Raw genomic sequence first — 1,153,433 nt, 5'->3', positions numbered from 1 at the left:
CCTGGGTGGCTCAGTTGGTTAAGCAGCTGCCTTCGGCTCAGGTCATGATCCCAGCGTCCTGGGATCGAGTCCCGCATCAGGCACCTTGCTCAGCGGGGAGCCTGCTTCTCCCTCTGCCTCTGCCTGCCATTCTGTCTGCCTGTGCTCACTCTCCCCCCCCCTCTCTGATAAATAAATAAAATCTTTAAAAATAAATAAAATAAAATAAACCCTACCCCATAAAATCTTTCTGCCTCTAACCCATATCACTTCTTTATAAACTACTTTCTAGTCTTATCTCTCTTGTTTTCAGACATAGCATCTCTCTGAGTCTATCAACTCTAATCTCCATGTTTTGGACTGTATCATTTTGTCCCCTGGGTTATTCATCCCACTACCATAATATTGTAATTCTCCTACTTTTGAAAATAGGCATGTACTTTAACAATCCATTGTAAGAAAAAATTTTAAATATTTCCCCAAAAAACTTCCTTAAACCAACCATATGTATCATTCTATTACTCCATGTCCCAACAATACACACACATGCAATTTACCTTGCATTTATTTATCAGTTCCTTTTAATAGTCCTTTGGTTGTTTAGGATATACTTTATCTCTGAAGTAGACTTTAATTCTCTTGAGGGAAGATCAGAACATCTCTATTTATGTGTCCCTCACAGCACCTACTGCACTGCTCTACAGACATGCTATCAAATAAATTTGTGAAGAATAAATGGTTTCTACATGCCAACAGGGTGTGTGTGTATGTGTGTGTGTGTGTGTGTGTGTGTGTGTGTGTGTGTGTAAACATGAAACAAACTGAATTTGTAAAAAACACAAGATACGAGGCCAGGAAAAAGCAATAAATTATAAATTCGAAAGTCTGAGTACACTTAAAAAATGTCTTATTGGGGAACCTGGGTGGCTCAATGGGTTAAGCCTCTGCCTTGGGTTCAGGTCATGATCTTAGGGTCCTGGGATGGAGCCCCACATCAGGCTCTCTTCTCAGCAGGGATCCTGCTTCCCCCTCTATCTCTGCCTAAATGTGATCTCTCTGTCAAATAAATAAAATCTTAAAAAAATTTAAAAATTTTGAAAAGTCTTATTACAATAAATACAATAAACACTACAATAAAAAACGTACGATGAAAGAGTAACCTAACATAAATGTCAAAAAATAAAATGCTGGAAGAAGAGCTAGGATGATGGAATAGAAGGATCCTAAGTTCTTCTTCTCCCTTGAAAACAACTAGATAACTACCAAATCATCCCGAATACCCAAGAAATCAACCTGAAGACTGACAAAACAAATTCCACAACCAAAGGGATAGAAGAGGCCACATGGAGGAAGGTAGGAAGTACAGGGACATGCTTTGGGGGAGAAACAGATCTCTGATGTTGTGGAGGGGAGGGAGCCCTGGTCTGGGAGAATGATAAGGGAGAGAGAAGCATATAGGGGAACACACAGGGAGAATACTTCTCCAAAGCCACTGGCTGGGAAAACAAGAGGGGGAGATTTTTGTGAGTTTTTACAACCAGCAGGGATTGAAGACTAGAGTTTTAGAAATCCACAGCATGGCTGGGATAGAGTCTGGAAGGCACACTGCACTGCTCCTGGGGAGAAGACATGAAAACAACCTGGGGACAGACAGCCATCTAAAGTAGCCCTGGGACACCCAGGGGAGATAATTCCCTCTTCTCAAAATGAGTTCCTGGGAACAAGCACTGAGATCCCTCTCCAGAGACAGTGGAGCTGCCTGATTTCACTTCCCTCCCCCTCCCCTCAGCATAAAAAAAGAACCAACTGTTATAAACACCAGAGCACCTACAGTGGCTGCCTTACCTGCTTATATCAGGTCCAACACCCCTGCACTCTACCCCCACTGACCTTCTTGGTCAAGTTGGTCCTTGATCCTTGGTCCTTGGCAGGACCCTGCCCCAGAAGACCAGCAGAAACCCCTGCTCAAACAACATCTCCTGATTAGAGAGTTATGCAAAGATTCAGGCCTAGTGGAAGTAGTATTGGGTCTCATTTAACAAACAGACCAGAGTACACCTAGTTAAACTCACCACACTGCCCAAGGATAAAACACTGCCCAATGAAGGCAAGGACAGACTCTGCAGATAACTGGCCTGAAGGACAGAGCACCCAAAACAAGCAGCAGAATGCATGCAGCATGCATCAGAGACACGCCCTGAAGCATCAGGCCCTGGGCGCTATATGACATCTTCTTCATAAAGCCATTACACTCAAAAGCAGGCAACAGAACAAGCTTTTCCAACAAACAAATAAATCAGAAACCTAGGGAAAATGCCAAGATGGAGGAATTCATCCCAAATGAAACAAGATAAGGTCACAACCAGAGATCTAAGTGAAACAGATATAAGTAATATGTCTGAATGGAGAACTGAAAGCAACAATCATAAGGATAATGACTGGGCTTGAGACAAGAGTGGAAGACTTCAGGATGGCCCTTACCACAGAGATAATAGAGTTAAAAAAAAAAAAAAACAGAAGTGTAAACTGCAATAAGCAAGATTTTAAACAGATTGGATACAATGAAACAAGGATAAAAGAAGCAGAGGAACAGGTAAGTGATATAGAAGGTAAAATAATAGACAAATATGAAGCTGAACAAAAGAAAGAAGAATTATGGATCAGGAGAATATATTTAGGGAACTCAGTGACTCCATCAAACAAAGTAACATTCGTACTATACAAGTCTGAGAACAAGAAGAGAGAGAAGAGGGGGGCAGAAAATTTATCTGAGGAAATAACAGCTGAAAGATTCCCTAATCTGGGGAAGGAAAAAGACATCCAAATCCTGAGGCACAGACATCTCCCATCAAAATCCACAAAAGCAGACCAACACCAAGATTAATTATAATTAAATTTGCAAAATATAGCTATAAAGAAAAAAAATCCTAAATGCAGCAAGACAAAAGAAGTCCTGAACTTACAAAGGAAGACCCATAAGACCATCTGCAGATATCTCCACAGAAATTTAGTAAGTAAGAAGACAGTGGCATGATATACTCAAAGTTCTGAATGGGAAAAATCAGCAGCTAAGAATACTCTACCAACCAAGGCTATCATACAGAACAGAAGGAGAGATGAAGAGCTTCCCAGAGAAACAAAAACTAAAGGAGTTTGTGACCACTAAACCAGCCCTGGAAGAAATACTAAAGGGAACTATTTGAGTCGAAAGAAAAGAACAAAAGTGACAAAGAGAAGAAAGGAACAGAGAAAATCTCCGGACACGACAAAACAAGTAATAAAACGGCAATAAACATATAGCTATCAACAGTTCTGAATACAAATGGAATACATGCTCTAATCACAAGACAGAGGACAGCAAAATGTATAACAAAACAAGACCCATTTAAATGCTGCCTACAAGAGACTCATTTTAGACCTAATGACACTTGCACACTGAACATGAGGGGATGGATAAACATTTATCATGCAAATAGACATCAAAATGAAGCCAGAGTAGATTATAATAAGAGATGAAGAAGGGTATTATATCATAATAAAGCAGACTATCCAATAGGGAGATCTAACAATTGTAAATATTTATATCCTCAACATGGGGAGCACCCAAATGTATAAAAGAATTAATTAAAAAACATGAAGAAACTCATTGATAATAAGACAGTAATACTACAGGACTTTAACACCCCAATTACATCAATGGACAGATCATCTAGGCAGAAAATCAACAAGGAAACAATAGTTTTGAATGCAATACTGGACCAAATGGACTTAACAGACATATTCAAAACACTTCATCCTAAAGCAACAGAATATACATTCTTTTCGAGTGCACATGTGACATTCTCAAGAACAGACCACATACTAGGTCACAACTCAGACCTCAACAACCACAAAAATATGTGATCATACCATGCATCTTTTCAGACCACAATGCTATGAAACTTGAAGTCAAAAACAAGAAAAAATTTGGAAAAACCACAAATACATGTAGGTAAAACAACATGCTACTAATAAATGAATGGACCTGGGGTGCCTGGTTTTAGCTAAGATCATGATCTCAGGGTCGTGAGACTGAGCCCCATTTTGGCTCTGTGCTGAGTCTGCTTGAGATTCTCTCTCCATGTCCCTTTTCATTCTCTCCTTCTCTCTCTCTAAAATCAATAAATAATTCTAAAAAAAAAAAGAGGATGAATGGGTCAACCAGGAAATTAAAGAATTAAAAAAAAAAGATGGAAACAAATTAAAATGAAAACATGACAGTCCAAGAAAGAAAAATCTCAAATAAACAACCTACACTTACACCTAAAGGAGCTAGACAAAGAAATACAAATGAAGCCTAAAGCCACCAGAGGAAAGAAAATAATAAAGATCAGAGCAGAAATAAATGATAAAGAAACTAAATAAACAAACAAACAAAAAACAGTAGAACCCATCAATGAAACTAGGAGTTGATTCCTTGAATTGTTAAGTGGTAAACCCCTAGCTGGACTTATTAAAGAGAAAGGAGAAACTGGACCCAAATAAATAAAATCAGAAATGAGAGAGAAGAAATAACAACCAACACCACAGAAATACAATTATCAGATATTATGAAATTATCAGAAAGTATTATGAGAAATTATATGTCAACAAATTGGACAACTTGGAAGCAATGGATAAAGTCCTAGAAACACATAAGCTACCAAAACTGAAGCAGAAAGAAACAGAAACAGATGCAGAAGCACCAAAGAAGCTGAATCAGTAATCAAAAATGTCCTGACAAACAAAAGTCCAGGGCCAGATGGTTTCCCAGGGGGAATTCTACCAAACATTTAAAGAAGAGTTAAGGCTCTCTGCACAGCAGGGAGACTGCTTCCTCCTCTCTCTCTGCCTGCCTCTCCACCTACTTGTGATCTCTATCTGTCAAATAAATAAATAAAATTTAAAAAAAAATAAAAAAAAAGGTGGGGGCACCTGGGTGGCTCAGTGGGTTAAGCCTCTGCCTTCGGCTCAGGTCATGATCTCAGGGTTCTGGGATGGAGCCCTGCATCGGGCTCTCTGCTCAGCAGGGAGCCTGCTTCCTCCTCTCTCTCTGCCTGCCTCTCTACCTACTTGTGATCTCTGTCTGTCAGATAAATAAATAAAATTACAAAAAAAAATTTAAAGAAAATAATTAAAAAATTAAAAAAAAAGAAGAGTTAAAAACTTTTCTTCTGAAAGTATTCTAAAAAAACAGAAGAGGAAGGAAAACTTCCAAATTCATTCTATGAGGCCAGCATTACATTAATTCCAACACCGAACAAAGACTCCATTAAAAAAGGCAACTACAGGGTCACCTGGGTGGCTCAGGGGGTTAAGCCTCTGCCTTCGGCTCAGGTCATGATCTCAGGGTCCTGGGATCGAGCCCCACATCGGGCTCTCTGTTCAGCAGAGAGCATGCTTCTCCCTTTCTTTCTGCCTACTTGTGATCTATCTCTCTGTCAAATAAGTAAATAATAAAATCTTTAAAAAAAAAAAAAGGCAACTACGGGCTGATATCCCTGATGAAGATGGATATAAAAAAATCTCAATAGGATACTAGCAAATTGAATCTGACAGTACATTAAAAGAATCATTCACCATGATCAAGCAGGATTTATTAATGGGCCACAAGAAGTTTCAATATTCGGAAATCAATCAATATGATACACCACAGTAATTTAAAAAAAAAAAAGATAAGAACCATATGATCCTTTGAAAAGATGTAGAGAAAACATCTGACAGACAGAGTACAACATACATTCATTATAAAAAAAAAACAAAAAAACAAAACAAAACAAAAAAACCTTCAGGTCACCTGAGTGGTTCAGTGGGTTAAGCCTCTGCCTTCAGCTCAGGTCATGATCTCAGGGTCCTGGGATCGAGTCCTGCATCGGGCTCTCTGCTCAGCAGGTAGCCTGTTTCCCCCTCTCTCTCTGCCTGCCTCTCTGCCTACTTGTGATCTCCCTCTCTCTGTCAAATTAAAAAAAAAAAAAAACCTTCAACAAAGTAGGGTTAGAGGGAACATACCTCAACATAATAAAGGCCACATATGAAAAATCCACACCTAGTATCATTCTCAGTGGGGAAAAGCAAAGAGTTTTACCTCTATAGTCACAGACAAGATAGGGATTTCTACTCTTATCACAATTATTTCACATAGTACTGGAAGTCCTAGCCACAGGAATCAAATAATACAAAGAAATAAAAGGCATCCAAACTGGCAAGGAAGAAGTTAAACTTTCACTATTTGCAAATAACATGATACTCTATAAAGAAAACCCCAAAGACTGCACCAAAAAGCTGCAAGGACTGATACACAAATTCAGTAAAGTCACAGGATACAAAACCAACATACAGAAATCTGGTGCACATCTATACAACAATAATGAAGTAGCAGAAAGAGAAATCAAGGAATTGATCCCCTCCTACAAATATTCCCAAAATCATAAGATACCTAGGAATAAACCTTTCCAAAGAAGGAAAAGATCTATACTCTGAAAACTAGAACACTTATGAAAGAAATTGAAGATGACACAAAGAAATGAAAAAACATTGCAAGCTCATGGATTGGAAGAACAAATATTGTTAAAATGTCTATACTGCCCAAAGCAATCTACACAGTTCATGAAATCTTTATCAAAGTTATAGCAGCATTTTTCACAGAACTAGAACAAAAAATTCTAAAATTTGTATGGAACCACAAAATACTCCAAATAGCAAAATCCAATCTTCAAAAAGAAAAGCAAAGCTGGAGACATCACAATTCAAGACCTTAAGTTATATCATTACAAAGCTGTACTGATCAAGCATAATATTGGCACAAAACTAGATACACAGATCAACAGAATAGAGAGAAAACCCAGAAATGAACCCACCACTATCTGGTCAATTAATCTTCAGCAAAGGAGGAGAGAATATCCAATGGGGAAAAGACAGTCTCTTCAACAAATGGTGTTGGAAAAACCGGAGAGCAACATGCACAAAATGAAATTGGACCACTTATTTATACTATATACAAAAATAAATTTAAAATGAATGAAATACCTAAAAGTGAGACAGGAAAACAATAAAATCCTAGAGAAGAACACAGGCAGCAACCTCTTTGACATTGGCTGTAGCAACTTCTTACTAGATATGTCTCCTGAGGCAAGGGAAATAACAGCAAAAATAAACTATCAGGACTTCATCAAAATAAAAAAGATTCTGCACAGTGAAGGAAATAACCAAAAAATCTAAAATGGAACCTACAAAATTGGAGAAGACATTCTCAAATGATGTATCTAATGAAGGGTTAGTACCTAAAATTTATAAAGAACTTTTCAAAATCCACACCCAAAAAACAAATAATCCAGTTAAAAAATGGGCAAAAGACATGAACAGACATTTTTTCTAAAAGACACACAGATGGTCACCAGACACATGAAAAGATGATTAACATCACTAATCATCAGGGAACTAAAAATCAAAACTACCTCATGCCTGTCAGAATGGATAAAATTAACAACACAGGAAACAAAAGGTCTTGGCGAGAATGTGGAGAAAGGGGAACCCTGTTACGCTGTTGAAAGGAATACAAACTAGTACAGCCACTCTGGACAACAGTATGGAGGTTCCTCAAAACATTAAAAATAGTACTGTACAACCAAGCAATTGCACCACACGGTATTCACCCAAAGAATACAAGAATATTACCTTAAAGGGATGCATGCACCCTGATGTTTACAGAAGCATTATCAACATAACTAAATTATGGAAAGAGCCCCAATGTCCACTGACTGATAAATTGAAAAAGATTATGTGAGATATACATATAGTATATATATATACACATATATATAAAATCTAGGAATAGTAGTTAGCCATGAAAAAGAATGAAATCTTGCCATTTGCAACAAGATGTGTGGAGCTCATAGGTATTACGCTAAGGGAAATAAGACAGTCAGAGAAAGACAAACACCACATGATTTCACTCATATGTGGAATTTAAGAAACAAAAGACATGAACATAGAGGGGGGAAGAAACAGAAGAAAACCAAGAAACAGACGCTCAACTATAGGTAACAAGCTGACGGTTACCATAGGGGAGGTGTGCGGAGTGGGGGGTGCAAGGGTGGGGGAGAGTTGGGGGGCAGTTAAATAGGTGATGGGGATTAAGGAGAGCCCATGGGATGAGCACCAGGTGTTGTATATAATTGCTGAATTACTGAATTCTACACTTGTAAGTAATGTGTATATTAACTAACTGGAGTTTAAATAAAAACTTGGAAAAAATAAAGAATATTTACAGTTCCACTAAAAAAAAGAAATAAAATGCCAAGATCTTTACCGTTATAATACAATAATTTTAATTAAATATAATAAAATAAAATGCAGTATCATTAATGATCTAATCCTACCTTTTAGATCTAGGAAAGTAAAGTGGGAAAAGTTCTAGATGCATTAATTATTAGGCAAGCCACTTAATCTCTCAGACCCATTTATAAAATGGGAATCAGACCAGCTTCCTAACCTTTCATGAGGCTGTTGTATCATAAATGAGCTAACATATATGCAAAGTATTTTACAAACTCCAAAAGACTAATTAAACATGAGACAGTAATCAAATATAAAATACTGCTAAACTTTGCAAAGGTCAACAGACAACTCAAAATACACATATCCAGGGCTTTTAAAACCTGGGTTTTTGAAACCTCTTTGATCAGATTACGCTATGATACTATTGTCATTAGCAACATTAAAAATGAAGAGCAAGGGACGCCTGGGTGGCTCAGTTGGTTAAGCAGCTGCATTCGGCTCAGGTCATGATCCCAGCGTCCTGGAATCGAGTCCCACATCGGGCTCCTTGCTCGGCGGGGAGCCTGCTTCTCCCTCTGCCTCTGCCTGCCATTCTGTCTGCCTGTGCTTGCTCTCTCCCCCCCCCTCTCTGATAAATAAATAAAAAAAAATGAAGAGCAATAATATGACATGTGATTTGTATATTTTCCACAGCATTATTTACACTCTACATTTTTATTTTAAAAAGCAAATAAACCAAAGTGTGTTCTAAGAGGGATCTAAGGTGACAACTTTGAGTAGAAGTCCCACATCTACAAATTAAACTAAGGGATGACATGATAATCAACTGCATTTTAAAGATAAGACAAAATATGACAATTTCTTCTTATTATAGACCTTGATAATGACAGCATGGAAACTGAACACAGCAACTGATCTAGTTAATGGCTCTCTATTACCTTCTGAGAAAAGGGCCTTTCTACAATGAATGAAATGTATTAATGCTGAATAATCTGGAAAACAGGACAAAATAATTAAAGGTGTAAGTATAAGAAATTTTTTTGTAAACTTGTAAATTTGTCCTACAACTATAAATCAATAAGTCTTACTCTTCTCGATATCATTTTGTGAAATCCCTAGCACTATGGAAAACATATGCAATAAAAACACAAGATTGGGGCGCCTGGGTGGCTCAGTGGGTTAAGCCGCTGCCTTTGGCTCAGGTCATGATCTCAGGGTCCTGGGATCGAGTTATGCATCGGGCTCTCTGCTCAGCAGGGAGCCTGCTTCCTCCTCTCTCTCTGCCTACTTGTGATCTCTCTCTGTCAAATAAATAAATAAAATCTTTAAAAAAAAAAAAAAGATTGTCCTTAGTTTCTGTTAAAAACAATGTTTTTGTACTTCAGCTAAGGTTAAATTTAATACCTAACTAGAATTTACAAGGACACCAGAAAACTCCCAAAACTCCACTTAACGCACTAGTAAACAAAATTCTGTTCATCAAAAGGAACTCGCATTTCCTCAAATTTAAAACTTTATATTGTGATAAAAAAATTCTTAAAATAGATAATTCAACCTTTTGAAGAAAAATTAATAAATTAAGAACTCACATTTATAAATTTTAAAGTGTTTGAAAAATATAAAAACATATTTGCTAGTTGTTAATGAATGTGGTCGGATTCTAAATTCTCAATGGAAACTATGAGTTCAACAATGCTATTGTGATTTTAACATATAAAGGAGAAAAAATCCGCCTCATTAGTTCTTATAAAACTTTTCAGTATGGGGCGCCTGGGTGGCTCAGTGGTTTGGGCTGCTGCCTTTGGCTCGGGTCATGATCTCAGGGTCCTGGGATCGAGCCCCGCATCGGGCTCCCTGCTCCGCAGGAAGCCTGCTTCCCTCTCTCTCTCTCTCTCTGCCTGCCTCTCTGCCTACTTGTGATCTCCGTCTTTCAAATAAATAAATAAAATTAAAAAAAAAAAAAACTTCAGTATCAAAATAGATACCGATGAAATAGATACAAAATAGATACAAATGAAATCTAATGTCACTTTTATTGCCAATTCAAATTTCAAAGGCCATTTACAGTCCAGTATAACAATGCTGAGATAATTTTACCAACCTGTAGCTGATGAATACTACTTTTTCTAATGCTTTTTATACTAACTTCCAAGATATATATATATATAAAATCTTAAAAACCTGGGGGTATAAATTCAGGTATTATCTAGTATTGATTATCAAGAAATTATATTACCAAAGTAATACCTCAAAGTGAATGCATCTGATTTATGCCTTGTATCAGTCACAGTTTGAGATGAGTCAAATAAAAAATTGCCAACCAACCGGTTAATTTATTCAGCACAGGTTTTAACTTTTCATTTTTCAGCCATTTGTGTCTCTTTCACCACAGTATAGGTTGTTGCAAAAATGGTATTCATTTACTTAGTTGTATATGCTTTGTTCTAAGCCAATCATTTCTGATTTGCAGATATATGTTAAATTACACCAGCTGTTTATTCCTACAAATAAATGTTCCATAGTTACCCATCAGAGTTAGAAAAATCAGGCAATCAAAAAGTTATTGCTCCAGAAATGAGCAATATAAAAAAAACACTGTATTTAATTTTTAATTGCTACAATAAAATATATTGGTAAATATTTTTTGCTACTCTAACCAACTTTAAATATTAACATATATTATGGAATATAGCTGAAATACTAACCTGTTACATTTTTCCAGGAACAAAATTTCATAAGATGATATACAGCAAGTACTGCTAGTTGTCTACACAGCAACCATTAGTGTCTTCCTCCCTGGCACAAGAGATGCAATTCTGGAGCTAGGTAAAGGATCATGGCTGATTAAAGCCAACTATAGCAATTCACAACCCTTTGCTGCTGACTGATTTAGGAGTGAGCTGGCTATCCAGTTTTGGCCAGTGAGACAAGGAAGAATGTGCTGAAGGCTCCTGATGAAGACTCTTTAACATAACAGTAATAAAAAAAAAAAAAGAAGGATACATATGGGGCGCCTGGGTCGGGTAAGTGTCTGCCTTCAGCTAAGGTTATAAACTCAGGATCCCAGGATCAAGTCCCACATGGAGCTCACTGCTCAATGGGGAGTTTGCTTCACCCTCTCTCTGTTTTCTCTCTCACATGTACGCTCACACGCTCTCAAGTAAATAAATTAAATACTTTTTTAAAAAAGTGATACATATGTTAGGAAAACTCTCCTCCTTCCTATCATGTTTAGAGGTCTTGCTGCATGAAAATCTGTTCAGATTCTGGAAAACACTTTTTAACTTGAGACAGCAAGCTAAGAGAAGTGCAGAGCAGCCACCCCAAAGCTCTGATGTGATTAAGATGCTCAATTAATGGGAAAAAATACAAAAACAACAACAAAACGAGCAAGAATGGCAGTAAATATGTATCTGTCAATAATTACTTTGGATGTAAATAAACTAAATGTTCCTATCAAGACAGAAGGTGACACAGTAGATAAAAAAAAAAAAGACCTATCTATATGCTACCTACGAAAGACCTGTTTACCTGCACATTAAGAGAGAGGATGGAGAAATGTTTATCATGCAACTGAATGTCAAAAGACAGACAGGAGAGCAGCACTTACATTGGGACAAGACAGAATTTACAACAGACTGTAACAAGAGACAAAGGTTACTATATAATTAAAAAGGAGACAATCTGACAGGAGGATGCAAGAATTTTAAACGTTTATGCACCCAACAAGGGAGCACCCAAACAGATAAAAGAGTTAATAACAAACATAAAGAGGGATGCCTGGGTGGCTCAGTGGGTTAAGCCGCTGCTTTCAGCTCAGGTCATGATCTCAGGGTACTGGGATCGAGTCCCACATCGGGCTCTCTGCTCAGCAGGGAGCCTGCTTCCTCCTCTCTCTCTCTGCCTGCCTCTTTGCCTACTTGTAATCTCTCTCTGTCAAATAAATAAATAAAATCTTCAAAAAAAAATAACAAACATAAAGAAACTAACTGATAATAACACAATAATAGAAGGGGACTTAAAACACCCCACTTACATCAATGGGATTCATCATCTAAACAAATCAACAAGTAAACAACGGTTTTGAATGACATGCTAGACCAGAGGGATTTAACATATATATTCACAATATTTCATTCTAAAACAGAATACACATTCTTTTCCAGCCAACATGGAACATTCTCCATAACAGATTACATATTAGACCATAACACAAGTCTTAAATTCAAAAACACTTTAGTCCTATCATGTACCTTTTCTGATCACAACACAATGAAACTAGAAATTAAGCATAAGAGAAAAATCTGGAAAGACCACAAATACATGGAGGTCAAACAACATGGTCCTAAACAATGAAAGGGTCAACTAGAAAGTCAAAGAAGAAATAAAAAAAATACATGGAAACAAGGGTGCCTAGGTGGCTCAGTCCATTGGGCATCTACCTTTGGCTTGGGTCATGATCCCAGGATCTCGGGATAGATCCCTGTGCCAGGACCCCTGCTCAGCGGGGAGCCTGTTTCTCCCTCTCCCTCTGCCTTTCTACCCATGCTTGGGCTCACTCCCCCATGCTGCCTCTAATAAATAAATAAAATCTTTTAAAAAATACACATGGAAACAAATGAAAATGAAGACAAAATAGTCCAAAATCTTTTGGTTTCAGCAAAAGCAATTCTAAGAGGAAATTATATAGCAATACAGGTCTACCTCAAGAAGCAAGAAAAGTCTCAAATGAACACCCAAGCTTACAACTAAAGGAGCTAGGAAAAAAAAAAAAAAAGAACCACAATGAAACTGAAAGCCAGAATAAGGAAGAAAATAATAAAGATTAGAGCAACAATAAATGATGAGAACTAAAAAAGACAATATAACGGATGAATGAAACCAGAAGGAGGTTCACTGAAAAAAAACTGATACAAATGATAAACTTCTAGCCAAACTTAGAAGAAAAAAGAAAGGACCCAAATAAAAATCATAAATTAGAGATGAGAAATAAAGAACATCACAGAAATACAAACAACTATAAGAGAATATTCTAAAACATTATATATAAACAAATTGAAAAACCTAGAAATGGATAAATTCTCATGAATATAACCTACCAAAACCAAAGCAGGAAGAAATAAAAATTTGACCAGATTACCAGAAATAAAAATCATTTAGTAATCTAAAACACTACCAATATACAAAAGTTTAAGGCCAATATACAAAAGTTTAAGGCCAAGGCTTCACAGGTGAATTCTACTAAACATTTAAAGAAAAGTTAATACCTTTTCTTAGGAAAGTACTCTAAAAAAACAGAAGAGGAAAGAAAACTTCCAAATTCATTCTATGAGAACAGCATCACCCTAACACCAAAACCAGATAAAGATACCAAAAAAAAAGAGAACTTAAGGACAATATCTCTGATGAACACAGACACAAAAATCCTCAATAACATACTAGCAAACCAAACCCAGCAATACATTAAAAAAAAAAACGGGGCGCCTGGGTGGCTCAGTGGGTTAAGCTGCTGCCTTCGGCTCAGGTCATGATCTCAGGGTCCTGGGATCGAGTTCTGCATCAGGCTCTCTTCCTCCTCTCTCTGCCTGCCTCTCTGCCTACTTGTGACCTCTCTCTGTCAAATAAATAAATAAAATCTTTAAAAAAAAATTAAAAATAAATAAAAATTAAAAAAAAATAATAAAAAAGTTCACAATAATCAAGTGGGATTTATTCCTGAGATGTAAGGGTGGTACAATATTCACAAACCAATCAACGTGATACATCATCACATTAATAACAGGAAGAATAAAAAACATATAATCATTTCAAGTGATGATGAAAAAATATTTGACAAACTACAACATCCATTCATGATGAAAACCCTAAACAAACTGGTCCAGAGGGAACATACCTCAACAGAATAAAGGCCTTATTTTTTTAATTTTTTTAAGACTTTTTATTTATTTCACAGAGAGAGAGAGAGATCACAAGTAGGCAGAGAGGCAGGCAGCAAGAAAGGGGTGAGCAGGCTTCCTGCTGAGCAGAGATCGATGTGGGGCTCGATCCCAGGACCCTGGGATCATGACCTGAGCTGAAGGCAGAGGCTTTACCTCACTGAGCTACCCAGGTGCCCCTGGAATAAAGGCCTTATTATGAAAACCCCTCAACTAAGATCATACCCAATGGTAAGAAATTCAGAGGTTTTCCTGTAAGATCCAGAACAAGGATATCCACTCTCACCACTTTTATTCAACATAGTACTGGAAGCCCTAGCCACAGCAGAAAATAAAAAGAAATAAAAGGCACTAAACTTGGTAAGAAAGAAGTGAAACTTTCACCATTTGCAGATGACATAATAGTATACAAATAAAACACTAAAGATTCAACCAAAATACTACTAGAACTGATAAATGAATTGAATAAACTTGCAGGATACAAAATCAATGTTGAGAAGCCTACTGCATTCCTTTACCGTAATAATGAAGCAAAATAATAACAATTATAATAAAACAGCAGAAAGTGAAATTAAGAAAACAATTCCATTTACAACTGTACCAAAAACAATAAAATCTGTAGGAATAAACTTAATAAAGTAAAAGACCTATACTCTGAAAACTATAAAACACTGAGGAGAGGAATTCAATATGACACAAAGAAATGGAGATATTCTATGCTCATGGGATGAAAAAACAAATATTGTTAAAAATTCTGTATTACAAAAAAATTCTGTTATTATCCAAATCAATCTACAGATTTAATGCAATCCCTGTCTAAAGAGCAACAGCATTTTTCAGAGAACTAGAACAAACAATGCTAAAATTTGTATGGAGCCACAAAAAAAAGGCCAAATAGCCAAAGTAATTTTGGAAAAAGAAAAAAGCAGAAGTATCACAATCTCAGACTTCAAGTTATGTTACAATGCTAGAGTATTTAAAAACAGTATGGTACTGGCACAATAATAGATCAAAAGAACAGAATAAAAAGCCCAGAAACAAACCAACAATTACATGACTGATTAATCTTTGACAAAGAAGGAATGAATATCCAATGGTAAAAAGACCATCTCTTCAACAAATGGTGCTGGGAAAACCTGATAGCAACATGCAAAAGAATGAAACTGGACCACTTTTTTCACCATACATGAAAATAAATTCAAAATGTAATAAAGACCTAAATGTGAGTTTTGAAACCATAAAAATCTAGAAGAAAGCACAGAAAGTAATTTCTGATATTGGCCACAGCAATATTTTTCTAGATATGTTTCTTGAGGCATGGGAAACAAAAGCAAAAATAAACTAATGGGACTAGAGCAAAATAAAAAGCTTCTGCACAGTGAAGGAAAGGATCAATGAGACTAAAAGACAACCTGCAGAATGAGAGAAGATATTTGGAAATGACATATCCAATAAACAGTATCCAAAATAAACAAAGAACTTATAAAACTCAACACCCCCCAAAAAAATAATCCAATTAAAAATGGGTAGAAGACATGAAGAGACATTTCTCCAAAGAAGACATACAGATGGCTAACAGACAGAAGAAATGATGCTCATCATCAGTCATCATCAGGGAAATACAAATCAAAACTACGATATACCACTTTACACCTCTGAGAATGTCTAAAATCAAAAACACAAAACACAAGTGTTGGTGAGGATGTGCAGAAAAAGGAACACTCTTGCACTGTTTATGGAAATGCAACTCGTGCAGCCCTTATGGATATCAGTATGGAGACTGCTCAAAACATTAAAAATAGAATTACAAACCAAGAAAGACCCTACTGGGTATTTACCCAAAACTACAAAAACACTAATTCAAACGGACAAATGCACCCCTATGTTTATATGTGCATTATTTGCAATAGCCAAATTATGGAAGTAGCCCAAGTGTCTGTTGGCTGATGAACGGATAAACAAGATGTGGTATAGATATACAATGGAATATTATTTGGCCATAAAAAAGAAAGAAATCTTGCCATTTGCGACAACATGGATGGAAATAGTAAAATGCTAGGCAAAATAAGTCAGTCAGAGAAAGACAAATACCACATGATTTCACTCATATGTGGAATTTAAGAAACAAAATAAATGAGCAAGTGAAAAGAAAAAAGAGAGAGAAAGACAAACCAATGAAGAGAGTCTTAACTACAGAGAAAAAACTGATGGATACCAGTGATCAGACTGTGGATTTGATGGGCACAAGCTAAGAGAGTAGTGTACAAAAACAAGATAATTAGAAATGAGAGACCCTACATGATTGGCCATCATTAGGGTATAATTACAAAGTCATCAGAAAGTGATAACAACTTTCTTTCTGGGGAAAAAAAATGCTCATTAAGTGAGGCTAAAGATAAGGAGAAAACACCATTAACTTGTGGTATGTGGCTACGGACAGAAAACACACGATTCTCAATAGGAAACAGACTCTTAAAAAAGAAAATGAGGAATACATAAAACTGTTCCTCTTTGTTTAAGACATGACTGTCTATGTAAAAATACTAAGGAAATCTATAAAAAAAAATCCCAAGTACTAAAAAGTGAGTTCAGCAAGATGCCACGATACAACTCAATGCATAAAAACCAACTGCCTATCTTGATACCTAAAATGAATATATGAAAGTCAACATTAAAAAGAATGTTACCTATAATTGCCCCAAAGACAAACAACTACTTAGGTATACAATTAACAAAAGATGCACAGGATTGGGATGCTGTAAATCACACAAATCTGTAGAAAGAAATCGAAGTCAATCTACATAAATGGAGAGACATACCCTTGTCAATGAACTGGAAGACTCAAAATAATAAAGGTATCAATTCCCCCCAAGTTGAGTTACAGTATTAATCCAATTTCTATCAAAATTCCAGCAACATTTCTAAACATAGAAAAGCTTATTAAAACATTATATGAAACAGCACAAACTCTAGAAAAGCTAAAACAATCTTGACAAAAAAGAATTAATTCGGAGGAATTATTCTACCTGACTTTAAGTCCTAATATATAGCTTCAGGAATCCAGACAGTGTGGTATTGGTTTGGGAAAGACATACGCATTAATGGAACAGAATATAAAATCCACAAATAGACCCATCCAAGTACAGCCAACTGATTTTTGACAAATATGCAAAATTAATTCAGTGGAGTAAGAACAGCCTTTATAACAAACTGTGCCAAAGCAATAGGATAACCTTAAGTTAAAAAAAATAACACTGACCTAAACCTCACACCATGTACAAAAATTAAAGATCATGGGCTTAAACATAAAACTGTAAATTTTTTTTAAAAAATAAGAGAAAATATTCTGGATCTATACCAAAGAAAAAAGTGTAAAATTTGTACCTCATCAAAATTTAAAACATTTCACCTGCAAAACATTCTGCTTAAAGAGGATGCCAGACAAGCTACATACTTAATGGAAATATTTGCAAACTATTTACCTAACAAAAGACACATATATAAAACATATAAAGAACTCTCAAAAATCCACAGGAAAAAGCCAATCCAATTAAAAAATGAGCAAGATTCTTCTCCTACCCACTTAAGCCCCCATGTTGCATCACCACTTCCTCAATGAAACAAGATGGGATTGGGAGGGAGACAAACCATAAGTGACTCTTAATCCTACAAAACAAACTGAGGGTTGCTGGGGGGAGGAGGGTTGGGAGAAGGGGAGGTGGGGTTATGGACACTGGGGAGGGTATGTGCTTTGGTGAGTGCTGTGAAGTGTGTAAACCTGGCGATTCACAGACCTGTACCCCTGGGGATAAAAATACATGTTTATAAAAAATAATTAATTAATTAATTAATTAATTTTAAAAAAAATAAAAAGATTTAAAAAAATGAGCAAGAGGGGCGCCTGGGTGGCTCAGTTGGTTAAGCAACTGCCTTCAGCTCAGGGCATGATTCTGTAGTCCCGGGATCGAGTCCCACATCGGGCTCCTAGCTCTGCCAAGAGTCTGCTTCTCCCTCTGAACTTCTCCCTCTCATGCCCACTCTCTCTCTTTCTCAAATAAATAAAATCTTTAAAAAAAAAAAATGAGCAAGAGATAGGAACAGATTTTCAACAAACAGGATGTAAGAATGGCAAACACATGAAAAGATGTTCAAAATCAACCATAAGAAAAATGCAAATTAAAACTGCAGTAAGATATCACTACACGTCTATCAGAATGGTGAAGAAAGTAAAAACACCAGATGCTGATAAGTATGTGGGGAAACTGAATTATGAAATTCTGATGGAAATGTAAAATGGTACAGGTCCTCTGAAAAACAGTTATTCAGTTTCTCTCACCACTGTTGTTCAATACAGTACTGGAAATCTCAGCCATAGCAATCAGACAACACAAAGAAATAAAAAGCATCCAAATCAGCAAGGAGGAAGTCACTATTTGCAGATGGCATAGAGAACACACTAAAACTGCACTAAAAAATTGCTAGAAATGATACACAAATTCAGTAAAGTCGCAGGATACAAAATCAATATATAGAAGTCTGTTGCGGGACGCCTGGGTGGCTCAGTTGGTTAAGCAGCTGCCTTCGGCTCAGGTCATGATCCCAGCGTCCTGGGATCGAGTCCCACATCGGGCTCCTTGCTCCATAGGGAGCCTGCTTCTCCCTCTGACTCTGCCTGCCTCTCTGTCTGCCTGTGCTCGCTCTCGCTCGCTGTCTCGCTGTCTCTCTGACAGATGGATAAATAAAATCTTTTTTTAAAAAAAAAAGAAAGGATGAATACCCAACTTTAAAAAAAAAAAAAAGAAGTCTGTTGCATTTCTGTACAACAATGACATGGCAGAAAGAGTTATCAGGAATCAATCCCATTTACAAAAGCACGAAAAAACGATAAAATACCTAGGAATAAACCTAACCAAAGAGGCCAAAGACGCGTACTCTGAAAACTGTAAAACACTGATGAAAGAAATTGAAGATGACACAAAGAAATGAAAAAACATTCCATGTTCATGGACTGGGAGAACAAATATTGTTAAAATGTCTATATTACCTAAAGCAATCTATGCAGTACATGCAATTCTTATCAAAATAACAACAGCATTTTTTCACAGAACTAGAAAAACCAACCCTAAAATTTGCATGTATTCACAAAAGACCCCAAAGAGCAAAAAGCAATCTTGAAAAAGAAAAGCAACACTAGAGGCATCACAATTACAGTCCTCAAGTTATATTATAAAGCTGTAGTGAGCAATATAGTATAATACTGGCACAAAAACAGACACACAGTTTAACAGGACAGAACAGAAAGCCAAGAAATGGACCCACAACTATATGGTGAATTAATCCTCGACAAAGCAGGAAAGAACAGCCAATGGAAAAAAGTCTCTTCAACAAATGGCGCTGGGAAAACTGGACAGCAACATGCAGAAGAATGAAACTGGACCACTTTCTTACACCATACATAAAAAGAAACTCAAAATGGGCTGAAGACCTAAATGTGAAACCTAAACTATAAAAATCCTAGAAGAGACCACAGGCAGTAACTTCTCTGACATCTGCCATAACAACTTTTTTCTAGATAAGTTCTCCGAGCCAAGGCAACAAAAGGAAAAATAAACTATCAGAACTATATCAAAATGAAGTTTCTACACAGTGAAAGAAGCAATCAACAAAACTTAAAAGGCAACTTACAGAACGGGAAAAGATATTTACAAATTATATATATATATATATATATGATAAAGGGTTAGTAATCTAAGTACATAAAGAAATTATAAAACTCAACACCCCCTCAAAAAATAACCCAATTAAAAAATGGGTAGAAGACATGAATAGACATTTTTCCAAAGAATACATCCACATGGCCAAAAGACACATCAGAAGATGGTCATTACCACTTACCATCAAGGAAATGCAAATCAAAACTACAATAAGTTATCACCTCACATTTGTCAGAATGACTAAAATCAACAACACAAGAAACAACAGGTGTTAGTGAAGATATAGAGAAAAAGGAACCCTGTTGCTGTGTTGACAGAATTGCAAACTGGTGCTGCCATGGTGGAAAACAGTATGGCAGTGCCCCTAAAGGTTAAAAACAGAACTACCCTAGGATCCTGCAATCACACTACAGGTTGTTTACCCAAAGAATACAAAAACAATAATTTAAAGGGCCATGTACCCCTATGTTTAGAGCAGCATTATTTACAACAGTTGATATATGGAAGCAGCCCAAGTGGCCATCAACTGATGAATGACTAAAGAAGATGTAATACACACACACACACACACACACACACACACGTGGAATATTATTCAGCTATAAAAAAGAATGAAATCAGGGCGCCTGGGTGGCTCAGTGGGTTAAGCCGCTGCCTTCGGCTCAGGTCATGATCTCGGGGTCCTGGGATCGAGCCCTGCATCGGGCTCTCTGCTCAGCAGGGAGCCTGCTTCCCTTCCTCTCTCTCTGCCTTCCTCTCTGCCTACTTGTGATTTCTGTCTGTCAAATAAATAAATAAGATCTTTAAAAAAGAAAAAAAAAAAAAGAATGAAATCTTGCAATCTACAATAACATGGATGGAGCTAAAGGTTAAAATGCTAACTAAGCAGATTAAGTCAGTGAGAGAAAGACAAATACCATATGATTTCATTCTTATGTGGAATTCAAGAAACAAATGAGCTAAGTGAAAAAATAGAGGCAAGCCAAGAAACAGAATCTTAACTATAAAGAGCAAACTGATTATTACCACAGTACAGGTGGGTGGGGAAATGGGTAAAATAGGTCATAGGGATTAAGGAGTGCGCTTGTGATGAGCACCTACTGAATTATGTAGAGAATTGCTGAATCACTATATGATACCTGAAACTATTTCACTACCTGAAACTAATATAAAAGTGTATGTTAACTGGAAAATAAAAACTTTTTTAAAAAATGAATTTTCTCACTTAGACACACTTAAAATATTACTTCCCAATATTCTCTCCTGATTTTTGAAAATATATCCCCAAAGGTTGTGAGCAATTATTTTTATTTCAAAATTATAATTTTCCATTTTGCTACACTAAATATTATCTAAGAAGAGTTAGAAGAACACTGGAGTAGAATTAAATAATCCTGGGTTTTGATCTTGGGCTCCACTACTATCTAGGCTACATGTGGTCTTGACATTTTTCAAGCCATGTGACTTTCAACAAATTAATCTCTATAATGAAGATTCTATAAAAACTGCAACTAGTACTATCCGCTCTATCCTAGCACAGGATGGTTGTGAAGAATCAAGTCATTAATGTAGCATGTTATTATCACCATTATCATCTAAGCAGAGAAAATCTAAAGTTATATTTTAAAAAAGGCAAACTGTCTTATCAATTGACTTTTGGCAACCAACATCATTTATTGGCTTCTTCTGAACAGATGTGAATAAGAAGGCATTAACTCAGTGTATCCTAAATAAATACTTTTCATACCTGGCGTAACAAAACACTTCCACGTGTTGAATGGTTTTGTCCTTCCTGCTAAGAGCAATGGCTTCTTCATTTTCAAGAATCTGCTCTTGCCATGCTGGGCTTTCGTTCACAATGTCACTGTTTTCCTAAATAAAACACAGATGAGAAATTTTAATTAAATTGCACAATATGAACTTCTACTTTTTTGTGAAAATGTATACCTTTCTCAATTAATGCTTTGCCTTTGATGCCATCAAAATTCTGAAGTGACTCCACCATAGTGTGCCATCTTCAAAGGAAAGAGAAGAAATTTGTGTAAAATCCTACCCTATCAAATGCTTTCTGGTTTACACCTTTCTAGCAGGATATCTAACAGTTTGGTGCAGTCACTGGATGTGCCTATTTTGACATTATTTAAGAACTAGGACAACTAACCCTCTTTCTGCTGAAAATCAAGTGTGTCTGGTATACATATTAATTGTTATTAATAAAGATTTTGCATTTTGTTATCCAAATGCAGGCTCAAAATTACTTCCTTCTACTTTTAGGTCTTTGAAGGTTAGTCACTAGCCATGTCAAATTTTGATTATATGTAAAAGTATATTTGAAGGATTCAGCCCACTATAAGTGAGGACTGTATAATAATCAACCTCTGAATATTCTATTCTCAGAAAGACAATAAAAACAATAATGTATGATAATGTATGTAAACTTATAAGGGTGGAAAGTGGCCCTTCAAATATTTTAACAATTCCAAATTACATTTTATGGAGATAAATTATATATACAGCAGTATTTGAATACAGGGGATTTCTGGAAATGTCAAGATATGCCTTTTCCAAATGTCAAGGATCAATTTTTAATCTGTTTAAAATTTTAAAGTATTCGGTACACATTTCTCAGAGAAAAAATTTTTTGAATATATGTTTTCAAAAAACTAGTAGTGAAACAAAAAAACTAGTAGTGAAACAAAAAGTAGTGAAATATAACTACAATATTGTTTTAAGTAAATTCACTTCAACAAATTTCTAAACTTAAAGATTTCATAAAGCAATAATTATTTTAAAAGGCTTTTTTTCTAGGGTACCTGGGTGGCTTAGTCAGTTAAGCATCTGACTCTTGGTTTTAGCTCAGGTCTTTATCTCAGGGTCCTGGGATGAAGTTCCAGTTAAGGCTCTGTGCTCAGCAGGGAGTCTTCTTCCCCACTCTTTCTCCCTCTGCCCCTCCCCCAGCTAATGCACTCTCTCTCTCTCTTAAATAAATCTTTAAAAAGGGTTTTTTCTCCTGAATTTAACATTTTAAACTGTAGCAAAATAGGGTAGACATCTCTTCTTACTAAGTGTAATTATTAGATTATGTTAAACATACTAACATAGGTAGAAAAGGAGGTGAAATACAGAACTCTGAATGTGTAGACATGGGGTTACCAACCTGAAGAAAAGACTGTGGATCAGCAGACAAAGAGTGAAGGGGAAAGGATATGGTGAAAGAGGATGCTGGAGTAGAAGAACTTAAAAAAATATTTTTCAAAAATATTCAATATTTTTAAATATTTTAATATTAATATTTTTAATAGATCTAATATATTATCAAAATTTATTTTATAAAATTCCCTTTACTCATCAGAAGTTTTCCATTCAGACAACCAAGGTATAACTGTTGTCTTTGTTGTGAGCATCTAGACTAAATTTTCTCATGGAAGTGCTAAATACACGACGATAACCCTTACACATACTTCCTAAGAATAGGTTCAAAATAGGGTTTCTGATGAACACAAATACATGAATATTTAAGGCACATACATAAAATAGTTAAATGTCTACTAGTAACATTTACTTTCTTACAGTTTGTCTTACATGCAGTATTATTTTCCAAATATTGCTTGTTTTTCCATACCCTCACTTCACGCAACAGTTTTATTCAAACTGAATCTTCACTGCATCTTCAACATCAATGTCTTTGTCATGACTAGAAGAGCCTTTTAAGTCACCTTCCATCAATTAATTAGTACAATTACAATGCTTATTGTGGTGCTTGGCACATGGTAAGTGTTTAACAGTCTTAGCTATATTATTTTCAGCTAACCGAATACAATTTTCTAGAATATATCATACTCCTTTCCCAACTGTCTAAACTCTTGAGATACAGAGATTTTTGATTCAATGTATGATGCTCTCAATAGAAGTTCATTTCAATCCACATGTACCATTCACATAAAATGGGGACATTTTTTTTAATCTGTCATAAAAATCAGTAAACTCCACGACATAACCTACTCCCCCTATTACTATGCTGTACAGGTCCTCTAAAAAACTTCCTTACAATGATATCCAATAGTTGTAGTAGGGAGATCCAAAAACTTACCAAATTCATATTAAATTTTTCCTTGCTTTTTGTTTTTACTGATTCTGTCAGGTCACTTCTATAAATACACAAACTACCAATGACTCAGACCATTTCAAAGTAATGTATTTTCCCCTGAATAGTTGGGGTTTTTTCTCAAAATATACTACTGAAAGAGCAATAGTAATATGTGAGATTTTAGAAGGACTGAAATTTTTTTTCTGAAAGGCTATTTTGGAGAAAAAAAATATTGCCTTATATTTGGGAATGTAATGAGAAAATGGTATCAAGTATATATGATGTACTCTTCAGCCAACATATCTAAGTATATTTAAAAAGTAGTATCTATATTTTGAAAGCATTGGAAGAACATTAACTAAAAAGATGACTACATAATTTTTCTTAAATAAATAAATAAATATGAGGCATCAATCCTATATTACAGAAGCTTAGGGGTTTTTTTTGTTTTGTTTTTAATATTTTATTTATTTATTTGAGAGAGAGAGACAGTGAGAGAGAGCATGAGCGAGGAGAAGGTCAGAGGGAGAAGCAGACTCCCCATGGAGCTGGGAGCCTGATGCAGGACTCAATCCCGGGACTCCAGGATCATGACCTGAGCTGAAGGCAGTCGTCCAACCAACTGAGCCACCCAGGCACCCCAGAAGCTTAGGGTTTTATTTAATGTAGGGTTATTATGTGATACCAAATACAACCTAGTAGATTAAAAATCAACTAAAAAGGTTACCTGGTATTCCTTTAGCCAGGACAGTATTCCTGAAAAGCTAAAACTGGCCCAGTTTCCTCCATAGTAGCTTCTTCTGTAACAATAAAAAAATAAGAGTAAAGAAAAGGTATAAAAATTAAGCCACTGATCTCCATCAGCAAACCACCCCGTACCCTTCAAATCATTTCAGTATTGCCACCTCCGAGTTCAAAACATAATTGGGATGCTGGAAATACTAGGCTGAAATAAAAGTTGGCCTCTCCAAACCCAAAGTTAACTTTCCATTGTATAAGGAAAAAAATCTCTTTGGTCTCCTTAGAGGTTTTGCCACTGATCAAATGCCACTGATCATGTGATTGTGAACAGCTTGATATGGGCATTGAGCACAGAATATAAACAAAATTTGACTCCTAGGTTAAAACAAAATGGCTAGGGAGAAAACCCTGGTAGATCTCAAGGAAAGCCAATGGAAAAAACTACTAAGTTTTCTGTAAAAAACTAAATATCCACTGTCCCCACCACCACCAAACCCATAACCCATGCCAACATACACACACACACACGCACACACACACACATACATACATACAAATGGCTACTCTAGAGGTAGTGGCCCTGTGTTATTCTTAGCCTTCAGGGCCAAAAATAAAAGTAGCTTCTGGGACACAGTTATTCACTTTTGTAGTAAGTAAAACAAGAACAATATCCCCGCTAATAACTGGGTGAACTATTATTCTTCATTCTATAATCCTGTGAAGAATATCCTTCGGTTTTAGAGGACCCAGAGGTCTCCTAACTAGGATCAGGTAAACCTTGTAGACATTGGAGTTCTTATTAACTTCCTTAAGTAAGAGACTTGGGGCAACCAGAATTCTCTAATTCAGTACCACATATCTGTACTGGGGCTTCCCAGTTCTTATAAAAGTCTTCACATTTATTCTTTGTATTATGAGCCCCAAAGTACACTCAGTTCTACCTACAACATCTGGTTCTGGGGTAGGAAAGATTCTTGGTTTTGTTTTGTTTTTGTTTTCATTTTGCCTTCTCTGTATTTTTCTCTAATGAAATAAAAATCTATAAAAGCTCTTTTTAAAATGAGATGAAAACTAAAACCTTTAATATCCAAAATCACTCATCCATAGTACTACTGGAGATCCCCTCAATCTTCTGATATATTTCTCCTCAAACAAATGTTGACAGGCCTGCAGAACAGTCAGACTTAAGGTTTAAGTATTTTTACCAATAATCACTGTTATTGCTCTAATAGAGAAAATGGTTAAGCTGAGTATCTGTGAAAATAGGTCTATTAATACAGATTACTGCTTTAGTTATAATTTGACAGTTCTCTTGAAGATAATGCAAATTCATTCACCATTCAAAATCTCTAATGGCTTTAAAATTTAGGTATATTTTCACTTATATTAACAATTCTAGATGGCCATCCTTGCTGACATGTTGGGATCAGGAGACATGGAAGCTCTGATCCCCTGGGTCAGAGAAAGCAGTGGAAGGAGAAGGTGGGCAACAGCTAGTATACAGAAGAGGGAGGAGTGAAGACAGAGGAGTGTTATAACTAGTGGTATTTCCTATAGAAATTTATACCCTCTTCTCCCTTGCCTGAGAATAATATACACTTCTGCCATCCCTTCCCACACTCTAAATATAACACTCAACAAACTAGAAAACATCCAGTGATGTTAAAAAAAATAAAATTACTGTCTTTATATTTTTTGTTAAGATATTTAGATTTCTTTTTTTTTTTAATTTTATTTATTCATTTGACAGAGAGAAATCACAAGTAGATGGAGAGGCAGGCAGAGAGAGAGAGAGAGGGAAGCAGGCTCCCTGCTGAGCAGAGAGCCCGATGCGGGACTCGATCCCAGGACCCTGAGATCATGACCTGAGCCGAAGGCAGCAGCTTAACCCACTGAGCCACCCAGGCGCCCAGATATTTAGATTTCTTTTAAGCCACCTTATAGTCATAAATAAGAAGCTCTGACCGTTGGGTAAAAGTTTTAAGATCGAAGTCAATTTATTGGATACATCAATTTATAAGTAATAAATATACATTAGAAATCTGACACTAGGATAGACAAAGGTTTCTTAGATAACACACAGCAATAAAACTACTAGTAAAGGGGAATTCATGAAAATGAAAAAGTTCTACACTAAATAAATCATAAAAATGAATGGGTTAGCCACAAACTAGAAGAAAATATAAAACATATCTGACAAAAAGAGTGGTATCCAGGATATTTAAAGATCTTTTTCAACTTAATAATATGACAAATATTCAAATTTTAAAATGGGCAAAGGGCTTGAACAGATGTTTCATAAAGGAAGATAGATGTGATTAATGAGCACATTAACAAGGTGCTCAACATCATTAGTCATTAGATAAGTACACATTAGTCTATGGCCATACCACCCTGAACATGCCCAGTCTCTGTGATCTGGGAAGCTAAGCAGGGTTGGGTCAGGTTAGTACTTTGACGGGAGAGAAGTACACATTAAAAAAAAAAAAAAACATTAAAAATGAAAGTAATGAAATACTACTACACATCCACCAGAACAGTTAAAATTAGAAGGCTGACAATACCAGGTGTTGGTGTGGATGGCCAGAATGCTCATACTTTTTGGTGGTGGGAGTATAAAATGGTAAAAATACTTTGGAAAACTGGCAGTTTCAGAAAAAAACTAAACATGTATCTACCCTATGATCCATTCCTAGGTATTTACAAACCAGGAAAGTATATGTTCACAAAATACTTATACAAGCTTTTTCATAGTAGCTTTTTATTTTGTTTTTAAAGATTTTATTTATCTGAGAGACAGAGATCACAAGTAGGCAGAGAGGCAGGCGGGGGGGGGGGGGGGGGCGAAGCAGACTCCCTGCTGAGCAGAGTGTCCGAGGCAGGTCTCCATCCCAGGACCCTGAGATCACAACCTTAGCCAAAGGCAAAGGCTTTAAACCCACTGAGCCACCCAGCCGCCCTAGCTTTTTTAATAGCTCTGAACTGATCAGAATTCAGATATCCATCAATAGGTGAATGGATAAATAAGCTGAGGTATATCTATAAGATTGATACTATTCGCCAACAAAAAATGAATACTGGTAACAACAGAGATGAATCTCACAGCTAAGTGAAAGAAGCTTTTACCCCAAAAGAGTACATTCTGAATGATTCCATCTATATGACATTCTAGAACAAGTTAATTATAATAAAAAATAACTCAAGAATGACTGGGTGTGAGGAAGTGCAGGATTTGACTTGGTTGGATGAGGCATGAGAGAACTTTCTAGAGCAAAGACCATATTATTTTATTTCAATAAGATTCTTAGTTACATAAGTGTATGCATTTCCCAAAACTTACTAAATGGCACACTTAAGATCTGTGTATTTCACTGCATCTAATTTTACCTAAAAGAAAAAGACCCATAAATATTGAACTTAATAATGTCAATGCTGAAGTGTTCCAGACTAAAGTACTATATACAACTTACTTTGAACTATACAAAAGACAGAATAATAAATGGAAAGAAATATGAATACATGGGCAGTGATATATTAAAGCAAATACAGTGAAATGTTAATAGTAGAATCTAGGTAGTCATAAATATTCATAGTATAATTTTTTCAACTTTTCTGTCCAAAAATTATAATAAATTGTCAGGAAAAAAAAGTAACCTGAGTTTTCAAACATGGACCAAGATGTGCCAATTTCCACAGTATTTTCTGTTATTATCAAAAGCCTAAAAATAGTCTAAAAGAAAACCATCTTGCTGTTTCTTTCCATTATTAAATGACCTAAGTTCAGTTCATGGTCAAAATCTTTTTTTCCCCTATATTTGGTCATGTTTTCTGAGAGCTAACTGGTTCTAGTATTTTTCCATGCAGCTCACATTTTCAACTTTTCCTGTTGATATGCTCTTAACCTTAGCAGCTGGTGACCTGATCCAATGTACATAAAAGGTGAAACATGGTTTTCATTACTGTGGTACTTCTGACAAAAGAGGGTAACAAAATTATTAATAAACTCACTATAAAAACAACACAGATTTTTATTAAGGTCATTTTGGTATTTGTAAAGTTCTAAGTATGGTTTGTAATACCCCTTTAAAGAGAAAACAAAAGACTTTAGGTATCAAAATCAATATGGTAAAAAGAAAATGAAAAAAATCAATGTAACATTACAATATGCTCCCTAGGAAAACTATTCCAATGAAATAGTAAAAATTAAAGTTCACCAAATATTTTCTTAAATTTTATCTTTAAAAATACAGCTTCAGAACTATGACAAATTCAAGTTATAAAATATAATTTCTACTCTCTTGAGAAGTGTTTCTGCAGGGAATAACAAAGCTAGGTTATGGTTATTATTTTTAAAAACTCATAGGTACAATTTATTTTAAGGACAAAATGAGAACTTCCTGACATTAAAAAAAAAAAAAAGAAAAAAGGGGAATGGAAGATTTTCTGCCAATTTTGTGTCACAACTGCCTCTGTACATCAAATAAAGGAAAAAAGTAGTTGCTGTTTTTTAAGATTTATTTATTTATTTATTTGACAGAGAGAGAGAGAGAGATCACAAGTAGGCACAGAGGCAGGCAGAGAGAGAGAGGAGGAAGCAGGCTCCCCGCCAAGCAGAGAGCCCAACACAGGACTCGATCCCAGGACCCTGAAATCATGACCAGAGGCGAAGGCAGAGGCCCACCCCACTGAGCCACCCAGGCGCCCAAGGAAAAAGTAGTTTATGATGAAGGATGATGTGTATCTCTAATGCCAGGGAATGCTATTTTATATGGTAAAAAGAGTTCCTTAAAACTAGAGTTTCTTTGTGGAACTAGAAAAAGACTGTTCATTGTATTTAAACAGCAAATATAAAACTAATGTCTAGGGTGGCTAGGTGGCTCAGCCGGTTATGTGGCCAGCTCTTGATTTTGGCTCAGATCATGATCTACTAGGGATCAAGTTCCAAATCTGGCTCTGTGCTTGGTGGGGAAGTATGCTTGTCCCGCCCCTTTTACCCCTCCCCACCATTTATACATGTGTGCTCTCTCACAAATAAATAAATCTTAAAAAAAATGAAACTAATGTATAAAGTCCTCTAAAGTTTCATGACAGTTAAGGTACCCAAAATTTTCAGCTAAAACAGTAAAAATCACAAATGGACATTTTTATTTTCAAAGATAAAAAAAGCCCAATAATCACAACACTGATGTATAGCTGTCCACTGTGTGAAATGTTGACGTTAAAACTGTAGAAAACATGGTTTTAATCTTTCTAAAGTTTTACAAAGCTTACTTACCATACTGCCTAAGTTTTTCCAGATGCAGAAAGGAAATGGTTACACAGTTATCTCTATTAACAGCAACCAATAAAACAGAAAAAGATAGCACTAAAATAATAACAAGAAGATGCGGGGGAGGAGTCAAGATGGCAGAGAAGTAGCAGGCTGAGACTACTTCAGCTAGCCAGAGATCAGCTAGATAACTTATCTAAAGATGGCAAACACGTGAAAATCCATCGGCAGATCGAAGAGAAGACGAACAGCAATTCTGGAAACAGAAACACAACCACTTTCTGAAAGGTAGGACCGGCGGAGAAGTGAATCCAAAGAGACGGGAAGATAGACCCCAGGGGGAGGGGCCGGCTCCCGGCAAGCGGCGGAGCAACCGCACAAAATCAGGACTTTTAAAAGTCTGTTCCGCTGAGGGACATCGCTCCAGAGGCTACCCGGGGCAAAGCCCACATGGGGTCAACGTGGCCTCAGGTCCCGCAGGGTCACAGAAGGATCGGGGGTGTCTGAGTGTTGCAGAGCTTGCGGGTATTGGAACGGGAAAGCCGGCTACAGAGACAGAGCCGACAGTAAGCTCGCAGCTCAGGGTTACCTTGAACCGGTCACAGGCTCGGTGAGCTCGGAGCGCAGCCAGAGGTCAGGCAGACGGGAGTAACTGGGCGCCGTTCTATGAGCACGCACTGAGGAGTGCGGCCCTGGGCTCTCGGCTCCTCCAGGCCGGAGACCAGGAGGCCGCCATTTGTATTCCCATCCTCCGGAACTCTACGAAAAGCGCTCAGGTAACAAAAGCTCCTGAAAGCAAACCCGAGCGGATTACGCACCCCGGCCCTGGGTAAGGGCGGTGTAATTCCACCTGGGGCGGACACTTGAGAATCACTACAACAGGCCCCTCCCCCAGAAGATCAACAAGAAATCCAAGCGAGACCAAGTTCACCTACCAAGGAGTGCGGTTTCAATAACAAGGAGAGCAGCAGAATTCCAGAGGAGGAGAAAGCCAAGCACGGAACTCATGGTTTTTTCCCTGTGATTTTTTTTAGTCTTGCAGTTAATTTAATTTTTTTCTTTTTCAGTTTCTGTTTTTTTTTTCTCGCCTTTGGGTAAAAATTTTTTTTTAAACTGTTACCTTTTTCTTTTTTAACGATTTTTTACTAGTTTATCTAATATATATATTTTTTCTTTTTTATATTTTTCTTAGGTGTTTTCTTTTTTAAAAATTTTTTTTTTCTTTTCTTTTTTCTTTCTTTCTAACTTTTTGAACCTTTTTTTATCCCCTTTATCCCCCCTCACAATTTTGGATCTCTTCTAATTTGGTTAAAGCATATTTTCCTGGGGTTGTTGCCACCCTTTTAGTATTTTACTTGCCCCTTCATATACTCTTATCTGGACAAAATGACAAGACGGAAAAATTCAACACAAAAAAAAGAACAAGAGGCAGTACCGAAGGCTAGGGACCTAATCAATACAGACATTGGTAATATGTCAGATCTAGAGTTCAGAATGACAATTCTCAAGGTTCTAGCCGGGCTCGAAAAAGGCATGGAAGATATGAGAGAAACCCTCTCGAGAGATATAAAAGCACTTTCTGGAGAAATAAAAGAACTAAAATCTAACCAAGTTGAAATCAAAAAAGCTATTAATGAGGTGCAATCAAAAATGGAGGCTCTCACTGCTAGGATAAATGAGGCAGAAGAAAGAATTAGTGATATAGAAGACCAAATGACAGAGAATAAAGAAGCTGAGCAAAAGAGGGACAAACAGCTACTGGACCAAGAGGGGAGAATTCGAGAGATAAGTGACACCATAAGACGAAACAACATTAGAATAATTGGGATTCCAGAAGAAGAAGAAAGAGAGAGGGGAGCAGAAGGTATACTGGAGAGAATTATCGGGGAGAATTTCCCCAATATGGCAAAGGGAACGAACATCAAAATTCAGGAGGTTCAGAGAACGCCCCTCAAAATCAATAAGAATAGGCCCACACTCCGTCACCTAATAGTAAAATTTACAAGTCTCAGTGACAAAGAGAAAATCCTGAAAGCAACCCGGGAAAAGAAGTCTGTAACAAACAATGGTAAAAATATTAGATTGGCAGCTGACTTATCCACAGAGACCTGGCAGGCCAGAAAGAGCTGGCATGATATTTTCAGAGCACTAAACGAGAAAAACATGCAGCCAAGAATACTATATCCAGCTAGGCTATCATTGAAAATAGAAGGAGAGATTAAAAGCTTCCAGGACAAACAACAACTGAAAGAATTTGCAAACACCAAACCAGCTCTACAGGAAATCTTGAAAGGGGTCCTCTAAGCAAAGAGAGAGCCTACAAGTGGTAGATCAGAGAGGAACAGAGACCATATACAGTAACAGTCACCTTACAGGCAATACAATAGCCCTAAATTCATATCTCTCAATAGTTACCCTGAATGTTAATGGGCTATATGCCCCTGTCAAAAGACACAGGCTATCAGAATGGATAAAAAAACAAAACCCATCTATATGTTTCCTGCAAAATATCATTTTAAGCCCGAAGACACCTCCAGATTTAAAGTGAGGGGGTGGAAAAGAATTTACCATGGTAATGGACATCAAAAGAAAGCAGGAGTGGCAATCCTTATATCAGATCAATTAGATTTTAATCCAAAAACTATAATAAGAGATGAGGAAGGACACTATATCATACTCAAAGGGTCTGTCCAACAAGAAGATTTAACAATTTTAAATATCTATGCCCCCAACGTGGGAGCAGCCAACTATACAAACCAATTAAGAACAAAATCAAAGAAACACATCAACAATAATACAATAATAGTAGGGGACTTTAACACTCCCCTCACTGAAATGGACAGATCATCCAAGCAAAAGATCATCAAGGAAATAAAGGCCTTAAACGACACACTGGACCAGATGGACATCACAGATATATTCAGAACATTTCATCCCAAAGCAACAGAATACACATTCTTCTCTAGTGCACATGGAACATTCTCCAGAATAGATCACATCCTCGGTCCTAAATCAGTACTCAACCGGTATCAAAAGATTGGGATCATTCCCTGCATATTTTCAGACCACAATGCTCGAAAGCTAGAACTTAACCACAAAAGGAAGTTTGAAAAGAACACAAATACATGGAGACTAAACAGCATCCTTCTAAAGAATGAATGGGTCAACCAGGAAAGTAAAGAAGAATTGAAAAAAATCATGGAAACAAATGATAATGAAAATACAACGGTTCCAAATCTGTGGGACACAACAAAGGCAGTCCTGAGAGGAAAATATATAGCGGTACAAGCCTTTCTCAAGAAACAAGAAAGGTCTCAGGTACACAACCTAACCCTACACCTAAAGGAGCTGGAGAAAGAACAAGAAAGAAACCCTAAGCCCAGCAGGAGAAGAGAAATCATAAAGATCACAGCAGAAATCAATGAAATAGAAACCAAAAAAACAAAAGAGCAAATCAACGAAAGTAGGAGCTGGTTCTTTGAAAGAATTAATAAAATTGATAAACCCCTGGCCCGACTTATCAAAAAGAAAAGAGAAAGGACCCAAATAAATAAAATCATGAATGAAAGAGGAGAGATCACAACTAACACCAAAGAAATACAAACTATTATAAGAACATACTATGAGCAACTCTACGCCAACAAATTTGACAATCTGGAAGAAATGGATGCATTCCTAGAAACATATAAACTACCACAACTGAACCAGGAAGAAATAGAAAGCCTGAACAGACCCATTACCAGTAAGGAGATTAAAACAGTCATTAAAAATCTCCAAACAAACAAAAGCCCAGGGCCAGACTGCTTGCCGGGGGAATTCTACCAAACATTTAAAGAAGAACTAATTCCTATTCTCCTGAACATGTTCCAAAAAATAGAAATGGAAGGAAAACTTCCAAACTCATTTTATGAGGCCAGCATCACCTTGATCCCAAAACCAGACAAGGATCCCACCAAAAAAGAGAGCTATAGACCGATATCCTTGATGAACACAGATGCGAAAATACTCAACAAAATACTAGCCAATAGGATTCAACAGTACATTAAAAAGATTATTCACCACGACCAAGTGGGATTTATTCCAGGGCTGCAAGGTTGGTTCAACATCCGCAAATCAGTCAATGTGATACAACACATCAATAAGAAAGAACAAGAACCATATGATACTCTCAATAGATGCTGAAAAAGCATTTGACAAAGTACAGCATCCCTTCCTGATCAAAACTCTTCAAAGTGTAGGGATAGAGGGCACATACCTCAATATCATCAAAGCCATCTATGAAAAACCCACCGCAAATATCATTCTCAATGGAGAAAAACTGAAAGCTTTTCCGCTAAGGTCAGGAACACGGCAGGGATGTCCATTATCAACACTGCTATTCAACATAGTACTAGAGGTCCTAGCCTCAGCAATCAGACAACAAAAGGAAATTAAAGGCATCCAAATCGGCAAAGAAGAAGTCAAATTATCACTCTTCGCAGATGATATGATACTATATGTGGAAAACCCAAAAGACTCCACTCCAAAACTGCTAGAACTTATACAGGAATTCAGTAAAGTGTCAGGATATAAAATCAATGCACAGAAATCAGTTGCATTTCTCTACACCAACAGCAAGACAGAAGAAAGAGAAATTAAGGAGTCAATCCCATTTACAATTGCACCCAAAACCATAAGATACCTAGGAATAAACCTAACCAAAGAGACACAGAATCTATACTCAGAAAACTATAAAGTACTCATGAAAGAAATTGAGGAAGACACAAAGAAATGGAAAAATGTTCCATGCTCCTGGATTGGAAGAATAAATATTGTGAAAATGTCTATGCTACCTAAAGCAATCTACACATTTAATGCAATTCCTATCAAAGTACCATCCATCTTTTTCAAAGAAATGGAACAAATAATGCTAAAATTTATATGGAACCAGAGAAGACCTCGAATAGCCAAAGGGATATTGAAAAGGAAAGCCAACGTTGGTGGCATCACAATTCCGGACTTCAAGCTCTATTACAAAGCTGTCATCATCAAGACAGCATGATACTGGCACAAAAACAGACACATAGATCAATGGAACAGAATAGAGAGCCCAGAAACAGACCCTCAACTCTATAGTCAACTAATCTTCGACAAAGCAGGAAAGAATGTCCAATGGAAAAAAGACAGCCTCTTCAATAAATGGTGCTGGGAAAATTGGACAGCCACATGTAGAAAAATGAAATTGGACCATTTCCTTACACCACATACAAAAATAGACTCAAAATGGATCAAGGACCTCAATGTGCAAAAGGAATCCATCAAAATCCTTGAGGAGAACACAGGCAGCAACCTCTTCGACCTCAGCCGCAGCAACATCTTCCTAGGAACAACGCGAAAGGCAAGGGAAGCAAGGGCAAAATGAACTATTGGGATTTCATCAAGATCAAAAGCTTTTGCACAGCAAAGGAAACAGTTAACAAAATCAAAAGACAAGTGACAGAATTGGAGAAGATATTTGCAAACGACATATCAGATAAAGGACTAGTGTCCAGAATTTATAAAGAACTTAGCAAACTCAACACCCAAAGAACAAATAATCCAATCAAGAAATGGGCAGAGGACATGAACAGACATTTCTGCAAAGAAGACATCCAGATGTCAAACAGACACATGAAAAAGTGCTCCATATCACTCGGCATCAGGGAAATACAAATCAAAACCACAATGCGATATCACCTCACACCAGTCAGAATGGCTAAAATTAACAAGTCAGGAAATGACAGATGCTGGCTAGGATGCGGAGAAAGGGGAACCCTCCTACACTGTTGGTGGGAATGCAAGCTGGTGCAGCCACTCTGGAAAACAGCATGGAGGTTCCTCAAAATGTTGAAAATAGAACTGCCCTATGACCCAGCAATTGCACTACTGGGTATTTACCCTAAAGATACAAACGTAGTGATCCAAAGGGGCACCTGCACCCGAATGTTTATAGCAGCAATGTCCACAATAGCCAATCTATGGAAAGAACCTAGATGTCCATCAACAGATGAATGGATCAAGAAGATGTGGTATATATACACAATGGAATACTATGCAGCCATCAAAAGAAATAAAATCTTGCCATTTGCGACAACATGGATGGAACTAGAGCGTATCATGCTTAGCGAAATAAGTCAAGCAGAGAAAGACAACTATCATATGATCTCCCTGATATGAGGAAGTGGTGATGCAACATGGGGGCTTAAGTGGGTACAAGAAGAATCAATGAAACAAGATGGGATTGGGAGGGAGACAAACCATAAGTGACTCTTAATCTCACAAAACAAACTGAGGGTTGCTGGGGGGAGGGGGTTTGGGAGAAGGGGGGTGGGATTATGGACATTGGGGAGGGTATGTGCTTTGGTGAGTGCTGTGAAGTGTGTAAACCTGGTGACTCACAGACCTGTACCCCTGGGGATAAAAATATATGTTTATAAAAAATTAAAAATTAAAAATTAAAAAAAAATAAAATAAAAAGACAGAAAGGAAAAAAAATAATAACAAGAGATTCCTCATCCTTTACATAGTATTTAATATTAAAGCAACATCATTTTGTTTTATGTCTACTAACAAAAAGAAATACATTGTGGGTATACATAAAGAAAGGTGAGCTATATGAGAAGGCTGAGTAGTAAACCTATTAATTAGAGCCTATTTATTAAATCCTAACAATCTTCTTTTCCATTGTGTGTCATAATTACAATTCAGTGTTGAACATTCAGCAACACCCATAGCTACATGATGCTAAACTGCATCCTTACAGGGAAATGGCTTCTGTAAGCAGGGACAAGAAGATTAACAAAAGACAGAGCTACAAATATTGAGGCACACAGATCTAGGAATTGTTTTAATTATTAAAGAACATAGGAGTTAAAAAGGGAAGCACCACAGATCAACCTCTAGGCCTTCCCTATTCTATATTCACTGCTCCTAATCCCATTTCCTTATATAGTAGTAATTCCACCCCTTCCAATGACAGCATTTTTAATTTTTTGTTTTTGAGAACTGTTTTCACAATTATTTTCTCATGGATTTTTCCAGCAATCTTGTAAAGCAGGTATGGCATTATTTTACAGATGAAGACACTGAGACGGTCTATGTAGAAATTAAGTCACTAGTTGAGGGCCACACAACTGCAACTGGTAGAAGCACAGTTAAAACTCAGTTCTGCTAAACCCTAACCCTATTCATTGGAACATAATCCCAAATTCTAAACTGGCTCGGATTATTTAGTCCATAGGATATTATAGTGTACCTGTGGTTCAATGAAGCCAAACACTTCAAATACTTGTGGTAAATATAGCGTAATGTATAAACTTGTCAAAAACCATCAAACCATATACCTGAAACTAATTTAGTGTTTCAACTAGACTCAAATAAAGAAAAAAAAATGGCACCTGGCCCGATTACTAAATTCACCTTTTCCAAAATGTATCCCATTAATAACATGGACTATTAATAGGTGTTCCAAGGGGGGGGGAGGTACAATGACAAAATAAATTTGGAAAATTCTAGGTTTTTAACTTAAACCACCAAAAAAATGGTTTATGACAGAGCTTCTCAGCACCATTATGAGCTGTATGAGAAGACTGAGTATTAAACCTATTAATTAGAGCCTTTTTATTAAATTTTTGGTGTTTATGTCTGTTCTCACCAACAGGAAAAAAAATCAGCCAAGCAATGGACATTTCTTCTAAAAAAAGCATTTGAAGGGAGTTTTCAACAAAACATATTTTGAGAAATGCTACCTTAACACATTAATGACAAGGATAAAAATAGGATAATACATATTATAGTGCTTGCCATTTTCCATTCATTACCACTTAATGTTCACAAGAATCCCAAGAGATTGGTACTAAAAACATACCCATTTTACAATTAGGAAAAAACCAAAAACAAACAAGAAGTTGGGGATCTTGTTTAAGTCACTCAGATAGGAAATGGCCTGGATTTAAGCCCAGGCCATATCAGGCCCCAAAGTCTAAGGTCTTTCCATTATAAAGATGGTCTTTTATAATCTATAATATTATAATATTTAAAATTATAAACATAAGCATATAACAAAAGCCAAAATCTAACATACTATGAATAAAGGCAATGGAATCTGTTTACAGACATTAGACAGAATGAAATCTAATTTTTATTTTGCTTCTCCAATTCATCTGGATAATGAAAATGGGAAAATAATTTCATGACTACATCTACTCTAATCTCAGAGCAGGAGAGACTATTCATTTCCAGGACCTAAAATACAACCAATTTTTTTTTTTGCATTTCTCAACTTTAATGTGTGCAAATACTTTTCTGTATATGATAAAAGTGGGAAAATAACAGTGTGGCATGTCTACTACTATTCACTTGCCAGCTATTAAAGAATACAAATATACCATATGAATTAAGGGAATTATTCTATTTCAATTTGATTGGAATACTATAAAGAATCATTACATGTTTCTACTTTCCTAGTTGACAAATAACTGAACAGACTAGGGAATATATTGGATTTACTCCCCACACAAATTCTCCTTTACTAAACCTCCACATACCTGATACACAAGCCAGCCAAGTTCCTTTCACCATCCACCCATTCCAAGATCAAGGCAGGTGGGCCTCCTTGGTAGAGTATGAAAATGTAATTCTAACATTAGAGAGGATGATCAGGCCCTTATATGGTTTTAAAATCATCCCATGAGGCTACATTAAGTTGCTCCGGCAGTCAGATCAATCTTCCAGAATGAAATACTCCCAGGCTGAGTAATTAGGGCTGGAGAGAGACCTTCCTATGTTGACAGTTATTAGCCACTGACATAAGGCCACCCACTCAAGTACATTTTTACACAACCAAACCAGGTAGATGAGTAAGTATTATACACAGATTGCCCTGAATTCTTGTTTTTCTCTGTGATCTCATCTATCCTTACTGACTCAATTATCGCTTCTCTGCTGATGACTTACAAATTGCTATCTCCAATCTGAGCACTTCTGGTAAGCTCCAGACTCACAGCTATTTTGGGTCCGAAAGTACAAATGAGTTATCAGCTTACTGGACAACTCCATTTTAACCCCAATTAATTTTAATCTCTCCATGATGAAAAGACAAATTTATTACCTTTTACCCACCCCCATGCATCCTACTGGGCTTTTGCAGTAACTCTTCAAGGTAAGTCATATACTAGCCACATTTTAGACTTGAGGAAAACAACTTCAATCACATAACTAATCACTGATAGAGACACAATTTAAATCAGGTCTCTTGGCCATCGAGTCCAGTATTTGTGTCCAATTTGTGTCCAAACAGATAAGCTGTTTTCCAGCCCTACAGTTTATCTCAGAGGAAGGGCACAGGCTTTGCTATCAAAAGGACCTGGGTTTAAATCCTGGTTCTTCCCCTCATAGACATGTGACATTAGAAAAGTTATTTCAATTCTCTTAATTTGTTTCCTCATCTGCAAAAGGGGAAAAATTATATTTCTCCTAGAGAAGTATATTTTAGAGAAATTTTAGAGAAATGTAGTAAAAATTTAAAAACTTAATATTCATAAACTACCTAACACAGTACCCAGCAAATATTCCATAAATGGGAGCTATTATTATTATATCACACCATCTCTAATAGCAAACAACATGTTGAAAGCTAGATTAGGTTAAGCACATTAAAATCACTTTCACTTATAAATTGGTGCCACAGACATCATGGTATCTCTTTATAGTGGGAGAATATGGAAAGGAGGAAACTAGGGCAACACTTAATTCTTTAATATCTGATATACGTTTTTTCTCATCCCCATAGGAGAGCATTGTTTTCTTTCTTTTTTTTTTTAAGATTTTTTATTTATTTCTTTGACAGACAGAGATCACAAGTAGGCAGAGAGGCAGGCAGAAAGAGAGAGAGAGGAGGAAGCAGGCTTCCTGCTGAGCAGAGAGCCCGATGTGGGACTCGATCCCAGGACCCTGAGATCATGACCTGAGCCGAAGGCAGTGGCTTAACCCACTGAGCCACCCAGGCGCCCCTGTTTTCTTTCTTTAGCTAAATAATAGAAGGGAGAGGACTCCTGCAAGATGGTAACAAAGGAGGATCCTCAATTCACCTCTTCCCACAGACACACCAAACCTTCAACTACATATGGATGATTTCCCTCTGAAATATATTTGAAAACAAGATGAACAGAATCCACAACAAAGAATAAAAAAGCCACAACCAGATGGCAGGAATGTCAGAGACACAGTACTGCCACAACCCTACCCTGGTGCTGGGACACACAATAGAAAGGGGTCTCACAAGTCCAGTGCTTCTCAATATGTACATACTAGTAAGCAATAACTACTTACTAATCAATAATTACTTTAAATACAAATGGACTAAATTCTCCTAACAAAAGACAGATGGATGAATGGATAAAAACATAAGACCATCTAGGGGCACCTGGATGGCCCAGACAGTTAAGCATCTGCCTTCAGCTCAAGACCTAAAGGTCCTGGAATTGAACCCTGCATCTGGCTCCTGCTCAGCAGGAAGTCAGCTTCTCCCACTCCCTCTGCCCCCTTCATGCTCTAAGTGTCTCAAATAAATAAGAGTTTTTTTTAAAAAGCAACAAGACAAAACACAAGACCATCTATATGCTGCCTACAAGAAACTCACTTCTTATAAGACAAAGACTGGAAGTAAATTGATGGAAGTATATTCCATGCAAATGGAAACAAAAAGCTGCTATATCTGTACTTCTATCACACAAAATAGACTAAAACAAATAATGTAATAAAAGAAACTATGAAGGTGTCAATCTAGCAAGAAGATAGAACATTTATAATTATATATGCACCCAACAGAGGAGCACCAAAATATATAAAGCAAATATTAGCAGACCTAAAGGAAAAAATGGCAACAATACAATAATAGTGAGGAACTAGCACCCCACATACATCAATGGGTAGATCATCCACACAGAAAATCAATAAGGAAACACTGGCCTTGACTGACACATTAGACTAGGTGGACTTAATTGACATATACAGAACATTCATTCATTCCCAAAGCAGCAGAATACACATTCTTCTCAAGTGCATGTGGAATGTTCCCCAAAACAGATTACATGCTAAGACACAAAACAAGTCTCAATAAATTTAAGAAGACTGAAATTGTATCAAACATCTTTTCCAGCCACAATGTTATGAAACTACAAATCAATTACAAGAAGAAACCTAGAAAAAAGTCACGAATATATGGAGATTAAACAACAATGTAGACAGTAATTTCTTTGACTTCAGTCTTGACAATATGTTTTTTAGATCTGATTCCAAAGGTGATACAGCAGCAAAACCAAATAAACAAATGGATCTACATTAGATGAAAAAGCTTATGCACAGTGAAGTAAATCATCAACAAAATAAAAAGGTAATCTATTGAAAGAGAAGATATTTACAAAAGTATATCCAATAAGAGGGTAATATCCAAAATATCTAAGCAACTCATACAAATCAACACAAAAATAGCAACTTAACTAAAAATGGGCAGAATACCTGAACATTTACCAAAGACATACAGATGGGCAACAGGCACATACAAAAAAGCTTAGTATCACTAACCATTAGGGAAATGCAAACCAAAACCACTATGAGATACTACCTCATGCCCATCATCAAAAATTCAAGAGGAACTTCCTGGGAAAAGCAGCAAAGGAAGAAGATCCTAAGCTCACCTCATTCCACAGATATAACCCATTTATCAGTGTGAATAACCTAGAAAATGACTTAAAGACTGAGTAGAATACTCTTCAGATAAATGCAGAAAAGGGTCCATATTGAAGAGGGTAGGTAGGGCAGAGAAGTGGAACTAAAGGAACTTGGAGGACTGTCCAAAGGAGGAGAGAGGGTGTGGGCACAGAAAGGGGAAAAAAATAGACCCTCACCCCAGGCAAAGGGAACCCCCATGGGGAAAATGATAACCTGAAACACTGAAAAACCAGAGGGACATAATTTTGAAAATTCTTACAGTTAACAGGGTTTCATACCAGGAACTTTAAAAATCAGCAAGCTGGGTTCTGGGAGAGCACTGGGGGCTATAAGAAACTAGATCCCTGCCCTTAAAAAGACCACATAATGAGAAACCATAAGTGACTCTTAATCTCACAAAACAAACTGAGGGTTGCTGGGGGCAGGGGGATTGGGAGAAGGGGGTGGGGTTATGGACATTGGGGAGGGTATGTGGTTTGGTGAGTGCTGTGAAGTGTGTAAACCTGGCGATTCACAGACCTGTACCCCTGGGGATAAAAATACATTATGTTTATAAAAAATTTTAAAAAAAGACCACATAACAAAGAGCCCTCTGTGAAGATATAGTATAGAAGCAGCAGTTTGATAAAGGCCTGGGATATATGAGAATATTTATTTACTAATTTCAGAGCCTGTGCTGGCAGGGCAAGGATCACTAGGAGACTTCCCCAAGAACAAGCTGGAAGGCACCATTTCCCTCCCTTGCCCCCAGCCTGGATATGTGAACAATTGCAGAACAAGCACAGGGCCAACACCTAGTAACTAACAAACAAACAGCAAGCCCTACTCCTGTGTTCTCCTCAGACATACCAGGACCCATCCAAAGCAGTGCCACAAATCTGGCAAGGTGTGAGTAGACCAAACAGGGCCCAGCTCAACTCCAAAGTGACTTCTACCTTGAGCAGAGGGGAAAATAAGCAAACCCAACACTCCAACTACAGCCCCAGCCATGAGCTAGGGGCAAAAAGCTGCTCTTACTGCACAATGCAGTAAGATGCTTAATTTGTAAGATGTCTGATACAATTTCATTCTTCTTAAATTTATTTACTGCAGGCTCCAACCACCAATGAAAGCTTCTCAAGGGACAACACAGGGAAACTACCCAGCAGTTTGGTGCTACTGGATCTTTAGCAAACACATGGCCTCTGACTCAACGCAAGCCCAAAGGGGCCCAAGACTGGCCCAACAACACAGGGACCAAACCCTACCCATAAGAGGCAGAGAGAGCCATTACAAATGGCTAATGTCTTTTCTCAAGGGACATTACACCGCAGAGCACCACAGAAGCTCTTCTAGATAAGGCACTACTTTCAAGAGAAGTAGCTGACTGTCCTAACACACAGAAATAGACACAAAGAATTATGCAAAATGAGGAGACAGAGGACTATGTCCCAAATGGAAGAGGACAAAATCATTGCAAAGAAAGCTAAATGAAACAGATACAAGCAAAATGAATGATAAAGAATTTAACATAATGGTCATTAAGATATGTACCAGACATGAGAAGAGTGGAGGACCTCTGTGAAACCCTTAACAAAGGGATAGAAAATGGGGAGCCTGGGTGGATGTGAGTCGAGCATCTGACACTCGATTTCAGTTCAGATCATGATTGCAGGGTCATGGAATAAAGCCCCTCACCAGGTTCTGTGCTCAGTCAGGTGTCTGCCTGAGATTCTCCCTCTCCCTTTGCTCCTCACCACCATGCTCATGCATGCACCTTCTAAAATAAATAAATAAATCTAAAAAAAAGGGATCAAAGACATAAAAAATAACCAATGAGAAATGAAGAACTCAATAACTGAAAATAAAAATATACTACAGGGAATAAACAAAAGACTACAAAAAACAGAAAAACAACCCCTGAAACAAAAACTACATTATATGTTAATACAGAAAGGAAAAGGAAAAGGAAAGAAGAACAGAGTGATGGAAAGTATTTAAACTAAACATTAGAGAAAAAAATAAAAACTGAAAACACATTTTGGAATTCAGTGACATCATCAAGTGTTAAAAACATTTGTATTATTGGGATCTGAGAAGAGAGAGAAAAGAAAGCAGAAAATTTGAAAAAATAATAGCTGAAAACTTTATGAATCTGGAGACATGGAAATCAAGATGAAGGCATAAAGGGTCTCCCCAAAAAAATCAACAAAAGAGGTCCACACAAAGACATGTAGTAACGAAAATAGCAAAAAGCAGTGGTGATAAAGTCAATTTCAAAAGCAGCAGAAGAAAACACTTCCACATAAGGGAAACTCCATAAGACTATCAGCTAATTTTCTTCAGCAGAAACTTGACAAGCCTTACAAGAGTGGCATGATATATTCAAGGTACTAAAAGGAAAAAACCTGGAGCCAAGAAGACTCTATCCAGCAAGGCTATCATTCAGAACAGAAGAAGAGATAAAGAGTTTCTCAGACAAGCAAAAGTTAAAAGAATTAATGACTGCTAAACCAGCCCTACAAGAAATGTTACCAGGGACTCTGAGTGGAAGAGAAAGACCACAGCAGGAGTAAGAAAAATAGGAAGAACAAAAGCAATAAAACTAAGTATCCGTATAAAAATCAGTCGAGAGAAGCACAAAGTTAAAGGATGTAAAGTATGATACCATATACTTAAAACTTAAGGGGGTAAAGGTGTGAACAATGAATTCAACCTTACAGGATTACCAACTTATAGACTGCTATCTGTATAAGATGATCTATACAAACAGAATGGTAACCACAAATCAAAAACCAGTAATAGATATAAATAAAAATAAAAAGGAATCCAAATACATTACTAAAGAAAGCCAACCAACCATGACAGAAGAGAGCAAAGGAACAGAGAACTACAAAAACAATCATAAAATGAGTAACAAAATGGCAATAAACACATACCTATCAATAATTATGTTGAATGTAAAAGAACTAAGTGCTCCAATAAAAAGTCACAGGGTGATAAAATGAATTAAAAAAAAATCCAAAACCCATCCTTTTGCTCCCTACAAGAAACTCATTTCCTACCCAGTGACACATTCAGACTGAAAGTGAAGGGATGGGAAAGCATTCATCATGCAAATAAATGTGAAATACAGCTGGGCTAGCAGCACTTCTGACAAAACAGGCTTTAAAACAAAGACTAACAAGAGACAAAAAAAAAAAAAAAAAGAAGAACACTACATAATCATAAAGGAAAAAATCCAACAAGAAAATCTAATAATTGTAAGTAAATATTCACGAACCCAACATGGAAGGATCCAAATACATAAAGCAGCTAGTAACAAACATAAAGGAATTAATTAACTAATTAACTACTGGGGGGACTTATCATCCCACTTACAACAATGGGCAGATAATTCAAACAAAATCAAAAGGGAAATAGTGGCTTTGAAGGACACACTGCAGGAGTTGGATTTAACAGATATATTCAGAACAATCCTGAAACACCAGAACGCATTCTTTTCAAGTACATATGGTACATCCTCCAGAACAGATCACATATTAGACCACAAAACAAATCTCAACAAATTGAAAAAAAAAAAATGGAAGTCATACCATGCATCTTTTCTGACCACACTGTGAAACTAGAAACAAGCCACAAGAAAAAATGTGGAAAGAGCACAGATACATGGAGGAGAAACAACATGAAACACAATGAATGGGTTAAATGGGAAATCAAAGAAGAAATAAAAATATAAATGGAAACAAAAGAAAATGAAAACACAACAATATGAACTATAGAAAAAGAATAACAAACAAAACCCCAAACCAAAAGAAGGAAGGAAATAATAAACATTAAAGCAGAAATAAACAAAACAGAAACTAAAAACACAACAGAACATATCAATAAAAGCATGAACTGGTTCTCTGAAAAGATCAACAAAACAGATAAATATTTAGCTATATTCATTAAATAAGAGAGGACCCAAACAAGATCAGAAATGAAAGAACAGAAATAACCAATCCCAGAGAAATACAAAGAATTAAAAGAGAACATTATGAAAAATTATATGCCAACAAACTGGACAACCTAGAAGAAATTAGCAAATATATATAAACATATAATCTCCCAAAATTGAATCAGGAAGAAATAGAAAATTTGAACAGATTACTAACAAAGAAATTGAATAAGAAATCAAATAACTCTTCTAATAAACAGAAGTCCAGGATTACATGGCTTCACAGGTTAATTCTACCAACACTTAAAGATTAATACCTATTCTTCTCAAACTTTTCCAAAAATTTAAAAGGAAGGAAAGCTTCCAAATTCATTCTATAAGGCCAGCATTACCCTGAAGTCAAAACAAGATAAATACACCACAAAAAAGAGTACAGGTTGATAACTCTGATGAGCACAGATAAAAAAATTCTAAAGATAATATTACTAAGCTGAATCCAACAGTACATTATAAAAAACCATTCACCACAATCAAATGGGATTGGTTCCAAGGATTTAATGATAGTTCAATATTTACAAATCAGTCAACATGATATCAACAAGAGTAATAATAAAAACCATATGATCATTACAACAGATGCAGAAAAAGCACTTGACAAAGTACAACTTATATTCACAATGAAAACCCTCAATAAAGTAGGTTTAGTGGGAATACACTTCAACATAATAAAGGCCATATATGAAAAGCCCACAGTTAACATCATCCTAAAGAAACTGAAAGTTTTTCCCCTAAGATCAGGAGCAAGACAAGGATGTCCACTCACACCACATTTATTTAACATAGTACTGAAGTCCTAGCCACAGCAATCCAAAAAGAAATAAAAGAAATAAAATTGGTAAGTAAAACTTTCACTCTTTGCAGATGACATAATACTACATACAGAAAACCCTACAGGCTTCCCCAAAATATTACTAGAAATGATAAATGAATTCAGTTAAGATTATAGGATATAAAATTGATATACAGAAATCCATTGCCTTCTGTACACTAATAATGAAGTAGCAGACAGAGAAATTAAGAAAACAATCCCATCTACACTTTCACCAAAAATTATAAAATACCTAGGAATAGACTTAACTAAGGAGGTGAAAGGCCTGTATTCTAAAAACTATAAAACACTGATGAAAGAAATGGAAGACAATACAAACAAATGGAAAGATATTCCATGTTCATAGAAGAACAAATATCATTAAAATGTTCATACTATCCAAAGGAATCTTCACATTTATTTTTTTTTAAGATTTTATTTATTTATTTGACAGAGAGAAATCACAAGTAGATGGAGAGGCAGGCAGAGAGAGAGAGAGGGAAGCAGGCTCCCTGCCGAGCAGAGAGCCCGATGCGGGCCTTGATCCCAGGACCCTGAGATCATGACCTGAGCCGAAGGCAGCGGCCTAACCCACTGAGCCACCCAGGAGCCCAGGAATCTACACAATTAATGCAATCCCTATCAAAATACCAACAGCACTTTTCACAGAACTACAACAAACAAACCTAAAATTTATATGGAACTACTAGCCAAAGCAATCTTCAAAAAGAACAAAACTGGAGGTATTACAAGGTATTTCAAGATATACCATAAAGCTGTACTAATCAAAATAGTATAGTACTGGCACAATAATAAACACATATATCAATGGAATAGAATATAAAATCCAGAAATAAACTCATGATTATATGATCAAATAATCTTCCACAAAGCAATACTGAATGAATACTGAATGGGGAAAAGCCAATCTTCTTTAACAAATGGTGTCAGAAAAATTGGACAGCTACATGACAAAGAATGACACTGGACCACTTTCTTACAGCAAACACAAAAATAAACTCAAAATGGATTAAAGACATAAATGTGAGACCTGAAACCATAAAAGTCCTAGAAGAGGGCTCAGGCATTAATTTCTCTGATATCAGCTGTAGCAATATCTTTGTAGATAGGTCTCCTCAAGCAAGGGAAACAAAAGCAAAAAAAAAAAAAAAAAAAGAACTATTGGGACTACATAAAACTGAAAAGCTTCTGTGGAGCAAAGGAAACAAAAGCACTAAAAGGCAACCTACAAAATGGGAAAAGATATTTGCAAATGACCTGATAAAGGGTTACTATTCAAAATATATAAAGAATTTATATAATTCAACATTAAAAAAAAATTTTTAAATGGTCAGAAGACATGAACATTTCTCCAAAGAAGAAATCTAAAAGGCCAGCAGATGCATGAAAAGATGCTCATCATCACTCATCATCAGGGAAATGCAAATCAAAACTATGAGATTATCACCTCACACCTGTCAAAATCACTAAAATCAAAAACACAAGAAACGAGTGGTGACAAGGATATGAAGAAAAAGGAACCTTCACGCACTGTTGGTGGGAATACAAACTGGTCAACCCCTATGGAAAACAGCATGAAAGTTCCACAAAAAATTAAAAGAGAATTACTATATAATCTGGGAATTCCACTACTGGATATTTTCCCAAAGGATACAAAAACACTAATCTGAAAAGATACATGCACCCCTATGTTTACTACACCTTTATTTATTTACAATAGCCAAATTATGTAAGCAGCCAAACTGCCTATAGATATAGATATATATAGATCTACTTATCTCCAGTGGAATATTATCCATAAGGAATGAAATCTTGCCATTTGCAACAACATGGATGGATCCAGACAGTATAACACTGTGTGAAATCAGTCAGACAAACACAAATACCATTTATGATTTTACTAATATGGGGAATTTAAGAAACAAAACAAAGTAAAAGAAAGACAAATCAAAAACACAGACTTTTAACTACAGAGAATACACAGATGGCTACCAGAGGGGAGATGATGGAGTGATGGGTGAAATAGGTGAAGGGGGTGAAGAGTACACTTATCTTGATGAGCACTGAGTAATATACAGTATTTCTGAATCACTATATTGTACATCTGAACATAGTAACACTGTTAGCTATACTGGAATTAAAGTAACAGTAAAATTTAAAAAAAATAATCAAGAAATAACAAGTGTTGGTGAGAATAAGTAACAGGGAACCCTCATGCTCTGCTGGTGGGAATGTTAACCAGTGCAGCCTCTATGGGAAACAGTATGGAGTTTCCTCCAAATATTAAAAATAGAACCACCATATGATCTAGCAGCTCCACTTCTCAGTCTTTATCTAAAGAAGACCATAATTCAAAAATTTATGTGTACCCCTAGGTTAACTGCAGCATTCTTTACAAAAGCCAGGATATGGAGAAAACCTAAGTACACACTGATAGATGAATGGATAAATATTTATACACATACACACACCCACACACAAATACTACTCAGCTGTAAAAAGAATGAAATCTTGCCATTTGAGACCACCTGGAATAACTTAAGGGTATTATCCTAAATGAAATAAATCATAGGAAAGGGACGAAAGATGGCAGAAGACTAGGGGACCTCATTTCATCTGGTCCCTTGAATTGAGGTAGGTATCTATCAATCACTCTGAATACCTGTGAATTCAACCAAAGATCTAAAAAAAAAAATTGCTGGAATTCTACAAATAGAAAAGCAACTGCTTTTTCCAAGGTAGGAGATGAGGAGAAGTGAATCTGAGCGTGATATAACAGAAGATAGAAGGCAGGGGGAGGGAGCCTCTGTAAGCCAGCTACCAGAAAGTAATACAGCCCTGAAGCACAAAACTGAACCTTCAGAAGTCTGCTCCAGTGAGAAATGCCCCTGCCTGAAAGGTGCTTAGGTGGCTAAGCAGGGCAGAACCCTAAGTGGAACAGTGTGGATCTCAGGATCCCCAGATCACAGAAATGGGGGTACCTGATCTGGCAGAGTTCCCAAACACTGAAACTGGTTACTGTCAGGGAGCCCAGGATGGGGGCTCTCATCTTAGTTTGTCATAAACCAATAACAGAAGCACACTACTCTCATGCAAGACTCTTCAAAGGGCAGAAATGCAGTGACTCTCTGCCTTCCCCCAGGAGAGGTGGCAGAGGTGCAGGCAACATCAGGGACCACTCTCCAAGCAGGGGTCCTGCCAAGAGCAGAAAAGCAATGACCCTTCACCCTTCCCTGGAGGATCTGTGCCAGCGCCCACCGCAGGAATCTGCAGTTTGGCACACACAAAAGAGAAGACTGCTTATCCCTGAGGGTTTACTGAAGAGAGAGGGCCGTGACCTTTCAGTTCTATGGCTGGATATCAGGACGTGGCCAATTTTTATTTTTATCCTCTAGAAAGGCACAGAAAGCCTTCAGGGAAGAAAACCCACATACAGCAACCCAAAGCCACTTACACTGAGCCCCACCCCTTGGACAAGCTGTGTTGTAACTCCACCCAGGCAAAAACACCTAAAAATCAGGGCAGCAGGACCCTCCCCCGGAAGACTGGCTAGAACAACTGGCAAACACCAAGTTGAAAGAGCCTATAGGACTACAAAACCCAGTACTATGGGAAAAGAGTGTATAGAATTCAAGATTTTTTCTTACGATTTATTCGTTGTTCAGTTTAAAATTTTCCTTGTATTATTTTTTCCTTTTCAATGAGTTTCTTATTTTACCAACTCCTTGTTTTTAAGTCTTTTTTTAACTTTCATTTTCTACATTTATATTTTATAGATATATTATTCATTTTTTACTTCCATTCACTGTATTTGATTTTATTTTTTATTTTTTTTTTAACTTTTTATTTTTTATAAACATATATTTTTATCCCCAGGGGTACAGGTCTGTGAATCACCAGGTTTACACACTTCACAGCACTCATACCCTCCCCAATGTCCATAATCCCACCCCCTTCTCCCAAACCCCCTCCCCCCAGCAACCCTCAGTTTGTTTTGTGAGATTAAGAGTCACTTATGGTTATTTATATATATATATAACTTTTGGGTTCCTTACAACTTTGGGATTTAGTGTCTTCTAATAAGCAGACCAAAATACACCCAGGACCAAGTAGATCACTCTGTTTTGACATAGCTGGGAGGTTACCAACCCTCCTATCAGACAAATTTGCTTGCAAACCAAAGACTGTAGTAAGGGACAAAGGACACTATATATCATACTTAAAAGGTCTACCCAACTAATCTAACATTTACAAATATTTATGCTCCTAACTAGGGAGCAGCCAATTATATCAACCAATTAATGACCACATTAAAGAAACACACTGATAATAATACAATGACAGTAGGGGAATTCCATACCACACTCACACCAGTGGATAGATCATCTAAGTAGAAGATCAACAAGGAAACAAAGGCTCTGAATGACATAGAAGACCAGATGGACTACACAGATATATACAGAGTGTTTCATCCTAAAGCAAGAGAACACACATTCTTCTTGAGTGCACATGGAACATTCTCCAGAACAGATCACATACTGGGTCACAAATCAGGTATCAACAGGTACCAAAAGACTGGGATTATTCCCTGCATATTTTCAGACCACAATGCTTTGAAACTTGAACACAATCACAAGAGGAAATTTGGAAGGAACTCAAACACTTGGAGGTTAAAGAGCATCCTACTAAAAAATGAATGGATCCACCAGGAAATTAACAAAGAATTTTTTAAACACTCATGAAAACTAATGAGAATGAAAACACAACTGTTCAAAACCTTTGGGATACAGCAGAGGCAGTCCTAAGAGGGAAGTACATTTCAATACAAGCTTCTCTCAAAAAATTAGAAAAATCTCAAATACACAAGAAAACCTTATATCTAAAGGAGGTTAAGAAAGAATGCCAAATAAAGCCTAAGCCAAGCAGGAGAAGAGAAATAAAAAGATTAGAGCAGAAATCAATTATATAGAAACCAGAAGAAGAGTAGAACAGATCAACAAAACCAGAAGCTGGTTCTTTGAAAGAATTATTAAGATCAATAAACCCTTAGCCGGGGCGCCTGGGTGGCTCAGTGGGTTAAGCCTCTGCCTTCGGCTCACGTCATGATCTCAGGGTACTGGGATCTCGACTTGCATCAGGCTTTCTGCTCAGCAGGGAGCCTGCCCCCCACCACCTCTCTGCCTACTTGTCATTTCTCTCTCCATCAAATAAATAAATAAAATCGCTAAAAAAAAAAAACTTAGCCAGATTTATCATAAAGAAAAGAGAAAGTACCCAAATTAATGAAATAATGAATGAAAGAGAAGAGATCATGACCAACACCAAAGAAATGCAATTTTAAAAACATACTGTGAGTAACTATATGCCAACAAATTTGGCAATTTAGAAGAAATGGATGTATTCCTGGAAACACAAACTACCAAAACAGAAATAGAAAGAAATGGAAGATCTGAACAGATGCATAACCAGAAAGGAAATTTAAGCAGTAATCACAAACCTCCCAACAAACAAGAATCCAGGGTCAGAAAGCTTCCCAGGGGAATTCTCCCAAACATTTAAAGAAGAAATAATACCTATTCTACTGAAGCTGTTTCAAAAAACAGAAATGGAGGAAAAAATTTCAAACTCTTTCCATGAGGCTAACATTACCTTGGCCCCAAAACTAGACAAAGACCCCATCAAAAGGGAGAATTACAGTCCAATATCCCTGATGAACATGGAAGCCAAAATACTCACCAAGATACTAGCCAATATGACCCAAGAGTACCTTAAAACCTTAAAAGGATTATTCACCACTAACAAGTGGGATTTATTCCTGGGATGCAAGAGTGGTTCAACATTCACAAAATCCATGACGTGATAGAACACATTAATAAAAGACAAGAACCATATGATCCTCTCAACTGATGCAGAAAAAGCCTTTGGCAAAATACATCATCCTTTCTTGATTAAAATTCTCTGCAGTGTAGGGAGAGCCATCTATGAACAGCTCACAATATCTTAAAAGACATCTATGAAAAGTTCATAGCAAATATCATTCTCAACATGGAAGAACTGAGCTTTTCCCCTAAGGTCAGGAACATGACAGAGATGCCTACTCTTACCAATGCTGTTCCATATAGTAACAGATGTCCAAGCCTCAGCAATCAGACAACAAAAAGGGGAAAAAAAAGCATTTATATTGGCAAAGAAGTCATCAAACTTTCATTCTTCACAGATAAAATGATACTTTATGTGGAAAACCCAAAAGACTCCACCCCAAAATTACTAGAACTCATATAGGAATTCAGCAACATGGCAGGGTATAAAATCAATGTGCAGAAATCAGTTGCATTTCTATACACTAACTATGAGATAGAAGAAGGAGAAATTAAGGAATCGATTCCATTTACAATTGCACCAAAAAACATATGATACCTAGAAATTAAAACCTAACCAAAGAGACAAAGGATCTGTATTCGTAAAAACTACAGCAAACTTATGAAAGGAATAGAGGAATACATAAAGAAATGGAAAAACATTCCATGCTCACGGATTAGAAAAATAAATATTGTTAAAATGTCTATGCTACCCAGAACAATCTACATATTCAATGCCATCTCTATCAAAATACCGCTGACACTTTTTCACAGAGCTGAAATAATCCTAAAATTTGTACTGAATCAGAAAAGACCCCGAATAGCCAGAGGAATCGTGAAAAACAAAACCAAAGCTGGTGGCACCATAATGCCAGACTTCAAGCTGTATTACAAAGCTGTAATCATCAAGACAGTATTGTACCAGCACAAAAATGGAAAGGGATGGATCAAAGGAACACAACAAAGAACCCAGAAATGGACCCTCAATTCTATTTTCTAAAAAAGATTTTATTTATTTATTTGAGAAAGAAAATGAGAGAGAGAGAATGGGCAGGTAAGGAGGGACAGAGGGAGAGGAAGAAGCAGGCTCTCTGCTGAGCAGGGAGCCCAATGTGGGCTCAGTCCCAGGATCCCCAAATCATGACCTGAGCCGAATGCAGAGACTTAAGTGACTGAGGCATCCAGGCACCCCTGAACCCTCAATTCTATGGTCAACTAATTTTCAACAAAGCAGAAAAAAGAATATCCAATGGAAAAACGATACTCTCTTCCACAAACGGTCCTGGTAAAATTGGGCCACATGCAGAAGAATAAAACTGGACCATTCTCTTACACCATACACAAGAGAAACTTGAAATGGATGAAACACCTCAATGTGAGACAGGAATCCATCAAAATCCTAGAGAAGAACACAGGCAGCAACCTCTTTAACCTCGCCCGCAATAACTTCTTGCTAGACATGTATCCAAAGGCAAGGGAAACAAAAGCAAAAATGAATTTTTGGGACTTCATCAAGATGAAAACCTTCTGCACAGCAAAGGAAACAGTCAAGAAAACAAAAAGGCAACCCACAGAATGGGAGAAGATATTTGCAAATGACACTGCAGATAAAGGGCTAGTATCCAAGATCTAAGATGAACTTATCGAACTCAGCACCCAAAAAAACACAAATACTCCAGTCAAGAAATGGGCAGAAGACATGAACAGACATTTCTCCAAAAAAGACATAAAAATGGTCAACAGACACATAAAAAAATACTCAACATCGCTTGGCATCAAACAAATACAAATCAAAACCACAATCGGATACCACCTCATACTAGCTAGAAGAGTAAAATTAACAAGACAAGAAACAACAAATGTTGGCAAGGATGCGGAAAAAGGGGAACCCTCTTACCCTGCTAGTGGTAATGCCAGCTTGTGCAGCCACTCTGGAAAAGGGTATGGAGGTTCCTCAACATATTAAAAATAGAGCTACCCTGCAACCCAGCAATTGCACTACCCCAATATATAATTGTAGTGATCCAAAGGGGCACCTGCACCCCAATGTTCAGAGCAGCAATGTTCACAATAGCCAAACTATGGAAAGAGCCCAGGTGTCCATCCACAGATCAATGGATAAAGATGTGGGATATATATATACACACAATGGAATATTACTCAGCCATCAGAAAGGATGGATTTCCGTTGAAAAGGTACAGGATTACCATTTACATTGACATGGATGGAATTGAAGGGTATTATGCTAAGTGAAATAAGTCAAGCAGATAAAGACTATTATCATAAAGTTTCACTCATATGTACAATAGAAGAAACAGCACAGAGGATCATAGGCAAAGGGAGGAAAAAACTGAATGTGAAGTCATCAGAGAGGGAGAAACACTGTAAGAGACTCTTAAAGATAGGAAACAAAGGAAGGTTGCTGGAGGGGAGGTCAGTGGGGAGATGAGATAATTGGATGATGGTCATAAAGGAGGGCATGTGATGTGATGAGCACTGGGTGTTATGTGGAACTGATGAATTAATGAATACTACATCTAAAACTAATGATGTACTATATGTTGGCTAATTGAAATTTTTTATTCTTTTTTTGGCTAGTTGAATTTAAATAAAAATAAGTAAATAAATGAAATAATCAGAGAAAGGCAAAATGCCTTATGAGTTCACTTAAATGCAAAATCTATAAAGAAAAGAAATAGAACCAATCTCATAGATAGAATAGATTATTGTTTGCAAAGGGGTGGCAGTTTGGAGGGTATGTGCAATAAGTTAATGGGTCAAGAGGCTCAAACTTCCAATTATGAAATAAGTCATAGGGATGTAATGTATAGCATGGTGACTATGGTCAGTAATGTTGTATTGCAAATTTGAAAGACTAAGAAAGTAAATCTTAAAGTTCCCATCAAAAGAAAATACAATGTTTTAATTTTGGTGACAGATAGTAACTAGACTTATTGTGGTGATGTTTCCCAATGTATCTAAGTGTCCAATCATTATGTCACACACCTGAAACTAAGAGAATATTGTATGTCAAATATACTTCAATAAGACAGAAAATATGAAGCCCAAAATACAATAGCACACACAGGTTGTATACACCCTCACACTCACAAAAGAAAAAAAGCAAGTGTTAGGTTTCCAAGTTTCTTGCATACTTATCATTTAAAAAACAAAATCACTCATGAGAAAAAATTATGCTATGGTTAATTCTCAAAGAAAACAGATCACTATTTCATAGCAAAGAATTATAAAACTTGTATTTTATATATTTCATATATTTTGGGTGAAAATTAAACAATTCCAATTACGTTTCTAACTTAGTTTATACATGACATATATAGACACATATATACATACAAGTGTATTTGAACTGCAATTCTGCATAGAGACATTTAAGAAGTATTAAATGCTACCACTGATAAACTTACGAATCAACATGCAGAACTCTCTGGCCACTTCTTGAACATGCAGCTGCAATAATGGATTCAGGCAAACCTATAAAAACACACACTTGTATCATTTAGAATGTAGAAAAAAGTATACACACACACACACACACACACACACACACACACACACACACATATATATATAAATACTAATAGTTGAATGCATGTTATCACTACATAAAAAAGTTTAAGAAGAGGGACACCTGGGAGGCTTAGTTGCTAAGCGTCTGCCTTTGGCTCAGGTCAGAATCTCAGAGTCCTGGGATCGAACCCCAAATCAGGCTCCCTGTTCAGTGGGATCCCTGTTTGTGATCTCTCTCTCACTGTCTCTGTCAAATAAACAAGAGAGGCTCATCCCTGTATTCAAACTTCTAACATTTATACTATCATACCATTGGATATTTGTTAAATGTATACTATATATCCTAAAATTTTATTACATGGAGGAGATTTTATTTTTAAATCAAGCAGTTAAATTCTTTTTTATGCAAATTTCCATAAATGAGCAAATGTCAAAATATTATTTATATAGCACTTTGTCATTTACAGCTGTGTTCACACATTAGCTCACCTCATTTTCCAAACTACACTGAGAGTGAAGTGTCATTAGCAAAGAAAAGAAATACTGAGATGCAAATATGTTAACTTGTTGCCCTACAATTTAACATTTTTTCCTACTGTTGAAATTAGAATCTAAATCTAACTCCAAAGCCACACAGTGCCTATGAGGGGAATGGCATACATTTTTCAGTTTAAGCAATAGTTTAGCTAGTTTCAAAAGAGGCCGTTTATTGAGAACTGAAACCATCAAACGCCTAGAAGAGAATACAAGCAGTAATTCAATGGAATATTACACAGCCATAGAAAAGGATGAGATCGAGCACTGGATGTGGTGCAAAAACAATGAATACTGTTACACTGAAAAGAAATTAAAAAAAAAAAAAACTTAAAAAAATAGAAAAAGAAAAGGATGAGATCACACCATTTACAACAACATCAATGAGCCTAGAGGGCATTATGCTAAGTGAAATCACTGAGACAGATAAAGAGAAATACCTGTATGATTTTACTTATATGTAAAATATAAATAACAAAGGAATAAAACAAAAAGCAGAATCAGACCTATAAATACAGAGGAAAAAACTGATGGTTGTCAAAGAGGAAGGGAATGGGGGTATGGGCAAAAAGTGTGAAATGGAATGGGAGATACAGGCTTTCAGTTATGAAATAAGTCATAGAAATAAAAGGTACAGCATAAGGAATATAATCAATGATATTTTAATAGCACTGTATGATGAGAGATGGTAGGTATAGTTGTGAGCATGGCTTAATGTTTAGAAAAGTTAAATCACTATGTTGTACAACTGAAAATCATGTAACTATTGTCTACATGAATGAAGAAGCAAATACTATTTTAAAAAAGAGGCAATTTACAGGTCACATTATTTCATTTTCTGGTTAATACAGCAGTTTGAAAAGAACATTAGTATTTTGGAATTAAATTGACCTACACCATAAAGTTGGTTATCATAAGGAAAATATATATTACAAGTACTAACAAAAAAATCACAAATTACCAAAGAATAGTTTCATAACATAAAAATTTCAGATGTTCACCACAGTTAATGTGGAGGCCGAGAATATCAAGGCCATCCCACCTAAGGTTTATCCTTAGCATAAGTACAGCCATCTTAGCTCCTGCAGCCATCTCAGACCCCTATGCCCAAGGTCTGAACTTTCCCCCACCCTGCGTTAGTTCCAGTAAGCCACACCCTGCTTTGGTCCAAGAATCCCCACCCTGCTTTAGTAACAAGAACCCATAAATACCCCTGCCTTAACTAAGCTCTGGGTCCAAGTCCCAAATCCGCTGTAACGGGTATACTTGGTCCCAAGCTTAAGCTTGTCAAATAAATCCTCATGTGATTGCATCGGTCCTTGGCTCCTTGGTGGTCTCTCGGATGCGAAAACTTGGACCCAGCAGTTAATACACTATATTGTGCACTCAAAACTGTTTCATAACTTTCTATTGCAAAATCTATCAGTTCAGTAAAAACTATTAAGGATCATTTATATCAGTCAGACAAAGAATGTTTTGAAAGTCTAGTGCAATTCTACAGTACTACCACTGACTCACTAAATGAAGCACCCTGATCCTCTTCGATTTTTATGTGGTAGAAAAGAAACAGCACCATTTTTTGTCAGGGGCTTAAAACTAAACACTAGGCATCAAGGATTTCAAGAAAAGGGAACAGTTTATCTTCCTTATGTAAAAAGCAATATGCATATGGAAGCAAGTGACACAATCGAGCTAAAAAACCACATTAAACACAAGCTCCAGCTGCACTCACATAAGAACTAGAGTTTTCCAGTGGTGACTACTGTGGGTGTATAGTGTTTGGCTCAAAAACAAAGTTAAGACTAAATGTACTGAAGACAGCCATTAAATATCAATTACTGGAAATAAGCCATCTTAGCTTTCAAATTTAACTTTGGAAAATAATTCAAACAGAAAATACAGTAAGAATTTGTGGTGTACTCCCAAAAAACAAGAGCCCAGGACCTGATGGATTCCCTGGGGAATTGTACCAAACATTCAAAGAAGAAATAACATCTATTCTCCTGAAGCTGTTTCAAAAAATTGAAGCAGAAGGAAAACTTCCTGACTCTTTCTGTGAAGCCAGCATTACCCTGATCCCCAAACCAGGCAAAGACCCTACCAAAAAGGAGAATTTCAGACCAATATCACTGATGAATATGGATGCTAAGATTCTCAACAAGATCCTAGCCAACAGGATCCAACAGCACATTAAAAAGATTATCCACCATGACCAGGTGGATTTCATCCCTGCTACAAGGATGGTTCAACATTTGCAAATCAATCAATATGATAGAACAAATTAATAAGAGAAACAACCACATGGTCCTCTCAATTGATGCAGAAAAAGCATATGACAAAATCCAGCATCCGTTCCTGATCAAAACGCTTCAAAGTATAGGCATAGAGGGAACATTCCTGAACTTCATCAAATCTATCTATGAAAGACCCACAGCAAATATCATCCTCAATGGGAAAAAGCTTGCAGCTTTCCCATTGAGATCAGGAACACGACAAGAATGCCCACTCTCACCACTCTTGTTCAACATAGTATTGGAAGTCCTAGCAACAGCAATCAGACAACAAAGAAATAAAAGGTATCCAAATTGGCAATGAATAAGTCAAACTCTCTCTCTTCATAGATGATATGATTCTTTATATGGAAAACCCAAAAGACTCCACCCCCAAACTACTAGAACTCATACAGCAATTCAGCAACGTGACAGGGTACAAAGTCAATGTACAGAAATCAGTGGCTTTCTTATACACTAACAATGAAAATACAGAAAGGGAAATGAGAGACTCAATTCCATTTACTATAGCACCAAGAACCATAAGATACCTGGGAATAAACCTAACCAAAGAGGTAAAGGAACTATACTTGAGGAACTACAGAACACTCATGAAAGAAACTGAAGAAGACACAAAAAGATGGAAGACCATTCCATGCTCTTGGATTGGAACAATAAACATTGTTAAAATGTCTATACTGCCTAGAGCAATCTATACTTTTAATGCTATTCTGATCAAAATTCCACCGGTATTCTTCAAAGAGCTGAAGCAAATAATCATAAAATTTGTATGGAATCAGAAGAGACCCAGAATTGCTAAGGAAATGTTGAAAAACAAAAATAAAACTGGGGGCATCACGTTACCTGATTTCAAGCTTTACTACAAAGCTGTGATCGCCAAGACAGCATGGTACTGGCATAAAAACAGACACATAGATCAGTGGAACAGAGTAGAGAGCCCAAATATGGACCCTCAACTCTATGGGCAAATAGTCTTCAACAAAACAGGAAAAAATATACAGTGTAAAAAGGACAGTCTCCTCAATAAATGGTGCTGGGAAAACTGGACAGCTATATGTAGAAGAATGAAACTCGACCATTCTCTTAGACCATACACAAAGATAAACTCAAAATGGATAAAAGACCTCAACGTGAGACAGGAATCCATCAGAATCCTAGAGGAGAACATAGGCAGTAACCTCTTCGATATCAGCCACAGCAACTTCTTTCAAGATATGTCTCCAAAGGAAAAGGAAACAAAAGCGAAAATAAACTTTTGGGACTTCATCAAGATCAAAAGCTTCTGCACAGCAAAGGAAACAGTCAAGAAAACAAAGAGGCAACCCACAGAATGGGAGAAGATATTTGCAAATGACAGTACAGACAAAAGGTTGAGATCAAGGATCTATAAAGAACTCAAACTCAACATGCAAAAAACAGATTATCATATGAAAAAATGGGCAGAAGACATGAACAGACACTTCTCCAATGTTCATCATCACTAGCCATCAGGGAGATTCAAATTAAAACCACATTGAGATACCACCTTACACCAGTTAGAATGGCCAAAATGAGCAAGACAGGAAACAACATGTGTTGCAGAGGATGTGGAGAAAGGGGAACCTCTTACACTGTTGGTGGGAATGTAAGTTGGTGCAGCCACTTTGGAGAACAGTGTGGAGATTTCACAAGAAATTAAAAATAGAGCTTCCCTATGACCCTGCCATTGCACTCCTGGGTATTTATCCCAAAGATACAGATGTCGTGAAAAGAAGGGCCATCTGTACCCCAATGTTTATAGAAGCAATGGCCATGGTCGCCAAACTGTGGAAAGAACCAAGATGCCCTTCAATGGACGAATGGATAAGGAAGATGTGGTCTATATACACTATGGAGTATTATGCCTCCATCAGAAAGGATGAATACCCAACTTTTGTAGCAACATGGACGGGACTGGAAGAGATTATGCTGAGTGAAATAAGTCAAGCAGAGAGAGTCAATTATCATATGGTTTCATTTATTTGTGGAGCATAACACATAACATGGAGGACAAGGGGAGATGGAGAGGAGAAGGGAGTTAAGGGAAATTGGAAGGGGAGGTGAACCATGAAAGACTATGGACTCTGAAAAACCATTTGAGGGTTCTGAGGAGGCGGGGGGGTGGGAGGTTGGGGGAACCAGGTGGTGGGTATTGGAGAGGGCCCAGATTGCATGGAGCACTGGGTGTGGTGCAGAAAGCAATGAATACTTTCTCACTGAAAAGAAATAAAAATTTTTTTAAAAAATAGAATTTTTGGTGTAGAAGGAACTAAAAGAAATAAAGTTTTAAATAGTTAAGGATACTTAATTCTTCAAACAGTTAAAACTGTATTGTTCTAATGTCTTCTATCTTAGGATTATCTGAACTTTTTACACCTAAAGAAATACTGTTTCTTATTAATGGAACACAGTCACAATGGTACTTTAAAAGCTGCCAAACCTCTTAGTTAAAAAGGATAACAAGAAAGAAATATGCAGGAAGTAGAATTAGTATGTTAAAGCATGTAATAATAATAGCATTAATAGTATGCCACCAAACATTAGTATAGGGCTTTATAGTTCACAGTATCTTTTCACATACATTACCTCATTTATTCCTCATCGTAATCTTGGGAGGCAGGCATTATTATCCATGTGAGAAAATGGAATGAGAAGATTAAATAACTTGCCAAAGATGAAGTAATTCAATAATTTGATATCTCGAATTCCAATTACCATGGTAAATTCACTCTCTTCAACTTGGACATGAGTCTGTGAATGAGTATTCAAGGGAAGGCCAGCAGCACAATGAAATGGGCATAGTCTCAATCAGACAGACCTAGTCTTGAATTTTAATTTTGCCACTTAACTAGTTATGTGACCTCACACAAGTCACTTGCCATCTCTGAGCTTTTGTTTCTTCACCTGTCAATGGGAATACCACCATTTACCTCATGGGACCAGTAAGTTATTAGAGGGTACCTGCTCTATAAAAACTACCTACTTTTATTATTGTTCAGTAAGATATTTTAGAAGAATACATTTTCACCTAAATACCACTCCAATCATACATCTACTTTTACTAGATTCCAACTCCAATGGCAAGCAATAACAAAATTACTCCTCCATGTGGTTCTATTAGCTCTTGCTCTGGATAAGCAAATAGGCATGTGGTTGTTTCCATAGCTGCAATCAACAGTCAGAGGTCATGTCTCTGGCTGACAAAGCAAAGCCAAGGGCAGATTTCAAAAATGAACATGGTTTGAGTCCAAATATACAACACCAAAATAACTATCATTTGTGTTTTCCCTTAATACTTCTATCCAGACATTCCCTACTAGTTTGTGAAATTGATAGGCTATTCCCACTTTAAATGGCAAGGGCCTATTATCTTCATGCTTAGAATGATTAAAATAATAAACTAATAATACAGTTAGTAATGTCTCCCCAAGTCTCATATTTCTTCCCACCCATTTAATAAACACTAAGTTAGGTCCTTGAAAAGAGGAAGCATGTGGTAGATTGTCTATACTTATTTGTAAAAGAATAAAAAAGGAAAAAAATGGGGAAAGGTAAGAGAAGGATGAAGCAGACTTTGACAGGTGGTGAGAAAAAAAAAACATAAGATTTAAAACAATTCCTAGCCTATAAGAGCTCAGAGTCTAAAAAATAAGAATTTAAAGGGATTGGGATGCCTGGGTGGTTCAGTCAGTTAAACGTCTGCCTTCAGCTTAGGCCATGATCCTAGGGTCCCTGCTCAGCGGGAAGCCTGCTTCTCCCTATGCCTGCTGCTCCCCCTGCTTGTGCACAGCCTCAAGAGTCCTCTCTCTGACAAATAAATTAAAAAATCTTTTTACAAAGGAATTTAAAAGGATTAAAATAATCATTAAAACTATTAAAGGAGGGGCGCCTGGGTGGCTCAGTGGGTTAAGCCACTGCCTTCGGCTCAGGTCATGATCTCAGGGTCCTGGGATCGAGTCCTGCGTCGGGCTCTCTGCTCAGCGGAGAGCCTGCTTCCCTCTCTCTCTCTCTGCCTGCCTGTCTACTGTGATCTCTTTCTGTCAAATAAAAAAATAAAATCAAAAAGAAAAACTATTAAAGGAACACAATGGAAAGACACATTTCCTCTGTGAAGCAGTCACTGAAAGCTCCAAAGAGCACAGGACACTAGCTGCATCTTTAAAGAACACTTGTTGTGGGGCGCCTGGGTGGCTCAGTTGGTTAGGCAACTGCCTTCAGCTCAGGTCATGATCCTGGAGTCCCGGGATCGAGTCCCACATCGGGCTCCCAGCTCTGCGGAGAGTCTGCTTCTCCCTCTGACCTTCTCACTCTCTCTCAAATAAATAAAATCTTTAAAAAAATAAATAAAGAACACTAGTTGCATCTTTAAAGATCTGTAATAAAGCAATTGAAGAATAGTACAGAAGGAAAAGGTGAAAGAAAAAAGGAAAGTGGAAGGGAGTATTCCTGGCAAAATGTGAAGGAAGAATGAAGGGGTGAAATTCAAAGGAGTTATTTGGAGCCAAACTGTGGAGTCTGAACTTGGAACATGTAAGCAACAAGGCATTTTGAAAGAATTTTAGCCAGAACAGCATGGTGAAATCAGTATTTCAGAAAAAAAGAATTCTGGTAGCAGCATGAAGGATGAACTTGTACAAAATTGGAGCTTTAAGTTTCAGGGTTTTTTTTCTTACTTATTACAAATACAAATGCACAAGGTTTTCAACTACAATATGGGACTAATAATATATCTCACAGGAATGTAGGAAGGAATAGGTACAAAGTCATATAAAACACCTTACACAGTGCCTCCTAGCATGTCACTGACATTCAGTAAATACTGAATACTGGTTCTGTTCCCTTCTCTTCCAACCCCTTCAATAAGATTAGTTATTTGAAAAGAAAAAAAAATCACTTATTTACTATTTACTTATCTTCAAAGATCTAAAAACTTAAGTTTTTGAAAAGAAGTCCATTAGGCTTTCCTATATGTGCATTACAGGCTTCTTCTATATGGTCACTAAAGAAGTTCATCCAACACTAAGTGTCATTTAAACATTCCACACTATTAAATTCATTTGTGAGGCCATATCAAATAGTTGCCAAAAAGACTGTAGGAAAAATACCTAATTCTGATTCAAGACCACTGGCAAGTCATTTTTACCAAACCACACAAGTAAATATTAGCATTTCATAAGTTTGTAATGGGGGAAATTAAGGTTTGTTACTTCATGTCTTTCTTGTTGAGATTCTGTATAAAGTTGACAGCTAGAAAAAATACATTAAAAGCTTATGGAGTCTTATAGGATCATATATACAAACATGTATAGTCCCAGAGTTCTGCAATTTTCCAAAACCTGTATAGATAAGATAGAGATGTTTTATTCTCAAATGAAGGAGCTAGGCTAAAATCAGAAACAAAAAGGTATGAAATTAGTATTTTCAAGAATCTTTTTTTAAAGATTTTATTTATGTATTTGGCAGAGAGAGAGAGCACAAGCAGGGGGAATGGAAGAGGGAGAAGCAGGCTTCCCGCTGAGGAGGGAGCCCAATGCAGGGCTGGATCCCAGGACCCTGGGATTATGACCTGAGCCAAAGGCAGATGCTTACCATTGAGCCACCCAGGATCCCTATTTTCAAGAACCTTTTCTAAAATATTTTATAGGAATGAAACCATTATTCATTCATTTTTCAAAATCCCCCTTTAATCCAAATCCTTAATGTTGAACTCCATCTTTCACAACTATAAAATTAAGCTTAGTTCTGTATGATCTATTCTAAAAACTGTATTAGTATCTAGAATTGATTTTTCCTGATGTTATACTTACATAAGATAAACATAAAATAAAGTACTTACACCACTCCCAGCATATTGAACAATAATAGATTCCCCTGACAGAACTCTGATGACCTGGCAAAGCCCAAGTGCTTTCAGCCCAAATCATATGAAACCATAAATCACTCTTTATTTTACAGAACATTTCAAAATGGATCCCTGCTTTCTACCTTGAAAGTCATGTCATGTGTTATTTATAACCAGTGGAGACCAGAATGGAAAGAAAATTACATAGAACTAGAAAATTTACTGTAACTATTTTTTATAAAGAATAACTTTTTTTTTAGGAAAAAAGTACAGAACTCTTATACTGGCAAGGAAAAAAATTGTGGGCATGACAAGCTTTTAGAGAGCCATAGTCCTTACTACTTAACCCTATGTACAGACGTTCTGCACCATTTTTTAAAAGCACAAACAACATTAGGTACAGAATTGACTAAACTGAGCAAAGAAAAAGTAAAACCACATGCTTAACTCACATAGCAGCCACTCAAATAAATGATATTGCAAATTTAAACAGAAATTGAATTTCAACCCAGGTTCAAGTAGTTTTGATCATTCTTTTAAATTCTAATTAAAAGATTCCTTTATTTACTTTTTACTGGGTACCTGGAAAAGAGAAAAAAGTGCCAGTGAAACAGCCCAAGGAACTAAGTACAGACAAAAATAGTTCTTAAAATGACAATTATTTTAATTCACTATGACTCATACAAAATACTGAACATATTAGTAAGTATACTAATGGTGTATCTATGGATTTCTTCCTTCTGGGAGAAAACAGTTATTCATATTTATATAATTTTTAGAACTTTACAAAAATATATTATCCATTAAATATTAACTTAAAATTTATGTTAACTTTTTAAAATTCAATATAGTATGACCTTTGAGTATTAAATAAATTAAAAAAACGTTGTTTTAACATTCAGGGTACTTGAACTAAGTATCCAGAAAACTGGATTCTTGTTCTCAGATTAACATTAAGTAGTTGGAAAGTCATTTAACCTCTTTGGAATTTGGCTTTCTTATAGATATCCTTAGAGATAAAATGAAGGGCTTGAAATAAGTGACCCATAAAGTCTGTGACCAGTTCTCAAGGGTGAATGTTAAAGGTGATCAACAACTTGGCCTCCCTTCTTGGGCAAATGACTTGAACTTAAAAAATAAAAACAGAACTCTGGGAAAATGATATTAGCAACAAAGTTGTTGACTCTCCCCCAAGATTCCCATAAAGGCTGACAGTGTAACCAAAACACCAAAACTAAACACCTACGGGCAACATCTATAACAACGCTAGGTGACATCTATAACAACGCTAGGTGAAAAAATATGATGAACTCCAAAATACAAGTGGATCATTACAAACCATCAATAGCTGTTAAGAGCCACATGTTACCAGAAAATGCCCATAAGAAAATAAAAGAGAGACAAATTTGTGACAGCCCTGAAAGCCAAAGAAACCCAAAATTGCTATTATGCATTCACTGGAAACTTTGCAGGCCCTTTGAGAACAGTAGCAGCAATTGGAAGGAATTCTGCAGGCTCCAACCTATGGATGAGTGCAAAGAAACCCCTGGGAGTGTTAGAGTGGTGGGGGTAGTGGGGGTGGAGGAGTTGGGACCTATAAATTTAGGTTACCAATGAAGCAAACTCTCCCTACAGATAAATCCCTAAATGAGTAACTTGTGAATCTAATTCAAAGTCAGAAAAACAGGAAAAATAGGGGCAAAGGAAAGAGAAGCTCCATACAAAACTAGAAGAGGGTAACACAGCCAGCAGATCTCAGGCCACATTGTTTTTTACTTTGTGAAAACAAAAGAGATCTAGAACAGTGATGTTATAAAAGCTACCTGACCCACACTCATTAAGAGCATATAGAAAAACTTAACTTAAAAAAGAGCAACACAGGGGGCGCCTGGGTGGCTCAGTGGGTTAAAGCCTCTGCCTTCGGCTCAGGTCATGATCTCAGGGTTCTGGGATCAAGCCCCGCATCGGGCTCTCTGCTCAGCGGGGAGCCTGCTCCCCCCCCCCTCTCTGCCTGCCTCTCTGCCTACCTGTGATCTCTGTCTGTCAAATAAATAAATAAAATCTTTAAAAAAAAAAAAAAGAGCAACACAGGGATGCCTGTGTTGGCTCGGTTGGTTAAGCGACTGCCTTCAGCTCAGGTGGTGATCCCGGAGTCCTGAGACGGAGTACTGCATTGGGCTCCCAGCTCCACGGGGAGTCTGCTTCTCCCTCTGACCTTCTCCTCGCTCATGCTCTCTCTCTCTGTCTTGTTGTTGTTGTTGTTGTTGTTTTAAAGAGCAAGAGCAACACAGAAGGATCTTGGTTGAATCCTATTCAATGTACAGTTTAAAAAAGACACACAATAAGGAATGAAATAATATCTCAAGAGACAATGAAATAAAAACATGACAGAAAAACATGCTCACAAATTGGATAAAAACTATAACCTAACTATGGTGATAGAAACACACACACACACACACACACATATATATATATATATATGTATTTATGAAAATGAGAAAATGATAGAAGCTCTGAAAGAACAACATAAATCAAAATTAGAAAAACTCAGAAGTGTGATTAGAGAATGGTAACATTTGAAAAGAGTGAACTGACTCAAGAGGAAATTAAAGAAAAAGATCATTTCAGAAATAAAAATTAAGCTAGAAAGAGCACTAGAGCAAGGAAACACAATAGAATAATGCCTTAGGAAAAACTCAAGATGCAAACAAGAGCATAAAGTACTGGAGTTATGTTTTAAAAAGAGAAGCCTTATTTTTACATATATCTTGCAATATTTACACATAGAATATGATATCTTGAATTTACTTAGAAATAATTTGGGGCTGGATAGTATAATGAGAAGATGGAGGTATAGAGAACACAAGATGGTCCATAAATTGGTAAGTGTTAAACTGGGAGACTGGTACAAAGGGGTTATTTTAGTCTACTTTTTTATGTTTAAAATTTTCCATAATAAAAATTTTTAAAGTAAAATTTAATACTAAATTTTGGATAGCTAATGAAAGCTGGGGACTTTACCAAATAAATAATCTCTTGGAAAGGAGAGATTCGGTTTTATTTATTTATTTTATTTTATTTTATTTTACCTACATAGAGAAAAATGTATCAACTCGAGTTCTCTTAATGAAAATTTCATTAAGTAATGTAAATATTTGCTGAAGACTTATTCCATGCCAGGAAATGAAATAGGAAGATTCCACTACAATCAAGTTTTACTTACTATTCATTACACTAATATTTCTGTTTTATCTGCTTAAGTGACTAAAATGATCTTTTCACACCAAAGAATATCCCACGTGAGCTCCCTTCAGACATAATAATATTTAAACTTGAGATGAAAAAAGTTTCTCTGTTCAGCACATATTTTATTTCTGTGCCACAGAAGTGAAACTTATTATATTACCTATAAAGCTATGAGACTAAAATAGAGAAAGAGACTGTGTACTCATTCCAAGAATGCTATAATCATGAAATAACCTTCTTCCTTCTTTAAAATCTTATCATTAAATCCACTTTTTTAAAAAGTAGAGAAAACAAGCTATGAGCCTTATAAACTAAATTCGAAAGGGTTTCTGAATCTTCTTTCAAACCATACAACATTCCATAAAGCAAAAACACTTCAGATTAACTTTTAAATGTAGTCTCATTAAGTATTTAAGAGGAAACTGACAACATACTATTTAAGACAATTAACAATTATTTTATCCTGCTTATTAAAAAGCCCCAGTGATTACATTGAGTTTATTAAAACAGCTGAAGGATAATTTTTTATCTAATGAAAATTACGATTTTATTGCATTAAGTATTTCATTAGGGCTGCTCCTGAAGAGAAGGCAGGGCAAAGGGCCTGTGGACAAACAGCGTGGAAAGAGGGATCTGAGAGCACCTGGGGCACAGAGAGTGGGGAGGTTATTTACTCATTTCAAGCCATGTCCTGTAGAGGCAGCGTTCACAGAACGAACCCTCCAGAAACAAAGGGACCTGGCAGATGCCATTTCCCTCTGGCTCAGACAGATGTAACAGATATACCTAGAATATTCCATCCAAAAACAGAATTCACATTCATTTCAAGTGCACATGGAACATTCTCCAAAAAAGATCACACAATTAGCCCATAAAATAAGCCTCAACAAATTCAAGATCAAAGTCATACCAAGCATTTTTCTGATCACACTATGAAACTAAGAGACAACCACTAGAAAAAATCTGGAAAGACCACAAATACATGGATGTTAAACAGCATGCTACTAAACCATGAATGAATCAATCAGAAAATCAAAAAAGAAAAAAAAGTATAGGGAAACAAATGAAAATGAAAATGCAACAGCCCAAAACATTTCAGATGCTGCAAAATTTGTTCTACGAGGAAAGTTTATAGCAATAAAAGCCTACCTCAAAAAGCTAGAAAACTCTCAAATAAACCTAACCTTATACCTAAAAGAGCTAGAAAAAGAACAAACAAAACCTAAAACCAGCAGAAGTAGGGAAATAATAAAGATTAGGGTAGTAATAAGTAACACAGAAATTAAAAAAAAAATAGAACAGATCAAGGAAACCAGGAACTGGTCTTTGAAAGAAAAAATCAATAAAATTGGTAAACCTCTAGCCAGACTTATGAAGAAAAAGAGAAAGGACTCAAAATCACAAATGAGGGGCGCCTGGGTGGCTCAGTGGGTTAAGCCGCTGCCTTCGGCTCGGGTCATGATCTCAGGGTCCTGGGATCGAGTCCCGCATCGGGCTCTCTGCTCACCAGGGAGCCTGCTTCCCTTCCTCTCTCTCTGCCTACCTCTCCGTCTACTTGTGATTTCTCTCTGTCAAATAAATAAATAAAAATCTAAAAAAAAAAAATCACAAATGAGAAAGGAGAAATAACAACCAGCACCACAAAAATACTAACAGTTCTAAGAGTGTATTGTGAAAAACTACATACCAAGAAACATAAACTACCAAAACTAAAACAGGAAAAAACAAAATTTTAACAAATGAATAACCAGCAGAGAAACTGAGGTAATAATAAAAAAAAAAACTAACAAATAAAAGTCTAAGAACAGATGACTTCAAAGGCAAATTCTACTGAACAATTAAAGAAGAGTTAATACCTATTCTTCTTAAACTATTCCAAAAAAACAGTAAATGAAGAAACACTCCCAAATTCATTCTATGAGGCCAACATTACCCTGATACCAAAACCAAATAAAGACAACAACAAAAATACAGACCGATATCTCTGATAAACACAGATGTGAAATCATCAACAAATATTACTAATCTGAATTCAACAATATATTTAAAAAATCATTAATCAAAGATCAAGTGAGACTTATTCCTGGGGTACCAGTGTGGTTCAATATCCACAAATCAATCAACCTGATAGATCACATCAATAAGAGAAAGAATAAAAACCATATGATTATTTCCATAGATGCAGAAAAAGCACTTAACGAAGTACAAAAACCATTCATGATACAAACCCTCAACAAAGTAAGTCTAGAAGCAACATACCTCAAATTAATAAAGATCATATATGAAAAACTCACAGCTAACATCAGCCTTAATGGAGAAAAACTGTGAGCTTTTCCCCTGAGATCAGGAAGAAGATAAGGATGTCTACCCTCATCACTTGAACTGGAAGTCCTTAGCCACAGCACTTGGACAACAAAAAGAAGTAAAACGCATCTAAATGAGTAAGAAAAAAGTAAAACTCTCACCATTTGCAGATGACATGACACTATATATATATATATATATATATATATATATATATATAACCCTAAAGACTCCACCAAAACTCTGCCAGAACTGGTAAACAAATTCAGTAAAGTCACAGGGTATAAAATCTATATACAGAAATCTGCTACATTTCTTAACACCAATACTGAAGAAAGAGAAATTAAGAAAACAATTCCATTTACAACTGCACCGAAATCAAAAAGATCCCTAGAAATAAATTTAACCAAAGAGGTGAAGACCTGTACTCTGAAAACTGTAAGACATTGATGAAAGTAATTCAAGACAACACAAAGAAATGAAAAGACATTCCATGCACCTGGAATGGAAGAACAAATATTGTTAAAATATCTATAGTATCCAACGCAAGCTACGCTTTTAATGCCATCCCTTCAAAATACCAGCAGCATTTTTCAGAGCTAGAACAATCCTGAAACTTGTATGAAAACACAAAAGACCCCAAATAGCCAAGGCAACCTTGGGAAAAAAAAGCAATGCTGGAGGCATCACAATTCTAGACTTAAAGTTCTATTACAAAGCTATGGTAGTCAGACAGTATGGTACTAGAACAAAAACAGACACACAGATCAACGGAAGAGAATAGAGAACCCAGAAATGAACCTTAACTATGTGGTCAACTAATATTTGACAAAGCAGAAAAGAATACCCAATGGGAAAAAGACGGTCTCTTCAACAAACAGTGTTGGTTAACTTGGACAGCAACATTCCAAAGAATGAAACTGGACCATTTTTTTACCACACATACAAGTAAATTCAAAATGGATGAAAGACCTAAATGTGAGCCCTGAAACCATGAAAAGTCTAGAGGAGAACATGGGCAGTAACTTCTTTGATCCAGGCTGTAGCAAGTTTTTTCTAACAGGACTCCTGAGCCAAGGGAAACAAGAGAAAAAATACAATATTAAGAGTACATCAAAATAAAAAGCTTCTGCACAGCAAAGGAAACAATCAACAAAACTAAAAGGCAACCTATGGAATGGGAGAAGATATCTGCAAATGGCATACCCAATAAAGGGTTAGTATGCAAAATATATAAAGAACTTATAAAACTCAACACCTAAAAAAATAATCTAATTAGAAAATGGGCAGAAAACATAAACAGGCATTTCTTCAAAGATATACAGATAACCAACAGACACAGGAAAAGATGCTTAGCATCACTTGTTATCAAGGAAATGCAAATCAAAAGTACAATGGGGTATTACCTCACACGGGTCAGAATGGCTAAAATCAACAAGACAAGAAAGAACAGGTGTTGGTGAAGTCTGGAGAAAGGGGAACCCTCTTGCACCACTGGTAGGAATGCAAACTGGAGCAGTCACTTGGCAAAACAGTATGGAGATTCCTCAGAAAGTTAAAAATACAAATACCCTGTGATCCAGCAATTGCTCTACTGGGTATTTACCAAAAACAAACAAACAAACAAAACAACAACAAAAAAAAAAACCACCAATTCAAAGGGATACATACATGCATCCTTATGTTTACTGCACATTATTTACAAGAGCCAAGTGTCCCTCAACTGATGAATGGATAAAGAGGTCGTATATATACATGTACATGTGTACACACACACACACACACACACATAAATGGAATACTACTCAGCCATAAATAAGAATGAAATATCGCCATTTGCAAAGATGTAGATGAAGCAAGAAAGTATAATACAAGAGAGAAAAGTCAAAGAAAGAAATACCATATGCTTTCACTCATTTGCAGAATTTAAGAAACAAAAGAAATGAGCAAAGAGAAAATAAAAGAGATACAAACCAACAGACAAACTCTCAACTGTATAGAACAAAGAGATGGTTATCAGAGAGGAGATCACACTGTCTTTCCCCCCACCTCCGTTTCCCCTCATGCCCTCACTCTCTCCCTCTTAAATAAATCTAAAAAAATAAAACTTAAAAATGTTTTTAATTGAAAAAATAATAGTAATAAAAATGCCTAAAATGCAGCAAGACAGCTACTTTTCTTTTTCATTTTCTCTTATACAGTAAATATGGTATAATGCTAAAGAAAATATTAGAATCATACATAATCTGGCCCTTAACAATTTTTTTCATTTTTCCCTTACTTTCCAGTCTTTATCCACATATATACAGAAGGCAGAAACTGAAACACAGAGGGGTTAAGTAATTTGTCAAAAGTCATATACCCAGTAAATGGTGACTTAATATTGGAACTTAGCCACTCTGGCTCAAGTCTGTGCTTTTAACTACTATACTCTTTCATAACATCTAAATCTCTTTGTCCATCCCCACCAAGCAACCTAACAATTAATTCCATTTTCTGAATTACTTGATTCTCAGAAACTAGTATTTAACTGGTAGACACCAATAATGCTAGAAAGGTATATTCCTTTTTGTGAATTCAAAAATTGGAATTTAGTGGCAGCTACTAAGTGTGGAAGGAATCAAAGAACTAAGAATCAAAGAAAAAAACATTTTTTGCAAGTCCTAATGAGAATACTTATTTCTACAAGAATTACATACTGATGCCAAAACAATTATGTGAATAGTTGGTATCAAATTGAATACTTGTACAGTGCCAAATTAGCAATACACAGATTATCTTCAATGCACAGGGGAAATATATCCATACAATGGAAGCATCAGATTGTCATCACTCTAATCCAGGGTTAATCTCAGCAATATTCATGGTGGATCAACCAGATATGATGTGTGTTCTGGCATAGTCCAACATAGCACCCAATCACTAAAGACAAATCATAGCCATAAATTTTAACTTTGAATCCATTAAGCCTTTAGATATAATTCTCAGGGGGTGCCTGGGTGGCTCAGTCATTAAGCATCTGCCTTCAGCTCAGGTCATGATTCCAGGGTCCTAGGATCAAACCTCACATAAGGCTCCCTGCTCAGCGGGTAGCCTGCTTCTCCCTCTCCCACTCCCTCTGCTTGTGTTCCCTCTCTCGCTGTGTCTCTGTCAAATAAATATATAAAATCTTTTTAAAAAATAGATATAACTCTCAGTTTATAAAAAAAAAAAGAAAAAACACAAAACATAGACATAGTAGTAAAGTAACTGATACACAGGAAGAAAGCAGTCAAATTCAAAAGGCAGAACATTCTGTAGGATCACTGGCCTAGTCTCAACATTAAAGTCATCATTAAAAACAAACAAACAAACAAACAAAAGGAACTATGCCAGGATAAAACAGACTTACAGGGCATTAAGAACCAGCAGTGCATAATACTGAATTGGACCCAAATTTGCACATTTCAGCTATAAAGAGTATTTTGGGATGGTGTTTATATAAAGTTAAATATGGTCTCTGTACTGGAGATAAAAAATGAACTGGAATGGATAGAAAGGTGACTATTAGTGACTGAAAAAGTTGCAAAATGGTATGTACAAATGACCTTATTTTGTCACGAATGTACTTATGACATTACAAATTTCCCGGGGTAGGAGAGAGGCTTGAAAAGCTGTAAACCAAAGGGCAAACAAATACAATTACCTTGGTAAATAGGCATAACCTACTGAAGCTGAAGATTTGCAAATCTAGTATACAACACAATGACAGCATGTGTGTGTACATGTGAGTGTGTAGGGAACGGGAAATAAATCTGTATGCATCTGTACAGATGAATCTCACAAACATAACACTGGTCAACAAAAGCAAGTTACAGAAAGCATACATACTATAGTACTCCAAAAGTTAGACAACAGCCAAAAACAGGCAAAACAATACATTTTTCAGAGATGCATACACACGTAATAAAGACAACTTTAAAAATACAAGGAACAATACAATTTACCATAATCATTACATCTATGGGAAAGGAACGGAACACAGATGATAGTGACCCACGTAAAGAGCTTCTAAAGTTCCAGTAATGCTTTTTCTTTAACTGGATCATACATACATGTCATTCACTTTATTATTGTTCTCTGTAATAAATATACATGCACACACGTACATATTTCATTTGTACATATGTTATTTTTTTAAGATTTTATTTATTTATTTGACAGAGCGGGAGAGATCACAAGTAGGCAGAGCGGCAGGCAGAGAGAGAAGGAAGCAGGCTCCCTGCTGAGCACAGAGCCCAATGCGGGTTTGATCCCAGGACCCTGAGATCATGTACTGAGCTGAAGGCAGAGGCTTAACCCACTGAGCCACCCAGGTGCTCCGTGCATGTTGTTTTATAATATAAATGAAAGCTGTGGACCAGATCCTGGGCCACACTGTAAGACTGCCTATTCCGCCAGTTAACTGGCCTCCTGTGAGCTTTCAGAGCACTTTTCTATTTACCTTATTTTCAAACTTCACTATGATAAGCAGCTTTAAAATAGATGTCACTCTTACAGCTTCTAACTATACTGAATGATTTTCTCAGATCTGGAGTTACTGAGTCTAAGAATAAACACATTTATAAATCTTAGTACAAACTGTCAAATTACTTTGCTCAAGTGTTATCTCAATTTATAATACTGTCACATTAACTGAAAACAACTTCATCAACAAATTAGTTATTACTCTTTTAATGTTTTTAATTAGGTTATTTTACAATCAACATATTAAGAAAAAATATTTCCCAGCAGCTTGTTGACTATTTCTATCTTCTCTTTACATTCTCTGCCCATTAGTCTAAAGAAATCTTGATATTTTTCACATAAATTGGGAAGTACTCATTTTCTGTAATTAGTCCTGTTATGAGCTGCAAATACTCTCACTGCTATTTTTTTCTTTTGGTTTTCTACTTTTCAGAGTAGATGCTATGATTTTTAATATACTCAAATACTACCTTTTGTTTTTTGAGATTTCAAAGAAGTGATTTCTCTATAGATCAGATGATCCAGTCTATTCTTAATTTGTAGTTCCTACTTTGAAAAAGACTACACTGAAAGAGACACTTATTGTCAAAAAGTCCAAAAAATGATCATATAATAAAAAAAATTAATTTCAACTCAATGAAGAACAGACTATTAGATCAATTGTATTAGAATAACTGGCTGGTGATTTCGATGGAAAAAAAAACCCTCATATGTTATAACAAAGTAAATTTCAAGTGAATTAAAATTTAAATGTAAAAAATAAACTACTAAAAAATAAACTAGGAGTTAGTATTTACTTAATCTTGGACGGGAAATCTATCTATGCTCATCTCCAAAGGCGGTTAACAAAAGTAACACAAGTATATGTAAAACTGGTAAAATCTAAATAAGGTAAATAGGTAAGGTCAATTTCCTGGTTATGTTAGAGTTATCTAAGATGTTACTTGCCAATGGGGAAACTGGGTGAAGTGTATAGAGGACCTTCCCATATTATTTCTTACAACTGCATGTGAGTCTACAATTATCTCCAAATAAAAACTTTTTAAGAATGACACTGGAAAGAATATTTGGTTGACATGGAATGATGTTCATGACATACTGTGAGGTGAAATATAGCAGGTTTAAAAACAGCATCTATGATACATTTTTATAAGCACAGAAAAGTAGACATATCTATACACACAGTGAGAAAACATCTGGAAGTACATACATAAAAGTATTAGTAACACAGCCCTTGGAGGAAAACAATATTACCATATTCATTCCATCAATTCAGATGCATCCATTGTAAGTGCTGACAAATACTGAAAATTGTAAGGACCAAAAGAGTAGTCAACCAAGAAAAGACAAACTTCATAAACAGGACAATGAGTCCAACACTTAATCTTGAAAATTTAATTTGCAAGTGAATAAAACAAAAACAAACAAACAAAAAACCCTAAAATGGTAAACTCCAGCATGCACAAGCAGCCTATATGTTATTTTTTTTTAAGATTTTATTTGTTTATTTGACAGAGATCACAAGTAGACAGAGAGACAGGCAGAGAGAGAAAGAGAGGGAAGTAGGCTCCCTGCTGAGCAGAGAGCCCGATGCGGGACTTGATCCCAGGACTCTGAGATCGTGACCTGAGCTGAAGGCAGCGGCTTAACCCACTGAGCCACCCAGGCGCCCGCCTATATGTTATTTTTAACAATGATTTTATTTCAGTGGGAAGCTATGTACCTTGAATTATCTTGAAATCAATGAATAATTAATTCCTAGGGAAAACAGATTATCTCCTGAAATATTACTGTATTCCCTGACCCCATTTTTTACCATTACTTTAGTGGCTGTGATTTTTATTTTCAGTTTTAAGGAATAAACACAACCATGTCATGCAGTTCACCTTCATCAAAAGGTTTGCAAGCTAACACAGATGTCATGATGTAAATGATGAGTTAAAACTATAAGATTTTGTTGGCATCTGGATTTTAATGTCAACAAAGGTAACTCCAAAAATGAACTGACTGCCAACCACAAAGCTAGGGCACATTAATATAACACTGATAGTATAAGGCATTTTTGACTTGGAAGAATCCCACAACCTCATTCTAGTAACTCAATTTTAGCTAGAACAGCTCTAGTCTTAATAGCTTGATCTAGGTCAAATTTAACTAAGCCTTAGGTTTTATATTTGTAAAATGGAGATAATTATATCTTCCACAGACAGGGTTGTTGAGAGAATCAGATAAGATAATGCATATTAAGAGCTTAGAACAGTACTCATATACAGTAAATATTTCTCAGATATTTGTTTAACAGTGTGTTGTAGGAACTAACCTAATTATCTGTCATCTATTTGGCTTAGATAGCTCATGACAAAGTAACACAGTTCACAGGGAAAAAAGCTGTGATTAGAATTCACAACTCAGTAAGGCATGGGAATGAAAGGCAGAGCATAACAAATACAGTCAATGATCTCATAATAGCAATGTAATGGGACAGATGATAGCTACACTTGTGGTGAACATAATGGATAAACTTGTCAAATCACCAAGTTGTGCATCTGAAACTAATGTAACTGTGTCAACTATATTCAAACAAAATTTATGTGAAAAAGAATTCACAACTCAACATCTTCCTAATATGCCTTCTATCTGTATGTAACACCTATTTCTCTATAGCTTGTATAAATTTTCCATAATAATCATTTAATCTTATATAGAAAAGTAATTTAGTGCTCACTTCAGCAGAAGATATACTAGAAAAGTAATTAATAAATGTAATAAATGTGAAAATCTGGATCACATATATAAGACCAAAACATTTCAAAGCAAAATAAAATGGTTAAAACTCCATTAATTAATAGTCATTACAACTCAATGTGTAATACTAGGCTGGACAAAAAAGATATGTGATATAAACCAAATCAGTCAAGTAACAGGATTTAAACTCCCTGGTCTCTTATTTCCAAACTACTTTTTAAATAGCCTCAGTATGATAACATGATGGCTCTCATAATCGTGCTTTGGAAAATCACTACCTGTGATAAATTACCATTTCTTTTTACAATGCCCTTTAATAAGATTATTAAAAAAGCAAAAATACAATGAATCAATCTTTCTAAGTATCCCTATTTTCTTGGCTACAAATATCCTCAAAATGTTTCCAATCTCTCTAGCATTTTATATACACACAAACACACACACACTCACACAAAACACACTAATACATAATTTTTAATATGTATGTCAACACAAACTTTTGGAGACTTTTAGTCTATTTTACTTTTAAAACCATTCATATACATATCAGGCACAACCTAACATTTCGGTTAAAAGACACTGCATTGAAACTGAATAGCAGGTGATTTAGCATGAGTTACAGGTCAATTATACAGAACTATAATTACTTCTGGGCATTGGGATTTTATGTTAAACATGAGAATGTGATGATGAGCATCCATATTTGATTTTAATTGCTGTAACTTGAGTTATCCAAAACATCATGAGAACACTAGAGAAAATGAGTAAATGACATGAGCCATGGGAGATGAAAATGATGCTGCAGAGGGAACTCTAGTAACAGATGCAGCTCTGAGGAACTGGCTCAAACTTATAAGGGAAGGATAAGCCTCTCCCAACAAGTCTTCTCCAGAATTAGATGACTCCCTTTACTTTCCTAGGTTCTGAGAGCAGAAAAGACATACTTTTCCATCAATAAATGCCTGAAGGCTTGCAAAGCATTTTTTAATGTAAAATCTGTGGGCTTTCTTTAGCTCCTTCAGCATTCTTACACTGACAAAGAAGAGTTTCATACTATGCCCCAAATAAGATAAATCTGTTCAAAACCTTTAGACATAACAAATAATTCAAGGTGATGAACCAAAGAGAAAAAAGAAAAATAGAAAACCTGTAAACCCGCAAGATTAAGAAATCTGTTAGAAATAGTGGTAATAGACACACAAAGGTCTTTACTATCAACCAGCCAATGGGAAGAGGAGGAAAAGGACTCAGACATCTGAATCCTTCTGTTGCTTTCCATGGAAAGCCCTTCCTGGGATGCATTCAAGTAGGAACAGTGATGATAAAAGCACCTGGGAATGGCATCATGGGGCAAAAAAAAAAAAAAATCAATTACATTTTCTGAGCACTTACTAAACATTTTACAGGAAATATTTCATTGAATTCTCAACACAGCTCTCTAAGGTTTATTCTCATGTAGAGATGAAAAATTGCAACTTAGACATTAAGAGACATGTGTAAGGTGGCACAAGAGACACAGATGATTCAAACCCAATCTGTCTCATTTCAGAATCATATTGTCAATCACTACATTATCACTACACTGCTCAAATGAGATACATATGGGTCAAAGTAAATAAAATATATGAATGGAATAGCATTTGTAAAACTAAAGGACTTTTGAAATACTATTTTCATTACTATTCACTGTTATTCAGTTAATATTCTCTAGACTTTAAAGACTTTTTGCCCCAACAATCATCCAAAAATATGTGTATGTATATACATGTATGTATTTTACAGTGATCTGTTATACACAAATAAAATATTTGTTTCATTAAACTACATTAATCCTTACTACATGTAATATATTCTGATATATTCTTCTCTACCTCTTTTTTAAATGCTGGAATTGATTTCATGACCCACATATGGTGACATCTTGCAATTACCACACCAAAATAATCACAACTCAGCTCTGGAGAGATGATAGGTGTATGTATGTTTGGAAACACAGAGGAAGTATGGGCACCCTGTCATGTTAGAAATATATACATGTATCCTGGGAGAAAAGTAAATAAGATATATATGTGGGAAGTCACATATGGGGTATTTGGTAAATGTGTTTTCACAAAACCTCCTGCACCAATACTCCCCCAACATTTAGAGAAGTGATGTTGTATCACCGCCATAAGCATTACAGTCACTGAGTTGCCAGCCAAGGCTGACATTATAATTCTCAGCCAACACCAAAGAATGGAAGCATACTACCTATGTGACCTTCCTGATAAAAGCAGCTTACTGTTTATAAGAAAATTTTTATGACCCATTTTGACACCCACATTTCTAAAGTATACTAAACATTGACCTGACTCCTTAAAAGGACTATACAGAATTTAGCCTTTTCAAAGACCCAGGGTCATACTTAGGTTACACAATGGTAAACTTTAGAACTGGTAAATAGGTCACCTAATTCAAATCTCCCACTTTATAGATGAACAAACTGGCATCCCAAGAGGTGATATAATTTGCCCAAAGTCACCCAGTAGAAAGGTCAAGTGATTCCTATTACACCAGGCTGCCTCATCTACTATCATACTATGTGGAACACATAGTTATTTATCTAGGTAAGTAGTCACAATTTAGGAGCAATAATCTTTGTAATTTCTCCCATGTTTGTTATCTTGGTTATCTCATTCCTTTCCCCATAATCTTTAGGAATAAAACTCTTAAATCAAAAAGGATCTATGTGTTTCTCCTCTGCAGTAAAAATTTTAAGCTAGCCCACTCCACAGTCCATCTTAGGGAAAGAACTCCCAACGTATAATTGTGTGGTATACTTCAGAAAGGAAAGGGATGCAGACTGAATCCCTATGTGTCGTCTTCAGAAAGCAAGAAGGATGCAATGGTAAGTCCTCATTGGCTTAAGAACAGTTCTGAGGCTGTGACTATAGGAATCCCAGTCTCTGAAAACAGGCAAAACTGTAAAGTTCACAAGGCAGGGACTAGATTCTCAGTAAATGTGGGTTGAATACTCTGAAAAATGAGTGTCTGTCATTATACAAACTGGTCCCAGGCCATTTTACTGTTTGACATAGGCTTGCACTTTAGGTGTTTGTCTCTTTCCTTTCCCACTAGGATATGAACTATCATTTATATCTAGTGACATCCCCCAAACACAGCTTTTGCAGAAGTTGAGGATGTTTCTAATATGTTCTGAGCATATGGAATTATTTCTAAAATAAAAATATGCTCTAAGCGAGGGCCTGAATGATTCTACTATGTAAGAAGCATGCCAATATTATCACAGTTCTAACTTCCATCTTGCCTGCTCTTCTGTTGAACTGTTGGCTCTCATGCAGATGCAGATTACACAGATGTCACCTCCAGTGAGGTATTATGTTACTGGGACTATTTTTAACCTGAAACCAATGATACTTCTCTACAGCCCACAAAATTATCATTCCAATGTCTTTTTAAAAGGCAAAATGCCTTGAAAATGACAACCATGTACCCAAACTGAAAGCCACTCTCTAGAGCATCACTTACATTCAGTTTTGTCCTCTCCTTTAAGACTCCAGATGCCCCCCCCTTCCTTATTCCATTTTCTTCTATAATTTTCACAGCTCAAATACTTTATTTTATTCCTCTGCCTTTGGGTGTTTGACACATATTTCCTGTATTTTGTAATCAGAAAGAAATGGACATAACTAAGAAAATACATACAAAACTTTATCTTCTCATAATCTCTTCAAAATATGACCTTAAGAAAAATCTTGTGATATGGAAAGTAAAAGAAAAAAAAACTAATTAATCAAGGACAAAAGGATTTGAATATTATCTACAGATGTTTTTATTTGAAGCCATTGTCTCTTTACACAGCTAAATCTACTAAAAGAAAAATTACATTTCATAGCCTATTTCTTCATGTTTGTGATACACACATGTTTAATTCTGCTTTTGTCAGTAAAACTGAAATGAAGAAATGCTGCTTTTCCTAAAATTTACTCAAGCTAGTACTTAGTAATGCAAACATATAGAGCATGTGGAGCCCAACGTGGGACTTGAACTCAATGACCCTGAGATCAAGAACTGAGCTGAGATCAAGAGTTAGATGCTTAATGGACTGAGCCATCCAGGTGCCCCTAATGCAAACATTTGTAAGGTTACTTCCAGCAAACTATTTCCGAAGAAAAATATTCCAAACACATTAACAATAATTCCAATTAAGTAATGACTGGAATTATTAGAATCATTTGGGAAATGACATTTATCCAATTTCCCCATTTTTAACATACCTAAAAACAAAACTTCATAACAAAGTTCTGCAGCATGCATGATAAACTCAGAGTATGTTCACCATTAAGTGATATAAAAAAACATAACTTACAATTAACTTCAAGTAAGTTCTTCCTATAATTTGAGAAATAATATTACCCTCACTGGAACAGGTCCAAAATTAATCTTTTTCTAAATACACCAGATGCCGCCTAATGTAATTTTCTGTATCACTCACAGCATCTTCCTACCTCTACCATAACAGACTCTAACAAAATGAATATAGTCCATATTATGAACTGAACCAGAAAGCAACTATTTAAGAATTAATGGCACTTAATAATAGGACTTAACACTCTTACCTATTAAAATTTGAATCCAGATAAGAAAAATCTTATAATGGTTCAAAAAAATTTTTAAAACACCCCAAGTTCCTAGGTAACAAAAAAGAAAGGCAATAATATAGAATCCAAGTATGGTATAACAGCTATTCAAAAATGGATGTTGTTCTCGATTTTAGGATAGACTGGAGAGAACAAATGAACAGTCAATTGGCTCCTTCCAGCTCTCATCCAACATCTGTTCACAGCAACCACAGCCAAGTTACCTGCAGCCATGCAGTTTTCATAATGGTAATACACATGTCTTTACTGTCCTCAGACCACTCACCCAGATGCAACTAGAATAAGAGAATTTTTGGTTAGACAATACCTGAAAGAATATCTAGTTTACCCTTTCTGTATTTAAAAACAAGGCGACTGAGGCTCAGAGAGATTAAGTGCCCAAGCAATTCAAACAGCTATTTAAAGGCCAAGCAAAGTCTAGAAATAACTGTTCTCAATTATTTCTATTAACATGGGTTAACTCTGAAGGTCTGAAGCACAGATTCTCCTTCTGAGATGGAATGGGCCTTTGGAAACTTACCAGCTGTGTTATCTTGGGCACATGACAAACTTTCTAAACCCCCTTTTCCTCTTTTGTAAAGTGTAGAGAATGAATACCTACTCTATGAGGTTGTTGTACAAACAGCTTCTAAAGTGCTTAGCACCTCAATTAGAAAATAATAAGCATTCAAAACCAGGTAGCTATTATTTTTACTCCCACCCTAGAAACATGGCTGCCCCTACTGTTTGAGAAGACAACTCTATTCATTAACACAATCGACAGGTTCTTATCCACCAGAGCTTCTACAACCTACCACATTCTGCAAACAGGAGAAAACCCCACTCAACATCCTACTTCATGCCATCTAAAATCCGCCCTTTACACTATTAAGAAAAACAAAATACCAACTGCTGCTAAATATCTTCTGCCACGGGCTGTACGCTGAATTTGCCAACTAGAAATTGCAGGGTTTTTTCTGGCTCCACCCAAAACATGGAGAATGAATGATGGGTAAACGAGGGGAAGATAAGGTCACACACCTGAAGGGAATTTACAGAAGCTTCTTCTCAGCTCATTTACTCGTAAGGAGATAGGTGGGTGATACAGAACAAAACGCTATCTTCCAGCATCATAAAGCAGAAATGGCTACCTCAACAAAATACAATTTCCTAGGCTTGTCAACACAATAGAAAAGAAACCGTGTCCTTATCCTAGTAAATTAATACACGAGCAACAACTGAGCATCTTTCTGGAAAACCCGAGGACCGAGCTGTATTCAAGCTGCACTACACCCTAAGACTACATAAATATATGAAAAATTCCGAAGGACGAGACAACATGATGGGGAATATCACCTTGAAATCAACAAGGAAGGAATCATGTCATACCCAAAACGTCTCTTTGATAAAATCCCGACCCTGCGTTCTCACCACACTACAAACCCACCTCGCTCTAAGGAAATTACAGAATCACCCACAGCAACCAACCTCAGCAATCGGCATCTACCAGATCGACCCCTACTCAAATGGCTCTAAGTACCGGGGGTCCAAGTCCCTCCCTGGAGCTGCAAGTCCCGCGCTGACTCCACACTACCTCACTTCGTTCCCATCCTCCCTCCCATCCTCAATCCCCGGCATTTCTCGCTAAACGTCAACACTGACAGAGAAGGTAGGAACGAGACAGATTTCCTATACTTTGTTCGGGAATTCCCAGAGCCGCACATACCCGTCCCTATCACGATCACATCAAACTCTGAAGGGAGATTGTCCGCCATCTTGAAAGGAAATGTGTCATGTGACTATTGCTTGTGGAAATGAAATCTAGTCAGGCATCGCCCTGGTAGAAGGCGGAAGGAAAAACAGTGTATTCTGGATGTTGTAGTTCTTGGGTGGCCGGTCCAGGTAGGCGGCTACAGCATTTTATTTGAAATATTTACGCAAATGTTAAAAGTTCAGTTTATTTTCCAGCCTAAGTGCAGTAGCGCTTTTAGGCTGAAGGTTTGGGGTAGTAATGAGATAGAAATGTTTGCTTTGCTAGCTAGGATGAATGGGAAAACCTGGGTGCCCCTTGACAGTGATGAAGCAAGAATTGCTGGGATAGATGAAGGAAGGACTGAAATTGAAAAAGGCTTGGTCTGTGAACAAAGGAAATTTTCATTCCAGCCTGGAAACTTGTTTCCCCGTGTGTGTGTGTGTGTGTGTGTGTGTGTGTGTGTGTGTGTGTTTTCGTTTTGCGCCCCCCGCCCCCGGCATATTTTTTCGCACCAATTTTTTCAAACTATATCCCCTATCTTTTTCGTCTCCATGTCTCCCCAACGAAAGCCCACGAAAAACCTCTCGCCTTAGCTTCGCCACAATGAAACCTAAGTTGCATCTGAATTTGTTCTAGTTAGTCCAAGCAGCCACCCTGCAGTATATTTTTACAAAATCAGCTTCGCTTTACGGGAGGGGAAAAAAGATATGAAAGCATAGTAGTTGCTTGATAGGCATGTATTGGTTCTGAAACTGGTTTTTTATACGTGTACAAGGAGTCCATACAAGATTCTTCTGATAACCTGCTGCAGAAATGATCAAAATAAAATGGCCTTATACTGAAGTGATTGTGTTTGAAAATTAATGAGGGGCTTTAGGGCTCATTGTGGTTATTTTAGGTATTTTACAAGAGTTTCAAAATAATTCAAGAGAGAAATAATTTCAAAAGAGAAAGTGCTGGTAGTAGACCTTCCCTTACACCATCTGCCCTCTGAACTGTTTGTGGTTTTCTAGTCACACTGTTTTTCCTTCAGCATGGAATGATATTCCCATTCTCCAGTTAACATATTCTTAATATTCAGCTCAGGTTCTACCACCTCCTTTTATCTCCTCCCTATATCGTATTGAATTTCCCTATGTAGTGTTAACACCCTGTTATAGCCTCCCAAAGTGCAGTAAAATTTTTTGCATTTATGTTGGTTCCTATACAATACACACACCTCCATACATACAAAAGGATACACCCAGATATATAATGCCCTAAATTATAAGTCTCTCTATGACAGGGTCTGGGCCTTACTCATCTTTTTATCCCCTGCATCTAATATGAGCCTGTTCCTTGGTAGGAATGCCAATAAGTGTTTGCTGAACTGAACTTAGTTCTGACTCCGCTTGCACATGGCAAGTACTATGAATACAAGGACTAAGTCTTCATCTTGATATCTGCCCACACTATCATGTGTCTTATATATTGAAGATGCTCAACACATGTTTGTTACTTTGCTAAGGTTCCATGAAAATTCTCTAAGATTGTATTTCACTATGTTGGATTTTGTTTTGTTTTGCTGAGTTTTGCCATAATATTTAGCAATATTTTACATGTTTTCTTAACTTCTTTTATGTACTCTCTGGGTGTATTGAACAATTCTCTTGTGATGGTCCCCTGATGAATATTTTGTGTAAGATACTCCTCTGAGATGTGTAATGTACTATTGTTCAGTAAATCACTCTGCCATTTGCCTTGATACAAAAACAAAGTTTTGAGTACTATCAGAAGTGAAATAGGGCCGCCTGGGTGGCTTAGTGGGTTAAAGCCTCTGTCTTCAGCTCAGGTCATGATCCCAGGGTCCTGGAATTGAGCCCACGGTCCTGGGATCAAACCCCACATCAGGCTCTCAGCTCAGCAGAGAGCCTGCTTCCCCATCTCTCTCTCTCTCTCTCTCTCTGCCTGCCTCTCTGCCTACTTGAGATCTGTCAAATAAACAAATAAAATCTTAGGGGCACCTGGGTGGCTCAGTGGGTTAAGCCTTTGCCTTCAGCTCAGGTCATGATCTCAGGGTCCTGGGATCGAGCCCTGCATCTGGATCTCTGCTCAGCAAGGAACCTGCTTTTCCTATCTCTCTCTCTCTGCCTGCCTCTCTGCTGACTTGTGATCTCTGTGAAATAAATAAATAAAATCTTTAAAAAAAAAAAAAGAAAAAGAAGTGAAATAGATCTATGAGACTCTTAATACTACCAATGGAAATGAAAATTAATAGATTTCCCAGAGTAAACACTGGAAACTTCAGAATCTCTAACAGAGAGAAGCTATGAATGGGTGGTTAAAAACATGATAAATTAAGGTATCTCTATTGATATGTGTATATGTGTGCATATATATATATATATATCTTTTTCAATATGAGTATATCTAACTTTCTATGGACTCATAAATTTTCTAACAAATAAATACAATGTGAAGACACAACTTATTATTTCACTCAATTTTTCTTAAATATTTATTAAATACCTACTATGTGCAAGGCACTGAATTAAATGCTGGAATTATAGCAATGAATAAAACAGACAAAAACCCCTGACTTCATGAAATTTACATCTAGTGGGATATAAAACAAAATAAACAAGTAATATTACTCTGTCGTGCTAATTTTCCAATATGTTTTGCCCCAAATATGAAATCCCTTTCATTCTGAAGCTAGAAAGCAGGACCCTCGGAAAGGTAAAATTGCCAGCCTGTATTGAGCTGTTCAAATGTATTTTTATAGATCATCTACAAACTAAAGATGAATATAGGGGTTGGTAATGTCAGTAAAATAGCATGAAGCAAAGCAGCTTAATTGCTGTATATTCTATTATTCTAAGGATATCTATTTTTGAGAACTGAAATATTTTATTTGGATAAGTCACAGTATGGTGAGATGAGGGATACAAATTGACTTACCTATTAAATCACTGTGATTCTAATTTTGTACTTAATGATTTCCTGAGCTGAAAAACCATGATTCCCTCAACATTTACCTTGTATTCAAAAGCTTACTTAACTGTGGGATCTGATGTGTCATCTTTTTACAAGCCAGTTATTTAATGGTCTCTATCACTGGCTTTCCTTTGAGCTCCAGATCCATATATTCAAGCCCTTACTCAATTTCTCTTCTGAAAATGTCCAGTACCAAACCTCTTCATCCAGTATTCTCTCCCTTAGAAGAGGTACCACCTTCTAATCAGTTACTCAAGTAAAAAACCTTAAGAATCATTCTTGATGTGTCATTCTCTTTCGCTATTAAACCAATTTCATCAGCAATTCTTGCCACATCTATCTCAAAGTTATATTGGAAACATATCCACCTCACAATCTGGACTCCCTGCATACCTCTTGCCTAGACTACTATAGTAGGTCCAGCTGGACCCCTAATTTATGCTTGCTTTTCTTCAGTCCACTGTCTACACTGTAGAAAACTTTTAAAATTTCAAATATAGGGGTGCCTGTCTGGCTCAGTTGATAGGGCATGTGACTCTTGGTCTAAGGGTTGTGAGTTCAAGCCCACATTGAATGTAGAGATTACTTAAAAATAAAATCTTTTTAAAAAATTTCAAATCTAATTTGTCCTCCCCTCCCTAAAACTAGCATGATTTCCCATTTTTCTTTAAAACACACTCCAAAATTTTAGACATGGTCTAAAAGTCCCTGCTGGTTTCTCTCGACTCATCTCATACCTCTCACCCTTTTCTTTCTAAGCTCCAGCCATATTGTCTCTCCATATGTCTGATACCCCATGCTCCTTCCTGCTTCAGGGCCTTCATTCATGTTTTTCCATGTGCTAAGGTGAACTTTTGTCCTCCCTTTCTTCTACTTTAATCCTGCTCATTTTGAAGTTCATTCAAAACATCACTATCTCTAACAAGTCTTCATCTAGGCCTCAATCTGCCTTAAGTCTCCTATCACCCTATATTCCTCCTTTTTTGAACTTTCTTGATTGGAAATATCAAATTACTTGTGCAATTTCTTATTTCATATCTTTTATCCTCCTAGGATGTAAGTTACACAAAAGCAAAGACTGTGCCTATGTTGTTCACCATTATGTTTCCAATACATCATTCATTGCCTAGCACATAATAGGCACTCAAAAATATCTGCTGAAATCCCACTTCTGTGTATATATCCAAAGCGAATAAAATCACTATCTCAAAGAGATATCTGGACTCCCATGTTCATTGCAACATTGTTCACAGTAGTCAAGATATGAAAACAGCTTAAGTGTTCAACAGATGAATGGATCAATCCATCTATCTATGTATCTATCTATCTATCTATAAAGGAATACTAGTCAGCCCTTAAAAAGAAAGAAATTCTGCCACTTGTAATGATATGGATGAAACTAGAGAACATTATGCTAAAGTAAAAATAAGCCAGAGAAAGACAAGTATTGCTTGATTTCATTTATATGTGAAATCTAAAAAATATATATTTTTAAGTCAAACTCATAGTAACAGAGAGTAGAATGGTGGTTACCAGAGAAAGGCTGGGGGTGGAGGAAAGGGTAACATATTGACCAAAGGGTACAAAATTTCTGTTGCAACATGAATAAGTACTGGAGACCTAATGTACAGCATGGTGACTATAGTCGAAAATGTATCCTATACTTGAAATTTACTAAGATTGTAGATCTCAAGTGTTCTTACCACAAAAAAGGTAACTATGGGAGGTGATGTATATATTAATTAATTTGTGCTAATCATTTTACATCATATATATCAAAACATTACATTGTTTACCTTAAAAATATAAAATTTTTATTTGTCAAAAATAAAAAAAATTAAATCTGTTGAATGAATGGGTAAATAATGAGGTACAGGATGTCTTCAGGAAACACCACATAAGTACTATTTTAAATGGGAGTGAAATGAGTTGATTGCCCAGTAAACTTACTTGTTCAACTGGTTTTGTGTTTATAACTGAACAATATACATGTGGTTAATAAACAATCCAGCTAACGCAAAAGGTCAAACAAAGACTATAAGACTAAGAAATCTCCATAGCCTCCTAACCCCACCCCAGGTTGTCCTCCCCAGAGTTAAGCACTATTATCCATTCCTTGTGAATCTTGCTGGAGATAGTGTATGTGTATGCGTGTGTGTGTGTGTGTGTGTGTGTATAAGGGGAGCAGTAATCCCTTTATTTCTTTTTTTTAAGATTTTATTTATTTATTTGACAGAGAGACCACAAGTAGGCAGAGAGGCAGGCAGAGAGAGAGGGAAGCAGGCTCCCCACTGAGCAGAGAGCCCAATGCGGGGCTCGATCCTAGGACGCTGAGACCATAACCCAAGCCGAAGGCAGAGGCTCAACCCACTGAGCCACCCAGGCGCCCCTATTTCTTTTTTGACACAAATGGTAGAGTGCTATAAACATTATACCTCACCTTACACCTGTATTCTTTTACTTGATATGTTTGGGAGATCTTTGTTCTCAGAACGTATGGGGACACCTCATTTTTAATAGTTTCCTATAATTCCATTATATGACTACAATGTGATTTATTTAATATTTCTCTATTGATAGATATTTAGTTCTTTTCTAGTCTTTGGCTACTACACATGGTACTGCAATGAACATCCTTTTCTTAGGCAATATAGGATAATGGTTATGAGTTCATGCTCTTGGCCAGACTACCTAGTCTGCAGTCCTACTTTCATCACTTACCAACTGAACGGTCTCCAATAAGTTCCTTAACCTCTCTGAATCTGTTTCCTCATAGGTAAAGTGACAATAGTATTCCTTACTCTCCATGGTGGTTATGAAGGGTAAATAAAGTATTTAACACTATATTTGACTGGTAGTAAGCACTTGAGTATTAGTAGTAGTAATAGTAGTAGCTGCAGCAGCAGTCATTGTGGGCATATGTGAGATAACAAACTTTCACCCATCAGATTGGCAAAATGAAATTATTTGATAACATATAGTATTGATAAAGTTTGGGGGGAGTAGTCTCGCTTGTACACTGCTAATGGAAGTGGAAATTGATGCAATTTCTTTATGTTTTTTAATGAAAAAAAGACTTTATTCTTAAGTAATCTCTACAGCCAACTCAGGGTTCAAATCTCAACCCCTAAGATCAAGAGCCACATGCTCTACTGACCGAGCCAGCCAGGCGCCCCCTGATATAATTTGTTTGAATGGCAATTTGGCAGTATTTATCAACATTTTATATGCATATATTTCGTTATTTAGGATTTTCTCATTTGAAATATATCCTGCAGACTAGTGAATTTTTTTATTCTTAGTTGAAATGACTGATACCATGTAGATCATTTCAATATTTTTTTCCTGACTTCAGATTTTAAATTTGTGTGACCAAAGAATAACTTTTCCTGTTAATAGTTATTTTGTCATGCAGTACTATGGAATACATATTTTTTACATGAAATATAAATTATCTCCCTCCATAAAAGCTTAGGAATTGAACATACAAACATATTTAAGAAAGGCTTATCTAAATTCAAGGATTGTAAAAGTTAGTGGTATGATGGTAGGGTCTTTGTTTATTGACTCCGAAACATCTAGAAGAATGCCTGTAATTGAGTAAGAGCTTAATAAATATTTCTTGAATGCTAAAGTAGTGGAGATCTATAATAATCCCCTATGAAACCCTTTTCAATTCCATGGTCAGCCTTTTTCCCAAAGTGTGTTCTGGGGAAAAGTAATTCTGTAGGATATTAGTAGGGGTTTCATAATCAAATACAGTTAGAGAGCAATTAAAGTCAAAAGGTTTGTTAACTAGCAGACTCTTTAGATCTTTTATAATAAATATGTGAACTATGACAATTTCATAATAACTTTTTAAAAATGTTTTTTATTTGAGTATATTTGACACAGGAACTTTTTTTAAAGTGTCATAAATTTGTCTATCTGAGAGAGAAAGAGAGAGCACACACATGAGTGGGGAGACGCAGAGGGAGAAAGAATCTGAAACAGACTCTGCACTGAGCAGGGAGCTAGACTCAGGGCGCTATCTCATGACCACGAGATCGTGACCTGAACTGAAAGTAAGGTTTGGTTGCTTAACTGACTGAGCCACCCAGATACCCCAACACAATAACTTTTAGAGTACAGAACATACCTTGGGAAACACTAGCCTAGACTATTGGCCTGACTCAGAATGAAATTTTCTGTGTTTTCATAGATGATGTTTTTGCTCCATCATTAGTACGCAACAAGAAATTTTCTAGGAGTAGTAATAGAGCCAGATGGAGCAGAACTATTACATATTCTTTCCAGATGTCAATTTTACTAGTATAGTTTATGATCCAGCAGCCACATAATTTTATACACATATGCGTACACACATACACACACACACACAAATTGAATTCACTACCATGGAATTTCATTCTTACCATATTGTGAATAGCCAAACTTAGTAGACACTGATCTTCTAGTATAAACTAAAGTAAGAGTGCTAGATAAGCCATCAGTACACTGAGTTCTTTAAGTTTAAAAGAGCTTCTTAGAAAATAGTTATGTCTATATGAATGTATATCTCTTAACACCAGGAAAAACAAGCAGTAACAGTTAAGAAGTAAATTACTAACTCCTTAATACAAGTTCCAGACTTACAAAGGAAAAATTTTTTTTAAATGCAGAACTAATGTTTGAGTTTACTTTGAATAAAAATTTTTCTGTCTCTAAAGCTGTGGTGGTAGTGGTAATAAAAATTCATGAGCAAAGTATTCTGGACAGTAAAACATAGCTGAAGTGGAGAAAATCCAGTCTACTGGAGAAGAACTTGAGCTACCCAAAGTAGCACTTTTGTGAGCATGCATATTCTTTAAGGAGTTTTACAGTATACCCAGTTGAAATCAACTTGGACTTTTCTATTTCAAATACACACAAATATTATTCTATGATACCATTTTCTGTTGTATAAAATTCAGGTTATTTGCATTCATGTTCATTTTTACCTTTAAAATATAATCAATGTCATGACAACAATCATTTCTACTATATTAGAAATATTTTTTAAGTACCAGCTTTAGTAACAAAGTGATATGTATTATTGTGTTTGTCAGCTTAGAAATACAGAAATATTCAGAATACATTTATATTTTTTCATAGTCCTTGAAAAACAAAATGAAAAAACCATAAGTAATTTGGGGGGAATTTCATGAATGTTTATAGATAGACTTGCTATTCTTCTAGCTGTTTAATTGTAATGTCATAATAATAGAAAGCAGCATGCTGAATTTTGCATGGATGGATAAGCACATTCAATAAGGAAGATTAAACAGAGTAAATCAAATACTGGATTAAACACTTTCTGCACAACAGACCACAAAATGTCTGCATAATAGACATTTATCTTACCAATGGCTCCTTAGCATTAGAAGCAAATAGAAGTGCATACCAACATAATTTAACTGAATATTCAATGGCCTGATTGCAAAGTTTCCCTATATTTTATTTTACTAACATCCAGTTAATTAGAATTGTTTAAACATATTCAGGCACACATATTGAAAAGATTAAGCATAAATACTATTCATTTGCATTTCATCATCCAATAAATTAATTCATTTTATTATCCCCAAAGTTTGAACATTGTAAATTTTCTATATGGTCGCACAAAGTAAAAAATTCAGAAAACACATGGAAATCTACTATATGGGATGAATTCACATTTTAATTATATTTTATTTTTCATTTTTTATAAGAAGTTAAAGATATATTTAGGGGTACTTGGGTGGTTCAGTTGGTTAAGTGTCTGACTCCTGTTTTCAGCTCAGGTTGTGATCTCAGGGTTGTGAGTTCAAGCCCCATATTGGGTTCCACAGTGGGTATGGAGCCTACTTAAAAAAGTAAAATAAAATAAAATAAAGATATATTTAACATCAGAGGGTATACTATTCCTCCCAAATTTGCTGAAAAGACCTCACATCAAAAATTTTTGTGAAGATTGTATTTATTGATTTAAGAGAGGCAGAGAGAAAGGCAGAGGCAGAAGGAGAAAAAGGCTCCCCATGGAGCAGGGAGACTGATGCAGGACTCAATCCCAGTATCCTGGGATCATGATCTGAGCTGATGGCAGATGCTTAGTCAATTGAGCCACCAAAGCACCCTCACATCAAGATTTTTAACATTGCTATTCGTAGTAAAATTTTCAAATATTCTATAATTTGTACTTATAGTCTCTTCTATTATTTGTATTTTATCAGTACAGTTCTTACTATAATGCATTCATGTTGTGTTTCAATGTAAAACATTTTCAATTAATTAGTCTTTATCAGGAAATTGTTGCATAATCTTAAGTTCAGAGCTTTTATTTATTCTAATCAACAAAGATAATGCTTTATTAAGTCAATGTATGACTCAAAACATTAGGAATTGAAAGTCATTTCATGTTTGGACTAACTTTGTGACAAGATTGACTATAATAAGATCATTTAAACTAAATTTTTTATTCTATAAAGGTACAAAGTGAAAGTGTGGAGAGGAATGCCTATTAAAAAGCAGGAATTTTCTCCATATTTCTGTAATACTGATATCTACCACTGTCACTGTACCTTCTCATGGATGCTCCCTCTCCTACACACCTGCCAAAAGGCAGCAGCCATGTTATAAATGCCACATGGCTTCAAGCCTCCAGCCATAGTTGATTGGAGGACAAAGAAAAAAGCTGACCCAAGAGAAACCATGGCTTGCAAATATTTATGCCTAAACTGGAGTCCTGTTTTAAAAAAGGTAACCTGAGCCAGTCAGTTTCCCTTTTCAGAATTCTAAATACATGACATAGAAGATGCAGTATAACAAAATCTGAAACAAAATATTGATTTGTCTTGATGTAAAGTGGGTTGAAGCAGCCGTTATGTGAGGCTCCTGTCTTTTGTATGGACATGATTAAGATAAGTACCAGAGGAAGTCAACTGGTAGAGAGAAAGGAAAGTGGAGATCCAGAGAGAAGAGTGCAGGTACCAGGAGAGCAGGAGCAAGTTCCTGCTCTTGTGAGAGAAGAGTTATGGCCTCTGTCCCATAAAGATCAATTTCATTTTGTTTTTTATCCTCTAATTCCTGTGTAACCTTACACTGACACCCCATTTTCTTCAGGTAGCCTGGATTAATATTGAGATCAAAAAGTTTAGATTTTGAATACTTAAAGTTCATGTAGCCAAGAACATATTAGCACACAGGCCCTACAAAATAAGAAGAAATTACAGACAGATTTTTTTGTAAACTATTTCTCTACCTGAAAATTACAGCTTAAAGTGGATTTTATTAGCACTATTCAAATACTAGAAATACTAATTCAAGTCCAAAGAGTGATCAAGAAATCAAAGGATGAAAACAGATTTTGAGAAATGATCTATCTGGGGCGTCTGGGTAGCTCATTGGATTAAAGCCTCTGCCTTCGGCTCAAGTCATGATCTCAGGGTCCTGGGATTGAGCCCTGCATTGGACTCTCTGCTCAACAGGGAGCCTGCTTCCCTCTCTCTCTCTGTCTGCCTCTCTGCCTACTTGTGATCTCTCTCTCTCTCTCTGTCAAATAAATAAATAAATTAAATCTTTAAAAAAACTATCTATCCTTTGCCTTCAGCCCAGTTCACAGCCAAATTGTTCTAGGCAACTGGAAAAAGCTATTCTATTTTGAATACCTCTAAGGAAGCATATTTCAATTCTTTTTTCCCATTTATTCATGGTTAGGAATCTCTGTGGCTGCAATATTGGTTTCTGTATTTTTTAATATTAAATTTAGAGTTCTAAGTGATGTATTAACATATTAATATGACATCATGAAATGATTGAACATAAAACAACTAATGCCAATGCAACCCAGCATTCAAAACCTCCATACAGTGGTCCCAATATAAGCATAGTATCATATGGAGTCTGGGGAAAATTTGTATAACTATCAAAACACATGAAATAAGCTGAATTAATGGTGAAACCTCAATTTCAGTCCCAATTACCCTACAGTAAAATACTAATTACAGTTTTCATCAAGATAGGAAAATCAACACTGTGACAGCCAGCCAGACTACAAAAGGGCATCAGTGGGCATCGTATCCTGGCAATTATGTCCTTGTGCAGTACCTTCCATAAAATCAGCTGACCTGTGTACAAATAGGAGTCATGGAAATGATGGAGTGTGACTTTAGAAGATAGATCATTTAAGACGTTGCAGTTTCCACCTTAATCTATCTAGGATCACTCGCTCTGGGAAAAGCCAGTTGTCAGCTCATGAAGAACTCCAACAACTCTTTGGAGAGGTATATATGGTAATAACTTTCACACATACGCAGCAAGGAACCAGGGCTTCTTGCCAGCAGCTGAATGAGTGATTGGAAGTGGATCTTCCATCTCCAGTTAAGCCTTCAGATGACTACAGCCTCAGCTGCCATCCTGACTAAAACAGAACAAAACAGAACCACTCAGTCAAGCTTCTTTTCATTCCTGACTCTTAGAAACTGTGAGATAATAAAAGGTTTTTTTTTTATGACATGTATTTCTTAGGTGACTTCTTACTCAACAATTGGTAGCTAGTAGAACAATAAAGCACTATAACCACGTGAAGATGGTATTTCCATCATGTTGTTTCATAAAGAGAACTGACACAGCTACAAGCAAAAAGAAAATCTATGCCCCTCTCCATCCCAAATGTTTTAGTCAAATCAAGCCTTAATCTAATCTTCCTAGCATTATATTCCACTACTTCTCTACTACCTATACTATGGTTCAGCAAAACTGGCCAATTCCCTCTTCCCTGAGTATTTTTATATTTCTGTACCTTTCTTAAAATTGTTTCCTCTCACTGAAAAACATTTATCTTTCCTATCTTTGCTGTAAAAACACACATTTCTTTCAGAATCCCTCTAAGCTGCCATCTGCTTCATGCAAAGTTTATGGATCTCTGAAATTGGAAGATATATCTTCTTCGTGTTAAGCCCTATATTACTGGAGACTATTTTAATTTCAAGCAACAGAATCCCAACTCAGACTAGCTTAAGCAAAAAGGGATTTTACCGGAGGGGAAGATAGCAGTGGAATAGGAGGACACTAGGCTCATGTCGTCCCATAAATAAAACTAGACAACTATCAAATCATCTTAAATACCCCAGAAATTGACCTGAAGACTAGCAGAACAAACTCCACAACTAAAGGTAGATAAAGGCCACATCAAAGAAGATAGGAAATGCATAGATGTGGTTTGAGAGAGAAATGGATCATGGGCACTACAGTGGGGAGGGAGCCACAGTTGAGAAGGGCAAGAGAAAGACTAGCACACAGGGGAGTACGTGTGGAAATGAATCCCCATAGCAATATCCTTGGAAAGCAAGAGGGGCTGAATTTTATGAGTTCTCACAACCAGTGATGCTTAAAGCCTGAAGTTCTAAAGGTCAGGCTCAGCTCGGATAGAGCCTGGAGGGCATTGAGCTACTCTTGGAGAGAAGGCAGGGCAAACAGCCCATGGGTGTACAGTATGGAAACAGCAATCAGAAGGGTCCCTGGGTCACACAGTAGGCAGGTTAGTTGCTCATCTCAGATCATGTTCCAGAGACTCAATATTCAACAAAGGAGTTGGCAGATGCCATTTGCTCCCCTGCCTCTTGGTATAAGCACAGAACCACCTTTGAGTACCATCACAGAGCAGACACTCACCACCTAACTTGCTTATACCAAGCCCTACCTCCCACACTCTAGTGGAACTCTCCTTCCCAGTCACAGTTGCCTCAGTCCCAGCATGGCAGGCCTCCTCCCCCAGAAAACAAGCCCAAACACCTGCCCACACCTCATCTCCTGATTCATATTTTTAGGGCCTTGGCTCCAGCAGCAGTGATAACTGGTCTCATCTCGTAAGCAGACCATAGCACACCTAGTTAAAATGCATTATATTCAGTCCAAAGATCCAATACTGCCCACAATAAGCAAATAGAGCCTCTGTAGATGAATAGCCTGAAGGATAAAGCAGCCAGAAGTATACATGCAGCCCACAATGGAAACACTCCTAATGCACCAGGACCTGGGGAAGAGGGGACACTACACAGCAGGGCACTATAGAGCCTCTTCTCCATAAGGCCATTACCTTCAAGAACAGGAAACATAGCTGACTTACCTAACAGAGAGAAGCAGGCACAGGAACTTAGACAAAATGAGAAGACTGAGGAATTTGTCCCAAATGAAAGAACATGACAAGTCTGCAACCAAAGATCTACGTGAAACAAATATAAGTAACATGCCAGAGAGACAATTTAAAATAATGATCATAGATACTTGCTGCACATGAGAAAAAGGTGGAAGACATCAGTGAGACCTTTAACACAGTGATAAGGAATAACATAGCAGAGATAAAGGGCTCAATAAATGAAATAAGAAATATGCTTGATGGAATGAACAGCAGTCTGAAAGATGCAGAGGAACGTATTAATGACCTGGAAGACAGGGTAATGGAAAGTGATCAAGCTGAACAAAAGAGGGAAAAAATAATTATGTAAAATGAGAATAGACTTAAGGAAATGAGTGACTCAATCAAATGTAATAATATTCATATTATAGGAGTCCCAGAAGAAGAAGAGAGAGAAAAGGGGACATTAAATTTATCTGAAGCAATAATAGGTAAAAACTTCCCTAATCTGTTGAATGAAACAGATATTCCAGATCCAGGAGGCACAAATAAGCAGCAACAAATTCAACAAAAGCAGATACACACCAAGACATATGGTAATGAAATTGACAAAATATACTCATAAAGAAAAAAAATAAAGATTTTATTTATTTATTTGAAAGAGAGAGAGAGTGAGCAAGCATGAGCAGGGAGGGGCAGAAGGAGAGGGAGAAGTAGGTCCAGTGCTAAGCAGGAAGCCTGACATGGGGTTCAATCACAGGACCCTGGGATCATAATGTGGCCAATGGCAGATGCTTAACCAACTGAGCCACCCAGGCACACCAAAGAAAAAAATTTAAAAGTAGTACAACAAGGGAAACCTCATAAGGCTATCAGTGGATTTTTCAGCAGAAACTTTCCAAACCAGAAGGGAGTGAAATGATATATTCAAAGTACTAAATGGGAAAAATCTCCATTTCAGAATACTCTATCCTATCCGGCAAGACTATCATTCAGAATAAAATGAAAAATAAAGAGTTTCCCAGACAAACAAAAAAATGGGTTCATGACCAGTAAACTAGTCCTGCAAAAATATTAATGGGGCCATGTTGAATGGAAGGGGAAGACCAAAAGTGATAGTACAAACCACAAAAAGCCATAAAAATGAATATTTCTATAAAAATCAGTCAAGAAACTCACAAAATAAAAAAGGTTGTAAAATATGACACCATATACCTAAAACATGGGGAAGTGAGGAGTAAAGAATGGGTTCAAACTTAAATGACCAGCAAATGAATATAGATGGCTATACACAGAAGATGTCATCTACAAACCTAATGGTCACCACAAATCAAAACTAATAATAAATATGCAAAGGATAAAGAGAAAGAAATCCAAATATGTCACTAAAGAAAATCAGCAAACCATGAAAGAGAGAAAGACAAGAAAGAATCAGAGAAAATCTTCAGAAACACCCAGAAAAGTAGTGATAAAATGGCAATAAATACATATCTACAAAGAGTTACTTTGAATATTAATAGACTGAACACTCAAATTAGAAAAAACAGAGGGTGACAGAATGGATGGAAAAATTAAGGCTATCTATATGCTGCCTACAAAAGACTTATTTTAGACCTAAAGACAGCTGAATTTTGAAATGGAGGAGATAGAAAACCATTTCTCATGCAATGAATGTCAAAAGAAATCCAGAGTGGGAATATTTATATTGGACAAAAATAGACTTCAAAACAAAGACTACAACAAGAGGCAAGGAAGAACATTATATAATAATAATGGAAACAATCCGAGAAGATATAATAATTATATTTATGCACCCAATAGGTAAATAGGTAAGCACTCAAATATATAAAAAGTTAACAACAAATGTATAGGATATAATTGCTAATAATACAGTAATAGTAGGGGATTTCAACACACCACTTACATCAATGGACAAATCACCTAAACAGAAAATCAACAAGAATAAAGGCTTTGAATCACACACTAGACTAGATGGATTTAAAAGATATATTCAGAACCTTCTATCCTAAAGCAGAATATACATTCATTTCAAGTACACACAGAAAATTCTCTACAATAGATGAGATATTAGCCCCAAAACAAGCCTCAACAGAGGTGTCTGGATAGCTCAACTGGTGGAGCATGCAACTCTTCATCTCAGGGTTCTAAGTTCAAGCCTCATATTGGGTGTATGTATTACTTAAAAATAAGATTTGAAAAGCCTCAACAAATTCAAGAAGACCAAAGTCATATCATGTACCTTTTCTGACCATAAATCCTACAAAATTAGAAATCAACTACAGGAAAGAATCTGGAAAGACCACAAATTATACGATAGTTAAATAACACACTACTAAACAATGAATGGATCAATGAGGAAATAAAAGAATAAAAGGAATCCATGGATACAAATGAACACAAAAACACAATGGTCTAAACTCTTTAGAATGCAACAGAAGTGTTCTAAGAGGGATGTTTTTAGTAATATAAACATACCTCAAGAAGAAAGGAAAATTTCAAATAAATAACCCAGCTTTATGTGTAAAGGAGCTAGAAAAAGAACAACAAAACCTAAAACCAGCAGAATAAAGGAAATGATAAAGATTAGGGAAAAATAAATCATATAGATACTAAAATATAAATAGAAATCTATGAAATAGATCAATGGAACCAGAAACTGGTTCTTTGAACAAGGCAATAAAATTGAGAAATATCTAGCCAGAATTATCAAGAAAAAAAAGGAAAGGACTCAAACACATAAAATCACAAATGAGAGAGAAACAAATAACCAAGACCACAGAAATATAATTAGAATATTATGAAGAACCCTCTGCCAACAAGTTGTATAACCTAAAAGACATGAGTGAATTCCTAGAAACATATAAACTACCAAAACTGAAACAGGCAAAAAAAAAATGTGAACAGACCTATAAACAGCAAAGAAATTGAATCAGTACCCAAAAGTTCTCCTAAGAAACAGAAGTCCAGGACCAGATGTCTTCATAGGTGAATTCTACCAGACATTTAAAGAAGAGTTAATACCTATCCCTCTCAAACTATTCCAAAAAATAGAAAAGGAAGGAAAACTACCTACTTCACTCCATGAGGCCAACATTACCCTGATACCAAAACCAGATAAAGATATCACAAATAAAAGAGAACTACAGGCCAGTATCTCTGATAAACATAGATGCAAACATCCTCAACAAAATGCTAGCAAAGCAAATCCAAGAATACATTAAAAATCTTCACTACAATCCAGTGGGATTTACTCCTAGGCTGCAAGGGTGATTCAATATCTGCAAATCAATCAATGTGATACATCATACCAATAAGGGAAAGGATAATACCCTTATGATCCTGTCAATGGATAAAGAAAAAGCTTTTGACAAAGTACAGCATTCATTCATTGTAAAAACCCTCAACAAAGTATGTTTAGAGGAAATATACTTCAGTATAATAAAGGCCATATATGAAAAACCCACAACCCAGAATAATCCTTAATGGAGAAAAACTCACTGAGATCTTCCCTTAAAATCAGAAATGAGACAAGGATGTCCTTTCTTACCACCTTTATTCAACACAGTACTGAAAGTACTAGCCACAGAAATCAGACAACAAAATAAAATGAAAGGCATCCAAATTGGTAAGGAAGAAGTAAAACTTTCTCTATTAGCAGATAACATGATACTAAACATACAAAATCTAAAAGACTCCACCAAAAAAAAAAAAACCTGCTAGAACTGATAAATGAATTCAGTAAGGTTGCCAGATACAAAATCAATGTACAGAAATCTGTTGCATTTCTATTCACCAATAATCGAACAGTGGAAAGAGAAATTAAGAAAATAATCCCAATTACATTTGCACCCCAAATAATAAAATACCTAGGAATAAACCTAACCAAAGAGGTGAAAGACCTGTGCTCTGATATATATAACACTGATGAAAGAACTTGAAGATGACATAAAGAAATGGAAAGACAGACCATGCTCCTGGATTGGAAGAACAAATACTGTTTAAATATCTATATACCCAAAGCAGTCTACACATTTAACACAACCCTATCAAAATCCCAACAGCATTTTTCAGAACTAGAACAAACAATCTGAAAATTTGTATGGAGCCACAAAAAAAAAAAAAAAAAAAAAAAAACAAAAAAAAAACCCTGACTAACCAAAGCAACCTTAGAAAGAAAAGCAAAGCTGGAGGCTTCACAATTCTGGACTTGAAGTTATATTACAAGGCTGTAGTGAACAAGACAGTATGGTACTGGCCCAAAAATAAAGAAAAACCCAGAAATAAACCCATAATTATATGGTTAACTAATTTTTGACAAAGCAGGAAAGAATATCCAATAGGAAAAAGTCTCTTCAGAAAATGGTATTGGGGTGCCTGTGTGGCTCAGTAGGTTAAGTGTACAATTCTGATTTTAACTCAGGTCATGATCTCAGCATTGTAAGGTCAAGCCCTGCATCAGATTCCACACTGGGGACAGAGCCTGGTTAAGATTCTCCCTATCCCTCTCGCTTTGTCCCTCCCCTACCTCTAAAATAAAAGAAAGAAAATGTTGTTGAGAAAACTGGACAGCATCATGCAAAAGAATGAAACTGGAGCAACTTATTACACCATATACAAAAATAAACCCCAAATGAATTGAAGACCTACCTATGAGATCTGAAACCATAAAAATCCTAGAAGAGAACATGGGCAGGAACTTCTCTGACATCAGCTCTGACAACTTTTTTCTAGACATAACAAGTTTGTCTTCTCAATCAAGGGAAACAAAAGCAAAAGCAAACTATCGGAATTGCATGAAAACAAAAAGCTTCACATCAAAGGAGACAACAAATTAAAAGGCAGCCTACAGAATCAGAGAAGACATTAGCAAATGACATATTTGATAAAGGGTTAGTATCAAAAATATATGAAGAACTTATAAAACTCGACACCCCAAAAACAAATAATCAAATTTAAAAATGAGCAGAAGAAATGAACAGATAGTTTTCCAAAGAAATCATCCTATGTCCAACAGACACACAAAAAGATGTTTATCATCACTTACCATCAGGGACATGCAAATGAGAACCACAACGAGATATCACCTCACAACTGACATAACAGCTAAAATCAACAACACAAAGAATAACAGTTGTTGGTGAAAATATGGAGAAAAAAGAATCCTTCTGTACTGTTGGTGGGCCATGCACACTGCTGCAGCCAATGTGGAAAACAGTATGAAGTTTCCTCAAAAAGCTAAAAATGGAACTACCCTATGATCCAGTAATTGCTCTACTGGGTAGTTACCTAAAAATACAGAAACACTAATTTAAAAGGCTACATGTGCTCCAGTGTTTATAGCAGAATTATTATTATTGTTATACTAGCCAAGATATAGAAGCAGCCCAGGTGCCCATCAATTGATGAACAGCTAAAGAAGTTGTGAGATATATATATATATATATACATATATATATGTATATATATATATATGCAATGAAATATTATCCATACATAAAAAGAAAGTGAAATCTTGCCATTGGCTATGTCATGGATGGCTCTAGAGAGTATAATGCTAAGTGAAATAATTCAGGGAAAGAAAAATACCATATGGTTTCACTCATATGTGGAATTAAAGAAATGAAACAATCAAGCAAAGAGAAAATAGAGAAAGAAATAGACCCCTGGGGCACCTGGGTGGCTCAATAGGCTTAAGTGTCTGACTCTTGATTTCAGCTCAGTTCATGATCTCCAGTCCTGAGTTCAAGCCCCATATAATTTCAGTGCTCAGCATGGTGTCTGCTTGGGATTCTCTCCCTCTCCCCCTGTTCATGCGCACTCTGTCTCTCTCAAATAAATAAATAAAATCTTTAAAAAGGAAATAGACTCTTAACTATAGAAAGCAAAGGGATGTTTGCCAGAGGAGAGGAAGTTGGGATATGGTTTAAACAGGTTTTGTGATGAGCACCGGGTTGATGTATGGTAGTGTTGAATTGCTATATTGTAAACATGAAACTAATGTCATATGTTGTTAACTAACTGGAATTAAAATAAAAACTTAAAAGGCATTTCTGACTCACATAACAAGATATGGAGGTGGCTTACCTGTGACTGAATCCTGAGACTCAAATATCATTCTCTCTGTTTCTGTCTCTCCATTGTTTGGTCCTGCTTCCCAGGTTACTTGTGAAGATTACCAAATTCCATAGGCAGTCTCCTTATTGGGGAAATAGCTGTTAGAAAGATACATCTTAAATCCTTATAGTTTGTTACTCAAATGTAGAGAGTCTCTCCATCTCTGCCCAGGTCCATATATAAGAATAGTCCCTGATCCTGTAGAAATCGAGGGCACACTCAACCTAGGTAGTTTGTTGTCAGAGTTTGGGAAACCTACAAAGAATATTGCAGCAGTTACAACAGAGGAGAGCTGTTATCATCTCTAGACCAGAAGAGGTAAGAGGCAGGAGGCATTAGCTGTACTCAGAGTGGGTAGCTATATGGAGAAGGCCACCTGACAAGTATTGTAATTAAGTAGATGATTGCAGCCAATTTGCAATAACTTTGAGAGAAACAGATTAGACCTATGTGATTGGAGTATGGATCATAGGGAATTGTTTAAAAATGAGATTTGCAAAGTAGGCTATGAGATCATGAGGGACTTTGAATGGAAGGCTAACTATGAACTTTATATGTAGATGGAAGCACTGAGCTTTTTCTATAGGGAAAGTCATAATCATATCTTCAGAAGACAATTCTGTTCATGGTATGAAGGCTATAGTAGAAATAACAGGAGGTAGAAAGACCAGTTAGGAGGCTATTGTAATATTTTAGGAAAGGAAAATGAGTGATGAAACTAAAGCAGTGGCAGTGAGAAGGGTGTAAGAATGAATTTGGGAGATTTAACAATAGGAACAAACCAGTTAATATATTGTGGAGTGCATGTGAGGATAAGTTAAGACAAGTCAAATTTAACCCTAGATAAATAGAGAAAGGCAGTGAAAGAAGGTTTTATCAAGTCTACCACATTGCTCAGTTTTAGGAGGCATTATTCACATTGTGATCTATGTAAATGGTATCCTTTGGAGTAGTATTGTGCATAGACTGCAGTCTGCCAGGACATAAACGGGGATCCTGGCTTCTGGCTTCTGTTTCCTTCCCATATTAAGAAAGTACAATTTCGGGGCACCTGGGTGGCTCAGTGGGTTAAGCCATTGCCTTCGGCTCGGGTCATGATCCCAGGGTCCTGGGATCGAGTCCCGCATCAGGCTCTCTGCTCAGTGGGGAGCCTGCTTCCTCCTCTCTCTCTCTGCCTGCCTCTCTGCCTACTTGTGATATCTCTGTCAAATAAATAAATAAATTCTTTAAAAAAAAGAAAAAGTACAATTTCCAGGGGGGAAAAAAAAGAAGGAAAAGAAAAAGAAAAGAAAGTACCATTTCTTATTATTGACCAATGGAATTTTTAATGGCACTGATTTTTGAGATGACATGTAACCTATGTAGTTAAGGAGGAAAATGTGAGAGAATTAAATTTAGGAACAGCAAGTAAACAAGGAAAGTTCAATAAGTGAAGTTGAATCCAGGGAAGTGACTAGGTCTTTGTGTTTCAGTATTATTTATGGGGGCATCTGGGTTCAGTGGGTTAAGCATCTGCCTTTGGCTCAGGTCATGATCCCAGGGTTGTGGGATAGAGTCCCATGTTGGGCTCCTTCCTCAGCAGGGGGCCTGCGTCTCCCTCTGCCTGGCACTCCCCTTGCTTGTGCTCACTCTCTCTCCTTCTCTCCAACAAGTGAAAAAATAAAATCTTTAAAAAATAAAAAACTAAGTATTATTTATGTATTAGTTTACTCTGTTATTTCATTTGCATTGTTACAAGAAGCAGTTGTTTGGGACTAATAGGCTTTCAAACGTGTTTCCAAGTTTTAGCATAAAGAAGAGTTTAACAACATTATTGAGAAATAATTTATATACAATAGAAGTCATCCATTTAAAATGTACAGTTCAGTGGGCTTTTAGCTTATTTACAGAGTTGTACAGCAATCAACGCACCCAATTTCATTGCCTCCAAAAGAAACCACCTACCCTTTAGCTTTACCCCATCATCCTTTTTGGCACCACCCGCAGCCTACTTCCCAGCCTCTATAAACCACTAATTTACTTTAAAAAAAAAAAGATTTTATTTATTTGACAGAGAATGGGGGAATCACAAGTAGGCAGAGCAGCAGGCAGAGGGAGAGGGAGAAGCGGGCTCCCTGCTGAGCACAGAGCCTGATGAAGGGCTCAATCCCAGGACCCTGGGATCATAACCTGAGCCAAAGGCAGACACTTAACCCACTGAGCTACCCAGGTGCCCCACTATTAATCTACTTTATATCTCTATAGAGTTCCCTGTGCTGGGCATTTCATATGAATGGAATCATATTATATGTAATATTTTGTGACTGACTTCTTTCACTTAGTATAGTGTTTTCAAGGTTTACCCATGTCATATCATATATCAGTACTTCATTCCTTTTTGTGGCTGAATAGTATTCCAGTATATGGATATACAACTATTTGTTTATCCACTCATCAATTGATGAATATTTGGATTGTTTCTGTCCATTGGCTATTATGAATAATGTTGCCATAAATAATCATATGCAAGTTTTTGAAAGGACATATATTTTCATTTCTTTTAGGTATATATATAGGAATGGAATTAATGGGTCTTGTGGTAACTCCATGATTAATGGCTTGAGGAGCTGCCAGACTGTTTTTCAAAGTGACTGAAACATTGTACGTCACCACCAGCATTGTGTGGTGGATTCTTATTTCTCCATATCTCTCTAATATTTGTTATTATCTGACTTTTATGCTGGTTGTCCTAGTGGATGTGAAATAGCATCTTGTTATGATTTTTATTTATATTTCTCTAAGTCCTTGGGTCTAATAGTAGAACTTCAAACTAATATCCTCACATTTAACATAAAACAAAGGTTATTTAAAAATCTTGAGATCAGTTTATTTAAGATATGTTTACATCATTTCTCTGAGTATATATATTAAAATGAGTCAAAAATTGTTAGAGTTTAAAGATATATAGAATAGACTTACTAGGTTCAAGAAACTAGCAGGTTATATAAAGAGACACATAAATGATTTATAATACCAGCAATTAGGTGATAAAGGCCATGATAAAGGAATAAACAAAATGGTATGGACATGCAAAGGAAGGAATCTTCCTTCTGGTCAGAGGGCTGATGGAAATATTCAGTGAGATTAAAGCATAAAAGTCAGGATATGGTTGAAGAATAGTTAAGAGGTCTGTGTGGCAAAGGAAACAAAAGCGAAAATAAACTTTTGAGACTTCATCAAAATCAAAATATTCTGCACAGCAAAGGAAACAGTCAAGAAAACAAAGAGGCAACCCACAGAATGGGAGAATATATTTGCAAATGACAGTACAGACAAAAGGTTGAGATCAAAGATCTATAAAGAACTCAAACTCAACATGCAAAAAACAGATTATCATATGAAAAAATGGGCAGAAGACATGAACAGACACTTCTCCAACGAAGACATACAAATGGCTATCAGACACATGAAAAAATGTTCATCATCACTAGCCATCAGGGAGATTCAAATTAAAACCACATTGAGATATCACCTTACACCAGTTAGAATGGTCAAAATTAACAAGACAGGAAACAACACGTGTTGGAGGGGATGTGGAGAAAGGGGAACCCTCTTACACTGTTGGTGGGAATGCAAGTTGGTATAGCCTCTTTGGAGAACAGTGTGGAGATTCCTCAAGAAATTAAAAATAGAACTTCCTTATGACCCTGCAATTGCACTCCTGGGTATTTATCCCAAAGATACAGATGTCGTGAAAAGAAGGGCCATCTGTACTCCAATGTTTATAGCAGCAATGGCCACAGTCGCCAAACTGTGGAAAGAACCAAGATGCCCTCCAATGGACGAATGGATAAGGAAGATGTGGTCCATATACACTATGGAGTATTATGCCTCCAATCAGAAAGGATGAATACCCAACTTTTGTAGCAACATGGATGGGACTGGAAGAGATTATGCTGATTGAAATAAGTCAAGCAGAGGGAGTCAATTATCATATGGTTTCACTTATTTGTGGAGCATAACAAATAGCATGGAGGACATGGGGAGTTAGGAGAAGGGAATTGGGGGAAGTTGGAGGGGAAGGTGAACCATGAGAGACTATGGACTCTAAAAAACAATCTGAGGGGATTGAAGTGGTGGGGGTGGGTGGGAGATGGCGGTACCAGGTGATGGGTATTATAGAGGGCATGGATTGCATGGAGCACTGGGTGTGGTGAAAAAATAATGAATACTGCTGAAAATAAATAAAAAATAAATTAAAAAAAGAAGAGGTCTGTGTGGCTACAGCTCAATAAACCTGTCTATACTTATTTCATCATGTAAAGATTTTTAAAGTAATAAAATATATATTCTTGATATAGGTGATAAAGCCAGTTTTTCCCTTTTCAAAATTGTTTCAATTTTAAAATTTTCTGTGCAATTTAAAAAATTTAAGTTATACTTTAATTGATAAACATGTCAAGTTTATTGCTGCACAGAGTTGAGCTTTCTTTCAGCTTTAGCTGGGGTGGTGAAATGGGGGAGGGGCGTGACATGTGACCCAATTACAAAATGCCTTCCACAGTCATATATTTTTTATTTTTTTACTGAAATATAGTTCATACAATATTATATAAGATGGACAACATAGTGATTCAACATTTATATGCATTATGGAATGATTCCCATGGTAAGTTTAGTTAGCATCTATTACCAAATATAATTACAATATTATTGACTATATAGCCTATGCTGTGTATTACATCCTTGTGATATTTATTTTATAACTGGAAATTTGTACCTTCTAATCCCCTTTACCTGATTTTTCTATCCCCCTCCCTATATCCCCTCAGGTAATGACCAGTCTGTTCTTTGTATTTATAAGTCTGTTTCTGTTGTGTTTTGTTTATTCATTTTGTTTTTTATATTCCACAAATAAGTTAAATCAAACAGTATTTGTCTTTCTCCAACTTATTTCACATAGCATAATACCCTCTGGGTCTATCCATATTGTCAAGGGTTCATTCTTTTTTATGGCTGAGTAACATTCCAGCGTGTGTGTGTGCCTCTTCCCACCCCTCTATATATACAGACATATGTATGGATAAATGTGTATATATACACACCTACATATATATGTGTATATATATAGACATATATATATATTCACTGATAGATGAATGAATTCATCCTTTCATCCATTCATCATTCACAGTGAACAACCTGTGTTCACTGATAGATGAATGAATACTATATATTATCTTATATATATTATTCAATTATATTGAATATATTCAATATATAATATTCAATATACATATTATTCAATATATATTATATATTATTATATATATATATATGATTCATTCATCTATCAGTGAACACAGGTTGTTTCCCTATTTTGTCTACCATACATAATGCTGCAGTGAACATGGGGGTGCTTATTCCTTTTTCAATTAGTGTTTTCATTTTCTTCAGAAATATATCCAGAAGTGGAATTGCTAGATTGTATGCCTTTCTATTTTTAATTTTTTCAGGAATCTTCATACTGTTTTCCATAGTGGCTGCATCAATTTACATTTTACATTGCTGTCAATAATGCATGAGGCTTCTCTTTGTTCCATGTCCTCACCAATGCTTGTTATTTCCTGTATTTTTGATACTAGTCATTCTGAAAGGTGTGAGTTCATGGTTTGTTTTTCCCCTTGATTTCATCAATATATGGATTTTTATGTGATTCATCAAAAATCTCTGCTAATTAAGACATTGACAAAGGTCGGGGCACCTCAGTGGCTCAGTGGGTTAAGCCTCTGCCTTCAGCTCAGGTCATGATCCCAGGGTCCTGGGTTCGAGTCCTGCATTGGGCTTTCTGCTTGGCAGGGAGCCTGCTTCCTCCTCTCTCTCTGCCTACTTGTGATCTCTCTCTGTCAAATAAATAAATAAAATCTTTTAAAAAAAGACATTGACAAAGGTAGATTAAAACAAGTTCTTTTATATCAAATGAGCTAAAACTAAGGTTTTTAAATGGCTGAATAATGTCTAATTTTGAATAATGTGTAATGATTTTAGAAGTTAAGTGCAATGAGGTATAATAATATTGTAATTGCCATTTTTTTGGCTTTCAATATTTTATTTAAATTCTAGTTAGTTAACATAGAGTGTAATATTAGTTTTAGGGGTAGAATGTAGTGATTCATCATTGTCTTCTGATGTCCATTAGCATGGTAAATTGTTTTCCACCCCCTCACTTTAAATCTTCATGTGTCTTTGGGTCTAAAATGAGTTTCTTGTAGGCAGCATATTGATGGGTTTTGTTTTTTAATCCATTCTGATACCCTGTGTCTTTTGATTGGGGCATTTAGCCCATTAACATTCAGGGTAACTATTGAGAGATATGAATTTAGTGCCATTGTATTGCCTGTAAGGTGACTGTTACTGTATATTGTCTTTGTTTCTTTCTGATCTACTACTTTTGGGCTATCTCTTTGCTTAGAGGACCCCTTTCAATATTTCCTGTAGAACTGGTTTGGTGCTTGCAAATTCTTTCCTTTTTGTTTGTCCTGGAAGCTTTTTATCTCTCCTTCTTTTTTCAATGATAGCCTAGCTGGATATAGTATTCTTGGCTGCATGTTTTTCTTATTTAGTGCTCTGAATATATTATGACAGTTCTTTCTGGCCTGCCAGGTCTCCATGGATAAGTCTCCTGACAGTTTAATATTTTTACCATTGAATGTTACAGACTTCTTGTCCCAAGCTGCTTTCAGGATTTTCTTTGTTCCTAAGACTTGTAAAATTTACTATTAGGTGATGGGGTGTGGACCTATTCTTATTGATTTTGAGGGGTGTCCTCTGCACCTCCTGGATTTTGATGCTTGTTCCCTTTGCCATATTAGGGAAATTCTCTACAATAATTCGCTCCAATATGCCTTCTGCTCCTCTCTCTCTTTCTCCTTCTTCTGGAATCCCAATTATTCTAATGTTGTTTCGTCTTATGGTATCACTTATCTCTTGAATTCTCCCCTCATGGTCCAGTATTTGTTTGTCCCTCTTTTGCTCAGCTTCTTTATTCTCTGTCATTTGTACGTCTATATCACTAATTCTTACTTCTGCCTCATTTATCCTAGCAGTAAGAGCCTCCATTTTTATTGCACCTCATTAATATCTTTTTTAATTTGAACTTGGTTAGATTTTAGTTCTTTTCTTCCTCCAGAAAGGGCTTTTATCTCTCAAGAGAGGGTTTCTCTAGTATCTTCCATGCCTTTTTCCGAGCCCAACCAGAACCTTGAGAATCATCATTCTGAACTCCAGATCTGACATATTACCAGTGTCTGTATTGATTAGGTTCCTAGCCTTCAGTACTGCTTCTTGTTCTTTTTTTTGTGGTGAATTTTCCTGCCTTGTCATTTTGTCCAGATAAGAATATATGAAGGAGCAAATAAAATACTAAAAGGGTGGCAAAGACCCCAGGAAAAATGTGCTTTAACCAAATCAGAAGGGACCCCCAAATCGTGGGGCGGGGAGAAAGGGGATAAAAAGAAGTTCAGGAAAAAAAAATTGGAAAAAGAAAACAAATAAAGAAAAAAAAATATATATATATATATTAGACTGGTGACTAGAACAGGGTCACCCCCTTAATTTTGGGAGTATTTTGGTCTCTTAGAAGAGACCTCCCAAAATTTTAAAGAAGTAAAAACATATATAAGGGTAAACACAATGAAGGGATGGAATATGCCTATAAAGATGAAAAAAAATTAATTTCTAAAAAAGGAGTTGATAAAGTAAGTTGGTTGGGAGAATAAAAAATAAGAAAGTGGAGAGAGTTTGCTCGGGCTGGAGACTAGAACAAGCCCAGAGCTAGATTTTGATCTATTAGAAGAAGTTGTACCTCCAAATTTTTTAGAAGAAAAAACCCTATGTGTATACAAAAAATAAAGTTAGTTACAATGAAGGATAAAATATGACTATAATAATGAAGCTTCAAAAAAGATTATTATTATTTTTTATGAAAGGTATTGTTAAGATAAACTAGTTAAAAAACGTTAAAAGAGGAAAGGGTAAAAGTTAAAAAAAACTTAGCAGAAGAAAAAAAATAAAATTAAAAAAAATTAATTAACAGCAAGGCTAAAGAATCATGGGGAGAAAGCCATGAATTCCATGCTTTGCTTTCTCCTCCTCTGGAATTCCGCTGTTCTCCTTGGTAAGTAAACTTGATATTGGCTGGATTTCTTGTTGACCTTCTGGGGGAGGGGCCTGCTGTAGTGATTCTCAAGTGTCTTTGCCCGAGGCAGAATTGCACCGCCCTTACCAGGGGCCAGGCTACATAACCTGCTCAGGTTCGCTTTCCGGAGCTTTTGTTCCCTGAACACTTTCCGTAGCGTTCCAGAGGATGGGAATGAAAATGGCGGCCTCCCCATCTCTGGCCCAGAGGGGCTGAGAGCTCAGGGTCCCACTCCTCAGTGAGCTCTCAGAGAAAAGCGCTCAATCACTCCCGTCTCCCTGGCCTCTGGCCACACTCCAAGCTCACTCAGCCTGTGATCAAGCATGTCTGTCTCTGGCACACAGCTCTACCTGGAGTCTCCGAACCCTGCAGATTCCTGAGCTCCCCCAGGGGGTGTCTACCTGGATCTTGTGGGGACCCCACTCACAGAGCAGTGGCCTGTTCCACAGATTATGTTTCAAGGTAACCCCTAGTCGACAGCTCACTCCTCAACTCTGTCTCTGTAGCTGGCTTCTGCGCTCTAATACCTGCGAGCTCTGCAACACTCAGACACCCCCGATCTTTCTGTGACCCTGCAGGACCTGGGGCCACACTGACCCCACGTGGGCTTCACCCTGGTTTAGCCTCTGGAGCGATGTCCCTCAGTGGAGCAGACTTTTAAAAGTCCTGATTTTGTGCTCCATTATTCTGCCACTTGGCAGGAGCTGGCCCCTTCCCCTGCGGTCTATCTTCCTGTCGCTTTGGATTCACTTCTCCGCCGGTCCTACCTTTCAGAAGGTGGTCGAATTTCTGTTTCTAGAATTGCTGTTCTTCTTCTCTTTGATCTCCTGTTGGACTTGTAGGTGTTCACAATGGTTTGATAAGTTATCAAGCTGATCTCCTGCTACCTGATGTTGTCTCAGCCTGCTACTTCTCTGCCATTTCGACTCCTCCCCCTGTTGGGAGATTTTTGATGACTGATTCCATTTCATAGTTGGTTATGGGTCTATTCAGGTTTTCTGTTTCTTCCTGATTCAATTTTTGTAGCTTGTATGTTTCTAAGAATTTAACTGTTTCTTTCAGATTGCCTAATTTTTCGTATATAATTGCTCATAATATTCTCTTATAATTGTATATCTTTTAGTGTTGGTTGTGATCTCTCCTCTTTCATTCATGGTTTTATGTATTTGGATCCTTTCTCTTTTCTTTTTGATACATCTGGCTAAGGGGTTATCAATTTTGTTTAAAGATCCAGCTCCTAATTTTGTTGATCTGTTCTACTGATTGTTTTGATTCTATATCATTGATTTCTTCTCTAATCTTTATTATTTCCCTTCTCCTGCTCTATAAGGCTTTATTTGCTCTTCTTTTTCCAGCTCCATTAGATGTAAGGTGTCTTTGTATATTTGAGCCTTTTCTTGCTTCTTGAGGAAGTCTTGCATTGCTGTATTCTTCCCTCTTAGGACTGCTTTTGCTGTATCCCAAAGGCTTTGGACTATTGTATTTTCATTTTCATTTACTTTCATGTATCTCTTTTCATCACTTCTTTAACTTCCTGGTTAACCCATTCATTACTTAGTTGGATGTTCTTTAACCTCAATGTATCTGTGGTCTTTCCAAATTTTTTATGTTGTGATTTATTTCAAGTTCAATAGCGCTGTGTTATGAAAATATGCATGGTATGATCTCAATCTTTCTGTAGCAGTTGAGGCCTATTTGTGACCCAGTATGTGATCTATTCTGGAGAATGCGTCATGTGCACTCATAAAGAGTGTGTATTCTGCTCTTTTTTAGAATGAAATACTCCAAATATATCTGTGAAGTCCATCTGGTCCAGTGTGTCACTCAGAGCCCTTGTTTCCTTGTTGATCTTCTAAGCATGCTTCAGTGATTTGTCCATCGCTGGGAGTGGGGTGTTAAACTCCCCTACCTTATTGTATCATTATCAATGAGTTTAAGTTTTTTTTATTAATTGATTTGTCTATTTGGGTACTTCCAACTTAGTGGCATAAACACTTGCAATCATTAGATTTTCTTATTGGATAGACCCCTTTATTACAATATAGTGCCCTTCTCCATCTTATTACAGTCTTTAAAAAATATTACAGTCTTTTGGCTTAAAATTTAGTTTGTCTGATATAAGTATGGCTACTCCAATTTTTTTCAATGTCTAATACCACAATAAATGGTTCTCCACACCCTCACTTTCAATCAGAAGGTGTCTTTGTGTCTAAAATGAGTTTCTTATAAGCAGCGTATTGATGGGTCTTGTTTTCTATACATTCTGATAACCTATGCTTTTTGACTGGAGCATTTAGTACATTTACATTCAAAGTAATAATTGTAGATACAAATTTAGTGCCATTGTGTTACTTGTATAGTCATTCTTCCTGTATATTGTCTCTGTTCCTTTATATTCTATGTTACCTTTCGTCTTCCTTTACCTTTAATGTCTTGCAGAGCTGTTAGAGTGTTCACAAATTCCTTTAGTTTTTGCTTGTCTTGGAAACTTTAGATTTTCTTCTATTTTGAATGAGAGCCTTGCTAGATAAAGTATTCTTGGCTGCATTTTTTCCCATTTAGCACTTCGAATATTTACTGCCATGTCTTCTGGACTGCAAAGATTCAGTGGACAGGTTTGCCTCTAATCTTATGTGTCTACCCTTATAGGTTAAGGACTTTTGTTCCTAGCCACTTTCAAAATTCTCTCTTTATCTTTGTAGTTTGCAAGTTTCCCTAATATATGTCATGGTGTTGAAGTGTTTTTGTTGATTTTGAGAGGAGTTCTCTGTGCCTCTTAGACTTGAATACCAGTTTCCTTCTCCAAATTAGGGAAGTTCTCAGCTATAATTTGTTTAAATAAACCTTCTGCCCCCTTTTCCCACTCTTCCTCTTCTGGGACTTCTATAATACAGATATTATTTCACTTTGTGGATTTTCTGATTTCCCTAAGGCTACTTTTGTGATCTAATAGTTTCCTTTCCCTCTTCTTTTCAGCTTCATTATTCTCTATAATTTTATCTTCTGTCTCATCTGTTATCTCTGATTCATCAATCCTTGTTGTGATTATATCCAGTTATTTTTGCATCTCAGTTATAGTATTTTTTATTAAAGACTTACAAGTTTGTAGGTCTTTTATCTTCACATCAAAGATTTCTCTGGTGTCTTTTTTTTGCAGTTTTTAAAAAATATTTTATTTATTTGAGAGAGAGAAAAGGAGTGAGAGAGAGCATGAGAGGAGGGAGGGACAGAAGGAGAATCAGACTCTCCACTGAGCAGGGAGCCTGATGTGGGGCACTATCCAAGAACCCTGGCATCATAACCTGAGCTAAACACAGACACGTAACCAACTGACCCAGTCATACACCCCATTTGGTGTCTTGTATGCTTTTTTCAAGCCCAGCTAGTAATCTTATGACTGTTGTTCTAAATTCTCTTAAGACATGGATGGGACTGGAGGAGATTATGATGAGTTAAATAAGTCAAGCAGAGAGAGTCATTTATCATATGGTTTCACTTACTTGTGGAGAATAAGGAATAACATGGAGGACATTAGGAGATGGAAAGGAAAAGTGAATTGGGGGAAATCAGAGGGGGAGACAAAGCACAAGAGACTTCAGACCCTGAGAAACAAACTGGGGGGGTTTGAAGGGGAGGGGGTGGAGGGATAGATGAGCCTGGTGGTGGGTATTAAGGAGGGCACATATTGCATAGAGCACTGGGTGTGGTGCATAAACAATGAATCTTGGAACACTGAAAAAATTAAATTAAAAAAGATATATTGCTTATGTCTGTTTATGTTTTGAGCAAGTCACTGGCTGTGATTTCTTCTTGACCTTTCTTTTGGGGAGAATTCCTCTATGTTCTCATTTTGGATAAGTTTCTGTTATTTGCATGCTTTATAATCATGTAATGTTTCCTGCACCCGAGAGTAATGTTATATTTAAAAGGAAGCATACACTGCCAGGGATTGACACTCAAGGAAGTGTTTCCGGTGTATGTATATTGTGTGCAAACTGCTGTTGCTTTTTTGGTGCTTTTTCCCACTGTTCAGTCATCTGCACAGCTCCTCGTCACTTGCAATAGGGAGTGTTTAGAACTTTAACTAGATATGCTTTGGTTTGTTTTGTTAAAATAAGCCTGGAGAAGGGAGGATCAATTTGGTGGAGAAGTAGCAGGCTGAAAGTACTTCAGCTAGCAGGAGATAAGCTAGATAACTTATCTAAAGATTGCAAACACCTACAAATCCAATAGGAGATCGAAGAGAAGAACAGCAATTCTAGAAACAGAAAATCAGCCACTTTCTGAAAGGTAGAACTGGCAGAGAAGTGAATCCAAAGTGATGGGAAGATAGACTGCGGGGGGAGGGGCCAGTTCCCGGCAAACGGCAGAACAACAGAGCACAAAATCAGGACTTTTAAAAGTCTGTTCCACTGAGGGATATCGCTCCAGAGGGTAAACCGGGATGAAGCCCATGCGGGGTCAGTGTGACCACAGGTCCCGCAGGGTCACAGAAGGATCAGGGGTGTCTGAGTGTCGCAGAGCTTGCAGGTATTAGAACAGGCAAGACGGCTATGGAGATAGAGCCATGGAGTGAGCTCTCAGCTCAGGGTTACCTTGAACTGGTTGCAGGCTCAGTGAGCTTGGAATGGAGACGGAGGCCAGGGAGACGGAAGTAATTGGGTGCTGTTCTCTGAGGGCGCACTGAGGAGTGGAGCCCCAGGCTCTCGACTCCTCCAGGCCAGAGACTGTGAGGCTGCCATTTTCATTCCCATCATCCAGAACTTTATGGAAAGCAATCAGGGGACAAAAGCTCCTGAAAGCAAACCTGAGTGGATTACTCAGCCTGGCCCCTGGTAAAGGCGGTGCAATTCCACCTGGGGCAAAGAAACTTGCGAATCACTACAACAGGCCCCTCCCCCAGAAGATCAACAAGAAATCCCTCCAGGACCAAGTTCACCTACCAAGGAGTGCAGTTTCAATATGAAGGAGAGAAGCGGAATTCCAGAGGAGGAGAAAGCAAAGCACGGAACTCATGGCTTTTTCCCCATGATTCTTTAGTCTTGCAGTTAATTTTATTTTTTCTTCTTTTTCAATTTTTTTTCTCTTCTTCTGCTAAATTTTTTTAACTTTTACCCTTTTCTTTTTTAACCTTTTTTAACTAGTTTATCATATATATATATATGATATATATATTTCTTTTTCATATTTTTTCTTTATTAGTTTTCTTTTTTTAATTGTTTCTTTCCTTTTTTACCCCATTTATCCCCCCTCACGATTTGGGATCTCTTCTGATTTGGTTAAAGCATATTTTCCTGGGGTTGTTGCCACACTTTCAGCATTTTATTTGCTCCTTCATATATTCTTCATATATTCAATTTCGGCATTTTATTTGCTCCTTCATATATTCTTATCTGGACAAAATGACAAGGCGGAAAAACTCACCACAAAAAAACAAAACAAAGCAAGAAAGGTCTCAGGTACACAACCTAACACTACACCTAAAGGAGCTGGAGAAAGAACAAGAAAGAAACCCTAAACCTAGCAGGAGAAGAGAAATAATAAAGATCAGAACAGAAATCAATGAAATAGAAACCAAGAAAACAATAGAACAAATCAACAAAACTAGGAGCTGGTTCTTTGAAAGAATTAATAAGATTGACAAACCCCTGGCCAGACTTACCAAAATGAAAAGAGAAAGGACCCAAATAAATAAAATCATGAATGAAAGAGAAGAGATCACAACTAACACCAAAGAAATACACACAATTATAAGAACATTCTACACCAACAAATTTGACAGTCTGGAAGAAATGGATGCATTCCTAGAAACATATAAACTACCACGGCTGAACCAGGAAGAAATAGAAAGCCCGAACAGACCCATAACCATTAAGGAGATTGAAACAGTCATTAAAAATCTCCAAACAAACAAAAGCCCAGAGCCATATGGCTTCCCGGGGGAATTCTACCAAACATTTAAAGAAGAACTAATTCCTATTCTTCTGAAACTGTTCCAAAAAATAGAAATGGAAGGAAAACTTCCAAACTCACTTTATGAGGCCAGCATCACCTTGATCCCAAAACCAGACAAGGATCCCATCAAAAAAGAGAACTACAGACCAATATCCTTGATGAACACATATGTGAAAATCCTCACCAAAATACTACCCAATAGGATTCAACGGTATATTAAAAGGATTATTCACCACAACCAAGTGGAATTTATTCCAGGTCTGCAAGGTTGGTTCAACATTCGCAAATCAATCAGTGTGATACAACACATTAATAAAAGAAAGAACAAGAACCATATGATACTCTCAATAGATGCTGAAAAAGCATTTGACAAAGTACAGCATCCCTTCCTGATCAAAACTCTTCAAAGTGCAGGGATAGAGGGCACATATCTCAATATCATCAAAGTCATCTACGAAAAACCCACTGCAAATATCATTCTCAGTGGAGAAAAACCGAAAGCTTTTCCACTAAGCTCAGGAACATGGCAGGGATGTCCATTATCACCACTGCTATTCAACATAATACTAGAAGTCCTAGCCTCAGCAATCAGACAACAAAAGGAAATTAAAGGCATTCAGATCAGCAAAGAAGAAGTCAAACTGTCATTCTTTGCAGATGATATGGTACTATATGTGGAAAACCCAAAAGATTCCACTCCAAAACTGCTAGAACTTGTATCGTAATTCAGTCGTGTCAGTATATAAAATCAATGCACAGAAATCAGTTACATTTCTATACACCAACAACAAGACAGAAGAGAGAGAAATTAAGGAGTCAATTCCATTTACAATTGCACCCAAACTATAAGACACCTAGGAATAAACCTAATCAAAGAGGCTCAGAATCAATACTCAGAAAACTATAAAGTACTCATGAAAGAAATTAAGGAAGACACAAAGAAATGGAAAAATGTTCCATGCTCCTGGATTGGAAGAATAAATATTGTGAAAATGTCTATGCTACCTAAAGCAATCTACACATTTAATGCAATTCCTATCAAAGTACCATCCATTTTCTTCAAAGAAATGGAACAAATAATCCTAAAATTTATATGGAACCTGAAAAGACCTCGTATAGCCCATGGAATATTGAAAAAGAAAGCCAAAGTTGGTGGCATCACAATTCCGGACTTCAAGTTCTATTACAAAGCTGTCATCATCAAGATAGAATGGTACTGGCACAAAAACAGACACATAGATCAATGGAACAGAATAGAGAGCCCAGAAATAGACCCTCAACTCTATGGTCAACTAATCTTCAACAAAGAAGGGAAGACTGTCCAATGGAAAAAGGACAGCCTCTTCAATAAATGGTGTTGGAGTGTGGAGATTCCTCAAGAAATTAAAAATAGAGCTTCCCTATGAACCTGCAATTGCACTCCTGGGTATTTACCCCAAAGATACAGATGTCGTGAAAAGAAGGGCCATCTGTACCCCAATGTTTATAGCAGCAATGGCCATGGCCACGAACCTATGGAAAGAACCAAGATGCCCTTCAATGGACAAATGGATAAGGAAGATGTGGTCCATATACACTATGGAGTATTATGCCTCCATCAGAAAGGATGAATACCCAACTTTTGTAGCAACATGGACCGGACTGGAAGAGATTATGCTGAGTGAAATAAGTCAAGCAGAGAGAGTCAACTATCATATGGTTTCACTTATTTGTGGAGCATAAAAAATAGCATGGAGGACAAGGGGTGTTAGAGAGGAGAAGGAAGTTGGGGTACATTGGAATGGGAGGTGAATCACGAGAGACTATGGACTCTGAAAAACAATCTGAGGGGTTTGAAGTGGCGGGGGGTGTGGGAGGTTGGGGTACCAGGTGGTGGGTATTATAGAGGGCACAGATCGCATGGAGCACTGGGTGTGGTGAAAAAATAATGAATACTGTTTTTCTAAAAATAAATAAATTGGAAAAATTAAAAAAAAATAAAAATAAATGGTGTTGGGAAAATTGGACAGCCACATGCAGAAAGATGAAATTGGACCATTTCCTTACACCACACACAAAAATAGACTCAAAAGAGATGAAGGACCTCAGTGTGAAAAAGGAATCTATCAGAATCCTTGAGGAGAACACAGGCACCAACCTCTTCGATCTCAGCCGCAGCAACATCTTCCCAGGAACATCGCCAAAGGCAAGGGAAGCAAGGGAAAAAATGAACTATTGGGATTTCATCAAGATTCAAAGGTTTTGTACAGCAAAGAAAACAGTTAACAAAACCAAAAGACAACTGACAGAATGGGAGAAGATATTTGCAAATGACATATCAGATAAAGGGCTAGTGTCCAAAATTTATAAAGAACTTAGCAAACTCAACACCCAAAGAACAAATAATCCAATCAAGAAATGGGCAGAAGACATGAACAGAAATTTCTGCAAAGAAGACATCCATACGGCCACAGACACATGAAAAAGTGCTCCATATCACTCAGCATCAGGGATATACAGATCAAAACCACAATGAGATATCACCTCACACCAGTCAGAATGGCTAAAATAAACACGTCAGGAAATGACAGATGCTGGCGAGGATGTGGAGAAAGGGGAACCCTCCTACACTCTTGGTGGGAATGCAAGCTGGTGCAACCACTGGTGCAGCCACTCTGGAAAACAGCATGGAGTTTCCTCAAAATGTTCAAAATAGAACTACCCTATGACCCAGCAATTGCACTACTAGGTATTTACCCTAAAGATACAAACCTAGTGATCCAAAGGGTCATGTGCACCCGAATGTTTATAGCAGCAATGTCTACAATAGCCAAACTATGGAAAGAACCTAGATGTCCATCAACAGATGAATGGATAAAGAAGAGGTGCTATATATATACAATGGAAAACTATGCAGCAATCAAAAGAAATGAAATCTTGCCATTTGCGACGATGTGGATGGAACTAGAGCATATCATGCTTAGCGAAATAAGTCAAGTGGAGAAAGTCAACTATCATATGATCTCCCTGATATGAGGAACTGGAGATGCAACATGGGGTTTAAGGGGGTAGGAGAAGAATAAATGAAACAAGATGGGATTGGGAGGGAGACAAACCATAAGTGACTCTTAATCTCACAAAACAAACTGAGGGTTGCTGGGAGGGAGGGAGATTAGGAGAAGGTGGATGGGGTTATGGACATTGGGGAGGGTATGTGCTGGGCTGAGTGCTGTGAAGTGTGCAAACCTGGCAATTCACAGACCTGTACCCCTGGGGATAAAAAAATATTATATGTTTATAAAAAATTTTTTAAAAATTAAGAAAAAGCAAAACAAAAAACAAATTAAAAATAAGCCTGGAGAAAAAGAAAAATAAAAATGGAAAGGAAATGGAAAAAACAAACAAACAGACAAATCAAAACCTAAAAGGTTGATTCCAAAGAAGAAGAAAGGACAAAGCAAAAAAAAAAAAAAAAAAAAAAAGAAGGACAAGAAAGAAGCCTGATCCAAAAGACAAAGAGAAAAGGGAATGAAAAATAAAAAAATAGAAATAAAGAAACTAAAAGCCTAAAAGTTGGATTCCAAAGAAAATAAATATATAAAACTAAAACCTGGTCTTATTTCCACCACAGATCTGTCCCAATAAATATGTATTTCCCATGTATGGGGCGGTTGGGGGTGAGGGAGCAGTTTGGTGTAAGTGGCACAAGCCCCAAGTAGGGGCCGCTCTGTTGCTCACTGAATTCCCATCATGTTGCTAGTAAGGGTGAACATGGAGTCACCCCGCTCTTTAATCCCTGGACAGATCCTATACCCTCCTGCCGTTCAGGAAGCCCTCACAGAAAAGTGAGGGATATCAGCACACTTGGCCCCACAGCTCTCTTGTGTTTTATCTTTGGTGTATGGCTGGGGCTCAAAACTCCAAATCTTAAGGGAGGCCAGACAGAGCAGATCTCCTTTCCTACAGAGAAGAGCCTTGCCACATTGTTTTTGGTGTCATTTGTCCCAGAACAATAGCCCCACTCCTGCACAGTGGATGAAATTTATGGTACGGGAGGTGAAAAGCAGCAAACCAGTTATACACCCTCTGCGTGCACTTCTGTCCCCTTCCCATAAAAGATTGTTTGCTGGTACCTGCAGGGTCTTTTGTCCTTGGAGAAGCACTCTACCTTCTTCCAAATGTACTCCAGGAAGGGAAAAGTTCCCAGTGTCAACCAGGAGATCCCTACACCACTTTGTGTGCTCCCTAGCCAGCACCCTACTTCCCCACAGGATCACAGGCAACAGCTCTGGTGAAAGTCTCACACTTCTAAAATCTGAGTTTGAGCTCCACATGCTATTTATTAAAAACCTGCAATGCTCTGTACCCCTTGATCCCCAGTCCATAGTCCAAAGAGAGTTTCATCTTGTGTGAGTGAACCCAGCACTACACTTTCTCAACCCTTCTATCTTTCTCTCCCTTTCCTCTCTCTGTAGAAACAGTTTCCTCCATGGCACCACAATTTTTCTTTACCCAGTTCACTTCTATGCACCTCACACTTGCCAAGCTTTCTCCCTCCAACCATGGAAATCCTTCTCCCAGTCCTCACATCAATCTCCTAGGTGTCCAAGTGATCTGACCTCAATATAGCTGTGTTCAAGGGACAGGAAAGCCCAGAGTCCCCCTACTTCTCTGCCATCTAACTCCTCCCTATAATTGCCATTATTTCTTATAAAGTTGTGCCAGACACTATCTTAGGTACTTTATTATTTTATTTTTGGCATTTAAAATACATTATCTCTAGTCCTTTGAGTAACTTTAAAAGGTAGATATCTTCATCTTCATTCTTCAGAGTAGATAGCTGAGGTTTAGAGAGGTCCGAAGACATTTGAGACATAATACCTATATTGAACACTCTCACAGATAACTTTTTAAATCCCACTCATTGGCTACACACCCCATTTGTATAGTGCGACTGTAATTTGGCTTCCCACAAACCTTGATGGAAAACTTGAGCTTTTCACTGGCATTCACAAGAATTCTAATATTATTGAACATGTTGTTTTTGTTTGCTTTTTTTTGTATTGAGTTTTACTGAATATTTGCAGGAATTCAGAAAGGATCACATATTGCACATTGCATAGAGTTTGTCAGTAGACATATATCTCCTTCCAAGTTTCCTTAATTGTACATCAATATTTGTGCATGTGTGTGTGAGTGTGTGTGTGTGTGTGTGTGTGTGTGTGAGTTGGATGGGGAACAGTGATTCTTCCATCTCCTCCTTCCTTTTCACTTTCAGTCTTTATTATTACTGTCTAGTTTTGCCGACTTGGATGTTCTTTGATCCAAAATCTTTCCCTTTGGGCCTTTATTTCTTGCTCCTTTCTTAAGTAGTACTGTTGTAGTTTGCCTCAGCTCTTCCAAACTCAAGTAGTAAATATAAATTGCCCTATTCCAAAAGTCATATATGAAGTCTCAGGACTTTTATTTTACTATAATTCAAATTAGCTCATGAATCTCATTTTTCACAACTGGTAAGAAAAAACCTAAACCTGCCAACTTAATGTATTTCAGTCACCTAGTTTTAACTTCGGTCAGTGCAGAATTTGAATTTATCATGTCCTGCTTTTTATTGTATGTATATCTACACCTAGTTCTATCAGCACTGTCTTGATCTCTTCTTGTGGGCTCTAGAGCACATAGTTGCTTTCCATGCACCATGTTATATGCATGCTGCCCTGAAGTCTGTCTTCCTGAACATCTCTTACTGCCATTGCTAGTCTGTTGCCAAGGCACATCCCAGTGAGACTTGTACCTCATAGGATACTACATTTTTGGGAAGCTAGGCAATGATCTCTGGTAGTATGGGTTAACCATCCAAAAAGCAAAAGAAAAACAAAAATCTCACTTAGTGGTTGATGACATAAAGTCCTTGTTCCCAGTTTTGGTCCCATAAGTAAATATTATTTTCCAGAAATATTTTTTTTATAATTTTTTATTTTTATAAACATATATTTTTATCCCCAGGGGTACAGGTCTGTGAGTCACCAGGTTTACACACTTCACAGCACTCACCAAAGCACATACCCTCCCCAATGTCCATAATCCCACCCCTTATCCCAAACCCCCTCCCCCCAGTAACCCTCAGTTTGTTTTGTGAGATTAAGAGTCACTTATGGTTTGTCTCCCTCCCAATCCCATCTTGTTTCATTGATTCTTCTCCTACCCACTTAAGCCCACCTGTTGTATCACCACTTCCTCATATCAGGGAGATCATATGATAGTTGACTTTCTCTGCTTGACTTATTTCGCTAAGCATGATATGCTCTAGTTCCATCCATGTTGTCGCAAATGGCAAGATTTCATTTCTTTTGATGGCTGCATAGTATTCCATTGTGTATATATACCACATCATCTTGATCCATTCATCTGTTGATGGACATCTAGGTCCTTTCCATAGTTTGGCTATTGGGGACATTGCTGCTATAAACATTCGGGTGCACGTGCCCCTTTGGATCACTACGTTTGTATCTTTAGGGTAAATACCTAGTAGTGCAATTGCTGGGTCATAGGGCAGTTCTATTTTCAACATTTTGAGGAACCTCCATGCTGTTTTCCAGAGTGGCTGCACCAGCTTGCATTCCCACCAAGAGTGTAGGAGGGTTCCCCATTCTCCACATCCTCGCCAGCATCTGTCATTTCCTGACTTGTTGATTTTAGCCATTCTGACTGGTGTGAGGTGATATCGCATTGTGGTTTTGATTTGTATTTCCCTGATGCTGAGTGATATGGAGCACTTTTTCATGTGTCTGTTGGCCATCTGGATGTCTTCTTTGCAGAAATGTCTGTTCATGTCCTCTGCCCATTTCTTGATTGGATTATTTGTTCTTTGGGTGTTGAGTTTGCTAAGTTCTTTATAGATTCTGGACACTAGTCCTTTATCTGATATGTCGTTTGCAAATATCTTCTCCCATTCTGTCAGTTGTCTTTTGATTTTGTTAACTGTTTCCTTTGCTGTGCAAAAGCTTTTGATCTTGATGAAATCCCAATAGTTCATTTTGCCCTTGCTTCCCTTGCCTTTGGCGTTGTTCCTAGGAAGATGTTGCTGCGGCTGAGGTCGAAGAGGTTGCTGCCTGTGTTCTCCTCAAGGATTTTGATGGATTCCTTTTGCACATTGAGGTCCTTGATCCATTTTGAGTCTATTTTTGTACGTGGTGTAAGGAAATGGTCCAATTGCATTGTTCTGCATGTGGCTGTCCAATTTTCCCAGCACCATTTATTGAAGAGGCTGTCTTTTTTCCATTGGACATTCTTTCCTGCTTTGGCGAAGATTAGTTGACCATAGAGTTGAGGGTCTTTTTCTGGGCTCTCTATTCTGTTCCATTGATCTATGTGTCTGTTTTTGTGCCAGTATCATGCTGTCTTGATGATGACAGCTTTGTAATAGAGCTTGAAGTCTGGAATTGTGATGCCACCAACGTTGGCTTTCTTTTTCAATATCCCTTTGAATATTTGAGGTCTTTTCTGGTTCCATATAAATTTTAGAATTATTTGTTCCATTTCTTTGAAAAAGATGGATGGTACTTTGATAGGAATTGCATTAAATGTGTAGATAGCTTTAGGTAGCATAGACATTTTCACAATATTTATTCTTCCAATCCAGGAGCATGGAACATTTTTCCATTTCTTTGTGTCTTCCTCAATTTCTTTCATGAGTACTTTATAGTTTTCTGAGTATAGATTCTGTACCTATTTGGTTAGGTTTATTCCTAGGTTTGGTTTTGGGTGCAATTGCAAATGGGATAGACTCCTTAATTTCTCTTTCTTCTGTCTTGCTGTTGGTGTAGAGAAATGCAACTGATTTCTGTGCATTGATTTTATATCCTGAAACTTTACTGAATTCCTGTATATGTTCTAGCAGTTTTGGAGTGGAGTCTTTTGGGTTTTCCACATATAGTATCATATCATCTGCGAAGAGTGATAATTTGACTTCTTCTTTGCCGATTTGGATGCCTTTAATTTCCTTTTGTTGTCTGATTGCTGAGGCTAGGACCTCTAGTACTATGTTGAATAGCAGTGGTGATAATGGACATCCCTGCCGTGTTCCTGACCTTAGCGGAAAAGCTTTCAGTTTTTCTCCATTGAGAATGATATTTTCGGTGGGTTTTTCATAGATGGCTTTGATGATATTGAGGTATGTGCCCTCTATTCCTACACTTTGAAGAGTTTTGATCAGGAAGGGATGCTGTACTTTGTCAAATGCCTTTTCAGCATCTATTGAGAGTATCATATGGTTCTTGTTCTTTCTTTTATTGATGTGTTGTATCACATTGACTGATTTGCAGATGTTGAACCAACCTTGCAGCCCTGGAATAAATCCCACTTGGTCGTGGTGAATAATCTTTTTAATGTACTGTTGAATCCTATTGGCTAGTATTTTGGTGAGAATTTTCGCATCTGTGTTCATCAAGGATATTGGTCTATAGCTCTCTTTTTTGATGGGATCCTTGTCTGGTTTTGGGATCAAGGTGATGCTGGCCTCATAAAATGAGTTTGGAAGTTTTCCTTCCATTTCTATTTTTTGGAACAGTTTCAGGAGAACAGGAATTAGTTCTTCTTTAAATGTTTGGTAGAATTCCCCCGGGAAGCCGTCTGGCCCTGGGCTTTTGTTTGTTTGCAGATTTTTAATGACTGTTTCAATCTCCTTACTGGTTATGGGTCTGTTCAGGCTTTCTATTTCTTCCTGGTTCAGTTGTGGTAGTTTATATGTTTCTAGGAATGCATCCATTTCTTCCAGATTGTCAAATTTATTCGCGTAGAGTTGCTCATAGTATGTTCTTATAATAGTTTGTATTTCTTTGGTGTTAGTTGTGATCTCTCCTCTTTCATTCATGATTTTATTTATTTGGGTCCTTTCTCTTTTCTTTTTGATAAATCGGGCCAGGGGTTTATCAATTTTATTAATTCTTTCAAAGAACCAGCTCCTAGTTTCATTGATTTGTTCTATTGTTTTTCTGGTTTCTATTTCATTGATTTCTGCTCTGATCTTTATGATTTCTCTTCTCCTGCTGGGCTTAGGGTTTCTTTCTTGTTCTTTCTCCCGCTCCTTTAGGTGTAGGGTTAGGTTGTGTACCTGAGACCGTTCTTGTTTCTTGAGAAAGGTTTGTACTGCTATATATTTTCGTCTCAGGACTGCCTTTGTTGTGTCCCACAGATTTTGAATCGTTGTATTTTCATTATCATTTGTTTCCATGATTTTTTTCAATTCTTCTTTAATTTCCCAGTTGACCCATTCATTCTTTAGAAGGATGCTGTTTAGTCTCCATGTATTTTGGTTCTTTTCAAACTTCCTTTTGTGGTTGAGTTCTAGCTTTAGAGCATTGTGGTCTGAAAATATGCAGGGAATGATCCCAATCTTTTGATACCGGTTAGTTCTGATTTAGGACCGAGGATGTGATCTATTCTGGAGAATGCTCCATGTGCACTAGAGAAGAATGTGTATTCTGTTGCTTTGGGATGAAATGTTCTGAATATATCTGTGATGTCCATCTGGTCCAGTGTGTTGTTTAAGGCCTTTATTTCCTTGCTGATCTTTTGCTTGGATGATCTGTCCATTTCAGTGAGGGGAGTGTTATAGTCCCCTACTATTATTGTATTATTGTTGATGTGTTTCTTTGATTTTGTTATTAATTGGTTTAGGTGGCTGCTCCCACATTGGGGGCATAGATATTTAAAATTGTTAAATCTTCTTGTTGGACAGACCCTTTGAGTATGATATACTGTCCTTCCTCATCTCTTATTATAGTCTGTGGCTTAAAATCTAATTGATCTGATATAAGGATTGCCACTCCTGCTTTCTTCTGATGTCCATTAGCATGGTAATTTCTTTTCCACCCCCTCACTTTAAATCTGGAGGTGTCTTCGGGCTTAAAATGAGTTTCTTGGAGGCAACATATAGATGGGTTTTGTTTTTTTATCCATTCTGATACCGTGTGTCTTTTGACAGGGGCATTTAGCCCATTAACATTCAGCTTAACTATTGAGAGATATGAATTTAGTGCCATTGTATTGCCTGTAAGGTGACTGTTACTGTATATGGTCTCTGTTCCTTTCTGATCTACCACTTGTAAGCTCTCTCTTTGCTTAGAGGACCTCTTTCAATATTTCCTGTAGAGCTGGTTTGGTGTTTGCAAATTCTTTCAGTTTTTGTTTTTCCCGGGAGCTTTTAATCTCTCCTTCTATTTTCAATGATAGCCTAGCTGGATATAGTATTCTGGGCTGCATGTTTTTCTCGTTTAGTGCTCTGAAAATATCATGCCAGCTCTTTCTAGCCTGCCAGGTCTCTGTGGATAAGTCAGCTGCCAATCTGATATTTTTACCATTGTATGTTACAGACTTCTTTTCCCGGGCTGCTTTCAGGATTTTCTCTTTGTCACTGAGACTTGTAAATTTTACTATTAGGTGACGGGGTGTGGGCCTATTCTTATTTATTTGAGGGTCATTCTCTGAACCTCCTGAATTTTGATGCTCATTCCCTTTGCCATATTGGGTAAATTCTCCCCAATAATTCTCTCCAGTATACCTTCTGCTCCCCTCTTCTTTATTCTTCTTCTGGAATCCCAATTATTCTAATGTCGTTTCATCTTATGGTGTCACTTATCTCTCGAATTTTCCCCTCGTGGTCCAGTAGCTGTTTGTCCCTCTTTTGCTCAGCTTCTTTATTCTCTGTCATTTGGTCTTCTATATCACTAATTCTTTCTTCTGCCTCATTTATCCTAGCAGTGAGAGCCTCCATTTTTGATTGCACCTCATTAATAGCTTTTTTGATTTCAACTTGGTTAGATTTTAGTTCTTTTATTTCTCTAGAAAGGGCTTTTATATCTCTCGAGAGGGTTTCTCTAATATCTTCCATGCCTTTTTCGAGCCCAGCTAGAACCTTGATAATTGTCATTCTGAACTCTAGATCTGACATATTACTAATGTCTGTATTGATTCGGTCCCTAGCCTTCGGTACTGCCTCTTGTTCTTTTTTTTGTGTTGAATTTTTCTGCCTTGTCATTTTGTCCAGATAAGAGTATATGAAGGAGCAAGTAAAATACTAAAAGGGTGGCAACAACCCCAGGAATATATGCTTTAAACAAATTAGAAGAGATCCCAAATCATGTGGGGGGAGAACGGGGATAAAATGATGTTCAAAAAGGAAGAAAGAAAAAAAAAAGAAAAAAGAAAAAAAAAGAATTAAAAAAAATGAAAACACATAAGAATAATATAAAAAAGAAAAAATATATATATTAGATAAACTAGTTAAAAAACGTTAAAAAAGAAAAAGGTAAAAGTTAAAAAAAAAATTTTACCAGAAGGCGAGAAAAAAAAAACAAAAAATGAAAAAGAAAAAAATTAAATTAACTGCAAGACTAAAAAAAATCACAGGGAAAAAGCCATGAGTTCCGTGCTTGGCTTTCTCCTCCTCTGGAATTCTGCTGCTCTCCTTGGTATTGAAATCGCACTCCTTGGTAGGTGAACTTGGTCTCGGCTGGATTTCTTGTTGATCTTCTGGGGGAGGGGCCTGTTATAGTGATTCTCAAGTGTCTTTGCCCCAGGCGGAATTACACCACCCTTACCAGGGGCCGGGGTGAGTAATCCGAATGGGTTCGCTTTCGGGAGCGTTTGTTCCCTGAGCGCTTTCCATAGAGTTCCGGAGGACGGGAATACAAATGGTGGCCTCCTGGTCTCCGGCCCGGAGGAGCCGAGAGCCCAGGGCCCCACTCCTCATTGCACCCTCAGAGAACAGCGCCCAGTTACTCCCGTCTGCCTGACCTCCGGCCGCGCTCCGAACTCACCGAGCCTGCGACCGGTTCAAGGTAACACCAAGCTGTGAGCTCACTGTCGGCTCTGTCTCTGTAGCCGGCTTTCCCGTTCCAATACCCGCAAGCTCTGAGACACTCAGACACCCCCGATCCTTCTGTGACCCTGCGGGACCTGAGGCCACGCTGACCCTGTGTGGGCTTCGCCCCGGGTAGCCTCTGGAGCAATGTCCCTCAGCGGAACAGACTTTTAAAAGTCCTGATTTTGTGCGCGGTTGCTCTGCCGCTTGCCAGAAGCTGGCCCCTCCCCCCGGGGTCTATCTTCCCGTGGCTTTGGATTCACTTCTCCGCCGGTCCTACCTTTCAGATAGTGGTTGTTTTTCTGTTTCCAGAATTGCTGTTCTTCTTCTCTTCGATCTGCCAATGGATTTTCAGGTGTTTGCAATCTTTAGATAAGTTATCTAGCTGATCTCCGGCTAGGTGAAGTAGTCTCAGCCTGCTACTTCTCCACCATATTGACTCCTCCCAGAATTCCAGAAATATTTTTATTTATTAATCATACTTGGCTCTTGTCAATCAAAATGCATTGGCTTTTAAATTACCATGTGTGCTGCAAATTTCAAAATACAATCAGCAGTTTAATTAACATTTATTCTAAGACAGGCTCATCCTTCAAGCAAGTGCAGAACATATAGAAAGCTATCTCTGTTGCCAGATTAGTGGAAAAGAATAATGTATAGAAGAAGTAGAGGCAGTAGAAATGAAACATATCAGAATATTAGCTCATGATTTATACATACACACACGCAGGAGCTCAACAAATAAATGTCCCTGAATTTACCTTTATCTACACTCCCTAGAAAACAGTGGAAAATTAAAAAATAATAATTAATTATATATAACTTAATAATTATTTACCAAAGAAGAGGAAGAAAAAATGACACATGGAAATGCATGTATATTTCCATATGAGTTCCACCGAAACTCTTCTGCTCTTGTCAACTTCTATGAACAAGGAACATGAGATGCATTGTTATAAATTGTGTTGCCCACTCTGCTCTTAGTTTGATAAACTGCATGTGGGAACATATGCTGTCTGTTTCCTTCTGTTTTTGTCCTTGGAGATCAGTATATGTTGATTAATATTAGAACTTCAGTAACTATTTCTTGCATGAATGAATGCTAGAATTTAAATTGATGACTAATAACTTGGATTTTTATTTATTTTGTTTGGCATGCACAGTATTGAAAACAACAACAAAAGAATATTTGCCAATATTTAAAAATATGGAGAAGTTATGTAAAAATATAGGTTTTGAGTCTTTCTTGAAAATGCAGGGGAGGGCGCTTGGGTGGCTCAGTGGGTTGGGCCGCTGCCTTCGGCTCAGGTCATGATCTCAGGGTCCTGGGATCGTGTCCCGCATCGGGCTCTCTGCTCAGCAGGGAGCCTGCTTCCTCCTCTCTGTCTGCCTGCCTCTCTGCCTACTTGTGATCTCTCTCTGTCAAATAAATAAATAAAATATTAATAAAAAAGAAAAAAAGAAAATGCAGGGGATATGGCAGTACTAGATCCATAGTCCCACAGGGAAACTGAACTGCTTTCCAGTTCACCACAGTTCCTACTGATCCTGTCTCAGAAATCTCACTTGATTTATATTACTTGCCTGATTTCCATAGATATGTTTTTAATCCCTTCATAAAGTTATCCATTTCACATACATATATGAGCACACACATACAAGCACAGTAAATAAATTTGTTTTGAGATATCTATCTACAATTTGACGGAATGAAACAACCCATCGGAAATATATATTTTATTCATTTTCCAAGCTATACTTTTTGAAAATTTTAGGAATAAAACTTATTTCAGAAAAGTAAAAGTAAGATTCCCATCTAAGGTTTTAAAAATCCACAAAAATATTATTCATTATTTACTAATAGGGCTTTTTAATCATTTGATTCCTTCCCAAGTGGCTTGGCTGTTTCAAGTCTTCAAGAAGAAAAACAGGATGTCTACTCATTACTCCCAATTATCTGCAGAAGAGTCATTTTTCACCTGTCCCCAGTTTCTTCCAGCTCCTAAAGCCATCAGCTTGTTTTGTTCAGCTAGTCCTGTGGAAGCATCTTACTTTGATCTATATACTTTATTAAATTCTCTTGAAGTCTTCTGGATTCTACCTTCAGAACATTATGGTGGGTATGGTAGTTATAAGCTCACAAAATACTACTCCTCATAGACTTTTTGATAATTCATTTATTCTTTTTTAAATGTTTTATTTAAATTCTAGCTACTTAACATATAGTATAATATTAGTTTCAGGTATAGAGTTTACTAATTCAACACTTACATACAACACCTGGTGCTCTTCATAATAAGTACCCTCCTTAATACCCATCACCTATTTAACCCTTTCTGCCACCCCACCAGCTGCTCCTCTGGTAAACATCAATTTGTCTTTCATAGTTAAGAGTCTGTTTCTTGATTTTCTTCTCTTCCCATCTCCACATGTTCATTTCTTTTTTTTCCCTTAAATTCCACAGATGAGTGAAATAACCTGGCATTTATTTTTCTGTGACTGACATTTCTGTTAGCATAATACTCTAGGGGCATCCACATTGTTGCAAATGGCAAGATTTCATTCTTTTTTTGTGGATGAATAATATTCCACAGTGTATGGGTGTGTCTATGCCACATATTTGTTATCCATTCATCAGTCAATGGACACCTGGGTTCTTTCCATAATCTGGCTATTGTTGATAGTGCTGCTATAAACATCAGGGTGCATGTATCACTTCAAATTAGTAATTTTGTATTCTTCGGGAAAATACCTAGTAGTGCACATGCTGGATTTTAGGGTAATTCTATTTGTAGTTTTTTAGGGAGCTTCTATGCTGTTTTCCATGGTGGCTTCACCAGTTTGCATTCTCATCCACAGTGCAAGAGCATTCCCTTTTCACCACATCTTCATGTCACTTATTTCCTGTGTTATTAATTTTAGCCATCCTGGCCGTTATGAATTGATATCTCATTGTAGTTTTGACATGCAAGTCCCTGATGGTGAGTGATGCTGAAAATTTTTTCTTTTTCTTTTTTTTTTTTTTAAAGATTTTATTTATTTAACAGAGAGATGGAGAGAGAGCATGGATAGGCAGAGTGACGGGCAGGGTGAGAGGGAGAAGCAGACTCTCCACTGAGCAGGATGCTGGATGCGGGACTTGAATCCAGGACCCTAGGATCATGAGCTGAGCTGAAGGCAGCTGCTTAAACTGACTGAGCCACCCAGGCACCCTGCTGAGAAACTTTTCATGTGTTTGTTGGCAATCTGTGTATCTCCTTTGGAAAAATGTCTATTCATTTCTTCTGCCCATTTTTTAACTGGATTCTTTGTTTTTTGGATGTCAAGTTGTATAGGTTCTTCATATATTTTGAATACTAACCCTTTATCAGATATGTCATTTGCAAATATCTTCTCCCTTTTCATAGACTTCTCTTTAGTTTTCCTTAGTGTTTCCTTTGCTGTGCACCACCTTTTTATTTTGATGATGTTACAATATTTTGCTTCTGTTCCACTTGCCTCAGGAGTCATATCTAGTAGGAAGTTGCTATGGCCAATGTTAAAGATGCGTTCTCCTCAAGTATTTTAATAATTTCTTGTCTCACATTAGGTCTTTCTTTTTTTTTAAATTATTTTTATTATGTTCGGTTAGCCAACATATACTATAGCATTAGTTTTTGATGTAGTGTTCCATGATTCATTAGTTGTGTACAACACCCTGTGCTCACTGAATTAATTTTTGTTTATGGTATAAGAAAATGGTCCATATTTTACATGTTACAATCTAGTTTTTCTTTTTTTTTTAAGATATATTTATGTATTTGACAAAGATCACAAGTAGGCAGAGAGGGAGGCAGAGAGAAAGGGGGAAGCAGGCTCCCCGCTGAGCAGAGAGCCTGATGTGGGGCTCGATCCCAAGACTCTGGGAACATGACCTGAGCAGAAGGCAGAGGCTTTAACCCACTGAGCCACCAGGCACCCCCAGTCAAGTTTTTTTTTAACACCATTTGTTGGACACCAACAAATGTTGATTAAACAAATGTTTAACACCATTTTTAACACCATTTGTCTTTTTTCCATTTGACATTCTTTCCCACTTTAGTAACTGATTAACCAACCACATTGTTGTGAGTTCATTTCTGGAGTATCTATTCTGTTCATTGATCTAGGTAACTGTTTTTTGGTGTCAGTACCATAAGGTCTTGATCACTACAGCTTTGTAATATAACTTGAAGTACAGAATTGTGATGCCTCTGGCAAAACCCATCTATATGTTGCCTCCAAGAAACTCATTTTAAGCCCGAAGACACCTCCAGATTTAAAGTGAGGGGGTGGAAAAGAATTTACCATGCTAATGGACATCAGAAGAAAGCAGGAGTGGCAATCCTTATATCAGATCAATTAGATTTTAAGCCAAAGACTATAATAAGAGATGAGGAAGGACACTATATCATACTCAAAGGGTCTGTCCAACAAGAAGATTTAACAATTTTAAATATCTATGCTCCCAACGTGGGAGCAGCCAACTATATAAACCAATTAATAACAAAATCAAAGAAACACATCAACAATAATATAATAATAGTAGGGGACTTTAACACTCCCCTCACTGAAATGGACAGATCATCCAAGCAAAAGATCAGCAAGGAAATAAAGGCCTTAAACAACACACTGGACCAGATGACATCACAGATATATTCAGAATATTTCATCCCAAAGCAACAGAATACACATTCTTCTCTAGTGCACATGGAACATTCTCCAGAATAGATCATATCCTCGGTCCTAAATCAGGACTCAACCGGTATCAAAAGTTTGGGATCATTCCCTGCATATTTTCAGATCACAATGCTCTAAAGCTAGAACTCAATCACAAAAGGAAGTTTGGAAAGAACCCAAATACATGGAGAGTAAACAGCATCCTTCTAAAAAATGAATGGGTCAACCGGGAAATTAAAGAAGAATTGAAAAAAATCATGGAAACAAATGATAATGAAAATACAACGGTTCAAAATCTGTGGGACACAACAAAGGCAGTCCTCTGGCTTTTATTTTTCAAGGTTGCTTTTGTTATTGGTGGTCTTTTAGGTTCCTTACAAATTTTAGGATGGATTGTTCTCGCTATGTGAAAAATTCTGTTGGTATTTTTGATAGGGATTGCATTAAATATGTAGATTGCTGTTGGTATATAGACATTTTAACAATATTTGTTCTTCCAATCCATGAGTATGGAATGTTTTTCCATTTCTTTGTGTCAATTTCTTTTATACTTTTCAGAGTTCAGATTTTTTTTACCTTTTTGATTAGGTTTATCCCTAGATATCTTATTGTTTTTGATGCAATTGTAAATGGAATTGATTCTTTAATTTCTCCTTCTACTGCTTCATTATTGATGTACAGAAATACAAGATTTCTGTACACTGATTTTTTTATCCTGTGACTTTACTGAATTCATGTATCAGTTCTAGCAATTTTGTTGGTAGAGTCATTCAAGTTTTCTAGAGTATCCTGGGATTTGCAGATATTGAAAGTTTGACTTCTTCCTTCTGATTTGGATGCCTTTTGTTTCTTTTTTTTAAGTATGTAATGTTTGTCACCATAGAGTACATCATTAGTTTTTGATGTAGTGTTCCATGATTCATTGTTTGTATATAACACCCAGTGCTCCATGTAATACGTGCCTTCCTTAATACCCATCTCTGACCCACCCTCCTCTCTGAAATCCTCAGTTTGTTTCCTGGAGTCCATAGTCTCTCATGGTTCATCTCCCCCTCTGATTCCTCCCCTTCATTTTTCACTTCATTACTGTCCACCATGCTATTCCTTACATTCCACGTATAAGTGAAACCACATGATAATTGTCTTTCTCTGCTTGACTTATTTCACTTAGCCTAATCCCCTCCAATTCCATCCATGTCAATGCAAATGGTGGGTATTCACCCTTTCTGATGGCTGAATAATATTCTATTGCATATATGAACTACAGCTTTATCAATTCAATCTGTTGGACATCTCAGTTCCTTCCACAGTTTGGCTATTGTGTACATTGCTGCTATAAACATTGGGGTGCATATGACCCTTCTTTTCACTACATCTGTATATTTGGGGTAAAAATCCAGTAGTGCAATTGCTGGGTCATAGGGTAGCTCTGTTTTTAGTCTTTTGAGGAGCCTCTATACTATTTTCCAGAGTTGCTGCACCAGCTAGCATTCCTACTAACAGTGTAAGAGGATTCCCCTTTCTCCACATCCTCTCCAACATTTGTTGTTTCCTGCCTTGTTAATTTCTGTCATTCTAATTGGTGTAAAGTGGTATCTCATTGTGGTTTTGATTTGAAATTCCCTGATGGCTAATGATGTTGAACATTTGTTCATGAGTCTGTTGGTCATTCATATGTCTTCTTTGGAGAAGTACATGTTCATGTCTTCTGCCCATTTTTTGACTGGATTACTTGTTTTTTGGGGTTTTGAGTTTGAGAAGTTACTTAATGTAGTACTGGAAGTGCAAAGAGCAGCAATCAGATAACAAAAAAGAAATAAAAGGCAAAGCTGGGGACATCACATTGCCTGATTTCGAGCTATATTACAAAGCTGTGATCACCAAGACAGCATGGTACTAGCACAAAAACAGACACATAGACCAATGTAACAGAATAAAAAACCCAGAAATGGACCCTCAATTCTATGGCCAACTAATCTTTGACAAAGTAGTAAAGAATATCCAATGGAAAAAAGACAGTCTCTTCAACAAATGATGTTGGGAAAACTGGACTTCCACTTGCAGAAGAAACTGGATCTCTTTCTTACACTATACAAAAAATAAATTCGAAATAGATGAAAGACCTAAGTGGAAGGCAGGAAAACATCAAAATCCTTGAAGAGAACACATATAACAACTTCTTTGACCTCAGCCACAACAACTTCTTTCTAGATACATGTCCAGAAGCAAGGAAAACAAAGGCAAAAATGAACTATTGGGACTTCATCAGGATAAAGAGCTTCTGCATGGCAAAGGAAAAAATGAACAAAACTAAAAGGCAACCAATGGAATGGGAGAAGATATTTGTAAATAACATATTAGAAAAAGGCTATTATCCAAAATCTATAAAGAATGGATCAAATGCAACACCCCCAAAATAAAATAAATCCAGTTAAGAAATAGGCTGAAGATGTTTCTCCAAGAAGACATGCCAATGGCTACCAAACATATGAAAAATATTAAATATCACTTATCATCAGAGAAATGAAAATCAAAACCACAATGAGATACCACCTTATACCAGTCAGGTGTAAAATTAAGTTAAATGGCTAAAATTAAAAATTCAGGAAACAACAGATGTTTATGAGAATGTGGAGAAAGGGAGACTCTCTTACACTGTTGGTGGGAATGCAAACTGGTGCAGCCACTCTGGAACCAGTATGGATGTTCCTCAAAAGGTAAAAAATAGAACTCTCCTATAACCCAGGAATTTCACTACAAGGTACTTATCCAGAGGATGCAAAAATAGTGATTTGAGGGAACACAGGCATCTCAGTATTTGTAGCAACAATGTCCACAATAGCCAAAACATGGAAAGAACCCAGATGTCCATCAACAGATGAATAGATAAAGAACAGGTAGTATGTATGTATAATGTTATATTACTCAGGCATTTAAAAGAATGAAATCTTGCCATTTGCAATGATGTGGATGGAACTAGAGTGTATTATGCTAAGTGAAATGAGTCAGTCAGAGAAAAATAAATGCCAGATGATTTCACTCATATGTGAATTTTAAGAAACAAAACATACAGGTACACAGGGGAAGGGAAGGGAAAAATAAAAGATAAAAATGGAGAGACAGGCAAACTATAAGAGACTCATAAGTATAGGGAACAAACAGGGTTGCTTTAGGGGAGGTAGGTGGGGGTGGTGTAATTGTGTGATGGGCATTAAGAAGGTCACTTAACAAAATGAGCACTGGGTGTTATATGAAACTGATGAATCACTAAATTGTACTCATTAAATTAATACACTGTATGTTAACTACATTGAATTTAAATAAAGAAAACCCTAAAAAATAGAATGAAAATATAAATGTTTTTAGAATTTGCCTTTCAAGCCATCTGGCCCTGGACTTTTGTTTGTTAGGAGATTTTTGATTAGTGATTCTTTTTTTTTTTTTTTGCTGTTTATTAGTCTGTTCACATTTCTATTACTTCCTATTCCAGTTTTGGTAGTTGATATGTTTCTAGGCATTTATCCACTTCTTCCAGGTTGGCCAATTTGTTTGCATAGAATTCTTCATAATATTCTTTTATATTTATTTGTATTTCTGTGGTCTTGTTATTTCTCCTCTCATTTGTGATTTTATTAATTTGGGTCTTTTTCTTTTCCTTTTCATAAGTCTGGCTAGGTGTTTATCAATTATATTAATCTTTTCAAGGAAATATCTCCTGCTTTCATTGATCTGTTCTACTGTTTTTGTTTTGTTTTGTTTTGTTTTGTTTTTTGTTTTCATATCATTTATTTTTGCTCCATTGTTTATTATTTCCCTTCTTCTACTGGCTTTAGGTTTTGCTTGTTATTCTATATCTAGCTTCTTTTGGTGTAAAGTTTTATAGTTTATTTGAGATTTTTCTTGCTTCTTGAGGTAGGCCTGTATTGCTAAATGCTTCCTCTTAGGACTGCTTTTAGTGTGTACCAAAGGTTTTGGGGTATCATGTTTTCATTTTTCAATTCTTCCATGTATTTTTAAATTTCTTTAATTTCCTGGTTGACTTATTCATTCTTTTTTTTAAGATTTTATGTATTTATTTGACAAAGAGAGAGAGCACAAACAGAGGAAATGGCAGGCAGAGGGAGAGAAAGAAGCAGGCTCCCGTTGAGCACAGAGCCCGATGTGGGACTTGATCCCAGGACCGTGGGACCATAACCTGAGCTGAAGGCAGAGACTTAACCCTCTAAGCCACACAGGTGCCCCGACCTATTCATTCTTTAGTAGCATGTTCTTTAACCGCCATGTATTTGTGGTCTTTCCAAATTTTTTGTTATGGTTGGCCTTAAGTTCCTAGTGATGTGGTCAGAAAATATGCATCAGGGTTGCCTGGCTTGCTCAGTCACTTGAACATCTACCTTTGGCTCAGGCCATGATCTTAGGGTCCCATGATTGAGCCCCATATCAGGATCCTCTGCTCCTCTCTATGCTCATACTTTCTCTCTCCCTCTCATTAATAAATCTTAAAAAAAAAAATAAATATGCATCTTGTGGTCTCAATGTTTTTGTACTTACTGAGATTTGATTTGTGACCTAGTATGTGATTTGTTCAATAGAAGTCCTATGTACACTTGAAAAGAATGTGTATACTGCTATTTTAAGATTACGAGTTCCAAATATATGTTAAGTCTGTCTGGTCCAGTGTAATTCAAAGCCATTGTTTCCTTGTTGATTTTCTGCTTAGATGGTTTGTTCACTGATGTAAGTAGGTGTTAAAGTCCCCTACTATTATTATATTATTATCAATGAGTTCCTTTATGTTTGTTTTTAATTGTTTTACGTATTTTTATTCTCTAAATTGGGGGCATTAGTATTTACAATTGTTAGATTGTCTTATTGGATACTCCCCTTTATTATGATATAGTGCCATGCATCTCTTGTTACAGTCTTTGGTTTAAAATCTAGTTTGTCTGATATAAGTATTGCTGTTCTGGCTTTCTTTTGACATTCATTTGCATGATAAATATTTCCATATCACCTCACTTTCCATCTGCAGGTGTCTTTAGGTCTAAAATGAATCTCTTGTAGGCAGCATATAGATAGGTCTTGTTTTCTTTCCCATCCTGACACCCTCTGTCTTTTGATTAGAGTATTTAGTCTGTTTACATTCAAAGCAATTATTGATAGATATGTATTTAGTGCCATTTTATTACTTCTTTTGTAATTGTTTCTGGAGATTTTCTATGTTCCTTTTTAGTCTTTGTTGCTTTTGGTCTTTCTTTCCCATTCAAGGAGTCCCCTTTAATATTTTCTGCGAGACTGGTTTAGTGGTGAAAACCCCCTTAGTTTTCATTTGTCTGAAAAACTCATTATTTCTCCTTCTATCCTGAATGATAGCCTGCTGGATAGAATATTCTTGGCTGCATATTTTTCCTGCTCAGCATGTTGAATATATCATGCCATGTCTTTCTGGCTTGCGATGTTTCTGTAGAAAGATTTGTTGCTAGCCTTATGTGTCTTCCCCTGTAATTTAGGGACTTCTTTTGTCTTGGTGCTTTTAGGAGTTTTCTTTATCACTATAGATTGCAAATTTAACTACAGTATGTCTTGGTTTTTACCTGATTTTGTTGATTTTGAAGGGATTTATCTGTTCCCCCTGGATTTGCAAGTCTGTTTCATTCCCCAGATTAGGGAAATTGTTAGCCATAGTTTCCTCAAATAAACCTTCTTCCTCTTGTCCTGGGACTCCTATGATACAAGTGTTGAATTTGATGGAATCACTGAGTTTCCTAAGTATATCCTCATGATCCAATATTTTCTTTTCTCTTGTTTGTTCAGCTTCATTATTTTCCATAATTGTTTATTGTTTATCACTTATTTGTTCCTCTGCTTCTTCCTTTCTTGTGGTATTTACATCCAGTTGGTTTTGAATCTTAGTTATTGCATGTTTCATATCGGCCTGATTTTTTTTTTTTAGCTCTTTTATATCTGCAGTAAGGGTCTCCCTGATGCCTTCCATGTTTTTCTGAAGTCCACTAATAGCCTTATGATTGTTGCTTTAAGTTCTGGATCAGGCATATTACTAATATCTGTTTTGATTAAATCCCTGGTCATGACCTTTTCTTGTTCTTTCTTTTGGGATGAATTCCTCTACCTTGGCATTTTGTCTAGGTCTCTATCTTTTTTTTGTAAGTTATAAAAGCCTTTTATGTTTCCTGATCCTGAGAATTATGGATTTATTAAAAAGAGATTATATAGTGTCCAACTCTTTAGGGAGTGTCTCTGGTTGGCCCCACGTGCACTCTGCTACTCTATTTTGGCTGCTGAATCCCTCAGGTCAGTTATCTGAAGAGGTTCTTTTTTCCTGCATTGGGGAATTTTTGGACCTTGGCCAGAGTGTGATGATATTTTAAGTGTGTTCTGGTCTTCCCATTAAAAGAGACCTTATGCAATTTCCAGTAGAACTGAAACTTTGTAGAATTCTGTGGTCAGTAGACATGGTACACAGAGGGTTTTTTTTTTCTGGTCTCTGGGGAAAGTGTCCAATGCATGGATTTGTAGTCACATTTGCCCAAGAAAATCAGTATCAGCAGAGCACAGGATAGTGAGACTTGGTGTAAGCAAGTTAGGCAGCAGTGTTTATGGTGTGCTGTTAACTAAGTTGGTTTATGCTGAGGTGTGGGTGAGGGCAATAGTGCCAGCCATCTCCTTTGTTCTCAGGGAGGGGAGTCTGTTTTTAAAGCTCTCAGGGAAGCACTTTCAGAGGAGAAAATAGTTTCCCTTTGTGCATCCCAGGCATTTTTTCAGATCGCTGTTTTTACACTGTCTGTCTCTGGGTTGATTGCCTGCCTAAAGCAGCAGAGTGTACCTTGGGTCATATCTTAGCCACTCATTTTGATTTTTTAAAATTCCAAATGTTGGGGACCTGGTGTGGTGGTGACCTGCACTGGTCCTCTGGGAAAGGGTCTTGCTGCACTGGGACTGATGCAGTTTTGATACAGTCATCCCAGAGCACAGGTGCATGGGATTTGGAACATAACAGGCTAAACAGCCCATGTCCCATTTAGTAGTTTTCAGCAGGTGTCTCTGCACCTATGCCAAGGGGCAGAGGAGGGAAATGATAACCACCTCTTCTTTTGTCCCAGAGAGGCAATGCCACCTCTCACATATGTGCTCCAAAAAGTATGAGCAGTCTCTCCCTGTGTATCTTAGGCAATCTTCAGATTGTATAGTCTGCCTTGTGGTGCTTGCCTGCCTCCTCTCCAGGAGTAGGGCAGTGTACTCTGATCTCTATCCCAGCCAAACCCAGGGGCATCTAAAGCTCTAGTCTTTGTGCTCTGCTGGTGGCAAAAACTCTCAAAAACCAGCACCTCTCATTTTCCCAGACAATAGCATTGAGGAAATGTTTTCCTTGTGTGTATCCTTGTGCACTCCACTCTCACTTTTCTCCATGGCCAGGGTTTCCTCCCCTCCACAACACACACAATCAGTCTTTCCCCCAAACCACATCTCTGCACTCCCTACCTTCCTCAATATGGCCTCTTCTCTTTTTCTAGTTATGCAGTGTTTTCTACCAGTCCTCAGGTTGACTTCTTGGGTATTCAGAATGATTTGATAGGTATCTAGAGTATTCAAAGCACCAGGCAAACCTAGGGTCCTCCTACTGTGCTGCCATCTTAGCTCTTCTCTCCTGTTTTTTTTTTTTTTAAGATTTTATTTATTTATTTGACAGAGAGAAATCACAAGCAGGCAGAGAGGCAGGCAGAGAGAGAGAGAGAGGAGGAAGCAGGCTCCCTGCTGAGCAGAGAGCCCGATGCGGGACTCGATCCCAGGACCCTGAGATCATGACCTGAGCCGAAGGCAGCGGCTTAACCACTGAGCCACCCAGGCGCCCATTCTCTCCTGTTTTTTACTGATTTTCATGGGAGTTCTCTGAGCCTCAGGATCTCGATGCCTGTTTCCTTCCCCAGATTAGGGAAGTTTTCAGCTATTATTACCTCAAATAAAATTTATGTCCCCTTTTCTTTCCTTTCTTCTGGGACTCCTATAATATGAATGTTACTACATTTGATAGGGTCACTGTGTTCTTAAGTCTATTCTTGTGTTCCATACTTCTTTCTCTCTTCTGTGCAGCTTCATTGTTTTTCACTGTTTTGTCATCTATATCACTTACTCATTCCTCTGTGTCTTGCAGGCTTGTGTTCATTGTATCAAGTGTATTTCCAATTTTAGTTATCACAGTTTCATTTCAGATTCATTGTTTTTTAATTCTTTTATCTCTGGGTAAGGGCCTCCTGAAGTCTTCCATTCTTTTCTCAAGCCCAGTCAACATCCTTATGATTGTTGCTTTAAATTTTCCAACAGACGGGGTGCCTGGGTGGCTCAGTGGGTTAAGCTGCTGCCTTCGGCTTGGGTCGTGATCTCAGGGTCCTGGGATCGAGTCCCGCATCAGGCTCTCTGCTCGGCGGGGAGACTGCTTCCCCTGTCTCTCTCTCTCTGCCTGCCTCTCCGTCTACTTGTGATTTCTCTCTGTCAAGTAAATAAATAAAATCTTTAAAAAAAAAGAATTTAGAAAAAAAATTTTCCAACAGACAATATACTTATATCTGTTTCACTTAGATTTCTGGCTGTGGGCTTTTCTTGTTCTTTCATTTGGGATGAATTTCTCCATCTTGGCATTTTGTCTAAGTCTCTGCCTTTTTTTCTCTGTGTTAGAACAGCCTGTTATGTTTTCTGCTCCAGAAAGTAATGGCTTTTTGAAGAAAAGCTCATATAGTGTCCAGAACTTGGTGGTTCTGGGAGTGTCTCTGGTATGTATTGTGTGCACTTGGCTGCTGTGTTTTGGCTGCTCTATCCTTCATACCATTCATCTACAAAGGCTCCTTTTACCTGCAGTGGGCAGTGTTTGGTCCTTTGGCAGAATGTGATGATTCTAGGTGTGCTCTGGTCTGCTTGTTAAATAAAACCTGATAATTGAACTGAAGACCTGTAGAAGTCTCTGGTTAGGAGATGTGATGTCAGCAGGGATTACTGCTGGTCTTCTGGGAAAGGGACCTACCACACTGGATCTGAAGCTAGCTTGACCAAGGACAGTATCACCAGAGTACAGGGTTGTGGGGCTTTATGTAAGCAGGTTAAGCGGCCAACGTTGAAGCTGTGCTGCTTATTCCAGGTGGTTCTGTGTTTATGCTAAGGGGTGAGGGAGATAAATGGTGCCAGAAAGCTCCTTTGTCCCCAGAGAGGCATCTCTGTGCCCATTGCCTTTCAAGGAATCACTCTAAGAAGAGTGAGTAATCTTCTACACTGTGTGTCACAGGCATTTTTCAGATTGCCGTTTCATACTGTCTGCCTCCAGTTGTTTGCCTGCCTTCTCTCCAGGAGCAATATAGTGGCATCCAGGCTTTAACCCAGCCAAGCATGTAGCCGTCTGAAATTCCAGGTTTTAGGGACATGGCATGGGAAGGGACCTGTGCTGGTCTGCCAGGAGAGGGTCCCCCACTATGCTGGGACTGAGACAAGCTTGACCAAAATGGGCTGTCATACCAGAGCACGGTGGCATGGGACTTGGTATGAGCAAGACAGGCAGCCAGTGTTGTACCTGAGCTGATTTCCACAGGCTGATTCTGATTCTGTGTTTATGCCTAGCAGTGGGTGAAGGAAATGGGGCCAGCTGGCTCCTTTGTCCCCACAGCAGTATCTCCCTGAACACTGCCTCTCAGGGATAAGCTCTAAGAAGAGCAAAAAATCGTCCCACTTTGTGCCCCCAAGCATTCTTCAAATTTCTATTCCCAGACCTTCTGCCCTTGGATTGTTTGCCTGCCTTCTCTCCAGGAATAGGACAGCACCTGCAGGGCTCTGTTGGTGCCAATCCCACATTAAATCCTGTTAAACCCCTAGGGCCTGCCTGGGCCTACTTAGCCATAGTGACTCCATGTTGCCTAGGTAGCCATTTTGTTGTTTAATAAATGCCTCAGCAGTTACTGATACCAGTTCTGGGTAACTGTTGCTAAAACACATACCTAAAACAAGGCCATTTTGCTGTTTAATAAACACCTCAGCAGTTACTAGTATCGATTCTGGGTAACCGTTACTAAAACACACAGGTAGGAGACATCCAATCAGCCAAAGCCACATACATAGAGGTCTGCGGTTGTGCCCTGTAAAACTAACCTGTAAGACCAAAGGAGGGTCACTCTCTTTGAAGACAGCCCTGGCTGGTCAGTCTGACTTCTAATGCTTGGCATAGAATAAGGCTTTGCATAACTTTGTCTCAGTCTCATTCCTTTGATAACGGACCCAACAGGCTCTATCTCAGCCAAGCCTGCCAACCTTTAAAACTCCAGGCTTTAAGCCCTGCTGGTTGCAAGAACTCACAAAAATCAGCCCCTTTTGTTTTCCCAGCCTTTGGCTTTGGGGAAATGTTCTCTTTGTGTACTCCTCTATGTGCTCCTGTCTTTCCTGCCCTTCTCTATCACCATGGCCCCTATCCCTCCTCAGCACCTGCAATCTCTATCTCTCCTGAGCCATGTCTCCACACTTCGTGCTTTCTTCTGTGTGTCTTCTTCTCTCCCTTTAGATGTGGAGTTTGTTCTGTCAGTCTTCAGGTTGATTTCTGGAGTATTTACAAGGATTTGATAGTTATCTAGTTGTGTTTGAGGGACACGATGAGCCTAGAGTCCTCCTAATATTCCACCATCTTAGATCCTTTGTTGACATTTTAAACTTACATTAAAATTCAATTTCTATTAATATACTCTTATTTTCTTTCATATTTCAGAACTGAAGGCCTTTACTGATTTATATTATTATTGGTAGTTTCTGGTAGACTTAAAATACATCTTTATCTTATTTTAAATATTTTCTCTTTTTTTAGTGCTTTGTATTTATAAATACTATTAACATATATCCTATACTTCTATAGTAGACCTGGACAGGATAAAGAGGAAGCCCCTGAGAAGTGCCTTTTCTAGGATGGGGTCCCAGGATTTAGTGCTTGAATAGGATGACAACTAATAAAGTCATCATTGGAGACACAGCTTCATTATATTTTAATCTTTCTACAGCTGTTTTAGGGATCCTTCTTAAGTCTACATTTTGTTTTAGAGGTTCTCAAAGATAAAATCATACTTAGATTACCTGTTTAGAGGATTTGTGAGGATTTGTGATCTCTGTCAAATAAATAAATAAAATCTTTAAAAGAAAAAGAATACTAATAACAGGCAACAGAAAAAAAATACTATCATGTTTGTGTAAGTTTTCCAGATGTTTCAACCTAGAGGCAAAATCTGTGGAGTGTAGAAGTTTACTGGAAACGGGATGCCTGGGTGGCTCAGTTGGTTAAGCAGCTGCCTTTGGCTCAAGTCATGATCCCAGCGTCCTGGGATCGAGTCCCACATCGGGCTCCTTGCTCAGCAGGGAGCCTGCTTCTCCCTCTGCCTCTGCCTGCCATTCTGTCTGCCTGTGCTCGCTCTCTCCCCCCCCTCTCTGATAAATAAATAAAATCTTAAAAAAAAAAAAAAGAAGTTTACTGGAAGGCTACAGGAGAAGAAGTTGCAATGGGCTAAGAAGACTAACATTGTTGTCCTTGGTATAGATAACTGTTTCCATCTCTGCTGGCATCTGTACGTAATTCTCAAGTGTTTTATTTGTGGTCTAGGCCAAAACACTAATCCGTTCAGATAAGTGGACTAAAGATCATTGAAAGGAGCAGAAATGAAGTCAAAGTGACTGAAATTACATGTGGGTATAGGTGGGAAAGATTGCACCTGGTTTAAAAAGCAGGTGCGTGAGGAGCTTGTTTCAGCCCTACTGAATATTGGATTAGGGCAGTTGTTCTCAAACTTGAGTATCAGAATCACCTGGAGGGCTTAAAAGATGGATTTCACTAATCCCCAGAGTTTCTAACTGGATATATAGGACTAGGGTGGGGACAAATAATTTTCCTTGGAATTTTGTTGAAAGTTCCCATGTCATGCTGATGCTGCTGGTCTTGGGATTTTACTTTGAAAACTACTGGAACACAGCAAGAATACTAACTACAGGGGTGCCTGCGTGGCTCAGTGGTTTAAGCCTCTGCCTTGGGCTCAGGTCATGATCTCAGAGTCCTGAGAGTGAGCCTGGTATCAGGCTCTCTGCTTAGAAGAGAGCCTGCTTCCCCCTCTCTCTGTGCCTGCTCTCTGCCTACTTGTGATCTCTGTCAAATAAATAAATAAAATCTTTAAAAGAAAAAGAATACTAATAACAGACTCCCATCTTCCAGTGGAAATAGAGCTCCTGGTAAAACACCAGACTTGCTCAGGATTGTTTTGGGAGGGGAGGATATTAAATCTACAATTAGGAGGTTTCAATATTCAAAGCTTGTTAGGACAGAGTAAGTGGGGATTAACATCTCCTGGGCAGTGATATGCTGGAGCCAATACTTATTGGTTCCTGAGAGCAAATAAACACATCTCTTTCCAGCTCCACATTCAGAGATGTCAGGTTGTAGTGTGAAACCAACCTTGGTGGGAGATTTACACCATGCACATTTACCAGCATTCCATTGCCTACAAGTGATAGTGGGTACTGATATGTGCATAAGGTTAAGTACACTAGGGACCCTGAAATCCACACACCCTGCTTTTAAGAAGTTACATTCTAAATACAAACAAATTATAGATATCCCATTAAAAATTGTATGGTATTGGGGCACCTGGGTGGCTCAGAGGGCAGCATCCGGTTTAGCAAGTAGAGACATGCTCTGAGCAGTTGTACAGAATGGAAGATTTTTATAAGAAGGAGGCTGGGCAAAAAGTTATTAGCAAAAGAAAGAATTGTTTCCAGCAAGGTCACCTTCCCTTAGGGGGAAGAGCAGGGGTTTTATCATGCAGATTACCTCATCTTCCTTAGGGAAGGTAGGGGATTGAGAGGGCCCTTGAGGCAGATTAGCTCCTAGGTCCTAACCAGTGATACTGTACTTCTGGGGAAAATTGAAACTGCAGTTTAGGCATTAAGCCCTTGTTTGGTGACTTGGCCTAACATAAGTGACTCCATCTTGGGCCTATGGTTTTCTTTTTAGGAAGGAATATTGTGATTTTGAAAAAATAAATTCTTTATTAACATATAATGTATTATTTGTTTTAGGAGTACAGGTCTATGATTTATCAATCTTACACAATTCACAGCACTCACCATAGCACATACCCTCCCCAATGTCCATAACCCAGCCACACTTACTCTTCCCCCCAACCCCCCAGTAACCCAGTTTGTTTCCTGAGATTATACTTTCAACTTTTGAGGAACTTCCATACTACTTTCCAGAGTGGTTGCACCAGCTTGCATTCCGACCAACAGTGTAGGAGGTTTCCCCTTTCTCTGCATCCTCGCCAACACATGTTGTTTCCTGACTTGTTAATTTTAGCCATTCTGACTGGTGTGAGGTGGTATCTCATTGAGGTTTTGATTTGTATTTCCCTGATGCCGAGTGATATTGAAAACTTTTTCAAATGTCTACTGGCCATTTCTTTGGAGAAATGTCTGTTCATGTCCTCTGCCCATTTCTTGATTGGATTATTTGTTCTTTGAGGGTTGAGTTTCATAAGTTATTTATAGATTTCAGATACTAGTGCTTTATCTGATGTGTCATTTGCAAATATCTTCTCCCATTCTTTGGGTTGTCTTTTGGTTTTCTTGACTGTTTACTTTGCTGTGCAAAAGCCTTTTTTTTTATTATTAAATTAATTTATTTTCAGAAAAACAGTATTCATTATTTTTTCACCACACCCAGTGCTCCATGCAATCCGTGCCCTCTATAATACCCACCACCTGGTACCCCAACCTCCCACCCCCCCTGCCACTTCAAACTCCTCAGATTGTTTTCAGAGTCAATAGTCTCTCATGATTCACCTCCCCTTCCAATTTACCCCAACTCCCTTCTCTTCTCTAACACCCCTTGTCCTTCATGCTATTTGTTATGCTCCACAAATAAGTGAAACCATATGATACTTGACTCTCTCTGCTTGACTTATTTCACTCAGCATAATCTCTTCCAGTCCCGTCCATGTTGCTACAAAACTTGGGTGTTCATCCTTTCTGATGGAGGCATAATACTCCATAGTGTATATGGACCACATCTTCCTTATCCATTCGTCCATTGAAGGACATTTTGATTCTTTCCATAGTTTGGCGACCGTGGCCATTGCTGCTATAAACATTGGGGTACAGATGGCCCTTCTTTTCACAACATCTGTATCGTTGGGGTAAATACCCAGGAGTGCAATTGCAGGGTCATAGGGAAATTCTATTTTTAATTTCTTGCAAAAGCTTTTGATCTTGATAGAATCCCAGTAGTTCATTTTTGCCCTTACTTCCCTTGCCTGTGGCAATGTTTCTAGGAAGAAGTTGCTGGGGCTGAGGTGGAAAAGGTTGCTGCTTGTGTTCTCCTCAAGGATTTTGATGTTTTCCTGTCTCACATTTAGGTCTTTTATCCATATTGAGTCTATTTTTGTGCATGGTGTAAGGAAATGGTCCTCTTTCATTCTTCTGCATGTGGCTGTCCAATTTTCCCAAAAGAATTTGTTGAAGAGACTGTCTTTTTTTCCATTGGACATTCTTTCCTACTTTATCGAAGCTTAGTTGACCATAGAGTTGAGGGTCCATTTCTGGGCTCTCTATTCTGTTCCATTGATCTATGTGATTGTTTTTGTGCCAGTACCATACTTTCTTGGTGGTTACAGCTTTGTAATAGAGCTTGAAGTCTGGAATTGTGATGCCACCAACTTTGGCTTTCTTTTTCAACATTCCTCTAACTATTTGGGGTCTTTTCTGGTTCCCTATAAATTTTAGGATTATTTGTTCCATTTCTTTGAAAAAAGTTGATGGCATTTTGATAGGGATTGAATTGAATGTGTAGATTTCTCTAGGTAGCATGGACATATTCACAATATTTGTTCTTCCAATCCATGAGCATGTAACATTTTTCCATTTCTTTGTGTCTTCCTCAGTTTCTTTCATGAGTACTTGATGGTTTTCTGAGTACAGATTCTTAGCCTCTTTGGTTAGGTTTATCCCTAGGTATCTTATGGTTTTGGGTGTGATTGTAAATGGAATTGACTCCTTAATTTCTCTTTCTTCTGCCTTGCTGTTGGTGTATAGAAATGCAACTGATTTCTGTGCATTGATTTTATATCCTTACACTCTTCTGAATTCCTGTATGAGTTCTAGCAGTTTTGGATGGAGTCTTTGGGGTTTTCCAGATAAGGTATTATATAATCTTCAAAGAATGAGAGTTTGACTTGTCAATTCAGATGCCTTTTATTTCTTTTTGTTGTCTGATTGCTGAGGCTAGGACTTCTAGTACTATGTTGAATAGCAGTATTGATAGTGGACATCCCTGCTGTGTTCCTGACCTTAGGGGAAAATCTTTCAGTTTTTCCCTACTGAGAATGATATTCACTGTGGGTTTTTCATGTATCCTCTATCTATGTTTTTCTATGTATCCTCTATCCCCACACTATGAATAATTTTGATCAAGAAAGGATTCTAGGACACCTGGGTGGCTCAGTCATTAAGCATCTGCCTTCAGCTCAGGTCATGAATCCCAGGGCCCTGGAACTGAGCCCCACATCAGGCTCCCTGCTCCGTGGGAAGCCTGCTGCTGCCTCTCCCACTCCCCCTGCTGGTGTTCCTGCTCTCACTGTCTCTCTCTCTGTCAAATTAAGTAAATAAAGTCTTAAAAAAAGAGAAAGGGTTCTGTACTTTGTCATATGCTTTTTCAAGATTGATTGAGAGTATCATATGGTTGTTGTTCTTTCTTTTCTTGATGTATTGTATCACATTGATTAAACCAAACTTGCAGCCTGGGAATAAACCCCACTTGGTCGTGGTCAATAATCCTTTTAATGTACTGTTGGATCTTATAGACTTGTATTTTGGTGAGAAGTTTTGCATCCATGTTCATCAATGAATTGGCCTGTAATTTTTTTTTAAATGGTCTTTTTCTGGATTTGGAATCAAAGTAATGCTAGCCTCATAGAATGAACTTGAATGTTGTCTTCCATTTCTATTTTTGGAACAGTTTCAGAAGAATAGGTATTAATTCTTCTTTAAATATTTGGTAAAATTCCCCTGGGCAGCCATCTGGCCCTGGGCTTTTGTTTTTGGGGAAATTTTTGAGTACTGATTAATTTTTTTTGCTAGTTACCAGTCTGTTCAAGTTTTCTATTTCTTTCTATTTCAGTTTTGATAGTTTGAGTGTTTCTAGACACTTATGTATTTCTTCCAGATTGCCCAATTTGTTAACACTTATTTTTTTCATAACATTCTTTTATAATTATTTGTATTCCATGGTGTTGTTTATGATCTGTCCTCTCTCATTGGTGATTTTATTTATTTGAGTCCTTTCTCTTTTTTTTCTTAAGTCTGGTTAGAGGTTTATCAATTTTATTAATCTTTTAGAGAACAAGCTCCTGGTTTCATTGATCTGTTCTACTGGGTTCTTTTGTTTGTTTTTTTTTTCTACATCATTTATTTCTGTTCTAATCTTTATTATTTTTCCTCTTATGGCCCTAAGCTTAATTTATTGTTCTTTTTCTAGCTACTTTAGGTGTCAATTTAGGTTGCATATTTGAGTTTTGTGGGGGTTTTTTTGTTTGTTTGTTTTTTGCTTTATGAGGTAGGCCTTTATTGCCATATACTTCCCTCTAATGATGTCTTTTGCTGCATCTCAATAGTTTTGAACTGTCATGTTTCCATAATCAATTGTTTCCATGTATTTTTTGTTTCTTCTTTAGAGTTCTGGTTGGTCCATTCATTCTTTTTTTTTTTTTAAGATTTTATTTATTTATTTGACACAGAGAGATCACAAGTAGGTAGTGAGGCAGGTGGAGAGAAAGGGGGAAGCAGGATCCCTGCTGAGCAGAGCCTGATGTGGCACTCTATCCCAGGAACCTGAGATCATGACCTGAGCTGAAGGCAGAGGCTTAACCCACTGAGCCACTCAGGCACCCCTGGTCCATTCATTCTTTAGTGGGATATTTTTGTTTGTCTGTAAAACCCTTTATCTCTCTTTCTATTCTCATTGAAAGCCTTGCTGGAATAAGCATTCTTGGTTACATTTTTTTTCCTCATTCAGCAAGTTGAATATATCATGTCATTCCCTTCTGCTATCCTTATGTGTCTTCCCTTGTAAATTAGGGACGTCATTTCTTTGTTCCTCTTGGGTGTTTTTTTTTCTATATATTTTGCATATTTAACTATAATATATCTTCACGATGGCTTGCTTTTGTTGATTTTGGTGGGAGTTCTCTCACCCTCCTGGATCTGGATGTCTGTTTTGTTCCCCAGGTTAGAGAAGTTTTCAGCTAAGTTTTCTTCAAATAAACCTGCTCTTTTTACCCTCTCTTCTTCTGGAACTCCTAGGATACAAATGTTACTACACCTGTGGATTTGCTAAGTTCCCTAAGTCTACAGTCATAACCTAATATTTTTCTTTCCTTCTTCTTTTAAGCTTCATTATTTTCCATAATTTTATCTTCTCTGTCACTTATTAATTCCTCTGCTTCTTCTATCCTTCTGCTCATTATATCTAGTCAGTTTTGCATGTCAGTTATAGCATTTTTTAATTTCAGCCTGACTAGTTTTTAGGTCTGTCATCTCTGTGATAAGGGACTCCCTGGTGTCTTCTATGCTTTTCCCAAGTTAATATCCTTATGGTTGTTGTTTTAAATTCTGAATCAGGCACATTATTTAGATCTTTTTCCCTTAGATCCCTGGCTGTGACCTTTTCTTGTTCTTTCTTTTGGAATGAATTACTCCATCTTGTTTCTGTTCTCCATCTAGGTTTCTGTTTTCTTCCATGTTAGGAAAGCCTGTTACGTTTCATGCTTCTGAGAGCAATGGCTTTATGAAGTAGAGGTCATGTACTATCCAGGGCCCAGCTCTTCAGAAAGTGTTTCTGGTGTATGTTGTGTGCATGCTGCCACCGTGTTTTGGCTGCTCTTTCCCTCAGGTCAGTCCTCTGTAGTTTCTCCTAGCCTGAAGTGGATAGTGTTGGGACCTTGGCCAGAGTGTGGTGATTTTTAACTTGGTGTGCTCTAGTCTGCTTGTTTAAAAAGGCCTGATGTTATTTCCATTTGAGCTGAAGCTTTATAGCACTTTATAGTAGATGTGGTGCCTCCACGGTATGGGGTGGTTTGTGTTGGTCTTCTGGGGGAGATGCCTGCTGCTCTTGTTCTCAGAACACTTGTTATAGTAATGCAACTCCTGAAGAGTGCAGGGGGATGGGTCTTAATGTAAATGGTGTAAGCGGCCACTGTTGGTGCTGTGCTGTCTACTGAAGTTAGTAGGTGGGGAGGGGGAGGAAATGGCACTAGCGCTCTCCCTCATCCCTAGAGAGGGGAGTTCATGCCCACTGCTGTCCATGAAGCTTTCAGAAAAGAGTGAACATACCCCCCTTATGTGTCTCAGGTGTCCCTCAGGTCCATGTCTTCACCCTGTCTGTGTCAGAGCCATCTGTCTTCCTGGCAGTGCAGTGAACCTGTCTTTTATCCCAGGCATGCTGGCTGAGTTTTAAAACTCTAAACTTTGGGGATAGCTTGTGCTGGTCCTATAGGGGAGGGTCTTGTTGTGCTGAGGTTTGTGTCCATTTGCCCCAGAAAGGCAGTCATATCAACATGTGGGAGCTTGGAGTTTAGCATAAAGTGCTGCAAAAAGCCTGAATCCAGGTTATCCACCCTCAGCATGTGTCTCTGCCTCTCTGCTTAAGGTGTGGGGGAACACAGTGGGGCCCAGCCTTTTGTCCCCTGAGATGCAAAGCCACCTCTCCCAGATGCATTCTAAGTGGGGGGAATTGTCTCTCTCAGTGTGTGCAGGGGATCTTTACATTGCACCTTCTGTTTCTGTGCCTCTGTCCTCCTTCTCCACCAGAGCTCTGCAGCATTCACATTACTCAACACAAACCATGGTTGGGACTTTTAAAACTTCAGTCTTTCATCTCAGCTGGTTGTAGAAATTCACAATAACCAGCCACTCTCATTTTCCCAGTTAGTGGTTTTTGGGAAGTGTTTTCGTTGTGCTATCCCCTGTGCACTTCTCTCTCTCTCTCTCTCACCTCTCTATAATCAGGGATCCCTCCCTTCCACAGCAACTTTCATCCATTTCTCCCTCATATCATAGCTCTGCACCTCCTACCTTCCACAATGTGTTCTCTTTTCTTCCTCTAGTTGTGCAGTTTGTTTTTTCCATTCTCAGAATGATTTCTTAGGTGTTTAGTATGATTTGGTATTTATGTAGCTGTGTTCAAGGGATGGGGCAAGCCTAGAGCCTTCCTTTTACTCTACCATCTTCCCAACCCTTCTCTGTCAGTATATTCTAAAGCTACTCAAAGTGAGGTCCTTTGATTAGTTCCTGTCCCTGAACCATTACCAGCCTGGGATATGTACAGAAATTGAGAGTAAGTATTTAGAAACTTTTGTAGTAATTTAGCAAAGTAATTTTACATATGATGAATGTAAAAATATATACATGTATATAAATATATGATATATAAATATATATGAGTATATGTAAATATAAAATAAATATATATAAATAGTTTTTTTAAATTACTTAACAGATGGTTTGAAAAACACTAGTCTAAGCAATTTTTAGGTCAATGTACAGTTACTACCTTTAAGGTGCTACTTTGGGAGAGAGACTTCATGTGTGAGCAACTATTTACTCTGCTCTTTCTCTATCCATACTTCTCTTTGGGGCAGTAGTGGGATAGTAGAAGTCTAGAAAAGATGAAGATGGTAATCGACTATGAAAACCTGTCCTTCTCTTGCCATTCATTTCCTGACACATGCATTAATGACCACAGCATACTGAATCCTCACAGCTAGAATGCTCTGGGTTACCTACACAATTTTGCTTTACTGGTTTTATACTTATCGAGAGTCAGTTTATGAAAATTAAGTCAAATACTTCATAAGGACTGAATAAAGTTTAGTTGCTTTAAAAAAAACTTGTTGAATTAGGGGGAAAGTGTCAGAGTGAGAAAAATCATTGTAGTCTGAAGAATTCTACATATAGATTTATTTACACATGTCTTTAGTTTTTTTTAAATTTATTTTAAAGAAACAAACTGAAATAGTAACTGACTGTACAGAACCTCAGTTGGCAGACATATTCTCATAGAAAAAACCTTGGCACTTATGTCAAAAGATTTTCAGGGGAGGTGAATCGTGTGAGACTATTGACTCTGAAAAACAATCTGAGGAGTTTGAAATGGCAGGGGGTTGGGAGGTCGGGGTACCAGGTGGTGGGTATTATAGAGGGCACGGATTGCATGGAGCACTGGGTGTGGTGAAAAAATAATGATACTGTTATGCTGAAAATAAATAAATGAAAAAAAGTACATTTGTATTATTTATGTTTCCAAAAATGTTTAAAATATGTCACATCTTTCACTAATTTTTATTTTTTTTTAAAGATTTTATTTATTTATTTGAAAGACGGAGATCACAAGTAGGCAGAGAGGCAGGCAGAGAGAGAGAGAGAGGGAAGCAGGCTTCCTGCGGAGCAGGGAGCCCGATGCGGGGCTCGATCCCAGGACCCTGAGATCATGACCCGAGCCAAAGGCAGCAGCCCAAACCACTGAGCCACCCAGGTGCCCCTAATTTTTAAATAATAACCTCCAAAACATGGTTCCCAATCACATCATCTAAGAGAACTTTTATGGTATGGACAAAAAGTACAAAAGTATTCAGAAAAGGGAAGGAATATTTTTAAAAATATTTTATTTATTTATTTGACAGAGAAAGAGAGAACACAAGTAGATAGAGTGGCAGGCAGAGGGAAAGAGACAGGGAGAAGCAGGCTCTCCACAGAGCCAAGAGCCTGATGTGGAACTAGATCTCAGGACCCTGAGATCATGACCTGAGCCAAAGGCAGACAGTTAACCAACTGAGCCATCCAGGTGCCCCAAAAGGAGGGATTATTTTATACTGGAATGTCAGATATTATACTACAGATGACTTGCATAGACCTTAAAAGATTGATGTTATTGATAAGTAAATGAATTCAGGAAGAACCATAACAGAATAGACATAAAGAGAGTGAAACAAGAGCATATTTATGAAGGGCATAGTGAAGCCTGGTCAAGCTTGGATGGAAGTTTATACTAGGATCATACACTATTAGATTAGCTAGGATAAAGTCTCTGACCTTAAAGCAGCCATTCTGATTGAGTGCTCTCAGCTGTGCTCTGGGAAAAGTTGCTTTCAAACTTTTTTCTGGCAGCAACCCACAGTGTGTTTCTATTGAAACTACAGTTGTCCATTGAACAACATGGGTTTGAATTGTGCAGGTCCACTTATGTGTCAATTTTTTTACAGTACACTCTAAATATATTTTCTCTTCCTTGTGATTTTTTAAATCATATTTTATTTTCTCTAGCTTATTTTATTGTAAGATACAGTATATAATACATACATAAAATATGTGTTAATCAATAGTTTATATTATCAGCAAGGCTTCTGGTCAATAGCAGGCTATTTGTAGTTAAGTTTTTGAGGAGTCTAAAGCTATTTGCAGATTTTTGACTGCATGGAGGTGGGGACATCAGTGCCTCTCAGCCCCTTGTTGTTCAAGGATTAACTGTATATAGAAAAATTAAGGACAATCATGTAGAATAGAAGGGGTCAACTGGAAAGCAGAAAGAACAGCATAATGATGAGTCCAGAGGAATCCTTTAGTTCTGATATGAATAATGAGAGTCACAGTAAACTGGGTTTTGATGTCTCATCTAATGTCTTAGAATTTCTACAATTCCTTTAGAGTTTTCAAAAAAATACTACTTTTTTCTGAATATTAAAAGAAATGACTCATTCATATCTTGTTACTTAGGCATATAAGCATATTGTTTTTTTTATAGAGAGACATCAAGGTTAAGAAAAGAAATTAGATTTCACATAGCAACACAGTACACATACAATATATACATAAGTACACTCATGTACTACACTCTAAATACTCTGATATTTTCTTCTTTTTCGATATTTTTCTATTCAATTTTATTTTATTAGAACATGCTAGTTGGTACCCACTAAATTGATTTCAGTACCCAGTAAAGGCTGTGCCTCTCAGTTTGAAAAGTACAGTCTAAGGAAGTGGTTCTCAAAGAGAGATTATTTTACTCTCCCGCGAGACATTTGGCAATGTCTGGAAACACTGGAAACACTTTTGCTTCTTATAACTATTGGGTGGGAAGCTATTGAGGCCTATCTAGTGAGTAGAGGCCATGGATTGCTGTTAAATCTACACTGCATAGGACAGTCACTGCCCCACCTCCCTTAGCAAAGAATTATCTGATCCCAATTGTCAATGCTCACAGGTTAAGAAACTCTGGTATAGAAAATCCATTAATGGTAGAGGAGAGTTTACTTCAGAGATTGTATTTTAATTTCTCAAGCAACAGAGACTCAAGTGGTTCTTATACTGCCATCTTGCATCTTCCAATGAGTAGAGCTGGATGAGAATTCACTATCCCCTTTCCTATTGTTAGCTAGACCTAGCTCCCTTCTATAACACAATTATATATACAAAGAAAAGAGTTCAAAGTACCTGGAGCCATTAATTCAAGTGCCACTTCCTTTTTTATTATTATTAGAAGTATATCCTAAGATAGTTAGGTGTCACTATCCAAATTCTAAACTTCATGAATTGACTATAGAATGGTTAGCTGGTTTATAATCTTTTATTTCTCTCTTCTATTTGGTATTTTATTTAGACAGCTTTGGACATGCTAGTGTGCCTTTCCTGAGGTCATGAGCAGCATTAAATACCAAAGAAGGTATTTTTCATCCACTGAAACTCTGAAATAGATGCTTGTTGTTTTAAGCCAATAAATTTTGAGGTAACTTGTCACGCAGCAATAGATAACTACTACAGACTATTAAATTATCCAACTATGATTGTGGAATGATCTATTTTGCCATTTATTTTTGTCACTTATTTCTTCTTGTATTTTGAAGCTGTTCCATGGGGGTACATGGATTTATAATTGTTATATCTCCCTGATGAACTGACATTTCAGCACTATGAAGTGTCTTTCTTTTTCACTTATATTTCATCCTGAAATCTGTTTCATCTGATCAACATGGCCCTTCTGGTCTTCTTTAGCTTACTGTTTGTAAAGTATATCTTTTTACATCTATTTACTTTCAACCTATGTCTTTTTATTGAAATTGTTATCACTTTCAGACAGTGTAGAGTTGGGTATTATTTTCTTTTTATCCACTTTGACAGTTTATAGCTTTTACTTGGAGTGTTTCATTCATTAATTTCTAAAGTAATTATTGGCATGTGTTGGATTTTACCATTGTTTTTTTTTTTAAAGATTTTATTTATTTATTTGACAGAGAGAAATCACAAGTAGATGGAGAGGCAGGCAGAGAGAGAGAGAGAGAGAGAGGGAAGCAGGCTCTCTGCTGAGCAGAGAGCCCGATGCGGAACTCGATCCCAGGACTCTGAGATCATGACCTGAGCCGAAGGCAGCGGCTTAACCCACTGAGCCACCCAGGCGCCCACCATTGTTTTTTGTTTTCAACTTGCTGCCTCTGTTTCTCATTTCTCATTCCCCCTTAGCTTGCCTTTTATTGATTTATGTGAACTTTTTAGTATTACATTATAGATTTCCCCCACTACCCAAAGGTAGAGTATTCCTATGAAACATTTTGTAAGTTGAAATAACATGGAATGAAGAAGCAATTACCATTAATTCATATGGTAATATTTTAAGCATTCCAGATGCCCAGAATAACCTCTTTTTAAAGAAAACATTAGCTTTTCGGACACTTTGGGACACATCATACTAACTGATGTACAAAATAAATCAAGACAAAACTCAGATGCTCATAGACATAGTGCAAAGCTATGATGGCTTGGTGCTGAGAGGTTGAGTGCAGTTCCTCAGGAAAAGAGCTTGGTAGTGCCACTCCCAGTCCTCTGGGCATGTGCTGCTTCTACAACAGCTGACTACAAATGAATACTGAAAAACAATTTTTAGCTGGTTATAATAACCATTCTCAATGAAGTCAGTAAAATATGGTTTCAGTAAGTAAAACTTCCAGCAGAGAAGGAGAAAAAATAGGACATTAGTAAATGGAAATGTTAGAATTGAAAAATACATTTTCAGAAATTAAAATTTCAGAATAGACTTAATAGCTAAATGTAAATGGCAAAGGAATGAGTGGATGTACTTAAAGTTAGATTGATTAAAATGATCTAATGTGAAGTACAGAGAACGAATAATACTGGTATCCCCACTTTTTGAAAGTTCACATTCTAGCACTTTACTCTAAGGGAAGACCTATATTGGTATCTGTTTCCACTAACTGAAAGAAATACAAAGAAGATTTCCATTTTTACCAAAAATTGTTGTATATTAATTCCAACACTGATTCATCTTGGTGTCAGATCTAATTGATTTTTTCTTTTTTGGATGTGTTCTATTTTCTTGGTTCTTTATATGACTCATCATTTTCTACTTTATTCTGGATATTTTGAATGTTAAATTGTGGAGATTTTGGACCCTGTTATTTTTCCCTATTGAATGTTGTTTCCTTTGTTTTAGCAGGTGATTTTTTTGAAGTGAGGCTTGGGATTGAACTTCAAACTTCAAAGTCTGTTCAGATTGGATTTAAATGAGTCTGTATGTAGGGATTACCCGTGAATTGCTAGTTTGCAATCTCTGGTCTAGAATTAGATGGTCTTTTTTTAAATTTATTTTTTATTTATTTTCAGCATGACATTATTCATTATTTTTGCACCACACCCAGTGCTCCATGTAATCCGTGCCCTCTATAATACCCACTACCTGGTACCCCAACCTCCCACCCCCGCCCCTTCAAAACTCTCAGATTGTTTTTCAGTGTCTATAGTCTCTCATGGTTCACCTCCCCTTCCAATTTCCTCCAACTCCCTTCTCCTCTCTATCTCCCCATGTCCTCCATACTATTTGCTATGCTCCACAAATAAATGAAACCATATGATAATTGACTCTCTCTGCTTGACTTATTTCACCCAGCATAATCGCTTCCATAGGGATAGAGGGAACATTCCTGAACTTCATCAAATCTATCTATGAAAGACCCACAGCAAATATCATCCTCAATGGGAAAAAGCTTGCAGCCTTCCCGTTGAGATCAGGAACACGACAAGGATGCCCACTCTCACCACTCTTGTTCAACATAGTATTAGAAGTCCTAGCAACAGCAATCAGACAACAAAGAGAAATAAAAGGTATCCAAATTGGTAATGAAGAAGTCAAACTCTCTCTGTTCGCAGATGATATGATTCTTTATATGGGAAACCTGAAAGACTCCACCCCCAAAGTACTAGAACTCATACAGCAATTCAGCAACATGGCAGGATACAAAGCCAATGTACAGAAATCAGAGAAATCAGTGGCTTTCTTATACACTAACAATAAAAATACAGAAAAGGAAATTAGAGAATCAATTCCATTTACTATAGCAACAAGAACCATAAGATAACCTGGGAATAAACCTAACCAAAGAGGTAAAGGATCTATACTCGAGGAACTACAGAACACTAATGAAAAAAATTGAAGAAGACACAAAAAGATGGGAGACCATTCCATGCTCTTGGATCAGAAGAATAAACATTGTTAAAATGTCTATACTGCCTAGGGCAATCTATACTTTTAATGCCATTCTGATAAAAATTCCACCCATATTCTTCAAAGAGCTGGAGCAAATAATCCAAAAATTTGTGTGGAATCAGAAGAGACCCCAAATCGCTAAGGAAATGTTGAAAAACAAAAATAAAATGGGGGACATCTCGTTAGAATTAGATGGTCTTTAGCTGAGATGCTTTCAGACTGTTCCATACATGCCTAATCCTGAATTCAGTCAGAAATGTAGGTGGGGAGTTTGGGGATCTGCAGTATGGTTCTTTTCCTTGTAGGAGTCTTCCATTCTCTTCAGCACTCAAATTTTCCTGGGTTCAATTTTCATGTTTTATAGGCCAAAGAGAGACTGCTTGTGGTTTTTTGTTTTGTTTTGTTTGGTTTTGGTTTTGGTTTTGGTTTTTTTCCTGCATGAGTCCCAGCCAGTTGCAGTTAGCCTCAGGCTAAAATCCTCAGCAATAGGAATTTACTAGTCACACTCCTCCAAGTGAACTTGTACTGCAAACCCAGCAGACACTTCTGTTCATTCTCTAGTACATTCATGTATCTGTTCTTTGTTGTATACCCAGGTTTTATAATTATTTTATACAGTGGGATGGAGGTGGAGAGTTAGGTGGAGTCTTAATTTATCACACCTGAAAGTGGAACTTTCTGTAGTTTTAAATTTTAAATGTCAAATTTCAATAAAAAAAATAAAAAATAGTACAATGGATCCCCATATGCCCATTACCAGACTCCATTATTATCAAGATTTGCCTCACTGGTTTCATCTACCTCTTTTTTGCTTTTCTCTTTTTTCCTAAATATTTAAAACAAAGCCCAGACATCCCATTATTTTGCCTCTACATTCTTCTGTATACATCTCTAAATATCATGGACACTCTTATATAACCACAATGCCATTATTTTACCTAGAAAATTAAAAATATTTTTTATATTATCTAGCCCATAAATAAATGTCCTGATTGTTTAAAAATGCATGTTTGCACTAGAATAAAAATAAGATCCACAATTACATTGGAATGATAATTGTGTGGTTTCTTTAAATCTAGAGCAGTTATGTTCTCTTCACCTTCGTTTTCCCTGCCATTGACTTGTTGGAATTACCACCTTAGTTATTTGTATGGCATATTCCACATTGTAGATTTATCTTTTTCCTTGAGGTGTCATTTCATTTGTTTGTTCCTCTATGCTTTATATTTCTAAATATGGAAGTTAACTCTAGAGATTCAATTAGGTTCAAGGTCAACTTCTTGGCAAGTGTACTTTGCAGATGGTGCTGTGTGCCTAATATTACAGTGTCTGGATTGCCTGACAATTTTTGTGTTTTACTCTACCAGAAATCACAAACTAGTAATGCATAACCAAATCTTGCACATTAACACATTTGTATCCAACTGTTAGTTGCTATTTCTTGTTTTGTTTGCATTGTTGTTTTTCCTAAAGTAATTCAAAGGAAAACAAACATAAAACCTGTAGTTGTATCTTAATCAAAAGTAGTAAATAGGAAGAACACAATTGCTTTCTGTTTCAATATAATTTGTTCTTATACTAGACATCTCTATTCATTTTTATTACCTGCCAGACCCCTGTAAACACATGAGTTTGTGACTGCTGCTATATTTTTTCTCCAACCCATCACAGCAAGTACACCAAAACTCTGATCACAAGTATTGAATCCACCCTTAGTAATCAACTAACATTTACCCAAACCATATATAATTAGTTTTGTTGTACTGAAAACTCTGTATGACTCATAGCGAATCTCCAATTTGAAGTTTACATTGTCTGCTTTTTAAGAAATGAGAAAATTAGGGAAATTTTAAAAATATCTTTAACCTTCCTCTAATCCTGAAAAACAAAATTATCCAGGACCATAAATGATCTTTGATATCCCTAAAGTTTTGAAACTGGTTAAACTCTTTAAAAATTTTTCCCATGCATTTCATCACAAAATTAAAAGAATTTAAAGTGGTTCATAAAGCTAAATCATTGATGTCTTCCATATGCAATATCTTCACTTGGACTCCTTCAAGGGAAGCCACAAACAAAAGGCCATAAAGACCTCATATGAGGGGCGCCTGGGTGGCTCAGTCGTTAAGCGTCTGCCTTGGGCTCGGGTCATGATCGCAGGGTTCTGGGATCGAGCCCCGCATCAGGCTCCCTGCTGGGCGGGAAGCTTGCTTCTCCCTTTCCCAATCCCTCTGCTTGTGTTCCCTCTCTCGCTGTGTCTATTTCTATCAAATAAATAAATAAAATCTTAAAAAAAAAAACCTCATATGAAACGAGTTCTTACAAACTCACATTTGTTGAAGAAGACAATTATTTTAAACTAACAAGGGATATAAACACATATTAAAACTTTAGAACCCCAGGACATGCAGACCAGAAAGTTAAAAACATAAGTTTCAAGTTGGACATCATGTTTCCAGTTCTTTCAGGAAAAATACATTTATCTAGTATCTAAATTGAGACAAAGAAGTCAGAAAAAGTGGGGAATTACCTAAATAATGTATTATAAGTGGTCTCCTTTAGATTATTTTTGAATGCCTTTAACAACTGGGTGTGTAAGTTAAAAGCTGCTTTTAGCACTTCCTTGACAGCTTACCTTAGATTTTGCTAAACTTGGCAGCATTATAAGGGTCATATTTTCACACAGATGCACTCTTCCTGAACAGAATGTATTTGACTGAACCAAGTTTTTCTTTCATGCCAGGCATTTATGTGTCTGCTTTCCATAACAAACAGTAAGACAAAGCTTATCATTCTGGACTATCTCCCGATATTTCCAATTTAGCTATGAAAACAATATTTTTTATTTTGTGGTTTGGAGGAGAACCTTTTAAAAGTTACCTCTTTATTTTTTAATTTTTTTAAGATTTTACTTATTTATTTGAAAGAGAGAATGAGAGAAAGAGAGAGAGAGAGAGAACACAAGCACTTGAGAGCAGGGAAGGTCAGAGGGAGAAGCAGACTCCCTGCAGAGCAGGAAGCCCAACCTGAGACTATCCTGGAACTCCAGGATCATGACTTGAGCTGAAGGCAGTTGCTTAACCAACTGAGACACCTAGGTGCCCAAAAGTTAATTCTTTAAAAGAATATAACATTGCCCCTCAATAATCATTTTATGTCCTATGCTTTGAATTTTGTTTGCATTTCTTCAGATATCCCCAAATCTATCCTTCTATCACCTGAACTGGAGAAGTTTGAAAGTTATCTTTTTTTTCCTCTCATATAATTTAGAATTTTATTATAGCTCTTATTTGCATTATTTTCTGTTTCATATACTAAGTTTAATCAAATTGAAGCCAGCATTTGTTTTGTTTCTGGGTCTTTGACAGAGTTTTGGAAGAGTCTCAAGCTGCCAGAGTTTTGTCTGAAATAGACTGATTTTCGAGAGTTCAGCTGTTTTCATACTCTATCCTTTCAGAATGAATGGTGTCTCTCCAAATAAAAGGGCAAATTATTATGGTAGGTTAGGAGGTAAAGTAAGGAAAAACATCTTGCAAGGCTATATCGAAAACAAAATTGGAATATACCATAAGCCTAACTTCAGAAGTTCCAAGAATAACTGTGCCAAGCATCATGAGTCTTCCAGAGAAGTCAAAACATCCAATGAAAACTTTGACACTGAAAAAATAACTATTCAGTTTTTCATCCTGAAGCAGTTTATTAGAAGGAGACTGGCAAGACCCATTTTTAAATGGTCACATTTCTATGAGGAAGAGAAAGAAAAATGATTTTTTCTATTTGTAAAATAAACTGAATGAATTAAAATTGATATCTTAGCTAAATATAATTTTGCCATCGTAATCATCATCACTACCTTTATGAGCCTAAATGACTGATTTGGAATAAAATGTTAGCTTATTTTGCATGTCACCTTAATTCCTTTTTTAAAAAGATTTTATTTTTAAGTAATCTTTACAGGCCCCAATGTGGGTCTTGAACTCACAACCCCAACATCAAAAGTCACATGCTGGGGTGCCTAGGCGGCTTATTTGGTTAAGCATCTAATTTCAGTTCAGATTATGGTCTTGGGGTCCTGGGATAAAGCCCTGCGTTAGGCTCCCTGCTCAACAGGAAGTCTGCTTGTCCCTCTTCTTCTGCCCTTTCCCCTGCTCAGACTCTCTCTCTCTCTCAAATAAATAAATAAATAAATAAATAAATAAATAAAATCTTCAATTAAAAAAAGAGTTACATGTTCTTTGACTGAGACAGCAAGGAGCACCTGTCATCTTAATTCTTTACTGTCATGCTTTCCTTTTTAAAATTTGTCTTCTTGGGGTGCCTGGGTGGCTCAGTTGGTTAAAGCCTCTGCTTTCCACTGTCATGATCTCAGGGTCCTGGGATCGAGCCCCGCATCGGGTTCTCTGCCCTGCTTCCTCCTCTCTTTCTCTCTCTCTTTCTACCTGCCTCTCTCCCTACTTGTGATCTATGTCTGTCAAATAAATAAATAAAATATTTTTAAAAAATTGTCTTCTTTAAGACCTAAATGTGAGATGCAAAACCATAAAAATCCTAGAAGAAAGCACACACTGTAATTTCTCTGACATTGGCTGTAGCAACATTTTTCTAGATATGTCTCCTTAGGCTAGAGAAACAAAAGCAAAAGTAAAACATTGGGATTATATCAAAGTAAAAAGCCTCTGGGATGCCTGGGTGGCTCAGTCAGTTTAGTGTCCAACTCTTGATTTAGCTCAGGTCATGATCTCAGGGTGGTGACGCTGAGCCTCACACTGGGCTCCACACTCAGCATGAAGTCTGTTTGTCCTTCTCCCTCTGCTCCTCCCCCTGCTCCCATTCTCTCTCTCTCTGTCTCCCAAATAAATAAATAAATAAATAAAATCTTAAAAATAAAAAGCTTTTGCACAGCAAAGGAAACAATAAAAAAAAACTAAAAGACAACCTATAGAATAGGAGAAGATAGTTGTAAAGGACATATCTAGTAAAGAGTTACTATAGAAAATATATAAAAAAAAGTATACATCTCAACACAAATAAAACCCCAAGTAATCCAATTAAAAAATGGTCAAAGGCATGAACAGACGTTTCTCCAAAGAAGACAGAGATGTCTAACACACAAGAAAAGATGCTCAACATCACTCATCATCAGGGAAATAAAAACCAAAACCACAGTGGTTTCTCACACCTGTTGGAATTGCTAAAATTAACAACACAAGAAACAAGTGTTGGGAAGGATGTGGAGAGAAAGGAACCATCCTATTGTTGGTAGGAATGCAAACTGGTGTAGCCACTGTGGAAAACAATATGGAGGTTCATCAAAACCTTAAAAGTAGAATTACCATATGATCCAGCAATTGCTCTACTGGGTAGTTACCCAAAGAATACAAAAACACTAATTCAAACAGATACATGCACTCCAATGTTTGTAGTAACATTATTTACAATAGCCAAGATATAGAAGTAACCCAAATGCCCATCGATAGATGGATGGATAAAGAAGATGTGACATAGATAGATGATAGATAGGTAGATAGATAGATAAGACAGAATATTACTCCACCATAAAAAGAATGAGATAGTTCCATTTTTGACAATCTGAAGAGCATTATGCTAAGTGAAATCAGTGAGACAGAGAAAGACAAATACATGGGATGCCTGGGTGGCTCAATCAGTTAAGTGTCTGCCTTGGGCTCAGGTCATGATCTCAGGGTCCTGGGATCAAGCCCTACATCAGGCTCTCTGCTCAGCAGAGAATCTACTTCTCCCTCTCTCTCTGACCCTCCTCCCTGCCTGTGATCTCTCTCTGACTAAAAGAAAAAAAGAAAGACAAATACAAAATTATTTCTTAACTGGGATATATGAAACAAAATGAACTAAGGAAAAAAATTTAAAAACCCAGACTCTTAACTATATATAACAAACAGATGGTTATAGGGGTGAGGAGGTGAAATAGGTGTGGGGGATTAAAGACTACATTTATCTTGATGAGCACTGAGTAATGCACAGAATTGTTGAATTATTATATTGTACACCTGAAACTAATATAACACTATATGTTAGCTATAATGGAACTTAAAAAATAAATGAAAGTCGTGTTCTTTCACCTCTGAACTATTCAAAGATGCTGTTATTATTTTCAACTCCTAGGTACACATTATTCATTCTTTAGATATAATATAAAACTAGAACAACTATTTTGTGCTGAAATATATTTTGCCATTTTTGCTTGGAAAAAAATATCAACTTTCTTATAGACAGAAAACTGATATATAGAGATATTAGTTGGTTCTTTAGTACGTAGGAGTGCTACTTGTACACAAAATAAGGTACTAGAAAATGTTGGTGCATGTATTATTCAGTATGACTTCAGATCTCATCACTAAGACTATTTTGAATAGTGACTGAATTAGATACAAATCAGATGCTGAAATCCAGAGGAGGATAAATGAACTCTTACATAGAGATTGGCAAAAGAACCATAAAAAATAATTTTATGTCACTGGAATATTAGTTAAAATTTATTTTTAGTCTCTTTTTCTCAGGGCTCAATATACTAATTATAAAGCAAAGATTACAATTCATGAACTGAGCCTTCTCAGCATACACAAATGTTTGTGGAGCTTTCAATTAATTTGAATAAAAAACTGAACTTTGCTGCACATGTGTAAATTCCCTGAATTTTCTAGGCCATTCCAGCCTGAGGATAAAAGTCATATCATCAGAAGAGCAATAAAACTATTTTTTTCCTGATATTTCCCTTATAACTATTACAGAACCTCCCTATGTAGTTTAAGGAGTTCGAGAAGAATGTTTAGGGGGGGAAGAAAAAAAGATGGCGGAGAAGTAGCAAGCTGAGACTGCTTCAGCTAGCCAGAGATCAGCTAAATAGCTTATCTAAAGATTGCAAACACCTGAAAATCCATCGGCAGATCGAAGAGAAGAAGAACAGCAATTCTGGAAACAGAAAAACAACCACTTTCTGAAAGGTAGGACCGGCGGAGAAGTGAATCCAAAGCCACGGGAAGATAGACCCCGGGGGGAGGGGCCGGCTCCCGGCAAGCAGCGGAGCAACCGCGCACAAAATCAGGACTTTTAAAAGTCTGTTCCGCTGAGGGACATCGCTCTAGAGGCTAAACCGGGGCGAAGCCCACGCGGGGTCAGCGTGGCCTCAGGTCCCGCAGGGTCACAGAAGGATCGGGGGTGTCTGAGTGTCGCAGAGCTTGCGGGTATTGGAACGGGAAAGCCGGCTGCAGAGACAGAGCCGACAGTAAGCTCACAGCTCGGTGTTACCTTGAACCGGTCGCAGGCTCGGTGAGCTCGGAGCGCGGCCGGAGGTCAGGCAGACGGGAGTGACTGGGCGCTGTTCTCTGAGGGCGCACTGAGGAGTGGGGCCCTGGGCTCTCGGCTCCTCCGGGCCGGATACCAGGAGGCCGCCATTTGTATTCCCGTCCTCCGGAACTCTACGGAAAGCGCTCAGGGAACAAAAGCACCTGAAAGCAAACCCGAGGGGATTACTCACCCCAGCCCCGGGTAAGGGCGGTGTAATTCCGCCTGGGGCAAAGACACTTGAGAATCACTACAACAGGCCCCTCCCCCAGAAGATCAACAAGAAATCCAGCCTAGACCAAGTTCACCTACCAAGGAGTGCGGTTTCAATACCAAGGAGAGCAGCAGAATTCCAGAGGAGGAGAAAGCCAAGCACGGAACTCATGGCTTTTTTCCTGTGATTTTTTTAGTCTTGCAGTTAATTTAATTTTTTCTTTTTCATTTTTTTTTTTTCTTCTCGCCTTAGGGTAAATTTTTTTTTTTTAACTGTTACCTTTTTCTTTTTTAACCATTTTTTTTACTAGTTTATCTAATATATATATATATATATTTTTTTTCTTTTTTACATTTTTCTCAGGTGTTTTCTTTTTTAAAAAATTCTTTTCTTTTCTTTTCTTTTTTTTTTTTCTTTTCTTTTTGCTGTTTTTTTTCTTTCTTCCTTTTTGAACCTCTTTTTATCCCCTTTCTCCCCACTCACAATTTTGGATCTCTTCTAATTTGGTTAAAGCATATTTTCCTGGGGTTGTTGCCACCCTTTTAGTATTTTACTTGCCCCTTCATTTACTCTTATCTGGACAAAATGACAAGACGTAAAAATTCAACACAAAAAAAAGAACAAGAGGCAGTACCGAAGGCTAGGGACCTAATCAATACAGACATCGGTAATATGTCAGATCTAGAGTTCAGAATGACAATTCTCAAGGTTCTAGCCGGGCTCGAAAAAGGCATGGAAGATATTAGAGAAACCCTCTCGAGAGATATAAAAGCCTTTTCTGGGGAAATAAAAGAACTAAAATCTAACCAAGTTGAAATCAAAAAAGCTATTAATGAGGTGCAATCAAAAATGGAGGCTCTAACTGCTAGGATAAATGAGGCAGAAGAAAGAATTAGTGATATAGAAGACCAAATGACAGAGAATAAAGAAGCTGAGCAAAAGAGGGACAAACAGCTACTGGACCACGAGGGGAGAATTCGAGAGATAAGTGACACCATAAGACGAAACAACATTAGAATAATTGGGATTCCAAGAGAAAAAGAAAGAGAGAGGGGAGCAGAAGGTATACTGGAGAGAATTATTGGGGAGAATTTCCCCAATATGGCAAAGGGAACGAGCATCAAAATTCAGGAGGTTCAGAGAAGGCCCCTCAAAATCCATAAGAATAGGCCCACACCCCGTCACCTAATAGTAAAATTTACAAGTCTCAGTGACAAAGAGAAAATCCTGAAAGCAGCCCGGGAAAAGAAGTCTATAACATACAATGGTAAAAATATTAGATTGGCAGCTGACTTATCCACAGAGATCTGGCAGGCCAGAAAGAGCTGGCATGATATTTTCAGAGCACTAAACGAGAAAAACATGCAGCCAAGAATACTATATCCAGCTAGGCTATCATTGAAAATAGAAGGAGAGATTAAAAGCTTCCAGGACAAACAACAACTGAAAGAATTTGCAAATACCAAACCAGCTCTACAGGAAATATTGAAAGGGGTCCTCTAAGCAAAGAGAGAGCCTACAAGTGGTAGATCAGAAAGGAACAGAGACCATATACAGTAAAAGTCACCTTACAGGCAATACAATGGCACTAAATTCATAGCTCTCAATAGTTACCCTGAATGTGAATGGGCTAAATGCCCCTGTCAAAAGACACAGGGTATCAGAATGGATAAAAAAACAAAACCCATCTATATGTTGCCTCCAAGAAACACATTTTAAGCCCGAAGACACCTCCAGATTTAAAGTGAGGGGGTGGAAAAGAATTTATCATGCTAATGGACGTCAGAAGAAAGCAGGAATAGCAATCCTTATATCAGATCAATTAGATTTTAAGCCAAAGACTATAATAAGAGACGAGGAAGGACACTATATCATACTCAAAGGGTCTGTCCAACAAGAAGATTTAACAATTTTCAATATCTATGCCCCCAACGTGGGAGCAGCCAACTATATAAACCAATTAATAATAAAATCAAAGAAACACATCAACAATAATACAATAATAGTAGGGGACTTTAACACTCCCCTCACTGAAATGGACAGATCATCCAAGCAAAAGATCAGCAAGGAAATAAAGGCCTTAAACGACACACTGGACCAGATGGACATCACAGATATATTCAGAACATTTCATCCCAAAGCAACAGAATACACATTCTTCTCTAGTGCACATGGGACATTCTCCAGAATAGATCACATCCTCGGTCCTAAATCAGGACTCAACCGGTATCAAAAGATTGGGATCATTCCCTGCATATTTTCAGACCACAATGCTCTAAAGCTAGATCTCAACCACAAAAGGAAGTTTGAAAAGAACCAAAATACATGGAGACTAAACAGCATCCTTGTAAAGAATGAATGGGTCAACCGGGAAATTAAAGAAGAATTGAAAAAAATCATGGAAACAAATGATAATGAAAATACAACAGTTCAAAATCTGTGGGACACAACAAAGGCAGTCCTGAGAGGAAAATATATAGCGGTACAAGCCTTTCTCAAGAAACAAGAAAGGTCTCAGGTACACAATCTAACCCTACACCTAAAGGAGCTGGAAAAAGAACAAGAAAGAAACCCTAAGCCTAGCAGGAGAAGAGAAATCATAAAGATCAGAGCAGAAAAAATGAAATAGAAACCAAAAAAACGATAGAACAAATCAATGAAAGTAGGAGCTGGTTCTTTGAAAGAATTAATAAAATTGATAAACCCCTGGCCCGACTTATCAAAAAGAAAAGAGAAAGGACCCAAATAAATAAAATCATGAATGAAAGAGGAGAGATCACAACTAACACCAAAGAAATACAAACAATTATCAGAACATACTATGAGCAACTCTACGGCAATAAATTTGACAATCTGGAAGAAATGGATGCATTCCTAGAAACATATAAACTACCACAACTGAACCAGGAAGAAATAGAAAGCCTGAACAGACCCATAACCAGTAAGGAGATTGAAACAGTCATTAAAAATCTCCAAACAAACAAAAGCCCAGGGCCAGACGGCTTCCCGGGGGAATTCTACCAAACATTTAAAGAACTAATTCCTATTCTCCTGAAACTGTTCCAAAAAATAGAAATGGAAGGAAAACTTCCAAACTCATTTTATGAGGCCAGCATCACCTTGATCCCAAAACCAGGCAAGGATCCCACCAAAAAAGAGAGCTATAGACCAATATCCTTGATGAACACAGATGCGAAAATACTCACCAAAATACTAGCCAATAGGATTCAACAGTACATTAAAAAGATTATTCACCACGACCAAGTGGGATTTATTCCAGGGCTGCAAGGTTGGTTCAACATCCGCAAATCAGTCAATGTGATACAACACATCAATAAAAGTAAGAACAAGAACCATATGATACTCTCAATAGATGCTGAAAAAGCATTTGACAAAGTACAACATCCCTTCCTGATCAAAACTCTTCAAAGTGTAGGGATAGAGGGCACATACCTCAATATCATCAAAGCCATCTATGAAAAACCCACCGCAAATATCATTCTCAATGGAGAAAAACTGAAAGCTTTTCCGCTAAGGTCAGGAACACGGCAGGGATGTCCATTATCACCACTGCTATTCAACATAGTACTAGAGGTCCTAGCCTCAGCAATCAGACAACAAAAGGAAATTAAAGGCATCCAAATCGGCAAAGAAGAAGTCAAATTATCACGCTTCGCAGATGATATGATACTATATGTGGAAAACCCAAAAGACTCCACTCCAAAACTGCTAGAACTTATACAGGAATTCAGTAAAGTGTCAGGATATAAAATCAATGCACAGAAATCAGTTGCATTTCTCTACACCAACAGCAAGACAGAAGAAAGGGAAATTAAGGAGTCAATCCCATTTACAATTGCACCCAAAACCATAAGATACCTAGGAATAAACCTCACCAAAGAGACACAGAACCTATACTCAGAAAATTATAAAGTACTCATGAAAGAAATTGAGGAAGACACAAAGAAATGGAAAAATGTTCCATGCTCCTGGATTGGAAGAATAAATATTGTGATAATGTCTATGTTACCTAAAGCAATCTACACATTTAATGCAATTCCTATCAAAGTACCATCCATCTTTTTCAAAGAAATGGAACAAATAATTCTAAAATTTATATGGAACCAGAAAAGACCTCGAATAGCTAAAGGGATATTGAAAAAGAAAGCCAACGTTGGTGGCATCACAATCCCGGACTTCAAGCTCTATTACAAAGCTGTCATCATCAAGACAGCATGGTACTGGCACAAAAACAGACCCATAGATCAATGGAACAGAATAGAGAGCCCAGAAATAGACCCTCAAATCTATGGTCAACTAATCTTCGACAAAGCAGGAAAGAATGTCCAATGGAAAAAAGACAGCCTCTTCAATAAATGGTGCTCGGAAAATTGGACAGCCACATGCAGAAAAATGAAATTGGACCATTTCCTTACACCACACACAAAAATAGACTCAAAATGGATGAAGGACCTCAATGTGCGAAAGGAATCCATCAAAATCCTTGAGGAGAACACAGGCAGCAACCTCTTCGACCTCAGCCGCAGCAACATCTTCCTAGGAACAACACAAAAGGCAAGGGAAGCAAGGGAAAAAATGAACTATTGGGATTTCATCAAGATCAAAAGCTTTTGCACAGCAAAGGAAACAGTTAACAAAATCAAAAGACAACTGACAGAATGGGAGAAGATATTTGCAAATGACATATCAGATAAAGGACTAGTGTCCAGAATCTATAAAGAACTTAGCAAACTCAACACCCAAAGAACAAATAATCCAATCAAGAAATGGGCAGAGGACATGAACAGACATTTCTGCAAAGAAGACATCCAGATGGCCAACAGACACATGAAAAAGTGCTCCATATCACTCAGCATCAGGGAAATACAAATCAAAACCACAATGCGGTATCACCTCACACCAGTTAGAATGGCTAAAATCAACAAGTCAGGAAATGACAGATGCTGGCGAGGATGCGGAGAAAGGGGAACCCTCCTACACTGTTGGTGGGAATGCAAGCTGGTGCAACCTCTCTGGAAAACAGCATGGAGGTTCCTCAAAATGTTGAAAATAGAACTGCCCTATGACCCAGCAATTGCACTATTGGGTATTTACCCTAAAGATACAAACGTAGTGATCCAAAGGGGCACGTGTACTCGAATGTTTATAGCAGCAATGTCCACAATAGCCAAACTATGGAAAGAACCTAGATGTCCATCAACAGATGAATGGATCAAGAAGATGTGGTATATATACACAATGGAATACTATGCAGCCATCAAAAGAAATGAAATCTTGCCATTTGCGACAACATGGATGGAACTAGAGCATATCATGCTTAGCGAAATAAGTCAAGCAGAGAAAGACAACTATCATATGATCTCCCTGATATGAGGAAGTGGTGATGCAACATGGAGGCTTAAGTGGGTACGAGAAGAATAAATGAAAGAAGATGGGATTGGGAGGGAGACAAACCATAAGTGACTCTTAATCTCACAAAACAAACTGAGGGTTGCTGGGGGGAGGGGGTTTGGGAGAAGGGGGTGGTATTATGGACATTGGGGAGGGTATGTGTTTCGGTGAGTGCTGTGAAGTGTGTAAACCTGGTGATTTGCAGACCTGTACCCCTGGGGATAAAAATATATGTTTAGAAAAAATAAAAAATTATATTAAAAAAAAATAAAATAAAAGAAAGAACAAGAACCATATGATACTCTCAATAGATGCTGAAAAAGCATTTGACAAAGTACAGCATCCCTTCCTGATCAAAACTCTTCAAAGTGTAGGGATAGAGGGCACATACCTCAATATCATCAAAGCCATCTATGAAAAACCCACCGCAAATATCATTCTCAATGGAGAAAAACTGAAAGCTTTTCCGCTAAGGTCAGGAACACGGCAGGGATGTCCATTATCACCACTGCTATTCAACATAGTACTAGAGGTCCTAGCCTCAGCAATCAGACAACAAAAGGAAATTAAAGGCATCCAAATCGGCAAAGAAGAAGTCAAATTATCACGCTTCGCAGATGATATGATACTATATGTGGAAAACCCAAAAGACTCCACTCCAAAACTGCTAGAACTTATACAGGAATTCAGTAAAGTGTCAGGATATAAAATCAATGCACAGAAATCAGTTGCATTTCTCTACACCAACAGCAAGACAGAAGAAAGGGAAATTAAGGAGTCAATCCCATTTACAATTGCACCCAAAACCATAAGATACCTAGGAATAAACCTCACCAAAGAGACACAGAACCTATACTCAGAAAATTATAAAGTACTCATGAAAGAAATTGAGGAAGACACAAAGAAATGGAAAAATGTTCCATGCTCCTGGATTGGAAGAATAAATATTGTGATAATGTCTATGTTACCTAAAGCAATCTACACATTTAATGCAATTCCTATCAAAGTACCATCCATCTTTTTCAAAGAAATGGAACAAATAATGCTAAAATTTATATGGAACCAGAAAAGACCTCGAATAGCCAAAGGGATATTGAAAAAGAAAGCCAACGTTGGTGGCATCACAATTCCGGACTTCAAGCTCTATTACAAAGCTGTCATCATCAAGACAGCATGGTACTGGCACAAAAACAGACACATAGATCAATGGAACAGAATAGAGAGCCCAGAAATAGACCCTCAAATCTATGGTCAACTAATCTTCGACAAAGCAGGAAAGAATGTCCAATGGAAAAAAGACAGCCTCTTCAATAAATGGTGCTGGGAAAATTGGACAGCCACATGCAGAAAAATGAAATTGGACCATTTCCTTACACCACACACAAAAATAGACTCAAAATGGATGAAGGACCTCAATGTGCGAAAGGAATCCATCAAAATCCTTGAGGAGAACACAGGCAGCAACCTCTTCGACCTCTGCCGCAGCAACATCTTCCTAGGAACAACACAAAAGGCAAGGGAAGCAAGGGAAAAAATGAACTATTGGGATTTCATCAAGATCAAAAGCTTTTGCACAGCAAAGGAAACAGTTAACAAAATCAAAAGACAACTGACAGAATGGGAGAAGATATTTGCAAACGACATATCAGATAAAGGACTAGTGTCCAGAATCTATAAAGAACTTAGCAAACTCAACACCCAAAGAACAAATAATCCAATCAAGAAATGGGCAGAGGACATGAACAGACATTTCTGCAAAGAAGACATCCAGATGGCCAACAGACACATGAAAAAGTGCTCCATATCACTTGGCATCAGGGAAATACAAATCAAAACCCCAATGAGATATCACCTCACACCAGTCAGAATGGCTAAAATAAACAAGTCAGGAAATTACAGATGCTGGCGAGGATGTGGAGAAAGGGGAACCCTCCTACATTGTTGGTGGGAATGCAAGCTGGTGCAACCTCTCTGGAAAACAGCATGGAGGTTCCTCAGAATGTTGAAAATAGAACTGCCCTATGACCCAGCAATTGCACTATTGGGTATTTACCCTAAAGATACAAATGTAGTGATCCAAAGGGGCACATGCACCCGAATGTTTATAGCAGCAATGTCCACAATAGCCAAACTATGGAAAGAACCTAGATGTCCATCAACAGATGAATGGATCACGAAGATGTGGTATATATACACAATGGAATACTATGCAGCCATCAAAAGAAATGAAATCTTGCCATTTGCGACCACATGGATGGAACTAGAGCGAATCATGCTTAGCGAAATAAGTCAAGCAGAGAAAGACAACTATCATATGATCTCCCTGATATGAGGAAGTGGTGATGCAACATGGAGGCTTAAGTGGGTAGGAGAAGAATAAAAGAAACAAGATGGGATTGGGAGGGAGACAAACCATAAGTGACTCTTAATCTCACAAAACAAACTGAGGGTTGCTGGGGGGAGGGGGTTTGGGAGAAGGGGGTGGGATTATGGACATTGGGGAGGGTATGTGCTTTGGTGAGTGCTGTGAAGTGTGTAAACCTGGTGATTCACAGACCTGTACCCCTGGGGATAAAAATATATGTTTATAAAAAATAAAAAATTAAAAAAAAAAAAAGAATGTTTAGGGGTGGTATATCTTAAATAGGAATTCACTTCCTCTCTATTTTTGTCTATCTAACTCCTGTTCACACATTAGTGCCTAATTCAAGAGACATCTTTGGAAAGCATAAAGCTTTTCCTGACCTATCCTGATTGGATGGCCTGCCTCTATACAACCATAAAACCTTATGCCTAACATTGCCCTACTTCCCATAATGCTGATTATGGAATTATAATCATTAATTTGCTTATTAACTGCCCTATGCCCTTTCCATCATCTCATTTCTCTCATTTCATCATCTCCTTCTGCCTTTCCTATTTTCTCACTTCCAAATGACCACGCACACGCAAGACTATTAGTTCCTTGCCAGTAGAGACAATGTTTTGTTGGGCTTTGAATCTCTAGCACTTAGAATAATGTCTGGCATATAGTAATGACCAAACAAAATTTATTGAATGAATATAATATGAGTGAATGAATGCTTAGGAACTGGCCATATCAGCTATCACCATTATCTTCTTTTCCTTTATCTTAGCATGATGTTGCCTTTTTCTGCCAATGTCCAGTGAATTAGTAACATCTATAATAAAATACCACAGACTGGGTGACTTAAACAACAGGAAATTATTTTCTCATAATTCTGGGGACTTCAAAGTCTAAGATCAAAACATCAGTGGGGTTGGTTCCTTCGGAGGGCTATGAAGGAAAAATTTATTCCTGGCTTTTCTCCTTGACTTGTAGGTCTTCTCCATGTGTCTTTACATATCTTCCCTTTCCATATGTTTGTATCCAAATTTCTTCTTCTTATAAGAATAGCAGTCATAGGGGGTGCCTGGGTGGCTCAGAGGGTTAAGCCTCTGCTTTCGGCCCAGGTCATGATCTCAGGGTCCTGGGATCGAGCCCGCATCGGGCTCTCTGCTTGGTGGGAGTCTGCTTCCTCCTCTCTCTCTCTGCCTGCCTCTCTGCCTACTTGTGATCTCTGACTATCAAATAAATAAATAAAATCTTTAAAAAAAAAGAATAGCAGTCATATTGAATTAGGATCTACCCTAATGACCTCATTTTAAGTTAATTACTTCTTTAAAGACTCGATCTCCAAATACAATCACATTCTGATGTGAATTTGGCCCATAACACTCACTGATAGTGCTGTTACTGTATTAAACAACCATTTTCTGAATATGTATTTTGTGTCGGAAACTTCACTAAGTGCTTTATATGCACATTTACAACACATAAGTTTATCCCAATGCCTCCTCAGGCACCCATACCCACTGAAGCCAACCAAAAACACCAATATTTTGTCCATCCTGTGGTTTGGCAGTTAACCCCACTGGAGAAAGTGCCCTCTGCTTTCATTGGTGTGAGATCCTACTAAGTAGGGTAACTATTAAGGTAAGATAGGCAACTCATTTCCATCATATCTCCAGACATGCTTAATATCTAGAAAATACATAGCCTAAATTCTCAATGGAGACCCCAGCTAAATCTCGTTGCAAATTGAGTCTTCACTATGATTTTCTAAAAAAAAAAACTTTAATTATGCAATTGTTTTTCCATTTCAAATACATTGCAAGAGGTGGTGGAATAACTTTCTTAAACCTTTAAGCATTAATTTAGTATAAGGATTAGGGAAGTTTTGGACGTAGTTGAAAATTAAAGGAAGTTGGTTATTTAGGGGGGGAAGACTGTAGTGTAAAAAGAAGTAACCTTGTGAGTGCATGTAATTTACCTTTTTTGATCTAGGATATATAAATGTCTATATTATAGCATTTAGGAGCATAATTAACTCCTATTTATCTTTATCATGGGAAAAAAAAGTTTATACAGTGATAGAAGGAAAAGAAAGGAGTTGATGCATGAATGATAAAAAAAAAAAGTCTATCTTGTGATGTCTTTTAGAGGTGTTGGGAATAGCTACAACATGGCTGCTCCAAGGCTAAGCAAGGCCCTGTAGGTGAATATGTTCTATCTCAGGCTTTCATGGGTTGATGTTATTATCCTGCATTCAGGGCCATGGAAAGGTTGACCTATTCAGTCATTCACCATGTGAGTAGAAGAGAATTGTGCAGAGATTTTATCCATCTACCTAGATCCCTCTTTCTAAAGATGATTTTGGAAATCCAATTACTTTAGAGTTTTAAAGATTTTATTATTATTATTATTATTATTATTATTATTTATTTATTTATTTAAGAGAGAACACAAGCAGGGGAAAGGACAGAGGAAGGGGAAGAGGGAGAAGCAGATTCCCCGCTGAGCAAGGTGCCCAATGTTGGGCTCCATCCCAGGACCTTGGGATCATGACCTGAGCCAAAGGCAGATGCTTAACTGAATGAGCCACCCAGGTGCCCAAAAATTACTCCAGAGTTTAAAAAAATGAGTCCCAAATATACTCAACAAGTTTTATTTTAAAAACGTGAAATAAATAGGGGAAGAAGGGAGTTCAAAGATGTTTCCTATTCTACAAGTGCTCCTCCACAAAATTCAATTATCATCTTTGTATTTATCAGTTTTAAATTTAATTGGCAACATGTTTTATTATGTTTTTAGTATTGTGACAACATTGCACTACATTAAAAGTATCAAAACTTTTCAAGCTAGATTACCAAAATAGTGGTGATTTTTATTGCTGGGATGTGATGGAGAGATTGTTTACTCCAATCTTCAATTCTTTTCCTCTATATTTAGTTTACCAAAGCCTCTTATAATTGCTGTTCTTGTAGTATCAGGAAGAATTTCACATCTCTCTGCAGATTAAACTTATCGAGTAAGTATTTCATATGCTCAACTTATAATATTTTTCCTTATCCTCGGGGAATGCTTATTCACATTAGTAGGAGCTGAGTAAACATATCAAGCAATTACAAGCTCTCCCTTCACTTGAGAACCAGGTAACAAGTGTACAGTTATCAGTGTTCGTAATATTACATCTCCAGTAGAATGTAAAGGATCACTTTTAATTACAGGAAGATAACTAAACTTAATAGGGTAATACATAGCTGAACTATTTATAAAATTACAAATTCCTTCACAAACATTTTTGGAAAATTGACCTTTACTTGATAGTGTTATTATAAAAATGTATTTTTTAAATGTATACAATTAAATTTTGCCAACAATGTTAAAAGCTTGAAGTCACTGTGGAGAACAAAAAGGCCCTTAGTATATATTCCTTATGAGAAGGGAACATAGCACTTTTTCACCTGGAATTTTAATTTGAAGAACCAATATCTCTCTCTAAGCAAATGCAATTTAGTATAGCTTGTACCAGTATGTAACATGCCAGCTAGGTGCTCCAAATAAAACTAAGACTCATCTCAGTGACTCATAAATAAAGCTGAAGGACTGACAGGATTTCTTTACAGCTTTAGGCTTGACACTGTTGACACTTTTCATAGACTGAAAATGTTTTGTTAGGTCTTAAGTTCCTAACAGTATTATATGGTATCTATAGGTAAATCTTCATATTTACCAAGCAAAAAAGAATGAGGAAGGACATTATTAAAGAGAAAGCATCATTAAATTTTCTGTTGTAAATTGATTCCTTTTTTTATATAATATCTATTTCACAGTCTTAATTATTTTTCCTGAACAATAAGCTAGACCAAATAATATAGCAGGTATAAAACATGATTTGGACATTTCACCTGTCAGTGCTTTTTCACACCATTATTGGGAACATCACATTCCTGGTGATAGAACAAATAACTAAAACTCCATAAAGGTTACACTATGAGAGTATACTTAGAGAGTCTGATGGGGGTGGAAATGATGTGTAAAACCATATGTAAATAAAATAATACTCTAATATTCTAATAGATGTTCCTTTGAGACAACTTATGTTTAAAAGCTTTGTATAGAGATAAGTTTTTCCATATTGCCTGCCTGAATTTTTTTTTCAGCATAACAGTATTCATTATTTTTTCACCACACCCAGTGCTCCATGCAATCCGTGCCCTCTATAATACCCACCACCTGGTACCCCAACCTCCCACCCCCCCGCCACTTCAAACCCCTCAGATTGTTTTTCAGAGTCCATAGTCTCTCATGGTTCACCTCCCCTTCTAATTTCCCCCAACTCCCATCTCTTCTCTAACTCCCCATGTACTCCATGCTATTTGTTATGCTCCACAAATAAGTGAAACCATATGATACTTGACTCTCTCTGCTTGACCTATTTCATTCAGCATAATCTCTTCCAGTCCCGTCCATGATGGTTTTTGATGTTCCTACAAAGAAACGTTAGATGGGCCTTTAATAAGCATGCTATACACTTGATTCTGCTGTACTGAGAGTGCACTGAGAAACAGTTACAACTTGTATGAGTTGATGAGTTAAATTTAAAAAGGGCTGCCAACTAGGGAGGTCCTACTTTGACCATGCGATGAGTATACATGAAGCAATTAAAGGAATCATCAATCTTGAAATAAGGATGTTGTGCCTGCTTTCCTTCACCCCAACCTTATTTTTCTTAGGTTGAAAACAGGGGCATTTGTATGACTTTCAGTATACCAAGTGATAGAGCTACAAATCCTTGCTTTTGTCGTGAACTGAATTTCTGCATCATTGTCCTTGACATATTTATTTTTAGTATTTCTTATGTCATTTAATAAGGTAGGATAAATCCATAAAGTAGTCTAAAACATATTTTCATTTATCAACTTTCTGTGATGAAAAGAACTAAAATTTAAAAATCCTGAAATGCTTAAAGGCAAGTATAAAAAATAAACATTAGTAAGCTTTCTTACTAAGGTTTAAAGAAAATTACCAATCCACATTTGACTTGGAATTCAACAAATTCATTCTTAGCAAGTGTAGAGAAAATAGTAATTACTCAATATATCAAAGTTTTGATAGTTCTAGTTTTAAGAGTGCTATCTTTTCCAATAGTGCATTTAATATTTTTTCAAAGTACTTTAACCTGAGCTTATTGAATATTGAATCTATTTTAATGATAAAAATTAACTTTTGTAAAGAAAAATCAATTTATTATAAATTAAATTCACAAAAATTAATTAAGGAGAAATGTTGAAATAGAAATTAGAAGAACCCTGTGATAATCTCAATTGATGGATTAAAGTTAAAATTCTACATCTATTTGTAATAAAGAACTCACAAACTTTTACCAAAACACGAATAGAATAGCACTTCCTTAATCTGATAAATAGTATAAAACCTTACAGCAATGATCATGCTTCGTGGTAAAATATTGAAAGCTTTCCTCCTGAGAGTGGCAATAAGACAAGATTAACTGCTATCACTCTTACATTCAACATTGTACTGATGTCCTAAATCAGTGCAATAAAGCAAGAAAAATAAGTAAAAAGGTAAGAGTCAGAAATGAAAAAATAAGGGCATTGAATTTAATAAGTTCTCTAGATACAAGGTGAATATACAAATCTCATTGTTAAAATATGGGAGAAATTACATCTTTTACAATAGCACTGAATACCTAAGAAATCTAACAAAGGATTGCAAAAATCCTACACAGAAAGCTATAAAATAGTATTGAAAAAAAATTAAGACCAAAATTAATAGTGGGATATGCATGTCCGTGAATTGAAAGACTCAAAATTGTAAAGAAGCCAACTTATTGCAAATTGATATATCTGACTCTCATGAAAAACCCAGTAAGTGTTATGTAGAAACTGACAAATTGAATCTCAAAATTATATTGGAAGTGCAAAAGCCAAACAATAGCCAAGAATAGACAAGAAAAACAACCTCAAAGAGGATTAAGAAAACAAAACTGCCATTTATCAAGACCTACCATTAATATATATTGACTAGTGTAGTATGGCATTGGCACATGTTTAGACAAATAGAGTAAGGAAAGGAATAGAGAATCTAAAGACAGACATGATTTATGACAATGTCGAAGTGCAATGGGTAAAGAATGTTAAATAGGTCATTTTGATAGCCACATGAAAAAGACCCTTATTTCACACCATAAAAAAATCAATTCTCGGGGCACCTGGGTGGCTCAGTGGGTTAAAGCCTCTGCCTTTGGCTCAGGTCGTGATCTCAGGGTCCTGGGATCGAGCCCCGCATCGTGCTCTCTGCTCAGCAGGGAGCCTGCTTCCCTTCCTCTCTCTCTGCCTGCCTCTCTGCCTATTTGTGATCTCTGTCTGTCAAATAAATAAATAAACCTTTAAAAAATCAATTCTCAGAGGACTGAAAATATAAATATGTGTGAAAGGTAGAACAATAAAACTTGTAGAATATAACATGGGAAAATATCTTCATGACCTCTTGGAGTGGGCAGAGATTTCTTAAACAGAACACAAAAGGCACAAACCATGAAGGAAAAGATTAATAAATTAGACCATCAATATTAAGATGTCTATTTTTCAAGATCTCTAAATAGTGACATTTTAGAGATCTGCTTGTCTAACTTCTTAATCAGCTGGCCTTGAGGCTTATGCATCTACAAACTTTACCCATGGATACAAAGAACAGAGAAGAGGTGTTAACAAGCTTTCAGAGGAAGCCGAAATGATTGCTCAGAAATAGTCCAGTGAAAAGTGAGCCTGTGTATGTCATTCTCTGCCATAGGCTAAGTTGTTTACCATACTTCTATCTACTTTACATCTTCCTTTATCTCTCTGAGGATAGTAATTATGATTTTTGTAGTTTTCTTCTGTTCCTAGCCCTGTCTTTATTTTTCTTCTATTTCCCTTCTCTGTTTTTGTCTTTGTCACAATTAAGGCTTAAATTTCTTTTCTCACTGTATTTTAATGGGATTTGGGGAGGGAAGAATGGATAGCCCTCTTTGAGCTTTCCACCATGTTCAACCTACAGTCTCCAGGTAATTTTCAGGTACACTTTGAGAACACTAGGCTATATCCAGTAATGTGATACTAACCAACCAGAGAGGGCTGATCCTCTTTTCGCCATATTTTAAATTTCAGGGATCTAAGTCTTGTGTGCTGAATACTGTTTTTATAGTTATTTTGTTCTTGTTTCATAGCTGCAATGTCTCTCACTTGTCTGAGCATATTACTGATATATTTTAAGTTTTATTTTGTTCCTAGCCTTGGCTCTCATTTTTTTTCTTTCTTTAAGTTTTCACTGTTTATTTTGGCCTCTGTTTTTCTTACAGCAAGGGTATTACTTAAAAAGCTAGTAATACTTGGCTTGCCATTCATGTTAAAAATGAGATGCTGCAAAGCTGATTGTTAGCTATAAGGGTATTTTCAGACATGACAGGACTCAAAAAGTACCTTCTATGTAGCACTCAAAAAGTGACTAGAAGATAGAGCCTACCAAAAAAAAAAAAAGAAGAAGAAGAAGAAGAAGTAAATCAGTAAATGGGAAGATTAAAGGAATAAGGGATCCAACACAGGATAATGGTAAAGGGAATTCCTAGAATGATAGACATGCAACAGTGGAGATAAGATAACCTGAAGCAAAGTGTAAAGGCAAAAGGCTTCAAGAGGGAAGACTTCTGGGAAAATAGGTATTGAGAAATTACCTGATGTATTTGCTTATGTGGAAAACAGTATTGAGACAATTTGGAATATTTGGGTAGAATTAGCAATATTTGCATAAAACCCAAGCATATATGAGACAATTACTAATATTTGTGAAAACAAGAAACTGTTAGAGAAAGGAATGTAATCATAGTATACTAATTGGCTCAACTACAAATAAGATGTATATGATCATGTCAATGTAAACACTGAATATTTTTTTTCCCTAAATTGAGATATAACTACAGAGAGTATGGAGGAGGGGAAGTATATAGGTGGTAGTGTAACAGACCTAAATCTTTATCTACTATCAGAAGAAGTCAAAGGTAATACATAAACGTGATTAATCAAGAAATTGCAATATGGGGATGCCTTGGTGGCTCAGTCATTAAGCGTCTGCCTTCGGTTTTGGTAGTGATCCCGGGGTCCTTGGACCCCGTATGGGGCTCCACATAGGGCTCCCTGCTCAGCAGGAAGCCTGCTTCTCCCTCTCCCACTCCCCCTGCTTATATTCCCTCTCTCACTGTCTCTCTGTCAAATAAATAAATAAAGTCTTTTAAAAAATAAGAAATCCCAATATGGCATATTACTTAGAAATGTGGAGGTAAATGCCTGTAGAGATAACCAAAACATTTGAAAGATACTACCTTTAAGGAGGAATTTTGAAGGTTTTGGGAATGGATTGGCTAAGGTAACTATTATTTGCTGCATGTCTTCTAGCATTACTTGACTTTAAACCAGTATTCACTTTCTGCTTTGAAAAATTTAAACAAATTCACTCGGGAAATTAATTAAAATGTGTCCATTCCTGGACATTTGGGTCCTGGGTCAATTCCTGAAATTTGGAATCTGCATTTTAAATAAACATCCCAACTCTGAGAAACATATTGGTGTAGCCCTTTTTTGTTCTTACTCCAAATAGAACTTTTTAAAAGGCACTTTTGGTAGTTTTAAGTTTTTCTTCTAATTTTGTAGTTCTCATCCCTTCCTTGGCTTCAACCTTCCAGATAGTGTATAGATAGCATATATGTGCCTTCTAAAAATATTTGTCAAGTATATTTTTCCATCTTTTGTGTGCCTCTTTTTATAATTGGAACTCATCTGAAATCTCCCTCTTCGGTCACATCATCTTTATATTCACTCTTCTTTTACATGAGGATTTTTTTTTTTTTTAGTTATATAAAGAAATTTTCATTTTTAAGACTTCCTATCTTCTTTTTTTAAAAAAAAGATTTTATTTACTTATTTGACAGAGAGAAATCACAAGTAGGCAGAGCAGCAGGCAGAGAGAGAGGAGGAAGCAGGCTCCCTGCTGAGCAGAGAGCCGATGGATGCAGGGCTTGATCCCAGGATCCAGAGATCATGACCCTAGCCAAAGGCAGAGACTTAACTCACTGAGCCACCCAGGTGCCCCAAGACTTCTTATCCTCTTAATACGGTTTCTCTATTAGGATCTCAGTTAGTGGGTTCAGAACAACATTTTCTCTGAGCTTAATTGCTTAGACAATCAGAGTTGACTGATTTTAAATTTATTGTCTTTGTCTTAAATTTAAGAATTAACACTCAGTCTAATTCTTGCCTTATGGTGCCATAGGTTACAATAATAAAGTTTTCACTAGTTTTGCAGAACACTAAAACAAAATGTCCTACTCCAGAGTTAACACATGGGAGGTTTCCCTCTGATGTATTACTGTAGGCCCAACCCCTGACCTACATGGCTGATTTTAAATAAGAAATGCTGAGTAGATTCAAAATATGCCTTTTAAATTGAAAGCAAAATGTCTAGCTCAGAAGTGAAGAAACTAACATAAATACTTGGAGAAATGAGCATTTTTCTGTCCTTTAAATTGCTACTATAGCATTCTCAGTGATGATTTTTGGATACCTGAAAAGAAATGATTTGTGTCTATATACCTAAAGCAAAACGTTTCTTCTTATGATTCCTCTTGTTATATTAATATCTTACTTAGGAAATTTCACTTTTCCAAAAAACTAAGATTCTCATAATACAGATGAGGCAATGGTCATTTAAAAAATCAAGCTGAGAAGAGGTGCTTCTGATGTTTGAGGTATCTGTACTTGTTCAATTTAATCATTTTAATGCTCTGTTTATATTCACATTAAACATAACAGATTTGGATTTTCCTAATGTTGAAACCATTACATAATTCCCATCACATTATTTGCATACATTAAAGCAGTGTTATACACTATCCAGGGTATACCACAGATATTCACTATTTTTCAATTTAGATTCCACTTAGGAGACAAAATCACAAATTTGAGAACAGAGAAAAATGACCAGGAACAAAGACCACTTTATATTGCTTTGAATATTTTCTATGGGACAAATAGATTGCCTCTTAAATCTGGGAAATAAAGTTTTATAATTCTCAAATAGCCACATAATTGAATCATATTGTATATATTCAATTTGAAATAATTTAAAATAAAATCTAACCATAGACTAAACACTCTAATCAATTAGTATATGTCTGTTTCTAAGGAAGCAGCTGATTTTACATTCCTAATATTATGACTTAGTAATATTGTGATACTTTCTAAATTCAGTTTTGATATTAAATTATGAACGAGCTAAGCCTCAGAAATCCACTGTTTACTTTTGTTTTCCTTTCTAGCCCAGATGGAGAAACCATTACATTACACACATTTTAATGTGACCTCTGTAACTTTTTATAAGACATAGATTAATGAGACTTGGTTCTAGTGACTGGGAATGAAAAGTGGTTGCTAACCTAGAGACCCAGAACTTACACATTCATATTTAAGGGTTTTCCATACAGGCAGAGACAAAAGAACTGGCCTAAGCATCCCAAGCAGTTCTTCAGTTGGACGAAGTGATTAAATTCCCCTTTGAAGTGATCAGTATCCAAGGTAGATATTTTTATTTTGTTCCTTAGGGAAAAGTGAACTAATCAAAGATATTGTATGTAATTCTTTGTATTTTTAATTGTCAGGACAGATGATTTTTAAATAGGCACTATTTGACACTAAAAACTAGTTCTATATAAAATTTGGAAATTTACATGGAAGATACTATTTGTAGTCAATAGGGCTGCATTTGATTTGTAAAAAGACTGAACAGAAATTCTGCAGTATCTCTGTGTTTCCTAGTTTAAACAAGAGGTCACTTTCCAGATGGAGTTTATTATGCACGTGACTCTTAAAACTGATAGTAGGCACTGTTTAAAAAAAGTTTTGTGACACTTACATAGCTTTTTTTACAGATTTTTTTTACATATTTTTTACAGATATTTTTTAGCATATTTTACAGATTTTTTTTAACAGATATTTTTAGCACAAGTTATTTAATAGCCTATTTCTGAAAGAATTCTAAAGTATTTTACCAAATGTTAACACTCTTTTCCTTCAAGGCAATATTTATGTAGTAATGAATGCAAGGAAATCGTTTGTGACAACATCTCAGGAACCCGCACACACAAACTTCTCAGGATAAGAGCTACAGATGTAAGCACATCCTTTAAAAATAGCAAATCATTATTATTGAAAACAATTAGTCAATAAAAATATTATTTCAGCATAGAATTTCAATAAGCTTAAGATGCAAAGGAATACATAATCTGTATAGTTACATTTTTGTCATAAAGTAAAATGTTAACATGTTAGAAACCTGGAAGGAGTCCAATTTATTTGAAAACAAAAATAATTACCTTAATTTACAGTCAAACAATACTGTGGCAGCTGTATTATAGACTACAGACTTCTTCCAGAGTCTGTATATTCTTTTTCTTGTTTATTTCCACTTTATTTTACTTTTTAAAATTTTGGCAATTTAGTTTTGAAAAATCAAAGGATTAAATACCCCTGCTTGTCACTAGATGGCGGTAACGCCAGGATGGGTTTCTTTCAGTAAGCAGTAAAATGGAAATTTTTGTTTGCTTTCACCAAAGATAAAGATACACAGCAACCCATGATCAAGATTTTAGTGGTAGTGGTAGAATGTGTGTGTATGTGTGTGTGTGTGTGTGACTGTTTTTATTTGTATCGAAGATATAGTCCATGGTTTATAAGAGAATTGAAACTGTTTTAGATCCCTTTTTTTGCATATGTATGGAATTAGAACCAAATAATGAATTAGAAGTATATAAAAATGTCATGTAATAAAACACAGGGCATTTTCATATTCATACATCATCCTTGTATACAGATGTTTAGTATCTGAATTCCAAACAGAATGATTTAAAGTCATTGTTAATGATAGAAGCACATGATTTTTACTTAAGAGGAGGTCACATTTTCCACTTGATGTTTTCTTTCTTTTCAGACATTTTGGGCTCAAAATGCATCCCTCTGTCTCTATATTTTAAGTAGGGAGTTTAGATAAGCTATTTGTAAATGCATGTCTTACTGAGTTTGAAATGAATTTTTGAGACTCCTCATGATGAGTGCTATTAGTTGAAATTTATACTTTGTATGAAGAGTCTTCCCAGGACAATGGAGACAAGTGTGATGTGCAATAATAAAGGCCTCATACTGAGAGATTTTAGTGAGTGGAGGGATGAACAACAGTTCCTGCTCAGAGCAAAACTTTTCAGAAGGCAATATGCAAGCAAGATACAAACATCGGTTTACATTAGAGAACATTTGGTTCTTTCATCAACCATCAGTTATTGGTGAAAATTTTCCTTTTGGAGCACTCAAATTTCCTACTCCAGCCATAAAATTACATTGAGACCTGACATCCTGACAGGTGGAAACAGTTGCATAGAATGTGGAATGTGACATGTTGAAAGAAAAGAGAAGCAATAGGATTCCTTACTGGAGAAAATCAAAGGCTGATTAGCTCCCACAGAGCAAGGTGAAACCTTTTGAAGGTTCTGAAAGAAGAGAAAGAATTCTGGACAAAGAAGAGCTTTGTACTCTTGTAAGCAACTGTTTTTTTGTACAACTGCTGCTGTGGCAGCTATATTATAGACTACACACTTCTTCCAGAGTCTGTATATTCATTTTTGGACTTTTGGACTTCGCTGTGAACTTGGAGAAAAGGGTTGGAGATTCAAATTAAGTAATGTCCCTCTTATTGGTTATCATTGTGGTATTAGAAGTTAATTTTCTTAATAAACTGTGGAGCTCACCTCCACTTTTCATCACTCTCTCACACTCCTATTCTCAGCCATATTTATTATTAATTTTATGTGTCTGATTCAAATTCCTTGCCCATCCTTCACCCACTTTTACCTAGCCAACCTCAAATGATCCTTCATGATGACTCAAGTGTCACCTCACCTGAGAAGCCTTTCCTGATTGACCCTATGTAAGGGTTACTGGATTTAGAAAACAAACACACAGGAAACATAGTTAATTTTGAATTTCAGATCAGCAATGAACAAGGTTTTCCATAAGTATATTCTAAATATTGCAGTGTGTTTTACTTGCCAAATCCAGCAATCCTACCTTAGATAAGAGCTTTTTATTTATATTCACTTGCAAAATGCAGATTTTAATTGACCTTATCCAATAATCCCATACAAGCTTTCCTTTGTCATTGTTTGCTTTGTATACTAACAATATAAATCAGTATAGCTTTTGTGAAAGGACTGATTACAAAATGTTACAAATTGGCTTTCAATATAAAATTCTCCAGTTCTTTTTTGGCTTGATTATACTACACCTATATCTTTACTCTGCAGCTTCTAAGTGTGGCAGAAGAATAGCCAACAATTACTAATCGATAAACTTTCAAATTTATAGGGCAATGTAACAAAAGAATTCCTTAATTTACTTCCACAGAAAGAAAGGGTTTATGCCCGAGTATTGTTACTCATAATTGATAGTGGATTAAAATGTACTTACTGTAAGAAGTATGATTGCCTTTATTAGATCTCCTTGAAGATACTACCAAAAATGCCAGTTACTGAAAATATCTCTAGTAACTCCTTCTTCTACTTAAATGATATTCCATCTTTAAAACATTAAAAACATATGTCACTGCATTACTTCACTGCTGATGTATGTAATAGAAATGACACACTAATTAATTTAATGTTCTATAAGTGTACTGATTATTTATCATAGCTGACAATAAAATTATGGAAACATTCAATTACAATCAGTGGTAATTCATTATTTATTGATTTTACATTATGTACACATAATGCAATGCACTTAATTACACAGAAGATTGGATCATTTTTCTGTTGATATGCAGACATTTGAGTTCATCAGTGTTATTTAAAAACAAAATTAAGTTTGAGTAATAAGAGTTGATCCAGACTGAAATAAGAATGCAATCAGAATATTATTATCAAGCTGATTTTAAGTCTTCTTTAAAAGAATGCATAAGAAATATGAACTTTTGAGCAAGATTGCATTAATTTTAATACACTGCTCAATTATCTATCTCTGAGGCAGCCAATGATTCTTCACTTCCTAGAACTGCACAGCTTTCAGCCCTTAAATACATACTCTGCATAATGCCTAATAGAACACTTTGTGCTTAGTAGGAATAAAACAAGTATTTGCTGTCTAAATGCTGATCTTGAAGAAAATGAGAAAATGTAAAAAAAATTTATGATTAAAATACATTCTATGGGTTTCTGGAGAAGATAGTATCACCTTTCCCTGTGGCAGTCAGGGAAGACTTTAAGACAGATTAATATTTTGAAATGTGTATTTTCATAAGCTGAGAGATAAAATTTTAGGCAGAGAAACAGCATCCATAAAGGATTGGAGGCATGGAAGAGAAATGTGGGCTTAGAGGATATTGACTGTAACAGTTTGACTTGCAGGAGAGTAGTGAGAACAGAATGTAATGGTTCACTGGGGCCAGGCCCAAGGAGCAGGGTGGAGTGAGCAGGGTAACTGGAAGAGGGAAGTTCATAATGGAAACAAGTTCCATTACTTAGGGCTACCCTAGGTAATTATTCCTCCTACTTTCCCATAGGCTCCATGTAGTCCATTGGCTTGGTATCTGGCTCAACCTAGACTTGTATATATAAATGAATTTAAAAAGCAAACCATTGTATTTGATGTAGGTCACTGGAGATGGTAGGGGGCTTATTTTCCTTACAACATAAGACGCTATTTTTTCTACTTTGAAGGTTTCCATTAAATTTAATTTGATTCCAATAATATTAGTAAAACCAAAACCAAAGTGAAACCTGAATTTCACACCATAAGCAATAGTTTTCTTTTTAGTTCGGAGAGGAAATTATTTTCATAATTATTTTTAGAATCAGACAACAGATTGCATTAAGTATAAGCAAACAAGAAATCATCATCACTCAACACTCTAGAGTGGGGGAAATGACAGCCTCATTTTCCTATTTTTTCCCCTTGTTTTTGGAGGTGTAACTTTCACTTAATTGTAAAGGTGTACTGTTTGGGTTTTCATACTTGAATAATCTTCTTTCTGGAGGCCTATTGCCTGTTAGTTTTTCCATATATCTTACAACCTATATAAATTATTGTCTACAAAAACATAGAATATGTATGCATTTAGAGAAAACTCTAATGAAGGCTATAATGTATATACTTCAGGCTCTCCTTGACTTCCAGTCCACTGTCAGTATTCTCAATTCGACTTTAGCACCCGGGCAACTTAAGACATTAAAACAATATTCCCTGTCTACATTTAACTTGGAAATTAACTGAGAATTGCTCCTTAATGGACAAGAGAAAGGTATGGCTTGTTTTTTTCTACCAACAAATTTATCCACTTGATGGAACTGATGGCAATATTGCAACAGAGTTGAGAAGAAGCAGGAGTATAAGCAAAAGGTCTCTGGCAAATATGTCTCCTATCCTTTCCTGTGTTTGGGGAGCTTTGAGATTGGGTTAAGTGTGACTGTGAGAAGAAATGGTGGAGATAGGAACTGATGAAAACTAATGTATGAGTGGACATTCACAGATTAAACTGATCATTCTGTCACAACTATGAAATCAGCATGATTCTGGAATCCAGACAACAAAGAGGAGTACAGCACCAGTTATTTTCATGCATAAGACCCATTAGAACTAAGTAGTTTAAGGATAAATGGACAAGATGAGGTTCAGTCAACAAATAAATGAAGAATATAAGTAGGTTCCCTTTTTCATATAATGTGTTCCTGGAGAATATATTATTTACATTTTTATTATAATTTAAAATCAAGCAGCATGTGTGCTTTATTGTGAATGCATACACAGTGCTACCATCTTCTCTTCTGATATTCCTGGAAATCACAAATAAGGAGTTAAAAGTAGGCAAGAAGTGTAACAGTTAAGTCCTCTCCAACCATGAGAGCAAATTTCCTCAAAAACTCTTTAGTAGAAGTCATGTTTGAGAAACTTACAACTTTAGGCATCCAGATTTAAAAGAACTGACCCCACAAGTGCACCTAAAAGCCTTTGCAAATTAATTTTAAATGTACTAAACTGAGACAATGACTCTGGCACATTAGGAGACAGACTTACAAGGCCTTTTTTTTTGTTTTTTTACATTATAAATGACAAATACCAAGGATTGGACAATCAGCATTCATTTGTCATACTTTGCTCATAAGAAATGGTTCAGGATTTCCTTATTTTCCCCTCCACTCTTGTGGTTTCAAGGAGCAGCTTACCACTTTGTTTCACTTTAATGATAGTTGTATTCACATTAGTAGATGGTAATAGTGCTCCTTTGTGTCTCCTCCCCATTCAAGTGTTCAAGGCCTTTCAGGTGTCCTGACTCCCAGTTGTTTTCCCAAGCTGCAGATACCAGAGAAGTATAGACCCCTGGAAGTTTGAGATGAAAAGAATCTTTATGAGAGTTTTTTTTTTTTAAATGACTTAATTTAGCTGAGTTAGTTATGTTTCAACTGTTCTTCCCACAAAACATGTTGTCAGATCTTGCCTATATCTCAGTTCCCTCCTTCCTCAGATACCTGAATGCAATTCTATGGCTTGGGTTACTTTCCCTCTGCTTCTTGTATCTCTTGCAGCCTGCACTGCAGAATTGTATACTTTGACTTTGCTTTCTGCTCATTTTCCTTTTCTGTTACTACTTGTTGGCCTACCTCTTTCCTGCCTTTACTAATTATTCCAAGTTGAGGGAGTCACAGTTTGTATAAACTGAAACTTTGAAAAAAAAGTTCAAAGATAAGTGATAATAGTTAACAGGAATAATATTTAACTATGTGACAGGCACTATTCTAAGCACTTTACATACATTGTGTACATGAACTCTTGTTATCTCCCAAAACCCTGTGAAGAAGCACAATTATTATTTTTCTGATTTTACAGACCAGGAAACCAAGGTACAACCAGGTCAAATAATTTGTCCCAAATAATTGCAACTTACTTAATTGTGGAGCCCGAGTTTGGACGGAGGGAGTCTGGTTGCAGACTCCACTTTCTTACTCCCCTTCCTAGCCTTCTCACAGTGGAATAACCAAGTTTTGACCTGAAGGGATTTTATAGTTGTGGAGGGATTACTGTACTATGGAGCCCTAATTAGGCAACACTCAGTGAATAAAGCACCGAATTGTAAAGTAACAAGTACAGGTACTCCTGCTACTGCAATGGTATGTCTTGGGTTTATGTTCATTTTCATGAAGTGTTCCTCTTCATTGGCTGAATGTAAGGCAAGTTTTAGACTTACTGAAAGTTTCTCAGTAGTCTGTGTTAGGTCCCTGATCAAAGGAGTGAGACTGATCACAAAGCGAAGGTCAAGCAAAGCTCTTTATTTCGCGCCAAGCATTGAGAATCAAACTGACCCTTCAGGGCCGCATCTTACAGAGAGAGTGATGACCCCCAGCCTCACAGACTAACTTTTATAGAGCAAAGGCCATGTGGTTGAGTCTGGCCACACACAGGTGGCCAATGAGATTGCAACACACAGAGAAAGCTGCACAGTCATGCTAGGTCACACAGGGGTGGCCAATTGAATTACAATTCACCCCATGGTAGCTATTTGAACTAGCCTATCACCTTGGTCAGAATTGGTGCCCAAAAGGCGGGGCCCACACTCCTTGGCAGCTAGGGAGACAGTATGCACGCTCAACTGATTGGATGTCTCCACCTGGCCTGTCTCATCCCTGCATTCGGGCTCTGTTATCTCCACCTGACCTGACCTGCCCTTGTATTTGGGCTCTGTTATCAGGGACTGGTCAACCACATTTTACTGGTTTCCTGGACTTGCTTTTAAGTAAGTTCCCCTGCTGGGCGGCAGGGTCAGTTTAAGTTTTACTGCATAAACAACAAAAGCACTGTTTAACCGAGATGAAATCGCTCTGGCTAAATAGGCCCTTACAGTCTGGAAAGTGTGTATACATTTTTGTGCCATTTTCTATCACCTCAGAACTTAGGGGTTTCAAATGTAAACTTTGAAAGTTGTTCTATTAACGTTTCAAAAAAATAAGCTGAAAGCTGCAATTTATAGTTTATGCCACCATATGGAGAATGGCTTAAACTCCAAGATAAAGGCTTTGTCTAAGATTCAGATAGGTATTTTTTCCAATGCTATAAACCTCCCCCTAATTCTTAAAATCATTTTCTTAGCTTATTTATTAAAGATGCAATTTTATATTTAAAATGTCTTAACTTTAAATTTAGTTTAGAGTAATATTTTTAAAGAAATAGTGCAGTGGTTAAGAATTGGGTTTCTAGAAGCTCAGCCACTTCATATCAGTGTGACCTTGGACAAGTTAGTAATTTAAGACTTGGTTTCCTCATGTGAGAAATGGGGATAATAATAGAATCTGCTTTGTAGAGCGGTCATGAAGATTAAATAAAAAGATGCACAAAAGGTTTTTTAACAAAAAGCTTGCACAAAGAAAACATTCAATAAATGCTAATTATATAAATAGCAATATAGTAACTTTATTATGACTAAATTTTTACACAACTAACCCAACCCTTATCTGGTATGTGTATATATTACTGGGAGTTGATTTTCAACTTTACGCTGGCTTGGTGATGAAGTGCCGGAGCTTCTTAGCTATATGAATTCAGCCAAAAATGGTTCAGTCATATGTCTGGATAGTTCCAGCAAAACACAGGGAAAGCCTTTTTGCTATGTTCTCAATAACAACACTTAAGAGTTCTTGCTTTCTTTACTCATCTTTTCCAGAAGAAAAATAACAACAACAAAAGGCAACAATTGCCTGGTGTTCTGATGCTGCTGGAATTACAAATACTCCCTCATGTTAATATTTTCCCCAGATAAGAGAAAGGTACTGATTTTTCTTCTACTCAAGAGGAGGACTTTTTTTTTCTCAAGTTAGAGCTGGTTATTTTGCATATAGTAGCAAATTTATACATTAGCTCTGGGTTGTTTAGCATCCCCCAGCATTGATTTGAAATAGCTGGGAGATGACATACTTCCTCTATGAATATATACTTAATAAAACAAAACATATAGACTATAAAAAATTAATAAGGCTTCAAACAGAGATTTAAATGTATTTTATTGAAAATTTGTTACATATTCATTACAAATGTATAACATAAACTTTTTAGAGTTCATAGAAACAAACACAACATACAAATTTATCACATTTGAAGCTTTTGTGAGGAAATTACTTTTTAGATAGATAAAAATTGAAATAATTCTTAAGTAATATGAGAAGACAGCCATCACTAAAAGGATCCAGAAACTACTAATAGGCAAAATAATCAGTCTTTTAACAAAAAACACAACTGTTTAATGCACACTAACCTCTTAGACTACTTAAGAATTGGTAATAATAAATATTTTTGTTGCTTAACAGTTTATAAATGAGTATCACACACATACTCTTTTTTTTTAAATTTCTTTTCAACATAACAGAACGCGTTGTTTTTGCACCACACCCAGTGCTCCATGCAATACGTGCCCTCCTTAATACCCACCACCTGGCTTCCCCAACCCGCCTCACTCACATACTCTTTCATTTAATAAACATTTATCTGCACCTCTAATGTGCCAGGCACTGTGGCTGGCACTTGAAATAGCATTTTGGCTAAGATACATATGATTCCTAACTTGACTGAACCTTATTCTGGGAGAGGACCCAAGACTGTAAGATATAAAAAACTGATACAAGGCACATGTCCTAATTGTGTTAAGAAAGACACAATGTGTTAAAAGAGTTCAGAAAAGAGAGAGTCCATTTCTATCTGGGAAAAAGGAATGAGGGAATTCTGGGGGGATGAATTGGAGTAGTCTTAAAGGATGACTCAGTTTTGGATGAATGGAGATGAGAAAGTGTGCAGCAACTTGTGGAAAGAATGACAAACATTAGCACCAAGGTGGGAAGGTATAAGAGGTTCAAGAGTAGAGGAAAGTAATACCCCTTTACCAGTGCAATGCAACATGTCTGAGTATTGGAAGAAAGGATGAAAGGTAAATAAAAAAAAGGAGTTAAACATCACTTTAAAGAGTTTGTAATTTATCTGGTGGCCAGAGGGGTAGTAATGAAGATTTTTAAATTGTAAAGTGAAACTTTAGACAAAATAACCTGGCATGCTAACTAGATCAGAGGAAGAAGGATCTGAAAGTGGAGAGATTAAGAAGTTAACTGTTGTGATGGTACAATCAATGGACAAAATTAAGGTGGCAACACTGCGAATGGAAAGGAATAGAAGAGAGAGCTATTGCTGAGAGGGAATTCACAAAAAAATAGGGACTAATTGGATGGGGACATAATGGATACAGAGAAATCAAAGTTGTCTCCCGAGTTGCTATTTTAGGTGACTAGCAGCATGGAGATAGCATTAAGAAATATTGGAAATGAAAAGCAAAGAAAAGATTTGAAGGAAGTCAGATCATCAGTTTGAGGCATGCTGAGATTGAGGTGACCATGCGACACTCAAATGGAAATGCCCAATTCTCCAGGAGAGTTTTAAGAAAGCTAGAAATAAGATTTGGGGTAATCTGTAAAGCAGTGGTTGTTGCAACTATAGAAAGTTGATGCAATTGCCACAAATAAGAGTATAGACATTAGGAATTTTAAGATTTCAGGGTCAAAAGTGAGGACATGAAAAAGAAAAGGGGTGAAGGAAAGAGAAGAAACAGATTGTTGGAGACTCATGAAAGCCAAGGTATAGGTGTTCAAGAATGATGCCAGTAATGTAAAAAGCTGTAGAATATCAAAGGACGAGGATTCAGAAAAAAAAAAATTTGTATTTGGCATTTAGACCAGTAATTACCTTTGTTTAAATAGTTTCAGCCAAGTGGTGAGCATAAAACAAATTGTAAAAGGTTAAAGAATGAAAGTTTATTGTTAAGGAAGAAGAGAAACAATTTTAGCTTTTCAAAAAGTACTTGAATGTTTGGTAACTCCAGAGCAAGTAGGTCTCAAACTCTTACCACATCAGAATCATGGGGCTTGTTAAAATGCAGATTTTGGGGGCCTCACTTCCTGAGTATCCCATTCTGGAGTTCCTGGGTAGAGTCCAGCAATTTGCATTTCTATCTAGTATTCACTAATGTTGATGCTGGTGGTCCAGAGAACCAGGCAGAGAACCTTAGGTTTGAGGAAAGTTTTTGTCTTAAGTTTCCTAGCCTTGCACATTTTCAATAGTAAATGGGGAAAGAAGAAGTAGAGAGGGAGAGATATTGGAGATGCCAAAGAGAGTGGTAGGGAAAAAACAGCCTGATTCATGACTTGGAGGAGGTAAGAAGGGTCAAGAGCATCAGTGAGGGGAGTAGAGGAGACTTTTTATTTTCTGAAGGATGAAGTAGGAGAATATAAGAGAGAATATGGGGGGAAAAACAACCTCTGTGGGAGGAGAGAAGGGAGGATGAGGCATCTCTCACTGAATACTTTTATGGTAAAATCATAGAGAAGTAGGGGGAGATAGCTGATGAGCAAGGGGGAGGGTGATTTGCAAAGAGTAAGAAAGGGAATTCAACAGGGAGTCCACAAAATGAATAAAAGGATACTAAGTAGCAGTGGGAGTCCAGCTGAAGTTAGAATGGCTTGAATTAGAACAGTTTAAAAGCCCAAGGTTTAAAGGGGAACAATACAGTGAGAGATATAGATGGAATTCAAAGCAGACTCATCTTCTCCCCTAGAGCAGTGCAGTTTGGGGTATGATATCTTAAAAGTTGTCAAGCCCTTATACTTTCTGAGATGCTTTGAGAGTTCCCTTTTTATATTTCAGTTAGTAAATGTCCATTTTTCCTCTAAGCATCTGATTTTTTTTCTAAGCATCTGATTTTACACTGTTATTCCTTGGGTTTTGGCCAGTTTTCTTCTTGCTCCAGAGATCCCCATATTCCATCTTTGCTTCCTTGGAACACATCTTTAATTTAACACTGAATGGAATGAGAAAAAGAATTTATGTTATAGAAGGTCATTTTATAGCCACTTTCCTAAGAGAACATATATTCCATTGAATGGGGCTGTATTTATAGGCGTTAGCCAGTTAAATTCTCAGTTATATGAATGTTTTCATTTCACATTTATTGCCTTGCCGAATCAATTTTTTTAAATTGAAGTATAGTTGACATACAAAGTTATATTAGTTTCAGGTGTACAACATAGTGATTTGACAATTCTAATCCATTTCCTTCTATTTGCCTAAAAATGAACCTCAGAGGGCTCCTAAGAGATTCTGATTAGAGCCCATATCAGAGGCTGTGATGTCAGTTGGCTGGGGGTTTAAAATAATTCTATTTATCACCTTGGGTTTTGCTTGAATGCCCATTCTGAAAACCAGCTCCTTTAAATGGTTCTGGACATTTTGTAATCCTGTGTAAGATTGCCAATATATTTATTTATTTTTAATTAAAATAGCATCTGCATCTCACTGATAATGTCAAAATGGAATATCTGATCTAAAAGTCACAAATGAGCACACTTCCCTCCAAATTGAATATGAACTAATAGCACATGTAAATTGCTAATTAAATCTTGGGAGATTATAACATTTCAGAGTCTGAGAAGCCACATTTAGGCCCCAAATCATTCCAATGGAATAGGAGCATATAGAACTTGTTTTGATGAGATACGATATCTGTACTAATTTTGTTCTTACTTGTTGGGGTGATCTGCTCTTGTCTGGAAATAATTCACACCCCCTTGAGTATTTTCTTAGTTTTGGTGCAGTGCCTCTCTCCATGGAAAGTCATCTCCCAAGGGTACTCTGCTTCCTGCAGCTTTTATGATTTTTTTAAAAGATTTTATTTATTTATTTGACAGAGATCACAAGTAGGCAGAGAGGCAGGCAGAGATGGAGGGAAAAGCATGCTCCCTGCTGAGCATAGAGCCCGATGAGGGGCTCTATCCCAGGACCCTGAGATTATGACCTGAGCTGAATGCAGAGACTTAACCCACGGAGCCACCCAGGTGCCCCAGCTTTTATGATTTTATATTGCTTCATGAAATTCCAACTTCCAGGGTGTTGATGCACAAGGATTCCTCTGGCCTTGTAGAAACCAGCCTTATTTAGAAAAGTGTTAGACCTATGAAAGACATGAAAGTCAGTGATAAAAACAAACTCTCCATGTGGAATTCATCTCAGTCTCAAAGCATAGATAATAAGAGGTAAAGTAGCAGTAACAAAAAGAGAGTAATAAAAATATCAGGAAAACCCAAGGAGACAACATCTGGCTTCTTAGATCTAAATGACTAAATCTTTAAATTACAAGTATCCCTGAAGACAATTACCAAGTTTATTTTCTAGAAGACTGCTAATGGGAAGGTATTTGAATAATGAAGCCAAGGGTCTTTTGTGTATTGACAGACTTCCGAGGGACTTTAACCCTTAAATGATCAATGGCCAATTTTACTTGCTAGTATTTTTACTAGAATTTGAATCTTAATCTCTGGTAATAATTAAAATATTACTACAGGGGTACCTGTACCTCAGTCAGTTAAGAATCTGACTTTTAATTTTGGCTCAGGTGGTGATCTCAGGGTTGTGAGATTGAACCCCACAATGGGCTCCATGCTGGGCATGGAGCCTGCTTAAGATTCTCTCTCTCCCTCTCCATCTGCCCCTCTCCCCACTTGTGCTCTCTTTATCTAAAAAATAAAAGAATATAAAATATTACCACCTATCTGACAGATCACATTAAACATGTAAGACGTATCTAGTTTCAGTCTTTTCTAAAGTTGTCAAAGTGCATGTGTTTTTCAATATTGCAAATAGGGATTGCAGCCCAATGTTTTACCTTTCTTTTTTATATTTCAGCATTTCATAAATTTGAAACATCATAATATATGTATAAATGTCCTATTGCTGAAAACTCCAAATCACTTTGCAAATAAAAAAGATTTGTGAGTGCAGCTGTATACGGGGAGTAGCTTGGCCTTAGGATTTTTAATGCATTTATAGGAATTTCAAAAAAAAGAAAAAATATATGGGAAAACAACTTTCCTGTTAAGTCACACTTATCCAACAATTTCAATTACAAGTTATCAGAGGTAAGTTATATTAACAAACAGCTTAATAGCCATTTCTGTCAAAATGCCTGTTGAACACAGTTTAGGATTTATCTTTTTAAAAATGTAAATAAAAACATTTCTGCCAGTGCTTTTTTATTCTTTTTGAAAACTTGTACTTTTTGTGGAAGATTTTTCTGCCTCTGATATCCCTTTTCAATTGTCCTTTTTTTGCTCCTATTTTCTTCCCACAATAGCAAACTAGCAAAAATGATTTACTCCCTTTTAAAAGTGTTTTGTGGTTGCATGCATTCTATTCTATTATGTTACAGTCACTAATCACTGTATTCTAAAAGCAACTATTACAACTTCTTAACATTTTAACTCCATACAATTAAAGTTATAATGGTAGGGGCACCTGCATGGCACTGTCAGTTAAACATCTGACTCTTTATTTCAACTTAGGTCCTGACCTCAGGGTGATGAGATCTAGCCCGGTCCCACCCTCAGCAGGAAGTCCACTTGAGATTCTTTCTCCCTCTCCCTCTCCCCTCCTGCTGGTGCTCTCTCTCTCCCTCTAAATAAAGCGCTTGTTGTTATATGCAACTAATGACTTGTTGAACACTACATCAAAAACTAATGATGGCTAATTGAACATAATAATTAAAAAAATAATAAAATAAGTCTTTTTAAACATTATAACAGTATGAAGCAATTCAAAGGGTAGTTCTTTACTAGTTGGTGATGAAATGACAAAAGGAGAAAATATGTTGAAGGGAGAGGCAGAAAAATCCAATTTAAGACATTTATGTTTTATTTATTTTTATTTATTATATTATTTTAAATATTTTTATATATGTTATATTATATTATATATTATTTTATTTATTATTATTTGTTATAATAATAAATAGTTATTTATTATTCATGTCTTATTGAGGGGAGGGGGAAGCTCACCCACTCCTATTTCTTGATACTTCTAAGTACAAAGAGATCTAGATAGAATTTAGTAAGGATCTAAAATTATGTACATTTTGGAAAGATATTGGAGAAGTTGCCTTGGTTATATCATTGGTTAAAACCAAGCATGGATTTCACTATCTGATAACAGCCTGTAAAGGAAAGAAACACAGGAAAGGAAATACCTTGATTTCAGAGAATCAAAACCTGGAAAAGGAGTCTTAAAACAATTTTGCTTCAGTGATCTAACTGCCATATGCTTTGTGGGAAAGACCATGCCTTTTCCCTGGAATGTACCTTGCCTAGACATTTTGCTTATCATTAGCTCTAGTAGTGCGTTCAGGGGCACTTGACATGTGGGGGAAGAGGAATCTTGAGCTACAGTGCAGGACGTGGAGCTCTAATTACTGGACAGTCAAAGCCCACAGACAAGGGGGAAAATGCAGTATTAAAGAGCGCAAACCCTTGCTCTTCTCTCATATTCTGTAATGACTGTTTTGAGTCATGTGGGAACTTCTCCTTTCAATTTTAGCCAGGGATGGGGCAGGATCATCTTGAAAGTAAGGAATGGAGACTGAGTTTATCCAGGACAGTGATGGAAGTACTTGTAAAATGAGGCATTCGTCCACCACCCCAAACCGAAGTCCCTCAGCCTGTTTTCCCATGTGATCACAGGTTCACTGCGCCTGCTAATAGTGCGCAGGAGCGGGTTAGCAACCTGCAACTCCGATTTGAGCGCGTTTTTGGATGCTGGTTCCTCTGTGCGCCGGTTTCGGAGAATTCACACTAAGAGCTCTAGATGGCCGGAACTGTTTACTTCTGAACTCACTCGAGTGCTTCTCCTGGAAGCAGGGCGAAGCTATCTCAGCCCCTCAGAGTTTGGGAGCAATGTGCAAAAGGAATTGGAGCGGTCACCACCCTTTCTTGAATTGAACCCAGGTGCAGGGTGGCACCGGGTTGCGAGAGGCACGTACTGGAGTCCCGCTTTTGTGTTTCCACCTCAAAGCCAGTGGAGCATGGAGGGGGAGGGGCTTGTAGCCTCCGCCACTTGGAGAGCTCTGCGTGATAATTGGCGGTTCTCCGGTCTGACGGCTAGGCAAGAAGCCGAGGAACTGTACCGCCCCCTTCTCAGGCTCCATCCTCCCTAACCAGCGAACCCAGAAAGGCCTCAGGTAGTTGGGAGGCCGGCCAGGGAGTCTCCACCTCCTTGAGGGGAGCAGCCATTCGGTGCGCTTGGGAGCTGAAGGGGGCGGGATCCATTGGCTGGGGGATGCTGCCAGTCTCGGAAGGGGGTGTGTTCGGGGTGGGTTCTTGGACAGCCGCGCGTCCCGGCTACTCGCTGTTCCTTGGGTGGTGGGTGACCGTGAGCGTGTGAGACTGGCTCCTGTAGACTTGATAACAGTTTGGAGAGAGCAGAGCGCGCCAGAGAGAGCGCGAGAGAGTGAGGGAGCGAGTGCGAGCCGACCTAGAGGAAACGGGGCGAGAACACAGGGCCCGAAGACCTACGGTTTGAGACTGAATGACCATGGCTGTCTCCGCACCCCCGGTGATCTCTGCAACTTCCAGCGGAGCCAGCATCTCAAGGGGCTTATTTCGGGCAGAAACCTCGTACTCGACTCCTGGAGAGCCTTCTCGTCTCACACATAATATGATCAACAGTTTCATGGCCAATAACCACAGCGGCAGCGCTGGTGTTGGCGGGATCGGTGGAGCCAGCAGAGGCAGCGGCAACACTAACACCAACGAGTGCAGGATGGTCGACATGCACGGTGTTAAGGTGGCTTCATTCCTGATGGACGGTCAGGAACTGATTTGCCTGCCGCAAGTCTTTGATCTCTTCCTGAAGCACCTGGTGGGAGGCTTGCACACGGTATACACCAAGCTGAAAAGACTGGACATATCCCCCGTGGTGTGTACTGTGGAGCAGGTCCGGATCCTCCGCGGTCTGGGGGCCATCCAGCCTGGGGTGAACCGCTGCAAACTCATCACCAGAAAAGACTTTGAAACTTTGTTCACCGATTGCACCAATGCCAGGTGAGATGTTCATTTTTTAGTTTGTTCTCCCCCTCCCCTTTGCCTTCTTTTGCATGTTTCATCACTCTCACCCAACTTTGCAGAGTCTCTTAACTAGCTTGCCTCTACTGTAAGTCGGTGGGGAAAGAGGACTAGAAGAACTAATTACCCATCCCTTCTAGTCCTCGCTCAGTGGCAGGGCTTGGGTCCAAGATAAGCCCCGCACAAACTTCAGTTTGCTCTCCTCTACTGAAGCTTTACAGCTTTTTGCCCATATCTTGCATGGGTCACTGACTGCTTGTGGTTATTTGTTAATTTCTCTACGTGGTTTTCATTCCTCTTTTGTGGCCGTACGGGTCGAATAGGTTTTCTCTTTCTCCTGAACACAGACACCAGGGACTTTCTAGGGGAGAAAGCTGGCAGAGCTGTAAACTGGGCTTCTGAGCTAGCAATCCAGAACACAGCATTTGGGGGATGGATAGGGTCGGAAGTCTAGGATCCATCCCAGAGGGTGATTGGTTCCCCATCATGTGTGTTTGTTGTGAGAGTAGGTGGGGTGTGTGATGGTGGTGGTTGTGGTGGTGTGTGGATAAATGTGCGCGCGCACGCGCGCGCGCGTGTGTTTGTGAGTGAGAGCAGACAGAGACAGAGAGATTGAGAGAGAGCAAGAGAGCGCGTTCAAGAGAGAGCGTGCCTATGAGGACGTGTGCATATGCCCGCTGTGCAAAAGCTCCTCTGTTCACAATACAGTAAAGTCGATGGATCCCATTTTTTAAAAAAGAACGACGACAGATGTCACGCTCCTGGGATCGTCCCGTTTGGGTCATCTGTAGGGGGCAATGTGGGGCATGAAAACCTAGGGCTGGGAACTGGATGAGGGTTGAAGGAGAAGTTGTAGAGGATGCTTCCAGCTCTTCTCCCCAGGCCAGAAGTTGGAAGGAACCTTTTTCCCCAAAGAGAGGATTTCTTAAGTGATGATGATCAGCTTCTGTGGTTGTAAGTGTACCTCCTTCATAGGACAGTAGAATAAATGTCATTGGCATATGTCCATAAGCAAATTGTATTCAATCTTTCTCAGTTTAAAAAAGAAAGTAAAATAAACTATATTCAAGATTATTTGATTTTTTTTAAGGACCTGTGAATTAGTTTTGTACTGTTTATTCCATCTCCAGTGTGGTGACATCTGGTAGGTGTGTACACATTTGGCGTACAAACCAAGAAACAAACCATCATCAGGTTAAAGGGAGCAAAGGGTTTTGTTGTAAAACAGCACGACTTTTGTTCATTTTGTGGAAAACTTCTGCAGAGGTAGACTTTCTCACAGTGCAACTTTAAATCATAGGAACCCCTTTTTACCAACTTAAAGGAACTCTGTTGTCAACATCTGTGGTAAAATTCAAATTACTATGTAGAGTTCAAGTATACTGACACCTTGTAGACAAACTGTTGCTGACTGCTACAATAAGGTAATGCTACAGAACTTACAAGGTAACCTTTTTTCCTCCACAGTGTCCTGTGTTCTGGCAATTAAACAGAAACCTGTTTATATGAGAACTTCTAGGTGATTCATATCTGGGGTTTACAAACCGGTTTATTAGATAAAATTTTCTTAAGGTAGATAGATGGTCTTAAAACAGAAAGGATAACTGCTCCCTTGATAAAATAAACAATTATAAGTTGTAAGAGTAGAACGGAAATCTTATTTTGACCACAAAGCACTTTACAAATACACAAACTCAGAAAGTTACCAGGACCTTCAGATGAGGGCCATCTAATTCATGTGTTGCCAATTCAAAAAGACACAATTTAAACAATTTAAACAATCGCAGAACTGAAATCCTATCTTTCCCCTCTCCTTCTCTTCCTCCTTTCTCTCCTTCTCACTCCCTTCCTGCTTCTCTCTTACAAACACCCACTATTAAGGTGGAACAATTACTACACAAAGGAAATTTGTCCTACTTTAATAATTAATTTACACATTCTTGAGCAAAATCTATGACTTTCATTTTTAAAAATAGATTAGTATTTTAATATGACTTTGATGCTTTCCTCTAAGTAGAAAGTTTTCTTTAATTAATTTTTATTAGAGCTACTTGCTGAAGGGAAAAATGATAAATTACTCTGTATCAAGAGGGAGGTGTTCTTATAGTATTTTTGGACCCTATTGTGTAATATGTTTTTAGGTTATTATTTTAATTCAGTTAAGTTTTATTTACTCCTTATCATAGCATTTACAATGATAACTTTTTTGGAGGGCTTATATTGCTTTTGTGTATATGCATATATAAAGACAATAGGAGAATATTAAAAATATAAGAAGAAATATGTATAAGATATGATGCCAGTGTCTCCTTTTGCATTTATTTCTTTATGGGTATGTTGGTGATTAACATGCATTTTCTATAGGTTTGTTACGAGTGTTACAGTATATGATTGTAAAAATTTATTCTAGAAATATTAGAAATATATTCTATGAATGCAGCCCATGAATGGAGATGAGGAAAACTACCAGAAATACACCTGTATTGCTATTTCTAGATAGGAAAAACAACAACAACAACGAACACTCCACAATATCTGGGGAAAATCTTCTTAATGGTAAAATAACATTACCAAATTTTATCACTGCAAAATGCCCTCATAACCATCTTAAAAACTTCAAAACATGATAATGCTTATAATGGATGCTTTATGACTTTAGGTAACATTATTTATAGAAATGTGTACCTTAAATCATTCTCAACATCTGAATGATTTTATAAAATTGTGAAATTATTATTTAGATCAACATTATTTCTATGACTTTTCTAGTCAGTGAAAAGAAAGGTGAGGAATGTAAATAGGAATGAGACTGAAGAGAGACAAAATAAGTTAGATAAGACATGAAGCCAGTAAGAGAAAAGAGATGTAGGATATTAGCAGAATGATGCTGTGAAAAGAGGTGAAAGATGGATCAGAAGAGCCTGAAGAGATGCTCAAAGGAATGAGCGATGAATCAATGGAGACTTGGCTAAAGAGGATTGTCACTGAGGACTCATGACTTAACTCTTCTGGCTAAAGGGGGATGCAAGGAAAAAGTATATATATGTTCAGTGACTGGAAATTCTCATATCCTATTCTTATTTGAGAAAAGAGATTCATCTTTATCTCCCGATGAATGAATTTCCATAATGTATTGTTCAATGGGAGGCCTATTTGTCATTGGCAATTTTCTTTTCCTACATAATAAGCATTTCTTCCCCTCTCTGTCAGTTAACTAAGGGAGAGTACAAGTCCTGACTTAGGGTATTCTAATTTGGAATGCTTCCTACACTATTCCAGAAGACACAAGATAGACTATTTTCAAATTGGTCATTTTCAAAGACCTTAACATATTGCCACTAAGTGGTATTTGGATTCATTCGACTGGGGACATATTTTTATTAATGTGCATGGAAGAAAGGTGAATGAATAAAATACATTCACAATTGTTTCTTTGAAAGTACTGAGAGTCACAAGAACTCTATCAGTGCTTTATACTGTTTTGTTATTAGCTAATTTTCAAAATATTCAAACTTGTCTTCCTAGAAAAGAAGTTGGAAAATAACCTGCCTTTGCTACTAGAGAATAGTTAAGATGAAAAACTATACATTGTTCTATTAAATAAATCGAACTTTTCATCCCTGCAATTCCAAAGGGCTATGCAATATTTTTTCCTTGATTTTTTTTTTTTTTACTTCAGAAACTAATTGTAGGGAGATTATTCTGAAGATTTTTAAGAAAATGAAAGAAAAGACCAAAACCAAATGAGAAAAGTCTTTTATTTTTCAGCTAAGACACTGTAATTTTTCTTTTTAATGTCTTGTGGAGCAAAACTTGGAATTCTTAACATCAGAGAAGGCAGATTCAGAAAGCAAATGCCTAAAAATATCACTCTCATGCAATGGATTTTTCTCACTAACTTCTTCAAAGTTCAATGCAACAATAAAATATTCAATTAAAAATTGGTATTCAGGGGCGCCTGGGTGGCTCAGTGAGTTAAAGCCTCTGCCTTCGGCTCCGGTCATGATCCCAGGGTCCTGGGATCGAGCCCCACGTCAGGCTCTCTGCCTGGCGGGGAGCCTGCTTCCCTTCCTCTCTCTCTGCCTGCCTCTCTGTCTGCTTGTGATCTCTGTCTGTCAAATGAATAAATAAAATCTTTTAAAAAAATTGGTATTCAGTAATATTCAATTAAAAACTGGTATTCAGTAAATGTGAAAAATCAGCCAGCACATTTTAGTGTTATCTCTTTTTATCTACCTATCTATATAAAAGTAACATTGTTAGATTTCATGATCAGTATTTGAGGATCAACTGATTAAATGTTATCCAGTCATTTATGTGTAAATGAATGCTTAGAGAAACAAGAATGTATGATTAAGAGAACATTTAAATGTATTTGGAGACATGAGTCAACATATATTCAAATGAGTAAAATTCAGTGTTTTTAAATTAAAATTTAAATTATCCAATTGTGATTGTTAGTTTGACCATGTGAACAGAATATAAATGGGCATCATTCATAGAATAACTTTATGTGAACTCTGACTTTAAAATAATTTAGAAATACTTTCAAATACAAGAAATACAGTTTTTGTAAGTCCTCAATGATTTTGGCTTTGTATTGACACTGGATGAATATAGTTCATAATCCACACAGAATAGCAATTTACTTTAAAAATTGATGTTTTCATTCATAGGAAAGTTATACAAAGTCAAATTTTTGAAGAACTTGCAACACTTTCTTGGGCTAATATTTTTATGACAACATTTGCAGAATAAAAAGATTTTAGAAATTAATCTGGGCAGTAAATGGAGACATTTTATTTCATAGGATAATGAGGGGATGATCGGTTTGTCTATTAAAAGCAGTTACTTAGTCATTATTGTTGTCTTTTATTAGAATGATGTAAAGATTATAATTAAAATGGTTTAGTCCTATGCCAGTGCACAGAACTTCCACATGTACATCCACTTCATTTATTTATTTATTTATTTATTTAAAATATTTTATTTATTTATTTGACAGAGATCACAAGTAGGCAGAGAGGCAGAGAGAGAGAGAGAGGAGGGGAAGCAGGCTCCCTGCTGAGCAGAGAGCCCTATGTGGGGCTGGATCCCAGGACCCTGAGATCATGACCTGAGCAGAAGGCAGAGGCTTTAACCCATGGAGCCACCCAGGTGCCCCTGTACATCCGTTTTAAATGCACACTTCTACATAACCAATTTATCTAAATACTTGTATTTATCTAAATACTTGAGTTGGATTTAATATTAGTCCAAGCACTCATTTATTAGGTGATAGATATTACATTAAAGATATGATGCATATTATGATGGAGAATTTCTTGGGATATTTATGTGTACTATTACCCTCAATGTATAGTGTTCCAATAATTAGGAAGTGATGATCTTCAGACATTAATGTTTTATGTGTTTTCACACAAAATCCCCTAATACCTCTCGAAAATATTGTCTGAATTATTTGATGCTTTCTTAAGTAATCTGATTCTGTCTGAATGAAATCCCTATGTGCTTTAAAAGTGCTTCTAGCAGGCAAATATAATTGTGAGAAACCTTAATCACAATATATTATGTTTCATTTGACAATCTAGATCTTCAGGGTCACTTCACGTGGTGCGCTTAGAGATACAAATGATTTAGGTTTATCCACGTTATACATTTCAAATATGTATTGAAACCACCCTAATGGACCAAAACTGAAAATATTGTTTTTGGAGAAAGGACATCAAACCTTTCCCCAAAAGCAAAACAATTAGGTATTAATGATATTATTGTTGCATGTTCAAAAGGTCGTCGGTAGCATTTTTTCCCTCTCCTTTTCTTCCCTTTCACCATCTCAACCTGCAAAACTCTTCACTGTCACTTCAGATCATACAATTCTAAAATGATAAAACAACATTTAAACACATTTGCTTTGGAAGGGAAATTGAGCATTTGCACCCAATAAGCCTGATTGTGGAACTGCATGCAAATTGTGTTTTGATTTATCTCTTTTACACTTTTTTCCATTTGAATTGATCTTGCATTAATTTCACCAAGCGGCTGTGTGAGGCTGCAGATGTTGCCCTGTGTTTAATAAATCAATGAGACAGATCTGAATGAATCACTTCAGATGGATTCTCTGCTCAGTTTGATGTCTAGATGTTATTCTTAGCTTGTTATCATGACAGATGCATTAATGTTCCCATACACTGCCAGCAATGTCAAAGAGATCGAAGCTTTTAAAGTGGCAGCATCCCTTTTTCCATTTTCTGCTAGAACAATTAAATTCATTTTATTTTATGTAGGAATCAGAGAAAAATATAAAATCAATATCATCCCATGAGTTTCTTCATGGGAAAGATTCTTAATTTTCATGCTATATTAGCTATTCCAAAACAGTGGAAATTAATATGTTAAAACCTAAGTATAGTGTAGTTGCTTAAAAGTGCCCCCACATTAATATTTAATCATGGTAGGAAAAATGAGAATAAGTAATATATTATTGGAAATTATGATTAGTGACATTGAAAGTGTCACTATAAATAGAATAATGCTATATCCAAATTGATTACAGAAGGGTGTTATTTTTTTTTAAAGATTTTTATTTATTTATTTGACAGATCACAAGTAGGCAGAGAGGCAGGCAGAGTTGTGGGGAGGGGAAGCAGGCTCTCAGCTGAGCAGGGAGCCCAATGCAGAGCTCAATCCCAAGACCCTGAGATCATGGCCAAAGGCAGAAGCTTCACCCACTAAGCCACCCACGCGCCCATAAATGCTACTTTTTAATTTAATTTCTCGAACTGTAGAAAAGCATAGGCACACAAAAAGAAACTTTATTATAACTCTAGTGAAATTTATTACCTACCTGCATTAAATATCATGGCGACCATAATTTATATCATTTAACCCAAAGCTTCATTACCTTGGTTTTAGGAGACAGTCAATTCTGTTGGTTGTGAAATATTTTGAATTGAATGTTGTAGGTGTTATAACTTTTTAGTTAATCTCTGATATTTGAAAATACAAATTTTTAAAAGGAGATTCAATTTTTCTCTTGTTCAAGTTTCTGAAGAATATATATTAAAATAAGCCAGCTTTTAGAGGTAGTTCCTCTTTGCAGCATTTACAGTATTTTTTCCATCATAATGTTGTCAGTTTTATTAAAATAGGAAAACAGGAAACACTGTTAATTGATACTGTTGAGGTCTCAAATTCTTCAGGAGAAATTTTATCTCCAAAGTTAGGCTACTTTTGGAAGATTAAGATATAGGCTATGATCTATAGTCTAAGTGTAAAAAGAAATTTATAATGAAGTTTAATGAAGTTATGTACAGGAGTGTTTTTTTTTCAAATTTTGCTTGAAACATGGGAATGTGTTCATGATCATTTTAGCCATATCTTTCTTTAGAGCTTAACTTATTTATTAGCATTGATGGAATTATTATATTGAGAATGTGAATATAATATAGGTAAATTGAATATAAGTAAAGAGCAAATGGACATATTTTCACTACCTATAATGATATCTTTAAAAAAGAACTGAATTTATTACATAAAAAAGCTTGAATTTGTAATAATAATTTCTAAGGAGTAAATTTTAACTTTAGTAATATTCATTGCAAAACTTCATTAAGCCCAATATTGTGTATATTTTAGGCACTTAATTCACATTTGTTAAATGAGTGCAATCATGTACACACACACATTTATTCCTCATCAGAACTCTTTGCACAAATTGCCATTCCTTTGAAAAGCTAGGAAATAGTTACATAAGGTATGCAGTTATTAAAGATACTAATCTTGAAATTTTAATTCCATTATAAAACCATTTGTAACCAGGCCATAAACTTTTCACAAGTATACATATAAAGCTATCAAAATCTAAAATATGAAATTAGGATTTTGAACTGAAATATATTTTTAAAGTAAGAGTGACTTCTTGATATTTCCTTTAGTGAAAACCCACAGAATATGCTCTAATATTATGAATAGGCAAGAATTAGTAAGTAAGACAAGCCTACTACCGTAAAATCATTTCCAGCTATATGGATTTATACTATTTGATATCAGTAACACCCCTATTGACAGTTTAGTTTTGATCATTCAAACAGAAAATGCATATTTATCCAATAAGAGTTGCTAAGAAGAGGGTTCTCCTCCCTTACCTATGTATAGCTCAGGAATAGAAAATGCATATTTATCCAATAAGGGTTGGTAAGAAGAGGGTTCTCCTTCCCTGTGTATAGCTCAGGAATAGAAACACAACACAAATACCTAAGTATTATGATGTACCTTTTTCCTGGATAATCTAAAGAGCCATTCAGTGCAACATGAATTTACATGATGTATCTCCCCATCCATTTAAAGGGATAACTTATTACTTTCAGATGTAATTAATTTTGAAGAATGAAATTTCCTTTCATCTAGGATCTCTGAGGTATAAGCTGCTCATATATATGTACTATCTTGACCCATTTAAATTATTTATTTTATTAGAGCAAATCATGGTGAAAACTTTGTAATTATACTACTTTGTAATTGTACTACTGAAGTAATTATGCTACTGAAATTTTATATAGATATATCTATGTATATATTTATAGTGTAGGAAAGTTTAAAAATAATGAAATACAGTATTTTTATTGCTATATAAACATTTTATTCTTAAACAAGTTGACTGCTTAATAGTGTATAATGTAGTGTGTATGTTAAGGTATAAAACATTCAGTTGCCATTGTGGCTAATGATCTTATTAGGTTGCTGGCAACTGTTAACTCGTAGCAGCGTTTAGGTTACATTTAGTGTATCTGCTATTTATGTGATGAGTTAAAAAGGAGAAAAAAGTGATATTGATCTGTCTCTGGATTAAAGTTTGAAAATGGGCAACAGCCTGAACACAAAAGGCTTTTTTTTTTTTAATGATTTCTCAGCTTTCCATTGATCTCCTAGTTTTATTGCATTCATTATTTATTAAAAGAATTTGCAAGCTAAACATAACGTTAAGCTAGTTTGCACACAGGGACCACACTTAGGAAATTGAATGGAAATTGCATTAGAGATGAACATCTGTGCTATTTTTCCACTCATGTGTTTATGGTTTTGTATAAATGGTGTATTGGATTAACAGTTATAACCATTATAGCTTACAGCAATATGTTAGATTCTGAGCTTTTAGTTATTTTGGAAGAAGTCTTGTTTCTTATTTACTTGTCTAAACGAGCATAGTAATAACATCACAAACAATATTGGAATAAATTTATTTTATTATATTTACTGAATGCATTATCTACATTATGTATCAATTGTGAGATACTCTGCTATATTGAAGTAAAAACATTTAGAAACATATGCATAATTATCATTTAATTATACTTTCTCTTACTGGCTTTAGGTAATAGGCTACATAGGTGCAATTTACATATTACTCATTTTAAGAATGTTGAGTTTAGTGTCATATTAAAGCATACCAAATTCACAAAAACTATATAAAAACTTTAATATGACCATCCATAAAATGTTATTTTTTAAAAATTTTATTATTTATGTATGTTAGGCCTTGATCCTTCTGGAAGAATAATAGCCATATAGACACTGAAGGCTTGCCTCATAAAACACTATGAACAAAAGGGTACAATATGATTCCCCTCTTGAATTCAATCCAAGGAAATTTATTTACAGAAACTTCAGTACTTCAACTGAAACAGTTCTCCACAGGACATAGTTAGACCCTCATGAATATCTTTTTTGCAGTGTTGTCTTCAATCTGTAGACATTTGGAAATCTCAGTTTATCAATTTAATTATTGGATTTAAAATAAAATAAAAACCTCTTCACAATCATTTTGATCTTATGATTAGACCTGCCATTACTCTGTGTGTGTGTGTGTGTGTGTGTGTGTGTAGGGTATACTATGTGGTGCCAATGTTTTAGTTGCTGCAAACAGAATGAAGACAACAGTCTCTTCTGTCATGGGGCTTACATTCTAGAATCCTGCTGTTTTTAGCTTAAGGTCCTTAAACCATATATCTGTCCCCTTTATTACATTTGCTAAATTGTGAAATCTTTGTGGTTACAAATTTTTTGCCACATATCCATTTTTGAACACTTCAATTTCCTTTCTTATATCTGCCTTGTGTTGTATCGGTAAATGATAGATTTTTTTTTTTATTTTTTAGAATAATACCAGAAAAATTCAACTAAAAATAGTTACTGAGATATAAAATAAAATATTTTAGTTTTATGAATGTATAGAATTACTCATGTTATAAATACAATACATAGCAAGAGGAGATTGGAATAAAACAGGTATTTCTGCTCAAGAACGGCTATAGTTAATAGACTTTAGTATCTTTTCTCTGACATATTTGCTGAGTCCTTACGATATGAGCCCTTAAAAATTCATTAAATTAGTCATTCCGTGAGACATGTTTTTGTAGTAAAATGTGCAATCATGGATTAAAAAACAAGGTTTTCCCCCATGTTAAAATGCATTCTTTCATTTGTGTTAGAGTTTTAAATAGATCCTCAAGCTTAGAGTTTGCTTTGCTTTGCAAGATTATTTGCAAACATGTGTTAATTAAATGTTTAATATTAACAATAAGCCTGCTGCTTTGAAAATAGCCTATGATCTGCTAAACTTCTAAATTTATTTTGTAAAAGAATTAACGAGTAGCCTCTAGGTTTTTATTTGAGGAAGACAAAAGGGGAATTTTTTCATAGAAAAAAAATTACTGCATAGTTCATTTTATGCATAGTACACAGATTTTATGTCTCATTTTATAAGCCAATTAGAATATTCAGTTTGAATATACACACTATATATGTGTATATATATAAAGTTAACTGATAATAGATTAATTTACATATAATTATGTATTATGTGTTATTATATACATTATATATGCACATACAATGCATTATTATATACACATATATAAGTATTACAAACATTATAAACATACATATAAATGTATAAAATATCTTCCAAGTTATTTCATTTGTCACTTCATTTCAACAAATATTTAGTAAGTACATACTCTTCATCTGTACAAGGCTACTTATCAAAGGGAAAATAGTGATCTTAAGAACTAGACAAATTAAAAAAAAAAAAGAGCTAGACAAATTCTTATTTTTCTTATCTCCAGATTATGTGGGTAGAGTTTTATTGTTACGTGTTTAACTCTCAGCTAACCTACATTAATGCAAGGAACAGCAAATGATGTATGCAATTCAAAATTATGGAAAATTAAAGTAACATTAATTAGACTGAAGTGCATTTTAAAATGTTTATGGCATATTTACCTGTCTAAATATATTTTGCTTATTCTACTATGAAATTGTATTTATGTTTTATAAGTATTCACTGGTGGGGAGATAGCCTCAAAACATGCTAAGGTTGAATTAAATCCGAAATTAAATGCTTCATATAGGAAATATCTAAAGTGAATAAAACACAAGCAGACATAGAACATACATGTTACAGTTAACAGCAGTGTACTGGATCATGTTGGTCATTAACTAAAGCAGTATATTTGGCTTGAATTTATTCTTACGTTATCTGTGGAAAGATCTGTATACTTAATGGATATTAAATATATAGTCATTACAGCTATTAGCAGATCAAAACCTGGAAAACTGCATGGAGCCAATTGTTGATTTTAACATGCTTTCCTATGCTTAGGTCCCCTAAATAACTGTCTTCCATAAGCTAAACCAGCATTTGTTGACAGAGAAAATGGCTTTTGGGTTAAAGCACATTGATGAGTGTAGCCCTAAATCATTTTTGTAAAGTGTTCTATTCTGTGACGAGAACTTTTAATCGATTTTCAACTTACAGTTTTAAGAAATGGAACATCATATTCTTTTTTTTTTAAAGATTTTATTTATTTATTTGACAGAGAGAGATCACAGTAGACAGAGAGGCAGGCAGAGAGAGAGAGAGAGGGAAGCAGGCTCCCTGCTGAGCAGAGAGTCCGATGCGGGACTCGATCCCAGGACCCTGAGATCATGACCTGAGCCGAAGGCAGCGGCTTAACCCACTGAGCCACCCAGGTGCCCCGGAACATCATATTCTTAATGCCGGTCATGTCCTGCAAGAATGGTCACTTTGATGATGGGCACATGATGGGCATATGTTGAACACCTTGACCTCTTCTGAAGAGTGTAGTAACCACTCCAGAGCTTAGTTGATAGAAGTATGTGTGGCATATCTACTTTTTTTTTTTTTTAAGATTTCATTTATTTGTTTGACAGACAGAGATCACAAGTAGGCAGAGAGTCAGGCAGAGAGAGAGAGGAGGAAGCAGGCTCCCCGCTCAGCAGAGAGCCCGATTTGGGACTTGATCCCAGGATCCTGGGATCATGACCTGAGCCGAAGGCAGAGGCTTTAACCCACTGAGCCACCCAGGCACCCTGCATATCTACTTTCTTATGTTTCAGTTGTTTTAGATGTGTCCTTGTCATACCAAAAGACTAACAAGGTTTTGTTATTTTAGGGACATGTTCTTTTTCATAGGTTGTGTGATGTTTCCCTAATCTCCATGCTGCCAGGGTCTAAAGCTTTTCTTAATCTTTATGATTTAGTTCCATTGAATTGAATAATTGCTCTTCTATATGTTGTTTCTTTTTCAAGAGTGCTTTCAGTGTTTAAGTGTACATAAAACTCAAGTAATGCCCCTTTTAGATATTTTTCTTTAATAGTGGTATTTGTCTAATGGATTCATGTTCCATCAAAATAGACACAGTGGAGCTCACACGTGTAATGTTTTCTGTCCGGTAAAGAAGGCTTTTTTTTAAAAAAGATTTTATTTTTTTTTAATTTTTTTTAAATTTTTTATTTTAATTTTTTATTTTTTATAAACATATATTTTTATCCCCAGGGGTACAGGTCTGTGAATCACCAGGTTTACACACTTCACAGCACTCACCAAAGCACATACCCTCCCCAATGTTCATAATCCCACCCCCTTCTCCCAAACCCCCTCCCCCCAGCAACCCTCAGTTTGTTTTGTGAGATTAAGAGTTACTTATGGTTTGTCTCCCTCCCAATCCCATCTTGTTTCATTTATTCTTCTCCTACCCACTTAAGCCCCCATGTTGCATCACCACTTCCTCATATCAGGGAGATCATATGATAGTTGTCTTTCTCTGCTTGACTTATTTCGCTAAGCATGATACGCTCTAGTTAGCAGGCTGAGACTACTTCAGCTAGCTGGAGATAAGCTAGATAGCTTATCTAAAGATTGCAAACACCTGAAAGATTTTATTATTTTTAAGTAATCTCTACACCCAGTATGGGGTACATTAAGATCAAGTTTGAGATCAGGAGTTGCAGGTTCCACTGACTGAGCCAGCTAGGTGCCCTGATTAGGAAGGCTCTTGCTTTAAAGATAGGAGTACTGTAATTTGGGTCACATTAGCATTGATGCAGTTGCATGTGAGCATGGACAAAGGAATGAAGCTAAATAAGGGTGGAGAAAACTTGATGAAAAAATATTTCTCATGGAAATATTGAATGGATCAGGAACTAGCTGACAGATGAGAGGTAGGCAGTATAGTGTGGACTGATGAAGACCTTTCACAAGAGTTTTTAAATGAATTATCCCCTTTAATTGAATTCATATTATTTTAGTGGGTATTTTAAGCAGATTCATGAACAGGCACAGAAAGCATAAAAAATATTAGCTGTAAATACATATGTAAACACTAAAGGCAAATGTGGAAATGTCTTTCTATTTGAGGTAAGCTGGTGGCATTTGAAACCATAGCAAAATATTTGAATACATCTTGTCACTAAAATATTTGTTCACTATGCTAGTAAATGTTAATTTAATTTTTAAAATATTTTATACAGCATCCATTTATATTTCTTCTGTAAGTTCCATTACTGTTACTGGTCTGTTAGCCTGAATTTAGTTTGCCATAGCACATTTTTAAAACACATGTTGGGGAGCATGAGGGACATGCGTGCATATCTATGACCCTGCAATTGCACTCCTGGGTATTTACCCCAAAGATACAGATGTCGTGAAAAGAAGGGCCATCTGTACCCCAATGTTTATAGCAGCAATGGCCACGGTCGCCAAACTATGGAAAGAATCAAGATGTCCTTCAATGGACGGAATGGATAAGGAAGATGTGGTCCATATACACTATGGAGTATTATGCCTCCATCAGAAAGGATGAATACCCAACTTTTGTAGCAACATGGACGGGACTGGAAGAGATTATGCTGAGTGAAATAAGTCAAGCAGAGAGAGTCAACTATCATATGGTTTCACTTATTTGTGGAGCATAACAAATATCATGGAGGAGAAGGGGTCTTAGGAGAAGGGAGTTGGGGTAAATTGGAAGGGGAGGTGAATCATGAGAGACTATGGACTCTGAAAAACTTAACTGAGGGGTTTGAAGTGGCTGGGGGGTGAAAGGTTGGGGTACCAGGTGGTGGGTATTATAGAGGGCACGGATTGCATGGAGCACTGGGTGTGGTAAAAAATAATGAATACTGTTTTTCTGAAAATAAATAAATTAATTTAATTTTTTAAAAAATAAAAGTCCAAAGGGGAAAAAAAAAACAAACACATGTTGACTGAATTTTTTAAAAAGGGTTACATTTTGCCTTTGGGTATGTGTGTGAGGTTTTTATTGTATTCAATAGTAACTAAGTGTGCATTTCAAGAAGTAATTTGAACACTGCATTCAAGATTTATTTAATGAATATTAAAATTTGAATTAAAGAACATCAAAGTGGCATTTTTGTTATTTTTGTATTTAATAAGAACAGTAAAGTTTAAATATTTCCTCCATGCCTTCTGCCTGAAAATATATCTGGAAGTTTAATTACTAGCTAGGTATAATAGTAAAACCTTTACATGTATATACTGGTACATAGTTTATATAGTGCTTTCATATATGTTAGCTTGTTTTATCTGCTCATTAGGATAGCCTGCTTTTACAATTTTGTTTTGAAATTTCTGAATTTTTGTAAACAGATGGCTGATCATTTTACAACATGGTACTTCTGGGGATCACTTAATCTTATTTAGATTTTTTTCACTCCATGCTAAATCAGTATCATCTATTGTTATAATGAAACTTACAATGCTTCTGGGGAATAATAGTACCTCTTGTTTCTGCAGAAACTCACAGGCTTCAGAGCTTGTTCATATACTATCTGCATTTATCCCCACAGCAACTCAATGAGGCAAGTCCCCGATCGTGAATTTAGGTAAGAAAATTGAACTGTAGGCAAATAAAGGGAATTGCTTGAGGCCATATAATCTAGTACAGGCAGGGCCAGTTCCTGATTCTAAGTCATCTGTTGTACCTCTTCTGGTATGCTGTACTTGGTATGCTGTCTCTGAAACGGAAAGTCTTGCTAGATGAATATGAGCAAACAGGTTTACTTAGGTAGTGAATTGTTCCAGTTATTCATAGAATTATGGAAAAACTAGGAGGGGGAATTAGAAATAAGCAAACTACTAGGAGAGACAAGCACTACACAGGAGCTTCCCTAGAATGTCTTTAGGTATTCTGCCATTTAATGATGAAGTTTTCAGAAATGCAGTAACTAGACTCTCTGGGTGGTGACTTAATTTGATATGTATGTACAGGGAGTTTTAGGAACCAATAAAAACTTAGCATTTTTGAATGGAAAAGTGAAAGGAATAATAGCAATTCCAGAAAGTATATAGAGACTGTGGTAGTTCATCAAAGCATAATGTTGAAGGAATTGATGAAATTGGGACCTAGGGGCACCTGGGTGGTATCTGCCTTCAGCTCAGGTTGAGATCCCGGGGGAGGGGGGGGTCCCTGCTCAGCGGGAAGCCTGCTCCTTCCTCTTCCTCAGCCAATCCCCCTGCTTGTGCTCTCTTCTTAAAACAAAACAAAACAAAAACAAAAAACAAACCCAGGAACTAGTTACTAAAAAATATAAATTGTCTCTTGTGTTCAGAATACTGTGCTAGGATCTGTGGTACCTTTTGAGAGCTTTAAATTTTATTGTAGAGCTGGGCATACACACATAAAGATTATGTCATTCATTTATTTATTCATTCATCCATAAAATAGCTATTGCATGTCTATTCTGTGTCAGGCATCTTTTAGGTGCTTGGGATACAACTATTAAAAATAAACAAAGTCGGTGCACCTGGGAGGCTCAGTTGGTTAAGCATCTACCTTGGGCTCAGGTCATGATCTGAGGGTCCTGGGATCCAGCTCCGCATTGGGCTCTCTGCTTAGTGAGGAGCCTGCTTCTTCTCCCTCTCCCTCTGTTTGCCTCTCTCCTACTTGTGCTCTCTGTCTCTCTCTGTGTCAAGTAAATAAATACAATCTTAAAAAAAAAAAAAGTTCCTTGCTCTTAGAAAGGGGGTTATATTCTAGGGTATGGTAATGTGGATGGAGGAAGACAATAAACAATATGCATGATAAAGAAGTCAATTATATTGTATGAAGGTGGTAAGGTGGAAGTGTTATGGAACAAATAGAGCTAGGTGAGGATATAGGGAAAATGGAAGTTGGTTGAAGTTTTAAATAGAAATGAGTTATAGCCCTCTTTGAAAATATGAGCTTTGTTGACAGACTTGAAAGGGAGGGAAGTTAGCTATGCAAAATCTGAGGAAAGAGTGTGCTAGACTGAGGAAACAGTTTGATCAAAAGTCCTAAAGCAGAAGCATACCTAGCACTTTTGAGGAACAGTAAGGAGGCTAGTGAGCTGGAGTGGAATGAGTTGAGGGGATGAAGAGTAGGAATAAGATTATAATGTTAATGGTGGGGGTCATACAGGACTCTTTAAGCCATTTTTAAAAAATTTTGAATGAAATAAGGAGTCACTGCAGAGTTTTGAGCAAGGCTATAACAAGATTTGACTTAGATTTTTAAAGCATCACTCTGGCTGCAGGTTAAGAATAAGCTTAATTAAAGTAGGGCAAGGGTGCAAGCAGTCAGAATGCCTTTGCAATGAACTGGAAGAGAGATGGTGGTGACTTAGACCGTAGTGGTAGAGTAGGGGTAGTTAGAATTAGATTGTGGGTAGGTTTTGAAGGTAAAACCAATAGGATTCCTGATGAATTAGACACTGAGTGTGAGAGAAAGAAAACAGTCATGAATAACTCCAAGATTTTGGTATGAGCAACTGAGAAGATTCAGTTTCCATAATTTCAGGAGGGGAAGGCTATATGTGGAACAGATTGGGGGAGAAAGTTCAATAGTTCAGTTTTATACTTGTTAGCTTTTAGATGATGATGATGATGATGATGATGATGATGATTATATTGCTTTTTCAGCACAGATATAGAGTGGCCATTGGATAAAGAAGTTTGGTATTTGGAAGAGACAGTATAAACTTAGGACAGGAGTGATAGTAAACAGAAGAGAGGCGAGTTTCAAGGACTGAGCCCTGAGTCACATCAACTCAAAGATGATGAAGAAGAGGAAAAATCAGCAAAAGCCTCAGAAAGAAAATCCAGTAGAATGGGAAAACAAAACAAAATAAGAGAAAATGGTGTCCTGAAGCTAAGCAAAGAAAATGTATCAAAAAGGAAGGCTTGATCAACCATATCAAATGCTGTGAATCAGCAAAAAGCCATGAGGACCAAGATTTGACCATTAGATGTGACAATGGAAGTCGCTGGTGATCTTGAGAGCAGTATGGGTGGAAATACATGAATGAAAAGTCGAGTGACATGTGTTTAAGAGAGAATAGAAGGAGAGGAATTGGAGACAGAGTATAGACAACTCTTGCTAGGGATTTGCTGCAAAGATAGCATACAACTCAAGGTGGGAGGGAGTAGCTTGAAAGCAGGGATCAGTGGATCAAGATGGAAGACATAATAGCATTGTGCAGTCAGCAATTTTCCAGTAGAAATTTTAAAAAATTTATGTAGGAAAGAGAGAGGAATATTGCTGAAATGATATTCTTGAGTAAGAGAGAGTGGATAGGCTCCAGTGCACAAGTGAAGTCATTAATTTTAGATAAGAGCAAGGTTAGTGCATCTACAGATGGGAAGCCCGAGTATGTAAATGGAAATTCTGGTTGATCTGGTATTGGGACTCTATGGAAGTCCCTTCTATTAGTCGAGATGACTGGAAAAGCAGTGTTGGAGGTTTGAAGAGAAAAAGAAAGTACAAAATAGCGATCTAGATGAGGAGAACGAACTATTTAAAGAGGTTTGGTGTGATTCCCAGGCAAAATCAAACACCTGATGTATGATCATAAATTCAAAATGGTTGGTGTGGTTGTGTGCTTTAATTCCACTTATACAGAGCTGCATCAGTACTGGTACAAAGTAGGCAAAAATTGGTTTTAATGAGATTTATGATTTTGCTAAGTGGTATGAATATAACAAAACCAGAGGGGGCCAGAGAGTTGAAGGTTTATGCAAAAAGTGATTATAATGGGTGACAATGCTTTTTAAACTGCTAAGGAAAAAAGAGGACATCAAGGATGTGAGAGACAGTGAAAAGATGGTAGTTTCAATGAATTGGAGGTTCCAAGAAAAGGTCAAAGGATTGTTGGAGTAGGAGTACTAGAAGGTGTGAACCGGAGAGATGTAGTGAGTGTCAGAGAGTAGGATGCACAAAATTAAAAAGTATGCAAGTGTTGCAGTTATTGGTAAATTATGAGGTTTAGAGTATGACCATGGGCATGAGTGGCTGAAGTAAAGAGGGCAAGATATTTAGAGGAAAGGAAGTCAAGAAACTGAAAGGCCAGCACGTATTTATACGTGGTACATTGAAATCGCTAAGGATTAAGAGAGGAGTCAATGTATTGCATTTCAAATTTTGTAGTACATATAGTAATGCTATCAGAGTTTACTTTATTAAAAAAACTATTTTAATTTCTCAAATTTTTAAATTAAAGTTATTGGGATTAAGAACTTAGCAAACTCAACCTGATGAAATTTTAAAAAGTGTTCCTCATTGTATTATGAATGTTTGAATATTTACTCTAACAATCCCCATTTTGCCATGAGAATGCTGTACTTTACTTAAACTGTCTTAAGAATATAGTGAAAAATAGGGGTGCCTGGGTGGCTCAGTGGGTTAAGGCCTCTGCCTTCAGCTCAGGTCATGATCTCAGAGTCCTGGGATCAAGCCCTGCATCGGGCTCTCTGCTCAAGCAGGGAGCCTGCTTCCTCCTCTCTCTCTCTGCCTGCCTCCCTGCCTACTTGTGATCTCTGTCTGTCAAATAAATAAATAAAAATCTTAAAAAAAAGAATAAGGTGAAAAATAATGTTCTTTAAATAATTTAAATTGTGTTTGGTTTATTTAATTTTTTTTTTAAGATTTTATTTATTTATTTGACAGAGAGAAATCACAAGTAGATGGAGAGGCAGGCAGAGAGAGAGAGAGGGAAGCAGGCTCCCTGCTGAGCAGAGAGCCCGATGCGGGGCTTGATCCCAGGACTCTGAGATCATGACCTGAGCTGAAGGCAGAGGCTTAACCCACTGAGCCACCCAGGCGCCCCTATTTGATCTTTTTAAACATTTTTTACAATAGATAAGACAATTCATTTTTATTATGAACTAAGTTCCCCCCCCATGTTTTTTTTTTAATTTTTTTTTTTTATCAGAGAGAGGGGGGGGAGAGAGCGAGCACAGGAAGACAGAATGGCAGGCAGAGGCAGAGGGAGAGGGAGAAGCAGGCTCCCCGCTGAGCTAGGAGCCCGATGTGGGACTCGATCCCAGGACGCTGGGATCATGACCTGAGCCAAAGGCAGCTGCTTAACCAACTGAGCCACCCAGGCGTCCCCCCCCCCCCCCAAGTTTTTATTTGAATGCTAACTAGTTAACCTACAGTGCAGTATTAGTTTCTGGTGTAGAATTTAGTGATTCATCACTTATATACAACACCCAGTGCTCATCACAACAAGTGCCCTCCTTAATACCTATCACCTGTTTAACCCATCCTCCCATCTGCCTCCCCTTTGGTAACCATCAGTTTGTTATCTGTAGTTAAGAGTCTGTTTCTTGGTTTGCCTCTTTTTTCCCCCTATGTTCATCTGTTTTGTTTCTTAAATTCCACATATGAGTGAAATCATATGGTATATGTCTTTCTATGACTTATTTCGCTTAGCATAACCCATTCCAGTTCCATCCACCTCATTGCAATGGCAAGATTTCATTCTTTTTGAAGGCTGTACAGTATTCCATGATGTGTGTGTGTGTGTGTGTGTGTGTGCACTTGTGTGTGTCTGTGTGTGTTTGTGTGTATGTGTACACTCTTTAGCCATTTACCAGTTGATAGACATTTGAGCTCTTTCCATAATTTGGCTATTGTTGATAATGCTGCTATAAACATCAGGATGCATGTAACCCCTTTGAATCAGTATTTTTGTATTCTTTGGGCAAGAAATAAAATCTTAAGCAGACTCCATGCAGAGTGTGGAGCCCAGCACGGGGCTCAATCTCACGACCCTGAGGTCATGTCCTGAGCTGAAACCAAGAGTCCGGTGCTGAACCAACTGAGTCATCCAGGTGCCCCCTCGGTTTTTAACTTTTTGAGAAACTTATACTGTTTTCCACAGTGGCTGCACCAGTTTGCATCCCCACCAGCAGTGCAAAGAGGGTTCCCCTTTCTCTGCATCTTTGCCAACACCTGTTGTTTCCTATATTGTTAATTTTAGCAATGAACTGAGTTTTCTATCAGGAACATTATCAGTCCCAGGACATGTGTTTGTTGCTATTATTATGTCATATATTCATGAAGAGTAAATTAACTTCCCACTTTCATTTCAGTACATTTGTATTTTATAACAATCTGCTAGGTACAGCACAGAACTAGCAGTCATGCTTCTTTACCTATAGATGGTTCATAATGCATTCAGAATTGCAGAAGCCCAATCAATATCTATTTTTGACATCTGCTATTCTCTGATTCATGCATTATTTACCTAAGCTACCTAAACAGCTCCTGCAGTAGTTACTACTTCTAGCTATTCTTCTTAGCTATTCTTTGACTACTGGTTGGATTTCTGTGACATCGCAGGTTTAGTGATGAAGAAAGTGTTGAACTTTAAATCAGGTGCTCATGTGAAATAATTGCAGAGTAAAGCTAAGAAGTTGGTGATCTCAATAGCAATTCCTTGCTAATTATCTGGGAAATGAAGTTTCCCTGGTGGAGCTTGTGCCCAACCATTCACTTGGCATCTTAATAAAGTGGTTGGGAAGAAGGGTTTTGTCAGCATTTGCAAACTCCCATTATATTCTGTCACTGATTCTGAGTGAGTTTTAGTTTCCACAGCTGGAGCAAAGCAAGGGAAACCAGATGTAGTAACATCTGCTATGAAGACTCTTATCTGAGAGGGGGGAAAGCGGTTCCATGGTTAAAACTTGATTTTAGCTCTGTTGGGTTGATTTAAAATAGCCTGTTTCGGGGCGCCTGGGTGGCTCAGTGGGTTAAGCCTCTGCCTTCGGCTCAGGTCATGATCTCGGGGTCCTGGGATTGAGCCCTGCATCAGGCTCTCTGCTTGGCAGGGAGCCTGCTTCCCCCTCTCTCTCTGCCTGCCTCTCTGCCTACTTGTGGTCTCTCTGTCAAATAAATAAAATCTTAAAAAAAATAGCCTGTTTCCCTTCTTTATGTAGCACTGTAAAGAAGCATGTATATATACTTGATACTGGATTATCTCCATCAGGATAGGCTGTCCAAGGTGTTGTAGAAAGACCGTTTTAGGCACTATGACCATAGTATCTATTATACAAAAGCAAAGCAGAGAAACAAATGATTACTGATCCTGCCTGACATTTCAAATTGGATGAGATTAATCTTCAGATGACTATTTTATTCAAGTGTGAATTATTGACAGGCTTATTAAAACTGAGTAGAAGTGGGATGTCTGGGTGGCTCAGTTGGTTAGGTGTCTGCCTTTGGCGCAGTTCACGATCCCGGGGCTCTGGGATCGAGTTCCGCATCGGTCTCATTGCTCAGCTGGAAGCCTGCTTCTTCCTCTACCTCAGCCTGACTGTGTTCTCTCTCTCTCTCTCTATCTAATAAATAAATAAATAAATCTTAAAAAAAAACTGAATGGAAGTGCACTGGTGTAATATGAAGTGCCTAAGGAAAATGATAGGAGAAAACATTAAGGTTGAGATTCCAAGAGGAATTGCTTTCCCTCAAGAACTGAAAACCATCTTTTTTTTTTTTTTAAGATTTTATTTATTTATTGACAGAGAGAAATCACAAGTAGATGGAGAGGCAGGCAGAGAGAGAGAGGGAGGAGGAAGCAGGCTCCCCGCTGAGCAGAGAGCCCAATCCCAGGACCCCGAGATCATGACCTGAGCCAAAGGCAGCGGCTTAACCCACTGAGCCACCCAGGCACCCACTGAAAACCATCTTTAAAGATCCAGCTGAAGTCTTACCTCTCCATGAGAACTTCCCTTATCACCTGCAGTGATCTCTTGCTTCTATGAAATTTTATCTTCAAGTAACTTTCCTCCTACTCCTGTTCTTCTTTCTCCAAATTGTTATGTTTTAAGCCGCATATGTTTTCTCTTTCTCCCTACTAGTTTCTAAATTCCTCAAATTCAGGAATAGTCCGATGTGTGTCATTTTATCACTCATAATGCCTGATATAGTACACGGATATAAATTTCAAAATATTTTCAGTTTGTTAGACAGTGTAACTATGATTTATTATAATTTTTTCTTTGGGAAATGTTCATATTTTAAGGAAAGTTATTGTTATACTGAAAGGGTTTATTTTTCTGATTCTGACTGACGCTCCTCTTGAACAACAGAAACCTAGGGAATCCCTATTCTGTCTCAGATACCCCCATCTGTTCTAATTTCAATACTTTCTAAACTTATGACCATTCAAGCCTCAGTTTTTTCTTCTAAAAATGGGGATACTATTAGTTACATCACTCATGGGGTTGTTAAGATTAAATGAGATTATGTTCATAAAATATAAGAGTTCAGTAAATATTAACTTTCATTACTGAATGTGGTATCCCACTAATATGTGTGAACCCACATGTATATGTACCTTCAGAACTTAAGAAAAAGGTCAAACCTCAGAATAAAATGATCCAGTTTTCAGAAATTTTGGCAACCAGTACTAAATTAACTGGTTGACTGTGAGTGACACTGTATGCACTTTATTTTCTAGGAAATTCTTGTATGTTGACTCTCTAGGCTGATACGGCAGCTGGTAGGCCATTTATTACTAGTTCTATTTTGGTGAAAAATTCAGCCTTCTGTGTCATTTAGAGTTTGTGACACATGTACCCTCCCTAGTCTTAATGAGTTGTCTACAGATGGGCTGTTATTTATTATAGTCATGTAGAATGAAATTGATTGTCTTCTAAAATTAATTTTTCATTTGCCTCCAGCCTTCCTTTAATAGAGGACACACAGTTGCCTGTTTGCAGAAATACTGTTTAATCACATTAATATCTCAGCGCCCCAGGCTGAAGAAGATAATTGTACAAACGAACAGCAAAATCTGTATCTTTAACTTCTTTTTATGATTAAATTATGCAAATTACTTATCTCCTGCCCTTCCAAGCACTAATCATCTAATTAGGGATGATGTGTTAAAGGGATGGTTTTAAATCAGGAGAGGGACGAATGCACGAAGCAGAAAATGGGAGCGGACAATGAAACCACTGAAGGTACAGTAATGTGTACTAGATCAATCTTTGTATTTGGTATGGAAAAAGGTGGGAAGTCTCATATATATACTATATATAGACCTGACATGTGCCATCTTTTGACAGGAGATTTAATTCCTTATCTCTGATAACATCTTTTTTGAGATTAACCTCAAATTCTTAGTAAGTCAAGTGTTTCCTTCATTCTTGAACATTTAAGGGACTTAGGGTTTTTATTTTTTTCACCCAGTGAAGGAGTTGGCTTACTCTTTTAATCCAGGGAGGATAATTTGCAGCAAATAAATGGGACTGCACCTTGACTTGGAACATGGATTAGATTTTTTGGACTACTTTAACAGAAGCAGTTCCCTTTTCCATGAAAAATTAAACAAAGTCAAGATATACACAAACCCAGAATGAATATAGTCTTCCAAGTGGGGAATTGAGGTTTAAATTCCAACGTGATCTTTCGATATGTATTTGCAAGATCTGACTGTGGCTCTGTGCTTCTGCTTCCAGACATTGATTGTATATAGTTTTTAGCACAGTAGTTCTATTTAGCTGTGGTCATAGTTATTCTATACAATATAGATATTATCTCTTTTTTGATAACAAATACTTATTGTGTTAACAATAACTATGTTAATAATAAATCATATTATCCATGTTCCTTAGCAACCATGTCAAACATTATACATTGACGTAGTTCTTATAATAATATAAAAACATAATAAATCATGTTGTAGAAATGAAAGAAAATAAGCTTACTGTGTATATTTGTTAACATATAGTTTATTACTAATTTCAGGAGTAGAATTTAGTGATTTATCAGTTGCAATATAACACTCAGTGGTCATTATATCCAGTGCCCATCACCCAATTACTCTATAACCCCACTCACCTCCCCTCCAGCATCCCTCAGTTCATTCCCTACAGCCAAGAGTCTCTTATGGTTTGCCAAGAGAGAATCTAAAGCAGGCCCTATGCTGGGTGTGGAGCTTGATCTGGTGCTGAATCTCACAATTCTTATTGTGACCTGAGCTGAAATCAAGAGTTGGATGCTTAACTGACTGAGCCACCCAGACACCTCTAATATCATTGCTCGTTGACTGTAGGCATCAAAATACAGTTTATTTGCTTTTATTGGGAAAAAATGTTTAAACTCTTTATTTAGGTAATTGAAGCCAATGAGTTTAACTTATCAGATATTCTAAGGTTGTTCCCTCTATCCCTATACTTTGAAGCGTTTTAATCAGGAACGGATGCTGGATTTTGTCAAATGCTTTTTCTGCATCAATTGAAAGGACCATGTGGTTCTTCTCTCTTCTCTTATTAATTTGTTCTATCACATTGATTGATTTTCGAATGTTGAACCATCCTTGTAGCCCAGGGATGAATCCCACCTGGTCATGGTGGATAATCTTTTTAATGTGCTGTTGGATCCTGTTTGCTAGGATCTTGTTGAGAATCTTAGCATCCATATTCATCAGTGATATTGGTCTGAAATTCTCCTTTTTGGTAGGGTCTTTGCCTGGTTTGGGGATCAGGGTAATGCTGGCTTCACAGAAAGAGTCAGGAAGTTTTCCTTCTGCTTCAATTTTTTGAAACAGCTTCAGGAGAATAGATGTTATTTCTTCTTTGAATGTTTGGTACAATTCCCCGGGGAATCCATCAGGTCCTGGGCTCTTTTTTTTTTTTTTTTTTTTTTGGGAGGTTTTTGATCACTGCTTCAATCTCATTACTAGATATTGGTCTATTCAGGTTGTCTATTTCTTCCTGGTTCAATTTTGGGAGTTTATAGTTTTCCAGGAATGCATCCATTTCATCTAGGTTGCTTAGCTTATTGGCATATAACTGTTGGTAATAACTTCTGATGATTGTTTCTACTTCCTTGGTGTTCGTTGTGATCTCTCCCTTTTCATTCATAATTTTATGTATTTGAGTTTTCTCTCATTTCTTTTGGATTAGTGTCGCCAATGGCTTATCGATCTTATTGATGCTAAGGTTGATTTTTTTTGGGACTTTGTTCTGGAGATTTGACATGTATTCCTGTAGAAGACAGGAATATAGATTTATAGATTTCTACAGTGAAGAGACCACTGCCTTAAGGATTGCACCAAATTCAGAAGGGCCAGGTTATCTTGTGGAGATGAAGGGTGAGTCCTTTAGAACTTATTCCATTGCTATCCTATGAAGCATTATCTCTCTTTTTCCTTTGGAAACTAACATGATTATTACATCCCACCCACCCCGAAAAAGTGGTGCAGTGCTATATCATATGATAAAAAACAATTAACTGAATATGTCCCTGTTAATACTTCTATTTTTGAGATTGAGTTAAACCTCAAAGTCATTGCTATGGTTTTCCAAAATGTCAAAATAAATTGAACAGATTTTTTTTTGTTTTGTTTTAAAGGAGACCAAAAAGAATGGTTTAAATATTTGGAAATAGTAGTAATTGATTTTATAATCCCTTACTTCTTAAGTTATCCACAATGTGTCATTTGTATAACAGTGATAGAACATTTGTATTCACACTCATTTTTATTATTTTATCATACTAAAATAAATATCTTTAAGGTTTATCATTTTATCATTTACATTAAAGTTTAACAAGAGATCTCCTTTTATTGTCTCCACATCACTATTAACTCAGTCACATCATTAAGTGCTACCCACACCTCCTGGGTTCTGAGAGCACTTCTACAGAATCCTAAGGTTATGAGAAATAGATTATAAAACATAGTATTGAGCAATTAAGTAATTTTTAAATATTTTCAAGAAAGTTACAGAATAATTTGAATCTAAATTTCCACTATATGTATTTTTTTCATACAAGGACTAGAATAAGGAGGAATAAAATAGGTGATTATTCACCAAATGAGAGATTAAGTACTCTCTATGCAGGAGGCTTATATTCTGTGAGAATTAAAAAAAAACTCAGAGATGTTTATCAACTGTTTTATTATAGTCAGAGTTATAACATCACTTGCTTAAAATTCCAAACTATAAAGCTAAGCTTGTGATATGCCTCAGAAGGACTTACAGGAATAGGAAGTATGAAAAATTAATCTGCTACTGTTTTATTTCTCCTCCTCTTCAATAATTGGGAATGTTGAGTGAAAAACCCAAGATTGCCATACATATATGGCAACTTGGTATATGATCTGGCAATAAAGACTATATGTCTCTGATGAACCCTACCTGTAAGATGCAACCTTCTCAACTTTCTAAGAGTATAGGGAAGTACAATCAATAGCTTTTCTCAATGATTTTCTCCTTTATCTGACTTTTCCTTTTTCTCCAGTCCTTTATTCTGTGTAGAGGTAGGCAATCTTAATGAGATGCAACAGAATCTAACCCCAGCCTGTAATTTCTAGGGAATTAGTTTAAGAGGCTGAGACAAGGAAGAATGTGTCTCTTAGTTTTCTGAAGAACCTGATTCCTTACCTGATACATGCTTAACTTTCTGGCATACTCAGCTCTTTAGAATCTGCTCTTAGTTGATATAAGTTTGGTAGTAGTGATTAATTTCTATCTTTTTTTATGGGGGCTTTTGAGGTTTGCTTGAAGCGTTTTCAGAGTTCTAATAAACTATCCAGCATGACATTTGTTAAATATAGAACATCATATAGCTTTCTTCCATATATATGCTGTATATAGCAGTTACTAAATTAATTTTGAATAACTTTTTAAGTGCCAATAACATTATTTTAAAATCTGATTTAATAAATGGCATCCATTACCGTGTATCTATGCTCAAACATGGACATGGCTGCTATATTATTATTGAATGAAAATGTGTAGATTAAAGTTTCTAGAAAGAAGGAAACCTGCCATCTTTTTATAGGTTTGAAGTTATAATAATAATTTCTATTTATTGTGTGGCATCTGTGGGCCAGACACTGTCCTTGGATCTTTTTGATCATAACCCAATTTAATCCTCATAGCTATCATAGGAGTTTGCTATTGCTAGTCTCTTTTACAATTATGAAAACTGAAGCTAAGGGAAATTAGGTAAAAAGAACTAGTGCGGGGCGCCTGGGTGGCTCAGTGGGTTAAGCCGCTGCCTTCGGCTCAGGTCATGATCTCAGAGTCCTGGGATCGAGTCTCGCATCAGGCTCTCTGCTCAGTAAAGAGCCTGCTTCCCTCTCTCTCTCTCTCTGGCTGCCTCTCCGTCTACTTGTGATTTCTCTCTGTCAAATTAATAAATAAAATCTTAAAAAAAAATTAAAAAAAAAAGAACTAGTGCAGAGCCAGGAATTTACTGACACCGAACCCCGGCTCTTTTGATTACATAATCCTATCCTAACTAAAAAAAATACGTTAATTAAACATCTTTAAATTATGGCATCAACTGGATCAGGCTTGAGGAAAGGATATTTGAGGTAAGGACATAAAATTGAAGTATCTGCTCTTGGTTGCTTAGAATATGGAACACATCTTGATCATTGGTATCTACTTTTACATTTTAAAGGGGTGCTAGTATTGGCAAACACTAGTTTTCTTCAGAAATATTCAAGCTCTGATTACAGATGGGATAGAGACTGTCATCTGGAAGATGAATATCTATTTATTTTGATAGGTCCCTTATTCGTTGGACTTATCAGTGGACATCCCAAATAATGAAGAATATATTTCAGGGGGAAACAGAGTCATTGAGCCTACCACTGTTCTGTTTCTCTTGTCCACTGCCTTTAAATGATAAAATGGTGTTTTTGAAGACAGGTTGTAATAGTTTTCCAAAAAATAATTTAGGCTGTTGAATGTTTAGTAGAATATTTATAGGTAGCTATAAACTGGAAAAAGTCTTATGTCTCCACTGCACAGGATTTTTTAATGCAATTTGCTGTGACTTCAAGGAGAATGAGAGAATTGTTTTGTACAATATTGCAAAGGAAGCACATTGGGGAGAGGAGTAATGAGAATCCATACAAATTGGGGTCTAGACCCCAGGCTGGGGTATAGAATAGGTAAGTCAATTAGCATTTTCTTAATAATAGTGGTGAATCTAAATTGTAGGGCAAATATGAACTCTCTTGCTCACACATATCTTTTTATGATACCTTTGTCAAGTTATTTTATATACCTTTGTCAACTTATTTTGCAAATGGAGGAACCAAATCTTGGAAAGATTAAAATGTTTTATCAAAACCAAACTGGCAGTAGTAGAAAAGAAATGGCAATGTACTGACTTTGAGTCCTCTAATCACTTGGACAATATTTCCTATATAATTTTCATTGCTGTGTAGCTCAATTTACTTAGGGATCTTGGAATAGCTTATTAGCAATAGTTAATAAAGTATCATGGTTATATAGGATAACAATAAAATTTAATGAGAGGTGTTTCATGAGCAGAGTGAGATGTTTGATTGAGTATTGGGAAAACATGGTCAGAGGTGCCAACTATCTTGAGATTATAATTGATGCCATGAGAGGAAAATTTCTCCTAAATTTTTGGCATAGCATAAACCACTATGAGAATGTGTAGAAAAAGGTTTAGATATGGTCTCTACTTCAAATCTTACAATAAAAATAGGAAACTGCAAAGTGTTTTAGTTGATGTATAATCCTATTCAGTAGTAACTAATAAGGTAACTTACTGACTTAGATGGATTTTGGGAACACTTTTCGCAAACTTTTCCAATGTATACTAAGGCTACCAGAATGTATATGAAATTCCACTATGAGGAAGAAGGAAACTCTAGGACATAGAATATCAAAAGGGTAGTAGTAGGGTTAGAGGCAAGATATACCAAAGAGATCAGATAAAATATATAATGAGCTCCCAGGTTTGAATTTTTGTCCCACATTTCTACAAAGGTTTTCAGATAGCTACTAACCTATCTTCCAGCAACTGTTAGTAAGGAAATGGTATGCCAGGAGTAAAAGATCGATAGCCCATTTTTTTTCAAGATTTACTTATTTATTTATGGGGGGGGCACGGAAAGACAGAGGGAAAGGTAGAGGAAGTCTTAAGCAGATTCCATGCTGAGTGTGGATCCCCATGTGGGGCAAGGAACTTGATGCAGGGAGAAGAGCCTGATGCTGGCTTGATCTTACAATCCTGAGATCATGACCTGAGCTGAAACCAGGGTCAGTTACTTAATGGACTGTGCCACCCAAGCACCCGTGGTTAGATAGCCCATTTAACCCCAATGAATAGGGTCTTCTGAAATTTTGTGTGGTCTGACACGTTTTAGGCTTTTTAAAAAATCTGTATGATTGATAAAATGAAAGGGACACTTGGTAGTAAGTTCAGACCAGCCATCTTTTCCTGAGAGTATAACTGGTATGAATTGTTAAGTCCATTCTCTTTTCTCTGGTTCACTGTATAATTGCTGAGAAGATAGTGATTGAAACTCAGGGTGAATCAGTAGGTGGGAAAATTCTGTTGCCCTCTACTCTCAAACTTTGGTCTAATTACAGGTAAGGAACTGTTCTTTGATGGTGCCTATGATAAAGTGTTCTTCTGTGGCTACACCACTGAGTCTCCCAGATAAGGTATTTGGCATCAAATTCTGTTTAATAACTATGTACCCTGTGGTTGGCTGAATAATGGCTTCCCAAAGATGTCCACATTCTAGTCCCTGGAACCTGTATATGTTACCTTACATGACAAAAAGGACCTTGACAATGTGATTAAGGTTCAGGACTTTAAAATTAAAATGAAGAGATTATCCTGAATTATCTGAGGGGACCTGCTATAATCTCAAGGGTCCTTATAAAACTGAGGTTGGAGGTAGGAGATGCAACAATGGAAGCAAGAGCTTGGAGTAATGTGAAGAAAGAGCTGTGTGCCAAGGAATGCTGGTAGCCTCTAGAAACTGGAAAGGGCAAGGAAATGGATTCTCTCCTGAAAGAACCAGGGGAGATACCTTGAGTTTGCCCTCCAGAATGTAAAAGAAGACATTTGTGATCTTTTTATTTCTTTTGTTTTAATTTTTTATTTTTTATAAACATATATTTTTATCCCCAGGGGTACAGGTCTGTGAATCACCAGGTTTACACACTGCACAGGACTCACCAAAGCACATACCCTTCCCAATGTCCATAATCCCACCCCCTTCTCCCAAACCCCCTTCCCCCAGCAACCCTCAGTTTGTTTTGTGAGATTAAGAGTCACTTATGGTTTGTCTCCCTCCCAATTCCATATTGTTTCATTGATTCTTCTTCTATCCACTTAAGCCCCCATGTCGCATCACCACTTCCTCATATCAGGGAGATCATATGATAGTTGTCTTTCTCTGCTTGACTTATTTCACTAAGCATGATATGCTCTAGTTCCATCCATGTTATCGCAAATGGCAAGATTTCATTTCTTTTGATGGCTGCATAGTATTCCATTGTGTATATATACCACCTCTTCTTGATCCATTCATCTGTTGATGGACATCTAGGTTCTTTCCATAGTTTGGCTATTGTGGACATTGCTGCTATAAACATTCGAGTGCACGTGCCCCTTTGGATCACTACGTTTGTATCTTTAGGGTAAATACCCAGTAGTGCAATTGCTGGGTCATAGGGCAGTTCTATTTTCAACATTTTGAGGAACCTCCATGCTGTTTTCCAGAGTGGCTGCACCAGCTTGCATTCCCACCAACAGTGTAGGAGGGTTCCCCTTTCTCCGCATCCTCGCCAGCATCTGTCATTTCCTGACTTGTTGATTTTAGCCATTCTGACTGGTGTGAGGTGATATCTCATTATGGTTTTGATTTGTATTTCCCTGATGCCGAGTGATATGGAGCACTTTTTCATGTGTCTGTTGGCCATCTGGATGTCTTTTTTGCAGAAATGTTTGTTCATGTCCTCTGCCCATTTTTTTTTTAATTTTTTTTAAGATTTTATTTATTTATTTGACAGAGAGAGATCACAAGTAGGCAGAGAGGCGGGCAGAGAGAGAGAGGAGGAAGCAGGCTCCCTGCTGAGCAGAGAGCCTGATGCGGGACTCGATCCCAGGACCCTGAGATCATGACCTGAGCCGAAGGCAGCGGCTTAACCCACTGAGCCACCCAGGCGCCCCTCTGCCCATTTCTTGATTGGAGTATTTGTTCTTTGGGTGTTGAGTTTGCTAAGTTCTTTATAGATTCTGGATACTAGTCCTTTATCTGATATGTCGTTTGCAAATATCTTCTCACATTCTGTCAGTTGTCTTTTGATTTTATTAACTGTTTCCTTTGCTGTGCAAAAGCTTTTGATCTTGATGAAATCCCAATAGTTCATTTTTGCCCTTGCTTCCCTTGCCTTTGGCGTTGTTCCTAGGAAGATGTTGCTGTGGCTGAGGTTGAAGAGGTTGGTGCCTGTGTTCTCCTCAAGGATTTTGATGGATTCCTTTCACACATTGAGGTCCTTCATCCATTTTGAGTCTATTTTCGTGTGTGGTGTAAGGAAATGGTCCAATTTCATTTTTCTGCATGTGGCTGTCCAATTTTCCCAGCACCATTTATTGAAGAGGCTGTCTTTTTTCCATTGGATATTCTTTCCTGCTTTGTCAAAGATGAGTTGACCATAGAGTTGAGGGTCTATTTCTGGGCTCTCTATTCTGTTCCATTGATCTATGAGTCTGTTTTTGTGCCAGTACCATGCTGTCTTGATGATGACAGCTTTGTAATAGAGCTTGAAGTCCGGAATTGTGATGCCACCAACTTTGGCTTTCTTTTTCAATATCCCTTTAGCTATTTGAGGTCTTTTCTGGTTCCATATAAATTTTAGAATTATTTTTTCCATTTCTTTGAAAAAGATGGATGGTACTTTAAAGGAATTGCATTAAATGTGTAGATAGCTTTAGGTAGCATAGACATTTTCACAATATTTATTCTTCCAATCCAGGAGCATGGAAATTTTTCCATTTCTTTGTGTCTTCCTCAATTTCTTTCATGAGTACTTTATAGTTTTCTGAGTATAGATTCTGTGCCTCTTTGGTTAGGTTTATTCCTAGGTATCTTACGGTTTTTTTGGGTGCAATTGTAAATGGTATTGACTCCTTAATTTCTCTTTCTTCTGTCTTGCTGTTGGTGTAGAGAAATGCAACTGATTTCTGTGCATTGATTTTATATCCTGAAACTTTACTGAATTCCTGTACAAGTTCTAGCAGTTTTGGAGTGGAGTCTTTTGGGTTTTCCACATATAGTATCATATCATCTGCGGAGAGTGATAATTTCACTTCTTCTTTGCCGATTTGGATGCCTTTAATTTCCTTTTGTTGTCTGATTGCTGAGGCTAGGACCTCTAGTACTATGTTGAATAGCAGTGGTGATAATGGACATCCCTGCCGTGTTCCTGACCTTAGCGGAAAAGCTTTCAGTTTTTCTCCATTGAGAATGATATTTGCAGTGGGCTTTTCATAGATGGCTTTGATGATATTGAGGTATGTGCCCTCTATCCCTACACTTTGAAGAGTTTTGATCAGGAAGGGATGCTGTACTTTGTCAAATGCTTTTTCAGCATCTATTGAGAGTATCATTTGGTTCTTGGTCTTTCTTTTATTGATGTGTTGTATCACATTGACTGATTTGCAGATGTTGAACCAACCTTGCAGCCCTGGAATAAATCCCACTTGGTCGTGGTGAATAATCATTTTAATGTACTTTTGAATCCTATTGGCTAGTATTTTGGTGAGAATTTTCGCATCTGTGTTCATCAAGGATATTGGTCTATAGCTCTTTTTTGATGGGATCCTTGTCTGGTTTTGGGATCAAGGTGATGCTGGCCCCATAAAATGAGTTTGGAAGTTTACCTTCCATTTCTATTTTTTGGAACAGTTTCAGGAGAATAGGAATTAGTTCTTCTTTAAATGTTTGGTAGAATTCCCCCGGGAAGCCGTCTGGCCGTGGGCTTTTGTTTGTTTGGAGATTTTTAATGACTGTTTCAATCTCCTTACTGGTTATGGGTCTGTTCAGGCTTTCTATTTCTTCCTGGTTCAGTTGTGGTAGTTTATATGTTTCTAGGAATGCATCCATTTCTTCCAGATTGTCAAATTTGTTGGCGTAGAGTTGCTCATAGTATGTTCTTATAATAGTTTGTATTTCTTTTGTGTTAGTTGTGATCTCTCCTCTTTCATTCATGATTTTATTTAATTGGGTCCTTTCTGTTTTCTTTTTGATAAGTCGGGCCAGGGGTTTATCAATTTTATTAATTCTTTCAAAGAACCAGCTCCTAGTTTCGTTGATTTGTTCTATTGTTTTTTTGGTTTCTATTTCATTGATTTCTTCTCAGATCTTTACGATTTCTCTTCTCCTGCTGGGCTTAGGGTTTCTTTCTTGTTCTTTCTCCAGCTCCTTTAGGTGTAGGGTTAGGTTGTGTACCTGAGACCTTTCTTGTTTCTTGAGAAAGGCTTGTACCGCTATATATTTTCCTCTCAGGACTGCCTTTGTTGTGTCCCACAGATTTGGAACTGTTGTATTTTCATTATCATTTGTTTCCATGATTTTTTTCAATTCTTCTTTAATTTCCCGGTTGACCCATTCATTCTTTAGAAGGATGCTGTTTAGTCTCCATGTATTTGGGTTCTTTCCAAACTTCCTTTTGTGGTTGAGTTCTAGCTTTAGAGCATTGTGGTCTAAAAATATGCAGGGAATGATCCCAGTCTTTTGATACCGGTTCAGTCCTGATTTAGGACCGAGGATGTGATCTATTCTGGAGAATGTTCCATGTGCACTAGAGAAGAATGAGTATTCTGTTGCTTTGGGATGAAATGTTCTGAATATATCTGTGATGTACATCTGCTCCAGTGTGTCATTTAAGGCCTTTATTTCCTTGCTGATCTTTTGCTTGGATGATCTGTCCATTTCAGTGAGGGGAGTGTTAAACTCCCCTACTATTATTGTACTATTGTTGATGTGTTTCTTTGATTTTATTATTAATTGGTTTATATAGTTGGCTGCTCCCATGTTAGGGGCATAGATATTTAAAATTGTTAAATCTTCTTGTTGGACAGACCCTTTGAGTATGATATAGTGTCCCTCCTCATCTCTTATTATGGTCTTTGGCTTAAAATCTAATTGATCTGATATAAGGATTGCCACTCCTGCTTTCTTCTGATGTCCATTAGCATGGTAAATTCTTTTCCACCCCCTCACTTTAAATCTGGAGGTGTCTTCAGGCTTAAAATGAGTTTCTTGTAGGCAACATATAGATGAGTTTTGATTTTTTATCCATTCTGATACCCTGTGTCTTTTGATTGGTGCATTTAGCCCATTACCATTCAGGGTAACTATTGAGAGATAGGAATTTAGTGCCATTGTATTGCCTGTAAGGTGACAGTTACTGTATATGGTCTCTTTTCCTTTCTGATCTACCACTTGTAGGCTCTCTCTTTGCTTAGAGGACCCCTTTCAATATTTCCTGTAGAGCTGGTTTGGTGTTTGCAAATTCTTTCAGTTTTGGTTTGTCTTGGAAGCTTTTAATCTCTCCTTCTATTTTTAATGATAGCCTAGCTGGATATAGTATTCTGGGCTGCATGTTTTTCTCGTTTAGTGCTCTGAAAATATCATGCCAGCTCTTTCTGGCCTGCCAGGTCTCTGTGGATAAGTCAGCTGCCAATCTAAGATTTTTAGCATTGTATGTTACAGACTTCTTTTCCCAGGCCGCTTTCAGGATTTTCTCTTTGTCACTGAGTCTTGTAAATTTTACTATTAGGTGACGGGGTGTGGGCCTATTTTTATTGATTTTGAGGGGCGTTCTCTGAACCTCCTGAATTTTGAAGCTCGTTCCCTTTGCCATATTGGGGAAATTCTCCGCAATAATTCTCTCCAGTATACCTTCTGCTCCCCTCTCTCTTTCTTCTTCTTCTGGAATCCCAATTATTCTAATGTTGTTTCATCTTATGTTGTCACTTATCTCACGAATTCTCCCCTTGTGATCCAGTAGCTTTATGTCCCTCTTTTGCTCAGCTTCTATATTCTCTGTCATTTGGTCTTCTATATCACTAATTCTTTCTTCTGCCTCATTTATCCTAGCAGTGAGAGCCTCCATTTTTGATTGCACCTCATTAATAGCTTTTTTGATTTCAACTTGGTTAGATTTTAGTTCTTTTATTTCTCCAGAAAGGGCTTTTATATCTCTCGAGATGGTTTCTCTAATATCTTCCATGCCGTTTTCGAGCCTGGCTAGAACCTTGAGAATTGTCATTCTGAACTCTAGATCTGACATATTACCAATGTCTGTATTGATTAGCTCCCTAGCCTTCGGTACTGCCTCTTGTTCTTTTTTTTGTGGTGAATTTTTCTGCCTTGTCATTTTGTCCAGATAAGAGTATATGAAGGAATAAGTAAAATACTAAAAGGGTGGCTACAACCCCAGGAAAATATGCTTTAACCAAATCAGAAGAGATCCCAAATCGTGAGGGCCGAGAAAGGGGATAAAAACAGGTTCAAAAAGGAAGAAAGAAAAGAAAAAGAAAAAAGAAAAAAAAAGAAAAGAAAAGAATTTAAAAAAAGAAAATGAATAAAGGAAAATATAAAAAAGAAAAAATATATATATTAGATAAACTAATTAAAATACGTTAAAAAAGAAAAGGGTAAAATTAAAAAAAAAATTTTACCAGAGATCTTGAAAAAAAACCAAAAAATGAAAAAGAAAAAAATTAAATTAACTGCAATACTAAAAAAAATCACAGGGAGAAAGCCATGAGTTCCGTGCTTTGCTTTCTTCTCCTCTGGAATTCTGCTGCTCTCCTTGGTATTGAAACCGCACTCCTTGGTAGGTGAACTTGGTCTCGGCTGGATTTCTTGTTGATCTTCTGGGGGAGTGGCCTGTTGTAGTGATTCTCAAGTGTCTTTGCCCCAGGCGGAATTGCACTGCCCTTACCAGGGGCCGGGGTGAGTAATCCGCTAGGGTTTGCTTTCTGGAGCTTTTCTTCCCTGAGCCCTTCCCTTGAGTTCTGGAGGACGGGAATACAAATTGCGGCCTCCTGGTCTCCGGCCCGGAGGAGCCGAGAGCCCAGGGCCCCACTCCTCAGTGCACCCTCAGAGAACAGCGCCTAGTTACTCCCGTCTGCCTGTCCTCCGGCCGTGCTCCGAGCTCACTGAGCCTGTGACCAGTTCAAGGTAAACCCGAGCTGTGATCTTACTGTCGGCTCTGTCTCTGTAGCCAGCTTTCCTGTTCCAATACCCGCAAGCTCTGCAACACTCAGACACCCCCGATCCTTCTGTGACCCTGCGGGACCTGAGGCCACGCTGACCCCGCATGGGCTTCGCCCCGGTTTAGCCTCTGGAGCGATGTCCCTCAGTGGAACAGACTTTTAAAAGTCCTGATTTTGTGCTCCATTGCTCCGCCGCGTGCCGGGAGCTAGCCCCTCCCCCCGGGGTCTATCTTCCCGTCGCTTTGGATTCACGTCTCCGCCAGTCATACCTTTCAGAAAGTGGTTGTTTTTCTGTTTCCAGAATTGCTCTTCTTTTTCTCTTCGATCTGCCAATGGATTTGCAATCTTTAGATAAGCTCTCTAGCTGATCTCCGGCTAGCTGAAGTAGTCTCAGCCTGCTACTTCTCCGCCATCTTGACTCCTCCCCCCACATTTGTGTTCTTTTAAGCCACTGAATGTGTAGTAGTTTATTATAGTCACAATAGGAAATTAATACGTGCCTTAAGCTCTGTTGTCTCTCCCACAGTATATGTCATATGACTGAGTACCTGGTAGACAGTACACATTTTTCGCTTGGCTTTCTTACCGGAAAACCTTGGAAATGATTAACAGAAGTGATTCTGAGACTCTTTGTATGATCAGTAGACAGTTGTTATAACGGACTTTGAAAGTCTTCAACATTTCTGTAAAATGCTGAAATTTGCTCTGAGCAGATTAAGAATTAATGTAGATGAATTCTATGCAAAATACTATGGAGACCTATTCCATATTCATATGCAAATATTTAGAAATTATACGAAGCTACTAGTCAAGACATTTTGATTTTGTTATCTTTTAGCTTGAGCAGAAATGTCTAAGTGCAGTAGGACATCCTCATTGCTATTTTTGTCACTGGAATTAGATTCTAATTAAGTAGGAAGAAAACTTGGAGTGTTAGGGGGCTTTGGTTGCATTCACCTTTAAACCATGTCAGTGAACAAATGTTATATACTTAATTGCTTATTAATACTCTATCATATTGGGGCACCTGGGTGGCTCAGTGTGTTGGGCATCTGACTCTTGGTTTCGGCTAGGGTCATGACCTTGAGGTTGTAAGATCAAGTGCAGCTTCAAGCTCCACTGGGCATGGGGCCTGCTTGAAATTCTCTCTCTCTCTCTCCTTTTGCCCCTCCCCCCACTCATTTGCACTCTCTGTCTCTAAAATAAATAAATAAATCTTCTTAAAATACTGATTGGTTAAAATAATGGACAAGTGCACATTATAGCTAAGCATGTTTAAAATAATAGTAGCCTGCATGGCTGTATAACAGCTTTGGAATGAGTTACATAAAGTACTATGTATGTTAGTTAGTCTGAAGGCCCTTAAATAGCATGCATTATTCATCAAGTAAGAAAATGAAAATAATATAGATAAGAATTTTCTTAGGCTATGGTGCCAGAATTCTCAGTAAAAATATTATATAGCTTATGGTTGTGTTAAGAATATACAAAATATTAAAACATTCATATACTTTCCACATTCATATTTTAATGTCCTTCTGGCATTGAAACATAGTACAAATGAAATTTATCGTTTTCCCTTTACCAGGTGGTCACTCTTTCTACGTTTTCCATCTTAGTAATAGGGTCACCTAACACCCTAGACTTTTGAACTTACAGTAATTTAAAAAAACCCTTCACTTCTTCATCTTTCATATCCAAACTACCCAAACTACCAAATCCTGCTGATTCTTCTCATTATCTCTGAGATAACCCGAGATAACCATCTCTTCTGTGGACTCTTATGTAGATCTCTACCGTTTTGTTCTTTTATGCTCATAACATAAACCCCTTTAAAACTCCTCCTTTTTTCAACTTCTGCATATTTTACCAATGTCATTACTCATTATTCTGCATCATGGAGCCTATTCTGCAGACATTTTAATCTGCTTCAATTTACTTGACTCAAGATGCATTCATTTCTGGAAATTCCTCCCTGTTCCTTTGCACTAAGATGTGTCTGTTACCCTAGAAAAACTACTTCAAAACTTATGTTTTAAATGTCTCTTCACTAGTCTTACTTGACTTTGATTCCTCTTTATTCTTACTGTGGTTTTCAACACTTCCTGACTTCCTGACTTGGGTTTTGTGTGTGAGGCAATGTTGGCCCATACTCACAATGGCACCGTTATTGCTAGGGTCTCATTTTGCCTTGCCTCTGTCAGTATCCAATATGTGTGTAATATCTATTCATTGCACTCTCAGATTTATACATAGGCAAGTTTCATAAAACAATAGTCAAAAGTATTACTCCATATCCTCATTATTATGAGTAGTGTTGACATAAACAATCGTATTTGAAGAAAAATCCCCCAAAAACATAGCCAGAGAAAAGAGCACTTTGTGCATCTGATTGCTGCTTTCTAGGTTATTACCTACTGGAAATCAGTATAAGCCTTGTGCGTTTTTATTTTTTTCCACAAAACAATGCCTTACATATAAGAGGTGCTTAGTAAGTATTAAGTTTGATTGGAACATTATGGTGAATAGTTTATTAAAAATTAGGTGATAAGACTAGCTGCTTTTAGTTTTTACTATTCAATCTGTTTTCAACCAGCTTTAGTTTAACAGTGAGAAATATTTCCCAAATCATGTGATATAGTGAAAAATTCAGTATTTTATATCATGTGTGTGTGTATTGTGTATAGCCTAGCACAAGACCTATACATAGTGGGTGTTCAGTTAATGGTACTTAACAAAAGTAATATTTGAAAAAGACCCAGTCTTCCTTTATGGGACATGGAGTAGAGATTTGGTGGATTGCTGCTATAAATTGTCCTGGTTAACACCACCATGACCTTCTAAAATATATTTACCAATAAGTTTTCACTAATGTAGTTAGTAAATGACCTGCTCCTGTGTCCTACCTTCAAAGAATCCTATTTGGTAAGCAATATGTGCACACAAAGGAAACAAAGGAATAGAATTAGTTGTCTAAACATGTAATACACTCTTTAGATTATATAGACATTTAGAAAAGGAAAGGATGTTTTAAGTTCTTTTCTTTAATTTTTTTTTATTTTATTTTTTTTAAAGATTTTATTTATTTATTTGACAGAGAGAGATCACAAGTAGGCAGAGAGGCAGGCAGAGAGAGAGAGGAGGAAGCAGGCTCCCCGCTGAGCAGAGAGCCTGATGCGGGACTCGATCCCAGGACCCTGAGATCATGACCTGAGCCGAAGGCAGCGGCTTAACCCACTGAGCCACCCAGGCGCCCAGGATGTTTTAAGTTCTTTATGAAGAGTCTGCTTTTCATTTATTTTGGGATAGCATGGATAATCAGTCTCTTTTTTCTTATATGTTTAAACTATACACTGCAAAAATTGACTTATCTTTTTTTTATGCAGTATAGTGCCCTCTGGTGAAATTTAATTTCAGAGTAAGAATTCTATTTCACTGACTTTTTTGTAAAATCAGATATTCCATGAAACATTAGTGGAAAATAAATCCTATTTGCTCATTACTTTCCAGAAAATAATGATCTGTTGAATAAGAGAAAGACAATATTGTGATATATAATTAAACATCTAACATGATTGTAACTTAAGCTCATGTAGATTTTTTTTACTCAGTACACTAAAAATTTGCCTGCCTTCTTTTTTCCATTACCTCCTATGTGAGAAATAAATTAAAATCCATGCATTTATTGATAGTGTTGCCAGTTCCTACTTTTTCATTCCTTAAAGACAAAGATGGTATACTAATATTGATACTTCAATGAAATACAACAAAATAAGTGGTGGTATTAATCTACAAGGGAAAGCATTTAATCTGTAGGCTCAAATATCATAGGTCAAAACGAGGCTGCATTATTTTTTCTCCTTATTTAAACAGTGAATATTCTTAACCCTTTCTTTACAACATTCTTGCCTAGGAGGTAGATACTATTTTTTTCTGGATGTAACGGGAAGCTATCTTATGTTTAATGTGGTTTGTAACAATATAGTTAAGTTAGGGTAGATATCTGTTTTAGACAGCTGTATTTGGAGAATTCTGCTCACTTTATAACCTCAGCTCAATTCTTGACTATTCTTAAGGAGTAAACCAAACTTTGCCAGAAAAAAGAAAGTAAATACACTAAAAGAACAGTAATATCCTTACTAATTATTTTTTCTAGGTACTAAGAACTCCTTTAGACAGTTTATATGCTAAGAGGTATGTGAATCTAGTGACAAGACAACTGCAGATTCCATCTACCATTTGTGAATAACTCTATTGTTTTCTTTATCTTTTTAAAAAAAATTTTAAAAGTTTTTATTTATTTATTTGAGAGAGAGAGAGCCCATGTGCACATGCATGTGCGAGCACAGGGAGAAGGGGCAGCAGGCAGAGGGAGAGGGAGAAGCAGGATCCCTGCTGAGTAAGGAGCCTAATGTGGAACTCAGTCCTAGACTCTGGGATCATGACTTGACTTGAGCAGAAGGCAGCCGCTTAACTGACTGAGCCACCCAGGGGCCCTATTGTTTTCTTTAAAGATTTTATTTATTTATTTGGCAGACAGAGATGACAAGTAGGCAGAGAGGCAGGCAGGTAGAGAGAGAGGTGGAAGCAGGCTCCCTGCTGATCAGAGAGCCTGATGTGGGGGCATGATCCCAGGACCCCAGGATCATGACCTGAGCTGAAGGCAGAGGCTTTAACCCACTGAGCCACCCACGTGGCCCCGACTGTTTTCTTTAAATACTTGTATATGACATTCATATTATAAAGATATTAATTTTGAATTTGTTTTTAAAGTGAATATAGGTCAAAGGGAATAGACTGAATTCTGCCAATTATTCATAACAAACTTTGTTGTTAACATCATTGTGAAGTGATCTTCTTGCCCCATTAGTAATCTCATGTATATCACTCGAAACTGACAAATTGATGGAATTGTTTACAATTCTGTGTGCCATGGAAAGAAACCAGACTGCCCCAATTCAGCAAATTTGACTGAGGGAAACTAATTAGCATTGAGTTGTGTTTTGTAAAAGTATAAAAGCCATGGTTAAAATTGGTTAGAGTGAATACCCATCTTATGATGGGGAATTTAGAACATCTTGGGAAAAACCCTGCATATTCTTCACAAAGAAGTGTATAAACTCACTAAAATATAGTCTCTTTTTAAGATATAACTAAGTAGAAAAATTTGAAAAATACTATTTTATGTACTTATCTTAAGTTATTTATTTCAGTTGGTTCATTCTAAAATACTCTGTTATTGTACTTTCTTAAACTACTCTTTAGGGGAGCAACTATTAAATGTGTAACATGAATAATTTTATAGAATGACAATGAGAAATTATTGACTACTAAATAAGATATATAACTTACTTAGTAGTATTTAGTTTTAATAGATTAAAGTATTTTTTATTTGGGCAGGCTGAGAGTAGTTCTAGCATGATACCTACTAAAATCAGTCCAAATTCACTTGGGCAGGTGAATTTGCTATGATTTTATCTTCTTTAGACTAAATATGTACTTACACTGAGCCAAGTGACTGAGGTTCTAGTTTGTTCCTTTCCCATTTTTTTTCAGTTTTAAGAAGAATAATTGATAAAATTGGGTATATTTGAAGTATACAACATGATGATTTTACATATGCAGAGAGATAAACAAAATTATCTCATAACTGCTTACCTATTGGGACACTCTCCCAATCTGAAGGATGAGTTCTTTGAAGGCAGGGGTCATTTCATATTAAATTTTGAATTCTTATTTCTAGCCACATAACAGATGCTGACTAAATACTTAATAAACGAGCTGAATGTACATTACACAAATAAACGTATTACTTCCACCTTAAAAACATAAAAATTAAAACAATGCTTTCCAAATAGAACTATGAATAACTCTTAATTGCACATTATTTAGGATATCACAATTAATTGAGAAATATCTACATATTGGCTGTCCTTTCCATCTCTTTGTGTATACTAAGGAAATTTGTACATGGTGGGAAAACTGTAAGCATATTTAGTATAATCACATAATTAGATTTGTTTGCTTTATATTTAGTTAAGGATCAATGTAAATTTGATAGGACAAATTAAAAGTGTTTTTAAAAAAAAGACAAATCCCATTTAAACAAACAAGTAGTTATTAAGTTGCTTGAAATCACATTTAAAATGAACAAAATGAAGTAGAGAGAAAATGGGACACATTAGAAGAAAAATTAGGAACAGTATACAATCATAAAACTAAAAGCACATAAGGTTTTCAAGAAGAAAGTCATAGTTACTGAAGGTCCATAAAGGAAAATAAACAATTTAAAAAGATAATGTGTTTTAATAAAGTTGTGGCATGACATTAAATACAGCTTTATGTCATTCTTGGATGGATCAACCATAGAAAAGAAAGGGAGTATTTATGAGTGTGGGAAGAAGGATAAGAACAATCTAATGCATGATATAGCTCAAGTAGGATATTGTCTGACCATTATGATGGCAAACTCTTGAGCAGTATGGACTTCAATGCATATGGGCTTTTAAAGCTTGTTTCATTGTTATAGAAGAATATTAATGAAAGAGAAGATACAGTGTACCTTTTGAAAAATTGTTAATTCCTCACCTATTCTTTTATCATCTTTCTATACCCAATACAGGTGATAAAATTCATAAATAATTTTTCAGCTTTCTATCCTGTGAACAGAAACACTGCATACAACCCACAGTTTTCCTAACTAGACAAATACAAGTGGTCAATTAACTTTTGTCCCTTCCAAAACTCCATACACTGTAGCCTTACTATGACGAAGCTTAATCTTGGGGTACTTTCCATTCCACCATCTTTGATTTCTACTTGCCTTCCAATAACTCCCCAACTCCTTCAGGAGATACTGCAAACAAGTGATTGAGGTTTCAAATTACTAAATTAAAAATAATCAAGCTGTAGGGAATCCACTAACAGATGGATCACTATACTAGAGTACTTTTTAACTGTCTCAAGTTGACAGTCAATTTTTATGGGTAGCAAGAATTTATGTAGTAAATTCTTAGGAGTCCACAAAGGTTGGCAGTGTCTTTACCAAGTAATCAAATTGATAGAGATGCCATCATAGAAGTTCTTGTTATTGCATACATTTGATATGTCAGAGATACCATTTGCTTTATCTTACATACTTGACCCTGCCTTTCTGAAATCAAAAACCCTAAAATGGCATACAATTAGTAACACCAATGAGTCCATGAGTCAAAATGTAAACGGTGCTCAAGAATTATTCATAAAATAATTGTTGGATTTGATACTCAGAGCAAATTGACAGACATATTCACACTATTCAAGTATTTTATTTTTGTTTTAAAGAGAATATAATAATCGTGTATAATCAATGTCCTGCTATACTAATTCAGAAGTTCCCATGTCAATAGAGATTCTGTATTGATAATAAGTTTTCCTCATTTTCATAAGTAGAGTAAACTAGAGAGAAGAGCATACAGAAAATCATGGATGTGTGAAGGAGCATGGGGTATTTGAAGAATAGAGAGAAATTTAATGAGTTGTATGGTACATGGTATTTGAGGAAAGACTTGTGGGAAGTGATGAAAGTTACATTGAAGGAGGACCAGAAACTCCTTACATTTTAAGGAATTTGAACTTTATTTTGCTGTCAGTGAAAAGATATAGAATATTGTCAAGCAAGTAATAATAACAAATCTGTATTTTTGAGGATCAGAACAGTGTTAGAGGAAGACTGGTCTGCTGACTAAAAGCAAGACTAATGTTAAAGTAATGTCCTTTTCAGGGGTGCCTGGGTGGCTCAGTGGTTTAAGCCTCTGCCTTTGACTCAGGTCATGATCTCAGGGTCCTGGGATTGAGCCCCACATCAGGCTCTTTGCTCAACAGGGAGCCTGCTTCTCTCTCTCTCTCTGCCTACCTCTCTGCCTATGTGTGATCTCTGTCTGTCAAATAAATAAATAAATAAAATCTCAAAAAAAAAAATACTGTACTTCCTTCTATAATGCCTGTACCAATTTAAATTTCCAGCAACTATATATAAGAATCTGAATAGGCATTTTTCCAAAGAAGACATACAAATGGCCAACAGTTACATGAAAAGATGTTCAACATCACTAATTATCAGGGAAATGCAAATAAAAATCACAGTGAAATATCACCACATACCTGTTAAAATGGCTATAATCAAAAAGACAAGAAATAACAAATGTTGGTGAGGATGTGGAGAAAAGTAAACTCTTGTCCCTCTCTAATTCACTGTGTAGTGTGGGGCAAGTCACCTATCCTTTGTCAGTCCTCTTTATATGTAATAGAGGGATAACGACCATTTTACTTACTTCTCTGAGTGATTGGGAAAATTGAATTAAAAAATTTGACTGTAGGTTTTCAAAACATCAATATACATTTTTACATTTGTTTTATCCTTCCCTTCACTAAATTATAAGCAACTTGAAGACAGAAACTACATCTTATTTTCTCATCCTAGTTTTCATTTACTAAGTACCAACTGCATGCTCTGTTCTAGCTACTTGGAATAAAAAGGCTAATGAAATATAATCCCTATGCTGAAGGAGCATATACTTTATTTTATGGAGGGAGAGAGGAGGGGATTAGATTAAGTGGGAGCAGTAAACAAGTACTTAACTATGATGCTACAGAGTTATGTGATAGAGGCATAGTAATGATATAGGAAGTGCCATGGCAACGGTGATGGGGAAGTTACTGATCCCAACTTGGGATATTCAGTTTCCCAAAAATGGCTATTCCTAAAGTATGGGTAGGATTTTTTTTCCAGTCAGATTTGGAAAGAGTGGGCATTGCAAGGAGAAAGAAGAAGCCAGAGAAAGTACAGATTTATGGAAGTACCTTATGTGTTCCAGAGAGACTGAGTAATTTGGTGTAGTTGAGGTGTAGAGTAAATGCATGGGGGAACTGCCTACAGATCCTAAAGAAGTTGGAAAAATGTATTCTAAGAAGAAAGATTGGGATGAAGAGGAGACTAGAGGCTGGAAAGGTAAGGAGATTGCCATAGTGCCCTGAGGAAGAGATTTTGAAGACTTGGCAGTGGCAATGAGAATGGAGTAAGGATTTGTTGGACAACCATCCCAGAACTAACATCGACAGGATTTGGTAACTGAATGAAAAACTGGAGAGCATTTTTAGGTAAAGAAAATAAGCCATTTTAGGTCTTATGACTCAGAAGTGTGCACAGTACCTTATACATAGAAGGGCATCATTAAATTGTTGTCTGATGGGATTGATTAAAGCTCCTGACTAGAAGATAATATCATAATAGAGATAGGCTTTATTTTCTTATTTCCATAGCGGCCATTCCAGTAACTTTAAAGAGTTATTAGATTCACTATTAAGTGATTTTTAATGTTTCAAAGGGCAAGAAAACAATTCTGTTTTTCACGTAAAACCATAAAGAATTTATACATTGGCTTCTTGTTACTGAGAACAAGAAATAGGTAGAGATATTCAGAAATTTGCTAATTATTATCAAATGAAAAGAACTGGATTGATGTTTATCTCTTCAATATGCCTGATAAAAGCATTTGCTAGACAGATTTATAGTATTCTTAGTTAAAATATTACATTTGGAAAAGCTTTTAATTACCCTAGGTAGTCCTCAAAAAAGCCCTCTGAAGTTGACAGAAAATATATTATTACACTCAGATTTGTAGCTGAGGACACTGATACTTGAGGAAGAAAAACTTTAACTTCTCTAAGGATGACAGCTAGTTTATTTTAGTGTCAGGAATTCCCTTCATTTCTGATTTCAATTTCTTAGCAAGACCCAGGAATATGTATTTTTATTGAATTCCTTGGGTTATTCTTCAGCAGATAGTATTTAAGAGTCATACATTTGTTTTACTAATCAAACTGGAGTTGTGAAATGAGAATGGACTGGGGAGGGGGATTGTCTAAAAGAGAAGTGGGTGTCTAAGGGGCTATAATGGGATTATGAAGGAGGGTGGTGTAGAGCCCAGGAAAGCTAGGGAAGCAGTCCCATTTCTAAGCCCTTAGTCTAATTGCTGCCTTCAGAAATGAGGAGCAGTGGTTCTTGTGGTGATGGTTGTTGTTGCTGCTCCTTCTGCTAGTATTTAATGTTATTATTAGCAGCTTATTTAAGCCGATGTGGAGCATATTCAAGTTACTTCTTTAAAGTGTCTGCCCTGTCTTGCCGAGACCTAACAGTGAAGATGTGTTCATGGCTCCTTTGGCTGAAAGAATGCATTTCTTGCATTAAAATTTAAGTTCCAGGAAGATAGGACTTTTGTTTGCTTTGTTCATTGTTCTCTCCCCAGAAACTAGAACTGTGTATGCCACAGACTAGATATGCCAAAAACCTTCATTGAATCAATTTTCCTGTGGAAAAACATGTTGTAATTTCAAACCTCTGTTGTTGTTAAGCAATGATGCTCTTTCTGTAATTGAAGTCTCAATAGGTTACAATCTATGACATAAAAGCAATAGTGTTTGGTTGTGTTGCTCTTTATAGGACTGCCCCAAGTACTCCCCAGGACTGGGCCACACAGTGTCTAAAGACCCGATTTCAGTAATAGTTGGGTCTATTAGAAAAAGAACTATTGGGACGCCTGGGTGGCTCAGTTGGTTAAGCAGCTGCCTTTGGCTCATGATCCCAGCGTCCTGGGATCGAGTCCCACATTGGGCTCCTTGCTCAGCAGGGAGCCTGCTTCTCCCTCTGCCTCTGCCTGCCATTCTGTCTGCCTGTGCTCGCTCTCTCCCCCTCTCTCTCTCTGATAAATAAATAAAATCTAAAAAAAAGAAAAAGAAAAAGAACTATTACTTCAGGTACATGATACATTAAATAGGCCTTTGTGTGTTGGCCTAGGGACATTAAATTTTTTGAATGAGTTCAGGAAAACTTAAAATTTAGGAAAGTGGGGGATCAAAGTCCAGGGTATTATTGTGACCTAATCTAAAAAAGTGTTCACACCTTGGCAATGGTTAATTTACACTAAAATTTAAAAGCAACAAAAATCAGTGCAGGAAAATTTTTTAGATTGGATTTAAAGCAATACGTAAGAGTACAGTTAGAGAGAACAATTTGCTGCCTAGCACAAGACCTTATATGATAAATATAGTATATATACATATATATATGTATATATATATATATATATATATATATATATATATATATATGACAATAAAATAAAAGGTAACAAGAATGAGGAATCATTTGTAAATTCCAAGGCAAATTTCACATGCCTTATTTCACTGGATTCTTGAAATCCAGTGCCTATTTTATAAGCAAGAAAACCAAAACTCAACAGAAAATAAGTGACTTATCCAGGGGTCCCTAGCTGGTAAGAGTTGTGTTCCACTTTTATAAAGTATATTTCTATGTCTGTATGCAAAAAATTAGTCTCGGAGGTTTTTTTTTTTTAAGATTTTATTTATTTATTTGAGAGAGAGAGAGAGAGAGAGCCTGTACAAGCAGGAGAGGGAGAGGAAGACTCTCTGCTGAGCAGGGAGCCTATACGGGATTTGATTCCAGGACCCTGGAATCATGACCTGAGGCAAAGGCAGATGCTTAACTGCTTAACTGACTGAGCCACCCAGGTGCCCAGTTTTGAAGGTTTTAAAGAACTGTCTCCTCCCCTACCCTGACCCTGACCCTGCAAATGAGAGGAAGTTTCATTTTGAAATGTCTAGGAAACCTAAATAAGTTTCTGAGTGGTAGTACTTACAATCTTTAGCCTGTAAAATCCTAATTTGTATCATGTTTTTGTATATCTAAGTGGAAAATACAAAAATCAGACTTTTCTAATTTTTTGATTGTAGAATGTTTTTCTTTTCATAGAGCCTTTCTTAAAATTGATGTTTCTCAGAGTTTCCTTTGAAATGCTATTTCAGGGCTTTGCTGTCAGCCATGAAAGTAAAAAAGCATTGTAGCTCAAGGTGTAGCTTCTAGAGTTATTTGACTATTACCATAGGAATCTTGAAGATAGAAGTTTTCAAGGTCCAGAAAAGAGTCCTTAATGCAAAGATTGTTTTTAAATAAGACCAAGAAGCTGTGGGAGGTGTCTGGGGGCAGGAATCATAACCTAAGTGCCCCTCAAATTGTACTATATAAACAACTACTTATTCCATATATTTGAAAGGAAGCCCTATGTAGCTGACCTTGATAAAGAAATGAGGCTTTTGCATGAGGATATGACACATATTACAGCAATTTCCCTCCTTATTAAAAAGGAAAGCAATTCATAAATGATTTATGCTTTTGCTTACAATAAAAGCAGAACTATATAATCTAGCCCTTGGATACTTTAAAACAATCATTTGAAAATGATTTGAAAGGTACCAGAGTGATAGCCTTAGGGGATGGAGAATAAATTTTCTTTCTATATTTTATTTCATTCAATTTAACAATGCAATTCAATAAATAGGTTTGTTGAGTGAATGAAAAATGTATGAATGAATAGATGCCAACTGTGTATAATGTTCCTTCTGAATAAGGAGTTTTGAAATTTTGAAGATAACTAAGATGTGGTTCCTTATCCCTAAAAGTTTGTAATGGAGTTTATCAGCCCTTTATCTGCTGCCTATTCCAAATCAATAGCTTTCATGCTTTACAAAGTGTTTTTACATCTGTTCTCTCACTGAATCTTCATAAAACTGTTATGTAAAACGGATTTTCCCTAATTTTATAGGGAGGGAAAATGACTTGCCTGCGGTTCTACTGCTGATAAATGGTAGAAAAGCTAGTGTGGTCTGTCTTACATGTGTAGAAAGCCAAATCCTAATCAATCCCTTGCTAGGTTCCTGATGAACCACACCCATTTTATCATTCTGTTTGAAGTCAATGTTACATATGAATTTTCACTCCTTGGTATATACATTCAACTTGTTCTTAAGTTATTTTCAGTGGGACATGTTCCAAAAGGAAGAAAGTAGACTGACTTTTTTTTTTAATTTTATTTATCTATTTGACAGAGAGAGATCACAAGCAGGCAGAGAGGCAGGCACAGAGAGAGAGGAGGAAGCAGGCTCCCTGCTGAGCAGAGAGCCCAATGTGGGGCTCAATCCCAGGGCCCCAAGATCATGACCTGAGCCGAAGGCAGCAGCTTAACCACTGAGCCACCCAGGCGCCCCAACTGACTTGTTTTTTAAATCCTCTCCTAGTTAGTGTTCTGTTGGCACATGCTGAAGAATGCACTTCACTGAGAATCTTTGGCACCAGATGATGGTTGTGTGGGTCTGTCTAGTCCCTGTACTGCCTGTCTACATGAACGTTGTTGGTAAAGTACTCACTGCATTGTAAAATATAAAATGATTTGCACCCTTGTCTTCTGAATGATTAAAATATAAGTATATGCATTCCCTCACCAGAAAGGCATCATGAAAGACACTGGAAGCCAAATAAGAGAAGACACAGTTGAAGTTATGACCCCGGCATTTACAAACATGTAGCCATGGCAAAGTCATTTAGTTTTGCTAAATCTCTTTCCTCACTTAGAAAAAGACAGGGTTACTTTTCTTTGTCCATCTATAGATTGGTATTTACAAAACTACTGGGCAGACCGTGTCTTTGTGGAGGACTTTGAACTTCTACCAGGAAAAGTATTATAAAAGGTACCTTTTATTATCATCACACAGTCATTATAACTGGTACAATTGTTTGTGTAAAGCATTTAAGATCAGGGTTCATGGATTACATTGTCAATTTTGTCATAAACTTCCTATTTGACTGTGAATATCCAACTTCACACTTTTGTTCCTGAATTTACCTTCTGTAAAATGTAGATGATAATATTTAATTATCATACAGGATGTTATGAAACTTTACTTTCTTCTTTTTTGATACTCTCAAATATATTAGCACTACTTTATTATTATTTTTTTAGCACTTCTTTATTCTGATTGACATCTTTGTGGACAGTCTTAGCGTATCATGTATAAATAAATTAGAGAGTTGAAGTCTTCTCTCTAGTATGTAGTTAAGGAATTCGGCATATATCTTTTTCCTATATTCCCTCCTCCTTAAACAGATATTTATTGAACACCAACTGTGTGCCAGGAATTGGGTTTAGTGCTGAAAATTCAAAAGTGGTACTTCCTTGTTCCTTCTTTCAGAAGGCTTAGAAGAATGGATCACAAGTTTCTTTAGCCGAGTCCTGCCATTTCTTCAGGTATAGTGCAAGAAAGCGGGATGCTGACATGGACCAACACAAAGCATGACAGTTGAAGCTATTAAAGATCACATCTACTATTTCATAGGAGTGAGGCTCCAGGTGCTGGCTCTTTGTTTCCATGATTCTTCTGTTATCTAGCTGTTTGACCTCAGGCACATCAGTTCCACTCCTTGGCATATCAGTTTTCTCATCTGTAATTTTTAAGACCTCATTTAGTCCAGGGTTTCTTTGGTTTCTGTCTTCTAGCTATAGGTAAGACAACAGTATATAAAGACAGGGAGTTTGTTTCTTTTGATTAACTTCTTTAGCCAATCAAGATTGGGAAAGAATGTCTAGGATGAAAGGTCCCCTACCAGCCTTTGAATGAATAACACCTTGCCAGGTGTGTGTAAAGGGATTTGATGAGTTTGGTGACCCAATCTATCCCACCATAAATACAAACAAACTCTCAAGCCAAGTTTGTTGTTTTCTTGGACATTTCCCTAATTTGGAGGATCAGTCAAAATTGGACTTTGCTTTGAGGTTAATGCTATGTGCAGTGTTAAGTGAAGGCAGAAATTACACGTTTTGTTTTTCGGAGGGCTTTATGTGATTAACTTTAGGAGGCAGATTTGTCTTACTCAGAATATCCTTATTGTTTGTACTCCTTGGAGTACTAAGAAAACTCATGAATAATTTCCATTTTAGTGCAGATAACACACGGTTCCTTAAAGTTTTAACCTAGAATTTGTGTCTTTTCTTCCCCTGCTTGACTTTAGTGGCAGAAGGCCTACGAAGGAGGGGCATGCCTCCTCTCACTTTTGTATCCTGGCCCAGCAACTCAATACTTTAGATATTATTTTAAAATCCAATATATTCAGGGGCGCCTGGGTGGCTCAGTGGGTTAGGCTGCTGCCTTCGGCTCGGGTCATGATCTCAGGGTCCTGGGATCGAGTCCCGCATCAGGCTCTCTGCTCAGCAGGGGGCCTGCTTCCTCCTCTCTCTCTCTCTGCCTGCCTCTCTGCCTACTTGTGATGTCTCTCTGTCAAATAAATAAATAATCTTAAAAAAAATCCAATATATGCAGACTTTGGCTCCTGAGAACAGTAGAATCAGTACACATAAATGATAGAGTGATAAACACAGAATTTTCATTAAGGAAAAGACTATATCATGTCCTTTTAAATCAATTTTCAGAGGTAGTCTCAGCATTCACAACCTACTATATGCTTTAGTTTTGTGCTCATGAAGAAAAGGAAGGAACAGAGAAGTTGATAGTTCTTCTTTCAAATATTATTGTGGCTTAACAAAATGAGTTTAATATATGCCAATGGGGAGCTCCACTAACATGGTGTCTAATGTGAGTCTCATTAATTTAATGCAAGTCTCTTTGAGTCCTTTGTAATTGCTGTCAAGAAAAGTAGTGCAGCTCAGTGAAGAGTAGTTTGTGCAGAGCCACCCAAAATTTGTCTGGCTGACTAGAGTAACACAACTATTAAAATTTCTAGTTTTATTTTTTGTCACAGTACTGGTTCATTTGTGAAGATAAAAAAGGGGGAGCTCTCTAAAAATTCCATTTTATTCAAAAGCATGATTCCTATTTAGATTTCCTTGAATTGCTTGTTATGTTGTGTTCATAAAAACTATTTGGTATTAAAATGCCTGAATTTTTTGCACGTAGGATGTGTATCATTTTTCTCAGTGTAATTCTATCCTTTTAAGAATAATAATTTAAACACCTCCTTCTTTTAACCTTGTGATAATTTAATCTTTTTTAAAAATCTCAAAAAACAAAGAGTGAATTAATAGTATCTCTATTGTTGTTAGTCTATGTACTTGGACTCTGCAAACTTCTGTTTAAGATTACTTTGATAGAGAATTAATTTAAAAGAAAATAAAAGAAAGACAAGAAACACGGACATCAGCTCAAAAGTTTTTTGCTGACTTTTAGTTAACAAAGCTCTAAATGGCTACTAGTCTTGCATCTGCAATCAAGTATAATAAACCTTCACAGCAAAAGTCAAATTCTAGGGTAAAAAAAAGTTGGAAGCACACACTTACACCATAAAACCTTGTTTATTGCAACCATCAGTCTTCCAAGATATGCCCCACAATGGGATTTGGTAAAGCCATTACAAGGTGCTCTATGAGTTCCATTTGCCTACAGTAAATAGAATGTCAGAAGTGTCAGGGGGAAATAAATATCAGGCTGGTTAAAAGGGAGCAGAGATGGCTCAAAGCATCATTGAGAGGATTGATTTATCTGGCATGCTGTAATGACTGCAGATGTGGATTTGTTATTCTAGATGAGGAATGAATTTGATGAGCTGATAACACAGGGCCAGAGAGGCCTGGTTTTAATTACTGATGAGGAATTTATTTGTGAAGCACTGTGATTTACTGAGGGTTTGTTCTGTTATTGACGGGTGACCTTGGGGCTTTTCCCTTCTGATGAATCCCAGAAAAGGAGCTTTTAAAAGAAATGATCAAACATAAAGTATTTTATCTCTACTTAGCACACAATGAAGTCATTTGAGATACATTGTTGGGGTGGAAGCGACATTCTTTCTATATACAAAAAGTTTGCTGTTCTGGTTATTTGCTCCTTATAAATTACTGCTGATTTTGACTCAAGCATATTTTTATATTTTTTTCCTTTTAAGTAAGTCTTGACTCTGAGACTAGGTGTTGGCATTTATTAGCATGCTTCTGTCGTGAGTATATACTATTGAGGCAGATTTCTTTGGAACACTGGGATCCTAGTATAGCTTCTTCATTAAATGATAGCTAATTTGTTTCATATGAGTTGGGAATCAGAGGGGAGTTTACAGCTCTGACATAGTTCTGATGGGAACCAGCAGTTTCTTGTTTTTATGAATGATACAGAAAATTAACATTAAAGAGAAGAAGGTCAAAAGAACAGTGATCATTTGTAGTCATTGTATTAACTCCCCTCTTTAAAGTTCCAGAATTTTCCTCAAGTTAACTAAATGACAATTTTTGAATATTTGTAGTGCTATTTGTATGCCATTTATCTTGGCAAAGTAGCATTGAGAATGCCAATTCTACATATATTTTTTTAAGAATTTAAATGTAGGACTTTTAGGCTTTCATCTAAAGTATATACTCAAAACTGTGAGTTCCAAAGAATCACTTACCTATCTTATTTTATTTCAAGCAACAGTTTACAGAAGTGATTTTGTAGTGATTGTATGGCAAACACAGTAATTTCTGTTGCTAGACTTGTTTGCAAAAAACATTGACTCTGTCCAGTATGTAGTTAATTGTTTACAAGGTATTTTAAAATAAATTTCTAAAGCAAGAAAACATCTGGATCTCAAAAGTTCCTAGAAGAAACCTAACAGTATTTATGTGTATAAACTTGTTACTAGTTTGTTTGGGAGAAGGTCAAGGATCAAGTCAATTTGCAAGGTAGTCAACCGATTTTCTTTTGCAAACTTTATACCTTATTGTTCTTATTTTACTTTATAAGACAGATTTATTTATTTGTAATTTGAGAGAGAGTGCATGAGTGGACATGGGAGGAGTAGAGGGAGAGGGAGAGAGAGAAACTCAGGTGACTCTCCACCTCATGCCAGGTTTCTACCTCATGACCCTGAGATCATGACCTGAGCTGAAATTAGGAGTCAGACACTTAACTGACTGAGCTACTCAGGTGCCCTTCTTATTTTACTTTTACTTCTGAAGAGCTAATAGTCAGTGGCAATGCATTTTTTTGTGAGGATTTTAATGTTTTCTGTACAGGATTAAATAGTCTACAATGTTGAAAATCTTTGCATAAATAAGCCAAGGCTTTTATATCTGCATTTGTATGCATGTATAACTCAATAATTAAACTATTTTATTTAACAAATCAAAACCACAATGAGATAGCAGCTCACATGAGTCAGAATGGCTAAAATTAACAAGACAAGAGACAACAAATGTTGGCGAGGCTATAGAGAAAGGGAAACCCTCTTACATTCCTGGTGGGAATGCAAGCTGGTACAGCTGCTCTGGAAAAGGGTATGGAGTTTCCTCAAGACATTAAAAATGGAGCTACCTTATGACTCAATAATTGCCATACTAGGTATTTACCCCAAATATACAAATGTAGTGATCCAAAGGGGCACCTGCACCCCAATGTTCATAGCAGCAATGTCCACAATAGCCAAACTGTGGAAGGACCTGAGATGTCCATCAACAGAGGAATGGATAAAGAAGATGTAGTTCATATATACAAGGGAATATTACTCAGCCATCAGAAAGGATGAATACTTACCATTCACATCAACATGGATGGAACTGGAGGGTATTGTGCTGAGTGATAAAGTCAATCAGAGAAAGACAATTACATATGGTTTCACTCATATGTGGAATATAAGAAACAGGGCACAAGAACATAGGGGAAGGGAGGGAAAACTGAATGGGAAGTCATCAGAAAAGGACACAAACCGCAAAAGACAAGATCTTAACTATAGGAAACAAACAGGGCTGCTGGATAGGAGGTGGGTAGGGGGATGAGTTAACTGGGTGATGGGCATTAAGGAGGGCATGTAATGTGATGAGCCCTGGGTATTAAATGCAACTGATAAATTATTGAATACTACATCTGAAACTAATGATGTACTATAAATTGGCTAATTGGATTTAAATTAAAAAAAAACACTTCATAAACTCTACAATTAAATGTACATTGTTTATAGTGCCATTTGCAAATATCTTCTCCCATTCCGTGGGTTGTCTCTTTGTTTTTTTGACTGTTTCCTTTGCTGTGCAGAAGCTTTTGATTTTTTTTAATTTTTTCAATTTATTTATTTTCAGAAAAACACTATTCATTATTTTTTCACCACACCCAGTGCTCCATGCAATCCATGCCCTCTATAATACCCACCACCTGGTACCCCAACCTCCCACCCCCCGCCACTTCAAACCCCTCAGATTGTTTTTCAGAGTCCATAGTCTCTCTTGATTCACCTCCCCTTCCAATTTCCCCCAACTCCCTTCTCCTCTCTAACACCCCTTGTCCTCCATGATATTTGTTATGCTCCACAAATAAGTGAAACCATATGATAATTGACTCTTTCTGCTTGACTTATTTCACTCAGCATAATCTCTTCCAGTCCCGTCCATGTTGCTACAAAAGTTGGGTATTCATCCTTTCTGATGGAGGCATAATACTCCATAGTGTACATGGACCACATCTTCCTTATCCATTCGTCCATTGAAGGGCATCTTGGTTCTTTCCACAGTTTGAAGTCCCAAAAGTTTATTTTCGCTTTTGTTTCCTTTGCCTTTTGAGACATATCTTGAAAGAAGTTGCTGTGGCTGATATTGAAGAGATTACTGCCTATGTTCTCCTCTAGGATTCTGATGGATTCCTGTCTCACGTTGAGGTCTTTTTGTTGTTGTTGTTGTTATTTTAACATTAAATATTTTATTAAAAGTAACAGTTTCTTTTTCTGTTTTTTTTTTTAAAGATTTTATTTATTTATTTGACAGAGAGAGGTCTCAAGCAGGCAGAGAGGCAGGCAGAGAGAGAGGAGGAAGCAGGCTCCCTGCTGAGCAGAGAGCCCGATGTGGGGCTCGATCCCAGGACTCTGAGATCATGACCTGAGCCAAAGGCAGCGGCTTAACCCACTGAGCCACCCAGGTGCCACCAAAAGTAACAGTTTCTTAAGTTACACATATGATCGGAGAATTATAAATCTCGAGAAACCACGTTAATATTATTTTCTGAATAATAAGTAGACATATAGTCTGTTCACAAACTAGGAGGAGTAGGTTCCAAAGCTTGGCCATTCATTGCCAAAGTGAAATCAACGAAGCTTGGAAGCCTTCTTAAGGTGAGCCTTCTTGGGACTGGACTTCAACTATCTGAATTGTCCCACCTCCAAGGCCTTATTCAAAATTCCTAGGGAGGGGGAGCATCTTTTGTTAAGCCCTTATTTGATTTCTTCTCAAAAATAACAGTCAATGGCTACAACAGACTCAGCACTGGAAGGCTACAAGTTTGGGGGAAGGCATCCTAGCTCAGTGTATCTGTGCAGAATGTTTAAGCCTGGATCCATTCTGATTGGTCAGAGCCTGTGTTAGACATACTAGGAAGGCAAGTCATTGTTATTATCATCCCTATTTTAAAATTAGGGAATCAAGAGGTTAACTAACATTCCCAAAGTCATATTAGTTAGTGCTAGAGCCAATGTTTGATTTCAGTCTGTCTCCAGGCCCTGTATCTTAACCCTGATACTATTGACTATTAGTTGAGTGCAAGGGCTTGTGGAAAAGATATAGCCAGGATATGTGAGGGGAATCAGATGAATAGAGGGTACAAAGGGGATATGACAGAACCCTGTCTGCTCTACCCCTGGAAAAGGCCTGGGCAGAATATTGGTAACTGAAGATATATTCAAGGAACATTCGAACCAGATGGGACCTTGAGAAATAGCCTGATGTCTTCCTTTTATGATGAATAAAACCAGTACCAAAGAGAGTATATGAACTGGCTAGGAGCACTGCTCGTTCATTAATTTAATCATTTACCTAGTCAAGTATTGTACTAGGTGCTAGGAAAACAAAATTATGAAACAGCTAAAAAACTATAAAAGACATACAGCAAAATGTGTGAGAATCCAGACTCTCTGGGGGAGTCCAAGAAGGTTCCGGGAGGAGCTGGGATTTGGGCTGAGTCTTGAAAGAGGAGCAGGATTTGGCCGGAGGAGAATGAGAGGAAGATCATTCCAGCAGGGCCAGCTGGTTGGTGCCTGAATGTGGTCTAAACCCCTGTATGTTGATCCAGTCCAGCACTCGTCTCTCCATACTGCAGGCAAATAAATCCTCGGTCTTGGTAAGACTCTCGACAGGAATATCAAACCATTGGCTTGATCTCTTTCGCATGTGTTATCTTCCTACTTGCAACTCATTTATTCTTTCTTCCTCTCATTTCTTAGATAGCAATGGGGGTGCTGGGCTTTTTATCCCTTGGATACCACATGGGACTGAGGGGATATGACAGAACTGAAAAGAGAAATACCCGTGACCCAGCTTTTAGCCAGACTGTGATACAGGCAACTGGACTCTAGGCTTTTCCATGGGCTGATTAGGTCCTCAGTGTCCACAACCCATTTGTTCTTCTTCCTTTCGTTTTTTTTTTTAATGTTTGACAGAGTTTTTATTTAAGTATTTGTTTTAAATATAAGTTTGTTAAGTTCATGTTAAGTATATTATTATCAAGTCCAAGTATGAGGCATATGTTTTAAATATGTGATGCATTTGGTTTCAATACTTAATAAACGTTTGGGATTTTTTTCCCCCAGTTTTCTTATAGAATGATTTAGGATTTTTCACTGTTGTGATATTTGTTTTTATTTATTTATTTATTATTATTATTTTTTAAATTTTTATTTTTTATAAACATATTTTTTATCCCCAGGGGTACAGGTCTGTGAATCACCAGGTTTACACACTTCACAGCACTCACCAAAGCACATACCCTCCCCAATGTCCATAATCCCACCCCCTTCTCCCAACCTCCCTCCTCCCAGCAACCCTCAGTTTGTTTTGTGAGATTAAGAGTCACTTATGGTTTGTCTCCCTCCCAATTCCATCTTGTTTCATTGATTCTTCTTCTACCCACTTAAGCCCCCATGTTGCATCACCACTTCCTCATATCAGGGAGATCATATGATAGTTGTCTTTCTCTGCTTGACTTATTTCGCTAAGCATGATACGCTCTAGTTCCATCCATGTTGTCGCAAATGGCAAGATTTGATTTCTTTTGATGGCTGCATAGTATTCCATTGTGTATATATACCACATCTTCTTGATCCATTCATCTCTTGATGGACATCTAGGTTTTTTCCATAGTTTGGCTATTGTGGACATTGCTGCTATAAACATTCGGGTGCATATGCCCCTTTGGATCACTACGTTTGTATCTTTAGGGTAAATACCCAGTAGTGCAATTGCTGGGACATAGGGCAGTTCTATTTTCAACATTTTGAGGAACCTCCATGCTGTTTTCCAGAGTGGCTGCACCAGCTTGCATTCCCACCAGCAGTGTAGGAGGGTTCCCCTTTCTCCACATCCTTGCCAGCATCTGTCATTTCCTGACTTGTTGATTTTAGCCATTCTGACTGGTGTGAGGTGATATCTCATTGTGGTTTTGATTTGTATTTCCCTGATGCCGAGTGATATGGAGCACTTTTTCATGTGTCTGTTGGCCATCTGGATGTCTTCTTTGCAGAAATGTCTGTTCATGTCCTCTGCCCATTTCTTGATTGATTATTTGTTGTCTGGGTGTTGAGTTTGCTAAATTCTTTATAGATTCTGGACACTAGTCCTTTATCTGATATGTCGTTTGCAAATATCTTCTCACATTCTGTCAGTTGTCTTTTGATTTTATTAACTGTTTCCTTTGCTGTCCAAAAGCTTTTGATCTTGATGAAATCCCAATAGTTCATTTTTGCCCTTGCTTCCCTTGCCTTTGGCGTTGTTCCTAGGAAGATGTTGCTGCGGCTGAGGTCGAAGAGGTTGCTGCCTGTGTTCTCCTCAAGGATTTTAATGGATTCCTTTCGCACATTGAGGTCCTTCATCCATTTTGAGTCTATTTTCGTGTGTGGTGTAAGGAAATGGTCCAATTTCATTTTTCTGCATGTGGCTGTCCAATTTTCCCAGCACCATTTATTGAAGAGGCTGTCTTTTTTCCATTGGATATTCTTTCCTGCTTTGTCAAAGATGAGTTGACCATAGAGTTGAGGGTCTATTTCTGGGTCTCTATTCTGTTCCATTGATCTATGAGTCTGTTTTTGTGCCAGTACCATGCTGTCTTGATGATGACAGCTTTGTAATAGAGCTTGAAGTCCGGAATTGTGATGCCACCAACTTTGGCTTTCTTTTTCAATATCCCTTTGGATATTCGAGGTCTTTTCTAGTATAATATAAATTTTAGAAGTATTTGTTCCATTTCTTTGAAAAAGATGGATGGTACTTTGATAGGAATTGCATTGAATGTGTAGATTGCTTTAGGTAGCACAGACATTTTCACAATATTTATTCTTCCAATCCAGGAGCATGGAACATTTTTCCATTTCTTTGTGTCTTCCTCAATTTCTTTCATGAGTACTTTATAGTTTTCTGAGTATAGATTCTATGCCTCTTTGGTTAGGTTTATTCCTAGGTATCCTATGGTTTTTTTGGGTGCAATTGTAAATGGGATTGACTCCTTAATTTCTCTTTCTTCTGTCTTGTTGTTGGTGTAGAGAAATGCAACTGATTTCTATGAATTGATTTTATATCCTGACACTTTACTGAATTCCTGTACAAGTTCTAGCAGTTTTGGAGTGGAGTCTTTTGGGTTTTCCACATATAGTATCATATCATCTGCGGAGAGTGATAATTTCACTTCTTCTTTGCCGATTTGGATGCCTTTAATTTCCTTTTGTTGTCTGATTGCTGAGGCTAGGACCTCTAGTACTATGTTGAATAGCAGTGGTGATAATGGACATCCCTGCCGTGTTCCTGACCTTAGCGGAAAAGCTTTCAGTTTTTCTCCATTGAGAATGATATTTGCAGTGGGCTTTTCATAGATGGCTTTGATGATATTGAGGTATGTGCCCTCTATCCCTACACTTTGAAGAGTTTTGATCAGGAAGGGATGCTGTACTTTGTCAAATGCTTTTTCAGCATCTATTGAGAGTATCATTTGGTTCTTGGTCTTTCTTTTATTGATGTGTTGTATCACATTGACTGATTTGCAGATGTTGAACCAACCTTGCAGCCCTGGAATAAATCCCACTTGGTCGTGGTGAATAATCATTTTAATGTACTTTTGAATCCTATTGGCTAGTATTTTGGTGAGAATTTTCGCATCTGTGTTCATCAAGGATATTGGTCTATAGCTCTTTTTTGATGGGATCCTTGTCTGGTTTTGGGATCAAGGTGATGCTGGCCCCATAAAATGAGTTTGGAAGTTTACCTTCCATTTCTATTTTTTGGAACAGTTTCAGGAGAATAGGAATTAGTTCTTCTTTAAATGTTTGGTAGAATTCCCCCGGGAAGCCGTCTGGCCCTGGACTTTTGTTTGTTTGGAGATTTTTACTGACTGTTTCAATCTCTTTACTGGTTATGTGTCTGTTCAGGCTTTCTATTTCTTCCTGGTTCAGTTGTGGTAGTTTATATGTTTCTAGGAATGCATCCATTTCTTCCAGATTGTCAAATTTGTTGGCATAGAGTTGCTCATAGTATGTTCTTATAATAGTTTGTATTTCTTTTGTGTTAGTTGTGATCTCTCCTCTTTCATTCATGATTTTATTTATTTGGGTCTTTTCTGTTTTCTTTTTGATAAGTTGGGCCAGGGGTTTATCAATTTTATTAATTCTTTCAAAGAACCAGCTCCTAGTTTCGTTGATTTGTTCTATTGTTTTTTTGGTTTCTATTTCATTGATTTCTGCTCAGATCTTTATGATTTCTCTTCTCCTGCTGGGCTTAGGGTTTCTTTCTTGTTGTTTCTCCAGCTCCTTTAGGTGTAGGGTTAGGTTGTGTACCTGAGACCTTTCTTGTTTCTTGAGAAAGGCTTGTACCACTATATATTTTCCTCTCAGGCCTGCCTTTGTTGTGTCCCACAGATTTGGAACCATTGTATTTTCATTATCATTTGTTTCCATGATTTTTTTCAATTCTTCTTTAATTTCCCGGTTGACCCATTCATTCTTTAGAAGGATGCTGTTTACTCTCCATGTATTTGGGTTCTTTCCAAACTTCATTTTGTGGTTGAGTTCTAGCTTTAGAGCATTGTGGTCTGAAAATATGCAGGGAATGATCCCAATCTTTTGATACCGGTTGAGTCCTGATTTAGGACCCAGGATGTGATCTATTCTGGAGAATGTTCCATGTGCACTAGAGAAGAATGTGTATTCTGTTGCTTTGGGATGAAATGTTCTGAATATATCTGTGATGTCCATCTGGTCCAGTGTGTCATTTAAGGCCTTTATTTCCTTGCTGATCTTTTGCTTGGATGATCTGTCCATTTCAGTGAGGGGAGTGTTAAAGTCCCCTACCATTATTGTATTATTGTTGATGTTTTTCTTTGATTTTGTTATTAATTGGTTTATATAGTTGGCTGCTCCCACGTTGGGGGCATAGATATTTAAAATTGTTAAATCTTCTTGTTGGACAGACCCTTTCGTATGATATAGTGTCCTTTCTCATCTGTTATTATAGTCTTTGGCTTAAAATCTAATTGATCTGATATAAGGATTGCCAGTCCTGCTTTCTTCTGATGTCCATTAGCATGGTAAATTCTTTTCCACCCCCTCACTTTAAATCTGGAGGTGTCTTCGCGCTTAAAATGAGTTTCTTGCAGGCAACATATGGATGGGTTTTATTTTTTTATCCATTCTGATAGCCTGTGTCTTTTGACAGGGGCATTTAGCCCATTAACATTCAGGGTAACTATAGAGAGATATGAATTTAGTGCCATTGTATTGCCTGTAAGGTGACGGTTACTGTATATGGTCTCTGTTCCTTTCTGATCTACCACTTGTAGGCTCTCTCTTTGTTTAGAGGACCCCTTTCAATATTTCCTGTAGAGCTGGTTTGGTGTTTGCAAATTCTTTCAGTTGTTGTTTGTCCTGGAAGCTTTTAATCTCTCCTTCTATTTTCAATGATAGCCTAGCTGGATATAGTATTCTGGGCTGCATGTTTTTCTCGTTTAGTGCTCTGAAAATATCATGCCAGCTCTTTCTGGCCTGCCAGGTTTCTGTGGATAAGTCAGCTGCCAATCTAATATTTTTACCATTGTATGTTACAGACTTCTTTTCCCGGGCCGCTTTCAGGATTTTCTCTTTGTCACTGAGACTTGTAAATTTTACTATTAGGTGATGGGGTGTGGGCCCATTCTTATTGATTTTGAGGGGCGTTCTCTGAACCTCCTGAATTTTGATGCTCGTTCCCTTTGCCATCTTGGGGAAATTGTCCCCAATAATTCTCTCCAGTATTCCTTCTGCTCCCCTCTCTCTTTCTTCTTCTTCTGGAATCCCAATTATTTTAATGTTGTATCGTCTTATGGTCTCACTTATCTCTTGAATTCTCCCCTCGTGGTTTAGTAGCTGTTTTTCCCTCTTTTGCTCAGCTTCTTTATTATCTGTCATTTGGTCTTCTATATCACTAATTCTTTCTTCTGCCTCATTTATCCTAGCTGTGGGAGCCTCCATTTTTTATTGCACCTCATTAATAGCTCTTTTGATTTCAACTTGGTTAAATTTTACTTCTTTTATTTCTCCCGAAAGGGCTTTTATATCTCCCGAGAGGGTTTCTCTAATATCTTCCATGCTTTATTCGAGCCTGGCTAGAACCTTGAGAATTGTCATTCTGAACTCTAGATCTGACATATTTCCAATGTCTGTATTGATTAGGTCCCTAGCCTTCGGTACTGCCTCTTGTTTTTTTTTTTTTGTGGTGAATTTTTCTGCTTTGTCATTTTGCCCAGATAAGGGTATATGAAGGAGCAAGTAAAATACTAAAAGGGTGGCAACAACCCCAGGAAAATATGCTTTAACCAAATCAGAAGAGATCCCAAATCGTGAGGGGGGAGAAAGGGGATAAAAAGACATTCCAAAAGGAAGAAAGGAAAAAAAAAAGAGAAAAAAAAAAAGAAAAGAAAAGAATTAAAAAAAAAGAAAATGAATAACGAAAAATATAAAAAAGAAAATATATATGTATTATAGAAACTAGTTAAAAAACATTAAAAAATATAAGGGTAGAAATTAAAAAAAATATTTTACCCAAAGGCGAGGAAAAAAAAAAAGAAAAAAAATTAAATTAACTGCAAGACTAAAAAAAAAAAAAAAATCACTGGGAGAAAGCCATGAGTTCCGTGCTTTGCTTTCTCCTCCTCTGGAATTCTGCTGCTCTCCTTGATATTGAAATCGCACTCCTTGTTAGGTGAACTTGGTCTTGGCTGGGTTTCTTGTGATCTTCTCGGGGAGGGGCCTGGTGTAGTGATTCTCAAGTGTCTTTGCCCCAGGCAGAATTCCACCGCCCTTACCAGTGGCCGTGCTGAGTAATCCGCTAGGGTTTGCTTTCAGGAGCTTTTGTTCCCTGAGCGCTTTCCGTAGAGTTCTGGAGGACGGGAATACAAATGGTGGTCTCCTGGTTTCCGGCCTGGAGGAACCGAGTGCCCAGGGCTCCACTCCTCAGTACACCCTCAGAGAACAGTGCCCAGTTACTCTCGTCTGCCTGACCTCCGGCCGCGCTCCGAGCTCACAGAGCCTGCGGCAGGTTCAAGATAACACCAAGCTGTGAGCTTACTGTCGGCTCTGTCTCTGTAGCCGGCTTTCCCGTTCCAATACCCATAAGCTCTGCAACACTCAGACACCCCCCGATCCTTCTGTGACCCTGTGGGACCTGAGGCCACGCTGACCCCGCATGGGCTTCGCCCTGGTTTAGCCTCTGGAGCAATGTCCCTCAGTGGAACAGACTTTTAAAAGTCCCGATTTTCTGCTCCGTTTCTCCACCGCTTGCTGGGAGCCAGCCCTTCCCACTGGGGTCTATCTTCCCGTCGCTTTGGATTCACGTCTCCGCCAGTCCTATCTTTCAGAAAGTGGTTGTTTTTATGTTTCCAGAATACTGTTCTTCTTCTCTTCGATCTGCCGATGGATTTATAGGTGTTTGCAATCTTTAGATAAGCTATCTAGCTGATCTCCGTCTAGATGATGTAGTCTCAGCCTGCTACTTCTCCGCCATTGACTCTTGACTCCTCCTCACATTGAGGTCTTTTATCCATTTTGAGTTTATCTTTGTGTACAGTGTAAGAGAATGGTTGAGTTTCATTCTTCTACTTATAGCTGTCCAGTTTTCCCAGCACCATTTATTAAAGAGACTGTCTTTTTTCCACTGTATATTTTTTCCTGTTTTGTCGAAGATCAATTGACCATAGAGTTGAGGGTCCCTATCTGGGCTCTCTACTCTGTTCCATTGGTCTATGAGTCTGTTTTTAAGCCAGTACCATGTTGTCTTGGTGATCACAGCTTTGTAATAAAATTTGAAATCAGGTAACGTGATGCCCCAAGCTTTATTTTTGTTTTTCAACATTTCCCTAGTGATTCGGGGTCTCTTCTGATTCCATACAAATTTTAGGATTATTTTCCAGCTCTTTGAAGAATACCGGTGGAATTTTGATCGGAATGGCATTAAAAGTATAGATTGCTGTAGGCCGTATAGACATTTTAACAATGTTTATTCTTCCAATCCAAGAGCATGGAATGGTCATCCATCTTTTTGTGTCTTCTTCAATTTCTTTCATGAGTATTCTGTAGTTCCTCAAGTACAGATTCTTTACCTCTTTTGTTAGGTTTATTCCCAGGTATCTTATAGTTCTTGGTGCTATAGTAAATGGAATTGATTCTCTAATTTCCCTTTCTGTGTTTTCAGTGTTAGTGTATAAGAAAGCCACTGATTTCTGCACATTGACTTTGTATCCTGCCACGTTGCTGAATTGCTGTATGAGTTCTAATAGTTTGAGGGTGGAGTCTTTTGGGTTTTCCATATAAAGAATCATGTCATCTGCAAAGAGAGAGAGTTTGACTTCTTCATCTGCAAATGACAGTACAGACAAAAAGGTTGAGATCCAGGATCTATAAAGAACTCCTCAAACTCAACACACACGAAACAGGAAAACATATCAAAAAATGGGCAGAAGATATGAACAGATACTTCTCCAATGAAGACATACAAATGGCTATCAGACACATGAAAAAATGTTCATCATCACTAGCCCTCAGTGAGATTAAATTAAAACCACATTGAGATATCACCTTAGACCAGTTAGCATGGCCAAAATTAACAAGACAGGAAACAACATGTGTTGGAGGGGATGTGGAGAAGGGGGAACCCTCTTCTACTGTTGGTGGGAATGCAAGTTTGTACAGCCTCTTTGGAGAACAGTGTGGAGATTCCTCAAGAAATTAAAAATAGAACTTCCTAATGACCCTGCCATTGCACTCCTGGGTATTTACTCCAAAGATACAGATGTTGTAAAAAGAAGGGCCATCTGTACCCCAATGTTTATAGCAGCAATGCCCACGGTCGCCAAAGTGTGGAAAGAACCAAGATGCCCTTCAACGGACGAATGGATAAGGTAGATTTGTTCCATATACACTATGGATTATTATGCCTCCATCAGAAAGGACGAATACCTAACTTTTGTAGCAACATGGACGTGACTGGAAGAGATTATGCTGAGTGAAATAAGTCAAGCAGAGAGAGTCAATTTTCATTTGGTCTCACTTATTTGTGGAGCATAACAAATAGCATGGAGGATAAGTGGTGTTAGAGAGGAGAATGGATTTGGGAGAAATTGGAAGGGGAGGTGAATCATGAGAGACTATGGACTCTGAAAAACAATCTGAGGGGCTTGAAGTAGCAGGCATTGGGAGGTTGGGGTACATGGTGGTGGGTATTATGGAGGGCACGGATTGCATGGAGCACTGGGTGTGGTGAAAAAATAATGAATACTGTATTTCTGCAAATAAATTAATTAATTTATAAAAAAATTTAAAAAATGTACATTGTTTAATCTTTTACATTTCATAATGGCCACCTTCTCCCATTGAGTACTGAATAAATTCTGTTATTAATTTAAAATTATTTTATTTATATTGGATTTTATTAACTAATGTCCGGATTATTTTAGATGGGGAATTTTATTATTTAAGACAAATGTGATAATTTTAGAATGAATTTTTGACTTAAACAGCAGCCTAAATTGTGTTGTTATAATGTATAACTAATGAATGTATTCCTAAACTATGATAGTTTTTGATTTATCAATCCAGGTTGACTTGAATTTTTTAAATTTAAACATGTTCTTAAATTTTAATTCAATTAATTAACATATAATATATTGGTTGCAAGGTATAGGTATATCGGTTGCAGTTAATTAACATATATCGGTTGCAAGATTCATCAGTCTTATATAATACCCAGTTCTCATAACATCACATGCCCTCCTTAATGTTTATCACCCAGTTATCCCATTCCTCCACCCCTCTGTGCTCTACCAACCCTCAGTTTGTTTCCCTATGATTTAGAGTCTCTTATGGTTTTTCTCCCTCTCTGTCTTCTTTTTGTATTTTTTCCTATTTTCCCCTATGATCCTCTGTTTTCTTTCTTAAATTCCACATATGAGTGAGATCATATGATAATTGTCTTTCTCTAATTGACTTATTTCACTAGCATAATACCTTCTACTTCCATCCACGTCATAGCAAATGGCAAGATTTCATTTTTTTGATGATTGAGTAATATTCCATTATATATCTTACATCTTCTTTATCCATTCATCTTCCAATGGATATCTGTGCTCTTTCCATATTGTGGCTATTGTGGACATTGCTGCTATGAGCACTGGAGTACAGGTGCCCCTTTGGATCACTACATTTGTATCTTGAGAGTAAATACCCAGTAGTGCAATTGCTAGGTCATAGGAAAGCTCCATTTTCATCATATTTTGAGGACCCTCCATGCTGTTAGTGGCTGTAACACCTTGTCTTCCCACCAACAGTGTAGGAGGGTTCCCCTTTCTTTGCATCCTCACCAACATCTGTCATTTTCTGACATGTTAATTTTAGTCATTCTGACTGGTGTGAGCTGCTATCTCATCGTGATTTTGATTTGAATTTCCCTGATGATGAGTGATGTGAAGCATTGTTTCATGTGCTTGTGGGCCATTTTGATATCTTCTGTAGAGGAATGTCTGTTCATGTCTTCTGCCCATTTCTTAATTTGGTTGTTCTTTGTATGTTGAGTTTGATAAGTTCTTCATAGATTTGGATACTAGCCCTTTTTCTGATATGTCATTTGCAAATATCTTCTTCCATTTTGTCAGTTGTCTTTTGGTTTTGTTTTCTTTGCTGTGAGAAAGCTTTTTATCTTGATGATGTCCCAATAGTTCATTATTGCTTTTTTTCCCCCTTTTCCTTTGGAGATAAGTCTAGCAAGAAGTTTCTGTGGCTGTGGTCACAGAAGTTGCTGTCTTTGTTCTCCTTCAGGATTTTGATGGATTACTATCTCACATGTAGATCTTCCATCCATTTTAAGTTTAATCATTCTGTATGGTGAAAGAATAAGGTCCAGTTTCTTTCTTCTGCTGTCCAATTTTCCCAACACCATTTGTTGAAAAGACTTTTTACCTCTGGATAGTCTTCCCTGCTTTGTTGAAGATTAGTTGACAATAGAGTTGAGGGTCCATTTCTGGAGTTCTTGTTCTGTTGCATTCATCTATGTGTCTGTTTATGTGCCGGCACAATACTGTCTTGATGATTACAGCTTTATACTAGAGCTTGAAGCCCAGAATTGTGATGCCACCATTTTTTATTTTCTTTTTCAACATTCCTCTGGCTCTTTAGGGTCTTTTCTAGTTCTATACAAATTTTAGGATTATTTGTTCCAATTCTGTGAAGGAAGTTTATGGTATTTTGTTAGGGATTGCATTGAATGTATAGATTGCTTTAGGTAGCATAGACATTTTAACAATATTTTTCTTATCCATGTGCATGGAACATTTTTCCATTTCTTTGTGTCTTCCTCAGTTTCTTTCATGAGTGTTGTGGAGTTTTCTGAGTACAGATCCTTTGCCTCTTTGGTTAGGTTTATTCCTAGGTATCTTACGGTTTTTGGTGAAATTGTAAATGGGATGGATTCCTTGATTTCTCTTTCTTCTGTTGCATTGTTAGTGTTTGGAAATGCATCTGACTTTTGTGTATTGATTTTATATCCTGCCACATTCCTGAATTCCTGTATGAATTCTAGCAACTTTAGGGTGGAGTCTTTTGGATTTTCCACATCGAGTACCATGTTTTCTGGAAAGAGTGAGAGTTTGACTTCTTTGCCAATTCAGATGCCTTTTATTTCTTTCATTTATTTTGTTGTCTGATTGCCGAAGCTAGGACTCTATTAGTATGCTGAACAGCTGTGATGATAGTCAACAGCCCTGCTGTATTCCTATCTTAGAGGCAGCAGATCTATACACAGAGACCTGGCAGGCCAGACAGGACTGGCATGATATATTCAGGGTGCTAAATGAGAAGAATATGCAGCCAAGAATACGTTATCCTGCTAGGATGCCATGCAAAATAGAAGGAGAGATCAAAATTTTCCAGGACAAACAGAAACTAAAAGAATTTGTGATCACCAAACCAGTCTAGAAAAAATATTAAAGGGGATCTTCTAAGCAATGAGAGCCCAAAATAATATAGACCAGAAAGGAACAGAAACAATATACAGTAAAAGTCATATTACAGGTAATACATTGGCTCTGAATTCACATGTTTCAGTAGTTACTCTGAATGTGAGGGGCCTAAAAGCCCCAACTAAAAGACACAGGGTACCAAATTAAATAAAAAGCAAGACCCATCAATATGCTGTCTGCCAGAGATTCATTTTAGATACAAAGTGAGGGGATGGAAAGCAGTTATTTTTTTTGGGGGGGGGCATATGTTTACTTATTTATTAAAAAATTATTTTATTTATTTATTTGCAGCATAACAGTATTCATTATTTTTGCAACACACCCAGTGCTCCATGTAATCCGTGCCCTCTATAATATCCACCACCTGGTACCCCCACCTCCCACCCCCCACCACTTCAAACCCCTCAGATTGTTTTCCAGACTCCATAGTCTCTCATGGTTCACATCACCTTCCAATTTCCCCCAACTCCCTTCTCCTCTCTAACTCCCCATGTCCTCCATGCTATTTGTTATGCTCCACAAGTAAGTTAAACCATATGATAATTGACTCTCTCTTCTTGACTTATTTCACTCAGCATAATCTCTTCCAGTCCCGTCCATGTTGCTACAAAAGTTGGGTATTCATCCTTTCTGATGGAGGCATAATACTCCATCGTGTATATGGACGGGTATTCTTCAAAGAGCTGGAGCAAATAATCCAAAAATTTGTATGGAATCAGAAGAGACCCCGAATCACTAGGGAAATGTTGAAAAACAAAAATAAAATTGGGGGCATCACGCTACCTGATTTCAAGCTTTACTACAAAGCTGTGATCACCAAGACAGCATGGTACTGGTATAAAAACAGACACAAAGACCCATGGAACAGAGTAGAGAGCCCAGATATGGGTCCTCAACTCTATGGTCAAATAATATTCAACAAAACAGGAAAAAATATACAGTGGAAAAAAGACAGTCTCTTCAATAAATGGAGCTGGGAAAACTGGACAGCTATATGTAGAAGAATGAAACTCAACATTCTCTTACACTGTACACAAAGATAAACTCAAAATGGATAAAAGCCCTCAACGTGAGACAGGAATCCATCAGAATCCTCGAGGAGAACATAGACAGTAATCTCTTTGATATCAGCCACAGCAACTTCTTTCAAGATATGTCTCTGACGCAAAGGAAACAAAAGTGAAAATGAACTTTTGGGACTTCATCAAAACCAAAAGATTCTGCACAGTAAAGGAAACAGTCAAGAAAACAAAGAGGCAACCTGCGGAATGGGAGAAGATATTTGCAAATGATAGTACAGACAAAAGGTTGATATCCAGGATCTATAATGAACTCCTCAAACTCAACACACACGAAACAGGAAAACATATCAAAAAATGGGCAGAAGGTATGAACAGACACTTCTCCAATGAAGACATACAAATGGCTATCAGACACATGAAAAAATGTTCATCATCACTAGCCCTCAGGGAGATTCAAATTAAAACCACATTGAGGTATCACCTTACACCAGTTAGAATGGCCAAAATTAGCAAGACAGGAAACAACATGTGTTGGAGGGGATGTGGAGAAAGGGGAACCCTCTTCCACTGTTGGTGGGACTGCAAGTTGGTGCAGTCTCTTTGGAGAACAGTGTGGAGATTCCTCAAGAAATTAAAAATAGAACTTCCTTATGACCCTGCCATTGCACTCCTGGGTATTTACCCCAAAGATACAGATGTAGTGAAAAGAAGGGCCATCTGTACCCCAATATTTATAGCAGCAATGGCCATGGTCGCCAAACTGTGGAAAGAACCAAGATTCCCTTCAACAGACAAATGGATAAGGGAAGCAATTTTTCATGCTAATGGACATCATACAAAAACTGGAGTGGCAATCCGTACATGAGAAAAATTAGATTTTAAACCAAAGACTGTAGTAAGAGATGAGGAAGGAAACTATATTCATAATTAAAGGGTCTATCCAACAACAAGATCTAAAAATTGTAAATATTTATCCCCATAATTTGGGAGTAGCCAATTAGTAACCAAATCAAAGATGCACATTGATAATAATATAATAATAGTAGGGAACTTTAATACCCCTTTGTCACTGCAATGGACAGATCATCTAAGCAGAAGATCCACAAGGAAGTAAGAGCTTTGAGTGACACACTGGACCCGATGGACTTCAGAGATATATTCAGAACATTCCATCCTAAAGTAACAGAGTACACTTTCTTTTAAAGTACACATGGAATATTCTCCAGAATAGATCCCATACTAGATCACACATCGGGGCTCAGCTGGTAACCAAAGACTGGGATCATTCCTTGTATATTTTCAGAGCACCATTCTTTCACCTTGAACTCAATCACAAGAGGAAATTTGGAAAGAACACAAAAACATGGAGGCTAAATAGCATCCTACTAAAGAATTAATGGGTCAACCAGGAAATTGAAGCAGAATAAAAAAAATCATGGAAACGAATGAAAATGAAAGCACAGCTGTTCAAAACCTTTGGGATGCAGCAAAGGGAGACCTAAGAGGTAAGTATATAGTAATACAAGCCTTTCTTAAGAATCAAGAATGGTCTCAAATACACAAGCTAACCTTACACCTAAAGGAGCTGAAGAAAGGACAGCAAATGAAGCCTAAACTCAGCAGGAGAAGAGAAATAATAAAGATTAGAGCAGAAATCAATGAAGTAAAATCCAAAAGAACAGTAAAACAGATCAATGAAAGTAGGAGCTAGTTCTTTGAAAGAATTAATAAGATTCATAAACCCCTGGCCAGACTTATCAAAAAGAAAAAAGAAGCACACAAATAAATAAAATCATGAAAGAGGAGAGATCAGAATACTGAAGAAATACAATTATAAGAATATATTATGAATAACTATATGCCAACAATTTAGGCAATCTGCAAGAAATGGATGCATTCCTGGGAAGTTAAAAACTACCAAAACTGAAACAGGAAGAAATAGAAAACCTGAACAGACCCATAACCAGCAAAAAAATTGAAGCAGTAATCATAAATCTCCCAACGAACAAGAGTCCAGGTCCAGGGCTGGATAGCTTCCCAGGGGATTTCTACCAAACATTTAAAGAATTAATAACTATTCTTCTGAAGCTGTTTCAAGAAATAGAAATGGAAGGAAAAATTCCAAACTCTTTCTTTGAGGTCAACATTACCTTGATCCCCAAACCAAAGACCCCACCAAAAAGGAGAATTACAGACCAATATTCCTGATGAAGATGGATGCCAAAATTCTCACCAATATACTAGGCAATAGGATCCAACAGTACATTAAAAGGATTATTTACTATGACCATTTGGGATTTTTTCCTGGCTGCAAGGGTAGTTCAATATCTGCAAATCAATCAATGTGATACAATACATTAGTAAAGGAAAGGACAAGAACCATATGATGCTCTCAATAGATGCAGAAAAAGCATTTGACAAAGTATAGCATCCTTTCTTGATTAAAATTCTTCAACATGTAGGGTTAGAGAGAATATACCTCAATATCATGACTTGAATTTTTAAAATTGGAAGTTAATAGAGATTAGCAGTTAAAGCAGGATTTACCACCGCCCTCCCATTTTGTTGTTTTGTATTTTTAGGAGGAAACATTGTTTTTCCTTTTGCTTTTTTATTGTGGTTTTAACATTATAAACTATATATAGACCTCTGTATTTTCCCATCAACTAGAAGATTCAATTCTCATTGTAGTAATTTTAGGTAGGTTAAATTCCACTAAACAAATGTCAAGTGTATGCTTTCAGTAATGAATAAATGCTCTCAGGGTAGGAAAATCTGTGTTTTGGGTATCTTGAACACATTGAAGTGTCAAATGGCTGAAGTTACAGTTTACTTGCCACAGATTTTACCAGGAGATAATAGAGTTGTACCTACTTCAAAGTATGCGACTTAGTTCCATACAACAAAATTTATTTATATACCTTTACACACACTTTATATTCTTCACTGCAATTTCCTGATAGCATTTTGTTAATCTCCAAGGCCAATTTCTAAAGAAAGTAGAAGTAAGTGACCTAAATTACATTTGCTGTGGTGAGATTGAGGAATCAAAATTAAATACTTTAAAAAAGTTGATTCAGAAAAGAAATGAACATAATTAAGGTGCTACTGCTCAACAAAGGATAATGGTAGAGTACGTACTTGCCTATGAAGTTTATCTACAATGTGATATTTAATCAATACATCAGAATTTCTGTATCTAAACTAGTTATTTAGATAAAGACCTTTCCAAATAACATTGCTTCCACTCATAACATTTTCAAATCACACTTTTTTGAATTAAATTCTAATCATGTATTTCATTTTTCTAAATGCAATCAGTAATGACAGTCTTTATCCTTTAGAATGAATTATTTTTCATTATAGCATCATAACATTTACATATTAGTGGAAAACTGAAAAACTCAAGTAATCTTTTTCTAATCTCATTTTCCTTTTTCCTTTCAGCAGCTTTTGAAAAGCTTAAAAATCTTTCTTCCTTGCTTTCTGTGACAATATAATTTTCTGGTTTTCTTTTATCTCTTTGATTATTCTTCATCATTTTCTGGTCCCACTGTACCTCCATACCTAATGAATAAAAAATTCTGTTGTTGGCTCTCTGTTTTTCTACCTCAATATTCACTGCCCTGAAGAGATCATGACTTAAACTATTACCTGTTTAAAATGATCCTCAAATTATAGAAAGAAAAGTTTTCTTTTTTTCTGTTTAAAAACTTGGCTGCCTTTAGTCCTGTTTGCATATCCCCAAACAGGGTTTAGAATTTTCTTCTCTAAACCAGCTTTCATAACTGAGTATATTAATAATAGTTTTAGATATAATTTTTGTATGTATTCTTTATAATTGTGTATAATACCTCTATGATTCCATCTCATTCACCCTTTGCTGTGTTTTGACACTTTTCCTCCAATTTTTTCCCCTTCCTTACTTTCTATTTCCAGCCATTCCTAATACCTAGTAACTACAATGTCAAAATAGCCTCCTGGCTTTTTGATTCCCTTATTATTCTGGTGTACCCTTCCTGTTGCCTCTAGGATAATCATTTAAAAATATTGTTTGGCATGCTATTATTTTCCTTAAGAGTCTTTAGTGACTATTTTAGTGATTTTTAAATTGTCTTTAGTATTAAACGTGAACTCCTGCACTAATAATAATTTCTTTTCCATTAATTGATTACCACTTACCTATAAAACCTATCTGGCTTTCTGAGTTTTCATTCTAACAGCTTCAGCAATCACTCATGTGCATAATGGAATATCACTCAGCCATTAAAAAAAATGAAATCTTACCATTAGCAACAATATGGATGGACCTTGAGGAGATAATGTTAAGTGAAATAAGTCAGAAAAATATAAATACCTTATGATTTCACTGATATGTGTAATTTAAGAAACAAAACAAAAGAACAAAGAAAAAAGGAATTAAAAAACCAGAGAACAAGTTTATTTTTAAATATAGAGTGGCATATAAACAGACATATAGGCCAGTGGAACAGAGAAGAGAGCCCAGATATGGACCCTCAACTCTATGGTCAAAGAATCTTTGACAAAACAAGAAAAAAATATACAGTGGAAAAAAGACAGTCTCTTCAATAAATGGTGCTGGGAAAACTAGACAGCTATATGTAGAAGAATGAAACTCGACCATTCTCTTACACCGTACACAAAGATAAACTCAAAATGGATAAAAGCCCTCAACGTGAGACAGGAATCCATCAGAATCCTAGAGGAGAACATAGGCAGCAATCTCTTTGATATCAGCCACAGCAACTTCTTTCAAGACATGTCTCCAAAGGAAAAGGAAACAAAAGCAAAAATAAACTTTTGGGACTTCATCAAAACCAAAAGCTTCTGCACAGCAAAGGAAACAGTCAAGAAAACAAAGAGGCAACCTACAGAATGGGAGAAGATATTTGCAAATGACAGTACAGACAAAAGGTTGATATCCAGGATCTATAAAGAACTCCTCAAACTCAACACACACAAAACAGACAATTTTATCAAAAAATGGGCAGAAGATGTGAACAGACACTTCTGCAATGAAGACATACAAATGGCTATCAGACACATGAAAATATGTTCATCATCACTAGCCCTCAGGGAGATTCAAATTAAAACCACATTGAGGTAGCACCTTACACCAGTTAGAATGGCCAAAATTAACAAAACAGGAAACAACATGTGTTGCAGAGGATGTGGAGAAAGGGGAACCCTCTTCCACTGTTGGTGGGAATGCAAGTTGGTGCAGCTTCTTTGGAGAACAGTGTGGGGATTCCTCAATAAATTAAAAATAGAGCTTTCCTATGTCCCTGCCATTGCACTCCTGGGTATTTACCCCAAAGATAGAGATGTAGTGAAAAGAAGGACCATCTGTACCCCAATGTTTATAGCAGCAATGGCCATGGTCACCAAACTGTGGAAAGAACCAAGATGCCCTTCAACAGATGAATGGAAAAGGAAGATGTGGTCCATATACACTATGGAGTATTATCCCTCCATCAGAAAGGATAAATACCCAGCTTTTTAGCAACATGGACGTGACTGGAAGAGATTATGCTGAATGAAATCAGTCAAGCAGAGAGAGTCAATTATCATATGGTTTCACTTATTTGTGGAGCATAACAAATAGCATGGAGGAAAGGGGAGTTAGAGAGGAGAAGGGAGTTGAGGGAAATAGGAAGGGGAGGTGAACCATGAGAGAATATAGACACTGAAAAACAATCTGAGGGGATTGAAGCGGTGAGGGGTGGGAGGTTGGGGGAACCAGGCGGTGGGTACTAGAGAGGGCACCAATTGCATGGAGCACTGCGTATGGTGCAAAAACTGTTATGTTGAAAATAAACAAACAAACAAAGAACAAACTGGTGGTTGACAGAGGGGAGGATGGGTGGGGGGATGGGTGAAATAGATAAAGGAGATTAAGAGTACACTTATCTTGATGAGCACTGAGAAATGTAGAGAATCATTGAATCATTATATTGTATACCTGGAACTAATACAACATTATAAGTTTATTATACTTCAATAAAAAAGAAAAAGAAAAAAAATAAAATTTAATTTGCTTATTTATTTGCCACAGAGAGAAAGAGAGCACAGGCAGGGGGAGGGGCAGGCAGGGGGAGGGGCAGGCAGAGGGAGAAGCGGACTCCCTGCTGAGCAGGGAGCCCAAAGTGGAGCCTGATCCCAGGACCCTGGGATCATGACCTGAACCAAAGGCAGACACTAAACTGAATAAGCCACTCAGGCACCCCAAGAAAAAAATTTTAAAATCCCTTTAGTAAATTTTTAAAAAGTTTTTATTTAAATTCCAGTTAACAAAAATACAGTGTAATATTAATTTCAGGTGTACAATATAGTGGTTCAACACTTCCATACAATACCTGCTGCTCATCACAACAAGTGTACTCCTTCATCTCCATTACCTGTTTAACCCATCCCCCCACTGACCTCCCCTCCAGTAACCATCAGTTTGTTCTCTATAGTTAAGAGTCTGTTTAGGAATTGTAAACAGAGTGGATACAAAAAATAAATATGATGTCATGAAAACTTTAATATTACATAGCCATAGGTAGACAGAGCTAATGTTTTTACAACTGTGGTTCTTCGAGTTCCAAGGTACTGTACATCAGGGTCCATCAGGGTTGGGTCTGACAGTGATAAAGCATATCAGTTAGAGCAATTCTATTCATGTTGGGTTTCCAGGTAGGATTATTTAGATAAAATATATAGTGGTGCATCTCTTTAATCTCTTTCTGTCTCTCTCCTATTCTCTGTCCTTGTCTCTCTGTCTGTCTGTCTGTCTCTCTCTATCTCTGTCTCTCACTCTTGCTCTGGTGGTTTGCCCAAAGTATTACAACTAGTATGAGAAGCCATGAATATTATGCTGTATGTTACACCTAAGATAGTGTGTAAATAAAACATCCAAGGGGAATATATGAATTTACTGCACCTTGAAAACATTTAAATCTTAAGTTTTTTGGTTTTAGTTTTTTTTGATAATTTTATAGAAAAAGTATTTTTGATAAGTATTTGTCTTGTTATACTAACTTTTGAATTATATTTAGTGATTTTACAAATGGTATCCTTAAAATAATTGATGAGTTTCCTATTAATTTCCCCTCGATTGTTGGAAACTGTTTACCTAGTTACTGATTTTCTAAAATTGGTCATCAGTAGCAAATTTCCTTGTCATTTACTGTGAGAATTAGGAAATTCAGCAGTATTGGTTAACTTATGATAGTTATCAGCACCATCACATTTATCACATGGTTAATGCTGATTATCCTTTGTATTAAAGTGTGATGTTGATGGTAAAATTGAAGTCTGTAATTGCATGAATTCTACAGGGGAATAAAGCAAAATTCTGTGGATCACAAGATGCAGTTTAATTGTGAGATTTAACATTTGTAAGGGCTTCCATTTTCTCTCCCTTTTTATTCTTTTTGTGCTTTCACATTATGATCTACACATTATATAAATTCTGAGATTTGAATAAGAACAAGTATTTTTATATTATTTGTAGCCCATATAATATAGGTTAAAATGCCATTTTATTTTTAAAAAACATGCTTAAAGGGAAACACTTCCCCAGTCCCACAAAACCTCAGTCTTCATCCCTAGGTTGTAATTAGTAGAAACATGATAGAATGATATTTAAAGAAATACATACGGGGTTGATCTGCTCTCATATCTTCTTTGTTATCCTGATAGAACTTGGGAAAATACTTTGAATGTCCATCAAATACACATTAATAGAAATAAGATGTCTGTTCTACTTTCATATGTTTTCCTTTAACACATGATTTTAGTAATAACTGGCACTGTGACAAACTACTTAATGCTAGTTTTCTAATGAAACATCTGTACAAACTCAGAATGTGAGTTAATGTATTTAGAATGTAAGGCCTGGGTTTATGCATCATTTTCAAGGGATATCACTCATATGAAATGGATTCCCTTGGTAGCAATTGCTGAGAGAAGATTTATGATCTCTAGGGAATCTTCCACAGAATCATATATATATATAATGTTGTTTAGTGTAAAAGGGCTTGTAACCAAACTACCCTTGAATAAAAATATTTGGTAAGTTAAAGCATGAATAGCAGAAATAATTATCTTTAACACATTAAATTTTATATTATGAAATTTGTGAACAAAGTTCTGGCATAAAATGCCATTACATTAAAATAAAAATTAAATGAGAATATAACACTGTAGTGAGTTTTAGTTCTTATTTCTTGAGGGTAACAATTTATGATCCTTGCCATTCAATAGTTGGTATATTTTTATTAATATTTTAACATAAATAGCAAAGTAGAGCAATACTTTGATCCATAAAATCAGGTATATTTGTCTACCGAGGCTGCCATAGCAAAATACCACAGACTGGGTGGCATAAACAACAATAATTAATTTTCTCACACTTCTGGAGGCTGAATATCCAAAATCAAAGTGTCAGCAAGTCTGGATTCTCTTTAGGCCTCTCTCCTTGGCTTTCAGATGTCTAGTTTCTCCCTAATGTTCTCTAACGGACTTTCCTTTGTGTATTTGCTCTGCTAAAGTCAGAGAGCTCTGGTGTCTCTTCCTCCCTTTATATTGACACCAGTTGTATTGGATTAGGATCCCACTTTTATGACCTCATTTAACCTTAATTACCTCTTTAAAGGCCCTATCACCAAATACAGACACATTGGGGCTTAGGGTTTTAACATATGACTTTTTTTTAAAGATTTTATTTATTTATTTGACAGAGAGAGAGAGAGAAATCACAAGTAGGCAGAGAGAGGCAGAGAGAGGAAGGGAAGCAGGCTCCCTGTCCAGCAGAGAGCCCAATGTGGGGCTTGATCCCAGGACCCCGGGATCATGACTTGAGCTGAAGGCAGAGCCCTCAACCCACCGAGCCACCCAGGTGCCCCAACATATGACTTTTAAGGGGCAAAATTCAGCCCATAATATCAGGTAGACTATGCTATATAAGAAATAATTTGCTGTATATGCAAATAATACATTAACTTGTATTAAAATATAGGAAGAGAAATCTCTCAATCCTCTCAAATATTAACAGGATGGGTGGGTCTCTAGAAATTATTGCTTCAAATTGTGAGAGGCTAGAAGATGAACTGTGATTCCTAAAAGCAAGAATCTGTACATATATTCAGAATACTATTCTGGAAATAAAAGATGGGTGAGCTTGACCTTAACAACAACACATAAATAGATGACCTAATAGCCAACAATAAATATGAGAAGGAGATCAAGGTAAGTATCAGTAAGTAGTGAGTAGATTCCTTTGGGAATTGAATACACAACAACCATATTGGGACTAGATATTGAAGCGAGTTCTGGCACATGGGCTCAGTCATTGGGTGAGAGGGTTTAGGCCATCAGCGATAACAGAAAGACACTGGGACTGATACTAGGAGTGAGAAGGTGGCAATAGAAGGGTAGTTAAAGAGTCTCAAAAGGTAGACTTAATTTCACAATTTTAACCGGATGCTAAAAGGAGAATTAATGCAGCACTAGCAAATGGGACACAAAGCAAGCTACTTAACCAAAAGAGTTGGGTCAAGGAAAATGGCCACTAACCAGGAGAGCTTTGGAAGGAAAAGTCCGAGAACATAACATGAAAGAAGGAAGGGAAATTACAACATTTCTGTATGAAGGGCGGTGAATTTATAAGAGCCAAAGTTGAAAATGACAAACTGCAGAAAATGCTTCAGAATGTACATTAAAAAAGTGATATGTGTGGGAGCAGGGATAAAAGTTTAATGTCTAGGAAAGAGCGTACAAAATTTGTGTTATGATGCAATGTGAACTTGTTCAAAAACCACACCACCAAATACCTACAGCTCTGTTCAAAGGAAGTGGGGGAGGAGAGACTGTCCTCCCCCCTGAAAAGGCAGTTTGAGACCAGAAAACCAGGCCGGCAACTATATACAGTTTACACAACTTTATTTAGTGTAATTTACTGATGGAGGATTGGAAAGGCAGCTATTCTCTTCCAAGTTCAGACCTTAGTCCACAGATTTTATAGATGGAGAGAAGGTGCCGAAAGGTACTGTAGTGAGATCAAAGGATTCGCACACACCTCACAGGGTTTGCTTGCAACCTAACAGCTAACCTTTCATTAGATCTCATGGAATCCCTGTGTGTCAGGAAGGTTAGAGACTATGTTACCTTTGACAAATTTATGGAGGGCCACATGCCTTGGTGGGCATTTCTAAAGTATGTATATTAATCTCCTCAGGACCCAGAATACATAGCCTCAAGAGAGGCCATGAACAAGATGGAGAGTTAAAGATGGAGTTAGTATTGTCAGCATTCCTACAAGCTCCTGCTTGCTAAGTGGAGGCTATTTCAAAAGAAAGTGCCGTATTAAGTAGTCATAATGTAACTCATGGATGAACTAGTAATTTATTGCTTTGTAAACCATAAGACTTCAATAATACCTCCCTGATAATCACAGGTCTTTCATGATAGCCATTTATCCTATACATAATAAGGGATTGAAGTATAATCACCTTGTTGAACTTCATACTTTTTCATGTATAACGTAATGTCCTAGAACACGGTTTCCTTTCACATCTCAAAAACTTTGTTTTTAACCTCTGGAGTGGTTTCTGTTGGTGCCTTTTAAAATTTTAGCCTGATATCCTTTTGTTAAATCTACATTAGCATGATGTTCCAGCAATGAATTCCATTCCTGGAGCTCAAGTATACTCTGAATATGATGCCTATGATTAACCTTACATAATTATGTATATTGTGTAAGTAAGTATATGTTATTTTTATATGTATATGTAGTAAAGAACATATTTTTTTCTTTCAATCATTTATTTAATGCTAGATGAGACAAAAACCTTTTTCTTATACAGAAAATAGAATTGGGAGGTCTTAGAATGACAAGTTTACTATCAGCTCATAGATCATCCTGACAGCTTCTGTTTTCAAGGGAAGGTCTAACAGAAAGAGATATCACAGTGTGTCTCTCAAAGGGAAAGAGAGACCTGTGTTTTAAGGAGAAATAGGCTTTTGCTGTTCATTTGACTGTTGGGGTTGTAGTTATTTATCTTTCATTGTGCATGCATTGTAAAGCATTGAATCCTGGACTGATGTTCCCATTTTCAGGTGCTTGACCATCTGTTGGGAAGTCGGGACTTGGTGTATTGCTGTGTAGTTTGTATGTTTTAATGACGTAGTAAGGTGTGTCTTCATTTATCAAAGTGGGTTCTCTTTGAAATTCTAGTTTCATAGCTTTCTAGGTCAGTCTTGTCTGCATTTTTGGAGTAGTGTTTCTTTTGTTTTGGCACTATTGATCTTGTTTTTGCCCTTTCCCATAGGAAAGAAAGCTGTCATTTAGAAATAATGTGAATTTCTGTGTTTATTCTATTTTTTTTCCTTTTAGGAAGTGAAAATGGGCTGAGGTATGCCCATTTATCTAAGGATGAATTAAATAACTCAAATAAGTTATTTAAGAACATGTGCATTTTTTGGTTAAGTTTTGGTCATTAAAAAAAAAGAAAAACTTGGGGCACATGGGTGGCTCAGTGGGTTAAAGTCTCTGCCTTTGGCTCAAGTCATGATCCCAGGGTCCTGGGATCGAGCCCCGCATTGGGTTCTCGCTCAGTGGGGAGACTGTTTCCTCCTCTCTCTCTGTCTGCCTCTCTGCCTACTTGTGATCTCTGTCTGTCAAATAAGTAAGTAAAATCTTTAAAAAACAAAACAAAACAAAACAAAACAGTCTTGAGAATTATCATGAGAACTTATTTGATTCTTGTCCTGTATTTGCTGGTGTGCTCACTGTATCTTGCCTGAAAAATATACTCCATACATATCTGGTGGTTAATACTGATGTATGTGTATTCTGTACCTTATTAATCACAGACCAGCACCTTTCCATATTGAATTGTACAAATACCAGTAGATGTTACAAATTACCTAGAAATTACAGGAAAAGATTAATAACCATCCTTATTTTTCTATTTAAAATGATAGTTAATAACTTAAAAAGTGAGGTGGCTCATGAATAGTTAGGATTTTTCTTTTTGCATTATTTGGGTGACAAAATTTGCAAATATAATTAATAAAGCATTTAAGAGTCTAATTTCCTCAAATGTTGGAAACAACTGGAATTTTTTCCAACGTGTTCAGCATTCTGTTACTCATCCCTCTGAAGTAATGATTTAATGTACAACAATTTTTTGGAGTTCAAAAACAGGAAAATGCATGGTCTTCAAGAAAGTCTAAAGAGTTCTCTTGTTACTGGCATTACAGATAATGAATATGTTTACTCCACAAAGCTGTTTGTTGTTTCTAATGCACTCCCCAGCTCCATTTTCACCCCTATATTTGGAGAATCAGTTTGTGCATGTGGCAAAAGCCTTCAGTGAGGTTCCAAATGATTGGTGAGAGCTGGCAGTCCTGAGAGGGCATGGAGATATTTGTAAACAAAAGCAGCAATAACTTGCTGTTCAATTTTTAGTTCACTTCCTAGCCTTAATATTTCTCCAATAAAATTATGAATTTTGCATGCAATCCATGAACACTCTAAAATGAGAGCCAGTTTGTATTTCCAAATATGCTGATCACCTGCTTCCAGAAGTATAAACATATCATTCTGGATTTAAAATCCAATAAATGATTTTTAAAGATTTTATTTATTTTTTCTTGAGAGGGAGAGCATGCACACAAGCAAGGGGAGTTGCAGGCAGAGGGAGTGGCAGGCAGAGGGAGAAGCAGGCTCCCCACTGAGCGAGAAGTCCAATGCTAGTGTTCTTTAAAGAAAATTCTTGAACTAGCTTATTTTCATGACTGGTAATTAGCGGCGTGGGGTGTTTTATTTCAGATTTAAACTGGGAATTACCTAGTTTTAGAATTTACCAAAGAGATTCCCCCTGTTGTTGTTGTTTTTCATAAAGTGTGTGTGTGGGGGGTCTTAATTTATAAAATGTGACACAAAATTCAAAATTCTTTGTCGATATTATTCTGGGGTTTTGAATCTGGATCTGACTTTTGTCTGTCCTTTGCTTCACAAGTTTTCTCCTTTGAAAAAAGCCTGGAGCTCTAAAGTAACACATTTTGTGCCAAAACTTATGAAAAGGAAGGCTTTTATTTAAATTCCAATTGGTTAACGTACAGTGTTGTATTAGTTTCAGGTGGGACCCATCTTGATAAAAACAATCAGCCTATGTAAGGTTCATTCCAGGCTAATGGCTGGTGAAATTTTTCTGGGTAGTTAAAATGAAATGAAATGAATTAAAGAACATGAAGAAGAGCAAGCAGAATGGTTTATTGCTTTTCTTTTAAGGCACAATAGTTACATTCTCGTTTTGTTACTCATTATCTATGTGGTAGATATTTAAAGCTAGGGTTTTGAATAACATGATAGCTGAATTAGAGCTATAAATCCAGGCTAAAGGTGCAAAGATTCTATGGCTAGCAGGTCCTAAAACAGGATACCAAAGACTCCAGTCCTCAAATTGTTTTAACTGATGAATATTCATAGTTGAAGAAAAGAACAAGCACGATATTCCCCCTCTCTGAAACATCATATTAGAAGTGAAAGAACTAATGCCTTATTTAAAAAATACATGTAATGAATACAGACATAAGAAGGCCAAGTACCACCAAAGTCAGAATTGCTATCCGTTTCAGAAGAGTTGAAAAGTTCCTGAGAACTCTATAAAGACCAAGGCAGTTTTGAATAGATAAGACAGTCAAGTGAGTTATAATTCAATTAAAAAATTTATCAGTTATGTGACTTGGGTCTTGTAGTGAGGAAAAATTGTGCTTTTAAATGTCTGGAAGCTTGCAGCTTTCAATGCAAAAGTTTCATGTGTTGGTATAGTGCAGCTTAAAAAGTACTAGGTTTCATGGTGTAGCACAGCTGAAAAAATAAAATGTCATAATAGGTTGGGGTCACATTTGTCCAAGAAAAACTAACAGGATTTCTTTTGTCAACACAGGAGATGATCTGTATGATAAGGGAAAGTTATACTCTTTGATATGACTTTCTTTTATGGAAGTGACTAGAGATTAAAGCCCCACTATGGAGTTGCATTACTTTTATACATTTTTCATGTAAGGCGATTTTTGCAAGAGAAAAATGAAGGCCAAAAGAGGTCCAAATTTCTTTACAAAAATCACAAGTCTGTTTGGGATTCTCATTTTTCTTTCTTTTTTGGTATTCTTACAAATGGATGTGCTAAGAGTATTACAAATAAATTATGAGTGTTCATACTATGTGTTTCTTATATGTGTGTATTCATCATAAATTCCATATGAGAAACAGTTTACTTATTTTTATTTCAATTAATTGAATATGTATTACAGTGTCAATGTGATTTATTATTTCAAATTACACTATTTTTAAATTTAAAGTATTTATTTCAATTACAGTTAACATAGTGTTTTATTAGCTTCGGGTGTACAATACAGTACTTTACTTCCATACATCACCTGGTGCTCATCACAAGAAACACACTCCCTAAACCCCATTACCTACCTTTCATCTAGTAATCATTAGATTGTTTTCTATAATTAAGCATCTGTTTCTTGCTTTGACTCTCTTATTTTTCTTTTCTTTGTTTTCTTAAATTCCACATACAAGTGAAATCATATGGTATTTGTCTTTTCCTGACTGATTTATTTGCTTAGGATTATACTTCGTAGCTCCATCCATGTCACTGTAAATGGCAAGATTTCATTGTTTCCTATGGCTGTATAACATTCCAAGTATATATATACACCACATCTTCTTTATCCATTCATGAATCAGTGAACACTTGGGCTGCTCTCATATCTTGGCTATTGTAAATAATGCTTTTATAAACATACAAGTGCATGTTATATCTTTGAATTAATGTTCTTCTATTCTTTGAGTAAATACCCAGTATTGCAATTGCTGGATCATGCGGTAATTATATTTTTAGTGGTTTTGAGGAACCTCTGTACTATTTCCCAGAGTGTCTGCAAGAGTTTGCATTCCCACCAACAGAACATTCATGACAGTTTCTTTATTTCCACATCCTCACCAGCACATTTTTTTTCTTATGTTGTTGATTTTGGCCATTCTGACAGGTGTGACAGGATATCTCACTGTAGAGGTTTTTTTTTCTTAATTTATTTAATATTTTTTCAGTGTTCCAAATTTCACTGTTTATGTACTACACCCAATGCTCCATGCAATACATGCCCTACTTAATACCCACCACCAGTCTCACCCAACCACCCACCTCCTTCCCTCCAAAACCCTCAGTTTGTTTCTCAGATTCCACAGTCTCTCATGGTTTGTCTCCCCTCCCGATTTCACCCAAATCACTTCTCCTCCCCATCTCCCCATGTCCTCCATGTTGTCCCTTATGCTCCATAAGTAAGTGAAACCATATGATAATTGACTCTCTCTGCTTGACTTATTTCACTCAGCATAAGCTCCTCCAGTCCTGTCCATGTTGATACAAAAGTTGGTATTCATCCTTTCTGATGGAGGCACAATACTCCATTGTATATATGGACCATATCTTCTTTATCCATTTGTCTGTTGAAGGGCATCTTGCATCTTTCCACAGTTTGGTGACTGTGTCCATTGATGCTATGAACATTGGGGTACATATGGCCCTTCTGTTCAGTACATCTGTATCTTTGGGGTAAATGCCCAGTGGTACAATTGCAGGGTCATAGGATAGTTCTATTTTTAATTTCTTTTTTTAAAAAATATTTTATTTACTTATTAAACAGAGAGAGAGAGAGAGAGAGATCACAAGTAGGCAGAGAGAAAGGCAAAGAGAGAGGGGGGAGCAGATTCCCCGCTGAGCAGAGAGCCCGATGTGGAGCTCGATCCCAGGACCCTGAGACCACGACCTGAGCCAAAGGCAGAGACTTAACCCATTGAGCCACCCAGGTGCCCCTATTTTTTAATTTCTAAAGGAATCTCCACACTGTTTTCCAAAGTGGCTTTACCAACTTGCATTCCCACCAACAGTGTAAGAGGGTTCCCCTTTCTTCACATCCTCTCCAATACTTGTTGTTTACTGTCTTCTTAATTTTGGCCATTCTAACTGGGGTAAGGTAATATCTCAATGTGGTTTTGATTTGAATCTCCCTCATGGCTAGTATGATGAACACTTTTTCCTGTGTCTTTTAGCCATTTTTATATCTTCTTTGGAGAAATGTCTGTTCATGTCTTCTGCCCATTTTTTGACATGATTATCTGTTTTGTGTGTGTTGAGTTTGAGGTGTTCTTTATGGATCTGATATTCAGCCCTTTTTCTGTAGTGTCATTTGCAAATATCTTCTCCCATTCTGTGGGATGCCTCTTTGTTTAGTTGACTATTTCCTTTGTTGTGCAGAAGCTTTTGACCATGATGAAGTCCCAGAAGTTCATTTTTGGTGTTGTTTCCTTTGCCTTTGGAGACATGTCTTCAAAGAAGTTGCTGTGGCCGATGTTGAAGAGGTTATTGCCTATGTTCTCTTCTAGGATTTTGATAGATTGCTTCCTCATGTTGAGATCTTTTATTCATTTCAAGTTTATCTTTGTGTATGGAATAAGAGAATGGTTGAGTTTCATTTTCCCATATATAGCTGTTCAATTTTCCCAGCAGCATTTATTGGAGAGACTGTCTGTTTTCCACTGTATATTTTTTCATTCTTTGTCGAAGATTATTTGACCATAGGATTGAGGGTCCATATCTGGGCTCTCTGCTCTACTCCACTGGTCTATGTGTCTGTTTTTGTGCCAATACCATGTTGTCTTGGTGATTACAGCTTTGTAGTAAAGCTTGAAATCAGGCAACGTGATGCCACCAGTTTTATTTTTCTTTTTCAACATTTCCTTAGCAATTCAGGGTCTCTTCTGGTTCCATACAAATTTTAGGATTGTTTGCTCCAGCTCTTTGAAAAATGCTGGTGGAATTTTGATTGGGATGTCATTGAAAGTATAGATTGCTCTAGGCATTATAGACATTTTAAAAATGTTTATTCTTCTGATCCATGAGCATGGAATGGTCTTCCATCTTTTTGTGTCTTCTTCAATTTCTTTCATAAGTATTCTGTAGTTCCTCAAGTACAGACCCTTTACCTCTTTGGTTAGGTTTATTCCCAGGTATCTTATGGTTCTTGGTGCTATAGTAAATGGAATCAATTCTCTAATTTCGCTTTCTGTATTTTCATTGTTACTATATAAGAAAGCAACCGATTTCTTCTGTATATGGATTTTGTATCCTGCCACATTACTGAATTGCTATATGAGTTCTAGTGGTTTGGGGGTGGAGTCTTTAGGGTTTTCCATTTAAGTATCATGTCATCTGTGAAGAGAGAGTTTGACTACTTCTTTGCCAATTTGAATACCTTTTATTTCTTTTTGTTGTCTGATTGCTGTTGCTAGGATTTCTAGTAGTATTTTGAACAACAATGGCAAGAGTGGGCATCCTTGTCCTGTGCCTGATCCCAAAGGGAAGGCTGTCAGCTTTTCCCCATTGAGAATAATATTCGATGTGGGTTTTTCATAGATAGATTTTATGAACTTGATTTTATGAATGTTCCCCATGTCCCTATATGTTGAAGCATTTTAATCAGGAACAGATACTGTATCTTGTCAAATCCTTTTTCTGTGTCAATTGAGAGGACCGTGGTTCTTCTCTCTTCTCTTATTGATTTTTTCTATCACATTGATTGATTTGCAAATATTGACCCACCCTTACATCCCATGGATAAATCCCACCTGGTCATGTTGGATAATCTTTTTAATGTACAGTTGGATCCTTTTAGCTAGGATCTTGTTGAGAATATTGGCATCCATATTCATCAGGGATATTAATCTGAAATTCTCCTTTTTGGTGGGGTTTTTGCCTGGTTTGGGGATCAGGGCAATGCTGGCTTCTTAGAAGGAGTCTGGAACTTTTCCTTCTGTTTCTATTTCTTTGAAACAGCTTCAGGTGAACAGATATTATTTCTTCTTTGAATGTTTGGTAGAATTCTCCAGGGAATCCATCAGGTCCTGGGTCCTAGTTTTTTTTTTTTTTTTTAAGATCTTATTTATTTATTTGACAGAGATCACAAGTAGGTAGAGAGGCAGGCAGAGAGAAGAGGAGGAAGCAGGCTCCCCGCTGAGCAGAGAGCCTGATGCGGGGTTTGATCCCAGGACCCTGGGATCATGACCTGAGCCAAAGGCAGAGGCCTTACCCCACTGAGCCATCCAGGAGCCCCCCTGGGCTCTTGTTCTTTGGGAGGTTTTGATCAGTGCTTCAATTTTGTTACTAGATATTGGTCTATACAGGTTGTCAGTTTCTTCCTGGTTTAGTCTTGAAAGTTGATAGGTTTCCAGGAATGCATCCATTTCGTCTAGGTTTCTTAACTTATTGGCATATAACTGTTCATAATAATTTATGATGGTTTTTTCTGTTTCCATGGTGTTAGTCATGATTTCTCCCCTTTCACTGATAATTTTATTAATTTGGGTCCTCTCTCTTTTCTTTTGGATTAGTTTGGCCAGTGGCTTATTGATCTTATTGATTCATTCAAAGAACGAGCTTCCAGTTTCATTGATGTGTTCTATTGTATCTTTAGTTTCTATCTCATTGATCTCTGCTCTAATCTTGATTATTTCCCTTCTTGTACATGGGGTTGGCTTAATTTGTTGTTGGTTTTCCAGTTCTTTAAGGTGTAAAGAGAGCTGGTGTATTCTGGATTTTTCATTTTTTTGTGCAAGGCTTGGATGACTATGTATTTCCCCCTTAGGACCACCTTTGCTGTATCCCATAGGTTTTGGACTGATGTGTCTTCATTCTCATTGGTTTCCATGAATTGTTTAAGTTCTTCTTTGATTTCCTGGTTGATCCAAATATTCTTGAGCAGGGTGGTCTTCAGCTTCCAAGTGTTTGAATTCCTTCCAGACTTTTTCTTGTGGTTGTGTTCCTGTTTCAAAGCATTGTGATCTGAGAATATGCAGGGACTAATTTCAATCTTTTGGTGTTGGTTGAGCCCTCATTTGTGACCCAGTATGTAGTTAGTTCTAGAGAAAATTCCATGTGTGCTTGAGAAGAATGAGTATTCTGTTGTTTTAGGGTGGAATATTCTGTATTTATCTATGAGGTCCTTCCAGTCCAATGTGTCATTCAATGCTCTTGTTTCTTTAATGATTTTCTGCTTGGATCATCAGTGAGAGTGGCATGTTAATATCCCCTACTATTAATGTATTCAAAGCAATATGACTCCTTATCATGATTAGTTGTTGGCTTATGTAGTTGGCTGCTCCCATACTGGGGGAATAAATATTTATAATTGTTAGATATTCTTGGTGGATAGACACTTTAAGAATGATGTAGTGTGAAGATGGCGGAGAAGTAGCAGGCTGAGACTACTTCAGCTAGCCAGAGATCAGCTAGATAGCTTATCTAAAGATTGCAAACACCTGAAAATCCATCAGCAGATCGAAGAGAAGAAGAACAGCAATTCTGGAAACAGAAAAACAAACACTTTATGAAAGGTAGGAACAGCAGAGAAGTGAATCCAAAGCGACGGGAAGATAGACCCCGGGGGGAGGGGCCGGCTCCCGGCAAGAGGCGGAGCAACGGAGCACAAAATCAGGACTTTTAAAAGTCTGTTCCGCTGAGGGACATCGCTCCAGAGGCTAAACTGGGGCGAAACCCACACGGGGTCAGCGTGGCCTCAGGTCCCGCAGGGTCATAGAAGGATCGGGGGTGTCTGAGTGTCGCAGAGTTTGCAGGTATTGGAACGGGAAAGCCGGCTACAGAGACAGAGCCGACAGTAACCTAGCAGCTCCGGGTGACCTTGAACCGGTCGCAGGCTCGGTGAGCTCGGAGCGCGGCCGGAGGTCAGGCAGACGGGAGTAACTGGCGCTGTTCTCTGAGGGCGCACTGAGGAGTGGGGCCCTGGGCTCTCGGCTCCTCCAAGCCTGAGAACAGGAGGCCGCCATTTGTATTCCCCGTCCTCCGAAACTCTACGGAAAGTGCTCAGGGAACAAAAGCTCCTGAAAGCAAACCCTAGCAGGATACTGACCCCGGCCCCTGATAAGGGCGGTGCAATTCCGCCTGGGGCAAAGACACTTGAGAATCACTACAACAGGCCCCTCCCCCAGAAGATCAACAAGAAATCCAGCCGAGACCAAGTTCACCTACCAAGGAGTGCAGTTTCAATACCAAGGAGAGCAGCAGAATTCCGGAGGAGGAGAAAGCCAAGCACGGAACTCATGGCTTTTTCCCTGTGATTGATTTTTTTTTTTTTTTTTTTTTTTTTTTTTTAGTCTTGCAGTTGATTTAATTTTTTTCTTTTTCATTTTTTTTTTCTCGCCTTAGGGTAAAAATTTTTTTTTTAACTGTTACCTTTTTCTTTTTAAACGATTTTTTACTAGTTTATCTAATATATATATTTTTTCTTTTTTATATTTTTCTTATTTGTTTTCTTTTTATAAATACTTTTCTTTTTTTCTTTTTTTTCTTTCTTCCTTTTTGAACCTCTTTTTATCCCCTTTCTCCCCCCTCATGATTTGGGATCTCTTCTAATTTGGTTAAAGCATATTTTCCTGGGGTTGTTGCCACCCTTTTAGTATTTTACTTGCACCTTCATATACTCTTATCTGGACAAAATGACAAGACGGAAAAATTCACCACAAAAAAAAGAACAAGAGGCAGTACCGAAGGCTAGGGACCTAATCAATACAGACATTGGTAATATGTCAGATCTAGAGTTCAGAATGACAATTCTCAAGGTTCTAGCCGGGCTCGAAAACGGCATGGAAGATATTAGAGAAAACCTCTCGAGAGACATAAAAGCCCTTTCTGGAGAAATAAAAGAACTAAAATCTAACCAAGTTGAAATCAAAAAAGCTATTAATGAGGTGCAATCAAAAATGGAGGCTCTCACTGCTAGGATAAATAAGGCAGAAGAAAGAATTAGTGATATAGAAGACCAAATGACAGAGAATAAAGAAGCTGAGCAAAAGAGGGACAAACAGCTACTGGACAACGAGGGGAGAATTCGAGAGATAAGTGACACCATAAGACAAAACAACATTAGAATAATTGGGATTCCAGAAGAAGAAGAAAGAGACAGAGGAGCAGAAGGTATACCAGAGAGAATTATTGGGGAGAATTTCCCCAATATGGCAAAGGGAACGAGCATCAAAATTCAGGAGGTTCAGAGAACGCCCCTCAAAATCAATAAGAATAGGCCCACACTCCGTCACCTTATAGTAAAATTTACAAGTCTCAGTGACAAAGAGAAAATCCTGAAAGCAGCCCAGAAAAAGAAGTCTATAACATACAATGGTAAAAATATTAGATTGGCAGCTGACTTATCCACAGAGACCTGGCAGGCCAGAAAGAGCTGGCATGATATTTTCAGAGCACTAAACGAGAAAAACATGCAGCCCAGAAACTATATCCAGCTAGGCTATCATTGAAAATAGAAGGAGAGATTAAAAGCTTCCAGGACAAACAACAACTGAAAGAATTTGCAAACACCAAACCACTCTACAGGAAATCTTGAAAGGGATCCTCTAAGCAAAGAGAGAGCCTACAAGTGGTAGATCAGAAAGGAACAGAGACCATATACAGTAACAGTCACCTTACAGGCAATACAATGGCCCTAAATTCATGTCTCTCAATAGTTACCCTGAATGTTAATGGGCTTAATGCCCCTGTCAAAAGACACAGGCTATCAGAATGGATAAAAAAATAAAACCCATCTATATGTTGCCTCCAAGAAACTCATTTTAAGCCCGAAGACACCTCCAGATTTAAAGTGAGGGGGTGGAAAAGAATTTACCATGCTAATGGACATCAGAAGAAAGCAGGAGTGGCAATCCTTATATCAGATCAATTAGATTTTAAGACAAAGACTATAATAAGAGATAAGGAAGGACACTATATCATACTCAAAGGGTGTGTCCAACAAGAAGATTTAACAATTTTAAATATCTATGCCCCCAACGTGGGAGCAGCCAACTATATAAACCAATTAATAACAAAAACAAAGGAACACATCAACAATAAAACAATAATAGTAGGGGACTTTAACACTCCCCTCACTGAAATGGACAGATCATCCAAGCAAAAGATCAGCAAGGAAATAAAGGCCTTAAATGACACACTGGACCAGATGGACATCACAGATATATTCAGAACATTTCATCCCAAAGCAACAGAATACACATTCTTCTCTAGTGCACATGGAACATTCTCCAGAATAGATCATATCCTCGGTCCTAAATCAGGACTCAACCGGTATCAAAAGATTGGGATCATTCCCTGCATATTTTCAGTCCACAATGCTCTAAAGCTAGAACTCAACCACAAAAGGAAGTTTGAAAAGAACCAAAATACATGGAGACTAAACAGCATCCTTCTAAAGAATGAATGGGTCAACCGGGAAGTTAAAGAAGAATTGAAAAAAATCATGGAAACAAATGATAATGAAAATACAACGGTTCCAAATCTGTGGGACACAACAAAGGCAGTCCTGAGAGGAAAACATATAGCGGTACAAGCCTTTCTCAAGAAACAAGAAAGGTCTCAGGTACACAACCTAACCCTACACCTAAAGGAGCTGGAGAAAGAACAAGAAAGAATCCCTAAGCCCAGCAGGAGAAGAGAAATCATAAAGATCTGAGCAGAAATCAATGAAATAGAAACCAAAAAAACAAAAGAGCAAATCAACGAAAGTAGGAGCTGGTTCTTTGAAAGAATTAATAAAATTGATAAACCCCTGGCCCGACTTATCAAAAAGAAAAGAGAAAGGACCCAAATAAATAAAATCATGAATGAAAGAGGAGAGATCACAACTAACACCAAAGAAATACAAACTATTATAAGAACATACTATGAGCAACTCTACGGCAATAAATTTGACAATCTGGAAGAAATGGATGCATTCCTAGAAACATATAAACTACCACAACTGAACCAGGAAGATATAGAAAGCCTGAACAGACCCATAACCAGTAAAGAGATTGAAACAGTCATTAAAAATCTGCAAACAAACAAAAGCCCAGGGCCAGACGGCTTCCCGGGGGAATTCTACCAAACATTTAAAGAAGAAATAATTCCTATTCTCCTGAAACTGTTCCAAAAAATGGAAATGGAAGGAAAACTTCCAGACTCATTTTATGAGGCCAGCATCACCTTGATCCCAAAACCAGACAAGGATCCCATCAAAAAAGAGAGCTATAGACCAATATCCTTGATGAACACAGATGCGAAAATACTCAACAAAATACTAGCCAATAGGATTCAACAGTACATTAAAAAGATTATTCACCACAACCAAGTGGGATTTATTCCAGGGCTGCAAGGTTGGTTCAACATCTGCAAATCAGTCAATGTGATACAACACATCAATAAAAGAAAAAACAAGAACCAAATGATACTCTCAATAGATGCTGAAAAAGCATTTGACAAAGTACAGCATCCCTTCCTGATCAAAACTCTTCAAAGTGTAGGGATAGAGGGCACATACCTCAATATCATCAAAGCCATCTATGAAAAACCCACCGCAAATATCATTCTCAATGGAGAAAAACTGAAAGCTTTTCCGCTAAGGTCAGGAACACGGCAGGGATGTCCATTATCACCACTGCTATTCAACATAGTACTAGAGGTCCTAGCCTCAGCAATCAGACAACAAAAGGAAATTAAAGGCATCCAAATCGGCAAAGAAGAAGTCAAATTATCACTCTTCGCAGATGATATGATACTATATGTGGAAAACCCAAAAGACTCCACTCCAAAACTGCTAGAACTTATACAGGAATTCAGTAAAGTGTCAGGATATAAAATCAATGCACAGAAATCAGTTGCATTTCTCTACACCAACAGCAAGACAGAAGAAAGAGAAATTAAGGAGTCAATCCTATTTACAATTGCACCCAAAACCATAAGATACCTAGGAATAAACCTAACCAAAGAGACACAGTATCTATACTCAGAAAACTATAAAGTACTCATGAAAGAAATTGAGGAAGACACAAAGAAATGGAAAAATGTTCAATGCTCCTGGATTGGAAGAATAAATATTGTGAAAATGTCTAAGCTACCTAAAGCAATCTACACATTTAATGCAATTCCTTTCAAAGTACCATCCATCTTTTTCAAAGAAATGGAACAAATAATTCTAAAATTTATATGGAACCAGAAAAGACGTCGAATAGCCAAACGGATATTGAAAAAGAAAGCCAACGTTGGTGGCATCACAATTCCGGACTTCAAGCTCTATTACAAAGCTGTCATCATCAAGACAGCATGGTACTGGCACAAAAACAGTTCCATAGATCAATGGAACAGAATAGAGAGCCCAGAAATAGACCCTGAACTCTCTGGTCAACTAATCTTCGACAAAGCAGGAAAGAATGTCCAATTGAAAAAAGACAGCCTCTTCAATAAATGGTGCTGGGAAAATTGGACAGCCACATGCAGAAAAATGAAATTGGACCATTTCCTTACACCACACACAAAAATAGACTCAAAATGGATGAAGGACCTCAATGTGCGAAAGGAATCCATCAAAATCCTTGAGGAGAACAAGGGCAGCAACCTCTTTGACCTCAGCCGCAGCAACATCTTCCTAGGAACAACGCCAAAGGCAAGGGAAGCAAGGGCAAAAATGAACTATTGGGATTTCATCAAGATCAAAAGCTTTTGCACAGCAAAGGAAACAGTTAACAAAATCAAAAGACAACTGACAGAATGGGAGAAGATATTTGCAAACGACATATCAGATAAAGGACTAGTGTCCAGAATCTATAAAGAACTTAGCAAACTCAACACCCAAAGAACAAATAATCCAATCAAGAAATGGGCAGAGGACATGAACAGACATTTCTGCAAAGACGACATCCAGATGGCCAACAGACACATGAAAAAGTGCTCCATATCACTCGGCATCAGGGAAATACAAATCAAAACCACAATGTGATATCACCTCACACCAGTCAGAATGGCTAAAATAAACAAGTCAGGAAATGACAGATGCTGGCGAGGATGTGGAGAAAGGGGAACCCTCCTACACTGTTGGTGGGAATGCAAGCTGGTGCAGCCACTCTGGAAAACAGCATGGAGGTTCCTCAAAATGTTGAAAATAGAACTGCCCTATGACCCAGCAATTGCACTATTGGGTATTTACCCTAAAGATACAAACGTAGTGATCCAAAGGGGCACGTGCACCCGAATGTTTATAGCAGCAATGTCCCCAATAGCCAAACTATGGAAAGAACCTAGATGTCCATCAACAGATGAATGGATCAATATGATGTGGTATATATACACAATGGAATACTAGGCAGCCATCAAAAGAAATGAAATCTTGCCATTTGTGACAACATGGATGGAACTAGAGCGTATCATGCTTAGCGAAATAAGTCAAGCAGAGAAAGTCAACTATCATATGATCTCCCTGATATGAGGAAGTGGTGATGCAACATGGGGGCTTAAGTGGGTACGAGAAGAATAAATGAAACAAGATGGGATTGGGAGGGAGACAAACCATAAGTGACTCTTAATCTCACAAAACAAAGTGAGGGTTCCTGGGGGGAGGGGGTTTGGGAGAAGGGGGTGGGATTATGGACATTGGGGAGGGTATGTGCTTTGGTGAGTGCTGTGAAGTATGTAAACCTGGTGATTCACAGACCTGTACCCCTGGGGATAAAAATATATGTTTATAAAAAATAAAAAATTATATTAAAAAAAAAAGAATGATGTAGTGTCCTCTTTATCTCTGACTACAGTCTTTACCTTAAAATCTAATTTGTTTACTATGAGAATCACTATCCCAGCTTTGTTTTGAGGCCTGTTGGCATGAAAGATGCTTCTCCATCCCTTCACTTAAATTCTGAATGTATCGTTAGGTTTGAAATGTGTCTCTTGTAGACAGCATATGGACGTGTCCTGTCTTTTTATCCAGTCTGCAACCCTGTGCCATTTTATGGGAGCATTTAAGCTGTTTATGTTGCGAGCAATTATTGAAAGATATATTTTTATTGACATCACGTTGCCTGTGAAGTCCCTGTTTCTATAGATTGTCTCTGTAAATTTCTGGTCTATGTCACTCTTGGGTTCTTTCTTATTTTATAGAACGCTCCTTAATGTATCTTGTAGTGCCGGCTTGGTGGTCACATACTCTTAAACCTTGCCGGACTTGAAAGCTCTTTGTCTCTCCATCCATTTTTAATGTCAGCCTTGCTGGATAAAGTATTCTTGGCTACATGTTCTTCTCATTTAATGCCCTGAATATTTCTTGTCAGCTCTCTCTGGCTTGCCAGGTTTCTGTGGGCAGGTCTGACATTATTCTAATGGACCTTCCTCTGTACGTAAAGAATTTCTTCTCCATAGCTGCCCTCAGAAGCTCTCGTCTAAAATTATGATTCATCAGTCTCACAGTCAAGTGCGTGGAGGTCTTTCTGTATTCATTGGAGGATGTTCTTTTTGCCTCTAGGACACGAACACTTATTCCATCCACTAGACTGGGAAATTTTTCATCCAGAATTTGTTCAACTATATCTTCTATTCTTCTCTCTTTCTCCACCCCCTCAGGGATCCTAATAATTCTGACATTGGAACATTTCATGGTGTCATTTATTTCCCTGATTCTGTTTTCATGGCTTCTAAGCTGTTTCTTCCATGCCTCCTCCTGATCCTTTTTCTCTGTCAGTTTGTCTCTAGATCACTAATTCTGTCTTCCGCCTCAGTTACTCTAACTGTTAGAGTATTTAGATCAGATTGGATTTCATTGATAGCATTTTTAACTGCTGCCAGATCGGCTCTCATTCCTGCCCTTAGAGATTCTATTTGTTACTAATGGTTTTCTCCATCCTAGCCATTGCCTGGATAATTGCTACCCCAGATTCCCTTTATGACATACTGTTTATGTCCATATCTGATAGTTCTGTGGGAGAGGGCACAGTTTCTGAATTTTTCCTCTGTTGGGTGTTCCTCCTCCTAGTCATTTTGATGAGAGGTAGTTGAGGGGATTTATTGCTGAATATGTCAACCACAATCCAGACAAGGTGCACCCTGGAATGCTTCTGAGCAATCAGAAGTCACCAACAAAAAAAAAAAAAAAGAAAGAAAAGAAAAAAAAAGAAAAAGAAAAAAGAGAGAGAGAAAGAGAGAGAGAGAGAGAGAGAAAAGGGAAGACCCAGCCAGAATGAGCCCAAAGTAAGATTTATAAGGTATACAAACAAAAACAGACAAATAAAATGACCTAAAAATGTAAATGACAAGAAAAAAAAAAAGAACCCAGCCAAAATGAACCCCAAGGATAAGTATATAATACCATAAAAAACAAATACACAGAAACACTGACAGAAGAAAAGGATGGGAGGGCGTTTATAAATCCTCAGTGTGGGTGAGGAAGATTATTTTGATTCTTCTTGGGTGTATTTTGATATCTTTGTTAAAGGACTCAACTTTCCAGAGATAAATGGAGATTAAAACTGTTTTATATATAGGGGTGGTATTGATTAGGGAAAGAGGATTGCCTTGAAACTTATATCTATATGCATATTAAAAAATAGAAAATAAAAGAAAAACACAGGTATATGTATGAGAAAAGTTCAAGTTAAAAGGTTATTATGGAATATGTTGTATTAAACCTCTATTTGTAACAGTAAGTAGGTTAAAAAATTAAAAATAAGAAAAATAGTGAGAATGAATTGAACATAAATGTTGTATCTATGAAATACACAGGTTTTAGGGAAATATTGGGAGCTGAATATATTGTTTTCCCCTGATGTTGGGGTTTTATAGTTTTATGGGGACCCTATGGTTGTTGTCCTCTCATGCTTTTGGCTTGCTTTCCAGGGCATGGCCTGCCATGTTGTTTTTCAGTCAGTCTTGCTTGGGTTGAGTTGTCCTGCTCCCTATCAAGAGGCTGGTCTCTATGGATACCGGTTTTTCAGGCTTTGGTTCTCTGGAGGTTTTGTTCTTTGACTGCTTTTTGCGGCTTTTCATGGGTTTAGTGGAGAGCAAACTGCATCCAGACCTCCATCTCAGAGAGAAGCCTCAGTCTGCTCCCCTCCGATGGTACAGAACACACAGACTCCTCCTCCACTGAGCCATTCGACCTCTCACAGGCAGTGCACTTCCCCAGCCACCATCTCGGGTCACCTGAAGCTCCCCTTTGTCTCTGCACCCCAGTGTCACTAAAACCTCAAGTGATATTGGTCCAGGGAGCCTGCTTCTAGTGACTGCCTTTGCCGGGACTGCTGTCTGGGGTCTAGACCTCATGGTTGCGCAGGTCACTGCCAGTGGATCCTGACCAGAGATCACACTAAGTTCCTTTAGGCCCAGGCTGGGAGCATCCAGACCCTGGGCAAGATCTAGAGACTACTGGCTAGTGCCCACATGGAGCTTTCTCAGATGCGGGCGGGGAGTGTGTGAGACCCCAGTTGCGGTGTGCTTGTAGAGTGCAAAGGCTATAGCTCAAGAGAGTGCATGCTGGCACCCACACCAGACTCCCTCATAAGGGGGTGGGAGTGCACCCAGCCAAGGGGTGGTGCAAGCCCTGCAACCCTCGGGGCTCAGTGACCAGGAACTAGAGGTTCCACTGCACTCTCTCCCACATGGGTGGTCACCAGCAGTGGCAGTCTTGGGTCCATGGGCTTAGGCCATGCCCATGACTGCCTGATTCCACCAATTGCCCCTTAATATCTTTTGCTCTTTTTGAATGCATTTAACTGGACTCCAAGTTGATGCTGGTCCCCATTCACAGGGCAATTTCATATTGGGGTATTAGTTTCCAATGGGTCGCTTCTGGTGGCTCCCTTCCCCTTCTGTTTTTCCTCCAATATCAGTCCGAAATTTCCACTCCGCTTTACCTCTCCCTGGTATCTTCTGCCCCCGTAGAGATCCAGAAGTATATAATCCTACATTTCAGGCTGATTTCATGGGTGTTCAGAGTGTTCTGGTAGATAATTAACTCACTTTAGGAGACCAGTTGAAACAGCATCTCCTACTTCTCCACCATCTTGCCCCTCCTCCCCCTCACTGTAGTTTTGATTTTCATTTCTCATGATGAGTGATGATGAGCATCTTTTCATGTGTCTGTTGGCCATCTCTGTTATCTTTGGAGAAATTTCTGTTCATGTTTTCTGCCCATTTTTTTAACTGAATTATTTTTTTAGAGTGTGTTGAGTTTTATAAGTTCTGTATTTAGTTGGGATACTGACGCTTTACCGGATATGTCATTTGCAAATATCTTCTCCCATTCTGCAGGTTTCCTTTTACTTTTGTTGATTGTGCCGAAGTATTTATTTTGATGTAGTCCCAATAGTTTATTTTTACTTTTGTTTCTTTTGCCTCAGGAGACCCATCTAGAAGGAAATTGCTATGACTGTTGTCAAAGAAGTTACTATCTGTGGTCTCTTATAGGAAATTTACAGTTTGAGGTCTCACATTTACGTCTTTAATCCACTTTGAATTTATTTTTTGTATGGTATAAGAAAGTGATACAGTTTCATTTTTCTGCATGTTGTTGTCTAGTTTTCTCACCACCATTCATTGAACACACTATCTATTTCCTATTGGATATTCTTCCTGCTTTGTTGACTATTAATTGACCATATACTTATGGGCTTATTTCTGGATTTTCTATTCTGTCCTGCCAATCTACATGTCTATTTTTGTGCCCATACCATACTGTTTTGATTACTACAGCTTTGTAATACAACTTGAATTCCAGAATTGTGATGCCTCCAGCTTTGCTTTTTCAGGATTTCTTTGGCTATTTGGTCTTTTGTGGTTCCATATAAATTTTAAGCATGTTCTAGTTCTGTGAAAAATGCTGCTGGTATTTTGATAGGGATTGCATTAACTGTGTAGCTTGCTTGGGGTAGTATAGACATTTTAACAATATTTGTTCTTCCAGTCCATTAACATGGAATGTCTTTCCATTTCTTTGTGTTGTCTCCAATTTCTTTCATCAGTTTTATATTGTTTTTAGGATGCAGGTTTTTCACCACTTTGGTAAGTTTTATTCCTAGGTATCATCGGTTTGGGTGCAAGTGTAAATGGGATTGTTTTCTTATTTTCTATTTCTGCTGCTTCATCATTGGTGTATAGAAATGCAACAGATATCTGTACATTGATTTTATATCCTGTGACTCTTCTGAATCATTTCCAGCAATTTTTTGGTGGAGTCTTTTATTCTACCTAGAGTATCATGTCATCAGCAGATAGTGAAAGTTTGACTTTTTCCTTGATTGTTTGGATGCCTTCTCTTCTCTTCTCTTCTCTTCTCTTCTCTTCTCTTCTCTTCTCTTCTCTTCTCTTCTCTTCTCTTCTCTTCGTCTCACTGCTGAGACTAGGACTTCCAGTAATATGTTAAATAATAATGGTGATGATGGACATCCCTGTGTTCTTCCTGACTGTAGAGGAAAAGCTCTTAGTTTTTCCCCATCGAGAATGAAATTACATGTGGGCCCTTCATATATGCCCTTTATGATGTTGAAGTGTGTTCCCTCTAGCCCTACTTTGTTGAGGTTTTGTTTGTTTGTTTTTTTAAATCACGAATGGATGCGGTATTTTGTCAAATGCTTTTTTTTGCATCTATGGGGAGGATTACATGGTTTTTATCCTTCCTTTTTTTAAAATTTTTATTTTATATTTTATTTTATTTCTTTTATTTTTTTCAATTTATTTATTTTCAGAAAAACAGTATTCATTATTTATTCACCACACCCAGTGCTCCATGCAATCCATGCCCTCTATAATACCCACCACCTGGTACCCCAACCTCCCACACCCCCGCCACTTCAAACTCCTCAGATTGTTTTTCAGAGTCCATAGTCTCTCATGATTCACCTTTCTTTTATTAATTTTGTCCCCTTTATTATTATAGAGTCTTTCTTTGTCTTTTGTTACATTCTTTGTGTTAAAGTCTATTTATCTGAAATAAATATTGCTCCTTTAGCTTTTTTTTTTTTTTTGACATCCATTTGCATGATAGACTTTTTTTCTATTCTCTCACTTTCAATCTGCAGGTGTCTTTAGGTCTATTATGTGTCTCTTGTAGGCAGCATATAGATGGGTCTTTTTTTCAACTATTGTATTGATTGGAGCAAAGAATCCATTTACATTCAAAGAAATTGATAGAAGTGTATTTATTGCCATTATTTACTTGTTTTGTGTTTGTTTCTGAAGATTCTCTTGATCCTTTCTTGTTTTCTCTCTTCGATGTTTTCCTTATTTTCTTTAGTGGTATATTTGGATTTCTTTGTCTTTACTCTGCATGTTTATTAGGGATTTGATATATGGTTACCATTTTTTAATAACCTTCTCTGTATATTGTAGTCCACATTAAGTTGATGTCTTTTAAATTTGAACCCATTCTTTCCTTCTGTTCTCCACATTTTGTTATATGTTATTGATTTTATATCCTTTTTTGGAGTTCCCTGACTGATTTTTTATAGAAATACTCATTTTCACTGCATTTCTTTTTCCTACATCTATACTCTTATTTTTGGTGTCTCCTTTCCATTAAAAGTGTTCCCTTTAGTATTTCTTGCTGGTCTGGTTAATGGTCATGAACTTTTTTAGTTTTTGTTTGTCTTGGAAACTCTTTATCTCTCATTTTATTATGAATGGTAACCTTACTGGATAGTATTCTTGGCTGCAGATTTTTACCATTCAGCACTTTGAATATATCATGCTACTCCCTTCTGACTTGCATAGATTTTGTTGAAAAATTTCCTGCAACCCTTATGGGTTTTCCCTTGTAAGTTAATGTGTTATTTTTCTTTGTAGCTTTGAAGGTTTTTGTATTTTTCATCATATTTGGCAAATTTAATACAATATATCTTGGTGTGGGTCTGCTTTTGTTGATTTTGATGGGAATTCTCTGTACCTCCTGGATCTGGATATCTGTTTCCTTCCCCAGATTAGGGAAGTTTTAAGCTATTATTTCTTCAAATAAATTTTCTTCCCCCTTTACTCTTCTTCTAGGACTCTTATGATATGAATGGTGTTACATTTGATGGAGTTACTGAATTCCCTAAATCTAATCTTGTTTTGTGTAATTTTTTTGTCTTTTGTTCAGTTTGATTACTTTCCATTTCTTTTCTAGGTCACTGATCTGTTCCTCTGCTTCTTACAGCCTACTGTTCATTCAATTAACCATGTTTCTCATTTCATTTATTAAGCCACTTATCTCTGTAATGTTATTACTTATCTTAGTGTTGAGGGACTTACTCATGTCTTCCACCCTTTTCTGAAGTCCAGTGAGTATCTTTATGATCATTTCTTTAAATTCTCTATCAAGAGTGTTGCTTGTATCTGTTTCACATAGACATTGGACTATTGCCTTGTCTTGTTCTTTAACTTGGGATAAATTACCTATCTCTACATTTTGTCTACCTCTTTGTATCTCTTTCTCTGTGTTAAGAAAGTCAACTGTGTCTTTTGCTCTTGAGTCTTGTGAGTTTATGAAGAAGTATTTCTTCCTTCAACAGGCGGTGCAGTGCCACCTGTTTCCCAGAATCTGGCACTTCAGGAGAGTATTCTATGTGTGATGCATAGGCCCTGCTGTTGTGTCTGAGTATCTTGTCCTTTCAGTACAGTCAGCTGCCTGTTGTGGGCTGTTCTTACACTCTGTGGTGTTCGTTGGACTCAGGCAGGCCAGATCTGAAGGGGGGCTTGGGGGTGGGGTGGCCATATACAACATTTGCACTGGGCCACTAGTTTTATGTCAGATACGTTGTAGAACTGCAGCAGCTGGGAGCCCTGTACCAGGGCTGCTGGGGGGTTGAGACTGGGTGAGGGGTAGGAAGATGTCTGCATGCTTCTGCTCCTGGTGTGTGATCATGGCGGGATGCTTACAGCTGTGCCTGGTGGGTTGATTGGGCACTGCTGCAGCAGCTGGACAGAACATATTACAGTGGCTTGAAGTGCCCTATCTGGCAGAGTGTAGTGGATGTGTATGCAGGGACTGCTAGGGGGTGCATGCATGGCTTTAACAAAATTTACCCTAAGCCCAGAGCCCAGGCCAACAGGCTTGGAGTGGGCTAGTCCTCAGCAGATCTTGTGATTGTTGCACACTGCCAGTGGGTTGGGTGGCAAGTGTCTGTGCAGCCCTGCATCTGGCAGGGTGCTCTGTGTTTATAGTACAGGGCAGGGTCAGTAAATGGTGCTTGCCAGCTTCACTGTTTTTTGGGAAGTCCCCCAATAAGCTCTGAAATCAAAATCAGTACAAACTAATCTGTCTTCTATCTACCCCTGGTGTTGTGCAAACTGTTGTTTTTTGTTGTTGTTGTTGTTGTTGCATCTCCATGCATGCTGCTGTCTTTTTTATTTATTTTTTTTTAGCAGGCTCTCTGCGGAGCAGAGAGCCCGATGTGGGGCTCGATCCCAGGACCCTGGGATCATGACCCACGCTGAAGGCAGAGGCCTCAACCCGCTGAGCCACCCAGGCGCCCCGCTGCTGTCTTTTTTAAATGGTGGTGATCCAGCTATCACTCACCCTCCTGGCTTCCCCACCCTGTGCAAAGTCAGTAGACTTTTAAATCTCTGGTCTCCAAGTACCAATGGGTTTATAAAGTCAGGGAATTCAGCCCCCCTGGTTTTCAAAGTCAAATGTTATAGGGATTAGTTTTCCCCTTGTGAGCTCCCTGGTACATGGGCCTTTCTCTGTTGTCTCTGTTTGCAGAGCTCCCTCCCTCCTTTGAGTAGACTTCCTCTGCCTTTCTGACCCTCTTAACTTTTCAGCTGCAGCTTCTTTATATTTGTGGAGTTTGTTTGTCCAGTTGTTAGATTGCTTTATGGTTTGTTGACTTGGATGTGGATGATATCTAGTTGAAAACACGAGGCAAGCTGAGGTCAGGGTCCTCCTACTCCACCATTTTTCCATGCTCCTCCAAAAATTTCCTATCAATTTTAAAATATAGTTTTATTGCCTCTTTTGAAAGCCTTCAACTATTTTCATGGCTTTCTGGTGTCACTAGATGCATGTGATACATTCTTTCAAGGAAGTAATCAAGTCCTTCATAGCAAAGAAGCAGATTACAAATAACAGGTTTTTATGGTTATGAAACCTGTTCTTAAACTTTGAAAAATATAATGTTCCAGCAAAAGTCATTGCCTTTTTATTAAACTACTACAACAGTACTGTATTTACATAATGAAAACTCAACATTTGGATAGTGTTGACTTTAATAAAATTGCTCACTGCTTCTGATTTTATCTATCTTTGGATAAAAGAATAATTCAGATATAATAATAGTTTGTATGGTATAATAAATGTGTGTCCCTACAGTACATAAAGCAACAACATAAAATTAATCAAAATATACATTTTTTTAAAAGTTTCCAATATTGAGTGTTTGCTTTCATCTTGAGTTCAGTTGAGTAGTGGGATAACTGAATTTTATATTAAAATTCAATAAGAGGGTTTTCATTTGAAAAATATTAACATTGTTCTTTAAACAAAACAAGCAAATGTAAATCATGATAAGATAATTCAGCTGTGACAAAGTGACTTTAGTGTGTATATGTTTATGAGGTTTAATGTGGTGACTGCTAGAAATTGGGAAGTACTAAAAATCAAAGGAAAACAAAAAGAACTCTTTAGGATTTGCATTTTCGTTACCAGTGAGCCATTTCTCTTTTCTGCAATAGAGAAAAGAGTAAGGTTGCAATACCAGATCTTATCCATCATAGTTTATATTGTAATTAATATTGTATTAATGTATGTCAGAGAAATGGAATAAAGCAGTCATGGTTGCTGGTGTGAACTGTGAAGTAACTAATTCAGGTTGTTAGTTTTCTTTTTCTTTCTCCTCCTTTTAATGTAATATACATACAGAGGAAGGCACAGATCATTAGTATACAACTTCATTAATTTTCACAAGAGGAGCATACCTGTGTTTGTGAAGCCAGCACCCAGATCAAGAATTAGAACATCATCAGCACCCCAGTAGTCCCATTCTTACTCCATTTTAGATAACACCACTATGCCAAGGAATCAGCTGTATTCTGACAGTGAACATCTGTAAGTGATAATCTGATATTAATTCTAGAGTCCCCTGGCTGGAAAGAACCACTACATGGTCTTGTCATTTCTCCATGGGGTAACTCAATGCCATTCACTTCATTTCAGTCTTTTCATCAGACTAATTACAAACAAAACAAGCAACTTCCAAAACTGATTCTATTTAAACTGTCATTTTAAACCAGCCCTGTAAGCTAGTGTGTGTCTTGGAAATGAAATCTTTAATAGTCTTAAAAGATTAACCTGATTAAACCCAATTCTTAATTTTAAGCATACATGCACCATACCAGGAAGTTTTCAAGTTTAGGTTGTTTTTAAGTGATCAACAAGTATGCTATATATCTGGAAAGTCTGTGAAACTTTTAGGAAATGTTACAGTTGGTTATTATCAAACTGAAGTTCTTGGGGCTAAAGACATTTTGCAACTAAATGTATTGAGAAAATACATTCATCATTGTGGCTGCTGTGTCAGAGTATTGTTATTTTATTTCTTGTTCTTTATCCCTTCCCAATTTTTTAATTAATTTATTTATTTGAGAGAGAGAGCATGAGCGGGGGGGCAGAGAAACTCAGCCAGACTCCATGCTGAGCAGAGTGGAAAGTGGGACTTGATCTCAGAATCATATCAGGGCCAGAGCTGAAACCAGGAGTCAGATGCTCAACCAACTGTGCCACTGAGGCACCCTGTTTCCTGAATGGTTTTTAAACTAGATGGCAGTGAAGAGATATATACTCTGTCAACCATCTTTTCTGATCAGTACCTCTTTAGGACAGATAATTTTTCATCAGCTTTAAACAGTTTGCCTCGTGTGCCCAGCTAGCTCAGTCGGTAGAGCATGAGACTCTTAAACAGTTTGCCTCAGTGTGGTAAGTTGCCCACTACTCAAAGAAAGTAGATTTGTAGAGGTAGAGAATATTTTCTTTGGTGTTTCACCACTCAGGGATCCTTCAAAGAAATGTGTGCTTTCCATGTTCTCTGGTTATATTTTTTCAGTTCATCATAGTAAATCTGTATTTAAAACATAGAAAGAGAGTTTGGGAGATATCTGGTCATTGCTTATGAAGGTCAATTTGTAATAGAATATTCAATGCCCAGTCAGAGTATTGATTTATTCGTGGGCAATAGGTCCAAATTCTTTTATGGATATACGTAAAATTAGTTAGAGTTATAAAAACAATTAATAATATTGCATATTTTAGGCATGTTGAACAGTATCAAAGTGTTTTTTACTTTTTTTTTCTTATTTTCTTCATTTTAAGTCATTACAAGCTTTGAAAATATTATCTCAGTGATCAGTACACATTTTTACTAAAAACTGCCTTTACAGATAACCATCGAGTTTCAAGATCAGGAAAATTAGGATATACTGTGCCAAATAATACATATTTGGTTTTTAAGTTAATGTCACTGAAAAACCTCTGCAATATAATAATTCAATGAGTCCACAGTAATTTAACACCAAAAAAAGAGATATAATATTGATCTTTCTGGGTTATTAGATCTGCTTTAAATGATGCATTAACATCTGAGACTGCAGGATTAATCATAATAGCATCATTGTGAATGCCTCACTGCTGTCGGTTTATTTCTAAGATAAAATAAAGGATAGCCTACCTTCAAAATCAGATGATCAACTTACTGGCCGCAACATGAGGTTTCCAGTTCATTTCAACAAAGCACGTTTCCTGTAGGAATTCTGACTCCTAATTTTATAGATGCTACAGGCATCAGATAATTATTTGCTTGCATTGTCTTCACAGTAATACAGTGTATTCACATCTGCTGTGTATTTTTTAAACATTATTTTTTTTTAATTTTTAATTTATTTGTCAGAGAGGGATCAGAAGTAGGCAGAGAGGCAAGCAGAGAGAGAGAGAGAGGAGGAAGCAGGCTCCCTGCCAAGCAGAGAGCCTGATGCAGGACTAGATCCCAGGACCCTGAGATCATGACCTGAGCTGAAGGCAGAAGCTTATCCCACTGAGCCACCCAGGCTCACCTTCTGAGTATTAAAATTAAAATACCTCTCACCTGCTGTGTATTAAAAAAGTTATTAAAACAATATATGTAAAGCATATAAAATTTCCATTAAAAATAGACATATACATTAAATGAGACTTGGAGGTGGTCTGCCTTTACAGCCTCATGAAAATATCAAAGATGTAAAAGCAGATTTCATCTAAGTCGCATTAATGAAGAAATACTTTAGCCTGTTTGAAATATCTTGATTGTTTATTGACAATCTTATTTCCTCTTAAATGCCTACTTCTAAAATTCTCTTCTATTATCTTGTTATTGCCCAAACGATCAACATATATTGCTTTTTTGTATCTTGTGCAAACTGAGAAATTTAGAAAAACCCTTCAAACAAGACTAGTTAGCTCAAGTTTAACATGTAAATATCTCTGGAAAATAAAGTTATCAACCAGTTTTGACACAAAGTCAATTTTGACACAGTTTGATACAAATAATAGGCCTTTATGGTGTCAGTTTAAGAATTCTAAGGGATGTATATCTGGGCAGCTCAACTGGTTAAGTGTCTGACTCTTGATTTCCATTCAGGTCATGATCTCAGAGTCCTGAGATCAAGCTCTGCTTTGGGCTCCATGCTCAGTGAGGAGTCAGCTTGAGATGCTCTCCTTTTCCCTCTGTCCCTCCCTCTGCTCATATTCCCACTCTCTCTCTCTCTTTCAAATAAATAAATAAATCTTTAAAAAAATTCTAAGGGAGCTTTTTATAAACATGTGATTCAAGTTTAATCTTCTTAGAGAAATGTCTACAGAAAAATGTTTTGCTTTATTCTCTATTTACATTCATCTTTAGTTTAAGAACCAGATGGGTTTTGAAACACAGAAGGCTCTGAGATGGACAGAAAGTTAAAAAAAAGATAAATTCATAAATGCCATGTAAGCCATCCAGAGGCCTAGTTGGATTCTTCATGTTTACTGTATTAAGGAGATGAGTTCCTTCTGAACTTTTCCTTGAGATTGAGATCCAGTTTCAAAGCATTGTGATCTGAGAATATGCAGGGAATCATCTCAGTCTTTTGGTATCAGTTTAGTCCTGATTTGTGACCCAGTATGTGGTCTATTCTTGAGAAGGTTCCATGTGCACTTGAGAAGAATGAGTATTCTGTTGTTTTAGGGTGGAATTTTCTGTATATATGAGGTATATATGGGTCCATCTGGTCCATCTGTATATATGAGGTATATATGAAGTCCATCTGGTCCAATGTGTCATTCAATGCTCTTGTTTCTTTATTGATTTTCTGCTTCGATGATCTATTTCTGAGAGAGGTGTGTTAAGATCTGCTATGATTAGTGTATTCATATCAATATGACTCTTTATCTTGATTAACAGTTTTCTTGAGTAATTGGCTGCTCCCATATTGGGAGCATAGATATTTACAATTGTTAGATCATCTTGGTGGATAGTCCCTTTAAGGATTATGTAGTGTCCTTCTGTATCTCTGACTACAGTCTTTAGTTTAAAGTCTAATTTATCTGATATGAGAATTGCTACCCCAGCCTTCTTTTGAGGCCCATTGGCATGAAAGATGCTTCTCCATCCCTTCACTTTCAGTCTGGGTGTATCTTTAGGTTCAAAATGGGTCTCTTGTAGACAACATATGGATGGGTACTGTCGTTTTATCCAGTCTGCAACCCTGTGCCATTTTATGGGCGCATTTAGGCCATTCACATTGAGGGTGATTATTGATAGATACGTTTTTATTGACATCGAGTTATCTTTGAAGTCTTTCTTCCTGTAGACTGTCTCTATATTTCTGTTCAATGCTATTCTTAGGATTTTTCCTCTTTTTTTTCAATTTATTTATTTTTAGAAAAACAGTAATCATTATTTTTTCACCAAACCCAGTGCTCCATGCAATCGGTGCCCTCCTCTTTTATAGAATCCCCCTTAATATTTCCTGCAGTGTCGGCTTGGTGGTTGCATAGTCTTTTAAGCCTTGCCGGTCTTGGAAACTCTTTATCTTTCCATCCATTTGGAATGTCAGTCTTACTGGATAAAGAATTCTTGGCTGCATGTTCTTCTCATTTAGTGCCCTGAAATTATCTTGCCAGACTTTTCTGGCTTGCCAGGTCCCTGTGGACAGGTCTGACGTTATTCTGATGGGCTTCCCTCTGTAAATAAGGAGTCTCTTTGTCCTGGCAGCTTTCAAGAGATTATACCTACAATTATAATTCCTCAATTTGACTATCAGGTGTCATGATGTTTTTTTGGAATGTATAATCTTGGGTGGAGACTGTTCAGCCTCTACTACATGAACGCTGGTTCCATTCACGAGATTGGGAATATTTTCATGAAGGACTTGTTCCACTGTATCTTCTAGACTTCTTTCTTTCTCCTCCCCTTCAGGGATTCCAATAATTCTGACTTTGGAATGCTTCATGGCATCATTTATTTCCCTGATTCTGTTTTTGTGGTTTCTAAGCTGTTTGTTCCAGGCTTCCTCCTAATCCTTTCTCTCTGTTTGTCTTCTAGATCACTAATTCTATCTTCTGTCTCAGTTACCCTAGCTTTGAGAGAGTTTAGATTAGATTGGAACTCATTGAGAGCATTGTGAACTTCCTCCCTGGTAGCTTTAAGCTCCGCCCTAACATTGTGAACATCCTGTCTGGTCGCTTTCAGTTCTGCCCTAATCAATTCCATTTGGTCATCCATGGCTTTCTCCAACCTAGCTATTGCCTGGATAATGTTAGCCTGAATTCTCTTTCTGACATATTATCTATGTTGATAGCCATTAGCTCTGTTGCAGAAGGTCCATCCTCTGTATTTTTCTTCTGTTGGGCATTCCTCCTCCTAGTAATTTTGGTGGGAGATGACTGAATAGATGTAGCTGGATGTATCAACTGTGGTGCAGTCAAGGTGCACCCTGGAACACTTCTGAGAAATCAGGATTCCCCACCCAAACGAGAGACAAAAGAAAAGAAAAAGAAAAAGGAAAAGAAAAAAAAAAAGAAAAGAAAAAGAGAGAGAGAGAGAGAGAGAGAGAGACAGGAAAGAAAGTGAAGATGAAAGAGAAGGTTCAGCCCAGATGGGCCCCAAGGTAAGATTTATGACGTAGACAAACAAAAAGAGACAAAAAGACTCATACAAGTATATGACAAGAGAAAAAAAAAATATATATATATGCAAATAAAGGAAGAACCTCGTCAAAAAAAACCCCAAGTGTAAGATTTATATGCTATCAGGACAAACACAAAAACACAGAAACACTGGTGGAAGAAGAAGATGGGAGAGTTCTTATAAATTCTGTGTGTGTGAGGAAGGTTGTTTTGATTCTTCCTGGATGTATTTTGATATCTTTGTTACAGGACTCAGCTTTCCTAAGATAAAGGGGATTAAAAATTGGTTTACCTATAGGGGAAGTATTGATTGCGGAAAGGGGATTACTTTGAATTTTAACTCTATATGAATATTAGAGTATAAAAATAAAAAGGGATAAACTAGACTAAACTAAACTAAAATTGAAAGGAATTCAAAAAATAAAAATGCAAAAGAAAAACATAGGTGTATGTATCAAAAAGTTCAGGTTAGAAGGGTATTATGGAATTTGATGTACTGTACAGCTCGCTGTGATGGCAAATAGGTTAAAAAAATTACCTATGTGTAAAAAAAAAAATGAACCAGAATAGTGGGAACGAGTGAACAATACAAGTTTTCCTATGAAGTAGTGGTTGTTCTCTTGTAGTCCTTTTTTTTTCTCATTTTTTTTTCTTTCTTGGTTTGTTTTCTGGGGGAGGGGACTGCCACGTGGGTTGTCAGTCAATGATGTTTCCTGAGTTAAATCCTTCTGCCCCCCTCAAGGGGGTGGGCTCTGAGGAAACTGGTTTTTTTCAGGCTTTTGTTCTCTGGTGGTTTTTATGTTTGTTCACTTTTTTTTCCTCTCACCTTGACCGCCTTTGATTTGATGGAGATGATACCAGAAGAAAGGGTGACACAGATAATTGTAAATTATTATCTCTATTTTTGACACACTAATAAATATGCTTCTAGTATTATAGAGAAATCTATTAAATCCTAACAAATATTTTGTGTGATTTATTGGATTTTTAAATGTTCCCTATGAATATTATAAATAAGAGAATACGAAGTTAAAAAGAATTAGCTCCAAGAACAAACCTTGAGTATAAAGGGGAAATCAAACCTACTGTTTAGTTGATCAGGTTTTATCAAATATATTCTACTTTGAATATAGTATCTACATCTCAGAACATGAGTAAATTGGAAGTTTCTGACAATTGATTTATTTTTTCTAACATGTTTAAATGATTTTTGAGGATGATCATATAAACGGAGATGTATAACAGCATCATTTTAATATTATTCCATTTATTGCAGAGTAAGACAAGTTTAATCTTCAGAATTATTTCTGGCCACCTAAACATGGATTATATTTGTTAAACTTTATTTTATTCATTGCCTTTCTAAAAACTGAAGATTCTCATATGATGCTCTCTCCCTCTCTTTTATGTCTGCTCTTAAATATTTTTGCAGAGTAATTAAAAGGCTTATTTCAGTAATTTGCATCATAGGCCAAATTTTAAAAAAAATAGGTAGGAATAAAATTCAACTCTGGCAAGGAGGCTTTTAAAGGAGGATCCCTGCATCTATTTCAGTGACGTTCTAATAGTAATTAAATCATTTCTTGATTCATTGTCTCTGTCATACTCTGCAAATGAAGCTTCTCTACTTACTTTTTGTGATATTTCACAAGAACTAAAGAGGAACTCAAAAAAGAGAAAGAAGAAAAGTAAGTACAATTTAAGTTCTACTGCCAAGTATGTGGGATGTCATTCAAATTATATGTGAGGGAAGAGGTTTGTAAAACAAAAATTGTGGAAAATATATTTTCACAGTTTGTCTAAAGAAGAATCCATGAAAGAAGTTTTTCTGTGATAAAGATGAAAAAATGCACATAGAAGCAGGTGTTGCCATTAGCCCTGCTGTTGGGACTGATGGATCAGTACTGAAGTGGCATCAGAACAGGGAAGCATCAGCTTCAGTAATGGAGAGCTGTCTGGGGGAAAGATTACTCTATCACGGTGATCAGTTCCTAACATGTTTTAAATCAAAGATTGTTCTTTCCTGTCACTGAGATGAGCACCCCTTTCTCTTTTTACAAATGACATGTTAGGTAGAGACAAGGAACAGATGAAAACATAAAAGTAAGAGAAAGTTTTATCTCTTTAATGTAAATCTCCAGAAGGGTCACAAAGATAGTCTAGTGCCAATCTCCAGCTTAAGCATGAGGTGAAGAAAATACTCCCTTTTAGCAAATCCTTTTCATCCCAGGATGCAGAATAGATAGGTTGTGGTAACAGTTTTCTTCTTTGCTTGGTGTAACTTGGTTCTCAATTTCAAAATTTGGAACAGAAAATTTTTAATAGATTTTTAATAGATTCATACTCATACTTTCAGATTAGCCTGTAAGACTTGTTGAACTGGGATGATATTAAGTTAAGAGAAGGTACAGTATAGAGTGAAATATTTAGATCCCAGGTCTTGATTTCTGGCTAACCACAATTATATGTAAGTAAACCTGCAAATTTAAGCAAGATTCTTACCCTCATCAGTAAATTTAGAATAATAATATTCTAAATAATAATATTGATCTCCTAAATTAATGGGAATATACATGTAAAAAAAAACCCTAACACAGTGCCTTGTGCATAATAGATTATTGAAAAGTTAGTCTCTTTCCATTTCTGCTAATCTATAAAGTTATGTAGTCAGCATTTATTTGCCTTTTCCTAGAAATTATTAAATGGGAACAAAAAAGCTTTTTTCCTGGTTCTTAAAGAAATCACTATTGCTGTCACTAAGATGATATCAGCAAGGTTCTAGATAAATGCATAGATAGATCAAGTTACCAAAATTTATTTAACTTTTAATAAACAAAATAAAAGGAAACACACCTAATTTATGGAAGAAGAATTTACAACCAAGTATCTAGGATGACGACTTTATCAGCAACATTTTAGCCACAGGTCAGTTAAGCCAGTTGCCTAAAATCCCATAGATGATTACTAGCAGAACTAGAAATGAGCTGCAAGTCATCTTTCTTTCCATCTAGCATTATCGCTTTTAGTTCATATAATTTGTCACTGGACAAGCTAGATTCACATAGAGATTTTATGTCTTTTTAATTTTTATTTAAATTCAACTTAGTTAACATAGAGTGCAATATTGGTTTCAGGAATAGAATTCAGTGATTCATCACTTACATACAACACCAAGTCCTGATCATGTGTCCTCCTTAATATCCTTCGTGCATCTAAGCCATCCCCCACCAGTCTCCTCTTCATCAACCCTCATTTTGTTCTCTATCTTTAAGAGCCTATGATGGTTTGTTTCCTTCTCTCTTTTTCCCTCCTCCCATATATTCATCTGTTTTGTTTCTTAAATTCCACATGTGAGTGAAATCACATGGTATTTTTCTTTATCTGATTTCCATTAGCATTATGCATTCTAGTTCCATCCACTTCATTGCAAATGGCAAGATTTTATTATTTTAGATGGCTGAGTATTATTCCATTGTATGTATGTATGTATGTATGTATGTATGTATCTATCTATCTATCTATCTATCACTTCTTTATCTGTTCATCAGTCAAATCAGTCAATGGATATTTGGGCTCTCTCCATAGATTCACTGTTGTAGATAATGCTGATATAAACATCGGGGTGCATGTGCTCCTCTGAATCTGCAGTTTTGTACTATTTTGGTAAATACCGAGTAGTGCAATTGCTGATCACAGGGGTAGTTCTATATGTAACTCTTTGAAGAACCTTCATACAGTTTTCCAGAGTGGTTGCAACAGTTTGTATCCTCAGCAACAGTATAAGAGGATTCCCCTTTCTTCATATGCTCCTCAACATCTGTTGTTCCTGTGTTCTTAATTTTGACTCTTCTGACAGGTGCCAGATGTTATCTCATCATTGTTTTGATTTGTATTTTCCTGATGATGAGTATTGTTGAGCATCTTTTCATGTGTCTGTTGATATCTGGATGTCTTCTTTGGAAAATTGTCTATTCATGGCTTCTGCCCATTTTTTAAGTGGAGTATTTTTTTGGGGGGTGTTGAGTTTTATAAGCTCTGTATAGCTTTTGGATACTAACCCTTTATCAGAAATGTCATTTGCAAATATCTTCTCCCATTCTGTAGGCTGCCTTTTAGTTTTGCTGATTGTTTCCTTTGCTGTGAAGAAGGCTTTTTTTTTTTTTTTTTTAATCTTGATGAAGTCCCAGTAGTTCATTTTTGCTTTTGTTTCCTTTGCCTCCATAGATAAGTCTGGTAAGAAGTTGCTACAGCTGAGGTCAAAGTGTTTACTACCCGTGTTCTCTATAATTTTGATGTTTTTTTGTCTCACATTTAGGTTTTTCATTCATTTTGAATTTATTTTTGTGTATAGTGTAATTGAGCTCCAGTTTCAAAGCATTGTGATCTGAGAATATGCAGGGAATAATCTCAGTCTTTTGATATCGGTTGAGTCCTGATTTGTGACCCAGTATGTGGTCTATTCTGGAGAAGGTTCCGTGTGTACTTGAGAAGAATGAGTATTCTGTTGTTTTAGGGTGGAATGTTCTGTATATATCTATGTGTAAGAAAGTGGTCCACTTTCATTGTTCTGCATGTTCCTGTCCAGTTTTCTCAAAAATATTTGTTGAACAGACTGTCTTTATTCCATTGGATACTCTTACTGCTTTATCAAATATCAGTTGACTACATAGCTGTGGGTCCAATCCTGGGTTTTCAGTTCTGTTCTGTTATCTATGTGTCTGTTTTTCTGACATTAGTATACAGTCTTGATGACTACAGCTTTGCAATATGGTTTGAAATCCAGAATCCTGATGCCGCCAGTTTTTTTTTTTTTTCAGGATTGCTTTGGATGTTTGGTTTTTTTTTTTGTGGTTTCACACAAATTTGAGGGTAGTTTGTTCTAGCTCTGTGAAAAATGCTGGTGGTATTTTGATAAGGATTGCCTGAAATGTGTAGATTGCCTTGAGAATTATAGACATTTTAACAATGTCTGTTCTTCCAATCCATGAGCATGTAAGGCTTTTTCATTTTTTTTTGTGTCCTCTTCAATTTCTTCCATAAGTGTTCTATAGTTTTTGGAGTATAGATCTTTTACCTCTTTGGTTAGGTTTATTCCTAAGTATCTTATGTTTTTTGTTGCAATCGGAAATGGGATCAATTCCTTGATTTCTTATTCTGCTGCTTCATTACTGGAGTATAGAAATGAAACAGGTTTCTATACATTGATTTTATATCCTGTGACTTTGCTGAATTCATGTATTAGTTCTAGCAATGTTTGGTGGAGCCTTTTAGGTTTTCTACATATAGTATCATGTCATCTGCAAATAATGGAAGTTTGACTCCTTCCTTTCTGATTTATGGATACTTTTTTTTTCTTGTCTGATTGCTGAGGCTAAAACTTCCAGTACTGTGTTAAATAATAATGGTGAGGGTGGACATCATTGTCTTGTTTCTGAACATAGAGAAAAGACTCTCAATTTTTCCCCATTGAGGATGATATTAGCGCTTGGTCTTTCATATATGACCTTCATGTTGTTGAGGTATATTCCATCTATCCCTGCTTGTTGAGGGTTTCTATCAAAAGTGGGTGCTGTGTTTTGTCCAGTACTTCTTCTGCATCTAATTGAGAGGAACATATGGTTCATTATCCTTTCTTTTATTAATGTGGTGTATTATATCAATTGATTTGCAAATATTAAACCACCCCTGCAGCCCAAGAATAAATCCCACTTGACCATGGTATATAATTTATTTATTGTACTGTTGAATTTAATTTGCTAGTATTTTGTTGAGAATCTTTGCATCCATGTTCATCAGGGTTATTGGCCTGTAATTCTTTTTAGTGGGACAATAAAACCCTTGGTTTTTGTATTCAAGGTAATGCTGGCCTTATGGATTGAGTTTGGAAGTTTTTCTTCCATTTCTATTTTTTGGAACAGTTTGAGAATAGGTATTAACTTTCCTCTATTTACTTAATCAAATTTATTTTTTTAATTTTAATTTTATATTTTTAACCTCTTATTTTATTTATTTATTTATTTATTTATATTATGTTAGTCACTATACAGTACAGCATTAGTTTTTGGTGTAGTGTTCCATGATTCATTGTTTGCTAAATATCTGGTAGAGTTCCCATGGGAAGTCATCTAGCCCTGGACTTTTGTTAGTTGGGAGACTTTTGATTACTGTTTCAATTTCTTTGCTGGTTATGAGTCTGCTCAAATTTTCTATTTCTTCCAGTTTCAGTATTGGTAGTTTGCATGTTTCTAGGAGTTTGTACATTTCTTTCAGATTGCCCAGTTTGTTGGCATATAATTTTCCATAATATTGTCTTATAATTGTTTGTATTTTTGTGGTGTTGGTTGTGATCTCTCCCCTTTCATTCTTAATTTTATTTACTTGGGTCCTTTCTCTTTTCTTTTTGATAAGTCTGGCTGGGAATTTATCAGTTTTATTAATTCTTACAAAGAACAAGCTTCTGGTTTCATTAATCTGTTCTACTGAGTTGTTGTTGTTGTTGTTGTTGTTGTTTGTTTCTGTATCACTTATTTCTGCTCTAATCTTTATTATTTCCTTTTCTTCTGCTGGATTTTGGCTTTATTTGCTATTCCTTTTCTAGCCTCTTAAGTATAGTTAGTGTATTTGAGATTTTCTTCCTTTTTAAAGTAGGCCTCATAGGACCACTTTTACTGCATCTCAAAGGTCTTTGACTGATGTGCTTTCATTTTCATTTGCTTCCATGTACCTTTGTATTTTGTCTTTAATATTCTGGTCAATCCATTCATTCTTTAGTAGGATGTTCTTTAACTTCCATGTATTTGTGGTCTTTCAAAATTTTTTCTTGTGGTTGACTTCAAGTTTCATAGCATTGAGGTCAGAAAATATGCATGGTACGATTTCAATCTTTTTGTACTTGTTAAGGGCAGTTGTTTTTGTTTATGTTTTGTTTTGGTTTGGTTTTTGGTCCCAGGATATGATCTATTCTGGAGAATGTCCCATGTGCACTCAATAAGAATGTATATTCTGCTGCTTTATTATAAAATGTCTTGAGTTTATCTGTTAAATCCAGCCAGTCCAGTGTGTCATTGATTTTCTGCTAAGATGATCTGTCTATGGCTATACATGGGGTGTTAAAGTCCCCTACTATTATTCTATTTATATCAGTGTGTTTCTTTACGTTTATTTTACTTGATTTTTATATTTGATTGCTCTCATGTTGAGGGCATATATATTTACAATTGTCAGATCTTCTTGATGGATGGACCCCTTTGTTATGACAATGCCCATTTTCATCTTTTGCTATAGTTCTTGGTTTAAAATTTAGTTCGTCTAATATAAATATGGGTATTCCAGCTTTCTTTCTTTCTTTCTTTCTTTCTTTTTAGGATTTGTGAATTTTTTCTCTAGAAATATCTGTAAATTCTATTTTTGGTGGCTTCTTTACTGTTATGTATGTTTCAGCTAAAATATAATTCAGATTTTATAATGGACTTTTTTTTTTTAAAGATTTGATTTATTTATTTGACAGACAGAGATCACAAGTAGGCAGAGAGGCAGGCAGAGAGAGAGGTAGAGGGAGGCAGGCTCCCTGCTGAGCAGAGAGCCCGATGCGGGGCTCGATCCCAGGACCCTGGGATCATGACCTGAGCCAAAGGCAGAGGCTTAACCCACTGAGCCACCCAGGCGCCCCTATAATGGACTTTTTAAAAAATTTATTTTTTATTTTCAGCATAACAGTATTCATTATTTTTGCACCACACCCAGTGCTCCATGCAATCCGTGCCTTTATAATACCCACCACCTGGTATCCCAACCTCCCACCCCCTGCCCCTTCAAAACCCTCAGATTGTTTTTCAGAGTCCACAGTCTCTCATGGTTCACCTCCCATTCCAATTTGCCCCAACTCTCTTCTCCTCTCTAACTCCCCGTGTCCTCCATGCTATTTGTTATGCTCCACAAAGAAGTGAAACCATATGATAATTGACTCTCTCTGTTTGACTTATTTCACTCAACATAATCTCTTCCAATCCCGTCCATGTTGCTACAAAAGTTGGGTATTCGTCCTTTCTGATGGAGGCATAATACGCCATAGTGTATATGGACCACATCTTCCTTATCCATTCATCCGTTGAAGGGCATCTTGGTTCTTTTGATGTCCACTAGCATGAAAGATGGTTCTCTATCCCCTCAGTTTCCATCTGCATGTGTATTTAGGTCTAAAATGAGTCTTTTGTAGGCAGGATATAGATAGATCTTATTTTTTATCCATTCTGGTACCCTGCGTCTTTTAATTGGAGCATTTAGTCCATTTACATTCAGAGTGATTATTGAAAGATATGAATTAAGTGCCATTGTATTACCTGTGAACTTGGTGTTTCTGCTGATATTCTCTCTTCTTTGCCAGTCTTCATTGCTTTTGGTCTTTTTCTCCTCCACTTAAACCATATCCTTTAATATTTCTTTCAGTTCTGGTTTAGTGGTCATGAGCTCCTTTAATTTTTGCTTGGCTAAGATCCTCTATCTCTCCTCTAAACAACAGCCTTGTTGGACAAAGTATTCATGGTGCACTTTTTCCCTATTCAGCATGTTGAATATATCCTGCCTCTGCTTCTGGCCTGTCAAGTTTCTGTAGATAGATCAGGTTCACGGCAGAACCTGCCATGACCTGATCTGTCTTCCCTGGTTAAGGACTTTTTTTCCCTTTGTGCTTTCAGGATTCTTTCCTTGTCGGTGTTTTTATGTGAATTTGAGTACGATATGCTTTGGTAATGGCTGTTTTTTGTTGAATTTAATGGGAGTGCTCTGTGCTGCTTGGATTTTGATGTCTGTGTCCTTCCCTAGATTAGGGAAGTTTTCAGCTATAACTTGCTCAAATAAACCTTCTGCTTCCTTTTCTCTCTCTTCATCTTCTGGGACTCCTATGATAGGAATGGCAGTCTGTTTTAATAAGTGGCTGAGTTCCCTAGGTCCATCTTCATGATCCATTACCTTTGTTTCCTTCTTCTTTTTAGCTTTATTATTTTCCATAATTTTACTATCTATATCACAGATTTGTTCCTCTTTATCCTTCATCATTTTCATTGTTCTTGCATCCATTTGGGATTGCATCTGGATTGTGGCATTTTAAATTTTGATATGACTAGGTTATTGCTCTTTCATCTCTGCAGTAATGGATTCTCTAGTGTCCTCTGTGCTTTTTTTTCAAGCCCATCTATTTTCCTAATAACTGTTGTTTAAATTCTAGCTCAGACACCTTACTTATATCTGCAGTGATTAAATCCCTGGCCTTCATTTCTTCTTGTTCTTTCTTTTGGGGGCAAATTCTTCCATCTTCTGTAGGTCATTTTCTCTGTAGAGATTCAGCTTTGTTTTTGAAGACTTCTGGTTGATTTCCTGGGCATTCAGAATTATTTTTGATATTCATCTAGTTGTGTTCAAGGGAGAAGGCAACCTTAGGGTCACCTTACTCCTCCACCATTTTAACCCCTCTCTCACATAGTAATTTTCTTTAAAAAAAAAAAAAGTTAAGAGAAGACAAAACTAGTAGGAAAAAATCATGTATGCCAGACTTATATGCCTGTTTTAGGGGAATAAGAAGAGCATCAATAAGGATACTAATTGATCTATGTAGGGATTACTCATCATATTTGTTAGCTCTAAAATGCCAAATTCTAACTCCTTGAAGAGCAACATAAATATTTATTTAAACAAAATTGGGATTACAGAATATACATATTTCTCCATTCTTTTTCTTTTTTAACTTCATATTATAAATATTTTTGCAGCATTTTTAATAATTTTCAGAAACATGCTATTAAATGATGGTGTGATATATTCCTTATATATAGTCCTTAAGTATTTTATTAATAGGCATATAGATTATACTGTAGTTTTAGATATTGTTATTATCTTATCATTTCGATCATTATATCTAATATTTATTAGGTTCTAGTTATGTTTTAGACAATGTGCTAAACTCTTAACTTGCCTTAGCACATTTACTCCACTTTTGTGTTATCTGTTTTCTCTAAGATGTGGTCTTCTTTCTTTTGTTCCTTCAATTCTGTCCATCATGGCATCTAGTTGATAGATTATACTTGAAACAGAATATGATATATTGGACCATCTCTTGCTTTTAATATATAAGAACCAAGGAAAATAACACCAATTATTGCATTCTCATTCTAATGAAAACTATATTAAAAATGCTGTGGTTATGTTTTTTTTTTTTCTGCTTGTTTGAAGTGATTAGCTATGATGTTTTCTTCCTTGGTCTCTCTCTCTCACTCTCTTCTATTTAGAATTCCTGGGATGAGGTACTTTGCTTTACTTTATTGTTTGGTTAGAAATGGTACAGATTTGGGTTCAGCTCTGATAGGAGCTAGGTAGCCTTAAACCCGGAGAAACTCTACCTTACAGATATGCAGTGTCCTGCTAATTCCAGTTAACTGTTAAGAACGCATGCCCGTGGTGATGAGGACAGTTATGCAATAGAGACTGGATATCTCAGTACAGGCTATCTACAAGGATAGGGGAATACTAATGACATTTCTTGTATTTTGAACAAAAAATATTTTCTAAGACAAGATGCCAACATAAGAATTCTTAGTATTAGTTGCTTCATTTTCATACTTCATTAATTGCTTCATTTCATTAATTGCTTCAAATTCATGACTTAAATTATTTTTTCAGAAATTTGTTCATATTTTTTAGTTTGACATTGCACATTAGATTTTTAAAAGTATTTGGGCATCCCAGACATGAGGAAATAAAGGACACATTTATTCAAGTGTAAAGCTCTTAGGAAACAATTTTCTTTAGATGAATTTTTTTTTCTATTTTGCCCTTTGTAAATGTAATCGGTGAATCAGATTTAATTCGATCAGTTTTTGTCTCTTATCTGCATTTGCCATACCAACTGAAGTGTGGGTATTTTTCATTACAGTCCAGATTATCTATTATGAATATTTTAAGTACCATATCCTATACTTCATGTATGTATGCTTTTTAAATATAGAGCCTTGGGATGCCTGGGTGGCTCAATCAGTTAAGTGGCTGCCTTTGGCTCAGGTCAAGATCCCAGGGTCCTGGGATCAAGTTCCGCATCGGGCTCCTTGCTCAGTGGAGAACCTGCTTCTCCCTCTGCCTGCCTCTCCCCGCTTGTTCTCTTTCTCTGACAAATAAATAAATAAAACCTTAAAAAATATATATAGCACTTTAGGAAAAACGACAGTCTCTTCAATAAATGGTGCTGGAAAAAAAAATAAATGGTGTGGAAAAACTGGACAGCTATAAGTAGAAGAATGAAACTTGACCATTCTCTTACACCATACACAAGGATAAACTCAAAATGGATAAAAGACCTCAACGTGAGGCAGGAATCCATCAGAATCCTAGAAGAGAACATAGGCAGTAATCTCTTAGACATCAGCCACAGCAACTTCTTTCAAGATATGTCTCCAAAGGCAAAGGAAACAAAAGTGAAAATAAACTTTTGGGACTTCATCAAAATCAAAAGCTTCTGCCTAGCGAAGTAAACAGTCAAGAAAACAAAGAGGCAACCTGCGGAATGGGAGAAGATATTTGCAAATGACAGTACAGACAAAAGGTTGATATCCAGGATCTATAATGAACTCCTCAAACTCAACACACACAAAACAGGAAAACATATCAAAAAATGGGCAGAAGATATGAACAGAGACTTCTCCAATGAAGACATACAAATGGCTACCAGACACATGAAAAAATGTTCATCATCACTAGCCCTCAGGGAGATTCAAATTAAAACCACATTGAGGTATCACCTTACACCAGTTAGAATGGCCAAAATTAACAAAACAGGAAACAACAGGTGTTGCAGAGGATGTGGAGAAAGGGGAACCCTCTTCCACTGTTGGTGGGAATGCAAGTTGGTGCTGCCTCTTTGGAGAACAGTGTGGAGATTCCTCAAGAAATTGAAAATAGAACTTCCTAATGACCCTGCCATTGCATTCCTGGGTATTTACCCCAAAGATACAGATGTCATGAAAAGAAGGGCCATCTCTATCCCAATGTTTATAGCAGCAATGGCCACAGTCGCCAAACTATGGAAAGAACCAAGATGCCCTTCAACGGATGAATGGATAAGGAAGATGTGGTCCATATACACTATGGAGTATTATGCCTCCATTAGAAAGGACGAATACCCAACTTTTGTAGCAACATGGATGGGACTGGAAGAGATTATGCTGAGTGAAATAAGTCAAGCAGAGAGAGTCAATTTTCATATGGTCTCACTTATTTGTGGAACATAACAAATAGCATGGAGGACAAGAGGTGTTAGAGAGGAGAATGGAGTTGGGAGAAATTGGAAGGGGAGGTGAACCATGAGAGGCTATGGACTCTGAAAAACAATCTGAGGGGTTTGAAGTGGCAGGGGGGTGGGAGGTTGGGGTACCGGGTGGAGGGCACGGATTGCATGGAGCACTGGGTGTGGTGAAAAAATAATGAATATTGTTTTTCTGAAAATAAATAAATTAATTTATAAAAATATAAAAATAAAATAAAATAAAATAAAATAAAACATGTGATCAGGCCAGTGAATATAAAAAGAAATGTTTTATTTTTTATTTTTTTAAAAGATTTTATTTATTTATTTGACAGAGAGAGATCACAAGTAGGCAGAGAGGCAGGCAGAGAGAGAGAGAGGAGGAAGCAGGCTCCCTGCTGAGCAGAGAGCCCGATTAAAAAGAAATGTTTTAAATTCACCACTGATCGCTGCTTATCATTTTTATTTTATTTTATTTTATTTTTTATTTTTTTAATTTTATTTATTCCTTTGACAGAGACAGATCAGAAGTAGGCAGAGAGGAAGGCAGAGAGAGGAGGAAGCAGGCTCCCTGCTGAGCAGAGAGCCTGATGCGGGACTAGATCCCAGGAACCTGAGATCATGACCTGAGCTGAAGGCAGAGTCTTTAACCCACTGAGCCACCCAGGCGCCCCGCTGCTTATCATTTTTAAAAGCCTTAGAAAACAAGTCTAAATAAATACTTTCTTAAAAACAAAAAAAAAAAAGAAAAAAAAAAGAAAAAATATATAGCACTTTAATAGAAACTCAGATTAGAAGTATGGTAGCTAACAATGAGAATATCCTCTTAAAATCAATGATAAAAATGCAGGAAGGGATAAGAATACTTATTCTAATACATTTTCTTGTGTGCATATTTCTGTGCCATGTTTAACTTCAAAGTTGTATTTTTTTTAGTAACTTGTTATTTATGGAATGAAATACTTTTTCATAAGTACCTATGTTGGTTCTGGTAATATCCATTAAAAATTTAAATAATGTTACTCAATACATCACTAAAATGCATGTAAAAATAACGAATACCCAACTTTTGTAGCAACATGGACGTGACTGGAAGAGATTATGCTGAGTGAAATAAGTCAGGCAGAGAGAGTCAATTATCATATGGTTTCACTTATTTGTGGAGCATAACAAAAAACATGGAGGACATGGGGTGTTAGAGAGAAGGGGGTTGGGATAAATTGGAAGGGGAGGTGAATGATGAGAGACTATGGACTCTGAAAAACAATCTGAGGGGTTTGAAGTGGTGGGGTTGTGGGAGGTCGGGGTCCTAGGTGGTGGGTATAATAGAGGGCAGGGATTGCATGGAGCACTGGGTGTGGTGGAAAAATAATGATACTGTTATGCTGAAAATAAATAAATTTAAAAAAAATTTAAAAATTACTTATTTTTGGTGGTATTATCTGTATATCAAATATGAAATGTTATTAATGTGCTGAGTTGAGATTTTGGCTAATCTTTGAATCGGCTTATTGTCAATTAATCTTTTGGGAATCTTTCCTTTCTTTAAGGAAACAAATCAAAAGGAACTTTTATTTCTGTGGATGATTGTGACAAGCACATTTATAATGAAAAGTTTAAAGGAATTATGAGTAAATGGAAATAAATTTGTATGTCAAAAATTAAATAGCAGTATTCTTTGACTGATGTCAAAATCTATTCTGAAATAGTTTTAGCCATTTCATACAGGTGACATCTGTACTTAAATATAATTTTCTAGCCCTGTTCTGGTATTACTGTTAAGTACTTATTCAGTATAGTTAAACATTTAGCTAATAAATATGTCAAGCTTTTACCATGGTGTTCTTTTTGCAGAGTTGTGAATTTGCAATTAGTTTTAGATTTACAACATGGTGACAGACAGTGCTATATAAATAGAGGTTAAACACACAATTTACATATTAATTTCATGATTCATTTATTCAATGATTTCTGTGGATATAGGTTGCATTTAATCTCTGTTCTGTAGTTGGTTCAGGCATGATGAACAGAATCACTATACTAGCAGTGAAGTAATGATGTCTGTAGTGAACTACAGGAAGTTTAAGGGAAAATAAGAAATATTTGGAAGCACAATGATTCATTATCTTTAATGCTCTCTGAGAGGCAAGTGAAAAGCAATAACAGATCTTTAAAAGGACCACATCTGACAATACTGAGTGTGGAGGAGGAGGGACGTTAACTGCTAGCCCAGTGTCTTGTTCATAGTAAGCACTGCAACATTTGTCCAAATGACTTGATGTTGGGGGATCATTCTGTATTTCTAAGTCTGGATAAAACTCAAGTTAAACCTTAAGAAGTTTAAAGCAATTTATTTTATCTGAATTCTGTTAATTAACCTTGTTTCTTCATGACAAACACCCTTATATTTAAATAATCCTCTTATCCATTCATGTAGTTTTATTTGATAGTCATGATCATATTGATGCAATGTTAAGTATAGATTATAGTAAATAAGAGCTTTTCTTTCTGTTCATTTTCCTTTCTATTTTTTAAATTAATTTATTTATTTGAGGGGGGGCAGGGAAGAGACAGAAAGAGAAGGAGATAAGCAGACACTCCCAGCTGAGCATGGAGCCAGATGTGGGACTCACCCCCATGACTCTGAGATCATGACCTAAGCTAAAATCAAGAGGCAGATGCTTAATTGACTAAAGCACCCAGGCACCCCCTGCTTATTTTTATTTGAAATTTTGATATATCTGAAGTATGGAAATATATTATTTAAAAATCTCTTGTTTGTAGTGGCCATAGGTCAGCTTTAAATTGATCTACTTATTTTTTCAATATATTTCAAAAAAGATCTATTTCAGATAGGTAAATTCTGTGTACACCTCTCTTTTTGCATATCAAACCTTATGATTAAGCAGTTTAAACCAGACAAAACTTAATAGTTATGGTAACATTTTTGGAACAGCTTATGGACTTCAAACTGACCTCATTTTTCTCCTTTTAAATGGGAATCACATTAGTGTGGAGAACCTTTAACTTAGTGATAGAGGATTGAACTTGTTTTGTTCTTGAGAAGGAGATCATGCCCCACAAACCTCATATTCTCAAGACCCTCTCCTATGTGAAGATAACAGATGTAAAACCCATTAATGCTCAGCAAGAACTGTGGAATGCTTATACTGGTCACTGAGCTAGGTTCTCCCAATAAGTAAACTCCTTTGGGAATCTTTGCAGTAAGCATATTTTCAAACCACTAGAGTTAACATTTAGTATAAGGATTGCAATTTTTGAAATGAAATTCTAAAAAATAAACCATTCACCATTTATTTAATTTAATAAAATAAATCTGTTCAGTATGAATTTATTTAGTTTCTATTTTATGCTGGGTCCTTTTACATACTCATAAAATCTCATTTAATCCTTGTATACCCCTGAATAAGGTATTATTAATTCAGTTTTGCTGATTAAAAATTAAAGCCTCTGAGAGAATAACTGGCTTGTCCCATGGCCAGTTTATGAAGATTTGAACCCATAAAGGGGCCCAAAGACATTTTTTTTTCACAGTATGCTGTCTTCTATTAAGGGAAGGAGTTAATGTGTTTGCAAATATACCTAAAATATTCCAGAAAGTAAAAATGGAGGATATAATTCAGAGTGCTCAATCTTCATTCTTGGCAATATTGGTTCCACTCATATTTATCATTGCATAACAGCGTCTATGATGATTCCAGTAATTTTAGTGGATTTACTTAGTAGAAAAAAATTGATTGCTTGTTGATTCAATTTCAACTACTTCTCCTGTTCAGAGCACCCGTATTCTTCAGAAGTGTTCTAAGAGCCAAAGAGTTACATGTCTAGTAAGTAAATGTTCACACTTCTTCACTCTGTAGTGTCTCTGTGTTTTTCTTGAATGTAGTAGTTTCCAGTAGAGGTAATATACAAATCTGTGACGTGTTTTGTCACTGGGGTAATTTAGCGATTTAATACAGGGAGATTTAGTGGAAAATAAAGCAATTGCATCAAAACAATTGGTATTAAAGCAAACAGAAAACTTCACAAATTAATTCTTTGGTTCCTCTTCTTCTAATGATTTTTTATCCCCTATCTTCTTAATTCATTTTTTTTTTTTTTTTTTTTTACTGCCATGCAACTTTCTGAAGAGTTATTCAGGGATTAAGAGTTGTTTTCATCTGAAGACACTTTCTGACTACTTGAAATTCACAGTAAAAAGTGCTGGTTTTGAAATTGTCTAAAGTGATTGACTAGGAGTGGACGATGGAGAGGAATTCCTGGGAAGATGATGCGTAGTGGAATATTTTGCATTCTGGGGCCCATACTTGAAATGATAACTATTCCCATTTGCTGAGTACTTAATAGGAACTTTTTAGCTTGAGCAAATGAAGTTAAATAAAATAAGACTATTACTATTAAAGAAAGTTAGTTTATTATAGCCTTCTGCACTGTGAGCTGTCTTTTTAGCCAATGAGCAATGCCACCTAAAGTATGCATATGAAGGAAAATTGAAGAAGTAGGATGGGTAAAGTGGTCATGTTCAATAGTAGATTGCTAGAAAAAGGCAATTTAATGAATGAGCAAGTAGTTGTTCTTGGCAAGGTTTCAAATATGATCTCAAAAATAAATACTTGAAAGGTATTTCAAGGGCAGGAATGGGTGCCAAGGCTTAAATAATCTTCTCCCATATAAACCAACAAAAGTGAGTAGATTTTATTTCCATTTATTTAAATAATTTGCACACTATAAAGCAGTATAGTCTCAGTTTATAGACTGGTTTCTTTTTTCTTAGTAGACATAAAGTTAAATCTCACTTTTAAGTCCTTTGAAATTGTAATGTGGTGAGTAGCTGACTAGAGGGAGCAGGTGTCAAACAATATCTAAATGACATTCTCAACAAAATAAATATTGAACCACCCTGTCACTTTGGTGAGGGAATAATCTGCTCCCCCCCCCAAAAAAAATCCCATTCATTGTATACCGCCTCTGACATTTGTTCTTCAGGAATTATTTGCAGTTTATCTTCTGAGCCAGAGCATTTTATCAGCACAGCAGTTGAAATACAATGTTAAAAAAAAATGGTAATTGAGTATTTTATCAAATGCTTCTAACAAAATGGAGTTTGCAAGTCATAAATGAAGATTAAAACCATTGCTTGCAGGGATGAACAAATTGGAATGATTTATTATCTGAAACATCAATAATGTCACTTCAGAAATAAAATAAAAAGAAACAAACAACCCCCGCTTCCCTCTACAGTAATAGTCCCCTTCCACCCCACTCCCAGATATATGCACCCAAAGCACCCTTAGTTGTAGTCAAAGCAGTGGAAGGTAAATACATTTTAATTATTTGTTCTAGGGAAACCAGTAAAGAAAAAGATAGGAGAAAAAGCATCACAATAATAGGCCAGCTGCTGTGGGGTACTATGTAAGAGAAAGAGACAGTAATAAAAGAATGGTGTCAAAGGAAAGCAACTATGCATGTGTATTTCAGTCTTCCTAATTACAGAAAGAAGGACTAAATAAAATAAATGGGGCAATTTAGAAAAGTGGATTTACTGCTTATGTTTAACATCTACATAGCCGATGCTTTTAAAATGGGTTTTATCTCATTTACCTATAATAGCTTTAAAGAATGATGTTAGGAGAATATACATTGCAAGACTATTTTGTCTTAATTATTTTAATTTTAGGTTGATTTGGATTAAATGCAGCATGTCTGTGAATTCAGATTGCAGCCATGAAGGAGATTATTTATATAGATTTATGTAGATATATATAAATGAAAATCATTTATAGGAACTTGATATGTTTTTTTCTCATATTTTATTAAAATAAATACTAAGGTTTTTCTTTTTTAAGAATTAAGTTGAGTAAAAGAGAAACCTCATTTTTGGGGGGTATTTCAAGCTACTAAAAATGGTGTCCTTACTTTGGGAGATGTCACTGAATTAGAATGTTTAGCTCCCTTCCAGGCTGCCAGCAGGATACCATTGTCTTTGCTGTTCATTATCTGAATCTAACCACTTATTACCAGTGACTACTCACTAAGTACAGATCACATGAACTTGCATCAGGTAGGAACCAAGGTTGGGACCTTTTTAAGACATGTGAGAAACAATTAGGTACAGCTCTTTTGGTTTGGATAAAAGGAGCCTTATTCTCTTCCCAATTGCTGCAAAACTTCCATCTCTTTTAGGTTTTTTGGATACAAAATTTAAAAGACAGTTGATTGTTACAGAGCAAGTGGAGCATAATTTTATAAAGAAGTCATAAATGGTTGATTAGTATTTTAAAAAGCAAAAGAATATGCTTCTCTCTTGGGTTTCTGTCACATGAAAACAAAACAATTTTCTGAATATGATTTATATGTAATATATGCTTAAAATATTTCTGTGATTTAGAATTTGTTAGCAACTTGAAAACCTAAATTCATCTAGATAGAAGCACATAGATTTTAGTAAAGCTAGCAAATCTGTAGAAAAAAGAAAAGATAAACTCAGATGTACTAAATGGGCAAAGGGGAAAAAAGGAGAGATGGACAAAATAAGAACAACAGTCTTAACCACAGAAGAAACTGATGGTTACTAGAGGGGAGGTGGGTGGGGGGATGGTTGAATAGATGATGGAGATTAAGGAGTGCACTTGTGATGAGTACTGGGTGATGTATGGAATTGTTGAATCACTATATTGTACACCTGAAATGAATATAAGACTGTATGTTAACTAACTGGGACTAAAATAAGACTTCAGAAAGTCAAATTACCAATTTGCACCTGGGAGAGGACATTCTGAACTAATGAGTTACAGGATATTTCTAAAAATTGAAATTGTTAAAAAAACAACAACAAAGGGACACAGAGACTTGGAGGTGATGGATAAGTTTGAGTATGGTGATAGTAACTTGAGTGTATACATATGTCCAATCATATCAAATTATATACATATATACAAATTATATACATATATACATATATGTAGTTTTTGTATACCAATTATACCTGACAGCTGAGGGAAAATAAATTACATACTTCAAACAGAAACAAATATTCACATGTAAATCTATTGCAACATGATAATATAAATATAAACTATACTATTCATTTCACCATATTCATTTGTGATGTTGTTAAAATTTTGATCTTTCCAAATGAATTTTGGATATGATTTTTCTTATAAGCACAATATCAAATATTAGTTCTATTTCTGTTGACAAAAAAATTTCTTTAAAATTATAATATTATCTGGTCAGAATTAGTAAGTCTGACTACAAAGTGACTCCAAAGATATTGGTAATTATGCCAAATGTTTTTAAAAAATTAAATCTCAAGTGAAAATATTATGTGGACAGTGAATATTAAGTTAATTTATTGTAACATTTTTTTTCAATAATAAAATGCCAAAAATAAAACCTGTTATAGAATAATAAAGCAAAAAAACTGCAATTTTTCATGCACACTCAAAAACTTGAATGGCTCTTTTCTGGAAGCTATCATAAACTATTCTAATGAATAGATATTTACACACATTTGTTGTGGGAATGTTCTTAAGTAGCTTGTTTTCTCAGGTGGATTGTCAGCTCACCTACCACTTTATATCCACCTGCCATTTTTTTGCAGTTTTGCAAACTCCGTTTTTGCTAGGTAGTACAAAGATATTCAGCATTTTATCTGTGAAACTGCAAGATTAAATCCTTGATATTAAAGTCTAATATCTCCATTAGTTTTTTCCAATCTATGTTAAATAGTCAAACTCATGAACTTTTAAGAATCTGAAGATACTGCACAACTGTTCTCTTATGTTTGAACCAATGAGTTACTATGTGGCTTATTACCTTTAACTCTTAACAATCTGTTACTTGCCTGAAACTGGGACTAGAACCTTGGCATTCTGTTTCACAGCTCATGGCACTATTCTATATAGACGTCCCTCACTATGAAGGCCAGTTAATTTGTTTCTTTTAGACTGGAGAAAAAGATTTCCCAAATTCTTGGCTCTCTGTGGGAAAAACCCCCATGATATTTATCATGATTTTTGCTGAAATACAAACCTGGGGATACGATAACAAGAGGGCTTAACTAGTATCTCTAGTCATAAAGATACATGGGGATTTGAAATGGGGTGGGTAATCTCCATGGCCATTAGATTCAAAGCCATCTTAAAGGTTTTTATTATATACAATGGAATATTACTCAGTCATAAACAAGAATGAAGTCTTGCCATTTGCAATAGCATGGTTGGAGCTAGAGAGTATTATGCTAAGCAAAATAATTCAGTTCAGAGAAAGACAAATACCATATGACTTTGCTCATATGTGGCATTTAAGAAACAAAACAAATGAACAAAGGAGAAAAAAAAAAGTGAGGCAAACCAGGAAACACACTCTTAACTATAGAGAACAAACTGGTGGTTACCAGATGGGAGGACAGTGGGGCATGGGTTAAATAGGTGATGGGTGTTAAGGAGGACACTTGTTGAGATGAGCACTGGTGGTTGTATAGCAGTGTTGAATCACTATATCGTACACCTGAAACAATATTATACTGCATCTTAACTAACTGGAATTTAAATAAAAACAAAATAAATAAATAGTTTTAAATAAGAAAAATAAATAAATATTTAGATTTAAAAACTTTTTAATATATATGCTCAGCATTGAAATATACAGAAAATCAGTGCATTTTGGAGAGAGAGTGTAACAGTTCCTTATGCTCCCATGTTTCAATAGAAGCAGTTCCTTTTATAAATGAATGTAGATAGGGAACACTAGTGTGAGATGAATGAGTGGTAAAACACATGCTCCCAGTCATCCTTGAGTATAGAGATCTCCTTTTGTTAAGGAAAAATTTATATTTATCCAATAGTTCATGTTGTATTAACTTTCTAAATGACTAGGTTCATGCTTTGTGTTTTGAAAGACATCACTTTTTCCCTTTTTCAGTTGCTGATAGATTTTCATAGAGCAAAGGCAAAAGGTAAAGATTACTGAAAACAAAAACATTAATTTTTGTTTTGGTAATTAGGGTCTTTAAACCCTTGAAACAGAATTCTAGTAACATTACTGCTTTGTCTTTTTAAGAATTACTGTCTGAATAAAGGAAATCTGATGGGCACACTCTGTCTTTGAATCAACATTTTGAATGTTGAGTCAGTACTTTTGTACCTAATATAAAATTAACGAATAAACAGTTAAAGCATGAATCATACATTCTTGTTTCTTTTAATTAGCACATTTTTAAAAGATTTATTTGTTTATTTTAGAGAGAAAGAGAGTGCAAACAGGTGGAGGGAGGGGCAGTGGGAGAAGGGGAGAGAGAGAGAGAAGCAGACTCAGTGCTGAGCCTGACACAGAGTTTGATCCCAAGACTTGAACCAAAATCAACAGTCAGATGCTTAATTGACTGAGCCACTCAGGCAACCCCTATTTAGCACATTTCTTGGAGTCTGCTATTTTAGAAACTTTGCATGTTATGAAAGAAGTGTCCCTATTACAGTGTAGTCTGCAGATGCTAAGATCAGAGAGAAAAGATGAGGCATTTTACTGTCTAAAAGAGGCACTTCGGTAGAGGGAAAGGTTTTCTTTTTAAAGGTAGGTGAGCATGGACATTGGAATGGAAATATGTCTGGGATATGGCAGAACTATCTACTTAATACACATAAATAACATGGTTATACAAATTTATGTGTTATTATATAGATAGTTTTAATTATGTGTTAGTCATTGTGTTTGTAAGCATGATCAGGTTATGTATGTGTATATTGTAAACAGTACTTTACATATATCTATATACATAAAAATAAAATCTGTGTGTATAGGAGTAGATGAAAGGGATACTTTCTCATTCTGTCTGTATAACTGAAGGGATTTCAACTAAAAAAATGAAGTTGTCCAAAGATATAGCTTCAGTTTAGAGGAAAAAAAGGTTCTAGACCAGTGGTTTTCAAACTTTGTCATGCATCAGAGAACCTTAGAGGTCTTGCTGAAATGCAGATAGCTGGAATTCACCACTAAGTTTCTGATTTGGTGGATGTTCTGTAGGTCTTCAAATTTGCATGTCTAAGAAGTTCCCAGGTGGTGCTGAGTCCTCTGGTCTGGGGAGTGCACTGAAAAGCACCACTATTCTAGGGTCAGTCTCCTAGATTTCACTTTCATACGTAGTCTATATTAACTGTGTAGGAAACAAGGGTGAGTACTATTGTCATCTCACTCTTAGTTAATGAAATGATCTTAAACAATCAAATTTCAGAACCTCCTTGAACCTTAGTTTCTTCATCCGTAGAATGAAGAGATTAAACTTGAATAATTTTGAAGTCCATTACAACACTGGAATTCTAAAAAATAAAATAAGATAATGACAATTGATAATAACAAAGTATATAATTTTACTCCATTACACAGCTTCATGCAGTATTTCATGCAGTGCATTGCATGTAAATTTTTAGCATGATTTGGAAACAGCATAGCAGAGTTGTTGATACTGTAGGTGCTGAAACAGATTGCCTGGATTTGAATCCTGGCTTTGCCACTAGGTTGGAGTGTGAGCTTTGACATGTTACTGAATTTCTCTGTACTTCAGTTTTCTCAACATGTTATATGGTTCCTGCCTCATGGAATTATAAAGAATAAACTATATTATCCCTGTAAAATTGCATAAAACATGTTCCTGACCAAGATTATAACAACCAGTTATATTGCATTTAATAATCAGTTAATAATATTGTTTGCCAATTATATAAATTTATCTCTATAAAAAGTTTTACAGAATATTGACCGAACTTTTCTTTTTTGTCTTTGATATTCATATCTTCTATGGATGAAAAAATTGATAGTAGTCTTAAATAATTATAATGATGCATCTCTGATTACTTTCTAAATTATATTTTCTAAATCTTTAAAGCCAAATTTAAGTCAATTCACTTGCTTAGTTATGTTTATATTGATAAATGATCATGAATTTATACTAATGATTAGCTTCACTGTTGATTTATAATTTTTGAAAGGAATATATCAGTTATTACTGTGGATGAAATCTTCTATGTACATATACTGAGTATTCAGTATCTAAATGTTCGAGAATATTGCAGTAAGTGCTAGAAAACTGAGATAGGTGAACCAACCTTATTCAACGGAACTACTTCTGCTGTTGAAATATGTGTCCACATAGAGATCTGCAAAGATAATCTATTTAAATATAAATAAGCATCTGAAGACTGTCTTGATTGACATCTGAAAACTTGAAATCTAAAAATTTCAAAAGCTGCTGTTTTGAAAAATGTTTTTTAAGTTTCTTGAAAATCAGTACCTAAAATGAAGACTGATTGAATGCCTTCTCAAAGATTAATTAGTATGTTTTTTCATGTCCCCACTATTTATGTGTCACTGTTCTATTCTTTCAATCATTTTAGGCCTCTGTTACCTCAATTGTAAATGTGGTCAGAATCAGTGGTTTTAAGATCCCTTTCAGCCATAGTGTTCTCCAGTTCTTATACTATTTGTACTATAAGAAAGCCATTATAGTAGTGTGCCAAAAAATTATTCATATTCATTATCTCAATCTTTAAAAAGCATTCCTGGCTTAGTATGTTAAATACCTTCCCCCATTTTCTGGCCCTAAATATTATAGTTCAATTCATTGTAGACCAAAATCTTACCATACACTGGCTTCATGGTTACTATAAGTAACACACAACTACTTATTACATGAATGCTACAGATTTCACTCTGCCAGTCTAAATTCTAACACTCCAAATTTTGAGGTCAGCCATTACGTGCTAATTTTTCATTTCTATGTGTTTACAGTTGGGAGAATATTGGTGGATGAGGATAATTGGAAGAGGAAAAAAATCACTAGAAAACATAAGGAAATTTTTTCTTCAAAGAAAGTATGATTCCAGCTCTGTGGATGGAAAGAGCCTTGTTAAATTTGTTTTATTATGTACCAAAGCACTATAGTGTAATAGACGTACTTCATTGCTTTATTCATGAAATAGAAATATAATAATCTCAAATTTCTTAGTTCCTTTAGAAAAGCCATTGTGCAAATTAAAAGTAATCTTAGTAAATAGAAAACTAACATTTATTGAATAGTCACTGTGTGCCAAGGATTCTTCTTAGTGCTTTATATCTATTAACACATTTATCTTCAAAACATCCTTTGAAGAAGGTACTATCATTATTCCTGTTTTTCAGCTGAGGCACTGAGAAGCTAAGCAACTTGACCAATGTCACTTGGTAAGTAAAAGGTGAAACTTATTTGAGGGCTTAATACTATGCCAGTGATAAGCAGTACTCCTTAGTGACTGTTACTATTAGGTACAAAGTTACTTACCTGAGCCAAATATAGACAATAGTAGAGATAATTTTCTTTTTTTTCTTTTTTTTTTTATCAGACTCTGTAGCTCTACTAGAATTCCTAATCTTCTTTATTTAAATTTTTTTATTTTTTTTTTCAGCGTAACAGTATTCATTGTTTTTTACACCACACCCAGTGCTCCATGCAATCCGTGCCCTCTTTAATGCCCACCACCTGGTTCCCCCAAACTCCTAACCCCCACCCCTTCAAAAACCTCAGATTGTTTTTCAGAGTCCATTGTCTCTCATGGTTCACCTCCCCTTCCAATTTCCCTCAAGTCCCTTCTCCTCTTCATCTCCACTTGTCCCACATGCTATTTGTTATGCTCCACAAATAAGTGAAACCATATGATAATGGACTCTCTCTGCTTGACTTATTTCACTCAGCATAATCTCCTCCAGTTCTGTCCATGTTGCTACAAAAGTTGGGTATTCATCCTTTCTGATGGAGGCATACTACTCCATAGTGTATATGGACCACATCTTCCTTATCCATTCATCTGTTGAAGGACATCTTGGTTCTTTCCACACTTTGGCGACCATGGCCAATAAACATTGGGATAGAGATGGCCCTTGTTTCCAGACATCTGTATCTTTGGGGTAAATACCCAGGAATGCAATGGCAGGGTCATAGGGAAGTTCTATTTTCAATTTCTTGAGGAATCTCCACACTGTTCTCCAAAGAGGCTGCAACAACTTGCATTCCCACCAACAGTGGAAGAGGGTTCCCCTTTCTCCCCATGCCCTCCAACACATGTTGTTTCCTGTCTTGCTAATTTTGGCCATTCTAACTGGTGTAAGGTGATATCTCAATGTGGTTTTAATTTGAATCTCCCGGATGGCTAGTGACTATAAACATTTTTTCATGTGTCTGATAGCCATTTGTATGTCTTCATTGGAGAAGTGTCTGTTCATATCTTCTGCCCATTTTTTGATATAATTGCCTGTTTTGTGTGTGTTGACTTTGAGGAGCTCTTTATAGATCCTGGATATCAACCTTTTGTCTGTACTGTCATTTGCAAATACCTTCTCCCATTCCATGGGTTGCCTCTTTGTTTTCTTCACTGTTTCCTTTGCTGTGCAGAAACTTTTGATCTTGGTGAAGTCCCAAAAGTTTATTTTTGCTTTTGTTTCCTTTGCCTTTGGAGACATATCTTGAAAGAAGTTGCTGTGGCTGATATCGAAGAGGTTACTGCCTATGCTCTCCTCCAGGATTCTGATGGATTCCTGTCTCACGTTGAGGTCTTTTATCCATTTTGAGTTTATCTTTGTGTACGGTGTAAGAGAATGGTCGAGTTTCATTCTTCTACATATAGCTGTCCAGTTTTCCCAGCACCATTTATTGAAGAGACTGTCTTTTTTTCCCCTGAATATTTTTTTCCTTTTAAGTAGAAGATTCCTTTACCATAAAGTTGAGGGTCCATATCTGGGCTCTCTACTCTGTCCCACTGGTCTTGTGTCTGTTTTTATGCTAGTTCCATGCTGTCTTAGTGATCAAAGCTTTGTAGTAAAGCTTGAAATCAGGTAATGTGATGCCCTCAGTTTTATTTTTCTTTTTGAACATTTCCTTAACAATTCGGGGTCTCTTCTGATTCCTAACAAGTTTTTGGATTATTTGCTCCAGCTCTTTGAAAAATACCAGCGCAATTTTGATCAGAATGGCATTAAAAGTATAGATTGCTCTAGGCAGTATAGACTTTTTTTTTTTTTACTTTATCTATCTATCTATTTATATATTTATTTATTTTCAGCATAACAGTATCATTATTTTTTCACCACACCCAGTGCTCAATGCAATCCATGCCCTCTAGAATACCCACCACCTGGTACTGCGACCTCCCCCCCCCCCGCCCCTTCAAACCGTTCAGATTGTTTTTCAGAGTCCACAGTCTCTCACATTCACCTTCCCCTCCAATTTACCCCAACACCCTTCTCTCTAACTCCCCATGTCCTCCATGCTTTTTGTTATGCTCAACAAATAAGTGAAACCCTATAATAAATGTCCCTCTCTGCCTGACCCACTTCACTCAGCATAATCTCTTCCAGTCCTGTCCATGTTGCTACAAAAGTTGGGTATTCATCCTTTCCAATGGATGCATAATACTCCATAGTGTATATAGACCACATCCTCCTTATCCATTCATCCATTGAAGGGCATCTTGATTCTTTCCACAGTTTGGCGACCGTGGCCATTGCTGCTATAAACATTGGAGTACAGATAGCCCTTCTTTTCACGACATCTGTATCTTTGGGGTAAATACCCAGGAATGCAATGGAAGGGTCATAGGGAAGTTCTATTTTTAATTTCTTGAGGAATCTCCACACTGTTCTCCAAAGAGGCTGTACCAACTTGCATTCCCACCAACAATGTAAGAGGGTTGCCCTTTCTCCACATCCTCTCCAACACATGTTGTTTCCTGTCTTGCTAATTTTGGCCATTCTACCTGGTGCAAGGTGATATGTCAATGTAGTTTTAATTTGAATCTCCCTGATGGCTAGTGGTGATGAAAAATTTTTCATGTGTCTGATAGCCATTTGTATGTTTTTATTGGAGAAGTGTCTGTCCATATCTTCTGCCCATTTTTTGATACGATTGTCTGTTTTGTGTGTGTTGAGTTTGTGGAGGTCATTATAAATCCTGGTAATCAACCTTTTGTCTGTACTGTCATTTGCAAATATCTTCTCCCATTCCGTGGGTTGCCTCTTTGTTTTCTTGACTGTTTCCTTTGCTGTGCAGAAACTTTTGATTTTGATGAAGTCCCAAAAGTTTATTTTTGCTTTTGTTTCCTTTGCCTTTGGAGACATATCTTGAAAGAAGTTGCTGTGGCTGATATCGAAGAGATTACTCCCTATGTTCTCCTCTAGGATTCTGATGGATTCCTGTCTCACATTGAGGTCTTTTATCCATTTTGAGTTTATCTTTGTGTACGGTGTAAGAGAATGGTCGGGTTTCATTCTTCTACATATAGCTGCCCAGTTTTCCCAGCACCATTTATTGAAGAGACTTTCTTTTTTCCACTGTATATTTTTTCCTGTTTTGTCGAAGATTATTTGACCATAGAGTTGAGGGTCCATATCTGGGCTCTCTACTCTGTTCCACTGGTCTGTGTCTGTTTTTATACCAGTACCATGTTGTCTTGGTGATCACAGCCTTGTAGTAAAGCTTGAAATCAGGTAACATCATGGCCCCGTTTTATTTTTGTTTTTCAACATTTCCTTAGCTATTCGGGGTCTCTTCTGATTCCATATAAATTTTATGATTATTTGCTCCAGCTCTTTGAAGAATACCCGTGGAATCTTTTTTTTTTTTTTAATTTTATTTATTTATTTGTCAGAGAGAGAGGTAGAGTGAGCGCAAGCACAAGCAGACAGAGTGGCAGGCAGAGTCAGAGGGAGAAGCAGGCTCCCTGCAGACCAAGGAGCCTGATGTGGGACTCGATCCCAGGACACTGGGATCATGACCTGAGCCAAAGGCAGCTGCTTAACCAACTGAGCCACCCAGGCGTCCTACCCGTGGAATCTTGATCGGAATAACATTAAAAGTATAAATTGCTCTAGGCAATATAGACATTTTAACAATGTTTATTCTTCTGATCCAAGAGCATGGAATGGTCTTCCATCTTTTTTTGTCTTCTTCTATTTCTTTCTTGAGTGTTCTGTAGTTCCTTGAGTACAGATCCTTTACCTCTTTTGTTAGGTGTATTCCCAGGTATCTTATGGTTCTTGGTGCTATAGTAAATGGAATCGATTCTCTAATTTCCCTTTCTGTATTTTCATTGTTAGTGTATAGGAAAGCCACTGATTTCTGCACATTGACTTTGTATCCTGCCACGTTGCTGAATTGCTGTATGAGTTCTAGTAGTTTGGGGGTGGAGTCTTTTGGGTTTTCCATATAAAGAATCATGTCATCTGTAAAGAGAGAGAGTTTGACATCTTCATTACCAATTTGGATACTTTTATTTCCCTTTGTTGTCTGATTGCTGTTGCTAGGACTTCTAATACTATGTTGAACAAGAGTGGTGAGAGTGGGCATCCTTGTCGTGTTCCTGATCTCAACAGGAAGGACGCAAGTTTTCTCTCATTGAGGATGATATTTGCTGTGGGTCTTTCATAGATAGATATGATGAAGTTCAGGAATGTTTCCCCTATCCCTATACTTTGAAGCGTTTTAATCAGGAAGGGATGCTGGATTTTGTCAAATGCTTTTTCTGCATCAATTGAGAGGACCATGTGGTTATTCTCTCTTCTCTTATTAATTTGTTCTATCACATTGATTGATTTGCGAATGTTGAACCATCCTTGTATCCCAGGGATTAATACCACCTGGTCATGGCGGATAATATATTTTTTAAAATATTTTATTTATTTATTTGATAGAGATCACAAGTAGGCAGAGAGGCAGGCAGAGAGAGAGAGGAGGAAGCTGGCTCCCTGCTGAGCAGAGAGCCCAATGTGAGGCTCGATCCTAGGACCCTGGTATCATGACCTGAGCCTAAAGTAGAGGCTTTAACCCACTGAGCCACCCAGGTGCCCCTGGTGGATAACATTTTTAATGTGCTGTTGGATCCTGTTTGCTAGGATTTTGTTGAGAATCTTAGCATCTATATTCATCAGTGATATTGGTCTGAAATTCTCCGTTTTGGTAGGGTCTTTGCCTGGTTTGGGGATCAGGGTAATTCTGGCTTCATAGAAAAAGTCTGGAAGTTTTCCTTCTGCTTCAGTTGTTTTCTTATTTTTTTTTTTAGATTTTATTTATTTATTTGACAGACAAAGATCACAAGTAGGCAGAGAGGTAGGCACCGAGAGAGAGGGGAGGAAGTAGGCTCCCTGCTGAGCAGAGAGCCAGATGTGGGGCTTGATCCCAGGACCCTGGTATTATGACCTGAGCTGAAGGCAGATGCTTTAACCCGCTGAGCGACCCAGGTGCCGCTCTGCTTCAATTTTTTGAAACAGCTTCAGGAGAATAGGTGTCATTTCTTCTTTGAACGTTTGGTACAATTCCCCAGGGAATCAGTCAGATCCTGTGCTCTTGTTTTTTGGGGTATTTTTTGATCATTGCTTCATTCTCATTACTAGATATCAGTCTATTCAGCTTGTCAATTTCTTCCTAGTTCAATTTGGGGAGTTTATAGTTATCCAGGAATGCATCCATTTCATCTAGGTTGCTTAGCTTATTGGCATATAACTATTGATAATAACTTCTGATGATTGTTTCTACTTCCTTGGTGTTTGTTGTGATCTTTTCCTTTTCATTCATAATTTTATTAATTTGGGCTTTCTCTTTTTTCTTTTGGCTTAGTGTGGCCAATGGTTTATCGATCTTATTGATTCTTTCAAAAAACCATCTTCTAGTTTCATTGATACGTTCTTACTGTATCTCTGGTTTCTACCTCATCGATCTCAGCTCTAATCTTGATGATTTCCCTTATTATGTGTGGAGTTGGTTTTATTTGTTGTTGATTCTCCAGTTCTTTAAGGTGTAGTGACAGCTGGTCTGTTCTGGATTTTTCAATTTTTTTGAGGGAGGCTTGGATGGCTATGTATTTCCCCCTTAGGACCGCCTTTGCTGTATCCTGTAGGTTTTGGACCGAAGTGTGTTCATTCTCATTGGTTTCCATGATTGTTTCAGTTCTTCTTTGATCTCTTGGTTGATCCAAGCATTCTTAAGCAAGGTGGTCTTTAGCTTCCAGGTGTTTGAGTTCCTTCTGAACTTTTCCTTGTGTTTGAGCTCCAGTTTCAAAGCATTGTGATCTGAGAATGTGCAGGGAATAATCTCAGTCTTTTGGTATCCATTGAGTCCTGATTTGTGACCCAGTATGTGGTCTCTTCTTGAGAAGGTTCCATGTACACTTGAGAAGAATGAGTATTCTGTTGTTTTAGGGTGGAATGTTCTGTATATATCTATGAGGTCCATCTGTTCCAATGTGTCATTCAATGCTCTTGTTTCATTATTGATTTTCTGCTCCAACGTTCTGTCTATTTCTGAGAGAGGCATGTTAAAATCTCCTATTATTAATGTATTCATATCAATATGACTCTTTATCTTGATTAACAGTTTTCTTATGTAATTGGCTGCTCCCATATTGGGGGCATAGATATTTACAATTGTTAGATCATCTTGGTGGATATTCCCTTTAAGAATTATGTAGTTTCTTTCTGTATCTCTGACTACAGTCTTTAGTTTAAAATCTAGTTTATCTGATATGAGAATCGCTACCCTGGCCTTCTTTTGAAGCCCATTAGCATGAAAGATGCTTCTCCATTCCTTCACTTTCAGTTTGGGTGTATCTTTAAGTTCAGAATGGGTCTCTTGTAGACCACATATGGATGGGTCCTGTTGTTTTATCCAATCTGCAACCCTGTGTTGTTTTATGGGTGCTTTTCTGTCATTCACATTGAGAGTGATTATTGATAGATATGTTTTTATTGACATCGTGTAACCTTTGAAGTCTTTCTTTCTGTAGATTGTCTGTATATTTCTGTTCAATGCTATTCTCAGATTTTTTCCTCTTTTATATAACCCCCCTTAATATTTCCTGCAGTGTCGGCTTGGTGGTTCCATAGTCATTTAAGCCTTGCCGGTCTTGGAAACTCTTTATCTTAGAGATAATTTTCTACGGACTAATGTTACAAAGCAATGATGATTGCTTAATATGTAGACTTTATCCAAGAGGGTATTTGAAGTTGTGGTTAAATTGTCTTATAGCCTTGTGTTGTGCACTCTACTGCTGCTGTCTTTGGACAGTTTTAAGTGTTGATGAGAGCTCTTTTTGTTACATTACCATATTTGGCTTGAACTTTTAGTAGATAAACTCTACTGCCATGCATTTTAGTGACTCAGACAGTAGTCTGCCTATTTTTTAAAAAAGTGAAAGCTCTTGACAATACAGATATTCAAATCTCATAATTCAGGGAATATACTGACCTCCTCCTGTTAGGGCAGGGAGAAAATTTTCTGCCCTCTGCAGTTTACTGGGTGCATTATATTCTTTAACTCCCATCCACAGGACCTGGCATTTTCTTTTACTGAAGGCACAACTAAAGCTTAGAAGTATATTAAAGTGGGACAAAATTTATATAGAAATGACATGTTAGGCACCAACCTGCTTAACTAGAGTAGAATGAGCTGAAACCACAGAATTTATTGTTTCTCTCTGATTGGATTCTTTGAGAATTGCCATTTTGTGCTAAAAGTTACTCTGAGACTTTAAGGCTTTTCTCCTTGGTTTTATATATTCAGTATTACTTTCTATTAGGTTTGAATCTTAATTGAATGGGATAGCTGATTCTAAATGTAAGACTTTTCAGAAAAGTGAAGAAGAATCAGTTCTCCTCCCACTCCCCAAAATGTTTGGAAACAAACCAAGATGAAATCCATCAGTTAATTAGATTTTTTTTTTCCTGAAGACTTAACCAAATTTCACACCTATTTTCTAATTCATAATCAGAAGGTTCTTCAAATGGGGGTCAAGTTGGGTTAGGAGTTGGGCTGCATGCTGATTGCAGAAATTCACATTTCCAAATGGGTGTATTTTGGTCAGTACAAAGTTGAGTGACTTGTTGAGGGTTTTTTTTAAATTTTAATTCCAGTGGTGGTTCAACAATTCCATACATTACCCAGTGCTCATCACAACCATTTACAGTGACATGGATGGAGGTAGAGAATAGAGTGCTAAGGGAAATAAATAAGTGCACTTCTTAATCCCCATCCCCTATTTCACCTGTCTCCCCTCCCACATCCTCTCTGATAACCATCAGTTTGTTCCTTATAGTTAAGTGTCTGTTTCTTAGTTTGTTTCTCTCTCTTTCTTTTTCTTTTACTAACTTGTTTGTTTCTTAAGTTCCACATATGAGTGAAGTCATATTGTTAAACATACATCTAACCTACAATCCAGTAATCACACTAATTAACTTTGTACCTAATAGTAACAGTCACTAAGGAGTACTGCTTATCACTGGCATAGTATTAAGCCCTCAATTAAGCTTCACCTTTGACTTACCAAGTGACATTCGTCAAGTTGCTTAGCTTCTCAGTGCCTCAGCTGAAAAACAGTATTTATCCAAAAAATCCAAAAACAGTAATTCAAAAGTATAAGTGCACCCCTATACATTGCAGCATTATTTGCAATAGCTAAATTGTGGAAGCAGCCCAAGCATCCATCAATAGATAAATGGAAAAAAGAAGATGTAGTACATATATACAATGAAATATTATTCAGCCATAAAAAATGAAATCTTACCATTTACAGTGACATGGATTGAGGTAGAGAATAGAGTGCTAAGGGAAATAAATAAGAGAAAGACAGATACCAGATGCTTTCACTCATATGTAGAATTTAAGAAGCAAAACAAATGAGCAAAGGACTTGTTGAGTTCTGAAGGCTGATATTGGAACCTATGTCTCCTGATTCCTAGTCTAATACTTTGTTTCTTTGACTTTGATACAAAATATGATTTTAAATATTAAAGCCATTGTTTCTACACAGACATTAAAAATAGAAAAGAAGCAACACATTGATTTATTTTTGAGACTATAGCAGGGGCCTCTGATAATGGAGCAAGTTCAAAGGGAAATTGAGACAATTATTATTAAGTGAGTTTCTCCAAATTTTATGTATATAAAATAACTCTATATAAAAGAGTCATGAGTTGACTGTAATTCGCCAGCATCTCTAGAAATCATTTGGATTGCAATAAATGGTTAGTTAGACGTGGGATTAATTACATGTTGGATTTTTCTATAAATTTATAAGGTTAATTCCTCAGTAGCCATTGATTTTGATACTTTAGGAGCATAAGCAGATAATCAAATCTTTTCACTCTTTACACTTGTACATATTTTAGCAGCTTTTCTTTTAACTCACTGATTAGTTTCCCAAATGCATTATTATATTTGAGTAATAGGAAGACAGGGTATAGAGTCAATAGTATTTAAAATACAGTTTTCCTTTTTTTTTTTTTTGGATAGTGTGCAGGTTTCATCTGTGATTTACTTTTAACATGAAAATCCTTTCTGGGTGCTTATGGGCTCCCTGAAGAGGGAAAAATAATTTCTTTTAAAAAAAGAATAAAAATAAATTAATATTTAGACAGATATCTATAAAGCCTTCCATTGGAATCAATCAATAGCTATTTCTTGGTTGTCTACTATGTGCCCACTCCATAATAGATAATGTAGGGGAAATTTATAAGAAATATAAGATGTTTTGGCATTTGCAGTATTTATAGTGTTTTGCATCAAGATATACAAAAAAGAATACATGACAGCCCTACAGCAAATAAGTGCTATAGGTGGCCAGAGAAGAGCTTGATATGAAATAGTTCCACTAAGGCCCCTGAAGCTCATCTGATGCTCTGACTTGTTAATGCTATTGATGCTGTTCTTTAAGCTTTATAGTTCACCTTGTCAGTGTTCCCTGACCCACACCCTGCTCAAATTTCTGCTTGTAATATTTCAAGAGTAATTCAAATGTTACTCTTTCCATGGGTCCCTACAGTTAGATTTGATTTCTCCCTTTTCTATGCACAGAATATTGTAACACAATGTTTCTATTATTTTATTTACCTCTAATGCCTATCCATAGTGCTTCACTCATAATAGGAACCTCAATATATGTTTATTCAATTTATTTGACAATGGAATTTTTATTAAAGATGGGAACTGTATAGAAGCTAAGCCATGGGAGATGAGTAGGAGTTGGTTAGGCAGAGAAAAGTAAGTAACACAGCTCTGGGGTGCAAATAAATTTGTCAGTTTAGAAGGAGGACAAAAACTACACGATTTGAGTAGAATAATGACATTTTAAAATCTTACATTCTATTCTCCAGAACCAATGGATTTAAATGCAAGAACTTATATATGCTACCTTGAATTTTATCATGATTTTGTTACAAGTTATATAAAAGTCTTGGCACATTTCCAATTATCCTTAAAATAATGCTTACCATGTTAAATATATTGTTTTAAAAGAAGGGAAAATTTTGAGGAAGCTATGAAAAAAGTAAATGGTGATAAAATTTAACTTGGATTCAGAGAGAATGGAAGAATAAACAGTAAGAAGGTTATTAGATTCATTGTAGAGGTCACTCTGAAAGTAGCTAGAGATTAAATAGCAACCAAAAAAGAGAAAAGAAAAATGAAAACAGTATTGTGTGAACATTACCAAGATAATTTGGATTGACATGGATTAGACACTTTTAAAATGTTGGCGAGATCTCTAGATTTTTCTGAGGTACTGTGAAAATGGCATAAACCAGTACCACTGAAGAGCAACTAGGTTTAGATTGCTGTTGAGTTGACTTGTGTGGATCAATTCAGAAGTCAACTCAAGCAAGCTGGTACACAATAGAGAAAAGTACCTGTAAAGATTTATTTAATGATTCCATATCATAAGATTAGTTGAAAATCTTTTTTTGAATAAACAAAATCTTTCCCTAATATTGTACATATGGCCAGACTCTCAATGGAACAATGTGGCTTGTATCAATATACCAAGTCTGTGGCTCTCTTGGTTTGGTGTATGTGTTGACTGTGTTAAAATCATTTTGTGGGGCGGGAGACTAAAGATTTTTAATGTTGACAGGACCACAAAAGAGTCGTTGCAAGTCGTTGTCTCCCTTTTTAGCAAAGATGGCATCCCAGTGAGAGACATACAAATGACTCAGTGCCACTCAACAGATAAACAAATATTTTGATAATAGAAATATTTCTATTTTCTTAAAAAAAACTATGCATTCATGTCTCTGTTACCATTCATAGACTTTTTGAAGAGCCTCAGTTATCTGTATGTGTATTTTAGGAAAATGAAATTGTAGAAGTAAAAAGTTATGTATTTTTACCAATAATATATAGATATGTTTGTTTTTGAGAAGGTCTAACTTTACTTTTAGTTTATATTAGCCTTATACATTAATTTCCTATTTGTTTTTAAAAGAATGAGCATTTCTTTTCTTTTTTTTCATTAATCTCCTACTTTATTTGAACAGGATGCCCAGCCAATTCTCCTAGGATTTCCATTACTTACTAGGTGTTAGTTACATTTTAATTTACTCTTTGTGGACTCTATTTAGCACACCTAAATTGTTATATATTAAGTAATTCCTCAGTGTTCTAAAGGAATATACCTATTCCCATTGGTCCCTGATGAGGATGCACACTATAGCTAGTAGGGAAAAAAAGTCTCCAAAACAAATATTTTATCAGATATAATGGGAAATTACTAAAAAAACCTTTTAGCATTTCAATATTTAAGTTTTATCCAGATTAAAAAACAACAAAGCATGCTTTTGATATAGTCAATAAGGGATATAATGATTTTTGAGAGATCTATAGTATTATGGTACTTTAAGAAATAAAAATAAGATCAGTTCACATGAAAACAAGCCAAGCTCTTGACATCAGTAACCTTTGGGAATATCAGAAATATGGAATTTCCAAATTTTATGATTCTGGTCTACTGGTATTCTAGCCAGACACATATTTAGGAGAAACCCACCAGGTCATAGGAATAATATGCTTATTGCTTTCAGCATTGATTTTAATGTTCAAAATACTTTCTTTTGATCATTTACAGAATGTGCATTTTGGATCTAAGTATCCTATTTTGGTATTTTTCCTTTAGGAAACATTATTCATGTGCATCCTGTACTAGAAGTTTCAAGGTCAGCATTACTTGCACAGTTGTAATATTCCCAACAGAAAGATAAATATATATTGACTGTGGCTGAAGTTCTAATTCTTTCAGTTGCTGAAGGTCAACAGCCCCTTAGAGGTACTCTCCAACCTTCAAATGTCTATAGGTTAAATTACTGATGAATTACCACACTTTTCTAAACAGAGGAAACCTACATTGTTTGGGAAGAAATCTGATGTATAGTGTCTTTTTTCTTGGTATAATTTTGAACAAGATGGAAAGCAATTTCAATCCAATCCAGTTCTAAAACTTGATGGAAACAATTGTAAAACTGACCACTCAGGCTGAATGTACTAGACAAAAAACGATTTAGGGGTACCCTTTCTTTTGCAAACCTGAGTTGTAACATTGTTTTAGGATCAGTTTTAAAACAAGCAGGCACTCACTGTGTGTTAAATAACTAAAATTTAAATTAAAAAATGAGCTGGCACTTTAAATTTTCAATCAAGTTAACATTTTAAATTATGTAGATACTGAAGGCATATAGTATTGAAAAGGCTAGAGGTGTTGGAGGAAGAATTAATAAAAATAATAAAGGACATCATAAAAAAGATAAATATAAAAATCATCTTCAATGAATACAAAATTATTTGAGGCTTGAGGTAATCATGTAATAGAGTATTGAAAGCAGCAAAGCAGGACATAGTAAAAGTAAATGAGACACTTGACTGTGCATTTCTATTGGCATATTTTAGACAATGTGATCCTTGCAGGTCAGGGTTGAGAGAACTAAACAGGCCAAATAAAGAATGCATTGCAGTTGCTGAATATTTTCCTCCTGATTTGCACATAATAAAGTAATATATCATAAATGGTCTATACAACAAACATTATTGTGTAACTTAAAACTTTTGTAGTTCAATAAACTTTCCATTAAAAAAGTTAATATCATAACAATGTTTTATATTGTCCTTTCAAAAATGATTTTATGCTTAATGACAGGAATTTTAATTATAGTTTGATACTCAGAATCATTTAATTACTCAGCCACAAAAAAGAATGAAATCATGCCTTTTACAACAACATGGATAGATTTAGAGATGCTAAGTGAAATAAATCAAAGTCAAATATCGTATGATTTCACTCATATATGGGGTTTAAGAAACAAAACAAATTAACAAAGGAAAAGAGACACACAAAACGCAGATCTTAAATATAAAGAAACTGGTGGATGCCAGAGGGGATGGGTGAAACAGGTGAAGTGAATTAAGAATACACTTATTGTGATGAACACATTGAGTAATGTATGGAATTCTTGAATTACTATATTGTACACCTGAAACTAATATAACACTGTATGTTAGTTATACTTGAGTTAAAAAAATAAAAATATATAAAAATAAATAGAAAATGCCCCCATATTCTTAGGTGGAATAATAATTTAAAATAACTTTTTAAACAGAATTATTTGTGAAAGTTATGTGTGAAATATCTTAGTTCATGATGTATTTGATATAATTTATTACAAATGTAACACCTCAATTATATTAGTCAAATTGAATAGTACATCATATGTCCAAGTTTGCCTATAAAATGTAAGAATCAATGGCAGAGTCTTCCATAAATTTATATTAGAAGAATAATCTCAATTCTTATTATTAAGCAATTTGTTATTAGACCCTCATTGTATTGTGATTTCTTTTGGTTTGACGATAAGCTTCATGAAGTTGGAATCTTTTTTATTTAAAATGGAGATGTTGAAATTTATAAATATATTTCACAGTGATTAAACATATTTCTTAGAGAGGAACACGCAGCGGAACACACAAGGAGAGCATTTCCCCTGGCAATTTGGCTTGGAAAATGAGAGGGGCTGAATATTGTGAGTTCCTGCAATGAGCAGGGTTTAAAGCCTGGGGTTTTAAAGATCAACAGTATTCCCTTGGATAGAGCCTGGAGGTCACTGCAGTGACCTTAAGAGAAGACAGGCAAACAGCCTGGGGACAGACAGCTTGGAAGCAGTAATCTGAAAAACACTTAGGGCACACGACAACGACGGGGAGATTGCTCTTCTCAGAACATGTCCCTGAGATGCAGTGTTCCTCTCTAGGAACAAAGGACCTGGCAAGAGCCATTTCCCCCCTTCTCCCACCACCTCTCAGTATTAACACAGAGCCACCTACTGGAATTAGTTCAGCACCAGCAGTGGCTGCCTAACTTGCTTTCACCAAACCACACCCCCTAGAACAGAGTCCTGCTCTGGCAGGACTGCTTTTATAAGTCAATGGGACCTCAGTCCCATTGTAATAAGCCCCTCCCCCAGAAGGCCAGCAAAAACCCTTATCTGGGTACCATGTCTCTTGACCAGAGAGTTCTGCAGGGCTTCAGTTCTGGTGGAGTTGGTGTCAGGGCTCATTTCACAAGCAGATCAGAGCACTTCTAAAAATGTGCACCATTCAGGCCAGGGACCAAATGCTGCTCACTACAGGCAGTGAGAGCCTCTGCAGATGACTGGCCTGATGGTTAGAGAAGCAAAAGCATAATAGCATAGCACACACAGGATATACCAGAGACATTCCCTGAAGTGCCAGACCCTGGGCACTACATGATTTATTCATAATGGCATTACTTCCAGAAGCAGGAGACAGAAATGACTTTTATTTTTTCTTTGTTTTTTTTTTTTAAAGATTTTATTTGTTTATTTGACAGAGACAGAGAGGTCACAAGTAGGCAGAGAGGCAGGCAGAGAGAGAGAGAGAGAGTGAGAGAGAAGCAGGCTCCCCGCCAAGGAGAGAGCCCGATGCGGGGCTCGATCCCAGGACCCTGGGATCATGACCTGGGCCGAAGGCAGAGGCTTAACCCACTGAGCCACCCAGGCGCCCCCAGAAATGACTTTTCTATCACAGAGAAGAAGAGACTTAGACAAAATGCCAAGATATAGGGATTTATCTCAAATGAAAGAATAAGATAAACCCACAGCCAGAGATCCAATCAAAACAGATGTAAATAACATGCCTGAAAAAGAATTCACTCATTCATTCATTCATTCATTCATCCATCCATTTATTCATTTAAAAGGTTTTATTTATTTTTTGACACACACACACAGAGCACAAGCAGTGATAGCAGCAGAGGCAAAGGTAGAAGCATACTCTCTGCTGGGCGGGGAGCCTGATGTGGGGCTCAGTCCCAAGATCTGGGATCATGACCTGAGCTGAAGGCAGATGTGTAACGAACTGAGCCATTCAGGCACCTCCTGAAGGAGAATTTAAGCAATAGTCATAAGAAGACTCAGGCTTGAGAAAAGAAGACCTCAGGGAGACCCTTTCTATAGATCTAAAAGAGTTAAAGAGACTCTATTAAAAATAATGTAGTAAATGCCATTGGAAACAAGCTTGATGTCGTGATCAGCAGGTTGGAAGAAGCAGAGGAATGAATTAGTGACCTAGGAGAAAAAATAATGGGAAATAATGAAGCTGAACAACAGAGAGAAAAGAATTATGGAAAATGAGACTAGTCTTAGGCAACTCAGTGACCCCATCAAAAATTTTAACATTCGTACTATAGGGGTCCCAGAAGAAGAAGAGAGAGAAGAGTGGGCAGAAAATTTCTTTCAAAACATAGTAACAGAAAACTTTCCTAATCTGAGGAAGGAAACAGACATCCAGATCCAAGAGACACAGAGAACTCCCATCAAAATCAACAAAAGCAGGCCAACACCAAGACACATTGTAATTAAATTTCCAAAATATAATAATAAACAGCAACAACAAAAATCTTGAAAGCAGCAAAAGAAATCCTTAACTTACAGAGGAAAACCAATAAGACCAGCTAGAGATTTCTCAACAGAAAATTGGCCAGAAGGGTGTGGCATGATATAGTCAAAGTGCTGAATGGGAAAATCTTCATCCAAGAACACTCTATCATGGAAGGCTATCATTCAGAATAGGAGAGATAAAGAGTTTCCCAGACAAACAAATCTAAAGGAGTTCATGGCCAGTAAACCAGACTTGCCAGAAATATTACAAGGGACTCTTTGAATGAAAGAGAGATACCAAAAATGACAAAGACAATAAAAGATTAAATCAAATCTCCAGAAAAATAGACAAAACAAGTAATAAAATGGCACTGAATACATATCTATCAACAATTATTCTGAAAGTAAATAGACGAAACACTCCAATCAAAAGACATAGGGTGTCAGAAAGGAAAAGAAATAAAGACCCATCTGCCACTAAGAGACTAATTTTAATACTTACCTGTTTTATTATTTCTTTAAGCTTATTTTTAAAGTAATCTCCACACCCAATGTAGCCCACAAACTCACAACCCTGAGATCAAGAGTTGCATGGTCCACTGACTGAACCAGCAAGGTGCTCCACAAGGGACTCATTTTAGACCTGCAGACACATGCAGATTGAAAATGAGGGTATGGAGAACCATTTATCTCACAAATAGATGTCAGAAGAAAGCCAGAGTAGCAATACTTACATTGGACAAACTAGACTTTAAAATAAAGACTAGAAAAAGAGACACAGCAGGGCATTTTATATAGTCATAAAGGGGACAATCCAACAAGAAAATACACCAATTGTAAATATACATCCAACATGGGAACACCCAAATATATACAACAAATAGTAACAAATGAAAAGGAACTCATTGATAACACATAGTAGTAGGGGTCAATATCAGCCCCACTTACATAACAGACAGATCATCTGAGCAGAAAATAAACAAGGAAATAATGGCTTAAATGGCACACTGGACCATATGGACTTAAGAAATATATTCAGAACATTCCATCATAAAACAGAAGAATACACATTCTTTTCAAGTGCACATGGAATATTCTACAGAACAGTTCCCATACCAGGTCACAAAATAGGCCTAAAGAAATACAGAAAGATTGAAATCATGCCATGCAATTTTTCTGACCACAACACCATGAAACTATAAACCAATTACAAGAAAAACTTTGTAAAAACTACAAAGACATGGGGACGACACAATATGCTAATCAGCAATGAATGGGCCAGCCAGGAAATTAAAAAGGAAACTTAAAAATACATAGAAATAAAGTAAAATGAAAACAAAAATCTAAAAGCATTGGGATGCAGAAAAAGTTGTCCAAAGAAGATACTATATAGCAATACAGGCCTACTTTAAGAAACTATAAAAAAAAAAATCTCAAATACACCACCTAACCTCTCACCTAAAGGAGCTAAAAAAAAGAACAACAAATGAAGGCTAACACCAGACTTATCAAAAATAAAAGAGAAAGGACCTAAATAAATAAAATCATAAATGAGAGAGGGGACATCACAACCAATACCACAAAGAATTATAAGGTAATATTATGAAAAACTCTTTGTCAATAAAATGGGCAATCTGGAAGAAATGGGTAAATTCCTAGAAACATATAAACTATCAAAACTGAAACAGAAATTAAAAAAAAAACTTGAACAGACCCATAACCAGCAAAGAAATTTTAACAATAAAAAAATCTCCCAACACACAAAATCCAGGACCAGATGATTTCCCAGGGGAATTCTACCAAGAATTTAAAGAAGAATTAATAACTATTCTCAAACTCTCTCAAAAAGCAAAAGTGGAAGAAGAACTTCCAAACTCATTCTACAAGGCCAGAATTACAAGACAGAGACTCCACTAAAAAAAACTACAGGCCAATATCCCAGATGAACATAGATATAAAAATTCTCAACAAGATAGTAGCAAATTGAATCCAAAGAAATCATTCACCATGATCACATGGGATTTATTCCTGGGTTGCATGGATGGTTCAATATTCACAGATCAATCAACATGATATACTACATTAATAAAAATAGATGCAGAAAAAGCATTTGAGAAGTAAGTCTGTTTTTTAAAATTTTTTTTTTAATTTTTTATTTTTTATAAACATGTATTTTTATCCCCAGGGGTACAGGTCTGTGAATCAGTAAGTCTGTTTTTGATAAAAACTCTCAGCAAAGTACGAAACATACCTCAACATCATAAAGGCCATATAGGAAGAACCCACAGCTAATACCATCCTCAATGGGGAAAAGCTGAGAGCTTTTTTTCTTTGGTCAGGAACAAGTCAGGGATGTTGACTCTTAACACTGTTATTTAGCATACTACTGGATGCCCTAGGCACAGCAATCAGACAACAAAAAGAAATAAATGCATCCAGACTGACAAGGGAGAAGTCAAATTTCACTCCTTGTAGATGAAATGATAGTGTATTTAGAAAACCCAAAAGACTGCAACAAAAAATTACTAGAACTGTTACCCTAATTCAGCCAAGTCACAGGATAGAAAATTAATGTACAGAAATTCTTTACATTTCTATAACCAGCAATGAAGCAGCAGAAAGAGAAATTAAGGAATTGATTCCATTTGTAATTGCACCAAAATCCATAATATACCTAGGGATGAACCTAACCAAGGATGTAAGAGAACTGTACTCTGAAAAGTACAGATCTTTTGATCTGTAGAACACCACTGAAAGAAATTGAAGATCACACACACGCGTGCACACACACACACACACACACACACATGAACACGATGGAGAAACATCACATATTCATGAGTTGGAAGAGAAAATGTTGTTAAAATGTATATATTACCCAAAGCAATCTACACATTTAATTCAATCCCTATCAAAACACCATCAGTAATTTTGACAGAGTTAGAAAAAAAAAATCCAAAACTTTCTATGGAATCAGAAAAGACTCTGAACAGCCAAAGAAATCCTAAACAAGAAAAGCAAAGATGGAGGTGTCACAATTCTGGACTTAAAGGTATATCACAAAGCCGTAGTCACCAATATACATTATGGTACTGGCACAAAAACCAACACATAGAGCAATGGAACAGAATAGAGAACCCAGAAATGGACACAGAACTATATGGTCAAATCTTCCACAAAGGAAGAAAGTATATCAAATGAAAAAAGTATAGTCTTTTCAACAAATGGTGTGGGAAAACTGGACAGCAACATGTAGAATGAAACTGGTCCACTTTATTACACCATGAGTGAAAATAAAAATGCATGAAAGGCATGAGACAGGAAACCATGAAAATCATAGAGGAGAACAGAGACAGTAACAACTATGACAACAGCCAAGGCAAATTCCTACTAGATACATCTCCAGAGGCAGTAATAAAAGGCAAAATTAACTGCTGGAAATTCATCAAGACAAAAAGCTCCTTTTTCAAAGGAAACAATCAACAAAACTAAAAGGCAACCTTTAGAATAGGAGAAGATACTTACAAATTACATAACTGATAAAGGGCTAGTATCCAAAATCTATAAAGAATTTATCAAACCCAACATCCCCTTCCAAGAAAAATCCTGAAGAAATGGGCAGAAGACATAGACAATTTTCAGAAGACTTACAGATGGCTAACAGACACAAGAAAAGATGCTCAACATCACACATCATCAGGGAAAGGTAAATCAAGCCTACAATGAGATATCACCTTACATCTGTCAAAACGACTAAAATTAACAACATAGGAAACAATAGATGTTTAGGAGAATGTAGAGGAAGGGGAGCATTCTACATTGTTGGTGGGAATGCAAACTGATTCAGCCACTCTGGAAAATGTTATGGAGATTCCTCAGAAAGTTAAAAATAGAGCAACCCTTGGCACCTGGGTGGCTCAGTTGGTTAAGTTTCTACCTTCATCTCAGGTCATGATCTCATTGTCCTGGGATTGAGTCCCACATTGGGCTCCTTGCTCAGTGGAGATTCTGCTTTTCCTTCTCTCTCTGCCCTTCCCTCCTACTCATGATCTCTCTCTCTCTTTCAAATAAATAACTAAAATCTTAAAAAAAATACACAGATAAACAAACAAAAAACCAAACTATCCTAAGGCCCAGCAAATTGAACTACTAGGTATTTACACAAAGGATACAAAATACTGATTCATGGGGACACATGCACCTCGATGTTTATTGCATCATTATTAACAGTAGCCAAATTATGGAAAGAGCCCAAATGTCCATTGACTGATAATGGATAAGGAAGTTGTGGTATATATAAAAAATTTAATATTACTCAGCCATAACAAACAATGAAATCTTTGGTTGGAGATAGAGTGTAGTATATAGTAAGTAACATAAGTCAGTCAGAGAAAGACAAATTCCGTATGATTTCACTCATATGTGGAATTTAGGTAACAGAATAAATGAACACAGTGGGAAAAAGAGGCAAACCATAAAACAGACTGTTTTTCTTTTTTCTTTTTAATTTAGATTCAATTAGCCAACCTATAGTATATCATTAGTTTCAGAGGTAGTGTTCAATAATTCATCAGTTGTGTATACACCCATTGCTCACCACATCATATGCCCTCCTTTATGCCCATCACCTAATCACCCCATTCCCCCATACACCTCCTCTCCAACAATGTTCAGTTTGTTTTATAGTTAAGAGTCTCTCATGGTTTGTCTACTTCTCTGTTGATTGCCCATTCAATTTCCCTCCTTTCCTATGATCCTCTGTGCTGTTTATTATATTCCGCATAGGAGTAATACTGTATGATAATTTTCTTTCTCTGAATGACTTATTTTGCTCAGCATAATACTCTCCAGATTCATCTATGTCAATGTAAATGGTAAGTATTCAAACTTTCTGGTTGCTGAGTTTTCACTGTATACACACACACACACACACACACACACACACACACACACACATATACACTATATACCACATCTTTATCCATTCCTCTGTCAATGTATATCTGGGCTCTTTCCACAGTTTGGCTATTTTGGATATTGATTGGTACTATAAATATTGGGGTGCAGGATCTGTTCCTATCACTACATTTTTAACTTTGGGGTAGTAGTGCAATTGCTGGGTTTTAGGGAGTTCAATTTTAACATCTTAAGGAACCTCCATACTTTTTTTCCAGAATGGCTATAGCAGCTCACATTCCCACCAACAGTGTAAGAGCGTTTCCCTTTCTCCACACCCTTACCAACATTTGATGTTTCCAGTCTTATTAATTTTAGCTATTCTGACTGGTGTGATGTGGTACCTCATTGTGGTTTTGATTTGTATTTCCCTGTTGCTGAGGAATGAGGAGCATTTTTTTCCTGTGTCTCTTGGCCATCTGTACGTCTTCTTTGGTGAAATGTCTGTTCATGTCTTCTGCCTGTATCTTGACTGAGTTGTTTTTTGGGTATTGATTTTCATAAGTATTTTTTTTTTTTAGATCTTGAATACTGGCCCTTTATCTGATTTATCATTTGCAAATATATTTTTCCATTCTGTCTGTTGCCTTTTATTTTTGTTGACTGTCTCCTTTGCTTTGCAGAAGCTATTTATCTTGATGAAGTCCCAATAGTTCATTTTTGCTTTTGTTCTCCTTGCCTTTGGAGATGTGTCTAGGAAGAAGCTGCAGTGGCCAAGGTCGAAGAGGTTACTGCCTGTGTTCTCCTCTAGGATTTTGATGGAATCCTGTCTAACATTGAGGTCTTTCATCCATTTCCAATTTATTTTTGTGTGTGGTGTAAGAGAATGGCCCAGTTTCATTCTTCTGCATGTGGCTGTCCAATTTTCTGAGCACCGTTTATTATAGAAACTGCTTTTTTTCTGTTGGATATTCTTCCCTGCTTTGTCAAAGATCAGTTGATCATAGAGTTCAGTGTCCATTTCTAAGTTCTCTATTCTATTCTATTAATCTATGTGTCTGCTCCTGGGCCAGCACCACACTGTCTTGATGATCACAGCTTTGAAATGTAGTTTGAAGTCCAGCATTGTGATGCCACCAACTGAGGTATTCTATTTCAACATTCCTCTGGCTATTCAGGGTTTCAGTTGGTTCTATCCAAATTTTATGATTATTTGTTCCAGCTCTTTGAAAAATCAATGCTATTTTGATAGAGATTGCATTGAAAGTGTAGATTTCTTTGGGTAACATAGATATTTTAATAATATTTATTTTTCCAGTCAGTGTGCATGGAATGTTTTTCCATTTCTTTGTTTCTTCTTCAATTTCTTTCATAAGTGTTTCTGTAACTTTCAGAATGCAGATCGTTTACCTCTTTGGTTAGATTTATTCCTAGATATCTTATGATTTTGAATACAATTGTAAATGGGATTGATTCCATACTTTCTCTTTATTCTGTCTCATTGTTAGTGTATAAAATGCGACTGATTTCTGTGCATTGATTTTGTATCCTGCCACGGTGTATGCCATCACTGTATGGGCTCTAGCAATTTTGGCGTGGAGTCTTGGGTTTTCCACATAAAGCATCATGTCATCTGTGAAGAGTGAGAGTTTGACTTCTTCTTTGCCAATTTGAAAGCATATTTTTTTTGTCCTTTTGTGTCTGATTGCTGAGGTTAGGACTTCTGATAATATGTTGAACAACAGTGGTGTGAGTGGGTATCTCTCTTGTGTTCCTGACCTTAGGGTAAAATATCTCTGTTTTTCTCTCTTGAGAATGATTGGCTGTGGGCTTTTTGTATTTAGGTTTTATGATATTGAAGCATATTCCCTCTATCCCTACACCGTGGAAAGTTTTAATCAAGAAAGGATGCTGTATCTTTTCAAATGTTTTTTTTTTTCTGCACCAATTGAGAGGATCATATGGTCTTGTACTCTTTTATTAATGTGATGTATCATGCTGATTGATTTGCAAATGTGGAACCATCTTGCAGGTCACAGTTAACTCCAACTTGGTCATGGTGAATAATTCTTTTAATGTACTATTGGATCCTGTTGGCTAATATTTTGGTGACAATTTTGGCATACATGTTCATCAAGGATATTGGTCTGTAATTTTCTTTTTTGATGGTGTCTTTGTCTGGTTTGGGGATCAAGGTAGTTCTGACTTCATAGAATGGGTTTGGGTGTTTTCTGTCCATTTCTATTTTTTGAAACAACTTCAGGACAGTAGGTATTAGTCCTTTTTAGATGTTTGATAGAATTCCCTTGGGAAGCAATCTGGCCCTGGAGTCTTATTTTTGGGAGAATTTTTTAAAATTATCATTTCAATTTCCTTGCTGATTATGAGTCCATTTAGGTTTTCTATTTCTTCCTTTCAGTTTTGGTAGTTTATAAGTTCCTAGAAATGCATCCATTTCTTCCAGTTTGCCTAATTATTGGCATATAGTTGCTCATAATATGTTCTTAAAATTGTATTTCTTTAGTCTTGGTTGTGATCTCTCCTTTTTCATGCAAGATTTTATTAATTTGGGTCCTTTCTCTTTTCTTTTTGATAAGTCTGGCTAAGGGTTTATCAATCTTATTAGTTTTTTCAAGGAAAGAGTTTATAGGCTTATTGTTTTGTTCTACTGTTTTTTCATGTCTTTTTAATTGATTTCTACTTTAATCTTTATTATTTCTCTTCTACTACTTGGTTTAGGCTTTACTTGCTGTTCTTTATCCAGCTTCTTTAGGTGGAATGTTAGCTTGTATATTTCAGACTTTTCTAACTTTTTGAGAAAGACTTGTGTTGTTATATACTTACTTCCTTCTTTATACCACTATTGCTGCATTCCTGAAGGTTTTTAACAGTTGTGTTTTCATTTTCACTTGTTTCCATGAATTATTTTAATTCTTCTTTAATTTCCTGGTTGAACCATTCATTCCATTTTTTTTTAGTATTTTACATATTTACTTGAGAGAGACAGAGAGATAGAGAGAGCACAATGGGGAGAAGCAGAGAGAGAGAGAGAGAAGCATACTCCCCACTGAGCTGGGAACCCAATGTGGGGCTTGATCCCAGGACCTGGAGATTATGACCTGAACCAAAGGCAGACACTTAAGCATCTGAGTCACCTAGACACCCCCCCTACATTCATTCTTTAGTAGATTTTTTTAACCTCCAAGTATTTGAATTCCATCCAAATTTCCTTTTGTGATTGAGTTCAAGTTACAAAATATTGTGGTCTGAAAATATGCAGGCAATAATTCACATCATGCTTTGTTGAAAAATAATTGAGCATAAACTTCTAGGTTAAATTTCTAGTGTTTCTATTCTTTTCTATTTACCTATGTTTCCATTTTTGTATGATTACCATAATATCTTGATGACTAGAGCTTATAAATATAGCATTTATTTTTCTCTTTGTGATAAATCTAAGAAGACATTGGGAAAGCATGCAAAATAATGAAACTAGGTCACTTCCTTACCATACACAAAATATGTGTATGTGTTCCTTACCATACACAAAAATAAGTTCAAAATGTATTAAAGACCTAAATGTGAGACAAGAAACCATCAGAATCCAAGAGGAGAACACAGGCAGTAACCTCTTTGACATCAACCATAGCAACTTTTTTGTTGATATATGTCCTGATGGAAGGAAAACAAAAACAGAAATAAACTATTGGGACTTCATCAAAATAGAAAGCTTCTGCATAGTGAAGGAAACAAAAAAAGAGAAAAAGCCTGAACTTATGGAATGGGAGAAGGTAATTGCAAATGATATATCATAATATGTTAGTATTTAAAAAAATAAAGAACTTGTAACACTCAACACCAAAAAAACCCAAATAATCCATTTAAAAATGGACAGATTAAATTAATAATCATTTTTCCAAAGAAGACATACAGATGGCCAATAGAAACATTAAAAGGTGCTCAATGATAATCAGGGAAATGCATGTGAAAACTAAAATGAGATATCACTTCTCACCAGTCAGAATGGCTAAAATCAACAATACAGGAATCAAGAAGTATTGGCAAAGATGTGGAGAAAAAGAAATCCTTGTGCACTATTGGTCAGAATGTGAACTGGTACAGCCACTCTGGAAAACAGTATGGAAATTCCTCAAAATTAACTATTAAAAAGAATAAAGTCTTGCCATTTGTAATGACATGATTGTGGTAGAGAATATTTTGGTAAGCAAAATAAGTCAGTCCAAGAAAGATAAATACCACATGATTTCACTCAAATGTGGAATTTGAGAAACAAAACAAAAAAGTAAATCGGGAGAAAAAGGATATAAGAGGCAAACCAAAAATCATCTTAACTGTAGAGAAGAAACTGGTGGTTACTGGGGTGGGGGGCAGATCACTGAAATAGCTGATAGGCATTAAGGATATCACTTGTGATGAACACCGGGTGTTGTATGGTAGTGTTAAATCACTATATTGTACACCTGAAACTCATATTATAGTGTATGTTAACTGACTACAATTTAGATAAAAACTTTAAAAAAAAGTTCTTTGAGAGATCTAGGAAAATTGATTACATAAATACCAGAATTATCACAATATTTTACTGGGTTTAGTAATTTTATAAACTTGAGTTTGTTCTTAAGAGTTCAGGTTGTGAGGAATATGTACAGACAGAAGATAAAACAGATGTTACTGGCGGAATCATGTTGGAAGACAGTAAACTAAGGAAAAGGGATGTAGCCCATACATACACATACATTGCAGAATACACACACCCATTCACAAACTACTGGCTTCAGAGTCCTATACAGAAACATATACAGTCATATATGGTAACAGATAATTTGAGAAGTTAAGTCAATGAAAACCCTTCAGTTTTACCCACACACTGTGTTAATCTGGTAACCTCATAATAGGGTGATAAGTAGGCTAATTTTCAGAATATTACAGATATTTTTTAAGAAAAAAAAAGCACTCTGACCTTAGATAAATCCTTCTAAAGGCCAAGCAAAACACAACACCATGTTCCACAGCCTGTGAGTCACATCTGGCTCCCAATATGATTTGACAACCTGTATTACCACCCAGTGATAGCAAGTGCCTTTCTGCTTTCTGGTGTAAAAAATTAATTTGTCAGTTGTATTGGTATATGAGCAGCTGCCTGAACACTAAAGTTTATAGCAACCCTATCATAGAAAGTTAGTTGTACTAGGAATAGGTAGCCCTGTGATTATATGATTTCATTTTATGTGGAACATTTCAGAAGCCTTCTAAATGAAACCTTCTTCTGACAAGATTAATGACAAAAAGAGAATTTATTGGAATTCAGTCAGAATGTAGGAGGCTGTTAAATTACTCTGCTGCAAGTGAATCAGGGTAAGTGTGTGAAATGGTGGTAGTTGAAATGTGAGTGATAATCCTCAGTGGTAATGCCATATTATGGCTTAGTAAATGTTTCATACTGTACTCATACTGCTGTGTGAAGAACAATCTCTAGATAAAGGAGGAAGTGAATATTTTTCCTGTAGTAGATAATTCTAGATATTTATTTTTCGCCAGTGGTTGGGCATATGATTTATCTTCCTACCAGAGTACTTATGAGGGTAAAAGGGGTTACCATTAATAATTACACCAGTACAGCTGGCATAAATCAGAAAAGAGTGTTTCAGATAAACTGAGACGTGTAAGTGCCCTACAAATGAGAAAAAAAATTTTATAAGATAGTTTCACAGGCAATCCAGGATTAGTCCATAGTGAAACTCATTGTCATTAGCCTAGTACAAAAGTGATATTTGTATAAATGAAATATCCATATAATAAATATCCATTTCATAACAGGTCATAGTATGGTTCCTGAACATGTTGCATATATGGAATTTCTTGTTAGCCCTAAAAAATTTTGAATGTGGTAACATATTGCAGCATCATTAGATGGAACTGCCTGATACAGTGGCTGTCACCCAAAATGATATAATTCCATAATTTCCACTAGTGTTTTGACTTTTTTGGCCTACTTCTAGTATCTGCTTCTTTCTCCTTAGAATTTTTATTTGAGGCTGATTTACAGTCTAATGAAACATGGTATATTTTATTTGCTTCCTCTTTGAGCCTTATGTTTTCTGCACACCTAATATATTATAGTTAAAAGAGAGGCTTCAGAGAGACATTTTTGATTCTCTCTTTGCCCAAGTGTGTTTTAATGACTTTATAAAGTTTTATAATAAAATAAAATGTGTGAGTCCATTTTATGTATCTTAGGTTTTTAGCTGAATGACAATATAACTACATGGAGTAGTATTATCTCAATAGAACTACAAAATGAGCCCTTTGCAGATGAAACAGTCATATAAAACTCTTGAATTCTTTGTTCAAAATGCTGCTGTAAGGATTTTTTTTTCAATTTGAAAACACTTAATTGTATCAATGGTTCCAGTGTCTCTGATTTATTTTCATAGGAATGGTTTCAAGTGGAGGTACAAATTGTAAAATGATGGCAAAAAATTATTTTAGCTGAGGGCTGCTTGGCTAATTCATATTTTTTGTGTGTTTATGCACCTTCAGTGTATAACTAGATTTACTTAATTTCCATAATTTTTTGAAGAAAAAGAATTTCAGCTTAAATTTTTTTGTGAGTGTGTAACTGATGTTGAAAGATAAGGGCAATCGTTCTTCATTGGGCAAGAGGATATGTAATCATAAATGTATTGCCAGTTCAGTCCATTGTAAAGTTGCATTATATCTTTTTTTTCATCTGCTATGTATTTCTTTACTTCTCATAATAACTAAGTGTATCTTACAGAACAACAGCACAAATATATTTAACACCCAGGTGCCAGTTGACATCCTATGCCATGTCTGGGGAAGTGGATTTTAGTACAACTCCACTATCTGTGGATGAAGAGCAAGGGAGAAGGCGGTTGGGCTAAATTGGAAGGGGAGGTGAATCATGAGAGACTATGGACTCTGTAAAACAATCTGAGGGGTTTGAAGTAGCAGGGGGGTGGGAGGTTGGGGTCCTACGTGGTGGGTATTATAGAGGGCAAGGATTATATGGAGCACTGTGTGTGGTGAAAAAATAATGATACTGTTATGCTGAAAATAAATGAATGGGGAAAAAAAGCAGGGCACTCAATTTCCTTGCAAACAATTTATCAATTTTATTTATTTATTTATTTAATAAGCATATAATGTATTTTTATTCCCAGTGGTACAGGTCTGAGAATTGCCAGGTTTACACACTTCACAGCAATCGCCATAGCACATACCCTCCCCAATGTCCATAACCCCACCCCCCTTCTCCCAACCTCCCTTCCCCCAGCAACCCTCAGTTTGTTTTGTGAGATTGAGTCACTTATCATTTGTCTCCCTCACAATCCCATCTTGTTTCATTCATTCTTCTCCTACCCACTTAACCCCCCATGTTGCATCTCCAGTTCCTCATATCAGGGAGATCATATGATAGTTGACTTTCTCCAATTGACTTATTTCACTAAGCAGGATACCCCCTAGTTCCATCCACGTCATCACAAATGGCAAGATTCCATTTCATTTGATGGCTGCATAGTATTCCATTGTATATATATACCACCTCTTCTTTATCCATTCATCTGTTGATGGGCATCTAGGTTCTTTCCATAGTTTGGCTATGGTAGACATTGCTGCTATAAACGTTCGGGTGCACGTGCCCCTTTGGATCACTCCGTTTGTATCTTTAGGGTAAATACCCAGCAGTGCAATTGCTGGGTCATAGGGCACTTCTATTTTCAACATTTTGAGGAGCTTCCAAGCGGTTTTCCAGAGTGGTTGCAGCAGCTTGCATTCCCACCAACAGTGTAGGAGGGTTCCCCTTTCACCACATCCTTGCCAGCATCTGTCATTTCCTGACGTGTTGATTTTAGCCATTCTGACTGGTGTGAGGTGATATCTCATTATGGTTTTGATTTGTATTTCCCTGATGCCGAGTGATGTGGAGCACTTTTTCATGTGTGTGTTGGCCATCTTGGATGTCTTCCTTGCAGAAATGTCTGTTCATGTCCTCTGCCCATTTCTTGATTGGATTATTTGTTCTTCGGGTGTTGAGTTTGCTAAGTTCTTTATAGATTTTGGACACTAGCTCTTTATCTGATATGTCATTTGCAAATATCTTCTCCCATTCTGTAAGTTGTCTTTTGGTTTTGTTAACTGTTTTCTTTGCTGTGCAAAAGCTTTTGATCTTGATGAAATCCCAATAGGTCATTTTTGCCCTTGCTTCCCTTGCCTTTGGCGATGTTCCTAGGAAGATGTTGCTGCGGCTGAGGTCGAAGAGGTTGCTGCCTCTTAGGTTGTGCTCACGTAAAGGATTTTGATGTATTCCTTTCTCACATTGGGGTTCTTTATCCATTATGGTCTATTTTCATGTGTGTTGTAAGGAAATGGTCCAGTTTCAGTTTTCTGCATGTGGCTGTCCAATTTTCCCAACACAATTTATTGAAGAGGCTGTCTTTTTTCCATTGGACATTCTTTCCTGCTTTGTCGAATATTAGTTGACCATAGAGTTGAGGATCTATTTCTGGGCTCTCTATTCTGTTCCATTGATCTATGTGTCAGTTTTTGTGCCAGTACCATGCTGTCCTGATGATGACAGCTTTGTAATAGAGCTTTAGGTCCAGAATTGTGATGCCACTAACTTTGGCTTTCTTTTTCAATATTCCTTTGGTTATTCAAGGTCTTTTCTGGTTCCATATAAATTTTAGGGTTGTTTGTTCCATTTCGTTGAAAAAAAAATGGATGGTGTTTTGATAGGAATTGCATTAAATATGTAGATTGCTTTAGGTAGCATAGACATTTTCACAATATTTGTTCTTCCAATCCAGGAGTATGGAACATTTTTCCATTTCTTTGTGTCTTCCTCAATTTCTGTCGTGCGTACTTTATAGTTTTCTGAGTATAGATTCTTAGCCTCTTTGGTTAGGTTTATTCCTAGGTATCTCATGGCTTTGGGTGCAATTGTTAATGGGATAGACTCCTTAATTTCTCTTTCTTCTGTCTTGTTGTTGGTGTAGAGAAATGCAACTGATTTCTCTGTATTGATTTTATATCCTGACACTATACTGAATTCCTGTATAAGTTCTAGCAGTTTTGGAGTAGAGTCTTTTGGGTTTTCCACATATAGTATCATATCATCTACGAAGAGTGATAGTTTGACTACTTCTTTGCTGATTTGGATGCCTTTAATTTCCTTCTGTTGTCTGATTGCTGAGGCTAGGAATTCTAGTACTATGTTGAATAGCAGTGGTGATAATGGACATCCCTGCCGTGTTCCTGACCTTAGCGGAAAAGCTTTCAGTTTTTCTCCATTGAGAACGATATTTGCAGTGGGCTTTTCATAGATGGCTTTGATAATATTGAGGTATGTGCCCTCTATCCCTACACTTTGAAGAGTTTTGATCACGAAGGGATGCTGCACTTTGTCAAATGCTTTTTCAGCATCTATTGAGAGAATCATATGGTTCTTGTTCTTTCTTTTATTAATGTGTTGTATCACATTGATTGATTTGCAGATGTTGAACCAACCTTGAAGTCCTGGAATAAATCCCACTTGGTCATGGTGAATAATTTTTTTAATGTACTGTTGAATCCTATTGGCTAGTATTTTGGTGAGGATTTTCGCATGTGTGTTCATCAAGGATATTGGTCTGTAGTTCTCTTTTTTGATGGGATCCTTGTCTGGTTTTGGGATCAAGGTGATGCTGGCCTCATAAAATGAGTTAGAAAGTTTTCCTTCCATTTCTATTTTTGGAACAGTTTCAGGAGAATAGGAATTAGTTCTTCTTTAAGAGTTTGTTAGAATTCCCATGGGAAGCCATCTGGCCCTGGGCTTTTGTTTGTGTGGAGATTTTTGATTACTGTTTCAATCTCCTTACTGCTTATCGGTCTGTTCATGTTTTCCTGGTTCAGTTGTGGTAGTTTATATGTCTCTAGGAATGCATCCATTTCTTCCAGATTGTCAAATTTGTTGGTGTAGAGTTGCTCATAGTATGTTCTTATAATTGTCTGTATTTCTTTGGTGTTAGTTGTGATCTCTCCTCTTTCATTCATGATTTTATTTATTTGGCTCCTTTCTCTTTTCTTTTTGATAAGTCTGGCCAGGGGTTTATCAATCTTATTAATTCTTTCAAAGAACCAGCTCCTAGTTTCGTTGATTTGCTCTATTGGTTTTTTTGGTTTCTATTTCATTGATTTCTGCTCTGATCTTTATGATTTCTCTTCTCCTGCTGGGCTTAGGTTTTCTTTCTTGTTCTTTCTCCACCTCCTTTAGGTGTAGGGTTAGGTTGTGTACCTGAGACCTTTCTTGTTTCTTGAGAAAGGCTTGTACCGCTATATATTTTCCTCTCAGGACTACCTTTGCTGTGTCCCACAGATTGTGAACCATTGTGTTTTCATTATTATTCGTTTCCATGATTTTTTTCAATTCTTCTTTAATTTCCTGGTTGACCCATTATTTCTTTAGAAGGATGCTGTTTAGTCTCCATGTATTTGGGTTCTTTCCAAATTTCCTCTTTTGATTGAGTTCTAGCTTTAGAGCATTGTGGTCTGAAAATATGCAGGGAATGATCCCAATCTTTTGATACCGGTTGAGACCTGATTTAGGACTGAGCATGTGATCTATTCTGGAGAATGTTCCATGTGCACTAGAGAAGAATGTGTATTCTGTTGCTTTGGGATGAAATGTTCTGAATATATCTGTGATGTCCATCTGGTCCAGTGTGTCGTTTAAGGCCTTTATTTCCTTGTTGATCTTTTGCTTGGATGATCTGTCCATTTCAGTGAGGGGAGTGTTAAAGTCCCCTACTATTATTGTATTATTGTTGATGTGTTTCTTTGATTTTGTTATTAATTGGTTTATATAGTTGGCTCCTCTCATGTTAGGGGCATAGATATTTAAAATTGTTAGATCTTCTAGTTGGACAGATCCTTTGAGTATGATGTAGTGTCCTTCTTCATTTCTTATTATAGTCTTTGGCTTAAAATCTAATTGATCTGATCTACGGATTGCCACTCCTGCTTTCTTCTCATGTCCATTAGCATCGTACATTGTTTTCCACCCCCTCACTTTAAATATGGAGGTGTCTTCGGGTCTGAAATGAGTTTCTTGTAGGCAACATATTGATGGTTTTTTTTTTATCCATTCTGATACCCTGTGTCTTTTTATTGGGGCATTTAACCCATTAACATTCAGGGTAACTATTGATAAATATGAATTTAGTGCCATTGTATTGCCTGGAAGGTGACTGTTACTGTATATTGTATCTGGTCCTTTCTGATCTACTACTTTTAGGCTCTCTCTTTGCTTAGTGGACCCCTTTCAATATTTCCTGTAGGGCTGGTTTGGTGTTTGCAAATTCTTTTAGTTTTTGTTTGTCCTGGAAGCTTTTAATCTCTTCTTCTATTTTCAATGATAGCCTAGCTGGATATAGTATTTTTGGCTGCATGTTTTTCTCGTTTAGTGCTCTGAATATATCATGCCAGTTTTTTTCTGGCCTGCCAGGTCTCTGTGGTTAAGTATGCTGCCAATCTAATATTTTTACCATTGTATGTTACAGACTTCTTTTCCAGGGCTGCTTTCAGGATTTTCTCTTTGTCACTAAGACTTGTAAATTTTACTCTTAGGTGACAGGGTGTGGACCTATTATTGTTGATTTTGCGGGGGGCTCTCTTCACCTCCTGGATTTTGATGCTTGTTCCCTTCCATCTTAGGGAAATTCTCTCCAATATAGCTTCTGCTCCCCTCTCTCTTTCTTCTTCTTCTGGAATCCCAATTATTCTAATGTTGTTTCACCTTATGGTGTCACTTATCTCTCGAATTCTCCCCTCATGGTCCAGTAGTTGTTTGTCCCCCTTTTGCTCAGCTTCTTTTTTCTCTGTCATTTGGTCTTCTATATCACTAATTCTTTCTTCTGCCTCATTTATCCTAGCAGTGATTGCCTCCATTTTTTAAAAAATATTTTATTTATTTATCTAACAGAGATCACAAGTAGGCAGAGAGGCAGGCAGAGAGAGAGAGAGGAGGCAGCAGGCTTCCCGCCGAGCAGAGAGCCCGATGTGGGTCTTGAACCCAGGACCCTGGGATTATGACCTGAGCCAAAGGCAGAGTCTTTAACCCACTGAGCCACCCAGGTGCCCTGAGAGCCATCATTTTTTATTGCACCTCATTATTAGCTTTTTTTTTTCAACTTTGCTAGATTTTAGTTCTTTTATTTCTCCAGAAAGGGCTTTTATATCTCCCCAGAGGTTTTCTCTAATATCTTCCATGCCTTTTTTGAGCCCAGCTAGAACCTTGAGAATTGTCATTCTTAACTCTAGATCTGACATATTACCGATGTCTATATTGATTAGGTCCCTACCCTTTGGTTCTGCCTCTTGTTCTTTTTTTTGTGGTTAATTTTTCCGCCCTTTCATTTTGTCCAGATAAGAGTTTATGAAGGTGCAAGTAAAATACTAAAAGGGTGGCAAAGACCCCACGAAAATACGCTTTAACCAAATCAGAAGAGACCCCAAATCATGGTGGGGAGAAGGGATAAAGAGATTCAGAAAAAAAAAGAAACAATTAAAAAAAGAAAACGAATAAACAATATAAAAAAGTATTTATATATATATGATTAACTAGTTAAAAAACGTTAAAAATGAAAAGGGTAAAAGTTGAAAAATCTAGCAGAAGAAGAAAAAAAATTGAAAAAGAGAAAAAATAAATTAACTGCAAGACTAAAAAATCATGGGGAGAATGCCATGTGTTCAGTGCTTTGCTTTCTCCTCCTCTACAATTCTGCTGCTCTCCTTGTTATTGAACCTGCACTCCTAGGTAAGTGAACTTGGTCCTCACTGGATTTCTTGTTTATCTTCTGTGGGAGGGGACTGTTGTAGTGATTCTCAAGTGTCTTTGACCTAGGCAGAATTGCACCACCCTTACCAGGGGTCGGGCTGAGTAATCTGCTCAGGTTTGCTTTTGGGAGCTTTGTTCCCTGAGTGCTTTTTGTAGAGTTTGTGAGGATGGGAATGAAAATGGCAGCCTCCCAGTCTGTGGCCCAGAGAAGCTAAGAGCTTGGGGCCCCATTCCTCAGTGCACCATCAGAGAATAGTGCCCAATAACTCCTGTCTCCCAGGCCTTGTGCTGCCCTCCAAGCTCACCGAGTCTGCAACTGGTTCAAGGTAACTCTGAGCTGAGAGCTCACTCCTCGGCTCTGTCTCTGTAGTTGGCTTCCCCCTTCTGATACCTGCAAGCTCTGCGACACTCAGACACCCCGTTCCTTCTGTGACCCTGTGGGACATGGGGCCACGCTGACCCCGCATGGTCTTCACCCCGGTTTAGCCTCTGGAGCGATGTCCCTCAACGGAACAGACTTTTAAAAGTCCTGATTTAGTGCTCCGTTGCTCCACTGCCTGTGGTCTATCTTCCCATCACTTTGGATTCACTTCTTCGCCAGTCCTACCTTTTGGAAAGTGGTTGATTTTCTGTTTCTAGAATTACTGTTCTTCTTCTCTTCAATCTTCTGTTGGATTTGTAGGTGTTTGCAATGTTTAGATAAGCTACCTAGCTGATCTCCTGCTACCTGAAGTAGTCTCAGCCTGCTACTTCTCCGTCATCTTGACTCCTCCCTGGAACATGCATTTTTAGTACAATTTTTTAATATGACAAAAATCATGTTTTTCAACAAACCCATGTATCTTTAATTTCTCTGCAATAAGTAGTCAAAAGCAGATAAACTTTCTCTTTATTAATTAGTGCTTTAGTATTTTATCTTATGGAATAGACTTAGATATCTGATGAATTGGACCTAATTTTTCATTTAACTTAGCAAAACTTCCAAGTTTCAGTTTCTATAGCTATTCATAGGGTCAGATGGGCCATGAAACCAAGCAAGACACATTATACAGTTTTTTGGAGGTTAGGACTTTTGGAACAATGCCATGGAGTCTTGCACATATGGGACTTCTGATCACTTGGATTAGTTCCAGTGAAAAAGGTCAAGCTGGAAAATAGTACTATAAAAAAGGGGGTTCCTTGGAGGGGCCATGATCTTGGAGTTTTTACTGAGGTCAAGAAACTTTACCTAAAAATAAGACATGTGTTTCCTCAGGCCTTGGGGGAGGGGGTCAAATTAGTTCCAGTTCTTAAGAATATAGCCCAAGGGTGAGTCCAAAGGAATATAAGGGATTTGTCCCATGGTGGGAAAGACCAGCTGCCAATTCCCAAAGGGACGTCCCACCAAAAGGAATGGAGGTCTGATTCGTGGTCACAATTTCAGTCAGGGTATCCCACTGAGATGGAAAGGCAGGACTTAATTCAGGGCAACTGACTGTATTGAGGCATCCCACCAAGGAGAGGGTTGTGGCAAATACAAAAGCAAGCCATTCTGGGACATCCCCTGCAATAAGGAAAGTTGGACAGTGGTTGGCCAACCTGGGTCAAAAAAAGGAGGAGGATGAGTTAACACTCAGACCGCAAGAACAGGTTTTGCCTATATATCAAGATGGCAGCTAGATTCTGGGAATAAGCAAAGGGACTGCTTTCCAAAAGAATCACATTGCAAATGAAGACCTCAGAAGAGACAGAGTGAGAGAGGAGAAAAAAGGGGTTCTTCACTTTCACAAGCACAGGCAGTCCAAATTGTTTGCTTTCATACCACACCAGGGATCCACCCTGGCCAGACATCTTCTGTTGTCTGAAGTGTACTAGGGATAGACTGAAAAGTTGAAAAGAGAAAGGAGAGGGAAGGAAGGATCCCTCTGGAGGGCAAGAGTGGAAATCCCTCACCCTTTTGGCAGGCTTCCCCTGTGGCTTTGGATTATCACCAAGGGATGACCTCAGTGGACATTATCAGTTCCACAAGGAATACTAGAGTCAGTCCACTGAGGGAAATTCCCAAGAAATACGTGGAGAATCTGGGGAGAGTCCTGAGCCAAGAAGGTCCCATATAGGGCACAGAATATCGGGACAATCAATTGGGTGGAGGCCAGTACAGGGGCAGTGAAAGAATTCACCCAAGGAAGAACAAAATGGAGAAGTTTATTGAATATACAGCACTGACAAGGGGGCAAAACAGCAAAGGAGAATCTGTCTACCTAAAATGATTCAACGTTGACATAAAAAAATATGGTAGAAGATTGATGGTATATTTAAAGCTCATATAATGTCAGTATTGCTGTGAGAATTTCTGGTATCTGAAGAATATGGTTTTCATGTCAATATACACTAGCTATCTGCACTCTAGGCATTGGCCAGAGACCTCATGCTCAATTGTGTATTCTACCGCTGCCACCAAGATCTCAATAAAATGAGTGAAATGAAGAAAGAGCAGCAGTGAGAGTAAGGGAGAAAGAGAGAGAGAGGGAGAGAGGGAGATGTAATATCTAGATTCTTTCAATACCACTTAATGACTCAAGAGTGTACCTATAATGTATTATCTGATTGTCCTTGGAAATGCTTTTACTGAATTGTGATTTAATATTGGAGGCTTAGTTTTTATTGAAGACTGAATTATGTTTTAGTCAAATGAATAATAAATTTGAATGTATTTTTAATGAAACCATCTTTTCATAAATGTTGATTTTTATTATTTTCATTAAACTTTCCTTATAACCATTTGGTATAGTAAGGATGTTATATAATCAACTTGGTGCCATTTTATTAAGGCCAATTACTACTTTTCAGTATTTTGTCATTTGCAACTGGCCATGAGAAGTAAAATCTTTCACAAGGTATTTCCAACTTTAGAAGAAGTGTAATTTATTTGAACTGCTCAGGGAAATCCCAGGTTTAAAGTAAGAGAATGTTGTGTTATTCTTTAATTCTTCAATTAAATTCTTCAATTAAAACAAGGTGAGCAGGTTTCCCCCCCCAGACTTTTATAGTACAGTAGAAAAATGGAAGCTTTGTAGTAGATAGATGTGGATCTAATCCTTAGAGTTGGAGAACTTCATTAAATAACGCATGTAGGGCACAACTGGGTCACTCAGTGCTTTAAAGCCTCTGCCTTTGGCTCAGGTCATGATCCCGGGGTCCTGGGATCAAGCCCTGTGTCAGGCTCTCTGCTCAGCAGGGAGCCTGCTTCCCTCTCTCTCTCTCTGCCTACCTCTCTGCCTACTTGTGATCTCTGTATGTCAAATAAATAAATCCTTAAAAAAATAATGCATGTAAAATATCTACTGAATATAAGTATGTGAATGACTACTTCTGAGGAATTTAACTTCCCCATATTTTCATGCTACTCCCTCGAAATACTTTAGGATCATTATTTACACAAAATGCAGTGTGAATGACAGGAAGTGTCAAGCTGTACAATCTTTGGCTCTTGTTTAAATTAAAAAAAATATATTCCTTAAGGACCTTTCTTCTGGATAATGAAGGAATAAATTTCAGGTTGGGTGTGTTCAGAAAAATTCCAGTATCCTTTGTGAGTAATCAAGGAGCCAAGTGAAGGAAATCATGATCAATCCATCCATATATCCATCAACTGGTCCATTCATCCATTCATTCATTTAACAGATATTTTTCAAGAGTGGGCTGTGTGCCAGACACCATCATAGCTAATGAAATTTGTGTAAGTGGATGAAAATGAAATATGTATTGGAACTTGAATAAGTAAACACCCTGAGGGATAAAATAACACAATTGCCTTTTTAAAATAAGGACTCTCTACTATTAGATACAAACTAGATAAGGGACTTGGTATTCTTTGTACTGACCCTTTGCTCTAGACATCTGCCCAATATTCCTCCAGTTGAAACTATGAAATATTCGGCAAGTAAAAAAATGGATGGTGAAACTTGAAAGGAAAGGAAATGTAAAATATAAATACCCTTTTTCTAGTCACTTGCATATTTTTGTGATTTCTCCACCACTGGCTTTCCTTTCCTTCATGACACATATATTATTTTCAAGCTATTATTTCATCCTACACTTTGAAAGAAAAAGAAATATTATATTGAGACTCCTATTAATTTCCCACTGATTAATAATTCTTGATTAATTGATGTTCTTTACTAAGTGACAATATCAAATAGTGAAGTTGTTAAGAATGGATTATTTTTCCTCTGCTCCTATTACAGAATGAAGTTATCATGAGTGTAAGAAAAAAGATTGGGAAAAGTCATTAAATAAAACATTAAAGCTTTTCAGTAGTTTCAGGTATCTCAGAATTTTCACTGTTTAAGGGACAGAAGGGACATCAGAGATCATTTAGTTCAACCTTTCATTTTGTAGATGAGGAAACAAAATCTACAAAAGTGAAGTGACTTGCCTTTGATAGCTCAGCTATTTGGCAACAGCCATTGGAACCTAGTTTTTGAGGTTCATCCCAGTATTCCTTCTGGTGTATCAAGGTTATTCTCAGTTTTCCTTTATTATTTCATTTATCTTCATCACTGTAAGGGTAACTGGAACAAATCATTCTTTTCAAAATCACATTAAATAAATATTTCAGTATTTTTTGTTTTCCTTCCTACATTTTTATTTTTTTCAGTTTTCCTTAAAATTCCCTGCCGTTTCCCATATTTAAATCCTTGTTTTTTTTTTTTTCCCTCCTCCTTCAGGACTTTAGCTGGGTTTCTTTATTTTTTCCTTCCTCATTGGAAATATTTACTGTAGCCACATGCAAAAACACAAAAATAATTGCATTCACACCCAGCTACATTAACTTTGTAGTTTTAATCTACCTCTATGCATAAAGTTGGGCACTCTTTCCATTTTGGTAATGGAAGTTGTACCAGACTGGAAACAGATATTCTGGTTCAGTTTTACCCTGTGTTTTAAGTTTCGTAGAAGAGAAGGATGTATTTTACTTGAGAGATTATAATTATCTAATGTGATATTTTGAGCATCTCATTGGGAGAAACATTCACTTGAATTTTATTTTCATAGATGACCATTAACCAAGTGAAATTTTTAGATAAAATAAGGAGAAATGTACTCACTTAAAATTGAGTTTTCAAATAAAAATTCTAAGAAGTTTATCAAATTCCTTTGTAGCTTTGCTTTTAATCAGAAAATTTCTTTGAACTTTTTTCTCTTTACCTCCAAACATGAATAAAGTGGTATGAATATGTTTACTTCTCCAAAATTATTGGAAAACATTTCTCAGCTTTCTTTTCAGTCATTAAACGACATGTTTTGTAGTCTGTTTCCATTTGGATTTTAGAGGATTCTGCTCATCCTTAAATTTCAAATCATTTGCCTTTAAGTTTTGAACTGCAATTATATGTAATTTTTTCTAGCCTTTATTTCTCTTCTTGATTAGGAAGGACTGGGTGATTAGTTTATTATTTTATCCATCTCTACTACTCTGATTGATAGAGCTATTAAATAAAAGCAGACTATAATTTTTTATTATCTGCCTGCCACATTCCTGCTCTTTGCCCTGGAGAAGAGCTGCATCAAAGACCAGAGTGTTATCAAAAACTCCTGGAAAATAATAATTTGGCCACTCAAACACAGACACAATTCTTTGGGAAAATAGGTTTATTATGTATGTATGGATGGGTAAGGTTATTCATCTTTAAGTATTAAAATGGTTTGATGGGGTTAGAGAAATTATACAGACAGTATTGCTCTAGAATACTTGAGAAACAGTGACATTCATAATGAGAAACTGAGTATATCTACATGATAAATATAATTAGTGAAATCATTAGCACAGACAAAGTATACTTTAGAATACTTTAGTATTCATGAATAAGTCTCAAACTAAGCAGTTAGCTTCACTTCAAAAGGAAAAAAACCAAAATGGGCTATATATAGCTGAATAGACTTTTCAGAATCTCCAAGGAGGTAACTTGTCTGTCCATGGCCAGTGATGGTGGATGAGTGAAATAATTACTTAACATTGTGTAAACAATGTGAGATGTGAAGTATGGCTTTTCCCCCTTACCCCCACCTTTTTTCATTGAGAGAGTTTCTTGTTGTGATGGCTCCACTGGGACAGACAGCAGAGAAATTTGATTAAATGGATGCCTGGGGCCATGACCCTGTGTAAACGTAGTGTAGCTCTCAGCATTAATCAAGGAATTTTTTCTTAAAAAAATTCTGACCTTGCTTTTTTTGAGTATTAGTGAGCTTTTTTTTTTCCCTCAGCTAGGCTGTTTTATTTTATTTTATTATTTTTTAATGTTGCATATCTGTATTTATTTATTCATTTATTTTTTTATTTTCGGCCTAACAGTATTCATTATTTTTTCACCACACCCAGTGCTCCATACAATCTGTGCCCTCTATAATACCCACCACCTGGTACCCTAACCTCCCACCCACCCGCCAATTCAAACCCCTCAAATTGTTTTTCAGAGTCCATAGTCTCTCATGGTTCACCTCCCCTTCCAATTTCCCCCAACACCCTTCTACTCTCTAACTCCCCATGTCCTCCATGCTATTTGTTATGTTCCACAAATAAGTGAAACCATATAATTGACTCTCTCTGCTTGACTTATTTCACTCAGCATAATCTCTTCCAGTCCCATCCATGTTGCTACAAAAGTTGGGTGTTCATCCTTTCTGATGGAGGCACAATACTCCATAGTGTATATGGACCACATCTTCCTTATCCATTCGTTTGTTGAAGGACATCTTGGTTCTTTCCACAGTTTGGCAACCGTGGCCATTGCTGCTATAAATATTGGGGTACAGATGGCCGTTCTTTTCACGACATCTGTAACTTTGGAGTAAATACCCAGGAGTGCAACGGCAGGGTCATAGGGAAGTTCTATTTTTAATTTCTTGAGGAATCTCCACACTGTTCTCCAAAGAGGCTGCACCAACTTGCATTCCCACCAACAGTGGAAGAGGGTTCCCCTTTCTCCACATCCCCTCCAACACATGTTGTTTCCTGTTTTGTTAATTTTGGCCATTCTAACTGGTGTAAGGTGATATCTCAATGTGGTTTTAATTTGAATCTCCCTGATGGCTAGTGATGATGAATATTTTTTCATGTGTCTGATAGCTGTTTGTATGTCTTCATTGGAGAAGTCTCTGTTCATATCTTCTGCCCATTTTTGGTATGCTTGTCTGTTTTGTGTGTGTTGAGTTTGAGGAGTTCATTATAGATCCTGGATATCAACCTTTTGTCTGTACTGTCATTTGCAAATTTCTTCTCCCATTCCGGGGATTAGTGAGCTTTTGATTTGATTGTGGTGTAGAGGGCTTTTTGAGTCTGTGTGAGCATTCTGTTTCCAGAAAAATTACTGAAGAGGAGGCTGTCTTCAAGGACAATAGAGAATTATAACATTATTTTGGATTATGTTAAGGGATTTTTATTTGATGATAACCTGTCAACAGCCAGAGGGATTTTGAGCTACATTAGAATTCACTAGGACTCATTTATTGCAAACACTGTTAACATTGATCTAATTGTTTAGGAGATATTTATAGCATTGTAGTTGGTGTGGGATTCCTATGTTCAGGAACATTCTTGGGATGGTTTTATTTTGATCTAGGGTTTGAGAGCTGATTGGAAGTGATTTTCTTAGAAAATAGAGAAAATTTTATGTTTTGTGAGAGAACAACTAGAATAGTGGACATTGGTGACTCAGGTAAGAGCAAGAAAAACAGAACATTCCTGAGAAGGCACCTGCCATTATATTAAGCAGATCAGTTGGCTCAGGTGAGAAACTTCTTGTTATTAATCCTCATTTTAAGTAAGAGAACAAATCCGGGACAATAAAGTAGTTCTTCTGTTATAGGAATTGATTTAGCAGAGTATATATTTATTTATTTTATTTTATTGATTGATTGATTGATTTTTTATTGATTTATGTATTTTATTTATTTTCATTCTAATTAATTAACTACAGTGTTATATTAGTTTCAGGTGTACAGTAAAGTAATTCAGTACTTTCATACATCACCCTGTGCTCGTCACAACTATATTCCTTAATCCTCATCACCTATTTAACTAAACACCCCACCAACCTCCCCTCTGGTAACCATCAGTTTCTTCTCTAAAATTAAGAGTCTATTTCTCTCTTTTTTCACTTTACTTATTTGTTTTGCTCCTTAAATTTCACATATGAGTGAAATCATATGGTATTTCTCTCACTGACTTATTCCCATTAGCATTATACTCATCAGATCCACCCATGTAGTTGTAAATGGCAAGATTCCATTTTTTATGGTTGAATAATATTCCACAGTATACATATACCACATCTTTTTTTTATCCATTCACCAACAAATGGACACATCGGATGCTTCCATATCTCGGTTATTGTAAATAATGCTGATATAGACATTGGGGTGCATGTATTCCTTTGAATTAGTATTTTTGTATTCTTTGGGTAAATACCCAGCAGTGCAATTATTTGACTATACAGTAGTTCTGTTTTTAACTTTGTTTTCTAAAAGACTTATTAATTATTTTGAAGAGAGAGAGCACAAGTGGGAGGGGCAGAGAGAGGGAAAGAGAATCTTAAGCAGATTGCATGCAGAGTATGGAGTCCAACACAGGGCTCATGCCCACAACCTTGAGGGCCTGTACTGAGCTGAAACCAAGAGTCCAGAGATGAATCAACTTAGCCACCCAGGTGCCCTCTATTTTTAACTTTATTTTTTTTTAACTTTTTATTTTTTATAAACATATATTTTTATCCCCAGGGGTACAGGTCTGTGAATCACCAGGTTTACACACTTCACAGCACTCACCAAAGCACATACCCTCCCCAATGTCCATAATCCCACCCCCTTCTCCCAAACCCCCTCCCCCCAGCAACCCTCAGTTTGTTTTGTGAGATTAAGAGTCACTTATGGTTTGTCTCCCTCCCAATCCCATCTTGTTTCATTTATTCTTCTCCTACCCACTTAAGCTTCCATGTTGCATCACCACTTCCTCATATCAGGGAGATCATATGATAGTTGTCTTTCTCCGCTTGACTTATTTTGCTAAGCATGATACGCTCTAGTTCCATCCATGTTGTCGCAAATGGCAAGATTTCATTTCTTTTGATGGCTGCATAGTATTCTATTGTGTATATATACCACATCTTCTTGATCCATTCATCTGTTGATGGACATCTAGGTTTTTGAAGAAACTCCATATTGTTTTCTAGGGTGGTTGCATTAGTTTGAATTCTCATCAACAGTGTAAGAGGGTTTTCTCCATATCCTCACCAACACTTGTTTTTCTTGTGTTGTTGATTTAAGCCACTCTGACAGGTGTGAGGGGATATCTCATTGTGGTTTTGATTTGCATTGCCCTAATGAAAAGTGATGATGGTCATCTTTTCACGTGTCTTTTGGTCATCTGGATGTCTTCTTCAGAGAAATTTCTGTTCATGTCTTCTGCCCATTTTTAAATTGGATTATTTTGAGGGCTGTTGAATTTCATACATCCTTTATGTATTTTTGATACTAATCTTTTATCTCATATGTCAATTGCAAATATCTTCTCCAATTCTGTAGGTTGCCTTTTAGTTTTATTCATTGTTTCTTCACTGTGTGGAAGCTTCTTACTTTGAAGTAGTCCCAATAGATTATTTTTATTTTTGTTTCCCTTGCCTCAGGAGACACATAAAGAAAGAAGTTCCTATGGCCATTGTCAAAGAAGTTACTGCCTATATTCTCTTGCAGGATTTTAATGGTTTGAGGTCTCACATTTATATCTTTCATATATTTTGAATTTATTTTTCTGTGTGGTATATGCAAGTGGTACAGTGTCATTCTTTTGCATGTTGTTGTCCTGTGTCCCAACACCATTTGTTGAAAAGGCTATCTTTTCCCCATCAGATATTCTTGCTTTGTTGAAGATTAATGGACCATATACTCATGGGTTTATGTCTAAATTTTCTATTATGACTTGTTAACCTATATGTCTGTTTTTGTGCCAGTACTATACTGTTTTGATTACTACAGTTTTGTGACTTGATGTTTGGAATTGTATCCAGCTTTGCTTTGCTTCAAGATTGCTTTGGTTATTTGGGGCCTTTTATGGTCCCATAAAAATTTTAGGAATGTTCTAGCTCTGTGAAAAATTCTTTTGGCATTATGGTAGGGATTGAATTAACTGTGTAGATTGCTTTGGGTAGTATAGGCATTTTAACAATATTTGTTCTTCCAATCCATGAACATGAAATTTCTTTCCATTACTTTGTGTTGTTTGCAATGTATTTCATCAGTGTTTTATCATTTTCTGAGTACAAGTTTATCACCTCTTTGATTTGGTTATTCCTATTTATCTTATGGTATCTGATGCAATTGTAAAAGGGATTTTTTTCTTAATTTCTTTTTATGCTACTTCATTGTTGGTGTACAGAGATTTCTGTACATTGATTTTATATGCTGTGACGTTATTGAATTCACTGATCAGTTCTAGCTGCTTCTGGGTGTAGTCTTTTCAGTTTTCTCTATATAGTATAATGTCATTTGCAAATAGTGAAAATTTTAGTTTCTCCTTACCAAGTTGGATGCCTTTTATTTCTTTTTGTTGTCTGACTACTGTGGCTAGAACTTCTAGTACTATGTTGAGTTCAAGTGGTTAGACTGGACATCCTTATCTTGTTCCAGACCTTATGGAGAAAGCTCCCAGTTTTTCCCCATTAAGGATAATATTAGTTGTGGGTTTTTCATATATGGCCTTTATTGTGTTGAGGTATGTTTTCTTTAAGCCTACATTACTGAGAGCTTTTATCATGAATGAATATTGTACCTTGTCAAATGCTTTTTCTGCATCTTTTAAGAGGTTCATATGGTTTTTATCTTTTCTTTTATTGATGTAGTGTATTGTGTTGAAATGATTTGTGAATATTGAATGACCTTTCCAACCCAAGAATAAATCCCACTGGTTTATGGTGAATAATTCTTTTAATGTATTGTTCAATTTCATTTCCTAGTAGTTTGTTGAGAAATTTTGCATCCATATTTTTCAGGGATATTATCCTGTAGTTTTCTTTTGTAGTGTAGTCCTAATCTGGTTTTAGTATCAGGATATTGCTGGCCTCATAAAATAAATTTGCAAGTTTTCCTTCCCTTTAAAATTTTTTTGGAATAGTTTGAGAAGAATAAGCAATAACTCTTCTTTAAATGTTTGGTAGAATTTGGCTGCAAAATTATCTGGTCCTGGATTTTTTCTTTTAGAAATTATTTGATTATTGATTCAAGTTCATTGCTGGTGGTCAGTCTGTTTGAATTTTCCATTTCTTCCTTTTTCAATTTTGGTAGTATATATGTTCCTTTCAATTCTCAAGGAATTGATCCATTTATTCCACTTCTAGGTTTCCAATTTGTTGGCATATAGTTTTTCATCTCTTTAATACTTTTTTGTATTTTTCTGTTGTTGTTTTTTTATTTTACCTGTCTCATTTGTGATTGTTTTTATTTGAGTTCTTTCTCCTTTTTTCTTGATAATTCTGGCTATAGTTTTATCAATTTTATTGATTTTTTTTCAAAGAACCATCTCCTGGTTTCATTGATCTATTGCTTCTTTAGTTTCTGTATCATTTATTTATGCTGTAGTTTTTATTATTTCCTTCCTTCTGGTTTTAGGTTTTTTCTTTTTCTAGCTCCTTTAAGTGTAGGGTTAGGTTGCTTATTTGAGATTTTTCTTGGTTCTTGAGATAGGCCTGTATTGGTATAACCACCCCTCTTAGAACAGCTTTTGCTGGATCTCAGAGGTTTTGGACCATTGTTTTTATTTTCACTTGTTTCCATGTATTTTTTAAAAATTTGTTTTCTGATTTCCTGTTTGAGCCATTTGTTGTTTAGTGACATGTTATTTAATCTGCAAGTACTTGTGTTATTTCAAAATTTTTCTTGGGGTGCCTGGGTGGCTCAGTTAAGTATCTGCCTTCAGCTCAGGTCATGATTTCAGGGTCCTGGGATCAAGGCCTGAGTTAGGCTCCCCACTCAGCAGAGTCTGCTTCTCCCTCTGCCCATCCCCCTGCTCATGATCTCTCTCTGTATCTCTCACTCTCTCTAATAAATAAATAACATCTTAAATTTTTCTTCTTTTGTTTGACTTCTAGTTTCAGAGCATTGTGGTCAGAAAAGGTTCATGGCTGCCTTTTGTCATCTTGAATTTGTTGAGGCTGTTTTTTTTTTTTTTTCTTAACCTAATATGTGATCTATTTTCATGAATGTTCTCTGTGCAATTGAAAAGAATATGTATTCTGCTGTTTTAGGATGGAATGTTCTGAATGTATCTGTTAAGTCCATCTGGTCCAGTGTGTCATTCAAAGCCACTGTTTCCTTGTTGATTGTTCAGATGCTCTGTCTTGATATAAGTTGTGTATTCAAGTCTCCTACTATTATCGTATTATTGTTGATAAGTTCCTTTATGTTGTTATTGCTTTATGTATTTCAGTGCTTCTGTGTTGGGGTCGTATTTACAATTGTTATGTCATCTTGTTGGATTGTTTCCTTTCTTATTACACAGTGCTCTTCTTTGTCTCTTGTTAGGGTTTTGTTTTAAAATTTATTTCATCTGAAATTAATACTGCTCTTCTGGCTTTCTTTTGACATCCATTTTTATGACAGGTATTTTTTCAATCTGGAGATGTATTTATATCTAAAATGAATCCCTTCTAGGGAACAAATAAATGAGTCTTATTTTGTTATCCATTGACTCATCCTATGTTTTTTTTTTCATTTATTTATTTCAGCATAACAGTATCATTATTTTTTCACCACACCCAGTGCTCCATGCAATCCGTGCCCTCTATAATACCCACCACCTGGTACCCCGACCTCCCAAACCCCTGCCACTTCAAACCCCTCAGATTATTTTTCAGAGTCCATAATCTCTCATGATTCACCTCCCCTTCCAATTTACTCCAACCCCCTTCTCTCTAACTCTCCATGTCCTCCATGCTTTTTGTTATGCTCCACAAATAAGTGAAACCATATGATCATTGACTCTCTCTGCTTGACTTATTTCACTCAGCATAATCTCTTCCAGTCTCATCCATGTCGCTACAAAAGTTGGGTATTCGTTCTTTCTGATGGAGGCATAATACTCTGTAGTGTATATGGACCACATCTTTGTTATCCATTCATCCGTTGAAGGGCATCTTGATTCTTTCCACAGTTTGGCGACCATGGCCATTGCTGCTATAAACATTGGGGTACAGATGGCCCTTCTTTTCAAAACATCTGTATCTTTGGAGTAAATACCCAGGAGTGCAACGGCAGGGTCATAGGGAAGTTCTATTTTTAATTTCTTGAGGAATCTCCACACTGTTCTCCAAAGAGGCTGCACCAACTTGCATTCCCACCAACAGTGGAAGAGGGTTCCTCTTTCTCCACGTCCTCTCCAACACATGTTGTTTCCTGTCTTGCTAATTTTGGCCATTCTAACTGGTGTAAGGTGATATCTCAATGTAGTTTTAATTTTAATCTCCATGAGGGCTAGTGATGATGAATATTTTTTCATGTGTCTGATAGCCATTTGTATGTCTTTATTGGAGAAGTGTCTGTACATATATTCTGCCCAATTTTTGATATGATTGTCTGTTTTGTGTGTGTTGAGTTTGAGGAGTTCATTATAGATCCTGGATATCAACCTTTTGCCTGTACTGTCATTTGCAAATATCTTCTCCCATTCCGTGGGTTGTCTCTTTGTTTTGTTTCCTTTGCTGTGCAGAAGCTTTTGATTTTGATGAAGTCCCAAAAGTTCATCTTCGCTTTTGTTTCCTTTGCCTTTGGAGACATATCTTGAAAGAAGTTAATGTGGCTGATATCAAAGAGATTACAGCCTATGTTCTCCTCTAGGATTATGGTGGATTCCTGTCTCACATTGAGGTCTTTTATCCAGTAAGACTCCACCCCCAAACTACTAGAACTCATACAGCAATTCAACAACGTGGCAGAATACAAAGTCAATGTACTGAAATCAGTGGCTTTCTTATACACTAACAATGAAAATACAGAAAGGGAAATTACAGAATTGATTCCATTTACTATAGCACCAAGAATCAAAAGATACCTGGGAATAAACCTAACCAAAGTGGTAAAGGATCTGTACTCAAGGAACTACAGAACACTCATGAAAGAAATTGAAGAAGACATAAAAAGATGGAAGACCATTCCATGCTCTTTGATCGTAAGAATAAACATTGTTAAGATGTCTGTACTGCCTAGAGCAATCTATACTTTTAATGCTATTCCAATCAAAATTCCACCGGTATTCTTCAATGAGCAGGAGCAAATAATCCTAAAATTTGTATGGAATCAGAAGAGACCCAGAATTGCTAAGGAAATGTTGAAAAACAAAAATAAAACTGGGGGCATCATGTTACCTGATTTCAAGCTTTACTACAAAGCTGTGATCACCACGACAACATGGTACTGGCATAAAAACAGACACATAGACGAGTGGAACAGACTAGAGAGCCCAGATATGGACCCTCAACTCTATTGTCAAAGAATCTTCGACAAAACAGGAAATAATATCCAGTGGAAAAAAGACAGTCTCTTCAATAAATGGTGCTGGGAAAACTGGGCAGCTATATGTAGAAGAATGAAACTCGACCATTCTCTTTCACCCTATGTCTTTTGATTGGAGAAATTAGTCCATTTGCATTCAAAGAAATTATTGACAGATATGTATTTATTGCCATTTTGTTTCTTGTTCTGTGGTTATTTCTTACGATTTTCTGTGATCCTGGGGTGACCGGGTGGCTCAGTCAGTTAAGTGTCTGCCTTCAGGTTAGGTCATGATCCCAGGGTCCTGGGATCAAGTCCCATGTCAAGCTCCCTGCTCAGTGGGGTGCCTGCTTCCTCCTCTCTCTCTGGATCTTCCTATCCCTGCCTTTGCATGGTCACTCACTCTCTCTCCCTCTAAAATAAGTAAGTAAAATCTTAAAAAAATATATTTTTCTGTAATTCTTTCTAGCTTTTCTCTTTTTCATGTTTTAAGGGTTATATTTGGATTTCTTTCTCTTCATTTTTAAAATGTTCATTAGTGTTTTTTTCCTATATGGTTACACTTAAGTTTGTATATAACCTTCTCTGCATATAGCAGCCTATATTAAGTGGATGGTCGCTTAAGGTTGAACCCATTCTTTTCTCCTCTCCTGCCCATGTTTTTGTATATATTATTATATTTTATATCTACTTTGGTGAGTTCTTGACATTTCCTATACAAGTGTTTATTTTCACTGTTTTTGTGTTTTCTACTTTTTTAATTAAAAATGTTTTTATTATTATGTTCATTTAAGCAACATATAGTATATCATTAGTTTCTGATGTAGTGTCCAATTATTTGTTATTTGCATATAGCACCCCATGTGCCCTCCTTAATAATGTGCCACCATCATGTGCCCATCTTGAACTTACTCCATCCCTCCAACCTCTCCCTTCTGTAACCATCATTTTCTTTACTGGAGTTAAGAGTCTCTCATGGATTGTCTTGCTCTCTAATTTCCTCTTATTCAGGTTTCCCTCCCTTTCCCTGTAGTCCCCCATACTATACCTTATGTTTCACATATGAGTGAAATCATATGATAATTATCTTTCTCTCCTTGATTTATTTCACTTAGCATAATCCCCTCTACTTCCAACCATGTTGATTCAAAAGGTGGTTACTCATCCTTTCTGATGTCTGAGTAATATTCCATTGTATATATGGACTACATTTTCCTTATTCAATTCATCAATTGAAGGACATCTGGGCTCCTTCCACAGTTTGGCTATTGTGGACATTGCTGCTATGAACATTAGGGTGCATGTGCTCCTTCTTTTCACTACATCTGTAGCTTGGGGTAAATGCCTAGAAGTAAAATTCCCTGGTCATAAGGTAGTTCTATTTTTATTATATTTATTTATTTTTTTAAAAAATTGAGGGGGTAATTTTTTTAAATTTATATTTTTTATATTATTAATTTCTTTTCAGTGTTCCAGAATTCATTGTTTAGGCACCACACCGAGTGCTCCATGAAATACATTCCTTCCATGATACTGACCACCAGTCTCAACAACCTTCCTTCCCCCCTCCCCTCCAAAACCTTAAGATTGTTTTTCAGAGTCCACAGTCTTTCATGGTTCTTCTCCCCCTCAAATTTTCCCCAACTCCCTTCTCTCCAGCTCCCCATGTCCTCCGTGTTATTGCTTATGCTCTACAAATAGGTGAAACCATATGATAAGTGACTTTCTCTGCTTGACTTATTTCACTCAGCATAATCTCTTCCAGTCCCGTCCATGTTGCTACAAAAGTTGGGTATTCATCCTTTCCGATGGAGGCATAATACTCCATAGTATATATGGACCACATCTTCCTTATCCATTCATCCATTGAAGGGCATCATGGTTCTTTTCAGAGTTTGGCGACTGTGGCCATTGCTGCTATGAGCATTGGGGTACAGATGGCCCTTCATTTTACTACATCTGTATCGTTGGGGTAAATACCCAGTAGTGCAATTGCAGGGTCATAGGGAAGCTCTATTTTTAATTTCTTAGGGAATTTCCACACTGTTTTCCAAAGTGGCTGCCTTAATTTGCATTGCCACCAACAGCGTAAGAGGCTTCCCCTTTCTTCACATCTTCTCCAATACATGTTCTTTACTACCTTTTTAATTTTGGCCATTCTAACTGGTGTAAGGTGGTATCTCAATGTGGTTTTGATTTGAATCTCCCTGATGGCTATTGATGATGAACATTTTTTCATGGGTCTATTAGCCATTTGTATGTCTTCATTGGAGAAGTGTCTTTTCATGATTTCTGCCCATTTTTTGACATTATTATCTGTTTTGTGTGTGTTCAGTTTGAGGAGTTCTTTATAGATCTTGGATATCAGCCCTTTGTCTGTATTGTCATTTGCGAATAACTTTTCCCATTCTGTGAGTTGCCTCTTTGTTTTGTTGACTGTTTCCTTTGCTGTACAGAAGCTTTTGATCTTGTTGAAGTCCCCAAAAGTTAATTTTCGCTTTTGTTTCCTTTGCCTTTGGATACATATCTTGAAAGAAGTTGCTGTGGCCGATTTTGAAGAGGTTACTGCCTATGTTCTCCTCTAGGATTCTGATGGATACCTGCCTCACTTTTATCCACTTCAAGTTTATCTTTGTGTATGGTGTAAGACAATGGTCAAGTTTTATTCTTCTACACATAGCTGTCCAATTCTCCCAGGACCATTTGTTGAAGAGACTGTCTTTTTTCCCCTGGATATTTTTTTCTATTTTGTCAAAGATTATTTGACCACAGAGTTGAGGGTTCATATCTAGGCTCTCTAGTCTGTTCCACTGGTCTATGTGTCTGTTTTTATGCCAGTACCATGTTGTCGTGGTGATCACAGCTTTGTAGTAAAGCTTGAAGTCAGGCAACATGATACCCCCAGTTTTGTTTTACTATTCAACATTTTCTTAGCAATTCGGGGTCTCTTTTGATTCCATACAAATTTTATGATTGTTTTCTCCAGCTCTTTGAAAACTGCCAGTAGCATTTTGATCGGGATGCAATTGAAAGTATAGATTGCTCTGGGCAGTATAGACATTTTAACAATGTTTATTTTTCTAATCCATGAACATGGAATGGTCTTCCATCTTTTTGTGTCTTCTTCAATTTCTTTCATGAGTGTTCTGTAGTTCCTCGAGTATAGATCCTTTATCTTTTCAGCTAGGCTTATTCCCAGGTATCTCATCATTCTTGATGCTATAGTAAATGGAATTGATTCTCTCACTTCTCTTTCTCTATTTTCATTGTTAGTATATAAGAAAGCAACTGATTTCTGTATATTGATTTTGTATCCTGCCACATTACTGAATTGCTGTATGAGTTCTAGTGGTTTAAGGGTGGAGTCTTTTGGGTTTTCCATTTAAGTATCTTGTCATCTGCAAAGAGAGAGAGTTTGACTACTTCTTTGCCAATTTGAATACCTTTTATTTCTCTTTGTTGTCTGATTGCTGTTGCTAAGACTTCTAATATTATGTTGAACAAGTGTGGTGAGAGTGGGCATCCTTGTCGTGTTCCTGATAACAAAAGGAAGGCTGTCAGCTTATTCCTTTAAGGAAAGGATGTGGGTTCTATGTGGGTTTTTCATTGATAGATTTTATGAAGTTGAGAAATGTTCCCTCTATCCCTATACATTGAAGTGTTTTAATCAGGAACAGATGCTGGCTTTTGTCAAATGCTTTTTCTGCATCAATTGAGAGGACCATGTGTTTTTTCTCTCTTATCTTATTGATTTGTTCTATCACATTGATTGAATTGTGAGTGTTGAACCACACTCACAACCCAGGGATAAATCCCACCAAGACATGGTGGATAATCGTTGTAATGTACTGTTGGATCCTATGAGCTAGGATCTTGTTGAGAATCTTGGCATCCATATTCATCAGGGATATTGGTCTGAAATTATTTTTTAAATTTTTAAATTTCTTAATAAACATATAATGTATTCCCAGCCCCAAAGGGACAAATCTGTGAATCTACAGGTTATATACTTCACAGCACTCACCATAGCACATACCCTCCCCAATGTCCATAACCCCACAACATTCTCCCTACCTCCCTACCCCCATCAACCCTCAGTTTCTTTTGTAAGATTAAGAGTCTTTTGTGGTTTCTCTCCCTCCAGATCCCATCTTGTTTCATTTATTCCTTTCCTACCCCCCAAAACACCCACAGTTGTCTCTCAACTTACTCATATCAGGGAGATAATAGGATTATTGTCTGTCACTGATTGACTTATTTCGCTAAGCATAATACCCTCTAGTTCCATCCACATAATCACAAATGGAAAGAGTTCATTTCTTTTGATGGCTGCGTAGATTCCATTGTGTATATATATACACCACATCTTCTTTATCCATTTATCTGTTGATGGACATCTAGGTTCCTTACATAGTTTGGCTATTGTGGACATTGCTGCTATCAACATTCAGGTTCACATGCCCCTTTGGATCACCACATTTGTATCTTTAGGGTAAATACCCAATCGTGCAATTGCTGGGTCACAGGGTAGCTCTATTTTCAACTTTTTGAGGAACATGCATGCTGTTTTCCAGAGTGGTTGCACCAGCTTGCATTCCCACCAACAGTCTAAGAGGGTTCCCTTTTCTCTGCATCCATTCATATTTTCACAATATGAATCTGTCAGTGCCAGCATCTGTCATTTCCTGACTTGTTAATTTTAGCCATTATGACTGGTGTGAGGTGGTATCTCATTGTGGTTCTGATTTGTATTTCCCTGATGCCGAGAGATGTGGAGCTCTTTTCCATGTGTCTGTTGGCCATCTTGGATGTCTTCTTTGAGAAATGTATGTTCATGTCCTCTGCCCATTTCTTGATTGGATTATTTGTTCTTTGGGTGTTGAGTTTGCTAAGTTCTTTATAGAATTTGGACACTAGTCCTTTATCTGATATATCATTTGCAAATATCTTCTCCCATTCTGTCAGTTGTCTTTTGATTTTGTTAACTGTTTCCTTTGCTGTGCAAAAGGATTTGATCTTGATGAAATCCCAATAGTTCATTTTTGCCCTTGCTTCCCTTGCGTTTGGCGATGTTCCTAGGAAGATGTTGCTGTGGCTGAGGTCGAAGAGGTTGCTACCTGTGTTCTCCTCAAGGATTTTGATGGATTCCTTTCACACATTGAGGTCCTTCATCCATTTTGAGTCTATTTTTGTGTGTGGTGTATGGAAACTGTTTAATTTCATTTTTCTGCATGTGGCTGTCCAATTTTCCCAACACCATTTATTGAAGAGGCTGTCTTTTTTCCATTGGACATTCTTTCCTGCTTTGTCAAAGAATAGTTGACCATAGAGTTGAGGGTCTATTTCTGGGCTCTCTATTCTGTTCCAGTGATCTATGTGTCTGTTTTTGTGCCAGTACCATACTGTCTTGATGATAACAGCTTTGTAAAGAGCTTGAAGTCTGGAATTGTGATGCCTCCAACTTCGGCTTTCTTGATTCTCCTTTTTGATGAGGACTTTGCCTGGTTTTGGGATCAGTGTAATGCTGGTTTCATAAAAGGGGTCTGGAAGTTTTCCTTCTGCTTCAATTTTCTGAAAGAGCTTCAGAGGAATAGGTCATATTTCTTCCTTGAAAGTTTGGTAGAATTCCCCAGGGAATCTGTCAGGTCCTGGGCTCTTGTTTTTTGGGAGGTTTTTTGATCACTGCTTCAATCTTGTTGCCAGATATTAACCTATTCAGGTTGTCAATTTCTTCCTGATTCAGTTTTGGAAGTTTATAGTTTTCCAGGAATTCATCCTTTTCATCTAGTTTGCCTAACTTGTTGGCATATAACTGTTGATAATAATTTCTGATGTTTGTTTCTATTTCCTTAGTGTTAGTTGTGAAACTCTCCCTTTTCATTCATAATTTTATTAATTTGTCTTTTCTCTCTTTTCTTTTGGATTAGTTTGACCAATGGTTTATTGATCTTCTTGATTCTTTCAAAAAACCAGTTTCTAGTTTCGTTGATGGATTCTACTGTTTCTCTAGTTTCTATCTCATTAATCTCTGCTCTAATCTTGATAATTTCCCTTATTGTGTGTGAGGTTTTTGATTACCCAGTTCTTTAAGGTGTAAAGAGAGCTGGTGTATTCTGGATTTTTCAGTTTTTTTGTGTGAGGCTTGGGTAGTTATGTATTTCCCTCCTAGGACCACCTTTGCTGTAGCCCATAGGTTTTGGGACGAAGTGTTTTCATTCTCATTGGTTTCCATGAATTGTTTAAGTTCTTCTTTGATTTACTGGTTGATCCAAGCATTCTTAAGCAAACTGGTCTTTAGCTTCCAGGTGTTTGGATTCTTTCCAAACTTATTCTTGTGGTTGAGCTCCAGTTTCGAAGCATTGTGATCTGAGATATGCAGGGAATAATTTCAGTCTTTTGGTATCAATTGAGTCCTGATTTGTGACCCAGTGTAGTCTATTCTGGAGAAAGTTCCATGTGCAGTTGAGAAGAATGAGTATTCTGTTGTTTTGGGGTGGAATGTCCTGTATAAAACTATGAGGTTCATCTGGTCCAATGTGTCATTCAATGCTCTTGTTTCTTTATTGATTTTCTGGTTGGATAATCTATTACTGAGAGTGGTGGGTTAAGATCCCCTAATATTAATGTATTCGTACCAATATGACTCTATCTCTTTTTTTTAATTTTTTCAATTTATTTTCAGAAAAAAAGTATTCATTATTTTTTCACCACACCCAGTGCTCCATGCAATCTGTGCCCACTATAATACCCACCACCTGGTACCCCAACCTCCCACACCCCCGCCACTTCAAACCCCTCAGATTGTTTTTCAGAATCCATAGTCTCTTATGATTCACCTCCCCTTCCAATTTACCCCAACTCCCTTCTCCTTGCTAACACCCCTTGTCCTCCATGATATTTGTTATGCTCCATAAATAAGTGAAACCATATGATAATTGACTCTCTCTGCTCAACTTATTTCACTCAGCATAATCTCTTCCAGTCCCGTCCATGTTGCTACAAAACTTGGGTATTCATCCTTTCTGATAGAGGCATAATACTCCATAGTGTACATGGACCACATCTTTCTTATCCATTCGTCCGTTGAAGGGCATCTTGATTCTTTCCATAGTTTGGCGACCATGGCCATTGTTGCTATAAACATAGGGGTACAGATGGCCCTTCTTTTCACTACATCTGCATCTTTGGGTAAATACCTGGGGGTGCAATGGCAGGGTCATAGGGAAGTTCTATTTTTAATTTCTTGAGGAATCTCCACACTGTTCTCCAAAGAGGCTGCACCAACTTGCATTCCCACCAACAGTGGAAGAGGGTTCCCCTTTCTCCACATCCTCTCCAACACATGTTGTTTCCTGTCTTCTTAATTTTGGCCATTCTAACTGGTGTAAGGTGATATCTCAATGTGGTTTTAATTTGAATCTCTGTGAGAGCTAATGATGATGAAAATTTTTTCATGTGTCTGATAGCCATTTGTATGTCTTGATTGGAGAAGTGTCCGTTCATGTCTTTTTCCCATTTTTTGCTTTGTTTGTCTGCTTCGTGTGTGTTGAGTTTGAAGACTTCATTATAGATCCTGGATATCAACCTTTTGTCTGTACTGTCATTTGCAAATATCTTCTCCCATTCCGTGGGTTGCCTCTTTGTTTTTTTGACCGTTTCCTTTGCTGTGCAGAAGCTTTTGATTGAGATCAATGAGGTAGAAACCAGCGATAGAGTAGAACTTATCAATGAAACTAGAAGCTGGTTTTTTGAAAGATTCAATAAGATTGATAAACCATTGGCCACGCTAATCCAAAAGAAAAGAGAGGAAGCCCAAATTCATAAAATTATGAATGAAAAGGGAGAGATCACAACTAACACCAAGGAAGGAGAAACAATCATCAGAAGTTACTATCAACAGTTATATGCCAATAAGCTTAGCAACTTAGATGAAATGGATGCATTCCTGGAAAAATATAAACTACCAAAATTGAACCAGGAAGAAATCGACAACCTGAATAGACCGATATCTAGTAACGAGATTGTAGCAGTGGTCAAAAACCTTCCAAAAAACAAGAGCCCAGGACCTGAAAGATTCCCTGGAAAATTCTACCGAACCTTCAAAGAAGAAATAAGACCTATTCTCCTGAAGCTGTTTCAAAAAATTGAAGCAGATGGAAAACTTCCAGACTCTTTTTATGAAGCCAGCATTACCCTGATCCCCAAACCAGGCAAAGACCCCACCAAAAAGAATTTTCGACCAATATCACTGATGAATATGGATGCTAAGATTCTCAACAAGATCCTAGCCAACAGGATCCAACAGCACGTTAAAAAGTTTATCCACCATGATCAGGTGGGATTCATCCCTGGGCTACAAGGATGGTTCAACATTCTCAAATCAATCAATGTGATACAACAAATTAATATGAGATGAGAGAAGAACCACATGGTCCTCTCAATTGATGCAGAAAAAGCATTTGACAAAATCTAGCATCTTTTCCTGATTAAACCACTTCAAAGTATAGGGATAGAGCGAACATTCCTGAACATCATCAAATCTATCTATGAAAGACCCACAGCAAATATCATCCTCAATGGGAAAAAGCTTGCAGCTTTCCCGTTGAGAAACAAGACAAGGATGCTCACTTTCACCACTCTTGTTCAACATAGTATTAGAAGTCCTAGCAACAGCAATCAAAACAAAGAGAAATAAAAGGTATCCAAATTGGTAATGAAGAAGTCAAACTCTCTCTCTTCACAGATGACATGATTCTTTATATGGAAAATCCGAAAGCCTCCACCACCAAACTACTAGAACTCATACAGCAATTCAGCAACGTGACCAGATACAAAGTCAATGTGCAGAAATCAGTGGCTTTATTATACACTAACAATGAAAATACAGAAAGGGAAATTAGAGAATTGATTCCATTTACTATAGCACCAAGAACCATAAGATACCTGGGAATAAACCTAACCAAAGAGGTAAAGGATCTGTACTCGAGGAACTACAGAACACTCATGAAAGAAATTGAAGAAGACACAAAAAGATTGAAGACCATTCCATGCTCTTGGATCAGAAGAATAAACTTTGTTAAGAAGTCTATACTGCCTAGAGCAATATATACTTTTAATGCCATTCTGATCAAAATTCCACCGGTATTCTTCAAAGAGTTGGACCAAATAATCCTAAAATTTGTATGGAATCAGAAGAGACCCCAAATCACTAAGGAAATGTTGAAAAACAAAAATAAAGCTTGGGGCATCACGTTACCTGATTTCAAGCTTTATTACAAAGCTGCGATCACCAAGACAGCATGGTACTGGCATAAAAACAGACACATAGACCAGTGGAACAGAGTAGAGAGCCCAGATATGGACCCTCAACTCTACGGTCAATTAATCTTGGACAAAACAGGAAAAAATATACAGTGGAAAAAAGAAAGTCTCTTCAATAAATGGTGCTGGGAAAACTGGACAGCTATATGTAGAAGAATGAAACTCAACCATTCTCTTACACTGTACACAAAGGTAAACTCAAAATGGATAAGAGACCTCAATGTGAGACAGGAAACCATCAGAATTCTAGAGGAGAACATAGGGAGTAATCTCTTCGATATCAGCCACAGCAACTTCTTTCAAGATATGTCTCCAAAGGCAAAGGAAACTAAAGCGACAATATGACTTTATCTTGATTAACTGTTGGTTTATGTAGTTGGCTGCTCCCATATTGGGGGTATAAATATTTACAAGTGTTAGATCTTCTTGGTGGATAGACCCTTTAAGAATGATATAGTGTCCTTCTATATCTGACTACAGTCTTTAGTTTAAAATCTAATTTATGTGATATGAGAATCACTACCCCAGCCTTCTTTTTGAGGCCCATTGGGAAATGCATCTCCAACCCTTCACTTTCAGTCTGAATCTATCCTTAGTTTCAAAATGGGTCTCTTGTAGACAACATATGGATGGTTCCTGTCGTTTTATCCAATCTGCAACCCTGTGTCATTTTATCGGAGCATTTAGGCCATTTACATTGAGACTGATTATTGAGAGATACGTTTTTATTGACATAAAAACGTTACCTGTGTTACCTGTGACGTCTTTTTTTCTATAGATTGTCTCCATAAATTTCTGTTCAGTTATATTCTTGGGTTTTTTCCTCTTTTATAGAACCCCCCTTAATATTTCTTGTAGTGCTGGCTTGTTGGTCACATACTCTTAAATCTTGCTGGTCTTGGAAGCTCTTTATCTCTCCATCCATTTTGAATGTCAGTCTTCTGGATAATGTATTCTTGGCTGCATATTCTTTTCATTTAGTGCCCTGAATACATCTTGCCAGCCCTTTCTGGCTTGCCAGGTTTCTGTGGATAGGTCTGATGTTATTCTGATGGACCTTCCTTAGTATGTAAAGAATCTCTTCCCTATAGCTGCTTTCAAGAGCTCCTGTCTAAAATTATGATTCATATTTTCACAATCAGGTGTCTGAAGATTTTTCTAGATTCTTTGACCTTGGTGGGGGGTGGGACTTTTCTGCCTCTAGGTCACGAACACTGGTTCCATCTCCCAGATTGGGAAAATTTTCATGGAGAATTTGTTAAACTATATTTTCTAGTCTTCTTTCTTTCTCCTCCCACTCAGGGATTCCAATAATTCTGACATTGAAACATTTCATGGCATCATTTATTTCCCGAATTCTGTTTTCATGGCTTCTAAGCTATTTGTTCCAGCCCTCCTTCTGATCCTTTTTCTCTATCAGTTTGTCCTCTAGATCACTAATTATATCTTCTGCCTTAGTTACCCTAGCTTTTAGAGAATTTAGATTAGATTGGAACTCATTCATAGCATTGTTAACATCATCCCTGGTGGCTTTCACTTTTCCCTAATCAATTCCATTTTGTCATTAAGGGCTTTCTCCAACCTAGCCATTGCCTGGATAATTGTTAGCCTGAGTTCCCATTCTGACACACTGTTTATGTCCACATCCAATAGCTCTGATGAAGAGGGCACAGTCTCTGAACTTTTCCTTTGTTGGGCATTCCTCCTCCTAGTCACTTTGGTGAGAGATGGCTGAGGGGATGTGTAGCTGGAAGTATCAATTGTGGTCCAGGCAAAGTGCACCCTGGAATGCTTTTGAGCAATCAGGAGTCCCCACCAAAAAGAAAGAAAAAGATAAAAAAAAAACAAAAAAGAGAGAGAGCAAGAGACAGGATAAAGAAATTACAAAAGAAAAAAGAAAAGATGAATACCCAACTTTTGTAGCAACATGGACGGGACTGGAAGAGATTATGCTGAGTGAAATAAGTCAAGCGGAGAGAGTCAATTATCATATGGTTTCACTTATTTGTGGAGCATAACAAATAGCATGGAGGACATGGGGAGATAGATAGGAGAAGGGAGTTGGGGGAAATTGGAAGGGGAGGTGAACCATGAGAGACTATGGACTCTGAAAAACAATCTGAGGGTTTTGAAGGGGCGGGCGATGGGAGGTCAGGGTACCAGATGGTGGGTATTATAGAGGACACGGATTGCATGGAGCACTGGGTGTGGTTCAAAAACAATGAATACTGTTATGCTGAAAATAAATTTAAAAAATTAAAAAGAAAAAAAGGAAAAGAGAAGACCCAGCTGAATGTGCCCCAACGGTAAGGTTTATAATGTATACAAAAAATAAAATCAAAACAAAACGGACAACAAAAAGACCGACAAAAGTAAATGATAAGAAAAAAATGAACCCAGCCAAAATGAACCCCAAGTATAAGACTCACATACTTCCAGAACAAAAACAAATATACAGAAACATTGACAGAAGAGAATGGGAGGGTGGTTATAAATTCTCAGTGTGGGCAAGGAAAGTTGTTTTGATTCTTCCTGGGTGTATCTTGAGATCTTTGTTAAAGGACTCAACTTTCCTGAGTTAATGGGGGATTAAAGCTGGTTTATATATAGGGGTAGTTTTGACTGGGGAAAGAGGATTACCCTGAAGCTTATCTCTATATGAATATTAAAAAAAAAAACTAGAAAAGCAAACAAACAAACAAACCATGGCTATATGTATCCAAAAACTTTAAGTTCAAAGGTTATTATGGAATTTGTTGTACTGAACCTCTTATTTTTAGGGTAAATAGGTTAATAAATTATAAATAAATTAAAAAAGAATTAGAATAGTGGGAACGAATTAAAAATAGTAGTTGTATCTATGAAGTATATAGGCTTTAGGGCAATACTGGGAGCTTAATATCTTCTTTTTTCCTGATATTGGGGTTTAAGAGTTTTATACGGATCCTGTGGCGGTTGTTTTCTTGGGTTTTTTGGGGGGGGGCTGGCTTTCTGGGGGAATGTTCTGCCACGTGGTTTTTCAGGCAGTCTTGCTAGAGTTGTGTCTTCCTGCTCCCCTTCCAAGGGGCTGGGCTCTGAGGAAACCGGTTTTTCAGGCTGTTGTTCTCTGGAGGTTTTTTGTTTGTTTTGTTTTGTTTTGTTTTGTTTTTCCTCCTCTTGGTGGCTTTTGGCAGTTCTTTGGAGTTTGCTTTTTTTTATAGAAAAGCAAACTGTACCCAGACCTTCATCTCAGATAGAAGTCTCAGTCTATTCCCCTCTGGGTGCTCCAGAGCACATAAACTCCCCCTCTGCCACCAGCAGAAGTGTCCCCTGAAACAGTCTCAGGGGTTGCAGGAGCTCCCACTTGTACCCTGGTGCTCCCCAAACCATGAGAATATTAGTCCAAAGAGCTGGCTTCCAGAGGCTGTCTGTGGAGATCCAGACCACCAGAGAGTTCCCAACCAGAGATAGCACACTGAGATTTTCATTCTGGCCTGGGCTGGGAGTATTCAGACTCTTGCTGGTCCTAGAGAGCACCAGCTAGCGCCTGAACAGACCTCTCTGAGGGTAGGGTTTGGAGCACAATTCAGACCCTGGTCGCGCAGTGTGCATGCAGAATGCAAAAGGCTGTGGTTCTAGAGATTGCCTGCTGGCATTCATACCAGACTCTTTCACGCTTGCTCTCACACGTGCCAGCAGCTCAGGGACCAAGGCGTACTTCTTCACTGTACTCTCTCTGGCACAGCGCCAGTGGTGGCAGTCCTGGGCCCGTGGGCTTAAATCCATGTCCCTAACCGCCTGATTCCAACAATTTCCCCTTAAGATGTTTTGCTCTTTTTGAGTGCTTTTAACGAGACTCCAAGTTAATGCTGGTTCCCAATCACAGAGCACTCTCATACTGGGGTACTACTTTCCAATGGGTCGCTTCTGGTGGCTCTTTTTCCCTATTGTTTATCTTCTGAAATCAGTCCGGTGTTCCCACTCTGCATTACTTGTCCACTGCCATCTTCTGCCCCCGTAGAGATGCAGAAGTATATAATTCTAATCTCAGGTTGATTTCGTGGGTGATCAGAGTGCTTTGGTAGATAATCAGCTCACTTTAGTGGACCGGTTGAAATAGCACTTCCTACTTCTCCGCCATCTTGCCCCTCTCATCAACAAACTGGTAGTTCTATTTTTAATGTCTTGGGGATCTCTATACCCTTTTCCAGAGTGGCTGTACCAACTTGCATTCCCACCAACAGTTTAAGAGGGATCCTTTTTCTCCACATCCTTGCCAATATTTGTTGTTTCCTGCCTTGTTAATTTTTGTCATTCTAACTGGTGTAAGGTGGTGTCACATTGTGCTTTTGATTTGTATTTCCCTGATGGCTAGTGATGTTGACCATTTTTTCACGTGTTCATTAGCCATTCATATGTCTTCTTTGGAGAAGTATATGTTCATGCCTTTTGCCCATTTCTTGACTAGATTATTTGTTTTGTGGGTGTTGAATTTGAGAAATTCTTTATAGATCTTGGATACCAACCCTTAATCCTCAAAGTCATTTGCAAATATCTTCTCCCATTCTGTGGGTTGCATCTTTGTTTTGTTGACTGTTTCATTCACTGTGCCTTTTATCTTGAGGAAGTGGCAAATGTTCATTTACACTTTTGTTTTCCTTACCTTTGGAGACTGAAAGAAATTGTTGTGGCCAGTGTTGAAGAGGTTACTGTGTGTGTTCTCCTCTAGGATTTTGATGGATTCCTGTCTCACATTTAGATCTTTCATCCATTTTGACTTTATCCTTGTGTATGGTGTAAGAGAATGATCCAGTTTCATTTTTCTGCATATGGTTGTCCAATTTTCCCAGCACTATTTATTGAAGGGACTGTCTTTTTTCCATTGGATATTTTTTCCTACTTTGTCAAAGATTATTTGATGATAGAGTCCATTTCTGGGGTCTCTAGTCTGTTCCATTGATCTACATGTATGTTTTTGTGCCAATTTCATGCTGTCTTGATGAACACAGCTTTGTAATATAGCTTGAAGTCAGGAATAAGAATGCTCCCATCTTTGGTTTTCTTTTTCAACAATTCCCTGGAGATTTGAGGTCTTTTCTCATTCCATACATATTGTAGGATTGTTTGTTCCAGCTCTGTAAAAAATGTCGATGGTATTTTGATAAGGATTGCATTGAAAGTGTAGATTGCTCTGAGGAGGATAGATATCTTCACAGTGTTTATTCTTCCAATCCATTGAGCATGTAATGTTTTCCATCTCTTTGTGTCTTTCTCTATTTCTTCCATAAGTGTTCTGTAGTGTCTAGAGTATAGATCATTTATCTCTTTGGTTAGGTTTATTCCTAGGTATTTTATGGTTTTTGGTGTTATTGTAAATGGAATTGATTCCTTAATTTTTCTTCCTTCAGCCACATTGTTAGTGTATAGATATGTAACTGATTTCTCTGCTCTTATTTTTATCCTGCTACATTGCTAAATTGGTGTATGGGGTCTAGTAATTTGGGGGCAGAATCTTTGGATTTTCTGTATGAAATATCATGTCATCTGTGAAGAGAGTTTGACTTCTTCTTTGCCAATTTAAATGCCTTTTATTTCTTTTTGTTTTCTAATTGCTGAGCCTAGGACTTCTAGGAAGATCTTGAACCAAAGTGGTGATAGTGGGCATCTCTGTCATGTTCCTACCTTAGGGGAAAATTGCTCAATTTTTCCCCATTAAGAATGATATTCGGGGACTCCTGGGTGGCTCACTGTGTTAAAGCCTCTGCCTTCGGCTCAGGTCATGGTCCCAGGGTTCTGGGATCGAGTTCCACGTCAGGCTCTTTGCTTGTCAGGGAGCCTGCTTCCCTTCCTCTCTCTGCCTGCCTCTCTTCCTACTTGTGATCTCTCTCTCTGTGTCAAATAAATAAATAAAATCTTTTAAAAAATGATATTCATTGTGGGTTTTTCATACATGGCTTTTATGATATTGAGGTATGTTCCACTCTCTACACTGTGGAGTGTTTTAATCAGAAAAGTATGCTGTATTTTGTCACTTTTTTTCTGCATTAATTGAGAGGATTATATGGTTCTTGTCTCTTCTCTTGTTAGTGTGATGTATCACACTGATTGATTTGTGAATATTGAACCACCTTTGCATCCCAGGAATAAATCCCATTTGTCATGGTGAATAATCCTTTTAATGTACTGTGGGATCCTATTTGCTAAGATCTTGTTCAGTATTTTGGCATCCATGCTCATCAGGGATATTGATCTGTAATTCTCCTTTTTTGATGGGGTCTTTGTCTGCATTTGGATTCAGGGTAATGCTGGCTCCAATAGTTTTCCTTCCATTTCTATTTTTTTAATTAAATTAATTTATTTTCAGCATAACAGTATTCATTATTTTTTCACCACGCCCAGTGCTCCATGCAATCCGTGCCCTCTATAATACCCACCACCTGGTACCCCAGCCTCCCCCCCCGCTACTTCGAACTCCTCAGATTGTTTTTCAGAATCCATAGTCTCTAATGATTCACCTCCCCTTACAATTTCCCCCAACTCCCTTCTCCTCTCTAACTCCCCATGTCCTCCATGCTATTTGTTATGCTCCACAAATAAGTGAAACCATATGATAATTGACTCTCTCTGCTTGACTTCTTTCACTCAGCATAATCTCTTCCAGTTCCATCCATGTTGCTACAAAAGTTGGGTATTCATCCTTTCTGATGGAGGCATAATACTCCATAGTGTATATGGACCACATTTTCCTTATCCATTTGTCCGTTGAACAGCATCTTGGTTCTTTCCACAGTTTGGCGACCGTGGCCATTGCTGCTATAAACATTGGGGTACAGATGGCCCTTCTTTTTGCTACATCTATATCTTTGGGGTAAATACCCAGGAGTGCAGTGGCAGGGTCATAGGGAAGTTCTATTTTTAATTTCTTGAGGAATCTCCACACTGTTCTCCAAAGAGGCTGCACCAACTTGCATTCCCACCAACAGTGGAAGAGGGTTCCCCTTTCTCCACATCCTCTCCAACACATGTTGTTTCCTGTCTTGTTAATTTTGACCATTCTAACTGGTGTAAGGTGATATCTCAATGTGGTTTTAATTTGAATCTCCGTGAGGGCTAGTGATGCTGAACATTTTTTCATGTGTCTGATAGCCATTTCTATGTCTTCATTGGAGAAGTGTCATTTAATATCTTCTGCCCATTTTTTTAATATGATATCCTGTTTCGTGTGTGTTGAGTTTGAGGAGTTCATTATAGATCCTGGATATCAACCTTTTGTCTGTACTGTCATTTACAAATATCTTCTCCCATTCCGTGGGTTGCCTCTTTTTTTTTTTTTTTTTTTTTACTGTTTCCTTTGCTGTGCAGAAGCTTTTGATTTTGATGAAGTCCCAAAAGTTTATTTTTGCTTTTGTTTCCTTTGCCTTTGGAGACATATCTTGAAAGAAGTTGTGGCTGATATCGAAGAGATTACTGCCTATGTTCTCCTCTAGGATTCTGATGGATTCCTGTCTCATGTTGAGGTCTTTTATCCATTTTGAGTTTATCTTTGTGTACGGTGTAAGAGAATGGTCGAATTTCATTCTTCCACATATAGCTGGTGCTGGGAAAACTGGACAGATATATCTATTTTTTTTTAAACACCTTCAGTAGACTAGGTTTAATTTCTTTTTTTTAAATGTTTGGTAGAATTCCCCTCGGAAGACATCTGGCTCTGGACTCTTTTTTCTTGGGAGGTTTTTGATTACTGTTTCAACTTCTTTTCTGCTTATGGTCTGTTCAGATTGTCTACTTCTTGTTTCAGTCTTAGAGTTATAAGTATCCAGGAATGCATCTATTTCTTCTACATTGCCTGGTTTGTTGGCATATGGATGCTGGTAATAAGTTCAAATAATTTTCTCTATTTCCTTGATATTGGTTGTGATTTCTCCCCTTTCATTTATGATTTTATTAATTTGGTTGTTGTTGTCTCTTCTTTTGGATAAGTCTGGCCAGAGATTTATTGATCTTATTAATTCTTTCAAGGAACAAGTGTCTAGCTTGGTTGATCTGTTCTACTCTTCTAGTTTTTATTTCACTGATTTCTGCTCTAATCTTTATTATTTCTCTTCTTTTGGTTGGTTTAGGCTTTATTTGCTTTTTTTTTTTTTTCCTTCTCCAGGTCCCTTAGGTGTAAGCTTAGCATATGCTTTTGGGATTTTTCTACTTTTTGGATGGCTATGTACTTCCCTCTAAGGACAACCTTTGCAATATCCCATAGGTTTGAACAGTGTATTTTCATTTTCATTGGTTTGCATGAGTTGTTTAATTTCTTATTTAATTATTATTTAATTTCCTGTTTGATTCATTCATTCTATAACAAGATGCTCTTTAACCTCCAAGTGATTTGTGACCCAATATGTGATCTGGAAAAAGTTCCATGTGCACTCGAGAAGAATAATTATTCTGTTGTTTTAAGATGGAATGTTCTGGATATATCTATAAAGTCCATCTGGTACAATGTGTCCTTCAAAAATGTTGCTTCTGTTGAGCTTCTTCTTAGACAATCTGTCTGTTGCTGTGAGTGGAGTGTGAAGTCTTCTACCATTAGCGTATTATTAATATGTTTCTTTGTTTTGCTTATTAGTTGGTTTATGTCATTGGCTGTTCCTGTTTTGGGGCCTAGATCTTTACAACTGTTAGGTTTTCTTGTTGAATAGACCTTTTAAGTATGATATAGTGTCCCTTTACATCTCTTTCCACAGTCTTTGGTTTATAATCTAATTTGTCAGATATGACAATTGTTACCCCGGCATTCTTTTGAGGTCTTTTCTCATGGTATATGATTCCCCATCCCCTTACTGTCAATCTGGAGTTATCTTTAGGTTCAAAATAGGTCTCTTGTAGGCAGCATATGCATGGGTCTTGCTTTTTTATCCAATCTGAAACCCTGTGTCTTTTCATGGGAGCATTCAGCCTGTTTGCATTGAGAGTAAATATTGAAAGATATGAATTCACTGCCATTGTATCACCTGTGAAGCCCCTGTTTCTATAGATTGTGTCTGTTAATTTCTGGTCTATATTACTCTTGGGGTCTTTCTTTGTTTATAGAATTCCCCTTAATATTTCTTGCAGGGCTGCCTTGGTGGACACACATTCTTTCAATTTCTGACTGTCCTGGAAGTTCTTTATCTCTGCATGCATTCTGAATGACAGTCTTCCTGGATTAAGTATTCTGGGCTGCATGTTCTTCTCATTTAGTAACCTGAATATATCCTGTCAAGCCCTTCTTGTTTGCCAGGTCTCTGTGGACAGGTCTGATGTTATTCTGATGTTCCTCCCTCCATACATAAGAAATCTCTTCCCCTTTGTTGCTCTCAGAATAGCTTCCTTAGCTGTAAGATTTGAAAGCTTCAGTATTATATGTCAGGGTGTTGATCTATTTTTATTGATTTTTGGAGGAGTCCTTTCTACCTCTAGGAAATGAATGCTTGTTTCCTTCCCCAGACTAAGGAAGTTCTCAGCTATGACTTGCTCAAATATAACTTCTAGTCCTCTCCCTCTATCCCATCAGGGATCCCAATAATTCTGACATTGGAACTTTTATGAATGATGTCATAAAAGTAAGTCTTTGATCTCTGTAAGTCTATTTCCATTGGCTACTGGCTGCCTATGCCTAGCTTCCTTAACTTCCTTCCTTTCTATAAGCTTATCTTTTAGATCACTGATTTACTCTTCTTCCTCATTTACCCTGTCTGTTAGTGTCCAGTTTAGACTGCATCTCATTCGTAGCATTTTTATGTTTGGCATGATTAGATCTCATTTCTGTCCTTAGAGATTCTATATCATCACTAATGCTTTTTTTAAGCCTAGCTATTGACTTCATAATTGCTACCCTGAAGTCTAGCTCTGAAATCTTTCTTATATCCACATCCATTAGTTGTGTGGCAGAGGATATTGTCTCTTCTTTGTGGAGAGTTCCTCCTCCTAGTCATTCTGTCAAGGGATGGTTCAATGAGTGAACAGAATTCAAAATATCAACCATTACCCAAGCAAAATGCACCCTAGAAAAAATCCAAAGTGGTCAAAAACTACCACAGATAACACAACCAAAGCAAGATGATCCAAAACAAAACAAAACAAAAAATACAGGGTGGTGGCAGGGAGAGAGATTATAATCTTTCAGGGTGGACAAAGCAGGGTGATCTACCTATTCTTGTTTGATTTTTCGTCAGTGTGTTAGAAGGTAATATATCTGCAAATTGCAAAGAAATCAGAATATATATACATATTTGTGTATATATATATACATATATGTATATATATAAACACATACACATATATGTATATATATTTTCAATAAAATTGAGTAGATTGGAAAATAGTCCAGTATGGGCCATAAATACATAAACTGTAGATATGAAAAAAAGTTAAAAAGTGACTTAAAGGTATAAGTTGGGAAATAATCTATCTGAAATGGGAATAGGGTGAAAAAGAAGAAAAGAAGTAAGAATAAGGAAATATAAAAAAAGAAATGTAAAATTTTAGCCTGAAGTATAAATGAGTCATGAAGGAACACCTGGTGCTTCATACATTATTTTCCCCTTGTTCTGGAATTTCACAGCATTTGGGAAATAAGCTTATCATTCAACTGTTCTTCCAATGTGTCTTCTGGGGGGAGGGGCCTGCTGCCTGGCTTCTCAGTCTCTTTTCCTGGGTGGAGTTTCCTAATGCCTTGTCAGGGGCATGGGCTTAATGTGAGCTGGTCAGTTGTGTGGATTTTCTTTCGCTTGGGGCTTTCCACTTCTCTTTAGATGGTCAGAGAATATATGGCTGTGAGGGAATCTCTAGTCTTGAGCTACATGCTCTTGGCCCCCTTTCTCCAATAAATCCTCCAGGTCTGTCTCCTTTTCTTTGTGTACAAAACTCCACAGATACTCACTATTCGTGCCCATGCACCTCTCCAGGGGGAGTTACCGGGACCCACAAGCATCTCTATGCTTTGTTACTTTGGGAATTGCTAGTGACCCTGGGCTCACAGGTGCACCTTCTTCCACAGTTCACAGGTCATGCTGAATGCTGTACCAATGTCCCTTCAGTGGTCACGCTGCTCTGAGAGCTATTGCACAATCATAAGCATGGCCTACTTGTGCCCCCAAACCACCAAATCCTGTGGGTCCCACTTGCTGCCCCTCTCCTGGGGGAGGTATGTGGACCCTTGAGAGTATCTGCACTTTGTGACTACAATTGCTGGCAGCTGTTGGCTCTCATGTGCACCCTTTTCTGCAGATCCCAGGTTTCCATAGCTCCCAGGTCATGCTGGGAGATGCCCCATTGTCATTTTATGGGCCACAGCACCCTGAGAGCTGTTGCCCTGTTGTGGTTGCAATTCATTTTATATCTCCCATAGGATGTTAAACAACCCTCACCTTCTAGTCCTTTTCAGGGTGGTCAGGCAGACAGCAGTCTTCCCTACTGGATCCACTTGTGATTTATGGTGACCAGAGCTGAGAGTCCCTTCTGGGCTTGATGACCATAACCAGTCTCCTTGCTCCACTTTTTGGGCAATTTCATCAGTTCAGACTCCCCCATTCTTTCTGGGTTTCCTGGAATCCTGACACCAGAATGATCCACATGGACTTCTGCCCTATTCATCCCCTGTGCCCTTTTCAGAAAGGGGTGTCTCTTGCTAGAGCAGATTTCCAAGGGTCCTGATTTTTGGCTCCAGTGCTATATCACTTTCCAGTGGCCAGTTTATGGAGGCTCTGACACCCTACATCTATCCTATCACCAGATATTTCCCCCAAAGATCCAAAGTTCTTTATCTCCTACCTTGTAAAAAGTAGTTGTTTTTCTGTTTGTAGGGATCCAGATAAATCTTACATCAGTTGAATTTGTGTGTGTTCAGAATGGATTGATAGATATCCAAAAAATTCGAGGGACCAGATGAAACAATGTCCCTTATTGTAAAAAGTAGTTGTTTTTCTGTTTGTAGGGATCCAGATAAATCTTACATCAGTTGAATTTGTGTGTGTTCAGAATGGTTTGATAGATATCCAAAAAATTCGAGGGACCAGATGAAACAATGTCCCTTATTCTGCTGCCATTGTCCCAAATATCCCTGTGTTTTCTACTTTTATACTGTAACTTTTTATTTTGTTTTTGCACTCAAAGTGACCAATTTAATATTTCTTGCAAGTTTGGTTTAGTGTTCGCAAAATCCTTTAGTTTTTGCTTGTTTAGAAACTTTTTATTTATTTTTAATCTCTCCTTCTGTTTTGAATAATAGCCTCGTGGGATAGAGTACTCTTGGATGTTGATTTTTCCCATTCAGCACTTTGAATGTATCCTGTTGCTTCTTTTTGGCTTGCAAAGTTTCCATTGAAAAATATCCAGCTAGACATATGTTTTCCCTTTTAAGTTACTGACTACTTTTTGTCTTGTTGCTTCCAGATTTTTTTATTTATCCCCATATTTTGCCAATTTAATTAATACATGTCTTGGTTTTTGTCTGCTTTTAAAAAAAATTGTTGTGGGTTACCTGTGTCTTTTGAATCTAGATATTTGTTTCCTTCCCCAGATTAGGGAAGTTTTCAGGTATTAGTTCTTCAAATAAATTTGGTGCTACCTTTTCTCTCTTTCTTCTTCTAGGGCTGCTAAAATACAAATGTTATTGTATTTCATGAAGACAGTGAGTTCCCTAAACTATTCTCATTTTGTGTAATGTTTTCCTCTTCTTTATTCAATTTGATCACTTTCCTTTACCCTGTCTTCTAGGTCACTAATTCACTTCTCTGCTTCTTCTATCTTGTTATTCATTCCATCAAGTGTTTTTCTCATTTCATTTATTGAGCCCTTTATTTCTGTATGTTATCTCTCTCTCTCTCTCTCTTTTTTTTTGATAAGAGTCTCTTATGTTCCAATCTTCTCAAGTCCACTGAGTGTTCTTATGATAAGTGATTTAAATTCTCTATCAGGCATGTTACTTATAACTTTTTTTCTTTTATTTCTGGCTGTGGCCTGTCTTCTTTAATTTTCTCTGCCTCCTTTTTTTCCCTTCCTTTTTGTGTCTGTTTCTGTGTTAAGAAAGTCAGCTGTGTCTTCTACTTTTGAAAGTAGTGACTTTATGAAGAGGGGTCCTGAAGTGCCTGCAGTTTAGTATCCCCTGTTCACCAGAACCTAGCAATTCAGAAGAATATCCTATGTGTGTTACTTATGTCTTGATGTGTCTCAGTCACTTTTTCTTTCAGTGCATTCATTGGAAGTTATTATCTGCCTGTTATTGATTATGCTTCCTCTCTGTGGTGTCAGTGGGTCCCAAGCAGGTCAGTTCTGAGGTATGTCTGCTGTGGATCTTGAGAGTCATGTGGCAGTGTTAGGAAAAACAGTGTTAGACCTCTAGTTGTATGGTGGATCCTCCAAGCCCTGCAGCAGCTGGAGTCTATGACAGTATGGCCAGGGGAATGAGTTTGGTTGTAGCATGTTATAGTGGCAGGGTGTGACTGGGTCCCCTGTGTGATGGTGACTGGGGATGTGCACCTGTGTGTGGTGCATGGTGACAGCTGTGCACCTGGTTGCTAGGCAGGACAGTCACACAACTTTAACAAAATTGCCCTGAGTCTTGGACAAGAGTACAAATGTCTGTGCAGCCCTGACTCCTTTAGATGGCTCTGTACTTATGTTGGGGGTCAGGAGAGGAAAATGGTGCCTGCCAGCTTCCTCATTTCCAGAAAAGTTCTCCACAGTTCTCCAACATTTTTATAAACAGATTTGTCTCTGGCTTGCCCCTGGCATTGTGTAAAGTACTGTTTTTATGTTGTTTCTCCACACAACCTGCCATCTCTTTAAGGGCAGCCTTCCAGCTATTGCTCTCTTCTCTCACTGGCCCTCCTGGCTCATCCAGTTTTCAGTCAGCTGACTATTAAAGCTCCAGGCTCCAAAGTCCTGGTGGTTTTACAATCTCATAAAATTTAGTCCTTTTGGTTTTTAAAGCCAAACTTTATAGGGATTAGATTCTCCCATGCGGGATACCTGGTGTGAGTGTTCTTTTCTCTGCCTTCTCCACACATTCAGTTCCCTTCCCTTCTGTGAGCAGCCTCTCTTCACTTTTCTGACATTTCTTACCTTTCAGATGCAGCTTCCTCTCTATATTTAGTTGTGGAAATTTTTCTGCCAGTCTTCGGACTGCTCTCTGGTTTTTTGACTTGGATGTTGTTGATATCTAGCTTTAAACATTCCCTGGAGTGAGCTCAGGGTCCTCCTACTCTACTGTCTTCCCAAGCTCCTGGAAGATGGAGTCTACAATTGATTTTAGATAATCAAACTCTTATTTGTTCCAAATAGTAATTATTTTGTGGTATGTGGACTGGCTTACATTAAAAATTTTGATGGACTAGAAAGATGAGGTAAGGGGGTTCCACCTAATTGATGTTAATCATATGTTTGTGTTTTCAGTCTTTATTGAAAATATTTTAAAGAATATAGGTCCATTTTATTGCCTGCCTTAGCTAGCATAGTAAACTTAACATAAATGCAACTTCATTTGGGTCATTGAATTCTTAGGGCTTCAGAAACATCATTCTACTCACCAATTTTGATTGTATAGTTATAGGAATAGAGCTATAGAAGCTATAGAGCTAGCCATATAGGAGCTCAATGCATACAGAAGTTTGGTCTTACTGTGTCTTGGAATATAATTGGAATTTAGTGATGCTTCATAAGACAATCTTAACTTTTATTATTATTACTACTTAATTTAAATTAAAGTTAGTTAACATAGAGTGTAGTATTTATTTCAGAATTAGAATTTAGTGATTTCTCATTTACCTATAACACCCTCTGTTCATCCCAACAAATGCCCTCCTTACTACCCATCACTCAGTTAGCCCATCCCCCCCACCTCTCCTCCAGAAACTCTGTTCTCTGTAGTTAAGAGTCTTTTATGGTTTGCTTCCCTCTCTGTTTTCACCTTATTTTATTTTTCCTTCCCTTCCTCTATGTTCAATTGTTTTGTTTCTTAAATTCCACATATGAGTGAAATTATATATTTATCTTCCTTTTGTTTAACATATAACACTTCAGTTCCATCCACATTGTCAGAAATGGCAAGAATTCATTCTTTTTGATGGCTGAGTATATATATATGTGTGTGTGTATATATATATATATATATATCCATTGGAAAAGATTTTCATTAACATGGACTTTCTGTTTAACACCCAGTTTACCTGAAAATTAAATTTAAGTAAAAGTTCACATATGGTAGCTAATATTTCCTTATAAAATGTTGATGAATTGTTTTAAAATTATGGCTCCATAGTCAGTCTGATATCTAAAAAACTATGCAAATGGTAGGTAAAATTTTTATGATATATTGGTATAAGTGCCTTAGTGCTTTTGGCTGTTCATTGCTCACCAGTCTTTAAATAATAATATGATTTTTTTTTTGAGAGAGGCTTGGATAGCTATGTATTTCCCCCTTAGGACCACCTTTGCTGTATCCCATAGGTTTTGCACCAAAGTGTCTTCATTCTCATTGGTTTCCATGAATTGTTTCAGTTCTTCTTTGATCTCCTGGTTGATACAAGCATTCTTAAGCGAGGTGGTCATTAGCTTCCAGGTGTTTGAGTTCCTTCTGAAATTTTCCTTGTGATTGAGCTCCAGTTTCAAAGCATTGTGATCTGAGAATATGCAGGGAATAATCTCAGTCTTTTGGTATTGGTTGAGTCCTGATTTGTGACCCAGTATGTGGTCTATTCTTGAGAAAGTTCCATGTGCACTTGAGAAGAATGAGTATTCTGTTGTTTTAGGGTGGAATGTTCTGTATATATCTATGAGTTCCATCTGGTCCAATGTGTCATTCAATGCTCTTCTTTCTTTATTGATTTTGTGCTTCAATGATCTGTCTATTTCTGAGAGAGGCATGTTAAGATCTCCTACTATTAGTGTATTCATATCAATATGACTCTTTACCTTGATTAACAGTTTTCTTATGTAATTGGCTGCTCCCATATTGGGGGCATAGATATTTACAATTATTAGATAATCTTGGTGGATAGTCCCTTTAAGAATGATGTAGTGTCATTCTGTATCTCTGACTACAGTCTTTAGTTTAAAATCTAATTTATCTGATATGAGAATCACTACCCCAGCCTTCTTTTGAGGCCCATTGGCATGAAAGATGCTTCTCCATCCCTTCACTTTCAGTCTGGGTCTATCTTTAGGTTCAAAATGGGTCTCTTGTAAACAACATATGGATGGGTCCTGTCGTTTTATCCAATCTGCAACCCTGCGCCATTTTATGGGCACATTTAGCCCATTCACATTGAGACTGATTATTGATATATATGTTTTTATTGACATCGTGTTACCTTTGAAGTCTTTCTTTCTGTAGATTGTCTCGATATTTCTGTTCAATGCTATTCTTGGGGTTTTTCCTCTTTTATGGACCACCCCCTAAATATTTCCTACAGTGTCAGCTTGGTCATAGTCTTTTAAGCCTTCCCGGTCTTGAAACTCTTTATCTCTCCATCCATTTTGAATGTCAGTCTTGCTGGATAAAGTATTCTTGGCTGCATGTTATTCTCATTTAATGCCCTGAATATATCTTGCCAGCCCTTTCTGGCTTTCCAGATCTCTGTGGACAGGTCTGACGTTATTCTGATGAGCTTTCCTCTGTAAGTAAGGAGCCTCTTTGTCCTAGCGGCTTTCAAGAGATTATACCTACAAACTCAATACACACAATACAGACAATCATATCAAAAAAATGGGCAGAAGATATGAACAGACACTTCTCCAATGAAGACATACAAATGGCTATCCGACACATGAAAAAATGTTCATCATCACTAGCCCTCAGGGAGATTCAAATTAAAACCACATTGAGATATGACCTTACACCAGTTAGAATGGCCAAAATTAGCAAGCAGGAAACAACATGTGTTGGAGGGGATGTGGAGAAAAGGGAACCCTCTTCCACTGTTGGTGGGAATGCAAGTTGGTGCAGACTCTTTGGAGAACAGTGTGGAGATTTCTCAAGAAATTAATAATAGAGCTTCCCTATGACCCTGCCATTGCACTCCTGGGTATTTACCCCAAAGATACAGATGTCATTTAAAAAGGACCATCTGTACCCCAATGTTTATAGCAGCAATGGCCACGGTCGCCAAACTGTGGAAAGAACCAAGATGCCCTTCAATGGATGAATGGATAAGGAAGATGGGGTCCACATACACTATGGAGTATTATGCCTCCATCAGAAAGGATGAATACCCAAGTTTTGTAGCAACATGGACGGGACTGGAAGAGATTATGCTGAGTGAAATAAGTCAAGCAGAAGGAGTCAATTATCATATGGTTTCACTTATTTGTGGAGCATAACAAATAGCATGGAAGACATGGGGAGTTAGAGAGGAGAAGGGAGTTGGGGAAAATTGGAAGGGGAGGTGAACCATGATAGACTATGGACTCTGAAAAACAATCTGAGCATTTTGAAGGGGCGGGAGGTGGGAGTTCAGGGTACCAGGTGGTGGGTACTCTAGAGGGCGGGTGTGGTACAAAAATAATGAATACTGTTATGCTGAAAATAAATAAAAAATAAATTTTAAAAAATAATAATACTATGATTTTATTTTGACAATGCTTTGGTTCTTCAAGATCAGTAGTATCCAGTTAATAAATACCACTTTCCATTAAATACTTTTTCCAGGATACTAAATTGTATCTGCATATCATAATTATTGGTGTGGTCTCACACTACCAGCTATTCATTCTATTTGTGTATGATCAGATCTAATACTTAGCGGTGTATTTCAATAAGTACTTTAATACCTAAGGAGTAAAATGAAGACAATTTTGATTATAATTCCACTTAACTACTGAACACAACTTCTGAATGGGTTAGTTGATCTGCAAATTAATGATTATAGCATCTGTGTTTGCTACTATTTTTGTATGTGTCTTAAGATAATGTATTGAGTCATTTTTAGTTCTGTAAAGAAATGTTATCAGTAGTCACATAACACTGGCATCTCTAAAATAAATATAAATAAATAAATATAAATATAAGTAAATAAAAATAGAAACTACTATACTGTTCTCATCAGAGGATTAGCTGTGGTCTTAGCCATTATGATGAGCTGAAAATTTTTTAAAAGTTAGATTTAAATTCTGAATATTTCTTTGTCTTTTTGCATTTGGTTAAGAGAAGACTAAAATTTCATAATGGCAATTTCTATTTGATAATTCTATCAATGCAACATACCATAATCTATTCATTTTATCCCATCAAATTTATACGATTTTATCATAGGAAAAAAATGAGGATAAGAAAAGCATGTTTGTGTTTGTGCATAGGTTATATTTTGCTTAATGCTACAGTTTTAAACAAACTTTTAGTAATTTATCCTTAAGCTTATTTAGTATTTAAGCTTATTTGGTAATTTGCTTATTAATTTATTTATTTATGCTTATTAAATTATGCTTTTAGTAATTTATGCTCACTAATAAATTATAAATTATTTTTACAGTAACTCATGAAATAAAAAGGAAACATCATACAGAAAGTACTTTGTAATTTAAACTATTCAAAGTCCAGAAATAAACCACTCTATGATTTAGTATCTCTAGATTTAGACTCCTATTTTCATTTTCTCTTCTTTCATTCTGTTGATCTCCAATTTTTGAATTTATACTTAGCAAAGAATCATTTAATCTCATTCCTTAAATCTCAAATGAAGTAAAGCTTCAAAGATGAAGTAATTGCATTTGCAAAAATTATGCACACTTAAGAAAGAAGGTAAGTTTGCTGGATAATTTCAAAAGGTGTGTCATCAAAAGATTGCATTTTATTGAGGGAAAATGCAGTAAAGGCTTTACTTCATATCTTTGCATGAATTCTCTAGTGCGTCTATGGGAAGGAATGACCTTGCTGACCTTCTCACACTCTTAACAGTAGCAAGTGTGATCATTTAGTCTGAATTGGAAGTAAGGGGGCCATGAAGAGAGGCTAAAAGCTTACAATAAGAATTAGTAAAAAAGAAGACAAATTTAAACATAGGCAACAGGGCCCTGGATGACTTAAATTAAAAGCCTGACCACTTCTTTATGTACCACTCTTTTACCAATACATATCAAAGAACAACACATATTTGGGAGAAATTAATGAGGTATAAGATTCTGTTAGTTTAATCTTGCTCAAATGCCAGCCCTTTGATAAGCATTTTAAAATTAACTTGAAATTAGCATTAATATGAATTTCATTAGCTGGCACAATATGAAACCAGAAGTATCTTTAAATCTGGTACTATTTCTCAGAGCAATTATAGTATCTGATGGAGCAAGAACTTATTCCTTTTTACATTGATTCAAAAGTAATCAGAGCACGGACACTCACCTGTGCAAACTTCTAAATTTTGAAGTTTCATTTTTTAAGTAGATTTTACAGATTTTCTATCCCCAAAAAGCAAATGTAAACAAATTCCTTTTGATGTTATTGCAATGATAGTTGGGTTATAAGAATAATAATTTTAGCAGACACTTATATTCCTTACTATTTGCCAGGCGTTAACCTGAGTGCTTTTGCATATTTTAAGCTTGTTGAATGTAAGCAACAGGTCTATGAAATAAATGCTATTATTATTATTCCTATTTTATAGACAAGAAATATGAGGCAGCAAATGTTTTTGGCTTGAGTGATTTTTTTTTTAGGATACCTTAAACTACTGCTGGATTTCAGTATTGGATCATTCTTCATCCAGGAAGGTAAATGTCAAGTATTCATTATTATTTTTAAAGTTTTTATTTAAATTCTAGTTAGGTAACATATAGTGCAATGTTGGCTTCAGGAGTAGAATGTAGTGATTTATCACTTACATATAACATGCAGTATTCATCACAAGACGTGCCCTCACTAATAGCCATTACCCATGTAGTCCCTCCCCTTCCCTGTCCCTGCCAAGCCACTCTCAGTTTGATCTCTATAGTTATAAGCTCCTTATGGTTTGCCTCCCACTCTGTTTTTTTTCCCTCCTTACTGTATGTTCATCTATTTTGTTTCTTAAAATCCACATATGAATGAAATCATATGGTATTTGTCTTTCTCTGACATATTTTGCTTAACAAAATACTCTCAAGCTCCATCAATGTCATTGAAAATGGCAAGAGTTCATTATTTGTTTTGGGATCTTTCTACAAATTTGGCTATTGAAGATAATGCTACCTAAACATCATGTGCTCTTTTAAACCTTTATTTTTGTATCCTTTGGGTAAATACTTAGTAGTGCAGTTGCTTGATCACAGGGTAGTCTTATTTTTAACTTTTTGAGAATCCTCCATACTATTTTCAATATTGGCTGTACCAGCTTGCATTCCCACCAGAAGTGTGAGAAGGATCTCCCTTTCTCCACATCCTCACCAACATATTTTGTTTTCTGTGCTGTTAATTTTAGCCATCCTGACAGATAAGAGGGGATATCTTATAGTGGTTTTGATTTGTATTTCTCTGCTGATGAATGATATTGAGCATATTTTCATGTGTCTTTTGGTCATCTGGATGTCTTCTTAGGAAAAATTCCTAATGTCTATTCATGTCTTCTGCCCATTTCTTAACCGGATTATTTGTTTTGTGGGTATTGAGTTTGATTAATTTCTTTATAGCATTTGGGTACTAACTATTTATCAGATATGTCACTTGCAGATGTCTTCTCCAATTCTATGGGCTGTGTTTTAGCTTTGTTGATTGTTTCCTTTGTTGTGCAGTTTTTTTTTTTATCTTGATGAATTCCCAGTACATTTTTGCTTTTGTTTCCCTTGCCTCGAGAGATGTGTCTAGTAGGACGTTGCTAGGGCCAAAGTCAAAGAGGTTGCTACTCATGTTCACCTCTAGGATTTTGATGTTTTCCTGTCTCACATTTAGGTCTTTCATCTATTTTGAATTTGTTTTATGTATAGTATAAGAAACTGGTCCAGTGTCATTCTTTTGCATGTTGCTGTCCACTTTCCCTAGCACTATTAATTGAAGAGACTTTTTTCCATTGGATATTCTTTTCTGATTTATCAAAGTTTATTTGGCCATATGTTTCAAAGAGCTGGAGCAAATAATCCAGAAGTTTGTATGGAACCAGAAGAGACCCTGAATCTCTAAGGAAATGTTCAGAAACAAAAATAAAACTGGGGGCATCACGTTACTGGATTTCAAGCTTTACTACAAAGCTGTGATCACCAAGACATCATGCTACTGGCATAAAAACAGAAACATAGACAAGTGGAAAAGAGTAGAGAGCCCAGATATGGACCCTCAACTCTATGGTCAAAGAATCTTCAACAAAACAGGAAAAAATATACAGTGGAAAAAAGTCTCTTCAATAAATGGTGCTGGGAAAACTGGACAGCTATATGTAGAAGAATGAAACTCAACCATTCTCTTACACCGTACACAAAGATAAACTCAAAATGGATCAAAGACCTCAACATGAGACAGGAATCCATCAGAATCCTAGAGGAGAACATAGGCAGTAATCTCTTCGATATCAGCCACAGCAACTTTCAAGATATGTCTCCAAAGGCAAAGGAAACAAAAGCGAAAATGAACTTTTGGGACTTCATTAAAATCAAAAGCTTCTGCACAGCAAAGGAAACACAAAACAAAACAAAGAGGCAACCCACGGAATGGGAGAAGATATTGGCCATATGTTTATAAATCCATTTCTTAGTTTTCTATTCTGTTCTTTGAACTATATGTCTGTTTTTGTGGCAGTACCATAGTGTCTTGATGATTACAGCTTTGTAATATAGTTTGAAGTTCAGAATTGTGATGCCACCAGCTTTACTTTTTCTTTTTTAAGATTGTTATGGCCAGTTGGGGTCTTTTTTTTTTTTTTTGGTCCCATACAAATTTTAGGATTGTTTATTCTAGGACTGTGGAAGAATGTTTATGTTATTTTCATAAGGGTTGCATTAAATGTATAGATTGTTTTGAGTAGTGTAGACATTTTAACAATGTTTGTCCTTCCAATCAATGAGCATGGACAATTTTTCCATTTCTTTCCATTTCCATGTCATTTTCCATTTCTTTTATAAGTGTTATTTCTATAGTTATTAGAGTACAGATCTTTCATCTTTTTGGTTCACCTCCTATATATCTTATGGGTTTTGGTGCTATTGTAAATGGGATTGATTTCTTGATTTCTCTTTCCACTGCTTCATTATTGGTGTATAGAAATGAAATATATTTCTGCACATTGATTTTGTATCCTGAAACTTTGTTGAATTTGTGAATCAGTTCTTGGATTTTTTTGGTGGAGACTTTGTGTTTTCTACATAAGGTATCATGTCTGCAAACAGTGAAAGTTCGAATTATTCTTTGATGATTTGGATGCATTTTAGTTCTTTTTGTTTTCTGATTACTGAGGCTAGGACTTTCAGTATTATGTTAAATAAAAATGGTGAGAGTTGACATCTCTTTTTCCTGACCTTAGAGGAAAAGCTCTAAGTTTTTCCCTATTGAGGATGATATTGGCTGTGGGTGCTTCCTATATGATCTTTATGATCTCGAGGTATGTTCCCTTTATCCTTTGCTTAGGATTTTTATCAAGAATGGGTGCTTTAAGAGAGAGTCAATTATCATATGGTTTCACTTATTTGTGGAGCATAACAAATAGCATGGAGGACATGGGGAGTTAGAGAGGAGAAGGGAGTTGGGGGAAATTGGAAGGGGAGGTGAACCATGAGAGACTATGGACTCTGAAAAACAATCTGAGGATTTTGAAGGGGTGGGGGGTGGGAGTTTGGGGTACTAGGTGGTGGGTATTATAAAGGGCACGAATTGCATGGAGCACTGGGTGTGGTGAAAAATAATGAATACTGTTATGCTGAAAATAAAAAATAAATTAAAAAAAAAAATTAAAAAAAAAAAAAAGAATGGGTGCTTTACTTTGTCAAATGATTTTTTCTGCATGTATTGAGGGGCTCATATCATTTTTATCCTTTCTTTTATTAATGTGGTGTATCACATTGATTGATTTACAAGTATTGAACTAACTTTGTGTCCCAGGAATAAATCCCACTTGATCATGGTGAATAATTTTTTTAATGTTCTATGGGTTCTATTTGCTAGCGTCTTGTTGAGAATTTTTGATTCCTTGTTTATGAGAGATATTGGCCTGTAGTTCTCTTTTTTACTGAGGTCTTTGGCTTTGGCATCAGGGTGATGTCAGTCTTGTAGAATGAGTTTAGAAGTTTTCTTTTTATTTCTATTTTTTGGGACATTTTGAGAAATATAAGTATTAACTCTTCTTTAAATGCTTGCTAGAATTCCTCTGAGAAGCATCAGACACTGTCCTTTTGTTTGTTAGGAGATTTATGAATACTGATTCAACTCCTTGCTGGTTATGTGTCAGTTCAAATTTTCTATTTCTTCCCATTTCAGTTTTGGTAGTTTATAAGTTTCTAGGAATTTATCCATTTTTTTTTCAGATTGCCTTGTTTGCTGCCATATAATTTTTCATAATATTCCCTTTTAATTGTTTGAATGTCTTTGGTATTACTTGTGATATCTCCTCTTTTTTGATTATTTTATTTATTTGGGTCCTTCTCTTTTCTTTTTGATAAATCTGGCAAGGGGTTTATCAATTTTGTTAATTCTATCAAAGAGCAAGCTCCTAGGTTCATTGATTTGTTCTACTGTGTATTTTTTGTTTCTATATCATTTATTTCTGTTATAATATTTATTATTTTCCTTCTGATGTCCCTAAGCTTTATTTGTTATTCCTTTTCTGACTCCTTTAGTTGTAAGGTTAAGTTGTGCATTTGAAACTTTTTTTGCTTCTTGAGGTATGACTTCATTGCTGTGTACTTCCCCATCAAGACTGCTTTTGCTGCATCCCAGAGGTTTTAGACTGTCATGTTTTCATTTTCATTTGCTTCCATGTGTTCTTTTATTTATTCTTTAGTTTTTTGGTTGACCCATTCATTCTTTAGTTAGATACTCTTTAACCTCCATGTATTTGTGGTCTTTACAATTTTTTTTCTTGTGATTACTTTGAGTTTCATAGCATTATGGTCTCAAAATATGCATAATATGATCTCTGTCTTTGTACTTGTTAAGGCTTGATTTGTGATCCAGTATGTGATCTATTCTGGAGAATGTTTCATGTGCTGTTAAAAAGAATTTGTACATTTGTTGTTTTAGGATGGAATGTTCTGAATATATCTGTTAAGTCCATCTGGTCCAGTGTGTCAGTCAAAGCCATTGTTTTGTTAAGTGATTTTCTGCTTAGGTGATCTCTCCATTGCTGTAAGTGGGGTGTTAAAGTCCCTTACTATTATTATATTATTATCAATGAGGTTTTTTTAAGTTTGCTATTAATTTCATTTACATATTTGAGTGGTCCCAGGTTGGGTGCATGACTATTTATAATTTTTAGATCTTTTTATTGGATAGACCCATTTATTTTGATATAGTGCCCTAATTCATTGCTTGTTACAGTCTTTTGTTTTAAATATAGTTTGTCTGATATAACTATTGCTACTTTGGCTTTCTGTTGATGTTTATTCACATGATTGATGTTTCTCCATTCCCTCACTTTAAATCTGTAGTGTCTTTAGCTCTAAAATGAGTCTCCTGTACACATCATATAGATGTTTTTTTTTTTAAATCCATTTTGATTTTATCCCTATGTCTTTTCTTTGGAACATTTAGTCCATTTACATTCAGAATGATTAGAGATGCAAAGCTAGTGCCGTTGTATTACCCATAAAGTCAGTATTTCTGGAATTTTTCTTTCTTCTTTTCTACTCTTTGTTGAATTTGTTCTTCCTTTCCCATGCAGAGTCCCCTTTAATGTTTCTTGCAGAGCTGGTTTAGTGGTCACTAACTCCTTTAGATTTTGTTTGTCTGGGAAGCTCTTTATCTCTCCTATTGTGAATGAGAGTCTTGCTGGATAAGGTATTCCTGGCTGCATATTTTTCCCATTCAACACCTGAATATATCATATCACTGTCCTCTGACCTGCCAAATTTCTATGGCTAGATCTGCTACTAAACTCATTTATCTTCCCTTAGGTTAGTATTTTCTTTTCTGATTTCAGGATTCTTTTCTTATCTCTGTGTTGTGCAAATTTTACTATGATATATCTTGTTGTTGCCCTGCTTTTGTTTATTTTGATGAGATTTCTCTGTATATCCTATATTTTGGTGTCTGTGTCCTTCCCTACATTAGTGTAGTTTTAAACTAAACATTGTTCAAATAAACCTTCTTCCCCCTTTTCCCTCTCTTCATCTTCTGTGACTCCTATGATATAAATGTTATGCTTTATGGAATAGCTGCATTCCCTGAGTCTACCCTGGTGATCTAATATTTTTCTTAACTTCTTTTTCTAAACTTCATTCTTTGCTATAGTTTCTTATATCACCTATTCATTTCTCTGCTTCATTCCATCCTGTGGTCATTCCATCCAGTTGGTTTTGCATCTTGGTTATAGCATTTTTCAAAATTTCAGCCTGACTAGGTTTTAAAGATTTTTTTTATTTATTTGAGAGAGAGAATGAGAGAGAGATAACATGAGAGGGGAGAAGGTCAGAGGGACAAGAAGACTCTCCATGGAGCTGGGAGCCCAATGCGGGACTCAATCCCAGGACTCCGGGATCATGACCTGAGCCGAAGGCAGTCGCTTAACCAACTGAGCCCCCCAGGTGCCTGGCCTGACTAGGTTTTAGATCTTTTATCTCTGCCCTAAGGGAATCCTTGGAGTCCTTTATGCTTTTCTGAAGCCCAGATAATATTCTTAAGATTGTTTCAATTTCTGGTTCAGTCATATTATTTATATCTGTTTGATTAACCCCCTGGAAATGATCTGTACTTGTTATTTTGGGGTGAATTACCCCCATCTTGGTATTCTGTTTAGGGATGTGTCTTCTGTTTGCAATGAAAGCCTGTATATTTTCTGATCCTGAGAGTAATGGCTATATTAAGAAGAGGTCTTTCACTATTCAGTGCCTGGAACCCAGGAAGTGTTTCTAATATATGCTGTGTGCACTGTTCTATTGTGTTTTTCTTCCTTTTCCTTTCAGATCAGACTTCTGCACAGTTTCTCCTTGCCTGTGGTGGAGATTATTTGGACCTCATCCAGTGTGTAGCAAGTTTTATTATCTAGGTGTTCTTTGGTGTGCTTATTACAAGAGGCTAGGTCCTATTTCCCCTAGAAGTGAGGTTTTGCAACACTTTATGATCAACAGATCTGTTGTGTGTAGGGAGGTCGTGCTAGTCTTCTGGGGAGGGGCCTCTTGTTGCTTTGACTCTTAAGAGTACTTGCTGTAGTTCAGAAGCAACAACACATGGGAGTGAGGCCTGGGGGAAAGCAGATCAAATTTTCACTGTGGGGTGGTGTGCTGCTCACTGAAGTCCCTCTGTGCCGATTTGTGAGAGAGAAATGGTGTCTCTGCTGTCTCCAGAGAGCAGAGTTTGCACCTATTTCTATTCAGCAAACTCTCATAGAAGAGTGAATAATGTCCCCTCATTTGTCCCAGACATCCCTCAGATTCCTGCCTTCTCCCTGTATGTGTCTAAGGTGTCTGCCCACATGGCAAGGCAGTACTCCTGCATATTATCTCAAGTGTGCTGTCTGAGTTTTAAAACTCCCGTTTTAGGAACATGGTATGACACAAACCCATGCTAATACCCTGGGAGAGGGTCTTACCACACTGGGGCTAGTGCTGTTTTGTTTAAGAAAAGGAGTCACATGAAAGCACATGGACTTGGACTTTATGATAAAGTACAATAAAGAGCTGGAGTCCAGGTTAACTTTACTCATCAAGCATCTCTGCTCATATGCTAATGACCAAAGTAGTTCAATTGTGGCAGCCTGCTTTTTTGTCCCTGGAGAAGCAGTGCCACCTCTCCCAAATGCACTCCAGGAAGGGGAACTTTCTCTGCCAGTGTGACCCAGATCATCGGCCTCTGCTCTCCTTCACAGTAGCAAATCTATACCATCAGGATCCACCCAGTAATAGTGTGGACTTCTAAAACTTTAGGCTTTGAGCTCTACTGCTTGTAAAAACTTACAATAATCAGCCTCTGTTTTTCCCTATCAGTAGTTTTGGGGATGTATTTTTCTTGTGTAATGCCTTGTGTTCTATTCACTCTTTCTCCCTCTCTTTCTCTCCTCTCTCCCTGATCAGGGCTTCCTCCCCTCTGCACACTGGCATACCTTTTCTCTCCCAAATCACATCTCTGCATCTCTTACTTTACACTGTGTGGCCATTTTTCTCCCTCTAGTTGTGTTGTTTGTTCTTTCAGTCCTCAGATCAATTTCCTGGGTGTTCATAATGATTTGGTATTTATCTAGCTGTGTTTGGGGGATGAAGCAAGCATAGGATCCTCTTGCTTTCCACAATCTTAACTCCTCAAACATTCATTACTGAATGGAAAAAGAATCTACTTCTGTTGGAGATTTATTTAATTTACAAGTAACTAAAAGTGGTTGTATAGGAGGGAGTGATTGTAAAGGGAGCTGTGGGAGATTGATTAGGAAGGATACTGTGTGACATCTCTTCACGTAGTTCACATACCAAGCTTCCAACAGCAGTTCTTGTTTGGAAAATTAGAGACTTGGTTCTTTCACTTTGTCTGAGTGTGTTTCTAGTCTCAGTTCCAATTTGCATCCTCTGTGTTCAGTACTGTAGAATGATTCAAATCTTAGTAAGCTACAATGCATAGAAGCTTGTAATCATATTCAATGGAAGAACTATCCATTTTTTTTCAAAGAAAACATTTGCTGTAGTCACTGATTGTCTAGAGGAGAAGAAAGAATGTAGCCCAAATAATAAAGGTCAAGAATAACAATTAAATTGATAATACTACCCTGGGCATTAATAATACACTTAGGCATTAGAATTTGGGTTTAGAGACTTCAAGAAAACTGATAAATCTTTAAAGATTTAGCTGTAGATTAAGAGTACATCACACGGATTAACAAGTTAAATTTATGAAATAAATCCATTATATTGATGTTCTTGGAAGCTATAATTTAAGAAATTCTTTAATATATTATGTAGAGGACAGATAATGGAAACACAAATAACTATTTTTTAAAACTATAAAAGCAGAGTCAATGTGCAGATCAGTGGCTTTCTTATACACTAACAATGAAAATACAGAAAGGGAAATTAGAGAATCGATTCCATTTACTATAGCACCAAGAACCATAAGCTACCTGGGAATAAACCTAACCAAAGAAGTAAAGGATCTGTACTTGAGGAACTACAAAACACTCATGAAAGAAACTGAAGAAGACACAAAAAGATGGAAGACCATTCCATGCTCTTGGATCAAAAGAATAAACATTGTTAAAATGTCTATACAGCCTAGATCAATATATACTTTTAATGCTATTCCGATTAAATTCCACCAGTATTCTTCAAAGAGCTGGAGCAAATAATCCTAAAATTTGTATGGAAGGACCCTCAACTCTATGGTCAATTAATCTTGGACAAAACAGGAAAAAATACACAGTGGAAAAAAGTCTCTTCAATAAATGGTACTGGGAAAACTGGACAGCTATATGTAGAAGAATGAAACTCTACCATTCTCTTACACTGTACACAAAGATAAACTCAAAATGAATAAAAAACCTCAATGTGAGACAGGAATCCATCAGAATCCTAGAGGATAACATAGGCAGTAATCTCTTCAATATCAGCCACAGCAACTTCTTTCAAGATACGTCTCCAAAGGCAAAGGAAACAAAAGCGAAAATAAACTTTTGGGACTTCATCAAAATCAAAAGCTTCTGTACTGTACAGCAAAGGAAACAGTCAAAAAAACAAAGAGGCAACCCACGGAATGGGACAAGATATTTGCAAATGACAGTACAGAAAAAAGATTGATATCCAGGATCTATAATGAACTCCTCAAACTCAACACACATGAAACAGGCAAACATATCAAAAAATGGGAAGAAGATATGAACAGACACTTCTCCAATGAAGACATACAAATGGCTATCAGACACATGAAAAAATGTTCATCATCACTAGCCCTCAGGGAGATTAAAATTAAAACCACATTGAGATATCACCTTACACCAGTTAGAAAGGCCAAAATTAACAAAACAGGAAACAACATGTGTTGGAGAGGATGTGGAGAAAGGGGAACCCTCCTACACTGTTGGTGGGTATGCAAGTTGGTACAGCCTCTTTGGAGAACAGTGTGGAGATTCCTCAAGAAATTAAAAATAGAGCTTCCCTATGACCCTGCAATTGCACTCCTGGGTATTTACCCCAAAGATACAGATGTCTTGAAAAGAAGGACCATCTGTACCCCAATGTTTATAGCAACAATGGCCATGGTCGCCAAACTGTGGAAAGAACCAAGATGCCCTTCAACGGATGAATGGATGAGGAAGATGGGGTCCATATACACTATGGAGTATTATGCCTCCATCAGAAAGGATGAATACCCAACTTTTGTAGGAACATGGACGGGACTGGAAGAGATTATGCTGAGTGAAATAAGTCAAGCAGAGAGAGTCAACTATCATATGGTTTCACTTATTTGTGGAGCATAACAAACAGCATGGAGGACAAGGGGTGTTAGAGAGGAGAAGGGAGTTGGGGGAAATTGGAAGGGGAGGTGAATCATGAGAGAGTATGGACTGTGAAAAACAATCTGAGGGGTTTGAAGTGGCGGGGGTGTAGGAGGTTGGGGTACCAGGTGATGGGTATTATAGTGGGCACGGATTGCATGGAGCACTGGGTGCAGTGAAAAAATAATGAATATTGTTTTTCTGAAAATAAATAAATTGAAAAAAAAGCATAAAAACTATAAAAGCAGAAGAACACAATGGAAAGAAGCATCAAAAATCAATGTTTTATTGATATTGACCTATTTAAAATTATTTTCTGTTGCTGATGCTGTCTTTTGGAGACTGTAGCATAGTTATGATTAGGAATCCTAGAGACTGACATGAGTGAACAGTATTAAAATGATGTTACCCTTCCTTTTATCTGAAATCATTTAACTTTTCAAGCTGTTTCTTATTTTTTTATAAAGTTTCTCTCATCTTTCTTTGAAATGGAGGCAATTCAGAGGCTGAATTTTACTTTAATTGTTCAACCAGGGTAGGTGGATATTGATGTCTGTATCCTGATTAAGTTGCTCTATCAGTTGTATCAGTTGTGGTTTCTTTACTCTTATGGGCTCACAAAAATAGAAGTGTTGTGGTTTTGTCACATTTACTCCATTGCCAGTAACCACATTTTAATAGCCCTGTGCTGTGAGTTTACTATTTCATACATGACAGATAGATTTCCTGACAAGGATTAGGTTGTGTTTTTCAGTTCACTGCAGAAATAAAAGTAGAAGGAAGAAGAAAGGAAAGAAAGAAGATAAGGAAAAGACAGAGGAAAGGAGAGAGCAAGAAGTGAAGGAAATAAGGAAGAAGAGTAAAGAAAAAAACATGATTAAGAAACAGAAAAAAGGAATAAATTCTTTTTCAATGAAAATTTCAACTTTCTAGTGGTAAAATGAATTCTTCAGTAGAATTCAAGGAATTAGCCACGTTTATTAGGAAGCGTAATGGACTATGCAGCCTCAACTCACACCAACTGCCAAAGGCAAAACTGTATTTAACTGTATTTATGCAAGTCTCCTGCTTAACCAAGGATATGGACCTTTCCCTTATGATATGAGACATTTTGTTGCTATTAGTCTAATGGATTTTAGTTTATGAATTTGTCACAAACTGTTTCAGAAGCATATATCAAGATTTCTAAATATATAAACAGGAAAGAATAATGCTCAGTGCTGGTAATTTGCATTTTATATATTGCACGATTGAAAGAAAGTATTGCTGAACAGGAAAACAAACAAACTGATAGTTGTGAGGAAGATGATGGCAGAGTAGGAGGTCCTTAGGCTTGTCTATTACCATGAACACAACTAGATAACTATAAATCATCCTAAATACCACAAAACTAGATCTGAAGAGTGACAGAACAAACTCTACAACTGATGTAAAATAAGAGGACATATTGAAGGAGGTAGGAAGTGTGGAGACATGTTTAAGGGGAGAAATGGATCATGCATGCTGCAGAGGGGAGGGGCCATGGGCACACAGAAGGATGAGATAGACTGGTGCACACAGGGATATTCACAAGGAGAATGTTTCCCCAGAGCCATTGACATGGAAAAGGTGTTATGGAGACACCTCTCTGGGAACAAAGGAGATGGCAGTGTCATTTTCTTTCCCCACCCCTCATCATAAGCACAGAGACACCTGCTGAAAGTAGTGAAGTGCTGACATTGGCTAACTTGCATACACCAAGACACAGCCTTCTGCTGTACGTTGGGACTTTCCTTCTCTGTCAAGCTTGCCTCAGTCTCAGAGTGATGTGTCCCTCCCCCAGAAGACCAGCACAAACCCCTGCCCACATTACGGCTCATTACCAGAGAGCTCTGCAAGGCCTCACTTCTGGTGAAGTTGGTGAGATGTCTCATTTCACATGCAGATAAGACCACACCTAGTTAAAGTTTGCCACATTTAAGCCAGGGACCAAACACTACCCACTGCAGGCAAGGAGAGCCTCTGCAGGTGACCGGACTGATGGACAGGGCAGTCAAAACCCAACAACACAAGGAATGCAGCACATACCAGAGATATTTTTGAAGCACCAGGCTCTAGTCACTACACTATCTCTTCTTCTCAGGGCCATTACTTTCAGGAGCAGGTGACATAATTGGCCTTTCTTGCACAGAGAGTACAGAGATTTCAACAAAATACAAAGACAGGAGAATTCATTTGAAATGGAACAATAAGATAAGTCTGTGGCCAGAGACATAGGAAAACAGATGAAGATAACATCCCTGAGGAAGAATTTAAAGCAAAAAAGATACAGGGCTTGAGAAAGAAATAGGAGACATCAGGAGACCCTTACCACAGACATGAAAGTGTTTAAAAAGAAACAATCGCAAGTGAAGAGTGCAATAAATGAGATTAAAAACACACTTGATACAATGAGCAACAGGATGGAAGAAACAGAGGAATAAATTAATGACCTAAAAGATAAAGTAATGGAAAGTAGTGAAGCTGAACAAAAGAGAGTATGAAGAATTACAGAATATGAGAAGAGAATTAGGGAACTTAGTGACTCATCAAACATAATAATATTCATAAGAGTCACAGAAGAAGAAGAGATAGAGAAAAAAGAAAGAGAAAGTTTCTTTGAAGAAATAACAGCTGCAAACTTCCATAATCTGGGGGAAGAAAACAGACATCCATGTCAAAGAGACACAGAGAACTCCCATCAAATGATGCTGGGAAAATTGGGCTGCTATATACAGAGGAGTGAAGCTTGACCATTCACTTGCACCATAAACAAAGATGAACTCGAAATGGATGAAAGACCTCAATGTGAGACAGGAATCCATCAAAGTCCTAAAGGAGAACATAGCCAATAAACTCAATGACATCAGCCACAGTGACTTCTTTCAAGACACCTCTCCAAAGGCAAGGGAAACAAAAGGAAAAATGAACTTTGGGGACCTCATCAAGATAAAAAATAAAAACAAGCAAACTTCTGCATAGCAAAGGAAACAGTCACAAAACAAATAGGCAACCAATGGAATGGGAGAAGATATTTGCAAAGGACATTACAGATAAAGGCTGGTATCCAGGGTCTACAAACTCAACAACCAAATAATAATAATAATAATAATCCAGTCAAAAAATGGGTAGAATACCTGAACAGATATTTCTCCAAAGAAGATATACAAATGGCAAACAGACACATGAGAAAGTGTTCAATATCACCAACCATAGGAGAAATACAAATCAAAACCACAATGAAATATCACCTTATACCAGTTAGAATGGCAAAAATTGACAAGACAGAAAACAACATATGTTGGAGAGGATGTGGAGAAAGGGGAACCCTCTTACACTGTTGGTGGCAATGCAAAGTGGTACAGCCACTATGGAAAACAGTATGGAGGTGCCTCATAAACTTAAAAATAGAGCTACCTTATGGCCCAGCAATTGCACTATTGGGTATTTACCCCAAAGATAAGATGTAGTGAAAAGAAAGGCAACACGCCCAATGTTCATAGCAGAAATATCCACAATAGCCAACCTATGGAAGAAGATGAGATGCCCTTCAACAGATTAATGCATAAAGATGTGGTACATATATGCAATGGACTGTTACTCAGCCATCAGAAAGGATGAATACCTACCATTTTCATTGACATGGTTGGAACTGGAGGGGATTATGCTAGGGGAAATAAGTCAAGGAGAGAAAGACAATTATCATACGATTTCACTCATATGTGGAAAATAAGAAACAGGACAGAGGACCCTAGGGGAAGGGAGAGATTCCAGACTCTGGGTAACACACTGAAGGTTACAGAAGGGAAGGGGTGGGGAGATAGGGGTATCCATGTGATAGGTATTAAGGAGGGTACGTGTGCTGATGAACACCAGGTGTTATACACAACTAATGAATCATTGAACACTACAACAAAAACTAATGATGGCTAATGATGTTGGCTAACTGAACATAATAAAAAATCATAAAAAATAAAAAAATTGTTGAGGGCTTTTATCATGAATGTATGTTGTACTTTGTCAAATTTTTTCCCACATCTATTGAAATGATCATATGGTTCTTATCCTTTCTCTTATTTATGTGATGTACCACTTGACTAATGAGAAAATACTGTACCACTTGACTAATGAGAAAACACATTCAACTCAGGAATAAATCCCACTTGGTCATGGTGAATTTTTTTTTGTATTATTGGATTTGGTTTACTAGTATTTTGTTGAGTGGCTGTACCACCTTGCATTGCCACCAACAGTGTAAGAGGGTTCCTCTTTCTCCACATCCTCTCTGACATTTGTTGTTTCCTGTCTTGTCAATTTTTGCCATTCTAACTGGTATAAGGTGATATTTCATTGGTTTTGATTTGTATTTCTCCTGTGGTTAGTGATATTGAACACTTTCTCATGTGTCTGTTTGCCATTTGTATATCTTCTTTGGAGAAATGTCTGTTCAGGTCTTCTGCCCATTTTTTGACTGGATTGAAGTGTCTGTTTATGTCTTCTGCCCATTTTTTGACTGAATTTACAGTAGCACTTCAAACCATAAGATACCTAGGGATAAGCCTAAACAAAGAGGTGAAGGAGCTATACTTAAGAAAGAAATTGAGAAACACAAAGAGATGGAAAACATTTCATTCACATGGATTAGAAGAATAGACATTATGAAATGTTTATGCTACCCAGGGCAGTCTACACTTCCAGTTCAATCCCTATCAAAATACCATGGGCATTTTTCACAGAGCTGCAACAAATAATTCCAAAATTTGTATGGACCAGAAAGGACCCTGAATCCCCAGGGGAATGTTGAAAAAGAAAACCAAAGCTGGGGGCATCATGATGCCTGATTTCAGGCTATATTACAAAGCTGTGATCACCAAGGCAGCATGGTATTGGCACAAAAAGAGAAACAGATCAATGCAACAGAATAGAGACTCCAGAAATTGACCTTCAACTGTATGGTCAACAAATCTTCAACAAATTGGGAAAGAATATCCAGCCAATAAAATACAGTCTCTTCAGTAAATGGTACTGGGAAAATTGGACAGTTATATACAGAAGAATGAAACAGGATGATTCTCATACACCATACACAAAAATAAATTCTAAGTGGATGAAAGACCTCAATGTGAGACAGGAATCCATCAAAATCCTAGAGAAGAACATAGGCAGTAATCTCTTTGACATCAGGCACAGTGACTTCTTTCAAGATACAGCTCCAAAGGGAAATAAAACAGAAGTGAAAATGAACTTTTGGAACTTCATCAAGATAAAACAAAAACAAAAGAAAATAAACAAACAAACAAAAAACACACTTTTGCACAGCAAAGGAAACAGTCAACAAAACAAAGAGGGAACCCATGGAATGGGAGAAGATATTTACAAATGACATTACAGATAAAGGGCTAGTATCCAAGATTTATAAAGATCTTTTCAAACTCAACACTCAAAAAACAAAGTAGGTTTAGAGAAAACATATGTCAACATAATAAAGGCCATATATGAAAAATCCACAGTAAATATCATCCTAAATGGGGAAAAACTGAGAACATTTCCTTTACTGTCAGGAATAAGTCATGGATATCCACTCCCACCACTTTTATTCAACATAGTACTGAAAGTCCTACCTACAGCAATCAGACAACAAAATAAGTAAAAGGCATTCAAATCAGCAAGGAAGAAGGAAAATTTTCACTCTTCACAGATGACATAATGCTCTATGTGGAAAGCCTGAAAGACAAAAATTGCTAGAACTGATACACAAATTCAGGAAAGTCATGGGATAGAAAAATCAACAAAAAGAAATCTCATGCATTTCTATGCACTGATAATGAAAGAGCAGAAAGAGAAATTAAGGAATCAATCCCATTTACACTTGCACCAAAAACAATATGATACCTAGGAATAAACCTTATCAAGGTAGTGAAACTCCTGTCCTTTGAAACCTGTAAAACACTGATGAAAGAAATTGAAGACAACACAAAGAAATGGGAAGACTTCTATTCTTGTGGATTGTAAAATCAAATATTAATGAAATGTCAATACTACACAAAACAATCTACACATTTAATGCAATCCCTATCAAAATACCACCATCATTTTTCATATAACTAGAACAAATAATCTAAAAATTTGTATTTGATTACAGAGGATCTTGAATGGTCACAGCAACCTTGAAAAAGAAAAGCAAACCTGGGGGCTTCACAATCCCAGGCTTCAAGTTATATTACAAAGCTGTTGTCATCAAAAACAGTATGTTCCTGGCACAAAAATAGACACCTAGATGAATCGATCAGAACAGAAAACACAGAAATGAACCCACAACTATATGGTCAATTAATTTTCTACAAAGGAGGAAAGAATATTCAGTGTGAATAAGATACTATCCTCAACAAATGGTATTGGGAAAACTGGGCCGCCACATTCAAAAGAAAAAAACAAGACCACTTTCTAACAGCACACAGAAAAATGAACTCAAAATGGGTTAAAGACCTCAATGGGAGAACTGAAACCACACCAATCCTAGAAGAGAACAGAGCCAGTCAGTTCTTTGATGGCTGCTATAATGTCTTCTTTCTTGATATGTCTTCTGAAGCAAGGGAAACACAGACAAAAATAAACTTTAAGATTACATCAAAATAAAAACCTTCAGAGCAAAGCAAACAATCAACAAAAACAAAAGGCAACTTTTGGAATAGGAGAAGGTATCTCTAAATTACATATTTGATAAAGGTAAGTATCCAAGATATTTAAAGAATTCAACATCCAAAAAAGGAATAATCCCATTAAAAATGGTCAGATGACATCAATTGACATTTTTCCAAAGAATACACACAGATGGCCAACAGACACATGAAAAGATGCTCAATATCACTGATCATCAGGGAAGTACATATCAAATCTGCAATGAGATATCACCTCACACCTGTTAGAATGCTTAAAAACAACAACACAAGAAACAGGTGTTGGCAAGGATGTGAAGAAAGGGAGCTCTCTTTCACTGTTGGTGGGTTTGCAACATGGTGCAACATGGTGCAGCCTCTCTGGATTTAATATGGGTGGTTTTTTAAAAAAAGATTTTATTTATTCGACAGACAGAGATCACAAGTAGGCAGAGAGGCAGGCAGAGAAGGGGAGGGCGGGCAGGCTTCCCGCTGAGCAGAGAGCCCAATGCAGGGCTCCATCCCAGGACCCTGAGATCATGACCTGAACTGAAGGCAGAGGCTTTAACCTACTATGGCACCCAGGTGCCCCTAGTGGTGGTTTTATGCCCAGAAATTATGGGAGATATTTGACTGAATACAATCATTGGGCACATAGACTATTTCATGTTAGAGTTCAGGATATTCTCTGTGACTTTTACAAATAATTTTTATAATAGTTTTTCAGTACAATATAGAGTTATAAACATGAATATAATTTTATTCACTTTTCTTATCTTAATGTCAATGCCTTTTCTTTAAATTTATTTTTTATTTATTTTCACCATAACAGTATTCATTGTTTTTGTACCACACCCAGTGCTCCATGCAATCTGTGCCCTCTCTAATACCCACCACCTGGTTCCCACAACCTCCCACCCACCCACCACTTAAAACCCCTCAGATTGTTTTAATGTCATGTCTTAATTGTTTATTGCTCTTCAGACATAATGTTTTCAGGGAGAACTTGTTTGTAATTGAAAAGACACAGCTTCATTTGCAAATTCCCTTAAATAATGAAGAATTATCAGTGAAAAGAATAAGAGAAACTTTAGAGGACTGATCCCTCTGGTAGAAGTAGTTACTAGCCAGTTTTGGAAGGTGTCTGTGATGGTCTGTGGGAATGTTTTAATTTAAGAAATTCTACTGAAATTAATTAGAAAAATAAACACTAATACAGGTTTCATTCTATGAATCAAACACTTTGAATACTGCATGCTTCCCCCATCCCTCACTAGTTTATACTACAGAGAAAATCTTAATATTTACAATCTAAGCTTTCTGTTGAAGATCTTATTTAACTCCTCACCTTTTGCTTCCAAGTATAAAGGATTGATACTTAAGTCTTTTTTTACTTATTTAATTTTTAATTTTTTTTTTTATTTTCAGCATAACAGTATTCCTTGTTTTTGCACCACACCCAGTGCTCCATGCAATCTGTGCCCTCTCTAATACTCACCATCTGGTTCCCCCAACCTCCCACCCCTGGCCGCTTCAAAACCCTCAGATTGTTTTTCAGAGTCCATAGTCTCTCATGGTTCATCTCCCCTTCCAATTTCCCCCAACTCCCTTCTCCTCTCTAACTCCCTTTGTCCTCCATGCTATTTGGTATGCTCCACAAATAAGTGAAACCATATAATTGACTCTCACTGCTTGACTTGTTTCACTCAGCATAATCTCTTCCAGTCCCGTCCATGTTGCTACAAAAGTTGGGTATTCATCCTTTCTGATGGAGGCATAATACTCCATAGTGTATATGGACCACATCTTCCTTATCCATTCATCCATTGAAGGGCATCTTGGTTCTTTCCACAGTTTGGCAACCGTGGCCATTGCAGCTATAAACATTTGGGTACAGATGGCCCTTCTTTTCACGACATCTGTATCTTTGGGGTAAATACCCAGGAGTGCAATAGCAGGGTCATAGGGAAGCTCTATTTTTAATTTCTTGAGGAATCTCCACACTGTTCTCCAAAGTGGCTGCACCGACTTGCATTCCCACCAACAGTGTAAGGGGGTTCCCCTTTCTCCACATCCCTTCCAACACATGTTGTTTCCTGTCTTGCTAATTTTGGCCATTCTAACTGGTATAAGGTGATATCTCAAAGTGGTGTTAATTTGAATCTCCCTGAGGGCTAGTGATGATGAACATTTTTTTAATGTGTCTGATAGCCATTTGTATGTCTTCATTGGAGAAGTGTCTGTTCATATCTTCTGCCCATGTTATGATATGATTATCCGTTTGGTGTGTGTTGAGTTTGAGGAGTTCATTATAGATTCTGGATATCAACCTTTTGTCTGTACTGTCATTTGCAAATATCTTCTCCCATTCTGTGGGTTGCCGCTTTGTTTGCTTGACTATTTCCTTTGCTTTGTAGAAGCTTTTGATCTTGATGAAGTCCCAAAAGTTGTTATTCACTTTTGTTTCCTTTGCCTTTGGAGACGTATCTTGAAAGAATTTGCTGTGGCTGATATCGAAGAGTTTACTGCCTATGCTCTCCTCTAGGATTCTGATGGATTCCTGTCTCACGTTGAGGTCTTTTATCCATTTTGAGTTTATCTTTGTGTATGGTGTAAGAGAATGGTCGAGTTTCACTCTTCTACATACAGCTATCCATTTTCCCAGAACCATTTATTGAAGAGACTGTCTTTTTTCCACTGTGTATTTTTTCCTGTTTTGTCGAAGATTCTTTGACCATAGAGTTGAAGGTCCATATCTGGACTCTCTACTCTGTTCCACTGGACTATGCATCTGTTTTTATTCCAGTACCATGCTGTCTTAGTGATCACAGCTTTGTAGTAAAGCTTGAAATCAGGTAACGTGATACCCCCAGTTTTATTTTTGTTTTTCAACATTTCCTTAGATATTTGGGAGCTCTTCTGTTTCAATACAAATTTATGGATTATTTGCTCCAGCTCTTTGAAGAATACCAGTGGAATTTTGATCAGAATGGCATTAAAAGTATAGATTGCTCTAGGCAGTATAGACATTTTAACGATGTTTATTCTTCCGATCCAAGAGCATGGAATGGTCTTCCATCTTTTTGTGTCTTCTTCAGTTTCTTTCATGAGTGTTCTGTAGTTCCTTGAGTACAGTTCCTTTACCTGTTTGTTTAGGTTTATTCCCAGGTATCATATGGTTCTTGGTGCTATAGTAAGTGGAATTGATTCTCTAATTTCCTTTTCTGTATGTTCATTGTTAGTGTATAAGAAAGCCACTGATTTCTGTACATTGACTTTGTATCTTGCCACGTTGCTGAATTGCTGTATGAGTTCTAATAGTTTGGGGCTGGAATCTTTTGGGTTTTTCATATAAAGAATCATGTCATCTGTGAAGAGAGAGAGTTTGACTTCTTCATTGACAATTTGGATACCTGTTATTTCTCTTTGTTGTCTGACTGCTGTTGCTAGGACTTTTAATACTATGTTGAACAAGAGTGGTGACAGTTGGCATCCTTGTCGTGTTCCTGATCTCAACGGGAAGGCTGCAAGCTTTTTCTCATTGCAATGATATTTGCTCTGGGTCTTTCATAGATAGATTTTATGAAGTTCAGACATGTTCCCTCTATCCCTCTACTTTGAAGCGTTCTAATCAGGAATGGATGTTTGATTTTGTCAAATGCTTTTTCTGCATCAATTGAGAGGACCATGTGGTTCTTCTCTCTTCTCTTATTAATTTGTTCTATCTCATTGATTGATTTGCGAATGTTGAACCATCCTTGTAGCCCAGGGATGAATCCCACCTCGTCATGGTGGATAATCTTTATAATGTATTGTTGGATCCTGATTGCTGGGATCTTGTTGAAAATCTTGGCATCCATATTCATCAGTGATATTGGTCTGAAATTCTCCTTTTTGGTGGGGTGTTTGTCTGGTTTGGGGATCAAGGTAATGCTGGCTTCATAGAAAGAGTCAGGAAGTTTTCCTTCTGCTTCAATTTTTTGAAACAGCTTCAGGAGAATAGGTGTTATTTCTTCTTTGGAAGTTTGGTAGAATTCCCCAGGGAATCCATCAGGTCCAGGGCTCTTGTTTTTTGGGAGGTTTTTGATCACTGCTTTAATCTCGTTACTAGATATTGGTCTATTCAGGTTGTCAATTTCTTCCTGGTTCAATTTGGGGAGTTTATAGTTTTCCAGGAATGCATCCATTTCATCTAGGTTGCTTAGCTTATTGGCATATAACTGTTGATAATAAATTCTGATTATTGTTTCTACTTCCTTGGTGTTCATTATGATCTCTCCCTTTTCATTCATAATTTTATGAATTAGAGCTTTCTCTCTTTTCTTTTGGATTAGTGTGGCCAATGGCTCATCGATCTTATTGTTTCTTTCAAAAAACCAGCTTCTAGTTTCATTTATACATTTTACTGTATCACTGGTTTCTACCTCATTGATCTCTGTTCTAATCTTGATTATTTCCCATCTTATGTGTGGATTTGATTTGAATTGTTGTTGATTCTCCAGTTCTTTAAGGTGTTGAGACAGCTGGTGTATTCTGGATTTTTCAATTTTTTTGAGGGAGGCTTAGATGGCTATGTATTTCCCCCTTAGGACCGCCTTTACTGTAACCCATAGGTTTTGGACCAAAGTGTCTTTATTCTCATTGGTTTCCATGAATTGTTTCAGTTCTTCTTTGATCTCCTGGTTGATCCAAGCATTCTTAAGCAAGGTGGTCTTTAGCTTCCAGGTGTTTGAGTTCCTTTCGACTTTTCCCTGGTGATTGAGCTCCAGTTTCAAAGCATTGTGATCTGAGAATATGCAGGGAAAAATCTCAGTCTTTTGGTATCGGTTGAGTCCTGATTTGTGACCCAGTATGTGGTCTATTCTGGAGAAGGTTGATGTGCACTTGAGAAGAATGAGTATTCTGTTGTTTTAGGGTGGAATTTTCTGTATATATCTATGAAGTCCATCTTGTCCAATGTGTCATCATACAATGCTCTTTTTTCTTTATTGATTTTCTGCTTCAATGATCTGTCTATTTCTGGAAAGGTGTGTTAAGATCTCCTACTATTAACATATTCATATCAAAATGACTCTTTATCTTGATTAGCAGTTTTCTTATGTAATTGGCTGCTCCCTTATTAGGGGCATAGATATTTACAATTGTTAGATCATCTTGGTGAATAGTCCCTTTAAGAATGATGTAGTGTCCTTCTGTATCTCTGACTACAGTCTTTAGTTTAAAATCTAATTTATCTGATATGAGAATCGCTACCCTGGCCTTCTTTTGAGGCCCATTGGCATGAAAAATGCTTCTTCATCCCTTCATTTTCAGCCTGGTTATTTCTTTAGGTTCAAAATGGGTCTCTTGTAGACAACATATGGATGGGTCCTGTCGTTTTATCCAATCTGCAGCCCTGTGTTGTTTATGGGTGCATTTAGCCCATTCACATTGAGAGTGATTATTGATAGATATGTGTTTATTGACATCCTGTTATCTTTGAAGTCTTTCTTTCTGGAGATTGTCTCTATATTTCTGTTCAATGCTATTCTTAGAATTTTTCCTCCTTTATAGATCCCCCCTTAATGATTCCTGCAGTGTTGGCTTGGTGGTCGCATAGTCTTTTAAACCTTGCCGGTCTTGGAAACTCTTTATCTCTCCATCCATTTTGAATGTCAGTCTTGCTGGATAAAGTATTCTTGGCTGCATGTTCTCATTTAGTGCCCTGAATATATCTTGCCAGCCTTTTCTGGCTTGCCAAGTCTCTGTGGACAGGTCTGATGTTATTCTAATGAGCTTTTCTCTGTAAGTAAGGAGCCTCTTTGTTCTAGAAGCTTTCAAGAGATTGTATCTACAGTTATGATTCCTCAATTTGACTACGAGGTGCCTTGACGTTTTTCTGGAATCTAGAATCATGGGTGGAGACCGTTCAGCCTCTAGTACATGAACGCTGTTCCATTCGCGAAATTAGGAACATTTTCATGAAGAACTTGTTCCACTATATCTTCTATACGTTTTTCTTTCTCCTCCCCTTCAGGGATTCCAATAATTCTGACATTGGAATGTTTCATGGCATCATTTATTTTCCTGATTCTGTTTTCATGACTTCTAAGCTGTTTGTTCCAGGCTTCCTCCTGATCCTTTCTCTCTGTTTGTCCTCCAGATCACTAATTCTATCTTCTGTCTCAGTCACCCTAGGTTTGAGAGAATTTAGATTGGAACTCATTGAGAGCATTGTAAACCTCATCCCTGGTAGCTTTCAGCTCTGCCCTAACATTGTGAACACCATCCCTTGTTGCTTTCAGTTCGGCCCTAACCAATTCTGTTTGGTCATTCATGGCTTTCTCCAACCTAGCTATTGCCTGGATCATTGTTAGCCTGACTTCTCTTTCCGACATATTGTCTATGTTGATAGCCATTAGCTCTGTTGCAGAAAGCCCATCCTCTATATTTTTCTTCTGCTGGGCATTCCTCCTCCTAGTTATTTTGGTGAGAGAAGACTAAATAGGTATAGCTGGATGTATCAACTGTGGTGCAGTCAAGGTGCACCCTGGAACACTTCTGAGCTATCAGGGTTCCCCACCCAAACGAGAGAAAATAGAAAAGAAAAAGAAAAAAAAATAGAGAGAGAGACAGGAAAAAAAGGGAAGATAAAAGAGATCAGCCCAAATGGGCCCCAAGGTAAGATTTATGAAGTATACAAACAAAAACAGACAAACAAAAAGAAAGAACCTTGTCAAAAAAACAAGTATAAGATTTATATACTATCAGAACAATAACAAAAACACAGACACACTGGTTGAAGAAAAGATGGGAGAGTGGTTATAAATTCACAGTGTGGGCAAGGAAGGTTGTTTTGTGTCTTCCTGGATGTGTCTTGATATCTTTGTTAAAGGACTCAACTTTCCTAAGATATGGAGGATAAAAAATTGGTTTACCTATAGGGGTAGCATTGATTGGGGGAAATGGGATTACCTTGAAGTTTAACTCTATATGAATATTAGAAAATAAAAATAAAAAAGGAATAAACTAGACTAAACTAAATTTTTGAAAAAAATTTAAAAAATAGAAACGCAAATGAAAACACAGGTGTATGTATCAAAAAGTTCAGGTTAGAAGGTTATTATGGAATTCGATGTACTAGACATCTCACTGTGATAGTAAATATGTTAAAAAACTATTTATATATAAAAAAATGGACGAGAATAGTGGGAACAAGTTAAAAATAAAAGTTGTCCTATAAAGTGGTGGTGGTTGTTCTCTTGTAGTCTTTTTATTATTTTTTTTTCTTTTTCTTTCCTGGTTGGTTTTCTGGAGGTGGGGTCTTCCACGTGGGTTTTCAGTCAATGACGTTCCCTGAGTTAAGTCCTCCTGCCCCCATCAAGGGGGTGGGCTCTGAGGAAACTTTTTTTTTTTTCAGGATTTTGTTCTCTGGAGGTTTTTATGTTTGTTCACCTTTTTTTTTTTTCCTCTCACCTTGACCGCTTTTGATGGTGTTTGTAGTTTTAGAGGAAAGCAAACTGCACCCTGACCTCCCTCTCAGAGAAAAGCTTCAGTCTGGTCCCCTGTAGGTGCTGCAAAGTCCATATAAATATAAATTCCCCTTTGGCCGCTGGCAGAGGAGGTTCTGAGTCGTGGTCCCTGGGGACACAGGATCTTCTGCTTGTACGCCAAATCATGGCAGCAGTGGCTGTTTGGGCAGCTCCAGACTGCCAGAGAGGTTCCAAGCTGCAATTGCACACTGAGATTTTCCCACTGGCCCTGGATGGGAGTGCCTGGTCTTTCTAAGTCTAAGAGCACCGGGCTTGCACACACCTCTCTCAGGGGAGGCTGTGGGTCGTGCCTGCGTGTCAGGCTCTGGTAGCAGGGCGCAGGTCTGAGAGCACCAGGCTGGACCTACACGAACATCTCTCAGGGGAGGGTTTAAGGTACGCATGCATCTGAGGCTCTGCAACTATGGCGAGGGTCTAAGATTTCCGCGCTTGGCCTTACCACACCTGTCTCAGGGGAGGGTGAGGCACTCGCGGATCTCAGGCTCTGTAGCACAGCTCAGCGTTGTGCCATCTGGAGTGGTTCCCAGCCCCTCACAGGAGCCAGACCCCACGTGTTCTCGGGGGCGCTGGTGGCTCAGGGACCAAGCACTGGTTTTTCCTCCTCACTCTCTCTGGCTTAGCACCAGGGGAGGCAATCCTAGGTCCAGGAACTTAAGCCCCTGTCCCTAGCCACCCCGATTCCCACAATTCCCTCCCTCCCCCCCACACCCCGTGATCCTCTGCTCTTTTTAAGTACTTTCAACAAGTCTCCAAGTTAATGATGGTGCCCAGATGCAGGGCACTCTTATATTAGGGGTATTACTCTCCAATCAGTCACCTCTGATGGCTCCCTCCCCCTTTTGTTTATCTTCTGATGTCAGTCCGACCTTCCCACTCTGCTTTACGTGCCCACTGGTGTCTTCTGCCCCTGTAGAGAGACAGATGTGTATAATTCTGTTCTTAGGCTGATTTCATGGGTAATCGCAGTTCTTTGGTAGGTAATCAGCTCTCTTTAGGGTACAGGTTGAAACGGCGCCTCCTCCTACTTCCCAGCCATCTTGTCTCCTGTTGACAATAATTTCTGATGATTGTTTCTAGTTCCGTGGTGTTAGTCGTGATCTCTCCCTTTTCATTCATAATTTTATTAAATTAGGTCCTTTCTCTTTTCTTTTGGATAAGTCTGGCCAGTGGTTTATTAATCTTATTAAATCTTTCAAAGAACCAGCTTCTAGTTTTGTTGATTTGCTCTGCTGTATTTCTAGTTTCTAATTCATAGGTCTCTGCTCTAATCATAATTATTTCTATTTTTATGCATGGCTTAGGCTTCATCTGTTGTTTTTTTTCCTCCAGTTCTTTAAGGTGTAAAGCTCTTTGGTGAATTCAGGATCTTTGTTTGTGGAGAGTTTTTTTGTTTTTTTGGTTTTTGTTTGTTTGTTTGTTTTGTTTAGTTTTTATATTTGTTATTGTTTTTTGATTGAGGCTTGAATGATTATGTATTTTCCACTTCGGACTGCTTCACAGTATCCCAAAGGTTTCGGACTGGTGTGTTTCTGTTTTTTTTTTTTTTAATTTTTTTAAATTTTAATTTTTTTTTATTTTTTATAAACATATATTTTTAACCCCAGGGGAACAGGTCTGTGAATTGCCAGGTTTAAACACTTCACAGCACTCAACAAAGCACATACCCTCCCCAATGTCCATAACCCCACCCCCCTTCTCCCAACCCCGCTCCCCCCAGCAACCCTCAGTTTGTTTTGTGAGATTAAGAGTCACTTATGGTTTGTCTCCCTCCCAATCCCATCTTGTTTCATTCATTCTTCTCCTACCCATTAGGCCCCCATGTTGCATCACCACTTCCTTATATCAGGGAGATCATATGATAGTTGTCTTTCTCTGCTTGACTTATTTCGCTAAGCATGATAAGCTCTAGTTCCATCCATGTTGTCGCAAATGGCAAGATTTCATTTCTTTTGATGGCTGCATAGTATTCCATTGTGTATATATACCACGTCTTCTTGATCCATTCGTCTGTTGATGAACATCTAGGTTCTTTCCATAGTTTGGCTATTGTGGACATTGCTGCTATAAACATTCGGGTGCACGTGCCCCTTTGGATCACTACGTTTGTATCTTTAGGGTAAATACCCAGTAGTGCAATTGATGGGTCATAGGCAGTTCTATTTTCAACATATTGAGGAACCTCCATGCTGTTTTCCAGAGTGGTTGCACCAGCTTGCATGCCTACCAACAGTGTAGGAGGGTTCCCCTTTCTCCGCATCCTCGCCAGAATCTGTCATTTCCTGACTTGTTGATTTTAGCCATTCTGACTGGTGTGAGGTGATATCTCATTGTGGTTTTGATTTGTATTTCCCTGATGCCGAGTGATATGGAGCACTTTATCATGTGTCTGTTGGCCATCTGGATGTCTTCTTTGCAGAAATGTCTGTTCATGTCCTCTGCCCATTTCTTGATTGGATTATTTGTTCTTTGGGTGTTGAGTTTGCTATGTTTTTTATAGATTTTGGACACTAGTCCTTTATCGGATATGTTGTTTGCAAATATCTTCTCCCATTCTGTCAATTGTCTTTGATTTTGTTAACTGTTTCCTTTGCTGTGCAAAAGCTTTTGATCTTGATGAAATCCCAATAGTTCATGTTTGCTCTTGCTTCCCTTGCCTTTGGCGATGTTCCTAGGAAGATGTTGCTGCGGCTGAGGTCGAAGAGGTTGCTGCCTGTGTTCTCCTCAAGGATTCTGATGGATTCCTTTCTCACATTGAAGTCCATCATCCATTTTGATTATATTTTCCTGTGTGGTGTAAGGAAATGGTTCAATTTCATTTTACTGCATGTGGCTTTCCAATATTCCCAACACCATTTGTTGAAGAGGCTGCTTTTTTTCCATTGGACATTCTTTCCTGCTTTGTCGAAGATTAGTTGACCGTAGAGTTGAGGGTCTATTTCTGGGCTCTCTATTCTGTTCCATTGATCTATGTGTCAGTTTTTGTGCCAGTACCATGCTGTCTTGATGATGACAGCTTTGTAATAAAGCTTGAAGTCCGGAATTGTGATGCCACCAACGTTGGCTTTCTTTTTTAATATCCCTTTGGCTATTCGAGGTCTTTTCTGGTTCCATATAAATTTTAGAATTATTTGTTCCATTTCTTTGAAAAAGATGGATGGTACTTTGATAGGAATTGCATTAAATGTGTAGATTGCTTTAGGTAGCATAGACATTTTCACAATATTTATTCTTCCAATCCAGGAGCATGGAACATTTTTCCATTTCTTTGTGTCTTCCTCAATTTCTTTCATGAGTACTTTATAGTTTTCTGAGTATACATTCTGTGCCTCTTTCATTAGGTTTATTCCTAGGTATCTTATGGTTTGGGGTGTAATTGTAAATGGGATGGACTCCTTAATTTCTCTTTCTTCTTTCTTGTTGGTGGTGTAGAGAAATGCAACTGATTTCTGTGCATTGATTTTATATCCTGACCCTTAACTGAATTCCTGTACAAGTTCTAGCAGTTTTGGAGTGGAGTCTTTTGGGTTTTCCACATATAGTATCATATCATCTGTGAAGAGTGATAATTTGACTTCTTCTTTGCCGATTTGGATGCCATTAATTTCCTTTTGTTGTCTGATAGCTGAGGCGAGGACTTCTAGTACTATGCTGAATAGCAGTGGTGATAATCACATCACTGCTGTGTTCCTGAGCTTAGTAGAAAACCTTTCAGTTTTTCTCCATTGATAATGATATTTGTGGTGGGTTTTTCATAGATGGCTTTGATAATATTGAGGTATGTGCCCTCTATCCCTACACACTGAAGAGTTTTGATCAGGAAGGGATGCTGTACTTTGTCAAATGCTTTTTCAGCATCTTTTGAGAGTATCCTATGGTTCTTGTTCTTTCTTTTATTGATGTGTTGTATCACATTGACTGATTTAGATGTTGAACCAACCTTGCAGTCCTGGAATAAATGCCACTTGGTCGTGGTGAATAATCCTTTTAATGTACTGTTGAATCCTATTGGCTAGTATTTCGGTGAGAATTTTCACATCTGTGTTCATCAAGGATATTGGTCTATAGCTCTCTTTTTTGATGGGATCCTTGTCTGGTTTGGGGATCAAGGTGATGCTGGCCTCATAAAATTAGTTTGGAAGTTTTCCTTCCATTTCTATTTTTTGGAACAGATTCAGGAGAATAGGAATTAGTTCTTCTTTAAATGTTTGGTAGAATTCCCCCGGGAAGCCGTCTGGCCCTGGGCTTTTGTTTGTTTGGAGATTTTTAATGACTGTTTCAATCTCCTTACTGGTTATGGGTCTGTTCAGGCTTTCTATTTCTTCCTGGTTCAGTTGTGGTAGTTTATATGTTTCTAGGAATGCATCCATTTCTTCCAGATTGTCAAATTTATTGCCGTAGAGTTGCTCATAGTATGTTCTTATAATAGTCTGTTTTTCTTTGGTGTTAGTTGTGATCTCTCCTCTTTCATTCATGATTTTATTTATTTGGGTCCTTTCTATTTTCTTTGTGATAAGTTGGGCCAGGGGTTTATCAATTTTACTAATTCTTTTAAAGTACCAGCTCCTTGTTTCGTTGATTTGCTCTATTATTTTTTTGGTTTCTATTTCATTGATTTCTGCTCTGATCTTTATGATTTCTCTTCAGCTGCTGGGCTTCGGGTTACTTTTTGTTCTTTCTACACCTCCTTTAGATGAAGGGTTAGTTTGTGTAACTGAGACCTTTCTTGTTTCTTGAGAAAGGCTTGTACCGCTGTATATTTTCCTCTCAGGACTGCCTTTGTTTTGTCCCACAGATTTTGAACCGTTGTATTTTCATTATCAATTGTTTCCATTATTTTATTCAATTCTTCTTTAATTTCCCGGTTGTCCCATTCATTCTTTAGAAGGATGCTGTTTAGTCTCCATATACTTGGGTTCTTTCCAAACTTCCTTTTGTGGTTGAGTTCTAGCTTTAGAGCATTGTTTTCTGAAAATATGCAGGGAATGATCCCAATCTTTTGATACCGATTGAGTCCTGATTTACTACTGAGGATGTGATCTATTCTGGAGAATGTTCCATGTGCACTAGAGAAGAATGTGTATTCTGTTGCTTTGGGATGAAATGTTCTGAATATATCTGTTATGTCCATCTGGTCCAGTATGTCATTTGAGGCCTTTATTTCCTTGTTGATCTTTTGCTTGGATGATCTGTCCATTTCAGTGAGGGGAGTGTTAATGTCCCCTACTATTATTGTATTGTTGTTGATGTGTTTCTTTGATTTTGTTATTAATTGGTTTATATAGTTGGCTGCTCCCATGTTGGGGACATAGATACTTAAAAATTTTAGATCATCTTGTTGGACAGACCCTTTGAGTATGATATAGAGTCCTTCCTCATCCCTTATTATAGTCTTTGGCTTAAAAACTAATTGATCTGATATAAGGATTGCCACTCCTGCTTTCTTCTGATGCCCATTAGCATGGTAAATTCTTTTCCACTCCCTCACTTTAAATCTGGAGGTGTTTTCGGGCTTAAAATGAGTTTCTTGGAGGCAACATATAGAGGGGTTTTGCTTTTTTATCCATTCTGATACCCTGTGTCTTTTGATTGGGGCATTTACCCATTAACATTCAGGGTAACTATTGAGATATATGAATTTAGTGCCATTGTATTGCCTGTAAGGTGACTTTTACTGTATATTGTCTCTGTTCCTTACTGATCTACCACTTGTAGGCTCTGTCTTTGCTTAGAGGACCCCTTTCAATATTTCCTGTAGAGCTGGCTTGGTGTTTGCAAATTCTTTCAGTTTTTGTTTGTCCTGGAAGCTTTTAATCTCTCCTTCTATTTTCAATGATAGCCTAGCTGCATATAGTATTCTTGGCTGCATGTTTTTTTCGTTTAGTGCTCTGAAAATATCATGCCAGCTCTTTCTGGCCTGCCAGGTGTCTGTGGATAAGTCAGCTGTCAATCAAATATTTTTACCATTGTATGTTACAGACTTCTTTTCCCGGGATGCTTTCAGGATTTTCTCTTTGACACTGAGAGTTGTAAATTTTACTATTAGGTGATGGGGTGTGGGCCTATTCTTATTGATTTGAGGGTCATTCTCTGAACCTCCTGAATTTTGATGCTCATTCCCTTTGCCATATTGGGGAAAAACTCCCCAATAATTCTCTCCAGTATACCTTCTGCTCTCCTCTCTCTTTCTTCTTCTCTGGAATCTCAATTATTCTAATGCTGTTTTTTCTTATGGTGTCAGTTATCTCTCGAATTCTCCCCTCGTGGTCCAGTAGCTGTTTGGCCCTCTTTTGCTCAGCTTCTTTATTCTCTGTCATTTGGTCTTCTATATCACTAATTCTTTCTTCTGCCTCATTTATCCTAGCAGTGAGAGCCTCCATTTTTGATTGCACCTCATTAATAGCTTTTTTGATTTCAACTTGGTTAGATTTTAGTTCTTTTATTTCTCCAGAAAGGGCTTTTATATCTCTCGAGAGGGTTTCTCTAATATCTTCCATGCCGTTTTCGAGCCCGGCTAGAACCTTGAGAATTGTCATTCTGAACTCTAGATCTGACATATTACCAATGTCTGTATTGATTAGGTCCCTAGCCTTCGGTACTGCCTCTTGTTCTTTTTTTTGTGGTGAATTTTTCCGTCTTGTCATTTTGTCCAGATAAGAGTATATGAAGGAGCAAGTAAAATACTAAAAGTGTGGCAACAACCTCAGGAAAATATGCTTCAAGCGATCAGAAGAGATCCCAAATTTTGCGGGGGGAGAAAGTGGTTAAAAAGAGGTTCATAAAGAAAGAAAGAAAAAAAGGAAAAAAAAGAAAATAAAGGAATTTTAAAAAGAAAATGAATAAAGAAAAATATAAAAGAGAAAAAATATATATATTAGATAAACTAGTTAAAAAACCTTAAAAAAAGGGTAAAAGTTAAAAAAATTTTAGCAGAAGAAGAGGAAAAAAAATGAAATATAAATAAATTAAATTAACTGCAAGACTAAAAAAATCACAGAGATAAAGACATGAGTTCCGTGCTTTGCTCTCTCCTCCTCTGGAATTCTGCTGCTCTCCTTGGTATTGAAATCGCACTCCTTTTAGGTGAACTTGGTCTTGGCTGGGTTTCTTGTTGATCTTCTGTGGGAGGGACCTGTTGTAGTGATTCTCATGTGTCTTTGCCCCAGGCAGAATTGCACCTCCCTTACCAGGGGCTGAGTAATCCGCTCGGGTTTGCTTTCAGGAGCTTTTGTTCCCTGAGCGCTTTCTGTAGAGTTCGGGAGGACGGGAATACAAATGGCGGCCTCCCGGTCTCCGGTGAAGGAGCCGAGAGCTCGGGGCCCCACTCCTCAGTGTGTCCTCAGAGAAAAGCTCCCAGTTACTCCCGTCTGCCTGACCTCTGGCTGCGCTCCTAGCTCAACAAGCCTGTGACTCTTTCAAGGTAACTCCGAGCTGTGATCTTACTGTTGGCTCTGTCTCTGTAGCCGGTTGTCCCATTCCAATACCCGCAAGCTCTGCAACACTCAGACACCCCCGATCCTTCAGTGACCCTGCGGGACCTGAGCCCATGCTGACCCCGCATCAGCTTTGCCCCGGTTTAGCCTCTGGAGCGATCTCCCTCATCGGAACAGACTTTTAAATGTCCTGATTTTGGGGTGCCTGGGTGGCTCAGTGGGTTAACTCGCTGCCTTTGGCTCAGGTCATGATCTCAGGGTCCTGGGATCGAGTCCCGCCTCAGGCTCTCTGCTCAGCAGGGAGCCTGCTTCCTCCTCTCTCTCTCTCTCTGCCTGCCTCTCTGACTACTTGTGATCTCTCTCTGTCAAATAAATGAATAAAATCTTTAAAAAAAATAAAATATAAATAAAAAATAAAAGTCCTGATTTTGTTCTCCGTTGCTCCACCGCTTGCTGGGAGCCAGCCCCTCCCCCTGGGGTTTATATTCCCATTGCTTTGGATTCACTTCTCTGCCAGTCCTACCTTTCAGAAAGTGGTTGTTTTTCTGTTTCCAGAATTGCTGTTCTTCTTCTCTTCGATCTGCTGATGGATTTGCAGGTGTTTGCAATCTTTAGATAAGCTATCTAGCTGATCTCCTGCTAGCTGAAGTAGTCTCAGCCTGCTACTTCTCCGCCATCTTGACTCCTCCTCCTGGACTGGTGTGTTTTCATTCTCCTTGATTTCCATGAATTGTTTAATTTCCTTTTGATTTCCTGGTTGACCCAAACTTTCTTTTTACTTTTTTTTTTTAAAGATTTTATCTGTTTATTTGACAGACAGAGATTACAAGTAGGCAGAGACGCAGGCAGAGAGAGAGGAAGGGAAGCATGCCCACTGCTGATCAGAGAGCTGGATGTGGGATTCGATCCCAGGACATTGAGATCATGACCTGAGCCGAAGGCAGCGGCTTGACCCACTGAGCCACCCAGGCACCCCTCACCCAAACCTTCTTAAAGAGGATGATCTTAGGTTTCAAGTCTTCAAAACCTAATTTGTCTGATATAAGGATTACCTCCAAGCTTTCTTTTTTCTTTTCCTTTATTTTCTTCTTTTCTATTTATTTGACAGCAAAAGACACGGCAAGAGAGGGAACACAAGCAGGGGGAGTAGGAGAGGGAGAAGCAGGCTTCCCACAGGTCATAGAGTGTGATGTCAGACTTGATCCCAGGACCCTTGGATCATGACCTGAGCCAAAGGCAGATGCTTAATGACTGAGCCACTCAGGCACCCCTCCCCAGCTTTCTTTTGATGGCCATTAATATTATAATGCCCCCCAACTTTCAATCTGGAGGTGTCTTTGTGTCTAAAACCAGTTTCTTGTTGAGTCAGCATATGGATGGGTGTTGCTTTGTTGTACAATCATATACCCTGTGTCTTTTGATTGGAACATTTAGCCCATATAGATTCAGAGTAATTTTTGAAAGATATTAATTTAGTGTCACTGTATTACCTATACAGTACCTGTTTCTGTAGATTCTATATGTTTCTTTCTGGTCTATGTCACTTTGGGCTCTCTCTTTTCTTACAGTATTCCCTTTAATATTTCTTACAGGACTTGTTTAGTGATCACAAATTCTTTTAGTTTCTGTTTGTCCTGGAAGCTCTTTATCTCTCCTTCCATTCTGACTGACAGCCTTTATGGATAAAGTATTCTTGGATGCATCTTTTTCTCATTTAGTACACTGAATACATCATGCCAGCCCTTTCTGGCCTGCCAGTTCTCTGTGGATAGGTATGATGCCAGTCTAATATTTCTGCTTTTTGTAGGTTAAGGCACTCTTTTATCAAGCTGCTTTCAGGATTTTCTCTTTATCTCTGAAATTTTCAAACTTCACTATTATATGTCCAAGTATTGATCTTTTTGTATGGATTTTGAAGGGAGTTCTCTGTACCTCCTGAACTTGAATGCCTGCTTCCTTCCTCAGATTAGGGAATTAGGGAAGTTCTCAGGGATGATTTTCTGAAATATACTTTCTGTTCCTTTCTATTTCTTCTTCCTCTGGGACTCCAAAAATTCTAATATTGTTTTTCTGGTATATAATTTATCATATCACTGACTTCTTGAAGTCTCTCCTCATGGTTCATAGTTGTTTTTCTTTCTTTTCCTCAGCTTCCTTCTTTTCCATCATCTTGTCTTCTATGCCATTGATTTTCTCTTCTGCCTCAATTACCATAGCTGTTAGAACATCCATTTTGGACTGAATCTCAGTTAAAGAATTTTAAAATTTGGGCTGATTAGATTTTACTTCTGTACTAAGAGATTCCCTAGTATCTTTTACACCTTTTTTCAAATCCAGCTAACTTTATAATCATTATCCTGAATTCCAACTCTGGCATTTTACTTATATCCATACCAATTAGATCTATGGCAGAAGAGTATTAGCCCTTGTTCTTTTCTTTGCTGTGAATTTTTCCTCTTAGTCATTTTATCCAGAAAAACAAGAGAACAAAATAAAAAATATCAACCATGACCCCAGCAAAATACACACTAGACAAATCTGCAGAGTCAGAAAAGAAATCAGATGAAAAAAGGCAATATAATCTCACAGGTGGACAAAACAAGGTGATCCTCTTGGTCCTGGGCATATTTTGGTCTCTTTGTTAGAAGACATGAAATCCCAAAAATTTAGACTTATATATGTATATAAATTTATTTTTATAATTAAACATAGTGAAAGGAAGTCCAAAATGAAGAATGTATCTATAAAATGTAAATGTAAAAATGAAGATATTTGCAAATGACAGTACAGACAAAAGGTTGATATCCAGGATCTATAATGAACTCCTCAAACTCAACACACACAAAACAGGCAAACATATCAAAAAAATGGGCAGAAGATATGAACAGACATTTCTCCAGTGAAGACATAAAAATGGCTATCAGACACATGAAAAAATGTTCATCATCACTAGCCCTCAGGGAGATTCAAATTAAAACCACATTGAGATATCACCTTACACCAGTTAGAATGGCCAAAATTAACAAGACAGGAAACAACATGTGTTGCAGAGGATGTGGAGAAAGGGGAACCCTATGACACCGTTGGTGGGAATGCAGGTTGGTGCAGCCTCTTTGGAGAACAGTGTGGAGATTTCTCAAGAAATTAAAAATACAACTTCCCTATGACCCTGCAATTGCACTCCTGGGTATTTACCCCAAAGATACAGATGTCATGAAAAGAAGGGCCATCTGTACCCTAATGTTTATAGCAGCAATGGCCACGGTCGCCAAACTATGGAAAGAACCAAGATGCCCTTCAATGGATGAATGGATAAGGAAGATGTGGTCCATATACACTATGGAGTATTATGCCTCCATCAGAAAGGATGAATACCCAACTTTTGCAGCAACATGGACGGGACTGGAAGAGATTATGCTGAGTGAAATAAGTCCAGCAGAGAGAGTCAATTATCATATATGGTTTCACTTATTTGTGGAGCATACCAAATAGCATGGAGGACAAAGGGAGTTAGAGAGAAGAAGGGATTTGGGGGAAATTGGAATGGGAGGTGAAGCATGAGAGACTATGGACTCTGAAAAACAATCTGAGGGGTTTGAAGTGGTGAGGGGGTGGGAGGTCACGGTACCAGGTGGTGGGTATCATAGAGGGCATGGATTGCATGGAGCAGTGGGTGTGGTGCAAAAATAATGAATACTGTTATGCTGAAAAGAAATAAATTTAATTAAATATAAAATTAAATTTAAAAAAATAAACAAAAAGAATAAAAAAGACTTAAAATCAAAGAGTTGATAAAATAAGAAACCAGTTGAAAAGGGAAAATGAAAAAACAATTCAATCTTAAAGAGTAAAGATTCATGAGAAAAAGCTTGCATTCTATATACTATTTCCCCTAGCACAGGGTATTTTCAGTTCTGAGTGATCCAAAAAGTTGGTATTCAATTGACGTTCACGCTGGTATTCTGATGGAGGGGCCCATTGCACTGAGTCTCAGGTGTCTTTGTCTGGTGGAGTTGCACCACCCCTTGCCATGGGCTAGGTTCAGTATACACTGCTTCTGGTTTCCCTATGTGGCTTTTCTTCCCTGAAGTCTTTTCATGCCACTTTAAAGGATGAAAAAAGGTAAAAATGGCAGCACCCCTATCTCCAGCCCTGGAGCTGAATGATTACTGCCCCACTCCTTAATGTTGGGTATAACAACCAGTCCCTTTTTTGTGAGCCAAACTGCAGACTCCTGAAGTGCACACTCACACCAATCCTCCTGGAGGAGGGGGATTTCACTGCACCCCAAGCTTGCTGGGGTCCTGCTCAGGAAACAGTTTCCTGATTGTGTGTGCTCCTGTGCTGCTCCTCCCAGGGGAAGTTACAGGGTCTCCCAGTGGTTGTTACTTGCTGAGCCCCTGCTTGGAGATTGGTTGCCTGCCCAATGCTGGGGTGGTCCATGGCTTATGGCAACACCTAGCTGGGAGGTTACTCCATGGCTCACTAAATGTAGCTGGTTATCCCTACTCCAATGCTTGGTACCTCTGCCACACTCAGGCACCCCCATTCTTTCTGTGACCCTGGGGATCCTGAGAACACACTGTCCCACCTAAATTTCTGCACTGCTTTGCAATCTGAGCAACTTTCAGGTAATGCTGTCCCTCACAGGAGCAGACTTATAAAAGTTCTGATTTTCACTCCACGGCTATGTCACTTTCCAGTATCTGGATTATGGAGGCTTGTTCTCCTCTCAGTTTATCGTCCCACACCTTCTGCCTTGCAAAAAGTGGTCACTTTTCTATTTGTAAAGTTGCAAGGGTTCTTTTCTTTGATTTCAGGTTGAATTCACAAGGTTCAGAATGATTTGATAGATAACTAGCTGAATTCAAGGTACCAGATGAATCATAGGTCCCCTACTCTTCCACCATCTTCTGTCAGGAAAAACAAAATGCTGTTATCAACTTAAAAAAAATAAGTGCAGGAGAACCTGGCTGGCTCATTTAGTACAGCATGTGACACTTGTTCTTGTGGTCTTGACTTCAAGTCCCACACAAGGGCTTGAGTTGTACTTAAAATAAAGAATTGGCAAAGTCAGGATATAAAATCAATGCACAGAAATCAGTTGCATTTCTCTACACCAACAACAAGACAGAAGAAAGAGAAATTAAGGAGTCCATCCCATTTACAATTGCACCCAAAACCATAAGATACCTAGGAATAAACCTAACCAAAGAGGCACAGAATCTATACTCAGAAAACGATAAAGTACTCATGAAAGAAATTGAGGAAGACACAAAGAAATGGAAAAATGTTCCATGCTCCTGGATTGGAAGAATAAATATTGTGAAAATGACTATGCTACCTAAAGCAATCTACACATTTAATGCAATTCCTATCAAAGTACCATCCATCTTTTTCAAAGAAATGGAACAAATAATTCTAAAATTTATATGGAACCAGAAAAGACCTCGAATAGCCAAAGGGATATTAAAAAAGAAAGCCAACGTTGGTGGCATCACAATTCCAGACTTCAAGCTCTATTACAAAGCTGTCATCATCAAGACAGCATGGTACTGGCACAAAAACAGACACATAGATCAATGGAACAGAATAGAGAGCCCAGAAATAGACCCTCAACTCTATGGTCAACTAATCCTCGACAAAGCAGGAAAGAATGTCCAATGGAAAAAAGACAGCCTCTTCAATAAATGGTGCTGGAAAATTGGACAGCCACAGGCAGAAAAATGAAATTGGACCATTTCCTTACACCACACAGGAAAATATAATCAAAATGGATGAAGGACCTCAATGTGAGAAAGGAATCCATCAAAATCCTTGAGGAGAACACAGGCAGCAACCTCTTCGACCTCAGCCGCAGCAACATCTTCCTAGGAACAACGCCAAAGGCAAGGGAAGCAAGGGCAAAAATGAACTATTGGGATTTCATCAAGATCAAAAGCTTTTGCACAGCAAAGGAAACAGTTAACAAAATCAAAAGACAACTGACAGAATGGGAGAAGATATTTGCAAACAACGTATCAGATAAAGGACTAGTGTCCAAAATCTATAAAGAACTTAGCAAGCTCAACACCCAAAGAACAAATAATCCAATCAAAAAATGGGCAGAGGACATGAACAGACATTTCTGCAAAGAAGACATCCAGATGGCCAACAGACACATGAAAAAGTGCTCCATATCACTCAGCATCAGGGAAATACAAATCAAAACCACAATGAGATATCACCTCACACCAGTCAGAATGGCTAAAATCAACAAGTCTGGAAATGTCAGATGCTGGCGAGGATGTGGAGAAAGGGGAACCCTCCTACACTGTTGGTGGGAATTCAAGCTGGTGCAGCCACTCTGGAAAACAGCATGGAGGTTCCTCAAAATATTGAAAATAGAACTGACCTATGACCCATCAATTGCACTATTGGGTATTTACCCTAAAGATACAAACATAGTGGTCCAACGGGGCACGTGCACCCGAATGTTTATAGCAGCAATGTCCACAATAGCCAAACTATGGAAAGAACCTAAATGTTCATCAACAGATGAATGGATCAAGAAGATGTGGTATATATACACAATGGAATACTATGCAGCCATCAAAAGAAATGAAATCTTGCCATTTGCGACAACATGGATGGAACTAGAGCGTATCATGCTTAGCGAAATAAGTCAAGCAGAGAAAGACAACTATCATATGATCTCCCTGATATGAGGAAGTGGTGATGCAACATGGGGGCTTAAGTGGGTAGGAGAAGAATGAATGAAACAAGATGGGATTGGGAGGGAGACAAACCATAAGTGACTCTTAATCTCACAAAACAAACTGAGAGTTGCTGGGAGGAGGGGGGTTGGGAGAAGGGGGTGGGATTATGGACATTGGGGAGGGTATGTGCTTTGTTGAGTGCTGTGAAGTGTGTAAACCTAGCGATTCACAGACCTGTACCCCTGGGGATAAAAATACATGTTTATTAAAAAAAAAATAAAAATAAGTTAAAATAAAAGAATTGGCAAAGTAATAAAAATAAGTTAAAATAAAAGAATTGGCAAAGTCAAAAGAGAAGTGAAGATGGAATATATTGCCATTACTAGTTTCATATAGAAATGTCACCTGTGAGCTGAGACACATTCTGATACTATACATTAAAAACATTCATTTTCTGTAATCTATGACATTTTGTATTACCCTAGAACACAAAATTTTTTAATATCCTTAGATCACGGAAAGAAAGCATAAACTTGTATTATTACATTGAAACTAAGAGGAAGGTAAGAAAGTGTTAAATTTTGATTTTAGGTGACTAGAATGATTACTTCTGCCTATCTAGTGAATACATTTGACTCTCCTTCTTCTTTTTTTTAAAGGTATTTTTTGTCAAAAACATTTATTTTATCCAGTTGACTCTTCTGTTCATTTTTTATTTGTGGGTTCTCTAAGATTTTTTCCTCTAATGAAGTATTCATTGTTTATATAACACCCATATAATGGCATCCAATGTGTTATATATCTGTATGTCTTCTATTCCTTTAGGCATTATAAACATTTATAGTATAATAATGTTCAATCAGATATTTCAGTATCATGATCACTGTCACCCTGCAGAATGATCTTTTTCCCAAGGATAGTCCCCTTGTTCTTTACACGTCTATTCTGTTAACATCTTTTTATAAAACAATGAAGGACTGATAGATGGAATATAAGGGGGAAATAAGCACACACACACACACAAACACACAGAGCACATGGATTAAAATGGACATTTCTTCCCAACACGTGTTTTCTTTTTTTCCTTAAGAATATATTGTCAACAAAAGTTTCAGCATTTCAAAAACCTATAAGGAGCAGTGCTCATATGGCTCAGTCAGTTAAGTGTCCAATTCTTAGTTTCAGCTCAGGTCATGACCTCAGGATTATGAGATTGAGCTCAACCTGGATTCCATGCTCAGTGTAAAGTGTGCTTGAGATTCTTTCTCTTCCTTTGCCACTACCCACTGTAGTTTCCCTCTCTTTCTAAAATAAATAAATAAAATCTTTTAAAAGCCTATTAGGTAAAAGCATACATTTACATTTTATAGTATCAACAAAATGTGTACTCTCAAGCTATTGTGAATAGTTCTGCCCCTCCCCACTCCTCTCTTGTTCTCTCCCAAATAAACAAATCTTTAAAAAAAATAGGCAAAAGACATGAATAGATATTTTTCCAAAAAGGACATCCAGATGGTCACCAGACACATGAAAGAAGGGAAATACAAATCAAAAGGGAAATACAAATCAAAACCATAATGAGATACCACTTGACAACTGTCAGAGTGGCTGAAATCAATGAAACAAGAAACAATAGGTGTCAGGGAGTCTATTAAGATTCTTTCTCCCAGAGTCTACAGTTTCTCATGGTTTGTCTCCCCCTCCAGTTTCCCCCAGTTGACTTTTCTTTTCCTTCTCCTAATGTTCTCCGTGTTATGCCTTATATTCCACAAGTAAGTGAAACTATATGATAATTTACTTTCTCTGCTTGACTTATTTCACTCAGCATAATCTCCCCCAGTCCCATCCATGTTGATGCAAAAGTTGGGTATTCATCCTTTCTGATGGCTGATTAATATTCCATTGTATTTATGGACCACATCTTCTTTATCTATTTGTCTGTTGAAGAGCATCTTGGCTTTTTCCACAGTTTAAATATTTTGGATACTGCTGCTATGAACATTGGGGTGCATGTGGCCCTTCTTATTACTACATCTGTGTCTTTGTGGTAAATACCTAGTAGTGCAATTGCCAGGTCATAGAGTAGCTCCATTTTTAATTTCTTGAGAAATCTGTAACATAACACAATAATAATTTAAAAAAAGACTCTTTCTCCCTCTCCCTCTGCCCCTACCCTCCCTCAAATAAATAAACCTTTTTTCTAAAAATTTTACCTGCTTTTTAACATTTTTCAGCAACAACATGTAATTTGTAAAATAGTACATATTTTTATTGTTTTCTGTGTAGTCCCACTGCTTATCTTTATTGTTGCTGTTTTAATTGGAGTATTTAAGGTTCCCACAGGCAATTGTGAATATTACTTAATATTCATTTTTTAAAATGTGATTAATATCTAAGTGTGGTGGTTATTGGAGTAATGACACATTTTTCAGTTTACATATGAATTTTTGGTTTTGAAAATGTTAGTATTTGTTTTTAATGTTTCAAAAGGAGAACTCTAATAGTTTCCTTGATATTTTATGACAGGATAACCTCTTCAAGAGATTTAATGGTGTTTCAGTCTATATAATCATAGCAAGATTATTATTCATCTTGTTAACATTTCCTTTCTATAAAACAAGATAATATTATAATTAAGTACAGTTTAAGGGCTTCATTTGTAAGGTGTTGAGATACAGTGAACTTAACTGGTGCACTAAGGCTTTATAATTTTTTTATTCATCAGATACAAGCATATTTATGTATTATGAAAATATATAAATTTAATAAACTGCTCCTTTTTGTAAAATGTTCTACAGTGCTTAACATACTATTTAACAGAATGATTAATATTTTAATATTTTAAAATGAAAATTCAGTTGAACAGTTGAACACAGAATAAATTATATCCTTTTTTTTCATTTAGGTATTCATTTAACTATGGCAGACAAAAGGATTTATTTTGCAGAATTAAAAAAAACTTCATTTTAAATTCAAATATAAAAAATTAACTCATGAGATATTATCTTGATGGTTATAATTGCAATAATTTTGAAAAAGTAAATAAACATCTGACCCATTTTAATAAATCTCCTTCTCTACAAATGATTATACCTATAACAAGGCATACTGAAATTATATCACAAAAATCCTCAGGTTTCTTCTGCTTTTCACTCAGCAAATATCTATTGTGTTTAAGAAGTGCTACTCTTTACAACAATGCTAGTTACTCTTTAAACCTAAATATTCAAATTAGAGTCCTGTTGGGAGTCTTGAAAGAAGTCATTATGATCCAGGAAAGATGAACATAGAATTTATAATCCAGGAATTTAGTTATACTGTGAGGTATAAATTCAGAGACAGAAAGAGAACAACTTCAAGGCATTAATTTTAATAATGGAAATGATTAAAATATGAATATATATACAGAATTGACAGAAAAGATGTAGATGGCCAATAAATAAACTTAAAAAAAAAAGACTAGCTAAAATCTAAAGTGTAAAGGTGATCATACTCAATGGTGAAAAACAGGACATCTCTCCTAAGGTCAGGAACAAGACTGGAATGTCCACTCTCACCACAGTTATTTAACACAGCATTGGAAGTCCTAGCCACAACAATTGGAAAACAAAAAAGAAGTAAAAGGCATGTAACTTTGCAAGTAAGAGGTAAAACTTCTACTATTTGCATATGACATGATATTATATATAGAAATTCCTAAAGACTGTACCAAAGAAACTACCAGAACTGATATGAATTCATTAAGTTTGCAGGATACAAAATGAATGTACAGAAATTTGTGGCATTTTTATACACAAGTAATGAAGCAACAGAAAGAGAAATTAAGAAAGCAATTCTATTTACAATTACATCAAAGATAACAAAATACTTAGGAATAAACTTAACCAAGGGGATGAAAGACATGTACCCTGAAAACACTGATGAAAGATATTGAAGATGACACAAACAAGCAGTGCCTGGGTGGCTCAGTCAGTTAGGTCTCTGACTCTTGGTTTTGGCTCAGAACTCATGGGTCATGGAATCCAGCTCCAAGCTGGGCTCTGCACTCAGTGGGGAGTCTGCTTGAAGATTCTCACTCTGCCCCTCCACCCCACTCTCTTACTCTCTCTTTCTCTCTCTCCAATAAACAAATAAATCTTTTTTAATAAGGTAAAAGATATTCCATGCTCATGAATTGGAAGAACAAATATTGTTAAAATAGCTATACTACTCAAAACAATCTATACAGTTATAACAATCCCTATCAAAATACCAAAAACATTTTCCACAGAACTAGAGCAAATAATCTGAAAACCTGTATGGAACCACAGAAGATCCTGAAAGGCCGTAACAATCTTGAAAAAGCAAAATGGGCAGCTGGGTGTCTTAGTTTGGTTATGAATCTTCCTTCAGCTCAGGTCATGATCCAAGGTCCTGGGGTGAAGCCCTGAGTTGGGCTCCCTAATTAGCAGACAGTCTTCTTCTCGCTCTCCCTCTGCTGCTCCTCTGCTTCTGCTTTCTTTCTCTCTCTCTGTGTCAAATAAATAAAAAAATCTTAAAGAAAAAAGGCTAAATCAAAGCAAAGCTGAAGGTATTACAATTCCAGATTTTAAGTTATACTTAAAAAGTTGTAGTCACCAAAACATTATGGTACTGACACAATCACAGGCACATAGTTCAATGGAACAGAATAGAAAGCCCATAAATAAACCCATTTATAAAAAAGATTTTGTTTATTTATAGATAAATAAATGACTGAGCTGAACAGGGAGACTGAAATGGGGCTTGATTCCAGGATGCTGGGATCTCAACCTGAGCCAGAAACATGCTTAACAGAGTGAGCCACCCAGGTGCCCCGAAATTAACTGACCTTTATATGGTCAGATAATTTTTGACAAAGAAGAAAAGAATATGAAGTGGGAAAAAGACAGCCTCTTCAACAAATGATGCTGGGAAAACTGGATGACTACATGCAAAGAATGAAACTGGACCACTTCCTTACACCATACACAACAATAAACTCAGACTAGATTAAATACCACAATGTAGACCTGAAATATTAAAATCCTAGAAGAGAGCAGAGGCAGTAATTTTTCTGACATTGGACATAGCAGCCTTTTTTTTCTAGATATATCTCTGAGGCAAGGGAAACAAAAGCAAAAATAAACTATTGGGACTACATCAAAATAAATAGCTTCTGCACAGGAAAGGAAACAGTCAACAAAACTAAAAGACAACCTCTGGAATGGGAGAAGATATTTACAAATGACATTTCTGATAAAGGGATAGTATCTAAAATACATAAAGAAATTCTAAAACTCAACACCCCCAAAATAAATCAGTCATTTAAAAAATAACCATAAGATATGAACAGACATTTCTCCAAAGAAGAGATCCATATGGCCAATGGACACATGAAAAGATGCTCAGTATCACTCATAAGCAGGAAAATACAAATCAAAACTACAATGAGCTATCACCTTACACCTGTCAGAATTGCTAAAATCAACAACACAAGAAACAACAATTGTTGTCAAGGATGTGGAAAAATAAGAACACTTGTGCACTTTTGAGAGGGGTGTAAATCAGCATAGCCACTGTGGAAAATATTATGGAGGTTCCTCAAAAAGTTAAAAGTAGAATTACCCTAAGATCCAGTAATCTCACTACTGGGCATTTACCCCCCAATACAAAACACTTATTCAAAGGAATACATGCACTATGTTTACCATAGCATTTACAATTTTTATAATTATTTACAAATTATGGAAGCAGCCCAAGTGCCCATCAATAGATGAATGGAGACAGAATATACATATTCTGTCTCCATTCATATACATATATATGTATAAATAATTTAATATGTATAATATTATAATATATAACATATATGTAATCTTAGCCATCAAAAAGAATGAAATCTTGTCATTTACAATGGCATGGATAACACTAGAGTATAATGTTAACCGAAATAAGACAGAGAAAGACAAATACCATATAATTTCACTCATATGTGGAATTCTAAGAAAAAACAAATGCACAAAGGGGAAAAAAAGGCAAGAGAGACAAAACAAGAAACAAACTCTTAACTATAGAGAATAACTGATGGTTACCAGAGGGGAAGTGGGTGGGGTAATGGGTGCAATAATGAAGGGATTTAAGAGCACACTTAACCTGATGAACACTGAGCAATGTATATAATTGTTGAATCACAGTATTGTACATCAGAAACTCATATAGCAGTGTATGTTAGCAATACTGAACTTTAAAAAAAAATTAACAAAAGGAAATTTTGATTAACCGTATTGGAAAAAAATAAAGTGTAAAGGTGATGAGTTTTAACCAAAACCTTTAAAAGAAATTAAAATAAATTTAAGATGATATGTTAAATAAAACAAGTAAGTTCAAATAGAATTGTTTTGAAAAAAATATTCATAAGAGTTGCATAGTTAAACATATGGATAATTTGAGGGAATTTGTTTACAAAGGACAGAAAAGTCTTAATTTTCGTACATTTCCCCACTTCATTCTAATAATTTTCTTAAGTGAAAGGAAAACATTTACTTCCATATTTTCTAACATATGTAATCTCTCCCTTTTCTAGAACCAATAAAAACAGAATTGCTTATCACTCTAACATGTTATGAAGTTGCTGAACTCTAAAAAGACAGTGACTCTAAAATACTGTATATAACTAGATGATTTTCAGTAGAATTTTATGTATTGTACAGTTGGACTTATTTTTAATTTTGACATTATTTGTATTCTAAAAAATCATAATAATAGCTTAGTTGAGAGCAGTCCATTGATATTTAGCAAAAATCCTTTGGTGAGATAGCAGAGGCTTGACACTTAGCACTTCATTTTTTCCCTGACTTTTTGGCTGCTTAATACATAGGAAAATAAGCCCAGAACCTAGTATGTGATATTGGTGAATTTTCAACCCAAAACAAAATGGGTTCCAGAGGAAAAAAATATTTGAAATCTTTTTTTTACAAAAGATTTTATTTATTTATTTGGCAGAGAGAGAGAGAGAAAACACAAGCAGGGGGAGTGGGAGAGGAAGAAGCAGGCTTCCTGCTGAGCAGAAAGCCTGATGAAAGGCTTGATCCAAGGACCCTGGGATCATGACCTTAGCTGAAGGCAGTTGCTTAACAACTGAGCCACCCAGGTGTCCTGAGAAAAAATATTTAATTAAAATAAAAAAATTAAACTAAAAAAAATTAAAATAAGTCAAATTAAATTTAAAAATATTTAATTCATAAATATTTAGTGTAGATTATTTAAAATGTATTCTTATTCAATAGCACAATATTACATTAATAAAATTTTCCAACTAGACATGTGTATGTTTAGATTATATTTTAAGTATAATCTATAATCTAGGATTTCAACATCAAATTTAAGTGCTTTACTCAGAATCAGATTTTTTTAAATCATTTTTTTAAAAAGGTAATAGAAAAGAAGAAATTGACATCAGGCCTCATTTTTTTCTTTTTTTGAAGGTGTTCTTAGAGCTTCAAATAGATTGAAAAGAAAATTTTCTGTCCCAAGATCCTTCTGACAGCTCCATATCATTTAAAAATTTTCACTAGAATATGATATGGTTAACTTTAAAATATTTTGGTCATATACATGATCCTGTTGATATTTTAATGCAGCAAGGTGGTGAGGGAAATTTCCATATGTGATAACAATGTGACTTGCATAACGGCAGTTAATGTAATTCAAACTGATTTTCAAAAGTTTTCTATGAAGATAGCTTCTTCTATTTAATCATATAATAGCTTTTACTAGTTTTTTTTTTCCTTTTGAGCAAGAGACCAAAATTGAAATTATAATAATGAGAGCCAATTATAAAATTATATTTTCCCCTGAAAAATAGTTCAGAAACTTCAAGTGATCTGGTATTAAGATTTTGTTTCTATACCCATATATTTAGCAGATAAAAGGTTTGGACCACAGTAGTATTTGAATGATATGAAAAAGCTATTTGATTAGTAGCTTTTGTAATTTAGAGATAAATTTTGTTTCCTACAATTAAAAATATTAATTCTTATGTTGCACATGGTTTTTATTTTAATACTAAAAAATTATGAAAATAAGACATTTGTCTTCCTTCCTATTAAAAGCCTTTAAAGAAAATGAAGATTTTTTTTTACTCATTTTTTTTAATTTATTTTTTTTTTATAAACATGTATTTTTATCCCCAGGGGTACATGTCTGTGAATCGCCAGGTTTACACACTTCACAGCACACACTAAAGCACATACCCTACCCAATGTCCATAACCCCACCCCCCTTCTCCCAACCCCCCTCCACCCAGCAACCCTCAGTTTGTTTTGTGAGATTAAGAGTCACTTATGGTTTGTCTACCTCCCAATCCCATCTTGTTTCATTCATTCTTCTCCTACCCACTTAAGCCCCCATGTTGCATCACCACTTCCTCATATCAGGGAGATCATATGATAGTTGTCTTTCTCTGCTTGACTTATTTCGCTAAGCATGATACGCTCTAGTTCCATCCATGTTGTCGCAAATGGCAAGATTTCATTTCTTTTGATGGCTGCATAGTATTCCATTGTGTATATATACCACTTCTTCTTGATCCATTCATCTGTTGAGGGACATCTAGGTTCTTTCCATAGTTTGGCTATTGTGGACATTGCTGCTATAAACATTCGGGTGCACGTGCCCCTTTGGATCACTACGTTTGTATCTTTAGGGTAAATACCCAATAGTGCAATTGCTGAGTCATAGGGCAGTTCTATTTTCAATATTTTGAGGAAACTCCATGCTGTTTTCCAGAGTGGCTGCACCAGCTTGCATTCCCACCAACAGTGTAGGAGGGTTCCCCTTTCTCCACATCCTCGCCAGCATCTGACATTTCCTGACTTGTTGATTTTAGCCATTCTGACTGGTGTGAGGTGATATCTCATTGTGGTTTTGATTTGTATTTCCCTGATGCTGAGTGATATGGAGCACTTTTTAATGTGTCTGTTGGCCATCTGGATGTCTTCTTTGCAGAAATGTCTGTTCATGTCCTCTGCCCATTTTTTGATTGGATTATTTGTTCTTTGGGTGTTGAGCTTGCTAAGTTCTTTATAGATATTGGACACTAGTCCTTTATCTGATACGTCGTTTGCAAATATCTTCTCCCATTCTGTCAGTTGTCTTTGATTTTGTTAACTGTTTCCTTTGCTGTGCAAAAGCTTTTGATCTTGATGAAATCCCAATAGTTCATTTTTGCCCTTGCTTCCCTTGCCTTTGGCATTGTTCCTAGGAAGATGTTGCTGCGGCTGAGGTCGAAGAGGTTGCTGCCTGTGTTCTCCTCAAGGATTTTGATGGATTCCTTTCTCACATTGAGGTCCTTCATCCATTTTGAGTCTATTTTCGTGTGTGGTGTAAGGAAATGGTCCAATTTCATTTTTCTACCTGTGGCTGTCCAATTTTCCCAACACAATATATTGAAGAGGCTGTCTTTTTTCCATTGGACGTTCTTTCCTGCTTTGTCGAGGATAAGTTGACCATAGAGTTGAGGGTCTATTTCTGGGTTCTCTATTCTGTTCCATTGATCTATGTGTCTGTTTTTGTGCCAGTACCATGCTGTCTTGATGATGACAGCTTTATAATAGAGCTTGAAGTCCGGAATTTTGATGCCACCAACGTTGGCTTTCTTTTTCATTATCCCTTTGGCTATTCGAGGTCTTTTCTGGTTCCATATAAATTTTAGAATTATTTGTTCCATTTCTTTGAAAAAGATGGATGGTACTTTGATAGGAATTGCATTAAATGTGTAGATTGCTTTAGGTAGCATAGTCATTTTCACAATATTTATTCTTCCAATCCAGGAGCATGGAACATTTTTCCATTTCTTTGTGTCTTCCTCAATTTCTTTCATGAGTACTTTATCGTTTTCTGAATATAGATTCTGTGCCTCTTTGGTTAGGTTTATTCCTAGGTATCTTATGGTTTTGGGTGCAATTGTAAATGGGATGGACTCCTTAATTTCTCTTTCTCTGTCTTGTTGTTGGTGTAGAGAAATGCAACTGATTTCTGTGCATTGATTTTATATCCTGACACTTTACTGAATTCCTGTATAAGTTCTAGCAGTTTTGGAGTGGAGTCTTTTGGTTTTTCCACATGTAGTATCATATCTGCGAGGAGTGATAATTTGACTTCTTCTAGGCAGATTTGGATGCCTTTAATTTCCTTCTGTTGTCTGATTGCTGAGGCTAGGACTTCTAGTACTATGTTGAATAACAGTGGTGATAATGAACATCCCGGCCGTGTTCCTGACCTTAGCGGAAAAGCTTTCAGTTTTTCTCCATTGAGAATGATATTTGCGGTGGGTTTTCCATAGATGGCTTTGATGATATTGAGGTATGTGCCCTCTATCCCTACACTTTGAAGAGTTTTGATCAGGAAGGGATGCTGTACTTTGTCAAATGCTTTTCCAGCATCTATTGAGAGTATCATATGGTTCTTTTTCTTTCTTTTATTGATGTGTTGTATCACATTGACTGATTTGAGGATGTTGAACCAACCTTGCAGCCCTGGAATAAATCCCACTTGGTCGTGGTGAATAATCCTTTTAATGTACTGTTGAATGCTATTTGCTAGTATTTTGGTGAGAATTTTCTCATCTGTGTACATCAAGGATATTGGTCTATAGCTCTCTTTTTTGATGGGATCCTTGTCTGGTTTTGTGATCAAGGTGATGCTGGCCTCATAAAATGAGTTTGGAAGTTTTCCTTCGATTTCTATTCTTTGGAACAGTTTCAGGAGAATAGGAATTAGTTCTTCTTTAAATGTTTGGTAGAATTCCCCCGGGAAGCCATCTGGCCCTTGGCTTTTGTTTGTTTGGAGATTTTTAATGACTGTTTCAATCTCCTTAATGTTTATGGGTCTGTTCAGGCTTTCTACTTCTTCCTGGTTCAGTTGTGGTAGTTTATATGTTTCTAGGAATGCATCCATTTTTTCCAGATTGTCAAATTTGTTGGCATAGAGTTGCTCATAGTATGTTCTTATAATAGTTTGTATTTCTTTGGTGTTAGTTGTGATCTCTCCTCTTTCATTCATGATTTTATTTATTTGGGTCCTTTTTCTTTTCATTTTCCTAAGTCTTGCTAATTGTTTATCAATTTTATTAATTCTTTCAAAGAACCAGCTCCTAGTTTCATTGATTTGCTCTATTGTCTTTTTGGTTTCTATTTCATTGATTTCTGCTCTGATCTTTATGATATCTCTTCTCCTGCTGGGCTTAGGGTTTCTTTCTTGTTGTTTCTCCAACTCCTTTAGGTGTAGGGTTATTTTGTGTACCTGAGACCTTTCTTGTTTCTTGAGGAAGGCTTGTACTGCTATATATTTTCCTCTCAGGACTGCCTTTGTTGTGTCCTACAGATTTTGAACCATTGTGTTTTCATTATCATTTATTTCCATGATTTTTTTCAATTCTTCTTTAATTTCCCGATTGACCTATTCATTCTTTAGAAGGATGCTGTTTAGTCTCCATATATTTGGGTTCGTTCCAAACTTCCTCTTGTGGTTGAGTTTTAGCTTTAGAGCATTGTGGTCTGAAAATATGCAGGGAATGATCCCAATCTTTTGAAACCGGTTGAGTCCTGATTTAGGACCAAGGATGTGATCTATTCTGGAGAATGTTCCATGTGCACTAGAGAAGAATGTGTATTCTGTTGCTTTGGGATGAAATGTTCTGAATATATCTGTGATGTCCATCTGGTCCAGTATGTCATTTAAGGCCTTTATTTCCTTGCTGATCTTTTGCTTGGATGATCTGTCCATTTCAGTGAGGGGAGTGTTAAAGTCCCCTACTTTTATTGTATTATTGTTGATGTGTTACTTTGATTTTGTTATTAATTGGTTTATATAGTTGGCTGCTCCCACGTTGGGGTCATAGATATTTAAAATTGTTAAATCTTCTTGTTGGACAGACCCTTTGAGTATGATATAGTGTCCTTCTGCATCTCTTATTATAGTCTTTGGCCTAAAATCTAATTGATCTCATATAAGGATTGCCATTCCTGCTTTCTTCTGATATCCTTTAGCATGGTAAATTCTTTTCCACCCCCTCACTTTAAATCTGGAGGTGTCTTCGGGCTTAAAATGAGTTTCTTGGAGGCAACATATAGATGGGTTTTGTTTTTTTATCCATTCTGATACTCTGTGTCTTTTGATTGGGGCATTTAGCCCATTAACATTCAGGGTAACTATTGAGAGATATGAATTTAGTGCCATTGTATTGCCTGTAAGGTCACTGTTTCTGTATAGTGTTTCTCTTCCTTACTGATCTACCACTTTAGGCTCTCTCTTTGCTTAGAGGACCTCTTTCAATATTTCCTGTAGAGCTGGTTTGGTGTTTGCAAATCCTTTCAGTTTTTGTTTGTCCTGGAAGCTTTTAATCTCTCCTTCTATTTTAAATGATAGCCTAGCTGGATATAGTATTCTTGGCTGCATGTTTTTCTCGTTTAGTGCTCTGAAAATATCATGCCAGCTCTTTCTGGCCTGCCAGGTGTCTGTGGATAAGTCAGTTGCCAATCTAATATTTTTACCATTGTATGTTACAGACCTCTTTTCCCGGGCTGCTTTCAGGATTTTCTCTTTGTCACTAAGACTTCTAAATTTTACTACAAGGTGACGGGGTGTGTGCCTATTCTTATTGATTTTGAGGGGCATTCTCTGAACCTCCTGAATTTTGATGCTCGTTCCCTTTGCCATATTGGGGAAATTCTCCCCAATAATTCTCTCCAGTATACCTTCTGCTCCCCTCTCTCTTTCTTCTTCTTCTGGAATCCCAATTATTCTAATGTTGTTTCGTCTTATGGTGTCACTTATCTCTCAAATTCTCCCCTCGTGGTCCAGTAGCTTTTTGGCCCTCTTTTGCTCAGCTTCTATATTCTCAGTCATTTGGTCTTCTATATCACTAATTCTTTCTTCTGCCTCATTTATCCTAGCAGTGAGAGACTCTATTTTTGATTGCACCTCATTAATAGCTTTTTTGATTTCAACTTGGTTAGATTTTAGTTCTTTTATTTCTCCAGAAAGGGCTTTTATATCTCCCGAGAGGGTTTCTCTAATATCTTCCATGCCTTTTTCGAGCCTGGCTAGAACTTTGAGAATTGTCATTCTGAACTCTAGATCCGACATATTACCAATGTCTGTATTGATTAGGTCCCTAGCCTTCGGTACTGCCTCTTGTTCTTTTTTTTGTGGTGAATTTTTCCACCTTGTCATTTTGTCCAGATAAGAGTATATGAAAAAGCAAGTAAAATAGTAAAAGTGTGGTAACAACGCCTGGAAAATATGCTTTAACCAAATCAGAAGAGATCCGAAATTGTGAGGGGGAGAAAGGGGATAAAAAGAGGTTCAACAAGGAAGAAAGAAAAAAATAAAAAAGAAAAGAAAAAAATAGAAAAGAATTTTAAAAAAGAAAACGAATAAAGAAAAATATGAAAAGGAAAAATATATATTAGATAAACTAGTTAAAAAACTTTAAAAAAGAAAAGGGTAAAAGTTTAAAAAAATATTAGCAGAAGAAGAGAAAAAAATGAAAAAGAAAAAAATTAAATTAACTGCAAGACTAAAAAAATCACAGGGAAAAAAAAAGAAAAAAAAATCACAGGGAGAAAGCCATGAGTTCCGTGCTTTGCTTTCTCCTCCTCTGGAATTTTGCTCCTCTCCTTGGTATTGAAACCGCACTCCTTTGTAGGTGAACTTGGTCTTGGTTGTATTTCTTGTTGATCTTCTGGGGGAGGGGCCTGGTGTAGTGATTCTCAAATGTCTTTGCCCCAGGCGGAATTTCACTGCCCTTACCAGGGGCTGGGCTGAGTAATCCGCTAGGGTTTGCTTTCAGGAGCTTTTGTTCCCTGAGCTCTTTTCGTAGAGTTCCAGAGGACGGGAATACAAACGGAGGCCTCCTGGTCTCCGGCCCGGAGGAGCCGAGAGCCCAGGGCCGCACTCCTCAGTGCGTCCTCAGAGAACAGCGCCCAGTTACTCCCGTCTGCCTGACCTCTGGCCACGCCTGATTCACGGAGTCTGTGACAGGTTAAAGGTAACCATGAGCTGCAAGCTTACTGTCGGCTCTGTCTCTGCAGCCGGCTTTCCTGTTCCAATACGCGCAAGCTCTGCGACACTCAGATACCCCTGATCCTTCTGTGACCCTGTGGGACCTGAGGCCACGCTGACCCCGCGTGGGCTTCGCCCCGATTTAGCCTCTGGAGCAATGTCCCTCAGCGGAACAGACTTTTAAAAGTCCTGATTTTGTGCTCCATTGCTCCGCTGCTTGCTGGGAGCCAGCCCCTCCCCCCAGGGTTTATCTTCCCCTCGCTTTGGATTCACGTCTCTGCAGGTCCTACCTTTCAGAAAGTGGTTTTTTTTCTGTTTCCAGAATTGCTGTTCTTCTTCTCTTCGATCTGCCGATGGATTTTCAGGTGTTTGCAATCTTTAGATAAGCTATCTAGCTGATCTCCAGCTAGCTGAAGTAGTCTCAGCCTGCTACTTCTCCACCATCTTGACTCCTCCTCTTGAAAATGAAGCTTTTAATAGAAAGTCAAGGCTTTGAACACCTTTAAACTTTTTCTCACTCCTAATTGCCCTCTAATTTGTATGTGAAGAATTTAAGACTTATTTGCCTATTTTGTGTGACATTGCTATTAATTTTTTTCATTTCCATTTGCTGCAGTTTGTAATGGGTAAATAGTGTGAGGGAATAAGAACATACTACTTGTGAGCATGTATTTTTTCCTTTTTAAAATAAATTTAAGGGGGCACCTGGGTGGATCAGTGGGTTAAAGCCTGTGCCTTCGGCTGAGGTCATGATCCCAGCATCCTGGTATTGAGCCCCACATCAGGCTCTCTGCTCTGCAGGAAGCCTGCTTCCCCCTCTCTTTCTGCCTGCTTCTCTGTCTACTTGTGATCTCTGTCTGTCAAATAAATAAATAAAATATTAAAAAATGTAAAAAATTAAAAAATAAATTTAAATTCAATTAATTAACATGATGTGTTAGTTTCAGTGGTAGAAGTCAGTGATTCACCAGTCTTATTTTTTCTTTTTAGAAAATTTTAAAATTTTTTAATTTTTATTTTTTATAATGTTCAGTTAGTCACAGTATAGTAGTATGTCATTAGTTTTGATTTAGTGTTCAGTGATTCATCAGTTGCATATAACACCCAGTGCTCATCACATGTGACTTCCTCAATATCCATCACTCAGTTACCCTATCCCCCCACTTCCCCTCCTCTCTGAAATCTTCAGTTTGTTTCCCAGAGTCCAGAATCTCTCATGATTTGTCACTCTCTCTGATTTCTCCCCCTTCAGTTTTCCCTCCCTTCCCCTATGGTCTTCCATGCTATTCCTTATGTTCCATACATGAGTGATACCATATGATAATTGTCTTTCTCTCCTGACTTATTTCACTTAGCATAGCCCCTCCAGTTCCATCCATGTTGATGAAAATGGTGGGTATTCATCCTTTCTGAAGGCCGAGTAATATTTTATTTATATATGTACCACATCTTCTTTATCTGTTCATCTGTTGAAGGGCATCTCATCTCCTTCTACAGTTTGGTTATTGTGGATATTGCTGTTATAAATATTGGGGTGCATATGGACCTCCTTTTCACTACATCTGTATCTTTGTGGTTAGTACCTAGTAGTACAATTCCTGGGTTCTAGTGTAGCTCCATTTTAACACTTTTTAAAAAATATTTTAATTTATTTGTTTGACACAGAGAGAGAGATTACAAGTAGGCAGAGAAGCAGGTGGGGGTGGGGGGTGGGGAGCAGGCTTCCTGCTGAGTAGAGAGCCCAATGCAGGGGTTTATCCCAAGACCCTGAAATCATGACCTGAGCCGAGGACAGAGGTTTAACCCACTGAGCCGCACAGGTGCCTCCATTTTTAACATCTCGAGGAACCTTCATACTCTTTTCCAGAGTGGATGTGCCAGTTTTCATTCCCACCAGCAGTGTAAGAGTGTTCCCCTTTTTCCACATCCCCACTAACATTTGTTGTTTCTTGTTTTTTTTTTTTTTTAATTTTTGCCATTGTTTCCTACTACAAATGCACCTTCAGAAGTAACTGAGTGTTCTTGGTCACCTGATATGACTTGTAGGGGTGAAGCATTAACAGGTACAAAGACATTCTTCAAGATTTGATCAGTATAAGACCAAATAAGAAGAGTAAAAGATTAAAGATCTCATATGGGATTGCTACAATGAATACAAGGGCAAAAAAGAAGCCTAGTTGCCCTGGAGAGGTGAAGATGAAGTCTGAAATCCTTGATTTTCAGTGTGAGAAATATTATACTTTCTACAGTGAGGAAGAGGAAGAATGTAATGCTAAGGAGTCCTAAATGAGAGGTGACTATAGAGACATAAGGAGAAGCATGTTGTGATGGTGGGAAGAACCCAAAATCCATTCAAGGTAGTATTGAATCATTTCCATTAGCAGTGGTTCATATTCATATAAGTAAGAGGAAAGTAGAGTTCTCTTCTTTCTTTTATTCTTTCATTGTTTTTTAATTTTTTTAAAATTCTTATAAAATTTGCTTGAATCAAGAGACAAAGTGATGGGAGGAGTTTTCTCCAAAACCCTGTGACAAGTTTGCTGATGAAACTTTAGGAAAAATGCATGCCTGGTGAAGTTTTAGACTTAGGGGGAATATCTTCTATTAGATAGAGTATATATAACTATGTTTGAATAAAGAAGATGGTTATGCATTATTTGAGCAGATAGTTTATATGAGTAACCTCTAGTAATTGATTAAGTCACAAGTCATTCATGAAAATTTTCCCAATCTCGTGAATGGAACCAGCGTTCATGTACTAAAGGCTGAACGGTCTCCACCCAAGATTATACATTCCAAAAAAACATCACAACACCTGATAGTCAAATTGAGGAATTATAATTGTAGGTATAATCTCTTGAAAGCCACCAGGGCAAAAGAGTAAATATACAAAAAGAATCATCTGAAAAACAGTAAAATAAACTAGTCACTTAAACAAACATAATGGCCAAAAGAAAATATTAGGGAGTGAAATAGCCAATAGCCTTCATAGACACTCATTTAGTGCTAATCATATCCGTTGACATGAACTTAAGTACAAGATTCATATTTGAATAAGTCGACTGGATATCCATATATTGGAAATTTTGTTTAGAGACTTGTTGATGGACCTGTTTGATTTTGCTAAAATATTAAAATTGGTACCTAAAATAGAAGACAGTGTCAGTATATTGATTTTCACCAAAAGGAAGTTATTTTCTTTGTTTTGAACAAGAGATAAAGAAAAAATATGCATAAAATGCAGTAAGATGATAGTGAACACTTTTGAGGCAACAGAAAACTAACTATAGAAGGTGTGTAAAGAATAAAATAAGGAAAGGAAAGGAAGGAAATTTCAGTTGTAGAAAGTTTTGTGTAATTCAAAATTTATGACATTGTAACAAGTATTAAAATCAGAAAATGGTAAAAAGTCAAACCCTGCTTATAAATATTTTAATAATACTCACTAAATTCTGGGTAATAATAAACACAGAGTAGTAAAGATTAAGTTTAATTTCCATTTAAAGGCAATATAATTTACCATCAGATTAAAACATCTACTTCAAATTTGAATATGTTTTTGAAGCAATGAAATGAAAACTTTACTTCCAGAAAAATCAAAGATTGATTTTTTTGGAAGGAAAAACCCATTTGACTGTTCATTTACAGAACAAGAAAAACACTCCAGTGAAATTTATATATGTATATCCATGTGTATGGATTTTCCCCAAATCTTAAAATTAAAAATAAGTATCATATGCTTTACCTTTGTACTAGTGATTGTATCAAATGGAGAAAGATCTCTGGAGATGTTTATCATTAATACCATAATCAATAATTTTTACATAAAGGTTAATACCCTAGAAAAGAAAAGAAAACTTTAGGAAAAGGACAAAGTAAACCAGTGGTACTTAAGCACACTTACTAGTATTTTATCCCATGTTTTTTCTCTTTTCCCCTCTTAAACCCTCCAGTTATCTGACAGTAACTGAAATGAACATAAATGAATGTGGGTAAAAAAAGCAGTATTTCATTGCATCAAAGATTAGATTTAAGACCTGAAAAAAATTAAGCTTTGCCTTGGCATTCACATTTGAAATAAATACCATCATCTCAAATACTTTTTATTGAACATGTTTCGTCTAAATACTTTAATAATGTTTTATAATGTTGGAGCTGATCTTAAGGTGATTAATAGTTAGCTTTTGTTACTCTCACACTCTATTGAGGGAGATAAGCATAATGAGTGAATGCTAAAACAAAAGCATGCACAAACTGCTATGTGAGCAAGAGAGTAAGAAGCTATGATTGAGTTTATGTGCTTTAAAAATGACAAAAATAAACCCACCAGGGATAATGTTAAGATTAGCTTAGTATTTGGTCTGATTTTACTATTAGAAAGTAATATAGTAACTGATTCACAGTAAAAGTAAGGACCAGAAAGTTTCACAGTCCTTTTAAATGTTAATTAAAACCATTTTGTAATTAGGTGATTTTGTCCCCATGATCTTTTGCTAGACATTACAGGGAGATATCCATTAGTTATGGTTCTTTAGTTGTTTGAAGTTTAAGCGATAAAATCAACAGACATTCATGGGGTTAGGTAATGTGAATGTATCAATAAATAAATATAAATGCACATATATCCTTTTATTTTTATCTGAAGAGGATAAAGTAGAATGGTAGGCAGCAGTCAGTGGGGGTGGTGTGTTTTAATCTTGCAATTGTTAGCCGAACTAGGTAACTTATTCTCTTTATTTATAGGAATTTCCAATCAGGAAGTCTAAGATAAAACTAACTGCCTGGAGGAGAAATGAAAATAACAGTGGCTTTCTTGATGAATGACATCTTATTTTTACCTGCATACATGATTGTAGGAAAGATCTAAAAATTTAAAGGATATACAATGAGATTATAGCATTCCTATAACTGGATTTAAAACATTATGTTGTTTCTGGTTACCATATTAAAAAAGAGAGATGAAAGGGAATTAGATTGACCTTAGGTCTGCAAGGTATAAGCTGTTAAGACAAGATGGGACCCTGAGTTTCTGTAACCTTTAAAGAGCAAAGGTTAAAGAAGATTTAATTGAAAATAAACTCACTTCAATATACATATATACAGATAATGTCAACTCTGTTTTTATTACAACACAGATTATTGTAAAAGAAATGTATAAATTTTAATAGAAGTGAAGTTTGCTAAAATAAGCATCTGTACTCTTCAGCTTTTAAAGTCCATCTTTCTGTAGCATGTAAACAGAATAATATTCTATTGATTTCCTCTGTCAGAAGTAAAATGTCTCTAGGATTCTGACGGATTCCTGTCTCATGTTGAGATCTTTTACCCACTTTGAGTTTATCTTTGTGTACGGTGTAAGAGAATTGTCGAATTCCGTTCTTCTACATATAGCTGTCCAGTTTTCCCAGCACGATTTATTGAAGAGACTGTCTTTTTTCCACTGTATATTTTTTCCTGTTTTGTCCAAGATTAATTGACCGTAGAGTTGAGGGTCCATATCTGGGCTCTCTACTCTGTTCCACTGGTCTATGTGTCTGTTTTTATCCCAGTACCATGCTGTCTTAGTGATCACAGCTTTGTAGTAAAGCTTGAAATCAGGTAACATGATGCCCCCAGTTTTATTTTTGTTTTTCAACATTTCCTTAGAGATTCGGGGTCTCTTCTGGTTCAATACAAATTTATGGATTATTTGGTCCAGCTCTTTGAAAAATACCGGTGGAATTTTGATCGGAATGGCATTAAAAGTATAGATTGCTCTAGGCAGTATAGACATTTTAACGATGTTTATTCTTCCGATCCAAGAACATGGAATGGTCTTCCATCTTTTTGTGCCTTCTTCAATTTCTTTCATGAGTGTTCTGTAGTTCCTTGAGTACAGTTCCTTTACCTCTTTGGTTAGGTTTATTCCCAGGTATCTTATGGTTCTTGGTGCTATAGTAAATGGAATCGATTCTCTACTTTCCCTTTCTGTATTTTCATTGTTAGCGTATAAGAAAGCCACTGATTTCAGCACATTGACTTTGTATCCTGCCACTTTGCTGAATTGCTGTATGAGCTCCAGTAGTTTGGGGCTGGAGTCTTTTGGGTTTTCCATATAAAGAATCATGTCATCTGTGAAGAGAGAGAGTTTGACTTCTTCATTGCCAATTTGGATACATTTTATTTATCTTTGTTGTCTGACTGCTGTTGCTAGGACTTCTAATACTATGTTGAACAAGAGTGGTGAGAGTGGGCATCCTTGTCGTGCTCCTGATCTCAATGGGAAGGCTGCAAGCTTTTTCCCATTTGAGGATGAAATTTGCTGTGGGTCTTTCATAGATAGATTTTATGAAGTTCAGGCATGTTCCCTCTATCCCTCTACTTTGAAGCATTTTAATCAGGAATGGATGCTGGATTTTGTCATATGCTTTTTCTGCATCAATTGAGAGGACCATGTGGTTCTTCTCTCTTCTCTTATTAATTTGTTCTATCACATTGATTGATCTGTGAACGTTGAACCATCCTTGTAGCCCAGGGATGAATCCCACTTTGTCATAGTGGATAATCTTTTTAATGTGCTGTTGGATCCTGTTTGCTAGGATCTTGTTGATAATCTTAACATCCATGTTCATTAGTGATATTGGTCTGAAATTCTCCTTTTTGGTAGGGTCTTTGCCTGGTTTAGGGATCAAGGTAATGCTAGCTTCATAGAAAGAGTCTGGAAGTTTTCCTTGTGCTTCAATTTTTTGAAACCACTTCAGGAGAATAGATGTTATTTCTTCTTTGGAAGTTTGGTAGAATTCCCCAGGGAATCCATCAGGTCCAGGGCTCTTGTTTTTTGAGAGGTTTTTTGATCACTGCTTCAATCTCGTTACTAGATATCGGTCTATTCAGGTTGTCAATTTCTTCCTGGTTCAATTATGGGAGTTTATTGTTTTCCAGGAATGCATCCATTTCATCTAGTTTGCTTAGCTTATTGGCATATAACTGTTGATAATAGCTTCTGATGATTGCTTCCACTTCCTTGGTGTTCATTGTGATCTTTCCCTTTTCATTCATAATTGTATGATTTTGGGCTTTCTCTCTTTTCTTTTGGATTAGTGTGGACAATGACTTATCAATCTTATTGATTCAAAAAACCAGCTTCTAGATTCATTGATACGTTCTACTGTATCTCTGGTTTCTACCTCATCGATCTCAGCTCTAATCTGGATTATTTCCATTCTTCTGTGTGGAATTGGTTTGATTTGTTGTTGATTCTCCAGTTCTTTAAGGTGTAGAAACAGCTGGTGTATTCTGGATTTTTTTTTAAAAAGAAGTAAAATATCTGAAGAATTTTCAATGTTTTTCTGAAACATAGAAAGGACATGCCTTTAACTGAATACCAGTAACAAACATTCCAATAACTGTTTATAAAAATAGTATATCTAAAGAGTAGCAACTAATCTGCAGTTGCCACTAACTTTTTAGAGGAATTTCATTTTAATCTACCTATAGTTTAAGAAAATAGCAACAACTTAAGAATAAGAGAACCATAGGGTATTTGAGTTATTGAGTTATTTGAGTATTGAGATATAATGGGCCACACAGGTCAATTTGTACAACCCTGGCTTTACAAATTGGGATACTGGTATGTAAAGAAGGGAAGTCATTTGTTTATGGTTACACAGCTAGTTAGTTTCATAGTTGAGACTAATACCCAAGTCTCCTTATGCATTGTTCAGTGTTCTTTCTGTTAACACTATTGCTTCCAGGAGGTGGTTATTTGAAAATTCATTTTTAACTTGGTTTTATGCAAGTTGTAAAATAACTTGTCATGGAAAAAAGTCATAAACTCTGAGTTCTTTGCTCTATTCTATATGCTATTTCCATGTAAATTTAGGCTTCCAATCATATTAATGCTAGCTTTAGACTTCTGCTACACATACCCCTTCTATCTGATCCTCTTCTCTATCAACTTGGTCATTTCATGCTGAGAACATTGTAGTAACCTCCTCTCTGGTCTCACCTTCAAACTCTTTTGTAACAATTCATTCTTCACATCTTGTCAGTTGCAGTTTCTTAAAGTGTTTTGTCCTTTTTCTGTCTTTGTTTTTCAAAATCTATCTTCAATATTCAAATCAAATTTCTTCTTTTCTACAATGACTTACCACTTCAGGTAAAAGGGAAACCTTCTTCTAAATTCTCATATCACTTAGTTTATATCAACCATTCATTCAACAATTGTTCATCAGATATTCTTGGGTGCCTACTCTATGTCAGGAATGTGTGGTTTATCATTCACAGGCTTTCAGTGTGATAATTTGGGACTATGATTTATCACTTTTTTTAGATTATAATATTCTTGATATTTAGAATCATGCTTAAAAATCTTTGTATTCTACAGAACCCATAGCAAAGACCTTTTGTACATAGTTGTTGATTAGTAAGTATTTGTAGAATAAATACTAAGCTAAGAAGTTGATATTCATAGGGTGAAGAGATAAATGTGACCTCCATGGGATCAGTAAACAAATTGTTATATATCAGTTATAAATATGTTTAAAGAGCTTTCTATAATTCTTAAAGAATTTGGTTTTTTACATGCCAGGAAAGTGACAAGATGATCAAATAAATTATCAAAACAGTATTTCAGTCATATTCTCATAGATAAATATTGTAAACAACAAAAAGTGGAAGGCATGGAATCAGACTTTAAAGACTCCAGTTTCAGCTTCTAGGTATTTAAAAGTGGAAAAATATATCAAACCCACTTTATACACAGAATAGTTGTACTTCATTCATTAGTAAAGAATAAATGCTTCATTAACTGTAAATCTGTGTAACAGTAAGATGTTATTTAACATAAGATTTTAGACACATAAATGAGATCTACTTTTTCAAAAGATAATCATTTGTAGCTTTAAGTAACACCTCTGGGGTCTTAATTCATGTAGAACATGCTTTTTATTTTATTATTTTAATTTTTATTTTATTTTAGATAGTAGAGTAGCCCTCATTGGGGATTACATTAAGGGGGATGAATATTAAGGGATTTAATAGACTTTCTTAAGTAATCCTCTTCATTTCCACTTTTGCCTTTTAGTAATACATTGAAAGTATGTCTAGGCCAAGATTCCTTTGCTTGATTGTTTTGATCTGTGCTAGACTAAACCAGATAGGATGACCAAGAATGATCAACTGGCATATGAAGTCATTTTCTTAGGAACAGCTTAGCTGAGTTCTACTTAAAGAACTGTCAGCATTTTACATCTAATTTAAGTGTCACTAAACAATCCAAATGTTAAAAAAAAAAGTCAAGGTATAATTAAAATAAATTTTTAAAATATTTTTCTCTCTGAATAACTTTATAATGAATATATATTTTTTCATCAATAATTCAGTATATTTGATGTCATTAGCTAAGTTTGGGTTCATGATGTTTCTGATCAATTTTAGGTGCTCAGGGAAAGTTTACTCAGATTCTAAAACACCATGGTTATTCTAACATAAATTAAGCATCACCATCAATGATTAAAACTACGCTGCATAGTGGAAATAGGTTCTTAAAATATGTTTTATGAAAATGAGTTTGAAGACTCTACAGTAACAAATTTGAATGAATAAAATGTCCCTTCATACACTGAAATAAAAATTCAGTTTATTTGACAAATATTTACTGGATGCCCATTCTGTGCCAGCATCTTTCTTAGGTTTTGGCGTGAAACAGTGGACAAGAATCCCAAACACATTCTTAGATGGAGATTGCATGTTCATAGGGAAGATAGATCTAAAATAATGAAATAGATAAAAGATTTACACATTGTTATAAATGCTATGAAGGAAACACCATTTTAGCAATTCCAAATTGGAGGCTGCTACTAATTTCTCTACATAGGCAGCATACTATTTAGGAAGTGGGTCAACTTATTATCATCTCAGTATGATATCAAACCATCAAGCCTAAAGCCAAATAGAGGCTTGTAAAAAAGTTATTTTGTCCAATGCTTTAAGGATTTTAATATATATCTACAATAAATGTTTTGTTTGGCCTCTGGAACATTTCCTTAGTGCTTTCTGTGAGTTTTTCTGAACATGCAATAACAAGACATGATGATCAACTAGAAGACATGAGATATAACTAGTATTCAGTGTTTTAAAAAGCCCAAATAAAAGGCTGGGTAGAACTCCCATAGAGCAAGGACAAGATTCAAAGGGTCTCTCTTTGTGTCTTTAGCCAAGCCTACAAACATGGATAGCAAGACAATGAGGGAAAAAATTTCCAACAGAATTTTTGTGGACAAAGATGTCACAGTATTAAGAGATTAAAAATATATGAAGATTCTGAGGGATGTTTATAGTTTTATACAATATAAATGATTTCAGGTAAGCTATTCAATAATCAATTCATTTATGTGACTGATTTTTTGAGTTTGAATATGTGGAAATATATTATTTAAAAACCCATTTCAGATGCATTTATAGTACCACTAAAGATATGTAATTGGTTTCCTTGATAGAACATATACTCATTTTGTGCATACTGACTATAATTATTACTGTATTGTGAGAAGAACATGTTATTCTTATTTTTACGATCATTGCCATGAAAAAAACAATTGATATTCTGAACTGTAATTCTGAGATTGTTTATTATCATAGGTAATATGGGAAGTATCACTGAATCTATTGAGACTCTACAGACTGGATTGACAAAGTTCTGTTCGTGTAAAAGATCATCTGTGAGATACAATTGGCATAGAGTCTTGTATTTTTAAAATTATATTGACAGCCTTTGTTAATACAATATATATCCTGAAGTGCCCTTTTGTACACATTTTTTTTAATGTCATAGGTTTATTTATCTTTGCTATTACCCCATCCCATATTCATTTTTTCTTTTTTCTCTAGATTCTGATTTTAAACTCACTGATGTTTAAAAGAGTCAAGTTTATGCACCAAATCCTTTCAAAAGAAGCAGATATTTAATATGACCAAGAGTTTTGTTATCCTTAAATCGTTTGAGGAAAAATAAATTCCTGAAAGAAAGAAAATGGTCAGTTTCAATTGTTTGGGTCTTGAAAGACACACATTCTTGTGTCTTTGGGGAATTAAGTAATACAGAGTTTGCTTGGATGTCTTCCAACAACTTAAATAAGCCTAACATATCCAGGCCTTTATTTTTATACTTTTATAATAAAATACATTTTCAGTCATTTTTCTTAGCCTACATACTTATAAAAAATTCTGGGATTACTAAAGAGATTAAATAGCTTTATAACTGCTGCTATGGAGTGAGAATTGACATATAAAATGAATAAAGTTATTAGCTAAGAGAGTAAGAGAAAAGCTCCCTAAAATCTCCAACTGTGGAAATGCAACAGCTGATATGATTTAATCACATCTACAAAGAGAACTTAAAAATGTTTTATCAATTTATCTTTACTGGCCATTTGTATATTATGGATGAAGTTGGGAGGATGGACAGAGCATTGTTTGACTTATGTCCTATTTATATTTTACATTTGTTCCCAATCAATATTTTGTTTATCATATTGGGCCAGAAAAAGAAGTTACATGACTAAAAGATCTTGTATGTTTAAGGAACCATGTAAAGGGTAATTTAGTAATCCCCAAAATATAGCAAAATACATTCCAGGTTAACATCTGGCTCCTATTTCAAAGCACAAGAAATATTTTTCTGCTAGCTTTATTGAGGTATAATTGACAGAAATTGTATATATTTGAGGTATACAATCATTTCATAATGTATACATATATCAAAACATAAGAAACATGTTATTGATTTGCTAGAATTTTGAATATATGACTATTACTCTGATTGAATGATGATGTTTCTTGGAGTATAATAAGGGTTTCTAATTAAATCTATTTTAATTTAACACAGCTTGCTTTAGGCTTTTTTTTTGTATATGAGAAAATAGTAAAAAGGTTCTACTTCAAGGATTGAAGGCTTGTCTTTCCTAATTAAAGAAAGTACATATGACTCTAGGTAGATAAACAATCTAGCACTTTTAGTGTACCCTCAATCAATAGTGTACACATGTATAGAAGTTTCCAGATATCTCATATTTTCTATGAGGAAATTGAGTGATGTTTGAAGTCAATTATATCTATGAACTTTAAAATAGTGGCCATAAGGGGCACCTGGGTGCCTCAGTGGGTCAAAGCCTCTGCCTTCAGCTCAGGTCATGATCTCGGGGTCCTGGGATTGAGCCCTGCATCAGGCTCTCTGCTTGGCAGGGAGCCTGCTTCCCCCTCTCTCTCTGCCTTCCTCTCTGCCTACTTGTGATCGCTGTCAAATAAATAAATAAAATCTTTAAGAAAAATAGTGGCCGTAAAACTCAAATTCCTACTGGAACCAGGAATATAACATATATTAATTAAGAGGGCCACATGTAAGATCATAGGACATTGTGGGACCTCAATTATGCAGGGGACAGAAGAGGGCATGTTCTGTCTGTGGGTAGCCATTGCTTCTCTACTTCATATAGTTGTGATGAGCCAGTAAATATGTGGGACCAGATATTTTAGAAGATTTTTTTAGAGTCTGCTGGAAATTCAGATTTTATATAAATTTCTCAGATTTTCATAGCTCTGGGCAGACCAAGCAAAATACATTTGGCAGCCTTGTTTTTTCAGTTTCCAGGCTTTGCTTTAAAAGTAGTGTGGTATAGGAAAAGCACTTGCTTAGAGATCAAGGGGCACAGATCTTGTCTATCTCTTCTACTATCTAAATGTATAGCACATTTGTCAATTTTATTATGTTCCCATGAGAATAAAACAGATATGATAATATTTGGTGGAGAGTTCAAAATGTGGCTCCCCTAATATATAGGGGAAACAGGGTGATGAATTCAGGGGCAGTATCTTGAATTAGGAGTCAAGTGACACGAATCTCACTAAGAGATTAGTGTCAGAGATTCTGACACTAATTTTCTATGTAATGTTGGCCAAAAAATTTAAAATCTCAGGGGCTAATTTTCTAAGCTGTCAAGTGGTGGTGGTGGTGGGTAGTAAAGTATAACAGTTCAGACTCCCAATATATCATGTAGGGAAAAGAAGGGCTTCACTACTAATTAAAGGGATGAAAAGGAAGAGCTCCCTCTTATATTTCCTTATACTAACCACCAGCACTTTACTTTTCTTTAGAGTCCAGATTCAAATCCACTGGAGTAGTTTATCTCAAAGGATGACCATATCCGTAAAATGCTCTTTTTTTTCATTTTATTTTATTCTAGTTCTTCTCAGTGTTCCAGAATTTATTGTTTATACACCACACCCAGTGCTCCATGCAATTCGTGCCCTCCATAATACCCACCACCAGGCTCACCCAACCGCCCAACCCCCTCCCCTCCAAAACCCTCAGTTTCTTTCTCAGACTCTAAGTCATTTTCCCTATTTGAGTATTAGTGAATATAGCACTTTATTTAGTTACTCTCACATCAGAGATAGGACTTACTAGTGGTATTTGATAGCGAATATTCAATTCATCTTCAAAATGACTAAAAAACCTAAATCCAATGATTCTATGAGTTCTTAGCTGGTGTTCTCACTTTCTGATATTTTGTTGCCTCTTGTCATGTGTTTTGTATGCTGTTTATCAATTGATAAATGTGATTCTGTGGTCTAAGTTTTGGTTTCAAAAGTAAGAATTCTGTGTCTCTGATTCTACTAAACTAACTTCAATCCGAGAGGGGTACTGGGTAACAGTCATTGCCATTAACTTCATTGCCTTGCATCACACACTACAAGTTAGAAGACTCAAAGTATGAAAATATATTTATCAGTTGTATGGGGTAAAAATGATCCTGACAAATCCAAATAGCCTTCTTTCATTTGTTTAATTCTTGGGTCTAAGCCAGTGCAGACTCAACATCTAGTTATAACTTCTATGTGGGGGACAGTCTTTCTGTAGTCAGGAAAATTCGTTCTAATGCTGTGCAATATTGATGATTATTGAAGCTGGTAAGCTGTGTAGAGACCCTTACTACTTATCACCATATGTTGTGGAAACTTGGTAATAATTCTATTGGCAGTAGTGACATATTGAGTATGGTATCTGGCCCAGTGTTCTTGAACATGTGTAGCCCCATTTTGTCAATATTTTCACAAGAATGTAATCATATGCACATTTCAGCCACAAAGATAAGTTCTAGGGAATTTCAGGCCCTTTATTTATGGTTTAAATTTTACAGCCAGACTTAGAAGTAAGGAGAGGAAGCAAAAAGGTAATTAGAAGAGGCTAAGAGATATTAGAAGGGGATAGGAAATATTCTAGGCCAACTCCAGGAAACACAGATGAGAACTGTTTATACTGTTTATACTGATCTGGTATCTTGTAGCATCACCTGCTTGTTCAGTGAAGTTTTCCAAAATGTTTATTACTTGTCAAAGTATAAGGAAATCTAAAATAAATTAATTGACATGCAGAATGAACAAATTCAGAAGTATAAAAATCACATTTTATTTTGAATGTTAAAAATAAATTATGTGAGTCTAACTTGTAGACCCTAAAGTCCTAGAGCCATAACTAGAGTTAGGTAGTATTGTAAAATACGTTCTTACACTTGACAAGTCAAATGAAAGAATTTTTTAAAATTTTATTTTCTTTATTTTTAGTTTTTTTATTTTTTTTAAAAGATTTTATTTATTTGACAGAGAGAGATCACAAGTAGGCAGAAAGGCAGACAGAGAGAGAGGGGGAAGCAGGCTCCCTGCTGACCCGTGAGCCCAGCGTGGGGCTCAATCCCAGGACCCTGAGATCATGACCTTAGCGGAAGGCAGAGGCTTAACCCACTGAGCTGCTCAGGTGCCCCCAATTTTAATATTTTAAAGATTTTTTATTTATTTAAATGACAGAGAGAGATACAGTGAGAGAGGGAACACAAGCAGGTGGAGTGGGAGACAGAGAAGTAGGTTTCTCGCTGAGCAGAGAGTCCAATGCCGGGCTTGATCCCAGGATCCTGGGACCATGACCATAGCTGAAGGCAGATGCTTAATGACTGAGGTACCCAAACGCCCCATGAAACAATTTTTAAAGTCAAGTAAGTTTTAATTCCAAAAAATTCCAAAAATTCCAAGAAAGTTTTAAATTCTTAATAAAAGAGCAGTTAATTCATGGACATTTATATATCTGTCAGATAATTCTAACAAGAATGTTTCAGTATTTGGTAATTTTAAAGTCTAAACTTAATCTATGAATCTCGAGTCACAGAAGATTTAAATGATTTTTTTGACTTTATATATATATATATATATATATATATATATATATATATATGATAATAGCCAAAAAAATTCTCTTGAGTTCAGAAAGTTTTCTACATATAGAAAAAAGGGAGAATCTCTGGTAAAAAGGAAATATAAGTCTTCCAGTCCAATATTATGCAGCCCATTGAGTTAAGAAAGTAAACTTTACCTTTGACTTGGTATGTATGACTATATTTTACCTTAAGAAAATGTCATTTTGGAGTGCCTGGGTGGCTCAATTGGTTAAGCATCCAACTCTTGATTTCGGGTCCGGTTATGATCTCAGGGTCAGGAGATCAAGTCCCATGACATGCTCCATGCTGGGCCCTGCTGGAGATCCTCTCTCTCCCTCTCTCTCTGCCCCTCCCTTTGCCCTCTATCTCTCTCTCTCAAAAAAAGAGTCATTTCGGGGGTGGGATTATGGACATTGGGGAGGGTATGTGCTTTGGTGAGTGCTGTGAAGTGTGTAAACCTGGTGATTCACAGACCTGTACTTCTGGGGATAAAAATATATGTTTATAAAAAATAAAAAGTTAAAAAAAAAAAAAAAGAGTCATTTCAAAACAGTTTGAGTGAATGAACTATAAAACAAAATCAAATGGTTCTAGCAGTCAAGCTGAAGAACACAAGAAGTGAAAAAATGTTTCACCTTTTTTCACTCCTGCCTCCCTTTTTCTAGCAACCCCAGATACATGTTTGCATTTATGGTTTATTTAGAAATCTTTCTACAGACCTTTAAGCAGAAAAGCAGTTGCCTTTCAAAATAAGCAAACACACACACACACACACACAAAAAGAGAGAGACATTTTTCAGTTTAATTTTTTTTAATTCAAATAAAATTAACATACAGTGTTATATTAGTTTCAGGTGTAAAATATAGTGATTCAACAATTCTATACTCACTACTCATTATAATAAGAATACTCTTTTTTAAAATTTATTTTTTATTTATTTTTGGCATAACAGTATTTACTATTTTTTCACCACACCCAGTACTCCATGCAATCCGTGTCCTCTATAATACTCTTAATCCCTTTCACCTATCAGCCGTTGCCCCACCCACCTGTCTTCTGGTAACCAATCTGTTTATTCTCTTAGTTAAGAATCTCTTTGTCTCTTTTTTTGTTTGTTCATTTGTTCTGTTTCTTAGATTCCACATATGAGTGAAATAATATGGTATTTGTCTTTCCCTGACTGACTTACTAAAAGGAGACTTAAAAAAAATGCTACTGCAGGAGATTTCAGAGGGGTGATGAACAAACCATATGTATCTGTTGTGGGCATTTTAGAGAGGTTCATGTTTCTGTACTACTAAAAAGTTCACTAGAGCTCAAAAGAGCCAAATTAAAGTCCTTATAGATTTTTAAAGTGTATTGTTTTATTTTTATGTACTTTTTTCATTTTTAATTTTAATTCCAGTACACTTAACATGGAGTGTTATATTAGATTCAGGTGTATAATATAGTGATCCAACCATTCTCTCCGTTATTCAGGGCTCATCAGGATAAGTGTACTCTTTCTTATTTAAACATTTTTATTTATTTATTTATTTGACAGACAGATATCATAAGCTGGCAAAGAGGCAGGCAGAGAGGGAGAGGAAGGGGAGCAGGCTCCCCACTGAGCAGAGAACCCAGTGCAGGGCTGGATCCCAGGACCCTGACATCAGGCCCTGAGCTGAAGGCAGAGGCTTTAACCCACTGAGCCACCCAGGTGCCCCAGGATAAGTGTACTCTTAAACCTCTTCAACTATTTCACTCATTCCCCCACCTACCTCCCCTTTGGTAACCATCTGTTTGTGGAGTTTCGGGTTTTTTTTTTTTTCCTCTTTTTCCTTTGTTTGTTTCTAAAATTCCACATATGAATCATATTGTATTTGTATTTCACTGATTGACTTATTTCACTAAGCATTATATCATCTAGACCCATCCAGCTTGTTGCAAATGGCAAGATTTTATTCTTTCTCTTTTATTCTCTTTCATGACTGAGTACTATTCCAATATCTATATATACCTTATCTTCTTTATCCATTAATCTATTGAAGGACACTAGGGTTGCTTCCATAATTTGGTTATTGTAAATAATGCTGCAATATACATAGGGGTGCATATATCTTTTTGAGTTAGTGTTTTTGTATTCTTTGGATAAATGCCAAGCAGTGGAATTACTGGATCATATGGTAATTCTATTTTTTAAAAATATTTTATTTATGTATTTATCAGAGAGAAAGGGAGAGAGAGAAAGAGAGAAAGAGAGCCCACAAGCAGGGGGAACATCAGGTAGAGAGATAAGTAGGCTCTGCTCTGCACAAGGAGCCCAATGCAGGGCTGGATCCCAGGACCCTGGGATCATGACCTGAGCTGAAGACAGATGCTTAACTGACTGAGTCAACCAGGCATCCCTCTATTTTTAATTTTTTGAGGAACCTTCATACTGTTTTCCACAGTGGCTGCACTGGTTTGCATTCCCACCAACAGAAGTGTTCTCATTTCTCTACATCCTTACCAACACCTGTTTTTTCTTGTGTTGTTGATTTTAGCCATTCTGACAGGTATGAGATGACAATTCATGGTGGTTTTAATTTTCATTTCCCTGATGATGAGTGATTTTGAGTATCTTCTCATGTGTCTGTTGGCCATCTGGATGCTTCTTTGGAGAAATGTCTTTCATGTCTTCTGTCAATTTTTTATTTGGATTATTTGTTTTTGGGTGTTGAGTTTAATAAGTTCTTTGTATCTTTTGGATACTAATCCTTTATTGAATATGTCATTTGCAAATAACTTCTCCCATTTTGTAAGTTGCTTTTTAGTTTTGTTCAATGTTTCTTTTGCTCTGCAGAAGCTATTTATTTTGATGTAGTCTCAATAGTTTGTTTTTGCTTTTGTTTCCTTCACCTCAGGAGACATATCTAGAAAAAATGTTGCTATGACTAGTGTCAGGGAATTTATAACCTGTGCTCTCTTCTAGGATTTTTATGGTTTCAGTTCTCCCATTGAGGTCTTTCATACATTTTGAGTTTATTTTGTGGTGTAAGAAAGTGGTTCAGTTACATTCTTTTGCGTGATGCTGTCCAGTTTTCCCACCACAATTTGCCTTTTTCCATTGTATGTTCTTGCCTCCTTTGTCAAAGATTAATTGTCCACATAACCATGGGTTTACTTCTGAGCTCTCTATCTTGTTCTGTTGATGTATGTGTCTATTTTTGTGCCAGTACCATACCATTTGATTACTTTGTAGTATATCTTGAAATCTGGGATTGTGATATTTCCAGTCTTGTTCTTCTTTTTCAAATTGTTTTGGCTATTCAGGGTCTTTTTTGGTTCCATACAAATTTCAGGATTGTTATAGTTCTGTGAGAAATTTTGTTCATTTTTGTTAGGGACTGTATTAAATCTATAGCTTGATTGGGAAGTATAGACATTTTAATAATATTTGTTCTCCTAATTTCATGCTCATGGGATATGTTTCCATTTTTGTCATCGTCAATTTCTTTCACCAGTGTTTTAGTTTTCAGTGTACAGGTCTTTCACCTTCTTGATTAAGTTTAATTCCTTGGTATTTTATTCCTTTTCGTGAAAATATAAATAAGATTGTTAATTTCTCTTTCTGCTATTTCATTATTAGTGTACAGAAATGCAATGTATTTCAGTATATTCATTTTGTATCTTGCAGCCTTACTGAATTTATTTATCAGTTCTAGTAGTTTCTTTGGTAGAATCTTTAGGGTTTTCTATATATGGTATCATGATATCTGCAAATAATGAGTTTTACTTCTGCCTTGTTGATTTTAATGCTTTTTATTTCTTTTTGTTGTCTGATTGATGTGGCTAGGACTTCCAGCACTATGTTGAATAAAAGTGATGAGAATGGACATACTTGTCTTATTCCTGACTTTAGGGGAAAAAGCTCTCAGTTTTTCACCATTGTGTATGATGTTAGCTGCAGCTTTTTCATATAAAGCCTTTATTACATTGAGATATGTTTGCTCTAAACCTATTTTGTTGAGTATTTTTATCATGAATGGATTTGAAATACTTTTTTCTGCGTTTATTGAAGTGTCAAATTTGTTTTTATATATCCTTTTATTGATGTGATACATCATGTTGATTCATGAATACTGAACAAACGTTGTATCCCAGGAACAAATTCCACTTGATCGAAGTAAATGATTTTTTAAAATGTATGATCAGACTTGGCTTGCTAACATTTTTCTCAGGATTTCTGCATCTAAGTCCATTGGAGATATTAGCCTATAGTTCTCTTTATCTGGTTTTGATAATCAGAGTAATGGTGGCTTCATAGAATGGATTTGGAATCTTTCTTCCTTTTCTGTGTTTTGGAAGATTAGAAAAGACTAGGTATTGACTCTTCTTTATATGTTTGGTAGAATTCACCTGTGAAGCCATCTGGTTCTGGACTTGTATTTGTTAAGAATTTTTTGATTACTAATTCAATTTCATTACTAATAGTTGTCTATTCAAATTTTCTATTTTTTCCTGATTCAGTTTTGGAAGCTCATATATTTTAGGAATTTGTTTCTTTTAGGTTGTCCAATTTGTTAGCATATAATTTTTCATAATCTTATGATCCTTTGTGTTTCTGTGGTGTTGATTGCTATTTCTCCCCTTTTGTTTCCATTTCTGGTTTTATTTGAGCCCCCCTCTTTTTCCCCTGATGAGTCTGACTAAAATTTTATCCATTTTGTTGATCTTCTTAAAGAACCAGCTCCTGGTTCCAATGATCTGTTCTATGATTTTTGTTTCTATTTCTTTTATATCTTCTCTGTTTAATTTTTCTTTCTACTCTTTTTGGTTGTTGTTTGTTCTTCTTGTTTCTTTAGGTGTAAGGTTAGATTCTTTGAGATTTTTATTGATTTTCTTTTTTTTAGGATTTTATTTATTTATTTGACAGAGAGAGAGAGAGAGAGAGAGAGAGAGAAATAACAAGTAGGCAGAGAGGCAAAGAGAGATGGGGAAGCAGGCTCCCTGCTGAGCAGAGAGCCCAATGTGGGGCTCAATCCCAGGACCCTGATATCTTGACCTGAGCCAAAGGCAGAGGTTTAACCCACTGAGCCATCAGTGCCCCAAGATTTTTCTTGTGTTTTGACACAGGTTTGTATTGATATAAACTTCCTCTTAGAATCATTTTTGCTGCATCTGGAATTATTATGACCATTGTGTTTTCATTTCCATTTCTTTCCATAGATTTTTCATTTGTCTTTGATTTCTTGGTTGACCCATTCATCATTTAGTAGTGTTATTTAACCTCCATGTATTTGTGTTCTTTCCAGGTTTTTTCTTGTGGTTGATTTCTAGTTTCTAGTTTCTAGTTTCATAGCATTGTCATTAGAAAAGACTTTGATCTTTTTAATCTGTTGAGACTTGTTTTGTGATCTTTTTTGGAAAATGTCCCATGTGCACTTGAAAAGAATATGTATTCTACTGTTTGGGGATGGAATGTTCTGAATGTATTTGTTAGATCCATTTGGTTCAATGTATCATTCAAAACTACTGTTTCCTTTTTTATTTTCTTGGATAATCTGTCCATTGATGTAAGTGGGCCATTAAGATACTTTTTTATTATATTATGATCAATTGTTCCCTTTATGTTTGTTATCAGCTGCCTTATGTATTTTGGTGCTCTCATGTTGGATCAAAAATACAACTGTTATATCTTCTGTTGAACTCTTCTCATTATGATTATGTAGTGTCCTTTGTCTTGTTAAAGTCTGTGTTTTAAAGTCTATTTTGTCTGATATAAGCATTATTACCCTCACTTTCCTTTCACTTTCATTTGTGTGATAAATGTTGTTCCATCCTTTCACTTGCAAACTGCATATGTCTTTAAGTCTGAAATGAATCTCTTCTTGGAAGCACATAAATGGGTGTTGCTTTTTTACCCATTTACCTTATGTCTTTTGAATGGTGCATACAGTCAATTAACTTTCAAAGTCATTATGGATGGGTATATATTTATTGCTACTTTGTTACTTGTGATTTTTCTCTCTTCCTCCTCTTACTGTTTTCTCATGTGTTGCTGGCTGTGTGTGTGTGTGTGTCTGTGTGTGTGTGTGTGTGTGTGTGTGTGTGATATTTGTATTCCTTTCCCTTTATTTTTTACTTATTACCAGTTTTTGATTTGTGGTTACCATTAGGCTTGTATATAACATCTCATGCATATAGCAGTCTATGTTAAGTTGGTGGTTGCTTAAGTTTGAACCCATTCTAAAAACATTACATTTTTTCTCCTCTTCCATGAACATTTTAGATAGATAGTGTCATACTTTATATACTTTTATTTTGTGAATTATTTGCCTGATTTTCATAGCTATAATTAATTTTAGTGCTTTTGTGCTTCCTACTTTTATTACTCTTACTTTCCACTCCTTCCTCCCCAGAGGTTTCCTTTCCACTCAGAGTCCTCTTCAACATTTCTTGAAGGCTGGTTTAGTGGTGATGAATTCCTTTACCTTTCATCTGAGAAACTCTTCGTCTCTTCCTCTATTCTGAGTGATAGTTTTACTGGATAGGGTATTCTTGGTTGCAGGTTTTGTTTTCTTTCAGCATTTTGAATATATCATGACATGCCTTTTAAGCCTGCAGTGTCTGCTAAAAACAAAACAAAACAAGACTGATAGTCTTATGGAGTTTCCCTTGAATGTGATGTTTTTTCTGTCTGCTTTCAAAATTCTTTCTTATCACCATATTTTGTCACGTTAATAAGTGTGCATCTTGGTGTGGACCTCCTTGGGTTGATTTTATTGGGAGCTCTCTGTGTCTCCTATATCTGGATTTCTGTTCCCTGCCCATATCCTGGACATTTTCACTTATTATTTCAAATACATTTTCTGTCCCCTTTTCTCTCTCTTTTCTTTCTAGGATCCGTATAATGGTCATCTTTTTGTACTTTATTGTGTAATTGAGTTCTGTAAGTCTATTTTCATTTGTTATTATTATTTTTCTCTCTCACATTCTGCTTGATTGCTTTCCTTTACTCTGTCCTCAATGTCTCTGCTCTGTTCTGCTTCCTCTAGTCTAGTCTTTATTCTAGTGTATTTAAATTTTAGTTATCGAGTTCTTCATTTCTTCATTTTATTTATTTGTTTGTTTGTTTATTTAACAGAGAGGGCACAAGCAAGGAGAACAGCAGAGTTCTTAATTTCTGAGTGTGTGTGTGTGTGTGTGTATGTGTGTGTATGTATGTATGTATGTGTTTTCTATCTTTTTTTTTTTTTTTAAGGGTCTCACTAAAGGCTCTCTTTTTTCAAGTCCAGTGAGTATCTCTTTATGACCATTACTTTAAATTCTCTATCAGGCATGTTACTTGTCTTTGTTTCATTTAGTTCTCTTGCTGTGATTTTTCCCCCTTTTCATGTCATATTTGTCTCCTCATTTTGTCTAACTCTCTGTGTCTGTTTCTATGTGTTGGGAAAGTCAGCTACGTCTCCTCTTGAACGTGGCCATATGAAGAAGAGGTCCTGTGGTGCCTGCAATACAATGTTCCTTGTTCACCATAACCTGGCACTCAGGCATGTCTTCTATGTTTGTTGCATGTACCCTATTTTGCCTTTATCACAGTTGTCTGCACTGGCTCTCTTTGTCTCATGGTAAGTGTTTGGTCCCTTTGTTGTTAGGGAGCAAGTCTGGGCCACCTTAGGCTTGAGTTTAATCAGACCAGGTATTTACCAGAGCTGTGGCAGCACCAAACTGCAGGGTGCTCTCCCTGTCTTGTCCCCTGAAAAACTTTCAGACCAGATGTGTGATCCCCAGCCCACTACTGAATTTGCAGTCAGAATGGTATTTGTGATTATCTTCTTCTTTCCCTGGGGCAGGAGTCCCTTTGGAGTGGTTTTGAACTCTGTCAGGTTTGCTTCACTCTGTCAGGCTTGTGGCACTCCTTTGGAAGGTCTCCTGCCAAGGGCATGTTGGAAGGGGCATGTCCAAGGGGGAAAATGCAGTGGGGCACATAGTGCCAGCATGGTCTATGCCATTCCACTGAAGGAGGAGACCTCCAGCCACCCTGGGAAAACTGCCCAGTCTGGGATGGAGTGGATGGTCTGTAGAAGACAGGGGTCAGGCAAGCTTTGTGGAGAATGTTCATCCTGCACTTGTTCCCACAGTTGTCTGGGTACATAGGCTCTGGGGAAGTGGAGGGAAATGACACCTACCAGCTCTTTCATTCTAGGAGTCTTCAAAAGATCCCTCCACCAGCACATGCTCTGAGATTAGTAAATAAATATCTTTCCTGTATACCCTAGACATTTTAAAAACTGTGTTTCTAATGACTTTTCAGTGGGTCTGTTTATAGTACTGTCTAAGGGAAGAGACTAAGGTTCCAGTCACCCTCTGGCTCTCCCAGAGTGGAGTTGCTAAATTTTAAAGTTCCAGATGATAAGCCTCACTGATTGTAAGAACTCACAAAACAGGTTCTGCTGGTTTTCAAAGCCAAATATTATGGGGATTCATCTTCTCAGTGTGGGTTCCTAATGTCTGTGGTACTTGGTATAGGGTCTGTTCCTCTCTCTTTTCCTTGCTCAAGGTATCCTTCCCACCCATGAGCAATCCTGTGGGTCAATTTGGCTCCTGATCTTATCTTTACCTTTTTACCCTCTTTGAGGTGGCTTCTTTACATTTAGCTCTGGAGAGTCTATTCTGCCAGTCTTCACTCATTTTCTGGTTTATTAACTCTGATGCGGATGTTATTTGGGTGTAATCACAGGATGAAGTGACAAGTAGGGGACAAGGACCCTCCTACTCTGCTATCTTCCCCAAAAGCAGTATGTTAGTTTAGATTTCATTGTTCTTCACTAGGAAATACTGTGCTATTGGAAATAATGTTTGTTTTGTTAATTAAGATAATTTTGTGGGTTTTTAAATTTTTTTAAATTATTTTTATTAACATATTTGCCCCAGGGGTACAGGTTTGTGAATCATCAGGCTTACACACTTTGCAGCACTCACCATATCACATACAGTCCCCAATGTCCATAACCAAACATCCTCTCCATACCCCCACTCCTTCTAGCAACTCTCAGTTTGTTTTGTGAGAGAGGGAAATAAGTCAATCAGAGAAAGACAATTATCATATGATCTCCCTGATAGGAGGCAGAATGGGGGGTTTGGGGGGCAGGGGAGGAAAAAATTTTGTGGGTTTTTATTAATCTCATTTTTAAGTATTTATTTTGTGTGGTATGTGTATGACTCTGTGTGTGTGTGTGTGTGTGTGTGTGTGTGTGTGTGTGTAACCCTTTTGGGAAGGATGTAAGATAGTTCATTATTATTGTTCCAGAAATAAGCATATAATGAGCTGTGTGATTAATATCTCCATGTTTAGAAAATTAAGGCATAGCAGTGATATTGGCTCATTTTAATCGTCCTGCTGGCCAAATAGAAAATAGAAAAAAAAATCCTAGGGCAGAATCCTTCTGAATATATTGGAATACCCATTAGGATGGGAAGAAGGCTCTTGAGAGAAAGGAAGAAGACATAATACTGCTGAATCTTTTTTAGGAATTGTTATGACCCAAGGCCACTTTTTTTTTTAACAGAAATCTATAACCTTATTTCTTTGCCTTCATATATGGCAAAGCCATAAATCTCATGACATTTCAAATTATTGTTTACTTAGTGGGGATTAGATCAGAAATACAATAGTATTGTCCATATATTTAAAACACTATCTAATAACAATTCAGGCTTTCTTACCTTCTTTGTGCTCTTCCCTGCTGGTGTTTCATTGTGTGTAACCTATCTAAAATTCTTGAAGAATTGAAGAAGCTTTTTTGTGAAATATAATAAAACCTTGATTAATTGGAAGCTTACTAACCAGAAATCTCAATTAACCAGTTTTATTTATTTTTTGCTATACTCTCCTTTTAGAAGGAAGAGGCAAATGACAAGAAAACAAGCTGTTAACAGGTATTTATGTATTTTTTTATAAATCAACTTCCTGGGAATGTCCTGGAGCCTGTACAGATTCAGCCCAACTTCAATAATTTTGTTCCCTGTACTGTACTTATTAAGGTACGAAAGTAGAGCCATTTGAATTTTCAGAACAAATGTCGAATCTTTCTTTATTCTTAGTTAATAATAAGAAAAATTAAATCCAAATAGCTAATTGGACCCTATCTATCCATTTGTGGGCACTAGTTAATTTGGTATCCACAGTTTCGTTATTGATGGTAATCATTCATATCTATTAACTGGGAATAGATCCTAGGTTCATGCAGTAGAGAGGTGATTTCCACCCACAGGGAACAACTCCTTTCCTGGGAACTAAGGCAGAAGCTAGAGAAAGTCTGCAAAGTTCATGTGGGTCGAGTAAGTGTCACGGACACAAAAACCATGACACCTATGTAAAATAACAAGAAGGTGATTCACTCACTGCATAACTTCCGAGTGCTTAGGAAGGTACATTCACTTTTGCAGGGCAGCACAGATTATTAAGTGTGCTATAGCAATAAAGAAAAAACATAGGCCATCTAATTTTGTGGAGTTGTTCTAAGCATTAGGCATGGATATATTTTGTAAGCATGCTAGTAGTTCTAAAATATTCAAAACTATTTTTTTTCTAAAAATACATTTCTAAAAAATTTGGAAGTCTAAGAAGATTTATGCTTGAAACTTCTAAAAATTATCTATGACAATTTCAGTTGAATTGCAATACCATATTGCTCTAGGCTTTATACCTTTTAGGTTGTAATGAGGAAAATAATGGACTAACTCAGAGAAGCAAGGGAAAAGGAGGGCAAACCATGGTAATAAAGTACAAAAGTATATTTGATATTGCTGGCCAATAGTGCCCCTCTTCTCTTCCATATACCATTCTCAGGTTAAATCACCCTTTGGTGACTTTTTTCCAATTTATTCAGGGCTGCCCTTGATGATGTTTTATCCATATTTTTCTACAACAAAAATAACATAAGATTATGGGAGAGATGGGGACCACACCATATGAATTTTCAATGTAGAAACTAAAAACCACTATGATGATGTTTGTAATATCCAGAACATTTCCTATACTAGATATTACTTTTAAATATCATGCACACTAAATAATACCCAAGTGACCTGAAGCAGTGGTTGTGCCTTCTTAAGTGTCAAACTTTCTATTACACTGTAACTTTAGTGCTGGGGAAGACAAGAACCCATTAGATTTCATTAATGAATAATTGTAACTGAAAAAGTTTACATGGTTTGAGTTTTGAGTTTAGGTTTGGGATATTGAAAGTAAATGCTTTTTTTAAAATTTTAAATGAATGCAATTGAATTCAGACATTGGAAATGACTTTCATTTTATTTCGATTTTCCTGGTTAAATGACATATAAATTAATGCAATATTCTCTTCATTTAATTAATTATAATAATAGATTATAACTGTATAGATTTATTTGAGATAAATTAGAACACATATTACATATGTACATATGTATGCTATGAATTTTTATATTTGCTGTAATCTGAGAAAAATCATGAAATGTTCTTAAAAGTATATGCACTGATTCATTCATATTAACTAGAGAGAAACAGGAGAGTAGCAAACTCTAATGCCTACTGACACAAGGCTGGTAATGTAAATGAAAGGCCATAAGCAGCAGGGAGTGGTGGGTGACCTGGAGAGTATGTATTCTTTCTAAAGGTGTCAGCTGTTACTCAGTGTAGCTGATTGCCACCATGTGGGAATGTAGGCCCAATACTGATAAACTCTGAGTTTTTAAGACAAGCCAGTAATGCAGACTTTTATATGAAATTCCCTAATTCCTGCTAGTTCCCTGCCAGTTTGCGATCTCTATTATTTTATTTTATTTATCTTATTTTATTTATTTTTCCATTTTATTTTATTTCTTTTCTGTGTTCTAGCATTCATTGTTTATGTACCACACCCAGTGCTCCCTGCAGTACATGCCCTCCATAATACCTATCACCAGGCTCACCCAATCCACTGTCCCCTTCTACTCCAAAACCCTCAGTTTGTTTCTCAAAGTCCACAGTCTATCATGGTTTGTCTCCCTCTCCAATTTCTCCCAACTCACTTCTCCACTCCATCTCCCAATGTCCTCCATGTTATTCCTTATGCTCCACAAGTAAGTGAAACCATATGATACTTGACTCTTCATGACTTATTTCACTCAGCATAATCTCTTCCAGAGATCTCTGTCTTAAATTGTAAGTACTCTAGGTATTGGAATTAAAAAAAAATCACAGTATATTATAAATGTATCCAATGGAAAATTCATGTAAAGTGGATTAAAAAATAAGTAGAATGTTTGTAAATAATTTTCCTGATACTCAAAATTGCGATTATGTGCTTCATGATTTTTCTTTACTACATGGAAATAGCCAAGATAATTTTCCCTTAACTTGCTTGGAAAATTAAGATAAAATTATGAATTTTCTGCTTTCCTATTTATCAATGAAATAAAGCATAAAAGATCATTACTGCCATGTCCAAAGAGAGCATTTAAATATAGGTTCTGTCACATAACATAATTAAGGCTTCTATTTAAAGCCTAATTCATGGTGCTTTAATAGGAAAAACGCCATATACATAGCATGTGTTCATTTAATTTTAAGTTGACTTGCCTTTCAACAAATTCCCAATTTCTTCTAGCAAAATTCCTTGATTTTTACAAATGATTAAGGAAATAAAAGAAATGTAAGTAGTTAACACAACAAAACTTCATTTGAACTTTTGGTTGGCATTGGCAAAAATAAAACAAAAGTTTGTCTTCTGAAATTTTTGTTTGAGGTAACTGTTTGATTGGTCTGAGACTTCACTTGTTTATCTGTCTTGCCCTGGATTTTAGCACATAATCTGCTGTGCTACAGTGCTTTTAACATTTGTATGCCCCTTTCATTACCGGCAATCCAAAAGTGTATTTGTCTAAAAAGAAAAGAATTAAATTCCAAACTTTGTAGGAAAAAAAAGAAAGAAAAAAAACACTTCATTGCTTTAAAGGCCCCTACTATCTGCACCATAAATCCTTAGTCTGAGCCTGCATGGCTCAGTTAGTTAAACACCTGCCTTCAGCTCAGGTCATGATCCCAGGATTCTGGATTGAACCCCACATGAGGCTCCCTGCTCAGCGGGGAACCTGCCTCTCCTTCTTCCTCTGTCTGCTGCTCCTCTTGCTTGTGCTCTCCTTCTGTCAAATAAATAAATAAATATTTTTTTAAAAAGGGTGGTCAGTTAACATTGTCCTTTCTGATGAGAAGCTTATCAGAGGACTTTTAAAAAAAGGGGGAAAGTGAAAACAGAAAGAGAAAGAAAAGAATGCACAATCTCAAGTACTAACTTAAGAAAAAACCTCCCATTGGTCAACAAACTATTCTAGTTGCATATTTTAACAGACATGTATGAAAGATAAGAAATTGTTGGACAACTGATCAATACATATGACAATGTGCAAAACAGATGATGTTTACCTAAATAAAATTTGGGTAGACAGTGCTCCCCTTTTTGGATCACCAGGTAGTTTTGACCACAAGTAATCTGTAGTGTAATAGGGATGAACCATGTTTAAATATACTATTTAATTAAATCTGTTGCCTAAAAACTCTAACAACTGGAAATTCTTAGTTAATTGGTTAGTCCTTGAGGTAGAGAATTTAAGAGATGAATGATTAGTTGATACATTTAACCAGTATAGACATAAATAATGTAATTCAGGAAAAATTTTGATCAACAACTGCTATTCTTATTTTTGCCAGAACATAATATCTAACATTTTTCAGACATTATATCCCAGGTTATTTAGTTCATTTAATCTTCATAACAACCCTATAAGGTAGATGCTATTATTTTTTTTTAAGATTTTATTTATTTATTTGACAGAGAGAGATCACATGTAGGCAGAGAGGCAGAGAGAGAGGGCGGGGAAGCAGGCTCCCCACTGAGCAGAGAGCCTGATATGGGGCTTGATCCCAGGACCAAATATCATGACCTGAGCTGAAGGCAGAGGCTTAACTCACAGAGCCACCCAGGCGCCCCTAGATGCTATTACTGTGATTCTTATTTTACAGAAGATGGTACTGAAGCACAGAGAAGGTTAAATGACTTATCTGAGGCCACAAAACCTACAAATACCAGAGCCAGCATTTGAATCAAGGCAGTCTGATGACAAAGATCATATATGTTAGATCAATAGATTTTATATGGACATATGGAGATATGTATGTATATGTGTGTTTGTGTGTGTGTGTATGTATATTCTGATTTACTGGAAAATGACATTCTTATTCTGAAATCAATTTTGGTAGCATCATTTTGATTGTGTAATAAATTAGCAAGTTTGATTATAAAATAGCTCAAATGGAAAGAGCAAGAAATAGAGACATTTGTGGACCAATAACAAAGTCTACATTTTGTTACATTACATTTCATTCAGAGCGCATTATTTAAAAAAATATGTATCTGTAAGGAATTATTGAATAACTAACACTAATTTCCTTTCTCCTCCACCCTTCATTAGAGTTAACTACTGTTTTAAAATTTGTGTGAATTATCACTCTGTTTTTTTTATTGTATGTGTATTTATGCACAAACAATATGCAGTGTCGGTTTTTTTGTTTTGTTTTCTTTTGTTTTAAAATGTACCTAAATGGTTTGGTACTATACTATCCTTTTTTAATCACTGTTATTACATTATGTTTTTTAGCTTTATCTATGTTGATACATGCTGATCTAGTTCATTTATATTTTAATCACCCATTCTACTATTTAATTGCATTAGTATACCACAGTTTGATTATTCTTTATATATTGATAGACATTTAGGTTTTTTTTCCCTAATTTTTTGTTATTACAAACAGTGTTGTAAATGGACGTCATATTTTCTTGTCCCCTTGTGGGAGAATTTCTCTGGGGAATAAACCTAGAAGTAAAATCATTGAGTTGTGGGCTATCATTGAGTAGTTATTGCTGAATTGCTCTCCAAAATTGTTCTGACTTACACTCCCATTAGTATTAAACAAGAATTCCTATTTCCCCACATTTTACCAATGTAGTAGAATTATTTATTTTTTTTTCAGTTTGGAATGTATTTATTAAGATGCAATGCAAAACAAAAACAAAACCTACCAGTTTAGACTATTTTATGGCATTTTTTACTGGGAGTTTTTTTGTTTTGTTTTATTTTGTTTTGTTTTAATTTTTTATTTTTTATAAACATATATTTTTTTCCCAGGGGTACAGGTCTGTGAATCACCAGGTTTACACACTTCACAGCACTCACCAAAGCACATACCCTCCCCAATGTCCAAAATCCCACCCCCTTCTCCCAAACCCCCTCCCCCCAGCAACCCTCAGTTGGTTTTGTGAGATTAAGAGTCACTTATGGTTTGTCTCCCTCCCAATCCCATCTTGTTTCATTCATTCTTCTCCTACCCACTTAAGCCCCCATGTTGCATCACCACTTCCTCATATCAGGGAGATCATATGATAGTTGTCTTTCTCTGCTTGACTTATTTCACTAACCATGATACGCTTTAGTCCCATCCATGTTATCGCAAATGGTAAGATTTCATTTCTTTTAATGGCTGCATAGTATTCCATTGTATATATATATACCACATCTTCCTGATCCATTCATCTGCTGATGGACATCTAGGTTCTTTCATAGTTTGGCTATTGTGGACATTGCTGCTATAAACATTCGGGTGCACATGACCCTTTGGATCACTACGTTTGTATCTTTAGGGTAAATACCCAGTAGTGAAATTGCTGGGTCATAGGACAGTTCTATTTTCAACATTTTGAGGAACCTCCATGCTGTTTTCCAGAGTGGTTGCACCAGCTTGCATTCCCTCCAACAGTGTAGGAGGGTTCCCCTTTCTCCGCATCCTCACCAGCATCTGTCATTTCCTGACTTGTTGATTTTAGCCATTCTGACTGGTGTGATGTGATATCTCATTGTGGTTTTGATTTGTATTTCCCTGATGCTGAGTGATATGGAGCACTTTATCATGTGTCTGTTGGCCATCTGGATGTCTTCTTTGCAGAAATGTCTGTTCATGTCCTCTGCCCATTTCTTGATTGGATTATTTGTTATTTGGGTGTTGAGTTTGCTAAGTTCTTTATAGATTCTGGACACTAGTCCTTTATGTGATATGTCGTTTGCAAATATCTTCTCCCATTCTGTCAGTTGTCTTTTGATTTTGTTAACCGTTTCCTTTGCTGTGCAAAAGCTTTTGATCTTGATGAAATCCCAATAGTTCATGTTTGCCCTTGCTTCCCTTGCCTTTGGCGATGTTCCTAGGAAGATGTTGCTGCGGCTGAGGTCGAAGAGGTTGCTGCCTGTTCTCCTCAAGGACTTTGATGGATTCCTTTCGCACATTGAGGTCCTTCATCCATTTTGAGTCTATTTTTGTGTGTGGTGTAAGGAAATGGTCCAATTTCATTTTTCTGCATGTGGCTGTCCAATTTTCCCAGCACCTTTTATTGAAGAGGCTGTCTTGTTTCCATTGGAAATTCTTTCCTGCTTTGTCGAAGATTACTTGACTGTAGAGTTGGGGGTCTATTTCTGGACTCTCTATTTGTTCCATTGATCTATGTCTCTGTTTTTGTGCCAGAACCATGCTGTATTGATGATGACAGCTTTGTAATAGAGCTTGAAGTCCTGAATTGTGATGCCACCAACGTTGGCTTTCTTTTTCATTATCCCTTTGGCTATTCGAGGTCTTTTCTGGTTCCATATAAATTTTAGAATTATTTGTTCCATTTCTTTGAAAAAGATGGATGGTACTTTGATAGGAATTGCATTAAATGTGTAGATTGCTTTAGGTAGCATAGACATTTTCACAATATTTATTCTTCCAATCCAGGAGCATGGAACATTTTTCCATTTCTTTGTGTCTTCCTCAATTTCTTTCATGAGTACGTTATAGTTTTCTGAGTATAGATTCTGTGTCTCTTTGGTTAGGTTTATTCCTAGGTATCTTATGGTTTTGGGTGCAATTGTAAATGGGATGGACTCCTTAATTTCCGTTTCTTCTGTCTTGCTGTTGGTGTAGAGAAATGCAACTGATTTCTGTGCATTGATTTTATATCCTGACACTTTACTGAATTCCTGTATAAGTTCTAGCAGTTTTGGAGTGGAGTCTTTTGGGTTTTCCACATATAGTATCATATCATCTGCGAAGAGTGATAATTTGACTTCTTCTTTGCCGATTTGGATGCCTTTAATTTCCTATTGTTGTCTGATTGCTGAGGCTAGGACCTCTAGTATTATGTTGAATAGCAGTGGTGATAATGGACATCCCTGCCGTGTTCCTGACCTTAGCGGAAAAGCTTTCAGTTTTTCTCCATTGAGAATGATATTTGCGGTGGGTTTTTCATAGATGGCTTTGATGATATTGAGGTATGTGCCCTCTATCCCTACACACTGAAGAGTTTTGATCAGGAAGGGATGCTGTACTTTGTCAAATGCTTTTCCAGCATCTATTGAAAGTATCATATGGTTCTTGTTCTTTCTTTTATTGATGTGTTGTATCACATTGACTGATTTGCGGATGTTGAACCAAACTTGCAGCCCTGGAATAAATCCCACTTGGTCTTGGTGAATAATCCTTTTAATGTACTGTTGAATCCTATTGGCTAGTATTTTGGTGAGAATTTTCGCATCTGTGTTCATCAAGGATATTGGTCTATAGCTCTCTTTTTTGATGGGATCCTTGTCTGGTTTTGGGATCAAGGTGATGCTGACCTCATAAAATGAGTTTGGAAGTTTTCCTTCCATTTCTATTTTTTGGAACAGTTTCAGGAGAATAGGAATTAGTTCTTCTTTAAATGGTTGGTAGAATTCCCCCGGGAAGCCATCTGGCTCTGGGCTTTTGTTTGTTTGGAGATTTTTAATGACTGTTTCAATCTCCTTACTGGTTATGGGTCTGTTCAGGCTTTCTACTTCTTCCTGGTTCAGTTGTGGTAGTTTATATGTTTCTAGGAATGCATCCATTTCTTCCAGATTGTCAAATTTATTGGCGTAGAGTTGCTCATAGTATGTTCTTATAATAGTTTGTATTTCTTTGGTGTTAGTTGTGATCTCTCCTCTTTCATTCATGATTTTATTTATTTGGGTCCTTTCTCTTTTCTTTTTGATAAGTCGGGCCAGGGGTTTATCAATTTTATTAATTCTTTCAAAGAACCAGCTCCTAGTTTCGTTGATTTGCTCTGTTGTCTTTTTGGTTTCTATTTCATTGATTTCTGCTCTGATCTTTATGATTTCTCTTCTCCTGCTGGGCTTAGCGTTTCTTTCTTGTTCTTTCTCCAGCTCCTTTAGGTGGAGGGTTAGGTTGTGTACCTGAGACCTTTCTTGTTTCTCGAGAAGGCTTGTACCGCTATATATTTTCCTCTCAGGACTGCCTTTGTTTTGTCCCACAGATTTGGAACCAAAGTATTTTCATTATCATTTGTTTCCATGATTTTTTTCAATTCTTCTTTAATTTTCTGGTTGACCCATTCATCCTTTAGAAGGATGCTGTTTAGTGTCCATGCATTTGTGTTCTTTTCAGACTTCCTTTTGTAGTTGAGTTCTAGCTTTAGAGCATTGTGGTCGGAAAATATGCAGGGAATGATCCCAAACTTTTGATACCGGTTGAGTCCTGATTTAGGACCGAGGATGTGATCTATTCTGGAGACTGTTCCATGTGCACTAGAGAAGAATGTGTATTCTGTTGCTTTGGGATGAAATGTTCTGAATATATCTGTGATGTCCATCTGGTCGAGTGTGTCGTTTAAGGCCTTTATTTCCTTGCTGATCTTTTGCTTGGATGATCTGTCCATTTCAGTGAGGGGAGTGTTAAAGTCCCCTACCATTATTGTATTATTGTTGATGTGTTTCTTTGATTTTGTTATTAATTGGTTTATATAGTTGGCTGCTCCCACGTAGGGGGCATAGATATTTTTAAATTGTTAAATCTTCTTGTTGGGCAGACCCTTTGAGTATGATATAGTGTCCTTCCTCATCTCTTATTATAGTCTTTGGCTTAAAATCTAATTGATCTGATATAAGAATTGCCATTCCTGCTTTCTTCTGATATCCTTTAGCATGGTAAATTCTTTTCCACCCCCTCACTTTAAATCTGGAGGTGTCTTCGGGCTTAAAATGAGTTTCTTGGAGGCAACATATAGATGGGTTTTGTTTTTTTATCCATTCTGATACCCTGTGTCTTTTGACAGGGGCATTTAGCCCATTAACATTCAGGATAACTATTGAGAGATATGAATTTAGTGCCATTGTATTGCCTATAAGGTGACTGTTACTGTATATGGTTTCTGTTCCTTTCTGATCTACCACTTGTAGGCTCTGTCTTTGCTTAGAGGACCCCTTTCAATATTTCCTGTAGAGCTGGTTTGGTGTTTGTAAATTCCTTCAGTTTTTGTTTGTCCTGGAAACTTTTAATCTCTCCTTCTATTTTCAATGATAGCCTAGCTGGATATAGTATTCTTGGCTGCATGTTTTTCTTGATTAGTGCTCTGAAAATATCATGCCAGCTCTTTCTGGCCTGCTGGGTCTCTGTGGATAAGTCAGCTGCCAATCTAATATTTTTACCATTGTATGTTACAGACTTCTTTTCCCAGGCTGCTTTCAGTATTTTCTCTTTGTCACTGAGACTTGTAAATTTTACTATTAGGTGACAGGTTGTGGGCGTATTCTTATTGATTTTGAGGGGCGTTCTCTGAACCTCCTGAATTTTGATTCTCGTTCCCTTTGCCATAATGGTGAAATTCTCCCCAATAATTCTCTCCAGTATACCTTCTGCTCCCCTCTCTCTTTCTTCTTCTTCTGGAATCCCAGTTATTTGAATGTTGTTTCGTCTTATGGTGTCACCTATCTCTCGAATTCTCCCCTCGTGGTCCAGTAGCTGTTTGTCCCTCTTTTGCTCAGCTTCTTTATTCTCTGTCTTTTGGTCTTCTATATCACTAATTCTTTCTTCTACCTCATTTATCCTAGCAGTGAGAGCCTCCATTTTTGATTGCACCTCATTATTAGCTTTTTTGATTTCAACTTGTTTAGATTTTAGTTCTTTTATTTCTTCAGAAATGGCTTTTATATCTCTCGAGAGGGTTTCTGTAATATCTTCCATGCCTTTTTCTAGCCTGGCTAGAACCTTGAGAATTGTCATTCTGAACTCTAGATCTGACATATTACCAATGTCTGTATTGATTATGTCCCTAGCCTTCGGTACTCCCTCTTGTTCTTTTTTTTTTTTGTGTTGAATTTTTCCATCTTGTCATTTTGTCCCGATAAGAGTATATGAAGGAGCAAGTAAAATACTAAAAGGATGGCAACAACCCCAGGAAAATATGCTTTAACCAAATTAGAAGAGATCCCAAATCGTGAGGGGGAGAAAGGGGATAAAAAGAGATTCTAAAAGGAAGAAAGAAAAAAAAAGAAAAAGAAAAGAAAAGAATAGAATAGAATTTAAAAAAAGAAAACAAAGAAGAAAAATGTAAAAAAGAAAAAAATATATATATTAGATAAACTAGTTAAAAACAGAAAAAGGTAAATGTTAAAAAAAAAAATTACCAGAAGGCGAGAAAAAAAAAAAAAATGAAAAAGAAAAGAATTAAATTAACTGCAAGACTAAAAAAAATCACAGGGAAAAAGCCATGAGTTCCATGCTTTGCTTTCTCCTCCTCTGGAATTCTGCTGCTCTTCTTGGTATTGAAACCGCACTCCTTGGTAGGTGAACTTGGTCTCGGCTGGATTTCTTGTTGATCTTCTGGGGGAGTGGCCTGTTGTAGTGATTCTCAAGCGTCTTTGCCCCAGGCGGAATTGCACCGCACTTACCAGGGCCCGGGGTGAGTAATCTGCTCGGGTTTGCTTTCAGGAGCTTTTGTTCCCTGAACGCTTTTCGTAGAGTCCCGGAGGATGGGAATACAAATGGTGGCCTCCTGGTCTCCGGCCTGGAGGAGCCGAGAGCCCAGGGCCCCACTCCTTAGTGCACCCTCAGAGAACAGCGCCCAGTTATTCCCGTCTGCCTGCCCTCCGGCTGCGCTCCAAGCTCACCGAGCCTGCGACTGGTTCAAGGTAACACCGAGCTGTGAGCTCACTGTCGGCTCTGTCTCTGTAGCTGGCTTTCCCGTTCCAATACCCGCAAGCTCTGCACACTCAGACACCCCCGATCCTTCTGTGACCCTGCGGGACCTGAGGCCACGCTGACCCCGCGTGGGCTTCGCCCCGGTTTAACTTCTGGAGCGATGTCCCTCATCGGAACAGACTTTTAAAAGTCCTGATTTTGTGCTCCGTTGCTCCGCTGCTTGCCGGGAGCCGGCCCCTCCCCCCAGGGTCTATCTTCCCGTAGCTTTGGATTCACTTCTCTGCTGTTCCTACCTTTCATAAAGTGTTTGTTTTTCTGTTTCCAGAATTGCTGTTCTTCTTCTCTTCGATCTGCCGATGCATTTGCAGGTGTTTGCAATCTTTAGATAAGCTATCTAGCTGATCTCAGGCTAGCTGAAGTAGTCTCAGTCTGCTACTTCTCCGCCATCTTGACTCCTCCTCCTAGTAGAATTATTTTTAAAGATTTTATTTATCTATTTGAGCAAGAAAGATAGAAAAAGAGAGAGAGGGAACAAGTGTGAGGTAGGGGCAGATAGAGAAAGAGAAAAGCAGACTCCCTGCTGAGCAAGGAGCCTGACTCAAGGCCCTATCACAGAACTCCAAGATCATGACCTGAGCTGAAGGCAGATGCTTAACTGACTGAGTCACCCAGACACCCCTGTGGTAGATATTTTTAAGAAAAAATTTCTCTGAAGAAAAAAGAATTCTTTTTATTGATTCTCTTTCATGATTATATCCAGCGATGAAACACTAATTCTGATCACTTAAGGCACATAACAATGCTTACTGAAACTATTTGTGTCTTTATTCTTCATTTAAAAACATATGTAGTTCGGATATGACTAAAATACTATTTAAAATTTGTGAAGTGTTTTCTAGGTTACAAAGAACTTTCCCATAAAGACTCATTTGATGAGAGTGTGGTATAGCAGGAAGAGCTCTGGAAAGAGTCCGAACTCCATGGACTTAAAACAACACTGAAAATAACTCTGTGGCTGGGGACCTCAGTTGCCATATCTGTAAAATTAGGATGTTGGACTAAACAGTCTCTTAAAGACATATTATAACCTTTGATCTATAATGTGTATGTTCCCTTTTTCCTGAAGCTATAGTTTACTTATTGTTCATAAAACATAAAGATAAAATTGAATTTTATCAATTTGTGAAGTGTTATAGCACTCTCTGTCATAGTTAAGATCATAATTATCTTATTTATCCTATTTGTCTTTGTGTTTCTCTTAATTGAAGGGCAGTTGGAGGTAGGATAGAAGATTGGAGCAGGATCTCAGCACTATGACTAGACACTAGTCACACACCATCTTGAGTTAATCTTCAATGTTTCTCATTCTGAATCATCACGGTACAAATGCTGAAATACAATGAAAGTCCAACTATAATTTATTATGGTTTTGTGTTTCTTCTCAAGTTCTTTTTACATACATTTCAGATTCAGAGAATAGGGTCTTCAATATTTTCAACTCACCTAAGATTTGATTCCAAGAATTCTTTTATGGTCCTGTACATAGATACTTAGAAGGAGGACTCAGATTGACTATTCCATATATTCTGTGCTTCTTTTTGGATGGAGGGTAACTAATTGGATTTTGCGTTTCGGGAGTTTTTTTATTAGAATGAGCTGGATCTGTACCCTGGAGTTTAACAAAGAGCTTTTGGAGTTTCTTAGATTCCACATGTACTGGAAAGAATGTCCAGTTAGAAACCTAACACTGTAAGAGATTAAATTATAAAAGGTAGCAATTTGGGAGACTCCTGCGTGGTTCAGTCAGTTAATCATCTGCCTTCAGCTCAGGTCAGGATCCCAGGGTCCTGGGATTGAGTCCCACATCAGGCTCCTTGCTCAATGGGGAGCATGCTTCTTCCTCTACCTTCTGCTCCCCCTGCTTGTGCTCACTCTCTCTGACCAACATATAAATACAATGTAAAAAAAAAAAAAAAGATAGTTACTTGAAACTGATTCTACTTAAACTTCACAAACACACTCAAGTATCATCACACATTCACACATACAAATATATCTTATCTCTATCACAGAATACCTATTATTTATAACTACTTTTAAAATGAAATCTGAATGAATATAGTTATGTTTTTAGTGAAGCTCCTACTTGTGGAAGGTGACAATTCTGGCAAACAAAATCTAAATCAGTTAATCTCTTATGATGACATTTTTAGGGACTTCTCTGTAAGCAATCCTGGGAAAAACTTTTGATAATGACATTCCTGGGAAGTGAACTGACTTCCTACAGTGTTTCAAATCAGATATTACAAGAAAACTGTGGTTCATACACTTTGTTCAGATGATCTCCAGATTAATACAATTCACACATGTGTACCTCATTGTTCAAATGTGACAATAAGCCTGGAGAATCCCACATATGTTGCTTTTGAGGGCTTTTACCTACATTAGCCTATTTGTGAACTGACTGTGAGACTCCTATTTAAGAACTTCCATTGCTATTTTTGCTAACTGGAACACCCCATTTTACAGTTTAAGCATACCCTGAAAAACCACTATTTTGCTTTCTCTGTTACTTCCACAAGTTCAGAGAAACTTGTGACAAATTGCCTAGATCCTACCTATCCTATGTGGAGATTTAATTAGGTTATCTAACTTTTTCAATAAACATTAAATAAGTCAATTAAAACACAAGATATCATAAAGCCTTTAAGCTAGTTTTCAACAGCACTTTTTGGACATAACACACTAGGTGGCTAACACAACTATTGAAAAATCATTACTTTACGAAAATAAGTATTATGGCTGCCGAGTGTTTATTTAAAAAATAAATTGGGGAGAATGCTTGGGTGGCTCGGTCAGTTAAGTGTCTGCCTTCAGCTCAGGTCATGATCCCAGGGTTCTGGGCTCCCTGCTCAGGGGGGTGTCTGTTCCTTTCTCTACCCCTCCCCCTGCTCATGTTCCCCAGTGCAAGCTCTTTCTCTTTCCCAAATAAATAAATAAATAAAATCTTAAAAAATAAAACCCAGAAAGGTGGAAATATAAGCATTGCTGTATTGCCTTTATTATGTGTGTTTCTAAAAAGTGCTCTTTATATTTGAGATGACAATGTATCCTTATTTACAAAATAATTTGCTGTTTTTCTATGTAATATTCCTTCTTATTTATTTTTTAGGTTTTTTTTATATTCCTTCTTTTTTAATGGGCTACTACACTTTTGTTAGCCTAAACAAACCCTTGGCAAGCAACATTTATCTTTCATCTACAAAACATCAAAATAATGGGCATTTTTATCTTTGTCACTGTCTCCAAGAATTCCCATGTGTATTGCCATGGATGGTATCTAAATAATAATACTATAATATAGTATGGCTATTATTGAAAACCCAGTTTAAACCGTGAGCAAGTCATTTCCATGAAGTTTCCTTGGGATTACCTACATTCTTGTCCACTCTGACATTGTAATTTTGCTCACAGTTGGAAATGCAATGCAGAGTGACTCAGATAATGTTGTTTACACAGACTTTAAGTGGATTGACATTATAGTCAAGCAAGCGTCACATCACCCAAAGTGAAGGAAGACTTAATTACCATAATCCTGTGAATACTAACATTTCTTGGCCATGTATAGAATAATAATGTGTAATGTTTGGTGTGTTACATTTAGTAATGTGAAGGTATAATACATTAGGTCTCAGGCTGTGTGTTTCTTTAACATAAATGAAAAGAAAGTAGAATTATAGAAGGAAAGTGGACTTTGTAGTAGGATACTTGTCTGAATGTTCAGGTGAAGTCTGTTTTGTTTTTTTTTTTAACTTAGAAGAGTTGCCTAGTGATGTGAAAATGAAGGACTGCTAAAATATCCATAAATTTAGACACAAATGGGTAAGGTGACAGACCATGAATTTCTCTGGAGGGTGCTGGTTGGATTCAACTAAATGACTGAAACAGGATAAAAAAGAAAGGCTGATAATCACCTATTATTATGCAATGGGGAACATATCATTATTTTATAAAGATAGTGGTGACATTTTCTAAAATTGTATAGCCCTAATCTTAAGTTTGTCAGTGTAACTTACTAGTTGCTTAAATGGAGTTGATTCTAAGATTCAGTATGAATGCATTTAAAAAGGCACTGTATTGTTCCTAAATTGTTAGGGTTTATAATACATCTTGATGAATGCTGCAAAATAATGTTAAGAAATGGGACTATTATGCCAAAATGGCCGTTCTTTGGTTTGTAGTCCTTGAAGGAATTATGTTCCATGGCGACGTGTTCTACAGTCTTGCAGATAGATACATGTGACGTGCTTTGAAGACTAGTCCTGTTTAATATTTTTGATAACACTAAGTTTTCAATACCATGAATATATTTGCTGAAAGAGTTCTCTCAGCATATTAAGACTCCAAAGATTTACTGTTAACTTTAGATTTTCATCTGGAATTTTTGTTGTTTAACTAATTCTAACATTCAAGAAGAGGCAAGTAAAATATGATTAAGCCATAAAACATTAAATATTGTTTTTAAATAAATCTGTTAGAAAAATGAGATGTAAAAAATATGTAACTCAATCAAGTGATTTATGTAAATGATATATTATTCATAATCTACAATATGTAAAGTGCTAGATCATCTGATATATACAGTATTCCAGATTTAAAAAAAAATACATAAAAGCTGTTAAAACATATAAAATACTGAAGGCTTTTAGTAACAGCAGACATGCTTTGATTTGTTGCAAGTAGGAGAATTTAAAGCATTTTGAAATGATACGTCATTATAAAATATTCTCCCTACAGGCAATATTTTTATTTAGATAATAAAATAAAATTATTTTATTTTTATTTGTTGAAAATTAAATGATTTGGACATTTTCATTTAGTTAATATGATTTTATTTATTTATTCTAGGAAGAAAGAGAGAGCAGGGGGACAAGTAGAGGGAGAGGGACAAGCAGACTCCATGATGAATGAGCCCTCATAACCTGAGGCAAAACCAGGAGTTGAACACTTAACAGACTGAGCCACCCAGGTGCCCTGGACATTTTCATCTTAAATGGCTAGTTCTAGCCAAATAATATATTACCATACAGTTATGCTGCTTTAAAGTAAAATTAAATAACAAAAACCACTATTTTTTTATTTAGGCTAATTGTGGTTTTATATTCTTTATGCTATAAGAGTTTTACAAATACTCATTAAATCACATCTTGATATATCTAAAATATTAAGTATAAAATGGTTTTTAGTTTTTGATCATGATTTACATTTGGCAGTAAAGCACCTACTGAACATTACCTGAAAGGATTTAGGACATCTATTTCAGGCAGCACATTTGGAAAAGGTATATACATAATTACTTTTGGTTGCTTAAAAAACAAACTGTGGTTTCCTTAATTTGTATTTGTTCAGTTCTCCTGCTTCAGAAATCACTGCTTGTGTGTTTTGGAGATACATTAAACTCCAATTCATGTAGAGATAAAGGAGTTTTTAATAAAGTTGGACTGGGCACAAACAAGGTGGTTAAAAGCAATATTTTTTTTCTTTTAATCAAATTTTAATTTTAGAACAACTTTAAATTTACACAAAAATTTAAAAAATAGTAAAGAGAATCTTCATACCCTCTGGACTCATTTTTCATATTGTTAACATCTTATAATTAATGAATCAATTTGTCACAATTATTGAAGAAATATTGATACACCATTATTAGCTAAATTTAGACTTTATTCAGACTTCCTCACTGTTTTCTTAATGTTTTTTTTTTTTTTCTGTTCCAGGAAGTAGGATACCCTTACATTTAGTCATCATGTCTACTTAGACTCCTCTTGGTTATAGCAGTTTAGACTTTCCTAGTTTTGGACGCCCATGACCGTTTTGAGGACTATAGGTCAGGTATTTGTAGAATGCCCTTCAATTGGGATGTGTCTGGTGTTTTTCTCATTGTAAGATTGGGTTTGGGGGCAGAAGACCACAGAGTTAAAGAGGACTTTTCATCACATCATTACATCATAACAAGGGTACACACTATCATTATAACTTATTATTGTTGCAGTTGGCCTTGATCACCCAGCTCATGGAGTATTTGTCAGGTTTCTCTACTGTAAAGTTACTTATTCCGTTTCCCTCTTTATACTGCGCTGGAAGTTTTGGAAGGACATCACTATGTGCAGCCCACAGTTAAAGGATAGGAAGTTTTGCTTCACTTTTTTTTTTTAAGATTTATTTATTTATTTGAGAGATTGAAAGACCATAAGTGGGGGGAGGGGCAGAGGGAGAGAGAAATCTCAAGCAGACTTCAGGATGAGCGAGGAGCCTGACTTGGGGCTCAACCCCACCACTGTGAGATCATGACCTGAGCTGAAACCGGGAGTTGAAGCTTGACTGACTGAGATTCAGGGTACCCTTGCTTCACTTTCCTAAGGACAGAGTATCAGAATTTATTTAGAGTTCTGCATGGGAGAGTTGTTCCTTCTTCCTTATTTATAATTTGTGATTTATTTATTTAGTCATTTATTTCAGTAGGGACTCAGGTATTTATTTTGTACTTTGGATTATAATCCAATACTATGATATTTATTTTATTGCTTAAGTTTTTCTAGGTTTGACCAGTAGGAGCTCTTTCAGTTGTCTGTGTGTACTTTTTACCTGCTCTCATCATCATGGATTTTTTTTTTTAGCATTTTCTTGCTTTCTACCACTACAAAATGCTTCAGGCTCATCTTGTATATTTTTTTCCCTAGTCCTAGAACCAGCCATTACAGGAAGTTTTGGTTAAGGGACAATTTGATCATTTCAATTCTGAGCAAGTACTGGAGGTGGCTAAGAAAGAGGGTTAGGGGAACTCTCTCAGTTCCATTTTCTTGCTGGTACCCTGAATTTTCTATCATTTTAATAATGCATACAGACTTCATTCTTTCACCACACACATCTGCCCTTTCTTTCATAATATTTAGTGAGAAAAGAATTAAAAAAATAAAATATCTCGCAGTGTTCTGCAGTCACAAACATTCATAGGTATGGATTTAGAAATGCATTGTGCAACTCTCCAAAATACATGTCCTTTCTGCAACCCACCTCCACTCTGTATCCAATCTAGTAGTTTATCATCAGTTCCTGAGTCACCACGGAGTCTTTTTTTTTTTTTCCCTCAGAGAGGTTTTGTAGTCAAACAAGATCAGAAAACATGCCGTTAAATACAAATAAAAATTTGTTCATCACAGCTCTTCTCAGAGCCTATAATTTGTTAATCTGCTCTATGAACCTGTAGGCAGAAGTATAATACACAAGACTTTACAGTCTTTTTTCATTAAAGGAAACTTTCTGTTCTGACACAGCATTCTATGAAACACTTTTGGAAATGCTGCTATAGTGGTAAGAGCCCTGAATTTGTAGTCAGATATCTTGTGTTTGATTCCTTACTGTACCAACAACTAGTTCTATGATCACAGGCAAATCAGTTAACATCTGTAAGTCTCTGTTTTCCTGTCTGTAAAATGGATCTGTGAATGTCCCTCATGAAATTATTGTGAAGAGCAAAACTTGAGCAAAATTATGTAAAAATGTTTTGGAAATGCTAAAATGTTGTGAAAATGTCATAAGCACCATGAAGGTAGGAACCATGCCTTTGTTTTACTGGCTACTTTTATCTCCAGTATCTAGCATATTTTCCTGACATTTAATCTTCAGTAGTCAATAAATATTTATTGAGCAATTAAATGGTATTTACTATTTCTTACTTTATTTTCTGTTTCTCACCAAGTGCTAAATAGCAGTTAAGATATTCTATAAATTGTTTTTTGAAATTAGGTGTCCATTTAACAAAAATGCAGGTAGAAACACAGTTGAAGTGGCTCTATATATGCAAACAAAACCAAAAACAAAAACAAAACTTCATGATGCCAACCTTTCTTTGCCGAGCATGTGCTCACAGCCAATTACTGACTGCATTCAGATTAGTTTTCATTACTTCAAGCACAGCAGATTTTTTTTTTTTTAAATCAGGGCACTGGAGTTTTCACCTCAACACTGTGGTGATGTGAAATTCCTGCTGCAGAGTCAGTGAGCTAGTGCTAGAAGAAGAGAAGCACCTGTGAGCACAGGCTGTCAGAAGGCCTTCAGAGCCCTAGAGTTTGAGGCTACAGCTGCTGGGTTTAGAATCAATTGGAAGTGCTTTGTCTTTTCTCTGCAACCACAGGGGATCAACTAATGAATTTTTACCTTCTTTGGATGTTTAATTTGTGTTGGTTAACAGTAGTTATTGGGTAGACCTGCGATGAGGGTGGCAGGGCAGGCCTTGTTAAGAAATATATTTTGATGAGTAGTGTACAGATAATAGCAGGAACAAGGATCTCACATCATTCATTTTGTCTAATCCCCCACAAAGTAATGCATTCTGTAGGTATTCCCAGAGGTAAACTTTTTAGGTATCAGCTTCTTTTTTTTCAGAGAATCAATTAGAACATCTTATTATATTTGATTTTGAGAAATTGTCAGCGTTTCTAGAAATGTTAGTTGATTATTTGAAGTCACCTAAGGAAGAACCCATTCAGTTTTGGAATTTGTAAAACTATTTAATTATTTAAATATTCAATATTTAAATTAAGTTTAATATTTAAAACGTAAAAAATAAATATTTAAATCAAATAGGCTTATAAGTTAGTGAGAAAATAGAAAAGATTAGTTTAGAGGTCTTTGTTCTCTTAATATGTAAATCATAATGATACATATAGCAAAGCTTTGTCATGAAATTAATGGGTGCTGAAAAATAGAAGTGCTTTACTTTCAAAAAGCTATATAGGATAATGGTATCCTACATTTTCCAGATGTTGGTCAGAGGTAGAAATTCTCCAAAGATACTTTAACAATTTGTAGCATTGCTCTTATTCCTATTCTGAGATGGTTATAAATTCTTTACTCTCAAAAGATGAAGTATAAATTTTAATTTTAGGCTTATATAAAATATGTGTGTGGGTAGAGAAGGGGGGCACTTAATATTATATTATATAGTACTATGGGGGTCCCTGTGTGGCTAAGTTAATTAAGCATCCAACTCTTGATTTTTAGCTTAGGTCATGATCTCACGGTTATGAGATCAAGCTCTGTGTGGGGTTCTGTGTTGAGCCTGGAGCCTGCTTATGATTCTCTTGCTCTCTCTCTCTCTGCCGCTCCCCCCATCACTCAGGCTTGCACATATGTGTGCTTTCTCTCAAAAAAAAAAAAAAAGATCATATAGTACTATGACTGCATTGCATGATGGAATTTTTTTTTTCCTGAATCTACTACTTTCTTTTAAAAGTGAGATTTCCCATTCAGAGTATCAACTTTCATAAAATTATTCATTGCAGGTTTTAGCCAAATATATTATCTCTTTGTTTAATTGACATGAATAAATTGTGGGACAAGACACTCATCTGCTCTTGAAAGATTTGCAAGTTTCCTACATAAAATATAAACTCCTTCTTTAAAATAAGTATTTATAGGAAGGAGTTTTAAGCAAAATATTTCAACTTTAATTCAGAAATTACATTTATAAATCTCTACTTGCGCTTTGAAAATCCATTAAGTTTACTGAACTTGTAGCATCACAGTTAAGTTCCAGCAACTGCAAAAATAATTAGTGAAATTAAATTGAAAATTCTGTAAACAAGTGAAGTTATTATTCATTCTGTACCACACTACAAATGTGGGAGGACATGTTAAATGATAAATTGGGCATGAACTGCTTAAATCTGTAAACTGAACATGTTAGCAAATGGCTTGCATTTGTAATTAGTATTTATGCCCACAGGAGAGTGCCTCTTTTAAAACAATGACAGGAAATTGATCAGTTTAGGTTGTCATAGCAACCAAAGAGTTGCACTTCTTCTGTTGGCTTTAGCCTATTATGCTATATACTCATGTTTAGAAATACATTTATGACCCATAAGGATAAACAACTCAATAATGCAAAAGAGGTTGGGATGCCAAAATGCCAAACTGACAAAGTCTGAGAGAATGCTTGAACATTTCATAACAAGTTTACGTAGTCTATGGTTGTCATGACATTTCTTTTACAAAGCAAATGATATCTGGAAAAAAAGATTTCAAACTAGATGAAAATGCAAATCCTTTTATGACAGTATGTGGCTGTCACACTCATAGTAACAGACAATAATTGAAGATTTATGTGATGACACCATGGCAATAAAGTCTTTAATCATTGGTACCCCTTGGTTACTTTTATATCAGGGACATGTGGGTGCCTGTAAAGTTTCCAACATGACATACACAAAAGCCTACTTGTATCTTAATCCATTAGATCTTACTCCATGCAGGGTAGAAGTGTTGTAGATTTTAAATTCATCTGACAAAGTGAAGGCTGGCAAAGTCTTTGGTTAAAAAAAAAATCTCTGTTAAACTAGTAAATATGTTCAGTAGCTGAAAATGGACAGATTTGTTTCTGTCACTTAAGTTTTCAAAGAAAATCTGTAATGCTTCTTTTAAGTTTGAGCATAAGCTGTTAGGTTCTTTAAAGTTACAGTGTCTGATAATACCCTTATATAGAAAGGTGGGAGAAGGAGAAAGGGAGTGGACTGTACATTGACTAGCTCTAAGCTCAGAGGAAAGATGATTTTTAATATTTGATTTTAATTCTGAGGTCTTTATAAAAGTGGAATAAATAGGTAATTGGATATTATAGAATGACTTTTGTATGTTTGGTAGGCTAAGAAATAACATGTTAGTGTTATTTGTAGGAGATTCTCTATCAGTTTTTCTATTAAACAATCTGAGATTATTTAAAATATTGGAAATAAAATGAACTTCCTGCCTTGGTTTTATTGTCAATTTATCAAAAATGAAAAATTTTGTTATTTGGACCTTGAAAGTATCCTGGATTGTTTGGCCACCTACTTGATTGAAACAAAGGGTTAGATTAGATGGTCATTTTGAGGTCCTTTCTGGTGGAATTCGTCCATGATTTATAAGGAGTTGTAAAAACATCAACAATTGGAGGTATTGGGTGTAAAATACTGAAACTACCCAACTTAAATGATATGAATATAACATAAGCATGAACATCAAAATTAGCCTAGCTTTTATACATGAGGTCTTAAAAAATATGCATGTAAGGAATTTTCCAAGCATTTATTTCTTATCAAATTTTAGTCTTTGTGAGAATAAAAATCCATATACTCATTTCCAGCATAAGCCAATTATATAAAGAAGGATCTCTGGTATTTTTGCATTAATATTTTTTATTTATACATTTAATGAAATGATGTAAAATCCTTAGTTACCTCTGACTATGCTCAGAGATTATAATTTTGTTCTCAATTAATAGTTAAGAAAATACCATCTACCATTCAATGTCATAATGATTTACCTCAGTTAATATAAAAAGTTAACTAATTTTGATTCTGAATGTTCTTCTAGGTGGTGGAGAAATACACAAGAGTACATGATTCTTAATTTAATTAAAATGACATTGGCTCAAGATTTTGCTCAGTGGTCTGTAATATATATAAGATGGAGAACACATTTTCTCTACTTTCTAGGAGTTTATAATTCAGTTGACTAGCTATAAACATGAATAAATTGAGAATAAACCCAAAGTACTAAATTAAGAAAGTGTGTTAATAATGAATCACTAACTCCTGAAACCAATACTACAGTATATGTTAGCTAATTTAAATTTAAATAAAAACTTGGAAGAAAAGAAAAAAGTGTGATACAGTATTATATATAGACTTAAGGCATAAGAATTAAAGCTATTTATGATAAGGTGAAAATCTTGAAATGGTTGCATAAAGGACAATAAGGCAGGAGGTAATAAGATTCCAACTCAGACCATAAATGAGTTTAGGAAATTTGAATTGTCAAAAAAGTGCAATATTCTAGGTTTTGAGAGCCCCACATGAACAAAGGTACACAGATACAAATAATTACAGCATACTATGGGAATATTGTAGAACTCTGTCCCACTTACACTGAAGTGATAACACTGGGGAATAATACGAACAACATTAGATATTGAATACTCACCTTAATTACATCTTTACCTCCATTCTTAACTGATGGTGAGAATTTCTCCCTCCTCTACACTGTGGCACACCATTACTCCTCCTGATCTTCGGGCAAAGTCCAAATGTATTAAATGTGACTTTAAAGGCCTTATATCAGTGGTTCTCAACTGAAGATGATTTTGCTCTGATAGAACAATTGACAATATATGGACACATTTTTTGTTGTCATGGATTGAGGGTTGGGTGGGGGAGGAGGCAGTGCTACTTGCCATCTAGTGGGTAGAAAACAGGAATCCTGCTAAATCTTATAATGCCCAGGGAAGTTCCCCAAATATAAAGAAATTACACAGCTTGGAACATCAATATTGTTGAGGTAGAGAAATGAGAAATGCTACCCTTTAAGAATCTAATCACTGCCTACTTTTTAATCTCATCTCTGCTATTTGTTCCCTTACTATCAATTCAATTACTTGGGTGTTGTTGAACATTCCATTTTCTTTCTCACTTTCAGATTTTTATTAACACTGTTCTCTCTACCTGGAACACACTCTGTTCGCCTTTCCCCCCATATCTCTGACCATTCTGCTTCACCTGCTTATTCTCCTATATGTGCTTATCACCTAGACTCCTTGAGTATAGGAAGTATGTTTTATTCATCTTTGTATCCTTATTGCTCAGCATATTATTCAAGATGCAATAAATGCTTGCTAAAGAAGTACATAGACTAGAGGAGGATTTGGATACCTAGCTAAACAAAGATGGTAAGGATCTGGGTGATTATAATAGCCATGGGAATGAAGAGGAAGACATATTTTTGGGGATGACAACAAAGGGAAAATTCTAGGTAAATTATTTGATGTGGATCATGACAGAAGATTTCTACAAACCAGGTAGAGTGTGGAAATGGGGACAGAAATGACAGATTTAGGAAGGAACGTTAATCTCGAGTCAGATCATGAACTGCTATATTCATTGACTTAGTAATGCCTATAAGCAGTTGGAAATTGACTTCAGTCTGGGTGAATGTATTAATTCTGTGATCATTTAACCTCAATTTATCTGTAAAATGGGGAAAGTAGGAGTATCTACCTGATTGGGTGGTTGTAAGCATTAAATGAGTTAATATATGTTAAGCACTTATCTCATCATTTGATGTATAGTTAACACTTAATAAATTCAGCTATTATTATTACTATTTTTATTATTTGCATTGCTATGAGTGTCTTTTCATTCCTTGGCCTCTGCCTTTTGAAATGAAATGTGATACATCTAACACCTTTCCCATGAAGCCTTTTATGATGATTCCAGGGAAAGATTATCACCTTCCTCCTCTAAATTCCTATAGCATCATAATTTAGCCACTTCTGACATCTCTCACATACTGCCCATAGTTGCATATGTATTTACATTGTAAGTTCCTTGATGGTGGGTCTGTGGCTTACTCATCCTTTCTTGTCATGTAGAAATTGTTAAATAAACATTATGTTATGATAATTAGTTATTATTATTTTTATTATATTTGGGGAATCATCAACAGAGGTGTGGTAATTGACTCCGAATTAATGTGTTCTCCCACTTATATTCAGTATTAGTGCTCTTAATCTTTTCAAAGAATGTCAATTGTGTTTTATGAAATGGAACAGAGAATCATTTTAAACTGGGTAAGTAGTAAGTAATTTGAATAATTTAAAATGTATTTGAGGGAGGAGTTAAGATGGTGGAGTAGTAGGGGGATTCTGTGCTTTCCTTTTCCCTCCAACATAGCCAGATAAATATTGAATCATTCTGAATACCCAAGAAGTTGATCTGAGGACTGAGAGAAAAACTACACATCTAGAGGGAGAAAAATGGTCACATTGTGGAAGGTAGGAGCTGCAGAAAGTTGATGGGGGGGAGAACAGAACTGCAGGTGCTGAAGAGGGGAGCCCTGATTATGGACAGAGGAGAGAGAGAGTGCGCACAGTGTGCAGGGGATTGAACAAGAAAAACACTTTTCCCAAATCATTGACTGCGAAAGGGAGTAGAGTTAACTATCACAAGTTTTTATAGCAGTAGAGTTCAAAGTCTGAAGTTTTAGAAGTCCACAACATCACTGGGGTCATGCTTGGAGGGCTTAACAGTGTTCCTGTGGGGAGAGAAGGCAGAGGTCCAGAAGAGGACAGCATGGTCTGAGGGTGCCTTGGATGCCATGGGGAGAAAGAGTTTGCCTTGGAGTGCATTTGGGAATAGTGACACTGCCTCTCAGGGAACAAAAGAGAAGGTGGGAACAATTGAGCAGCTCCATTAAATAACACAGCAGCAGAGACACCTGCTGAAGGCAGCTAACCTGAAAGCCAGCTTTTGGCTGTGCTTTACCATAAAATCCTGGGCCTGTGCAGTCATGCAACTACTCTTCTGGGACAAACCAGCACCGCCACAGTGCTGTGAGACCCTCCACCAGAGGATAGGCATGCATCTGTGCTGTGACAAGTCCCTGAAATTTGGAGCTTTGAAACCCAGCCATATGCCCAAGATAAAACACAGAAATACTGTGCTGCCAGGCAGATGGATGGCTTGGACATAGATGAAAGCCCAGGATAAAAGAGGGGAGATTTTTCACTCTTCAGTGAGGGCTTCCTGAATAGTTGTGGGCATGAACTCTCCTCTCTGGTGATGAATAGTGAGGTGATGTCATTTTCCTCCTGCCCATCAGCATCAACAGACTTCAATGAGAAACATAGCACCCCCAGGGGAAGCTGGAGCAGCTTATACGAAACCCTGCAGGTGTATCTTTTTTTTTTTTAATATAAATTATTTTCAGAAAAACAGTATTCATTATTTTTTCACCACACCCAGTGCTCCATGCAATCCGTGCCCTCCATAATATCCACCACCATGTACCCCAACCTCCCACCCTCCCGCCACTTCGAACCCCTCAGATTGTTTTTCGGAGTATATAGTCTCTAATGGTTCACCTCCCTTTCCAATTTCTCCCAACTCTCTTCTCCACTCTAACACCCCTTGTCCTCCATGCTATTTGTTATGCTCCACAAATAAGTGAAACCATATGATAATTGACTCTCTCTGCTTGACTTATTTCACTCAGCATAATCTCTTCCAGTCCTGTCCATGTTGCTACAAAAGTTGGGTATTCATCCTTTCTGATGGAGACATAATACTCCATAGCGTATATGGACCACATCTTCCTTATCCAGGATCTATAATGAACTCCTCAAACTCAACACACACGAAACAGGCAAATATATCAAAAAATGGGCAGAAGATATGAACAGACACTTCTCCAATAAAGACATACAAATGGCTATCTGACACATGAATAAATGTTCATCATCACTAGCCCTCAGGCAGATTAAAATTAAAACCACAGTGAGATATCACCTTACACCAGTTAGAATGGCCAAAATTAACAAAACAGGAAGCAACATGTGTTGGAGAGGATGTGGAGAAAGGGGAACCCTCTTACACTGTTGGTGGGAATGCAAGTTGGTGCAGCCTCTTTGGAGAACAATGTGGAGATTCCTCAAGAAATTAAAAATAGAACTTCCCCATGACCCTGCAACTGCACTCCTGGGTATTTACCCCAAAGATACAGATGTGAAAAGAAGGGCCATCTGTACCCCAATGTTTATAGCAGCAATGGCCATGGTCACCAAACTATGGAAAGAACCAAGATGCCCTTCAATGGATGAATGGATAAGGAAAATGTGGTCCATATGCACTATGGAGTATTATGCCTCCATCAGAAAGAATGAATACCCAACTTTTGTAGCAACGTGGATGGGACTGGAAGAGATTATGCTGAGTGAAATAAGTCAAGCAGAGAGAATCAATTATCATATGGTTTCACTTATTTGTGGAGCATAACAAATAGCATGGAGGACAAGGGGAGTTAGAGAGGAGAAGGGAGTTGGGGGAAATTGGAAGGGGAGGTGAATCATGAGAGACTATGGACTCTGAAAAACAATCTGAGGGATTTGAAGTGGTGGGGGGGTGGGAGGTTGGGGTACCAGGTGGCAGGTATTATAGAGGGCATGGATTGCATGGAGCACTGGGTGTGGTGAAAAATTAATGAATACTGTTATGCTAAAAATAAATAAAATATAAATTTTTTAAAAAGTGGCATGATATATTCAACTTTTCAACTTACTCTTGGGGAAAAATATGTAGCCAAGAGTACTTTATCCAGCAAGACTGTTATTCAGAAAGAAGGAGAGATAAAGAGCTTTCAAAACAAACAAAATTAAAGGAGTTCATGACCACTACACTAGCCTTGAGAGAAATATTAAAAGGGACCTTATAAGTAGTAAAGAAAGATAAAAAGTGACTAAAACTAGAAAGGAACAGAAGAAATTTCCAGAAACACTAAATTTACAGGTAATACAATGGCACAAGATTCTTATTTATCAATAATTATTCTGAGTGTAAATGAACTGAATGCTTTAATTAAAAGTATATGGTAGCAGAATGGATAAAAACAAGACCCATCTGTATGTTGCTTATAAGAGATGCGTTTTAGACTAACGACACCTCCAGAATGAAAGTGAGGGAAGGAGAACCATCTACCATACTAAAGGATATCAAATGAAAGTTGGAATAGCCATACTTTTATCAAACTAGATTTTTAAACTAAAGATTGTAACAAGGGATGATAAAGGGCATTATATCGTAATTAAGGGGTTCATCCAGCAGGAAGATCTAACAGTTATAAATAGCTATGCCCCCCAATTTAGGAGCACCAAATAGATAACTCAATCACATAATAATAAACATAAAGAAACTCATTGATAATAATGTAATAATCATAAAGGACTCTAACACCCCACCTAAAGCAATAGATCACCTAAGCAGAAAATCATACAAGGAAACAATGGCTTTGAATGGCACACTGGACCAGATACTTAACAAATAAATTCAGAACCTCTCATCCTAAAGAAGCAGAATACACATTTTTTCAAGTGTACAGAGTACATTCTCCAGAATAGATTGCATACTGGGTCACAAATTAGGCCTCAACAAATATAAAAAGTTTGATATCATACCATCCATATTTTCTGACCCCAAAGCTATGAAACCTGAAGTCAACCACAAGAAAGAATAGACTGCAAATATAGGGAAGGTAAACAACATCCTACTAAAGAATGAACAGGTGAGAGACTGAGTCTCCCTGTATATTTCTTATAATTGCATGTGAGTCTATAGTTATCTCAAAATAAAAAGTTGTATTTAAGTAAAAAAGTATATGTAGTTCATGCTAGTCAGATTTCATTATTATAGGAAAGCATACTTGATTAAAGGGGTTTTTTGGAATAATTAGATATTTTCAAGTTATTGAGTAATAGTGAAAAGTCTGTTGTTTATACTCTATGAAAGAATATTTTCTTTTAATGCCAAACCACAGAAGAAACATGCATTAAAAAGATCTCATAAAGATGATTTAAAAAAAAATAACCAACATCCATGAATTTCCAAGAATAACATTCCTTGTGGCTTCCCTTGAGATGTAAGGTATAAAACATCCTGTAGTTAAGTATTCAGAATTAAGGTCAGAAAATATAGCCCAAGGGGCACCTGGGTGGCTCAGTGGATTAAAGCCTCTGCTTTCAGCTCAGGTCATGATCTCAGGGTCCTGGGATCGAGCCCCTGCATCAGGCTCTCTGCTCAGCAGGGAGCCTACTTCCTCCTCTTTCTGCCTGCCTCTCTGCCTACTTGTGATCTCTGCCTGTCAAATAAATAATAAAATCTTAAAAAAAATACAGCCCAAGAATATTTGGAAATTATTATAGTTACATTATATAACTTAAGGACTACAGTGTGAACTTCTGCTTTGATTCAGTGATTCAATAAACTGCATTGTGGTTAGGGAAGTGTTTTATATTTGTAATTTAGTTATTATATGTGGGCATGATCTCTGGTTGGACTAACCTTGTTTTACTATAGATGTGAATGTAACTGCTCCTGGATTCAATGGGGACTTCAAGTGTACATCTTAAGGACATATTTTGGCTTTGGTCTACATGTATAAGCAGAGTAGTATAATAAGTGAATCATAACTGAAAGGTTACATGAGCCTACTTTCTGATTTATAATGACCAGCTCTAGCATATAGTGTCAAAGGACAAATGAATCCCCATTTGGAAGAAATAACTTCTAATATATTACAATATTTCCTTCTAAGCAATTTCACTCTAATCTTATAAAAGCAGAGCCTTTCCAAGTGTTCAGTGGCCTTAATTAAGGTATAAATAATCAAGTTATTTTTTGGCATTTGAGATAATTTTCTTGATGTGACTAGTTATTAGGCATGTGAACATTTTTCACATGAAGTTGAGAAATGCTTTATTTTTTTTGAAAGATTTTTTATTTATTTACTTGAGAGAGAGAGAGAGTGCTAGAGTACAAGCAGGTGGTAAGGTCAGAGGGAGAAGGAGAAGCAGACTCCCTGCGAAGCAGGTTGCCGAACATAGGGCCCATTCCCACGACCCTGGGATTATGACCTGAGCTGAAGGCAGACACTTAAGTAGATATTTATTGCGCCATTCATGAACATGCATCAATAAGCAGTGATATTTGGTTGGCTAGAAGTAACCAAAAAAGATAAATTAGTAAGGCAGTATTATTCCATAAATATCTATCAATATTTGGTTGACTTTTTGGAAGAGGTGAGGGACAAGGGCTAAAAATAGATGTAATTTAAACATATGGAAAACATCATAAAAGAGAAAACATCCTATTATTAAACCTTTTATTTAAACAACTTGGTATTTAAACAAAGCTAAATTCAGTTTCTTGAAATATAAAGAGGAAAATGCCTTTTATTGTAATTGTATTCTCTGCTTCCTTCATGTTTTAAGGCCTAGATTATAAGTCACTTCCTCCATGGACCCTTCCTTGAAGGGAAGGGAATACCAGAAAATATTCTCTCTTTTTTGAATTCTTCTTATACTCTTTTTGTGCATCACTCATATTTAGTATTTCTTTAAATTTATTAAAAAACATTTGAGTACCTATTCATCCCAAGTACTAGTGTAGGTAATCAACATACAGTATGAACAAAGCAGACAGAAGAAAATCCCTTTACACAAAGAATTTATTTTTTAGTGGGTGAAGAAAAACAGCAGACAGATAAACTAGTAAAATATACATAATATTATATAGTAATAAGTCCTAAAGAGAAAAATAAAGGTGGAAAGGCAGATTTGAAGTTTGAGAAAGGGAATGAATTGAAGCTTTGGTGGAAGCCTTTATAGATGTGACTTTTAAGGAAAGATATGAAAGATGGGAGGGAACCAGCCATGAGGACATCTAGTAGAAGAACCCTCCACACATAGGAATAGTAAGCCCAAATATCCTGAAGCAGGAGTTTTGACAGACTTTTTCAAAGAACAGCAATAAGGGCAGTGTGACTGGAGCAAAGTGAATAAGGGATCCAGTGTTAGAAGATTAGACAAAAGTGACAAGGGGCCAGAATATATACACTCTTGCTTTTACTTTTAAAGAAATGAAAAATCATTGAAGGGTTTTGAAAATAGGAGTGACATGATGTTACTTCGTTTTAACAGAATTATACTGTAGAAGGACCTCATCTACTATGATAACTAAACAAGGATTATAGTAGTGCCTGAGTGTCTCAGTTGGTTAAGTGTCTGACTCTTGAGTTTTGCTCAGATCATGATCTCAGGGTTGTGAGATCAAGCGTCATGAGATGAAGCCCTTTGAGATCAAGCCCTGCGTTGAGCCCCGCATTGGGGTTCACATTCAGTAGGGAGTCAAGCAGACTCTCTCCATCTTTCTCTCCCTCTCCATTTGCCCTCCTCTCTCAAATAAATAGATCTTTAAAAAATAAACCAAGGGTTATAATAAGAATAGTTATAAAATTAGAGAATGATCCTGGTTGTGAAATTTCAAAGAATTAGAAGGAATCACCTATAAATCAGTAGATGACTTCAAAAAAGAACTGTTTGAGAATATATTTTGATAATATAGGATTCGAAGCTGATTGTTTTATGGAGACAGTGAAAATGGATTGGAGTGAATAATGAGGAGCAAGGAAAATACTTACTTAGTCTATAGTCCAGTAGCATGAGGGGTGTGGGGGAGTGAAAAGATAACACTTTAGTAGGCTGATACATTTTAGCCACATAATAATGCTTTTAACTGTGGTCTTATTCACTCAAGTAGCAAGTCCTATAAGTAGGACTGAATGAGAGTGTGGGAATGCATTAACTCTTCAGGTTTTGTATGTATTTGCCTTGTTGTATTTGTAAGTTCCTGGGGCAAGGGTAAGGTCAATGTACAGACGTTCTTTGTATAGGCAGAAAAACTTCACAAATAGTCACCTTTTAAAATGATGAATCAGCAGTGTCTGGGTCGTATAGTTGGTTAACCGGTGGACTCTTGGTTTTGGCTCAGGTTGTGATATCAGGGTTGTGAGATCAAGCCCTACATCAGGTTCCACTCAGCGTGGACTTTGCTAAAATTTCTCTCACCCTATCCTTCTGCCCCTCCCCAACATTCTCTCTCTCTCTCTTTCTCTCTGTCTCTTTGTCTCAAATAAATGAGTAAATCTTTTAAAAAGTGATGATTCATAACATCCCTGGTTTATTCTTCAGAGGAGCAAGATTGCTTTTAAAAAAGTTTAGTAGTATAGGTTGAAAAAAAAGAAGAAAAGAAAACTTTATTCTGTTACAACAGAATGAATCCTAAAACCCTGAAAGAGAACTTCTTTTACCCAGTGCACTAAATGATATAATGAAAATATTCCAAAATTCTATAATTCTATACTTAACTTCATTTTGACAATCTATGAGTATAGGACAAGTTGTGTTTGGTAAATTAAAAAAAAAATAATAATAATTTTGCCATGAGTTATTTAAGCAATTAAAAATAAATGTAAAAAAGTCTTATGTTACTGCAGGCAATATGAGTTTTTAACAAGTTTAAGTAATAAGACATATGTTAAATGTAGGGTTTATAATTTCTCCTTAAATAAGAAAATGCTTTATCCAAAGAACACTTTGAGTTTTTATAACAAGGCAAAATAATAGAATTATAGGAATAAAAGATGTTCATAGAACTTTCATGACTAAAATAACAGTAAATTTAATTAAGAAGTTTGTTTGATGTGCTGCTCATGAAATTGGCATGGTTTTAGTTCACATCAACATGGATTAAGATATAGACATACTTTATGTTAGTTCAGAAATGTAAGGTATGTCCAGAAGATATGAGAGAATGACTGCTTCGTATAATAAACTTTGGTCAAGAGCTGGGAAAAATATGTTTCAGATTTTTACTCACGTTCCAACACCATAAACAGATCTATATCCCTATTTATATTTTCTGAAGAGAATGGCATATATATCTGGCCCATGGTCAAAAGAAGAGTTTTAGATCCTGATTTTAAAATCTTATTAAAATTACTTACTCTAGATTGTTTTTAATAAAAACTTCTGAACTTGAAATTCTTCGAAATAATTTCAAAGACCCAGAAGGAAACTGTAGAGGGGGAAAATACATGTGAATCCACTCATGAAAGATAAACTTTAGAATTAGTTTCAGATGTATAGGTACTTTTTTTCTTCTTTTCTGGCCACCTAGAGTAAAGCTACTTGTGCACAGAAACTTGAACTAAAATGATTTAGCCTGAAAAGTTTTAGTTAATATACTAATGTGATAAATAAGTGCATTTATCCATTCATTCATCAACAGTATTGAGAACTGAAAATGCACTGGTAGGTGCAGGGAATAAAGCTTGGAAGTTTGGAAATCTACCCGGGAAAACAACCTACCAAACTTGAATGAGCATGATAGGTCCAGATTTATATCCCCAGCTCTGCCACTTGCTTTGTGAACTTTTGCCACATACATAATCTCATTGAGCCTCAATTTTCTTATTTATATAAAAGGATAATAATATTCTCTAAATTATTGCCTTGTTGTGAAAAGATATAATGCAATCAAAGTGCCTATCCCTCAGTATTCAATTGACCAAGGGTGGCTTTTCTTCTATTCTTCTCCTTTCTAAAGAAGATTTATTTATTTTAGAGGGAGGGGGAGAGAGAGAGAAATTGAGTGGAGAGTGGGAGGAGGGGCAGAGAGAGAGAGAGAGAGAATCTCAGGCTGACTCCCCACTGAGCATTGAGCCCCATGCTGAGCTCCATCTCATCGCCCATGAGATCATGACCTGAGAGGAAACCAAGAGTAGGAAGTTTAACTGACTGAGCCACCCAGGTGTCTCAAGGTGTGGCATTTCTTATTAATATAACATAAAACCTATAAATTTCAATCCATTGTTTGGGATTACAAATTTGACATGATTAGTACAGACAAAAGTTTTGAGGCAAGAGAGATCATTGTGTCCTATAACTCCCTGTAACGCCGTGGAAAAGGAAATGGCATTGAGATTTTATTGAATGTTGAACTGTATTCAATTGCTAATGAGTGGGGAAGAGCTTCTTTTTTTTTATTAAATTTATTTATTTATTATCAGATAAAGAGTATTCATTACTCTTTCCCCACACCCAGTGGTGAAATCTGTACCTTCTAGAATACCCACCACCTGGTACCCCAACCTCCCACCCCCCCCACCACTTCAAACCCCTCAGATTGTTTTTCAGAGTCCATAGTCTCTCATGATTCGCCTCCCCTTCCAATTTACCCGAACTCCCTTTTCCTCTCTAACACCCCTTGTCCTCCATGATATTTGTTGTGCTCCACAAATAAGTGAAACCATATGACAATTGACTCTCTCTGCTTGACTTATTTCACTCAGCATAATCTCTTCCAGTCCCATCCATGTTGCTACAAAATTTGGGTATTCATCCTTTCTGATGGAGGCATAATACTCCATAGTGTATATGCATCTAAATGAGGGTATACCGTACCCAAAGGTGCAGAGAAAGAAAGGGAGACAAATGTGATGTCAATTGAGACAGTTTTTTCTGGGGCCTTGAGGCCTCAAGTTTTAAGAAAATGAGCATTATGTATAAGAAGGATAGGCAGAATATTCCATCTCAAGGATGGAGGTGGATTTTTCAGCAGATTTGAAGAGTTCTTGAGTACTGGTTGAACAATTGACAATGATGCTTCTTCTTTGACTTGCATTTTTTCTTTCTTTTTTTTAAGATTTTATTTATTTATTTGACAGAGAGAGATCACAAGTAGGCAGAGAGGCAGGCAGAGAGAGGGAGGAGGAAGCAGGCTCCCTGCTGAGCAGAGAGCCCAATGTGGGACTCGATCCCAGGACCCTGAGACCATGACCTGAGCTGAAGGCAGCGGCTTAACCCACTGAGCCACCCAGGTGCCCGCATTTTTTCTTTTATACAGCTTTCTGTAATTCCCAATCCATCTATTTCTCAGGATATCCATGTGAAAAGGGCAATAATAGATATTATTTTTCTCTTTTTTTTCAGATGAGGGAACAAATTCTCAAAAAGTATTATTCATATATAGATGCTGTATTTTATACTGAAAGTAGCATATTAGATCATTTTACTGGGATTGTGATGGGGCTTTAATTAAAAATTAGTTATGATAACCTCACAAGTAAACTAGCTGCATTTGTGTGAGGATCTTGGGACTTGAGAAATAAGAGTCCAGTTGAAGTAGAATAGGAAGAATGTATCTGGGAAGAGTTCACCTGGGATGTGCACTTTCTAGCTGTTCCTATTAGGACCTAAACACAAGACAGCCTTTGAACTGCAATTAGTCACATATACCATATATCTTTTATTTTATTTTATTATAAACTTCTGAAGGACTAAGTCCAATATTGTGCATATATATTAGTATATGCCTAATAAATAACTAAAATAAATAAATGAATCATTAAATAAATATAAAATGAGCAAAAGAAATATTTGAACTGAGGCAGGAGGTGATATTAAATTAATTAGAAATATATTGAGTCTTTATAGATCCTGTAAGAGGCTACCTTCTTTTATTCCTCCAGGATGCTCTGTAAGTAGTTTAATTTTTGAGATTAGTAAGGGAGAAGAATATTTGGCTAATTATCTGTTGAATAAAGGGAATTGAACATCACTTTTCCTTGCTGAGGATTCATCAAGTTACTCATACAAGGTTGAATAATTTTAATTAATTTTATAGACCATTACATATTTTATTATCCATCTCAGGTTACATAGATATAATGTGTGAGGTAGCTGATTAAAAGACTATTCATAATTAAATGACCACTGATGACTAAAGCATTTACTGTAGTAACTATGCAGAGTGGCACTTCATATGGATGTACAAAGAGTAATATAGAAAATATAAGAAAGGGAATAAGACTGATATTTTTCATATAGTTGATGTAAAGCATGTTTCAACTTGACAAATATCATCTGTCCAAACAAAAACAAACAAACAAACAAAAGCAACGGAAAACTTGCTCAGATATAAACAGGTAGTTGCCCAAAGACTTTCTTAGTAATGGTCATTATTTAACCCCTGACTGAAAATAAACAATGCTGACAGAGTGTGTTGGGGAGCTATGATATATGAACAGTGTCAGTACTTTAGGCTGATAACCCATAGCTTGATATTCTTATCTATAAACTTAGACAGATACATCACTTTGTTATTGTCACTTTATTAACTTGTTTCTTTGATAGCAAAAGATAATCTTCCCACTGTCTAGAACAACAGTACTTTACTAAATGAAATATTTGGGAAGCTGCCAATGAAGTTTAGTTTTTACTAAGGAACAATCCTTTATATTTGGATTCATATTAAATAGTTATTTCTAAATATGGGATGAAGTTGTTTGCATATCAACAGTAAACTGTTTTGTCACATTAAATTATTTATGCCAAATTATCATGACAGCCTCCTTTCAAAAATAATGCTTTGCTAGAAAATGTTGCTTTGGTCGCCTAAATTAAACATTGTTGCTTAATAAATTAATATTTTGGTCTTGTGAATTTTAATTGGAAAATAACAGCTGTTCCCAGTTGGAACTGACTACTTGCTTTTCTAATAGTTTTCTACTCTGTGGATATAGTGGGGATTACACAAACTTCCAGAAAAACATGGGAAACTAAATCAGTTTCATCCTACTATGTTTGGGAATTAGAAAAAATAGTCTTCTAGTACAATTTTCTGCAGTTAGGATTTTTTGATGATGGATTTCCTTCTATTGAGTTCGTATAAGTCATTTGATTAATTCCTGATATCAATTTGAAATTTGTTGCCTCAAATCCCAAACCAAATGAGTTTGGAACTGGGATGCAGACCCTGATTATGCTTATTTTTCTCACCTTTTTCTTTCCCAAAGAATGTTCAAATTTACTGTATTTTCCCTGACAACATCTTTGTTATTCTAACCTCCACAGTGTCCTTGTTGTGTCGTGTTTTGGAGATCCTTTAACTTATGGTACAGCCCATTTTTATGCCACACTTTCTGGGTCTATCCATTTATATTAATCATACAGTTTATTGTTAAAGTTGTGCTAGGGCATGAAAATGGTTTCATGAGCTTGGTATGCCTTGGTAAGTGTATCAAGTATTAGTCTCTAAGAAAACAATGTGCTCCTTCTTGTTTAGATTCATTGCCAATATGTATTAAGCACATGTGTCTTATTAAATAGGCTAGCATTGATAGAAAAGATGAGGCAAAGCAGATCGAGATTATCAGAGCTGGGATTTTTATCTTCTTCCCCCCTCCTTTTTTTTTTTTTTTTTTAAACACAGAGAGAGAGAGACAGTGAGGGAGAGAATACAAGCAGGGGGAGTGGGAGATGGAGAAGCAGGCTTCCTGCTGAGCAGGGAACCCAATGCAGAACTTGATCCCAGGACCCTGAGACTGTGACCTGAGCTTAACGACTAAGCCACCCCTTTTCAACCCAGAGCTCATTTATGGAGAACTTGTTTAGAAATACTTAGTCAAGTTATGTAGTGTCCTCATTGCTCTCTATGGTATGCATCTGTCACTGGAGAACAGAATCCTATTGGAAGAAAATCAGTTCATATTTGTTTTCATTTGTGTAATTCCAAATTATCTTTTCTTTGATTTTTCCTGTGGTAAGAAAAAAATGAATTATGATTTCCCATTATATTCTTTCTATTTTAATACCATCATAACTTCAGACAACAGGACATCATGAATTTTTTAATTTTAGTTCAGGAGATTACCTTGCTTTTAGGTTTGGCTTGTGTAGGTTTTTCTTAAAATACTTCCTCATTCACTGTCTCCCTTCCACTTCATTCTTGGTACTGACATTCAACTTTCTGTGTCATATGAAAATACTTTTAAGATTTCCCTCAGATTTATAAAAAATAACATGTCACCAGAGTGATTTGTATTCAGTACAAAACTTTATTTGGAGAAAATGTGTGGCCATTGTACATTGACTCTAGTTAGATTTTCCAGCAAGGGGAATTTATAATATATTCTCTACTAGGAGGAAATTATTAGAGGTCGTTTGGGAGAGTTATCCACCTGATGCACTGAGAAACTCTACCAAAATGTTTGATGTATCTAAGAGGTTATTACTGCCTCTAGAAACTACCAAGTTTCTGAGGAGAAGGAAGAAAATAAATTCATTAGTTTAATTCCTCTTCTGAAGATTCTCAGTTTGGTTTTACTTATATTCTTTGTTTGTAGTCAAATTTGTTTGCTGGTTCCTAGTGAGAAGCAGATGGACCAAAATGGGAGTCATAACTGGGAAATACAGAAAAATCAAGCAAAAGATAGGAGAGCAAAGGACATAGTTTTAAGAATTTAACAAGATTGTATGTACAGAAAACCTTTTGTCCCAGAAATGAAATTCCAAAAAGAGATAAAGATAAATGTGTCTTTGAAATTATTTAAAGAAATGAATGGTCAGTTTAAGTTCTTGAGATTGGCTGGGTAGATTGATTAGGTAGAGTGAGAGGAATACAGCTCAAAAAATTGACTATAATTGTGAATGGATTCAAGTAATTTATCCTCTAATTTTAAGGCATCTTCATTTAAGGCATTTTTAATGCCTCAATTGGATTTATTATATACATATTTATTTATATTTGTTTATTCATTTATATTTTTATTATATATCAAATATATATATACATACATGTATACACACATACATATATATGTATATATATATATATATATATATATATATATATATATTTATATAAAATGTGTTTCCTGCTGAATTTTATATCTATTTTAAAAATAGATAAAGACTAGTGGAACAGAGTAGAGAGCCCAGATATGGACCCTCAACTCTATGGTCAATTAATCTTCGACAAAACAGGAAAAAATATACAGTGGAAAAAAGACAGTCTCTTCAATAAATGGTGCTGGGAAAACTAGACAGCTGTATGTAGAAGAATGAAATTCAACCATTCTCTTACACCGTACACAAAGATAAACTCAAAATGGATAAAAGACCTCAACGTGAGACAGGAATCCATCAGAATCCTAGAGGAGAACATAGACAGTAATCTCTTTGATATCAGCCACAGCAACTTCTTTCAAGATATGTCTCCAAAGGAAAAGGAAACAAGAGTGAAAATAAACTTTTGGGACTTCATCAAAATCAAAAGCTTCTGCACAGCAAAGGAAACAGTCAAAAAAACAAAGAGGCAACCCACGGAATGGTAGAAGATATTTGCAAATGACAGTACAGACAAAAGGTTGATATCCAGGATCTATAATAAACTCCTCAAACTCAACACACAAAAATCAGGCAATCACATAAAAAAAATGGGCAGAAGATATGAACAGACACTTCTCAAATGAGGACATACAAATGGCTATCAGACACATGAAAAATGTTCATCATTACTAGCCCTCAGGGAGATTCAAATTAAAACCACATTGAGATATCACCTTACACCAGTTAGAATGGCCAAAATTAACAAAACAGGAAACAACATGTGTTGGAGGGATGTGGAGAAAGGGGAACCCTCTTACACTATTGGTGGGAATGCAGGTTGGTGCAGCCTCTTTGGAGAACAGTGTGGAGATTCCTCAAGAAATTAAAAATAGAACTTCCCTATGACCCTTCAATTGCACTCCTGGGTATTTACCCCAAAGATATAGATGTAGCAAAAAGAAGGGCCATCTGTACCCCAATGTTTATAGCAGCAATAGCCATGGTCGCCAAACTATGGAAAGAACCAAGATGCTCTTCAATGGACGAATGGATAAGGAAAATGTGGTCCACATACACTATGGAGTATTATGCCTCCATCAGAAAGGATGAATACCCAACTTTTGTAGCAACATGGACGGGACTAGAAGATATTATACTGAGTGAAATAAGTCAAGCAGAGAGAGTCAATTATCATATGGTTTTACTTATTTGTGGAGCATAACAAATAGCATGGAAGACATGGGGAATTAGAGAGGAGAAGGGAGTTGGGGGAAATTGGAAGGGGAAGTGAATCATGAGAGACTATGGACTCTGAAAAACAATCTGAGGGGTTTGAAGTGGCAGGGGGGTGGGAGGTTGGGGTACTAGGTGGTGGGTATTATAGAGGGCACGGATTGCATGGAGCACTGGGTGTGGTGCAAAAATAATGAATATTGTTATGCTGAGAATAAATAAATTTAATTAAAAAAATAAAGAGTCTGGCTGAGGGGTGTGTGTGTGTGTGTGTGTGTGTGTGCATTTATTATAAATGAGCTTTCTGTTACTTGATAAAAACTTGAGACTCTTCCAGTTGCATTTCTAGTTATAATAGTGGCAAAAAGATGCAGAGATATCTGTTCATCAGGAAGGTGGGAATGAAGAGCTCTACATTACTTGTTTAAAAGGGCAGCAATGTCCTTGTGCAATGTGGAATGGGAATTTCATGAAAGTGTAGTATTGGGGGTGGTTTCAGAAAATTATGTGAGATGGTACCATCACTAAATACAAAGTTGTTTTTCTAGGTAATCTCCTGATTTTTGGGTTGAGGGGAAGCAGCTGTAAATGCATACAGGCAATACACAGCTTCAGGAGGTAACATGGTCTGTACAAATGGCACAATCTTTGGCATCAGAGAAATCTTTGTTCAAATCCCTGCACTATTTCTTCTAGCTATTGTGGTGGGGCAGTTTCCCTAAACTCTCTGAGCTCAGTGTCCTTAGCTGCAAAATGAAAATAGTACGTATCTTGACGGGTACCTATGTGAAGATTAAGTGGGACCTGACATAAATCAGTGTTCAATAAGTGGCAGTCTCACTAGCAGTGAGCATCTTTAGTTATATAGTTTTCCTATTGGCTTCAGTTACTGATAGAAAACAAAAACAGTTAACAAACAAAGCAAAGTGGCTAGTCAATCATATTTATCTCAATGAGAGAAAGGTATGCCAGTAAATGCATGATACCAGTACCATATACCAGTTAAATAAGCAACTGCAATTTATGTGTCTTTATTTTTTTATTCCCTAGGTGTCTGAATAAGATAGTTTTCTTTTGGCTAGAAATAAACATCATTGATGACTTTATGGTCCTGTAATGCATAAATGAGGAGGATGACTGTTAATACCTTTTTTCCAAAATTTTGTTTATTTATTTGAGATAGAGAGAGAGAGAGATAGCAAGCGAGCACAAGCAGGGGGAGTGGCAGAGGGGGATGAGAAGCAGGCTCCCTGCTGACCAGGGAGCCCGATGTGAGGCTACATCCAAGGACCCCAAGATCATGACTGAGCTAAAGGCAGATGCTTAACTGACTGGGCCACCCAGGCACCCATTAATAAATTTATTGAAAGATTTTATTTATTTTATTTATTTGAGAGAGAGAGAGAACGTGTGTGTGAGAGAGCAGAGGGAGGAGCAGTGAGAGAGATACAGGAAGACTATACTCTGAGCATTGAACCTAACCTGGGGCTCAGTCCCACAACCATGAGATCATGACCTGAGCCAAAATTAAGAGTCAGCTGCTTAACTGACTGAGCTGCCAGGTGCCCTAATTTTTGTAATAGACACAGACATGCACACTTTATTTTCCTTATGGAATTATAAATTAGAATATTTAGAGAAGGCTTCATTAAAATAGTTTGTAGTTTTTGCCTTGCCTAATAAAATCACAACTACTGTACATGTATTTGTCCCCAAACATTTTCTTTTTGTAATAGGACACATTTACATAAAAAAAGAACTTGCTGTTTTTCCAGACATTTATCTTATGCTATAATTGCATTACAGAAAATTTAACCTCTGTATAACCCTCAATCATATTCACATGCACCTGAAGTATAATGCTTAATATCAGAAATTAATAAAAATATTTTTCATTTACATTTATGTAAAATTGAAAGAGCAAAAGAAATTGTAAATGTTTAAAGTCATTTGCTTCAGTAAGTCATAAATTCATCAAAGTTTTGAGTCTATAAATTCTGTCTCTTAGATTTCAATAATTTTGATCATTTTTTTGCTATATATAAAAGTTTTATAAATATTCAAAGTCACAACAAGTTTACAAAATACAGAATATGGGTAACAGAAGCATGGAGAGTTTGTGTGGCAGTTCATGCTTACATAAGAGAGCATGCGTACATTGACAAATCCAACACAAGAATTACAGAGATTAGATTCAGTCAAGGGTTCCTCTGAAGCCGCTATGGCAAGTTCAGAACAATTTGACAACATACTGAATTGTGTTTTTCTTCATCAATACATTCCATTAACTAGACTTTCTTTTTTTTTTCTTTTTAGCATAACAGAATTCATTGTTCTTGCACCACACCCAGTGTTCCATGCAATACGTGCCCTCCTTAATACCCTCCACCTGGCTCCCCCAACCTCCCACCTCCCACCCCTTCAAAACCCTCAGATTGTTTTTCAGAGTCCATAGTCTCTCATGGTTCACCTCCCCTTCCAATTTTCCTGAACTCCCATCTCCTCTCCATCTCCCTATGTCCTCCATGTTATTTGATCATATTTTAATAAAATGTCTTGAACAGTTTTAAAGAAGTTTAGTATATTGTATGCTGCCCTTAAATATTTTCAATGACTTTTTAATATAATGAATCAAACCCAAGGAAAAATATAAATAATTATTTATTATGTAGGAGTTTTTAGGAACTGATGGTGGAAGCTAGTCTTCATCTACTTATACAAGCACAAAACTGTATGTTTCTTTTCTAGACTTCCCCTTTCTCACAATTTATCATGTACCAAAGCACACAATACTTCATAATGTATACTTGCACCCAGACTTCCAATGCAAGTAAATTATGAATGTAAACTTTATGGTATCTCCTTGTACAGCTTGAAGATTAAGAAAATAGTTCATGGTTATATGCATGGTTATATTCATGTATCTAGCAAGTATTTTTAGAGTGGTTACAACAATAGTTTACACCTGCATAGTGCTTCATAATCTAGTAAGTAGTTTAACATGCGTTATATCATGGATCTTTAAGGCAGGCCCAGGAATTAGGTGCTCAGGAGAGTTCCTTAGATTGACAGATCAAGGATGCCAGGATTATTAATGGCTGAGGGAAGATTTAAAACATAACATTTGAGCATTACCTTGAAGGATGATTGATTTGTATTGAGTGGAAATTAAGATTAAGGATATTCCAGATGAAGGGAATTGCACTGAGTGAACTGATGAGAAAGCACATGATGTGTCTGAGAAATGAAGACCAATTCTGTCTGGTGAGAAAGAGAAACAGGTTAGAAATTTTTGAGTGAGGACCTGGTAAAATAATTTTATTTGCCTTCTTAACCCCTTTGAAGATAAACCCAAATTCTCAAAACAGAAATTTATTATTTGGAAGTGAGTGTTAATTAGTGGAAGTTTTTTTCATAGAGTATTAATTTACATAACTAATTTCTAAAGTAATTAAAAAAATCTTTTGTAGTATGAATATACTGGTATCACCTTCTGTGAAATCAACTTATAAAAATAATTCTATGTTTTGAATGCTACTTAGCTTTTCGCTGGAGGGGGAAAAGTCTTAGACATGTGGAAGAATTGTTTATACTTTGTTTATTCCAGCTGGTTGTACTGAAAACAAAACCTGCTTAGCCATATAGGATAACATTTATAATACATAAATCCTTACATCATTGTCATTATAGCCATGTAAATAGCTTCAGAGTTTAATGGAAAACACAAAATGAGGTAAACCCCCTGGGGAGGATTGAGACAATGGGTCAGAATAAAGCTGAAGAAGTTAAATTTATACCAATACTGTGCATGTAGGAACTACAATGAAAATTCAAGGAGCAAACTCTCACTGTGTACATAAAGTTCATTTTTTGTTCATATTTAATAATATGACATCCTTAAAATGAAGAGACTTTTTGTTAAGTTAACATAGAATGGAAGGGAACTGACATATATAGTATATTTGTAGAATGAGTCAAGTAAATATTCTATGGGGAAAAAGCTACAGATCCAAGTTTCTACTTGATCTTTTTCTTTGCCTTTTCCCTGAATAAACTGACAGGTTAGTTTTCAAACACTATTTCTGCTTGGTTTATTTTATATTTTGAATCCATTATTTGCCTTCTTTGACTATAGTTTTCTTTCCTTTGATAGAAGAGGTTGATAGAATAGCATTGTCATATTTGAAACTTTTGTGATACTTATGGGGAAAGGCTACCCCATAATTGATGATCCTTTATACATTAGAAGCATCATTTTTTTAACTTTATTTTTTTCAGTGTTCCAAGATTCATTGTTTATGCATCACACCCAGTGCTCCACACAGTACGTGCCTTCCTTAATATTCTCCACCAGCCTCACCCAAACCCCCAAACTCCTCTGCTCCAAAACCCTCAGTTTGTTTCTCAGAGTCCACAGTCTCTCATGATTCGTACCCTACTCCAATTTCTCCCAACTCATTTCTTTCCATCTCCCCATGTCCTCCGTGTTATTCCTTATGCTCCACAAATAAATGAAACCATATGATGATTGACTCTCTCTGCCTAACTTTTTTCATTCAGCATAATCTCTTCCAGTCCCATCCATGTTTGTACAAAAGTTGGGTATTCATCCTTTCTGATGGAGGCATAATACTTCATAGTGTATATGGACTATATCTTCTTTATCCATTCATCCGCTGAAGGGCATCTTGGTTCTTTCCACAGTTTAGCAACTGTGGCCATTGCTGCTATGAACATTTGGGTACAGATGGCCCTTCTTTTCACAACATCTGTATCTTTGGGGTAAATACCCAGTAGTGTAATTGCAGGGTCACAGGGTAGTTCTATTTTTAATTCCTTAAGGAATCGCCACACGGTTTTCCAAAGTGGCTGCACCCACTTGCATTCCCACCAACAGTGTAAGAGGTTTTCCCATTCTGCACATCCTCTCCAACACTTGTTGTTTACTGTCTTGTTGATTTTGGCTATTCTGACTGGTGTAAGGTGGTATCTCAATGTGGTTTTGATTTGAATCTCCCTGAGGTCTAATGATGATGAAAATTTTTTCATGTGTCTGTTAGCCATTTGTATGTCTTCTTTGGAGAAGTGTCTGTTCATGTCTTCTGCCCATTTTTTTTTTTTGACAAAAATCACCCTTTTGAGTCACGCTTTTAATGTTTTTTAAAGAATTATTTTGTTTTGGTTTATCTCTGTCTATATTACTTCAAAGCTGACTGGTGTTGGGAGACAATCTGTAATTGCTGGCCCATACAGTGATCAAAAGCTTTGCTTTGGGGCATCTGGGTGGCTCAGGCAGTTAAACGTCTACCTTCAGCTCAGGTCATGATTCCAAGGTTCTGAGATCCAGCCCTTCATTGGGCTTCTTTCTCAGCATGGAATCTGCTTTTCACTCTCTCTCAGCCTGCTACTTCCCCTGCTTGTGCTATCTCTTTTTCTGTCAAATAAATAAATAAATAAAATCTTAAAAAGCAAACAGACAAACAAACAAACACCTTTGCTTTGGCCTAATACAATGTTCCAAAAAAGTCTATATTAATGATAAACTCTTTGGAAAAGAGTGTAAAGGTTCCTCAAAAAGTTAAAAATAGAGCTACCCTACGACTGAGCAATTGCACTTCTGGGTATTTACTCCAAAGATATGGATGTAGTGAAAAGAAGGACCACATGCACACCAATGTTCATAGCAGTAATCTCCACAAGCCAAACTGTGGAAGGAGCCAAGATGTCCTTCAAAAAACAAATGAATAAAGAAGATGTGGTCTATATACTCAATAGGATATTACTAAGCCATCAGAAAGGATAAATACCCACCATTTGCATCGACATGGATGGAATGGGTTGGGACTATGCTAAGTGAAATAAGTCAAGCTGGGAAAAAAAATTATCATTTGGTTTCACTTACATGTGGAACATAAGGAATAGAATGGAAGACATTAGTAGAAGGAAAGGAAAAATGAAGTAGGGAAAATCAGAGGGTGAGATAAACCATGACAGACCATGGACTCTAGGAAACAAACAGGGTTTTAGAGGGGAGGGGGGGTGAAGGGGATGGCTTAGCCCAGTGATGGGTATTAAGGAGGGCATACATTGCATGGAGCACTGTGTGTTATATGCAAACAATGAATCATGGAATACATCAAAAACTAATGATGTAGGCATAATACTCCATAGTGTATATGGACCACATCTTCCTTATCCATTCGTCCGTTGAAGGGCATCTTGGTTCTTTCCACAGTTTGGCGACCATGGCCATTGCTGCTATAAACATTGGGGTACAGATGGCCCTTCTTTTCACAACATCTGTATCTTTGGGGTAAATACCCAGGATTGCAATGGCAGGGTCTTAGGGAAGTTCTATTTTTAATTTCTTGAGGAATCTCCACACTATTCTCCAAAGTGGCTGCACCAACTTGCATTCCCACCAACAGTATAAGAGGGCTCCCCTTTCTCCACATCCCCTCCAACACATGTCGTTACCTGTCTTGCTAAATTTGGCCATTCTAACTGGTGTAAGGTGATATCTCAATGTAGTTTTAATTTGAATATCCCTGAGGGCTAGTGATGATGAACATTTTTTCATGTGTCTGATAGCCATTTGTATGTCTTTATTGGAGAAGTGTCTGTCCATATCTTCTGCCCAGTTTTTGATATGATTGTCTGTTTTGTGTGTGTTGAGTTTGAGGAGTTCTTTATAGATCCTGGACATCAACCTTTGTCTGTACTGTCATTTGCAAATATCTTCTCTCATTCTGTGGGTTGCCTTTTTGTTTTCTTCACTGTTTCCTTATGCCTCAATCAAAAAGGATGAATACCCAACTTTTGTAGCAACATGGACAGGACTGCTGAGTGAAATAAGTCAAGCAGAGAGAGTCAATTATCATATCGTTACACTTATTTGTGGAGCATAACAAATAGCATGGAGGACATGGGGAGATAGGGAGGAGAAGGAAGTTGGGGGAAATTGGAAGGGGAGGTGAACCCTGAGAGACTATGGACTCTGAAAAACAATCTGAGGGTTTTGAAGGGGCGGGGGGTGGGAGGTTGAGGTACCAGGTGGTGGGTATTATAGAGGGCACAGATTGCATGGAGCACTGGGTGTGGTGCAAAAATAATGAATACTGTTATGCTGAAAATAAAAAATAAATTAAAAAAGCAATTATGTATTATATGGTGATGAGCATAACATAATAAAATAAAATAAAAAGATTTCATGCAACTATTAAAAATAATGTCATACTTCTAAGAATGATATATAATAGAAATAATCATAAGAATTAGGTTCATCATCTTTATCATATCAAACACCATCCAGTGTGTGTGTGTGTTTGCCATATTTGCAGGCTCGCTAGAAGTTGTGTAGATGATCTGAATACAGTGATATCTTCCTGAAAGATTTTGAAATTGAAGACAAATCTTATGTATTTCAACACCTATAGGATATGAGAAAGTATAAAAACATTAAAGAAGTATGCAAATAGGTAAAATATTTACATTACATGCTTGGGAACGATAAATGTATTTTAGATATGAAGATAGTAGGTAAGTTCATTTGGGAGTAGAAAGAGGTACAATTAATTTTGAGAGTTTAATTGCTGATTTCATCTGGATATAAGAAAATGATTTCTCCTTTATCTTCCTACAAGTAAGGGAAAGAATATTTAGGAATTATTAGTAGGAATATCAATGGAATGGTTTGGAAATTCTTGGAATCCTAGCAATAGATTTTCTTGTGGAATTTGGGTGAAGCCCTTAAAGAAGAGGAGAGGAATTTGTCATACTGAACCTGTTATATTTAAGGGTTCAGGATTAAAATATCAGCTTTAGTTAGTCTAAAGAGTTCTGGTTAAGATATATGAAGCACACATTATTAAACAAAGTGTTAAATTAGGGTTAGGTAAAGGTTTAAGGTACAGTGTGACCCAGATAATGTGCTAGGATGACAGTTTTCCTAACAGCAGCAAATAACTAAGCTCAGTGGTGCTAAAGGGTGAAAGAACAAGTTGGAGATTATAAGAACTGGCATGAGCAGAAAGTGGACTGGTTTAAGATAAAAAATAAATTTACACAAAGGAATGCTAATATTTTGAAACTGCATGCTTAGGAGACTGGTATATTGGAAATATCATGTAATAATGCTGACTTTCAAATAGCAGATACTTTAGTGATGAAACTGAATGATGAATCTTGAGCTAATATTTCATCTCTATATAGACTTGGTGTGTGGACGAAGTTAGCTAGGCAAAATCAAATTTATTACTGTACTAAATTTGATGGTACTGCTGCAATTTCCATCTTTTGATGGGGATGACATTGCTTATATGTGGGTATGTGGGGTGTGTGTGTATATCCACATGCTCCTAGCAGTTTTTTCCCACTCCATGTGTGCCCTCTTTCTCCCTTGTGGGTTTTCCCTTAAACTCTGACTATAAGAGTTTCCTTAAACTCTTAAGCTATAGCCTTTCCTTAAACTCAGACTTGCTTTCTATCTCTACTTAAGAACAAGTCACACCAATTCTGAGGGTTGATTTGGCTATATTGTTGAGGATGTTTCTCTACAAAATTTTTTAATCACCAGAAGGAATTTTTTTAGAAGCTATAATTAATAAAGAAAAGTTTTTTGTAGAAAATCTATTAGATAACTTTGTAATGTATTGTATTCTTAACCCTGGACAACTTTGCTAAATTTATACAGTTATATAATCCCTCTATTTCTAGATGTGGTCCTTTTTTTAAATTGCAAAGTTTTAAAGAGTATGCCTATATTTCCTTGTCTGCCTCCAGGTTTCTCTTTCAAACAGAGAGAAGATAATTTCCTGTCATCATGGTTAAAATATTTTAATTCCTTATGCTTATCAAAATGCTGGCTTATAGAACTAGTATTGTCAGTCTAACTCTCATTCCTCAGAAGGACTTCAAAAGGACAAGGTATAGCATCTCCCCAAGGTATTTGTGCATTCTGAATATTTTCATTTGCTTTTATTTACAAAACAGGATTAAAGCCAATGAGAACAAAGCAGAAATAAGTAAATAAGAAACTAGAAAAACATTTAATAAGAATAAGTAAAATCCTGGCGATTCACAGACCTGTACCCCTGGGGATAAAAATATATGTTTATAAAAAATAAAAAAATAAATAAATAAAAGAATAAGTTACATTTGTATCTTTAGGGTAAATACCCAATAGTGCAATTGCTGGGTCATAGGGCAGTTCTATTTTCAACATTCTGAGGAACCTCCATGCTGTTTTCCAGAGTGGCTGCACCAGCTTGCATTCCCACCAACAGTGTAGGAGGGTTCCCCTTTCTCCACATCCTCGCCAGCATCTGTCATTTCCTGACTTGTTGATTTTAGCCATTCTGACTGGTGTGAGGTGATATCTCATTGTGGTTTTGATTTGTATTTCCCTGATGCCGAGTGATATGGAGCACTTTTTCATGTGTCTGTTGGCCATCTGGATGTCTTCTTTGCAGAAATGTCTGTTCGTGTCCTCTGCCCATTTCTTGATTGGATTATTTGTTCTTTGGGTGTTGAGACCACCGCAAATATCATTCTCAATGGAGAAAAACTGAAAGCTTTTCCACTAAGGTCAGGAACACGGCAGGGATGTCCATTATCACCACTGCTATTCAACATAGTACTAGAGGTCCTAGCCTCAGCAATCAGACAACAAAAGGAAATTAAAGGCATCCAAATCGGCAAAGAAGAAGTCAAATTATCACTCTTCGCAGAATAAAAGAATAAGTTAAATCCAGTTTAGATCCTCTAGAAGAGTAGATGTATTTGATTTTTATATAGATTTCATTTGTAGAGTGCCTATCAGCCAAATGCAGAAGCAGTAGTAAAATATGTAGACTACATCCCTTTTTGAATTTTCTTTAGTTATTTCTTTTGCCTGATGATTCCACTTATATCATTCAAAAGAATTCAATCCAGATGATAGGAGCTCTTTGTTATATTTAATAACTTGCAAGAGCAGTTTACTCTTACCTTAGTCTGTCCTTTAACTTTAAAGACAGGCTATGTTGTGGATTGAAGTATAAGCTTGGTTGTATGTTCGACATGGATCATACATGTTAACTGGTTCACAAAGTACTGTTTTATGTTTAAGGGAGAGATGTAGATTTTGGATTTTTTTCTAGAAATAAGGCTGGAGATTAGATAAAATAGTTTATAAATTCAGGATGAGAGGCTCCAATCAATAGAAAATTGTTGAGGATTAGTACTACTTTAGGGAAAGAGTTTTGATAGTTTTTTTTTAATCAGTGATTTATTTCTATGAAATAAATTTGGTTTTAGTATGCCGTGGATTGTCTGTGAAAAAAATCCATTCTGGGACTAAACAGTTAGGAACAGCAGTTGTTATGCAGTGTCTTGGAAATGCATCCACAGGTTCAGAGACTATGGCTTGCTTGTTACTTGGAAATGCTCTAAACTTTAGATTTTCCTTTGCTGAAACTGAAGTTGATTTTAGATCCCTAAGAAAAATTTGTTTATAAGAAATGTTATTCTAACCATGTTTGTCATGAAATAATAATAACTTTCAAATATAAATGAAGTTTTAAATGTATAATCTGTAAGAAACAAATACCATAAAATATTTACTAACTTGGTTCAGGAAATGGAAATTAAAAAGAACCAAAGCTAGAAAAATCAGAATCAAATGGCCTAATTGACAATATAAAGGAAATTTTTATGTACATGTTTGGACTTAAGTTTCCTTGTTCTACATCCAGGAAAGATAATGGTTAGGAGTTTATTTTGGAAGGCAAAAGATTGAGGTGGTGTCAATATTTCTTGAATTTCAGAAACAGATGTTGAAAGCTTTCCGGGTTAAGCAATGGAAAGATTTATAGGGTTCTTCAAACCCCAAGTCACCTAAACAGAAGTTTGTACATTATTTAAAAGTTAGAAGACTACTTGTTTACTTCAAAAGTATAGTGAATACCCAGTAGCTCAATTGCTGGTTCATAGGGTAGTTCTATTTTTAACTTCCATTGTTTTCCAGAGTGGCTCTACCAACTTGAATTCCCACCAAAAGTGTAAGAGGATTCCCCTTTCTCCACAACCCCTCCCACATTTGTTGTTTCTTACCTTGTCATTTTTTGCCATTCTGACTGTTGTAAGGTAGTATCTCAATGTGGTTTTGATTTGAGTTTCCCTGAAGGCTAATGATGATGAAAATTTTTTTCATGTGTCTCTTAACCATTTGGATGTCTTCTTTGGAAAAGTGTATGTTCATGTCTTCTGCCCATTTTTTGACTTGATTGTATGTTTTTTGAGTGTTGAATTTGAGAAGTTCTTTATGGATCTTGTACCCAGCCATTTATCTGTAGTGTCATTTTCAAATTTCTCCCATCCCACGCGCTGCCTTTTTGTTTTGTTGACTGTTTCCTTTGCTGTGCAAAATCTTTTTATCTTTAAGTCCCAAAAGGTCATTTTTGCTTTTGTTTCCCTTGCCTTTGGAGACATGTCTTGAAAAAAGTCAGTTTGGCTGATGTCAAAGAGGTTACTGCTTATGTTCCCTTCTAGGATTTTGATGGGCTCCCATCTCACATTGAGGTCTTTCATCCATTTAGACTTTATCTTTGTGTATGCCATAAAAGAATGGTCCAGTTTCATTCTTTTGTATATAGCTGTCCAGTTTTCCCAGCACCATTTATTGAAGAGACTGTCTTTTTTACATTGGATATTTTTCCTGATCCAGCAATTGCACTACTGGGTATTTACCCCAGTGATACAGATGGACAATGACACAGTGAAAAGAAGGACCACATGCAGATCAGTGTTCATAGCAGCAATGTCCACAATAGCCAAGCTGTGAAAGGAGATGAGATGCCCTTCAGCAGTCAAATGGATAAAGAAGATATGGTCCATATATACAATGGAATACTACTCACCCATCAGAAAAGATGAATACCCACCATTTGCATCAACATGGCTGGAAGTGGGTGGGATTATGCTAAGGGAAAAAAGTCAAACAGAATACAATTATCATATGATTTTACTTACATGTGGAACATAAGGAGTAGCATGGAGGACATTAGGAGAAGGAAGGGGAAAATGAAGGGGGAGAATTAGAGGGGGAGACAAACCATGAAAAGCTATGGAATTTGGGAAACAAACTGAGGATTTTGGAGGAGAGTGAGGGGGATGGATTAGCCCAGTGATGGGCATTAAGGAGAGCATGTATTGCATGGAGCACTGGGTGTTATACACAATGAATCATGGAACACTACATCAAAAACTAGTGATGTACTGTATGGTTACCAACATAACATAATAAAATAAAACTACAGTAAAACTATAAACTACTTTGTATCCCTTAGCACCTGGCATGGTATATTGCATATATATCAAGAGAGATAAAATAGAACTACTAGTTCCCATATTATACAACCTAAACATTAAAAAGACAATAGCTTAAATATAATGTAAACATACTGCATAAAATCCTGAATAAAACTAGAAAATTTAAGATTAAAGATTAAATAATAACCACTGAAGTTGATATCATGTGTATTCTCTCAAGAAATGTCAGTAGAAAAATTCAAATAAAACAACAAACATAAATATAGGTCATTAAGTTTATGATAATTTATAGTTATGTATTTTCATGATGTTATTGAATTCACATGTTAAAGTGCTGTTTTGTTTGGTTTTTATTTTTATAAAAGCCACCACTGCTAATGCCTTTTTGATTGCTGGCCTACTAGCAATGGGTGACTAATTACTATTGATGATGTTATGAGTTTATGGGCTGGTCTAATTCTGGAAATACAATTTCTGCAGCCAACTGAAAATGTCCATTACTAAAAGTGGGAAACAGTGAAATGAGTGGCCTAGAGTGAAAAGATATCTTATCACTTTCTTCTTTAGTTATTTAAACAAACTTTTTTAACATTAAAAATATTGATATAAAATTTTTGTATCAGAGAAGGATATATAATATATTCTTTAAATTTCTATTCTTAAGCTTGTTTTTACTTTTTTTAAAAAAAACTATATCAATATTTTAATTAACTAGACTTATTTAGAAATTCATGTATCAATATTATCAGAACTAGTCCTTAAACTTATTATTTTTATTAATGTATTTTATAATTTGAAGCTAATATTAATTGGTAATTCTCCCCTTTTATATCAATGAAGGGTAGCTTGGAGACTCCATTAATTCAGGGCCAGATCTACTTGCTTTTTATTGTATCCCTTAGCACCTGGCATGGTATATTGCATATACAGGCTATTGAATATGTAGCTTAGATTGTCTCTCAATTTGTGCTCCATAAAACTTTAGATTTTGTGAACTTGGAAAAATGCAGAGCAGACTTTATATTCTTTTCTGATGAACACAAAAATTGGGATATTAACAAAGCTATATAAAGAGTGTGAAAAATCTCTCTGTGAATGGACTTTCACTTAGTCCTATTATTTATTTTTTTACCCATTGCATTCCTCTCTTATACTTTCTATAAATTGTGTCCACTGAGATTCAAGTAAGCAAAATCTTATTTTGACTTGGGAAAAGAAAAACACTTGGGGTATTGAAATAAACAGTGATTTCAAATGTAATCTACAGATGTTTTGGAGGATGAAGTTCTAATCTTTAATAATATAATTCAAAGGAAAAAGACAAGGCTTCTAAATGCCTCCATTGTTGTCAATAAAATGACTTTTGAAGTGGATTTCTAGATTGATGTTTTTTTCTTTTCTGAAACATAGGACTTTTAGAATTTCATAAAGATAAATCAGACAAAGGAATAAAACATTTGGAGATGAAAATAAGAATTTTTGGACACCCAGGTGGCTCAGTGGGTGAAGCTTCTGCCTTTGGTTCAGGTGATGATCTCAGGGCCCTGGGATCGAGCCCCACATCAGGCTCTCTGCTCAGCAGGGATCCTGCTTCCCCCTCTCTCTGCCTGTTACTTTGCCTCCTTGTGATGTCTGTCTGTCAAATAAATAAAATAAAAATTTAAAAAAAGAAAAAGAATTTTTTATGTGTCAGTACTGCAACAAAATGCAGAATATTTTCAAACAGGCTTCTGTAGAATTCATCTGATTTCAATGAACTCTAGTGACAGATTCCTTTCAATTTATGCAATACTGTGGCAAGGTTTGAGGAAGTGTAGGACAACTTATCTGGTATTACTAAAATTATTTATAGTTTGCATTATATTTTGTGTAATACATTTTATAGTTTGTATGATAGTTTTATATTGTGTGGCTCTAAACCTGCTCTGTCCCAGTACTAGGTAGTAACTAGCTTTATGTGGCTCTTCAGTCCTTAAAGTGTAGCTAGCCCAAACTGAGATGTATTGTAAGGGTGACGCACACACACTTTAAAACACTAGGTTTTAAAGACTTAATATGAAAAAAGGAATATAAATATGTCATTAATAACTTTTAGTATTGATTATATGGTGGACTTTATATGGGGTTAACTAAAATATTAAAATTAATTTCACTGATTTCTTTGTATTTTAAAAAATGTGACTATTAGAAGATTTAAAATTACATATATAACTCACATTGTATTTCTTTTTATCTAAGAGAGATTTTCCAAACTGTTTTAATACAATTATTTCTAAATCTGGCAATTATTCTTTGTGTGGTAGTTAGGGACTGTCATCATAGAAGAGAAGTGATCATTAAGTGTCTAATCCATCAGTGCACTTCCTGGAGCCCAAGAAATGAAAATACCTATTATTTTACTGGTCATATTTGATTGAAAGATTATCTTGTCCTGATTCACCTTCTCTAAAAATGAAACATGGAAGGCCAAGGACCAGAAAAAACATCCTTCTCTTGCTGCTTCTCATCTTTGAGCCCCATTCCCACACAGGCCAGACAGTGTCCCAGTGTAACTCAAAAGCTATTCATCTGTTCTAACCAATAATGATAAGAGACATACTAAAAGTCAATTTAGGGGATGTTGAAGTCTTAAAAAATTGGTGAAAATATGGCCTGCTTTTTGTTACCTAGAAAACTTTGCCTGTCATCCTATTCAAAGTTGCAGCTGCTGTGCTTGTTGCTTTCTGTGTAAACATTCATTCTGTTGTGAATGACTAAACTCTGCAGTTTGCTGCCTTAAAGTTGTCTCGATTTTAACTATTGATTTCATTGAGTAAATTCCTGTTATTTAGGCTCAAGAGTGAATAATATAGGCATAGCAATCATATATAGTAACTTTTAAATGGGTTGATATCTTCTACAAGGAAAGACCAGAAGCTGCAGAAGGTAAAATTACATTCTCCCCATGATGGTTTTTTAAAAAGTGTATGGCCAGATGATATGATACTATATGTGGAAAACCCAAAAGACTCCACTCCAAAACTGCTAGAACTTATACAGGAATTCAGTGAAGTGTCAGGATATAAAATCAATGCACAGAAATCAGTTGCATTTCTCTACACCAAGAGCAAGACAGAAGAAAGAGATATTAAGGAGTCAATCCCATTTACAATTGCATCCAAAACTATAAGATACCAAGGAATAAACCTAACCAAAGAGACACAGAATCTATACTCAGAAAACTATAAAGTACTCATGAAAGAAATTGAGGAAGACACAAAGAAATGGAAAAATGTTCCATGCTCCTGGATTGGAAGAATAAATATTGTGAAAATGTCTATGCTACCTAAAGCAATCTACACATTTAATGCAATTCCTATCAAAGTACCATCCATCTTTTTCAAAGAAATGGAACAAATACTTCTAAAATTTATATGGAACCAGAAAAGACCTCGAATAGCCAAAGGGATATTGAAAAAGAAAGCCAACGTTGGTGGCATCACAATTCCGGACTTCAAGCTCTATTACAAAGCTGTCATCATCAAGACAGCATGGTACTGGCACAAAAACAGACACATAGATCAATGGAACAGAATAGAGAGCCCAGAAATAGACCCTCAACTCTATGGTCAACTAATCTTCGCCAAAGCAGGAAAGAATGTCCAATGGAAAAAAGACAGCCTCTTCAATAAATGGTGCTGGGAAAATTGGACAGCCACATGCAGAAAAATGAAATTGGACCATTTCCTTACACCACACACAAAAATAGACTCAAAATGGATGAAGGACCTCAATGTACAAAAGGAATCCATAAAAATCCTTGAGGAGAACACGGGCCGCAACCTCTTCGACCTCTGCCGCAGCAACATCTTCCTAGGAACAACGCAAAAGGCAAGGGAAGCAAGGGCAAAAATGAACTATTGGGATTTCATCAAGATCAAAAGCTTTTGCACAGCAAAGGAAACAGTTAACAAAATCAAAAGACAACTGACAGAATGGGAGAAGATATTTGCAAACGACATATCAGATAAAGGACTAGTGTCCAGAATCTATAAAGAACTTAGCAAACTCAACACCCAAAGAACAAATAATCCAATCAAGAAATGGGCAGAGGACATGAACAGACATTTCTGCAAAGAAGACATCCAGATGGCGAACAGACACATGAAAAAGTGCTCCATATCACTCGGCATCAGGGAAATACAAATCAAAACCACAATGAGATATCACCTCACACCAGTCCGAATGGCTAAAATCAACAAGTCAGGAAATGACAGATGCTGGCGAGGATGCGGAGAAAGGGGAACCCTCCTACACTGTTGGTGGGAATGCAAGCTGGTGCAGCCACTCTGGAAAACAGCATGGAGGTTCCTCAAAATGTTCAAAATAGAACTGCCCTATGACCCAGCAATTGCACTATTGGGTATTTACCCTAAAGATACAAACGTAGTGATCCAAAGGGGCACATGCACCCGAATGTTTATAGCAGCAATGTCCACAATAGCCAAACTATGGAAAGAACCTAGATGTCCATCAACAGATGAATGGATCAAGAAGATGTGGTATATATACACAATGGAATACTATGCAGCCATCAAAAGAAATCAAATCTTGCCATTTGCAACAACATGGATGGAACTAGAGCGTATCATGCTTAGCGAAATAAGTCAAGCAGAGAAAGACAACTATCATATGATCTCCCTGATATGAGGAAGTGGTGATGCAACATGGAGGCTTAAGTGGGTAGAATAAGAATCAATGAAACAAGATGGGATTGGGAGGGAGACAAACCATAAGTGACTCTTAATCTCACAAAACAAACTGAGGGTTGCTGGGGGGAGGGGGTTTGGGAGAAGGGGGTGGGATTATGGACATTGGGGAGGGTATGTGATTTGGTGAGTGCTGTGAAGTGTGTAAACCTGGTGATTCACAGACCTGTACCCCTGTGGATAAAAATATATGTTTATAAAAAATAAAAAATTAAAAAATAAATAAATAAATTAAAAGTGTATGGCCAGGGAGATCATATGATAGTTGTCTTTCTCTGCTTGACTTATTTCGCTAAGCATGATACGCTCTAGTTCCATCCATGTTGTCGCAAATGGCAAGATTTCATTTCTTTTGATATGAGGAAGTGGTGATGCAACATGGGGGCTTAAGTGGGTAGGAGAAGAATCAATGAAACAAGATGGGATTGGGAGGGAGACAAACCATAAGTGACTCTTAATCTCACAAAACAAACTGAGGGTTGCTGGGGGGAAGGGGTTGGGAGAAGGGTGGGTGGGGTTATGGACATTGGGGAGGGTATGTGCTTTGGTGAGTGCTGTGAAGTGTGTAAACCTGGCGATTCACAGACCTGTACCCCTGGGGATAAAAATATATGTTTATAAAAAATAAAAAAATTTTTAAAAAAGTGTATGGCCAGACTTACATAAATTTGTGTGCCTGAGAAAATTGGGATCCTTATTAATTAGCCAAATTTGTATGGAATTATTTAAGGATGAAGTACTGGGTTATGTAGTTCTCAGAATAATTTGTAGAACAAGTTCAGGAAAAGAGGCCAAAAAGAAAAATGAAACAAATAGTGTCTCAATTTAGAATGTTGTGTTCAAATGGCTTTAAATCCTACAATATTTTTCATAATATATAGTCACCAATTACAGGGAAGAATAATGTGAACTTTTGAAGACTTGTATCCAACTGAGAAGATAAAAGAACAGACAGAAAATGTGAATGTGATGATTGTCATAAGTAGCATAGTGAATGAAATGATAGAATTATTTAAATGTATGAGTCTGAATGCCCTATAGAGAGTGACTCAGCAACTCTGTTATAAAATCATGACATCATCACAAAACCATAACAAATGTAATAGAAACTACACAAGAACAGTGTAATGATAATAATACCAGAACTCATTTCTGCAGTCTCTTAAAATTTAAGGCTTTTAATGATTAGATTACTTGCTTAAGACTAGTTGTATAATTAGTACCATAAATAGACAGTGGATGTTTTGAACATTTTTAAAAAATTTATTTGAGTGGGAAAGATAGACAGCAAGCAGGGGAAGGAGCAGAAGGATAGGGAAACAAACAGATTCCCTGCTGATAGCAGAACGCAAAGTAGGGCTTGATTCCAGGACCCTGAAATCATGACATGAGCTGAAATCAAGAGTCTGACATTTAACTGACAGAGCCACACAAGCGCCTGAACAGTGGCTGTTTTGAATTTTGCACAGGTCATACATTTTTTCTTACACTTTTTAAAACAACTCATAAAGTTGAACTTTTAAAGATACCACTTACTGTTCTCTTTGTTTTTTTTTAAAGATTTTATTTATTTATTTGATAGAGAGAAATCACAAGTAGATGGAGAGGCAGGCAGAGAGAGAGAAAGAGAGAGAGAGAGAGAGAGGGAAGCAGGCTCCCTGCCGAGCAGAGAGCCCGATGCGGGACTCGATCCCAGGACCCTGAGATCATGACCTGAGCTGAAGGCAGTGGCTTAACCCACTGAGCCACCCAGGCACCCTACTGTTCTATTTGTGATAGACCTAAGAAGACATTGGGAAAACATGCAAAAGAATGAAACTGGATTATTTTCTTATACCATATACAAAAATATATTAAAAATGGGTTAAAAACCTAAATGTGGACATGAAATTACAAAAGTCCTAGAGGAGAACACAGGAAAGTAACCTTTTTGACATCAGTAATAGCAACTTCTTTCTAGGTATGTCTCCTGAGACTGGGAAGACAAGCAAAGATAAATTATCAGGACTTCTCAAAATAAAAAGCTTCTACATAACAAAGGAAACAAATAACAAAATTAGAAAGCAAGCTACAGAATGGGAGAACATATTTGCAACTGACATAGTTGATAAAGGGTTAGTATCCAAATACACGAAGAACATATGAAACTCAATATCCCCCCAAATGAATAATCCAATTAAAAAATGGGCAGAGGACATGAATACACATTTTTTTCCAAAGAAGATATCCAAATGACCAACAGACACATGAAATGATGCTTAACATTACTCATCATCAGGGAAATACAAATCAAAACTATCAGTTATCACCTCACACCTGTCACAATGGCTAAAATCAAATAATACAAAAAACAACAGGTTGGCAAGGCAGTGGAACAAAGAGAACCCTCATGCGCTGTTGTTAGGAATGCAAACAGGTGCAGCCACTCTGGAAAACAGTATGCTGACTCCCGAAAAATTCAAAAATAGAACTACCATACTATCTATTAACTGCACTACTTGGTATTTACCCAAGGGATATAAAAATACTATTTCAAAGGGATACATGTACCCCAATGTTTATTAGAAGCATTATCTATAATAGCTAAACTATGGAAACAGTCCAAGTGTCCATCAACTGATGAGTGGATAGAGAAGTGGTATATATGTATGTGTGTGTGTGTGTGTGTGTGTGTGTGTGTGTGTGTGTAATGGAATATGACTCAGCCATGAAAAAAAACTTTTGGCATTTGGATGATGTGGATGGATGGAGCTCAAATGTAGTGTGCTAAGTTAAATAAGTCAGTCAGAGAAAAACAAATACCATATGATTTCACTCATATGTGGAATTTAAGAAATAAAACAAATAAGCAAAGGGAAAAAAAGAGAGAGTCAAACCAAGAATAAGACTCATAAGTATAGAAAACAAACTGCTGGTTACCAGATGGGAGGTGGGTGGGGGATGGATAAAATAGTTGATAAGGATTAAGGAGTGCACTTGTGATGAGCACAGTGTTATGTACATAAGTTTTAAATTACTATATTGTACACCTAAAACTAATATAACACTGTATATTAAATTAGTAGAATTAAAAACTTTTAAAAAGGCTTTGGATTGCTGGGTCATAGGGCAGTTCTATTTTCAATATTTTGAGGAACCTCCATGCTGTTTTCCAGAGTGGCTGCACCAGCTTGCATTCCCACCAACAGTGTAGGAGGGTTCCCCTTTCTCCGCATCCTCGCCAGCATCTGTCATTTCCTGACTTGTTGATTTTAGCCATTCTAACTGGTGTGAGGTGATATCTCATTGTGGTTTTGATTTGTATTTCCCTGATGCAGAGTGATATGGAGCACTTTTTCATGTGTCTGTTGGCCATCTGGATGTCTTCTTTGCAGAAATGTCTGTTCATGTCCTCTGCCCATTTCTTGATTGGATTATTTGTTCTTTGGGTGTTGAGTTTGCTAAGTTCTTTATAGATTCTGGACACTAGTCCTTTATCTGATATGTCGTTTGCAAATATCTTCTCCCATTCTGTCAGTTGTCTTTTGATTTTGTTAACTGTTTCCTTTGCTGTGCAAAAGCTTTTGATCTTGATGAAATCCCAATAGTTCATTTTTGCCCTTGCTTCCCTTGCCTTTTGCGTTGTTCCTAGGAAGATGTTGCTGCGGCAGAGGTCGAAGAGGTTGCTGCCCGTGTTCTCCTCAAGGATTTTTATGGATTCCTTTTGTACATTGAGGTCCTTCATCCATTTTGAGTCTATTTTTGTGTGTGGTGTAAGGAAATGGTCCAATTTCATTTTTCTGCATGTGGCTGTCCAATTTTCCCAGCACCATTTATTGAAGAGGCTGTCTTTTTTCCATTGGACATTCTTTCCTGCTTTGGCGAAGATTAGTTGACCATAGAGTTGAGGGTCTATTTCTGGGCTCTCTATTCCGTTCCATTGATCTATGTGTCTGTTTTTGTGCCAGTACCATGCTGTCTTGATGATGACAGCTTTGTAATAGAGCTTGAAGTCCGGAATTGTGATGCCACCAACGTTGGCTTTCTTTTTCAATATCCCTTTGGCTATTCGAGGTCTATTCTGGTTCCATATAAATTTTAGAAGTATTTGTTCCATTTCTTTGAAAAAGATGGATGGTACTTTGATAGGAATTGCATTAAATGTGTAGATTGCTTTAGGTAGCTTAGACATTTTCACAATATTTATTCTTCCAATCCAGGAGCATGGAACATTTTTCCATTTCTTTGTGTCTTCCTCAATTTCTTTCATGAGTACTTTATCGTTTTCTGAGTATAGATTCTGTGCCCCTTTGGTTAGGTTTATTCCTAGGTATCTTATGGTTTTGGGTGCAATTGTAAATGGGATTGACTCCTTAATTTCTCTTTCTTCTGTCTTGCTGTTGGTGTAGAGAAATGCAACTGATTTCTGTGCATTGATTTTATATCCTGACACTTTACTGAATTCCTGTATAAGTTCTAGCAGTTTTGGAGTGGAGTCTTTTGGGTTTTCCACATATTGTATCATATCATCTGCGAAGAGTGATAATTTGACTTCTTCTAGGCAGATTTGGATGCCTTTAATTTCCTTTTGTTGTCTGATTGCTGAGGCTAGGACTTCTAGTACTATGTTGAATAGCAGTGGTGATAATGGACATCCCTGCCGTGTTCCTGACCTTAGCGGAAAAGCTTTCAGTTTTTCTCCATTGAGAATGATATTTGCGGTGGGTTTTTCATAGATGGCTTTGATGATATTGAGGTATGTGCCCTCTATCCCTACACTTTGAAGAGTTTTGATTAGGAAGGGATGCTGTACTTTGTCAAATGCTTTTTCAGCATCTATTGAGAGTATCATATGGTTCTTGTTCTTTCTTTTATTGATGTGTTGTATCACATTGACTGATTTGCGGATGTTGAACCGACCTTGCAGCCCTGGAATAAATCCCACTTGGTCATGGTGAATAATCTTTTTAATGTACTGTTGAATCCTATTGGCTAGTATTTTGTTGAGTATTTTCGCTTCTGTGTTCATCAAGGATATTGGTCTATAGCTCTCTTTTTTGGTGGGATCCTTGTCTGGTTTTGGGATCAAGGTGATGCTGGCCTCATAAAATGAGTTTGGAAGTTTTCCTTCCATTTCTATTTTTTGGAACAGTTTCAGGAGAATAGGAATTAGTTCTTCTTTAAATGTTTGGTAGAATTCCCCCGGTAAGCCGTCTGGCCCTGGGCTTTTGTTTGTTTGGAGATTTTTAATGACTGTTTCAATCTCCTTACTGGTTATGGGTATGTTCAGGCTTTCTACTTCTTCCTGGTTCAGTTGTGGTAGTTTATCTGTTTCTAGGAATGCATCCATTTCTTCCAGATTGTCAAATTTATTGGTGTAGAGTTGCTCATAGTATGTTCTTATAATAGTTTGTATGTCTTTGGTGTTAGTTGTGATCTCTCCTCTTTCATTCATGATTTTATTTTTTTGGGTCCTTTCTCTTTTCTTTTTGATAAGTCTGGCCAGGGGTTTATCAATTTTATTAATTCTTTCAAAGAACCAGCTTCTACTTTCGTTGATTTGCTCTATTGTTTTTTTGGTTTCTATTTCATTGATTTCTGCTCTGATCTTTATGATTTCTCTTCTCCTGCTGGGCTTAGGGTTTCTTTCTTGCTCTTTCTCCACCTCCTTTAGGTGTAGGGTTAGTTTGTGTACCTGAGACCTTTCTTGTTTCTTGAGAAAGGCTTGTACCGCTATATATTTTCCTCTCAGGACCGCCTTTGTTGTGTCCCACAGATATTGAACAGTTGTATTTTCATTATCATTTGTTTCCATGATTTTTTTCAATTCTTCTTTAATTTCCCGGTTGACCCATTCATTCTTTAGAAAGATGCTGTTTAGTCTCCATGTATTTGGGTTCTTTTTCCTGCCCTATGACCTAGCAATTGCACTACTGGGTATTACCCTAAAGATACAAACGTAGTGATCCAAAGGGGCACGTGCACCCGAATGTTTATAGCAGCAATGTTCACAATACCCAAACTTTGGAAAGAACCTAGATGTCCATCAACAGATGAATGGATCAAGAAGATGTGGTATATATACACAATGGAATACTATGCAGCCATCAAAAGAAATGAAATCTTGCCATTTGCGACAACATGGATGGAACTAGAGCGTATCATGCTTAGCGAAATAAGTCAAGCAGCGAAAGACAACTATCATATGATCTTCCTGATATGAGGAAGTGGTGATGAATCATGGGGGCTTAAGTGGGTACGAGAAGAATAAATGAAACAAGATGGGATTGGGAGGGAGACAAACCATAAGTGACTCTTAATCTCACAAAACAAACTGAGGGTTGCTGAGGGGAGGGGGTTTGGGAGAAGGGGATGGGATTATGGACATTGGGGAGGGTATGTGCTTTGGTGAGTGCTGTGAAGTGTGTAAACCTGGTGATTCACAGACCTGTACCCCTGGGGATAAAAATATATGTTTATAAAAAATAAAAAATTAAACATGCAAAAAATAATAAAAAAAAATAAAAGGAAAAAAAACCATTTTGATAGAAAAAAACAAAACAAAACAAAAAACAAACAAACAAAAAAAGGCTTTGGATTAACAAAAGAATTTTCCATTTTTAGTTTGAGCTTTTACAGTCTTGGTGAAAAATCATTTGTTCTAGATTGTCAAGTCTGTAATAAAAAGTTTTAAGGTCCAGAGAAAATGAATTTTGACAAAAAAGAAATCTATCTTCCAGTTTTATTTGGATTGACAAGCACACTGAGGGTATTCTGTTGGCTGCCACTGAAATGTGCTCCATCATAGAAGTTCACAAAGTCCCTAAGTCAGCTGAAATATTCAACAACTTAGAATAACTTGGAAAAATTTGAGTGACAGGAAATGAACGGGGTTTTGTTTTCCATTTTGTTTGTAGGGAAAAAAAAAGAATTCAGTGAGTATTTACATCTTCCCATGATATTTTGCACTGCTACAGTTTTGAACAAATTAGAATAGAATATTAAGTAAAAAACCACCAAATGAGCTCAGCGTTCTGTTTCCCCTAGTACTGACAGTAATCCTCTCTCATAAAAGAGTTTCTGCCATTATTGAAAGTCGTTATGTAGTTCCCTCTATAGCCTGTAATGTACATTGAGAAAGATAAGAAGGATCAGAATATAAGACTCAGAAGAAATGTCATTCATGTAAAACTTGGAAGAACATTTAGGTGTTCAGACATCCCAGGTAAATGTCTATTCTTTCCATCTTTATTGAGATAGAGCTGTCGTATAACACTGTAAATTTAAGGTATACAGTATGATGATTTAACACACATAGGTATTGGGAAATGTTTACCACAGTAAGATTAGTCAATACATCCTTCAACTCATTTAATTACTATCTTATTACTTGTTATGGTGACAACATTAAAGCTTTGTTCTCAGCATTTTCCAACTATATAATATAGTATTGTTAACTATAGCCTCTATGCTGTATGTTGCATCCCTTGAAGTTATTCATCTTATAACTGAAAGTTTGTACCTTTTGACCAACTTTTCCCCATTTCTTCAATCACTTAGCCTCTGGTAAACAACATTCTATTCTTTGTTTCAATGAATTTGTTTTTAGATTCGACATATAAATGAGGCCATACAGTGTTTGTCTTTGTCTGACTTATTTCACTTAGCACAATCCAGGCACATATCTTGATTACAGATATTTTAGTTGTGTGTGACTTACACATAAAGGTGTACATCGGAGACTCAAAATGTTACATATATTTATAGAATGAAACTTTTTTAAAGGATTTTATTTATTTATTTGATAGAGATCACAAGTAGACAGAGAGGCAGGCAGGGAAAGAGAGAGAGAGGGAAGCAGGCTCCCCGCTGAGCAGAAAGCCCGATGCGGGACTTGATCCCAGGACCCTGAGATCATCACCTAAGCCAAAGGCAGTGGCTTAACCCACTGAGTCACCCAGGCGCCCTGGAAAGAAACTTTTTATTAGACAGACTTGTTTTTCTCTATCCTGTGGGTTTATTATTGTAAATATCTAAAGAACACAATCTATGAAATTGCTTCCACTTGGAATTTTATTTTTAGATTTACAAAATTTTATACTTATATGGCTAGATAAGAGCCTTACCCTACTTTAAAGTTGTGCTTGTGCATTTTGAATCGCATTATAAAAATGAAACTGTTAATACTGCAGGATAAATTTTGTCACTGGAGAATTGAAGAACATCAGTAAAATTATTCTTAGAAGGCACATAGTGCGTGGTTGAACACACGGGCTCTGGAGCCAGACTGGGGAGACTCTAACCCTAGATTCATCATTTGTTAGTGTTGTGATTCTGGACAAGTTGCTTAAGCTGTATGTCTTTCAGTTTCTTAATCCGTAAAATAATGATAGTGATAATAATAGAACCTACCTCTAAGGATGTCTTAAGAATTAAAGGAGTTATTATCTGTAAAGCCTTTAGGACAATATCTGGCAAACAGGAAGAGTATATATACATGTCAATTAAAGAAATAATTTCAGCCCTAATCCATGAGATTATACGTTGCTATCTCCTATAGAGGTATCTAGACAAACCTTGCCTGCTTAGGTCCACATGGTTAAATATGTAAACCTTACATATAGTATTACAATTTTTTTGATAAATTTACTGGGTGTTTCAGATTTATCCAGAGTAGTTTTAGCTTTCCTTTTCTACTTCCTTTTTCATATACCTTCCATATACCAGGCAGTGTACTAGGCTTTCACTAGCACATAGGTAGAGAAAATAAGAGGAGATAAAACGTCATTTTTCAAGTTATTGGTAGCTTTAATAGATGGTTTGGGTGGAAGAATCACTCAAGCTGAAGTTGTGGTAGCAAATGCATGTTTAAGTTCACTTTATATGTTTTTTTTTTTTTTAAGTATGTAGCTAGAGAGTTGAACTGTTCTGTAAAATGAGGCTAGTAAGATCACCCTACATTCAATTTCTCAATGGTGGCATATTATCAGGTACATACTGTGATAAGAAATAAGAACAAAAGACAGGGAAAATTATCAGGAGTTTACTGTATTTATCAAAGAAGATTCAAACAATGCAGAAAAATATCACATATATTCTTGGGTGAAATCTTTGTGAGAACAGGTGTGTGAATGATGCAGTGCTCATGGAAGGTAACCTGCAGCATCAGGTAACACAGCCCAAAGGAGGACATTAATTATAGCTGTGCTATCAGGCTGTAATTTTTTGTAACACATTTGCTTAGTTTCAGTTTGCTTTGTTCTTTATAGATTCTGGACACTAGTCCTTTATCTGATAAGTCGTTTGCAAATATCTTCTCCCATTCTGTCAGTTGTCTTTTGATTTTGTTAACTGTTTCCTTTGCTGTGCAAAAGCTTTTGATCTTGATGAAATCACAATAGTTCATTTTTGCCTTTGCTTCCCTTGCCTTTGGCGATATTCCTAGGAAGAAGTTGCTGCGGCTGAGGTCGAAGAGGTTGCTGACTGTGTTTTCCTCAAGAATTTTGATGTATTCCTTTCGCACATTGAGGTCCTTCATCTATTTTGCATCTATTTTCGCGTGTGGTGTAAGGAAATGGTCCAATTTCATTTTTCTGCATGTGGCTGTCCAATTTTCCCAGCACCATTTATTGAAGAGGCTGTCTTTTTTCCATTGGACATTTTTTCCTGCTTTGACAAAGATAGTTGACCATAGAGCTTAGGGTCTATTTCTGGGCTGTCTATTCTGTTCCATTGATCTATGTGTCGGTTTTTGTGCCAGTAGCATGCTGTCTTGATGATGACAGCTTTGTAATATAGCTTGAGTCCGGAATTGTGATGCCACCAACTTTGGCTTTCTTTTTCAATATTTCTTTGGCTATTCGAGGTCTTTTCTGGTTCCATATAAATTTAAGGATTATTTGTTCCATTTCTTTGAAAAAGATGGATGGTACTTTGATAGGAATTGCATTAAATGTGTAGATTGCTTTAGGTAGCTTAGACATTTTCACAATATTTATTCTTCCAATCCAGGAGCATGGAACATTTTTTCCATTTCTTTGTGTCATCCTCAATTTCTTTCATGAGTACTTTATCGTTTTCTGAGTATAGATTCTGTGCCCCTTTGGTTAGGTTTATTCCTAGGTATCTTATCGTTTGGGGTGCAATTATAAATAGGATTGACTCCTTAATTTCTCTATCTTCTGTCTTGTTGTTGGTGTAGAGAAATGCAACTGATTTCTGTGCATTGATTTTATATCCTGACACTTTACTGAATTCCTGTATAAGTTCTAGCAGTTTTGGAGTGGAGTCTTTTGAGTTTTCACATATTGTATCATATCATCTGTGAAGAGAGTTAGTTTGACTTCTTTGCCAATTTGGGTGCCTTTGATTACCTTTTGCTGTCTGATTGCTGAGGCTAGGACTTCTAGTACTATGTTGAATAGCAGTGGTGATAATGGACATCCCTGCCGTGTTCCTGACCTTAGCGGAAAAGCTTTCAGTTTTTCTCAATTGAGAACAATATTTGCGGTGGGTTTTTCATAGATGGCTTTGATAATATTGAGGTATGTGCCCTCTATCCCTACACTTTGAAGAGTTTTGATCAGGAAGGGATGCTGTACTTTGTCAAATGCTTTTCAAGCATCTATTGAGAGTATCATATGGTTCTTGTTCTTTCTTTTATTAAGGCGTTGTATCACATTAATTGATTTGTGGATGTTGAACAAACCTTGCAGCCCTGGAATAAATCCCACTTGGTCGTGGTGAATAATCTTTTTAATGTACTGTTGAATCCGATTGCTAGTATTTTGGTGAGAATTTTTGCATCTGTGTTCATCAAGGATATTGTTCTATACCTCTCTTTTTTGATGGGATTCTTGTCTGGTTTCAGGATCAAGGTGATGCTGGCCTCATAAAATGAGTTTGGAAGTTATCCTTCCATTTCAATTTTTTGGAACAGTTTCAGGAAAATAGGAATTAGTTCTTCTTTAAATGTTTGGTAGAATTCCCCTGGGAAGCCCTCTGGCCCTGGGTTTTGTTTGTTTGGAGATTTTTAATGACTGTTTCAATCTCCTTACTGGTTATGGGTCTGATCAGGCTTTCTATTTCTTCCTGGTTCAGTTGTGGTAGTTTATATGTTTCTAGGAATGCATCCATTTCTTCCAGATTGTCAAATTTATTGGTGTAGAGTTGCTCATAGTATGTTCTTATAATAGTTTGTATGTCTTTGGTGTTAGTTGTGATCTCTCCTCTTTCATTCATGATTTTATTTATTTGGGTCCTTTCTCTTTTCTTTTTGATAAGTCGGGACAGGGGTTTATCAATTTTATTAATTCTTTCAAAGAACCAGCTCCTAGTTTCGTTGATTTGCTCTATTGTTTTTTTGGTTTCTATTTCATTGATCTACTCTGATCTTTATGATTTCTCTTCTCCTGCTGGGCTTAGGGTTTCTTTCTTGTTCTTTCTCCAGCTCCTTTAGGTGCAGGGTTAGGTTGTGTACCTGAGACATTTCTTGTTTCTTGAGAAAGGCTTGTACCGCTATATATTTTCCTCTAAGGACTGCCTTTGTTGTGTCCCACAGATATTGAACAGTTGTATTTTCATTATCATTTGTTTCCATGATTTTTTTCAATTCTTCTTTAATTTCCTGGTTGACCCATTCATTCTTTAGAAGGATGCTGTTTAGTCTCCATGTATTTGGGTTCCTTCCAAACTTCCTTTTGTGGTTGAGTTCTAGCTTTAGAGATTTGTGGTCTGAAAATATGCAGGGAATGATCCCAATCTTTTGATACCAGTTGAGTCCTGCTTTAGGACCGAGGATGTGATCTCTTTTGGAGAATGTTCCATGTGCACTAGAGAAGAATGTGTATTCTGTTGCTTTGGGATGAAATGTTCTGAATATATCTGTGATGTCCATCTGGTCCAGTGTGTCGTTTAAGGCCTTTATTTCCTTGCTGATCTTTTGCTTGGATGATCTGTCCATTTCAGTGAGGGGAGTGTTAAAGTCCCCTACTATTATTATATTATTGTTGATGTGTTTCTTTGATTTTGTTATTAATTGGTTTATATAGTTGGCTGCTCCCATGTTGGGGGCATAGATATTTAAAATTGTTAGATCTTCTTGTTGGACAGACCCTTTGAGTATGATATAGTGTCCCTCCTCATCTCTTATTATAGTCTTTTGCTTAAAATCTAATTGATCTGATAAAAAGATTGCCACTCCTGCTTTTTTCTGATGTCCATTAGCATGGCAAATTCTTTTCCACCCCCTCACTTTAAATCTGGAGGTGTCATCGGGCTTAAAATGAGTTTCTTGTAGGCAACATATAGATAGGTTTTGTTTTTTTATCCATTCTGATACTCTGTGTCTTTTGATTGGGTCATTTAGCCCATTCACATTCAGGGTAACTATTGAGAGATGAATTTAGTGGCATTGTATTGCCTGTAAGGTGACTGTACTGTATATTGCCTCTGTTCCTTTCTGATCTACCACTTGTAGGCTCTCTCTTTGCTTAGAGGACCCTTTCAATATTTCCTGTAGAGCTGGTTTGGTGTTTGCAAACTCCCGTTTTTGTTTGTCCTGGAAGCTTTTAATCTCTTCTTCTATTTTCAATGATAGCCTAGCTGGATATATTATTCTTGGCTGCATGTTTTTCTCCTTTAGTGCTCTGAATATATCATGCCAGCTCTTTCTGACCTGCCAGGTCACTGTGGATAAGTCTGCTGCCAATCTAATGTTTTTTTCATTGTATTTTACAGACTTCTTTTCCCGGGCTGCTTTCAGGATTGTCTCTTTGTCACTAAGACTTGTAAATTTTACTTCTAGGTGACGGAGTGTGGTCCTATTCTTATTGATTTTGAGGGGCATTCTCTGCACCTCCTGAACTTTGATGCTTGTTGCCTTTGTCATATTAGGGAAATTCTCCCCAATAATTCTCTCCAGTATACCTTCTGCTCCCCTCTCTCTTTTTTCTTCTTCTGGAATTCCAATTATTCTAATGTTGTTTCGTCATATGGTGTCATTAATCTCTTGAATTCTCCCCTCGTGGTCCAGTGGCTGTTTGTCCTTCTTTTGCTCAGCTTCTTTATTCTCTGTCATTTGGTCTTCTATATCACTAATTCTTTTTTCTACCTCATTTATCCTAGCAGTGAGAGCCTCCATTTTTGATTGCACCTCATTAATAGCTTTTTTGATTTCAACTTGGTTAGATTTTAGTTCTTTTATTTGTCCAGAAAGGTCTTTTATCTCTCTCGAGAGGGTTTATCTAATATCTTCCATGCCTTTTTCGAGCCCATCTAGAACCTTAAGAATTGTAATTCTGAACTCTAGTTCTGACATATTACTGATGTCTGTATTGATTAGGTCCCTAGCCTTTGGTACTGCCTCTTGTTCTGTCTTTTGTGGTGAATGTTTCCCCCTTGTCATTTTGTCCAGTTAAGAGTATATGAAGGAGCAAGTAAAATACTAAAAGGGTGGCAACAACCCCAGGAAAATATCCTTTAACCAAATCAGAAGAGATCCCAATTCGTGAGGGGGGACAAAGGCGATAAAAAGAGGTTCAGAAAGAAAGAAAGTAAGAAAAACAAAACAAAACAAAACAAATGCAAAACAAAATGAAAAGAATTAATAAAGGAAAACAAAGAAAGAAAAGTATAAAAAAGAAAAAATATATATATATTAGATAAACTAGTTAAAAAATGTTAAAAAAGAAAAGGGTAAAAGTTAAAAAAATTTTAGCAGAAGAAGAGAAAATAATAAAAAAGAAAAAATTTTAATTAACTGCAAGACTAAGGAATCATATGGAGAAAGCCATGTGATCCGTGCTTTGCTTTCTCCTCCTCTGGAATTCTGCTGCTCTTCTTGGTATTGAAACTGCACTCTTTCTTAGGTGCACTTGGTCCTGGCTGGATTTCTTGTTGATCTCTGGGGGAGCGGCCTGTTGTAGTGATTCTCAAGTGTCTTTGCCCTAGGCGGAATTGCACCGCCACTGGGCTGAGTAATCTGCTCGGGTTTGCTATCAGGCTCTTTTGTTCCCTGAGCACTTTCCGTAGAGTTATGGAGGATGGGAATACAAATGGCGGTCTCCTGGTCTCCGGCCCGGAGGAGTTGAAATCCCCGGGCCCCACTCCTCATTGCGTCCTCAGAGAACAGCGCCCAGTAACTCCTGTCTGACTGACCTCCGCCCGCGTTCGGAGCTCACCGAGCCTTCCACCCAATCAAGGTAACCCTGAGCTCTGAGCACACTGTTGGATCTGTCTCTGTAGCCGGCTTCCCCGTTCTAATACCTGTAAGCTCTGCGACACTCAGACACCCCTGATCCTTCTGTGACCCTGCGGGACCTGAGGCCATGCTGACCCCGCGTGGGCTTAACCCCAGTTTAGCCTCTGGAGAGATGTCCCTCAGTGGAACAGACTTTTAAAAGTCCTGATTTTGTTCTCTGTTGCTCTGTCGCTTGCCGGGAGCCAGCCCCTGCCCCCGGGGGTGTATCTTCCCGTCGCTTTGGATTCACTTCTCCGCCAGTCCTACCTTTCAAAAAGTGGTTGTTTTTCTGTTTCTAGAATTGGTGTTGTTCTTCTCTTCGATCTGCCGATGGATTTGTAGGTGTTTGCAATCTTTAGATCAGCTATCTAGCTGATCTCCTGCTAGCTGAAGTAGTCTCAGCCTGCTACCTCTCTGCCATCTTGACTCCTCCCCGAAAGCTACTTTTATAATTTTTTTTGCTTGCTTATATGCTTGCGTACAATTTTATCCCTATTTTAAAAGTTGTGCCTTTACAAAACTTAAGTTATTTTTCACTTATAACATTCTGATTGATAACTGTATAATATTTTTTCAATCTCTCCCAGAATAAAAAAATTTACTTATCTTGATGTTTCATTTATCTATCATAAAAAACACATTTAACTCTGTGATTAAAGTAGAAATATAGAAAGATATTTTATTATGTAAACTCACTTTGTAATCTGAAAAGATTAAAGTAAAGTTGCAGAAATATCTAACCTATGTATATATCATAAATGACCAGGTTCTGTTTTGTCTTTATCATGTGTATCCATACAACTCCCTTCCTCCTATCACTTTTTTTTTCCTTGAATTCTCTTCAAATGAAATTTGATGAAAAAGTATCATTCATCAGAGCTAAATTAAAGGTGTGCCATGTGATGAGTTGTGCCATAAATGAGTGTGCCATAAATGAGCTGTGACTCATAATGTGATGATTGGTACACAACTCTGAAAAACTTCTAACTTCTCAATTCTAGCCTTTGTTGTGGCAGTTACTTTCCATAATTGTCAAGGATTTTCAGCAACAAGGTTTCTAAATTGTGATTAAATATGGGTTTTTCAGAAATTATCAGTAGCTTATATTGAAAACTTGTGTATTTCCAAGCTTATATTAATTTGAACTTTTAAATTCTGTTTGTCTTTTAGCAGCACCTAAAAATAAAATATTAATACTTGAATTTGACTTGAATCAGAACAAATATGATTAATATTCAATATTAAGTTCTCAAAAACCTGTGAAGGGTGACTTCAAAGAAATTTCCCAGTTGTGTTTTTTTTGTTTTGTTTTTTTGGTTTTTTTTTTGTTTTTTTTTGGTTTGGTTTGGTACACCTAAATAGGGACTATTTTGGATTAATTATGAAAGGAAAATACAATTGCATATTTAGAGAGAAGGTTGAATTTATATTATTTCTAAAGGCCTATGACACTGTCTCAGTATACATAAATGTGTTTGCATTTAGTAGAATGCCAGTTTGTATACTCTACTTACAGAAAATTGCCCAGAAATGACAGAACAAGATTGTGCCCTCATTCTTTTTTTTTAAATTTTTTATTTTTTCAGTGTTCCAAGATTCATTGCTTATGCACCACACCCAGTGCTCCATGCAATACGTGCCCTCCTTAATACCCACCACCAGGCCTACCTATTCCTCCACTCCACTCCCCTCCAAAACTCTCAGTTTATTCTTAAAGTGGCTTAGCTACCCTTTTTACAAATAAATGAAACTCTGAATATACAAAATAACACTAAGTTGGTTATGCCTGTGTTTTAACAAGGTATTAGTGATCCAAAGAAGAGAAATCTGTCTCCACTTAGTTTGTTGCATTTTGCATTTATTAATATTCTTATTCCATAATAATTTATGAATACGACCTGATTTTTAAATGAACCTGACATACTAGTAAATATATTTCAAAATACCTTGTTATGATATCTTTCATAATTACCCTGAGGGAGATCAGGGCAATTAGTCAATACTTAATTAGTTTACCATGTATTATGAAATATGAGCAGTCCTTTGAATTATAGATTTCCCACTGGATTATATCATAACTCTAAAATTTCTGTTGATGTAATATTAAAAATTCAGAATTTATATTCATAAGAACACTTTTATCTTGGGTACTTGGGTGCCAAGGCCCAGGATCCTGGGATCAAACCTCACATTGGGTTCCTTGTTTGGCCAGGAGCCTGGTTCTCCCCCTACTGCTCCCCCTGCTTGTTCTCTCTGTATAATAAATAAATAAATAAATAAATAAATAAATAAACAAACTCTTAAAAAAGATTTTTTTCTCAAAAAAAAAAAAACAACAACCTTTTTACAACTACCATTTTAAATTAAGGATATATGTGGTACCCTTCAGTAGTGTTCAACTTTTTCTCAAAAGCAGTTAATTCTTGTTTTCATCTTGTTCAAGAATAAATTCCCATGGCAAAATGGAACTGAGACCAGTTACATTTTCTTCTGCTTATTTTTTTTTTTAGTAGAGAAAATTTGATTACAATACAACACATGCAATTTTCTTCTTTAGTTTGTTGATGTGATGGAGTACGTTGAATTCTCAAAAGTTGAATCAGACCCAGAATAAAACACACTTGGTCTTGGGTAAAATTATTATTGTACATTATTGAATTTGATTTGCTAATATTTTGCTGAGATATCATGAGAGATTTAGTCTGTAGTCTTCTTATAAAGTTTTTGTCTAGTTTTGATGTTAGGGTGATGCTGCCCTCTTAGAATGAGTTAAGAAGTATTTCTTTTGCTTCAATCTTATGAAACATGTATTAGAGAATTGATATAACTACTTCCTTAATGGATTGGTAGAATTCACCAGTAAACCCACCTCAGGCCTGGTGCTGTCTATTTTCAAAGTTTAGTAATTATTGACCAATTTCTTTAATAGATATATGTCTTCAGATTGGCTATTTCTTCTAAAAGTATTGACAGATTATGTTTTTCTTATATTTTTATTTCTTATTTTATATCATTTTATTATTTTTTAATGTTTCAAGTTTTTATCTAAATTCCATTTAATTAATGTATAGTGTAATATTCCTTTCAGGAGTAGAATTTAATGATTCACCACTTAAAGATAACACCCAGAACTCATTACAACAATGCCCTCCTTAATACCCATCACCCATAAAGCCCATCATCTTGCCCAGCTCCCATGCATCAGCCCTTAGTTTGTTCTGTATTGTTGAGTCTCTTTTATGGTTTGCCTCTCTCTTTTTTTTTTCTTTCTCTATCTTCATCTGTTTTTTTTTTTCTTAAATTCTACATACAAGTGAAATCATGATACTTGTCTCTTTCTCTGACTTACTTTGCTTAGCCTAATCCCCTCTAGTTCCATCCAAATGATTGCAATGGTAAAATTTCATTCTTTTGATGGCCGAATAATATTCCATTGTGTGTGTATGCATGCGTGTGTGTGTGTGTGTGTATTACCACCTGTTCTTTATCCACTCATCTGTCTATGGACAGCTGGGCTTTTTCCATATTTTGGATATTGGGGACATTGCTGCTATAAAAATTGGGGTGCATGTGCCTTTTTAAAATTTTTTTTGTTTTAATTAAATTAATTTATTTATTTTCAGAAAAACAGTATTCATTATTTTTTCACCACACCCTGTGCTCCATGCAATCTGTACCCTCTATAATACCCACCACCTGGTACCACAACCTCCCACCCCCCTGCCACTTCATACCCCTCAGATTGTTTTTCAGAGTCCATAGTTTCTCATGATTCACTTCCCCTTCCAATTTACCCCAACTCCCTTCTCCTCTCTAACACCCCTTGTCCTCCATGATATTTGTTATGCTCCACAAATAAGTAAAACCATATGATAATTAACTCTCTCTGCTTGACTTATTTCACTCAGCATAATCTCTTCAAGTCCCATCCATGTTGCTACAAAAGTTGGGTATTCATCCTTTCTGATGGAGGCATAATACTCCATAGTGTATATGGACCCCATCTTCCTTATCCATTCGTCCGTTGAAGGGTATCTTGGTTCCTTCCACAGTTTGGCAACCATGGCCATTGCTGCTATAAACATGGGGGTACAGATGGCCCTTCTTTTCACTACATCTCTATCTTTGGGGTAAATACCCAGTAGTGCAATTGCAGGGTCATAGGGAAGCTCTATTTTTAATTTCTTGAGGAATCTCCACACTGTTCTCCAAAGTGGCTGCACCAGCTTGCATTCCCACCAACAGTGGAAGAGGGTTCCCCTTTCTCCACATCCCCTCCAACACATGTTGTTTCCTGTTTTGTTAATTTTGGCCATTCTAACTGGTGTAAGGTGATATCTCAATGTGGTTTTAATTTGAATCTCCCTGAGGGCTAGTGATGATGAACATTTTTTCATGTGTCTGATAGCCATTTGTATGTCTTGATTGGAGAAGTGTATGTTCATATCTTCTGCTCATTTTTTGATATGTTTGCCTGTTTCGTGTGAGTTGAGTTTGAGGAGTTCATTATAGATCTTGGATATCAACCTTTTTTCTGTACTGTCATTTGCAAATATCTTCTCCCATTCCGTGGGTTGCCTCTTTGTTTTCTTGATGGATTCCGTTGCTGTGCAGAAGTTTTGATCTTGATGAACTCCCAAAAGTTCATTTTTATTATTACTACCTGTTCTTTATCCACTCATCTGTCTATGGACAACTGGGCTTTTTCCATATTTTGGATATTGGGGACATTGTGGGGTGCATGTGCCCTTTTGAGTCACAACATTGATATCCTATGGATAAATACCTAGTAGTGCAATTTTTACATTGTAGTGTATTCTATTTTCAACTCTTTGAGGCACCTTCATACTGTTTTCCAGAGTGGCTGCACCAGTTTGCATTCCTAACAGGAATGTAAGAGGGTTTCCCTTTCTCTGCACCCTGGACAATATCTATTGTTTCCTGTGCTGTTAATTTTAGCCACTCTGACACGTGCCTGGTGGTATTTCATTATGGTTCTGATTTGTATTTCCTTTATGATGAGTGATGCTAAGCTCTTCTCATGTGTCTATTGACCATCTGGGTGTCTTATTTGAAAAAAAAAATGTCTATTCATGTCTTTGGCTTATTTCTTAAAAAGATTTATTCATTTATTTGAGAGATAGAGAAGCGAGCCAGGGGGAGGGACAAAGGGATAGGAAGGGGCACCTGGGTGGCTCAGTGGGTTGAGCCTCTGCCTTCCGCTCAGGTCGTGATCTTGGGGTCCTGGGATCAAGCCCCGCATCAGGCTCTCTGCTTGGTGGAGAGTCTGCTTCCCTCCTCTCTCTGCCACTCTGCCTACTTGTGATCTATCTCTCTCTGTCAAATAAAATAAAATAATAAAATAAAATAAAATAAAATAAAATAAAATAAAATCTTAAAAAAAATAAGGAGAGGAAGAGACAGATTTAAGAAGACTCTAGGCTGAATGCAGAACCCAAAATGTGGTTTGATCTCATCACCCTGATATCAAGACCTGAGCCAAAACCAAGAGTTGGACACTTAACTGACTGAGTCACCCCAGACACCCCATATTATGGGGTACATTTCTTAACTGCATTATTTGTTTTTTGGGTGTTGAGTTTGATAAAGTATTTTTTAAAGATTTTATTTATTTATTTATTTATTTAAGAGAATGAGGAATTGAAATTTCCCTTCCATTTCTATTTTTTGGGACAGTTTGAGGAAAAATAGGTACTAGCTCTTCTTTAAATGTCTGGTAGAATTCCCTGGGAAGCCATCTGACTCTGGACTTTTTTGTTGGGAGATTTTTTTATTATTAATTCAATTTTTTGCTGTATATGGATCTGTTCATGTTTTCTATGTCTTTATGTTTTGGTTTATATGTTTTTAGGAATTCATCCATTTCTTCCAGATTGCCTAATTTGTTGGCACTTAAGTTTTCATAATATTCTCTTATAATTTATTGTATTTCTATGGTATTGGTTGTGATTTCTCCTTTCTCATTCATTATTTTATTTATTTGGGTCCTTTCTCTTTTCTTTTGATAAGTCAGGCTAGGGGTGATCAATTTTTTTTATGAACAAAATCTTTTATTATAAAAGATTAGCAGTTTAATGTCCAGTAAGTCACACAACCTTGTGTTTGTCCCACTTACATACTAATTCGTGAAGAAACATTACCTCTAATTCTGTAAATGAACTAGTTTTTAAAGTTTTACTTTGGCAAAGGCTGCTCATCTATTGAATATTTTATTGATGACATTTTAAAAAACTATTTTTATTAACATATAATGTATTATTTTCCAAAGGGCACATGTCTGTGACTCATCAGGCTTACACATTTCACAGGACTCATCATAGCACACTCTTAATTCTTTTAAAGAACCAGTTCCTAGTTTCATTGATCTGTTCACTGTTTTTGTTTGTTTCTATATCATTTATTTCTGATCTAATCTTTATTATTTTCTTTTTCTGTTGGATTGAGTCTTCATTTGCTGTTGTTTTTGTAGTTCCTTGAGGTGTAGGTTAGGTCGTGAACTTGAGTTTTTTCTTACCTCTTGAGATAGGCTTGTATTGTTATATACTTTTCTCTTAGGATCACTTTTGCTGCAGCCCAAATGTTTTAGACTGTCATATTTTCATTTCCTTTGTTTCTATTTGTATTTTTTATTTCTTCTTTAATTTCCTGGTTAACCTCATTCACTCCTTAGTAGAATGTTACTTTACTTCCATGTATTCGTGCTCTTTCCAAATTTTTTCTTGTGTTGTACTTCAGGTTTCATAGTACTATGGTCAGAGAATATGTGTGGTATGACCTCAATATTTTTGTGTTTGTTGAGGAATGATTTGTGACCCAGTATGTGATCTATTCTGGAGAAGGTTCTCTCATACACTTAAAAAGAATATGTATTCTGCTGTTTTAAGATGAAATGTTCTGAATATATCTGTTAGTCCATCTGGCCCAATGTGCATTCAAAACCTTTGGTTCCTTGTTGATTTTCTCCTTAGATAATCTGGCCATTGCTGTAAGTGGGGTATTAAAACCCCTTAATATTATTGTGTTATTATCAATGAGTTTATTTACTTGTTTTATTAATTGTGTTCTATATTTCAGTGCTCTCAACTTGGGACCATAAATATTTACAATTATTAGATATTCTTGTTGGATAGATCCCTTTATTATGATATAGTGCCCTTCTTCATGTCTTGTTACAGTCTTTGGTTTAAAATCTATCTGATGGGGGTGCCTGGGTGGCTCAGTGGGTTAAAGCCTCTGCCTTCAGCTCAGGTCATGATCCTGGGGCCCTGGGATTGAGCTCCACATTGGGCTCTCTGCTCAGCAGGGAGCCTGCTTCCTCCTCTTTCTCTGCCTGCCTCTCTGCCTGCTTGTGAACTTTGTCTGTCAAATAAATAAATAAAATATTTTTTAAAAATCTATATGATGTAAGGATGTCTACTACGGCTTTCTTTTGGTGTCCATTTTCATGATTTATGGTTCTCCATTTCCTATTTCCATATGCAGGTGTGTTTAGATCTAAAATGAGTCTCTTGAAGGCAGCATATAGATGGGTGTCGATTTTTTCATCCATTGTGACACACTATGTCTTCTGATTGTAGCTTTCAGTCCATGACATTTGGAGTGTTGATAGATGTGAATTTAGTACCATTGTGTTCTCTGTAAAGTCATTTTTTAAAATTTAATTTTATTTTTTCAGTGTTTCAAGATTCATTTTTTATGCACCACACCCAGTGCTCATGCAATATGTACCCTCCATGGTACCCACCACCAGGCTCACCCATCCTCCTATTCCCCTCCTATCTAAAACCTTCAGTTTGTTTCTTGGAGTCCACAGTCTCTCATGGTTTGTCTCCCCCTCTGATTCCCCCCTTTCATTTTTCCTTTCCTTTTCCTAATGTCCTCCATGTTATTCCTTATATTCCACAAGTAAGCAAAACCATATGATAATAGACTTTCTCTGCTTGACTCATTTCACTCAGCATAATCTCCTCTAGTCCTATCCATGTTGATGCAAAAGTTGGGTATTTATCCTTTCTGATGGCTGGGTAATATTTTATTGTATATATTGATCACATCTTCTTTATCCATTCATATGTTGAAGGACATCTTGGCTCTTTCCACAGTTTTGCTATTGTGGACATTGCTGCTATGAACATTGGGGTGTGTATGGTCCTTCTTTTCACTATACCTGTGTCTTTGGGGTAAATATGTTCCACAACTTTTGATAAGTTGTATTTTCGTTTTCATTTAGTTCAAAATATTTTTTCAATTTTACTTTTTTAATTATTTTTATTAACATATGATGTATTATTAGCCCCAGGGGTACAGGTGTGTGAATCATCAGGCTTACAAACTTCACAGCACTCACCATATTACATACTCTCCCCAATGTCTATAACCCAACCACCCTCTCCAAACTACCCTCCCCAGCAGCCCTCAGTTTGTTTTGTGAGATTGAGTCTCTTGTGGTTTGTCTCCCTCCCCATCCCATCTTGTTTCATTTTTTCCTTCCATACCCTCCCAACACCCCACTCTGCCACTCAAATTCCTCATATCAGGGAGATCATATGATAATTGTCTTTCTCTGATTGACTTATTTTGCTCAACATAATACCCTCCAGTTCCATCCATGTCATTGCAAAAGGCAAGATTTCATTTCTTTTGACGGCTGCATAGTATTCCGTGTGTGTGTGTGTGTGTGTGTGTAGATATATATGTATCTATAGATAGATAGATAGATAGATAGATAGAAATAGATCTCTATTTCACATCTTCTTCACCCATTCTTCTGTTGATGGACATCTAGTTTCTTTCCATGGTTTGGCTATTAAGGACATTGCTGCTATAAACATTCAGATGCATGTGCCCCTTCAAATCACTACATTTCTATTTTTAGGGGAAATACCCAGTAGTGCAATTGCTGGGTCATAGAGTAGCTCTATTCTCAACTTTTTGAGGAATCTCCATGCTGTTTTCCAGAGTGGCTGTACCAGCTTTCATTCCCACAACAGTTTAGGAGGGGTTTCCCTTTCTCCACAGCCTCTCTAACATCTGTCCTTTCATGACTTGCTAATTTTAGCCATTCTTGTTTTGATTTGTTTAGCCATTGTCGTTTTGATTTGTATTTCCCTGATGCTGAGTGATGTGGAGCATTTTTTCATGTGTCTGTTGGCCATCTGGATGTCTTCTTTGCAGAAATGTCTGTTCAAGTCCTTTGCCATTTCTTGATTGGATTATTTGTTCTTTGGGTGTTGAGTTTGCTAAGTTCTTTATAAATTTTGGATACTAGCCCTTTATCTGATATGTCATTTGCAAATATCTTCTCCCATTCTGTCACTTGTCTTTTGGTTTAGTTAACTTTTTCCTTTGCTGTGCAAAAGCTTTTGATCTTGATGAAGTCACAGCAGTTCATTTTTGCCCTTGCTTCCCTTGCCTTTGGCTATGTTCCTAGGAATATGTTGCTGCAGTTGAGGTCAAAGAGGTTGCTGCCTATGTTCTCCTCAAGCATTTTGATGGATTCCTTTCTCATATTGAGGTCTTTCATCCATTTACAGTCTATTTTTGTGTGTGGTGCAAGAAAATTGTCCAGTTTCATTTTTCTGTGTGTGGCTGTCCAATTTTCCCAACACCATTTTTTGAAGAGACCGTCTTTTTTTTCCATTAGACATTATTTTCTGCTTTGTTGAAGATTAGCTTATCATAGAATTGAGGGTCTATTTTTGGGCTCTCTATTCGGTTCCATTTATTTATGTGTCTGTTTTTGTGCCAGTACCATAATTTCTTGATGATTACAGCTTTGTAATAGAGCTTGAAGTTTGAAATTGTGATGCCACCAAATTTGGCTTTCTTTTTCAACATTCCTCTGGCTATTTGGGATCTTTTCTGGTTCCATATAATTTTAGGATTATTTGTTCCATTTCTTTAAAAAAAGATAATATTTTGATAGGGATTGCATTAAATGTGTCGATTGCTTTAGGTAGCATAGACATTTTCGCAATATTTGTTCTTCCAATCCATGAGCATGGGACATTTTTCCATTTATTTGTGTCTTCCTCAATTTTTTTCATGAGCGCTTTATAGTTTTCTGAGTACATATTCCTAGCCTCTTTGTTTAGGTTTATTCCTAGGTATCTTATGGTTTTGGGTGCAATTGTAAATTAGACTGAATCCTTAATTTCTTTCTTCTGTCTTGCTGTTGGTGTATAGAAACACAACTGATTTCTGCACATTGATTTTTTTAAAAGATTTTATTTATTTATTTGACAGACAGTGATCCCAAGTAGGCAGAGAGGAAGACAGAGAGAGAAGGAAGCAGGCTCCTGCTGAGCTGCGAGACCGATGTGGGGTTTAATCCCAGGACCCTGGGATCATGACCTGAGCCGAAGGCAGAGGCTTTAACCCACTGAGCCACTTAGGCACCCCTGTGCATTGATTTTACATCCTGACACTTTACTGTAGAAGTTCTAGCAGTTTTGGAGTGGAGTCTTCTGGGTTTTCCACATAAAGTATCATATCATCTGCAATGAGTGAGAGTTTGACTTCTTTGCTGGCTTGGATGCCTTTAATTTCTTTTTGTTGTCTGAGGCTAGGATTTCTAGTACTATGTTGAATAGCAGTAGTGAGAATGGACATCCCTTCCATGTTCCTGAACTTAGGGGAAAAGCTCTCAGTTTTTCTCCATTGAGAATTGTATTCACTTTGAGTTTTTTATAGATGGCTTTGATGATATTGAGGTATATACCCACTATCCCTACACTTCGAAGAGTTTTGATCAAGAGAAGATGCTGTACTTTGTCAAATGCTTTTTAAGCATCTTTTGAGAGTATCATATGTTTCTTGTTCTTTCTTTTATTAATATATTGTATCACATTGATTGATTTCTGGATGTTGAACTAACCTGGCAGTCCAGGAATAAATACCATGTCACTATGGTGAATAATCCTTTTAATGTACTGTTGGATCCTGTTGGCTAGTTTTTTGGTGAGAATTTTCGAATCTATGTAAGGATATTGATCTGTAATTCTCTTTTTTTGATGGGGTCTTTGGTTTGGGGATCAAGGTAATGCTGGCCTCATAAAATGAGTTTGGAACTTTTACTTTCATTTCTATTTTTTGGAAAAGTTTCAGGAGAATAGTTATCAATTCTTTAAATGTTTGGTAGAATTCCCCTGGGAAGGCATATGGCCCTGAGCTCTTGTTTTTTGGGAGATTTTTAATGACTGCTTCAATCTCCTTACTGGTTATGGGTCTGTTCAGGATTTCTATTTCTTCCTGGTTCAATTTTGGTAGTTTACATTTAGTAGGAATGCACACATTTCTTCCAGATTGTCAAATTTGCTGGCATATAGTTGCTCATAATATGTTCTTATAATTGTTTTTATTTCTTTGGTGTTGGTTGTAATCTCTCCGCTATCATTCATGATTTTATTTATTTGGGTCTTTTCTCTTCTCTTTTTGATAAGTCTAGCCAGAGGTTTATCAATCTTATTAATTCTTTCAAAGAACCTTCTCCTAGTGTTGTTGATTTGTTCTTTTGTTTTCTCTTTCATTGATTTCTGCTCTGCTCTTCATTATTTATCTTCTCCTCCTGGGTTTGGGCTTTCTTTGTTGTTCTTTATTGAGGTCCTTTAGGTATAGGGTAGGCTGTGTACTTGAGACCTTTCTTGTTTCTTGAGAAAGGCTTGCATTGCTATATACTTTCATCTCAGGACCGCCTTTGCTGTGTCCAACAGATTTTAAACAGTTGTGTTTTCATTTTTACTTGTTTCCATGAATTTTTTCAATTCTTCTTTAATTTCCGGGTTGACCCATTCATTCTTTAGTAGGATGCTCTTTAGCGTCCATGTATTGGAGTTCTTTCCAACTTTCCTCTTGTGATTGAGTTCTAGCTTCAGAACATTGCAGTCTGACAATATGCAAGAACTGATCCCAATCTTTTGGTACCAGTTGAGACCTGATTTGTAACCCAGGATGTGATCTACTCTGGAGAACGTTCCCTGTGCACTGGAGAAGAATGTGTATTCCATTGCTTTGGGATGGAATATTCTGAATATATCTGTAATGTCCATCTTGTCCAGTGTGTCATTTAAGGCCTTTATTTCCTTCTTGATTTTTGCTTGGATGATCTGTCCATTTTAGTGAGGGGGATGCTAAAGTCCCCTGCTATTATTGTATTATTGTTGATTTGTTTCTTTGACTTTGTTATTAATGGTTTATATAGTTGGCTGCTCCCATGTTAGGGCCAAAGATATTTAAAATTGTTAGATCTTATTGTCAGACAGACCCTTTGAGTATGATATAGTGTCCTTCATCATCTCTTTTTATAGTCTTTGGCTTAAAATATAATTGACCTGATATAAGGATTGCCACCCCAGCTTTCTTTTGATGTCCATTAACATGGTAAATGGATTTCCACCCCCTCACTTTAAATCTAGAGGTGTCTTTAGATTTAAAATGAGTTTCTTGAAGAAAGTATATAGGTGTTTGGTTTTTTTTTTTTTTTTAATCCACTCTGATACCCTGTGTCTTTTGATTGGGGCATTTAACCCTAAATGGGTTAAACTCAGGGTAATTATTGAAACAAATAAATTTAGTGCCATTGTATTGCCTGTAAGGTGACTATTACTGAATATTGTCTCTGTTCATTTCTGATCTACTACTTCTAGGATCTCTCTTTGCTTATATGACCCATTTCAACATTTCCTTTAGGGCTGGTTTGGCATTTGTAAATTCTTCTAATTTTTGTTTGACCTGGATGCTTTTTATCTCTCCTTATATTTTCAATGATAGCCTACTTGGATATAGTATTCTTCGCTGTGCATTTTTCTCATTTGATGCTCTGAATATATCATGTCATTTCTTTCTGGCTTGTCTGGTCTCTGTGGATAAGTCAACTGCCAATCTAATATTTCTACTGTTGTATGTTACAGACTATTTGTCCTGAGCTGCTTTCAGGATTTTTCCTTTGTCACTAAGACTTCTAAATTTTAGTATTAGATGACAGTTGTGGATGTATTTTTATTGTTTTGGGGGGTGTTCTCTGTGCCTCCTGGATTTTGATGCTTGTTCCCTTTGCCATATTAGGGAAATTCTCTACTCTAATTCACTGCAATGTACCTTCTACCCCCTTGCTCTTTCCTAGTCTTTTGGAATCCCAATTATTATAATATTGTTTCATCTTATGGCATCACTTATATCTAAAATACTACCCTCGTGTTCCAGTAGTTGTTTGTCTCTCTTTTACTCAGCTTCTTCATTCCCATCATTTGGACTTCTTTTTTTTTTTCATTTTTTTAATTTTTTATTTTTTATAAACATATATTTTTATCCCCGGGGGTACAGGTCTGTGAATTGCCAGGTTTACACACTTCACAGCTCTCACCAAAGCACATAACCTCCCCAATGTCCATAATCCCACCCCCTTCTCCGAAACCCCCTCCCCCCAGTAACCCTCAGTTTGTTTTGTGAGATTAAGAGTCACTTATGGTTTGTCTCCCTCCCAATCCCATCTTGTTTCATTTATTCTTCTCCTACCCACTTAAGCCCCCATGTTTCATCACCACTTCATCATATCAGGGAGATCATATGATAGTTGTCTTTCTCTGCTTGACTTATTTCGCTAAGCATGATACGCTCTAGTTCCATCCATGTTGTTGCAAATGGCAAGATTTGATTTCTTTTGATGGCTGCATAGTATTCCATTGTGTACATATACCACATCTTCTTGATCCATTCATCTGTTGATGGACATCTAGGTTCTTTCCATAGTTTGGCTATTGTGGACATTGCTGCTATAAACATTCGGGTGCACATGCCCCTTTGGATCACTATGTTTGTATCTTTAGGGTAAATACCCAATAGTGCAATTGCTGGATCATAGGGCAGTTCTATTTTCAACATTTTGAGGAACCTCCATGCTGTTTTCCAGAGTGGCTGCACCAGCTTGCATTCCCACCAACAGTGTAGGAGGGTTCCCCTTTCTCCGCATCCTCGCCAGCATCTGTCATTTCCTGACTTGTTGATTTTAGCCATTCTGACTGGTGTGAGGTGATATCTCATTGTGGTTTTGATTTGTATTTCCCTGATGCTGAGTGATATGGAGCACTTTTTCATGTGTCTGTTGGCCATCTGGATGTCTTCTTTGCAGAAATGTCTGTTCATGTCCTCTGCCCATTTCTTGATTGGATTATTTGTTCTTTGGGTGTTGAGTTTGCTAAGTTCTTTATAGATTCTGGACACTAGTCCTTTATATGATACGTCATTTGCAAATATCTTCTCCCATTCTGTCAGTTGTCTTTTGATTTTGTTAACTGTTTCCTTTGCGGAGCAAAAGCTTTTGATCTTGATGAAATCCCAATAGTTCATGTTTGCCCTTGCTTCCCTTGCCTTTGGCGTTGTTCCTAGGAAGATGTTGCTGCGGCTGAGGTCGAAGAGGTTGCTGCCTGTGTTCTGCTCAAGGATTTTGATGGATTCCTTTCACACATTGAGGTCCTTCATCCATTTTGAGTCTATTTTTGTGTGTGGTGTAAGGAAATGGTCCAATTTCATTTTTCTGCATGTGGCTGTCCAATTTTCCCAGCACCATTTATTGAAGAGGCTGTCTTTTTTCCATTGGACATTCTTTCCTGCTTTGTCGAAGATTAGTTGACTGTAGAGTTGAGGGTCTATTTCTGGGCTCTCTATTCTGTTCCATTGATCTTTGTCTGTTTTTGTGCCAGTACCATGCTGTCTTGATGATGACAGCTTTGTAATAGAGCTTGAAGTCCTGAATTGTGATGCCACCAATGTTGGCTTTTTTTTCAATATCCCTTTGGCTATTCGAGGTCGTTTCTGGTTCCATATAAATTTTAGAAGTATTTGTTCCATTTCTTTGAAAAAGATGGATGGTACTTTGATAGGAATTGCATTAAATGTGTAGATGGCTTTAGGTAGCATAGACATTTTCACAATATTTATTCTTCCAATCCAGGAGCATGGAACATTTTTCCATTTCTTTGTGTCTTCCTCAATTTCTTTGAGGAGTACTTTATAGTTTTCTGAGTATAGATTCTGTGCCTCTTTGGTTAGGTTTATTCCTAGGTATCTAATTGTTTTGGGTGCAATTGCAAATGGGATTGATTCCTTAATTTCTCTTTCTTCTGTCTTGCTGTTGGTGTAGAGAAATGCAACTGATTTCTGTGCATTGGTTTTATATCCTGACACATTACTGAATTCCTGTATAAGTTCTAGCAGTTTTGGAGTGGAGTCTTTTGGGTTTTCCACATATAGTATCATATCATCTGCGAAGAGTGATTATTAGACTTCTTCTTTGCCGATTTGGATGCCTTTAATTTCCTTTTCTTGTCTGATTGCTGAGGATAGGACCTCTAGTACTATGTTGAATAGCAGTGGTGATAATGGACATCCCGGCCATGTTCCTGACCTTAGCGGAAAACCTTTCAGTTCTTCACCATTGAGAATAATATTTGCGGTGGGTTTTTCATAGATGGCTTTGATGATATTGAGGTATGTGCCCTCTATCCCTACACAATGAAGAGTTTTGATCAGGAAGGGATGCTGTACTTTGTCAAATGCTTTTTCAGCATCTATTGAGAGTATCCTATGGTTCTTGTTCTTTCATTTATTGATGTGTTGTATCACATTGACTGATTTGCGGATGTTGAACCAACCTTGCAGCCCTCAAATAAATCACTCTTGGTCGTGGTGAATAATCCTTTTAATGTACTGTTGAATCCTATTGGCTGGTATTTTGTTGAGTATTTTCTCATCTGTGTTCATGAAGGATATTGGTCTATAGCTCTCTTTTTTGATGGGATCCTTGTCTGGTTTTGGGATCAAGGTGATGCTGGCCTCATAAATTGAGTTTGGAAGTTTTCCGTCCATTTCTATTTTTTGGAACAGTTTCAGGAGAATAGGAATTAGTTCTTCTTTAAATGTTTGGTAGAATTCCCCCGGGAAGCCTTCTGGTCCTGAACTTTTGTTTGTTTGGAGATTTTTAATGACTGTTTCAATCTCCTTACTGGTTATGGGTATGTTCAGGCTTTCTACGTCTTCCTGGTTTAGTTGTGGTAGTTGTTATGTTTCTAGGAATGCATCCATTTCTTCCAGATTGTCAAATTTCTTGGCGTAGAGTTGCTCATAGTATGTTCTTATAAAAGTTTGTATTTCTTTGGTGTTAGTTGTGATCTCTCCTCTTTCATTCATGATTTTATTTATTTGGGTCATTTCTCTTTTCTTTTTGATAAGTCTGGCCAGGGGTTTCTCAATTTTATTAATTCTTTCAAAGAACCAGCTCCTAGTTTCGTTGATTTTCTCTATTGTCTTTTCGTTTTCTATTTCATTGATTTCTGCTCTGATCTTTATGATTTCTCTTCTCCTGCTGGGCTTAGGGTTTCTTTCTTGTTCTTTCTCCAGCTCCTTTCGGTGTCGGGTTAGGTTGAAACCCTGAGACTTTTCTTGTTACTTGAGAAAGGCGTGTACCGCTATATATTTTCCTCTCAGGACTGCCTTTGTTCTGTCCCACAGATTTTGAACCGTTGTATTTTCATTGTCATTTCTTTCCATGATTTTTTTCAATTCTTTAATTTCCCAGTTGACCCATTCATTCTTTAGAATGATGCTGTTTAGTCTCCATATACTTGGGTTCTTTCCAAACTTCCTTTTGTGGTTGAGTTCTAGCTTTAGAGCATTGTTTTCTGAAAATATGCAGGGAATGATCCCAATCTTTTGATACCGGTTGAGTCCTGATTTTGGGCCGAGGATGTGATCTATTCTGGAGAATGTTCCATGTGCACTAGAGAAGAATGTGTATTCTGTTGCTTTGGGATGAAATGTTCTGAATATATCTGTGATGTCCATCTGGTCCAGTGTGTCGTTTAAGGCCTTTATTTCCTTGCTGATCTTTTGCTTGGATGATCTGTCCATTTCAGTGAGGGGAGTGTTAAAGTCCCCTACTATTATTGTATTATTGTTGATGTGTTTCTTTGATTTTGTTATTAATAGGTTTATAGTGTTCGCTGCTCCCATGTTGGGGCCATAGATATTTAAAATTGTTAAATCTTCTTGTTGGAAAGACCCTTTGAGTATGATATAGTGTCCTTCCGCATCTCTTATTATAGTCTTTGGCTTAAAATCTAATTGATCTGATATAAGGATTGCCACTCCTGCTTTCTTCTGATGTCCATTAGCATGGTAAATTCTTTTCCACCCCCTCACTTTGAATATGGAGTTGTCTTCGGGCTTAAAATGAGTTTCTTGGAGGGAACATATAGATGGGTTTTGGTTTTTTATCCTTTCTGATACCCTGTGTCTTTTGACAGGGGCATTTAGCCTATTAACCTTCAGGGTAACTATTGAGAGAAATGAATTTAGTGCCATTGTATTGCTTGTAAGGTGATTGTTACTGTATATGGTCTCTGTTCCTTTCTGATCTACCACTTGTAGGCTCTCTCTTTGCTTAGAGGACCCTTTTCAATATTTCCTGTAGAGCTGGTTTGGTGTTTGCAAATTCTTTCAGTATTTGTTTGTCCTGGAAGCCTTTAATCTCTTCTTCTATTTTCAATGATAGCCTAGCTGGATATAGTATTCTTGGCTGTATGTTTTTCTCGTTTCGTGCTCTGAAAATATCATGCCAGCTCTTTCTGGCCTGCCAGGTCTCTGTGGATAAGTCAGCTGCCATCTAATATTTTTACCATTGTATGTTACAGACTTCTTTTCCGGGCTGCTTTCAGGATTTTCTCTTTGTCACTGAGACTTGTAAATTTTACTATTAGGTGACGGGGTGTGGGCCTATTCTTATTGATTTTGAGGGGCGTTTTCTTAACCTCCTGAATTTTGATGCTCGTTCCCTTTGCCATTTTGGGGAAATTCTCCCCAATAATTCTTTCCAGTATACCTTCTGCTCCCCTCTCTCTTTCTTCTTCTTCTGGAATCCCAATTATTCTAATCTTTTTTCTTCTTATGGTGTCACTTATCTCTTGAATTCTCCCCTCGTGGTCCAGTAGCTGTTTGTCCCTCTTTTGGTCAGCTTCTTTATTCTCTGTCATTTCGTCTCTATATCACTAATTCTTTCTTCTGCCTCATTTATCCTAGCAGTGAGAGCCTCCATTTTTGATTGCCCCTCATTAATAGCTTTTTTGATTTCAACTTGGTTAGATTTTAGTTCTTTTATTTCTCCAGAAAGGGCTTTTATATCTCTCGAGAGAGTTTCTCTCATATCTTCCATGCCTTTTTCGAGCCCGCCTAGAACCTTGAGAATTGTCATTCTGAACTCTAGATCTGTCATATTACCAATGTCTGTATTGATTAGGTCCCTAGCCTTTGGTACTGCCTCTTGTTCTTTTTTTTGTGTGTTGAATTTTTCCATCTTGTCATTTTGTCCCAATAAGAGTATATGAAGGAGCAAGTAAAATACTACAAGGGTGGCCACAACCCCAGGAAAATTTGCTTTAACCAAATTATAAGAGATCCCATATCGTGAGGGGGGAGAAAGGGGATAAAAAGAGGTTCAAAAAGGAAGAAAGAAAAAAAAAAGAAAAAAGAAAAAAAAAGAAAAGAATTAAAAAATAATAAAAATATAAAAAAGAAAAAATGTATATATTAGAAAAACTAGTTAAAATACGTTAAAAAGAAAAAGGTAAAAGTGAAAAAAAAAATTTTTACTAGAAGGCGAGAAAAAAAAATGAAAAAGAAAAAAATTAAATTAACTGCAAGACTAAAAAAAATCACAGGGAAAAAGCCATGAGTTCCGTGCTTTGCTTTCTCCTCCTCTGGAATTCTGCTGCTCTCCTTGGTATTGAAACTGCACTCCTTGGTAGGTTAACTTGGTCTTGGCTGGATTTCTTGTTGATCTTCTGGGGGAGGGGCCTGTTGTAGTGATATTCAAGTGTCTTTGCCCCAGGCGGAATTGCACCGCTCTTACCCGGGGCCGGGCTGAGTAATCCGCTAGGGTTTGCTTTCAGGAGCATTTGTTCCCTGAGCGCTTTCCGTAGAGTTCCGGAGGACGGGAATACAAATGGCGACCTCCTGGTCTCCGGCCTGGAGGAGCCGAGGGCCCGGGGCCCCACTCCTCAGTGCGCCCTCAGAGAACAGCGCCCAGTTCCTCCCGTCTGCCTGACCTCCGGCCGCGCTCCGAGCTCAGTGGGCCTGCGACCGGTTCAAGGTAACACCGAGCTGTGAGCTTCCTGTTGGCTCTGTCTCTGTAGCCGGCTTTCCTTTCCAATACCCGCAAGCTCTGTGACACTCGGACACCCCCAATCCTTCTGTGACCCTGCGGGACCTGAGGCCACGCTGCCCCGGTTTAGCCTCTGGAGCGATGCCCCTCAGTGGAACAGACTTTTAAAAGTCCTGATTTTGTGCTCCATTGCTCTGCCGCTTGCCGGGAGCCGGCCCCTCCCCCCGGGGTCTATCTTCCTGTCGCTTTGGATTCACGTCTCCGCAGGTCCTACCTTTCAGAAAGTGCTTGTTTTTCTGTTTCCAGAATTGCTGTTCTTCTTCTGTTCTATCTTCCGATGGATTTTCAGGTGTTTGCAATATTTAGATAAGCTATCTAACTGATCTCCAGCTAGCTGAAGTAGTCTCAGCCTGCTACTTCTCTGCCATCTTGACTCCTCCCCTCCCCATCATTTGGTCTTCTATATCACTAATTCTTCTCCTTCATTTATCCTAGCTGTAAGAGCCTCCATTTTTTATTGCACCTCATAGTAGACTTTTTTATTTCAACTTGGTTAGATTTTATTTCTTTTATTTCTTGAGAATGGGATTTAATTTCTCCAGAAAGTGTTTCTCTAGTATCATCCATGCTTTTTACAAGCCCAGCTAGAACTTAAGAATCACTATTCTGAATTCTAGTTCTTACATATTACCAATGTCCATATTGATTAGGTCCCTAGGCATCAGTACTTCCTCCTGTTCTATTTTTTGAATTTTTTTGTGTGGAGTTTTCTTCCTTGTAATTTTACCCATATAAGAATATCTGAAAGCGAGATTAAAATACTAAAAGAGTGGCTAAGACCCCATAAAATGTATGCTAACCAAATGAGAAGAGATCCAATACCAGTGGGAGAAGAAAGGGGGAAAAAAGAAATTTTTAAAAATTTATTTTAAGGGCGCCTGGGTGGCTCAGTGGGTTAAGCCACTGCCTTCAGCTCAGGTCATGATCCCGGGGTCCTGGGATCAAGTCCCGCATGGGGCTCTCTGCTCAGCAGGGGGCCTGCTTCCCTTCATCTCTCTCTGCCTGCCTCTCTGCCTGCTTGTGATCTCTGTCTGTCAAATAAATAAATAAAATCTTTAAAAAAAATTTATTTTAAGCATAACAGTATTCATTGTTTTTGCAACACATCCACTTCTCCTTGCAGTCCACGCCCTCTCCAATGCCCACCACCTGGCTCCCCAAACATCCCACCCCCCACCCCTTCAAACCCTTCAGATTGTTTTTCAGAGTTTATAGTCTCTCATGGTTCACCTCCCCTTCCAATTTCCCTCAACTCCCTTCTCCTCTCCATCCCCACTTGTCCTCCATGCTATTTGTTATGCTCCACAAATAAGTGAAACCATATGATAATTGACTCTCTCTGCTCAACTTATTTCACTCAGCATAATCTCTTCCAGTCCTGTCCATGTTGCTACAAAAGTTGGGTAATCGTCCTTTCTGATGGAGGCCTAATACTCCATAGTGTATATGGACCCCATCTTCCTTATTCATTCATCCGTTGAAGGGCATCTTGGTTCCTTCCACAGTTTGGTGACCGTGGCCATTGCTGCTATAAACATTGGGGTACAGATAGCCCTTCTCTTCACTACATCTGTAACTTTGGGGTAAATACCCAGTAGTGTAATTGCAGGGTCATAGGGAAGCTCTATTTTTAATTTCTTGAGGAATCTCCACACTGTTCTCCAAAGAGGCTGCAACAACTTGCATTCCCACCAACAGTGTAAGAAGGTTCCCCTTTCTCCACATCCCCTCCAACACATGTTGTTTCCTCTATTGCTAATTTTGGCCATTCTAAGTGGTATAAGTTGGTATCTCAATGTGGTTTTAATTTTAATCTCCCTGAGGGCTAGTGATGATGAACATTTTTTCATGTGTCTGATAGCTATTTGTATGTTTTGATTGGAGAAGTGTCTGTCCATATCTTCTGCCCATTTTTTGATATGATTTTCTGTTTTGTGTGTGTTGAGTTTGAGGAGTTCATTATAGATCCTGGATATCAACCTTTTTTCTGTACTGTCATTTGCAAATATCTTCTCCCATTCCGTGGGTTGTCTCTTTGTTTTGTTGACTGTTTCCTTTGCTGTGCAGAAGCTTTTGATCTTGATGAAGTCCGAAAAGTTCATTTTTGCTTTTGTTTCCTTTGCCTTTGGAGACATAGCTTGAAAGAAGTTGCTGTGACTGATATCGAAGAGTTTACTGCCTATGCTCTCCTCTAGGATTCTGCTGGATTCCTGTCTCATGTTGAGGTCTTTTATCAGTTTTGAGTTTATCTTTGTGTATGGTGTAAGAGAATGGTCAAGTTTCATTCTTCTACATATAGCTGTCCATTTTCCCAGTACCATTTATTGAAGAGACTGTCTTTTTTTCCACTTTATATTTTTTCCTGTTTTGTCGAAGATTATTTGCCCATAGAGTTGAGGGTACATATCTGGTCTCTCTAGTCTGTTCCACTGGTCTATGTGTCTGTTTTTATGCCAGTACAATGCTGTCTTGGTGATCAAAGCTTTGTAGTAAAGCTTGAAATCAGGTAACGTGATGACCCAGTTTTTTTGTTTTTGTTTTTCAACATTTCCTTTGCAATTTAGGGTCTCTTCTGATTCCATACAAATTTTTGGATTATTTGCTCCAGCTCTTTGAAAAATACCGCTGGAATTTTAATTGGATCTGCATTAACAGGATAGATTGCTCTAAGCATTATAGACATTTTAACAATGTTTATTCTTCTGATCCAAGAGCATGGAATGGTCTTCCATCTTTTTGTGTCTTTTTTAATTTCTTTCATGAGTGTTCTGTAGTTCCTTGAGTACAGTTCCTTTACCTCTTTGGTTAGGTTTAGTCCCAGGTATCTTATTGTTTTGGTACTATAGTAAATGGAATCGATTCTCTAATTTCCTTTTCTGTATTTTCATTGTTATTGTATAAGAACCCCACTGATTTCTATACATTGAGTTTGTATCCTGCCACGTTCCTGAATTGTTATATGAGTTCTTACAGTTTGGGGGTGGAGTCTTTTGGGTTTTCCATATAAAGGATCATGTCATATGTGAAGAGAGAGACTTTGACTTCTTCATTGCCAATTTGGAAACCTTTTATTTCTCTTTGTTCTCTCATTTCTGTTGCTAGGACTTCTAATACTATGTTGAAAAAGAATATTGAGAGTGGTCATCATTGTCATGTTCTTTATCTCAACAGGAAGGCTGCGAACTTTTTCCCATTAAGGATGATATTTGCTGTGGGTCTTTAGTAGATAGATTTGATGAAGTTCAGGAATATTCCCTCTTCCCTATACTTTGAAGAGTTTTAATCAGGAATGGATGCTAGATTTTGTCAAATGCTTTTCCTGCATCAATAGAGATGACCACATGGTTCTTCTCTCTTCTCTTATTAATTTGTTCTATCACATTGATTGATTTGTGAGTGTTGAACCATCCTTGTAGCCCAGGAATGAATCCCACCTGGTCATAGTGGATAATCTTTTTAATGTGCTGTTGGATCCTGTTGGCTAGGATCTTGTTGGAATTTTAGCATCCATATTTATCAGTGATATTGGTCTGAAATTCTCCTTTTTGGTGGGGCCTTTGCCTGGTTTGGGGATCAGCGTAATGCTGGCTTCATAGAAAGAGTCTGGAAGTTTTCCTTCTGCTTCAATTTTTTGAAACAGCTTCAGGAGAATATGTGTTATTTCTTCTTTGAAAGTTTGGTAGAATTCCCCAGGGAATCCGTCAGGTCCTGGGCTCTTGTTTTTTGGGGAGGTTTTTGATCACTGCTTCAATCTCGTTACTAGATATTGGTCTATTCAGGTTGTCAATTTCTTCATGGTTCAATTTAGGGAGTTTATAGTTTTCCAGGAATGCATCCATTTCATCTAGGTTGCCTAGCTTATTGGCATATAACTGTTGATAATAACTTCTGATGATTGTTTCTACTTTCTTGGTGTTTGTTGTGATCTCTCCCTTTTAATTCATAATTTTATCAATTTGGGCTTTCTCTCTTTTCTTTTGGATTAGTGTGACCAATGGTTTATCGATTTTATTGATTCTTTCAAAAAACAAACTTCTAGTATCATTGATATGTTCTACTATATCTCTGGTTTCTACCTCATTGATCTCAGCTTTAATCCTGATTATTTTACTTCTTATGTATGGAGTTCATTTGATTTGTTGTTGATTTTCCTGTGCTTTAAGGTGTAGAGACAACTGGTATGTTCTGGATTTTTCAGTTTTTTTGAAGGAGGCTTGGATGGCTATGTATTTCCCCCTTAGGACCACCTTTGCTGTATCCCATAGGTTTTGGACCAAAGTGTCTTCATTCTCTTTGGTTTCCATGAAGTGTTTCAGTTCTACTTTGAATATCCTGGTTGATCAAAGCATTCTTAAGCAAGGTGGTCCTTAGCTTCCAGGTGTTTGAATTCCTTCCGAACTTTTCCTTGTGATTGAGTGCCAGTTTCAAAGCATTGTGATCTGAGAATGTGCAGGGAATAATCTCAGCCTTTTGGTATTGGTTGAGTCCTGATTTGTGACCCAGTGTGTAGTCTCTTCTTGGGAAGGTTCCATGTGCATTTGAGAAGAATGAGTATTCTGTTGTTTTAGGGTGGAATGTTCTGTATATATCTATGAGGTCCATCTGGTCCAATGTGTCATTCAATGCTCTTGTTTCTTAATTGATTTTCTTCTTTTTTTAATTTTTTATTTTTTATAAACATATATTTTTATCCCCAGGGGTACAGGTCTGTGAATCACCAGGTTTACACACTTCACAGCACTCACCAAAGCACATACCCTCCCCAATGGCCATAATCCCACTCCCTTCTCCCAAACCCCCTCCCTTCAGCAACCATCAGTTTGTTTTGTGAGATTAAGAGTCACTTATGGTTTGTCTCCCTCCCAGTCCCATCTTGTTTCATTTATTGTTCTCCTACCCACTTAAGCCCCCATGTTGCATCACCACTTCCTCATATCAGGAAGATCATATGATAATTGATTTTCTGCTTCGATGATCTATTTCTGAGAGAGGTGTGTTTAGATCTCCTACTATTAATGTATTCATGTCAATTTGACTCTTTATCTTCATTAACCATTTTCTTATGTAATTGGATGCTCCCATATTGGGGGCATAGATATTTACAATTGTTAGATCATCTTGGTGGATAGTCCCTTTAAGAATGATGTAGTGTTCTTCTGTATCTCTAACTAAAGTCTTTAGTTTAAAATCTAATTTATCTGATATGAGAATCACTATTCCAGCCTTCTTTTGAGGCCCATTGTCATGAAAGATGTTTCTCCATCCCTTCACTTCCAATCTGGTTGTATCTTTAGGTTCAAAATGGGTCTCTTTTTGACAACATATGGATGGGTCCTGTCATTTTATCCAATCTGCAACCCTGTGCCATTTTATGGACGCATTTAGGCCAGTCACATTGAAAGTGATTATTGACAGATACCTTTTTATTGACATCATGTTACCTTTGAAGTCTTTCTTTCTGTAGATTGTCTCTATATTTCTGTTCAATGCTATTGTTAGGATTTTTCCTCTTTTATAGAACCCCCTTAATATTTCGGCTTAGTGGTTGCATAGTCTTTTAAGCCTTGCTGGTCTTGGAAACTCTCTATCTCCTCATCCATTTTGAATGTCAGTCTTGCTGGATAAAGTATTCTTGGCTGCACGTTCTTTTCATTTAGTGCCCTGAATATATCTTGCCAGCCCTTTCTGGCTTGTCAGGTCTCTGTGGACAGGTCTGACGTTATTCTGATGGGCTTTCCTTTCTAAGTAAGGAGCCTCTTTGTCCTAGTGGCTTTCAAGAGATTATATCTACAATTATGATTTCTCAATTTGACTATCAGTTGCCTTATTGTTTTTCTGGAATCTATGATCTTGGGTGGAGACTGTTTGGCCTCTAGTACATGAATGCGCGTTCCATTCACAAGATTGGGAACATTTTAATGAAGAACTTGTTCCATTCTCTCTTCTAAACTTCTTTCTTTCTCCTCCCCTTCAGGGATTCCAATAATTCTTATGTTGGAACATTTCATGGCATCATTTATTTCCCTGATTCTAATTTCGTGGCTTCTTAGCTGTTTGTTCCAGGCTTCCTCCTGATCCTTTCTCTCTGTTTTTCCTCCAGATCACTAATTCTATCTTCTATCTCAGTTACCCTAGTTTTGAGAGAATTTATATTAGATTGGAACTCATTGAGAGAATTTTGAACATCATCCCTGGTGGCTTTCATTTCTGCCCTAACATTGTGAACATCATCTCTGGTCGCTTTCAGTTCTGCCCTAATCAATTCCGTTTGGTCATCCATGGCTTTCTCCAACGTAGCTATTGCCTGGACAATTGTTAGCCTGAATTCTCTTTCTGACATATTGTCTATGTTGATAGCTGTTAGGTACTTTGCAGAAGGCCCATCCTCTGTATTTTTCTTCTGTTGGGCATTCTTCCTCCTAGTCATTTTGGTGAGAGATGGCTGAATGGATGTAGCTGGATGTATTGACTGTGGTGCAGTTCAGGTGTACCCTGACACACTTCTGAGAAATCTGGATTCCCCACCCAAATGAGAGAAAAAAGAAAAGAAAAAGAAAAATAAGAGAGAGAGGGAGACAGGAAAGAAAGGGAAGATAAAAGAGAAGGTTCAGCTCAAATGGGCCCCCAGGTAAGATTTATGAAGTATACAAAAAAAACCAGACAAACAAAAAGACTCAAAAAAGTGTATGGCATATATATATATATGCAAATAAAGGAAGAACCTCGTCTAAAAGAACCCCAAGTGTAAGATTTATATACTATCAGGACCAACACAAATACACAGAAACACTGGTGGAAGAAAAAGATAGGAGAGTGTTTATAAATTCTCAGCATGGGTGAGGAAGGTTGTTTTGATTCTTCCTGGATGTATCTTGATATCTTTGTTAAATGACACAACTTTCCTAAGGTAAAGGATTAAAAATTGGTTTACCTATAGGGGCAGCATTGATTGGGGAAAGGGGATTACTTTGAAGTTTAACTCTACATGTATATTAGAGAATAAAATAAAAAGGAATAAGCTAGACTAAACTAAACTAAAATTAAAAAAAAAGAATTTAAAAAAATAGAAATGCAAAAGAAAAACAGGTGTATGTATCAAAAAGTTCAGGTTAGAAGGTTATTATGGAATTTGATGTACTGGACATCTCACTGTGATGATAAATAGATTAAAAATTATCTATTAAAAAATGAGCCAGAATAGTGGGAATGAATTAAAAATAAACGTTGTCCGATGAAGTGGTGGTGGTTGTTCTCTTGTCATCTTTTTTTTTTTTTTTTCCCCTTTCCTGGTTGGTTTCTGGGGGAGGGCCCTGCCACGGGGGTTTTTAGTCAATGATGTTCCCTGAGTTAAGTCCTCCCCTCACAAGGGGGTGGGCTCAGAGGAAACCGGCTTTTTCAGGCTTTTGTTCTCTGGAGGTTTTTATGTTTGTTCACTTTTTATTTTTCTCTCGGCTTGACAACTTTTGATCGTTTTTATAGGTTTAGAGGAAAGGAAACTGCACCCTGACCCCCCTCTAAGAAGCCTCAGTCTGCTCTCCTGTGGGTGCTTCGGTGCCCAAATAAATTCCCTTTTGGTCACTGGCAGAGCAGGTTCCAAGTCACTGTCCCTGGGGATACAGGATGTTCTGCTTGCACCCAAAACCATGGCAGCGGTGGCTGTCTGGGCAGCTCCGCACCGCCAGAGAGGTTCCAAGCAGTGATCGCACACTGAGATTTTCCCACTGGCCCTGGCTGGGAGTGCCTGGTCTTTCTGGATCTAAGAGTAGAGTGACGCTCACACCTCTCTCAGGGAAGCGTGAGGGTCGCACACACATCTCAGAACCTGGTGGAATGGCGTGAGCCTAAAAGCTCCAGGCTGGGCCTTCACACACCTCTTTCAGGGGTGGGTTCGGTGTGCGTGCCCGTCTCAGGCTCTTGTGGAATGACGCGGGTCTAAGAGCGTCGGGCTGGGCCTTCGAGCACCTCTCTCAGGGAAGGGTGAGGGGCGTGCATGTCTCCAGCTCTGTAGCATGGCTCAGCATTCTGCCATCTGGCGAGGCTCCCAGCCCCTCACAGGAGCCAGACCCCACGTGTTCTCGGGCGTGCTTGCGGCTCAGGGACCAAGACCTGCTTTCTCCACCGCACTCTCTCCGGCTCAGTACCGGGGGAGGCTCTCCTGGGTCCGGGGACTTAAGACCCTGTCCTTAGCCTCCCTGATTCCCACAATTTCCACCCCCCCACTTGATCTTTTGCTCTCTTTGAGTGCTTTCAACCCATCTCCAAGTTAATGCTGGTCCCCAGATGCTGGGCACTCTCATATTGGGGTATGACTTTCCAATTGGTCACCACTGGTGGCTCCCTCCCCCTTTTGTTTATCTTCCGATATCAGTTTGACATTCCCACTCCGCTTTACCTGCACACTGGCATCTTCTCCCCTATAGAGATCCAGACGTGTATAATTGTATAATGCTGATCTCAGGCTAATTTCGTGGTTGATCGGAGTCCTTTGGAAGGTAATCAGCTCACTTTAGGGTACAGGTTGAAAGGGCACCTCCTTCTACTTCCCCGCCATCTTGTCTTGGAAAAAAGAAATTTAAAAATTATATATATATGTAGATCTATCTATCTTTATATATATATATATATATATGACTGGTGAAAAGAACAGAGCCACACACTTGATTTTGGGTGTAGTTCAGTCACTTAGAAGAAACTACCTCCCCAAATTTTAAAGAAGGAAAATCATTATATATATATATATATATGGGCTTGGTCTTGACTGGATGTTCTTGCTGATCTTCTGGGGGAGGGGCCTATTGCAGTGATTCTCCAATGTCTTTGCCCGAGGTGGAATTGCACTGCCCTTGCTAGGGAAGGGCTAAGTAATCTGCTTGGGCTCACTTGGAGTTTTTGTTCCCTGAATACTTTCTGTGCAGCTCTGGAGGATGGGATTGAAGATGGTGGCCTCCCAATCTCCAGCCTGGAGGAGCCGAGAACTCAGGGCCCCTCTCTTCAGTGTTCCCTCAGAAATAAGCAATCACTCTGTGTCCCGGTCCAGCCGCACTCCAAGCTCACCTGATCTGTGACCTAGTATTTCTCTCTGAGGAATGGCCCTATTTGGAGTCTCTAAAACCAGCAGATTCCTGCCACACTGCTCCTCCTGGAGGAGGAAGGTGAGTTTCCCTGGATCTGCCACTTATGTGTCCCTGCTAGAAGAACAGTGGCCAGACTATGCCTTGGATCACAGTTTAAGGTAACCCCAATCTGAAAGCTCACTCATAGGCTCTGTCTCTTTAGTTGGCTTCTCCGCTCTGATACCTGGCAGCTCTGCCACACTCAGACACCCCCAATCTTTCTGTGACCCCATGGTCCTGAGACCACACTCTTCCCACAAGGGCTCCACTCCTCCTTAGCCTCTGGAGCCAAGTCCTTCAGTGGAGCAGACTTCTAAAAGTTTTGATTTTGTGCTCCACTGCTCTGCCACTGGTCAGGAGCTACCCACCGCCTCCCACTCCCCCACCATATTCTATCTTCCTGTCACTGCTGATTCACTTCTCTGCATGTCCTGCCTTTCAGAAAGTGGCTGATTTTCTAGAATTCTAGAATTCCTAGAATTTCTGTTCTTCTCTTCTATCTCCTGTTGAGTTTGTAGTTGTTCAGAATGGTTTGATACCTTTCTAGCTGAATTCCTGGGATCTGATGTTATTTCAGTCTGCTACTCCTCTGCCATCTTACCTCTCAAGTCTTCATTTAGCATTTTAACCTCTACATCCATTCCATTCATGTTGTCAAAAATGACAAGATATCATTCGTTTTTGTAGCTGAGTAATATTCCATTGTCTATATATAATAGATTTTCTTTATCCATCCATCTATCAATGGACCCTGGGGATGCTTCCATAAGTAGGTTATTGTAAATAAATAATACTGCAATAGACATAAGGGTGCATATATCAATTCAAATTAGCGTTCTCATATTCTTTTCATAAAAGCCCAGTAGTGGAAATACTGGTTCAAATGGTAATTCTATTTTTCATTTTTTTGATGAACTTATAACTTTTTTCCACTGTAGCTGCACCAGTTTGCACTCCCACCAACATTGCAAGAGGATTCCTTTTTCTCCACATTCTTGTCAACAGTTGTTTCTTGTGGGGTGTTTTTTTTTGGGGGGTGGTGGGTTTTTTTTTTTTTGCCATTCTGACAGGTAGAGGGTCATATCTCATTGTGGTTTTGATTTGCATTTCCCTGATGATGCATGATGTTGAGCATCTTTTTATGTATCTGTTAGCTATCTGGCTGTCTTCTTTGGAAAAATGTCAATTCATGTCTTCTGACTATTTTTTTTAATTGTCTTATTTGGGTTATTGAGTTGATTTATGTTAAGTTCTTTATATATTTTTGGATGTTAACTCTTTATCAGATACATAATTTGCAAATATTTTCTCCCATTTAGTGGGTTGTCTTTCTTTTAGTATTTTTATTGTTTCTTTTGCTGTGTAGAATGTTTTTTTTTAATGTAGTCTCAATAGTTTATCTTTGCTTTTGTTTCCTTGCCTAGTGAGTCATATCCAGAAAGATGTTGCTACAGCTGATGTCAGAGTAATTACTACCTGAGCTCTCTTCTAGGATTTTTATAATTTCAAGTCTCCCATTTAGGTCCTTAATCCATTTTGATTTTATTTTTGTATACGGTGAAAGAAAGTGGCCCAGCTTCATTCTTTTGCATGTAGCCATCCAGTTCTCCCAACATCATTTGTTGAAGAGGCTTTTTCCCATTGCATATTCTAGTCTCATTTGTCTAAGATGAATTGACTATATAATTGTGGGTTTATTTTTGGGTTCTCTATTCTGTTCTATTGATCTGTGTGTCTGTTTTTGTGCTAGCACCATGCAGTTTTGATTAGTACAGTTTTTTAGTGTATCTTGAAATCGGGGATTGTGATACTTTCAGCTTTATTTTTCTTTTTCAAAATTGCTTTGGTTCTTTGGGGTCTTTTTTGGTTCCATACAAATTTTGGGATTATGTGTTCTAAGTCTTTGAAAAATGCTGTTGGCATTTTGATAGAGATGGTATTAAATCTGTAGATTGCTTTGGGTAGTATTGATATTTTAACAATAGAAAATATTTTAAATAAAAAAAAAACAAGAAGTATGTTTTTATTTTTTATTTTTCATTTTTCAAGTTTTTATTTAAATTCCAGTTAGTTAACATACAGTGGAACATTAATTTCAGGTATAGAATTTAGTGATTTACCACGTATATACAACACCCAATGCTCGTCACAACAAGTGCCTTCCTTAAGAGGGATGTTTTTAATCATAAGTGATTGGCTTCAAATCAGGAAAGCATTCCAAAAATATTTTTTTTTCATATTTTCAAATATGAAAATAACGTGCTATTTTGTTCTTTAATTCTTTTATAATTAGTTTACCCATGTAAAAATGGTCTTTATATGAAGCTTATGTTGTAGATCAGAAGAAATATTTGTAGAAGCTGTATTAAGCTATTAAAGACTACTAGAAGGCATCTAGATGCCACACAAAAATTTTTTAAGGCGGCACCTGGGTGGCTCAGTGGGTTAAGCCTCTGTCTTTGGCTCAGGTCATGATCTCAGGGTTTGGGATTGGGCCCCACATCAGGCTCTCTGCTCAGCAGGAGCCTGCTTTCCCCTCTCTGCCTGCTTCTCTGCCTGATTGTGAACTCTCTCTCTCTCTGTCAAATAAATAAATAAAATCTTTAAAAAAATTTAAGGATTAATTTTAGTTTTGCAAGAACTTCAACTTACTTTAAAATGCTTTCTGAGAAAGTTCTTTCAGTTATTTAAAAAAAATTATTTGAACACCCACTACCTGGCACCTATACCTGGCACCATGCTGTAGGCTTTATATGTTTGCTCATTTGGATTCATGAGGATTCAAATGTATTTTACTAACCTCTACATTTGTGGGACAAAGTAATGTAGAATCAAATATATTATTCTGACCTTTAACTTAACAAACTTAACTTGTAAATATTAAAGATAATTTAAATGTCCTAGTTCATTCTTTGTCATCTCAGCTTTCTGAGATAATGTTTAGTTTCCCTTACTGAATTAGAGGCCCCTAAATTTCAGTTTACCAAAACTAATGATTAGAATGGCAATAGTTTTGTAATGAAAACAGCTCTGATGTGGTAGTAAATGTGCAGACCTGGTGTTGTCAAATAGAGTGTTTAGCATTTCTATTCCTAAAGGTAAATTTCTTTACTCAAATTCTCTTTGATAAAGTGAAAATACCATTAACATGATATTGAATTTTTTATAGGCCCATAATAAGAAACTGCTTTTATATTATGTTACTGATTCCTCATTACTTACTGTTTTAGTATAAGATTTTCCAGTGAGTCTCAAAATGTGTTTCTACAGTTGAATTGCTAGTTAAGTCTTAATTTGAGAATTAAGTTTGTTCCCCCTAATATCTTGATAACTCAGAAATTTCTTTTTTGATTTCATAACAAATGAAGAATTTGTTATTTAAAAATAAAAGAATAAAAAAACTGAAACTCTCAGCCTGCTGTTATTGGAATAAAAGATGAGAGAGTTCACTGTGGTTTCTTAAAGAAAGGAACTCAAGAAAGATATTTTGATATTAATAAGTGTAACAGCAATTTAATAAATATTATCAAAGGAGAGAATATTAGCTTTTGAAATAGGAAAGGAACCTACATGTTAACTCTTCATAAGAATATTATTTTATTGCTATAAACTTACTAAATTTCCAAACTCTTTGTGTATCAATGACTTATGAATGCTATGTTTAAGATGTAAGTTTGCTCTGGGCTTTCTTTCATGAAGAATGGTTTGTGTATTCTAACCATTTGTAAAGTTGAATTCTGTTATAGTAGAGCTTATTTTTTAAAGCACATACTTGATTATATTACAGGTCAAATCTCACCTTTAGAAACATAATGAATACATAACTTAATGTTGAATAAATAGTATGTACTTAACACATGCTAGATACTGTACTAAGCAGTTATATTTGGGTGTTTTAACATATATAAGTTGCCCTTTAAACATAAGGGTCTAAAATTATAAAATTATTAATTATTCATTACCAGAATATACTCTTCTTTTACAGAAGACAAAACTCAATAATCTAAAAAGATTTAAATTTTTCCTGAAAACTGATAACAAGGGAAATAACCCATATCTGTCAGTAAGTAGAGCATTAAAAGTGTTAAACAAGGAAACTTACAAGGGGGATTAGAATAGTTCCTCAATATAGAATCACATTCCAAATTAGCACTTCAACAAATTCACATGTAAAGCCAAAAAAAAAAAAAAAAAGAGTGATCCATGATGTTAGCAAAATTTTTATTACCTATTCTCTCATCACAATGAGATATATAATTGCAGTATAACATTATTATTTCTTTCCTTGTACAAATTGCTAGAGTTTTAGTGACTCCTTACAAATATACTTCAAATGAACATTGATTTTTTATTTCGTAATAAAAGCAAATGAACAACAACAACAACAAAAAACTAACCAAATGTTTAATGTAGCTGCTAGCTTAAAATTGAATTAAATGGTCTTGAATTGTAATTATTCTTATTTAAAAATCTATAAATTTTGGCATAGCTTTTTAGTAACCCTCCTCCACTGGGATAACTTAATAATGTGTGAGGAATGAATTGTGCCACCTTTGTCATCCATATATGTCTTAATTCAGAATACAATGACTCAAGGGTTTGAGGGAAGCACTTGTTTGCATGGATGGATTAAAGACTCATTTATTTAATTGTTCTTTAGTGAATAAATTCCAAATACTCTTAACTTACACATAGTGTTTCTTAGCATGGGATCAATGCACAACCATTACATCTGAGGAGTATTAAATTGGAAATAAGGTTTTCCTTCCTACTCCCACCTCCAGTGTTTGGAAGAAGAAGATTATGCAAATAAAATTGTGAGAGAACAGGGTTGTTTTTTAATTTTTATTTTTATTGCTAGAAAAAGTTTCATGGTGTTTTAGACATGATATTACGTCTCGGAAAAGGGGCAATGCATCTTTAAAAGTTAAATTAAAACTTATTTACTTTTATTAAATTCTCTATAAATCTTTCATGACAGTTTATTTAACAAAGTGTCATTGAAAGTGTATAGGTGATTGATGTGACCCATGTAAGATCAACATGAAATGTTTTTAAATGTCAGCAAAATGTGACCATCTAAAAGCATATAAGGAAGGAGTTTCTGTGAAAGTGAAAAACAGAAAAATGTTCATCTTATTCTTTGCTTTCCTGTATGCAATTACAAATTCATAAAAGAAATATTCCATTTGATTTTCCTTGGAGTTTGAGTCATCAGAGGTCTAATTTACTTTTGACTTTCACCCTTTCAAAGCCTTGGTCTCTTATTCACTGGATATGTTTCCTCAATCATCTATGGAAAAACAACAGAATCAAAAATTTCTTAGAAAAATGACAATAAGTTTGTGAAGTATGGGCAGAAACTTGACCAAAAATTTTCCGTGGAAATTATAGAAATTATAGGATGCTATCATCTTGGAATTGTCAATGAAGAGTTACTGTTTATTCACATAAAGAAAAACATTTTTGATTTTCCATTTAATTGAATAAAATACTGATATAAAAACAAATATAAAAAGAGAATAAAATAGAAGGAAAAAATATAACAGATTAGAAATATATAAGGACAGTACCAGTAGCTCAATCTAAATGGAATAGTTTTTTTTTTCTTTTAAATTCCATTGTAGTTAAAATACAGAGTTATTTTAGTTTCAGGTACAGTGTTTTAACAATTTCATACACAATCAGTGATCATCATTACAAGTATATTCCTTAATCCTCATTACCTATTTTTACCCCCACCCCCACCTCTCCTCTCTTAACCACTAGCTTCTTCTCTACACTTAAGAGTCTGTTTCTTGGTTTGACTCTCTCTTTTCCCCCTCTGTTCATTTTTGTTTGTTTGTTTCTTAAATTCTACATATAAGTGAAATCATATGATATTTGTCTTTCTCTGACTTAACGCCACTTAACATTGTACTGTCTAGATCTATCCATGTCTTTGCAAATGGCAAGATTTGATTCTTTTTTATGGCTGAAAAATATTAAATTATGTATAGGTGCCTAGGTGGCTGGGTTGGTTAAGCCCCCAACTCTTGATTTCTGCTCGGGTCATGATCTCAGTTTCATGAGATTGAGCCCTATGTTGGGCTCCATGCTCACTGGGGAGTCTGCATGATATTCTCTTTCCACTGCCCTCTGCTCCCCCCAATAAATAAAATAAAAAATAAATATATAAAATAAATAAATCTTTAAAAATATGTATATATACCAAATCTTCTTTATCCATTCATCAGTTGATGGACACATGGGCTACTTCCATAATTTGACTATTATAAATAATACTGCTATAAACATAAGGGTGCATGTATAACTGTGAATTAGTCTTTTTATATTTTTTGTGTAAATGCATGGTAGTGTGATTGCTAAATCATAGGTATTTCTATTTTTAATTTTTGAAGAACCTCTATACAGTTTTACACAGCGTATACACCAGTTTGCATTCTAACCAAGAGTGCACAAGATTTCTGCTTTCTCTACATTTTCACCACCACTTGTTGTTTCTTGTGTTGTTGATGTTAGCCATTTTGATAGGTATGAGGTGATATGTCGTTGTAGTTTTGATTTGTATTTTTCAAATATTGATGATGAGAGATATTGAGCAACTTTTTATTTGCCTATTGACCATTTAGGTGTCTTCTTTGGAGAAATGTCCGTTCATGTCTTCTGCCCATTTTTAAGTTGAATTATTTATTTTTTGTTTTTGAGTTTTATAAGATCTTTATATATTTTGGCTACTCACCCTTCATTGGATGTCATTTGCAAATATCTTCTCGAGTTCCATTGGTTGCTTTTTAGTTTTGTTGATTGTTTATTTTACTGTACAGAAGCTTTTTATTTTGATGTAATCCCAATAGTTTGCTTTTGCTTTTATTTATTTATTTATTTATTTGATCGGGAGACATATATAGAAAAATGTTGCTATGGCCAATGTCAGAAAACTTACTGCCTCGGCTTTTTTCTAGGATTTCTATGGTTTCAGGTCTCACATTTAGGTCTTTACTCTATTTTAAATTTGTTTTTGTTTATGGAGAAAGAAATTTTCTAGTTTCATTCTTTTGTATGTAGCTGTCCAGTTTTCCCACACCATTTGTTTAAGAGACTGTCTTTTTCCCTTTGGATATTTTTTTCCTGCTTTGTCAAAGACTAATTATCCATATAATTGAGGGTTTTTTTTCTGGGTTTTCTGTTCTGTTCCATTGATCTATGTGTCTATTTTTATGTCTATACGATACTGTTTTGATTACTACAGCTTTGTAATACAGTGTGAAGTATGGAATTCTGATGTCTCCCACTTTGCTTTTCCTTATCAAAGGTGCTTTGGATCTTCAGGTTCTTTTGTGGTTCCATATAAAATTTTAGGATTGCTTGCTCTAGCTATGTGAAAAATACCCATGGAATTTTTATGGGGACTGCATTAAATGTGTCAGTTCCTTTGGGTAGTATAAATATTTTAACAATATTTGTTCCACCAATCCATGAGCATGGAATGTCTATCCTTTTCTTTGAGTCATCTTCAATTTCTTTCATGATTATTTATAACTTCAGAGTACATGTCTTTGACCTCTTTGGTTAGGTTTATTCTTAAGTATCTTATTGTTTTTGGTGCAAGCAATTTTAAATGGGATTGATTCCTTAATTTCTGCTTCCAGTACTTCGTTATTGGCATATAGAAATGTAACAGAATTCTTCACATTAATTTTGTATCTTGCAACGTTTCTGAATTCATTTATCAGTTCTAGTAGCTTTTTGTTGGAGTCTTTAGGGTTTTCTTTGGGGTTTTCTATATATAGTATCATGGCATCTGCAAATAGTGAAAGTTTTACTTTTTCCTTACCAATTTGGATACTTTTTGTTTCTCTTTGTTGTCTGATTGTTGTAGTTAGGACTTCCGGAATTATGTCAAATAAAAATGGTGCGAGTGGACACCCTTGACTTGTTCCTGACCTTAGGGGGAAAGCTCACAGTTTTTCAGCATTTAGTATGATGTTTACTGTGGGTTTTCATTATATGGCCTTTATAATATTGAGGTATGTTACCTCTAAATCTACTTTGTTGAGGTTTTTATCCTAAATGGCTGTTGTACTTTATCAAAGGGCTTTTCTACATCTATATAGATGATCATATGGTTTGTATCCTTTTTCTTATTGATGTGATGTATCATGTTGAATGTTTTGCGAATATTGCACCACCTTTGCATACTTAGAATAAATCCCACTTGAATGAGATGATTCAACTGGAATGGTGAATGGTTTTTTAAATGTATTGCTGGTTTTGGTTTGCTAATATTTTGTTGAGGATTTTTGCATCTATATTCATCAGGGATGCTGGCCTGTAGCTCTATTGTGTGTGTGTGTGTGTGTGTGTGTGTGTATGTGTGTGTGTGTGTGTGTGTGGTGACTTTATCTTGTTTTGGTATCAGGGTGGTAGTTATAGAATGAATTCAGAAGTTTTCTTTACTTTTTTATTTTTCAGAATGGTTTGAGAGAAATAGGTATTAACTCTTATTTAAATGTTTGGTATAATTTGCTTGTGAAACCATTTGGTTCTAAAATTTTGTTTGTGGAGAGTTTTTGATTACTAACGCAATTTCTTTACTGGATATTGGTCTGTTCAGAATTTCTTTTTTTTTTTCCTTCTTCAGTTTTGATAATTTGTATGTAACCAGGAATTTATCCATTTCTTCTTGTTTGTCCAATTTGTTGGCATAAAGTTTTGCATAATATTCTCTTGTACTTGTTTGTATTTCTGTAGTGTTGGTTGTTATTTCTCCTCTCTCATTTGTGATTTTGTTTATTGGCTCCTTTCTCTTTTTTTCTTTTTGATGAGTTTGGCTAGAGATTTATCCATTTTGTGGATCATTTCAAAGAACCAGCTCCTGGTTTCATTGATCTGTTCTCTCTTTGTTGTTTTTGCTGTCTTTTTTTTTTTTTTTTTTTGCATTCTATGTTATTTATTTCTGTTGTGATCTTTATTATTTCCTTTCTCCTATTGGCTTTAGGCTTCATTTGTTTTTCCTAGTTCCTTTTTGGTGTGATGTCAAGTTGTCTTATTTGAGATTTTTCTTGCTTCTTAAGATAGGCCTGTGCTGCTATATACTTCCCACTTAGGACCATGTTTGCTGCATCCCAAAGATATTGGAATATTATGTTTTCATTTTCATTTGTTCTCCTGTATTTTTAAAATTTCTTCTTTGATTTCATGTTTGATTGATTTATTGTTTAGTAGCATGTTGCTTAACCTCTGGTGTGTTTGTGGTATTCCCCAATTTTTTCTTGTGGTTGACTTCAAGTTTTATAGTGTTGTAATCAAAAATATGCATGGTATGATTTCAGTCTTTTTGTACTCATTGAGACTTGATTTGTCACCTAGTATGTGATATATTCTGGAAAATGTTCTATGTGCATTTGTAAAGAATGTGTATTCTGCTATTTTAGGATGGAATGATCTGCATATATCTGTTAAATCCACTGGTCCAACGTGTCATTCAAAACTACTATCTCCTTGTTTATTTTCTGTTTAGATGTTCTGTTCACCAATGCAAGTAGGGTGTCAAAGCCCCTATTACCATTGTATTAGTGTTAATTAGTTCCTTTATGTTTGTTATTAACTGCTTTATGTATTTCAGCACTCCTATTTTGGGTGCATAAATACTTAAAATTGTCATATTTTCTTGTTAGATTTTCTTCTGTATTAATATATATTGTCTTTGTCTTTGTTACAGACTTTGTTTTAAAGAATATTCTGTGTGATATAAGTATTGCCACTGTGGCTTTCTTTTTTTAAATTTATTTTTTATTTATTTTCAGCATAATAGTATTCATTATTTTTGCACCACACCCAGTGCTCCATGCAATCCGTGCCATCTATAATACCCACCTGGTACCCCGAACTCCCACCCCCGCCCCTTCAATCCCTCAGATTGTTTTTCAGAGTCCATAGTCTCTCAAGGTTCACCTCCCCTTCCAATTCCCCCGACCTCCCTTCTCCTCTCTAACTCCCCATGTCCTCCATGCTATTTGTTATGCTCCACAAATAAGTGAAACCGTATGATAATTGAATCTCTCTGCTTGACTTATTTCACTCAGTATAATCTCTTCCAGTCCAGTCCATGTTGCTAAAAAGTTGGGTATTCATCCTTTCTGATGGAGGCATAATACTCCATAGTGTATATGGACCCCATCTTCCTTATCCATTCATCCGTTGAAGGGCATCTTGGTTCCTTCCACAGTTTGGCGACCGTGGCCATTGCTGCTATAAACATTGGGGTACAGATGACCCTTCTTTTCAAGACATCTGTAACTTTGGGGTAAATACCCAGAAGTGCAATTGCAGGGTCATAGGGAAGCTCTATTTTTAATTTCTTGAGGAATCTCCACACTGTTCTCCAAAGTGGCTGCACCAACTTGCATTCCCACCAACAGTGTAAGAGGGTTCCCCTTTCTCCACATCCCCTCCAACACACGTTGTTTCCTGTTTTGTTAATTTTGGCCATTCTAACTGGTGTCAGGTGATATCTCAATGTGTTTTTTTTTTAAAGATTTTTTTTTTAATTTATTTGTCAGAGAGAGAGAGCGAGCGAGAGTGAGCACAGGCAGATAGAGTGGAAGGCAGAGTCAGAGGGAGAAGCAGGCTCCCTGCGGAGCAAGGAGCCTGATGCGGGACTCGATCCCAGGATGCTGGGATCATGACCTGAGCCGAAGGCAGCTGCTTAACCAACTGAGCCACCCAGGCGTCCCTCTCAATGTGGTTTTAATTTGAATCTCCCTGAGGGCTAGTGATAATGATCAATTTTTCATGTGTCTGATAGCCATTTGTATGTTTTGATTGGAGAAGTGTCTGTCCATATCTTCTGCCCATTTTTTTGATATGATTGTCTGTTTTGTGTGTGTTGAGTTTGAGGAGTTCATTATAGTTCATTTGTCTGTACTGTCATTTGCAAATATCTTCTCCCATTCCGTGGGTTGTCTCTTTGTTTTGTTGACTGTTTCCTTTGCTGTGCAGAAGCTTTTGATTTTGATGAAGTCCCAAAAATTCATCTTCGCTTTTGTTTCCTTTGCCTTTGGAGACATATCTTGAAAGAAGTTTCTGTGGCTGATATCGAAGAGATTACTGCCTATGTTCTCCTCTAGGATTCTGATGGATTCCTGTCTCACATTGAAGTCTTTTATCCATTTTGAGTTTATCTTTGGTGTAAGAGAATGGTCGAGTTTCATTCTTCTACAAATAGCTGCCCAGTTTTCCCAGCACCAATTATTGAAGAGACTGTCTTTTTTTTTTAATTTTTTTATTTTTTATAAACATATAATATATTTTTATCCCCAGGGGTACAGCTCTGTGAATCACCAGATTTACATACTTTACAGCACTCACCAAAGCACATACCCTTCCCAATGTCCATAACCCCACCCCCCTTCTCCCAATGCCCCTACCCCCAGCAACCCTCAGTTTGTTTTATGAGATTAAGAGTCACTTATGCTTTGTCTCCCTCCCAATCCCATCTTGTTTCATTTATTCTTCTCCTACCCCCGTAAGCCCCCATGTGCATCACCACTTCCTGGTATCAGGGAGATCATATGATAGTTGTCTTTCTCCACTTGACTTATTTCGCTAAGCATGATATGCTCTAGTTCCATCCACGTTTTCGCAAATGACAAGATTTCATTTCTTTTGATGGCTGCATAGTATTCCATTGTGTATATATACCACATATTCTTTATCCATTCATCTGTTGATGGAAATCTAGGTTCTTTCCATAGTTTGGCTATTGTGGACATTGCTGCTATAAACATTCAGGTGCACGTGCCCCTTCGGATCACTACGTTTGTATCTTTAGGGTAGCCTCTTCAATAAATGGTGTTGGGAAAATTGGACAGCCACATGCAGAAAAATGAAATTGGAACATTTCCTTACACCACACACAAAATAGACTCAAAATGGATGAAGGACCTCAATGCGAGAAAGGAATCCATCAAAATCCTTGAGGAGAACACAAGCAGCAACCTCTTCGACCTCAGCCGCAGCAACATCTTCCTAGGAACATCGCCAAAGGCAAGGGAAGCAAGGGCAAAAATGAACTATTTTGGACTTCATCAAGATCGAAAGCTTTCGCACAGCAAAGGAACAGTTAATAAAACCAAAAGACAACTGACAGAATGGGAGAAGATATTTGCAAACGACATATCAGATAAAGGACAAGTATCCAAAATCTATGAAGAACTTAGCAAACTCAACACCCAAATAACAAATAGTCCAATCAAGAAATGGGCAGAGGACATGAACAGACATTTCTGCAAAGAAGACATCCAGATGTCAAACAGACACATGAAAATGTGCTCTATATCACTCGGCATCAGGGAAATACAAATCAAAACCACAATGAGCTACCACCTCACACCAGTCAGAATGGCTAAAATTAACAAGTCAGGAAATGACAGATGCTGGCGAGGATGCGGAGACTCTTTTATCCACTGTATATTTTTTCCTCTTTTGTCGAAGATTATTTAACCATAGAGTTGAGGGTCCATATCTGAGCTCTCTTCTCTGTTCCACTGGTCTATGTGTCTGTTTTTATGACAGTACAATGCTGTCTTGGTAATCACAGCTTTGTAGTAAAGCTTGAAATCAGGTAACGTGATGCCCCCCGTTTTATTTTTGTTTTTCAACATTTCCTTAGCGATTCAGGGTCTCTTCTGATTCCATACAAATTTTAGGATTATTTGCTCCAGCTCTTTGAAGAATACTGGTGGAATTTTGATCAGAATGGCATTAAAAGTATAGATTGCTCTAGGCAGTATAGACATTTTAACAATGTTTATTCTTCCACTCCAAGAGCATGGAATGGTCTTCCATCTTTTTGTGTCTTCTTCAATTTCTTTCATGAGCGTTCTGTAGTTCCTCGAGTACAGATCCTTTACTTCTTTGGTTAGGTTTATTCCCAGGTATTTTATGGTTCTTGGTGCTATAGTAAATGGAAACGATTCTCTACTTTCCCTTTCTGTATTTTCATTATTAGTGTATAAGAAAGCCATTTATTTCTGTACATTGACTTTGTATCCTGCCATGTTGCTGAATTGTTTTATGAGTTCTAGTAGTTTGGGGGTAGAGTCTTTTGGGTTTTCCATATAAAGAATCATGTCATATGCAAAGAGAGAGAGTTTGAATTCTTCATTACCAATTTGGATACATTTTATTTCTCTTTGTTGTGGCTTTCTTTTGACATCCATTTATGTGATAAATATTTCTACATCCCCTCACTTTCAACCTGCAGGTATTTTTAGTTTTGTCTAAAATGAGTATCTTGTAAGCAGAATATAGATGAGTCTTATTTTTTTATCCATTCTGTCACCATATTTCTTTTTTAAGCTTTTAGTCCATTTAAGTTCAAAGTAATTTTAAAATATTATATTTATTTATTTGGGAGAGAGAGACAGAGCGGTGAAAGCTGCAAATGGAGAGGTTTTAGCAGACTCCATACTGAGGATGCTGAGCACAGAGACCAACATGGAGCTTTATCTCACAACCCTGAGTCATGGCCTGAGCTGAAATCATGAGTTGGTCACTTAACTAACTGAGCCACCTAGGTGCCCCCAAAACAGTTATTGATGGATATGTGCTTATTGCCATTTTGTTACTTTATTTGTTGTTGTTTTTGTAGTTTTTCTGTGTTCCTTTCTTTTCTGTCTCTCTTTCATGGTTTGCTGGAGTTTTTTAATGATATATTTTGATTTCTTACTTTTTAATTTTTGCATATCTATTACTGCTTTTGCTTAAAACAATGAACACCTTTATTACATGATCAAAGATAAGAGGTAGGAAGATTTATTTGCCTTTATGAGCTTTTTTTTTTTCTTTCCTTCAGATGGGAGTCTACCTCCTTCTCATCTAGCACATAGCCATCTACATGGCCACACTGGCCTGTTTTTGAAGTGATGCATTCAAGAAGCTTGCCATCCTGGAACTTCTCCAGAAAACTGCTAACTTCAGCGTTTTCCACATTTAATTATATTTCTTTTGAGTTTTTTAGTTAGTTTTTTTTTTAATTTTTTTCCTCCTTGGCCATCAGCTTGGTCCCCTTCTTGTGGCCCAGGTGTGGTGCATAGCAGAACTGATACCACAGTGACTCACAGTGACACACAGTGATACCAACTGACTCACAGTGTCAATGAGCATGATACAGGTCTTCACCAGGGTCTTGTGTGTGGACTAATTCCTTGTTGGATGCACTGTAGACAAATCAATAATCCTTGTTTTACAAGTACAGCAGTCAGAGCCCCAGACAAAGTTCCCCCATCCAGCCTCAAAGCATGGCTCTTCTTGTTGACTCACCAAATGTGGACTGTATGAATGTGGCAGGGACCAATCTTAGTGTTGACAATCGGGTATCCTTGCTTATAATTTTACTTTTTGTGGTAGGGCTTCCTTTTGTCCCAAGTAGTGTGATGCTTGTGACACTTGTCCTGAGAGAGTTCCATCACCTGGCACTAGTTGCAAAAGAAGTATTACTGTTTTTTGATTTGTGGTTACCATTCAGCTTACATATAACATCTGCATATAGCAGTCTATACTTAACTAGATGGTTGCTTATTTTTGGACTCACTCTTACTCTTCATGGTTCAGATATTTGGTATCATCTTTTACAACCTTTTATTTTGTGCTTCTCATTTTTCTTACTCGTACTTACTTTCTCTTGTTTTCCACCCATAGAGTCCCCCATAACATTTATTGTAGGGCTGTTTTATTGGTCATGGATTATTTTAAGTATGTTTATCTAGGAAACTATATCTCCTATTCTGAATGATATCCTTGTTCAATAGAGTATTCTTGGCTGCACATTTTTCCTTTCAGCACTTCAAATACATCATACCACTCACTTCTGGCCTTCAAAGCTTCTGCTGAAATAGCTGAAATCATTATGGGGTTTCTTTTGTAGGTAACTCTCTTCTTTCTCTTACAATCTTTAAAATGATCTCTTGCCTCCTGAATCTGCATCTATTTCCCTCCCAAGATTTAGGAAATTTTCACGTATTGTTTCTTCAAATACATTTTCTGCCCACCTTTCTCTCCCCTCAACTGGGATCCCTCTAATGCAAATACAGCTATACTTGATGGAAGAACCAATTCTCAAAGTTTATTCTCATTATGCAGTATTTGTTTGTCTCTCACATGCTCAGCTTCATTATTTTCAATTACTCTATCTTCCAGACCACTGATATGTTCCTCTGCTTTCTGTCACATATTATTTATTCCGTCTATTATATATTTGATTTCATTTATTGAGTTCTTCATCTCTGATGTTATTTTTTATTAATAAATTAATTTTCAGAAAAACAGTATTTATTATTTTTTCACCACACCCAGTCCTCCATGCAATCCGTGCCCTCTCTAATACCCACCGCCTGGTACCCCAACCTCCAACACCCCTGCCACTTCAAACCCCTCAGATTGATTCTCAGAGTCCATAGTCTCTCATGATTCACCTCCCCTTCCAATTTACCCTAACTCCCTTCTCCTCTCTAACACCCCTTGTCCTCCATGATATTTGTTATGCTCCACAAATAAGTGAAACCATGTGATAATTGACTCTCTGCTTGACTTATTTCACTCAGCATAATCTCTTCTAGTCCCGTCCATGTTGCTACAAAAGTTGGGTATTCATCCTTTCTGATGGAGGCATAATACTCCATAGTGTATATGAACCATATCTTCCTTATCCATTCGTCTGTTGAAGGGCATCTTTGTTCTTTCCATAGTTTGGCGACCGTGGCCTTTGCTGCTATAAACATTGGGGTACAGATGGCCCTTCGTTTCACGACATATGTATCTTTGAGGTAAATACCCAGGAGTGCAATTTCAGGGTCATATGGAAGCTCTATTTTTTTATTTCTTGAGGAATCTCCACACTGTTCTCCAAAGTGGCTGCACCAACTTGCATTCCTACCAGCAGTGGAAGAGGGTTTCCCTTTCTCCACATCCTCTCCAACACATGTTGTTTCCTGTTTTGTTAATTTTGGCCATTCTAACTGGTGTAAGGTGATATCTCAATGTGGTTTTAATTTGAAACTCCCTGAGGGCTAGTGATGATGATCATTTTTTCATGTGTCTGATAGCCATTTGTATGTTTTGATTGGAGAAGTGTCTGTCCATATCTTCTGCCCATTTTTTTGATATGATTGTCTGTTTTGTGTGTGTTGAGTTTGAGGAGTTCATTATAGATCCTGGATATCAACCTTTTGTCTGTACTGTCATTTGCAAATATCTTCTCCCATTCCGTGGGTTGTCTCTTTGTTTTTTTGACTGTTTCCTTTGCTGTGCAGAAGCTTTTGATTTTGATGAAGTCCCAAAAATTCATCTTCGCTTTTGTTTCCTTTGCCTTTGGAGACATATCTTGAAAGAAGTTTCTGTGGCTGATATCGAAGAGATTACTGCCTATGTTCTCCTCTAGGATTCTGATGGATTCCTGTCTCACATTGAAGTCTTTTATCCATTTTGAGTTTATCTTTGTGTATGGTGTAAGAGAATGGTCAAGTTTCATTCTTCTCCCTATAGCTGTCCAGTTTTCCCAGCACCATTTGTTGAAGAGGCTATCTTTTTTCCACTGTATATTTTTTCCTGTTTTGTCGAAGATTATTTGACCATAGAGTTGAGGGTCCATATCTGGGCTCTCTACTCTGTTCCACTGGTCTATGTGTCTGTTTTTATGCCAGTACCATGCTGTCTTGGTGATCACAGCTTTGTATAAGGCTTGAAATCAGGTAACGTGATGTCCCCAGCTTTATTTTTGTTTTTCAACATTTCCTTAGCGATTCGGGGTCTCTTCTGATTCCATACAAATTTTAGGATTATTTTCTCCAGCTCCTTGAAGAATACCGGTGGAATTTTGATCAGAATGGCATTAAAACTATCGATATGTTATTTTTTATCTCTTTTCAAGGGTCTCACTGATGTCCTCCACCCTTTACTGAAGTTCAGTGAGTATCTTTATTTTTCCATGTTTTCTTATGTTATAATTTAAATTCCAGTTAGTTAACATACAATGAAATATTAATTTTTGGCTTACAATACAGTGATTAACCCTTCCATAAAATACTCACTGCTCATCATAACAAGTGCACCCCTTAGTACCCATCACCTATTTAACCTATATCTCTGCCCACCTCCCTTTTGGTGACCATCACTTTGCTTTTTATACTTAAGAGTCTGTTTCTTGGATTGCCTCTCTCTCTTTATTTTTCCCTTTTGATTGTTTTGTTGCTTAAATTCCACATATGTGTGAAATCATATGGTATTTTCATATGGTATTTGTCTTTCTCTGATCAACTTTTATCACTTAGCATATTACTTTACCCCATCCATGTCATCACAAATGGCAAGATTCATTCTTTTTTTTCTTTGTGGCTGAGTAATATTCTATATACATATTATGTATATATATAATACATATATAATATTCTATATATGTGTATTATATAGATATATAGATATAGATTAGATATAGATATAGATTTGCCACTTACTCTTTATCAGTTCATCATGGGTGTACATTTGGTCTCTTTCTGTAATTTGACTATTGTTGATAATGATGCTATAAACATTAGTGTGCATGTGTCTCTTTGAATCAGTGTTTTTTAACATTTCAATAGATATGTGGTTGTGCAATTGTTGAGCCATAGGGTAGTTGTATTTTTAACTTTTTAAGGAGGTTGCATACTCTTTTACAGAGTCACTGCAACAGTTTGCATTCCCATTAACAGTGCAAGAGGGTTTCCCTTTCTCCCCATCCTTGCTGGCACCTCTTGTTTCTTGTGTTGTTGATTTAAGCCATTCTGACAAGTGTGAGCTGATGTCTCACTTTAGTTCTATTTCCTTGATGATGAATGAAGTTGAGCATCTTTTCATGTGTCTGTTGGTCATCTGGGCATCTTCATTTGAAAAATATCTATTCATATTCTCTGCACATTTTTAATTAAATTATTCATTTTTTAGGTATTGAGTTTTATAAGTTCTTTTTATATTTTGGATAATAACCCTTTATCAGATATGCCATTTCCAAATATCTTCTTCCATTTACAGGTTACCTTAGAGTTTGATTTTTTTTCTCAACTGTGCAGGATCTTGTTATTTTGATGAAATCCCAATAGTTTATTTTTGCTTTTGTTTTCCTTGTCTCCAGAGACATATCTAGGAAGAAGTTATGATGGCCTAGGTAAAAGTGGTTATGGCCAGTGTTCTTCTCTTGGATTTTTATGGTTTTAGGTCTCACATTTAGGTCTTCCTTCCATTTTGAATTTATTTTTATGTATCATGTAACAAAGTGGTCCAGTTTCATTCTTTTGCAGATTGCTGTCCTATTTTCCCCAACACATTTGTTGAAGAGACTCTCTTTTTCTAAATGGATATACTTTCTTGCTTTGTTGTTTAACTATACTATACTATACTATGCTCTATTATACTATACTATATAGTTGTGGGTTTAATTTTGAGTTTTGTATTCTCTTCCACTGAAATCTGTCTATTTTTGTGCCAGTACCATATTGTTTTTATTATTACAGCTTCTTAAAATATCCTGAAGTTCGGATTGCAATGTATCCAACTTCTCTTCTTTTTTTTTTCAACCTGCTTTGGCTGATTCAGGATATTTTGTAGTTCCATATAAATTTTAGGATTGTTTGTTCTAGCTCTGTGAAAACTGCAGGTGGTATTTTAATAGGGTTTGCATTAAATGTGTAGATTGCTTTGGGTAGTATAGATATTTTATGAATATTTCTTCTTCCAATTTATGATCATGGGATATTTTCCCACTTCTTTGCCTCATTTTCAGTTTCTCTCATTAGTGTTTTATAGTTGTCAGAGTATAGTTCTTTAATCTTTTTAGTTAGGTTTATTCCTATTCCTAGGTATCTTATTGTTTTTGGTGCAACTGTAATGGAATTTATTCCTTAACTTTCTGCATTTTCATTATTAGTGTATAGAACTCCAACATATTTCTGCACATTGATTTTATATCCTATGAGTTTATTGAATTCATTAATCATTTCTTGAAGTTTCTTGTGGTGTCTTTTGTGCTTTCTATATAAAATATCATGTGATCTGCTAATAGTGAAAGTTTTACTTTTTCCTTAGAGATTTGGATGGCTTTTATTTCTTTTTATTGTCTGATTGTTGTGGCTAGGACTTCCAGTACTATGTTGAACAACAGTGGTGGGAGTGAACATTCCTTTTTCCTGACCCTGGAGGTGAAACTTTTAGATTTTTTCCCATTGAGAATGATGTTAGCTGTGAGTTTTTCATAGATAGCCTCTATGATATTGAGGTATGTTTCCTCTAACCCTATTTTGTATGACAGTTTTTATCATGAATGGATGTTGTACATTGTCAAATGCTTTTTCTGCATCTATTGAAAGGATCATAACTTTCTTATCCTTTCTTTTATTAATGTGATGTATGACACTGATTTGCAAATACTGAACTACACTTGGAGCCCAGGAATACATCACACTTGATTATGGTGAGTGATTCTTTTAATGTACTGTTGGCTTCACTTTGCTAATATTTTATTGAGAATATTTGCAACCATGCACATCAGGGATATTAGCCTGTAATTCTTTTTCTTGATGTAGTCTTTTTCTGGCTTTGGTATCAAGGTAATGCTGACATCATAGAATGAGTTTGGAGGTTTTACTTCCATTTCTATTTTTTGGATCATTTTGAGAAGAATAGGTAGTAATTTTCTTTAAGGACTAGTAGAATTCTCCTTTGAAGCTATCTGGCCTTTGACTTTTATGTTTTGGGAGTTTTTAATTATTGACTCAATTTCTTTGCTGGTTATCTCTCTGTTCAAATTTCCTATTTATTCCTATTTCATCTTTGGTAGTTTATATGTTTCTAGGAATTTATCCATTTATTCCATGTGTTCGATTTGTTGACATATTGTTTTTCATAATGTTTCCTTATAATTGTATTTCTGTGGTGTTGGTTTTTATTTCTCCCCTCTCATTTGTGAATTTATTTATTTGGGTCCTTTATCTTTTCTTTTTGATAATTCTAGCTAGAGGTTTATCAATTTTATTAATTCTTTTTCACAAAACCAGCTCCTGTTTTCATGGGTCTGTTCTATTAGTCTTTTAGCCTCTATATCATTTATTTCTGCTCTGAACTTCCTTACTTTCACTGGTTTCATGTTTCTTTTTGTAGTTCTTCAGATACAACATGAGAATGTTTGAGATTTCTCTTGCTTCTTAAGGTAGCCCTTTATTGCTCTATATTTCCCTCATAGAACTGCTTTGGCTGTATCCCATATATTTTGGAGCATTGTGTATTTATTTTCATTTGTGTCCAGGTATTTTTTAACTTCTTCTTTGATTTTCTGCTTGACCCATTCATTGTTGAGTAGTATGTTGTTTAACATCTATTTATTTGTGATTTTTCTAATTTTTTTCTTGTGGTTGACTTATAGTTTCATCATGCTGTGGTTAGAAAAGTTTTATGGTGTGTACTCAGTCTTTTTGTATTTGTTGAGGCCTAATTTGTGACCTCACATTTGATCTATTCTGGAGAATGTCCCATGTACACTTGAAAAGAATGTGTATTCTGCGGTTTTTAAGCTGGACTGTACTGAATATATCTATTAAGTCCATCTGATCCAGTGTGTCATTCAAAACCATTGTTTCCTTTTTGATTATTTTGTTTAGATGATGTGTCAATTGATGTTACTGGGGCATTAACCTCTTTTACTATTTTTGTGTTATCTTCAGTTAGCTCCCTAATGTTTGGATACTACTAAGTCCATCTGATCCTGTGTGTCATTTAAAGCTATTGTTTCCTTTTTGAGTTTTTGTTTAGATGATGTGTCAATTGATGAAACTGGGGTATTAAGCTCTCCTACTATTATTTTGTTATCCTCAATTAGTTCCCTAATGTCTGTTATTGTTTTGTATATTTGTGTGCTTCTGTATTGGGGAGATAAATATTTACAATTGTTAGATCTTCTTGCTTGATTGTCCCCTTTGTTATAAAATATGTCCTTCTTTTTTTTAGGGTTTTATTATTTATTTGACACACAAAGAGAAACAGTGAGAGAAGGAATACAAGCAGGGGGAGTGGGAAAGAGAGAAGCAGGTTTCCTGATGTGTAGGGAGCCTGATGCAGGGCTTGATCCCAGGATCTTGGGAACATGACCTGAGCTGGAAGCAGATGCTTAATGACTGAGCCACCCAAGAACCCCTTGTTATATAGTCTTCATTTTAAAGTCTAGTTTGCCCCATGTACATATTGCTACTCTGGCTTTCTTTGACATTCATTTGTGTGATAAAAACTTCTTCATTTCCTCACTTTCTATTTACAGGCGTCTTTAGGTCTGATATGAATATCTTGTCAGCAGAATTTGGATGAGTCTTTGATTTTTTAATCCATTCTGACCCTTATGCCTTTTGATTGGGTCCCTTACCTCACCTTATTTTATGAATGATAATGTTTCTGGATAGAGGATTCTTGGCTGCATATATTTCTCTTTCAGCACTTCAGCTATATTATGCCTTTCTCTTCTATCTTTTCAAATTTCTGTTGAGATATCTCCAGGTAGCCTTATGGGTTTTCTCTTGTAAGTTAACGACTTCTTTTCTTTTCCTCTTTTAATTTTTTTGTTTTTTATCACTGTATTTTGTAAATTTAATTACAATATGTTGTGGTGTTGGCCTGCTTTTGTTGATGTTGATGGGATTTCTTTATTCCTCTTGGATCTGTACGACTTTTTGTTCTCCAGATTGGGGAATTATTCTTCAAATACATTTTCTACCCCATTTTCTCTGTCTTCTTCATTTTAGACTCCTACAGTACAAACGTTATCACATGTAATATAGTTACTGATTTCCTTAAGTGTATTCTCATGTTGCATAATTCTTCTCTCTTTTGTTCAGTTTCATTATTTCCCATTATTTTCTTTTATGTGATTTTTTCCCTCTGCTTCTTCCAGCATCCTGTTAATTGCATCAAGCTTGTTTCTAATCTTATTTATTGCATTTTTCATTTCTGATTAGTAATCTCTAAGCTTTTTTTATCTCTGTGGTAAGGGTCTAATTAATTTCTTATACTCTTCTCTCAAGGCCAGTTAGTAACCTTCTGATTATTGCTTTAAATTCTCCATCTTGTTTGTAACTAATATCTGTTTCACCTAGAACTTTGGCCAGGACCTTATTTTGTTTTCATTTGGGATAATTTCCTCTGTCTCTGCTTTCTTCTATGTGTTAGAAAAGCCAGTTATGTCTGCTTCTCTGGAAAGTAATGACTTTTGGAAGATGAGTTCCTGTAGTGCCCAGGACTTGGCACTTCAAGGAGTGCCTCCAGTGTGTGTTGCATGCCCTGTGCTGTTGCGTTTTTGGCTGCTCTTTCCTTCAGGCCAGTTGTCTGCAGAGATCCTCATTGCTTGCTGTCAATACTTTCTGATCCCTTGCATAAATGTGGTGTGTTTTAAATAGGTGAGTTCTGGTCTGCTTGTAAATGAGACTTACCACCTCTTCCACAAGAAACTAAGGCCCTCAGAACTCTCTGGTTGGCTGAGATGGTGTGGACAAGAGTTTTTGCTTGTCTTCTTGGGGAGGGGTCCTCTGGGCTGGAACTGAGGCAAGTTTGACTGAGGAAGGTAGTCTAGTGGCTCCTGGGTGGCTCAGTGGGTTGGGGCCTCTGCCTTTGGCTCAGGTCATGATCTCAGGGTCCTGGGATTGAGCCCCACATTGGGCTCTCTGCTTGGTGGGGAGCCTGCCTCCTCCCGCTCTCTGCCTGCCTCTCTGCCTAGTTGTGATTTCTGTCCGTCAAATAAATTTAAAAAAAAAAGAAGAAGAAGACAAAGAAAGGTAGTTCAGCTTGAGCTCAGGAAGGTAGGGCTTGGTCTAAACAAGTAGGCAGCCAGTGATAGTGTTGGTCTGCTTCCAGCAGGTGGCTCTGTACTTATGCTGAGGGGTAAGAGACTTAAGTTGTGCCAGCCACCTGCTTTGTTCCTGGAGAGGCATCTCCATAAATGGTATCTCTCAGGGACATGCTTCAAGAAGAGTGAATAATCTCCTCCCTATGTGCCCCAGTTGTTTCTTCAAATTGTTGTTTCTACACTGTCTGCTTCTGAGTTGTTTTCCTGCTTTCCCTCTAGGAAGAGGGCAGTGCCCTCCAGGTATATCTCAGTCAAGCCTGCTGACCTTTACAATTCTAGACTTTAAGCCCTGATGGTTGCAGGAATTCACAAAATTCATCCTTATTCATTTTCCAAGCCAGTAGCTTTGAGGACACATCCCCTTTTTGTGTCCCCCTGTGTGCTCCCCTCTCTCACTCTCTCTCTCTCTCTCTCTCATCCTTCTCAGTGACTATGGCTTCCTCCCCTCTGCAGCACCCATGATCCATTTCTGCTCTAAACCATGTCTCTGCACTACCTAAGCTCTTCAATGTGACATCTTCTCTCCCTTTTGTTGTGGAGTTTGTTCTGTGAGTCTTCATATTGATTTATGGGGGACATTTAGGATGGTTTAATAGTTATCTAGTTGTGTCCATAGGCCTAGAAGATCCTAGGGTTCTCTTATTCCTTCAGTATTACAGTGAGTATCTTTATGATGATTACTTTAAATTCTGAATGAGGCATATTAATTATTTCTCTTTGGTTAAATCTCCTGCTGTGATTTTATTATGTTCTTTCATTTGGGAAATACTCCTCTGTCTCCTCATTGTGTCTACTTCTTTGTGTGTGTTTCTTTGGTTTAGGGAAGTTAACTATGTCTTCTGCTCTTTAAAGTAGTGCCTTTATGAAGAAGAGGTCCTGTAGTGCCCTGAATTGCAGTATTCCTTGTTCACTAGAACCTGTCACTTTATGAGAGCTTTCCATGTGTGTTGCTTATGTCATGCTATTGTGTCTGAGTCACTTTTCCTTTTAGTCTAGATGTCTGGACTGACTTTGCCTGTTAGGCATTGTGTTTGCTCTCTGCAATGTTAGTGAGATCCAGGCAGGATGGCTCTGTTAGCGCATGACAGTAGAAGCGTTCTGGGTTGGGGTGCCAGTATTTTGAAAATTCACAATGAGCTGTTATTCCTAGGTGATTCCCTAAAGCACAGCAGGTGCAGGCATATTGCACAGTAGGCCAAGGGCCTACAGACTTTTGTGCACAGTGGCTGAGCCCAGTGTCTACACCTGGTGGGTGGTCATGCCGTGTGGTGTCTGTGTGCATGTTAGCTAGGCATGGAGTGCAGTGGTTGAGGAAAGCCACATTTGTGTGCAGCTGCTGGGTGGGGTGTGCAGCATTAACAAAAATTGTGCTGATCCCACAATTCAGGAGAACTTGTGGGCATGACCCTCTGCCAGCAGTTTGGGTAGCAAGTGTCTGCTGTGTTGCCTTTGCAGGTGACTTTGTGATTATGCTGGGGTTTGGGGGGTAAAAATGACTGCCAGTTCTTTTGTTCCCAGAGAAGTCCCCCAACACACTTTGAAATCTGTATAAACAGATCTCCCTCCCATTGTGCAAGCTGTTCTTTCTATGTTGTCTCTTTTTGAGCTGTTGTTTCTTTCTTGGGTAAGAAGCCCTCATGGCTCACCCAGTGCTGATTTCACTGACTTTTAAAGCTCCAGCCTCAAGTCCCACTGGTTATAAAAACTCACAGAATTCAGCCCCTCTGGTTTTCAAGGCTCGATATTTGTTTTTCCTGTGTGGGTTCCCTGGTGCTTTTTCCTCTCAGGGATGGCAGTTCCCTCCTTCCTACATGCAGCTCCTGACCACCATTTCTGACCTTCCAAATCTCTCTGATGTGGCTTCCTCTCTACATTTAGTTTGGAGTTTGTTTTGCTAGTCTTTGGATTGCTTTCTGGTTTATTAACTTGTATATTAATGATATCTAGTTGTAAACATAGGATGTTTAGTGTTCTACTCTGCCATCTTCCTGGCACCCATCTGAGGATTTCAATAGTTTCTTTTCATTTCTCTTTGGTGTATTTTTGTATAATATAAGCATTTTCATTTAGAATAGAGCACATTCCTTCTTTGGGAGTGATTTGGTTGTCATATTTTTGCATTACATTGGCACAAAAGAAGAATGCATATGGTGAAATCAGTGCAGACGATGACCACAGAGAATACAAAACTGAAATTAGAAAATCAGTTGGCATCATATGATTTTCCCATTGCAATGAGAACATTTTTGCAAGAGGGGGTTTGCATACATATTGTCCACCTAATTAATACATTCTTTATGCCTTTTTGTAAATAATTGCACAAGTCAATAATTTTCATGAAGAATTGAACAATGCCTATTTATTATTGTAAATTGTTTCTTATCACAATGGTTATATATACAAAATATATATGTTTATGTATACACACACACACACACATATATATATATATATGTACACACACACACTTTTACATTGTATATATATTTAAATAATATTTGGATGTCTTGTTCATTTATAGGGCTGGCAGGAAATGGTTGGTAATGGTAAAATAAAGCCATGATTAACTGAAAAATACTTTAAATCTGCAATTAAATTTCTCTGTGGAATTCTTTTTATCTTTAAGGAGGACATGACATGATAAGATAATTCAAGAAATATCTTGAAATCAGTACTCATTTCATTCCAGTTTTATTTGTTTTCTGCATCTCTAGAATGGCATAATGGTTAATTGTGTTCAGAGTATGACTATAAGCTATAGCAAGATTTCTGTTCATCTGAGAAAAATTCCATTTTGTTAAAAACTTGTATTTGCAAACTAGGAAATTGTTCATATTTTGGAACAATATTAAACAACAAGACTTTAAGAATTATTTAAATTGTCACTTTTGAGCAGATTCTGATGGTAAAACTCAGTTACAGACACTAGCCATAATATCCTATTCCTTGAACAATCCTGTTACCTATTGTACTTTGAGAAACTTGTTAACTATCTTTCAACCCATCATATATCTATAAATATATTTTCATGTATGTGATAATATTTAAAGAACTGTACTGGGCATTATGGAAATATATGTAGGCACAGAATTAGATCCTCCCTGGCTCTTGATGAATCTAGTGGGAGAAATGGCACATGCTTTTATGTATTTGTTACTTCAGTAAAACAGAAGAAGTACAAATGCCTTAAGACAGGTATAGATAGGGGCGCCTGGGTGGCTCAGTGGGTTGAAGCCTCTGCCTTCGGCTCGGGTCATGATCCCGGGGTCCTGGGATTGAGCCCCGCATCGGGCTCTCTGCTCAGCGGGGAGCCTGCTTCCTTCTCTCTCTTTCTCTCTCTGCCTACTTGTGATCTCTGTCAGATGAGTAAATAAAATCTTTAAAAAAAAAAAAAAGACAGGTATAGATAAAGATGGGGGATAACAGTAGAGAGGTCATAGAGGGACAAAGCTTTTGGCTGTTAAGAATAGGAAGACTGACAATGAATTGAAATGACTGAAAGTCAAAATCTCTTAATAAAAAAAAATAAATATATAGTATTTTTCAAAGGTTTTATTTATTTGAGAGAGAGAAAGAGCACAAGAGTGAGGGGAGGGGTAGAGGAAAAAGGAGAAGTGGACTCCTCACAGAGCAGGGAGCCTGATGTGGGGCTCTATCCCAGGACACTGAGATCATGACCTGAACTGAAGGGAGCTGCTTAATTGACTGAGCCACTCAGGCACCCCAGAAATATATACTATTAAGAATAGAGCTGGATTCAGTATTTTTTTTGGCTTGTAAGTATCTACCAGTCATAATTCAAAACTAATTTTAATAAATTTATATTGCCATTTTTCTCTGTAAGAAAGAATATGGATAGTTTTTCTCAGGAATTTTCCATGACAGTATTTGATTTTTACTCTAGTGGAAATACAAAACTTGAAATATAGTACAGTTTAAAGTTCACATAGACAAATAGCAAAATATTTGATAATGTCATAAAATTCCAACAAATTAGAAACTGTAAATGGGGATTGTGAATATACTTGGAATTCTTCTATCTTTTCAAGGAAAAAAGTAGAGGTAAAGATTTTCATGTGGATATTCATGTCCAAAACAGAGAGGAGCTACATCTGCCTCCTTTGTGAACCCTCTGTCATGATACTCATAGGGATACTTGCATGTTCCTAGCAGCTCAGGTTTGAAAGGAGCCTCTGGTGTCCATCTTGTCATTTTTAGATGCTCAGAGCACCCAAAAGGATGGTTTTGAACTTGTGATATTCCTAAGTTGTGGAGTCCACATTCAGATACCATAAATTTTGACAGATACCTATAGGCTCCTTGAAGTAAGGGGCAGCAGATACAGTGAAATTTGTCATAATTTTGACAGCCTGAAAGATATATGTATATAATATTGTGGATTAAAGTTAATGTGTTAAGGCTTCCATACCCTAACTTGATTCCTTTTGGTTTTTAAAAGATGGTTTAAAGTATTTATTACCTCAGAAGGAGTTTTCCTTTTTTAATCTCAATAGAAGGTTTGCTTTAATATATTCCTTTACAATGTTCTGTTTGCTTGTTTGTTTGTTTGTTTGTTTCAGGACAGATGACCTGAAAAACTTTGCAGTTGGGGCTATCTGTATAGTTGAATACAAATATGGAATAATACATTTGATTTGCCTATATGTCATGATTTCCTATACCATGATCCTTGAAGGTAACCATGAAGACCTTGAGAGACCCATTTTATTTTGCCAATTTGGGGCAAGAGGGTTGGAAGTGCTGAAGACTGTGCTATGTGGTTCCCCATAGCTGCACATTCTAAATGCAAAACTAATATTGCAGGCAAAAATAGCAGGCTACATGGGTGAACTGTTGGATGGTAGTAGTGGGGTAGGTACTTTACAATGATAGATTATAGTTCATGAGTCTTCTTCAAGGTCATACAGCTGTAACTTTTTACATGTTGGGGAAACTGGCATCAGATACCTAATATTGTTTCTTGTTATCAGCAAACAGAAGTGATTAAAAAATTCCAGTTCTGCTTAAGAATGAAAAATGTGGATTGTTTCAGGTAATGTAATATTTTAACAATATTAATTATTCTAATCCATGAGTATTAAATATCTCTACATGTTTGTGTCATCTTCAATTTCTTTCATCAGTGGTTTGTGATTTTTGGACTACATACACTAGTCTTTCACCTCTTTGGTTAAGTTTTTTCTTAGGTATTTTATTCCTTTGGGTGCAATTGTTAATGTGTGTGTTTTTTTTAAATTTCTATTTCTGCTACTTCATTATCAGTGTCTAGAAATGTTACTGATTCCTGGCAATTAATTTTGTACTCTGCCACTTTACTGAACTTGTTTATTACATCTATTCATTTTTTATGGACTCTAGGATTTTCTGTGTATAGTATGATGCCATCTGAAATCAGTAACTGTTTAATTTCTTTACCAATACAAATGCCTCTTATTTCTTTTTCTTGTCTGAGTGCTGTGGCTAGGACTTCCAGTAAAATGTTGAATAAAAGTGGTGAGAGTGGACATTCTTGTTTTGTTCCTGAACTTAGCTGGAATGATCTTAGTTTTTCAGCATTGAGTATGTTAGCTATGAGTTCTTCATATGTGGTTTTTATTATGTAGAGATATGTTCCTTCTAACCCCACTTTGCTGATTTTCAACATTTCTTTTTTTTTTTTATAAACATATATTTTTATCCCTGGGGGTACAGGTTTGTGAATCGCCAGGTTTACACACTTCACAGCACTCACCAAAGCACATACCCTCCCCAATGTCCATAACCCCACCCAACCTTCTCCCAACCCCCCTCCCCCAGCAACCCTCAGTTTGATTTGTGAGATTCAGAGTCACTTATGGTTTGTCTCCCTACCAATCCCATCTTGTTTCATTGATTCTTCTCCTACCCACTTAAGTCCCCATGAGGCATCACCAGCCCTCATGTCAGGGAGATCATATGATAGTTGTCTTTCTCTGCTTGACTTATTTCGCTAAGCATGATATGCTCTAGTTCCATCCATGTTGTCGCAAATGGCAAGATTTCATTTCTTTTGATGGCTGCATAATATTCCATTGTGTATATATACCACATCTTCTTGATCCATTCATCTGTTGATGGACATCTAGGTTCTTTCCATAGTTTGGCTATCGTGGACATTGCTGCTATAAACATTCAGGTGCACGTGCCCCTTTGGATCACTATGTTTCTATCTTTAGGGTAAATACCCAGTAGTGCAATTGCTGGGTCATAGGCAGTTCTATTTTCAACATTTTGAGGAACCTCCATGCTGTTTTCCAGATGGTTGCATTAGCTTGCATTCCCATCAACAGTGTAGGAGGGCTCCCCTTTCTCCGCATCCTCGCCAGCATCTGTCATTAACTGACTTGTTGATTTTAGTCATTCTGACTGGTATGAGGTGATATCTCATTGTGGTTTTGATTTGTATTTCCCTGATGCAGAGTGATATGGAGCACTTTTTTATGTGTCTGTTGGCCATCTGGATGTCTTCTTTGCAGAAATGTCTGTTCATGTCCTCTGCCCATTTCTTGATTGGATTATTTGTTCTTTGGGTGTTGAGTTTGCTAAGTTCTTTATAGACTTTGGACACTAGTCCTTTATCTGATAGGTCGTTTGCAAATATCTTCTCCCATTCTGTCAGTTGTCTTTTGATTTTATTAACTGTTTCCTTTGCTGTGCAAAAGCTTTTGATCTTGATGAAACCCCAATAGTGCATTTTTGCCCTTGCTTCCCTTGCCTTTGGCGATTTTCCTAGGAAGATGTTGCTGCGGCTGAGGTCGAAGAGGTTGCTGCCTGTGTTCTCCTCAAGGATTTTGATGGATTTGTTTCGCACATTGAGGTCCTTCATCCATTTTGAGTCTATTTTCATGTGTGGTGTAAGGAAATGGTCCAATTTCATTTTTCTGCATGTGGCCGTCCAATTTTCACAACACTTTTATTAAAGAGGCTGTCTTATTTCCATTGGACATTATTTCCTGCTATGTTGAAAATTAGTTGACCACAGAGTTGAGGGTCTATTTCTGGGCTCTCTATTCTGTTCCATTGATCTATGTGTCTGTTTTTGTGCCAGTACTATGCTGTCTTGATGATGACAGCTTTGTAATAGAGCTTGAAGTCCGGAATTGTGATGGCAACAATGTTGGCTTTTTTTTCAATATCCCTTTGGCTATTCTAGGTCTATTCTGGTTCCATATAAATTTTAGAATTATTTGTTCCATTTCTTTGAAAAAGATGGATGGTACTTTGATAGGAATTGCATTAAACGTGTAGATTGCTTTAGGTAGCATAGACATTTTCACGATATTTATTCTTCCAATCCAGGAGTATTGAACATTTTTCCATTTCTTTGTGTTCCTCAATTTCTTTGATGAGTACTTTATAGTTTTCTGAGTATAGATTCTGTGCCTCTTTGGTTAGGTTTATTCCTAGGTATCTTATGGTTTGGGGTGCAATTGTAAATGGGATTGATTCCTTAATTTCTCTTTCTTCTGTCTTGTTGTTGGTGTAGAGAAATGCAACTGATTTCTGTGCATTGATTTTATATCCTGACACTTTACTGAATTCCTGTATAAGTTCTAGCAGTTTTGGAGTGGAGTCTTCTGGAATTTCCACATATACGATCATATCATCTGCAAAGAGTGATAATTTGACTTCTTCTTTGCTGATTTGGATGCCTTTAATTTCCTTTTGTTGTCTGATTGCAGAGGCGAGGACCTCTAGTACTATGTTGAATAACAGTGGTGATAATGGACATTCCTGCCGTGTTCCTGACCTTAGCGGAAAAGCTTTCAGTTTTTCTCCATTGAGAATGATATTTGCAGTGGGTTTTTCATAAATGGCTTTGATGATATTGAGGTATGTGCCCTCTATCCCTACACTTTGAAGAGTTTTGATCAGGAAGGGATGCTGTACTTTGCCAAATGCTTTTTCAGCATCTATTGAGAGTATCCTATTGTTCTTGTTCTTTCTTTTATTGATGTGTTGTATCACTTTGACTGATTTGCGGATGTTGAACCAACCTTGCAGCCCTGGAATAAATCCCACTTGGTCGTGGTGAATAATCATTTTAATGTATTGTTGAATCCTATTGGCTAGTATTTTGGTGAGAATTTTCTCATCTGTGTTCATGAAGGATATTGGTCTATAGCTCTCTTTTTTGATGGGATCCTTGTCTGGTTTTGGGATCAAGGTGATGCTGGCCTCATAAAATGAGTTTGGAAGTTTTCCTTCCATTTCTATTTTTTGGAACAGTTTCAGGAGAATAGGAATTAGTTCTTCTTTAAATGTTTGGTAGAATTCCCCCGGGAAGCCATCTGGCCCTGGGCTTTAGTTTGTTTGGAGATTTTTAATAACTGTTTCAATCTCATTAGTGGTTATGGGTCTATTCAGGCTTTCTATTTCTTCCTGGTTCAGTTGTGGTAGTTTATATGTTTCTAGGAATGCATCCATTTCTTCCAGATTGTCAAATTTGTTGGCGTAGAGTTGCATATACTATGTTCTTATAATTGTTTCTATTTCTTTGGTAGTAGTTGTGATCTCTCCTCTTTCATTCATGATTTTATTTATTTGGGTCATTTCTCTTTTCTTTTTGATAACTCTGGCCAGGGTTTTATCAATTTTACTAATTCTTTCAAAGAACCAGCTCCTAGTTTCGTTTTTTGCTCTATTGTTTTTTTGGTTTCTATTTCATTGATTTCTGCTCTGATCTTTATGATTTCTCTTCGGCAGCTGGCCTTAGGGCTTCTTTTTGTGCTTTCTCCAGCTACTTTAGGTGTAGGGTTGGTTTGTGTACCTGAGACCTTTCTTGTTTCTTGAGAAAGGCTTGTACCGCTATATATTTTCCTCTCAGGACTGCCTTTGTTGTGTCCCACAGATTTTGAACCATTGTATTTTCATTATCAATTCTTTCCATGATTTTTTTCAATTCTTCTTTAATTTCCCGGTTGACCCATTCATTCTTTAGAAGGATGCTGTTTAGTCTCCACGTATCTGGGTTCTTTCCAAACTTCCTCTTGTGGTTGAGTTCTAGCTTTAGAGCATTGTGTTCTGAAAATATGCAGGGAATGATCCCAATCTTTTGATACCGGTTGAGTCCTGATTTAGAACCGAGGATGTGATCTATTTTGGAGAATGTTCCATGTGCACTAGAGGAGAATGTGTATTCTGTTGCTTTGGGATGAAATGTTCTGAATATATCTGTGATGACCATCTGGTCCAGTATGTCATTTAAGGCCTTTATTTCCTTGTTGATATTTTGCTTGGATGATGTGTCCATTTCAGTGAGGGGAGTGTTAAAGTCCCCTACTATTATTGTATTATTGTTGATGTGTTTCTTTGATTTTGTTATTACTTGGTTTATATAGTTGGCTGCTCCCACGTTGGGGATATAGACATTTAAAATTGTTAGATCATCTTGTTTGATAGACCCTTTGTGAATGATATAGTGTCTTTCCTCATCTCTTATTATAGTCTTTGGCTTAAAATCTAATTGATCTGATATAAGGATTGCCACTCCTGCTTCCTCCGATGTCCATTAGCATGGTAAATTCTTTTCCACCCCCTCACGTTAAATCTGGAGGTGTCTTCGGGCTTAAAATGAGTTTCTTGGAGGCAACGTAAAGATGGATTTTGTGTTTTTATCCATTCTGATACCCTGTGTCTTTTGATTGGGGCATTTAGCCCATTAACATTCAGGTTAACTATTGAGATATATGAATCTAGTGCCATTGTATTGCCTGTAAGGTGACTGTTACTGTATGTGGTCTCTGTTCCTTTCTGATCTACCACTTGTAGGCTCTCTCTTTGCTTAGAGGACCACTTTCATTATTTCCTGTAGAGCTGGTTTGGTGTTTGCAAATTCTTTCAGTTTTTGTTTGTCCTGGAAGCTTTTAATATCTCCTTCTATTTTCAATGATAGCCTAGCTGGATATAGTATTCTTGGCTGCATATTTTTCTTGTTTAGTGCTCTGAAAATATCATGCCAGCTCTTTCTGGCCTGCCAGGTCTCTGTGGATAAGTCAGCTGCCAATCTAATATTTTTACCATTGTATGTTACAGACTTCTTTTCCCGGGCTGCTTTCAGGATTTTCTCTTTGTCACTAAGACTTGTAAATTTTACTATTAGGTGATGGGTTGTGGGCCTATTCTTATTGATTTTGAGGGGCATTCTCTGAACCTCCTGAATTTTGATTCTAGTTCCCTTTGCCATATTGGGGAAATTCTCCCAATAATTCTCTCCAGTATGCCTTCTGCTCCCCTCTCTCTTTCTTATTCTTCTGGAATCCCAATTATTCTAATGTTGTTTCGTCTTATGGTGTCACTTATCTCTCGAATTCTCCCCTCGTGGTCCAGTAGCTGTTTGTCCCTCTTTTGCTCAGCTTCTTTATTCTCTGTCATTTGGTCTTCTATATCACTACTTATTTCTTCTGTCTCATTTATCCTAGCAGTGAGAGCCTCCATTTTTGATTGCACCTCATTAATAGCTTTTTGGATTTCAACTTGGTTAGATTTTAGTTCTTTTATTTCTCCAGAAAGGGCTTTTATATCTCCCGAGAGGTTTTCTCTGATATCTTCCATGCCTTTTTCGAGCCCAGCTAGAACCTTGAGAATTGTCATTCTGAACTCTAGATCTGACATATTACCAATGTCGGTATTTATTAGGTCTCTAGCCTTCGGTACTGCCTCTTGTTCCATTTTTTGTGGTGAATTTTTCCGCCTTGTCATTTTGTCCAGATAAGAGTATATGAAGGAGCAAGTAAAATATTAAAAGGATGGCAACAACCGCAGGAAAATATGCTTTAACCAAATCAGATGAGACCCCAAATCGCGAGGGGGGAGAAAGGGGATAAAAAGAGGTTCAAAAAGAAAAAAAAAATAAAAGAAAAGAATTTAAAAAAAGAAAATGAATAAAGAAAAATATAAAAAAGATAAAATATATATATTAGATAAACTAGTTAAAAAAACGTTAAAAACGAAAAGGGCAAAAGTTAAAAAACAAATTTTAGCCGAAGAAGAGAAAAAAAATGAAAAATAAAATTAAATTAACTGCATGACTATAAAAAATCAAATGAGAAAGCCATGAGTTCCGTGCTTTGCTTTTTCCTCATCTGGAATTCTGCTGCTCTCCTTGGTATTGAAACCACACTCCTCCTTGTTAGGTGAACTTTGTCTTGGCTGGGTTTCTTGTTTATCTTCTTGGGGAGGGGCCTGGTGTATTGATTCTCAAGTGTCTTTGCCCCAGGCAGAATTGCACCGCCCTTACCAGGGGCTGGGCTGAGTAATCCGCTCCGGTTTGCTTTCAGAAGCTTTTGTTCCCTGAGCGCTTTCTGTAGAGTTCTGGAGGACAGGAATACAAATGGCGGTCTCCTGGTCTCTGGCCTGGGGGAGCCGAGATCCTGGGGCCCCACTCCTCAGTGTCTCCTCAGAGAGCAGCGCCCAGTTACTCCCATCTGCCTGACCTCCGGCCGTGCTCCGAGCTCACCAAGCCTGTGGCTGGTTCAAGGTAACACTGAGTAGTGTGCTTACTGTTGGCTCTGTCTCTGTAGCTGGCTTTCCCATTCCAATACCCGCAAGCTCTGCGACACTCAGACACCCCCGATCCTTCTGTGACCCTGCGGGACCTGAGGCCACGCTGACCCCGCTTAGCCTCTGGAGCAATGTCCCTCAGCGGAACAGACTTTTAAAAGTCCTGATTTTGTGCTCCATTGCTCCGCCGCTTGCTGGGAGCTGGCCGCTTCCCCGGGGTCTATCTTCCCGTTGCTTTGGATTCACTTCTCCGCAGGTCCTACCTTTCAGAAAGTGGTTGTTTTTCTGTTTCCAGAATTGCTTTTCTTCTCTTAGATCTGCTGATGGATTTGCTGGTGTTTGCAATCTTTAGATAAGCTATCTAGCTGATCTCCTGCTAGCTGATGTAGTCTCAGCCTGCTACTTCTCTGCCATCTTGACTCCTGCCTCTTTTCTACATTTCAATATGAATGGATGTTGATTCTTGTCAAATGCTTTTAGGCATCTATTGAGATGATTATATAATTTTTATCCTTCATTTTGTTAATGTGGTGTAAGATGTTGATTGATTTGCAAAGATTCAATGCAGTCCCTATCAAAATGCCACAGTATTTTTCAAAAACTCAAACAAGTAACAGTGAAATTTGTATAGAACCACAGAAGACCCCATATAGTCAAAGCAGTCCTGAGAGAGAAGAACACAGCTGAGATATCACAATACCAGATTTCAAAATATTCTACAAATCTGTAGTAATCAAAAAGGCATGGTATTAGCACAAAAATGGACACATTCAATGGAACAGAAGAGAAAGCCCATAAATAAATCTATGATTATATGGCCAATTGAACTATGACATAGGAAGAAAGAATATAAAATGGGAAAAGACAGTCTCTTCAATAAAGAGAGCTGAGATAACTGGACAGATATATGTTAAAGAATGAAACTGGACTACTTTCTCACACTATACACAAAAATAAAGTCCACATGGATTAAAAACCTAAATGTGAGACATGAACTGAAAATTCTGGAAGACAGGACAGGCAGTAAATTCTCTGACACTGGCAATGGCAATATTTTTCTACATCTGTTTCCTAAGCAAGTAAAAAAAAAAAAAAACTATTGGAAGTACATCAATATCAAACACTAATGATGTTACCTTGGTTAACTGAATTTAAATTAAAAAAAAAAAAAGCTTTTGCACGTGAAACAAAATCAGCAAAACTATAAAGCAAAGTACTACATGGGAGAAATTATATAACTTTGCAAATTATAACTGATAAAGTTTTCATATCAAAATTACATAAAGAACTTATACAACTTAATACCAAGAAAGCAAACAATCAAATTTAAAAATAATCAGAGGACCTGAACAGACATTTTTCCAAAGAAGATAAAGAGATGGCCAACAAACACATGAAAAAATGCTCAATGTTACTAATCATCAGGAAAATGCAAATCCAAACCACAATGCAATATCACCTTACCCCAGTTAGAATTACTAGAATCAAAATGACAAGAAATAACAAGTGTTGGTAAAGATGTAGGGGGAAAGGAACACTTGTACACTGTCAGTAGGAATTTAAGTTGGTATAGTCACTGTGGAAAACAATATGGCGGTTCCTCAAAAAATTAAAAATAGAAATACCATGTGATTCAATAATTCCACTATTAGGTATTTACCCACAGAAAATGAAAAGAGTATTTCAAAAACATATATATACACTCCTATGCTTATTGCAGCATTATTTACAAGAGCCAAGATATAGATGCAACCTAAATGTACATCAATATATGAATGGATAAAGAAAATATGTAATATATACACAACAGAATATTATGTAACCATAGAGAAGATGAGATTGTGCCATTGGGACAACATAGATGGATCTAAGGTGTTATGCTAAGTGAAATAAATCAGACTGAGAAGTACAAAAACCATGATTGCACTCATATGTGAAATCTAAAAAAAAAAAAAAAATGAAGAAAGGAAAAGCAGAATCAGACCTGTAAGTACAGAGAAGAAACTAATGGTTGTAAGACTGGAAGGGGACAGATGTTGGGGCAGGGGAGATACAGTCTTTCAGTTATGGAATGAAAAAGTGACAGGAATAAAAACACAGCATTAAGAAATACAGTCAATGATAGTATAATAGAGATGTAACAGGACAAATGGTAGCTACATTTGTGTTAAATAGTATAATGTACAAACTTGTCAGATCACTAAGTTGTACCCCTTAAATGAATGTAACATTGTATGTAAATTATATTGAAAGGAAAAAAAAAGAAAAATGTTAAAGAATTACCAGAGCAACTCTCCATTACTGCATTCTTATTTGGACAGTATCTTCAATCTAAAAATGTACAGTAACTGTTTGTTGAAAGGTTATGGGTCAAGTTCATCAGTGCTTAGATATGAAATAGAATAGAATGTAGGCAAAATACTATGAAATACACAAAGCCAATAATTTAAATTTTGGTGTTGGAGTATTGCTGACTACAGTAATGTTCTATATACTTAAATATAATTTAGGGTGCTCTCCTCTTTATTTGACTATATTTGAGATTTTGTAAAATATTCCCCATTTTATTCATCTTGGTTTTTTTTTTGTTATTATTTCTTGGCATACCATCTGACATTTGTCTTTACCCTTTTTTTTTGGTTTTATTAAGTTCAAGTTAGTTAACATGTCATGTATTATTAACTTCAGGGTAGAATTTAGTGATTCATCAGTTACATATAACACCCAGTGCTCATTACATCAAGTGCCCTCCTTACTTCTCATCATCCAGTAACCCTATCTCCTACGTACTTCCCCTGCAGCAACCCTCAGTTTGTTCTCTATAATTAAGAGTCTTTTATGGTTCATCTCCCTTTCTATTTTTATCCCATTTTATTTTTCCTTCCCTTCCTCTATGTTCTTTCATGTTGGCCATCTGAATGCTTTCTTGGGAAAAATGTCTATTTTTGTCTTCTGCCCAATTAACTGGATTATTTGTTTTTTGGGTATTGAGTTTTATAAATTCTTTATGTATTTTGGATAATAACCTTTAATCAGATATGTCATTTGCAAATATCCCATTCAAAATGTTGACTTTTAGTTTTGTTGATTTGTTTCTTTGTCGTGCAGCTTTTATTCTTGATGAAGTTCAGTAGTTTATTTTTGCTTTTGTTTCCTTTGCTTCCAAAGACATACCCAGTAACAGTTGCTACAGCTGATGTCAAAGAGGTTATTGCCTGTGTTCTCTAGGATTTTGACGGTTTTAATTAATGTTTAGTATAATGATAACTTAGAATGGATTGATCTATATTTGGTAAAATGTCAGTCTTGTTATTTGAATTATGGCAGTTTTATTATTAACAGAACTTGTATTCTTTTTTTTTAAAGATTTTATTTATTTACTCCACAGATATTACAAGTAGGCAGAGAGGCAAGCAGAGAGAGAGAGAGAGGAGGAAGCAGGCTCCCCGCGGTGCAGAGAGCCCAATGCGGGGCTCGATCCCAGGACCCTGGGATCATGACTTGAGCCGAAGGCAGAGGCTTTAACCCACTGAGCCACCCAGGCGCCCCCAGAACTTGTATTCTCTTTGGTTTGAATTCTGCTATGGTTTTTCAACAAGGAAACATTTTCCTTTCTTTAAGAAATTAGGAACTTAAGTAAGCATAAGAAATGACAGTCTCTTCTATAATGATTCAGTAAAACCTAATTCTATATTAGGGTTGTGTGCCTCTGAAGAATAAAACACAACAAAAAAAAGTTGTTGAGGATATAGCATTTAACATTTTCTTTTCCTGAAAGAAAGGGGAAATGTGTCTTTTTTTTTTTTTTTTTGAGGAAGGACATTTGGCTGGTATAATATATTATTCTTCACTTAAGGAAAGCTAATAAAAGACAATTTTTAGCGGTAAATAGGAGTTATGATTTAAGACCTGTGTTGTGTAAGGAAAAAAAATTATAGTGGTAAACGGGCACTAGGTGTTCAGGTATAGTATCCTTATGTTGTATGTGTCCCTATTACACTGCATTATTTAAAATAAAATACTTTAGGGACACCTGGGTGGCTCAGTGGGTTGAGCCTCTGCCTTCAGCTCAGGTCATGATCTCAGGGTCCTAGGATCCAGTCCTGGATCAGGCTCTCTGCTAAGCAGTGAGTCTGCTCCACCCTGCCTTTGCCTCTCTGCCTACTTGTGATCTCTCTGCCAAATAAATAAATAAATAAAAATCTTAATTTTTTAAAATAAAATACTTTAGATATTATTGAATCAGTTTGTCATAATGAATAATTATTCTGAAAATCTGCATACATTTTTTTCTGACTATAATGCAACTACAGTTAGCTCCTCAATCATCATTAAAACTCATCTAGGTTTAATAAGATTTAGAAGTGGAAGATTTGAAGAATACTTAAAGAACTTAGTACTGAATGCTGGAACACTGGACACATTGAGTATCAATTATTTTGCTAACACTGTTAATTGAAACTGATTTTAACCTGTGAGAGATTCTTTTGTGCATAACCAAGTTCAAATATTTTCCTCGGGGTTAAATTATAGCCAGGAGAGTATCATTACACATACACATTTAATATTTTGTTCTATAGTACTATCTATTCCCATTCCAGATAGTAAAAATTCTGCCTAATGTTTTGCATTAAATTTATATGACAAAAGTAATATACACCTATTAGTATTATCTGTTATGAGGAAAGCAGGGTTTTCAAGTTGAAATAGAAAACAAATACTATTTCCTATAGACTAAACCCACTGTTACTGCCATCTTAATATTCTAACTAATGTCCAGCAACAAACTAATACCCAATGGACTTCAAGATTGGTTAATGGTCAATGTTATATACATACAAGCAGTTTATACTAAACTATCTATATATATATACCATGGAAAACAGTAGATAGCTACAAGTATGATGTTTATCTCACATATACTTATTGGTCATTTTTTCTGCTTTGAACATTAGGAGATCCTCAAGTTAGTTTTGATTTTGTGTTTCTTCCAGCAGCACACATATTGAAATTGGAATGATATAGAGAATTATTTGCATGGTCCCTCTACAAGGAATGTATATTTATAAAACTGTCTTCATATTTATTCTTCTCATCCTTAAAGATCAGATCAAATGCCACCTCCTTTGATGTCAGGTTGAATAGTTCTCTTTTGTGCTCCACATGCATTGTTTATGTCAGTATTTTAGTCCTTAGCATATGTGTATCTTTCTTATTAGACCTTGAGCTCCAACCATGTATAATGTACCTTATATTTCTCACAATATCTAGCACAAATCCTTTTAATAGTGGGCACTGAAAACATCTTTATGGACTTGAATTTCTACAAATGATTTGCTGACTATTACTGCAGTATACATTCTCACTAATACACAGGCTTACAACTTATATAAAATAACTGTGAGAAGATCATTTAAATTTTCCAGTTGCTATTGGTTTTGGGAGTTTTCTGGACATCCAACTGATAAGGAGATTGGTGGCAAATTTTAGAAAGGGAGGGGGAGTGATTATGTATGAAAGGAGATATATCCCTGAGCTCAAGGGTCACGTTTTACAGCCAGTTTGAAATTCTAAAACAAATACATTAAACATTAAGACATATACTCATGCAATATATTGTGGTAGTTGTTGATCTGTGCTGGAAATACCTTACCCTGTTATGTCATTTAGATTGCTTCCTTCTTTTTCTTATATGTGGTGTCTTATAAGCATCCCATTTTCCCTTTGGAACAAGTGGAGTGACCTCTCTTCTCAGTATGTATAAAAAGTTAAAGGTATTTTGTAACAGCTTATAGCTCATGGAGAAAATGTGTCTTTGCATATATTTGTTTGTAGATATGATATTATGGAATAAAGACTTGCCATTTTCTTCCCAAAAATAGTATTTAGGAAAAACTGCAGTTTGGGAAAGTTATGGGCATTTTATTTTTACCATATCTTAAATCCTTCCAAGTGTTCTGAATGAACCACTGCACTTTGGTATTTTCACCTCCCCTCTCCAAATGTATACGTGTATACATGTATTATGTATGTATACACACACAGGTATATATCTTTTACTTTTTTTTTTACTTTATTCAAATATGCCATGCTAAATAAATGGTTATCTTCTATTAACTTCAGGAGAATATTTTGAACTTAACTGCTTTGTCTGATGGTGCTGAAGTTCAGGAATCATTCTTTATCTTTAGCATAATTTTAAAACCTGCCATGAATACAAGAAGGGCTGTTGAATTGCTGCTACTACGCAGTTGCACCAAATTTAAGTAAAATGATTGTCTCTCTCAAACAAATTTAGTTCAGTGGAATCCATCAAACTGTAGTCATTGTTTTCTAAGCATGCTTGGAACTCTGAATGTGCAAACAAAAGGCCAAATGGAAATGGCTTTCTCCAAGGTACCAGTTGGTATGGTTTTGTGGGTTGCTTGTGCCCGTTGGCACTGTTGGCAGTTCAGCACCCTGGGAAAGGCATTGCTTTCAAACATGAGTAATTGATGGATTGTATGTAATATGCAAATGTGAATGCATAAATCTCCTGAATGACAGCTTAATTTATGTGAGCTTTTAAGAATGTGGGATTAGATTTTAATTAAATATCCTCAAAGGCACCCTGACTTTTTCCAGTTTTTGTCTGCTATCTTTAGTAAGAAGTGGGGGAAGGTTTAAATCATAATTTTATGCACATTATTCACATTTCCCTAATAAGTGTTCATTGTTTAATGGAAAAAATCAATGTACTTAAAGAAGAAAGACATTTATCTTTAATTAGAAAAATACTACTGTTATATTACAATGTCTGCACTTTGTCATATATGATAGAGAAAATATATGTGGTTTGAAAATTTATGTCTTAAACTTTAAGCATCATTTTTAAACATATTTCAGATAAAACCATATATTTTAGTATGCCATGTTGAAAAATGGTTAACTGTAAATCACATTTCTTAGCCCATATTGTTGAAACTTTAATATTGTATATGACATTCTACTTATTATTACCTTCAAAATAGCTAAAATAAAGAGTTGATGGAGATAGAGCAACCCCCTTTTGCTCTTAAATATGTAGTGTGTATAGATGTAGCTATGTGTGTAAGTAGCTATGACTTCTGCTTGAGAATAGTATTCTAAACCTTATGTAATATGCAGATTAGGATAAAAAGAAGCTAATTAAAAATCTTTTAAATTTATGAACACATTTTCCACTTAATTTATGTGAACAGATTATAAATTAAAAACATAAATTCAATAGATATACTTAAAGTGTGCTGTAAATACTGTTAATTCTTTTAAAGTGTATTTGAAATTATTTATAGTTCATAGTAAATCACATTGCCCATAAGTTTTATATATATATATATATATATATATATATATATATATATATATATATTATATATAGAGAGAGAGAGAGAAAGAGAACTATCTTGACCAGTTATGGGCTTTGCTTAGTATTACTTGTATTTCCTATATATTTGCTTCTTCATAACTTACTTTGTAAAGCTCAATTTTTGACTATATAAAAAATGACTACCTATACCTCTTCACTTAAATATATATTTCTTCTAATGTATTTTAAATATATATTTCTTCTAATGTATTTTCTATGTATCTTCTATTGTATCATTGTAGTAGTTCATTGTAGTGGTTAGTAAACTTTGGAATCATGCTTTATAGGTTCTAAATCTCAGTTGTGTCCCTACCTGTTGTGTGATTTGTGTGATTTTGGGCAGATTGTTTAACAGTGCCTAAGCTTCACGATTTTTGCTAGAATGAGGTGAGTTAATATAAAGCACTTAGAAGTGTGCCTGGCACTTATAAAGCCCTATGAAAATACTGTTATTTATTTCCACTGTTCCCGTTATCACCTCATTTTTAACAGACAGGCCTATCTCTTCTCTGATCCCAAGACAGCTTTATTTCCACCTCCATGATTTAGTCTGGAATGTGTCTGTCATGTATCTTCTTGTCTGGGTCCCACCCAATCTGAGACCTGGCTAAGGGCTCCTATTCCATAGACTTCACTGATTCCCTCTGAACTGGTTCCACTTTTCCTTCGTTTTCTTCTATTACAGCCTTTGCTTTTTAATCATTTCCCCTTTCCTTTTATTTGTGCTAATCTCATAGTTGTGAACTTATAGGCCACTTATTTGGTATCTTTCATGTAACTTAAAAATTACTTCTAGAGTGAAGTCCTAGCTCCCTTTGTCTCAATTGTCTTCATCCAAGTTTGGTAAATCATGGAGATACAAAATGTTTCAAGCCCCAAATGAAGTTACTATGAACAATTTTCCCTTTAGTCTCTTGCTGATTTTGTTCTGTTATGGCTGAGTTTATTTCTTCAACTCTGAGGAGGTGCTCTTCTATTTATAGAAATTAAGGAAGGAAAAGTCATTTGTCTTAAACGAGATAGGGAAATATATGCATACTATAGAGTAGATTTAGAGTCAGAGAGATGAGGGCTATAGTCTGGACCTGCTGGCTGGCCTTCAGCAAATAAGTCTTTCTAAGGCTTAATTTCTCATCTTAAAATAAGAATAATAGCTATGGAACTATTCAGAGAATTAAATGAAGTTGATGTAAACCCTAGCAAAATGCTTGACATATAACAGTTGTTAATTTGTCAGTATTATTCTTTCCTTTTAATCATCCAGCAACAGTAATAAAACTTATAGTAAAGGGCTATACAATGGAATAAAGCTCTTCCTTAACCGAAATCTGAAATGGGAGGAAGAGTGAAGAGCTGTCTTGGAAAAGTGTGAGACTAAAATTTTCTAATTTCTTCTCTGTAGGGACCAGAATGTATGGATGCCTATTTTTAACATGTATTTTTTAAAATTGCAGTATAATTAACATACAATGTCACATTAGATTCAAGTATACAACATAATGATTCAATAATTCTATATTTCTTAGTGCTCATCAAGATAAGTATAGTCATGGGGCACCTGGGTGACTCACTGGGTTAAAGCCTCTGCCTTCTGCTCAGGTCATGATCCCAGAATCCTGGAATCAAGCCCTGCATCGGGCTCTCTGCTCAGTGGGGAGAATGCTTCCTCCTCTCTCTCTGCCTGCCTCTCTGCCTACTTGTGATCTGTCTATCAAATAAATAAATAAATAAATAAATAAAATCTAAAAAATAAAGATAAGTATAGTCTTAATCCCTTTTATCTACTTAACCCATCCTCACCTACATCCCTTCTGGCAACCACCAGTTTGTTCTCTATATTTAAAAGTTTCGGTTTTGTTGTTGTTGTTGTTTGTTTGTCTCTCTTTTTACTTATTTGTACATTTGTTTTGATTCTTGACACTTATTAGTGAAGCCATATGTCATTTGTCTCTGATTGACTTATTTTACTTAGTTTTATATCCTCTAGGTCCATTTGTGTTGTGATAAGTGGTAAGATTTCATTCTTTTTCATGGCTTACCAATATTCCATCATATATATATACAGTTCTTCTTACTCTATTCATCTGCTGATGGACATAGGGGTGGTTTCCATATTGCTTTGTTTGTCACGTTTTTCTTTTTAATTCCTGTTTATTAACCTACAGGTAATATTGGTTTCATGTATATAATATAGTGATAAAACCCTTCCATACAACACCTGGTGCTTACAAGTGTACTCCTTAATCCCATTACCTATTTAAGTCATTCTCCCACCCACCTCTCATCTAGTAAACCTATAATTAAGAATCTGTTTGTTACTTTCTTTCTGTCTAATTTTTCTTCCCTTTGCTTGTTTACTTTGTTTCTTAAATTCCACATATGAATGAAATCATATTGTATTTGTTTTTCTGACTTATTTCACTTAGCATAATACTCTCTAATTCCATCTATGTCATTGCAAATGGCAAAATTTTTACACATACAAACACACATACACACTACACACACACACACACACACACACACACACTTCTTTATCCATTCATCAGTTGGTAGACATTTGGGCTTTTATCATAATTTGGATATTGTATATATAATGCTGCTATAAATAGTAAGGTGCATATATCCCTTTGAATCAGTATTTTTGTAATCTCTGGGTAAATACTTAGAAGTGAAATTGTTGGCTCATAGGGTAGTTCTATTTTGAAATTTCTGAGGAGCCTCCATAACTGTTTTCCTGAATGACTGTGCCAGTTCACATTCCCACCAACACTGAAAGAGGGTTCTCTTTTTCCATATCTTTGTCAGCACCTGTTGTTTCTTGTGTTGTTGATTTTGGCCATTCTGACAGATGTGAGGTGATATCTGACTGTAGTTTGAATTTCTATTTCCCTGATAAGTGATGTTGAACATTTTTTCAAGGTCTGCTGGCTGTCTGTATGTCTTCTTTGTAAAAATGTCTATTCATACTTTCTTCCCATTATTAATTGGATTATTTGTTTACTTGGTGTTGAGTTTTATAAGTTCTGTACATATTTTGGATATTAACCCTCTATCAGATATGTTATGTGCAAATATCTTCTCCCATTCCATAGGTTGCCTTGTAGTTTTATTGATTATTTCCTTTACTATGCAAAGACTTTTTATTTTGGTGAAGTTCCATTAGTTTATTTTAGCTTTTGTTGGGCTCCCCGCCGAGGGGAGGAGGCGCTCGGGCCAGCCAGAGGCCTCTCCTTGGGGCTGAGCGGGATGGCGAGTGTCGCGAACCCGGAACACACCCACAGAAGACACCGGGCTCGGGGGATCTGTCGAAGCAGGATCTCACTTTATTGTGCGGGGGCACACCTTATATAGAGCAGCAAAAGGGAAGTGAGGACAGAGGGGGAAGAGCCAATAAGATTATGCCAAGTAGCAGTTGCTGGGTAAGGCGTGTCGGGCGAGAGGAGGAAGTGCCATAGGTTTCAGGAACCTAAACTGTGAAATTGGCGCCTTGTTGGCCGGAAGAGACGGCAAGCTGGCGCCATCTTTATTCTGGGCTGCACCCTGTGGAGGCACCTCTAGTTATGTGCCTTACATTTCCCCCTTTTGTTTTTGTAGGCATGACTTCTGTCTTAGGTTGCCAGTGACAAGACAACAGGCTTACCCGTCATTGAGGGTCATACAGCATAGGTATGTCCTCTGTCTTAGGTTGCTCTGTGTCTTTCATTGGTCTTACCCGTCACTGAATATCACGCTGCTACGAGGGGCATCTCTTTTAAGGCCTGTCTTAGGTCGCTCCAACCGGTATGGAGTCTTACCCGTCATTGGCCAAAAGAGATTAGTGATATATCTCTTCATCGCGGGTGGCCAGCCTTTGGTAATGTACTTGAACGCTCATAAGCTGAATGGCTTCCATCCTCTTTTGTATAAATTGAGTTAGCTTATTGATAAAGCAGGGGCCAAAGGAAATTACAAGGAGCAGAATTAAGAGGGGGCCCAGAAGAGGAGCGAGGTATGGGAGGAGACCACCGAAGCCGGTCCCGAACGGACTGTTCCACATCTCGCGACGCCTCTTTTCCAGGTCTTCTTGTAGTTTTCTAATTTTATCTTGAACTATGCCCGATTTGTTGGCATAGAAGCAGCATTCCTCCTGCAAAAACAAGCAGATGCCTCCCTTTTCGGCAGTTAAAAGATCAAGACCTCTGCGGTTTTGGAGTACTACAGCGGCTAAGAAGTCTAATTGTTCCTGGAGGTTTAAGATGGTTCCCGCTATTGTTTGGAGATCATCACTCATTTGTTGGGAGAGTGTTTTATAAAAATGGAGAGAGGTGCCCAAACCGGCCGACCCAGTGGCTACCGCGGCAGTGATGCCGAGCCCCAATAAGAGAGGGATGGCGGGATTGGCTCGAGCATTTCTCTCTGCAATTTGTTGGCATTCCTCCTTGTATAGGGCTGTCCACTTTATATATAAGGCCCCTGGAAGAACGGCCCTAGCTAGCGAACACCAGTACTACATTGGTGAGATCTCTGGGGGTGGTATATTCTTCCACTACTCCCCCTCTTTTTATTTTTTGTAATGTGGTCTTGAAGGTTAAGTGGGCTCTCTCCACTATTCAGCAGGCTAAAAAGCTCAGCTGCTGTACATGGGGCATGGGCCAGACCTCGGAGGATGGTTTCTGTCCATGGGGCATTGGGCCCGTCCTCTAATACTGCCTTTTTGAGCTCCTTAAGGTCCCAAGGTTCCCATGGGTACCAAGGAGCTGGACGGTTGCCGCCTGGGTTAACGTTTACGGGGAAAAGAGAGAGCTGGAAGGCTCAGGGGAGGTATGCTCCGGAGGGGGGGGGCAATAAGGAGGTGGAGGAGTGGGTGCTGATGGTTGAATAAAGGGGTTAGTGGAAGGGGGGCGTGCAGGAGGGCCTTCAGCCTGAGATTTGGGTTGGAGATCCGGGGGCCAAGGAGCTGCATCAAAGGGATCTAGCGAGGGATAGAGCCTCTTTGGTTTAACAGGGGGGTCTCCAGTGGTGTTTGAGATGGTGGAGGCGGGCTCCTTTGAGGGCTGGTGGGATTCATTTGGGGCAGCTGCTTCGGGAGGGTTGACATGGGCTTTGCGATACGGTCCCAGGTGTCCCAGTCAACGAGATTACTTTCAGGCAGCCAAGGGGCGGCTTTAATAAGGGTTTCCCATGTTTTGAGAGCCTGGGAGTCGGTGAGGGAAAGACCGGGGCTCTTCAGAAGGAAGCGTAGGGATTCTGAGGAAGGGTCATTTTTAGAAGAGGACTGCCCCATACCTTATGGGGGTACACTCACCCGTAGACCGATTGGCCCGTCAGCGAGAAGAGCGAGGTTCCTCACACGGGGCACCAGTTGTTGGGCTCCCCACCGAGGGGAGGAGGCGCTCGGGCCAGCCGGAGGCCTCTCCTTGGGGCTGAGCGGGATGGCGAGTGTCGAGAACCCGGAACGCACCCACAGAAGACACCGGGCTCGGGGGATCTGTCGAAGCAGGATCTCACTTTATTGTGCGGGGGCACACCTTATATAGAGCAGCAGAAGGGAAGTGAGGACAGAGGGGGAAGAGCCAATAAGATTATGCCAAGTAGCAGTTGCTGGGTAAGGTGTGTCGGGCGAGAGGAAGAAGTGCCATAGGTTTCAGGAACCGAAACTGAAATTGGCGCCTTGTTGGCCGGAAGAGATGGCAAGCCGGCGCCATCTTTATTCTGGGCCGCACCCTGTGGAGGCACCTCTAGTTATGTGCCTTACAAGCTTTCGTTTCCCTTGCCACAGGAGACGTAGCTAAAAATAAGTTGCTATGGCCAATGTCAAAGAGGTTACTGCCTGTGTTCTCCTTTAGGATTATAGTGGTTTCAGGAATGATAATTAGGTCTTTAATACATTTTGAGTTTATTTTTGTGTTTGTGTTATTTCACATCTTGCTGTGAAGTTTTCCCAAAACTACTGTTCATGAGACACTTTATTCTTTTCCTGCGTTGTTGAAAATTAACTGGCCATATTGTTGTGAGTTCATATCTGGTATTTCTATTTTGTTATATTGATGTATGTGTCTAATTTTGTGTTAGTACCATATTGTTTGGGTCACCACAGCTTCATGACTTGATGTCTGAAATTCCAAGGCCTCCAACTTTGCTTTTCTCCTTCTAGGTTGCTTTAGCTCTTCAGAGTCTTTTGTGGTTCCATATAAATTTTAAGATTGACTGTTCTACTTCTGTGACAAATGCTGCTTGTGTTTTTTTTTTAGGGCTGCATTAACTGTATACCTTGTTTTGGGTAGTATAGACATTTTAACAATATTTGTTCTTTCAATCTATGAGCATGGAATGTCTTTCCATTTCTTTGGGCCTCTTTCAATTTTTTTCATTAGTATTTTTATAGTTTTCTGAGTATAGGTATTTGACCTATTTGGTCAGGTTCATACATATGTAATTTACTGGTTTTGGTGCAATTGAGAATGGGACTGTTTTCTTATGTTCCCCTTCTGCTGTTTCATTCTTGGTGTATAGTAATGCAACAGATTTCTATATGATGATTTTGTATCCTGCAACTTTACTGAGGTCATGTATCAGTTCTAGCAGTTTTTTGGTGATATTTTGGGTTTTCTTTTCTTTTTTTCTTAATTAATTAATTAATTAATTATCAGCATAACAGTATTCATTGTTTTGGCAGCACACCAGTGCTCCATGCAATCCGTGCCCTCTCTAATACCCACCACCTGGTTCCCCCACCATCCCACCCTTCACTACTTCAAACCCCTCAGATTGTTTTTCAGAGTCCATAGTCTCTCATGGTTCACCTCCCCTTCCAATTTCCCCCAACTGCCTTCTCCTCTCTAACTCCCCTTGTCCTCCATGCTATTTGTTGTGCTCCACAAATAAGTGAAACCATATGATAATTGACTCTCTCTGCTTGACTTACTTCACTCAGCATAATCCCTTCCGGTCCTGTCCATGTTGCTACAAAAGTTGGGTATTCATCCTTTCTGATGGAGGCATAATACTCCATAGTGTATGTGGACCACATCTTCCTTATCCATTAATCCATTGAAGGGCATCGTGGTTCTTTCCACAGTTTGGCAACCATGGTCATTGCTGCTATAAGCATAGGGGTAGAGATGGCCCTTCTTTTCACAACATCTGTATCTTTGGGGTAAATACCCAGGAGTGCAATTGCAGGGTCATAGGGAAGCCCTATTTTTAATTTCTTGAGGAATCTCCACACTGTTCTCCAAAGTGGCTGCACCAGCTTGCATTCCCACCAACAGTGGAAGAGGGTTCCTCTTTCTCCACATCCCCTCCAACACATGTTGTTTCCTGCTTGCTAATTTTGGCCATTCTAACTGGTGTAAGCTGATATCTTAGTGTGGTTTTAATTTGAATCTCCCTGAGGCTAGTGATGATGAACATTTTTTATGTGTCTGATAGCCATTTGTATCTCTTCATTGGAGAAGTGTCTGTTCATATCTTCTACCCATTTTTTGATATGATTGTTTTGTGTGTGTTGAGTTTGAGGAGTTCATTATAGATCCTGGATATCAACCTTTTGTCTGTACTGTCATTTGCAAATATCTTCTCCCATTCTGTGGGTTGCCTCTTTGTTTTGTTGACTGTTTCCTTTGCTGTGCAGAAGCTTTTGATCTTGATGAAGTCCCAAAAGTTTATTTTCACTTTTGTTTCCTTTGCCTTTGGAGACATATCTTGAAAGAAGTTGCAGTGGTTGCTATTGAAGAGATTACTACCTATGTTCTCCTCTAGGATTCTGATGGATCCCTGTTTCACATTGAGGTCTTTTATTTATTTTGAGTTTATCTTTGTGTACGGTGTAAGAGAATGGTTGAGTTTCATTCTTCTACTTATAGCTGTCCAGTTTTCACAGCACCATTTATTGAAGAGACTGTCTTTCTTCCACTGTATATTTTTTCCTGTTTTGTCGAAGATTATTTGACCATAGAGTTGAGGGTCCATATCTGGGCTCTCTACTCTGTTCCACTGGTCTATGTGTCTGTTTTTATGACAGTACCATGCTGTCTTGGTGATCACAGCTTTGTAATAAAGCTTGAAATCAGGTAACGTGATGCCCCCCGTTTTATCTTTGTTTTCAACATTTTCTTAGCGATTTGGGGTCTCTTCTGATTCCATATAAATTTTAGGATTATTTGCTCCAGCTCTTTGAAAAATACTGGTGGAATGTTGATTGGAATGGCATTAAAGTATAGATTGCTCTAGGCGGTATAGACATTTTAACAATGTTTATTCTTCTGAGCCAAGAGCATGGAATGGTCTTCCATCTTTTTGTGTCTTCTTCAATCTCTTTCATGGGTGTTCTGTAGTTCTTCGAGTGCAGATCCTTTACCTCTTTGGTTAGGTTTATTCCCAGGTATCTTATGGTTCTTGGTGCTATAGCAAATGGAATTGATTCTCTAATTTCCTTTTCTGTATTTTCATTGTTAGCGTATAAGAAAGCCACTGATTTCTGTACATTGACTTTGTATCCTGCCACATTCCTGAATTCTTGTATGAGTTCTAGTAGTTTCGGGGTGGAGTCTTTTGGGTTTTCCATATAAAGATTCATGTCATCTGCAAAGAGAGAGAGTTTGACTTCTTCATTGCCAATTTGGATACCTTTTATTTCTCTTTGTTGTCTGATTGCTAGGACTTCTAATACTATGTTGAACAAGAGTGGTGAGAGTGGGCATCCTTGTTGTTTTCCTGATCTCAACAAAAAGGCTGCAAGTTTTGAGAATGATATATGCTGTGGGTCTTTCATAGATAGATTTAATAAGTCCAGGAATGTTCCCTCTATCCTTATACTTTGAAGCGTTTTAATCAGGAACAGACGCTGGATTTTGTCACGTGCTTTTTCTGCATCAGTTGAGAGGACCATGTGGTTCTTCTCTCTTCTCTTATTAATTTTTTCTGTCACATCGATTGATTTGCGAATGTTGAACCATTCCTGCAAGCCAGGAATGAATCCCACCTGGTCATGTTGGATAATCTTTTTAGTGTGCTGTTGGATCTTGTTTGCTAGGATCTTGTTGAGAATCTTAGCATCCAAATTCATCAGTGATATTGGCCTGAAATTCTCCTTTTTGGTGGTGTCTTTGCCTGGTTTGGGGATCAGGGTAATGCTGGCTTCATAGGAAGAGTCGGGAAGTTTTCCTTCTGATTCAATTTTTTGAAAAAGCTTCAGGAGAATATGTGTTATTTCTTCTTTGAAAGTTTGGTAGAATTCCCCAGGGAATCCATCAGGTCCTGGGATCTTATTTTTGCTTCAATCTCGTTACTAGATATCCATCTATTCAGCTTGTCAATTTCTTCCTGGTTCAATTTTGGGAGTTTTTCGTTTCCAGGAATGCATCCATTTCATCTAGGTTGCTTAGCTTATTGGCATATAACTGTTGATAATAACTTCTGATGATTGTTTCTACTTCCTTGTTGTTAGTTTTGATCTCTCCGTTTTCATTCATAATTTTATTAATTTGGTCTTTCTCTCTTTTCTTTTGGATTAGTGTGGCCAATGGTTTATCAATCTTATTGATTCTTTCAAAAAAACCAGCTTCTAATTTCATTGATATGTTCTACTGTATCTCTGGTTTCTACCTCATTGATCTCAGCTCTAATCTTGATTATTTCCCTTCTTCTGTATTGAGTTGGTTTGATTTGTTGTTGATTATACAGTTCTTTAAGGTGTAGAGATAGCTGCTGTGTTCTGGATTTTTCAATTTTTTTGAGGGAGGCTTGGATGGCTATGTGTTTCCCCCTTAGGACCACCTTTGTTGTATCCCATAGGTTTTGGAGTGAAATGTCTTCATTCTCATTGTTTTCCATGAATTGCTTCAGTTCTTCTTTGATCTCCTGGTTGATCCAAGCATTCTTAATCAAGGTGGCCTTTAGCTTCCAGGTGCTTGAGTCCCTTCTGAACTCCTCTTTGTGATTGAGCTCCAGTTTCAAAGCATTGTGATCTGAGAATATGCAGGGAATAATCTCAGTCTTTTGGTATTGGTTGATTCCTGATTTGTCGCCCGTATTTGGTCTGTTCTTGAGAAGGTTCCATGTGCACTTGAGAAGAATGAGTATTTTGTTTATTTAGGGTGGAATGTTCTGTATATATCTATGAGGTCCATCTGGTCCAATGTGTCATTCAATGCTCTCGTTTCTTTATTGATTTTCTGCTTTGATAATCTGTCTATTTCTGAGAGAGGCATGTTAAGATCTCCTACTATTCATGTATTCATATCAGTATAACTCTTTATCTTGATTAACAGTTTTCTTATGTAATTGGCTGCGCCCATATTAGGGGCATATATATTTACAACTGTTAGATCATCTTGGTGGATAGTCCCTTTAAGAATGATGTAGTGTTCTTCGGTATCTCTGACTACAGTCTTTAAAGTCTAATGTATCTGATATGAGAATCGCTACCCCAGCCTTCTTTATGTCCCATTGGCATGAAAGTTGCTTCTCCTTCCCTTCACTTTCAGTTTGGGTATATCTTTAGGTTCAAAATGGGCCTCTTGTAGACAACATATGGATGGGTCCTGTCATTTTATCCAATCTGCAACCCTCTGCCATTTTATGGGTACATTTAGGCCATTACATTGAGAGTGATTATCGATAGATACATTTTTATTGACATCGTGTTACCTTTGAAGTCTTTCTTTCTGTAGATTGTCTCTATATTTCTGTTCAATGCTATTCTTAGGATTTTTCCTCTTTTATAGAACCCCCTTGATATTTCCTGCAGTGTTGGCTTGGTGGTTGCATAGTCTTTTAAGCCTTGCTGGTCTTGGAAACTCTCTATCTCCCCATCAATTTTGAATGTCAGTCTTGCTGGATAAAGTATTCTTGGCTGCATGTTCTTCTCATTTAGTGACCTGAATATATCTTGCCATCCCTTTCTGGCTTGCCAGGTCTCTGTGGACAGGTCTGAAGTTATTCTGATGGACTTTCTTCTGTAAGTAAGGAGCCTCCTTGTCCTAGAGGATTTCAAGAGATTATATCTACAATTATGATTCCTCAATTTGACTATCAGGTGCCTTGATGATTTTTTATAATATATAATCTTGGGCAGAGACTGTTCTGTCTCTAGTATATGAATGCTGGTTCCATTCATGAGATTGGGAAAATTTTCATGAAGGACTTGTTCCACTATATCTTCTAGACTTCTTTCTTTCTCCTTCCCTTCAGGGATTCCAATAATTCTGATGTTGGAACATTTCAGGGCATCATTTATTTTTCTGATTCTGTTTTAGTGGCTTCTAAGCTGTTTGTTCCTTGCTTTCTCCTGATCCTTCCTCTATCTGTTTGTCATCCAGATCCCTAATTCTATCTTCTATCTCAGTTTTCCTAGCTTTGAGAGAATTTAGATTAGATTGGAACTCATTGAGAGCATTGTGAATCTCATCCCTAGTAGTTTTAGCTCTGCCCTAACATTGTGAACATCATCTCTGGTCGCTTTCAGTTTGGTCCTAATCAATTCCGTTTGGTCATCCATGGCTTTCTCCAACCTAGCTATTGCCTGAATAATTGTTAGCCTGAATTATCTTTCTGACATATTGTCTATGTCGATAGCCGTTAGCTCTGTTGTGGAAGTTCCATCCTCTGTATTTTTCTTCTGTTGGGCATTCCTCCTCCTAGTCATTTGGTGAGAGATGACTGAACAGATGTAGCTGGATGTATTGACCGTAGTGCAGTTAAGGTGTACCCTGGAACACTTCTGAGCAATCAGGATTCCCCACCTAAATGAGAGACAAAAGAAAAGAAAAAGAGGGAAGAAAAAGAGAGGGAAAGAGACAGGAAAGAAAGGGAAGATAAAAGAGACGTTTCAGCCAAAAGGGACCCCAAGGTAAGATTTATGAAGTATACAAACAAAAACAAACAAAAAGACTGATAAAAGTATATAACAAGAGAAAAGAAAAAAAAATATATGCTAATAAAGGAATAACCTCATCAAAAAGAACCCCAAGTGTAAGATGTATATACTATCAGGATAAACACAAAAACACAGAAACACTGGTGAAAAAAAAAAAGATGGGGGTGTGGTTATAAATTCTCAGTGTGGGTGAGGAAGGTTGTTTTGATTCTTCCTGGATGTATCTTGATATCTTTGTTAAAGGACTCAACTTTCCTAAGATAAAGGGAGATTAAAAATTGGTTTTCCTAAAGGGAGATTAAAAATTGGTTTTCCCCCTTGATTGGGGAAAGGGGATTACTTTGAAGTTTAACTCTTTATGAATATTAGAAAATAAAAATAAAAAAGAAATAAACTAGGCTAAACTAAACTAAAATTAAAAAGAAAGAAATTAAAAAAATAGAAATGCAAAAGAAAAACACAGGTGTATGTATCAAAAAGTTCAGGTTAGAAGGTTATTATGGAATTTGATGTACTGGAATGCTCACTGTGATGGTAAATAGGTTAAAAATTATCTATATAAAAAATGAACCAGAATAGTGCGAACAAATTAAAAATAAAAGTTGTTCTATGATGTAGTGGTGGTTGTTTTCTTGTAGTCTTTTCTTTTTTTTTTTTTTTCTTTCCTGGTTGGTTTTCTGGGGGAGGGGCCTGCCATGTGGGTTTTCAGTCAATGATGTTCCCTGAGTTAAGTCGTCCCTGCCTCCCTCAAGGGGGTGGGCTCTGAGGAAATCAGTTTTTTAAGGCTTTTGTTCTCTGGAGGTTTTTATGTTTGTTCACTTTTTTTTTTTCTCTCGCCTTGACTGCTTTTAATGGTTTTGTAGGTTTATAGGAAAGCAAACTGCTCCCTGACCTCCCTCTCAGAGAGAAGCCTCAGTCTGCTCTTCTGTGGTTGTTGCAGAGCCCATATAAATTCCCCCTTGGCCGCTGGCAGAGCAGGTTTCAAGTCGCGGTCTCTGGGGATATAGGATCTTCTGCTTGCACCCAAAACCATGGCAGCGGCGGCTGTCTGGGCAGCTCCAGACCACCAAAGAGATTTCAAGCAGCAATTACACACTGAGATTTTCCTGATGGCCCTGGCTTGGAGTGCCTGGTCTTTCTGGGTCTAAGAGCGCCCTGCTTGCCCACACCTCTCTCAGAGGAGCCTGTGGGTCGTGCATGCGTCTAAGGTTCTGAGAGCAGGGTGCAGGTCTGAAAGTACCCGGCTGTGCCTTCACGCACCTCTCTCAGTGGAGAGTCTGTGGCACGCATCTCAGGCTCTGCAACAATGGTGCGGGTCTAAGAACACCGGGTGGGCCTTTGTGCACCTATCTCAGGGAGGGTAACAGTGCACATGTCTCAGGCTCTGTAGCAGGGCTCGGCGTTCTGCCATCTGGCCTGGCTCCCAGCCCCTCACAGGAGCCAGACCCCCACAATCTCAGGCGCGTTGGTGGCTCAGGGACCAAGACCTGGTTTCTGAGCTGCACTCTTTCTGGCTCAGCACCAGGGGAGGCTGTCTTGAGTCTGGGGACATAAGCCCCTGTTTCTAGCTGCCCCGATTCGCACAATTTATACCCCCCTATGATCCTTTGCTCTTTTGGAGTGCTTTGAACCAGTCTCCAAGTTAATTCTGGTCCCCAGATGCAGGGCACTCTCGTATTAGGGGTATTATTTTCCAATGGGTCGCCTCTGGTGGCTCCTTCCCCCTTTTGTTTATCTTCCAATATCCGTCCGATGTTCCCACTTTGCTTTACCTGCCCACTGGCATCTTCTGCCCCTGTAGAGATCCAGACGTGTATAATTCTGATCTCAGACTGATTTCATGGGTGATCAGAGTTCTTTGGTAGGTAATCAGCTCACTTTAGGGTACAGGTTGAAAAGGCGCCTCCTCCTACTTCCCCGCCATCTTGTCTCTCTCCATTTTGGGTTTTCTATATAGAATTTCAGGTTATCTGGACATACTCATAGATTGAATTCTTCCTTACAGATTTGGTTGCTTTTATTTCTTTTTGTTTGATTGCTGAGATGGGGATTTCTACCAGTACGTTAAATAACAGTGGTGAGAATGGACATTCCTATCTTGTTCCTGACTAGAGGGAAAGCTCTCAGTTCTTCCCCATTGAGAGTTGTATTAGCTGTGTGTCTTTGGTACATGACCTTTATGATGTTGAGGTATATTCCCTCTGTCCCTACTTTGTTGAGGATCTTTATCAAGAATGGTTGCTGTACATTGTCAAATGCTTTTCCTGCATCTATTGAGAGGATCGTATGGTTTCTATCTTTCCTTTTATTAATGTGGTGTATGAAATTGATTGATTTCCAAATATTGAACCACCCTTGTAGCACAGGAATAAATCTCACTTGATTGAAGTGAATGATTAATTTCATGTACTATTGGATTCAATTTGTTAGTAATTTGTTAAGAATGTTTGCATCCCTGTTTTGAAGGATATTCGTCTGTAATTCTCTTTTCTATGGGTGGGTCCTTTGACATCAAATGAGTTTGGAAATTTTATTCCCATTTCTACTTTTTGGAACAGTTTGATAAGAATAGTTATTAATTCTTAAACTCTTTGGTAGAATTCCCCAGGGTAACCATCTGGTGCTGGACTTTTTTGTTGGCAGATTTTAGATTACTGATTCAGTTTCTTTACTTGTTATCAGTTTGATGATGTTTTATATTTCTTTCTGTTCCAGTTTTGGTAGTGTGTATGTTTCAGGAATTTATCCATTTTTTTTCTAGATTGCCCAATTTTTTGGCACTAATTTTCATGATATACTCTTATAATTATTTATATTTTTGTGGTGTTGGTCATGCGTCCTCTTTCAGTCATCATTTTATTTATTTGGGTACCTTGTCTTTTCTTTTTGATAAGCCTTGCTAGAGGTTTATCAACTTTATTAATTCTTTCAAAGAACCAGCTCTAAGTTTCTTTGTTATGTTCTACTGGGTTTTTTGTTTCTTTTTCTTTTATTTCTGCTCTAATCTTTATTATTTCCCCTTTTGACTTTATTCTTCATTTGTTTTTTTCTTTTTCTAGCTCATTTAGGTATAGGGCTAGGTTATGTATTTGAGACTTTTCTTGCTTTCTGATGTAGGTTTTTATTGCTTTTTATTTCCTTCTTATGCCTGCTTTTACTTCATCTCAAAGTTTCTGCAGTGTCATATTTTCATTATCATTTTTCCATGTATTTCATTTATTTCTTTAATTTCCTGGTTGACCCATTCCTTTTTTGCTAGGATGTTCTTTAACCTCCATGTATTTGTAGTTTTACCAATTTTTTATTGTGGTATAATTCAAGTCAGAAAAAGGCATGGCATGATCCCAGTCCTTTGGTATTTATCGAGTCCTCATTTGTGACACAGTATGTGATCTGTTATAGACAATGTTCCATGTGCACTCTAGAAGAACATATATTCTTCTGTGAAATGTTCTGAATACATCTCTAAAGTCTGTCTGGTCCAGTATTGCATTCAAAGATATTCTTTCCTCATTGATTTTCTGCTTAGATGATAATGTCTATTTGCTGTAAGTGTGGTGTTGAAGTCTCCTACTGTGATTGTATTATTATCAATGAAATCCTTTATGTTTATCATTGTTTTACATATTTGGATGCTCTTAAGTTAGGGGTATAAATATTTACAATTGTTAGATCTTCTTATCTAATAGATGACTTTATTATGACGTAGTAACCTTCTTGATCTTTTGTTACAGTCTTTGGTTGAAAATCTAGTTTCTCTGACATAAATATGGAAAGTCAGACTTTCTTTTGATGTCTATATGCATGGTAAATTGTTTTACACCCCCTCACTTTCAATCTGCAGTTGTCCTTAAATCTAAACTAACTCTCTTGTAATTAACATATAAGTCAATCTAGTGGTTTTTTAAAAAAATTTATTGTTATGTTAATCAACATACATCATTAGTTTTTGATCTAGTGTTCCAACATTCATTGTTTATGTATACCACCCAGTGCTCCATGCAATACTTACCCTTCTTAATACCCACCACTAGCCTCACCTATCCCCCTCCTCCCTCCCTTAAAACCCTGAGTTTTTTTTTTTCTCTGAGTCCACAATCTCTTATGGTTCATCTTCCCCTCCGACTCCCTCCCTTCACTTTTCCTTTCCTTCTCCTAATGTCCTCCATGTTACTCCTTATGTTCCAGAGGTAAGTGAAACCATAGGATGATTGACTTTTTCTGCTTGACTTATTTCACTGAGCATAATCTCCTCCAGTCCCATCTGTGTGGATGCAAAAGTTGGGTATTCCTACTTTCTGATGGCTGAGTAATATTCCATTGTATATATGGATCACATCTTCTTTATCCATTTGTCTGTTGAAGGGCATATCATCTCTTTGTACAGTTTGGCTATTGTGTATGTTGCTGCTATGAACATTTGAGTACAGTTGGCCCTTCTTTTCACTACTTGGGATAAATACCCGGTAGTGAAGTTGCAGGGTCATAGGCTAACTCTATTTTAAATTTTGGGGGAACTTCCACACTGGTTTCCAAAGTGGTTGCACCAACTTGCATTCCCACCAACAGTGTATTAGGGTTCCCCTTTCTCCACATCCTCTCCAACATGTGCTATCTCCTGTCTTGTTACTCTTTGGCATTCTAACTGGTAAGGTGGTATCTCAATGTGGTTTTGATTTTAATTTCCTCGATGGCTAATGATGATGAACATCTTTTCATGTGTCTGCTAGCCATTTATATGACTTCTTTGGAGAAGTGTCTGTTCATGTCATCTGCCCATTTTTTGACATGATTATCTGCTTTTGGGGTATTTAATTTGAGAAGTTCTTTATAGATCTTGGATATCAGCCCTTTGTCTGTACTTTCATTTGCAAATATCTTCTCCCATTCCATGGGTCACCTCTTTGTTTTGTTGACTGTTTCCTTTGCTGTGTAGAACTGTTTTATCTTGATGATGCCCCAAAAGTTCACTTTCGATTTTTTTTCCTTTGCCTTTGGAGACATGTCTTGAAAGAAGTTGCTGTGGTCAATGGCAAGGATGTTACAGTTTATGTTCTCCTCTAGGATTTTGATGGATTCCTGTCTCATGTTGAAGTCTTTCATCCATTTTGAATTTATCTTTGTGTATCGTGTAAGAGATGGTCGAGTTTCATTCTTTTATACATAGCTGCCCAATTTTCCTGGCACCATTCATTGAAGAGACTGTCTTTTTTTCCCCCACTGGATATTTTTTCCTTCTTTGTTGAAGCTTATTTGACCATAGAGTTGAGTGTCCATATCTGAGCTCTCTACTCTGTTCCATTGGTCTTTGTGTCTTTTTTTGTGATCTTTTTTTTGGTGATCACAGCTTTATAATAAACTGTGAAATCAGGCAATGTGATGCTGCAGCTTTGTTTTTGTTTTTCAGAATTTCCTTGGAGACTCAAGGTCTTTTCTGGCTCCATAAAATTTTTTAAATTGTTTGTTCCAGCTCTCTGAAAAATGCTGATAGTTTTGATCAGGATGACATTGAAAGTATAGATTGCTCTGGGCAGCATAGACATTTTAGCAATGTTTATTCCTCTGATGCATGAGCATGGGATGTTTTTCCATCTTTTTGTGTCTTCAATTTCTTTCACAAGTGTTCTGTAATCCCTGGAGTATGGATCATTTACCACTTTGGTTAGGTTTACTCCAAGGTATCTTTTGGTTCTTGGTGCTATTGTAAATGGAATTGATTCTCTAATTTCCCTTTCTATATTTTCATTGTAATTGTATGAGAAAGCAACTGAATTCTGTGTACTGATTTTGTATCCTGCCACATTACTGCATTGCTGCATGAGTTCTAGTAATTTGGGTGTGGACTATTTTTGGTTTTCCACATAAGGCACCATGTCATCTGTGACGAGAGAGAGTTTGACTTCCTTGTTGTCAATTTGAATACCTTTTATTTCTTTTGGTTGTCTGAATGCTGTTGCTAGGGCTTCTAGTACTCTGCTGAACAACAGTGGTCAGAGTGGGAATCTTTGTTATGCTCCTGATCTCAATGGGAAAGCTCTTAGGACTTCCCATTGAGAAGGAAATTTTCTGTGGGTTTTTAATAGATAGATTTTATGAAGTTGAGGAATGTTCCCTCTATCCCTATACTCTGAAGAATTTTAATCAGGAACAGATGCTCTATCTTGTCAAATGCTTTTTCTGTGTCTATTGACCAGATCATGTGGTTCTTCTCTATATTCTATTAATGATTTGTTCTATCACATTGATTGATCTGTGAATGTTGAACCACCCTTGTGTTGCGAACCCCTTTGCATCCCGGGGAGAAATCATATCTGGTCATGGTGGATAATCATTTTAATGTACTGTTGGTTCCTATAAGCTAGGATCTTGTTGAGAATCTTGGCTTCCGTATCCATCAGGGATATTGGGTTGAAATTCTCCTTTTTGATGAGGTCTTTGCCTGGCTTGGGGATCAAAGTAATGCTGGCTTCATGGAAAGAGTCTGGAAGTTTTCCTTCTATTTCTATTTTTTTGAAACAGATTCAGGAGAATAGGTATTATTTCTTCTTTGAATGTTTGGTAGAATTCCCCAGGGAATCTGTCAAGTCTGGGACTCTTGTTTTCTGGGAGGCTTTGATCACTGCTTCCATCTTGTTACTAGATATCGGTCTATTCAGGTTGTCAATTTCTTCCTGATTCAGTTTTGGAAGATTATTGGTTTCCAGGAGTGCATCCTGGAAAGACCAAAGTGTTTTCATTCTTGTTGGTTTCCGTGAATTGTTTAAGTTCTTCTTTGATTTGCTGGTTGATCCAAACATTCTTGAGCAGCATGGTCTTTAGCTTCCAAGTGTTTGAATTCCTTCCAAACTCATTCTTATGGTTGAGTTCCAGTTTCAAAACATAGTGGTCTGAGAATATGCAGTGAATACTCTCAGTCTTTTGGTGTCAGTTTAGCCCTGATTTGTTACCCAGTATGTGGTCTATTCTGGAGAAAGAAGAATGAGTGTTCTGTTATTTTAGGATGGTATATTCTTTATACATCTATGAGATCCACCTGGTCCAATGTGTCATTCAAAGCTCTTGTTTCTTTTTTGACTTTCTGCTTAGATGATGTGTCTGTTGCTGACAGCAGCATATCAAGATCCCCTACAATTAACATATTCTTATCAATATGACTATTTCGAATAACAGTTGGCTTATGTAGTTGGCTGCTCCCATGTTGAGGGCACAAATATTTATAATTGTTAGATCTTCTTGTTTGATAAATCCTTTAAGAATGATGTAGTGTCCTTCTGTGTTTCTGAGTACAGTCTTTAGCCTAAAGTCAAAATTATCTGATATGAGAATCACTGTTCCAGCTTTCTGTTGAGGCTCATTGGCATGGAAGATGGTTCTCTACCCCTTCACTTTCAGTCTGGAAGTATCTTTAGCTTCAAAATACATCTCTTGTAAATAGTGTATGGATGAGTCCTATCATTTTATCCAGTCTGCAACCCCGTGCCATTTTACAGGAGCATTTAGGCCATTAATGTTGAGAGTGATTACTGAAAGATAAGTTTTTATTGACATTCTTTTGCCTGTGAAGTTCTTGTTTCCATAGATTCTCTGTAAATTTCTGTTCTATATCACTTTTGGGGTCTTTTTTCTTTTATAGTACACCCCCCCTTAATATTTCTTGTAGTGCTGGATTGGTGGTCACATACTCTTTTGAACCTTGCTGATCTAGGAAGCTCTTTATTTATCCATCCATTCTGAATGTCACCCTTGCTGGATTAATTATTCTTGGCAGCACATTCTTCTCATTTAGTACCCTTAATATGTCTTGCCAGACTTTTCTGGCTCTTCAGGTTTCTGTGGACAGATCCGATGTTATTCTGATGGTCCTCCTTCTGTACATAAAGAGTCTCTTCTGCCCTGCTGCCCTTAAGACATTTCTGAATTTATGATTGGTGAATTTCACAATTACATGTCTGAAGGTCTTTCTACCCTCTTTGATCTTGGGGGCATCTTCTCTGCCTGGACATGAACACTGTTCCATTCCCCAGATTAGGGAAATTTTCATCTAGGATTTGTTCAGCTGTATCTTCTAGTCCTCTCTCTCTTTTCACCCCCTTAGGGATCCCAATAATTCAGACGTTGGAACGTTTCATGGCATCATATGTCTCCCTAATTCTGTTTTCATGGCTTCTAAGGTGTTTGTTCCAGGCCTCCTCCTGATCCTTCTTTCCTATCAGTTTGTCTTCCAGATCACTAATTTGATATTCTGCCTCATTTAACCTAGCTGTTAGAGTATTTGGATTAGATTGGATCTCATTGATTGAATTTTTAAGTTCTGTCAGATCAGCTCTCACTTCTGTCCTTAGAGAATCTCTGTTGCTACTAATGGTTTTCTCCAACCTAGCCATTATCTGGTTAATTGTTACCTTGAATTCTATTTCTGACATCTTGCTTGTGTCCATATCCAATTGCTCTGTGACAGAGGTCACAGTCTGAATTTTTCCTCCTTAGGGGTTTCTCCTCCTAATCAGTCTGGTGAGAGGTGGTTGAGGGGATGTATAGTTGAAAATATCAACCACAATCCAGGCAAGGTGCACCCTCTCCACTGAGGATCCACTGCCCTCATAGAGATCCAGAAGTGCATAATCTTACATCTCAGGCTGATTTCATGGGTGTTCAGAGTACCCTGGTGGATATCTAGCTCACTTCAGGGGACTGGTTGAAATAGGACCTCCTAGCCCTCTGCCATCTTTCCCCTCCTTCCTGTTTTTTTTTTTTTAATTCATTCTGTCACCTTATGTCTTTTGATTGGAATATTGAGTCCATTTACATTCAGAGTAATTATTGATAGAGATTAATTTAGTTCCATTTTATTTGGTTGTTTCATCATTGTTTCTGAAGATTTTCTGTCCCTTTCTAGGCTTTTTTCTACTCAAAGATTCTCCTTTAATATTTTCTGCAGGGTTTGTTTAGTGGACCTGAACTCCTTTAGTTTCTGTTTGTCTGAAAAACCTTTTATCTCTCCTTCTCTTCTGAATGATAGCCCTGCTGGGTAGAGTATTCTTGACTGCATATTTTCCCCATTCAGCATGTTGAATATCTCATGCCACTTTCTTCACATTTCTGTGGAGAAATCTGTTGCTAACCTTGTTTGTCTTCTCTTGTGAGGGACTTTTTGTCTTGCTGCCTTTAAAATGTTTTCTTTATCAGAATATTTTGCAAATTTAACTCTGATATGTTTTGGTGTTGGCTGACTTTTGTTGATTTTGGTGGGAGTTCTCTGTGCTTTCTCAATTTGGAAGTCTGTTTTCTTCACAGTAAGGAATTTTTCAGCTATAATTTCTTGAAATAATCCTTCTCCCTAAGTTCCTCTATCTTCTTCTTCTGTGACACCTATGATACAAATTTTATTATGTTTCATGGAATCACTGTGTTCCCTAATCAACTTTTGTGATCTATCATTCTTCTTTCTCTATTTTATTCAGCTACATATTTTTAATAATTTTATCTTCTCTATCACTTATTTGTTTCTGTGCTTCTTCCATCTGTGTGGTCAGTACATCCATTTGGTTTTGAATCTCAGTTATTGCATTTTTCATTTCATCCTGGCAGGTTTTAGCTCTTTTATCTCTGTGGCCAGGGACTCACTGATGTCTTCTATGCCTTTTTCATGCCCAGCTAGTATCCTTTTAAAAAAAAATATTTATTTATTTGACAGCAAGAGATCACAAGTAAGCAGAGAGGCAGGCAGAGAGAAAGAGGAGAAAGCAGGCTCCCTGCCAAGCAGAGAGCCCGATTCAGGACCTGATCCCAGGACCCTGAGATCATGACCTAAGCCAAAGGCAGAGGCTTAACCCACTGAGCCTCCCAGGTGCCTCTAGCTAGTATCCTTTTGGTTGTTGCTTTAAATTCTAAATCAGGTGTATTACTTATATCTGTTTTGACAAGATCTCTGTATATAACCTTTTGTTGTTCATTCTTTTGAGATGAATTCTTCCATCTTGTCATTTTTTTTCTTGGTCTATGTATTCTTGTGTTTCTTATGAAAGCCAATTATGTTTCCTGCTCCTGAGAGTAATGGCTTTATTAAAACAAACAAACAAACAAACAAACAAAAAACAGTTGTATAATGTCCAGGCCTGGTTCTTTAGGAAGTTTCTCTGGTGTATGCTGCAGGAACTCTACTGGTATATTATAGCTGCTCTATTTTTTAGGTCAGTCCTCTTTATGGTTTCTCCTTGCCTGCAGTGGGGAAGTGTTTGGACCTTTTTCAGAGTGTGGTGTGTTTTAATTATGTGTTCTCTGAGCTCCTTGTTAAAAACGGTATTTCCAGTAGAGTTGAAACATTGCAGAACTCTATGGTTAATAAATCTGGTGTGTTTTGTCATTTTTTTCTGGTCTTCAGGAAGAGGGGCCCACTGCACTGGATTTCAGGTACATTTGCCCAATAAAAGTAGTACGAGCAGAGTACAGAGGGTTGTGTCTTGGTGAAAGCAATTTAAGTAGCTAGTGTTGGCTCTGTGTTGTTTACTGAAGATAGTTTATGCTGAATATGAGGGGAGGGAAATGGTACCAGCCAGCTCCTTTGTCCCTGGAGAGGGGAGTTGGTATTCACTGTTGTCAGCAAAGTCCTCCCAGAAGAGCAAATAATTTCCCCTCCATGTTGTAGGTGTTTTTCAGATCACTATTTTCACACTGTATGTGTCTAGGTTGCTTGCTTTATCTTCTATCCCAGTCAGATCTACTATGTTTTAAAACTCAAAATTTTAGGGATCTGGTAGTGGGGATCTATACTGGTCTTCTCTAGGTAGGGTCTCACTACACCACAGTTGATGCAGGTTTGACCCAGAAGGGTGGTTGCACCAGACTTCAGGAATGCGAGGTTTGGAGTGAAGCACACTAAAGAGCCAGTATCCAGGTTAGCTCCCCTCAGGAGGTGTCTCTCCACGTATGCTGAGGGGCAAAGGGTGAGGGAGGGAAATGGCATCCTTCAGCTACTTTGTCCCTGGAGAGGCAATGCCACCTCTCTCAGATGCAGTCTAAGAAGGGGGAACCATCTCTCCCAGTGCATCTCAGGTTATCCACAGATTGCACCCTCTGCCCCCAGGTTACCTGCTTGCCTTGTCTACAGGAACAATGCAATGCCTTAGGGTCCACCAGCCATGCCATGGACCTCTAAAACTGTAGTTTTTGAGCCCTGATGGCTGCAAATACAAAAATCAACTCTTCTCATTTTTGAAGTTGATGGCTTTGAGGATGTGTTTTCCTTGTGTGATCCCCTGTGCATTTCTTTCTTTCTTTTGCCTCTCTTTGTGACCAAGGACCCCCTCCCTTTAATAGTATATATGATCCCTTTCTTCCCCAAACCACATCTCTGCATTCCTATCTTTCACAATGTGGCTACCTTTCTCCTTCTAATTGCACAGTTTGTTCTATCAGCCCTTAGAAGTATTTTTTTGCTGTTCAGAATGATTTGACAATTATCTAGCTGTGTTCTAGGGACAAGGTAAGCCTAGGATCCTCCTAGGACTCCACTACCTTAGCTCCTCAGTGGACTCTTAAAATAGAGTTGTGCCCATCTTTTGTAGACATAAGCAGGTCCTTTCAATCAATATATATGTGGATTCATTAGCATAATTACATGTGACTGGATTTGGAGGATTAGAGTTACATCTATTAGCCAAAATGCCTACATAAAACACCTTGAAATCAGCCTAGATATCAGATAGAAACTCTGTATAGAAGAAAATTGAGTTTCTTAATATGTCTTATGCACTCATTTGATAGGAATCCTTAAAATAATTCCACAAGAAAATATAATTGTAACCTAAAATGTGAAGTTTAATCAGCTAGTCTATCTTCTGTCTATTTGATGTGTACAATGTCTTTTACTCCAGATGTTTTCACTTGTGTGAACATAATCATTGTACGGAACAAGCTCTTTAAGAGGGTGACTGAGTTTCTCATCACTCATGTAGGAACTTTTTTCCAATAAAGGTGCTACTTAAGAACATTAAATCTGTATAGTAAGGGAAGTTGTAAAGTACAAGGATTCTAATTTATTTACAAAAAAATTTCTGTATAGAATGATGTTATTAAGAGTGGTCATAATCAATATTCAAGTAATTTATACAAACATATAAAATATTTTATTGAAGAAAATATTTGCTTCTATATGAAAAAATGAAGTTTTATTTTGGTAGCAAGCATTTCCAAAGGAAACAAATGGTTTCGTCACTGTGGCCAAAATAAATGTTTTCTTTAAGGCTGTTAAGGCAGTCAAATGTTCTCACAGCAATTTCAAAACGTTTCCACACTTTATTTTCACAGAAAGAGTGTCTCTCCTTCTCACCCATCTCCCTATGGAAATATTTTGAGAATGTATTTTGACCATGGAAACAGTGAAAACATTTTGAAAATGTTGTCTTTATAAGTGTTAAAAGGATGCCCTCAAAGTTTAAAAAAGACTAAATAGAAATGATAGTGTAGTGCAGTTGAAAGAACACTAGAATAGATTTTCACCTTGACTTTATAGCTTACTTGTTGAGTAACTTTTAACTGATCATCTCACCCCTCTTGGCTTTCAGTTTGTTAATCTACAAGATGACAAAGTTTTAATAAGTGTCATATAACCTATCTTTTGCATTTCAGTAAAACATAAATTGAATACATGTGTCTTCAAACATCAAAATGATGACCCATATTCTATTTTTATTTTTCTAATAGCAAATTATCTTAATTTTTAATTTTATTTGAATAAAAAGAAACAAAACAATCATGTTATTTTAACCTGAATTAAATATTGCCAGGTATGTGTACTGTATCCTCTAGCAATTATGATGTATTCAAATTTTTTCTGGTACAACACAATCATCTCTAAAACAAGTTTAAATAATTTCCCTGTTTGCTTCAGTTTCAGACTGTGCAAGTAAAAATATATTTATCTTGAGTTTAGTTTTATAATGAGGAAAAATATAATATAAACACTAAGTCAACCATGAGTAGTGTTTTTTCCCCCTTACTGTCATCTGTGGCTCAAAACTTTAGACTGCTATGGAGTTCTAAGGAATTTTACTTAAACATAATGGCCTTTATAATATTAATGCAATAGATAGTCTAAGAATATGAGCTGGACAATGTCATCAGTTCCTAGAGAACTTTTCATTTGGACTTTAGAGTGAGACTAAGTTGGGAGCATCTTCATTGCCTTGACAAATGATCTCTAAAGCAAGGCCCCAAAGTCAAACTCTGGTCATAATTCTTGGAGGTCTATTTTGTGCCATTTGACTTAGAAAGCTATAAGATGCTTTCAGCCCATTAGTGTGACCTAAACAGAGAGAGTGCTGGCCCTGATCTAGCCTGACCATAGCTGCTGATTTCTGCCCAGTTCTGAATGGCAGTGAAACCCATATGGGTTCAAGTGAGCAAATGGTATAACAACATTACAGGAAGACATTGCTGTGACATTTTGAATACATGAAAAAAGGCTTTATCAAATGAAGAAAGGTATAAAGGAGTAGAATTTTTTATTTGTTTATTTTTAAGAACTGCTCTTGATTTGTGAATGGTCCTAAATTAGATGTTTTCCTCTCTGGATCAACTTTTAAAACTTACAAATAGTTAATGGATGCCTACTAAATGCCCAACACTTTTTTAAAGCATCAATGATATATGTAAGTAAGTATAAAGATGCAGTCAATTAAGAAAATAACAAACATGGCTAAGAAAATAACACATCATATAAATTTTAAATTGGAGAGCTACATGAGATCATCAGACTAGCATATAAGAAATGTCACAATGAAGATGAGTGGAATGAAGTTAAGTATTGTAACAGAGCTGTGATTGGTAACTGACTCCTATTGTTGATATCTTTTAATCAATATGTTTAATTTCATCTTTTTTCTGATATAAACCATTATGCATATTTCTTTTCTGTCTCTGAATTACTAGTACTACCATTATCTGTATTCATTTTATCGTACCTTTTCTGGTAACTGTTCTTTCATTTTATGTCAACGAAATCAGATTTAGAAAACAAAAGCATCATTTGATGCACCAGTATTTACAGATGTAAGAATATATATTCTAGACCAGTATAGTCCCAAGGAAATATGTAGGCCACAAATATGATCCCTATGTGTAATTTTCATTTTATCCCCTTTTTATAAAAAAATCTGTATTTTTAAAATTTCTTTTCAGTGTTCCAGAATTCATTGTTTATGCACCACACCCAGTGCTCCCTCCATGCAATATGTGCCCTCCATAATACATACCACCAGACTCAACCAACCTCCCACCCCCTACCCCTCCAAAACCCTCAGATTGTATTTCAAAGTCCATAGTCTCTCATGATTAATCTCCCCCTCCAAACTCCCCCAACTCTCTTCTCCTCTCCATCTCCCCATGTCCTCCATGTTATTTCTTATGCTCCTGAAATAAGCAAAACCATATGATAATTGACTCTCTCTGCTTGACTTATTTCACTCAGTATAGTCTCTTCCAGTCCTGTCCATGTTGATACAATATATATTTGTTTTAGAGTGACAGTGAGCAATCAAGAGAGGGTAGGGGTGTGGGGGGGTTAGTTGGGCCTGGGCCTGGTGGTGGGTATTAAGAAAGGCATGTATTGCATGGAGCACTGGGTGAGCTGCATAAACAATGAATTTTGGAACACACACAAATAAAATAAAATTAATTTAAAAACAAGAGAGAGAGTGTGCGTGCACAAGTGGGGAAATGGAAAGGGACTCCACACTGAGCATGGAGACTGATGCAGGGCTTGATCCCATGACCACTGAGATCATGACACCAACCAAAACCAAGAGTCTGATGCTTAACAGATTAAGCCATCCAGGCATCCCTAATTTTATTATTTCCAGTGGAAACTTTAAAAAAAAAAAAAGAAGTAGGTGAAAATAATTTTAGCAACATGTTTTATTGACCCCAGTATATACAAAGTAATATCACTGCAATGCTTAATATATAAAATATTAATGATATACTTAGCATCATTATTTTGTATCAAAATTTCAAAATCCCAACATCTCAGTTTGGATTCACTACATTTCAAGTGCTCAACAGCCATGTGGGGCTGGTGGTTACCTTAGCAGCACAGCTCTAGAATTACATAGGCAAATAGTAGTTCAAGCTGTGTGCCATCATGTAAGTTTTTTAACAACTTTGCTTCATGTTTATTTTTTGGAAAATGGGGCACTAACAGTACCTATTTCATAAAATCGGGATTAAATGCATTGAATTTGTATAAAGATACAAACAGTGCTTGGCAAATATGTTTTCAGTGTTAGAAAATATTCTTAATTATTGTCATTGCTGTATACTACATAATATTTTAAAATAAAGCATATTTTGATGTATAGACTTCCATATTTTTGCTATAACTATTATTATAATACAAGTACAATTTATTATTTTTTTAAATTTTTTATTGTTTATAAACATATATCTTTATCCCCAGGGGACAGGTCTGTGAATCACCAGATTTACACACTTCACAGCACTCACCATAGCACATACCCTCCCCAGTGTCCATAATCCCACCACCCCCCTTCTCCTATCCCTCCTCCTCCCAGCAACCCTCAGTTTGTTTTGTGAGTTTAAAGGTCACTATGGTTTGTCTCCCTCCCAATCCCATCTGGTTTCATTGATTCTTCTCCTACCCACTTAAGCCCCCATGTTGCATCACCACTTCTTCATATCAGGGAGATCATATGATAGTTGTCTTTCTTGCTTGACTTATTTCGCTAAGCATGATATGCTCTAGTTCCATCCACGTTGTCACAAATGGCAAGATTTCATTTCTTTTGATGGCTGCATAGTATTCCATTATGTATATATACAACATCTTCTTCATCCATTCATCTGTAGATGGACATCTAGGTTCTTTCCATAGTTTGGCTATCGTGGACATTGCTGCTATAAGCATTCGGGTGCACGTGCCCCTTTGGATCACTATGTTTGTATCTTTAGAGTAAATACCCAGTAGTGCAATTGCTGGGTCATAGGGCACTTCTATTTTCAACACTTTGAGGACCCTCCATGTTGTTTTCCAGAGTGGTTGCACCAGCTTGCATTCCCACCAACAGTGTAGGAGTGCTCTCATTTCTCCGCATCCTCGCCAGCATCTGTCACTTCCTGACTTGTTAATTTTAGCCATTCTGACTGGTGTGAGATGATACCTCATTGTGGTTTTGATTTGTATTTCCCTGATGCCGAGTGATATGGAGCACTTTTTCCTGTGTCTGTTGACCATCTGGATGTCCTCTTTGCAGAAATGTCTGTTCATGTCTTCTGCCCATTTCTTGATTGGATTATTTGTTCTTTGGGTTTGAGTTTGCTAAGTTCTTTATAGATTTTGGACACTAGTCCTTTATCTGATATGTCATTTGCAAATATCTTCTCCCATTCTGTCAGTTGTCTTTTGATTTTGTTAACTGTTTTCTTTGCTGTGCAAAAGCTATTGATCTTGATGAAACCCCAATAGTTCATTTTTGCCCTTGCTTCCCTTGCCTTTGGTGATGTTCCTAGAGAGATGTTGCTGTGGCTGAGGTCGAAGAGGTTGGTGCCTGTGTTCTCCTCAAGGATTTTGATGGATTTGTTTTGCACATTGAGGTCCTTCATCCATTTGAGTCTATGTTCGTGCGTGTGTGGTGTAAGGAAATGGTCCCACTTCATTTTTCTGCCTGTGGCTGTCCAATTTTCCCAGCACCATTTATTGAAGAGGCTGTCTTTGTTCCATTGGACATTCTTTCCTGCTTTGTCAAAGATTAGTTGACCATAGAGTTGACGGTCTATTTCTGGGCTCTATATTCTGTTCCATTGATCTATATGTTTGTTTTTGTTCCAGTACCATACTGTCTTTATGACGACAGCTTTGTAATAGAGCTTGAAGTGATGTGATGTGACTAACTTTGGCTTTCTTTTTCAATATTCCTTTGGCTATTCTAGGTCTTTTATGGTTCCATATAAATTTTAGTATTGTTTATTTCAATTCTTGAAAAAAATAGATGGAGTTTTGATAAGGAATGCATTGAATGAGTAGATTGCTTTAGGTAGAATAGACATTTTCACAATATTTGTTCTTCTGATCCATGAGTATTCAATAGTTTTCCATTTCTTTCTGTCTTCTTCAATTTCTTTCATGAGAACTTTATAGTTTTCTGAGTATAGATTCTGTGCCTCTTTGGTTAGGTTTATTCCTAGGTATCTTATGGTTTTGAGTGCAATTGTAAAGGGGATTGACACCTTAATTTCTCTTTCCTCTGTCTTTTTATTGGTGTAGAGAAATGCAACTGATTTCTGTGCTTTGATTTTATATCCTGCCACTTTACTGAATTCCTGTACAAGTTCTAGCCGTTTTGGAGTGGAGTCTTTTGAGTTTTCCACATATAGTATAATATCATCTGCGAAGAGTGATAGTTTGACTTCTTCTTTGCCGATTTGGATGCCTTTAATTTCCTTTTGTTGTCTGATTGCTGAGGCTAGGACCTCTAGTACTATGTTGAATAGCAGTGGTGATAATGGACATCCCTGCCGTGTTCCTGACCTTAGCAGAAAAGCTTTCAGTTTTTCCCCATTGAGAATGATATTTGTGGTTGGTTTTTCATAAATGGCTTTGATAATATTGAGGTATGTGCCCTCTATCCCTACACTTTGAAGAGTTTTGACCAGGAAGGGATGCTGTACTTTGTCAAATGCTTTTTCAGCATCTATTGAGAGTATTATATGGTTCTTGTTCTTTCTTTTTTTAAGGCGTTGTATCACATTGATTGATTTGTGGATGTTGAACCAACCTTGCATCCCTGGAATAAATCTCACTTGGTCGTGGTGAATAATCCTTTTAATGTACTGTTGAATCCTATGGGCTAGTATTTTGGTGAGAATTTTCGCATCTGTGTTCATCAAGGATATTGGTCTATAGCTCTCTTTTTTGATGGGATCCTTGTCTGGTTTTGGGATCAAGGTTGTTCTGGCCTCATAAAATGAGTTTGGAAGTTTTCCTTCCATTTCTATTTTTTGGAACAGTTTCAGGAGAATAGGAATTAGTTCTTCTTTAAATGTTTGGTGGAATTCCCCCGGGAAGCCATCTGGCCCTGGGCTTTTGTTTGTTTGGAGATTTTTAATGACTGTTTCAATCTCCTTACTGGTTATGGGTCTGTTCAGGCTTTCTATTTCTTCCTGGTTCAATTGCGGTAGTTTATATTTTTCTAGGAATGCATCCATTTCTTCCAGATTGTCAGATTTGTTGGTGTAGAGTTGCTCATAGTATGTTCTTATAATTGTCTGTATTTCTTTGGTGTTAGTTGTGATCTCTCCTCTTTCATTCATGATTTTATTTATTTGGGTCTTTTCTCTTTTCTTTTTGATAAGTCTGGCCAGGGGTTTATCAATTTTACTAATTCTTTCAAAGAACCAGCTCCTAGTTTCACTGTTTTGTTCTATTGGTTTTTTTGGCTTCTATTTCATTGATTTCTGCTCTGATCTTCATTCTTTCTCTTCTCCTGATGGGTTTAGGGTTTCTTTCATTTTCTTTCTCCAGCTCCTTTAGGTGTAGGGTTAGGTTGTGTACCTGAGACCTTTCTTGTTTCTTGAGAATGACTTGTACCACTATATTTTCCTCTCAGGACTGCCTTTTGTTGTGTCCCACAGATTTTGAACCGTTTTGTTTTCATTATCTTTTGTTTCCATGATTTTTTTCAATTCTTCTTTAATTTCCTGGTTGACCCATTAATTCTTTAGAAGGATGCTGTTTAGTCTCCATGTATTTGTTTTCTTTACAAACTTCCTCTTGTGGCTGAGTTCTAGCTTCAGAGCATTGTGGTCTGAAAAGATGCAGGTTATGATCCCAATCTTTTGTTATCGGTTGAGTCCTGATTTAGGACTGAGGATGTGGTCTATTCTTGAGAATGTTCCATGTGCACTAGAGAAGAATGTGTATTCTGTTGCTTTGGGATGAAATGTTCTGAATATATCTGTGATGTCCATCTGGTCCAGTGTGTCATTTAAGGCCTTTATTTCCTTGTTGATCTTTTGCTTGGATGATCTGTCCATTTCAGTGAGGGGAGTGTTAATGTCCCTTACTAATATTGTATTATTGTTGATGTGTTTCTTTGATTTTGTTATTAATTGGTTTATATAGTTGGCTGCTCCCACATTGGGGACATAGATATTTAAAATTGTTAGATCTTCTTGTTGGACAGACCCTTTGAGTATGTAATAGTGTCCATCCTCATCTCTTATTATAGTTTTTGGCTTAAAATCTAATTGATCTGATCTAAGGGCTGCCACTCCCGCTTTCTTCTGATGTCCATTAGCATGGTAACTTCTTTTCCACACCCTCACTTTAAACATAGAGGTGTCTTCGGATTTAAAATGAGTTTCTTGTAGGCAACATATAGATGGGTTTTGTTTTTTTATCCATTCTGATACCCTTTTGATTGGCGCATTTAGCCCATTCACATTCAGGGTAACTATTGAGAGATATGAATTTAGTGCCATTGTTTTGCCTGTAAGGTGACTTTTACTGTATATTGTCTCTGTTCCTTTCTGATCTACCACTTGTAGGCTCTCTCTTTGCTTAGAGGACCCCTTTCAATATTTCCTGTAGAGCTGGCTTGGTGTTTGCAAATTCTTTCTGTTTTTGTTTGTCCTGGAAGCTTTTAATCTCTCCTTCTATTTTCAATGATAGCCTAGCTGGATATAGTATTCTTGGCTGCATGTTTTTCTCGTTTAGTGCTCTGAATATATCATGCCAGCTCTTTCTGGCCTGCCAGTTCTTTGTGGATAAATCTGCTGCCAAGCTAATATTTTCACAATTGTGTGTTACAGACTTCTTTTCCTGGGCTGCTTTCAGGATTTTCTCTTTGTCACTAAGACTTGTAAATTTTACCTTTAGGCGACGGGGTGTGGGCCTATTCTTATTGATTTTGAAGGGCGTTCTCTTTACCTCCTGGATTTTGATGCTTGTTTCCTTTGCCATATTGGGGAAATTCTCCCCAATAATTCTCTCCAGTATACCTTCTTCTCCCCTCTCTCTTTCTTCTTCTTCGGGAATCCCAATTATTCTAATGTTGTTTCTTCTTATGGTGTCACTTATCTCTAAAATTCTCCCCTCATGGTCCAGTAGCTGTTTGTCCCTCTTTTGTTCAGCTTCTTTATTCTCTGTCATTTGGTCTTCTATGTCGCTAATTCTTTCTTCTGCCTCATTTATCCTAGCTGTGAGATCCTCCATTTTTTTATTGCACTTCATTAATAGCTTTTTTTATTTCAAATTGGTTAGATTTTAGTTATTTATTTCTCCAGAAAGGGCTTTTACCTCTCCAAAGAGGTTTTCTCTAATATCTTCCATGACTTTTTTGAGCCTGCCTAGAACCTTGAGAATTGTCATTCTGAACTCTAGATCTGACATATTTCCAATTTCTGTATTGATTAGGTCCCTAGCCTTTGGTACTGCCTCTTGTTCTTTCTTTTGTAGTGAATTTTTCCACTTTTTAATTTTGTCTAGATAAGAGTATATGAAGGAGCAAGTAAAATATTAAAAGGATGGCAACAACTCCAGGAAAATATCCTTTAACCAAATTAGATGAGATTCCAAATCGTGAGGGGGGAGAAAGGGGATAAAAATAGGTTCAGAAAGAAAGAAAGAAAGAAAAAACAAAACAAAACAAAAAGAAAAGAATTTAAAAAAATAAAGAAATGTATAAAAAAGAAAAAATGTATATATTAGATAAACTAGTTAAAAAATGTTAAAAAAGAAAAGGGCAAAAGTTAAAAAAATTTAGCAGAAGAAGAGAAAATAATGAAAAAGAAAAAAAATTAACTGCAAGAGTAAAGAATCATAGGGAGAAAGCCAGGAGTTCCGTGATTTGCTTTCTCCTCCTCTGGAATTCTGCTGCTCTCCTTGGTATTGAAACTGCACTCCTTGGCTGGTGAACTTGGTCCTGGCTGGATTTCTTGTTGATCTTTTGGGGGAGGGGCCTGTTAGACTGATTCTCAAGTGTCTTTGCCCTCAGCGGAATTGCACTGCCCTTATCAGGAACCTGGCTGACTAATCCGCTCAGGTTTACTTTCAGGAGTTTTTGTTCCCTGAGCACTTTCTGTAGAGTTCCGGAGTACGGGAATACAAATGGTGGCCTCCTGATCTCCGGCCCAGAGGAGCCGAGAGCCCTGGTCCCCACTACTCAGTGAGCCCGCAGAGAACAGCACCCAGTAACTCCCGTCTGCCTGACCTCTGGCCACACTCCAAGCTCACTGAGCCTGTGACCAGTTCAAGGTAACCCCGAGCTGTGAGCTCACTGTCTGCTCTGTCTCTGTAGCCAGCTTCCCTGTTCTAATACCTGTAAGCTCTGCTACACTCAGACACCCCTGATCCTTCTGTGACCCTGCAGGACCTGAGGCCACGCTGACCCCACGTGGGCTTCACCCTGGTTTAACCTCTGGAGCGATGTCCCTCAGCAGAACCAACTTTTAAAAGTCCTGATTTTGTGCTCTGTTGCTCCGCCGCTTGCTGGGAGCCAGCCCCTCCCCCTGGGGTCTATCTTCCCTTGGCTTTGGATTCACTTCTCCGCCAGTCCTACCTTTCAGAAAGTGGTTGTTTTTCTGTTTCTAGAATTGCTGTTGTTCTCTTTGATCTGCTGATGGATTTGTAGGTGTTTGTAATCTTTAGTTAAGCTATCTAGCTGATCATCTGCTAGCTGATGTAGTCTCAGCCTGCTACTTCTCCGCCATCTTGACTGCTCTAAAAGTACAATTTAAATGGAAGAAATAAAATGTTTAATAAAGTTAAAATTATCATAAACTGTTTTTTTTTAAACCTAAGTCCATCTTTGTTACACAAGCAATAGTTCTAGCATATGACTGAACAATGACATTGCAAACATATTTGCATTACAGGTAAATGATTTACAATAACATAGATACCTAAGTTCCTGGTATAGGCATGGCATGTTCATGTTTTTGAAATGCTTTTTATTTCTACACATCACATCATCTATACTTTTCAATGTGGGACTCTAACGTGCTATGAACCATTCCTCAGAATTTATCCTGCTTAGGAAACTGGCAGTTACTTACCAGTCATCTTTGACTTTATGTTTTTACTTTGGTTTTTTAATTTAAGTAAGAATCATACCTATTTTATAGTTATGATTTGCAATAAATTTTTATGAATTATAGCAAATTATAAAGATAGCCTAAACACTTTAATTGTGTATGAATATTTTCTCTTTAGTACTTGAATGTTTAATTTTTGCCTGTGTCAGAATTTCTCTCAAGTGTATGATTTTAGATTCTGAAATATTTAAATCAATTAATTCTTGGGGTGCCTGGGTATTTCAATCAGTTGAGCCTTCAGTTCAGGTCATGATCCTAGAATCTTGGGATTCAGCCCCACATCAGGCTCCCTGTTCAGTGAGGGATCTACTTCTCCCTATCCCTCTGCCTGCTACTCTGCCTACTTGTGGCCTCTCTCTCTCTGTTAAATAAATAAATAAAATCTTGAAAAAAATTAATTCTTGCTTTTGTCACTCTGAAAGCAGTTCTGATTTATGTAGTTCTTATAAATATTTGTCTCTGGTTATAGAAGCTGATAATATGTTTTGTATTTATTTGATGATACATGAATAGCTTTAAAAATTGAATAACGTTTTAAATGTTTGCATGATATAAAAAACCTTATTTAGTAACATTGTGCATTAACTATCAGGATACACATAGGCAACTTACTTCTTTTGCTTTTTAAAAAAATATATTTATTTATTTTGTGGGGGGAGATAGAGAGTAAGTGATAGAGAGAGGGCATATGAGAAGAGAGAGGAGCAGAGGAAGAGAGAGAAGGAGAGAATCCCAAGAAGACTCCCTGCTGAGCATAGAGCCCAACACAAGGCTCAAACCCAGGACCCCAAGATCATGGCCTCAGCTGAAATCAAGAGTCAGATGCTTAACTGATTGAGCTACCTAGGTGACCCACAGCTTATTTCTTTTGAAATATCCTACCCAGATTATAAAAAAAAATTTTTGAATTTGAAATAGCTAATCTTAACTGGAATTAAGGACATTGTTGCTCATAACGTTATTTGTTCTGTGTGCTGAACATTTACTCCATTTGCTTTTGTGGGTAGTTAATGTACAGAAAAGAATTATTGATAATGTAGGAAGATCAAAAGAAAAAATCAAGACTCCAAATGGGTGGGAGCTGCTATTGAGTTCTCTATAAGCCATCTTGACTGGTATCTCCGCTCATAAAAAGACAGGAAAAATAGACCTGTATGGAGGTAAGTGAAGGTTCTATGTTATTATCACAAAGATCTTATAATATTAAACATAAAGAATAGAATTTATATAAACTGGCATCTTCATCTTCAAATATAGAGCCCAGGGAAATTAGGTGATTTGCTCAAGATTGGAGTGATAATAATGGCAAATTCTAAATCTGATTCATGCCCCTATACTCATTTTCATGGCTACTAAATGTGAGGAAAACAGCTTTCCGTATGTTTTGGTATATAGATATGTTTCCTATACTTAAGGTACTTTATAATGCCTTCATGATTTTTCATTGCAGATATAATGGTTTATCTTCAATTATATAAAAAATAAAAATGCAAACTTCAAATGAATTACTTGATTTAGAAAACATGACATCAATGCTTTCCCTTCAGACAGCTGTGTGCTGGTAAATGTTTAACAACTGGCTGGAGGTTAGCATGGGAGTAGAGCCCTGATTTGTAGTATTTGCTGATTTCTACCATGGCCTATTTCGAGCTACCAATATGAGATCTTCAATGAGAAATTAGGAGTTAAAACACACAATTGATGCTCGTAAGCTAGTACATGTTCAAGCACATCACTGCTTTCAAATCACACATGACAGACTGGGGATCTAATTCAGGGTCTTTTTATCTCACTTAGGTCCTTATTTTTAGTTTATGTACATATATATATATATACACACATACATACAAGCTGGACTCCTGGAGTTCATGTTTTTGTCTGTATTCTCTTTAAACCCAATATTCATTGTTTTGGTAATAGATAATATTTCTCCATATATTCAAAGTATTGTTTTGAGTTACAGATGCTTATTCACAGGAGGTTGTAAACTTTAACATTAATCAGCACCTTTCAGGAGAAGAAAAACAACAACTAAAGAAATCCTCAACAATACAAGCAGCAAGACTTGGGCAAAATCCCAATGTCTTTGATTTTGACTTGAGGTCCTAATAATATGACATACTTCCTTTAGGAACATCCTTTATTCCTATCTCATACTCAAGCTTACTCCTTTAAGGAATGAAATTGTTTTTAAAAAGCAGAAATCTTGAAAAATAAACCACAAACTTCCAGTGTAATGTTTTAACAGAGAATGGAAATATCTTGTATTCATTGCAATTTATCTGAAATACAGTTTACTTAGATTTTCTGTAGTACTCTTAGTCAGAGGTGATTAGCCACCAATGTTAGAGCACCAACAATTGCACTATTAATTGTAATTAGCAAAAGGGAAACACCTGTAATGTGGAGGCAGCCACTCCAAGATTAGACTACACATTCAGGCTGTAACAAAAGACAAATTAAATGAGCATACTATTTATCTTCTGGGAAAATATAGTTGCTGAATTGTTAGATAGCTCCAACTCATGGGAAGTAGAAGCAGTTAGTAACCTTTTGCATGTGTATTTCATTGCTGGCTTTTTACCAATAAATTCCATTGAGGAATTTTCCTTTTCTTTCAGCACAAAGTCAGGCTGGTTGTGCTTAGGACAGTTAGACTATCACACCTTCAGTTTACTATGTCATGCTTTGCACATGATGTATTACCTTTCACTCCAAATATTGATTTGCCACCTTCACCAAATTCTCTTCTTCATTAGCCTTCCTGTATTTAAATGGAGATTATTTTAAATGCTTTCTTAACACTTTTCCTTTCCTCCCACTTTCACATTTATAATTATTCTTTTACAAAAGGACAAAAAATGTATAATGATTATTCTTGGCAACAGGCCTAAGGCGAAACCCTGTTGTATGTAATGTGTAAATTATAATGTATGCAGTTGTAAAGATTGTTTTGTGAAATGCTCATGTTACTGCAGGAATTTAAAATAAGCTGCCAGAGAGTTTGTAATCTCTAGTGGCTAATATTCACTGAAAATCATCTCAAATATTTTGTAACTGAAGGGTTAATGAATAGTTGAAGTTAAATAGAACCACTAACTTTCTGGAAGGCAGGGAGATAAAGGATACAATAGCTGCTCAGCAAGAGTTTAGGGAAATTCAAAACCTCTTCCTTTTTTACTATTATGATGATGCTTATTAGGAATGATTAATTTTCCTGTGGCTTAATGTGAATTGGGAATTAAATAGAGACTGTGTTACCTTGCTGCACTTGCTTCCCCAGTTTTTAAGCTAAACTTGTCGATGGCTTTTCTAACCAAGTGCATTTGAAACAGAATCAATTTTGTCATTTAAATAGGAAACTAAGGAAAAACATTTTTTCAGTTTTTGTTCTGCCACTTTTCAAAAAAAGTTTCCTTTCTAAATTCAGATTGCAAAAATATTCAGTATGCATGTCTCTTGTTGCACTAATTAGTAACCTTGCCAACTGTTAATTTTGATATTTTAATCCAGTTCTGGGAGAGTTCTGGAGAAAAATGAATGTATTTAGATCTTATTTCTACCTCCAAAGTTTCAAAGGAAATTCACAAAAATGCTTAAATGGCATGGTACAAAGTATTCTGGCAAAAAATTATTAAAATTATTAAAAATAATTCTCTTATCCCTCCTTCCATCACTTCCTTCTTCCTTCTTTCCTTCCTTCCTTCCCTCCTAGTTGATGTTTACTTTGTACCAAGAACTATGTTAGAAACAAACATGCGATACATATACAATAAGATACAGTCTCCATCAACAAGAAATTCAGAGTCTAGACAAGTAACTATAGTTTATTTACTTCTAAGTTTTTACAATAGGCAGAGTGGGACAAACTGCTCACTTAACTATGGTGCTGAGATGAATTTAATTTACATTCCTGTGATACCTAAAAGGAGGAAATTGCTGTACACTTTCAGGGAATGTCTTGCTGCTCTGATAATGGAAGGAGTGTTAGAGTAAGGGTCATCACTAGCTCTTTCTGGAGGTGAATGTTACAGTGTTCTCTGTATGTCCCACTGATGGGGTTAAATTGCCAAAAGTGTTTAAGAACTTTAATCTTCCATGATTTTGACCTGGAAATTATTTTTTTCTAAAAAAGGTGAAATAATTAACAAGTTTTTACTGCTTAGGATAATCTTTCAATTGTATTTAGCAATTAATAATGGGAGTATGTTAGTTGAATATATCTTGGAAAAAGTTATCAGTGATGAAAAACTTTCAATTTTAGGGTAGAAATGTTTATTTCTATCTAACTTCTCCTGCCTTGAGGGGGTATTATTTAACAGCATATTTGTTATTGTTTAGGTCTGTTAAGCCAGAAAATAGCATTTCCTCAAAACATAGCATAAATAACACCCAGAAAGTCCGAAGACAATGAGTACATACACTGTGAGATTATTTCACAGAATGCATTTTCTAGTAAAATAATTATAATAATATTAATATAAGAGTAATGGACTAGATGAAGGCATGATACAAAGAAAAAACAAAAACACAGAATAAACATATACACTTATTTCTTATTTATAAATAAAATTCCCTCATCTAAATGTTGAAAAGGTTTTTAAATTTCTTACTCCTTTTCCCTCCCTGTATGTGGGGATACATTTTATGGCATCAAGTATTAAACAGTGAACATTAGAGTTAGTATATGTTCATTTTCTCACAGTAAAACTATGGTTTTCCACATTAAGCTGTAGCAGTACATTTTCTAACCTTGAACTGTGCTGCGGGCTTAGCCCTCTGGAATGTGTACATAAAAGCCTATCCTATTCTTAAAGGCCTGTACAATATTTGAATCCAAAGATAACATAGAGATAAGCTTGTTTCTGGACTGATTAATTTTTCTACTGTCTGCCCTGATTATTTTTCTATTGTCAATGTTTTGTGTATGGAATAAGCTTTGTTTAATTCAAGAACATGAAGTATGATTTGAATTTTTTCCCTCTGACACTAGGAGTTAAAACAGAAGCAAACAAACAAGCAAACAAACAAAACAGCAACTGCTGCAGTAGGATAAATCCCTGCTTCAGAGAAAATGTAAGAAGAAAGGCAGACTTTTTGAGGTTCCTCCTTCTGTAGGTGTGGTTTCCTCATCCTCAAACCACACTGCCAGTTCCACCTCTTGCTGGGAACTCCTCCTGCCTCCCACTGTTCCCAACTCCTTTATAACAAAGAAGATGGATCTTTGAATTATAGTCTGCTGATTGGCATCCTGTTGTTAGGAAACGGAAATGAATGTATTATATTTCATAATAAAAATGCCTCCTACCCATCCTTGAAAAGACATGCACAATGACCTCCCACTTCTCCTTTCTCATTTTCTCCTTTCCTCTGCTCCGTACTGTGAACATTAAGTTATCCTTAATAGTGGTGACTCTGGCCATACACATGGCTGTCTGTGGCCTGACTTAGGGTTCTGTGCATGACTAAGGTTGGGAAAGTGGCCATCTATGGCCAGAATAGGGAACTCTGTCTATTATCAGGATTGGCAGGGTATTCAGTTCACAACTAAATTTCAATATTAAGTCTAGGACTGGGATTAGGGTTTAGGTTGTTGTGAAGTCCTATCAGAGGGAGAAAAGAAAAAAAAAAGTAACCTTTAGGGTATTGACAGTTGAATTATAAGAAAAAGGATCTACCTCAAGGGAAAAAAAAAAAAGGTTTGCCCTTTTTGCAACCTTGTCTTGTTGCTAGTAGGAACTATAGGATCAACTCATCATTAGTGGTATCAAAGAGATTCTCACCTGAAATGGAGACTCACACTACTTGTAGGTGTTATTAATTTCATTTCATTCAGAAAGTGGTAAAACATTCTTGTGGGAATCAAATGTACTTGTGAAGGAATATTAAAAAGCAGACTGTCAGTTATGCAAATTACATTGACTTAATTTTTTTCTATGGTTAAAGACATAAGTTATGATTATGGAGGAAAATACCATGATTTTAGGAGAAGTTTCTCTCTTATAAGGAAGAGGGGAATCTAGAGGAAAATAGGAAAATAATCTTTGCCAGCTCTGGGATTTGGCAATTTTGTTTGCTTGAAGACAGTGAGGTAAAAGGATATTTTTGAGGAGTTAAGTAATGTGATAATGTTTTTGACTTAGAACAGCTTTAAAAAAAGGATAAAATGGCTTCAGGGATACTCCTATTAAAACATTATCAAAGTAATTGTATGATGTCACACACCACTACTTATAAAATAAGAATCTATTTATATTGGAAAATTCTGCTTAAAGAAGTTCACACATTGGCTGCTTCTTTTCCCCTTCTTGCACATTACTGAATTATGGAGGATGTTAGAGAAAAGAATTTCTAATTCCTCTTAATTCCGTCAATCAAATCATCTCAGAACAGAAATGAAACTGAAGCATAGAGAGGTTGCATTTCTCAGAGTCACAAACTGATTTCACAGTACATTGCTGGCCTATCAAAATGTGCTGCCTTGTGGAAACCATGATTTATGGAGAAAAATGACTTTTTGGAAAAGTATATTTTTCTGTAAGCAGGCAGCTCTGTCTCAAGATTTACTTGTTGCATTTGAATCTATCCAAATTTATCTGACTTCAAAATGAAAGTGAGGGAGGGCAGAGAACGTTATGAGACCATCTAGTTAGTCATAAACATGTCCACTGCCATAGAAAACTTAAAACTCTCCATTCCCATTTATTAAATTCTAGCAACTTGTTCATAATCATGCCGCAATCTACAACAAAAAAATTAGAATTGAGTTCTCTATTTCCTGTGAACTGATCTATTCTTTCTTTGATGAAAATTGTAATTATTTCAAAACAGTAAAGAGATGTGGGGCAAAGTTTTTTGTGGTGATAAGAAATGCCTAAAAAATGTTTTCCTGCCAAAGTAAGGGATGGGAAAGGGAAAATAATGAGAATGAAATCTATGTATGTCTAAACATATATTTCAGTTGCCTTAAGAATACTTAGAATTGTGAAATTAAAATATAAAGCTTGAACTCTAGAATTAATGCTTTAGTAGTAAGGACTTCTTGGGATGTAAATGAAGTATGTGGTAGGAGATGGTTGGGAGAGTTGGTAATTCTTTTAGCACTAACATTCAGATGAGAATTCTACTTTTCTGATATGTAAATGACAGAGTATCTCTTTGGATAGAATTTTTTTGACATTCAAAATGATTTCCATGGAAATTTTAAGTATTAATAACTGCAAGCAGAGTAACAATATTCCTTATATTTGTATAGCACCTTAAAAATTGTGGTAAAATACATTCTAGTACAGTATTAACCATTTCAAGTGTACAATGAAGTAGTGCTAGCTATATTCACATTGTTGTCAACAGATTTGTAGAACTTTTCTTTTTTTTAAGATTTTTATTTATTTATTTGACAGACAGAGATCAAAAGTAGGCAGAAAGGCAGGCAGAGAGAGAGAGAGAGAGGGGAGGAAGCAGGCTCCCCGCTGAGCAGAGAGCCCAATGCGCGCCTTGATCCCAAGACCCTGAGATCATGACCTGAGCCGAAGACAGAGGCTTAACCCACTGAGCCACCCCAGTTCCTATTTAGAACTTTTTCATGTTGCAAAACTAAAACTCTATACCTATCGAATAACTCCGCATCCCCCGCCTCCCACCCCTTCCCTGGCCCCAGGAAAACACCTTTCTACTTTCTATTTTCATAAGTTCACTATATATTTACCTCATATATGTAGAATTATACAATATTTGTCTTTTTGTGATTGCCTTATTTCTCACAGCATAATGTCCTCAAGGATCATCCATGTTGCAGTATCAGAATTTTCAAGTTGTACAGCACTTTCAACTTTCCAAACCAGTATTCATATATATTGACCAATTACACACAACTATCAGGTGAGGATAATACTATGACATTATGCACACATTTTGTTCTTTTTTTGGGTAATTTTCCATAGAATCAATCCAGAAACTTAATGTAACTTAAAATATAAGCTAAAATATACAGATGAGAAAGAGGAAAACTGTGCATACTTTGAAGTTAATGAATTATCTGAATTAGACCAGAAATATAACATAGTTCTAATGATCAGATTCATATTTAGTTTACATCTCTAATCTTAAAGTGAGAAAGCACATCTAGAATAGTCATGTAATTTGCTTGAGATCACTTATCTCAATAATGGCAGAACTGGTGAACTAGTTTTCTGTTGTATAACCAATTGCCTCAAATTTAGCAACTCAAAACAACATTAATTTATTATCTCACAGTTCTATATATCAGAAATCTAGAGAGGCTTGAGTGGGTTCTTAGAGTGTTGGAAGGTTGAAATCAAGGGCTGATAGGCTAGGCTCTTAATCTGGAAGATTTTGGTAAGAATCTATTCACATTGAAGTTTTTGGCAGAATGTAGTTCAATTTTAGGGTTTGCATGTCTATTTTCTTGCTGACTGTCAGCCCAGGATTGCACTTGGCTTCTAGAAACTACATGCATTCCTCGATACATGGCTTTTTCTATCCTCAAATCAGGAATGGTATGTTCTGGCACTTCCTTTCTGTTTTTAAAGGATTGGATCCATCTAGATAATCTTCTCCTTGATTAAATCAAGTTGCCTGGTTAGTTAACTTAATCACAAGTGCAAGATCCGTTTTGCCATGTAATTGTAACGACCTCAGCTATAATACATTCACAGTTCTGGTGATTTTGCCTAGAAGTCTCTCAGGATGGAGGGGAATTTTAGAATTCTTCCTACCACAACTGGAATTAGAACTCAGATTTCACTTCTAGTGCTTTCTACTACAAAACACTGAATATCTAAGATTGTTTACATTATTATTTTGTATGATTTGTTAGTATTTGTTCATGCAAAATTTTAAAAAATCAGCAAAAACAAAAACAACAAAAAACAAACAAACAAAAAAACCCTGGCACTTTTGTTTATCAATTGAATGTGTACTTCCAGGCTATATCCCTACCTGTAGAGACTAATGCAATCAGGTTAATAGTGATTGCATTCCTAAAGGTCTTGCTCAACTTCCTAAGCTCTCCTGAGTTGTGATATTAAGGTCATGTTCCTCTATTTTCTGATTGACATTCAAATTTGAAATGTTAACTACTGAGATCATTGTAGTATTATATACAGACTGTGAAAATAACCAATGAGACTTCATTTGCCAGACCTAAAACAAAACAAAACAAAACAAACAAAAACAAAACAGTATTTTGGCTATTTGGAACAGGTTCACTAAAGTGGCCTTTGTGTTAACCATTTAAGAATACCTATAAATGATGATACAAAGTAAAAGTCAGTGGCCTTTCAGAAAAGCAGCAGCAGTTACAGCAGGTTATACTGCAACTTTCCCAAGGCAGTGGAACTTAAAGTATGTCTCCAAGAAACTGATACCTTGAAAATGTTTCACAGTTAAAGGGTTCTAGAGTCAAATACTATGTTTAGCAGACAGTAAAGCAACTCTTCCAGTTGGAATAGAAGACTCATTTAAGAAGTAATTAGAGAAAGGGAAGAAATATATATTTGAGGAGATTGCCTGGCTTAGGCATTTAGACTTTGTTTTATATGCGGTCTGGAAGTATTGAAGGTTCTAGAGCAAAAGATGACATAATTAAAGGAATGTTTCACCAAATTTCACAGGATAGTTTACAAGGAATGAATTATAACAATGAAGTGAACCATTAAAAATAACCTATGGGGATAAAAATATATGTTTATAAAAAAATAAAAATAAATAAATAAATAACCTGGGCATGAAGTGATGAGGGCCGAAATTAGGGAATTAGCAATAGATGGAGATGGAAATCTGCAACACATACTGCAATGCAGCAAAGATATTGGAGACTGAAAACTAAGGGAGAAGAGGGAGGATCAACAATTTTTTTAAGATGTATTTATTCACTTATTTGTCAGAGAGGGAGAGCAGAAGCAGGGAAAGCTGCAGGCAGAACAAACAGAGCAGGCAGAGGGAGAAGCAGACTCCCTGCTGAGCAAGGAGCCTGATGCAGGACTTGATTCCAGGACCCTGGGATCATGACCTGAGTTGAAGGAAGATGCTTAACTGACTGAATCTCCCAGGTGTCTTGAGGGAGGATCAAAATTGCCCTCAAGTTTGTAGTTTCAGCAATCAATAGGAGAGCATGCCTGTACTAATGACAAGATAAGGGAGGATTGGAGAGTGGGATTTGGGGAGGCATATGTTGAATTTGAAATACTAGCAGAATATATCCAAATATGAATGTTAACTTCTTATCCATTCTCTTAATATCAAAGGTTTTGCACAATGATATACTTTTTGAATTCAAGAATGCCTTTCCTTAGGAAAAAAAGTATTTGACAGGGATATGATACACTTTAGAAGGGGAAATGTTTATTTAATTTGATTTACTCTAAGATTTACTAAGGTATATTGATTCCACTGAAGTTAATAGAAATTACACAAGTGGAACAAAAAGAAGCCACTAAGAATTAAAGCCATATGCCAACATTTCTGTTATATAATCTTTATTAATTATATTAAAATCTTTATTAGAATTAATTTAATTTATGACAAAAATTAAACTTGTTTTAAAGGTGCTAAAAACCAGGCCTGGGGCACATTTAATTTAAATAGGGAACAGAGTAAGGTAAATGAAGTATAAAATAGCTTCACCGTCATACTTTCTATCAAATGAGTAGTCAACCCTTAAATTGTCTATTACATCAGATTTCTTTTTTTACTGAAGGAAAAACAGAAACTCACCATTGGCAAGGAAATTAAAGAATATAATTTAAGATAATAGATATAAATAATTCAATTAATCACAATTATAAGATAAATGCATAAACAGATTGATCTACATGATCCCCGATACTGTAATATTTGACCCACTAACAAGTGGTCTTATATTAAAGATAATTTCCATAACTTCCCTAACTCCAATGAAGTGCTGGTGATGATGAGTTTAACATATACAAATTTGAGTTTTGGATTGCCTATAAGAACTGAAAAAGGTATACCTTAGACTATTATGTATCAACTACACTAAAACAAACAAACAACTGAAAAAAAAAGTAAATGATAATGGTATATAAGTGGTCTTGCTTCTGGTTGGTGGGGTTTTTTTGTTGTTGTTGTTTGTTTTTTGTTCTTTGTATATTGATAGCTCCTAGGGAAATGATGAGCCACACTTTAAGTTCCCATGAACCAAGGGCTAGTTGATGCCCAGCTTAACATAAGGACCATTTTATGAGAGTTACCATAGTGACCAGGTTCTAGTTATCAACTTGAACAATTTTATATATGATTAATGTTAATTGCCCATTTTTCATGGATGACTTTATCCCACTTGATGAATTGGTTGCTGCTGCCTTTGATCTGGTGGGGAATACAATCCAGTGCAATAGTTAGACAAATTATCAGTTTGCCAACACTGAGAGAAGATGGATTCAGGTTGCTGTGAGGTCAGACTTTGTTTCTCTTCATAAACACTGAAAGGTCAGGTACAGTTTAACTACTACCGGCATCCTTGAAATGTTGTAATAAATGTCGGTCCTAAGAGATTATTATTAATCTGTGATGCAATTAAAAGTTTTATTGTTCTGGCAAAAAGATTCTTATTTAATTTGAAAAGCACATTTAAATTCAGAGGAGTACTCTCATACCTTCAGCAATTTGCTCAGTTTGTCCCAGAATGTTACAAGTATTTCTTTAAAAGTAGTAAGCCAAGCTCTCATTGGAAAGGATGACGTGACTTGTGATTCCTCACTAAATCATATACTGACTATATGTTTGGTATTAAATATCCTGTAAGCTCATGTCATCACTAATTTATTAATAAGACTTTTATTCTTTGAAAAAACAAAATCACCTTACTCTGTTGCTTATTCCTTGATTCATATACAAATGGCAGCTAACATGAGGGAAAAATAACTCCAACAGTGAAACTGCAAAATCTTAATGAACAAAATATTAGTTACATTATCTATTACCCCATGGAACAGATATTTCTTGGATATATCTTACTGATACCAGAAGACCTGTTGAATTTCCCTCTTAGGAAACCATCAAGTCTATGAAGTTTATAAACTGTGAGGTAATGCTCTGATGATAATCCACTTCAAGTACATAAATATGAAGTAGTGCAGATATATATTTCGAGTTGGTTTATCTTTTATCTCAGGAAGCTGACTTATTTCTTCTAAAGAAGTTTACAGAATAAAGCTAAAATACATATCAGGATAAATTATCTTAAAGAATGACCTAGACTGAAAGAAAATCTTGATTTTTTTATATAATTTCCCTATAAACCACTCATTAATTAGGTGTAATCTAATGTTGACTCTATAATCTGAAACTCTTAAAGATTTACCTGAGTTATTTATTAAAAACTTGGCTTTATTGGGTTGTGTGCCTTGTACCTTAACTTTTGTTTATGGTGTTCAAGGGTGATACAACCACTGAGTCATTTGGGTGGGAAATTTTTTTAAAGCTGTTTTATTTTACAGAGTGCAAATAACTTTGTAATTAAACAGAAAACAAATAATTTCCAACAAGCAATTATCATTCAATCAAAGAGTAATTACATGGTTATTTGTTTCCTGTAAAATAAAGCATTACTGAAATCAGTAACACAGTAAATATTTCAGCAGAGATAGGATGCTGCAATGATGGACCTTTCAGCCTATGCTGATTAAATTGTCATCCAAATAACAATTTTCTCATTGTTTGTTATTTGTTTATTTGTCCTGATTAATATGTAAATATCTGCCTGATGCTAATAAAGCTCTTAAAGATAAGAAGTATAAGAGGATCATACATTATGAATGATCTTTTCCAACTTTCTACAGTGTCCTCCATAGTCTGGCATCATGTTAGGCTTGTGTTCTTTGAAAAAAAATGCAGCATTAAGGAGGGCACAAGATGTGATGAGCCCTGGGTATTATATGCAATTGATGAATTACTGATCACTACATCAGAAACTAATGATGTACTACATATCAGCTAATTGAATTTAAATTTACAAAAATACAGGAACTTGTGCTAGGAGTGCTAGGAGTTTCTTACTAGAGAGGATCATTAGGCCTAAAGATAAAAATAAAACTGTCTTCTTTTTTTTTTAACAAAACTATCTTCTATTAGTATGGAACTTTATTGATTATAAAACAGTTTTAGAAATTTGATTCTAATTAATTTATTCTAGGGATCCAAGTATTCTTTCCAAGAATAGAAACAAAGGCATCTGAATGTGATGTTTGCTCACTGATAACTTTAAGTTTGGATATCAAACTAAAGAGTTAATCAAAATTTTAAACAACAGGTCAGAAACACATCTCTATCACTAGACCATAAACTCCTAAAAAATAGAAGCCATTCTAGGTGTTCACATTATATCAATAAACAAAGAGACCAAAACTGCTACCTTTGTCAAGCTTCCATTTTAATCTCTATAATCCTTATATTTAATACCATGCCAGACAAACAGTGGTTGCGCACCTAGAGCATGTTTGTTTACTGAATGATAAAGTGTTTACTGGATGATTGAATAAGTGATATTGTCACTGCATATGCATAACTCCAGGGACCTTTAGTTCTCAAGTGGTTCTTGTGGTATTAAGTGACATCTACCCTTCTTTAACCTTGTACATAGTGACATCTAAACTTCTTTAATCTTGTACCTAGTCAGATTCAAGTGGATCATATTTTGAAGCTCCTATAATTATTGTGGAGTCCAAGACTTAAAAACGATTATCGGATGATTAAATGATGCAACCAATTTTCTATTCATGTAGTCAGGGAGAATAGAGCAATTTAAGGATATTTGGAAACTGTAGCAACAGTGAAATATATCTTATTAACTGAGTTAATTAACCATTTACTGAGCCCTGATGTGTGTAGATACCATTAGAATTGCTCAGGATGCAGTGACAAACCCAGAGATATAAACAACCTTCTCAGAGCATACGTTCTTGCTGGGAAGACTCAATTAATCGTACCAGCCAACCAACTGAAAAAGATGTTAGGATGGAGAATATGGTCCTATTGGTTTATAACATATGTGGTAAATACTACCAAGCCATTTATTACATAAGCCATGAATTTTCCAATATAGATCTGATGGTGGGAAATTTTGCCAATTTTTTTTTTCAAATCTTGGAATTTAAGGTAGAACCACCTGAGAAATCTTTAATGCCTCTCAAACCTGAGTCAGCTTATTAGAAAAGAGCTACTTCAAATTGTGAGCTTACCTAGAAATTTGGAACAAATTTCAATGTGCACTGTCAACAACTGGCTCATTATATGGAAATATAAGGAACATCAAGCTGCCTAACTCGGGATTCAGTCTGAAAGTGATGCTGAGTATGAAGACAGTGCTGCAATGTTTACATTGGAAAAAGTACAAAGTAATAGGGTAGACTTGAATAAAGTTGGTAGGCTTGTTTTCTGTCAAATGAAAAGACAAAGAACCACTTACTATACAGGTTTGGTGATGATTATTTAACTTCTAATGACTGGATATACATTGATGAACATTGTTCAATAATCTTGGGATCCTTTAGGGCATTTGAAGTAAATAGCTCTTCTCTTATCTCTTCCTTAAAAGTGGAAGCCATAAAACAAGGTAAGGGCAAACAGGATAACAATCCTGAATTAAATAAAATAAGTTATGGCTCAGAATCAAGTAGAAAGAAGCAGGGGAGAGTCAGTTTATAAAATTGAAACACTGAATGAGAAAAACAGAATCTTTCATGCTAGACTGATATACAATATTGATGTAATAAAAGAAAATAACACCAGCACAGTGTGTGAAAAATGAATTGGGTAATGGTATCTCTGTGTAAGATTGCTAGAAGTAGTCTTCATTTAAAAAGCTCTGTTTGTCTTACATTGATGGAGCACTTTGCTACTGTAAAATTGATAGAGTAAGGTTTAACTTAAACTTTTTTTGTGAACCAAAGGTCATTTTTGGAAATGTTCTCTATCTGAGTCTATAGTTTTATGTGGCTTGGGTTATTTAAAATAGTGGTTTAGTATTTTGTCAAAAACCCTATTATTCAGCTTTTAAACTGCATTTTTACAAAAAGCAATGGAAATATCTTGGGGAACTTTAGAAAGTAATATAGGAGACATAATGGATGACTTGAGAAAAAACTTGATCCTAATGTTCAATGACTTAAGTCTCTTCATTGTGGTGACAGTGTCCAAATGATACAAATAATACAGTCAGTACACTGACTGTATTAGAGTCATAGAAGCCAGATACTGACTTTTTATTTTATGGATTAACAATTGTAACTGCAATTCCTGAGCTGCTCATACCACGGTGAAGAATGTGCAAATGGAATAGATCAGGTTAATGCTATAAGTTTAGCCTCAACTCATCAGTTAAAAGCACTAATAAATCAGTGAGAAAAAACAGCCTACATAACAAACAGGGCAGGTTTTGTTAGTACAGCCACTCCAGGGGAGTGCACTGCTGGTGTAAGGACCTATTTTATATTTTTATTTTAGCCAGAGGCTTCCATTGAGGTTAAACAATAACTTTGTTGTTTAACCCTTAAACTGTCCCTGCTCCCCTTCCCCCAGGGGACTTAAAAACAACTTCCAGAAACCAGCTCCAGGTGTGGAGGCCAAGAAAAGGCTGTACCCACCTCAAGTCTAGCCCTGACATAAGTACAGCCATCTTGGCAAAGCAAAACATGGCACCTTGCACTGTAAGAGTGGGTTAGCATAAGAATGGCCATCCTCAGGGCCAGGAAGCCATTCTGAGTGTCCCTAACTGGCCAACACTGTGTGCATGACTTGAGATAAGAGGAACTAGCTAAAACCTGAAAAAACAACTTAATCACCTACCACCAGGGCGGTTAGGTGGTTACGCCACAGGGACCAGATGTTAATGAAAAACAAATAGTTAACTTGCAGAGATCTCAATCCTGCAAGACAGGAGTCTCCCTTGGTTTACAAATGTCCTAGTGATTTACAACAAAGAAGCTGTCTTCTCAATAGCCTAATTTCCAGGGACAAATGGCTCAGTTCCTTGAGGCCTGATGTTGCCCTCCCCACATTAAAACTGAAGGAGGCTGAGGCGGAGGGAAATGTAAATAAAGTTAAATTTCTTCTAAACCTAAATCTCACCTAACTGCCAGAGTGACACCAGGGTGGCGAAAAGCTAAACAAAGTTAAACTCTCAAAGTGTGGTGCAAGAGATGGCTATAGCTATGAAAAAGTGCCTTGAAAATGCTATATAAACCCTTGGCTCTGAGAACTCGGGGTCCTTGTTGAAACCTGCTGCGTTGGGCAGATACTTGGACACCAGCTAGCTGGAAATAAGCCTCGCTGTGTGACTTGCATTATCGAGTGTTCTCTGTCTAATTGAGGGGTGGTTGACTCCATACCCTAACACTGGTTATACAGCCTGGTTTAAAAAGTAGGTAGATTTAAAAAAATCTACTGAGAGTGGGAGCCCTTTGTTCCTGGTGGTCTCCTGGCAGCTGTGGAAATGCTAAAAAAAAAAAAAAAAAAAAAAAAAAAGAATAGGGGTGCCTGGGTGGCTCAGTGGATTAAAGCCTCTGCCTTCGGCTCAGGTCGTGATCCTAGGGTCCTGGGATTGGGCTCTCTGCTTGGCAGGGAGCCTGCTTCCTCCTTCTCTCTCTCTGCCTGCCTCTCTGCCTACTTGTGATCTCTGTTTGTCAAATAAATAATTTTAAAAAAATCTTTAAAAAAATAAAAAAGAAGAATAAAAAATCACATCTTATTCTCCATCTCTTATCTCTTTACCTCTTTACCCCTCTGTGCAGAGAATCATTTTCCATTCTATACTATCTGAATTCTAACTATGTTGGGAAATTTAGTAAAAAGGAAGGTATTGGTCTTCTGGTACTCAATGAAAATAGTCTTTAAAATAAAATTCTATCACTTGGTAATTAAACTAAGTTGAGGAGGCAAATACTGCAACTGATGATATTTCCAAAAGGAGCATGTTTTTAGCCTAATCTTTGTTTTTGTCTGTTTTGTTTTTGTTTTTTTCAACAGTTCCAGGCCTGGCAGGCCTCCTAAGCGTTCTTTGGGAGTGTTGCAGGACAATGCTCGCCTTCTGCCCTATTCAGTCCCCAGCCTTTTATCACCAGGACTTATCACTCCAACAGGTAATAAAACCCATCTGATGATCAGCCTTGTCTGTTCATGCTGCCCAGCATTAGAAACAAACTAATAATGATCTAATTGCCTTGTCCTTTAGAGCCTTTCAAGCTGTACTAAAGGTTACATTATTGAATTTTTAAGTATTCTTGAAAACAGTTTTGTTACTCTAGTGACTCAAATCAAGTGGACATGACTCTTTAAAAAAATGTCATTTCCTTGCAAGAAATCACTTTCAAGGCCTTATTGTATGTGTATTTTTGTATGCTGGAGGCAGGGATGAGGGGCGCTAGACAAACCAACTTTGTCTCAAAGCCTTCTATAGAATACAGAGCATCTATTTACTTATATGTCTCAGTAATGTATATTTTTCTTTCTTTGCAAGGGTTTTAAACATTTGTGTATCTTGTCCAGTTTTAATCTAGGCTAAAAAGCACAAAGAAGATGTACCCTTGGTAGAGAAGCTTTATGATTAGAAAAGAAGAACGTCCAAATGGTCATTGTCTTAAATAATAATTCACTGTGATAAACAGTGCTCCCCTAAAAATAATAGTTTTATACTTTAGAACTGAACCTTTTTATTCTCTACAAAAAAATTAAAAGTGCATGAAATGATTAAAAAAAACCTTACTATTTCTCTAACTGAAATTTAAAAATTATTGCAGTTACTACATAGTAGAAAATGAAAAGGAATTTAATGACAATGAGATCTTTATACCTTTATCCTTACAAAATTTTATAAAGCACCCGCTGTTTTGGGATTTTATGTCTAAAGTAATGAAAAATTATATGAGTAGCAGTCTTTGTCAACAGTAGAAGTAGAGAGAACATATAAACTAATAATTGCACTAAAATATGATACAGACTATAATAAAAGTACATACCAGTTGCTCTAAGATCACAGAGATGTGAACAACTAAGTCAGTTTGGTAAGTTGGGTAATACACAGAGAGATGGAAACTTTGGATCTATGTTTTGTAGACTGAATGTTGAACAGGAGGAGAAACAGTGAAAAACATTCTAGGCATAGAGAAAACTACAGGCAGATAAACACTCATGATAAAGCCTAGTGTGTTAGTGGGAATACCAAGTAAGCCTAGTGTGTTAGGGGGAATAACAATTAAGCTGAAGAGACTACAGAAGCTATTTGAGGTAGGAGATTCATAGGAAATATGTTTAGAATAGAAAGGGTGCAGAAAAGCAAACTTGTGAACTTAGCTTTTTATTTATCAGGTTTAGAAGATTAGGATTTTCCCTGTAGACCAGTGGTTTCTGAAGTGACGTTAAAGGACTTTCCTTACCTGCTGACATGGAATTGTATCTTCCCACCACATGGAATTGGGGAAGAAAACCAGATTCCCCATTTCTTTTTTATTTTATTTATTTTTTATTTTTCAGTGTAACAGTATTCATTGTTTTTTGCACCATACCCAGTGCTCCATGCAATACATGCCCTCCATAATACCCACCACCTGGCTCCCCCAACCTCCCATCCCCAACCCCTTAAAAACCCTCAGGTTGTTTTTCAGAGTCCATAGTCTCTCATGGTTCACCTCCCCTTCCAATTTCCCTCAACTCCCTTCTCCTCTCTAATTTCCCTTGTCCTCCATGCTATTAGTTATGCTCCACAAATAAGTTAAACCATATGACAATTGACTCTCTCTGCTTGACTTATTTCACTCAGCATAATCTCTTCCAGTCCCATCCATGTTGCTACAAAAGTTGGGTATTCATCCTTTCTGATGGAGGCATAATACTCCATAGTGTATATGGACCACATCTTCCTTATCCATTCATCCATTGAAGAGCATCTTTCTTCATTCCTTCCACAATTTGGTGACTGTGGCCATTGCTGCTATAAACATTGGGGTACAGATGGCCCTTCATTTCACTACATTTGTATCTTTGGGGTAAATACCCAGGAGTGCAATTGCAGAGTCATAGGGAAGCTCTATTTTTAATTTCTTGAGGAATCTCCACATTGTTCTCCAAAGTGGCTGCACCAACTTGCATTCCCACCAACAGTGGAAGAGGGTTCCCCTTTCTCCACATCATCTCCAATACATGTTGTTTCCTGTCTTGCTAGTTTTGGCCATTCTACTTCATGTAAGGTGGTATCTCAATGTGGTTTTAATGTGAATCTCCCTAATGGGTAGTGATAATGGACATTTTTTTCATGTGTCTGATAGCCATTTGTATGTCTTCATTGGAGAAGTGTCTGTTCATATCTTCTGCCCATTTTTTGATATTATTGTCTGTTTTGTGTGTGTTGAGTTTGAGGGGTTCTTTATAGATCCTGGATATCAACCTTTTATCTGTACTGTCATTTGCAAATATCTTCTCCCAGATTCCCCATTTCTGCTTCAAAACTTTATATATCCCAGTTCACACAGTATTTTGTTTAATTTTTAAAGGAATGCTATGTGGTGTGCCTGGGTAGCTCAGTATGTTAAGCATCTGCTTTCAGTTTAGGTCATAATCTCAGGGTCCTGAGATTAAGCTCCAGATCAGGGAGCTTGCTTCTCTTTCTCCCTCTGGCCCTCCACATGATCACATTCTCTCTCTATTTCCAGCTATCTATAGATATATATCTATAGATAGCTGGAAATAGAGAGAGAATGTGATAGAATGTGATAGAATGTGATAGAATGTGATAGAATGTGATAGAATGTGATATAGATATAGATATATATCTATAGATAGCTGGAAATAGAGAGAGAATGTGATATAGATATGTATATCTATATCTATATCTATCTATCTATATATATATATATATATCTTTTTAAAAAGATTTTATTTACTTATTTGACAAAAAGAGAGTACAAGTAGGAAGAGCAAAAGGCAGAGGGAGAGGTAGAAGCAGACTACCTCCTGAGCAGGGAGCCCGATGTGGGGCTTGATCCCAGGACCCTGGAATCATGACCCAAGCTGAAGGCAGCTACTTAACCTACTGTGCCACCTGGGCGCCCCAATAAAAACTATAAAAGCTGCTATAGGTAAAAATAATTACTGTTAAGGCTTTGAGGGTGAGGAGATGATTTTTCATTTTTCTTAATTTTTAATTTATTATTTATTTATTTTTAAATTTAATTTTATTGCTTCAGTGTTCCAAATTTCATTATGTATCACACCCAGTGCACCATATAATACATGTCCTCTTTAATACCCACCAGAGGCTCACCAATACCCCCACCCCCCTCCCCTCTAAAACCCTCAGTTTGCTTCTCAGAGTCCACAATCTCTTATGGTTTGTCTCCCCCTCTGATTTCCCCCAATTCACTTTTCCTTTCCTGCTCCTAATGTCCTCAGTGTTATTCCTTATGCTCCAAAAGTAAATGAAATAATATAATAATTGACTTTCTCTGCTTGATTTATTTCACTCAGCATAATCTCCTCCAGTCTTGTCCATGCTGATACAAAAGTTGGATATTCATCCTTACTGATGGCTGAGTAATATTCCATTGTATATATGGGTCACACCTTCTTAATCCATTCATCTGTTGAAGGGCATCTTGGCTCTTTCCACAGTTTGGCTATTATGGCCATTTCCCCTATGAACACTGGAGTACAGATGGCTCTTCTTTTCATTACATCTGTACCATTGGGGCAAATACCCAGCAGTGTAATTACAGGGTCATAGGGTAGTTCTATTTTTTAATTTTTGAGGAATCTCCACACTGGTTTCCAAAGTGGTTGCACCAACTTGCATTCACACCAACAGTGTATAAGGGTTCCTCTTTCTTCACATCCTCTCCAACATTTGTTATTTCCTGTCTTGTGACTGCCATTCTAACTGGTCAGGTGGTATCTCAATGTGGTTTTAATTTGAATTTCCCTGATGGCTAATGATGAACATCTTTTCATATGTTTCTGTAGCCATTTGTATGACTTCCTTGGAGAAGTATCTGTTCAAGTCTTCTGCCCATTTTTTGATATGAATATCTGTTTTTTGGGTGTTGAGTTTGAAGAGTTCCTTATAGATCTTGGATATCAACCCTTTGTCTGTAATACCTTCTCCCATTCCGTGGGTTGCCTCTTTGTTTTGTTGACTGTTTCTTTTGCTGTGCAGAAGATTTTGATTTTGATTAAGTCCCAAAAGTTCTTTTTTGCTTTTGTTTCCTTTGCCTTTGGAGAAGTGTCTTGAAAGAAGTTGCTGTGGCCGATGTTGAAGAGGTTACTGTCTATGTTCTCCTCTAGGATTTTGATGAATTCCTGTGTCACATTGAGGTTCATCATCCATTTTGAGTTTAGCTTTCTGTATGGTGTAAGAGAATGGTCAAGTTTTATTCTTCTATACATAGCTACCCAATTTCCCCAGTGCCATTTATTGAAGAGGCTGTCTTTTTTCCAGAGGATCTTCTTTCCTGCTTTGTTGAAGATTATTTGACCATACAAATGAGGATTCATATCTGGACTCTTTCCTCTGTTCCACCGGTCTCTGTGTCTGTTTTTGTGCCAATACCATGCTGTCTTGGTGATCACAGCTTTGTAGTAAAGCTTGAAATCAGGCAACGTGATGCCCCCAGCTTTGTTTTTCTTTTTCAACATTTCCTTGGTGATTCAGGGTTTCTTCTGGTTCCATACAAATTTTAGGATTATTTGCTCCAGCTCTTTGAAGAATACTGGTGGTATTTTGATCGGAATGGCATTAAAAGTATAGATTGCTCTAGGCAGTATAGACATTTTAACAATGTTTATTCTTCCAATCCAAGAGTATGGAGTGGTCTTCCATCTTTTTGTGTCTTCTTCAATTTCTTTCATGAGTGTTCTGTAGTTCCTCAAGTACAGATCCTTTACCTCTTTTGTTAGGTTTATTCCCAGGCATCTTATGGTTCTTGGTGCTATAGTAAATGGAATCGACTCTCTAATTTCCCTTTCTGTATTTTCATTGTTAGTGTATAAGAAAGCCATTGATTTCTGCACATTGACTTTGTATCCTGCCACGTTGCTGAATTGCTATATGAGTTCTAGTAGTTTGGGGGTGGAGTCTTAGCATTTTTTGTTCTTTATAGATCCTGTATATCAACCTTTTGTCTGTACTGTCATTTGCAAATATTTTCTCCCATTCCGTGGGTTGCCTCTTTGTTTTGTTGACTGTTTCCTTTGCTGTGCAGAAGCTTTTGGTCTTGATGAAGTCCCATGCTCTTAGATCGGAAGAATAAGCATTGTTAAAATGTCTATACTGCCTAGAGCAATCTATACTTTTAATGCCATTCCGATCAAAATCCCACCAGTATTTTTCAAAGAGCTGGAGCAAATAATCCAGAAATTTGTATGGAACTAGAATAGACCCTGAATCACTAAGGAAATGTTGAAAAACAAAAATAAAACTGGGGGCATCACATTACCTGATTTCAAGCTTTACTACAAAGCTGTGATCACCAAGACAGCATGGTACTGGCATAAAAACAGACACATAGACCAGTGGAACAGAGTAGAGAGCCCAGATATGGACCCTCAACTCCATGGTCAAATAATCTTCGACAAAACAGGAAAAAATATACAGTGGAAAAAAGAAAGTCTCTTCAATAAATGGTGCTGGGAAAACTGGACAGCTATATGTAGAAGAATGAAACTCGACCATTCTCTTACATCGTACACAAAGATAAACTCGAAATGGATAAAAGACGTCAAGATTTTATTTAAATTCTAGTTAAGTGTTAGTTTCAGGGGTGGAATTTAGTGATTCCTCTCTTGGATACAACACCCAGTGCTCATTACAATAAGTGCCCTCCTTAATACCTATCATACAGTTACCCCATCCACCTACTCACTTGCCCTCCAACAACTCTCATTTTCTTCCCTATTTTTAAGAGACTCTTATGGTTTGCCTCCATCTGTGTTTTTATCATATTTTTTTATGCACTTAATTTGATCTTCCTTATAGACTTTTGGATATTGTTTTCATTTTTCAAGTGAGAACTTTATGGCTCATTGAGTTTAAATTATTTGCATAAAGTCACAAAACAATTGAATGGCAGAACTGGGTTTCAAACACGGGTCTTTTGAACTCCAGAGTCCATACTCTTTCCTCGACATTATGATGTCTTATACTACAATGTAAAAACCCAGTTTGAAGCTTTCACCTCCTCCTAATATACTTGGCATATATATTTCACTTTCCTTGATGCCTCCTTCCTTGGATTAAGGCCTTGGCCTTCCCTCCTACAACTTTTATTTATCCCAATGAGAGACATCGAAAGAAAAATCCTCAGTTCTTAAGTCTTTGCTTGTGCCCAGAGTGAGATGATAGAAATAGATAAGGTATTAAGTGGGAAAAGGCATGGGGACTTCTGTCTAAAAGATATAAAGTGGAAAAAAAGTTAAATAGGAGCAAGAGGAACATGCCCAGCTCTATAGTAATTCCTCTCCTTAATTTACATGAATTTATTTTACGTGCCCAAGAATATTCTGCTCACCTATAGTCAAATGTAAGAAGAAAAATGTTCTGTAAAACCAAGTAGGAATAATTCTGGTTTTTCATTATTTTTAAGATTAGACATCCCATTTTACTCCTTTATTCATAAATATAATTAAGAATCAATTCTCAATTTAGTTATCAGAATGTTTCACATTTGACATTATACTTACTAAACATTTTAAACCTAAATTCATTAATTTTGTTTAAAAATAATTATGAAGAATTCAGTTGATATATTTAAGTTTTTATTCAAATTCCAGTTGATTTTTTTTTGTTGTTGTTGTTTCAAGATTTTTTTTTTTTTTTTTTTTTTTTTTTTTTTTTTTTTTGAGAGAGAGAGAGAGCTTGAGTGGCAGGAGCAACAGAGCAGGAGGGAGAGAGAGAAGCTCTCAAACAGACTTGACACCGAGCGTGGAGCCCAACTCAGGGCTTGATCCCATGACCCTGAGATTGCAACCTGAGCCCAAATTAAGAGCTGACAGCTATATGACAGCTGACTGAACCACCCAAGCACCCCTCAAGTTTTTATTTAAATTCCATGTAGTTACATATAATATAATATCAGTTTCAGGTGTAGAATTTAGTGATTCTTCACTTATATACTACACCCTTTGTTTATCACACCCAGTTGATTTTTTAATATGGTCTATATGATTTGAGTTTTGTCCATTATTCTACCAAATGATTATTGAAATGTTTTATGTTTTATGGTACTATTTGGTTTCAGGTGATGGTGTCTCAAATATATATATATATATATATATATATATATATATATATAAAACAAAATTTGATATATTTATCAAATTTTGTTCAAATATATATTTGTTCACAAATATATTTTGTTCCAATATATATATTTGAACAGAAAAAGATAATGTTATACAGCTGTGTGTATAATTTTACATACAACTGACTAATTATTGGAAAGTTTTTGCTAGTACCTCCTGCTCCTGAGTCATATATGAGAAGAAGCCCCTCTGAACTCTTCTAAATTTGCCTAAGTAAAAGAACTTGTTCTAACTTTTTTTAAATATTTAAATTCAATTTGCCAACACTTAACACATCATTAGTTTCATATGTAGTATTCAACAATTTCTCAGTTGCATATAACACCCAATGCTCATCACATCATATGCCCTCCTTAATGCCCATCACCCAGTTACCCCAACCCCCCCACCCATCTCCCTTTCAGCAATCCTCAATTTGTTTCTCAGAGTTAAAAGTCGCTTATGGTTTGTTTCCCTCTCTGATTTCCTCCCATTCAGTTTTTCCCTCCCTTGCCTTATGGTCCTCTGTACTGGTACTTATAGTCCACATATAAATGCAACCATATGGTAATTGTCTTTCTCTGACCTATTTCACTTAACATGATACCCTTGAGTTCCATCCACTTTGATGTAAATGGTAAGTATTCTTCCTTTCTTAAGACAGAATAATATTCGTGTGTGTGTGTGTGTGTGTGTGTGTGTGTGCATGTAAAATATCTTCCATAGACATTCATCTGATGAGGGACATTCAACTCCTTCTACAGTTTGGCTATTTGGTCATTGCTGTTATGAACATTGGGGTCAGGTGACCCTTTGTTTTACTACATCTGTATCTTTGGGGTGAATTCCTAGTGGTGCAGTTGCTGGGTTGTAGGAAACTATTTTTAACTTCTTGACGAAATTCCATACTGTTTTCCAGAGTGGCTATACCAGCTTGCATTCCCACCAACAATGTAAGAGGGTCTCCTTCTGCTAAATCCTTACCAACATTTACTGTTTTCTGCCTTGTTAATTCTAGCCATTCTGACTGGTGTAGGTTGGTATCTCATTGCGATTTTTATTTTTATTTCCCTGATGATAAGTGATGTTGAGCACTTTTTTCATGTATCTGTTGGCCACTTGGATGTCTTCTCTGTAGAAATATCTGTACTGGCACAAAAATAGACACATAGATCAGTGGAATGGAATAGAGAGCCTGGAAATGAACTCTCAACTCTATGGTCAACTAAACTTTGACAAAGCAGGGAAGAATATCCAAGGGAGAAAAGACAGTCTCTTCAACACACGGTGGCATGTGACTGTCTTTCATCTGTATCCTTGGGGTAAATACCCAGTAGTGCAATTGCCGGGTCATAGGGTAACTCTATTTTCTTTCTTTTTTTTTTTTTTAAGATTTTATTTATTTATTTGACAGAGAGACAGAGAGAATGAGAGAGAGAGCATGAGTGGAGAAAGATCAGTGGGAGAAGCAGACTCCCTGCTGAGCAAGGAGCCTGAAGTGGGACTCGATCCTGGGACTCCAGGATCATGACCTCAGCCAAAAGCAGTTGCTTAACCAACTGAGCCACCCAGGTGCCCTCTATTTTTATTTCTTAAGGATTCTCCATACTGTTTTCCAGAATGGCTGCACCAACTTGCATTCCCACCAACAGTTTAAGAGTGTTCCCTTTGTCCACATCCTCACTAACATTTGCTGTTTTGTTGTCTTATTAATTTTGGCTATTCTAACTAGTGTAAGGTAGTATCTTGTTTTTGTTTTGATTTGTATTTCTCTGATGGCTAGTGATGTTGAACATTCCTTCATGTGTCTGTAGTCATTCATATGTATTCTTTAGAGAAATATCTGTTCCTATCTTCTGCCTATTTCTTGACTGGACTGGATTTTGGGTGTTGAGTGTGATAAGTTCTTTATTGAACTTGGATACTAGCCCATCATCAGATATGTCATTTGTTAATAACTTCTTCCATTCAGTAGGTTGTCTTTTAGTTTTGCTGACTGTTTCCTTTGCTGTGCAGTGTTTTATATTGATTAAGTCCTAATAGTTCATTTTTGCTTTTGTTTCATTTGCCTTTGGACATGTATCTAACAAGAAGCTGCTGTGGCTGAGGTCGAAGAGGTTGTTATCTGTATTCTTCTCTAAGATTTTGATGGATTCCTGTCTCACATTTAGGTCTTTTGGCCATTTTGAATTTGTCTTTGTCTTAGTGAAAAGGAATGATCCATTTTCATTCTTCTGCATGTGTCTGTCCAATTTTCCCACCACAATTTATTGAAGAGACTGTTATTTTTCCATTGACTATTCTTTCCTGTTTTGTTGATGATTAGTTGACCATAGACTTGAGGGTCCGTTTCTGGATTCTTTATTCTGTTCCATTGATCCATGTGTCTGTTTTTGTGCAAGTACTGTGCTGTCTTGATGATCACAGCTTTGAAACAGAGCTTAAACTCGGGCATTGTGATACCTCCAGCATTGGCTTTCTTTTTCAACATTCCGCTGGCTATTTGAGGTCTTTCCTGGTTCCACACAAATTTTAGGATTATTTGTTCCAGCTCTGTGAAAAATGTCGATGTTATTTTGATAGGGATTGCATTGAGTTTATAGATTGCTCTGGGTTGCAAAAACATTTTAACAATATTTACTCTTCCAATCCATGAGCCTGTAATGTTTTTCTATCTCTTTGTGTCTTCCTCAATTCTTTTATCAGTGTACTGTCATTTTTAGGGTACAGATCATTTGCCACTTCAGTTAAGTTTATTCCTAGGTATCTAATGGGTTTGGGGACAATTGTAAATGGGCTCCATACCTTAATTTCTCTTTCTTCAGTCTTATTATTATGTATAGAAGTGCAACTGATTTCTGTGCATTGATTTTATATACTGCCATGTTCCTGAATTGTTGTATGAGTTCTAATAATTTTTGGGTGAAGTCCTTTGGGTTTTCCACATAAAGTATCATGTCATCTGTGAAGAGTGAGAGTTTGACTTATTCTTTGTCTATTTGAATTCCTTTTATTTCTTTTTGTTGTCTGTTGCTTAGGCTAGGACTTCTAGTATAATGCTGAACAAAAGTGGTGAGAATGGGCATCTCTGTTGTGTTCTTGACCTTAAGGCGACGAGCTCTCAGTTTTTCCCCATTGAGAGTGATATTTGCTGTAGGCTTTTTGTATATGGCTTTTATGATATTGAGGTATAGTCCCTCTCTCTACATTTTAGAGAATTTTAATCAAGAAAGGATGTTGTATTTTGTCAAATGCTTTTTCTGCATCAATTGAGAGGGTCGTATGATTCTTGTCCTTTCTTTTATTAATGTGATGTATCACATTGATTGATTTTCAAATTGTAGCCCAGGAATAAATCCCATTTGATCATGGTGAATAATCTTTTTTAATGTCCTGTTGGATCCTATTGGCTAGTATTTTGGTGAGTATATTTGCATTCATAGGAGATATTGGTCTGTAATTCTCCTTTTTGATGAAGACTTTGTCTGGTTTTGGGACAAGGTAATGCTGGCTTCATAGAATGAGTTTGGAAGTTTTCCTTCCATTTCTACTTTTGAAACAGCTCCTAGAATAGGTATCATTTCTTTCTTAAATATTTGGGAGAATTTCCCTGGGAAGCCATCTGGCCCTGGACTCTTGTTTGTTGGGAGTTTTTTGATCATTGCTTAAATTTCCTTTCTGGTTATGTGTTTGTTCAGATCTTCTATTTCTTTCTGTTTCAGTTTTGGTAATTTATAAGCTTCCAGGAATCCATCCATTTCTTCTAAATTGTTTAATATGTTGGTATATATTTACTCACAACATGTTCTTAAAATTGTTTGTATTTCCTTGGCATTCATCATGATCTCTCCTCTCTCATTCATGATTTCACTAATTTGGGTCCTTCCTCTTTTCTTTGTGATAAATCTGGTTAGGGTTTTATTGATCTTATTAATTCTTTCAAAGCACCAGCTTCCAGTTTTGTTTATTCGTTCTACTGTTGTTCTGGTTTCTATTTCATTGATTTCTGCTCTAATCTTCATTATTTCTCTTCTTCTGCTTGCTTAGGCTTTATTTTCCATTCTTGTTCAGCTCTTTTAGGTGTAAAGTTATCTTGTGTATTTGAGATTTTTCTAATTTCTTGAGAGATGTTTGTATTGAAATGCACTTCCCTCTTTGGACCACCTTTGTTGTATCCCAAAGGTTTTGAACAGTTGTGTTTTCATTCTCATTAGCTTTCATGATTTTTTAAAAAATTTCCTGGTGGACCCATTTATTCTTTAGTAGGATGCTTTTTATTCTCCAAGTGTTTAGTTCCTTTCAAATTTCTTCTTGTGATTGAGTTCAAGTTTCAAAGCATTGTGGTCTGAAAATAAACAGGGAATAATCCCAAACTTTTGGCATTAATTGGAATGTGATTTGTGACCCAGTATGTGGTCTATTCTGAAGAAAGATCCATGAACACTTGAGAAGAATGTGTATTTGGTTGCTTTTAGGACACAATACTCTGTATATATTGGTAAAGTCCATTTGGTTCAATGTGTCATTCAAAACCCTTGTTTCCTTGTTGATCTTCAGCTTATATGATCTGTCCATTTCTGTGAGTGCAGTGTTGAAGTCCCCTACTATTACTGTATTATTATCTGTGTGTTTCTTTACTTTGGTTAATATTATGTTTATATAATTGGGTGTTCCTAAATTAGGGATGTAATTATTTATAATTGCTAGATTTTTCTTGTTGGATAGACCCTTTAAGTATGATATAGTGTCCTTTTCATCACTTTCTACAGCCTTTAATTTAAAATCTAATTTGTCTGATATGAGAATTGCTCCCCAGCTTTTTTTTCTTTTCTTTTCTTTTGTGGGGGGGGTTTCCATTAGCATGGTAAATGGTTCTCCATCCTCTCACTTTCAGTCTGGAGGTGTCTTGAGGTCTAAAGTGAGTCTCTTGTAAACAGCAAAAGGATGGTTCTTGCTTTCTTATTTAACATGACACGCTGTGTCTTTTGATTGGAATATTTAGCCCTTTTTCATTCAGAGTAACTATTGAAAGATGTAAATTTAATGCCATTGTATTAATGATAAAGTTCCTGTTTCTGTTGATAGTCTCTGTTTTATCCTGCTTTATGTTATTTTTGGGCTCTCTCTTTGCTTATAGTATCCCTCTTAGTATTTCTGGCAGAACTGGCTTGGTAGTCACATATTGTTTTAATTTCCTTTTGTCTTGGAAGCTCTTTATTTTTCCTTCCATTTTTAATGACAGCCTTGCTGGATAAAGTATTCTTGGCTGCATGTTTTTCTCATTTGGTACCCTGAATATGTCATGTCAGCCCTTTCTGGCCTGCCAGTTCTCTGTGTTTAGGTGTGATGTAAGTATAATGTTTCTGCTTCAGTAGTTTAGGAACCTCTTGTCTCAAGCTACTTCCAGAATTTTCTCTTTATTTCTGAAATGTGCAAGCTTCACCATTATATTTGGTGTTGTTGATCTATTTTTTTGATTTTGGGAGGAGTCTTCTCTACCTCTTCAACATGAATGCCTGTTTCCCTCTCCAAATTAGGGAAGTTCTCACCTATGATTTTCTCAAATACACCTTCTGACCCTTTCTCTCTTCACCCTCAGGCACCCCCAGAATTCTGATGTTGGCATGTTTCATGGCATCATTAATTTCTCATAGTCTTTGTTCATGGGCTGTTAATTGTTTCTCTCTCTTTACCTTAGATTCCTTCCTTTCCATCAACTTGTCTTCTATGTCACTAACTCTCTCTTCTGCCTCATCTACCCAAGCTGTTAGAGCATCCAATTTAGACTGCTTCTCCACTGTAGCATTTTTATGTTTGGTCTGATTGGATCTCATTTCTGCACAGAGATTATTATCCTTTGATTTAAGAAGAGTTCTTTAATTATCCATATAGTTTGACACGTACATCTTTATATAACAAAATCTGATTCATTCAAACTCCACTAATTCAGAATTTGAAATAATTCAGACAATGGCTATGCTAAAGTCTCTATAATTAATAAAAATATTTGACTTAGCAAAGCAAAACTATAAACAATAACACGAGTGTGTGCATTGGTGTAGGGTTAAAATACTGGAGAGGTTTAAATTTACTTAGGGACCCAAAAGGCAAGATCTGATTCTACACAAATAGTCAAGATTCTAATTATTGATGAGAGGTCTTTATTCACTAAAATAGGACACATAGGATCTATTCTTGAAAATATTGCCTGATATCTATTTACATATTACACCTATGTAACTATAGATAGGTATAGTATCTATCTCTATTTCTACTGATATATATCTATATAGATATATATCTGTATCTATAGATATATATATCAGTTGAAATAGTATATAGCATATTTAGTATATATAGTATATGTATATACTATAGTAATTACCTATAGTATATACATATATACATATTGTATAGTATTACCTATGGTATATACATATATAATGTATTATATATGTATATAATATGTAATAAGTAATTGTAAATAATGTAATAAGTAATTACCTATAGTATAAACATATAGTATATGTATATAGTATAGTATATAGTATAGTATATACTATAGTAATTAGTATAGTATATACACAGTATATTACATATACATACTATACATATACATATATATCTATTGATATATATATATTTCCATTTCATTACTTTTCATTTAACATATATTTCATTTCATTATTTTTTTTCATTTAACATATATTTTTTATTTTGCACCAAACAATATGAAAGAACATCATAACACCTTAAAATAAAATTCATTTTGTGAGTCAGAGTTTTCCCAAATTTTATCCTACCTTTTCCTTACTGATTAAAAAATGATGAAATTTGACTGCGTTTTGCCTTCATATATTGAACTGCTTGATATTCTGAACGTCTCATGTCTCAGTCTCTGTTTCTATTGTTCAATTCATATCTTAATTACTGATAGCACATTAATAAATAATAACATAATTTTCTGGTGTTTATTTGGTAAAATCTTTTGGTCTGTAGGGAGAAAAAAAAGAGGGAATATTATCACCATCTTTCTCTGCAGCTCTGTAGAAGTGCTAATATCCTTGGATCACACTGAAGAGATGGATTAGCTGTGTGTGCCTTTGAATTTCCCAAAAGATGACTGCTCCCCTTTCTTCAACTTACAAAGCATTTCAAATAGACAGATGTGGAATTAGGCTTGAGAGAGATATAAACTGACAGCTTACAAGGGAGTAATATAGTGCTTCAGGTGAAATTCATGTAGTGTTCCTTTCTTAAAAGGTAGCAGATTCTTCAGCTGTTTATCTTTTTTATTCTAGCTCAATTGTGGCAAAATATTTTTATGAATTTCAGCTGTACTGCAAATCCATGGTGAACATACCAGTCCTTGAACCAGTGAAGGTACAATGCCTTAATAGTAGCTACAACACTCAACTCAGAATTGACAGAACCATAAGTAGAATCATACCAAGTCTTGGCAGTGTGATGTCCTCTTTATGATATAATAATAATGCCCATTAGCTTGATCACATTGCTGGAAACAGTGTCCATTCTTTTTCATGATGGATTTCATATTCTCCATTTAGGTGTTAAGAAGTGGTCTTGAGGAGAACAGAGAGGTTTTAGGCTGCTGTTTTTTGGTGAATATAAAAAGGAGAGATCAACTTGGAGAAAAAAAAGCCTTTTTGATGGTTAACGTAAAACATGTCTGTTTCTATTACTGCCTTTAGGTTTTTGAATGAGGGATATTGTAAAGCATAGTTCATGTCACACAAATAATAACTGCTTTAATGTTACTACATTTCTTAAGTTATTTATTTTGTAGGAAGACCATTGCCCTAATTACTAATATTCTTTTTTAAAATTTTTTATTTTCTATAAACATATATATTTATCCACAGGGGTACAGGTCTGTGAATCGCTAGGTTTACACACTTAACAGCACTCACCAAAGCACATACCCTCCCCAATGTCCATAATCCCACCCCCCTTCTCCCAACCCCCCTCCACAGCAACCCTCAGTTTGTTTTGTGAGATTAAGAGTCACTTATGGTTTGTCTCCCTCCCAATCACATCTTGTTTCATTGATTCTTCTCCTACCAACTTAAGCCCCCATGTTGCATCACCATTTCCTCATATTAAGGAGATCATATGATAGTTGTCTTTCTCTGCTTGACTTATTTTGCTAAGCATGATACGCTCTAGTTCCATCCATGTTGTCGCAATGGCAAGATTTCATTTCTTTTGATGGCTGCATAGTATTCCATCGTGGATATATACAACATCTTCTTTATCCATTCATCTGTTGATGGACATCTAGATTCTTTCCATAGTTTGGCTATTGTGGACATTGCTGCTATAAACATTCAGGTGCACGTGCCCCACTACGTTTGTAACTTTAGGGTAAATACCCAGTAGTGCAATTGCTGGGTCATAGGGCAGTTCTATTTTCAACATTTTGAGGAACCTCCATGCTGTTTTCCAGAGTGGTTGCACCAGCTTGCATTCCCACCAACAGTGTAGGAGGGTTCCCCTTTCTCCGCATCCTCGCCAGCATCTGTCATTTCCTGACATGTTGATTTTAGCATTCTGACTGGTGTGAGGTGATAACTCATTGTGGTTTTGATTTGTATTTCCCTGATGCTGAGTGATATGGAGCACTTTTTCATGTGTCTGTTGGCCATCTGGATGTCTTCTTTGTAGAAATGTCTGTTCATATCCTCTGCCCATTTCTTGACTGGATTATTTGTTCTTTGGGTGTTGAGTTTGCTAAGTTCTTTATAGATTTTGGACACTAGTCCTTTATCTGATATGTCATTTGCAAATATCTTCTCCCATTCTGTCAGTTGTCTTTTGATTTTGTTAACTGTTTCCTTTGCTGTGCAAAAGCTTTTGATCTTGATGAAACCCCAATAGTTCATTTTTTCCCTTGCTTCCCTTGCCTTTGGCGTTGTTCCTAGGAAGATGTTGCTGCGGCTGAGGTCAAAGAGGTTGCTGCCTGTGTTTTCCTCAAGGATTTTGATGGATTCCTTTCGCACATTGAGGTCCTTCATCCATTTTGAGTCTATTTTCGTGTGTGGTGTAAGGAAATGGTCCAATTTCATTTTTCTGCATGTGGCCGTCCAATTTTCCCAACACCATTTATTGAAGAGACTGTCTCTTTTTTCCATTGGACATTCTTTCCTGCTTTGTCAAAGATTAGTTGACCATAGATTTGAAGGTCTATTTCTGGGCTCTCTATTCTGTTCCATTGATCTATGTGTCTGTTTTTGTGCCAGTACTATGCTGTCTTGATGATGACAGCTTTGTAATAGAGCTTGAAGTCCGGAATTGTGATGCCACCAACTGTGGCTTTCTTTTTCAATATCCCTTTGGCTATTCGAGGTCTTTTCTGGTTCCATATAAAGTTTAGAATTATTTGTTCCATTTCTTTGAAAAAGATGGATGGTACTTTGATAGGAATTGCATTAAATGTGTCGATTGCTTTAGGTAGCATAGACATTTTCACAATATTTATTCTTCCAATCCAGGAGCATGGAACATTTTTCCATTTCTTTGTGTCTTCCTCAATTTCTTTGATGAGTACTTTATAGTTTTCTGAGTATAGATTCTGTGCCTCTTTGGTTAGGTTTATTCCTAGGTATCTTATGGTTTGGGGTGCAATTGTAAATGGGATTGACTCCTTAATTTCTCTTTCTTCTGTCTTGTTTTTGGTGTAGAGAAATGCAACTGATTTCTGTGCATTCATTTTATACCCTGACACTTTAGTGATTTCCTGTACAAGTTCTAGCAGTTTTGGAGTGGAGTCTTTTGGGTTTTCCACATATAGTATCATATCATCTGCGAATAGTGATAGTTTGACTTCTTCTTTGCTGATTTGGATGCCTTTAATTTCCTTTTGTTGTCTGATTGCTGAGGCTAGGACTTCTAGTACTATGTTGAATAACAGTGGTGATAATGGACATCCCTGCCGTGTTCCTGACCTTAGCGGAAAAGCTTTCAGTTTTTCTCATTGAGAATGATATTTGCGGTGGGTTTTTCATAGATAGCTTTGATAATATTGAGGTATGTGCCCTCTATCCTTACACTTTGAAGAGTTTTGATCAGGAAGGGATGCTGTACTTTGACAAATGCTTTTCCAGCATCTATTGAGAGGATCCTATGGTTCTTGTTCTTTCTTTTATTGATGTGTTGTATCACATTATTGATTTGTGGATGTTGAACCAACCTTGCAGCCATGGAATAAATCCCACTTGGTCGTGGATAATAATCCTTTTAATGTCCTGTTGAATCCTATTGGCTAGTATTTTGGTGAGTATTTTTACATCTGTGTTCATCAGGAATATTGGTCTATAGCTCTCTTTTTTGATGGGATCTTTGTCTGGTTTTGGTATCAAGGTGATGCTGGCCTCATAAAATGAGTTTGGAAGTTTTCCTTCCATTTCTATTTTTTGGAACAGTTTCAGGAGAATAGGAATTAGTTCTTCTTTAAATGTTTGGTAGAATTCCCCCGGGAAGCCGTCTGGCCCTGGGCTTTTGTTTGTTTGGAGATTTTTAATGACTGTTTCAATCTCCTTACTGGTTATGGGTCTGTTCAGGCTTTCTATTTCTTCCTGGTTCAGTTGTGGTAGTTTATATGTTTCTAGGAATGCATCCATTTCTTCCAGATTGTCAGATTTGTTGGCGTAGAGTTGCTCATAGTATGTTTTTATAATAGTTTGTATTTCTTTGGTGTTAGTTTGATCTCTCCTCTTTCATTCATGATTTTATTTATTTGGGTGTTTTCTCTTTTCTTTTTGATAAGTCTGGTCAGGGGTTTATCAATTTTATTATTTCTTTCAAAGGACCAGCTCCTAGTTTCGTTGATTTGCTCTATTGTTGTTTTGGTTTCTATTTCATTGATCTGCTCTGATCTTTATGATTTCTCTTCTCCTGCTGGGCTTAGGGTTTCTTTCTTGTTCTTTCTCCAGCTCCTTTAGGTGCAGGGTTAGGTTGTGTACCTGAGACATTGCTTGTTTCTTGAGAAAGGCTTGTACCGCTATATATTTTCCTCTTAGGACTGCCTTTGCTGTGTACCACAGATATTGAACAGTTGTATTTTCATTATCATTTGTTTCCATGATTTTTTATAATTCTTCTTTAATTTCCCGGTTGACCCATTCATTCTTTAGAAGGATGCTGTTTAGTCTCCATGTATTTGGGTTCTTTTCAAACTTCCTCTTGTGGTTGAGTTCAAGCTTCAGAGCATTGTGGTCTAAAAATATGCAGGGAATGATCCCAATCTTTTGATATCTGTTGAGTCCTGATTTAGGACTGAGGATGTGATCTATTCTGGAGAATGTTCCATGTGCACTAGAGAAGAATGTGTATTCTGTTGCTTTGGGATTAAATGTTCTGAATATATCTGTGATGTCCATCTGGTCCAGTGTGTCATTTAAGGCCTTTATATACTTGCTGGTCTTTTGCTTGGATGATCTGTCCATTTCAGTGAGGGGGAGTGTTAAAGGCCCCTACTATTATTGTATTATTGTTTATGTGTTTCTTTGACTTTGTTATTAATTGGTTTATATAGTTGGCTGCTCCCACATTAGGGGCATAGATATTTAACATTGTTAGATCTTCTTGTTGGACAGACCCTTTATTATGATATAGTGTCCTTCCTCATCTCTTAATATAGTCTTTGGCTTAAAATCTAATTGATCTGATATAAGGATTGTCACTCCTACTTTCTTCTGTTTTCCATTAGCATGGTAAATTCTTTTTCACCCCCTCACTTTAAATCTGGAAGTGTCTTTGGTTTAAAATGAGCTTCTTGTAGGCAACATATAGATTGGTTTTGTTTTTGTTTTTTTTTAAAGATTTTATTTACTTATCTGACAGAGAGAAATCACAAGTAGATGGAGAGGCAGGCAGAGAGAGAGAGAGAGGGAAGCAAGCTCCCTGCCGAGCAAAGAGCCCGATGCGGGACTCGATCCCAGGACCCTGAGTTCATGACCTGAGCCAAAGGCAGCAGCTCAACCCAATGAGCCACCCAGACGCCCTGATGGGTTTTGTTTTTTTATCCATTCTGATAACCTGTGTCTTTTGATTGGGGCATTTAGCCCATTCACATTCAGGGTAACTATTGAGAGATATGAATTTAGTGCCATTGTATTGCCTGTAAGGTGACTGTTACTGTATATAGTCTCTGTTCCTTTCTGATCTACCACTTGTAGGCTCTCTCTTTGCTTAGAGGACCCCTTTCAATATTTCCGATAGAGCTGGTTTGGTGTTTGCAAATTCTTTCAGTTTTTGTTTTTCCTGGGAGCTTTTAATCTCTCCTTCTATTTTCAATGATAGCCTAGCTGGATATAGTATTCTTGGCTGCATATTTTTCTTGTTTAGTGCTCTGAAAATATCATGCCAGCTCTTTCTGGCCTGCCATGTCTCTGTGGATAAGTCAGCTGCCAATCTAATATTTTTACCATTGTATGTTACACAGACTTTTTCCCAGGCTGCTTTCAGGATGAAGGAGCAAGTAAAACACTAAAAGGGTGGCAACAACCCCAGGCAAATATGCTTTAACCAAATCAGAAGAGATCCCAACTCATGAGAGGGAGAAAGGGGATAAAAAGAGGTTCAAAAAGAAAGAACGAAAAATAAGAAAAAAAAAAGAAAAAAGAATTTAAAAAAAGAAAATGAATAAAGAAAAATATTAAAAAAGAAGAAATGTATATATTAGATAAACTAGTTTAAAAACGTTAAGAATGTAAAGGGTAAAAGCTAAAAAAAAAATTTTAGCAAAAGAAGAGAAAAAAAATGAAAAAGAAAAAAATTAAATTAACTGCAAGTCTAAAAATATCACAGGGAGAAAGCCATGAGTTTTGTGCTTTGCTTTCTCCTCCTCTGGAATTCTGCTGCTCTCCTTGGTATTGAAACCGCACTCCTTGGTAGGTGAGCTTGGTCTTGGCTGGATTTCTTGTTGAATTTCTGCGGAAGGGGCCTGGTGTAGTGATTCTCAAGTATCTTTGCCCCAGGTGGAATTGCACCGCCCTTACCAGGGGCTGAGTAATCTGCTCGGGTTTGCTTTCAGGAGCTTTTGTTCCCTGAGCGCTTTCCGTAGAGTTCCAGAGGACGGGAATACAAATGGTGGCCTCCTGGTCTCCGGCCCGGAGGAGCCAAGAGCCCAGGGACCCACTCCTCAGTGTGTCCTCAGAGAACAGTGCCCAGTTACTCCCGTCTGCCTGGCCTCTGGCCACGCTCCGAGCTCACCGAGCCTATGACCGGTTCAAGGTAACCCCGAGCTGTGATCTTACTGTCGGCTCTGTCTCTGCAGCCGGCTTTCCCGTTCCAATACCCGCAAGCTCTGCGACACTCAGACACCCCCGATCCTTCTGTGACCCTGCGGGACCTGAGGCCACGCTGACCCCGCGTGGGCTTCGCTCCGGTTTAGCCTCTGGAGCGATGTCCCTCAGCAGAACAGACTTTTAAAGTCCTGATATTGTGCTCCGTTGCTCCGCCGCTTGCCGGGAGCCAACCCCCCCCCCCCCCGGGGTCTATCTTCCTGTCGCTTTGGATTCACTTCTCTGCCAGTCCTACCTTTCAGAAAGTGATTGTTTTTCTGTTTCCAGAATTGCTGTTCTTCTCTTCGATCTGCTGATGATTTGCAGGTGTTTGCAATCTTTAGATGAGCTATCTGGCTGATCTCCTGCTAGTTGAAGTAGTCTCAGCCTGCTACTTCTCCGCCATCTTGACTCCTCCCTCCCTAATTACTAATATTTTCTAACATAGTGTGGATTTCCGATTTAGTATTCAATTTTAGTTTCTCCACTAAATTAAAAGCTTAACTACACCAGTTTGATAATAAGAACCCCATTTATTCTCTTAATTAAATCTGGTTTTCCCAAATTTCAATTTCTGTGCTAATGGGTTTTTTTCTGTATGTGTTATAAATCTCGTAACATAAAAATATCTGTACCCAATTTTTTTTAGACTCCATCAATTACTTTTGTCTTGCATGAATGTTCCATAGAGTAGAACCCATTGCTTATTTCAAATGTAAGTAGAGGAGAAAACTTAGAATTTAAGGCAACTTTATAGCATGATCAGTGGTGGCGGTGGAGGTGAGGATGATGATAATGACAATGATGATAATCTATATAATGCTTTTAAAAAGTACTTTTCAGGGCGACTGGTTGACCTAGTGGGTTAAACCTCTGCCTTCAGCCCAAGTCATGATGCCAGGGTCCTGGGATCAAGCCCCACATCATGTTCTCTGCTCAGCAGGGAGCCTACTTCTCCCTCTCTATCTGCCTGCCTTTCTGCCTGCTTCTGCCTACTTGTGATTTCCTCTCTGTCAAATAAATTAATTAAAAATCTGTAAAAAAATAAAAAGTAAAAAGTACTTTTCAAAAAGTTCTTTATGAGGTCTCTGTGTATACATGTTACTAAAATTTAAGTTTAGAAAGAATTATTTTCAATTTTTTTTTCATTTGATCTCAGCAGTCCTGTAAACTTAGCATTAATATTTCCAACTAATGGATGAAGAAAATGAGTTTTCAATAAGGTAACTGACTTGGCCCAAATCTCAGAGACAGTGAAGTGTGGACCCAGGTCTCCTGACTGTTAATTCCTTTTTTCCCCTTTACAATATATATTTTATTTTTTTAAGTTTTAAATTTTAGTTATTTACCATACAGTGTAATATTCATTTCAGCTGTACAACATAGTGTGTAGTATACAACACTTTCAGAGGGTATCCCATGCTCACCACAAGTGCACTCCTTATTTCTCATCACTTATTTCTTATCACCATTTATCCTACCCCCCACAAACCTCCTCTCTGGTAGCCATCAGTTTGCTCTCTATAGTTAAGAGTCTTGGCCATTAATTTCAAATCCCAGGCCACTGGACCATTAATAACATAATTTTACAAATATACTGAAACATATATATCAAGAAAAATATTGGTATTGAAAATTTAGGCTAGAAATCTTCAGGTTTATATCAGAACTATTTAAATATGATAGGTAAGATATTTGGTGTTTCAGAAGTCAATTCATGTAATTAAGTGTTGGTTACTGTATAATTTCAATAAAATAAAACCTTAAAGTTTTCCTTTCCTTTTTTCTCATACACTGTTTTACAATGTGGGGTAGCTAGTGTAATTAGATACAGTTATGATTTTTTCATTCCATTAAACATAAACACAATCTTCTGAATGACTACAACTCACCTTTCCTGCAGAGAAAGTAATAAATTGTTCCTTGTGACAATTCTTGAGTATATATACTCAAGATCATATGATAATTACCTTTCTCTGATTGACTTATTTTGCTTAGCATAATACCCTCTAGTTCCACCCACAATGTTGCAAATGGCAAGATTTCACTTTTTTTTGATGGCTGCTAGTAGCTAGTATTCCTGTGTGTGTGTGTGTACGTACCACGTCTTCTTCATCCATTCATCTGTTGATGGACACCTATGCTCCTTCAGCATGGCTAAAATTAACCAGTCAGGAAATGACAGGTGTTGGCGAGGATGTGGAGAAAGGGGAACCCTCCTATACTGTTGGTGGGAATGTAAGCTGGTGCAGCCACTCTGGAAAACAGTATGGAGGTTCCTCAAAAAGTTGAAAATAGAGCTACCCTATGACCCTGCAACTGCACTACTGGGTAGTTACCCTAAAGATGCAAATGTTGTTATCCAAAGGGGCTAGGATATATACTTTTTTGTTTCTTATTGCATAACTGTCATAGAATAAACATACATATTTAAATGTACAATTTGATATTTTGACATATGTGCATAGCCACAAAACCATCAGGACAATTACCTAAACTTTCTTAGCATCTGATCTTTCCTCTGCTTCCCAGGCAATCACTGACCTGCTTTCTGTCACTATAATTTGCATTTTCTAAGGTTTATGTGAAGAGAATCTTAGAATATGCACTACGTTTTGTCTGGTTTATTTTATTTAGTGCAATTATTTTGAGATTCCAAGTTGTGCATATTAACAGTTCTTTCATTTTTATTGCTGAGTAGTATTCCATGGTATAAATATACCATAATTTACTCATATATTTCCCTCTTGTAGACAGTTGAGTTGTTACCAAGTTTTAGGCTGTAATGAATGACAGTGCTTTAAGCCTCCATTTGCACATTTTTTCCCCTGTGGATATGTTTTCATTTCTGTAGAATAGTTATAGCAGTGTAACTATTTGTTTGCATAATAACAATATGCTTAAGTTTATAAGAAACTTTAGAACTGTTTAACAAAGTTGTTAGTACCCTTTTACATTCCTATCAGTAGTATACAGGAGTTCCAGGTGTCCCATATCATTGCTATCACTTGGTGTGGTTGGTCTTAGAATGTAAAGAAATTCATCATTTAATAACTTATCCCTGAATCCTGAATTCAAGCATTTGCACCAAATATTGCCCCCTGTTTAAAGGTTAATCTTTGAATTAAAATAAGTTATACTTTATTTTATCATGTGACCTTTTTAAAAATGGATATCTATTTTATGTAAGTGTAGGTTAATAGTCAATGAGAAATGGAGACTGAGCACCAGGTGAAGGACATATCTTTTGGAGGGTGATTAATGGTTTGTTTCTGTGTGGCATTGTCGACCTTGGCATTGTGAAGAGGAAAAAAGAAGGGCCAGAGGAAAGAAGCCAATAATAGAGAAAGTAGAAATGTGACCCAAATGAACTCTCAATAGTTCACAATTTCTTCTAAGGTGAGCCTAAGGTAGAAGTAGATAAATATTTGCAAGCTACAAGTTGCAATCATACTGTTTATGATTTTGTTGTTTTACGCAATTGGCTTTTTAATCAAGGGTCACACTTGAACGCTGAAGTAAATTTTTTCCTGAAGGAAAAAAGCAACTTCAATAGTTTTTCTTTGAATTCACTTATGTGAAGGGCTTTATGAAAAGAGCATACGGCCTTGGGCTTAGATACTTTGGTCACAAGGGATAAAAGACTTAATCTGCTTTCCCAGGAAAAATTAATAAGATATTACACCATTGTGAAAGTGTGAGTTGGATTAAAAGCATAATTAAAGTAATTAGATGAATGGATTAATAAATGTCAAAAAATATTGTCCTTAAACTGTGAAAAAGGCATGGTATTCCATCACACTGTCAACGTAAAACTAAAGTTTCAATTTAAACATTTTCTGGTGTGTATTTTAGTGAAGAATGTATGGTTTATGGAAGTGGACTTTTCATTTTCATAATTTCTATGCTTATATCCTTTCAAAACAACAACACCTCAACAACAACTTGTGTTCCGGCCTGATGTTTGATATATGTACATTTGGTCTTATATTATGATCAGAATATCTGTTGGATCATGAAAAAGATAACTTAAATGACCAAGAGCATCAAGAAACTTGCATATTAAGCAAGTTAAAAATGAATAGCACACTTTAGGCAAGATAGATAAAGTTTAAAAGCTAATATGATCTAAGTATATTAAACAATTCAGTCTGAGAGGCAAGATGGTGGGGGAGTAGGGGATCTCGTCTCTACTGGTCCCTTCAATTTAGCTGGATAGCTACCAAGCCATAATAAACACCCACAAAATCAACCTGAGATGTAAGAATATATATCTGGATCTCTATAAGCAGAAAAACACTGCCTGTCCAGAGGTAGGAAGGGCCTCTAAAGGAAGATACAAGAAGATAAACAGAAGGTGAAAGGAGCCTCCTAAGCTGCCTCCTGGAAAGTTGTACAACACTGGAACATAAAAGTGTCCTATACCAGGGACCAGGTAGAAACTCACATTGCATCAACAGCCAGGAAAGGGCTTTAAAATATCACCCAGACAGGATCCAGGAGCTTTAGGTGTGCACACAAACTCATGGCCACTTGAAGTATTAAAAGAACAAAGGACAGAAATACATTCAGGCCCGTGGGACAACCTCTGAGAGAGTCACAGTGGGTGTGCACCATGGGAGGCTTTAGTTTTCAATAGCACATACAGAAATGGAGACTGTGTCCTGGAGGGTTTGTGAAGAGAGCGGACTACAATTTCTCCACTCTGGGAGATAGGTCTGGGTGGGGCCATTGTTCTCTGACCCTCAGAAGAGGCACAGAAAGCTACTCAGAACAAAAGCTCAAAAAATTGGTTGCCACTGAGAACAGCTTTCCCTACACAGGGGGCAGAGCTACTCAGCGCTACTCTGCCCAAGCAGGTTGCCTGAGAAACAGTGGTTTTACACAGGTTTTACTTTCCCTATAATTTTGGATAGTGTCCACTAACAAACTGAACAAAATATGCCAAAGAACAACTGAAACACCCTACTATGTCCACACTGAGAGATTATAGCCATCCTTTCCCTCATCCCATTTTTTTAAAAAATTATGATAATTTAATTTTTTTCTTAATTTTATAAATTTTATACTTGTGTTCCATTTTGGCTTTATTTTGGCTTTTTTTTTTAAATTTTTGTAGTGATCTCTGACCACTCTGGATTTTTCTGGGATGCATCTTGCTTAGGTTGTGGTTAATATTTTGGGCTGTATACATTAATTAACCATCCCTCAGCAGAATGACTAGGAGGGGGAACTCCCAACAAAGAATAAACTAGAGAAAATGGTCTCTGCCACAGACCTAATTGACATGGATGTAAGTAAAATGCCAGAGATAGACTTCAGGGTACCAATTAGGAAGTCAAAACCAAGGCTTGAGAAAACCATTAGTGACAATATAGAATCTCTAAGGGCAGCAATGAGTTCTAATCAGGCCAAACTTAAGAATGCTATGAATGAGATGTAGTCTAAACTGGGTACTCTTAAAGCCAGGGTGTATTTGAGGCAGAAGAATGACTTAGTGATCTAGAGGATAAGCTGATAGGAAGGAAAGAGGGAAGGAAGGAAGCCAAGGAGGATAGGGATAAGGAACTTGATGCCCTATATTAAACTTAGAGAGACCAATGATGCCATGAAATGTTCCAATGTCAGAATTATTGGGATCCCTGGGGGTGGGTGATGGAGAGTGAGAGAAGACTAGAAGGTATATTTGAGCAAATCATATTTGAGAACATCCTTAATCTGGGGAAGGAAAAGTATTCATGTCCAAAAGGCAGAGAAGACCCTGCTCAAGATCAATAAAAATAGATCAACACTTCAACATATAATAATAAAACCTGCAAATCTTAGAGCAATAAAGCTTCCCTGAGGGAAGCTAGGGGAAATAGATTTCTTAAGAATGGAGGGAGGGACATCAGAATAATTTAAGACCTTTCCACAGACATGACAAGCCAGGAAGAGCTGGCAAGACATATTCAAGGTACTAAATAAGAAGAACATGCAGCCAAGAATATTTTATCCAGCAATGCTGTCAGTCAGAATGGATGGATACACAAGGAGCTTCCAAGATGGACAGAAACAGAAAGGATATGTGACCACTAAGATGGCCCTGCAAGAAATATTAAGGGGGGATTCTATAAAAGAAGAAAGACCCCAAAGAGTAATACAGATCAGAAATTTATAGAGACAATCTATGGACACAGGGCCTTTACATGCAATATGATGGCACTATATTTTTATCTTTCAATAGCTACCCTCAATGTTAATGGTCTCAATGCTCCCATGAAACAGCACAGGGCCACATATTAGATACAAAGACAGGACCCATCCATACGCTGTCTTTAAGAGACTCATTTTGAACCTAAAGATACCTCCAGATTTAAAGTGAGGGGATAGAGAACCATTTATTATGCCAACAGACCTCAAAAGAAAGCTGGAGTAGTAATACTCATGTCATACAAATTAGATTTTAAACCAAAGACTGTAGTCAGAGACATGACGGACACTATATCATACTTAAAGTGTCTTTCCAACAAGAAAATCTAACAATTGTAAATATCTATGCCACCAAAAAAGGGAGCAGGCAACTACCTAAGCCGACTCTTAACCAAATAATCACATTGATAATAATACATTAATAGGAGAAGACCTCAACACTCTACTCTCAGCAATGAGCATATCATCTAAACAGATCAACAAAGAAACAAGAGCTTCTAATGACACATTGGACCATATGGACTTCTAGATATATACAGAATATTCCATCCTAAGGCAACATAATACTCATTTGTCTTGAGTGCACATGGAATCTTCTCCAGAATAGACCACATATAGGGACACAAATCAGGTCTCAACTGACATCAAAAGACTGAGATTATACCCTGTGTATTTTCAGACCACCATGCTATGAAATCGGAACTCAATCACAAGAAAATAATTGGAAGGAATTCAAACACTTGGAAGTTAAAGAGCATCCTGCTAAAGAATAATAGTGTAATTAAAGAAGAACTTAATACCACATGGAAACTAATGGGAATAAAACACATTTATCCAAAACCTATGGGATACATCAAAGGCAGTCCTAAGGGGGAAATATATAGCTATTCAAGCCTCTCTCACAAAAAGTAGAAAAATCTGAAATTCACAAGCTAACTTTACACCTAAAGGACCTGGAGAAAGAACAGCAAATAAAACCTAAACCAAGCAGGGTAAGAGAAATAAAGGTTAGAGCAGAGATCAATGAATTAGAAACCCAAAATAAGGTAGAATACATCAATGAAAATAGAAGCTGGTTCTTTGAAAGAATTAATAGGATTGATAAATCTCTGGCCAGACATGTCCAAAAGAAAAGGGAAAGGACCCAAGTCAATAAAATCATGAATGGAAGTGGACACATCCTGACTAACACCAAGGACATAGAAACACCTATTAGAGATTATTACCAGGAACTATATGCCAACAAATTAAACAACCCGGAAGAAGTGTTTTCCTTTCTGTAAACTTATAAACTACCAAGACTGAAACAGGAAGAAATTAACAATCTGACTAGACAAATAACCTGTAACAAAATTGAAGCAGTAATTAGAAACCTCCCAAGAAACAAGAATCCAGGGCCAGATGGCTTCCTAGGAGAATTCTACCAAAATTTAAAAAAGAAATAATACCTATTCTACTGTAGTTATTTCAAAAAATAGAATCAGAAGGAAAACTTCCAAAGTCATTCTATGAGGAAAGCATTACCCGATCCCTAAACCAGGCAAAGAACCCATCAAAAAAGAGCATTATAAACCAATATCCCTGATGAACAATGATGTCAAAATACTCAACAAGATCCTAGCTGGTAGGATCCAACATTACTTTAAAAGGATTATACATCAAAACCAGGTAAGATTTATTCTAGTTTTGCAAGGGTGGTTTGATATTCCCAAATCAATCAATGTGATAGAGCACATCAAAAAAGAAAAGGAAAGAACCATATGATCCTTTCAATTGATTCAGAAAAAGCATTTGACAAAATACAACATCTGTTCCTGATTAAAACTCTTCAGAGTGTAGGGATAGAGGGAATATTTCTCAATATCATAAAAACCATCTATGAAAGGCCTGCAGTGAATATCATTCTCAATAGGGAAAACCTGAGATCTTTTCTCTTAAGGTCAGGAACACAACAGGGATCTTGTCTCACCATTATTGTTCAACATAGTATTATAAGTCTTAGCTTCAGCATTCAGACAACAAAAAGAAGGAAAATGCATTCAAGTTGGCAAAAAAGAAGTCAAACTCTCTCTTTGCAGATGACATGATACTTGATATGAAAAACCCAGAAGACTCCACTCCCAAATTTCTAGAACTCATACAGCAATTTAGCCATATGGCAGGATACAAAATCAATGCAAAGAAATCAGTTGCTTTTCTATAAACTAATTATGTAGCTGTAGAAAGAGAAATTAAGTAGTATATTTCATTCACAATAGCACCAAGAACCATAAGATACATAGGAATAAACCTAACCAAAGAGGTAAAACATCTATACTCTAGAAACTGCAGAACATATATCAAAGAAATTGAGGAAAACAAAAAGAGGGAGAAACATTGCATGCTCATGGATTGGAAGAAAAAACATTGTTAAAATATCTGTCCTTCCCAGAGCAATCTACACTTTCAGCGCCATCCCTACCAAAATATCATTGACATTTTTCAAGGAGATGGAACAAACAACCCCAAAATTTGTGGGGAATAAGAAAAGACTCTGAATTGCCAAGGTAATCTTGAAAAAGAAAAAGAAAAAATAAAAGACAATAACAAAAAACAAAGCTGGGAGCATCTTGTTACCCAACTTCATGCAAAAGCTGTGATTACCAAGACATTGTGGTACTGACACAAAAACAGACATATAGACCAGTGAAACACAATAGAGTCCCCAGAAATGGACCCTCAACTCTATGGCCAAATAATCTTTGACAAATCAAATCAAGAAAAAAAAACCCAATGGTAAAAAGACAGTCTCTTCAATAAATGATGCTGGGAAAATTGGACAGCTATATATAGAAGAATGAAACTCAACCATTCTCTTACACCATACACAAAGATCAACTCTACATGGATGAAAGACCTCAGTGTGAGACAGGAATCCATCAAAGTCCTAGAGGATAACATAGGTAGTAACTTCTTAGACATCAGCCACAGAATTTTCTTTCAAGATACATCTCCAAAGGCAAAGGAAACAAAAGTGAAAATAAACTTTTGGGACTTCATCAATATAAAAAACTTCTGGTCAGCAGAGAAAACAGTCAACAAAACAAAGAGGCAACCCACAGAATGGGAGAAGATATTTGCAAATGACATTATAAATAAAGGGTTTGTATCCAAGATCTATAAAGAACTTTTCAAACTCAACACTCCCAAAAAAAAACAACTACTCTATTTTAAAAATGGGCAAAAGACAAGAACATATACTTCCCCAAAAAAGAGACATACAAATGGCTAACAGACATATGGAAAAAATGTTCAACATCATTATCCATCAGGGAAATTCAAATAAAAACCACACTGAGATAGTATTTTATACCAGTTACAATGGCAAAAATTAACAAATCAGGAAACAAGTGTTGGTGAGGATGTGGATAAAGGGGAACCTTCTTACAGTATTGGTAGGAATGCAAGCTGGTACAACCACTCTGAAAACTGTATGGAGGTTCCTCAAAAAGTTAAAAATAGAGCCACCCTATGACTCAACAATGGCACTACTAGGTATTTACCCCAAAGATACAGATGTAGTGAAAAGAAAGGGCACATACACCCCAATGTTCATAGCAGGAATGTCCACAATAGCCAAACTGTGGAAGGAGCCCAAATGCCCTTCAGTAAATTAATGGATGAAGAATTACCCAGCCATCAGAAAGGATGACTACCCACCATTTGCTTTGACACAGATGGAACTGGAGGGGATTATGCTCAGTGAAATAAGTCAAGCAGAGAAAGACATTTATCATATGGTGTCACTCATATGTGGCACATAAGCAATAGCACAGAGGACCAGAGGAGAAGTGAGGGAAAACCGAATGGGAGGAAATCAGAGAGGGAGACAAATCATGAGAGACTTTGGACCACAGGAATCAAATTGAAGGTTTCAGAGGGAAGGGCATGGGAAGTTGGGGTAGCCTAGTGGTGGGTATTAAGGAGGGCATGTGTTGTGATGAGCACTGTGTGTTATACACAATTAGTGAATCATTGAGGACTACCTCAAAAACTAATGACATACTATATGGTGGCTAACGGAGCACAATAAAAATTTTAAAAAATAAACCATTCAAAACATGCACAGAGAGATTGAACACCAGTTCACTATAGAGTATGAAATAAATATCTTGAAGATTTGGGGAGGAAATAGGAGTAATCCTTGAAAATAATTTTGGCTGAAAGGAAGAGAAAGAAATGGCTTTTGGGCTTAAATATTTGTCCCAATTATATTCTAGTTCAACTCCCATTAGAACTTATTGAAATAACAAATTCATAAGCAGTGATTTAGAAACCATAGCAGTGTTCATGATAGGCCCTCCCCCCCCCCGAAGGTGACATCTATTGGAGTTAGATATCACAGTTTCTTACAAACCATCCTTGAGTTTGCTTTAAGAGATAAAGCAAAAGAAAGGTCTGTCTTCACATGATGTTTACACTGTTCATTTCTAAGGAGGGAAGTAAGATTAAATGGCTCAATCCCAGGACCATGAGATCATGACCTGAGTCAAAGGCAGAGGCTTAAACCACTGAGCTACCCAGGCACCCCTGAAAAGGACATTACTTCAACATTAGTCTTGCTTGTAGTCAACAGACCAGTCTTCCTCTAACACTGTTCTGATCCTCAAAAATACAGATTTGTTATTATCACTTGCTTGACAATATTCTATGTCTTTTCACTGACAGCAAAATAAAGTTCAATTTCCTTAAAATGGAAAGAGTTTCTGGTCCTCCTTCAATGTAACTTTCTATCATCACTTCCCACAAGTCCTTCCTCAAATACCATGTACCATACAACTCATTAAATTTCTCTCTATTCTTCAGACAACCCATGCTCCTTCACACATCCATGATTTTGTGTATGCTCTTCTCTCTGGTTTGCTCTATTTATGAAGATGAGGAAAACTTACTATCAATACAGAATCTCTATTGTCATGGGAACTTCTGAATTAGTATAGCAGGACATTGATTATACACAATTATTATATTCTCTTTAAAACAAAAATAAAATACTTGAATAGTGTGAATATTTCTGTCAATTTGCTATGAGTATCAAGTTCTTTCAACAATTATTTTATGAATAATTCTTGAGTGCCATTTACATTTTGACTCATGAGCTCACTGGTGTTACTAATTGTATGCCATTTTAGGGTTTTTGATTTCAGAAAGGCAGGGTCAAGTACGTAAGATAAAGCAAATGGTATCTCTGACAAATCAAATGTATTCAAAAACAAGAACTTCTACGATGGCATCTCTATCAATTTGATTACTTGATAAAGACACTGCCAACCTTTGTGGATTCCTAAGAATTTACTACACAAATTCTTGCTAACCATAAAAATTGACTGTCAACTTGAGATGGTTAAAAAGTACTCTAGTATATGGGACGCCTGGGCGGCTCAGTTGGTTGGACAACTGCCTTCAGCTCAGGTCATGATCCAGGAGTCCCAGGATTGAGTCCCACATTGGGCTCCCAGCTCCACGGGGAGTCTGCTTCTCTCTCTGACCTTCTTCTCGCTCATGCTCTCTCTCACTGTCTCTCTCTCAAATAAATAAATAAATAATCTTTTTAAAAAAAAAAAGTAGTATAGTGATCCATATGTTAGTGGATTACCTACAGCTTGATTATTTTTAATTTAGTAATTTGAAACCTCAGTCACTTGTTTGCAGTATCTCCTGAAGGAGTTGGGGAGTTATTGGAAGGCAAGTAGAAATCAAAGATGGTGGAATGGAAAGTACCCCAAGATTAAGCTTCATCACAGTAAGGCTACAGTGTATGGAGTTTTGGAAGGGACAAAAGTTAATTGATCACTCGTATTTGTCTAGTTAGGAAAACTGTGGGTTGTATGCAGTTTCTGTTCACAGGATAGAAAACTGAAAAATTATTTATGAATTTTATCACCTGTATTGGTTATAGAAAGATGATAAATGAATAGGTGAGGAATTAACAATTTTTCAAAAGGTACAGTGATCTTCTCTTTAATTAATATTCTTCTATAACAATGAAACAACCTTTAAAAGCCCATATGTATTGAAGACTGTACTGCTCAAGAGTTTGCCGTCCTGCTATAATGGTCAGACAATATCCTACTTGAGCTATATCATGCATTAGATTGTTCTTATCCTTCTTCCCAGACTCAGAAATACTCCCTTTCCTTTCTATGGTTGATCCATCCAAGAATGACATAAAGCTGTATTTCATGTCATGCCACAACTTTATTAAAATGCATTATCTTTTTAAATTGTTTATTTTCCTTTATGGACCTTCAGTAATTATGCCTTTCTTCTTGAAAACCTTATGTGCTTTTAGTTTTATGACTGTATACTCTTCCTAATTTTTCTCCTAATGTGTCCCATTTTTTCTCTACTTCATTTTGTTCTTTTTAAATGTGATTTCAAGCAACTTAAGAAAACTCATAATTGATCCCCAATAAATAGAGAAACATATTTAAAAATGAATAAACTCCCCTGTGTCAAATAATAGATTATATGTTAATTTAAAAATAAAAAAATCAAAATAAATAAATAAATAAATAATAAAAATTAATAAACTATAATGTAATTAGTGCTGCTGGCCTCACGGATGGAAATGTAAATAAAATCTTCCTTATATCTGTCAAATAAATAAATGAACTCTTCCTTGAGGACAAAAAAAACCTACTTGTTTGTTTAAATGGAATTTGTCTTTTTTTTTCAAAACACTTTTTAATTTGTCTATTGAATTTACATTGATCTTTAACTAAATATAAAACAAACAAATCCAATTATGTGATTGCACTAAATATGCTTACAGTTTTCCCACCATGTACAAATTTCCTTAGTATACACAAAGAGATGGAAAGGAGAGCCAATATGTAGACATTTCTCAATTAATTGTGATATCCCAAATAATGCACAATTAAGAGTTATTCATAGTTCTATTTGAAAAGCATTGTTTTAATTTTTATGTTTTTAAGGTGGAAGTAATATGTTTATTTGTGTAATGTACATTCAGCTCCTTTATTAAGTATTTAGTCAGCATCTGTTATGTGTTTAGACACAAGAATTCAAAATTTAATATGAAATGACCCCTGCCTTCAAAGAACTCATCCTTCAGATTGGGAGAGTGTCCCAATAGGTAGCAGTTATGAGATAATTTTATTTATCTCTCTGCATATGTAAAACAGGACTCCATGAAAGAGAAGGGCTGAAAATGTTTCAAACAAAATAAATAATTTTGTGGTAACAATTTTTCTATGTGTAGAGTGACAAAGGAGCCTATCATAACAATAAAGTGGGGCACATTTCTGTGAGTACAAGTATAATGAGTGCAAAATGGAAAGAGTGATAACATACCTTCAAAAAGAAAAATTGACATACATCATAGGAATGGGTCCTTTTGAGGACAGTTTCAGAAAGAATAGCTTGATGGTTTCATCTTCCCATTTTCATTTTATAATAAATTTGAAACTGTTCATTTTGTTGTTGGTGATGATTACTTACTTAAGTGTTCATGGTACTTTAGAGCAATGTTAAGAACTTTGGTGACTATTACCACATTAAATTCTTCAAGGTAGATAGAATAGAGTGTTTATCTTAACATTTTGCTGATGAGGAAACTGGGGCCTCAAAAGTTAAAATATTTGCTCAAGAATACACATTTAATAACAGTAGAGTCAAAATAGAAATGAGGGTGCCTGGGTGGCTCAGTGGGTTGGGCCTCTGCCCTCGGCTTGGGTCATGATCTCGGGGTCCTGGGATCGAGTCCCACATCGGGCTCTCTGCTCGGCAGGGAGCCTGATTCCTCCTCTCTCTCTCTGATTTCCTCTCTGCCTACTTGTGATCTCTCTCTGTCAAATAAATAAATAAAATCTTAAAAAAAATAGAAATGAGAATGCAACTTTTTCTGGCTCCATGTTTAGTGCTCTCATAATGGCAAAAAGATGAAAACTGCTATATTGAGAACTGGGTGAATTTAAATTTAAATATGAGGCATATAAGGATGTTATATAATTTTAGCTCTATGACTCTGAGCATATTACTCTTTCTACTCTGTACCTGACTTTCCTCAATAGCGTTGACCTTATAAGTGTGTTGAAAGGGTTAAATGACATTAGACATGTAAAAAACTTAGCACTGTGTCTAGCATTATAAGCATTCACTAATGGTCAGCTATTATTATATTATTATTTTGGAAACCTAGTTTAAAATCATAAAGCCATGGCATAAGGATACTATTATTACAGTTGACCCATCTGAGAAAAGGTCTTTCAGAGCACAACCTGACTTGGAAAGTTTAAACATCAGCAAAATGATTTATTAAAAAAGCGAATGATGACAAAATTGTTGTCATAAAGCAGTGCAATTTTTCTCAACCTAAAAAAAGTTATAAAATGATGCTATATTTGCTGTTATAAGCTCAATACATTTTTAAAAATCTGGTTTTTTTAAATTTTTAATTCTTTAAATTTATTTTCAGTGTACCAGAATTCATTGTTTATGCACCACACCCAGTGCTCCATCTAATCGTGCCCTCCATAATACCCACCACCAGGCTAACCCACCTTCCCACCCCTCACCCATTCAAAACCCTCAGATTGTTTTTCAGAGTCCATGGTCTTTCATGGTTCACCTCCCCCTCCAATTTCCCTCAACTCCCTTCTGCTCTCCATCTCCCCATGTCCTCTGTGTTATTTGTTATGCTCCACAAATAAGTGAAACCATATGGTAATTGACTCTCTCTGCTTGACTTATTTCACTCAGCATAATCTCTTCTAGTACCGCCCATGTTGTTACAAAAGTTGGGTATTCATCCTTTCTGATGGAGGCACAATACTCCATAGTGTATATGGACCACATCTTCCTTATCCATCTGTCCACTGAAGGGCATCTTGGTTCTTTCCACAGTTTGGTGATCGTGGTCATTGCTGCTATGAACATTGGGGTACATATGGCCCTTCTTTTCACTATATCTGTGTCTTTGGGTTAAATACCCAATAGTGCAATTGCATCATCATAGGGAAGCTCTATTTTTAATTTCTTGAGGAATCACCACACTGTTTTCCAAAGTGGTTTCACCAACTTGCATTCCCACCAACAGTATAAGAGGGTTCCCCTTTCTCCACATCCTCTCCAACATGCGTTATTTATTGTCTTGTTAATTTTGGCCATTCTAACTGGTGTAAGGTGGTATCTCAATGTGGTTTTGATTTGAATCTCCCTGATGGTAAGTAATGATGAACACTTTTTTCAGTCGTCTGATAGCCATTTGTATGTCTTCATTGGAGAAGTGTCTGTTCATGTGTTCTGCCCATTTTTTGACATGGTTATCTGTTTTGTGTGTGTTGAGTTTGAGAAGTTCTTTATAGATCCTGGATATCAGTCTTTTGTCTGTACTGTCATTTGAAAATATCTTCTCTCATTCTGTGGGTTGCCTCTTTGTTTTGTTGGTTGTTTCCTTTGCTGTGTAGAAGTTTTGATCTTGATGAAGTCCCAAAACTTCATTTTGCTTTTGTTTTCTTTGCCTTTGGAGACAGTCTATACTTTCAATGCCTTTCTGATAAAAGTTCCACTGGCATTTTTCAAAGAGCTGGAGCAAACAATCCAAAAATTTGTGTGGAATCAGAAAAGACCCCGAATTGCTAAGGAAATGTTGAAAAAGAAAAACAAAACTGGCAGCATCACGTTGCCTGATTTTAAGCTTTACTACAAAGCTGTGATCACCAAGACAATATGGTACTGGCATGAAAACAGACACATAGACCAGTGGAACAGAGTAGAGAGCCTTGATATGGACCCTCAACTCTATGGTCAAATAATCTTCAACAAAGCAGGAAAATATATACAGTGGAGAAATGACAGTCTCTTCAATAAATGGTGCTGAGAAAATTGGACAGCTGTAAGTAGAAGAATGAAACTCAACCATTCTCTTACATCGTACACAAAGATAAACTCAAAATGGATAAAAGACCTCAGCATGAGGCAGGAATCGATCAGAATCCTAGAGGAGAACATAGGAAGTAACCTCTTCGATACCAGCCACAGCAACTTCTTTAAAAAAATCTATGTTTGAACGTAATATTTGCTTTTTTTCTTTGTATTTTAGAGAATGTGTTTGATTCATCATTTTTCTGTGACTGGGTAGTTGTTACCTGCCAATTTTCAGATAATCCTAAATGTCTCTCAATTGACCGCTTTTTTCCAACTTTTAAAAGATTTTATTATTTATTTGACAGAGAGAAATCACAAGTAGGCAGAGAGGCAGGCAGAGAGAGAGAGGAGGATGCTGCCTCCCTGCCAAGAAGAGAGACTGATGTGGGACTCGATCCCAGGACCCTGAGATCATGACCTGAGCCGAAGGCAGAGGCTTAACCCACTGAGCCACCCAGGCGCCCTCTCTTTTTTACATTTGAAGAAAATCAGGAGCAGGCAGTACCTGTAAATCATTTAGCAGTCTACACAAAGTCTAGTATCTGAAATAAAATGCCAGGAAGATTACAAACTGAGAAACAGGATGTTAAATGTGAACAATTCTGATGACAAATGCTGTAACCATGATGTAAAGAAAATCTGCATCACTTAACCTTTGTGAAAGCCAGTACTGGCTTCAGATCCGTTTTTGTAACCACATTTGTATGCATAAAAAGTAGCCCCATCAGCATAATCATTGTCAAATATGAAGAATGATGATATGTGTCTTGATCTCTTCTGCTGGCTAATTTAGTAGAGTCACATCTTCTGGTGAATATCCAAATTATACCTGCTGATCTGGAAATTAAGTCACTGGATGGATAGCTGTTCCTTACCTGGAACATGGCAGGAGTTTGCTAGTTTATTTAATGTAGCATAGAGCTGATTCACTTGGTCTCAAAATTATAAACTCTAAACTAGATAAATATTTGCTTTATGTTGTAATTTTTAGTGTTATGATTGCTATAATTTGTTGCTATTCTGACAGGCTGTGAAAAAGATGTGGGTCTTCACACATAAAAATACAATAAATTAATGGTAACTACTGTGATAGAGAAGTAATAGTCCATATGTTTATGAATGCTGATGGGATGCCTGGTTGACATCCAGGAATGTTAGGACCAAACAAAGATTCCATTCAAAAATGAATATCATCTCCCACTTTTTTGTCTTTGAGCCAAAGCACTGAAATATTCATGACCAAATGCTTACCTGTGAAAAAGACATGTATTCCAAAAATGTTTACAGTGTTTGGTTAAACCTAATGATGGGCGAAACAAATAGCATTTCTTGCTTTTTTAAAAAGTTATTTAAATTCCAGTTAGGTAACATATAGTGTAATATTAGTTTTAGGTGTATAATATAGTGATTCAACACACTGTACTCACCATAAGTGCATTCCTTGATACCCATGACCTATTTAACCCATCTTCTGGTAACAGTTTTTTCTCTGTAGTTAAGAGTCTGTTTCTTGGTTTGCCTCCTTCTCTCTTCTCCCCCCTTTATTCATTTGTTTTGTTTCTTAAATTCCACATATGAGTGGAATCATGTGGTATTTGTCTTTCTCTAATTGATTTATTTTGTTAATACTGTCTAGCTCCATCAATGTTGCAAATGGCAAGATTTCATTCTTTTTGATGGCTGAGTAATATTCCACCATATATCTCATCATATATGATTATATATGTATATACATGATTACATATATTGTAATACACACACATATGTGCATACATATATACCATATCTTCTTTATCCATTCATCAGTTGATGGACACTTGGCTGCTTCTATAATTTGACTATTGTAGATAATTCTGCTATAAGCATCATGATACATGTATCCCTTTGAATTAGTATTTATCTATTCCTTGGATAAATACCCAGTAGTGTGATTGATGGATGATATGGTACTTCTATTTTTAAACTTTTGAGGAGTCTCCATACTGTTTTCCAGAGTGGCTGTACTAGTTTGCATTCCCACAAGTAGTGCAAGAGACTATCCTTTGTTTCACAACCTCACCAATGCCTCTTTATTGTATTATTGATTTCAGCCATTGTTACAGGTGTGAGGTAATACCTCATTGTAGTTTTAATTTCTATTTCCATGATTATGAGTAATATTGAGCATCATTTCATGTGTCTGTTGGCCATCTGGATGTCTTCTTTGGAAAAATGTCTATTCATGGCTTCTGCCCATTTTTTAATTGAATAGTTTGTTTTTTGGGTGTTGAGTTTGAAAGTTCTTCATAGATTGTTTATACTAACCCATTTCAGCACATCAATAATGAAGCAGCAGAAGATAAAATTAAATAATCAATCTCACTTACAATTGCACCTTTCTTGTTTTAAAATTTTTAACTAAAAACATTTCAGGTTCTCATTTTTATTGTATGGAATCTACAAAATGCATGAGAATATGTAATTTTTACTTGATGATATTAGAATGTGTGCTCCATTCCATGCAGTTTTGTCTTCTGCAATAGTGCTTTTTTAGATCTATTCTGAATAATGCTTACTTTCCTACCACCACACTTTATAGTCTCATAGTCAGAATCCCTCCTATTTCTCTTCCCTGCTTCTATCTAACATGGTTTATTGCCTTTAATATATTCTGTGTATGTATTTGTTAAATTGAAATATGCATATGGAAATATGTAATTAAATAAGACAGACTAAAAAGAAGTAAAATTGATCACTTACTAATTCTTTGTCCTTGATAGGAAGAACCCATGTCTTGCTGGGTTAAAATTTACTCACCTTAGTTTGGAAAATGCAAAAGAGAAAACTATGATTTTGTTTTAAAATTATTATTAAAAATAAGTCAAAGGTGAAATCAATAATAATAATAATAATCTTTATTTCCAATTATATTTAGGAGAAAACAGTGATAGAAAAAGTTTACTGAATATTCTATATGCCTGATAATGTGCTGTACATACATTATTTCATTTATTTTTTTAAACATACACAGGTTAATAGTAAAAACTCTGAAATCAGGACTCTTGAGTTGAAATCTTATGGATGCCATTTATGGAGATAGGTATTCTTAATATTCTAAACTTTTTATAAGATTTTTTATTTATTTGAGAGAGAGAGTGAGAGGGAGAGAAGCACAATCAGGAGGAGGGGCAGAGAGAGAGAGATAGAGAGAGAGAGAGAGAGAATCTGACTCCCTGCTGAACAGAGAGTCCAATACGAGGTTCAATCCCAGGACTCTGGGATCATGACCCAAGCTGAAGACAGATGCTTAACTGACAGAGCCACCCACGTGCTCCAATATTCTGTTATAGATAAAAGAATGGTGCCACAGGACTTAGAAGGTAATGTGACATTTTGAAGAATCAATCTTCTGTAAATATTAGCCATAAGATTTCAGCTCAGGAGTCCTGACTCAGGAACTTATAATCAACCCCAGAGAGGTTAAAAAACAAAACAATAAAAAGGGTTTTTTTTTCAGGGTTAGGGGATAACTAATCAATATCTGATGAATTTGGAAGTTTTTAATTTTTTATTTTATTTTCAAATTTTTATGTAAATTCAAATTATTTTACATGTAGTGTAATATTGGTCTCAGGAGTATAATCTTGTTTTTACATGTAACACCTAGTGCTCAACAGAACAAATGCTATCACCCATATAGCCCATCCCTTTCCCATCTCTACTCATCAGTCCTCAGTTTGTTCTCTATAGTTGAGTCTGTTGTTTGCTTCTCCATTTTTTTCCTTCCCCTATGTTCATCTGTTTTGTTTCTTAAATTCCACATATGAATGAAATCATATGGTATTTGTCTTTTTCTGACTTACTTATTTCAAACTTAGCATAATACTATCTATGTATGTCACATAATTCGATCTATGTCACCACAAACTGCAAGATTTCATTCCTTTTGATGGCTGGGTAATATTCCTCTGTGTGTGTGTGTGTGTGTGTGTGTATTATCTATATCTATATCTATATCTATATCTATCTATATCTAACTTCTTCATCCATTCTTTATCCATTCATCAGTCAGTCAGTGGACATTTGGGCTTTTGCCATAACTTGGCTATTATTGATAATGCTACTATAATAATCTGCTTCCATGTACCCCTTTGAATCTGTATTTTTACAAACTTTGTGTAAATACCTAGTAGTGCAATTGCTGGGTCATGAGGTAGTTCGACTTTTAAAATTTTAAAGAACCTTCATACTGTTTTCCAGAGTGGCTGCAACAGTTTGCATTCCCACCAATAGTTTGAGTGTTCTTTCTTTGTATCCTTGCCAACAAATGGGTGATAAATTTTAGCCATTCTGACAGGTGTGAGGTGGTATTGTAGTTTTGATTTAGATTTCCCTAATTCTGTGTGATATTGAATATCTCATGTGTCTGTTGGCCATCTGGATGTCTTCTTTGAAAAAATGTCTATTCATATCTTCTGCCCATTTTTATACTGGATAATTTTGTGTGTGTGTGTGTGTGTTCACTTTGAAGAGTTCTTTACATATTTTGGCCACTAACCCTTTATCAGATATTTCACTTGCAAATATCTTCTCTCATTCCAAAGGTTTCCATTTAGTTTTGTTGATTGTTCCCTTCACTGTGCAGAAGTTTTTATCTTGAAGTCCTAATAGTTCATTTTTGCTTTTGTTTCCCATGCCTTCAGAGACATGTCTAGCAAGAGCTTGCCACAGCTGAGGTCAAAGAGGTTGTTACCTGTGTTCTCTTCTAGGATTTTGATGGTTTCCCATCTCATGTTTAGGTCTTTCATCCTCATTCATGAGTTTATTTTTGTGTATCAAAGTGGTCCAGTTTCATTCTTTTGTATGTTGCTGTCCAGCTTTCACAACAACATTTTTTTGAGATTGTTGTTGCTTTTACCCATTGACTATTCTTTCCTGCTTTGTCAAATATTAGTTGGCCATATAGTTGTGTGTCTTTTTCTGGGTTTTCTACTCTGTTCCATTAACCTCTGTGTCTATTGTTGTGCCAGTACCATACTGTCTTGATTACTAGAGCTTTGTAATATAGCTCAAAATCTGGGATTGTGATGTCTCTGGCTTTGCTTTTCTATTTGAAGATGGTTTGGGCTCTTTGGAGTCTATTATGGTTCCATACAAATTTTAGGATTGTTAGTTCTATCCCTGTGAAAAATGCTTTTGGCATTCTGATAGGGATTGCATGAAATGTGTCGGTTGATTTGTGTCATGAAGATATTTCAACAATATTTGTTCTTCCAATCCATGAGCATGCAATATTCTTCAATTTCTTTGTGTCGTCTTCACTTTCTTTCATCACTGTTCTATAGTTTTGAGAGTACAAATCCTTTACCTCTTTGGTTAGGTTTCTTCCTCATATCTTGTGTTTTTTTTGGTGCAAATGGAAATAGAATCACTTCTTTAGTTTCTCTTTCTGCTGCTTTGTTGTTGCTGTAGTGAAATGCAACATATTTCTATATATTAATTTTTTTAAAAAAATTATGTAATGTTAGTCACCATACAATACATCATTAATTTTTGATGTAGTGTTCCATGATTCATTGTTTGCGAATAACACCCAGTGCTCCATGCAATATGTGTCCTTTTTGATACCCATCACCAGGCTAACCCATCCCACTATCCACTTCCCCTCTAAAACCCTGTTTGTTTCTCAGAGTACATAGTCTATATATTGATTTTATATCCTGGGATTTTGCAGAGTTCATGTAAAAGTTGTAGAAATTTTTAGGTGCAGTCTTTTGGGTTTTCTACACAGAGCACCATCTCATCTGTACATTGTGAAATTTTGACTTTTAGCCAGTTTTGGCTGCCATTTCTTCATTTTTGTTGCCTGATTGCTAAGGCTAGGACTTCCAGTACAATGTTAAATAACAATGGTGAGAGTAGACATTGATGTCTTTTTCATGACCTTAGAGGAAAAACTCTAATTTTTTTTTCCAATTGAGGATGATATTAGTTATGTGATTGCAATAAATACCTTTAAAATATTGAGGCACATTCCCATGTTTCCTCTAAACTTACATTGTTGAGGGTTTTTAACAAGACTGGATCTTGCACTTTGTCAAATGATTTCTCTGCATTTATTTAGAGGATTATATGGGTCTTATCCTTTCATTTATAAATGTGGTGTATCATTTTGATTGATTTTTTAAATACTGAACCACCCTTGGATCCCAGGAATACACCCCACTTGATGATGAATTATTTTTTAAAAAATATTTTATTTATTTATTTGACAGAGGGATCACAAGTAGGCAGAGAGGCAGGCAGAGAGAGAGAGGGAAAAGCAGGCTCCCTGCTGAGAAGAGAGCCCCATGCAGGGCTTGATCCCAGGACCCTGAGATCATGACCTGAGCTGAAGGCAGAGGCCCAACCCACTGAGCTACCCAGGTGCCTGTGAAGGATTATTTTAATGTACTATTGGATTGGATTTGCTAGCATCTTGTTGAGGTTTTTTGTTTTTTTGTTTTTTTCTTGCATCATTGTTCATCTGGGGGATTAGCCTTTAATTCTCTTTTTTTAGTAGGGTCTTTGGTTTTGGAATCAGGGTAATGCTGGTCTTGGAAAATGAGTTTGGGTGTTTTCCTTCCATTTCTATTTTTTGGAACAGTTTGGAACTGTTTATGTTTTTTTAAACAGTTTGGAAACAGTATTAACTCTTTAAATTTCTGATAGAATTCCCTTGGGAAGCCATCTGGTCCTGATATTTTATATTTTGGGAGATTTTTGGTTAGTGATTCAATTTCTTTGCTAGTTATGATCTCTTCAAATTTTCTATTTTTTTCGTGTTTCAGTTTTGGTACCTTGTATGTCTCTAGGAATTTATCTATTTCTTCAAGATTGTCTAATTTGTTGTCACATGATTTTTTATAATTTTCAATTTTAATTGTTTCTAGTCTGTGGTGTTGATTGTGATCTTTCCTGACTCATTTAATTATTTGGATATTTTCTTTATTATTTTTTATAAATCTGCATTGGGTATTATCAATTTTATTAATTCTTTCAAATAATCCACCTCTTAGTTTCATTGATCTGTATATATATATATATATATATATATATATATATATTTATATATAAATATATATATTTATATATATATAAATTTTAAAATAAAATTTTAAAAAATATATATTTGTTTCTATATCATTTATTTATGCTCTAATCTTTATTATTTCCTATCTTCTTCTGGATTTAGGTTTTATTTGCTGTTTCTTTGCTAGCTCCTTGAGGTATAAGTTTAATTTATATATTTGAGAGTTTCCTTGCTTTTGAGGTAGGCCTGTGTTGCTATATACTTCCCTGTTATGATCACTTTTGCTGCATCTCAAATTTTCTGGGCTGTCATATTTTCATTTTCATTAACTTTCATGTATTTTTTATTCTTCTTTAGTTTCCTGGTTAACCCATTCATTCCTTCGTAGGATGTTCTTTATCCTCCACGTATTTGAAGTGTTTCCAAATTTTTTCTTGCTATTGCCTTCAACTTTTATAGCATTGTGGTCTGAAAATATGCCTGGTATGATTTCCATAATTTTGTATTTGTTAGGGGAGCTGTTTTGTGACTCAGTATGTCATATATTCTGGAGAATGTTTCATATACACTGAGAAAGAATGCATATACTGCTGCTTTAGGATGAAATGTTCTGAATGTATCTGTTAAGTTCTTCCGGTCTAGTGTGTCATTCAATGCCATTGTCTCCTTGTTGGTTTTCTGCTTAGATGACTTTTCCATTGCTGTAAGTAGGGTGTTAAAGTCCCCTACTATTATTGTATTGTTATCAATGAATTTATTTATGTGTGTTATTAGTTGATTTATATATTTAGCTGCTCCCAAGTTAGGGTAATTAATACCTTAAATTGTTAGATATTGTTGGATAGACCACTTTATTAGGATATAATGCCATTCTTTTTTTTTTTAATTTTTTATTTTTTATAAACATATATTTTTATCCCCAGGGGTACAGGTCTGTGAATCACCAGGTTTACACACTTCACAGCACTCACCCAAGCACATACCCTCCCCAATGTCCATAATCCCACCCCCTTCTCCCAAACCCCCTCCCCCCAGCAACCCTCAGTTTGTTTTGTGAGATTAAGAGTCACTTATGGTTTGTCTCCCTCCCAATCCCATCTTGTTTCATTTATTCTTCTCCTACCCACTTAAGCCTCCATGTTGCATCACCACTTCCTCATATCAGGGAGATCATATGATAGTTGTCTTTCTCTGCTTGACTTATTTCGCTAAGCATGATACGCTCTAGTTCCATCCATGTTGTCGCAAATGGCAAGATTTCATTTCTTTTGATGGCTGCATAGCATTCCATTGTGTATATATACCACATCTTCTTGATCCATTCATCTGTTGATGGACATCTAGGTTCTTTCCATAGTTTGGCTATTGTGGACATTGCTGCTATAAACATTCGGGTGCATGTGCCCCTTTGGATCACTACATTTGTATCTTTAGGGTAAATACCCAATAGTGCAATTGCTGGGTCATAGGGCAGTTCTATTTTCAACATTCTGAGGAACCTCCATGCTGTTTTCCAGAGTGGCTGCACCAGCTTGCATTCCCACCAACAGTTTAGGAGGGTTCCCCTTTCTCCACATCCTCGCCAGCATCTGTCATTTCCTGACTTGTTGATTTTAGCCATTCTGACTGGTGTGAGGTGATACCTCATTGTGGTTTTGATTTGTATTTCCCTGATGCCGAGTGATATGGACCACTTTTTCATGTGTCTGTTGGCCATGTGGATGTCTTCTTTGCAGAAATGTCTGTTCATGTCCTCTGCCCATTTCTTGATTGGATTATTTGTTCTTTGGGTGTTGAGTTTGCTAAGTTCTTTATAGATTTTGGACACTAGTCCTTTATCTGATATGTCGTTTGCAAATATCTTCTCCCATTCTGTCAATTGTCTTTTGATTTTGTTAACTGTTTCCTTTGCTGTGCAAAAGCTTTTGATCTTGATGAAATCCCAATAGTTCATTTTTTCCCTTGCTTCCCTTGCCTTTTGCGTTGTTCCTAGGAAGATGTTGCTGCAGCTGAGGTCGAAGAGGTTGCTGCCTGTGTTCTCCTCAAGGATTTTGATGGATTCCTTTTGCACATTGAGGTCCTTCATCCATTTTGAGTCTATTTTAGTGTGTGGTGTAAGGAAATGGTCCAATTTCATTTTTCTGCATGTGGCTGTCCAATTTTCCCAGCACCATTTATTGAAGAGGCTGTCTTTTTTCAATTGGACATTCTTTCCTGCTTTGTCGAAGATTAGTTGACCAGAGAGTTCAGGGTCTATTTCTGGGCTCTCTATTCTGTTCCATTGATCTATGTGTCTGTTTTTGTGCCAGTACCATGCTGTCTTGATGATGACAGCTTTGTAATAGAGCTTGAAGTCTGGAATTGTGATGCCACCAACTGTGGCTTTCTTTTTCAATATCCCTTTGGCTATTTGAGGTCTTTTCTGGTTCCATATAAAGTTTAGAATTATTTGTTCCATTTCTTTGAAAAAGATGGATGGTACTTTGATAGGAATTGCATTAAATGTGTAGATTGCTTTAGGTAGCATAGACATTTTCACAATATTTATTCTTACAATCCAGGAGCATGGAACATTTTTCCATTTCTTTGTGTCTTCCTCAATTTCTTTCATGAGTACTTTATAGTTTTCTGTGTATAGATTCTGTGTCTCTTTGGTTAGTGTTATTCCTAGGTATCTTATGGTTTTGGATGCAATTGTAAATGGGATTGACTCCTTAATATCTCTTTCTTCTGTCTTGCTGTTGGTGTAGAGAAATGCAACTGATTTCTGTGCATTGATTTTATATCCTGACACTTTACTGAATTCCTGTATAAGTTCTAGCAGTTTTGGAGTGGAGTCTTTTGGGTTTTCCACATATAGTATCATATCATCTGCGAAGAGTGAAAATTTGACTTCTTCTTTGCCGATTTGGATACCTTTAATTTCCTTTTGTTGTCTGATTGCTGAGGCTAGGACCTCTAGTACTATGTTGAATAGCAGTGGTGATAATGGACATCCCTGCCGTGTTCCTGACCTTAGTTGAAAAGCTTTCAGTTTTTCTCCATTGAGAATGATATTTGCGGTGGGATTTTCATAGATGGCTTTGATGATATTGAGGTATGTGCCCTCTATCCCTACACTTTGAAGAGTTTTAATCAGGAAGGGATGCTGTACTTTGTCAAATGCTTTTTCAGCATCTATTGAGAGTATCATATGGTTCTTTTTCTTTCTTTTATTGATGTGTTGTATCACATTGACTGATTTGCGGATGTTGAACCAACCTTGCAGCCCTGGAATAAATCCCACTTGGTCATGGTGAATAATCTTTTTAATGTACTGTTGAATCCTATTGGCTAGTATTTTGTTGAGTATTTTCGCATCTGTGTTCATCAAGGATATCGGTCTATAGCTCTCTTTTTTGGTGGGATCCTTGTCTGGTTTTGGGATCAAGGTGATGCTGGCCTCATAAAATGAGTTTGGAAGTTTTCCTTCCATTTCTATTTTTTGGAACAGTTTCAGGAGAATAGGAATTAGTTCTTCTTAAATGTTTGGTGGAATTCCCCCGGGAAGCCGTCTGGCCCTGGGCTTTTGTTTGTTTGGAGATTTTTAATGACTGTTTCAATCTCCTTACTGGTTATGGGTCTGTTCAGGCTTTCTATTTCTTCCTGGTTCAGTTGTGGTAGTTTATATGTTTCTAGGAATGCATCCATTTTTTCCAGATTGTCAAATTTATTGCCGTAGAGTTGCTCATAGTATGTTCTTATAATAGTTTGTATTTCTTTGGTGTTAGTTGTGATCTCTCCTCTTTCATTCATGATTTTATTTATTTGGGTCCTTTCTCTTTTCTTTTTGATAAGTCGGGCCAGGGGTTTATCAATTTTATTAATTCTTTCAAAGAACCAGCTCCTAGTTTCGTTGATTTGTTCTATTGTTTTTTTGGTTTCTATTTCATTGATTTCTGCTCTGATCTTTATGATTTCTCTTCTCCTGCTGGGCTTAGGGTTTCTTTCTTGTTCTTTCTCCAGCTCCTTTAGGTGTAGGGTTAGGTTGTGTACCTGAGACCTTTCTTGTTTCTTGAGAAAGGCTTGTACTGCTATCTATTTTCCTCTCAGGACTGCCTTTGTTGTGTCCCACAGATTTTGAACAGTTTTATTTTCATTTATCATTTGTTTCCATGATTTTTTTCAATTCTTCTTTAGTTTCCCGGTTGACCCATTCATTCTTTAGAAGGATGCTGTTTAGTCTCCATGTATTTGGGTTCTTTCCAAAGTTCCTTTTGTGTTTGAGTTCTAGCTTTAGAGCATTGTGGTCTGAAAATATGCAGGGAATGATCCCAATCTTTTGATACCGGTTTAGTCCTGATTTAGGACCGAGGATATGATCTATTCTGGAGAATGTTCCATGTGCACTAGAGAAGAATGTGTATTCTGTTGCTTTGGGATGAAATGTTCTGAATATATCTGTGATGTCCATCTGGTCCAGTGTGTCGTTTAAGGCCTTTATTTTCCTGCTGATCTTTTGCTTGGATGATCTGTCCATTTCAGTGAGGGGAGTGTTAAAGTCCCCTACTATTATTGTATTGTTGTTGATGTGTTTCTTTGATTTTGTTATAAATTGGTTTATATAGTTGGCTGCTCCCACGTTGGGGGCATAGATATTTAAAATTGTTAAATCTTCTTGTTGGACAGACCCTTTGAGTATGATATAGTGTCCTTCCTCATCTCTTATTATAGTCTTTGGCTTAAAATCTAATTGATATGATATAAGGATTGCCACTCCTGCTTTCTTCTGATGTCCATTAGCATGGTAAATTCTTTTCCACCCCCTCACTTTAAATCTGGAGTTGTCTTCGGGCTTAAAATGAGTTTCTTGGAGGCAACATATAGATGGGTTTTGTTTTTTTATCCATTCTGATACCCTTTGTCTTTTGACAGGGGCATTTAGCCCATTCACATTCAGGGTAACTATTGGGAGATATGAATTTAGTGACATTGTATTGCCTGTAAGGTGACTGTTACTGTATATGGTCTCTGTTCCTTTCTGATCTACCAGTTGTAGGCTCTCTCTTTGCTTAGAGGACCCCTTTCAATATTTCCTGTAGAGCTGGTTTGGTATTTGCAAATTCTTTCAGTTGTTGTTTGTCCTGGAAGCTTTTAATCTCTCCTTCTATTTTCAATGATAGCCTAGCTGGATATAGTATTCTGGGCTGCATGTTTTTCTCGTTTAGTGCTCTAAAAATATCATGCCAGCTCTTTCTGCCCTGCCAGGGCTCTGTGGATAAGTCAGCTGCCAATCTAATATTTTTACCATTGTATGTTACAGACTTCTTTTCCCGGGCTGCTTTCAGGATTTTCTCTTTGTCACTGAGACTTGTAAATTTTACTATTAGGTGACGGGGTGTGGGCCTATTCTTATTGATTTTGAGGGGCGTTCTCTTAACCTCCTGAATTTTGATGCTCGTTCCCTTTGCCATTTTGGGGAAATTCTCCCCAATAATTCTCTCCAGTATACCTTCTGCTCCCCTCTCTCTTTCTTCTTCTTCTGGAATCCCAATTATTCTAATGTTGTTTCGTCTTATGGTGTCACTTATCTCTCGAATTCTCCCCTCGTGGTCCAGTAGCTGTTTGTCCCTCTTTTGCTCAGCTTCTTTATTCTCTGTCATTTGGTCTTCTATATCACTAATTCTTTCTTCTGCCTCATTTATCCTAGCAGTGAGAGCCTCCATTTTTGATTGCGCCTCATTAATAGCTTTTTTGATTTCAACTTGGTTAGATTTTAGTTCTTTTATTTCTCCAGAAAGGGCTTTTATATCTCTCGAGAGTGTTTCTCTCATATCTTCCATGCCTTTTTCTAGCCTGGCTAGAACCTTGAGAATTGTCATTCTGAACTCTAGATCTGACATATTATCAATGTCTGTATTGATTAGGTCCCTAGCCTTCGGTACTGCCTCTTGTTCTTTTTTTTTTGTGTTGAATTTTTACGTCTTGTCATTTTGTCCAGATAAGAGTAAATGAAGGGGCAAGTAAAATACTAAAAGTGTGGCAACAACCCCAGGAAAATATGCTTTAACCAAATTAGAAGAGATCCAAAATCGTGAGTGGGAAGAAAGGGGATAAAAAGAGGTTCAAAAAGAAAGAAAGAAAAAAAAAAAGAAAAATGAAAAGAAAAAAAAAAAAAAGAAAAAATTTTTAAAAAAAGAAAACACCTAAGAAAAATGTAAAAAAGAAAAAATATATATATTAGATAAACTAGTAAAAAATCGTTAAAAAAGAAAAAGGTAACAGTTAAAAAAAAAAAATTTTACCCGAAGGCCAGAAGAAAAAGAAAAAAAAAATGAAAAAGAAAAAATTAAATTAACTGCAAGACTAAAAAAAAATCACAGGAAAAAAGCCATGAGTTCCGTGCTTGGCTTTCTCCTCCTCTGGAATTCTGCTGCTCTCCTTGGTATTGAAAACGCACTCCTTGGTTGGTGAACTTGGTCTTGGCTGGATTTCTTCTTGATCTTCTGGGGGAGGGGCCTGTTGTAGTGATTCTCAAGTGTCTTTGCCCCAGGCGGAATTACACCGCCCTTACCCGGGGCCGGGGTGAGTAATCCGCTCGGGTTTGCTTTCAGGAGCTTTTGTTCCCTGAGCGCTTTCCGTAGAGTTCCGGACGGGAATACAAATGGCAGCCTCCTGGTCTCCGGCCCGGAGGAGCGGAGAGCCCAGGGCCCCACTCCTCAGTGCGCCCTCAGAGAACAGCGCACAGTTACTCCCGTCTGCCTGTCCTCCGGCCGTGCTCCGAGATCACCGAGCCTGCGACTGGTTCAAGGTAACACCGAGCTGTGAGCTTACTGTCGGCTCTGTCTCTGCAGCCGGCTTTCCCGTTCCAATACCCGCAAGCTCTGCGACACTCAGACACCCCCGATCCTTCTGTGACCCTGCGGGACCTGAGGCCACGCTGGCCCCGCGTGGGCTTCGCCCCGGTTTAGCCTCTGGAGCGATGTCCCTCAGCGGAACAAACTTTTAAAAGTCCTGATTTTGTGCGCGGTTGCTCTGCCGCTTGCCGGGAGCCGGCCCCTCCCCCCGGGGTCTATCTTCCCGTCGCTTTGGATTCACTTCTCCGCCGGTCCTACCTTTCAGAAAGTGGTTGTTTTTCTGTTTCCAGAATTGCTGTTCTTCTTCTCTTCAATCTGCCGATGGATTTTCAGGTGTTTGCAATCTTTAGATAAGCTATCTAGCTGATCTCCGGCTAGCTGAAGCAGTCTCAGCTTGCTACTTCTCCGCCATCTTTTCATGAGCCCCAACAACACACTCTTGAGAAAAAGGAAAGATGTCGCGGCTGGTGGCTCAGTCGGCGGGGCATACAGCGCTTGGTCTTGGGTTTTTAGTTCGAGCCCCACGTTGGGTGTAAAACCACCTCACTCTTTATAAGAGCCAAAGACGTGACCCCGGGGGCGCCGGGGCGGCTCAGTCAGCTCAGGTCCCGACCTCTTTTCAGGATATAATGCCATTCTTCCTCACTTGTTACATTCCTTGTTTTGTCTGATACAAGTGTGGCTACTCTGGCTTCTTTTGACATCCATTTGCTTGAGAGAAGTTTTTCCTTCCTCTCACTTTAAATATGGTGGTGTCTCTAGGTTTAAAAAAAAAATATATATATATATATATATATATGTCTCTTGTAGGCTTCATGTAGACTTTTTTTTTAATTTTGTTAACCCTGTGTCTTTTGATTGGAGCACTTAGTCCATTTAAATTCAGAGTGATTTCTGATAGATATGAATTTAGTGCCATTATATTTCCTGTAAAGTCAGTGTTTCTGGAGATTTTGTCCTTTCCTTTCTAATCTTTGATGGTTTTGGTCTTTTCTTCACACTCAGAGTCCCCTTTTATATTTCTTGCAGGGCTTGTTTAGTGGTCATGAATTCCTTTAATTTTTGTTTGTCTGGGAAACTGTTTATGTAACCTTCTATTCTGAATAGCAGTCTTGCTGATTAAAGTATCTTTTCCTGCATATTCTTTTTCCCATTCAGTATGTTGTATATATCATGCCAGTCCCTTCTGGCCCACCTTGTTTCTGGCAGTAGCTCTGCTGGCAACCTGATTTGTCTTCTCTTTTAGGTTAGGGATTTCTTTTCCCTTCCTGCTTTTTTGATTCTTTTCTATTCTCAGTATTTTGCAAATTTTATTACAATATATTTTGAGGTTGGCCAGCTTTTATTCATTTTGGTGGGAGGTTTTTTTACCTCCCAGATTTGGATATCTGTTTCCTTCCCTACATTAGGTAAGTTTTCAGCTATAATTTGTCCAAACAAACCTTATGCCTCTTTTCCCCTCTTTTCTTTTTCTGGGACTCCAATGATATGAATGTTACTACACTTTATGGAATTGCTCAGTTCCCAAAGTCTACATTCATGATCCAATATTTTTCTTTCTGTATTCTTTTCAGCTTCATTATTTCTTTAAGTTTATCTTCGACATCACATATTCATTCCTATGTTTCTTCGATTCTTGTTTTTATTACAACCAATTGGTTTTGCATCTTGGCTATAGTGTACTTTTTTTTTTTTTTAATTTCAGCATGACTGGATTTTAGGTCTTTTATCTTAGTGGTAAGAGAGACTCCCTTGTGTCTTCTATGCTTTTCTCAAGTCCAGCTAGTATCCTTGATGGCTGTTCTTTTAACATCTTGTTCAGGCATATTACTTATATCTGTTTTTTAAAAGATTTTATTTACTTATTTGACAGACAGATCACAAGTAGGCAGAGAGGCAGGCAAAGAGTAAGGAAGGAAAGCAGGCTCCCTGCTGAACAGAGAGCCCAACGTGGGGCTCGATCCCAGGACCCTAAGACCATGCCCTGTGCCAAAGGTAGAAGCTTAACCCACTGAGCCCCCCAGGGACCCCCCTTATGTCTGTTTTTGATTGGCTCCCTGGCTGTGACCTATTGTTCTTTCTTTTTTTTTTTAAGATTTTATTTATTTATTCGACAGAGAGAGATCACAAGTAGGCAGAGAGGAAGGCAGAGAGAGAGGAGGAAGCAGGCTCCCTGCTGAGCAGAGAGCCCGATGCGGGACTTGATTCCAGGACCCTGAGATCATGACCCGAGCTGAAGGCAGCGGCTTAACCCACTGAGCCACCCAGGCGCCCCCCTATTGTTCTTTCTTTGGGGATTATTTCTTCCATCTTGGAATTTTGCCTAGGTCTCTGTCTTTTTGAGTTAGATAAACCTGGGCCTGGTCCTGTTTCTCCTAGAGCTTTGTACCACTCTCTTAATACACCTGGTGTATGTAAGGCATTTGTTCTGGTATTCTTGGCAAGGTGCCTGCTGCTCTGGTTCTCTGGCACACTTGCCCTTGTAATAAAAGCCCGTACAGATCATGGAGGGGAGGGGCTTGGTTTAAGCAGTTCAAGCCTCTAATGAGGATGCTGTCCCACTTGCTAAAGTCCATTTGTGCTTCCAGGTTGTGACTTTTTTCCTACTTTTAGTTGTGGAGTTTGGTCTCTCAGTCTTCAGATCAATTTCCTGGGTGTTCAGAATGATTTGATATTTATCTGTCTGTGTTGGAGAGAAAAGGCAAAACTAAGGACCTCCTATTACTCTGCCTTCTTAACTCTTCTTCTGGAAATATTTATATGTTAGAATAAAATCCTCATCTCCATCCAATACTTACCTCATTATTTCACTTTCAAAAATTTGTTTGCAGACAGTGATATAAAGATGTAGGACACTCTGTAACCCGAGCTTCACTCTTATTTTTTTTTTTTCTTTCTCCTTGTTTGCTTATGTACTGGACGTGTAAAAAAAAAAAAAGAAAGCCAAATTCTGTAGAGCAAGAATAAGATGTCAGATTTATCTTGCCATTTCAATAACTTCTACACAACAAAAATAACATAAAACTTAATACAATCCCTCCAGTCTTAAAAACAAAGCAAAGAGCAAAAATTTTACATGAATTAGAGCCATTTTTTTGTAAATAACAATATTCTCTGTCAAATATCAGTCTATTCTAGTAAGTTAGATTCATGGTTTCTTTTTTTGTTTTGTTTTAAATTTTCCACACCTATGTTTTAAATTAAGAATGAGACACTTATTTGGAAAAATAAATTTTATTAAAAGCAGATCATATTGCATAATATTTTTGTAACTGAGTATGAGCAAATTGAAAAACGAACCCTGAAAGGAAAGAATAACCTCAATAAAGGAAAGATGTTTTATAAGTCTTAGCATGTTCAAAGAGTATTTCTACACTGTCTAATGACATTAAACAAGATCACAATTTCATTTTATTAACATAGATAGTTTGTAAGATTATGTACTTAATTCCTAGAGGAAAGAAGATAATCATATCACAGACTGTGAAATAAAACATTGGCTAAAATAGTAGTATTTAAGGTGGAATTTAATAATATGTGCTATTTTTCAATTATTTTTGTAGCAGTTTTATTTTCCCTTGAATGGCTCAATTAATGTGGGAATAAATCATATGAAGATTGATTTGCTATGCCTTTCAAATACAGCTTTTCCAGAATTCTGCCAGTAGGTTTATTCACCTAAAATAGTCAATGTTCAGTGTCTTGGTTAGTGAACTATCCTCTTTCATCTGAAACCTCTTTACCATCTCCAATTTAAACTGTGAATGATGGGGAAATATGCCTCTGAGCTATTCTTTGCCGATAACTAGTCTACCCTTTAGTTTTTTTCTCTTTCTTCCCTTTTTTTTTTCTATTTACAAGCTTTTATATTAATTCCAATTAGGTAACATATAATATAATATTAGTTTCAGGAGTAGAATTTAGTGGTTCATCATTTACGTACAACAACTAGTGGTCATCACAAGTGCCCTCTTTACTACTCATCACACATTTAGCCCACCCACCTACCTCCCCTCCAACAACCCTCAGTTTCTTCTCTATAGTTAAGAGTCTGCCTTATGGTTTTCTTCTCTTTTCACAACTATGTTCATCCGTTTCATTTCTTAAATTGCACATATAAATGAAATCACATGGTATTTGTCTTTCTCTGGCTGAGTTATTTCCCTTAGCATAATAAAATCTATTCCCACCACAGCTTTCTTATCCATTCACCAGTCAATGGGTATTTGGGCTATTTCCATAATTTGACTATTGTTGAAAATGTTGCTATAAACATCAGCTTGCATGTGTCCCTTCAAATCAGTATTTTTGTATATTTTATGCAAATACCTAGTAGTGTAATTGTTGGATAGTAGGAGAGTTCTATTTTTAAATTTTTGAGGAACATCCATACTGTTTTCCAGAATGGCTGTACCAGTTTGCATTCCCACCAACAGTGCAAGAGGGCTTCCTTTTCTCCCCATTCTTGATAGCAATTTTTTTTTTCTTCTGTTGTTAATTTTAGCCATTCGGACATGTGTGAGTCAATATCTCCTTGTTCTGATTTGTATTTCCCTAATGATGAGTGATTTTGAGCATCTCTTCTTGTGTCTGTTGACCATATAGATGTCTCCTTTGGAAAAATGTCTACTCATGTCTTCTGCCCATTTCTTTTTCCAATTAGTTAATCAATTATTATAGGGAGGTGGAGAGGGACAGAGGAAGAGGGAGAGAGAATGCCTACTAGACTTCCTGCTGAGCAAGGAGCCTGATATTGGGCTCAATCCCACAACAATAAGATCGTGACCTGAGCTGACTGAAATCAGGAGTCAGGCACTCAAATGACTGAACCATCCAGACATCCTGTATGCTGCCAATTTCTTAAGTGGATTATTTGTTTTTTTGGGTGTTAAGGTTATTTTTTTTTCATGTATTGGAAAAAAAATATATTGTTAAAATGTGCACCTAACCCAAAGGCATCTATACATTTTTTAAAAGTTTTTATTTTTTATATACATATATTTTTATCCCCAGGGGTACAGGTCTGTGAATCACCAGGTTTACACACTTCACAGCACTCACCAAAGCACATACCCTCCACAATGTCCATAACCCCATCGCCCTTCTCCCAACCCCCCTCCCCCCAGCAACCCTCAGTTTGTTTTGTGAGATTAAGAGTCACTTATGGTTTGTCTCCCTCCCAATCCCATCTTGTTTCATTGATTCTTCTCCTACCCACTTAAGCCCCCATGTTGCATCACCACTTCCTCATATCAGGGAGTTAAGTTTTTATATACTTTTTTAAAAATTTCTTTTCAGCATAACAGTTTTCATTGTTTTTTGCACCACACCCAGTGCTCCATGCAATCTGTGCCCTCTCTAAAACCCACCACCTGGTTCCCCCAAACTCCCACCCCCCACCCCTTCAAAACCCTCAGATTGTTTTTCAGAGTCCATAGTCTTTCATGGTTCACCTCCCCTTCCAATTTTCCTCAACTCCCTTCTCCTCTCCATCTCCCCTTGTCCTCCATTGATACTAACCCTGTATCAGATATGTCATTTTGCAAATAACTGCTCCCATTCTAAAGGTTGCCTTTACTTTTAGTGATTTTTCCTTTGCTGTGCAGAAATTTTTTCTTGTTGCACTATTGGGTATTTACCCTAAAGATACAAATGTAGTGATCCAAAGGGGCACATGCACCCGAATGTTTATAGCAGCAATGTCCACAATAGCCAAACTATGGAAAGAACCTAGATGTCCATCAACAGATGAATGGATCAAGAAGATGTGGTATATATACACAATGGAATACTATGCAGCCATCAAAAGAAATGAAATCTTGCCATTTGCGACAACATGGATGGAACTAGAGCATATCATGCTTAGCGAAATAAGTCAAGCAGAGAAAGACAACTATCAAATGATCTTCTTGTTAAAGTCCCAATAGCTAATTTTTGCTTCTGTTTATCTTGCTTCTAGAGATGTATATGGTAAAAAGTTGTTATGGCAGATGTCAAACAGGTTGCTGCTTGTGTTCTCTAGAATTTTGATGGTCTCCTGTCACATTTATGCCTTTCATACATTTTGAATTTATTTTTGTTTGGTCTATAAGTCCAGCTTCTTCTGGACTTTTGCAGAAAGTCTTCTTCCTTTTGCATGTTTCAGTCCAGAATTCCCAACATTTACTGAAGAGACAGTCTTTTTCCATTAGATATTCTTTCCTGCTTTGTCAAAGATTAGTTGACCATATAGTTGTGGCTCTATTTCTGGGTTTTCTGTTTTGTTCCATGGATTTATGTATTTCTTTTTGTGCTAATACCACACTCTTTTGATCACAACAGCTTTGGAATATAACTTGAAGTTCAGAATTGTGATGTCTCCAGCTTTGCTTTTCTTTCTCATGATTGTTTTTGCTATTCAGAGACTTCTGTGGTTATGTACAAACTTTAGGAGTGTTTGTTCTAGTTCTGTGAAAAGTGCTAGTGATATTTTGATAGGATTTGGATTAAATGTGTAAAAATGTTAGTGGTATTTTGATACTGTTTGCATTAAATGTGTGGATTTCTCTGGGTATACATTTTTAAACAAATACTTATTTGAGAAAGATTGAGAGAGCAAGAGGGAGAGTTAAAATCTGAAGCAGATGTGATGCTGAGCATGGAGCTTGATGTGCAGCTCAGTCTCGTGACCCCAAGATCATGACCTGAGGCAAAACCAAGAGTCAGACATTTAACCAACAGAGTTACTCAAGTGCCCCAATGTAGTATAGACATTTTAACAATATTTACTCTTCCAATACATGAGCATGGAATGTTTTTCCCATTCTTTGTGTCATCTTCAATTTCTTTCATCAGTGTTCTGTAGTTTTCAGAGTACAGATCCAATACCTCTTTGATTAGGTTTATTCTTCTTTATCTTGTGGTATTTGGTGTAATTGTAAAGATAATCAGTTCCTTGCTTTTTCTTTCTGCTGCTTCATTATCATTCTATACAAATGCAGCAAATTTCTGTCCATTTTTTTCTTCTGCAGTGTTTCTGAATCTGTGCATTAGTTCTAGAAAATTTTTAGTAGAGTCTTTCAGGTTTTCTACAGAGTATCATGTCATCTACAAATAGTGAAAGGTTGACTTTTAGCCAATTTGGCTGCTCTTTCTTTCTTTCTTTCTTTCTTTTTTTTGTCTGATTTCTAAGGCTAGGACTTTTACTACTATGTTATATAACAATGGTGAGAGTGGCCTTCTCTCTCTTGTTCCTGACTTTAGAGGAAGAGCTCTCAATTTTCTCCATTGATAACTGTATTAGCTGTGAGTCTTTCATATATGGCCTTTATAATGTTGAGGTATGTTCTCTCTAAACATACTTTTTTGAGGGTTTTTTCAAGAATGAATGCTATATTTTATCAAATGCTTTTTGTGCATATGGTTCTTATCATTTCTTTTATTAATGTGGTGTATTATGTTGATTCATTCCTGAATATTGAACCACACTTGCAAGCCAGAACTAAATCTCACTTGATTAAAGGGGATGATTATTTTAATGTACTGCTGGATTTGATTTGCTAGTATTTTGTTGAGAATTTTTGCATCCATGTTCATAAGGGACATTGACCTTTAATTCTCTTTTTTAGTAGTGTTGTTATCTGTTTCTGGCATGAAGGCAATGCTGGTCTCATATAATGAATTTGGAAGTTTTCTTTCCATTTCTCTTCAATCTCTCTCTCTCTCTTTTTTTTTTTTTTTTTTTTGAGGAACAGTTTGAGAAGAATAAGTATTAACTCTCCTTTAAATGTCTGGTGCAATTCCCCTGGAAAGATATCCAATCTTGGACTTGTTTTTGGGAGATTTTCAATTAGTGACTCACTTTGTTTGCTGGTTATGGTCTCTTTGAATTTTTTATTTCATCATGTTTCAGTTTTGGTAATTTTTATGTTTCTAGTAGTTTAGCCATTTCTTTCAGATTGCCCAGTTTGTTTTTATATAATTTTTCATAATTTTCTCTTTTGTTTCTATTTCTGTGGTCTTAGTTGTGATCTCTTCTATCTTATTCATGATTTTAATTATTTTTGTCCTTTCTCTTTCCTTTTTCCTAAGTTTGGCTAGGGATTTATCAATTTTGTTAATTCTTTCAATTAACCAGCTCCTGATTCCATTGACTTGTTCTACTGTTTCGTTTTTTGTTTATTTGTTTGTTTGTTTTCTGTATCATTTATTTCTGTTTGTATCTATTATTTCCTTTATTCTGCTGGCTTTAGGTTTTATATATTTATTTTTTAAATTTTATCTATTTATTTATTTATTTAAAAATTTATTGTTTATGCACCTCACCCAGTGCTACATGCAATACATGCCCTCCTTAATACCCACCACCAGGCTCGCCCAACCTCCCATTTCCTCTTTCCCCGCCAAAACCCTCAGTTTGTTTCTGAGTCCACAGTCTTTCATGGTTTGTCTCCCCCTCTGAGTTCCCCCAACTCACTTCTCCCCATTTCCCAATGTCGTCTGTGTCATTACCTATGTTCCATAACTAAGTGAAACTGTACAATAATTGACCTTCTCTGCTTGACTTATCTCACTAAGCATAATCTCCTCCAGTCCTATCCATGTTGATATGCCAGTAGGCCTCAAAAGAAAACTGGGGTAGCAATTCTCATGTCGGATAAATTAGAAAGACTGTTGTCAGAGATAAAGAAGGACACTACATCATTCTTAAAGGGTCTATCTACCAAGACGATCTAACAGTTGTATATATGCCCCCAATACAGGAACAGCCAGCTACATAAGCCAACTGTTAATCAAGATAGTCATAGTGCTATGAATACATTAATAGTAGGAGATCCTTGTTGACTCACTCAGTCTTCACTAGGCTATATTTAACCTGCTTATATTTGTGGTCTTTCCAGATTTTTCTTGTGGATGAATTCACATTTCACAATGTTGTGATCTGGATATATGTGTGGTATGATCTCAAGTCTTTTTGTACTTGCTGAGGCCTGACTTGTGGCTCACTATGTGATCTATTCTGGATGATATCCCATCCACACTTGAAAAGAATGTCTATTTTGCTGCTTTGGGATGAAATATTCTGAATATATCTGTTAAGTCCATGTTTCAGTGTGTCATTAAAAGCTGTTTCTTTGTTGACTTTGTGCTTAGACCACGTATCCATTGTCATAAGTGGGGTTTTAATGTCCCCTAATACTATTATATTATCAATAATTTTCTTTGTATTTTTTATTGTTTTATATATTTGTGTGCTCCCATGTTGGAGGTATAAATTTTTACAATTGTTAGTTCTTCTTGTTGGATATATCCCTTTGTTGTGATATACTGGTCTTCTTCATCTTTTGTTACAGTCTGTGCTTTAAACCTAGTTTATCTGATATAAGTGTGCCTAGTCTGGATTTCTTGTGATGTCCATTAACATGATAAATGTTTCTCCATCACTCACTTTCAATCTTCAGGTGTCTTTATGTTTAAAATCAGTCTCTTGCAGGCAGCATATAGATGGGTCTTACTTTTCTTTTTTATCCATTCTAATACCCTATGATTTTTTATTAGAGCACTTATTCCATTTACATTCAAAGTGATTTTTGAAAGATATGAATTTAGTGCCATTGCATAACTTGTTATGTAGTTGTTTCTGGAGATTTTGTCTGTCCCTTTCTATTCTTTGTTGCTTTTTGTCTTTCTCACTCAATGTGTCCCTTTTACTATTCCTAGGAAAGCTGGTTTAGTGGTCATGAATTCTTTCAGTTTTTTTTTTTGTTTGTTTGTTTTGGAAAATCTATATCTCATCTTCTATTCTGAATAGAAGCCTTTTTAGATAAGTATTCTTGGGTGCAGATTTTTCCCATCCAGCATATTGAATATATCTTGCCACTTCCTTTAATTTTTTCATGACACTTTTTTTTTTATTATCCAGCATACATCATTTGATGTAGTGTTCAATGATTCATTAGTTGTGTATAACACCCAGTGTTCATCATAACACATGCTTTCCTTAATACTCAGCATCCAGTTACCATATCCCCTCACCCCCTTCCTTCAGTAATTCCATCTGGTTCCTAGAGGCCAGAGGCTGTCATGGTTTGTCTCCCTCTCTGGTTTCTTCTCATTCAGTTTTCCTTCCCTTCTCCTATGGTCCTCCATGCAATTCATCATGCTCCACATATGAGTGAAACCATACAATAATTGTCTTTCTCTGCCTGACTTATTTCACTTAACATAATCCCCTCCAGTTCCATCTATGTCCATGCAAATGGTAGGCATTCATCCTTTCTGATGGCTGAGTAATATCCCATCATATATATAAACCACTTCTTTATCCTTTCAGACCTATTCACAGAGACATAGCAAGCCAGAAAGAGCTGGCAAGACATATTCAGGGTACTATATGAGAAGAACATGCAGCCAAGAATACTACAATCCAGCAATGTTGTCATTCAAAATGGATGGAGAAACAAAGAGCTTCCAGGATTGGCAGAAACTGAAAGAATATGTGACCACCAATCCAGCCCTGTAAGAAATTTTAAGGGAGAGCCTCTATATAAGGAAAGACCCCCAAGAGTAATATAGCCCAGAAATTTACAGAGACAATCTATAGAAACAGGGACTTTACAGGCAATGATGGCACTAAATTCCTATCTTTCATTAGCTACCCTCAGCGTAAATGGCCTAAATGCTCCCATGAAACAGCACAGAGCCACAGATTAGATACATAGACAGAACCCATCCATATGCTGTCTACAAGAGACTCATTTTGAACCTAAAGATACCTCCAGATTGAAAGTGAAGGGATGGAGAACCATTTATCATGCCAATAGACCTCAAAAGAAAGCTGAGTTAGTGGGGTGCCTGGGTGGCTCAGTGGGTTAAGCCTCTGCCTTTGGCTCAGGTCATAATCTCAGGGTCCTGGGAACAAGACCTGCCTTGGGCTCTCTGTTCATCAGGGAACCTGCTTCCCCTCTCTCTCTCTGCCTGCCTCTCTGCCTACTTGTGATCTCTCTCCCTGTCAAATAAATAAATAAAATCTTAAAAAAAAAAAGAAAGCTGGGGTGGCAATTATCATATCAGACAAATTAGATTTTAAATCAGACTGTAGTAAGATATGTAGAGGGACACTATATCATACTTAAAGGGTCTTTTCAACAGGAAAGTCTAACAATTGTAAATATGTATGTCCCCAACATGGGAGAAACCAACTACATAAACCATTAACCAAAATAAAGAATCATATTGATAATAATATAAAATAGTAGGAGACCACAACACCCCACTCTCAGAAATGGGCAGATCATCTAAGCATATAATAAAGAAACAAGAGCTTTGAATAACACATTGAACCAGATGGACTTCTAGATATATGCAGAACATTCCACCATAAAACAACAGAATATACATTCATCTTGAGTGCACACAGAACCTTCTCCAGAATAGACCACATACAGGGTCACAAATCAAGTCTCAACCAATAGTAAAAGATTGAGATTATTCCCTGCCTGTTATCAGGCCACATTGCTTTGAAACTGGAACTCAACCACGAGAAAAAATAATGGAAGGAATTCAAACATTTGGATTGAAAAGAGTATCCTGCTAAAGTATGATTGTGTCAAGCAGGAAATTGAGAAAGAAATTAATCAATTCATGAAAACTAATGAGAATAAAACACATCTGTCCAAATCCCATGGGATACTACAAAGGGAGCCCTAAGGGGAAAATACATGGCCATTCAAACCTCTCTCAGAAAAGTAGAAAAATCCCAAATGCACAAGCTAACCTTACACCTAAAGGACCTAGAGAAAGAACAGCAAATAAAACCTAAACCAAGCAGGGGAAGAGAAATAAAGATTAGAACAGAGATCAATGAATTAGAAACCCAAAATAAGGTAGAACACATCAGTGAAACTAGAAGCTGGTTCTTTGAAAGAATTAATAGGATCAATAAACCTCTGGCCAGACTTATCCAAAAGAAAAAAGAAAGGACCCAAATCAATAAAATCATGAATGGAATGGAAGTGGACACATGCTAACACCAAGGACATAGAAGCACTTATTAAATATTATTACCAGGAATTATAAGCCAAAAAATTAAACAATCTGGAAGAACTGTTTTCCTTTCTGGAAACTTATAAATTACCAAGACTGAAACAGGAAGAAATAAAGAATCTGAATAGGCCAATAACCTGTAACAAAATTGAAGCAATAATTAAAAACCTCCCAAGAAATAAAAATCCAGGGCCAGATGCCTTCCCAGGGGAATTCTACCAAACATTTAAAGAAGAAATATTACCTATTCTACTGAAGCTGTTTCAAAGAATAGAAAGCAATGGAAAATTTCCATGCCATTTTCTTTTGGCCTGGTATGTTTCTGTGGAGAGATCAGCTAACCTGATTTTTCTTTCCTTGTAAGTAGGGGCTTCTCTTTCGCTGCTTTTAGGATTTTTTCCAATTATTTATTTATTTATTTATTTATTTCACTACAATGTGTCTTTTTGTTGGCTTGCTTTTGTTGATTTTGATGGGGGTTCTCTGTGTCTCCTGGATTTGGATGCCTATTTCCTTCCCCGTATTGGGAAGTGAAATTTTCAGCTATAATTTCCTCCAGTAAACCTCCTGTTCTCTTTCCCTGTCTTCTTCTGGGGCTCCTATGATATGAATGTTATCACACATTATGGAATCACTCAGCTACCTATGTCTACATTTGTCATCCAATATTTTTCTTTCTGTCTTCTTTTAAGCTTCATTCTTTTACACAATGTTATCTTCTATATCAGTTATTCCTTTCTCTGCTTCTTCCACTCTTGTAGTCATTATACCAGTCAGTTTTACATCTTGGTTATAGCAAGTTTTATTTCAGTTTTACTTGTTTTTAGGTCTTTTGTCTCTGAGGTAAAGGAGCTCCTGGTGTCTTCTATGCTTTGCTGAAGCCCAGATAGTATCCTTGTGATTTTTGTTTTAAATTCTGGATCAAGTTACTTATATGTATTTCAGTTGTATCCCTGGCCATCACAATTTCTTGTTCTTTCTTCTTGGGTGAATTCCCCAGTCTTGACATTTTTTTAATGTGTCTGTCTTCTTCTCTGTGTTAGGAAAGTTTGTTATGTTTCCTGCTCCTGATTGTATTGGCTTTATGAGGAATGGTTCATATATTATCTAGGGTCTGGTGTTTCAGGAATTGTTTCTGATGTATGCTGTGTATTCTCTCTTGCTGTGTTTTGACTGCTATTTCCCTTAGGTCAGCCCTCTGCAGAGTTTCTGCTTGCTGTAGTGGGGAGTGTTTGGACCTTGGTGAGTGTAGGAAGTAGTAACTAGGTGTGCTCTGGTCTGCTTGTTAGAAAAGACCCAATGCTGGGACACCTGGGTAGCTCAGTCAGTTAAGCAGCTGCCTGCAGCTTGGGTCATGATCCCTGGGTTCTGGGATAGAGCCCCACATTGGGCTCCTTGCTGAGCAGAAAGACTGCTTCTCCCTCTCTCTCTGCCTGTCTGTGCTCTCTCTCTCTCTCTCTCTGATAAATAAATAAATAAATAAATAAAATCTTAAAAAAAAATAAAGAGAAAAGACCTGATGCTATTTCCACTGGAGCTGAAGTTTTATAGCACTCTATGGTCAGTAGACATGATGTGTGCAGGTGGTCTGTGCTTGTTTTCTGGGAGAGGTGCCTGATGCTCTGGTTCTCACACACATTTGCCCCAGTAAAGCAGCATGTGGGGTGCCAGCATGGCATCTGCCTTCAATTCAAGTAATGATCTCAGGATTGAGCCCCATTTCTGGCTTCCTTCTCATCAGGGAGTCTGCTTCTCCATGTCACTCTGCCCCTCTCTTCTCATGCTTTTCCCCCATCTCTCTCTCTCTCTCTCTCTCTCGTGCTTTCTCTCTCTCAAATAAATAAATAAAATCTTAAAAAAAAGCAGCACCTACAGAGTGCCAGGGGGCAGGTCTTGGTGTAAGTGGTTTAGGCTGATCTTGTTGGTGCTGAGCTGTTAGCTAAAGTTAGTTTATGCTGAGAGTAGTGAAAGGAAATGACACCAGCCCTTTTGCTCATCTCTGAAGAGGGGAGTTTATACCTGCCACTGTACAGGAAACCCTCAGAGAAGAATAAGCAATCTCCCCTCTGCTGTCTAACAGATCCTTGCCCTCACCCTGGTTTTGTCTGGGCCATCTGCCTATTCTGCAGTGTAGTGTTTTATTTTAGGCAAACTGGTTAAGTTTCAAAACTCCAAGCTTTAGGGACCTGGCACATTGCAGACCCATGCTGGTTTTCTAGGGGATTGTCTCACCCCACTGGAACTGGTGCTGGTTTCCCAGAAGGGTGGTTGCACTAACATGCAGGAGCTTTGAGTTTAGTGTAAAGTCAGAAAAAAGCCTGAATCCAGGTTAGTCAATCTCAGCAAGTATCTCTGTCCCTGTGTTTAAGGGGAAGGGAATGCAATGTCTCCTGCCTGAACTTTTGTCCCCTGAGAGGCAATGCCACCTCTCCCACATGTAATGCAACTAGGGGGAACTGTGTTCTCTCTTTGCATCTCAGAGGATCCTCATATTGCATTGTATGCTACTGGGATATCTGCCCTACCTGTCCACAGGAGCACTGCAGCACCTGCCAGAATCCACATCAGTCATGCAGTGCCTCTCAAACTCCTGTCTTTAAGCCCTTCTGTTTCCAAAAAGTCATGCAAATCAACCCCTGTTTTTTCTCAATCATTGTTTTGGGGCAAATGTTTTTCCTGTGTGAAGTTCTCTCTTTCACCTCTATCTATAACCAAGTATCCTTCCTCTCTACAGCACTTATGATTCTTTTCTCCTCACGTATCTGCATAAGGTCATCTCTTCTTTGTCTAGTTGTGTAGTTTTTTCTGTCAATCCTGAGATCAATTTATTAAATATTAAAGATGATTTGATATTTATCTAACTGTGTTTCAGGGTGTGAGGCAAGTCTAGAGTCCTACTAATAGTCTGCCATCTCTATCTACATTTTTTTTGATAAGTTATAAACCAGTTGAACTGTGTGCAGTTTTACATAGTGTTAATATTAGCAATGTAAGACTTGACCCTCTTCTCCCTTGTCCTTTTTGTGTGAATCTCACTCTTCAAGCCACTTTACCTGAACATTGGGCCCATAGAACTATCTTTTCCCTCAAGATAGAAAAAATTGGACCATGTGCATATAGATTAGATGCACTTGTTTTTTAGTGAAGTAGTAAAAGCAATGTAGATTTCTCCAATACTCTAATCTAGTAGTTTTGTTTGATGTTCATTTGACATTCCAGAAAGAATCTCCAGTATGTTGAAGAAAAATGTAAACTCATGGAAGCAAATGTATATGCATTCAATGAAACTTTAAGTGAGACTTACTAAGTGCATGAAAATTAAAATGAACTATAGGAGTTTCCTTAAATGGTACTTATAATTTTATTGGTCAGTGGGAATGTTTATTACTCATTGGTAATAAATGGAACTTCATTTTATAAAGGTTACCATTTATGAGTTAAAGTTTGTATTTGTAAGTCATTATTTTTTTTATTGTTCCTAAGATCATTTTGATCTTGTGATTTGACGTATGGTCTTGCATTATATTGGGATGGTGCCAGCTTAGTCACCTTTTAGAATAAATGAAACCTAAAGTGCCACAGAGCACACACACACACCCATATACATCATAGCTGCTTAGAATAAAATACATTATTGACATGATTTAATTTTGAAGGATATATGGTGTCACAATGTTTTTCTTTGAACATTTTCTGGTTGATTTTATTTTACTAGTTTATTTTTTAAAACCATAAATTTAAAATCTATTAGTGAAGGAAGTAAACCTGCCACTGATTGGAATAAGTGGTTACTTGAGGAAGTAAGATGACTAACTTTTCAACTTTATATATTACATAGAAAGGAAAGCACAAGAGTTGATTGCAACTACCATTAATGCTCAGTAGTTGTGCACATATATGCAGAAGGATGTTCTTTTTACTCCCTGCACAGTTTCAGTACTTAGTGGAATGAAATTGACTTGGCCCTAGCAATTGCTGAGCAGGTGACTTGATTACACTGAAATCAGGTAGAAAATGTCCTCTTCTGGCTACTCAAATGAATCAGTCAAATTATCGAGTGGCAAAACTAATTCTATGCCTTAGGCCAACAGAACGGCCACTTCCTATAAGTCAAGCCATCACTTATTGTGAAATTGTTTTTTTTTTATTTTATTCTTTTATTTATTATGCTTATTTCAGCTAATACATTTAGTGAATGTGAATAAGCAACTGTGCTTGGGTGGGTTTAGGTTTACAACCTCCAGATCCATTGGTTCTGAAGTTCTGAAATACTTCAATGTTGCAATCCATTTAGAAAACATCCAAAATACATTATAATCCATATACTTAAAAGGTAACAAACAATGATTATGATTTAAAAATGAGACACAAATGAAGAAATATCAAATAAGATGAGCTTTAATGAAATTTTACTCCTCTTATTAAATTTTTCTTAATAGAAGTACAAACACTAAAGCTTTATAAATGGGACATATCTTTTGTTAAATGAAAATTCTTAAATGAGAGATTATTCACTTTTGTTTAAACAAATAGTTTCTTCTGTCCATCTCTGAAACAAATCCCTGTGCACAATTTTGAATTTCTGAATCAGATTTAACTAATATTAACAGAATCATTTTTATCATTGTGCATATATGTGGACAGTGAAGGTGCACAATAGAATCTTTATATGCACATTGGATTTTATTTGTCATTTGAATGGGACAAAGTGTTTTACCATCTTAAAATATTTAATAATGAAATTATATATTTATGCAGCAATAAAAACCTGAAATTAAGACAAACATTTTTTAAAATAACTAATATTTGCATATATTACTGTAATTGGGAGCATCTTTTTAGTGATTTGGTAGCTTCCTTCAGGAGTTGTTATCCTATTACAGAATGTCCCTTACATTTTGTTAGGAAATTACAGTTGAATTGCTGAGATATGCATGCTTACACACATTCATTTAATAAGATTAGATTGTACCTACAGAACTGGATGAGCTATAGTGTAAGATGTCAGATATCAGGTGCCACACACTTGCATTTTTTTATGTTGACAGTTGGAAATAAAAATCTCATGTTCTACCTATTTTGTTAGACATCTCAAGAGGCATTTGTATATTTGGTGATATACAGGTATGAGTCCTTTTCTCTTGAAACATTATATTCAAATTATATGTGATATATTTGTAATAATCAAAATAACCTTTTCCCTCAATACAGCAAAGTTTAATTCCATAATGTATATAATGTTCCTGGGAGATTTTTTTTTTAAATTTCTGTAAGGCAATTACTAGGAAATAGTCTCAGACAGGTTTCATAATGTTCTCCACAATTTTGAAATATAGTTTTCATGGGATTTTGATAACATGTAAAAAAAATATTTGAAGTCTTACTTAAAATGTATGAATAGAAGGGAGAAAGATGGAAGAAGAGTATGAAGACCCAAGGCTCACCTCATCACATAAACGTAACTAGATAACTATCAAATCATCTTAACAACAAAGAAATCAACCTAAAGACTTACAGAACAAACTCCAAAACTAAAGGGTTGAAGAGTCCATATCAAAGAGGGTAGAAAGTGTGGGGATATGGTTTGGAGGAGAAATGGATTGTGGGTGCTGTTGAGGGGAAAGAGCCATAGTCATGGAGAAGGGCAAAAAAGAGTAAAACAACCAGCAGAATGCACAAGAAGAACATATCCTCAAATCCATTGGATTGGAAAATGAGAAGGGCTGAATTTCATGACCTGTGCAAATAGCAAGGCTTAAAGTCCAGAGTTTTAAAGGTCAGCTGGCTTGACTGGCATAGAGCCTGGAGGGCACTGCACTGCTCCTAGAAAAAAAGCAGGCAAACAACCCTGGGGGCAGAAATCATGGAAAGAGCATCTGAAAAACAGCTGGAGAATGGGTAGGAGATTTTTCACTATTTTAGGAGCACTTCCCAGAGAGGCAGTGTTCAGGGAGATGCCTCCCAGAGAACAAAGGAAACAATGCCATTTTCTTCCCTTACTCCTCTGCATAAACATACAGCCACAGGAAGGAATCAGCTCAGTTCTGACACTGGATGCCTAACTTGCTTATACCAAAACCTGTGCCCCAGGTTTTGGGACTTACCTTCTTACTCAAACTTGCCTCACTCCCAATGTGTTTGGCCCCTCTTCAAGAAGACCAGCACAAGTCCCTTTCCACACAATTTTTAAAGACTGGAGTTTTAAGGGTCTGCAAGCTTGGGGGGATAGAGCTAAGAAGGTACTATGCTTCTCCTGGAAAGAAGGCAGAGAAAAATGATCAGAGGCAGGCAGCATGTGAATAGCAATCTGAAAAATTCCTGGGACATACAGGAGGAAAGATTATTCCCTATTCTAAGAGCACTTCCTTGAGAGGCAGCATTCACAGAGATGTCTCTCCAGGAATAAAGGAGCTCATGGGCATCTTTTTCCTCCCCCGCCCCTCAGCATACACATGGAACCACCTAAGGGAACCAGCTTAGCACTTAGTAGCTTAGCAGCTTAGGCAGCTTAATAGCCTGCCTAACTTACCTACAGTAAACCTCACCCACCCTTTGCCATGGGGCAGACTGTCCTTCCCAATCAAGCTTGCTTCATTTCCAAAGTTGCAAGCCATTCCCCCAGAAGACAAGCCCAACTACCTGCCCAGTCCATGTCTCTGAACCAGAGTTTTGCAGGGCCTTAGTTCCAGTGGAGGTGCTGACAGGTCCCATTTCACAAGCAGACCAGAGGATACCTAGTTACAACTTTCCACATTCAGGCCAGGGACTAAACATTGCCCAAAGTAGTCAAGGAGAGCCTTTGCAGATGACTAGCATGAAAGACAAAGCAGCCACAAAGCCATAGCAATAGCAGAGTACATGCAGCACACCCTGGAGGCACTCTGTAAAGCACCAGACCCTGTATACTACATGACTTCATTTTCATAAAGTCATTACTTTGAGAAGCAGGAGACATAACTGGCCTTTCTAACACAGAGAAGAAGGCAGAGTCTTAGACAAAATGCAAAAGCAGAGGAATTTATTTAAAATGAAATGACAAGGCCATAGTCAGAGATCTAATCAAAACAGATAATTATGCATTCTGATAGAGAATTGAAAGCAGCAAACATAACGATACTCACTGGGCTTGGGAAAAGAATAGAAGACATCCAGAGAGACCATTACACAGAAAAGAGTTAAAGAATAATCAGTCAGAAATAAAAAATAAAATAAATGAGATTAGAAATACACTTGATGCAATGAAGAACAGGCTGGAAAAAGTAGGTAGCTGCATTAGTGACATAAAAAAATAATGGAAAATACTGAAGCTGAACAAAATGTAGAAGAGTATGGGAACACTAGAATAGACTTAGGGAACTCAGTGACTCCATTAACTGTGAGAAGAAAAAAAAAAAAAACAGAAAAAGGAGCAGAAAATTTATTTAAAGAAATAATAGAAGAAAACTTCCCTAATCTGGGGAAGGAAACAAACATCCAGATCTGGGAGGCGCAGAAAACTCCCATCAAATAAACAAAAGGAGGCCAACACTAAGACATATTGTAATTAAACTTTCAAAATATAGTGATAAAAGAAAAATTTAAAAAGCAACAAGAGGGGCGCCTGGGTGGCTCAGAGGGTTAGGCCTCTGCCTTCAGCTCAGGTCGTGATCTCAGGATCCTGGGATCGAGTCCCACGTCGGGCTCTCTGCTCAGCAGGAGCCTGCTTCCTCCTCTCTCTCTGCCTGCCTCTCTGCCTGCTTGTGATCTCTGTCTGTCAAATAAATAAATAAAATCTTTAAAAAAAAAAAGCAACAAGAAAGAAAAGTCTTTAACTTACAAGGGAAAACCCATAGGCTATCTGGAGATTTTTCAACAGAAACTTGGCAAGCCAGAAGAGAGGAGGATCATATATTCAAACTGCTGAATGGCAAAAATCCACAGCCGTGATTACTTTACCCAGGAAAACTGTATTTCAGAATAGAAGGAAAGATAAAGAGTTTCCCAGACACACAAAAAGTAAGGAGTTCATAACCACTACACAGCCCTGTAAGGAATATTAAAAGGGACTCTGAATGCAAGGAGAAATAGAAAGTGACAAAAATAAGAAAAGATCAGAGAAAATTTCCAGAAACAATGACAACACAAGTAAGGAAATGAGACTAAATACATATTTATCAAGTTACTTTGAATGTAAATGTACTAAATGCTGCAATCAAAAGATAAGGTGTCAAATGGATGAAAAAACAAAACCCACTTATATACTGTCCACAAGGGACTCATTTTAGACCTAAAGACAGCTGCACTTCTAAAGTGAGGTTGTGGAGAAACATTTTTCATGCCACCAGATGTTAAAAGAAAGCCAGAGTAGAAGTACTTAATACTGATAAAACTATCTTAAAATAAAGTCTGTAACGAGAGATGATGAACAGTATATCATATTAAAGGAGATAACCAACAAGAAGATCTATCAATTGTAAGTATTTATGCACCCAACATGGGATCACTTGAATATATAAAACAATTAATAATAAATATAAAGGAATAAATGGATAATAACACAATAATAGTAGGGAACTTCAACAACCCAGTTGCATCAATAGACAGATCATCGAAAAAGAACAAAAACAAATAAACAATAGCTTTGAATGACTCACTGGACCAGATGAGATTTTATATATATATAATCTTCAGAACATGCCATCCTAAAACAGGAGAACATACATTCTTTTCTAATATGCATAAAAATTCTCCAGAGTAGATCACATAGTAGGTCACAAATCAGGCCTCATCAAATACAAAAAGATTGAAATAATACTATGAAACTTGTCTGCAATACTATCATACTATGCAATACTATGAAAGATGGAGGCTAAACAGCATGCTACTAAACAATGAATGGGTCAACCAGGAAATTAGAGATGATATAAAAAATATGTGGAAGCAAATTAAAATGAAAACAAAATGGTTCGAAATCTTTTGGAAGCAGCAAAAACTGTTCTAAGAGGAAATTATATACAATAAAGGACTATCTCAAGAAGCAAGAAAAATCCCAAATACACAATCTAATCTTACACCTAAAACAGCTAGAAGAAGAACAGAAACTAAGGAAAAACCAGAAGAAAGAAAATAATGTAGATTAAAGTAGAAATAAATGGTATAGAAACCAAGCCATAACAAAACAAAGCAATAGAACAGATAAATAAAACTAGGAGCTGATTCTTTGAAAAAATCCATAAAAGTGATAAACCTCTAGCCAGACTTATCAAAAAGAGAAAGTACCCAAATAAATAGAATCACAAACTAAAGAGACGAAATAACCAACATCACGAAATATAAACAGTTATAAGAGAATATTATGAAAAACTATATGGAAATAAATGGACAACCAGGAAGAAATGGACAAATTCTTAGACACATTTAAATTACCAAAAGTAAAATAGGAAGAAATAAAACACTTGAACAGACTGACAATCATCAAAGAAACTGAATCAGTAACCAAAAAACACCCAACAAACAAAAGTCCAAGACCAGATGGCTTCACAGGCCAGTTCTACCAAACATTTAAAGAAGAGTTAATACATATTCTTCTTAAATTATTTAAAAAAAAAGAAAAGGAAAGAAAACCCAAATTCATTTTATGAGACCAGCATTACTCTGATACCAAAACCACAAAAAGACTCCATGAGAAAAGAGAACCACAGGTTGATACCTCTGATGTAAAAATTTTCAATAGTAACATATTGAATCCAAAAATACATTTAAAAACACCAACCACCATGATCATATGAGATTTATTCCTAGGTTGCAAGTATAGTTCAATATTTGCAAATAAGTCAACATGATATACCACATTAATAAAAGAAGGGATAAAAATGATAAGATATTTTCAATAGATACAGAAAAATTATTGGATACAATATGGATACAATATCCATTCATGGTAAAAACCCTCAACAAAGTAGGTGTAGAGGGAATATACCTCAACATCATTAGAACCATATACAGAAAAACATTACTAATATCATTCTCAATAGGGAAACACTGAGAGCTTTTTCTGTACAGTCAGGAATAGGACAAAAATGTCCACTCTCACGATTGTTAGTTAATGTAGTACTTGAAATCTTAGCCATGACAATCTCACAACAAAAAAGAAAAAACAAAAAAGACATCAAAATCAGCAAGGAAAAAGCCAAACCTTTACTAATAGCAGATGACATTATAATTTATGTAGAAAACCTGAAAGACTCCACCAGAAATTTGCTACAACTGATAAACAAATTCAGAAAGCTCACAGGATACAAAATCAACATACAGAAATTGGTTACATTTCTATATGCCAATTATGAAGCAGCAGAAAGAAATTAAGAAATCAATCCCATTTACAATTGCATCAAAACCAATAAGATTCCTAGGTATAAGCCTAACCAAATAGTGAAAGATCTGTACAAAACACTGATGAAAGGATTTGAAGATGACACACAAAAAAATGGAAAGACGTTCCAGGCTCATGGACTAGAAGAACAGATATTGTTAAAATGTCTATACTACCCAAAGTAATCTACAGGTTTAACGCAATCTTTATCAAAATAGCAATAGTATTTTTCACAGAACTAGAAGAAACTATCCTAAAGTTTATACTAAATCATAAAAGACTCCAAATATCCAAAGCAGCCTTGAAGAAGTAAAGCAAAGCTGGAGGCATCACAATTCTGGACTTCAAGCTATGTTACAAAGCTGTAATAATCAGAACAGTATAACACTGATGGAAAAAATAAACACATAGATGAATAGAAAACACAGAAAGGAACCCACAATTCCATGGTAAATTAATCTTTGACAAAACAAGAAATAATATCCAACGTGAAAAAGACAGTTTTTTCAACAAATAGTGCAGAGAAATGTGGACAGCAACATGAAGAGGAATGAAACTGGACCACTTTCTTACCCCCTACTCCAAAGCTGTATTCAAAATGGATTCAAGACCTAAATGTGACACCTGAAAGCATAAAAATCCTACAGGAGTACACAGGCAGGAAACTCGCTGACATTGACCATAACAACTTCTTTCTAATTATGTCTCCTGAGATTATTTCTAATTATGTCTCCTGATAATTATTTCTCCAAGGGAAACAAAAGGAGAAATTAACTATTAACAACCTCATCAAAATAAAAAGCTTCTGCATAGGATATGAAATAATCAAGAAAACCAAAAGACAACCCAAGGAATTGGAGAAAATAATTGCAAATGACATATTTGATAAAGGCTTAGTATCCAAAATATATAAAGAACTTATATAATTCATTGCCTCAAATTGAATAATCCAAGAAAATGGGCAGAAGCCATGAATATATACTTTTCCAAAGAAGAAATCCAGGTGGACAACTGACACATGCAATGATGATCAATATCATCCATAATCAATGAGACACAAATCAAAACTACAGTGAGATATCACTTCACACCTATTAGAATGGCTAAAGTCAGCAACCAAAGAAACAATGGGTGCTGGTGAGGATGTGGAGAAAGGGGAATTCTCTCGTACTGTTGATGGGAATGCAAACTGGTGCAGCCACTCTGGCCAACAGTAGTGAGGTTCCTCAAAAAGCTAAAAATAGAGCTATCCTATGATCCAGCAATTGCACTTCTAGGAATTAACCAAAAGAATTAAAAAATACTAATTTGAAGGTATACGTGCACCTTTATAGCAACCTTAGCTACAATAGCCATATTATGGAAACTGTCAAAGTGTCCATTGACTTATGAGTTGGTAAAGAAGTGGTAAATACACACACACACACTCATCAGAATAGTACTCAGCCATAAAACAGCATTAAATCTTACAATTTACAATGACATTGATGGTGCTAGAAAGCATCATTTCTAAGAAAATAAGTCAGTCAGAGAAAGACAAAAACCATATGATTTTACTCATATGTGGAATTTAAGAAACAAAACAAATGAAAATAAGTGAGAAAAATAGAGGGAGGCAAGTCAACATAGAGACTCTTAAGTGTAGAAAACAAACTGATGGTTACCAGAGGAGAGGTGAGTGGGGGATGAGTAGAATAGTTAATGAGGATTAAGAAGTGTACTTGCTAACCTGAGCATCAGGTGTTGTATGGCAGGATTGCATCAGTATATTGCATACCTGAAACTAATATTACACTATACATTGACTAACTGGAACTTAAATAAATTTTTAAAAACATAATTGCAGATAAATATTTAAGAATATAATAATAAGGTGTGAAAAATAATGTATTATGAGGTCATAGAAATCTAGAAAAATATGAATGTCTAGAATAGGAAAATGAACAAATGACATAGATTGGCTAATTATAGAAGTATACCAGTAAACATGACAATGATGTTTAATCTCATTATTTCAAAGTTGCCAATTCAAATTTTGACATCTTTGAAACAAAATAATATGTATGAATTTTGCTTAAGATGTACCTGGATATAACAATCCTTTGTTTTCACTTGAGGTATAATTGATCTACAATATTATATCAGTTTTGGATATACAACATAGTGATTAGACCTTCTATACATTATGAAATGTCACCATACAAAGTTACTACAATCTTATTGACTATATTACTTAGGCTTTACTTTTCATTCCCATGACTTATTTATTTTGTCATGGTAGTTTGTTCTTCTTAATTTCCTTCATTTTTTTCACCCACCCATCCCCTTCCTTTTGGCAACCACCAGTTTGTCTCTGTATTTATGAGACTGTTTCTGTTTTATATCTTTGCTTTGTCTTTTACATGCCACATATTAAGTGAAATCATGGTATTTGTCCTATGAATTGTTTAACTTAGCATAATTAATTAATAAAATAATATTAATATTAAAGTAAATATTTCCATTTATTTGTGTCATATTCAAATTATTTTATCCATTTCCATTTCCAGAGTACAGGTCTTTCATCTTCTTAAGTTAAATTTCAGTTATTTTATTGTTTTGATGTCATTGTAAATGAGATGTTTAAAAACATTTGTTTTTGATAGTTTGTTATTGGGTTTACAGAAATGAAACAAACTTCTGTATATTAATTTTGTGTCATGTAATTTTACTGAATTCATTCATTAGTTGTAATGATTTTTAAGAGGAGTATTTAGGGATTTCTATATAGAGTCATGTAATCTTCAAATAGTGACAATTTTGTTTCTTTTTTATCAGTTTGGATGCCTTTTATTTCTTTTTATTGTCTGATTGCTATGGGTAGGACTTCCAGTACTATGTTGAATAGAAGTACAAAAGTGGGCATCTCTGGGGTGCCAGGCAGGCTCAATCAGTTGAACACCCACCTTGGTTTTGGCTCAGGTCATGATCTTATGGTCGTGGGATTGAGCCCAGTGTTAGGCTTTGTGCTCAGAGCAGTCTGCTTCAGAGTCTTCCTCCCTGTCTGTCTGCCTCTCTCTCTCTCTCAAATAAAGAAATAAAATCTTCAAAAAAGGTGAGCATCCTTGTCTTTTTCCTGATATTAGAGTAAAAGCTTTCAGCTATTACTTCTTCAAATAAGTATTCTGCCTCTTCTCTCTCTTTTCTTTCTGGAACCCCTATAATGCAAAGATTAGTACACTTGATGTTGGCCCAGAATTCTTTGAAACTATTTCCATTTTTTAATTTTTTTTTTTCTTTTTGATGACAGCTTGGGGGATTTCCCTTACCCTGTATTCCAGACTGATGGTCTGTTCTGCATCATCTAATCTGCTGCTAATTCCCTCTAGTGTATTTTTCATTTCAATTATAGTATTCTTCATCTTTGATTGTTTATTTTCTAACTCTTTGTTGAAGTTCCATGTGTTCATCTCTTTTGATCACCAGTTTAGCGAGTATTGTTATGTCCATTACTTTGAACTCTTTATCAGGGAGATTGTTATCTCCATTTCATTTAGGTTTTTGTTTTGTTTTGTTTTTGTTTTTGTTTTTGTTTTTGTTTATTTTTTCTGAGGTGGCGTCTTGTTCTTTCATCTGGAGCATATTCCTTTTTCTCATGCTCTGTGTTTCTGTGAATCATCAGCTAAATCTCCTGGTGAGATTTAGGAGTGACCTTATGTAGGAGGGGTCCCATGGGGCCCAGAAATGAACCCCTCCTTAGTTACCAGGACCAGGTATTCCAGGGTTGTCCTCTTTGTGGACTGCTTGTGACTTCTGGCTTTGGTTGGGTTGACTGCTCTGGGTGTGGTGGTAGGCACCACTATTCCCCAGAATGCCTGATTTTGAGACCTAATTGTAACCGTCACAGGCACACTGGTGGGTAGGGCTGTTTTTCCCCAACCCCCCATGCTGGGAGCCGCATTGGGAGTGGCATGGGTCTTCGTTGAGACTGCCTACAGGGTCTGGCAGGGTGTGATTTAACAATCATTTAAATTTTTTTTGAATTCTGTTAAGTATACAGTGAATGAGTTAAACAAAATATATTTTAAAAAGTTGATGCAGGGCGCCTGGGTGGCTCAGTGGCTAAAGCCTCTGCCTTCAGCTCAGGTCATGATCCCAGAGTCCTGGGATTGAGCCCCACATCCAGCTCTCTGCTCAGCAGGGAGCCTGCTTCCCTTCCTCTCTGCCTGCTTCTCTGCCTACTTGTGATCTCTGTCTGTCAAATAAATAAATAAAATCTTTAAGAAAAAAAGTTGATTCAGAAGTAAAAGCTTCTTTGCTCTTTTATATTGTTCAGGTGAAAGTTAAAAACACAGCTTTTCTTCATTTATTTTTTGAGGTCTGAGGGCTTTTTTAATGAAGTGTAGTCAAAACTAACACTTATATTTTATTAAGTCTATATTTGACATTGCTAGTATATTCTTAAGAACAGTTAATTGGAGTAAAATGTACTTGCATATTAAGATGTTTGGGGGCACCTGGGTGACTCAGTTGGTTAAGCATCTACCTTCAGCTCAGGTCACAATTCCAGTGTCCTGGGATTGTGCCCTGCATTGGGATCCCTCCTTAGGGGAGATCCTGCTTCTTCCTTTCCCTCCATTGCTCTCCTTGCTTGTGCTCTCTCTCTCTCTCTCTGTCAGATAAATAAATAAAATCATTTTTTAAAAAGCATGTCTAATTTAAACTTTCACTTTGTAACTTAATTTCCAGGTATAATTTTTGGAGTAAAGAAATACATTAATTAAAAATAGCTATTAAGCAATCAGCACCTACCTTTAATAAATGACTAGATTTATACTGATATTGTAAATAGTCTTCAATCATTAGTTTCTTTAAAAACTATTACTTTTCAACAAATGATAAGCTTTATTTTCATGGCTTAAAAATGTGTGTATCTATGAAAATAATTACCATAATATTTGTATTGAATATTATAGAATCTTTGGAGTCTAATGGAGGTCACCTTTGAATGAAAAAATATTGAAATACCTATTTGGATCCATTTATTTATTTTTATTTTTTTAAGATTTTTATTTATTTATTTATTGACAGAGAGAAATCACAAGTAGATGGAGAGGCAGGCAGAGAGAGAGAGAGGGAAGCAGGCTCCCTGCTGAGCAGAGAGCCCGGTGCGGGACTCGATCCCAGGACCCCGAGATCATGACCTGAGCCGAAGGCAGCGGCTTAACCCACTGAGCCACCCAGGCGCCCTGGATCCATTTAAATAAAGCATTTGAAGATTACTGAAAAGTATTTAAGGCAATACAGAGAAGATAGTTTTGATTGATTTGATTTTAAATTTTTGGTATTTTTCAATATCTGACAAAAGAAAATTGACTTTAATATATGGAAAAATGAATCTGTTTGGTTTTTCTCCTTCACGACAGGTGGTAGATATATGTTTGCGTAACCTAAATGTAGAAGTCAAAGCTTCTAGGAGTAAACTATTAGATAGGTAAAATGAAATACTGTGTAGAATAATTGATAATTTTTTTCACATTGTAACTTGTCTGTGAAAACCCTGATTAAGTCTAATGCAAAAGAATAAAAAAAAAAAAAAGTCCTGCATTTTTCTTCTCTAGCCAGGTCCATATTGTGATACCTTGTGCTATTCTTAGGTATCTACAACAGAATGATGTTTTCCTTCCTGGAGGGTAAACAAATCCTGGATCCAGAGATTTTTATGGATAAACAGTTTGCTATGGGTAATGCTGTCTGTTTTTACTTTATCAGAATTACATGAGGAAAATGCTTCATGAAGAGGTCAGTGGTGAATGCTCTCCTTAAGAGTTTGCCACTAGGGGTGCCTGGGTGGCTCAGTGGGTTGAAGCCTCTGCAGCAGGTCATGATCCCAGGGTTCTGGGATTGAGCCCTGCATCTGGCTCTCTGCTCAGCAGGGAGCCTGCTTCCTCCTCTCTCTCTGCCTGCTTCTCTGCCTCTTTGTGATCTCCATCTGTCAAATTAAAAAAAAAAAAAAAAAAAGAGGTTTGCCACTTAAAGACTGACAAGCCGTTTCATGAAAACTATTGAGTATTATGTGGGAATAATGATCCAGTTATTGTGTTTCTGCTAAAATTAATTCTTAGAGGTTTGTTTTACATGAAAAATATGTCTTTTGCAACAACTTTTTAAAAAGGGAAGAGGTGAATTAGGAGGTGGAAGTATGGTTCAGTATCCTCTGAGGAGTAACAAATGAAAGATTTGTTTGTCATTAAACAATTTCCTGGTGTTTCCCAATAGATTTTGAGCTGAACATTTGTTAATCCCAAAGCTCTGACAAGTAAGCCCTACAGAATTATGCCAACCACTGCTACAAAGAGCTAGTGTACATTAAATGGTAATCATTGCTTTCCAGTCTATTACTAGATTAGCTTCACAGGGATTGCATTTTTCTCCTGGGAGTTGCATAAATGACATGTTCTTCCTTCCAATAAATCTAATAGCAAAATGACTATAACATGATGTTCATAGCTCTGGTCCCATGACAGATTATTTTTTATTGCTACAGGAATTTGGAGCAGCTTTAAACTATTAAAATTTAAAAGCATCATAGAAATGTTATGGCATATCTGAGTCATACAGATTATTTCTGATTCTGAGTTATGTTTACAGTTTTTTGCCAGATGATCTCAAACATAGCTTTGTAGGTAGCTTAGGGAACTGATTATAAACCAACAATTGAGTTGATAAGTAATTTTACCACAAGGCATAAGAATGATGGCTCTGTGCCTTGAGGGTTTTATAGCATTGCTAAATGTCACCAGGGAGAATTTTTCTCAATACTGTCTATCTAACTATGTTAAGATTTCCTTTTTCTTTTATGAGTTACATTAGGCACAATATTAGATGCCAAGTCTCTTCTACAGGCAATTCTAAATACATTCTTTCTGTAGCAGAACTTTGTTTTTTTGGGGGGGAGTTCAGCAAATCAGTAACTTGTGTTTGTGTTGGTATTTCCTCCTTGCCTGGATATATGAGTTATTGTTGTTGTTTTTTTTTTCCCTGATGATCTAAATCCAATCTATCTATTATTGTTTTATCTTGTGAAAATGGTTTAGATAAGTGGTCAGTAGAAAATGGGATCTTAGCATGTTTTTTCCAGGTTTCAGAACCTTGAAATTTTTTACTTTTCCAGGTCTGATTGCAAGTGTTTCCTGATTCCTTTTCAGTTTAACTACGTGTTAAAACACAGGTGATTCGTTTTCCTGGGTTATTCTTGGTCTATGACTGGTCCAATGCCCTGCCCAGTTTATTGTTTCATCACTTTCAAAAGTGCTCCTGTTTGAAAGATAAATTACATAGTTGCCTTAGTTATTTAACCTTCTGATTTTTATGTGAGTAAATTAATCTTAGTGTCTTTTGTAACTCAACATGTATAGAAATGAATTCTAACCTAATTGGTTCTCTTCCTTTTATAACCAATACTTCTCAATTAGCATTTTTTTTTAATTTTAAGAGACTAAAGAGGTATATTATACCGTGCAGGCCACCTCACTTCAGGTACTTTTATATGGAGACAATTGGAATGCTAAATTAGGTCTAAAAACTTTAAAATTGCTGTACCCATCATTGATCCTCACCCTTTCCAGAGCCAACCTAGCTGTAAACTATTACTTTAAGTACCTCAATTTTTCTCTATATTATTGTAATGTGAAGCACTGAGACATATTTAATGATATGTTTCTATTCATTGTATTAGGCACTAGCATTATTGCAAAACACACCAGGCAGCACAACTAATGAGGGAGCTAAGGATGGCTCCTTTCTTAGAAAAGATTAAAATGCAAACTAACTTTGAATTGCTTTAATCAGAAATTTTGAACATTTTAAGAATTTACAAGTAACAATGCAATCCATGCTATGAAAATTCATGGTGTGCTTGACTATGTCTTCATGTGAAGTAAAATGTGCTATTATTGATTGAGAAATGCCTTCATTAAATTTAAGACAAGATTTGTTACACATAGAATCTAAGCTGGTGTGTCAAGTTAATGGGTAACTAAGGTAATCCAATTTTTTAATAATAAACTTTTCTGGCTTTTATATTCAATATACAGTACCAGTTTGACAGCATCAAAAGTCTCATAGGAAAACAAAAATGTTCCCAACATAATGATATTTATTGTTATTTATGTAATACATTTCAATAACTAAATATACATCAAATCATACACTGTATGGTATATAATCAGGGAGAAACAGATACATTTAAGGAACAGAATTTATTTCAAATAGAGAAAAAATAAGTTTACATAACAACGGTAGATAAGTAAACATTTAGGAGATAGGTAGGAAGTTTAGTAGGTAGGTAAGTAAGTTTAGAAATCAAATGAAAATGGTTTGTTTCACACAGTTAACTGTAAAGTCCAAATGTAATGAATGAACAACTGATTCTTATTTTCAGGTTGCTTCGATTTCTCTGCTACAAATAACCTTTCCTGACCAACAGTTAAAAAGTACTCTTTAACCACAACTGCCATGCATAAATTATTCATGAATAACAATAAAGAAAAACAACATGTGTCTGAGTACTGAGGTCAGAGTACCTCATTCAGTGACTACTCAGGACAATTTTTTTGTTTGATAATGTGATTTGAAATTGAAACAGGTTTTGTGTGTGTGTGTGTGTGTGTGTGTGTGAGAAAAAGAGAGAGAGAATATTTGATTTCTGTAATGCATTTAATTTAGAAACATTTAATGATTGATATATTTTATATTACATAGAGTTTTTATAAATAAGAAATTAATTGTTTTGATGCTTTAGCTGTGTTTGTTACTGTTTTTTAAGTGTAAGTGGAATGACGTGACAGTCTTACCCAGAGGCATTCTGTATATAACAATATTCTTGTTAATAATATATTATACAAAGTGTAGCCACCTTCTTATTAGAAATGCGTTTTCTGTTTTAGTCAAGATTTTAAATGGTCAATTCATTTTATTATTAAAATTTTTGCCATGTATATACTCAAGATGAAAACACTGTATCACATAGAAAGTTCTACTTCTGAATGGATTTTTTTAGATGGGCATTACTAGCATATAGTAATATGACTTTTATGATGGAAATGATAGCATATATTAATTATGAATTATAGACAGAGGTGCAGCTGGGCAAAAGGAAGTAGTTATATTAGCTTTTATATAACTTACATAGTATACTTGTAACTTAGAGAGTATTGTGATATTTCTTTTCTTTTGACACAGTTATGGCAGCATGTTGCTATAGAATGAGACTGGATTGGGCCCTAGATAATGACCAATTATGTGTCATTTCTGGTAAATCACATTTGTTTTCTCCAAGGAATATTTTTCTCATCTAAGATGTCATGCTTGCCCTATTTATCTGTTAGATTACTATGAGGTGCAAATGAATGCATGAATTGTATGATAAAAAGTGCTTTGAATGATGCAAAATACTATATGTAGTATATTCTTATTGTACTTTTGTTTTCTTTACATTTTGGTCAGTGTTTTAATTTAATATATGCTATAGTATGGAACTAGGACATAGATTCCTTATAATGTGAAGGAAAATATTTTGACTTTGTGGTTATCATAGATTAATCATGAGCTGAATGATTTTTTTTCCCGACCCATTAAATACATTTTGTTACCACCAAAAATGTCTTGTTCATCCAGTGTTTTTAACCCAGATGGTTAACAATACATGGAACAAATCTTCTATACACCTGCCATGTAACAGTTTCCTCCCACAAAAGCATGATTATCTTAAATAATATCAAACCATGTTTCTAAAAACTTCAAAGGTATCCAAAAATACCATTCTCCTGAAAACATTTTATTATTTGTAATTTTGGGGTTTATCTATATTAAGTATAAAATAAATGAGTTTTGTAGAAAGGTATGCCTTTGAGAAATATGTTTTGAAGCTGACATACACTCTCAAGAGTTAATGTTTTTAATATTTATAAGAGCAAGTAATTCTGGGAACCACAAGTGATATATATACTCTCAGTTGGGCACTCAGCCATCATTTGGAAAAAGTCTTCTGATTTCTATCATCCTATAATTTACTCCAGTAAAAGTTAAAGCACAATTTGTATGTTTTAAAGGAAAAAATGTTCATTGAAACCATGCAATAAAAGTGCAATTTAGCAAAACTAATATTTTTAGGGTTTTTTGTTGTTTTTACTATTTTAAGACTATCATTTTTAAAATTACTTTAGCATTAAGAGGGCTACAAATTGTGCTGAGTCAGCATATTATGCCTTTAAACACATTTTAATTCTTTTTTTCCTTTGCTTAAATAGTAAAAAAAAATATAAATTAGAAATCAAAATTAAATGAACAAACTCCAATTGAATGTTTTTATCTTTCTGTGTGCATTTTAAAAAGTGCACTGTAAATTCTTCAGAGCTAGTGACAGTGGCTAATGTGTCCACCTCCCTTCCCAAAATTTAATGCAGTGCAAGGGAAAATAATGCTGATGTAGTGTGAAGCACCATTTATTTTCAGTTTTTAAAGACAACATGTTTGCTAAGTCAATACAACTTTAATTCCAGCATCTCCGATATCTAAATCAGATCTGACTAGCATGATTTTCCAACCAATATAGAAAACTATGACTTTTTCAGTAGTTCTTTCATCCCTCAGGGTCCCAAAATATCTTAAGTGTTAATGAATGAGTGAGACATTTGCCAATTTAAAGGCACCATTTCTATGTGCTTAAGATGCCTTTCATTGTGACAATAGAACTTTTACAGTATCCTAGAAATCAAGAATATGTGATCACTTATGGGGTATACAATGCCAAACTGCAGTAATGGAATATGGGGTGATGGAAGCCCACAACAGGGGGAACTCTTTTGTTTATTACACAAGTAAGCCACTCAATATGGACAGGAAATTGTGGGGGAGAGGGCAGTCATTAATAGCCTGAAAGAAAACTGTTGTCTGCTCAGGAGTCAGAAATAGGCAGTTCTGGGGCGCCTGGGTGGCTCAGTGGGTTAAGCCGCTGCCTTCGGCTCAGGTCATGATCTCAGAGTCCTGGGATCGAGTCCCGCATCGGGCTCTCTGCTCAGCAGAGAGCCTGCTTCCCTCTCTCTCTCTCTGCCTGCCTCTCCATCTACTTGTGATTTCTCTCTGTCAAATAAATAAATAAAATCTTTAAAAAAAAGAAATAGGCAGTTCTTTTTAATTTTCAAAAATATATTAACATAGTCATTATCTTAGTTATTTTAGGCTGCTGTTAAAAATGCTATAGATGGAGTGGATTAAATAACAAACACTTCTTATAGTTCTGGTTGCTGCAAAGTCCAAGATCAACGTGTCAGCAGATCAAGTTAATGGTGGGAGCTCTGTTCCTGACTGTACACAGATACCCTCTCATTGTACTCATTGTATCCCCAAATGAACAAGAGAGATGAGAGTGAGAGAAAGGAGAGAGAGAGAGAGAGAGAGAGAGAGATCTTTTCCTTTTCTTACAAGGACATTAATCCTTTCATGGACTTCACCATTATGACCTTACCAAAAGAAAGCCACATCTCCAAATACCATCACTTTAAGGCTTCAGGGGATTTGAGGTGGACACATTCAGTCCATAGCAGTTGTATAACAATAATAGAAACAGTTTCTCAAGTGCTTACCATGTGCTGGACTGTGCTGGGTGCTTTATATCATTATATTATTTAACCTCCATAAGAATTTTATGAGGTATTGTTTATCTTTATGAGGTATTGATTATCTTTGTTTTATAGATGAGGAAATGAAGATTCAGAGAAGTTACACTTCTGGTGAATCAATGCCAAGTCTGAGTACCTGGTACTGCAATTGCTATGTCATAGAGTAGCTCTATTTTTAGATTTCTGAGGAATCTCCACAGTTTTCCAGAATGGGTGCACCAGTTTCCATTCCCATCAACAATGCAAGAGGGTTCCTCTTTCTCCACACCTTTGCCAACACCTGTTGTTTTTGTGTTGTTAATTGCCACCATTCTAACAGGTGTGAGGTGACATCTCATTGTGGTTTTGATTTGTATTTCCCTGATGATGATTGATGTGCACCTTTTTATGTCTGTTAGCCATCTGGATATCTTCGGAAAAGTGTCTATTCATGTCTTCTTCCCACTTCTTGACTAGATTATGTGTGTGTGTGTGTGTGTGTGTGTGTGTGTGCGCGCGCACACGCGTGCTTAGTTTGATAAGTTCTTTATAGATTTTGGATAATAAACCTTTATCAAGTAGGTCATTTGAAAATACCTTCTCCCATGCTCAAGGTTGCCTTTTACTTGTATTGATTGTTTCCTTCACTGTGCAGGAGCTTTTTATCTTGATGAAGCCCTAATAGTCATTTTTGCTTTTGTTACCCTTGCCCCAAGAGACACATCTGGTAAGAGGTTGATGGCATTGAGATCAAAGATGTTTCTGCCTGTGTTCTTCTCTAGGACTTTGATGGTTTCCTGTCTTACATTTAGGGATTTCATCCATTTTTTAATTTATTTTTGGGTATGGTGTAAGATGGTCCAGTTTCATTCTTCTGAATGTTGCTTTCCAGTTTTCCCAGCATCATTTGTTGAAGAGACTGTCTTTTTCCATTGGATATTCTTTCCTGCTTTGTTGAAGATTAGTTTACCATATAGTTGTGGGTCCTTTTCTAGGTATTCTATTCTGTTCCATTGATATATGTGTCTGTTTTTGTGCTAGTACCATATTGTCTTGATGACTACAGCTTTGTAATGCAGCTTTCAATCTAGAATAATGATGCCTCCAGTTTTCTTTTTCTTTTTCAGAATTCCTTTGGCTATTAGGGGCCTTTTTTAAAAGATTTTATTTATCCATCCGACAGATCACAAGTAGGCAGAGAGGCAGGCAGAGAGAGAGGAGGAAGCAGGCTCCCCACTGAGCAGAGAGCCCGATGCGGGACTCGATCCCAGGACCCTGAGATCATGACCCGAGCTGAAGGCAGAGGCTTTAACCCACTGAGCCACCCAGGTGCCCCTATTAGGGGCCTTTTGCGATTCAATACAGATTTGGGGGACTGTTTGTTCAGCTCTGTGAAAAATGTTGGTGGTGTTTGATAGGGATTGCATTAACTTTGTAGATTGCTTTGGGTAGGATAGAAACTTAAACAATATTTTTTCTTCTAGTCCATGAGCATGAAATATTTTTCTGTTTTTTTGTCATCTTCAATTTCTTTCATAAGTGTTCCATAGTTTTCAGAGTACAAATCCTTTACCTCTTTAGTTTGTTTTTTCTTAGTTATCCTATTGGTTTTGGTACAATTGCAAATGGGATCAGTTCCTTGATTTCTTTTTCGGCTGCTTCATTATTGGTATATAGACATGCAACAGATTTCTGAACATTGATTTTTTTTATACTGTAACTTTGTTGAATTCATGTATTAGTTCTAGCAATTTTTTCATGGATTCTTTTAGGTTTTCTATATATACTATCATGGCATTTGCAAATAGTAAAATTTGACTTCTTCCTTGCCAATTTAGATACCTTTTATTTCTTTTCATTGTCTGATGGTAGAGGCTGAATTCCAGTACTATGTTAAATAGTGTCCGGGGGTGCCTGGGTGGCTCAGTGGGTTAAGCTGCTGCCTTCGGCTCGGGTTATGATCTCAGGGTCCTGGGATCGAGTCCCGCATTTGGCTCTCTGCTCAGCGGGTCTCCTGCTTCCTCCTCTATCTCTGCCTATTTGTGATCTCTCTCTGTCAAATAAATAAATAAAATATTTAAAATAAATAAATAAATAAACAAATAGTGTCCGTAAGAGTGAACATACTTGTCTTATTCATCATAAGGTAAATGCTCCCTATTTTTTCCTCATTGAGGATGATATTAACTGTAAGTTTTTCATATATGGCCTATGATGTTGAAGTATATTCCATCTATCCCTACTTTGTTGAGGTTTTTCATAAAAAATGGATGCTATATTTTGTCCAATGTTTTCTCTGCATCTACTGAGAGGATATTATGTTCTTATCCTTTCTTTTATTAATATGGTACATAGTGTTGATTGATTTGTAAATATTGAACCACCCCTGCAGCTCAGAAATAAGTTCCACTTGATCATGGTGAGTAGTTCTTTTAATGTACTGTTGACTTTGATTTGCTTGTATTTTATAAAGAATTTTTGCATCCATGTTTTTCAGGGATATCAGATGGTATTTCTCCTTTTATTGGGGGTCTTTGTGTGGTTTTGTAATCAGAGTAACATTGGCTTCTTAGAATGAGTTTGGAACTTTTCTTTCCATTTCTGTTTTTTGGAACATGTTGAGAAGAATAGGTATTAACTCTTCTTTAAATATCTAGTAGAAGTCTGCTGGGAAGCTAACTGGCTCTGAATTTTGTTTACTGGGAGATTTTTGATTACTGATTCAATTTCTTTGCTAACTATGGATGTTTTCATCATTTCTATTTTTCCTGTTTCAGTTTTGGTAGTGTGTTAGTTTCTAGAAATTTTTTCATTTCTTCCAAGTTGCCCACCCTGTTTATTGGCATACAGTTTTTCATAGTGTTCTCTTATGATTATATTTCTGTGGTGTTGGCTTTGGTCTCCCATTTTTCATTTGTGATTTTACCTATTTGGATTCTTTCTCTTTCTTTTTGATAAGTCTGGCTAGGAGTTTGTCAAATTTATTAATTCTTTTGAAGAACCAGCTCTTAGTTTTGCTAATTTGTCCTACAGTATTTTTTTTCTTTTTATTTCTATATCATTTATTTCTGCTGTAGTATTCATTATTTCTCTTCTTCTGCTGGCTTTCAGCCTTATTTGTTCATCCTTCTCTAGCTCCTTCAGGTATAAAGTTAGGTTGTGTGTTTGATGCTTTTTTGCTTCTTAAGGTAGGCCTATAGTAATATACTTCCCTTTTAGGGCTGCCTTTGCTGCATTCCAAAGATTCTGGACTGGCTTGTTTTCATTTTTATTTGCTCCCATGTATTTTTTTTTAATTTCTTCTTTAATTTCCTGCTTAACCCATTCATTCTTTAGTAGAATCTTCTTTAACCTCCATGTCTTTGTGGTTTTTCTGAATTTTCTCTTGTGGTTGACTACAAGTTTCATAACATTGTGGTTTGAAATTATACATGGTATGATCTGTCCTTTTGTACTTGTTGAGGGTGGTTTGATACCTAGTATGTGATCTATTCTGGAGGATATTCCAGGTACACTCAAAACAAATGTGTATTCTGCTGCTTTAGGATGAAGTGTTCTGAATATATTAAGTCCTTCTGGTCCAGTATGTTATTCAAAGTCATTGTTTCCTTGCTATTTTTTTTTTTTTTTTGCTTAGATGAGCTGTTCACTGCTATAAGTTGGGTTTTAAAGTCCCCCACTATTATTGTATTATTATCAATGAATTTCTTTATGTTTATTATTGATTGATTGATTGATTGATTGATTTGGGTGCTCCCAAGTGGGGGGCATAAATATTTACAATTGTTAGGTCTTTCTAATGGATAGACTCCTTAATTATGATATAATCCCCTTCTTCATTTTTTTGTTGCAGTCTTTGTTTTAAAGTCTACTTTGTCTGTTATAAGTATAGCTACTCTTTCTTTTAATGTTCATTAAAATGAAAGATTGTTTTCTATTCCCTTACTTTCCATCTGTAGGTGTCTTTAGGTCTAAAATGAGTCTCTTGTAGGCAACATATAGAAGGGTCTTGTCATTTTATCCATTCTGATATCCTATGTCTTTTGATTGGAGAATTTGGTCCATTTACATTAAAAGTAATTACTGAAAGATATGAATTTAGTGCCATGATATTATTTGTTAAGTAGTTGTTTCTGGAGATTTTATCTGTTCCTTTTTTTCTTTCTTTCCTTTTTTTTTTTTTTCTTTTTTTCACTCAAAGAGTCCCCCATTAAAATTTCTTTCAGCACTGGTTTAAACTTATGAAATCCTTTAGTTTTTGTTTAGGAAGTTCTTTATCTCTCCTTCCATTCTGAATGACAGCCTTGCTGGATAAAGAATTCTTTGCTGCATATATTCCCCATTTCACATGTTGAATATATCATGCTACTCACTTCTTGCCTGTCAGATTTCTGTGGCCAGATCTGCTGTGAACCCAATCTGTCTTCCCTTGTAGGTTAAGGACTTTTTTTCACTTACTGCTTTCAAGATTCTTTCATTGTCTGTTTATTTTGTGAATTTACTATGATATGCCTTTGGCAATTGTTGACTTTTATTGAATTTAATGAGAGATCTCTATGCTTCTTGGATTTTTATATCTGGGCCCTTCCTCAGATTAGGGATATTTTCAGCTATAATTTGTTTGAATTAAACCTTTTGCCCCTTTTCCTTTCTCTTCACTGTTGGGGACTTCTATGATATCAAATCTACCTTTGTGATCCATTACCTTTTTTTCCCCTGTTCTTTTCAGCTTCATTATTTTCCATAATTTTGTTTTTTATATCACTAATTCCTTCCTCTGCTTTTTCCATCTTCATTTTTATGGCCTTCATTTCAGTTTTCATCTCATTCATAACATTTTTAATTTTGGTCTTAGATTTTTGTTCTTTTATCTCTGTAGTAAGAGATTATTTAGTTTCTTCTATCCTTCTTTCTTTCTTTTTTTATTTTAAGATTTTATTTATTTATTTGACAGAGAGAAAGAGAGAGAGAGATCACAAGTAGGCAGAGAGGCAGGCAGAGAGAGAGGGGGAAACATGCTCCCTGCTGAGCAGACAGCCCAATGTAGGGCTCAATCCCAGGGCCCTGAGATCACAACATGAGTGGAAGGCAGAGGCTTAACCCACTGAGCCACCCAGGTGCCCCTTTTCTATCCTTTTTTCAAGCCTAGCTAATATCCTTATAATCAGTATTTTAAATTCTATTTCAGACATCTTATGTACATCTGTATTGATTAAATCCCTGGCTGTGTGTTCTACTTCCTATTCTTTCTTTTAGGGGTGAATTTCTCTGTCCTGTCATTTTGTCCAGAAAAGAAAAAAAAAAGAACCTCCCCCCAAAAAACCAACAAAATAAAACAAAACAAGGTAAAACAAAACAAAACAAAAAAACACAAAACAAAACTAGATCATGGGTGTGCTTTGGTCTCCTTGTTAAAAATCTAGAGTGTCAAGTGAGAAAAAAAATTAGGTAAACAATTAAAAATATATAATACAATTTAAAAAATAAAAATAAAAAAAATAATAGTAAATTTTTTTTTTTTAAAAGGAAGCATCTGGTGGCTCAGTCATTTGGGCATCTAACTGTGAAATTCTGCTTAGGTCATGATCTCAGGCTTGGAAGATAGAGGCCCACATTGGGCTCTATCCTCCATGGAGATTCTCTTGGAGATTCTTTCTCTCTCCCTCCCTCTTCTGCATCTCCCTCCACTCACACAGTTTCTACTTCTCTCTCTCTAATAAATAAACAAATAAATAAACATGCAAAATATAAATAAATAATAAAGGAATTAGAAAATAAGAAAATAGGGGCCTCTGGGCAGATCAGTGGGTTAAGGCCTCTGCCTTCGGCTCAGGTCATGATTCCAGGACCTGGGATTGAGCCCCACATCAGGCTCTCTGCTCAGCAGGGAACCTGCTTCCACCTTTCTCTGTCTTTGCCTGCCTCTCTACCTACTTGTGATCTCTATCTGTCAAGTAAATAAATTAAAAAAAAAATAGAAAATAAAGAATGAAAGTAAAAAAAAAAAAAGAAAAGCTAGATCCTATTTTTCTTAGAGCTGAATGTTTTCAACACTGTGATCAGTATACTTAGTGTGAATGAATTGTGTGTGCTGGTGTTCTGGGTGAGAGGCCTTCTGAGCTAATTCTCAAGTGACTTGTTTCTCTGGATATGCACTTCTAGGACTGTAGGTGGGATAGGGTGTTGTTTATGTGGCTCTGGCATCCACTTGGTGGCACTGTTTTGCTCTCTGAAGGTGTTCAGCACTGATGGGTGGGATGAATATGGTGTCACTATGCTCTCTAAAATGGAGCTAAAAGTTTGCAATTCCCATTCTTCAGTGAGCCCTCACAGAAGAGCAAACACACAAACGTGAACCCCTTTGTGTCCCCAGTTGCCATCTGAACCCTGCATTCACCCTGGCTGTGTCCAAGCTTTTTTACCTTAGACAAATAACTGAGTTTCAAATCTCCACATTTTAGAGACTCCCACAGCAAGGATCTGTGCTGTTCCTTTGGTGGAGGGCCTCATCCTGCTTTTGCCTTTTCCAACCAGTCCCAAGAAAGCAGTTGCACAGCCATGCAGTAGTTAACAGTTTATGACAAATCAGAACAGAAAGCCAGTATCAACATGCTGTTCTCATTCAACTTTCCTGCTCCTATGCCTGGGAACAGTGAAGCACTTTGATACCACCCATTTTTCTTGTGACTCAAGAGAACCTCAAACCACATTTTAACTTCTGGGAATCTGCTCTGCTTTGTCACCTGAACACCTTTAAGCCAGGCATCTCCCCCAAGGGTAGTAGACTTTTTTTTTAAGATTTTATTTATTTATTTGACAGAGAGATATCACAAGTAGGCAGACAGGCAGGCAGAGAGAGAGGGAAGCAGGCTTTCTGCTGAGCAGAGATCCTGATGCGGGACTCAATCCCAAATTTGGGAAGTACTCGGCTATGAGTACTAATATCCCTTTTAGGGATATTAGCAAGGGATGTGAGCAAGCTTGACTAAGTTGGTATACATCATTCAACTTCTGTTATTTTTTTAAAGATTTTATTTATTTATTTGACAGAGATCACAAATAGGCAGAGAGGCAGGCAGAGAGAGAGGGGAGGCAGGCTCCCCACTGAGCAGAGAGCCTGATGTGGGACTCAATCCGAGGACCCTGAGATCACGACCTGAGCCGAAGACAATGCCCCAACCCACTGCGCCACCCAAACGAAACAGGGTAGTAGACTTCTTAAAATTTCAAGTTTTGCACTCTGTTGCTTATAATACTTTGCAGTAGCCTCTATAGGCAGGCTCCCTCCCTGCCACTGAAACCATAGCTATATATCCCCCATGTCAACACTCCATACCTCTTATATTCCAAAGTGTGGTCACTTTTCTACTTTTAGACTTGAAGATTTTGTTCTTTCACACTTCCAATTGATTTCATGCATGTTCAGAATGCTTTAACTCTCTGTGTTTGGGGGAATGAGACACCCTTAGGGTTCCTCTACTTCCCCACTATCTTAACTCCTCCTCCAAGAATATTTCTTTTAAAAGATATTTTCAGTGAATACAGGATTTGGTGATGATATCATAATTGTGTTTCAACATTAGTGCGATTTTTCATTTTATATTTCCTTATTAAAAATTCAACATTAATTGGAAAGTAAGTAGCTGAAAAGAATTAAATAACAAAAATATGGATGCAGTCTTGTTTCTATTTATGCTTAATGGTAAAAATTATAAATGGCTTAATAGTAATTTTAAAGGCATATACCATATTTTGTTGCATAAGGTTTTAGATTGATTTGGGTTTTGAAAGAAAGGAATAAGGAAAATCTAGATTTTTTCCATGTTATTCTTATGTAGGAGGATTATCTTTTTTCTGAAATATATGGAATTTTATAATGTATTATATAGATACTCAGGAAAGACTACTCATTAGATTTCTGCAAAATAGTGGGTGGATTTTATGCAGCCAAAGCTGCTGACCTAGTTTTAAACAAATTTTATTGTTTCATGTCTGCTTACTGCACCAATTTAGAAATATCATCATAATCATTTTGGGATTAAAAATAAACACCATATAAAAAAAGATAAACACCATATGATTTCACACATATGTGGACCCTGAACAACAAAACAGAAAAATAAAAAGCAGAATCACACCTATAAATATAGAAAACAAACTAATGATTGCCAGAGGAGAGGCAAAATGCGTGATGGGGAATGATAGATAAAAATTGTTAGTTATGAAAGTTTGGAAGGAACTCAAACATCTGGAAGCTAAAGACCACCTTGCTTAAGAATGCTTGGATCAACCAGGAGATCAAAGAAGAACTTAAACAATTCATGGAAACCAACAAGAATGAAGACACTACAGTCCAAAACCTATGGGAGACAGCAGAGGTGGTCCTAAGGGGGGAATACATAGCCATCCAAGCCTCCCTCAAAAAAAAAACTGAAAAATCCAGAATACACCAGCTGTCTCTACACCTTAAAGAACTGGAGAATCAAAGAGAAATCAAACCAACTCCATACATAAGAAGGGAAATAATCAAGATTAGAGCAGAGATCAATGAGGTAGAAACAAGAGATACAGTAAAATGTATCAATAAATCTAGAAGCTGGTTTTTTGAAAGAATCAATAAGATCGATAAACCATTGGCCACACTAATCCAAAAGAAAAGAGAGAAGGCCCAAATTCATAAAATTATGAATGAAAAGGGAGAGATCACAACAAACACCAAGGAAGTAAAAACAATCATCAGAAGTCATTATCAACAGTTATATGCCAATAAGCTTAGGAACCTAGATGAAATGGATGCATTCCTGGAAAACTATAAACTCCCAAAATTGAACCAGGAAGAAATCGACAACCTCAATAGACCAATATCTAGAAACGAGATTGAAGCAGTGATCAAAAACCTCCCAAAATACAAGAGCCCAGGACCTGACGGATTCCCTAGAAAATTCTACCAAACTTTCAAAGAAGAAATAACACCTATTTTCCTGAAGCTATTTCAAAAAATTGAAGCAGAAGTAATACTTACAGACTCTTTCTATAAAGCCAGCATTACCCTGATCCCCAAACCAGGCAAAGACCCTACCAAAAAGGAGAATTTCAGACCAGTATCACTGATGAATATGGATGCTAAGGTTCTCAACAAGATCCTAGCAAACAAGATCCAACAGTATATTAAAAAGATTATCCACCATTACCAAGTAGGATTCATCCCTGGGTTACAAGGATGGTTCAACATTCGCAAATCAATCAATGTGATAGAACAAATTAATAGGAGAAGAAAAACCACATGGTCCTCTCAATTGATGCAGAAAAAGCATTTGACAAAATCCAGCATCCATTCCTGATTAAAGCTCTTTAAAGTATAGGGATAGAGGGAACATTCCTGAACTTCATCAAATCTATCTATGAAAGACCCAGAGCAAATATCATCCTCAATGGGAAAAAGCTTGTAGCCTTCCCATTGAGATCAGGAACATGACAAGGATGCCCACTCTCACCACTCTTGTTTAACATAGTATTAGAAGTCCTAGCAACAGCAGTAGGACAACAAAGAGAAATAAAATGTATCCAAATTGGCAATGAAGAATTCAAACTCTCTCTCTTTGCAGATAACAGGATTCGTTATATGGAAAACCCAAAAGTTCCCACCCCCAAACTACTAGAACTCATACAGCAATTCAGGAACGTGGCAGGATACAAAGTCAATGTACAGAAATCAGTGGCTTTCTTATACACTAACAATGAAAATACAGAAAGGGAAATTAGAGAATCGATTCCATTTATTATAGCACCAAGAACCATAAGATACCTGGGAATAAACCTAACCAAAGTGGTAAAGGAATGGTACTCGAGAAACTACAGAACACTCATGAAAGAAATTGAAGAAGACACAAAAAGATGGAAGACCATTCCATGCTCTTGGATCAGAAGAATAACCATTGTTAAAATGTCTATACTGCCTAGAGAAATCTATACTTTTAATACCATTCCGATAAAAATTCCACTGGTATTTTTCAAAGAGCTGGAGCAAATAATCCAAAAATTTGTATGGAATCAGAAGAGACCCCAAATCACTAAAGAGCTGGAGCAAATAATCCAAAAATTTGTATGGAATCAGAAGAGACCCCGAATCACTAAGGAAATGTTGAAAAACAAAAATAAAACAGGTGGCATCACGTTACCTGATTTCAAGCTTTATTAAAAAGCTGTGATCACCAAGACAGCATGGTACTGGCATAAAATCAGACACATAGACCAGTGGAACAGAGTATAGAGACCATATATGGACCCTCAACTCTATGGTCAAATAAACTTTGACAAAACAGGAAAAAATATACAGTGGAAAAAAGACAGTCTCTTCAATAAATGGTGATGGGAAAACTAGACAGCTGTATGTAGAAGAATGAAACTCTACCATTCTCTTACACCATACACAATGATAAACTCAAAATGGATAAAAGGCCTCAACGTGAGACAGGAATCCATCAGAATCCTAGAGGACAACATTGGCAGTAATCTCTTTGATTTCAGCCACAGCAACTTCTTTCAAGATATGTCTCCAAAGGCAAAGGAAACAAAAGCGAAAATAAACTTTTGGGACTTCATCAAAATCAAAAGCTTCTGCACAGCAAAGGAAACAGTCAAGAAAACAAAGAGGCAACCCACGGAATGGGAGAAGATATTTGCAAATGACAGTAGAGACAAAAGGTTGATATCCAGGATCTATAAAGAACTTCTCAAACTCAACACACACAAAACAGACAATCATATCAAAAAATGGACAGAAGAAATGAACAGACACTTCTCCAATCAAGACATAGAATTGGCTATCAGATACATGAAAAAATGTTCATCATCACTAGCCCTCAGGGAGATTCAAATTAAAACCACATTGAGATATCACCTTACACCAGTTAGAATGACCAAAATTAACAAGACCGGAAACATGTGTTGCAGGGGATGTGGAGAGAGGGGAACGCTCTTACACTGTTGGTGGGAATGCAAGTTGGTGCAGCCTCTTTGGAGAACAGTGTGGAGATTCCTCAAGAAATTAAAAACAGAACTTCCCTGTCACCGTGCAATTGTATTACTGGGTACTTACCCCAAATATACAGATGTAGTGAAAAGAAGGGCCATCTGTACCCCAATGTTTATAGCAGCAATGGCCACAGTCGCCAAACTGTGGAAGGAACCAAGATGCCCTTCAGCAGACAAATGGATAAGGAAGATGTGGTCCATATACCCTATGGAGTAGTATGCCTCCATCAGAAAGGATAAATACTCAACTTTTGTAGCAACATGGACCAGACTGGAAGAGATTATGCTGAGTGAAATAAGTCAAGCAGAGAGAGTCAATTATCATATGGTTTCACTTATTTGTGGAGCATAACAAATAGCATGGAGGACAAGGGGAGATGGAGAGGAGAAGGGAGTTGAGGGAAATTGGAAGGGGAGGTGAACTGTGAGAGACTATGGACTCTTATCGCCCTTGTCCCACAAGGACGACTAGAACCCTGGTTCGGATGCATCTTCTCTCTTTATTTCCGCAAGTCTACACACTTATATACGCTTACATGACCAATCAGCGAGCAGGGTACAGGAGGGAGCGAATCAGGCTGTGCACCTAAATGAACAACTTCACTAGCAAACAATGCTGTTTACTTCCTCTTTGGGCGTTCCGCTTAGTCTCTGGAGGCAATCCTAACCTGGCAACTAGCCAGGCGCCATCTTCTAATGGCGAAGGCCACGCTGGCCAGGGGCCTGCCTCCAACATCTCCCCCTTTTTTCTTTTATGGCAGGGATCGTGCCTGTCTTAGGTTGTCAGTGGCGGGGAATATCCTTACCCGTCATCAGACGGCAGATATCAATGATCTGCGTCCTGTCTTAGGTTGGTATATTTCCCCCACCAATCTTACCCGTCATTGACTACCGATCCAGCATACTTAGCCACACTTGGGGGGATGTTCCAGCCTCGATGGCTAACAAGGCCTGCACCATGGCTTGCTGTTGCCTAGGTTGCTGTCGCCTCCAAATACTAGCAGAATCAAGCCCACTACGAGGATTGTCATTAGACCAATTATGCTAGCCCATTGTTTCGTAAAGGTTAACACATCTTGCAATGTTTTAATTATCTCTGGGAGGGTTGCAAGCTCAACTCTGTTGTTATTTATCCTTGTTATGCCTAGTAGCAGGTGCTGAGTGTAGTTTTGGAATTCTGCGGACTAATTCCCCCGCAAGTATTGGGAGAGCTGTCGGGAGACATTCTGTAAGTCACTCATATTAGTATAGGCTATGGGAGTTACACAAATTGCCGGGAAGGGTGCTATACATCCCAGTCCCAATAGGGCCCCCCGTATGTCCACTTGTTCTTGAACCAAATCCACTCTCTGGTTGACTATCAGGATTCCTGCTTGCAGATGTGCATTTATCTGAGTCTGTGTTTGAAGGGCAGCGCTGTTCCTTCTGCAAGGGTGTTCACAGCTTCCGCAGTGGGTATAGTTGCAGCAAGCGAGACTGCTGCTGCCGTGGCAGCTGCTGTAGATATAACCAATGCTGTCACAACAGCGGCTGTGATACCAAAATCTCTCTTCTTTCTGGATAGCACCAATGGTAACTTGTCCTCTGGAATGGAAACTGGGATAGGAACATGGGTAGGGATACGCATAATCACAGCCAGCTTGAAGGCCGTGACATTCAAGATAGCAAATTCTTAGTGCAATTCAATGTATCATTCAGCTCGCTAGCATTTGTTACGACGAAAAGGAATGGTGGTGAGACCCATATGGGAGTGGGCTGATAAGTAATATTATTGGGACAAGACACATTAACTGTTGTCTCAAAGATACTAGAGTCATTTTGTTTATAAGAACAGTTGAGGAATTTGCCACCATTTAACATGGACACTGCTGAGATATCAGTACATGCTCCTAGCAAGTTACAGACCTGCCATGCATCAAAGGGAGAGGAGGGAATATGAGAGAAGAGTTAGTCACTGGTAAAGGATATGGCCATGCTTTAACCACTGCCCACAGCTCTCTGGCTTCAGTCGGCCACAGGAGGTATAGCATCCCCAGAGTTATCATCAGCATCTTCAGCATCATGACTGGTGTTCGGAGGCAAGGCTGCACGCACCAGCTGCTCTGGGATCCAAATTGGAGCCTCCTTTTCCTGTGGAAAAACACATACAGACCCCCTACTCCATACTAACACTGAATCTGGTCCATTCCACTTTCCTGTGAGGATGTCCTTCCAAAGTACTAAAGGTTTAGGGGAAGCAGCAGCATCACTTGCATGTCTGTCTGCAGCTGATTTACCCCTTTTGTCCAACGTTAAAAAATTCAAAATAAATAGAATGGTGTTGAGCTTATCTTTAGGGGACCTGAAGGTGTCCCCTATTCCCCCTTTCTGTTTATAAAGCACATTTTTTATTGTAAGATGCGTGCGCTCCACAACACCCTGTCCTTGTGGGTTCTAGGGTATTCCATGTATCAAGTGAATGTCAAGTTGTTGTAGGAAGGCTTTAAAGGGTTGTGAGGTGTAGCCTGGACCATTATCTGTCTTTAATTGGCGTGGCTTTCCCCATGCCGCGAAAGCCTGTAGGCAATGGGCGATAACATCTCTGGATTCCCCCACCCCCATGCACTGAGGCTAAAATTATTCCAGAGCAGGTATCTACAGAGACATAAACATATCTTAACTTTCCAAATTCTGAAACATGTGTGACATCCATTTGCCATATATGATTAGGTAACAAACCCTTAGGATTAACCCCCAAGGACGGTGCAGGTAGTAAGATCACGCAATTTCTGCAGGAGACTACTATGTCCCGTGCCTGTGCTTTTGTTATGTTAAATTTGAGGCGAAGAGTTAAAGCATCCTGTTTCTTCAAATCCTCCCCTAAGTGGTCCCATTGAGGTATGTTTAGCAAGCCTTCATCTAGGAACCATGGAGCCGCCTTTTCCACTGTATTCAAAAAGGCCCGAGCAGTTTTTGCTTTTAGTGGAGTTCCATTGGCTTTCAGCAGGTCTTCTAAAGACCCTTCCAACCGCACTTTAGATACTTCAGATCCCATTATGAACACACAGACAACAGACGCGGACGTTAAAGACTCGCCATTAAATTCCGGCTCTAAGGCCACCCCGCTTCTTATTGCGGACTTGCGAAATCCCGGCTCTAAGGCCGCCCCGCTTCTTTTTTTTTTTTTTTTTTTAAGATTTTATTTATTTATTTGTCAGAGAGAAAGTGAGCGAGAGCGAGCATAGGCAGACAGAGTGGAAGGCAGAGTCAGAGGGAGAAGCAGGCTCCCTGCGGAGGGCAAGGAGCCCGATGTGGGACTCGATCCCAGGACGCTGGGATCATGACCTGAGCCGAAGGCAGCCGCTTAACCAACTGAGCCACCCAGGCGTCCCCGCCCCGCTTCTTATTGTGGTCTTGTACAAGTTTCCCACCACCTTTGTCGTGGTTTTACCCCGCTTACCTGCGGACTTCTCCCTTACAAGGTTTTTCTATTTTTACTCCACGCTTTACCGCGGAATTCCCACTTTTGAACGTGGCCTTTACTCCCCGCTTTACCGCCGAATTCCCACTTTTGAACGTGGCTAATGTCCCCGCTTACCTGCGGACCTTTACTCCCGCTTTCCTGCGGATTACCTTGCAAGATTCCTTTTTTTAGTTCCCGGGTGCCGGCGCCATTTATCGCCCTCGCCCCGCAAGGACGACTAGAACCCTGGTTCGGATGCATCTTCTCTCTCTTTATTTCCGCAAGTCTACACACTTATATATGCTTACATGACCAATCAGCGAGCAGGGTACAGGAGGGAGCGAATCAGGCTGTGCACCTAAATGAACAACTTCGCTAGCAACCAATGTTGTTTATTTCCTCTTTGGGCGTTCCGCTTAGTCTCTGGAGGCAATCCTAACCTGGCAACTAGCCAGGCGCCAACTTTTAATGGCGGAGGCCGCCCTGGCCAGGGGCCTGCCTCCGACAGACTCTGACAAACAATCTGAGGGTTTTGAAGGTGTGTGGGGTGGGAGGTTGTGGGAACGAGGTGGTGAGTATCAGAGAGGGCACGGAATGCATGGAGCACTGGGTGTGGTGCAAAAACAATGAATACTGTTACACTGAAAAGAAATAAAAAATTGCTAGTTATGAAAAGAATGTCTTAGGAAGAAAAGGGACAGTATAGTCAATGATACTGTAATAGCATTGTATGATGACATATAGTAGCTACTTTGTGGAGAGCATAGCATAATTTATAATGTTGTCAAATCACTATGTTGTACATCTGAAACAAATGTAACTGTCACCTCTACTCATAAAAATAGAAAAAAAAGTAAATGTTGAAGGAAAAATACTGTATTAATTTTACAGTCTTGACCACTTATGTGGGTATATTGCCATCTTGAAAGTTCTAATTATTATGAAGTTTGGCTAAAAAGTAACAGTTGTGTATTGTGGACATTGCTGCTATAAACATTCGGGTGCATGTGCCCCTTTGGATCACGATGTTTGTATCTTTAGGGTAAATACCCAATAGTGCAATTGCTGGGTCATAGGGCAGTTCTATTTTCAACATTCTGAGGAACCTCCATGCTGTTTTCCAGAGTGGCTGCACCAGCTTGCATTCCCACCAACAGTGTAGGAGGGTTCCCCTTTCTCCACATCCTCGCCAGCATCTGTCATTTCCTGACTTGTTGATTTTAGCCATTCTGACTGGTGTGAGGTGATATCTCATTGTGGTTTTGATTTGTATTTCCCTGATGCCGAGTGATATGGAGCACTTTTTGTTGTGTATGTGTCAGTCAAGTTTGTCATTGCAAACAAGTGTCATATTAATTTGAAAGTTAATATTAAAAGGATAACAGAAAAAGTTTTCACACTTCCTTGGGATATAAAATGTCACATACAATAAAATGTTTGTTAATTGCAAAGAAAGCCAACACTAATCTGAGAAATAAATGGGACATAAATGTTGAACCAAAAGTCTGTATGTAGTTGTTTAAATAGCCCTATGTTTTGTCTTATTTCAGTCACTAGTTCTATCCTCACAGACAAGTCTTTTATTTTCTTTAGACTTCAGTTTTCAGTATGCACTGTTATGTCCAAAGTCCTTCCTAAATTCATTATCTATAACACACCACTCAAACATCACATATTTTTATTGTTGGTGTCATAAGACAATTAAAAATGCTGGCATCATAACCATTTCAAAAAATGTATTCATCATATAAATACATTTTCTTATTTCCATTTGTTTTACCTTAAAGGAATCTGCACCTCTTAAGTTTCAAATTTTCTCAGTTAACCCTTTATGTGTATTAAATCATCTATACTTGTCATAGCAGACAGTGATATTCAAGAGCAGTCAACAAACCTTAAGACAATAGAAGGAAGAACATTTAGATAATTAATCATTTTTCCATTCTAAAATATGGTACAAAATCCAAGTTATTGCCTATTTGGCATAGCTTTTCTATTTGTTATCAGTTATAAATGTTGGGATTACCTGAGTGATTGTTTTCTCAGAAAACCATAATGTAATCTCAAACCTAATACTTCAACAACCATGTGCTAATTAAAACTGCAATTATATTTTTGCTCAAACAAAATGGCTTAATAAACATTATCACAAACTGTTTACCCTTCCCCAAAACAACTTATGCTCACTAATACAATTTCCCATTAAAACTGCTGCCAGGTAAATTAAAAACTCTTGAAATAGTAAGTAAGTGGGAAATTAATTCAACAGTTTAATCTAGACCTAATAACAGTTGCAAGCTCAAAAGAAAAAAAAAAAGATTGCTACAGCAGGGAGTTAATTAACAGCTTATTCCCCATTTGATAAAAGTAATTCTCTCTAATTTCAGTGTAATTTACCTCAATGTAATATAAAACCACAAGCTGCTTCTTGTGCTGTTAAATATTAGCTTTGTCCTGTGGCCACAATGACAATAAAAGTCAGAAATATCTTAATAATAAGAAGCTATCTGCTAAATGCCCACAATTAAAGATGTAATATGAAATCTTCAAACAGCAGCAACCATGTATATTGCCACATAAGCAGGGGTTGCAGTTTAAATTTCAACTACATTTAATTGCTCCACCTAGTTCTAGGAAACAAGTGTGCCATGTAAAAAGTAAGCAGTTTATTGGTTTCATATATAGGGAAGCACGAGAATATAGGTGATGAATTTATCTAATTTTTTCCATCCCTTCTACCACTGACTTAGCATGACTATAATCTTTCTATTTGGACTATTGCACAAATCTACGTAGTATCTCTGTCCCCAGTCAACACTCCAATCTATCTTCTCTATGGCCACTTGCACAAATCTTGTCTTGTAACTTTCTTGGTTATAAACTTCCTTTACTATTATTCATGGGATAAAGTTGAAACTATCTAGCATGGTATAAAATTCCTTTCATGTACTGACCCTAATCTATCATTGAAACCTTGTTTATCAACTTCAAAGATAAAAAAAAAAAAAAGACAGATTCTGCTGCCTGTAGTAACTTTCCTGGTTTATCCAGCTTTTCCTGCTTATCTACTACCTCTTCTGTGAAGTTTTATTTGACACTTGCCGTGAAAATTTAGTCACTCCCTTTATCTATTCTGTTACAACACTTCAGATTCCTCTATCATTCTACTAATTGAGTTAATTTTTATTTCTGTTAATATGCTTGTCTCTATTAGGCTAGCAGTTTTCAAAGTGGAGTCCCTGGACTAGCAGTTTCAGCACCATCTGGGATCTTGTTAGAAATACAAATTTTCAGATATCATCCCAGAACTACTGAATTGGAAACTCCATGGGTGGGGCCTAGTAGTCTGTTTTAATGAGGCTGGTGGACAGGAAACTTAGAATTATTTAGATTGTGAGCATCTTGAAGACATAGGAAAAAGCTTATTCAATTTTTAAATCTTCATATGATGTATTATAGCACATAGTACTGAAAAGTACATTTTGAAAGATAGAGTTATAGGAAGATGAAATAAATGGTATTCAAAAATGAAATCTTTGAGAAGCTATGGAAATACAAATAACTTCTATGCTGCCCTTTTGTCTAACTAAAATTCAAAATCCATGTTTATCTGAGTAGATTCTTTATTTTAAATAATGAAAATTAAATTACAAAATAATGAAAAAGCAAGGAAATATCAATATATTCATTCCTCTTTTCAACAAAAGATAAATCCCACAGAAGTATTTTTGTATGTTACTGGTATTCTCAAAAAGTTAATATAGTTAACCTTTCAATATAATTAATACAGTTAACAGTTATTATTCTTATTTTACTGTTGAAGAAAACAAGACTCAGGTAGCTGAAATGATTTCAAGATAGAATTAGAACCCAGGTTGCCTGAAAGCCATATGCTTCTTCCACTTTATTATTCTTCTCCCATGCTTGTACAGATTGAGTTCCATTTAATGTGTGTATTGACTTCTGTCCTTGTACAGATTCAATTGCATTTTAGTGTGTATGGACTTCTGTCTTTCAGACACTATGCTTGGGTGTATGTACTAAAGGATGGGTAGCATTTGGATACTTGATAAATAAAAAAACAAGTCACTCTAGGTTGGGGTGATAACACAATAAAAACAGATGTGGTTTAACCCAAGACATATTGAAGAATGAGTAATTGATGAATAATTCACTTTGGACAGGAATGGGAGATGAGACTGGAAAGATAGACTGGGATTGGATGTAATTACTATCCTATTCCAAAGTGGAGTTTGAACTTTACTCAGTAGGAAGCCAGTTTGTCTCTTTTGGAACAGAGGTTGCCAAAATAGGAATTTTAAACAGATTTATCTGGCAACTATAAGCAATTGTATTGAAGGAGAGAGGGAGGCATAAAAAGTGTCTAGAATTTTGGCTCTAGTTAGAGGTTGTAATAATCCCAGTTTGAGGACGTAAGGGCTAAGCTAGAATATCAGCATTGACAAAAGAAAACAGTGATATATGAGTTCCTCATCTGCACATAATTAGAATGTGCTGACTCTCTCCATTGTTTATAAAATCTTTGATAATCATTTTGTGCAGGGTTTTTTTTTTTTAGGTTTTTATTTAAATTCCAGTTAGTTAACATGAAATGTAATATAAGAGCCAGGTGTAAAATATACAACACCAGCACTTCCATACAACACTTCCATACAACACCAGGTGCTCATCACAAGTGCCCTCCTTAATCCCCATTACCTATTTAACTCACCCCCCACCTCCCTCCCCTCTGGTAACAATCAGTTTGTTCTCTATATCTAAGAATCTGTTTCTTGGTTTCCCTCCCTCTTTTTCTCCCTTTGCGCATTTGTTTTGTTTTCAAAATTTCACTTATGAGTGAAATCATGTGGTATTTGTCTTTCTCTGAATGACTTATTTAGCGTTGCATAATACTCTCTACCTTGATCGATGTCATTGCAAATGGCAAGATTTCATTCTTTTCTTGACTGAGTAATATACCATTGTGTGTGTGTGTGTGTGTGTGTGTGTGTGCGCGTGTATATATATACCACTTCTTCTTTATCGGTTAATCAGTTGGACACTGGGCTATTTCCATGTGGCCATTGTAGATAAGGCTGCTATAAACATCAGGGTACATGCATTCCCTTGATTTAGTATTTTTGAATGCTTTCAATAAATCCATAGTCATACAATTACTGGATCATAAGGTAGTTCTATTTTTGACTTTTTTTATTGCTCTCCTAAGTGGCTTCACCAGTTTGTATTCCCACTAACAATGTAAAAGGGTTCCCCCTTCTCCACACCCTTGGAAACACCTGTTTTTTTCTTGTGTTGTTGATTTTAGCCATTCTAATAGGTGTGAAGTGATACCTGAGTAGTTTTGTTTGTATTTCTCTGACATTGAATAATGTTGAGTATCTTTTCATGTGTCTGTTGGCCATCCGTATGTCTTCTTTGGAAAAATGTCAATTCGTGTCCTATGCCCATTTTTAAAATTGGATTATTCTTTTTGGAAGTTTTGAGTTTTATAAGTCCTTTATATATTTTGGATACTAACCCATTATCAAATTTGCCATTTGAAATTATTTTATCCAATTTTGTAGATTGTCTTTTTAGTACTGTTGATTGTTTCATTTGCTGTGCAGGGTTTGTTTGTTTGTTTGTTTGTTTTGTTTGTTTTTGTTTTGTTTTGTTTTTAATTTTGATGAAGTTGTAATAGCTTATTTTTTGCTTTTGTTTCCCTTGCATCAGGAGACATACCTAGAAAGAAGTTGCTATAATCAGTGTGAGAAGAGTTTAACACCTGTGTTCTCTTCTAGGATTTTTATGCTTTCAAGTCCCATATTTAGGTCTTTAATCCATTTTGAATTTAGGATTTAATCCATTTTGAATTTGTTTTTGGTTATGGTGTGATAAATGGATCTAATATGATTCCTTTGCATGTTGCTGTCCCGTGTTCCCATCACTGCTTTTTGAAAAGACTGTCTTATTCCCATTGGATATTCTTTCTTTCTGTGTCAAAGATTAAATGTCCATATAGTTGTGGGTTCTTTTTTTGTGTGTTTTTGTTCTATTCCATTGAACTATGTGTCTATTTTTGTGCCAGTAACATACTATTTTGATCAATAGAGCTTTGTAATGTAAGTTGAAGTCTGGAATTCTGATGCCTTCAGCTTTGCTTTGCTTTTTCAAGATTGTTTTGGCTATTTGGGGCCAAATACAAATTTGGTGTTTCCATACAAATTTGAAGATTGTTTTGTTCTAGTTCTATGAAAAAACGGTGGTATTTTGATAGTGATTACATTCAATATATAGGTTTCTTTGGGTGGTATAGACAGCTTAATAATATTGGTTCTTCTAGTACATAAGCATGGAAAGTCTTTCCACTTGACTGTGCCATCTTCAATTTCTTTCATCAGAACTTTATAGTTTTCAGAGTGCAGGTCTTTGTCTTCTTTGGTTGAGTTTATTCCTAGGTATCTTAGTTCTTTTGTGCAATCATAAATGGGATTGCTTCCTTGATTTCTCTTTCTGATGTTTCATCATTTGTGTACAGAAATGCAACAGATTTTGTACATTGGTTTTGTGTCCTGTAAATTTTCTGAATTCATTTCTCTGTCCTAACTCTTTTTTTTTTTTTTTTTTTTTTTGTGGAGTCCTTAGAGTTCTCTCTCTATAGGATCATGTCATCTGCAAATAGTGAAGTTTTACTTCTTCCTTGCTGATTTGGATGTGTTTTATTTCCTTTTGTTGTGGGACTGCAGTGGCTAAGATTCCAGTACTATGTTAAATAACAGTGGTGACAGTGAACATCCTTCTCTTGTTCCTGACCATAGAGGAAAAGAGCTCAGTGTTTCCCCATTGAGGATTATATTTGTTGTGAGTTTTCCATATATGGCCTTTATGCTGTTGATGTATGCTCCTTTAACCCTACTTGTTGAGGGTTTGTATCATAAATGGATATTTTACTTTGTGAAATGCTTTTCCTGCATCTACTGAAAGGGTGTTATAGTTATTAACCTTTCTTTTATTAGTGTGGTGTGTCACATTCATTGGTGAATATTGAAACACACTTGCAGTCCAGGAATAAATCCAAGTTGACTGTGATGAATCATTCTTTTAATGTACTGTTCAATTCTGTGTTTTTGGTATTTTATTGAGAATTTTTGCATCTATCTTGACCAGAGATTTTGGCCTGTATTTCTCTTCTTTAGTAGAGTCTTTATCTGGTTTTGGTATCAGCATAATTCTGGCCTTATAGATTGAATCTAAAAATTTTCCTTCCTTTTTTAATTTTTTGGAACCATTTTGAGAGAATACATGTGAATTCTTCTTTAAATCTTTTGTAGAATTCCCCGGGGAAGCCATTCAACTATGGATATTTGTTTGTTGGGATGTACTTTATCACTAATTCAATTTCGTTACTGGCTATCAGTCTGTTCAAATTTTATATTCCCTCTGTTTGAGTTTTGGTAGTTTATAGGTTGATAGGAATTTATCCATTCCTTCCCCGTTGTACAATTTGTAGGCATATATTTTTTCCATAATCTCTTTTAATTGTATTTCTGTGGTTTCATTTGTTATTTCTCCTCTCTCATTTGTGATTTTATTTATTTAAGTTCTTTATCTTTTGTTTTTGATAATTCTACTTAGAGGCTTATCAATTTTATTAATTTTTTTCAAAGAACCACCACCCACTTTCATTGATCTTTCTATTGTTTATTTAGTTTCTATATTACTTATTTGTGATATAATCTTTATTCCTTCCTTCTTTTTGGCTTGACACTTCATTTGTTGTTCTTCTTCTAGCTGCTTTAGGTGTAAGGTTGGACTATTTGAGATTTTTCTTTCTTCTTGAGGAAAGTCTGTATGGCAGTGTAGTCCCCTCTTGGACCACTTTTGCTGCATCTCAAAGGTTATAAACCACTGTGGTGGTTTATAATGAAAATGTGTTTACATTTTCATTTGTTTCTATGTACTTTGTTTTAATTTCTTCTTTAATTTCCTGGTTACACCCATTCTTTATTTAGTAGCATGTTGTTTAATCTCCATGTATTTGAAGTATTGTCCTTTTTTTTTTTTTTCTTGTGGTTGATTTCTAGTTTCATAGCATTGTGGTCAGAAAATGTGCATGGTATGTTTTCAATCTTTTTGTATTTTTTGAGGGCTGATTGGTGACCTAGTATGTGATCTACTCTAGAGAACATCCCACGTGCACTTGAAAAGAATGTATACTTTGCTGTTTTTGGAAGAAGGTCTGAATATATCTGTAAGTCCATCTGTTCCAGTGTGTCACTCAAAGCCATTGTTTCCTGTTGAATTTCTGTATAGATTATGTGTCTATCAATGTAAGTGGGGTGTTAAAGCCACCTACTATTATTATATTATTTCCAATAAATTCTTTAAGGTTTGTTTGTAATTGTTTTATATATATGGGTGCTCCCATTCTGAATGCATAAACATTGATAATTGGTTTTTTAGTTTGTTTGTTTTTATCTTTAATATTTTACTTATTTACTTGAGAGAGAGAGAGAGAGAACACAAGTTTTGGGGGAGGGGAAAAGGGAGAGGGAGAATAGACTCCCTACTGAACAGGGAGCCTAATGTGGGGCTCCATCCAAGGGCCTGGAGATCATGACCCGAGCTGAAGGCAGCTGTTTAACCAACTGAGCCAACCAATGCCTGGACACTTACAATTGTTATATCTCCTGGTTGGGTTTTTTTTTTTTTTAAGATTTATTTATTTGACAGAGAGAAATCACAAGTAGACAGAGAGGCAGCCAGAGAGAGAGAGAGAGGGAAGCAGGCTCCCTGCTGAGCAGAGAGCCTGATGCGGGACTTGACCCCAGGACCCTGAGATCATGACCTGAGCCGAAGGCAGCGGCCCAATCCACTGAGCCACCCAGGCGCCCCTGGGTTGTTCTCTTTATCATGATATAGTGCTTCCTTCTCTCTTGTTCCACAGTCTTTTTATTTATTTATTGTTTATTATTTTCAGCATAACAGTATTCATTATTTTTTCACCACACACAGTACAGCATGCAATCCGTGCCCTCTGTAATACCCACCACCTGGTACCCCAACCTTCCACCCCCTGCCACTTCAAACGCCTCAGATTGTTTTTCAGAGTCCATAGTCTCTCATGGTTCACCTCCCCTTCCAATTTCCCCCTACTCCCTTCTCCTCTCTAACTTCCCATGTCCTCCATGCTATTTGTTATGCTCCACAAATAAGTGAAACCATATGATAATTGACTCTCTCTGCTTGACTTATTTCACTCAGCATAATCCCTTCCAGTCCGGTCCATGTTGCTACAAAAGTTGGGTATTTATCCTTTCTGATGGAGGCATATTACTCCATTGTGTATATGGGCTACATCTTCCTTAACCATTTGTCTGCTGAAGGGCATCTTGGTTCCTTCCACAGTTTGGCGACTGTGGCCATTGCTGCTATAAACATTGGGGTACAGATGGCCCTTCTTTTCAGTACATCTGTATATTTGGGGTAAGTACCCAGTAATACAATTGCACTGTGACAGGGAAGTTCTGTTTTTAATTTCTTGAGGAATCTCCACACTGTTCTCCAAAGAGGCTGCACCAACTTGCATTCCCGCCAACAGTGTAAGAGCGTTCCCCTCTCTCCACATCCCCTGCAACACATGTTTCCTGTCTTGTTAATTTTGGTCATTCTAACTGGTGTAAGGTGATATCTCGATGTGGTTTTAATTTGAATCTCCCTGAGGGCTAGTGATGATGAACATTTTTTCATGTATCTGATAGCCAATTCTATGTCTTGATTGGAGAAGTGTCTGTTCATTTCTTCTGTCCATTTTTTGATATGATTGTCTGTTTTGTGTGTGTTGAGTTTGAGAAGTTCTTTATAGATCCTGGATATCAACCTTTTGTCTCTACTGTCATTTGCAAATATCTTCTCCCATTCCGTGGGTTGCCTCTTTGTTTTCTTGACTGTTTCCTTTGCTTTGCAGAAGCTTTTGATTTTGATGAAGTCCCAAAAGTTTATTTTCGCTTTTGTTTCCTTTGCCTTTGGAGACATATATTGAAAGAAGTTGCTGTGTCTGATACCGAAGAGATTACTGCCAATATTGTCCTCTAGGATTCTGATGGATTCCTGTCTCACGTTGAGGCCTTTTATCCATTTTGAGTTTATCATTGTGTATGGTGTAAGAGAATGGTCGAGTTTCATTCTTCTACATACAGCTGTCCAGTTTTCCCATTACCATTTATTGAAGAGACTGTCTTTTTTTCACTGTATAATTTTTCCTTTTTTGTCAAAGATTAATTGACCATAGAGTTGAGGGTCCATATCTGGGCTCTCTACTCTGTTCCACTGGTCTATGTGTCTGTTTTCATGCCAGTACCATGCTGTCTTGGTGATCACAGCTTTTTAATAAAGCTTGAAATCAGGTAACGTGATGCCACCTGTTTTATTTTTGTTTTTTCAACATTTCCTTAGTGATTCGGGGTCTCTTCTGATTCCATACAAATTTTTGGATTATTTGCTCCAGCTCTTTGAAAAATACCAGTGGAATTTTTATCGGAATGGCATTAAAAGTATAGATTGCTCTAGGCAGTATAGACATTTTAACAATGTTTATTCTTCTGATCCAAGAGCATGGAATGGTCTTCCATCTTTTTGTGTCTTCTTCAATTTCTTTCATGAGCATTCTGTAGTTCCTCAAGTAAAGATCCTTTACCTCTTTGGTTAGGTTTATTCCCAGGTATCTTATGGTTCTTGGTGCTATTGTAAATGGAATTGATTCTCTAATTTCCCTTTCTGTATTTTCATCATTAGTGTATAAGAAAGCCACTGATTTCTGTACATTGACTTTTTATCCTGCCACGGTCCTGAATTGCTGTATGAGTTCTAGTAGTTTGGGGATGGAGTCTTTTGAGTTTTCCATATAAAGAATCATGTCATCTGCGAAGAGAGAGAGTTTGACTTCTTCGTTGTCAATTTGGATACATTTTATTCTCTTTGTTTTCTGCTTGCTGTTGCTAGGACTTCTAATACTATGTTAAACAAGAGTGGTGAGAGTGGGCATCCTTGTTGTGTTCCTGATCTCAATGGGAGGGCTGCAAGCTTTTTCCCATTGAGGATGATATTTGCTCTGGGTCTTTCATAGATAGATTTGATGAAGTTCAGGAATGTTCCCTCTATCCCTCTACTTTGAAGCGTTTTAATCAGGAACAGATGCTGGATTTTGTCAAATGCTTTTTCTGCATCAATTGAGAGGACCATGTGGTTTTTCTTCTCCTATTAATTTGTTCTATCACATTGATTGATTTGCGAATGTTGAACCATCCTTGTAACCCAGGGATGAATCCTACTTGGTAATGGTGGATAATCTTTTTAATATACTGTTGGATCTTGTTTGCTAGGATCTTGTTGAGAACCTTAGCATCCATATTCATCAGTGATACTGGTCTGAAATTCTCCTTTTTGGTAGGGTCTTTGCCTGGTTTGGGGATCAGGGTAATGCTGGCTTTATAGAAAGAGTCTGTAAGTATTACTTCTGCTTCAATTTTTTGAAATAGCTTCAGGAAAATAGGTGTTATTTCTTCTTTGAAAGTTTGGTAGAATTTTCTAGGGAATCCGTCAGGTCCTGGGCTCTTGTATTTTGGGAGGTTTTTGATCACTGCTTCAATCTCGTTTCTAGATATTGGTCTATTGAGGTTGTCGATTTCTTCCTGGTTCAATTTTGGGAGTTTATAGTTTTCCAGGAATGCATCCATTTCATCTAGGTTCCTAAGCTTATTGGCATATAACTGTTGATAATGACTTCTGATGATTGTTTTTACTTCCTTGGTGTTTGTTGTGATCTCTCCCTTTTCATTCATAATTTTATGAATTTGGGCTTTCTCTCTTTTCTTTTGGATTAGTGTGGCCAATGGTTTATCGATCTTATTGATTCTTTCAAAAAACCAGTTTCTAGTTTCATTGATACGTTCTACTGTATCTCTGGTTTCTACCTCATTGATCTCAGGTCTAATCTTGATTTTTTCCCTTCTTATGTGTGGAGTTGGTTTGATTTGTTGTTGATTCTCCAGTTCTATATGGTGCAGAGACAGCTGCTGTGTTCTGGATTTTTCAATTTTTTTGAGGGAGGCTTGGATGGCTATGTATTTCCCACTTAGGACGGCCTTTGCTGTATCCCATAGGTTTTGGACCAAAGTGTCTTCATTCATTGGTTTCCATGAATTGTTTCAGTTTTTCTTTGATCTCCTGGTTGATCCAGGCATTTTTAAGCAAGGTGGTCTTTAGCTTCCAGGTGTTTGAGTTCCTTCTGAACTTTTCCTTGTGATTGATTTCCAGTTTCAAAGCATTGTGATCTGAGAATATGCAGGGAATCATCTCAGTTTTTTGGTATCGGTTGAGTGCTGATTTATGACCCAGTATGTGGTCTATTCTTGAGAAGGTTCTTGTGTACTTGAGAAGAATGAGTATTCTGTTGTTTTAGGGTGGAATGTTATGTATATATCTGTGAGGTCCATCTGGTCCAATGTGTCATTCAATAGTCTTGTTTCTTTATTGATTTTCTGCTTTGTTGATCTATTTTGAGAGAGGCGTCTTAAGATCTCCTACTATTAGTGTATTCATATCAATATGACTCTTTATCTTGATTAACAGTTTTCTTATGTAATTGGTTGCTCCCATATTGGGGAAATAGATATTTACAATTGTTAGATCATCTTGGTGGATAGTCCCTTTAAGGATTATGTAGTGTCCTTCTGTAACTCTGACTACAGTCTTTAGTTTAAAATCTAATTTATCTGATATGAGAATCTCTACCCCAGCCTTCATTTGAGGCCCATTGCCATGCAAAATGCTTCTCTATCCCTTCACTTTTAGTTTGGTTGTATCTTTAGATTCAAAATGGGTCTCTTGTAGACAACATATGGATGGGTCCTGTCATTTTATCCAATCTGCAACCCTGTGCCATTTTATGGGCGCATTTATGCCATTCATATTGAGAGTGATTATTGATAGATACGTTTTTATTGACATCGTGTTGCCTTTGAGGTCTTTCTTTCTGTAGATTGTCTCTACATTTCTGTTCAATGCTATTCTTAGGATTTTTCCTCTTTTATAAAAACCCCCCTTAATATTTCCTGCAGTGTGGGCTTGGTGGTTGCATAGACTTTTAAGCCTTGCTGGTCTTGGAGACTCTTTATCTCTCCATCCATTTTGAATGTCAGTCTTGCTGGATAAAGTATTCTTCGCTTCATGTCCTTCTCATTTAGTGCCCTGAATATATCTTGCCAGCCCTTTCTGGCTTGCCAGGTCTCTGTGGACAGGTCTGATGTTATTTTGGTGGGCTTTCCTCTGTAAGTAAGGAGCCTCTTTGTCCTAGCGGCTTTCAAGTGATTATACCTACAATTATGATTCCTCAATCTATCAGGTGTCGTGATGTTTTTTGGAATGTATAGTCTTGGGTGGAGACCATTGAGACTCTAGTACATGAATGCTGTTTCCTTTTGCGATATTGGGAAAATTTTCATGAAGAATTTGTTCCACTATATCTTCTAGACTTCTTTATTTCTCCTCCCCTTCAGGGATTCCAATAATTTTGATGTTGGAATGTTTCATGATATCGTTTATTTCCCTGATTCTGTTTTCGTGGTTTCTAAGCTGTTTGTTCCAGGCTTCCTCCTGATCCTTTCTCTCTATCTGTTTGTCCTCCAGATCACTAATTCTATATTCTGTCTCAGTTACCCTAGCTTTGAGAGAATTTAGATTAGATTGGAACTCATTGAGAGCATTGTGAAGTTCATCCCTGGTAGCTTTGAGCTCCACTCTAACATTGTGAACATCAACTCTGGTCCCTTTCAGCTCGGCCCTAATTAAGTCCGTTTGGTCATCCATATTTTTCTCCAACCTAACTATTGCCTGGATAATTGTTAGCCTGAATTCTCTTTCCGACATATTGTCTATGTTGATAGCCATTAGCTCTATTGCGGAAGGTCCATCCTCTGCATTTTTCTTTGTTGGACATTCCTCATCCTAGTCATTTTGGTGAGAGATGACTGAACAGATATAGCTGGATGTATTGATCGTGGTGCAGTCAAGGTGCACCCTGGAAAACTTCTGAGCAATCAGGATTCCCCACCCAAGCAAGAGACAAAAGAAAAGAAAAAGAAAAAAATAGAGAGAGAGAGACAGGAAAGAAAGGGAAGATGAAAGAGAAGCTTCAGCCCAAATGGGCCCCAAGGTAAGATTTGTGAAGTAGACAAACAAAAACAAACAAAAAGACTGATAAAGTATGTGACAATAGGAAAATATATATATATATATGTATGGGTTCTTCCTTTATTTATATATATACATATATATAATGTATATATAATATATACATTATATATATGTATATATATATAATATAATACATATACATATATATAATGTATATATAATATAATACATATATATATGTATATATATAAATAAAGGAAGAACCTTGTCCAAAAGAACCTCAACTATAAGATTTATATACTATCAGGACAAACACAAAAGCACAGAAACACTGGTGGAAGAAAAAGATGGGAGAGTGGTCATAAATTCTCAGTGTGGGCGAGGAGGGTTGTTTTTATTCTTCCTGTATGTATCTTGATATCTTTGTTAAAGGACTTAACTTTCCTAAAATAAAGGGGGATTAAAAATTGGTTTACCTATAGGGGTAGTATTGATTGGGGAAAGGGTATTGCTTTGAAGTTTAACTCTATATGAATATTAGAAAATAAAAATAAAAAGTAATAAACTAGACTAAACTAAAATTAAAAAAAAGAAATTCAAAAAAATAGAAATGCAGGGGCGCCTGGGTGGCTTAGTGGGTTAAGCTGCTGCCTTCGGCTCAGGTCATGATCTCAGGGTCCTGGGATCGAGTCCCGCATCGGGCTCTCTGCTCGGCAGGGAGCCTGCTTCCCTCTCTCTCTCTCTGCCTGCCTCTCCATCTACTTGTGAGTTCTCTCTGTCAAATAAATAAATAAAATCTTTAAAAAAAATAGAAATGCAAAAGAAAAACATAGGTGTATGTATCAAAAAGTTGAGGTGAGAAGGTTATTATGGAATTTGATGTACTGGACAGCTCACCATGATGGTAAATAGGTTAAAAAAATTATCTATATTAAAAAAAAAAAAAAACCCGGAGTAGTGGGAACGAGTAAAAAATAAAAGTTTTCCTATGTAGTAGTGGTGGTTGTTCTCTTGTCATCCTTTTTTTTTTTTTTCTTTCTTGGTTTGTTTTCTGGGGGAGGGGCCTGCCACGTGTGTTTTCAGTCAGTGATGTTCCCTGAGTTAAGTCCTTTCGCCCCCCTCAAGGGGGTGGGCTCTGAGGAAACTGTTTTTTTTTCAGGCTTTTGTTCTCTGGCGGTTTTTATGATTGTTCACTTCTTTTTTCTCTCACCTTGACCGCTTTTGATGGTTTTTGTAGTTTTAGAGGAAAACAAAGTGCACCCTGACCTCCCTCTCAGAGAGAAGCCTCTGTCTGGCTGCAGAGCCCAAATAAGTTCCTTCTTGGCTGCTGGCAGAGCAGGTTCCGAGTCATGGTCCCTGGGGATGCAGGATCATTTGCTTGTACCCAAAGCCATGGCAGTGGCGGCTGTCTGAGCAGCTCCAGACCGCCAGAGAGGTTCCAAGCAGCAATCGCGCACTGAGATTTTCCCGCTGGCCCTGGCTGGGAGTGCCTGGTCTCTGGGTCTAAGAGCGCCCCACTTGTGTGCACCTCTTTCAGGCGAGTCTGTGGGTCACGTGTGGGTCTCAGGCTCTGAGAATGGGGCGCAGGTCTGAAAGCACCAGGGTGTGCCTTCGCGCACCTCTCTGGGGGGAGAGTTTGATGCATGCCTCTTAGGCTCTGAAACAATGGCGTGTATCAAAGGGCACTGGCTGGGCCTTTGTACCTCTCTCTTGGGAGGATGAGGGGCATGCACAGGTTGAAAAGGCGCTTCCTCCTACTTCCCCGCCATCTTGTCCCTCTTTTTTTTTTTTTAATCTAGTTTGTGGGGGCACCTGGGTGGCTCAGTGGGTTAAGCCTCTGCCTTTGGCTCAGGTCATGATCTCAGGGTCCTGGGATGGAGCCCCGTGTCGGGCTCTTTGCTCACCAGGAAACCTGCTTGCCTCTCCCCTTCTTCCTGCTTCTCTGCCTATTTGTGATCTCCCTCTCTCACTCTGTCAAATAAATAAATAAATACAATCTTAAAAAATACAATAAAATCTATTTTGTCTGATATAAGTATCACTGTTCTGGATACATTTGATGTACATTTTCATGACAAATTTTTTCCCATTCCCTCACTTTCAATGTGCAGATGTGTTTAGGTCTGAAATTTGTCTCTTGTAGGTAGCATATAGACAAGTCTCGTGTTTTATCCATTCTGTCGCCCTAGGTTTTCTGTTGGGATGTTTAGTCTATTTACATTCAAAGTAATTATTGATAGATATGTATTTAGTGCCATTTTATTATTTGTTTTGTCATTGTTTCTGGGATATTTTCTCTGATCCTTTTTTCTATTTGTCACTATTGGTTTCTCCTTTCCACTTGATAAATGATAGAGTATCATTGAATATTTCTTGCAGGTCTGGTTTAGTAGTCATAAACTCCTTTACTTTTGATCATCTGGGGAATTCTTTATCTCTCCTTCTATTCCGAGTCATGGTCTTGTTGAATAGAATGTTCTTGGCTGAAGATTTTCCCATTCAGCACTTTGACTATCTTATGACACTCCTTTCTGGTTTGCCATGATTCTGTTGAGAAGTCTCTGGCTAACCTTATGGGTCTTCCCTTGTACATTAAAAACTTCTTTTGTCTTGCTGGTTTTAAGGTTCTTTCTTTATTACTATATTTTGCAAATTTAATTACAATATGTTTTGGTGTTGGCCTGCTTTTGTTGATTTTGATGGGAGTTTCTCTCTCCTGGATCTGGATATCTGTTTCCTTCTGCAGATTAGGGAAGTTTCCAGTTATTATTTCTTCAAATAAATTGTCTTCCCTCTCTTCTCTCTCTTCTTCTTCTTCTGAGACTCCTATAGTATGAGTTTCATTATTTTTGGTGGAGTCCCTGAGTTCCTTAAGTGTATTCTCATTTTCATATTTCTTCTTTCATTTGTTCAGTTTCCTTTCTTTCTATTACTTTGTCTTATAGGATGTTAATTCATTCCTCTGCTTCTTCCTGCTTGCTGTTCCTTCCATCAAATGTGATTTTGTTTATTTTTTTTTATTGAGGCCTTTAACAATGCTATGCTGTTCCATACCTCTCTGTTAAAATTCTCCCCCATATCTCACCCTCTTCTCAAGTCCAATGAGTATCCCTATGATTGTTGCTCATGTTACTAGTATCTGTTTCATTTAGATCTCTGGACATAGCCTTCTTTTGTTCTATTATTTGGGATATATTCATCTGTCATTACATTTTGTGTAAGTTTCTGTCTTCTTCTCTGTGTTGGAAAAGCTAATTATGTCTCCAGCTTCTGAATGTAATGGCCTTTTGAAGAAGCGGTCATGTGTTTCTCAGTGCCTGTTGCTTCAGGGAGTGTCTCCTTTGTGTGCTTTTATATGCATTGCTGTTGAGTTTTGCCTGCTCAATCCTTCATGCCTGTCATCTGTAGAGGTTCTCCTTGCCTTCTCTGGTAGTGCCTGATCTGAACGTGGTGAATTTCATCTAGGTGTGCTCTGGTCTGCTTGTGAAAGGAGACCTGATACCACTTCCACCAACACTGACACCCTGCAGAACTCTCTGATTGGGAGAGGTGGTATGGGCAGAGGTTTGCATTAGTCTTTTGGGGGAGGTGTCTACCTCCATGGGACTGAGGCAAGCTTGACTGAGAATGTCAGTGCTGCTAGATATCAAGGAGGTGGCCCTTGGTGTAAGGAAGTTAGGCAGTCAGAGTCCACATTGTACTACTTTCTGCAGGTGGCTCTGTGTTTATGCTGATGGGCTGCAGAGGCAAATGTTGCCAGCCATCTCCTTTGTTCCCAGAGAAACATCTCTATGAATGTTGCCCCTTGTAGATAAGCTCCAAGAAGAATGAATAATCTTCTCACTTTGTGCCATAGACATTCTTCACAGGGCTATTTCCATGCTGTCTGTACCTGGGTTGTTTGCCTGCCTTCTCTTCAAAAGCAGGGCAGTGCCCTTCATGTTCTCTCTCAGTCTAGCTCACTGACCTTTAGGGTAGCTGGGCTTTGGGACACTTGGTTGAAATAACTCATGAAATTCAGCCACACTCATTTTCTAACCCAATGGCTTTGGGGAAACTTTTCTCCTTGTGGATTCTTCTGTGTGTTCCTATCTCTCACGTCCTTCTCTGCCACCATGGTTCCCACTCTTCTGCAATACCTGTGATACATTTCTCTCCAAAACCACTTGTCATTTCTTCCTACCTTCTTTGATTATAGCCTTTTCTCTCACCTTTGTTGTGGAGTTTGTTCTGTTAGCTTTTAGGTCTATTTCTTGGGTATTTAAGATGATTTTGTAGCTATTGAGTTGTGTTCATGGGAGGACAGGAGCCTAAGGTCCTCCTATTTCACCTCAAAACCACTTGTCATTTCTTCCTACCTTCTTTGATGTAGCCTTTTCTCTCACCTTTGTTGTGGAGTTTGTTCTGTTAGCTTTTAGGTCTATTTCTTGGGTATTTAAGATGATTTTGTAGCTATTGAGTTGTGTTCATGGGAGGACAGGAGCCTAAGGTCCTCCTATTTCACCTCCATCTTCCCTCTCTTTAAGTGCAGTTTAAAAAATTTCTATAGATCTCCTACAAAGCTTGGTCAATAAAGTGCCTTGCTTATTGTGGGTTCTGGAAAAATATTAACTGTTTAGCCCTATGAAATGTTCATGGTGTTTAAAATAGATGATGTTGTAATGACATTTGTTTGTATAAATTTAGGTTTGGACTTTGTGGTTGAATGTTTTAAAATTTCATTTATTCTTAAAAATTTCAGTTGTTAGTTTTAATTAACATATGAATCGAGGGACAGGAGAGTTAGAGTAGAATGTTCCTCTGAGTGTGTGATTTGTTTCTATAAAAGTAATATTAAGCCTTTCTAGTTTTTTCATAGTTTACATGGCTAAATATGTGGCATATGAAATGTTACATTTTGCATGGGGCTCATGTTCCATGTATTTGATGACTTTGTGCTAGATTCCTGATGACTGAATGCGATGTGTGTATCTATATTCCAGATACTGTTTGATTACTACTTAACAAATATAATAATTTTGTCTTTAACAAAGGTTGATATGTGAGCAGGAAAACAACTAGATACATGAAATATAAAAAATCCAAAGGTATTGAGCTATGGATTTGGGAAGAATTTTATTATGTTAGTCATGATCACTCTCCAGTTCACATTGTGGAACTTTTCTTCTAATGAGTTATTACATTTATCTATTTTCAGTAGCTTTCATATATTGAACAGATTTAAAGCTCATAAGGTTTTAAATAAATACATATGTTTTTAAGTCCAATGTGACAGAGAGGATTTAGCTCAGTCTTTGGGTGCATTACCACAAAATGGTACTATGATTTGGTCCTTCAGAGCTTTGATCAGGCAAACTCTTGTTGATATTAACTCCACAAGGCACATTTTTTGACAGTAGATTAGTTTTGGTTTATGATGACAATTTGCTAAGGGAGGTAACCCTCATCTTTGATGAGCTCCACAATTGTTCTAGAAAACTTCTTAGTAGCTCTACAGATCAATAGGCTTTGAGATTAGGGAATCATCCATGGTTTGTGACAAAAGTATAATTGGAGTACTTTCACTATGCTTAAACTTGAAGTTCTCAATCAATCAATTATACTACCCCAAAACAAACTAATGAAACCAAAATAAAGTGAAAATTCATCATCCATAAATAAGTAGGAGGAAATAACTGCATACCAACCCAAGTCTGTCACCTGAGCCTCAGACTATATGTTCATACCCTTACTGGGTATCTAGATGTCCCAAAAGCTACTTAAACTCAACATATATAAAATCGAGTCCAATATCTTCATCCTCAATATTTTATCCTCCTCCCTGTGTTCTCTTTCTCAGGGAAAATGGTACAACAACCAAACTAGAAATCTGGAAGTCATTATTAACTTTTCACTCAAGTAAACAATCAACTTATCCTATACATTTTATCTTTAAACCCTGTCATATCTGTTTTCTCCCCACTGTTCTCACTGCCAATACCATAAAAATGTTCTTCATTATTTTCAGTCAACAACTGAATACTCTTTAGTGGATTTTAATTGCCCTTTATGTAAGCTCCCTCCATCTCTATTGGGTTATAATTTACAAAGAGTAAATCTTGCCATTTTTTATGTAACATGAAAAGAATTTTATCAATTGTATGCAGCAATAAAAGCCATAATCCAGATATAGATGACTTCCTACCCCTTGTACTTAGTCATCCTAATCTCAGGCAGTCATCCATTGATTTGCTCTCTTAGTAAAGTTTTATCTTGGAATTATGCATTATGTAATCTTTTGCTTATACCTTTTTTCATACAGCATAATCTTTTTGAGATTTATCCATGACATTGCCTGCATCAATAATTCATTAAATTTTGCTGTATGGGTATAACAAAATTTGATTATCCATTCACTAGTTGATGATGATTTCCTTGTTTGCTAATATAAAGAATAGTGCTATGAGTTTATGGTGTTATACTTATAGGCACTTGGACATATATTTTCATTTCTCTTGAGTAAAAACTAGGAATAGGATTTTTGGGTCATATGGTAAGCATATGTAACTTTAGAAGAAAACTTCTAGGGGGTAACTGGGTGGCTCAGTGGGTTAAGCCTCTGCTTTTGGCTCAGGTCATGGTCTCAAGGTCTTGGGATTGAGTCCTACATCGGGCTCTCTGCTCAGCAGGGAGCCTGCTTCCCTCTCTCTCTGCCTGCCTCTCTGCATACTTATGATCTCTCTCTGTCAAATAAATAAATAAAATTTAGAAAAAATTGATTAAGTGACTCAACTAATTTGCAGTACCACCAATAACATAGGAGTACCATTTGCTCTACTGGATTGTTGTTCCTTTGTAAATATTTAATTAAATTTAGCAGTGAGGCCATTTGTGCTTTGCATTATGATGTTGATAAGTTTTTAAATTAAGATTTAACTTATTTACTATAGATATATTCATGTTTTCTCCTTCTTAGATTAGTTTTGGTAATTATAAGATGTTTCTTCATCTGACTTTTGAATGACTCTTCATCTCATTCATCACAACATTCCCTCCTCATGTGTATATATATACATATATGTATATGAAAGACCCTCAGATCCCCTTACCCAAGAATTCAACACTGCCACAGGATGCAAACAGCAAGAGATTCTTTATTGTAGCACAGGCGCCTGCGGGTGGTCAGCAGCTCCTGCTAGCTGAGCACACCTGGCTGGGGTGGTGCAGGATTTTTATAGACAGGTACATACAAGTCCCGGATGGGACGGGGCCGATTGGCTGACAATTTGAACATTTGAAAAAAGGCATACTTGGTGTTAGTGGATTGGCTTTGGAAGACCCCCGCGCGCGCGAAAGAGAAAGGCGGAAAGGGGAAACAAAGAGGGGAAGTTTGACCTTATTACTCAGCAGAAAGACATCCTGTCTACGTGACCTATGTGACAATGCAGCCCCCTTGCCTATGTGACCATGCCTCGGCTATTAGGAGAAGGTATCTTGTTCAAACAGGAGACAAGTGTCATGCCCTAAAAGCCAAGCAGTTACAGAAAGGCAAAAGAGCAGTTACATTGAATTCAACCCTGGGGGAAGGGTCTTTTCACTGCAAGGGGAGGAGGGGTACTCTTACACAACAAAAGAGCAGTTAATTAGTTAACGACGGGGGGGGGGGGTCTTTCATACACACACACACACACACACACACACACACAGATTGTAGTCACCTGAACATGCCATACTGGTTTAAACCACCTTTACACAAATTTATTGATCTGTTTGTTTGGAGTGTTATGCCCTGGGCTTCACATAACTAATTATAATTTTTTTAGTGCTAATCTCAGGAAACTCCCTTTTACAGGGAAAGCTTTAGTGATTTTACTTGGTGTTTCCTTTTCCCAACCTTTCCATTCCCACTGTGAGCTGTCTTAATTGTTCTTCCTTTGAACTCCCAGATTACATGTGTATACTGTAAGTGTAGCCTTTCTTATGTATGCTAAATGTCTTTTCCTTCTTCTCTTATTATACTTAGGTTACTGAGGTCAGGGACCTTGAGTTTTATCTCTGTATTTTTTGTGTCAAGCACAAAGAAAATGTTCAACAATCATTAGAAGGAATGGAAGACACAAGGATGGATGGATGGATGGATGGATGAAAGGAAGGAAGGTAAAAAGAAGGAAGGAAGGGAGGAAGAAAGGAAGGAAACAGGGGATGGGGAAAAAGAAGAAAAGGGAGGGAGAGAGATAAGATATTTTCAATAGAGCTCACCATTGTTAATTTTAACTGGAGACAAGAGAGCAGAAAAGTGTGTGCTCCTTAAAAGAGGCCTGGATCTGATTCACTTTCACCATTTATATCATAAGTTGAGAAACCAAGTCTATGAAAACATCTGCCATCATCATTAATCCTTCAGGGTACTCTTATGCATTATGAATATTTAGAAATAAAATTCATGTGAAGGAATTCAGGAACACAGCTTAAAGGAGATTTTGTTTGATTTATTTAGCTTAGTTCCAGTTATCTAACATACAGTTAATCAAACAGTTATCTAACATATAGTTATCTAACATACAGTTACCTGAACATGCTATATTGCTTATGTATGTAATATTAGTTTCAAGTGTTCACCATAGTAATTCAACATTTCAGTATCTCACCCTGTACTCATCATGACAAGTACACTCCTTAATCCCTCTCATATATTTAAACCATCCTTCCATTCCCTTCCCTCTGAGAGCTATCAGTTTATTCTCTAGTTAAGAGTCTGTTTCTTGGTTTGCCTACCTCTCTCTCATTTTTCTCCCTTGGCTCATTTGTTTTGTTTCTTAAATTCCACATATGAGTGGAAGTATATGGTATTTGCTTTTCTGTGACTGACTTCTTTTGCCTATCCTTATACTTTCTAGCTCCATCCATGGTGTTGCAAATGGCAAGATTTCATTCTTTGTTATCGCTGAATAATATCCCATCACAGATATATATCATTTTCTTTATCCGTTCTTCAGTGGTTGGACACCTGAACTACTCCCATATCTTGGCTACTGGAAATAATGTTGATATAAACATTGGGTTGCATGTGTCCCTTTGAATTAGTGTTTTTTGTATTCTTTGGGTAAGCACCCAATAGTATAATTGCCGGATCAAAAGGTAGTTCTATTCCCCCCACGACCCCCCACCCTGCCTCTCAAATTCCTCATGAAGCAAGACGGGACCAGGGAGGGAGACAAACCATAAGAGACTCTTAATCTCAAGAAACAAACCAAGGGTTGCTGGGATGGGGAGGGATAGGGTGGCTGGGTTATGGCCATTGGGGAGGGTACATGCTACAGTTGAGTGCTGTGAATTGTGTAAGACTGATGGTTCACAGACCTGTACCCCTGAAGCAAATGTACATTACATGAGTGCAGTTGCTGGGTCATAAGATAATTCTATTTTTAATGTCTTGAGGAGTCTCCATAGTCTTTTAGAGGATGGCTATACCAGTTTGTATTCCTACCAACAAGTATAAGAGGGTTCCACTTTCTCCACATCCTCACCAACATTTGGTGCCCCCTGTCTTGTTACTTTTAGCCATTCTAATGTGTGAGGTATTATCTTATTGTGGTTCTAATTTGTATTTCACTAATGACAAGCGAAGTTGAGCATTTTTTCGTGTCTGTTGCCCATTTGTATATCTTCTTTGGAGAAGTTTCTGTTCCTGCCTCCGGCCTACTTCTTGGCTAGATTGTTTGTTTTTTAGGGTGTTAAGTTTGATAAGCTCCTTATAGTTCACAGATACCAGCTTTTTACCTGATATGTCATTTGCAAATATCTTCTCCCATTCCATAGGTTGCTTTTTAGTTTTGTTGATTGTTTCCTTTGCAGTGCAAAAGATTTTTATCTAGAAGTCCCAATAGTGATTTTTGCTTTATTTTCCCTTGCCTTTAGAGAAGTTTCTTGCAAGAAGTTGCTTCAGCTGAGGTTGAAAAGGTTGCTGCTTGCATTCTTTTCTAGAGTTTCGATAGATTACTGTCTCACATTTATGTCTTTCATCCGTTTTATTTCTCTTTGTATGTGGCATAAGAGAATGGTCAAGTTTCATTCTTCTGCATGTGGCTGTCCAGTTTTTCCAGCACCATTTATTGAAGAGACATTTTCTTCCATTGGACATTTTTCCCTCCTTTGTCAAAGATTCGTTGACCATAAAGTTGAATATCGATTTCTGGGTTCTCTACTGTGTTCCATTGATCTTTGTGTATGTTTTTTTGCCTGTACCTTGCTGTTTTAATGAACACAGCCCTGTAACATAGCTTGAAGTCAGGCATTGTGATATCCCCAGCTGTTTTGAATATTTATTTATTTATTTATTTAAGATTTCTCTTTTTAAAATTAATTTATTAATTTTCAGCATAACAGTATTCATTAATTTTCACCACACCTAGTGCTCCATGCAATCCATGCCCTCTATAATACCCACCACCTAGTACCCCAACCTCCCACCCCCCGCAACCTCAAACCCCTCAGATTGTTTTTCAGAGTCCATATATCTCATGATTCACCCTGCCTTCCAATTTCCCCCAACTCCCTTCTCCTCTCTAATACTCCTTGTCCTCCATGCTATTTGTTATGCTCCACAAATAAGTGAAACCATATGATAATTGACTCTCTCTGTTGACTTATTTCACTCAGCATAATCTCTTCCAGTCCCATCCATGTTGCTACAAAAGTTGGGTATTCATCCTTTCTGATGGAGGCATAATACTCCATAGTGTATATGAACCACATTTCCTTATCCATTCATCCATTGATACATTCATTCATCTTGGTTCTTTCCATAGTTTGGAGACCATGGCCATTGCTGCTATAAACATTGGGGTACAGATGGCCCTTCTTTTCATGACATCTATATCTTTAGGGTAAATACCCAGAAGTGCAATTGCAGGGTCATAGGGAAGATCTAATTTTAATTTCTTGAGAAATCTCCACACTGCTCTCCAAAGAGGCTGCACCAACTTGCACTCCCACCAACAGTGTAAGAGGGTTCCCCTTTCTCCACATCCCCTCCAACACGTTGCTTCCTGTCTTGCTAATTTTGGCCATTCTAACTGGTGTAAGGTGATATCTCAATGTGGTTTTAATTTGAATCTCCCTGAAGGCTAGTGATGAACATTTTTTCATGTGCCTGATAGCCATTTGTATGTCTTCATTGGAGAAGTATCTGTTCATATCTTCTGCCCATTTTTTGGATATGATTGCCTGTTTTGTGTGTTGAGTTTGAGGAGTTCTTTATAGATCCTGGATATCAGCCTTTTGTCTGTACTGTCATTTGCAAATATCTTCTCCCATTCTGTGGGTTGCCTCTTTGTTTTCTTGACTGTTCCCTTTGCTGGGCAGAAGATTTTGATTTTGATGAAGTCCCAAAAGTTTATTTTGTTTTTTGTTTGTTTGTTTTTTCCTTTGCCTTTGGAGACATATATTGAAAGAAGTTGCTGTGGCTGATATCAAAGAGATTACTGCCTATGTTCTCCTCTAGGATTCTGATGGATTCCTGTCTCACGTTGAAGTGTTTTATCCATTTTGAGTTTATTATTGTGTACGGTGTAAGAGAATGGTCGAGTTTCATTCTTCTACATATAGCTGTCCAGTTTTCCCAGCACCATTTATTGAAGAGACTGTCTTTTTTCCACTGTATATTTTTTCCTGTTTTATTGAAGATTAATTGACCATAGAGTTGAGGATCCATATCTGGGCTCTCTACTTTATTCCACTGGTCTATGTGTCTGTTTTTATGCCAGTACCATGCTGTCTTGGTGATCTCAGCTTTGTAGTGAAGCTTGAAATCAGGTAACGGGATGCCCGCAGGTTTATTTTTGTTTTTCAACATTTCCTTAGCGATTCGGGGTCTCTTCTGATTCCATACAAATTTTTGGATTATTTGCTCCAGCTCTTTGAAGAATACCAGTGGAATTTTTATCAGAATGGCATTAAAAGTACAGATTGCTCTAGGCAGTATAGATTATTCCCTGCATATTCTCAGATCACAATGCTTTGAAACTGGAGCTCAATCACAAAGAAGAGTTCAGAAGGGATTCAAACACCTGGAAGCTAAAGGCTACCTTGATTTGAATGCTTGGATCAACCAGGAGATCAATGAAGAACTGAAACAATTCATGGAAACCAATGAGAATGAAGAAACTTCGGTTGAAAACCTATGGGATACAGCAAAGGCGGTCCTAAGGGAGAAATACATAGCCATTCAAGCCTCCCTCAAAAAAATTGAAAAATCCAGAATACACTAGCTCTCTATACACCTTAAAGAACTGGAGAATCAACAACAAATCAAACCAACTCCCCACATAAAAAGGGAAATCATCAAGATTAGAGCTTAGATCAGTGAGGTAGAAACAAGAGATACAGTAGAACGTATCAATGAAATTAGAAGCTGATTTTTTGAAAGAATTAATAAGATTGATAAACCATTGGCTACACTAATCCAAAAGAAAAGAGAGAAAGCCCAAATTCATAAAATTATGAATGAAAAGGGAGAGATAACAACCAACACCAAGGAAGTAGAAACAATCATCAGAAGTTATTATCAACAGTTATATGCCAATAAGCTTAGTAACCTAGATGAAATGGATGCATTTCTGGAAAACTATAAACTCCCAAATTTGAACCAGGAAGATATCGACAACCTCAATAGACCTATATCTAGTAACGAATTTGAATCAGTGATCAAAAACCTCCCAAAAAAACGAGCCCAGGACCTGACGGATTCCCTGGGGAATTCTACCAATCTTTCCAAGAAGAAATAACACCTATTCTCCTGAAGCTTTTTCAAATAATTGAAGCAGAAGGAATACCTCCAGACTCTTTCTATGAAGCCAGCATTACCCTGATCCCCAAACCAGGCAAAGACCCTACCAAAAAGGAGGATTTCAGACCAATATCACTGATGAATATGGTGGCTAAGATTCTCAACAAGATCCTAGCAAACAGGATCCAACAACACATTAAAAAGATTATCCCCCATGACCAGGTGGGATTCATCCCTGGGCTACAAGGATGGTTCAACATTTGCAAATCAATCAATGTGATAGAACAAATTAATATCAGAAGAGAGAAGAACCACATGGTCCTCTCAATTGATGCAGAAAAAGCATTTGACAAAATCCAGCATCCATTCCTGATTAAAATGCTTCAAAGAATAGGGATAGAGGGAACATTCCTGAACCTCATCAAATCTATCTATGAAAAACCCACAGCAAATATCATCCACAATGGAAATAAGCTTGCAGCCTTCTCGTTGAGATCAGGAACAAGACAAGGATGGCCACTTTCACCACTCTTGTTCAACATAGTATTAGAAGTCCTAGCAACATCAAGCAGACAACAAAGAGAAATAAAAGGTATCCAAATTGGTAATGAAGAAGTCAAACTCTCTCTCTTTGCAGATGACATGATTCTTTATACAGAAAACCCAAAAGACTCAACCCCCAAACTACTAGAATTCATACAGCAATTCAGCAATGTAGCAGGATACAAAGTCAATGTGCAGAAATCAGTGGCTTTCTTATACACTAACAATGAAAATACAGAAAGGGAAATTAGAGAATCGATTCCATTTACTATAGCACCAATTACCTTAAGATACCTGGGAATAAACCTAACCAAAGAGGTAGAGGAACTCTACTCGAGGAACTACAGAACACTCATGAAAGAAATTGAAGAAGACACAAAAAGTTGGAAGACCATTCCATGCTCTTGGATCAGAAGAATAAACATTGTTAAAATGTCTATATTGCCTAGAGCAATCTATAATTTTAATGCCATTCTGATAAAAATTCCACCAGTATTCTTCAAAGAGCTGGAGCAAATAATCCAAAAATTTGTATGGAATCAGAAGGGACCCCGAATCACTAAGATTTCTTTTCAGTGTTCCATAATTCATTGTTTATGCACCACACCCAGTGCTCCATGCAATACATGCCCTCCATAGTACCCACCACAATCTCACCCAACCTGCCACCCTTCTCCCCTCCAAAACCCTCAGTTTGTTTCTCAGAGTCCACAGTCTTTCATGGTTTGTCTCTTTTTTCAACATTCCTCTGGCTATTCAGGGTCTTCTCTGGTTCCATACAAATTTTAGGATTGTTTGTTATACTTCTGTAAAAAAGTTGATGTTATATTAATAGGGATTGATCAAATGTGTAGATTTCTCTGGGTACCAAAGATAGTTTAACAATATTTATTCTTCTAATCCATGAATATGGAATGTTTTTTCTATCTCTTATTGTCTTCCTCCATTTCTTTCCTAAGTATTCTGTAGTTTCTAGGGTATAGATCTTTTACCTCTTTGATTAGGTTTTTCCTAGTTATCTTGTGGTTTTTGGTGCTGTTGTAAGTGGGATCTATGCTTTAATTTCTCTTTCTTCTGTCACATTGTTTATATAAATGCAACTTATTTTTGTGCATGGATTTTGTATCCTGTTATCTTGCTGAATTGCTGTATGAGTTCTAGCAATTTTGGGGTGGAGTCTTTTGGGTTTTTCACATAAAGTTTTACATATCATCTGTGGAGCGTGAGAGTTTAACTTATTCTTTGCCAATTTGAATAATTTTTATTTATTTTTCTTGTCTTATTTTTGAGGCTAGGTACTATGTTGAACAACAGTGGTTAGAGTGAGCATCCCTGCCATGTTCTGACATTAGGGAGAAATGTTCTCAGTTTTTCACTATTGAGAATTATATTCACTGTGGGTTCTTCATAGATGGCTTTTATGATATTGAGGTTTGTTACCTCTATCCCTATACTTTGAAAAGTTTTAATCAAGAAAGTATGCTCTATCTTGTCAAATGATTTTTCTGCATCAATTGAGAGGATATTTTCTTTTATTAATGTGCTTTAGTATGTTGATTTATTTGTGAATGTTGAACCACCCTTAATCCCAGGAGTAAATCTCACATGGTCTTGGTGAATAAATATTTTAAGGTATGTTGGATCCTATTGGCTAGTATTTTGTTGAGTATTTTGGCAACCATATTCATCAGGGATATTGGTATGTAATTCTCCTTTTTGATGGAGTCTTTGTCTGGTTTTGGGAGCAAGGTAATGCTGGCCTCATAGAATGAGTTTGGAAGTTTTCCTTTCATTTGTATTTTTAGAAACATCTTCAATAGAATATGTATTATTTCTTCCTTAAATGTCTAGTATGATTCCCCTGTGAAACCATCTGGTCCTGGACTGTTATTTTTTTGGGAGGTTTTTATTATTGCTTCAGTTTGCTATTTATTGGCTTACTCAGATTTTCTATTTCTTCCTATTCCAGTGTTGGTATTTTGTAAGTTTCCAAGAATGCCCCCATTTCTCCAGATTGCCTAATATGTTGATATATTTTTTGAATTGTCTGTTTCCTTTCTATTTGTCATGATCTCTCCCCTTTCATTCATGATTTAATTAATTTTGGTCCTTTTCTTTTCTTTCAAGTAAGTCTGGCCTGAGGTTTATCAATGTTTTTAATTCTTTCAAAGAAGAAACTTTTAATTTTGTTTATTTGTTCTACTGTTCTTCTGATTTCTATTTCATTGATTTCTGCTCTAATCTTTACTATTTCTTCTTCTTGATTTAAACTTTATATATTGTTATTTTTCCAGCTCCTTTTGGTATAATGTTAGTGTATTTGAGATCTTTCTAATTTTTTGAGAAAGGCTCATATTGCAATGTACTTCCGTGTTAGGACTGCCTTTGCTATAGCCCATAAGTTTTGATCAGATGTGTTTTCATTCTCATTAGTTTCCATTATTTTTTTTTTTTTTTTTTTAAAGATTTTATTTATTTATTTGAAAGACGGAGATCACAAGTAGGCAGAGAGGCAGGCAGAGAGAGAGAGAGAGGGAAGCAGGCTTCCCGCGGAGCAGGGAGCCCGATGCGGGGCTCGATCCCAGGACCCTGAGATCATGACCCGAGCCAAAGGCAGCAGCCCAAACCACTGAGCCACCCAGGCGCCCCAGTTTCCATTATTTTTTAAAAATTATTTTTAGTTTCCTGATGGACCCATTTATTCTTCAGTAGGATGCTCTTTAACCTCCAAGTGTTTGAGTTCCTTCTAAATTTCCTCTGGTGTTTGAGTTCAAGTTTCAAAACATTGTGGTCTGAAAATATTCAGGGAATAATCTTAATCTTTTGCTATCAGCTGAGAACTGATTTGTGATTCAGTATGTGATTTATATTGGAGAAAGTTTCATGTGCTCTTGAGAAGAATGAATATTCTGTTCTTTTAGGATGGGATGTTCTATATATATCTGTGAAGTCCATTTGGTTCATATGTCATTCAGAGTCCTTGTTTCTTTGTTGGTCTTCTGGTTAGATTATCTGTCAGTTGTTGTGAGTGGATGTTGATGTCCCCTACTATTAGTGTATTATTACCAATGTGTTTCTTCTTGTTGGTTATTAATTGGTTTATATAATTGGCTGCTCCCGTGTTGGGGGCATAAATATTTACAATTGTTAGACCTTCTTCTTGGATAAACACTTCAAGTATGATACTTATCTTCTTTTACTACGGTCTTCAGTTTAATATCTAATTTTTCTCATGTGCGGATTGCAGCCCCAGCTTTCTTTTGAGGTGCATTAACATAGTAAATATTTCTCTACCCCTTCACTTTCAGTCTGGAAGTGTCTCTAGGTCTAAGATGAGTCTCTTATAGACAGCATATGGATGGGTCCTGCCTTTTCATCCAATTTTCTACCCTATGTCTTTTGACTGGAGCATTTAGCCCATTTACATTCAGAGTAACTATTGAAATATATGAGTTTAGTGTCATTGTCTTGCCTGTAAAGTCCCTGTTTCTGTAGATTGTCTGTGTTTTTTTTTTTTCTTTTTTCTCATCTATGTTACTCTTGGGTCCTCTCTTCACTTACAAGAGCCCCTTTAATATTTCTTGCAGGGTTCATTTAGTGATCACAAATTTTCAGTTTCTGTTTATCCTGGAAGATTTTTCCATTCTGAATGATAGCCTTGCTGAATAAAGTATTCTTTGATTCATGTTATTCCCATTTATTACCTTGAACATATCATGTCATCCCTTTCTGGCCTGCCAAGTTTTTGTGGATAGGTATGATGTCAGTCTGATGTTCTTCCCTCTGTAAAGATCCTCTTGTTTTGAGCTTCTCTCAAGATTCTCTTTTTCTCTATAGTTTGTAAGCTTCTGGGATGCCTGGGTGGTTCAGTCATTAAGCATCTGCCTTCCTCTCAGGTCATTATCCCAGCATCCTGGGATAGAGCCCTGCATCAGGCTCCCTGCTCAGCAAATCTGCTTCTTCCTCTCCCTGTGCTTGCTGCTCCCCCTGCTGTGCTTTCTCCATGTTAAATAAACACATAAATAAAATCTTTGAAAAAATTAAAAAGTGTCTTAAAAAGGAAGAGTTGATAAAATAAGAAACTAGTTAAAAAGGGGATAAAAGAATTGGAAAAATTAGGACTAAAGGATAAATGAATCATGAGAAAATTCATGAAGCTCTGTATACTATTTGCACCACACTGGAGATTTACAGTCTTGTGGGATCTGTAAACTTGTACATCTGCTCTTCTAGGGGAGGGGCCTGCTGTTCTGCTCCTCAGGTTTCTTTTCCTGGGCAGAGTTGCACCACTCCTTGCCAGAGGGTTGAATTCAGGTTATGCTGGTCTTCTGTGTGGCTTTTTTTTTTTTTTCTTGAAGGCTTTCTGTGCCTCTTTAGAGGATCAGAATAAAAATGACCATGCCCTGATCTCTAGCCTCAGAACCTAAAGATCAGAGTCTCTCCTTCTCAGTAAATACTCTGAGACAAACAATCTCCACTTTTGTTTGTGCTAACCTCTGCAGACTCCTGTGGTGTGTGCCCATGGCTGTCCTGCTGGGAGGAGTCTGAGGATACTGCGCTAATGCCCTTTGTAGGGCCTTGGCACTGAGAGCTGTCATGGGATGATGCACATACTTGCTCCACTACTCCCAGGGGATTGTGGAGGGTCCCTGAGTATCATTCTACTTCTCAGTGCCCAGGCAGAGAGTGGCCATCCAATTGGGCTTGGCTTGCAGTTTTGGTGACTGAGTTGAGAGCCCTTACCCACCTCCACCCCTACCCCCTACTCAGCTAACTGACAGTAACCAGTTTCCTCACTCTACTGCTTGGGCACCTTACTGGCTCAGTCACCCCTGTTAGTTTTGTGACCCCTGGGATGCTGAAACCACATTGACCTACTTAGAATTCTGCCTCTTTCATCCCATGAGCCCCTTTCATGCAGGGATGTCTCTCACTGGAGCAGATTTATAACAGTTCCGATTTTGTCATCTGGGACTACATCATTTTCTGGTAGCCGACTTTTGGAGGCTCCCTCCCCTCTCCATTTATGTTCCAATATCTCCCTTCAGATTCACTTCTCCACCCCTCCTGCCTTGCAAAAAGCAGACACTTTTCTACTTATAAAGTTCCAGATATTTTTTTCCGTACATCTCAGGCTGAATTCATGGGTGTTTAGAATGGTTTGATAGTTATCTAGCTAAATTAAAGAGGCCAAATGAAATTAGGTCCCCTACTCTTCCACCATCTTGCTTCCTCCCCAGCTCTCTCATTTTCAAGGTCCCCCAATATGCTACTAAATCAGTATGAAAAGATCTGTTTCTTGTTTTCCCCCAGCATTTTATAAACTGCCAATTTCATGTTGCGATTCCACATATGCTGCTGTGCTCTTATGGGTGGCAGTCCTGCTATGGCTCTCCCTTCTTAGTTTGTTTCCTATAGTCAAGAGTTTCATAGTTTGCCTCTCTCTGTTTTTTTTTTTAACTTATTTTTCCTTCCCTTCCCTTATGTTCATCAGTTCTGTTTCTTAAATTCCATATATGGATGAAATTATATAGTATTTTCTTTCTCTGACTTATTTCACTTAGCATAATACCCTCTAGTTCTATCTACACTCTATCTAAATTTTGCAGATGACATGTCATTTTTTTGATGTCGGAATAATATTCTTCATATCTATCTATTTATCTATCTACACACACACACACACACACATCTTTATCCATTCATCTGTTCATGGACATCTGGACTTTTTTTCATATTTTGGTCATTGTGGGTATTGCTGCCATAAACATTGGGGTACACTACTTTATTTTAATACAAAAGAATGTAATTATACTGTGGGGGCTGGCATATTTTCAGAGATTACTTGTCATATTTTCATTTATTTGGTTCCTCAATGTATAAGCAAGAGAACAGTAAAAGGTACAAAGAAAATGAAATCATTTTCTCCCTCCTCTCTCCCCTTTCCTTCTAAGGTAATTCTCACAGGGAAGACAGCTCATCCTTTTGCAGAAGTCCCAACAATACATTCACTAGAAAGTAATTTCTTCAAGTATTTCACAGTGCTTTATCTGACAATGTTATTTTCTATGGAATTTAATATTTATTTAATTATTTTGTAGATTTTTAAACTATCCATTGTAAGACAAACTAAAAAAAAAACAAAAACGAGTTGAACATTACTTGAACATTACTTGGTAAAGAACATTGTACACAGATTAGATAAGGGATTTCTTTTGGTTTGTTCTATGAAGCATAGGTCTGTTAAAGAAATGCATCCAGCTTTAAATTACATTAAGAAATGGTCCTAATTTTAAAAGGGATTGTTCTGGTTTTAGGTATAACAGCTGCAGCAATGGCTGAGGCAATGAAGCTGCAGAAGATGAAGCTTATGGCAATAAACACTCTTCAGGGAAATGGAAACCAAAATTGGACTGAGTCAGAGCCTGATGATCTTAATTCTAATACTGGTGAGTGTCTTCAGGACTACAAGATAGGTGACTCTCACTAATGTATTCTGAGATTGGAGAGAGAAAGTATGAGGGCAAGAGGAGAGAATAATTTGTATACTTTGATTTTGAGCAGTTATTGCATAAGGATGGTTAACCCTACCTCTAACTAGTACAGTGAAACTAGAAAACCATTAAAATCAGAATTAAATTTCAGGAATCAGTTACCTTCATTGTTTTTGTAGTGGAATCAATTACTAATTTTTATAGTGTTAGCTACTTTACCTTTTGCCTGTGAAAAGTTGTCCCCTTCAGTTTTACCTCAGGTTGCTTACTTTAACTTTCTCTCAAGAATGTACCACTGAGAGTTCTGAAAATCCACCTTGGCTCACCTGCAGTCATTTTAGGTGGACTACCACCTCTTTAGCTAAGTAAAGGTGCTGGCATACTCAGGTCATTGGCAAGGGCTAATGAAAAGAAGTAGAACAAAGAGAAAGCAAAGAAAAGAAAAAGACAGAATAAAGGAAGAGAAAGATGCCTGTGGAATAGAATATCTTCTCCCTTCTTGCCAGTTGTTTTTTCTCCTTTATCTTGTGATAATTTTACCTTGGTTTTGATCATAAGACTACCCCTCAGATCTCTTTTGAAAGTAACTTGGATTATTGATATCAGCATACATTAATGGATACATAAATAATTAAATAAATAATTATGTCTTAATTTTATTGGGACAAAAGAAAGGGCAACCAAAGATATTCTTAGAAGCCATACATTTCTGATCTAATTCTGTAGCTAAATTTAATATAATGTGATAGGTAGATTGGTGGCAGTCTTACCTCTCTTCTTTAGGTTCCTAGAGTTTCAAGCACAGTGGGACTTTATTTTAGAGGGAAAAAATCAGGGTAATTAAAGAGGGAAATAACTGACTCAGATCAGTATAATAAAATACTCTGACTTTAATACAGTGTAGCTCTCCTCATCTAAAATTAAAATATTCAGAGTGAATTATGGAATGAGGGCTGGGCTTCAACCAGTGTTCACAGCAGGAAATCAATGGAAAAATGCATTATTTTATTTAATTTGTGGCAACTGTAAGCAACACATAGATAATATTAAAATTGGTACTAAGCAAAAAATAATAACAGTAAGTTACCAGTTATTATGTGCTATCTCCCATGTTTGTTCTTTAGTTATGTTTTTTTTAATTTAGTTATAATTGACATATAATACCGTGTAAGTTTATAGTGTAAAATGTGTTGATTTGTTACACTTATCTATTGTAATATGATAGCACCAGAGCATTAATCTAATACCAACATCACATCACATTATTATTTTTTATGGTGAGAACCTATAAGATCTAGTCTCTTAGCAACTTTCAAGTGTATAATACAGTATTATTAATTGAATCTCAATGTTGTGCAGCATTTATTCATCTATCTCTTGTGCTAACATATTTAATTATTACCAAATTTCCAGGAAAAAAAAAAGGCATTTTCAACACTCTATTTTGCAAATAAGGAAACAAAGGCACAATGTGGTTCAGCTTTGCTCATAGTCCCAGAGCTAGTAAGCGGCAGAGGTACATTTCAATCCCATGTCTGGTTAAGTCCAGAGTCTGTTTTATTTACATTCTTCCTCCTCTTTAATGCTGTTTTGTAGCAGAAATTTTATTTTATCAAACCCTTCAAATAAAAGTTGTTTTTATCATGAGGATACACTAATAAACTGATGATCAGTTTCCTAGTCCTAACACCTCTTACTTCATATCGGGTTTCAAATCTTATAGTGTCTTAGAAATAACCACAAATTTACAGGAAACTTCTTGTATATAAAAATATTTTTTTACCAATAAAAATTAATGGGAGTTCAAGCAGTAATTTCTGTCATATTTTTCTTAGGTATACCAGATAATGAAAAACTGTACAAAATTTCTAAGTTGTTACTTTATAACAGGACAATAAAGACATTTTGAGAGATGTACTGATTACCTAATTTCTAACTTAGTAAGTAGTTAATTTTCCTGGCTAAATACAATCTGTCCTAACTCCATCCATCAATCATTGTGATAAAAATAAAGTATTAGGTTTCCATCTGTGTATAATGTTATATTTGGTGTAGAAATGAAAGTAGAGTAGCCACTGTGTTTGAGCTTGAAGATGGCAATTTATCCTTATCTTGATGTACTGAAGATAAGCAGATATAAAAATAATTATAATGATGAAAATAATAATAATACATATTTATATGAAGTCCCTGAGATTTATGAAGTCTATAAATGAGCACTACTGCCTTGTGTGTATATGCACACTAGAGTGTGTTATCAGGAGAGATCCCTTTCATCATAACTTCCCCTCATGGGTTATTGGAGAACAGGTAGACCTCAGCAGTATTCTCCACTGAGGACTCCAAGTCACAGCTGGCACAACAGATTGACCAGGAAACGTGAGGGTAAGAGGATGGTGAAAAGAAATTAAGAGACAAAGAGATGGGGGCAGGAGGGACACTGAGGATTATGTCCAACAGTGCCGAGTTTATTCCACATTTTACAAGCATTTATAAGGCAGACCACAATAGAGGGAGTAATACATCAGTATCTAGTCAGATGACTGCAAGTTCCTATAACAAGTTTACATTAACTACAAGCAAATCTTGTGATGCCAGGTAGTCTTGGCTAATGCCATTAACAAGACAATCAACCAGAGAGTGGGTTATGGGAGGTACAGGAACAACAAGGACCAACTAAGAACTCTTGACCCTGACCACAGTGTTCCCTTCTGTAGGGATAGTGTGTGGGAAGTCACGTAGGCAAGTGCATGACACATCGCACAGACCCTTCCTTAGTATTACTCGACTTTATTGACCTAAGCCTTTAGGTCAGCTATTCAGCCTTTAAAGGAGGCAAAAGACAGGGCCTGGTTTGATCCATGACTCCAACCATGCTGTGGCCTCCAACAACTCCAGCAGCTCTCACTGCCACCACAGACAACCACAGATTTGTCTGTCAAAGAACCTGGCAGTCTTTGCCAATGGCAATCTCAGCTGATGGAATTGCACAAAGTCAACAATGTTGTGCCTTCCCATTTCTATATTTGGAGCTGTCATTCCACTGTCCTAGAGCCAGAGCTGCCACACCCCACCCAGCCAATGTCTGTACATGAAGGTCTTTCCTTACTGAAGTGAGTCCATAAAATCTGAAAGAGATGCTACTGCCTCAAATATGCAGATAGCAATGGAAAGTCAGAGAGAAGATAAACAATCAATAAAACACCACGCAAAAGGAATATTTTTTTAAATAAACTAACCCTAATGAAATGAAGATCTGTGGTGAATTGCCTGACAAAGAATTCAAATAATAATTACATAATAATTTTTTTCTGCAAGCTGAATAAATTATAAGAGGACATACTTAACATAAATCAAGGAAATCAGGAAAACAATACATGAACACAATGAGGAGTTCAACAGAGATAGAAGTCAATAAGAGATTCTGGAAGAAATTCTGGAGTGGAAGAATACAATGAAAGAAACAGAAAATATGATATAAACTTTAATATAAGACACAGTCAATCAAGAAGGAACAAACTGCAAACTTGAAAATAAGTCATTTAAAATTTTTCAGAGTAGAAATAGGAAAAAAATGAAATAGGGGAAAGTAAGCCTACAGGATTTACAGAATATCAGGTTATATTGTTTCTCTTGCATTGATATATGCATTATGGGAGTTTGGGGGGGGAGAGAGAAAGGGGGAAACAAGCTTTTTTAAAGAAATAATTACTGAAAAATTCCAAATCTAGGGAGGGTAATTGACAACCAGGTTAATGAGGCTCAAAAATCCTCAAATATGATCAATCCAAAGAAGACTACACAGAGATACATTATAATCAAATTGTCAGAGATCAAGGATAGAGAGAATATTTGAACGTATCAAGGGAAAAGTCAATTTGTTACATATGAAGAAAGCACCATAAGACAATAAGCAGATTTCCTGGCAGAAACTTTGCAGAGCAGAAGAGAATAGGATGGTATATTTAAAGCACTAAAACTTATCACCAAAAATACAGTAACTGGAAAAATATTTCAAAAATATAGGAAAAAATAAAGTTTTCTCCAGATAAAAATTGAAGTACTTCATCACCATTAGAATTCCCTTACAAGATATGCTTGAGGGGGTTCTTAAAATAAAATGAAAACACAATAAAAACAGCAGTGTTAAATCACAGGAATGCATAAATATCACTGGAAAAGGTTAATGGATAGAGAAATACAGGTTAATGTAACACTGTAATGGTGCATAAATAATTGTACTTAACTAATAAATTACTGAACACTACATCAAAAACTAATTATGTGCTATACAGTGACTAATTGAAGATAATAAAAAAAGAAAATTTTAAACTATGTATCAACATGGACAGGACTGGAAGAGATTATGCTGAGTGAAGTAAGTCAAGCAGAGAGAGTCAATTATCATATGGTTTCACTTATTTGTGGAGCATAAGAAATAACATGGAGGACATGGGGAAATGGAGAGGAGAAGTGAGTTGAGGGAAATTGGAAAGGGAGATGAACCATGAGAGACTATGGACTCTGAAAATAAATCTGAGGGTTTTGAAGGGGCAGGGGATAGGAAGTTGGGTGAGCCTGGTGGTGGGTATTATGGAGGGAAAGTATTGCATGGAGCACTGGGTGTGGTACATAAACAATGGATTCTGGTACACTGAAAAGAAATTTAAAAAACAAAAAAAATAAAAATGAAAAGACAAAAATTTGCTAATGAATGCACAATATAAGAAGCAGATTCTGACTACAAAAACAAAAAAAGGGGTGTAGGAAAGTAAAAGTGGAGAATTTTTGTATGTAATAGAAGTTTAATTTTTCAATGATTCATTAGTTGAACACTACTTCATAAACTAATAGTGTACTGTATACCTGCTAACTGAATATAAGGGGATAAAAGAAGTTAAATTATTATCTACTTAAAATAAAAATTTTATTGAAGTGCAAGGCAGTTGAGTAGTTGCTAAACACTAGAGAGTTCTGTAAGTAATTTGAGAAACTGATCAACCCAGGTAGTGTGAGAACAACTCAGGAAAGAAGGGACCAACTGAGTCTGGGTCCAGCATTTGGCATCTGTAACATTTTAACTCACTTTTTCTTATGGGTTGAATTGTGCCCCTTAAATGATATATTGAAAATTGAAAAAAAAATAAATTAAATCTTAAAAAAAGATATATTGAAATCCTCACCCCTAACACCTCAGAACATGAACTTGTTTAGAAATAGCATCATTGCAGGGACCCCTGGATGGTTGAGTCAGTTAAGGATTTGCCTTCAGCTCAGGTCATAATCAGAGGGTCCTGCATCAGGCTCCCTGCTCATTGGGGAGCCTGCTTCTCCCTAAATAAATAAATAAATATATAAATAATATACATATTGTATACAAACCCAAGTTAAACAGGAAGCTAAAAACTATGATAGATATTCAATAGAATCAAAGCAAATCACTATCAAAACAACTTAACAAATAACAATGGAAGGCAACAATAGAAGACAAGGACAGAGCAAGTTTAAACCAAAAAAGTATTCACAGGATGGCAAGAGTAAGTCATTACCTATTCACTACTTGATGGATGAAACCAACCAATTAAAATGCACCAACTGCCTTAAAGAATAAAAATAAAAAGTCCAGTCAAGTGGGAATTTATTCTTGGAATGCAAGGGTGGTTCAATACAAAATCAACCAATGTGAAACATCACATTAAAAAAAGAAATGATAAAAACCATATGACCATTTCAATAGATGCATAGAAAGCATTTGACAAAGTACAATATTCCTTCATGGTACAAACCATCAACAAAGTAGGTTTAGAGCCAATATACCCCAGCATAATAAAGGTTGTATATGAAAACCCACAGCTAACACCTTACTCAATGGTGAAAAACAGAGCTTTTCCTCTAAGATCAGGAACAAGACAAGGATGACCACTCTCCATTTTCATTCAGTGTAGTACTGGAAGTCATCATCCCAGCAATAAAACAAGAAAAAGAAATAAGAAGAATTCAAATTGGTAAGGAATAAACAAAATTCCCACTATTTGCAGATGACAATACCATATATAGAAAAACTATAAGGTTCTACTTTTTTTTTTTAAACCTTAATATTTTTTGGTCAATTAACTTTTTTTTAATTTTTTTATTTTTTATAAACATATATTTTTAGTCCCCAGGGGTACAGGTCTGTGAATCACCAGGTTTACACACTTCACAGCACTCACCAAAGCACATACCCTCCCCAATGTCCCTAATCCCACCCCCTTTTCCCAAACCCCCTCCCCCCAGCAACCCTCAGTTTGTTTTGTGAGGGAGACAAACCATAAGTGACTCTTAATCTAAGGTTCTACTTTTAAAAAGTACTAGAAGTTATGAATGTACTCAGTAAAGTTGCAGCATGCAATAATAAACAGAATTCTGTTGCATTTCTATACATAAATAATTAAGTAGAGAAAGATAAATTAAGAAATAACCCATACAAAATTTCACCAAAAATAATAAAATATCTGGGGATGAACTTGAGCTCCTTAGGTGAAAGATCTGTACTTTGAAAACCAGAAAACATTAATAAAAGATATTGAAGATGACACAAGCTAGTGGAAAGATATTCCTTGCTCATGGATAGCAAGAACCAATACTGTTAAAATGTCTGTACTACCTAAGGCAATATACACATTTAATGCAAACCCTATCAAAATGTCAACAGCATTTTTGACAGAAGAACATACAGACATTTGGGCAAGAGGGTGGAGCAGAAGGACCCTAAGCTTATTTTGTTCCATGAATACAACTAGATAACACTCAGATCAATATAAATAACCCAGAGAACAACACAAAGACTGGCAGAACAAGCTCTACAACTAAATGGAGAGAAGAGACCACATCAAAGAGTGTAGGAAGGGTGGTGACAAAGTGGGGAGCTAAATGAACTTGTGGGCCATTTCTGGGTGGGAGCCATGGCTGGAGGGGAGAGAAACAGACCCTCACACCACGGAGCTACACAGGGAGGAAAATACCCATAGAATTGACTCTAAAAACCAGAGAGGCTGAATTTCATGAGTTCATACAGCAGCAGGAATTAAATCCTGGAATGTTAAAAATCAGCAGGTTCAGCTCTGGGAGAACCAGAAGAAACTGAGTTCCTACATCTTAAGAGACAGCACAAAAAACTGCCTGTGAGATGCAGCATAGAACTAGCAATTTGGAAAAATACGTAGACTATATGGTAGAGTTATTTACTAATAACAGAGCATGGTCCCAGAGCCACAGTTTTCACTGGGAGACTCCTCCAGGAGCAAAGAAGTTGGTAGGCTCCATTTCCCTCCTCAAACTTCCACATACACACACAGCTACCTGTGGGAACTAGCACAGCATAGGTATTCACATGGAAACTCAGTTACACTTCACCCCCACCCCTTGTCCTGGCCTGCCTCGGTACCAGTGCTATGGGTCCTCTCCCCCAGAAGACCCATGCAAACTTTGCCAACACTACATCTCCCAACTTCATGCTTTGTGGGGCCTCAGTCCTTCAGCAGTGCCAAGTCACTTTGCAACTTGTTAAAATCGTGAGCCTCACTCACACACTTTGTGAATCAGACCCCAGCTAACACAGACCTTCATAGTGGTGGCCTGATCCCTGTGGAGCAGTACTGTTGCACAAAACTTGCAGGCATTATTCAGCCCATCCACACTCAATTTGCAGAGCATCCACCAGCTTCCCCAAGCTCATCAGCAGTTGTGCATTCTCTATGAAATATGACAGGTGTACAAAATATGTAGACACTATGTGCCCTGACTTAATGGCCCCAGCTGGCCTCAGTGTACATACACAGCTGCTGTGAGTCCCCTGTGGAAGAAGACCAGTGCACAAAACTAGCTAGCACAGTGAGCTACATCTCTATGTAGTTTGCAGAGCAGACCAGGCTGGCCCTTGTATCTGCAGCAGAGACATATCCTCTCTGGCAAAGGACAAGTACCACATTATTAAAAGTGTAAATATTAGCCACTACTTTCAAGAGCAGAAGATATAGCTAACATTTCCTAACACAGAGAAACAGACACAAAGGGACAGAGAAAATGAGGAGACAGAGGAATATTTCCCAAATGAAAGAACAGGACAAAACTACAAGAGCCCTAACTGAAATGGATATAAGTAATATGTCTGATAGATAATATAAAGTAATGATCGTAAGAGGGGAGAAGAGAGAAGATGGTGGAGGAGTAGGAGGAACCTATGCTCATCTTGTCCTATGAACACAATAAGATGACTATCAAATCATTCTAAATACTCTAGAAATTAACCTGAGGATGGACAGAATAAACTACACATTTAAAGAGAGAATACACCTTGAAGAAGGTAGGAAGTATGAAGACATAGTATAGGGAGGAAATAGGTGCTGAGGAGAGGTGGGAGCCATGTTCACAGGGAAGACAGAAGAGCACACAGGGGAACACACAAGGAGAATATTTTCCTAAAGCTGTTGGCTGGGAAAACAAGAGGTGCTGATTTTTGTAAGTTCTTGAAACCAGCAGGGTTAAAGACTGGAGGTTTAAAGGTCAGAGGACATGGCTGTGATAGAGCCTTGAGGGCACTGCCATATTCCTGGAGAGAAAACAAACAACCTGTGGCAGAAGCCATGGGAACAGCTATCTGAAGTGTGCCTAGTTTAAAGTTTCGCAGGTGAGGTAAGCAGAACACCAGGCAAGGTGAGTGCAAGGCAAGATTTATTAAAGGCACTCTCCAGTGAAAGGGCTTGGGAGAAGGGGAGCCAGGAAAATTGTGCCGGGAGGAGGTTGGCACTCTTGGGTGAGGTTCCGTGACTTGGAAAGGAGAAGTTGAGGAAATCGCACTGGGAGGGAGTTGGTGGGGGTCTTTTATCGGGCCAAGGTAGGGCATGGGCTCACATCCATATATGGTAGGGTATTTGGTGATCGGAGGGTATGGGGTGGGGGGTCCTGATACCTCTGTTTCCTGCATAGGTATCAGGTTACCTATGGAGATGTGACCTGGGCATATATCCTTTTGGCAGGAGATTCAAGGGTTAAGGAAAGGGAGGGGGAGGAGGCTGGAAGACCTAGGACCCAGCAGTCATTTCTATTGTTTCTCCTGCACTCCTGCACTCCCAGAGCCTGCCAAACCAACACCTAGGACACATACTGGGGAGACTATTCCCCATGTTGGAGTGCATCCCTGAAATGAAGCATTCCAGAAGTCTTTCTAAGGACAAAGGAGCTGGGCAGTATCTTTTCCCTCGCCCGCCCCTCAGCATAAAGCAGGAGCCACATGACAGAACCAATGTAGCACCCTCAATGGCTGCCTAACTTGCTTAATTCAAGAACAACACCCCTGTGCTCTGGTTGGACTGCCTTTATCAGTAAAGACTGCTTCATTCTCAGTGCAGTGGGTTCTGTCACCAAAAGGCCAGCAGAAACCCCTCCTTACACCACGTTTCCTGACTGGAGAATTCTGCAGGACTTCAGTTCTAGTGAAAATGGTTTTAGTTCTCATTCCACAAGCAGACAAGAGCACACTTAATTAAAACTCTCCACATTCTACCCAGGAACCAAACATTGCCCACTTCAGTCAATAAGAAATTCTGCAAACAATGGGCCTGAAGGATAAAACAGCCAAAATACAATAGCAGTGTGTATGCAACACAGAACAAAGATGATTCCTGAAGCACCGGACCCTGGAAGCTATATGGCTTTCATTCCATAAAGATACTAATCTCATGAAAAGGACACATTATGGGCTTTTCTAACACATAGAAGAAAACAGAAATTTAGACAAAATGTCAAGAGGGAAGAATTCGTCCCAAATGAAACAGGAAATCTAAGCAAAATAAGTGTAAGTAACATGTCTGATGGAGAATTTAAAGCAACTGTCAAAAGGATATTCATCGGGACTAAGAAAAGAATGGAGACTTCAGGGAGGTACTTACCACAGAAATAAGAGTTAAAAAATAAATATTCAGAAATGATAAATGTGATAATTGAGTTTGGAAAAAGGCTTGATGCAAAGGACACAAGGCTGGTAGAAGCTGAGGAATAAATAGTGATATAGAAGAATATAAAATAACAGAAGATGATAAAGCTGAACAATAGCAAGAAAGAAGTATGGAACACAGGAACAGCCTTGGGAATTCAGTGACTTTTTCAAATGTAATAACATCCATATTACAGGAGTCCCAGAGGAAGAAGAGAAAGACAAGGGGACACAAAACTTAGTTGAGGAAACAATAGCTGAAACTTTCTAATCTGGGGAAGGAAAAAGACATTCAAATCCAGGAAGCACAGAGAACTCCCAACAAAATCAACAGAAGTGGACCCACAACAAATTAAATTTGCAATTAAATTAAATTTGCAAAATATACTGATAAAAAAATATTAAAAGCAGCAAGGCAAAGAAGTCTCTAACTTAGAAGGGAAGACACATAAAGTTAGCTGGAGATTTCTCAACAGAAACATGGCAAGACAGATGGGAGTGGCATAATATTTTCAAAGTGCAGAATGGGAAAAACTGCAGTGAGGATTACTCTATTCAGCAAGGTTTAATCTCAGCATAATCTTCTACAGTCAGCAAAACTATAATTTATAATAAAAGAAGAGATCAAGAGTTTCCCAAACACTCAAAATCTAAGGGAGTTTATCACCACTAAAACAGACCTACAGGAAATATTAAAGGGACTCTTTGAGTGGAAAAGAGAGACCAAAAGTGACAAAGACAAGAAAGGAACAGAGTAAATATCCAGAAACAATGACAAAACAAGTAATAAAATGACACTAAATACATAGCTATCAATACTTACTTTGAATGTTGGGGCCCTTGGGTAGCCCAGTTGTTTAAGTGTCAACTCTTAATTTCAGCTCAGGTCATGATCTCAGAGTTGTGGGATTGAGCTTCATGTTGGGCTCTGTGCTGAGTGTGGAGCTTGCTTAAGATTCTCTCTCTCTATCTCCCTTTGTTCCTCCCCAAATGACTCTCTATTAAAAAAAATTACTTTGAATTTTAATGAAATTAATGTTCCAATAAAAAGATATAGGGTATCAGAATGGATAAAAAAGAATTGTCTATGTGCTTCCTAAAAAAGACTCATTTTAGACCTAAATAGAAAGGGAAATAATGGGAAAACATTTGTCATAAAAATGGACATTAAAAAAAAGCTTCAGTAGCCATATTTATATCAGAGAAACTAAACTCTATAAAGAGATACTATAAACTCTATAAAAAGAGATAAAGAAGGGCCCTGTATTATAATAATATATAATATATATATAATATATATGTATATATAATTAATAACAAATATAAAGAATAATAATAAAAAAATAGTAGGGGACATTAACACTACACTTACTTTGATAGACAATCACCTAAAATCAAAAAAGAGACAATAGTTTTGAATAACACTGGACCAGTTGAACTTAATAGATATAGTTGAACAGTACATCCTAAAGCAGCAGAATATGCATTATTTTTGAGTGTACATGGAACATTCTCCAAATAGATCTCATCCTAGTTCACAAATCAGGCCACAAAAACTATAAAAAGATTGAAAAAATACCATGCATATTTTTTGTTCACAAAGCTATGTAACTTGAGGTCAACTGCAAGAAAAACTGGAAAAACCACAAATACATGGAGGTTAAACAACCTCCTATTAAGTAATCAATGTGTCGACCAGGAAATAAAAGATTAAATTAAAAAAAAGAAATTAAATGCAGACTCAGTAGTCCAAATCCTTTGGGATGCAGCAAAAATGGTTATAAGAGAGACATATATAGCAATACAGGCATATGTTAAAAAGCAAGAAAAATCTCAAATATCCTAACTTGCACCTAAAGGAGCTAGAAGAAGAAAAACAAATGAAGCCTAAAGCTGTCAGAAGGAAGAAATAATAAAAATTAGTGCATAAAAAATCCTCTAGGAACGAACAAAAAGATAGTAAAAAAGATTAATGAAAAGAGGAGTTAGTTCCTTGTAAAAAGTTTTTTTAAAAAATCATAAACCCCTAGCCAGACTTGCGAAAAAGGACAGAGAAAGGACCCAAAAAATAAAATCACAAATAAGAGAGGAAAAATAACAACTAATACCACAAAAATGCCCCCTTATGGGAATATTATGAAAAACTAAATGCCAACAAATTGGACAACGTGGAAGAAACAGATAAATTCCTAGAAACATATAAATTACCAAAACTGAAGCGGGAAGAAATAGAAAACTTGAACAGACCTATAACCAGTAAAGAAATTGAATCAGTAATCAAAAACTCCCAAAAAGCAAAAGTCCAGGGCTAGATGGCTTGAAGGGTTAATTCTACCAAACATTTAAGGAAGACGTAATACCTATTCTTGTCAAGCTGTTCCAAAAAACAAAAACAAAAATAAAACAAAAACAGGAAAGGAAGGAAAATTCCAAATTCCTTCTATGAAACTAGCATTAATGTGATACAAAATCAGATAAAGACCCCACAAAAAAGAGAACTACAGGCCAATATCCCTGATTAACATAGATGTAAAAGTTCTCAATAATACTAGCAATCTGAATCCCATATTACATTAAAACAATCACTCACTACAATCAAGTGGGATTTATTCCTGGTCTTCGATTGTAGTTCAATATTCACAAATCAATCAATATGATACATTGTATTAAAAAAAGAAAGGGTAAGAACCATATGATCCTTTCAACAGATGCAGAAAAAGCATTTGACAAAGTACAACGTCATTCATGATAACAGCCTTCAACAAAGTAGGGTTAGAGCAAACATATCTTAAATAATAAAGGCCATAAACAAACAAACAAAAAACCCAAAAAATACAGCTCATATCATCCTCAATGGGGAAAAAAATGAGAGCTTTTCCTCTAAAGTCAGGAATAAGAAAGGGATACCCTCTCTCACCACTGATATTTACATAGTAGTGGAAGTCCTGGCCTCAGATATCCCACAACAAAAAGAAATAAAAGCTATACAAATTGACAAGGGAGAAGGGAAATTTTTTTCTATTTGAGGATGACCTGATCCTATATATAGAAAACCCAAAAGACTCCACCACAAATTGCTAGAACTGATACCAGAATTCAGTCATGTTGCAGGATAAAAAATTAATTTACAGAAATATGCTGCATTTGTATATAAATAATGAAGCATCTGAAACAGAAATCAAGGAATCAATACCACTTGCAATTGTACTGAAAACAACAAGATACCTAGGTATAATAAACCTTACCAAAAAGGTAAAATTTTAATACTCTGAAAAGTTTAAAACACTGATGAAAGAAACTCAAGATGACACAAAGAAATGGAAAAAACATTCCTCGCTCATGGATTAGAAGAAACAACGTTGTTAATAAGGCTATATTACTCAAAGCAATCTACACATTTAAGGCAATTTCTATCAAAATACCAATAGAATTTTTCACAGTGCTAGAAAAAACAATCCTAAAATTTGTATGGATCCACAAAAGACCTGAATAGCCAATGCAACCTTGAAAAAGAAAAGCAAATGTGGAGGCATCAGAATTCCAGACTTCAAGTGATATTACAAATCTGTAGTGACCAAGACAGTATGGTACTGGCACAAAAATAGACACGTGGATTAGTGGAACAGGATAGAAATTCCAGAAATGAACCTACAACTATATATTCAATTGATATTAAACAGAGCAGGAAAGAAGATCCAGTGGGAAAAAGTCTCTTCGACAAGTGGTGTTAGAAACACTGGGCATCTATGTGGAGAGGAATGAAACTGGACCACCTTCTTACACTATACAGAAAAAATAAATTGAAAATGAATGGAAAATCTAAATTCGAGGTAGAAAACCATTAAGATCCTAGAGGAGAACAAAAACAGTAATGTCTTTGACATTGGTTATAACAACTTCTTTCTAGATATGTCTCCTAAGGCAAGGGAAATTAAAGCAAAAATAGAATATTAGGATTTCATCAAAATAAAAAGTACTGCATAGCAAAGGAAACAATGAACAAAACTAGAAGCAACCTATGGAATGAGAGAAGATAATTGTAAATGACATCTGACATTAAGATTTTCATATCTTAAATATATAAAGAAATATAAAACTCAACATCCAAAATACAAATAATCCAAATAAAAATAGGCAGAAGATGGGGCACCTGGGTGGCTCAGTGGGTTAAAGCCTCTGCCTTCAGCTCAGGTCATGATCCTGGGTTCTGGGATAGAGCCCCGCACCGGGCTCTCTGCTCAGTGGGGAGCCTGCTTCTCTGCCTATTTGTGATCTCTGTCAAATAAATAAATAACAATCTTTTAAAAAATAGGCAAAAGACAATGAGATATCACCTTACAGCAGTTAGAGGGGCTAAAATTAACAAGACAGAAAACAAGAAATGTTGGCAAGGATGTGGATAAAGGGGAACCTTCTTGTACTGTTGGTGGGAATACAAACTGGTACAGCCACTCTGGGAAAGAGTATGGAGGTTCCTCAAGAAGTTTAAAAATAGAGCTACCCTATGACCCAGCAATTGCATTACTTGGTATTTACACCAAAGATACAGATGTTGTAAAAAGAAAGGGGGACATGCACCCCAATGTTCATAGCAGCAATGTCCATGATAGCCAAACTACGAAAGGAGCCTAGATGTCCTTCAACAGATGGATGGATAAAGAAGATATAGTACATATATGCAATGAAATATTATTCAGCCATCAGAAAGGATGAATGCCTACCATTTACATTGACACAGATGGAACTAGAGGGTAAGTCAATCAGAGAAAGACAATTATCACATGGTTTCATTCATATGTGGAATATAAGGAATAGCACCCAGGATCATAGGGACAGGGAGGGAAAACTGAAAAGGAAGAAATCAGACAGGGAGACAAATCATGAGAGATTCTTGACACTGGGAAACAAACTGAGGGCTGTAGAAAGGGAGGTGAGTAGGTAGATTGAGCAGCTAGGTGATGGGTGTTAAATGGGGCACGTGATGTGATCAGCACTGAGTGTTATATGCAACTAATGAATCCCTGAACATTAAAAAAAATAAATATATTTCCAAATTAAAAATAAAATAAAATAGGCAGAAAGCATCAGTAGATATTTTTCAAAGGAAGGTATACAGAGGGCCACCAGATAGATGAAAACATACTCAACATCATTCATCATCAGGGAAATTCACATCAAACCTATAATGAGATATTACCTCACCCTTGTCACAATGGCTAAAAACAACATTCAGGAGCACAAAACAGTATGTGTTGGTGACGATGTGGATAAAGGGGAACCAACTGCAATGTTGGTGGGAAATGAAACTGGTGCAGCCACTATGGAAAAGTGGTATAGATGTTGCTCAAAAAGTTAAATATAGAACTACGCTATGATGCAACATTTGCTCTACTAGATATTTACCAAAATAATATAAAAATACAAAATTGAAGGAAAAAATAAACCATAATGTTTATAGCAGCATTATTTACAGTATCTGAAATCTGGAAACAGCTCGTGTCCATCAATTAATCAATGAATAAAGAGGAAATGGTATATATACACAATGCAATATTACTCAGCCACAAAAAGATGATAGCTTGCCATTTGCAATGACATGGATGGAGCTAGAGAGTATTATACCAAGCAAAATAAGTCAGTAAGAGAAAGACAAATATAGTATGATATCACACATATATGGAATGTACAAATCAGGAAAAAAACAAGCATATGAAAAAGAAGAGAAAGATGCAAATCGAGAAACAGGCTCTTCAGTATTGAGAACAAACTGATGGTTTCCTGTTGAAGGGTGGGTGGGGAGATGTGTTAAATATGTGCTGAGAATTAAGAAGGACCCTTGTTATGATAATCACCAGGTGTTCTATATATTCAATTGTTTAATTTTATATATGAAACTAATATTACACTGTATGTTAACTAACCAGAATTTAAATTAAATTTTTTTAAAAAGGAAAGTAAATATAGGAATACTCACTGGACTTAAGATGAAAGGGGAGAACATCAATGAGACTCTTAACAAAGAGATAGAAAACATGGTAGAACAAATCAGAGATGGGTAACACAGTAAATAAGAATAAAAGTAAAAACATACTAGTATTATGGAGGGTACGTATTGCATGGAGTACTGGGTGTGGCGCATAAACAATGAATTCTGGAACACTGAAAATAAATTTACAAAATAAAAATTAAAAAAAAACTAGTGGAATAAATAGCATGGTAGAGGAAATGGAAGAAGAAATTAGCAACTTGCAGGTCAGAGTTATGGAATGCAATCAAACTGAGTAGGTGAAAGGAAAAAAAAATATGGAATATGAGGATAGATTTGCAGAACTCAATAATTTTATCCAGTGTAACAACATTCACATTACAGTTTCCCAAAAGAAGAATATAAAAAATGGGACAGGAAATTTATTCAAAAAAATAAAAGGTGAAAACTTTCCTAATCTGGTGAAAGAAAAAGAAATCAGATTCTAGGAGGTACAGAAATCTCCCAACAAACCAACCCAAGGAGTTCCACACCATGACACATAGTAATTAAAATGGAAAATGTACTGATAAAGAGAGGATATTAAAAGCGACATGGTGGTAGGTATTAAGGAGGGCACATATTGCATGGAGCACTGGGTGTTATATGTAAACAATGAATCTTGGAACACTACATCAAAAACTAATGATGTATTTTATGGTGACTAATATAGAACAATAAAAAAAATTTAAAAAAACATAAAAAATACATTTAAAGAAAAAAAACTTTCAAAGAAATACAAATAAAATAAAATAAAAGCAGCAGCAGAAGAGTTACCTAGAAGGGAAATCTCATAAGCCTCATAAGGCTATCAGTGGATTTTTCAAAAGATACTTTGCAGATCAGAAGGCAGTGGCAAAATATAGTGAAGGTGCTGAATTAAAAAAAAAATCTGCAGCTAAATCAATGTTCTATCCAGTAAGACCATCATTCAGAATAAATGGAGATAAAAATTGTTCCAGACAGGGTGCCTGGGTGGCTCAGTCATTAAGTGTCTGCCTTCAGCTCAGGTCATGATCCCAGGGTCCTGGGATCGAGTCTTGCATCAGGTTCACTTCTTGGCAGGAAGCCTGCTTCTCCCTCTCCCACTTACCCTGCTTGTGTTCTCTCTTTTGCTGTGCATCTCTCTGTCAAATAAATAAATAAAATCTTAAAAAAAAAAGGTGTTCCAGACAAACTAAAGCTAAAAGAATACATGACCAATAAACCAACCCTGCAAGAAATATTAGAGAAGACTTTCATTAGAAAGACCATAAATAAGAACAAGAAAATCAAGAAACATAAAATCAGTAAAAATAAATATATCTGTTAAAATCAGTCAATGAACTCACATAATAAATTGATATAAGGTATGACACCATATACCTTAAGGGTAGGGAGAAGAAACCTAAAAAATTATTTCAAATTTAAGTGACCATCAGCTTAATAAGACAGCTATATGCAGAAGATGTTATATATAAACCTAGTGGTAACCACAAATTAAAATCCAGTAATAGATATTGTAAAAATAAAGAGAAAGGAATCCAAGTATATCACTAAAGAAAGCCAACTTATGGTGAGAGAAGAAACCAATGGAAGAAAGGAACAGGGAAGTTCTATGAAAGCAACTACAAGATAAATTTTAAAATTGCAGTAAATACATATTTATAATTACTTTAATTTTAAACTGATTAAATGCTCCTATCGAAATACAAAGATGGATAGAATGTATTAAAAAAATGGGCCCATCTGTATAGCACCTAAAAGAGCCTCATTTCAGACCTAAAGTCACCTGCAGATTGAAAGTGAGGGGATGGAGAAACATTATCATCCAAATAGATAGCAAAAGGAAGCTGGAGTATCAGTACTTATATTGGACAAACTAGACTTTAAACAAAGACTGTAACAAGACTATGGACTGTGAAAAACAATCTGAGGGGTTTGAAGTGGCGGGGGGGGGGGTGGGAGGTCGGGGTACCAGGTGGTGGGTATTATAGAGGGCACGGATTGCATGGAGCACTGGGTGTGGTGAAAAAATAATGATACTGTTATGCTGAAAATAAATAAATAAATAAAAATAAATTTGAAAAAGAGAGACAGGACCCTGGGATCATGACCCGAGCCGAAGGCAGAGGCTTTAACCAACTGAGCCACCCAGGCGCCCCTCATGCATGTTTTCTAACCATAACTTTATGAAGGTAGTATTTAACCACAAGAAAAAAATCTAGAAAGAGCATGAATACATGAAGTTTAAATAATATGGTACTAAGCAATGAATAGGTCAACTAAGTAATCAAGAATAAATTTTAAAATATATGGAGAAAAATGAAAATGAAAAGACAGAGTTCCAAAATTTGGGGGATGCAATGAGAAAAGGGAAGTTTATGGCAATTCAGGCCTACCTCAGGAACCCAGAAAGCTTAAAGAAATAACTAAACTTACACCTAAAAGAAAAAAAGGAAGAACAAACATACCCAAAACCAGCAGAAAGAAGAAAGTAATAAAGATTAGGGCAGAAATAAATGATACAGAAACTAAAATACAAGTAAAACAGATCAATGAAACCAGGATCTATTTCTTTGAAAAGATCAACAAAATCAATAAACCTTTTGCAGACTCATAAAAAGAAAGAGAAGACTCAAATAAACAAAATAAGAAAAAAAGAGAGAAGAAATAAACTGGCATCACAGAAAAACAAAACGGTAAGAAAATACTTTGGAGAATTATATGTGTGTAAACTGGATAACCAGAACAAATCGATAAATTCCTAGAAATACATAAATTACTAAATCTAAAGCAGGAAAACATAGAAAAGTTGAACAGACCAATAAGCAGCAATGATTGGATCAATAATCCAAAAACTCCAACAAACAGAACCAAGGACCTGATGACTTCCTAGGTCAAGTCTACTAAACATTTAAAGAGGAATTAATACCCATTTTTCTCGTTTTTCCCCAAAAAATAGGAGGAGAAAAAACTGCCAAATTCATTCTATAAGGCCAGTATCATTCATACCAAAACCAGATAAAGACACCACAATAAAAAGAGAACTCAGGCCAATGCCTCTAATGAACATAGATGCAAAAATCCTGACCAAAATACTAGCACACTGAATCCAACAATACATTAAAAATCATTAATCACAATCAACTGAGATTTATTTCTGGCCTACAAGGATGGTTTAGTATTCACAAATCAATCAACATGATATATTCCATCAACAAGAGAAGGGATTAAAACCATAAGATCATTTCAGTAGAATCATAAAAACATTTGGCAAAGTAAAACATCCATTCAAGGAAAAAATCTAGTTGATCCTTGAACAACACAGGTTTGAACTGCATGGGTCCACTTAAATGCTGTTTTTTTGTTTTTGCTTTTTTACAATACAGTGCTGTAAATTTATTTTCCTTATGATTTTCTTAACATTTTCTTTTCTCTAGCTCAGTTCATCGTAAGAACAAAGTATATAATACATGCAACATTAAAAAAATCATAAAGAAAATAGGTCTAGAAGGAGCATATCTCAGAGTAATAAAGGTCATACATGAAAAACCCACAGCTAACATCATACACGATGGTGAAAAACTAAGAGATTTTTCCCATGGTCAGGAACAGGGCAAGGATCTTCCCTTTCACTAATTTCATTCAACATAGTATCAGAAGTTCTAACCACAACAATCAGACAATAAAAAGAAAGGACATCCGAATTGGTAAGAAAGAAGTAGAACTTTTGCTGTTTGCATATACATGATACCTTATATAGAAAACCTGAAAGGCTTAAGTGAAAAACTGTTAGAACTTATAAATGAATTCAGTAAAGCTACAGGATACAAAACCAATGTACAGAAATCTGTTGCATTCCTATACATTAATAATGAAGCAGGAGAAAGAGAAATTAAGAAAACAATCCCATGTACAATTGCACCAAAAATATATATATATATATCTAGGAAGAATCCTAACCAAAGAGAACTAACTACCTGTGCTCTGAAATATGTAAACATTGATGAAAGTAATTGAAGATAACACAAAGAAATAGAGGGACAGTCTATGCTCATATCTCGGAAGAAAAAATATTTAAAAATGTTTATATTACCCAAAGCAATTTTATAGATTTAATGAAATCCCTACCATAATACCAAAAGCATTTTTCACAAAAATAGAGCAAACAACTCTAAAATTTGTATGGAACCACAAAAGACCATGAAGAGCCAAAGCAACTTTGACAAAGAAAAGCAAAGCTGGAAGTACTACAATTCCAGACTTCAAATTATATTACAAAGCTGTAGTAATCAAAACACTAAGGTACAGGCACAAAAATAGATACCTAGATCAATGAAACAGAATATAAATCCTAGAAACAGTCCCATGATTAATTGGTCAATTAATCTTTGACAAAGGAGTCCAGAATATCCAATGGGAAAGACTCTTCAACAAATGGTCCTGGGAGAACTGGACAGTAGGCAAAAGAAAGAAACTAGACCACTTTTTTGCACCATACATGAAAGGAAACTGAAAATGGATTAAAGACCTAAATGTGAGACCTGAAAATATACTTTAACAGAGCACAGGCAATAATTTCTCTGACATCAGGTGTAACAAGATCTTTCTGGATAAGTCTCCTGAGGCAAGCGAAACCAAAGCAATAATAAACTATTGGGACTGTATCAAAATAAAAAGTTTCAAAAAATAAAAAATAAAAAATAATTCTGTACAGTGCAAGAAACAATCAGCAATACTAAAAAGTAACCTACAGAATGAGAGAAGTTATTTGCAAATGGCATACCTGATAAAGGGTTATTATCCAAATTATATAAAGAATGTGTATAACTCAACACAAGGAAAACAAAAAATCCATTTTAAAAATGGGCAGGGGATGCCTGGATGGCTCAGTTCGTTGGACATCTGAATGTTGGTTTTGGCTTAGGTCATGATCTCATGGGTCGTGGGATTGAGCCCTATGTGGAGCTCTACACTCAGTGGGGAGTCTGCCTGAAGATTCTCTCCTTCTGCCCCTCCCTGCACTCATGCGTGCACTTTCTATCTGTCTCTGTCTCTCTTTCTCTAAAATACATAATAAAAATACTTTAAAAATTTTAAAAAATGGGCAGAAGACATGAACAGACATTCTTCCAAAGAAGACACCCAGATAGTCAACATACACATGGAAATATGCTTAACATCACTCATTATCAGGAAAATATAAAGCAAAAGCACAATGAGATATCACCTCACATTTGTCAGAGTGGTTAAAATCAAAAGCTGAAGAGACAGCAAGTATTGGTGAGACTGTGGAGAGAAAGGACCCCTGTTGGTGGGAATTCAAACTTTTGCAATCACTACAGAAAACATATGGAGGTCCCTCAAAAAATTGTAAATAGCTACCATATGATCCAGTAAACACAATGCTGGGCATTTAATAAAGAACACAAAAACAGTAATTTGAAGAAATATACATACCACCATAGTTACTGGGGCATTATTTATAACATCCAAGATATGGAAGCAACTCATGTTAAATGCAAGATGGATGGAGAGAGAATGTGTGGTATAGTCGTATAGTGGAATACTACTTAGTCATAGAAAGAATGTGATTTCTGCCATTTGAGACACTGTTGGACCTAGAGTTTATAATGCTAAATGAAATAAGCCAAAAAAAGACAAATATAAGATTTTACCCATATGTGGAATTTAAGAAACAAAACAAATGAACAAAGAAAAAAGAGACAAACATTAGACCTTTAAATACAGAGTACAATTAGGTACCAGCAGAAAAGTGGATGTTAGGATGCTACAGTTATTTGAAGGGCACTGGGAAATGTATAGAATTTTTGAATCATTGTATCATACACCTGAAACTAGTATAATATTGTGTGTTAATTATACTTTAATAAAATTTTAAAAATACTACATGGTAATTGTATATAATTGGAAAATGTAAAGCATGAATAGACAAGTGTTGCAATGAAAAATAAGGTTCAACAATATGCCATTGACAAATGATTCAATTAAGTTTTAATAGCAGACATAGGTTGAAAATAAAGGGATAAAAAAAGATATACTATGCAAATGGTAACCAGAAGAAAGCAAGAGTGGTTATAATTATATCTGGCAAAATAGACTTTATGTCTTAAATTGTTTCTAGAAACAAGAAGGTATTTCAAATGATTAAAAGTGTCAATTCCACAGGGAGTGATATCATTTATAAATATATGTACATCCAATATCAGAGCACCTATGTATCTAAAGCAAATATTGACAGACATAAAGTCAGAAATTTGCAGCAATGAATAATTGCAAGGGACCTCAATACTCCACTTACAATAATGGATAGAGCATTTAGACCAAAAATCAATAAATAAAAAGCTATTAAAGTCATCTTGAGCAACTGTATGGACAAATGAACACAACAGACATATTCAGAATGGCTTACCCAACAGCAGAATTCACATTATTTTAAGTACATTTGCAACATTCTTTTTTTAAAAGATTTTATTTATTTATTTGACAGAGAGAGAGAGAGAGAGAGATCACAAGTAAGCAGAGAGAGAGGGGGGAAACAAGCTCCCCACCGAGCAGAAAGCCTAATGAGGGGCTTGATCCTAAGACTCTGAGACCATGACCCAAGCTGAAGGCAGCGACTTAACCCACTGAGCCACCCAGGTGCCCTTGCAACATTCTTGATAGATCCCATGTTAGATAACAAAACAAATCTTCACAAATTTACAAAATTTGAAATCATACCAAGTATTCTTTCTGGCTACAATAGAATGAAAAGTCAAAATCAATGACAGAAAGGAGGAAGGAAAATGTGTAATAATATAAAAAATAAAAAATGCTCTCTTGAATAAACATTAAGTCAAAGAGGAAATAAAAAAGATGTTTAAATAAACAAAAATGGTGCAACTTAAAAAATACCTTTAGACAAATGAAAATGAAATAAAACATTAAAAAAATCTATGGGATATAGCAAAAGTAGTACTACGAAGGAAGTTTATAGTGATAAATGCCTACATTAAAAAAGAAAAAAAAACCCTCAACCTAATTTTACACCTGAAGGAAGTAGAAAAATAGAACAAATTAAACCCAAAGTTAGCAGAAGGTAGGATAAAATAAAGATTACAACACAAAGAAATCGAGTGGAGGATTAAAAAACAATAGAAAAATCAACAAAACTGAAAGTTGTTTTTTTGAAAAGAAACAAAATCAACAAACTTTAGCTAGACTAAGGAACAAAGAGAAAAGAATCAAATACAAAAATCATAAATGAAAGATAAGTCATTACAGCAATGCCTCAGAAATATAAAGGACAACAGGAGATTATAAAGGACAATTACACACCAACAAATGGCAATTTGGAAGAAACAGATAAATTTCTAGAAATACATAACCTGCCAAATCTGAAAAGGACAGAAAAAGCCTGACTAGATAAATTACTAGTAAGAATATTGAATCAGTAATCCAAAACTTCCCAACAATAACAAAAATTTAAAAAAAAATCCCAGGTCCACATGGATTCTCTGGTGAATTCTACTAAAGAATTAATAAGAATTAACTCCAATCCTTCTTAAACCTTCCAAAAATTGAGGAAGAGGGAACACTTCCAAACTCACTTTATGTTCCCAGCATTACACTGATTAAAAAGCGAGTTAATTTTATGAATTTGGGCTTTCTCTCTTTTCTTTTGTATTAGTGTGGCCAATGGTTTATCCATCTTATTGATTCTTTCAAAAAACCAGTTTCTAGTTTCATTGATACGTTCTACTGTATCTCTGGATTCTACCTCATTGATCTCAGCTCTGATCTTGATGATTTCCCTTCTTATGTGTGGAGTTGGTTTGATTTGTTGTTGGTTCTCCAGTTCTTTAAGGCGTATAGACAGCTTGTGTATTCTGGATTTTTCAATTTTTTTGAGAGATTCTTTGGTTATGTATTTCCCACTTAGGACCGCATTTGCTGTTTCCCATAGGTTTTGGACCAAAGTGTCTTCATTCTCATTGGTTTCCATGAATTGTTCCAAGTCTTCTTTGATCTCCTGGTTGATCCAAGCATTCTTAAGCAAGGTGATCTTTAGCTTCCAGGTGTTTGAGTTCCTTCCGAACTTCTCCTTGTGATTGAGCTCCAGTTTCAAAGCATTGTAATCTGAGAATATGCAAGGAATAATCTCAATCTTTTGGTATCCATTGAGTCCTGATTTGTGACCCAGTATGTGGTCTATTCTTGAGAAGGTTCCATGTGCACTTGAGAAGAATGAGTATTCTGTTGTTGTAGGGTGGAATGTTCTGTATTTATCTATGAGGTCCATCTCGTCCAATGTGTCATTCAATGCTCTTGTTTCTTTATTGATTTTCTGCTTCGATGATCTATTTCTGAGAGAGGCGTGTTAAGATCTCCTACTATTAGTGTATTCATATGAATATGACTCTTTATCTTGATTAACAGTTTTCTTATGTAATTGGCTGCTCCCTTACTGGGGGCATAGATATTTACAATTGTTAGATCATCTTGGTGGATAGTCCCTTTAAGAATGATGTAGTGTCCTTCTGTATCTCTGACTACAGTCTTTAGTTTAAAATCTAATTTATCTGATATAAGAATCGCTACCCCAGCCTTCTTTTAAGGCCCATTGGCATGAAAGATGCATCTCCATCCCTTCACTTTCAGGTTGGGTGTATCTTTAGGTTCAAAATGGGTCTCTTGTAGACAACATATGGATGGGTCCTGTCGTTTTATCCAATCTGCAAACCTGCGCCGTTATACAGGTGCATTTAGGCCATTCACATTGAGAGTGATTATTGAAAGATACGTTTTTATTGACATCGTGTTTGAAGCCTTTGAAGTCTTTCTTTCTGTAGATTGTGTCTATATTTCTGTTCAATGCTATTCCTAGGATATTTCCTCTTTTATAGAGCCCCCCTTAATCTTTCCTGCAGTGTTGGCTTGGTGGTTGCACAGCCTTTTAAGCCTTGCCAGTCTTGGAGACTCTTTATCTCTCCATCCATTTTGAATGTCAGTCTTGCTGGATAAAGTATTGTTGACTGCATGTTCTTCTCATTTAATGCCCTGAATATATCTTGCCAGCCCTTTCTGTTTTGCCAGGTCTCTGTGGACAGGTCTCAAGTTATTCTGATGGGCTTTCCTCTGTAAGTAAGGAGCCTCTTTGTCCTAGTGGCTTTCTAGAGATTATATCTACAATTATGAATGAAAAGGGAGAGATCACAATGAACCCAAGGAAGTAGAAACAATGATCAGAAGTTATTATCAACAGTTATATGCCAATAAGCTTAGGAACCTAGATGAAATGGAAGCATTCCTGGAAAACTATAAACTCCCAAAATTGAACCAGGAAGAAATCGACAACCTCAATAGACCAATATCTAGAAACGAGATTGAAGCAGTGATCAAAAACCTCCCAAAAAAACGAGCCCAGGACCTGATGGATTCCCTGGGGAATTCTACCAAACCTTCAAAGAAGAAATAACACCTATTCTACTGAAGCTGTTTCAAAAAATTGAAGCAGAAGGAATACCTCCAGACACTTTCTATGAAGCCAGCATTACCCTGATCCCCAAACCAGGCAAAGACCCTACCAAAAAGGAGGTTTTCAGACTAATATCACTGATGAATACGGTGGCTAAGCTTCTCAACAAGATCCTAGCAAACAGGTTCCAACAGCATATTAAAAAGATTATCCACCCTGACCAGGTGAGATTCATCCCTGGGCTACAAGGATGGTTCAATATTCGCAAATCAATCAATGTGATAGAACAAATTAATATCAGAAGAGAGAAGAACCACATGGTCCTCTCAATTGATGCAGAAAAAGCATTTGACAAAATCCAACATCTGTTCCTGATTAAAACACTTCAAAGTATAGGGTTAGAGTAAACGTTCCTGAACTTCATCAAATCTATCTATGAAAGACCCAGAGCAAATATCACCCTCAATGGGAAAAAGCTTGCAGCCTTCCCATTGAGATCAGGAACACAACAAGGATGCCCACTCTCACCACTATTTTTCAACGTAGTATTAGAAGTCCTATTAACAGCAAGCAGATAACAAAGAGAAATAAAAGTATCCAAATTGGTAATGAAGAAGTGAAACTCTCTCTCTTTGCAGATGACATGATTCTTTATATGGAAAACTGAAAAGACTCAACCCCCAAACTACTAGAACTCATACAGCAATTCAGCAATGTAGCAGGATACAAAGTCAATGTGCAGAAATTAGTGGCTTTCTTATATACTAACAATGAAAATACAGAAAGGGAAATTAGAGAATCGATTCCATTTACTATAGCACTAATTACCTTAAGATACCTGGGAATAAACCTAACCAAAAAGGTAAACGATCTGTATTTGAGGAACTACAGAACACTCATGAAAGAAATTGAAGAAGACACAAAAAGTTGGAAGACCATTCCATGCTCTTGGATCAGAAGAATAAACATTGTTAAAATGTCTATACTGCCTAGAGCAATCTATACTTTTAATGCCATTCTGATCAAAATTCCACCTGTATTCCTCAAAGAGCTGGAGAAAATAATCGAGAAATTTGTATGGAATCAGAAGAGACCCCGAATCGCTAAGGAAATGTTGAAAAAGAAAAATAAAACTGGGGCATCATGCTATCTGATTTCAAGATTTACTACAAAGCTGTGATCACCAAGACAGCATGGTACTGGCATAAAAACAGACGCATAGACCAGTGGAACAGAGTAGAGAGCCCAAATATGGACGCTCAACTCTGGGCAATTAATCTTCGACAAATCAGGAACAAATATACAGTGGAAAAAAGACAGTCTCTTCAATAAATGGTGCTGTGAAAACTGGACAGCTATATGTAGAAGAATGAAACTCGACCATTCTCTTACACCGTACACAAAGATAAACTCAAAATGGATAAAAGACCTCAAAGTGAGACAGGAATCCATCAGAATCCTAGAGGAGAACATAGGCAGTAATCTCTTTGATATCAGCCACAGCAACTTCTTTCAAGATATGTCTCCAAAGGCAAAGGAAACAAAAGCAAAAATAAACTTTTGGGACTTCATCAAAATCAAAAGCTTCTGCACAGCAAAGGAAACAGTCAAGAAAACAAAGAGGCAACCCACGGAATGGGAGAACATATTAGCAAATGACAGTACAGACAAAATGTTGATATCCAGGATCTATAAAGAACTCAAACTCAACACACACAAAGCAGGCAATCGTATCAAAAAATGGGCAGAAGATATGAACAGACACTTCGCCAATGAAGACATACAAAGGACTATCAGACACATGAAAAATTGTTCATCATCACTAGTCCTCAGGGAGATTCAAATTAAAACCACATTGAGATATCACCTTACACCAGTTAGAATGGCAACACAGGAAACACCATGTGTTGGAGGGGATGTGGAGAAAGGGGAATCCTCTTACACTGTTGGTGGGAATGCAAGTTGGTGCAGCCTCTTTGGAGAACAATGTGGAGATTCCTCAAGAAATTAAAAATGAAGCTTCCCTTCATTGCACTACGGGTATTTACCCCAAAGGTACAGATGTAGTGAAAAGAAGGGCCATCTGTACCCCAATGTTTATAGCAGCAATTGCCACGGTCGCCAAACTGTGGAAAAAACCAAGATTCCCTTCAAAGGACGAATGGATAAGGAAGATCTGGTCCATATACACTATGGAGTTTTATGCCTCCATCAGAAAGGATGAATACCCAACTTTTGTAGCAACATGGATGGGACTGGACGAGATTATGCTGAGTGAAATAAGTCAAGCAGAGAGAGTCAATTATCATATGATTTCACTTATTTGTGGAGCAAAACAAATAGCATGGAGTACATAGGGAGTTAGAGAGGAGAAGGGAGTTGGGGGAAATTGGAAGGGGAGATGAACCATGAGAGAGTATGTACTCTGAAAAAAAATCTGAGGGTTTTGAAGGGGCAGGGGTGGGAGGTTGGGGTACCAGGTGATTGGTATTATAGAGGACACGTATTTCATGGAGCATTGGATGTGGTGTAAAAATAATGAATACTGTTATGCTGAAAATAAATAAAAAAAATAATTAAAAAAAAAAGCGAGTTAAATGGGGTGCTTGGGTGGCTAAATTGGTTAAGCTGGCTAAGCCTCTTCCTTTGACTCAGGTCATGATCTCAGGGTCCTGGGATGAATACCTACATTGCTGTGCTCCCTGTTCAGCAGGGAGTCTCCTTCATCCTCTCCAACTGTCTCTCCCCACAACTTGTGCTCTCTTGGTCTCCCTCTCAAATAAAGAAATAAAATCTTTTTGTCCATTTGTCCATTGAAGGGCATCTTGGTTCTTTCCACAGTTTGGCGACTGTGGCCATTGCTGCAATGAACATTGTGGTACCGATGGCCCTTCTTTTCCCTACATCTATATCTTTGTGGTAAATACCCAGTAGTGCAATTTCAGGGTTGTAGGGTACTTCTATTTTTTTTTTAAGATTTTATTTACTTATTTTACAGACAGAGATCAAAAGTAGGCAGGGAGGCAGGCAGAGAGAGAGAGAGACATAGAGGAGGAAGCAGGCTCCCTGCTAAGCAGAGAGCCCGATTCGGGGCTCAATCCCTGGTCCTTGGGATCATGACCTGAGCCAAATGCAGAGGCTTTAACCCACTGTGCCACCCAATTTCCCCAGGGTAGCTCTATTTTTTATTTATTAAGGAATATCCACACTGTTTTCCAAAGTGGCTGCACCAACTTGCATTCCCACCAACTGTGTAAGAGGGTTCCCCTTTCTCCACATCCTCTCCAACACATGTTATTTACTGTCTTATTAATTTTGGCCATTCTAACTGGTGCAAGGTGGTATCTCAATGTGGTTTTGATTTGAATCTCCCTGAGAGCTAGTGTTGATAAACATTTTTTCATATGTCTGTTAGCCATTTGTATGTCTTCTTTGCAGAAGTGTCTGTTCATGTCTTCTTCCCATTTTTTGACATGAGTATCTGTTTTGTGTGTGTTGAGTTTGAGGAGTCCTTTGTAGATCTTGGATATCAACCTTTTGTTTGTACTGTCATTTGTGAGTATCTTCTCTCATTCAGTGGGTTGCTTCTTTGTTTTGTTGACTGTTTCCTTTGATGTGCAGAAGCTTTTGATCTTGGTGAAGTCCCAAAAGTTCATTTTCACTTTTGTTTCCTTTGCCTTTGGAGGCATATCTTGAAAGAAGTTTCTATGGCCTATGTTGATGAGGTTACTGCCTATGTTCTCTAGGATTCTGATAGATTTCTGTCTCACATTGAGGTCTTTTATCCATTTTGAGTTTATCTTTGTTTATGGTGTGAGAAAATGGTTGAGTTTCATTCTTCTACACATAGTTGTCCAATTTTCCAAGCACCATTTATTGAAGAGACTATCTTTTATCTTTTTTCCGATTGTATATTTTTCCTGCTTTGTCAAAGATTATTTGACCATAGAGCTGAGGGTCCATATCTGGGCTCTCTACTCTGTTCCACTGGTCTGTTTCTGTTTTTGTGCCAGTACATGCTGTCTTGGTAATCACAGCTTTGTCATAAAGCTTGAAATGAGGCAACGTGATGCCACCAGTTTTGTTTTTCTTTTTCAACATTTCCTTAGCAAATTGGGATCTCTTCTGGTTCCATACAAATTTTAGGATTGTTTGCTTTATATTTTTGAAAAATGCTGGTGAAATTTTAATCAAAATGGCATTGAAAGTATAAATTGCTTTAGGCAGTATAGACATTTTAACAATGTTTATTCTTCTGATCCATGAGCATGGAATGGTCTTCCATCTTTTTGGGTCTTCTTCAATTTCTTTCATGAGTTCCTTGAGTACAGATGCTTTACTTCTTTGGTTAGGTTTATTCCCAGGTATCTTATGGTTTTTGGTGCTATAGTAAATAGAATCGATTCTCTAATTTCCCTTTTTGTATTTTCATCATTAGTGTACAAGAAAGCCACTGATTTCTCTACATTGACTTTGTATCCTGCCACCTTACTGAATTGCTGTATGAGTTCTAGTAGTTTGGAGGTGGAGTCTTTTGGGTTTTCCATATAAAGAATCATGTCATCTGTGAAGAGAGGAAGTTTGACTTCTTCATTGCCATGAATTCCTTTTATTTGTCTTTTTTGTCTGATTGCTGTTGCTCAGACTTGTAATACTATGTTGAACAAGAGTGACAAGAGTGGGCATCCTTGTTGTGTTCCTGATCTCAAAGGGAAGGCTGATATGGTCTATATATACTATGGAGAATTATGCCTCCATCAGAAAAGATGAATACCCAACTTTTGTATCAACATGGAAAGAACCAGAAGAGATTATGCTGAGTGAAATAAGTCAAACAGAGAGTTAATTATCATATGTTTTTGCTTATTTGTGGAGTATAAGGAATAACATGGAGGACATGGGGAGATGGAGAGAAGTGAGTTGGGGGAAATTGGAGGGGGAGATGCACGATGAGAGACAGCAGGCTGTGAGAAACAAACTGAGGGTTTGGAGGGGAGGGGGGTGGGAGGTTGGGTGAGCCTGCTGGTGGGTATTATGGATGGGACATGTTGCATAGAGCACTTGGTGTGGTGCATAAACAATGAATTCTGGAACACTGAAAATAAATTTAAAAATATAAAAATTTAAAAAATAAAATCTTTTTTTTAAAAAACACTGAAAAAATAAAATAAAGCTTACATTTAAAAAAGAACAAATAACAAATACAAGAAAAATTAAAGGTCAATATCTCTGATAAATTAGATGCTGAAATTCTCAATAGAATAGCAGCAAACCATATTTAATTGTACACTAAAATGGGAATACACCATGACCAAGAAGGATTTATCCATGGGATGCAAGGTAAATTTAAGAAATGCAAATCAATGAGTGTGATAAAAAGCCAAAATGAAAGAAAGCACCACATGATTAACTTAATAGACACAGAAAAAGCTTTTGGCAAAGCTCAACAGTCATTCATGATGAAAATTCTAAACAAAAGAGGTACAGAAAAATATTAGACTACACAAAATAAAGACTATACATTAAAAGCACAAGGCTGGGGCACCTGGGTGGCTCAGTGGGTTAAAGCTTCTGCCTCCAGTCCAGGTCATGATCCCGGAGTCTTGGCATCAAGCCCTAAGTCAAGCTTTCTGCTCAGCAGGGAGCCTGCTTCCCTTCCTCTCTCTCTCTCTCTGCCTGCCTCTCTACCTGCTTGTGACCTCTGTCTATCAAATAAATAAATAAAATCTTTTAAAAAAGCACACATCTAACACTTTATCCAGTGGAGAAAATCATAAAGCTTTCCATCTACATTCTGATAGGAGGCAAGGGTGCCTACTTCCAACACTTCTGCTCAACATAATACTGGAAGTCCTAGCTAGAGCAATTAGAGAAGAGAAATAAATAAAAAATATCATTGCAGAGATGAAGTAAAATTACCTCTATTTGAGATAATCTTATATGTAATCCTATGATATGGTCTTATATGTAGAAAATTCTAAAGAGTCAACAACAACAACTAAAATATCACCAATAAATGAATTTCATAAAGTTTCAGTGTATAAAATAAGTATATAAAAATTAGTAGTGTTTCAGGGCACCTGGGTGGCTCAGTGGGTTAAAGCCTCTGCCTTTGGCTCAGGTCATGATCCCAGGGTCCTGGGATCAAGCCCCTCATTAGGCTCCCTGCTCAGCAGGAAGCCTGCTTCCTCCTCTCTCTGCCTATCTCCCTGCCTACTTGAGATCTCCGTCTGTCAAATAAATAAAATAAAAATCCTTTAAAAAAATAGTGGTGTTTCTATACACATATAGTAAACTATCTAAAAAGGAAATTAATTAAACAATTTCATTTAAAATAGCAACAAAAAGTATTAAATACTTAGGAATATACTTAATGAAAGAGATGAAAAGCTTGTACACCAAATATTACAAAATATTAGTGAAGAAAATTAAGACATAGATAAATGGGAAAATATCCCACAGTCATGGTGGAAAATATAGTTAAAATATCCATATTACACAATGTATTTTACAAATTCAGTTGTGATCTTTATCAAAATTCCAATGGCATATTTAATGGAAATAAAACAAGAAATTCTAGAGTTTTTACGGAACCACAAAATATCCTGAATAGCAAAACCATGATTGAGAAAGAAGAAAGTTAGTGGCAGCACAGTGCTTGATTTTAAAATAAACAGCAAAGTTTTAGTAATCAAAAAAGTATGATACTGACATAAAATCAGGCCCATAGACTATTGGAACACAATTAGGAGCACAGAAATAAATTTATGTATTTACAATAAATGGGTCTTTGACAGGGCTTCTGAAAACACAAAACAGGGAAAGGATAGTCTCCAATAAATGTGCTGGGAAAACAGTGTATTCTTATGAAAAATAATGAAATTGAAACTTATCTCACATCATATACAGAAATCAACTCAGAATGGAGGATGACTAAAATGCAAGACCTGAAAAAAATACTAGGATACAATATAAGAAGAAAAGCTTTTTGACATTGACTTGGGCAATGATTTTTTGTTGTTGTTGTTATAATAGAAAAAGCAGAAGCAACAAAAGTAAAATATAGACAAATGGGATTTTCTAAACCTAAAAAGCTTCTACACAACAAAGGAAATAATCAACAGAGTGAAAAGGAAACCTATGGAATGGGAGAAAATATTTGTAAACTATATATCTAATGAGGGGCTCAAATTTAAAATATATAAGAAACTCAATTCAATAGCCAAAAGAAACCCCAAATAATCCAGTTAAAAAATGGACAATGGAGCTAAATATCCATTTCTCAAATGAAGACATACCATCACAAGCAGGTATTTAAAATGGTGCCCTACGCCTGGGAGGCTCAGTGGGTTGAGCTGCTGCCTTCGGCTCAGGTCATGATCTCAGGGTCCTGGGATCGAGTCCCGCATCGGGCTCTCTGCTCAGCAGGGAGCCTGCTTCCTTCTCTCTCTCTCTCTGCCTGCCTCTGAGTGTACCTGTAATTTCTCTCTGTCAAATAAATAAAATAAAATCTTTTAAAAAATAAATAAATAAAATGGTGCCCTACTTCACTAATCATTGCAGAAATGCAAATCAACACCATAAGATATCATCTCACACCTGTTAGAATTGTTCTTATCAGAAAAACAAAAAGATGAAAATACTGACAATGTTGTGGAGAGAGGAAACTCTTGCATACTGTTGGTAATGTAAACTGGTACAATCACTATGGGAAAGAGTATAGTAGTTCAAAATTTTAAAATTAAAATTTAAAATTTAAAATAAAACTGCCTTAAGATCTAGCAATCCCTCTTCTGGGTATGCATCTGAAGAAAATGAAATCAGGATCTCAAAATGACATCTGCATTCCTGTGTTCATTTCAGTAGTGTCCACAATAACCAAGATGTGGAAGCAATTTAAATGTCTTTCTAAAGATGAATCAGTAGAGAAAATGTGATATATTCTGGAATATATTATTCAGCCATAAAAATGCAAATCCTTCCACTTACAATAGCATAGCTGAATCTCAAGGATGTTATTCTAAGTGTAAAAACAACAACAACAACAACAACAAAAACCTTGAGGCAGAAAGGCAAAGTACTACATAATCTCTCTTACATGTAGATTCCAAAATAGTCAAAATCAGAGAATAGCGGTTACCAAGGGCTGGAGAGTGCAGAAATGGGGAGGTGTTGGTCAAGGTATACAATGTCTCAGTTACGCAAGGTGAATAAGTTTTGGGGATCTAATGTACAATGTGACTGTAGTTAATGATACTTGTTTACTTGAAATTTGCTAATATCTTGAATGTTTTTACCCAAAAAGAAGAAAAAATGCTAATTATGTGAGGTGATAGATATGTTAATTCACTTGATTATAGAGATTATTTCACAATGTATATGTATATCAAATTATTAAGTGTATACCTTAAATATATAAGATTTTTATTTGTCATTAACTTCAATAAATGTGGGAAAAATGTGGGAAAATGAAATCTCTGCTCATTGAAAGAAATAAGCTAGTTTCACAGGTGATCATCTGCAAATGGAAACTCATATTAAGAATTTTGGATCTGAATTGTTTTTTTTAATATTTTTATTTATATTTTTAAATTTCTTTTCATTGTTCCATAATTCATTGTTTATGCACCACACCCAGTGCTCCATGCAATATGTGCCCTGAATTTTTTTAAAAGATTTTATTTATTCATTTGACAGAAAGAGATCACAAGTAGGCAGAGAGTCAGACAGAGAGAGAGATCCTGAGATCTCTCTCTGGGATCCAGCCCCGCTGAGCAGAGAGCCTGATGTGGGGCTGGATCCCAGATGCTGGATCATGACCTGAGCCAAAGGCAGAGGCTTTAACTCACTGAGCCACCCAGGCACCCACCCCCCTGATTTATTTATTTATTTATTTATTTATTTATTTATTTTTGATATTCGAAAGGACTAGTGTGTCTTTGATACTCTTTGGGTATTCTAACACAGGATTTAAATTGGTGATGTTCTTTAATTTGTTTGAGATCAAACACTGCACTCAATTTCTCTTGTTTTGATTTCCATGGTTATAAACTTTTGATTTATTTTAGTGCCTTCCAAGAAGGGAAAGAAGCAGGTAGATATTGACAAGGAAGATATCAATTAACAGCATTTAGGGGCCGATTACTATTAATGGGCAAAGTCTTTCTTTTTTTTTAAGATTTTATTTATTCATTTGACATAGAGAGAGAGAGATCACAAGTAGGCAGAGAGGCAGGCAGAGGGAGAGGAGGAAGCAGGCTCCCCGCTGAGTAGAGAGCCTGATGCGGGGCTTTATCCCAGGACCTTGAGATCATGACCTGAGCCAAAGGCAGAGGCTTAACCCACTAAGGCACCCAGGAGTCCCAGGCATAGTCTTTCCGAATGTTTGTGGTTCAAGTAGAAATGGAAAGTCAGACACTCACACCAAAGTTAAAGAGAATCATTAAGTCTCTATTTACAGGATAAGTACTAGATCCAATTAGGTCAGGAAATTAGGTCAATGCAGTGATAATATTCAGTCAAGTAGATTGTGAAGTATTATATTAGGAAAATATATTGAATGTTCTATATGACTTGTGTGGTGACCTAGATGCTGAGCATTAGATTATGGTCTATGGTGGTTATTTTTGTTTATTTTATTTTAGTTTATTTTATTTTGGTTGCACTTAATTCCAGTGGTGTAGTTGAAGTGACTAGCAAATGATAGATATTTCATATTTCATAAAGGTCCAGGATGTGAGTGAAATGACCAGTGTGGATAATGACCATTAATAAGACAATCTTTAAGAGGTTAGAGTAATTCTTGAATATGATTCTTTACTAAATTCAGCTTTCATACACAAGTTATAATATTTCAATAATAAAAAGGCAATATGCGGATACAATGGTGAGAAAAGACAAAATTAACTGCCTTTCAATGCTTGTGACCTAGGAGAAGAAATTAAAAAAAATAAATTTATGAATGGCTGTATTCTGAAATGGAATGTATTAAAATCAATGAGAGGAACAAAGTACTATGGGACTATAGAGAAAGAGGAAATTTCTTATGAATAAAGAGAATCAGAAAGAAATTCAAGTGTAGGGTGTAATAATCCAAGTGGTCTTTAAATGATCTGAAAATGAAATGAGAAAATGGATGGCCTTAAACGATGTAAGGAGGCTGTACAATGAATTTCCCAGGATGGTCATTTTCAAATAGTGGTTCTCAGAACTCTCAGCCTGCCTCTAGAACATGGGTAGGAGTTGAGGATTTGGCTTGAGGAAATACTATGTTTCATAACTGGAATATTTTAATTAATTGTATTCTGAGATTAACTCTAAAGCATGTATTATTTACAATCTTACTGACAAGTATTTTTTTAAATAAACTTATAATGTATTATTAGTCCCAAGGGTCCCAGGTCTGTGAATCAACAGGTTCACACACTTCACAGCATTCACCATAGCACATACCTTCCCCCATGTCCATAACCCCACCACCCTCTCCCAACCCCCTCCCCCCAGCAACACTCAGTTTGTTTTGTCTCTTATGGTTTGTCTCCTTCCTGATCCCATCTTGTTTCATTTATTCTTTTCCTACTTCCCAAACCCCCAACGTTGCCTCTCCACTTCCTCATATCAGGGAGAGCATATGATAGTTGTCTTTCTCTGATTGACTTATTTTGCATAATACCCTCTAGTTCCATCCATGTTGTCGGAAATGGCAAGATTTCATTTCTTTTGATGGCTGCATAGTATTCCACTGTGTGTGTGTGTGTGTGTGTGTGTGTATCACATATTCTTTATCCATTCATCTGTTGATGGACCTCTAGGTACTTTACATAGTTTGGCTATTGTAGATATTGCTGCTATAAACATTCAGGTGCATTTGTATCTTTATGATTTCTCTTCTCTTGCTGGGTGTAAGTTTTCTTTCGTATTCTTTCACAAGCTCCTTTAGGTGTAGGGTTAGGTTGTGTATTTGAGACCTTTCTTATTTCTTGAGAAAAGCTTGTATCACTATATATTTTCCTCTCAGGACTGCCTTTGCTGTGTCCCACAGATTTTGAACCATTCTGTTATCATTATCATTTGTTTCCATGAATTTTTCAACTTTTATTTAATTTCCTAGTTGACCCATTCATTCTTTAGAAGGATGGTGTTTAGTCTCCATGCATTTGGGTTCTTTCCAAATTTCCTCTTATGATTGAGTTTTAGCTTCAGAGCATTGTGGTCTGAAAATATGCAGGGAATGATCTGCGTCTTTTGATACTGGTTGAGATCTGATTTAGGACCCAGGATGTGATCTATTCTGGAGAATGTTCCATGTGCACTAGAGAAGAATGTGTAATCTGTTGCTTTGGGATGGAACATTCTGAATATATCTGTGATGTCCATCTGGTCCAGTGTGTCATTTAAGGCCTTTATTTCCTTGTGGATCTTTTGCTTGGATGATCTGTCCATTTCAGTGAGGGGAGTGTTAAAGTCCCCTACTATTATTGTATTATTGTCAATGTGTTTCTTTGATTTTGTTGTTAATTGGTTTATATAGTTGGCTGCTGCCATGCTGAGGACATATATATTTAAAATTTTAGGTCATCTTGTTGGACAGATCCTTTGAGTATGATATAGTGCCCTTCCTCATATCTTATTATAGTCTTTGGCTTAAAATATAATTGATCTGATATAAGGATTGCTACCCCATCTTTCTTCTGATATCCATTAGCCTGGTAAATTGTTTTCCACCCCCTCACTTTAAATCTGGAGGTGTCTTTGGGTCTAAAATGAGTTTCGTGTAGGCAGCATATTGATGTTTTTTTTTTTTTTAATCCATTCTGATGTCCTGTGTCTTTTGATTGGGGCATTTAGCCCATTTACATTCAGGGTAACTATTGAGAGATATGAATTTATTACCATTATATTGCCTGTAAGGTGACTGTTATTGTATATTGTCTCTTGTCCTTTCTGATCTACTACTTTTAGGCTCTCTCTTTGCTTAGAGGACCCCTTTCAATATTTCCTGTAGAGCTGGTTTGGTGTTTGCAAATTCTTTCAGCTTTTGTTTGTTCTGGAAGCTTTTTATCTCTCCTTCTATTTTCAATGATAGCCTAGCTGGATATAGTATTCTTGGCTGCATGTTTTTCTCATTTGGTGCTCTGAATATATCATGCCTGTTCTTTCTGCCCTGCCAGGTCTCTGTGGATGAGTCCACTGACAATATAATATTTTTACCATTGTATGTTACAGACTTTTTTTCCTGGGCTGCTTTCAGGATTTTCTCTTTGTCGCTAAGACTTGTAAATTTTACTATTAGGTGACGGGGTGTGGATCTACTCTTATTGATTTTGATGGGGGTTCTCTGCACCTCCTGGAGTTTGATGCTTGTTCCCTTTGCCATATTAGGGGAATCCTCTACAAAAATTCTCTCCAATATACCTTCTGCTCCCCTCTCTCTTTCTTCTTCTACTGTAATCCCAAATATTCTAATGTTGTTTCTTCTTATGGTATCACTTATCTCTTGACTTCTCCCCCCATGGTCCAGTAGTTGTTTGTCTCTCTTTTGCTCAGCTTCTTTATTCTCTGCCATTTGGTCTTCTATATCACTAGTTCTTTCTTCTGCCTCATTTATCCTAGCAGTGAGAGCCTCCATTTTTTTATTGCACCTCATTAATAGCTTTTTTTTATTTCAACTTGGTTAGATTTTAGTTCTTTTATTTCTCCAGAAATGGCTTATATATCTCCCGAGAGGGTTTCTCTAATATCTTCCATGCCTTTTTTGAGCCTGGCTAGAACCTTGAGAGTCGTCATTCTGAACTCTATATCTGACATATTCCCAATGTCTGTATTGATTAGGTCCCTAGTCTTCAGTACTCCCTCTTGTTTTTTTGGTTTTTGGTTTTTGGTGTTTTGTTTTGTTTTGTTTTGTTTTGTTTTGTTTTCATGATGAGTTTTTCTGCCTTGTCATTCTTTCCAGATAAGAATATATGAAGGAGCAAATAAAATACTTAAAGGGTGACACGGATCCCAGGAAAATGTGCTTTAACCAAATCAGAAGGGACCCCAAATTGTGGGGGAAGGGGGCAGGAAGCAAGCTTAGATGTTAGAAATTTCTTAGGCAAAACAGTATTTTCTCTTTTGAAGGCAGACCTATAGTTTCTTTGATTTGAGATTTTGTTTAATAGCTTCTATAATGGCTGCACCATGACTTTGCATCAAGATTTCAGCATGAATAACAATGTGTTCATGTTTCGTTTAGCTCCAAATGAGAAATTCTCTCTTTTATTGTTTTAGGAAATTAGTATATATATTATTGCTCCTGGAACTTTATAATTAATCATTAAATGTTATGGCTGTTGGGGGTTTGTAGGAAATAGATGCCTGAATGATTATAATTGTAGCTGTCAAATCAGAAATATAGTTATACAGAAGCAGATCTTTTTTTTAATATAACAAAGACTTAAAGGATTGCCCATTTAGAAATAAATGGAAGTAGAAATAAGCAAAGTATTTTTCAACTATGTTTATTTGTCAGTAAGAACTGTGCACGATGACTTCCTCTAGAGAACCCAAGATGTTAATCATGTAAATTTTTATCCTCTGAGTCCCTGCTTGTTCTGACTTTTGTGTTGGTTTATCTTCTGTGCATATGTTGAACACTTTATGTTTTAGACAATATAGCCTATAGTGAAAAGAATCAAATTATATAAGGTTGATTAACTTCCAAGGTTGAAATAGAAAATCCCAAAGTTACCTTCATTCTTCATGTCATCCAAACACTTCTTTGGATATGGAACAAGATGGTTCTAGAGAATCCAGTGAAACATGCTTTTTTTTTTTTTTTTTTTTTGGATCCTGATGCTGAGAACTGGTTTTAGATGTCTTTCTTATAGAATTGCGAACACTGGGCACTTTATCCATCTTACTTTCATGACTATAGCCCTTTAAAAAGGAATGTAGGCCAGAAGAACCAATTGGTTTCTTTTGTTTATTTGCTTTCCCATTGTTTTTTAATTTAAATAAAATTAGCTAACATATAGTTTTATTTGTTTCATATATAGACTTCAGTAATTCATCATTTGCATATAAAATCCAGTGCTCATCACATCATGTGCCCTCCTTAATGCCCATCATTCAATTACCCCATGCCACCATCCACCTCCACTCTAGCAACCCTCAGTTTATTTCTTAACGTTAAGAGTCTCTACACCCAATGTGAGGTCCAAACTCACAATACCAAAGATTAAGAGCTTGCTTTGCCAAGTGAGCCAGCCAGGGCCTCCCAGAATCCATTGTATTTTTAAAGATCTTTCAAAAACTTACTCTAGGCGTAAGAAACTCTGACTAATGGAGAATTATTTATTATGTCTACTCTTAAAAACTGATATAGTGGATTAAGAACTTGTTCTGCCAGTGTTATTAAGGTAGTTTGCATAAAAACACCTCCAAGTTAAGCCTAAGCATTATCTTTTTTCACGATGAATAATTCAAAACAATGTGATCTTTACTTATTGATCTTATTTGTCAGACATTAATAATTCTTTGTCTTTATTCTTAATACTACTCTTTCCTCCTTCCCCCAAATAGACTATTAATTGAGCAAAGGGCAGAAATCCACTTCTGAGGGAGAAACTAGCCATTGTTGGATCTCCTGTCTTCATTTCTACATGTTAAGCTCTTTAAGCATTTTTATGTTTTTGCACATTAGTTCTAAATATGTATTTCTGCTACAGTTTTGTTCTGTTTATGATTTGAACAAGTCCTGTTCTATTTTTGTGCCTTAATTAAAATGAGGGAGTTTGAGATAATCTTTATTGTTTTTTAATTCTAATCTTCATTTCTATGATACATGAACATCTTTCTGTCTCCTTTATCTGTTTAACTTATGTTTATTTAATGGGTACTCTCCTGAATCCAGTGCTCTGAAATTCCATATAATTTATCTCCTATTTGTCTTCCATGTGGCAATGTCACTTTCGATTCTGAACCCATTGTCAGAAGTTTTAGTCTAGTGTCACCTGATCAAAATACCCTATACTTGTGTTAAGGACACTGATAAAAATGTTTGACTCCCTTTGGAATCTATGAGATATTTTTATCATTGCCCCATACTGACATTAATTCAGGGGTGACCACCTTTGAGTGCTCCCCTTCTGCCTTCTGGGAACTCTCTCTAGCCATGTGACCTGCCTGGATTTTCACACTTTATTGATGAGCCACTTGTTAAGACTGGTCTCAAAAGCTTAATAAAGTCAAAATAAATTATATCTATTGCTTTCCCTTTATCCTCAGGCTGTAATTCTGTCACAGAAGGAGATTAGTTTCATCTGACAAGTCTTGATCTTTAGGAAGTTATGCTAAGTGTTTCCCACCATACTGTTCTCTACAAAGTATTTGCAAATCGATTTGCAGTATCTTCTAAGAAACACATATTTTCATTAAGGATTAAACAAATAGGTGACAAAAAACAGAAAAGGAAAATATAAGGAATAGCTCTTAAACTAGACCAAGAAAAATAGAATTTTAATTCCTTCCTCTGAAACCTTTGGAGAAATTATTATAAATGAGTTGTCATGTATATGTTACTTGGGAGATTGTGTTCATAAATGGGGTTTACAATAGCTGATTATTGCTATATTTTATTTTAAAAATAAAATTTTATAAATGAGTTGAACTTGAAAGAAATTCAATAGTAAATTGTGTAGCTTACTACCATGCCATATTTCAAAACCTTATTTACAACACATATCTACCTCTTAAGAGTGTATGTGTGTATAAAAATTAAAATAGTCATCATGCAGTTTTTAATTTATATTTCCTTTATAAAGGGCAGTTTAATATGCATAAACTTTTACAGCTGGGAACATTAAACATTTTTTTACATTTAGTGAATGTTCACAGTTAGTGAACATAATAGTGTAAGGAATATAGAAATAAACTTTTTTTTTTCTAAACTGTAATTTCCTCTGGTTCTATGATACTTGGATATCATTATTACTGCTGTATGAATATGACCAGTGTATGTGATGACCTATTGCATGCATTGAATTCAAGTTCAATAAACACTTGTGTCTTTAGTGGGAAGTTAAAAGTTTTTAAGTATCTAAAGTGAGGGGATTTTTGTCTTGAAAAATCAGCTTTTGTTATACAGAAATCTTGTAAATTGTTCAAAAGTTTCTATTGTTTTGTGACTCAGGTTAATGTTAATCTATCAGCTCCAAATATTCTGCACATTGGGACTAGAAAACAATTATATAACATTTCTTTGTTGAAATGTAATCAACATATAACTATATTAGTTTTAACTATAGAGCATGATTTAACATTTATATATGTTGTGAGATCACCACAATAAATCTATTTAACACTTGTCTTCATACATAGTTACATTTTTTTGATGAGAACATTTAAGATTTACTCATCTAACAACTTTCAAATATGAAGTATTCTGTTATCACCTATAGGCACTAAGTTGTACATTACATCACTATGACTTATTTTATAACTGGAAGTTTGTACCCTTTGTATCCCTTCACCTCACAAACATCAATCTGTTTTCTGTATCTATGAGCTTGGTTGTTTTGTTTTTTAGAATCCACATAAAGTGAAATCACACAGTATTTGTCTTTCTCCATCTGACTTATTTTACTTAGCATAATGCCATCAAAGTCCATCCATTTTGTCACAAAGTGAAATTTTTATGAGCTTGATTAAAATACAATTCACATGTAACAGAATTTACCCTTTTTATGTGTACAACTCAGTTATTTTACTATATTCATAGTAACTATCACCATTATCTAATTCCAGACATTTTTCATTACCTTCAAAAGAAATCCTGTAACCATTAGGAGTCACTCCACAATTCTCCAACTCCCCCATCCCTGGCAAACACTAATCTAATAATTAATTATACTGTTTAAATTTGCCTGTTTCAGACATTTCCTATAAGTAGAATCATATAGTATGTGACGTCTTAGGCCTGGCTTCTTTAACTTGATGTAATGTTTTCGTTTCTTTTCTTTAGGTTTGTAAGTTTTTATTTTAATTCCAGTTAGTTAACATACAGTGGTATATTAGTTTCAGGTGTGCAATATAGTGATTCAACAATTCCCTACATCACCTGGTGTTCATCATGACAAATACACTACTTAGTCCCAATTACGTTTTTAACCTACCCCCACGCTTCCCTCTGGTAACTATCCTTCATAATTAAGAGTCTGTTTCTTGGTTTGCCTCTCTCTCTCTTTTTCCCTTTGCTCACTTGTTTTGTTTCTTAACTGCACATATGAGTGAAATCATATGGTATTTGTCTTTCTCTGACCAACTTACTTCTCTTAGCATTACTCTGTACAGCTCCATGAATGTTGTAGCAAATGACAAGATTTCATGTTTTTCATAGATTAATAATATTATATACTTCTTCTTTATCCATTCAGCAACGAGTGGACACGTGGGCTGCTTCCATATCTTGGCTAGCATAAATAATCCTGCTATAGCATGTATCCCTATGAATTAATGTTTTTGTATTCTTTGGGTATATGTCCAGTAATGTGATTGCTAAATCATAGGGTAGTTTTATTTGTAATTTTTTGAAGAACCTCTGTACTCTTATCCAGAGTGGCTGCACCAGTTTACATTAAAACAACAGTGCAAGAGTGTTTGTCAACACCCCTTGTTTTTTTGTGTTCCTGATTGTTGATTTTAATCATTGTGACAGGGATGAGGTGATATTTCATTGTAGTTTTGATTTGCATTTCCTTGATGGTAAGTAGTGATGAATATATATATATATATATATATATATATATATCCTCCTTCATACTCCTTAATACTCACCACTCATCTATCTCATCCCCACCCACCTCCCTCTATCAACGCTCTGTTTTTTATAGTTAAGAATCTTTCATGATCTATATATATGTTTATATATATAAACTATATTGTGTTTATATATATATATGTGTGTGTGTGTGTGTGTGTGTGTGTCTGTGTCTGTATACACATATATATATGTGTATGGGTATTATATGGGTATTAATATGGGTATTAAGGAGGACAATTCTTATGATGAGCACTGAGATTTATATGTAAATGATGAATTACTAAGCCCTACTCTTGAACCAATATTGAGCTGTATGCCAAATAACTAGAAATTAAATTATATATACACATATAATTTAATATATAATATATATATTATTAAATTCTAGTTATTTGGAATAGAGTTCAATATTGGTTCAGGAGTAAGGTTTAGTGGTTCATCATTTACATATAAATCTCAGTGCTCATCATAACAAGTGTCCTCCTTAATACTCACCACTCACCTATCTCATCCCCACCCACCTCCCTCTATCAACGCTCTGTTTTTTATAGTTAAGAATCTTTCATGATCTATTTCCTACACTCTATTTTCCCCCTCCTGATTGTTGATCCATTCTGTTTCTTAAATTCTGTATTTGAATGAAATCATACGCTATTACACTAAAGGAAATGAGTCAATCAGAGAAAGACAAATACCAGATGAGTATCTTTTCATGTGTTTCTTGACAATCTAGACAACTTCTTTGGAAAAATGTGTCTTGTCTTCTGCCCATTTTTTAATTGGATTATTTGTAATTTGGGTGTTGAATTTTATAAGTTCTTTGCATATTTTGGATACTAACCTTTTATCATATGTCATTTGCAAAGACCTTCTCCCATTCCATAAATTGCATTCTAGTTTTGTTTATTGTTTCCTTCATTGTACAGAAGATGTTTACTTTGTTGTACTCACAAAAGTTTATTTTTTTAAATTTCTTTGCAGCGTAACAGAATTCATTGTTTTTGCACCACACCCAGTGCTCCATGCAAAGCGTGCCCTCCATAATACCCACCACCTGGCTCCCCCAACATCCCACCCCCTGCCCCTTCAAAACCCTCAGATTGTTTTTCAGTGTCCATAGTCTCTCATGGTTCACCTTCCCTTCCAATTTCCCTCAACTCTCTTCTCCTCTCCATCTCCCCTTGTCCTCCATTCTGTTTGCTATGCTCAACAAATAAGTGAAACCATATGATAGTTGACTCTCTCTGCTTGACTTACTTCACTCAGCATAATCTCTTCCAGTCCTGTCCATGTTGCTACAAAAGTTGGGTATTCATCCTTTCTGATGGAGGCATAAAACTCCATAGTGTATATGGACCACATCTTCCTTATCCATTTGTCTGTTGAAGGGCATCTTGGCTTTTCCATAGTTTGGCGACCGTGGCCATTGCTGCTATAAACATTGGGGTACAGATGGCCCTTCTTTTCACTACATCTGTATCTTTAGGGTAAATACCCAGTAGTGCAATTGCAGGGTCATAGGGAAGCTCTACTTTTAATTTCTTGAGGAATATCCACACTGTTTTCCAAAGTGGCTGCACCAACTTGCATTCCCACCAACAGTGTAGTCAGGTTCCCCTTTCTCCACATCCTCTCCAACACATGTTGTTTCCTGTCTTGTTAATTTTAGTCATTCTAACTGGTATAAGGTGATATCTCAATGTGGTTTTAATTTGAATCTCCCTGAGGGCTAGTGATGATGAGCATTTTTTCATGTGTCTGAGAGCCATTTGTAGGTCTTCACTCGAGAAGTGTCTGTTCATATCTTCTGACCATTTTTTGATATGATTATCTGCTTTGTGTGTGTTGAGTTTGAAAAGTTATTTATAGGTCCTGGATATCAACCTTTTGTCTGTACTGTCATTTGAAAATATCTTCTGTTATTCCGTGGGTTGCCTCTTTGTTTTGTTGACTGTTTCTCTTGCTGTGCAGAAGCTTTTGATCTTGATTAAAGTCCCAAAAGTTCATTTTTGCTTTTCTTTCCTTTGCCTTTGGGGACATATCTTGAAAGAAGTTGTTGTGGCTAATATCGAAGAGGTTACTGTCTGTGTTCTCCTCTAAGATTCTGATGGATTCCTGTCTCACATTGAGGTCTTTTATCCATTTTGAGTTTATCTTTGTGAACTGTGTAAGAGAATTGCCCAGTTTCATTCTTCTACATATAGCTGTCCAATTTTCCCAGCACCATTTATTGAAGAGACTGTCTTTTTTCCACTGTATATTTTTTCCTGTTTTGTCGAAGATTAATTGACCATAGACTTGAGGGTCCATATCTGGGCTCTCTAGTCTGTTCAACTGGTCTATGTGTTTGTTTTTATGCCAGTACCATGCTGTCTTGGTGATCACAGCTTTGTAATAAAGCTTGAAATCAGATAACGTGATGCCCCGTGTTTTATTTTTTGTTTTTCAACATTTCCTTAGTGATTCAGGGTCTCTTCTGATTCCATACAAATTTTAGGATTATTTACTCCAGGTTTTTGAAAAATATCGGTGGAATTTTGATCAGGATGGCATTCAAAGTATAGATTGCTCTAGGCAGTATAGACATTTTAACAATGTTTATTCTCCCGATCCAAGAGCATGGAATGGTCTTCCATCTTTTTGTGTCTTTTTCAATTTCTTTCATGAGTGTTCTGTAGTTCTTCAAGTACTTCTTTGGGTAGGTTTATTCCCAGGTATCTTATGGTTCTCGGTGCTATAGTAAATGGAATCAATTCTCTAATTTCCTTTTCTGTATTTTCATTGTTAGTGTATAAGAAAGTCACTGATTTCTGTACATCGACCTTGTATCCTGCCACATTGCTGAATTGCTGTATGGGTTCTAGTAGTTTGGGGGTGGAGTCTTTTGGGTTTTCCATATAAAGAATCATGTCATCTGCAAAGAGAGAGAGTTTGAATTCTTCATTGCCAATTTGGATACCTTTTATTTCTCTTTGTTGTCTGATTGCTGTTGCTAGGACTTCTAATACTATGTTGAACAAGAGTGGTGAGATTGTGCATCCTTGTCGTGTTCCTGATCTCAACAGGAAGGCTGTGAGCTTTTTCCAATTGAGGATGATATTTGATGTGGGTCTTTCATAGATAGATTTGATGAGGTTCAGGAATGTTCCCTCTATCCCTATACTTTGAAGCACTTTAATCATGAACGGATGCTGGATTTTGTCAAATGCTTTTTCTGCGTCAGTTGAGAGGACCATGTGGTTCTTCTCTCTTCTTTTATTGATTTGTTCTATCACATTTATTGATTTGCGAATGTAGAACCATCCTTGTAACCCAGGGATGAACCCCACCTGGTCATGGTGGATAATCTTTTTTAGTTTGTTGTTGGATCCTGTTTGCTAGGATCTTGTTGACAATCTTAGCATCCATATTCATCAGTGTTATTGGTCCAAAATTATCCTTTTTGGTGTGGTCTTTGCCTGGTTTGGGTATCAGGGTAATGCTGGCTTCATAGGAAGAGTCTGGAAGTTTTCCTTCTGTTTCAATTTTTTGAAACAGCTTCAGGAGAATAGGTGTTATTTCTTCTTTGAATGTTTGATAGAATTTCCCAGGGAATTCTTCAGGCCCTGGGCTCTTGTTTTTTGGGAGGATTTAGAACACTGCTTCAATCTTGTTACAAGATATTGGTTTCTTCAGGTTGTCAATTTCTTCCTCGTTCACTTTTGGGAGTTTATAGTTTTCCAGGAATGCATCCATTTCATCTAGGTTGCTTAACTTACTGGCATATAACTGTTGATAATAACTTCTGATGATTGTTTCTACTTCCTTGGTGTTTGTTGTGATCTCTCCCTTTTCATTCATAATTTTATGGATTTGGGCTTTCTCTCTTTTCTTTTGTATTAGTGTGGCCAATGGTTTATCGATCTTATTGATTCTTTCAAAAAACCAGCTTCTAGTTTCATTGATATGTTCTACTGTATCTCTGGTTTCTACCTCATTGATTTCATCTCTAATCTTGATTATTTCCCTTCTTGTGTGTGGAGTTGGTTTAATTTGCTGTTGATTCTCCAGTTGGTGTAGAAACATCTGGTGTATTCTGGATTTTTCCATTTTTTTTGAGGGAGACTTGGATGGCAATGTACTTCCCCCTTAGGACTGCCTTTTCTGTATCCCATTGGTTTTGGAGTGAAGTATCTTCATTCGCATTGGTTTCCATAAATCGTTTAAGTTTTTCTTTGCTCTCCTGGTTGATCCAATATTCTTAAGCAAGGTGTTTGAGTTCCTTCCAAACTTTTCCTTGTGATAGAGCTCCAGTTTTAAAGCATTGTGGTCTGATAATGTGCAGGGAATAATCTCAGTCTTTTGGTATCACTTGAGTCCTGATTTGTGACCCAGTATGTGATCTATTAGTTTTCTTATGTAGTTGGCTGCTCCCATATTGGGGGTGTAGATATTTACAGTTATTAGATCATCTTGGTAGATAGTCCCTTTAAGAATTATATAGTGTCCTTCTGTATCTCTGACTACAATCTTTAGTTTAAAATCTGATTTATCTGATATGGGAATCACTACCCCGGCCTTCTTTTGAGGCCCATTGGCATGAAAGATGCTTCTTCATCCCTTCACCTTCAGTCTGGGTGTATCCTTAAGTTCAAAACGGGTCTCATGTTGTCGGGGTCACACCCCTAAGATGGCTCCGGTCGCGCCCCTAAGATGGCGCCGGCTACATAGCCCGAGCAGCACAGACAGCCTGAAAAACATCCGCCCTGGCCACACGTGACCTCATGCTCGTCACGTAAACACCTCTGTGATTGGCTGTTATGCCACCACTGCTTACGAGCCCCAGATACCTCCTGTTCACGTGAACACCTCTGTGATTGGCTGTATACCTCCTGTTCATGTGAACACCTCTGTGATTGGCTGTTATGCCCTATATAAGGCAAGGGAACTTCCCCGCAGGGGGAGGAGAAAGAAAGGGAGGAGAAAGATCGACCAGGGAATAAACAAGAGCTTGTGCATTGACCTGAGTGTGTGTTGGTGTTGCGTCATCTCTGCAGGCAGGGAGAGCGCGACATCATGTAGACAACATATGGATGGTTTCTGTAATTTTATCCAATCTGCAACCCTGTGTCATTTTATGGGCGCATTTAGGCCATTCTCATTGAGAGTGATCATTGAAAGATATGTTTTTATTGACATTGTGTTACCTTTGAAGTCTTTCTTTCTGCAGATTGTCTCCATATTTCTGTTCAATGCTATTCTTAGGATTTTTCCACTTTTATAGAACCCCCCCTTAATATTTCTTGTAGTATCAGCTTGGTGGTCGCATACTCTTTTAAGCCTTGCTGGTCTTGGAAACTCTATCTCTCCATCTATTTTGAATGTCAGTCTTGCTGGATGAAGTATTCTTGGCTGCATGTTCTTCTCATTTAGTGCCCTGAATATATCTTGCCAGCCCTTTCTGGCTTGCCACATTTCTGTGGACAGATCTGACATTATTCTGATGGGCTTTCCTCTGTATGTAAGAAGATTCTTTGTCCTAGCTGCCTTCAAGAGAGTTTCTGTACAATTATAATTTCTCATTCTTACTATCAGGTGTCCTGAGGACTTTTGAGAATCTATAATCTTGTGGGGAGACTGTTCTGCCTCTACTACATGAACGCTGGTTCCATTCGCAAGATTGGGAAAATTTTCATGGACAACTTGTTCCACTATATCTTCTAGACTTCTTTCTTTCTCCTCTCCTTCAGGGATTCCAATAATTCTGACATTGGAATGTTTCATGGCGTTATTTATTTCCCTAATTCTGATTTCGTGGCTTCTAAGCTGTTTGTTCCAGGCTTCCTCCTAATCCTTTCTCTCTATCTGTCTGTCCTCCAGATCACTAATTCTATCTTCTGTCTCAGTTACCCTAGATTTTAGGGAATTTAGATTAGATTGGAACTCATTGAGAGCATTATGAACATCATCCCTTGTGGCTTTTAGTTCTGCCCTAACATTGTGAACATCATCCCTGGTGGCTTTCAGTTCTGCCCTAATTAAATCTGATTTGTAACCCATGGCTTTCTCCAACCTAGCTATTGCCTGGATAATTGTTAGCCTGAATTCTCTTTCTGAAATACCTGAATCCATAAACAATGTATTTTTTTAAAAAATATACTGTCTTTATATGATGGAATATCATTCAAGCATTAGAAATCAAGAATTACTGATAAATGCTACAACATGGGTGAAACTTGAAAATATTATGTCTTGGTTTCTAATGCTTGAATAATATTCCATCATATAAAGAGAGTATATTTTGTTTCACCATTAATCTGTTGATGAACATTTAAGTTGTCTCTACATTTTGCTTATTATAAATGATGCTACTATAAATGTTCATGTGCAAGGTTTTAGGTGGACATATGTTTTCATGTATCTTGGGTATATAACTATAAGTGGAGCTTCTGGGTCAAATGGTAACTCTATGTTTACTATTTTAAAGAAATGTCAAACTATTTTCTGAAGTGGCTGTAATATTTTATATTCCCAAAGTGAAATTCCTGGATTACATATCCAGAGATCAGTTTCAAAAAATAGATTGTAATTGATCATACATATCCTAGCTACTCTGAACTCTGTACTTTGTTGTGCAGATTTCATGATATTCCAACATTACAATTCCCTTTTTAACAGGAAAGCTGATCCTGCTGGATAGCAGAAACTCCAGTGCCCCCATGAATGTTGAGAATAGAAAATATTGTTACTTGAAGGAGTAAGAAATGATATATGATATTTTAGTTGGTGTAGGGAGAGAAGAACTGACTTCTGACTTTTTAAAATTTTATAGTATATTGATATGAAACAGAGAAATAAATCATACCACAAAGGGTTCATTATAGCAGCATTTCATCAAAACCAATGATTTTGTACAGTCTTTCTAGAATTGACCTAGCATTCCAACCCTTGCCTACTTACTGGTTAGGTGGAGGTAAGATTGTTTAAGGGACAAAAGTTTAGTCCAAGAAGAGTGCAAAGAGTTTTACTACCAGAGATAAACACATGACTATTTGACTTCAGGTGTTGGGGGAGGCTTTCACAAGACTTTCCTGCTGAAATAGCATGAGCAGGAGAACAAGAAGAGAAGTTACATGTTGGGAAGTTTGTCAGTGACTGAACTGTCTTAACATACATTGTTATGGGGGTGCCTGGGAGGCTCAGTTGGTTGGGCATCTGCCTTCAGCTCAGGTCATGATCTCGGTGTCCTGGGACCAAGTTCCACATCTGAGCCTGCTTCTCCTTCTGTCCCTCCCCCTTTCTGTGCTCTCTCTCTCTCTCTCTCTCTCTCTGTCTCAAATAAACAAAATCTTTTTAAATTTTTTAATTTTTAAAATTTTATTATTTTTTATTATGTTCAGTTAGCCACTGTATAGTACATAATTAGTCCTTGATGCAATGTTCAGTGATTTATTAGGTAAGTATAACACTCAGTGATCATCACAGTACATGTCCTTTAAAAAATACATTGTTTATGGATTCAGGTATGTCCTCAGGGAAATTATTATATTCTTAGGATTTTTCCTTTCTCTTCTGGATTACAGTATGGAAAGACAAAAGCCTTAATCTTAAACCTTAAAATAGTTAAATAAAAGCCCTTTCAAGGGAATTATCACACCCAAAATTACACACACACTTTTTTTTAAACTAGGCAAAGAACTTTATTAATTTTGTTTCAAACTTTATTCCCAGGATTCTTCTGTTTAATCAACTGCAAATAATGAATTGTGCATAAGCCAAAAACTGAAAAAAAAACTTAAGTGTCCAAGGGGCTTGGGTTTAAAAATAATAGAAATCTGGATTTTATCAGATCCATGAACAAGATTTTAAAAAGCAGTCATAAAATAGCAGCTCCTAGTAACTTCTTCAAGTTTTATCTTGTTCCAAAGTTGACTCAATTCAGTTTACTTCATTTGGAGGCTTCATCAAAATCCTCCACAAGATCTGGAACTTCATCATCATCCTTCTCTTTGGTAGCAAGTGGTGCTTTTCCATCTGCAGATTACTAAGGCAGAGCTTCAGCCAGTCTTCTTAAACTAGTTGGACTGTCTGTATCTGGTTGGCTTAAGATATTTGGTAGCATTTCTGTCAGCTGCTTTGTCTCAGCATGACTTGTAACTGTGAAAGTGTTTGCTGCTAGGGATGCCAGAACTGTAGGGTTGTTAAAGTGGATCAGTGTTCCTTGGTTTGTGAACATATTCAATATGAGAGATATTGTTTACCCCAAACTTCTTTAAGAAGGACTAAAGTTTTTGTTTTTGTTTTGTTTTGTTTTTTTCATCTTTTGTACTTGTTTTATGAACCCCCTCTTTTGGTGAGCAGTTCTTTTCCCACCAATGTACACTTGTGCTTGAAGTTTGGTGAGTTTCTCCTGGTTTATGATAGTTTCTTTCATCTCGTTGGCATGGAAATGGGACCACCTGTGGCACTAGGATTGGTGCTCATGGGGTCTTAGGAGTACCAGCTGAGATAAGGTGCACACACATGGGGATATAAGATGGCAGCTAGAGGACACACACAAACATTTATAAATATGTGTTATGCACACATACATATAAACATATATATTATGTTAATAATAAAAGGGTAATGCTTAACCATAAGTAATTATTTATCAAAATACGCTGACTATATTTATGCTTAAATTTTATTAATAAATCAGCAGTAAGTATATATGGGAGAAAAAAAAAAAAAACACCTGAGAGCACACAGTGAAAATCAGTTTCTCTCAAGGAATAAAAAAAAAAAAAATAGAGATGGAGAAACTTTCTAGAAATCTCAGTTAAGGCCACTGACTTCAATGTAAAAACCCAATATAGAACCTTAATGTAGACACTCACTGTAGGAAATATTTCACTCATGTGTCAGGGTTTTGGTTTCTGACTTATGGAGGGAAGGTGATTGGGCATGGATTCTCAAAGAACATTTTTTCTTTAGCAAAATCAGATTTAATTAATCAATTAGTATAAGAAACTAACCAGGGGTGATTCTACCTGTAAGTAAGAATGTTTAATGATATCTGGGAAAACACAATATTTCTGGTATTGTCAACTATCTTAGTATTTCTAATGCAAAGTACAAAGTTCATTTTAAATTTCCCTAGGGTATTATAATTTTCACATTTATTAGTTGTTTACATATTAGTGTGAATGAAAGTGTGAGAGTTGGTGCTGATGAAAGGAGGGAGTTCCTTGGACAAAGCCTAATGGATAGAGATTGTGTACAACTAGTAGAAAAGAGGGGATCTGGGGACCCAAATACTTAACTCTGCCTGTTTCAGATTTTGCCTCTTTTTTGAACCCAGAACATTTTATAAGAAAAAGTATTTCTAAATTTTATTAAAGATTGTTGACTTCTCTTTCTTGCCAACAAAATTAAAGTCATTTCACAAGTATTACCCTCCACATGCAAACAGCGTCCTTGTCTACTTTAGTTGATGCATTCCCAGACCAGGTTTCTTTTTCAATCTGAATCAAATTGTCAAGTCTCTCCAGCTGGGTCATGAATAGTTACAAGTTCCTTCTCTAGGAGATCATTATAAGATCCTAGTATTTATCTTAAATGGCTTGTAGAATTTTGAAAGAAGCCTTTAAACCCCCCTCGGACTTATTTACATCTCAATCATTTTTAACCATGAGGCAAAAATTCTTTTCTCCAGATGTTTAAGGTTTACATTTTATGGGACAGCAACTGCTCTAAAAAATATTTACCTTATTCTAAAAATAGAGCACAAATGCGTTTCTCTTCATACTTTCTGGCTTTAGACTGCTTTATACTGCTTGCACATAATCAATGGAGCATCAGTGGATTGTCCTGGTTTCATAAAGGACTTTCATAAAGTCCTGCTTTTATAAAGGACTGAATAAGGGAAAAAAAAAAACATTTGTTTTCCTTGTGTAGACACTGAAGTTAACATGCATGATTTAATGAATGTGTTTTTTGCTTTCCCAAGAGAGATACTAAGCAGTACTATATATTTCAGTGGTATTTCCTTAGAAGTTCAGAGTTTTGAAATGTAGAGATTTTATTTTGGGGCTGAGGGAGGGAAAAGGGTGACATTTGAGGAATCAAGAGAAATGGAAAAGTGTTTTGTTATAAAGTTTTACTGTTTTTTAACTTTTTTTTTTTTCTGATTGTATCTGCCATGAAGTTTTCTTATAAATGTGATTCCTTCATAATCTGTTTAAAAAACCACAAATACATCACTCAGAGAAATATTTAAGGAACCATGAAGAAGAAGAAGAAGAAGAAGAAGAAGAAGAAGAAGAAGAAGAAGAAGAAGAAGAAGAAGAAGAAGGAGAAGAAGAAACCCACTGGTTTAATGGAATGCTGTCAAGTTAAATCAGCATCATGAACAACACTGGGGCAGAATTGATACTTTTGCACTGACATGTTAGAAGAAAAGTACATGCATTATTTAGAAATCTGTCAGCTGTATGATTGCCAAGTTAGCAGAAGCAGGAGATTGCTGCTGAAGTTGAAAGAAATGCATAGGCACAGATCCATACTGTAACCTTTCATGTTCTACACCCACCATGAATAGTCAGCTATTACACGGTCAGCATTTTTAGTTTTTCTTTTTTAAATTTTCAAGTGCTTCAGAAGGCAAAGGAACTAGGTCTTTTATTCTAAATAAGAAAAATGTCTAGGATATTATTTTAGTGTTAAAGATGACAAGACCAAAGAAAGACTGTTTTTCATCTTTGTGAGTGCTGTGCAGGTTTCCCAGGAGTGTTTTGGGGTGTTAAGATATGTATAATTTTTACACATTTATCCAATGAACAAAGTATTTTCTTTTTGGCAAACAGGAGAAAACGCTTCATTTAAGTCCTTTAACTACAATAGCATATCATTTATAATCATGGAGAAATTTATTCTCTATTAATATAAAAATGATATATACATATCAGCACTTTAATTATTTTAAAATATGTATATTGCCAAAATATAATTATTGACCTCCTCATGCCTTTATGATATTCTTGTGAGGCAAGTAAGAAGCCAATACTCTTCCTATTGTTATAGAAAAGAAAGGTACAAACAGATCCTGTGCCTTCCTCAAAGTTACACAATTTAATAATAGTAGAAAATTAGTAGTAATAGAAACAAAACTTTTATGCCTTCAGTCTAGTGATCCTAGTGTTTTCTATGCTATGGTTATATGCTGACTTTTCTCTGTAAATCCCTGTGCATTTATAACTTTAATTGTCTCTGTATCAGAACATTTAATAAAGATCTTCTATTCATATTAGCTTAATAAAATCTTCTATTTTAACAAAATAGTTTCTATTCTATGTTAGCTGCTAATTTATAGTCAATGAAGGAAAAATCACATAATTAGATAACTGGGAATAATGGCAAGAATTGGAAATAAGTTTTTTTGTGTCACTATATTTCAAAAAAGTCTCAAGATATGTTGTAAAAGTTGAATTCCTATTGAGGTGGTCCAATTTAAAATTGCACCTTACTTTGGTAAAAAAAAATCATAAAATTTTGATATTACCACTGGAAATAATGTATAGGAGTAATTTTTTTAAAAATTATTTATTTGATGGAGGACAAAGGGAGAGAGAGAGAGAGACTCTCAAACAGATTCTGCACTGAATGCAGAGTCCAACATGGGGCTTGGTCTCATAGCCCTGATACTGTGACCTAATCTGAAACCAAATGTCAGATGCTTAACTGACTGAGCCACCCAGGCACCCCATGAGTAATTTGTAAAACACCCCTGATTTCTGGGTCTCTAGTCTTTCTATGGAGACAGATGTGCCTACTTTGGCACATGGATGGTTAAACTTTCTTTTTGTAAATTCTTGTGGGTTTGTTTTCCATAGGGGACACCTTATGTAGGAGTATCAATTTACAAGTTTTTAAAATTTTCATAAAACTCATAATTATCACCATTATCTGGAAGACCTATTGACAAAATGACAGAAAGTGAAACACTCAAGGAGCTCAACTGATATTTTCAGTTGACCTGTGAAATGGTCTAAATCACCAATTGTGCCTAGCTTCTGTTTCTTAATGATATTTCCAACTCTATCCTCTCCTTTTCCTCTTCACCATCCTCTTTTTACTGCATTTATGAGCTGTGACTACTTTTGGAATTAACTGCTGGATATATTAATAGAATTCAAATACTGTAATAATGTTTCTGGAAGTGTGAGACAGAGAAAGAGAGAGAAAAGAGAAAATGAAGAGAGACATGTGCCTCCTAGCCAAAATCTTCCTATTTTGATTATTTCCCATCTTGGATGTTATCAATATCCATTATAATTATTTATAAAATGCATTTGGTACATGCTTCAATTTATAAAGTATTATAAAGTATTTGTGTGGATTGTAGATAACTAGATTACATTTGATCAGGCTGAACCCTTTCCATAAAGCAAGAAAAAGGAACTATCAGGGTGGTTTGGAAAGGAGGAAAAATAAGGGGATGCATTTAAAACTAAGTTACAAGGTTGCAGAATAAGCCAAATGATTATTGGATGTTAGAAGATCTGGGTGCTAGAAACATGTCTGCCAAGAAGCAATTCTCTTCCTGTAGCTAACCCTCTGTTTCTTCTTACATATCAAAATAAGAAGTGGATGACATTTAAGGTCAGTAACAAATATGGTAATTCTTCCTTTGTGTATAAGGCACTTTAATTTCAGAAGGGAGCAAGAAAAGTGTTTTAGACATACCAGGAGTGGCCATCTAGGTCAGAGATTATGTATACATAAATTTTAAAAAACTAATAATCCAGATACTGTTTCATTGTCAACCCTCTGCTTCTTTTCTAGAGTTTTAGTTTAACTAGAATACACTTACTAATACACATTAGATAGTGCTGAAATGCTATATAATGCATCTCAACAGCACATGTCAAAAAAAAAAAGTAGCCCTGGCCTACAGCCACCCCACAATAAAATGGTAAAATCATTAATATATGATGGAAGGTGAATTGGGCTTATCATTGTTCTTGAAAGAGTTAAAACTGAAAGGAGAAGATTTCTCTCGCCTATAGATATAGAACAAGATCAATTATATTTATCTTCCTTCAGTGTAGAAAAGCTCTGGTCTCCATGAACTGTACGGCTTAACATACTATGAATAGCAAACCATTAAGAGTCTCTTTGGGCTATCTAAACAGACTTTCCATAAGAAAAGCTGTAACTAAATAAAATGATATTAATTGTGTACGTCAGTCATTCAGCAATACTTCCTTCAGGATATAGTCCTCCATGAAGCATTAATGAATGGTGTGCATTCACTAAAAGAAAATATGTATCTCTTAGTTTGCATTTAAAACATTTAGGCATACTGTATGACCTACTTTACTTTATTTATTTAGTATATAACCTTTCTTGCATTCTAAAAACTGGCACCACATTATTTACTTATTTATATATTTATTTATTTATTTATTTATTTATTTATATTTTGTTCAAGCACTCATTCTTTTTTTTTTTAATTTTTATTTTCAGCATAACAGTATTCCTTGTTTTTGCACCACACCCAGTCCTCCATGCAATCCATGCCCTCCTTAATACCCACCACCTGGTTCCCCTACCTCCCCTTCCAATTTCCCCCAACTCCCTTCTCCTCTCTAACTCCCCTTGTCCTCCATGCTATTTGTTATGCTCCACAAATAAGTGAAACCATATGATAATTGACTCTCTCTGCTTGACTTATTTCACTCAGCATAGTCTCTTCCAGTCCCGTCCATGTTGCTACAAAAGTTGGGTATTCATCCTTTCTGATGGAGGCATAATACTCCATTGTGCATATGGACTAGATCTTCCTTATCCATTCATCTATTGAAGGGCATCTTGGTTCTTTCCACAGTTTGGTGACCGTGGCCATTGCTGCTATAAACATTGGGGTACAGATGGCCCTTTTTTTCACTATATCTGTATCTTTGGGGTAAATACCCAGTAGTGCAATTGCAGGGTCATAGGGAAGCTCTACTTTTAATTTCTTGAGGAATCTCCACACTGTTCTCCAAAGTGGCTGCACCATCTTGCATTCCCACCAACAGTGTAAGAGGGTTCCCCTTTCTTCACATCCCTTCCAACACATGTTGTTTCCTGTCTTACTAATTTTGGCTATTCTAACTGGTGAAAGGTGATATCTCAATGTGGTTTTAATTTGAATCTCCCTGATGGCTAGTGATGATGAACATTTTTTCATGTGTCTGATAGCCATTTGTATGTCTTCATTGGAAAAGTGTCTGTTCATATCTTATGCCCATTTTTTGATATGATTGCCTGTTTTGTGTGTGTTGAGTTTAAGGGGTTCATTATAGATCCTGGATATCAACCTTTTGTCTGTACTGTCATTTGCAAATATCTTCTCCCATTCTGTGGGTTGCCTCTTTGTTTTCTTGATGGTTTCCTTCACTGTGCAGAAGCTTTTGATTATGATGAATTCCCAAAAGTTTATTTTCGCTTTTCTTTCCTTTGCCTTTGGATACATATCTTGAAAGAAGTTGCTGTGGCTGATATTGAAGAGGTTACTGCCTATGTTCTCCTCTAGGATTCTGATGAATTCCTGTCTCACCTTGAGGTATTTTATCCATTTTGAGTTTATTATTGTGTACGGTGTAAGAGAATGGTCGAGTTTCATTCTTCTGTATATGGCTGTCCAGTTTTCCCAGCACCATTTATTGAAGAGACTGTCTTATTTCCATTGGATATTTTATCCTGTTTTGTTGAAGATTATTTGCCCATAGAGTTGAGGGTCCATATCTGCGCTCTCTACTCTGTTCCACTGGTCTTATGTGTCTGATTTTATGCCAGTACCATGCTGTCTTGGTGATCACAGCTCTGTAGTAAAGCTTGAAACCAGGTAACATGATGCCCCCAGTTTTATTTTTGTTTTTCAACATTTCCTTAGTGATTCAGGGTCTCTTCTGGTTCAATACAAATTTCTGTATTATTTGTTCCAGCTCTTTGAAAATGCTGGTGGAATTTTGATCGGAATGGCATTAAAAGTATAGATTGCTCTAGGCAGTAGAGACATTTTAACAATGTTTATTCTTCTGATTCAAGAGCATGGAATGGTCTTCCATCTTTTTGTGTCTTCTTCAATTTCTTTCATGAGTGTTCTGTAGTTCCGTAAGTACAGATCCTTTACCTCTTTGGTTAGGTTTATTCCCAGGTATCTTATGGTTCTTAGTGCTATAGTAAATGTAATTGATTCTCTAATTTCCTTTCTGTATTTTCATCATTAGTGTATAAGAAAGCCACTGATTTCTGTACATTGACTTTGTATCCTGCCACGTTCCTGAATTGCTGTATGAGTTCTAGTAGTTTGGGGGTGGAGTCTTCTGCGTTTTCTGTATAAAGAATCATGTCATCCTGGCACTGCATTTTAATAGCAGGGAAAAAAAAAACTTTGTCCCATTGAATCAAAATTACCTACTTGCAAGTAATCCATTTTCATATGTAAGTCTTCTTGTACCTAATTTACTTAGAAGTATTTAGAACAATTCTTTGTAGAATGCAAGGACATACCTCCAGGTACCTGCTATGTAAAATATAAGGAACCTTTCCATTTATCATTATTTTTACTATCAGAACTAAAGGCAATTGAAGAAAAACTAATGAAAAATTGAAAGTAACACAGTTAAACTATTTATAATGAAGCATTTTTATATGTCTGTCACCTTGTTGATCTTCCACAAATTTATGGTGTCTGAGTACAGAGGTCTAAATATTCAAAGCTTGAAAAGCAGAGGTGGAACATGAACTAATCTTCAGTCTTTCTCTATCATCTGATGGCAGCACTAATGGAAATGTATTTTCTTTAATGACTCTGAAATCCTGTTTGTAATTAGATGTGGGAATTGGTCTTACTTTGTAACAGATGATACTGGAATAATAACATGAGAGATGTTACACTGAGACCACTATTTTCCTAAATCTATATTATTTTTCTATTTATTGACAGGAGATGTGTGCAAGAACAAAGAAATTGATTTTAAAAAGAAGGGAAATAAGATCTAATAAAAACTTTCAATCCAAATATTTTGGTGTTACTTTCAATATTCTGACTTGAGTGGCAGAAGGAAAGAACATGTACCTTGTGTTTAATTTTAGGAAACAAAGGTTTTAGATTTGTTGCTTGGTTCCTGATAATGATCTTTGAACATTATTACAAATACAAAATTAAGAAGTCTAATTAAGTGCTAGAGACCATATTACTGAAGTATGTATTATACATTAGTATGATCATACAAAATAATACTCTCTTTTAAAGAACAATTTTATCTTCACAAACCAAAGAATTTGAATACTATACAGACTGAGTGCAATAGCTATTCTGTACATCATTTTCTTCATTATCAGTAAATGCTACTGTCACAAATCATTCTGGTCACTAAAGATTTTATAATGTTTGTAGGTCTTAGATCTTTTTCTGTTTAATGCTAATGGACTCCAGGAGCTACAAAAAGTCTTACAAAGAAATGTGTTATGGATAGGTTTCATCTTCCCTTCAAAACATATGTATTACTGACATTTATGGTAGTAAGAATGCTTGAACACATTCTTGGAGATTTTGAATGTACATACTCAATAGAATATAATGATCAATTCAGTTGTTATTGCATTCCTTTGCTTTCTAATTCATGTGTTGGACTCTTTTTAGTAGATCCATGACTTGGCAAAAGATAAAAACATCTTGTGAGTAACTTCCTTGAAAACTCAAGTTTGTTTAGCAATTTGGCTCACAAAGCAGTTTCTCACCTATTTATTTCCTTTGCCAATCATAAAAATTCTGCAAGGTAAGTAGAACAGGTATTATTACATTCTTGGGAATTGAAGAAACCAAAGCCCAAAGAGGTTCAGCAATTTGGCTAAGTTTTAATAGCTACTATATAGTCAAATAAAATACTTTAAACTCCAAAGCCAACATTCTTCCATGAGAAAATAACCCCTGGTAAAGAAATTAAAGCGATAACACATATGGTTTCATCAATATACAGGTTAATGGATTTTGGTGACTTCATAATGGGTAAGGAACACAATGCAATTAGAAAAGAAATTTCCGAGGGAAGGAGTCAAGATGGCGGAGAAGTAGCAAGCTGAGACTGCTTCAGCTAGCCGGAGATCAGCTAGATAGCTTATCTAAAGATTGCAAACACCTGCAAATCCATCAGCAGATCGAAGAGAAGAAGAACAGCAATTCTGGAAACAGAAAAACAACCACTTTCTGAAAGGTAGGACTGGCAGAGAAGTGAATCCAAAGCGACGGGAAGCTAGACCCCGGGGTGAGGGGCCTGCTCCGGGCAAGCGGCGGAGCAACCGCGCACAAAATCAGGACTTTTAAAAGGCTGTTCCGCTGAGGGACATCGCTCCAGAGGCTAAACCGGGGCAAAGCCCACGCGGGGTCAGCGTGGCCTCAGGTCCCGCAGGGTCACAGAAGGATCGTGGGTGTCTGAGTGTCGCAGAACTTGCGGGTATTGGAACGGGAAAGCCGGCTACAGAGACAGAGCTGACAGTGAGCTCACAGCTCGGGGTTACCTTGAACCGGTCGCAGGCTCGGTGAGCTCAGAGCGCGGCCGGAGGTCAGGCAGACGGGAGTAACTGGCGCTGTTCTCTGAGGGCGCACTGAGGAGTGGGGCTCTGGGCTCTCGGCTCCTCCACAGCTCGGTGTTACCTTGAACCAGTCGCAGGCTCGGTGAGCACGGAGCGCGGCCGGAGGTCAGGCAGACGGGAGTAACTGGGCGCTGTTCTCTGAGGGCGCACTGAGGAGTGGGGCTCTGGGCTCTTGGCTCCTCCAGGCCGGAGACCAGGAGGCCACCATTTGTATTCCCGTCCTCCAGAACTCTACTGAAAGCGCTCAGGGAATAAAAGCTCCTGAAAGCAAACCCGAGCGGATTACTCACCCAGGCCCCTGTTAAGGACCGTGCAATTCCGCCTGGGGTAAAGACACTTGAGAATCACTACTACAGGCCCCTCACCCAGAAGATCGACAAGAAATCCAGCCGAGACCAAGTTCACCTACCAAGGAGTGTGGTTTCAATACCAAGGAGAGCAGAAGAATTCCAGAGGAAGAGAAAGCAAAGCACGGATCTCATGGCTTTTTCCCTGTGATTTTTTTTAGTATTGCAGTTAATTTGATTTTTTTCTTTTTCACTTTTTTTTTTTTTTCTTCTCGCCTTCGGGTAAATTTTTTTTTTTTTTAACTGTTACCTTTTTCTTTTTTAACGATTTTTTACTAGTTTATCTAATATATATATATTTTATTTTTTACATTTTTCTGAGGTGTTTTCTTTTTTTAAAAATTCTTTTCTTTTCTTTTTTTTTTCTTTTCTTTTTTCTTTTTTTTTCTTTCTTCCTTTTTGAACCTCTTTTTATCCCCTTTCTCCCCACTCACGATTTTGGATCTCTTCTAATTTGGTTAAAGCATATTTTCCTGGGGTTGTTGCCACCCTTTTAGTATTTTACTTGCCCCTTCATTTACTCTTATCTGGACAAAATGACAAGACGTAAAAATTCAACACAAAAAAAAAGAACAAGAGGCAGTACCGAAGGCTAGGGACCTAATCAATACAGACATCGGTAATATGTCAGATCGAGAGTTCAGAATGACAATTCTCAAGGTTCTAGCCGGGCTCGAAAAAGGCATAGCAGGTATTAGAGAAACCCTCTCGAGAGACATAAAAGCCCTTTCTGGAGAAATAAAAGAACTAAAATCTAACCAAGTTGAAATCAAAAAAGCTATTAATGAGGTGCAATAAAAAATGGAGGCTCTCACTTCTAGGATAAATGAGGCAGAAGAATTAGTGATATAGAAGACCAAATGACAGAGAATAAAGAAGCTGAGCAAAAGAGGGACAAACAGCTACTGGACCACGAGGGGAGAATTCGAGAGATAAGTGACACCATAAGACGAAACAACATTAGAATAATTGGGATTCCAGAAGAAGAAGAAAGAGAGAGGGGAGCAGAAGGTATACTGGAGAGAATTATTGGGGAGAATTTCCCCAATATGGCAAAAGGAACGAGCATCAAAATTCAGGAGGTTCAGAGAACACCCCTCAAAATCAATAAGAATAGGCCCACACCCCGTCACCTAATAGTAAAATTTACAAGTCTCAGTGACAAAGAGAAAATTCTGAAAGCAGCCCGGGAAAAGAAGTCTGTAACATACAATGGTAAAAATATTAGATTGGCAGCTGACTTATCCACAGAGACCTGGCAGGCCAGAAAGAGCTGGCATGATATTTTCAGAGCACTAAACGAGAAAAACATGCAGCCCAGAATACTATATCCAGCTAGGGTATCATTGAAAATAGAAGGAGAGATTAAAAGCTTCCAGGACAAACAACAACTGAAAGAATTTGCAAATACCAAACCAGCTCTACAGGAAATAATGAAAGGGGTCCTCTAAGCAAAGAGAGAGCCTACAAGTGGTAGATCAGAAAGGAACAGAGACCATATACTGTAACAGTCACCTTACAGGCAATACAATGTCACTAAATTCATATCTCTCAATAGTTACCCTGAATGTGAATGGGCTAAATGCCCCTGTCAAAAGACACAGGGTATCAGAATGGATAAAACAAAACCCATCTATATGTTGCCTGCAAGAAACTCATTTTAAGCCCGAAGACACCTCCAGATTTAAAGTGAGGAAGTGGAAAAGAATTTACCATGCTAATGGACATCAGAAGAAAGCAGGAGTGGCAATCCTTATATCAGATCAATTAGATTTTAAGCCAAAGACTATAATAAGAGATGAGGAGGGACACTATATCATACTCAAAGGGTCTGTCCAACAAGAAGATTTAACAATTTTAAATATCTATGCCCCCAACGTGGGAGCAGCCAACTATATAAACCAATTAATAACAAAATCAAAGAAACACATCAACAATAATACAATAATAGTAGGGGACTTTAACACTCCCCTCACTGAAATGGACAGATCATCCAAGCAAAAGATCAGCAAGGAAATAAAGGCCTTAAACGACACACTGGACCAGATGGACATCAAAGATATATTCAGAATATTTCATCCCAAAGCAACAGAATACACATTCTTCTCTAGTGCACATGGAACATTCTCCAGAATAGACCACATCCTCGGTCCTAAATCAGGACTCAACCGGTATCAAAAGATTGGGATCATTCCCTGCATATTATCAGACCACAATGCTCTAAAGCTAGAACTCAACCACAAAAGGAAGTTTGGAAAGAACCCAAATACATGGAGACTAAACAGCATCCTTCTAAAGAATGAATGGGTCAACCGGGAAATTAAAGAAGAATGAAAAAAATCATGGAAACAAATGATAATGAAAATACAACGGTTCAAAATCTGTGGGACACAACAAAGGCAGTCCTGAGAGGAAAATATATAGCAGTACAAGCCTTTCTCAAGAAACAAGAAAGGTCTCAGGTACACAACCTAACCCTACACCTAAAGGAACTGGAGAAAGAACAAGAAAGAAACCCTAAGCCCAGCAGGAGAAGAGAAATCATAAAGATCAGAGCAGAAATCAATGAAATAGAAACAAAAAAAAAAAAACAATAGAGCAAATCAACGAAACTAGGAGCTGGTTCTTTGAAAGAATTAATAAAATTGATAAACCCCTGGCCTGACTTATCAAAAAGAAAAGAGAAAGGACCCAAATAAATAAAATCATGAATGAAATAGGAGAGATCACAACTAACACCAAAGAAATACAAACTATCATAAGAATATACTATGAGCAACTCTACGGCAATAAATTTGACAATCTAGAAGAAATGGATGCATTCCTAGAAACATATAAACTACCACAACTGAACCAGGAAGAAATAGAAAGCCTGAACAGACCCATAACCAGTAAGGAGATTGAAACAGTCATTAAAAATCTCCAAACAAACAAAAGCCAAGGGCCAGACGGCTTCCCGGGGGAATTCTACCAAACATTTAAAGAAGAAATAATTCCTATTCTCCTGAAACTGTTTCAAAAAATAGAAATGGAAGGAAAACTTCCAAACTCATTTTATGAGGCCAGCATCACCTTGATCCCAAAACCAGACAAGGATCCCACCAAAAAAGAGAGCTATAGACCGATATCCTTGATGAACACAGATGTGAAAATACTCAACAAAATACTAGCCAATAGGATTCAACAGTACATTAAAAGGATTATTCACCACGACCAAGTGGGATTTATTCCAGGGCTGTAAGGTTGGTTCAACATCTGCAAATCAGTCAATGTGATACAACACATCAATAAAAGAAAGAACAAGAACCATATGATACTCTCAATAGATGCTGAAAAAGCATTTGACAAAGTACAGCATCCCTTCCTGATCAAAACTCTTCAAAGTGTAGGGATAGAGGGCACATACCTCAATATCATCAAAGCCATCTATGAAAAACCCACCGCAAATATCATTCTCAATGGAGAAAAACTGAAAGCTTTTCCACTAAGGTCAGGAACACGGCAGGGATGTCCATTATCACCACTGCTATTCAACATAGTACTAGAGGTCCTAGCCTCAGCCATCAGACAACAAAAGGAAATTAAAGGCATCCAAATCGGCAAAGAAGTAGTCAAATTATCACTCTTCGCAGATGATATGATACTATATGTGGAAAACCCAAAAGACTCCACTCCAAAACTGCTAGAACTTATACAGGAATTCAGTAAAGTGTCAGGATATAAAATCAATGCACAGAAATCAGTTGCATTTTTCTACACCAACAGCAAGACAGAAGAAAGAGATATTAAGGAGTCAATCCAATTTACAATTGCATCCAAAACCATAAGATACCTAGGAATAAACCTAACCAAAGAGACACAGAATCTATACTCAGAAAACTATAAAGTACTCATGAAAGAAATTGAGGAAGACACAAAGAAATGGAAAAATGTTCCATGCTCCTGGATTGGAAGAATAAATATCATGAAAATGTCTATGCTACCTAAAACAATCTACACATTTAATGCAATTCCTATCAAAGTACCATCCATCTTTTTCAAAGAAATGGAACAAATAATGCTAAAATTTATATGGAACCAGAAAAGACCTCGAATAGCCAAAGGGATATTGAAAAAGAAAGCCAACGTTGGTGGCATCACAATTCCGGACTTCAAGCTCTATTACAAAGCTGTCATCATCAAGACAGCATGGTACTGGCACAAAAACAGACACATAGATCAATGGAACAGAATAGAGAGCCCAGAAATAGACCCTCAACTCTATGGTCAACTAATCTTCGCCAAAGCAGGAAAGAATGTCCAATGGAAAAAAGACAGCCTCTTCAATAAATGGTGCTGGGAAAATTGGACAGCCACATGCAGAAAAATGAAATTGGACCATTTCCTTACACCACACACAAAAATAGACTCAAAATGGATGAAGGACCTCAATGTGCGAAAGGAATCCATCAAAATCCTTGAGGAGAACACAGGCAGCAACCTCTTCGACCTCTGCCGCAGCAACATCTTCCTAGGAACAATGCAAAAGGCAAGGGAAGCAAGGGAAAAAATGAACTATTGGAATTTCATCAAGATCAAAAGCTTTTGCACAGCAAAGGAAACAGTTAACAAAATCAAAAGACAACTGACAGAATGGGAGAAGATATTTGCAAACGACATATCAGATAAAGGACTAGTGTCCAGAATCTATAAAGAACTTAGCAAACTCAACACCGAAAGAACAAATAATCCAATCAAGAAATGGGCAGAGGACATGAACAGACATTTCTGCAAAGAGGACATCCAGATGGCCAACAGACACATGAAAAATTGGTCCATATCACTCGGCATCAGGGAAATATAAATCAAAACCACAATGAGATATCACCTCACACCAGTCAGAATGGCTAAAATCAACAAGTCAGGAAATGACAGATGCTGGCGAGGATGTGGAGAAAGGGGAACCCTCCTACACTGTTGGTGGGAATGCAAGCTGGTGCAGCCACTCTGGAAAACAGCATGGAGGTTCCTCAAAATGTTGAAAATAGAACTGCCCTATGACCCAGCAATTGCACTATTGGGTATTTACCCTAAAGATACAAATGTAGTGATCCAAAGGGGCACATGCACCCGAATGTTTATAGCAGCAATGTCCACAATAGCCAAACTATGGAAAGAACCTAGATGTCCATCAACAGATGAATGGATGAAGAAGATGTGGTATATATACACAATGGAATACTATGCAGCCATCAAAAGAAATGAAATCTTGCCATTTGCGACAACATGGGTGGAACTAGAGCGTATCATGCTTAGCGAAATAAGTCAAGCAGAGAAACACAACTATCATATGATCTCCCTGATATGAGGACGTGGTGATGCAACATGGGGGCTTAAGTGGGTAGGAGAAGAATCAATGAAACAAGATGGGATTGGGAGGGAGACAAACCATAAGTGACTCTTAATCTCACAAAACAAACTGAGGGTTGCTGGGGGGAGGGAGTTTGGGAGAAGGGGGTGGGATTATGGACATTGGGGAGTGTATGTGCTTTGCTGAGTGCTGTGAAGTGTGTAAACCTGGTGATTCACAGACCTGTACCCCTGGGGATAAAAATATATGTTTATAAAAAATAAAAAACTAAAAAAAAAAAAAAAAAGAAAAAAAGAAATTTCCCCAAACAGTGGGTTCATGACTCTGCTCACATTGCAAAGCAATGAAGTAGATTTCAATTTGATAATGGTGAACAAAATATTTATTTGCTATGATAACTAGATTTTTTTTGATGAAATGTTAGACCATTACTGAGTTTCCTACTCCTTCTTTGCAAAAAACAAAAACAAAAAAAACAAAAAACAAAAAACAAAACAAAACAAAAAAAACAAAGATCATATCAGTGGCAAAGCAACAATTATAAAATCCTTGTTTAAGATTAAAAACAAAGGATATGCAGCTTACCTCCCTTCCTGTAATATATTATAAATACCAACACACACACACACACACACAACACATATGTGTGTGTGTATATATATATATATACACACATATATATATAGTTAAAATGAATAGTTCTATAGTAAGTTTGACTTAGAAATTTCAAAGGAAAACATTAACTTTGTTACTTTGATTAACTACTCCAAGAAAAGTCAGTCTATTACAGTAGTTCTTAGCAATGGATTATTTTGGGTAACTTCTACTTTAAAAGATAGATTTGTCTTAGCATTATTAGTACAGGGAAATTCGGGTATTAGGCATGACAGGTAATATAAAAAAGTGATCATAGAGAATTTGGAGAAAATTTTTTTAAAATACTGGAATATAAGATCTATACTTTCTATTTTTCATGTCTGTATTTAAGTTTATAGTTAACAGTGTGATATTATTTTCAATAGTAGAATTTAGTGATTCTTCACTTAAATAAAACACCTAGTGCTCATCACAACTACTCTCCTTAATAGAGATCACACATTTAGCTCATACCCCCTGCCCACCTCCCTACCAACAACCCTCTGTTTTCTACACTTGAGTCTCTTTTATAGCTTACCTCCCTTTCTTTTTTTTTTCCCTTTCTCTTATGTTCATCTGTTTGTTTCTTAAATTCCACATATGAGTGAAATCATATGGTATTTGTCTTTCTCTGACTGACTTAACTTTACTTAGCATAATACACTCTAGCTCCATCCATGTCACTGTAAATGGCATGATTTCATTCTTTTTGTTGTCTGAATAATACTCTGTTGTATATGTATACTACTTATTTATCCATTCATCTATCAATAGGAACTTGTGCTCTTTCCATAATATGGCTATTGTTGGTAATGCTGCTATTAAATATCAGTATTTTTGTATCCTTTGGGTAAATACCTACTAGTACAATTGCTGGGTAGTACTATTTTTAACTTTTTGAGGAATCTGCATACTATTTTCCAGAGTAGCTGCACCACTTTGCATTCCTACAAATGGTACAATAGGTTTCCCTTTTCTCTGCATCCTAACTACCACCTGTTGTTTCTTGTGTTGTTGATTTTAGCCTTTCTAATAGGTGTGAGGTGATATATCATTGTAGTTTTGATTTCTGTTTCACTGATAATGAGAGATGTTGATCATCTTTTCATGTGTCAGTTGGCCACCTGTATGTCTTCTTTGGAAAAATATATATTCATGGCTTCTGCCCATTTTTTTTGAATTATTTATTGTATGGGTGTTGAATTTTATAGGTACTTTATATGTTTGGGATCTTAACACTTTATCAAATATGTCATTTGTGATTTTTTTCTCCAATTCCTTAGGTTACCTTTCAGCATCCTTTTTTTTAAATTTAATTTTATTTTTTTTCAGTGTTCCAAGATTGTTTATGTACCACACACAGTGCTCCATGTGATATGTGCCCTCCCTAATACCCACCACCAGGCTCATCCATCCCTCCACCCCTTCCCCTCTAAAACCCTCAGTTTGTTTCTCAAAGTCCATGGTCTGTTATGGTTCATCTACCACTCTGATTTATCCCAATTCACTTTTCCTTTCCTTCTCCTAATGCCCTCCATGTTATTCCTTATCTTCCACAAGTAAGTGAAATCATATGATAATTGACTTCCTCTGCTTGACTTATTCCACTCAGCATAATCTCCTCCATTCCCTTCCATGTTGATACAAAAGCTGGGTATTCATCCTTTCTGATAGCTGAGTAATATTTCATTGTATATATGGACCATATCTTCTTTTTTTTTCAGTACTCTATTGAATTTATTGAAAAAAAATCCACATAGACACAGAACTACACAGTTCAAAACCTTGTTTTTCAAGGGCTGACATATTTTTAATGTACAAAAGTTCCATTTTGTTTTGTTGTATCTTCCATTTCTGACCTCATTGTGTTCATGTCTTTTATTATATTCTTTTTTAAAATTTTTTATTTATTTTTAAAAATTTTTTCAATTTATTTATTTTCAGAAAAACAGTATTCATTATTTTTTCACCACACCCAGTGCTCCATGCAATCCATGCCCTCTATAATACCCACCACGTGGTACCCCAACCTCCCACCCCCCCACCACTTCAAACCCTTCAGATTGTTTTTCAGATTCCATAGTCTCTCGTGTTTCACCTCCCCTTCCAATTTACCCCAACTCCCTTCTCCTCTCTTACACCCCTTGTCCTCCATGATATTTGTTATGCTCCACAAATAAGTGAAACCATATGATAATTGACTCTCTCTGCTTGACTTATTTCACTCAGCATAATCTCTTCCAGTCCCGTCCATGTTGCTTGGACCATATCTTCTTTATTCATTGATCTGTTGTAAGGCATTTTGCCCTTTCCACATTTTGTTGACTCTGATCATTGCTGCTATGGACATTGGGGTACAGATGACCTTCTTCTCACAACATCTGTATCTTTGGGGTAAATACCCACTAGTGCAGTTGCAGGGTCATAGGGTAGCTTCATTTTTAATTTTTTGAGGAATCTCCACATTGTTTTCCAATGTGACTGCACCAACTTGCATTCCCACCAAGAGTGTAAGAGGGTTCTCCTTTCTCCACATCCTCTCCAGCATTTGTTGTCTTCTCACCTTGTTAATCTTTGCCATTCTAACTGGTGAATGGTGGTATCTCAATGCAGTTTTGATTTGAATTTCCCTGATGGCTAATGATGATGAGAATTTTTTATGTGTCTGCTAGCCATTTGTATGTCTTCATTGGAGAAGTGTCTGTTCATGTCTTCTGCCCATTTTTTTTTTGGATGTGTTTTTTGGGTGTTGAGTTTGAGGAGTTCTTTGTAGATCTTGTATATCAGCCCTTTGTCTCTAGTGTCATTTGCAAATATCTTCTCCCATTCCGTGGGTTGCCTCTTTGTTTGGTTGACTATTTCCTTTGCTGTGCAGAAGCTTTTGATATTGATTAAGTCCCAAAAGCTTATTTTTGCTTTTGTTTCCTTTGCTTTTGGAGACGTGTCTTGAAAGAAGTTGCTGTGGCCAATGTCAAAGAGGTTCCTGCCTATGTTCTTTTCTAGGACTTTGATGGATTCTTGTCTCACAATGAGGTCTTTCATCCATTTTGAGTTTATCTTTGTGTATGGAAAGAGAGAATGGTCGAGTTTCATTCTTCTGTACATAGCTGTCCAATTTTCCCAGCGCCATTTATTGAAAAGACTTTTCCCTTTCGATATTCTTTCCTGCTTTGTTGAAGATTATTTCACCATTGAGTTATGGGTCCATATCTGGGCTCTATATTCTGCTCCATTGGTCTATGTGTCTGTTTTTGTACCAGTACCAGGCTGTCTTGGTGATCACAGCTTTGTAATAAAGGTTGAAATCAGACAACATGATACCCCAGCTTTATTTTTCTTTTTCAACATTTCCTTAATGACTCAGGGTCTTTTCTGGTTCCATATAAATGTTAGGATTGGTTGTTCTAGCACTTTGAAAAATGCGGGTGGTATTTTCATTGGGATGACATAGGAGGTCCTAAGGGGGAAATACATAGCCATCCAAGTCTCACTCAAAAAAATTGAAAAATCCGGAATACACCAACTCCCTTTACATCTTAAGGAACTGGATAATTGAGAACAAATTAAACCAACCCTATAAACAAGAAGGGAAATAAATAAGATTAGAGCAGAGATCAATAAGTTAGAAACCAGAGATACAGTAGAATACATAAATAAAACTACAAGCTAGTTCTTTGAAAGAATTAAGATTGATAAACCAGAATAAACCAAAAGAAAAGAGAAAGGACCCAAATTAATAAAATTAGGAATGAAAGGGGAGAGATCGTGACTAACACCAAGGAAATAGAAACAATCATAAGAAATTATTATCAACAGTTATATGCCAATACTTTAAGCAACATATAAGAAATGGATGTATTCCTGGAAACCTATAAACTTCCAAGACTGAAACAGGAAGAAATTGATAACCTGAATAGACCAATATCTAGTAATGAGATTGAAGCAGTGATCAAAAACCTCCCCCAAAACCAGAGTCCCAGAACTGACAGATTTCCTGGGGGATTTTACCAAACATTCAAAGAAGAAATACTACCTATTCTCCTGAAGTTGTTTCAAAAAATAGAAACATAAAGAAAACTTCCAGACTCTTTCTATGAAGCCACAATTCCCTTGGTCCCCAAGCCCAGCAAAGATCCCACCAAAAAGGAGAATTTCAGACCAATATCCCTGATGAATATGGATGCCAAGATTCTCAACAAGATCCTAGCTAATAGGATCCAACAATAGTACATTAAATAGTTATCCACCATGATCCAGTGGGATTTATTCCTGAGATGCAAGGGTGGTTCAACATTTGAAAATCAATCAATGTGATAGGGAAAAAAATCAATAAGAGAGAGAAGAACCCATGGTCCTCTCAATTGATTCAGAAAAAGCATTTAATAAACTACAGCACCTGTTCCTGATTAAAACTCTTCAGAGTATAGGGATAGAGGGAACATTACTCAACTTCATAAAATCCATCTATGAAAAACCCACAGCTAATATAATTTTCAATGTGGAAAAGCTGAGAGCCTTCCCGCTCTCTGGTACATGACAAGGATGCCCACTCTCACCACTGTTCAAAATAGTACTGGAAGTCCTAGCAATAGCAATCAGAAAACAAAAAGAAATAAATAGTATTCAAATTGGAAAAGGAGAGGTCAAACTCTCTCTCTCTCTCTCTCTCTCTCTCTCTCTCTCTCTCTCTTTGCAGATGACATGATACTTTATATGGAAAACCCAAAAGACTCCACCCCCAAACTACTAGAACTCATACAGCAGTTCCGTAATGTGGCAGGATACAGAATCAATGCACAGAAATCAGTTACTTTATTATACACTAACAAGGAATCTATAAAAAGGAAATTAGAGAATCACAGAACACTCATGAAAGGAACTGAAGAAGACCCAAAATGATGGAAGACCATTTCATGTTCATGGCTTGGAAGAATAAACATTGTTAAAATGTCCATACTTCCCAGAGCAATCTATACTTTCATTCTTATTCTTTTTAAAATTTTATTTATTTATTTTTAAAATTTCTTTTCAGTGTTCCAGAATTCTTTGTTCATGCACCACACCCAGTGCTCCATGCAATACATGCCCTCCATAATACCCACCAGCAGGCTCATCCAACTTCCTACCCCCTCCCCTCCAAAACCCTCAGTTTGTATCTCAGAGTCCATAGTCTCTCATGGTTTATCTCCACCTCCAGTTTCCCCCAACTCACTTCTCCTCTCCATCTCCCTATGTCCTCTGTGTTATTCCTTATGTTGCACAAATAAGCAAAACCATATGATAATCAACTCTCCCTGCTTGACTTATTTCACTCAGCAAAATCTCTTCCAATACCTTTAAGCGTTCTTAATTGTTGTCTTTGCTGTGAAAAATCCATTTTGATGAACTCCCAATAGTTCATTTTTGCTTTTGTTTCCCTGGCCTTCTACAATGTGTCTAGTAAGACATTGCCATAGCCCATGTCAAACAGGTTGCTGCCTCAAGATTTTGATAGTTTCATGTCTCACATTTAAGTCTTTCATCCGTATTGAATTCAATTTATGCATTATGAAAGAAAGTGGTCCAGTTTCATTCTTGTGGCTGCCCAGTTTTCCAAACACCATTTGTTAAAGAGACTATCCTTTTTCCATTGGATATTCCTTCCTGCTATGTCAGAGATTAGTTAACCATAGAGTTGTTGGTCAATTTGTGGATTTTCTTTTCTGTTCCATTAATCTGTGTATCTTTTTTTGTGCCAGTACTATACTGTCTTGATGAGTACAGCTTGTAATATACCTTGTTTTGCCTCCAGATTTGTTTCTCTTTTTCTTTTCTTTTCTTTTTTTTTTTTTAAAGATTTTTATTTATTTATTTGTCAGAGAGAGAGTGAGTGAGAGCGAGCACAGGCAGACAGAGTGGAAGGAAGAGTCAGAGGGAGAAGCAGGCTCCCTGCAGAGCAAGGAGCCCGATGTGGGACTCGATCCCAGGACGCTGGGATCATGACCTGAGCCGAAGGCAGCTGCTTAACCAACTGAGCCACCCAGGCGTCCCTGTTTCTCTTTTTCTGATTGCTTTGACTGTTTGGGGTCTTTTGTGGTTCCATACAAATTTTATAATTATTTGTTAGAGTTCTGTGAAAAATACTGGTAGTATTCTGATAGGGATTACAATAAATGTGTAGATTGCTTTGGGAAGTGTAGCCATTTTAACAATATTCTTCCAATCCATGAGCATGGGAGGTTTTTCCATTTCTTTGTGTCATTTCCAAATTCTTTCATAAATATTTTGTAGTTTTTAAAGTACAGATCTTTTACCTCTGTAGTTAGTTGTATTCCTAAGTATTCTATGTGTTTTGGTGCAATTGTACATGGGATGGATTCCTTGAAATCTCTTTCTGCTGCTTCATTATAGGTGTATAGAAATGCAACATATTTCTGTATACTGACTTTGTATCCTGTGACATTACTGAATTCGTGTATCAGTTTTAACAATTTGGTGGTAGAGTAACATGTTATCTGTAAATAATTGTAACTTGAGGGGCTCATGGGTGGCTCTATTTGTTAAGTGACCAACTCTTGATTTCACCTCAGGCCATGACCTCAGGATAGGGAGATCAAGCTTTGTGTCAGCCTTTGCATTCAATATGAAATCTACTTCATTTATTTCTCCCTCTCCTTCATCCCCTTTTGCTTGTGTGTTTTCTCTCTCTCTCTCACTAATATAAATAAGAAAGAAAGAAAGAAAGAAAGAAAGAAAGAAAGAAAGAAAGAAAGAAGGAAGAAAGAAAGAAAGAAGAAAGAAAGAAAATGGAAGGAAAGAAGGAAGGGAGGAAGGAAGGAAAAAAGAAACTTTGACTTCTTCCTTGCTGATTTGGATGCCTTTTATTTCTTTCTTTCTTTGATTGCTGAGGCTCAGACTTCCAGTACTTTGTTAAATAGCATTGGTGAAAGTGGACATGCCTGTCTTCTTCTTGACCATAAAGGAGAAGCTCTCAATGTTTCCCCAATAAGGATATTAGCTCTGGGTCTCTTGTATATGGCCTTTATGGTGTTGCATATATTCCCTCTATCCCTACTTGTTTGGGTTTTCATCAAGAATGGGTGTTGTATGTTTTCAAATTCTTCTTCTGCATCTATTGAGAGGATAATATGATTTTTATCCTTTCTTTTATTAACGTGATGTATCATATTGATTGATTTACACATATTGAACCATCCTTGCAGCCCAACAATAAATCTTAATGAATCATGGTGAATTAATCTTTTAATGTACTGTTAGATTTGATTTCCTAGTATTTTTTTAATAATTTTTGCATTTATATTCATCCAGGATATTGGCCTGTACTTTTACTTTTTAGTGGGGTCTTTTTCTGGTTTTAGAATCACAATAATGCTATTCTCTTAGAATGAGTTTGAAAGTTTTCTTTCTTTCTTTCTTTCTTTTTTATTTTCAGCATAACAGTATTCCTTGTTTTTGCACCATGCAATCCGTGCCCTCTCTAGTACCCACCACCTGGTTTCCCCAACCTCCCACCCCCTGCCCCTTCAAAACCTCAGATTGTTTTTCAGAGTCCATAGTCTCACATGGTTCACCTCCCCTTCCAGTTTCACCCAACTCCCTTCTCCTCTCTGACTCCCCTTGTCCTCCATGTTATTTGTTATGCTCCACAAATAAGTGAAACCGTATGATAATTGACTCTCTCTGCTTGACTTATTTCACTCAGCATAATCTCTTCCAGTCCCGTCCATGTTGCTACAAAAGTTGGGTATTCATCCTTTCTGATGGAGGCATAATACTCCATAGTGTATATGGACCATATCTTCCTTATCCATTTGTCTGTTGAAGGGTATCTTGGTTCTTTCCACAGTTTGGCGACCGTGGCCATTGCTGCTATAAACATTGGGGTACAGATGGCCCTTCTTTTCACTATATCTGTATCTTTGGGGTAAATACCCAGTAGTGCAATTGTGGGTCATAGGGAAGCTCTATTTTTAATTTCTTGGGAAATCTCCACACTGTTCTCCAAAGAGGCTGCACCAACTTGCATTCCCACTAACAGTGTAAGAGGGTTCCCCTTTCTCCACATCCTCTCCAACACATGTTGTTTCCTGTCTTGCTAGTTTGGGCCATTCTACCTCGTGTAAGGTGGTATCTCAATGTGTTTTTTTTTTAATTTTTTATTTTTTATAAACATATATTTTTATCCCCAGAGGTACAGGTCTGTGAATCACCAGGTTTACACACTTCACAGCACTCACCAAAGCACATACCCTCCCCAATGTCCATAACCCCACCCACCCTTCTCCCAACCCCCCTCCCCCTAGCAACCCTCAGTTTGTTTTGTGGGATTAAGAGTCACTTATGGTTTGTCTCCCTCCCAATCCCATCTTGTTTCATTGATTCTTCTCCTACCCACTTAAGCCCCCATGTTGCATCACTACCTCAGGGAGATCATATGATAGTTGTCTTTCTCTGCTTGACTTATTTCGCTAAGCATGATACGCTCTAGTTCCATCCATGTTGTCGCAAATGGCAAGATTTCATTTCTTTTGATGGCTGCATAGTATTCCATTGTGTATATATACCACATCTTCTTGATCCATTCATCTGTTGATGGACATCTAGGTTCTTTCCATAGTTTGGCTATTGTGGACATTGCTGCTATAAACATTCGGGTGCACGTGCCCCTTTGGATCACTACGTTTGTATCTTTAGGGTAAATACCCAATAGTTCAATTGCTGGGTCATAGGGCAGTTCTATTTTCAACATTTTGAGGAACCTCCATGCTGTTTTCCAGAGTGGCTGCACCAGATTGCATTCCCACCAACAGTGTAGGAGGGTTCCCCTTTCTCCGCATCCTCGCCAGCATCTGTCATTTCCTGACTTGTTAATTTTAGCCATTCTGACTGGTGTGAGGTGATATCTCATTGTGGTTTTGATTTGCATTTCCCTGATGCCGAGTGATATGGACCACTTTTTCATGTGTCTGTTGGCCATCTGGATGTCTTCTTTGCAGAAATGTCTGTTCATGTCCTCTGCCCATTTCTTGATTGGATTATTTGTTCTTTGGGTGTTGAGTTTGCTAAGTTCTTTATAGATTCTGGACACTAGTCTTTTATCTGAGATGTCGTTTGCAAATATCTTCTCCCATTCTGTCAGTTGTCAACTCTCAATGTGGTTTTAATTTGAATCTCCCTGATGGCTAGTCATGATGAACATTTTTTCATGTGTCTGATAGCCATATGTCGCCACTTCTCCAATGAAAGTTTTCTTTCTATTTGAGAAGAATAGGCAATAACTGTTTGATTTTTTGATAGAATTACCCTGTAAATCCATCTGTCCCTGGTCTTTTGGTTGTTGGGACGTTTGTGATTACTGATTCAATTTCTTTGCTGTTTATGGGTCTGCCTAATTCTTCTATGTGTTCCTGTTTCAGCTTTGGTAGTTTGTATGTTTCTAGGAATTTGTCCATTTCTTCCAAATTTTCCAATTCATTGACATATAATTTTTCATAATTTCTCTTATAATTGCTTGTATTTCTGTGGTGTTGGTTGTGATCTCTCCTCTATATTTTGTGATTTTATTTATTTGTGTCCTTTCTCTCTCTCTCTCTCTCTCTCTCTCTCTCTCTCTTTTTTGACAAGTCTAGCTATGGGTTAATCAATTTTATTAATTCTTTCAAAGAGCTACCTCCTAGTTTCACTGATATTTTCTAGTGTTTTTTTTTTTCCTACATCTTTATTTCTGCTCTAATCTTTATTATTTCCCTCCTTCTGCTGGATTTAGGCTTCATTTGTTGTTCTTTTCCTAGCTCCTTTAAGTCTAAGGTTGCATTTTCGGACTTTTCTTGCTTCTTGAGGTATAACTGTATTGCTATATCCTTCCTATTAGGACCACTTTTGCTGCATCCCAAAGGTTGTGTACCATTAGTTTTCATTTTAACTTATGTCCATGTCTTTTTAAAATTTCTTCTTTACTTCCTGGTTAACCCACTTATTCTTTAGTAAGATGTTCCCTACCCTCCATATATTTGTGGTCTTTCCAATTTTTTTTTTTTCTCAAGCCTGACTTCATGTTCATAACATTGTGATTGGAAATATGCATGTCATGATCTCAATCTTTTTTTTATATCTTGAGGCCTGATTTGTGATTCAATATGTGATCTATTCTGGATAACGTGCACTCTGAAATAATGTGTATTCTGCCACTTTAGGATGAAGTATTCTTTTTTATTTTATTTTATTTTTTTTTAATTTTTAATTTTTTATAAACATATATTTTTATCCCCAGGGGTACAGGTCTGTGAATCACCAGGTTTACACACTTCACAGCACTCACCAAATCACATACCCTCCCCAATGTCCATAATCCCACCCCCTTCTCCCAAACCCCCTCCCCCCAGCAACCCTCAGTTTTTTTTTGTGAGATTAAGAGTCACTTATGGTTTGTCTCCCTCCCAGTATTCTTAACACATCTGTTACGACTATCTGCTAAAGCATGTGATTCCAAGCCCTTGTTTCCTTGTTGATTTTCTTTTTAGATGATCTGCCCATTGAAGTAAGTGTGATGTTAAAGAGCTACTATTATTGTATTATTATCAATGAGTTTCTTTATGTTTGTTATTAGTTTTATATATTTGGGTGCTCCCAAGTTGGGAGCATACACATTTACAATGGTTAGATCTTATTGGATATATCCCTTTATTTTGATATAGTGCCCTTCTTCATCTCTTATTACAGTCTTAGATTTAAAATATAGTTTGTCTGACATAAGTATTGGTACTTCAGGTTTCTTTTGAGGTCCATTTGCATGATAAATGGTTCCCCTTCCCTCACTTTAAATCTGTTGGTGTCTTTGGGTCTAATATGAGTCTATTATGGCATATAGATTGTTCTTTTTTTTTTCCCTGTTCTGATACCCTACATCTTTTGATTGGAAGATTAAGTCTATTTACTCTCAGAGTGATTGTTGATCGATATGAATATATTGCCACTGTATTACCTGTAAAGTTGGTTTTTCTGGAGATTTTCTCTGTTCTTTTCTTGTCCTTGTTGCTTTTGGTCTTTATCACTTAAAGGGCTACCTTTAATATTTCTTGACATGCTGATTTAATAATCATGAACTTCTTCAGATTTTGTTTGCCTGGGAAACTCCTTATTTCTTTTTCTATTATGAATGACAACCTTGTTGGAGATAATATTCTTGTCTGCATATTTTCCCCATTCAGCGTATTGAATATATCATGCCACTTTCTTCTTGCCTGCCAAGTTTCTGTGGAAAGATCTACTGGTAATTTAATTGTGTTCCCTTGTAATTTAGGTATGTCTTTTCTTTTGCTGCTTTTAGGAGTTTTTTCTTATCTCTGTATTTTGCAGGTTTTAATATGATATTCTTGATGTTTTCCTGTTTTCTTGATTTTGATGGGAGTTCTCTCTTCCTCCTGGATTGGAATATTTGTTTCCTTCCCCAGATTAGGGAATTTTTTTGCTACAATTTGTTCAACTATACCTTCTACTTCTTTTTCCCTCTCTTCTACTTCTGAGATTCCTATGATCTAAATGCTATTAATCTTTATGGAGTCATTGACTTCTCTAAGTCTACATTCATGATCTAATATTTTTATTTCCATCTTCTTTTCAGTATTTTGCATAATCTTATAATCTATATCAGTTATTCATTTCTCTTCTCCTTCCATCCTTATGGTCATTACATCTAGTCAGTTTCACCTTAGTTATAGCATTTTTTCTTTTATCCTGAATGCTTTTCTCAAGCCCAGCTAGTAATCTTAAGATTGCTGATTTAAATTCTGGATCACAAATATTATATCTGTTTTAATTAGATCCCTGGTGATGATCTTTTATTGGTCTTTCTTTGGAATGATTCCTCCCTTGACATTTTGTCTAGGTTTTTGTCTTATTCTCTGTGTTAGGAAAGCATGTTATGTTTCATGCTCCTGAGAGTAATGACTTTATTAAGAAGAGGCCATATATTGTCCAGTGCCCAGTGCTTCAAGAAGTGTCTCTGGTGTATGCTGTGTGCACTCTGCTGCTGTGTTTGACTGTGGTTAGTAAACTTCATGTGTGCAGGGTGTTTGTGCTGTTCTTCTGGGATATGGGCTTGTTGCTTTGGTTCTGACACTTGTCCTAGTAAAGAAACACCTGCAGTGCACAGATGGGGCAAACTCCACTGTTCTCTTCTGGTGCTGTTCTGCTCACTGAAGTCAGTCTGTGTTGATGGGTGGGAGAGAAAAATCACACCAGCCCTCTCCCTAATCTTTTGCTTTTGTCCACTGTCCAGAAAGCCCTCATAGAAGATTAAATAAACTTTACTCATGTTTTTCACATACATCTTAGATCCCTGCCTTCACCCTTTTTATGTCTTGGCCATCTGCCCACCTTGCATCACTGTACACCTGTGTTTTATCTCAGAAACACAGACTGAGTCTCAAAACGCCAAGCTTTAGGGACCTGGTGCAGTGAGGATCCATGCTGGCCTTCTAGGAGAGGGACTTGCCACACTGGGGCTGGTGCCAGTTTATTCCAGAAGGGCAGTTGCACCAATGTGCAGGAGTTGAGTTTAGAGTAAAGCATAGCAAAATGCCTGAGTGCAGGTTAGCAGCCCTCCTCAGGTGTCTCTACTCCTAAACTTAAGGGGTGGGGTAGTGCAATGGCGCCCATCCACTCTTTTTTTCCTGAGAGGCAATACTATCTTTTCCAAAAACACTCATAGAAGGGGGAACTGTCTCTCCCAGTACCTCCCAGGGGAGTCTCTAATGACAACATCTGCTCCTGGGCCTCTGCCCTCCTCCACAGGAGCAGTGCTGTGCCCACAAGGCTCAATGTCAGCCATGGTGCAGACTTCTAAGACTCCTGTTTTTGTAGTCTGCTGCCCATAAAAACTCATGATAATCAGCCTCTTGTTTTCACAGTCAGTGGCTTTGGGGAATTGTCTCCCCTGTGTGATCCCCTGTGCAAATCCCCTGTGCACTGATATTTCTCTAACTCTGTCTCTTTTTTCTTGCCTCTTTCTGTGACCAGGGCTTCCTCCCATCTGCAGCATCTGAGATCCTTTTCTCCCCCAAATCACATCTCCACATCTACTATCTTTAATGATATGATATCTTATCTCCCTCTAATTGTGAAGTTCATTCTGTCAGTCCTAAGATCAATTTTTTGGCTGTTCAGAATAATTTGATATTTACCTAGCTGTGTTCAAGTGATGATGCAAGAATAGGGTCTACCATCTTAACTCTTCCTTTTGAGTATAAGACATTTTGATATGTTGCTAATAGTTTTTGATATCATGTGTTGGGATAAATGAAAGAGGGCAGTGGTGGGTGTTGGTTAGTAGATATAAAGCTAGAAGAAATTGAAACAACATAAACCAAGCCAATGAAAGCCTAGATATACCACAAGCAAAATTCAAGTAATGGCTGGAATGGAGTCGTTGGAAATCTGTGGAAAGTCATAATAGCAAATATAAAAAAGCTCAAATAAAATAAAATACAGAAATGCCAGATTAGAATAGTCTATAAAATAAACAATTGAAGAAAAAGCCTAGGCATATCTACATTTTTTGCACCTATTTGTGGAAATACTCAGGGAATCTCATCAGGCTTAGTTGAATTTAGTTATACAAACTATACTGAATTAGGATAGTCCTAAAGATAAGAACTCAATGTAAGACAGAAAGGAAATAACTTTAAAACTCTAATACTAAGGAAGTATAAGTGTGAGATTATACTTTTAGCTATTTAAGACATCAGTAAAAATATAGATTTTGAGAGACATTATAGATATATTGCCAAAATACCCTAAAAATAAGTAACATAAGTGTTATGTTTACTCATGTATAGATCCACCCTATCTATTTTTCTTTCCTTTGATATGTGGTCATTCAATAAACATTTATTGATTGCCTTCTCTGTGGCACTAATGTTAAGGATAATAAGATAGTGTTTTCCCTGGAGATACTTACAGAACTATTGTGAAGATAAAATGGAATAATGGCTCAAAAGCACTTTCAAAAGTTAAAAATGTTGTACAGAATACTAGGCATTTTTATTATAATCTCCCAATATGTGAAATGGTTATTTAGTATCCTTGGATAGTGTATAGATAGAGTAAATTAGGACCTGTGATCATCTTTTACTTAATTTTTAACTTAATTCTGGGAAATGTGTGTGGGAGGAAAAGGAGAAAGATTTTCTGAAAATTGTAATATTTACACAGATTACATGGACCTTTTTGTTTCAAAGAAATTTTATATCCTACTCTCATGATGTCATGCTCTGAAAATCAAATGTTAGATGTGATTACTTATTTTAAGAATGGATATGGACAAGATGGGACCAGGGAGGGAGACAAAGCATAAGAGACTCATAATCTCAGGAAACAAACTGAGGGTTGCTGGGGGCTGGCGAAGAGGGATAGGGTGGCTGGATACGAACATTGGGGATGGTATGTGCTATGGTGAGTGCATGAATTGTGTAAGACTGATGTTTCACAAACCTGTACTCCCAAAGAAAATAATACATTATATGTTAATAATAATAATAATAAAACTTAAAAAAAAGGAATGGAGATTTTCTCTCACAGGAGAGGTGCCTCCTTCATATCCCCTATAAAATCTACCCTAGTTTCCAATTGGAGCTTGATCCCTATCCTGGTCCTGTGTCCTAGTGTGAACACACCTTTCTATATATCTTTCTGACTGATGAAGAGAAGCAGGTTTTAGCAGTTCAGCCACTAATTGATGGTATGATTTTAATTCTCATCTGTGTGAATCTCAGTTTTGTCCATCTAAAAATTTATCTTTTAACATGATGTGAAGAGCACTAGTTGTTATAGGCAACTGATGAATTATTGACCACTACATATGAAACTAATGATGTACTATAGGTTGGCTAATTGAATTTAAATTAAAAAAAGAAAAATAACAACAACAAATGATCATTTAGTTGGTGATGATACCTTGGTAATGCTGTAAACTCCTGAATGTGCAATGGGGGAGCCAACCTTGGAGATCTGAGCATGTGGGGAAAAAGATCATTTAAGAAATTTCAGCTGAGGGGCACTGAGGTGGCTCAGTGGGTTAAATCCTCTGCCTTCAGCTCAGGTTACGATCCCAGGCTCCTGGCATTGAGCCCCACATCAGGCTCTCTGCTCACCAGGAAGCCTGCTTCTCTTCCTCTCTCTCTGCCTGTCTGCCCACTTGTCAAATACTTGTCTCTGTCAAATAAATAAATAAATAAATCTTAAAAAAAAAAGAAATTTCAGCGGAAATATACTGCTACTATAAGCACAAATTAGAATCTGTTTCTCTTCTTATGTATAACATGAAAGAATAGAGTATGGACAATATTGTGATGACCAAACTAACCAGCATATTTTCATTCATCCCTTATTGTGGTTAAGTTGTGGAGTCAGCGCTATTTAGCCATTTGGTGTAGATAGAATTGGTAGTAACAAAAATGGGAATAGGGTATTTTCAAAAAGACGTATTAAAGATGTGAATAGTAACAGTCTCATAATCCAAATGTTTAATGTATATTCACTTGCATTGAATGTTTAATTTTTAGTGACATAATTGAATTTTATTTAGTACAGTGACAAACTATTTCATATATACTATATGAGTATAAAATGGGTTGGATAAGACTAGAAATAAATGGAATTATTTTCTAGCACCACAGTTCTCAATGATCCTAATTGTATATACGTGATAGTTTCTAATTCAATTAGGATCATCTATATTCCACATTAGCTTATCTGTTAAAATCTGTGCATTGTATTAGGAAAAATACATTAACTTAGAAATACGATTTTAACTAGTTTTAACTTATTAATATTGACACGAAAAGTGGAGGAATATTTGAATCATTTTGTTCCTTATAAATTTCCCCAGAACTTTAAAGACTTCTTGCGACCTTCTGCTCTTTTTTTTGCACTCTCAGTGACAGCCAAAATTCATCATTGGTCCATTTTTACGTACGCATTCAGAGGGCATAATTTATTACTGTTATTTAGAAGTCACCTTTACAGACTCTCAAAAGAGAAACCGGGGTTCCTGGGTGGCTTAGTCAGTTAAGTGGCTGCCTTCCACTCCGGTCATGATACCAGGGTCCTGGGATCGAACCCCACATCAGGCTCCTTTCTCTTCCGAGAGCCTGCTTATCCCTCTCCCCCTTCCTGCTGCTCTGCCTACATGACCTTTCTCCCTCTATCTCTCTGTTAAATAAATAAGTAAAATCTTAAAAAAAAAAAGACAGAACATCCCCTGAAATATTAAAAAAAAGAGAGAGAGAGAAATCACTCATCCCTACCTAGACACAATCTCATCTGTCAACTTTGAAAGTCACAATTCATTGCAAATGTCCATGTATTCCATCAGAAAAGAAGGTTGTAAAGTCTCCATCGTTGAACAAGTTCAACGATGTGTGTATGTGTATTTTTTAAAGATTTATTTATTTGAGTGACAGAGTGTATGCAAGTGGGGGGAGGGGCAAATAGAGACTATCTTCAGACTATCCCCACTCAGCATGGAGCCAGTTTTGGGCCTCAGTCCCACAACCCATGAAATCATGACCTGAGCCAAAGCCTTGGCTTAACCCAACACTTAACCGAGTGAGCCACCAAGGTGCCCCTGTGTGGTTGTTTTTCATCTTTTACAGCTAAATGGTCAAAAGAGCAGACTAGAATGATGTTCAGTATAAATCAATACTACAGTGATGTTCAATATAAATCAAGTCTACTCATTAAGATGTTGAGCTAATTGAGAATAATAGTATCAGTTTCAGCAGAAATATTTTGGGTGTTCAGTGTTTATCTTTGCTGGCTTAGGAATGACACTGCACAAATTACAAATCAGTTACTTTTCTGGATTTAGGTTTGTCTTATTTGAAAATACAAGATTTTTATCTCATAAAGAAATTGCAGTTTCAAGTTAGTTTTGTACACTCTCAGAATATGGACACATCATCTACTCCTATCCCATCAGTATTTGTTACATACTCATGTAACACAATGTACTATTACATAATTTGCTTCTTAGGACCCAATGGAGTATCCAAAGGTTATTGTGTGTATTTTTTCCTTTATTATCATTTTAAAAATATTTCCAGTATAAAAAATAGGTAACACATATGTAATCTATAAAGTATAGTAATAATTTTTTAGTGAACATACCATGTAACTTAAGAAATAAAACATTATCAAAACCTTGCATCTATTTATGTGTCCATCCCTTTTCCTATACTTCTGCCTCTCCACCAAAGGTAAGCACTCCCCAAAATTTTGTGTTTAACTTCTTGTTTTTTTACACTGCTTATTTGAAAATAAATATTTAATTTTAGAAACAACTTACAGAATTATAGAATGTCAGAGCTGGAATGTACCTGTGAGATCATCCAACTCAACTCCATCATTTTACATAAAGGGAAACTGAGACCTAAGGGAGGCATAACAAGGATGGCTGACCTTTCAGTGGGAATTTAATCATCAGTTGGGAGGTTGGAATGATATATATTAATATTCTATGAGTCTACTATCTACTCAATAATAACTGCAATCATGATAGATGTTGAAATACATAACAATAAAACTAGGTGCTGTAGTTCTTAAAACAGATGTCTTTGTAACTTAAAAATATAAAAAATATGTAATAATGTATTTATAGAAAAAACTGTCTATAAATCAAAATTGTTTATACTGTAACTTAGTCTCTGAATTCCATTATAAACTCAGAACATGAGTCTCCTTAAAAACTTAAATGCTCAGTAAATTCCTTTAAAAGGCACATCTCAATTTAAAAAATTCTGATGAAAATATTAATGTGCTCTGATTTTCTTTGGAATTATATTACTGCATACATTAAATAGTATGATGAACTAGTGTACTAATACACATAATATTTTGGGACCACCAAATCAGATTATTAATTTCTAAAACTGTCCCTAGAAATTTTAGTGTATTATTCTTTTGCTATCACAGAATATCAGAGTTGATAATCTAAGACTTCTTTTTGATGGCTTGTCATTGTTACACTATATATATTGGTTAATGGATTCATTTGAGGGAAATTGTGGATAAAATGGCACTGATTTAGCTAAGGAATATTACAATGGAACATTACATAGCCATAAAAAGGATGAGATCCTGCCATTTGTGGCAATATGGATGAACCTAGAGGCTATTATGCTAAGTGAAATAAGTCAGACTGAGAAAAAACATATGATTTCACTCTCATGTAGAATCTAAAAAATGAGTAAGTGAACAAAAAGCAGAATCAGACCTATAAAAAGAATAAACTAATGGTTGTCAGGGGATGGGCAAAATATGTGAAGGAGAAAGAGAGATAAAGGCTTCCAGTAATGGAAATGAGTAACTCATAGGAATAAAAGACACAGCATAAGGAAAAAAGAATAACCTTTGCTAATGTTTTCTAAAGTCTCAAAAAGACATTTTTGGTTTGTGAACACACCATAATATGTTTCTAATTGTTTATCAACTGAGGTTATTTAAACTGGAGCTTCTTTCTTTCCTACTGAAGAAATTAAAGGAATTCTGAATTCTTTTTTTAAATGATTTTATTTATTTATGGGGGGGGAAGAGGGAGAGGGACAAGCAGATGCTGTGCTGAGGGTGGAGCCCAACACAGGGCCGAATCCTATGACTCTGAGATCATGACCTGAGCCAAAATCAAGAGTCAGACTCTTAACCAACTGAGCCGTTCAGTCATCTCCTGAACTCTTTTATAAATTGAAGATTCAGTATTTGATTTATCTGTTCTTAAATTTGTAGTTTTGCCCAAAGCTCATCTCACTAATCTGTGTTAATGGGGAAATAGTAAGTCTGAAATAGAGACCAGTACTGACCAACAGAATTTTCTGTAATGGTAAAAATTATTTTCCATGCTGTCCCATATGATAATCACTATTCACATGTAACTGATATAGTACTTGAAATGTGGCTAGTGTGATTGGGGAATTGAATTACTAATTTTATTTGTTTAAATAATATAAATAACTACATTTGACTAATGGCTACCATTTTGGGAGGATCAGATAGAAGGTATCAAAAGGATAATGTGGCTATATTTAAGAAATAAGGATATAAATATAGAGTCATCATACTAAACACGTTTGCCTGAGTTGACAAGCATTTGAAATTAGTATGCTGTTTGTTTTGACATAAATAATTTTAGGCTAGTTTCTTATTTGAGTGAAACAAATCAAAATTGAGGAAATGTTTATTTTTTTGATGCATCCTTTTTGTAATGTGGGGAGAAATCCATCGCCTTACAGTCTATTAGTACAGTTACATATTCAAAATCTGTTAGTGCAGATTTATTGTTTTCTCACAAGGACTGACAATAGAGAGACACATAGTGATATAATTTTTTATTAAACACAAGAAATAATAAGAATAATTTCAATGACAAAATAGAGGAAAATCTACCAACTAAAATGACAGACTTCAAAATATTTAGTTCCTATGATAACATCTTAACCGAATACCTGGTATAACTATTTTTGTGGTTAGGAAAAGGGATCTTAGGGTTAAGTTACTCAGAGCCTTAATATTTTTTGTGGTTAATTTTTACTGAGTTGCCATTTTCATTTAGGAAGCATAATAATAATGACCTTAATGTAAATATGTAAATTTAATCCATGAAAATATTCATTTTGCCAATCTCTAAAGATCCATTAGAGTTGGTTAGTATAGCTGGCCCTACATTTTCACCCTCAAAAAGGATGCTATATGCAGACTATATTCCTAAAATTAAAAGAGAAGCTTCTTTTCATTGTCTCTTGGCTTCTAATCATGTAAAAGAGAAAGCATTGCCATTCTGTCCTAAACACTGGACCACAATTAAGGCAAAATTGGCTCTAGATCCTCAATGTATTAAGGTTGTAAACAGTAGCCTGGCATCAACCGAAAACAAGGAAATAAGGTGGATTATTCCTAAAATATAGCAGGTGCAATAGTCTTGTGTGATGTGGACATTTAAGAGATCATGTTAAAGCAACTTTGCCAAACAACTCAGTTATCAGAAGTGAAAAGTGAATTCTCAAGTTTTACAAAGTTCAAGAGCTTTGGGAAGTGTGTATTTGTCATTATGGTTAATTTGCACATACCTAACTGAAGAAAAGGCCAGGGGAGCTAGGCTGAGAACACAGCTGTACAGGCAGCTCAACTAATTGCCTCTCCATCCTCAGCCTCATTTATCTTCATTTCTTCCCAATTATACCAAATTATCAATAGTCTCTGTTGTATCAGAGTCTTAATCTGCTTTATTCAGGCAGCATTAGATAGTGGCAGATGAATTCTTGGAGGGAGTCAGAGTAAATAGGCATGAAATGCCACCTCTAACAGATGGCATTGCTCATAAGAAATGTGACAATATATTTGGAATTTGTAACTGGCCATTGGTATAAGGATGCAAGCTGTTAATATTTTTATAAAGATAATCAAGTTGGTACAGAGTAAAAATGTAATGCATATCTTAAAGAAAAAATACAAAGGTGCAGGTGTTCACATCTCAAAAGATTAATATATTTTTAGATAGTGTATTCCCACTGAACACTGTAGCCATGAAATCCTTTTTTGTCATGATATTTATGATAATAATTGGCCTATTTTAATTTGAAACAAAGAACACATATTCTGTATCCAAAGATATAATACCATTTTTCTTTTCTATCAAGTGACAGACTGTGCAGTACTTATTGTTTCTATCTCAGAAATGAAAATATGTTTTTAAAACTGGAAAACAAAGTGAACATCAAAAAAAAAAAACACGTGAGTGAGGAAACATTTAAATTCTTTATTTGGGAAAAATAAAACAGAATAAAAAGCATTCTTTGCATCATTTACAAAATATCAATATTAGAAATCTGAAATTCTTTTTCATTTGATCAACACATTTGTTGGTTTCCAAAATATTTACATAAAAAGTATATTTTTATGAATTTTCTCTTCAGAAGCATATGATCCATAAATACTATTACAAAGATTCAATGGGTGAAATAAATAATGAATAAATAACAACCTTTAAAGTAAAATATAAAATAATAAAATAGGCCACTTTAGTTTATCTTACCATCAAGCCAAAGAGTTTCTTACAAGAGCTAGTGGATTTATCTTTGATGATTTCTTTCTTTTTTTTTTTTAATTTTATATATTTATTTGACAGAGAAAGATCACAAGTAGGCAGAGAGGCAGGCAGAGAGAGAAAGAGAGAGAGAGAGAGAGAGAGAGAGAGAGAGAAGCAGGCTCTCTGCTGAGCAAAGAGCCCAATGTAGGGCTGTATCCCAGGACCCTGAGATCATGACCCAAGCTGAAGGCAGCAGCTTAACCCACTGAGCCCTCAGGTGCCCCTATCTTTGACCTTTTCTATAACATATCCCTGCATAGGGAGTGGATATTTCTGTCACATACACAGTAGATGCTGAATTCAATGGAATGACCACAAATTTGATCCCTTTGGTCAGTGACAGAGAAGGGGAAAGTGGACAAAACTATGAAGCTAACGCTTCCATGGCATTCTTTTGTTTGTTTGTTTGTTTGTTTTTATTATTATTTTTAATTTTTTTTATTTTTTATAAACATATATTTTTATCCCCAGAGGTACAGGTCTGTGAATCACCAGGTTTACACACTTCACAGCACTCACCAAAGCACATACCCTCCCCAATGTCCATAACCCCACCCACCCTTCTCCCAACCCCCCTCCCCCCAGCAACCCTCAGTTTGTTTTGTGAGATTAAGAGTCACTTATGGTTTGTTTCACTCCCAATCCCATCTTGTTTCATTGATTCTTCTCCTACCCACTTAAGCCCCCATGTTGCATCACCACTTCCTCATATCAGGGAGATCATATGATAGTTGTCTTTCTCCGCTTGACTTATTTCGCTAAGCATGATACGCTCTAGTTCCATCCATGTTGTCGCAAATGGCAAGATTTCATTTCTTTTGATGGCTGCATAGTATTCCATTGTGTATATATACCACATCTTCTTCATCCATTCATCTGTTGATGGACATCTAGGTTCTTTCCATAGTTTGGTTATTGTGGACATTGCTGCTATAAACATTCGGGTGCACATGCCCCTTCGGATCCCTACCTTTGTATCTTTAGGGTAAATACCTAGTAGTGCAATTGCTGGGGCATAGGGCAGTTCTATTTTCAACATTTTGAGGAACCTCCATGCTGTTTTCCAGAGTGGTTGCACCAGCTTGCTTTCCTACCAACAGTGTAGGAGGGTTCCCCTTTCTCCACATCCTCGCCAGCATCTGTCATTTCCTGACTTGTTAATTTTAGCCATTCTGACTGGTGTGAGGTGATATCTCATTGTGGTTTTGATTTGTATTTCCCTGACGCCGAGTGATATTCCATGGCATTCTTACTTCCAGATCTCTATGTCCTTTTATCTTTCTCTTCTTGAGTACTCTTGGGTAACTGTATCTTGCATCATCATCTATCTCCTACACTTATCCAAGTGATGTCCCAGAAATATTCCTTCGCATCTCAGTTTCTTCAATAGTTTAAATTTTGCATATTTACTTTATAAAATGTATCAAGAGTGTATGAAGTAAAAATGTATGTGTTGAGTTGTTAATTGAGTTGTAAAATAATAGTATCTAGCTTTTTCTTCCCAAACTTACTCTTGAGGATTCTTATTTGAAACCCAAATTCCAAGGCTAGTTTGTATTGTGCACCATTAGGTTGGGACAGTTTAGGAAATTTGTGTGAAAGCATAGGATAAATTGTCCCCACACTGATGTATCAAAAGTTCTTCCCACTTTTAGAGTTTGGATCTGTGCTCTTTTCTGTTTTACAGCCTGGGAAAAACATTATTACTGTCGACAACCTAATGCAAAAAAGTATTGTAGACAATTCCAAACATTTAAGGTATCTATAATATTATAATGCCAATAACTCTGTTGCTAATATTATTTTATATATCTTTGAAAAGTTACTATTAAAATGTAACATAAATACTTCTCTTTCAGTGTGAGGCATAGGTGATATTATTTTTCTATATGTATTCATTATGACCAATTGTCACCCTTGGAAACAAAAGTTTGCAAATTGGCCAAAAGTACCAGACATCTTTTGCTAACTTTGCGGCACTGCCAAAAGATGTGTGGTGTCAGTGCATATTTACCCTTTCATTCTTACAAGAATGAGTCTGAGCTTAATTCTGGTTTTGTGTTGGGATTTAGTAGACTAAAAACAATAGAGAATCCCATTCTAAAGATAAATTGATTTATGCAACTGAATGGGCAAAGTAGACTAATTTGTTTAAATTCTATTCTTCTTTTCTGAGCATATCATACATACCATGAAGAGAGCAATTCAAATAATTCAATGATGTAAAAATTCAATTGTAATTAAAAATTCCAAACATAAATTGTATTATTTTTAAGATCATTTTTGTACCTCCATATATTGCTGAATTTTGAAAATGAATAATGAAACATAACTAAAAGGTTCTAAAACTTTTTTAACTATTGCACTGTTCCTGATAAAATAAAACTTGTTAAATATGACTAAGGATCATCTAGCTCTTATTGTAGAATGTATAATCATGTTTTTGAAACATTTGCCTGATACAGTAAAAAAAAACAGCAGTTAAATGATTAACATTAAATAATTTTACACAATATTTTATTTCTTTCTTTGAAAAATGTATTCAAAGGAATATTTTGTGTCCAACTATAGGACACTTTTTTATTATTACTAATCTGCCTATGGTGCACTGAATGGCCATTTAGAAAGCAAATAAATATTGCTCCTCCTTGATCACATAAAAATTTAGTGGATATCTTAACTACATTCATCATTATTTTCTTTTAGTGGTTTTTCCAAGTAAATTTATTTTAATTATTTAACTCAGAATGACTCATTTCTCTTGGTTTTAAAACAGGATATTTCTTTTCTCTAAAAGATTTTATTTACTTATTTGACAGAGAGAGAGACCACAAGTAGGCAGAGAGGCAGGCAGAGAGAGTGGGGCAAGCAGGTTTTCTGCTGAGCAGAGAGACTGATGTGGGGCTTGATCCCAGGGCCCTGAGACCATGACCTAAGCTTAAGGCAGAGGCTTAACCCACTGAGCCACTCAGGTGCCCCCAAACAGGATATTTCTTTATAGAGGACTCAATTCATAGACAGTTGAGATCATGTGCTTCACACTCATAAATCTGTATCCATGTCTGATTACATTCCATCATGCTTTGGCATTGTTTTCTTGAATTTGTTTCTTTATTATATGGAAAGCATATACTATGATTAATATAATGTAATATCAAAATAATGCAGCTATGAAAAATATGTGTTCTTTTTTATAAATCGATCTATATCACTATCTATATGGTTCTCTCAGGTATTTTTATTATATTTTAATTTAAATATATTTTCATAACTTTGAGCCCATGGCTTTAGCATCTTTTTCTGAAGATGAAACATGTGTTTTGAAAATCATATTGGATGCAGTAATTCTGCCTTATCCACCTGAATAATTCAGCTGTGGTTTTAGACCTTATATGGTCTGTCTTCTTCAAAAGTAATTGACTTCCAAGGAATGCCATTATTTTTCCACTTTTTTTTTTTTCAGGCATCATCTTGGGCTTTTTTCCCCCTTGATGCTTTGCAGCCCCATCCTTGTTTTCAAAATACAGAGAAAATAATACCCAGAAGCAAGACTTAACATATTTTTAACACTTGTTTATATTTTTTTAAAAATTTAAAGATCTTTATTTATTTGACAGAGACAGTGAGGGAACACATGCTGGGGGTGTGGGAGAGGGAGAAGCAGGCTTCCTGCCTAGTAGGGAGCCGAATCCGGGGCTCTATCTCAGGACCCTGGGATCATGACCTGAGTTGAGGGCAGATGCTTAATTACTGAGCCACCCAGGTGCCCCTAAGACTTCTTTTTAAAAGTGTGGCCTATGCATTGATTTTTGTATCCTGCCATGCTGTTGAATTGCTGTATGAGTTCTAGTAATTTGAAGGTGGAGTCTTTTGGGTTATCAGTATTAAGTATTATGTCATCTGCAAAGAGAGAGAGAGTTTAACTTCTCCAATTTGAATGTATTTTATTACTTTTTGTTGTTTGATTGCTGAGGCTAGGACTTCTAGTACTATGCTGAACAATAGTGGTGAGAGTGGCACCCCTGTTGTGTTCCTGACCTTAAGGAAAAAGCTCTCAGTTTCTTCCCATTGAGAATGATATAGAAGATGTGATTCATATATACAATGGAATATTACCCAGCCATCAGAAAAGATGAATACCTACCACTTGCATTGACATGGATGGAACTGGAGGATATAATGCTAAGTGAAATAAATAAATCAGAGAAAGACAATTATCATATGGTTTCATTCATATGTGGAATATAAGGACTAGCACGGAGGAACATAGGGGAAGGGAGGGAAAGCTGAATGGGAAGAAATCAGAGAGGGAGTCAAATCATGAGTGACTCTGGACTCCAGGAAACAGCTGATGGTTGCAGAAGGGAGGTGGTGGAGAGATGGGGTAACCCGGTGATGGGTATTAAGGAGGGCATGTGATGATGAACCCTGGGTGTTGTACACAACTAATGAGTCATTGAACACTACATCAAGAACAAATGATATTCTATATGTCAGCTAACTAAACTCAGTAAAAGTAAATAAATAAATAAATAAGATAAAAGAGGGACCTGAATTAAAAAAAAAAAAAAAGTGTTTTCTGACTCCTTCCAGTTGAGAGGTTTTCTTTGAAAATCTTCCTTCTGGGAGAAGGGGGGTGGGGTTGTGGACATTGGTGAGTGCTGTGAAGTGTGTAAACCTGGCGATTCACAGACCTGTACCCCTGGGGATAAAAATATATTACATGTTTATAAAAAAAAAAATTAAAAAAAAAAGAAAATCTTCCTTCTTCATGACTCAGATCTGCCTACTAAATATCTCAGCCTAGTCTAGTAAGACTGCCTTTGGAACTACCACTTTCTCAGTTTTCTTCACAAAGTGCCACATTTTGCTCCTCAAAGTCGAAACAGTTTCATGCACAATCACAATCAAAGTTTAATTAAAACTATTAATGTCAATATGCCTTGTATAAACAACATTGATAAATAGTGGTCTGGTGTATGTTTTCTGGAGCCTGTTCTAATTCAATTCCTTACTGGCTATGTGAGCTTGGACAATTTACCTAACCTTTTCAAGCTCGGTTTTTTTCTTTAAAGTGTGACTGATTATAGTACCTACCACAGAAGATTGTTTTAAAGACTAGATGAATAGTTTCTCAATGAATAGTACTCAATGTGTTTTGAATATTTTCCTGGCACAATTTAGGGGCTCAATAAATATGATTACCATAGATACTAGACATATATCATAAGTCTTTCTAAGTAGGGACTAGTAATGACTAGCTGTAGTTTTAATTACTCAACGTAGTGATTAAGTGCATTTCTTAACTTTTTTTGATACCATCAGCAGTAAGTCACAAGTGCTTTCATATGAGAAGTGAAAGACTCATTCTTACATCCATAGGCAGTATGAATGCAGACCTAGTAAATGTTTCTTCTCAAATTTATAATTGTTATATATTGTTATTGTTACTTTCATTCTATAATTATTCATTTACATCTCCTACAGAATTTCCTTCTTTTTTCTGTTCCTTTTCATTTTTTAAAAGCTCTGTTCCTCAACTCTCTTTTTTTTCCATCTAAAGTAGATTTTGATGTATTCACTCTAATGCCTCAGCTTAGCAAAACATGTCTCTTTCCCTTTGTATTGTTATGCTAGGCTCCCGACTTGTATTTCAATTTATTATATTTTCCCTATTTTATAGCTTTTCATGATTTTGAGTCTTTAGCTAAAAACCTTAAAATGTATTGTCTCTCTCTCAAACAAATAAATAAAAAATCTTAAAAAAAAAAAAAAAAAGGAACATCTTGGTGGCTCAGTCAGTTAAGCATCTTCAGCTCAGGTCTTGATCTCAGGGTCCTAGGATTAATCTCCCGGTGCGGAGCCCCTCTCCCCTGTCAGCATCCAGCTCCACATTCATCAGGGAGTCTGCTTTTCCTTCTGCCCCTAATCCTGCTTGTGTTCTTTCTCTCTCTCTTGGATAAATAAATGAAAAATTCTTTAAATAATAAAATAAAACATAATCTTGTTTTTTAATGTAGATTTTGGTCTTTATTTCCTGCTGAAGTTATTTTTTCCTCTGTATTTTGAAATCTCACATTGTCTGCTTCTTTCTTCTCCTATCTTTTATTATATTTTCCATTTGTTTTAGAGTGACATGAAATTTTTTGCAGTAACAATCTCAATTTCATAGCTTTAGTTTTACTACACTTTGAGCTAAAATAGTGATAAGTAGTTGATAAGGAAACACTGAAATCACATATTCAATTCATGAGGATTTACTGCACATTCCTTTTTAAAAAGTTTGTATTTTAATTCCAGATATTTAATATACCATGTTATACTAGCTTCAGGCGTACAGTACACTGATTCAAAAATTTCATACAACACCTGGTGCTCATCATGATAAATGCACTTCTTAGTCCCTATCACCTATTTAATATTTCCCCCCAGCTTTCCCTAAAACCCTCTACCCTGGTAATGATCTGTTTGTTCTTATAGTTAAGAGTCTGTTTTTTGATTAAATTTTGCTCATTTGTTACTTAAATTCTACATATGAGTCAAATCATAAGTTACTTGTCTTTCTCTGACTAATTTTACTTGACATAATACTCTCTAGCCACATCCACATTGCTGCATTCTTCGGGTAAATACTCAGTAGTGCAATTGCTGGGTTATAGGGTAGTTCTATTCTTAACTTTTTAAAAACCCTCCATACTGTTTTCCAGAGTGACTGCAACAGTTTGCATTCCCACCAATAGTGCATGAGGATTCCTTTTTCTTTACATATTCACCGATACCTGTTGTTGCATGCGTTGTTGATTTTAGCCATTCTGAGAAGTGTGAGGTGACATCTCATTTTTTATTTACAGTTCCCTGATGATAAGTGATGATGAGCATCTTTTCATGTCTGTTGGTCATATGGATGTCTTCTGTGGACAAATCTCTGTTCATGTCTTCTACCCATTTTTAATTAGATTATTTGTTCTTTAAATGTTGAGTTTTATAAGTGCCTTATATTTTTGGTTATTAATCAATTATCAGCTATGTCATTTACAAATATCTTCTCCCATTCTGTGGGTAGCATTTCAGCTTTGTTGTTTGGCTCCTTTGCTGTGCAGAACCTTTTTCTTTTCAAGTCCCAATAGTTTACTTTTGCTTTTGTTTCCTTTGCCTGAGGAGACATATCTAGAAAGAAGTTCCTATGGCCAATTTCAAAGAAGTTACCGCCTCTGTTCTCTTGTAGGATTTTTATGTTTTCAGGTATCACATTCAGGTCTTTAATCCATTTTGAATTTATTTTTGTGTATGGTATAACTAAGTAGTCCAGTTTCATTCTTTTGCATGTGGCTGTCCAGTTTTCCCAACACTATTTGTTGAAAGACATTCTTTTTAAATTGTTTAAATTTATTTTCAGTGTAACAGTATTCATTGTTGTTTGTTTAAAGATTTTATTTATTTATTTGACAGACAGAGATCACAAGTAGGCAGAGAGGCAGGCAGAGAGATGGGGGAAGCAGGCTCCCTGCTGAGCAGAGAGCCCAATGCAGGGATCGATCCCAGGACCCTGGGATCATGACCTGAGCCAAAGGCAGAGGCTTTAACCCACTGAGCCACCCAGGTGCCCCAGTATTCATTGTTTTTGCACCACAATCAGTGTTCTATGCAATCCGTGCCCTCTCTAGTACCCACCACCTGGTTCCCCCACCTCCCAACCCCCGCCCCTTCAAAACCCTCAGATTGTTTTTCAGAGTCCTTAGTCTCTCATGGTTCACCTCCCCTTCCAATTTCTCTCAACTCCCTCCTCTCTAACTCCCCTTGTCCTCCATGCTATTTGTTATGCTCCACAAATAAGTAAAACCATGTGACAATTGACTCTCTCTACTTGACTTATTTCACTCAGCATAATCTCTTCCAGTCCATTTTTCCTATTGGATATTCTTTCCTTCGTTGTTCAAGATTAAATGACCATACAATTGTGGGCTTACTTCTGGGTTTTCTATTCTGTTCTATTGGTCTATGTCTATTTTTGTGCCAGTACCATACTGTTTTGATTACCATAGCTTTGTAATATAACTTGAAGTCCAGAATTGTAATGCTTTCAGCATTACATAAAATATAAAGCTATGCTTTTATTTTTCAAGATTGCTTTGGCTATTTGGAGTCTTTTGTGGTTCCATATATATTTTAGGGTTGTTTGTTCTACCTCTGTGACAAATGCTTTTGGTATTTTGATAGAAATTGCACAGAATGTGTAGATTGCTTTTAGTAGTATGGATATTTTAACAACATTTGTTCTCCCAATCAATGAGCACGGGATGTCTTTCAATTTCTTGTGTCATCTTCAGTTTCTTTCATCAGTGTTTTATAGTTTTCAGTGTATAGACATTTCACATCTTTTGTTATATTTATTCCTAGGAACCTTATTATTTTTGGTACAACTGTAAATGGAATTGTTTTCTTAATATTTCTTTCACCTTCTTCACTGTTGGTATATGAAAATGCAGCAGATTTCTGTACATTGATTTTGGATCCTGTGACAACTCATTTATCAGTTCTAACAGTGTTTTCATGGAGTCTTTTGGGGTTTCTATATACAATATCATGCTGTTGGCAAAGAGCAAAAGTTTTACCACTTCCTTACCAATTCGGATGCCTTTTCTTTTCTTTTTTTCTTTTTCTTTTTCTTTCTTCCTTCTCTCTCTCTCTCTCTCTCTCTCTCTCTCTCTCTCTCTCTCTCTTTTTCCCCTGGATTACTATGAGTAGCTCTTCCAGGGCTATGTGAAATGAATGGGGGGAGAGTGGACATTATTTCCTTCTCCTGACCTTAGGGGGGAATCTCTCATTTTTCCCCATTTAGGGTGATGTTAACTGTGGGATTACCATATATAGCCTTTATTATGTTGAAGTATGTTCCTTCTACATCTATTTTTTGAGGGTTTTTATCACAAATGGATGTACTTTGTTAAAAATATTTTCTTTACGTATTTTTTCTCTTGTTGATGAGAGAGACAACATTGAGTTGTGAGTATTGAGCCGACTTTGCAACCCAAGGATAAATTCTCATTGAGTGTGAGGTATGATACTTTTAATGTATGGTTGAATTTGGTTTGCTAGTGTTTTTTCTTCATGTTGCTAGTACCTTGTTAAGAATTGTTCATCTGTGATTATCAGGTATATTAGCTTGCAGGTTTTTTTTTAATTTAATATTATTTTTTCAGTATTCCAAGATACATTGTTTATGTACCACAGCCAGTGCTCCATGCAATTCGTACCCACCACCAGGCTCACCTAAACCCCAACCTCTTCCCCTCCAGAACCCTCAGTTTGTTTCTCAGAGTCTACAATCTCTCATAGATCAACTCCCTCTCCAATTTCCCCCAATTCCCTTTACTTTCATTCTCCTAATGTCTTCCATGTTATACCTTATGCTCCACAAGTAAGTAAAACCATATGAAAATTGACTCTCTCTGCTTGACTTATTTCACTTAGCATAATCTCCTCCGGTCCCATCCATACTGATACAAAAATTGAGTGTTCATCCTTTCTCATGGAGGCATAATATTCCATTGTATATATGGACAATATCTTCTTTACTCATTCATCTGTTGAAGGGCATCTTGGCTCTTTCCACAGTTTGATGATTATGGCCATTGCTGCTATGAACACTGGGATACAGATGGGCCTTTTTTTTTCACTACATCTGTATCTTTGGGGTAGATGCCCAGTAGTGTAATTGCAGGGTCATAGGGAAGCTCTATTTTTAATTTCCTAAGGAATTTCCACACTGTTTTCCAAACTGGAATCACCAAGTTGCATTCCTACCAACAGTGTAAGAGGGTTTCCTTTTCCCCACATCCTCTCCAACACTTGTTGTTTACTGTCTTGTTAATTTTGGCCATTCTAACTGGTGTAAGGTGGTATCTCAATGTGGTTTTGATTCGAATCTGCCTGATGGCTAAGAATTATGAATTTTTTTTTATGTGTCTGTTAGCCATTTGTCTGTCTTCTTTGGAGAAGTATCTGCTCATCCCTTCTGCCTATTTTTTTAACATGAAAATTTGTTTTGTGTGTGTTGAGTTTGAGGAGTTTTTTTATAGCTCTTGGATATCAGCCCTTTGTTATAGTGTCATTTGCGAATATCTGCTCCCATTCTGTGGGATGCCTCTTTGTTTTGTTGACTATTTCTTTTGCTCTGGAGAAGGTTTTGATCTGATGAAGTCCCAAAAGTTCATTTTTGTTTTTGTTTCCCTTAAAGATGTGTCTTTTTTTAAAATATTGTATTTATTTATTTTACAGAGAGAGAGATCACAAGTAGGCAGAGAGGCAGGCAGAGAGAGGCGGAAGCAGGCTCCCTGCTGAGCAGAGAGCCAGACTCAGGGCTTGATCCCAGGACCCTGAGATCATGACCTGAGCCGAAGGCTGACTTAACCCACTGAGACACCCAGGTGCCCCTAAAGATGTGTCTTGAAAGCAGTTTCTGTGGCCAATGTCGGAAAGGTTATTGCCTAAGTTCTCCTCTAGGATTTTGATATATTCCTGCCTCATGTTGAGGTCTTTTATCCATTTCGAGTTTATCTTTGTGTATGGTATAAGAGAATGTTTGATTCTTCTATAGACAGCTATCCAATTTCCCCAGCACTATTTATTGAAGAGACAATCTTTTTTCAACTGGATATTTTTTCCTGCTTTGTAGAAAATCCTTTGACCATAGAGTTGTGAGCCCATATCTGGGCTCTCCACTCTGTTCCAATGGTCTATGTGTCTGTTTTTCTGCCACTACCATGCTGTCTTGGTAAACATGGCTTTGTAGTAAAGCTTTGAATCAGGCAATATATTACCCCCAGCATTCTTTTTCTTTTCGAACATTTCCATAGCAATTTGATTTTTTTTTCATGGTTCCATACAAATGTTAGGATTGTTTGTTCCAAATCTTTGAAAAATGGCAGTGGAATTTTGATTGGGATGGCGTTGAAATTATAGATTGCTCTGGGAAGTACAGACATTTTAACAATATTTATTCTTCCAATCCATGAGCATGTAATGCTTTTCCATCTTTTTGTGTCTTCAATTTCTTTCATGAGTGTTCTGGATTTCCTTAATTACAGATCCATTACCTCTTTGGTAAGGTTTATTCCCAGGTATCAGATGGCTCTTGGAACTATTGTAAATGGAATCAATTATCTAATTTCCCTTTCTATATTTTCATTGTTAGTGCATAAGAAAGTAAGCGATTTCTGTGCATTGATTTTGTATCCTGTCACATTACTGAATTGCTGTATGAGTTCTAGTAGTTTGGAGGTGGAGTCTTTTAGGTTTTCCACATAAGGTATTACGTCTTCTGTGAAGAAAGAAAGTTTGAGTTCTTCTTTTTTTCAATTTGAATACCTTTTATTTCTTTTTGTTGTCTGATTGTTTTTGCTAGGACTTCTAATACTTTGTTGACTACAGTAGCGAGAGTGAGCATCCTTGTCACGTTCCTGATCTCAAAGGGAAGACTGTCAGCTATTCCCTATTGAGAGTGATATTCACTGTGGGTTTTTCATAGATAGATTTTATGAAGCTGAAGAATGTTCCCTCTATCCCTCTACATTGAAAAATTTTAATCAGGAACAGATGCTGTATCTTCTCAAATGCTTTTTCTGCATCAATTGAGAGGACCATGTGGTTCTTCTCACTTCTTTTACTGATTTATCACATTGATTGATTTTCGAATGTTGAACCACCCTTGCATCCCAGGCAGAAATCCCACTTGGTCATGGTGGTTAATCATTTTAATGTACTGTTGGATCCTATTAGCTAGGATGTTGTTGAGAATCTTGGCAACCATTTTCAACAGGGATATTGGTCTGAACTTCTCCTTTTTGGTTTGGTCTTTGCCTGATTTGGGGATCAGGTTAATGCTGGCTTTATAAAAAGAGTCTGCAAGTTTTTCTTCTGTTTCTATTCTTTGAAACAGCTTCAGGAAAGTAGGTATTATGTCTTCTTTGAGTATTTGGTAGAATTCCCCAGGGAATATGTCAGGTCCAGTACTTTTGTTTTTTTGGGAGATTTTTGATCACTGCTTCAATCTCGCTACTAGATATTGGTCTATTCAGGTTGTCAGTTTCTTCCTGCTTCAGTATTGGAAGTTCTTAGGTTTCCACAAATACATCCATTTCTTCTAGGTTGATTAACTTATTGACATAAAACTGTTGATAATAATTTCTGATGATTGTTTCTATTTCCTTGGTGTTATTCATGATCTCTCCTTTTTCATTCACAATTTTATTAATTTGGGTCCTCTCTCTTTTCTTTTGGATTATTTTGGCCAGTGGTTTATCAATCTTAATGATTCTTTCAAAAATCCAGCTTCTCATTTTGTCGATGTGTTCTACTGTTTATCTAGTTTCTATCTCATTGATCTCTGCTCTAGTCTTATTTCCTTTCCTGTGTGTGGGGTTGACTTAAGTTGTTGTAGATTTTCCAGTTCTTTAAGGTGTAAAGAGACCTGGTGTATTCTGTTTTTTTCTATTTTTTTGAGTGAGGCATGGATGGCTATGTATTTCCTCCTTAGAACCACCTTTGTCATATCCCATAGGTTTTGGACCAATGTACTTCATTCTCATTGGTTTACATAAATTGTTTAAGTTCTTCTTTGATTTCCTGGTTGACCCAAGCATTCTTAAACAGGGTGGTCATTAGCTTCCAAGTGTTTGAATTCTTTCCATACCTTTTCTTGTGGTTGAGTTCTAATTTCAAAGCACTGTGGTCTGAGAATATGCAGGGAATAATCTCAATCTTCTGGTATCAGTTGAGCCCTGATTTGTGACCCAGTATAGGGTCTATTCTGGAGAAAGTTCCATGTAAGCACAAGAAGAATGACTATTCTGTTGTTTTAGGGTGAAATGATCTATATATACCAATGAGGTCCATCTGGTCCAAAGTGTCCTTCAAAATTCTTATTTCTTTATTGATTTTCTGCTTGAATGCTCTATTACTGAGAGTGGCATGTTAAGATCCCCTACTATTAATGTATTTATAGCAATATGACTTTTTGTTTTGATTAACAGTTGGCTTATGTAGTTGGCTGCTCCCGTATTGGGGGCAAAAATATTTACAATTGTTAGATCTTGATGGATAGACCCATTAAGAATGATGTAGTATCCTTCTTTATCTCTGACTACAGTCTTTAGTTAAAAATCTAATTTATTTCATATGAGAATCCTTACTCCATCTTTCTTTTGAGGCCTTTTTGCATGAAAGATTCTTCTCCATCCCATAACTTTCAGTCTGGATGCATCTTTAGGTTCCAAATGGGTCTCTTGTAGACAACATATGGATGGGTCCTCTCGTTTTATTCAATTTGTAATCCTTTTCCATTTTATGGGAGCATTTAGGTTGTTCACACTGAGAGTGATTATTGAAAGGTAACTTTTTTATTGGCATCACATTGCCTCTGAGGTCCTTGTTTCTATCAATTGTCTCTATAAATTTCTTTCCTATGTCACTCTTGGATTCTTTCTCGTTTTAGAGGCCCCCCCTTTAATATTTCTTGTAGTGCCAGCTTGGTGGCCACATACTTTTTTAAACCTTGCTGGTCTTGGAAGCTCTTTATCTCTCAATCCATTTTGAATGTCGACCTTGCTGGATAATGTATTCCTGGCTGCATGTTCTTCTCATTTATGCACCGAATATGTCTTGTCAGACCTTTCTGTATTGCCAGGTTTCTGTAGACAGGTCTGATGTTATTCTGATGTACCTTCCTCTGTAAATAAGGAGTCACTTCCCCCTAGCTGCCCTTAGGACCTCTTGTTGCAAATTATGATTGATGAATTTCAAAATGAAGTACTGGAGATCTTTCTAGGTTTGTTGGTTTTGGGTGATGTCATTTCTGCCTGTAGGATATGAACACTTGTTTCTTTCCCCAGAGTGGGGAAATTTTCTTCCAGAATTTGTTCAGCTATGTCTTCTAGACTTCGCTCTTTCTCCACCTGCTCAGGGATCCCAATAATTCTGACTTTTGAATGTTTCATGTTATCATTTATTTCCCTAATTCTGTTTTTGTGACTTCTAAGCTTTTTTTTTTCCAGACCTCCTCCTGATCCTTCCTCTCTGTCAGTTTGTCCTCTAGATCACTACTTCTATCTTTTGCCTTGGTTACCCTAGGTCTTAGAGTATTTAGATTAGATTGGATGTCATTGATAGAATTTTTAACTTCTGCCAGATCAGTTCTCACTTCTGCCCTTAGAAATGTTATGTTGTTACTAATGGTTTTCTCCAACCTAACCATTGCCTGGGTAATTGTTACCCTGAATTCCCTTTCTGACACACTGTTTATTTCCATATCTAGTAGTTCTTTAAGAGAGGGCACAGTCTTTGGATTTTTCCTCTGTTGGGTGTTCCTCCTCTTAGTCATTTTGGTGAGAGGTGGCTGAAGGGATGAATAGCTGTATATATCAACCATAATCCAGACAAGGAACACCCTGGAAAGTTTTGGAGCAATTGGAAGTCACCACCAAAAAGAAATAAAAAGTAAAAAAGAGAGACAGTAAGTAGAAAAAAAAAAAGAAAACTCAGTCAAAACAAACCCCAAGAATACGATTTATATAATAGTAGAACAAAACTAATTCACAGGAACACTGACAGAAGAATAAGATGGGAGGGTGGTTATAAATCCTCCATATGGGCAAGGAAGTTTATTTCAGTTCTTCCTGGGTATATTGATATCTTTGTTAAAAGATTCAACTTTCCAGAGATACAGGGAGATTACAACTGGTTTATATATGAGGTAGTATTGGATAGGGAAAATGGATTACCTTGAAGCATATATCTATATGTGTATTTTAAAAAAGGAAATACAGATATAGATATGAGAAATGTTCAAGTTAAAAAGTATTATAGAATGTGTTGTATTAAACCTCTAGTTGTAATGGTAAGTAGGTTAAACAAATTAAAAGAACAAGAATTGTGAGAATGAAATAAAAAAAAAAAGTTGTATCTAGGAAATACATAGGTTTTAGGGCAATACCAGGAGCTTAATATATTGTTTTCCAATCATGCTGGGGTTTTACAGTTTTATGGGGACCCTGTGGTGGTTGTCCTCTTGCTATTGTGGCTTGTCTTCTGGGGGAGGGGCCTGCTGCATTGTTCCCTGGTCAGTTTTGCTTGGTTTGAGTTGCTCTGCAGGTTATCAAGGGGGTGGGTTCTGTGGAAACTTTTTCCAGGCTTTTGTTCTCTGGAGATTTTTGTTCTTTGGTGGCTTTTTGTGGCTTTTCAGAGGGTCAGAGCAAGGAAAGAATCTGTCAGCACCCATACCTCTGCCTCAGAGAGAATCCTCAGACTGTTCCTCTCTGGGTGGTCCAGAATACACAGACCGTCCCACTGCAAGCTCTGCTGAACAGTGCAACATTCCACAGGTGGTGCACACTTCAGCCATTGTCCCAGTGTTCACCTGAGTCCCCTGCTTGTCTCTGTATGCCTGTGCCACTAAAGTGATATTGGTCCAGGGGGCCTTCTTCTGGTGGCTGCCTTTGCAGAGACTGGTGTCTGTAGTCCAGGCCCTTGCTGGGTACACTCAGACCCCATGGTCACACAGGTCGTGGAGGGCTGTGGTCCTAGAGACTGCTACCCATTGCCCACACCATGCTCTCTCAGGTGCAGGTGGGAGGGTGCCCAGCCAAGCTGTGGTGCAAGCAATGGAAAGCCATGGGCTCAGGGACCACCGACTGAAGGACCCACCAGACTCATTCTGGCATGGGTGTTCACTAGTGGTGGCCAACCTGACAACATTGGCTTAGGCCCCTGCCCATGACTGCCTGATTCGACCAATTACCCCTTAAGATCTTTTGCTCTTTGTGAGTGCTTTTAACCAGACACTGAGTTAATGCTGGTCTTTTGTACTGGGGTATTACTTTTCAATGGGTTGCTTATGGTGGCTCCCTCCCCCTTCTGTTTATCCTCCAATATTAGACCAAACATTCCCACTCCACTTTACCTCTCCACTGATGTCTTGTGCCCCGATAGAGATCCAGAAGTGTATAATCTTACATCTCAGCCTGATTTCATGGGTGTTCAGAGTGTTCTAGTAGATATTTAGTTCACTTTAGGGGACTAATTGAAACAGGGTCTGTTACTTCTCCACCATTTGCCCCTCCTCCACAGTTTTTATTTTTTAATGGTGTCTTTATGTGGTTTTGATATTGGGATAATGTGGGCTTCATAGAATGAATTTGGATTTTTTCAATCCTTTTCTATTTTTTGGAATATTTTGAGAAAAACAGGTATTAATTCTTTGTACATTTCATAGAATTGTCCTGTGAAATCATCTGATTATGGACCTTTGTTTGTTGGGAGTTTTTTTTATTACTGATTCAATTTCTTTGCTGCTTATCAGTCTGTTCACATTTCCTAATTCTTTCTGTTTCAGTTTTGGTAGTTTATGTGTTTCTAGAAATTTATCCATTTGTTCTATGCTGTACAGTTTGTTAACATACAGTTTTTCATTATATCCTCTTCTAACTGTATTTCTGTGGTGTTGGTTGTTATTTCTCCTCATTTGTGATTTCATCTATTTGGGTTCTTTCTCCTCCCCTCGCCCAAGTTTCTAAATCTTTTCTTTTTGCTATAATCTGTTATTTTCATCCTTCCAATGGTTTTATATTTTGTTGCTTATTTCCTAGCTCTTTTATGTATAAGGTAAGGTTTTTTATTTGAGATCTTTCTTGGTTTTTGAGGTAGGCATTTATTGGTATTATCTTCCCTCTTAGAACCACTTTTGCTTCATCCAGAGGTTTTGGACCATTGCATTTTCATTTTCATTTGTTTCCATGTCTTTTTAAAAAAGTTTCTTCTTTTATTTCCTGGTCGACCAGTTTCCTGGTTGATATATTGTTTAGTAGCATATTATTTAACCTCTTTGTATTTGTGTTCTTTCCAGATTTTTTCTTGTGTTTGAATTATAGTATCATGATGTTGTGGTCAAAAAAGACACATTGTATGATTTCAATCATCTTGAATGTGTTGAGGCTTGTTTTGTGTCCTAATATGTGGTCTATTCTGTAGAATGTTTCATGGGCACTTGAAAAAAAAAAAAAGGTTCTGCTGTTTTAGGATGGAATGCTCTGAATATATCTGTTCAATACACCTGTCTAGGGTCACTTTTTCTTTGTTAATTTCCTGTTTGCATGATCTGTCCACTGATATAAGTAAGGTGTTAATGCCCCATAGTATTATTGTATTATTATTGATTAGTTCCCTTATATTTGTTAATAACTCTTTTATGCATTGGGTTGTTATTATGTGGGTGCATAAATATTTACAATTGTTCTATTTTCTTGTTGGGCTTTTCCCTTTATTATTATATAGTGTCTTTCTTTGTCTCAGGTTACAGTCTTTGTCTTTACATCTGAAATTAGTCTCTTGTAGTCAGTACATAGATCCTCTTGGTTTTTTAAATCCATTGGAAACTTTTGACTGGTGCATTTATCCCATTTACATGTAAAGTAATTATTGATAGATACATGTTTATTGCCATTTTATAATTTGTTTTGTCGCTGTTTCTGAAGATTTTCTCTGATCCTTTCATCTTTCTCTGTTTTGTGGGTTGCTGATTTTCTTTAGTGATATATTTGCATTTATTTTCCTTTATTCTTTGCACGTTATTAGTGGTTTTTGATATATGGTTATCATCAGGTTTGTGTATAACCCCTTCTACATATAACAGTCTATATTCAATATATATGATGGTCATTTCAATTTTAAATCCATTTTTTTACCCTCTCCTCCCCATGTTTTAGGTATATATTGTTGTATTATATATATATATATATATAGAGAGAGAGAGAGAGAGAGAGAGAGAGAGTGCAAAAGTGAGAGTATCAAGGTAGGAAGCACAAAAGTAATAAAAATGAATATTTATGAAAATGAATATTTTTGAAATTATGAATATTTATGAAAAAAATCAATTAAGTCACAAAATTAAAAAATATATATTATATATAAATAAATTAAGAAAATCACAAAATTAAAAAAATATATATATTTATATTTTAATTTTGTGACTTTAGTTTTTTTCATAATATTCATTTTTACTACCTTTGTGCATCCTACCTTGATACTGTCACTTTTGGTCTCTCCTTTCCACTCAGTCCCCTTATATATTTCTTGCAGGGCTGGTTAAGTGCTCATGAACTAGTTTTTGTTTGTCTGATAAACTACCTATTCTTCTATTCTGAATGATAACCTTGCTGGATAAAGTATTCTTGTTTGCAGAATTTTCCCATTCAGCACAGTGAATATATCTTGCCACTCTCTTCTGGCTTGCCAAGCTTCTGCTGAAAAATGTCCTGCTAGCCTTATGGATTTCCCTTGTAAGTTACCATCTTCATTTGTCTTGCTGATTTTAATTTGTTTCTTTGTTACTATATTTTCCCAATTTAGTTACAATATGTCTTGGTGTAGTGTCTGTTTTTGTTGATTTTGAGGGGTAATTCCTTCTTAGTCCAGCCAGCTGTTCACTCCAGGAAATGTGCTTCTCATTTTGTTTATTGAGTCCTTTATCTCTCCTAGGTTATTCTTGATCTTTGTGTTAAGGTCTCACTCATGTTTTCCACACTTTTCTCAAGTTCATTGAGTATCCTTATAATCCTTGCTTTAAATTCTCAGACATGTTATTTAAATCTGTTTCAGTTAGATATCTGGCTGTGCCTTATCTTGTTCTTTCATTTGGGATAAATTTCTCAGTTTCCTCTTTTTCTCTGCTTCTATGTTTCTCTGTGTTAAGACAGGCAATTATGTCTTCTGCTTTCAAAAGTAGAGACTTTATGAAGAAGAGGTCCTGGAATTACCTGCAGTGCAGTGTCCCCTCTTCACCAGAACCTGAAGCTTCAGGAGAGTATCCTATGCATGTTGCTAATTTCCTGCTCTTGCGTCTGAGTCACTTTTCCTTCCAGTGCAATCATCTTCACTGACTCTGCCTAATGTTTTCTGTCTATGGTGTTAGTGGGACCCAGAAAGGCCAGCTTTGAGAGGGCATGCCTGCTTGAGAAATTGGGATTGAGGCAGCATTTTTACCAAAAAAAATTTTTCTGAGCTATTAGTACTATGCTGTATCCCCTCAAGAAGTGTGACTGCTGGGTCTGCACACCAGTGTGGCTGTGGGTGTGAGGCTGGGCTCTCAGCTTGGCAATGGCTGGACACAACTGAGCATGGTTCAGCAATGTGGGCTGGTGCTGCAAGTTGTCTTGGCATAGTACATTGTCGCAACTGTGTACCTGGCAGCTGCATGTGATGCATGTGCAACTTAACAAAAATTTCTGTGAGCTTAGAGCTGAAGTTAACAGGCTTGGAGTCGGTGAGTCCTCCAGAGAATTTGTGGACATTGTGCATTGCTAGTGTGTTAGGTAGAAAGTGTCTATGCTGCCCAGCTGACCACAGGTGGCCCTTTGTTTATGCAAGAGGGCAGGTGAAGTGAAAGTTGCCTGCCAGATCCCTCATTTTCAAAGAAGTCCCCCAACACACTCCAAAATGAGTAAGAACAGATATGTCTCCCATTTGTTCCCAGTGTTGTGTAAGTTACTTTTTTTATGTTGTCCTTTTGTGCAGGTTGCTGTGCCTTTAAAGGTGGTGACCCTGTTACCACTCACCCTCCCAGGTAGCCCAATGCTGAATCAGCTGACTTTTAAAGCTCTAAGGTCCTAGTCTCACTGGTTATAGAAACTCATGAAATTCAGCCCCTCTGGTTTTCAAAGCCAAATATTATCTGCATTAATCCTCCCCATATGAGCTCCTGGTGTGAGAGTTCATTTCCCTGCCTTCTTCCTACACGCAGCTACTTCCCTTTTGTAGACAACCTTCCTCCACCTTTCGGACTTCCCTAAACTTTAAGATGCAGCTTCTTCTCTGTATTTAGTTGTGGAGTTTGTTCTGCCAGTCTTTGAGTCACTCTCTGATTTATTGACTTGGATGTGGATGATACCTAGTCATAAACATGGGGCTGGATTAACACAGGGTTCTCCCACTCTGCTCATACTTAACCTATTGAGCCACCCAGGTACTCCTCATGTGTTAAATCTTAATCTCCAATGTGATAGTATTTATATGGAGGGCCTTTAAGAGGTCATGAGTGTGATAAATACTTTCATAAAATAGACCTCAAGGAACTCCAGAGATCCCTTATGCCATGGGAGGTCACAGTGAGAATATGGCTATCTAAGAATCAGAATGTGGCTCCTCAATATACACTACATCTGCCAGTCTATGCTATTTTTATTATGTTGTTTTTGCTATGACAGCCCAAAAGGACAATGACAATACAGAGTGGTAAGTTAAATAAAAAGTTTATATTCACATAGTTTTGGAGGCCAATGGTCTAAGATCAAAATGTTAGCATGTGTGGATTCTCCTGAGGCCTCTTTTCTTGTCTTGAAGAAAGCCAACTTCTACCTTTGTCTTTATATGGTCTTTCCTCTGTGTGCACACATCCCTGGTATCTCTGCATAATTCAGAATACTGACAAATTTACAGCACACTCAAAATCCAATGTTTAATCAATTATAGCACAATAACTCAGTAGACTATTATGTAGTCTTTACATTTAGCCATTGCATATTTACTTGGTAAATGTGATATCTGAAGTAACAAAGCAGAGTGTAAAAATTGGTATCCATATGAGCAAATCATTGGAAATATCTCAAAGAAGTGAAAATATTTATGAAGTTGAATGTTAAGAATATGAGCATGTGATATCTATATTTTTTATAAATGAGTAAATGTGCATATTTTACACAGTGTCCACTATACCCAGACCCATACCTCTTCACAAAACAGAGTCAATGTTTTAGGCAGTATATGAGATAGAGTAATCCAGGTGGACATGGTAATGTCACATTTCCAGAAAGGGAATAGGATCAGGACCACTGACCTCTGAATGAATGAACTACATCACACAAATAGATGGGATAGCCAACACAACCATTTTCTTTCTTTCTTTCTTTCTTTCTTTCTTTCTTTCTTTCTTTCTTTCTTTCTTTTTTTTACCATGTATTTTATTTTATTTTGTTTTATTTAATTTTAATTTTATTTTATTTTCTCAGTGTTCCAAGATTTGTTGTTTATGTACCACACCCAGTGCTCCATGTAATACATGCCCTCCTTTATACCCACCACCAGGCTCACCCATCCCCCCAAACCCATCCCCTCTAAAATGCTCAGTTTGTTTCTCAGAGTCCCCAGTCTCTCATGGTTCATCTCCCCCTCAATTTCCCCCAACTGACTTTTCTTATCCTTCTCCTAATGTCCTCCATGTTATTCCTTAGTTCCACAAGTAAGTGAAACCATGTGATAATTGACTCTCTCTGATTGACTTATTTCACTCAGAATAATCTCCTCCAGTCCTGTCCATGTTGATACAAAAGTTGGTTATTCATCTTTTCTGATGGCTGAATAATATTCCATTGTATATATGGACCATATCTTCTTTATCCATTCATCTGTTGAAGGGCATCTTGGCTCTTTCCATAGTTTGTCAATTGTGGACATTGCTCAACAAAACAAAGAGGCAAACCACGGAATGGGAGAATATATTCACAAATGGTGCAACAGATAAAGTGCTGATATCCAAGATCCATTTTCTTTTCTTTTTGTTTCAAATTTTAAATTCTAGTCAGTTAAAGTTTCAGGAATAGAACTTAATGATTCATCAATTACATATAACACTCAGATCATCACAACATGTGCCCTCCTTTATGCCCAGCACCAGTTTAACCTAACACCCACCCGCCACGTTCCAACAAACCTCAGTTTGCTATCATTAAGAGTCTCTGATTCTTAATGGTTTGTTTCCCTCTCTTTTTTTCCCCTCTTCCCATATGTTCATCTGTTTTCTTCCACATATGAATGAAACCCTATGGTATTTGTCTTTCTCTGACTGTCTTATTTGCTTAGCATACTACACTTTTGTTCATTCATGTCATTGAAAATGGCAAGACTTCATTCTTTTTAATGGCTGAGTAATATTCCTTAGTATCTATATCCTACATCTACTTTATCCATTAATCAGACAATGGACATTTGGGCTCTTTCCATAATTTCACTATTGTTGATACTATTGTTACAAACACTGGGGTTCATGTGACTTTGAGTTATTACATTTGTACCCTTTGGATAAATACCTATCAGTGCAATTATTGGGTTGTAGGGTAGTTCTATGTTTAACCTTTTGAGTAACCTCCCTACTGTTTTCCAGACTGGCTGCACCAGTTTGCATTCCCACTAACAGTACAAGACAGTTCCCCTTTCACCATATCCTTGCCAGCACCTGTTGTTTCCTGTGTTGTTGAGTTTAGCTATTCTGACACTGTGTGAGGTGATAACTCATTATGGTTTTGATTTGTATTTCCGTGCTAATGAGTGAGGTTAAGGATTTTTTCATGTGTCTGTTTAGCCACCTGTATGTATTATTTGGAGAAACATCTGCTTATGTATTATGCCCATTTCTTAACCAGATTATTTATTTTGGAGGTGTTGACTTTGATAAGTTACTTATAGATTTTGGATTCTAGCCCTTTATCAAATAAATCATTTGCAAATATCTTCTCCCATTTCATAGGTTGCTTTTTAGTTTTGTTGATTGTTTCCTTTGTTGTGCAAAAGGTATTTATTTTGATGAAGTCCCAATAGTTCATTTATTTTGATGAAGTCCCAATAGTTTCCCTTGTCTTCTGTGATGTGTCTAGCAAGATGTTGCTACAGCCCATGTCAAACTGGTTGCTGACTATATCCTCCTCTAGGATTTTGATTGATTCTTGTCTTACACTTAAGTCTTTCATTCATATTGAATTAGTTTTGTGTATGATATAGGAAAGTGGTCCCATTTCATTCTATTATTTCCCTATGTTTTTTTCAAGTCCAGATACTATTGTTTTGACTGTTGTTCTGCATTCTTGTTCAGATATATTGCTTATATCTGTTTTGAACAAGTCTCCGGTTGTCATTTCTTGTTGACCTTTCTTTTGGAAAGAATTCCTCCATCTTGTCATTATGTCTAGGTTTCCCTCTCTTACATGTTATGAAAGCTTTTTGTTTCTTGCTCCTGAGAGTAATATTATATTAATAAAGGGTCATAAACCGTGTGGTCCTGTCACTTCAGGAAGTGTTTCTGGTGTATGCTGTTGTACTCTGCTTTTGTGTTTTGGCTGCTCTTTCCCACAAATCCAGTCCTCTGCAGAATTCCTCTTTGCTTGCAGTGGGAAGTGTTTGGACTTTTAACTAGGTGTTCTTTGATTTGTTTTTTAATATAAGACTTAAAAAAAAAGCCTGATCCAAGAAAGGTGAAAAGGAAAAGGAAAAAAAAAAGCAAAGAAAGAAACAAAAAAAGTATAAGCTGATTCCAAAGAAAAACAAAGACAGAATAAAGAAGAGGGAACAAAAAAGGATCTTGTCCCAAAAGGAGAGACTTAAACAAGCAGACTAACAAATGAACAAAAAACTATAAGCCTGATTCCAAAGAAAGAAGAAAGAGAGAGAGAGAGAGAAGAAAAAAAATAAATTAAAAACTGTGGTGCAAAAATAATGAATACTGTTAGGCTGAAAATAAAAAATAAATTTAAAAAAACTTTTTAAATAAATAAATAAGAATTTGAAAAAATCTGATCTTTTGTCTACCATAACTGAAGCTGATGCTTTGGAGCACTCTATTATCAGTAGACTTGGTACATGTGGGTGCCCTGATTTGGTCCTCTTGGGGAGAGGCTCATTGCTCAGGCTTACAGTCAGCCCTGTCCTAGTAAAGTTGGCCCTGCCAGGCACAGGGAGGAGTAGTTTGGTGTATGTGACTACAACCTCCACTGGTGGGTGGGCTGTTTTTTCTCTGAAGTCCAAACACACTGTTGGCCTGGTTGGTGAGGGTGGAAGATCGTGTCAATCTGCACTCATCCCCAGGGAGAGGAATTTGGGGGCCACCACTGTTCAGGAGACCCTCACAAACAGCAAACAATCTTCCCTCCAATGTCCCAGGCTTTTGTCAGATCATTGCGCTCAACCTGTCTGTGCCTGGGCCATCAGGCACAGGATGTATTTATCTCTGGCCCGTGGCTGGGATTCAAAACTCCAAATATGAAAGACCTGACAACATGCAGACCCATCTCCCTCCCCCATAAGAGCCTCACAGCCCTGCACCTGACACCATCCTGTCCCAGAAAAGCAATTGCATGACTGCAGATCCCTAGAATCTATTGTGAAACCAGGTTATCTGCCCTCTGTGTATGCCTTCGTTCCCTGCTGTTCAACAGCCGCTAAATGGCACTGGAGAGGCAATATACCCTCTTTGTCCTTGAAAAGGCAAATACCTTCTTCTTTAGGAAGGGGACCATCATCTCTCACTGTGACCCAGGGAATCTTCACACGCAGTGTCTTACATGAGCCCTATACATTGCTCTTTCTCCCACTCTCTCCCTCTCTCCCTAATTTCTTTCCCCTAAAAGGGCTCCCTCCCCTCCACAGCACTATGGTTTTTCTCTCATCCAATTCATGTCTCTGAGCCTTGCATTTGTCACATTATCTTTCTCCCTCTTTTTGTGAAAAATGATTTCTTTTCTAAAAAAATATTTTATTTACTTATTTGATATAGAGAGAGCAAGCACAGCAGGGAGAGCAGCAGGCATAGGAAGAGGGAGAAGGAGAAGTATTGTTGAGTGGAAATCCTGATGGGTACTCAAACCCAAGACCCTGAGATTATGACCTGAGCCAAAGGCAGACACTTAATGAATGAGCACCCAGGCACCCCTGTGCAAAATGTTTTCTTAATCTTAAGACTGATATTCTAGTTGTTCAAAATAATTTGATGTTGATCTAGCAGTATCCATGGGATGAGACAAGCTCAGGGTCTCCCTATTACTCTGCCATCTCCTATCTGAAATCTCCTATCTGAGATCTGCATTCCCTCACTTTCACTCTGCAGGTGCCTTTAGGTCTAAAATGAGTCTCTTATAAGCAGCATATAGATTTTTTTCCCAAGATTTTATTTATTTTCCAGAGAGAGAGACACAGCAAGAGAAGGAACACTAGCAGAGGAGTGTGAAAGGGAGAAGCAGGCTTTCTGCTGAGCAGGGAGCCTGATGTTGGGATCCATCCCAGGACCCTGCAATTATGACCTGAGCTGAAGGCAGTCGCTTAACCAACTGAGCCACCCAGGTGCCCCTTGTTCTTGTTTTTTAATTCATTCTGATGTCCTCTGTCATTTGATTGCAGCATTTAGTCCATTTATCTTCAGGATGATTGTTGATATGAATTTAGTGTCATTGTGTTACCTGTATAGTTCGTGTTTTTGGTGATGCTCTCTGTTCCATTCTATTCTTTGTTGGCTTTTGTCTTTTTTCCCCACTCAAAGAGCCCCCTTTAATATTTCTTGTAGAGCTCATTTTATGCTCATGACCTCCTTTATTTTTTGTTTGTCTGGGAAAACCTTTATCTCTCCTATTCTGAATTACAGGATTGCAGGATAAAGTATTCTTGGCTGCATATCTTCCCATTCAGTACACAAAATGTATAATGCAACTCTCTTCCAGCCTGCCACATTTCTGTGGACAGATCTGTTGTGAAACTAATGTGCTCCCCACATATGTTAAGGGCCCACCCCTCCTGCTGCTTTCAACATTCTTTCCTTTCCTGCATATATCTTGTGTATTTGACTATGATATGTTTTGGTGATGGCTGGCTTCTGTTGAATTTAATGGGAGTTCTCCATGCACCTTGGATTTTGCTATTTGTTTCCTTCCCCAGATTAGGCAACTTTTCATCTATAATTTACTCGAATAAAACTTTTGCCACTTTTTCTTTCTCTTCTTATGGAACTCCTATGATAGGAATGTTGTGCTTTAAGAAGTTGCTGAGCTCTCTAAGTCTACATTTGTGATCTAATACTTTTCCTTCCCTGTTTAGCTTCATTATTTTCCATAATTTTATCTTTTAAACCAGTGATTCATTCCTCTGCTTCTTCCATCCTCATTTTCATGGCCTCCAGTTGGGTTTGCATCTCCGTTATAGCATTTTTAATTTTAGCCTGACTAGTTTTTTAGGTTTTTAAAATCTCTGCAGTAAGGGATTCTTTTTTTTAAAAAGATTTTATTTATTTATTTGCACAGAGAGAGAGATCACAAGTAGGCAGAGAGGCAGGCAGAGAGAGAGGGGGGAAGCAGGCTCCCCGCTGAGCAGAGAGCCCAATGCGGGGCTTGATCCCAGGACCCTGAGATCATGACCTGAGCCAAAGGCAGAGGCTTAACCCACTGAGCCACCCAGGTGCCCCGCAGTAAGGGATTCTTTAGTGTCTTCTATGTTTTTTTTTTTTTTATGCCAAGCTACTATCCTTATAATTGTTGTTTTAACATCTGTTTCATACATCTTATACCAGTTTTGATTCAATTCCTGGCCATTACTTCTTCCTGTCCTTTCTTTAGAGGTGAATTCCTACATCTTGTCATTTTGTCTAGGTCACTGTTCTTGTGTGTGTGTGTGTGTGTGTGTGTGTGTGTGATTGTTAGGAAGCCTGTTTATTTGTGGTCCTGTAAGTAATGGCTATATTAATAAGAGGTCCAGAAACTAGGGCAGAGGTCTTATATGCATTATTATGTCATGTTTTGATTGCCCCTATCCTCAGGTAAATCCTTTGCATAGTTTCTTCTTGTCTGTATTGGGAGGTGTTTGGGCTTTGTCCACTGTGTGGCAAGTTTTACCTAGGTGTGTTTGGTCTGCTTTTTAAAAGAAGTTAGATCTAAAGAAAGAATCTAGATCCCATTTCCCCTATAGCTAAAGTTTTGCAGCCCTCTATTATCAGTAAATTTGGTGTGTGTGAAGAGTTTGTGTTGGTCTTCTGGGGAAGGGAGCTTCTGGGCTGATTTTCAGGCCAATATGCCCTAGTAAACATACACCTGTAGGGCTTAATGCAAGCAACTCCAGTCTCCACTGCACGACACTGTGTTGTTATTCACAGAAGTTGGTCTGTGTTGCAGTGCAGGGAGGGTAATGGCTTTGCTCCCCTTTCTCCTCCCTGGAGTGGAGAGTTTGAACCCATCACTCTTTAGGAAACCCTAACAGAAGAATGAATAATCATCCCTCTTTTGTCCCCAGCTTCCATCAGATCCTTGTCTTCACCTTGTCTGTGTTTGAGTTATCTGCCTGCCACGTGGTATACTACTCTTGTGTTTTATCTTGGGCATGAACCTGGGTTTCAAAACTCTAAATGTTATGGACCCACATGGAACAGACCTGGAGAAGGTCACTGTGCTTTTGTATTTGTTGGTTTGTCCCATTAGAGCAGTTGCATGACCATGCAGTGGTTGAAAGTTCATGATAAATCACAGCAAAGAGCCAGCACCAAAGTTTGCTGCCCTCAATAAGTTTCTTTGCTCCTTAGCCAGGGAAGAGGGAGACACATTGGCATCACCAGAATGGGAGGCTGTAGTAGTCAGTTAATGGCCTTCAACAAGTTAGTGCTTTCAAAAGCTATTCATTATGATTCTTGATTTGTTTAGACTACCTGTAACTATATCATTAGTGAGAGTTGTTTAGTGTTCTCAGAAGCAGCTTAAATCCAAGGTTATTGAAACTTTTTGAACAGATTATAAAAATTAGTTCCCTATGTTTAATAAGGATTTTCTAAGTATTAAGATTAATAATTTCACCCCTAAAAGGGAATTTTCAAAAAGCCTCTCATGAAAAGTTGCCAAATTACAATCTATTCATATAAATGTTTTTCAGGTGGAAGTGAATCCTCCTGGGATAAGGATGAGATGCAATCTTCTCTTGCTGCTCCTGGACCCCAACATGGACTTGCTCATGCAGCCCTGGCTAGCCAGCCAGGCCTTAGGGGTACTCCTGCCCTTAATCCACTGCAGCAGAACCACTTACTGACCAATAGTATGTATTCTGTCCTTTCAAATTTGGTGTGTTGAGAAAAATACCACACAAGACCCACTACAAACCTTGGTCAAGCAGGATTAGTACATTTTCCTTCCACGGTGTTCAACACTTTGAAGTCATAAGGATAGGTTTAGAGGGATTTATTTGAAACTGTGGGTTTTATAGAGTAAAGATAGATTGAGAGGGCATGTAGCAGAGTAAAGATACATGGGAAGTCATGTAGCAGAGTAATTAAGAAAGTTGTCTATAGTCACATAAACTTGGGTTTGAAATCCACTTCTTTTGAATTCCATGCTATTATTTGACCTTGGAGAATTCATCTAATTTTTCCAAGTCTCCACAGTGTCCACAACTACAAAGGAAGGATAAAAATATGCCTATTAGGTAAGGTTATTGTGAATGCTAAAAATAACAAAAGAAAAGCTGTTAGTGACTTGCATACGGTAATAACTCTTTACATTATAAGTATTATTATTACTCATTAATCGAATTTTAGCTAAAGTATACAAATTCAGGTTTAGATAATGTTTTTAGGAACTTCAAAAACTCAGAAGTCTTTCTGTAGGAAAGTGTGCCTTATATACATTACTTTACTAAAACACCACTTTTCCTTTTTAAATCCTAATTTTCTTATAAGCAGGAATCTGAGAGAAAACTTTCATTATTTCTTTCCATGAGATTTTCAGTCTCTCACTAAGCCTTAGGATTAAAACAACAGAACAGAGATATTCTGAAATATTTTAATATGATGTATTAAATCTTAATGAAATCTGTCAGTTTTAAGCATACAGAATGAGTCTTACTTTAAAAATGTTATAAACTCAAATGTGAAAGGTACATAGAAATGAAATGTTAAGCAAAGATAAATACATGCCAAGAAAGTTATAAACATTGTGTTATGAGAAGTTGAAAAAAGGACTGATTAAAGTTGACTTATTTCATAAAGCAGGAAAATTTGGAAGACTTCTGGTTTCTGGTCTGACAAGTTTAGAAGTCAACTCCTCATCAAAGCAAGATTAAAAACTCTTTTAAATCCATCAGAGATTGAATTCACAGGGCAGAGCTGGCCCCCAAATTGAAGATATAGGCAGATACAGAAAATCAGAGCTTACAGGGAGCAGAAGCCACAGCTAGAGTCTCGTAGAAATATTTAAATTGATAGAGATTTTGTTTGGACCTACCATGAGAGATAAAAACCCCTGGGGGCCAATTCTTAGTGGGTCTCTGCACATTCATAAGTCTTAATTCCAGGAGCACCTTGAGGTTCTCATGGTGATGAAAATGCCTTTCATGTTTCGTGCTGGGAGACAGAAGTACCCATTTCAAAATATGCCCAAAATGTTCTGTTCACCTCAACAAAGGCCAACCCTCAAAGGAAACTGCTTTTACAAAACTACTTTGTTTTACCAGGGCCTAACTGCTATGGGGGAAAGGATATATTAAAGTCCAGCATCCTGTAATCATTAATGTGAGGTAAGGGACATGTACTTCTCTAGCCCCTTTAACATTTCCTGTGTGAAAAGAGAAATACTCAACTTTAGCCCCCTCTAGTCTTCCTCTCTCACCTAAGAGAGATAAAAGCTAAAAATTCTTTGTGAAAATCATAACCCAAAGACACAGACTCATTAAGAGACTGAAATCTAATCATGTTTCTCCTCCTTACACATATTACCACCACCACAATAAGGCTCTATATAAGAACAGTGGATTGCAACTGAGGAAACTGAAGTCCTCATACCAAATTGAATTTGGATTCTTTAGGACACACCAAAGATAATAAGGAGGACAAGAAATTACCACTAACACAACAGCTACAGGAAACAGTAAATATAACTTAATTCCAAGTTGAGCCTGGTTATCTGGTCCAGGACAGGAATTCAGGAAAAGCATAATTGAACTGAAAAGCAACATTAATCAACTAGCTCTAATGGAATTTTATAGAATATTTTATCCAACAACAGAAGGATAGGCAATCTTTCAAACCTGAACCATGAAGAAATAGAAAATCTGAACCATGAAGAAATAGAAAATCTGAACAGACTGATAACAAGTAATGAAACTAAATCAGTAATGTAAACATACCCCCCCTAAAAAAAAAAGTCCCAGACCAGATGGCTTCAGAGGCAAACTCTACCAAATATTTAAAGAGGAATTAATGCTTATTCTCCTCAAACTGTCCCAAAAAATTGAAGAGGAAAAAAAATTCAAATACATTATATAAGGCCAGAGTTAACCTGATGCCAAAAGCAGGTAAATACCATTTAAAACAAAAACAAAAACAAACTACAGATCTATATCCCTGATGAACATATATGCAAAAACCATCAACAAAATATTAGCAAAGTACATACAACAATACATTAAAAGGGTTATTCAACATGACCAAGTAGGATTTATTCAGGGCATGCAAGAATGGTTCAATATCCACAAATCAATCACCACCGTACACCACATCAACAAACCAAGGATAAAAATCATATGACCATTTAAATACATGCAGAAAATGTATTTAAAAAATTAATGCCTATTCATTATAAAAAAACTCTCAACAAAAGTGGTGTTGTAGAGGGAACATATCTCAAAATACTAAAAGCTATATATGAAAAACCCACAGGTAACATCTTAATCAAAAGAAGCTGAGAGCTTTTCCTCTAATATTAGGAACAAAAAAGGATGTCTAATCTTCTCATTTTTATCAAGTGAGTACTGAAAATCCTAGCCACAATAATGAGACAAGAAAAAAGAAATAGATATCCAAATAGTTAAGGAAGAAGCAAAATTTTCATTATTTGCAGATGACATAATACTATACAGAAAAACCTTAAAATTCCACCAAAAAATTACTAGAAGTAATAAATTAATTCAGTAAATTTGCAGACTAAAATATAAAATCCAGAAATCTGTAGCATTTCTTTACACAAATAACAAAGAAGCAGAAAGAAATTTTATGAAAAATTCATTTACAGTTTACTCAAGTAGATGTTTTATTAGGAATAAATTTAACCAAAGAGATAAAAGACCTATATCCTGAAAACCACAAAACACTAAGGAAATAAACTGAAGATGACACAAACAATTGGAAAGATATTCCATTCACATGGATTGGAAGAACCAATGTTGTTAAAATGTCCATGCTACACAAAGCAATCTAGAGATTCAATGAACTCTCTACCAAAATATCAACAGCACTTCTCACAAACTAAAACAAATAATACTAAAATATTTGTGGCACCATAAAAGAAAAAGCTATCATGAGACAAAGAACACAAAGCTGGGGGTATCACAATTCTGGGTTTCTAGATACATTACAAAGCTGTAGTAATCAAAACAGAATGATACTGGAACAAAAATAGATTTGTAGATCAAAGGAACAAACAGAAAAACTAGAACTAAATCCCTGATTATATGGTCAATTAATCTATGATAAAGAAGGCAATAATGTACAATGAGGAAGAGAGCCTCTTCAATAAATGGTGCTGGGAAAACTGGACATCTACATATAAAAAATGAAATTGCACCACTTTCTAACACCAAAATCAAACTCAAAACAGATTAAAGAACTAAATTTGAGACTTGGAACTACAGAAATCTTTGAAGAGAACACAGGTAGTAATTTCTTTGCCATAAGTTGTGACAACATTTTTCTAGGTATGTCTCATAAGGCAAGGGGAATTTTAAAAAATAAATGATTGAGATTGCATCAAAATAAAATGCTTTTTCATAGCAAAGGAAAACCTCAACAGGACAAAAGACAGCCTACTGAATGGAAGAATATATTTAGAAATGATATGCCCCATAAGGTATAAATATCCAAAATATTTAAAGAATTTATGCTTAGCTTAGAAAGTGATGGCAAACTAGGAGGATCTTGGTTTCACCACATACCATAAACACGACTATATAACTACCAAATCATCCTAAATACTCCAGTAATCACCTTAAAACTGACAGAAAAAAAACCCCTCCGTAACAAGAAAGAAGAGGCCACATCAAAGAAGGTAAGAAGTGCAAATATGAGGGTTATTGAAGAACCAGATCACAGCTGCTGCAAAGGTGAGGGAGTCATGGTCCTGGAGAAGGGCAGAAGAGAGTGGAGCAAATGGGATCACACCAGGAAAATATTTCCCCATAGCCACTGGTTTGGGATTAAAAAAAAAAAAAAGAGTGACTGAATTTTGCGAGTTCTTGCAACCAGCAGGACCTAAAGCCTGGAGCTTGAAAGTTCAGGGGCTGTGCCTGGGATAGAACCTGGAGATCACTGCTTTGTTCCTGGAGAGAAGGCAAGAAAATGACCCAGGACCAGGCAGCATGGAGTGATCTGAAGAGCATCTGGGGCACATAGTAAAGAGATTAGTAACCATTCTCTGAGCAGTTTCCTAATTGGCAGCATTCACTGAGATACCTCTCTGAGAATGAAGGAGCTGACTGGCACCATTTCCCTCCTAAGTTTTTCAGCATAAACAGGGAGCAGTGTAGTGCTAACACTGGCTACCTAACTTGCTTACACCAAGCCTCTCCCATGTGCTCTGTTGGATATGCCCTACTAAGTCACATTTGCTTCATTCAAGCTCAGAGGACTCCTTCAGTCAAAGACCAGCACAAATTATAGCCCCCCTCCCACTTTACCCTACCAGAGAGTTTTACAGTGGCTCAGTTCTAATAAAGGTAGTGTTAAGTCTCATTTCAGAAGCCAACCAGAACACACCTAATTAAAACCAACCATATTCAAATGAGAGACAAAACACTGCATACAGCAGGCAAGAAAAATCTCTGCAGATGAATGGACTTAAGGAAAGAGCAGCCAGCGGCAGAGCACATGCATCACACACCAGCGACACTCCTGGATATACCTAGGCCCTTCACACAACACCACATTTTCTGCATAAGGTCATTACTTTCAGAAGCAGGAGACATAACTTCATTTTCGAGCACAGAAGAAGGCAGAGTCATAAATATTTACAGGACAGAAGAATAAAAGGACAAGATAAAGCCACAGCCTAAAATATAAGTGAAAAAAGTATATATAATTAACATGCCTGAAGTAAACTTAAAGCAACAGTGATAAGGAACTCACTGAGGTTGAGAAAAAGTAGAAGATATCAGTGAGACTCTACCACAGAGAAAGAAGAGTTAAAAAGAATAAATCACTAGTCCTTTATCTGATATGTCGTTTGCAAATATCTTCTCCCATTCTGTCAGTTGTCTTTTGATTTTGTTAACTGTTTCCTTTGCTGTGCAAAAGCTTTTGATCTTGATGAAATCCCAATAGTTCATTTTTGCATTTTTGCCCTTGCTTCCCTTACCTTTGGCGTTGTTCTAGGAAGATGTTGCTGCGGCAGAGGTCGAAGAGGTTGCTGCCTGTGTTCTCCTCAAGGATTTTGATGGATTACTTTCGCACATTGAGGTCCTTCATCCATTTTGAGTCTATTTTTGTGTGTGGTGTAAGGAAATGGTCCAATTTCATTTTTCTGCATGTGGCTGTCCAGTTTTCCCAGCACCATTTATTGAAGAGGCTGTCTTTTTTCCATTGGACATTCTTTCCTGCTTTGTCGAAGATTAGTTGACTGTAGAGTTGAGGGTCTATTTCTGGGCTCTCTATTCTGTTCCATTGATCTATGTGTCTGTTTTTGTGCCAGTACCATGCTGTCTTGATGATGACAGCTTTGTAATAGAGTTTGAAGTCCGGAATTGTGATGCCACCAACGTTGGCTTTCTTTTTCAATATCCCTTTGGCTATTCGAGGTCTTTTCTGGTTCCATATAAATTTTAGCATTATTTGTTCCATTTCTTTGAAAAAGATGGATGGTACTTTGATAAGAATTGCATTAAATGTGTAGATTGTTTTAGGTAGCATAGACATTTTCATGATATTTATTCTTCCAATCCAGGAGCCTGGCACATTTTTCCATTTCTTTGTGTCTTCCTCAATTTCTTTCATGAGTACTTTATCGTTTTCTGAGTATAGATTCTATGCCTCTTTGGTTAGGTTTATTCCGAGGTATCTTATGGTTTTGGGTGCAATTGTAAATGGGATTGACTCCTTAATTTCTGTTTCTTCTGTCTTGCTGTTGGTGTAGAGAAATGCAACTTATTTCTGTGCATTGATTTTATATCCTGACACTTTACTGAATTCCTGTATAAGTTCTAGCAGTTTTGGAGTGGAGTCTTTTGGGTTTTCCACATATAGTATCATATCATCTGCGAAGAGTGATAATTTCACTTCTTCTTTGCCGATTTGGATGCCTTTAATTTCCTTTTGTTGTCTGATTGCTGAGGCTAGGACCTCTAGTACTATGTTGAATAGCAGTGGTGATAATGGATATCCCGGCCGTGTTCCTGACCTTAGCGGAAAAGCTTTCAGTTTTTCTCCATTGAGAATGATATTTGTGGTGGGTTTTTCATAGATGGCTTTGATGATATTGAGGTATGTGCCCTCTATCCCTACACTTTGAAGAGTTTTGATCAGGAAGGGATGCTGTACTTTGACAAATGCTTTTTCAGCATCTATTGAGAGTATCATATGGTTCTTGTTCTTTCTTTTATTGATGTGTTGTATCCCATTGACTGATTTGCGGATGTTGAACCAACCTTGCAGCCCTGTAGTAAATCCCACTTGGTCGTGGTGAATAATCCTTTTAATGTACTGTTGAATCCTATTGGCTAGTATTTTGTTGAGTATTTTCACATCTGTGTTCATCAAGGATATTGGTCTATAGCTCTCTTTTTGGATGGGATCCTTGTCTGGTTTTGGGATCAAGGTGATGCTGGCCTAATATAATGAGTTTGGAAGTTTTCCCTCCATTTCTATTTTTTGGAACAGTTTCAGGAGAATAGGAATTAGTTCTTCTTTAAATGTTTGGTAGAATTCCCCCGGGAAGCCGTCTGGCCCTGGGCTTTTGTTTGTTTGGAGATTTTTAATGACTGTTTCAATCTCCTTACTGGTAATGGGTCTGTTCAGGCTTTCTATTTCTTCCTGGTTCAGTTGTGGTAGTTTATGTATTTCTACGAATGCATCCATTTCTTCCAGATTGTCAAATTTGTTGGCGTAGAGTTGCTCATAGTATGTTCTTATAATAGTTTGTATTTGTTTGGTGTTAGTTGTGATCTCTCCTCTTTAATTCGTGATTTTATTTATTTGGGTCCGTTCTCTTTTCTTTTTGATAAGTCAGGCCAGGGGTTTATCAATTTTATTAATTCTTTCAAAGAACCAGCTCCTAGTTTCATTGATTTGCTCTGTTGTCTTTTTGGTTTCTATTTCATTGATTTCTGCTCTGATCTTTATGATTTCTTTTCTCCTGCTGGGCTTAGGGTTTCTTTCTTGTTCTTTCTCCAGCTCCTTTAGGTGTAGGGTTAGGTTGTGTACCTGAGACCTTTCTTGTTTCTTGAGAAAGGCTTGTACCGCTATATATTTTCCTCTCAGGACTGCCTTTGTTGTGTCCCACAGATTTCGAACCGTTGTATTTTCATTGTCATTTGTTTCCATGATTTTTTTCAATTCTTCTTTAATTTCCTGGTTGACTCATTCATTCTTTAGAAGGATGCTCTTTAGTCTCCATGTATTTGGGTTCTTTTCAAACTTCTTTTTGTGGTTGAATTCTAGCTTTAGAGCATTGTGGTCTGAAAATATGCAGGGAATGATCTCAATCTTTTGATACCGGTTGAGTCCTGTTTTAGGACCGAGGATGTGATCTATTCTGGAGAATTTTCCATGCGCACTAGAGAAGAATGTGTATTCTGTTGCTTTGGGATGAAATGTTCTGAATATATCTGTGATGTCCATCTGGTCCAGTGTGTCGTTTAAGGCCTTTATTTCCTTGCTGATCTTTTGCTTGGATGATCTGTCCATTTCAGTGAGGGGAGTGTTAAAGTCCCCTACTATTATTGTATTGTTGTTGATGTGTTTCTTTGATTTTGTTATTAATTGGTTTATATAGTTGGCTGCTCCCACGTTGGGGGCATAGATATTTAAAATTGTTAATTCTTCTTGTTGGACAGACCCTTTGAGTATGATATAGTGTCCTTCCTCATCTCTTATTATAGTCTTTGGCTTAAAATCTAATTGATCTGATATAAGGATTGCCACTCCTGCTTTCTTCTGATGTCCATTAGCATGGTAAATTCTTTTCCACCCCCTCACTTTAAATCTGGAGGTGTCTTCGGGCTTAAAATGAGTTTCTTGGAGGCAACATATTGATGGGTTTTGGTTTTTTATCCATTCTGATACCCTGTGTCTTTTGACAGGGGCATTTAGCCCATTCACATTCAGGGTAACTATTGAGAGATATGAATTTAGTGCCATTGTATTGCCTGTAAGGTGACTATTACTGTATATTGTCTCTGTTCCTTACTGATCTACCACTTGTAGGCTCTCTCTTTGCTTAGAGGACCCCTTTCAAGATTTCCTGTAGAGCTGGTTTGGTGTTTGCAAATTCTTTCAGTTTTTGTTTGTCCTGGAAGCTTTTAATCTCTCCTTCTATTTTCAATGATAGCCTAGCTGGATATAGTATTCTTGGCTGCATGTTTTTCTCATTTAGTGCTCTGAAAATATCATGCCAGCTCTTTCTGGCCTGCCAGGTCTCTGTGGATAAGTCAGCTGCCAATCTAATATTTTTACCATTGTATGTTAGAGACTTCTTTTCCCGGGCTGCTTTCAGAATTTTCTCTTTGTCACTGAGACTTGTAAATTTTACTATTAGGTGACGGGGTGTGGGCCTATTCTTATTGATTTTGAGGGGCGTTCTCTGAACCTCCTGAATTTTGATGCTCGTTCCCTTTGCCATATTGGGGAAATTCTCCCCAATAATTCTCTCCAGTATACCTTCTGCTCCCCTCTCTCTTTCTTCTTCTTCTGGAATCCCAATTATTCTAATGTTGTTTCGTCTTATGGTGTCACTTATCTCTCAAATTCTCACTTCGTGGTCCAGTAGCTGTTTGTCCCTCTTTTGCTCAGCTTCTTTATTCTCTGTCATTTGGTCTTCTATATCACTAATTCTTTCTTCTGCCTCATTTATCCTAGAAGTGAGAGCCTCCATTTCTGGTTGCACCTCATTAATAGCTTTTTTGATTTCAACTTGGTTAGATTTTAGTTCTTTTATTTCTCCAGAAAGAGCTTTTATATCTCTCGAGAGGGTTTCTCTAATATTTTCCATGCCTTTTTCGAGCCTGGCTAGAACCTTGAGAATTGTCATTCTGAACTCTAGATCTGACAAATTACCAATGTTTGTATTGATTAGGTCCCTAGCCTTCGGTACTGCCTCTTGTTCTTTTTTTTTTTTTTGTGTTGAATTTTTCCGCCTTGTCATTTTGTCCAGATAAGAGTATATGAAGGAGCAAGTAAAATACTAAAAGGGTGGCAACAACCCCAGGAAAATATGCTTTAACCAAATTAGAAGAGATCCCAAATCGTGGGGGGGGTGGAGAAAGGGGATAAAAAGAGGTTCAAAAAGGAAGAAAGAAAAAAGATAAAAAGAAAAGAAAAGAAAAGAATTTTAAAAAGAAAACAAATAAGAAAAATATAAAAATATATATATATATATATATTGGATAAACTAGTTAAAAAACGTTAAAAAAGAAAAAGGTAAAATTAAAAAAAAAAATTTACCAGAAGGCGAGAAAAAAAACAAAAAATGAAAAAGAAAAAAATTAAATTAACTGCAAGACTAAAATAAATCACAGGGAAAAAGCCATGAGTTCCGTGCTTGGCTTTCTTCTCCTCTGGAATTCTGCTGCTCTCCTTGGTATTGAAACTCACTCCTTGGTAGGTTAACTTGGTCTTGGCTGGATTTCTTGTTTATCTTCTGTGGGAGGGGCCTGTTGTAGTGATTCTCAAGTGTCTTTGCCCCAGGCGGAATTGCACCGCCCTTACCCGGGGCCCCTGGTCTTCTCCGGCCCAGAGGAGCTGAGAGCCCAGGGCCCCACTCCTCAGTGCGCCCTCAGAGAACAGCGCCCAGTTACTCCCGTCTGCCTGACCTCCGGCCGCACTCTGAGCTCACCGAGCCTGCGACCGGTTCAAGGTAACACCGAGCTGTGAGCTTACTGTTGGCTCTGTCTCTGTAGCCGGCTTTCCCGTTCCTGTACCCGCAAGCTCTGTGACACTCATACACCCCCGATCCTTCTGTGACCTTGCGGGACCTGAGGCCACGCTGACGCCGCGTGGGCTTCGCCCTGGTTTAGCCTCTGGAGCGATGTCCCTCAGTGGAACAGACTTTTAAAAGTCCTGATTTTGTGCGCGGTTGCTCCGCCGCTTGCCGGGAGCCGGCCCCTCCCACCGGGGTCTAGCTTCCCGTCGCTTTGGATTCACTTCTCCGCCAGTCCTACCTTTCAGAAAGTGGTTGTTTTTCTGTTTCCAGAATTGCTGTTCTTCTTCTCTTCGATCTGCTGATGGATTTTCAGGTGTTTGCAATCTTTAGATAAGCTATCTAGCTGATCTCCGGCTAGCTGAAGTAGTCTCAGCCTGCTACTTCTCCGCCATCTTGACTCCCTTCCCTATTAGAAACATTGTTAATGCAATGAACAGCTGATCAGAAGAAGCAGGGGAACAAATTAATTACCTGGAAGAAAAAGTAATAGAAAGCAATTAAGCTGAAGAAGAAGAGAAAAAGAATTACGCAAAATGAGAATAGACTTAGGGAAACCAGTGACTATATCAAATGCAATAGCATTCATATTATAGGAGTCCAAGAAGAAGGAGAGGACAGAAAGTGGGCAGAAAATGTATTTAAGGGTGCCTAGGTGGCTCAATTGGTTAAGTCTTTGGTTCAGTTCAGGTCATGATTCCAGGGTCCTGAGATTAAGCCCGGCCTCAGGCTCTCTCTTCCTTTGCCTGCCTCTCCCTCTGCCTGCTGCTCCCCCTGTTTGTGTTCTCTCTGCCAAATAAATAAATAAAATCTTCTAAAAAATTTGAAGAACTAATAGCTGACCACTTCTCTAATCTGGGGAAGGAAAGAGATACACAGATCCCATAGGAACACAGAACTTCCATCAAAATCATCAATAGCAGGCCAACACCAAGTCGTCTGTAATTAAATTAGCAAAATATAATGATTTTTTTTTTAAAAATACCTTAAATGCAGCAAAACAAAATAAGTCCTTAACTTACAAGGGAAGACCCTTAAAGCTAGCAGGAGATTTCCCAACAGAAACTTTGCAAGCCATAATGGAATAATATGATATATTCAAACTGCTGAAGGGAGGGTTAAAGAGGTAGTTTCCAGATGGAGGCATGAATAAGAGTAAGCTAAGGTGAATTCAAATTGTAGAGTGCTGCAATTAGTCCAGTAAGGCTAGAGTAGAGCATACATAGAAAAATATCCTGAGATAACAAAGCTAGAAATGTAACTTCAAATGGAACTGAAGAGTTTGTATTTTATTTTGGAGATATTAAATAGCCACTAAAGTCCTAAAATTGGAGCAGAAAGGCAAATTATATGGCATAGGAGAACCAACCAGAAAGACAGCATACAAAACAAGTATTACAGGATTGGTACCTGACTAGAAATGGGAAAATGTTATAGAGGTCAACATGACTTGGAAATCAAATGACTGTGGGATTTTAGGAGTATTAGACTATTACTGAAGTTTGTAGCCTTAATAGCTAGGAAGAGGTGGTGTTATTCACTTACATAAGAGTTATAAGAGTTGCTGGAATACCAAGATGCTTGAGAAATAATGCTCCAATGTAGCTAGCATGATGACCTTGTGGTTAACAGGAAAGCAATGACCCATTTTGGTGATTTAAAAAAATAATTTAATTCCCATACTTTTAAAAGTCTATACATTTCTGGCTCCATATAAATTTTAGGATTATTTGTTCCATTATTTTGAAAAAAGATGGTGTTTTGATAGGGATTGCATAAAATGTGTAGATTGCTTTAGGTTGCATAGACATTTCCACAATATTTCTTCTTCCAATCCATGAACATGGAATGCTTTTCCATTTCTTTGTGTCTTCCTCATTTTTTTTCCATGAGTACTTTATATTTTTCTAAATACAGATTCTTTGCTTCTTTGGTTGGGTTTATTCCTAGGTATCTTATGGCTTTGGGTGCAATTGTAAATGGGATCAACTCCTTGATTTCTCTTTCTGTTGGTGTATAGAAATGCAGCTGATTTCTGCACATTGATTTTATATCCTGACATTTTACTGAATTCCTGTATGAGTTCTAGAAGTTTTGGAGTGGAGCCTTTAGGGTTTTCCACATAAAGTATCATGCAAAGAGTGAGATTTTGATTTCTTCTTTGCTGATCCAAATGCCTCTTATTTCTTTGTGTTGTCTGATTGTTGAGGCTAGGAATTCTAATATTATGTTGACTAGCGGTGGTGATAGTGGACAGTCTTGGCATGTTCCTGACCTTAGGGGGAAATCTCTCAGTTTTTCCACATTGAGAATGATATTTGCTATGGGTTTTTCATAGATGGCTTTTGTGCTTTGGGGTATGTACCCTCTATCCCTACACTGGAAAATTTGATAAAGAAAACCAAAGTTGGCAGCATCAAAATTCCAGACTTCAAGCTCTACTACAAAGCTGCAATCATCAAGACAGTACAGTACCAGCACAAAAAAAGACACATATCAATGTAACAGAATAGAGATCCCAGAAATGGACCCCCAACACTATGGTCAATTAATTCTTGACAAAGCAAGAAAGAATGTCCAATGGAGAAAGGACAGTCTCTTCAACAAATAGTGTTGGAAATATTGGTCAGCTGCATGCAGAATAATGAAACTGAACCATTTTCTTACACAACACACAAAAATAGACTCAAAATGGATGAAACAGGGCACCTGGGTGGCTCAGTGGGTTAAGCCGCTGCCTTCGGCTCAGGTCATGATCTCAGGGTCCTGGGATCGAGTCCCGCATTGGGCTCTCTGCTCAGCAGGGAGCCTGCTTCCTCCTCTCTCTCTCTCTCTGCCTGCCTCTGCCTACTTGTGATCTCTCTCTGTCAAATAAATAAATAAAATCTTTAAAAAAAATGGATGAAACACTTCAATGTGAGACAGGAATACATCAAAATCCTTGAGCAGAATACAGGCAACAACTTCTTTGATCAAAGTTATAGCAACTTCTTCATAAAAACATCATCAAAGTCAAGGGAAGCAAGGGCAAAAATGAACTATTGGGACTTCACCAAGATAAAAAGTTTTGGCACAGCAAAGGAAACAGTCAACAAAGTCAAAAGACCATGAACAGAATGGGACAACACATTTGCAAATGACATATCAGATAAAAGGCTAGCATCCAAAATCTATAAAGAACTTATCAAACTCAATACCCAAAAAACAAATAATCCAATCAAGAAATGGGTAGAAGACATTAACAGACATTTCTGCAAAGAAGACATCCAAATGGTCAACAGACACATGAAAAAGTGCTCAACATCACTCAGCATGAGGGAAATACAAATCAAAAACAGTGAGATACCACCTCACACCAGTAAGAATGACTGAAATTAACAAGTCAGAAAATGACAGATGTTGGTGAGGACATGGAGAAAGAGGAACCCACCTACACTTTTGGTGAGAATGCAAGCTGGTGATAGCAGTATGGATGTTCCTCAAAAAGTTGAAAATAGATCTACCCTATGACCCAGCAATCACACTATCGGGTATTTACCCTAAAGATACAAATGTAGTGATCTGAAAGGGCATGTGCACCCAAATCTTTATAGCAACAATGTTCACAATAGCCAAACTATGGAAAGAACCTAGATATCAATTTTCAGATGAATGAATAAAGAATATATATGTATATGTATATATGTATACATATGTGTGCATACACACACCAAATCTTCTTTATCCATATGTGTGTGTGTATATATATGTGTGTGTGTACATTAATGTACACATGTGTTTAATGTACACACACACACATACACACACACACAGAGGAATACCATGCAGTCATAAAAACCCCCGAAATCTTGCCATTTGCAATTATGTGAATGGAACTAGGGGGTATTATGCTAAGCAAAATAAGTCATTCAGAGAAAGACAATTATCATATGATCTCTCTGATATGAGGAATTTGAGAGTCAGGGCAGGAGGTTGTGGGGGTAGGGAGGAAAAAAATGAAACAAGATGGGACTGGGAAGGGAGACATGCCATAAAAGACTCTTAATCTCAGGAAACAAACTGAGGGCTGCTAGGGCTTGGTGGGGGAGGGGGAGGGTGGCTGGGTTATGGACACTGGGGAAGGTATGTGCTATGGTGAATGGTGTGAATTGTGTAAGATTGATGATTAACAGACCTGTACCCCTGAAACAAATAATTAATTATATGTTAATTTAAAAAAAAAGTCTATACATTTCTGGCATGTTACCAAATGAGCCAGATTGTTAGATTGTGCTGTACTTTTAATGGCTTTTAATTTAATGTTTTCAAATTTAGAAAAATGTTTACTTATAATTCAATATTTGCATATGCTTTACATGTGGAGCTCATGTGAGGTCACTAAAACTAGCCAGTGATGTCAATATTAGCTTAGAGTCTAGGGTATTATAATCAATTGACAATTATTGCAGGTCATGATCTGGAAGTGTAACTTTTAGGTCCTTCATAGTCTTTTGAAATGTTTAATTAATCATATTTTAAACTGTCAACAGGCTGTTAAATTCTCTTTGTAGTCATTGTTTAGTTTCCATGTCAATTGGACTTTAAGTAATCATATGACTTGATATGGCCAGTTGGTGTCTGAATGATGCTGAAAATCTTTGGAGAACTAAGGACAGATTATTACACTGTTAATGGAAGAGTAAATTGAATAGAGGCTTATTTAAGCATTTGTGTAATAAAGGGAGGAACGAATGGCTACTTTTCATTGACAGCTTGATCAATCTTCTACGAAAACTCTGAGTACGCAAAGAAACCATGAGATCTATAATTATCTTGGATAAATGAGAGCCTTATATAGAAACCTATTTAAATCATTGATTAGTATTATGTTGAACATCAAATAAGGTTTAGAGAAAAGATAAACAGTGATTAATTTAATATGTGTTATGTAATATCATTATAACAAAAGCATATGCGGAGTATAGTATAAAATGAATATACATCAAAGTAATTTTGGAAGGCTAATTGAAACACTTGTAATTTAAAAGAGCGTGCAGAGGCCATTTTTAAAAAAAAATTTATTTCTTTTAAGCATAACAGTATTCATTGTTTTTGCACCACATCCAGTGCTCCATTAAATCTGTGTCCTTCCTAATTCCCACCACCTGGTTCCCCCAACCACCCACCCCATGCCTCTTCAAAACCCTAATATTGTTTTCATAGTCCATAGTCTCTCATGGTTCACCTCCCCTTCCAATTTCTCTCATCTCCCTTCTCCTCTCCATCTCCCCTTGTCCTTCATGTTATTTGTTATGCTCCACAAATAAGTGAAACCATATGATAATTGACTCTCTCTGCTTGACTTACTTCACTCAGCATAATCCCTTCCAGTCCCATCCATGTTGCTACAAAAGTTGGGTATTCATCCTTTCTGATGGAGGCATAATACTCCATAGTGTATATGGACCACATCTTCCATATCCATTCGTCCATTGAAGGGCATCTTGGTTCTTTCCACAGTTTGGCGACTGTGGCCATTGCTGCAATAAACATTGGGGTATGTATGGCCCTTCGTTGCACTACATCTGTATCTTTGGGGTAAATACCCAGTAGTGCAGTTGCAGGGTCATAAGGAAGCTCTATTTTTAATTTCTTGAGGAATCTCCACACTGTTCTCCAAAGTAGCTGCACCAACTTGCATTCCCACCAACAGTGTAAGTGGGTTCCCCTTTATCCACATCCTCCCCAACACATGTTGTTTCCTGTCTTGCTAATTTTGGCCATTCTAACTGGTGTAAGGTCGTATCTCAATGTGGCTTTAATTTGAATTTCCCTGATGGCTAGTGATGATGACCATTTTTTCATGGGTCTGATAGCCATTTGTATGTCTTCATTGGAGAAGTGTCTGTTCATATCTTCTGCCCATTTTTTGATATGATTGTCTGTTTTGTGTGTGTTGAGTTTGAGGAGTTCTTTATAGGTCCTGGATATCAACCTTTTGTCTGTACTGTCATTTTAAAATATCTTCTCCCATTCAGTGGGCTGCCATTTTGTTTTCTTAAATGTTTCCTTTCTTGTGCAGAAGCTTTTGATCTTGATGAAGTCCCAAAAGTTCATTTTGCTTTTGAGACATATCTTGAAAGAAGTTGCTGTGGCTGATATCAAAGAGGTTATTGCCTATGTTCTCCTCTAGGATTCTGATGGATTCCTGTCTCACGTTGAGGTCTTTTATCTATTTTGATTTTATCTTTGTGTGCGGTGTAAGAGAATGGTTGAGTTTCATTCTTCTACATATAGCTGTCCAGTTTTCCCAGCACCATTTATTGAAGAGACTTTTTGTCCACTGCATATTTTTCCTGTTTTGTTGAATATTATTTGCCCATAGAGCTGAGGGTCCATAACTGGGCTCTCTACTCTGTACCGCTGGTCTATGTGTCTGTTTTAATGCCAGTACCATGCTGTCTTTGTGATCACAGCTTTGTAGTAAAGCTTGAAATCAGGTAACGTGATGCCCCCAGTTTCATTTTTGCTTTTCAACATTTCCTTAGTGATTCAGGGTCTCTTCTGATTCCATACAAAATTTTTTTTAGTTAATTTATTTTTTTTCAGCATAACAGTATTCATTGTTTTTGCACCACAACCAGTGCTCCATTCAATCCATGCCCTCTCTAATACCCATCACCTGGATCCCCCAACCTCTCACCCCCCACCCCTTCAAAACCCTCAGATTGTTTTTCAGAGTCCATAGTCTCTCATGTATCACCTCCCTTTCCAATTTCCCTCAACTCCCTTCTCCTCTCCGTCTCCCCTTGTCCTCCATGTTACTTGTTATGCTCCACAAATAAGTGAAACCATATGATAATTGACTCTCTCTGCTTGACTTATTTAACTCAGCATAATCTCTTCCAGTACTGTCCATGTTGCTACAAAAGTTGGGTATTCATCCTTTCTGATGGAGGCATAAAACTCCATAGTGTATATGGACGACATCTTCCTTATCCATTCGTCCATTGAAGGGCATCTTGGTTCTTTCCACAGTTTGGCAACTATGGACATTGCTGCTATGAACATTGGGGTACAAATGGCCATTCTTTTCACTACATCTGTATCTTTGTGGTAGATATCCAGTAATGCAATTGCAGGGTCATAGAGAAGCTCTATTTTTAATTTCTTGAGGAATCTCCACACTGTTCTCCAAAGTGGCTGCACCAACTTGCATTCCCACCAACAGTGGAAGAGGATTCCCCTTACTCCACATCCTCCCCAACACATGTTGTTTCCTGTCTTGCTAATTTTGGCCATTCTAACTGGTGTAAGGTCAAATCTCAATGTGGCTTTAATTTGAATTTCCCTGATGGCTAGTGATGATGACCATTTTTTCATGTGTCTGATAACCATTTGTATGTCTTCATTGGAGAAGTGTCTGTTCATATCTTCTGCCCATTTTTTGATATGATTGTCTGTTTTGTGTGTGTTGAGTTTGAGGAGTTCTTTATAGATCCTGGATATCAACCTTTTGTCTCTACTGTCATTTGCAAATATCTTCTCCCATTCCGTGGGCTGCCTCTTTGTTTTCTTGACTGTTTCCTTTGCTGTGCAGAAGCTTTTGATTTTGTTAAAGTCCCAAAAGTCAATGTACAGAAATCAGTCACTTTCTTATGCACTAACAATGAAAACACAGAAATGGAAATTAGAGAATGGATTCCTTTTACTATAGCACCAAGATCCATAAGATACCTGGGAATAAACCTTACCAAGGAGGTAAAGGATCTGTACTGGAGGAACTACAGAACACTCATGAAAGAAACTGAAGAAGACACAAAAAGATGGAAGACTACTCCATGCTCTTGGATCAGAAGAATAAACATTGTTAAAATGTCTATACTGCCTAGAGCAATCTATATTTTTAATGCCATTCTGATCAAAATTCTACTGGTATTTTTCAAAGAGGTGGAGCAAATAATCCAAGAATTTGTATGGAATAAGAAGAGATCCCGAATCAGTAAGGAAATGTTGGAAAACAAAAATAAAACTGGGGGCATCACGTTACCTCATTTCAAGCTTTACTACAAAGCTGTGATCACAAAGACAGCATGGTACTGGCATAAAAACAGACACATAGACCAGTGGAACAGAGTAGAGAGCCCAGATATGGACCCTCAACTCTATGGTCAAATAATCTTTGACAAAACAGGGGAAAATATACAGTGGAAAAAAGAGTCTCTTCAATAAATGGTGCTTGGAAAACTGGACTGCTTTATGTAGCAGAATGAAACTCGACCATTCTCTTACACTGCACACAAAGATAAATTCAAAATGGATAAAAGACCTCAACGTGAGACAGGAATCCATCAGAATTCTAGAGGAGAACATAGGCAGTAAACTCTTTGATATCAGCCACAGCAACTTCTTTCAAGATATGTCTCCAATGGCTGTTTTTTTTTTAATCACAAATATTGGTGACTGTTGTGCTCTACATATAGGAATTCATTCAATTGAGATGATCACTTAGTGTTGCATGAGTTAAGTGTGCTTTATTGTACTGCATACCTTTGATATTTTGTTATTGTTGTTGTTAATGGCATTAATTTAACCATCACTTTTGAGCCCAGGAGACAGACCTCAAATCAAGTAACAGCATTTTTTTTCTAGCCTGCTTTTTGTCATAAAATTATGTTTTTTGAGAATTTGTATTACTGTTACTGTTGTTTTGAGGAATGAGATTTAGGTGCACTCTGGAAATACCTCTTATTGATTCATTGTTGTTCACTAGCAGTTTTCTTCGAAGCAAGAAAAAAATGAGGGGATGACAAAGAGGATAAAAGAATATTATTAAGAGTGGATAGTTGTGTGTGAGATCAACATAAACACTGTCCATTGTAAATTTCTATAATCTGTAATAATTTAGGGAAATTACAGGCAAAGATGTTTCAGAACATCTGTTAAAAATTACTGGTTTCTGGGTTTCTGCCCAAATAAAGTGAAGATTATTGTTGAAGCAATAGTTCATTGTAAAGTACTATCATTTACTTATCAGTGTGATCTTAGTATCTATAGATGTGTCCTCACAAATCCGAACCTCATAAGTGTAAGTTGACAACTATTTTAACTTGCTACACTTTTCATAATGACATATCTGCAGCTACCACAACTGTAATGTGGATAATACTTCAAAAATATTCATTAAAATTAAAAATATGTAAAAACTATTTCACCTTGCATAAGAAAACAAACAGAATTCTAGATACTACACAATGATATTAATATTTGTTATTAAACTGAAAATAGGTGGTAGAGGAGTTACTCTTCATTGATAAAGGTTTAAAATCAGAGCTACAGCATTCATTTTAGAGATTATAACTAAAAGGGTAGAACATATTCCAAGGGTAACCTGGGTGGCTTAGTCAGTTAAGCATCAAACTCTTGGTTTCTGCTCAGGTAATGATCTCAAGGACATGAGATTGAGTACTGCATTGGGCTCCACACTCAGTGCAATCTGTTTGAGATTTCCTCTCCCTCAGATTCTCTCCCCACTCACACACTCTCCCTCTAAAATAAATAAATAAATAAAATCTTCTTTTAAAAAGAACATATTCCAAGTCTTATTAATAATTCTGAAGCCTAGAGAATCTACATCCTGTCTTACCAGCACCGCAACTATATTTTCTAAAGAGGGTGTTAAGTTAGAAGCTACTAACACATCAATATATTATAAACATTAAAAAGAAAGCTACTTCTAAACATTAAAAAGAAAGCTACTATTAAACAAAATGATATTTGGTTTAAAGATTTTTATTTATTTTTATAGGTAAAACAAATTGTGTCATATAAATATTTTGATAGTGAGAGCAAAAAAAAGGAAGAGATGAAAGTTGATGGATAAAGGAATATTTTTTTAAGTATAAAGCAACATTAAATCCTAAGTACCATTAATTGCCCAAAGAGATACTAGAATATAATTAAATTTGATTTAAAAGAAAAGCCAACAAGAATGAATTCAGATACTTAAAAAAAAAATTTCATAGCATCAATTTTGATGTGATTTCCCTTTTCTAAATGTAATAATTTAAAAGACACTGTCTCTTTTAGGACTGGATCTGCCATTTATGATGATGCCTCATCCCCTACTTCCAGTCAGCTTACCTCCTGCATCAGTTGCCATGGCAATGAATCAGATGAACCATCTCAACACTATTGCCAACATGGCTGCTGCAGCCCAGATTCACAGTCCACTCTCCAGAGCTGGGGCTTCTGTTATAAAGGTAAGAATTATGATTTGGAAGAGGACACAGGTTTTAGTTACATGTAAATTTTTAGGAAATATTAGCAATACCACTGAATCTTCAGTATAAACACACAGCTCATTGACTCAATTGATTAGCATATAGTATTGATTATATTTCTGACTTGGCCTGCTTAGGTGTTTTGTTGTTTGTTTCTTTTTATTCCATGACTACAGCTCTCACCTTTAATTCTAGCTTCATGTCTTGCAATCACAAACAGAGTGGGTGGGAGGCATAGCAAGACTAATGGCACAGTAGAATAGTGAACAAAAATGATTACCATCGTTAGAGTGAAATAAAGTAAACACTGTGCATTTTTTGATGTTTAGGAGGCAGTTCTGGGGTACTACGTAGGACTTGTAGTCAGAACGACCTAAGTTTCAATTATGATCCTGCCACTTTATCTCAGCAACCTTGGATATAACATTTAATCTGCATGAAGAGCTTGTTTCCTCAACTGTATACTAAACATTATAGTAATAATCTATCCCACTTACTTAATAGGCTATCCAGAGATAATTTGAGTAAAATATAGGTTAAATACTGTTAAACATTAAAAAAATATTTATGATAATTTACAGAATTATCATTATCAACATTAGAATACTTTTTTCCCCAAACTTTCATGATTATTGGGTAAGGAAACACAAATAATTTTTTATAATCTGTCATGATGTCTTCTATTAGTTTGGCATAAGGCCTCTTGCCCTCTCTCCAAGTATCATGTGAACTTTATTATTTATTTTTCTTTTGGTAAGGAGATAAGTGTATGTAGGATCAAAAGAGTGTAGTTAATAAGAGAACCCATTAACTTGTAACTTTGTTCTTTTATTTATGAAAGAAATATTATACCCTTGAAATATACATGTTGTATTGGGCAACATGGGATATAGGTAAAGAAGACATAGTTTTTCACTTTCAGTACTCACAAACTAAATGCGACACTAACAACAAGTACCCATTTAACTTAAACTAACAAGATAGACTGTTATGAATGACAAGGAATATCAACAAGTATTATAGGAATTTAGAGGAGGGAGTTATTATACCTGGCTTATCAAAAAGAGGGGGAAAGGATCACGAAAGGCATTACATTTGTTGGATTGGAACTGGACCTTGGCAATACTGGTATGATTGTTATAGATGTACATGTAGGAATGTGAAAGAAATGCAGAGGAAATGCAAGATTCTGGATATATTTGTTTCATTTTAAATTAACTTCCACTTTTGGGGATTTTTAAAATAATGAGGAAAATTTATGGTATAAACTTTTTAGGAAAGGACAAGAAAATTGATAATTTTTTATTGAACTCCATACTTATTTACATGGCCAAGTAAAAGTAATCTTCTTACAAAGATTGTGGCCCTCAATAGATCAGTCTATCATAGCTAATCCAAATTTTGTTGTTTGAATATTTGATCAGAGGCTAAACCAGGAAACACAGTTATCTTTGAGAGAAAAAAAAAACATATCAACATATTTAAAAGGTGGAATAATTATCCCATGATTTTGAAATTGGGTGACTACTAAGTAAATTTGACCCCACACAAAACTAGAAAACTATTAAGAAACCAAGTATAGTTTAAAGTACTTGCATTGAAATGATGAAAAAGTAATTTTAGCAGAGGCATGTTTCTAGCTTTTCAATAATGCATTTATTCAGTTTTCTTAATTATAACTACTCAGAGTGAACCAGCTACATTTTGGTTGAATGCTTGGGACATTTGGTAGCTTTGCCACGAATTTAGAGTGAAGAGGCTCTTAGGGAGGAGCTCATAACTAGCATTTGATTGTTTGTGGTGAAGATGATGGAAATGGAAAGGATAATTATCCTCTTAAATAATCCAAACATTTTAACATATTAAAGCAAGAGAACTATATTTTTGTTTAATGCTAATTTGACTATTTCATATGCAACTTTAGAGTCAGAACTTTTACAACATAAAATCGTGTACTGCTTTTTAAAAATTATTATTAGATAACATGCTTATTTAGGTCTTACCAAATATAAAAGTTGGATCTACTTTCATATAATTATTTTGACCAAAGTCAGTTGAAAACAAAACATTTATTTTTAATGCTCTTTGATAAAATTTTTCTATGGATTTATAGAAGTAGATTTCTATCAGATGCGCTAGGGAAATGTTTTCTATCAGATGATGCTAGGGAAATAAAAAGTGTTTTCTTTTGTTCTGTTTTTAAGGAGTTGATATCTGTGAATACTGAGAGGCTTTTCATATTGTTGCCATGTTTTGTTTATTTTTTGCAAAAATATTATTACATAATTAACTATTAGTTTTAGAAATAATTCAAAGGAATGACATAATAAAAACTTTCTAATTAATTGTCAATTGGATGTTCATATATTGAAATTTCTTTTTTTGTCTTTTGCTAATTTATTTCAAACAAAATTTATGATGAAATTCCTTAGATTTGTTAATTTTTTTGTTATGCTTGAAAATATCTGTTTTCTTTTTTCTTTTTATTTTCAGCATAACAGTATTCATTATTTTTGCACCACACCCAGTGCTCCATGCAATCTGTGCCCTCTCTAATACCCACCACCTAGTTCCCCCAACCTCTCACACCCCGCCACTTCAAACCCCTCAGATTGTTTTTCAGAGTCCATAGTCTCACATGATTCAGCTCCTTTTCCAATTTCCCCTAACTCCCTTCTCTTCTCTAACTCCCCATGTCCTCCATGCTATTTGTTATGCTCCACAAATAAGTGAAACCATATGATAATTGACTCTCTCTGCTTGACTTACTTCACTCAGCATAATCTCCAGTCCTGTCCATGTTGCTACAAAAGTTGGGTATTCATCCTTTCTGATGGAGGCATAGTACTCCATAGTGTATATGGACCACATCTTCCTTATCCATTCGTCTGTTGAAGGGCATCTTGGTTCTTTCCACAGTTTGGCGACCCCAATATTTATAGCAGCAATGGCCACAGTCGCCATATATTAAAATTTCTAATACTCCTTTCAAGAACAGTTTTCAATATGATACTAAGCTATAAGGACAGAAGTTTCACACCTCATATGATGTATATTTTTGCAGAAATTTTTCAGTATGCTTCTTGGTGAAGAGCACTTTCCAGTTCCATCCGATAGAATCCTACAGGTAGTGGGCAAAACTACATATCAAAACTTTTTCATATACTACTACATGGAGGATATGGGGATTATTCAAATAAAAACATGTCTTCTCTATTTATATTTACAGATTTTTTGAAGTTTTTATTTAAATTTCAGTTAGTTAACAAACAATATAGTATTAGTTTCATGTGTACAACATTGAGATTCAGCACTTCCTTAAAACACCCAGTTCTTAACACAGCAAGTGGACTCCTTAATCCCCATCATGTATTTAATTCATCCCTCCACCACTCTCTCCTCTGGTAATCACCAATTTGTTTTCTATTTAAAAGCCTTTTTCTTGGTTTGCCTTACTCTCATTTTTTCCATATGCTTATTTGTATTATTTCTTAAATCACATATATGAGAGAAATCATATGAATTTTGTCTTTCTCCAAAAGACATTATCTTTTTATGGCTGAATAATATATCACGGTATATATACATATATATTTTTTCACTTCTTTATCCATTCATCAGTTGATGTATTCTTTCCATAATTTGGCTATTGTAGATAATGTTGCTATAAACACCAGGGTACAAGTATCCCTTTGTATTAGTATTTTCATATTCCTTGGATAAGTACCTAGTAGTACAATTGTTGGATTGTAGGGAAGTTTCATTTTTAAATCTTTGAGGAAACTCCATACTGTTTTCCAGAGTGGCTGCACAAGTTAGCATTCCTACCAACAGCACAAGAGTGTTTCTCTTCATCCACATCCTCACCAACAACTGTTGTTTGTTGCATTGTTGATTTTAGCCATGCTGACATGTGTGAGGAGATATCTCACTGTGCTTTTGATTTGCATTTACCTGATGATGAGTGATGTTGAGCATAATTTCATGTATCTGTTAGCCATCTGTATGTCTTCTTTGGAAAAATATCTCTTCATATCTTCTCTCTATATTTAATTGGATTATTCCTTTTGGTGGTGTTGAGTTTTATAAGTTCTTTTATATTTTGGATAGGAATCCTTTATCAGATATGTAATTTGCATATATTTTCCCCAATTCCTTAGGTTTCCTTTTACTTTTGCTCATTTTTTCCTTCACTGTGTAAAACCTTTTATTTTGATGTAGTCCCAATACTTAATTTTTGCTTTTGTTTCCCTTGCCTCAGGAGACATATCTAGAAAGAATTCGATAAATCCTATGTCAAAGAAGTTACTGTCTGCGTTTACCTGTAGGTAAATCTAGGTTTCATGTCTCACATTTAGATCTTTAGTCCATTTTAAGTTTATATTTATGTTTGTTGTGAGAAAGTGGTCCAGTTTCTTTCTTTCACAAGTTGCTGTCCAGTTTTCCTAACATCATTTGCTGAAGAGACTGCCTTTTTTTATTACTCATTTCTCCCCACTTTGTCAAAGATTAATTGACCATATGTTTGTAGGGTCATTTTTGTGATTTGTCTCCTGTTTCTTTCATCTATGTAATTATTTTTGTGTCAGTACCTTACTCTTTTGATCACTATAGCTTTGTAATATAACTTAAAGTCTGGAATTGTGATGCCTCCACTTTTGCTTTTCCTTTTCTAGATTGCTTTGACTACTCGGAGTATTTTGGGGTTCCATACAAATTTTCGGATTGTTTGTTCTAGCTCTTGAAAATTGCTGTTGGTATGTTGATAGGGATTGCATAAAATATGTAGAGTGCTCTAGATAGTATAGACATTTTAACAATATTTATTCTTCTAATCCATGAGCATGAAATGTCTTTCCATTTCTTTGTATCATCTTTATCAATGTTTTCTTTTCAGAGTACAAGCCTTACACATTTTGGTCAAGTTTATTTCTAGGTATCTTATGGATTTTGGTGCAACTGTAATTGGGATTGATTTCTTAATTTCTCTTTCTGCTGCTTCATTTTTTTGCTGTGTAGAAATAAAACTGATTTTTGTACATTGATTTTCTATACTGTGACGTTTCTGATTCTGTTTATCACTTCTAGCAGGTTTTTTTTTTTCTTTGTGGAGACTTTTTTTTTTAAATTTATTTATTTTTTTCAGCGTAACAGTATTCATTGTTTTTGCACCACACCCAGTGCTCCATACAATCCGTGCCCTCTCTAATACCCACCACCTGGTTCCCCCAACCTCCCCCCCCTTCAAAACCCTCAGATTGTTTTTCAGAGTCCATAGTCTCTCCTGATTCACCTCCCCTTCCAATTTCCCTCAACTCACTTCTCCTCTCCATCTCCCCTTGTCCTCTATTCTATTTGCTATGCTCCACAAATAAGTGAAACCATATGATAGTTGACTCTCTCTGCTTGACTTACTTCACTCAGCATAATCTCTTCCAGTCCGTCCATGTTGCTACAAAAGTTGGGTATTCATCCTTTCTGATGGAGGCATAAAACTCCATAGTGTATATGGACCACATCTTCCTTATCCATTCGTCTGTTGAAGGGCATCTTGGTTCTTTCCACAGTTTGGCGACCGTGGCCATTGCTGCTATAAACATTGGGGTACATATGGCCCTTCTTTTCACTACATTTGTATCTTTGGGATAAATACCCAGTAGTGCAATTGCAGGGTCATAGGGAAGCTCTATTTTTAATTTCTTGAGGAATCTCCACACTGTTCTCCAAAGTGGCTGCACCAACTTGCATACCCACCAACAGTGTAGGAGGGTTCCCCTTTCTCCATATTGTCCCCAACGCATGTTGTTTCCTGTCTTGTTAATTTTGGCCATTCTGACTGGTGTAAGGTGGAATCTCAATGTGGTTTTAATTTGAATCTCCCTGATGGCTAGTGATGATGAACATTTTTTCATGTGTCTGAGAGCCATTTGTATGTCTTCTTTGGAGAAGTGTCTGTTCATATCTTCTGCCCATTTTTTTCTATATGTAGTATCATGTCATCTGCAAAAGTTTTACCCTTTCCTTGCCAATTTCTGGGCCTTTTATTTCTTTTTGTTTTCCAATTGCTGTGGCTGGGACTTCAGTACTATGTTAAATAACAGTGGTGATAGTGATATCCTAGTCTTGCTTCTGACTGTAGAGGAAGATCTGTCAATTTTACCCCATTGAGGATGAAGATATCTGTGGGTTTTCATATATTGCCTTTATTATGTTAAGGTATGTTCCTTCTTCTTTTATTTTAAATATTTATTTTTTTGAGAGAGGTGAAGAGAGAGAGCATGGGAATTGGGTGAGAAACAGAGGAAGAGAATTCTCAAGCGACTTCCCTTTGAGTGGAGAACCCAACTCAGGACTTGATCTCAGGACTAATGGAATCATGCCTTGAGCCAAAACCAAGTCATAAACAATCAACTAAGCCACCTAGGTGCCTCAAGTTTCCTTCTATATCCTCAATATTCTTTCTAAACCTACAACTTTAGTTTTTTTGTTTTTTTTTTAAATCATGAATGGATATTGTGTTTTGTCAAATGTTTTTCCTGCAACTACTGAAATGATAATACAGTTTTTATTCTTTCTGCTATTGATGTGATGCATTTTGTTGATTAATTTGTGAATATTGAACCACCCTTGCAACCCAGGGATAAATTCCACTTGACCATGGTGAAAGGTTTTTTTTAGTGTATTGTTGGATCCAGTTTAATAGTATTTTGTTGAGAAGTTTGCATCTATCTTCTTCAGGGATATTCAGCTGTAGATCTCTTTTTTAGTGGAGTCTTTATCTGGTATTGGTATCATGGTGATGCTGTCATCATGGAATGAATTTGGAAGTTTCTCTTCCTTTTCCATTTTTTGGGAAAAGTTTGAGAAGTATAGATATTCACTTGTTTTTACATGTTTGATAGAATTTGCCTGAGAAGCCACCTGGCCCTAGATTTTAGCATGTTGGGAGTTTTTTGATTACTGACTAAATATCTTTTTTTTAAATTTTTTATTAACAAATAATGTATTATTAGCCCCAGGGGACAGATCTGTAAATCACCAGGTTTACACACTTCATAGCACTCACCATAACACATACCTTCACTGACACAATTTCTTTGCTGGCAATTGGTATGTTAAAGTTTTCTATTTCTTCTTGTTTCAGCTTTGTTAATTTTATATTTCTGGGAATTTGTCCTTTGTTTCCAGGTTGTACAATTTGTTGGTATATAGATTTTTTATAATATACTCTTAAATTGTCTTTTATTTCTGTGATTTTGATTGTTATTTCTCCTCTTTTCATTTATGATTTTATTTATTTGGGTCCTTACCCTTTTCTTTCTGTTAAGGGGAGTTAGAGGTGTATCAATTTCATGAACTTTTTCAAAGTACCAACTCTTGATATTTTTCATCTGTTCTGTGAAGTTTTTGTTGTTGTTGTTTTGTTTTGTTTGTACATCATTTATTTCTGCTTATTTATTTCTGTTTATTGTTTCCTTCCTTACACTGGCTATTGGTTTAATTTGTTGTTCTTATTCTAGCTCTTTTCGGTGTAAGGTTAGGTTATTTGAGATTCTTCTTGCTTCTTAATGTAGGCCTGTATTGCTATATATACTTCACTCAGGATAAACTTTGTTGCATCACACAGATTTTGGACAATTGTGTTTGCATTTTCATTTCTTTCCGTGTTTTTTTTTAATTTATTAATTGATTCCCTTGTTAACCCATTCATTGTTTAATAGCATGTTGTTTAACCTCCATGTATTTATGGTCTTTCCATTTTTTTCTTGTAATTGACTTCAGGTTTCATAACACTGTGGTCAGCAAAGGTGCATAGTATCACTTCACTCTTTTTATATTTGTTGAAGCTTGATGTGTGACTAGTGTGTGATCTTCTGGCAAATGTACCATGTTTACTTGAAAAGAATATGTACTTTTCATTTTAGGATTGAATGTTCCAAATATATCTGTTCAATCTACCTGTTCTAGTGTAATACAAATCCATTATTTTCTTTCTGATTTTCTGTTTAGGTGATCTGTGCATTGATGTAAGTGGGGTGTTTTTAAGTTCCCTACTATTATTGTATTTTTTCTTTATTATATTATGCTAGTTACCATAAGTACATCATTAGTTTTTGATGTAGTGTACCATGATTTGTTGTTTGTGCATACTACTCAGTTCTCCATGCAATCAGTGCCCTCCTTAATACCCATTACTAAGCTAACCCATCCCCCCACCTGTTTCCTCTCTAAAACCCTCAGACTGCTTCCCAGAGTCCTTAGTCTCTCATGGTTCATCTCCCTCTCTGTTTCCCCCACTTCATTTTTCCCTTCCTTCTCCTAATGTTCTCCATGCCATTCCTTATGTTCCACAAATAAGTGAAACCATATGATAACTGTCTTTCTCTGTTTGACTTATTTCACCTAGCATAAGCTCCTCCAGTTCCATCCATGTTGATGCAAATGTTGGGTATTCATCCTTTCTGATGGCTGAGAAATATTCTATTGTATATATGGACCACATCTTCTTTATCCATTCATCTGTTGAAGGGCATCTTGGCTCCTTCCACAGTGTGACTATCTGGTCATTTTGTTTATGAACATTGGGGTGCAGATGCCCCTCATTTTCACTACATATGTATCTTTGGGATAAATACCCAGTAGAACAATTGCTGTGTCACAGGGTAGCTCTATTTTTAACTTTTTACTGCTCCCATTTTACACACATGCCCCCACAGCTCCAGGTTTCAATCTGGGGGGCTTGATAAAGTCCTTTCTCTTCTGCTATTGGTCTGTAAGTCGGTGCCTGGCCTCCAGTGTGGGATGCTTTTGTGCTCCTGTATTATTTCACCTTCCTGGGGTCAGTACTTATGGCACCTCCCTCTCCCTTCCATTTATGTTTGGATGGCTGCCTGCAGCATCATGGCTCCCCAGCTCCCCACTTCATTCCTCGAGACCAACTGCCAGAGATATTGTTTGTAGAGATCCAGATAGATTTTCTTACATCACAGGCTGATTTTGTGAGTGTTCAGAATGGTCTGGTAGATATCCAGCTCAATTCAAGGGACTGGTTGAAATAGGGTCTACTACTCCGCCACATTTTTTCCTTCCTATTATTGTATTATTATCAATAATTTCCTTTATGTTTGTTATTGTTTTATATAGTTGCATACTTCCAAGTTGAGGGCATAAATATTTACAATTGTTAAATCTTTATTTTTTTCTTGTCTAGATAACTTTATCTCTCCTTCTATTCTGAATGATAGTTTTCCTACATACAGCATTCTTGGCTGCAAATTTTTCTCATTTAGCGTTTTGAAAATATTATGCCACTCCCTTCTGGCTTGAGAAACTTCTGTTGAGCTATCTCTGGCTATCCTTCAGTCTTCCGTTGCATGTTAAGAACTTCTTTTGTCTTGCTGGTCTTAAGATTACTTCCTTATCACTATATTTTGCAAATTTAACTACAATATGTGTTGGTGTGAATCTGCTTTTGTTGATTTTGATGGGAGCTCTCTGTACTTCCTGGATCTGGATGTCTCTTTTCTTTCCAAGATTTAGGAAGTGTTCAGTCTTAATTTCTTCAAATAATTTTATGCCCCCTTTTCTCTTTTCTTCTGGGACTCCTTTAACACAAAAGTTACTATTTTTGATGGGGTCACTGAATTCTCTAAATCTATTCTCATGTTCCATAATTCATTCTTTCTTTTGTTCAGCATCATTGTGTTCCATTATTTTCTCTTCTAGGTCACTAATTTACCCTGCTTCTTCCAGCTTCTTATTCATTGCATCAAGATTGTTTTTAATCTTTATTGCATTCTTCATCTCTGATTGATTTATTTTTATCTCTTTTCTCTGTGGTAAGGGTCTCAGTGACACCTTCTATTCTTTTCTCAAGCACAGTGAGTATCTTTATGATTGTTACTTTAAATTCTCAATCAGGAACACCTGGGTGACTCAGTCAGTTAAACATCCATCTTTGCCTCAGGTCATGATCCAGGGGTCCTGGGATCAAGTCCCATTTTGGGCTCCCTGCCTAATGGTGAGCCTGCTTCTCCCTCTCCCCTTGCTCCTCCCCCTGATCATTCTCAATCTCTCTCTCTGTCAGATAAATAAATTAAAATTTTGAAAAAAAAAATTCCTAATGAGACTTGTCACTTTTATTTTTTTGCTTATATCTCTCACCATGGCCTTATCTTGTTCTTTCATTTCGGATGAGTTTCCCCATCTTCACATTTTGTCTAAGTCTCTGCTATTCTCTGTATTAGAAAAGGCAGTTATGTCTCCTGCTCCTGAAAGCAATGGCCTTATAAAGAAGAGGTTATGTAGTGTCCAGCCTGGTGCTTCAGGGAGTGTCTCCTGTGTGTGCTATGCGTGCTCTATTTTTGTGGTTGTTGTTGTGTTTTTATTTTTGGATTCTCTTTCTTTCAGGTCAGTTGTCTGTATAATCTTTATTTGCCTGCTGTAGATAGCATTTGGTCCCTAGCCTAAATGTGTCAAGTTTTAACCAGGTGAGCCCTGGTCTACTTGTTAACTGAGACCTGACACCACTTCTACCAGAACTGAGGCCCTGCAGAATTCTCAGCTTGGGAGACTTGGTGTGGGTGGGTGTTTGCTTCTTTGGGACAGGCACTCTGTGCTAGAACTGAGGAAAGCTTGGCTGAGAAGAGAAGACCTGCCACAGAAGGGGGGTAGGGCTTTGTGTAAGCAAATTAGGAAGCCAGTGCTGGTTTGGGGCTGCTTTCTTCAGGTAGCCTTGTGTTTATATTGAGGTGCAGGGGAGGGAGATGGCACCAGCCAGCTCTTTTGTTCCAGGAGAGGCTTCCCTGTGAATGCTGACTCTCCAGGACATGCCTCAGTAAGAGCAAATAATCTCCCCATTGTGTTTCCCAGCATTTTTCAGATCACTCTTTCCATGATGTCTGACCCTGGATTGTGTGCCTTCCTTCTCTTCAGGAGAAGAGCTCTTCCCTCAGGACTCTATCCCCTCCAAGCCCACTAACCTTTAAAACTCCAAGCTTTAGGGCTTTAGGCCCCACTGGTTGTAAGAACTCACTGAAATCAGCCAGCTTATTTCCCAGAACAATGGCTATGGAGAAATATTCTTTTTGTGTCTCTCATGCTCCCTCCTTGTGATCATAGTTCCTCCCCTCTGTAGCACCGAGGATCCATTTCTCCCCTAAACCACATCTCTGCACCCTACTTTCTTTGATGTAGCCTCTTTTCCATGTTTAGTTGTGGTGGAATTTGTTCTGTTAGTCTTCATGTCAATTTCTGAAGTATTTAAGATGATTTGATCATTATTTAGTTGTGTTCATGGAATGAAAGGAACCTAGGGTCCTCCTACTTCACCACCATATTCCTCCCTTTCACATTTACAGATTTTTGTTTTTTTAATCCTGGCAGTTCAGCACACAAAAAAGGAAATTTTAAAAATATTACTCATTGTTTTCCAAAATATTTGAATTGAGGTCACCATATATTTTATATGATATTGACCATTTAGAGTCAATTGGCCTTCCAAAATATGATCAGAAAATTTAACATTGAGCATTTTGTAAGAAATGTTATAATTATGAAATTTGATTTCTTTTTGAGAAAAACACTCTGAATTAAGGAAAAACCACAATAACCTGATTCATTCTCTTTGCTGTGTATTATATTGTCTTAACTCAGTGGTTTGCTATAACAAAATACCATAGACCAGGTGGCTTAAACATGGTAAATTTATTTACCGTAGTTCTAGAGACTGGAAAGTCAAAGATCAAAGTACTTTGTGATTCCTGGTGAGAGCGCTCTTTCTGGCTTGCAGCTGAGCACTTTCTCACTGTGTTCTCACATGGCAAAGATAGAAAGAAAGCAAATTTTTTCATATCTCTTCTTCAAAGGGCATTAATCCTATCAGAGGGCTCCCTCATCCTATGACTTCATTATCTCCCAAAAGTCCCATTTCCAAATACTTTCACATTAAGGATAGAGTTTCAACATATGATTAAGAGAGATAGTCAGTCCACAGAATATACAATCTAATGTGATTATAGTGTCACCTGTGCTATCATCTCTATAGTTAATGATCTGCTTCTATTTCCATTGTATCCTTATTTTCAGCATTTTTTAAAGATTTTATTCATTTATTTGAGAGATAGAGAGCACAACCAGTTAGGAGAGCCAGAGGGCGAGGGAGAAGCAGACTCCTTGCAGAGCTGGGAACCCAACAACACAGGGCTCAATCCCAAGACCTGTAGATCATGACCTGAGCTGAAGGCAGACACTTAACCATCTGAGAAAATAGGCACCCCTATTTTCAGCGTTTTAAAACTCAGCAGCAGAAAAACAAATTTATATCAGAAATGTATACAGAAAGAGATTAGGACACAAAAGCCCAAAATATATACTTAGTTATATTAAAATTTATGAAGGTTCACAAAAATAGCTACCAGATTTATTCATATTTTCAATTATTCTTATTTACATATATATCTTTTTTTTTTTTACTTTTGAGGAAAACTTTACATTTTTTCCATATCATTTAAAAATGTGCTGGTGGGGGGGACAACAGTCTGTGATATTAAAAGGATTCATGTCCTTCTAAACACCTGCTACTCTTCCTTAGCATAGTTTATGTTAAGCTGATACTTGTGCTTTGCCACTGATGATCATGGGATTGTGATCCCAATTTCCTTTGGAAGCTGGTCTTACAGCATGTGATTTGAATATTAGAACTATATGATAAATAGTGGTTATCAAGTTAGTAAATGACTGGCCTACAAATTGTATTTAATTTCCAGCACTTAGCATTTCTGAACAAAGGGATCGAAGCAACTATTTTAATATTTCTGCACTTCAATTTTCCTTCTGGCAGCATAGATCTCACTTTTTTTTACACTTGTTTCTATGCTTACATTTTTTCTGATTGAGACTATATAAGAAAACTGTTTAGGTTAATGTATAGGTCATGTCAGCTCCTCATTTTAATTTGGGTGGACCCAATTGGCATTTTTTAACTAATTGAATCAGAATAAGCCACTGATACCTAGTTTTAAAAGTTTGTGGGTCCATCAATATTTTTTGTTTTCCAATGATTGAATCTTTATTATGCATCATGTGGTTTTTAAGGTTTAAATTCTAATGTGGACAGATAATAAGCAGGATTAATAGTTTTATATTTTTATTAAATATTTAAATAGACAAAATGAACTCATGTACTATGTTGAAAACATGTTTTTTGAGGTTTGTTTTATACTCTGTAAGACCCAGGTTCCTGAATCATAGCAAGAATGGAAAGTACATATAATGATTTTAAAAAATATTTTCTTTCTTTCTTTTCATTATTTTTTATTATGTTCAGTTACCCACTGCATAGTACATAATTTGTCCTTGATAATGATTTGAATTTTCCTACATTCTCTTTTTAATATTTTAATAGTAGATGTTTTGTTACTGCACAGTATTTATTTCTAATTTTTAGGTTATTCAAAAGGAAATATGTGGGAGGCAGATAACTGTAATTGAGTGCATTGTACTTAATATGTACTTTTATCACATGAAACTCTATTTGTGTTTCTTTGAATGCTCAGACACTCAAATAAATATAGTATTTATGTATTTATTTATTTGCCTAGTCAGATAATGTTGAACATTAGAAAGAAATAAAAACCTCAGATTCCTATAATGAACTTAAACATTCAATGATTGTTTGTTTCATTTTATTTTATTTGGGCCAGCATCCAATGCTGTGCCTGTAAGATGAATCTTAAAACAAATAAAAAGTAAAAGAAAAGAAAAAAGAAAACTCTGATTTATATCATTTTCCACATTCTGTGTTGTAAATATTTCCATCAAGGCTGATTTCAAGTTACCATCATTTTAACACCTGGCTCACAAAATTACTGAATACTTAACAATTGGCCCTCATTTGAACAGTCTCCAAAATAACACCTTCTTTTTAAAACATAATATGAAATGTGAAATGTTTATCAAATCAAATGCTCCATGCCAATCTCCCTTCATAGCCACTAACAAAGCTTTCCAAACTAGTTTATCTACTAATTTCTATTTCTTCAAAATAACATATTAACTAAAAGTTTGAGAAAACTATAAAAATTAACGAATACATAGTTTGTTTCTCAATGGAAATTATAACACCTTAACATGGATTGATGTCAAATTGAAAGGAACATGATTACATTTGGTCCTTTTTCTTCTACCAGTGTGTAAATATTTCTAACTCGGTGTAAGAAACGTTCAGTAATCAGGTGTGGATTCCTTCAAATGCCCTCAAATAGTGAAAACTAACACAAAGAAGAATAGACATGGCTGTCTATTCACCACTCTGTCATCTTTTTTAAAATTTTCTTTTCACAGGTAGAAGAGAAAGCTATAGCTTTTTAGGGATCTGGCAAGTGATGAGACTTTTAGAAGTTTATACTTCTAAAATTATATTATGTACGTATATTTATACATATATGTGGACAGATAATAAGCAGGATTAATAGTTTTATATTTTTATTAAATATTTAAATAGACAAAATGAACTCATGTACTATGTTGAAAAAATATATGTATACATATATATTTGCTTATATATATACATACACACGTGTGTGTGTGTGTATATATATATATTTCCTTATAGTTTAATAAATTTCCCCATATCCATGGATGTAAACCATGTAACCATTGTAGTTAACAATGAATTTTATTTTTTGAAAAATTTTGTTATTTATTTGAGAGAGGGTGAGAGAGCAAGCATGAGCAGGGGGAGTGGCAGAGGGATAGGGAAAAGCAGATTCCCTGCTGAGCTGGGAGCCCAAGAAGGGCTTGATTCCAAGACCCCCAGGATCATGACTTGAGCTGAGGGCAGACACTTAGTGGACTGAGCCACCCAGGTACCCCAACAATGACTTTTAGATACATAGAATATATTTACCATAACAACACTGTTGAGTACAGTAGCCATTAGCCACATGTGGCTATTTCAATTTAAATGAATTAAAGAAAATGAAAACTTCAGCTGCTCTGTTGCAACTAGCAACATTTCAAGTGCTCAATAGTCGCATGTCACTTGTGGCTAGCATATTAGCACAATTATAGAACATTTCATCATTGCAGAAAACTTTATTGGATAGCACTGTTTTAGAGCATTAAATGGGGTCCACAAAAAGTCATAAATCACTGGTATTCTTTGGGGAAAAAGATAATACAGACTGAAAAATCAGCAAGTATATTGCAATTAGCCTTGCAATTTGCCAAAATGTATAGTTATTGCTATTTGCTTATTAAATTATTGTCATCCTTTTTTGTTAGAAAAGAGGGCAAGAACACAGAATTCACTGATTTTACCAGGTTTAATATGGGCAAAGGACTATGTCACATTACTTAGTCAAAAACACAAAAAAGGAATGGACATAAGCTACAACCTCAAAAGAATTTATAGAATTATATACTGGTTCTGGCTAGAACCATCATAGTTTGTTAGTAAAGTTAGATGAATTAAGAAGCAAATTTCAAGAGTGCCAGGGTGGCTCAGTGGTTTAAAGCCTCTGCCTTCAGCTTGGGTCATGATCCCAGGGTCCTGGGATTGAGGCCAGCATTAGGCTCTATGCTCAGTGGGGAGCCTGCTTCCTCCCCTCTCTCTCTCTCTCTCTCTGCCTGCATCTCTGCCTACTTGTGATCTCTGTCTGTCAAATAAATAAAAAACAAAACAAAAAGAAGAAGCAGATTTCATTGTAGGCAGTATGGTCTAATTTGTAGGAGCCTGACCTCTGAAGTCAGACTGCCTGCTGATATTTAAGCTCTGGTTTCACCATTCCTTGTTATGTGACTTTAGGCAAATTAATCTACCTGTATCTCAGTTTGTCTCATCTTCCAGTGAAACAGTGAGAGTAATTGTATCTACTTCATAGTGCTAACATGACATCAAATGAGACAAAGCTTGTCAACACATTTAGAGCACTGTTTGACATTTAGTAATCAGTGTATATTATCAAATTTTATTTTATTTTATTTTATTATGTTTATACTCAAGGATTCATATAGAGATACTAATAAGTAGAAACTAATATCATGGACAAGAACTAGCCCGAGAAAGAAGTAACTTCCTTTATATACATTCCTCTGTATAACCCTAATCAGTACCAGAACCAAGGATTTTCCCACCATTAGATGCATATACAGGCATTGGACCCTCTCTCTACAGAGCATTTGTTCTTTTGTCATGGCTGATTTGATCTCCATGCAGATAAAAAAGAGTTAGGGATCTGGCGGGGGATTGGAGAGCAATGTCTATTCTAATAATAATTGATCTGATTTGTATTTTATTTTAAATCATCTTTGGATGTTTATGTATGGATTATTTAGTCTTTAGTTTGAACTATGAACATTTACATCCCATGTGAAAATATCTGTACACCTTCTTCCATCCCCAATAGGTACATTAGACAATGTTTGTTGTATGAGTGAATTAAAAATAATGATTTATTGAATATAAAAATTGGGGGACTCTTTCTTTTTTTAAATCAAATTAATTTTTTTTTAGTGTTCCAAATTCATTGTTTATGCACCACACCCAGTGCTCCATGCAATACATGCCCTCCTTAATACCCACTTGGGGAGTATTTATAACATAACTGATCATGAGTGATACAGAATTTAATTCCAAAACTGGAAAAGGCATTACAAATTGTAAACAAATATTTTTTGCTTTTGTTTTTAGGGAGTTTTGTTTTGTTTTTGTCAAAAATTAGTTTGGGAATAATGTTACTCCAAGCACATATTCTTTTGTTGTGCCTCACATTCCTTCACCATTAGCTCAGCTGGTAAGATTTGTATCTAATAACTAATATAGGTATAGCAGCAACTTGAAATTACATTATGATTATTAGGTTTGCAAGGCTATTCATCCTTCAGTTATATTACTGAGTGTGACAAAATCCTGAGAGCAAAATAGGTAAAATACCTGACTGGTATAAAAACTTATTTCTTATTTGACATTTAAGTATCTTATTTTTTGTGTGTGTGGGAGAAACATTTTTTTCAAGTTTTTATTTTCATTCCAGTTAATTAACATACAGTGTTACATTAGTTTCAGGTGTACAGTATACTGATTCAACAATTCCATACATCATGGGATACTCTGTAATATCAGTGTGCCATAGTTTTCTCTGATAACAAATCTGAGAAATTTAAGTAAGAAGCTGTTTACTAGTATCATCTGATTATCTCTGCTTTTTGTTTGACTGAGCAGCTGGCAATTAATGCACTGATAGGAAATGGTCACAAGGCTGGTGGCATTAGCATGTGAACATCTGGTATTAAAATTAATCAACACAGAGAAGGTTTGTTTATGATAATTCAAATTCACTGAATTTCAAATTCACTGAAAAATAACTAGCTGAGTCTTTATTTTAAATTCTACACCTGAAACTAATATTACACCTTATTTTAACTAACTGGAATTTAAATAAACCTGAAAAAGAAAACAATGCCCTATAGAAAGACAATAAGGCAAAGATGAGTTGAGTGAGAACTGGGGTGTGTGTGTGTGTGTGTGTGTGTGTGTGTGTGTTTGGGCTGGTGGCAGAAGTCCAAGCCCAAACATAATTTGGAAACCTTGCATTTTCCAACCTAACCATCCATTTTCTTACTCGAGGGTATTTGCAAGCTATGAGCAGGTATTATGACTGATTCTATTAAGCTGTCAGCCTCTTCCAGAACAAGCTGATCTCACTGAAGATGTGAAAGGATCCTTTGCCCTAATATAACATAGGTCACATGTAGATTGAGTCTATAATTTTGGACTATTTCATGGTTACATGTTCCAGGTGCACCCACAATCTGCCTATGTTTTTTTAATTCATGAAAACCCTGCCATATTCATTTATGTTAACTTTAATAAAATTGTAAATTGGTGATTAAGGAAAGCAGACTAATTCTTTTCTTATCACAAATATTTATTTATGTATTTGAGAGAGAGAAAGAAAGAGAGAGAGAGAGAGAAAATGAGCAAGAGGAGGGACAAGGGGAAAGGGAGAGAGAATCAAGAGATTTCCCCTCTTAGCATAAAGCCTAATGTGGGACTTGATCTCAGGACCTCGATATCATGACCTGAGCCAAAACCAAGCATCAGCCATTTAACTGGCTGAGCCACCCAGGAGCCCCCACAGACTAATTCTTTGATTTGTAAAGATGCATATGTTGTCATGTATCCATTATTATTCAGAGATACCAAATTTGGGTATCAAATTATTCCTCAGGAATGGTATCAAATTATTCCTCAAGAATTCCACAGGAATTCCTCATAACAATGTTTCCCTGTCCCTGATTTTATTATTAAAGTCTGTCAAGTTACAATCTGTTCTGTTTCTGAAGAACTCTGGTGACAGTATGGAAAGAGCACATCAATTAAATTTGAAATATCAAGACAAATGCATGAGTAAAATATCTAGCACTCAGACAAACTTCCAAAAGCCACTCCTCGGTAGAGAAATGCCATTAAATCCTTTAGGAACTCATTAATAGAATAGCATTTGGAAGCATAATTACAGTGAGAGTTGAATTCCAATTAAATAGAAAAAAAACCAAATTATATAATACACGATCACACTGAGTACTTAATAACAACATAATACAATGTCAGAAGTGACAATTTAGCATTGATTGATACAGTTGTTAGTAAAAGGCAACTACACATATGTACACATACATATAAAGACATGTTTAATACATATTTATTAGTACTTCATACATTCCATGTATGTGGCCATATTTCCAAGGATGCAAAGAAATATACTCAGATGAAATAAAGGATCTGCATGAAAATGGGCAGAGTTGATACTTTACTGTCAATAAACTAAATCTTAAACCAAACTGACTGTATTAAACTTTGTATAAAACTGAATCTTCTAAGCATTGACCCTATTCTTTATTAAGGTTCAAATGTATTTTCAAATGATTTAATATGACGAATGTCTCCTTTATCCATTTGTGATATATACTTCCCAAAAGGGGCAAAGTATGATAAAAGAGGGGATAGTATGTACTAATTATTAAGATTTTCCATAATGTTTCTTTCTTTTTAAGCGTAAGCCTTGAACTATGAATATATGCTACAATCTGAGTTATTATTACAGGTAATTTTACTAATTGTAAGGGAAATGGGGATTTGATTGGCTAAGTATATATCAATTTTGGAAATGTCTCTCCTTTGCTACTTTGAATCTGGAGAAGACCTATAGTGTTTCAGAAGAGCTACAGCTGCTGTCAATGGGCCCAAATGAATTACATGAAGTGTAACAGAGTTGTAAAAGTCATAAATGCCAAATAAAATTAAATCATCAATGACTAAAAACGATTGGGGTTTTAGAGTTGTAATTTTCCTTTTTAAATGCCCTTATTGATTTGTTGCAAATACTGTTAACACTGTATTTGGCAAATGATGAGGACATTATTACTTGTGTTCTTGTTTATAATAAAGCAGATTAACTTGCTGTGAAATTTTAACTAGGCTGAGACACAACAGTAACCACCTAATGAACCAAAGCTCATTGCAGTTAAGTAGCTAAATAGATGCATACTGATTACAGGGATGAAAATGGATCTGTCTACTTGCAAAGAATAAATTTTTCATAGAATAAATTGTTCATAGAACTATTAATTATTTTAAGAGAAATTAAACATTCCTAGCTCTACACAGATTATGTGTGTGTGTGTGTGTGTGTGTGTATACACACATATATTACAGCCACCTAACTCTTAATCAATATAAGGCACTAAACTTATACAGTTTACATGGTGAAAAAAGTCTGATTTCTGTGACACCTTAGGAAAACAATAACTGAATTTGGAAAGTGCAGGCTACAAAACCTTAAAGCAGAGATATTACTTTATGCAAAATATTACTGTCACTCTAAATCCTGTTTTCAAAGTTAGTTTATTGTTTCACCAAATATGGTGTTGAAAATGTCAAAGAAGGAGTTTAAGAGTAAGTTATTTGAGTCCATAGTATTTGATCATTTACTAATTTTAAGCATTTGGGAGATCTTCCTTTACAGTATTGTATTTTTTCTCATTTTCATAACATTTCTATTTGTGTAGATGTTCTTTTAATTTTTTTTTAATTCAAAATGAACTTTCATTTTTTATTAGGCAGAGCAGAGTGGACAAGAACAAATATCACTGTCAGTTGAATTCTCATGTGTGTATGATTCCTGTTTGCCACCATACAGTGATTTTGTTTGTTCTGTTCTATTTTTGCCTGTTAACTGCTGTACTTTGTCCCTGTCCATCCAATCAGGTGTCCATGAAATTTAAATGTAGTTCATTGAATTATATATTTTTTCAACAAATTTTCAATGTTACAATTCAAAGACAAATATGGAATGTTCTACACTTTATATACACATTTTGGCATAGAATCATTGAGGCTATACAACAGTGAAAGTCAAAAAATGAATTTTGACCGTATATATGAAAATCCTTTCATTGGGGTGTGTTTGTGTACATATACTAAAAAGAATGTGTTTTAAATCATGACAGTTTAGGTTGATTTTCACAACTAATGAGCTACTAGTCTTCTCATAAAGTAAAAGAATGTGGTATAAGGGCTGTATATAACTTGTTGTCTATCCCCAGACCATCACTGCAGGATACAAGTGTCATTTTTACAAAGTAAAAACTTGATTCTTTTCTTCTGCTTTGCTTATATGTTTCCTTTTATTTTGTGCTGTATATGTAGTGTTACAATTATTTTTTTTTATTTTTGTTTTATTTTTTTTTTTCATTGTTCCAAGATTCATTGTTTATGCACCATACCCAGTGCTCCATGTAATACGTGCCCTCCATAATACCCAACACCAGGCTCACCCAACTTCCCAACTCCTGCCCCTTCAAAACTCTCAGATTATTTTTCAGAGACCATAGTCTCTCATGGTTCATCTCCCCCTCTAATTTCCCCCAACTCTCTTCTCTCTGTCTCCCCATGTCCTCTGGGCTATTTCTTATGCTCCACAAATAAGTGAAACCATATGATAATGGACTCTCTCTGCTTGACTTACTTCACTCAGCATAATCTCTTCCAGTCCCCTCCATGTTGCTACAAAAGTTGGGTATTCATCCTTTCTGATTAAGGCATAATACTCCATAGTGTATATGGACCACATCTTCTTTATCCATTCATCCGTTGAAGGGCATCTTGGTTCTTTCCACAGTTTGGCGACCGTGGCCATTGCTGCTATAAACATTGGGGTACAGATGGCCCTTCTTTTCACTACATCTGTATCTTTGGGGTAAATACCCAGGAGTGCAATTGCAGGGTCATAGGGAAGTTCTATTTTTAATTTCTTGAGGAATCTCCACACTGTTCTCCAAAGAGGCTGCACCAACTTGCATTCCCACCATTACAGTGGAAAAGGGTTCCCCTTTCTCCACATCCCCTCCAACACATGTTGTTTCCTGTCTTGTTAATTTTGGCCACTTTAACTTGTGTAAGGTGTTATCTCAATGTGTTTTTTTAATTTCTTTTCAGTGTAACAGTATTCATTGTTTTTGCAATTCAATATTTATCTGTGTAGTAAATATAAATGGAATGTATATTTCTCTGTTTTAAGACTTTTTTTTTCCTGAGCTATGACAACAGTTATAGAGCCTTTAAATATAACATAAATTTATTATAATCATCAGTATTTACCAAGGATATAATACTGCAGCTAATATACTAAAAGTCATTTTTTAAAATGATCAGATGTTAGTTATATGCTAAATAATAATATAAAACTACATTGATAATTGTATTAGTGTTTTATTGCTGCTATAACAAAATATGACAAGTTCAGTGGTTTAAAAAAATGCAAATTTATTTTCTTACAGTTTTGTAAGTTGGATGTCTAACATAGGTATCATGGAGCTAAAATCAAGGTGTTGGAAGGACTGCATTTCTTTCTGTAGCTTCCAGGGATGAATCTATTTCCTTGCTTTTTCACCTTGTAGAAGCCATCTTGGCTTCTTGTTTCTTGGCTCATAGTTCCCTTCATCCATCTTCAAAGGCATAAATGTATCTCTCTGATTATTATTCTGTAACATTTCCCACTGACTTCCCCTTTCTGCCTCTAAGTGTAATTTTTTAAAATTTTTTATTTTCTATAAACATATATTTTTATCCCCAGAGGTACAGGTCTGTGAATCACCAGGTTTACACACTTCACAGCACTCACCAAAGCACATACCCTCCCCAATGTCCATAATCCCACCCCCTTCTCCCAAACCCCCTCCCCCCAGCAACCCTCAGTTTCTTTTGTGAGGTTAAGAGTCACTTATGGTTTGTCTCCCTCCCAATCCCATCTTGTTTCATTGATTCTTCTCCTACCCACTTAAGCCCCCATGTTACATCACCACTTCCTCATATCAGGGAGATCATATGATAGTTGACTTTCTCTGCTTGACTTATTTCACTAAGCATGATACGATCTAGTTCCATCCATGTTGTTGCAAATGGCAAGATTTAATTTCTTTTGATGGCTGCATAGTATTTCATTGTGTATATATACCACATCTTCTTGATCCATTCATCTGTTGATGGACATCTAAGTGTAATTTTTTAAAAAGACTTTATTTATTTATTATCAGAGAGAGAGAGAGACAGAGAGCATAAGCAGGCAGAGTGGTAAGCAGAGGCAGAGAGAGAAGCAGGCTCCCTGCTGAGCAAGGACCCCCCCCCCCAATGCAGGACTCGATCCCAGGACCCTGGGATCATGACTTGAGCCGAAGACAGTGTCTTAACTGACGGAACCATCCAGGCATCCCTCTAAGTGTAATTTATCTATCTCAGAGGTCTCACGCAAATCTGCAAAATCCATTTATGATGTCATATAACATATTTACATGTGATGTAACATATTCACAGGTCTCAGTCATTAGGATGTGGAGTGGATATTTTGGGGGCCACTATTTTGCCTATTACTATTCCACCTGATACAATTGTAGACACTGCAAAATGTTAACTTCTACTAGTGAAATAATAAGCCTTAACTCTTGTGCTACAACTTCTGTATTTAAATAAACAACAGTTTTCTTCGTGGAATTAATAAAATTTAGGCCTTTCATGCAAAATCAATGTGAAAATGTACAAGCACATATTTGACAAACTAATTCTTAGTGTTATGATAATTAGAATACAGATGTTGTAATTACATATAATTAGAATATTTAAGAAATTATTACGGATGAATTAAATATTTTATAGGTTAAACATTATCTGTCCCAGCATGTCTATTACCCTCTCACATTTATTGCATATAGGCATAAACACAGCAATTTGGTTTTTCTAGTGATCAAATTGGTTGAATGATTGTGATATATCAACATAATGAATAATTTCAAAGCTTTATAACAATATTTATAATCATGAAAGTCTTGAGAACTGTCACAGTTACTGTAGATATATGTGAAATATATTTTATTTTTATTCTAATTCATATTTAAAATTATAAAAATCTAAATGATACTAAGCAATTGATATATACAGGTTTTAGTGTTAATTTGGGAAACCTATCATTGTGTCCTGGTACTACCAAAGCATTTTGCTGGCAGAATTCAGCGTAAATTCCTAAAGTCTGATAGAGTTCATGTGTATTGTTTCTATAATTTTTATTTGTGCCAAAACACTCAATATGTACCAGATGGCACTATTTGTGAGTTTTATTCCTAAGTTCTCAAATGTTTACTTTTGGAAGATCTTCTTAGAGAGTAAGATCACTCTCCAGGCTTTGGCATATACTTTATATAAATATAAGAGTTTACAATAACAATAATCTTCATTGCACACCTATATTCATAATTCTTTATGAATTTTCTAGGAAAGGAAATGGAAACTAAACTTTCTTGAACCTCTTACGTATATCCAGTATGGTACTGAGCCCTTTCACGTTCTCTTATTGGCCTTCATAATATCTCATTAATTTTATAAGAACAAAAAAATGTGCATTTGTCTGAAGATACAAGTTTAAGACCAAGTATCATGAGCATACATGCTTTTGGGATAAGTGAAAGGTCAAAATTTCAAATGTTATGGACTCAACCAACCTGAAAAACTTGGTGAACAGATGAAATTCCCTATTGTGTTTACTTTTGTGTCAGGAACGGATCCCAGAGAGTCTTTCTCCTGCCCCCTCTCTGGAAGAGAATCATAATCCTGAAAGTCAGATTTCCTCCCACCCCAGCAGCAGTGTGTCCAGCTCTCCCTCTCACATGGATCACCATTCAGAGAGAATGGGTAAGTATCTCATCTAAAACAAGAAATTAAAAGATATTCTTTTGGGAATTTCTTCATTAGTCAATGGAAGTGGGAGAAAGAACGTGGAGGAGTTGATGCCTCCTTAATAAAAATGACTTTTTAAAGTGGTCTTTTTTTTATTATTATTATTGCTGAAGCAATATGAACAGCAAATGAAACTTGAAGTGTTAGAAGTTTCTTCTCTGGAAGGGTCTTCATTCACTGTGTCACAGTGAATGAAGAGAACAATATGATGGGATCTTTGAAGAGTATATGTTAGTTCAACATATTGGTATTTAAGAGTTCATGTGATATAATACATATGCTATATACACAGGATCTTTGAGTAATGAAAATTAAAATATCTTTTACACAGTTGATCATTTAAGAGTGATGGAAAAGTAAATCAAGACACAATTTTCTGGGGCACCTGTGTGGCTCAGTGGGTTAAGCCTCTGCCTTTGGCTCAGGTGATGATCTCAGGGTCCTGAGATCGAGCCCTGCATCAGGCTCTCTGCTCAGCAGGGAGCCTGCTTCTCCTTCTCTCTCTGCCTGTCTCTCTGCCTACTTGTGATAGCTCTCTGTCAAATAAATTTTAAAAAAATCTTAAAAAAAAAGATACAATTTGCCACAATCTCAAAAATATTTAACATGTTTTTCCTTTTAAAAAAAAAATATCTTGGAAGTCTTACACCATAGACACTATCCCAGAAATACTAAAACAGTATTGTCAGTGATGTAGTATGTTGGAGACTTGAATCTAGCCATAGTTCTGGAACTGAGTAGCTATGAGACCATGGGTATGTCACTTAATCATCATGAGTTTCTTTATTTTATAAATGGAAATAATTACTGCCATGCCTAATGCACTGGATTTTTGTGAGTTCAAATGAAATAATTAGTGGAAAAACTCTTGGGAAGTTTAAAGTACTCAGGAAGTGTGAAGGATGACCACTATTTTTTTCTTTGTAGATTTACCTTGATTGTTTATCATCCCTTGATGTCTGATTTTCCTTAGGTAAACAGGTATTATCGAGTGCATTCAGTTATAACAATTCTCATTTTGTATATAATAATTATGAACCAAATGAGACAGGTAAAATATTTATTAATCTTTTGTATCTATACAATCCAATTTCCTAAATATCTATTTCCTTTAGGAAAAAATATTTCTTTTTTTTTAAGATTCAGTTTGTTTATATGAGAGAGAGAAAGTGAAAGAGAGCATGAGAGGGGAAAAGATCAGAGGAAGAAGGAGACTCCCCATGGAGCTGAGAGCCCAGTGTGGGACTTGATCCTGGGACTCTGGGATCATGACCTGAGGTGAAGGCATTTGCTTAACCAACTGAGCCACCCAGGAATCCAGGAAAAATGATTTCCCTTCCTGTTTTAGTCTTACTCTGTAAAGACATTCTTTATATGAAATCTAAGGTTTTATAGTTCATAACAGCAATTGCTTTAAGCCATTCCAAAATTATGTTTTTTATTTGTTTGTTTGTTTGTTTGTTTGTGGGTAGGAGAGGAATTTGAGGGATTTGCAGAGGTGTTAGTTTCTGAATTTGTGCTGGGGAAGGGTGAAGTTTATTTCTACCTTTTAGAATTTTATCCAGGTTTTATTTAGCCTGTGAATATTATATATTGTTTGTGGCTCATAGTAAGACCAAAGAGTCTCAAATCTGGCTTCTCAGTATAATCACTTATGGAGCATTTACAAATTTGGATGCCCAGGTTACATGCTCAGAGTCTGATTTACCTAGTCTGGAATAGAGCCTGTTTTGTTTTGATTTTCAGTGTCTCCTCACGAGATTCTAACCTGCAGCCAGAGTTAAGAACCACTGAGCTAGAACTTGAGGCTAGTGGCTCTAAGGGAGTACGTTTAATTCCTGGAAGAGGTGATGGTTTTCTAGCTTTACTTTATTACAGCTTTTGGACACAGATTACCTGGTTGTAACAAAACTGTGTGCAACTGATTTAAGGGAGTCTGTGAAGCAGATATAGCCAGATGACCACTAATGAATTAAGAAACAAAAACACTCATTATTATGTCAGGATAATCTTTATATTGATGAGGGGTCAGGGAGAGAAATGAGAGAGAGAATTATTTATTAGGGGCTGGCTAAGAGCAGAACACATAAGGAAATATGCTATATGATAGATATACTGAAAGAGAATGGTTTCTTACCCTTAGAAGTAAAGTCAAATACTTCTAAAGCAATGTAATATCCTAAAAAATATATTAACCACATAAAATATTTCTAATTCCACAGGCAGTAACTAGGCTGTCTATGCACATTCGCAGGTGTCTTGAGCATAATAGTGAAATTGTCTATAAATGAAAAAAAAAGTTTGAGGATTTGTGGGTTAAAATGGCCATATTATATTTATAGAGCAATACAATTATTTTAAGATTTTATGTATTTATTTGAGGATGAGAGACAAGCATGGAGGAGAGGGAGAAGAAAGCTCCCCACTGAGTAGGGAGACTGACATGGGGTTCTATCCCAGGACCCTGGGATCAAGACCGGAGCCAAAGGCAGATGCTTAACCAAGTGAGCCTAGCAACAAAATATTTTAATAAAATATAACAAAAGAGAATTAAATGATAAACTATGAAAATTGGCATGTTTTTCCTCTTTCAATATAAATGTTTTCTGAAAAAGCCTTTATATAATTAATTACCAGAAAGTTATCCTTTACCTATTAATTTTGCTCTATGTCTTTATAAAAAAATTATATAAAATGAGTTAAATCTGTAATTATTTTAACTCATTAAATTAAGAGACAAATTCTTTCTAGAAACATTTTGGGAACTAGATTATAATTATGCAGGTAAATAGCTAATTTGCATATGAGTTTTAGAAAAGCAAATATTTAAAATGATTTAAAGAAAATATGTGGGCAATTACATATGCACTGTATATTAATTCCACTTTAAAAATTCACATGACTGGGACACCTGGGCGACTCAGTCTGTTAAGCATCTGCTTTTAGCTCGGGTCATGATCTCTGGGTCCTGGGATGATGACCTGCATCAAGCTCTCTGCTCAGCAGAGTCTGCTTCTCTCTCTCCCTCTGCCTGCCTCTCTGTCTACTCATGCTCTCTCTCTCTCTCTAGCAAATAAATAAATAAAATATTTTAAAAAATAAAAACTCACATGATTGAGCAGCTTCTTGGTTTTTAAATTACATAATCATCAAATCAACATAAATGATTCCACTGTTTCAGAAATGGGGATGTATACAATTCATGTTAGTTGTTATTGGAGTAAGAGATCTATTTATATAATATTTTCTACCTTTCCTTTGGGTATTTTGCAAGGAAGTTACTCAGTTTTGTGTTTCATTTATAGCTATGATGCCCAACAATAGAGAGGAACTTATTGTTGATCAGAATAATGGACCAACAATCAAAAAACTCCAAAGGGATGATAAAGGTAATATGATTTTTGCTTATTTGATGGACATATCAATATTAGATAGCAACTGAATTAATATTCCAGTGCTGTATATTACATCTACGTATTCTAAACAGAATATATTTATACTGGCTTCAGATAAATTCTTTTAGTAGTAAAAAAAAATGTGTTTGCCTGCAGCTTGTTTATTTAATATTAATAAATTATATATCAGCCTGAAGTTTTTCTTTGCTTGTGATTGGAAACTACACTTTAAGGCCTTTTATAATGCCTGATCAGAAACATCTGACTCTTAAGTTATTATGTATGCACTTTGTTAACTAAGTTTAAGTGACTCACCATTTGATAGTTATATGTGAAAAAAACATGTTGCTGTCATGGAGAAAAGATGTTCCCCCAACAATCAAAAGAGATTTTTAAAATATATGCTTATCTGGACATTTCAAAGGAAAGCCTAGCAAGTTACTCCAACCAAGTATTCACCTGAGTGTTGATAGATATGATACCAATCTAGCTTTTGATCCACTGAGGTACATGTATCATTTCTGCACAGTGTTCAGTTTTCTCTTAGAATATCATTTTAAAGAAGGTAGGGAGAGTAAGAATTTCAAAGTCATGCTATCTTGATATAAAAACTGAGTATAATTTTGTTTAAAAAGCTAAAGGATAAGAAAAAAAGAAAACATACTGGCATATGTTATAGGCTATACATTATGTCTGTCATTGTGAATTAAACAGTAACTCTAAGCTAAAAAGCATAAGCTAACATGAAATTTATCAGATCACCAAATGGCCTGTTTGTACTTCAGCATAGGGTATATTTTTCTATTTCTACTAGTCACAATATATAGAAAAAATGACTTCATGACCCGAAGAGTTAATGGAGAGATTTTTTCTTTCTTCTGTAGACTGAACTTCTCCCTAATTACATAGATGAGCATTTTAATTAGAATTTGGAATAATGTATGATTTTAATTTCATTGATCTATGGTTGGTTTCCTTGCCACATGTTTAGTCATTTCTTACCCAAACGCTAAAAGGCTATACCCTCTGGGGCTCCAAGATGTAAACGATTGATTTAAGAACACTTGCTAGAATAGAAGAAGCCAGTTTTAATATATTAAAATACCCAAGCTCTTATACAGGTAATGGTATTCTAGTTAAAGCTGAAATTTCAACCCAGCAACAATTTGTTCCTGAGACCTCTTTATCATGAAGTCATGACTATTTGAAGGACAGTGTGGTAGTAAAACAACTTTTCTAGGAAAATTTCCAGCTGCACATGATATATGTGATTCTATCAGAACTGCAAAACCCATAAGTCAAAATGGCATTTAGGGCTGGCCTGTGTGTTGCAGTGCTCAAGTACACAGTACTGTGTCTTATGAAAAATAAGCTTGTTGGGGCATCTGGGTGGCTCAGTGGGTTAAGCCTCTGCCTTCGGCTCAGGTCATGACCTCGGTCCTGGGATCAAGCCCTGCATCCGGATCTCTGCTCAGCAGGGAGCCTGCTACTCCCCCCCTCTCTCTGCCTGCCTCTCTGCTTACTTGCAATCTCTGTCAAATAAATAAATAAAATATTTCTAAAGAATCATGGGGAGAAAGCCATGAGTTCTGTCAACAGATGAATGGATAAAGAAGTGATATATATATACACAATGGAATACTATGCAGCCATCAAAGGAAATGAAATCTTGCCATTTGAGACAACGTAGATGGAACTAGAGGGTATCATGCTTAGCAAAATAAGTCAATCGGAGAAAGACAATTATCATATGATCTCCCTGATATGAGGAAGTGGAGATGCGACATGGGAGTGTTAAGGGGGTAAGAGAAGAATAAATGAAACAAGATGGGATTGGGAGGGAGACAAACCATAAGTGACTCTTAATCTCACAAAACAAACTGAGGGTTGCTGGGAGGAGGGGGGTTGGGAGAGGGGGGGTTATGGACATTGGGGAGGGTATGTGCTATGGTGAGTGCTGTGAAGTATGTAATCCTGGCGATACACAGACCTGTACCCCTGGGGATAAAAATATATTATATGTCTAAAAAAAAAGTATAGATAAGAAAAAATGCAAGAAAAATAAATAAATAAATAAAATCTTTAAAAAAAATAGCTGGAATGCTAGTATAAATGTACAATAACTGTTTTTCATAAAATACACAATAGTATGTACTGATATTTCTGAATCTCTTGCTTTGGGAATGACAGTTTTACTCATTTCAATCAAATAGATTAGTCACACATTCTGATGAGGTTATTGATAGGAGTGGCATATTAAACTGTACCTAGGTTATAGTGGAAAACTTTCCTTTAAATGTGACATTTGATGTCAAATCCTACCAGTTATATATGTGATATTAAGATAAAATATATTTTCTTCAATAAATCTGAGTTATTAAAAGGAAGTAAAGTTAAAGTCTCAACATCATCAAATATGACAAGTAAGCAGTTAGTACACTTGTGGCAAACCTATGTTTTCACATCTGTTTTGAGTAATAGCATCATTATTTCTTAAATGATTTATAGCTCTGGAAATTATAAAATTCCACCTTTGCTATTATGTGGAAACTTTAGAAAAATGAAGAATTACCTTTCAAGTAATACTGGGTGATAGAACAATACATGCCTCGATAATTTACATTTCTCCTTGAATTTTCATATGCAGACATTTCCACCTCTCTATAGTCTGGGATTTCCTGACAGTGATTTCCATTTAGACTCTGTACAAAGTGACTTACTGAATTGGTATTTTAGTTTTGACTCAAGTATTTTGACTAAACAGATCAGTTAAGAGAAACCTTTGATTTTATTTTTCCACAGACCTTGTCAAACAAATTGACAAATAAATAAAATATTAGGGGAAAAAAAGAATTCCAGAACTGATTGTTAAAAACCATGTAACACATGCAATTTAATTTTTCAAAGAGAAAGAATAAGCAGAGGGAGCAGCAGGCAGAGAGAGAAGCAGACTCCCCACTGAGTGGTGAGCCTCACACAGGGCTTGATCCCAGGACCCTGGGATCATAACCTCAGCCAAAGGCAGATGCTTAACCAAATGTGTCACACAGGCACCCCAGTTCTGGAATTCCTTAGAGTAGAGCAGTTGTGACTATTCACTGTAGTTTAAACCATGTGGAAGCAAAGGCATAGAGCAAGATCATCTTCACATGCCAGCCAGTGGTCTCTCAAGACACTAGCATGAATAGAGGCTACCGATATTTTGAATTTTGTACTTGTATTTGCATGTGTACTTGAATTTGTTTATTGGTAACTTTACATGTATAAGAAGCATTGATGATCAAGTCTGGAATTCTACAGGAACAGTGAAAAAATAAATTTAACAACTAGCCCAAGACTTGAGTCCACTAAACCATTACAGTATAAATCAGTCCACAGGATACAGATGAAAAGCAATAATTTTAACTTCCTTTGATTGTAAGAATCTAAAGTATATCTCATCTAAAATTAAAGTATTATCATGTTTGTTTTTTATACAAATGGACTAATTTCAGTTTAGAGCAGAATTTGGGCTATATGTTGACACCAATAATTTAAATGTTCTCTATTCAATCAAATGATTTGTTCTTTCTATTTCTTTTTTTTTAGTTGTTATTTATTTATTTATTTTGTTTTTGTGTGTGTGTTCCAAAGTTCATTGCTTATGTACCATACCCAGTGGTACCATACCCAGTGCTCCATGCAATATGTGCCCTCCTTAATACCCATCACCAAGCTCACCCAACCCTTCACCCTCCTCACTTCCAAAACCCTCAGTTTGTTTCTCAGAGTCCCCAGTCTCTCATTGTTCATCTCCCCCTCTGATTTCCCCCAACTCACTTCTCTCCAACCCCCAATGTCATCTGTGTTATTCCTTATGCTCCACAAATAATTGAAACCATATGATAATTGACTCTCTCTGCTTGACTTATTTCTCTCAGCATAATCTCCTCCAGTCCTGTCCATGTTGCTACAAAAGTTGGGTATTCATCCTTTCTGATGGAATCATAATATTTCATTATATATATGGACAACTTCTTCTTTATCCATTCATCTGTTGAAGGGCGTCTTGGCTCTTTACACAGTTTGGCGATTGTGGCCATTGCTACTATGAACATTGGGGTACAGATGACCCTTCTTTTCACTACATCTGTATATTTGGGGTAAATACCCAGATGAGCAATTGCAGGGTCATACGAAAGCTCTATTTTTAATTTCTTAAGGAGTCTCCACACAGTTTTCCAAAGTGGCTGCACCAACTTGCATTCCTACCAACAGTGAAAGAGGGTTCCCTTTTCTCTACATCCTCTCCAATAGTTGTTGTTTACTGTTTTCTTGCTTTTGAACATTCTAACTGGTGTAAGGGGGTATCTCAATATCCATGCACTCGTGGGTGTGTGTGTGTGTGTGCGCGCGCACGTTTAAGATTTTATTTATTTGACAGACAGAGATCACAAGTAGGCAGAGAGGCAGGCAGAGAGAGGAAGGGAAGAAGGCTCCCTGTCGAGCAGAGAGCCCGATGTGGGGCTCGATTTCAGGACCCTGGGATTATGACCTGAACAGAAGGCAAGGACTTTAACCCACTGAGCTACCCAGGTGCCCCTCTCAATGTGGGAGATTTAAAAATTAGCCATCAGGGAGAAGTGTCTGTTCATGTCTTTTGCCCATTTTTTGACGTAAATATCTGTTTTGTGTGTGTTGAGTTTGAGGAGTTCTTTATAGATCTTGGATATCAGCCCTTTGTCTGTACTGTCATTTGCGAATATTTTCTCCCATTCCATGGGTTGCCTCTTTGTTTTGTTGACTGTTTCCTTTGCTGTACAGAAGCTTTTCATCATGACAAAGCCTGAAAAGTTCATTTTAGCTTTTGTTTCCCTTGCCTTTGGGGACATGTCTTGGAAAAAGTTGCTGTGGCCAATGTTGAAGAGGTTACTGCCTATATTCTCCTCTAGGATTTTGATAGAACTGTGCCTCATGTTGAGGTCATTTATCCATTTTGGGTTTATCTTTGTGTATGGTGTAAGAAAATGGGACATAGGGCGCCTGGGTGGCTCAGTGGGTTAAGCTGCTGCCTTGGCTCAGGTCATGATCTAAGGGTCCTGGGATCGAGTCCCGCATCGGGCTCTCTGCTCAGCAGGAAGCCTGCTTCCTCTTCTCTCTCTCTGCCTGCCTCTCTGCCTACTTGTAATCTCTCTGTCAAATAAATAAATAAAATCTTTAAAAAAAAAAAAGAAAATGGGACATAGCTGTCCCATTTTCCCAGCACCATTTATTGAAGAGACTATCTTTTTTCCGTTTTATATTTTTTCATTCTTTGTGGAAGATTATTTGACCATAGAGTTGAGGGTCCATATCTGGGCTCTCTACTCAGTTCCACTGGCCTATTTGTCTGTTTTTGTGCCAGTACCATGCTGTCTTGGTGGTCACAGCTTTGTAGTAAAGCATGAAATCAAGCAACAGGATACACCTAGCTTTGTTTTTCTTTTTCAACATTTCTTTAGCAATTCAGGGTCTCTTCTGATTCCACTCAAATTTTAGGATTGTTTGAAAAATGCCAGTAGAATTTTTATCAGGATGGCATTGAAAGTGTAGATTGCTCTAGACAGTATAGACAATTTAACAATGTTTATTCTTCCAATTCATGAGCATGGAATGCTCTTCCATCTTTTTGTACCTTCAGTTTCTTTCATGAGTGTTCTGTACAGATCCTCAAGTACAGAACCTTTACCTCTTTGGTTAGGTTTATTCCCAGGTATCTTACATCTTGGTGCTATAGTAAATGGAATCCATTCTCTAATTTCCCTTTCTGTGTTTTCATTGTTAATGTATAGGAAAGCAACTGATTTCTGTAGATTGATTTTGTATCCTGCCACATTACTGTATTGCTGTATGAGTTCTCATAGTTTGTGGGTGGGCTCTTTTGGGTTTTCCATATAAAGAATCATGTCATCTGCAAAGAGAGATAGTTTGAGTTCTTCTTTTTCCAATTTGAATACCTTTATTTATTTTTGTTGTATGATTGCTGTTGCTAGGACTTCTAGTACTATGTTGAACAGCATTGGCAAGAGTGGATATCCTTGTCGTGTTCCTGATCTCAAAGGGGAAGGCTGTCAGCTTTTCCCCATTGAGATGAGATTTGCTGTGGGTTTTTTTTAATAGAAAGATTTTATGCATTTGAGGAATGTTCCCTCTATCCCTATACTTTGAAGGGTTTTAATCAGAAACTGAAGCTGTATCTTCTCAAAATTTTTTTTTTGTTTTTCTGCATCTTTTGAGAGGGCCATATGGTTCTTCTCTCTTCTCTTACTGAATTGCTCTATCACGTTGATTAATTTGCAAATGTTGAACCATCCTTGCATCCCAGGCATAAATTCTTCCTGGTCATGGTGGATAATCATTTTAGTGTACTTTTGGATCCTATTAGCTAGGATGTTGTTGAGAATCTTGGCTTCAATATTCATCAGGGGTATTGGTCTGAAATTTTGGAAGTTTTGGTGAGATCCTTGCCTGGTTAGGGTATCAGGGTAATGTTGGATTCATAAAAAGTTCTGTAAGTTTTCCTTCTCTTTCTATTTTTTTGAAACAGCTTTAGGAGAATAAGTATTATTTCTTCTTTTAATGTTTGGTAGAATTTTCCAAGGAATCCGTCAGGACTTGGTCTCTTGTTTTTTAGGAGGCTTTTGATCACTGCTTCGGTCCCGTTACTAGATATAGGTCTATTCAGGTTGTCAATTTCTTCCTGATTCAGTTTTGGAAGTTATTACTTTTCCAGGAATACATCCATTTTGTCTAGGTTGCTTAACTTATTTGCATAAAACTGTTGATAATAATTTCTTTTTTTTCTATTTTTTTAAAAAAATACCCCAGGGGTACGGGTCTGTGAATCGCCAGGTTTACACACTTCACAGCACTCACCAAAGCACGTACCCTCCCCAATGACCATAACCCCACCCCCCATCTCCCAACCCCCCTCCCCCCAGCAACCCTCAGTTTATTTTGTGAGATTGAGAGTCACTTATGGTTTGACTCCCTCCCAATCCCATCTTGTTTCATTGATTCTTCTCCTACCCACTTAAGCCCCCATGTTGCATCACCACTTCCTCATATCAGGGAGATCATATGATAGTTGTCTTTCTCCGCTTGACTTATTTAGCTAAGCATGATACACTCTAGTTCCATCCATGTTATCGCAAATGGCAAGATTTCATTTCTTTTGATGGCTGCATAGTATTCCATTGTGTATATATACCACTTCTTCTTGATCTATTCATCTGTTGATGGACATCTAGGTTCTTTCCATAGTTTGGCTATTGTGGACATTGCTGCTATAAACATTCGGGTGCATGTGCCCCTTTGGATCACTACGTTTGTATCTTTAGGGTAAATGCCCAGTAGTGCAATTGCTGGGTCATAGGGCAGTTCTATTTTCAACATTTTGAGGAACCTCCATGCTGTTTTCCAGAGTGGTTGCACCAGCTTGCATTCCCACCAACAGTCTAAGAGGGTTCCCCTTTCTCCGCATCCTCGCCAGCATCTGTCACTTCCTGACTTGTTAATTTTAGCCATTCTGACTGGTGTGAGGTGATATCTCATTGTGGTTTTGATTTGTATTTCCCTGATGCCGAGTGATATGGAGCACTTTTTCATGTGTCTGTTGGCCATCTAGATGTCTTTGCAGAAATGTCTAGCAGTTTTGGAGTGGAGTCTTTTGGGTTTTCCACATATAGTATCATATCATCTGTGAAGAGTGATAATTTGACTTCTTCTTGGCAGATTTGGATGCCTTTAATTTCCTTTTGTTGTCTGATTGCTGAGGCTAGGACCTCTAGTACTATGTTGAATATCAGTGGTGATAATGGATATCCCTGTGGTGTTCCTGACCTTAGCGGAAAAGCTTTCAGTTTTTTTCCATTAAGAATGATATTTGCAGTGGGTTTTTCATAGATGGCTTTGATGATAATGAGGTATGTGCCCTCTATCCCTACACTTTGAAGAGTTTTGATCAGGAAAGGATGCTGTACTTTGTAAAATGATTTTTCAGCATCTATTGAGAGTATCATATGGTTCTTGTTCTTTCTTTTATTGATGTGTTGTATCACATTGACTGATTTGCGGATGTTGAACCAACCTTGCAGCCCTGGAATAAATCCCACTTGGTCGTGGTGAATAATCCTTTTAATGTACTGTTGAATCCTATTGGCTAGTATTTTGTTGAGTATTTTCGCATCTGTGTTCATCAAGGATATTGGTCTATAGCTTTCTTTTTTGATGGGATCCTTGTCTGGTTTTGGGATCAAGGTGATGCTGGCCTCATAAAATGAGTTTGGAAGTGTTCCTTCCATTTCTATTTTTTGGAACAGTTTCAGGAGAATAGGAATTAGTTCTTCTTTAAATGTTTGGTAGAATTCCCCTGGGAAGCCGTCTGTCCCTGGGCATTTGTTTGGAGATTTTTAATGACTGTTTCAAACTCCTTACTGGTTATGGGTCTGTTCAGGCTTTCTATTTCTTCCTGGTTCAGTTGTGGTAGTTTATATGTTTCTAGGAATGCATCCATTTCTTCCAGATTGTCAAATTTATTGCCGTAGAGTTGCTCATAGGATGTTCTTATAATAGTTTGTATTTCTTTGGTGTTAGTTGTAATCTCTCCTCTTTCATTCATGATTTTATTTATTTGGGTCCTTTCTCTTTTCTTTTTGATAAGTCTGGCCAGGGGTTTATCAATTTTATTAATTCTTTCAAAGAACCAGCTCCTAGTTTTGTTGATTTCTTCTATTGTTTTTTTTTTTTTCTATTTCATTGATTTCTGCTCTGATCTTTATGATTTCTCTTCTTTTCCTGGGTGTAGGGTTTCTTTCTTGTTCTTTCTCCAGCTCCTTTAGGTGTAGTGTTAGGTTGTGTACTTGAGACCTTTCTTGTTTCTTGAGAAAGGCTTGTACCGCTATATATTTTTCTCTCAGGACTGCCTTTATTGTGTCCCACAGATTTTGAACTGCTGTATTTTCATTATCATTTGTTTCCATGATTTTTTTCAATTCTTCTTTAACTTCCCGGTTGACCCATTCATTCTTTAGAAGGATGCTGTTTAGTCTCCATGTATTTGGGTTCTTTCCAAACTTCCTCTTGTGGTTGAGTTCCAGCTTCAGGGCTTTGTGGTCTGAAAATATGCAGGGAATGATCCCAATCTTTTGATACCGGTTGAGTCCTGATTTAGGACCGAGGATGTGAACTCTTCTGGAGAATGTTCCATGTGCACTAGAGAAGAATGTGTATTCTGTTGCTTTGGGATGAAATGTTCTGAATATATCTGTGATGTCCATTTGGTCCAGTGTGTCATTTAAGGTCTTTATTTCTTTGTTGATCTTTTGCTTGGATGATCTGTCCATTTCAGTGAGGGGAGTGTTAAAGTCCACTACAATTATTGTATTATTGTTGATGTGTTTCTTTGTATTTTGTTATTAATTGGTTTATATAGTTGGCTGCTCCCACGTTGGGGGCATAGATATTTAAAATTGTTAGATCTTCTTGTTGGACAGACCCTTTGAGAATGATAAAGTGTCCTTCCTCATCTCTTATATACTTTGGCTTAAAATCTAATTGATCTGATATAAGGATTGCCACTCCTGCTTTCTTCTGATATCCATTAGCATGGTAAATTCTTTTCTACCCCCTCACTATAAATCTAGAGGTCTCTTCGGGCTTAAAATGAGTTTCTCTTAGGCAACATATAGATGGGTTTTGGTTTTTTATCCATTCTGATACCCTGTGTCTTTTGATTGGGGTATTTAGCCCATTAATATTCAGGGTAACTATTGAGAGATATGAATTTAGTGCCATTGTATTGCCTGTAAGGTGACTGTTACTGTATATTTTCTCTGCTCCTTTCTGATCTACAACTTGTAGGCTCTCTATTTGCTTAGAGGACCCCTTTCAAGATTTCCTGTAGAGCTGGTTTGGTGTTTGCAAATTCTTTCAGTTTTTGTTTGTCCTGGAAGCTTTTAATCTCCTTCTATTTTCAATGATATCCTAGCTGGATATAGTATTCTTGGCTGCATGTTTTTCTTGTTTAGTGCTTTGAAAATATCATGCCAGCTCATTCTGGCCTGCCAGGTTTCTGTGGATAAGTCAGCTGCCAATCTAGTATTTTTACCATTGTATGTTACAGACTTCTTTTCCCAGGCTGCTTTCAGGATTTTCTCTTTGTCACTAAGAATTGTAAATTTTACTATTAGGTTATGGGGTGTGGGCCTATTTTTATTGGTTTTGAGGGGTGTTCTCTGAACCTCCTGAATTTTGATGCTTGCTCCTTTTGCCATATTGGGCAAGTTCTCCCCAATAATTATCTCCAGTATACCTTCTGCTCCCCTCTCTCTTTCTTCTTTTTTTGGAATCCCAATTATTCTAAAGTTGTTTCGCCTTATGGTGTCACTTATCTCTCGAATTCTCCCCTCGTGGTCCAGTAGCTGTTTGTCCGTCTTTTGCTCAGCTTCTTTATTCTCTGTCATTTGGTCTTCTATATCGCTAATTCTTTCTTCTGCCTCATTTATCCTAGCTGTGAGAGCCTCCATTTTTGATTGCACCTCATTAGTAGCTTTTTTTATTTCAACTTGGTTAGATTTTAGTTCTTTTATTTCTCCAGAAAGGGTTTTTATATCTCCCGAGAGGGTTTCTCTAATATCTTCCATGCCTTTTTTCGAGCCTGGCTAGAACCTTGAGAATTGTCATTCTGAACTCTAGATCTGACATATTACCAGTGTCTGTATTGATTAGGTCCCTAGCCTTCGGTACTGCCTCTTGTTCTTTTTTTGTGTGTTGATTTTTCCGCCTTGTCATTTTGTCCAGATAATAGTATATGAAGGAGCAAGTAAATACTAAAAGGATGGCAACAACCCCAGGAGAATATGCTTTAACCAAATCAGAAGAGGTCCCAAATCTTGAGTGGGGAGAAAGGGAATAAAAAGAGGTTCAGAAAGAAAGAAAGATAAAAAAAGAATGAAAAAAGAAAAGGAATAAAGAAAATTATAAAAAAGAAAAAATATATATATTAGATAAACTAGTTAAAAACGTTAAAAAAGAAAAGGGTAAAAGTTAAAAAATATTTTATCAGAAGAAGAGAAAAAAAAATAAAACAGAAAAAAAATAAATTAACTGCAAGACTGAAAAATCACAGGTAGAAAGCCATGAGTTCCGTGCTTTGCTTTCTCCTCCTCTGGAATTCTGTTGCTCTCCTTGGTATTGAAACTGCACTCCTTGGTAGGTGAACTTAGTCTTGGCTGGATCTTTTGTAGATCTTCTGGGGGAGGGGCCTTGTGTAGTGATTCTCAAGTGACTTTGCCCCAGGCGGAATTGCACCGCCCTTACCAGGCGCTGGGCTGAGTAATCTGCTCGGCTTTGCTTTCAGGAGCTTTTGTTCCCTGAGCGCTTTCTGTAGAGTTCCAGAGGACGGGAATATAAATGGCGGCCTCCTGGTTTCCAGCCCAGAGGAACTGAGAGCCCGGGGCCCCATTCCTCAGTGCGCCCTCAGAGAACAGCGCCCAGTAACTCCCATCTGCCTGACCCCCGGCCACGCTCTGAGCTCACTGAGCCTGCATCTGGTTCAAGGTACCCCCCAGCTGTGAGCTTACTGTTGGCTCTGTCTCTGTAGCAGGCTTTCCTGTTCCAATACTCGCAAGCTCTGCGACACTCAGACACCCCTGATCCTTCTGTGACCCTGCGGGACCTGAGGCCATGCTGACCCCGCATGGGCTTCGCCCCGGTTTATCCTCTGGAGCGATGTCCTCAGCGGAACAGACTTTTAAAATTCCTGATTTTGTGCTCCGTTGCTCCGCTGCTTGCCAGGAGCCAGCCCCTCCCCCCGGGGTCTAGCTTCCCGTCACTTTGGATTCACTTCTCCGCCAGTCCTATCTTTCAGAAAGTGGTTGTTTTTTCTGTTTCTAGAATTGCTGTTCTTCTCTTCGATCTGCCGATGGATTTTCCGGTGTTTGCAATCTTTAGATAAGCTATCTAGCTATCTAGCTGATCTCAGGCTAGCTGAAGTAGTCTCAGCCTGCTACTTCTCTGCCATCTTGACTCCTCTGATAATAATTTCTAATGAATGTTTCTATTTCCTTAGTGTAGGTTGCTATCTCTACCTTTTCATTCCTAACTTTATTAATTTGGGTCCTCTCTCTTTTCTTTTGGTTTGTTTGGCCAGTGGTTTATCAATCTTATTGATTCTTTCAAAAATCCAGCTTCTCATTTCATCAATGTGTTCTACTGTAGCTCTAGTTTCTATCTCATTGATCTCTGCTCTAATCCTGATTATTTCCTTTCCTGTGTGTGAGGTTGGCTTAAGTTGTTATAGATTTTCCAGTTCTTTAAGGTGTAAAGAGACCTGGTGTATTCTGGATTTTTCTATTTTTTTTGAGTTAGGCATGGATGGCTATGTATTTTCTCCTTAGAACCACCTTTGCCTTATCCCATAGGTTTTGGACCAATGTATCTTCATTCTCATTGGTTTCCATGAATTGTTTAAATTCTTCTTTGATTTCCTGGTTGATCCAAGCATTCTTAAGCAGGGTGGTCGTTTGTTTCCAAGTGTTTGAATTCTTTCCATACCTTTTCTTGTGGTTGAGTTCCAGTTTCAAAGCATTGTGGTCTGAGAATATGCATGGAATAATCTCAATCTTCTGGTATCGGTTGAGCCCTGATTTTGACCCAGTGTAGGGTCTATTCTGGAGAAAGTTCCATGTGAGCTCAAGAAGAATGAGTATTCTGTTTTTTGGGGGTGAAATGATCTTTGTATATCCATGAGGTCTATCTGGTCCAATGTGTCCTTCAAAATTCTTGTTTTTTTATTGATTTTCTGCTTGGGTGATCTGTTTATTACTGACAGCAGCATGTTAAGATCCCCTACTATTAATGTATTCATAGCAATATGACTCTTTATCTTGATTAACAGTCAACTTATGTAGTTGGTTGCTCCTAGGTGCAAACATATTTGCAATTGTTAGATCTTCTTGATGGATAGACCCATTAAGAATGATGTAGTGTCCTTCTTTATCTCTGACTACATTCTTTTTAAAAATCTAATTTATCTCATATGAGAATCCCTACCCCATATTTCTTTTGAGGCCCATTTCCATGAAAGATGCTTCTCCATCCCATCACTTTCAGTCTGGATGTATCTTTAGGTTCCAAATGGGTCTCTTGTAGACAGCAAGTGGACAGGTCCTATTATTTTATCCAATCTTAAATCCTGTGCCATTTATGGAAGCATTTAGGCTGTTAATGGTGAGAGTGATTATTGTAAGTTATATTTTCATTGATATCATGATGCCTGTGAAGTCCTTGTTTCTATAGATTTTCTCTGTAAATTTCTGTTCTATGTCTCTCTTGGATTTCTCCTTTTATGGGACCCCTCTTAATATTTCTTGTAGTGCTGGCTCAGGGGTTACATACTATTTTAAATCTTGCTGGTCTTGGAAGCTCTTTATCTCTCCATCCATTTTGAATGTCAACCTTGTTGGATAACATACTCTTGGATGCATGTTCTTCTCATTTAGTGTCCTGAATTTGTCTTGCCAGCCCTTTCTGACTTGCCATGTTTCTGTGGACAGGTCTGGCATTATTCTGATATATATTCTTCTGTATGTAAGGAATCTCTTCCCCCTAGCTGCCCTCTGGATCTCTTGTCTAAAATTATCATTCACTAGTCTCACAATCAAGTTTCTCATGGCCTTTCTAGAGTTGTTGATCTTGGGGGCTGGTATTTCTCCCTCTAGGACATGAACGCTGGTTCTACTCCCCAGACTGGGGAAATTTTCATCCAGAATTTTTTCAACTATATCTTCTAGTTTTCTTTATTTCTCCACCCCCCAAGAGATCCCAATAATTCTGACATTGGAACTTTTTATGGTGTCATTTATTTCCCTAATTCTGTTCTCATGGTTTCTAAGCTGTTTCTTCCATGCCTTCCCCCATCCCTTTTCTCTACCAGTTTATCCTCTAGATCCCTAATTGTATCTTCTGTCTCAGTTACTGTAGCTGTTAGAGTGTTTAGATTAGATTGGATCTGACTGATAGAATTTTTAACTTCTTTCCAGGCAGCTTTCTCTTTTGTCCTTAGATATTCCGTGTTGTCATTAATGGTTTTCTCCAACCTAGCCATTGCCTGGATAATTCTTACCCTACATTCCATTTCCAACATGCTGGTTATGTACATATCAAATTGTTATGAAGGAGAGGACACAGTCTCTGAATTTTTCCTCTGTTGGGTGTTCCTCCTCCTAGTCATTTTGGTAAGAGGTGGTTGAGGGGATGTGTAGCTGAATATATCAACCACAATCCAGACAAGGTGCACCCTGAATTATTCTCATCAATCAAAATCACCACTAAAAATAAGAAAAAAAGGAGAAAAGAGAGAGAAAGAGAGAGAGAGAGAGAGAGAGAAAAGGAAGAATACCCAGCTAGAATGGGCCCCAAAGGTAAGATTTATAATGTATACAAATATAAACAGACAACCAAAAAGACTGACAAAAGTTAATGACAAGAAAAAGAAAAAAAAACCCAGCTGAAATGAGCCCCAAGGATAAGATTTATATAATATCAGAATAGAAACAAATACACAGAAACACTGACAGATGAAAAGGATGGGTGGGTGGTTATAAATCCTTGATGTGGGTGAGGAATATTATTTTGATTCTTCCTGGGTGTATCTTGATATCTTTGTTAAAGTACTCAACTTTCCAGAGATAAAGGGAGATTAAAATGGTTAATATATAGGGGTAGTATTGATTAGGGAAAGAGGATTACCTTGATGCTTATATCTGCATATGTCAATATTTTTTTTCCATTTTGTTGCTGAGTAGTTGTGTAACCATTAATCCAATGTAGGACATCTGGCTTACAATTGTTCCATGTTATTAATAAAGCTTCTATGAAAATTTATGTATAAGTGCTTATGAAATATAATTTTTATTTCTCTGGGACAAATGCCCAAAAGTACAATTGTTGAGTCACTTAGTAATTGTATGTATAGATTATAACAAACTGACAAGTTGTCATTTAGATTAGCTGGACCATTTTTACACTCCCACCAGCAATATATGAGTGGTCTAAGGTTTCCACATCTTTTGCCAGCATTTTTTCTTGTCTTTTTTTTTTTTTAATTTAGCTATTCTCATAGGTGGGTGTAGTGATATCACTGTGATTTTAATGTGCATTTCTCTAATGGCTAGTTTTGTTGAAACATCTCATCATGTCTTATCCCCATTTTATAACTGCTTTGCTTGTTTTCATGTTGCTGAAATTTGATAGTTATTTATATTTTCTAGATACAAGTCTAGTAGGCAGAGAGAACACCCATCAAAAGCAGGCCAACACAAAGACATATTGTACTAAAATTTACAAAATACGGAGATAAGGCAAAACTCTTAAAAGCATCAAGGGGAAAAAAAAATCCCTAACTTACAAGGGAAGACAAATAAGGCTAGCAGCAGATATTTCCAGAGAAACCTAGAAGGCCAGAAGACAGTGACATAGTATGTTCAATAGGATGAATGGGAAAGATTTGCAGCCAAGAATATTTCATCGAGCAAGACTGTCCTTCAGAATACAAGCAGGGATAGTTTCCCAGACAAACAAAAAAATGAGAGTTTATGACCACTAAACTAGCCCTACAGGAATCGTTAAAGGCAAATCTTTGAGGGGTAAAGAAAAACAAAAAGCAAAGATTGGAAAGAATTAGAGTAAATCTCCATAAATACTGACTTTACAGGTAATATAATAACACTAAATTCGTATCTATCCACAATCAGTATGAATGTAAATGGACTAAATGTACCAGTCAAAAGACATAGAGTATTAGAATAAACAATACTAAAAAGATATAAATATTTATGCCCCCAAATATATAAATCAATTAATAACAGGCATAAATGAACTCACTGATAATAATACAATAATAGGAAGGGATTTTATTTTATTTCTTTAAAGATCTTATTTATTTATTTGACAGACAAAGACCACAAGTAGGCAGAGAGGCAGGCAGAGAGAGGAAGGGAAGCAGCTCCCTGCTGAGCAGAGAGGCTGATGTGGGGCTCGATCCCAGAACCCTGGGATCAGGACCTGAGCCAAAGGCAGAGGCTTTAACCCACTGAGCCACCCAGGTGACCCTAGGAAGGGATTTTAACAGCTCACTTACAGCAGTGGACAGATCATCTAAGCAGAGAATCAACAAGGAAAGAAGACTTTGAATGACTGACTGGATCAAATCACCTTAACAGATGTATTCAGAGCATTTCATCTTAAAACAGCAGAATGCACATTATTTTTGAATTTACATGGGACATTCTCCAGAATAGATCACACACTGGGTCACAAATCAGACCTTAACACAACCACAAAAAAAGAGTGAATTATACCATACTTATATTTGGGCCATAGCGGTATGAAACTTGAATTCAACCAAAAGAAAAATTTGGAAAAACTACAAATATATCCAGGGTAAAGAAGTTCCTACTAAAGAATGAATTGGCTTACCAAGATATTAAGGGAAACAAATTAAAAAGTGCATGGAAACAAATGAAAATGAAAATATGATGGTCTGAAACATTTGGGATGCAGCAAAAGTGGTCCAAAGAGGGAAGTATATAGTAATACAGGCTTCTTTCAGGAAGCAAGAAAAATCTTAAACACACAACATAGCATTTCACCTTAAGAAGCTAGAAAAGCAAAGCAAATGAAGCCTAAAGCCAGCAGAAGAAGGGAAACAATAAAGATTAGAGCAGAAATAAATAGTATGAAAAAACTCCAACAAAACAGATCAGTGAAACTAGGAGTTGGTTCTCTGAAAAAAATAAAATAATATTGATAAAACCCTAGCCAGACTTAGCAAAAGGAAAAGAGAAAGGTTCCAAATAAATAAAATCACAAATGAGAGAGGAAATATCATAACCAATAATACAGAACTACAAACAATTATAAAGGAATATTATGAAAAATTAGATATCAAAATATTTGCCAACTGAAAAGAAATAGATAAATTCCTAGATATGTAAAATATAAAAGCTGAAATAGGAAGAAATACAAAACCTGAACAGATCCATAGCCAGCAAAGAAATTGAATCTAATCACAAATCTCCCAACAAACAAAAATTCAGGGACAGATGGCTTCCCAGAAAAATTCTTTCAAACATTTAAAGAAGAGCTAATACATACACTTCTCTAACAATTGTAAAAAAATAGAAATAAAAAGTAAACTTCCAAAGTTATTCTATGAGGTCAGCATTACACTGATTCTAAAACCAGACAAAGACCCTACTAAAAAGGAAAATTATAGGCCAATATCCCTGAATGAACATGGAAGCAAAAATTCTCAACAAGATACTTGGAAATTTAATCCAACCATACATTAAAAGAATTATTCACAGCATTCAAGTGGGATTTTTTTTTTATCATGAAAAAACTGTATTTAGATTTAGCCAGCTGGACTCAGTTTAGATGATCCCAATTTTGTTGGCAACATCCAAAGCATCATAGTCAGGAGCCAGCCGAATGTGTGCCTTCTTCTCTCCATCAGGCCTGATTAAGGTGTTGACCTTGGCTACATCAATGTCATAGAGCTTCTTCACAGCCTGTTTGATCTGGTGCTTGTTGGCCTTGACATCCACAATGAACACAAGTGTGTTGTTGTCTTCTATTTTCTTCATGGCTGACTCAGTAGTCAGGGGGAACTTGATGATGGCATAATGGTCAAGCTTGTTTCTCCTGGGGGCGCTCTTTCGAGGGTATTTGGGTTGCCTTCGGAGACGCAGTCTTGGGTCCTCGGAACGTAGGTGATGTGCGGATCTTCTTTTTTTTGTGACTGTGGATGCCTTTCAGCACCGCTTTCTTGGCTTTCAAAGCCTTTGCTTTGGCTTCGGCTTTGGGAGGGGCAGGGGCTTCCTTCTTAGCTTTCGAGGCCATCTTCATAAAAGGGATTTCCCTCAAGTGGGATTTATTCCTAGGCAGCAAGGGTGGTTTGATATTCACAAATCAATGTGATACACATAAATAAAAGAAAGGATAAGAACTGTATGATCCTCTCAATGGGTGCAAAATAAGCAATTCACATAGTATGGCATCCATTCTTGATAAAAACCTTCAATAAAATAAGGATAGAGGGAATATAATTCAACATCCTAAAGGTCATATACAAAACAAAACAAAACAACAACAACAACAACAAAAACCAGAATAATATAATCCTCAATGGGGGGGGGGGGAACAGAGCTTTTCCTCAAACAAGACACAGATTTCCACTCTCATCACTGTTATTAAACATAGTAATGGAAGTCCTAGACTCATAATCAAACAACAGAAAGAAATAAAAGGCATCCAAATCAGAAGGAAGAAGTCAAACATTTAGACTCCACCAAAAAGTTACTGGAAATGATATACAGATTTAGAAAAATCTCAGGATACAAAGTCAATGTACAGAAAATGAAACAGCAGAAAGAGAAATTGATGAATCAATCCCATTTACACCAAAACCATAAGATACCTAGGAATAAACCTAACCAAAGAAGTAAAAGATCTGTACTCTGAAAACTGTAAAAAACTTATGAAAGAAAATGGAGATGACACAAAGAAATAGAAAAACATACCATGCTTATGGATTAGAATAAGTATTGTTAAAGTATCTATACTACCCAAAGCAATCTACACATTTAATGTAATCCCTGTCAAAATACCACCAGCATTTTTCACAGAGCTAGAACAAATAATCCTAAATTTTGTATGGAACCACAAAAGTCCCTGAACAGCCAAAGTAGTCCTGAAAACGAAAGGCAAAGTTGGAGACATCAGAATTCTGGACTTCGAGCTATATTACAAAGCTGTGGCCACCAGCTGCAGTTTGGTACTGGAACAAAAACAGAAACAGATCAATAGAACAGAACAGAAAACCCAGTAATGCACCCAGAGCTATATCACCAATTAATCTTTGACAAAGCAGGAAAGAGTACCCAGTGGGAAAAGGACAGTCTTCTCAACAAATGGTGTTGGGAAAACTGGACAGCCATATGTAGAGGAATGAAACTGGACTATTCTTTTACACCATACACAAAGAGAAACTCGGAATGGATGAAATACCTAAATGTGAGACCCAAATTATAAAAATCCTAGAAAAAAAACACAGGCAATAACTTCTCTGACATTTACTGAAGGAAGTTGTTTTCTATATAATTCCCTTATGGCAAGGTAAACAAAAGCAAAAATAAACTATTGGGATTTCTCCTAGATAAAAAGTTCCTGCAGAATGAAGGGAATAATCAACAAAACTAACAGGCTCCCTACAAAACTGGAAACAACTTTTGCAAATGACATATCTGATAAAGGGTTAGTATTCAATACCTATAAAGAACTTACCAAACTCAAGCCAAAAAAAAAAAAATAATAATCTAGTTAAGAAATGGCAGAGGACATGAAAAGGTATTTTTTTTTCCTAAGGAAGGCATACAAATAGCTAACAGACGCATATAAATATGCTCAATATCACTCACCATCAAGGAAATACAAATCAAAACCATGATGAAGGGCCCCTGGGTGGCTTATTTGGTTAAGCATCTGCCTTCAGTTCAGGTCATGATCTCAGGGCCCTGGGATTGGGCCATGGAGGATTGGGCTTAGTAGGGAGTCTTCTTCTCCTTACTTTCCTTCTTTGCATGCTCTCTCAAATAAATACAATCTTAAAAAAAGTGGGGCACCTGGGTGGCTCAGTGGGTTGGGCCTCTGCCTTCAGCTCAGGTCATGATCCCAGGGTCCTGGGATCGAGCCCCGCATCAGGCTCTCTGCTCAGCAGGCAGCCTGCTTCCCCCGCTCTCTCTGCCTGCCTCTCTACTTACTTGTGATCTCTCTCTGTCAAATAAATAAAATCTAAAAAAAAAAAAATGATGAGATACCACCTCATACCTGTCAAAATGACTAAAATTAACCACACAAGACACAGCAGATATTGGCAAGAATGCAGAGAAGAAGGAACCCTCTTACACTGTTGGTGGGAATGCAAGCTGGTGCAGTCACTCTGGGAAACAGTATGAGGTTCCTTATAAAGTTGAAAACAGAACTACCCTAAGACTCAGCAATTGCACTGCTATATTTTTACCCAAAGGATACAAATACTGATTCAAAGGGGCTGCACCCTGATGTACTGCATACATTCACACTGTGTGTGTGTGTGTGTGTGTGTGTGTGTGTGTGTGTTTGGTGGGATATTACTCAACCATAAAAAGGAATGAGATCTTGCCATGTACAATGACATCAATGGAGCTAGGATGATTATGCTAAGTGAAATAAGTCAGTCAGAGAAAGACAAATACCATTTTATTTCACTCATATGTGGAAGTGTGGAAGTTAAGAAACAAAACAGATGAACATAGGGAAAGTAAAAAGAGAGAGAGTGAGATAGAGAGAGAGAGAGAGAGATAAGTAAACCATAATAGACTCTTAACTATAGAGAAGAAACTGAGGGTTTCTGGAGGGGAAGTAGGTGGAGGATGGGCTAAATTGATGATGGGTATTAAGGAGGGTACTTGTGATGATCACTAGGTGTTATATGTAAATGATGAATCACTAATTCTACTCCTGAAACTAATATTACACTACATGTTAACTAGAATTTAAATAAGAACTTGAAACACTCAATGCATAAACTGCTTTTCCTCCAATAAGTAATGGATTATAATCTTCTGGCTACTTTCAGGATTTTCTTTGTCATTAGTTTTAAAGTTTGACTATGATGGTTCTGGTGAAGATTTCTTTGGATGTACATTCTTTTGGGAATTTACTCAGAGTCTTGAATCTTTTGGTTTATCTTCTGAGAAATTTGGGAAATTTCAGATGTTACTTCTTTAGCCTTGCATTTTTTCTTCTTTCCTGAGACCCCAATGAGACAAACGTGGAATTTTTAATATAGTCCCACATACTTTTGTAGCTTGTTTCGCTGTTGTGTGTGTGTGTGTTGTTGTTGTTGTTGTTGTTGTTTGTTTGTTTTGTCTTGTTTTTAAGTGTATTTTCTCCCTCTTTTTCAGATTAGGTAATAAATTCTATTTTTCTCTCTTGAAACCCACTAATTATTTTCTCTAAACTCTCCATTCTTTCCATTCTTTCCATTGAGCCTACCCATTGAGTTTTGGTTATTGTGTTTATAGTAGTGAAATATTCATTTGCTGCCCCTTGATTTTTAAAAATTTTTTTGTTGTAACTTTCTGTTTCTTTGCTGATATTTTCTATTTTTTCATTTGGTTCACATATCTTTGTACTTGCTTATTGAAACATTTTTTATAATGACTGCTTTAAAATTCTTTTCAGATAGTTATAATACCTGTGAAATCTTAGTGTTGGTGTTCATTGTCTTTTGTCATTCAGGTTGAGTTATTCTGGGTTTCTTGGTGTGACAAGTTATTTTCTTTAATTGTCACCTGGAAAATTTAAGTATTACAAGGTTCTGGATCTTATTAAAATCTTGCATTTGATTTTACCTTTATTGACATAGCTCCAGTGGAGTAATGGAGGCAAGACTGCCTCATTTTTACCAAGTGTGGATGGAAGCTCAGATTTTCTACTGTTTCAATTGATATCCTGGAGTAAAGTGATACTAAGTTAGTGTTGGGTGGGAGTAGCAGTTCAGCCTCTTCATTCTGTTGTTACCACTCTGTCTGGAAGGGGTTACCACTCTCCCACATGGCCTTGCCTCACACTGCTAGAGCAGGTAGCCTCATTTTCACTTGGCAGTGGTGACAGTCTTGATTTTCCAGTATTTTTCATCTGATACCACCTCAGGTAGGAAGGTGAAAATTACTGGTTAGAAGATGGAAGTCTAAGCTTTCCATGTATTCTCCACTGACATTATGTGTTTGGGGAGGCTGGGTGGTCTCATTACTGCTAAGCATGCCTGAATCTCCACTGAGCCTTCTTCTCTGACAGCATCCTTGCTGGGTGGAGGGGAGAAAGAGTTTGAAAGTCATTGGCATACTTCATTACAACATGGCAAGCCTGAAGATTAGGTTTTACACTTGGCCATTGCAGGTATGGTGGGGATGGGACTGTAAATTGTTCTGGGATATTTGTTTGCAGTAGAGTAGTTATATAAAAGTTTTTAGTATTTGCTAAACTACCCATTCCTGATCTTTTGGCTAGAGAGCATGTTTTTCTTGGGGAGTGTGTGTGTGTGTGTGTGTGTGCACGTGCACATGTGTATTTGCATGCACATGTGCATGTGCATGCTAATTGGTATTTCTGAGTTGCTATATTTTCTATTATTCAGTCAGGGATATAGGAGGCAAAAGGAAAGGCCAGGGACATCACTTCTGTGTTATTCTCTAGGTACCCGTGTCACTAACTGATCTTTCTCTGTACATTTTCAGAGTGCTCTTACGTTTTAATAGAAAATGCCCAGAGCTTTTAGTGGTACTTAGAGGGAGGAATAGGAAAAAAAGTATATATCGACTCCATCTTTTAGAGGCATAAGTCTCTCTACCTTTCCTTTATTTTTTTAAACAAAGTTGAGATGTACCCCATATATAAGAGAGGTCACCATTTAACATGTGAAATTTAGTGTTTTTCTTTTTATTATATGATTAAGGTTGTGCAAACATCCTTACCATCTAACTCAAGAACATAATCATAAACCAAACCAAACAAACAAACAGACAAACAAACCAATTCTGTATCTATTAGTTTTCACTGCCCATTCCCTTTACCTCAGCCTCTGAAAACCACTAATCTGACTTTATCTCTATGGATTTGCCTAATCTGCACATTTAAAATAGAATGATACAGTATGTGTCCTTTTGTGTCTTGCTTCTACACTTATATGATTTCAAGGTACTATCCCTGACGTAGAATGAATCATTGCTTTATTTCTTTTTTTTCAATTTTTTCCCATTAAAAAAATTACATTGTGTTAATCACTGTACAGTACATTAGTTTTTGATGTAGTGTTCCATGATTCATTGTTTGTGTATGCCACCCAGTACTCCATGCAATCTTTGCCCTCCTTAATACCCACTGCCAGACTCACCCATCCACCTACCCCCTTCCCTTCTAAAACCCTCAGTTTGATTCCCAGAGTCCATAGTCTCTCATGGTTCATCTCCCACTCTGATTTCTCTCCCTATATTTTCCCCTTTCTTCTCTTAATGCCATCCATGCTATTCTTTATGTTCCACAAATAAGTGAAATCATAGGATAGTTAACTTTCTCTGTTTGACTTATATCACTTAGCATAATCTCCTCTGGCCCCATCCATTTTGATGCAAAATTTGATGGCTGAATAATATTCCATTAGGTATATGGACCACATCTTCTTTATCCATCCATTTGTTGAAGGACATCTTGGCTCTTTCCACAGTTTGGCTATTGTGGACATTGGTGTTAAGAACATTGGGGTGCATATGGCCCTCCTTTTCACTACATCTCTATCTTTGGGGTAAATACCCAGTAACAATTGCTGGGTCATATGGTAGTTCTATTTTTAATTTTTATTTTTTTGAGGAAAAATTTAATTTTTCCTCAAAAAATTTTTGATTTTTTGAGGAAACTCCCCACTGTTTTCCAAAGTGGCTACACCAACTTGCATTCCTACTTTATTTCTTTTTTATGTCTTACTATTATTCTATTCTATGGATATACTATTTTTTGTTAATCCATCCATCAGTAGATGGACATTTGGAATGTTTCTACTTTGTTGCTACTATATATAATACTACTATAAATGTTTGTGTAATTTTTTGTATTCATTTATATATTTATTTCTCTTGTGTATATACCTAAGAGTAGAATTGCTGGATTATGTGGTAACCTTATATTGAGCCCCTTCAGAAACTGCCACACTGTTTTCCAAAGTGGCTACAGAATTTTATAGTCTTACCAGCCATGTAAGGATCCCAGTATTTCCCTATCCTTTCCAATACTTACTATTATTTTCCTTTTTGATTATAGCCATTCTAGTGAGTATGAAGTGTTAACTCATGGCTTTCATTTTTATTCCTTGATGAATAATGACTTAGGTCATTTTTGAGGAATTTATTATCTATTTACATATCTTTTCTGGAGAAATATCTATTTAATCCTTTTTTCCTTTTTTAAATGGAAATGTTTGCCTTTTTTGTTTTCAACTTTTTAAAAAAGATTTTATCCATTTATTTGACAGAGAGAGAGACAGCAAGAGAGCAACACAAGCAAGGGGAGTGTGAGAGGGAGAAGCAGACTCAGGGAGCCCAGCATCAGGGCCCCAGGGTCATGATGTGAGCTGAAGGCAAACGTTAAAGGCTGAGAAACCCAGGCACCCCATGTTTCCAGCTTTAAAAAATTCTTTATATATTCTGAATATATATAAGGTCCTTATCAGACAAATGATTTGCAAATATTTTATCTCAATTTATGGATTATCCTTTTATTTACTTTATAGTATTTGTCAGTAAACAAGAGGTTTTAACTAAGTTCAGTTTATTTTTTCTTTTACCACATATGTTTTTGTTGTCATATCTATGAATCTTTTGCAAAAGCCAAAGGGCACTCCTTGAAGATATGTTCTTTGATTCTTGAAGAAAAAAAACACACTACCTGAAGATAGACTCCTATTCTTTGATCTAAGAATGTTATAATTTTAGCTCTTATACATAAATCTATTATCACTTTGAGTTAATTTTTGTGTTTGGTGTTATGTAGGGAACAGATTTCATTCGTTTGCATATGGATATCCAACTGCACAATTTATAGAAAACACTTATTTACTAAATGGATTATGTTTGCACCCATTTAAAAAAAATCACTGAACTATAAAATAAGGGCTGATTTCTGGACTGTCAATTATATTCCATGACAAATATGTCTATCTTTATGCCAGTATTGCAATGGCTGGATTATTGGAAGCTTATAGTAGGTTTTGATACTTCAGAATATGAGTCCCAAAATCTTGTTCTTTTATTTCTTTTCCAGTATTATCTGGAAATTCTGGATCATTTACATTTCCATAAGAACTTCACAATCAATTTCTACTAAAAAAGCAACTGGAATTCATTAGAAATTATACTGAATCTGTAGATCATATTTGGGGAATATTGCCATCTTTTTTTTAAATTTAATTTAACTTTTTTCAGTGTTCCAAGAGTCATTGTTTATGCATCACACCCAGTGCTCCATGCAATACATACCCTCCATAATACCCATCACCAGGCTCACCCAACCCCCGACCGACCTCCCCTCCAAAACCCTCAGTTTGTTTCTCAGAGTTGACAGTCTCTCGTGGTTCATCTTCCCCTCTGATTTCCCCCAACTCACTTCTCCTCTCCAACTCCCAATGTCATCCATGTTATTCCTTATACTCCACATGTAAGTGAAACCATATGATAATTGACTCTCTCTGCTTGACTCAGCATAATCTCCTCCAGGCCCGTCCATGTTGATACAAAAGTTGGAGATGGAGGCATAATATTCCATTGTATATATAGACCATATCTTCTTTATCCATTCATCTGTTGAAGGGCATCTTGGCTCTTTCCACAGTTTGGCGACTGTGGCCATTGCTGCTTAACAGTACCAAATATTTTGATCCATGAACATGAAATGTCTTTCCACTTAGGATCTCTATAATTTCTTACAACAGTATTTTATAGTTTTCAGAAAATATATGTCTTACACTTATTTTTTAAGGTTCATTCCCAAATATTTTATTTTTCAATATTTTTATTCAATTGTAAATGGGATTGCTTTCTTAATTTCAATTTTGAATTGTTCACTGTTAATGTATAGAAATGCAATCGATTTTTTTCTATTGATTTTGTATTCTTCAACCTTGTTGATCTTGGTTATTAGTTATAATGGTTTTTCTGTAGATTCCTTAAGATTTTCTGATTATAAAACCATGACTTCTAAAAATGTCAATTTACTTCTTTTCTAAATATATGTCTTTTCTTTTTCCTTACCTAATTCCCCTGGCTAGGATCTTTATTATAATGTTAAACAGTAGTGGTGAGAGTGGAAATTCTTGTCTTATTCCTGTACCAGCTTGCATTCTATGCAACAGTGTAAGAGGGTTCCCCTTTCTCCACAACCTTGCCAATATTTGTTGTTTTCTGTTTTGTTCATTTTGGGCTTTCTAACTGTTGTAAAGTGGTATTGCTTGTGGTTTTGATTGTATTTCCCTGACAGCTAGTGATGTTGAGCATTTTTTTTCATGTCTCTATTACCATTTGTATGTCTTCTTTCGAGAGTGCCTGTTCATGTTTCTGCCCATTTTTTTGACTGGATTTTTTTTTTTTTTTGGTCCATCTCTCCTACTGTTTTTCTGGTATCTGTTTCATTGTTCTCTGCTCTAATCTTCATTATTTCTCTTCTCCTGCTTGGTTTTGGTTTTACTTGCTATTCCTTCTCCAACTCCTTTAGGTGTAATATTAGCTTGTGCATTTTGGATTTTTCTAATTTTCTGAGAGGCTTGGGTGGCTATGTATGTCCCTCTTAGGACTGTCTTTGCAGTATCCCATAGGTTTTTGACCAAATATGTGATCATTCTCATTAGTTTCCATGGATTGTTTTCGTTCTTCTTTAATTTCCTGGTTGACACAATAATTCTTTAGCAAGATGCCCTTTAACTTCCACGCGTTTGAATTCCTTCCAAATTTTTCTTGTTATTGAGTTCCAGTTTCAAGGAATTGTGGTCATAATACATGCAGGGAATAATCTCAATCTTTTGATATTGGCTAAGACCGGATTTTTTATCCAGCATGTGATCTGTTTTGGAAAAAGTTCCATGTGCATTCAAGAAGAATGTGTATTCTGTTGCTTTAGGGTGGAATGTTCTGTATATATCTATGAATTCCATCAGTCCAATGTGTCCTTCAAAACTCTAGTTTCTTTGTTGATCTTCTGCTTAGATGATCTGTCTATTGTGAGTGGAATATTGGATTCTCATACTATTAATGTATTTTCAATATGTTTATTTATTTTGGTTATTTTTTGGTTTATGTAATTACCTTCTCCCATGTTGGGGGCATAGATATTTAAAATTGTTAGATCTTCTTATTGGATGAACCCTTTAAGTATGATATAGTATCCCTTTACATCTCTTACTGCAGTCTTTGGTTTAAAATCTTATTTGTCTGATACAAGAATTGCTACTCCAGCATTGTTGTTGTTGTGGTTTTTAGGTCCATTGTCATGATAAATGGTTCTCCATCCCCTCACTTTCTATCTGGTGGTGTCTTTATGTTCAAAATGAGTCTCTTCAAGACAGCACATGGATGGTTCCTGTCTTTGTATCAAATCTGCAACCCTGTGCCATCTCATGGAGTATTTAGGCCATTCATATTGAGAGTAACTATTGGAAGATATGTATTTAGTATCATCATACTACCTATAAGGTAATTGTTTTTATAGATTGTAAATTTCTGGTCTATATTACTTTTGGGGTCTTTCTTCCTTTATAGAATCCCACTTAATATTTCTGCAGGGATGGCTTGGTGGTCACATATTCTTTCAGTTTCTGCCAGTCCTGGAAGCTCTTTGTCTCTCTGTCAGCTCTGAATGACAGCCTTACTGGATAAAGTGCTTGGCTGCATGTTCTTCCTATTTAGTACACTTAATTTGTCTTGCCAGCCCTGTCTGGCTTGCCAGTTCTCTGTAGACAGGTCTGAAGTTATTCTGAAGTTTCTCCCTCTGTATGTAAATAACCTCTTCCCCCAGATGTTCTCAAGATAGCTTCCTTGGCTCTACTATTAGCAACTTTTGCTATTATATGCCAGGGTATTAGTATATTTTATTGATCTTGGGAGTGGTCCTTTCTGCCTCTTGGACATGAATGCTTGTTTCCTTCCCCATATTAGGGAAGTTATCAGCTATGATTTGCTCAAATATATCTTCTCGACCTCTCTCTCTCTCCACCCCATTGGGGATCCCAATAATTCTGACATTGGGATATTTCATGGCACCATTAATCTAAATCTGATCTCATGGGCTTTTAGTTGTTTATCCCTATCCTCATTTATGTCCTTTCTTTCTATCAGCTTATCTTCTAGATCACTAGTTTTTTCTCATTTACCCTAGCTGTTGGAATATTCAGTTTAGACTGCATCTCATTCATAGCATTTTTGTTCAGCCTAATTAGATCTCATTTCTGCCCTTAGAGATTCTATATTGTTGCTAATGGTTTTCTCAAGCCTAGCTATTGACTTCATAATTGCTACCCTAAAGATAAAAGACATCATGCTTATATCCATATCCATTAGATCTGTGGTAGAGGCCATTGTCTCTGTTTCTTTTCTTTGTTGGAGTTTCTCCTCCTAGTCATTCTGTTGATAGATGGTTGAGGGAATGTACAGAATCCAAAATATCAACCATGACCCAAGAAGATGCACCCTAGGAAAATCTGGAGTGGTTGGAAGCCTCCACCAAAAAACAAAGGCAGAATTAAACCCAAGAATAAAATTAATAAAATTTTAAAAATAAAAAAAATTAAAATTAAAAAAGGGAGTTTAGGAGAAGGGGACTATGATCTCTCAGTGCAGGCAAAGTAGGGTATTTCAGTTTTTCCTGGGTGTATTTTTAGAGAAATATATATATATATATATATATATATATATATATACAATTTAAAAAATTATAAGGAAAGTAAAAGTGGTATATACATGAAGGTAATATTGAATATGGGGAAAGGGACTACACTGAAGCATATATCTATAAAATACAGTCATAAAAATACAAGTTAAAAAGCCACTGTGAAATATGATATATTAAAAATCTAGTTGAAATGAGAAAAAGGTAAAAAGAAAAATAGAGAAGAAGCATATGAGAAAGAATAAAAAGAAAAAGAGAGTTGTATATGTATAATAAACAAGATGTGAGGCAATGACTAGAGCTCAATATGCTATTTTCCCCTGGTGTTGGGATTTTAGTCTTATGGTTGTCATCCTCTTGTTCTTCCAGCTTATCTTCTTGGGGATGGGCCTGCTGGGCTGTTTCTCAGGAAACCTTGCTTGAGCAGAGTTGCCGTGCCCTCTCTTGGGAACCTGGTCACAATGGAAAATGCTTTTTGTTTTGTTTTGTTTTGTTTTTTTAATTTTTGCTCTTTGAGGGCTTTCTGTACCTCTTCCAAGGGTCAGAGCAAAAATGGCTGCACCCAAACCTCTTTCCAGAGCAGAGAAATTGCAGTCTGCTCTTCTTTTAACCCTCCAGAACACACAGTGTTTCTGTATGTGCCACTGAAAACCATGGAGCTCTGCAGTCGTGCACACCCACAGTGACATTCTCAAGTATGGACCCAGGGGCCTGGACTTGTCTCGACCCTTTGTGCTTCTAAAACTGTGAGCTGTCCCAGAGTTAAGAGAGAGAGAGAGAGAGAGTGTGTGTGTGTGTGTGTGTGTGTATGTGTGTGTGTGTCTGTGTGTGTGTGTGCACATGCAGCCACAGCTCCTGGGTCTTGTTTGAGCACTGCTCTAAAGCCCTTTCCTTACCCCTGCTCTGTGAGGTTTTTTTGACCAGTTCTGGTGCAAGACACTTTTGTGTTCTGGTGTTATGTCACTTCCTAGGAGCAAGTTATGGAGACTCCCTCCCATTTCTTCTTATCTTCTGATATCTGCCTGCAGATTCATGACTCCACCCTTCCTACCTTGGGACAGGGATTGTTTTCTGCTTGTAGAGATCCAGATATATATTTTTACATCTCAGGCTGATTTTGTGGGTGTTCAGGATGATTTGGTGGATATCCAGCTAAATTTGGGGAACTGATTGAAACGAGGTACCCTATACCTCCACCATCTTGCCTCTCCTCTCCTATAAGTTATTTCTGTATTTTGGATACTAACCTTTTACCATATAAACACTTGTTATGTTTTTAAAAACTATCCCAAAAGGTATGAGGTTATATCTCATTGTGGGTTTGATTTGAATTTTCTTGACTATGTAGTGTTGACCATGTTTCTATATACCTGTAGGCCATTTGTATGTCTCTTTTGGAGAGATATCTATTTAAATAACTTATACTTAAACAAAACAGGTTATTTGTTTTACTTTTTATTGAGTTGTGGGATTTCCTTTTATATTTTGAATATACTCCTTATCAGGTATATAGTTTGCAAATATTTTCTTCATTTCTATGGGTTGTGGTTCTACTATGTTGAGTTTTCATTTTATGGTACATAAGCTTTTTAGTTTGATGTATTCACAATTGTCTTTTTTTTCCTTTTGTTTCATGTACTTCTGGTGGCAGATCCAAGAAATCATTGCCTAGACCACTGTCATGAAGCTTTCCCCCTATGTTTTCATCTAAGAATTTTACACACTCAGGTTTTATGTTAAAGCATTTAATCCATCTTGAATGTATGTATGATGTAAAATAAGGGTCTAATCTCATTATTTTTCATGTGGATATCCAGTTTTCATAGCACCATTTGTTGAAGAGATTATTCTTTGCCTATTATGTATTCTTGGAACCTTTGTCAAAGATAAGTTGACCATATATGAGTGGATTTATTTCAGGCTCTCTATTGTGTTCCATTCATCTATGTGTCTGTTTTTATGCCAGTACAACACAGCTCTGATTATTGCAGCTTTGTAATATGATTTTAAGACAGAAATTATTCTTTAAGTTTTTTTTTTTCCTGCCTCAAGATTGCTGTATACATTTGGGAACTTTTTTGGTTCCATATGAATTTTAGAGTTTTTTTTCTTTTTTCCTATTTCTGTAAAAACTGCAATTGGGGCTTTGATAGAGACTGCATTGGATTTATAGATCACTTTGGGAAGTATAAACATTTTAAAATGTCACATCCTCCAATTCATGACCTGGAGTTGTCTTTCCATTTATTTGTGTCTTTCTTAACTTCTTTTAACAACATTGTATAGTTTTCAGTGTACAAGTTCTTTTTTTTAAGCATCTGGGTTAAATTTATTCCTAGATATTTTATTCTTTTTGACACAATTGTAATTGGGATTGTTTTCTTAATTTCTCTGTGTGATTGTTCTTTATTAGTATATAGAAACACAGTGAATTTTTGTATATTGATTTTCTATCTTGCAAATTTAATGAATATTTTTATTAGTTCTTACAGGGTTTTGTGACGTTTTTAGGGTATTCTACACATTGGATCATGTCATCTGCAAAAAGAAATTTCACTATTTTTTGTATGTTGAACTTCTTGTTTTCAGATAAAACATTCTTGGCTATGGTGTATAATCATTTTTACATGCTGTTGAATTTCAATTGCTTATATGTTGTTAATCATTTTTTTGCACTAATATTCATAATTGGGTTTTTTGTACAGCTTTTTTTTTCTTATAATGCCTTCAGCTTTGGTATTAAGATATATTGTCTCATGGAATGAGTTGGAAAGCTAATCTTATATAATTAGTTGGAAGTGTTCTCTACCTTCATTTTAATCTCACAGATTTCATTAGTGGAAAAATATATCATACAATTTGAGGTACTTCTTTGAGAAAACAATTTTTTTACAGTTATGAAGGTAAGGTAGATAAAACAGGAACACAACACCTGAAACATCAACAGGCAAAAGTGATATGAAGATTAATTCTCTAGAAGTTTTTTTTTTTTAAAGTATTAAACTGGAAACCTCCAGATAGTGTGAATTTAAAATGTAATGTTTGTCTTATTATCATTTTAGATTATATTTAGACAGCATGTTAGTCTTATTATCATTTTAGATTAGTTGTGACCTATGAGCTAGAGACTATTTTCATGCTGGAGTCCTGAGATCAAACCCCAAGTTGGGCTCCCTGCTCAGTAGAGAGTCGGCTTCTTCCTCTCCTGCCCCTGCTCACCACTCATGCTCTTTCTCTCTCTCAAATAAATAAATAAAATCTTAAAAATAAAAGACTTCCATAATTACTTATCTTTCTAGCAATATTTGTTATGTAAGGATAATAACTGCTGTTAATATTTATAAAATTAGTATATTCTGACCCAACAGAATTTATTTATAATTTCAGTGACAAACCAAGTAGTCATTGCAACATATTTTTATTTATTCTAACTTAGCTATTCTTGTCCTTTAGACAAGAATTTCATTTTGAGATAAGAGCACCACATGTTGATTATTGTAATCATGGGATAATCATGCATATTTTTAAAACTAAAAACTTCAATTTTTTAGGTTTAATCTTCTAATAATATTTTTGTCAATTTTTTTATTTATTCTTTATGGGTACATTTGTTTACATAATCATATTTTACAAGTCTCCAGATAAAGTTTTTAAATATTTAAAATGTTTTTATTTTTTATGAATGAAAGTATAGTTAGATATATTAGTTACTGTGTAGATTTTCATAAAAAGGAAAATCTTGATGATTTTAATGGTCACAAAAGATCAGAGCTCATCTTGTTAAAATACTGTAATATTGAATGTTATAGAAATCTAATTAGCATTTGGTATGACAATGTTAAAATAAGTAAAATAGTTTACATATGAATACTTTTCTCAGGGTTATAAATTGAGTCCTTACTGTGATTCCAATTAGTAATTTTTGTAAATGTTTTCTGTGTCTCACATTAATTCAGGTGTTGGAAATGTTATGATGAAGGGTATTCTTGTCCTCAAGTAGCTCACAGATACTGTATAATTCTATTGAAACAAGTGATATATTCTTTAAATAGAGATTGTTCTCTGTGAGTTTAGTATTTAGCATAAGAGTCTCCATATTTACATGAGTTACATGAATATTTCTAACAGATGTACTTAATGTTATGTGTTTTTAAAATATTTAAAACTTTTTCTAGTATATTGGTAGGTGTCTTCTAAAGAAACATTTTGCATAAATGTGTTATACAGGGAGCTTAAGTTCACAGTGACACAAATTTATTCATTCATTTAAACATATATTGAGAGTTCAGCTTTCAGCAGTATCAAGTTAGATACATTACAGCTCTCCCTGCTACAATATAATTAAATATTTATTAAAAGAACATTCTTTTTAATGCATTGTTGGACTCACAAGGGGTAATTCCTAGTGAACCAGAAAAAAAAGGAGAGAGAAAGACAGATAAAGGGGAAGAGGAAGGGAGAAAAAAATAATGAAAGGAAAAAAGAAAATATATGTGGAATTTAAACCAAGAGTTCAAGAAAGTTTCTCTAAGCAGTAATAGATTTAAAGGAAAGCTGGGTTGACATCAAGATAAACTAAGGTGAGAATGATGAACTGGAGACTCCTGCATTAAGCCAGGTTCCCCATATCAGTAGCACCACCCAACTCTTAACATGAGCAAACAGTTTTTCTCTGAAGAAAAGCATCTTCTATTTTAGGCCCTTGGGATTCTCACAATTAAATTTAACTAGATATGAGCTCACAAGAGACAAAAGCCTTAAAATACCCAAAGAATCAAGCCACTGTAATAGAGTCACAGAAGCAAAAAAAAAAAAAAATTATATCCCTAAGGACTTCAGATATATAGTTACACTTTATATGAACTCCCTAAGAAAGGAAAAACTGAGATTAAATTAATGAGCAAGAAACTAGAGATTATCCAAAATTGCTCAATATATATTTCTTTTTAAAAAATATTTTATTTATTTATTTGACAAATAGAGAGAGAGCACAAGTAGGCAGAAATTCAGGCAGAAGCAGAGGGGGGAAGTAGGCCTCCCCATGCTGAGCAAAGAGCCTGATGCGGGCCTTGATCCCAGGACCCTGAGATCATGACCTGAGCTGAAGACAGAGGCTTAACCCACTGAGCCACCCAGGCACCCTCAAAATATGTTTCTTTTCTTTTTTTTTTTTTTAAGATTTATTTATTTGACAGAGAGAAATCACAAGTAGTCGGAGAGGCAGGCAGAGAGAGAGAGAGGGAAGCAGGCTCCTCGCTGAGCAGAGAGCCCGATACAGGACTCGATCCCAGGACCCTGAGATCATGACCTGAGCCAAAGGCAGTGGCTTAATCCACTGAGCCACCCAGGCGCCCCAAAATATGTTTCTTTTTTTTTTTTTAAAGATTTTATTTATTTATTTGACAGAGAGAGATCACAAGTAGTCGGAGAGGCAGGAAGAGAGAGAGAGGAGGAAACAGGCTCCCCGCTGAGCAGAGAGCCCGATGCGGGACTCGATCCCAGGACCCTGAGATCATGACCTGAGCCGAAGGCAGCGGCTTAACCCACTGAGCCACCCAGGCGCCCCCAAAATATGTTTCTTGATTGAGGGTTAGAAACCACTCTGAAGAAATCCTCTATCAAATCATCTAGCTAATGTAAGTGTGCCCAGTAAATGTTTATGGAACTCAAATCCTGGGTACAAAAGAAATTCCACATTTCATTAAGAGCCTAGCTGGATTGGGTTCTATCAAATGAGGATGCAGTATTTTTCCATCAGTGCCTTAACTGTCCTCTACATTTGGAATCTTTATCTTGGCTGATTTCAGTAATAAATTGATGATTAGTAATGTTGACCATATTTTTATATACCTGTTTACTAACGGTTCACTTCTGTGAATACAGAATTCAGGTTAAACATGTGTTCTCTTGGATAGATTTGTTGAAATCCAGGCAATACAGAGAGAGATGTAAAATGAAAAAGGATATGAAAATCTAATATTTACTGTTTCAAAAAAGATGTAGAATTGAGAAACACTGAAGACAGAAACTATAGTGCCAATTATTATTTCAACTACTTTAATCTTTAGTACACTCATTTGATTAAATTTGTATTCAGCATACTGCATTGAAAAATTACCTAATTTGTTTGCTTTTCTTTCTGTTTTAATATATACAGGATTTTAACAACAATTTTTTGAGAGGCAAAGTGCATTTTCTCTCAAGGAAATAAATTGGTAGTTTAATAAAAAGTCAATAGAGACAGGAACAGCTTTAAACATGGACTCCATTTAGCTATCTATTTTAAAATGTAGCATATTATTAGAACAAATGCTCATATAGATACATTTTGAGAGAGATATATGATAAGTGGAAAGCCTGATATCATTCTATCTATATCTATACCCATATGTCTAATATACTGCCCTCCAAAGAAATGAACGGGAATACATATTCAAGGATAAATGCAAGTTGCTATTCATCTTTTGACAATTTTGTCATGATGCCTCAAGCATTTGAGATTGAGGAATTTAAATGGAAGGGAAATAAAAGAAAGTGTTTTCAAAAGATTTTTAAATTCATTTTTTAAAAATATTTTTTTTAAGTTTATTTGACAGAAAGACAGTGAGAGAGAGAACACAACCAAGGGGGGTGGGACAAGGAGAAGCAGACTTCCAGCTGATCAAGGAGCATGACATGGGTTTTGATCCTAGGACCCTGGGATCATAAGCCCAGCCAAAGTCAGACGCCTAACAACTGAGCCATCCAGGTACTTCAATATTTTTAAAAATTATTTTTAATTTTTTTTTATTTTTAAAAATTCTTTTAAAAATAAAGGAGTTAATAAAAACTCTTGTTCAAAGCAAAAACAGATGAACAAACAAATGAAAGATTCCAACCATCATGAATTCAAGCCATAATTTAACCACAAATGGATAAAAGAAAGTGACTATGCCACCTCATGAACTCGCCAAATCTCCCTTAAACAACTATAACCTGAAAGCTGTAACTTAGTTCAGTGCAAATAATAACTAAAATACCTTATATCTCTAAATCAGTATCTACAAGTTGTTATATTCACAAATCCTTGTGAATATTGTTACTCAGTGGGTGCTGAAATAAGAGAGAGCCAACTTTGTTCCCCATCCCTTCATATACTTTCTTTGAATGCTTTTCATTCATAAGGTCCTTTGCTAGTCACTGAAATTGGGAAGCCATCTCTCAGGTAATTGGGAAAACTGAGTATTTTCTATTCTCTATGATGGTTAGAAAGATTAGGGATCTATCTGCATGTGGCTATTTCAGAGTAAGAAAGACACATCTTTCTTAACCACCCTCTTAAAAAAATATTATTGGAAGCAAACTAGTGGGGTGGGAAGTTTACGTCTAAGTACTTGTTGCAGCTTTCCTTCGTACAAGCCATTGTATCTAGTCATAATTGGCCCTTGATAATATTGAGTTAAGTGGTGAAATAGTTAACCAATAATATACTAGACAAATTAATCTCTCTAACCCTTAGTCTCCTTATCTGTAAAATGGGAATATATGGAGTCTCAGTGTTGTGTTGAGCTCAGCATTGGTATTCATGAATTTGAGACTTTTTTTTTATATTTTCAACTTAGAATTATTTATATGGAAAATACCACTATTTTGTTTGTTTGTTTGTTTGTTTTAAAAATGAGTTCTAAGGTCAGCTGGGTGGCTCAGTCACTTAAACACTCAACTCTTCATGTCAGCTCACATCTCGCTCTCATAGGTTATAGGATTGAGCCCTGCTCTACACTCAGAACAGTGTCTGTTTGCGATTCTCCCTCTCCCCTCCCCTCCTCGCCTCTCTCTCTGTTTCTCAAATAAATAATCTTGACAAAAGTAAAAATAAATTCTAAAGATATGATTTCTTCATTATTTTATAAATATTTTATTTATTAATTTGACAGAGAGAGAGAGAGAGACTGAGAGAAAGCACAAGCAATGGGAAGGGGCAGAGGGAGAGGGAGAAACTGAATCCCCACTGAGCAGGGGATCATGACCTGAGATGAAAGGCAGATGCTTAACCAACTGAAGCACCCAGGTACCCCTGATTTCTCCACTATTATTATTATTATTGGAATTCTTTCATAATTATTAGTAAAAATAAACCATTAAAATCAGATTTTGAACTAAAAAAAAATAGAAACAGATGCACAATTGTCTCAATCTTTCATGTGCCATACATTATAATTAAATATCTTCAAAGTTTTGTCAGTGTACCTCTTTCTACTTCAAGATACTTAGCTAAAATTCCCTTTCCAGGTATATAGCCTGAATTTGGTATTTAGAAAAAAAAGAAAACCTTTATATTTAGGCATATGTATCACACTCCTACTTATTATAAAATATCTGCAGTTTCTTATATTTTAATTGATTCAACTCAGGTGATTATGTTTTAATTTCCTCCATGAGGTATATAACAAATGAGAATGGGCACATTTTTTTATGGCTGCATTTTTTATAGTCACAGATAACAGAGAGATGATCTTTAAGAGGTCCAATTGTTTTTTTATCTTTATACATCTTTTAAGTGAAAATTAAAGCAAAATCTTTAGAGGTTATTTCCTATATGAAATGATAAAGAGTATATTAGGTTTCTATTGTTATCATAACAAATTACCTCAAATTTAGTGGCTCAAACAATGCAAATTTATTATCATACATTTTTGTAGGTCAAAACTCTGATATGGTCGTCGCTAGACCAAAATCAAGGTGTTGACAGTCTGTTTTACTTTCTAGTAGCTCTAGAGGATAATCTATTCCTAGTTTTTTAGATTGCTGGGAGAATCTGTTCCTTGTGTTTGGTTGTAGGACTCAGGTTCCTGCATTTTTACTGGCCATCCCTAAGGGCTGTTTCCAGTTTCTACAGACCATCTATGTTTCTTGTCTCATGTCCTTTTTCCTTCATCTTCAAAACCAGCACCGGTAGATTTAGATTCTCCCATGTTGCATCTTTCTGATCTTCATATATGACTCAAGTGATTACACTGGGCCCATTCTGATAATCTAGAATAGTCTCCTGATCTCATTCATGTCTGTAAGCTTAGTCACATCTGGAAAATTATATTTTCCCATGTAAGGTCACATATTCTTGGGTTTCAGGAATTAGGATCTGGGCATCTTTTGACTAGGAGGATTATTCTGTTTATCACAGAAGTAGAGAAAAAGATTCTTAGCTCTGAAGAATGGTCAAAATGAACGACCACTCTCTGAAATTAAATTGGACATCTGAAAAAACAAGGACAAATGATGAGGGTACCTACAAAATAAGGAAGTACAAAATGGAAAAAAATGAAGTAGCTGTTATTTTTTTTTTCTAGCCCTTGAATACATTTTTTGTGTTTATGAACAGGTATGTCTAAGTAACAGCATCTGGTAGTAACTAATATTTACATTTCTCTTATAAAACCATCTATTAGAAAATGATTAGAAGTAATGTATAATGATTTCTGAAAGATATGTTTAACTGCTTGGGCTTTGAGATAAGAACTTGGAAATGTATGAAAGTGATGCAAAACTGCTTTCAAAAAGAAGATGTATTGACAGTCTCTATATTGTGTTCCAAGATTAGTGTATCTTCACTATTAGTAGTTGGCCTGTTTTCAAAACTGACATATAGTGATGTTTGTTATGGTAACAAGTTTGCTAAAACAAATTTTTAAAAGAATATATATTTTTTTCTTATTATGGCTAGATTAAATTTATTGAAAATAACTCTGCTTACATCTATAAAATAGATTTTATTTTTTAAAGATTTATTTATTTATTTGAGAGAGAGAGAGAGCACAAGCAGGGTAAGTGGGAGAAGGAGAAGCAGGCTCCCTGCTGAGCAAGGTGCCTGATGCAGGGCTTAATCCCAGGACCCTGAAGATCATGATCTGAGCTGAAGACAGATGGTTAACCAACTGAGCCACCCAGGCACCCCTGTAAAACAAATTTTTTAATCATTTTAAAGTATTGACATCCACAAAAAGTTTCTAATTTTATTTGAAATTTTGTTTCCTGTCATTATGGCTTCTAATTGTAATTTTGACTTTAGTAGCTATTTCAAAAACTTGTGAATATGTGACTAACATAATATAATAAAATTTTAAAAATGCAAGCATGAAAAATGCATACATGAACAAAATAATATCTAAAAATTAAGACTTTATAAGGAGGGGTTATTTACGTTTAGTTAAAAGGAAACTGTATGTAATGAGTGCAGATCACTGAGTTATTCATAAAACACACTGATTTACATTACATGGAACAGTTTTGGTAAATTCCAGCAGTTATTTATCAAAGTACCATCAATCCAGAAAGATCTGCACACTGCACTACAAACTCATTTAATAACTGTTGAGTGTCAGTAAATGACCTTTTCTTTCCACAGTGCAATAAACAAAGTATAGTATTTATTAAGAACTTACTGTGTGCCATGCATTGTTCTAAGTGCTTTGCATGGATTATCTCATTAAATCCTCTTATTAAATTTCTCTTTTAGATATGAAAAAAACAGGCCCAGAGAGGTAAAATGTCTTGCCCAAAGTCATACACAAGAAGAACTAGGTATCAAGGTGCCTGGGTGGCTCAGTGGCTTAAAGCCTCTGCATTTGGCTCAGGTCATGATCTCAGGGTCTTGGGATTGAGCCCCGTGTCATGCCCTCCACTCAGCAGGGAGCCTGCTTTCTCCTCTCTCCCTTTCTCTCTCTCTCTGCCTGCCTCTCTGCCTTCTTGTGATCTCTGTCTGTCAAATAAATAAATAAAATCTTTAAAGAAGAAGAAGAAAAACAACAACAACAACAACAACAAGAACTAGGTATCTTCTAGCCTAAGATGACAGTGTAAGAGGACCCTGAACTCATCTCCTTATGGGCATATCAATCTACAGCTGTTTATAGAACAGTTCCCCCTGAAGAAGAACTGAGAGCTGATTGAATAGCTTCTGCACAACAAAATATAGAGAGACCACACAGAGAAAGCAAAAGGAATGAAGATACAGTAAAAAGGAAATCATCACATCCAATGCTGTGAACTGTAGTGTGGAAAGATAGTACTGAGGGGCTGTGACCAGATTTGTCTGCCCTGAGGCACAAGAAAAACAAAACAAACAAACAAACAAACAAACAAAACCCTGCTGCAACAGAAAAAGACAACTAGAATATAAAAGAAGCAACTCTAGAACCCTACTAAATACTGGGGAGCTGCTAGAACTCTCTCCATGTTGGAGGGGCTGGCAAGCTCCACAATTTATGTACCCCCTCTGCCTTGATAGCATGTACAGGAGCAAGGTTTGGGGACCCTCAGCTAGTCTAACAAGGTAGTTTTAATGTAATGCATATTGCAATACCCTTGGTCAGTTCTCACTACAGCTCCAGCTATCTTGTCAAGGAGACACAGGAGCAAAGCACCCCAGAATAATTCAAGTCCACATAACTTCAACTGCAACTGACTTCTTAGGGTACCTCATGTAAAGAGAGCTCTAGGACCACCTGGCTCACACCTGCTGTGGCTCCAGCTGCCCCACTAGGGCACCCCTTGTACTGAGCACCACAAGACATCATGGACTGCAACCACTTCAGCTTCAGCCTTCCTGTCAGTGTGCACTCTGCATGTAGAGACCTGGGACCCTTTGACTTTCACTCACTCCAGCTTCAGTTATCCTGCTATGTCACTGTCTGTACAATGAGCTTAGGGAATGCCTCAGCCTATGTCCACTTTGGATGCAGCTCTCCTGCCAGGATGCCCTCTGTGTGAAACTCCAAGATCCCCTAGTTTGCATCCACTTCAGATTCAGGTAACATGCTAGGATGTCATCTACACAGACAACCCTGGAACTCTCCACTCCCCAGGTTGCACTGACTTCATCTTCAGTTGTTCTGCCAGGACACTCTTCACAGAAAGCCCCACGAACCACCCAGCCTATGCCCACACATCCAACCCCAGCATAGAGTGATGGGAGACACCCAACCCATACCAGACACAGATCCAAACAGCCAGGCAAGGTAAACAGGCACAGTCTACAGAGGAGATTACCATACATAAGAAGATTTGTTTCAGGTTTAGGAGAAGTAGCTGTTCCAGATAATTCACAGAAACAGAGAAAGTCAAGAAAACTGAGAAGATAGAGAAACATGCTCCAAACACAAGAAAAAGACAAAACCTCAGAAAAAGAACTAAGTGAAATGGAAGTAAACAGTATGCCTATAAAGACTTTGAAATAATAACCATAAAGATGTCACAGGCTGAAGAAAAGAGTGAAAGGACATAGTGAGACCTTCACCAAAGAGGTGGAAAATATAGAAAGGAAACAGAGTTAAAGAATACAGTAACTGAAATGAAAAATTCACTAGAGAAAATCAACAGTAGATTAGCAGATACAGAAGAATGGATAAGTAATATGGAAGACAGGGTAATGAAAAGCACACAAACTGAAGATCAAAAAGAAAATAAATAATTTTTAATATATTAGGATAGGTTAAAGTATCTCTTGGACAAAATCAAGCCACCAAAATTTTGCATTATAAGGTTCCCAGAAGGAGAAAAAAGAGAGAAAAGGGCAGAGATTTACTTGAAGAAATAATAGCTAAAAATCTCCTTAATCTGGAGAGGGAAAAAAACATCCAGGTTCAAGTACCACAGATAGTTCCAAAGAAGATGAACCCAAAGAAGTCATAATAACATAAGATAATAGCAGCACTTCATAATTAAAATGTCAAGGTTAAAAATAAAGAGGGAATTTTAAAATCACCAAAAGAAAAGCAAAAAGGTAACTAAAGGACAGCTTATAGGCTATCAGCTGATTTTTCAACAGAAACTGTGTATACCAGAAAGCAGTGGCATGATATATTCAAGGCACTGAAAGAAAAAACAAAAACAAAAGCAAAAACACCTATTACCAAGAATACTTTACCTCTCAAGGTTATTATTAAGATCTGAAGGACAGATAAAGAGTTTCTCAGACAAGAAGTCAAAAGAGTTTATCACTATTAAATCAGCCTTATAAGAACTGTTAATGGGACTTCTAAAAATCATTTTATTTATTTATTTATTTATTTATTTATTTATTTTAGAGAGAGAGCATGAGCAAGGGGAGGAGCAAAGGGGAGGGATAGAGAAGATCAAGCAGACACTATGCCAAGCGTGGAGACTGACATGGGGCTTGCTCCCATGACCCTGAGATCATGACCTGAGCCAAAATCAAGAGTCAACCAATTAACCACTTAATCACCCAGGAACCCCTAAAGGGACTTCTTGAAGTGAAAAAAATAGAGGTCATAAATAGAAGCAAAAAGATTCTGAATAAAGAGATGATGACAATGTGTACAAAATTATAGAAGGGGAGAGTAACAGAAATTCTTATAGAATGTGTTTGAAATTAAATAACCATCAATGTAATATAGAATTCTATGTACTTAAGATATTATATATGAATCTCATGGTAACAACAAACCCATGACCTATAATAAATAAACAAAAAAAATAAGGAGAAAGAAAGCCAAGAATAATAGTAAAGAAAGTCATCAATCACAAGGAAAGAGGACAAGATGAAGTGCAAGGGACAGAAAAGCTACAAAAACAACCAGAAAACAATAAAAAATAAATGCTTTAATGTAAATGGTATAAATGCTTAAATGAAAAGACATAGGGTGGTGAAATGGATTTTAAAAAGAGAGAGAGAGAGAGACCCATTTATTGGACTAACTTCAGACCTAAAAATGTATACAATAAACGTGAAAGGATGGAAAGAGATATTCCATTCAAATAGGAGCAGGAAAAAAGTCAGAGGAGAAATACTTATTACAGACAAAATAGACTTTAAAACAAAGACTGTAACAAGTGACAAGATGAAAAAGGGATAATTCCAATAGGAGAACATAATAATTGTCAATATCTATGCACCCAACTTTGGAATATTTAAATACATAAATATTAACAGAGATAAAGAGAGAAATTGATGGTATTATAATAAAAGTAGAAGGCTTTAATACCTGACTTATGTCAGTGACTAGATCATCCAGGCAGAAAATTCAATAAGGAAACAGAGTATTTCAACAAAGCATTAGACCAGATTGACTTAATATGTGCATAAAATTCCATCTAAAAACACCAGAATATGAATTTTTTCAAGTAAACATATAACACTATACAGGACAGAACACATGTATGAACACAAAATAAGTCTCAACAAATTTAAAAAGATTGAAGTCATGCCATGCATAATTTCTGACTACTCTATCAAACTGGAAAGCAAACAGACACACACACACACACAAACACACACACAAGTCCTTAGAAAAACATAAACACATGGAGGCTAAACAACACGAGAGTAAACAAACAATGGGTTAAAGAAGCAATCAAAGTGGAAATACAAAATACATGGAGAAAAATGAAAATGAAAAGAGAACAATAAAAAATATTTGAGATGCAGTGAAATCACAAGGTAAGCTTATAGCAATAAAGGCCTACCTCCAGAAATACAAAATATCTCATATAGTCTAAAATACACCTGAAGGAAATAAAGAAGAGGAAAAAAACAAAGGCCAAGTTTAATAGAAGGACATCATAAAGATCAAAGCAGAAATAAATGAAATAGATACTTAAAAAATGATGAACTACTGGGACCTCATCAAGATTAAAAACAGAAACAAAACAAAAACAAAAAGAACACAAAATCTCTGCACAGTGAAAAAAAAATCAATAAAACTAAAAGCCAGCCTATGGAATGGGAGAAGATATATGCAAATAATACATCTAATAAAGGGTTAGTATCCAAAACCTATAATGAACTTATGAAATTCAACACCCAGGAAACAAATAATCCAGATAAGAAATGGACAGAAGATATAAATGGACACTTTTTTTTTCCCAAGGAAAAAATCCAGACAGCTAACAGACACATAAAAAGATGCTCAAAATTACTCATAATTAAGGAAAAAAATCAAAACAAGATACCACCTCACATCAGTCAGAAGGGCTAAATTAACAAACAGGAAAAAAAAGATGTTGGCAAGAATGCAGAGAAATGGGAACTGTTAGTGGGAATGCAATCCACCAGCCACTCTGGAAAACAGTATGGAGGTTCCTCAAAAAGTTAAAAATAGAACTATGCTTTGACCCAGCAACTGCACTATAGGTATTTCTCCAAAATATAGTACAATACAGATTTGAAAGAGTACATGCACCCTAATGTTTATAACAGCATTAACAACAATAGTCAAACTATAGAAAGAGCCCAAGTCTAGAAGTACTAGCAACAGCAATCAGACAACAAAAATAATAAAAGATATTCAAATTGGAAAAGAAGACCTCAAACTCTCTCTTGCCACCGATGACAAGATACCTTATATGGAAAACCCAAATAAGACTTCACCCCCAAACTATTAGAACCCATACAGCCAAAATTAGCAAGACAGGAAACAACATGTGTTGGAGGGGATGTGGAGAAAGGGGAACCCTCTTCCACTGTTGGTGGGAATGCAAGTTGGTGCAGCCTCTTTGGAGAACAGTGTGGAGATTCCTCAAGAAATTAAAAATAGAACTTCCCTATGACCCTGCAATTGCACTCCTGGGTATTTACCCCAAAGATACAGATGTAGTGAAAAGAAGGGCCATATGTACCCCAATGTTTATAGCAGCAATGGCCACCCTCACCAAACTGTTGAAAGAGCCAAGATGCCCTTCAACAGAAGAATGGGTAAAGAATATATGGTCTAGGGACACCTGGGTGGCTCAGTGGGTTAAGCCGCTGCCTTCGGCTCAGGTCATGGTCTCAGGGTCCTGGGATCGAGTCCTGCATTGGGCTCTCTGCTCAGCAGGGAGCCTGATTCCCTCTCTCTCTCTCTCTCTCTCTACCTGCCTCTCTGCCTACTTGTGATCCTTCTCTGTCAAATAAATAAATAAAATGTTGTTTTTTAAAAGAATATATGGTCTATATATACAATGGAGTATTATGCCTCCATCAGAAAGGATGAATACCCAAGTTTTGTATCAACATGGATGGAACTGGAGGAGATTATGCTGAGTGAAATAAGTCAAGCAGAGATAGTCAATTATCATATGCTTTCACTTACTTGTGGAGCATAAGTAATAACACTGAGGACATTGAGTGAAGGAGAGAAGTGAGTTGGGGGATATCGGAGGGAGAAACAAAGCATGAAGGACTGTGGACTCTGAGAAACAAACTGAGAGTTTTGGAGGGGAGGGTAGTGGGGGATTGGGTGAGCCTTGTTGTGGTATTAAGGAGGGCACAAATTGCATGGAACACTGCATGTTGTATATAAACAATGAATCTTGGAATACTGAAAAAATTAAATTAAAAAAAAGAAAAACTCAAGTATTCCTTGACTGATGAATTTGAATATATATATATATATATATATATATATATATATATATATCCATCTTATATATAATGGAATCATATGTATGATGAGATATTACTCAGCCATCAAAGACAATAAAATCTTGCCATTAGTAACATCATCGGTAGAGTATAGTCAGTCAATAAGAGTATAAGCAAAATCAGTCAATAAGAGAAAGATGAATACTGTATGATTTCTCTCATATGTGGAATTTAGAAAACAAACCAGAGGAGCAGATAGGAAGGGGAAGAAAGAGAGAAGGAAGCAAACCAGAAGAGACTTCACTATGGAGAATAAAATGAGGGTTGATGGAAGGTTGTGGGTGGGGGATAGGGTAAATGGATGATGGGTGTTATGGATAGCACTTGTTACAATGAGCACTAGGTGTTTTATGTAAGTGATGGATCACTAAATTCTACCCCTGGAGCCAATATTACATGTATGTTAACTAATATAAAAATAAAAATTTCGAAAAGGAAGAAAAAGATCTGTGAAACTGAGAGTTGGCTTTTTGATGAAATCAACAAAATTGATAAACTCTGCTATACTCAAAAAAGAGAAAGGACACACAAAAACAAAATTATAAATGAAAGAGAATTAACAAAAAACCCAAAGAAATACAAATGATTATAAGAGAGTACTATTAAAAGTTACATGGTAGCAAATTGGAAAACCTAGAAGAAACGGATAAATATCTGGAAACATTAAATCTTCCAAAACTGAGTCAGGAAAAAATCTAAAGATCTGAATAGAAAATTAACTTATAATAAGATTAAGTTGGTAATCAAAAAGCCCACAACAAATAAAAATACAGGACCACATAGCTTCACAGATGAATTCTACCTAACATTTAAAGACTTTAATACCTATTATCCTCAAACTATTCCAAAAAATAGAAGAGGAAAGAAAGCTTCCAAATACATTCTACAAGGTGAACATGACCCTGATTCAAAAATGAGACAAAGACACCACAAAAAAAAAAAGAAGAAGAAGAAAGAAAAAGAAAGGAAAGAAAACTACAGGCCAATATCCCTGGTGAATATACATGCAAAAATCAAAATCAAAACCTCTGCACAGCAAAGGAAACAGTCAAGAAAACAAAGAGGCAACCCACGGAATGGGAGAAGATATTTGCAAATGAAAGTACAGACAAAAGGTTGATATCCAGGATCTGTAATGAACTCCTCAAACTCAACACACACAAAACAGACAATCATATTAAAAAATGGGCAGAAGATATGGAAAGACACTTCTCCAATAAAGACATACATATGTCTATTAGACACATGAAAAAATGTTCATCATCACTAGCCATCAGGGAGATTCAAATTAAAACTACATTGAGATATCACCTTACACCAGTTAGAATGGCTAAAATTAGCAAGACAGGAAACAACATGTGTTGGAGAGGATGTGGAGAAAGGGGAAACCCTCTTCCACTGTTGGTGGGAATGCAAGTTGGTGCAGCCTTTTTGGAGAACAGTGTGGAGATTCCTCAAGAAATTAAAAATAGAACTTCCCTACGACCCTGCCATTGCACTCCTGGGTATTTACCCCAAAGATACAGATGTAGTGAAAAGAAGGGCCATCTGTACCCCAATGTTTATAGCAGCAATGGCCACGGTCGCCAAACTATGGAAAGAACCAAGATGCCCTTCAACAGATGAAGGATAAGGTAGATGTGGTCCATATACACTATGGAGTATTATGCCTCCATCAGAAAGGATGAATACCTAACTTCTGTAGCAATATGGACGGGACTGGAAGAGATTATGCTGAGTGAAATAAGTCAAGCAGAAAGAGTCAATTATCATATAGTTTCACTTATTTGTGGCACATAACAAAAAGCATGGAGGACATGGGGAGTTAGAAGGGTTTGGGGTAAATTGGAAGGGGAGGTGAATCATGAGAGACTATGGACTCTGAAAAACAATCTGAGGGGTTTGAAGTGGCGGGGGGTGTGGGAGGTCGGGGTACCAGGTGGTGGGTATTATAGAGGGCACGGATTGCCTGGAGCACTGGGTGTGGTGAAAAAATAATGATACTGTTATGCTGAAAATAAATAAATGGAAAAAATAATTAATTCAAAAAAATAATAGGAATATTCTCCATTAAAAAAAATCTTCAAAAAATATCAGCAAAATATTCAACAATAGATTAAAAATATCATTCACCATGATTAAGTGGGATTTATTCCAGGGATACAAGGATAGTTCAATATTCACAAAGCAATCAACATAATACACCATGTTATCAAAATGAAGAATAAAAATCATAGGAGCACCTCAATAAATGCAGAAAAAGTATTTGACAATATTCAATATCCACTTATAATAAAAACTCTCAATGAAGTGGGCTTAGAGTGTACATGCCTGAACATAACATAGTCCATGTATGAATAACCCATAGCCAACATCATCCTCAATGTTGATAAACTGAGAGCTTTTCATGTAAGATCAGGTAAAAGACAACATTGACCACTCTTATCATTTTTTATTCAACATAGTATTGGACGTCCTAACCACAGCAATCAGAGTAGACAAAGAAATAAAATTCATCCAAATTTGTTAAGAGGACATAAAACTGCCACTATTTGCAGATAACATTTTAGTATATAGAGAAAAGCCTAAATACTCCACCAAAAAAAAGTATTAGAAATAATAAATGGTAAAATTTCAGGTTATAAAATTAGTATACAAAAATCAGTTGTATTTGTGTATGCTCATGCCAAAGTAGCAGAAAGATAAATTAAGAAGTAAATCACATTTATAATGACATTTATAAATTGCACCAAAATTAATAAAATATCTGGGAATAAACTTAACCAAAGAAGTGAAAGACCTGTACTCTGAAAATGACCAAACTTTGGTGAAATAAATTGAAAACAACACAAACAAATAGTTTGGAAGAATTAATATTGTTAAAATGTTCATACTGCCCAAAGAAATCTACAGATCATGTAATCCTTGTCAAAAATACCAGTAGCATTTTTAACAGAACAATGATCATTTAATAGACAAATGATACTAAAATTTGCATAGAACCCCAAATCACTACAAATAGCTCAATCATTCTTGAGAAAGAGACAAATCTGGAGGTATCACAATTCCAGATTTCAAGATATACTATAAAGCTGTAGTAATCAAAACAATATGTTACTGGCACAAAAATAGGCACATAGATCAATAAAACAGAATAGGGAGCCTAGAAATAAACCTATTCTTATATGGTCAATTAATCTGTGACAAAGGAAGCAAGAATATACAATACAAAAGACAGTATCTTTAATACAAGATGCTGGACAGCTATATGCAAAATAATAAAACTGGACCACCTAACCATATACAAATCTAAACTTAAAATCATTTAAAAACCTAAATGTGAGACCTGAAACCATAAAATTCCTGGAAAAAAACATAGGCAGTAATCTCTTTGACATTGGCCTTAGAGACACATTTCTGGATATTTCTCCTGAAGAAAGGGAAACAAAAGCAAAAATGAACTATTGGAACTACATCAAAATGAAAAGATTTCTCACAGTGAAGGAAACCACCAGCAAAACAAAAAGGAAACATAATGAATGGAAGGAGACATTTGCAAATGATATATTTAGTAAGAGGTTAATATTCAATATATATAATGAAGTTGCACAACTCAACACCAAAAAAAAAAAAAAAACCCAAGAAAACAAAACAAAAAAATAAACCAAAATAATCCAATTAAAAGATGGACCAAGGGGGCGCCTGGGTGGCTCAGTGGGTTAAGCCGCTGCCTTCGGCTCAGGTCATGATCTCAGGGTCCTGGGATCGAGTCCCGCATCAGGCTCTCTGCACAGCAGGGAGCCTGCTTCCTCCTCTCTCTCTCTGCCTGCCTCTATGCCTACTTGTGATCTCTCTCTGTCAAATAAATAAATAAAATTAAAAAAAAAAAGATGGACCAAGAACATAAAGAGAAATCTTTTCATCTTTTCAAATAAGACATGTAGATAGCCAACAGACACAGGACAAGATGCTCAACATCAATAGTCATCAGGGAAATGAGATCAAATCACAATGAGATATCATCTTACAGCATTCAGAATGGCTAGAATCAAAAAGAGAAAAAATAACAAGTGTTAGGATGTGTACAAAAAGGAATACTTGTGCACTGTTAGTGGGAATGTAAATTTGTGCAACCACTGTGGAAAACAGTATGGAGGTTCCTCAGAAGATTAAAAGTATCACATGATCCAATATTTCTACTTTTGGATATTTACCCACAGAAAATGAAAAGACCACTTTGAAATGACATGTGCACCCCAATGTTTATTGAATCAATATCTACAATAGCAACTCAATTTACATGTGGAATCTAAAACACAAAACAAATAAAAAGCATATATAAAAGCATAAATATAAAGAATAAACTGATGGTTGTCAGAGGATAGGGCTGTGAGGGGACATGCAAAATGGGTGAAGGGTAATTGGAGATACAGGCTTCCAATTATGGAGTGAATAAATCATTGGGATAAAAACTACAGCATAGGGCATATAGTCAATGGTATTATGTTAGTGTTGCATAATAACAGGTGTTAGCTACATTTGTGGTGAGCATACCGAAACTCAGAGTTTATCTAATCAGTTTGCTGTACACCTGAAGATAATGTAACTAAAATTGAAATATTTTGATGAAGTCCCAAAAGTTTATTTTCGCTTTTGTTTCCTTTGCCCTTGGAGACATATCTTGAAAGAAGTTGCTGTGGCTGATATCGAAGAGATTACTGCCTATGTTCTCCTCTAGGATTCTGATTGATTCCTGTCTCATGTTGAGGTCTTTTATCCATTTTGAGTTTATCTTTGTGTACGGTGTAAGAGAATGGTCGAGTTTCATTCTTCTACTTATAGCTGTCCAGTTTTTCCAGCACCATTTATTGAAGAGACTGTCTTTTTTCCACTGTATATTTTTTTTTCCTGTTTTGTCGAGGATTAATTGACCATAGAGTTGAGGGTCCATATAGGGGCTCTCTACTCTGTTCCACTGGTCTATGTGTCTGTTTTTATGCCAGTACCATGCTGTCTTGGTGATCACAGCTTTGTAATAAAGCTTAAAATCAGGTAACATGATGCCCCTCATTTTATTTTTGTTTTTCAACATTTCCTTAGCGATTCAGGGTCTCTTCTGATTCCATACAAATTTTATGATTATTTGCTCCAGCTCTTTGAAGAATACCGGTGGAATTTTGATAGGAATGGCATTAAAAGTATAGATTGTTCTGGGCAGTATAGACATTTTAACAATGCTTATTCTTCTGATCCAAGAGCATGGAATGGTCTTCCACCTTTTTGTGTCTTCTTCAATTTCTTTCATGAGTGTTCTGTAGTTCCTCCAGTACAGATCCTTTACCTCTTTGGTTAGGTTTATTCCCAGGTATCTTATGGTTCTTGGTGCTATAGTAAATGGAATCGATTCTCTAATTTCCCTTTCTGTATTTTCATTGTTAGTGTATAAGAAAGCCACTGATTTCTGCACATTGACTTTGTATCCTGCCACGTTGCTGAATTGCTGTATGAGTTCTAGTAGTTTGGGGGTGGAGTCTTTTGGGTTTTCCATATAAAGAATCATGTCATCTGTGAAGAGAGAGAGTTTGACTTCTTCATTGCCAGTTTGGATACCTTTTATTTCTTTTTGTTGTCTGATTCCTGTTGCTAGGACTTCTAATACTATGTTGAACAAGAGTGGCGAAAGTGGGCATCCTTGTCTTGTTCCTGATATCAACGGGACGGCTGCAAGCTTTTTCCCATTGAGGATGATACTTGCTTTGGGTCTTTCATCAAAATCAAAAGCTTCTGCACAACAAAGGAAACAGTCAAAAAAACAAATCAAAAGCTTCTGCACAGCAAAGGAAACAGTTAAGAAAACAAAGAGGCAACCCACGAAATGGGAGAAGATATTTACAAATGACAGTACAGACAAAAGGTTGATATCCAGGATCTATAATGAACTCCTCAAACTCAACACACATGAAACAGACAATCATATCAAAAAATGGGCAAAAGATATGAACAGACACTTCTCCAATCAAGACATACAAATGGCTATCAGACACATGAAAAAATGTTCACCATCACTAGCCCTCAGGGAGATTCAAATTAAAACCACATTGAGATATCACCTTACACCATTTAGAATGGCCAAAATTAACAAAACAGGAAACAACATGTGTTGGAGAGAATGTGGAGAAAGGGGAACCCTCTTCCACTGTTGGTGGGAATGCAAGTTGGTGCAGCCTCTTTGGAGAACAGTGTGAAAATTCCTCAAGAAATTAAAAATAGAACTTCCCTACGACCCTGCCATTGCACTCCTGGGTATTTACCTCAAAGATACAGATGTAGTGAAAAGAAGGGTCATCTGTACCCCAATGTTTATAGCAGCAATGGCCATGGTCACCAAACTATGGAAAGAACCACGATGCCCTTCAACGGACGAATGGATAAGGAAGATGTAGTCCATATACACTATGGAGTATTATGCCTCCATCAGAAAGGATGAATACCCAACTTCTGTAGCAACATGGGCTGGACTCGAAGAGATTATGTGAGTGAAATAAGTCAAGCAGAGAGTGTCAACTATCATATGGTTTCACTTATTTGTGGAGCATAACAAATAGCATGGAGGACAAGTGGTGTTAGAGAGGAGAAGGGAGTTGGGGGAAATTGGAAGGGGAGGTGAATCATTAGAGACTATCGACTCTAAAAAGCAATCTGAGGGGTTTGAAGTGGCGTGGGGGTGGCAGGTTGGGGTGCCAGGTGGTGGGTATTATAGAGGGCACGAATTGCATGGAGCACTGGGTGTGGTGAAAAAATAATGAATACTGTTTTTTCTGAAAATAAATAAATTTTAAAAAATTGAAATTTTTTTCTTAAAAAGTAAAGAAAGTCACGTGTGGTGATGAGCACTGGGGGTTATATGCAACTAATGAGTCTTTGAACACTACATCAATAAATAATGGTGTATTACATGTTGGTTAATTCAACATAATAAAAATGAAATAAAATAAATAAAATAAAAGTATAGGTTTTATCCCCTTATCACATTCTTATCAAGTCAGTCTCAGTCACTCTTCACATTTTACGAAAGTTTTAAAGTCATTAATTTTTGGTTTAATTATATTAAAGACCATGGCCTTGCAGGTAAATAAGTACTAAGACAAAGGGAAGATATGACATGGAATATTGCAGGAGGATTTATTCTGTGCTTGGAATGATAAGGCCTGGCAGATGCCTGGGTAGCTCAGTAGGTTAAAGCATCCATCTCTTAATTTTGGTTCAGGTCATGATCTCAGGGTCTTGAGACTGAGCCTGGCTTTGGGCTCCACACTGGGTGTGGAGCCTGCTTAAGATTCTTCATCTTCCTCTGCCCCACCCCACCCACCTACTCATGTTCTTGCAAAAGAAAGAAGAAAGGGAGAAAGAAAGAAATTAAAAGAAAGAAAGAAAGAAAGAAAGAAAGAAAGAAAGAAAGAAAGAAAGAAAGAAAGAAAAAAGAAAAGAAAAGAAAGAAAGAAAGAAAAGAAAAGAAAAGAAAAGAAAAGAAAAGAAAGAAAGGAGGGAGGGAGGGAAGGAAGGAAGGAAGGAAAGAAGGAAGGAAGATGAAGGAGGAGGAGGAGAAGAAAAAGAAGAAGAAGAAAGAAAGGGAGAGAGAGAGAGAGAAAGAAGAAGCATGAGTTATGTTTTCACACTCTTCCTTGTCAGATGTTTGATGTTGGATAAATCATTTAATATTTCTCAGCCTTGGTTACAACATAGGTAAAATGGGAGTTATACTTAATTCACTGTGTTGGTAGGAAGGTTAAATGTACATGAAAGTGTTTTGCATCTGTCTTTGGCTCAGGTCACGATCCCAGGGTCCTGGGATCGAGCCCTCATTGGGCTCCCTGCACCTTGGGGAGCCTGCTTTTCCCTCTCCCACTCCCTTGCTTGTGTTCCTTCTCTAGCTCTGTCTCTCTCTGTCAAATAAATAAATAAAATCTTTTTTTAAAAAGTGCTTTGTACTATACACATGTTAAATAGCAATTTTACATCTTTAAAAAGCTTGGTGAGGGCTCATTGTCAATAATAAAACATGTGATAGTAAGAATTGTTCCGGGGTAAAACCATAGCAACACCACATTTAATGCATACTATTAACATGATGGTGCTAAATATTGAAGTTTTTATTCTCTCCTCTTTCTTTTATATATGGATTGCTATTTATAATAAGATTATTCTAGACCTTAATCACATTCTAGGAAAACATCTTTTATACTTGATCCACAGTGATCTTCTGTTTCATCTGGTGTAATATGCTTGTATAACTATGTGTGATGTAGTCTATGTACAGTAATACTCTATGTGACCCCTAGCATGTCATTTTTCTTCTCCTCTTTTTCCTAATATCTTTTCTAAGTCTTAAGGATGCTTGAAAGTTAATGTATTTTACAAGTTAATGTCTTTTCATTCTTGAAACATTTCTTTTGTGAATTGGCTTTATTTTGATCTTTCTGTTTCACTTCTGGCTAATCTTTTTATGAATTTCATTGGTAAACTCCTTTTCCTCCTTTAATTTTAGATATTTCCAAACATTCTTTTCTCAAAACCCTTCTTTCTCTAAACACTCTCTTGGAAAGCCTGTCTATGATGGTGGCTTTAACTTACAGCTCTAGTGAAATGACTTTCTTTTTTTTTTAAATTTTTTATTTCTTTTCAGCATAACAGTATTCATTGTTTTTGCACCACACCCAGTGCTCCATGAAATATGTGCCCTCTCTAACACCCACCACCTGGTTCCCCCAACCTCCCACCCCCACCCCTTCAAAACCCTCAGATTGTTTTTCAGAGTACATAGTCTCTCATGGTTCACCTCCCCTTCCAATTTCCCTCAACTCCCTTCTCCTCTCCATCTCCCCTTGTCCTCCCTGCTATTTGCTATGCTCCACAAATAAGTGAAACCTTATGATAATTGACTCTCTCTGCTTTACTTATTTCACTCAGCATAATCTCTACAGATGAATGGATAAGGAAGATGTGGTCCGTATATACTATGGAGTACTATGCCTCCATCAGAAAAGATGAATACCCAACTTTTGTAACAACATGGACGGGACTGGAAGAGATTATGCTGAGTGAAATGACTTTCAAATTATACCATTTTCTACTAAAATTCTTCAATACCTTATACACACCTTCTAAGATATTCCCTGAACCTAGCATTCAGGTTCTTAAATATAGTAGTACCCTGAAAATGGTGATCAGCAAATCAATTAATAGCCCTGATTTGTGGTATTTGACAAAATCATGTAAATTCTCCTACTATGCGGGTGCTTGGGTGGCTCAGTCTTTAAGTGTCTGCCTTTAACTCAGGTCATGCTCCCAGGGTTCTGGGATTGAGCCCCACATCGGGCTCCATGCTTAGCAGGAAGCCTGATTCTCCCTTTCCCACTCCCCCTGCTTTAATTCCCTCTCTAGTTGTTTCTCTCTCTCCATCAAATAGATAAATAAAATATTTTTTAAAAAATTATCCTACTCTGGGCAGTTTCAAGCTAACAACATGATGCCACTGAATACAGACATGAAAAGAGATGTTAATAGTTACCTTCTGAACCTGTTGTGAAGTCAGTTCCAATATACCAGTGCCTTTACCACCTGTCCTCAAATTGTATCTCCAGACTTATCTTGTATTCTTACACCAAATTAGATTAAAATTATTTGCTAAATGTGTGCCACATATTTCTACCTGTATAAATTACACATTGTTATTTTGTTCATGTCATTGACTAAATTTAGAAAAACCTGACACTCTGCTTTTATCTACTGAAATGCTAATAAGCTTTTCTAGACCCAATTCCTTGAAGATTTTCCTGGTATTCATATGAATTTACTCTGTTATATTCTGTGAGTTCTATTAGCTATTTGTGAACTTCTGTATCTTTGTTTTTACCACCAAGATTCTAAATACCTTGAATCCAGGGATTTGTTCTTTCTCCAAATAGTTCTTTCTCCCAAAGTATTGGTTGCCCTTAATTCGTAAACTTGAAATACATTAATGGCTGATGGACAGATCAAATGTTCAATCACAGCTGGTCAATATGACTTAAAGTATTCTAGTGTTACATTTAAACTTTCATTGTTAAAGTAGCAGAAACAAGTTTCCTGAAACATATCATTCATACCCCCCAATAAAAAACAATTTAATCTTGTATAGACTTGATATATATCCAATGAAACATTACTGTAGACAATTATCTTTAATAATTACCTTAACTTTAAGGATTTAATTGACTATAGAAAGTCACTATTGTAGGGAAATTAATACCACCAAACTCCCCAAACCTCTAATTTGGGGTTATGTAAGATGTGAACAAGAGTTAATTCATTGGCTAGAATCTCACAAGCAATATTTATTTCCTAGGAAGACGCTAATTTGTATTTTACTTGTGCTATTGTTTAAACGTGTATTTCTCTCCCCCTCCCTAGATTAAACAAAATACCACAAAGAAAGGAATGTTCCTTAAGTATTCAAATGATATTTGCACTTACCCTATAACACCTCAAAGAAGAAAGGCACTTGCCAGAAATTTGGGATATTGCAGACTCTGAGAATCTATCTATATAAATAATTAGAGTGCAGGATTTTACAGTTCTCCCTTCAGGTACTATTAATTGAAATATAGGGTAGCACATTGATGTTAAATCTTAATTTAACCTTTTCTGTTACTTGCCATTCTGTGAATTCTCTTTGGCAAATTTAAATCTGAGACCACACAGGTGGTCTAGGCCACAGGTATCTTTTTTTTTTTTTAATTCCAGTGTATTTGCCATACAGTGTTATATGGATTTCAGGTGTGCAATACAGTGATTTAAAAATTCCTTATATTACTGACTGCTCATAAAGATAAGTCTACATTTAGGGTCACCTGGGTGGCTCAGTTGGTTGAGCGTCTGCCTTTGGCTTAGGTCATGATGCCAGGGTCCGGGGATCAAGCCCCACATCAAGCTCCATGCTCAGGAGGGAGCCTGTTTCTCCCTTTCCCTTTGCCTGCTGCTTCCCCTGCTTGTACTCTCTCTCTCTCTGTGTCAAATAAATAAATAAAATCTTTGAAAAAAAAAAGGCAAGGTCTTTTTGTTCACTATTAAAAAAGAAAAAAAGATAAGTCTATATTTAACCCCCTTAACCTATTTCACACATGGCCCTACCCCTCTCCCCTCTGGTAACCATCTCTTTGTTCTCTATACTTAAGAATCTATTTTTTGGTTTCTCTCTCTTTCTCTCTCTCTCTCTCTCTTCACTTGATCATTTGTTTTCTTTCTTAAATTCCACATGAGTGAGGTCATACAGTATTTGTCTTTTTCTGATTGGCTAACTTCACTTTGCATTATACTCTTTAGATCAATCCATGTCAATGGAAATGGAAAGATGTTATTTTTTCAACTGAATAATATCTATCTAGATATCTATCTGCCTACAGGTATCTATCTTCCACCAACAATGCAAGAGGTTTCCCCTTCCTCCACATACTAGTCAACACCTGTTGCTTCCTGTGTTGTTGATTTTAGCCATTCTGAGAGGTGTGAGGTGGTATCTTATTGTTGTTTTGATTTGCATTACCCTGATGATGAATGAGGTTGAACATCTTTTCATTTGTCTGTTGACCATCTGTATGTCTTCTTGGAAAGATGTCTGTTTATGTGTTCTGCTATTTTTAATGGATTATTTATTTTTTTGGTATTATTATGTAAGTTCTTTATATACTTTGCATACTAACTCTTTATTGGATATGCCATTTGCAAATATTTTCTCTCATTCAGTAGAACTTATTTTCATTTTGTTGATTGTTTACTTTACTTATTCTCATGTAGCCCAAATAATTTATTTTGATTTTGTTTCCCATGTCTAAGGGACATATTTAGAAAGATATTGCAAGGGTTGATGTCTGAGAAATTACTGCCTGTGCTCTCTTCTAGGATTTTTGTGGTTTCAAGTAATATATTTAAATATTAAATCCATTTTGAGTTTATTTTTGTGTTTGGTGTAAAAAAAAGTGGTTCTATTTCATTCTTTTGCATGTAGCTGATCAGTATTCCTCACACCATTTGTTGGAAAGACTTTTTCACGTTATATATTCTTGCTCTTTTGTTGAGTATTAATTAACCATAAAATTGTGGGTTTACTTCCAGGAACTTTATTTTGTTTTACAGACATATGTGTCTATTTTTTGTGTCAGTACTGCACTCATTTGATTACTACAGCTTTGTAATATAACTTGAAGTCAGTAATTATGATTCTTCCAACTATGCTCTCCTTTATTAAGATTTCTTTGGCTATTCAGGTTCTTTTGTGGTTCCAAACAAATTTTAGGATTGTTTGTTGTAGCTCTGTGACAAATGTTGGTATTTTGACAGGGGTTGGATTAAACATGTAGATTTCTTTGGGTAGTATGAATATTTTAATGATATTTGTTCTTCTGATTAATGAGCATGGAATGTTTTCCATTTCTTTGTGTCCTTTCTATTTTTAGAGTTTTCAGAGTACAGATATTTTACCTATTTGGTTAGATTTATGTCTAGGTGTATCATATTTTTTGGTGCAATCATAAATGGGATTGATTCCTTGAGTTCTCTTAGCTGCTTCATTGTTGGTGTATAAAAAAAATGCAACAGAGTTCTGTACATTGACTTTCTATCCTGTGACTTGTTGAATTCATATATCACTTCCAGTAATTTCTTGGTGCAGTCTTTTGGACTTTCTACATAGAGTATCATGTAGTCTGCATATAGTGTATGTTGGACTTCTTTCTTTTGGATTGAAGATTTGGATGATTTGGATGCCTTTCATTTCTTTTTGTTGTCTGATTGCTGAGGCTAGGACTTCCAGTATAATAATAATAGTGAGAGTGGATATCCTTGTCTTATTCTTCACTTTAGAAGAAGTGAAGAATAAGACAATTTGCCTGTTGATGATATTAGCTGTGAGTCTTTTTTTTAATTTTTTTTATTTTTTATAAACATATATTTTTATCCCCAGGGGTACAGGTCTGTGAATCACCAGGTTTACACACTTCAGCTGTGAGTCTTTTTTATATGGCCTTTATAATGTTGAGGTTTGTTCCATCCATGCCTACTTTGTTGAGAATTTTTTTAAAGATTTTATTTATTTGAGAGAGAGAATGAGAGAGAGTGAGCATGAGAGGGGAAGGTCAGAGGGAGAAGAAGACCCCCTGATGAGCAGGACACCTGATGCAGGACTCAATCCAAGGACTCCAGGTTAATGACCTGAATTGAAGGCGGTAACTCAACCAACTGGGTCATCCAGGAGCCCTTGTTGAGGGTTTTTGTCAAGAAGGGATGCTATACTTTGTCAAATGCTTTTTCTGCATCTATTGAGAGAATCATATGATTCTTATCCTTTCTCTTATTAATGTGATTTATCACATTGATTGATTTATGAATATTAAACCACCCCTAAAGCCCAGGAATACATCCCACTTGATTGTGGTGAATGATTCTTTTAATATATTATTAAATTCAATTTACTACTATCTTGTTGAGAATTTTTGTATCCATGTTCATCAGACATATTGGCCTGTAATTCTCCTTTTTAGTGAGGCCTTTGGTTTTTGAATCAAGGTAATTATGGCCTCTTAGAATGAGTTTGGAAGTTTTCCTTCGATTTCTACTTTTTGGAACAGTTTGGGGAGAATATATGTTAACTATTCTTTAAAGGTTTAGTAGAATTCCACTGGAAAGCGATCTGGCCCTGTACTTTTGTCTGTTGGAAAATTTTTGATCGCTCATTCAATTTTTGGCTAGTTATGGGTATGTTCATATTTTCTATTTCTTCTTGTTTCAGTTTTGGTATTTGGTATGTTTCTAGGAATTTATCCCTAGGTGGCCCAATTTGATCTCTTTTCTCTCATTTGTGATTTTGTTTATTAAGGTCCTTCCTCTTTTCTTTTTGATACATTTGGCTAGCGGTTTATCAATTTTATTAATTCCTTCAAATAATCAGCTCTATGTTTCATTGATCTGTTCTACTTTGGGGATTTTTCTTGTTCTATATCATTTATTTCTGCTCTAATCTTTATTCTTTCCCTTCTTCTGCTGACTTTAGGCTTTATTTCCTATTACTTTCCTAGCCCTTTTAAGTGTGTGGTTAAGTTGTGTGTTTGAGACTTTTGCTGTTTCTTATGGTAGGCCTATATTGCTATATACTTCTTTCTTGCAACCACCTTTGCTGCACCTGAAAGGTATTGGACTATCGTGTTTTCATTTTCATTGGCTTCCATGTACTTTTATAAATATATTCTTTAATTTCCCAGCTAACCCACTCATCCCTTAGTAGGGTGTTATTTAACCTCCATGTATTCATGGTCTTTACAATTTTTTTTTTCTTGTTGGCTTTCAGTTTCATAGCATTGTGGTCTGAAAATATACATGGTATGATCTCAATCTTTTTGTACCTATTGAGGGCTGATTTATGACCTAGTATGTGGTCTATTCTGGAGAATTTTCCATTCTTCAAAAAGAATGTGTATTCTGCTGCTTTAGGATGAAAATTTTTTTAATTATATCTGCCAAGTCCTCCTGGTCCAGTGTGTCATTCAAAACCACTGTTTCCTTGTTAATTGTTTGTCTTAGATGATCTGTCCATTGCTATGAGTGGGGTGTTAAAGTTCCCTACTATTATTATATTGTTATCAGTGACTTTATTTTTTATTAATTGATTTATATATTTGGGTGTTCCCAAGTTGCAGCATAACTATTTACATTTGTTAGATATTCTTGTTAGATGGACTTCTTCATTATGATATAACACCCTTCTTCATCTCTTGTTACAGTCTTTGGCTTAAAATCTAGTTTGTCTGATACAAGTGTGACTACTCTGGTTTTCTTTTGACATCCATTAGCATGATAAATATTTCTCCATTTCCTCACGTTCATTCTGGAGGTGTCTTTAGGTCTAAAATGGGTCTTCTGTAAGTAGAGTATAGATGTGTCTTATTTTTATTTAATCCATTCTGATATGCTATGTCATTTAATTGGAGCATTTAGTCCATTTACATTCAGAATAATTATTAATAGATAAGAATTTAGTGCCACTGGATGACTTATAAAGTTGGTGATTCTGAGTATTTTCTCTGTTCTTTTCTTGCCTTTGTTGCTTTTCTTATTTCTTTCCCACTCAAAATATCCCCTTTAATATTTCTTGTAGGGCTGGTTTAATGGTTATGAACTGCTTTATTTTTTGTTTGTCTGGGAATCTCTATCTATCCTTTTATTCTGGGTGACAGCCTTGTTGGATAAAGAATTCTTGGTTACAGATTTTCCCCATTCAGCATATTGAATATACCATGCTACTGTCTGCTTGCTGCCAAGTTTCTGTGGAGACATCTGCTACTAACTTTCTTTGTCTTCTGCTGTAATTTAGGGACTTCTTTTCCATTGTGCTTTTAGGAGTTTTTCCTTATAGACATAGTTTGCAAACTTTACGATAATGCATCTTGATGTTAGCCTGTTTTTGTTGAATTTGGTGGCAATTTTTTGTGTCTCCTGGATTTGGATGTCTATTTCCTTCTCCAGATTAAGGAATTTTTCAGCTATAATGTCCTCAAATAAACCTCCTGCCCCCTTTTCTCTCTTATTTTTCTGGGACTACTATGACAGGAATGTTATTATGCTTTATGTAGTCACTCAGTTCCCTAAGCTGACATTTGTGATCCAATACTTTACCTCTCCTTTATAGATTTATTATTTCCCATAATTTTATTTTCTATATCACAGCTTGTCTGCTTCATTCACCTCATTGGCATTACATAGTCAGTTTTATATCCTTGTTATAGGTTTTTTTTTTTTTTTTATTTCAGCCTGACTAGGTTTTTTTTTTTTTTTTGTCTTCTATCTCTACAGTAAAAGACTGCTTTTATGTCTTGTCTTTTGTGCTTTTCTAAAGTCTAGCTAGTACCCTTATGATTATTATTTGAAATTTTGTTTCAGGCATATTACATATATCTGATTTGATTAGATCCATGGCCATCTAATTCTTTCTTTTGAGGGGAAATATTCCATCTTGGCATTTTGTCTAGGTGACTGTTTTTGTTAGGAAAGCATGCTAAATTTTCTGTTCCTGAGAGAAATAGATATATTAAGAAGAGGTCGTATAATACTCATAGCCTGAGCCTGGTGCTTCAGAAAGTTTTTCAGAGTCTGTGCTCTGCTGTTGTATTTTGGCTGTTCTTTCCCTCTTGTCTGTCTTTTGCAGAGTTTCTTCTTGCCTGATGGGGGAATGCTTGGATTTAACTAGGTGTCCTTTGGTATTAGTGTTAATTTTTAATTAGTGGTGTAATTAGTGGTCTTAAAATAAACTTGATCCTATTTGCACTAGAGTTGAAGCTTTGCACTATTCTATGATCAGTAGACTTAGTGTGTGCTTTTCTTCTGGGGGAGGTGTCTGCTATACCGGTTCTAATGCCAACTTCCCATAGTAAAAATACACTTATAGGGCACATAGGGGTGGGGTTAGTGTAAGTGGCTCCAGCCTCCACTGGGGTGTGCTGTGTTTCTCATTGAAGTCTATCCTTGCTGATTGGCAGGGTAGAAAAATGGAATCACCCCACTCTCTGGTCCCTAGAAAGTAGAGTTCTCACCTACCACTATTTTTTAAAATATTTTATTTATTTATTTGACAGACATAGATCACAAGTAGGCAGAGAGGCAGGTAGAGAGAGTGGAGGAAGCAGGCTCCCTGCTCCCTGCTTTGGGCAGAGAGCCTGATTCAGGGCTCAATCCCAAGACCCTGGGATCATGACTTGAGCCAAAGGCAGAGGCTTTAACCCACTGAGCCACCCAGGCACCCCGCACCTGCCCACTGTTAAGAAAGCCAACACAGAGGAGCAAACAATCTCCACTCTCATGTCACAGGCTTCCTGCAGAACCGTGCTTTTAACCCTGTGTCCAAGCCATGTGCCTGCCTAGTGGTTCAGTACTGTTGTGTTTTATTTCAAGGATGCAGCTAGGTTTCAAATACTCTGAATTTTATGGACTTAGTGTGTTACAGGCCTGTGCTGGTACCCTGAGGGAGGGTCTTCCCCTGCTGTGGCTGCTGTTTCTTTGTCCCAGAAAAGTAGTTACACGACTGCGCAGGGCCTGGGAGTTTATAGTAAAGAGCAGCCAAAATATGACTTCCAATTTAGCTACTTCCAGCAGTTGCTTCTGCTGCTATGCTAATTAATGGGGTTTCTCAATGGTGCCCATTTTCTCTTTTATCCCCTGAGAGGTAGTGCCACTTCTTCCAAATGTACTCCAAGATGGGGAACTGTTTCTCCCAATGTGACCCAGGCAATCCTTAGACCATGCTGTCTGCTCCCAGGCCTCTGCCCTCCTTCCCCATAGGAGCACTGCTAAGCTCAACAGGCATTATGCATCAATGGCCCAGACTTTATAACTTCAGACTTTGAGCTCCCCTCTTGTGAAAACTTGCAATAATCAGCCTTTCTCCTTTCCCCAGTTGGCGGTTTGGAGGAAGTTTCTCTTGTGTAATACCCCTGTGTGCTGTTTTCTCTCTTTCTCTCTTTCTCTCTTTCCTATTTCCATGATCAGTGCCCCCTCCACTCCACAGAACCCACATTTCTTTTCTACCCCAATCAATTCTCCACAGTTTCTACCTTCCACAATATCTTATCTCCCTCTAGATGTGAAGTTTGTACTTTTAGTCCTCAGATTGATTTCTTAGGTGTTCAGAATGATTTTATATTTATCTAGTTGTGTTTGAGGTACAGGGCAAGCATTGGGTCCCCTTACTACTTCATCATCTTAACTCAAAGCTGCTATAAACTTTTTTGTTAGAAACATTTTTGCTGCATCCCAAAGATTTAGGATCCTTATATTTTCATTTTCATTTGTTTTTGTGTATTTTTTTCTTTCATTTCTTGGTTATCCCATTCATTGTTTTGTGACCTAGTATGTCTTCTATTCTGGAGAATGATCCATGTGCACTTGAAAAGCACGTATATTCTGCTATTGAGGGTGGACTGTTCTGAATAGATCTATTAAATCAGTCTCGTCCAGTGTGTTATAAAAGCCTCTGTTTTCTTGATTTTCCTTTCTTTGTTTTCATTTAACTTCTAATCTGGTTAACATACAGTTTTATATTAGTTTCAGATGTACGGTATATGGGTTCAACAATTCCATACATCACTCAATGCTCATTACAACAAGTACATTCTTTGTTGATTTTCTATTTGGATTATCTATGCACTGATGTAAGAGGAGTGTTGAAGTACCCCACTATTATTGTGTTACTGTGGATAAGTTCTTTTATATTTATTATTAACTGTTCTAAGAATTTGGGTACTTCCATGTTGGGTGTATATTTAGAATGGTATGTCTTGTTGGATTGTCCTGTTAATGGTAATATAGTGTTCTTCTTTATCTTTTGTTATAGTCTTTGTTTTCAAGTAAATTTTTCTGATATAAGTATTTCTACCCTGGATTTCTTTTCACATCCATTTGTATTATAAATGTTTCTCCATCTCCTCATTTTCAATCTGCATGTGTTTTAAGTACTAAGTGAGTCCCTTGTAGGCAGCATATAGATGGATCTTGTGTTGTTGTTGTTGTTTTAATTTATTCATTACATCATCCTATGTCTTTTGATGTCAGCAATTGGTCCATTTACATTTAAAGTAATTATTAATAAGTATGTATTCATTAGCATTTTGTTATTTCTTTTGTTTTTGTTTTTGTTGAACTTCTCTGTTCCATTCTTTCCTTACTTTCTTCTCTTACTATAAGTTGACTTTCTTTAGTGATATACTTTTATTTCTTTCTCTTTATTCTTTGCATATCTGTTCTTGATTTTTTATTTGGAATACCATTAGGTTTGTATACAACATCTTCTGCATATGGTAGTCTATCTTCTGTTGATGGTTGGTTAAGTTTGAACCCATTCTGTACTCCTCTCCTCCTTACATTTTAGGTTATATGGAGTCATACTTATTTCTTTCTTTTCTGAGTCCCTTGACTGATTTTTAAAGATGCACTTATTTTACTGCTTTGTCTTCCTACTTATCATACTCTTATGTTATTTCCTTTTCATGCACAGATTCCCTTTAACATTTCTTATAGGCTGGTTTAGTATTTATGAACTGTAAACTTTGTCTGGGAAACTCTTTAATGTCCTTCTGTTCTGAAGGATAGCCTTGCAGGCTAGAGCACTCTTGGCTGCAGATTGTTTTTCCTTTCAGTGCTTTGAATATATCATGCCATTCCCTTCTGGCCTCTAATATTTCTGTTGAAAAATATACTCATAGCCTCAAGGGGTTTCCTTTGTATATAACTGTCTTTTTTTTTGCTGATTTTAGAATTATTTATCATTGCTTTTTGCCATCTTAATTGCTATGTGTCTTGTTATGTACCTCTTTGGACTGATTTTGTTGGGGGAATCTCTGTGCTTCCTCAATCTGAATTTCTATTTACTCATCCAAGTTTAGGAAATTTTATGCTATTATTTCTCCAAATAAATTTTCTGTCCCCCCTTCTCTCTTCTTCTGGGATCCTCGTAATGTATGTTATTATGCTTGATGGTGTCGCTGAGTTCCTAAGTATGTTCTAAGTATATACTCTGTATTCTCCTTTAGTATATATGTTATATGTAAACAAATAAATAAATGCATTTATTTATTTATATATACACATATAAATATATAAATAATATTTATTATTATTTGGAATAATATTATAATATTTATATGTTATTTATATTATATATTATTTGTTTTTGCTGTTGTTGTATCTTGGCTTCCTGGATCCCATTTACTTCCTTAAACACATAGTTTAGGTATATCCCTATTAGCCATCATGACTGAGGATCTTTGTTGTAAGGAAATTAAAAAACCTTATTGTCAGAGTTTCTGTTCTTTTTCAGAATATCACTTTATGGGTTTGTTAAATGTTGATATATTAGTGCAGTGTACAAGTCAGGCATTATGCTGTGTAGTTATGAGACAATTATTAAGAGCTCAGAATCCAGAATCAAACAGAACTGAAATTACTTTTGTGCTTTGCTATGTAGTTTGGGGAAATGTTTTTAATCTCTCAAAGTCTATTTCCTCAGTTAGAAAATGAGGATATAATAGTACTAATATTATTATGCTGTTATGAGGAATAAATGAGATAATGAATGAATGAATTGCTTAGGATAATATTTGGCATGGGTATAATAATTATGAATACCATAGTGCTTAGTATGATATTAGGCTCACCAAAACAACCAAGAATGCTTGATGATTAAATTAGTAGAACAACTATTCATCTTAGAGTATTTAGTTGTCCTGTTAACATGACTGACTAGAAATCAGTCTCAGTTATCTTTTGTAGGTTTACAAAACCAGTTTTTATTTTGTTGATCCTAATTTCAGCCTTAGAGAAGTATTAATGCTATACAAGCAGACTGTAAATCTAAAATGAAATTGTGAAATTATTATAAAGATGATGCACATGTGCTTTGTTTTATCTTCATCTGGCAATAGTGATGATAGAATTTTGTATTTGGAAAGGGTAGGAGATACAGAGGAAAAAAGACATTGCCAGAGTTCTAGTTCCCCTTTTGATTGCCAGAAATATACCAGGTTATATTTCTACTCCTATTGCATAGAACTAGTCTTCTGATATGGCTTCACTAAACACACATTGTGAGATAAAATCCTGGGCTGAATTACCTTAAAGTAGTCACATCACCATGAGTAAAAGACATTTATAGAATTCCTAAGAACAGATTTTCTTACCACTGTATGGAACAGTTGTATTTCTAGTCTTATTGTCCTCAGGAAATCCTCATATAAGTCCACACACATTGAGCATTTGATCAGATGTTTCTGTGAAAATATAAGAACTACACAGTGCTATCTCCTACTGTCCAGTGTCTTAAAATATTATAAAATTGAAATTTCCCTAAAAAATCCAGTCTTAAAATGTTTCTACTTATGGTAATGATTCTTTTTAATGCAAAGGACCAATTTATAGGGGTAACCAGCTCACCTCATTTTTATTTTTTAAGCCTCAAGAACAAATTTAATGCTCTGAAAGGGTTCCAGTTATTTTTTTTTGTTTTGTTTAAGATTTTATTTGACAGAAAGAGAGAGAGAGAAAACAAACAGGGGAAAGAGTAGAGGGTAGAGGGAAAAACAGATGCCTCACTGAACAATGAGCCTGATGCAGGGCTCAATCCCAGGACCATAGGATCATAACCTAAAGGCAGCTGCTTAATTGACTGAGCCACCCAGGAGCCCCAGGGTTCCCATTTTTAACTCAGTAAGACCTGAAAGAGTTTATCATAGTGTTTAAGAATCTTGGATAGAAATACAAATACCTGGGATACAAGAATATCTAGGTCATTAACTTAGTTCTCATTGCTTGAATTTCTTTATGGAATTTTCAGAGTAAAATTTAAGTACTCATTTTAGTAAAGCAAAATTGCATTGTTCCTGAAAGAAAAACAGATAGAATGAAGTGCTGAAATTTTTCATTTGTATATAATGAATATGCTTTAGGCTTGGTTTACCACAAATCTCATTTTATTTTATTCTTAAAAAGATTTTATTTATTTATTTAACAGACAGAGATCACAAGTAGGCAGAGAGGCAGGCAGAGAGAGAGAGGAGGAGGAAGCAGGCTCCCTACTGAGCAGAGAGCCTGATGTGGGGCTTGATCCCAGGACACTGGGATCATGACCGGATTGGAAGGCAGAGGCTTTAACCCACTGAGCCACCCAGGCACCCCCACAAATCTCATTTTAGATCAATATATTTTATTAATAAATAATTACTCATTTTCTTTCAAAATATTTTTAAATATCATGATTTCACTATTTTGACGCTTTTATGATTGAAATTTACAGCTTGAACTATCTTAAACTATCTTGAGCTATTTTGATATTTACAACATAGTTGTAACCATGGTCCTGGAATTGTTCTTATTATTATTACATAGTTGTAAATATCAAAATAGCAATAATAAGAACAATTCCAGGACCATGGTTTTTTTGTTTGTTTGTTTGTTTGTTTCATTATTAATGATCTTTGTCTTTTTGTTTGCTATTTCAACACATTCTCAGTCACTTATTGGTGTCACTGGGAAGAGGCAATGAAACTCATTAGACTTACATCTCACTGTCAGATAGACTTTACCATCACACTACCATCACATATAAGAGCCTTTGAGCATCAGCTTTTGTAATTTTCTATTCCATTTCTGATCATGTCCATTTATCTTTTTTGTGATTTATTCCCATTTTTCATCATTGTAGAAAATGTCTAAATTAGGCATTTATCTACTAGTTAAGTTCTACTTGGAAAATAAATATTTCTATGGTATTTGAATTAAGAACTCAAGCTTAGAAGAGCTGTTAAATTTTCCCTGAGAATTGTATTTGCAAATGAAAATAATTCCTATATAAATAATGGCTTAAATACCTCTGTGGTGCTTTGAGCTTAGGATAGTTCCTTAAAAAGAGATAAGTTTTTGCTACCCTTTCAAAACATGAGCCTTCATTTACTGTTTCCTTTCATCTGTTACAATAATTACTCTTCTATCCTCAATAGTTTGTTCTGGTCACTAATATTTCTGTAAAACTAAGTTTTAAAGGTGTTTTGAATATTCAGATAGACTGCAGTGCAGCCATCAAAAGAAATGAAATCTTGCCATTTGCGACAACATGGATGGAACTAGAGCGTATCATGCTTAGCGAAATAAGTCAAGCAGAGAAAGACAACTATCATATGATCTCCCTGATATGAGGAAGTGGTGATGCAACATGGGGGCTTAAGTGGGTAGGAGAAGAATCAATGAAACAAGATGGGATTGGGAGGGAGACAAACCATAAGTGACTCTTAATCTCACAAAACAAACTGAGGGTTGCTGGGGGGAGGGGGTTTGGGAAAAGGGGGTGGGATTATGGACATTGGGGAGGGTATGTGCTTTGGTGAGTGCTGTGAAGTGTGTAAACCTGGCGATTCACAGACCTGTACCCCTGGGGATAAAAATATATGTTTATAAAAAATAAAAAATTTAAAAATAAAATAAAATAAAATAAACCTACATAGTTCTGAGCTAGTAGTTAACACTCAGCTATTTGAAGTAGTTCACTGCCCAGTTTAATGGTGTTGCCAAGGGCAATGTTCATACTGCATGTTATTATATTTTGGAGGCTTGTTATTCCAGTAGTAGAGACAATCAGTGGCATTTCTGAATGAAGTGGCTGGACTCCGTTACATAGTGATTTCCCACTAACAAGCTACAAATTGTAATTTCAAAGAAAATGGTAAGTAGGAGTCATTACTTGAGATTTATTCCAGGGAAATTCATTGAAAAAAAATTATATTAATGGAATTATTATTTATAAGTGTGTGTATGTGCATGCTTACATGCCCACAAATGAGATATGAGATATATTTATGTACCATGATGATGATAAATTCATGAGACAGGGTGTTTTTGTGTTTTTTTTTTTTTTGCTTATGGAATTTAGAGAAAACAACCTTTTTATATTATTACCATATGCAAGACAGAATGGAATAAAACATAATCAACAAATAATCATTGTGAATCTATGATGTCTGCAAAACACCATTCTAAGTGTTCTAGGAATGTAAAGGAGTGATTAAAGAGAGGATACCTAAGAACTGAGACTTCAGGCATCCAAAATAGGTCTTGGAGATGTGAGGCACTTGTGGAGGAAACTTGGAAGGAACAGTAAATGAAGTAGGAAGGAAACTCATAGAAGGCTGTTTCAGAATTCAAATGGCATACATAATTTAATTGCATGATTAATTGTGTCAGTAGTTGCTAAGTCCAGTAAGGTTGGGCCTAATAATTGACTCCTGGATATAGCAATGTAAATAATTGGCCGCTTTTATAAGAGTAGTGGCTGTGGACGGGTGGGAGCAAAAGCTTAATTGAAGTAATTTTGTAAGAGAACTGGCTACCACAAACATAGACATCTCTTTCAGTGATTTTTTTTAATAAAAGCTAAGAAGATAAGTGGTATCATAAGAAGTATGTCTTTATAGAAATATATAGAAGGAGCCATGGATAAACGTTCAAACCTCCTCCTTTCTATAACCAAAATAGACCATTAACTATTCCCTAGTGCAGGGCTACCACATACACTTAGGTCATGAGTTTTGGGGAAGGGTAGGAGAGAAGAGGTAGAAAAAAAGAAAGGCATATAGATTATTACTTGGAAGTGAGGTGACAGATTTGAAGTAAACAAAATATGCATCTTGGTTCTTTCCTTTCCCTTCAGACTGGAGCAGACAGCAGTACCAGAATTTCTGGAGTGGTAAGTAGGGGAGTGGAGATGCACATGCACATATGGACTTAAAGAGCAAGTTGCTGTCCATTAAGTTTTGAGTGCTTGGTAATGATTATATCACAGCTAATACATCAGCAAACTGCAGGGACCAAGACAGGAACAGTTAGTGTTGGTGTTGTGGTTATCACTGTGATAAGAAGGCAGCCAATCTAATTACTGTAAATGATGGATGAGGATATGGATGGACACAGCATGTCCAAATTAATGTGATGAAAATTCTTACTGATTATCTGATAAAAAGATGGCACCTCAAGTGTTCACAGTAGTCTTAGTTAATTGTTTATAAACTACTAATAAATACATGTAACATTTTTATATTAGTATTTCATGTGCCAATTATGACACAACATTGTGGCTATTGGATTAGGAACAGGAACTGTGAACAAATTTAATACTAATGTAGTAAACAATATTCTCCTGCAGAAATAATATTCTTTCATCATCATTGCCTTTAATGAGGGGTTGAAAAATGAATCTTCAAACAATACCACTAAAATCTAGTGCCAACGTAGAAACATGTCTCTAGAGATTTAAATGGCAAAAAATAATTTTTTGAACAAGAGTGGTGAAAGTTGGCATTCTTGTCTTGTTCCTGATCTCAACGGGAAGGCTGCAAGCTTTTGCCCATTGAAGATGATACTTGCTGTGGGTCTTTCATAGATAGATTTGATGAGGTTCAGGAATGTTCCCTCTATCCCTATACTTTGAAGCATTTTAATCAGGAACGGATGCTGGATTTTGTCAAATGCTTTTTCTGCATCAATTGAGAGGACCATGTGGTTCTTCTCTTTTCTCATATTAATTTGTTGTATCACATTGATTGATTTGCAAATGTTGAACCATCCTTGTAGCCCAGGGATGAATCCCACCTGGTCATGGTGGATAATCTTTTAAATGTGCTGTTGGATCCTGTTTGCTAGGATCTTGTTGAGAATCTTAGCATCCATATTCATCAGTGATATTGGTCTGAAATTCTCCTTTTTGGTGGGGTCTTTGCCTGGTTTGGGGATCAGGGTAATGCTGTCTTCATAGAAAGAGTCTGAAAGTTTTCCTTCTGCTTCAATTTTTTGAAACAGCTTCAGGAGATTAAATGTATTTACCCCAAAGATACAGATGTCATGAAAAGAAGGGTCATCTGTACCCCAATGTTTAAAGCAGCAATGGCCACGGTTGCCAAACAATGGAAAGAACCAAGATGTCCTTCAATGGATGAATGGATAAGGAAAATGTGGTTCATATACACTATGGAGTATTATGCCTCCATCAGAAAGGATGAATACCCAACTTTTATAGCAACATGGACGGAACTGGAAGAGATTATGCTGAGTGAAATAAGTCAAGCAGAGAGAGTCAATTATCATATGGTTTCACTTATTTGTGGAGCATAACAAATAACATGGAGGACAAGGGGTGTTAGAGAGAAGGGAGTTGCGGGAAATTGGAAGGGGAAGTGAATCATGAGAGACTATGGACTCTAAAAAACTATCTGAGGGGTTTGAAGTGGCAGGGTTGTGGGAGGTTGGGGTACCAGGTGGTGGGTATTATATAGGGCATGGATTTCATGGAGCACTGGGTGTGGTGAAAAAATAATGAATACTGTTATGCTGAAAATAAATAAATGAATAAAAAAATTTATACAAAAAATAATAATTTTTTGCTTTGAAACTTTTGAATGAAAATTGAAACTTTTATTTTTTTCTGCCAGGACTAGAAAAAGAGTTAGAGTTTATTTTATAAGGTGAAATAAATATAGATACACTGGCTAGGATATGATACATAATGTACAGTATTTGGAGGGTTTTGTTGATTTTCAAACACCAGGCTATTATAGAATATGTTATTTGAGACCCTGCTCAATGGAATTGAATTTGTTTTTATACATGTCATATGTCTTGACACAATTGCTGAACTACAATGATATGCAAATTTTAAAATTATACTACTTTCCCATTTTCATTTTCTCCATGATGATTTCTTTATTTTAATTAGTAATGCCCATGTATCAACCTAATTGTGATTTCCCTTTTCCCTTACTTAACGGAGATTACCCTCTTTGACCAATGCCTGTATTACAGAGAAGAGGGGAGAAAAATAGCTCAGAAACAGATAGCAAAAGGAAATATATTTATATCTGTATCACACAGAAGTCACCTGTAAGTCACTGGAGAATCACTTTAAGTTTTTCCTCTGTTTTCATCCCCTCTTGATAAAGCACCTACTTAATTAAAGTTGAATGATATTTTAAGAATATGTAGGAGCTACTTATTTTTTTAACATAAGCTGACTCTATTCTAAGGTACATCTAATTACACTTTCCCCTCTCTCATTTGTCCCTTCATGTGGGGCGAACTTTCCAAATTCTGAGAACTTCAAGATTCCAGGTATCTATATTTGAGGATTTATATTTATATTACCTTTTACTAGGCCAAATCTTTATTCTCAATTTATATAACTCCAGATCATTTTTATTATGCATGTAAAATATGTATAACCATGATTAATGATTTACAAAACAAGAACAAATTTGTTATTATTATTACTTATGGTTAAATTTTAGCTTTCTCTGTGGTTTGAGTAATAGAAAAGGACAGTGGCTCCCATGAGACAATTTTATCTTCCTCATAAAAGGAGATCCTTACCTCTAATGGGTATTTTTACAAGGCTTTCCATATTCAAGGACCACATTGTACATTAGGTCTTAAAAGGGTGGTTGACAATTTTGATTTTGTCTTGTTTGCATGGTTAACATGGGCGCATTTCCCCTAATTTTTAGGTAGTAACAACCTTTTAAAAACTATGGAAGCCCCAAATCTTATATCAGGTATTAATAATTTTTATTTGCAAAAGCAATGGAGCCAATTCCAAATGCTATGTACTATTTGGAAAACATACCCCTGTTTTTAAATTATCTTCAATTATAATTTAAGAAAACTATTATTTTTATTCAGAAAGTGTAAAAAAAAAGTCTAATACCTATTAAGCCCCAAATAACAGTGTACAATTCTATTTACCCTGGTTCTTATAAACAAAGAGGCAACCCACGGAATGGGAGAAGATATTTACAAATGACAGTACAGACAAAAGGTTGATATCCAGGATCTATAATGAACTCCTCAAACTCAACACACACGAAACAGGCAAACACATCAAAAAATGGGCAGAAGATATGAACATACACTTCTCCAATCAAGACATACAGATGGCTATCAGACACATGAAAAAATGTTCATCAACACTAGCCCTCAGGGAGATTCAAATTAAAACCACATTGAGGTATCACCTTACACCAGTTAGAATGTCCAAAATTAACAAGACAGGAAGCAACATGTGTTGGAGAGGATGGGGAGAAAGGGGAACCCTCTTCCATTGTTGGTGGGAATGCAAGTTGGTGCAGCCTCTTTGGAGAACAGTGTGGAGATTCCTCAAGAAACTAAAAATAGAACTTCCCTATGACCCTGCAATTGCACTACCATGGTTCTTATAAATGAGCTTGAACAGGTTTAAGATATTGCTATATAAACAACACTGATTGGAGATAAGAGACAAAAGGCAGTTAAATGTTATACGTTTATGTGGAAATGCCTTGGTTGTATCAAAAATACTGCAGCATAGAATTAATGTTTTCTTCCTCATACAAGATTAAATGCCAAAAGGATTTATAAACTTACCTTTATCTTAAGGTATTAGAAATAGATGTCACATATTTCACAAATGATATACAATTTGACAAAAATAGAGGGGTGAAATCAACTGAAGGAAAATAAAAATTGAACTAATTTCCTCAGTTGTAATTCAATTTAGAATAAATTTAAGTGCTACAAAAAAAAATTTAAGTGCTACAGAAATTCCTTTATTTGTGTAGAAAGAATATTTCACACATGTACCTTATTTCTAGGTAGAAATGAAGAAGATGGCTTTAAGTTTTATGCTTGATTCCATCTCACACACAGTTTTGTTATTAAAATTGAATTATACAAATCAATTCAATCTGAAAATATGTCAACTGTCAGATAATTGATCATTTTCTTTTTCTCTCAGTTTACTAAATGTTTTATATACTAAACTGGTTCAGTAAAAAGGATCAAAATAGTAGTATGCATAGACACAGCTTAAGTCCATACTACTATGGTTAGTCTCTTTTAAAAGTGTAGTATTCAAAATTAAATTATACTTTTTGTATGTAATAAAGAAGTACACAAGAGTTTTAGAAACCACAAATTGAAACTTCACCTTTTCAAATGTTAAAAGCTGAAGAATAACTCCAGCTTAAATTATAAATAGCATGCTGTTATTAAGTATGAAAAACCTTATGTAATCAATTGTCAGAGAATAGTTTCTATCAAACATAGAATGTTGTTTAAAGAAATGTTAAGTAATGCTAAAAACTCAGACATTTTCTTTTCCACCTATAAAAACTGATTCAGTTTGGACCTAGGAAATTGAGATTTGTTCAGGACTGAATCAATATCTCAAAATCCTATCCTCATTAATGACTTTCTGATCACTAGACATGTCCACAAGTTGTAACAATCTCATTCCATCCACAAAATAGATGTTATCCTGTTGAGTGCTCTTTCCTTAAATTGGGGATCATGGGAAGTTTCCAAAGATTCAGAGTCTAGGGATCTATTTACTTTCATGCTTCCGTGTTCTAAGTCTCCCTGAGTGCTCTGTAGATATCCCTAACATCTTTAAAACATTCTTGTTGTTTCCCATCCTATGTAATTTAGAAATCAAACTACAAATATGTATTAAATGGACAGTGTAGAATGGCAAAATAGTAGTCTCTGCAGAAGAAAAAGAGAACAATAAGTAGACAATATTCTTCACTCTCAAATTATTTAATGTGTAAATGTCTAATTAGGGAACTTAGGCATTAATATATAAATGTTTAGTAAAGCTTGAAATCAGGCAACGTCATGCTCCAAGCTTTGCTTTTCTTTTTGAACATTTTCTTAGTGATTCAGGGTCTTTTCTGGTTCCATACAAATTTTAGGATTATAAAATTAAATATATAAATATATAAAATATATGTAATATATTATTTACTACATCAATGTATTAATCAGTATTAATTAAATATTGATCAATTATTTAATGATTTATATTATTTATTATTTATATACAAATATTTGTAATTGTTTTATTATTTATTTATAATCAATTAATATTAATACATTTATATAATAAACAATATATATTATATATATTTAGTAAATATACATATTACATATGTATATGTAAATATATGTAAATATACATATATATTTACTAAAATGCTATAAATAACACTGTGAGAGACACATTTTAGTAGATAATATGCTTCTATACATATAGTTCAGAAAATTTACTATAGGATTTAAGGGAAGTAGAATATGGTCTGAGATAATCAGGAAAAGCTTCAGAAAATTAACTAATATTAATTTATTAATAATTAATTAATTAAGTTCAGAAAATTACCTATAGCATTTAAGGGAAGTTGTATATGGTCTGAGATAATCAGGAAAATCTTTGATGGAGGACATTAATTTAAAATCTTAAGTGACAGATAATATTTCAAAATATGGGGGATGGACTAATATTCTAGATATGTTTGTTGAAGAAAAATTATAGAAATGAGAAAGGTTTATGTGTACTAGACAATAGGAAGTCAAACAGGTTGGTTACAACTGAAATTTTTGTAAGAGAGTATTTGTGGATGAAGTACAAAAGTAGGATAAAATTATGGAGGTCCTTGAGGGCCTATTGGGTTGTTCACAGAGTATAAAATTTATTTTGGGCATTTTTATTTAGTGTTAGTGTCCAAAATGACATAGAATAGGGAAAGAACAAAGCTACAGACTCCAGCTAACTATCCAAGTGTGAGGTAGTTAGAATAGAAGATATTTCAAAGGTAGTATTAAGAAGACATGTTTACAGGTTAGATATGATGAGAGAGACAAAATAGAGAGAAGAGTCTAAGGGGATTCCAACCTTGGTAAGGGATGGTGAAAATGATTAAGAATCATGATATCTGGAGCACTGGGTGTGGTGAAAAAAATAATAAATACTGTTTTCCTGAAAATAAATTGAAAAAATTAAAAAAAAATCATGATATGAAGTCCTATTTGGTTGATATGGATGATAAGTAATCTTAATGAAGTGAGGGTTTGCTTTCTGAATAGTTTCATGTCTTGATAAAATATTTGGGTACGGGGCGCCTGGGTGGCTCAGTGGGTTAAGCCACTGCCTTCGGCTCAGTTCATGATCTCAGGGTCCTGGGATCGAGTCCCGCATCGGGCTCTCTGCTCAGCGGGGAGCCTGCTTCCTCCTCTCTCTCTCTGCCTCTCTGCCTACTTGTGATCTCTCTCTGTCAAATGAATAAAGTAAAATCTTTAAAAAAATATCTGGGTGGAAGTGTCCAATGGAAAGAAGAAAGTGAAGACAGTAGCTAAGTGTAAAGTAATTGCTAAAAACACAGATTGGAGTAGACTTTAGTTATTTCTTCCCTTTCAAAGAAAAACAAAAATGGTGCTATAGTACCAAAATAGTATAATATACCATTTTTCATATACTATTTTGCAATAGTATAGTCTACTATTTTGCATCTATACTATATATAGTAACTACAGTATAGTATTGTATACAAAATAATATAGTACCAAAGATGGTACTATACTTTTTCTTTCTTCAAGACTTTTTCTTTCTCCCTTCAAGATGAAGGGAAGAATGATTGTTCACAAGATGTTTAATAAGCTTCAATATTTTGCCAGACATAACATAATTGAAAAAAAAAAGGGATAGATAAAAAAGTAATCGGTGGAGGTACTACATTTTATGATTATATCTGTATTCATTTGGAAGAACAATTGGGAACCACTAGTACATTTTGAGGAAAGGTGCTAGTTAATAACATTGGTTACTGAAATGCATATAAGAGAATAAACTCTTTGTATAGAACAAGGAGGTGGAAAGTACCCTTTATCTTTAATTGTTGGAGAGAAAACAGACACACACACACACACAAACACACACACACACACAACTTCTCATTCAATAATATGGAAATGAAATTTATGAGGACTAAGTAGTAGGCAGGATACAACAGTGAGGGACTTCATTTTTACTTAATTCCTAATATTTTCTAAAAAAAATTTTTAAAAAGTCATAAAAACAAAATCAAATATCTCCAGAATTCAACTGCAGAAATCCTAAATTTAGGATTTTACTGTCTTTGCTTCTCATTTAAATTCTAATCTACTCTACCATGAGGAACATATAGGGCATTTGTCCTTACTCTGGCTTATTTGGAACTTACCCAAACATATACAGCATGTTAAGAATGTATAATGTCGTTTTTCTTTGCTAAGTTACAGTCATCAAACAATATCTTGTGCATAATAGTAAAGCCTATGTTGAAGGGAAAAATGCATTTTTTGGTTTTATTTTGGTAAACATTGTAATATTACAAATTTGTGGTCAGATTATTAATTATCATACTTGCATAAAAATTGCACTGAACTTAAAATCTTTCTAAATTTCAGAGCAAACCCTGTGAAAAATCAAGAAAGTTGAAAGAATTTGAGTTTAGTATATAAGATCTATTATATTCTAGCTCTTAATTTTATTTTACACAAGTGCTGTGGGAAGCCATTACTTTTAAAGTATTCTTGGCTGCATGCTCTCCTCATTTAGTGCCCTGAATATATCTTGCCAGCCCTTTCTGGCTTGCCAGGTCTCTGTGGACAGGTCTGACGTTATTCTGATGGGCTTTCCTCTGTAAGTAAGGAGTCTCTTTGTCCTAGCAGCTTTCAAGAGATTATATCTACAATTATGATTCCTCAATTTGACTATCAGGTGCCTTGATCTTTTTTTTGGAATGTATAATCTTGGGTGGAGACCGTTCGGCCTCTAGTACTTGAAGGCTGGTTCCATTCGCGAGATTGGGAAAATTTTCGTGAAGGACTTGTTCCACTATATCTTCTAGATTTCTTTCTTTCTCCTCCCCTTCAGGGATTCCAATAATTCTGACATTGCAACGTTTCATGGCCTCATTTATTTCCCTGATTCTGTTTTCGTGGCTTCTAATCTGTTTGTTACAGGCTTCCTCCTGATCCATTCTCTCTACCTGATTGTCCTCCATATCACTAATTCTATCTTCTGTCTCAGTTACCCTAGCTTTGAGGGAATTTAGATTAGATTGGAACTCATTGAGAGCATTGTGAACCTCATCCCTGGTAGCTTTAAGCTCTGCTCTAACATTATGAACATCATCTCTGGTCGCTTTCAATTCAGCCTTAATCAATTCTGTTTGGTCACCCATGGCTTTCTCCAACCTAGTTATTGACTGGATAATTGTTAGCCTGAATTCTCTTTCCAGCATATTATCTAGGTTGATAGCCATTAGCTCTGTTGCAGAAGGTCCATCCTCTGTATTTTTCTTCTGTTGGGCATTCCTACTCCTAGTCATTTTGGTGAGAGATGACTGAACAGATGTAGCTGGATGTATCGACTGTGGTGCAGTCAAGTTGTACCCTGGAACACTTCTGAGCAATCAGGATTCCCCACCCAAATGAGAGAAAAAAGAAAAGAAAAAGAAAATAAAAGAGAGAGAGAGACAGGAAAGAAAGGGAAGATAATCGAGAAGGTTCAGCCCAAATGGGCCCCAAGGTAAGATTTATGAAGTATACAAACAAAAACAAACAAAAAGACTGAGAAAAGTATATGACAAGAGAAAAAATATATAATACATATATATATTTTATATATATATATATAAAAGAGAAAAGTATATGACAAGAGAAAAATGTATATATATACACACATATATATATACATATATATTTTTTCTCTTGTCATATACTTTTCTCTTGTCATATACTTTTGTATATATATACATATATATATTTTTTCTCTTTCTATACATATATATAGAATACATATACATACTCTTTCTATACATATATATTTCTTTTTCTATACATATATATACATATATATGTATATATATATTCTTTCCTGTCTCTCTCTCTATACACACACATATATATATGCAAACAAAGGAATAACCTCATCAAAAAGAACCACAAGTGTAAGATTTATATACTATCAGGACAAACACAAAAACACAGAAACACTGGTGGGCGAAAAAGATGGGAGAGTGGTTATAAATTCTCAGTATGGGCGAGGAATGTTGTTTTGATTCTTCCTGGATGTATCTTGATAACTTTGTTAAAGGACTAAACTTTCCTAAGATAAAGGGGGATTAAAAATTGGTTTACTTATAGGGGTAGTATTGATTGGGGAAAGGGGATTACTTTGAAGTTTAACTCTATATGAATATTAGAACTTAAACAATTCATGGAAACCAACGAGAATGAAGACGCTTCGGTCCAAAACCTATGGGATACAGCAAAGGCGGTCCTAAGGGGGAAATACATAGCCATCCAAGCCTCTCTCAAAAAAATTGAAAAATCCAGAACAAAGCAGCTGTATCTACACCTTAAAGAACTTAAGAATCAACAACAAATCAAACCAACTCCACACATAAGAAGGGAAATCATCAAGATTAGATCTGAGATCAATGAAGTAGAAACCAGAGTTACAGTAGAATGTATCAATGAAACTAGAAGTTGGTTTTTTTTGAAAGAATCAATAAGATCAATAAACCATTGGCCACACTAATCCAAAAGAAAAGAGAGAAAGCCCAAATTAATAAAATTATGAATGAAAAGGGAGAGATCACAACTAAGACCAAGGAAGTAGAAACAATCATCAGAAGTTATTAGCAACAGTTATATGCCAATAAGCTAAGCAACCTAGATGAAATGGATGCATTCCTGGAAAACTATAAACTCCCAAAATTGAACCAGGAAGAAACTGACAACCTGAATAGACCAATATCTAGTAACAAGATTGAAGCAGTGATGCAAAACCTCCCAAAAAACAAGAGCCCAGGACCTGATGGATTCCCAGGGCAATTCTACCAAACTTTCAAAGAAGAAATAACACCCATTATCCTGAAGCTGTTTCAAAAAATTGAAGCAGAAGGAGAACTTTCAGACTCTTTCTATGAAGACAGCATTACCCTGATCCCCAAACCAGGCAAAGACCCCACCAAAAAGGAGAATTTCAGACCAATATCACTGATGAATATGGATGCTAAGATCCTCAACAAGATCCTAGCAACAGGATCCAAAAGCACATTTAAAAGATTATCCACCATGACCAGGTGGGATTCATCCCTGGGCTACAAGGATCGTTCAGCATTCGCAAATCAATCAGTGTGATAGAACAAATTAATATGAGAAGAGAGAAGAACCACATGGTCCTCTCAATCGATGCAGAAAAAGCATTTGACAAAATCCAGCATCCGTTCCTGATTAAAAGGCTTCAAAGTTTAGGGATAGAGGGAACATTCCTGAACTTCATCAAATCTAACTATGAAATACCCGCAACAAATATCATACTCAATGGGAAAAAGCATGCAGCCTTCCCATTGAGATCAGGAACACCACAAGGATGCCCACTCTCACCACTCCTGTTCAACATAGTATTAGAAGTCCTAGCAACAGCAATCAGACAACAAAGAGAAATAAAAGGTATCCAAATTGGCAATGAAGAAGTCAAACTCTCTCTCTTCGCAGATGACATGATTCTTTATATGGAAAACCCAAAAGACTCCTCCTCCAAAGTAGTAGAACTCATACAGCAATTCAGCAACGATTTGATTTCAGTGGCAGGATACAAAGTCAATGTACAGAATATTAGAAAATAAAAATAAAAAAGGAATAAACTAGACTAAACTAAACTAAAATTTTAAAAAAGAAATTTAAAAAATAGAAAAGCAAAAGAAAAACACAGGTGTATGTATCAAAAAGTTCAGATTAGAAGGTTATTATGGTATTTGATGTACTGGAGAGCTCACTGTGATGGTAAATAGGTTAAAAAATTATCTATATTTAAAAAAATGAGCCAGAATAGTGGGAATGAATTAAAAATAATAGTTGTCCTATGGGGCACCTGGGTGGCTCAGTGATCTGAGGTCATGATCTCAGGTCATGATCTCGGGGTCCTGGGATTGAGTCCTGCATTGGGCTCTCTGCTCAGCGGGGAGCCTGCTTCCCCTCTCTTTCTCTGCCTGCCTCTCTGCCTACTTGTGATCTCTCTGTGTCAAATAAATAAATAAAATATTTTTTAAAGAGTTGTCCTATGAAGTAGTGGTGGTTGTTCTCTTGCAGTCTTTTTTTTTTTTTTTTCCTGGTTGGTTTTCTGGGGGAGGGCCTGCCACGTGGGTTTTCAGTCAATGATGTTCCCTGAGTTAAGTCCTCCAGTCCCCCTCAAGGGGGTGGGCTCTGAGGAAACCGTTTTTTTCAGGCTTTTGTTCTCCGGTGGTTTTTTTGTTTGTTCACTTTTTTTCTCTCTCTCTCTCGCCTTGACCGCTTTTGATGGTTTTTGTAGGTTTAGAGGAAAGCAAACTGCACCTTGACCTCCCTCTCAGCGAGAAGCCTCAGTTTGCTCTCCTGTGTCTGCAGAGCCCATATAAATTCCCCCTTGGCCGCTGGCAGAGCAGGTGCTGAGTCGCGGTCCCTGGGGACTAAGGATCTTCTGCTTGTACCCAAAACTGTGACAGTGGCGGCTGTCTGGGCAGCTCCAGACCGCCAGAGAGGTTCCAAAAAGCAATTGCACACTGAGATTTTCCCGCTGGCCCAGGCTGGGAGTGCCTGGTCTTTTTGGGTCTAAGAGCACCGGGCTTGCACGCACCTCTCTCAGGGGGGAGGCTGTGGGTCGTGCGCATCTCAGGCTCTGAGAGCAGGGTGCGGGTCTGAGAGCACCAGACTGGGCCTTTGCGCACCTCTCTCAGGGGAGACTTTGGGGCACATGTGTGTCTCAGGCTCTGAAACTATTGTGCGGGTCTAAGAGTGCCTGGGTGGGCCTCCACGCACCTCTCTCAGGGGAGGGTGAGGGGCGTGCCTGTCTCAGGCTCTGTAGCATGGCTCGGTGTTCTGGCAACTGGCGAGGCTCCCAGCTCCTCACAGGAGCTGGACCCCATGCAATCTCGGGCGTACTGGTGGCTCAGGGACCAAGACCTGGTTTCTCCGCTGCACTCTCTCTGGCTCAGCACCAGGGGAGGCTGTCCTGGGTCTGGGGACTTAAGCCCCTGTCCCCAGCAGCCCCAATTCCCACAATCTACCCCCCTGTCGCCTCTGGTGGCTCCCTCCCCTTTTTGTTTATCTTTCGATATTAGTCCGACATTCCCACTCCACTTTACCTGCCCACTAGCGTCTTCTGTCCCTGTAGAGATCCAGACGTGTTTAATTCTGATCTCAGGCTGATTTCATGGGTGATTGGAGTTCTTTGGTAGGTAATCAGCTAACTTTAGGGTACAGGTTGCAAAGGCGCCTCCTCCTACTTCCCCGCCATCTTGTCTCCTAAGCCATTGCTTTTATAAGGCATCTAAGATGTTGATAGCAAAACATTTTTCCCTGTGATTAAATTTTTCATGGTACTAAAATACTGTGGAAAAATATGTTTTCCAATAGTTTTATGGTTCTCTAGATGCATTTTCTACAAACCTTGTATCTGCTTGGATACAAGCAGTATTGCAAAAAGTCACCATGCTATTTGAACAGGGTATATAGCTTTGAAACATATGCACAACATACAAATGGGAATGTCAAAATCATAAGAGTGATACAGTTTAAATGCTACTCTTTTATTAAAGTGGACCTGAGTAATTTGTTCCCGTTTTATATCTTTATTTTATTAGGAGTATTTTATATCTGTGAAAATACTAATATTTAGTCTATACCTTTTGGCTTCAGTGGGTGGTAGAGAATATAATATATCTGAAGTTTAAGCAGGGGAAAACATAATAGCAGAATTGTCTTTTATAATATGTTTTATCCCATTGGAAAATAAATTAAGAATAATCATCTGGGACCGGAAAATACAGCTTCTATACATTTTAAATGACTGGAAGAACTGACAAAGTTAAAGAACTGTGAAACATGCTTAATAGAATTTTGCTAATCATGGAGCCCACATTTTAAGCAAATGGTGGAAGAGAACATGTATTATAAGAATCCAGACAAGAAAGTACCCTCTGGGATGTTGTGGCTGAGGCTATAAAGCAATATACACTATTCTTCAAATTCAAATACCATTATTTCATTGCTTTTACACTCTGATAGTTTTTCTTAAAACATCAGACTGTTTCGGAGACAGTGTTAGGTAAAGTTAGGTGGTCTCTTAGCTTATTGGTAAATTCCCTCAACAAGAGTCTTTGATACATATTGTACTTGACAATCATAAACTAACTATGGCACACTTCACTCTCCATTAATACGGGCATTTTAACTGAAGGTAAGACAGAATCCATTGTCAGTAACCTAGAACAGGAGGTAAATTCAATCTTGTATAAAAAATACGGTATTTTCGGCTGAGGTCGACCTCAGCCACAGCAACATCTTCCTAGGAACATTGCCAAAGGCAAGGGAAGCAAGCGCAAAAATGAACTATTGGTATTTTATCAAGATCAAAAGCTTTTGCACAGCAAAGGAAACAGCTCACAAAACCAAAAGACAACTGACAGAATGGGAGAAGATATTTGCAAATGACATTTCAAATAAAGGACTAGTGTCCAAAATCTATAGAGAACTTAGCAAACTCAACACCCAAAGAACAAATAATCCAATCAAGAAATGGGCAGAGGACATGAACAGACATTTCTGCAAAGAAGACATCCAGATGGCCAACAGACACATGAAAACGTGCTCCATATCACTCAGCATCAGGGAAATACAAATCAAAACCACAATGAGATATCACCTCACACCAGTCAGAATGGCTAAAATCAACATGTCAGGAAATGACAGATGCTGGCGAGGATGTGGAGAAAGGGGAACCCTCCTACACTGTTGGTGGGAATGCAAGCTGGTGCAACCACTCTGGAAAACAGCATGGAGGTTCCTCAAAATGTTGAAAATAGAAGTGCCCTATGACCCAGCAATTGCACTACTGGGTATTTACCCTAAAGATACAAACGTAGTGATCCGAAGAGACACGTGCACCCGAATGTTTATAGCAGCAATGTCCACAATAGCCAAACTATGGAAAGAACCTAGATGTCCATCAACAGATGAATGGATCAAGAAGATGTGGTATATATATACAATGGAATACCATGCAGCCATCAAAAGAAATGAAATCTTTTTTTTTTAATTAAAAAAAAAAAAGAAATGGGCAGAAGACATGAACAGGTATTTCTGTAAAGAAGACATCCAGATGGCTAACAGACACATGAAACAGTGCTCAACATCACTCGGCATCAGGGAAATACAAATCAAAAACCACAATGAGATACCACCTCACACCCATCAGAATGTCTAAAATTAACAAGTCAGGAAATGACAGATGCTGGCAAGGATGGGGAGAAAGGGGAACCCTCCTACTCCATAGGTGGGAATACAAGCTGGTGCAACCACTCTGGAAAACAGCATGGAGGTTCCTCAAAAAGTTGAAAAAAGAGCTACCCTACAAGCCTGCAATTGCACTACTGGGTATTTATCCTAAAGATACAAATGTAGTGATCCAAATGTTTATAGCAGCAACGTCCACAATAGCCAAACTATGGAAAGAACTTAGATGTCCATCAACAGATGAATGGATAAAGAAGATGTGGTATATATATACAATGCAGCCAAAGCCAGCAAAAGAAATGAAATCTTGCCACTTGCAATGACATGGATGGAACTAGAGAGTATTATACTCAGCAAAATAAGTCAATCAGAGAAAGACAATTATCATATGATCTCCCTGATATGAGGAAGTTGAGAGACAACGTCGGGGGGTTGGGTGGTAGGAAAAGAATAAATGAAACAAGAGGAGATTTGGAGGGAGACAAACCATAAGAGACTCAATCTGACAAAACAAACTGAGGGTTGCCAGGGAGAGAGAGGTATGGAGAGGGTGGTGGGGCTATGGACATTGGGGAAGGTATGTGATATGACGTGTGTAAACCTGGCGATTCACAGGCCTGTACCCCTGGGGCTAATAATACATTATATGTTAATAAAAAATAAAATTTAAAAAAAACAAACAAACAAACAAAAAAAGAAATGAAATCTTGCCATTTGTGACAATGTGGATGGAACTAGAGCATATCATGCTTAGCGAAATAAGTCAAGCAGAGAAAGACAACTATCATATGATCTCCCTGATATGAGGAAGTGGTGATGCAACATGGGAGCTTAAGTGGGTAGGAGAAGAATAAATGAAACAAGATGGGATTGGGAGGGAGACAAACCATAAGTGACTCTTAATCTCACAAAACAAACTGAGGGTTGCTGGGGGGGAGGGGGGTTGGGAGAAGGTGGGGGGGTTATGGACATTGGGGAGGGTATGTGCTTTGGTGAGTGCTGTGAAGTGTGTAAACCTGGCGATTCACAGACCTGTACCCCTGGGGATAAAAATATATGTTTATAAAAAATAAAAAATTATTAATAAAAAAAACCAAAACGGTATTTTCACACTGGAATAATGCCAAATAGTAACTGAATAATGTTTAGGAGGTGACAGTGGACACAGAGGCAGTAACCAAAGTGATTTTCCCTAGTGATCAATTCAGATTAGGAAAATGAAACTCTCTAAGGGAACTGGAGAGATACAGCTGTTCAGGGGGTGGAGGCATTTTCCTTAAAGTCATCCAAAGTGAACATGAAGACGAGTACAAGTCAAATGTAGAAATTAATAACATATGGTACTAAATTGAATATAACATCACTGGAATCAAATTTATAATATTGATCCTTAAAGCCATTATCCAAATAACTGAATCATTAAAAAAGAACAATTTCATAAAATTGGAATCTGAGACAGGAAGTTTGATTTGTTCAAGTCTGTTTACAATATATTAGTATTATAAGACATTAGATATTAGGTCTTAATTTTCTCTTTATTTCCCTTTCTTCACATTACAAGTTTCCTCTGGCTGAGTTCACAATATTTAAACATTCATACAAATAGAAAATGTTAGATAACTGCATTTATATTAATTGTTGATTTTTGTTGGGCTTTGTGCAAAGTAAATTTTAAAACTATTTTTTCCTCTAAAGAAAGAAATAGGGGCACCTGGGTGGCTCAGTGGGTTAAAGCCTCTGCCTTGGGCTCAGGTCATGATCCCAGGATCCTGGGATCGAGCCCCATGTCAGGCTCTCTGCTCAGTGGGGAGCCTGCTTCCTCCTCTCTCTCTGCCTGCCTCTCTGCCTGCTTGTGATCTCTCTCTGTCAAATAAATAAATAAAATCTTAAAAAAAGAAAGAAATATAATTGACTATTAGTATGTATAAGGATGGGATCAGATAGGGGAAGAATAGAGGAGAAAATCAGAGTAACCTAAACTGTCACTATAAGTTGTGAGCTGGAAAATTACTTGTGCAGTTCTGATTAGTTTGTGGTTTTAGAGTCATTTGGATTACCCAAATAATCTTCCCCTTTATATTTCAAGCTTTGGAATATATAAATATGTAACTGCTTGCAAGCTAATAAAACATCAAATTCTATTTTGTCTACATAGACCCACAGTCAGCATAGACATAATCTTATCATAATTCTAAATTTTATATTCAGTAAACATTTGATATTCTCCATTCAAACTAAAGCTCTTATGATAGAAGATGAAAATAAAATCCTCATATACTAGAGTTATTAGCAAAAGAGAAAAATATCTGCAGTGATTTTGCTTCAACACCTGCCATTACATATGCATCCATAAATATTTGTAACAAATAATGGGTAAAGGAATTTCAACATTAATAAAGTAAGGCTGAATTTGCCAGGAAAACTTAAGATACATTTTTCCTGGGTTTCTTTTGTTTTGTTTTTCCAATAGAAGGCATACTCTCCTTAAATTTGCATTTATCCACGTGGGTAAAAATGTCACCTAAATTAAATTTAAGGAAAAAAAAAATGTGACTCACATAATGTGAGCCTGAAATCTTCCAACTACCTTGGAACTAATATGAAAGATTTTAGTTACAAAATTTCATGTTTGTTTTTGTCTGTTTATTAGGAAGAGAAAAAATACTATAAAACCTTAATGAATGATTTCTACATTAACTAAGTCCTTTAGTCAATTTACTAGAAGAAATTAAAGAAAAAGAAATGCCATGGGCCAATCTTAGGATCACTGTATACTCAATGTAGTCTTTTTTTTTTTTCTTAAACATTCCATTTCTAGAAGGTTAGCATAGCTAGAGATCCAACCAATATTTACTGAGGATCTACCATATGCTAAGTACAATACTAGGTCCTTCCACTTTAATTTTCTCATTTAAACCTCCCCCACAAAGACTCTGAGGTGGTTCTTTCTATTCTAAAATAGGGACATGAAAATTTACAAATGTAACCACCCAAGATACAGAAAGACCAGTCATATTCATTGCATTATGAGTAGAAGAGAAGATTCATACATTTTAGGGGGAAAGATTTAAAACAAGAAAGTGGGGATATTTGGTGATTGACCCTTGAATAACCACTGAAGTTACACTGAATGATACATTGTGAAGATTATTTAGTTGATTGAGATATTTTGGAATTATTTCTCTTTGTCATACAGGTAACTTATAATTGTCTAATGTAGTTATTAGAAGAAATCACTACCACACTCTTCAATTTGCAAGTCCTTGAACTCATTTTAATTTACAGCACAATACCATGCACACCAGGTACTCCCTAATGTTTCTGATAAAAGTCATTAAGTTAGGGGCACCTGGGTGGCTTAGATGGTTAGGCATCTACTTTCTGCTCAGGTCATGATCTCCAAGTCCTGGGATTGAGTCCCCCGTCAGACACCAGGCTGATTCAGCTGGGAACCTGCTTCTCCCTTTTCCCCTCCCTCTCCCCTTGCTTGTATGCTCTCTCTGGCTCTCTCTCTCAAATGAATAAATAAAACATTTTTTAAAATCTTTAAAAATATCATTAAGGGGGCACCTGGGCGGCTCAGTAGGTTAAAGCTTTTGCTTTCTGCCTTCGTCTCAGGTCGTGATCCAGGAGTCCTGGATAGAGCCCTGTATCGGGCTCTCTGCTCAGGAGGGAGCCTGTTTCCTTCTCTCTCCCTCTCTCTCTCTCTCTCTCTGCCTGCATTTCTGCCTACTTGTGATCTCTGTCCGTCAAATAAATAAATAAATAAAATCTTTTAAAAATGTCATTAAGTTATTGTATCAAGAAACCCGGTAATTTGAAACATTATAACTAGTTTGGTTGATACTCTTTGTTCTGGCTTGAAATATTTATACATTTAGCAAAAATAATATCTATTTTTACCAAACCACTCCTGTGCATTTGGTAGCAATTACTGGAGACCAATGAGAAATTGAAACAGTTTTTTTTTTAATTTAAATTCAATTAGCCAACATATAGTACATCATTAGTGAAACACAGTTTTTACCCTATAGGAACTCACAGCAGACTAGGGAAATAAAGGCACAACCAAGTACATAGTAATATATAATAAGTAGAAAATGTCATAAAGGGTACCCAGAATGCATTTTGAATGTTCAGAGATTAAGACAAGTGGATTAAGAATTTATAGGTTACATCATAGGATTGAATACAATGAAGTCACTAAAAAGAATACTGTGTACCATGAATGTACCTTTAGAACAAAAGTATTTCCATGACACACTGCTAAATAAAACAAAGTTCCAAAAATAAAAAAGTCATTAAGTTAGGTATGAATATTGAAAAAGAAGAGAGTAAAATTGAAACAAGACCTCCAAATTAACTAAAAATGCACCTGAGAAAGAACAATGTAAAAACATGAAATAATTTCTTGAGGAATCTCCACACTGTTCTCCAAAGAGGCTGCACCAACTTGCATCCCCATCAACAGTGTAAGAGGGTTCCCCTTTTTCCACATCCTCTCCAACACATGTTGTTTCCTGTCTTGCCAATTTTGGCCATTCTAACTGGTGTAAGGTGATATCTCAATGTGGGTTTTCTTTTTTTTTTTTTAAGATTTTATTTATTTATTTGACAGGGAAAAAGATCACAAGTAGACAGAGAGGCAGGCAGAGGGAGAGGGGGAAACAGGCTCCCTGCTGAGCAGAGCCTGATGTAGGGCTCCATCCCAGGACCGTGAGATCATGACCTGAGCTGAAAGCAGAGGCTTAACCCACTGAGCCACCCAGGCGCCCCTCTCAATGTGGTTTTAATTTGATGGCTAGTGATGATGAACATTTTTTCATGTGTCTGATAGCCATTTGTATGTCTTCATTGGAAAAGTGTCTGTTCATACCTTCTGCCTATTTTTTTTATATGATTGTCTGTTTTGTGTGTGTTGAGTTTAAGAAGTTCTTTATAGATCCTGGATATCAACCTTTTGTCTGTGCTGTCATTTGTAAATATCTTCTCCCATTCCATGAGTTGCCTCTTCGTTTTCTTGACTGTTTCCTGTGCTGTGCAGAAGCTTTTGATTTTGATGAAGTCCCAAAAGTTTATTTTTGCTTTTGCTTCCTTTGCCTTTGGAGACATATCTTGAAAGAAGTTGTTGTGGCTGATATCAAAAAGATTACTGCCCATGTTCTCCTCTAGAATTCTTATGGATTCCTGTCTCACGTTGAGGTCTTTTATCCATTTTGAGTTTATCTTTGTGTATGGTGTAAGAGAATGGTCAAGTTTCATTCTTCTACATATAGCTGTCCAGTTTTCCCAGCACCATTTATTGAAGAGACTGTCTTTTTTCCACTGTATATTTTGCACTACTGGGTATTTACCCCAAAGATACAGATGTAGTGAAAAGAAGGTCCATCTGTACCCCAATGTTTATAGCAGCAATGGCCACAGTCACCAAACTGTGGAAAGAACCAAGATGCCCTTCAACGGACTAATGGATAAGGAAGATGTCGTCCATATACACTATGGAGTATTATGCCTCCATCAGAAAGGATGAATACCCAACTTTTGTAGCAGCATGGACGGGACTGGAAGAGATTATGCTGAGTGAAATAAATCAAGCAGAGAGAGTCAATTATCATATGGTTTCACTTATTTGTGGAGCATAACAAAAAGCATGGAGGACAAGGGGAGATGGAGAGGAGAAGGGAGTTGAGGGAAATTGGAAGAGGAGGTGAACCATGAGAGACTATGGACTCTGAAAACAATCTGAGGGTTTTGAAAGGGCGGGGGTTGGGAGATTGGGGGAGCCAGGTGGTGGGTATTGGAGAGGGCATGGATTGCATGGAGCACTGGGTGTGGTGCAAAAATAATGAATACTGTTATGCTGAAAAAAAAAAAGAAAGATTAAATAGATGAGATAGATTAACAGGAGGAAAAAAAAAACCCCACAAAGTTTTATTCCACATACATGGAAGCCCAATAAGGAAATTAAGAACCAAAGAAATGACCAAGACAGGCAGTTTTTATAACTTTTAGAAAGAGAGACAATAAAATCTGTGAGGAATTCACAAGACAAGGAAAACATAACTTTGGGAGTTTATTTAATAAGGGATTCTAAACAGAGTTTGTACCTGGGGTGGTAAATTAGTAAAAAGTATACAGTCTTCTCTATTCTAAATTTCCCACCTCTGGTGACAATGGTGTCTCTTTACCCCTGCTACAGGGAGGGTACATTTCACATGGGGAGATTTATTGCCTGCTTTCGGGGGAACAGAGGAAGATATGACTGTCCTTATTTTTTTTTTTCTCTTAAGTAACTTTTGTTTAAAATAACCAATAAGATGGAACTAGAGGGTTTTATGCTGAGGGAAATAAGTCAATCAGAGAAAGACAATTTTCATATGACCTCTCTGATATGAGGAATTTGAGAGGCAGGGTGGGGGGTTGTGTGCAGTAGGGAAGGAAAAAAATGAAACAACATAGGATCAGGAGGGAGACAAACCATAAGAGACTCTTTATCTCACAAAACAAACTGAAGGTTGCTGGGGCGGTTGGGGGGTAGAGAGAGGGTAGTTGGGTTATGGGTTTTGGGGAGAGTACATGCTATGGTGAGTGCTGTGAAATGTGTATGCCTGATGATTCACACACCTGTACCCCTGGGGCAAATAATACATTATATGTTAATAAAAATAATTTAAGGTAAATAAAATAAAATAACCAATAAAAAACATGAAATAAAATGGCACATTAGCATGTTCTATTGATGATATTTATCCCTTTTTCCCCCTTAGCTGTATCTTATAAATTATAATCATTTTAACAAAAAAGAGCTTGTTCACTGGATAATGTATGTTCTCATGGCAACAGACAACATCTCAAAGTAGGATTGTGCATTTGGTAAAGGTTCTTGACTGGAGCATTACTGATAGATGCCTACTTCTTTGATAAAACTTGAGAGATTTTCAGAGGAAAAACAATTGTTTTGATGTCTTAATATCTCCATTACACAAGAAAGAAAAATGTGAAAATTGCAGTGTTTTACCTTAATAATTAACACATATTTAAAAAATTCAGCTTTGTAAAATAATTAAATGACTGGTGTCATCTTGAACTGGCTAGGTTTATAACAGTGTTGCTATTATGATTGCTCATCTATGAGGAAAACACTTCATAATTTTTATCAGAAGAATACAGTACCTTGGTGCTTCGGTTTCTTATTTCTTAGCTAAAACAAAGAAATCAGTATATAATCTCACCAGTGTGTGTGTGTGTGTGTAGGCATTCATGCATGCATGTGCAGGTTTGTGTGTCTCTGGGAGAGAAGAAAGAGATAACTAACGATAAAAGAGTGTTCTTAATTTTCTATCATTGGTATGGTGGTAAAATAAAAAAAAACTATGCACAGATTATAAATAGGTATAACTGCAGTTATTAGTGAGGATATCTATATATAAATATCAAACCTGTGTATCTATTCATTTCTTATTGAAGAGTTTATAGGAGGTGACAAATTATAAACTGTTCTATAGACTATTCTTTCCAAGATTTCCGTGCAAGTTTCATTCTCATTTGGAATCATCTTTATTTTTTAATCTAATCCTGCCAGAATACCTACTTTCTGCCTTTCTTGAATACAGGGAAATAGCATCTAAGGATTAATGCATAGAACTGTGGATTTCCTTATTAAACAATTGCTTATGTTAAATTCATTCTTGGAAAAGAATTTTGCTTTCATCCGCATAGACTCACAGTTTTTTACTATTTTGTTTCCTGATTCTATGTTTACAAATAGGTTCCATTATACACTTCTTTTCAATGCAATGTAAATTGATTTTTAGAATCTCTAAATCTATAGAAGAGGCTAGTTGTTATGTCTTTAATTTTATATAATTCTCAAAACTTTGAAAATATATGCTCAAAATTTAGTTATCATTTTGAAATTATTTTTTAAAATTGTACAGACCAGTTTAAAAAAATATTGTGATAGGAGACAATATTAATCATCTTTAAATGTAGCAAAATTTGACCTTTCTACATAGTCCAGTGGTTTCTCAAACTGTGGTCCCCAAACCAGCAAAATCAACTATCAATTGGGCACTTAGAATTTCCAGTAGCCAGGCCCTACCTTAGACCTACTTTGGGAGTTGGGAACTTTTTAAAAAAACACCTTCAGGACATTCTGACAGATGATAAGGTTTACGAACTATGGCTGTTAAAGTGCTCGATATTAGTATCATGTTCCGTTGTACCTTCCACCAAACCTCTCTAGTCAGATATGTTAACGAACCCAAAGCAACACAACGACAGTGATTTTATACTTAGCGCTTGAATTTCCAGGTCAGAAAAAAAATTTTATTCTCTTCCTTATTTGTGCCAGATTAAGAAGAGAGGTTTATTCCCTAGTTGGTGAAAAGGCTTGTACATTTCCTGGCAGGGCAACAAAATGAGAAATCTGCTTTGCGTCTCTGCAGTCAGCCAGATGACGAAAGCCCTAGTAAGGGTAAAAGCAGGGTTCTATTGCAACCCTGTGGCCACTTTAAAGATAAGTCAGCATAATAAAACCCAATCACCTCGAAGAGTCAGTTAAATGATGGAAATGTGTGCCCTCCCCACAATCTTTCCTGAATACATCTTTAAACAGCAGCTTCCTTCCCACTTTACCTCAGTGCCCATTGTTGCCTCTTGTTTGTCAGTTTCTGATGAAGACTGTTACATTATTAGCCATTCAGTTAATGTTATCTGTGTAGTCTTTTTCACAGAAGTAGGAGGGTGGTTTTCTGGAGAAGGGAATTGCATAAGCCTAGGTACTGTTTGGTTCTTTATATTAGAAATTTGTGTCTATTTTGCAGTTTTTAGAGCAAACTCTGGTCTATGTATTAAATTTATTTCCATTCTGGATCTCAGCCCTTTTTTTCCTTCTAAATTTCTAGGCTCTAGTAAATATAGATCTACTTTTAAAGAATGAGTAGTTTGCTTTATCTTTGATGCAAAGGTGATGAGAAAGTATGTGTGTGAGCCAGAAAGATTTATATTTTACTCTTTTTTGCTCAAAGGATGTGTAGACAAGTTCAATAAATATAAACTAGGCATGTTATGACAACTATATCAACTACTTTTTAAAATTGCAAAATTTCAGTTTGTCCCATTATCTATAATCATTGATTTTACTAAAAAGGCTGAAGTTTGACCAGAAACTCTTTACCTCCACCCCTTTCTTCCTTTCTCTGACCATATACTTATAAATTTATTTTAAAATCACATATTCATGTATACTTTTATCTTTTTTAATAGAAAGAAATAATGGAATCAATCTGATTATTAGAAATCTTACCTCAACTTTTAAGGTTACCAGTCTGCATATCCAAAGTCATCACACATGTTGAAGACCCAGGATAGTTTTAATTGTAGATACTGAGAGGACATCAGTGGGAAAATTTTTTAAAACAGAAAGTTCCCACTTTCACTGAGTATATTGTAGTGACATAAAATACATAACAAAAACAGTAAATATATGAATTACATTGTCTATTATTGGTGAAATTTTTTCTAGGGGAAAAGAAAACTGTTATAAGGGAGTGAAAATAAGAGTACAGGTTGCAATATTAAATAGGATGTTCAGTATAGATTTTCAATAATAAGCTACCATTTGAGCAAAGAACTGAAGTTGGGGATCTGAAATTCAATGCATAAAAACTATAAAACATACCTTGTCGAGTATTGTGCTAATTTTAAATCACTCATAAACATGTTATCTTATTAAGCTTATTAAGCTTTCTAGTAGAAGTTCAGTGCAGAAAGAAGCCAGTAGCACACACTCCCATCCCCTCAATTTTGACACTCAAAAATGTTTTCAGCCATTTCCATATGTCCTTTGGACTGCAAAATTACCCCCAGTTAAGAAACACTGACTTTGACTTAAGAAGTCTCCTCAGACATTTGATAACTGAAAAAATAACATTGGATTCATTTAGGGTGAAGCCAGGCCTTTATCCCATTACCACCTAAAAAAGAATCTTGCCACATATTTTATGAGGTGTTAATGGATGCTTAGGTGGTCAAATATTTTATTATAGTCTCCTCTTCCATTCCTGGGAGTTTTCAATTGCCATTTAATTTGTTATTATTTTGCATTTTCTTTGGGTCAGGCACTGTTGTACAAACTTTACAAGTAGTAGCTCATTAATCTTTAAAACAACCTTATGAGATAGGTATTATTATCATCTGTAAAATATGTAATATATATATAATATATTATTATTATTATCTGTAAGATGAGGAAATTGAGGCATAGAAAAATTTAGTAACTCTCTCAGGAGCGAGCAAATCACAGAGCAGAGTTTCAAACCTACACAGTCAAACTTTGGGATCTTTTGTTCTTTGTCACTATGCTCTCTGCTGCCTTAATTAATATGTAACCTATGCTTACATTTAGCACTAGCTTTTTAAAGGCTCTAAGTTGTCTTGCTTTAATAGATTTAACAAATAAAAAATAAAACAGCATGCCCAGTGATACTTGGATCAGATAAACAACAAATTATTATTATCATTTTAAATATTTATTTATTTATTTGAGAGAGAGAGCATGCACATGCATGGGGGTTTAGAGGCAGATGGAGAGGGAGAAAGAGAATCTGAAGCAGATTCCCAACTGAATGAACAACCTGACATGGGGCTCCACCTCACAACCCTGAGATCGTGGCCTGAGCTGAAACTGCCTGGGCCACCCAGGAGCCCCAACAACAAATTATGTTTTTAGTATAACTATGTCCTATGGAGTATTTTGGACATACTTACATTGAAAAGTCATTTAGTGTTTATCTGAAATTCAAATTTCACTCAAATACCTTATAATTTATCTGCTTAACCTTGTTTTAATTAAAAATGTTTATCATTGTTTAACCCAGGTTTTTCAATGCTAGTATGAGAAAGGAACCTTGTTGCTATACCTGATATTTTGCAGAAAATCCATGGGATTTAATTTAATGACAGTAGGAACACTTTTCAGCTAGAGTAAATGGATTAGTTTAAATGCTTACTCCAGACTGCAGTGATCTCTCTTTTGAGAGGCACTTAACATTTGTCACATGATTTCACACTTAATTGTTCACTTCTATAACTTGTTTCCTTTTCTTCAAGATGTGTCAGCTCCTTAACAACAAGGACTGGGTATCATACTTCTAACCCTTCACTGGATATAATATTTGTTATCAGCATAATATTTTTTCTGAAAGATGACTTTTTTCTAATTCATAATATATAAAGGAACCTGTTATGCCAAATTGGTAATCTAAGGATCCAGAATAAAACAGTGCCATACTAGTTTTAGAAGTATTGTATCTTACCTTCTCAGGTTGATGACTCTTCATCCTTTTGCTACCAGTTTTCAGTTTTCATTTGTCAGCATTATTTATTTTTTCATCTCCCTAAGAAAATGTAACAATTTGGGGATGAAGTTTTTCCTTTCAACATTTGGTAAGGGTAATATTTGAATCATAGTTCAACTAAGACCATGAATACTTCCTTATATTCATGCAAGTCACATCATTACACAGCAGTTGGTCATTTTTGTTATTGTTATTGTTCCTCATCTGGAAGATGGAAGCAGGTGTCATGCTTGTGCCAAATGTAATACTGATGGCACCAAGAAAAGAAACTCTTGAGCAGCTGCATTTAGGGGAAAGCACTCAAATTAAATAGTGAAATACAATTTATTCATTAAAGAATAAAAACTGATGACCTGATGACAGGTGGCTGCATTTTCTCAATGCTGAGTGAGTCAGTGGTTTTCACTTTCTAATCATGTATTATAATCCTCAAAGCGCAGAGGAAAGACTAAACTCCATGAAAAAGTGGAAAAATAAGCATTACATTAATACAGAAAATCTCTAGCAGTCCTGATATTAATTTTTAGGAGGACTTTTTCATCCTGAGCATTTACCATATGTTTATCTTTTTATACAAATAAATTTTTTGTCAACTTTTACATCTATTCATCTGGGCCTTAAGGAAGAAATTAAAAATAAGAATTTGTTCTGCAAATGGATTCCAAAGTACTATTACAAAGTATAGTAAGTTTAACAAACAGGCTCAGTAAAATCAGTTTCTACTGTGCTTCAGTAAATGAAGAGGTTACTCATGTCCTCAGCTACATAGCAGTTGTCTTATCTTTATTTTTTAGTTTATACCATAGCATCATGTGTGTTGATAAAAATGCAACATGGGGGCTTAAGTGGGTACGAGAAGAATAAATGAAACAAGATGGGATTGGGAGGGAGACAAACCATAAGTGACTCTTAATCTCACAAAACAAACTGAGGGTTGCTGGGGGGAGGGGGTTTGGGAGAAGAGGGTGGGATTATGGACATTGGGGAGGGTATGTGCTTTGGTGAGTGCTGTGAAGTGTGTAAACCTGGTGATTCACAGACCTGTACCCCTGGGGATAAAAATATATGTTTATAAAAAATAAAAAATTAAAAGCAAAAAAAAAAAATAAAGATGAAAAATCTAAAAATAAATAAATAAATAAATAAAGATTTTAATATACACATTTTGAACACTAGCCTTTTAAATCAAAGTGCTCAGTCAAAGCCCTTTCTCCCTGACTTACAAAGAGATGCTCTTGTTTAACTGACAGTCAGTGGTTCTAGTACTTGTCCATATTTAATTTCATTGTGGAGTAGGATTTCTCAAGCCTCCCAAATAAGTTCCTACATAACAATGAATGTTTTTAAACTCTAAGCAGAATGTCAATGTCATTCAGATGTGAAGAACTATTACAAAATTGAAATAGATTTCTAATGCATTTATTACACATTTTTGGTAGCATGTAATTTAAAATCAGAAAAAAAATGAAAAATGGTTTGACACTGTTCACTCATTTACACCAAAACATAATACACTTCAACTAGATTTTGGCTATTATGGACCTTAACATGAAATGTGACCTTGGTCTGAAAAAGCATGTTTGGTTAGCATGGAAACTTAATCGTAAGAAGTCATAAGTAGAATCCTTCTTCTTTACTGCCCTTTTCTAGGTCTAGGAAATTTATTGCTTGTGAGACAGGTAGGATATGAACAATGGGCCAAATAGAGTCCAGGGTCATCTCATCTGTGTGAAAACTGCTGCTGAAAATCAATGTGACCTCTGCTATACTGTCATCCCAATTCCCACCCTCTGTGTCCTATTTGTCTTTCAGTAGAAGCTTAGATCTGTGTGCTGTCTCTATGTGTCTCTCTTGGGCCAGATTATCAAAATGAATCATTGCCTGCATACCTCTTATATTTCTATTTATTTTCCTGGTGCTGACTAGGTCCGATGTAGTATGATTCTTTTTGCATTTGATCCTCACTGCAGCAAGCAACACCTAATTCACTGTGTCCATCTCTTTAAAGAAGAGTAATGTTATTTTGAAACTTCAATCTACTGTACAGCAACATTACAAACCATAGACCATGAAACCTGTCTTCATAGTCAATAGCAATCTTCCTTAAAGCCAACTCAAAAGCATTTATTTCATCTCCAAATAGAAGATTTCTGGGAATTTTGATGTAGTTTTTTTTAATTTTTTAAAGATTTTATTTATTTATTTGACAGACAGAGACTACAAGTAGGCAGAGAGGCAGGCAGAGAGAGAGGAGGAAGCAGGCTCCCTGCTGAGCAGAGAGCCCAATGTGGGGCTCGATCCCAGGACTCTGAGATCATGACCTGAGCCGAAGGCAGAGGCTTTAACCCACTGAGCCACACAGGTGCCCCAACTTTGATGTAGTTTTAATTTTGTTTTATGAATACTGAATATATTTCTTTCCTTTTTGGATATATTGTTTGCGGAATATCCCTCAGATTCTTACCACTACAGTTACTTGTGTAGAGAGAGAGACATAATGAAGAATCCATTAATTTTAAGAACTCTGCCCCTGATACAAAATGTTTATTCAGGAGAAACATTATATTATCTCTGAATCAGCAAGATGTCAATGTTCTAATTTTGTAGCAGTTCATTTTTGTAAGAATAGATCTTCCAGTCTAATTAATTCATACTTTAAGATTTAAAAACATCAATACAAAGATGTAAAACCTTCCCAATTATTATCAATAAATCATTATGAAGTTATTCTATCCACTTGTCATGTGCGGAAAACAAAATACTTGCTGAATACAGACTTCAAGCTATACAAATAAGACATAATATTCCTTGGTTAGGTGTTAAGAAATATACTTTAAAAGCATTAGAGATGATGCTTAAAACATTTTAGAATTTAGTTTTCAAATTACATATATCAAATATTCAGACTTTGTAGTTGAAATAGATCACAGAATTTCTAATGTGTTCAGTCTCTTTGGAATATTCCACCTCTTCCTAAACTATCACTGGCAAAGAAGGAGGGAAGGAGGGAAGGGGAGAAGGAGGCAGGAAAGGAAAGAAGGAAAGAAAGAAGGATGCGAGGGAGGGAGAGAGGAAGAGTTTAGACTTAAGGGAGTTAGACTTAAGGGAGTTGTGCAAAACACATCCATCATGCATTTATAGTCAAAATATTATTTTTTAAGTTTTATAAAAAACAATTCTGGAGAATATGCTCATTATCGCTTCTTGTGCTTAGAGAAAATTAACAGGTAAATTTATATATTTTATTTAATTATTTAAGACCAATAAACAAATGATTTTTATAACATTTTAGATCCAGATAATATGAAACTGTTAATTCTATAAAATAGTTGTTTAGCATTTTTTATCCATGTAGATTTTAGAAAAATGGAAGTTGTTAAAAAATTGGAAATGGTCCATTCATCTGTTGATGGACATCTAGGCCATTTGCGACAACATGGATGGTACTAGAGCGTATCATGCTTAGCGAAATAAGTCAAGAGAGAAAGACAACTATCATATGATCTCCCTGATATGAGGAAGTGGTGATGCAACATGGGGGCTTAAGTGGGTAGGAGAAGAATCAATGAAACAAGATGGGATTGGGAGGGAGACAAACCATAAGTGACTCTTAATCTCACAAAACAAACTGAGGGTTGCTGGGGGGAGGGGGTTTAGGAGAAGGGGGTGAGTTTATGGACATTGGGGAGGGTATGTGCTTTGGTGAGTGCTGTGAAGTGTGTAAACCTGGCGATTCACAGACCTGTACCCCTGGGGATAAAAATATATGTTTATAAAAAATAAAAAAAACTGGAAATGGTGATTTCTATTAAAAACATTTTACTCAGAAAATAGAGCTTCCCTATGACTCTGCAATTGCACTACTGGGTATTTACCCCAAAGATATAGATGTTGTGAAAAGAAGGGCCATCTGTACCCCAATGTTCATAGCAGCAATGGCCACGGTCGCCAAACCGTGGAAATAACCAATATGCTTTTCAACAGATGAATGGATAAAGAAGATATGGTCCATATATACACTGGAGTATCATCCTCCATCAGAAAGATGAATACCCAACCTTTGTATCAACATGGGCAGGACTGGAGGAGAGTATGCTGAGTGAAATAAGTCAAGCAGAGGAGTCAATTATCATATGGTTTTGCTTATTTGTGGAGCATAAGGAATAACATGGAGGACATGTGGAGATGGAGAGGAGAAGGGAGTTGGGGGAAATTGGAAGGGGAGATGAACCATGAGAGACTGTGGACCCTGAGAAACAATCTGAGGGTTATGGAGGGGAGGGAGGTGGGAGGTTGGGTGAGCCTGATGGTGGGTATTATGGAAGGCATGTATTGCATGGAGCACTTGGTGCGGTGCATAAACAATGAATTCTGGAACATTGAAAAGAAGTTTAAAAAATAAGTAATTTTTTTAAAAGCAAAAAAAAAAGCATTTTATTCAGAGATAATGCTGTACCATTAAAAATATCATAGAAGTTTCCCACAATTCTATGTCACAGCTTCCCATACAGTAAATGGTGCATACCATTTACTGTGGAGCAAACCATGATGACTATGAAATCTGTGTGGTTCATAATTACATGTATAGGCTTCTTGCAATTGAAAAACTAGCTCTATCTATATGATAAATCCATATTCTTATCCCTCCTGGAACCAGAACCAATAGCTAAATTTTTGTGAAAATTGGTTAGGTCCAGATTCAAGGCTAGCTGTGTTTTTTTCCCCCTCAAATTACTTTCATAATATATGGGGTCACTGAATTTTTTTCTGACTAGGGAGATGCATATTTTTGCACTTTGCTTTTGCCCAGTTACCAAAATGAAGTGGTATAGTAAGTAAAATAATTTTGTTTGAGGTGCTATGATTCATGCCATCCTATATTGCTGTTGAAGGCATTTAAGAATACCAGGCTCTGAAAGATGTAGTAAAACGAAGGGGCACCTGCATCCCAACATGCATAGCAGCAATATCCACAATAGCTGAACTGTGGAAGGAGCCAAGATGTCCTTCAACAGATGAATGGATAAAGAAGATGTGGTCCATATCTACAATAGAATATTATTCCATCATCAGAAAAGATGAATACTTACCATTTACATCAGCATGGACATGGAGGGTATTATGCTAAGTGAAATAAGTCAATAGAAGAAAGGCAGTTATCATATGGTTTCACTCATATGTGGAATATAAGAAACACTGCAGAGCACCATAAGGGAAGGGAGGGAAAATTGAATGGGAAGAAATAAGAGAGGGATAAAAACCATGAGATACTCTTAAATACAGGAAAGAAATTGATGGTTGCTGAAGGGGAGGTGGGGGAGGAATGGGGTAACTGGGTGATGGGCACTAAGGAGGGCACATGATGTGGTGAACACTGGGTGTAATACACAACCGATGATTTGTTGATCACTACATCTGAAACTAATGATGTGTTATGTGTTGGCTAATTGAATTTAAATAATAAAAAAATACCAGGGTTTGGGGATACCTGGGTAGCTCAGTTGGTTAAGCATCCAACTATTAACTTCAGGGCGGGTCATGATCTCGAGGTTGCAAGGTCAGGAACTGTGTATGTCGGGCTCTGTGCTAGGTGGAGCATATGCTTAAGATTCTCTCTCTCCCTCTTCCTGTGCCCCTTCCCTCCATTCGTGCTCTCTTTCTCAAATAAATAGATGAATTAAAAAAAAAAGAATGCCATGATTTGTTTAGGTACTTTTGAAGATCACTTCTTTGTAGCAGATTATTTTTATCCCTGTCAAAAAAGCCCCAATTTCTAATTGCAGGGGTAAATTTGCTGCCTGATGATTTGTACATCTCACCTAAAAGATATTCAATCAGAATTCAAATACATAGTCAAGTAGTTAGCTTCTCAGTGTAAGAGAAGATTATTTTTGTAATCAGGTATATCGGTTCAAAACATCTTATTAAACGATAACTTTATTGGTGTCTCTTTACCTGAAGTTAAGAGAGAATCTTGCTAAAGTAATGAGAATGTGAGAAAAGATAATATAAAAATAAATGGGAAGAAAAGATATAACTTGTGTTTTTACATCACAGCTAATATTTTTTCATCAGTAGTTTTCTTCAAAATAAAACATAACACTGGAAATAATTCAAATGCTTGTCAGTTAGTGAATCATTAAACAAAAAGCAATATATCCATGTAATGGAATAGTTTACAGCAATAAAAAGGAAGAAACCACTGATACAAGCTACCTCATAGATGATTGTCAAAAACATTATGCTAAATAAAAGAAGCCAGACATAAAAGACCACATATTGTATCTATTTGTGTAAAATATGCAGAAAAGGCAGTCCTATAGAGGCAGAAAGTAGATTAGTTATTGCCAAGCACGGGGGGTGTGGAAGGAGATTAACTGTAAATGGGCATGATGGGTATTTTGGGGGTGATCAAGATGTTCTAAGATAGATTTGTGATGATGGTTGCACAACTCTGTATATTTAATCAAAATCATTGAAATATACATTTAAATAGGTGAATTTTACTGTGTATTAATTATACTTCAATAAAGCTATTAAACAATGGAGATGATAGATGATAGATGACAGATAAATTTGAAAAGAATAAAAACAGTATATGCTTTATAAGAAGGTGATCTAATTATTTAATTTATAGGTATTCATAAACATATCATAAATGTGTTTCTCCAAGTCTCATACATCTTTACCAGTATATGTTGTTTCATTTTCACTGATTATTTCCTGACACTTATTTTGAAAAAAAATAAAAACAAATACAACTGGGGAATAGGTATGACTTCCAATTAAGAGTTTTCCATTATCTAGTTTTAGAAACAAAATATTTATAGATACTTTTAGAGGTAAAGGAAACACAGTGAAAATTTTGACCTGTTAATTTGTGAACATTCTGATATTAATTTTGTTTTTTTCCAGAAGAATTACCATTTCAAATCCCAATGATGAAGTCACCCTTGGACAAAATCCAACTGACTCCTGGGCAGGCATTGTCTCCTGGATTCCCTGGACCATTCATTTTTGCTGATAGTCTGTCCTCCGTGGAGACTCTGTTGACCAACATTCAGGTCAACAATATTTCTATAAACAAAATAAATGTAATACAAGACATTAGCATCTACATAAATTATTTCATACTTGAGAAACTAAAACAAATAAGATGAACTGCATGTCATTTGCTGCACTTTGACAGGGTCTACTGAAAGTGGCTTTGGATAATGCTCACTTCCAGGAGAAGCAGATTCAACAAGAAAAAAAAGAACTACAAACGGAGCTCTATAGAGAGAGAGAAATTAGAGAAAACCTTGAAAAACAACTTGCAGTTGAGCTTCAAAGCAGAAGTAAGTTTGACAAGTTCAATTACAGAATAAACACTTTGTTGTAGATATTTTCAAGAGCAGTAGAAATATCCTCAGATTTAGTTTGGAACTACTGAAAAAAATGACAAGCAAAGAATCAAATACTATGTGTAATCCACATGGCAAGATATTTATACCATTTCTATTTATTATAAAAGATAATGAACTAGATCTGGACTTCAGGCCAGTTGCCAATTTGGAAAATATGAATATTCTTAGTTTTCCCACAATTTCATAAAATACTCCTGGATATAGATAATCTAATAATTTCCTGTAGATGAAATGCTTAATCTTTGTAAAGAATAGTGCTGGATTCTGAGGATTTAAGATAAATAAAACTCAGTACCTGTCCTTGAGAGATTTGTATTTTAGAAGGCTAGCACAACCAACCAGTTAATTTCAAGACAAAGTGGCAAGAGCAATGATGTACAGTATATATGCTTATATAGAGAGAGGTAGTTAGTGCAGCTTGGTAGGGAAGTGAATAGTTGAGGAATGCTTCTTGATGCTGATACTTGAAACTGAGTCTTGAAGATCAGTAGGCTAAGAAATAGCGTGAGAGTATCTGAGTGGTTTAGACATTCTAGATAGAGGTATCAGTGAGCATAGGCATGAAAGCAAGAAGCAGCATACATTGGCTCATCTTGACAAATTCATTAAATACTATTAAGCAAGAACTTTACTTTTTGAAACTTAGAAAAATTCATTTATTTCTTGTATTTGGTATGCAAAATATTATTATGACTAGCAGTCATAAAGACACATATTTTAGTAGGATAATTTTTTATACTAAAGAATCTAATAATCATGTGTTAAATATAATAGTCTTAGATTGATTTATGCATATCTACTACATAGACTAAAATTGGCTTCTAACTTTTAGGGTTGTACTCATATCAATTTCTGTTTATTAACTTCTTATAGACTCTTCAGGTCTATCTTTTAACTACTATCACATCTATTGTATTTTAAAAAGACCTAGAAATGATAGGGGCACCTGGGTGGCCCTTGGTTGAGCATCTGCCATTGGCTCAGGTTGTGATCCTGGGGTCCTGAGATTGAGCCCAGAGCTGGGCTCCCTATTCATTGGGGAGGCTGCTTCTCCCTTTTTCTCCCTCTCCCTCTACCCTTCCCCACTGCTCATAATCCCCCCTCACATATCCTGCTCATGGGCTCATCGCTTAAGCTCTCCTCCCCACCATGCTCTCCACAACACTCCTCATGTTCTCCCCACACCTGTTTATGCTCTACCCCCTTTCCATTCATGCTCTCTCACTTGCACTCTCAAGTAAATAAATAAAATATTTAAGAAAAATAAAAAATAAAAAAGGCCTTGATATGGTAGATGTAATATTATATCTACTATCAAACTTATTCTGAAATATTTGTATTTAATAAATGTAGCATATTATTATTATGATATAATAATAATACCACTGCTACTACCATATCTTATTATCATTACTACTATCATTACTGTCACTACTACTAGTATACTACTAGTACTTCTACTAGTACTACTACTGGCTAATGCTTATTTACTGTCTGCTATGTGCTAAGCACTACTTTGAACATCTTACATCTAATGACTAACATAATTATAAGAAACTGTTAATCTGGGGGCACCTGGGTGGATCAGTGGCCTAAAGCCTCTGCCTTCGGCTCTGGTCATGATCTCAGGGTCCTGGGATCAAGCCCCACGTTGGGCTCTCTGCCCAACAGGGAGCCTGCTTCCTCCTTTCTCTCTCTCTGCCTACTTCTCTGCCTACTTATAATCTCTGTCTGTCAAATAAATAAATAAATAAAATCTTAAAAAAAAAAGTAACTGTTAATCTGTCATCCTCACTGATTAAGAATAAAATTATGTACTTCATCTCTATGAACCTCAGTATCCTCATCTATTATAATAGTTGAACTGGATAATCACTTAAATTCCTTTCTAGTTCCCTAAATATCTCATATCCAGTATAACTAACTTTTTTTTGGCGAAGTGTGAACTCTTTATCTGAAGTCATATGATTGAAAGGAAAGAGGGGGGAAATTGATCTTGTGCTCAAAAGTAACAACTGTCCAAGTATATAGAAAGAATATAATTATATATATGTAAATATTCCATAAAAACATAGTTATATATGTATATATATTTAGAATTCTTATTATTTTTCTAGTCAAAAAAGTAATGAGATATAGTCCCAGAAAAAGTGCTAGGTACATAGTAACTCCTAAATAAATAGTAGTTATTATTTTTATTTATGTAATTTTAAATGTAATATGCTGATGCTGTGGAATTGTTGAGCACAATGTTCAAGAGAGAATTCTTAAGGTGTTTTACAATACAACTAAATAAGTTTATTTAAGTAGCACAGGGACAGGACCCATGGGCAGAAAGAGTTGTACTTTTTACTCCATGAAGCTGGTTGGTTATATGCTTAACACTCAAAGGAGAGGGGATGTGCAGGGAGTATTACATCATAAATGTCTTTTTCAAATATCTACTCATAAAATTGTTTCACAATATTTCTCTGGCGCTTATCATTCAATTCATATTAGCTGTCAGCAAGATTTATAGGCAGTCATGAGACACTTTAAGAATGTAGCAATTAGCACATATGTCATCCTTATCAGAACAATGCAGGCTATAGGTCAGCCTTTTGAGCTAAAGGTGCACATTTTTTGCTTCTTTCTTCACTGTGATATTGTTTGTAATATATGTAGTCATAAATTTAAAGAAAATCAACATATAGGATATTTTTGAGCCAATAATTTTACTAGAAGCAAAATTTTGGATTATTAAGAACACTAAGTTATACAATAATTTGAATAATCTAGATTTCTTATTTAATTAATTGTTAAATGCTTTATATGAATGGTGATAAATAAGTATAATTAAAATACTAAGATATTTTTATGTTGAACCTAATTTAAAACTTTTTGCCAAAAATAACAGAACCCAGGGGTGCCTGGATGGCTCAGTCAGTTAAGCACCAGATTCCTGGTTTGGGTTCAGGTCATGATCTTGTGGATTGTGAGATAGATCCTGCACTGGGGCTCCACACTCAGTGGGGAGTCTGCTTGAAATTTTTCTCCCTCTGTCCCTTACCCCTCTTAAAATAAATAAATATCTAAAACAAAATAAAAAAAAAACAGAAACCATATATTCTCAGTTTCTTTGTTTCAAGTTTTCCAATTTTATTACCTCAGACCTCTGAATTTTTGTTTCACATAAACATAAATTTACCTGGGCACATTATTATTTTGAAGTAGCTGAATGTCATTTATGTGAAAGAGCTTGAACTCTGAAATAAATACAAGTGAAACTTAAATTACCATCATAATTAGTTCAATAAAATATTTTAATTATATGTGAACACTTCTAACATCTTTTAAATGTCATAAAAATTTAATTTTGCATGGTTTTTGAATGTTTTTCTATTGTCACAATGAAAATATCTCAATTTCTAAAAACTGATTCAGAAAGACTGTGAAGATTGGTATGCTTAAAACCCTGCTATGAATCAATATATTGCAAGTGCCCAATAATTTTATCTAAAAAAACATATGCCCCGCAAAAGTGAAAGCAAAAAGAAGTAAATTGTATGACTGAACACTGTTGAATCTAATCAGAATTGGAACCAAAAGAAGCTAATGATATTGTTTGTGTCTTTCTCTGTATCTGTATATGATTTATAATCCACAAAAACTGGCAAACCTATTTTATTGACCAAAGTTTTGGGAACTATTTACCTTTTCATGTTTTAGCTACCATGCAAAAGCGTCTAAAGAAGGAGAAAAAAGCCAAGAGAAAACTGCAGGAAGCCTTGGAATTTGAATCAAAGCGCCGGGAACAAGTGGAACAAGCACTTAAGCAAGCCACTACTGGTGACAGTGGCCTGAGGATGTTGAAAGGTAATGTCTGATTTGGACTTTCACACTCAAAGTATACAAAGAAAAAAACCCAATTTAAAAAAGAGAGGGGGGCGCCTGGGTGGCTTGGGGCGCATGCGTGGCTCGGTGGGTTAAAGCCTCTGACTTTGGCTCAGGTCATCATCCCAGCGTCCTGGGATCCAGCCCCATGTGGGTTCTCTGCTCAGCAGGGAGCCTGCTTCCCCCCACCTCTTTCTGCCTGCCTCTGCCTACTTGTGATCTCTGTCTGTCAAATAAATAAATAAAATCTTTAAAAAAGAGAGGGAATGGGACGCCTGGGTGGCTCAGTTGGTTAAGCAGCTGCCTTCGGCTCAGGTCATGATCCCAGCGTCCTGGAATCGAGTCCCACATCGGGCTCCTTGCTCGGTGGGGAGCCTGCTTCTCCCTCTGCCTCTGCCTGCCATTCTATCTGCCTGTGCTCGCTCTCTCCCCTCTCTCTGATAAATAAATAAAATCTTTAAAAAAAAAAAGAGAGGGAAGAAAGGAAGGAAGTGAGGGAGGGGAAGAAGGGAAGGGAAGGGAAGGGAGAAAGGAAGGGAGGAAGATCTAGAATGAGGATGAGAGGGTGGAAGGAAGGGAGAGAAGAAAGAAAGGGAGAAAGGAAGGAAGGGAAGGAAGGAGGAAGGAAGGAAAGACGAAGAGCAGGAGGGGCAGGCTTTGTTCAAGAATAAAGAAAATCAATTTGAGGCCAACTGTTTTAGTTATTAACTAAATGTGTCAAAATAATCCCTATTCTGAGAGATACAAATAGCCTAGGAATAATGGGAAACCCCACTGACTTTTACAGTAGAAGCAGTAATACTGATAACCTGCTTGCACCTAAAACATGAGTATTTTATATCCATTCATATTAAAATATGCTGATGATTGTTGTACTCTCTTTTAATGAATTATAGGATGTTGGCTTCTTTAATGTAGATTCCATCAGTGTTGAGGGTTTAAGGAGGGCCTGGATGAAAAAAAAGTATGTTTTAAGTACATTCCTGGAGATTTTGTGAGAAGAGATGCTTCTGTCATGAAATCTCTTAATTCCAAATTTTTCTTATTATATTTTCAATTATGAAACCCTACAACATCATTTCTTCTCATAGAATATTCAGATTCTTCTTTCACAGCACATTGACAGCTTGTATTTTTAACTGATATGTTAAATATACATATGTATATTAACTAATATGTGTGTATAGCAAGTATAAGCCCAAGAATTTTACATGCACATGTATGCATACCCCATACACATGTATGACACACACATAAAACTAAAAGTGTGCTTCAGTGTCCTATACCAAGAATGACTAAATAATTTTTACAAACATGGGTCATATTCTTTCTTTCCAGAAGTTAAATTCCTTTTTTACTGTGACTGTCTTGGATTATTATGCTCACAATCAATAGAAATACAGTGATATATTATTAACTCATCCTAACCATGACTTGTTGAGATGCAGAAAAAAATAATTATATATTAATATTTTACACAATGGGACATCTTAGTGAAAGCCAGAATCCTTGCTTATCAAATGTTCTAAAAATAACATTTCTTGAGTAGCAATGGGGCTTATGTTCTATGTACTCATTATTATTATTATTTGAGGCACTGAGCTTGTCATTCTGAAGTGGTTTGACATTATTTTTTTTTTTACATATTTAAAATCCACCTGTAATTGAGCTTATCTTGGTCTAGGTTTTCTATCATAAGGGAAAAACAGCTCTTTCTACAGCATGATGGGTACCTTGTATTCAAATCATTTTCTTATATTAATCTTTGATGGCATTGGGTGATGCACTAACATCTGTTATCCCATTACCCAAGGATGACCAAGTGAATTTATATATATATATATATATATATATATATATATATATATATATATGCTCATATAAATCTATGCTTCATGGATATAGATAGATTTTAGATAATCACATCTCATATTTAAAATTGAAAAGAAAAACCCAACTTATTTCTTTTTTTCTCAATTTTTTTGGTTTCACTTATTTGTGGAGCATAACAAATAGCATGGAGGACATGGGGAGATAGAGAGGAGAAGGGAGTTGGGGGAAATTGGAAGGGGAGGTGAACCATAAGAGACTATGGACTCTGAAAAGCAATCTGAGGGTTTTGAAGGGGCGGGAGGGTGGGACATCAGGGTACCAGGTGGTGGGTATTATAGAGGGCACAGATTGCATGGAGCACTGGGTGTGGTGTAAAAATAATGAATACTGTTATGCTGAAAATAAAAAATAATAATAAAAAAAACAATTCATGTATCCCTTTCCCCTTATAACCAGTACTGCATAAAGACCACAAACCATAACGTGTGTTTTGGTCTTCAGTGTGCTTAGCATAGAGATAATCTCATCATCATCTCTCATTCATTTTACAATGAAAAATATAGCATAAGAATAGAGACCTTCCATTTATGCAATTGTATCCATCTTTTTCTTATTCTACAGTCAGGTCATATTGCCTGATAGTCTGAGAGGATTATTTTCCTGAGAATTATCTCTAGAGAATGAAATAAAGAAGTGTTTACTATATACTTGAAAATATATGCCAAATTTTAGAATTCAGCTATAGTTTATAATTCTCCCTTCTACCATTAAAAACAGACATATGGGGGCACCTGGGTGGCTCAGTGGGTTAAAGCCTCTGCCTTCAGCTCAGTTCATGATCCCAGGGTCCTGGGATCGAGCCCTACATTGGTCTCTCTGCTCTGTGGGGAGCCTGCTTCTTCCTCTCTCTCTCTGCCTGCCTCTCTGCCTACTTGTGATCTCTGTCTGTCAGATAAATAAATAAAATCTTTAAAAATTTTTTTAATAAAAAAAAATAAAAAATAAAAAAAAATAAAAACAGACATATGAAAATAATAACAAGAATGCTATCCAAGATCTTGTGCTATCCATAGGACCAAATTACTAGTTTCACTTTAAATGGAATCAGAAAAAAATAGAATTGTACCTTAATCTTGAATGTCACTTCTTTCAGATACTGGAATTCCAGACACTGAAGTAGAAAACAATGGGACTCCTCATAATAGTACTACTATGCAAGGTACAGTAAACAGTTCCTCTCTATAACTGCCTGATATGGGGTGGGCATGAGTTCCTATGTTGATATTCTCTATATAAATAAAAAATAAGTTTAATTATTCTCACTTTATGGCAGAGGAAGAAGTCTTCAGTATTTTTTTTTAATTTTTTATTTTTTATAAACATATATTTTATCCCCAGGGGTACAGGTCTGTGAATCACCAGGTTTACACACTTCACAGCACTCACCAAAGCACATACCCTCCCCAATGTCCATAATCCCACCCCCTTCTCCTAACCCCCCTCCCCCCAGCAACCCTCAGTTTGTTTTGTGAGATTAAGAGTCACTTATAGTTTGTCTCCCTCCCAATCCCATCAATTTCACATATACAATGTGGGAAATTTCTTGTACACTTAGCTTTTTAAAAAGAATGTATATTTATGTTAGGCATATTCTAAAAATGCATAATGGTAAATATAATTTACCTTTCTGAAGTGTACAATAATATACTTTTAAAAATTTGTAAAAACCACAGGTAGAATAATTATAACCTATCAATATGTTTGATGAGTTCTAGACAACATTTTTATCACACTCTAAATTCCAATGCTGTTTAGATAACTTTAGACGCCATCTAAATATGGAAATAAGAACATGACTTGTAATTCATGATTTTCAAGATTCCCATAAGTGCTTAGATCCTTTAAAATATTTAAAAATACTTGGTAGTAGGAGAATAGATGATACAAGTCAATTTAAAATTTCACTGGAGTGCAAAACAATCTGAAAGGAGAAATTGAATTTAACCACTGGAATTTTTCTTGTCTGATTTTAATGCAGTTTTCTAGCTCTTTGTATGCAGATTACCTTTATTTTTATGTTTAATATGGAAAAATGTCTCACTCTAATAAAAAAAGAAAAGGAATTTCTATGAAAAAATGATTTCTTAACTTCAGAAAGCAAGACAATCATGGATGTTACTTGCTAGAGGATTAACTAATCAATGCCTTTTCATTGTGTAATTACTAGGTCTACATGAAGGTAATGGAACTAGATGTGACTAAAAGATCCATTTGGGTTCTTTTGTGTGTCTACACTTATGTGGTAGTTTCAGAAAATTTAGAAACCCTCACTCATGTAGACTTGCACATCATTTTTTAAAAAACAAGGATTGTCAGAGCTTATGGATCTTCTGATAATGCCTGTTTCTGCTGCGGTTGAGTAGATCTAATTAATGCATTAATTTTGCTAAGTGTGCTTTGTTCATTCAGTGAAGCTTTTGATATTTTTTATCCCTCTTATGCTTGCTGGCTTTCTTCCCTCAGTTTAAAAGTTGCATCTATGCACCCAAAGCCAATATGGACAAGACTCATTGTCTGTCTGATCAAGTCACCACAGTTAAATTTATGAGCAAAATCTCCACTAGTTGTGGGCTACCAGTAGTTGAGTTTGCTGTCACATATTGGGACAAGGTAGGGTTGAATAAGCTTGAAGCATTTGATGACTTCTTAATTTGTGACACACAAATATAGAGCCAGTCTTTTATGGAACGTTGAGTTTGATTGTGCTCCTCCTTTGATGGACTTTAAGGTCAGCTTTGGAACTGGAGAGGTTAAAGCAAACACACCATCAGTGGGTTGTGCATTTATTATCCTGTAATCCTATACTTTCAATCCATTGCTGTTTGTTTAATGTATATGATGTCTTTAATTTGCAGTAGTAACATCTTTCCCTACTCTGAAATATATACAAACATTTTTACTGTCCTAAAGTTATTTCATTTCCATGCAACTAAAAACAGGTATCTAATTCATGGGAATTAGTTAGATGATATAAATCAAAAGCCTTTGATTTGGTTTAAATTTTCTTATTTTAACAAAGTCTGCAAAGAATGGCTTTTGTATATTAACTTGAGGTTGGGGTAGGGCACATTTAATATTTATTTTCATTGAGCATACTTTTAGTAATTTCTGCTATTTTTTGCTGGCTAAATATGAGGGAATTAGTACATCTTTGAAAGGATTAAGGTAGAATATATTTTATTTTTATTTATTTATTTATTTTATAATTTATTTGACAGAGAGAGATCACAAGTAGGCAGAGAGGCAGGCAGAGAGGCAGGCAGAGAGAGAGAGAGGAGGAAGCAGGCTCCCCGCTGAGCAGAGAGCCCAATGCAGGACTGGATCCCAGAACCCTGAGATCATGACCTGAGCAGAAGGCAGCGGCTCAACTCACCGAGCCACCCAGGTGCCCATCCTTAGGAGAGTTTAAAGAGGACTTGGAAGAATGTTGTTTGGTCATCTTTAAAACTAATAAAGTTATATACAGTTTTATGCTAATGGTTACATGGATTTTAGTACAAAGATTCTTTGTACTAAAAAAAAAGATTCTTTGTACTAAGATTCATACATGTATTCTAAATCTCTTGAGCTTAGTTATTTTATGTCTTTTATGCTTTGAATGTTGTTTGACAGACAAGGTATGCATGAACCACCTTTTGTAACCCTAATTTTAATGGTCTATTATAGCAACTCCTTCTGAATTTTTTTTTTAATTTTTTATTTTTTATAAACATATATTTTTATGCCCAGGGGTACAGGTCTGTGAATCACCAGGTTTACACACTTCACAGCACTCACCAAATCACATGCCCTCCCCAATGTCCATAATCCCACCCCCTTCTCCCAAACCCCCTCCCCCCAGCAACCCTCAGTTTGTTTTGTGAGATTAAGAGTCACTTATGGTTTGTCTCCCTCCCAATCCCATCTTGTTTCATTTATTCTTCTTCTACCCACTTAAACCTCCATGTTGCATCACCACTTCCTCATATCAGGGAGATCATATGATAGTTGTCTTTCTCTGCTTGACTTATTTCACTAAGCATGATACGCTCTAGTTCCATCCATGTTGTTGCAAATGGCAAGATTTGATTTCTTCTGATGGCTGCATAGTATTCCATTGTGTATATATACCACATCTTCTTGATCCATTCATCTGTTGATGGACATCTAGGTTCTTTCCATAGTTTGGCTATTGTGGACATTGCTGCTATAAACATTCGGGTGCATGTGCCCCTTTGGATCACTACATTTGTATCTTTAGGGTAAATACCCAATAGTGCAATTGCTGGGTCATAGGGCAGTTCTATTTTCAACATTTTGAGGAACCTCCATGCTGTTTTCCAGAGTGGCTGCACCAGCTTGCATTCCCACCAACAGTGTAGGAGGGTTCCCCTTTCTCCGCATCCTCGCCAGCATCTGTCATTTCCTGACTTGTTGATTTTAGCCATTCGGACTGGTGTGAGGTGATATCTCATTGTGGTTTTGATTTGTATTTCCCTGATGCCGAGTGATATGGAGCACTTTTTCATGTGTCTGTTGGCCATCTGGATGTCTTCTTTGCAGAAATGTCTGTTCATGTCCTCTGCCCATTTCTTGATTGGATTATTTGTTCTTTGGGTGTTGAGTTTGCTAAGTTCTTTATAGATTCTGGACACTAGTCCTTTATCTGATATGTCGTTTGCAAATATCTTCTCCCATTCTGTCAGTTGTCTTTTCATTTTGTTAACTGTTTCCTTTGCTGTGCAAAAGCTTTTGATCTTGATGAAATCCCAATAGTTCATTATTTCCCTTGCTTCCCTTGCCTTTTGCGTTGTTCCTAGGAAGATGTTGCTGCAGCAGAGGTCGAAGAGGTTGCTGCCTGTGTTCTCCTCAAGGATTTTGATGGATTCCTTTCGTACATTGAGGTCCTTCATCCATTTTGAGTCTATTTTTGTGTGTGTTGTAAGGAAATGGTCCAAATTTCATTTTTCTGCATGTGGCTGTCCAATTTTCCCAGCACCATTTATTGAAGAGGCTGTCTTTTCCATTGGACATTCTTTCCTGCTTTGTCGAAGATGAGTTGACCATAGATTTGAGGGTCTATTTCTGGGCTCTCTATTCTGTTCCATTGATCTATGTGTCTGTTTTTGTGCCAGTACCATGCTGTCTTGATGATGACAGCTTTGTAATAGAGCTTGAAGTCCGGAATTGTGATGCCACCAACGTTGGCTTTCTTTTTCAATATCCCTTTGGCTATTCGAGGTCTTTTCTGGTTCCATATAAATTTTAGCATTATTTGTTCCATTTCTTTGAAAAAGATGGATGGTACTTTGATAGGAATTGCATTAAATGTGTAGATTGCTTTAGGTAGCATAGACATTTTCACAATATTTATTCTTCCAATCCAGGAGCATGGAACATTTTTCCATTTCTTTGTGTCTTCCTCAATTTCTTTCATGAGTACTTTATAGTTTTCTGAGTATAGATTCTGTGTCTCTTTGGTTAGGTTTATTCCTAGGTATCTTATGGTTTTGGATGCAATTGTAAATGGGATTGACTCCTTAATATCTCTTTCTTCTGTCTTGCTGTTGATGTAGAGAAATGCAACTAATTTCTGTGCATTGATTTTATATCCTGACACTTTACTGAATTCCTGTATAAGTTCTAGCAGTTTTGGAGTGGAGTCTTTTGGGTTTTCCACATATAGTATCATATCATCTGCGAAGAGTGATAATTTGACTTCTTCTTTGCCGATTTGGATGCATTTAATTTCCTTTTGTTGTCTGATTGCTGAGGCTAGGACCTCTAGTACTATGTTGAATAGCAGTGGTGATAATGGACATCCCTGCCGTGTTCCTGACCTTAGCGGAAAAGCTTTCAGTTTTTCTCCATTGAGAATGATATTTGCAGTGGGTTTTTCATAGATGGCTTTGATGATAATGAGGTATGTGCCCTCTATCCCTACACTTTGAAGAATTTTGATCAGGAAGGGATGCTGTACTTTGTCAAATGCTTTTTCAGCATCTATTGAGAGTATCATATGGTTCTTGTTCTTTCTTTTATTGATGTGTTGTATCACATTGACTGATTTGCAGATGTTGAACCAACCTTGCAGCCCTGGAATAAATCCCACTTGGTCGTGGTGAATAATCTTTTTAATGTACTGTTGAATCCTATTGGCTAGTATTTTGTTGAGTATTTTCGCATCTGTGTTCATCAAGGATATCGGTCTATAGCTCTCTTTTTTGGTGGGATCCTTGTCTGGTTTTGGGATCAAGGTGATGCTGGCCTCATAAAATGAGTTTGGAAGTTTTCCTTCCATTTCTATTTTTTGGAACAGTTTCAGGAGAATAGGAATTAGTTCTTCTTTAAATGTTTGGTAGAATTCCCCCGGGAAGCCGTCTGGCCCTGGGCTTTTGTTTGTTTGGAGATTTTTAATGACTCTTTCAATCTCCTTACTGCTTATGGGTCTGTTCAGGCTTTCTATTTCTTCCTGGTTCAGTTGTGGTAGTTTATATGTTTCTAGGAATGCATCCATTTCTTCCAGATTGTCAAATTTATTGCCGTAGAGTTGCTCATAGTATGTTCTTATAATAGTTTGTATTTCTTTGGTGTTAGTTGTGATCTCTCCTCTTTCGTTCAGGATTTTATTTATTTGGGTCCTTTCTCTTTTCTTTTTGATAAGTCTGGCCAGGGGTTTATCAATTTTATTAATTCTTTCAAAGAACCAGCTCCTAGTATCGTTGATTTGTTCTATTGTTTTTTTGGTTTCTATTTCATTGATTTCTGCTCTGATCTTTATGATTTCTCTTCTCCTGCTGGGCTTAGGGCTTCTTTCTTGTTCTTTCTCCAGCTCCTTTAGGTGTAGGATTAGGTTGTGTACCTGAGATCTTTCTTGTTTCTTGAGAAAGGCTTGTACCGCTATATAATTTCCTCTCAGGACTGCCTTTGTTGTGTCCCACAGATTTTGAACCGTTGTATTTTCATTATCATTTGTTTCCATGATTTTTTTCAATTCTTCTTTAATTTCCTGGTTGACCCATTCATTCTTTAGAAGGATACTGTTTAGTCTCCATGTATTTGGGTTCTTTCCAAACTTCCTTTTGTGGTTGAGTTCTAGCTTTAGAGCATTGTGGTCTGAAAATATGCAGGGAATGATCCCAATCTTTTGATACCGGTTGAGTCCTGATTTAGGACCGAGGATGTGATCTATTCTGGAGAATGTTCCATGTGCACTAGAGAAGAATGTGTATTCTGTTGCTTTGGGATGAAATGTTCTGAATATATCTGTGATGTCCATCTGGTCCAGTGTGTCGTTTAAGGCCTTTATTTCCTTGCTGATCTTTTGCTTGGATGACCTGTCCATTTCAGTGAGGGGAGTGTTAAAGTCCCCTACTATTATTGTATTGTTGTTGATGTGTTTCTTTGATTTTGTTATTAATTGGTTTATATAGTTGGCTGCTCCCACATTGGGGGCATAGATATTTAAAATTGTTACATCTTCTTGTTGGACAGACCCTTTGAGTATGATATAGTGTCCTTCCTCATCTCTTATTATAGTCTTTGGCTTAAAATCTAATTGATCTGATATAAGGATTGCCACTCCTGCTTTCTTCTGATGTCCATTAGCATGGTAAATTCTTTTCCACCCCCTCACTTTAAATCTGGAGGTGTCTTCGGGCTTAAAATGAGTTTCTTGGAGGCAACATATAGATGGGTTTTGTTTTTTTATCCATTCTGATACCCTGTGTCTTTTGACAGGGGCATTTAGCCCATTCACATTCAGGGTAACTATTGAGAGATATGAATTTAGTGACATTGTATTGCCTGTAAGGTGACTGTTACTGTATATGGTCTCTGTTCCTTTCTGATCTACCACTTGTAGGCTCTCTCTTTGCTTAGAGGACCCCTTTCAAGATTTCCTGTAGAGCTGGTTTGGTATTTGCAAATTCTTTCAGTTGTTGTTTGTCCTGGAAGCTTTTAATCTCTCCTTCTATTTTCAATGATAGCCTAGCTGGATATAGTATTCTTGGCTGCATGTTTTTCTCATTTAGTGCTCTGAAAATATCATGCCAGCTCTTTCTGGCCTGCCAGGTCTCTGTGGATAAGTCAGCTGCCAATCTAATATTTTTACCATTGTATGTTACAGACTTCTTTTCCCGGGCTGCTTTCAGGATTTTCTCTTTGTCACTGAGACTTGTAAATTTTACTATTAGGTGACGGGGTGTGGGCCTATTCTTATTGATTTTGAGGGGCGTTCTCTGAACCTCCTGAATTTTGATGCTCGTTCCCTTTGCCATATTGGGTTAATTCTCCCCAATAATTCTCTCCAGTATAACTTCTGCTCCCCTCTCTCTTTCTTCTTCTTCTGGAATCCCAATTATTCTAATGTTGTTTCGTCTTATGGTGTCACTTATCTCTCGAATTCTCCCCTCGTGGTCTAGTAGCTGTTTGTCCCTCTTTTGCTCAGCTTTTTTATTCTCTGTCATTTGGTCTTCTATATCACTAATTCTTTCTTCTGCCTCATTTATCCTAGCAGTTAGAGCCTCCATTTTTGATTGCACCTCATTAATAGCTTTTTTGATTTCAACTTGGTTAGATTTTAGTTCTTTGATTTCTCCAGAAAGGGCTTTTATATCTCTCGAGAGGGTTTCTCTAATATCTTCCATGGCTTTTTCGAGCCCGGCTAGAACCTTGAGAATTGTCATTCTGAACTCTAGATCTGACATATTACTGATGTCTGTATTGATTAGGTCCCTAGCCTTCGGTACTGCCTCTTGTTCTTTTTTTTGTGTTGAATTTTTACGTCTTGTCATTTTGTCCAGATAAGAGTAAATGAAGGGGCAATTAAAATACTAAAAGGGTGGCAACAACCCCAGGAAAATATGCTTTAACCAAATTAGAAGAGATCCAAAATCGTGAGTGGGGAGAAAGGGGATAAAAAGAGGTTCAAAAAGGAAGAAAGAAAAAAAAATGCAAAAAGAAAAGAAAAAAAAAAAGAAAAGAAAAGAAAAAAATTTAAAAAAAAAAAAACCTAAGAAAAATGTAAAAAAGAAAATATATATATATTAGATAAACTAGTAAAAAAATTGTTAAAAAAGAAAAAGGTAACAGTTAAAAAAAAAAAATTTTTTACCCGAAAGCGAGAAAAAAAAAATATGAAAAAGAAAAAATTAAATTAACTGCAAGACTAAAAAAAATCACAGGAAAAAAGCCATGAGTTCCGTGCTTGGCTTTCTCCTCCTCTGCAATTCTGCTGCTCTCCTTGGTATTGAAACCGCACTCCTTGGTAGGTGAACTTGGTCTCGGCTGGATTTGTTGTTGATCTTCTGGGGGAGGGGCCTGTTGTAGTGATTCTCAAGTGTCTTTGCCCCAGGCGGAATTACACCGCCCTTACCCGGGGCCGGGGTGAGTAATCGGCTCGGGTGCTTTCAGGAGCTTTTGTTCCCTGAGCGCTTTCCGTAGAGTTCCGGAGGACGGGAATACAAATGGCGGCCTCCTGGTCTCTGGCCCGGAGGAGCCGAGAACCCAGGGCCCCACTCCTCAGTGCGCCCTCAGAGAACAGCGCCCAGTTACTCCCGTCTGCCTGACCTCCGGCCGCACTCCGAGCTCACCGAGCCTGCGACCAGTTCAAGGTAACACGGAGCTGTGAGCTTACTGTCGGCTCTGTCTCTGCAGCCGGCTTTCCCTTTCCAATACCCGCAAGCTCTGCGACACTCAGACACCCCCGATCCTTCTGTGACCCTGCGGGACCTGAGGCCACGCTGACCCCGCGTGGGCTTCGCCCCGGTTTAGCCTCTGGAGCGATGTCCCTCAGCGGAACAGACTTTTAAAAGTCCTGATTTTGTGCGCGGTTGCTCCGCCGCTTGCCGGGAGCCGGCCCCTCCCCCCGGGGTCTATCTTCCGGTCGCTTTGGATTCACTTCTCTGCCGGTCCTACCTTTCAGAAAGTGGTTGTTTTTCTGTTTCCAGAATTGCTGTTCTTCTTCTCTTCGATCTGCCGATGGATTTTCAGGTGTTTGTAATCTTTAGATAAGCTATCTAGCTGATCTCCGGCTAGCTGAAGCAGTCTCAGCTTGCTACTTCTCCGCCATCTTGACTCCTCCTCCTTCTGAATATTTTAAGGTGATCACACAATGAATACATACTCACTCTGATGGCTCTGTCCACTGTTGGTGGAGGTGAAGGATTCAGTGGAACATATACACTAATATTGTCTCACCTAGATTCACATAATTCAGTTGAGGGCCTGCAAGACAGCACATTAACCATCTTATCAACCAATCTCTGTTCCACATTAAATAAACATACTGGGTGTCATTAAGTGCACCTTCAGATCAATGATTTTTTTCAAATGACATTCAAGTACCATTTGTGTAGTGCCTTTCTGCTGATAAAAGCAAATTAAATTAGCACAACTACAAGAGCACTGATAAACACGAAAACTGAACAGCAGTACCATTATCTAACAAAGTAGTATTTTCTCTTTACTGTGTTCTGCCATTTAGTTATTATCCTATTGGAAATCTAATTATAATCCTTTTACTCCCTAGTCAGACTCCACAGTTTTTGCAAGCTTAGCACTGACAAGTGATTTCATTACATTTGATTGCCCGCACCCAGATTGACTTAACTTCACTTGAAGACCTAAAAGCCCTCTCAGTTTCTCAGATTCCCTATTTGCACATTAAAGCAACAGCTCCTTTAATTAATTATCATAAACAGTAGTAACATGAACTGCTGAACAGAAAATAACATCATTTTATGATCACAGGGATACTTCTCCTTTTGCATGTTTATACCTTAGTTAACTCTTATATGACTATATTTCATTGTTAGGAGCTACTGGTACAGTTGACAGTGCATGTTCTTAAAATTTTGAGAATTGACATTATCATCTTAATAATAACAGATAAAACAAGCCCAGGACACGAAGCTCTTAAGTTTTAGAAAAAACACAACAGCCTTCAAAAACTGACTTTCTAGTAATAAAATAAAATAATAAGAAAAGTTCAAGGGAGATAGCATCATAAATTGTAAGGGCTGACACAATGCTCCCTTTCCTGCCATTGTATTTGTTTGGGGAAAACAAAACAAAATTTAAAAAACAAACGAATTAGGAACTGTTTTTGTAAGAGGAATGTCAATCTGTGTAAATGATTTTTACATTTGCTTTTTTTGCCTACATGTTTGACCATGACACAGAATGATTTAACACTGGAATATATTTTTCCATAAATATGGTGGAATCTTAAATTATTTTCCTTCCTTTTGCTACTAACACACAGGAAAGAGATATTAAATCTAACCTACATGTTAAAAGTAAACCAAAATTTGATGCAAAAGATAAACCTACTAAAAATTTTTTCCTGCTGAGGGGGAAAAGAAAAATTCAGTTCAGAAAAATGTAAAATCTTATTCATAGAATATAGACTAACCTTTCTAAAGTATGAAAAGCATGATCTCATCCATGCAGCACGTTGTAAAGATGCCACTGAAGAATTAAAAGCAAGGTGACTAAAGTGTCATTTGATTCTAAAAGCAACAGACACAATTTTAACACTTCTATGCTAAAAACACACTTATTACATCTTACAATGTAATATGTGCTTAATTAACATATAGAAAGTTTAATATACATTTACAGTATGAAGTATATATGAATATGTGTATTCTCATCTACTCTCTGAAAATGAATTTGAGCAACATCTATCCTTCCACAACCTTTGAAACTTCCTTATATTCTGTCTTTGTTGCTCACTTGGTTACCTAGAATAACATTCCTCTAATGAGCTTCAGATGGCATGCTAGTATTTATTGGAAACAATTACCCTTGAGCTAAAATTGTCATTGCAGAATCTGCTAGAATAACAATGAAAGGGATGGTAGGAGCAAGTAAGGAGACTGGAAAAATTAAATCATATATGATTACTTCCCATGTATATGATTTGAAAAGAAAAACAAAAAGGAGAGCAGGTAGAATTTCTCTATAGGGTTTTCTAAGTCCCACCATATTGTGCTCTACATCTTTCTCTTGGGGCTCCACAGACTACTTCCTGCTCTATCTTGATGAATCATCAATTACCCTCCCCTTTTATGTCTTATACTATGGTGTAAGGTATTCATAGACATATTAATATTCCCACTGAAAAGTAGAAGTGTTCTTTTCTAAAGTGTTCTTTTCTAATAGTGTGACAGATATTAGAGAGATTGTGGGAAGTAGGTCTTCTCAAAAGAAGCATTTAAGTGGGAAGAAGACCTACTTCTAGTTCCCTCTAGTCTCCCTTCCCTTTGAAGGCTCTGGGTTTTTTGTTTTGTTTTGTTTTGTTTGTTTGTTTTTGTTTTTGTTTTTTTTTTATATTTGGCTAAGTTTTCCTATTCCATTGTGGAAAATGTGGCAAGCCCAGGTTTATTGTTAGTTCTCTCATTAGTAACAATTCCATCAGAAAGAGGATTTTGATTTTGTGCCATTCTTAACACACATCCTCTACCAGGATTGCTTCTGTATGATAATTAAGAACGATATGATTAACCTCCACTTTATAAGTAGGGAAATCGCCTAAGAGAAGTTAATTGGCTTGCTGTTGATAGTGGGCTCTAAAACATAGGAATCTTAATTCCCTCACACATTATCCTCATTGTCAATTTGTGTTGATATTTTCACTTTCAATCTATACTGTTAAAATTACTAGTCATCTAGCTAGGATATTTAACTAGATCATAATATTATCCTATGAAAAATAGGGGACGCCTGGGTGGCTCAGTTGGTTAAGCAGCTGCCTTCGGCTCAGGTCATGATCCCAGCGTCCTGGGATCGAGTCCCACATCGGGCTCCTTGCTCAGCAGGGAGCCTGCTTCTCCCTCTGCCTCTGCCTGCCATTCTGTCTGCCTGTGCTCGCTCTCTCCCCTTCTCTCTCTCTGATAAATAAATAAAATCTTTAAAAAAAAAAAAAGAAAAAGAAAAATAGGATCCAGCAGGACCTAGGTGAAAGAAACCTTCTCCAGCTTGTAGTTAATTAACCAAAGAGACTAAAACCAACTCTAATTAAATAATTACTTCTGCCTTGAAACTTTGCAGAGATTGGGGTAGTACTTATAAAAACTACACAAATAACATATAGCTCTTTTTATTTAAAACTGTGTAGAGAAACTGAAATAAAAATAGAAAGAAACTTTTCTATTTGTGGCAAAACTCACATCATCTATCAGAACTAGACCTTAACAGATCCTCAGTATTGTAACTTAGGTCAAGATTCTTTACTGTGGGCCTTTAGCATAAAGTCTTACTTGTTTGCTATAGGGAACTTCTTCCTCATTTATAATACCATATAAGAATCAATTTTGGAAATTAAAGTGAATTTAAAGAAAAACATTCTTCAGATTTTATCCAGACCTCCTTGAAGTCCCCTAATATGTTGATCCCCACAGTTTATAATTTACTTGTTTAATGTTTAGAAGTTAACATTAGTAATAATCTGTTTACTCAAGCTGCAATCTACTTTACCTCAATAATGCAAATGGTTATTTAGACATTTTCAATTATTTCTCTTTTAACTTTAAAGAAAGCAGTATTTTTATAAACATTTCTTCACTATATCCCTACTGTCCCATAAAAGTTTAAGTGATTGTACTTTCTTCAAAAAAATACAGATGAATATCACGTTGATCTCAGCATTGGTGAGTATCCATTTAAAATGGGTGAGGCATAACCTGCAACTCAAATTTTACAATCTCCTGGTAACTGCATTTTAATCTTCTATGGGAAATGTTGGATGTGGTCATTTTTAATGTTTTTCAAGTAAACACTTAATATTTTCCCATTACTTTCATTTTCATTTTCTTCCATATTTTGATCACACATCAGGATTATAGTGTTGTTCTATTAGTTTAATATACAAAAGGAATAGTTAAAAGTTATAAAAAGTAACTTTAAATATACTAAATGTACTTTTAAATATTACATTAAAATATTTACAGTATGCTTCTTAAAGTGCAAATAAATAAATATTCACAAAATAATTTTTAGATTATATACTTATGGAAAGTGGGTGATACAACTTTAGACTTTTAAAGAAATGGCATAAACAACTTACCACTTTTCACCTTGGTGTTATCTATAAGAAGTATTGCAAGAATATGACATTCCATATGTGATACAAGTGCTTAGAGTGGCTTAGTATGGCTCCTAACATAGTCAGTGTTCCACAAATACTAGTTTTTATTTATACTTCTTTTTTTCCCTTTCTTTTCTCTGCAGGAAAATAGAACTCAAGTACATCTAGAGCTCTTAGTGTGGCTCAAAAATTGCAGGTCTGTGTACTGGACACATGTACTTTTATTGACATTTTATATCTGGTCTGTGGGAGACACAATGTAGGAAGAGCATTGGTCTAGTAGTCAGAATTTTTCAGTCACTAATTGGCTAATTCATTTACTAAGCTTGAGAAGTAATTCAATCTATCCCTTCCTGAGTTTTAGTAAAATAGTAATTATAATATTTGCCTAATCATCCCCCTCAATACATTAGATCCATACTTTCTGATAAGTATGACAGATATAAGATTTCATTATGACTATGCCCAATACAATACATATGAAGTTAGCATTTATGTTCACATGTGTAGATTTTAGTAAGAATGAAATATTTGGCATATAATTGATGTATAAAACTTCCTTTAAACATATTATTTTCAGTAGACAGTCATGGCAAATATATTTTTTATAATTTACCATCATATGGGAATAGAAGGGTATCCTTGCCACTTTTTTAGGGTGGGTCTTTCGAAGACCAGAGAGTAAATAAAGGGGGAAAGGCTATATTAAAAATTAGTTCACACAAAAAAAGTGAGTTAAAAGTGAGCGAGAGAGGTTGATGTTCCATTGTGATACCATTTGCAAAGGAAAGACAACCTGTACTGATTTTTGTTTTGATTAAAATATAAATCATAAATTTGGGGGGCTAAAAAAGTCAAGTAGTTATTATTTTCAAGAAACTTCTATTTTTTTAAAGTGCCACATTATAAAATCAACATCAGACCCTGTTAAAAAATGACTCTAAAACAATGTTTTCCCTAGATGAAGAGTAATCAAATGCTTTGCTACTTTATTATCTGCCCCTTTCTTGCATTATTCTACTTTTCCTATTTTCAAATTAGTAGCTCCATATTTATACTACTGTACTAATACCTAACTGGACCCCAGACTGTTATCACTTAATTGATTTGAGGATTCTATATTCTGAGTGTGTTTCCACAATGAAGTAGAGCTCATACACTTGACTGAATATTTAATTTGGATTGAACCTATGTCTGAATTAGAGCATTAACCAGCCCATTGTTTTACCTCTCTCTTATTCAAGTTAGAAAAACATGGTCTTTCAGTTATGATCTCATTTAATGCCAAATAATATAGTGCCCATTTGAAGATTAGAAACACATCACTAGTTAAAGTACTTAAAGAAAACATCAAATTTACTACTTAGCAGGAGAAATTGTTTATAAAATATTGCCATTAGTTCATGAATGAGCTAGCTACCCTAAAAGAAAGGTTTGATAGCCCAACGTATGACTATGATGAAGCTGATCAGTTCTTAAGGAAATCTCTTTGCCTTTTTTAAAGTTTTTATTTAAATTCCAGGTATTAGCATTGGTGTAATATTAGTTTCAGGTGTACAATTTAATGATTCAACAGTTACATACAGTGCCTGGTGCTTATCAAAACAAGTGCACTCCTTTTTTTCTTCAATTTTTTATTTAAATTCTAGTTCATTAACATACAGTGCAATGTTGGTTTCAGGAGTAGAATTTAGCGAATCATCAACAACACCCAGTGCTCATCATATCAAGTGCACTCCCTAATCCCACTGTTTATATAAGTGAGTAAATGGTGAGGAAACACTTGAAAGAATACATGAGCACCGAGGAGGAAAAATAACTTTTTCTAAACATAAATTAAACCTTCAAAAACATAATAGAATTATTTCTTTGCAATTAAAAAAAAACACAGGCTTCCAGTTATGGAATGAAACATTCGCAGGAATAAAAGGCACAGCATGGAGAATATAGTCAATGATACTGTAATAGCCTTGTATAGTGATAGATGGTAGCTACATTTGTGGTAAGCATAAAATAACATATATAGATGTTGAGTCACTATGTTGCACACCTGAAGCTAATATAACACTGTGTGTCAACTACTATAAATAAATAAATAAATAAATAAATAAATAAATAAATAAACAGATAAACAAATACATAGTGAGAAGTTACTTTTAAATATCCATTTTGTCAGAGAAAGAAATATCATCCTGAGGGGAAAATTGCAATCATTAACAAAGATTTTGACTTAGGGAAAATAGTGTGGATCTTTACTCATATTTTAGATGATGAAGGGGGGGGGAAACCTTTCTTAACACCTTGCTTTTAAGCTAGTCATGCATTTTGCTGCAGGTTGTAAAACAGTAGAACATGCACAAGGGTCTCATAAGCATATTTTAGAGTTAGGAAATATCATTTACACTATTTTTATATGGTCAATATCACCCTGAGAGAATAAGATTTAACTTTAAACTACTGTAAACCTACAGTTCTGCTCACCTTTGTATAATTTCATTTTTAATAGAATGAAACTCACATCAATGAATATATTTTTCAGGGATAAACTGAATAAAATAATATAATTATTGCACATAGATTCATTCAAATATTGAACATATGTGTCATTTCCTGACTTGTTGATTTTAGCCATTCTGACTGGTGTGAGGTGATATCTCATTGTGGTTTTGATTTGTATTTCCCTGATGCCGAGTGATATGGAGCACTTTTTCATGTGTCTGTTGGCCATCTGGATGTCTTCTTTGCAGAAATGTCTGTTCATGTCCTCTGCCCATTTCTTGATTGGATTATTTGTTCTTTGGGTGTTGAGTTTGCTAAGTTCTTTATAGATTCTGGACACTAGTCCTTTATGTGATATGTCGTTTGCAAATATCTTCTCCCATTCTGTCAGTTGTCTTTTCATTTTGTTAACTGTTTCCTTTGCTGTGCAAAAGCTTTTGATCTTGATGAAATCCCAATAGTTCATTTTTTCCCTTGCTTCCCTCGCCTTAAAGAACCTAGATGTCCATCAACAGATGAATGGATCAAGAAGATGTGGTATATATACACAATGGAATACTATGCAGCCATCAAAAGAAATGAAATCTTGCCATTTGCGACAACATGGATGGAACTAGAGCGTATCGTGCTTAGCGAAATAAGTCAAGAGAGAAAGACAACTATCATATGATCTCCCTGATATGAGGAAGTGGTGATGCAACATGGGGGCTTAAGTGGGTAGGAGAAGAATCAATGAAACAAGATGGGATTGGGAGGGAGACAAACCATAAGTGACTCTTAATCTCACAAAACAAACTGAGGGTTGCTGGGGGGAGGGGGTTTGGGAGAAGAGGGTGGGATTATGGACATTGGGGAGGGTATGTGCTTTGGTGAGTGCTGTGAAGTGTGTAAACCTGGTGATTCACAGACCTGTACCCCTGGGGATAAAAATATATGCTTATAAAAAAAAATTAAAAAAAAATATTGAACATATGTAGCACAGCAAAATACTATAAAGCTATTTTTTGGTTTCCAGTGAAGTACATTGAGTAGATTTTGGGTTTTCTTTGTCATAATGAAATTTTGACCAGGTCTTATTGTTTTTTCTGTGCAGCCTGAACACTGATGCCGGAACTCCAACTGATCATAGGCACGAATAGAGTGCTGTAGCAGTTTACTTGCTTTATTTAATGCTGTAATTCTTTAGAATTAATACTCAAATTCTTAAAATATGAAAACTTCAATTACTATTTGTTTGTTACTGATAAATAGGACCTTGCACGTACAGGGAAAATGTGCTAGAGAATAGGTTTCACCAGTTTTTAGGGGATAATCATAATGATTGAACATGATATTTCACACTTCTATAACCCCTTTCTTCCATGGAGTTCATAGTGTTTCATAAATGTTATCACATTAATCACACAGCATCCTAATGGGGTAAGTAGGTACAAGAACTTTTGAGAGAGAAAATGTTATTTCTAAATGGTGTGATAGAAACTTAAATGTAGGCACACCTACTTTAAGTTGTGATTACTATGAAATAGCTCTATATTTGGCTGACCTGGGATTTAACAGGGAACATATGAGGAAGTAACTCATTTGTGCAAATGACCAGTATTTGTTACCACTCATTTAGAGCTCACTTTTCTTAAAAAACAAAAACAAGAATAAAAACAAACAAACAAACAAACAAAAACATGCCTGTAGTGTTCTCTAAGGGAATAATGACAGATCCAGTTTGCAGATTTTACCATACATAGTTCTCCCTTTGATCTGTTGATGGTAAAGCAAGTATTTAGTCCCTTTCTACTAGCATATTCCTTATTTATAGAGAAGTGAATGATAAAAACACATACCCGGGGCGCCTGGGTGGCTCAGTGGGTTAAGCCTCTGCCTTCAGCTCGGGTCATGATCTCATGGTTCTGGGATCGAGTCCTGCATCGGGCTCTCTGCTCAGCAGGGAGCCTGCTTCCTCCTTCCTCTCTCTCTGCTTGCCTCTCTGCCTACTTGTGATCTCTCTCTGTCGAATAAAAAAAAAAAAATCTTTAAAAAAAAAACAAAAAATACACATACCCAAGCTACTATAAATAAACCCCTTTTATTGTTTTTTTCTCTCCTCACATCTCCAATTCTTCTTCCTCTTTATTAAACTATCAACAACTAAATAGACTGAAGAATCTATAGACATAAGAAAGAAAGTCAGATATGACGGATCAGTCACATCATGGTTATTTTCCATTGTTCACCTTCTGATCTAAACATGACCAGATGCCTAAAATGTTCCAGTAATTAGAACCAAATGGGTCATTTGGCTTGAATTATCCAGGAAATGGTCTCAAATACCTTCAGCTGCTTATTTATTGGAGGCCTTGCCAAAGGCTGGTGGCAAATACCTGTCATCATTATTTTCATACCTCTTGAGAATTTAATAGAGCAGTATTCCAAGGTGTTAAGTGGCACTCTAGTGATAAATATTTTTAATGGCTCATCCTAATATGCCCTTCCTACACCAAGCAAAATCTAATGTTATTTTTATATCTGCCCTAGAATTAATTGCAAAACCATCGCTCACCTTATGCAAAAGGCCAACAAAAATTTTAATCCATTCTCCAATAATCAGTTCCCTGTGACAGTACATTAAATTTCTGTTTGAATGGTTACATACTCTATACATTTTAAAATGTTACATTAATTCATATCATTGTGACATTCCAGTCATTCCATGCTCTGAAGGAATTTCTTCTAAGGTACAGGAATTGGCTTCCTGTGCTCTTGATAGACTGTAGAAGGTCTACTAGTGTAGAGTAGGTGTGCTGTTTTAACCTAATTCAGTGAGTAATGCCAAATTAGAAATAAATCATGGATAAAGAAGAAATAAATCATGGATTGAAGCAAATTCAATTTTAAAAAATTATACTAATATCAAATATCTGAACTGAATAACAGAGAGGTGTGACTAAAAATATAGCATCCAGAAATGTCTCATCATTTGATAGTCAAACAGCATGTATTAAACTATAGCAGAGATTATTCCAATTAACATTAGCATATTCAAATTAACTAAGTCACTTTAAAGAAAACTAGTGTCATTTTACAAACAGATATGTTTAATTGATTTTGATTAAACTGTAAGAATTCCACATTTGTTTTCTTCTGGTCTTTTCCCACATATCTGCCTTTTTTGTGACACCTCTTTTAAGCTTTTTCCTTTCATAAGCTTCAGATGTATACTACAGAAGGCAATTCTCACACTTTCTTGAGTTCGGAACAACTAGGTGTGATTCTTAAAAGATAACTGATCAGCAGAGGTTCATCTTTTGTATGAAGGGGACCACACCATACTTCTGTGCCATGGTGTATTCCTATATCAGGCAGTGCTTTGTTAATAGAAGACTATATGGGCCTCCGTTTTATTTTTTAAATGGACAACATCTGTGTATATTGAGTCACCCTTTTATTTATCTGGCTAATCTTAAAGCCATAAACTATGTCAGCTCTTCCCAAATGTCAGTGTTTATTGCTCCTTATAAATTCCCAAACTCCCTAAAATTCTTCTAGAGAGGTTTTGTTGGTTGCTTTTCCTGATATTTAATCTTATTTATATCTAGAATGCATATTAGATCATCTCTTTTGGAACGCAAGTACAACCACTCTTAAAAACATGAAACATTTAATTACTAATTAGCTGTTTTGTGTTCCTAATGAAGTGAGCATGCTTAGTTTGGATTGAAATTCAGCTACTGCTCTCCTCCATTTATGGTTCCAGATGTTTTTGTTTTATCTAGGAGTTTACTTTGACAGCTACTACTAAATGATAAATCACTCATATTACGGCTGAAATGCATTTTGAAATTGAAATGTGGCAAACATTGAGATTGCTCCAAGAATCAGTGTCAATTAGCAGGTTAATATTGGCTCCTTCCTTATGATCACTCAGTACTGGTATATGTAAAACAGTTACAGAATCTATGTCAACATTATAGAGCATGCTGCACAAGAGTCTATTTTGCTACTATCCTCTAAATTAGGAGAAAAATGTTTACTACTGTAAAATCTTAATTTACTGTATTCTGGGTAGAAAAAATTGATTCATATTAATGCTGTCTTCTTCTTGTTAGCCTAGTTTTTCTTTGGATTTTTGAGCTGCTATGGAAACACCTTCTGATAGGTCTTGTAACCCGGTACATTTAATTAAGGGTGTGGGCAGATATGTTTGACTTTTTATTTTGAAGGCAGTTATTAAACATAATAAAGAAGGGTGATTTTTCAGAAACAACTTTTCTAAAGGGCAAATGGTGACTGTATTTTTCATTTCTTATTGTGCTTGTGGACCTTTTTTATAAGATATTATTTTGTTTTGCTATTGCTTTCAAGTTTGTAATGTTCACAATTTATATTGCATGATTTAATCGTTAGCTACATTGTATAAAATTCAATCTTGTTTTCCATTTGATGCTGAAGAGTTTTCCATTGACATTTTGGATGTGTATGCAGAAGATGAGATAGACTGGAAAAGTGAGCAACTATCTGGTGAATTTTATCAGAATGACTATTCTTAGACGTCACAAAGAAATCAGAGCAATTTGCTGGGGTGACAGACTACTAAACAGTCCCCCAAAATTCAAACATTTTTCCTTCTAGTCCTAGGTAAACTTCAAGTGAATCCATAGGCTTTTTGGCAAAATAACTGGTTGCCCTCTAATGAAATTTGACCCTCTAGGTCATCTGAAAACACAGACTTTTGTTCTTCTATTACTTTACCATATCTTTATTTTTCATTCTAAAGTGTTATCAAGAACATTCCATTGACTCAGCATAATACCTCTACTGAGAAAGAATAAATATATTAAAGATTTTATACACAAGGCTTAAAAAAGGTATATTTTCCTCTTGACAATGCTAAATTTTGACCAGACTGAATTAATATTTTAAACTAGGCATATCAGTCCAGCAATGATAATGTACTCTCCTTTATGTGTGAAGTTGATACATTTGACTCACAAACACAGACTTTGTTTCTTGAGCATAGGTGTTGGATTTGTATATCCACACTTTTTTTCCTAGTTCTTCTTTTGTGACCAAAGGCAAATTTTTATAAGGTAGCTGGATAGAGACTCAGGTTATAAGCCATGGCTATGGAAAAGAGCAAGGTTAGACAAAAAGAGGTAGGATTTCTTTTTGAATTTTTTTCCAAATATAAATCTTATCCACACAATCAAATGTGGATGGTATGGATTCCTTTCATTGCCAACATTTAAAAAGATTGCCAACATTTAAGCTTCACCAAACACATGGTTAAACTGATACTCAGAACTAGTATGCCTTCACACAGTATACACAGTCTCAGGGTTAATTGGGGGGGATTCTAAATGCACAAAGCTGTCATTACCTTAGATGATAACCAGACATTCTTTTCTTCTTTTTGTGGTAAGTCATAGGGATCTTGAACATATCATATGTACAAAAAGCAAAAGTAATATGGATAACTGTAGACATCACATTTTATGAAATCAGTCTTATCAGTCTTCAAGGTCTTCAGTGCTGTGGGAAGAACATATGCTGCAGCAAAAAGCCGGAAAGATCTTTGAAAACTGACACAATAACTATAGAAGTGTTAGGAAATTCTTAAATTTTACCAATACTAAATCAAGCCCTTTATATCAGATCATTTAGGTTCTTGAAAACAGAAGTTCCGGTGCCTGGGTGACTCGGTGGGTTAAGCCTCTGCCTTTGGCTCAGGTCATGATCCCAGAGTCCTGGGATCGAGCCCCATGTTGGGCTCTCTGCTCAGCAGGGAGCCTGCTTCTGCCTCTCTCTCTGCCTGCCTACTTGTGATCTCTCTCTCTGTCAAATAAATAAAATAAATCTTTAAAAAAATGAAGTTCAATATTTTTAAGCACATATCAGAATTATTCCTCAAAGAACTAACTTGTTTTCTTTTTTTTGAAGGAGGTAACTATTACTGTTTAGCAATGGCACAACAGTCTTATTCAGCCTGAAAGGTCCTCGCTGGCTTTACCTGAATGAAGATGCTTGAGATTCCAGTTTATCTCTGAAACTATTCAATATGGAATTATTTCAATTGTGTTTATCAACAAAGCTTTGTTTAATGAATCATCTATGCAGTCCATATTACATTAAAATAGGAACATGTGTACAGTTTAAATGCAATGATGTAAACTTTATCCTTGCATTTGATTGATCAGTTTAAGAATATGAGCTCAATCCTAATGGGTAAAGTAACCTTACCATATGTGATGCTCTTCTATGCTCACCTTAGCTTGGCTTTTTGTCTTTTAAGGAAAAAAAAATGCAGTAGTGTGTTAGAGCCTGGAAACATATGTATTGTTTCTCTGTTCTGCCATATATTAAGTTAAAGTACACCCTCTTTGTTAAATATGTACTTGCTAAACTTCAGCATAAATAAAAGCATTTTGACTTTGTCACTTGTCACTGAGTTTTTATTTTCAAATTGCCAACTGTGGTCATTGAAGTAAAGTCATAGTGCAAATCAAAATTCAGGAACTAGGCCAGTATTTGCAAAGCTTCCTCTGGTTTAGTTATTTCCAAACAAATATGAACATATATCTTATTTCAGTTCACTTGTTTAGACAGTCCAATATTCTTGCCCTCAATTATTCTATTAAATCACACCAGATTGCCTTTTCCTGGCTGTGTGTGTTTAGCAAACTTGCTTTTAAATGGAAGGGTTGCACTGGGAAACAGATTGTGGTGAATCAAAAACTAGAAAATTGTTTCTGAACATATGTTATTTCTAAAAAGTTTCTTCTTGAGAAACACCTTTAGTAGAGATCAAGAAAGTTGAAAGGACATCTTTTCTGGCCCAAAGATTTCTGTACATCCAGATATTCATTGTAACCTAATGAAAACCCAAGGCCAGATTTTTAAAAAAGCCCAGTGAGAAACTAAAACCAAAACTATGGCTCTGCCCTAGTTTATCTAAAATATCTTCACTCTCTCTTTGGTCTATTCCACCTAAAATCCTTGAGTCCATCTAAAATCTGGTTCACCAAAGAACTTCTAACTTATTCCTACACATTGTCACTTCTATGCCTCACCCTGTCTTATACAAGGTGTGTTGTGTTCCACAGCTGGCTCACCATAGACTTTAGGTCTTCTAATTTGGAACCATGTTGCTCACTTCCAGAAATTTCCTCTCACCATCACATCCTCACCATCCTTATTTATAGAAGTTTTAAGAGTCCTGAGAAGACTTTAAGCTCTTTCTCTGCCCTAGAGGAGAACGATCCCTATGGTTTTTTTGTTAACTAAGCAGGCCTGCTCTCGTAGTATGACCTCACACCATAACACAATAAGAAGTGTACCAAATAACCAATTACATAATATGCAGTGTTGAATTATTCAAAGCATAGTGTAATGACCAGAGGAAGCCTGTGCCTTTTGATGCCCAACTCTCAGGACTCCAGATGCCAAATACTGTCTATGGTTTAACTTCATCTGGTAGTAGTTATGCACACTGGCTTAGCATTGTTGGGACAATTGGATTCTGAGACTGGTGGATATCTGTGATTTCTTAGGAAGTAGAAGAAACTAGGAATCTTTTGATTGTTTGAAACTCACCTCATTGGCCCATCTGGGTAAAATGGGAGAGGAAAATACTGGGATTGAAGCCTATTCTGCATCTTCAGAGTTGAAGAGTAGGATTGCTTGCTGGGCATGGGATTGCTTGCCATTTGACCACCCTTCGACAACTTCCTCCTCACCACTACTTCCCCCCTCCAACAAAATAAGAACCTTAGCCTTGATAAAAGATTTGGCACAAGACAGGAATTCCTTCATTGCAGGGCAGTGGTTTCATTGTATATCAATTGTTTCTTATGTATAACCTATCTTCAAGGGTTGGGAGGATCAGTGTTACATCATTCCCCTCTCTTTGGAGATTGTGTAATTTACATTCATCCTTAGACTGGTGAGAGGAGCTGGAATAGCTGCATACAAACTTCAGGGACTCTGACCTCAAGTTCACTGCTTATGTAGTAGTGGTGGGGGAACACAACTGTTCCTACCTCCAGACTTAATTGTAGGACCTTCATCTCTAATTATAGTTCTAGTCTAAGTGTCTCCCCATATTTTTCAAACTATCTAACATTTTTGGAGATCAAATTGTCACTCTTTCCAAATGATACATGTATAAATGATTGCTAAGAGATTTGGTCACGAAAGCTTCCTTCTACCAACAAACACCAACATTGTGCCTTCTTACTCTGGGAAATTGTCTTTGTGGATGATGATCCAAAAATAACTTAAAATCTTAGATTAATGGGTGGGTGGGGGGATCTTTGAAGACCATCAATAACCTGATATCTCAAAGTTAGGCACATAGTTAGGATTTGAACAATTATAATGCCAAGAAGCCACTTCTTTTGTTGGACAGCTTTTATTATTAGGAAAGTAAAACTGATAGTAAACCAAATTTTGTTCACTTGAATTTGAACTCTATACAAAAAAACTTGCCCCAATCATATACACAGATAAGTGATTCCTCATTAAAAATGGTAGCAATCTATCAGGTGTTACAGGTAATGTAAAATGAATCAACATGGTTTCATTCCTGTTTGCACTCATGTTCATTCATATATACACACACTGTATATACACACAAAACACATCTGCTTTTCTTTCTCAATAAGTTATTGAAATCCAATTGGAACAGTTTTAAAATTTCACATGATTCAATTGTATCTTGAATAATATGAATAGCTAAATTATGAGATATAAAAGAAAGCTAGGTAAAAGGTAATTAACTATCATTGGAGAGGGTGGAAGTAATTTCATATATAAAATGCCTAGATGTTGATGATAATTCTGAAGCTCAGCTCTTTAATGTTTTAAACCAAGTCCCCTCTCTTGACCTCATACTGTCCTTGTGAGAGTTCCCTTTTTTTTTTGTCTTACCTCAGTGACATTGCAATCTTTCTCTAAAATTTTTAGTTTTAAACTAAATGATAATAGAGCTGAGAATACAGACCTGAGACCATATTTTAAGTTCTCATACATTAGAAATATGGGAGACAGAAATTTCAGGAAAGCAAATGTATTGATTTACTAATAGTAAGGTTCTCTAGGATTTCCAGGGATGTTTATTAAAATATCTGGAATTGATTTATGCCCCACCAGCAATTTCCCTTACCTATTTTTAAAATTTTATTTTTTTAAAGATTTTATTTATTTATTTGAGAGACAGTGTGCACAGGAGAACCATGAGGGGCAGGGGAGGGATAAAGGAGGGGGTTTAGAGTAGGAGAGGGAGGGGAGGAAGAGGGAGAGGGACAAGGAGTTCCCCCAAGGGGACCCCAAGATCATGACTTAAGCCTAAATCAGATGCTCAACAAAATGAGCCATCCAGGAGCCTCTTCCCTTACCTATTTGAATGAGAGAGCTGTGGTGAACAGGATGCACTACAATAATGCAAATGTGGTTAAACACAACTAAAGAACTTTTCAGACCACATCATGGTAATTCATTATGTTATGACGGGAGGATATTTCTTCATCTTTGGATAGCTTTTTTTGAAACAAATTAAGCCCATCATATTCACAGTTAATTTTATGCTAAAAAGTATATAATATGTAGCAATAAGCACATAACAGGAACCAATTTGAGAAATTAATCTGAGAGGAGTGTGGGATGGATTTAATGGAGATGGTACAGGAAAAGAGATAGTTACATGTCATAAAATAACACTTTTGCATTTTCCTCTAATTTAAAAGCAGTTTTCTTATAATTAGGGATGGCACACTTGCCACCAATTTTTATAGATATTTGAAATCTTAAGAAAATGTGCATTATTCTGTGGGTTGATCAGTATGAAGAAAATATTCTTAGCAAGGTTTATATATATATATATATATATATATATATATAGAGAGAGAGAGAGAGAGAGAGAGAGAGGCTTATACAAAGATCAATAAAATTATTTGCCATAAAAAGTTTCATTTGAAATAAAACATTCCAACTGAAGACTCAGTTAACTTAATTCTTTCACCTTTAGGTAATCCTTGAATGCTAAATGACATAACAAAGGTTCATCCTTTATATATGAACTATGGCTTCAACTTTGCCTCAACTTCTTTCCTACCACCCAGTTTCACTCCTTTTGCTACTTTTAGATGAAGGCTTTTCTGCTACCTGAGAGGGCTTGCTCCCACTGAACCCTCACCCATGTTCTGCCACATATACTTCCTTGTCCAGGCTAATGTCAAAGTCAAAACTTCTACAACATTCACAGCCCCATGAAACTCCTTGCTCTCATCACTCAATACACTAAAATGGGGATGAAATAATTCCATATCTTGCTACTAAGGATACCCTGGTTATTATATGCTCATCATTCAATACACTGAAATGGATTGCTTCTGGGCCTTTTGGATAAGATCAAGCATACTCAATACACTGAAATGGAAATGAAATAATTCCATATATTGAAATAATTTCATATCCTGGTAGTAAGGATGCCCTGGTTGGTATATCCTTTAGGGTTATTATGGAACTCATAATGAGGTCATTTTTTTCCCATGGACAAGATTGTTAGGTTTGATAGGTAGCAGGGAATTTTATTTTTTATAAATTTTTAAAGATTATTTATTTATGAGAGAGAGAGAGAGAGAAATAAATAGAGAGAGAACACAAGTAGGGGGAAGGGTAGAGAGAGAAGCAGACTCCCCACTGAACAGGGATCCCAGTGTGGAACTCAGTCTCAAGACCCTGGGATCATAACCTAAACTGAAGTCAGGTGTTTAACCAACTAAGCCACCAAAACACCTGATAGCTGGGACTTCTAAAGCACCAATGGTTCTACTTTATTATTTATTTTCCTTTTTCTGTGATCCACTATTTCTCAAAAATTAGAAATGGCCCCACATACAATGTGTTCTCTCCATAGTCTATAGGGCTTGAGGGTATTTGAAGCACCTAAAAATGTCCAGTGCCTCAGGGGCTCAAACATCTCACCAAGGTTAAGCCACCCATCTTTAATTCTTAAGACATTTGCAACTATGAGAAGGGAAGAAATGTTTTTTATTCTCTTGGTTATTAGGAATGACTAGTTTTATCTTCAGTAATTAAAACCATCTAGTGATTAAACCATCTAGATATTGTCTTTGCATACATCATTTCACTTAATAATTACTCAACATGTTTCTAAGGGAATATACTTTCCTGTATTTTCTTCATTATATATCCTTGATGCATTTCAGAACTCTCTCTCTAATAGATGTTTCATGAGTGACATGGGTCTCAAGGAAAGATACCGAAGCTGGTTAAATGTTAGTAAGAATGTTTTTACATCAGCACTTAGAAGAATACATTCTGTGATTTTAGTCCAGGGAGTTTGTGAATAAACATTTACGTTCTCAGACTGCCTTATTTCTAGAATTAGAGGCTACTTCTGAAGAATATGAATGGCCAAAAATTAGAGAACCAGATAATTCAAAATTATTGTTGAAGTAGCAAATATTGTCTTACTGAGCACAAATATTTCCAAGTGTCTTCTGGATATATCCATTTTATCATAACATATAAAGGACATGAAATGTATTCAAAACAAAAACTTCCATCTTTTCTTTCAAACATGCTCCTTTCAGTAAAATCATTTTTTTTAAAGAAATAAATATCATGGGTGTCTCAAACCTGATACTTCAGAGATCTCCTGAATCTTTCATTTTCTTTATTACCAACGTCTAATCAGACATCAAATACAGTCAGTTCTCTTTCAGAAATAACTTTCAAAGTCATTTCCTTTCCAAATTGCCACCATATTAGTTCAGACCCCTATTGTCTCCTATTTGGAGGGTTTCAGATTCTGACTTGTCTTTCAAGTATTAGACTCCATTCCATCATAAACCTAGAGAGATCCTTCCAAGATTTTATTTGGGCCATGCTATTATTAGCCTTAATCCTTAAGTGCCTCCTCCTTAATTGAGAATGGCACACAAAAGTTATTCTTCCTCCTCAATTCATACTACATTCCCTCAGATACAAAACATGCACCCAGCAGCTTAAGCAAGACACAGTATTTAATGTCTCCATTTTCTTACATCTTATGTTCTCTCTGTCTAAAACAATCAACACCAACAGCTAGCTACATAATTTGGGGGGCCAAGTGAAAGATAAAAATGCATAACTTCTTGTTCAAAAAGCAGGAAGGAGGTGCCAATAAAGTACATATGAAGGATTTTCCTGCATTCCATGGTCTCTCTCATATACTGACATGTTTTTTTTCTAATTTGTTATTCTATGAAAAAATTCAAATTATTAGCATAAATTTTTATTGTTTTACTATGTGTATTTTTAAGATTTTTTAAAAAAATTTTATTTCTTTTCAGCGTAACAGTATTCATTGTTTTTGCACCACACCCAGTGCTCCATGCAATCTGTGCCCTATCTAATACCCACCACCTGGTTCCCCCAACCTTCCAACCCCAGCCCCTTCAAAACCCCAGTTTGTGTTTTTAAGATTTTATTTATTTATTTGAGAGAAAGAGACAGAGAGCATAAGAGAAAGTGAGCACAAGCTAGGAGAAAAAGCAGAGGGAGAGGGAGAAGCAGGCTCCCTGCTGAGCAGGAAGCCCAATGTGGAGCTCCATCCCAGGACTCTGGGATCATGACCTGAGTGGAAGGCAGACACTTAACAAGCTGAGCTTCCCAGGCACCCTGAATTCATGCTTTTATTGAGCACTTAGCACTGCACCTAACACGCAATGCCCATTCTTTTAATGTTTACTGTATTACGTGTGAAAGAATGATTGAATGTCTTAAACACCTTAACATACATTCCAGTTTAAGCTGATATTGACTTCCACAAATACAAAATAAACTCCAAATGAGTCTCCTTCTGCTCAAAACAATTTTTTCCGGAACTCATGCAAATAGTCATTTACCTCTTAGATTTAGGTAAAATCAGGGGCGCCTGGGTGGCTCAGTGGGTTAAAGCCGCTGCCTTCGGCTCAGGTCATGATCCCAGGGTCCTGGGATCGAGTCACACATCAGGCTCTCTGCTTAGCAGGGAGCCTGCTTCCTCCTCTCTCTCTGCCTGCCTCTCTGCCTACTTGTGATCTCTGCCTGTCAAATAAATAAATAAAATCTTAAAAAAAAAAAGATTTAGGTAAAATCAGAGTTCCCAGTTGTAGCCAAAATTAGGAAGCAAGAGATGTAGGTGAGGGATTTAGAGTAAAAAAATTTCCTTCATACCCCAATTTTGAGAAGAGTCTCTATCAAATGTTTGTAATCATTCCTGTTCCAGACGTTGAAGATGCTGTCATTTTAAAAGAATTTCTGACTTGGGCCAAGATTTTTTTTTTTTTAACACCATAGAGCAAGATGTTCTAAGGATGACATTGTCTTTTCTTCTTCTTGATGCTAGTGCTTTAAGTTCAACAGCATTAAAAAAAAAAAAAAAGATATCTCAATGCGGTTTTAATTTGAATCTCCCTGAGGGTTAGTGATGATGAACATTTTTTCATGTGTCTGATAGCCATTTGTATGTCTTCATTGGAGAAGTGTCTGTTCATATCCTCTGCCCATTTTTTTGATATGATTATCTGTTTTGTGTGTGTTGAGTTTGAGGAGTTCTTTATAGATTCTGAATATCAACCTTTTATCTGTACTGTCATTTGCAAATATCTTCTCCCATTCCGTGAGTTGCCTCTTTATTTTGTTGACTGTTTCCTTTGTTGTGCAGAAGCTTTTGATTTTGATGAAGTCCCAAAAGTTCATTTTCACTTTTGTTTCCTTTGCCTTTGGAGACATATCTTGAAAGAAGTTGCTGTGGCTGATATCGAAGAGATTACTGCCTATGTTCTCCTCTAGGATTCTGATGGATTCCTGTCTCACACTGAGGTTTTTTATCCATTTTGAGTTTATCTTTGTGTACGGTGTAAGAGAATGGTCGAGTTTCATTCTTTTACATATAGCTGTCCAGTTTTCCCAGCACCATTTATTGAAGAGACTGTTTTTATTCCACTGGATATTTTTTCCTGTTTTGTCAAAGATTATTTGACCATAGAGTTGAGGGTCCATATCTCGGATCTTTACTCTGTTCCACTGGTCTATGTTTCTGTTTTTATGCCAGTACCATGCTGTCTTGGTGATCACAGCTTTGTAGTAAAGCTTGAAATCAGGTAACGTGATGCCGCCAGTTTTATTTTTGTTTTTCAACATTTCCTTAGCAATTTGGTGTCTCTTCTGGTTCCATACAAATTTCTGGATTATTTTCTCCAGCTCTTTGAAAAATACCAGTGGAATTTTGATCAGAATAGCATTGAAAGTATAGTTTGCTCTAGACAGTATAGACATTTTAACAATGTTTATTCTTCCAATCCAAGAACATGGAATGGTCTTCCATCTTTTTGTGTCTTCTTCAATTACTTTCATGATCATTCTGTAGTTCCTTGAGTACAGATCCTTTACCTCTTTGGTTAGGTTTATTCCCAGGTATCTTATGGTTCTTGGTGCTATAGTAAATGAAATCAATTCTCACATTGGGATATCACCTTATACCAGTTAGAATGGCCAAAATTAGAAGATAGGAAACAATATGGGTTGGAGGGGATGTGGAGAAAGGGAAACCCTATTACACTGTTGGTGGGAATGCAAGTTCGTGCAGCCTCTTTGGAGAACAGTGTGGATATTCCTCAAGAAATTAAAAATAGAACTTCCCTATGACCCTGCAATTGCACTACTGGGTATTTACCCCAAAGATACAGATGTAGTGAAAAGAAGGGCCATCTGTACCCCCAATGTTTATAGCAGCAATGGCCACAGTCGCCAAACTGTGGAAAGAACCAAGATGTCCTTCAACGGATAAATAGATAAGGAAGATGTGGTCCATATACACTGTGAAGTATTATGCCTCCATCAGAAAGGATGAATACCCAACTTTTGTAGCAACATGGATGGGACTGGAAGATTTATGCTGAGTGAAATAAATCAAGCAGAGAGTCAATTATCATATGGTTTCACTTATTTGTGGAGCATAACAAATAACATGGAGGACAAGGGGAGTTAGAGAGGAGAAGGGAGTTGAGGTAAATTGGAAGGGGAGGTGAACCATGAGAGACTATGGACTCTGAAAATAATCTGAGGGGTTTGAAGTGGTGGGGGGTGGGAGGTTGGGGGAACCAGGTGGTGGGTATTAGAGAAGGCATGGATTGCATGGGGCACTGGGTGTGGTGCAAAAAAAAGGGAATACTGTTATGCTGAAAATAAAAATAAAAATAAAAAATATAAGAAAAAGAAAGAAAAGAAAAAGTAAAGAAAAAGAATAGAAAATATAAACCAGCCTTCTGAATTTCAAGTTGACAGTGTCCCTGTTATGCTCAAATGGTAAGAGAAAATGTTGTGCATCATTTTTTTCAACATGCCTAAAAGGTCAGTTCAGGCCCATATATTTCATTAACATTCTGAAAAATGTTAGCATGAAGCCTCTGGGCATAAGTCTAACAATTATCACAATGTTGAATGGTAAAAGGAGCAGTATTATTTCCTCTTATGACTAAACTACCAGTGAATTTATGCTAGCATAATCTAAGGATTAATAAGTGACTCTTAATCTCACAAAACTAACTGAGGGTTGCTGGGGGGAGGGGGTTTGGGAGAAGGGGGTGGGATTATGGACATTGGGGAGGGTATGTGCTTTGGTGAGTGCTGTGAAGTGTGTAAACCTGGTGATTCACAGACCTGTACTCCTGGGGATAAAAATATATGTTTATAAAAAATAAAAAATTATATATAAAAAAAAAGTAAAGTTTAATGGGAGACATTTCTTGAATAACTTTGTGAACCAACTACCTACATCTTCAACCATGAGAGAAGGTGGACTCTGAGAAACAAACTGAAGGTTTTGGAAGGGAGGGGCATTGAGGGATGGGTGAGCCTAGTGGTGGGTATTAAGGAGGGCATGTATTGCATGGAGCACTGGGTGTGGTGGATAAACAATGAATCTTGGAACACTGAAAAAATAAAATAAAACTAAAAAAAATTAAAATCTCTAAACCACCACTGTTTTGTTGTGATAATCAACTAAAAAATAATATCCCACAACTGTGATCTTATTACTTCCCCTCAAATAATCACTTTAATTTCTCTAAACTGCACTGATATTAGTTTGGTAAGTATATCATTGTTTTCTAACTTACCTTTCCAAGAATTTTAAACATCAAATTACTGGCAAATGACACTTAGGGTATTAATAAGCTTTATAGAAGAAAACTGTTGTTAGGTTCTTACTACTGATAAATATTGACAGGCCACAATCTGAAGTACAAATATCTCTGCCTTACCTTATCAAGTGGCTTGCAATACTCTGTTTTGCTGAGTTTTTTCATGCTTTTATAAAAAGAAAATTAGAATTATCAGTGAGCAACCACTAGTTCTTAAATATGCCATTCAAATGAACTACTCAGAACACACACAGTGCCTTTGTGTAACTCCCAGGTGAATCAGGCTGCCAAGAAAACATGGTGAATAATAGTTCCACCTCAAGGATGACAAAGAACCCTGTAATAGTAATGTTTCTCAGTGAGATTTTCTTTCAGCGTGAATATCCCCAAATTATATATATATATATATTATATATATATATAACATATATATAGTGTATATGGATGACTGTGGTCCAGAGATATCATTTTTAGAGGACCTAAGGCACTACAGCAACAATAACCACCTCCATAGAATTTCTTCTTATGTAATTTACTATTTAAAATATTTATTTGTAACATGGGCGGTCTCACAGTGCCTAATGACAAATTGCAACAGTGGGTTGTTACTGAATACATTTAGATTTATTTTTCTATAAAAGTAGTATCTTCACAGAACAAGTCTAATGAAAAACTGAAGACAAAGTATATTACCTTTAGCCGGTACTAAGTGATTCCATTTTGAAAATTAAAACAGCTCCAGTTATGTACAGATTAAAAGCCAAAAGCACCTACTTAATGATAGTTTTCTCTAACTAAGAAGCTAAAAGTCATCAGTATCATTGATATAAGAATAGGTTTATTGGATCTACATTATTAAAATAGTTACTAAAAGGAATTTTGGTTGAAAATTGGTGTAAAAGATGTATGTCAACTACTAAGAGCACACTTCCAATTACATGGTCTAGTTTGGCTGCATGGAATATAGCAATATATATAAAAGTGTTATGATTTTATATCAACATTCCTCCTCAAATGTATGCAAGTGAATTAAAGTCATACTGAATTTGTACATACAGTGATGTTTTGAAAAATTTCTGCTGTAAGATGTTTTAAGATATAGCCCTAACAATATAGTGAAAAATTATGGCTACAGCATCAATTACCTGATAAAGACTTACATCATTAACATGTGTGTGCACATATATCTGTACAGACAATACAGTTGCTTCTAAAGGAGAGAAAAAAGTGCTGCTTTGCCTAAATATATACAAATTCACATACATACCTGTATCTATGCAAAAACTTATGCTTCTAGTTATAGAATATTAAAAGATATACTGGTAAATACTCTTTTTAATATTGGAAATCATTTGCTTTTACTACAAGATGTGTTTAAATGTGCCTACATGGAATTTGTATGTATTGACTGCTAAATCTGGAAGTCTAATTTTTGAAAGAAACAATACAAGTATTGATTAATATCTATATTGTCTTGTGAAAAGAAAAGCTTCTATAAGCATAACCCCTAAGACAGAAACTATAAAGGAAAAGATTGAGGAATTTAAATCTTACTAAACAACCTTATCTACATATTAAACATACTATAAAACAGAAGTTAAAGAAAAACAATAGACAAAAATAAAAAATAAAAACAGGCAATGTATTTACAATACAGACTGACAAAGGGTTAGGAACTTTTTATTGTATAAAGAGTTATTCCCAATTAATAAGAAAAAGTCAAATGAAAATTGGACAGGTTAATTAATAATTAAAAATTCAAATTTGAAGCATAGTCAACCTCAACTTGTAATAGAATGCAAATTGAAATGAGAAACACTCTTTTACATATAATACTAACAGATAGGAAAATTAGTAATTATGTTTGGTGTTAATGAATATGTGTGGAAAAATACAATACATAGTGTTTACTATTAAGCATTTTGAAGGAAAATTTATCAATATGCTTCAAAAGTTTCATAAATTCTCATACCTTTGGACTAGTATTTAATTTTTATAAATTTATTCTATAAAATCCTTGCCACAGCTATATAAAAATGGTTATACAAGATTATTCACACAGGCACTTTTTTTGTATCAAGAGAAAAATGAAATAAACTTTAAATGTCCAGCAATAGGTGTTAGTTAAATAAATCATGTTGCCTCCATTGAGGGGACTTCTGTGCAGTCATGGATATTTTGTATATATAATGGGCCTGAGAATAAGTTCACTATACATAAATAAGTAAAAAAAAAAGTCAAAGCACAAAACTATGAGTACCATAATCACACAGAAACACACACACACCTGTAAGTCAATAAGTATTACATTGTGAGTTTGGAAGTGTTGTTGTATATAAAGTTGATTTTTTCTGTTTCTAAAATTTTTTTACTGTGCTACAATGAATATGTAATGTTATTATGGCTGCTTATTTTTTAATAAAAAATCTGTATTAATACACATTGCACTAAGAAAACCCAGAACTGGAGTCAATCATATTTTATTACTCAGGTTGGGTCCTAATTCATAGATACCTTTCTCTATAAAAGTTAGACACTGACTTGTAAAATGCACAAACTTTTCCAATTGCATTTCTATTTTATTTTTTAAAAGATTTTATTAATTTTATTTGAGAGAGAGACAGTGAGAAAGAGAGAGCACAGAAGTAGTGGGGTGGCAGGGTAGAGGCAGAGGGAGAAGCAGGCTCCCCGCTAAGGAGGGAGCCCAATGCAGGACTCGATCTTAGGACCCTGAGATCATGACCTGAGCCAAAGGCAAATGCTTAACCAACTGAGCCACCCAGGCACCCTGCATTGCTATTTTCATAAAATTTATTGTTCTTTTCTCATTACAAAAATTATATCATTTCATTGTAGATGATTTTCAAAATATGTAGAGACAAATCAAATAAATTCTACTTACAACTTTACCACCAACACATAATCACTTTTATTTTTTTAATTTTTTTAAGATTGTATTTATTCATTTGACAGAGATCACAAGTAGGGAGAGAGAGGAAGGGAAGTAGGCTCCCTGCCGAGCAGAGAGTCCGATGTGGGACTAGATCCCAGGACCCTGGGATCATGACCTGAGCTGAAGGCAGAGGCTTTAACCCACTGAACCACCCAGGGGCCCCCATAATCACTTTTATAATAATTTTTGAGTTACATCCTTTTCATCCTGTTTTTCTTTGTTATTAAAATAAAGATATGGAAGAATTTACCATGCTAATGGACATCAGAAGAAAGCAGGAGTGGCAATCCTTATATCAGATCAATTAGATTTTAAGCCAAAGACTATAATAAGAGATGAGGAAGGACACTATATCATACTCAAAGGGTCTGTCCAACAAGAAGATTTAACAATTTTAAATATCTATGCCCCCAACGTGGGAGCAGCCAACTATATAAACCAATTAATAACAAAATCAAAGAAACACATCAACAATAATACAATAATAGTAGGGGACTTTAACACTCCCCTCACTGAAATGGACAGGTCATCCAAGCAAAAGATCAGCAAGGAAATAAAGGCCTTAAACGACACACTGGACCAGATGGACATCACAGATGTATTCAGAACATTTCATCCCAAAGCAACAGAATACACATTCTTCTCTAGTGCACATGGAACATTCTCCAGAATAGATCACATCCTCGGTCCTAAATCAGGACTCAACCGGTATCAAAAGATTGGGATCATTCCCTGCATATTATCAGACCACAATGCTCTAAAGCTAGAACTCAACCACAAAAGGAAGTTTGGAAAGAACCCAAATACATGGAGACTAAACAGTATCCTTCTAAAGAATGAATGGGTAAACCGGGAAATTAAAGAAGAATTGAAAAAAATTATGGAAACAAATGATAATGAAAATACAACAGTTCAAAATCTGTGGGACACAACAAAGGCAGTCCTGAGAGGAAAATATATAGCGGTACAAGCCTTTCTCAAGAAACAAGAAAGGTCTCAGGTACACAACCTAACCCTACACCTAAAGGAGCTGGAGAAAGAACAAGAAAGAAACCCTAAGCCCAGCAGGAGAAGAGAAATTATAAAGATCAGAGCAGAAATCAATGAAATAGAAACCAAAAAAACAATAGAACAAATCAACAAAACTAGGAGCTGGTTCTTTGAAAGAATTAATAAAATTGATAAACCCCTGGCCCGACTTATCAAAAAGAAAAGAGAAAGGACCCAAATAAATAAAATCATGAACGAAAGAGGAGAGATCACAACTAACACCAAAGAAATACAAACTATTATAAGAACATACTATGAGCAACTCTACGGCAATAAATTTGACAATCTGGAAGAAATGTGTGCATTCCTAGAAACATATAAACTACCACAACTGAACCAGGAAGAAATAGAAAGCCTGAACAGACCCATAACCAGTAAGGAGATTGAAACAGTCATTAAAAATCTCCAAACAAACAAAAGCCCAGGGCCAGACGGCTTCCCGGGGGAATTCTACCAAACATTTAAAGAAGAACTAATTCCTATTCTCCTGAAACTGTTCCAAAAAATAGAAATGGAAGGAAAACTTCCAAACTCATTTTATGAGGCCAGCATCACCTTGATCCCAAAACCAGACAAGGATCCCACCAAAAAAGAGAGCTATAGACCGATATCCTTGATGAACACAGATGCGAAAATACTCAACAAAATACTAGCCAATAGGATTCAACAGTACATTAAAAAGATTATTCACCACGACCAAGTGGGATTTATTCCAGGGCTGAAAGGTTGGTTCAACATCCGCAAATCAGTCAATGTGATACAACACATCAATAAAAGAAAGAACAAGAACCATATGATACTCTCATTAGATGCTGAAAAAGCATTTGACAAAGTACAGCATCCCTTCCTGATCAAAACTCTTCAAAGTGTAGGGATAGAGGGCACATACCTCAATATCATCAAAGCCATCTATGAAAAACCCACCGCAAATATCATTCTCAATGGAGAAAAACTGAAAGCTTTTCCGCTAAGGTCAGGAACACGGCAGGGATGTCCATTATCACCACTGCTATTCAACATAGTACTAGAGGTCCTAGCCTCAGCAATCAGACAACAAAAGGAAATTAAAGGCATCCAAATCGGCAAAGAAGAAGTCAAATTATCACTCTTCGCAGATGATATGATACTGTATGTGGAAAACCCAAAAGACTCCACTCCAAAACTGCTAGAACTTATACAGGAATTCAGTAAAGTGTCAGGATATAAAGTCAATGCACAGAAATCAGTTGCATTTCTCTACACCAACAGCAAGACAGAAGAAAGAGATATTAAGGAGTCAATCCCATTTACAATTGCATCCAAAACCATAAGATACCTAGGAATAAACCTAACCAAAGAGACACAGAATCTATACTCAGAAAACTATAAAGTACTCATGAAAGAAATTGAGGAAGACACAAAGAAATGGAAAAATGTTCCATGCTCCTGGATTGGAAGAATAAATATTGTGAAAATGTCTATGCTACCTAAAGCAATCTACACATTTAATGCAATTCCTATCAAAGTACCATCCATCTTTTTCAAAGAAATGGAACAAATAATGCTAAAATTTATATGGAACCAGAAAAGACCTCGAATAGCCAAAGGGATATTGAAAAAGAAAGCCAAAGTTGGTGGCATCACAATTCCGGACTTCAAGCTCTATTACAAAGCTGTCATCATCAAGACAGCATGGTACTGGCACAAAAACAGACACATAGATCAATGGAACAGAATATAGAGCCCAGAAATAGACCCTCAAATCTATGGTCAACTCATCTTTGACAAAGCAGGAAAGAATGTCCAATGGAAAAAAGACAGCCTCTTCAATAAATGGTGCTGGGAAAATTGGACAGCCACATGCAGAAAAATGAAATTGGACCATTTCCTTACACCACACACAAAAATAGACTCAAAATGGATGAAGGACTTCAATGTGCAAAAGGAATCCATCAAAATCCTTGAGGAGAACACAGGCAGCAACCTCTTCGACCTCTGCTGCAGCAACATCTTCCTAGGAACAACGCAAAAGGCAAGGGAAGCAAGGGCAAAAATGAACTATTGGGATTTCATCAAGATCAAAAGCTTTTGCACAGCAAAGGAAACAGTTAACAAAATCAAAAGACAACTGACAGAATGGGAGAAGATATTTGCAAACGACATATCAGATAAAGGACTAGTGTCCAGAATCTATAAAGAACTTAGCAAACTCAACACCCAAAGAACAAATAATCCAATCAAGAAATGGGCAGAGGACATGAACAGACATTTCTGCAAAGAAGACATCCAGATGGCCAACAGACACATGAAAAAGTGCTCCATATCACTCGGCATCAGGGAAATACAAATCAAAACCACAATGAGATATCACCTCACACCAGTCAGAATGGCTAAAATCAACAAGTCAGGAAATGACAGATGCTGGCGAGGATGTGGAGAAAGGGGAACCCTCCTACATTGTTGGTGGGAATGCAAGCTGGTGCAGCCACTCTGGAAAACAGCATGGAGGTTCCTCAAAATGTTGAAAATAGAACTGCCCTATGACCCAGCAATTGCACTATTGGGTATTTACCCTAAAGATACAAACGTAGTGATCCAAAGGGGCACGTGCACTCGAATGTTTATAGCAGCAATGTCCACAATAGCCAAACTATGGAAAGAACCTAGATGTCCATCAACAGATGAATGGATCAAGAAGATGTGGTATATATACACAATGGAATACTATGCAGCCATCAAAAGAAATGAAATCTTGCCATTTGCGACAACATGGATGGAACTAGAGCGAATCATGCTTAGCGAAATAAGTCAATCAGAGAAAGACAACTATCATATGATCTCCCTGATATGAGGAAGTGGTGATGCAACATGGAGGCTTAAGTGGGTAGGAGAAGAATCAATGAAACAAGATGGGATTGGGAGGGAGACAAACCATAAGTGACTCTTAATCTCACAAAACAAACTGAGGGTTGCTGGGGGGAGGGGGTTTGGGAGAAGAGGGTGGGATTATGGACATTGGGGAGGGTATGTGCTTTGGTGAGTGCTGTGAAGTGTGTAAACCTGGTGATTCACAGACCTGTACCCCTGGGGATAAAAATATATGTTTATAAAAAATAAAAAATTAAAAAAAAAATAAAATAAAATAAAATAAAGATATGGATATGGATCTAAAGCTTCTAAAAATTGAAGTCATATTGTACATATTATTTTAAATACAGCACATGTTTGGTTCTTTTTAATCCACTCTGGCAATTTATGTCCTTTAATTAGTGTATATAGAACATATAATGTTATTATTAATATATTTGGTTTAATCTACATAATTATGTTCAATTCATTTTTTTAATTTTTTATTTTTTAGAAACATGTAGTTTTATCCCCAGAGGTACAGGTCTGTGAATCAGCACTCACCAATTCATTTATTAAAATTTTTTCTCTTGTTTTGTCTCCTACTCTTTTTCATCTTTCTTTGTTTTTTTATTTTTTAAAAGATTTTATTTATTTATTTGACAGACAGAGATCACAAGTAGGCAGAGAGGCAGGAAGAGAGAGAGGGGGAAGCAGGCTCCCTGCGGAGCAGAAAGCCTGATGCAGGGCTCTATCCCAGGACTCTGGGATCATGACCTGAGCCGAAGGCAGAGGCTTTAACCCACTGAGCCACCCAGGCACCCCTTTCTTTGGTTTTAATTAAATATTTTAAGATTAAATTATTGTCTTTATACTTAGCATTTCAAATAAATTTATTTTTAAAAATTCTAAGTGCCTGCTTCCTCCTCTGTCTCTGCCTGTTTCTCTGCCTACCTGTGATCTTTGTCTGTCAAATAAATAAATAAAATCTTAAAAAAAAAAAAAGGGGGGCGCCTGGGTGGCTCAGTGGGTTAAAGCCTCTGCCTTTGGCTCAGGTCATGATCTCAGGGTCCTGGGATCAAGCCCCGCATCAGGCTGTCTGCTCAGCAGGGAGCCTGCTTCCAACTCTCTCTCTGCCTGCTTCTCTGCCTACCTGTGATCTCTGTCTGTCAAATAAATAAATAAAATCTTTAAAAAAATAAATAAAAATTCTAAGTGGATGCTCTAGAGATTGCTGTATACATTTACAACTAATCTAAATCAATTTTCAAATAACACTGTACTTCTTCATGGATAGTGTAAGTACTTTATAACATACTATTCCAAATTCCTCCCTGCCACCACTGGTCAATTGTTATTATTTATTTCAGTTATCCATAAACTATAATCTTTAAATACATTGTTGTTATAATTATCTTGAATAAATAGCTCTCTTAGATTGTCAAATCATTTTTTTCTTTACATTTATGTTTTAGAAGTGTCTATGGACATATTTTCAAACTCACTGATTCTTTCCAAGGCCATATTTAATCTACTGATGAGCCCACTGAAATTATTTACTACTTTTTATAGTATTGTTGATTTCTAGCATATCCTTTCAATTCTTTTTTATCATGTGTATCTCTGCTCACATAATCTATGTGCTTTTCCATGTTGTCTACTTTTTCTATTGGAATTTTAGCACATTTATCATAATTATTTTAAGTCAAGTTGATACTTCCAAAATTTCTGTTATATCTTAGTCTAATTTTGATACTTACTTGTATTTTCTTTTCTTTCTTTTTTTTGCCTTTTAGCATGTCTTGTAATCTTTTGTTCAAAGTCAGAACTGATACATTTGTTAAAGGTTTTGTTTTTCTGATTGGGAGATAGTCTGTTTACTATTTGCTGTAGCTGCAGTTAGAGGAGGCTAAATTTTTCTCTAGTGTGCTGTTTTTATTTCCCTTGTTATCTTTGGATTTTCCTAAGAGTCCTTTTTAAAATAAGGTCTGAATCTTGTGGTTCTTTAAGTTGTAATCCAGTATTATCAGACAGTAGCCAGATTGATGTGGTGGTATACTGTGAGGGAGAGAAAGAATTCTATACTCCTATGACTAGCCTCAGTCATTTAAAAGGATATGTCCCCGGACTGTAATTTTCACAAGTGCTTCTTAGATTTTTTTTCTTCCCTTAGGTCAGTCAAAACAACCAGAGGGTACTGAAGTTGTGTATCTCCCTTCCCTCCCTTTCCTGGTAGGAAAAAAAAAAAAGTGGGTTAGTCTTTAATGAATAGTTTCTTTTGAGAATGTGCCATGGTTAAGGAGAACAGAATGCTCTGGCTATTTTTCAAAATGCATACTTTTCCCTCCCTGTGCCAGAAGCATGAGAGGATTTTTCTCCAACCTGCATCAAGTGGATTTGGTAGGGCTCCTGGAGATAAAATTTATAGGGTTTTGAGATCCCCACTAGGACTGCACATGTGAAGTTTTTAATTCTCAAGTTAGTCCACCCTGAGCCTCCAGCAATTCATTAATTAGAGTTTAAGTGTTCCAACCAGTACTAGCTTCAGTGGTGGATTTCTGCTACTGGCAAGCTGTAATTCTCAATATCAATTTCTCCAATTTTCCTGGCAGTTTTTGTCCTTTGACCTCAACTTTCTGATGAATATAAGAAGAGGTGTTAATTTTCAGTCCACCTTCTTCTTCTTGTGAGGACAATAATGACAACTTATAAGCTCTTAACACATCAGACCAAAACCCAGAAGTTTCCTTGTACATACTATTTTGGAACTTGCTTTTTTCATATAACAATATATTACATCATTTTTTACAATACAACATGTTTTTAATTACTTCATTCTATCACACAGTTCAGAGGTACAAATAATTCAACTTACCTCAAATTTTTAGACATTTAGGTTGTGTAAAATAATGCCATTTTGATCAAGATGGCAGAATAAAAAGTCCCCTACTTCTCCCCCCACAACAGTAATTTGACATCTACTCATGGAAAAAAGTGCTTTTGTGGGAGCATTGGGACCCATGTAGGAGATTGTGAAACACTGATCAAGGCCAAGACCAAGCAAAGCTATTTTAGAAAGCAGTCTCATGTACAGATCACAGGACATTTTTTGGTGACCCTGGATAAAGATTCAGAAACCCTGTGTACCTAGTTAGAGCCCCATTTGTCTTTGGTCCTGCCACCAGCACAATCTGCCATGGGACCTAGGAGAAGCCAAACTAGCTGAATTTGGTCCTGATTATGGACACTGTAGTGGCCTGTGTCTTGGCTCCACCCACACTCAGCTGTGTTCTTGGAGCAGTTCTGATCATCAACGGACTCAGCAAAGCACCTACCCATCCATGCCCCAGTAGGCAGGCCTTCTGGCCATGGTCTGATTGCAGATCATGAGGCAGACCTGTGACCTGGCTCCAGCCCATTTTAGACATAGTCCAGGGAGAGTTTTACCTGACCAGGAACTTGACAGAAGACATGTATCTCTATAACACTGAAGAGAAGACTGAAGACTTCAGTCCCAGCTGTTGTCCCTGATTTTTCACTAATTTGGTTCCAGTCTTTCTCAGCTGTGGTCTGGGTCTAGTCCTGTCACCCAGAGATATTAAACAGTGACTTAGTGGGGTTGTTCCCAGGGTTCTGATGAGAGTCACACCCACCTGGAAACAGGCCTACCAGCCAAGGACCTAATTTCCCTGAAGCAGACTTATGCATAGCACTTACCCTACTAAGCAATGTCCTGGAGGCAGTCCTTTTCATCTATAAATGAGACTAGATCAGATACAAGACCACCTAAGTTCCAAGTAATGGTTGTACAAACCACAGACCCCACTATAGACATAGTAACAGCCATGTGACCTGAGTAAAATCCTGATTAACAGTGACCCTGGGGGCAATCCCATCAGTCCAGGTAACTGACAGAATGAAGTATTTACCTGCTGATACCAGTCTGTAAATATAAGAAGCGGTATTTGTTCTTTCAAATGCACAAACAACACAAGACTACATGGAGCAAGAAAATTCAGACAAACAGATCATCACCAAAGAAAACCAATAAAATTCCAGTGTTTGACTTCAAAGAAATGGAGATCTACAAATTACCAGACAGGAAAATCAAAATAATTATCTTAAAGAATCTCCATGATAAAAAAGAAAGAAAAAAAGAAAGAAAGAAATAACACAGATAGATAACTAAATGAAATAAAAATCTGATGCACAGACAAAATGATAAATTTAATAAGGACATGAAAACCATGAAAAAGAACCAAACAGACATCATGGAAATGAAGAGGATAGTGACAGAGACATAAAAGGTCAGTAGAAATCAACAACAGACTCAATCATTCAGAAGAAAGAAACAGTGAATTCAAAGGAAGTTATTTGAAATTAGAGGAACAAAAAGAACAATGAATGAAAAAAGATGTAGGAAACATACAGCCTTTAGGACACAACCAAATGAGTTAATATATTCTATGTGAAATTCCCAGAAGTATAAGATAGAAAGAGACAGAAAGGTTATTTAAAAAATAATAATGAGTGAAAACCTTTTAAATCTCGGAAGAGATATGGACACTCAGATTCATGGAAGTTAAAAAACAAACAAACAAAAAAAAAATACAAAAAAAAAACCAAGGAAATTGTCAAAATTCAAAGATAAAGAGATAATGGAAAGCAGCAAGAGAAACAACTCAACATGGAGAAGGGAACCCTCTCATATGGCTATCAGCAATTTTCTAAGCAGAAAATTTGCAAGCCAGTATGAAATGGAATGATATATTCGGTTTTAAAAGAAAAAAAAAAACCCTGCCAATTAAGAACAGTATACCTAGGACAAAGAAATAAGACATTATCAGACAAACAAAGCTGAGGCACTTTATCATTACTACTTTTGCCTTATAAAAAAAAAAGCTAAATGGAGTTTTTCAAATTGAAATAAACTGATGCTAAGTAACAACATGAAAACATATGAAAGTATAAAACTCACTGGTAAAGGTCTAAGTACATAGTCAAATTCAGAATAACCTATCATTGTGTGTTGGAGTGCAAATTACTTTTAACTCTAGCATACAATTTAAAAACAAAAACATCACTGTGCCTGTGTGGTTCAGTTAGTTCAGATTTAATTCCTGATTTCAGCTAAGGTCATGATCTAGTCAAGAGAGCAAGCCCTGCATCAGGCTCTGCACTCAGCAGGGAGTATGCTTCTCCCCTTCTCCCTTGTCTTCTGCCCCCTCTACCTACTTGTGTGCTCTCTCTCAAAATAAATAAATAAATATTTAGAAATCCCAAAAGTATAAAATATAGCTGCATCTATGATACATTATTAATTGATACACATTAAAGAAAGAAATTTGGGGGCTCCTAGGTGGTTCAGTGGGTTAAAGCCTCTGCCTTCAGCTCAGGTCATGATCCCAGGGTCCTGGGATCGAGCCCCATGTTGGGCTCTCTGCTCGGCAGGGAGCCTGCTTCCTCTCTCTCTGCCTACTTGTGATCTCTCTCTGTCAAATAAATAAATTAAATATTTAAAAAAAAAAGAAAGAAATTTTTATGTCAATCACATAAAAAGCAAGGGAGGGAGAAGTCAAAGTGTGGAGTTTTTGAATGGGATTGAATATAAGTTGTTTAGTGGGTATTAAGGAGGGCTCTATTGGGCACCTGGGTGGCTCAGTGGGTTAAGCCTCTGCCTTTGGCTCAGGTCATGATCTCAGGGCCCTGGGATCCAGCCCTGCATCGGGATCTCTGCTCAGCAGGGAGCCTGCTTCCTCCTTTCTCTCTGCCTGCTTCTCTGCCTATTTGTGATGTCTCTCTCTCTCAAATAAATAAATTAAATCTTTTTTTTTTTTTAAAGGAGGGCTCTATTGCATGGAGCACTAGGAATAATGCATAAAAAATGACTCTTGGAACACTGAAAAAAATAAAATTAAATTAAGATATAAAAAATAATAAATAAAAATAAGTTGTTATCACCTTAAAATAGACTGCTATAATTATGTTTTATGTAAGCCTCATGGTAACCACAAAGAAAAGAAAAAATTTCAAGTAAATATGCAAAGGATAGAAAAAGTAACCAAAGCATAGCATTACAAAAATACCATCAAATCAAAAAGAAACACAACAAAAGAGGAAGAAAAAAAAAGAACTATAATACAGTAGGAAAACAATTTAAATAACAACAATAGTAAATTCTTACTTATCAATAATTACAAAATCATACTAAATTCTCCACTCAAAAGACAGAGTGCCTGAATGGATTAAAAAAACAAACAAACAAACAAACAAACAAAAAAAACCCCACAAGATCCATCAGTGTGTTGCTTATAAGAGATTTACTTTTTAAAAAATATTTTATTTATTATTTTTTTAATTTAAAAATTATTCAAATTCTAGTTAGTTAACATACAGTGCAATATTGTTTCATGAGTAGAATTCAGTGATTCACCACTTACATACAATACCCAGAGCTCATCAGAAGAAGTGCCCTCCTTAATACCCATCTCCCATTTAGTCCATCCCCACATGCTTCCAACCACTTCCCTCCATCAACCCTCTCTTCTCTATAGTTAACAGTCTCTCATGGTTTGTTTTCCCTTCTCTCTTTTGTTTCTACCCCTTTTCAAATGCTCTTCTGTTTTGTTTCTCAAGTTCCACATATGAGTGAAATCATATAGCATTTGTCTTCCTCTGACTTTTATTTTTCTTAGCATAATACATTTAGCACCATTCACATCCTTGCAAATGGCAAGATTTTATTTTTTTGATGTCTGAGTAATATTCCATTGTATGTATATATACCAAATCTTCTTTATTCAACAATCAATGGACATTTGGGGTCTCCCCATAGTTTGTCTATGGTTGATAATGCTGCTATAAACATGGGGCTGCATGTACTCCTTCAAATCTGTTTTTGTAATATTTGTGTAGTCACTTAGTACAATTGCTGGGTTACAGGGTAATCCTGTTTTGAACTTGTTGGGGAACTGTTTACTGTCTTCCAGAATGACTGTGCCAGTTTGAATTCCCACAAATAGTGGAAGAGGGTTCCCCTTTCTCCATATCCTTGTCAACACCGGTTAGTTTTTATGTTGTTAATTTTTGCCATTCTGGCAAGTATGAGGTGTTATCTCATCTTGGCTTTGATTTGCATTTCCCTAATGATGAGTGATGTTGAGCATCTTTTCATGGGTCTCTTAGTCAACTGGTTGTAGTCTTTGGAAAAATGTCTATTCTTGTCTTCTGAACATTTCTTTACTGGATTATTTGTTTCTGGGGTATTGAGTTTTTTTAAGCTCTTTATATAGATTTTGGATACTAACACTTTATCAGATATGTCATTTGCAAATAAATATATTCTCCCATTCCATAGGCTACCTTTTTGTTTATTGTTTCCTTCACTGTACAGAAGCTTTTATCTTGAAGTTTCAATAGTTCATTGTTGATTTTATTTCCCTTGCTTCCAGTGACGTGTCTAGTAAGAAGCTGTGACAGCTGAGGTCAAAGAGGTTGCTGCCTATGTTGTCCTCTAGGATTTTGAGGGTTTCCTGTCTCACATTTAGGTCTTTCATTCATTTTGAGTTTATTTTTGCATATGGTGTAAGAAAATGGTCTAGTTTCGTTCTTCTGCATGTAACTGTCCAGTTTTCCAAAAACCATTTTGAAAGAGACTATCTTTTTTCCATTGGATATTCTTTTCTGGTTTGTCAAAGATTAATTGACCATACAATTGTGGGTTAATTTCTGGATTTTCTATTCTTTTCTATTTATCTGTGTGTCTGTTTTTATGCCAGTACCATACTGTCTTGATGACTATAGCTTTGTAATATAGCTTGAAATCGGGAATAATGATGCATTTTTTGTTTTCTTTTTCAGGATTCCTTTGACTATTCATGAATTTTTGTAGTTCCATACAAATTTTTAGTCCCAATAACCAAATTGTGGAAAGAGCCAAAATGCCCTTCAATAGACAAATGGACAAAGAAGATGTGGTCCATATATACAATGGAATATTACTCAGGCATCAGAAAGGATGAATACCCAGCTTTTGCATCAACATAGATAGGACTGGAAGAGATTATGTTGAGTGAAATAAGTCAAGCAGAGAAATTTAATTACCATATGGTTTCGCTTATTTGTGGAGCATAGGGAATCAAATGAAGTACATTAGGAGAAGGAAAGGGAAAATGAAGGGGGGGATTGGAGTGGGAGATGAACCATGAGAAACTAGAAACTCTGGGAAACAAAATGAGATTTTTAGAATGGTGTGTGTGTGAGGCTGGAGGTGGGTATTTAGGAGAACATGGATTGCATGGAGCACTGGGTAATACATGCAAACAATAAATAATGGAATACTACATCACAAACTAATGATGTACTGTATGGTGACTAACATAACATAATAACAAAAAAAAAGAAAGAAAGAAAAGAATGCATATTCTGCTTCTTTAAGTTGAAATGTTCTGAATATATTTGTTAAGGTCATCTTGTCCAGTGTGTCATTCAAAGCCATTGTTTCCCTGTTGATTTTCTGCTTAAATGTTCTATCTATCGCTGTAAGTAGTGTGTTAACATCCCCTGCTATTGCATTATTAACAATGAGTTTCTAGATATTTGTTATTAATTGATTTATATATTTGGGTGATCCCAAGTTGGGGTCATAACTATACAGTTGTTAGATCTTCTTGAAGGATAGACCTCTTAAGTATGATGTAATGCCCTTCTTCATTTCTTGTTACAGTCTTCAGTTTAAAATCTAGTTTGTCTGATATAAGTACTCTGGCTCAATTTTTTGATATACATTTGCATCATCAGTGTCTCTCTAATCCCTCATTTTCAATCTGTATGCTTCTTTAGGTCTAAAATGAGTCTCTTGTAAGCAAAATTTAGATGGAATTTTTAAAATCCATTCTGATACCTTATGTTTTTTGATTGTCATTTAGTCCATTTACATTTGGAGTGATTATAGAAAGATAGAATTTAGTGTCATTGTTTTACCTATGAAGTTGATGTTTCTGGTGTTGTTCTCTGTTCCTTTGTTGTCTTTGTTGATTTTGGTCTTTTTTTTTTTTTTTTTTTTTTTTTTTTTTTTACTCAAAGGGTCCCCTTTAATATTTCCTACAAGGCCTGTTTAGTGGTCGTAAACTCCCCTGTGAAACACTATCTCCTTTTAATCTGAATGATAGCCTTTCTGGATCAAGTATCCTTGGTTGCATATCTTTCCCATTCAGCATATTGAATATACCCTGAGACTTTTTTCCTGACCTGCCAGTTTCCTGAGGATACATCTATTGTGAACCTGATCTGTCTTCCCTTGTAGTTTAAGGACTTTTTCTCCTTCTACTTTCTGGATTCTTTTCTTCTCCATTTATTTTGTCTATTTGACTATGATATGCCTTGGTGATGGCCAGATTTTGTCGAATTTAGTGCAAGTTCTCTCTGCTTCTTGGATTTTGATGTCTGTGTCCTTCTCCAGGTTAGGGAATTTTTCAGTTATAATTTACTGAATAAATAAAACTTAAAACTTCTGCCCTTTTTTCTGAACATAAAACTTCTGCCCTTTTTTCTCTTTCATCTTCTTGGATTCCTATGATATGAATGCTATTACATTTTAATAAGGCACTGAGTTTCCTAAGTCTACCTTCCTGATCCATTACCTTTGTTTGCCTCTTCTCTTCACACTCATTATTTTCCATTACTATATATTCTGTATCACTGATTCATTCCTATGCTTCATCCATCCACATTTTTATGGCATTCATTTGGGCTTGCATCTTAATTTGGTCTAATGAGCTTTGAGCTTTTATCTCTGCAGTAAGACATTCTCTATTATCTTTGAATTTTTTTGAAGCCAAGTTACTACCTTGTTGTTTTTAAATTCTAGTACAGACATCCTAATTATATTGGTATTGATTAAAACCCTGGCCATAATTTCTTCCAGTTCTTTCTTTTGAGGTGACTGCCTCTCTCTTGTCATTGTGGAGATAAAAAATAAAGAAATAAAAACTAAAATTAAATTAAGTTGAATTAGAATGAAAAATTAAAAATAAATAAAGGAAGCTAGATCCTAAGTGTATTTTGCTTGTTAAGAGAAGCTTGATAGGGAAAAGAAATTATAATAAATTTAAAATAATTTTAAAATAAAATAAAATAAAATAAAAATTGTTCTTTCTGTATCCAAAACAAAAACACAAGCTAAAAAGACAAACAAATGAACAAAAATCGCAAAGGAAATTATAAGTTAGATCATTTTTCCCCTAATGCTGAAGCTTTTCAACACTCTATTATCAGTAGACTTGGTGCTAGAGAGGGTTTTGTGCTGGTCTTCTGGGGGAGGGGCCTACTACTCTGACTCTCAGGAGAATTTGCCCTAGTGGAGATGTGCCTGTAGTGTGCAGGGTATAGGACTTGGTGTAAACAGGTTTAGTCTCCATTGGTGGCTCTGTTTAGCTCATTGGGATAGATCAGTGCTGATGGGTGCTGGGTGACACGGTTTCATGCTGATTTCTTGTCCCTGGGACAGAGCTTGAGTCTGCTACTCTTTCAGGAAGCCTTCACAGAAAAGAATACAATCACCCTTCTTATGTCCCTGCTTTCACCCTATCTGTGTCTGAGCAGTTTAACCTCAAGTGTGTGGCTGGTTTTCTAAACTCCAAATTTTAGGGACTTGCATGGTGTGGCTTATTGCTGAACCTCTGAGGGAGGTTCATGCCATGCTTTTGCTATTTGTTGTCTATCTGAAGAAAGTCATCACATGACCACATAGCAGTTCAGAGTTTATGGCAAGATGGAGAAGAAAACTGTCACCAAGTCTCACTGCCTTCAGTGGGCATCCCTGCCTCTATGCCTGGGAAGAGTTCAGCACACTGTTACCACCTTTTCTTCTGTCCCAGGAAAAGCCTTGACACCACTACAAAATGCACTCCAAGCAGGGGATACATTTTTCCCCATGTGACCCAAAGGGTCCTCTGAACATGCTGTCCACTTCCATGTTCCATTGTCCTTTAACACAGAAGTACTGCAGAACTAGGCATGACCACGGTGGTGAAAGACTTCTAAAACTTCAGATTTTGCACTCCATTGCTTATAATATCTTGAAGTAGTCTCTGCAAGCAAGGTTGCCTCCCCTCCACAGCTCCCATAGCACCTGCAGTTCTTATGTCCCCAAAATCAACTCTGCTCAGTTCCTACCTGCTACAATTCTACTTGTATCATTGTAGTGTTTGTTTGTTTGTTTTTTCTCTCAGTCCTCAGATTGATTTCTTGGGTGTTTAGAATGATTTGATATTTATCTAGCTGTTTTGAGGGATGAGGCAGCTTAGGGACCCCTCCTCCTCCTCTTCCCCTCACAAGAGATTTACTTTAGCTTTAAAGGTATATCTAGGCTGATAGTGAAGAGATGAGAAAATATTTTATATGCAAAGTGTAAACAAAAATGACTAGGGGTGATAATAATTATATTGATAAAATGGACATTCAGTTAAAATGGTATGATGAAAGGAAGACCATTATATAATAACAAAGGAGTCAGTTCATCAAGAGAATATAACAATTATAGATAGAGATAGATAGATAGATGATAGATAGAAGTCTTCTCTTAACCATTATTCCACTTTACACAGTTTTCAATCACCTGTGATCAACAACAGATCTGAAGCAAGTGATCCTCCTTCTGATGTATCAACAGAGTGTCGATAGTAGCCAAATGTTACATCATAGTGCCTACAAAATTCACTTCAGTTCATCTCATAATATAGGCATTTTATCATCTCATATCATCACAAGAAGTGTGAGTACAGTAAAATAATATATTTGAGTGAAATAAACAGACCCATTCACACAATTTTTACAGTGTATTGTTTTAATTGTCTTATTTCATTATTAGTTATTGCTGATAAACTCTTACTGTGCCTGATTTATAAACTAAACTTTATCTTAGGTTTGTATGTGTAAGCAAAATACATAGTATATATAGGGTTTGGTACTATTCATGGTTTCAGGCATCCACTGAGGGTTCTGAAACATATCTCCCCTAGATAAAGAGTAATACTGTACATACATCCAACATTGGAACACTTATGTATTAACAGAACTGAAGGGAAAAAACAGAGATCAATACAATAATAGAAGTATGTCAGTACCACACTTTCATCTATCTATAGATCATACGGACAGAAATTCAATAAGGAAACAATGAACTTCAAGGATATTATACACCAAGTGGACCTAACAGATACATACAGAACATTCCATCTAGCAACAGCAGAATGCATATTTTTCTCAAGTGCACACAGAATATTCGCTGGGATAGATCATATGTTAAGCAATAAAACAAATCTTAACAAGCTTAAGAAGATTAAATATTATTAAGTACTTTACACAACCACAATGGTATGAAACTAGAAATTGGAAAATTTATGAACACATGAAAAGTAAGTGACATTAACTCTGAAAAACCAAAGCCAAAGACAAATCAAAATTACCTTGAAAAAATTTGTCAATGGAAACAGCATACCAAAATCTATGTGATTCAACAAAAGCAGTTCTAAGAGGAATGTTTATGGTAATAAACACCTACCTTAAGAAAACAGAAATATCTTAAGTAAACAACTTAAATTTACACCTCAAGAAACTAGAAAAAGAACAAATTTTCAGAAGGGAGGAGATAATAATAACTACAGCAGAAAATTTAAAAACAACTGAAATAGAAAAGTAACAAAAGCTCAATAAAACTGAGAGAAAAAATGACAAATCTTTAGATAGACTAAACATGCAAAAATATTTACATAAATAAAATTATAAATGAAAGAGAAGACATTACAACTGATATCAAGCAATACAAAGATCCAGAGACTATCAACAATTATATACCAATAAATTGGATAACCCAATTATTTATTTCTAAGAAATAAATTGAATTCTTTATTTCTAAGAAATAAATTCCTAGAAATATGCAACCTATCAATATTGAAGTATTGAAGAAATAAGAAGTCTAAATTGCTCAATTATGAGTAAGGAATTTGAATCTGTAATAATTAAAAAAACAAAAAATAAAAGCATAGGACTAGGTAATTTCATGGGTGAATTATACCAATTGAAGAAAAATTACCACTAATTCTCAAACTCTTCAAAAAATTGAAAGGGAAGAAACACGTCCAAACTAATGTTACAAGGCGAGCATTACTCTAAATTCAGAAAGACATGACATAAAATAAAATTATAAGCTAATATTCTAGATGAACATAGATGCAAAAATCCTCAACAAAATACTAGCAGACTGAATTCAATAGCATATTAAAAAAACAAAAACAAAAACAAAAAAACAAACATCAACCATGGTCAGTTGTAATGTCAGCTCTGACCTCTGAATCTGACTGTACACTTACCTTTATCAGTGTAATCTATATTTCTATATTACTAATTAGCACCATTTTGTTTTACCTTGAAGAATTTTAAGAATTTTAAAAAATTTACTTGATTTATTTTATAATTCAAGTATAATCAACACACAGTGTTCTATTACTTTCAGGTCTGCAATATAATCATTCAACAATTGTATACTTTATTCAGTGTTCACCACATTAAGTGTACTCTTAATCTCCAACTATTTCTCCCATCCCCTCACCTAAGTCTCCTTTAGCAACCAACAGTCTGTTCTCTGTTTTTAAGAGTCTGGTTTTAGTTGTTTCTTATTTTTCTTTGTTTTATTCCTCATATGAGTTAAATCAAGTGGTAGTTTTTTTTCTCAATCTAACTTACTTCATTTAGCATAATACCCTCTAGGTTCTTCCATCTTTATCAAATGGCACAATCTCATTTGTTGTGCCTGTGTAATATTCTGCTGTGCATAGATGCCATATTTTCCTTATTCATTTGTCTGTTGAAGGGAACTTAAGTCTTTCATGTCTTGGCTTCCATGTCTTGTTTATTATAAATAATGCTACAATAAACAAAGGATACATATATCTTTCTGAATTAGTGTTTTTGCTTTCCCTAGGTAAAGTGGAATTACTGAGTCCTATGGTATTTCTATTTTTAATTTTTTAAAATATTTTTAAAGATTTGTATTTATTTATTTGAGAGAGAGAAAGAGAGATAGAGAGAGAGAGAGAGAAAGAGAGAGAGAGGGAGCCAGCACACAACAAGGGGGAGCAACAGAGGGAGCTGGAGAAGCAGGCTCCTCACTGAGCAGGGAGCCCAATGTGGGGCTATATTCCAGGACCCTGGGAACATGACCTGAGCAGAAGGCAGTTGCTTTAACTGACTGAGCCACCCAGGTGCCTCCTTTTTTAAATTTTTTTTGAGCAATCTCCAATCTGTTTTCCACAGTGGCTGTACTAATTTGCATCCCTATCAATAGTGTGAGGGTTCCTTTTTCTCCATATCCTTGCCAATACTTGTTTCTTTTCTTCTTGATTTTATCCATTCTAACAGGCATGACATGATAACTTACTGTGGTTTTGATTTGCATTTCTGTGATGATTAGTAGTGTTGAGCATTTTTTCGTGTGTTTGCTGGCCATGTCTTCTTTAGAAAAAAAACTATTCTGGTCTTTTGCCTATTTTTAATTGCATTACTTTTTTGGTGTTTAGTTATTTGAGTACTTTATATATTTTATTTTATTTTATTTTATTTTATTTTATTTTATTTTAAGATTTTATTTATTTATTTGACAGACAGATATCACAACTAAGCAGAGAGGCAGGCAGAGAGAGAGAGGAGGAAGCAGGCTCCCTGCTGAGCAGAGAGCCTGATGTGGGGCTTGGTCCCAGGAGCCTGGGATCATGACCTGAGCCGAAGGCAGAAGCTTTAACCCACTGAGCCACCCAGGTGCCCCTGAATACTTTATATATTTTAGTTAATAGCTCTTAATCAGATATATCTTTGGCAAATATCTTCTTTCATTCCATAGGTTGTCTTTTTGTTTTGTTCATGGCTTCCTTCACTGTGCAGATGCATTTTATTTTGATGTAGTCCCAGTAGTTTAAATTTGCTTTTGTTTCCATTGTGTTAGGAGACAAATCTAGAAAAAAAAAATTGATATGGGTGGTGTCTGAGAAATTACTGCCTATGTTCTCTTCTAGGAATTTTATGGTTTTACCTGTAGTTGTCTGGTTTTCCCAGCAGCATTTTTTTAAATACTTTTCCCCCATTGTATATTCTTGCCTCCTTTGTCTTAGATTAATTTGCCATATAAATGTGGGTTTATTTCTGGGGTTTGTATCCTGTTCCACTGATCTATATGCCTTTTTGTGCCAGTACCATACTGTTTTGATTACTACAGCTCTGTAGTATATTTAGAAATCTGGAATTGTGAAACCTTCAGCTTTGTTCTTTCTCAAGATTGTTTGGCTATTGGGAGTCTTCTATGGTTCTATACACATTTTACTGTTTTTTATTCTTGTGTTGTGAAAAATGCTGTTGGTATTTTGATAGGGATTGTACTGAATGTGTAGATTGCTTTGAATAATACAGGCATTTTGACAATATTAATTCTTTCTAATTAATGATATGGAATATCTTTCCATTTATATGTGACATATTCAATTTCTTTAATCTATGTTTTATAGCTTTCAGAGTACAGATCTTTCACCACTTTGATTAAGTTTATTCCTAGGTAATTTATTCTTTCTGGTATAATTGTAAGTAGTGCTGTTTCCTTTTTAAATTTTCTTTATGCTACTTCATTATTAATGCATAAAAACATTACTGATTTCTGGGTATTAATTTTGTATCCTGTCACACTACTGAATTTGTTTATTGTGTCTAGTACTTTTTTGGTGGAATATTTAGCATTTTTTATTTGCAGTATCATGTCATCTGTGAAAAGTAATAGCTTGCCTTCTCCTTTTACTAATACAGATGACACATTTCTTTTTATTGTCTGGCTGCTGTTGCTAGACCTTTCAGTGCTCTGTTGAATAAAAGTGGTGAAAGTGGGCATCCTTATGTTGTACTTGACCCTAGAAAGAAAGTTCTTAGTTTTTCCCCTTTGAGGATGATGTTAGCTGTGGGTTTTTTGTATATCACCTTTATTATCTTAAGGTATATCCCTCCTTTCTCCATGTTTTGAAAGTTTTTATCATGAATGAATGTTAAATCATGTTAAATGTTTTTTTCTTCATGTATTGGGATGATCATATGATTTTTATCCTTTATTTTGTTGTGGCAGTTTATGATGTTGATGGATTTGCAAATATTGAACCATCCTTGCATCCCAGGAATAAACCCTCCTGATCGTAGTGAATGATTTTTAATGTACCTCTGTATGCTGTTTGCAAATATTTTGTTCAGTATTTTTGCATCTATATTTATCAGGTATATTGCCTGTAGTGTGTGTGTATGCATGTGTATGGTGTCTTTGGTTTTGGTACCAGGGTCATGCTGGCCTCACAGAATGAATTTGGCAGTTTTCTTTGTTTTCTATGTTTTGGAATAGTTTGAGAAGAATAGGTATTAATTCTTCTTAAGATGTTTGGTAGAATTCACTTGTGAATCTTTCTGGTCCTGGACTTTTGTTTTTTGTTAATTTTATATTACTAATTCAGTTTTGCTATTTGTAATTGGCCTATTCAGATTATCTAATTTTTCCTGGTTTAGTTTTCAGATATTGTACATTTCTAGGAATTTATCCATTTCTTCTAGGCTGACCAGTGTTTTGGCATGTAACTTTTCATAGTATCCTTTTTTTAAGATTATTTATTTTAGAAAGAGAGACAAAGGAAGAGAGTGTGGGTGGGGGGAGGAGTAAAGGGAGCAGGAGAGAGAATTCCAAGTAGAATCCCTACCAAGCATGGAGTCTAATGCAGGCTTTGGTCCCAGGACCCCAAGATCATGACCCAAGCCACAACCAAGAGTCAACCTCTTAACTGACTGAGCCACCCAGGTGCCCTTCATAGTGTTCTCTTATCCTCCTTTCTATTTCTGTGGTTTTAGCCGTTTCTTCTCTCTCATTTCTGATTTTACTTATTTGAGTCTTTTCTTGATGAGTCTGACTAAGGGTTTGCCAATGTTGTTGATCTTTTTAAAGAACTATACTTTGGTTTCATTATTTTTTCTATTGTTCTTAGCCTTTGCATCATTTATTTCTGCTATGATCTTGATTGTTTCCTTTCCTCTGCTCACCTTGGGATTTGATCCAGTTTTATTCAAAGACATATTTTCCTTATTGTTTTTCTGTCTGTCTGAGCTATCTATTGATGTAAATGGAAAGTTAATGTCCTCAACTATTATAGTATTACCATCAATTTCTCTTTTTATGTTTTTTAATATTTGCTTTACATATTTAGATGGTCCAGTGTTGGGTGCATATATATTTATAATTGTTATATCCTCTTGTCAGACTAATGCTTTTATCATTATGTAATGCCCTTCTTTTACATTCTTTATTTTCAGATTGTTTTCTCAGTAGGCTTCAGGCTCATTATGGGGCCAAACAGGGGGCTTAAAATCATCACCCTGAGATTAAGACCTTGGCTGAGATCAAGAGTTTGGTGCTTAGCCAACAGATTCACCCAAGCACCCTATTATAGTCATTTTTTTAAAAGCATCTACTTTTTTCTGATATAACTATTTCTATCCTGGATGGCTTGCTTGCTTTCTTTCTTTCTTTCTTTCTTTCTTTCTTTCTTTTGCTTCTATTTGCATGGTAAGTGTTTTTCTATCCTTTCACTTTCAGTCTGTATACATCTTCAAATCTGAAGTGAGTCTGTTGTAAGTAGTATATAAATGAGTCTCTTATTATATTCTCATTAAATTTTTTTTGCTGTTTAGCTTGTGTGCTTTCCATTACCCTGCTTTTCAAGTCACTGATCCATTCTTCTACAACCTCTAATCTATGGTTAATTCCCTCTAATATGTATTCACTCCTTATGCTGTGTGTATTCACTTCCTATGTTGTCACCTTGAACCAGAACACCTGCCTATTATTTCTCTTTCTTTCTTTCTTTCTTTCTTTCTTTCTTTCCTCCATTTCTCTTCTTTTCTTTGCTTTTGGTCATATTTAAGAACCTATTGCTTAATCCAAGGTCATAATAACCTACAACAATACTTCCTTAAAGAGTTTTACAGTTTGGGGTCTTATGTTTAAGTATTTAATTAATTTTTAGCTGATTCTTGTGTATGCTGTAAAGCATATACCCCAACATATTTTTTTTTTATTTTTACATGTGGATATCCAGTTTACCAACACCATTTTTAGAAAAGATTATATTTTACCTATTTTTTATTTTGTACCTTTGTCAAAGATTAGTTGACTGTATATATGTGTTTATTTCTGTTCCTTCTCTTTTGTTATATTTGTCTATATATATGTCTGTTTTTGTCAAGACCATACTCTTGATTACTGTAGCTTTCAGTAATTTTTGAGATCAAGAAGTGTGAATTTTCAAACTTGGTTCTTCTTTTCAAGATTTTTTTGCCCATTCAGGGATGCTTGCATTTGCATTTGATTCTTAGAATTTTTTTTTTCATTTATATATAAAAGGCTGTTGGAATTTTATAAGAATTGCTTTAATTGTGTAGATTAATTTGGTAAGTATTTCTACTTAATAACCTTAAATCTTCTGATACAAAACCATGAGATATCTAATTATTTAGATATTCTTTAATTTCTTTTTTTTGTATTTATTTATTTGTTTATTTATTTTTATTATTTTTATTTTTTATTGTGTTATATTCCACAATATTTTGTAGTTTCAGTAAAGAAGATGTGAACTACCTTACCTAAATTTATGCCTAAGTATTTTATTTCTTTTGATGGTATTGTAAGTGTAATTCTTTTCAAATTTAATTTCCAATTATTGCTAATATATAGGAATACAACAATTTTTTTATTCTTATCATGAATCTTCAACTTTAATGAATGCATTTAGTAGTCCTAGAAGTTTTATTTTGTGTGGATTTATTACATATTCCATATATATGATCATTATCTTTTCAAATAAAGTTATGTTTATGGCTTTATTTCCAGTCTGGATGCCTTTTTTTCTTTTTCATGACGAATTTCACTGTTAGAACTACCAGTACAATGTTGAATATAAGTGGCATGAGTGGGTATTGTATTATTTCTGATTTTAGGGAGAAAGTTTTCAATTTTCACCATCAAGAATGATGCTATTTGTGGGTTTTTCACTGATACTTTTTAACAATTTAGGAAATTCCCTTCAATTTTGTTTGCTGATTTTTTTAAATCATGAAAGTACTTTTAAAAATCATGTTAAGTACTTTTTCTGCATCTATTAAGAAGATCTGAAAAGTTTTTCTCTTTATTCCATTAACATATTCTGTTACTTTTATTGATTTCATATGTCAAAGCAACCTTTAATTCTTGAGATATATTCCACTTGTTGTTGTGTGTAGTCCTTTTAACATGTTGCTAGATTTGACTTGCTAAAATTTTTAGAAGAATTTCTACCTTTATTCACAAGGGATATCAGTCTGTAGTTTTCTTTTTTTCTTTGTAGTGTCTTTCTGGCATTGGTATCATTCTATAGTAATAGTAGAAGACTTCACTATTTTACATTCACTAATAGATACAAAACACAGACAGAAGGTCAGTAAGGAAATAGAGTATTTAAAACGCACTACAAAACAGCTAAATTTATCAAACCTATATAGAATATTACTCCCAATGACAGCAGAATACACATTCTCAAATGCACATAGAACATTATCTACAATAAGCCATGTGATAGGCCACAAAATTAGCTGCAACATATTTTACAACAATGAAATGATACAAAGTGCCTTCTCTAACCACAATGGAATAAAGCTAGACAACAATAGCAAAAGGAAAACTGGAAAATTCACTGATATGTGGAAAATAAACAATGCATTCATAACAGTCAATAGATTAAAGAAGATACCACAAAAGACATCTGAAAACAAAAATAAATGAAAATAAAAACAGAACACATCAAAACATACAGGATGCAGTGAAGGTAATATTCAGAGGCAAGTTTATATCTATAAATGTCTAATGAAAAAGAAGAAAGAACTCATCAATTACCAGATTTACACCTAAAATAAGTAGAAGGAGATGTACAAACTAAGCCTAAAGGTAGCAGAAGAAAGAACATGATAAATATTAAAGATAAATTAAATAGAGAATATAAAAATAATAAAATAAAGAAAACCATGGTTATTTACTTGAGAACATCAATAAAACTGACAAACATTAAACTAGACCAGCAAAAAACAGAAATAACATTCAAATAAATAAATTTGTAAATGTAAGTGGGCACATTGCTGCCAATATTATGGAAATAAAAGGAAGAGAAGAAGAGCAGCAATTCTAGAAGCAGAAAATTGACCACTATCTGAAAGGTAGGACAGGTGGAGAAGTGAATCCAAAGTGACAGGAAGATAGACTGCAGGGGGAGGGGCTGGCTCCTGACAAGTGCCAGAGCAATGGAGCACAAAATCAGAACTTTTAAAAGTCTCCTCCACTGAGGAACATCTCTCCAAAAGCTAAACCGGGGTGATGTCCACGTAGGGATAGTGTGACCTCAGGTCCTGCGGGGTCACAGAAGGATTGGGGCTGTCTGAGTGTCACAGAACTCACAGGTATTGGAGCTGAGGAGTGAGCTCTCAACTTCGGTTACCTTAACTCGTGATCTGTGGCACAGACCACTGCTTTGTGAGCAGGGACTCCATTAGATCCAGGGAGACCCCCCAGAAGAGCTCAGGGATCTGCAGGGTTTGGAGACTCCAGATGGGGCTCTGTGCCAGAGACAGAGAAGCTTATTCACAGGCTGCGTGAGCTTGGAATGCAGCCAGAGGCCAGGGAGATGGGAGTGATTGGGTGCTTTTCTCCAAGGGAGAACTGAGGAGTGGGGTCCCGAGCTCTCAGCTCCTCCAGGCTGGAGAATGGGAGACTTCCATCTTCATTCCCATCCTCCAGCACTCTACAGAAAACATTCAGGAAACAAAAGCTCCTGAAAGCAAACCCGAACAGATTACTTAGCCTAGCCCTTGGTAAGGGTGGTACAGTTCCTCCTCGGGCAAAGACACTTGAAAATCACTACAACATGCCTCTCCCTCAGAAGATCAACAAGAAATCCAGCCAAGACCAAGTTCACTTACCAAGGAGAACAGCAGAATTCCATAGGAGAAAGCAAAGCATGGAATTCATGGCTTTCTCCCCATGATTCTTCAGTCTTGCAAAGTTAATTAATTTTTATTTAATTTTATTTTTTTCTTCTGCTAATTATTTTTTAACTTTTACCATTTCCTCTTTAACGTTTTTTAACTAGTTTCTCTTAACAATATCTTTCATTAAAAAATATTTTTTGAACCTTCATTATTATAGTCATATTATATCCTTCATTGTATCTAACTTTATTATTTGCATACACATGGGCTTTTTCTTCTAAAAAATTTAGAAGAACTTTTAATAGATCAACATAGACCCCAAATCTAGCCCAGGGCTTTGTTCTAGTCTCCAGCCTGAGCAAATTCTCTCCACTGTCTTTTTCTTTATTCTCCCAACAAACTTATATTAGCAACTCCTTTTTTAGAATTTTTTTTTAATTTTCGTCTTTATAGTCATATTCCATCCATTCATAGATTTATCCTTATATATGTATTTCATTCTTTAAAATATTGTGAGGTAGTTTCTTCTAAAAGACCAAAATACTCCCCAAATTAAGTGGGTTACTTCTTCTATTCACCAATCTAATATTATATATATATATATATATATATATATATATATATATATATTCTTTTTTATATTTTTTTCTTCATTTGTTTCCTCTTTAAATTTTTTTTCTGAACTTCCTCTTACCCTCTTTCTTCCCCCCATGATTTGGGGTCTCTACTGATTTGGTTAAAGCACATTTTCCCGGGGTCTTTGCCACCCTTTTAGTATTTTATTCGCTCCTTCATATATTCTTATCTGGACAAAATGAAAATGCAGAAAAACTCACCACAAAAAAAAAAAAAAAGAACAAGAGGCAGTACCAAAGGCTACAGACGTAATCAATATGGACATGGGTAATATGTCAGATCTAGAGTTCAGAATGACAATTCTCAAGGTGCTAGTTGGGCTCTAAAAGGCATGGAAGATATTAGAGAAACCCTGTCTGGAAAAATACAAGCCCTTTCTGGAGAAATAAAAGAACTAAAATATAACCAACTTGAAATTTAAAAAGCTATTAATGAGGTACAATAAAAGATGGAGGCTCTTACTGCTAGGATAAATGAGGCAGAAGAGAAAAATAGTGATATAGAAGACCAAATGACAGAGAATAAAGAAGCTGAGCAAAAGAGAGACAAACAACTACTGGACCATGAGGGGAGACTTCAAAAGATAAGGGATACCATAAGACGAAACAACATTAGAATAATTGGGATTCCAGAAGAAGAAAGAGAGAGGGGAGCAGAAGATATATTGGAGAGAATTATTGTAGAGGATTTCCCTAATATGGCAAAGGGTACAAGCATCAAAATCCAGGAGGCACAGAGAAGCCCCCTCCAAATCAATAAGAATAGGTCCACACCCTGTCATATAATAGTAAAACTTACAAGTCTTCATGACAAAAAGAATATACTGAAAGCAGCACAGGAAAAGAAGTCTGTAACATACAGTGGTAAAAATATTAGATTGGCAGCAGAATTATCCACAGAGTCCTGGCAGGCCAGAAAGAGCTGGCATGATATATTCAGAGCACTAAAGGAGAAAAACATGCAGCCAAGAATACTATATCCAGCTAGGCTATCATTGAAAATAGAAGGAGAGATAAAAAGTTTCCAGGACAAAACAAACAAACAAACAAGCAAACAGAAAAACCTAAAGGAATTTGTAGACACCAAACCAGCTCTACAGGAAATATTGAAAGGGGTCCTCTAAGCTAAGAGAGAACCTAAAAGTAGTAGATCAGAAAAGAACAGAGAGAATATACAGTAATAATCACATTACAGGCAATACAATGGTACTAAATTTATATCTCTCAATAGTTACCCTGAATGTAAATGGGCTAAATGCCCCAATCAAAAGACACAGGGTATTAGAATGGATTAAAAAAGCAAAACCCAACAATATGATATCTATGAAAAACTCATTTTAGACCCAAAGACACCTCCAGATTTAAAGTGAAGGAGTGCAACACCATTTAGCATGCTAATGGACAACAAAAGAAAACTGGGGTAGCAACCCTTGTATCAGAACAATTAGATTTTAAGCCAAAGACTATAATAAGAAAGGAGGAAGGGACACTATATCATACTCAAAAGAGTCTGTCCAACAAGAAGATCTAACAATTGTAAATATCTATGCCCCTAACATGGGAGCAGCCAACTATATAAACCAATTAATAACAAAATCAAAGAAACACATTGACAATAATACAATAATAATAGGGGACTTTAACACTTCTCTCACTGAAATGGACAGATCATCCAAGCAAAAGATCCACAAGGAAATAAAGGCCTTAAATGACACACTGGACCAGATGGACATCACAGATATATTCAGAACATTCCATCCCAAAGCAACAGAATACACATTCTTCTCTAGGGCACATGGAACATTCTCCAGAATAGATCACATCATGGGTTATAAATCAGGTCTCAACCAGTATTAAAAGACTGGGATCATTCCCTGCATATTTTCAGACCACAATGCTCTGAAGCTAGAACTCAAGCACAAGAGGAAATTTGGAAAGAACCCAAATACATGAGGACTAAAGAGCATCCTTCTAAAGAATGATTGGGTTGGGGTGCCTGGGTCGCTCAATGGGTTAAGCTTCTGCCTTCGGCTCAGGTCATGATCCCAGGGTCCTGGGATCAAGCCCCGCATCGGGCTCCCTGCTCAGCGGGGAGCCTGCTTCTACCTCTCTCTCTCTGCCTGCCTCTCTGTCTACTTGGGATCTCTCTCTGTCAAATAAATAAATAAAATCTTAAAAAAAAAGAATGAATTGGCCAACCAGGAAATTAAAGAAAAATTGAAAAAAAAATCATGGAAACAAATGATAATGAAAACACAATGGTTCAAAATCTGTGAGACACAGCAAAGGCAGTCCTGAGAGGAAAATATATAGTGATACAAGCCTTTCTCAAGAAACAAGAAAGGTCTCAAATACACATCTGAACTCTACACCTAAAGGAGCTGGAGAAAGAACAACAAAGAAAGCCTAAACCCAGCAGGAGAAGAGAAATAATAAATATCAGAGCATAAATCAATGAAATAGAAACAAAACAAACAACAAAAAAAGAAAACAAAACAAAATCAATGAAACTAGGAGCTGGTTCTTTGAAAGAATTAATAAGATTGATAAACTCCTGGCCATGCTTACCAAAAAGAAAAGAGAAAGGACCCAAATTAATAAAATCAAGAATGAAGGAGGAAAGAACACAACCAACACCCAGGAAATACAAACAATTATAAGAACATATTATGAGCAACTCTACGCCAGCAAATTTGACAATCTGGAAGAAATGGATGCATTCCTAGAAACATATAAACTACCACAACTGAACCAGGAAGAAAGAGAAAACCTTAACAGATCCATAGCCACTAAGGAGATTAAAACAGTCATCAGAAAACTCCAAACAAGCAAAAGCCAAGGTTCAGACGGCTTCCCAGGGGAATCCTACCAAACATTTAAAAGAATAACTAATTCCTATTCTCTGAAACTGTTCTAAGAAATATAAATGAAAGGTAAACTTCCAAACTCATTTTATGAGGCCAGCATCACCTTGATCCCCAAACCAGACAAGGATCGCATCAAAAAGAGAATTAAAGATCAATACCCTTGATGAACACAGATGTGAAAATTCACACCAAAATACTAGCCAATAGGACCCAAGAGTACATTAAAAGAATTATTCACCATGACCATGTGGGATTTATTCCAGGGCTGCAAGTTTGATTCAACATCTGCAAATCAATCAGTGTGATACAATACATTAATAAGAGAAAGAACAAGAACCATATGATACTCTCAATAGATGCTGAAAAAACATTTGACAAAGTACAGCATCCTTTCCTGATCAAAACTCTGCAAAGTGTAGGGATAGAGGGTACATACCTAAATATAATCAATGAAATATAATCTATGAAAAACCCACCGCATATAACATTCTCAATGGAGTAAAACTGACAGCTTTTCCTTGAAGGTCTGAAACATGGCAGGGATGTCCATTATATCCACTGCTATTCAACATAGAACAAGAAGTCCTAGCCTCAGCAATAAGACAACAAAAATAAATTAAAGACATCCAAATCGGCAAAGAATAAGTCAAACTATCACTCTTTGCAACTGATATGATACTATATGTGGATAACCCAAAAGATTGTAATCCAAATCTGCTAGAACTTGTACAGGAATTCAGTAAAGTGTCAGGATATAAAATCAATGCAGAGAAATCAGTTGCATTTCTTTACACTAACAACAAGACAGAAGAAAGAGAAATTAAGGAGTCAATCCCATTTACAGTTGCACCCAAAACCATAAGATACCTAGGAATGAACCCAACCAAAGAGACAAATAATCTATAATCAGAAAACTATAAAGTAGTCATGAAAGAAATTGAGGAAGACACAAATAAATGGAAAAATGTTCCATGCTCATGGATTGGAAGAACAAATATTGTGAAAATGTCTATGTTACCTAAAGCAATCTACACATTCAATGCAATCCCTATCAAAATCCCATCTTTTTTTTTTTCAAAGAAATGGAACAAATAATCCTAAAATTTATATGGAACCAGAAAATACCTCAAATAGCCAGAGAAATATTCAAAAAGAAAGCCAAAGTTGGTGGCATCACAATTCCAGGCTTCAAGCTCTATTACAAAGCTGTCATCACCAAGACAGTATGGTACTGGCACAAAAACAGACACATAGATAAGTGGAACAGAACAGAGAGCCCAGAAATAGACCCTCAATT

At 36.5% G+C, this 1,153,433-nt stretch overlaps 2 protein-coding genes, 1 long non-coding RNA gene and 2 pseudogenes across 15 annotated transcripts in view; 2 read left to right on the top strand and 3 right to left on the bottom strand.

Annotated features, from left to right (window-relative positions):
• Positions 1 to 83,892, bottom strand: part of CHM (CHM Rab escort protein) — a 239,583-nt gene extending 155,691 nt beyond the window's left edge. For 3 of the 7 annotated variants that reach the window (XR_014306871.1, XR_014306872.1, XM_082715970.1), the window contains exons 1-4: positions 83,822 to 83,886; positions 55,864 to 55,930; positions 24,739 to 24,811; positions 21,672 to 21,796 (exon numbers count right to left, since the gene is read on the bottom strand). Coding sequence is in view for 5 of the 7 variants with exons in the window: in XM_082715970.1 (XP_082572096.1) it covers positions 21,672 to 21,796; positions 24,739 to 24,811; positions 55,864 to 55,930; positions 83,822 to 83,870 (314 nt within the window). In the remaining 2 variants the exon portion in view is untranslated. Of the gene's footprint in view, positions 1 to 18,769; positions 18,956 to 21,671; positions 21,797 to 24,738; positions 24,812 to 38,585; positions 38,653 to 55,863; positions 55,931 to 82,319; positions 82,392 to 83,821 lie in introns of those variants that run through there. The other 4 variants (XM_082715969.1, XM_082715971.1, XM_082715972.1 and 1 more) reach the window with 4 other exon arrangements.
• The window catches only part of LOC309855577, a 226,849-nt gene extending 54,342 nt beyond the window's left edge, over positions 1 to 172,507 (top strand). The window contains exon 4 of the long non-coding RNA XR_014306873.1: positions 172,339 to 172,507. This is a non-coding gene — a long non-coding RNA (uncharacterized lncRNA). The remainder of the gene's footprint in view (positions 1 to 172,338) is intronic.
• Positions 172,508 to 201,001: 28,494 nt separating this feature from the next.
• On the top strand, positions 201,002 to 1,105,656 carry DACH2 (dachshund family transcription factor 2). 5 transcript variants are annotated; one of them, XM_082715966.1, is made up of 14 exons: positions 201,002 to 201,713; positions 490,508 to 490,546; positions 682,432 to 682,544; positions 815,353 to 815,484; positions 931,575 to 931,733; positions 951,881 to 952,053; positions 976,183 to 976,318; positions 979,669 to 979,752; positions 1,081,720 to 1,081,868; positions 1,081,994 to 1,082,141; positions 1,085,919 to 1,086,065; positions 1,089,070 to 1,089,135; positions 1,102,191 to 1,102,243; positions 1,105,041 to 1,105,140. In XM_082715966.1, exons 1-13 carry the CDS (start codon positions 201,199 to 201,201, stop codon positions 1,102,196 to 1,102,198), a joined length of 1,869 nt encoding a protein of 622 aa, XP_082572092.1. In that variant the 5' UTR covers positions 201,002 to 201,198; the 3' UTR covers positions 1,102,199 to 1,102,243; positions 1,105,041 to 1,105,140. The 5 variants fall into 5 exon arrangements, with proteins under 5 accessions (XP_082572092.1, XP_082572088.1, XP_082572089.1 ...); XM_082715962.1 differs by lacking the exon at positions 815,353 to 815,484; XM_082715963.1 differs by lacking the exons at positions 815,353 to 815,484; positions 1,102,191 to 1,102,243; positions 1,105,041 to 1,105,140 and adding an exon at positions 1,105,640 to 1,105,656.
• Positions 866,718 to 867,203, bottom strand: LOC309855572 (transcription factor BTF3 pseudogene; annotated as a pseudogene). The gene has a single exon. The product of its transcript is annotated as a transcription factor BTF3 pseudogene (transcript).
• Positions 997,165 to 997,686, bottom strand: LOC309855573 (large ribosomal subunit protein uL23 pseudogene; annotated as a pseudogene). Its single transcript has one exon. The product of its transcript is annotated as a large ribosomal subunit protein uL23 pseudogene (transcript).
• Positions 1,105,657 to 1,153,433: the final 47,777 nt, after the last annotated feature.

Source organism: Mustela nivalis (genome assembly GCF_964662115.1).
Source record: "Mustela nivalis genome assembly, chromosome: X".
Taxonomy (NCBI): Eukaryota; Metazoa; Chordata; class Mammalia; order Carnivora; family Mustelidae; genus Mustela; species Mustela nivalis.
This window is presented reverse-complemented; position numbering and strand designations above follow the sequence as displayed.

Excerpts from the sequence above, each read along its gene's own strand:
- DACH2 (XM_082715966.1), top strand. The coding sequence starts at position 201,199 with ATGACCATGGCTGTCTCCGCACCCCCGGTGATCTCTGCAACTTCCAGC. Across the intron at positions 979,753-1,081,719 it reads ACTCCAAAGGGATGATAAAG|AAGAATTACCATTTCAAATC; the intron begins GTAATATGATTT and ends GTTTTTTTCCAG. Across the intron at positions 1,081,869-1,081,993 it reads CTCTGTTGACCAACATTCAG|GGTCTACTGAAAGTGGCTTT; the intron begins GTCAACAATATT and ends GCACTTTGACAG.